Source organism: Ursus arctos, unplaced genomic scaffold (genome assembly GCF_023065955.2).
Source record: "Ursus arctos isolate Adak ecotype North America unplaced genomic scaffold, UrsArc2.0 scaffold_19, whole genome shotgun sequence".
Taxonomy (NCBI): domain Eukaryota; kingdom Metazoa; phylum Chordata; class Mammalia; order Carnivora; family Ursidae; genus Ursus; species Ursus arctos.
Window position 1 is genome coordinate 18151018 of NW_026622863.1, and position 1153433 is coordinate 19304450.

The 1153433-nt window shown below is 36.5% G+C and overlaps 2 long non-coding RNA genes across 2 annotated transcripts; both read right to left on the reverse strand.

The window, feature by feature from the left end:
• Positions 1–15836: 15836 nt before the first annotated feature.
• On the reverse strand, positions 15837–62816 carry LOC125283333 (uncharacterized). The gene is made up of 3 exons (XR_007191100.2): positions 62765–62816; positions 32686–32809; positions 15837–16880 (listed from the first exon to the last, which is right to left on the reverse strand). It is a non-coding gene; the product is annotated as an uncharacterized LOC125283333 (long non-coding RNA).
• Positions 62817–125448: 62632 nt separating this feature from the next.
• LOC130544154 (uncharacterized) lies at positions 125449–904033 on the reverse strand. The gene is made up of 8 exons (XR_008960180.1): positions 903986–904033; positions 897961–898022; positions 602969–603023; positions 587570–587657; positions 492757–492864; positions 400773–400849; positions 229480–229553; positions 125449–125523 (listed from the first exon to the last, which is right to left on the reverse strand). It is a non-coding gene; the product is annotated as an uncharacterized LOC130544154 (long non-coding RNA).
• Positions 904034–1153433: the final 249400 nt, after the last annotated feature.

The window sequence follows — 1153433 nt, forward strand, 5'->3', positions numbered from 1 at the left end:
GCTTCACTTATACTATAAATGATATGGAACAGTTTTGAAACATGGGATCATTTCAACCACACCAAAGTTGGCAAAGCTTTTTTAATTTCTTTCATGTTACAGATGAAATTGTGGACATAGATGATAAATAACTTACTGGAGACCAGTCAGGAAATAGGTGTAAAAGTGCAGGTTCCCAGCATCTTAGTGACTTAGTCGGCTTCCTTCAAGGAAGTCAAAGTTCTGCACTGTCTTGAAAATGTGATTCTCTTATACTGTCAAAGTTGTTAGTTATCAGAGATTTGGTTTTTTTTCCTTTATCACTGTATAAGACTTTTGCACCAGCCTCTTGTGCCTGGTCGTCTTTTTTCCAGGACTCTCGGCCTTTCTACTAGTCCTCTGAGAAGATCACAAGTGTTCATGAGGTCATACATTATGTCATCAGCATTCTTTTGTTCATGTGGGAGCTATCATTTTATTCATCCACATTCTTTGCCGTTAAAACTTTAGAAGATAGTTGTCGATGTGTGTAGAACACTTATGGAAATCAAGGCCAAAAATATGCATTTAGAATTGATCTCCGCATAACTGACAAGAACATATGCATCTTGGAGTCACATCAATTTCAACTTTCAACTACCGGTCCATAGCTGATTGTGAACACTTCACTGAGGATTTGATAAGATGAAAACAACGACAGGGAAATTCTACACAGAGGCATCAAAGTCCATTGCGATGATGAGGAGCAGGGAATCCATTCTTCCACGAGGGATGACTTCTTTAAAAATGAAATTAAAGATGCTACACATGTTTGCATTGTACATAAAATGTTTAAAAATGTAATTTATAGGATAGATGTGAAACCATTTACTGTAGCTGGTGTTCCTTGTTAGCATGCAACACAGCTTCGGAAGTACTTTTCAGAGAAATCTGTCTATAATGATGATACTCGTTAGGAATGCACCGGCATATTCAATATTAGATACGAAACAAGTGAAAAAAAGCAAAAACCAAAAACCTGGGAAGCTTCAATGTCCTTCTTGAACTGGTGTTTGATGATCCTACATTCTACTATTAGAAGGGGACAAATAGTGACTTCTTAGCTCTCCAGGATTATGAAGTTACAGTGCTCACTTTCGTTGCAAGAGATGATATCCAATGGAATGTTTACTTTCATTACAATGGATTATCTGCTCTAATCGTGAAAGAGGGCATTCAAAGGATCATCCTTTACAATATCAGAGGGCCTTGGAGTGGTAATCTATTTAGCCAACATGTCTGGATCTTGACCCTGTGGTCAATAGGGAAGTATTATGATGAAGAGATAAAGCCAAGAAAGATTAAATTCCTCTTCCTGGCATTAGTCATGTATCCTCCAATCACCTCGAAGCCATAGGACAGGGACACAGATGGGTGGGGACTTCAGAGATACAGAAGGACTTAAGGGTCAGGTTACTCAAAACACATTGTTGGCCTCAGGCCCAGAGTGCATAGTATAGATAAACACTTAAACATAAGAAATTCAGTACAGATTCTGTTGTTCTTGTTGTTGATTTTACCTTGCATCACTCATGGCTCATCCCATTTTTAGCAGCTTCTCCAGGCAAGGTTCATTGGAGAAATTTTCTTGCTTAATTTTATAACTAAGACTATGGCTACCATTTTAGAGATGAATAAGATGAGGCTTTGAGAGATCAAATAATTATTCCCAAATCAGCTCTTAAGTGATGGAGCCAAGAACCCAAATTTAATTTTTTCAAAGTCTGTATCTCTTACTCTATAGGACGCCCTGTTTCCTCCTTTTATAGATTCACAGAAATTTGCTCAAGTAGGACAAAGAGTTCCATGCACCCTTCCCTCAGCTTCCCCCACGGTAACATCTAATGTCACTTAGCAGTATCAAAGCCAGGAATTTGACATGGGTATGATATTGTTGGCCACACTACCGACATCATTCAGTCACTGTTATTTTTTTTATTAATTCATATCGACATAAATTCAAATAAACTATATTGCAGTATCAGGACTTTATATTAGGAACCAGCCTAGTAAAAGAAAATTATAGATCATTTACAGATGAAGTCCTGCTGTAAGCATACACCAAACACTGAAAATGCATTTTCATTATAAGTGCAATTTCAGAGCTTTAAGAAAAGCAGGTCTTAACAAGTTGTGACTACCTGACATTAAATAGAAATAGTCACATCACGGATCCAATTTTCTGTTAAGAGCAAGTGTTCAGTACATTCTTTAATATCAAGTGGTCAGTGCCAAGCTTGTTTTATCTCCAAGTTATAAAGTTCAGAAAGAAATATAAAAATCAATCAAAATGAAAATATAGTGAAATAGAAGATGTATAAAGAGATGTATGTTTTCTGAGTAGATTTGCTGAACCATACACAGCTGAATAGCAAACACTTTGGGGCTTTGTGCCCCATGGCAGAAGTCTGGGGATGGATTAAAGGGGAATAGAATTTCTACTTTTCCTATCTCTTTCAATACTCCGCCTAACAGGAATAACCAGTAAAATGTTTTCCCGGAATGGAAGAAGAGAGCTACTCAACTGATCTGGGGGTGAAAAAAAGTCTGTATATATACATTTTGTTATTTTCCAAAAATACCATTCAGACTAGAAGAGAAGAACAGGTGCACGTGCACTGTGTACTTGCAGTCCTGGTCAGTAGCTTCCACAGGACTTCTGTTCTTGACCGACAGGTCCCTATCAGTCAGTAGATCATGTTTTTTAGGAAACACTTTCAAAGAAATTGGCCCGTGATAATAGCACTCAGAGGAAAATAGGTGGTTTAAAAAGCCCTCCTTATCCATTGGGAATTTTGTGAAGGATTGAGTGGATGTATGAAGAAGGGAAGGTTCACTATATGTCATCAGTTAGGCTTAACAAGCTATTGGTTCTTTATCTTTTCAGGACAAAAAGTCAAGAGGAAATCATGGGGGGATTCTCTGTGGAAGCGTAATATTTCAGGCACCCGTTTTCAGTGTTCAGGGTTTTTGCCCATAGAACTCTTTTATGTTTCTGAAATCAATTTCTCTCTCTCTCTCTCTCTGCTGCCTTTGTTCTTTCCTTCCTTCCGCTCTCCGATTTTGTCATCCCCCCCAGAGCAAAAATTATTTTACTCATAGCCCTTAATATAAACACTCCATTGCTTTAACGTATTTGTCAGTTCCTCCTGGTTAGCAGGTAGTGACTGCAATGTATGTTCTCAGTACTGAGTATGGTCCTCGGCATACTTACGTTGTAGCAAAGCAACAAGCAAATCTAGAACAAACATAAAGCCAGGATCAGGAAACCCACACGTCTCTGACGTGTCCTGCTGGAATCTGGACTCCAGTGGGATTGGTTCTTCCCAGGAGGTTAGGATTGAGGAGAAGGGTTTGCTATTTGGGCTACAAGGGTCTTGTTTCAGGGCATTCACATCTCCATGATCAGTTTTTTTCTGTGACTTTGATTCCTGTGAATATCTTCATCACTTGGAATCTCAGAGCCCAGCCCTCTTTTCCCCCCCCTGTGGAAACATCCTACACATTTATCTGGGAACAGAGTGCAGTAATAATAGTGTCTTACAATAGGAAGACCATTGACCTGATGTCATGAGCCACGAGCTCTAGTCCCATTGGGTCATTTTATATTCTCTGTAAATTTGGTCAGTTTTCTTAGCTATAAAAATGTAATCAGTAGGAGTGCCTGGGGGTCTCAGTCGGTTGAGTGTCTGACTCCTGATTTAGGCACCAGTCCTGATCTCAGGATTGTGGGATCGAGCCCCGCTGTGGGCTCTGTGCTCAGCAGGGAGTCTGCTTCTCTCCCTCTCCCCCTACCCCTCCTTCCCCTCACACACTTTCTATCTCTAAAATAAATAAATCTTTTAAAAATGTATTAAAAATGACATACATACCATAGTATTATTGTAAAAATTAAATAGTGTGATGTATATTAACAGTTTAGCATAAAACCTGGTGCAATGCTGGACCTCTCCATATGTCACAAATTCTCTTTTTCTGTGATATTCTGTGATGACCTCCTCGGGACAATTTCACTTTGTTTGAAGCCCCTTTTCACCAAGTTCCCTTTTAGCAAAAAACAACAACAGCAACAAAAAACAACACCCCCCCAACCAAACCTCCCTATATTTCTGTAACATTTTGCATTTTAAGAATTTTAAATTGATATTTTTAAGTATAACAGTATATTTTAGATGTTGTAAAAAACACCTAACCAGGAGGAAATAATCTTCCGTGACAGTTTTTTAATTGGGATGCCTGCTTTGGGAGTCTCAGTCTGGTCTGTGGGATCTTTCTGACTCCATTGCATCGTACCTGGGAAACCACTGTCAGCTCCTGCTTCTTGGGAAACCATTAGAAACATTTAGGGAGCTTTAAAAATAGCCTAATTCCTAAGCCTCATCCTAGACCAATTAACTGAGAATCTGGGTATGGGCCACAGCAATGATAGTTTAAAAAAAAAAAAATCTCTTCAGTTGATTCTAATAGGGAGCCAGGGTAAAGAACCACTAATATAAATATATGTTTCTCAAAATGTACTATATTGGCAATATGAACTAGAATTGGGCTAACTATCCCAGTAACGACCTGGGGGAATTCATAAAGTATATTAATTCCTGGACACTAGCAAAACTCACTGAATCAGAATTTCTGAGAACAGGTGCTCAGGGGACAAATATTTTTTAATAAGCCTCTTCGTTGATGCCTATGTACCACGAAGTTTGGTAGTCAGTAACCTAAAGGTTCTGAAATTGCAACCTTACCAGGTTTCTGACTACTGATGTCTTAACACCTCTGATGGGCTGTTTCCATAGTGGAGAGCTCCCTTTTAATTCTGGAGTCTGTTCTGCCCTCTTCAGGGAAGATGTCAGAAGACAGTTTCTCAGGGCTGTTGGAAGTCCCTAACCAGCTCACTTCTGTTAGGAACTAACTTCCGTCATCTCCTTACTTTGGAGGTCTTGGGAGATTCTGCATATATCAGTCAAGTTCTCTGACACAGATACTTGTGACTTCATTTCTCCAGGAATCCATTTTCTTATCTGTAAGGTGTTAATCCTCTAAGACTTGCAGCGAGGGTGAAACCAAATAAATGTTGGAAGACACAGGCACAGAGAAAACCCTCAATAAATGTTAGTAATAGGCTTCTTTTATAATAACTGCAGTTGCTCTTTTATTCCTTTGCTAAAAAGCAACAATAAGATTCACCAAAAGAACAAGTACTGTGCTGTGACAAGAATTTAGTCATTTTACAAAATAGCTAATTCTTATGTATAAATATATGCATATTATATCACCATATGTTTGAAGATATATGCATTCGTAACTTTACGTACATATGACCATATGTAATTTATTCTTCAGTAGTTTTACACATATTTTTATCAAATACAAGAAGAGCAGAGTTACAAACATATGACATTAACTGGAAATCTCTCATCAATGAGATATTCGCAAAGCCCAGGTATTGAGATAGATTATCAAGCAGTTCTGGAGATATGCAATGGTGAATAAGATCATAAGTATAGGAAAGCTGGCTTAGACATGAATATCTGTGCTAGAATTCCTTCTTAATTGTGAGAACTTAGAAAATTTACCTAACATCTCTGGGGCTGTTTTCCACTTTCTACACAGAGGTAATGATTGATTTACCTAAACATGGTTTGTGGGACCTAAATGACATAATGTACATAAAGTACTTTGCTACATTTTATGGAAAACATCAGAGGTGCCAGGCACTCTGCTATTATTAGGAAAGCACTTTGCCAACTCTTGGGTATAGAAACAGTACCTAATAATACAGTGTTTGGGGCTGAATTGTATCCCCACAAAATTCATACTGAAGTCCTAACTTTGAGCACTTCGGAATGTGATTGTATTTGGAGATAGGGCCTCTAAAGAGATGATTACATTTTTATTTATTTATTTATTTATTTAAGATTTTTATTTATTCATTTGAGAGAGAGAGAGAGAGAGACAGGCAGCGAGAGAGGGAACACAAGCAGGGGGAATGGGAGAGGAAGAAGCAGGCTCCCAGCGGAGGAGCCTGATGTGGGGCTTAATCCCAGAATGCTGGGATCACGCCCTGAGCTGAAGGCAGATGCTTGATGACTGAGCCACCCAGGCCCCCCAAGAAATGATTACATTTTAAAAATGAGGCCCTTAGAGTGGATCTGAATCTAATATGACTGGTGTTCTTATTAGAAGAAGACATTTAGACCCAGAAAGAGATACCAGGAATGTGTGTAAGACAGAGGAAGGCCCTATGAAGACACAGGGAGAAGGCAGTCACCTGTAAGCTAAGGCGGGAGTCCTTAGAAGAAACCACATGTATAAACGCCTTGAACTTCCAGCTTCCAGAACTGTGGGCAAATACATTTCTGTTATTTAAGCAACCAATCTGGTATTTTGTTATGGCGGCCCTAGGAAACTAATACATAGAGTAACTAAATGAAAAGAATGAGTGATGGGGGATGGTTACAAGGAAGAAACACATTTATTCTTTTTTTTTCTTATCATAGTTCTTTTTTTAATAATAATTTTTTATTATGTTATGTTAGTCACCATATAGTATATCCTTAGTTTTTGATGTAGTGTTCCATGATTCATTATTTGCATATAACACCCAGTGCACCATGCAATATGTGCCCTCCTTAATACCCATCACCGGCCTATCCCAGTCCCCCACCCCCCTCCCCTCTGAAGCATAGTTCTTTCTATATAGTCTTTTGTCCCGTCACGCAATCATGTCCCGTCACGCATACTGAGTCAAGCAGATTCCACTATTTTCCCTCTCACTTTTTGGTATTAAAATAGCCTCATTCATAGATATGTAAATGGCCAAATCGGGAGAATACAAACACTCAATCTTTCAGCCATTGAAAATATGTTTGCTCTCCCTACCTAGCTCGGTCTCCATAACTATTTAAGCCAACTTTGTGTGGGTAGAATCAGAGATGATCTTCTACTTTTCCTTCTCGTCCTTCTTTCTGCCCCTGTCCTACTTACTTTACTTTTCTGGCTCCTGCAGGGTCACAGGGCAAAAAAGATGGATGGGGGGCAGAAACAGGCAGGGGGATGGCTTATAGTCCGTCGGTCAGAAGTACAGGTAACAACTTGTGGAACATGAGGCTTTCTCTCCTGTAAAATGGACACAATGGTACGTCCCAGGGAGGGTTATAAGGATCAAATGAGTTCAGGGATGAAAAAGGCACTCTGGCTACTGGTCTGCCCTTCTGCCAGACACTCTGAAATTTCAAAGCTTGAGGTAGATGAAAGGAGTCACATCAGAGGAGGCTGAGTGATGTCGCATTTCTGAGGGGTGCCTTGCTGGCCACCATGGGTGGCAAGATAACAGTGAGATGGCTGGAGTTCCTGATGTACATGTGAGGACATGAAGAGGTCAGTTAAAGAAGTGAACAGATATTCGGTGCTTGCTTTGTGCCAGATACCGTGTGAGTTGCTTGTCATGCTATAGCTAATTTAATTCTCAGAGCAACTCTAAAATGCAAACACTACAATGTTTTCTCTTTTGCAGAGGTGGCTACTGCGGATGAGAAAGTTGCCAAGAATTATATAGAAAATAAAACAGACAGTGGGTCTTAGATTGAGACCCTTATCAGCCTGAATTTAGATCTCATGCTCTTCTCTAGTTCAGAGAACTGAGGTGGGGGGGGGGGGTTCAGCATCAGGGTATGTGAAAAAGAATCAGAGGGAACCTGCAATCACTTAATTTTTCAGTGTATTTATTTAGCATATTTTAAAACAGTGTCAAACTTGCAGAATAAGTGGATGTACCCTTAGTGGATTTTTTCTGTTTCCTGAAACAGCATGTGAATAAGTTGCTGAGATGATGCCCCAACACCCTCACATACCTTCCTGTGTATTTCCTACAATAAATACATTCTTCTCTGTGACCACAGAACAATGGTGTACATCAGAAAATTAACAGCGATAAAGGAAATCACTGAATCTTTAGACGCCCTTCAAGTTCTGCTCATAGATTCAAAGGTACCCTATTATAACAAAGGGAAGCAGTCTAGAATTCAGTTCTTGTGTCTCTCTATTTTCCTTGAACCTAAAAGCATTCTTGTATCTTCCCTTGCCCTTTGATCGCCTTACTGCTTTTGAAGATTCCAAGTCAGCTACATTGGAGAGCGTTCCTCGATCTGAGCTTATACAATAATTTCTTATGATCCGATTCAGGCTGCGTATCTGTAGCAAGAACCCTACAAAATCGGTGCTGCCTTGTTCTCGTTGCATCTCTAAATCCTTGAGATGAAATGCTAAGAATTCCTTCAAAGTATGTACAACTGCGAATTTCCCCTGAATTCCCAGTACCTTCGGCAGTCTCTAGCACAGGATACATACTCAAAAAGTGTTGTTAATTAAGGGAAGGAAAAGATCAGAAGCAACACAGAGTTCTAGAAAATGATACTGAAGAAGCCTATAAAATATAGAAGATGAAAGCCCGGTTTCTGAAGCCAAACTCTTTGGGTGTAACTCCTACGTCTGTCACTTACTGAATGACCCTGGGGAAATTACTTCACTTCCTTTAGAATGGGAATATGGTAACTATCCTCATGGTGTTTCAGTGGGATCAAATTAGATGCTATGTGGCAGAGGCATGGAAGAGTATATGACACATTGTAAACATTAGATCAATTTTAAGGTTTTCTAGGATAAACAGAGAGAGGACTGCCTCTTCCTTACGGGGCTCATTTAGATCAACCTCACCAACTAATTTATTGAGCCCCGTCCTAACCGTGCAGTGGCAGAGTCCAATAGCCACCTGTAGGCTGTAGGTAAACTATATTTGCAGCAGGACAAGGGTAGAAATCACCCTGTTTGTCATGCTGCTATCACTACTGCCAATTACTTACTTAAAAATTATATTAAAAAGATATTTTCAAATAGAGTTATATTTTTCTGCTCACTTTATGGCTGTTTCCCAGATGCAGATTATGATGGCTATACCCCATAATAAAAATGTTAAAGAAAGGTTAGTGAGAAAGGGGGAGAAAAACCTAAAAAAGATTATAGGACAGTATATAATGAACAGAATACTAACAACATTTCTTTTCCTTCTTTCTTTTTTTTTTTTTTCAATTTCATTTACATTTGAAATCCAGAAACCCTAAGGTCTTTCATGAAATCACACTGTCTCTTCTCCTCCCTCCTTTCCATCTAAAAATAATCTCTTTCTTTTCTGGGGGTGGGGGAGGGGGGAGAGGAAGGAGAAGTGATTAGTTCCTACAAAGCAGAGTTACAAAGAAAATCCATCAGCTCGATGTTTTTCCACTAAAGAACAAGAAAGTAGGAAGAGAAATGTACCTTGATGTGTTGGCAGGGAGGAAAAGAACCAATTTGTGTTGGTTACCTGCTGTGTGTCTAGATTGATGCCAAGAGCGCATCAGAGAGCAGACTCAGAGCTTGAGAAGGCAACTTCCAATATTGGCTCCACCACTGATTCACACCGTGATTTTGAAAAAGCTACTCAATTTGTGTGTGCCTCAGTTTCCTCATCTGCAAAACAGGGTCAGTATCTATGTCATAAAGGTGTGATAGGCTTGCAAAACAATTACTCTGTCTGACTCATAACATGTGTTAAAAAAATTAAGTATTCTACAAAGAGGATGGTGGCTGAAAGTTTGGAATTAACATCTCAGACAAACAAACAAAACCGAATAAATCCTTATGCCCGGTCTCCAGATATTTCCACTTAATTATAATTACTTTCAAACCTCCCCAAGTGATTTAAGAATACAGCCATATTTGAGAAGCATTGCACTAAGCTTAGTTCTTAAAATTTAGTGCACAGCAGTATCACAAGGAGAGCTTATTAAAACAGATTTCCAGGCCTAGTTCCCCAGATTTCTGATTCTACGGGTCTTGACTGGAGCCTGAACACTTGGCTTGAATGAGTACACAGGTCATGCTGATGTTGTTGGTCTGGGAATGGCACTTTGAGACCACTGTTCTAGACTCTACTGCTTCTACTAGAATGAGCTTTCCCAGCAATGCTTCTTGGCCCACCATATAATTAAGTCCCAGGTATGACTGCTCCGATGGCTTCCAGATATGCCCAGGTGGACATCAAGCTGGTAATGACAAACGCAATTCTCACAATAGTGTCAACTGCCAAACTTCCCTTTCACTGTTCTCATCTAACCATCTGCCAAAACAATTGCTCTGCAGAAAGTATTCATTTAAGCAAATAAATTTGGGGCGAACTTATCTCCGAGCACTGGAAAACCATTTTATCTTTACGGATGATATGTCCTTGAGACATTGGTGGAGTCACATTATTCATAAGAAGGCTTATGGTTTGTATTATGGATAACACTCACAGGGGTCTGGCTAACAGTGCCCATCATGACACCAGGACATCCAGGGGAAAAAAAGTTTGGGCAGAGGACTTTCTTTCATAGGATGCATGCCAGAGGTGCCTGGGCGGCTCAGCTGGTTAAGTGTTTGCCCTCGGCTCAGGTCATGGTCCCAGGGTCCTGGGATGGAGCCCCATGTCAAGCTCTCTGCTTAGCGGCGAGCCTGCTTCTCCCTCTCCCTCTGCCTGCTGCTCCACCTGCTTGTGCTCTCTCTCTCTCTCTCTCTGTTAAATAAATAAATAAATAAATAAATAAATAAATAAATAATCTTTTTTAAAAATAGGAGGCTTACCCTCCTTGGAGGACTACAGTTTTACTACAGATAAGAAGTTTACCACTGCATGTGAGCTCTGGAACAAACAAGCAGGTCCATCATAAGGGGCTCCAGAAGCAGACAGGACTTTTGTGCTTGGTGGGAATGACTTAGAAATGGAGATCATTAAGCTATGCTGAGACATACATTTATCTTCCTAATTAAAAATTCAGAAATAACATCTTCAAGCTTTGGAAACGCCAATTGTGACTTTCTGCCATTGGTAGTGAATAACAAAATTTGTACGTGGATATTTTCCATGCTAAATTTAGGGAGGTGATATATACTTAGTAGTAAGTCCACATATCCCTGCACAACTAAGTTTAAATCTTATTACCACCTCTCTATAGGACCATAAAACCAAACATGTCATTACACCTTGCCAAACTCCTGTTTCTGCTCTGTAAAATGCTGTAATGACAATTAATAACTGGCCTGTTGTATGGATTCAGAGATATAACATAAAATAAGCACTTATCATGTACTGTCTTATATGAAGTATCTGCTACTATTTAGTAAGAATTTATTGTTATATGTTATAAACATACAAATATATGCAAGTACAGTTTTTCATATACAAATAAAGCATAGTACACACAGTATCTGTTAATACATTAACCTAATATGTAAGGGGGTGCATTTGTAATGGCATGATTTTGTCTCTAGTTATTGAGTTTTTAAGGAACAAAATAGCTTTCATCTTAAGTACAGGGGTGGGGAGTATCATGCCTTGATTTAGTCAATAAAAGTCACAAAGTGAGCAAGGCAGAGGAGAGTGGTACATAGATAGAGTTGTCAGAAACAGCTCCCATTCCAAGAGACTCATTTTTCTAATGTGATAATTGCTATTTATTTTATAGGCTTGCACATGACATATCACCACTAAAACTGCTTCTAATTCTGCTTTTATTATTAACCTCACTTTTCAATTCTTTATCGACCTTGGGCAAGACTATTTTCCTCTTCATAGCATCAATAGAAAAGCTAGTTCAAGTTTGCTTTAAAAGAAATTAATCTCAAAGCTATTCCCACATTTTAAAAGGACCTTGTATGAGAATGTTAATAGCTGCTATTAGGCTTGGAATCAGCCCTTCTCTAAGAGGGAAACGAAAGTGCAGGTTTAGTGTCATTCGATCAGAGAAACGAATAGGATGGCCATGAAATGCTGGGACAGAGCTGTCCGGTGTGTGACAAAGACCAGCCAGAACTGGCATGCCCACATCCTGGCACCTTCTAGCTGAGTGTCTCTGTATCTCAGTTTTTTTCATCTGCAAAATGCAAATATCTATATCTATCTATCTATCTATCTATCTATTGCTTTACATCAATTCCCTGTACCTATTTTCTGAAGCACACCCATGAAAGACAGGAAGGAAGGAAAGGAAAGGAAAGGAAAGGAAAGGAAGGGAAGGGAAGGGAAGGGAAGGGAAGGGAAGGGAAGGGAAGGGAAGGAAGAAGGAAGAGGGTGGGAAGAGACAGAGAGACAAAGAGAGAAGCATATGTAGCTTGACAAGGATGCCTATTGCGTAAAGACAGCAAACAGAATCTTTTAAATCAACACTTGGTAGCAATAGCCAGGGTTTGCTTTTGTTGATGTTGTTGTTGTTGTTTGTTTTCCCATCACTGCACCTATGACTTGTACTCAGAGTTTCATGTTTTGGGCTCCCTAGGAGGTATCCCTTCAAGTTTTCCCAGAGACAGGCATCAAACGGAGGAAAGCGGCCAGGGACTGAGTGCCCATGTTCCAAGTACGAAGTACAGGTGCATTCAACACAGTCACCTTGTGAGTCAGGCACCTTCACTCTTCAATTCCGCAGAGTGGAACCCAAGGTTAACGGGGCCAGTGCAAGGCACCCGGGGTGATGAGATGGGTGAAAAGGGAATCTACGATCGTAAACCTATCTGCCTTCAAAGTCTCTGGAGTGACTACCACGGGGTTCTGTGCAGCCTCTGCCAAGTCTGCAATATCAGAAGATGATTCAACAGACGGTGGCAAGAGGTCCTGCTCAGTATCTCATAACAACGTGTACCAGGCAAGATTTTAGAACTTGTTTAAAAATGTCTTATGAAAGAAGACGCTCCTCACCCTCATGAAGACTTCCTTCCAGATGGAACCACTTGCAGAAAGTTTACAGATCAAGTGACATTCTAGGCAATTAAGGCCTCAAAGAGCCTAGGAAGGATGCCTAAGTTTTCAAAAATAATTTCCACTGTGGCAGAAATGCAAATTGATTGAAGTTACAATGTCACTCAGGAAGTTTGCTAGTCTTTTTAAGAATGACACGAAGCAGTGACAGACAATTGACAGGGACAGTCACTTCAACGGAGGTTGACAGAAGGACTCGGAACACCTTAAGAAGAGGGAAAAAAATCCAGTGGGAGATATGCGTAATGAGGGATTGTTTCCTTCCCATTCTTTTTCTTTCTATATTTTTAGCTATACGTGTCAATATATCCCCTTCCCTAACTTTCAAAATACAAAAGCCCCCTATAAAACAGGGGCTTTATCTTTTAAGATCTCAGACAGCAATTACTACTTTGCATTTAAACAAAAACACCTTGACTGAATAAAACAGAGTTTATAAAATAGAACATATGGTGCCATCTGCAGAATAGTGCTGAGAATTTGGGGAAAATATGGAGGTGATTGTTTTTTGTTTTTTGTTTTTTGTTTTTTGTTTTTTGTTTTTTTTTTTTTTTGGTGCCTTAGAGCTTAGAGAATTTTCTTGAAAGCTCTCAAGTCGGAAAGTGTCTGACTGGTTTCTCGTCATAAAACTAAATGAGCATAGGTTAGCTACTATAAGACCTTAGATCTGGAAAGAAACCTTTGCTGGTAAATTTTACAAGCATGGAACCTGGAGCGCAGTTGGGCAAAAAGGTTTGCCATCTTCACTCAGCTAGTAAATGTCAGAACTTGGACAGTGAAACTCCAGTCCCTGTCTGTTCCGCTCTACATCACTGTCACTCATTAAAGGGAATATGCCTTCCAATAGAGATGCAAAGTCCCTCTGATCACTGTCTGAGCTATGTCATAGTACTAGATATAGTAATATGTAGATAGATGTACATATATATATATATATAGCTACATACATATAGTTTAAAGTACTATAACTATAGTAGTTATATAAATACTATAACTATAGTATTTTTCACTGTATATGATTCAATGGATTCTGTTTTGATACATGACACTCATTTCAATCTAGGAGAGCTGAAGTTTGCTGAGCACTAACCATGGGACAATTACTTTGCTGGATTTTAGGACACAGAGAATAAGTCAAACTCCTGACCTCACCAGAGTGCCTTTTCTCAACAATACACATGCTGGTCTTATAATTATGTCTTCTAAAACCTTCACTATTTCCTTCATTTAGCTTTAAAAATGTACTATAACCAAAATAAAATTTTTAAAAAATCCCAGCAGATGTGTGGCAAGAGGATTTCTGCTCTCTATATAATAGTTAGGTCAAGAGGTGTTCCAACAAGATAAACAGCGTCTTGTTCACCTCTACATCCAATAATCTTTTCTGAAGAGATGTTCCATGAACCATGAACTCATAGAACATGAAGGAGGTTCTATTTTCCTCCCTCCCTTATGAAGACCTGGCTGAGGAGTTGTGAGAATGAAATTGATTCCAGCTCACTTTAAAAGATATTTAAGACAGTATCTCTATTTGAACGTAAAATAAAACCAAAGTAACAAGTACATTTTCTAAATACAGGGTCTTATCCTCAATAGAGATCTTTAGTTGTGAGAGTACAGGGAAGGAAGGGAAGGCATAGGAAAGACTTTCATGTTTCTATACCTTGGACATGTCTTTCCCTGATTAGGAAGGAGCAAGAGGGGAGAGGGATTTTCGTGCCCATGGAAGGTTTTCTTTGTTTGGAGTCCTACACCATTCCCATTGATAGCATAATAAAGAAGACCTTGAGTCTTTAATAAAACCATAGAAGAAAAATCTTAGGCAAATATTATCTCAAATCTCTCTTTTTTAGCTCTATTTCCTCTTCCGCCTCACAACGTGATGAGGCAGAGGACTCGATACAGTGCACATGGGAGTCGGATGTCCTGCTTCTAATTCCACATTTCCTAGTTACCAGCTCTGAGACTCCCGGCAAGTAAGTGTTCTGGACGTCTTTCATTAGTTTACAAATAGTAGTACGGCTGCTTCTTAGAGTACTCATAGTTTTTTGAATAACAAATGAAGAATTATGTCAGAGAACAATACAAAATGTTTGAAATTCAGGCTAATTTTGAAAATCTAAGACAGGTTATTGCACATATACTTCACACTGCTGTAGCAGCTGAGAAAGGAATAATACAGTTGCCCATTTAAAATATCAATAAATTATAACTAGTCAAGAAATAAAATCATAGAGGTAACGTATTTTGCCAAAAAATCAGAAAGGAAGTTAAAAGCATAGTTTCCAGAGTTAGATTCCAGACCTATCATTTGCAAACCGTGTGACCTTGGACAGGTTACATATCAAATCTTAGGGTGGAGATATACATATAAATATAAAACAATATTTGAAATCTAAATAGTGTTCATACCTACATTGTATGACTATTTTGATTATTAATAAAAATACAAATCTTTTGAACACAATACTTGACACATAGCCGATGATCAATAAAGGTTATTATTGTTATTAATCTTTCCTCAAAACCCAATGTACAGCAATCAGTGATTTATTGGTGCTTATCCAATTTGCTATTGTATGGGGTATTATTGCATTTATTCCTCTCAACAGCTAACAGTGTCCTTAGCAAACAAGAGGATCTCAATAAGTATTTGTTTAATGATTAAACAATTTTCAACAGCACAAGTAATGTTTAACCTAGTTTTACTCTCACTAGTAAGTTTTCAGTTGTTTCCTTTACTATATTTATTTATTTATTTATTTTAAAGATTTTATTTATTTATTCGACAGAGATAGAGACAGCCAGCGAGAGAGGGAACACAAGCAGGGGGAGTGGGAGAGGAAGAAGCAGGCTCATAGTGGAAGAGCCTGATATGGGGCTCGATCCCATAACGCCAGGATCACGCCCTGAGCTGAAGGCAGACGCTTAACCGCTGTGCCACCCAGGCGCCCCAACCTTTTCTATATTTAGAATGCCAGCATATTGAGAGCATAACGCTAGTTGTGTGCCCAGGAGTAAATCATTTTCTCATCAACGTCCTCAATTTACTGAGGTAAATGAATGCAGTGGGTAAATATGTGATTTATTTGGGACATCTCTGCTGAAAAGTCAGTCACAAATCACCGGGCATACCTAAATGTTTGAATTTTGAACATTAAAACCTATTTGTGGAAACCGTTTTCTCTTAAGAACTTTTAAATATAATGTCATTTCCAAATACAATATGATTTCACTCATATATGGAATCTTTAAAAAAACAAAACAAATGAATAAACAAAAAGCAGAATCAGACCTATAAATATAGAGAACAAACTGACGGTTGCCAAAGGGAAGGGTGTGGGGGCTGGGCAAAACGGGTGAAGGGAATGGGAGATACAGACAACAAGTTATGGAGTGGAAAAGTTGCAGGAATGCAAGGCACAACACAGGGGATATAGTCAATGATATTACACTTGCATTGTACGGTCCCAGAGGGTGGCTACACTCCTGGTGAGCACAGCATAAGGTAGAGATGTTGAATCACTACATTGTACACCTGAAAATAATGTAACATTGTCTGTCAACTATACTCAAATAAAAAATCAAAAATAAAATACTTAACTTAGATGCACTTCATTGTTTCATTGTAAGTAAAAAAAAGTCAATTTTTACATATGATCAAATTTTAGTGAAATATCTTTTACCATATTAGGTAACATTACATTGACTTCACCTTTGTTAAATGCAGTAATGGCCTCCCAGTATTGTCCTGAAGAAACTAGCAATTGCACCATTTGTGGTGCAAAAGACAATTCTTGCTAGGCAATTCTGCTTCAGATTATTTTTACTTTAATTGGTATTACAATGTATTTCTTCAGGTATGTACTTCTTCAATGTCAGTGTATTTCATACACTTCCAACACCCTGCACTCCAAAACAGCCCAGTTAGTGTGACCAATTGGAACAGATTTCCTGGCACTCACCTAGTTTTAGACCTGAAGCTCTCACATCCGGAGAAACCTCTCAGCTCTGGGCACACTGGGATCGTCAGTAATCCTCACTGAAAATAAAGAATAGAAATGTACTTAGAAGTGATTCTCAACTGGGGCAGTTTTGCCTCTCCCAAACCCTTCACACCCAGTGGACACTTGATAATGTCTAGAGACATTTCTGGTTGCCACGACTTTTGGGGAGGGGGTTGCTCCTGGCATCTGTGAGCCAGAGCCAGAGATGCCACTAAACGTCCTCCAGTGCACGGTACAGGCATTCACAGCAAAGCATCGTCTGGTCTAAAACGTCAGTGTCACTTTTGAGAACGCTTGGCGTGAATCCTTAAAACGCTTTGATGCCCTAGAATGTTTGTGTTTCCTTGATCAAAGTTTATCTCCATCCAGTTTGTCTCTTTTAAACATTTCAGTTTCAAGTTGGGAGTACTTCCTTGGAAAGAAAAAAAAATCTTTTGCTTTTTGGCGTCACCACAAATAAAATCAGCCTTCATTGCCTTAGGAATGAAACATCGGGGGTTTTTTCGTTTTGTTTTGTTTTGCTTTGTTTTTACCCCAGCTTTGTTCCAGCATCCCCTTTAGCCCCATAAAATACTTTTAGGAAATTGATATTTTAAAGTCTTGCAGTCAGGCTAGCACTCCTTGTAAATCACCTCCCTTCATTCTGGTAAAGATGTCATGAGTACTCTCTCCCTTATTCCCAAACCTGGGCATTTCACCGTTCCTGGGATTTGTCATTCATTCAGAAGTTTACACCCCCACATTTGAAATTCATTGTTCTATATGCTTTCTGATTTCCCCTGCTCCTTTGGCTCTATATTTCCAGGCTGAGTGTTGTAGATATGGTGGTGCTCTGCCCAGATCCTTCTTCAGGATAGAAGCATCCATTCCCTATCTCCCAGCAGTACAGGCTGCCAACAGCTCACAGCTCTTTCTCACTGGGCATTGTCTCAACCACAGGTGATGCTTGGCTTGCTCGGAGGTGCAAGGACCCAGACACTGTGAATCAATGTGGGACAGTTCCAAAGGGCCAGTCCAGCTTCAGAGCCCCATGTGGGTTCTTTGGAGGTCTCTGTTGCTACTTAATTATCAGTCAGCTTCTCTCTCTGCTCACTTCTGCCTCCGTTCGCTTTCCTGCAGGTGTTCTCTCGAGCGTATTCCCCAGGAAACCTTCTGCATGCCGCTCTCCACCACAGAGTCTCTTTCCAAAGAACTGATTCTAAGTTGGCGTGGGGTGCAGCCCCAGATCCTCCCTTTTCTCAGGCCTGCTTGGCTGAATTCTAACTTTGCAGGTCTTGCCCCCTTGCCCCGTTGTCAAGACCATGTTCCAACTTGCATCTCCGCAGTACGTAGTCATGGTGAAAAGAGTAAGACAAACTGCCTGAAAGTCTTAAATAAAATTGGGTCTATCTTACTATGAAATCTACTAAATCACTGAACACCAAAAGTTTAGGATATCAGTCACATAGAACTGCGTTTGTATTCATCCAAAACAGCAACTCCAACAAAACCCAGAATGTAGTGTCACATCCATCTCTGTTAGCACGTCTGTCAAGCTAGATTGCCATGCGGTGCTCTTAAAGCTAGCAGGAAGCATCAGCAATACAAGAAAATGCTTAGTGCTATCCAGACGTGGCTCCTCTTGTATAATTAAATTCTATTTCTTTTACAAACGAACAATGAATAATATTCCAGTTGACAGAAGTCCTATGATATTAGCAGTGTGTTTTATTTACGATGACTTTAAACAAATGCATTTAATATTCTTGTAAGTGGTTAATCCTTAGCGTTATTACAGTGCCAGTGCCCCCTTCCCTGCCTCCATGTTTTCCCACTTTTTAAACCACTCATCCCAACACCTACCACCCTCTGTCATGAATCACAAGGCCCTTCCTGACTTTCAATCTCCTGACTCTTGGAGCACAAACCTGATTCCTGCCAGGCATATATGAATAGTTCTGTCCTCCCATCAATCATTTGAAACACTAGATGACTAGGCAGGAGAACTAAGTTCTTGCTTTTTTTCTTCTCTTATTTTAAGGTGTCAAAAGTGGAATTAATGGGCCAAAGAAAGGCGCTATTAAAAGAAAAAAGTAGACGTAGGAAATGAAGTTCACGATCCAGAGACCAGGAATTTATTCTCGGTGGACCTGGTAAAGGTATATTGCCTAAAAGGACCCAAATGCAGGTGAGAAAAGAGACTTCCGAAAACCAATACTAAGAAGTACACATGAATGTCACGTGCCCATTTCCCCTCTGGAAAAGTAGTTTTCCATGAGGGTCATAGCAGAGGGACCATATATCCCACTCCAAACAGAGCAGCTTGTACGTATATGATCTAATTCATTAAAGAACTCCTCCAAATGTGCTCTGAACGGGGTACTATGGTCCACGTTGAACCCTGTATTAAAATTATACCATTGGGATTTTAATGAAGGTGGTTCATTTTCATGGAGGTGACTGAATGCCAACACAGATAAGGGTCATGGAAAGGAAAAAAAAAAAAAGTAATTTCTGACCATTTTGGCCAGGCTGGAGCGGAGCAAGGGGAAAGCAAGGCCAGGGGCTTTTCTGAAGTTTCTGTAGGAAAGGCTAGGCAGGGCAGGGTAAACAGTTTAGGATTGGCTAGTTTGAATAATTCTGTGGGCTCTAGGGTACAGGGGCTATTCTTAGTAGTCTGGTACGTGGCCCTGGTGTGATTTAGGGCAGGGGAAATACTGGCTTGGTGTGTGAGAGTTAGATAAGAAGGTAGATGGGGCATGGCTTTGATTGGCCAGTCTGCACATCAAAGGTATGTTCCAGGCAAGCTGTGCACCTCTCCCAGCAATTAGCTAGCCGTGGGAATGGTAGTCTCTCCCCAGGTCTGTACGACCCAACGAGAGATGTCAAAACATCATAAGACATATAGAAAATTGAACAAAATATAATTAACAACCTTCCAAAGAACCATTTCTTTCCTGTGATTTTTAAGCACAGCACCTCCCTTGAAATATAACACTGGACAATAGAACACTGACTGTTCTCCTTGGTATTGAAAGGAACATCCTCTTTCTCTAACGGAATTTGGGAAGAAGGTGGCTCCTGGTTAAAAATATAAAGTTCCTCCAAGCCCTAGATTCAGAGCTTTAGCTGGCCCTCTTCTATCTATGGGAAAGAATGAAAAAGTACTGTGTGTTTCCATTTTATAGGTGTTTCTGATTCTCTGCAGAACAAGGTAAGCTTAATGTCTTTGTCTACATGTGAGTGTGTCTGTGTGTGATTCAACTACTCACTGGGAAGTGGGAGACCCAGGCTATTCACACCGATGGTGCAGTTTTCAAAGGAGAATGCGTTGCTAAAACCCAGAAAGAGGGGGTGCCTGGGTGGCTCGGTGGGTTGGGCATCTGCCTTCAGCTCGGGTCATGATCCCAGGTCCTGGGATCGAGTCCCATGTCGGACTCCTTGCTCAGCAGGGAGTCTGCTTCTCCCTCTCCCCTGCTCTTACTCTTTCTCACTATCTCTCTCTCTCAAATAAATGAATAAAATATTTTTAAAAATGAATAAAACCCAGAAAGAACTGTCCAGAAGAGGGATCCCTTTGAGTTTTTGGCTTTGTTTTGTTTTGTTTTGGGGACTCAATGAAACTCAGTATGGGGAGAAGCATGACTAGGAAGAAAGACACGGGGCAAGGACCAAATACTGAGGGTAATATGTAGAACTTCCTATGAAATCAGAGAACACAGGGATGTTGAAGACTTCACAATTACTTCATTCAACAAGTGTATATTCGGTTCCATAATACACTAGGAACTGATCCAGTTACTGGGGAATATAAAATGAGTGAGACCAAGACCCTGGTCTCTATTTCTTCATGTGTACATTGTGTTGGGGGAGATAGATATGTTCTGTATCTGTCCATACATTATGTATCATTGGTTTTATTTTAAACGTGCATTTATTTCATTCTAGTAATTTCTTGAACATATTTGGGTTTTTAGCTTGTTCGCTTGTTCTACAGATCATGTCGGCTGTGGGATGGATCACTGCCAGTAGGGATAAGGAGAAGTAGAAGACCAAGAGAAGTTCTATGACAGTAATCCACCTGAAAGATGATGGTGGCATGAATTAGGTTGTTGTGAGGAAGTGTGGTGAGCAGTGGGTATAGAGAGAATATCACTGGAAGTTGGAACTTGCAGGCTTTATGCTCTAAGGATTCACTGAATTTTAAAACACTAGGCAGGTCTTTGAAGAAAAAAGAAAAGATAGCAGTAAAGGGAAGTGTAGCTTTCGCTCACTCTCAATCCTCTGCTCTACTCTGGGCAGAAAATACAGGATTCTATCAATGTCACAGTTCTATTAATGCTGAAAAGTCCTGGCAGTGACATGCATCCCAGCTGATAGAGAGCCAGCATGATGCTGAAAAGCAACTGCAGAGTGGGTGAATCTGGGCGGTCTCAGGACGAACCCTCCTCTCCCCCAACAGACAGTAAAGTGAGGTGACTTTGGAAATGTGAATATGATAGGGAGACTGGCTTCCCAGACCAAACCTGTACAAATTACCCAGGAAAAGAAAGTAGACTCCAGTTCTCAGAAGGGGCTCAGACTCTGCCTGTTTACTTGCATTCTCCTGTGTCTTTGTACACTGTCTGATACACTGATGAGAATACTTTCGGCACCTTTTACAGGAGGCCAGGTGAAGTAAAGAGCTGTCCTATGATAGGAGAGCGTGTAGCAGAGCTCATTAAAACACAAACTTACTAACTCAGTTGCCCATTTCTTGAAAACTGAAGAGCGATACAGCAAGAAAGACCGAAGCACATCTTGGTACTTAGAGCGAAGATAACATTATAGTGAAAAACAGAGTTCCTGTCACAAGAATTAAGGGACATTTTCTCACAACTGGCTTTTTTCCCCACATAGCTTGATCTTCAACTCTGTATTATATGACAAGGTAACATTTTTATGAACAAGTTAAGTGTCTGTGATCAGCCTTTCTATGAAATTAGTTTTGTCCCAGATGCCTGTTATTCCAGTTGTTAAATTACTTCACGTCATGCTCCAAGGCTTATATAGGATACAACAATCAAACGGGAGCAACACTTTGCATAGCATTAAATGCCAAATATTCTCTGCCACTCCAGTAACTGAACGACAGCCAAAAAAAAAATATGTGTTTGCTAAGGTTCCTTGCTGTCCTGATTGCCAAGGGAGCCCAGCTTGGGAGATATTGGCTTGCCAAGTGTCAGAACTGTGTTAATATTGTTATTATTCTCTGTGAGTGAAGTATATAATGCCATCACCTCCAAAGGTATTATGGATAGTGAGGATTGCCATTACAATCTGTATAATTATTGCAGCACCAATAACTGAGTCCCCTTCATCAAATATTTATGTAACTATGCCAACTCTTTCAGCAATGCTGATTCTAAAGGTGTTTGGTGGACTGTTTCCTAGGATCTTTGCTATCCAGCTGAATATTTCATTCAAATGTGGGTTTCCTAGGCGCTCAAGAGTGAAGAGGGCACTCAGTAAGATTTTACTCACAGATCGATGAGAATAATCCAGAGGGTGTTCACCTGGATGAGAAAACCTCTTTGCTGCTTTCATCAGCTACTTTTTACTTTCTATAATCAGGTGGGAGAGCTCCTCCCCTGATCTGTATCCAGGTACATATCAGAATAAAAAGATATGACTTTCTAGTACAAGGAAAGGGAAAACATGCAAAAACACATGGTTGTATGGATAGGCCAGATGGAAATCTCTCTCTATGATAATACAGACATCACAGGAAAATACACTTGGAAACTTGGAACTCAATCTCTTTGCCAACTTGGACCTTGGAAATTGTACCTTGACTCGAGCTATGACGTCATAAATAGCTTCTTGGTCTATCCTAGATTTGTTGCTCTGGGGATTCTGGATAGATCAAAAAGGAAGGTAAAGCCTTGTCAGGAGAGTGTACATATGGGGTGAGAAGGAGTATGATGCCATGCGTGTTTGAGTGGGGGTATAACAGAAACGAGAGAAGAGGAATCAAACTAGGAAACAATTTCCAATTTCTGCAGGATCTGTAGAAGAACCATATTACCACCCTAAAGCATAAAGTGAGGGTCTGATGCAAATCTCTCTTTAGGAGAGTAATGCTTAAAGACCTACAAGTATTTACTTAAGAAAGGGCAATAGGGTTATGTGCATTCTTAGCGTTAAATTAAAACAGTGTCTGGTGTGGTATTAAAAAGCCCCCACCACAATTGTACCATTGAAGGCGATGGGCCATTAGCCTTCATTAGCAAATCGGGGCCTGGGCTCACCCTGTTTTCTGTCTGATTATAAAGACTGTGATACAGTCCATGCCACTTAATCTGGACCCAGGTAATAAGCACATCTTAATTAAGATGCCCCGCTGGGAACCAATTTAATGCAATATATATAATAGGATTTCAATTCTGCCTTAGCATCTTTGTGCTAGATAATAGGGGTGGCTGGAGAAGCTTTATGTCACTAATTTCACAAACTGAATACAATCTCAGTATCTCAGCATGAGTATTTTGAAAGCTCAGAGGAGAAAAAAATGAAATAACATCAACTATTTTAGAATAGTGTAAAGAGAACAGCTTTTAAACTCCTTTTCATCAGTGTCTCATTTTTAGAAGCTATGTTTAAATGCATTGATGATACCATCAATTGATTTCTTCTTTCTTTGTGTAGGGGCTTTGTAGGATGTTCAATACTTCTTGAATTAAAAATAAAAAAGTGTTTTCCCCCGAATTCCTTCTTTGATAATTTTAAGGAGAAATACGTTTTACCCTAGTGTCCTGCATTTGAAGAACAACAAAGTAGATGACGAAGAAGACTTTAATAACATTAGAGTACTGGGTATTTATTTTTAATGCTTTATGTTTTGATTTTTATGACAACCAAATTGTTCTGTTTGACCAAAACTCAGAAAACCATCTGCTTATCCATCCATCCATCCATCCATCCATCCATCCATCCATCTGTTCATCCATCTATTTATTCCATTTACCCACCCATTCATTTATCTCTTATCCACTAATTTGTTTATTTAATCATTCATTCCATAATCTTTATCGAGCATCTATGAAATCCTAACCCCTTTAATAAATGGTAGATATTAACGTGTGAATAAGTGAACATCTCAGGAGGCCGCCTCCTCTCGGCTGAGAGCACTGCAAGAGCAAACTAGACCACCAATAGCTACAGATGGGACGAAAATTAGGATGTAGGGTACGAGAGGAGTTGACACATGATCCAAGGTGTGGACTTGGATGACTAATTATAGTAAGTGCTGGGGACGTAGCTTGAATCACTAAGAAGAGACTAGAAAGTTATTGCAATTTAGAATTTTACATAAAAGCTTTCTGCAGCTCTCTACCCCCCAGGTCACTTTTAGTCCATGGTGATGTAATTTATTTTCCAAGGTATAGAATTTTATCTCTAAAATAAAATATTTCCAACATCCTAATTATCTATCTATCCACTTACCCACCTAACACTTTCTTCCACATCTTAAGTTTTCTGCCCTGCTTTTTGCTCTTACCCCATCAATCCCCCACTTATTTCCTAAGCATTTTATCACCTTATCTGTTTTTGGTGGGGAGGGGAGGGTGGAGAGTGACGACAGGGATCTTTTAGGTAACTCACTGAACTGTGATCCCCACAAGAGTGAAGGGCTGGTGTACAAACTGAGAAAGCTAACTCCCCAGGGGTTTACATACTGATGAGATTAAGGCATAAAAGATAGGGGCCTTGAATATGTAACCTCTGTTCATTTCATTTTGTTTGGCAGAGATTTCAAGGAAGCTCATAGCAGTGGACTGTAACAAATGGAAACCTTGATTTCAATTGCATCACATTCTTGGGACTCATGGTAGGCGAGTTAAATGGCTATGCTTAATTTAATTAACTATTTCACAATCAATTGCTTGAATCTTGCTGTCTAACAACACTTAACGGTGTATCTATCAACAGTTATATTTTTTATTTTTTAAAATTTTTTTTATTCATTTATTTTTAAATGTTTTATTTATTTATTTGACAGAGAGAGAGACAGGCAGTGAGAGAGGGAACATAAGCAGGGGGAGTGGGTGAGGAAGAAGCAGGCTCCCAGCAGAGGAGCCTGATGCGGGGCTGGATCCCAGAACACCGGGATCACACCCTGAGCCGAAGGCAGATGCTTAACGACTGAGCCACGCAGGCGCCCCAACAGTTACATTTTTTGAACAATTATATCTTTTAAAGAGAGCCACTGCATTTTGATTCCTTACCTCAAACTCTGAAATTCCATAGGTTTCCTTAGGCCAGTTAGCAAACAGCTATGTAATAAATAGAAATAACTTGTGTTCTTACTTTACTAATGCAAATTATATGTTATAAACCAACTGATTGATGAGAAGTGATATTTTTGCAAACAATTGTGGAAGAAAGGTATTAGTTTGCCAGAATAAAATTTCTTTCAAACTCATTTCTACTACCTTAGGGAGTTAAAAATACGACTAATAATCATACATATTTATATAATATTTAAAACCTTGGAAATCACTAAGTTCATACTTTATTTGTTCATCCCAATGATCCATCTCTGAGGGCCGGACTGTTACTTTCTATGCTTACATTAATAACTTTATACTCAGAAACGTTGGCATCAAGCGAATCACTGAAACAGTTCAAACATGAACACGAGACACTTTAAACGTGGGCTTCCCCCCTGCCCCGCCAGTTCGTGGACTTCAGGTGTCGCGAGTGTCAGAGAAAATCTTGTACATTTGGACATGCATTTGTGAAATTTTAACAAATGATACTTCAATCTCTTCATCTATAGACGTTCTCTAAAACCTGTCCAAATGACAGATAACAAAAACTAAGACGCAACCGTGTTAATATCCCTAAAGCACTTGTGAATATTCAGTATAGCATTTGGAGAGCTCTTCTGTATGTGATTACAGCCGTCCTGCAGAAGACCTGTTGTTAGAGTCGCCCCTAACTAACTAAGGGTTGGAGAGGTTAAGTGACTTGCCCAGGGTGATGGAGTCTCCGAGCTGGTGTCCAGCCCCGGTCAGGGAAACTCTAATGTACGTACGACTCTCGCTCTTGCTCCTGTCCACAAAGCCCTGGTTTTATTGCCTCATGGATGCCATCTCAGAATTCTAAATTTCACCCTAAATCTGAAAGTCATGTACCTTTGCCTCCTGACATTGGCTGGGAGATTGCTGTTCCATCACTCTCTGCATGGACACATGAAAGCCTGGTCTGGACACCTGAAATTCTCAGCAAACCTCGGTTCATGTTATACCCTTCACGCTTTAGTTTGTTGAACTCTTTCCAAGTTGTTCTTCTGTCTTTCTAAGTGGTTGCTAGTAGTGTGGGACACTGGCAACAGGAATAACAATAAGATACCTTTCTAATTAGCTCGAGGATTACATGGAATAATCGGAAGGAATGAGGAGTCTCTAGAAGCCTGTGGAACTTCTAGAAACTAAAAATCAATCACATTCTCTTTCTCTCCCTTAACCTCCCCAAATCTCTGATCTATCCTTCTTTCTGCTTTCTCTAATTCTGACTTCCAAAGGGGCTCTTTGCGTGATTTTCCTTCATCAGTTGACCACCATCATCAGAGTGATTCAGGAACAGTTTTCTTTTAAGTCAGATTAGTAACAGTGTATGCCTCTATATCTCGGTTCTCTACTCCACTGACCTATGTATCCATCCCTCCACCATGTCCATAGTCTTGACTAACGTCGCTGTATAATAATCCTTGAAATTGGGTAGACTGATTTCCTTGTACTGCATTCTTTTCAAAACTGCATTTGCTGTTATAGGTCCTGTGCCTTTATATATAAATTTTAGAATAATCTTGTGTATATCCATGAAAAAATTGCTGGAATTCTGACATGAATTGTGTTAACCCTATATATCCGTTTGGGGAGAATTGACATCTTCACTAAGTGTGTCTTCCAAATGATGAATACTCTATGTCCCTTATATCTTATTTTACATATTCTTTGATTTTTTTCGTTAACATTGTGTAGTTTTCAGCTCCCCAAAATGGTGAAATAAATTAATAGATGACCATGTTTCCCAAGGAGCAAACCTCACTTTGTCAGAAAAAGAAAATAATAAAAGGAATGTCTTACCTTAGCTCTGTCTATATTTTAGTCTTTAGTCCCATCAGCTCTGATCAAGGTAGATAGAGCTCAAAGAGGATCAGGCAGTCGTGAGGGCGTCTTACAATCGTTCCTACAGTACACGTTCTGTACTGCCGACCACTTCCAAGCAGAATGAGTGGGGTCAGCCCTCCACCTCCCCCCACAAGATTGTTTACGAGCTGTCTCAGTTCATTAAATTCCAATAAATTGGCAGGGGGAGGAGAAGAGCTAGATCCCCGAATCTCACATGTATTAATTTTTTTAGAATAGCAAGTGAGATCATTGTCTCTGATGATACTTTGTATGTTTTGGAGATCTTGGCTTTCTGTTCTGAAGATCACAGACTATGACATTTCTGTGGAGCCATAAAATTGTATAGATTTTCTAGGAACTTGTGCTCACTGAATCAATCTTGCCATTTCAAAATATTCTACAAAAGCAGCCTTAATAACCATTCTAAGTGAGAAAGAGGGAGCTATTCAGACCACGTATTAGTCGGCTTATCAGGGAAAGCAAGTTTATAGCAAGGCATAAACAATGGATAACGCAGCTGCTGACACACTCTTTCGGACCTCAAACAGCTAGATTATTCGCTTCGTTGTGTGTTACTCGTCAATGCTTGGTTAAACAGACCAAATAACTGCTCAAGTCTCCGGCCTTCTGGGGACAGTAGAATCCCTTCTGTTCTCCAGTGGCCATTGCTAACCATCTCTGATGAATGCCTATTTCCTCTCCCAAGTGTTTACTTGGTAACTAAAGTTCCATTCAAGTTCGTATACTGTCCTGTTGGGGGTGACTTGTGGGCTTGCTCAAGAGGCCCATTCCTGGGAGGAGGGAGTTGGAAACAATCAAGGGAACGTACTAATAGAATGAATACAGTTAACAGATGTACATCAGCACTGTTGACTCAAAATAAATGGACAGAGACCCTAAGCTCCCAGGTTGAGGAAAAGAGAAAAAACAGCTTTACCATGCACCAGAGACAAAGGCCAGGGCAGGAGGCTCCTTCCTGCAAGTCAAATGAAGATACACTGGACCCAATATATCTAATTAGCACCCTGTGTCCAATTCTTGGACGGAGCTTGCTTGGACATACGACCTGTCAGCGTGCTGATATGGAAAACTCCACAGAAAGTGCAGAATAATCTAAGATTTTGGTTTGGGGAGATTGAGATTCCTCAGTATGTTGGAGAGGTATGTTGGACAGACTTTACCACTTGCGGACATCGCTAGCAGAGAAACAAATACATTTTTAAAATTCCAATATTTGACTAAATAGAGGTAGATAATGTTACCACCACCTTAAAATTATATACTACTATACTGACCAATTCTTTTTTATTACAGATTAGAAAACTGATGGTCAAAGAATTGGGTGGTTTATTTAAAATCTATTAGTGTAGATTGTTCAAAACTGTGCCGGAGTTTTATTGATTTTCTTCCCAGTGCTTTTCCCTTTACACACATCATCTAAAAATTAAAAAGAAAATGTAAACAAAGAAACAACGAACTTTCAATTTGGAAAAAAATTACAATAGGGATTTTATGGACAATAATCTAAACATGTTCAATTGATGGTCTATTGAAAAATTTAATCTTTCAAAACTCAAAACACTGTAATTTTTTTATTACATTTCCCATTGTGTCTATGTTCAGTTGTCTCAAAATTGAACACAGAAAAAAGAATTCTCATTTTTGTGCCTCTTTTTTTTTAACTCCCCCTGTAACAATAAGATACTGATATTTTCATGATTTTTTAAAAAAATGGTTGGAATGGGCTATATCTTTTTTTTTTCTTTTTACAGGCAACTTGAGACTCAAAATTTCTTTATCACATCACTAGTTCAGGAAAAAGGCAAAATGAGACACCGTGATGGCTGAGCCAATCAGCAAAACGTTAGCCACAATTGACGGGTGGAGTGGAGGGAGGGGGAGAGAGTTTGAAGTTTGAAAGTAAGAGTCTATGGTTTTTATGAGGGATACTGTCCAAAGTCAGCTTGAATAAAGAGTGCCTTTTTTTTTTTTTTTTTGGTTTTATCTTGGAATCATTTCATATTGCTTTTTGATTCCAGGAGATACTAGAATATTCATGTATTGAAAAGTAATTCAAAGTTTCCACTAATAAGAAACTTACGGATCATACAGAATTGAATGAAAAGGAAGGGAAGACTATCCTGAGGGGCACAGAAATGTTTCTTGTCTGGCCCCAAACTATCTTTCTGTCTTCATCTTCTACACGCCACACTTCAGTTTTGACTATTTTTATAGGTATCCGCATTTCTTCTCAAATGGTGTTTTATCCAGTTGCTTGTAGATCCTTTCTTGAAATGTGTATCAGAACTTTCCTCTGCATCACTTTTTTTTTTAAAGATTTTATTTATTTATTTGACAGAGAGAGAGAGACAGCCAGCGAGAGAGGGAACACAAGCAGGGGGAGTGGGAGAGGAAGAAGCAGGCTCATAGCAGAGGAGCCTGATGTGGGGCTTGATCCCAGAATGCCAGGATCACGCCCTGAGCCGAAGGCAGACGCTTAACCGCTGTGCCACCCAGGCACCCCTCTGCATCACTTTCTTGATAATTTCCTTCATGATGAAATTGCTCCCTCTTAACTTCTAAAACTCTGCAATGCTTTTTGTATATTCTCTTTGTTCTAGAAAGCTTTCCTGACTGTACCTACTTCTTCTTTTGGAAAGTTTGTCATGAAAAGTTCTCATCTTTTCTCCTAACCTTCATTTTCTCTACATACAGAAGTATCATCTAATCTCTACTTTTTAATTTTTATAGATTTCACTTTCAAAATACTTGCCATTTGCATATTATATGTTGGCATTTGAACTCCCCTTCTTATGCCAGATTTTGGCTTTTGCTCATCAGCTGAGTAATTGACATTTCAGTGTCCAACACAGTATTTCTACCTGCTATCATCAGCCATATCAGCAGCATGCCAGTTTGTGCAACTACTCGAATATTATTGAATTTGCCTGATATGCAAAAACAGTGGACAACAGAAGAAAGTACCTATAGGAGTGATATGTGGAGACTTACTAAAGTGTAATGAAATTAAAACCAAGATGGAAAATATTAAAATGCCTAACAAAAACAATACATGCCCAGGGTTAGTTGGACATTCATTGAGTTTAAGCCAGTTATCAATGTTTGATTTTGAAACAAAAGAACAAAATTAAGGAAATTATAAGAAAAGCTAGTGTTATTAAAAATCGTATCTAAAATGAAAGGTAAAATCAGCGATATAATATCATGTTTTAGTTCTCGAAATAAAATTGCCACAATAATTTATAATTCTAATATTTACAATTTGCATTTTTTCAATTTGGGTTGCATTTTAATAAAAGCATGATTTATAAGATGGGCAACTTATTACATTACTTCGCAGGACTGATGGACATCATGGCAGCTCCTCCTTGTCAGGATTTTTTCTCCTTCTCCTCCTCCTCCTCTTCTTCTTCCTCCTCCTTTTCCCCCTTCCCTCCCTCTCCTCCTCCTCCTCCTTCTTCTCTCTCTCTTTCTCTCTCTCTTTGGTGAAAATTAAATCTCTGAGAATAAGGTATTTTCTTAATTATCACAGAAAGAAAACATAGTCAAATATGAATTAAAATTTAGGATCCAGGAGTTTTCTTATCATTTCCCCCTCTTTTTTTCTCTATTCTATCTTGTATGAATATAATTAATAATTGTATTGTTTTATATACATATATGTATATATATTTATATGTATATTTATATATAACCATATATAAAATGAACACCTTGGCATAAGATACCAACCAAAGAAATATTAGTCATGTATGAAAAATAGTTAAAAGACAATTAAATGATATATAGTCATCTCTGATTTTAAACACAGAGAATTTGCTTTCCCCATTTCGCAGTTATTTTCCTCATACTGAAAACTTTCCCTTCCTTTACCCCAAATATCTAAAATATCGTTAAATCAAACTCACAGAGTTCTGGTCTCTCTCCTTTCACTTTCCGGCTTACCATTTTATTATGTGGATTACTTGAGTAATGTATTTCTACATTCTTGCCCCCATGCATGCATCAATATCTGAATTCCATTAAATCAAAAAGATTAAGGTAGTTGATACATGATGAAAGTATCATTCTTCCTTAGACATGAGGGAGGGAGATATTTCAAATATTTGTAACTTATCTTTAAAACCCTTCCACAAATATTTGGGCTATGACTGAGCACCCATGAGAAAGGACAACACGAATAACTGCCTCGTTTTTCCAAGCAAGAGAAATGATCAATTTAGAATATATTAGTAAAATGATTTGGGACAATAAATGTTTGTCTTAAAGTCCTCATTGCATCTTGGACAATTCTCTCCAGCACCTAGAAGAAGTTGTGGTGGAACCGAAGGCAGAGGGTAAGAAACACAGTAATTTTTAAGCATCTCCCCAGAGAGAAGCAGATGAAAGCAGCGGTGTTTTATCTTCTCACAAGACTGAGTTGAATCCCAGCAAGATGTGGCATGTTTAACAGGTATTTAGTCTCCTTAAACATTATACCCTTCTTCTTTAACATGTGGATAAAATACCAATCTTGTACTGTGAGTTAGGAGAATAAAAGGTTTTAGAAGCACAGCACCCGGCATAGACTGGATTTTCAGTAACTCTTATCCTTTATCTGGATCTTTAATTCCCGATGAAGCTTGTGGTTTCTACTCTCAACATTTCTCAACAAAGTGTCTTTGGGTGAAAAAAAAAAACCCAATATATATTTTACATAGCTAATGTATCAACTAGTAATTATAGTACATGCCAGTGTGCAGACTGATGCATAATCCACTTCAGAAAATTTTTGTATACGAAGTTTTGGGTGGCAGGCAGAATACTGTCAAGGGAATGAAGATGAATGGGAGCCAGGAACAGAACTACAGTAGCTAACGGAGGACACTAGGAGTGGACGGGGAGTTTTCTCAACAAGGGAGATCATGTTGAGAAAGGAAGTCATTCATCAGTAAGGCCTAGGTGTGAAGAAAAGGTACAACTGTGCTTCTGGGGTATTAGTTGTTGCTGTTGTTTGTTTTGTTGTTTCCCCTGAGCATCTAATGTGGTAAACAAACTTACAGATGTCGGTATAGCTCCTCAACTTACTGAGTGGGAGACAGGGCTTAGGTAAAATCTGCCTTATCAGTTAGAGTTCAACAGTTTGGAGGGTTGCTAAGTTACTATGCTCTGGTGTTTATTACCATGTTTTTGGAAATAAAATGGATTGAAAGCTCTCATTTTTTATTCTGGTGAAGTAACCCTATAGTTTGCTATAACTAAGGTCAGACAGAAATGAAATGTCATCATTATTCTTCTTCCTGCCTTCCAACCCCCTGCATCAATAGTCAAGCTTCTCTCTCAACCAGCCACCAGAGTTAGAAACATGAAGTCTCATCAACCCTTGCTCCCCCTCACCGACCCACATCCAATCAGGCATTCCTTAATCTCGCCTGACCTTTCCATCCCAATGCCACTGCCTCAGTGTGTAAATTTCATCCTTGATGTTTTCAATGGTCTTTTTCTTGGGATGGCCATTTTCAGGTTCTGTCCCTCCAATACCTCCACCAGTGTGAAGAGCTATCTCTCTGAAACCGAAACCACCCCTGGAACTCTTTTGCTTGAGCCTCTAAGGCAATACGCAATGTAAAAGTCTTAGCTATGTCACGTGACTACCTTCCCAGAATCATATAAGGTCACTTACTCTTTTTGTAGCCTATTCCCAGCCATGAAGAATTGTCCGTCTATCTTCTTCCCTCCATGATTCCTCAGGCTTCTCCATCTGCGCACATGCTGTCTCCTCCACCTGGAATTTCCCATGTGTAAGTCTGTTTGGAAAATATATACATTTTTTAAGTGTATTTATTTATTTTTAGTAATCTCCACACCCAATGTGGGGCTTGAACTCATGACCCCAAGATCAAGAATTGCATGTTCTTCCTAATGAGCCAGCCAGGCAGCCCAACATACCCATTTTTTTTTAATGTTCGCTTGATATCTTACTTTTTTGTGAATCCTTGAATGTCCTCAGTTGCCACCACCACGAACAACCTCCCACCCTCACTAAATAAAGACAGAATCCCACCCTCCTTCAGGCCACACAGCATAGTGATGAGGTACCCTGACTCTGTACGCAGACAGGCTTGGTTCCTGATTGAGCAACCTCCTCTCCACGTTATTTCAGGCACACAAGTCAATCTCTCTAACCCCAGTTCACCCTCAGGAAAATAAGGATGATCAAAGTAAACCCGGCACATCATGCTGCTGTGAGCATCCAATGAGATTAATTCTGTAAATATTTAATTCAAGGTGTGGCACAGGTGATGTGCTTAGTAAATGATTGTTCTTTTTATTATGATTACCGAACAACATAGATTACTGCCATAAATGCTGATGAGCGCCATATAAGAATGACTTGTTTCCATGCTATTTCTTTCCATGAGACTTCAAGTTCCTCTAGGGAAGGAACCACACTTTCTTCATTTCTTTATTCCTGGACCCTGGCCTCAGCCCGGGTCTAGAATACAATGCTTTTTGAATGCATGAATAAATTTTTTTCTAAAATGAGACCTTTCTTTTTTCTTATGATAGTCTCATTTATTGACATTCACATCCCTTGTGAGAAGTATTTTAGGAAAACACAACTGTGCTGTACTTCAAAAAGACATTTCTTGGATGCCACATTTAAGTGAGAATACCTCAGGAAGCAGTTTCCACACAGCACGTTGTTAGATTAAACGGGGATGCCCTTGGATGGAAAGCCCAAGCAGAAGCCAGTTTATTGCCTGCTGATCTCTGTAAGGCATACTGTCCTAACCACTACCCACAGGTGTCTCCAAATACAATAAAACCCAATTACCTTGACAACATCTACTAGCAAAAGGAGAATGACTAGTAACTAACTTTTTTTTTTAATCAAATGGAAAAGACCCCTCGCTATCTAGAAGTGAATCAATGTTACCCAACAGGTTTTTAAAGGAAATAAAACTGAGATGAAGAGCACTAGATAACCTAATTCACACTAGAAATACTTCTTTGTTGTTTTCTTTATGGGAGTTAATAAAATTAAATTATTACACATAAGGGGGTGCCTAGGTGGCTCAGTAGGTTAAGCGTCTGACTCCTGATTTCAGCTCAGGTCATGATCTCAGGGATGTGAGATGGAGCCCACTATCGGGCTTCCCACTCAGCGGGAGTGTGCTTGAGATTCTCTCTCTCCCTCTCCTGCGACGCCTCTCCCCACTTACCCTCTCTATATCTCGTTCTCTCTCAAATTAATAAATAAATCTTTTAAAAAATTATTGCACATAAAAACCAAACAAATGCTCACACACTTTGACTCAGTAAGCTCAGCACTGAAATTATTAGTATAATCAAACAGATAAGGATGGTATTTATCTCACTGTTTTGGCAGGAATAGTAAATGAGAAGGTATGTTAATTTCATCTGAAAGCACCTACTGAACTATTTAGCACATGATGGGGTCTTTAGGGGTTTCCATGTTTTCTTTTGTCTTCCCTCACTAAGGGGAAACTTATTGTCACCCTGAGCACAGTTTATTGGCCATTTATAGATGCTCCAAAATTTCCCCCTGAATTGAAATGACCAAGTATATATATACACATATGAATGATATGAATATATATATGACTATATATGAAATGACCAAATATATATATAAAATTTGTATATAATAATATATATATTTTATAATTTATATATTTATATATTATATTTATATTACATATAATACATAACATATATAATGCATATTATAATATATATAAAACTGTCCCATAGTCCCCTCCCTCAAAGAACTTGCAGTCTTAGAAACAGCATGTTAACAAGGCATTATCTTATAGCAACAATTCGTTAGGCACACCCACACATATTTGTTGCATATATATTACTTATATATATAATTTATACATATTGTAACTAGTTATATGTATTTATGTTTTACATTACTTCCTTATATATACTATATCATTTATATATATTACTAATCCTATGCTACATGTATATATAGCACTCCTTATAGGTATATAATGTCTATGCATTGTTATACACACACACACACACACACACACACACACACTGGTAGTTAGGTCCAGTAAGAGAGTATATGTATCCTCCAAAGTTATAAAATGTTTCAATAGATCAAGTAACCCGTTTTTTGTTCTCTTTCAAGGTTCTGGTTTTAGGGTTTGGCATTGTAATTATTTTTTGAATGAAATTTTCCAGATTAAAAACTATCCCTGTTTAACAAGCAAAGTTTCAATCCAGTACACATTTCATTATCATTGTCAAACATCAAATTACATTAAATCCCAGCTAATCTTCCATGACCTTGCCTACCACATCGTTAGTGGTCACAAAGTACACCGATAGAGAAGATTCCCTTTAGAATATAGATAACACATATTAATAAATAGCAGGGGCAAGCCACCGCCTTTTCAGATTTGCCAACTAAAGGCTTACAGGTGAATGCGTTCTAACAAAAGCACGGGAGGTGAACCCCCGTAGTCCCAACTGCACATTTCCCAAGCAGAACTGTTTTACGACCTGTCTTATTATAGTCATTGGAACACTAATATTTAATGAGTAACCTGGCAGATGGACACGTGTCAATTAAAAAGTTTGGGAATGCTTTCAAATTCTTCAGTTTTTTTAAAGGGAAATTTCAGTAGGCACTAACTCATGGAGCTTTCTAATTTAATTTGCCAATGCCCCTATCAGGTAAGAACAATTATGACCATTTTACAGGCTAAGAAAATGAAAGCTCATAAATGACTGAACCAAAAATAACACTTCCTTTGTCTTAATTCCAAAACCTTTGTTTTAAATGGGGATAAGGGGACAGGAAACTCATATTTATTGAGCACTTATTATTTGGAAGATATCATAGTACTTTCCATATCTTTTTTTTAATGTGGGTCGGTATTATCATGCCCATTTTATAGCTGAAATCCCTGAGCGCTGAGATGAGGACTCTCTCAAAATTTGAACTCCCTTTTTTCAGTCTTTATGACTGATGTTAAATGTACCCAAACATCAGACTTTCTAATGATTAATCAGCAGTGATAGCAGCTATTATTTATGGAAATCTTATTATGTGTCAGCTCCTATGCAAAGCACTGCATATGTATTCTTTTATTTAACCCACAAAGAACCCAGTGAGGCAGAATGGTAGACAGACTCGAAGGATCCCTTCCTCTTTGCTCTAAAAAACACAGTCTTAGACACTAATCTTGCTACTGCTGCAGAGGGGCTTTGTAAATAGAATTAAGGTTACTAATTGGAGATGGAATTAAGGTCACTAGTCAGCTGACTTCAAAATAGATTATCCTGGATTATCTGGGTGGACCCAATGTAATCACCTAAATCCTTAAAAGCAGAAGAAGGCAGAAAAAATGAGACCGAGGGTAGATAAGAGAGATACAAGGAATGGAAAGGGATTGACCAGCTGTCACTGGCTTTGAAGATGAAGGAGGCCAGAAGGCCCCCTCGCTAACTTTTCTGAGGACATGTTATATAAATCGTGTGATTAAAAAAAAAATGTGTTAGCAGCTTCCAAATATAACAGTTCAAGGTCTTCCAATAGGAAAGTACTAAGTTACTATTACAGATTAAGAGCTTTTGCCACAACGACAATGTAAGATTCTATATCGAACAGTAACTCCCCATTTGAACACAGATATTTTGATGTAAGAACAATAAACAGGAAACTCTTACAGGGTCCTGTTTACTCCCTAAACCACAGACTCAAATAGTTAATATTTTCTTTCCTTCCTGCTAACAGTACTGTTAATAAAATTTTCTCCACAGGTTGGTAAACTCGGAGTTTCATTTTGAGAGATACAGAGGGAGAGATATTGGTGCAAATTAGAAATGGAATGAAACAGGATATTTATACTGGTTTTAAATATTTCAGCATTCCTCATGTGTCATTTTTAACCAACTGATGAAAGGTAGAGATGTCAGAATTTTTCATTTCACAAAACAGTGTGCGGTGTTTGCTATACTCGAAATGGTTTGTTGTCTAAATCCTAAATATTGTGCTTCATTCCATTTCCAATTTATGTCCATGTCTTCCCCATGGCATCTCATAAGGTACAAATCGATATGCGGTATTTTTTTTATTAAGAATAATTTCAGCGCTAACTAGGATGTGGCAAGGATTCACCATCTACTGAAAACATAATACAGTCTGTGTTTCCTGTATGTCAAACTGATGAATAAGACAATAAGACCTATTTGTAATTGTGGGCAAGAGATGACAGATAATAAATAAAAAGAGAAACATATTTGATCATTAAACAAACATTAATTCAAAAGGAAATTAAATGTTTGTTTTGGGAAAAAAGGGCTCAGATTCTCTTTATCATTTGCCAATGTCCCCTGATGCCATTTAACCTAATGGAACTACCAAAATAGCATATATATATATATATATATATATATATATATATATATATATATATGCAGTCTTTTTTATTTATTTTTATAATTTGCGTATTTAATATATTTTTATATATTATGTTTTTAAAAATAATTCTGGCTCATGCTATGATGCCAGCTATAAGTACACTTGTAGACTGAATCATTTATTGCCAGTTATTCATTTCCTTCCTACATAAGAATTATACATTTTCTCTCTGTTCACTTTTCAGAAACTTCCGGCAGAGAGGGATGAATTTACTTTACCATCCTATTGATAATAGATTGTCCATATGACGTGCTGTGGACGGTGGAATGTAGGAGGAAGTGATGTGCCTCTGGGGCATTGCTGGGCTCCCCTTTCAGCCCCAGAGTTTCCATGTACTCTGCTCAATCTTTCACCCTTTTGTTCATGTTAAGAGAAGTGCTCCCCTTCCGGCGTCCCTTAGCTTAAGTCCCAGAGTGAATACCTGGCTGAGGTTGAGACACACTGCCCAGTGAAGAGCCACGTGTGGCCAGCTCTGGAGCTTGAAGCCAAGCTACCCAGCCAGGCCCAGCCAGGACCAAAGCACCCACAGCCAACCTGAGGATGTGTCCGTGAGTCCAGCTGAGATCATCAGAGTTGATGCAGCCTAACCACGTCCACATGAAGTAATAGATGCTTGTGTATGCCACTGGGAACTTCCGGTTGCATACCAAGCAGCAGTGTTGCAGAGGTCACTAACAGATACCCATCCCGATTTCTATATTTGAATAAACTGTCTTTTAACTTGCAAAGTTGTACCTCAACGTCCCCTGCTTTGCGAGGCATTCCATCTCCATCTCAAGCACATTTTTCTCAGTTTGCTGTATGTCCACCATAATATCCATTACGTTTTCCTGAAACACCTTCTCTGTGAATTTGTCTCTCTCAGTAGATGATAAGTTACTGAAAGGCAAGGATTCTGTCTTATAAAATTGGGGGGTCACTACCTGTCAGAGCGCTTCCTGTGTAGCTGGTATTACATACACTTTTCTGAATGATGGAACGACTAGATAGATCAATATATTTTCTGTTATTTGATGTGATTTTTCCATCTGGGTATTCAATGTGCTATACACGGCTCTGGCAAGATTCCTCGTTAGAAGGAAGGTGAGACCATCTAACCTACTCAAAAATAGGTAGTAATGTCAGTTTCTCGTCATCAATGGAAGTGTGATTTAGAGTATCCTTTCAGTTAATTTCAGAAGAAATCTCTCTGTGCCCCGCTCCCAAACATAATGAAGTGAGCCGAAAAGCCTTCCCTCTTGATGACTTGCAATGTACTGGTATTTCAAAAAGTACATATTCAGACATTTCGGTGATACATTTTTAGCATATGAGTTTGAATCTCAGTGTAGGGTTGGAAAACTGATGACTGGGCTATTGTGTGTTATATAATATAAGGAATATAATGAAACCAACTAAAAGAGGTGTCATCTAAATTTTGACTAACAGAGTTGTAAAGGAAAACTAGTCGAGCTATGGCTTTCACTTAATGCAGCAGCTGACCAACAATTTCAGGCTGAATTTGAGCCAGGACACATCTGATTCAAAGTAGATCACAAAGGGTTGCAGGTACTATGTCAAATAGTTGATAGAACCTTTTGGAAAATAGGGGTGCCTGGGTGGCTCAGTTGGTTAAGCGTCTGCCTTCAGCTCAGGTCATGATTCCAGGGTCCTGGGATTGAGCCCCACATCAGGCTCCTTGCTCAGCAGGGAGCCTGCTTCTCCCTCTCCTCCCCATTCATTCTATGTCTGTATCTCTCAAATAAATAAATAAAATCTCGAAAGGAAGGAAGGAAGGAAGGAAGGAAGGAAGGAAGGAAGGAAGGAAGGAAGAAGGAAGGAAGAAAGGAAGGAAACCGTGGTACAAGAGCACTTCCAAAAATAAAATAAAACCTGTATCAGCATATTTAATGGGTCCATCACGTACCTGGAAAAAATGGCCAGTGATGACCAACTCTATGATACATACTAGTAAAAGTTATAGTCTATAAAAATTTTTAAATGATCCTTAGGACTTTTAGCAAAAGGGTACGATATCTCACATGGAAAAACAAGGATGAGACTGACTTTAGACTTATCCAAAATAATATACAAATAAAAAAGGGCAAAATGGAGAAGCATTTTCAATAAGTTGAAGGGTAAAAAGCATGAAACAAAACTTACTCTGTATTCCCTTTTCTTCAGTTATTACCAAGAAAGAATTAATATGACAGAATTGAGAGCAAGCCCATCAATCTTATCAATAAACCTGAATGACTTAACTCACTTAATTTTTTTTTAAAGATTTCACGTATTTATTTGACAGAGAGAGAGGTCACAAGTAGAGTGGCAGGCAGAGGGAGAGAGAGAAGCAGGCTCCCTGCTGAGCAGAGAGCCCGAGGTGGGCCTGTACCACAGTTTTAATACGAATTTTGCCCTATTACCTTAGCTTCCTTGGGTACTCCAATTATACAGATGTTATTTTTCTTTGATTTTCTTCAATTCAATCATTTTTTTCTTTTCTTCTTTTTTTTTTTTTAAAGATTTTATTTATTTATTTGACGGAGAGATAGACAGCCAGTGAGAGAGGGAACACGAGCAGGGGGAGTGGGAGAGGAAGAAGCAGGCTCCCAGCGGAGGAGCCCGATGTGGGGCTCAATCCCAGGGCTCTGGGATCACACCCTGAGCTGAAGGCAGACGCCCAACGACTGAGCCACTCAGGCGCCCCTCAATCATTTTTTTTCTCACACAATTTTACTTTTTTAATTCTTTCATTGCACTGATTTTCGCCTTTTTAATACTTTCATTCAAATATCTTTTTCCTTGAGTGCTTTGTAATTGGGTCATAATTTATAAGATGACTTTGTTGGTTTTTTTTTTTTCTATTTCTTTCCAAAGATCATTCATTCCTATTTCATTCTTCTCTTTTTTTTAAATCTATTTCTATTTGTACTTTTAAAATTTCTGATTCAGATTGTTTTTTCAAATTCCTAAATGCTTGTTTGAACATAATTAATTGAATTCTGAGTGTTGTGTGACATAGTTTATTATTTTTTTGAGATAAACACACACACACACACACACACACACACACACACACACACAGAGTAGATGAAGGTTGTTCATCCCCTTGCAATTGTATGGTCAGATCTGCCAGCGTGTACTGGGCTATAAGATTGCTAGTTCAAGAGTGCCCTCTTCTGTCAGAGTAGAAAAGTATGTTTTTTTCCTTTTATTTATTTATTTTTGAGAAAATAAGGGAGGGGTTGCATGATCTTTTACTTTATCTTGCAGAATCCTCAATCTTCTCCTCTTGCTTTTTCTTCCTTTCCCGTGTGCTTTTAAAGAATGTCCCTCTTTTTTTTTTTTTTTAAGATTTTATTTATTTATTTGACAGAGATAGAGACAGCCAGTGAGAGAGGGAACACAAGCAGGGGGAGTGGGAGAGGAAGAAGCAGGCTCATAGCAGAGGAGCCTGATGTGGGGCTCGATCCCATAACGCCAGGATCACGCCCTGAGCCGAAGGCAGACGCTTAACCGCTGTGCCACCCAGGCGCCCCTGAATGTCCCTCTTTTTGTTTTCACTCCCCACAGCCCCGCAATGCCCACACAAAGATTTTTAGCCTTTTTCCTGTTTTGATCTACCTGTATGCTCTAAGCTTTTTCTTTTTTCTTTCTTCTCTTTTTTCTTCTTTTGCTCTAAGCATTTTCCACAGAGGGTAGACTTTCTCTTTCTGCTGTGGTTTTAGAAAAACAAAAAGACCCAAACATAGCTCCTCTACTTTCTCTTCAATAGTTTTCTCCAAACTGTATTTGAATTTCCAAATTTTTGTGGGAGGATACACATAGAAAGTTGGCCAGAATTTGGTGTTTATTTTTCTAGCTAAAGGCAATTTAATTTTAGTTGTTCCCAATCTTCATGTGAAGCTAACAGCTTGAGTTTCTGTCATTTTATTTGTTCTTGTCCCTTATTGTTTATTTGTTGAAGAACATGGGGGGGGTATCAAATTCACATACCTGACATTGTCTTGACTACCCAAAATTATCTGCCTCATTTTTATTTTTATTATTTTTTAAAGATTTGTTTTTAGAGAGAGTGAGCAGGGGGAGGGGCAGAAAGAGAAGGAGAGAATCCTCAAGCAGATTCTGCACTGAGCGCATAGCCCAACACGGGGCTCAATTCCCAGACCCTGAGATCATGACCTGAGCCAGAATCAAGAGTTAGTCGTTTCACTGACTGAGCCATCAGGCGCCCTTGCCTAATTTTTAGTAGGCATTAGGCATTGTGAGTATCACGTTAGTGTCTGGATTCTGTTGCCCTATTTACAAATGCTGAATTTGGTTTTGTTTGGCAGTTAAGTTACTTGTGGGTCAGTTTGAGACTTGCCAGGCTTGCTTCTTTCTAAACTTTGTTAGTGTTGATCTCCTGCAGTTCTTGCTCTAGAGATAGGATTGCCCTAGTATTAAAGCATGAACCATCTACAACTATCAGATATTCTTGGTGTTCCATGAGCAATCTCCAATCTGACTGGTCAGAAATCAATATACTGCCAGACTTACATGAACTCTGCTAATTGTTTACCTAATAGCTTTTCTGGCAGTGTTCCTCTGGGTTCATGACATCATCCCCTACACATGTGGAATTCTGTATTCAATCACAGACCCATGGGACCTCTGGAAGATATCTGCAGCTCTTTGCTGCATGGTTACATACTATCCCGTACTCTGAATATAGCAGCTACCTTAGACTATGTCAACTCTGATATCTGCTTCCTAATCTCAAAAACACTCGTACTTCTGGGGTTCCTTCTGCCTGTTTTAGGTCTAGAGGTTTCTTCCAGACTAAAAACTGGGGCAACTGCTCATTTCCTTTCTCTCAGGTATCAACCGATGCTTCCTGGTCTACAATATCTGGCCGAACTGTTTTTGCTCACATTTCTGACACCAAAGATGTGGGCTGCTTTTTTTTCCTCCCACACCAACCAACTCTCCAACTCTCTGGATACCAACTAGATGTCATAGGATTCCGTTCGATTCTGACACTAATGGCTGGGAGTTCTCACAGTTCCCACAAGAACTCAGAAGTCAGTTGCAAATCCTAGGTTGCCATCTATACTTCTGACCAGCTAGCTGCCATCCCCTTCTCAAGTTTGTTAATTTCTTAAAGGTTCACAGAACTTCAGAAAGCATCTTATTTATAGGTTTATCATAAAGGATACACCTCAGGAATTGCCACATGGGAAAGACGCATAGGGCAAGGAATGGAGGAAGGTGCACAGAGCATCCATACTCTCTGTGGGCACACTGTCCTTCTGGAACTTCCATGTAGTTGGCAACCCATAAGCTCTCTGGACCCTGTCCTCTAGGGGCTTAAGGGGAGGTTTCATTAAGTGTGTATGATTGATTAAATCACTGGCCAGTGGTGATTAAATCATTGGCCATTGGTGATTGACTCAATCTCCAGTTCTTCCTCCCTCCTTCGAGGTGAGAGGGTAGGGCTGAAAGTTCCAACTCTCTAATCATGCCTTGGTCTTTCTGGCAACCAGACCCCAACCTGAAGCTACCTAGGGTCCTGTTAAGAGCAGCCTCATTAGAACAAAACATGTTCCTATCACTCTAAGGATTCCAAGTGTTCTTGGAGCTGTGTGCCAGGAACCAAGGGGCAAGACCAAAGACACATTTATTGTATGAGAAAAGTTGCTTTATATATTTTGTCTAATTTCCTAATTAGACAATTGAAGACCTGAATAAGTTTACTTATTTTTTACATTGAATTATTTACATTGAAGACCTGAATAAGTTACTATATTATAGAAGTGGAAAATTGGAGGGTTGTTAATTTTTAAAAGCCTTATAGGTGATACTAATGTGAAACTAGCTTTAAAACCCACCACTTTGGTTTCACAAGGAGTGATAAGATGAAAGAATATAATGATTATCTTGATAATTAAGGATGCTATAAATAGCTAATAGTCATTGAGTCTTTATTGTACTGTAACTGTTCAAAGCACTTTGAAATATGAACGAATCAATATTAGTCTTTCAGGTCCCCTTTAGTGAAACCCAATTCAATGTAGTTCAAGTAAAAGAGAAAGCTGGATAGTGTGTGGGGGAAGAATGTAAGGCTTCCTCAGGGACCAAGAGTAAGGAAAAATGGTGGATGCCCGGACACACATCTTCTCTCTTCTTTCTCCTCTCTCTCTCTCACCATTCCTCCCCTCTAATCTCTCTCTCTCTTTTTCCTCCTTCCCCGCCCCCTTCTTCCACTCCCTCTCTCTCTCTCTCTCACACACACACACATATACAGAGTATATCTGTTAACAACTCTTACTTGCAATCAAAACAACTCTTGAAACATCTCACTACATAGCGATGACATGTATTAACTAACATAGTAGGAAGTACAGTGGTAGAAAAGTCTCCAGAATGTTTGCTTCAAATATTCACCAATGTTACCAAGAATGTTAGGGTTGTTTTTTTTTCCCCCTCTGTCTGTTCTGACAACTTCAATGTTTGTTTCATATTCAATATAGTGTGTTAATAACTGCAGATGTTTTATGAAGTACATGGAAGTGCGACACACAGAGGATAAAAAACACTGTATCTTCCTAATGACGAAAAATTTCCCAGTATATTACTTTTTATAATTCTCTGGTCAGAATGGGATAGACCCACCTCAGAAGCAATTACTCACTTGAGTTGAGGGTGGGTAACCTTCCGGGTACTTTGTAGACCTCATAAGTCAAGGGGAATTCTCTAAGAAAAGTGCGGGTGTATGCTAGGAGCACTCAACACTTGCAGCAGGGGTAGGGTTCACTGTCAGAGAAGAGAAGGTTGAGTAGAACACCAGCAACATGCTACCTATTACAAACCGCCTTGCACAAATGATGTATTTGACGTTCAGTGTGTTTTCACCAATAACACAGGTAGTGGTTAAAGGAGGTCCCATTGGAGATCACAACTATCTGACTCCAAAGTTGAAGCTTTTAATCGATGTTCAATAAAATACCTTCAGGATAAAATCTTATGAACTTAAAATAGTATCAATGATAATTCACCTCAACACATTTCCCAGATGCCTTTAATTAGCAATGAGTTTTTGCATTCCTCTTCTAGTCATTTGTGCACAGGGGTGCCAAAAACCTGGGAAGGCATATCCTGTGCCTTCTCTCATATTTGAAAGCCCATTGGGTAACCTGAAGTCTGAGGGAGATCATTCTATCTCTCCAAGTGACAATGTGAGAAGAAAGGTATTCTCCTTGAAGTGCAGAGAGTTGGTTCTCTCCGTAGCTTAGAAGCAAGTAGAGGGGGCAGAATTAACTGACAGCAAAAGGGAAAGATCACATGTATCACAGCAATGAGAAATCTTTATGGCAAACTCCGCTCTCTACAGTTAGATTGCTTTTGATTTCGGCAAAAGTTTCTCCCTTAGGGGGAGAGGCAGAAGAGAAAGGGCAGGGAAACAAAGGGGTAGTTTCAATTTCTAGGTCTATGTAAAGAAGTGAACAACATATCTATCCAATATCTAATATGGACTTCTTTTCCTAGTAGCTGGAAATGTGTTTATTAAAGTATGCCTATGCAGCTGAGTAAGAGCATCCAAAAGACATGAGAAAGAGAACAGGAGAGGAAGCTGGCTCACTGAAAGCTTTGCAAGCCCTCACAGAGAGCAAGTTGCAATAGGAACCCATGCAGAACTGAAGGGAGATTCCCAAGCATTATCTGCAGAACTGCTTTCTCTAGTGGGTGCTGTACTGCATGACCCAGTTCCGCCAGTAAGTGCCAAGGCAAGCATTTCTCCAGCTGCTGAGAATCTGAGGGTGGACTGCTGATGGCTTCCAGACTCAGTCCCTCATCAAAATTAATCCTGACCATTCCCACGTGTCTGCTTCCTCTCTGGGAACAACTTGAAATCCAAAGAGTGATCTATGTAGGGGCATAGATACCCAGCCACCATGCCTCAATTTGAGACAACTCTTTTTAGGACCCGCTGAAGCCTCCTTTACCTTGATGATAAACTTGTTAAAGTCTATGGAAATTCCATGGACAGATGAGGCAAAGATTTCATGTACATCCTACCCCATGTGCACTGAAGTCCTTATCTTTTGATAATCTATGAAAGTATCTTTGCGTTACCTTTTCTCTGCTTCTGGTGATGAGTCTCCACATCCTATTCCACTATAAATCCCTCCTTACATACAGCTGACAGAGTAATCGTTCTGATTTGGAACTCTAATCCGATGACAGACTCCTACCTATGTGAGAATCTTGCTGCGGTTCTTCAGTTCTTCTCCTTTGTTCTCTAAGTTGTTTTTAGTGAGATCTTTCTAAAGTGGAATCATGATCATGTCCTTCTGCTGCTTAATACTGTGCAATAATTCCACTTGACCTTTCCTGGAGTGTCTAAACTCTGCCCTAGATGTTCGTTTAGGAAACGGTCTCTTAGCTCTGCAGCTCATGTGTTTCTGTTCCGAATGATACATAACGACCAAGTTACAGTGCTAGTGATAAAACTTGCCCTCTCTTGATCAGAGGCTTTCACACATTTTCTGTCTGTTAGAAAACCCTTTTCCTCTCCTCTGCCTGAAAATCTCCAATTTTACAGCTCTCCCCACTCTGCTTAGTTGTGTTTTCTACTGAGAAGCCTTACCTGGTGCCTAGGATCATCACGTTTTGGCTTAGATGTCCCTCCTTGTGTCCTCGCTGACCTGTACCTGTACCCTCATAGTTATGTATTCGTTCCTCCCACTTTCCGTATGCACCTTTTCTTGCTTCTGTACTGAAGGCAGAAAGGTCTGTTCACAATGAGAATCTGACCATACCACACTTATTGCTCCAATTCACACAACTGCATTAACAAAACAAAACAAAAAAACAGTAGCTGCCTCATTGATTTTAGAACAAAGATTGTCGTAGATTTTCACCCAAATAGACTCTGAGATGGAGGTTTGCATATAAGAAATTTATTGGGGAATATGCTTTGGATCAAAATCTATGGGTGAGTGAAAGAGGTAACCCTGAAGAGCAAGAAACACTGACCTATGCAAACAGTCACTACAATCCAAGGGTGTGACTGGAGATGGGGTAGGTAGGTGTTCAAAACTGTTCTATTTTGAGACATTTATATCTCCCTCTCGACCATTCACTATATGTGTCATATCTCAGGGATAGGTTATGTGTTTGTGTAAGACAGCTCTTGTCTTTTGAGGGAAATTCCTAGAGAATGATCCACCTGAGAGCCTTTAGCCACCAACAATTACAGCAGCTTCAAGAATGTGTGATTCAGGCCTGAAGGTGGGGATTGGAGAATGAGAGGATGGGGACACAGCTGGGTGGCACACCTTGCACCAGTAGATCTATTTTTGTCAGATGATGAGTTGTGCAAACAGCTCCTCCAGGATTCTTGTTTGTCCATCTTCCTAGGGAAATTTACAAGAGTGATGCTAGTGGATGCACTATTGCCCCCACTACAGTGGCTGATCTTGAGTCCACAACTGATACTCGCCATCTCCTTCCTTTACGACCCATTTCAGACTCCACTCAGCCTTGGCTAACACCTCTGCTTGTCTTGGGTAGCTTACCTAGTCAAGTGACCCAGACCGTCATCCTGAGGGGGTCTTACCTCCTACTCATCACACCCTGCTCAGGCTGCCGGTGCTTTGCTTGTCAATTTCCTTTGAAATTTGGGCAAGGGGTTACTGAGACATGTGATCATGGATCTCCTGGATGCCAAACATAGTTCTTTGCTACCTCATGGTATGAAAGCAGCCCTATCTTCTCCTGATAATCAGAGTCAAGCACCACAGCCAGGTCAGTAATTCCATTTTCTGATTGTTGATTTCTTGGCACACACACTTCTGAAGTAACCAGATGGTAGCTATAGCTGAAAGTTGAATGTGATTATGTCTGTGTCCTCTCGCAAATGATCCGAACTCCCAGACCTCTAGTCAGGAGATGTAGTACGGGAAGCACAAATCCCCCAGTGGATCACAGGGAGCGACAGGTGTGGCCACTCCTACTTTCAACCCATATTACGCAGGCACATATCTTCTGACTATCGGGTACACTGGAAAATACAATGGTCATTGATTTAGGGTGTTTACTGTGTCCTGATCAATGCTGTCCTATATACTCAGGGATCATCTCCAAGCTGTATTTCAGTAATTGTTCTCATTGATCTAACAGTCTGACTGTTTGTGTTGTGCATATGGAACAGGACCAGTGGATCCTAAGGTATTTGCCTACTGCCATAACTTTTGCTCTTAAATGGGCTCTTTGGTTGGATGCAATGTTATGCAAATTCCATGCTGATGGTTCAAACTCTCTGTAAGTTCTAGGCAATGGGGCTGGCTGAGGCTCTGCAGGTAGGAAAGGGGAGCCCATACCCAGAGTATCTGGCAACTTCAGGAAAGATGAACTGCTACCTCTTCCATGTTGAGAAGGATCTAATATAAACACTCGTGAGTAAGTGGCTGGTTGGTGTTCTGACTGATGAATGCCACACTAAGGGCTTAGTGCTGGTCTCAATTAACGGCAATATAGATATTTTGGGGTGATAGATCAGCTTTGGTGAGCGGGAGTCAATGAGCCCATATGATACTTCCATCTCTGCCACTGTATCTGTATTTATGAGACCATTATTCTACTACTGGGATAGTTTATGATAGAAACAGGCCAAGTTCACTGAATGAGTCACATTGTCTACTTTATTGTTTAGTACCCCTTCCATGGTTGTATCAGTTTCTAATTGCTACTGTAACAAATTGCCACAAACTTATTATCTTAAAATAACATAACTTTAGTACCTTACAGTTTTGGAAGTCAGAAGTCTGAAATGGGTATCATGAGGTTACAATCAAAGTGTCAACATGGTTTTCTCTGGAAGATTTTGGAGAAAATCTATGTTCTAGTCGTTTCTAGGAGATACCAGAATCTTTTGACTCAAGACCACCTGCCAACAATTACATTACTCCAATTACTTTATTCATTCAAGTCCTCTGATGGTGACTTCTCTGCCTTACTTATAAGGAGACTTGTGGTTACATTAGGTCAACCAGATAAACAAGGATAATCTCCCCTTCTCAAGATCCTTAACTTAACTGCATGTCCAAAGTCCCTCTTACCATATAAGGTAACATATTTATACATTCCAGGGATTAGGAGGCAGACATCTTGGAGGAGGAAGGAGCATTATTCTGCCTACAACAAAGGTGGATACATTCTATTGGGCACTAACATGTGACATAAAGATATTCTCATTTGTACTTTACATAAATCCATCTATACACCTATATCCTGGATCTCTCTTTGATTTTCCCATCATTTTCTCCCCAGGCCTCCAAACATTGAACTACATGAAGGCTAATCCATTGGGAGGGTGAATTTTGACTGCTCTTTCAATATGTCCATTGGTGTGTTAGTGAAGCACAAATGCGCGCGCGCACACACACACACACACACACACATCGAGCCAAGCCATCTGTGACTCAACCTTGATCAATGGGTGGTGTCAGATGGGAAGTAGGTGGGGATTCTTAAGGGTATACATATTTTCTTGTGAGGCAAGTCTTTTAAGTCATCTTTAAGTGAAGAGGTAGAAACACTATCCTTTAACAAGTAGTGGGTCACTTCTCTGGTTCTAGGAATTTCAGAAAGATCTGGGATTCAAGATTTTTTATAAAAATGACTCAGAAATTTACATTGCATGTCCTGGTTTTATTCCTTCCAATTAGGACCAGATAATGGTATAGCTAAAATGGAGAATTCAACCTCTTATGGGATTGAGATAGTCTTACAAATAAGCTCTGGCCCTGAACTTCAAAATTTTATGGCTGCCGTGGAGTTTCACTGGCTGTGAGATAATAGAAAAAATATCTATATACATCTATATATCTATATACATCTATATATCTATATCTAAATCTAAATCTATGTCATCTACAATCTTTGTCCCAGTTTCCTGGCACAGAGCTTTTAAAACCATTATAATTTCCTAAGTGATGAGAGCAATAGGAACATCTTTTGTTCTAATGAGGTGACTCTGGATGGGCTTCTGGATGACGCCTGTTTAGGGGATGGTCTCCAGAAAAGCCAAACCACAATTAGAAGCTTAGAATCTTCAGTCCCACTTCCCATTTTCTAGAGAAGGGAGAGGAGCTGGAAATGGACTTAATATTGATCACAACTAGGTGATGAATCCTCTATTAGATCACAATAGTATGGGATTTGGAGAGCTTCCATGTTGGTGAACCTATCCATGTGTAAAGAGGTGATATACCCCAACTCCATAGAGATAGAAACTCCTGTGCTCAGACCCCTCCCAGACCTCACCCTATGCATCTTTTCATTTGGTTGTTCATTAGTATCCTTTATCATATCCTCTAATAATAAACTGGCAGACATAAATAAGTCATTCTATGAGTTCTGTTCTAAGAAATAATTGAATCTAAGGGGGGAGATGATCATGGAAACCTCCCCTCTTGGTAGCCAAATCAGACAGAAATTGTGGGTAACTTGGGAACCTACTACTTGCTATTGAATCTGAAATGGGGAGGGCAGCCTTATAGGACTGAGCCCTTAATCTGTGGGATCTGATGGTATCTCCAGGTAGATATCCAGAATTGGGTTTAATTCCAGAATTGAGTTAAATTGTAGGTTACCGAGCTGGTGTTGCAGAGAATTGCTCGGTGTGGGGGTGGGTGGAGGAACCAACAACAACACACATGTGGTATAGAGTGTTGCAAGTGTGGTAGTAACATGAGAGTAAAGGAGAAACACAGGAAGGAAGACTGGGCTTCCCCCCCCCCCCATCCATTGGTTTTCACACTTAGCCTTTAATTGTTGATCACTCATCCTCAGGCTATTGTTATCTTATTCAATATATCGTTTTTTTCCCTAAAAACAGCCATACAGTCCTATAATCCTTATCTTCACTACTTTCCTGCAACTTTTTCAATTGTCTGGGTAATTGTTCTTGCTAGTACGTCCCATCTGCTGGTATCACATCTCATTCCATCACAGGTGAAGTTTGAACAATGACTCCTGACAGCTGGATGGTGAGTGGGTTCAAGCCATAAGGTATAAATACAATTGATTTATAGCACTCACTAGAAGGAGGTTTTAATCATCTTTGCACAAGTCTCTATTCTTTCTCTTCCCCTGCCACCTTGACTAGAGTCACAGATGGTGCAACCATAACACGGTATGCCACTGACATACATTTTACGTTGCTATGCAAATAAGATTTGGGGCTTATTAGGACCATAATACAGGCCATATAGTTTATTACAGGGAGTATCATAAAAAGGATAAAAGTTGGGGCGCCTGGGTGGCACAGCGGGTAAGCGCCTGCCTTCGGCTCAGGGCGTGATCCCGGCGTTCTGGGATCGAGCCCCACATCAGGCTCCTCCGCTATGAGCCTGCTTCTTCCTCTCCCACTCCCCCTGCTTGTGTTCCCTCTCTCGCTGGCTGTCTCTCTCTCTGTCGAATAAATAAATAAAATCTTTAAAAAAAAAAAAGGATAAAAGTTTACATGAACAAGGAGCATGGAGATGTGGAAAAGAACTGGAAAGTATTTTGATAAGACCAGTCTAGTTGGAAACAGTCTTTCTGAAATTGAGAGCAAGTGCTAATTAGCTAGAAACGAGTGATGAGTGATGTAAGAGGGAATTCTACAGAAAAAAAAAAAAAAGGACTGGTAAATAAAATCACTATCCAGATACAATAAAAATTGTATCTATCTATCTAATCTATCTGTCATCTATCATCTCTTGAATCCAGATATGATACTGTCCATGGTGCACCTGTCCTTAATCTGTGCTCACCATTTTGCTGTAGAATTCCTTGTTCCTGCTTCTAACAAGAGTTTTTAATGCGTTCCTGCAAAATTTCATGGCTGCAGAAGGTCAAATCCAACCCAAGAATGCAAGCGAGTCATGACTGTCAGGGCTTCAGGAGAATCGTCTTACATAAATCACTTCACAGTCATTCCTGTATGAGTAATACCTTTCCAAAACAAGAAATAAATGCAGTTTGTACCAGGGAGTGAAACTGAGTAGTAGCACAAGGATTACCCAACCCAGTTACCATTATTGATGTTGTAGAATTGAAGTCATCAAGCTATAGCTACATTTTTCAAGGACTTATAAAAACCTTTTAACTCCTGTCATGGTTCAAGTGGTTGGCAGGGCCTGAACTTGACTTTGAGCTTCAGATTTGGAAAACCAAGGAATTCAAAGTAAATCTCAGCCAGCATCCCTTAGCCTCCTGTGGCTTTCCCCTCAGACTATAAATGGATCCTGTTTTTGAAAGCAAGCCCAGATTTCCTTAAAACATGTTCCAGTCTCTTGAAATTCACCAAGAGTGTATTTCAAATGAGGGCTGTGCTTTTCTCTGCACCCTCTTTTTGGAGCATCCTCTTTGTAAGCATTCCAGTTCCCTTGTATGGTTCATGCCACTCTTGCTGAGTACATGTCATGCCCATCATTACACATTTCAACCAGACTCCCCAGATGAATTACAGTCTGACTTTCCATTGGCCATATGTCAAAAGCAAGCTATTCAGGGTCAGCTTCCTTGAAAAGATCTGCCAACTGGTCTACTGGCCTCCTTAACAGTAGTGGAATTACAGGAATCAAAAGAGAGGATGAAGGTCAGTATCATGGGCTCCATTTCCTTTCAGGGCACTGCTTTTCATATCTTTCAGGGAATCTTTCACACTTTCCATTCTAAATGGACACTAACTAGAGATAGATTTATAGCATTAATATACTAACCACTTTAGTCATTAGTTTCAAAGACGCAATCATTCAAACAATATATACATGCCAACTATTTTCTGTCGTTACGATGAGTTTCTTCGGTTTTATTGAAGTGAGATAATTACTTCCTTATACTGGACACCTACCTCTATGAATGCTACTAAAATCCGATTGCATCTGCATTTTTGAGCAAATACATCATATTCTTACCTCGTATGAGTGTGCATTCACCCAAAAATGCCCTTTAATATTTCATATGAATGGCTGTTCACCCACATCTGTCTCATCTCAATAGATGCATTTTTTCTTCCTGAATGTGAGTTTAGGACTATACATTCATCTGTGTTAAATTTAATCACTTCAGCCTGTCAAAATATGATTTTTGTCACTTGGTATATTAACTATCCATTCCAACATTGGTAATCAAAAAAAAAATCTGATCTGTGTTCTCAATCAAATCTTTCATCAAAATGTAGAATGGAAAGGATCTGAGAACAGAGTAATAGCTTATCACTGGAAATGAGCTTGGAAAGACATTCGTGCACTAATAAGCATCCTTTAGATATATGGCTTGGCTACACTTCTAATATTTTTAAAACTTACTTTGTGATGGGCTCTGTGACAGAATCTTATTTTACACTTCCTCACAATAATGCTATGGAAGAAGCATTGTTGCCCCCTTTCATACACAAGGAAATTGAGGATCAAAGAAAAAAGTTACTTTTAGCAAGATCACATAATCTAAAAAAAAAAAAAAAATAAGAATGCCTTTCTTTAAGATTTTCTCCTTCTTCTCCTTGCTCCTGACACTCCAGCCATATCTAATTGCTCATCGTCATGCTCTACTCCAGGATTTTCGATAACCATGCCTTGCACATACGGCTCCCGTTTTCTATAGTGCTTGGTCTTCTCCATGGTTTTTGCACGACAATCTCCTACTCTGCCTTTGACATGGAGTTCAAGTGTCTCTTCTCCATCCGAACAGTAGGAATAAAGTGTATTATTGTGAGGATTAAGAGATACAATGCATGGCATGCTGTGGCTGCAACTTCATTAACTAATACTTATTAGTACCACAACATTTTACTTAATCCTACAACATTATTTGAGGCAAATAGTGTTACCCATTTTATAGTTTTAAGAAAATGAATGGTTTAAGGCCACATGAAAAAAAGGAAGAGATACCAATGTCTCTTGACAAGGAGAGATAATATATTAAGAGCTATGACAGACCACTGAAGTAAAACCTAACACTTGGCTACGGATTACTAGACTCTGTGCCACTGGGCCCTGACTTCCTCCTTTCACTCATCTCAGGCCAGCCTTTCCCCTTGCTCACAACACAATAGCCACTGGCCTTCTTCTGGTTCCTTAAATAAGTTCAGCTTTTCCCATGTCAGGACTCCTGCCCTTTCTGCTTCCTCAGCTTGGTTGTTAGGACTCCTTCTTTTCACATGAGTCTACTCAATTACCAGCTTTCATGACCACTCAAATTAAATTATATCTTTAATTCCTAAATCATAATCTCATCACATCACTGTTTAATTTCCTTCCTAGTAACCACAAATATCTCCCTGATTTGTAGGAATGCATTTGATTGTCTCTTGCCTCTTCAAACATGGAAGCTTTATAAGGATAGGAGCCATGTCAACTTTATTGACTACCATGTCCCTAGGATGTACACAGTACCTAGTGGGTGTCTAATGCATTTTTGTTGAATGAACCAACAATAGAGTATTAAAGGTGCATGGGGGTGAGCACTGAAGTTTCACAGAGAGTAAAGGAAAGCCTTCTGGAGGACAGGGCATAATTTTTAAAAGTGAAAGTATGAAGTGGTTAATCTAAACCACAGGAGTGGGTAATGCACCAGAGGAGATTTCTAAACCGTTGGAGAGTTTGCCACCTTCCCCTCCACCCCCCACCCACAGCACGGAATGTGTGGCTATGCCTGGATACATTTTTGATTTGTGCAACTGGGGAGGAGTGCTACTGGCATCTAGTGGGTAGAGGCCAGGGATGCTGTTAAATATCCTATAATACACACAGACCCACAACAACACTACATACCTGCAGAAAAGAATGACTCGCCCCTAAGTGTCAATAGTGCTGAGGCTGAGGAACTTTTCTCAGCAACATCCTCCCTTCTCACTCTTCAATGTATACCTCTTCTCTGACTCCTGTCCCTTATTCTCCCATTCTCTCTGGTTTCCCTGGGTGGCTGCTTCCAATCCTGGAACACACTGAAGTCTTCCATGGAGTTTCTGAACTCCCAAAGCTTCCTCTCTTCCTGGAAGAAGCTGCAATCAAAGCTTAGCCTTTCTCTGGCCTGAGATCCTCTCGCTCAGAGCTGGAGAGAGCTGATGTCGCTCTCACATTATCAAGGAAAGAGGGCTACCCCAGTGACGCCCCACAGGTACTCACTGAAGAGTGTTAAAGAGCACTCAGAACCGCGATGTGGAGGTTCAAAAGTATACACTGAGAAATTACTTGGATTCTGCTGAAGCTGGTGCATGGCGTATACTTGGCTTTGTCTGTCTGCTCATGTCCTCCCTGGGGAGTTCAACAGCCCTGAAAAATTAGAATTGGCTCAATTCGACCAACTCAGCAGTGCGTGAGTACCAAGGGGCTTTTTTTCCCTTTTTATTTGACTTGCAGGAAACCGACTTCAATGAGATTTTATAGTCTCTTGAAGCCTGGGGACTCCCCCCCCCAACTTTTGTCTTATAAAACCCTGATAAAAGTATGAAACAAAAATTGATGAATTTCAACAAGTTTAAGTGTTTTCATTTACAGCAGCCTGTCAGGAGATGCTGGGCACATTTCATTTCTAATGATTTAATTCTAATTAGTATTTATAACTATAGCCTAATTTCAATAACACACTGTTAAATGAGTACAGAAATGTATTTATTGATTCACGCATAACAGCACAACATCATGCATTCAGATGTTGTTGAGATAGCTAGATAGATATGTACCCACACATTTTCTACATTTTTTCACATTCTTTGATTATGATTCTTCTTTTTTTAATGTTTCATACTGTGATAATGAGTCTTCTAAATTGCTATTTGTAATAAATTTAGGGTAAGATTATTCACTTTTCTTTGTATTTTTTTAGTTTATGCTCTGAGTGTGGGACCCTACAGAGAGCTACAAATTGAGAGAAACAAACATTTCAGAGAACACAGACCTCCAGAGCTTTAGAAAGAGCAAAGAATTGACAATTTGAAGGGCTTCAAGTATGCCAAGTGGCCATCATAACTCACTCCACATTTCAAAAAGGAAAAAACAAATCAAGATTTGAAGACTTTACAGAGCCTTTTGTTTGCTGAGAATGTTTTCATTTTGCGTTGGCTATAATTATTGTTAAGATTCATTGTAAGAGCAACTTACTTATCTCTCATTGAAATTTATAATTTATTATGAGAAAGACAATTTGAAGTCATCTCGGTTTTTCAATGAGGACTGGCAGAATTTTGTGAGATACCTAATATAAGGAGGCTTGAGGGTGGCAGAGCTAAGAACCCTTAATGTCCCGACACCTTTCCAAGGCATTTTGTTCTAACCCATTTGTATATGTCATATCGCATGGATAAGGAACAATTAGTAGTTCAAAAACAAAACTATGTCTTCATTCTTTGGGACAGTTTCTTTAGAGGGTGACTTGATACAGAATCTGGGGATGTCAAAATTGGAAGAATCTCAGAGATCACCTGCATATATCACTCAATTTCCTTAATCTGAAAATGATGTCTAGAATACAGAAGAACACTCAAATGCCACATGGATGCTCTTTTTCAAACTCAAATTACTTTAATAGTAGTGTGCCTTGTAAATTAGGGAAAATAAAGTTATTATGTACAGTGAGCAAAAATGAAAAATCTTTATGATGAACCACAATGGATTCTACTTATTCATGAATAAGGTATGGATCTTCTAATCCAAAGTTCCTTTTCCCTCAGTGCTTTCAATATAAAAGCATTTGTTCCATTTGTGGCTTATTTTTGTACTAGAATTTACCTACAGTGTTATTATTACAGGTTCAAAGTGTGGTGCTACTCTGTGAGATTTTACTTAATTCTATTTAAATAAACAAACAAGCAGTTTGACAGCTTTTAAAGAGACATCAATATGTCTTATAAGTATAGCTTAAATTACTTAGAGTTATAAGAAACACAGCACAAAAGGAAAATCAAAGATCTTTTATAATATCACTCTCCTGAATGTTGTACTTTGTCACCCCTCAATGCCTTTTAAAATGCATTTAGATTTTTAAAAATAAGCTGTTTAATGTAATTTCAAGCTATCTCATAACCAACCAATTTGCCAATTATGTGTTTTCTGATCTCTTACTTTTTATAACTCATGCTATTATCTGTACATTGTATTTTTTTTATAAAACACACAAATAATGGTAAGAATAGTACCATTCTTGAATCAAGCAACTGAACATGCTAATAATAGTAATAATAATGGAAAAAAGTTTCATAGGTTCAATGTATCAGAACAGAGATGGAGGTTATTAGTCATAACCTCCATAACCATTCATAAAGAAATGAATATTGCATAATAATGCATAATGTAGAGTCTTGGTGAATTTAAGTTTCTTAGTAGTGGTCAAGAATAAAATTTTTGTACATGAATTTCTTTTTTTTTTTTTTAAAGATTTTATTTATTTATTCGACAGAGACAGCCAGTGAGAGAGGGAACACAAGCAGGGGGAGTGGGAGAGGAAGAAGCAGGCTCATAGCAGAGGAGCCTGATGTGGGGCTCGATCCCATAACGCCAGGATCACACCCTGAGCCAAAGGCAGACGCTTAACCGCTGTGCCACCCAGGTGCCCCTGTACATGGATTTCTTAAAAGGGGTTTTAAAACAAGGATGATCTACCATCTATCTACCCGCCCTTTCTAGAAATGAAATTTCCCATAAAAAATATCAACTGGATATTCTCTTCCCTTAAATATTTAGCAACATGTATGTTAGACTGGAAAACTGAGTATCATTTGTAAGTGAGAGCCTTGGAAAGAAGAGAAAAGCACGATCGGTGGAGACTTAGTAACCTTCAGAGAAGAGTAAGCAATTGCTCAGGAAAAGGAAGACCACTCATAGCTTCTCCCCCCGCCCCAGCCAGCTTGGTGTAGTGTAAAGAGCATGGTTTTGGAATATGGCAGGACTGAGTATGTTAAATGACACTCCAATATTCTTCCTGTTCCGGGAACATGCCACACTTGTCCACCACTCAGGGTCTATGCCCTTGATAAATGCCTCTACTGGTATCTGGTATGTTCTTCCCTACAACCTTGGCAGTCTTGACTCCTTTGCAGATTTCTGCTTAAATAGTCCCTCTTCATGGACGTCTTATCAGATCAGCCTGTCTTAAGGAGGCTGCTCACATACTTTTAGTTTACCCTGTAAATTCCGATTGCCTCCATAACAAAATTGGAGAAATACTGGAAAATACTTAGGTTACAAGACACATAAGCTTTGAAAAAAATACATAAATTGCATCAGTAATTTCTCGGCGACATAAATGCATTAATGCTCCTTCCAGTCCTGCCTAACTTGCTTTCCTAAAGTAGCCTAAGTACTTAAATAATCTGCCTCATTATGTAAAACACCTGAAAATTCTTTTCATTTTGTTTGAAAAAAAAAAAAAAGAAGTTTAATACAACTAATAGGAAGTCATTTTATGCCGCACCTGAGCACTGACGGGGGATCTAACAGACTAACGGGCACCACATTCATCCACGAGATTACACGAGTAAAATGAAGTGGTGCGTTTGCTATTCATGCTCGAAATCTGTGCGTAAACAATTCGATGTAAGTGCAGGTGATTGATGAATAAAACATCACTGATCAAGCTGGCTGCAACTAAACTTTGGCTTAATCCTGCTGGTTTAATTTGGTTTGGTGGTTTTATCCCCCCCCTTCTTTTGATGTTGTTTTCACCCAAGGTGGATAAATATATATTATGCATGGGGGAGAAAAAGAGCAACATTAATTTAAATACCTGGAACAGGTGACAAGAGATGCTCAGCTGCTTTCAGATATGTTTTTGTTAAGGAGAAGCATAAAAATAACTTCCCATCCCCACCCCGGGGGCAAAAGTGTCATTGACTCTTTAAAACACAGGTTCATCTGAGACGTTTAAGTCAATAAATCAATGCATTTCCTTCTTACTCATTCTCATGATACCTAGAAAAATTACAGGTGAAGTATTTTTAAGTATATACAAGAGTTCACATAACATTCTTTTAGGGAAAATAATCTTGAATAATAATTTTGGTGCAGGAGAGACAAGTGTAAAGTTTTAATGTCAGATGACATTGAAAGGTGAACTATCAAGTTAGTCGTAAGACCCATGTTATCTGTCTGCCATAATAGAACCATTTTCTTTCCCCTTGCATGATTAATAATTTGTATCTAAATGTAACATGTCTCTTCCTTATGTTGATGTCCAGAGCTGGTTCCGTGGCACGGGGGCGGGGGGGGGAATGTAAACCAAAGCAAGAGAGTAAAAGAGGAAGGATCCTTCTCTGCTTCAAGTTCCTTTTGTGCATCATCACATTTAATTTAGTAATAACAAATACCAATGCCTTTCCCTCTCATTTTTGAATAAAAGTGCTTAAGTAATTTAAAATTGAAGGGGAAAAAAAAAACCCAAATAATATGCAGATGTCTCTCTTGCCTGTTCTACTGCTAGCCAAAGGAATACTGTGATTCCATAAATCCAGAACCCAGTAAAATAATCCAGAAATGCAAATGTAAGTTGATTTAATGGAACAGCAAATAAAATCAACATTATTCTTTCACTTAATATATCATAGCCCATGCCACATAGAAAAAACATGTATGGATTCAGAAATTTTAAAACCTATATAAAGAAATTCTTATAAGAGCTTAACTGTAGCCTAACTGCTTATTACATGTGAAACGTGATCTTTATCTGCTGTGCCGGGCCTCTAGAATTAGCAGCCATTACTTCTGTTCTTGACTGTACTTAAGTAGTACTTTTCCCCTAACTATTCACTCAGTTTTATGTCGTATTTTTTACTTAATCTTAAAAACATACCAATTTTTCTTTTTCTTAAAGTGTTGGATATTTTAACATTAAAATAGTGTTCAAATGGGAGTGAATACAGTGCAGAATATATTATAAAATTAAATGAATTTTAATAAGTGCACTTAATAGGATATCACAAAATTCTAAGAATTATGTTTCACAGGTTTGTAAAGACTTGGAAAAAAATGCATATATATAATACCATGCATATTACGGACCTCAATATAATAAAACAATATAATTATATGCACATATAAAATACATAGGTAATATATAATTACAGGTTAAGAGAGAAAGGGAAGGAGAGAGAAAGTAAGAGCGACCAACAGAGACAGTGACAGAGAGACAGAGAGAAAAGGAGATCGAAAGAAATCACCAAAAAAAAAAAATTGTGCTTGATATTTTGGAGCAATTATTACTTTAACAATAAAAGCCACTACAATTCAATTTTTGTAAATTTTAAATTTGCATATAATACGGACTAGATGTATTTTTAGGAGATAAAGTCAAAGCTGTTTTCATTATTCTGATGTTTTTCACAATGCTACTCCTAAGTCCCAGCTCAAATAGTGTTTATAATAATAAACTAATTAAAATATTTTCAGGAAAATTAATAATTTAATAGCCAACATAGATTTATTATTTAATATGCCAGACTTTGTGCTTTTACATATATTATTTCATTTAATTGCCACAACCCTGTGTGATAGATCCTATAATGATCCTCGTCTTGCAGATTTGACATCTAAAAACTGAAAGGCTAAGGAACTTTTACAAAGTCACACACCTTTTTAAGTCGCACCAGCCGTCAAACCAAGGCATCCGCATTCTAGAATCCATGCTTAAACACTCCTCAATATCGCCTTCCCAACACACTTGATTCTACAGCCCATTCCTTATTGATTGCAGGTTGTATGGAATAGTTTATTGAGTAATCTAAAGCGCTCTCATAGGGGTGTTTTGGGTTGAATTGTTTCTCCCCAAAAGATACATCATTAAAAATCCTAATCCCTGGGATTTTATTTGGAAATAGAGTTCTTGCTGTATGAATATGAAGGCATACCAGAGAGGGGGGACTCTAAATCCAGGGACTGCTTTCCTTGTAAGAAAAGAGACTCGAAGACACAGAAGAGATGAGGGGAGAAGGCCATATGATGACTGACTCAGAGATCTGAGTGTTGCAATTGCAAGTCACAGAATACCCAGGGTTGTGGGCAAACACCGGAAGCTAAAGCCTAAAGCCTTCAGAGGAGACATATCCTGATGACACCTTGCTTTTAGACTTCCAGCCTCCCGAACTGTGATAGAATCAATTTCTGTTGTTTTCAGCTACCCAACTTGTGGCAATTTGCTAGGACAGCTTGAGGAAACTAGAACGAGAGATTATTCATCTGGTAACAATACTGGACATGTATGTACATATTAGGAAGGGGAGTGGTGGCAAAAACTATGCCGAGCATTTTTTGGGGGGGATAGGGCTTCAAAAAGTATTTGGCAGGTTTGAGATTCTCATTTGACATGTGAGTTATAGGCAATAAACTGGTTGTGGTGCTTGAATGGCATGTCCCATCTCTCATTCAAAAAAATAAATATATTGCAATTTTTTTAAAAAAGTATCTTGGGTGATCCCATTAGACAGGGTATAGAGGTAAATGACCACAGACTAAGTTGACTGTAGTAGGGTCAACATTAGGCAAGAGAAAAATAAGAGATACCGGCGGAAGATTTTGACATTAAAAAAAAAAAAAAATAGACGGTCTGAGAAACCAGTACAGGGATTAGTGTTAGGGAAATCACTGAAAGATTTGGCAGTACCTCACGATTTGTCCAAAGAAGTTTTCTCTTAAAATGGAAATTAAGAAATACTGGAATGAGAAGGTGTATACCCTGTCACTGACCTTAAAAGAGATTTCAGAGTGCAGTCACAGATACGCAGTCCACTCTGAAACCCAAGCTACAGATAGAGAGAAAAGAAAATGGGTCTGTTTTGATAAGGAAGGGAAGGAGAGGCTGTGAAAGGAGTGATCTAAAATGTGGCTCTAACAGAAGCGAGGGAACATCTACATAGACGTATACGGACTCGTAATGTTATTCCTGGATGTTCTTGGTAGTGGATGGCAAATAGAGCGTCCACTTTATGGGAATGGATCCTGCAAAGTCTACTGACGGTGTCTGATATTTTGAGTAACCACAGCTTTTATCTGTATTTTATACCACGCTCTGCAACAAATCTAGAAGCATCTTGACTGATTTTTATGTTTTAAAATAGCACTGTATTAGCTTTCTATTGCCACTGTAGCAAAGTATTATAAACTTAATGGCTTAAAACAATGAAAATGTATGATCTTACAGTTTGGAAGGTCAGAAATTTGACATAGGTCTTGGTGGGTTAAAACCAAAGCGTCTGCAGGGCTGTATTCCTTTCTGGAGGCTCTTTTTTCTTTCTGTCTTTCCTTTCCTTTCCTTCCTTCCCTTCCTTTCTTCCTTTCTCAGATTTTTATTTATTTATTTGAGAGAGAAAGAGCATGAGCAGGGGGAGGGACAGAGGGAGAGGGATAAGCAGACTGCCTGCTGAGTGCCTGAGTGCCGGGCTGGACACAGGGCTGGATGGGCGGGGCGCGGGGGGGGGGGGGTGTGCTCAATCCCAGGACCCTGAGATCATGACCCAGGCAGAAGTCAGACACTTAACCAGCTGAGCCACCCAGGTGCCCCCTTTCTGGAGGTTCTAGGGGAGAATCTGTTTCTTTGCTTTTTAGCTTCTAGAGGCTTTCTGCATCCCCTTGTTGTCCTTCTTGAAAGCCTAAAAAGTTGAATCTTTATTCTTCTGTAGTCATATTCTCCTCTGACCAAAGCTGGGAAAGGTTTTCTGATTTCAAGGATTCACTGGATTACATTGTGCCCATTTGGATAATCCATAATAATCTTCCACTTCAAGGTACTTAACTTTAATCACATCTGTACAGTCCCTGATGCCACATAAGCTAGCATATGTAGAGGTTCTGGAGATTAGGTCATACGTATCTTTTGTGGGCCATTATTCTGCCTCCCACAGTTTCTGAAATAAGACTTAATGTTTTGCATTACCATTCATATTTTCACCTTTAAATATTCTCATTATCACAAAGATCAATAACATGGTTACTTATTCATTTATAATCTTAGTTCTTGTTTGGATTTTTCAGATATCATGGTCTGCTTATAAATTTCTTACCAGTAAGTGGCATATTCGACTGACTGAAGATAACTGAATACATTTGTTAATGCCTTTAATTTCGATGATGAACAAAACAGACTTACTTTATTCTGACTACTCTATCCCATTTATGGGCTACCCAACTACTTGGAATACGAAATCCAGGTAAAGGACTTTCTTGCCTCTATATAGGTGCCCATGAATTTTTCCCTATTTTCAAAGCCCCTCTTCTACTTCTCATGCCTCCATCTATTCTTTTACTTCTGAATAGACCTGTAACAAAGAAACTGAATTAGGAATTAAATATCTACTCACAGAGAGAAGTCCAGGCTGGATGGCTTCATTGGTGGGTTCTTCCGAACATCTGAAAAATAAATAATAATAGTCCTTCACTAAGTGTTTTAGGAAATAACATTTCCCTACTCACTCTGTGAGGCCAGTGTTACCCTGATATCAAATTCAGACAAAGCCGTCACAACTAAACTACAAACTGATATTTCTAATGACTCAGATGCAAAAAATCTTTATTAGATATGTACAAATAATAACAAGTGTTGGTAAGGATGTGGGAAAATAGGAATCTTCATGTGTGACTCTTGAGAATGTAAAATGGTGCAGACACTTTGAAAAAGAGTTTGGTACTTTCTTCATAAGCTAAACGTGATTTTACCATATGACTCAACAATTCCATGCTTAGGCTATAACCAAGAGGAAAAAAACTTAAGTCCACACAAAGACATGTATATAAGTATTCATAGTAGCATCATTCATAAGAGTCAAAAAATCGAAACCACCCAAATGTCCACCAGCTACAAGATAGACATAGTGTGGTATGGAATATGATTTGCTAAGACAAATGAATAAGCTACTAATACACTCTACGAATGGATGAATTTCAAAAATATGCTAACTAAAAAAGCCAGACAGTAAAGGAACACTCTACTATAGACCTCAGTTTATAAGAAATGTCCAGAAAGTCCATCAATGGTTATCTGAGGCTGGGAGAATGATTGGATATAGACTGTAAGGAGGCATGGAAAAGTTGTGGGATGATAGAAATATTTTAAAACCGGAGTGTTGTTAAGTTTGTACAGTTGTATAAATGTACTAAAATTCACCAAATTATAGAGGTCCAACAAAGTAATTTCATGGTACTTACATTATACCTCAGAAGAAAAGCTAGGAATATTCTTCCTCTAAATAAAAATGTCTTGTGCATGAAACACATTCACACAAATACATTTTCAGCATGCCTTTTGATGATAATTATGTGTTGGAACATTTTTTAAAAAACCAAATGGATCTTTTAAAAATAGAAGAATGGATACATGTTACCCATCTTTGTATCAGTTTATTTTTGTTTTTTTGTCTAATGTATTTCATGGTCATTCCAGCTTATTATTTCTTTGCCTACCTTCAGTGATGGGGATAGACATACAATCATGACTCACTTTAATAAAATGGTTTTAGTGGGAGAAGCAGGTGACAGTCAGCTTGTAACGGACATGTACACTCTCCGATCACAGCACCTCACACCCTTGCCTATTAGGAAGTGGTTCCACACTAATGTATCAGATTTGATGATTTGAAAAGACATGTCTCTCAGGTTGCCATTATGTATAAATCTCATATTTATAGGTGTAGTGGAAAAGCTATGGGTATTTTGACACAATAGGTCCAAATCTTGATGGCACCACAGTTATCTCCTGCATTTTGGTCAAGGTGTTTAACCTCCCTGAGATTCAGTTAATATGTTTGCCAGGGGAGATAATGCTAACTCCAAAGATGGTGGCAGAAGATCAAATAATTATGCTCAGTGCCTATTGTACAGTAGGAACTCAATATGCTGTTCTGTTTTATTTTCATTTTTTGGCACTTCCCTCTCTCTATAAATACAGTTATATATAGTTTTATATATATATATAAATATATATAGTTTTATATATGTAGTTCTATATATACACATAGTTACATAGTTATATATATGACTATATTTATATATAGTTATATATGGTTTCATATAGAGATATATGTACATAGTTATATATAAGTGTTTCATGGAATATGCTTCAAAAATACTGATCTAATAGCAAAAGGTATAGTTAATGCCATGCTTTCACTGAATGATCGTAATATGCTCTACTTACACAGATAAAATAAGAATTAAAAAGTACAATGAATTTATAAATATGCCATGATGAATTATTATCTATGTAAAATTATCAAGTTGTTTTTTTCTATACCCATGTTAACTGATATCACAAGTACGTGGCTAGTTTGTATATTCAGTAACCAGTCTTAGATGCAGATAACTCATTCTCTGGATGAATTGCCAAACAAAGCACCATACTCAGATCTATTGGATAAGAATTGAACACTTCTTGTCTGTGTACTGATTATTTCAGTCTCTGTGTCATTCTTTGTCCTACTTTATTTGGATATGTTAATACATTTGATATTATTATAATCAAATTGTGTTGACCTGAGAGTCACCACTCCCTTATAACACATCACAATATGGATTTACGTGACTTTGTTTAAATATATCATGTGCATATTTTATAGTTTCATTATTGGAGAACAACCTTATTACTACAATTATTATTATTCTTTTCACTTATAGTCTCCTGGTGGCTATTTCAATTAATCTATCAGTTCTGAGGTTTGCAAGGCTATTTATGATATGGGAAAAGTACACTTATAAGCTAAATACAAAAAAAAGCAGTTAAAAAATTATACATATAATCAAAGATTATTACAGAAATTGAATATGTAAATAATCAAGGGTGATATTTTAAAAATACATAAATGCTAATAGAGCTTATTTGTAGATTCATTAATTTATTTAGTTATTGTATTAGTCAACTTTGCTGGAATAATGGAGGTCTTTAAAAAATCCTAGTGATGTATAAAAACAAATATTTATTTCATACTCTTTTTTTTTTTTGGTATGAAATGGACTTGGGCCAAAGTAACAGTCCCTATCTTAGACATGCCATTATCACTGCAGAGGGATAAGGATGGAAGAGTTGGAATAAACACACAATGACTTTCAAGGTCCTGTTCACATTTCATTGGCCAAAACAAGTTCCGATGGGTGGGGCAACATTGCCTTCCTCAGGAGATATGAAAGGCTGTTGCAGGCAGACGGGATGAATAATGCTCTTATCAAAATCAGGCGCGAATAGTTAGAACAGGTGGAAGTGATACTGTAATCTACCTTACCTACTATTACTTTCATTATTTTTATTATATTTAGCAAATGTTTTTATCATTTTTACAATATGCTTGTCACTGTTCCAAGTTTCAAATATATTAGCTTAATTAGCCTTCGTAACAGTCCTATGAGATAGGCACTGTTATTATCCCTGGTTTCCAGTGAGGTTTAGTAAAGCTTCCCAAGGTTAATAAGTTTGCAAGTGACTGAGCTTCCACTCCAACCTAGGTATCCTGACTCCAAAGTCTACTTTGCTTTCCAGGTTTCGCCTACAGATAGCTACAGAGGCAGTGTGCATTAGAGCCGTAAAACAGGATTTCTTTTTTTCTTTTGTATAATTTTCTCTAGTTGCAGAATTCTTCATGTTTTTTAAAAATTTCTTTACTGTTCTAAAATAAATGACACAATAAAGACTGTAAGAACGTACAACCTGTTAAAATCTCTTATTTCTTATAAAATGCCTCACAAGGAAACATTTTTGGTCATTTGAGTCGAACTTCTGATTGCATTACACAGTCTCTCCTTCCCCCGATGACCTTGCAATTTACAAGGTGGCTATGTCTTTTCCTTTCTCGTGATAGAAGAAACAAAGCTCTGATTCTCACTGAACTGAAATGAATCATTTAACCTAACTACCTAACATCAAAACTGATTGATAATTATACTGTTACAGTCCCGATGCTTACAAAGGGTTAAGATGAATGCAGTAACTATGAACATGTCTCCTCTTTTTCAGATATGGTGCATGCCAACGTCCACAATGTGGGACTTCAGTGGTGTGTAACAGGTCACATTGTGTATTCTAATCCATACTATTCTTGTGGCTGTTATGGGAACAATTTGTTATTACATATATTTTTTTTCTAGTAATATTACCACTTCACTTTTATTGCCCTGATTTTAACTTTCTGGAGATGGAGTACTATGCAACCTAAAAGTCATTTCACTCAGTGATATGTTGGCTTTATTAACCGTGATAATTTCGTCAAGTATGGTTATTTACAAGCAGTGTCTTGGTCAAAGAAGAGTGATTGGATGCAAATACTTCCTATGAGAATATGCTAGTATTTCAGAGGCAAATTTGTGGTTGCCAGAGGGAAGGAGAAGGGGATGGGGGAAATGGGTGAATTCCTGTTATGAAATGAATAAGTCAGAGAATGAAAGGTACAGCACAGAGAACATAGTTAGTGATAGTGTCATAGTGTTTGTTGTATGGTGACAGATGGTAGCTACACTTGCGGTGCGCACAGCGTAACGTATAGATTTGTCGGATTACTGTGTTTGAGTAAGGGACAGGCAGGGCAAGGTAGGGAGAGATTGGTAAGGGACTACTGAACCAGGCTCATAGAAATCCCAGAGGCAGAAAATGTTACAGAGAAGGTAGTAGGCACAGAGAAGGGAAATGAAATCCACCTTGTTTGTCCTAAATATAGATAAGATATTTACATGATAGTTACAAATCCACCTTATTTGTCCTAAATATAGCTAAGATAGTTACATGATAGTTACAAATTCACCTTGTTTGTCCTAAACATAGCTAAGATAGTTACATGATAGTTACAAATCCACCTTGTTTGTCTTAAATGTTACAGGTGAGATATTTACCAAGTTCCCTGGTCAAGACAGACCATAAAATCCCTCAGTAGCAACCATTCAGGACCCCTCTTGCTCTAGAGAGCTTTCTTTTCTCTCTTTTCTGTTCTCACCTTCACTTAATAAACTTTCACTTCACTTCCCCCTTTCATGTCTGCAAGATTCATTCTTCCTCTCCGTGGGACAAGAACCCCGACCCCTGCAACATGCTGTCTAGCTGAAACTAATGTAACACTTTGTGTCAACTATACATCAATTAGAAGAAAGGAAAAAAAGGAAAACAGTATTTGCCCATCTCTGGGGACATCCTTCACCCAGTTTAATAATCCCTTTTGCGAAGGTAGATAATCATCACTACTCTGTATCTATTTCCTTATCTGTGAATAGAGATAAGCATATTTGCTATCCTCATGGATTTTTATAATAGTGGAATGTAACTGCAAGCATACTGTGAATAACTAAGCACAAGAAATTATTGCCATACTGATACTAACAACAAAATAGCAATTATTTTTATTCCATCGTATGATAAAAAAGAATAATTGAATCAATGCCCTAACATGGATACACACATCAACTGCATGCAACAGTCCTCTTAACACTCAGATACTCCTAAAAGTAAAATCCTTTGGTAACTGCTTTGTCCATAACGTTCTTAGAGAGACACTGTGATAGAAATAATTCCAAATTATACATGCTCATTTCAGTGGTTGACTTTGCACTCTAATCATATCGCCAATTTCAGGTTTACTTAGGACAATGAATTAAAATTCAACAGGATGGATAACTCAGTCATTGCTCACTCTACCAACCAATTTTCTCAGAATTTGATTATGCTTGAAATAAATGTATTGAAATAGTAGTCAAGAATCTGGTTGAGGCTGTGTATAAAAGACATTTATATTATAATGAAGGTTCATTTTCTTCTAGAGACCATAGCATACTAAAATGCTGGGTGGTATTAAAATATTGTTATTAACCACAACTCAGACTTGGATTCACTATTACATATGAACAATCAGAGGAGGGTTGGAGGACATATGTCAGTGCTGAGCTTAATGAGCACTGAGTAGGGTATTTGAGTTTGTCATGGGAACAACACTGGGGTGGGCAGACATTAATCTTTTCAAGTTATCAAACTATGGGTTCTCTTTTTTTCTTCATTTATAGCAACATCCTGGACAGCTTTAAAAAGCGCTTAGCAAATTGAAGTCTTTATGAACCATTCTTTTCCTTTTATGAACCAGAGAACCAGTAACAATTTTTAAAAGAGTATTTCTCTGATTTTATTCCTCAACCTTCTACCAGGTTTTTTCTTTCCAGTTTGAGAGTTTGATCAGGTAAAAATATCCTTGTTCCTTTTATAGAGTAAGAATATCTATTGATATTTAACTGAAGAGTGGATATAACTAATTATAACCTCCAATTATCAAGCCCCTAATATGTGTCAGGCACAGGACACAAGGTGCTCTGTAAATATTTTTTCATCCTTTTAAACATATTCTCTCAAAAAAAGCTTCATCGACTTTTATAAAATAAATTTAATGGTACTTACGTTAAAAGATTATTTGAATTTCCCAAGGTCACAGAGTCATTAGAAATGAAAGAATTAGGGTTGATCTCCCAAGCTTTTTCCATAACCTTACAACTTTCCCCTAAGAAAATGGGCAGTTTTTGCCATCCATACTTCATACTCATGTCTTCCTCCATTCAGTTTATCATGGGAATTGTATACATTTAAAAACCAACTTGACCAATGTATTTCCAACAAGCAGAGGATACTTTTTTTTTGAAGATTTATTTACCTATTGGAATTTAAATAAAAACTCGAAACTACAAGAAAAAATAATAAAGATTTATATATTTTGAGAGAGAGAGAGAAAGAGATAGAGTCTTAAGCAGACTCCAGCCTTACGCAGGGCTTGATCTCACAACTCTGAGATCATGTTCTGAGCGGAAACCAAGAGTTGGATACTTAACCAACTGTGCCACCTGGGCCCAGAGAATGTGTTTCTTTCTTTCTTTTTTTTTTTTTAATTTTTAATTATGTTATGTTAGTCACCATACAGTACATCCTTAGTTTTTGATGTAGTGTTCCATGATTCATTGCTTGCGTAGAACACCCAGTGCTCAATGCAATATGTGCCCTCCTTAATACCCATCACCAGTCTATCCCAATCCCCCACCCCCCTCCCCTCTGAAGCCCTCAGTTTGTTTCCCAGAGTCCATAGTCTCTTGTGGTTCATTCCCCCTTCTATTTACCCCTCCTTCATTCTTCCCTTCCTTCTCCTACTGATCTCCCTGAGAATGTGTTTCTTTTTAACCAAAAGTCACTGTAAATCACAGTGAATATCTTGAATGAAGGCTGTAGAGCAAATACTCATTGGAAATAAAAGGGAAAAGAACGATATATCTACAGCGTGTGGGTCTATATTTAGCAGTCTCTATTATGTATCATATTAGGTAAATAAAAACCATAGCTAGGCTCCTGAGGACCAGAGATAAGATAAATATGTGTATTAAAAGGAAAACATATTAAATACCAGAATGAGAATATTTTGAGCAGACAAAAGTGGATTGAAATGCCAAGATGATGATTATGACAGCAAAGTCAAGGCGCTAAGAGAACGCCTATAACCTGAAATAGTTTTACTGTAGTTGGGAGACCCTTCAGCTCTCTGCTGAACAAGGACACAATGGGAACCTGAAGCTGACTCAATTTTTGAGAATCAAAGAAGGTAAGTCATCTTCCTTAGAAGACAAAATAAATAACTCATCCTAAGGATCTGAAGATAAGAGATGACCTCGCAAAATCCAGTGAATTTGTATTCAGCCAAACTCCCTGGCTAGAGATTATAACAAGAACACACAATTCACGTAAGCATTCTTTGCATACTAGCACAAGGATTTAGAAGACTTCAGTCCAAATACAAGTAATTTTTACTGTTTTCATCAAACATCAACCGAGGGACTTGTTAACAAATCGAAGTTATCTAATGCAGATTTTAAAGGATGTACGGTCATTATACATCTACGCGAAATTGTAGACACTGGGAGCACAAGCCTCATTTTGAAGGGGGTGTCTACCATGCTTCCTGCTTGCTTTCAACTGGCTTTCACTTTTGTTCAAGAGTTCACAAACATATCATAGAAATCTTAGAATTAACGTGTGTTAACTAAATCGTGATACTATCTAATGCTGCTTCATATTCATTAGTGATTTCCTTTAAGTTTTGAGATAAAGCTCGGGAATCCCACCAGGCCCAAGGCCAAGACAGGATTTGGCCCTATTCTGGAGTTTCTAACTGCCCCAGCACATCCTCCTGTTTATTGCCAACCCCCTACAGCATTAGGCTGTCCTTCACCACTTTTTTAATAATCGATGCCTTCACTGTTTTTGTTGCTTTCCTTTTCTAGACTATCCATTTCCCCACATCGCCCCACAAACTACTAGTCATTCTTCAAGACACAGGTCAAATATGACCTTTTTTTTTGGTGACACTTTTCCTGACTTTTTGCACCTACCACACCTGAGTGTTGTCCTTCCCACCCTACGAAGACCTTGCGCATCTCTCCAGTGTGGTGGTGGTGACTGTTCTGTTCTTCTTTGCTTGCCTCCATCTCTCACTACATGGTGAGGTTATTGAAGGCACAGTCTGCATTTTATGAAGTATTAAGCTCCAGGCCCTTTGGAACACATCCTAATCGATGTATAGTGTTTGTTGGCTCACGCTCTGTCCAAATTCCATTATTCCATAAATGAAGAAATTAAGGCCTAAGAGGGTTAAAACACTTGCCCAGGGTTACACAGGTGGGTTATTACACCTAATAGCTGTTAAATAGAAAGTTCTAAAAGACAATACACAAAGTCTGTATTAAGATAAATTATTGGTACAGGTGTAAAACATGCAAGGAATTCGAAATTGCAGTGGCTTCTATGTGGAATAGAAACATAATCATCATTTGTAAAGCAAACAACAAAATCACTGGGAAGCAACCAGTTCTTTCTCATCCAAAACTGCCGTTAAGTATGAAAACAAACATAAAAACACCTGTTCTGTGGTCACTGCTTCTAGACTGCCTTCTTAACGTGAAATGCATTTTTTTCCCAATGAGCTCACTAGGAGATCACAAAACAAATTCAGTGTAAAACTGCTACAAAATATTCTACTTCATGGAAACACAAGGAAAGGCTCCGTTCTTTTTTACAGAATACAACCACTACCAAGAAATAAAATAAATTCAGTGAAATAAATCAGAGAAATAGGTTGGTTGGTGCTACAAAGCAGTATTTTCTTTATAACAAAGAAGATGAATGATTCCTCTGAGTTAATTCAGTCTTGTTCATCTTTAATTTTTATGATGTATATGCATGTTCTCAGAAACAGCGGATTTATCTCTGGTCCACAGGTTTCCTCCTTACAAGCCACTGAAAAAATTGGAAGGTCTGCTGAGCAGTTTAATTTTCAGGGCTAATGTCACTGAACTTTGGGGTAGGGCTCCTGGAAAGTACATAAGAGATGAGGAACCGAAATTAGGCTGACTCTTTCTCTCTCTAGAAAGAAACTTAAGGTTCTGTGGAAGGGAACACATCTCTCTTGGAGCAATAGGAAAACAATCTGCAGAAAACACAGACCAGATATTTCTGCAGTTGAAAGTTTTCTGCATAGCGTTGATTGAGAAATAGATTAATAAACTTGTAAACAGGAAGAGAGGGGCCCCTCAACTGTCCGTTTGGCCTGGGGGAAGCATCTCAGACACAGACCTGTCAATGCCCATGACACTGATTTCTCCAGACTGAAGGATCAAGCCCCAATCCATCCATATTTTATTTGCATCTGTACATAGAGTACTTTTGCTTTCCCAGTTTTCATTTGTAACGGTTGCCTTATTGCATCACCAAAATATTTGTATCAAGTGAATGTTATGACCACCCTTTGAAAAACAAACCAAAATAGGCTTAGAGAAGAGATGACGGGGCCAGAGAAATTTTCTTCTTTTCCATCTGATTTATACAGCATAATATGGACTTTGGAGAAAGAAAGACAAGGGCCCAACTCCAGGTTTAGCTGCTAGGTCATTGTGTGATCACAGGCAGGTAACTTCACTTCTCTGAGCCTCAGTTTATGCTCTGAGAAATGGAAACATCAATACAACCAAACTGTTATAAGGATCAAGGCAAATAAAATTTGAAAAAAAAATCTTAGTGTAGAATAGGTAAGACTCAATAAATTTAAATTCCTTTTCTACTCCAGCTTTCCACCAGGCAGAGATGTTTGTGTGTTATCTTCAAGGCACTGGAAGATATACTCACGAAGTTTGTAAAAACTTAAGAATTATTTACCAGGGAGACACTTTGAAATTTTAAACCCGGATTTCCCAGTGGCAAATAACTTTATGTTAAAATAATATTCAAAATAAATGTACTAGTACAGTTGCAATCTGTTTTCTCTGAAGAAAAAAAAAATTGTCAAATGTTAATAGTCAACATCTCCCCAAATGTTGGAACATCTACCAAGTATAGGCGTACCTGGCTTTCTCTGGTAGAATTAGAACTCAAAGGGGAATTTGCTTTGCAAATACTTGACAAAAAAAGTGCAGATATAAAATACAGTACGCATATCTTTATGGTGGCTAATTCAAAATGTCATAAAAGTAAATTTAAAGAAGCAGGTAAATGAATTCATTTGCAGCCCAAAGCCAACTTTCCATCTTGTTTTCCCTGGATACTTCTGTCTGAAAACCCTCTGAGATTTCCAGCAGCAGAAAGTCTATTAATTTTCCATGCACTTGTTGATGCAAAAGCTATCAGGATTATGGGTTGAATATTTCTAGTGTAGGGAAAGTAAGGGATGCAATTAATCTCTGTGAACTAAAATATACCTCTTTTCATTAATCTTTTATTGTAAATGAGCAAAGTAATTGAACCAGTACCACACTGTCAGAATGAATGCAATGCCGGTGGGATATGCTTGAGAGAGCACATACTGATTGAGTATTAAATATCTAACGGCAATAATTTATGGTTCATTACCTCTTTTGGAGTTTCTTAGTTGCATAGGGCTTGAATTCTAAGTAGTCAGACTTTCAGTAGAAAACGGCTTTCAAATGCTGAAGGCAGTGAGTGCACACGACGCACGATCTCCTTAATTTGGACTTTTTCCTACTTAGTTGGACCAAATTCTGAGAATATTTGCAAGCGGGGCTCATTGTTTTAAAGACAGAAAGTTGTCCTCGCCTCCTGCCCAAATGCCCTCTTGCGTGGCCCGCCATGGTGCATTCCTGAAAGTGTCAGGCGCCGCCGACACAGATTTGTGAAGAGGGATATAATAGAAGCCCAGATCCTGCACATTATGTAAATCCCCTTCCAGCTAGCTGGTGCTGGAGACACCTCAGCTTTGGGTTTCAACTGACACAAGCTTCCTTAATTGTATTCTGCCATCCCCCGTGGCACAATTTCACCGCCCATGGAAAGGGAGGCTTTTTTCCCCGCTGGTAACAAAATACGATCAACCTGAAGCAATGCTTACAGATATGTGCGTTTTGGATGTGAAGATTGGGTCGATTCGGACTTCATGCAGTTTGAAAACAAACACCGCTAAAGGAAAACAATATGAGCCCTCTATCTATGGCAGAGAGATCCTGTAGCTCTATGTTCAGTTGTTGGCTTTTAAACAAATTCTTTTATTCCAGTTTTACCTCAGTGTCCTATGGAGCAGTTAATGCTCTAGTTGGATTCCATTTTTCTTTTTCAGAGCACCAGTCTGTCTTTTTCGATTTATAGTATTTGCTCAATACACAGTGTTTCTTAAATGCAATTTCAAATAAAGAAGGTGGACTTTGGATACGATTTGGACGTAGGTATATAATTGTGTACGAAAATGTCTAACTTTTTATGGTACCCCTTTACCCTTTACTCATATCAAATAATGGCTTAAGAAGGGCTTTTGAAATAATTGTATGCCCTCTTTTCTCCTGAAACTTAAGTCTCTCTCTCTCTCCTGCTCCTGTTACAGTTTTTATTCAGAGAAGGTGTTATTTTTATTGAATTATTTAAAAAAGAACCCAGAAAACCCTATAACTGCTTTTTAAATAGTCTCATGCAGAGAACAAACGACAGAAAAGGAAAAAAAAAAAAACTGCAATAGTAGAAAAGATAAATCTCATAAATAATAATCAAAGGTCAAATCTAGCAAAGATCACGAAGCTTTGAAAAAAATAGTATCTTGGAAAATGTCGATGGATTCCAGATGATAACATTTCACCGGGTGATTAAATTGGGTGACTAATGCCCAAACTTCTTTACACAATGATAGGAAGAATTTGTTTTGTGAACCTATATGGTTTCACATTTTGACAAAGGAAAATTAAGTAAAGTTAATTATAGAAAATCAGTCATATTATTGGTGGTTAATGATCAGCAGCCTTGATCCCAACACACCAGACAGAGTTAAATTTATGTAGTTAAGCAATGCCTGCTATTTCAGGAAAGAAGTGATGCCAAAAAAACGATGGCTTCCACCACTGCATGTAAGAAAAGAGGAAAATGATAAAGTAAGTGACCTTAAGAGTGTAACGGGACCCATGGAACCAGAATGAGAAGAGAAAAGAAAAAAGGAAGATGACTGTATGCCCACCATACTTCCTCAAACCCAGTAAGATTGGTCCTGGTGTAAAAAGAAGCCAAAATGAAAAACAGTGAAGACCTGAAAGAAATAGGAAATGGTAAGTGATATCCTTTCAAGGGGTTAAATCGCAGGGCATTACACATTTAAGAAAGGAATACTGACAACTAATAAAAACATTTAGGCATTTACCAGGATGATATTTCTAGTAAGTGAAATGGTAGTAAGCAGCCTAATTATTGCACAAATGTGATTGTCTAGCCAGGAAGGCTTATTTAAAGAAAATGAACTGTAAAATACACAAAGATTCAGTATGTTGCTAGTGAAATAAATTATGGCATATTCATTTAATTTAAAAAAAAACCTATGCAGCTGTGAAAAAGAATGAGACATTTTTATATAGAAATACGGAAAAAAATATCTAAAGTATCCAATACTGTATAACAAAAGCAAAGTGCACAATAGCATCATAGTGTGCTGTTTCATGTGAAAAATTAAACTGTGTGTCTGTGTACATGCGTGAAACATGGTGGTAGGCAGCATAACCATCCCCAAAGTTGTCCGAACTCCAATCGTTCTTGAAACTGGTGTATATGTTCCTTTACAGAGTGAAAGAAACTTTCAGAGGGGATAAGATTAATGGCCTTGAGTTGGGGAGATTATTTTGGATTATCTAGATGTGCCCAATCAAGTCATATGAATCCTTAAAAGGAGGACCTTCCTTGGCTGTAGAACGAGAGAACTGGAAGTATGAGAAATACTCAACCCAGCATTGCTGCCTTTGAATGTAGATGGTCTCTAATAGCTTGAAAAGGCAATGAAATGGATGCCTCCCAGAGCCTTCAGAAAGGAACACAGCCCTGCAGACATCTTCATTTTAGCTTAGTGTGCCCCGTGTCAAACTTAGACCTAAGGAACTGTAAGATAATAAACAGATGTTGTTTTAACCTTGTTTTTATTTGTTACAGCAGCAATAGAAAATGAATAAACTGTATAAAAAATGTATGTATATGTTTGCTTTTATTTGCACAGACTACCTCTATAAATATACAAAATATATTGGGAACATTGCTTTCTATGGAGCAAGTATTGAGTGGCAGGAGACAGATATGGATAGGTGACTTTTACGGTATATCTCTTTGTACATTTCAGATTTTGAACCATCTAAATTTATCTATTCCCAAAATAAGTATACATAATTTAAAATAAATATAATAACATTGCCCTTCCTTCCTGTATTTTGAAGGGTATGGGCCATATTAAATTGGTGTGCAATGAGGCATCACATTCTTAAGTAAGTTAGAATTTTGAGAAGAAATATACTTGACTATTGGCTGATCAGAGGGTAATTTTGTTCAGATGTGGGTATGAACAAATGAAGGCTTACTTTGTTAATTTAATTTACATTTTCTTGTGACTCATTTCTTTTCCTAAACCAAATGCTAGGTGATTTTCTAATTACTTCAAGTTAATTTCAAGGTGAGTTAACTCATTAAAACCCATCCAATCATTCAACATGTATCAATGTCCATCAGGGGCAGGAATTGAAGATTCAGAGATGAATCTGACATAGCGTCTGACGTTAAGAAACCCAAGAGATATATCCCTAAGCAAATAATTACAGGAGGTATATTTATTCTATATGAGGAATGATAGGGGATTATAGAAGAGTAATGGAACACCATTTTGGGAGGAAACTTATGGTTTAGAATAATTCTGGCAGTAACTAAACCATATCCTTTATGGAAATTAGCAGAAAATAAACTAAGACTCTCCCTCAAGATTTTTTACAATCCTCTGTTAAAAAATGTTGTAATAAGTGTACAATTCTATAGATAGGGACCCCTAGACTAGGGAAGTACACACATGGCAATCCTGATTGTAGAAGCAGTAATACTTCCCTGTAGGATCCATCTGGATATCCAGCAGACCTCTCATCTCTCATTTTCAGAGTCTTTTTTTTTTAAGATTTTATTTATTTATTTGAGACAGAGAGAGAGAAGAGAAAGAGCAACAGAACATGAGCAGGGTGGAGGGGCAGAGGGAGAAGCAGTCTCCACACTGAGCAAGGAGCCCGACGTGGGACTTGATCCCAAACCCAGAGATCATGACCTGAGCTGAAGGCAGACTCTTAACTGACTGAGCCATCCATACACCCCTCAGAGTCTTCTTATGAACATCTTTTTTAAAGACAAAAGTACTAATAGATAAGTCAGGGTATTTCATTTTAAAAAATGTAAATTTTCTCTTCTTAAGGGGAATATTAAGTGATGCTATTCTACGAATATGATGACTCAGTGACCCAAACTGTGAGTGTGGTTCTGTATATATTTTTTTACAATCAATGCCTCCTATAATTGGAATATGTGCCAACCACCAATGGAAAAGAAAACTTTAGTCACATAAGATAGAATCTTATTGATGGCTAAAACTGAATTAACTATAAGAAATGGTCTCATTTCAACTGCTCCAACTGAAGGAGCATCAGTGTGAAAGTGGATTCAGATCTGGTTCCACCTGGGTATCAGGATGCAGGAAGGGCGAGAGACAATTCCCCAGGACAAGAGAGACTCACGCATACAGATTTGGCATTTAATATTGTGATTTTCAAATTGGAAATATGAGCTTTATTATTTTTTTTAATCTCTTTTTGGGTCCTGTTTTCTGAAGACGTGCAAATGTGTTTTCTATATTGCAAGTAAAGTCAGAGCTTATTTCCTCACTCTCCCCAATTTTTGGATATTTCAGGAAAGAGTGCATTTGGATCTGAATTATACAGGTAAGAATTAATTGGTCAGTCTTTCTCTCTCTCTCCCTTTTGTGTACAGCACTGGCCCCAAGGGACTGTAAATCCTTGTTTTCTGCGCTCCTTTTAGGTTACTGATAGCTCATGCATGTACGCATTAGGCAGGAAGATTTGTTTTCTAATTACAAATCTATATTATAAGTTCATCTTCTTTTTAGCTATTAGGATTTCCCTTCCTCAGACTTCATCAAACATTTATTTGTTAAGTCGACACTCTGAATAAATGATTAACCTATGTAAAAGTGTTACATAGACACTCTTTGGAAAAAAACACAAAAAAAGATTCATTGAATCTCTACTGTTTGCCAGGTGTAGCGTCGATTCTTAGATTGCAGGATGCTGACAGTCCTAAAAAGACACCAAATTGTGTCTGGCTTGAGATCAATTCCCTGCTCTCTGTAAGACTCCGTTTTCTCACTTTTAAAATGGGGGGGAAAGGACATGATTGACTTCCAGGTTTCTGAGAGCATGCATACCATTTTGTACACTTCCTAGTAAGAGGGAAATACATGATCAGTTATTAAATACTTTTTATCTACAATTGGGTTGTGGGACTGGGTATCAGGGAAGGATTACCTCTTTGTGTGCAAAATCAAGGGTCTGTGCCTCCTTTGATATCATTTCATCCTCAGACCATGGGAACCCAAATGGATATTGTGTCCCTTAATACATGTGAGGCTAAAATTTAAAATTCACCCATTTATTGTTTCAGTCAAAATGGCTAAAGAAGTGACTTTTGGATGATTTTGAAAGGTCACTGCACCATATCTCCCTGCCAGTACGTAACATGCGGAAATGTGCTTCTTATCCTATTTAACACAGAGTGACCTTGTCTATTGATTTAATGAGGAAATTATACATGCTGTACTTTCCTATTTAGCAAAGGTTTTTGTGCTGAAGGTATATCAAAGGAGCATAGTACCATGAGGAGTTGGGTGCAGCATAGCCATATGGCAGAGAAAAGCCACAGCAATAGAGCAGATGACCTGTGGTGTCTCAGACGAGGCATCTAGAAGGACACTCTGGGAAGTGGCAAAGGGGTTAGCCACCGGGCAGCAGACATGTGTCCAGTAAATGGTGGCCTTGATAACTCAAATCCATTTACGGTGCCTATTATTTGACACTCTGTTAAAAATCCAGGAAATGTGTTTTTACTGGGCTTCGATGAAAATGAGGGAAAGCTAAAAGAGTAACTATTAACGTAATTACAAAAAGACCTGTTTGATCCACACTTCATATGCCCATATGGCTGAGTGTTCAGTGGACTTTGTAGTTACCACTCTCCTAATAAGCCCTGTTAATTAGGTAATAGGAACATTCTCTCGTTGTGACAACAGAGTTTTCTAACTCACTCAAATTAAACCAACCTAATTTTGCGAAGCATTGAGATACCAGAGGGCCCCCAAGGTACACTCCGGTAAGCAGACAGAGGAATCAGTGCTTTGTGATCTGTCATCCACTTTTGGGGGCTGGGAAAACAGCTTCTGGGGAAGTCTTTTGGAAACCAAGAAACTGCTACTCATTGTCTTATTTCCTGTCCAAGAAAATTAGATAATAACATATTTCTATGCACATGTGGGAACATATATTTGCAGGTCTATATGCACGCTTAAGGATGCCAAAGGGGGCTCAGCCTCTAAACTCAATGCTTTCCTAAGTGTGTGTGCTGCAGGTTGGAGCGATACAATGATGGTATGCTACTCACCTTGCCTTCTTTTCTCTCCATCTCTGCTGAAGTCGGCATTTTTAAAAAGGCAGCATGTAAGCAGTGGAGGCGATTTTTAGAATTTCAGCTAATGGACACACTCGATTTATATATAGAAAATTAAGAGCTAGAGACAACCAGACTATATCAGGTCAAAAAGGGAGTTAGTGTCAGAAGCAGGAGCGAATCATGTTTCTCCCTCTGAAGAGGGAAATTTCTACTTAAAAAAATAACACCTTTATTAAGATAGAATTTACAAATGATAAAATTTACCCTTCTAAGGTGGACAATTCACTAATTTTAACTGTCCCTTCCTAGCCATAGCTCAAGCTATGACACCTGCTTATCAGCTCCTCTCTCATCCATGAGCTGTATTTAAAATCTGAGAATAAAAGCCTCCATCAGAAGACCTGATCATAATAAAAATTCTTTAAATAGGAGCTATCATTAGGTGCCAGTAACTACGTTCAGTTCCTGTTCCTGCACTCAACAAATACTTTTGAGCACCTGCCATGTGCGAGACACTATTTAGGCACTTGTTGTAAATCAGTAAACCAACCAAAAAAAAAAAAAAAAATATATATATCATGTTTTTATGAAGCTACAGTGCGCAAATGGATGTGAAAAGATGCACAATATGTCAATTACACATTTTAGACAATGCTAAGTGCTGCAGAAAAAATAGAAATCAGAACAGAGTAAAAGAAATGGATGTGTGGATATGTATGGATAGTAGTAAGGAGGGGAGATTGGAATTTTGAAAAGGAAAGTCAGTGTAGACCCCATTGAGGAGGTGACATTATACATTTAAATACAGAGACCAATCCTTTAAGACATGTATTTACATATGTATTATTAATCTCTTTTTAAAATAACTTCCGCTACAGTCTAGCACATACATCAAGTACACACAGCTCAATGAATTTTCCGGAAGTGACTATGCCTGCTAAAGTTCATATTTTTATATGACAACACTGATGAGAGAGAGTGAGTAATGAGCCTAAGACCATACTGGTCACAGGTGCCAGAGCCTAAATGGGGACTCATGTGACTCAGGCATCTTAACACTCCGCTAGTGCTCGTGTTTCTGCAAAGAAGAGGACCCAAGACCTAGACTCCAGACCTGGAACACTAGATTGGGGAGGGAAGTGGGTATAGTGTAGCTGCGCTGCTCACTGAATGGGGAAATTTTACTTTCCTACACAATAGAGGAAGGGAATTAAGAAGCGACTTGCTGGGGCATCTCTGTCTCTAGAAATAGAGAGAATGCTGCTATGTCTCAGAGTTACCACAGAGTGGCAGTGTCTTAGAGCTTAACTAAAGTTAGGAGTTACGTTCGAAAATCCCCAACTCAGCCCTCCTTTAGAACTTAATAGGTCTTTTTTTTTTTTCTCCACACACTATTTCACAGATCATAGGCTTTCACAGAGACAAACACAGTTGTATGAAATTTACTTTTGTATGGGAAATAATATAAACACAAAGTATAAAGACAATCTGTTGCATATATAATAGCTATCTCATTTATTATATGAAGTAAATTCTAAGAATTGCACAAGATTTGCAATTAAAGCAATACCATATGACAAATATTTACTAAACTTATTGTGATTATTTTATAACAAATACAAATACCGAATCATTATGTTGTACACTTGAAACTGATATAATGTTATGTCAATTATATTTTAATAAAAAAGAAAAAAAAAAGCTATACCGTGGACTTCTTTGTTTGTCTACTCTGGAATACCTGGTAGGATCAACACCTCGACTGGGAAAACGTGAAAGACCAGATTAAAGAAAGACTGTCTGAAGACATTGGGGACACCCACGATTTGAGAGGTGAAAATCTAAGAGAGAAGGGAGACTCACAGAGATAATAGTTGCGTTGTTGTCGTTCATTTGGTCGTAGGTTTCACCTGGAGACATGTCTTGTTCTTCAGCTGCACTGAGCAGCAGGGGCAGAAACCAGGCCAAGAATTGCTGACATATGCAGTGGAGCTTTCGGTTGATCCCAGTGTGCTGTGACAGTCACTGGAAGTTTTGTCAGTGAAGAGGGATCCAGATAAACGCACTGGGAGTGGGAACAACTCGGTGGTCAACGGACACGTTTTCTTTATAAGTTTGAATTACTGCTGTACGTCTGCTAAGTCCCTCATTAGACCGTATTAATTTTCCCCTTTACTACTTGCCAGAGAATAGTCAAGGATAATAAAATCCTTTGTAGAAAGATGACATTCAAATCCTGTACGACATTTTAAACACAATGTCTGCAATTCAATCAAAACTCACGAGGCTTAAGTAAACAAGACCATGATTTCACAACAGCAACAAGACGGATGGCTAGCTGACCCAGATAATGGACTTGTCACGTGAACTGTAACAGGGGATTAATTAACATATTAAAGACAAGGAAGAGATAAGATGGAGAATTTTACCAAAGTACTGGAGTCTTAAAAAAAACAAAGTCTCAGACTGAATTTCTATAACTGCACAAATAATTATTGGTATTAAGATCCACCACAACAAAATCAGTTACAGCATACTGGGTCCACGTGAAGAGAGGATGAATGAACCCAAAGAAAACTAGTACAATAGACATATACTAAAGCTCGCAGAGAGAGAGATCAACGGGGGAAAACTAAATACTCAGAAGTGTATAAGCTAGCTATGGCATTTGGTGAAAAGTTCTAATATATGTTATGTCATAGAAGGCCCAACTAGTGGGATAAAAAAAATTTAACAGGAGCTTTATTCAAACAAGTAAAGGTCATGCTATTTTCTAAAACTGATTAAAGACATCACTTTACAGATTCAAGAAACTCAGAGAAACCAAGCAGAATAAACAGGAGAAGAAACACTGCTCATCACACCACAGTCCTACTGCTGAGCACCAAAGACCGAGAGGAAATCTTAAAAGTCGTACAGGAAGGAGGACAAGAGAGATGTGTAGAGCAATAAAAAGATTGACATTTGACTTCTAAATAGAAAAAATGAAAGCCACCATTTAATGGGATGCCATATTTTAAGTGCTGAAGGAAAATGACCAGCAAACTAGAATTTTGTATACAGAGACGATGTCTTTCAGACGTAAAGGAAAACATTTTTTAAAACTCCCAAGCATATAAAAACATAGAATTTACTGCCAGAGAATTGAAAGAAATACTAATAGATATCCTTTGGTCAGAAGTGCGGACATAGGCCAATGCATGAAGAGTGGAGAGAGACAGAAAGAGTAGATATACAGTGAAATCTCCATGGCAATTGGCTTTAAAAATAATAAAAACAATAGAGTAATAGAGTTACTACTATTATAGTCAATAGTCATGGAGACCTCACTATATATTTTAATATGGACATAATCTGGATTCTAAGATTTCTATTTCTTAACTAAGACATGAAAAGAACTAACTAAAACACGAAGACTGGTAAACTACAAAATTTACATTAACAGCACCACCTTATAAAAAGATTTGACCAAGAAAGTAAAAAGACAACCCAAAGAGTGAGACAAAGCACAACACACACAAACACACACAGCACTTTTATTTTTCTTTTATCTCTAATAAAGAACTGCATTTCAATAAAACAAAATAGAAAATTCAATATAAAGCAAAACAAAACCACAAAAAATTTGGCAGATGACTTTCAGAGGCAAGTTCCCCAAAATAACAACCAATAACCACCAATATTGGGAAAAGGACCCCATATGAACATCAGCAATATAACCCATTGTCAACAAGAATGGCTAAAATAATAACATTAAAACTAGAAGACACCCAGCATTGGTGATGCGGTGAAAAAGCAGGACTCTCACATCACACACGAGGAATATGGATTGGTACACCTATTTTAGAAACCCTTTGATAATATCTACTGATGTTGAACACATACATCCTCTATGACCCAGGATTTCCATGCCTAGGAATATAGCTAACAGAAATGTGTGTATACGTGCACCGTGCACTAAAAATGTTATTACAAAACTTAGATAGCAATACCATTCATAATAGCCCTAACCTGAAAATGTCTAAAATGCCCAACAGCAATAGAATAGATATACAAATTATGGAATATTCACATGCTGGTACACTATACAAGAAGGATAATGAACAAAGTATGGCTTTCTGCAATAATCGGCACATATCTAATAAAAAAATTTGAAGAAAAGAAGCCAAAACCAAAAATAGGAAGTACTGTATTAGTCCATGGATATCAAGCCAAAATCGTTTATGGTATTAGTAGTTAGAAAGACAGTTCTGGTTAAAGAGAGGTGATGATGACCAGGGGTGGGAAGGAGAGATGTGAAGCATGGTAACGTTCTAATTTTTGTTCAGGGTGATATTTATACACATGTTTGCCCTTTATGAAACATTCCCAAGATAGACACTTAGGATTTTTGCACGTTTCTGTATTTATGCTTCACTTTAGTAACTGATTTATTTCTTAAATGATATTATAATCACAGTAGTATACCACCACGACTTTTTTTATTTATTGTTTTAACCAATTGTCAATATTGGCTACTGAAAAGTATATAAGCTTAGGCTTATAGTTTACTCTTTACGCAAAGCGGGCTCTGAAAGCAGGGTTTCTGCTGCTCCTCCAACTTTGGTCTCAGTTTCTATGAAATCAGAATACTAACCATTACTTCGTCATAGGGTAGTTTTGAACTCAATGAAACAATCTTTGCCAAGGACTTTGTTAAGTGTTAAGCACCACATAAACAACGGTGGTTATTAATTATGGAAAAGCACAGACTGTGGTCCCAGTTTTGCTAGTGTGTAAGTTGAATGACTTTCATCGAGTCATACTCTGAGCTCTTATGACTTCATTAATTCAACAGTAGTACTGATACATTCAGCTTACAGGGTTTCTGAGGATTAAACTTGATGCCATATAAGAAAATACTTTATAATATATAAAGCTCTACAAAAATGGAAAAATATTATATTGAAATAATATTTTAGTACAAGGATCAATAAAAATGTATGACAATTTAAAAAAAAGAACTAATGTGATTATCTGATATTTTGGTGAATGTTCAGTGTAACTGTCAATGTTTTCTGATGTTAAGGTCTTTGATATCCAACAGATAAAAAATGGGCATAAAATATGAGGGAAACATGCACAGCAATGGAAATTATAGAAAAGGCTGTATAATAACAGAAATGATCACTGTGGAATATCCGGACCGTGCAACTCATTACTTGTATTTTACAACCACTTTAAGTTGAAGATAATTAAATAAAAGAATAAGACAAATACATAAACACACACACACACACACACACACACACACACACACACACACACACACAAGCAGAGTTGTTACTTTCCATGATTTTCAATTGTCAGTAATGCTTCATTGGTCCTTACATTCCTCACTACAGCACAAGATGACACAATTGAGGGGAAATTGAGTTTTCTCCTGCTACATACAAAGCCAGAAGTTCTATGGACTCATTAATTTAAACTGATGGCTATTGGCAAGTGCTAATCTCCAGGGTAAATCCAATGATTGGCTTATGACATAAAACTTAAAATAGCTCAGTTGCTTCTGATTTTTTTCCCCTAAGAACTGCAGAAGTAGGGAGATCAGCGCACCTCCCCTATAAATTACCTCTTCCTACAAACACTACACATTACTTTTTAATTCAAAACCTAATGTTCCCTTCCGAAATGAGGTTCATTATAAACTCTAACCTGCAATTGAGAAATTGGATGACAGAGTGTGTATGCACACAGGATTCCCAAATATACACTTTATTTTCAATTGATATATATTTATTCAATGCAAAAAAATAATGAAATGCTACCATATGCAAGCCATGGTGAGTCAGGGATAACTAAGAAAGACAATCCCTGAAATGTTCTAAAAAGGAAGAAAACCATAAAGGCAATTAAGTAATAAAGCAGAGAGAAAACCATTTTCTCTTTCATATCCCCTACAGAAAAACTAATGTTAATGATAAAAAAAATCTCAGAATTTATCTATGTGTGTGTGTGTGTGTGTGTGTGTGTAAAACAGATGATTCTCATAAATGGGGTTAGTCTAATGTACTACTTCATACCTTATATATAATCTGCAATATAGATTGAATTTAAACTATCAGGGTGTAAGTATCTATAGCTTCTATTTTTATCTGCATAGCATTCCATTGGATTTATGTATAAACGTTCATTGAGTCCCCTACTAATGACCACATATATTTCCATAATATATACTGCAGTTTATTTGGCTGTTGTAATTCCTACAGTCATTTTAATGTCAGGTATAAAAATGAATGATAAATCAGTAGTGAAGATTAATGTGTTCCAATTTATAAGTTAGTAGACGTGGAGGAGGTATTTCTCTTCTTTGGGCTTCAGGTTTCTGATTTATTCAATGGGTATCTATGTTGAAAATAGAAGAAATGACTTAAGCACCGTCCTCTGGGAACAATCTATGAATCTAAGGGACAGGTTATTCTTTTAATAAAAATATGTTTCAAATTATTTATAATATTCGTTTATTTAATTGTGACCCATTTTTTACATAAGTTATTTGAAGATGTCTAGGGATATACACAATCAATTATACACTAACTTAAAAAGTCATAAATAGGGAATACAAATAATTAGAATGGATGCTAAAAGCCCCAAGAATATCAGATTTCAAGAATGTATGTCAGAATGTATTGCACTAAGATACAAATGTGACTTTTTATTTTTTGGAAGCAAGAACAATAAAGAAAACACAAGTAGCATAGAGTACTTTCAAAAAAATATAGTAGCTTAAGAAATTTCAAACCAGCAGAAGGAAAGCACAAATATTCACAGATACACACATATATAAACTACCAGATCTTAAAAAAAATGTCTAAATCACTAAAGGTTGAATTTGCTCTCCTTCCCAATCATTAATTCTAACTGAAGTGGTTTATTCATTTAACTATATACACCTCAGCTTCATTCATATTAAATCAGTCCATTAAAGAACAACTTGGAAATTACCCTCAATCGTGTGACTTCACAGAAGTGCTAGCTAACAAAATAATGACAATCACGATGCAATATAGAAATGTATTAAATCAACACATTATATACCTTATATAATGTTCCATGTCAAATATATTTCAATGAAAAGAATGAAAGAGAGAGAGAGAGTCTTGGACAGCTTACATGTAAATGGAAGGGTTTCTCAAAGTTGTGAGCACCCAGCCATGGATAAGTGAAGACTACAGGTGAGGCTTTAAAATTAAAGTGCATGAATGTCCTTTGATCATTACAGTTCTTAGAAATCTGTGAGATGACCATAATGACCTAGGACATTGTGCTGACTGCTCTGGATGGCTTGTGAGAGCATGTCATTTACCTGAGGAGTGGCTGCCTGAATGAGCCAAGCCAAGACATGCTGAAGTGAGCGTGCCACTTAGAAAAGGCGGCCATCTTTGGTGACAAAGGCTCTAGGGAAGTGGTTTCTCAAAGAGATCTGGTTGTCACCAAGGCTAGGAGGATGGTCAAAGTGGCAGCAGTTTTAGAAGGAACAACTGGGGAACTATGCAACTATTTTTAAAATTTGAATGTTGTTAAAGTTACCAAAAAGAGCAGTCTTATCCTAATACCAGGAGAGATGACTAGCCACATTAGTAAGCACTTGACACAAGAATTCACAAAAAGATCATGCTTGATCACAGTATCAGTAAAGATTAAAAAAAAAGTTATTTCTTTGACGGAATATCAACGTACAATTTCATTCCAGATGCAAGTTAGATAGTTGTTTATGGTTGCAGTTCAACCATCCACAGACAATATGAAGAAGATGATGATAATGACAGACACACACACACACACACACACACACACACACACACAGAAATAACAAGCCATGCTGGCTTTCCAAGATCCATGACATCTTTATTCTATAAGATTTCTATTCTGAGAACTAAGACTACTCTTCAGCATGTTCCAACAACATGTAAGTGAGACGAAATGACTAAAAACACATTAAATTTCTTTATTTCTTAAACATTCTAGATCACTAAGGTCTAAGATTTACTTCAATGTGAAAAGGAAAAGAAATGTTCAGCATAAAAATGAGTGTAGAGTTCCAGAAGTGAAAGAAAAATATCATCATTAAAAAAAAGGTCTTCAGGGAACAGAAATGTATTTCAGCCATGTCTGTTTTGTTTACTCCATAAAACATAAAGAAAACATGGTTTAAGTGAATTAAAAGATACTATACAGTAAGATAGTTTAGAGATAAAAAGAGCTGGATAAGAGGTATACAGATTAAAAAGACCTCAAGGAATTAAATATTATATTTTCTGTACATTAACATGTTTACAGGTATCACAAATTCTACAAATAATTGATTTTGGAATATGGAGAAATAGTTTGAGGAAATATCTCAGATACAGTGAAAATAATCAGAAACAAAAACAGAGGAAAGAGTTCTTAGTTTATATCACTTATTAATTGAATAAAATAAATTTACTTAAACTCTCTGATTGAACACATGGCAGCTTCACTTGTGTTGAGTATAACATAAGTCTAGAGAAGTGGAATCACTATGTTGCACACCTGAAACTAATGTAACATTGTGTGTTAATGATACTCAAATAAAAAAAATGAAAATAATTTATAAAAGAAAACCCTCACTGTTTGAAACGGTAGTTAGTGGCCAGTCGACGTTTACACAGAATATCATCCTTTGCTACAACAAACTCAAAGAGACAGACTGAAAGATCCCACAGGCAACACTACTGAAACGAGACTATTAAGTCTATCTCCCTTTCTTTTAAAGATTTATTTATTTATTGATAGAGAAAAAAAGAGTGTGCTCACGCCTGTGCCCACACACCCGTGGTGGGGAGGGGCACAAGGAGAGAATCCGAAGTAGATTCCCTACTGAGCATGGCGCCCCACTCAGACTAGATCTCACAATCCATGAGATCATCACCTGAGCCAAAACCAAGAGACGGTTTCCTAACCGACCGAGCCATCCAGGTGCTCTTAACTGTGTATCTCGTAAGGAAAATTGTCAATTTATAGAAGAAATTATCTGAAATCAACTATGTAGAAAATATTAGACATCAAAAAAAAAATCTTGGCTCAGACTTTCCATTTGCACTACTACATGTCACAATATAATGGAGTAACTATTTTGATTATTGTGGTGCAAAATTTATGGACCCCAAGTTTTGTTATAGCTAAATTTTCAATTCACATACAGTAGTGATACAAAGATATTTCTAAGCCCTTCAAAAACTCAGAAAACCTAATCAATACGTACTTTCCAGAAACAAAACAAAACAAACAAATGAAAAAATAATTGAAATATGTAATCCAGCTAACTGATGGATTAGTCTAATTCAAGACCCCCAAAATAGAGTAGGGACTTCTGTATGAATAAGTGACAATGCAGAATAAAGTAATAATGACTATTTAATTAAATCATTGAATATTTTGTTAAAAAGAAAGATAAAAATATGTTGTGAAAAATACATGGCTTTTAAATAATAATAATAATAATAATAATAATAATAATAATAGCCACCCATTTCTTATTTCTTTTTTTCCCTTTCTTTAATGTATGGTGACTAACATAACATAATAAAAAAATATTGTTATTAAAAATAAAAATAAAAATTATGAAGGAGAGAGGTGGGGGGAGAAGATGGTGTGTGGGACGTTTTTGTAGTTCATCCTTCCTGGGGCCGTATCTTAATTATATCAGTTTGAAACAGTAGCCTCTAAATACTATTTCAGGAAACTCAGCCTCTTTGAAATCAAGATGTTAATCTTGGTTCTAAAAGGTTGTGTATCTGGTTCTAGGTCCCTATCAGAGTATGTTTATAGCTAAAAGCAAAAAAGACATAAAGAGTTACTTTAAATCAATGGAAGATGTGAACTTAAGCCAAAGCTAGGACTTTTAAGTAATTCTGTCTAAAATATAGATCCTATCTCAGTTTTTTATGGGAGAAATCATACAGTTTTCTACTTTTGTGGTATAGTAATCTCCAATCTTCTGTTCATTAAGGAACATTTTCTAATAGAAAGAAAACATACACAACCTAAATTCCAACAGTAGGGTAATTATTTTTTATAGAATTTTGCTGTATGCATACAGCAATTATCTCTCCTGGAAATTGCCGTTGTGCCTGAACAATGGGTCTTGGCTCTCTCACATGATCAGAGTGTATGTTGGTGGGACAAGTGAGGAGATAAGGGGTGCAGTATAAAGAAATGGAAGAAACTGGGTTAAGCTCAACTGTGAAGGTGATCTCCATCGAAAACTTGGATTTTCCAAATAAAAAGAGAAGTAGGCATAAAATGAGAAGCACGGGAATGTATACTTACTTAAGGGCTTATGTTTGGAGAAATGAGAAACAAATTTATAAATGTAGATGGGGCTGGAGTTCGAAGGACTTTAGATAAAAACTACTGAATTTGGATTTTTATCAATTCTACGCCAATGTTCCCTAACAATATTTCCCTCCTCTACCCTGGAAACATACCTGCTGTATAATGTCCCATGTTTGACTCACACCTATGAACATGTAATGAGAGATTTTTAAAAATAAATATTATAATAGATGTGGTTATTCCCACGTCATTGTTTACTATCTGTGACTCCCCCACCCCCCACCCCTTTTCCTTTCCTGCTCATCTTGACCTGTTTGATGGCAATACTGTTGACAACAGCTGCTGTGGGGAATGTAAGACTTTTATAAAGCACCCCCTTCTTAAAAGACATCCTTTTCATTAAAACAAACAAACAAACAAACAAACAAAACTGACTCTATTTTTTAAATGAAATGAGTCAATGGGTGGCCAAAATGACCCTTTATGGCTTTTCAATTATTTGCTTTCTTACATTGAAAAATAGCAACACCCGAAAGTAAAGGTCATGATAGGGGTTTTTTGGCAAATGTAAAGGAGATCATTCCTCACGGTTTGCCTAGGATAGTTCTGATTTATGTCTATTTTCCTGCTATAATTAATGACAATGTCCCCTTTCCCTTATAATTTCTGGATTATAAATTATGTAGTCACCCTAACAAAACTATCTTACCGATATTTCAGGAATGTTTTGATGTAGACTCTAAAAATGTGGTGTAAAAAAACTACACATATGAATATTTAGATAACTATTAAAGCCCCAAATACAAGGATAAAATATATAAAGACATATATGGAAATCTCATTCAGAAGGAATTTTCAGTTAACAGTTATTTTCCTCATTCAACATTTATCTTTGGAACGATCGTTTTTCCTTTGAAATGATTATAAATAGCAATACTACTGTTGCTAATAAAACAACAGCAACATAAGCAGTAATAGCCAGTAGTAGCCTATAGCCCTATATCTAGAATTTCAACGGAAGGAACAAAACAGAGCAGCACACTATGAATTTTCTGAGGGAGGTGAATTACAGTGAGTATTTTTTAAAAGGAACAAGATAAAGGATGGGAAAAATGAGAGGAAAGAAGAGAGCCAGAAGAAAGTGAATGTACTGGGATACTTAGTAAAAACTTTAAATGTCTCAATACTGCACAATTCTCCTTGTACGAGGTATCTAGAGTTAAGTCAAAATCCAAGACATATAATAGAATTGTGGTTACCAAGTTCTGGAAGGAGATGGGGAGTTACCAAGTTCTGGAAGGAGATGGGTATAGAGTTTCAGTTTTGTGAGATGAAAATCACTGAAGATATGGTATAACAAGGTGCGTATAGTTAATACAGCTGACCTGTTAAGGTGGTAAATTTTTTGCTATGTGGTTTTTTTTAAATCACATTAGAAATGGAGAGAATAAATTCCTCACAGTCTTAGCACCTCAACAAATCACTGCTCCTTTTGCCCATTTAAAATTTTAGTCCTTTGCCCTATGCATAGAAAATAGATTGACATAGTTACAGTCACAGCCTACATTTACATCTGTGACTATTTTTTTTCATAACATTATATCTCCCACATTTTTACAGATCATTTTGCAATTTTCAACGACCATTTAATTGCACAGACTAAGTAAAATAAAGAATGTAAACATATCCTTAAAAATTTTTATATTTATTACAGGGTGGAATGCTATTTTGGATGTACTGGTTAAAAACACATATTATTAAATAAAAAACAAACTTTAAATGTCTCAAGTAGGAAAAGTATTGAATAAATTTATGCTAGTAAATCATTAAATCTTATGTATGAATAGTGAAAATTACTGAAAAAAAAGTAATAACACCTATCTTTGCTTACGCAAAGTTAATATGAAAAAATAAATGCCCATTTTCTATATGCTGACTTCTAAGGATTTTCAAGTTTTCTATAATGAACATTAGCTTCATCGTCAAAAATTCTAAATATTATTTGCAACGCAGGTATTTTTAATAATAAAACTCTATAAAGAAGTGACATTTTATTGTCCCAGATATTTATTGTAAACCAGCCTGCCATTTACAACTTAAATGTAGGGAAAATATTCCATCCTGTTGAGTTCAGTGTGACTGAGTTCAGCTGTGTGATATAAAATGCATTTTCTATTAGTTTGTGTGGCTATAAAGTCAATAAAAGGAACAGCGGTCTTCCCCATAGAATGCTCACCTACTGCAGTTTTCAGCTTATTATATAGCAAAGAGGAACAAAATACTCATAGTAACAATGTATTTTTAATAGGTTCTCAAGCTGTCCCTTTCACAAAGAGTTGTGGCTGAATACAGATGTGGCTGCTGTGAGGTTTTCTATCAGTGGACAGGTTGAACAAAAACCAGGTAGGGAGACATTTATCTAACACAAATGCGTGGGCTTCTCAGCCATAAAGCCTACTGATTCTGCCACTGGGTTACTACCTCTGTTTTCCCTGAATGCGGCTCAAATTTCACGGGCAAATGCTTTCTGGAAAGCAACGCAAAGATGATTAAACATAAGTGTTAGAAATAAAGGAGGATATGTAGGGGAATTGATTAATTCACAAAGAAACATTGCAGAGACAAATGATAAACATTGCCACAGACTCAGATGAGGTAAGTACTTGTGAATTTAAATGTAACATTTAAAATGTAAAGTTAAGTTTAAAAGGAGATATAATAACATACAATTACATTTGGAAAGCAGTTTTCCTCCTCCTAGTGGCTGCATGTAAGATTGAAATAGCTCCTTTATCTCACTCAAACCCTACAATCACAGAGCTTATTACGATATTTTCTTTGACTTGATGGTATAAAGTTCTTAAATTCAATTAAAGAATGGCCTTTAGGTAAAATAAAAGGTTGCCAACCAATGTAAATGTCTAAGGTCAGGGGTCAACTAACAAAATCAAAGGAGGAAGACTTAAAGTCAGCTGTTGGCAATTTCCACTTTCTGATTTCCCACTTCTGGTAAGTACAGGAAAAAAAATCTCTACTATAAGAAAACAACAGTTTTAGTGGGGTATTTAATGGTTATAAACTCTTTTCATATACGGGAGACAACAGAGAGTGGCGGGGATTACGGAAAATTACTCTTTCTATCTAAGGGCAGGTAGGGAGATAACTACCCAGCCCCAGTGGATTGTAGCTATGAACGGATGTGAGCGCGGTGTTGTTAGAGCCTTAGATAGTTCAAATATTGCTAATTCTTAAGCATAAGTCCATATTGAGAATAAGGAGCTTTTAAATTGAAATATAACATACAAATGGATTTTTACATTGCAAACAAAATATAGCATGGTGTATGGAACATCCATTGTATTATCTGATTGGCACCTAAATATAGAACTTAAATATGGATCTTCCAAAGGCAGGATATATTGTGGTTAAAAACAGTAACTCTGGAGCCCGAGTGCCTGTGATGGAATTTAAACTTTGCCAGGTACAAGTGGGTTGACCTTGGGGATTTTAACAGTAGTTAGTTCATAAAGTTATTGGGAGGATTAAATAAATTAACGTATGCAAAGCTCTTAAAAGATCACATAGGAAGCATTAGGGATTATTTAATTACTGATTAAGTAAAGAGGAATCTGCCAACTTTTTTTGCTCCTGAAGGGCAAGGAAAAGCATTATTCATTTCTTTAGCCCTAGATTCTGGTACAGCATAGGTAGGTGTTCATAAAGGTTTTGTTGATTGTGCAATTGTGAAAAAAAGCAGTAACATTGGAATTGAAAAGACCTGGGGTCAAACCATTGCTATGGTACTTAACAACTGTGTAACGTTGGATCGTTCTGAGAATTGGGAATACTGATACTTAATTTAATAGTGTAGTGATAAAGACTAGAGTTAAAATACGTGTGGTTGTCAGTAATCTATATGGCTTTTACACTCTGGTGTTACCCCTGTGATTATGTTACCTTACATGGCAAAGGGATTTTGCAAATGTAGTTAAGGTTACTAATGAGTTGTTCTTAAAACAGGAAGATTACTGGGGGGGTGGAGGGGAGGGTCTAATCTACTCACATGAGCTCTTTAAAAAGCAGACAGATTTGAGCCACGAGATGGATTTGACACCCTATTGCAGGTTTTGAAGGCAGCAAGATGAACAGGATCCTGCAGGAAAAAATTCAGGAGTCCTCCAGGAGCAGAGAAAAGCCTTCAACCATAAGCCAGTGTAAGAACATAGGGACCTCAAATCGACAGCCACATGGAAAGAACTGGGTTCGGCCAACAGCCTGGAAGAAACTGGAAGTGGAGACTTCCCTAGGGTTTGAGTCCAGCCTGTGAGAAACCTGAGCCGAGAACCCAGCCGAGTCTACCCAGACTTCTGACCTACAGAACTGTGGGCTGATATATGGGTGTTCTTTAAGCCACTAAGTTTATGGCAATTTTTTACACAGCAATAGAAACCTAATATAGCATGTAAATTGTGTGACACTAAGTAACTACATATTAAATGTTAGCTATTATTATAATTAAATATTTGTTCAGTGGATCAAGATTAAATTCTGGTGTTAAAATTCTTCCAACAGGCAAAATTACCCTAAAATAGTCTCATATTTCTTTCTTCCTCTTAACCTTCTGAAGGCTGAGATTAAAAATAGATACGTTACAGCAGCAAGAACATCAAGACAGGGGGAAGGATTAGGAGAATTCTGTAAACTATACCTAGGATTGAGTCCCTCAAGACACCCTATTCCTGGAGATTGTTAGTGGCAGAACTCGTCAGTACATTTTAGGGATTATTTTTCATTTATGTAGTCCTGAATTGATTTGGAGAATGTGTGATTTCAGAATTTTATGCTGCACTTCTCTTTTGAGAATGCCCATACTCTTTAAAATTGGGGGTGATCCATAGCAAACCTAATCAAAGCAAAAATTCTCAGATATCGTGTGTGGGTTCAAATACATTCTACCTTCTTTTGCCTAAAACATTAGTAGGTGCTCAGTAAACACTTATGAAAAGAACGTGACCTGTGGCTGATATTAGACATGATTTTAAGACCACCTAATTTAACGTCTCACAAAGAATCTCCTCAAAAATCTTGAATGAATGAATGAATGAATGCATGAATGAATAAGATGACATTTTTCCATTGCCTCTTAAAACCATGGTTCTCTCCCCTTCTTCCCCTACACTCCATTTTCCTCTCTCCTCTACTTTTAATTTTCCAATATAACTCCCAATATAGCTGAAAGCACTGCTTAGAATGGTTCCCTATGGTCATATTTTTGGAAGTGATCTCTCTGTTCTTTTTAAAATTTTCTTCTGTCTTTCCATGTTACAGGAAGTAGTTTAAACATTACTGGGCATCTTTACTGTCAACAAACTTACAGGAGTGTGATCCTTCAGCAGAAGGTGTGAATGACTGGTAAAAAACTACCCAAAGCTGTGTCTTTTTGCTAATTTTTGACGAAGTATTAATAATTTTGGTAAAATATGTCATTACAAGTACTAAAATATGCTTCAACTGAATACTGTTCAGAATCTTCAGAATCAGGGGAAATAATGATATAACCAAAAAACACATAAGGAGAGAGAACAGAGATTGCATGTGTACAACCAATGTGATATTATATGTCGAGCAATTACTCAAAAACAGATGTGTGTCCTTTTAGCACGCTGTTAATATTTTCGAACCAGAAGAACTAAAAAATTAGATCTTCGCTTCGAACAATTTGGAATCAAAACTATATTAAAAACAATGTTTTCATGTTAATACATATGGGAGGGACATCTAGGTGGCTGAGTCCATTAAGTGCCTGCTTTTGGCTCAGGTCATGATCCCAGGACCCGATCCCAGAGTCCTGGGATCAAGTCCCACATCAGGCTCCTTGCTCAGCAGAGGGCCTGCCGCTCCCCTGTTTGTGCTCGCTCTCTCTCTCTCTCTCTAACAAATAAATAAGTGATATCTTTTTAAAAAATGCATATGGGAGACAAGATTTAACCAAAAGTCGTGTTTGAAAGAATAAATGGAAATATATATTATTCTACACGTATACTATGTTTATGTGTGTGGGCATGTGGTGGTGGGGTTATGCAAGGGTGTTTGTCTTTATGTATGCATATGAAAGACTGAAGGAGAGAGGGTGTGTATTTGTGTGTGTGAATGTGCATGTGTGAAAGACAGGAGAGAGTGAGAAGGAAGGGGACCTTGAGACTGGGTATGTGTATCTTTTCTTTGGTCTTTGAGATAAGTTGGAGGAATAGTTATAAAATCCTGGTGTTCACACAATTGCTTTCACCTGTCTGTGTTGTCAATGCCGATGCTTTATATAACCAAATATAAAATTAAATAGGTATGTATACTAAGGTTTTCCAGAAAAAGCATAACCAATAGGGTATATATATGCGTATATTTCTCTCTCTCTCTCTTTATATATATATATATACACACACACACACATATACATATATGTATACATATTTATATATGTGTGTATATATTGAAACTATGTAAAACAATTATTTTTCTTTCCTCCTTCAGATATTTAACTTTATTGCTCCAGAGGACTTGTTAAAGCTTTTTTATGCTCATGACATAACAATTCCTTTTAGAGCTATTTTTTTGTTCTACTCAATGTTTCATACAAAAGAGGAAGAACTATAACGCAGACTGGCTACTGTTTTAAACTTAAATGATAACCTTTCTTAAATGAATGGCCTCCCTCCCTCATTCCACTTGGCCAGACCTGCCCTCCCCTCAATTAGCACTCATTCACACTCATTTTGAAGTCTCTCCAGCACCTAGTGTTTAATTGAATCATTCTACTTTTCAGTATGTTGATAGCCTTTGGATAGTGTTGAGAGCAATGTTTTGCCACACTGAGAACACTTTTGAATAACTTGGGGAGGTTAAAGGAAGCAATGCTTGAGTTCCACATCAGACTGAATATATTACAATCTCTCTGGGTGGGATTTGAGCATCAGTAACTTTTCAAATTGGTGGTTTAACATGAAGTCAAGTTTGAGAATCGCTGCTTTATAAACGGTTTATGATGTTTCCTTTGACAGTCCCAAGTAGGGGTACCTGGGTGTCTCAGATGGTTAAGCACCTGCCTTCGGCTCAGGTCATGATTTCCAGGTCCTGAGATGGAGCCCTGTGTCGGGCTCCCAGCTCAGTGGGGAGTCTGCTTCTCCCTCTCCCTCTCCCCCTGCTTGTGCTCTCTTCCTTTCTTGCTCTCTCAAATGAATAAATAAAGTCTTTTTAAAAAAAGTTCCAAGTAGTTGGGATGTACAACTTGTGTGGATATTTTGCTACTAGACAACACCTAAATGCTCTGAAAAAAACAAAATCAAAAACAAAAACAACAAAACACGAGGCAGTGAATTTGATTTTTATATCACAGAAAAATGCTCTGGAGATAGTTTCCAAAGATGAAACCAATAGGCTTTTTTAAATTATGAAAATCGTCAAACATACAGAAGTAAAGAATCACAAAAAAATACCCATAGCCCACCAAATAAATCAAAAGTTATAGTATTTTGTTATATGTGCTTTTCTTTATCTACCTACCTACCTACCTACCTACCTACCGATTTATCTACCTATCTACCCATCTACCTACTTACCTACCTACATAAATAGCTCTGTAGGTATCTAGGCTTTTGGATAACAGAATTATAACAGTAGAAAAGTGTGCAGTCTTATGTGTTCATTCTTTGAAGGAGGTAATATTCATTTGGGTGATTACTTTGTAATCTATCTATGTGTGTATATATATCTATTGTCACGTACATATGCTCATTTATCTATAGTTACATTTTCTTGGGTATTTCTCTACATAATAAAACCTGATATGCATGCTATATGTAATATGATACATGTGAAATAATTTATCAATAGAGTATCTATGGAAACATCATTTAGGGAGGTCTGAATCAAGGACTTCTGTTTATGGTATCAGCTTCCACTCTAACAAAAGCCAAATAAGATGGTATCATTTTGCAGATGAGAAACATGAGGGGACACCCAATTTATAGTCATATATTCCCCGCCTCTTGAACATCTACTGTCCCAGGGGCTCTCCAATGCTATTTTGTGTCAGCATCACTAGTAGAACGTGTTAATGCATAGATTGCTAGTACCCGCTCCCAGAATTTTCTGCATCAACAGGTCCCGGGTGGAACCTAAGACTTGGCATTTCTAGTGAGTTCCCAACAGATGCTGCTGCTGCTGCTGGGCCACACTTGGAGATTCATACCACTCGAATTCGAAGACTCAGCCTAGAATTATTTTCTCCCCCAAAGTCTTCTGTGACCCTCAATATCTCTGTACCTCTATTTTTTCCCCGTTTGATTTGCTTGAAATGCCCTTTGCACATTTCTGCATCACCTTTTAAGAAAGAGATAATTACAATTGTGATATTGTGATTTCTAATAAGAAACATATATTTGGTCTTTGCCCTCATTTCTGGCCCAGAGTTTCCAAAACCCTTAAAAATTTCCTAGGTGTAAAGAGTGATGAAGGATGTGTTTTGTTATGTTAATGAGGTGATTTTGGAAAGCTCCTAAGGATGGGGGCTGGTCACAAGTGGAGTCTACCATGTGATCAGAGGATTGGAAATTTCAGTCCCATCCCCCAACCTTTGGGGAGGAGAGAAGGGTTAAACATTGAGTTCGATCGTTAGTGGTCAGTGATTTAATCAATCATACCTTTATAATGAAGCTTCCATAAAAACTCAAAAGGACTGGGTTTGGAGAGCTTCCAAGTTGGTAAACATGTGGCTATTTGGGAGAATGGTATGAGAAGACCATTCTGGAGAAGATACGGAAGCTATGTGGCTCTTTGAAGCAGGGTATGGCCCCCCGCTCCCACACACGCCCATGCTTTGCCCTAGAAGACTCCTCCATCTGGCTGTTGCAGTTATATCTTCCTCTAATAAACCAGTAATTTAGTCAATAAAATGTTTCTCTGAGTCCTATGAGCCACACTAGCAAATTGGTCCAACCAAGGAGGGGTTTTTAGGAACCTCTGATTTATAGCCATTGATCAGAAGTACAGGTAACAACCTGAACTTTCAACTGGCATCCTGAGTTAGCGGGGGTTGTTGGAACTGCCAATTTGCAGCTGGTAGGTCAGAATCATAGGCTTACAAATGGCATCTGGAGTGGGGTGCAGGGCAGCCTTGTGGGACAGAGCCTTTAACTTGTGGGATCTGATGCTGTCTCCAGGTAGAGTGTAACAACTGGGGTAAATTCTCAGACACATTGCAGTAGTCTGGGAACTGCTTGGTGGTAGGTGGGGAAGCACCTGTCCACCCTCTGCCCCCTGCCACAACCCCGCACATTTGGAATTGGGTCCACAAACCCAAAAATAATAGTATAGTATAATGTTTCAGCTACAAACAACTCAATCCCTTTCCCAACACACACACATACACACGTTAGAAAATATGTCTCTAGCTCCTCCGGGAAAGGAGACATACCTGATTACCCTATATAACCAATATAACACTGTATAGTCCTATAATTGTCACCTATGAAGCATTCATTCAAAGCTTGTGCTTTAAATAAATAAATGACTTCCTTTCATTACCATATTTCATACACAGATGATTGCTATAATAAGGACATTAAAAACTATATCTGGTCAGTTTTTACCATGACTCAGCACATTCATTGGCCTGTAAAGAACATTCAGGGAATATTTTATGGTGGATAGACAAACAAAAGGCTATAAAGACTCATCTTCAAATGCTTCCTGTCCTTTCAAAAGATCTTTGAAGCAGGGTATGGTCCCCCGCTCCCCCACACGCCTCAGACACATATTCTCGGACAGTTGTGTGGGAGAAATAAAAATTACAAACTAGCTTAAAAGTAAAATAAAATATGTGGAAAACACCAACATGAAGCATGTTAGTGGTTGCTATCCCCTAAGAGACCATTCATATTAGAGATTCCAGAGTTCGCCTACTATTGGGGGCGTCCAGTATGAAAACCTCCGTAAAGTACAGATGATAACACCAGCAGCCTCAGGGGTTTGTGTAAGGGTTAAGAGATAACACACCCAAAGTACTTTGAGAACTCTCTGAGTTGTTGGATATGACACTGTAACACTCCATAAAGGATATAACATCTGTATGATACTTTAACAGGGGTCAGATTCTGTTGTAATATGGGACTCCCTCTTGAAAATGTCTGCCAAGTTCAAAAAGTAGAAACAATTGCCTCCTACATTCCCTTTATATTTTTCTTACTCCCCACTTAAATTTTGTGAACCAGTTGGTGTGGACAGATGGGCCCATTTATCATCCTTGCAAATCGACACCATTAAGCGTATAAGTGTTTCTTGGGTCTAGCGTGAGAGATGAGAGAATTGGGTTTGATATAGATATTTAAAAGACTGCTTATGGCAGTTTAAAATGGCTAGTATGGTCCAACATTTCCAAAACATAAAAGATTAAAAATGCAACCATCTGAGGACGTGGGGAAAAGGGAACCCTCATGCACTATTGGTGGGAATGTAAATTTGGTTAAGCCACTAGGAAAGCCATTATGGAAAGCAGTGTGGAGGTTCCTCAAAAAATTTAAAAGAACAGAAATACCATGCAACCCAGTAATTCCACTTACGGGTATGTACCCAACGAAAATGGAAACACTAATTTGAAAAGATACATGCATCCCTATGTGCATTGCGGCATTACTGACAATTGTCAAGATATGGAAGCAACCTTAATGTCGCCTGATAGATGACTGAATAAAGAAGATGTGGCCCATACACACTTAACCATAAAAAAGAACGAAATCTTACTTTTCGTACCACCACGGATGAACCCAGAGGGTCAGTCAGACGTAGTAAGTCAGTCAGACATAGAAAGACAAATACCATATCTAAAACAAAAACAAAACAAATTAAAAAAATGAACAAATCAAAAACAGAAACAGATTCATAAAGACAGAGGACAAACTGGTGGTTGCCAAAGGTGAGGTGGGTGGCCGGATGAGTGAAAAAGGTGAAGGCGATTAAGAGGGACAAACTGCCCAGCATAAAATAGTCACAAAGATAAAATGTACAGCATGGGGAATATAGTCAGTACTACTGTAATAACTTAGTGTGATGACAGATGGTGACTACACACATCACACTGAGAGTTTCATAATATATGTAATTGTCAAATCACTGTATTATACACCTGAAACTAATATAATATTGTCTGTCAACTACACTTCAATGACAAACAAAAAGATAAATTCTGGAAATGTACAGCATGGTGACTATCATTAACAATACTACATTGTATATGAAAGGTGCCAAGAGAGTAGATTTTAGGGGCACCTGGGTGGCTCAGTCATTAAGTGTCTGCCTTGGGCTCAGGGCGTGATCCTAGGGTCCTGGGCTTGAGCCCCACATCAGGCTCCTCGGCTGGGAGCCTGCTTCTTCCTCTCCCACTCCCCCTGCCTGTGTTCCCTCTCTCGCTGGCTGTCTCTCTCTCTGTCAAATAAATAAATAAAATCCTTAAAAAAAAAAAGTAGATTTTAAAAATTCTCACCACAAAGGGAAAAACAGTTTGTAAGTATGTGAAGCAAGGAGTGTTAATTAACTTTTTGTGGCAATCAAAGAGAGAGATGCAAGCATCTTTGTACCAATGAAGGGCAGATGAAACATGGAAAGAGAAAAATTGCAACATAGGAGTACCCACATCTTAATATCTCTTCCTCACGTCTGGGCACCATGCTATTATTTATTTTGGCTAATGTGCCATCCTTCTTTTTGATGGAAAAGCAAGAATAGATGAATAACTGAGATACATATAACTAGGTAACCTCCCTACCCTTCCTGCTAAATAGAAAAAATATATATACATCATAGTTACCAGTACTTAGTATTTTATCAGGTAACACACAAAAACTTGTTCTATGACTAAGAAAACATTGCTCTATCACTTCCAGGTGTGCTTCTATGACAAGCTTTGCAGACATGGAGTAAACATTATTGTTTTTACTCTATCTTCCCTTTAATTAAGCTTAATAACCTCAAGTCACTTTGCTTCTTGAAACCTCAATTTCCTTTATCTGCAAAATGAGGATTGGGATCTTGTCCTCCAAGAGTAATTTCAAGGATCAAAGCACTTTTGGTATCACATACATGATAGTAATATTCCAGACGTCAGAAATATTACAGTGTTGGGGCACCTGGGTGGTTAAGTATCTGCCTTCGGCTCAGGTCATGATTCCCAGGGTCCTTGGATTGGGCCATGCGTCAGGTTCCCTGGTTAGCGAGGAGTCAGCTTCTCTCTCTCCCTCTGCCCCTGCTCAAGTGCTCTCTCTCTTTCTCTCTCAAATAAATAAATAAAATCTTCAAAAAAAGATAACAGTGTAGAAGTGTACTATGTATTCTCAAATTTTCTTAAATTTGGATGGATCTGGGTGACCATATCCTGAATATTTGACACTAATACTGTGATTTTCTTGGAAAACACACACACACACACACACACACACACACACACACACACACACACACAGAGTTGTAGGGCTACCTGCTCCCATCCCAATCAAGTTAAAACTAAATTAATATGAGCCATGGTTATGATACATAGCATACTGCCCAGCCGTCATAAATAACATTTCAAAGTTAACTCCAAGGGTTAAGTAAGCAAGAGCCTGGGACCCTACATGTCAGAGTGCAAAGAAGGTCATATTCCGTTTCTTGAATGCCAGCTGACTGAAAGATCTTAGATAAGACTCAGAATTTCTCTGAACCAGAAGTTCCTGATTTAATCCATTAACCAAGGGCCATGCCAGTAACCATGACATATAAAAGGCAGAGATGTCATGTTTGAGAAAAATAAAGCTAGCTAAATTCTATCACCTGTTCTTTTCTTCTCCATTAACTCAATTTGGCGTATGCAGCCCCGTCAGCAACAGAATATTGCCAAGTGTACCTGCACGTGGCCTTGGGAATTTCTTCAGGGGATTTGCTTTCCAATTTCAGACCCTATGTTCTCTGATACTTCAGTGCATTGTTTCCAGCCATTTCGGCGATAGCTTCACGTGCACAAAGAACGAATGCTTCATGCAGAATCCCAGAACTCCATCCGAGCAGGGTGGGACTGCCAGCGCCCAAGCTAAATCATTTAGAAAGGATGATAATACATTCGGTTGCACATTCACTCTATTTTATAGGCCACTGTTCTCCCGAAGACTAAGAATACTGGTGATGGGAAATAATTCAGCATGAAAGACGTAGGTACAAATTCCAATCCTATCACTTACAGTGCAGACAATCCTCTCCATCTATTAAAGGGAAACATAATACCTCATAAGATCGTTTGAAAATTTAAATAAGATAAACACAAACACACACAGTTCCTTGTATAGGTAATAATAGCAATAATAGTTTACTTTATGAAATATTTCCATCTACTCTCATAGGATGTTACTGTGCACTGGCCACCTCAGAATATCATCTTTATTAGGGAGATTTTCAAATTCCCCTTTAATGCAAGTTAATGCAGTAGTTTCTAAGAAAAAAACTAACATTTTTGAGAATTGTGTATCAAATAAATGATCATATCACCTTATTTTTTATACCAACTTTGGTCTCTGAATCTTACTTATTTCCACTTTACAGATGAGGACACAAACATGAAGAAGGTACTTGAGATCGTAAGATAAGAAACAGTACTCGGATAACAAAAGCATCATCAGCAACAATAATAACAATCAAAAATAACAACAATGACGAACAATTGGTGTGCTTAGCCCCAGATCTCTTGCTGAAGTCTTTATGTGCATTGTCTGAGTGTGTGATTGTTTCCTTACAAGAACACAAATAACATTTAGAGCAGTGGTTTTCAACCCTGGTTGCATATTAGAATTACTATGGGAACAGTAAAAGAATATTGATACTCTGCACCTATCTCCAGAGATCATGATTTAATTGGTCTACAGTGGGGCCCAGATATTGGTATTCATTTTAAAGCTCCCCAGCTGATTCCAAATTTCAGCCGGCATAGAAAACTACCACCTCAGAGAGTTTAAGTAACCTGTTGAAAATTTTCCAAATGCACAGAACTGGAATCCTTCTCCATACTTGCCACTTATAAACTCTGCAATTCTAACTCCTTCTATGTTCCTCGCTGTGCCAGCTGCTGTCCCTTCTTTCTCAAGCACATATTGTCTTGGCGTTACTACAGACTTTGGCTTCACACTGAATTCTTTTAACACCTGTTTCCACTCTCTCCCCTCCCCATTGGGCACAGAGAGGAGGGAATAATTCTGAGTTTCAGCGGAGTTATTAGCACCTCCTTGTCAGACCATAGCTCGCACTTCCTTGCCTATAATATGTCTTTGCTCTTCAACTGCAGGGTGCTAGCCTAATACGGAAGCTGGCTGAGAAGAACCAAAGGACTGGCAAAACATAAGCATGGTGTTTATGACGAGAGCTATTATTAGGCTGACTACTTCTGGAACCTCTACACTTCCGAGCCCACGGTTTGGATAGGGCAGACTTACAACTGGAGATGTTCTGTCTAAAACAGGGCCAATGAGACCACCGACATCAGAACTACCTGAAGGTGAGAACTGCTGAAAATGTAAATTTCTAGGATGAACTCAAGTCTTTAAAATCAGAATCCTCAATGGAATCCTGTGTTAATACAATTTTGAGATAATTCTGGTAAATATAAAAATTTGATAAACTCTTCTATATATAGGGCCTGTGTCTAACCTACCATGACAAGTCAAAATTGTACGATGACATCTATCAGAGTTTCTCAACAGTGATACAATTGATATTTTGGACTGGACAGGTTTTTTTTTGCCCTGAGGGTGGATGGCTACTATGGGTGTACTGTAGGATAATTTGCAGTATCCCTGGCTTTTCCCTAGTCAGGACAATCAAAAACATCTCTGGACATTGCCAAATGTCCCCTGGAGGGGAAGGCCAAATTGCTCACCATTAAGAACCACTGGCATAGATAAAAAGAGGGGTCTATGGTGTCTCTAAACATTCAGATCAGTTTTATACCATAATGATTCTTCCACAAACCGATTTTACAGTCTCTTATTCATCCCACATACAGATTATTACTTTCATTGTTAATTATATTACACAGTGGACTGCATGCCCCCCATATGCCAGTAGGGTTACTAGGCAGTCCTATCAGTGATCTCATTTAACCCCCTCTGTTCTGCTGTGTTTCGCACAAGGGTCTACAGTGCAGGCTGTGGCCCCAGACTGCTTAGGTTCCAATCCTGTCTCTATCACTTTACAACTACATAATCTTGAGAATGTCACTAAACGTCAGTTTGGAACAACAGTGACAACAGAAAGGCAATAAGGTAAAAGATAACAAGGTAAATAAGGTAAAAAGAAGAATAGCAAAAAAGTAAAAAGGTAATAATACCAGCTACCTCACAAAGAGATGTGTCAATTGCATATAAGGTGTTTCTACTGGTGGCTAATATAGTAAATTAGCTAACACTTACTGAACTCCTACTATTCTATTAATCCCACTTTACAGATATAGAAACTGGAACATATGCATTGAGTAATTTGCTTCAAGTCACAGCCGTACGAAATCTCACAGCTTTGATTCAAATTAAGAATTGTCTAATTCAAGTGCCTTATCACTTTTCTCAACACAATACTGCCTAAATTGCTAGACAGCATGAGAATGTCCTTCTCAAGATGCTTTGTAAATTGTGTTCCTTTCAAATCTTTAATCACCTACCTTTTGCAATAATGTCTCTCTAGTCTGGTCAAGACTGATGTTGCTTGACTAGATATTTAAAACAACCCAGAAATACAATACTTAAGAAATTAACCAGTAAATACATTAAACTCGAATGGAACCTGCCATTTGTGGAATGAAATAAATTGATCCATTTGTGGCATCAAGGTACTATGGGAAATTCCTGGAAAAGTGCTGGCAAAATGGTTTCCAGTCTCGCCTTAGACATTAACTATCTTTGAGCCCCAGATATTTGCAGACAACCTGTTGAAGTTCTCTGTCTCTTGTGGTATGTTCTATCCCATGTTGTCTTGGTGACTCTTGACTCCTGAATGTATCCGTCGTATAGTGTGGGCTCAATAAATATCTTTAGAAAGAATAAATAAATGACTTGATTACAAACTCATGATATTTTCCACAACAGATCTTCAAAAGATGAGAGTAATTTTTTTTTCTCATCCCACCGTGTTCATGCTCAAATATTTTGGCATATAAAATAAGTCATTGATAAAAAGACCCTTTCAATATCTTTGAAATAGAGTATTCAGATTCTAGTTAGGAAAGGATTTTCTCTTTTTAAAACAGCAAATTTCAATGCACTTTATTTTTTGCAGGGTTCATCTGGGTTCACTGCAGAAGAGAAATAAAAGTACTTATTCCAGAAGATAAATAAATTTGGTGGCTTTAAGGTTTAGGATTTATTGTTTTACCTCCTGGGGAAATACAGCAAACAAGGATACACATTATTCTGTCTGAATAATTTGTTTGCTTGATGAAATCCCCAGTCAACAATTAATACTGCAGGTTCTTTGAGAGTTTAATGTATTTATAGATAAATTGTAAGTACTGAATTTCTAAGTGGTTTGAAATATCCAAGTAAGCAATGTGAGCCTGGAATAATCTGCATGTTCATTTACTAAACAATTTATGGTAGAAAACATTGTTACATTCTGATCCCATGTTTTTATTCTACTATTTAGATTTCTAAATTGCTGTTCAATATAATAAGAGAATTTTAAACTGTTAATGTCAGTAAGTCTCTAGAGAATTATAATAGTTATCAATTATGAGGGGGGAAATAATTTCCTGATTAACCTGCACTTGATGAAAAGGACCATTAACTTTTTTAGTGTTAACAGGACTCCCCATCACTATTACTTTAAGTGCCTGTGCATGCTTATTGATTAATGGACTAGAAGAAGAGATGGTGCAGACAGCAACCTGTATTCTTGGAGAAAAAAGCATTACAGCGTTAGAGTCATAATTGCTGTCTTAAAGAGAGTCTGATTTGGGGAACAGATGGGAATACTGGAATAGATTTGATTAATATTTTTAAATGTTAAAAAAGTTTTGATTGTAAAAAAAATAACAAATCCAAGGCATTAATTTATTCAATTCCCTGTTGAAAGCAAGTAGTACTCCAGATGCCCCTTAAAGTGGATTTATACACGGGAACAGGATACAGTGTTTTTATTAAGACATATTCTATCTGATGATATATAAAATATTCCCGTTTGGAAGTTGTAATACAAACAGAGGAACCTTCTAATAATAACTCATTTGTAATAATCCCTGATAAAGCAATGCAAATTTGACAGAAGGACTATATTAGTAGCAGAAGGAGCAGGGTTACGGAGACAAATCTTCCTAGTTTACTTGCTGGCTCTGCCATTTCCAAGTGGTGTGTCTTTTGGTGGAGTGTTTATTTATTTCTTCATTGCTCTTTAAATTTATATGCAGTTAAATTCACCCTTTTTGTGTTCAGATCTATAAGTTTTGACAAATGCCTAGTGTGGCTTCACCACCACCACAAGCCAATCAAGATATATGAAAGTTCCATCACCCAAAAATACTGTACTGCCTTCTTTGTAGTCAATGCCTCTCTCATACCCTGGCCATCAATGATCTGTTTTGCATCCATCTCTGTAGTTTTTCCTTTTCCAAAATGTCATTTTTTAAAAAGATTTATCCATCTACTTGAGAAAGAGAGAGAGCATACATGAGCAAGGGCAGGGAAGGGCAGAGGAGGAGAAACTCAAGAAGACTTGCCACTGAGCTTGGAGCCCGATGTGGGGCTGGATCGCAGGACCCCAAGATCATGACTGGAGCCGAAATCAAGAGTCTGACTCTTAACCAACTGAGCCACCCAGACACCTCTCAAAAACGTCATTTAAATTAAATCACATGTAGCCTTTTGAGTTTGGCTTCTTTTACTTAGGAAAAGGCATACCAAAGAAAAAAATGAAAACTCATATTCATACAAATACTCATGTATTTGAATTTTTATAGCAGTGTCATCCATAATTGCCAAAAAACTGGAAACAACCCAAATGTCAACTGGTGAATAGATAAGCCAACTCTAGTATATCTAATGGAAAAACACTCAGAGAATAATGTGGATTCATCTCATGCTTTGGCAAGCTTTTAATCTCTGTGATCCTCAGACTTCCCATCTGAGAAATGAAGATAATGCCAACATTGAAGGTTTATGAGAGAGCTGGAATATTTAATGTGAAATACCCTGTATTATAGTCAGCTCATGGAAGTTGCTCAAAACTTTGTTTGCACTATTATTATAATTTGTCTGTGGGGGGTGCTTTGATTGAGTATATTAGACATTAGTGGTGAAAAAAAAAAAGGAATACAACTCCATTCAGAGTCATCCCAGCAGTATAGTTGCCAGAATCCTGGTTATGGAAAGAAGGAATGGTATAAAACTTCAGGCTATGAATGCTATTCCCCTGGCTCACTCCCATGGAGGGGGACCATCTCCACTGCCTAAGAGTCTCCTCTTATGGCTGTAGTTGTCACACACCAAAACTCAGAAGTAATCATAATGACAAAACAACATCCAAACAATAATGGAAATTAGATGCCACACTCTTATATACCACTTACTCTGTGCTAAACACTACTTCTCAAAAAGAGGACTCCCATTCGAACATCCCCATATTTGGGTAGTTACTATCACCTCTGTTGCTCTTGTCGTTAATAGTTGTAGTAAGATTACATGCAAGGTACTGTGTTAAACCACTCAGCTGCATTATCACACTCAATATTTAACAACAGTCTAATTGGCAGATTATTAAGGATACTGAGAGTAGAGAGGCTGAACAATTAAAGGGACTGAATTTACAACCCAAACAACTGATATCAGAGCACAAGGTGTACATATACTTTCTCTGGAATTAAATGACTACATGTATTAAATACAAACATTTTTAGAACTTTCTCTTTTTTTATTTTAAAGATTTTATTTATTTATTTGACAGAGAGAGACAGCCAGCAAGAGAGGGAACACAAGCAGGGGGAGTGGGAGAGGAAGAAGCAGGCTCCTAGTGGAGGAGCCTGATGTGGGGCTCGATCCCAGAGCACCGGGATCACGCCCTGAGCCGAAGGCAGACGCTTAAGGACTGCGCCACCCAGGCGCCCGTTAGCACTTTCATATAAAGGGTTTTGGAAATTATTCAGGAAGAGTGTCCCATGTACACCACACTATTTTACCTTCTAACATCTATTTGCATCCCATCTTTAATTCAAACAGTCCTAGTTACATAGACACTAGAATTTTCATCTGTCAGAGCTAGATGAGAAGTTATCTGAGGGCACAGATTTCAATAATCTCGATCTTCCTCAAGAACATGGAATTGGGGGCGCCTGGGTGGCTCAGTCAGTTGAGAGTCTGACTCTTGATTTCACTTCAGGTCATGATCTCAGGGTCATGGGACAGAGCCCTGCAATGGGCTCCCTGATCAGTGCAGAGTCTGCCTGAGATTCTCTTCCTCTCCCTTTGCCCCTCCCCCTGCTCAGTCTTTCTCTCTCTAAAATAAATAAATACAATCTTTTTAAAAACCCATGTAATTGAATTAAGTAACTTTAGTCTGTCTCTTGATAAGATATAGTTTCAAATTGATTTGTCAAGATTATTTAATTTATGATTGCTGCTCCTATATAATGGTATTTGTCTTTAATTCTTAGCATATGAGTAGAAGTAAGTGAGAATTAGAAGGAATGCAAGGTACAATTTACTGTATATTTGCAATTTACTGGTTTAAATTTTACTCTGCAATGCTTTTACCCGCCTGCCGTGATATAGCCTTTCCTTGAACATGATGAAAGGTGACTTCCAACCAGCTGCCCCTCACTGCATGTTTTTAAGCACATTTTTTTCAAGTTCCATTGCAGGAAGACTCAAGTAGCTGATATTTACAGAGTTTTTGCCAGTCTGTAGAAACACAACCCAGCATGCAATTTTGTGGTTTACCTAGCAAGATGTATTCCCTCTGAGGCTTAGTCGCTGCCTACCAGCAAAGAATTAAGGTGCAAAGGAAATTTTGGAAAATAAGTAGTATATAATTTTAAAACCAAACAAGTGGAATTCAATAAGCAACCTTTTTCCAGTCTCATTTCTCTTGCTTAGCCATTCAATGCCTTCCATACATAGTCCGTTTTTGGGAGAACAGACAAATTCTTTATCCATACATAAAACCAAAGCAACATCAGCAAGATACTCAGTGGAGTGGGATGTAATGAGACTAAAATCTTTCTAAGAGCCTAGAACTATGAGCTTGGCCAAGCAGGAAATGAATTGTATGTTACTGAGAGGCAGTATGTTAGAAAAAGGCATTATATTCAAAGCAGGAAGGAAGAGTTGAAAAATATGTCATCTTTACACAACAAAAGTCAATTCTAAAGAAAGTAATTTACAGTATTTACGAAAAAGGAACATATGCTCACTCTGTGATATAGCAGTTCCAATCCTTGGTATACACCCTTTGGAAATGTGAACTATTTATTTAATAACATTTCCTAGAATGTTCATAACACCATTCCATAATAGCTAAAAGTTGGAAACCACCAAAATGTCCATCATCTGTATATTGAATAAATAAATTCATATTGATGCTTAATGGAATACAACAATCAGTAAGAACATTGTACAACTATACAATGATACGGGTGATTCTTGGAATTATAATGTTAAGTGAAAGGAGCCAGACACTGTATAATTCCAATTACATTAAGTACAAAAGCTGGTAGAACTCACTCAGGCTGGTAGTAGTCAGAAAAAACCTTATTGTGGGGATGGGGGAAAATGATGGAAGGGAGCACGAGGAAGTCTTTTGGAGGACTAGTAGTATCTTGTTCTTTGATCTGGGTGTTGGATACACAAGTGTGTTAAGTTTATGAAGATATATCCATCTTTAGATGTCTGACAGATACACTTGTCTATATAAATATTATACTTCAACATAACATCAAAGTATAGTCAAGTCTGATGGTATTGGTGAAGAAGAGAACATATCATATGCTATGTCATATCTCAATAGAAAAAAAACCCAGAATCTTGACCAACATAGGCATAGCAAGGACAGGAACTGGTCTGCTCTGGCCATATGGGTGTCTAGTTCTTGGGGCTCAAAGTAAATCTTTCCATTTAATTGCTTCATTTACAGTATCTCAGACTGCTATGGCAGCAGAATCATTCACAGGCAGTTCTGCTAAGTCAAAGCTGGAGTTCAAGCCCTGTTCAACAACTCTCTAGCTAACTGAACTTAGGTGAAATTTTGAATAATATTCAATGCTCACAGAAATAGTGTGATGCTGTTATGGCATCATGTATTTAAGTATGTGAAAATTAACCACTACTTGTAAAGTATCTGGTGAAAAGATAATAGTCCCTTCCTTTCTTCCTCATACATACACATAAATGGGAGAGAGAGAAAGAGGAAGACATATTAATATTCATGGTGATATATATAATTTAAAAAGATATATCAAGGCTTTCTACTGAAGTTAGGACTAGCTTGTTTCATTGTCCTTGAATTGAACAAAGCACAGGAGCTTTAGAAATATACTGAAACATTCATACAACATAAAACCAAGTGCAACACTCTAAGTTTACAGGCTAGGGTGTTCAGGTCATAGCAGGTATGGAAGGGAATGAGAACTCTACAACGATATGATGCAGACATCATTGCACAAGAGGCGTGAGTCTTATGAGAAGCTTTTGAGAGACTTTTGAAGGCTTCCTCAGAATACTATCTCAAAACTCATTCATTGCCATCAGGTAATGAATAGTAACTAATTAGGAGAGATAACATTCACCTGGTTTCAGGTTTAGAACGAGTAACGCACGTTAAGGAAGGATCATTCAGAATCCTTCACATCCTCTTGCAATGAAAACAAAATACACAGTAGCCAAGATATGGAGACAATCTAAGTGTCCATTCATGGATGAGTGGATAAAGAAGAGGTGGTATATTTAATAGAATGGAATAGTACTCAGCCATAAAGAAGAAAGATCTTGCCATTTGTGACAACATGGATGGACCCTGAGGGTATTATGCTAAATGAATTAAGTCAGATAGGGAAAGACAATCACATGCTTTCACTTATATGTGGAATCTAAAAAAGCACAGCAAAACCTGGACTCATAGAGAACCGCTTGGTGATTGCCAAAGGGAAGAGGGACTGGGGGTTGTGAAATGAGTGAGGGGGATTAAAGAAGTACAAACTTCCAGTTTTAAAACAAGTCTTGGAAATGCAATGCAAAGCAGGGGAAATATAGTCAATAACATTGCATTAACTTTGTAATGTGACTAGACTTATTGTGAGCATCCTGTAAAATATACAAATGTCAAATCACTATGTTGTACAACTGAAATTAACATTACCATATGTCAGTTATAAGTCAATAGAAACATAGTGTGTGTGTGTGTTTTAATTTACAAAGCTAACTTTAACTTATTTGCACACTGTGTGGTAAGTTCTATGAGGGCAAAACTCTTGTCTCTGTTGATCTTCTACAATTAGTATAGTGCCTGGCAGGGAAGAGGCTCTTAAATATTTACAAGTAAACAAAAACAAAGATGGCTTTATACATGAGTCAAATATTCTAAACAAAGCTTTAAAAGTATAAAATAACGTCAACTCTTTGTCATGTGCTTAACTACTAAGAAATGTTATTTATGCCTCCCTCTCCCTCTTCTCTGTAAGCCATACTTTTGGGAAACCACAAACCAATCTGTTATTTCATAAATGTACTTAATCCATATTGTGTTGATAGTAAGATAATATTTGATAACTAACCATTAATTACCCTAATGTATGTTTCATATGGAAATTAATTCATTTTCTTTTTTTTTTTTTTGATTGTTCATAGATTTTAAGGCATTCACTTATCACAGAATTGTTCCTACATTCTCTTTTTTCTGGTTAGAAGGGTGTGTGTGTGTGTGTGTGTGTGTGTGTTTGTCCCATGTCCCAAAGACATGTGTAAAGGAGTTAAATAGATTGCTTTCATTGAATCAATTAGTACCATATAATAAAGCTCAGCGCTTCTGAATATTTTACACATCCCATGTAAAAATTCATATATTAACCATGGGAAATAGACATTGTCATATGACAAACCAGCAGGCTGGTATGGAATGGCTCTACAGTCTTCACATAATATACTGCATTAATCCTGTCCTCCCCTGACATATTAAAATATCACTGCCCTTTTGACATTCACACATGATTCACAATCGTACCTCATAACACAGACTTATATTTGGAAGGTAGTTCTTCTTGGAGTAATTTATAGCACCTGGTGAATCAGTGTTACTGCTCTGATATAATTTTGAGAATAATCATGTTGCTAAATAAAGTTCTCTGATTTAGATTTTTTTTAAATGTCAGATAAACAAGGCAAAAGCAGTAACGGTCTAAAGCTGAAATAAGAGTATTGGTGTTTAGGGGCGCCTGGGTGGCACAGCGGTTAAGCGTCTGCCTTCGGCTCAGGGCGTGATCCCGGCATTATGGGATCGAGCCCCACATCAGGCTCTTCCGCTATGAGCCTGCTTCTTCCTCTCCCACTCCCCCTGCTTGTGTTCCCTCTCTCGCTGGCTGTCTCTATCTCTGTCGAATGAATAAATAAAATCTTTAAAAAAAAAAAAAAAAAAAAAGAGTATTGGTGTTTATCACTAAGTGCAGAGGTATCTTCTAGCTTAGTATATGGGAATAGAACATATGGAGCTTACTTTTTTAAGGATATATTTGCCCTATCATGAAGTTGAAGAAAATAATAAAATTGTAATTCCTGCAAGGAATATTCATTGGAGCACATTATTAGATATAATTAGATATAATAAATGTCCCCTTTCCTGGGTGATGTTATTGTAGGTGGAAACTTCTTTTAGAAATTTATACAGGATTATTCATAACCATGACCATAATCCCCTTAAATCTTTTTTTTTTAAGATATTATTTATTTATTTGACAGAGAGAGAGAGAGAGACAGCCAACGAGAGAGGGAATACAAGCAGGGGGAGTGGGAGAGGAAGAAGCAGAGTCCCAGTGGAAGAGCCTGACGTGGGCCTCCATCCCTGAACTCTAGGATCACGTCCTGAGCCGAAGGCAGACGCTTAATGACTGAGCCACCCAGGCGCCCCCCCCTCAATTTTTTAAAATAAATCTGTAATGCATTTTGTTTTTATGAGTTGATGACAAGCATTTTTTTCATTGGGGAACCATGGCTTCCTCATTCAATTTCCTCTAATTCCAGGGCTGGTTATCTGACTTCATTCAGGTCAATTTGGTTCCTCTTAGCACCTTTTAGGCAAGACTCTTTTTTACCAGCTACCCCTTAAAGTACTGTGTGATGCTAACATTGTCACTGCTTGTGATTCCTCCCGACACGAGGGGAGTGGGTTTGCAACTGAAGCACCACAGAGCAAAGGATATCAAGAAATGGGGAGACAAAGAACTGTGACCTTATTCATTGCTCCTAAACCACTTGTGTTTGAAGCACAGTCAAATCAAATTTCCCCTTGACTGTGAGCCATGAATTCCACTTTTACCCAAGCTCACTTGAGATGGCCAGCAGATTTTGTTGCAGGAGAGAGTAAAACAATACAGTGGGTGAATACGTGCTTCTCCGTTATTAAGGACTCGAAAAGCCTGAAAATGTTACATTTATGTCTATCTTCTAGTGTTTGACAAAACCCCTAGTATAAATGAGATGATTTATAAATGTTCTCTTAATTGACCTAAGTCATGAAATTGAGCTGGAGAAATAAATAACCCGTCACCCCCAAATCCTAGAGGATCTTCCCCACCACTTCTAAAGTATAATAATATCCCTTAACAAATAGCCACATCCCAGTGATAGAATTTATTACCAGAACAATTATTCCCAGACAGAGAAGAGGCAAAAGGGTAGCGTTCTCTTTTTAAATGCTTTGCTCAGATCCACTTTTTTCCCCTTCTTATTGGGCAAGAATAGTGGGTATGGGTTTCAATCTATACTCAATTTGTACCATAAATATGTCTGTTTGGCAGTGATAGTTGTGTCTTTTGGGGTCATTTGAAGAGCTAATGGTTCTTATACAGAACGTTTGGGAAATATCTCGAGTCTTTATTCCATACTAGCCACCACTGATATATGTTCATAATTGAAGAAAGTATATTTTCTGATGGTTGAAGTTCCTTCAGACTTTGCTAACTTAACTAATAGGAATCATACTGATTCTGTAACACCAATGACCTGAAATTCAGCCTCTCAAAATACACCAAAAGCCATTACTCTTTGAAATCTTCACCCCCCCAGAGGTGACAAATGAGAGAAGGTCATGAGTACTCTCAGTCTGCTGTATCCCAAACCACTATCCCTATTATGAAAGGAGAATGCCCAAAGAAGGAAAGAAAAGGAAAATAGAAACCAAGCATTAAACCTAATTCCAAATATATTAATAATCACATGCAAATGGTCCAACATTTCAATCGAAAGTCAGAGAATGACAAGTAGAGAGGGACACTGAATAAGAATAAGAGAGTCAATTCACCAAGAAGACAAACAAAAAAATGGAATAAAGCCTTGAACAGTCTTCGGCAATGACACATACAGATGGCAAATAAGCATATGAAAATATGTTCAATATCATTCTCCATTAAAGAAATACAAATGAAAAGCATGACAGGTACCACTACCTATCCATTAGGGTGGCTAGAAACAAGCAAACATACCAACAAAAAACTGCAAAGACCAAGTACTAGGAATTCTCATCTCTAGCTATCAGGAATGCAAAATAGAAATTCCAGTCTGGAAGATGATTAGCGGTTTTTTAGAAAGTTAAACATATCCTTACCATATGACCTAGCAATCTTTACCCTGGAATATTTAACTAGAGAAATGAACACAATGTTCATACAGAAACTTGTAAACCAATGCCTACTACAGCTCTATTCACAAGTGCCCCAATCTGGAAACAAGTCAAATGTTCTTCTACGGGGAAAGAGATAAACTGTGGTACATCCATAAAATGAAATACTGTTCAGCAATTAAATCGAACAAATGACTGAAACACATAAAAATCTGTATGAATCTCAAAGACACCACTGACAAGTGAAAAAAGCCAGTCACCAAAGATTCCACACTTCATGATTCCATCTAGGTGACATTCTTGAAAAGACAAACGGTAGCCACAGAGAACACGTCAGTGGTTGACAGGGGTTAGGAATAAGGGAAGGGTGTGACTATAAGGGGGTAGCATGAAGGAGATCTTTAGGGACAACCCTGTATCTGAATTTTGATGGTGGTTACATGAATCTATATATGCATTAAAATTCATACAGTTATATATCAAAAGAAAACATAGTTAAAAATTCTGTTTCATTAAAACACACACACAAACACACACACAATGTTGTGTCAATGTAGGTTCACTGATTGCAATCAAAGGTACCGATATAAGGCAGGATATTGCTATTTGGGTAGGTTATGTCTGTGTGGGGCCAGGGGTATATGGAAACTGTATTTCTGACTCAGTTTTGCTGTAAACCTAAAACCACTCTAAAAAAAAATAAAGTCCATTAAAAAAATGACCTATTTTACCTTACTCTGTGGCAGACACCAGCACAATTTCCTCAGAATAAAATCATATATGAGAAATAGTCCTGTTTGAAGGTTCCTTCAGCTTGAAGTCCTCAAACACAAATCCTGCTAGACAAGAAGACAAAGGACATAGCTGCCTTCATGGACTGGGAAAGTAAATAAAAACACATTTATCCTCAAAATATAGTTTATGCTCTCAATAAGTCATCCTACGTTCAAGGCATGGGAACCTCCCCTAGATAGTGAGACTCAGAGCTGTGTTCTACAGGAAGCCTGTACCACTCAATTTTTCCTGTACCTTAGTCATGACAGAAACCAAAGAGGAAGTGACATTACTTATTTCTTATCACTACCGCTATGGAGTCACCAAGCTCCAGAGCCCAGAATGTTCTTCTACTGGCTGTCAAAGTTTCCTTCTTTCTCTCAGATTCATTACTTGAAGTAATCCTGCACTAGCTCAGAATGGTAGAAAAAGAACCAGACTTGGAAAAACCTGCAACGCGTCAGGTAACACCTAGGGTATTTCAAAGGTATCTCTGATCTTTCAACCTGTCAAGGAGGTGCTTTGGTTGGAAACCAGCATGGAATGCAGGAATTTTTGCTGTTTGTGGACTCCTGCTTGGGGCGTAAGCAGATGTTTGGAGACAAGGCTTTATTAGGTAGTAAGCCTAAAATCTTACAGAGTTCTTATTTCTACTCTCTGCTGAGATTTTAGAGTAGATGGTACTGGTATACACAATGAAACACACACAAACTGAAAAGGTAACCAAAGTTACTTGCCATTTAGAAACATTTCAGTTCAGGTTCATTTCTTTGGTTGATAGCTTTTTCCATCACCATTATAATACAATTACTTCCCCAGTTGGAGGTTAACATCCCATTCACTAGTTAATTTTTTTAAGCCATAATCTGCATTTTGTCTGTCCATGCAATCTTGCCTATAGCTACCCTCTCGTTCATGAATTAATCCCATCCTCTCCCAATGAGCCAGAGAATCTTTGTTAATATTCTGTTCAACTGCAAGAATTTAATCAATGCTGTCTTTCTTTGCCAAAATACAGATACATCATCATATTTTCTCCTTTCTATGGTCACTCCTGGTATCACTGACCATCTGTGAAAAGTAGACCTGGTGAGTCTCAGCTATCTTTGTAAGCAAGGTCTGTTAATACTTTTAAAACAAAGATAGAATATTGGGGAAAATGTCAGTGTTAGTATTGGAGATTAAGCAACTGTGTCAACAGATATTACTAAAAAAATTTTTTTTAAACATCCATGGCCAAGACTAATCCCTCAGGTATGCTAAGAAAGTAGGACTATTCAACAATTTATTTTAAATGAATTTATTCCATATTTATTTTAAATTTTCCTCTTTTTTTCCTGCTAAGAATCCTTGATGAAAACTCTGCATTTTTGTTTCTGTTTTCCCCTTACTAACTGGTCTTCCAGGATCTAGCTTTACCTCCCTCTAATCCATTCTTCATATAAATATCAGACAGATTTTTTTTTTAAATTCTGTCTCATGCCATAAACTTTCCTTTAAAAATCTCTGCCATGATTCCCCTTCAGAATGAAACCAAGCTATTCAAAATTGGTTCTCCTTCCTATATTTCCAAGTCTCATTTTCCCCCTCCCCAACTAGCTGACATGTTCGCCCTCTAACAATTTTAAGTATTTTGCCAATCTGTCTGTGCTTTTTGTTTAAGTTTTATGCATTCACACACACACAATTTCCTCTGCTATGTCCTACCTAGAAATCTACATTGTACTCTCTCTGCTCAGCTCTGCCTTTTCTGCCTCTCCTGAAAGAGCTCAAAACACTTTTCTTTGTATTCTCTCAAAACCGGACTTTAAAAAGAGTTGCAATTTTACGCTCTTATTTTCCTGTTTGATATGATTACTGTCACAAATCACACCTGTACGTCATCATTCAGCAACACTTCAACATTTCTCCAACAAATAAAATTCAGGAAGGGGAAGGAGGTATGTCCATCATAGGATAACCATTTGTGCCAGAATTTGGCATACAGACTCTCTAAAGAGTGTTAGCAGCATGTGACGTGGTGAAGGAGATCGGAAGGGGGTCACAACCCAACCAAAGGATTTAGAGCCTCGAGACCAGCAGGTTCTAGGCTACATCCCTACTGTGGGCGACCACGGCAGAGTAGAGTAAAATGTGAACCTCAGTTTGAGTCAAAGTGAGAAGGCACCTTCCCACAGACACAGAGACTTGAGAAAGCTTCTTTGGCTGAGGGTAGAGATGGCTTCTCAAACAGTTTGACAGCCATGCAAGCAATAGAAAGGATCACAAATTATCCACTGAATTTGGCAGGGAAAGAAATGCCTATTTTAAGGCAATGATCCAGGTGGTAGGATCTTGGATGCCAGAATACTCATTAAACAGTCCTTTACATACTACAGGATATGAATTTTATTGTCGTTTGCCTCCTATCCCTTACTCCCTTTTTGGCCAGGAACTACTTCAACATAGATGCTAGGATTGAATGTATGAAGAAGATAGTTTCTGCAAATTAATAAGTATTAAATATATTTTATTTTTTATAACTGATTAGTTTTCTGAAGAATACAACCACTAGCCCTTGATTATGAATATTCTATAATGATCAGAATTTAGATTTCACCTTTCCAGTTTTCTGTCCATGTACATTTAGCAGTCCAATGGAAAAATACTCATACATAAGTGACAGAATTAGTTCAGACAGCTGACCCAAAGAAATAAGTATTGCTTCTGTTTCACTGCTAGATTGATACTAATGCAAAAACAAAAAGTAAAAACAAGAAACAGGAAAGCATTTTTATTGCAAATAGACAAGATTGCAAAAAAAGGTTCCTATTCTTGGGGCACCTGGGTGGCTCAATCAGTTGACCATCTTACTCTTGATTTCACCTCAGGTCATGATCTCTGGGTTATGAGATCGAGCCCCATGTCAGGCTCTGCACCCAGTGTGGAGCCTGCTTGATATTTTCTCTCTCCCTCTTCCTCTGTCCCATTCCCCTTAAAAAAAAAAAAAAAAAAAAAAAAAAAAAAGAAGATTCCTGTTTTGCTAGATCATTGTTTCTCAACTTCAGCAATACTGACATTTGGGGCAGGATCATTTTTTGTTGTGGGGGACTGTCCTATTCATTGTAGGATATTTAACAGCATCCCTGGCTACTACTCACAAGATGCCAATAGTATCCCCCAGTGTGACAGCCAAAAATCTCTCCAGAAATTGCCCGATGTCCCTGGTGGGGTAAAATTTCCCCCAGTTGATAACCACTATATCCAGTTTAAATTTTGTTTGAACAAAATGAAGTAAGGTCTATTTGGAAATGTTTTGCTCACAATTTTGTGGTTTTCAACTTTGAGAATTAGGTGATACTTAATTTTCATTCAGAAATAAATGAATCTCACTTACCAAATAAGAGTTTTCCTTCTGTGTGGAGGTCTTTTTTTTACTGCTTTCAAATATTTCAATGGCATAGGCATATTCTACTCTGATTCCCTGGATGAGACATCTGGGGCTTTCAGATGTCAAATAATTTGCCCAAGGCCATGGACTTTTAAGTGCAGATCTAGAATATTAATCCACGTTGCAGGGACTTCAAAGACCATGTTTTATACAGCTACACTATATCCCTTGGTTTACACAATCTATGTTTCATGAATGAATTTAAGCTAATTTTCTCACCAGTTTTCTTATATCTTCTCCTTAAGGAAGTTTCTTTTTGTCTAATAAAATACTGGGGCTTCCTGAGTTGGGGTTTAATTGGGGACTTCCTGCTCAGTGAAACTACGATTTGCATCATCATTTGTTTTTACGATCTACATACCTCTTTCTTCCCTTTTTCAAATATGGGCAAAGCATAGGACTGGAACACCTCCCCATTCTTTTAAGACAGACCAGGATTCATTGTTAAATGGTCATATTAAAAATGGTTACATTTATTGAGCACTATCTTATAAATATTCATTATAATAATTTCTACTACCTCACAAGCCCAGTACAATTCATATCCCCATTTTATGGCTGCATGATCTGGGATGCTGGGTTAAGTACAAGTCACGCAGCTCACATGGAGGAACCAGGATTCAAACAGAGACCTGTTTGATGGCAAAGCCCATATTTTTAAGTAGCTATACTAATTTTTATACTAAGGCAGTCCACAAAGATACAAAGACCCCTCAGAAATATCAAGTTCGTAATAGTTATGCAAACCTAAACTACCAGATGCAAATAAACAAACAAAGGCAATAACTTTATCTTTAAAAGGGGGTTACAAGAGATATGCCATTGTCATCTAAGTCTCTATTTTGTTCTAGTAGTTGATAATTCTTATTTATTTATGTCATAGGGTTCTTCGTTGAGTCAGAGCCCCACTAAGTATTCCTTGATGTGAACAAGTCTGATATATATTCCTACTGAGTATAAAAAATGAAAATAACTTAAAAAGGAAAGAAAGAGGCTCCACAGGATGGCCAACAAACACAGTTACAATTATGACCCCAAAGAGCATTAGTTCAAAGGAGAACTCCCGAGGAGAAGCTGAACAGAAGAGATTTGAATACATTTATTTTACTGTCAGCTGAGTAAGTATTGAGATAGTATATTTCTGGGGAATGGTAACACATTTAAAGTATATATAAAATTTAAAGAAAAAATTACTTATTTAAAACAAACATAGAGTAGTTAGAATAAATTCATTTTTAAAATATTATGGATTTACCTTCTAATTTATTCAACTGACGTGGTTGAGCACCTGCCATATGCCAGAATCAGTTCCACACCCCAGTAATTTAAAATAAGGCATAAGATAAGGAAGCAAAGGGTTAAATTGAATTCCACCCTTTCACTTGTATTTTTTCGTTCGAGTGGGATATGGCTATAACACATCTACAGTCTTAGGGTCATTTGAGGAATGAATTTGTCCCTTGATTTATGAGCGCAGATACTACTAATGACCTGTTGTAGTCATGATATCTTGGTCATACCAACACATAACATAAATGGAGCATTTTAGGAAAGCATTTGAACCAGCAATTTGGGAAGTAGGTGGCAGTTGGGAATGAAAAAGAATTAAGCCTTTGCACATAAAAGTGGAATTACTGACATATGAAAACAAAATAATTTCTTTCCACTTTAACAACCCTCCATGAGGGGAAAAATCACCATCGTTAACCCTCTCTCATTTGGTCAACATTTTCTATTATTTTATTTTTACTTTCACTGTAGATATGTCTGTGTGTGTGTGTGTGTGTGTGTGTGTATATGAAATATAATAATATACATATAAATAAAATCAGGAATTGTGTACTTGAAGAAATTCTAATAAAGATGAGTTTCAACTTCTCTCAAAAAGGTTTTTTGCATTCAATTCTGTTTTCACAGTTGAAAACATTTGCCAAGTTTGTGTCACAAATTAGACATCTGAGAAGCAAGCAGCAAGTTTGTTAATTATTGGGATTAATTTAATGAACTTATTCTCATTAGGCTTTATGAGCCATGCTGTACACAGTAACGTGTGCAGGTCCACAACCACGACACAGTGATGTCAGGAGGTAATTAAGGGCACAGATGAGAATTTTTGCAGGGGGAAAAAAAAGGGTGCAGCAAATGCTTTGTGTATAACTACGTTATTAGATGGAATTAAGGATTGCTAATTACAGAGAATTAAGTAGAGATCATTATAGTCGCAACAAATTAAGAGAGAAGTCAGTTTGGCTCCAAAAACAAATGTTGAATATACACATAAATCATAATGTTTCACAGCCGACGCTTCATCCTGGGTGTGATGAGCTATGTAATAGTGTTTTACTGCCACATGATCTGGAAGTAGGCACAGTTTGTCATCAGAAGGATTTTCAAAGTGTTGATCTTTTAGAAAAAGAATCTCACACTTCAAATGTCCTCATGATGGAAAACACATGAAACAGATGTTCTTTTTTTTTTAGTCTATTGGCACTTTGTTGTTGCGATTCCTGATAGAAAGAAAACTGAAGATTGACTATAAATAAAATGTAAAAATACATGTTTGAACATATATTCCATCTCACTGCCGCGTCTCCAAATACAGAAAGCTTTGGAGGGCCATAACGGGTCAGAGTTTGACAAGAAATCAAAAATAGAACCTAGTTAGAAACTCAAATATGGATTGATGATGCCCTAGGAAAAAAATCACTGTGTCAACCGTATGATCAGACTCAGGCCCATCTTGTAGGCACCATATCAGAGCTGGTTAAGTAAAACTTTTGTTTTTCATTCAGAATAATGAAGTAAAATGAGAGACTGGAAGACCATTTTTAAAAGGTAGAAGTGTCCTTAACATTGTCCTATGTATTAAATGCAGTTTATAAATTCAAACTGTGCACATATCATTTTCGTCCAACTCACATTTAAAAGTATATCTAAAAATATATAAATATTCTATAGTTGCCAAGTGAGATAACTGATATTCATGTGCTTTCAAACAATAATGCACGATACAAATCAATGCATCAGTGATGATAATGGTGATGCTGCCGTTGATAATATGATGAGGATGATGAGGATGATTTTCAATGAAACCTCAAAATGGACATGCATTAAAAAATGGGCCTTGCTTTTCCGCCCTCCCTGTCCTTGACGATGGCCACCTAATATTATTAATTTAATTTTGTTTCAGCATACTGGAAAGAAGAATCACCTATCCTTTTCAACTTTAGGATTACTTTTCTCTTTCCAATACTTCGATGAAAGGATTTGGCTTAATGCCAGAGCCGATTCTTACATTAGGAAATATGCCTCCGGGTGGTGAGAAGGGAAGCTATGTTTTTATTGCTTCGGGGATTCCAATATGGCCTGCAGAAGAAACGGTATGCATATGCACAAATCACGTTATACGGTGGCGTGTATCTTCCATGTGGTTCTACTTTACAATTTAAAATACATTTAAAAATTAAAAGCTTTAGGATTCTAATTAGATGCCTCCTGTCATGTATCTTTTCCTAGTTCCTACGGTTTTGCCAACTTGCCGGTGGGTGTGGTCTGTTATCTCCTGTGGATTCACATCTTTGTGCATGTGTGTATTTTCTTCTTATGTTCCCGTATCCTATGTTTGACTGGAAGTGATAATGCTCAAAAGTGACTTCTTAATTAAACTTAAAGATACTCATACCCCAAGGCCACAGAGATGTATCCAGCTAATAAATTAGATATAAATAAATAATAATAAAAAGCACAATATTTAAATATCAGGCTTGTGGATTTGATGTAAAATAGCTGCAGTGCACAGCTGAAAGCTTCAGTATTATTAAGGACATTTGATTACTGCTATTTTAAAGTGGAATTTCCAGACCCATGTGACTTCCATTTATGAAACCCTCTGCTCAAATACCTAGTTTATTCACAGGTGGAAGGATGAGAAGAAGACGAGAGTTCTTCAAGACATTCTTCAATATTGCAAATCTCTGGAACTGAATTCCAATCAACACAACTTTATTGCAAAGTGTTTATGAATGTTAAATGATTAATAGAATATCTTTGAAATTACAGGAGTTGAGTGAGTGATGGATAAAAAATTTGGAAACTATATACTAGGCCATTAGGTCATTGAAAGTGGGTACCCTAAATACTCATGGACATGATCAATGCAGTGGAAAGTATATCCCTTAAAAAATGAAACTAGACCTCTATGAAGCCTACTTCGGAACACTGAATTTTTTAAAAGTTTTATTTATTTAAATAATCTCTACACTGAACATAGGGCTTAAACTCACAACCCAAAGATCAAGAGTTGCATGCTCTTCCAACTGAGCCATCCAGGCACCCTATATGAAGTCTACTTTGGATAATGCTGATCTATTGATAGACAAGTACATAGGCAATGAAATTGTGACTACCAAAATAGATGTGTGCAAGCGTATATGGAACATAAGTGGAACAAAAGAGGATTGACATTTTCGTTGAGACTTAAGAACAGTTTCATAGAGCTGTCAGCTGAGATACATTTTGACTAGAGAGTAACACTTTTTTTTTTTTTTTTTTTTTGTAGAAAATAACAGTAATGTGGATTGGGCCATCCTGGAGGTAAGAGCGAACAGAAGACGAGATTCTGGAGTTAGACTGGTGTTGAGTATCAGCCACTACGGTTACCAGCTTTCCTACCTTGGGCAAGTTATTTAAATATTTAGTCCTACTTACCTTATTTATGAAGCAGATTATAAGAGAGTTGTAAAAATAACATGAGAAAATCCATATACAGTACTGATCCAGTGTCTGGCAGTTAAGAAATACTCAATGAAAATTTGCTATAGTAATGCTTTTTTCTCAAATATGGATTCTACAGTATACTTGATATTAATGGTATGTGATGTGTAAAAAACTATCTCATCAGTAGTGACAGATGAGTCTGGATATAGAGTGGACAGAGAAATGTTTTATATGAAATCTGCACATTTTCTTAAATGAACATAGGTTTTGTACACCTTCAAAGTGGAGAGTGAAGAACTAGAAGTAAAAGGGATCATCTAGGGTAACTTTGGGAGGGATGCTGGTACTCTTCATGAAGAAGGGAATATGGAAGATGAGGTTTATAAGGAGAACATAACGGTCTGTATTAGAAAATGTGTATTTTATCTAAATACAAATAATATATTTGATGTGTTAGTGGACATGTATTATTATTATTATTTTGCATTTAATCTTTCTTTCTTTAGTCACTGACCACCTATTTTGTGTCAGGGACCATAGTAGGCACTGAGGATGTGATAACTGCACAGATAAGCTTCCTGCCTTCTCTGATATGTGTGTGGAATGGGCAGCAGGCTGTGGGGGTGTACTTTACAGAATTAGTATGAGGATGAAATAATTTTTCGGAAAATCTAGGAAAGGAACAAAATGTGGAGACAAAATTACTGTTCTAACCCTTATCCACTTCGCCAGTTCTGCCTCTTCTGCCTTCAGTTGTGAGGAGTGAAGGAAAGGAAGTGCTCCGTTTGTGTCCCTTCCATCTCTCCTGGATAAGAAAATAAAAACCCTGCACACAACATATTTTCCACTTCAGCCCTAGTTAATCTTATGTTCAACGTAGGTTATTCATACTTAAAGTGAATAAATTGTACCTGTCAATTGGCATAACTTCAAACCTTCCGTTTTGGCTTAATCAGTCTGTGAAGATCCATGGTCACAGGTTGGGTGCCCTAGGAAGTTGACAGTGAGACACAAATTAGCGTGTGGGGGGTGTATTAGGGAGTATTCTTGGGATTCCTACCTGTGGAAAACAAGGGGATACAAAGAATTGGGCAGAGGAAAAAATATGTCTCTGAGGAAATCTCACTGAAGGCCTCAGCCAACATCCCAAAGACTTCTATAGCAGGACAGACTTTTTCCATGTGAGGGGATAGGAATTTTATATGTGTGTGTTACCTGGTCACTGAATCCAGGCTGTCTCATGATGAAGCATGACCTCAGGCAGGGAGGTAATCAAAATTAGAAACAGAGAAGTTTACCTAAAAGAATTCTGTGGTTTAGGGAAGGAAAGGGAAGTGCCACTTTTTCCCAAGATAAATCATATGCCTTATCACATTCAATATTTGGCAGGAATGTGAGGTGAGGGGTGCCTGAGTGGCTCGGTGGGTTAAGCATCTGACTCTTGATTTCGCTTCGGGTCATGATCTCAGGGTCCTGAGATCCAGCCCCATGTTCGGCTCTACACTCAGTGGAGAGTCTGTTTGAGATTCTCTCTCCTCTCCTTCTGCCCTTCCCCACCTTTCTCTCCCTCTAAAATAAATAAATAAATCTCTAAAAAAATATAAAAGAATGTGAGGTGGGCTTTACTATCCCTGTTATGTAGATGAGCAAGCAGGATAAATAACTTGGTAAAATTCATATAGCTAGCATTCTATTCCGGGACTTTCTTGTTTTCAGAAACATTAACATGCTCAAACTTACTCAAGGGGTGCTGGCATCCCAAATTAGAGTCTCTTCTCATCGACAAGGCGCCTGTGCATGTCCATGCAGACTGAGCTGCGTGATGCACACAGCCGAGGTCTGGAGGCCAGGGGCCCCACTCATCTTGAAACTGGCATCTTGTTGCAACTTGGGCCGTGCTGTTTTGGAAATAAGTGTATGGTTCTCTCTGCTGTTCTCTGCCATTATTACTGCTGTTACTACTCCTGCTGCTGCTCTGTCAGGGCTGCTGTCGTTGTTATTCTCTGTTTAGAATTTCCATAAATTCAGCATCTACGTGGACAATAATGTATGCTCTATTTCAACGTGACTTTTCACATGGAGGTTCTAGAGCTGTCAACTTCTTCTGTGGCTCTTAATTCAAATTTCTGAGAGAAAATCTGATCAGGCCAGTTTATCCTGGATCCCAATGTTTTATATCAGCCCCTCTGTGCCTCCCACGTCTTGTCACTGGCATTGTGAAGTTGCCCCCTGCTTGGGCCTGATTTTTTATTATATGTCCAACTAGCTGAGGCCTGGAGATGCAGGTTGTATGATATAGAAGGACATGTGGGTGGGCATTCACTAGAAATAGCTCCAGAGGTCTTTGCTAAGTAAGGATTCATACATACATATTAATGGCAATTAAAGTTTTTAAACTTATTTCTATTTTTATTTTTTTTTTAAGATTGTATTTATTTATTTGAGAGAGAATGAGGGAAAGAGAGCAGAAGCAAGGGTAAGGGGTAGAGAGAGAGGGAGAAACAGACTCCCCGATGAGCAGGGAGCCTGATCGGGGACTCAGTCCAGGACCTTGAGATCATGACCCTGAGCTAAAGGTAGATACTTAACTGACTGAGCCACCCAGGTGCCCTAAACTTAGTTCTAATGAAAATACATTTTGTTTTTCAGTTATTGATAAAAATAAGATATCAAGTTTTCTGTGCATTATGTTCAAAATGGCTAATATGAAAGTGTATATAAAATGGCTCATAGGGTTACTTGTGAAATTTCATACTGGTTATCCTTGTATGGATAAAGGCTGCTTATTTATTTTTTTTCATTTTGGGGGTATTTTTAAAAGGTTAAATGATTTTAATGATCAGGCAATTATAACTATGTTCGGGGTGGGGGCCAACAATTACATATGTTTTATATTATTACATATTATCATACCTATTTATTTATTATTACACATTATTTTAATATATTTTAACATAAAACATATATTACATATTATTTTATTATATTATTATTATTTTATTTATTATATTTATTACTATTTGTTATATTTTTAATATTTTTTTCAAAATGTTTTTTGTTTTTTATTTCTGACATTAGATATGAAACTCATAACAATGTTGAAATTTTAGTTTCATAGTATTATAATATATAACATATTAATATAATAATATATAATGATATATTATATATAATAAATATAAGTAAATAACATACATAATATCCAGCATTAAAAATGATTTGCTAATATAAATTAACCAAGCCATTACTTTTCAGCATTTATAGCATTTAATAAAAATGTATATATTTATTTGATACGACTAAACTGCTCTAAGTTTATATAGTAAGAACAATCCTCATCAAAAGTGAAACTCTCTAAAAAGATTTAGAGTTGCTTTGTTTAATCTTGGAAGGAAAAAAATACATTATTACATTGGTAAAGAACAGCTGAGGGCTCTCTGATTTTTCAGTGTTCAACACTACTGTGTATCATCCTTGACCTTCCTCCCAAAAAGTACAGATTCACCATTCTAGTCTCCCAGGAGAGGGCAAGATGAAGCCTACATGACTCTTATCACTATTGCTACCATTGTCCCAAAGTTACAGAATGTGCTTAATCATGGGACCTGAGAAATTCTATTCTGAAACACTGAATTCAATTCACATAATCTCTATAAAGTTGTATCAAATGTTTATATTCTTTACAGAATTTTCTACAGAAAATTCCTTTTTTGAAATTTATTTTTAGCAAATGTTAGAATTTATGACAATTTCTGGGAAAAACTCTGAAATAAAATCCTTATCACAATTGAGAGTTAATTTTGTTGGGTATGGAAATTCAGTTGGAAATATTTTTACACAGCTGTAGGGAGGCATGATTCCATTGCAGTCACCAAGTCTGCTACTAACTGAATCTCCAGTGCTTGCATATGACATAGTTCATTTTATGGAAAGTTCTCAGAACTAGTTACATTAATAGAGGTTTTTCCATTAATTTTCTACTCAGAGGTCCCTTTTACCTTGAAAGTCATGTTCTTTATAGTAAGTATTTTTATATTATTTCACCAATAATTTATTCCACTCTATTTTATTTGCTCTCTCTTGTGAGATTCTTGCTGGTTGAGAAATTTCAATGAATAAAAAATATAGCCAATCTATAAGTTACAACATTCTTTTTGTTCTACTTTCTGAAACAATGGTTCCCTTCCAATATCTTCCAATATTCTTACCATTTTGAGGATGTGAAGTGTAATTTTTGATTTCTTTAATTTCAATTTTTCTATTTTTTCCATGTAATTCTGTAAACCATTTCCTATTTTCTCTATATTTCCCTTTTTTGGTTTCTTGTTCCATTGTAGACTTTAATTTTAAGGGATTTTCTCAAATATCCAGTGATGATTTGTTATTTAGTTATCTTAAAAGTGACACACTGGAACGTTGATACAAAGAGGGCTTTCTGGCTGGCAGTCTTCATATCAGGGTATTTGAAGAGTACAAGTAGGTTTTTAAAAGCAGAAATTCTAACTCAGTTTCCAAGGTTATTTCTCTTATACTGGTTATTTGGCCAAAGACAAGAAATCTCCTATTAGTGAGCCTAGTAGGAGAAGAGTTTTGTAAATATCCTATATCATTAGGCAGACTTTTACCTAATTTCCCTATTTTTACCAGATCAATTTATTCCTATCCCTAGCCATGCTTTGTTGCCCAGGTATGCTTCAGGTCTTCTGCTGGGGTTGGGGAGAGGGTACTGCCGGGCTTCTGGGTAAGCATTTGGGACCCTGGAGATTTGCAAACTTCCCTCCTGTTTTACCCCCATCTTCCAGAGATAACGTGTGATTTTAATTGCAGAGACTTTCTAGGTTTGCTGTTGTTGTTGTTTGATGACTGCCTTGGCTTATTGTATTAGTTCAATTCTTCCAAGAATCAGACACCAAGATGGAATTAAACACGCAAAGGTTTTAGGGGAAAGACCTTTGTGAGACCAAATGGAGAGGGGGTTGGAAAGGCTTAGACAGACATCAGACCAAGTAGAATTCTGTCCCTGAGTAAAGAGGAAAGCTGGGGAAAGTTGGATGGAAGCATCCTAGATTGTTATGCATCCTAAAAAAAGGTTTGGCAAGGCATCACGGTATCCTTGAGCCAAAATGAACTGTCAGAGGAGTTCTGTTTTTCCCAAAAACGGACCTGCCATTTTTAAAATAAAAAAAAAATACTTTCATAAACTATATGCCCAATGGTCCCCTTAGTGGCATAGGAGAATTAACTCTTCTTTCTAATACCTAGTTCAAGACAAAGTCTTACTGATAAAGGCTGCAAACATTCTTAACTCCCGGCAGCTGTTAGCAAACAGACTATCAAGTGACTGCATTTCCACATTGCTGCTAAGGCAAGCTAGTTCCCCCACCCCCCCTTTTCTTTAGCATGGGCAGAAAAAAAAAAAAAATCAAACAATCTGTTAATGAGCATTTGGTGAAGTGTAATGAATACAGTCTAATTCACTAATTGAGGCTCATTCCACAACTCTCCACTAATAAGCATCTTAATGTGCTTAACTGCAAGTGTCCAAAATAGTTATTGAGATGTGTGGAAATTTCCCATTCTGTATGTGAAAATTTTGATAATGTTGCAGTTTGATTAATTGAGAGAAAATGTTTCACTAACAAAGAAGAAAATAGAAAAACAGGAATATCATACAATTACATCTTCTAAAATGAACTAAATGGCAAATAACATTATCCCAACAGATAAAGCATTATTTGAAATAACTTTTACTGCAATGGGACACTGATTTCAGTTTCTATGTGATGCCAAGTAAAACTGACATTGAGAAATTTCCTAATTAACTTGTTTAAGGAATATAACAAGTATATTAGGCAATATTTCATTAATTATAGGAGGCAAAAAAGAAAAATTCATTTCCTGGTTTCAACCAGATTTATTTTCTTCACTTCAAAAATTTACTTATTAAAGTTAAAATGAACTGGTATCATTCATTTTACCAAAAACCCTTTTCTGTCTCTGTATCTATTACTTTCCTTCCAAATCACCATCCTTCCTTCTTTGTAGGTTTCATTCCCATGAAAATAAGAATAATTTCTTGAAATGATGCCCCACCATCACTCCCTTGAAAGCCATATTTAGATCCTCCCAGGTTTGGCATTAAAAAGTAGTAATTGTGTGTGTGTGTGTGTGTGTGTGTGTGTGTGGTTCCAGAAAGAGTCCTAGGGTTAACTTTGATGATCTTTGTTTAGCCGTGATTGGGTGATTCCTTAACAAATCATTGTGACCAAGGGAATGTGATTCTTTGATTGTACTGATGTAAGTCACATGACCACCTCTCCAGCTGTGAGTAGATTCATCACTCAATTTACAAGACTGGGGCTGTGTAGCTCCCATAGGTGTGCATGGCTCCTGGACAAGCATAAATAAGGGGCATCAATTATAGTCAATGAACAGGAAATTTGAGGTTGCAACATTCCACTTAGACAAACTGCGCTTAGATAATCATCACATTATCCTTTCAAAACAAAGGTTAAATTTTGAGGAGGCTAAACTTTGAGTCATGTGGTATGACTAAAAAATATCTCTGGAGTAGTCAGAATTCCTTTCGTTCACCCAGCTATGCCAATTTGAAAAATTAAATGGATAGGTTCCCCTAGATTATGTGGTATAGCTTTTCTCAACCAAAAAGTGCAAGTAATATTTTCTTCTCAATCTACCTAGAAAATACATTGCAATGCTCTAAAGGGAAAAGTTTATATTAACGTAAATCACAAATGCGCATGCATGCACACACACTCTGATCCCGACTGAAAACTTATGTGCGATCTTTCAGCCCCAACCACAGGCAATTACAAAAGCTCTACTTATCAGTTCTCACAAGTGAAAGCTACCTTTCCCTCATCACACTTGGTGCGTATCCAGAGTTCAAGTCCCTAAGAGGAGTTGGAGTCGAGGACTCACCACTCCTTGGTCCGCCATGTTCTTAAGCATATTTGCATTGCTAACCCAGGTGGCTGCATTCCTTGTCTCTATCTGGGCCTTTGACCAAGGTCTTCTTCAGGTACCTCTGCTGATGCCTCCTTATCAGCAGAAATCTTGAAGACGCTTTCCTTCCACTTGAACTCCCTACTTTTCCCCTCCTAGCACTTCTTCCACTGCTCCCCAGCCCCTGAGTCCCTAACACTATTGAAGCCTTGCATCTGGGGCCGTCTCAGTAGTGAAACAACTTCCATGTGTGTGCTGATTCCTTTGATCTTCTATCTACAGGCCGTTCCACAGAAGGAAATGGGATAGGAGGGGACCCAGAGCTGTCTCCAGTTTAGTCTCTTGCCTATATTATTGCAATAAGTGATTAGAGAGTCTTGTTCTCTCTCTCTCTTTTTTGTTTTTTTGTTTTTTTTTGTTTTTTGATCAGCTATCTGATACCTGGCAGCTCAGATGAACTTCTCTGTCTCTCTCTCCTTCTCTGTGTCTCTCTCTCACATCTCACACACACACACACACACACACACACACACACACACACACACGCTATCTAGCTAGCTTGGATATTCATCATTTTAAAGAAAGAAGCCTCCATGGAATGTGTGTAAACATTCCATTACAGTATACAGATTTTTATGTGCTGATTCTCCTTAGTTTTCTGTAACTTTTCCAATGGAATTGAACTTGAGGAAATCCTAAAATCTTTGATTTGATGATAACAATTTCTTTTTTTTTTTTTTTAAGATTTTATTTATTTATCTGACAAAGAGAGAGAGACAGCCAGCGAGAGAGAGAACACAAGCAGGGGGAGTAGGAGAGGAAGAAGTTGGGAGTAGGATGTGGGGCTTGATCCCAGGACCCCGGGATCACACCCTGAGCCGAAGGCAGACGCCCAATGACTGAGCCACCCAGGTGCCCCAACCTTAATAATTTCTAATAGAATGTTGCACGTATAAGATGAAAGTAAGAGTTCTCGGGGCGCCTGGGTGGTGCAGTCATTAAGCGTCTGCCTTCAGCTCAGGGCGTGATCCCGGCGTTCTGGGATCGAGCCCCACATCAGGTTCCTCCTCTATGAGCCTGCTTCTTCTCCCACTCCCCCTGCTTGTGTTCCCTCTCTCGCTGGCTGTCTCTGTCAAATAAATAAATAAAATCTTAAAAAAAAAAAGTTCTGACTAAAGGCAAGTCTTAAGCTACCTGCATCCCACAATAGATTTGGAAGACATAGCCTCTATGAAACACGTGTAGTCAGTTTTAGGCAAAATCTCAAGCCTGACAAATGACAAGTTTGAAGATGAGACATAAACAAATCATGATGTCTTACGGGATTGCTGTAATTGAGGAGCAAACTTGCTTCTGATCTTCCTGGTCATCCTAGTGAAGCCGTAAATAAGACTGATTACATAGCCCGCCTTTTCCACACACAGAAAAGGTGCTCAAAGCTCAGGGAAAGCCTGGAAGTCCCCAGAACTTCCCTCTTAAATAAAGTTTTCATGTGTTGCCTTGTAAAGGGATGTAGCGGGATGATCCGCTTTTGAGGACGAGAAGAACTTTGACACCAAAACTGAAGAGTGACAAAAAGCAAGCCCTCAGTGCCAACTTAGAAAGGGCAAATGAAATAACTCTGAAAATGTTGTGAGTGCTTCAGTCCTTCAGCAATTCCCTGATTTGCAGGATTTTATCCCTTATTCTTCCCTCACAATAAGTTGTGCCTTCCTTAAGCAGAAAGGGCCACAGGCTCATCTGTGCAGCCACCAAGAGAGTGTGAGTCGAGGCGCTCTTCTCCTCTACAGCCAGAAAAATGGAAAGAAAAGTCTTAGAAATTTAATTATACAAGAGGAAAATAAATCATTTATCCTGACCTATAGTCAATCTGGCACATTCACACATATTCTACTGACTAGCCAAAGTAAGCAACTGACCCTGTGGGTGGGAAAATGTCTGAGGACCAGTTGGGTCATGCTGTGACTTTACTTTCCTTAGTTTTAATTTCCTCATTGTTGAAATCAAGACTGGAAAATAATGTTTCTATCAGCTGTAGCATTTGGTGTTACATTGGTAAGTGCTCCCTGCAGGTCTGGCCCTCGCCACAGGGATAGACCCTATAGATTTTCAGAGCCATCTTACTGCATTCCTGAGAGTGGGACACATGAAATAGACACAAATCCTGGAGGAGATAAGAGTAGCAACTACTGCTTATGGAACTCTCTCTATGGACTGGCACTGTGCTGTGTGCTTTCGTCACTTGTCCTATTTTTATTGCTATATAACAGACGAAGAAACTATGCTTCAAGTGGTTAATAAACCTACCTGAAGCCCTCAGGGGAAGAGAGATGTTTCAGTCCTACGTGCTGTGACTCCAGAGCCTGTATGCTAAACCAAACATTCTTCAACACTATGTAGTGGCTTTCAGAGTGTAGGTCCAGAAGCAGCAGCAGCAGCATTATCTGGGAATTTGTTAGAAATGCAAATTCTCAGGCCCGACTGCAGACCTGCTGAGTCTGTAATTCTAGCAATGTGATCCAAGAAGGCTCCAGATCATTCTGACGTACACTGAAGTCTGAGAACCCCTTTTCCTACAGCATTATTTCTTGGCTCTTGCCTGGGATGCCTTCACTTTAGCACTACATACTGAAGTTCTCAGGAGTCCAGGCACTGGACTATACATGGTCTCTAAAGAAAGCTTCTCTCCATCTCAGAGCCTGCTTGTGGCTCATCGGGAAAATCTCATTTTGTCAATAAAAAATAATGATCTCTAACTTATATAATGACTCCTATCAATCATGTTAACAACCTTAGCAAAAGGTTATCTTGGTAATTCATCTGTATCAGCTGCTTCTCACTGCGACCCAGACATTTAGAGATGCAGTTGCAAATGTGAGATTATAACAATTTGGAGGACAGTGATTACCCAGGGAACACAGCTGTCCTCCCAGCTGAGGAGGAGGAAGGAGGGTCAGTTCTTGCAGGATGTGGCCTAGAACATTTTGCAACAGAACGAAGATACCTGAAGTATCCTCCAGGACAATATACAATTTTAACATCTAAGAGTTGTAGAGTATGGGCTCCAGGCATTTCATTTATTCAACAGATAAGAATATACATATACACACATATATATAATCTTAAGTTCCATATATCTATATATCTATATATAGATATAGATATATTGATATATAATCTATAGATTATGTATCTATATATCTATGTATTATACTTAGGAATATATATATATATTCTTATAGGAATATATAGAGATTTATACATAGATATATATATATATATACCAAGGAACTTAAGCACCTTAAAGTGTGTGACTACACAAGTGTCAGTCTCTGGTAAGAGCACATCCTCAGATTGAGAGCAGAATGCCAGCTTCATAAGGCTGGCTTTCCAACATGTTGTGGTATGGCAGAAAGATGAGGGGCTATACCAGAATTCGAACTTGAAATTTTTAGTTAAGCTCATGTGATCAAGAGGGAATTACTAAATCTTTCACAACTGCTGTTTATTCATCTAGAAAGTTAGAGTTGTGATATCTACTTCACTGAGGTGCTGTGATTATGTAAAGCATTTGTAGAACATAGACGTCAAATTTGCTCTCATTTTCTTCTATAATTTCCTTTCCTGGCTACTAAGATGAGCTTAATACCTCTATAATTTGATCATTAGGATTTATAGCCTGAAATCAGAGTTAAACGTAAGACCCAGAGATTTCAAGTGTACATACTGTTCATGTTTTTCTCCTCTGCCAAATTTTTTAAATATAAAAAATGAAACATTCATATTGTAGTCTACTGTTAATATAGAAAAAAAAGGAAATTCTTTTTCTTTAAAAATCTATTTATTTATTTTAGAACGAGAGAGAGAGCACAGATGAACAGCGGAAGGGGCAGAGGGAGAGAGAAAGAATCCTAAAGCCGACTCCCCTCTGAGTTTGGAGCCCAAGGCTTGATCCCAGGACCCTGAGATCATGACCTGAGTTGAAATCAACAGCTGGCCTCTTAACCAACTGAGAACCCAGGCAGTCCCCCCAAAATAAATTTTTTACCACATACCCCAAATAAAATTGTCATGACTCAAAAGAGCTTCATAAATTAGCTTTGTATTGAGCTAGAACCCTGAAAAGTTGATGTTAAAATAACTTAAAGATAAAGTGTAGAGAAAATACTTCTCCAGTAATAGTTTGGTGAACATAAAGTTGGTGGGAGTAGAAATATGTAACCTGTGCTTAGTATCTCCTAACTCTGTTGTTTGGGTAGGGAGGGGTGTTATCTATTAATTAGAATCAATTCATATCAACAGTGATTAAGTGAATGCATGGGGCCAGGGAATATAGTCAGTGATTTGGTAAAATATAGAAATGAAAACCATCACCCTTCTTTTCTTGAGACTCAGAATCTAAAAGAACAGGTGGGGTTAGTCCACTAGGGGTAATTATTTGTTAAGTAATATTTTGTTATAATCTTGCTGGACAGAGGTTTATGCTATGTAGGCTAATTAGGAATGATGGTCTCCAAGATTTTCAAGTATGTAAATTACAACCCCTGGGAGACCATTTGAGAATCAGTAGTGGATAACTTATCTACCAGAGGCCTTCTCGAAGACTTTACATTGGCCTGGCCAACGTATAATAGTCTCATAACTAGAAAGGCTTAAGTTTTTCTCCCAGATCTCAGCTGAAACTTGTTTTTTTGTTTTTGTTTTTGTTTTTTTATTCTTGACATCTCTGAGCCAGTTTCATCATTTATAAAATGTAGGACCCAGGGGCTCCTGGGTGGTGCAGTCATTAAGCGTCTGCCTTCGGCTCAGGGCATGATCCTGGTGTTCTGGGATTGAGCCCCACATCAGGCTCCTCCGCGGGGAACCTGCTTCTTCCTCTCCCACTCCCCCTGCTTGTGTTCTCTCTCTCGCTAGCTGTCTGTCTCTGTCAAATAAATAAATAAAATCTTAAAAAAAAATGTAGAGCCCAAAATTTGGGCCAAAAATGTACATGATGATATCAAGTTTTCTCATTATTAATTATACAAATCACATGGTTAATATAGTGTCTGACAGGTATTTCCATTCAAAAATATGTATATATATTTTTTCTATCACAATTAAAGGTTATAATGTGTTGTGATGTTTGAAAAGTTTACAATTAGGGGTTTTAGTATGATGTTATACATTGCAAGCATGGAAATATTCTATTTCTCCCCAAAATTTTATTTAAGCATTTAATATTCATTGACAATCACTGCCTATAATAATTATTACTATGGTGATTGTAAATGGTGATTTTAAAAATTATATCATTTCTTACACAGTTATTGTTATTCTAATCCCTCAGAAAACTTTTCTCATTTTCACCTCCCCTTCCTCTCTTCCCTCCTTCCTTTTGTCTTTTTAAAAAATTATTAAAAAAAATTAATACAGGTCGAATCAGTGTGCCTGGTCCATTTCAGCTCCCTCACTGCCAAAAGTGGGGGCAGGGAGTGTTTCAATTTCTTTGCCTTCTTTTTGCCTGCGATAAACAAGATACAAAGGTTCGGCTGCATAAGCTTTAAACTTCACATTATCCTTATTTTTTCTTGATCTTGACAGATTTGGGATCATTTCACCTCGCTGTGAGCAGAAAGTTGCTGATTTCCTCAAGATTATGAGGCAGGAGAACATGTGGCCAGCAAGAAGCAAAGGGTTCAGAAATGAAGGAGACTTGATGTTTGTTTGCGGGCCATTAAACCCTCCCCTGAAGGAAACTGGGCATTTTTGACAAATAATTTTGAATATTGCTATGCATTATAATCTATTACCCGTTATTATTGTTGATGTCAAGATGTCCAAGGTTTGAACAGTAGTAGCCTCTCCAACCAATCTCTGGGTCCTCGTTTGTTCTATTTATTCTATGTCACTGGAAGTTCTCTATCTTCTACTTATGCTGAAGAGATGGGTGTTGTGTGGTTGTGTTTGTTTTTTCTGTCTTTTCCTTCCTGTTTTTTGGGGGAATATAAGTTTTGAAATTTCAAATTTATTTTATGGTCACCATTACCTCAGCTACTTGGAATTCCTTGGGTCTGATAGTTTTGCTAGATTCTCTCAGAGTTGATAATTGCAGATCAGTTTTCCCATGTACACAGTACACTTTTAAGTATACATATTCAGATCTGATTTCGCAGCCCCCAAATCTTCTTGGATTCTAGCTTTAAATATTGGTTCTCATCTACAGTTTTGTCTTTCTTCTTCACGGGTAGACCATCCTTAGCAATCTTTTCTCTCCATCGATGTCTAGTTGCTTTATGCTAATTTAATCTCTCTCATTCCTTTTTTGAAATTTTCAGTTGATTCTATCGGAAAATGGGCACGTTTGTGATTTTTCTTTACTTATAAATTTGTTTCTTATTTTTCCATTGTCTTTATATTTTTTCCTACATTTGGTTAATTTTCATTTTGCATTTTTCTCATTTTTGTCCATTTCTCTTTTGAGTCTATAAATCTGTGACTCAAGGTGGTTTTCTTTCTACTTTAAAGACATCCTGAAAAATATTTAGTTCGAGCTGAGATATTATGATATAGGTTACTTCTGCTTTGACGTGGAAAATTTTTAGGGAGACAGTTTTTCATCAACTGAAATATTTTTCTAGTGTTTTTCTCATATTAAATTTATACAATATATCTGATTAGACATCTTTCATTTATCTTAAATGTTTTGTATTATCCTGGACAAGTGGTAATAGGGATTTTATACTGACAGAGTGAAGAGTTTGGGTGACTTACTAGGTTTCTCAGGTTAAAAGTGCCTCTTTCTTTTAGCACAGTGAAGTACAGACCATTAAAAAATACTAGTTTTTGGAAGAGGGGTCAGTAGTTGTCCTGATTGTGGTTTCCTCTCTCTTTCTGCCTTTCCTTTCTCTCTCTCTCTTCACCATCAAGTCTGCAAATAAGCCTCCCACTTCCAAGCCCAATTCTTCCTGATACCATTTTTCTGTTCTCACACATTTTATAGTTACTTTCTTTCCACCTCACAAGATCAAGTATAAGGATCCGCTGATAAGATGTGTTCTTCTTATTTCCTTATTAGTGTGGAACTCTATTTTTCTTTCTTTCCTCTTAAGGTGGCTTGTATCTGTATTCTGTAGTGACGGACACTGGCTATCTTTTCCTATATTTAGTCTCTGTCTGACTGTTTTGGCGTGGGGTCTGGAGCTGAATTTGCTGATGTTTTACATGTTATTTCCTTACTTCTTATAACTTGAAGACTGTAGAATTCTCTGTAATGTGGTTATGTGGCAGGTATGGGTGATGAGTTATTTTCTCTTCCGGTTGACGGTATTTTTTTGGGAGGAAATATGAAGAGATTCTGATTGAAGAAGCCTCTGGTTTTTCTTAAGATTTTATATTTATTTGAGAGAGAGAGTGAGAGAGCACAAGCAGGGGGAGCAGCACAGGGAGAAGAAGAAGCAGGCTGCACGCTGAGCAGGGAGCCTGATGCAGGGCTCCATCCCAGGACTCTGGGATCATGACCTGAGCCAAAGACAGATGCTTAACCTACTGAGCCACCCAGATGCCCCTGAAGAAGCCTCTGTTATCGTACAGTTGCCAATAAGTCCTTTCTTGATTTTTACTACAGACAGCCTAGTGATGAACTAGAATAGGGAGGATGACAATAATTTTTTTGGTAAGCATAATGACAGAATAATATATGTGAATTTAGTAGTTAAGTCTACACCTGTGTCCAACAGACATAAACCCAATTCTATAATTATCAGATACCCTTTTCTTGAAATTCAGTACTAAATTATTAAGTATAAATATCTTGGAATAGTTATGGGAGAACAGCAATGGCTGACACTTTATTTAAATACCATTATGCATTATTCTTCTTCACAGATGGCTTTCTTTGACTTTTTTTAAACTTCTTTACTTCTACCCATTTGCTACTACATCCCAATACCAGTTTAAACCTCAGGAGAGTTCTAGTAAAGTCTCTCAAAGACAAATGGGTAACTCATTGGTACTCATTTACAGAGATATTTGCATGAAAGAGATGATACTGGAAATGCTAGGTTGCTCACTACATAGTCTGTAATTAATTAGGGATAGTCTAAAAAACACCCTTAAGTTGACGTATCTGTGAACTTCCTTTCTTCAAGTAATACCAGATGGAGTAATGCATCTATCCAAAGACTTAGTACCAAACCATTAGCTTCAGTGTTTTGTTCTGTTTTGCTTTTTGGCAAGCCACTTTCATCCCACTTTCTGAAATTGTGATTCATTCTCTCTGGCTTTGGAATGCCTTTCAGATTATATTCTGAGTACTGTCTTACTGGTTAAAACATTTGTCTCCTCACTCTAAATCATGACTTGGGTTTCCCTCTGGCTAACTTGTCTTTATCTTGGATAAATTCTATGTATGCTTAGATCTGGACTATACAACTATGTCACTGAGATGAACTGCCACTGAGATAAATCTGTTTTCTAGTGGAAACTAAAAAACAATTGACAGCTTCAAAATTCATTAAACATTTATTGAATACCTGACATGTAACAGACAATGCATTAGTGGTGAAGATATGATGGTAAACAAGAATGATATGATCTCTCCCTTCATAGGGATTTCAGTTTTAGAGGATGGAGAAGCAAGTCGAAGTTTTTTTTTTTTTTCTTTTTTTCTCCCAGTAAAATGAAGAATGCTATTAAACGGAAGTTCAGTATACCACCAGAAAACCTGTGTATATATAGTGACATTGGAGGGGATCTCTACCTAGTTAGAGAGAAAATACATAGAGACCAAGGGATGTGCTGAAGTTGTAAGTTTAAAGGATTGGGGCTTTTGTCAAGTTGTCTCAGCCACCTCCAACTAACTGAGCCCCACCCCCAGCTGAGGGTCCAAGCAATTGCAGAGCAGAGAAAAGCCATCTCTTCTGTGTACTACCCAAATTTCCAATCAAAACAGAATTACCAGCATAACAGAAGAGTTGTTGCTTTATGCACTGACTGTGAAGTACCCTGTAACACAGCAATAGCTAACCAGAACAAAATCTATTATCTGGGAGTGATGTGACACTACCATAAAAATTTAAAGCAGGTGGCACTGACTTTGAAATGGTGGATGGCGGCCAGAATTTTCTACAGAAGCCTGTTGAGGAGATCCCAAAGGACAAGGAAGGAAATGCTTTTGGAGACTGGAGGGGAAAAAGGAGACACTTACTACGTAGTGGCAGAATGTTTGGCAACACTGCTGCCTGAGGAAATGTGGAAGAAAGAAAGGGTGCCCAATGGACTCATGGATCTGGCTAGGAAATTTGTAGGCAAAACAGTAAAACATGGCAATTGGCTTCTTTAAGCTTACTACATTAAAATATGACAAGAGAAAAATGAACTAAAAAAGAAACTGTTGATTTTTTTTTAAAGGACAATTTAGAGGAACCATAAAGGAATAAGAACTTGTGCGATTCTAAAATAAAACTTCTTTTTCCCCCCAGCAAAAGATTCACAAAGGTTAAGAAGGTATAGTTGAGAGAGAGATTGTTCCAAGTGTCCCTTTGTATGTATTAGATATGGGAGTGAAGAAGTCAACTTGGATATTCCAAATGTGGCAAAAATAATAAAAAGAAGAACCAAGTAATCCAGGTAAGAGTCCGAACTGAGGGCCCAAACGTATGGAGTCAGTTAACCAAACAAAGCCATCTCTAGAAATTTGAGTCACCCCAGATGAGGACCCCACTCACTATGGAGTGCCGAGGAGACACTCCTCCTGGGGTCCTGAACCACAAAATCATGAGCACACTGCACACTCCAATGGTTGCTTTGTGCCACTAAATTTTGGGATGGTTTGAAATGCAGCAACAGATAGCAATACACTTTCATTAAATATCTCCTTGTAGGTATCTCTGTGTGATGGTTAATTTTATGTATCAACTTGTCTGGGCCAAGGGATGTCAGAGAATTGGGTTAAATATCATTTCTGCATGTGTCCGTGAGGGTGTTCCTGGGAGACATTAGCATTTGAATTAATGACTGAAGAAAGCAGATGTTCCTCGCCAATGTGGGTAGGCATCACTCCAGCTGTTGAGGACCTGAATACAGCAAAAAGGTAGAAGAAGATTGAATTTGTTCTCTGCCTGACGGTAGGAGCTAGAACTTCAATCTTCTTCTGCCTTAGGTGCTCCTGGTTCTCAAGCCTTCAGACCCTGACCAGAAAATATAACATTGGCTCTTTGGCACTCAGGCCTTCAAACTATGCCACAGGCTCTCTTGGGTCTCCACACTGCAGACAGCAGATGATGGAACATCTCAGCCTCTATACTCCATGAGCCAACATTAGAATAACTCTCTTCATATATTGTTCTCTTTCTCTGAGAACCCTAATTCACTTTATGAACCTAAAAATCTAGAAAAAGCATTATGCTGGAGATACAGATGTGGAATTCATCACCACAGAAATGATAACTGAAGCACCGGAGGATGCGATAACTCAGAGTGAGTGGAAGTGAGTAGAAATGATACTAGACATGATAATAAGGGACAGACAATTAAATCGTTACATACAAACATTTTACCTACTCTACTAGAAAGATTTACAGATGTTACAGCTGCAAGGAAGAGATGATTTCTTATCTTGTCTGGGCAGATCACAGATGACTGTAAAGAGAAATTATGCTTGAACATAGTTTGGAGGTTGAGTGAGAATTCACCAAATGAAATGGCAAAGAGTAATGAGGCAGCCTGCTCTGTATTCCTGTAGGAACAATGTAGAAAAGACAGTTGGCTCTGCAACAGAATTTGTGCTTCCCCTTTCAAAATCTGGAATTGTCACTGGGAGAAGGTTGCCCAGCAACAAACTATAGTTTCCAGACTCGTCTTGTGACTTCATTCTTACCAATGGAAAGTGAGCTTAAGTGATGTCTGTCACTTCTGGGCCAGAACTTTAAAAAGTGTTGGGTGGTTACTTTTTTTTTTTTTTTTTTTTGGTCTATTGTTTCTATCTTGGTTAGAAGAGAAATCTGAGAACCCAGTAAATGGAATCAGCCTGAGGCCTGAATTGCCATGTGGAGATACATTACCTGGTGACCAGGAACATCCTCATTTTACAGTTTCATGAATACAAATAAAATTCTATTTTGTTAAGCCACTGGAATTTTGTGACTTGTAACAGCACCTGACATCACCCTCTTCTGCAGCTGTACTAAACTATTTTAGGGTAGGGTATTAAGGAATGTGAACAAGAGGGCATGAGAGCTTGCAGGGATGAGACGTAGAGGGTCTTACATGTTCCTGATTGAATTTAACACATTTTCTTAAAGGCAAGTAATAGTAAACTGGCATGATCAAAATTCTCTTTTTGAGATGAAAGCACAGAACACCATTTGATCGTCTTTCATCCCAATTTACCTCCTCCATGAGCACAGGATATCACTATAATTGGAGTCTATTTGCCTGCAGTTGCAACCCACGTCTACGTCATTTTCATCTTCATCTGTTTTATTATTCTTTTGCAGAAAGTGCACATGCGAGGGAGAGTGAGAGAGACGTATCATTTTTAAAATGCAAGAAAACATACAATGAGCTTCTAATAACCCCTCCAGATCCACAGGCTTCTATGCTGCTGAAGTTGGATTCACTGAATGGTGAAATAATAGTACTTTTTCCCCCCACTGAACTTATTACTGTGTGTCTCACACTGTGAAGAAAAAGTAATGAGTGAAATGTAACCATTTGATATCTCTATTGTGCGTGTGTGTTGGTAAGTGTATAGGAGGAAGGGAAAAGACCTTCAAGTATCTGAGCTATAGTTTTTACAATAGGACACATTACATAACTATTTCTTGTTGAACTGTAATTATAACAGAGCCACCTTTATAAACACGAATACAGGGGAAACTAATTAGGCACAGACAATAAGCAAATATTATTCTCTTAATTAGATCTTCTTCTATTGGAAATCCTGCTTTGTTCCTGCTACTCCAGTGTGAATGACATTTGAATCATAACAGCGTCTCACAGAACGGTCTTTCAGGGATGAAAAAGACAGGCGCAATGTCACAGCCAATGAATGCCTTTTCAAATCTTTGCTAATCTGAAGTCAATGAAATGCAGTCCCCAAAACAGCTGCTTTTGCTGATTTGTATACCCGCATAATTAGAGCTGAAAGTGTTCAGTCTGCACATTTTTAGTATTCATATATTTTGATAGCTCTTTTGTCACATATTATTTTTACATAGCTGGTTACTACCTCAGAGCCAGGTTAGGATGAGGAACCTAGAGGGCAGAGGCAAATTGATGGCTTCTCAGTTCCGACCGCCCTCCATCCTTAAGTCAGTACACGCGTCTCTCATTCTCTCTCTTTCTCTCTCTCTCCCTCTCTTCCTGCTCCCGTTTCTCCCTCTCCCTTTCCTTCTGTCTCTTTCCTCTCTCTCTCTCACTCTCTCTCAACTGTTTCTGTTCAGTATATATATTTTAAAAGAAATGAGAGGAGAGAAAGATCTGCTGAGAAGGTTGTATTTTGTGTGAGATGCAGCGATGGGGAGGAAGACCAAGTCCAATCTTTGGGGAGATAATCCTTTATCAGACACCTTTCTCTAAGCTTTGAAAGAACTTCAGGGACCTATGCTCAGACAGTTGCAATAGATGTGAGGGCAACGGCCATGTCCCTCGCATCGTAAACACACATTTCATCGTGAGACCCGAAGGCAGAATTATGCTACCTATTCTGATTACCATTGGATCAAACAGGCATGTATTAACAAGCATCTGTGAGTAAAATTAAGATAAACAATCTTAAAACAAGATTTTGTTTTAAGATTGTTTATCTTAAAGGATAAGAAACAACGGCCATTTTTACCCGATACTCATGCATTGGAAACTAAATTTCATAGAAATTTACACTTACGCCTCAGATCTCAGCAAAAACATGGAAAAATGATTCCAAAATTCACAAAACAATTCCTACTTTTGTTTTGCCTTAGCAGTGTTTGATTTCACTCAATGAGTACATATCTAGCAAGCTTCAATGGTAGAAACTAAATACATCTGAGAGCGAGACACAAGCTAATAGACTCAATAAATACCAAAAAATATATTTTTAATTTTTACTTAAAAATTTTGAGATGCACAGTTACTATCTATAAAATTGTTACAATAAAATGCCAGGTAGCTGTACTGATGATAAATTACAATGTTTAAAATGTCAAGTGGATTTCTTGGCACAGAGTATGCATTAAATAAACAAGTTTTTATTTTAAAAAATTAGCCATCATTCTGGGGCCTATGATAGATATAAAATTAAGTAGGATATAGTAAATATGAACTGTTGAAATTTTTCATAATTTTGACCTAAAACTGTCAGGTTCATACAGTTTGACCTAAAATCTACCCTCCCAGAGCTGAATATCTAATGGAATTGAGAAGCGCATTCACAGGGAAATAAATTATTAATACCTAGCTAGTAAAACACTGTAATACAGTCATATGTACTATGGAAATATAGGGAGGGAATAGATGAAATCCATCTGGGATGAGGTTGGATTTGGGAAGTTTCATATAAAAGGACTTTCAATTTTGCAAAGAGTTTGTCAGCTGGAGAGAGAGAGAAAAGGAAAGAGAGAGGTAGTGAATCTTCAAGAAATGACAACTGAAATTCTTCCATCTGAGAATGTATTAAGCTACTTCTATGACCAGTAAAATATATTCTTCAAAAAGATGCAAATAATTTACATATTATATAGATGGATAAACTTTGAGCTTACTGTAGCCTAACAGCTGAATATTTGGTTAGGCTGCATACGTAAATAAAAAACGCTGGGTTCAAATACTAGCTCTGCCATATACTACCATATTGTATTTGAGCGTATACTTAGCCTATCTTCTATGTCTCCTAATCACTAAAGTGTAGATAATCTGGTATATCTTATGCAGTTTTTGTAAGAATTCAGTGTGTTACTATTTCAGAAATACTTAATTGAAAGCCTAAAATAGGCTCCATCAATAAATTGTAATTTCTCTCCGTCTCACAAAATTAATAGGTGGGAAGGCTGTTTCCCTTACAGATGGAGACACTCAATTTTACAGGAAATGTTCAACAAGTAATATTTGCTTTAGTGTGAAAATAACCCTTGCCATGTTTTCAGACTGCTGCAGTTTTCTTACGTGTGTGTGTGTGTGGTGTTTTTTCATATCTTTATGTGGTTTTAACCCCCGCCCCCAATCAGCATTTTCCTATAGCTGCCCCAATCATGGCCTTAAGAGCAAGAATTATTTTGGGTTCTTTATGAAATCTGTGATTAAGTAGCTTCATTATAACCATTCTCAGTATCTTCTTACCTTAATAAGTGTGTGTGTTTCTTTCTAATACTTAGAGAAAAAAAAAGAACAAAAACAAAAACCCAAAAAACCAACAAACAAAATCCCCCAAAGAAACAAACAAGCAAACAAAAAACCATCATCCAAAGGCACCTGAGTGGCTCAGCGGGTAAAGCATCCGACTTCCGCTTGGGTCACGATCTCCGGGTCCTAAGATCATGCTCAGCAGGGAAGCCTGTTTCTACCTCTCCCTCTGCCCCGCCCCCTGCTTGTGCTCTCTCTCTCTCTCTCTCTCACTCACTCTCTCTCAAATAAATAAATAAAATCTAAAAAACAAAAACAAAAACCTCATCATCCAGCCTCTTTAAACGTGTAAGGGGAGGGATGCCTGGGTGGCTCAATGGGTTGAGCACCTGCCTTCGGCTCAGGTCATGATCCCAAGTCCCGCATCACGCTCCTTGCTCCGCGGGGAGCCTGCTTCTCTCTCTGCCTGCTCTGCCTGCTGCTCCCCCTGATTGTGCTTTGTCTCTCTGACAAATAAATAAAATATTTTTTAAAAAATTTTAAAAAAATAAACATGTACAGGGAAATGATTTTCAAAAGGTTGAAGGTCAGGATGAGATGGGTTTGCGACCGCAGGCTGGTGGCAAGGTTCAGAGCAGATGTTATCAGAGGTTAGATCAAAGAACTTACATTGACTGAGTAACTCCTGTATGCCAGGACCTGGGGTTTACATTGTGTTTATTTCTCATTAGAAGTATACAAGGGTATTATTTATACCCCAGTTTAAGGGATAAGGAAAGTGAGGCTCAGGAATCAGGCTTTACTGATCACGGGCAGAAGTACAGAAGCGCAAGTCAGAGGCCACAGAGAGCGCGTCCCCTTTGCACCGGCGCTGCGACCCGTTTCCATACAGCCATTTCTGAAGCTCAGGAGCAATGCAGAAATCACAGTGGAGGAAACTGGGGTGTTTGGGAATATTTAAGCAACGCATACAGAACCTGTTGACTACTGGGGGAGGAACCTCATGCACATCTCATTCAAGAGGTTAGGGGACTCCTTCTATCTTCTAAACAAGCGGCAGTTGTGAAACGCAGCTATCCAAATCCTCAAAACACACCACCAATTTAAATGGTGATAGGCATGGGTTGCTTTTCTTTCAATGGTAAGTTTGCAAGCACTTAACAGAGGTTTTATTTGGAAGAAAAGACAAAAGACAAAAGCATTAGACAAATGCATTTCATATCACCAGAAGCATCAACAAAAGGTTTTTGCAGTATTTCAGGTCTATATGCTTGTGGGAGAAAGCATGGGAAGAGGAGCTGATGAGTCCTAAATATGCCCTGCGTACTACATGGGCTCTTTATATATGTACGACCTGTTCGATTTCCTCCATAGGTAAGTAAACAGTCTGAGATATTCACAGAAATGTTATAAGATGTAAGGTAATAAGAGAAGAATTAGGACTTCGGTCTGACTCCAAAACCCACGCACTTTATACTGCTCGAGGTTGTAGCAGACTTTTTTTTTTATATGTCATAAATAGTGTCTCCCTTCCTTCCTCCCTCCCTCCTTCCCTTCCTCCCAACCTACCTTCCTTTCTTCCTTCCACTTTCCTAAAACATATACGTACGTGGACAAACCTCAACTCCTTATTTCTTAGCACTCACAATCTTACTAGGAATGAGATATGTAAATACCATATTAAAATTGATGTAAAAACAGAATGGCACACAGGGGCAGGACTGATTCACGTGAAGGTTTTAGGTGATGTTTGAACAGGGTCTTGGAAGACAGTATGAATATTCCAAGTGACAAGGACATTCCAAACAGAGGGAACACCAGCGTGGTAAAGAAGAACACGGAGCCAAAACTGGCCTGGGAGACATAAGGTTGGGATATAAATGCTGCCTGTCTCCATTCTCAGCGGGTCTTCCCACTGCCTCCTGCTGCTCTCATCTATTTTCTTGCTTTGCAATCCCCTGCACTCCCAAACCTGCTATTACATCCCCATTCCCCCTCCTCCACCTCCTCACCTCATGTCCAAAACACATGGGTACGGAGATGAGCGAGGGAGCAAGCTGCAAATCAGTAGGGGGAGAGGTGTACTGCAGGAGCGGCAGAGAGGGCGAAGGGCACCGGAATGACATGACAGGGGGCCTGGAAACCCCATGACTGCTTTCCTCCACCTGAAAACCTTTCTTGCTGTTCCATGGCCAACATCACGTTTTGCCCAAATGATTTTGACTGATAGCATCCTCAGTGCTGATTCAAAGGAAATATATAAAGTCGTCAAGTTCCCTAAATGAGAGGGGAAAAAAAAATCACAGATTATTTACAAAGGAAAATGTTTGAAAAAAAGATGTTGAACAGTCATCCAATCAAGATCTTAATTCATAGGCTCTCCTTAAGCAATCACCACCAGGTGATGCTAATTAAGCAGGAGCCGTTCACAGATGTTACCCTACAAGAATGAGAAAAATAAAATGCAGCTTCAACATAGCTGCGTGGGTCTCACCTACATGTCCCCAAATATGCCACTTCTAACTACGCTTTATTTAGTGTCTGATGTGTTAGTTATGAAAACCATTGTGGTTATCTGGAAAATGCTTTTTCCTTCCTAAATATAAGTACCCAAAGAGTCATCCATCTATCCGTTATTTTGTACTTTTTAAAAAAGATTTTATTTATTTAATTGAGAGAGAGAGAAAGAGCACGAGCAGGGGGGAGAGGGTGAAGCTCCTCACTGAGCAGCGAGCCTGATGCAAGAACTGATCCCAGAACCCCGGGATCATGACCTGAGCCGAAGGCAGAGGCTTAACCAACTGAACCACCCAGGAGCCCCTCCATTATTTTGCACTTTTATGGGCCTTTATATTCATTTTCATGTAGTAACTATCAAATGAGCATCTACTGTGCACCAGACACTGTGCCTGGTGCGAGGGATATGGTAGCAGAATAAAAAGTCCCAGTTTGGCTTTTATGGGCTTACAGTCTTATTAGGAGAGAAAGTCATTAATAAAATGTTACATAAATAGGTGATTGCAGTTTTAATGCCCCCGATGGAGGAAATCTATAGGGTGGCATAAAAACATGTAAACACAGAAACCTGGTCTCTATTTCATAAGAGACTGCTTTGCTAAGGTAGGAAGAGCTGAGACTGGATCAACAGATAAAATAGAAAAAGGGTAGTCACATGAATTCCAGACCAAAGAAATATAAATTTGTGCAGCAATTAAAAAAAAAAAAACACTAAAATCCTGCAAGGTTTGTGTGTCTGGAACTCAGAGCAAACAGATCACATTGCTCAAGTGAGACTGGAGAGCAAAATTACCTTAAAAAGCCTGCTAAAGGAATTCTTTCCAAAAATCCAAAAAAAAAAAAGTATTTTAAAGCAAGAGTGCGTGATTTGATTCAGAGAAGGTTGCTAAGTGGACCAGAAGGGATCTGTCTTATATGATAAGAAATGAATCTAGACTGGGCTACTCGAAGACTACCAACATGTGAGGATTTAAACATTGGTAGATTTGGGGAATTTGCTCTACATAATGTTATTTTAAACTAATTATTTAAGGACATATTTCCATGTTTATCAGAGAAGGTGACAAGTGAAATTGTAGGCTGTAATACAGGTTGTTGTAATACTCAAGGGAGGTAAACTTACTAGAAAGAAGACAGTGGGGTTTTCTCTAGGAAAATCTATCTAGCACTCATAAGAAACATGAGTAGAAGAGAGTTGATGATTCTTACAACTTGTTCAGGAACTGGTTGAACTCCATCAGTGTTCTTCCCATGCCTTTCCTATTTCATGCATTCTTAGTTTATGTGGATACTATGTCCAGAAGTTAGCATGTAGTACGAAAACATCAGCAATATAGATGGCAGAATTGGCAACCATTTTCCTAAATGGGGGTGTCATAGGTTGCTCTCTATTTGAATCAATCAGTCACTTGTTCCCCTGAGGACCCCTCTCTGAAAGTTGTATGTAAAACTCCCATGATTCCCAATGTGTGGTGCCCGTCATGATTTACATGGAAGGGCTCTTCGGCTGAGAGATATAGTATTTAACTAATATTAAATCAAATAGTAAGTTATTCCCATTTTGATTATATTCTACTCCTTATGAAATAAGGAGAATATAAGGAGTAGAATATAAAGATCATGTCAATGAGGAAACATGTGTGTGTCACCTAGCATTTTCTGAACTACCTTTATACGAACTTCTATGTTGATAACAGGTGTCAAGTTGAGAGCATTCTCGTAGGCATCAACGTCCCATGAGAACATAATCACATTGTTTTCCTTTTACTGAATTAATGTTTATGGTGTCTTTCTATTTCTGGTGAAAAATACTGGATTTGCCTCTCTGGTAGTGACACAGATGTAAAGTAAAATACATTTAAAAAATCAAATATAGTAAATTAATTTTAATTTAAAACAAATGTATTAAATAGATTAGATAAATGATATATATATATATATATATGATCAGCAGATATGGTAAATATAATGAAGAGATAAAGAGGTGATAAAGATCAGAAAGATTTGTTTTAATAGGTAAAGAATATAACCTTTGGACTTTTTAACATGATGTCACGATTTCACTAAAAGTGTGTCCCAGGGCAAATTGCTTAACCTGAGTCTCAATTTCCAATTCTCTATTATGGGAATTATAGTGATTCTGACCTCATGAGTGTAATATGAGGGTTAAACAAGTCTAGCATATAATCAAAACCGAGTACAAGTCAATATAGTTGACAACAAAGACATAATGAAGTTATATAGAGAACATAGCCTATATGAAGAAAGATGAAAAACAGCAATGAATCCTTTGGCCTTAACTAAGGCACGTAATACAAAAGAGGAAAATATTTTTTTGGGGGAAAAAAAAAACAGAATCAGCACCAGATGCAACGCAATTAAACTGAACAGTCCCTAGTGCTTACAAGAAAATCCTCACTCACAATTACCCAAACAAATCTACTCACTTAGAAACCCAGAGGGCTTTAAACCAAAGCACATATCTCTTTAGGGTCTCTTAAACTATTTTTATTGCTTTCTAAATTTTATACACCCAGCAACACTAGTAATACACATCAGCAAGACTGCAACCAGAAGTTCAGATTGTTCCTACAATCTATCAACTCTTCCATTCAATTCAGTGGGCTTCGATGGTCACTGTATATGAACCATATACTGTATGAGATAGTGAAAGTAGAGCAAAGTGGACTGGCACAGTCCATGTCCTCACAGAGAGTTGGGTTTTCCAGCAGCATTTATTTGGTTAAATACTAAGAATTCTAAGATCAAGAAAATCCTACTTAATATTCAAGACCACTAATTCCTCCATTTGTTCAATGAGTGGATTAGTGAACAAATTATGGATTTAACAAACAGTAGGTGCACACAATGTGGCAGACAGATTGAGGGTCACTGGGATGAAATGATGAGAGAGCTGGAGTCTAGAAAGGGATCTGACAGGTTCTGAATTGCTAATACAATACCGTGGGAGCAAAGGAAAGAGAAGTACTCTCCATTTCACTTTCACTTTCAGATGGCCAATGCACGTACTGGCTTCCATCTCAGATGGAAAGTTCTTTTAGACAGGGTCTGAGGTAAGCCTTGGGCTTTCAGGGTTGAATAAGATACACAAATGATTGCCCTCCAAGACAGCCCTTATATTTGGGGTATGGATTTTACCCCCAAACTCCTATAATCATCTTTCTCTTTAAATTGTACGTGCAAACAAGTAAGGTGAATTAAGTCGAAGAAATATGGTGATCCATTTTCTCAGCAACAGGTGCTGAAAGTATGCAATAGATTCAGAAAAATTGTTTCCACTCTTTATTTGTTTCCCTCTCAAAACTGTGGAACCTCTCTCTCTTCTGAAATTGCAGACAGTTGACTTCAGGAAGTACGTCATGTGTAAACGGGCACTAAGTTCTTCTGGCTATTATTCTAGTCTCTAGAAATGAGGGTGAGATTCTGCACTGCTCAAGCTTTAGCTCTAGCTTTACATTCCGCACCAGTCATGATTCATGCCTTTTGCTACTGCTTTTGCTACTACTGTTCACATTTCTCCATTGTCAATGGTTGAAATCCCAGTCTCCTTCCGAGACTAATGTGGTCTATTCCTATGAATGTCGTTGACCACCTGGGAGATTCTTGTCTTTTTTTTTTTAATTTTATTTATTTATTTTAGAGAGAGAGAAGAGACAGAGTGTGTGTGGGAGCATGGGGAGGAGCAGAGGGAGAGGGACAAGCAGACTTCGTGCTGAGCACAGAACCCATTGCAGGGCTGAAACCTATGACCCTGAGATCATGACCAGAGCTGAAACCAAGAGTCAGATGCTCAACTGACTGAGCCACCCATGTGCCCCTGGAAGATTCTTTTCTTGATGAAGATGAAAAAACATATACTCTATCCCATTCAGGTTGTGCTTGGGATACTCTCCATTTTATATTTTTATTTCACTTTTGTCAAAATTAAAAAAATATATTTTAAATCGTTCCACTAAATGCTTGAAACTGCTTATAGCCCAAGCTCTTTAAGAATCCCGATGGCAGTGGTTCTGGAAAGGATTCCCTTCCCTCTCTCATTGATCCAAGAGGTTGCGCTGTGTAGGTCCTTCATTACTGGGCATTTTGTTTTGCTAGGAAAATCGGCAACTAATGCTAAATATGTAAACTTAGAAACTTGGACCCTCCCTACATTTGCAAACACTATTTTCTTATCTTTACCTGTAGTCACAGCAATTCCGTCTAGGGAATTTTAAATTAAGGAACTAAAAACCAACATGACACTCAGAAAGTCATTCTAAAATGAGCAATTTCAGTTACGTAAAGGTATGTGGGAGACATAGGGGAATATTAATTGTTTTCCTTTAAGAATTTGTGAGAGAAAAATTTGAATTTTCTATTAGACTTCCAAGTTCATTTCATAAAATATTTGCTTTACGAATGAGACATAAAAATAATCATCTCATCTTGGCCCATAGTAGAAGGGAATGCTAGTTACCATTATGCAAAACAGGTATCAGCCTTTATGTTCAGCTACGGATAGAGAAATGGCACTTTTAGGGCATTAAGACAAAGGGAAGGGTTTGAAAATAGGGTGGTTTTATGTATAATTTTGTACCTTGCATATGGTGGCAAGATGTTTTCTTCATTGCCAAATACCAGAGATATTTTACTTTCTATATATATTAATAGTCTTTCTAAAACTGGACTTCTTAACAAAAACTGATTTTCCATATATATTTTCACCATCTTTAGAATCAAATGGTCCAGGATAATTGATTCTAATTTGATAAATTCTTTAAATTTGTTCCCACTGTCTTTAAGTGGTAGTGAGTTTTCTTTTACGTGAAATCAGATGTTTTCCACCCAAAACATCTCTCCATCCTAGTGACATTCATTGGGTTGAGGTCTTAGTATATCTAGCTTGGATGCTTCTAATGACCGCCTAAATGTCTTCCTCCTTTCTTTCACTCAACCCTTCCTTGACAGCACCAAGGCTGCTTTTCTTTTCAAAGCTCAACTCTTCTTTTCCTATGTCCTATCTAGAAACTCCTCGATATGACCTTATTTCCTTTAGAAAACAGCCAGTCACCTTTCAGGTGCATTGCAAGCCCTCTTATAACCCAACATCATTTTACTTTTCTGCATTTATCGAATTTGAAAAGATTCTTAATATGTTTATCTCCTTCTTCCTCTCTGTGGGCTACTTTTGAAAGATAATTTCCAAGTGCATTATTTTATTATATTACTTAACATGAACACAAAAGGCTAAAGATTTATATTAGAGAGCTGACAATCTACAAACTTATACGAAATATCTTAATATAAATACTATAGTTATATAAAACCCTGAATATTTATAACATAGGTGTCTAATGACCAGTTTTAATCCATTTCAGATGCTCAAATGCAAAAAAAGAATAGAATTCAGAACTGTCAGAGAACAAGCAAAGGGATGCTACATTTTAGAACCGGACTGCATATCTTCCTGCAAATTTCTTTTCCAAACTTGCTTTTCCTCTCTGCCTAGATAGTCAAATAATTCCCTGTATTTATAGGATACTTGTAAAGCACTTAAAATGAAACAGTATGTAAATTCACACTAAATAATGCATAATGCTTACAGGAATCTGTTTCCCCACTTGCTACAGCCATCATCACATACAAGGAAAAGGAGAAGGACAACTTGAAGTAAAAAGCAGCTGCATGTTTTTTAAAAGCTAAGATTTAAAAAATGTGCATTTTTAATGTTGTAGACTTACATATAGCTAGAGGCTGTATTTATTTCATTTAACTCACTTAATTCATGTCTATATGGAGGGCAAGTTAAAGTTTTAGAAGAATAATCAATTTAACGGGCATTTGGTTAATTTGCTTTCCTCTGAAAATGTAGAGTGGAACACGACTTAACGAAATAAGTTGATCAGAACAAGTTCTCGAGATCCAATTTGATAAGGGCTTATGGATAGCTCTTTGGTGCCACTGAAATCTGACCTCTCACTTCTGGGTTGAGGCACTAGGAAGGAGACCTTTCAAAAAAGTTAGAGTGTCGTTGTTTATGGTTTGCTCACTCACTGGAGGAATATTTATGGAGTACCTCTCATGTTCCAGGTAGTGCACATGAAATTTGGGATTTACGATGAGTAGAACTGAACACATTCCTTGATCTCATCATGCTTATACTCCAGCGTAGGAAAGACATTTGGTTAAGTGTTCACACAGAGATGTATAAAAGAAACTAAGAGCAGTGCTATAAATGAGAGAAAGGCAGTTTTATAAGAATATATAACAGTTCCTTTTTGACACTAGCGGGTCAGGAAAGCATCTTCAAATATGTGACTTGGACTGACACCTGCAAAATGAGTAGGAGTTAACCTGAAGAGGGGAGATAGTTAGGATGGTATGGTACACTAAATAATGGCCCCCTATGTGGTCACACAGTAACTTCTGGAACCTGTAAATAAATGTTACCATAGTTGGCAAGGAAGACTTTGTCAATAGGATTAAGTTAAAGATCCTAAGATAGATTTTCCTGGATTGTCAGGAAATGGATGGGTCCATTGTAATCACAAGAGTTCTTCCAAGAGGAGGCAGGCGTGTTGGAGTCATAGTCAGAGGGCTGTGATGAGAGAAACAGAGGCACACAAAACCATGTGATGACTGATGGAAGCATAGGGATGACATGGCTAGCTCTGAGGAGGGAAGAGAGCCATCGGCCAAGGAATGCAGACAGCCTCTAAACGCTGGAAAAGAAAGGCAACAAGACTTTTCTCTAGGAACAACAGAAGAAATGCCTTCCCAATACCTTGATTCTTAGGACTTCTGACCTCCAGAATTATAAGAAAATACATTTCTGCTCTTTGAAGCCAATAGGTTTATGGTAATCTGTTACAGCAACAGTAAGAAGCTAATACAAACGAGCTCTAAAATGCAGAAAAATATTCACACAAAGGGACCTCTTTCTGATGAGACAGAACTTTATATATCTGAGGCACTGAAAGAGAGCTGCATTGCTGGAGCACAGATATCTAGGACAAAGGGGAAATAATGTTAGAACAGTACAAGATATTAGAAACCATCTATTTCAAAATCTCATTTAATGAATGAAAATATTATTTACTTAAGACCACTGAATCTATTAGTAATTCACCAAGATGCAAAAAAATCCAAATTTGGTCTGAGTGCAATGCATTTGTCAATTTAATCATTTACAGAATATTTGTGGACTGCTAGGATAGGGCATGGTGGTTGAGGAGATATGGAATGAGGAAGGAATCAAGCACAGGTGCTGACTCATTCCCTGTCTTTCCGATATCAGTGTACCTCTCTGTCATTGTCACTACACAGAATAAATACTGTCTCTCAGATGGCCCATATCTGGAACTTGCCAAAATGTCTTAAATTTGTTAGTGAAGCAGAAATTATGTTATCTGTTTTAGTTCAAACATGGCATGTGTATGTAAGGCTGTTGAGGGAATATAGGGAATAGGAACTTAGTATATATGTTATATATTGAGTATCTATCGGTCTATACAGGGTATGAGCTCTGGGAACCACAGTAGGAATATAATGTAATGACAAGTTCGAACAGGTATTATGTCATTTAATCCACACAACTTCTCTACAAAAGGAGGTATCTCAAAAAGTCTACATTTCTAGGGCATCATCTTAAATCCTCACTAGCTGTGCCTAGCTCTGTGATAGAAGCTCAGAGACTGGTTTTCTCGTACATTAAATAAGAATGTTAATAGTAACTTCCATAGTGGTGATAAGAATTAAGTTCATAGTTGCCAAATATATGTAATTTACTTAACAATTTTACAAAGAGTAGCATTCCACAATCACTTGTTGAATGAATAAAAGAATGAATGAATGGATGAGGTGTGTGTGTGTGTGTGTGTGTGTGTGTGTGTGTGTGTTGTGTGTGCGTGTGTGAAGTCTAGCAGATATAAGTGGGGATTTCTGTGGGTCTGCTGGAACATAGCAATTGTGAACTGGGAATCAACTGATGCACAAGGTAGTTGAAAGTCCTGGATTCCATGCCTGGTCCAACCACTATCTAGAGAACATTATGCTAACCTCTATGAACCTCAGTTCCTTCATCAGAGAAATGGAGCCATCAATCCATGCCCTGCCCCCAGCTGCATCATTTTAGGGATTAAGTTACATAGTTACAATTTTTCTAATTTCTGTTCTGATAAAATCACGAGAAAATAATGGGATTATTACAAAAATTATTAACATAAGTGTTATTATTCAAGAACCTTTTGTTTGACTGCATTGTTACTGCAAAGCTTTAGCATTCTAGTTCAGTTTAGATACTGTGCAATCTCTATTCATAAGCTATTACTAAGAGTCTGTGTCCACCATGAATAAGCCCATCCATAGGGAAGTAAAAATACATTTGTTTTCTCAGAAAAGCATGAACCACACACTTTGATACACCATTATTTTCAATTTCTATGCTGCCAGTCTCTTTCACTGGTATTTCTAAACACACCCAGAAAAATCATTTTAAGACCTTTAGGAATGACACAGAGTGGACACCCTCTAAGAAAAGACATCTCTTGCCTACAATTTCCCCTTTGTTGTCTGTTGGGAGCTTCAAGTGTTGACATCTGAGAGCTGAAACGTGCACTTAGGGAGGTTGTGACGATGTCTTTCAATCTTGCTCGTGAGACTCTACAGAGGCCAATGGCATAAACAGTGTCCAAATTGTATTTCATAGCAATCTATACTTTGTCAATTGCAAATAAGACACAGGAGGGAGAATCATAGCCCTTGAAGTAAAAAGATATCAGTTCGATTCTGGGTTCTAAAATTAATAGGTTTTAGACATGGGACAGATAAGTTCTCCTTACTGGGTATCAATGTCCTCATTTGTATAATGTAATACTGGGAATCTCCACAGAGATTACAATTTATAACCTACAGTTTATAACCATGACTCTGGTCCATTCCAGTAGAAGACACATTGATATACCAGTATAAATAAAAGACTAAACACTGTAGTCTGGTGGATTCCAGTCTCAATCCCAAATCTGCCACTTTTTAGTTGTGAAATTTAGTGTAAATTACCACATTTATTTGTAGATTAAAAATTTTAAATGCAAGTGGGGACAATTTACCTACATCATAAGGTTATTACAAAGATCAAATGAAAAACAATTTGTCAAATGAATATCACAGGAATCTGACAGAAAGGCAAACTAAGTTAACTTAATCCCTCCAGGAATAAATCCTTGGACAAGATGGATGATATGTAAGAAACAAGCAAAAATGAATGCATATCTGAGTTCAATCATAAAATAAATCTAAAGGAAGAAGTGAAGATGAAGTAACAGCATTAACCCCAGGAATTAGCCTTGTGGCTGTCCTCAGAGGTAGTGGGCTATTACAAGAAGGAAGGGGATGGGAGGAGAAGAAGGAAGAGAAGAGGAGAAGGAGGGGTTGGAGGAGGGAGAAAGGGAGGAGGGGAGAAGGGTGAGTGGGTGGAGTGTGACAAGGAAATGATGACAACATCTTGGGCCCGGAGGTTTGAAGAAATTGTAACTGTCTTTATATACAGTGTTGACATTTTTCGATTGCTTCCCTTAGTAAAAGGGAAAAATTCCATCTAACATACAGGAAGATGGCAAAGCAACTTGTCTGTTTCTACTTGGGCTTGAGGAAAACACATATACATGTATACACACACATACATCTACGTGCACACGCGTGCGCACACACACACTCCATACCCCTCACTTGAGAAATAGAGTGGGCTTATGCTTTAATGTACATTGCCCATATGGTCCAAGATGCAGGAGTTAAGAAATTAACATAAAACGTGGTCCTAGACTGGTGATAATTTTAGGTTGCCTGATAAAACAAATGTAAACCTCACTTAAAGTTCACTCTTATAAAGAAAGTTACGTTGTTCTCACAGAAGAAAGCCCTGTGTAGATGAGCACGCAATCTCTCATTACAAAACAGATGAGATAACCATCTGCCGTAAGTGAGTATAAACAGACATAACATATTGGAGGATTAGAATTTCAAGAATATCAGATAATAGAACTATTTCTAACAAAAAAGACTATAAAATAGTATGTTAAGCTTGTTTAACTTAAACTTTTAAAAGGAACAAAAATCATAAAAAAAATTAGCCTATGAAAAAAAGCAGAGGCAAATAAGTCACGGAAAAAAAATTGAATGCATAAACTGAGCCACAGAACAGATCCAGCAGAAGAGAAAAAGAATAGAATAGGGTATATATTTGAGTAAATTATACTCAATATAGCACCGTGAAATAAAGGGAAGGAAGATTAAAAATATTATTAAAAGACATGGAGGAGAGAATAAAAGGGCCCAAAATACATCTGAAACAGAGTTACAGAAGGGATGAATAGGGACGATGGCATAAAAAGTGTTATTCTAAGTGCAATGACTCTTAAATGTATGATTTTCCAGCACTAAATGAAATACATGAATCTTCATGTGTAGAAATACCACAGATCCTAACCAGAACTTTAAAAGAATATCACAAGGGGGGCACTTGGGTGGCTCAGTCAGTTAAAGGTCTACTTTCTGCTCAGGGCATGATCTTGGGGTCCTGGGATCGAGCCCTGCATCAGGCTCCCTGCTCGGAGGGGAATCTGCTTCTCCCTCTCCCTGCCGCTCCCCCTGCTTGTGCATTCTCTATCAAATAAATAAATAAAATCTTAAAAAGAAAAAGGATATCACAAGGTACATTATGGTCAAACTGCAAGATGTCAGAGACATGGGTAAACATATATACTTCCTCCCTGGTTGCTTTAAGATAACCTAAGAAAAATACAAGAAATTAGAAACAACACATCTTCTCAATGAGGAAACACTCATGGACTTTTATTTTCAAAGTGAAGGGCAAAACACACTTCTCACTTGGAATTCTGTAAACCAGGTAAACGCTTATACAGGAGTAAGGGTAAATGAAATGTTTCTAAGGCAATAAACAATAAGTTTAACATTCATATATCTCTGTTGAAAAATACACTGAAGGAATTACTTCAGGGAAATGGAAAGAAAACCTAGAAGAAAGAAATGGGATGGAGAAGCTATAAGATCTAAAAATAAATAAATAAATAAAGCAAAACATGACCATCAATTGTTGTGGTCAATAGTTACACGGACGTTTGTTATCGTATTTTTATTCCATATTTATTTTTAAAAATAAAGTATGAAGCATATAAGAATGTGAGTTTCCTTCTCATCTAGATATCTTCTCAGGTATTAACAATAAATTGTATTCTAAACATATTTCATTTGATAAAAATAAGAAATATATCCATACATTTTAGGTACCCTATGTCTATTTAGATGAAGCCATGTGGAGGTATGGGAAATTGGGTGTGCTCACTGATATGGACCAAAATACATGTTAGAAACCACAAGATAGGAAGAGATAGCAACATCATGAGTGAATAAGACTTCTCTAATTTGTATCTTCCTTCAATAATAATTTGATATCCATCCATGGAGAAAAGCGCCTTTGTGAAAACCTCATCATGATTATGGTCAGAGAGAGAGATCTTATGGAACTCAGGACTCCAGGGACAGCTGGAAAGAAAAGTGAGACTGTAAATGTGGATTTTTAGGAGTACCTACAGGGCCAGAAGAAAGTACATAGAGAAAAAGAATGCACACTAGACTATGAGTCTGGAGAACAAACATGGTGCCCTCTCTCTGCTGATAACTACTTTTAGGCAATCTCTTAGGTTACATATTTGGATGATACAGGAGAGAAAATAAAGCAAGTGCTGTATCATAACCCCATCAAGAGGTGAAACAGCCACTCATGTATAGTCCTTTACCCGCACCGGAGATGGCTGTTACAGACTCGAGTCAAAGTGCACGTGGATCACTTTGATACCCAAAAGTCACAGCCTTGGTATCCCACCAGTCTTTCAAGTTGTAGGCACAAAAGTCCAAGGTTTGCAAGCCAGTTCATAGCTCTCCCGTTACAGATGGTGTCCAGCGCATCAGGGGGGTTGCAATAACCAAGACAAGCACATGATTCCACATTTATCTTAACTTTGTAGATTACGGGGAAACAGTACTGTGGGAAGACAGACCCAAGGTCATTTTTCCATGTATACCTACATCAACTCGAATCTAATGTTGATCTTTTACTTTTAAAACTTGTATACACATCAGATGAAATAAGAGCAACCTGGGGCTCAGAAGAATATTGCCATAACCTCCAAGACCAGATCAGAAGACAGAGTATTACTGTGCTGCAACAGTTAGCAGGTATTTTTTTTTTCCGTTTGTTAGGGAGAACATAGATTTTTGTAGCAGAATTCTACCGTATTTTGGTTATGGTTTACAACATTTAATTATGAATATCTATTCATATGGGAAACTATTGCTCTTTCCATAATTCTGATACTGTAGCATGGTTTTAATAATTCTTGCCAATCTCTTTCTTATGTATTTCTAAGTTCCAAGGTCAAAAACTCTGCAAATTGCCTGCAATATGTAACAGGAATGGGTAAACATTACTGTATAATCAATCTTCATAAGGGCAGTAATTCATATATCTCATTCACAGCTCTCTTCCTAACATACAACTGAGTGCCAAGACCACTGTAGGTGTCCAATATTCATTAAATAAACAGCATACATATAGATGACTTTATGCTACTCAGAACAGAGTGGGGGCAAAAGATCAAATGAGATAATCCTAGTGAATACAGCTAGCCTAAGACCTGGGACACAGAATATATATTAGTTTCCTAGTGCTACCATTACAAAGAATCATAAGCTGGGGTGGCATAACACAACAGAAATGTCTTCTCTCATATTTCAGGAGGACAGAAGTCCAAAATCAAGGTGTTGGCAAGGTTGGTCCCTTCTTTGGGCTCAGAAGGAGATTCTGTCTATGCCTCTCTCCTAGCCTCCGATTGTTGCTGAAAATCCTCGAGATTCCTCGACCTACAGCTGCATAACCGCAGTCCCTGCCTCTACCACAACAAGGGTACCTGTCTGTGTGTTTTTTTCTCTTTCCTCATAAGGACACTTGTGAGATTGGATAAAGGCCCATCTTATACCAGTGTGACATCATCTTAACTAATTACATCTGCAACAACCCTATTTCCAAATAAGGTTTGGGGAAGAACGTGAATTTTGGGGGGATCTATTTAACCCAGTAGATGATCAACAATAATGAAGATAACTTCACTTACAAGCAAGTAAATGATGTTCATTAAAAGAAAACATGATTATGTATTGAAATTAGAGACACCACTGTTTACATGTAACTATAGAATAAGCGGGAATAACGAAATTCAGCGTGACTCTTCGGTCCTGCTGGGCCTATGTCCATGACCTCTGGCAGAGTTAAGTATTTTTATTTGCTTGGGATGTTTTAGAAATGGATGCAGACCCAGTGCTATCCACAGGCTTTCTTTTCTTTAAGAGACCAACTAAGATCATCTCTTTGATCAATCCTACTAGCTCTGATGTAGCCAAGTGCAAAGTTTGTCTTTCTGTCAAGGATGGGGAGAGGATGGGCAAAGAAGAACAGGTAATTATATGTACTTGTAAAGAGCAAGAGAGTTTATCCGCAATACTAAATGACAATTCTCTTATCTTAAAAGTTAAAGAAACCTAAGACTATCGGGGCACCTGGGTGGCTCAGTTGTTGGGCTTTGGCTCAAGGCGTGATCCCGGAGTCCTGGGATCGAGCCCCACATCAGACTCTTCCACTGGGAGCCTGCTTCTTCCTCTCCCACTCCCCCTGCTTGTGTTCCCTCTCTCGCTGGCTGTCTCTATCTCTGTCAAATAAATAAATAAAATCTTAAAAAAAAAAAAAGAAACCTAAGACTATCATTTTAGACTCACTCTTTCTCCTTCCCCAAACATCCGTCTCTAACTTTATTTTACCATTTATCATGGGGAATATTTCTCTAAATATCTCCACAGCCCACATCCCTCAATTCACTCAGATGTCTGTCCAAATATCACCTTATCAGGATGGACTCCCTTCTATACCATCATATGTTTACAGCAACTTCCCATTCATTATTTTTTTTATTCATTTTTGAAATCTGAAACATTTTGTGTGACTTATTTATATGTTATGTATTATTTATTCATTACTTGCAAGCCCCGCAAGAATGCAAATATCAAACATGCATACACATAAACGAATATTACATGCAAACAAATAGTAGGCATTTTATAGACCTTGCCTTGGGGATACACAAATGCATACACAGACTATGTTGCAGCAGGAATCATTTTCTAAATATTTCTACAATTTAAATATGGGTTTTATAGTTTGACTGCAAAATAAAAACAGTGAGACTTGTTTACACATTAATTTGGATATTATGGAATTTTAGAGTCATGACAGATATTGTTTCATTAAGCCAAAATAATTTCATAGGATACAGGCTTGGTTATGTATTTATTATGAACACATAATATTAATATGGGGGATTTTCTTGAAAAATTCATTTAATCTGTCTCATAGTAATTTTTTGCCATTGTTAATTAACCAATCATTCTGACTCAATTATTGGACAGAGCAAGGTAGAAATTCATACTTGGAACAAGCATAGGAAATCCAAAATATAAAATAGATTGGGCTGTGTAATAAGAGTTGCCTGCTGAATTATAAATGCTTAAATATATTTCTCTCTCCCTCTGAGACTGAAGTTTTAAGATAACTTAATACAGGTGTACAAGTTTAAAAAATAATTTCAGTCTCTCTCCATCTGTGATTACCTGCCAGGCACTTCAAAAGACAGTAGAAGCCTCAGCTAGTATCGAGAGCAAGTGGAGGCAGCTGGGTTGCAGTATTTGGAATAAATATCTGGGGAGGTGATATTGTGAGAATAATGAGGCCTGGCCCTGCATACTTAAGCATAAGAATATTAATGGCTGGGGATTTTCAAGGAAGGGAATGGCTGCCGTTAATAGCATCAAAGACATGAAGAAGGCATTTTCCTAGATCAGGGAGGAGCAAGATGGAGTGATTGGATGGATTCAAATGTATTCCTCTTTTCTTTCTTTTTTTTTTTAATTTTATTTATTTATTTGACAGAGATAGAGACAGCCAGCGAGAGAGGGAACACAAGCAGGGGGAGTGGGAGAGGAAGAAGCAGGCTCCTAGCGGAGGAGCCTGATGTGGGGCTCGATCCCATAACACCGGGACCACGCCCTGAGCCGAAGGCAGACGCTTAACCGCTGTGCCACCCAGGCGCCCCTATTCCTCTTTTTCTTGAACTGCCTTGTCTACCTCGTTCACTTGACCCTGGACATGTCACTGAACTGTACAGGTATGCAGAACACCAGCTATTTACCTTTTTGAGAGGCAGGTAAATTAAGTCTCAGTGTACAGTGAGGATTTATTTCAGTGTTTTTTAAAGATTAAAATATGTGTGTATACTTAAAAATATATGATATGATATATCATATCATATATATATATGAATTCAGACCAACACATACTTGAATACTAGCCTCACCAACTACCTCTGTCCTTGGCTCCTATTCTTAAACCTCTTTGAAGCTTACTTAATCTTCCCAACTACCCCATGGGGTTGGTACTGAGATTGTTCCTGTTTTCCAAATAAATAAATTAAGGCAATTGCATTTAGATTACCTAGCATGTGATTAAAAAAACAAAAACCACAAACGCTCATTGCACACATTATGGGACACTTATATATGTAATTAGGTAGAGGGGTTGCAAAGATTAATAAAATACAGTTTCTGTCCCAGAAAAGCTAACACTCTAGTGGGGAGAATAAGTATAAGCAGACAATTTGCTAGATGGCAACCGTCCCAAGAGTTGGGAACACAGAGTGATATCCTAACCAAGCCCGTGACCTAATCAAGGCTCCTTGGTGGAGGTGACATATCAGCTATACCTTGAAGAATGTATAGGATTTGGGCATATTGGGATGCAATCCTGGGCATTAACTTATTTCTGCAAGTCTCTGGTTAAAAAGAAGATCTAAATCTGAGGTTGGAGGGGAGAAGAAAGCATTAGGAGAAAAACCGTCATAAAATTGAACCAAGGGATGGCTTTTTATGTGATTAATACACGGGATGGTGCAAAATGCCAGAGAGAAGAGCTATAAGGCACCCTACACCCTTAACAAGAAGCCACAGGCAAGCTTTCTGTGCAAATCCTCTAATCCTATTGATCCTGCCTGAAAAGCTGTGAGGCCGGTCGGCAACGCAGAAGGGTGGCGATCAGCAGCAAGTGCACGCGGCAGGCACTGCACGCTTCGGGAAACTTAATCATATAACCTTCTTCATTACTCACGAAATCACTCGCTGTCAATACTCCAGCCATGGCCTCCCTGACTACTGCTGTTTAAGATCCTGTCAATCTTTTCCTGCAATTTTGCCAACCAAATTCACTCAGAGCTATTTACAGACGGTATTATCTCCGCTGATAACATTACCCCATTCCTACGGCACAGAAATAGGAAAATAAAACTCATTCCAGCCCTTTCGTTCTGGCATTCCCTTTGCAAAAGGCAAAGCACCCCCCGCCCCCCTCCCCAGGTGAATATGAGCAGGACTGGAAATGCAGTGCGGCACTGTTGTTAAAAGCCGGAAGAGTCAACTTTTATTCTTCCAAGGAAGATTTGAGCTTAACCATACAATGACATCATTACAGTCATGGCATTAACCAAGAGCCCTTATTGACTATCTCACGCTGCATCAGGACCTATGCATGCTTTCAAAGATGCTCATAACAATGCTGTGAAGTCATGATCGTCCCTCGTAAGCAGAGATGAAGGAAATATCCTCAGAGGAGTTCAAACACTTACCCAGGCAGATACTTCTAGTGACAGAGAAGCACGATACAAACCCAGGAGTTCCTGCTGCCATAGCTTTTATAATGTCCGCTTCTACGTGCAGTTTCCCCTCAGTTCTCTAGATGGTAATTTCCAACACGGACATAAAATTCCTACTTAGTTACTGACTTTCAGAACTAGATGTAAATTGACCTAATCAGGAGACGTCTCCTGAAATAGTGATGCATTGACTTTAGAGAATCCTTAGGAAATAAGAATGTTCTACCGTCATGCTCTAAGGATAGCTTGAGACTTGAAGTACCCACAGAATCTATTTTGCTCTTACGGAGGTAAACGGAATGATCACATTCACGCTAATTTCTATACCTCTATACCTTCTATATTCAGTTCCAGGTGCTGACTCTCTAGAGTGTCCTGTTTGATAGTTCTGTGCTAGTTAGCGTCTTTGGAAGGCCACTGAAGGATGGCAAGTTCCTAGAAGACTGTTTACTCAGTCCAGCACTCACTACTTTTATTCGAATCTCTTGGTTAATGACCTCAGATGCTCAAGGTAGAACCCTCACGAGGATATTCTCCCACGCTCACAATCATTCAGTTCCCATTTGACATCAATTCTACCTTCCCGACAACTCTTCACGTTCACATTCTCTCATCTCCACCATTCTAGAGGTTTAATTCATTCCCTCGGCCCTGCCAGCTTAGACTGTTGAAAGAGACATTAGGTCGGCTTATCAACTTCCATGCTTACCCTATCCCAATCTACCTCTGCCCTCTACCAAATGTAATTGTAAAATGCAAGTCTTGCATTCGTGCTATCTCGAGTAAAATGATTCAAAGTCTCCCCATCCTTAGGATCCCTTCCAAGCTCCTTAGCAAATCAGGGCAGTCATGATTGGCAGTCATCGCCTCTTCTGCAGCCTGCTCCTCTGTCCCTTCCAGACAGGCACTCACAACTGACACACTTGCAGTTCCTGGAAGGTAGAATAGTCTCCTTCCTATGTGTATGCCATTGAACACTGTGCTGCTTCAAGCCTGAAAAGACCTCTCTTTTGCCCAGTTTCTGGTGGAACTTTTTTTCACACCATATCAGGTCATGTCTTTTGTATGAGCCTTCCTCTCTTTCATAAGTAGGACAAGATTCTCCTTTCCTATGCCCTCAAAGAACCACTCATTCATTCAACCATTCATTCAATCAATGAGTATTTATAGGACACCCACTGTATACTAGTCACTGTCTTATATACAGGTGCATTAGTGGTCAATAGGATAGATCCCCTACTCAAATGGACAAAGAGATACATAAACATGATAGTTTTTATATCGAGTGTTTTGAAAACTATAAAACAAAGCAATAGGAAAAAATAATCAAAGAAGAGGCAAAGTTTGCTTTATACTGACTGAGTGGCCAGGAATCTTAAACTTTGAGGGGTAAGATTTTCAATGAGATCTACCTAGGAGAAAAGAGCCTGCCACATGAAGTAATGAGAAACAACGCTGCAGACAGAGGGCCAGCAAGTGCAAAAGCCCTGAGATCACAATAAATTTGACAAGGTAAAGGAACTGATAACAAGAAAGGCAGCATAGACTCCATCTATTGATACCCCACACATGTAAGAGTTTTAAAGTTACGTAGGAATTCATAAGCTCCACGTGGCTCTGTTCTTTTTAGAGCTTCAGATCCTCCGGAGCCAGTACACTGACTCCCTATGATTTATTAGGAACATAAAAATATTTGTTGGAAAAAAAATAGAATAAATCCTCCCTTCCATGGTATGAGCTCCTTGAAGTCGGAAACCCTATTTATATGTGCATCCTTGATAACTATAACCAAATTTGAAACAAAGAAGGTACCCAGTAAGTATTTTTAAAAAATGAATAGATGGATTAATTAATTAATTATTAATGAGACAGACATAAACATTAAACCTTATTGGTTGTGTTATAATTTATATGTCATTTATTTATGTATAACACATAATTATATAATTTTAACTATAAGCTTATCTCTAAAACATGTCCTATGTCCTTAAACTGGCTTCACATTATAATGGCAGGGAAATAAAGTGAGAAAGAGGCTAGGTGCTGTGCTCATTACCCTTTGTCCTCGCTCCACCTCATTGACCAAGGACATGATCTCCTTCTCTAGGGACTAGGTTTGTGATTATTTGCACTTCCAGGTGGCACTGTTGAGAGCTTTGGGGGTCTGTAATATTTACTGGTTAATAGCTAATCTCAAGTTTCTTTTGCTGTCACCAAGACAAATGGTACAGGCTGAGGACAAGATCAGGAATGAAGCAAATTTCAGCAGGGGGCAAAAAAAACAAAAACCAAAAAACCCTTGTGTTGTGTGGTCTTTACTAAATCCCCAGCTTTAGTGCTCAGATTTACTTTAGGAAACAAAAATGGAAATAGGAGTTTGATGTTCCTAATTCCAATGATATAATTGTTATACAAAAGGGAATTTGCATTTATAACCAATTAAAAATGGACAAAATTATGAATTTGAATCATCCATTTTTCTTCCCTCTCCCTTTCCTGTATGTGTTCTTAGCCATATATATATATATATATATATATATATATATATATATATATATATATGAGTGGATGGGAGTGGGGGAGGGGCAGAGAGAGAGGGAGAGAGAATCCCAAGTGGGCTTCACACCCAGTGCAGACCCCGACATGGGTCTCAACCTCACAACCCTGAGATCATGACCTGAGCCGAAATCCAAGAGTCAGACCTTAACCAACTGAGCCACCCAGGTGCCCCCATATATATCATTTAGTGATAGATAAAGATGAATACTTTTGAGAGATGTGAATTTTTACTCCCTTGCATTTACAGGTGGGAATAATGAAACCCAGAGAGAGGAACTGACATAACTAAGGTTACATAATGACTAGTTGGAATGATGGAATTTTTATTCTATTATGTTGCCTCTTATATTTTCAAAGGCATTGCCTGTGAAATAGGGATACTCACAGTTAGTCAAGACTTAACTATATTTAACATTTATTCTCCTGAACGGGAATCCAGAGGAATCCACAGAGCTTACCCTTTGTGAACTGGCAACTTAACTTTGTGCTGCTGAAGATTCTCCTATTCAGAAATCCTTCCACTTGGCCACTTATATGGTGACCAGCCTTATTCATAATGATTTCTAGGAACCTACTGATAGGACACTGTACTTTGGCAAGTTGGTATCAAATGAACCCTTCTGCTGATCGTGCTCTTCTAATCTAATTTTCCAGAGCCAATAACCAAAGATAGAGGCACACTCACATTATCCCTACCCTCATCCTAGAGCCCAAATGAGGGGCAATAATTCCCTCAAATGCTAAGGCAGAACTCCATTCCTGTGTAATTCTCTGGACCATCCTCTTCAGAGTTGAGGTCTGCTTTTGAACTCCAGACCTGATCATTTGCTAATGTTTCAAAGTTCTATCCATTTTTCAGGACATCCACCTGTAACTCTCTAATGCCACACATTTTCTGGAATGTCTACAAAGATGAAAAGGGACAGAGGAGATGATCGGGGAAAAAAAAATTGTGATTGGGCTTCCAGCTGGAATGTATTCAAGTCATTGGATAAGGCAATTTATTTGAAGACTAATGTGTGTATTTACAAAATTATATATCCACAGTTATAACTGGGGCTCTAAGCTCTTAGGCTCAAAAAAGCTAACTATCATGCTCGAGGTAAGACATCTTTTAATGTCAAAGTCACTGCATCATGGCACCTTTTTAAAGCATTATTAAATGTTTTTAGTGGCCTTTGGACTTTTGAAAGTAGCTGATAACAAATTAAAAAATAAAAAAAGAAGATAGACAAGAAAGGCCTTTTACTGTCCTTTATTTTCTAAATGCTTTGGCATCTTTGCAGCAGTTGACACTCAGTGTTGAGTAATAAGTTACAAGTTTGAGATACTTTGATAACATGATGCTATACTTTTTCAGTAAACATTTGCAACCATGTTCCTTTTTGATAATTTCCCATTCACTTTGTTGATTTTCATCTTAAAATCTTCCTTTGACTCTATTCAGGCTGCCCTGATGCATAACCTATGTTAATTTTCTTTATCATTCCTTGAATAAAAATGACTCTGTTTTACATAAAATTACAAAGAGTAAAATCATCTTTATGAAAAGGAAATGCTGAAACTGTTGAAAAGGTAAAGGCTTGACAGATAGTATAAGGTAGGAAATGTAAGAAATTGAAATGTGTGGTGGGATCCTACCATTCACTTCCTATGTGAATTTATTGAGCATTTACTATGTTCTGGGTCATAGGTGATAAAATTTAGATGTGGTTTAGACCTATCTCGTGCCCTCAAGGAGCTTGCCATATAGTAGGAGAATAATGAAAGCATGGAAGCTCAGTAAATATTATAAGTGACTTAATAAAAGCTTTTACTTTTGCTTACCATGTTGGCTTCCATTGCTATATTCTCTTTTGTCATCTACTTCACATTTTGTATGTCCGACTGGATTTCTTCCCATCACTTACTGTATGAACTACCCTCAAGCATCTGTCCCACTCCCCAAAAAGCTTTTTGTCCTTCGTCCCCAACTCTTCTAAGTGACCTCAGTCCTGACAGCTTTTGCTGAGCCAGTACCAAACTTTGGCAACCTCCCATTTTTGTAAGAGCTGGCCATGGACTGAGTTTCAGTTTTGGGACTTACTTCCTGAGGTTCTGGATACCCTGAGAAGTTCTGAGTTTAAGCCAAACAAAGAGACAAAAGGCGAACTAATTTAGTCATTTTCATTCAATTGTTATGACTATTTTGAGCCAGGATTCTATGTAGTTCTACTATAAATTGACCAAATTTGGTGGTAGGATTGAGGACAGAGTGGATGGAAAGGTGGCAGAGGGACAGATGGACACTTTCAGAATCCTGCAGGGATCTGCTGTTACCAGGTAAGACTTGGGGGGGGGGGGAGGAAATGGAGATATGCTGTCATAGTACTTGGGAGGAAACACTATGAGCAGGGGGAAAGCAGTAGCAAGCACATAAGTGTCCACTCAGTCATGGCTAATATCAGAGGTGAGGACAAGAATATCTGCTGGCTCAGCAGCTCTGTCTGCTATGCCTGTCTTCAGGAACACCTTCCAATGAGTAAATATATGCTTTAACATTCAGATAATCAATGACTTTGCTACTCACAGAAATGTAATCAAAAATATATTTAAACACGCTCCTATCCTAAAGAAAATTAGTGGTTTAAACCAACAGAAGCCATAACTGGATATGCACTTCAGGCAAGAGACTATTTTATTGACTTTTGCATTTTAAATACTCATCACAGTGATTGACACCAGAAAGATATTTGATACAAATCTCTCTCTCTCCCTCTCTCTCTCTCTCTCTCCATTCAGGGGGCAAACACACTTTGAAACCTAGAATGTGAGATCTGGCAGAGACGTTTAAGATAGCCAAGTACTAGAATATATGTATATTATATGTAGCTTTCCAAGATCCATAAAGTAAGAATGCTTGTCTAAAGAGCTGTGCCTTTTAAAGTACAACTGAGAGAGAAAGAGTGCAGTCTGTGATTCACAGTGTCAGCTATGGGTAAAAGAAGGGTAAGTAGTAGTATTAGTTTATGTGTTGGCTCTTCCTAATTCTTGCCTTACACCCATTGTGCAGATTTTAAGGTAAAATGATTATTTGTCTGAGTTCACGTCATCATTAAGAGCATCGATTAGAATCTAGGCTTTTTTGGCATTGTTTTATTCTTTCTCTTTCAAGTGAATGAATGAGGTCAGGAGAGAAATAAAATGGAGTAGAAAGGGGCACCTTGATGGCTCAGTCAAACATCCGACTCTTGGTATTGGCTCTTGCTCTCAGCTCAGGTCATGATCTCAGTGCCCTGAGACGGAGTCCGGCGTCAGGTTCAAGCTCAGCGCAGAGTATGCCTGAGATTCTTCCCCCTTCCTTCCCCGTCCCCACTCCTCCCCCACTTCATGGGCGCAGTCTCTCTAAAATAAATAACGAAATAATAGCTTTAAAAAAATGGAGATAGTAAATGCCTACTTAGCAGATCTATATTAACATTGGGCATAATGAAAGTAAAAAAAACCTGGTGCAAGGTTACAACTCAAAGGTCACTATTATCAGAAACAACAAAACTGTTGTTCTTTTTTTTTTTTTTAAGATTTTATTTATGTATTTGACAGAGACAGACAGCCAGCGAGAGAGAGAACACAAGCAGGGGGAGTGGGAGAGGAAGAAGCAGGCTTCCAGTAGAGGAGCCTGATGTGGGGCTAGATCCCAGAACGCCGGGATCACGCCCTGAGCCGAAGGCAGACGCTTAACGACTGTGCCACACAGGCACCCCCAAAACTGTTGTTCTAAGGGTTTTCTAAGTCAGAAAAACATTGTTGACATGAAATCAAGTGAGATGAACTGTACCATTTTTTTTTTCCAGGGCCACTGAACAAGAACGCCTATGTTTCCAGAGTGGAATCTTGGCTAAGATATGCTGGAAAAAGTGCCATCTGCTCTTCCATTGTCTGCATATAGAAAAAGGACTTTAGTTAAAACTCATGTGAAATGGAACAGCTGGGGAGGTGCGTTGCCACAGAACACGGCAAAACAGGGGAGCAAAAACACTGTGCTGCTCCTCTGAATTTTGCCCGAGGTGGCGTCTGAAACCTAAGTGACCAAGCCTGACTGCATAGAGTGTGGTCACAGCCAGACAACACGTGCGATTTGGAGAAATCTGTCACCTGCTCGGAATATTTCTTTTTCTTCTGGTTTCACTGAGCAGTATTCTAAGTATGCTTCTGAGCAAACCCACTGGAGCCTACTGCTAGGGGAAAAAAAGGAAGTCTAGTTGAACTAAGAACTAAACTGAGCATAAAGAAAGAAAATAAGTGCTTTGGTGCAGATGAAGCTAGGCCATGCATGGCAGCAAGACTCTGAGATATTGATGCCTGCACTGTGTCAAAAAAGGTGACTAAGAGTGTGGCCTTCCTCCTTGCGTGCTCCACTCTGATCGTCTGGAGGGCCCATTTTATCCGTAGGATAGCACACTTAACATTCTCAATCACGGTGATAAATTGACCCTCAGGAATTGCAAAAAAATCTATTATCAATAGATCAGTATATTTCTGACGCTATTGATGGCATAGGGTTAAAGCGTTTGCTTTGCTCAGGTGCGAAGTAGAAAAGGAAAGTACAAAATGCATTGCTAGGCTCTTCCTAAACTTATTTCCCTTTGGCATCAGAGAAAAAGCAATGCATATATTAAAAATTAGAAGGACTGTCTTTAATTAAAATATCTACGACCTAGGTCCACACACTCTTGATTTTCAAAGTTATTCAGATCTTCGTTTCAACCTAACTCTACTATATACTAGCTGCAGTAGAAGGCAGCAAGACACCTGAACTCACAAAGCTTCAGTTGCCTCATTTGTAAAATGAAGTCAACAGTATTTGTCGTGACTCATTCACAGGACTTTTGCAGAGGGATATGAGATAATGCATGAAAAAAATAATGTGTGAACCATAAAACCTGGTCTAAATGAAACAACTAAATAATTCTTTTCGGTTTGAGGCTTACAGTTTCAGTTCTGATGACCATCTACGTCTACACCTCTATCTACACGTAATGCACACCTAATTCATACCAGGCTCTATAACCTCTACACAAAAATACGTGCTTAATCCTCTAATAGTCACCTAAGGGAGATGTTCATTAAAACCAGGATGCTTACTTCAATTGTTTAATTTTTAAAAATTTTGAAAGAGATTTTATTCATTTATCTGGGGAGGGGGCCTGTGAGCAAGGGGAGGGGCAGAGGGAGAGAGAGACTCTTAAGGAGATTCCGTGCTGACGTGGAGCCTGACACTCAGTCTCACCACCCTGAGATCATGACCTAAGCCAAAATCAAGCACCCAAGGCTTAACTGATGGAGCCGTCCAGGTGCCACAGGATGCTTACTTTTAGTTATTTGCCCAAGGTTAATCTGGGATTTGAACCCCTATCTTCCAACACAAAGCTGTTTCTCTCTCTCTTTTTTTTTTCCTAAAGATTTATTTGCTTGAGAGAAAGAGAGAGCACACAAGTGGGGGGAAGGGAAGAGGGAAAGAATCTTCCAGCAGACTCCCTGCTGAGCATGAAGCCCCACCCAGGGCTCCATCCCACTACCCAGGAGATCATGACCTCAGCCAAAACCAAAAGCTGGGTGCTCAACCAACGGAGCCACCCAGGCACCCCTCCAGCCATACTGCTTCACAGGAATCCCGCTTATCGTTTATTTGTTGTGGTAACTGATACCAAAGACCGAGAGTTGCTTGGCCAGTGTCACAGGATTTATGCATTTATAACATTTCAATGTAAATTTTTATCCTAGGAGTCTTGTCAAAAACCTTTTTTACCCATCTGAGTAATACTGGGAGCCACGTCCTATTTCTAAAACAGAACTGCAAGATGAGTGTTCACTAAAGAGATAAAGATGTTTAGGAGTAATTTTCTTAGTTGTTATGCAGAATGTAGTGAACTCAACAGTGTGGTTTTTTTGTTTCTTTTCAGAGCCAGTGTTTACACACAAAAATCTTGGAATACTCTTGTTTTCATTTCATCTGTTGCAGCTTTTCTAGGAGCACCACTGCTTTCCAAAAACAAGTAAAATGCCTAAGATTGTATTAATTTGCATTACGTTACATAACCTGTTGATAGGCCAGATAGTTTTTGGTGACTAGGCAGTTGTTTTCATTTCACATCAGGAATTATGTTTCATCATAAGTATAATGGTCTACATATCAAATCTGGGTGATTTTCCAGGAATTGAATTTTAAGCCACCAAAGGGCCCCCAGTTTTGCCAGTAGGATAGATTTGCACCCACTCCCGCCTCAATCCTGGCCAACTCCCAATCCTGCATTCTGGGATGGAAGCCAGCCTGTTGCCAGGAGTAGAATATGTAATTCACTCCTAGCCAATCAGAGCACTGCAACCTCTCAACCAGAATGATCGTTGCAGATATGGGCATGTGACCCAAAGACAGCCAATGAAATTCACTAAAACCTTTTCCTTGCCTCTCATAGAAATGATTCTAGTATTTCTGCCAAAATTACCTGAAAGCACTTAGGCCAATACTATCTCTCTCCCTCCCTCCCCATTTATATTTATTTTAAATGTGTATGTATATATATATATATATATTTTTTTTTTTTTTTTTTGGACACACTAAGGAGAGCCAAGGGAGAGAAAGTTGGACCTGATAGCATTTTCCACAACATTTTGTCATGAAATTTTTTATATATACAGAAAAGATGGTGAATCATGGAACTTTACATCAAAAACTAGGGATGCACTGCATGGTGACTAACATAATAAAAAATATTATTAAAAAAAAGAAAAGATGGAGCTATTTATAATAATCACCCCACTTCCCACTACCTAGATTCTAAAGATCATGTTATCCCATAGTTGGTTTTCCATAAATGTATCTACTCATCACTCTCTCCACTCACCAATGTGTTTAAAATTGGGATGCATATCGAGAACTTTCATGTGAGTTAAGATGGCGGAGCAGTAGGAGACACCGTTTTCAGCCGGTCCTCCGAGTCGAGCTGGATAGGTACCAGACCAGCCTAAACAACCACGGAACCAGCCTGAGACGCAGGAAGACGCATCCGGATCTCTACAAATGAACATCTCCAGCGCTGAGTATTGAGGTACGAAGTGGGGAGCCATGAAACTGTGCACAGATATCGGAAGATAAACGGAAGGGGGAGGGAGCCGCCGCGTTCGGGCGCCGGGAAGCAGTAGCCACTTGCACGGGAGAGCGGGTGGGGCTCACGGACGGCACCCGCAAAACAGCAGACTGAGACCGTGAGCCGGGTGCGCGCGCCACCAGGCATCTCGCGGATCACCGGAATCCTGGTGCGCTCACTGGATCCAGACTGAGACCGGGAGATCCGGGAGCGTGCACGGGGCGGCTGGCGGCTGGCGGCATTAGAAACACAAAGGACAGAGACGCGCCGGCCCTGGAAGTGAGGGCTGGGACACAGGGTGTGGGGCGCACATCCCGGGACGCTGCAGGGTTGAGCAGCACCAACAGAAACAGAGTTAAAGTGGCCAGAACATTAGTAGAGAACGGGCCGCAATCCTTCTGTTCTGTGACAGAGGCTGAAATTTGGCCGCTGCTGCTCTGACTCTCAGAAGAGGCACAGCAAACCGCCAGGGAAAGCCGCCAGAGAACAAAAGCCTGGAAATACCGGCTCAGAGAGTGCCCATCCCCATCCCCCCTCGCAGGGAGCACCGAGACTCTACCCAAACAGGGTTGCCTGAGTATCGGCGGGGCAGGCCCCTCCCCCAGAACACAGAAGGCAGGCTGAAAAATCAAGAAGCCCACAACCCGGGCGCCTGGGTGGCGCAGTCATTGAGCGCCTGTCTTCGGCTTAGGGCGTGATCCCGGCGTTCCGGAAAGGAGTCCCTCATTGGGCTCCTCCGCTGGGAGCCTGCTTCTTCCTCTCCCACTCCCCGGCTTCTGTTCCCTCTCTCGCTGGTTGGCTGCCACATAAATAAATAAATAAAATCTTTAAAGAAGAAGCCCACATCCCTACGATCCCTATAAACCAAGGGGCACGGCCTGGGACCCAGTCAATAATTTGGGCTCTGGACAACCCCACAACCTCTCCTCATCAGAATGACAAGAAGGAGAAGCCCCCCCCAGCAAAGAAAAGACAGTGAGTCTGTGGCCTCTGCCACAGAAATAATGGATATGGATGTAACCAAATTATCAGAAATGGAATTCAGAGTAACAATGGTCAAAATGATGAGTAGAATTGAAAAAACTATTAACGAAAAGGTTACTGAGAATATAGAATCCCTAAGGACAGAAATGAGAGCGAATCTGACAGAAATTAAAAATTCTATGAGCCAAATGCAGGCAAAACTAGAGGCTCTGACGGCCAGGGTCGCAGAAGCAGAGGAACGAGTTAGTGAATTGGAGGATGGGTTAATAGAGGAAAAAATGAAAATAGAAGATGGTCTTAAAAAAATCCACGCCCATGAATGTAGGTTACGGGAGATTACTGACTCAATGAAACGATCCAATGTTAGAATCATCGGCATCCCCGAGGGGGTGGAGAAAAACAGAGGTCTAGAAGAGATATTTGAACAAATTGTAGCTGAAAACTTCCCTAATCTAGCAAGGGAAACAAAAATTCGTGTCCAAGAGGCAGAGAGGACCCCTCCCAAGCTCAACCACGACAAACCTACGCCACGTCAGGTCATAGTGCAATTCGCAAATATGAGATCCAAGGATACAGTATTGAAAGCGGCCAGGGCAAAGAAATTTCTGACGTACCAAGGCAAAAGCATCAGAATTACGTCAGACCTGTCTACACAGACCTGGAATGAGAGAAAGAGTTGGGGGAGCATATTTAAAGCTCTTTCAGAGAAAAACATGCAGCCAAGGATCCTTTATCCAGCAAGGCTGTCATTCAGAATTGATGGAGAAATAAAGACATTTCAGAATCGCCAGTCACTAACCAATTTTGTAACCACGAAACCAGCCCTACAGGAGATATTACGGGGGGTTCTATAAAAGTAAAAAGGCCCCAAGAGTGATACAGAACAGAAAGTCACAGCCAATACAAACAAAGACTTTACTGGCAACATGGCAACATTAAAATCATATCTCTCAGTAATCAGCCTTAATGTAAATGGTTTGAACCATCCCATAAACGCCACAGGGTTGCAGATTGGATAAAAAGAAATGACCCATCTATTTGCTGTCTACAAGAGACTCATTTCAAACCCAAAGATGCATTCAGACTGAGAGTAAGGGGATGGAGTACCATCTTTCACGCAAATGGACCTCAAAAGAAAGCTGGGGTAGCAATTCTCATATCAGATAAATTGGATTTTAAACTACAGACTATAGTTAGAGACGCAGAAGGGCACTATATTATTCTTAAGGGAAGTATTCAACAAGTGGATATGACAATTATAAATATATATGCCCCCAACAGGGAGCAGCAAGATACACAAGCCAACTCTTAACCAGAATAAAGAGACATATAAATAAAAATACATTAATAGTAGGGGACCTCAAAACTCCACTATCAGAAATAGACAGAACACCCTGGCAAAAACTAAGCAAAGAATCAAAGGCTTTGAATGCCATACTCGACAAGTTGGACCTCATAGATATATATAGAACACTACACCCCAGAACCAAAGAATACTCATTCTATTCTAATGCCCATGGAACATTCTCAAGAATAGACCATGTTCTGGGACACAAAACAGGTCTCAACCGATACCAAAAGATTGAAATGATCCCCTGCATATTCTCAGACCACAATGCTCTGAAGTTGGAACTCAACAACAAGGAAAAATTTGGAAGAAACTCAAACACTTGGAGACTAAGAACCATCCTGCTCAGGAATGACTCGATAAACCAGGAAATCAAAAATCAAATTAAACAATTTATGGAGACCAATGAGAATGAAAATACAACAGTCCAAAACCTATGGGATACTGCAAAGGCAGTCCTAAGGGGGAAATACATAGCCATCCAAGCCTCACTCAAAAGAATAGAAAAATCTAAAATGCAGTTTTTATATTCTCACCTCAAGAAGCTAGAACAACAACAGAGGGACAGGCCTAATCCACGCACGAGGAAGCAGTTGACCAAAATTAGAGCTGAAATCAATCAAGCAGAAACCAGAAGTACAGTAGAGCAGATCAACAGGACTAGAAGCTGGTTCTTGGAGAGAATCAATAAAATTGACAGACCACTGGCAAGACTTATCCAAAAGAAAAGAGAAAGGACCCAGATTATTAAAATTATGAATGAAAAAGGAGAGGTCACGACGAGCACCATTGAAATTGGAAGGATTATTAGAAATTTTTATCAACAGCTATATGCCAATAAACTAAGCAATCTGGAAGAGATGGAATCCTTCCTGGAAACCTATAAACTACCAAGATTGAAACCGGAAGAAATTGATTCCTTAAACAGGCCAATTAATTATGAAGAAATTGAGTCAGTGATAAACAACCTTCCAAATAACAAAACTCCAGGCCCGGACGGTTTTCCTGGGGAATTCTACCAAACATTCAAAGAAGAAATAATACCTATTCTCCTAAAGCTATTTCAAAAAATAGAAACAGAAGGAAAGCTACCAAACTCATTCTATGAGGCCAATATTACCTTGATCCCCAAACCAGGCAAAGACCCCCTCAAAAAGGAGAATTACAGACCGATTTCCCTAATGAATATGGACGCCAAAATCCTCAACAAGATACTTGCTAATAGAATCCAACAGTTCATTAAAAGGATTATCCACCACGATCAAGTGGGATTCATACCTGGGATGCAAGCGTGGTTCAATATTCGCAAATCAATCAGCGTGATACATCATATCAACAAGAAAAGACTCAGGAACCATATGATCCTCTCAATCGATGCCGAAAAAGCATTTGACAAAAGACAGCATCCTTTCCTGATTAAAACCCTTCAGAGTGTAGGAATAGAAGGTACATTTCTCAATCTCATAAAAGCCATCTATGAAAAGCCTACTGCAAATATTATTCTCAATGGGGAAAAGCTGGAAGCCTTTCCCTTAAGATCAGGAACTAGACAAGGATGCCCACTCTCGCCACTATTATTCAACATAGTACTAGAAGTCCTTGCAACAGCAATCAGACGACAAAAAGGGATCAAAGGTATTCAAATTGGCAAAGAAGAAGTCAAAATGTCTCTCTTTGCAGATGACATGATACTCTATATGGAAAACCCAAAAGAAGCCACTCCCAAACTATTAGAAGTTATAGAGCAATTCAGTAACGTGGCAGGATACAAAATCAATGCTCAGAAATCAGTTGCATTTCTATACACGAATAACGAGACCGAAGAAAGAGAAATTAGGGAATCCATCCCATTTACAATAGCACCAAAAACCATACGTTACCTTGGAATTAACTTAACCAGAGACGTAAAGGACCTATATTCTAGAAACTATAAATCACTCTTGAAAGACATTGAGGAAGACATAAAAAGATGGAAAGATATTCCATGCTCATGGATCGGAAGAATTAACATAGTTAAAATGTCCATGCTACCCAGAGCAATCTACACTTTCAATGCTATCCCGATCAAAATACCAAGGACATTTTTCAAAGAACTGGAACAAATAGTTCTTAAATTTGTATGGAAACAGAAAAGGCCCCGAATCTCCAAGGAACTGTTGAAAAGGAAAAACAAAGCTGGGGGCATCACAATGCCAGATTTCGAGCTGTACTACAAAGCTGTGATCACAAAGACAGCATGGTACTGGCACAAAAACAGACACATAGACCAATGGAACAGAATAGAGAGCCCAGAAATGGACCCTCGTCTCTTTGGGCAACTAATATTTGATAAAGCAGGAAAAAACATCCGGTGGGAAAAAGACAGTCTCTTCAATAAATGGTGCTGGGAAAATTGGACAGCTACATGCAAGAGAATGAAACTTGACCACTATCTCACACCATACACAAAAATAAACTCCAAATGGATGAAAGACCTCGATGTGAGACAGGAATCCATCAAAATTCTAGAGGAGACCATAGGCAACAACCTCTACGACATCGGCCAAAGCAACCTTTTTCATGACACATCCCCAAAGGCAAGAGAAACAAAAGATAAAATGAATTTATGGGACTTCATCAAGATTAAAAGTTTCTGCACATCCAAGGAAACAGTCAGAAAAACTAAGAGGCAGCCCACGGAATGGGAGAATATATTTGCAAATGACACTACAGATAAAGGACTGGTATCCAAGATCTACAAAGAACTTCTCAAACTCAATACACGAGAAACAAATAAACAAATCAAAAAATGGGCAGAAGATATGAACAGACACTTTTCCAATGAAGACATACAAATGGCTAACAGACACATGAAAAAATGTTCAAAATCATTAGCCATCAGGGAAATTCAAATCAAAACCACACTGAGATACCACCTTACGCCAGTTAGAATGGCAAAAATAGACAAGGCAAGAAACAACAATTGTTGGAGAGGATGTGGAGAAAGGGGATCCCTCCTACATTGTTGGTGGGAATGCAAGTTGGTACAGCCACTCTGGAAAACAGTGTGGAGGTCCCTTAAAAAGTTAAAAATTGAGCTACCCTATGATCCAGCCATTGCACTACTGGGTATTTACCCCAAAGATACAGACGTAGTGAAGAGAAGGGCCATATGCACCCCAATGTTCATAGCAGCAATGTCCACAATAGCTAAATCGTGGAAGGAGCCGAGATGCCCTTCAACAGATGACTGGATTAAGAAGTTGTGGTCCATATATACAATGGAATATTACTCAGCTATCAGAAAGAACGAGTTCTCAACATTTGCTACAACATGGTCGGCACTGGAGGAGATAATGCTAAGTGAAATAAGTCAAGCAGAGAAAGACAACTATCATATGATTTCTCTCATCTATGGAACATAAGAACTAGGATGATCGGTAGGGGAAGAAAGGGATAAAGAAAGGGGGGGTAATCAGAAGGGGGAATGAAACATGAGAGACTATGGACTATGAGAAACAAACTGAGGACTTCAGAGGGGAGGGAGGTGGGGGAATGGGATAGACCGGTGATGGGTAGTAAGGAGGGCACGTATTGCATGGTGCACTGGGTGTTATACACAACTAATGAATCATTGAGCCTTACATCGGAAACCGGGGATGTACTGTATGGTGACTAACATAATATAATAAAAAATCATTAAAAAAAAAAATTGGGATGCATATCAAGCTAAGTCACAAATACAACTTTGAAAAACCTCCCAGAGCCCTTCTTCTATCTATGATGGAAAGCAGAACTTCTGCTGGAATTTTGGTGACATTACTCAATAAAGCCCCCTTTTTCTTTAAGCCAGTTTGATGTAAATGGCACCATCATGAGTTTTTTTACACAATGAGTTTTTTTTTTTAATGGCATGGTGAGTCTTTAAATTGATAGCTGTACATAATTCTTTTTTATTTGATGGTTTTCTTCCTTTCCTCCCATGTCCCTAGAAAATGTGAATAATTAAAAATATCGATCAGAAATTGTCCCAACATTCCATGGTTCATTATAGCGCCTCTCCCAACACATTCCCATACACCACTCCTGGCATATACGCATTTGTTTTCAAAAACCTCTCCATTTGGTTAAATTTATTCTTATGAGCCAATACTTTGTCTTAACATAATAAGGAATATTTGCAATAAATACTTTTAGTGAGGTTACTGCAGAATATATTCCCAAATGAATAAAAGTATATTTTAGAATTGCAGCAGTTACCAGAGTCTGCTAATGAGGATGGAGTTTATACTGTAAAATTTTCAAAGCCTACAAATCATAATAGGATCATGAAAAGATTGTAAAAAATCAAATAGTAGCTTAAGTGACTTCTAACAATAAAATTACTGCCTGGGGATTCTCCCAGTATGAAACTTTGAAACCTTTTTGCTAAAATCCTGGCCATCGAGGTCCTATAAATACATTTTAATGTTTGAAGCCAATATTTTAATGTGTTGGATACTTCTATATTTCTTAATAAATATTTTATGCGCTATCACCACTGATGCTATTTAAGCATGTGATAAACCTGCATAATAATTAGTACAGCACTCTCAATGAAAAGAAGAAAGGTGTTGTGTTTTTTTTTTTTTAAACTATAAATGTTGCACTGGCTCTCAAAGTAGAATCAGCATAAATACATGGAATCTGCAATCACCTTCATTAGGGTTACTGAATATAAATGACTGGAAGTCAGAGGTCATTCATGCAATCTTTTCCCACTTATTTCTTTATCTCTACCTTAATTTTAGCAAATGAAAACTCAATGGGCCCTTTTATGTGCTAGTAATTTCATACATGAAAGTGACTGTCACTTGGGATTTTTTATGCATAAACTGCTTCTTTTTGTGCAGTATAAAGGATGCATTGTACTGAACTGATAGTAATAGTGCATTTTATTATGGTTATTATTTAATGATTATATCGGGCAGCATTCTAAGTATATGTTGTGTCTTATTATATTTAATTTTTTAAATTTATTTTATTGTGGTAAAAACACTTCACCTGAGATCTACTGTCTTAAAAAAATTTAAGTGTACAATACAGAATTATTGTCTATAGATACAACGTTGTATAATAGCTCTCTAGTGTTTATTCATCTCTCTCAATTGTAACTTTGATTGTTGATTAATAACTTCCCATTTACCCTTCCCTCTAGCTCCTGGCAACTGCTATTCCACTCTTCAAGTCTTTAAATTTGACTATTTTAGATACCTCATATTAAGTGGCATCATGCAATATGTGTCTTTTTGTAACTGGCTTCTTTTGCTTAGCATAATGTCTTCAAGGTTCATCCATGTTTTTGCATACTGCTGACTTTCTTTATGAAGGCTAGGAAGTACTCATTGTATTTACATACTACATTCTCTTTCTCTATTCATCTGTTGATAGACAGGTTCTTTCCATATTTTGGCCATTGTGAATAGTGCTGAAATGGACATGGGAGTGATAATATCTCCTTGAGATCCTGGTTTCAAATCTTTTGACTAAATACTCAGAAGTGTGACTGCTGGATCGTATAATAGTTCCATTTTTAATTTCTTGAGGAATCTCCATACTGTTTTCCATAGCAATTGCACCATTGCTTCTACACAGCAAAGGAAATAATCGACAGAGTGCAAAGGCAACCCATGGAATGGGAGAAAATATTTGCAAACCATATATCTCATAAGGGGTTAATATTCAAAGTACATAAGGAACTCCTACAACTCAATATCGAAAACAAACAAACAAAAACTGACCTGATGAAATGACCTGATTAAAAATGAGCTAAGGACTTTGGTAGCTATTTTTTCAAAGAAGACATACAAATGACCAACAAGTATAGGAACAAATGTTCATCACTAATCACCAGGGAAATGCAAATCAAACCACAATGAGATATCACCACACACCTTGAGGACGGCTGTGATCAAGGAATCAAAATACAAGTGTTGGTGAGGATATGGAGAAAGAGGAACTCTTGCATACTGCTGGCAGAAAGTATTATATTTAATACTTCACTACAATATTTTAAGGTAATTATAATGCCCCCATTTGAGAGATGAAAAAACAGAGATAGTTTAAATAACTTGTTCAAGATCACGCAGATAAAAATTGTGACCTATTTGAATCCAAAGACAATGATTTTTAGAACTAGATTGTTCAAGTTGGAAAACATGGGGACCATCAAGAAGGTATGTGCAAATACCTCAGACACCAAAGCCACTTGGTGTGAAAGATAATTTATTTGATGTTAAACTCTGTACAATGGTCACCTCAGTCTCCTGCAGGCACTGGCATGAGTGGCTGAGGCTTGTTATGATGTGGCATCTGCAAGATCCTAATAGTCAGTAATGTAAAACAAAAAAAAAATGATGCCCTGTGATAGAAGTGCAGACATATAAGGAACTGGAGATCCCTTTAAATATAGACGCAGACACTGATGAACTTACAAATGGAGTCTGAAAATATTTTAGAAAGAACTGATGTAAAGAGTAAAAATGGAAGGGCCTCTGTACATCATGAGTCCTCAATAAACTGGAAATACTAATTTTTTAAGTATTTTAATAATAGCAACCAACAACCAGGATTTTTAAAGTTTTTTCTCCTGAGAGGGATTTCAGATTAGAAAAACAAAAACAAAAACAAAAAAACCAAAAAAACTATTTCTGGGTCAATTAAAGCTGGCCAGTCTGTCTTTTGTTCTTTTGGGCCAGACATTTGACAGGCTGACATGATTACACTATGTCTTTTTCTCTACCTCTATAAGCTTATCTGCCAGATGCACCAACTTTGTGACCCTGAGCTATGGGCAGAGGACACAAATGAGTTGATGATGGAAGACACTGTCTGTTATGAAGTCAGGGTGTTCAATGAATGGACTTATCGGACAATTCTTTGGAAAACTCCATAGCAGACTTTAAAAACAGTAACAACATTAAAATATAAATACATCCCTGGACTCCGTACCCTTCATCCCTTATTGATTTATAGGTGATTTACTTCAGATGCATCAATCCTATAAAGCATGTTTTATGTCCTTTCTGTTGGTTTCTTTGTCTTAAATACACTCAGTCTTATAAACTAGTCTAACAGCTGCCTCTGTTACAGGAAGCCAGTGTGAGACAGAAGATAGTATACAGTTCCTTCAAAAGCAGTGCTGAGTAATTCCGTGGTTCCCCAAGACATTTATTAAGCACCAAGTATGTGCCAATAGTTGGCTAATCTCTGTAGATACAATGTAGAACCAAAAGAGACATTTGTTTCTTGCTGCCAAGAAATGTGTGGTCTAATGTATAAAAAGGTGATACATCGCTCCTTCTTTGGCCAAAGTCTCTAGATACAAAATGTTTTATTCAAGGGTAAGGGAAAGTGAGTCATAATCATCTAGAATGTTAAATCTGGAAGACAGTGACGTCCTGGGGTGGCAAACATCTATCAGACAAGATGCCGCTGCTCCACAGATGCCCGGGGCAGACATCACTAATTGAGCCCCGTAATTGTCTTTGCGGAATCTGCACGGGCGCCGACTCTGTCACAACATGGCTCTCTAGACAGGCGCCGTCAACTGCTAGAGAAGACGCACAGCATTCGTCTTTTTTTGCTACTCTTGATGTACTTCAGTTGATCCTATTTGCCTAGTGTTGAAACTGACATCCAGCAAGGTCAAATAAGCCTTTCTAGGCGACTCAGTTTGGCAGGCACAAAAGCTGGAACCTGGATCCAGAATTTCTCAACTTTCTTCTGTCCCATCTTTCACCCTCAGCTCACTGCCATGCAGAGCCACAAAAATGAAGCCTGTTCTGCAGAAAATATACGTTTTGGAAAAGGAGAGGGGGGCTTTGTAGTGATTATAGACTGCATGCCGAGTGTGGCTGAACAATCCTATTTCTTTTCTTTTTAAAATTCTGTTGCATCTAATTGCTTTCTGCCTGGTATTGCAAAAATAGAGGCCTTGCCTCCATGTCCAGAGTAGAATTCCTATGTCTGCTCATCATGCCAAGTCTCAGTATCACGATTAATCACATCAAATTTTCAAGCTTAGACTTTGATGTGACAGTTCAGCACAGTACAAGGATATGCATCTTGTCTGACACAGGATATTTCTGATGTCTGTCCAGAACTTTTCCCATTTTCAGTGGAGTCTCTCACTTCAATTTTATATTCTAAAATAAGTAAAATAAGTCCCATAGCACCCCTGTTGTTATACAGCTGAAGAAAATGAATATTTTGGGGGGCACCTGGGTGGCTCAGTTGGTTGAGTGTCTGACTCTTGATTGGGTTCCGCGCTCAGTAGGAAGTCTGCTTGAGATTCTATCTCTCTCTCTCCCTCTGCTCCTCCCTCTACTCACACACTTTCTCTCTCTCTTTAAAATAAATGAATGAATTTTTTAAAAAAAGAGTATTTTTATATGGTGGTTGTACTCTTCGAAAATTCTTTCAAAACACAGTCCCAAACTACTAAGAATGTCTTAGCAGCAGCAGTTAGGAGATTCCTGAGAGAGCTTTAATCGATAGCCACATTGCTACCTCCGGTCTTCATTTCTAGTGACATCAAATAATTAGTATTTACTCTTTAGTACTGGAGAGATCTCATAACCTCATAATCCAATTTCCCAACATTAATGCTTGGCGCATACTTTTATCTTTTTTAAACCTTATTTGAGTCTTTACTTTCACATCCATATAATGTGTATAAATGTAATAAGGCTACCAAAAGAATTAACAGACAAGAGATTAAACCTCAGATATGTCACATTCCAGTGTCTGGATTATACCATCTTCTTTTTTGTAACCAGAAAGAAGAAAGAGTATCTTATGTTTTTTCCTTCATTTAGGCAGGCATTAAATGGACATGTGCTAGGGGATCTGATGAGTCTTGAATTTGCTATTAGCCTAATAAATATTGTGCTCATTAGCTAAATAAGAGAGCCACAAAACAATATATAATGTGCCAGAGTCTGATTCAAAAGAGATCTTCCTCCATCACTATCACTGTCCAACATTCAATTTTTTTTTTTTTTTTAATGCTTTTCTTCTTGCCTTCCAGGGCAAACAGATTCTGGAGTAGCTCCTATGACCTCTGTCTCCTTGAATTTAAGGCTTGTGTAATCCCAATCCAAAGAATGTGGGCAGGGCCTGCCATTTGCTTCTAACAAATAAAATACAATGAAGGTAGGGATAGTACTTCTAGGGTAACACCCTGTAAGATTTCACCCATGTTGCTGACAGATTTTCTCCTATTGGCGTTGAGGAAGCAAGAAGCAGTGTTGGGAAGGTCCATGTAGCAAGGAATAAAGGCACATTCCCATCATCAACGGGACATGCAAGAAACGGAGACCGCCAATCCCACTATCCACAAGATCCTGAGCGCTAACAACCACATGAGCTTGGACATGGATACTCCTCCAGTTCAGCCTCAGATAAGACTGCAGCCGTAGCCCAAACTTTGATTGTATCCCTGTGAAATACTCAGTAGAGAACCCAGCTCAGCTGTATCTTGTCTCCTGGCCCATAAAAAAGTGTTTACTTTAAGCTAAGTTTGTAGTAAGAATGTGAGGCAGTAATAGATAGGTAATGAAGTTTCCAACCCTAATTCACTGATAGATGAGAAAAGCAATAAAGAAAGAAACACAGGCAATGGGAAATATAACTACAGTTTGGGGAATCTCAGGCAAACTTCCATAGGGATCAAAGGATTCTTTTCAGTATTAGTTAAAGAATTGCATATTTTTCAAGTGCCGTTTTGAGAATTACAAACAGTAAAACAAATAACTTGATTAACATGATCAAATTTGAATCTACAATGCTCAGTGTAATATTTGGGCCACTCTTGATCCCACCAGAAAATACCTGCCTCTTCATTTTGCCTGTAGGAAAGGTGGGGACTCTTTGAGGTTACACTCAGGCTCGTGCCTACATTCCAGGCACCATAATGTGCTCTGTCACACACTGGGGAATAATGAAAACCCCTCTGGGGTTTGCCATTCTTCAAGGTTAAAAAAAAAAAAAAGGAGAAAACAGAACATAGGATATCAAGTTAGATTCACTAGCTATGTGGCACTAAATCTATAATATCTACTTCTGAAACAATTCCAGCTTCCAGGAGACTGGGAGGGCATGAAAGCTAGTTGCAATGTGTGATCCTACATTGGGTCCTTTAGTCATGAAGAACATAGTGAGGTCACTGATGAAAATGGAATTATAGACAGTTTATATGGTGGACTGGATGGTATTAATTTGCTGACTTGCTGTTGTCAGCATAACTTGATGGTTATGCATCAGGGAATGTTTATGAGAGTTGGACATTGCAGTATGGAGGGTAGGAGACTTCTGCTTGTAATTAGGTTGTTCAAAAAAAAAAGTACTGTTCTGGCAATCATTCTACCAGTTTTAAGTTATGTCAAAAGGAAAAGGGTGTTCCTTGGACAGTGTTTATGCATCCTCTAGTTGAACTGGGTGTTTCTCATGTGCTAGGCAAACCACTACGCACTTTGCAAATGCTTACTAACTTAATCTCCACAATCACCTTATTAGACAGGTATTATTATTGCTATTTGTAAGATTTTAGTTATGAGAGAGAGACAGCATGAGCAGGGGGAGGGGCAAAAGGAGAGGGAGAAGCAGGATCCCTGCTGAGCAGGGAAACCGACAACATGGGGCTCCATCCCAGGACCCTGAGATCATGACCTGAGCCAAAGGCAGACGCTTAACTGGCTGAGCTACCCAGGTGCCCCTAGACAGGTATTATTACTAACCCTACATTATGTATGAGGGAACTGAGGCATAGAGAGGTGATGGGTATTGTCTATGGTCATCGTACTGGAAAGTGTCAGAAAGATAATGTCACCCAACCAACAGAATCCCAGGCCCAGGATTCTTAACCACAATGTTTCATCATAGACTGAAGAGAGATAACCAACCCTGTGAGTACAGTAATGTAGCCACAGCTTAAGTCCTTGAAGAGTTGACATTTATAAATTAATTACTTTTGTTCTGGTTGGCTAATGCTACCAGATACTTTCTTTGTGGTAGACACTGTTCTTGGTGGTAAATGAGATTCAATGTATATTTAAATAATGACATAATATAAATATATAAATAAAGGAAGAATATGCAGGAAATCATGAGAAAGTAGGAGTAAGAAGAGTGGACAGAAGTTATGCGTTGTGGTAATAAGATCACAAGACATATTCAAAGCAGTATAATAAACCTGGGCAGTCATTCATGCTTTGGGTTTTGGTATTCTTTGGTTCCTTGTCAAGCTCTACAGTTCACTACGCAGTCACTGAGTGGTTAGGTGAACTCTTCTACACCTATATTCTCACTGGGAAAATGGGTAATAATGCTAACTCATCCTATTTTGTAAAAAGATTAAGTATAAATTTACCAAGCATCGATACTGACACATAGTAGGAGCTCAGTAAATATTAATTTTGCTTGATTAACTTTCTTAAATTTTTGAAGAGAATAGTTCTTCCCTTGTAGGGAAAAAAAAAAGAAATGGAATCTCATGTGATTTTCAAAATTGGGAATTTGTTATTTCTATAAGGCATTTAATACCCTTCCCCATAGACTTCCCTTTCTGGGATATTCATCTGGGGTCTGGCATGGCACTGGTTAGAACCTTATTTGCAAAGGTCAAAGTGGATAAGAGAGGCACAGAATATGTGCAAGTGTGTTAGTGATAAGTTAAGGAGAATGTGATGACCAGTGTGCGCCGGAACACGAATGAGCCCCTTTGCCTGCCTCCCTTCCCAGTGTGAGTATCCATGCTCTGCCACAAGCATCTTTCTCTTTCACTGCTTGAATTAGAAAATGGTATTAAGCCATTTTGCAAATCTCAGCTAGCCCTTGAAAGGAGTAGTCCAAAAATTCCAAGCCATTTTTGTAGCTGGGTTTTAAAAGCCTAAGGCTTTTGGTTTATTATAATTTAAGAATAATGAATAGAGCCACCTTTTCTCTTTGGTTCCTTCCATCTATGTGTTTCAATGTCATTCCCAGCTCTGAGTATTTAACTCTAATTTCTCACTCAGTGACAAAACTCCAGATTTGTTGGAACAATTTTGGCATTCAAAATGGAATGGGCTCCCTATATTACTGTGAAGCAAGGTACCCAGAAGCCCCTATGAATTTCCTATTTCCATATGCACCAGATTTTCACATTCTGAAATGTTTCTTATGGGAACATGAGAAAACAGTTATAATTAAACTTAAGTAGAGAAACTATATTTAACATACTCTCTGGGATATATTCTGGAGAAGTGGCCTTGAAGGCAAATCCTGCATTAGCAGGCACCTGGGAGGCCCAGAGTTGGAGAAGTACATCTCCCATCCCCCATCAGCTTGATCTTGTATCTTATTAAGTAAAACAGAAAATGATTATTTGGGGCAAGGACAAAGAAATCAGGACCTTCAATTTTGCCCATGTCCACATTTGACTTTCAAGCAATGCATACATTTTCCCCACTGAGACAGAAGTAGATTTGCATTCATTTACAAAAATGCCATCTTCCTCAGGAATTAAAGCAAAGAATTTGCTAAAGAATCATCTGCTACTTGCTTTGTGGAAGAAGGTAAAATAGTCATCAGATTCTGAGAAAGAAAAGGCAAGATTTATCCATCTATCCATTGCCCACGTCCTCCACTCATTTTCTCTTAGATCTACACCTATTAGTTTCCTATTCTTACTGAAACAAATTGCCATAAAATTAGTAACACAAATTTATTATTTTATAGTTATGGAAGTCAAAAATCTAAAATGGGTCATATTTGGCTAAAATTGAACAGTTAACAGGGATGTGTTCCTTCTCATAGCCCTGGGGGAATATCCATCTTATTCCTTTTCTCCATCTTCAAAGTCAGAAGTATGGCATCTCCAAATCTATCTCTAATTCTGCCCTCATCTTCAGCCTCCCTCTTCCATTTATAAGGAACATTGTAATTATATTTGAACAATTTGAGCAATTTGAACAATTCAGGATCATCTGCCCAGTTCAAGGTAGCTGACCAGCACCCATAATTCCTTCTGCATCCTTAATTTTCCCATGCCATGTAACACAACATCTTCACAGCCTCTGGGGATTAGGACACATTATTCAGTCTAGCATACTCTTCAACCAAAGTTCCTGGATTTCAGTTTAATCATTTACAATGAGTGTAGCCAGGGGTGTGCCCAGCACTGTGTTAGAATGAAAGCATTATACAGGGGAAAAATGTGTTTCCCCTCAGTAATTTAAATGTAACTCACTGAATGTAATCTATTCTATCACACAGCTCCCATGTGAAATATGAGACTATGTGAGGTTGAATGTCACTGGAAACAGAGACTTGGGTTTTGCCTTATTTTCACTGAATGATGCCTGTGCACAAACAATTTATATTCCCCATCCAATTCACTCACTTATCTGAAAACAGAGTGAAACATGTTTTGATTGTAAAGATATTTCATGATCCATAATAAGTTTTGCTTTACCTAAGAATACTTCAAGGTGAGGAGGGAAAGTAACATTCAAATATGAAACTGTATTTTACCAGAAAATGACCTACCTGGCATATAGGGGGCCTGACTATAGGTGAGTGGTAGTTCTAAAATTTAGATAGGTTAACTCTTTAAGAGTACAGTGATCCCAAGACATGTTTTAGTCTCTAATGTATGGGTTATAACCTATGGGAAATAAACAAATTTGCCAAATATTTTACTTTGAGTAAGATTAAAAAAAAAATAACTACTGTATCAAATGTCATCATTAAAAGTATGACAATGAGAATCAACAATATAAAACAAAACAGAGAAATATAGATGAATGTCACAAACATAATGTTTAGTGAAGCCAGACAGAAACAATTATGTACGAAAAATAAGATTATATATTGCATAATTCTAGCTTTATAAAATATGATAGAAGTCAGGGCGGTGATAGCCTTTTTGAAGGGTTTAGAGGCTGGAAGCAAGTACAAGAAGGGGAAATTCTGAGGTGAAAGTAATGTTTGTTCTTTGATCTTAATACCCATCATTGAGTATGCTTAGTGGAAATGTATAGTATTATACATTGATAATATGTGGTTTCTGTATGTATACTATACTTTTATAAAATTTTTAAAAATAGGTTTATCCGAAAATGAGAAAAAAATATATTTACCATTATATAAGCCATAAATATTAAACATCACATATTTACCTTAGGACTCATAGTTACAGCAGGAATTTACCATTCAACGACACATCTCCAAATTATTTTTTAAAAATGCATCATGTAGCAACTTTAATGAATTTTAAAACATATACTGAAAAATATTTATAAATCTGAGAGGCTTGTGGGAAAACCCCCTATCAATATTTGTGAAAATAATAACCAATACCTTAAAGGACAGAATCGTGATCCTGTTCTTTGAATAAATGTTAATTTCATTTATTCTTTTTATGTCATTCCTTTTCTAAATTTCTCACTTAAGTTGATCTGGGATGTCTTAAAGCAAGTTAACTTTATTCTCTCGAAATCAATTTAATTTTCATAACAAGCACTGGTTGCTGAAAATGCTTGTCTATCTTAAGATACTCTGTACTACCCTGCTCTAAAGTGCGGAACAGGCCAATGTGACACACTGATTAGCTGCTCACAGTCCAGAGTATGACACAACCAGCGTATATTATCAGGGAAGATCAAAAAGACGTCCTTTTAAAACAACTGAAGTGCACGCGTGATGAGACAGACACTCCTGTAAATGATCTTCTACTCTGTCATAATGTAGCATAACATACATATTTCACCAGCGGCTTTTTACTTAAAATGATGCCTACTTTGTGGGTCAACCCAGACAAGTGATTTTTACAGGACCAATTTCAAGGAGGCAGGGATAGGCTTGTGTACACCTAGTCCTGTACGTGTAAGGAGATGAAAAAAGAACTATATGTGATCTGAGACTCAGAGAAGGTTAGTTCTGAGTCCTACACTTAGCTATAATGTGAGAAGGCTAGATGCCATGGTTGTGAGATTCACGCGCACACCTGCGCTTCACTGAAACCAAACCACTTCTTCCTGTAATAAAGATTATGGAAGCAAATAACATATTCTATACCGCCTATAGTTTTCGATCAAATATCTTCTGCAATCTGGACATTCTTTTTTTGTTGGATACTGCCTTTTCATCAATGAAGAGTGATAACAATCCAGCATATAGTAGATGCCTGAAATTACGTGTTAAAATAATTAATTACTGAACAACTGGGTCAAACCAAATTAAAAAGAACATACGTAAATTGGTTCGTTTATGCTTCCTATCATGGGAAAGACTGGGCTATAGGCAGCTGTCTCAGCATCTGTGCTTTTGTTCAATTACTTTAAACATTTTGAAAGTAAAGAAAACAAATCCCAGAAGGGTTCCACAGCCTCAAGTAATCATCAGGGAGATTGGTTTGATGGTCTGAACCATGCCTGGCCAGAAGTGGGTATCTAATATATCTATATCTATATAATATTCAGTTAACATAGATTGATATATCCTGGATCACAAAACCAGAGTTATTGTGGTTGTTAAGAAATGAAAGTGAGAATCCTACATACTTGCCAAATTGCAGTGCAGCCCAAAAGTCATAGCAGCCAGGGGAACACCCAGGGCCAGTTATGACCATTCTTTTTTTTGAAGCATCCATTTATCTCTATTTACAAAGCACTCGTTGTGATTCATCATGTTCAAAAAGTAGAGGTAACAAAAGGTTGAAGGTAACCAGAGCCCTCCTCCTTGGAACTCACTACACAGTATCCTCTGAAGACTATTTAGTATCGTATTCAATCAAAGACATCTCTACTGAGGACCTACTGTGAGTCAGACATTTTCATAGATATGGGTGGTTAAAAAGAAATATGTTATCATCCTTGTATTGGAAACATTTCCCTGTCCACTATCTGCCTGATAATCACATGGTGTAGACCACAAACTTCCATCAAACATTGCTGAGTGGCTCTATCTTTCCCAAAAAAATTCTCAATTTGGCCTTGAAAACCAGCCATAACTATTATCAGCTTACACTTGCCCTCTACCTTCTGGTGGTCTGGCAACATATTTAGCAAATGTAGCATAATCCAAAGACAATCTCAACTCTTTGGAAAACCTCCAGGGGCTTACCTGAAAGAATATTTTACTAAAATGGATAGTCCTTGGCAGGCATACGCTCTGATCACTCTAACATTTGCTTTTCTGTCTGGTCCTCAACTAAAAGAAAAGGAGGGAAGAGTCCTTAATATAAACTTGACACAGAGCAAGTTAGAGCAACTAGGCAGGTTAAAATTCCTATCCAAGTAGCCAACCAAAGCCAAGGGAGCCTAATACGTGGACATGAGTTTGTTCTAGACTTGGTATTAAGTATCAGAGGGCAGAAGAACATATTTGAGAAGAATTACATTAGCATGAAAGTTCAGCCAATCCCTACGAAAAAATTTTAAGCCCTCACTATTTTACCTAAATATATGCTTCCATGAAAAACAGGGGTGAGGGGCACCTGGGTGGTTCAGTCATTAAGCATCTGCCTTCGGCTCAGGGCATGATCCTGGCATTCTGGGATCAAGACCCACATCAGGCTCCTCTGCTGGGAGCCTGCTTCTTCCTCTCCTACTCTCCCTGCTTGTCTCTCTCTCACTGGCTGTCTCTCTCACTGGCTGTCTCTGTGTCAAATAAATAAATAAAAATCTTAAAAAAAAAAAAAAAGAAAAAAGAAAAACATGGGTGAGTTCAGTCAGTTCTGAGGATAGACCCGAATTACCAGTGAAGATACTTCTGACCTCAAGAAGATAATGCTTTTACAAATTCACATCTTAGGGACATCTGGGTGGCTGAGTCAGTAAAGTGTCTGCCTTTGGCTCAGGTCATGATCCCAGGGTCTTGGGATCGAGTCCTGCATCGGGCTCCCTGCTCAGAGGGGAGCCTGCTTCTCCCTCTGCCTGCTGCTCCCCCTGCTTGTGCTCTCTTTCTCTCTGGCAAATAAATAAAATCAAATTAATAAAAAAATTCGCATCTTAATTTTGAAAGAATGTCAGATGCCCGGTTCACATTTTCGAGTAGCAGCAAAGTGGCAGGCTTAGGCTTTGCAGCCAGGCATAAGTGGGTTTATGTCCTGCTGCCATTTCTGACTACGAGAATTTCAACAAGTCAGCTAAATTACTTCTAGGTTTCTTCATCTATAAATTTGCATTGAATTGAGAATTCTATGTATCTAATAAGACTGTTGTGATGCTTACGGAAAACAATACAATGTGTCATATATGTAAGACATTACAATGCAAGTTTATTCTTGTATAATTGTTATTATACGAATTGTATGTTTTAGGTTGGGAAGATTGTATGGAACTTAGAGTTATCATGCCATGAATATGAAAACTAGACATATCATCTACTAAGCTAGTATCTAAGTGTCAGGTTCCACATCTTTAAAACTAGGGAAAAAATGGGTCATATTTTCTGGGATATAAAGAATATACAATAAGACAGTACAAATTATTGAACACATTCTGGGCATTTGGAATGCCCAAACCATTTTACCTTCATTGTGCCTCAAAGATGTTTCTCTTCAATGTTTGCTTCTTAAAATTAAGCTCAGATTCAGCTATCTAAATTACAATATCTACAATTTTATTAACAATAAAATGATAATATTTGCTACGATACATACTAAGAGATACGATCTTGAAGAGATGTCTACTGAAGACCTGATCTAATGATTTGGTTTAATCAGTCCATAAGTATCAGAAAGAGCTACACCATAGCAAGTAACCACTGTTTAGTCACAAGGAGTTAGATCAAACAAATTCCATCCCAAAATAAAGATATAACAGTTTCCCAGAGGGAATGCATATTAATATATTAGCAGTTGTTCTTTTAAAGCCTTTATTCTATTCAGTCTTTTATAACCAGAAATATAATCCTAGGAAGATGGTGAGAGAATGCATACATAGTGTAATGTTGATTTTTCAGGACAAGAAGTTTTTTGGCATGATAAAGATAGCATAAAGTAGCAAAAGATCACAAGCTGTAGAATCATAATGACCTTGATTTAAACCAGATTGTACCACTTACCAATTATATGACTCTGGGTGATATTTTTAAATTTTGTTATCTTGTTTTTTCATTTGTAAATTTGGGGACATATGTCCCTAAATTTATAAATTGATCATCTTGTTTCTTGTTGATAAAACCCAGTACAAAGTGGGGACATAGTGTATCCTTGTGGTTCTGCCTGGCCACAGAATAGTAACTGTCATTTGCAAAGTTGGGTTTATAGACATTTTGAAGGAGTTAGAATGCTTTCTAGGTGCTGATTTTATCCCATGGCAATGTTGTCCCTTTGCAATTTGGCCTCTGACCAAAATCTAGCAAAATCATCTACTGCATTCCCTCCATATTTATGCTACATTATTATTTTTTTTTTTAGTCATAAAGAAGATATGATTGCATTCAGAAGTCTCTTCTGAAGGGTACACACAGCCATGCAGGTGCACACACTTACACACATACTGTCACCTATCTCCACCTGGAATGCATTCAGTCTCCTTGACCACCTGGTGATTTCTCTAACCCCATAATCCCTCCTTTATCAGGCATGCTACCTTCTCTTTCTGGGCCTTTGACCACCACGATACCACTGCCTCTCAGGGTCCACCCATCACAATGTGTCTTACCATCCTTCAACATTCCATGTAAACCTTTTTCCTTCAGGGAGGTCATTTTTTTGTTTTGTTTTGTTTTCTTTTAAAGCCTCCAGACTAGGTTAGATTCTTTTATGTTTATTTGTACAGCATGATGTCCTTCCTTACCCTTGGGGATATGTCATTATAAATAGTAAAAAGTAATACTTGCTGAATGCTTCCTATCTCCTAGGCATTGAACTTTCTGCTTTTTATGCATTATTTCACTTAATACTCATAATATTTCCAAGAGTTATTTTCCCAACCTGTTAAGTGACAATATCTATTATTTTCTGAGACCTTAAGAAAATAAATATTTCAGTTTCACACAATTAGTGAAATACTGAGCTGTTATGTGAAGCCAGGTAAAGTGACAACAGAGACTGTCAATTTAAGCTACTACTACAGCCCTACTTGACATTTTCTCTACAACCTCATGAGAGATGCATAGCCACACCCACCCAGCTAAACAGATCCCAGAGGATTCCAGAGTTTCAGAAATGAAATGAGATGATAAACGTTTATTGCTTTAAGCTTCTAAGTTTAGGGGTAATTTATACACAGTAATAGGTAGCTTATACACTTCTAAACCCCAATTTGGTACTCTTTTCCTATTTCATTTTTTTTAATTCCAGTATAGTTAACACAGAGTGTTATATTTCAGGTGTAAAATATAGTGATTCAACAGCTCCATATATGATTCAGTGTTCATCATGATAGGTGTACTCTTAACAAATTTCGGCTGTTGATCATATGCAAAAAAAAAAAATTCAGGGTGCCTGGGTGGCTCGGTTAAACATCTGCCCTCAGCTCAGGTCATGATCGTGGGATCAAGCCCCATACCAGGCTCCCTGCTCAGTGGGGAGTCTGCTTCTCCCTCTGCCCCACCCCTTGCTCATATTGTCTCTCTCTCTCAAATAAATAAAATCTTTTTAAAAAATCAACCTTATTTTTTTCTCCAATTTTCCTTTCTTATTGCTTTAATTCTACCCTTCCTTCTTTCTTTTCTTCCATGTAGGAAAAAAATGGTTCTCAACCTCTTCAAAATACCAGAACTTTCTGTTTGTTTTCTGAGACACGTGGGGTTTGAAAATAAGATGGCATCTTTAAATGCTGACCATAGGGAAAATACAATGGCCACACCCATGATGATGATTATTGACCAAAACAACAACAACAACAACAACAACAACAACAACAACACCCTGAGTAGGAACAAAAGATAAACTGCTTTCTTGAGTTTATATGATTTCCGGGGCAAGAATGAGTACACAGCGAGGGACAGATGCTGCTTTGTTCAGATCTAGAAAACTATAGGAAATTAGGCTATTAAAGGAGGCATCTATTGTATATAAATTTATAACTTCTACTTAAAAAAAAAGTCTTGGTGACATCACACGGTTTTCTGTTCATTCTATGCGTATAAGGTGTTACAGTGTACAAAGAAATCATGGGGGGAGCTACCTTTTTTTTTTTTTTAAGTTCATTTATGTACCATTTTGTGGTACATGAATAGATAGCAAAAATGTGCACTGACATGTATTCTCCTTTCTGTCTAACCTATACCATGTGATTTATTTTAAAAGGGAGAACAATAAGGTTAATGAGGAATAAACTCCTTAACTAAGATCACATATCTCATTTCCATATTAACAAACAGTGCCAAGATACATTCCATGATTTTCTTTTGTACCTTCACAAACACTGTCATCGTGAAAACCCAAACAGACCTTATGTCATAGCGCATTTGAGGTCAGGTCTTGTATAAGAGCTGAAGCTCCATTATGAGGCAAATCTGTGTTAAATCCTGCTGTGTGGCAGGGAGAAAGCTGTATTACCTCTCTGAGTCTCAATATTTCCCCAAGGATTGAAGAATGAACTACGATTTCATTTTTCGCTCTACAGTTATTGAAAAGACTAAGTGAGATAATGTCCTAGAAAGTGCTAAATACTGTATTTGGTAACTAGAAAGCAGAAAAGACGTTCACTTTCCATAGCTAAGAAATGCAGGGGCAATTATTTGATTTTGGAACTTTCACCAGGTTACTTTACTTATTCACTTTTCCATTCTCACAGACGCTTTATTACACCTGTCTCCCCTAATAGATGAACTCCTGGAGGGCATGTTTTGTTTGTTTGTTTGTTTGTTTAATCGTCTTTGGATCCAGAGCATCTTGTATGATACGTGCTGTCCAACTACAGTGATAAATGATCTGACAGATGTTTGGGAAGATTTCCATGAGCACTCAAAACAGAACCTAGTGATTGTAACTGGTGGCTTGGCTTGGACAGAGGAAAGGGAAGAATATCAGAGAAGCATTCCAAAGATAATGACATTTGAGCTGAGTCTAAAGTAGATAGGATTTGAGGTTCAGCTGTGAACTAGTGGCTTTTTCTCTCTTACTCAGCAGTATGTATTTCTTAGAAATTGACAACATGGCACACAGTGAAAGGGGCTAAAGGTTATCCTTTAGAATGTTCACTTTAAGTAAATTTATGTGCATGGCCAAAAATGAACTTACGTGAAGCAAAGCGCAACAGAGGAAGTAGTTCTAATTTATCTCATGTACCTAGAATATCATTAAATATAGATCTATTCATTAATCTCGTTGATATAATCAGAAGAGGCACGCAAACTGAACCATGCCGTGGCAAGAGTTCACCCTGAATGTTTCTTCACACTATTGTGAACCACCCAATTAAGTTGAAAACCAAAGAAAAGGTCTAATTACCAAACTACCTTTGTTCTGTAATTGGAAATATATATTGCTACGAGTGTTCAACACATGAAATTCGGTTATCATTTGAAAATCAAACTAGTAAGGTTAAAGTCATTAGCACTTATAAAAAATAAATTACTACCCAAAGTGCTGTACTATGTTAACATCAATTCCTGAATGTGAATATATCTGAAAGTCATTCTGGTGAACACAATCAGACTTGTACCTTCCCCATACATCTATTCCCTCCAAAACCCTTGACCAAGAGATATGTCTTGTGTGCATTTTCATAATAGCAATATTTAGTGTCAGGGAGATGAAGGTACTTGTTCAAGGCAACTGAGATTGGAATTTGAGATCAAATCCGCCTGATTTCTCCATACCGAAAGGTAATAGCTGCAGGGAGACATTCTTTTCTAGTCATACTCTTTTAATTTCCCCCTTGATTTCCACCCCCTTCTTCTAACTACTTCTGTGTCCTTATCATTAAGAGGAGGACAAAGAAAGGAGGAAAAAAACCTTAGAGCATAGGTGTTATGTCTCCCTCCTTACTCCATTGATGCTGATGAGACAGGACAAGCAATTACTCCAGAGGCCCTTAGATTGCATGAAACACAAAATCCTGGCTACCCCGCATGTCAATCAGCAGGATTAACCCTTGAGTGTCCATGCTGTATTTATGGTGACAGCCAAAAGTAAAAGAACTCTTCCCCATCAAAACCCTCACCATAAAAACAACAACAACAACAACAACAAAACTATTTTATTTAATGGATAAGGTCTTCAAAAGATAAAAGCATATGCCCAAGAAGATAACGAACAATTGGATGGTTAAAGAAATCAGTGAAAAAATAAGTCTGCAAACCTGTATAGACTATGATATCATTGGGATATATACAAAGAAGAAAACATGGAAGAGTATAGTTTTTCCAATTAATGTTACAAACATAACCCAAACAATTAATGTTTCTCCAAGCATTGTTCAAGGACATTCTATTTCAGTATCACTCAGAGTGCTCTGTAAAAAATACAGATTCCAGTCGTACCACAAAAATACCCTGCTTCAGAAGGTATGAAATATCTTTTGGGAATATTTATTTTTCAAGTACCTAGGATGATTATTAGCCACACAAAAGCATAAGAACCATCACAATGGACAGACAGTAATATTTGGAAGTCAAAATAGGAGCAAGGTCCTCTAGCAAAACAAGACTTTGTCATCCATTAATTAGGGCTAAACCTGAGCTGAGCGAATATATAATTCTAGGTTGGTTGACAGAATATATTCTCTTTTGAACATGCACATACATATCTGAAGCCAAGTTGGTGTTTGACCACGCCACAGGCCACAGCTGGGTGTCAGCTGTCTGAGTGATGCTCCAGGAAAACTCCACACAAACTATTTGACTAAACTTTATTAAAGTAGAGCTTAGTGCCCTCTCTATACACAAAGATGCAGAAGTGAGGTCATTCAAGCTTATGGCTAAATTCTAAAGGTCAAAAGCCACTTCCCTGTTTAAGTGAATGTAATTCTCTTCAGAAATCCTTCATCTTCTTTCACTCCACATCCTCATTTCCCTCAGCTATCAGCCTTCCCACTTAAGAATTTGGAAACAACAGCCCTGTGAGCATGTGCCAGCTGTAGTTTTTATCCCCCTCCTATGATTAATTTTGTTGTTGTTTTTTATGTTACTTGACACAAAAGTTCGGGTGTCTAGAATAGAGTATTTTCTTTTTAATGTGTAGGGAAGCAAGCAAACCCCAAGCTCTCTTTTGAGTCCTAGAAAAAGCACAGCCCAGAATAATACATTCATTGTTTTACAAAGGAAAAGTATTTGATGGTGTCTGAGGAATACAGAGAGCTGAAATGAAAATGAGCCTGCAAAGGAAGTGGAATGAAAAATAGGTTTGTTTGGTCACCCAGAAGCAAAACCTATCACACACATTCACACGAACACACCTAAAACCTAGCAGCCACTTCATACCGATTCCTGACACCAAAATGAAATAAAGATGGAACTTCAGGGGAATAAGACAAAGAGAAGGAGTGGAAATGAAGCTGCCAAGGAAAACAGAACTGATTTTGCAAAGGTCAGTGCAATATAGGATTAGTTTGGACTAAGCCCATACTCCAGTGTAATTTGCAATATATTTCAACACTTCAGAACAAGTATTTCTAGCTACTTTTAATACCAGCTCTGAGCCATGACTATCTACATAGACAGTGGGCATTAAAGTTCACAGGGCTTGATATTGCCTGTAAAAATGGAGCCCAGCAGAATTTGATTTTATTACCCTCCCCCTTTTATTAGGCCCATAGCCAATGACGATTAAAGAGTTGTGCCATATCTGTCAGCATGCATGGATGCATGGGGATTATTTGTAACAGAATTTAAGTCTAGGAGCCAAGTTCCTCAGCCATAAGTCTAGAATACTAATTCTTTCTTTTTCATCCCCTCTATCAGACCTATGGCACTCAGGGTATCATTGGAGGATCCAGGACAAAAATTCAGATTTTTAATCTAAAACAATATGGTTTATGAATGATTAAGGGGTCAATCCTACAGAGGCAGGGCCAGGGGAATGCTTGGACATTTTCTGTGTTATTGGCCCTTCAAATACAACTTATTCTCCCTAGAACTACTCCAGGTTCCCTTTGGAACAACCACAACCTTGAATCTAATCTTGGTGGGTGGAATTTTCAATGTCTTACTTCAAAATCTCTAGATGTCATGCTCCCCCTGAAACCACATATACGCATCAAAGGTGGAGTAGTCCACGCCCAGCACATTAGATGACATCTTTCAGGATTCTGAATCTTGAGCAAGTCATAGGGGAGTTGGAATTGGAAGTCCCTATTCATTTCATTGACCATACAAGCTTGGATCAGAATGCCTTCCTAACTAAACTTTGAACATGTTACTGCAGCCTGCATCCTGAAGTGACTTAATTACTAGCCCATTTTATTGGTCTGTTCCTTTAGCTTTGTTTTTCCTCTTCATCTATATCTCAGCTTGAAGCTGATAGTTGTCCCCCCCAGCATTATGGTTCTCATACTCACCCCTGTTCCTTTGTGGTATGCCACGACCTGTCCAAGACCACCGGTGAAACAGGCTTTGGAGGCATAGAAAGTCATTATTTTACTTAATACCTCATTCAGCCCATTCACTTCTCTTGCCATCAGTTCTGATTGTATTTTCTCTAGACATGTTAAGTATCTTCCCAACTCTGACCTCACTCACTGCTTCCACTGATTTGAGTCTGCTTCAGCTGGGATTCCATTTGGCAACAAGTTAGAAAACAAATCCCTACTCTAATGTCTTGAACAAGTAAGAGATTTATTTCCTGCATGGAACAATAAATCCTAGGTCAAAAATCTATAGATTATACGGTGATTCAGTGATGTCAACAAGACCTAGGTTATTTTGTTGTTTTTGACATCCTTACCATGTCTTTCCCCCTCAGTGCTTATTGGTTAACTAATATCACTCCAGGCATCCTGCTCATTTTAAAGATGGGCAGAAAGGGGAAAAGAATGGTTCCTACAATGCTACAATGGAGTGAGAAGGTGTTTTAGCCAGAGAATATCAATGTCTTGAAAAAAATAGAAGTTTAAGTGAATTAGAAGATGGTAACAGCGGGTGTATCCCCTACAGTTTGACTGGTAGTTCTAGCCCATCCCATTCTATTTATGCAGTGACAGTCCTAAGAAAACTTTTCTTGGCATAGCTGTGACACCCCAAAGTCTACCCCCACCAACACACAAACTTCCTTTCAGGACCTCTTCTGATTTTCATTCTTGCATTGACTACTCAATGGACACAAACATTAGGTCAGGAATTGCATTGATGAGAGAGACTGGATATATCGTCTTCAGCTGGTGCCACATACAGAATACTCAAATGACCTGCTAATATGTCTTCAGTGAGTTGGTGTCTTAGTCAACTCAGGCTGACATAGCAAAATATCATAAACTGGGTGCCTTGTAAACAACAGAAATTTATTTCTCACCATTCTGGAGGCTGGGAAGTCCAAGATCAAGGTGCCAGCAGATTCTGTGTCTGTTGAGGGTACACTTTTTGGTTCACAGGTGACCTTATTCTCCCCATGACCTCACATAACGGAAGGGGCAAGGGAGCTCTCTGGGCTCTCTTTTATGAAGACACTAATGCCATTTGTTAAGATTCTACCCTTATGACCTAATCACATCCCAAAGACCTCACCTCTAATTCCATCAAACTAGAGATCATGCTCCGACACATGAATTTTGAAGGGAAACAAATATTCAGTCTCCAGCAGTCAGTGACTATACAAGTGCCATGTCTTCTTTATGGCCCAGACAGCTTCCTACAGTGTTAATTTAAGTACATGGGCTCCCAGAGTTGACTAATGTGAGTTTAGATTCAAGGCAGACCCTAACTAAGTGAAGTTAGGTAAATTACTGGATCTCTTTGATGTGCCATTTCCATATCTGTAAAATGGGACAGTTTCTACCATCAAGGGCTGTTATGAGTTAGAAATCTACCATGACATGTGAAGTATCTAGCACAATGCTTAACACACTCCTTTTAGGAAAAAAGGGGACATCTCCCTCAGAAGTCATATAATGAGTCACATACACAAGAACTTTTATCGACTCAAGTCAATTTCATCTGGATACCTTCTACTAATGTACAAAGATTAAATTCTTCCATCATATTCCACAGAAAGCATTCCTTGGCTTCCCGTGGAGCCCTTTACAGTCTGCACTTAAAAATCACTCTTTGTGTTTCTGTCTCCAAAACAAGGCTTTGAGCCTTCTACAAGCCCATTATTTACCCAAAGCATTTAACATAATGTCTGCTACACCGTGGCTATTCCATGAATGTCTGTTTGACTGAACATAAATATCCTATTCACAAATATTCTACTACTAATAATACATCAAGCCTCAACTTCTTCATGTATAAACAAGTAAAAATAAAAAAGCCCCATATTATTGTTGTGAAGACTTAATTTTAAAAAATGCATGTAAAATTTGAAACATGATTTCTAGAACTCAATTGCTACATTTACTTAGCTTTAATTTTTAAGCCAAATCACTACATTTATTAAATTTATAAATGTACTCTAACCATTTATCCTAACTACTTAAATGTTAAAGCTTATCACTTATAAACTCACTGACCAATGTATATGTTTCTAAAATAGCATTAATGACATGGATACTTTTAAAGGTCTCAGTGAGCATTGCAAATACTTAAAATATACCTTCTACATAAGCCTGTAAACCTCTGTGCATCAAATGGCCCAGCCACAGTGAGGTCCATCCATTCCTTCAAAAGTTCACAAAGTCTAAAATCAATAAATACAGGAAGGTGAACTCTGTTAAATTCTAGGTCCATTTTAAGAAATTTAGAACATATGAACAAACCTGCAAGATATTTCAAATTACATCCTTGCTTCATGTCTCCATTAAACTTGAGTAAGAAGACAACTGGAACTTATTGCTTTCTCAGATCTCCTTCCAAGCACAAGTAATTAATTTAATTAAGTTTATTTACTCCATTCCTTTTATCTTTCAAACTTTTGGAAAATTTTATCTCTCTGGCTTGGGTAATTATAAAAATCATGTGATTTATTTAGGCAATTCTGCTTACTTTGCACCTTAAAATACTTATATTCTTTAACTCAGTAATTCCACGTCTAAGAGCTGATCCTAAGAAAAATATTAGAGATGTAGACAAAGTTTGTATTTAAAAGTGTTCTTTGTGACTACATCTTGGTTGTATCCATTTCCTCCATATAATGGTTCCATCTATTTCTTCAGAACATTAATCATTATATGGCAATTTAAATGTATTTGTAAGTATTATTTTAGTAATTTGGGAAGGCCTTTATGATATAGGAAAGGAAAAAAAGAGCAAGACATAAATCTTATGTAGTTTTAATTATACTGTATACACCACTATGAGTGTACAGGAAAGATACTAAAAGGATAGACATTGTAATATTAACTGTGATTATAATTTTTAATTGATATGATTATGGTTGATATTAATTTTCATGTACTTTTTTTGTATTTTCTAGCATGAGCTTATTTTTCATAAGAAAAATAAACATCTTAATGACACTGACTGGTTAAGCACCTAATGAACATATTGAAATAAATTTCCTTTTTTCTATGATGGCATTTTAGAGAGTGTAGAATATGAAAATTAGAGAAAATTCTCTATTATAGACAGATCAAAGTCCAAGTGGTGGAAGCTTAGACTCCCTCTAGATTGAACATGATTTGACTCTCATGATTATTCTTCCCAAACTAGATTTCCAAAAAGATCTGTTATCTCTTAGCCTTGCCATCATCAGGTAGAAAATAAATACTATCTTTGTCTTGGTTGTTTTTACCACATTAAAGATTGCTTACTAGAATGAATAGATTTTGCACTTTACAGTGCCAGAAATTGCTGTCTGTTTTTGGAAATCAATTGCTATTTTTATATCAATAGCAAAGCAGTGCCTCACCTGCAGAAATCTTTAATTGCTCTTGAGGTTTTTACAACTTTCCTCTAATACAAGGTTTGGATTTCATTTTCATGCTAGAGTTTTGTTGTGCGGTCTCGGGTGGCCTTTTGCCATAGCCATTACTTACCACTTTTACTCATCTCTCTATTTCTGATTTTATTCCTTCTGGACTTGATTTCTTGCTGCTCCTGACACCTGCTCCAGCCTGATAAACTGACAGCTTCGATTGTAAATCTTGCCCCGATGCTTTCCTTTCCCCGAGATGGAAAATAGCGTGTTCCAATGGGTTATAACACTTTAGCAAACATCAGGAATCCTGTCCTTTCCACTTTAGAACCCTACTGTTTAAAGACAGACACGCTATACCCTTTGTCTGGTAAACCTTGCCCCATACGACCCCCTCCCTCCTCTCAGCTGGCCACCTTTTGCCACTCCACCAAACAAGCTCAATTCAGGTGGCATCTCCCCGAGGCAGCTGCCTTGATTCACTCTCCCAGGAATATTCTCAGATCTGTGCGAAGACTAGCTTCTGTGATCCTCTAGCATTCTGGGTTCCTTTCCAACAGAGCACTGTGCCTATAATTACTTGTCATTATTTGTCTCCCAGTGTTTCTCACCATGAACAATTGTTTTCTCGTTTTCCCCATTACACAGAGCAAAGACTCAGTATTAACTGAGTAAATGGTCAACGCAAGAAATAAGCAGAATAGGCAAAGAACGAGGGAAACTGATCCCAGTGATTTTTCTCGTTTACTCTGAGAAAAAGTACAGGACTCAAATTTGATACAGCAAACTCTAATTCTGAATACTAAAACAGCAGCGATGCAAATGAAACTTCTAAAAGTGTGTCTGTGCGTGTGCAGAGCTCTGTATACTTCCTGTGCACAGCAACACCCTCGTTGGCAGGGGCACCTGCATTGGACTCTGACATTGCCCATGAATATTCTGATGATAAAATACGGCTTTTAGGAACCAGATGTCCTTAGCAGATTTTACTCAATTTAAGTTTTTGATGTAGTTCTCCTTTGAAAGTTTCAGTGCTGAATTATCATGGATATTTCTAGCCGGGGGTATTCGAGGTCTATAATTTATTTGGAGACGAAGGACACCATTTGGTATAGGGAGTAAATTCTTGATTCCATGCTTTATAAAACATTGTTTCCCATTTCTTTGTCTACCTCTTTTCCCCTCATGATCAAGACACATATACAAATGATTCTGTCAACGGTTTTTCCTCTTGCCGTAAAATTTTTTTCCCCTGAAAACTGACCAGGTTTTTCTTCAATAATGTACACGTGGCAGACCCAAATTTTAACATGTTTGCTACAATAAACAGCTCCAGGGTGTCTGTAACTTGGACTCTATTTCCTCGGTTGTACTATAGTAAAAATTTGCATTTGGTATACGCACCATTTAAAAGTAAATGTTTTCTTTTAATAATAAAATTAGCACAGGCTTATTAAATATAATTGGCAATACTGACAAAACTAAGTAAAACATATATACTCTTAGCCCTACCATATATATTAATTTATTATTAATACCTTAAGTTACTTATTTGGTTTGCTTGTTCTGGACGGGTTTATGTTTTTGAAGTCATGTTATACATAAAAATTTGAATTTATTTTACTTGATATTGCCATACTGTTTGGGTTCATATTCTAGCTTGGCTGCTTGGTACCTGCATGACCTTATTACATTTTTCTTAAGTTATATAACCCATGTCTGCCTCTACTTCCTCCTCTGTAACATAGGGATCATAATAATGGCTACCTCATAGATTTCTAAATAGCCCATGAGACAATACAAGTAAAACACTTAATGGACTTTTCTTAGTGAAACTCAGGACATTGATAATAATAATAAAACCAATTTGGACTATTTTAATACTCTTTGTGGGCCAGGCACTGCTCTAGTTACATTCTTCCTCCTTAGGAGATGTGAGATAGTAATATAATGTTATGGGAATCTTCCTGACTTCCAGGAAAGTAAAGTCTGGCTTTGGTATTGCTCCTTGGAGCTGTCTAACTCAGATGAATTCACTTCACTAATTTTGACATCATTTCCCAACTGCTTTTTAATAAGAGTGTAAAAAAGATGATTGTTAATGACCTTCCATCCTCTATGCCCAAACAAAGATGTCAATTCCTAATCATGAGAGTTACTGTAAATTACACCCCAAAGGGACAGAGAAAAGACAGAAAAGAGATAATGATGTTTCAGCGGGGTGTGAGTCAGTGCTGGCTTGAAAGAGGCATTGTGAAGAAACCCTTATTTAATGTCTCCTGCTCGGTCAGGGGCTTAACCTGAGATCATCACCCTGGCCTAACTCATCATTTAACATCAAATATTTGTTTTAAATGTTTGTTTACCTCCCCAAACTCTCCCACTTCAGAATGCTATGCTGTTGCCCTCTTTTTCAAAATTATAATAGCAACTATGTAGGCTTTATTAAAACCAGTCTGGTGCAATTCAGAAGATCCACTTCTGTAAAGGGAAGAAAAGGTATCGCGGTTAAACAATGGAAGACAGGAGTTAAATAAGTGAAAAAGCAAAGAGAAATTCTCAGAGTTAGAGAGTGAGGGGAAAGATGGAGCTACAAAACAGGCAGAAAAAGAGGCAGGTGCTTTAATGTATTTACATTTATGTTACCACAAAAGGGAAGGTGGCCAAGAACACAGAAGAAGGTACATCAAAACAGTACTTAGGTTTTAATATAGGTGGTAATGGAACTGCTCAAGCAACTCTCAGACACAGGGCATATAAGACCCCATTATGATGAGAAAAACAAACACAGAGGAAGTAAAGCTCATCCGAGCAGGGCCTGTGCATGCTGGCTTAGTGATTCTTAACAAATTTCACAAAGACCTTGGGAAGTGCTGCAGCTTCCAAGGGTTGAGTTCCTGAGAAAGATTATTTGCATTAAATATAAAAGGGTTTGCCTGAGCTTGTGGGCACTTGCAAGTTTTTTGCTTCTTTTGATAACTGTTGTCAAGTTATTTTTAAAAGTTCCAGGAAACTTCCATCTATTTGTTCTACTCACTGGCATCATGTCTGGCAGCAAACCCCATGTGACTGGGGAAAAGAGCACCTGTTAACATCTACACCCACGTAACTGACCCTCAAAGGGAAGCAATTTCATTTCCCACAATCTTAGGTTGTGCTTCTGGTCCTTACTATTGCTACCAAGATTAGCGTATGAGGTTGGGTCTACTTGTTAGTAGGATAACTAACACAGAAAATTAATTGGCTCGGTAACCATTCTCTCTTTTTTGTTTCTACTATAGTATTGAAATATATAAGACATACAGAAAGAGGAACAAATAAAAAGTGTACCACTCAAAATATTTTCACAAAATATATACCATCATGGAAACAGCTTGCTAGAACTGTGGAATTCCCCCATCTAAATGTCCATCCTCACAGTCACTAGCCTCCGAAAGGTAAGTAGTATCATAGATGGTCTGCTGCATGTTTTTTACTTAATGTAATATAAATGAAACTACCCAATGTGTGTGTGTGTGTGTGTGTGTATTACTTCACACTTAACAGTATAATTGTGAGAGTCACCCTTCTTGCCACATATGGTAAAGTTCATTTATTCTCATTAAATTACAGGAATACATCTTAATTGATTTATCTCTCCTACTGCTAATGAATAGGTTATTGGCAGTTTGGGAGTTTAATAAATCTTGCTTATTCAGCAGACCCTCCTTATCCACAGTTTTGCTTTTTGCAGTTTCAGTTATATACTCTGAAAGTACATGGTCCTCCTCCTGATGGATTGTCAGAAGGTCAATGCTAGTCTAACACTACGTCACAATGCCTACTCATGACCTTGCTTCAACTCATCACACAGGTGTTTTATCATCTCACACCATCACAAAAAGAAGGGTGACTTACAGTAAGGTATGTCGAGAGAGAACAGTCACATAACTTTTATTATAGTATATTGCTATAAGTGGTCCATTTTATTACCAGTTATTATTGTCAATCTCTACTGTGCCTATCTTATAAACTAAACTTTATCACAGATATGTATATATAGAAAAAATAGTATATGCAGGGTTTGGTACTATCTGTGGTTTCAGGCATCCCTTGGGGGTCCCGGACTGTATCCCCACAGATGAGGAGGGGAAAGAGTATATGTCCTCTACTTCTGTATAAAACTCTTACATATTCCTTTTAGGCATCAATTATATGGTTTAATGTTGGGAATATAGCTGGGAGTATAACTGCATGGCTATGGGGTCCACTTACATCCCACTGTATTAAAAACTACCAAACAGTTTTCCAATATGTGTATATCCATTCATACTCTGACTATCACCACATGGGTTTTTCAGTTGCTCTATGTTCTTGCCAACATTTGGTATTGTCCTCTTATTTATTTTTCATTTTTATCTATTGAAATGGTTAGAACTAAAGGAATTTCATTGAAATAACATAATGAAATTCATTATTTTTAGATGAAGGCATGATTATACACATAACATATTCCAAAGCACCCCCATCAAACTTACTAGAATGAATTTAACAAGATCGATTGATAAAATGTTAATGAATAACAAAGAATTGTATCACAACATAAAGAGTTGTAGAATCACTATGCTGTACAGCTGAAACTAACGTAACGTTGTGTGTCAACTATACTTCAGTTAAAAAAATACTGTAAAATACAATTTAAAAATAGAATTTACGATAACATTCAAAATATCAACTACTTCATAATATACCAAACAAAAGCAAGTAAGACTTCCATGTAGAAAGAAGCTATTATTGAGAAAAAAAATTTAACTAAATAAATGAGTGGATGGTGGTAATGATCGCACAACATAGTGGATGCATTTAATGTCACTAAACTGTATATTGAAAAATGGTTAAAATGGTAAATTTTATGTTATGTATATTATATCACAATTTAAAAAAATGAATAATATATCCTTCTTTGTGAGTCTCAGTCTCATAAAAGTCCAATACTCTCAACATTACAATTTCCATCAAATCTCAACCAAATCTAAAGAGTTTTTTTGATCAGTAATTCTACGATTATTCAGAAATGCAAAGGCCAAAAATTGAACAAACTTGGAGGACTAACAATACTGAATATTAAGAATGGTGTTTAAAGAATGGTGGCATTTACAGTATTCATGGTATTTTAATTAGGTCAATATTGTTTGGATACAAAGAGTGACAAGGAGATAAAGTCAGAGCCTGACATATGGACACTTGGTTACGACAAAGGTGATATGACAGAGCAGAATTTTCAATAAATGATGCTTAATCAATCAGATATCAATTTGGAAGACAAATTATTAACTATGAACTAGGGCTTACAACTTATGAAAACAATAATTCCAGGTAGATAATAGATCTAAACATTAAAACGAGAGCTTCTAAAAGCAAACACATGCACATACAAACTGCAGGTGGCAAAAGATTTCTTAAACAGCTCTTCATAAAGGAGAAGACTGAGAAGTTGTACTGCAATAAAATTAGAAATTTCTATTTATTTAAAATCCCCATTAAGATATTGGAAAGAGAAGCCACAAAGTGAGAAAAAAAATGTTTGTAACATATAAAAATATCAGTAGACTAATGCTCAGAATTTATAAATACCTTCTATAAATTGATAAATTGGATGGGCAATCCAAGTTAAGATGAGAAAAAAAAAATGGGAAAGAGCCTTCAATAGGCATGTAACAATGAAGGACAAACTCTTTTTTTTTTTTTTAAAGATTTTTATTTACTTATTTGACAGAGAGAGAGACATCCAGGGAGAGAGGGAACACAGGCAGGGGGAGGGGGAGAGGGAGAGGCTGGCTCCCAGCGGAGGAGCCTGATGTGGGGCTCGATCCCAGGACCCCAGGATCACGCCCTGAGCCCAAGACAGACACTTAATGACTGAGTCACCCAGGCACCCCTGAAGGACAAACTATTATGGATTTATACGATTTGATAACTTCAGTTGGTATTTCAATGGAAATAATATTCAGCTTCGTTGAATTTAATTATGGTTTAATGTGTGTATCAAATAAAAATAAATAAAATATTAAAAACAAAATGAAAATAATTTCAACTGCATTTCTTCTCTGAGGATTCCCTTATTTAGTAAGATATTGATTTTGTTGTGACAAGGACATAAACATTATAATTTTATTATTACTCTTCCAGAACAAAAATTATCTTTAATATTGAATAATTATAGCAAATTTATAATACCTTCAAAATAATGTCAGGTATATTTACTATTTTAGAATGAAAGTCCAAATATTTTAATTTCATCAATTAGATACTAAAGTGAAAATTATATTGGAATTAACTTAATTGAATTTCTAAGCGAAGCATGTGGTATCATTAATATAGGACCAGTATCATTTATTTAGTTATTTTCAAGTTCACTAATAGTTTTCTGCCAGAACAAATCTGTTGTTGACACCCTCTAACTAAATTTGATTCCCTTCTGTCATCGCCTTTTTCAACACTAGAATTTCAATTTGGTTCTTTTATTATAATTGTTGCTGTTGTTATTATTATTACTATTAATATCTCTTTATTGATATTCTCTATTTTTTGAGACTTAGTCATCATACATTTCTTTAATTCTTTGAACACAGTTTACTTTAACTATTTTCTGTGTATGAACTACACTTAGTTTCTCTTCATGCCTCAAATTTTTCTTAAAAATGAACATTTTGGATAATATATCCTAATAATTTTGAAAAGAGTTCCGATGCCCGTTGAGTTTATTTTGCTGGGTTTTTGTTTTCTTGTTGCTGTTATTATTAATTTTTATTATCTATTTACTTTTTAGTTACTTTCCTGGATGTCTGTGGATTCTGCATTCTCAGCATTATAAAGTCACTGAATTCATTTACCTTTTTTTTTAAGTTCCTGTTCATATTTTTTTTTGAATAAAGAATTATTTATTTATTTTAGAGACAGAGAAAGAGAGCACGGGCAGGAGGGGCAGAGGGAAGGGAGAGAGAATCTCAAGCAGACTCCAGGCTGAGCACAGACCCTGAGGTGGGGCTGCATCTCAGGATCCTGAGATCACCACCTGAGCTAAAACCAAGAGTCATGCTCAACCAACTACACTACCAGGGTACCCCTTCTGTTTGTATTTTTAAACCCAGCTTCCTAAAGGTTACCTGAGCCACCACAGCTTAGTGTTCAACCAATGATAAATAAGAATTTTTCTATAAATACTTTGAGCCAGTACGTCCCCTACCTTTCACCAAGGGGAGCTGTGTGTGAAGGGACGCCATCACACTTCAGGAAGTTTACAATTCAGCCCTAGCTTTTGCTTCCTGCTTGTGCTTTCGCTTCACCTCAAGGTCAACCAAAGGTGAACTACTAGGTCTTCTCTCTTCTTAGGTCTTTCTTGGGCATGTGAACAGTCCTGCGCATGGACACAGACTTCTAGATCCCCGGAAATATGTCCAAATTTTTCAAAGTCCCCTGTTGTCATCTAGTTTACCAGGTCTTCCCCTCTGATTTTTGACCAAGCTCTTACTGACTCCAATTGAAATCACAGCCTTAGGTAGCCACAATGTTAAAAACTGAGTCAATTTCTCATTTCTTGGCAACTCTCTGTAAATGGAGCTTTCCCAGAGAGCAGTAATACTCATCATAATATAAACTATATTCTGGAGATGGGGCTTTTTAACAGGGCTCCCAAAGAAGTCAGGCCCTCTATTGGCCTTGAGGCCACTGGCTTTTCATGACTACCACTCCATCAAGCCAGAGACCAAAGGGGTAGCATTAGTCCCAAGTCAAAACAGCACAGACCCTGCTGTTCTTATTGAGATCCAGTAGTTTTTCTTGAATAAATACAGTCAATGCCTTAGAACCATTTCCGGAGTTCTCAAAGGGTAGATTTTGATAGTTTTGCTAGCGTTTCATTGTTTCTTTGGGTAGCAGATTCATCAAGGTCCTAACTCCACCATTCTGGAAATCCTACCTGGTTAGTATCATTTAAACGTTTTCCAAAGTTCTCCAGTGGGGTCAGTTAGTGGAAACGTTCACAGTTACTGCTTCAGTGTTAAAGACAGACTTTTTCAGGACCCCTCACCTGCTTCCCAAATATAAGCTATATATGATGTGCTTTATAGGGAGGTGTTAATTATGTACACCCATTGCAAAATTTGAAATAGAAAATGAGCAAAACTGATTTAGAAAAACAATCATTTGATCTAAATAAAAAGTCATGATTCAGAGGACTATATAAACACACCTGTTGGTTTATGCACTAAATTGTTTGTTTTGTGCTCAAACTTTGAAAATAAGGGCTAGCCTTTAAAGTAGATGCTGAAGATTTTCAGTAGATTCTGATTTCCTAGTTTTCTTTTTTTTTTTTTTTTAAGATTTTATTTATTTATTTGACAGAGAGAGACAGCCAGCGAGAGAGGGAACACAAGCAGGGAGAGTGGGAGAGGAAGAAGCAGGCTCCTAGCAGAGGAGCCTGATGTGGAGCTCGATCCCAGAATACTGGGATCATGCCCTGAGCCGAAGGCAGACGCTTAACGACTGCGCCACCCAGGCGCCCCTTGATTTCCTGTTTTCATATAGTCAGTGACATGATCATAGTTTTCAATATCAAAAAGTAAATGTTGACAAACTTCTTGGGCATCTTAAATTTTCATCATCTCTCATGTGAAATGGCAATTCAGTAACTGATTTTTCACTAGAAAAATATCTTATTTCCTAGGTCATTAATTCCAAGACAGTTCACTTAAAAAATACTAAAAGTGTGATTCGTTATTAATATAAATATTTGTATGCGATTTTAAATTTCCAAAAGTGCTAATAATCAAGCACTTTGACCCCTCCCCACAGAAAGGAATTTCATATGATATGCAACAGATGATGTCACCAAATCACCACAGAAAGTATGCTCATAGTAATATATAAGCTTTATAACAATGGTATGTAGCCTTCATTTCTCAAACACATTTTACAGATGATGTTTTTGAAAGGAAGATGTTCATTTAAATTGCAACTGGAAAGGTACAGGTAAAGAAAAATGGATGGTCACTGGCTGATTTTCAATTTAACTACATTGAGAAAACTTTGTTTTCAAGACATGTATCTCATGTACTATTAAACAAGAACATGGCAGAAAATAGAAGTACAAAATATAGGTCTCCAAATTCATCCAAGGTTATTTTAATTCAATTAAAAACAACATTACCTCTTTAAAAAATCTGGGGCAAATGTTAAACCACATGAAGAAACTGGTGTAAACTAGGACTATTGTAGGAAAACCAAGAGTTATTCACTTTACACAGAAATATCTGAAAATGTGTCTAAACTCATTAGTCATCCACGACAAGCAAATTAAAAACAATTCTCTTTTGTAAAACGATATTCTGTCTGAACAGATTATTGTTTTTTCTTTTTTTAAAGATTTTATTTATCTATTCGACAGAGAGAGAGACAGCCAGTGAGAGAGGGAACACAAGCAGGGGGGGTGGGAGAGGAAGAAGCAGGCTCATAGCAGAGGAGCCTGATGCAGGGGGAGTGGGAGAGGAAGAAGCAGGCTCATAGCAGAGGAGCCTGATGCGGGGCTCGATCCCACAACACCGGGATCACGCCCTGAGCTGAAGGCAGACGCTTAACCGCTATACCACCCAGGCGCCCCAACAGATTATTGTTTTAACCACGGAGTGGACTCTGCTTCTGACCTTGCCCTACTACCATCTCAACAAGAGTGTGAATTTTTTTATACTCTATTCATTGTTTTATTCTTAAAGGATAGAACAGTGCCTGAACATAGCATGTACTCATATTTATGACATGATAGAGTAAATAAATGATTGCTAAGAAAGATAAATAAGTTAAGTTGGCAGAATTGTTCAAAATCTCCAAGTCCATTTATCCTTGTAAGTGAAACCCAATTCAAACATACTGGTTTCAGGTGACATCCTGAACTGTCAGTGGGACGGTACTGAGTTAACCACTAATGTATGATGTGTACCCAGCTGGACTATTTGGGACCCCTAGAAGACCTACTTTTCTTTTGCAATATCCAAATATAGTTGAGATTGACAATAATCTAATTTGGCTTCATGAATATTATATGGGCATTAAAAGTATATATATGCTGCTGCCAGAGAAATACATTGGTTCTAAACAAAACAAAACAAAACAAAAACAAAACACAAAGCGAGCAAGCTCAATTATGAACTCATGGAGAAAATTCTTTGACCTTGGATTGCCATGACCAAGCAAGATACCTGAGACAGAAAGACATTCAGTCATTATTGACAAGTAAATTATTTAATTCAATCTAACCACTTAGTATGGGAGCCTCAGCTCTCGTATTTCTGACACATAGTTTTTTTTCTCAATAACTATAATCAAAGAGGAGTTTGAAAACCAAGGCACAGAACTGCATCCACAAACCTGATAATGTCATATAGTTGGCGAATATGCAGTTAATTAAAATGACGTATATTAGTTAAATGTATCTTTCAGGCTAAGTTTACAAAGTTGATCCTTTTCACAAAAATCTGGGAAGTTTCTATTGAAATTGCTCAGTGAAGAAAAGAAAAAAATGTATCTGCCTTGGACTCATATTTCTGATATCCATAACAATCAACTTGGGTCTACGCTGTTGTTATTTGATTTTTAGTGGGTCAGAATTCTCTAATTATTGGCAGACATTCCTGTTCTGTTGGAATGAACAGAATTCCCAAGGTTGTTAGTGAAGTCATCTTGCAGGGATTGTATTTTAAATGCCTTACCTACACGGGTAACACGGGATGCGTCAATGATACACTGTGGGTGGCATTCTGTCTGTCATTGTGGAGAAGGGTAAGTGATTCTTCAAGTAACTGTCAGAGATACTACAGAGTATTTTGTTGTTGTTATTTTCAATTTTTCCATCACACACTGAAAATAAATTTTAAAAATTGAGACTTTGCTCATTTAAATGTATCTCAAATGATTACTTATCCCATAAGAACATAAAGATTATGTTAAAAAAGTTGGAAAAGACAAAAAACAAATTCAGAAAGTCATATGAATAATATAAGTACATCTGTGTTTTATCAATAAAACTTGATGAGGCAGAAATTATATTTTCTCCCAGAGGCACTGGAACTAGTGTACTCATAATGCTATGATTGTATTCCTGGTGTCATGAACGAGGTTAAAAACTGTATCTATGGCATTATTCCCAGCATCCAGAATACTAATGTACTAGCAGGGGGTTATCTTTTCTGGGCTGGAAGGATTGAATTTGGGAAAATGAGAAGAATGTGGGTGATTAATCTACTTCAGACACCTGAAAAATTTAAAAAAGGAAATACTACTGATGTAAGTAAACCTTTTCTTTTCTCTCAGAGAATTTTAGTCTGCTCTTTAAGATTGACCAGGCAGGCTCAATCTGATCTACAGACACACATCAATATATCTCACATTGGGGTTCAAGGGCAATCTACATAACAATGACTTGAAAAGCTAATTAAAATGCAGATTCCCTGGACACGCCCTTAAACGTAATGACTCATAATCTCTGGGAAATGGCCCACATAGTTGCAATTTTAACTAGCTTCCCTGGTGGTTTTGCTGTCCACTAAAATGAATATGGACCATGGTTCTCAAACTTTACCATGTTCCAGAACTACCCTCGGATTTGTTAAAACACAGATTGCTAAACCCACCCAGCTACTGATTTGTCATATATGAAGTGGAATGTGGGAAATGGCATGTCTAACAAATTCTTGGGTGGGACGAATGCTACTAACCAGAGAACAATGGTTTCAGAACCTCTGCTTCACAAGAATGCTTTTCAAACTTAAGCATATACAAGACTTTGCCTGGAGATTTTGTTAAAACAAAGATTCTAAAGTCCAACCTCCAGTAGGGGCTGGGGTGGGGCCTGATAACATATTTCTAACAAGTTCCTAGATAATGACTTCCGGTGCTCTGTTAAGAACTACAAATCTTCAACTCTATTAAGCTCTTGGACTATGGAATTAATCAATTACTTCCCCCCTGGTTTGTCTATCCATTTCCAGTTCACCAAATATAATGAAAAATGCTAAGAGGAAAAAAAATGTTTTCAATTCTATTCACAGCAGAGCGGTTATGAACACAGCTCGTTCTAAAGGATAGTTCTGGCTAGCTGGGTTAGCTATTTCAGCAGCTGACTCATCACACAACCTGAGACACTTAATCTCTTCTTATACAACTAGCATTCTTGTTCTGATTGTGTGTCCACTGGTTAGGACAGGAAAGAAAAGATACATCAAGAGCCCAACAGGTTAGTTGTTATCACAGATTTAGCTTTGTCTGGGAGACTGGCTGGTGGAGGCATGGTGTCAGTTAAAAATTTTTAAACAAAATAAAATGAAACAAAATATATCCAAATGATGACTGAGGCTAGCAAGAGAGATGTATCTGATTTTAAAAATTATAAAATTAAAAGTAGACACACTGAGCAATCTTTCATTTTGTTGAAAATGTTTTCTGTTGCATTTAAAACAAAAACAATCAATAATACATTAATAAAAATTTGTATATATTTTGAGGGGGGAAATTCACAAATTAGGTAGCTTACAAAACCAGTCAAGAAAAGATAATCTAATTTTTTTCCCAAATGCTTCAGGCTCAAAGATTTCTGGTCAATGATATAAAATGAAAAGCAAGTAATAGAGTATATGATGAATATATTGTTTCTGGAATTTCAGCAAATGAAAAAATGATGATAAGAAATAATAATGTTATTAAAAATGATATATTATCTATGTGGAAGTGTAATGTGAAAGCTGGCCTAAAAAATTTTTTTTAACATGCTTCAGATTGACCATGGGCCAAAATAATGTTTCACATCTTTAGTAATGCCACTTCTCAAAAGAGAAAGTGTTATTCTGATCACTAATAAATAATATTAGTTGTATCTTTTTTTTCTAGGAGTTTTCATCTTAAAGGGAATGTACTAACACCACCATACCCTCTCCACTCCCCAACAAACACACATACCCATGGCAAGCAGGAAAATGCAACTCTGGTTTTATAATGAACATCAATGGGGGAAATAGATAGATAGAAATATATTTATGCAAAGCAAAAGTGAATGAAACATATTTTATAACAGGTTAACCTGGTTTCAGTCATAAACAAACAGAAGACAGAAAATTATTTATGTGAGATACAATTCAAAATCTCATTTAACTGTCAGAACAATTTGCAAGAAATTCATTTTATAAATGAAAATACTGTAGGAGAGGGACAGTCTAATATTTGGTTCATCTGGAAGCTTATAGGAATTACACCTGGTTCTTTATGTATGTTATCTAATTTTGTCTTCAGAATGATAATCTATGAAATGGACTTCTGGGAAACTGAAGTCTATCTCACAATTTAGAAAAACACCTTCTTCAAGGTGTAGAATAAAGGAGTAGAATAAAGGAGTTAGCACCTGGAAAATGATTAGCACTGTGCTTGGCATATAAGATATACATATATATAAATATATATAGGAAAACAGACCCACACACATAAAATATATACGTGTGTATATATGGGGGTTCTCATATATATATATATATATATATAGTACATGTATATGTACATGTATCTGTACAAGGTATATATACGTACATATATGTATGGTATTATTTACTATATATAGCATAACAAATTTGAATTTCTGTTTTAATAAGAATAATTCAAGATAGAGGCTGGTGATGAAATAAATTGTAATTTATGGCTTTGGAATTGTATTACTGAAATGATACTGGTATGGACTTATGCCCTCTTTGAATAAAACGTTGCATGTATATCAGTAATGATCCTTTATCCATCTTTAAAGTAGTCTCAAAAGATACTTCTCAGGGCATCTGGGTGGCTCAAGTAAAGCAGCCGATTCTTGATTTCAGCTCAGGTCATGATCTCAGGGTCCTGGGATCAAGCCCCATGTCAGGCTCTGCACTCACCTGGGAGTCTGCTTGAGTATTCTCTCTCCCTCTGCCTGTCTCCCTGCTTATGCTGTTTCTCTCTCTCTCACTCTAAAATAAATCAATAAATCTTTAAAAGATACTTCCCTTGTCACAGAAGATATAAATTTGTATTTCTAAGATAAATGGAATAGGTCTAAAAATCTGCTTTGCAAACTTCTAGACCCACAATGGTGTGTTGACAAATATATCTACAGAGATATAAGGCATATATTATAACAAATATTACTGGTGGCATTGATCCCTTCCTTTAACGTAGAGATACTTAAAAGAAATACTAGAGTATTTCAATTTTATTGGCAATTTTGTATATTAAAATGAAATGGTGTTGGTGTTTAGGGAATGGTTATAACTGTGGAACCTCTTCCTGAAATGCATCATGAATCTTCCAAGGGTTGAATAATAAACCGAAAAAGAAAAAGCAGTTATGAAACCTGGTGATCAAAGATGTGTTTTCAAATGCCAATAGTCAGAGATAAAATTTTAGGAGATTATGATAACATTGATCAGTTGTTTTGAGATAATGTTCTCTTGCATCAATAGCAATAAAAGGTGAGTGAGGAATGATGAGATACTGCATGACAGGAGACTGTCCTGGGAAATATATAGACAAATCCATTTTTAATTTTGGAGATTCTGCAATCCATTTTCATTTCAGCTCATAATATGTTGATAGTGGGTTGCAGGAAAAATGCTATTAAGATTACTTGTTTATACAATTTTCTGCCATAAATGAATTGATCTTTCCACTTATTTGATTTGTGATGATGGCATTTGTCATGTTTCCTTAGGACTGCAATCCAAATTTTAAGAAACCTCTGGCATGACGAGTGACAGGAAAAATAATGAAAGCTTGTTTTCAGTGTACTTCTTGATGGATGCGATCATTATCTCTTTTATTTGCTTAGAGGTTTTATTTAGGCATTCTTTAAAGAAAAATAAAAACTAGGGAAAACTATTTTTAAACAACTGTAGTATTAAGTAGTCTCTATTGGGGTCAATATTGAGTAGTACCCCTACTTTACTTTTTCCCCAATACTAAAACTTCCAGAAGATACAATGTAGCTTATTCAAATCAAGAAGGAGCTTGCTTCATATTGAGGGATTAGAAAATCCAAATGGCGTAAAGTGTGGTGGAGTTCAGGAATGGATGGCGTGGGGATAAAGGAAAGAAAATACATCCAAATGCCTTTGGAAAATGTATAAGAAATACAAAGGAAAAATAAACTCTAATTCTGGCTATAGAATTGAAGCCTCAGAGGTTTGAGTGTGGAATGATCAGAGCGATACAAGCCTCTGTACCTTGACCAGGTGATTATTTTTGAAGGTAGAATACTCAGGTACAGTTTTTTTCTTTTCTTTTTCTAAGATTTTTTATCTTAGAAAGAGATTGAGAGGGAGAGTGTGAACGCCCGTGAGTGGGAGGAGGGGCAGAGGGAGTAAGAGAATCTCAAACAGATGCCCCACCGATCGCAGAGCCCAGTGCAGGGCGTGATCCCAGGACCTTGAGACCATGACCTGAGCTGAAATTAAAAGTCAAAGGCTGAACCTCCTGAGCCACCCAAGAACCCATGGAATACTCAGGTACAGTTTCAAACTGTGCCATCTCCTAGTTTTCTGACATTGGTTAAGTGATTTAATCTGTGTTTCAGATTAATAATCTCTAAAATGAGGGTCATAATCATCCTGAAATATATGTTTACTATGATAATGAGCAATGATGATGAGGAGACGGACATCAGAAGCCATTATGAATCTTTTTTCAGAAAGTAGAATGCACCACTAATAAGAAAGAGGAAATAATAATCAACTTACATCATCCTGCTAGGTCTGGTAGCATCTTCTGGCAAATACACTTTTAATTTTATTTTAATTTGATTTTATTTTACTTTATTTTAATCTTGGATATCTCTCTGGATCCCTCTCAGCCCCGTGAGTCCCTAGTGATCTTGCAGGTGACTACTACCTATTTCAGAAAGTGGTATGCTAGTGAACGCTGGACAACTGGGTGTTCCTTGGGGGAGTGGAAGAGGGACTTGCTTTATAACACTTGCCAATTTCTCTGGTATAAATACTCGCAACACGACCAATTGCAAGTTATCATTAGTTTAACAATCATTTCGTAAAATACTTAAAAATTTAAAAATCGTCTTTAATGAGCCAGTTGAACTGATACTACACATCATTACCAGGTCTCAAAATTGTTATCCTTGCAGGTCTTTTAGATTCCCTTTCAGAACCACCCTCGATTCCACAGGAGCATCTCTGTGATGTTTTTTTCCTGCAGACTCATCTTTGCTCCCTGATAAACGGATTTACTTCTCTTCATTAACTTTGTAATAATAGCATAAATAACAAATTGGATACCTTAAAAAATCATGAAACTAGAAGATTCATTAAGCTACCCACTTATTCCATTTTATTTACTACTCCCCCTTATGTGACGCTGGGGAAGCAAAACCAGACCAAGTCCTTGACTTCAATGAGCTTTTTTATTTTGTCAGAGAAAAAAACAAAACAAAACAAAACAAAACAAAACAAAACAAATAGAAAGTAGCCGAGAAGGGGCATCTGGCTGGCTCAGTCAGGTAAGCATCTGCCTTCTGCTCAGGTCATGATTTCAGGGTCTTGGGATCAAGTCCCATATTGGGCTCCCCACTCACTGGGGAGTCTGCTTCTCTCCCCCCCTGCCCCTCCACTTGGCTCCTGCTCTCTCTCTCTATCACTCTCTCTCAAATAAATAAATAAGATCTTAAAAAAAGTTGCAGAGGAAATGCAAAAGTTTAGATGGATATGTGTTCTGGAAGAGATTTATGTGGTCAAGTAAGTCAGCAAGATGAGAGATAGCTGCCGATGAAGTGAGACCTGGGGTGAGATCTGAAGAAGGCATAGGAAGGAATGGGGAGAAAGGAGAGGAGAGAGCATTTCAGGCACAGGGAATGCTGGAGGCAAACAGCAGAGGTATGTAAAGATCAGCCCGCAGGTGGCAAAGGCCATGGGATTTTAAACGGAGTGACACAGTATCACTAGGCAGAAAAACAAAAAAACAAACGAACAACTCCTACTCTAGGAAGCCTTTTGCATTAGCCACACTAAAGACTATAATGCAACAAGCCCATTTGAGTCACTGCTCAGCTGTAGAATTAGTGACAGAACCTGAACTAGATTTCATTTTCTTCTGCTTTTCATTTAGTATAATACAAAAAAAAAAAAAAAAAAAAACCCAACTCAACTCTAATACCACTAAAATATCAAATGTGAATCAACCCCCCTAGTATGAAACTTATTATTTGATAAAAGAAAATGGCAATAACATATTTTTCTATTAAAACTTCTAAATGCAAAGTACTTGAAAAAAAACAACAACAACAAACCTTGATGAAATATCTAAAGTTTTGTAACACATACCGATGTCATATGTGACGTGCTTACATTAGCCTTACAACTGGCTTCAGCTCTTCCAAGAAAGTAATAAAGGAAGGCATTCCTTCTATCTCTTCCTGATGGCAGTTAATTTATGTCATACTGTATTATTTATTAGCTAACGTAACGAAAATCTGTTTTACCCTCATAGAGATAATAGGATTAATTATTTAAATGGGAAGTGAAATCATACAACTAAATACAGAGCTATCCAAGGGAAGCCGGGCTTTCTCCAAATCCCTATTGCTGTTTCTTTCCGTTGTCAATCCCTACTCATACATACACCATCCATTTCCACAAACACATCCAGAGACACAAATATGCTTACGCACATAGTAAAAGAAACTTATGTTAATGGAGAGTTGGCAAGTGATCAGCATAGCTTTAAGCACTTGACAGGCAATATCATGTTTGTTCCTTACAAATCCCATAAGGAATACAGAATCATTAACTCTTTTATTAATGAAAGAAACCCCAGGATTAAAGAAAGCAAAAAGAAGCATGTGAGAAATTAGGAAGGTAGAAAAATCATGTTCCCAGTTATAAAGGGTCTGGAGTAAATTTTTTAAAAAGCTTTGAGTTAAAAAAATACCCAGAAAACAGTAATATACAACTGCACACATAGCTGAGTTTGTATACAGAATTAACATTACAGACAGATATTACTATTATTATTGTTATTATTATTATTATTTCACTCTTTTTCTAGATGAGCGAGATAATGAAGGAGTTTGGTCAAAAAATTACTTATTCAAATATTCAGGAAAAGATAAGGTTTTAGAATCAAGTTTGTAAACTGAAAATCAAGCACAAAATTGTAAACAGCACTGGTGGTAAATAGATCCTAGTTTGACAGGTCTCAGTAGATATCTTCTCCTAGGACATATTATAATCAAAAATTACATGCAGTTTCCTTTGCTTGGGTTTTCTTGTTTACATTAACTACTGGGACTCTTTAGAGCTTAAATACCATAAGGAGACCAGAGTCTTGCTGACTATTCTAACATAGTGTATGCACAGCAACTTTTTTAAGAAGCATAATAGTTTCAGCAAAGGTGCCTTGGGCATATTATGAAGATGCTATTAGAAGCATGCTGCTTTCATAGTTATTGATTCTCATATGTATCTGGTACGGGCTGAACATTCATACATATTTGTTTATTGGCATTATGCCATAAATATCTTTGAACGTACACAGAGCCGAACTCAGCCATGAAAAACAGAAGGTTAATTCCTCCAAAATGTAACCATAGCTGGATCTGTAGGAATGACTACAAGATAATGAAACTAATTGCTTAGCAAATATTTGGGAATGTGTCATTACCTTCAGTTAAAGCTCTGAAATTATCTAAATTTACTTCAATAAGGCTGTTGTGCAAAGTAATTTTTGACAATATTAAGAAATTATATCACACAATTACGATAAATAAGTTTATTCATGAATTCATTCAAAATCATTTATTTATTTTTCTTTGCATTGCCCTTGGAGGTGGTGGTAATCTCTCACCTGAAAAGATAGCTAGAATTAAGCATCTTTTGAAATCTAATATCATGTAAAGGACAGAAAGTACATCTGACATTAGACAAACCACTATGTCAAAACAAGGCATTGATAATAGTATGCAAGGGGGAAAAATGAAGAGCCAGATTTTAAAGTCCAATGTTGATTATAGAAGCAACACAGTGACAAAGAACACATGGCCAGCAGCGACCAGCAGTTGCTGGTATCCACAATGAGCAACAAGAAATACAAAACTTTTTTTTACTAGACAAAACTGGGCACACCATTCCCTCCAAGACTAATAATATCATTTTGGGAAAAGCAGCTACATTGGCCAACAAGACTGTCAATTCTGATATTGGAGAGCCAAAGGAAGATAATGAAATTAGAAATTCTCTTTTCTTAGAATCTAGCAGCTCTTAGATAATATGGATGTGCAATGTATAATGTTTTATAAATAAAGACAATAAGGCATATCTCTCATGCTTGCTGTCTAAGAATTATACTGACTGCTATCAAATATTTACTTCTCAGTAGTGAATTAGATTTTGGAAAACAATGAAAAATTATCATTACCATTATGAAGTTTAATTCATTGGGCATTCTGTTATTTTTTTATCATACATTACTTCTAGAAAATTAAATTTGTTTACATGGCTTATAAATTAGTTGTGATATTCAATGGCAACAGGAAAATGAATATTATTCGATATTAAAATAGAGGGTACCAGGCAAGACAGAGGGATGATGATGGTGGTGATGATGACGATGATGATGAAGGATAAGACGTTAAGTAGCTTCACTATGGTGAACAACAAAAAAGTATCCACTCAGGAATTATAAAACAGGATAAGCACAAGCATAAAGTTTCAAGTAATTTTCTAATAATTGAGGCATGATTAACTCATTCGGGCATAGAGAATTAGTATATAATTCAGAGAATGAATATGTGAGGACATCTTAAATATGAGTAAGATTTATCAACATAGAACATGAGGGAATAGGTATTCTTGGACTGTATGAAGAAATGGCCTGGTCAGATTTCCAGACATATGAGAATACGTGCTGTGATGATGGTGAAAAACATCATTAAATTAATGCATGATGTATCAATTTCTTTGTGGGAGAAATGGGGATATTTGTGCCAGAGCAGGACTGTGAATATCCTTTTTTCTTTGACTGAATAATAAACACCTATGCTGCAATGGGTGGTAATATGTCCTGATAAAACGATCTCTATTTTGAGACACACTCACTGACTGGCATGGCCAATGAGATAGAATAGGAAGTCAATATAGGACTTCCACAAACTCTTTTTAAAGGGAATTCATTTGGCAAGCTTCTTTTGTCCTTCCCTTTCCCTCCTTCTTCCCACCTTAAACATTAATTGGTGATTGGTGTCTCAGCAACCATATTTCATGATGACAACCAGGGTCACATCTTAGGGATAACAGTTTAAGACTGGTCCCAGTGACATTAAAGACCCACAACATCAGGTTTGGACGACCTACCTCTATGTTTTTAATTATGTGTGAGAAAAATAAATTCATGTCTTGTCTAACTCAATATTTTTAAAGTTTTAAGATACAAAAGTGATCTTAGAGATGTACAGTGGGGCTCAGAAATTATATGCATACAACGATAAGTTTAATTTCTGGTACATATTAGGCACTTACTGTTTGTAGCTATTATTACTAATGACAATAAAAACAGATGACTCCAAGTAACAATAAAAACAGTTGAATTCGGGACGATTCCACATTTTTGTGTATTCTCATGATCTGAGAAAGAAATTCCTCAAAAGGTATATCCAGGTCTATGATACACCGACAGTATCTTCAGAAAACTGGGGGGCTTCATTTAGATGCTTATGATCAGGTTTTGTTTTTTTTTTTTTTGGAGAAGCAGGAGTAGTTAACAGTCACAGCCATGCCCATGGCAACCTATGGGGGAACTTGCTTTAGAGTAATTCTAAAACTTTAATGTGTGGTAACCTTCAAAAGAACTTCACTTTGATATGTAAGCATTATTTAAGTATCATCCACTTTGAGATTTCCAGATATCTTTCTTGATATAGGACCAAAAAGCACAAAGTCTGTTGAATATGAAAGGACCTACGCACCTGCCCAAACCTCCCACATGTTCAAACTTGGTCCCACGGCCTGGGCCTGGGGCTTCATTTTGACCAATATGCTCATCTTGTGCTTAATTTCAGCTCGCTCTTTGTGTGTGTGTGTGTGTGTGTGTGTGTGTGTGTGTGTGTGTGTTTCCCCCCAAACTTTGCCAACTCAGAGTACCTGAGGTCTGTGCTTGCAACACAAAGGTTTTCCAAATGAATTGCTAAAATTATTAAAAATCTGTGTGAACATTTGTTGGGATTTGTTACAAGCTACCTATTCAAAGGGGAGACAAAGTGGAGCCCATATTGAGAGAAATGGAACAGATGGTTAAAAACAAGCAATCTGACATTCCTGGACAATTACAAGGTTTATGTGAATGAAAGAGAGGAGATTAGATATTTTTTCTCTCCCCGCAATGGAATATCATATCAGAGTTTTCAAATAACTTTTTCTGTCTATTAGCAAGTTTTATCCCAACATTACCATATAAAAAGGCAACCCAAAGGTCATTTTCAATTGTTATTTTTTAACAAATGAGAATACTGAGGCTCTAAGAAGTTAAATAACTTGTTTAAATTACTGTAGGTAGTGAGTGCTTTATTTTCTTCTCAGAATTTATTACTACCAAGGAATTAATTTGCAAATACATATTTATTTTTTAGTAAAATATAAGTACAATAAAGTCAGGTTTTTGCTGCTTGATTTACCTCCGTATCACCTGTGACTAATACAGCAATTGTCTCTTAGTGGGTTACAAAAATAAAACATATGTTGTGTGTACACATACAATGTCAGAAGAAAGAACACAATGCCATGACTCATGAGTTGTTCTTGTTATCGTGATGTTCTCATTGCAAGAATTAGAATACCTGAATCCTATCGTGAAATTCAGTTCTCTCATATAAAAAGGAAGACACACAACAAACAAGAGCCAAATGGGAATCAAAGTTTTATCCATAGATGTCGAAGTGGCTAATATTCTAATTCAGATCCTGATTAAAGAGGCTGAGGAGAAACTCTGATCAAAAACAAAGCCTAATTACAGCCTTTTTTTCTCCCCTCAGTCTACATAATTGAGAGCAATATGTTTGGCTGTAAATGCAGGAGAATAAGAACCAGGAGGACCAGAAGGAGGAAAGAGAGACTGACTTACCCCAACTATAAGCCTGAGCTCAAAAACACTCTCTCACTTGCACTATGGAAAAGAGAGTTTGGCCATTGTGCTCTGTTGGTCCAGGACCTAAAACAATTGTTTACCAAATGGATGAGAAAAACAGAAAGTGCATGAAATGATTAAGGAAGAGTCTGCTTTTCTTTCTTTCTTCCTTCCTTCCTTCTCTCTTCTTTCTTTCTTTCTTTCTTTCTTTCTTTCTTTCTTTCTTTCTTTCTTTCTCTCATTCCTTTTGAGACAATAATTCCACTCATTATTAACAGCAGCCAAATTCCAATATGTTCTGACCAGTCTCACCACCAATATATCTCTTAGAGGATAAGGACAGAAAGGGAAGTTCATAAAGGATTCCAATGGGCAAATCTATCTCGTGAGAAGGAAGGAATATTTTGGTCATCTCGTCCTACAGTCTTCCTTTACTAATGCTCAACCAAAGACTTACAGGTGAGCAATTTTCTCTGGTTTATTGTTCTAACATGGAGGAAGGATAGAAGTGGGGACTGATTCTCTGGAGGCCAAAATAAAAGATATCAGCACTTAAAATTTGCCTCAAACCATATTCTTCCAGGATGCCTGTATGCAACATTGTGTTTTGCTGTGCCACATACAAAGTTCACAGTGTCTCTCCCTTCTGGAAACGCAAAATCAAACAGTGGTAATGTAAAAAAAAAAAAAAAAAAAAAAAATTCACTGGCAATATAAGATGAAATTGTAGAACTGATCAAATAATTACACCCGTCATTCAATCTGAAAGGTTAGACATTCTGCATGCCCTTTTCTCCAATAAAAGTGATGTACACCCCGTGTATCTTGATAATTGCCTCTGGTCTTATGGAATGGAAAGACTTGTTAAGTGCTGGCAAGGACCTTGGAGGTTTTCATGAAAGGTATAGTTGATAAAGATTTACCAAGCACAGTTTTACCAAGCCATCATTTTTATATGTAAAAAAGATGAGGATAAGGAAGACAGAATGAATTATCCGTGGTCATACACCTCAGTTAATGGCAACGGTGATCTATAACATGGGTAAACTGAATCCTAGACTGTTAATTTTTTATGTCATATGTTCACACAATTAATCTACTTCCAATTCTACATTTTTGATGTATTGTGTTGCATCCCTGTGTGAGCACATACACACTTCTTACTTCCACAACTTTATCCAACTGAATAACGAAAAATATACACACTTAAAATGTAGTGAAAGTAACCAATAATTGTAATTTACTCTTGTAAGAATTGTGGCTGACGTCCCTCTGGGCTACACCTGGCCCAAGGTAGGATTCAAATATCTTTCAAAAATAGCAAGATAGTTATAATTCAAAAGTAACCTATGTTCCTGTTCATTGCTCCTGGTTTAAAAATGTCCCCTTTCTTTCTTTATTCTCTTTCAAGTGTTTTGTCATCTCAACACACTATCTTAAAATATAAAAAGCAAATAAAGCAGGAAAAAGAAGAAAAAAAAAGTATCTAGGTTTTTGTATTTCAGAGCCACAGTCCTCAGGAAAACTATGAACATCAGGGTGTAGAAAAAATGGAAGAAAAGAAATAAATGGACACAGAAAATGAGCAAGTCTCCCTCCCTACTCCCCACACCACCTCTTGCCATGATTGTGGAAAACAGTATTTTTTTCTGTGAAGGCAGGATGAAAAAACAGATCACAGCAGAGTCTTCAATAAGTCCTACATGGAGATGCAAAAAAAAAAAAAAAAAAAAAAAAAAGGCCTCTTTCTTGTTCCCAGAGCAAAGTCTTTAGATGATAGTAAGACATCAGAGAGGGAAAGCTTGGGTGGTCAGGGTAGGCAAATTGGAACAAAGTTACCCAGGTGGAAATGCTTGTGTCCCAGCAGGACACAGAATCAATATAGTATGCTAGTGCCTCCAAGTGGTAAATTTATGTAGTAAAGAAAGCATTCAAAACTGAAAGATGAGAATTAAAGATTCTTGCATATCTGAATATGGATCCATGTGCACAAATTGGAGAATAAGAATCACTTGCCTTCCTGCCCCTAAATTTAAGTTATGTCCAGCCCTATAGAAATGAAACTCAGACATCCAGCTTCCGGCCAAAAATTTAAAAATAAATAAATAAATAAATAAAACAGAAAGCTTCAAATAGACCAAGATTAAGTTTCTGCCACCAGAGTGTTGTAAAGACTTACAATGAAAATAATCTTGATTTCATTCATAAAGAAACACAAAGGAAAACATGAGTTTGTGAACTGGAGTGCATACCTGCCACAAAAGTAGAAATCTCCTCTCGAGATCCAACATTCTTCGACAAACTTTGTCATTTCTCTGGATGAATTCTGCAATAAAAAAGTTACAGTCAATCATCTACCTCAAAATATTTGCTGTATGCCCTAGAAGCAAATTGTTTTGCTATCGGACAGATGGGCACTGATGATGATGTTGGTCTGTGAACATATACATGCACATTATGTCTGGCCTGTTATACAAGAGTGTATAGAATTTGTAGTCTGATAATCCTGTAGAGAAAAAAGCACATGCCAGCAATTGTGTAATTCCCTTGCCCCTTCTCTGTTAAAGGTTCACATCAATGCTATTCCACCTTTTGATAAACTGCATGGACCTGCTTTTATTGAGCACATGAAGTCCTCTGCCCTTCTCAGGCTCCCACCTGACTCCACAAGGCTCACATCTGTCAACATTGCCTCTTCTTGAAGAGAATGACAGAAAAGAGAATTCTATGAATCAGAATATCCCCTGTATCAGTAAACAATATGTGGTCAGTCTTGTGTTGATCACAGAGGTTGACAGATATGAACTCCAAGTAGGAAATGCAGAGAAAGAAAGAAGGTAAGAAATCATCATCAGATTTCTTGGTAGAGTTAACATGTTGGAGATGCAAAATATGTGTTTTGACTCCCCTTCCTAAGCAATAATAACTTTCCATAATCTGAGGGATGCTCTGTATAATTCTTTCAAGGACTGTATCACATTTTGCAATTCCATTTGTATTTTTATGGCTTATTTTTTTTTAATGTCCGATCCACTAATTAAACAGCAAACTTACAAAAACAAAGACTACACCTATTTTCTCTTCCTTATGACCTCAGAAATTATGACAGTACATGACACATAGTAAATGCTAAATAAATAATTTTGAATGGAATTTTAAATTATTTGTTTTCTAAATTATAATTGCTTCATTGAATCAATCAGCCATTTGGAAAATGATTAAGAATCATGATATATGCTGGGTAGAGATGTATCCAGTATTGATAATATAAATAAATAAATAAATAAATAAATAAATAAATAAATAAATAAACAAACACACACACGAGATGGAATATAACATATATATGATGGAATATTACATATATATGATGGAATAGTATATATATATACACTAATACACACTAATAATACACAGACACACACACACGTGTATGTGTATATGATGGAATATTACTCAGCCACCAAAAAGAATGAAATCTTGCCATTTGCACTGACATGGATGGAGCTAGGGTATATTATGTGAAATAGGACAGTCAGAGAAAGACAAATACCATATGATTTCACTAATATGTGGAATTTAAGAAAAAAACATATGAATATAAGGGAAGGGAAAAAAAAGAGAGAGAGGCAAACCATAAGAGCCTCTTATCTACAGAGAAGAAAGTGAGGGTTGCTGGAGGGGTGGTAGGTAGGGATGGGCTAAATGGGTGATGGGTATTAAGGAGGGCACTGGGTTTATTTATAAGTGATGAATCACTAAATTCTACTCCTGAAACCAATATTACACTATATTTAACTAACTAGAAATTAAATAAAAACTTAAAAAAAAAAAGAAAACGTATTATGTTTTCGACTGCAGGAGGAATCCCAGAGAGGAGAGAGGCAGACAGAGGACTCCAAATTCAATGTGTAAATTCTGCCCAAATCTCCCTTTGTCTAGTGAACTACTTTCTGATAATTTGAAAAAGTCAAACAATTAAAATAATCTTAGATGTATGAAGAATGATGAAATTACCCCCGTAGAGTCCTCAAACACTAAAATATTTTAAGAAAATATTTTGAACAAACTCATGTCAACAAATTCGAAAATTTAGATAAAATGCACAAATTCTTTAGAAAATCAACATAAAAAATTGATGCAAGATAAAACAGAAAATCTGAATAGCCCTATGTATATTAAAGAAATTGAACTTCCTATTAAAAAAAAAGTTATCAAGAAAATGTGAGCCCCAGATGCTTTCATTGGTGAATTCCATCGAGCTTTCAAGGAAAAAATAACCCCAATCTTACACATAAACTTTCAGAAAATACAGAGAAGAAAATTCTGAATGAATTTGATGAAGCCAACATATCACTAATATCAAAAACTTGACAAAAACATTTTTATAAAAGCAAATTACAGATTAATGTTCCCCAAGCACAGATGTGCAAAGTCAGAATAGTATTTGGAAATCAATTAAAATAATTCACCATATTAAGAAAAGATAACCATAAGACCATGACAACAAGTGCAGAAAAAGTATTTGACATGTGTCAACACCCAACACCCACTGACAATACAAACTTTCAGAAAAGTAGGAAAAGGATGAACTTAGTCTTTTGGAAAAAGAGACTTGTACAAAAAACTGAGAGCTAACATCAGAGTTAATACGGAAAGCTTTCTAGTAATGCAGGAAACAAGGCAAAGAAGTCTACATGGATCTGTGTAATAGAATGTGAGTGTGTGTGTGTGTGTGTGTGTGTGTGTGTCCGTGCACACAATGTGTTTTCAACAAAGTTATCAGGGTAATTCATTAGAGAAAAAGTTTTTTCAGCAAACTCCAGATGGAAGGATTGGACATCCATATGGGCCAAAAAATAATAAATTTGGCCTTCACCTTGTACCATATGCACAAAATAACTAAAATTGATCACGGCCCTACATTTAAAAGTTAAACTTATAAATCTTCTAGAAGAAACCATTGAAGAAAATCTTGATGAATACAGAACAGGCATTGTTTTTTTTTTTGGTAGGGTACACTTTAAAACGTACAATTTGGAATTTATAAAAAAATCTTAAAATGTTACCTCTTCAACAGATACATATTTGTAGTACATTTCTAATAAAGGAGTCTTATTCAGAGTAAACCAAAAACCCAAATTTGGAAATGGGCAAATTTTTTAAATGGTTTAAAACCCAAACACGGCACCTTGGCAATTGAATACTTTAGGCTGAAGTAATTTGAGAAATAGCATGTGCAGGAAGAAATTTCTGACCTTCCTCTGAAGTAGGTCATGAAACCCTCTTGTGAGACATGCCCTCCCTATACCTGAAGAAAAGGAACATCCTTATGTCTAAGACACACAGAGCAATCTGAACAGGAGCTGCATTGTCCCCGGTTTACTACACTGAGATCATGTCCTTTTCACCCTACCACATTTTTCCATCACTCCCCTTTTATCAAGTTCAGCATTAGGGCACTTAGGATTCACCACTTCCTTTTTACCTTTCAAAGTCTCTTGTGTCATGCAAAACCAATATTAATTACATTTGCGTGCATTTCTTTATATCCTGTGTCATAGGGACCCAAGTGAAGAACTTAGAAGAGTAGAGGAAAAAGATAATTTCCTTACATACAGACACCTCACAAGTGAAGAAAAATGATTGAACCATAAGGGGGGAAAAATATGTTCAACATTATTAGGCATTGAGGAAATGAAACTAAAACCACAGTGGTACATCACTACATACCTGTGAGAAGGGCTAAAATGAACTGAGCTGATGGTACCAAGTACTAGCAACAACATTACAAGAAGGCTGCCTGTGTGTCTCAGTCCGTTAAGCATCTGCCTTCAGTTCAGGTCATGATCCCAGAGTCCTGGGATCAAGTCCTGCATCGGACTCCCTGCTCAGCGGGGAGTCTGCTCATCATCCCTGAGCCCCTTACCCTGCTCTTGTGCTCTCTCGTACTCCCTTTCTCTCTCTCTCCCAAATAAATAAATAAATTAAAAAAAAAAAAAAAGAATGCTGACAAGAGCTCACATACATGTCGGTAAAAGTATTAACTGGTAATACCACTTTTTAAAACTCTTTTGAAGTTTCTTTAAAAAGTTAAGCATGCAGTCATAATATGACCCATATTTAGCAAAGATAAATGAAGATGTATGTTCACACAAAGTCATGTACATGATGGCTGCAACAGCTTTATCTTTAATAACCAAAGCCCTAAGAGCTGCAAATGTCATTCTAGTTGACTGAGACAAACTTGTTGTCTGTACTCTCAAGGGGGAAAAAAAAAAGGAAACAAGGAAGGAAGGGGGAAGAAAGGAAGGACTAAAAACATGGGTGCATTTAAAAAACATGATGTGGGGTGAGAGAAGTGGTAGAAAAAAGAGGGCATGCTATAGGCAAATGTAAACTCATATGTAATGACTAAAGGTTCAAAGAGATGGACAGACTGCAAAGTGACACAAAGAAATTTTGGGGGGTGATGCAATTATTCTGTGCCATGATTGTGGTGGTGGTTCTGCCGGCTGACTGCATCTGCCCAAACTGACTGTTTGTACAATTTAAATAATTCAGTTAAATATATATTATATATACTCATAGTATATGTAAAACACTACAATAAAACTGATTAAAGAAAAAGCTCCCATGAGCAAACATGAGCTTTGGACATGAAACTTTTCCGAATGAATTAGTTTATTCTAATTTCCTCTCCAGCAAAGAAGTCCCACTTATAATACTCCAGGCTGAAAGATGGATATATAAAAAAAAAAATAAGTGATTACAATATGTAATAGGACTTTTAACACGTAAGATACAGACATAATACACATTTTCAAAATAAAAGAGAAGAAAGAGTGGGGAAGAGAATGAAGGGAAAAAGAGAACTAGGATGACAAATCCATTTAAATTCCAAATTTTGCCAGCCCTGTCTTCAAACTGCTTCCCCCTCTTCCAGCTATGTGATGTTGGGGTCTGGAGGCCTTGAGCTGCATTGAGTTGGGTTTCTGTCACAGTTAATCATCTGTAAGGAATCTTTTGTGTACATGCATGTATCAGTGTCCTGGAACTTCTTTTAAAATTTTAAAACTTCTGAACAAAACTTAGGTGATACGTTCAATAAGTGGTGCTCCCTCAGTTGGCTATCCATGTAAGAAAAATATACCCTGCCCTCGTCTCTTATACTCAAAAATCAATTATTGATGGATTGCAATTCTAAATATCAAAGACAAAACAGTAAAGCTTCTAGATACAAAGACAGTGAGTATCTTTATGAATTGAGGTACCTATATATACATATATATGTGTATATATTATATTCACCGTACATAGAAAATATTCCATAGTAACACCATTCATGTTAACGAAGAATGGAAAGCTTATGGGGTGTGCTAATGGCCTGATTCTTAGTCTGCATGCTGGTTACAAGGAAACGTCCAGTTCATGAAACTTAATCGAGGTGAATATTTGTGGTATATATACGTTTCCCCATATATAATATAGTTTAATAAAAACAAAATATCATAGTATCTGGCATAGATATAGTAAATAGCCAATGAATACTATGTGTCATTATTATTGTTTTTTTTTTTTCTATTTTAATGATTTTTTATTATATTATGTTAGTCACCATACAGTACATCCCCGGTTTCCGATGTAAAGCTCGATGATTCATTAGTTGTGTATAACACCCAGTGCACCATGCAATACGTGCCCTCCTTACTACCCATCACCGGTCTACCCCATTCCCCCACCCCCCTCCCCTCTGAAGTCCTCAGTTTGTTTCTCATAGTCCATAGTCTCTCATGTTTCATTCCCCCTTCTGATTACCCCCCCTTCCTTTATCCCTTTCTTCCCCTACTGATCATCCTAGTTCTTATGTTCCATAGATGAGAGAAATCATATGATAGTTGTCTTTCTCTGCTTGACTTATTTCACTTAGCATTATCTCCTCCAGTGCCGTCCATGTTGTAGCACATGTTGAGAACTCGTTCTTTCTGATAGCTGAGTAATATTCCATTGTATATATGGACCACAACTTCTTAATCCAGTCATCTGTTGAAGGGCATCTCGGTTCCTTCCACGATTTAGCTATTGTGGACATTGCTGCTATGAACATTGGGGTGCATATGGCCCTTCTCTTCACTACGTCTGTATCTTTGGGGTAAATACCCAGTGGTGCAGTGGCTGGATCATAGGGTAGCTCAATTTTTAACTTTTTAAGGGACCTCCACACTGTTTTCCAGAGTGGCTGTACCAACTTGCATTCCCACCAACAATGTAGGAGGAATCCCCTTTCTCCACATCCTCTCCAACAATTGTTGTTTCTTGCCTTGTCTATTTTTGCCATTCTAACTGTTTCCATGCAAATTTAAGGACTGTTTGTTCCAGTTCTTTGAAAAATGTCCTCGGTATTTTGATTGGGATAGCATTGAAAGTGTAGATTGCTCTGGGTAGCATGGACATTTTAACTATGTTAATTCTTCCGATCCATGAGCATGGAATATCTTTCCATCTTTTTATGTCTTCCTCAATGTCTTTCAAGAGTGATTTATAGTTTCTAGAATATAGGTCCTTTACATCTCTGGTTAAGTTAATTCCAAGGTAACGTATGGTTGTGGTGCTATTGTAAATGGGATGGATTCCCTAATTTCTCTTTCTTCGGTCTCGTTATTCGTGTATAGAAATGCAACTGATTTCTGAGCATTGATTTTGTATCCCGCCACGTTACTGAGTTGCTCTATAACCTCTAATAGTTTGGGAGTGGCTTCTTTTGGGTTTTCCATATAGAGTATCATGTCATCTGCAAAGAGAGACATTTTGACTTCTTCTTTGCCAATTTGAATATCTTTGATCCCTTTTTGTCGTCTGATTGCTGTTGCAAGGACTTCTAGTACTATGTTGAATAATAGTGGCGAGAGTGGGCATCCTTGTCGAGTTCCTGATCTTAAGGGAAAGGCTTCCAGCTTTTCCCCATTGAGAATAATATTTGCAGTAGGCTTTTCATAGATGGCTTTTATGAGATTGAGAAATGTACCTTCTATTCCGACACTCTGAAGGGTTTTAATCAGGAAAGGATGCTGTATTTTGTCAAATGCTTTTCCGGCATCGATTGAGAGGATCATATGGTTCCTGAGTCTTTTCTTGTTGATATGATGTATCACGCTGATTGATTTGCGAATATTGAACCACGCTTGCATCCCAGGTATGAATCCCACTTGATCGTGATGGATAATCCTTTTAATGTACTGTTGGATTCTATTAGCAAGTATCTTGTTGAGGATTTTGGCGTCCATATTCATTAGGGAAATTGGTCTGTAATTCTCCTTTTTGAGGGGGTCTTTGCCTGGTTTGGGGATCAAGGTAATATTGGCCTCATAGAATGAGTTTGGTAGCTTTCCTTCTGTTTCTATTTTTTGAAATAGCTTTAGGAGAATAGGTGTTATTTCTTCTTTGAATGTTTGGTAGAATTCCCCAGGAAAACCGTCCGGGCCTGGAGTTTTGTTATTTGGAAGGTTGTTTATCACTGACTCAATTTCTTCATAATTAATTGGCCTGTTTAAGGAATCAATTTCTTCCGGTTTCAATCTTGGTAGTTTATAGATTTCCAGGAAGGATTCCATCTCTTCCAGATTGCTTAGTTTATTGGCATATAGCTGTTGATAAAAATTTCTAATAATCCTTCCAATTTCAATGGTGTTCGTCGTGACCTCTCCTTTTTCATTCATAAATTTAATAATCTGGGTCCTTTCTCTTTTCTTTTGGATAAGTCTTGCCAGTGGTCTGTCAATTTTATTGATTCTCTCCAAGAACCAGCTTCTAGTCCTGTTGATCTGCTCTACTGTACTTCTGGTTTCTGCTTGATTGATTTCAGCTCTAATTTTGGTCAACTGCTTCCTCGTGCGTGGATTAGGCCTGTCCCTCTGTTGCTGTTCCAGCTTCTTGAGGTGAGAATATAAAAACTGCATTTTAGATTTTTCTATTCTTTTGAGTGAGGCTTGGATGGCTATGTATTTCCCCCTTAGGACTGCCTTTGCAGTATCCCATAGGTTTTGGACTGTTGTATTTTCATTCTCATTGGTCTCCATAAATTGTTTAATTTGATTTTTGATTTCCTGGTTTATCGAGTCATTCCTGAGCAGGATGGTTCTTAGTCTCCAAGTGTTTGAGTTTCTTCCAAATTTTTCCTTGTTGTTGAGTTCCAACTTCAGAGCATTGTGGTCTGAGAATATGCAGGGGATCATTTCAATCTTTTGGTATCGGTTGAGACCTGTTTTGTGTCCCAGAACATGGTCTATTCTTGAGAATGTTCCATGGGCATTAGAATAGAATGAGTATTCTCTGGTTCTGGGTGTAGTGTTCTATATATATCTATGAGGTCCAACTTGTCGAGTATGGCATTCAAAGCCTTTGATTCTTTGCTTAGTTTTTGCCAGGGTGTTCTGTCTATTTCTGAGAGTGGAGTGTTGAGGTCCCCTACTATTAATTATTTTTATTTATATGTCTGTTTATTCTGGTTAAGAGTTGGCTTGTGTATCTTGCTGCTCCCCTGTTGGGGGCATATATATTTATAATTGTCATATCCACTTGTTGAATACTTCCCTTAAGAATAATATAGTGCCCTTCTGCATCTCTAACTATAGTCTGTAGTTTAAAATCCAATTTATCTGATATGAGAATTGCTACCCCAGCTTTCTTTTGAGGTCCATTTGCGTGAAAGATGGTACTCCATCCCCTTACTCTCAGTCTGAATGCATCTTTGGGTTCGAAATGAGTCTCTTGTAGACAGCAAATGGATGGGTCATTTCTTTTTATCCAATCTGCAACCCTGTGGCGTTTATGGGATGGTTCAAACCATTTACATTAAGACTGATTACTGAGAGATATGATTTTAATAATGCCATGTTGCCAGTAAAGTCTTTGTTTGTATTGGCTGTGACTTTCTGTTCTGTATCACTCTTGGGGCCTTTTTACTTTTATAGAACCCCCCGTAATATCTCCTGTAGGGCTGGTTTCGTGGTTACAAAATTGGTTAGTGACTGGCGATTCTGAAATGTCTTTATTTCTCCATCAATTCTGAATGACAGCCTTGCTGGATAAAGGATCCTTGGCTGCATGTTTTTCTCTGAAAGAGCTTTAAATATGCTCCCCCAACCCTTTCTCTCATTCCAGGTCTGTGTAGACAGGTCTGACGTAATTCTGATGCCTTTGCCTTGGTACGTGAGAAATTTCTTTGCCCTGGCTGCTTTCAATACTGTATCCTTGCATCTAATATTTGCGAATTGCACTATGACCTGACGTGGCGTAGGTTTGTTGTGGTTGAGCTTGGGAGGGGTCCTCTCTGCCTCTTGGACACGAATGTTTGTTTCCCTCGCTAGATTAGGGAAGTTTTCAGCTACAATTTGTTCAAATATCTCTTCTAGACCTCTGTTTTTCTCCACCCCCTCGGGGATGCCGATGATTCTAACATTGGATCGTTTCATTGAGTCAGTAATCTCCCGTAACCTACATTCATGGGCGTGGATTTTTTTAAGACCATCTTCTATTTTCATTTTTTCCTCTATTAACCCATCCTCCAATTCACTAACCCGTTCCTCTGCTTCTGCGACCCTGGCCGTCAGAGCCTCTAGTTTTGCCTGCATTTGGCTCATAGAATTTTTAATTTCTGTCAGATTCGCTCTCATTTCTGTCCTTAGGGATTCTATATTCTCAGTAACCTTTTCGTTAATAGTTTTTTTCAATTCTACTCATCATTTTGACCATCGTTACTCTGAATTCCATTTCTGATAATTTGGTTACATCCATATCCATTATTTCTGTGGCAGAGGCCACAGACTCACTGTCTTTTCTTTGTTGGGGGGGGGCTTCTCCTTCTTGTCATTCTGATGAGGAGAGGTTGCGGGGTTTCCAGAGCCCAAATTATTGACTGGGTCCCAGGCCGTGCCCCTTGTTTTATAGGGATCTTAGGGATGTGGGCTTCTTCTTTAAAGATTTTATTTATTTATTTATGTGGCAGCCAACCAGCGAGAGAGGGAACAGAAGCAGGGGAGTGGGAGAGGAAGAAGCAGGCTCCCAGCGGAGGAGCCCGATGAGGGACTCCTTTCCGGAACGCCGGGATCACGCCTTAAGCCGAAGACAGGCGCTCAATGACGGCGCCACCCAGGCGCCCGGGTTGTGGGCTTCTTGATTTTTCAGTCTGCCTTCTGTGTTCTGGGGGAGGGGCCTGCCCCGCCGATACTCAGGCAACCCTGTTTGGGTAGAGTCTCCGTGTCCCCTGCGAGGGGGGATGGGGATGGGCACTCTCTGAGCCGGTATTTCCAGGCTTTTGTTCTCTGGCGGCCTATCCTGGCGGTCTGTTGTGCCTCTTCTGAGAGTCAGAGCAGCAGCGTCCGAATTTCAGCCTCTGTCACAGAACAGAGGGATTGCAGCCCGTTCTCTACTAATGTTCTGGCCACTTTAACTCTGTTTCTGTTGGTGCTGCTCAACCCTGCAGCGTCCAGGGATGTGCGCCCCACACCCGGCGTCCCAGCCCTCACTTCCAGGGCCGGCGCGTCTCTGTCCTTTGTGTTTCTAACGCCACCAGCCGCCCCGCGCCCGCTCCTGGATCTCCCGGTCTCAGTCTGGATCCAGTGAGCGCACCGGGATTCCGGTGATCCGCGAGATGCCTGGTGGCGCGCACACCCGGCTCACGGTCTCAGTCTGCTGTTTTGCGGGTGCCGTCCGCGAGCCCCGCCCGCTCCCCTGTGCAAGTGGCTGCCGCTTCCCGGCGCCCAAACGCGGCGGCTCCCTCCCCCTTCCGTTTATCTTCCGATATCTGTGCACAGTTTCATGGCTCCCCGCTTCGTACCTCAACACTCAGCGCTGGAGATGTTCATTTGTAGAGATCCAGATGCATCATCCTGCGTCTCAGGCTGGTTCCGTGATTGTTTAGGCTGGTCTGGTACCTATCCAGCTCGACTCAGAGGACCGGCTGAAAACGGTGTCTCCTACTCCTCCGCCATCTTAACTCCTTTTAAGCTTCCTGGGTTCAGTCCTGTGTCTGTCCGGAGAGCCTCAACACCAACCACATCAGGGTCTCAAGGCCATGTCCTCAGAGCAGCCTCTGGGCGTGAGGAAGGCGAGCGGAGCCCAGCCTCTGAACCCATTATTATTGTTGTTATTATAACTACCTATGTCTTCATTGGGACTGATGGTCTGAAAAATGTCTTGTGATCTCTACTGGAGCTACTTTATACTTTGTGTTTCCATAAGCACTTATTTTAACGATTTTATGTTTTAAAAAAATAAATATTTTAACCTTTCTCTCCTCTTCTTTACTGTAAGTTTCTTACAGCAGAGATTATGACTTCATCTTTTTTTTAAATTTCCTGCCACCCTACAACAATATTAGTGAAGGAAGATGGGTGCCTGCATTCACACACATACAAACACACACACAAACACGCCTGTAAAAAGAAACCCTCTCATTGTCTTGACTCCTGAATGAAGGTAGGGAATTTTACAAAGACACATGGTAAGAATGACCATCACTCTCTTCCGCAGTGCTTTGACATTTATGTGGCACTAATAGAATTGTAAAAAATAACACAACCATTATTAAATCATTATTGGCTTATTCATTTTATGCTCATCGGTTGAAATCTGCACCATGTTCATGTTCAGTGTTTGCTTAGAGACTTAGGTGCACAACATTTTATTCCCAGAAGTAAAATGGAAGCACCTAGAGAAGTTAGAATAATTATTGAATATTTTAAAAGTGCATGTGTGTAAGCACTAATGTTCCCCTGATTCTCTTATTACATGATTTAGCCTTGTTTCTTTTCTTTTTTAATTCCACATGAACTAAGGGGTATTTCTGTGCTAAAAGATAGAGCTTAGCATACATAGAGAATCCCAAACACTGCAAAAGGTATTTTTATCCTTATTTACTATTAATAGTAATGATAAAAATAACTACAATTTATTGATCACCAAACCTATAACCACTACTGTGGTAAAAGATTTAGATTAGAGCAAATTCTTATTCTGATGTATGTGTGTGTGTGTGTGTATTATTTCACATCTGTAGAAATATATATATATATATTATTTCTATATATATAGAAATATATATATTACTCTGATGTATGTGTGTGTATATATATACATTATTTCGCATCTGTAGAAATACAGATGTGGAAACTGATGTCTAGGGTAATATAAAACATACTCAAGGTCACATAGCAAATAAGTGGCAGAACTAAGATTTAAATGCAGGTTCTATGGACTTGTTCTGCATTTCAAAGCAAAGATTCTAATTCCAGAAAAACTTACAAATAATTTATTTTCTTCCTTTCTTCAGTTCTTCATACCCTGTCCCTCCTTCTCTCTTTCTCTCTCTTTCTTATCTCCCTTCCCCCTTTCTCCTCTATGACATTGTTCCATGCTGATGAGATCAAAGGAAGAGTTTATATTTAGATTTAATAAAAGCTCTGTAAGATAAACTGGGGTTTCTGTGGGCTGTCAGGAGGAAAGAGTCTAAGTTGGGGAAAAATGAAGAGCAGAGCACAGAGATGAACGTGCATGCAGGGCATATAGGAAGAGAGAACAATCCCATTTGGCCTGAGTATAAAATTGACGAGGGTTTGTGATAGGAGGTGGGGGCATTTTGAAACCATCCCATCACTAACTTTGGCCTGGAGCCTTGATGTGTACAAAGTTTTGGTTATACCCCTACTCCTGTTCCTCTTGGAAGTAAGAACAATGAAGGATAGTGGAGCGTTCATTTCATAATGACATCCTTGTGAGAAAAACGAACAATAAAATAGTTTGCCTTACAGTAGATTCAACATACTTCCCTCCAAGTTCAAACATCATGGACTTCACTCACCTGACACTTAAACTCAGGGCAGGGCTTTCCAGGAAGGTGGGTGTAAAGGAAAGTGAACAAGAAGTATACTGTAGCAGTGATGGAAATATGTTAAAAACAGTGAGGACAACTGTCACCAGCTACTGTGTATGTACAGAGTTTTTGTAGAATGGAAACAAAGACTCATGAAGATGTCTAGAAATCTTGCTGAGAGCTATGGGCATAAACCTTGGGTGCCTTTTTTAAGGAAAACAAAACAAACAAAACTACAATTAATATTGCCAATCTGTTCAATCAGTGGGACCTATGAAGTCCCATATTTGATTTCAAGTATGGATTTGTGAATAGCCTGAGTCATGTGGAATCTGAAATTTATCGGTTACATAAATACCTTTGCAAACTTTTAATTCCTTCTCCCATTTTCCTACCTTCCTTCCTTCCCCCCCCCTCTCTTTTTGCTTTTTAAGAATGCAATCTTGAAGGCGTCTCTAGAGATGATAGCGGAAAATGAGACGGTAAACAATTCAAGGGTAGATCCAAGCAATTCAGATTTAAAGTTTCAAAAATTCTGCTCCGTGTGTGTGTGTGTGTGCACTCACATGTGCATGTGTGCACCCTGGATAATCTACTGAAATTCAGCAGGTCTCAATTTCCGCTATTACTGTAAGTAGATGAATTCCTGCCTTCTGCCTGCCACTGTGCATTACCTCAATCCTCATAGAAATTATCTGAGATAGGGGCACCTGGGTGGCGCAGTCGTTAAAGCGTCTGCCTTCGGCTCAGGGCGTGATCCCGGCGTGCCGGGATCGAGTCCCGCATAGGGCTCCTCCGCTGTGGGCCTGCTTCTTCCTCTCCCACTCCCCCTGCTGTGTTCCCTCTCTCGCTGGCTGTCTCTCTGTCACTTAAATAAATAAAATCTTTAAAAAAAAAAAAAAAGAAATTATCTGAGATAAGTACCATTATTTCCCCCATGTTGCAGAAGAAGAAATTGAACTATATTGTGAGGTCATATTACCCCAAAGTGGTAAATTCAGGATGTTAAATAAGGTCACTGTCCTAAATTGCCTATTCCAAGCAGAAAGCCAGAAAAATGTAATGATGAAAGGAGTTGTCTTGGTATCATACAAACTTTGACATTACCAAGATTTTAGTTTACTAAGTCATTTTTTTTGCAATAAACCATGCTGGTTATTTCCCACCCATCAAATGATATATCTTAGGAAAATACTCTATGATTTGTCAGCCACCATGATAAATGGAAATATGAAATGTGGGTTGTCTTCCAAGTGCTTTAGTTTCCAAGAGCTGATCTAATTTAAGTAGTTGGAGAAAAAAATTAAACAAACACGATTTGGTGGACATCTCCTTATTTTGTTGCCCCTGCTCAGACACAGATGATGACTTTCCATTCAGCTAATTGTGCATTTGCAAAGCTGTCTTTGTAGTCGTGGTAGGCAGAAAGCTTTTCACTGTCAGAACAACGGTACTAGCTGTCTTCTTTGGTTATCAATGTTTTTAACACTAGCCATTTCAAAAGAAATCAGCACCAGTGGCTAGGAAAATGCCTGCTGGGAACCCAGTGGCAAAAAATCATCTCTCCTTAAATGAGAAAATATGTGCCAAATACACCACTTACAATAATGAATTAGAATGCCTTTGGCAAGTCTGGAAGTAAAGCAGCAGAGCAATATTTCTGATACTGAGTGCATACGCCTTCTTATTTTGAGTCAGGGGTATTAAATGTGAGCAAAGAAGATGATAATGAAAATTCATTGAGTACAAACATTGCATGAGATGGTAAAATGAGCTAAACTTTATTGATACCAGATCCAGCTTGTTTATATCTTTTCTAATGCCATTTTCATAACATCTCTATGCAAAAAGTGCCTATATCATATCCACTTTATAGAAAGGAGCACTAAAGTACATAGAGAATCATTAATTTCTCAAGATATACAGTAGCCTTTGGAAAAACACAAGAAATGAACTAGGTGGTCTTATACTGGAGCTTATGTGATTACATACTATACATCAATGTCTCTCTAGTAAGGGAAATCAGAGTCCTTCTTTCATTTAATATTCATAATAATCTTACGAACTATGTATGGTCAATATTACCTGTAAGGAAGCAACATTTCAGAGGGATTAGCTTTCCCAAGTGACAAAGCTAATAACGAATCAGAGAAAGATACTGACCCGGAAGGTAATTTTTTTTCCTCTAACACTGGTTATTCTGAATCACTTTTTTTGTGTTGTTGTTAGGAAATAATTATTCCTTTCTGAAATTCATGCTATGAAAACCTAATCCTAGTCATTCATGAAGGAGTGGTAAGCAAGATGTTTAGGCTAGTAAGAAGTTTAATTGTCACAGTTTCCAAATACCTTAACAATTTCAAAGCCTTCCCCAAAGAACTTTCTACTGTATTTGCATTCTCTTTCAAAGAAACCTCTCATGTGATTAGTGCTTTGTCCCCAGATGACAAGTTGCAAATGAGGCATTTTCCTTTAAAATGTTTTCAACTTGGGGAAATCATTTATCCAAGCAGGGGACTCTCCTCACTGACCCCAACACCTGGGAACCAGAAAACTTTGATCACCAAGCAATACTTCCTTGCATTTCAAAGAAATAGCACAAAGGAAATTAGCATTGCAAGGTTTGTACTTGCTGCAGAGAGAAAGAATATTATTCTAAAGCTTTAGTATCTAGCCAGAGTGAGTAATCACAGGTGCTTCAGTGCCTCTGGCATTTACATCCCCTGGACTTACATGCTGATAGTGAATTAAAAACTGTACCCCTGTTACTTATTGAATTTTAACCTTAATGAAAATGTTTGACAGTAAAGCAATGGGCATTGATGATGAAACTGAAGTATTCTTGCCACATGGCTAATTGAATATCACATTTGTAATTAATTTGTGACCTGCAGAACCCTTTCCATGGTGATAGTTGTAATTATGCATATCACCTCTAAACTCCAAGCAAAGAAATTTCACTTTCTAGAAGCTGAGCTTTGTATGCATACAAAAACAATAAGGTCAGTTTGTATTATAAGATTTAAGGGTTTTCTTTGCTTTTTGGAGCATTTATAATGCCAGTAGGTATCACTAAGTTGTTGCTGAAGTCTATCTGGAAACTAGCACTGGTGTAGCTCTTGATGTTGGGAATCTGAGCCAGAGAGACACCATTCCTGGCATAATGGATCTCTCATACAATTGGTTCCAGTATTTCTTCCTCTTGAAGAAATCTGATAAATTGATACTTGTATCAACCATTTTTACTCTAAACCTAAGCATAAGAGGTGATTCTTCCCCAAATCCACTTCCACAATAAGTTTGTATTACCTCTATTTACTGATAGAACCTTCTTATTAGAATAGTTTCTAATTACCTTTTCTCTGGCTGATTTCCAAATCAGTCCAATTTCTTAGAAAGAAACTTGGTCCAAATAACCTGGGGGACTTTCTAAGTTCAAAAATCACAGCTGCTTACCTGAATGTGTCATGTCTAAACTCTTGTCTCCAGGTGCTATGACAAGCATGGTAAATGTGGTGTGACATCTATAGACCAGTAAAGAAAACATTATTTGTGATACTTGTTGGAGATTCTAAGGAAGACTTTATTGAAGGAAGCCATTGCCATGGGTAGTGGTAGGGACCACTGTAATGGAGTCTTACAGTGGGGGGAGAGATTGGGCTCAACTCTGAATACAGCATGGGCAGGCGGGAATGTATAGCCCAGGAGCAAGACTGAGGGTCAACAGATGTAAAATTACTCAGAGAAAACCTCAGGGGGTAGGGAGGGATTCTTGCTACTCTAACCTAATAGGACTCTTACTGAAGGCAGGCTAGTGTGATCAGATATCACCTAATACAGTAGTTGAAAATCATTCCAGCTGAAAGCAGGGCTTTGATAAGAAAAATGGCCCAGAAATTTTTTTAAATAATCAAGGTATTTCCACTCATCAATGTACAGGCTTTCATTAAAAAAAAAAAAGTTTCTATCATGCAATGTCAAGCAGCCACTTAGATAGGTCTTTAATTTGAATTATTTATTTGTGTATCCTCCAAATTATTTAAAGTGATAGGTGAATACCACTGCTGTCTATTAGAAGGAGGAAAAGAGAATGAGAATATGAGAGAAGAAAAAAAGTAAGAAAAATAAAACTAAAGAAATATTTCTTAGAATTGAAAGGGAAATAGCTATTATTAAAATTGAAAAACTGATGTCTTTCTTAGAATATGAGACTCAATCTAGAAATGATGTCCAGAAGATGATAGAACCAGCACACAAAAACCAAGTGTAAGTACTGCACATTTCTCTGTGTGGGTAAATATACACTGTAAAATGTGAAACATGTACACAGTTGCTCCATTAAAGAGGGGCCAACCCCCCACAGCACCAAAACTCTTTGTAGAACCTATGGCTTTCCAAGAAACTTCACTATAAACAGCCTACAGTTGACCAGAAGCTTTATCAATAACATAAACGGTTAATTAATACAAACTTTGTAATATCTACTCTCACAATAACATAAGTTAGAGAAAAGAAAATGTTATTAAGAAAATCATAGGGGCGCCTGGGTGGCACAGCGGTTAAGCGTCTGCCTTCAGCTCAGGGCGTGATCCCGGTGTTATGGGATCGAGCCCCACATCAGGCTCCTCTGCTATGAGCCTGCTTCTTCCTCTCCTACTCTCCCTGCTTGTGTTCCCTCTCTCGCTGGCTGTCTCTATCTCTGTAGAATAAATAAATAAAATCTTAAAAAAAAAAGAAAGTCATAAAGAAGAGAAAATACATTTACAGTATCGAAAAAATCCGTGTATACATGGACCCACACAGTTCAATCCATGTTGGGTCAACTGCATAGAGCACACAGATACATACATATTGGGGCATCTATCTTGGATAATAGAGCTTTTCTGGGAGGTTTAATTTTCTTTTATCCTAATTTCACAAATAAGCATGCTGAAATTATAGACAAATAGACATGAACCGCAGTATGACTAATTTGACATTTTATAAACACACGCTGAGTGCAGAGAGCTAAAGCAAGGTCTACGTTTACTAGAAACAAAGAGGTTACAGAGCTGAAATCTATGCTTGAGTCAAAAATGTGTTCCTAAGTTCTCCCCTAGCAGTCACGCAAGTGTTAGCATCACATAAATGCTGACTGCATCTCCAAGTGCTGTCGATTTTACCTTAAAAATAGATTTGAATTCATTTACCACAGGGCACAGAGGAAAGAAGAATGAATCAGAAGGATCTCAAAGTGGAAATGCTTAGACCCAAGAGACAGAAGACATACAGGAGGTAAAATGTAATTTTGAGAGGGGGGGGAAATCATAAGATTGGAATTTTTGGTATAATTTTTCTGAAAATGCAATTTGTAACAAGTTATATTGTCTGTAAAAGAATCCCTACTGCACTTCTAATGTGCTTTTTTAGTATCTGAAACATAAAAGCACATCAGAATACATCATGTGCAAACCATGGCATTAAACAGATTAGAAAAACTAAATGTCATACAGTAACATGGTCGGTTCTTGTGTAGTTAATTTAGTAGAAAGGCAGAGAATCGCTGCAGGAAACACTTTCTCTAGTTATGCTCCCTGCAGCTAAAATACCTTGTATACCTTTTTTTGAAGGAACAATAACTTTGCTGAAGTGATAAATTTAAAGCTTATGCGGTTTTAGGATGGCACCTCAGCTAAATTATTCCTGAAGTGGGTTGTGTATTGAGAGACATAGACGCTAGAATGAACGAGCAAAGGTCCCCAGCTTCCTCTATCTCCCAGAGTGCTCTGGCCACCACACGCCCTTTGTTAGCCTCGCTGGGTATCATCTATTCCAATGAAATTAATACCTTGAATATAACTACTTTCTTGTCATTGACCTCCCACTCTGCTGAGTCTATCTCTTTAAGGTTCTTAGTTTTCACACAGCCTTATGGTTAATGCACCACAAAAAAGGGGCATTTTTCTACCTTCACTTAAAAAAAATAATACATTGAGACTTGACATTATCTGGCCACCAGGTCGGGAAAGTTAAATTGAGCATCAGGTATTCTCCAGTGGTCTTAAAGCCAAGTCCATCACTCCTGTTAATTAGAGCTTTTCACGTGGGTTCTGACTGAAATCACCTTGGTTGCTTTCTTTGGCTCTCACCTAATTCTAATTAATCCCCTTGGATCATTACCCCAGCACCAGCCTCCCATCGTCATCCCTACCTCATGATTCATCTCATTAGGAAAACTGATAAGTGGGCTACTAATATCTGCTAGGTAAGATGTACAATTGTAAGCTCACCACTAAGCAGTTTGCTAATGATAAAGGATGGCCTTCCTTATGGCAAGCATTACAGAGTATCATTGCCTAATGCCCTTTAACTTGGGTAATTAAGCACATCAACAGTAGCGATAATTTTTTCACAGTGGGGGTTAAGGAAAAACTGGAACGAAAAAATATACCTTGCCCTGACCAAGCTGACATCTCTATAAAGCTTAAGCAGACTTAATGAAAGTGCTTTACATATCAGTGACTAAGCAGTAAGTACTCTCCTAGCCTCCTGAATTTGGCATAAAATCCACTTATAGAAAATTTTAAACCTGAGCAATGATATGCAGGGGGAGAATAATGACCCCTTCCCAAACATGTTCACACCTCAGTCTCTGGAACATGTGACTATATTACCTTACATGACCAAAGAAACTGCAGATGTCATTAAGGTTTTGGACCTTGAGATCAGGAGATTATCTTGGAAGGTCTGGATAAGCCAAACCTAACTTTGAGAATCTTAAAGGTTGTGGTCAGGGGGAGACATGATATCAAAAGAACAGTCAGAGACATGCAAAGTTGCTGGTTTTGAAGATGGAGAGAAGGAGCCAAGAGACAAGAAATACACCAATCTCTAGAGGGTAGAAAAGGCAAGGAAACGGTTTATTTCCTAGAGGCTCCAGAAGGAAGGTAGCTGGGCTGACATCTTAATTTCAGCTTGGTGAGACCCCTGTTGGGTTTCTGGCGTACAGAGCTGTAAGATTAAAATTTTGTGCTGTCTTAAGTACTATATTTGTAATAATTTGTTACAGCAGCAATAGAAAACTAATGCAGATAGGAATTTAGGAGGAAATCTCCTTCTCAACAGTGTCTGTTGTGTAACAGAAGCCCAATAGTTATTTTTTAATCAGTAAATATTAACTGACACCCTACTAGGTGTCTGTGACTTCATGTAGCTACTATGATAAGAGCGTTGTTCATTGATGAGAAAATTGAAGTTCATTCAGGTAAATTACTAGTTTAGGTCACACGGCTATAAAATAAATTAAAAATTCAGATCACAGCTCATTTGACAGGATGAGGTCTATGGCTATAAAAATGTTCCTAATTTTTGTAATTGTCACTCAGCCTCCTAAACAGATCTTTGTAAAATTTTGGTTCTAGTTATACATCCTCCAAATTCTTACAAGTGACAGCTTAAGTTCTCCTCTGTCTTAGAAGTTACAAATAATATAAAAAAGATACTTGGAGTTCTTCGAAGGGTAAAGTAGATAAAACTAAGATGTTTGTTAAAATAATGAGAGCTCTCATCTACGTGACACTATTTGCCAGCCATGGCTCCAATGACTTTTCTTACTTTAACATACTTATTCTTCAAAATAACTGTAAAAGTGATGTGGGAAACAAAGGCAGAAGAAACATTATTTAATTTCCTTACTACCTACAGCCCACTGACAAGTCCTTGAAACAGGCAGAGTGACGTTCCTCTAGGGACTCACCTGCCTGGATATTAACACTTTGCTACGGGCAAAAAGCAATCCTACCCCCAACCTCCCCACCCCCACCCCGCCAAGGATCCTGTAAGTCTACTTTAACATATAAAAATTCCTTTAGAGATTTTCTTTATAAATCCCCAAGATACATGTTGGCAATCAGGCCCCAAGCATATGGCCCACTGATGTAATTTGAAGAGTCTCACGACTAAGGTTTTATTAGATAGTAATAAATGACCTTTTCCCAACAATAGCTATCCCCCTCAAGGTCCTGGAAACCTTGCTTCCAAATTCCTTAGAGACTTACACTATTCCTAATCCCTTCTCACCTTGAAAGCATATAATGGGCCACTCCTCATGACCGCAGTGCAGCTCTTGCTGCCAACAGGTCCTGTCCCTGTGCTTTCATAAAACCCCTTTTTGTACCAAAAATATCTCAAGAATTTTTTCTTGGCTGTTGGCTTTGAATCCTAATGTCTTTCCTACATCAGAAGGTACATGCATCTGGTTGCCTTTACTGTGGATAAACAGTGAGAAGTAATAATAATAATAATAATAATAATAATAATAATAATAAAAAAGATAAGTTGCCTGAGACCATGTTTGAGGAATGCCATGAGTGGGTTATAAACCCGTGAAACCCATGGCATCACTGGTCACATATCTCACTCCTTTAAACAGCCTTTACCACAAAGGGTTCTGACATATGTCCTCTTGCCAGGAACCTTAGCCTTCTTTGCAAAAGATTTCTGCCAATCTGTTGAAAACTGTGGATTGGCTTCCACAAGATATGCAGAAGCATATTGTGGACATGTAAATTTTTATGGAGTGTATTTTGGGAATCAAAGACATAAGATTAGGGAAACATACATGGCAAAAAATAAATTGAGGATCTTAGATGCAGGATCACAATCAAATTACTTTTATAGTTGAATTTTGATTTGATACAGAGAGACTGATGAACTATCCCATAGCCAATGAAATGTCTTCTTCCTTTTTCCTCTCATTCACTTCTTGACCTTTGCCACAAAGTCATACTAATGACTTTCCCCTCCATTTAAATTTCAAATAGTGAAAAGATTCTGTATATCTAAAAATGTTACTGGCAAAACAACAGCAAAAAGCTATAACATATACACTAATTTGAGATTTTTTTTTTTTTTTTAAGTTCAATTCAATAGCATATACTGGAACGGGCTGATTATGCTATTGTCATGTTAAGGAATTTTGAAACATTATGAGTTCCTGAGAACCAGTGATCCATCAGACAAGGTCTGCAGATGTTTGGATAGAATGAGATATTGTTACAAAGGCATAGGTTTAAGCAGCATTTGACCCACATTATGGTAATATATTTGAATATGAATGGCATTATGTAGTTGCTAGCAGGGGTCCTGCCATTCTTCCACATGTTTCATCCACCACCCACCTATAAAAAGCCTTCCTTCCTTTCTTCCATGAGTGGATGATCACTCTGTTTCCAGATGGATCCTAGGTTATGAAAAATGAAAATCCAGATTTGCATGGCAAGTGACTTCAAATATAACGTTGCACATGAAATGATGAATTTATCTGTCTCTTTCCCCACCTCATATCATTTTACTCACACAATAACATGGTATGTAAGTGCAACTCTTCCACTCTGATTTCTAATAATAGTTGATGAAAGAGAAACCCTAGTAGAGAGCACTACTCTTATGAAGGAAGATAGCATTTGTTCACAATGGTCATCTGCTTCTTTAGAATTGTGAAGCAGAGAAACAGTAATTGCCTATCTTTAATAAGGCATTGAAGAAAGAGAGAACCATAGACATATACTAGCAGAGAGAGGTGTTTATGAATCTATAACGAAAGAATACACGGGGTTTAGGAATGTAAAACAAATAATAGAATTCTAACATTCCTAAAGGAAGGTTGCTACTTATCACAATATGAACATACTGTGTTCACACTGAGTGCTCAGTCATTAGTATTTCTCAGTAGTCACTATGGGCCGAACGCTGGAGTGAAGTATAAAACACATTTTTTTGGTCAGCATCTGTATTATCGAAGAATCTGTATTATCACAAAGTCTAAATTACTGACAATGAACATTTCACTTGTTAATAAAATGAAGAAAAGAAATAGAATGTAACTCTTCATAGGCCATGATGGTAGAGACTACATTTATCCAAGAAACAGAGTATCACAAATCCACAATTCAAAAATTCAATCTTGGGAACAATTATATTATAAATTCCAAAACACAATGAAAAAGGTTAGGTGTATTATCTATAGGAGAGAAACTATGAGGAATTTCTGGAGGCTGTGGAGAACTCACCATTTCTCACTGCCCTGCTTTGTTTACTTATGAATAGGCATGCTTTATGCGTCCGTAAGGGAAATCTGCTTTTACTACATTCTCAGCATTTAGACAGAAAAAACTATACAGAAATAGATTTTTTTTCTCAGACAGGGAATTGACAGATATTCCTGAACTGGGCTTAAAATAGTTTTTTCTCCGAAAACCTGATAGGCAATAGCCATAGACATTTTCTGGAGTCAAGGCTGGAGGTGAAGGTGGGGTGGGCAACTCTCTGCAGGACTTTACTAATATATGCACAAGTGATAGAAAATTAATATTGACTGAAATGAGCAATGAGCAGTAGCTATTATGTTTAACCTAATGTGCAAAGTAAAAAGACATATACGTATATTCATCTTCTCTCAGGCAAAGATAAGAAAGAAGTTTGGACCAGTTTAATCCCCCTTTCTTCTTCTTTAACAAATTAACTCTTGCCAGTTTATTTTTTGTTTTGTTTTGTTACATGCTTTCCTCCCTTTAGAATGGTGTAATGAGTTTGGGGGAGATTCATGCTGAGCCTCTTGGTGGATGATGTACTTAGAAATCTGTTTATGGGACTGTCTGATAGGACCCTAGGGAGCTCTTGATGAAACACACAAGGAGGAAGTAAAAGCTTATCTCAGCTTATCCTGGGAGATTACAAGACATTCAGAAACACCAAATTTCTTCTGGCTCGAAGAAAACTGATCATCTTTGTGCAAATGAAGGATTCGATTTTATGTTGCATGTGCACGTACAGGAGAAGCATGGCAGCTGATGGTAAATACCTTATGGAGGGTAGGCTACGTTTATTTATTTATTTATTTATTTTTAATTTAAAAAAGAGTAAGTCTTGGAGGAAAAGAGCAGGCTTTCTTAAAAATATGAGAATAGTTGGTAAGATCTTTTCTGGCTGTTTAAATGCAGCTTCCCATTAAGTTTGGGACAAACCAAAAAGTAACGTTCAATAATGCTAATTAACATCATAAAAACATAAAGAGGTAGTGTAAATCTCGCTGGTAATGTTAAATATATGGTCATAGTCAGATTCTGCAATATGGTAAGAGTGGTGCATAATCACAACTGCAGTTCAAAAGTTAAAAAAAAAAAAAGGAAGTAAAAATAGCCACAACCACAACAATCTGTTATTAGTTACACAATATAAAAAACACATATAAATTACAACAGTAATAACCTAAAATACGAGGGGGGGGAGAAGTAAAAGTGTAAAGTTTACAAATTCTATAGAAGTTAAATTGTTATAAACTGTTATCCATTTAAAATAGGGTGTTATAAGTTTTATGTAAGCCTCATGGTAAGCACAAAGAGAAATACAGTAATTACACAAAAGAACACGATAAGGAAGTCAAAGCACACTGATACCAAAAGACATCAAAACACAAAAAAGACAGCAGGATAAGAAACAAGGAAAAACAGATCTTTAGAACAACCAGAAGAATAACAAAATTGCAATGGTAGCCTTTAATTATCAACAATTAGTTTAAATGTAAACAGATTAAATTATCCAATTAGAAAAAAAATAGGATGGCTGAATGGATTAGAAGAACACGATTCAACAATATGCTGCCTATAAGAGACTCACTTGAGCCTTCAAGACACACATAAACAGAGTAAATGTATGGAAAAAGACATTTCAAGCAAATGGTAACCAAAAAAACCCACAGCTGTAGCTATACTTACATCAAACAAAATAGACTTTATACTAAAATGTCGAAAAGAGCCAAAGAAGATCATTATGTAATGATTAACAAGTGAATACATCAAGAAGATGTAACAACTGTAAATATTTATGCACCCAACATGGGAACCTAAATATACGAAGCAGAAACTAACCGAGCTAAAAAGAGAAATAAACAGTCATAGAATAATGGTTGGGGACTTTAATACCCCACTCAACAATGCATAGATCATCTAGACAGAGAAGCAATAAAGAAACAGCAGATCTGAACAACACTATAGACCAAATGGACCTAACAGACATGCACAGAACATTCCATCCAATAACAGCAGAATACACATTCATTGCAAGTGCACATGGAACATTTTAGGCAGACGTATGTTAGGCTACAAAACAAGTCTTAGCAAACTCAAGAAGACTGAAATCATACCAAGTATCTTCCCTTACCATGGCTGCATGAAAGAAGTCAATAACAATAGGAAACCTGGAAAATTCACAAAAGAATGGAAATTAAACAGTACTCTCCTAAACCACCACTGGATCAAAGGAGAAATTAAAAAGTTTCTTGAGCCAAAGAAACCCCCACAAAACCCCACAATGTACCAGAATGTTATAGATTAAATCATGAGACCCACAAAAGATATGTTGAAGTCCTAATCCCCAATACCTCAGAATGCAAGCTTATTTGGAAATAGGGTCATAGCTGATTAGTTAAGATGAGGTCACACTGGAACAGGGTGGGATCTTCATACAATATGACCTGTGTCCTTATAAGATGATGGTGTAAAGACAGAGAATGAGAATGTCATGTCAAGGCAGATGTGAAGGCTGGACTCATACAGCTGCAAGGTAAAAAAGTTCCAAGGGTTGTTGGTGACAATAGAAGCTTGAGAGAAAGGTGTGGGGCAGAGTCTCTTCTAGAGCCTTGTCCTGAAAAGTGTGTCCCTGATGACAACTTGATTTTGACATTCTAGACTCCAGACATGTGATACAGTAAGTTTCTACTGTTTTAAGCCACCCAGTTCTTTGTACTTTGTTACAGTACCCCGAGGAAACTAGTGTACTCAAGAAGACAGCTGCTGGAATATATTCCCAGGCAAAAGCATCTTTAATCTCTCAATTTCATTTTATTATTCTTCATCCCATCCCTTTTATCATCTCAAAAATTCCTTTTTTGTTTTAGTATTTGTAACCCTCAGATATTAGCCAGTTACACACTTAAGATTTTTTATAGCATATTTAATTGCTGTGATATCTCATTATAAATCAATCTCTCAAGTCCTTAAAACGCTTCTAATGCCAATCATGCAATACTTTCCTATTGCAAGGAAGTAGTAATGAGTTGCCTGCAACAGAAAAATGTCACCAAGCTCCAGTCTCTGATATATTGAGACAGAGACGACTGCCTCTCTGCTATACATCATAAGGCACACCTAAAAAAGATACATGTCACATTTCTTTTTTTTCTTACTAGTTTGAGGTGTTAGACGTGTTCCTCACAGACTGTAATCCAGTTTATAGACAGTGTGAATTGTAATGTATTTAACTTTATGGGCACACAAGCTTTTTTTTCCTCAATAGTGTTGCACATTGATTTGTTATTTTTAATTCTCTGATGCTGTTTGAGAAAGCAGTGGAGGGTCTTCTGTTACAGTTCCCGAACAATCCTTCACTTGACTTTCTTTTGCTACCATTTGGTGTCACTTAAAAATTTCCATAAGATGATGGTTTATTGCTCATTCATGGGAAAAGTCAGATAGATTTACATTCTAGACTGATTTATCATGGACTTCAGACCAGCACTGCCTAAAGGGAGTTTTTCTTCCCTTCTGACAATGTGCCATGCCTACCAAATGATCTCTGAGAATAACTAGTCAGCACCAAATGATTCAAGGTCCAGGGACTGTGCTAGGGGCCAGCATCCTATATGAGGACAGACATGAACCTTCCTTGATAGAGTTGAGTTTCACTGTCAAATCAGGAAAAGAGACAAAAAAAATATGCAATAGTTTGCATGCAAAATTTTATGGCAGAGATATTTATAGAGAACACCCTAACCAAGTATTGCTTGGTCAAAAAAGATTTGTTTGAGTAAATGATATTTATGCTGAGCTTTCAAGTAAATAAGTATTAATCAGATAATATAATTCTCATAACTTATGTAATATATACTTACAATTTTTGAAAAAATACTTTTATTTTCAGATGAAAAAACAAAAAGATATTATATAAATTTTCCAAGCTAGTGTTAGAACTGGGGCTTCTAGGAGTCCTATAAATCCAAAGCCTGTGATCTTGACCGCTAGACAACACTCCTATGCTCCCTGCTACCTGCAAAGCCCTTTCTCCATTTTTTACTAAAGACTTTTCTCAGCCTATTTAGCAAAATGTTTCCTGATCATGAAGTCATCCAAATGAGATAATCTGATCCACCATCTGCAAAACTCCTAGCTGTTGTTCATAGTTTGTATCTCCTTTATTTTATGTGCATGTGTGTGTAATAAATTATTCTGAGTCCTCTTTCATTCTTCTAACTTTATCTGTCACATGTGTCTTCTACTCGGGAGAGGTAGTAGGGAGGGAAAGAGAAAGAGTGAGAGAGAGCAAGAACGGGGAGGAGGACAAGGAGGATGGAGAAGAGGGAAGGAGGGAGTGGATGAGAGAACGGTGGAGATGAGAAGAGGGAGGGAGGAAGGGTGGTCAACTTTACAAAAGATAGAAAACAATTTGTGCTTGTATCACCTAAAGTCCAAAGTGCCTCACATAGCAGAGTGAATATAGATGCTCTTCTGCACACTGCAGCTGACTTTCAAGTCACTTACAGATTAGCTGACCGCATACGCATACATTTATCTCTGGGTTCTCAATTCTGTTCCATTGGTTTTTATGCCTATTTTTATGTCATTACCTTATGTTTTGAATGCTATAACTTTGTAATATAGTTTAAAATCAGAAAATGCATAGCCTATACCTTTGTTCTTTTGAAAAATTTTAGCTATTCAGAACTATTTGTGGTTCCATACAAACGTTGTGATTTTTTTTTCTATTTCTGTGAAAATGCCATTTTTTTCTATTTCTGTGAAAATGCCATTGGTAGATATTGTACTGAATCTATATCTTTGAGTAGTATGGACCTTTAAGCTTTATCAATTCTTCTAATCTATTAATACAGAGTATCTTTCCATTTGTTTGTCTTCTTCAATTTATTTCCTCAAAGGTCTTATAGTTTTCAATGTAAAGATCTTCCATTTCCTTGGTTAACCTTATTTTCTAAGTATTTTATTCTTTTTTATGCTATTGTAAATGGAATTTTTTTTTTCAGATAGTTTGCTATTAGCATATAGAAATGCAACAGATTTTTGCATGTTGACTTTGTATCCTGCAACTTTACTGAATTTATTAGTTCTAAGTGTTTTTTGGTGGAGTCTTTAGGGTTTTCTACATATAAGATCATGTTATCTGCAAACAGAGACAATCTCACCTCTTCCTTTCAAATTTGGATGCTTTCTATTTCTTTTTCTTGACTAATTGCTCTGGCTAGGACTTCCAGTAGTATGTTGAATAGAATTAGCGAGAGCAGGCACTCTTGTCTTATTCTGGTCTTAGAAGAAATGCTTTCAAACTTCCACCATTAAATATGTTCATTATCTGTGGGTTTGTTATATATGGCCTTTATTAAGTTGTAATATGTTCCTTCTATGCCCAGTTTGTTGTCATGAAAGGTGTTGAATTTTGTCAAATTCTTTTTCAGCATCTTTTGAGAGGATCATGTGATCTTTATCCTGTTTGGGTCCACTGTTTCCTTATTGATCTCTCCAATGCTGAAGGGGGGGGGTACTGAAGTCCCCTACTATTATCATGTTGCTGATTTTTATCATTTCACTGCCTACAGAAGTTCAAAGTTTCTGCATGTGAATTTCTGCATGAAGCATTTTTCTCCTGCTACTTTCAACATTCTTTTGTCTCTGACTTAGCATTTTAATTATAAAGTGTCTCTGAATATTTTTCTTTGGGTTGATCTTGCTTGGAGTTCTTTGAGCTTCCTGTACCTGAATATCCACATCTCTTTTATAATTTGGGAAGTTTTTAGCTATTCTTTCATTAAATAAGTTTTCTGCCCCTTTCTCCTTCTTCTGGGATTCCTACAATGTTAATGTTAGTTCACTTGAAATTGCCCCATAACTCACATAGGCTTTCTTCACTCTTTTTCATAATTGTACATTTTTGTGCCTCTAATTGCTGATTTTGAATGACTTGTCTTTGAGTTCATTTAAAGGGTGGTACTGGAATAAGGGTCTACTTCAGTGTCTGTAGTTGGGCCCTCAGACAATGGGTCTATTACCAGATACATAGATGAATGCAGATTCTTCCAGGTATCTTGGACGCCTAATGTCAAGTCACTGGATGGGTCCGTGAGTGGGCAGCACTGGCCTTAAACCATCTCTGAGCAGGGCTGGAGGCAAGTCCCAGTGGTGTTTCAGGGGGTATAGATAAGATTCAGCTCCGCAGATCTGGTTCTGGAGGCATGGATGGGCATCCCTGACTGCAACTGGACGGGTAAAGGCAGTATAGAGGGCCATATGGATTTTCTGAGGTGCAGACAGAAGTAGCTCTCACTAGATCCTTAGACCTGTAAGACTAGCTGTGGACTGTGGCTAGGAGGGCCTGGAGGCAGCTCTAAGGCCCTTTAAGTATCTCTAGGGTCACAGACAAAGTATCTCTTACAATAAAATCCAACCTATATTATGTGCCTAGAAAGTGCTTATTACTGAAGACAAAATTTTTCTCTTTAGTTATAGTATAGCTTATTACTGAAGACAAAATTTTTCTCTTTAGTTATAGTAAGTTATAGTTTTTTTCTAGTGAAATATTGTGTAACCATTAAATCCTGATTACTTTTCGGCATTATTAATTTGAGTTACAAAGATATCGCCTTAAGAACGTCTCATTTCAAATACAGAGAGAAAGGAACCTGCTCAAAAAGCTAATACATACAGGTAAGAAGAGGAAAAACAACAACAACAACAACAAAACCCCAGAAGTCCAGGCACAGGAATAACAGGCTCTTTAAGAATGAAGTTTAAAAAAATAAAATAAAAACAATCTCTTCCATTCCAAAAACATAACACTTGCTAGAAGCATCACCTTACTCTTGAATCCTATGAAAAATGTGTATTTCCCATAGCAATCCCTGCAAGATATGTTGCCTATTGCACTTCAGAGATATAAAGAGATAAGTGGGTATGAGTTCTCTTACAACAAAGAGCAATTTATTTTTATGAAGATTTTTCCCATATGGAATACTAGGATTTGACATCTCTCAAGAGTATCTTCCCCAATTACCCTGACACCATGTGAAAGGAAACAGATGATTCCCTATGGTGCCTTGGCTAATACAAAGCTTTTCTTTTTTGATTTTCTAAAGTGCTTTTATTCTATTGTGTTATATGAAAATATTTAGCCAGAATAATCCTAGAACAAGGACATGTATGATCTGTTTTCTCCCATCTCTTGGGTATTTTGGGGGTGCCCTTGCTCCCTGCTCTGTGCTTGCTGTCCTCCATTCTAGGCCTAGAAGAATATTAAAGCTTAACCTTGTCATTCCATAGGTTTTTGGGCTGCTTTTTACTCTTTGTTTGGGCACATGGTCCCTTTATGTTTTCTATCACTAACCCCATTTGTTTCACTCATAGCATTACAGATATCTGTATTTGCTTTGTTTCCTTCAAAACTGCATCCTTCCATGAAGACAGGGGTGATATCTTACCTTTGTGCTATGATCTAGCACAGTACTGGACACATTCTAAGCATTTAATACCTATGTGTTGAGTAAATTATGATAATTCCTTAATTCATTTTTTATTGAATTCTCAAACCCATAGCTCTGTGACAGTTGAAAATAATTGTACAACTTTGACTGCCCCAAAACTTAAGTATGAATAGTATACTGCTTACCAGAAGCCTTACCAATAACATAAACAGTTGATCAATACCTGTATGTTATATACATATAACAATGATACATCATTGCTGTATTCTTACAGTACACCTAGAGAAGTGTTATGAAGATGATAAGGAAGAGAAATACATTTATAGTATTGTGCTGTATTTATATTTTAAAAAATCCATATAAGTGAAACTGTGTGATTCAAACACGTGTTGTTCAAGGTCAACTGCATTTTCTCTATAAGGTACATCTTAGTTTTCTTGCCCTTAGAACACTAAACAGTAATTCAGCACTATACTTGAGAACCATTTTAAACAGCAAAATCATCAACAAAAAGTAAATAAATGCAAAAAAAAAAATAAGGCATTAAACAGACCATAAAAAAGGACACTTGTTTGCAATATAAAAGCTGAAACAGGAAGGGAGAGCTTCTCCGTATTCAACCTCAGCTGGAAACATATGGTGTAAGACAACTCAATTTTTTTACTGCTTTGTGTATAACTGTGAATGACCATGAAAGTATGAGTCATGAGCAGGCAAACTTGCAAATACGGAATTTGCAGATAATGAGGAGAACTGTAGTTTGTCCGAGATTACACACTATTAAATAGTGCTATAGAAGGACTTGGTTCTGAGATTCAGTAGCCTGCAGTAAACAAGTTCAACATATATATTCAAATAAAACTGGCAAAAATCTAATCACCATGTTATTTTTTTCTCTCCTTGTAGATACTGTTGGTGCAGGTGTTTGTGTTCACATATTACATGTCAACAGTGGGATATGTGACCAATATTTTCTTTTTATTCCATCATCCAGAGATAAGTAATCAGAGAATTTCTTTCTAGTTTCTTCATAGGCATATTTTATTTACTTAATTTACATAGTTATATATTATATATTGGAATCCAATTTTGTATTTTACATGTAACATATGATCATTCAAGAAATTATTCAGAAATACGTGAAAGTCAAAATTGAGAAAAGACCACAATGTGTACCATTTGAACACTTTCTGTGGTATATACTGAAAGACTATGAGAAAATAGATGGTAGTATAAAACAGTGGTGTATATATATAATTACTGTTTGGGTACGTATGTATATACACGCATGCCTTAAAAATGATCATATCGTATGTATTGCTTCATTTTTTAAGATTTTGCTTCTGATGTGCCCTAAAATATCTTTCCATATCAAAATACATATCTTTACATTTCATTTTGACTTCTGATATTTTATTCCGTTGTATAAACACATTCAACTAATATTGCTCATTCCCTATTTTTGGACTTTCAATGTGTTTCCTGTTTTTTGTATTAGAATAAATATCTTTATTAATAAATTTTTGAATATTTATAGCTGCCTTTTCCTTCAGTGGATCTGCAGGGTCTAAACAATTATTTATAGTTGTTTTACAATTATGATGCATATTGCTTTATTATCCCATTTAAGCATTTTAACAAATTTCATGCTTATTATAGAAGTATGAAAATATGTATTTTCCAGAACATGAACCAGACATTATGGTGAGCTAAACTGGAGTATCATTTTAATTTTTGAATTTACCCAGTTACAAATGAAGCTGAACAACTGTTATTTGATATTTTATTATTTTGTGAAATGTCTGTTTGTGTCCTTTGACATGTGAAGCACTCATTTTATTTCTAATTTTCCAATTAGTTTTTTTGTTCTTCAATTGTTTTAAGTCTTTAGTTTTTTGGTTTTTGGTTTTTTTTAGGTATAATTTCTACAGTAAAATGCACTTTATTTATAAAGTTTTATGAACTTTGATAAACTCATACAGTTCTGTAAACTCTACCACAGTCAAGATATAGAACAGTCCCAATATTAAAAAAAAAAAAGGGGGGGGGGCGCCTGGGTGGCACAGCGGTTAAGCGTCTGCCTTCGGCTCAGGGCGTGATCCCGGGGTTATGGGATCGAGCCCCACATCAGGCTCCTCTGCTATAAGCCTGCTTCTTCCTCTCCCACTCCCCCTGCTCATGTTCCCTCTCTCGCTGGCTGTCTCTATCTCTGTCGAATAAATAAATAAAATCTTTAAAAAAAAAAAAAGGAAAAAACCAACAACAAACAGACCCTCATGCCCCTTTATGATCAATACTTCTTCCCATCTCTAACCCCTACAAACACAAATTTGTTTGCTTTCCATAGAGTTTCACCCTTATAAGAAGGTTATATAAATCGGGTCATACATTAGAGTCTGTCTTTAGAATCTACTTTCTTTCCCTTGACATAATTCATTTGAAACTCATCCATGCTCTTGTGTGCATCGGTAATTCTTTCTTTATCAATTGGCTGATTGATTTTTCAGTAGTATTCCACTGATTGATGTCCTATAGATTTTATTTTTATACTTTTACCAGTGACAGACAGTTGGGTTATTTCCAGTTTATGATAGTTATGAATAAAGCTCTAGAAATATTCCCATGCAGGTTTTTATGTGAACATACATTTTCATTTCACTTTGTTAAACAGTTAGGGGATGATAAGCGTATGTTTAACTGTGAAAGAAATTATTATTTTTTCTCCAAAGTGACTAAACAATTTTTAATTCCCATCAGCAGTGTAGGAGACTTCAAGTTGTTCAGTGTCCTCACCAACACTTGGTATTTTCAGATTTATTTTGCTGTAGTTGTTTAAGCCATTCTAAGAAGTTAGTAATACCTCATCACATTTTTAACTAACATTTCCCTAATGACTAATAAGTCTTAGACTATTTTCATATATTTATTGCTATTATTAATGGCACCATTTTTGTAATCTAAATTTCAAATGTTCATTGCAAATATGTAAAAATACGTTGATTTTTACATATTTCTCTTGTATCCTGCCACCTGATTAAATCTACTTAATAGTTCTAGTAGCTTTTCTATAGATTCCATTTGATTTTCTACATAGATGATTATTTCCTCTGTGAGTATAGATGGTTTGTTTTATTTATTCTTTTCACACTCAATGCCTTTTTTGCCCCTTGCATCATTGCACTGGCCAATATATCCTGTATTATGACGAAGGGTGAGGAGATCAGACATCCTTGCCTTGTTCCCAGTCTTCGAGAAAGAACATACAGTCTTTCATCATTAAATATGACATTAGCTGTGGATTTTTTTTGTAGGTGCTCTTTATCAGGTTGAGAGTGTTTCTTTTTATCACTACTTTACTCAGAGTTTAATTTTGTTTATCATGAATTGCTTTTGCCAAATTGTTTTTTCTTTAGGCTATTCACAGGTAAATTTTGACTGATTTTCAAATGTTAACCCAGGTATATTTTTATAACTATGGACACAATTTTTTATTGCCATGTGTGCTACCAATATAGCTCATTCAATAAAATTCAATGAGATTCAACTTTATTCAATTTGATCTGATTATCAGCAATGAAATTGAATCAGTAATCAAAAACCTCCCAAAAAACAAAAGTCCAGGAAAGACGGTTTCACAGGCAAATTCTACCAAAAATTAAAAGAAGAGTTAACACCTATTCTTCTTAAACTATTCCAGAAAGTAGAAGAAGAAGGAAAACTACCAAATTCATTCTACAAGACCAGTATCATCTTGATGCCAAAACCAGATAAAGACACCACACACACACACACACACACACACACACACACACACACACGGACTAGGCCAATATCGCTGATGAGTATAGATGCAAAAATCCTCAACAGAATACTAGTAAATACCAGTAAACTGAATCCAACAATGTCTTAAAAAAATCATACACCATGATCAAGCACGATTTATTCTCAGGATGCAAGAGTGATTCCATATTTGCCCAACAATTAACATGATATGTCATATCAATGAGAGAAAGGATAAAAACGATATGATCATTTCAATAGATGCAGAAAAGGCTTTTGACAAAATGCAACATCCATTCATGATAAAAACCCTCAGCAAAGTAGATCTAGAGGGAACATACCTCAACATAATAAAGGCCTTATATGAAAAACCCATAGCTAACATCATAGTCAATGGTGAAAAATTGAGAGCTTTTCTCCTAAGGTCTGTAACAAGGCAAGACCAGACACTGTCACCACTTTTATCCAACATAGTCCTAGAAGACCTAGCCACAACAATTAAAAGGCATGAAGGCATCCAAACTGGCAAGGAGTAAAACTCTCACTATTTGCAGATGACACCATATGTAGAAAACCCTAAAGACTCTACCAAAAAACTACTAGAACTGAAAATGAATACCGTAAAGTTGCAGGATACAAAATCAATGTGCAGAAATCTGTTACATTTCTATATGCCCATAATAAAAGTACAGAAAGAGAAATTAAGAAAACAATACCATTCACAAGTACACTAAAAATGGTAAGATACCTAGGAATAAATCTAACCAAATAGGTGAAACTCCTGTACTCTGAAACCTATAAAATACTGATGAAAGAAATTAAAGATAACACAAAGGAATGGAAAGACATTCCACGCTTATGGGTTGGAAGAACCAAGGTTAAAATGTCCATACTACCCAAAGCAATCTACAGATTGTTACCAAAATAATATCAAGCTATCTACGGATCCCTATCAAAATACCATAGCACTTTTTACATAACTAGAACAAATAATCCTAAAAGTTGTATGGAACCACAAAAGACCACAAATAGTTGAAGCAATTTTGAAAAAGAAAAGCAAAACTGAAGGTATCATAATTCTAGACTTTAAGTTATATTACAAAGTAGTAGTGATCAAAACAGTATGGTACTGGCATAAAACAGACACATAGATCAATGGAACAAAATAGAAAACCTAGAAATAATGGGTTTTATAACCCATGATTATATGGTCACTTGATCTTTGGCAAAGGAAGAATGAATATATAGTGGGAAAAAAGGCTTTTCAACAAATGGTATAGGGAAAACTGGACAACCACATGCAAAAGAATGAAAGTGGACCACTTTATTTCACTATACACAAAAATAAACTCAAAATGGATTAAAGACCTAAATGTGGGACCAGAAACCATAAAAATTCTTGAAGAGAGCACAGGCAGTAATTTCTCTGACATCCAGTGTAGCAACATTTTTCCAGAGATGTCTCTAGGGGCAAGAGAAATAAAAGCAAAAATAAACTATTGGGATTACACCAAAATGAAAAGCTTCTGTCCACCAAAGCAAACAAAGTTTTAGAAAACTAAAAGGCAACCTACTGAATGGGAGAAGATACTTGCAAATGACATATCTGGCAAAGGGTTAGTATCCAAAATATATAAAGAACTTGTACAACTCAACAACCCCCCCCCGATAATCCAATTAAAAGTGGGCAAAAGACAGGAACAGACATTTCACCAAAGAAGACATACAGATGGCCAATAGACACATGAAAAGACACTCATCATCAGAGAAATGCAAATCGAAAGTACCATGAGCTATCATCTCACATTTGTCAGAATGGCTTAATTCAATAATCCAAGAAACAAGTGTTGGCAAAGATATGGAGTAAAAGGAACCCTTTTGCAGTGCTGATGGGAATACAAACTGGTACAACTGGAAAACAGTATGGAGATTCCTCAAAAAGCTAAAACTGGTACAAACTGGTACAACTGGAAAACAGTATGGAGATTCCTCAAAAAGCTAAAACTGGTACAAACTGGTACAACTGGAAAACAGTATGGAGATTCCTCAAAAAGCTAAAAATAGAACTACCTTATGATTTAGTAATCACACCACCAGGTATTTACCCCCAAAATACAAAAACACTAATTCAGAAAGATCTATGCACCCCTTTGTTTATAGCAGCATTAATTACAATAGCCAAACAAGGAAAGCAACCCAAGTATCCACTGACAGATGAATGGATAAAGAAGATATGGTATATAAATTAAATGGAATCTTACCCAGCCGTAAAAAAGAATGTAATCTTCCCATCTGTAACAAAATAGATGGAGCTAGAGAGTATAATGCTAAGCTACCTAAGTCAATCAGAGAAAGACAAATACCATATGATCTCACTCATATGTAAAATTTAAGAAATGAAATAAATGAGCAAAGGAAAAAGAGAGAGAGACAAACCAGGAAACAGACTCTTAACTATACACAACAAAGCGATGGTTACCAGAGGGTAGGTGGGTAGGGGGATGGGTGAAATAAGTGAAGGAGATTATCTTCTGAAGATTTTATTTATTTATTTATTTGATAGAGAGCCAGAGAGCACAAGCAGGGGGAATGGCAGAGGGTGAAGGAGAAGCAGGCTCCCCACTGAGCAGAGAGCCCGATGTGGGGCTCAATCCCAGGACACTGGGATCATGACCAGAGCAGAAGGCAGATGCTTAACTGACTGAGCCACCCACGTACCCCAATAGGTGAAGGAGATTAAAGAGTACCCTTATCTCATATGATGAGCACTGAGTACTGTACAGAATTGCTGAATAACTATATTGTGCATCTGAAACTAATACAACACTGAGTGTTGACTATACTGTAATTAAAATAAAGAACTTAAAAGAGAAAAGGAATGAGGGGGAAAGAAGTTGTTGAGTAATACAGGAATTCCCAAATCTAAGAAACCCAGAATGGCATAAGAGAGACCTGAATTATCTCAAGGTTCATTTTAGGACCCGGTAGAAGTGGGGTAGGGGGAAGAATGCTGAATTAAAAGAAATATATATATTTACTCTTCATTCATTTTAGGCTCTTTATGTGATCATCATTTTTGGTATTATATACAAAACAAAGTATACATCTTTATGCACATGCTCCCCAAATACACGTGTTCTTTATAGATGAGATATATATGGGAATTGGTATCAATTAATTAAAATACATCAAATTTTTAAATGACTTTTTAAAACTATAACAGAGAAGCTATCCCAAAAAGTAATCTTAATTTACACTTGTACCATTAAAATTTAGGACTTTCTGTTCACTATCATGGAAAATAACAAATAGTTTAATAGGATGTAACATAATCTGGGTCAGGAAGCCCTAAAAATAGAGCATACATAATTTTTATCATTTTTTGTTGTTGTAAGTATAGTTTTCTTTAGCTTCTATTTTACGCTGAAAATCCAACTCACTCTTAACTATTAAATTTCATTTTTTTCCACATGAACTATTAGAGTAAGTTCTATGAACCACACCTCTCATTGTCTTTATAATATATTTATTTGCCTACTGCATTATTAAACTCTCTTCTTCAATAAATAGCTGTTATTTTAAAATAGAAAAGGAGAGATTCCAAATTTGTTACAAACATATACATATTTGTAAAAGGATGAGGAACACTTTTTTTTTTTTTTAAGATTTTATTTATTTATTTGACAGAGACGGCCAGAGAGAGAGGGAACACAAGCAGGGGGAGTGGGAGAGGAAGAAGCAGGCTCCCAGAGGAGGAGCCTGATGTGGGGCTCGATCCCAGAACGCTGGGATCATGCCCTGAGCCGAAGGCAGATGCTTAACGACTGTGCCACCCAGGCGCCCCGAGGAACACTTTTTCTTAAACTAACCTGTATATATATATATAATATATATATTTTATATATATATATTATATATATATTATATATATAATATATATACATAATTTATATACCATATATGTATATGTATTTATGTATCACATAGATAATAGTACATATTATATCACACATATATATGCAAGAGAATATTAGTTAACATAAGTTACACAGTAAGAATCAGAAATTTGTTCTTACATAGTTCAGGCTTGGGGAGGGAGGGGTAAAAATGCAGCTGTGAGGTGGCATCTCTAGTTATATCAGGGAGAAGCACAAAAAAAGCAAAGGTAAGGTAAGGGGGCATTCCCCAAAGCAGAAAAAGCAAGGCTGGAATCCTGGGAATAAATTCCCTTGGTGTCACTCCTCATCAGTCATATGTTTAAAATGAACTACAACACAATGAAATAGCTGTTTCTAGGAGGTGGGGGAGGGATCTTGCATTTAACGGGATAAACATCTCAATTTTAAAACGTGAACTCGGTGCTTCTCCTCCTAAGCCATCCTGCACTGACTTGTATCAGCGCCTATTTCTCTTCCACTAGATTGGAAAGCTTTTAAGGACAGTAAAGATCTTTAATTTTTTTTTAAAACTGTGTCTTTTTTGCTAAAGTTGACTTTTTCTGTTGACTTTTTCTATCTGATTGTTTCAGAGCACTTTTTCCTGATTTCACTATTCTCCAGTTTTCTTCCCACCCTAAGCCAAGAGATCTCCTTATTTATGCAACACACATCTATTGATCGCTTACTGTGTGCCAGGCAGTGGTTTAGGCACTGAGTTGACATTAAATATAGTTCACTAGATCATGCCCCAAAAACTTTCATTACTTGGCTTCTGCTGTATCACTGATGTAATGTTTGAAATATTAGCAGGAGAATCTCATCCTTACTTAGTGCTTTTCTGATGGGCAAGAATAAAGGTGCTTGGGGCGCCTGGGTGGCGCAGTCCTTAAGCATCTGTCTTCGGCTCAGGGTGTGATCCCAGCGTTCTGGGATCGAGCCCCACATCAGGCTCCTCCTCTGGGAGCCTGCTTCTTCCTCTCCCACTCCCTCTGCTTGTGCTCCCTCTCTCGCTGGCTGTCCCTCTCTGTCAAATAAATAAATAAATAAAATCTTAAAAAAAAAAAGAATAAAGGTGCTTTATCTATACTTAGCTGCTACTAAATTTTTAAATAAAATTTATTTAAATATATTTAGAAGAAATTTGATATCACTACCTGCTATGGGCTGAATTGCATCCACTCCCCAAATTTCATATGTTGAAATCCTAATGCCTAATACCTCAGAAGGTGATCCAATGTGATCATTAGGGTGGGTCCTCATTCAATGACTCTAGTCCTTACAAGAAAATAAAATCTAGACATAGACATAGATCGAGGAAAACAATGTGAAGACATAGGGAAAGATGGTTATCTCTAAGCTGAAGAGAAAGGCCTGGAACAGATCCTTCCCTGTGGCTGTCAGCAGTAACCCACCTGCTGATACCTTAATCCTGGACCTTGAGCTTCTGGAACTGCGAGAAAGTAAATTTCTGTTGTTTAAGCCACTGAGTCTGTGGTACTCTGTTACGGCAGCTCTAGAAATCAAATACACTACCATAATTGTGAAATCACTTCTGCTTGCAATGTAGAAAACAGTTATGAACAATAAATATAAATCCACTACAATTATAAATAGTACCTTGAAGGACTTAAAAAAAATTAGTCTTGCCTCTCAGACTTCTACAGTGCACACTGAGTAATAGGGTTTCAGAATATCATCTATGAAAATAAGTATTTAGACACAGTTAGAGACCTGCATTGAGGCCACAATGGCTTTTCTCAAGCAGCTGCTTCTTCCTTTGACATTGCATTCAATCAACTCAGTATATTTGGAACAGTATCAGGGTCTGCATTCACTGTATGAGGGAGTGAAATGCCAAGGCCTAGACAGCATTTATAACTGGCACAGTAAAAATGGGTACAACTCTCTCCAAGGACCTTTCCTACAGCCCCTAGGGCTGCTTGGCATCCAGAAAGCATTGAGCGGAAGCAGGTATGGAGTCCCTGCTCACGCCCCTCACTTGTGATTGCCTGCACCCTGGGCCCCTGCCTGGACACTCCCAAGTGAGATGTTGAGAAACTGGGCCCCTGGATCCAATTTGGGAAATTGGCTTGAGGCAATAACTATGGAAGAGAAAGAAGAGACAGGATGGTGAAAAACGATATGTAGAGAAACAAGGACAGCAGGTGGGAACACAGGAGGCATTGAGAGGAGAGAAAATGGAATAGCCAAAGGACAGAAGATGAATAGAAAAAGGCATCTTGAAAAATGGGATTTGAATGAGAACAGCCAGAGGGGGGAAAATAGGAACATTTTTCTCTACCTTTATTTTTTTTTTTCTCCCACAGCTTCTCTTTCATACACTGATCTTTCTTGTCCTCTGCACCTTTGAAACTCCACCGATACCCTTTCTCTCAACTTTTGCTAACCAGGCATGCCACGTTCTTACTCCTTTCTCTCCTCTGGTCCAGCCTTGCTCTTCACTCTGACGTTATAAAGAAAAAGAGGAGTGGATTCTAATGGCCCCATTCCAATGCCATGAGAAATAACTACCATTTATGATACTCTCAAATAGTATCTAAATATTTTTAAAGCACTGATTGCCTGAAGCCCATTTAGGATTTCCACAACTATGCAAAAATGTGCTTCATTTGGAATGAAGGTGAGTGAGGTTGGCTTCACTTCATAGAAGACTATATACAGTATCAGCAGCTTAATGCCTTCTGGTATTTGTTATAAAATGCCCTGCCTTCTAATACTCTCTGCACTACTTTTTGCTGTCATTTCCTTCCAATAATACTGAATTTTCATGAAATACGTTCCATCAAAGTACCGCAGTCCTGCCTGAAAAAAATTTCATCATTTTATGGGAAACACAATGAAAACTTTTTTGTTTGTTTTTTAATAAAACAAGACTTCCCAATATTGCCATCTTGAATGCAAGATGATATACCACTTCTTAAAATGAGCATGGTCCAGAGCCAGAGCAGGTATTAGAAATGTATTCTCAGTATGATTTAATTACCCAACATCTCCTCACTAAAGCATAGTAAGAAGTTATTTGCATGTAAATTCTCTTGACAGTGTATTATTCTTACTATAGAATTGTGCTTGAAGAAGGACACTTCCAATTACTTGCAGAAACATAAACAATAATATTTTAACAATGTATTTATTTAAGTGTTGGTCAGAGAAGTATTTCTACAATAACCATAGGAGACTTACTGTAGCCTGGCAAAGTGTTCGTAACCACACAGTGGCACATTTTAGAAGAGAACCTTGTTTGTTGTGGTTGTTGTTGTTCATTTCTTTCCTGAAAAAAATTGTTTTCACTCTCATATTTATAGTTACCGATTAATAAACCTCATCGCCGGGTCAGCCATTATGGCATGCGCACCCATCCTTTAATCTCCACAATGGGCCTGTTTGTATTGAACGCATAAGATACGCAGGGTAAGGCAGAGAGGTGAGGCAGCTGATACTAATGGTGGAAGAGAGCTGGGATTCAAACCATGTCTGCCAGCCCCAGTCCATGCTCTTTCGGAAACAGAAACACCTTTCTCCCTTTTTCTTGCTCTCTCCTTCTCTCCTTTCCCTTTTTAGCCACTTTTGTTGAGATAAAGATTACATAATGTAAAATTCACTATTTTAAAGTGTACAATCCAATGGTTTTTAACATATTCACTATATTGTGCAACTATTATCACTGATTTTAGAACATTTCCATCAGCCCAAAATGCAACTCCATACCTATTATCTGTCAGTCTCAATTCCCCTTCTCATCTCATCTACAACAACAAGAAATCTACTTCCTATACCTATGGATTTGCCTATTCTGAACACTTCATGCGCGGAATCATAAAATACGAGTTTGTTTCCTTTACTTAACATTTTCAAGGTTCACTCACGTTGTACATATAACATTGCTTCATTTCTTTTTATGGCTGAAAAATATTTCATAGTATGGATATATAACCTTTTGTTTATCCATTCATCAGTTGATGGATATCTGGGCTGTTTTCTCTAAGTCACTTATTTTTTTTTTTAAGATTTATTTTACTTGAGAGAGAGAGGGAGAGTAATCAAGGGGAGGGGCAGAGGGAGAAGGAGTCAAGCAGACTCCCCACTGAGTGCGGAGCCCCACGCAGGCAACCCAGGACCCTGAGATAATGACCTGAGCCGAAATCAATGGATACTCAACCTACTGAGCCACCCAGGTGCCCCCTTTCTAACCCACTTTTATTAACCTAATCATATCAGGGAGTTCCAAGAATACTGAAGGGTCTGAGATTATTACCTTACTTAACAGCTAACAAGTTAGCCTATCATAGATTTGGGGGCACTGGCAGAAAACATGGGACCCCTTGATCAGAGACATAGGAGTTTATTACTCATGGCACAGCAAGTGTCAAGTACTTGCCAACATCTGGTAACTACCAACAGATAATCTTTGATATTTTATCAGGTATTTACTTTGATAATTGGAATATGGTTTGGTCTGGAGAAAAACAGGCTTAAAAGATCCTACTGGTCCACCACAGGTCAGCCATTCACTGAGTTTTTACAATGCACGATTTAATTCCTATGACATATGCAATTATTTGTACTTTTCTGATCTTACAAATGAGGAAATTATAACTCTAAGAGTTTAGGTGACTTGTACTGAACTAGTACAGGATAGCATTGCTACTCAACATCAGGTCTAAGCTGATTCCAAATAATTCATCTTTCCACTAATATTCACAGTCATCCAAGGATGATTGTGGGTATGCTGAAACAGCATTATATGGAATCTAAAACAGACTCATTGAAGCAGAGAGTGGAATGGTGGTTAATATGCAAGAAGGTGGAGTAGAAGTCAGGAGAAGCTGGTAAAGGGTACAAAGTTTCAGTTATATTAGATAAGTAAGTTCTGGAGATCTAACATACAGCATGGTGAGGATTGTTCACAACACTGATCTTACACATCCCACCACAGAAAAGAAAAGAATAAAAGAAAGAAAGTGTTAATTATGTGAGGTAATGGATGTGTTAATTAGCTTGACTGTGGTGATCATTTCATCATACGTACCTTTACCAAACCATCAAGTTGTATATCTTAATATATCACATTTCTAAGTATCAATTGTACCTTAATAAAGCTGACAAAAGCAGTTATTGTTGTCCTAACAAAGCAGGTGGTTTCCTACAGAGAAATAAAAACAATGGTGTATCCCTAAAAGCATGGGGACTACTCAAAAAATGTGTCTTTAGTTCAAAGTATTACAAATATTCGGTATGGCAGATATAATGGGTGGCTTAAAGAATAATATTGAAAAGTCACTTATGACTGTGATGATCATATGAATAAATTCATGTGGCTTTCAAACTGTTTTTGTTAACAGTGAATGCTGTAAATAACATATTACACTGAACTTCACTAGAGAAAGCAGATAATGTGAACAGAACTACAGAGGTGGACCCAGATCCCAAATTACTGGGATTACCTCACACTGACTCCTGAAGCAGCTTCCAGGAATGCTACGTCTCCCACCAAAAACCCAAGAGTCTTTGTTACTGGTAAGGAAGCAGAGGCTCCGAGAGCTGAAGCAGCTTGCAAGTATGTTAGTGACAGGCAGACATTGCTCATCAATATTTCAATGCTAGTGCAGCAAAATGTAGAACTGAGGACACATCCAGGTGAATAGATTTAAATTAATTTCTACTTAAAGAATAAACCTGTCAAGAAGGAAAAAAAAAGTAATACCTACACATGCCTGTCTGTGTCTTTTTGAATTTATTCATTTGGGGCATTATTGGACATCTTCAGAGAACTATTTGATTTACCATTACCTATTTTTCAGAGAATATAGGAGATAGAGTAATTGTGTCTTTTGTAAGTGAGTGCATTTTGGAATGAAAAGGGTCCCTACTTTGTATCCCAAATGTGCTAAGCAATTTACGTAAGTTTCTGAGACCTACATCTCTATAAAGCAGAGATAATAATAGTACTTGGCTCCTTAAGTTACAGTAATTATACAATAATATAACCCACGGAATGCCTTTGTATGAGAATGTGAATCAGGAGACATGTGTTCTAACAATGCACTTGCCACTTACTAGCCATGCTACGTTGGACAGGTCATCAAACTTTTCCAGTCCCTCATCTGTAAACCCAGAAAAGATTCTAAGTCATTGTTTCCTCCAAGGCACAATCATCATATAAAATTCTGTGGCATTTCATGACCTTCTACCAGGTAAAAAATACCATCCATTCTATTTTTAAAGGTGTCCTTTGATCAGGAGCTTCAATGGAAAAATCTTTTGATCACTAGAAAGAAGTTCACAATTTATTGCAAATTCGAACAAAGATGAAGCCCCCTTCACTCTACAGAATATGAATTTTAAAATCATTCGTTCACATTTTATATTACTAACTGCATCAGTGTTTTCACTGTTTAGCGTATCAATAAGTATAGGACTCAATTCTGTATTTATAAAGATATACAATGCAAAATCTGAAAGAGACCTTTACTGACATTTTGTAGCCTCATTCCTTGATGGCAAAGATCAAGAATTTAATGAAGACAATGGGGAAATCTGAATAGAATATAAGCCCATTAGGACTGAACTCATTGAGTTTGGTGACCGGGACCATTTCTTCTGCAGAGTCCAGGGAAGGGAGTGAAAAAGAAAGTAGAGGGGGCCTAGTTAGGCTTTGTAGCTGATCACATCAGTCTTAATGTCAGGTTCTTCATGCAGAGCAACCGTATTTGTGGATACATAAAAGGCACCCTGCCAATATACAGGGCATAATACAATAAGCCAAATCCAGGAAGGTTCTATGTCACACACTAAAATCACAGAGGGATAATAGAAATAATGAGAACTGAATTAAGGATAATCTATCAGAACAAATATTATACTTGTCTTTTGCTCCGATCATTTATTTGTTACTGCACCCTGTCCTTTTCCTCTAACATTTTTTTTCTGTAAGATTTGCTCATAAATATCAGACCTCGAAAATCTTAAATGTTGACATCCTATACTCACTCTTATAAAAAAAAAAAATCCAAGCTTTAGCCTGTGGCTTCATATTTTACATTATGACCCTGAAAGTCTTCCACTAAAACACAATGAGAAAAGTGCAGAGACCTGAAAAGCCCTTTGAATATGCACCAGTATTACCAAGACCGAAAAGAATTCACCGCTGCCCCAGCGCCACCTCATGTTTCGAAGGATCACGTAGGACAATCCTATGTTGGAAAGTCAAACACTGCCAATGATCATCCTTAGTATATGTTGGCATTGTCTTTATCGAGTTCTTTTTTCCATCTATAAAAATATGTTCAATCTACCTCTGAGTATGTTGAAAGATTATAATCAGATAATACATTAAAAAATACTATGAAAAGGGCACTATGTGGATTTAAAAAATACCTTTGCCATAATGACTTTTTTTTTTAATTTCCTACCTTTAATACCTCTCCGTTAAAAAAAATTCATCTAGAGGTGATCACTTGGTGACCAATGATGAAACAGGCATTTCTGGAAACCCACACAGACACTTCCTTTTAGCTGGAATTACACTGTTATTTCTGCAGATGTGGCTGCCTGTTTTTACTATGCTGGACCCCAAAGAGCGGGCACTAGATTTTGTGTTTTCTCTCAGTTACCATTGTCATATCCTGGAATTCACGATTCAAGATTCCTTCACTTCCTTCAATTTCAAAGCTTCTACTTTCTATCTTGCCTTATCTTTAAAGTGTTCTGGGTTTTTTTTTTTTTTTTAATTTTAATATAGGAACAAACCCAAGGAGAGTGATCTATTTCATAAACATCAGAGGATGTCCATAAACACTGTCAGAGCTTTACTCCTTTACAGCTCACTGATTGCCTTACCAATGAATCTTATTTTTAAAAAAAATTCTTTAATTATAAAATAAATTATTCTCTTTGGCCTTCAGATATCTACAGATCCTATTTTGTAAAATTTGACTCTCTGGCATGACTACTCTTCCCCAATTACCTGTCCCTCTCAATTCTGATCTCTGTCCTGGTGAGCAGCTTGGCTATTCTCCTGGGAATTTCTCTCCTGCCAGCTCTGGAACATTTGGCTTAGAACATCCAAGAGTAGATTTCTTTGTTGGTAACTGGATTTGCTCCAAAGGAGACTTGACTGAAACTAAAATATATTCCTCCCATTCCACTTTGCTCTGCCACGCACAACTCATCAGGCTATAGGTATAGCAAGCCCATACATAAAATTGCTCTTCTCTCATGCAATAATTATCATCAGGCTCCAAACCTATACCTCCTTTTCTCCTTCATGGCCTTAATCATGCAATTAAAGGCAGAGGTTTGAAGTCACCCACAATAAGTGGCACACCTGGCTTGGATTTGGGTCAAATAATTTCAATTCCTGTGCCTTTGATTCTGAATAAAGAGAGGGATAATGTAACTGAATTAATACTAGATGTAAATATATGCAAATGCCTAGCACTGAGCAACATTCAATAAATGGTAACCTTCTCTTTTGTAAATTCAGATTTCTTACTCAATTCACATGTCAAGCACCTCTGATTTAGGACCAGGCTTTCAGGATTCCACTTGGCTGCAGAGTCAGAAAGGAGAGTATGGGAGGCCCATCTCTGTAGAGCAGTCCTTCCCAAACACTGCTTCATCTTAGAATCCATCTGAGAAGATTTTAAAACTTCTCAAGCCCAGGTTACAAGTACATCAAAGTCTGTGGGTAGGACACAAACACTAGCATTAAAGTCCCCTAGGTGACTCCACTCTGCAGCCAAGATTGAGAATCGCCATTCTAATCATAGCCAGAGAGAATACGAGGTCTAGCTAGAAGGAAGCTGAGAGTTCTCTCACTACTTTCTGAAAGACAGTGATACATTTTTATAGCAGGAGTTCTGCTCAGTGGAACAAGAAGCAAGGTCAGGCAGACAGCTGACCATCTGAGAGAAGGAAGAAACTGGAAGACTATCTGAGACAGAAGGTTGGTTAAGACAGGTTCAGAGTGCCTGAGTTAGACTCTTTGCTCAGCCATTTAATAACCAGGTACCTTTGGCCAAGTTATTTAGTGAGCATAGTAAGTTTCAGTCCCCCATTTTTAAAAGAGAGGATAAAAATAGCAATGAGGTCACAAGTGTGTTGTGAAGATTGAAAGAATATGTATTAGTTAACATGAGTCATATAGTAATTTCTGTGTGTATACATACAGTATGTATACTTTAAAGTGTGTAATTCCCATTATTCTTATCATTATCATTAAGAAAGTAGAGGAACAGTTTACCGCTTGGTCTCCTAATCTTGCTTCTGAGGTCCCATGAAAATGGAGTAAAGGTGTAAAGCAGCAATGTTTAAATAATGTTACGAAGCTTTCATTGACTTTGAATCCCAAGCTGGCATGTTGGGAAAAACCAAGTTGAAGTAATGATTCAGGACCAAAGGAGTGTGCTTTCCCAGAAGTATGGTATCCCAGGCCCATGCAACAATCAAATTTCTATCAAATGTTCTTCCTGGCACACCTCTTGAATCATCTCCTTTTAGTGACAGAAGGTGTTTCAATCAGATTAGATGGGCGATGTGGCTGCACATACACACCTGTCATCTCACTAGCTGTGCCACACTTCCGGGGCACACGAGCCTCCTTTTTCAGGGGCTCAGAGACAGTAAATGACATGGTCAAGGATGGACTCCAGTCACTGGCAGATAGAACATCTGAGCCCAGGAGGGAATGACCCAAAGTTGTCCTCTTCCCAATATAACACAAAGAACAGGGTCGGGAGAAAGGACAGTTGGGCTACAAAAATAGAAAGGAGGAGAGGGTTGGTGGTAACATCCTCCTCCCGGCAGCTTTATAGTTTTCTTATCATCTTCCTTGCACCGCGGTGCCCTCCTGCTCCCTTCCCCAGCTATCCCTCTGGTGGTGGCAGTGCCATTCAATCTCTCTGTCAATGTCTCTCTCTTTTCTATAAGAGAAAAAGATAAGCACATTTTCAAAAAGGAGCACAAAGGGAGCTTATATATGTTAGTTGAATAATTATTAGAACTCATAGGCTCTATTTAAAGATTTGGATAAGAGTCCTACACATGGGACTGAAGATAGAAAAGTGGTTTGAAACTCCGTCTCCTACACAGCCACTATTTGCATAACCACCAGGACACTGTGTCAGCCTTGGACGAATTAGATTTTTCACAGAGAAGGTTAAGACAAGAACAAGGGATTATGGTATATTCTAATGAAGCATTGGACCCAGTGCTTCTGCATCAATGTAGTTGAATAATTGCCTGCTTGTGGGGGTTTAGATGATTTGCCCAATTATATATGCTTTGGAAAAAAACTAGAGTGTATCGGTGGTGATTGCTATACAGCAATGAGTGAGAAATCGTTCATTAAAGCTGCACATTTTGATAGCTTCTGGCTCTCTGAAGTTTCTGATTTGAAGCTCTAATCACTCCTGCTTATTCTCGACCATGAGTAAATTATTTGAGAAGCTTCAGACATATTTTACTCATCATGAAAATGTACACTTTCTTCCCAAATAAAAGGAAAATAAGATATTACTTTCAAATGGTAAAATAAAAGGCTTTAAAATAAAACAACTTGTGCCTGAAACTAGTTCTGAGCTCCATCCATGCTAAATAGGGAGAACTTCACAACATGAAACAAAACAAAATGTATCAAATACTTGAGTTTGTATTAGGTTATGAATAATTAAAATATGGAGAGCATATATTTTCTACATTCAGGAATTCTGTTAATATTTTGGTGGTCTCATAAAAATAGAATCTGAACTGCCCAAGATTAGACAACATGGAGCAGTAACTTTTCTAGAAGTATAAGAGTGTGTGTGTGTGTGTGTGTGTGTGTGTGTGTGTGTGCATGTGTAGGATAACTCATCATCACCATTGATGATGATGATAACAACACAACATCACCATTGATAAGAATTATTAAAACAGCTTAGTGAACATCATCTAAGGATGTCAGGTGCTGGTGATGTAAGAATGAATAAGACACAGTGCATAACTCTGAAGCACTCACTGCCTGGTCCATTTGGGGATCCATTTCCAATTTTGTACTGCTGTGAAGATATGCCACAATATGATTCAGAAAGTTTTGGTTTAGAGCAAATATATGCATACATCATTACTCCTGGGTGGGACATGTGATATTTCTAATTATCTACACAAAACCAGTGTAGCCTTAGTTAAAAGACCTTCAAATAGTGAAAATTATAAAAATAATTTTACAAATAAAATTTCATTTAATCTTGAAAACATGTAAGGAATCAGATCAAGTATTTTGTTCTTGTTGTTCCCAATTTACATAATAGAAACTGGGGCCTAGAAAATGAAAGTGATTTACCCAAGGTCAAGATGAATTATGAGCAACATCTTGTTATCCAACTCTGTTCTAAAGTCTTAACCAGTATGTCATGTTATGTACCAAATACTCCTTGATGCTTCAACATTTCTGCTGAAGAGAAAGGATTAACATTTTCCTTCAAATGTTCATTCTTCTAGAAGCTAGTCATCATCTGTAGTAAGCAAAGTAGACATAACTCCCTCTCTTCTTGGGGTATGAGTGAACTGCTCTGATCATCTATAATATTATTGCGCTTGTTTCCTACAATAATGTTTCCTATAAAATATAAATGTGATCCTCACATGCCACATGTTTTGTGAGGCATCACATAACTATCCTTGGACTTGGATGCAGATGTCCTGGGTTATCATTCTGGGGTTACCACTTACTGTTTGGTTTAGGACCTAGTACTCTTCCTGTGAACATCGATATCCTTACAAATAACACGTAAACAATGCCACCTGTCCAGAACTATCTCACACTGCCACTGAGAGGATCTAGTGAATAGATTTCCTCAGAGCACCTTTTGACGAGTGATGCGTTACATCATTTGCTGTACATCCTTCCAATTCCTCCTACGTGGTTAGCTCTCTAATGAAGATAAGCTTTATTTTTTTGCCCTTCTTTTTTTCTTCTTCTTCTTCTTTCTTCCCCAACCTAATCTAGTGCAGGCCAATACAGAAATGCAGTAGGGCCTAATTGCATCTATCTCATGTTAAATTTTTTTTTAAGGACGTATATCAATATCTGAAGTGTTATGGGAATGATAATTTTGGTTCCACAGCCTCCAGATTGGTTATTTGGCCATTTAAATCTGCTAACCATGATGCATTATGCATCAGAATACCCTGGGACACTTTAGCATCTGCCATACGACAGAAAAATGAAGGAGGTACGGTAGAAAAGCACATCTACAGGAAAAAGTATGTTTTGAGAAAAGGTTTCTATATATTCATTTTTGTTAAGTTCATATACCTAGGTTATCCAAATATCATAGTTGAAATTTTTGCATTAATGAGTTTTATTGTTTTTCGTTTTCAAGAGAGGAAGGTATTTCGATATCTAACATCTCTAAAGTTTATGTGAAACTTAGTTATTAACCTAATGTGTCTCAAGGCCAAGGTTTGTAAATTATAGTGTTTTTTTTGCATTTGATATCTTAGCAGTTTTTATCAATTATATCATTAGTTACATTAGGCGCTTTGGAATTCCACTTATTAAGTATTTCAGTGATAAACTTCTTTCTAGGTTACACCTCGATCTGATTGAAGACCAACTGATCATGTAGAATAAAATTTTCTAGAAATGAAGGAGCCAAGATTTCCCACTGGGCTCAGTTTACAGCATTCTGCATAAATCTCCATTATCTGCCCGAATTACAGATCAGAAAAATATATTTGATTCTGCACAGCTCTCCTTATCAACCTATCTACTTACTTAGAGATAGACAAACACCCAGCTGATTTGCACCCCAGTTTCTTTCAGAACACACTTGAGAGAGTGAAACTATTCAATCCCCTGGGCTGGGCTAGGCTGGAACCCGTTGAAATAAGAAACATAAAAACATGATTGTAATTCGTACCCACAGCCTCCCTGACAGCACGGTGACTTTGTGCCCGCCGTCCAAATATTCAACTCTTTTTACACAATTTGCCTCCAAAGTGCAGTTTTACTTGTGAACCAGACCATCTTCTCCAAGCTGCAATTCGTCCCTGTTCCCATGCTGATAAGCCAGCATCAGAGTTCAGAACCCAAGGCGTTCTCAGGGCTCTATCATTTACAGCAGAACAACATATCAATCTGTAGACAAAAGCAGCCCAGGAGACAAGTGCTGACCATCAAGAGTGAGTATTTCTGCAGTAATAAGGCAGTTGACAAAGCTACCTTCCCAGCAGGGAAACTGGAGAAGCAGCTGCTAATTGCTCTGTTCTATAAGCATCCTTTCCTCCCTTAAAAAAAAAAAAAAACATGTTGACAGAACTTCCCACAGATGTGCATCCTAAGTCCCCTTGCAATAGGTTTTCCTTCCTGTCCCTCAGGAATTGTCCAGAGAATTTATTTCCAGTTGGAAAAAGCTCATTTTGAACTTCTCTCATTCCTGATGACAGTGGAAAGAATGTTTATATTTTGGTTTTAATTTTAAATAAATGGAGCTATATTTTAAGATAAAGGTTTTATCAAATTGCTCCTTTCCCTTTCTCCAGAGGATCTTATGTATAAAATTATATGGAGCTCATGCTGAGAAATAGCCAAACAATCTGGGGAGAAATAGCAACATGTTTCATTTTCTTCCACATTTGTTTAAAAAGAGACTCTGAGATCAATGAACGTTTTTCAATTATTGTCCTTCCAAAGCTTCTTCTCCTAATACTTCATAAAATGCTAACAGAAAAAAAACAAAAACAAAACAAAACAAAAAACCTGTCTCCTTACAGTTTCCCCAGAGGCCAGTCTTTTTAAAATATATTTTTTAACAGAATGTTTCATAACTATGAATAGGCCTCTTGAGAAAATAGTGAAAGGCATTGTCTCCACTTAACCAATATAAAGACTGAGTTCTCAGAAAAGAATCCCACTCAGATCTGATTTAACCATGACAACCATTTTCAGTACCTACAGAGTTCTATGTTCAGTGCTAGGTGCTGGGATAATGAGACAAATAAAGTATGTCCTTGCATTCAAGAACACGGAACACTCATGCAGCAGGACAGGCTGATGCATGCCTGACAAAAAGACCAGGATGGACAGATGTCATCAGCAATGTTCATCTACTGGTTCTTACTCATCAAACATCTAAGTCTATGGACAACTTACGTTTGAACATTAGCTAGGCAACTTACTCTTCCTTGGTCTTGGAAAGATCACCGAATCTCCTTGCACATTGGTGTTTCACTTTTTAAACAGAGATAATATTAGGAGCTATTTCATATAGTCTTTGTTAGAATTAAATGAGTTACCACTTGTTAAAAACTCAGAAGAGTGCTTCGTATATCGGAAGCATTCAGTGAGTGTCTTGTATCTGGTATATACAAATGCCAGTAGCAATTATGGATATATTTATAATAAACATAACCGAGCTAGTAATAATACCTAGATACCTAGATACAACTAATAGAAGTGACGCACAGATAAAGTTTTGGCAGTGCAGTGTTAAATTCTATGATCCACTACGGGGTCTAAATGGTAAACTGAGTACATACACAGATCTTCTGATCTACACACTTAACAATGATGAATGACATTTGAAACAAGGAGACAAAATGATATAACTACACTTAAATTCAAGTAAAGTATATTTTTGTATCAGGCACTTAATGAAAACAAATAAGAAAAAGAATAAAAACCAATTATCTTTCTGTTCCCTATGTCCATAACCATGCAGTACTGGATAGTTTAGGCCCTACAGGATGAAGGAAAAAGAAAGTTGCCCCATTTGGTTTAAGTCATGGTCTGATATAGGAATTTCCTGACTCCAGAGATAAGGCAAAAATAAAGGAACCATTATGTTCATTAAATTTATCAACACATCTTCAGTATCAGGAGCCATGGGAAAGTGCAAAATAAAGACTTGCAGGCATATACACAGGAAGTTTTCCTAACCACAGAAATTCTAAAAGGAGGAAAAACCGTGAAGGATATATTTCAACACAAATGGAAGTAAACTCAATTGGAAAGCATGAGAGAGCTGAAAATAGTGAGCAAAGAAATGTAACCAATTCTTAATTATAATAACTATATAATTGCTTATGATAGAAACAAACAAAAAAACCCACTCCCATGCCTTCAATGGAGAATTATATCAAACATTTGAGGAAGAAATGGTATCAAGCAATGAACCTTCTTCAGAATATAGAAGTAGGAAGAATTCCCAGGTCATTTTATGAAATCCACACTACACTCATAAAACCGGGATAAGTCCTTACAAAGAGAGTAAATTATAAACCAGTCTACCTCATGAGCATAGGTTCAAAATCCCTTTAAAAATGTAAAATGAGCCTGTCACTATATAAGAAGTTTATCTAGTGAGATTTGTTGCAGGTTAGTTTAATGTGAAAAAAAAAATCAACTGAGGTAATTCACAATGTTAATAGACTATATGGGAAAACCATATCATCTCAATATATGAAGAAAATACACTGGCAAAACTCAGTACCTTTCATTTTATAAACATATGATATAGTTCTATAGTTCTATATATAAATATTATAAATATAAAAATAGATAAAATGTATTAAATCTCTCAGCAAACTTGGGATGTAATGAAATTTCCATATGATCTATAAAGGGCATCAATAAAAAACATACCTATTATTGTAATCAACAGTGAAAACTTACATGTCTTATTAAAATTGAGAACATAGCAAGAATAGAACTCTCTCGAATTTTATTCATCACTATATTGGAGGAATTAGCCAAATCAACCAACAAGGCTAGAAATAAAAGGCATTTAGATCGGAAAAGAAGAGATAAAACTCTATTTGCAAGCAATATTATTTCTGTACACATTTATAAGGGTTCTACAAAAAATGTTACTAGAACAGATAATGATTTTTAATAAGGTCACAGGATAAAAGGTCAATATAAAAATAGTAAAGGCATTGTTTTTTATGAGCAGTAACAAATTGGTAATTAAAAATAACGTTAACAATGACAACAAAAATCAGAATAAGCAGTTGAGAATATATTCAACACAATAATTGCAAGACTTGTACACTGAAAATTGCAGACAGTGCTACAAACACTTGCAGCCAGACAGAATTTAGTTCTTGACTAGTACTGTCCAGAGATAGCCCTCATTTCCTTACCAGGTGGATGTTTCCATAGGACAACAGTTTCATGAGAATAAAGAAGAAAGAGCCAGAGAGAGATTGAGAGCAACACAAACTCAGAAGTGACATGCCACTACTTTTGTCATATTCTATTTGGTTGAAGGGAGGCACTGGGTCTAGCCCACACTCAAGAGAAAAGTCTATATGAGTGCATAGATATTATGAGATGGGAATCATTAAGGGTTGTTTTTGCAGCTGCCCTCCATAGCAGCCAAAAGACAAATATGACCATTTCAGTGCATGTGTTCAAAACTTCAAAATGCTATACTTACTTAGGATATACAAAGAACATTTTTCCAATCTGAAAATCTGAAGTAGAAGGAAACTTTTTTAAACCATTAAAGACATATATATCCATCTTCTGTTTAATGGGGAAACTTGAGAAGCGTTCTCAGCAAGTAAAAAAACACACCAAGTTAGGCTTCCATCATTATTTCTATTTCATATTTACCGAATATACTGGGCAATATTATAAGGTAAGTAAAATAAATCATAGCTATCTGAATTAGAAAGGAGATTAAAAACCCTTTCATTTTTTAGAATGTAAGATTGTTTACATATGTTCAGACATTTTGCTTTATACTAAAAATAAAACATGCATGAAAAATATTGTTGTGGACATTAGTATTAACAAATTAGAAAATACAAAAGGAAAAAAGAGAACTTATACTGCAACAACATATAAGAATATAAGTAAAGCTGTGAGGAGAAAGAAAAGATACTGAAGGAGTAAAAAAAAGGAAATGAGTCAGCATACCATGCCTAAGGAATGAGAAGATTCAGTTGTTAAGATAGTGATTCTTTCTCAATTATAAGTTCAATGTGATTTCAATCAAAATCACAGCTTAATGCACCTTAATGAGTATGCCATAAAATATAAATGGAAGAACAAATAATCATTTGGCAAGAAGACTTTTAAAAACGAACCATGTGAAATCACTTGTTCTACTAGATACTATGCCTAATTTAAAACTATAGTAATTAAGATAAATTAGTTCAGAAGGAAGGGAATAGAGGCCAAAAAATAGACTAAGGAAACTAAATACAAAAACCATAAACTAAAGCAAAAGACATTAAAAACTAGATTTAGGACATAAATAATACTATAAATAATTAAAATACAGACTTTAATATATAACATTGAAATAATTTATTTATTATTTATATGAAAAAATAAGGCTAATTCTTACCTCACACATAATTCTAGGGTTACTAAAGCTCTAATAACAAAAGTAAAATTTTAAAGGGCTAGAAAACTACCTGTAAAATAAAATTGTCTTAGTGTACATAATGGATTCTTAGACTAGATAGAAAAAAGCAAAAAGCATTACAAATTGAAGATTTTTATTATGTCAAAAATGAAATTTGTACAAAATAAAAGATGGGTAAAAGATAAGCACAGACTAGCATAACATACTTGTAACAAATGTAAATGAAAAACTATTTAACAATTAAATTGTATAAAAATCATAAAAAAATCCATATGGAACAATGAACATCCTTCTACAAAAATGGACAAAGATAATTCATAGAGGAGGCAACCTGAAAGGCTAATAGATAGAAAAAAGTAATTAGTCCTTCTTAATCAATTAAGTAGAAATGAAAACAAATATTAGTTACCATTCGTTATACACTTCTCTGTGTGGCCGGAAAAAATAAATTTTTAAAGATTTATTTATTTATTTTAGAGAGGTGGGGAGGGGCAGACGGAGAGGTGAGAATCCTCAAGCAGATTCCCCTCTGAATGGGTAACCTGACATGGGCTTGATCCCAGGACCCTGAGATCACACCTGAGCCAAAATCAAGAGTCAGACACTTAACCGACTGAGCCACCCAGGCACCCTAAAAATACTTTTTAAAAAGTGCGATGATATTAATGTGTCTGGGTATGTGAAGATATCCACTCTCACTGGGATGATCAATTATACATTTGCCTAGACCAGGCATGACATTGCCTGTGTTAAAACTGGGGAGGTTCCAGACAAATCAGAACTAGTGGGTCACTGTAGTGGGTTTTAAACTGGTATGACAACTTCAGAAGGCAATACTGAAATGCTTTATATTAGAATGCTAAGCACTGCAACATGGGAGAGGGAGGGAAGGAAAAAAGTAGGGAGGCAGGAAGGGAAGGTGTAAGAAAGGGGTATATTCAGCAAAAGGAGAAGGAACTTTGGCATGTGTATCAGAATCACCTATAGAGTACCTATAACAAAGAACACAGAGTCAGGCTTATTGAAGTAGATAGAACCTGGGCCTTCGTATTTTTTCCCAAATGATTCTGATACCCACTAAAGTATGAAAAGCACTGCATTAGAGGTATATGTATCAGCAAAGACAAATTTCCACACCTAATGTTGGGCAGGAGTAGCAAGATGCTGAGTGCCATATAAAGTATGATTAAATTTACTTACACTATTAAATCCTCCAACACAAGACTGTATTATGTTTAGGGATATATAAGTATGTATTAAATATTAAAATGTGCATGGGAATGATAAACATAAATTCACGTTTGTGATTACCTTGGTAGAGGGTAATAAAATCACAGAGTTTTTCCAAGGGGGCTTCAACTGTGTCTCAAATATCTTATTTTTTCTAAAACAATAAAACTGCAGTCAACACAGTGTAATGTTAAGATTCAGTGTAGTAAGAAACTGAACATTTGTATATTTGAAATATTTCACAAAATAATTTTAAGATATAAAACTATGTAGGTATTATGATCCCTATTTTGTGAAGGTATATTCAACAAAACAGAAGAAATGGCATAGGTATAGATTATCATTATCCACTGGTACATTTATATCTATTAAACACTAAAAAATCTCCGTGGGCTATGATAAGGCAGGGTGATATAATTATGTGTGACTCTTATTATCCTGTGTTTCATTTTTGTATTTTACCAGAAATGCCATTAACACAATAAGTTACTAGCATATGACTATAATTTGCAGGCACAGTTGTCAGCTTAGTTGGGTGACCATAAATGACTTCTTTACTACTTCCTGCTTTGTTACGTACAGTATGATGAATACAGATAATAGAGTGTACTAACAATTGTATTTATTCTTCAGAACTAAACTATTCTATCACTAAAAGACCGTAAGAATGCACACTATCTCCAAATATGAAGGATTATAGAAATTCTGACTTTTACTCATTTGCCTTTGATTCTTCTTCTTCTAACCTATGGGAATAGGAAAATTGAACTGTACACAATAACTTGCATCATTAGTGATACAGCATAGTGAGCATTGTTCAAGCAATGGGTTTCATCTGAAAGTAAATGAAACAAATAGAATATGTCCTAATACTACCACATCCATCCAGGCCATAGATAGTGAAGTTGCTTAACGAACGTCACCACTCACAGAAAAGATGACAGGAATGGTTGCAAATTAGGCTTTGCAGGGTCTGTTGGAATAATCTGGTTCGAGTGTGATGTGCACACCTTATAAACTCATAACAAAAACAAAAAGTCCTCATCAATTATTCAGAAAGGTCATTTTAGATGAGCTTTTGTAGGCTCATGCAAAAGATTGCTTTCTTTCAACTGTCAGTTTGATTTCAATTGAAGTTTCAATAATTTTCATGGTGCTGTATAATCTGTTGCAATTTATACTGCTTTTAAAAACAACTGTTGGTAAGCACAAGAATTATATCATGGGAACTCAATGGTAAAACTGGAAACATGTTAGAGTGTCAAAGAAACAGAGGAAGTCTATGATTGGTTGGGTTTGGCTCTGGGTTTGTTTGTTTTACAGAGGTCAAGATTTACTTATATGGGAATGATTCCACACTTCTCAACCAAGTTGAGTCCTGGACTTTTATGACAGGAAGACTACAACCTAGGGGTAACAATGCTAAACAATAAAGCACAGAACAAGATTAGAACTTTTAGAATTCACTAAGAAATTGGTTAAGACTGTTCTATGATCTTGGAAGAACTCCATGGGGAAAAAACCCCACAGAAATATATGTTTGAATATTTCTAAGATAATATCATCAACAAAACTTTTTATAAGCTTTCATTTAATCTCCAAATAAATAGAAAAAAAAGGCTACTCATTCTTATTAAATTCAAAACAACGCTATCTACAGTTTATGCTATTTTTCCAAAAACACTTCCTGGAAAAGTGGGGTTAATGATATGGGGGATAGAGTCTGAAGTTATATGGTTGGGTAGTGGTTGGTGGGTTATAAATAAGAAAAGAGCTGGAATTTTAAAGACCAGAGTGTCCTGGAAGCCACACATGGATTAAGAACAGTTGGGAAATAAAGGAAGGTGTCCTGGTTAATTTTTGCAAGCATCTTTACAGATATATCTATATCCACATACAGTTCAGTTCATAATTTGGGAAAATGTTTACTGAATCTCTTCTACATGCCTAATTATTCCAATGCACTTGATACTTCTAGTAACATAAAACACCTCAATGAGCTTATACTTGGAAACCTTGGAAGATTTCTTGCCCTCCCTTCTACTCTCCCATTGTTAATTTGGGAGGCAGACAATTTAGGATAATTTATTCATCAGAATGGTAAGAGAGGAAAAACTAGAGATTATTTATTTGTTTAATTAAAGAACTCATTCTTACATGAATGAGCTTCTTCTTTTTCTTTCAGTATTATATCTTTTAACTTAGAAAAATTCAACATCTAAATTAATACTTCTTTATCAATATAAGTTTTTCAAAAACTGTAAATTATGTGTTTTGAAATCTTTTGGCAAAAGTCTCAGAAGGAGTCATAAAAATCTCATGGTAGGGGTGCCTGGGTGGCTCAGTCGTTAAGCGTCTGCCTTCGGCTCACAGTGTGATCCCAGAGTCCTGGAATTGAGCCCCACATCGGGCTCCCTGCTCTGCTGGGAGCCTGCTTCTTCCTCTCTCACTCCCCCTGCTTGTGTTCCCTCTCTTGCTGGCTGTCTATCTCTCAAATAAAGAAAATCTTTAAAAAAACAAAAACAAAAACAAAAACCTCATGTAACTCTGGATTTGCTAAGAGTGTAAGGTCTGGAGTTACATTCAAACATTAGTTGGAAATCTTCCGAAAAGACACCAAAGAAGGAGCACTTACTCTCTGTCTTAACTGTGTTACCCAATAAACCTAAACGTGTGTGCCAAGAGTTGACACTGCTTGTCATTTTCCTAGATTCATCCGGAAAGAGGTATCAGTTGTTTCTACTCAACATTTTAGGCTGAATTGCTTTACCTTCTAATCAGTTTGATCACAGCTTCTTTTACTAGTGGTATTAGATTTATAGTCCTTTTCAAATGCACTTGTCATCTTTAAATGTTTTGAAGATCGGGGCTGAAGAAGCCTCTGAAACTAAATGGAGTTTTCACTGATGTTCAAACTATATCTAAGTTCACAGTTAACTCCTTGGAGAGATGAGCTGCCCTGACCGACTCTCAGAGTTAATCAATTAATCTATAAGGAGAATGAGAATACTGGTTCTCAATACTGGCTGTACATTACAATCACCTGGGAGCATTTAAACTATCGACATTGAATTCCATCACAGACCATTTAGATCGGGATGTTTGGGGGTGGATTCTATGCCTCAATGCATCCCCAGGGTTTCTAATATGCCATGTGTTCTGAGAACCATTGGTTAGAACAGTAGTTCCAAATATGTGTTCTACACAGCATCAATATCATCTTAGTTACTGATGGCAACCCAATATAGTAAATCAAAATGTGGCGGTCAGAAGTGATGTCACTAAGATGATACAATAGGAAGGACCAGACCCTGTGACCCCATGGAGACACCAAATTAAAAAGATGGACCTCTGTGAGAGCCCCAGAGAACAGTTAAGAAGTTGGACTACTCAAGGTCAGTGCAAAGCCAAGAATAACTACACTAAAGTGGGTAAAACAAATCACTGTATTTACTTGCCCCCTCCCCCCCAGCATTCATCATGGCATGATCACAAGAAAACTCCCAAGTCCTCGCTATTCCCTTAGAAGTGAAAGGGAAGAGTGGGATGTGCACAAAACATTTTGGCATTCTGAAGGACTTCCCAACGGTCTGGTTTCTGCCTCCCCTGATTTGGAGCACTAATGGAAACTGACACAGTGTGGATGCCTGGGGCTGCGGAAAACAAAAGTGAGCGCAGTGCATCACTGAAGCACTGGAAAGACTGCGTAACTACAGAAAGATACTGAGAGTAGTAAAAGATTATGAAATCCTGAAAAATAACTGGCATAACAGTTGGGCTTGGAAATTACACAAACAAGCTGAGGGAAGAGGTATCCCTAAAAAAGGTTTGAAAGGTCTCTAGACTCTCTAGATGGGCTGACTGGTGAAGGTCTTCCCTGATACAAAGCCAGTTAGTAAAGACTGGGGGATGTGGCTATCTTTCAACTACCCAAGTTTTGTTTTTCTTTTTCTTTTTCTTTTTCTTTTCTTTTCTTTTTTTTCTTTCTTTTCTTTTCTTTTCTTTTCTTTCTTTCTTTCTTTCTTTCTTTCTTTCTTTCTTTCTTTCTTTCTTCCTTTCTTTCTTTCTTTCTTTCTTTCTTCCCTTCTATTTATTTGAGAGAGAAAGAGAGAGAACGAGCCAGGGGAGGGGCAGAGAAGCAGGATCCCCATTGAGCAGGGAGCCTGACGTGGGACTCGATCCCAATGTCCTGAGCCGAAGGCAGATGCTTAACTCACTGAGCCACCCAGGTACCCTCAACTACCCAAGTTTCAATAAATGATAAGGCATATATAAAGAAAAATACACAGTTCAATAATAAAAAAAAAAATCTCCAGAAACTGACTCTAAAGATTCAGAGCTGTATGAACTCCTTAACAAAGAATTCAAAATTAATCTTAAAGGTGCTCAATGAACTAAAGGATAATACAGATCAATTAAAAAAAAAACTATGCATGAACAAAATTAGAATATCAATAAAAATACAGAAACTAAAAAAAAAACTTGGGGCTGAAGAATATAATAACTGAATAGAAAAATTCACTAGAAGAGTTCAAATCATACTTGGTCAAGCAGAAGAACTAATTCGGAAACTTGAAGAGAGGTCATTTGCAATTGAAGCAAAGGAGCAAAAAGAATTAGGAACACAGATAAGTGAGGAGAGCCAAAAGGGGGATAACAATAAGCATTAGAATAATAATATGTATTACAATAATAATATGCATTACAGAAGTCTTAGGAAGAAAGACCGAAAATTGCAGAGAGCCCATTTGAAAAAAAATAGTGGCCAAAAATGTCCTAAATTTGAGGAAGGATGTGGATATACAACTTTAAGAACCTCAATGAACTCCATCCAACTAGGAAAACCCCAATGAAGCTTACACGGGGATACATTATAACCCAATAGCCAAAAGTCAAAGAGAGAATCTTGAAAACAGCAGAAAAAAGTCATTCATCAAATGGAAGGAATTAAGAGGATAATATTACCCATGGGTTTCTTAGCAGAAATCTTGGAGGCTATAAGGGAGTGGGATGATATATTCAAAGGGCTAAAAAAATAAAAATAAAACCTTCCAACCAATAGAATATTGTATCTGACCAAGCTGTCTTTCAAAAATGAGGAAGAAATTATGACTTTCTCAGATAAACAGAAGCTAAGGGAGTTCATTACTAATAGAGCAGTGCTACAAGAAATGATAAAGGGAGTCCTTCAAGTTCAAACAAAAGCTTGCTAAACTGCAACACAAAACAAGAAAATAAAACGCTTTCTGGTAAAACAAAATATATAGACAAATATAAAACTCTGTAGTGTTGTAACTGTGATGCATAAATTGCTTTTCATTCTGGTAAAAATTTTTAAAAAGCATAAAAAATCTAGAAATCTATATAAATGAATATAAAATGTAAAAAAGATGTAATTTGTAACATCAATAACAAAGTGTAAAGAGTAAGTAAATGTAAAGGAGTAGAATATGACTGAAGTTATTAGTTTAAAATAAATTTTTTATAACTATTTTATATAATCCTCAGGCTAGCCACAAAGAAAATACCTTTAGAAGATAAACATACACACACAAGTAATAAGAAAGGACTCAAACCATGCAAGTACAAAGAAATTAAGAGAACACAAGGCAGGCAGCAAGAGAGGAAAAGAATAGCAAAACAGTTTAAGACATCCAGAAAAGAAAAAATGGCAATAAGTCCTTGCATATAAGTAATTACTTTAAGGTACATGCACTAAATTCCCCAATCAAAAGACAAAGATTGGCTGAATGCACAAATAAAAACTCTAACTATCCTGTATATAGGACTCGTTTTATGTATGCCTGTATGTATGCATGTACATACCAGACTTATTTTAGATCTAGTGATACATATAGGCTAAAAGTAAAAGAATGGAAAGAAGATTTAACCAAAAGTGAGCAGGGTGACCATATTTATATCAGACAAAGGACCTTAAGTCAAAAACTATTATAAAAGACAAAGAAGGAAATTATGTAACTAGGAAGGGGTCAACTCATTAAGAAGTTAATTATAAATGTATTTATAGCCCTAAAATCAGGGCTTGGAAACACATGAAGTATACACTGACATAACTGAAGGGAGAAATATAAGGAAACACCATAATAATTGGACACTTGAATATTCCACTTCCAGTAATTGGTAGAACCGCCAAGATAGAAGATCGATAAAAAACGGAAGACTTGAACAATACTACAGACCTATTGGACATAACAGACATATGCAGAACATTACACCCAACAACACAATACGTAATCTTGTCAAGTGCACATGGGAAATATGAGAACATTGAAAACATATCAGGCTTTTTTTTTTTTTTCCTGACCACAATGGAATGAAACAAGAAATCGATAGCAAAAGGAAAACTGGAAAGTTCACAAATTTGTGGAAATTGAACAACACACTCTTAAACAACCAATGGGTCAAAGAGGAAATCACAAGGGAAATTAGAAAATATATTGAGATGGATGAAAACAAAGAGAAAACATATACAAGATTATGGGATGTAGTGAAACTGTACTAAGATGTAAGGTTATGCTATTAAACATTTATATTAAAAAAAAAAGAAGGAAAGTCTTCAAACTGACAACCTAAACTTACATTGCAAGGAACCTGAGCAACAACAGCAACAAACTAAATCCAAAGTTAGCGAAGAAAAAAAAATAATAAAGATTAGAGCAGAAATAGAGAATAAAAAGAAACAGTAGAAAAAAAAATCAACCAAGAATTGGTTTCTTGAAAAGACCAACAAAATTGACAAACCCTTAGAGTAAGAAAAAAAAGGAGAAAACTCAACTAAAATCAGAAATAAAAGAGGAAGCATTACAACTGATGCCACAGAAATCAAAAGGATAACAAGAAATTTTAATAAATTGGATACTATGTAAAATGGATAAATTCCTAGGAAAATAAAATTTACCAAGACTGAATCATGAAGAACTTAAAAAAAAAAAAAATCTAAACAAATATATGACCTGTAAGGAGATTGAAACAGTAATCAAAAACCTTCTAGCAATAAAAAACAAAAACAAAACAAAACAAAAAACAGGACTGGGCTCCTGGGTGGCTCAGTTGGTTAAGTGTCTGCCTTTGGCTCAGGTCATCATCCTGTGGTCCTGTGATCAAGCCCAGTGTCTGGCTCCCTGCTGAGTAGGGAGTCTGCTTTTCCCTCTGTCCCTCCCCTCCAGCTCATGGGCATGTGCTCTCTCTCTCTCTCTCTCTCTCTCTCTCTCTCTCTCTCTCGCACATGGGCTTGTGCTCACACTCTCCTAACTACCTACCTACCTAACTTAACTAACTTTTCTTAAAAGAAAAAATCCAGGACCAACTGCCTTCACTGGATAATTCTAACACAAATTTAAAGAACACCATTCAACCTCAAATACTTCCAAAACCAGAAGGGAAGAGGGGTATTTCTAAACGTACTTTATCCAACCAGCATAGCCCTAACACCAAAGCCAGACAAAAGAAAACTAGGGACCAATATCCCTAGTGGGTATTGATGCAAAAATCTTCGACGAAACACTACCAAGACAACAACCAAGTTCAACAGCACATTAAAATAATCATACATCATGTCCAAGCGGGATTTATTCCTGGAAAGCAAGGATAACTCAACATACAAAAATAAATCAATGTAATATACCACATAAACTGAATAAAGAGAAAAACTACTTGATCGTCTCACTTGTTGGCAGAAAAAGCATCTGAAAACAATTCAACACCCTTTCATGAAAACAGAAACAAAAACACTCAACACACTTGCAATAAAAAGGAACAGTCACAACATAATAAAAGCCATGTATGAAAAGCCCATAGCTAATATCATACTCAAAAGAGAGACTTTTTACTCTAAGATCAAGAACAAGGCAAGGGTGCCCACTCTCATCATTTTTATGCAACATACTACTGGAAGTGCCAGCTAGAGCCATTAGGAAAATAAGAAAGGCTTCCAATTTGGAAAGGAAGAAGTAAAATCAATTCTGTTTACAATCAACATGGTCTTCTAGCTAAGAACCTGGTAGTTAGCCTCTGCAAATTACACTTTTAAAAACTTCCCAGAGTGGGGGTTGGTCAAGGTGGTGACATAGGAAGCTTCTGAACTTTCTTCCTTCCACAGACACTTTGAATGTAGAGCTAAACAGGGGGTAATTATCTCTGAAGGAAAGCCACAAACTAGCTGAGTGACTCCTGTACATGGGGCAAATGAGGAAATACCTATATTGGAACCGGTGGGAAAGACGGAAACACTACTATCAGATGCCTCACCTCCGCACAGCATCATACAATCAGGAGGGAACTCCCAATGCCAGCTGCTGTTTAAGGAGTGGAGAGGTTGGACCTTTTATCTAGTGCCCCAATTTAAGACTGCCAACCCAGGGATGGGACCCCAAAGCACCTAGCTGTGAAGACCAAGGATCCTTGCATTCGGGAGATCTGCAAGACCATAGCAAACAAAGGAGTAGTTGTTAACAGGCACTCGAGGACTCAGGGAGGCGATACCCCCACTCAGTCAGAAGAGCAGGAAAATTGTCCATCTTCTAGTTTCTCCCCAAAAACGTATCTATTACATACTTTAAAAGCTGTTGCCTGTGGGTAAGGTTTCTAATTGAGCATTTATCTAGGTGTTGGCTGGGATCCTCCCCAGAGTCTGAGAAAATGAGTAGACAATTCCCCCTCCCCCTCTCTATAGCCTGCTCCAAGTTACCAAAATCTCCCCAGAAGGAGCTTGTACACATGACTGCATCCCAGCTTTTGTGCAGCTGCCTGAGGGACAAATCCCCAGAATACCTGGTTCTGATAGCTATCAGGGCTTCCATTCACGAGTCCCACAGGCCTGTAGCATACAAAGAAACAGTTCTTAATCAGCTTTCCCCACAGGACTCAGCGTACAGGAAGCATGTAAACCACTTGTCTCCCAGTCTTTCCCTGAAAGAGGTCTATCTGCATACTTCTAAAACAGCTGCCCGAAGGTTAAGATTCTAATTTATCACAAATCTAGGGCCTAGCTCCTGTGCAGAAAAACTTCAACAGGAAGCTGGCAGACACCTGTCCAACTCTTTCTTTCCTGCTCCGAGTTGCCAGGGTCTCCCTGGAAGAAGGAGCTTACATTCACAAGTCCTCTAGGACTGGAGCAAACAAAGAAGCCGTTCCTAATGGGTGGGCAGAACACTCCCTCATGGCCAGACACCCAGGCCCAGCACAGCTAGGGCAGGCAAAAATGTCCATCTCCCATTTTCTACCTGGAAGAGACTTAACCACCTGCTTTCCCAGCCGCTACCTGAGGATCATTTCTACTCAGCCTGCATCTAGGGGCCGAATGCGATACTCCCCATTGGTACGCTGACAGGTCTTGGCACACCTGCAACTGCTGTGAGCCACAAAGAACAAAGAAGGTATCTTGAACAGTGACAAAGGTTTCAGAGACAAGCAGGAGTTCAGGCTGGGCTGATTGACAAGGCTCATCTCCCACAGGAGACCATTCTGTCAAGAATAGGAGAGGTGGTTGCTCTATCTAATGCAGAAAAACCAACACAGAGTCAAAAAAAAAAAAAAAAAATCCAGAGGAATATATTCCAAACAAAAGAACAAGATAAATGTCCAGAAACTGATCTTAATGAAACAGACAGAAGTGGTTAACCTGATAAAGAATTCAAAATAATGGTAATAAATACGGGTGTGATGGGAGAGCCACGAGCCAGGGGAAAGGTCACATGTTAACTGTCATGGTTAAATGTATGTGTCAACTTGTCCACGAGTGCCAAGATATTTGGCTAAATATTGGTTCAACAGCACTTCCAGGTGCATCTGCGAGGAGGCTTCTGGAAGCGATTAACATTGGACTAGGTAGAGTCAGTGAGGTAATATGTCCTCCCCAGTGCGGGTGAAGCTCATTCATTGAAACACTGAACAGAATGAAAAGCTGAGTAAAAAACAATTCTCTCTGTTTGAGTGTCTTTAAGCTGAGACATTAGTCTTCTCCTGCCTTTGGACTCAGATTTAAACTTAGACTTGCACTCAGGCTTAACCCAACACCATGGCCTCCACTAATTCTGAGGCCTTCATATCTAGATTGCAACTCTACCTTCAGTGCCCCTCAATTTCCATCTTGCTGACTGATTGTAGATCTTGGATTTCTCAACCCCCGTAATAAATGCATGAGCCAATTCCTTATAGTAAATATATTTATAAATTAAAAATTATATATACATACATGGTTTTTGTTCTTGTTTTCTATTTCTTTGGAGAATCCAGACTAAAAAAATAGGGGATTTTAGGGTGGATGTGGACCTGTATCTTATATAATATGGAAAATACGTATAGCATAACTACTCCTGGCCTCTTCTGCCTTTGGTGCTGGGACCTAGTCAGTTTTCTCTCATTACGGGAATCTGTTTTCTCACTAGTGTTATAAAATAAAATGAGTTTGAAGGTCTAAGGAAACACAGAAAAGCATCTCTGTCCACCACAGAGGAGAAGTGGTGACGATCATTCGAAAAATGAGGCTGGGGTAATGTATCAAACTTGTCATTTGGGAAAATTTGCCGACATGGTTCAAACCACGATGCATTTGCATGTGTGCAAATTACTCAGTTTAGATTACTCAGACATTTCTCTTCTTTCCTCTTGCCTCCTCTGACACGGACCTGAAAAATCTCTTTTTTACTTTCTAATTGATCATCTGCACTATATTTTCTGAAGACCCTCATGTCAACATTTAGGCAAGTGAAATGCCAGTGCCACTGCAAATGGGGAAATAAATGTGTAACTTGAACATTTTTATAATAATTACATTAGACGAAAACCGCATTCCAGGGAGTTTTTAATGGGTCTAATAGAGGCCCAGAGACTCAGGGGAGCAGAAGGCTATAGGCCAAAGAATTTCAACCACCCGAGAAGAAAACTAATGGCCCATTAAAGCACACCCTGGAGTGCTTTATCGCTGTCATTGGAATTAGAATATATATCTTTGTTTTAAAATAGAATGCTGCTTTGATGACATTTTAACATGTTGCCTGCCTTTTCTCCACTGACTATCAGTACCTTAAAAAGTCAAGCAGGAATTAAAATAAAACAGAAGCAAATTAAAACTTTGATTTTAAAGAGAAACTAGAGGCATTATGACAACTCAGTTATTTTATAGAGTTATGAAATTATGCTATAATATAATTATTTTCCAAAGGAATTGGGATAGAAAGTATTTGGATTGTGGATGTAAATAGGAAGTTAATGTGATCCTAAGAAGATGATGCCTGGAATAATTTTCCATTGATTGACTTTGGATTTTTAAATTACTATATATTCAAGTATCTCTGAATTCCTTTTCATTAGGAAGGTTTTAGCATTTAAATTGATGCATAAAACTTGTTGGTAACACAAGTGTGAAAATTGCAAAACTGGTAACATTTTTTTTTTTTTAAAGATTTTTATTTATTTATTTGACAGAGATAGAGACAGCCAGTGAGAGAGGGAACACAAGCAGGGGGAGTGGGAGAGGAAGAAGCAGGCTCATAGCAGAGGAGCCTGATGTGGGGCTCGATCCCAGAACTCCAGGATCACGCCCTGAGCCGAAGGCAGACGCTTTAACCGCTGTGCCACCCAGGCGCCCCAAAACTGGTAACATTTTTTAAAGGAGATTTTGTTTGGGTCCATGAGAAAGCAATCCTTGCCTTGAATGCATAACCTCTGAAAAACAGTGGTCTGTCCCTCTGTATTCCGTAACTGTAGGATCCCGCTAAGTCAAATGAGTTTCAGCAGTGCCCTTGCATATTAGTATGGACACATTTTTCATGAAAGCCTAACATAGGATCTCATCATCAACTCATATTTAATCAGTGTTGATAGAAGGGCCAGAAAGCCCAGAGGACCATGAAAATGACTCCTGAGAAAAATACTTTAAAAAAACAAGGCTTGGCAGGATATTGAGGCTTGATAATCTTGGATTGTGAGTTTATATGTCCTTATATGATTTTATATTTAACTATATAAAGAAAACATTGCATAATCGGTGGCCAGGTGGGTATATTATCTCAGAGGAATGTCTCAAAATGTAACAAAAAACAATAAATGTGACTAAGAATTAAATCCTTAATAATGTGGATATGAAATAGCCAATCTTATTAGAAAGATAATAGGCGAGGATTAAATGGGATTTGTATAGTCGGGATAATTCCCACATTCAAGTATCAGTGTGTTAATATTCACACCATCCACTGGTTCTTATTGCACAAGGTAGGTGTGTGTGTGTGTGTGTGTGTGTGTGTGTGTGCGCGCGCGTGCGCGTCTGTGTGTGTCTTTAAATCATCAAATTAAAAGATAAAATTTCTAGCTAATGGGAGGTCACTCTCACATCTGTGCACATAGACCCATGTTTGAATAACTGTCAAGATCTGCTTGCTTTAGTTCAAACATGTACGACCCTAAGAAAAGTGCCCCTATGAGCTATGTCAGATGACCAACTGTATTATCCAGATTATGTATGTATGCATGTATGTATGTATGTATGTATGTAGCATAGTCTTGATTAAATGCATTTTCTCTTTAGTATAATACTCCACAAGCAAAGAATAGCCCAGTCATAAACAAACACTCAGAAAAAGAAAGAAAGAAAAAAAAAAAAAAGAGAAAGATCACTCAGCTGCTTAGTGGAAACAGTTGAACATTTTTCTGCTGTACTCCTTCCAAAGCACCATGCCCTAAATCAGGTTGTGCTTTTACATACCTCCTGGAGTATTTTGCTGAAACAAATTCTTAATTTATTCATATATGGTCCTCCGGATGACAAAAGAATTTCAGTTTGTGCTATAAATCCCCGATACCGATGAGATAGCTTAGAAGACTATGGAAAGGTGAAATTGATAGAACAAAAAAATTGGGAAAAAAAATACTGCAACTATAGTTAATATAAAAACATCCAGTGATCGACAGCTTCAAGTAATCTTTCCTGATCTTTGAACGGCACCAAATACCACAGTTTTCCTTAGGCAAAGGTTGGTCCTCTTATAACACTTAGAAAATTGTATTTTTCAATTTATGTGTAATACATTTATTTAAATTATACATATAATGTGGTCCAATAGCTAAATAAAGATGAATGGGCACTGAAAAAGAGAATTTTAGAGAAGTAGTGCATAATAACATTTTCAATCTATATATTAATCACATTCAGATTTCCAATTAGACATTGCTAACTGTACTGGAAGCTAATTTTGCTAAAAAAAAAAAATGAATTTTACTTCACCTAAACTCAAGAGAAAAAACTGAGAAAAAAGACCCTTATATTCATTTTATTAGATGCCTGTAAGTCTGAATATTTTTTCTTTAACAATAATCTGAAGTTTATGCAAATAAATTACTGAGCAAAGTAGAATTTGGTAAGCTTGTAATACAGACATATTACTAAAATAAACATGGTTTATGTAGCTTTCAGTTGATAATTAATCTTTTAGTAGGTATAAATAATGGAATTTGTTTGGTGTAAAAGTGGTTACTAAACCCATTTCTTATTTCTATTTATTTCAAATGACTTACAAGAATGCAATTAATTGTGGGCTCTCAAATGCGGTTCCATATAATTGGTGATGTGACATTATTAACTGTCCTTAGGCACAGGAGAGATTGGTTGTTCTGTAATGTCAATTTCCCAAATTTTTAGAATGTAAACAGCATAATAAAATATTTTTGTTAATAAATTTTGATAATGCCCTTTTAATCTTCATGGTGGTGTCTGTGCAGAAAATACGCAACAAGATAACACCGGTGGTAGGAGGAAGCTATGAAAATTTATACCGATATTCCACAGTCCAGTTCCATGGTCATCAATGTAACAGGCAGGACTGGAAACAGGCCTAAGATCAGGTGCTCTTAGATACTTTGAAGAGTAATTTGGGACTGATGAATTGGGAACAGTATTGAATTTGGAAGCCAAGGACACCAATGCTATTTTAGGATCTATTAACCATGCACCACAAAATGCAAACTCTTCCTTCATGACACGGTAAGCTGGGCTCTCCTAGCACTATTTTCAGACTGCCCATCCTATAAGAAGTTGCCTTTAAATATCTCGATTTTTATACCTCCAGGAAATTGCCTTCAAATATGCCAAGTCTAGATCTCCAGAAAAGTGAAACCATAGCAACTTCTAAAAAAGCAGATACACAATTTGTCATATGCGACACCACAGATCTTTGAAATACATTTCTTTGTTTATGTATCCTATTTTCATGAGGTTGGTTATGTGTTCATGTTCCCTCTTTTCTAAATCCCTTTAATAAAGTGTAAAGGATAAGATCCCAGGATTGAGCTTGAATCTGAAATCTCCCTGTGCTCATTATGAGAACTGCATAGGTTATGAGCAAATTTTTTAACTTAGTCTTTCTCAGAATCTCCACCTGAGAACTGGGATCATAATAGTACAAACCCCACAGAGTTGTAATGAAAAATCAGTGAGTAACATATCTTGCACAGTTCTTGGCACTTAGTAGGTGCTCAAAAATTTTATTATTTCTTTAAGTTTTATTTGATGTAAGGACCATAGATCCTTGAAGAAATGACTGAGTCTAGGCCTAGAGCAGGAAATGTAAACATGAAGCGTCTGTGGTGCCAGAAAGTAAGAAAGTGCTCAAAAACAAAATTAAACAAAATAAAAAAACCACAATGAGGGGGGTTGTGTCAAAGGACACAAGATTCAAGTGAGGAACTCCCAGTGGGCAAAGCTGAAACCTTCTAAACAACAAAATAGATTATAATCCAAAGTAAAAAATAAATGCATGAGTCCATACTGAAATAAACAAATGATCGAATAAATAAATGGAAAAGAAGAAACAAATGTCCCTTTCAGAAAAATTGCAAATAATGCATGTAATTATTCTGCTCTTAAGGAGGCAGAGCATATCTCCCCAATCCTTAGGTGTAAGCTGCAGACAGGAACCTTCATCTAAAGAGTACAGTAAGGAAGGGGGCAAGAGAAAATGTGTTTTCAGTGGAGAAACCTGAGAAACTACCTCATCTGGGTGCTCAAGTTCAACATCGATAGCATCATCAAAAAGTCACATCAGTATCATGTATCATTGACATTACGTGATGGAAATATTAATTTATCTCTGTAGTCCTTCTCCCCCTAAAATACCATAACCCCAGTTTCATCATGAGAAAAAAAAAAATCAGACAAATCCCAGTAGAGGGACATTATATAAAACACTTGACCAGTACTCCCCAAAACTGTCAAGCTTATAAACAATTAAAGTTCGAGAAACTGTCACAACCAAGAGAAACCTAAGGACACATGTCAACTAAATGGAATATGGTATCCTGGATGGGATCCTGGAAGAGAAAAAAGATCTTGAGTAAAAATAAAGAAAATCGGAAAGTACGAATTTCAGCTAGTACTAATGTATCGATATTGGTTCATTAATTTTAACAAATATAAAACACATTAACACAAAATGTTAATAACAGGGAAAACGGTGTGAGGCCTACGGAACTCTTTATACTATCTTTGCAATTTTTACGTAAGCGTCAATGGTGCTAAAAATTAAATTTTGTTTAAAAAAGAGCCCACTGCCTAATACTAATTCAATCTCTGTGTCTCTATTCAGATATCTGATTGAAACATTCTGGGTCCGAGTGCAATCTGGTTTCGATCAAAGTCGTAGTTTTGTGGACACATACGCATGTGAGTCTTGATTTTGTGGGACCTGCAGGTCATGCCCTTTGAAGGATTTCCTTAGAAGAGTAGAATGAAAAGAATACAAATGTGATTTTGAGTATGTACATATAAGTTCAAATCTATTCTAGTGTCTTAGTAAGGCCCATACAAGTGAGTAGTCCTGAAGTTTCAGCTTCATTAGCACCATGGTAAATATACCTCTAAAGAAAACTGATCTAACAGGGATTTGCTCAAAAGCCTGAGAGTAAAAAGAGTATTATTATTATTGGAGAAAACAATTGTTTTCTACTTTTTGTTGGTCTCTCTCTCTTCACACATACATAAGGTTAGACATACATTAATTTTTTTTCCTTAAAAGTTAATGTAGACAAGGATTGACTGCCTACCTCCTGATACTTAGCAAATATTCCCTATCTTATCACCTAACTTGGCACAATGAGATTTCTTCTTAAATCCAGGAGACCATGGAATTCAAAGCCCAGTGGAGGGGTTAGCTTTTGATAAAACTTCTGATGGAGATCTTCCATTTAAAGAAACAGAAGGGGAAGCAATGAATGCAGGTACAGGGGAAGATTTCAGTTCCCACGGGATGTCAAAGAGGAGGAAATTTCTGTTGGTTTCTACTTTCTCAGTAGATTATGATTTAGGTCTTTAGCTGATGGTGAGAAAGACCTGACTGGTATAGGAGCTTTGAGGAGAGAGGAGCGGGTGTGAAGAAGGGATTGTGGAGAGGGAAGACAGAAAATAAGAATCTACAGTTGGATTGCCAAGCAATACTTAGTCACTTGGCATTTATGATCATAAATTTAAAGTCAGATTACTTAGCACAAGTTTGTGCTTTTTTGAAGCAGAGCTCATCTGCTTAGTGCAGTCACAGAGTTTATCCTGGACAGGGATATTTACCAGACAAACATAGTAGAGGGAGAGAGGAACAAAACGGTCATGAGTCTTCATGAAGGTGTGAATACAATGACAGGACTTACGGAGCTAGTTGCAATTCCAAAGCATACCATCTCTTCTATACTTAGAATCACACTTCCTTCTGCCTGAAATAATTATTTCTTTGGTAAAGTCATGATTGAAAACTCAGGTTAAATGTCATCTCTTTGCTTTCTTTTCTATATTCCCAAGGAGACTTGTGTTTCCTTCTATCACTCTATCATTATAATAATAATTCATTGTAATTATCACATATATATTTTAAGAATTACTTCATATTAGTTATAATTATATTAAAATGAAATATCTATTATCATTCACTGTGTGCATGACATCTTTATATATTTTTAACCTATTTATGCCCACCTTCTTTAAAATATAAAATCCATTTGCACAAATATTTTGTCTTGCTCACAAATATAGTGCTTGCCTCATACAGTAGTAGTCAGATTTCTTTAAATGTATTAATAAGTTTCATATATGAGAATGTGAATGAGTGTGTATGGTGTTTCTACATTATTTCTGAATTCCTGAGGGTTAGCACAGTATCTGTTACTTTATAGAGTTATAATAAATCCTTGCTCAAAAACAAAACAAATTTATGAATCAGGTACTATATATAAAGCTTGATACGGAAGATAAACATCTGTTTATTCAGCAAGCCTTTCCTATGTGTGTCTACAATGAATTTCTTTGCTAGTAGTAATCCATTCAATGTAATCATATAGGTTTGACTCTCTCGGTATAGTAGACTATGTAGCTTTTGAAAAAAGTATTATGGAATTCTTAATAATCATCTGTGCTCTCGATTATAATACTTTGGGATATTTAGAGGTTAAGCATGAATATCCACATATCAAATGTAGCATTTCTCTTTAGGAAGGGTCAATCCTGGTTTGCTAAAAACCCCTAGTGAGGGCAATTATTACATTTCCTTTATTTTGACAGTAAAAGTATTGGAACAGATACTCTTTTCAGGTTAATAGAAGTATAATACAAATTCCAGTTGTTGTCTTAGTAATTAACTTGATCATGTAGTCATGCCTTCAAGGCTGTGCTTAGAAGAAGAAGATAAGAATGGGAAAGAGAGATTGCAGAGAGATTAGCAATATTTACAAATTAAATCTCTACTTAATGACCAACTTTTATCATGTCTGGCAAGGCTGCATCAATAAAAGTTACTTCAGATTTGATATGTAATTTTTTACTTTTTTTTTTTTTTTTTGGAGGGGTGAGGGTAATAGAGAATTGTATCTCTCTGAGAATAACCTGCAGTGGGAATGATCTTCACATTACCTAGAACTGATCTCATAGATAATCGTCTTAATTATGCCAGAAAGTACATTTCTACTGTTGGCTAAAACCACCCTTGTAGACATGAAAGTGCCTTTATTGATAACCTCCAATATCGTAAGTATCTCACAGGCAGTGCAGAAAAACTTGAAAAGACTGATGAGAATTCTTGACAGTGAACATTTAATGGTGATGTGTGCTTAATAAGGAAGTAAGAACTCTCCTGCAAATTGGATTCTGGTATCTTCAATCAATCAGTGGAGACCACAACACTTGCATCTTGAGCTCCGAAATGGAACATATTCTCTATACTGATAGACATTATCAGTGGAGAGATAAATAATTGATGTGAAGATTCGGTGAAGCTGATAACTAAAGAGTTAAGATTCTCTTTTGTACAAAAATTTAAGGATTCATTTCCTATATTTTCAGACATACATATTTTATGAGTAATGCTATTATTTCCCCTCTTGTTTATTTCCTTTATATTTTCTATCCGTTTTTTCCTCTTCTCAATCTCTATTGTCAATAGGTCTGGGTTTGAACAGCTGCTCCATCAATTACCAAGTGTGTGACCTTGATTGAGTTATTTAATCTTCTTGAAACTTAGTTTCCTTTTTTTAATAGTGGAATTTTCAACTGATTTTGATAATGTATCAAAACCAACTAGTGCCTGAGACCTATTAGCTGCCCTTCTCATCTCTTCCATACCCTGACCACTCTTTTGTCCTTGCATGTTTATGCGACACAAGCATATGCATGTGTGTATGTATGTATTTTGGGGGGACATGTCTACACAGGGTAGCTTCTGTTTATTGAGAGCTAATGATATTTCAGGCATCCTGCTAATGTTTTCACATGGATGATCTTACAGTATTATGAGAAATAACTTTATGGCTGATCAGTTTTAGTTTCAGATACATGATAAAAGCTACTCAAGGTCAGGGATGGAGTCAGTCTCAGAGTTTTAACTGGGAGCTAGACTTGCCTGACCCCAGTACTTATGCTGTTAATTTCTACACTCAATCTACCTTCTACTTCCCATTACATTAGCTAGCCAAATTGAAAGCTTATAAACCAAAATTCAATTGAATGTTACACGTTTCATATAATTTATCTGGTTTTAGCCTAATAACTATAATATTTATCAGTTTTTAAAGATAAAGCAACCACAGATTAACAAAGTCATTACTTTTTCCAAGTTCAACAACTCACAAGGAGTTTTGGGCCAGATGCTGACTTCAGCAATGGGTACACAAGGGTGGAGAAAGTGTGGTCTTTTTCTTAATGGAAGAAATGGACACGTTTAACGACAAATATTGTGCGAATGGGTAATTTCATTGTGCATAGAATAATATTACTTTAGGTTTTAATTCTGCCTTCGTACAAGCTTTTAACCTCTTCTAAGCTTCACTTGGCATATGAGAAAAATAATGTGTACCTCATAGGGCCATCAGGAAATTAAGTGAGCTAACATATATGAAAACAGAAGCCATTATACAAACATAGTGGATAACTGAAACACAAGTACACATAAGCATTTGGTGGGAGCACAAAGATATTGCAGATTGACTTCCCTAGAGGCAGCCTACAAAATGGAGACAAGTACTTAGGATACTTACTAACAGGTGTTTCGAGGATTTACACCTATGGAGGGACAAGAGCAGAGGCAGGATGAGGCAGAAGTCACTGAGCTGCGATGCATCCCCAGTAGACCAAGCCCCTAAGATACCCTGGAGCTGCAGTGTTCTTTCAGAGTTGGGGGTAAGGGAACAGTTTTTACATCCCCATGTTGACCAGGCATTTGATGCAAGCTGCCTCTGAAATGAAGCATGAATTTGGACAAAGAAATTATTTAAACTAAGACAATCCCATAAGGAGTGCTGCAAGCTGACAGGCATTTTAACTTAGCACTCCTAGAAGATGGGAGAATAATTCTAAATTCCAGACTGGAGGTCTGGATTGTGCATCAGAGAAGGGAAGGTGTTTCAGTTCCCTGGTTAGGGGAGAGGTGTTAAAAAAGGCTGCACATAAGAGGGGATATGTGATTTTGGTCTTAGACTTGATAAACTCCGAAACTTCTGACACATGTGCACACAGAGTGAACCCCCTAAACAGTAGACGTTTTCTATGTTTGATCTCATACTGCTTAATATGAAAGAGAAAGCTGAGAGATGAATTGTTACATTCAAGTACTTTTTCTCTCTTGAAGAGGTAATTTCACCTGATAGGATGATAGCCTTTTATGATATATCTGTATTGTTTCTCTGACATCATTTACACTTTGCAAGAATGAAGTGTATTGTGAAGGAAGTCTCCATTAGCTCGTGGACATACCCAGAGGTCATTGATAAATACCAAATATAACCATTTTTAGAAAAGTTGGCACAACAGTCTATGTTTTTATTCAAGGGCAACGGCACAAATTTGCTCCTGTGTTGCCTTAACTACTTCTTGAGGTCTTATTTTTCTTCCAAACGACCCTGTAACAGACGATGTGAAAGTCCTGTCAACTTGTGGTTAGCAGAAGATAAGCTTCCAAAAGCACTTTCTAATGCATGTTCCCCTCACAAACTTATCTTTACAAACCGTTGGGCCGTATGAGCATTATGACCTCCTGCTTTATGTGAAATTCAATTCCAAAGAAGGCATCGATTCAACCTAACTTACCACTGCATTCTGTGCCAGTTTACAAATTTCTATTTTTCCCTGACCTGCCTATTTTCTAAGCACATAGGTGATAATGTGGAATTACTCTTTTACTTGAGGTTTGCCAACAGTCATTTCACCTAGTACTTAATGCCAAACAGAAACAGCTCCACTTCAGTAAAAACCCCACACTTAACTGCTGTTAGACCCTAATTGTTCTGGATGCGGAGGTATCTTGCTTGAGTCACCAGAAATGTTCAGTCACAAATGGAGACCTGGGACAAGGACCTCAGTAAGCAGAGAGGAAATACATTTAAGACATGCCATTTAGGAGAAGCCCAAAGAATTCAAGCTTTATTGAGCAGAAAGAGACCAATTTATATAAAGGTGAGTCTTATACAGTTGGAATAAATAATATCAACACAATTACATTTACAGATTACTATTCTGTGGTGCCCTCTATGCTGGGGGGAATTCTAAGCTTTCTCCAGTTTATCCCAAGCTTAGAAAAGACACACTATTCTAATACGACAAAAACCAGCTACTATGTTTGAGCGCTAGCATACAAAGCACACAGCACACAGACTGACATTTCAAATCCTATGCATTAGACAACGGAGAACTGAGAAAACGGAGAGACAGAGTACAGAGTCTTTTGGTAACTTTTCTAAAGCCCCCGGTTAGGGTGTCATGAGCTTTAAAGTCAAATACACATAAGGGTGGGTCTCAGCTCTACATTTTCTTTCTGTGCGTAGACTCTTTCTTTTCTTTTCTTTTCTTTTCTTTTCTTTTCTTTCTTTCTTTCTTTCTTTCTTTCTTTCTTTCTTTCTTTCTTTCTTTCTTTCTTTCTTTCTTTCTAAGATTTTATTTATTTATTTGACAGAGATAGAGAGAGCCAGTGAGAGAGGGAACACAAGCAGGGGGAGTGGGAGAGGAAGAAGCAGGCTCATAGCAGAGGAGCCTGATGTGGGGCTCGATCCCATAACGCTGGGATCACGCCCTGAGCCGAAGGCAGACGCTTAACCGCTGTGCCACCCAGGCGCCCCTAGACTGTTTCTTTTGACTAACCTGTTTCTAATTTGTGTTCTGATCACTTGCAGTGACATTTTTGGTCACTGTCTATGCCAAACACAGAAGCTATGCCTTCAATGCATTTTGAAGGCTCTACTGTGGCTGAGGCCCTTCAATGTTGTCACAACTGCTGATCCCTGGAGATGGGATCACTCACGCTGGTGTGTGAGTAAGACTGGCAGTATTTAATTCCCTGAAGAAGTCACTAGCTCTGCCCAACAGAGACCCCATTTGCTTTTGCTGCTCAGAGGTATTAAAAGTATGTTTTCTAATTGTATTTTTTTGCATTTGGATTTTGTCCTGTAAGAAACTAAATGAGGTCCCAAGAGAAGATAAGGACCCAAGGCATGATAGTATTTGTATGTAGTACTCCTCACCAAGACATCAACCTGGGACCAAGTTGGACATGAAAGATGGGGGGAGCTCAGACAAAGCAGGGCATTCTTCATTGGTCTTCTAAATACTATCTCTAACAGCCTACTCCAACAATCATTTCCACCTCAGATGAACCTCCTTAGGTTTTCAACAAAGTAGCCTGTACCAGTGCCAAGTATCAGGTGGATACACTCAATGACATGTAGCCAACCAGACTAGCTAAGGCCCTCTTATTTTTTACAAACAAGACGTCAACCAGGGCACAGCTAAAGGATCAGTAAACTTGTTGCTGAGGATCAAACACTATAAAAATTTATCAGTAGGTCTATGAAGTACTCAATGAAGTAGTTTAGCTATTCCTTACAGTCCCTGGGCTCCTCAGACCAACAATGTGTTTATGACTCAATTGTCAAATAATCTTTTTTTCTAACAGCACTCTTCCCTTCTTGACTAAAGAGAAAAATGGTTCTTCTAGGTTGTTGATCTTTTAAGTAATGCATTGTAGCATGTGTGTTGGGGGTGAGGGGTTGAAGAAAGAAACAGGAAAGGAAGGTGGTTTTTGACCCCCCCCAAAATAAATAAATGTGGACTTTGAAGTTATACAGACCCTAGTTCTCCTGTCAACTCGACAGAACAAAAATATTGACAGAGACAGAAGCCTAAAAATCAGAAGTCCTGTGTAGATATCTATCACCATCTTGCTCTATGATTTTGGGGAAATTCTATCCCTTTCCAAGCCCCATCTGTAATATTGAGATAATAATCACAACTAATTTATAGATCAGAGAGCTATTCTAAATAAATCAGCACCTAGCATTGAAACACTCAGTAAAGAGTTGCTATAAATACCTCCACTCTTTAAGACACAGCAGAGTGACCTTTTGCTGACTATTTGGCCTTGTCCCATAATATCTATGTGAAGCTCTTACTTAGGTAAAGCTGTATTGAATCAACCTTCAACATTATTATTATTCCCTTCTTATACAAAAACCAGGACTGGATTACCAAACCAATGAAATAAGCATGATTAAGACACCAGAAAAGCAGGTAAGGGACATATCCAGAAGGCTTACAGAACTCATTACATCATACCATCTTCCTGATTGTGATCATTACACCGCATGGCCCCATTACCTGGGAAGCAGAGGTCTCCCCAGAGAGAGTGTGAAACTCTATCCCAGGTTAGGAAAGAGACAGAATCAGATAAACATTTTGGGGCTTCTTCTTTCAAATTCTCTTGCATTTTTTTTTTTTTAAATTATAGGGATATCCTACCTCTGGGAAAATGACTAACCTTGGTGCAGTAGGGATGAGATAACTCGTCAATAGGGATTCTGCGTCCTACTTATAACCTGCAGGGGAAAAGGGCATAGAGAGAAAATTGTGTATGGGGAGCACAGATAAAACCATTATGCCTTGACTTCGAAAAATTAAAATACAATCATAGCTAATAGATAATTACAGCACCATTAAGGTAATGAGTTAATTACTATATTAATTGGCAGGTTAATGGAATTCCACTATGGATTTTTAAAGACAATTTAAATAATAGGGAAATAATAAATTAAGAATTTTCTCTAGATAATCTATCTTTACAAAAATACAGTGTTTCTGGGGCGCCTGGGTGGTTCAGTTGGTTAAGCATCTGCCTTCATCTAGGTCATGATGCCAGGGTCCTGGGATCAAGGTCAGGCTCCCTGCTCAGTGGGGAGCCTGCTTCTCCCTCTCCCCTGGCTTGTGCTCTCTCTCCTACTGTCTCTCTCTCTCACTCTCTCTTCCTCTCTCATAAATAAAAACTCTTTAAAAATTTTTCTTTTTAAAATACAATGTTTCCCCATGAATTCCTGATGGCATATTTATGCCTCTCGACCAATACACTGTAAACACTTAAATAAGAAAGCATAGAAGACACCAATGATTATAGAAACTTCAAAGGTGTAATTTGAAATATGATGTCAGGCTTGTTGTAACTAGATTTTTATTTATCAAAATAAATAAGTGATTTTGTCATATTTCTCTTATTTGGTATTCGTGGACTTTGCATTTCTTTTGAGGTTGAAGCACACTCAGTTTTGCATGGAACCAGGAATTCTAGTACCTGTTAGTGCTTGCTCTCTTTTTTGGGTGGTCTACCAGAGACTGTAACCTTGACTCAATCAATCCTGAGCTAACTCTGCGCTGGAAGTCTGCATGATTTAGTAGAAAGAGCATGGGCTTGGTAGTCTGAGAGCCTAAATTCCCATGTAGTCTCTGGCTGTTGCATTTTGGAAAAACCACTTAACCTTCTTAAGCTTGTCTCATTTATGAAAGTAGTATCTGCCAGCAGAGCCTTTACCATGGTTATGGCCATTTAAGTTCACAGATTCCCAAGAAAGAAAGGCTTGATTTGCTAAGAGACAGATAGATATTTTTTTTTCCTTTTTGACATTACCAAAAAAATGAATAGACATATCCAACCTTCATTTTAAAAAAAGACTGTCTGAATAAGAAAGCGTTAGTACTACAACACTCCATTATCCTCTGTAGTATAATAAAAATGTGTGTAGATCTAGATATGGATATAAAAACACGTCTGGTCTTTGTCCCCTTTGTTCCTGGCACAGAGCTTCAAAAACCTTTGGAATTTCCAGAGTGTGAGGAAGTCTTTGTTATGTAAATGAGGTAACTGGCCCAGAGATAGCATCAGGATGAGGGCTGGGTGACAGAAAAACCAATCAAGTGACTGGAGAGTTAGAGCTTTCATAATAAGGAATTGGAGACTGAGTTCAATCACGTGCCCAATGGTTCAATCAGTCATGTCTATGTAATGAAACCTTGGTAAAAACTCAAACAGTGAGGCTCAGAAAGCTTCTCGGTTGGTGACCATACTGATGCAGACGTGGGACAGTGGCCCACCCTAACTCCGCAAGGACAGAAAACCCTGCTCTCAGGACCCTTCCAGGCCTTGCACCGTGGGTTTCTTTCTCTGACTATTCCTTTGAATTCATTATAATAAAATGGCAATTGTAGGTACCATTGACCCTATAAAAACATGGGTTTGAACTGCATGGTCCACTTATACATCAACTTTTTTTTTCATAAATACAGTACAGTACTATAAATGTATATTCTCTTCCTTATGATTTTCTTAATAACATATTCTTTTCTCTAGCTTACTTTATTCTAAGAATACAATATATAATACATATAACAGAAAACACGTATTAATCGAGTGCTTAGGTTATTGGTGGGGCTTCAGGGCAACAGGCTATTTATTGACAGTTAAGTTTTTGTGGAATCAAAAGTTACATATAGGGGGCGCCTGAGTGGCACAGCGGTTAAGCGTCTGCCTTCGGCTCAGGGCATGATCCCGGGGTTATGGGATCGAGCCCCACATCAGGCTCCTCCGCTATGAGCCTGCTTCTTCCTCTCCCACTCCCCCTGCTTGTGTTCCCTCTCTCGCTGGCTGTCTCTCTCTCTGTCAAATAAATAAATAAAATCTTAAAAAAAAAAAGTTACATATAGATTTTTGACTGCACGGGCGGGGAGGGGGGGTCAGGGCCTCTAATTCCCCTGTTGTTCAAGGATCAGCTCAACACCAGTTAGTCCTGAGTTAGCTCTGAGATATTCTTATAAATTATCACACCAGGAGAAATGTTGCAGGAACCCCTGCACGCGTAAGCCAAGCTGGGCAAGAATGTCGGTTGTTTGCAGTCACTCAATACTTGAGGCTAGTCTGGGAAGCGGGGACAGTCTTGCACCATGGAGCCCCTAACCTATGGGCTCAGGGCTAACTATGGTGAGTGTCACAACTGAAGGCACCTAACTAGTGTCAGAGCACTGGTGACAGAACTCAGCATCCTATTGTCCTTCACAAAAGAGGGACAAAACAACAAAACAAAAAAACACCCCCCAATATAATGCAGATCTTGCATACCTCACCAAGTTCCAGTACCAATAAGCCAATTCAAAGAAATAGTTAACTATACCTCAATAAGAGGAAGAACAAACAATTTAAAAAACACTAATAATTACCTGCTAAAGAGATGCTGGATGTGTGCCTAGAACATTGACTTTATTTATTTATTTATTTTTAATGTTTTTTTTAATTATATTATGTTAGTCACCATACAGTACATCCCCGGTTTGCGATGTAAATAGAACATTAACTTTAGAGCCTCAATGACTCCTTATTCCTAAAGTTTGAAGTTTGGAACAGGCCCCTAAATTCGAATGAAGCCAACTTCATTGTGACCTGATACATGGAGAGTACAGACAGCAAGTACATGTTGCATATTAGATTCTTAACAAATGGTTCTTTCTTTCTTCCTCCCTTCCTGCCAATTGTAAAACCCAAATTTCTCTTGTCCTGATGTTTTCCAGAGTTTTCAGAATACTGTGCTTGATATTATCAGGTGACCAATTCACGTTCTCAGCATTGAGAGGCACCACACTATGCTGACATTCTAATCTAGTCTACGCCACTAAGAGTATTCCTCACATCTCTTCTTCAGAAAACTTCACCTTCAACACATGCTGAGCCATACAATCGCTGAGACACAGAACATTCCATCAGGTGACAAACAAGCTCACTAGAACTGGAAATCTTTATGATGACAAAAGAGTGCATTCATTCCTCAGAAGCTCATTAATTTCAAATGGGCACACCAAAGAAATGTAAGCCTTAGTGGAATATATGCAAAGGTTACATAACAAAGTCTTACTACACAGGAGTAAAACAGCTTTCTGAAAACTCACTGAATCCTATCCAAAGTGTTCAGAAGAATGTCTGCAAAGCAAACTCATTGTCACAAAGAAGACAGGAGTCTGTTGAGGTTTTATAGCAGGTTCTTGGAGCAGCTTCTCCAGAGGATTTAAACATAAATCCTAAAACAATTACTAAGTTGTACCTTTTTTTTTTTTTTTTTTGCTGTTGGTTTTGGTTTTGTCTGGAACTTTTTGTAATGATGTTCTTTAGCTCAGAACTCAATAATTATTTTTCATAATAATCATGCTAACTCAAAATTAAAGATAATTTGTTCTCAGTTTAGAGCATCTTAAATATTTTACTATCCTGTTGTAATCTGCTTTTTTCTTAAGATACCAGAGTTTTAGGGGTGCCTGGGTGCGCAGTCAGCTAAGCACCCAACTCTTGGTTTCAGCTCAGGCCCTGATCTCAGGGTCCTGAGATTGAGTTCCTTGCTCATTGCAGAGTCAGCTTAAATTTCTGTCTCACTCTGCCCTGCTTCTCCCTTTCACTTATTTGCTCCCTCTTTCTCTAAAATAAATAAATCTTAAAAAAAAAAGAGGGGCGCCTAGGGGGCTCAGTTGGTTAAGCATCTGCCTTCAGCTCAGGTCATGATCCCAGGGTGCTGGGATGGAGCTTGCAGCAGGCTCAGCTTCTCCCTCTCCCTCCACTCCTCCCCCATTTGTGCTCTCTCTCCCTCCCTCCCCCCCAAATAAATAAATAAAATCTTAAAAATAAGATACCACAGAGTTTTAGAAGTACTAATGGTTCTTGAACATATGCCTAGATGGGCGACTTTATTTTCCAGATTTACAAGGTAAAATTAGAGAGAAATAAGTGGTTATTCGAATATTCACCCCTATATGTGAAATGCCTTCAGGAAGACCGGGCAGAACACAATTTCGGGAGCAGATACCACGCAAGGACATAGAACAAAGGATGGTCTTTTATAGCCTGAAATTTTGTACATCATCCTTCCTGTAAAATAGCATCACTGCAAAATCAAATACACCTATTTACCTATCTTTTGTTTGCACCCAAGAGAGGCTGTCATTCGGTCTATGTAGAGAGCTTAACAGCAAGCAGGCGAAGGTCATTCTGAGCACAGAGGAGTCCAGTACATCCGATCACAAGCATTCACAGTCCCGAGAAGCCGGCAGGTATAGCGTGTTCTTCCCGTACCTGCGCCTAGACTGGGCATAACGGGGGTACCGACGTGACGTGCTGGTCGAGGTCGCTTTGTGTTTTATCCCTGCTGCCAGAGAGAATTCCTCTGCAGGCTTTTCTTCTATTTCCAACGTTTAGCAGAGGAGAAGAAAAAGTGAACGGTGTGGAGGTTACATGAGCAATGATTTCTATAAAGTTTGGAAGCTGTGAATTTTACATTCCTTTCGAGATCCCTGCCCCTCCACACGCCCTGGTACGGTTCTGAGCAATAGCACCAATTTCCTCAGAATTTAGGACACTCTGTGACTTCTCACACTGAATAAACTACTGAAAATGGGCACCAAGAGGTTTGACAATCTTTCTGGAAGTGAGACCCAGGGAAATAAATTGGAAGACAACCTTTCTTTAAACTACTCCGCAAGTGGCAGTCAGGCCTTTTTTCTCTCATTTTTGCAGCAGCTCCAAGAAACTTAAGAAAGAGAGGTGGCCCAGAGCACCCTCACTGCCACCAGCACTGGGAAAGAGACACCGAGATAATAGTTTCTGTCACAGAACAGAACATTCTGTGATGGCTTTTCTGCAGGAGCTACAACAGTGAGGCTAACACGCTCAGTGTGAGCTCCCGCTTGCCACCGCCACGGGGATGCAGAGAAGCTCATGAATACTCACGTTCCAGCAACGCTGCGGCTGCGGGCGCCGCAGGGAGGAGACACCGCGTGTGTCTTCGGGGGACCCATAGGTAAGAGCAGAACAGGAGAGAGGGCCTTGCTCCTGCTGGGCTGGTGAGTCCAGGTGACCCTCGCAGGCACGCAGGTTCTGCATCAATGAGAGCTAGTACATTCACCTGCTCCAGGCTTCTGTGGTGCTGTCGATCACGGATTTTTTTTTTTTTTAGTTGATTTGAATTTCTTCTGCCTGGCTGTATTGCATATTTGTTAACTGACTTAAAAACATTTTTCGAACACTGTAAGTCATTTCTAATTAATAACCTAAAAGTGAGAAAAAAACCCACTAATGACACAAGTCCTGAAGATTTACTTCTCTAGCCAGCTGGCCCACTCCCCACTCCACAACCAGACCTCTGACCTCTTGCCTTCACCTCTTCTGTCTGGCTTTTAATCTTCATCAGCTGTGAGAACTGACCCTGGACTTACCTCCCAGAAGGCAATGCTTCTGGCTATATCAGCGAATCAACACCCTGTAGGAATTTGTTGGAAATGGAAAGTTTATGGTCCCATCTCATCCCTGAGTCAGGAATTCAAGGGGGCAGGGCAGAGCAATCTGGCCTTTCACAAGCTCTCCGGGTGATACTGGTGAGAATCATTACAGTATACAGATTCTCCAGTATTGACCAGCCTTTCTTCCTGAATCCAATTATGTTACCACCCCAGTATAAGCCCTTCCTCATGGGGGCATTAGGACTGCAGAGAATGCGGGCAGATGCCGCTAAGTTGGGGCAGGTTCATATGATCAGAAGAATAAGCATACAGAGTAATCCCTAATTAGAAACTATACAAGTAGAAACTATGACAAGTAGAAATTAGAGCCCTGGTCCAAAACACTAATATTTACCTTAAGGGGTTATATAGCCCTAAGTTGGGGTTGGAAATATAAGGATGATAGGAAGGAAGGGGGAAAATAAAAGAAAGAAGGAAAAAAGGAAGAAAGGGAAGAAAGAGGGAAGAGGGAAGAGAAAGGAAGGGAGAACGGTACCTAAGTTCACTTTTCTACATTTCTCTTTTATATTTGTACCCAGAGCATGTCAGTCTAGTCAGAAGAATCCAAAACAGAATCCAAAAGGAATCATTGGTCTAAGAGACAAATGTGTTGATGGAGTTGGCAGAGGGAGACTAAGAGGGAAGAGACTAAGAAGGGCAGCCAGTGAGAAGGCGAGTGTAATTGGCGGGAAAGCTAGGAGTCCTGATGTTTCACCACCATCATAGCTCAGCTAGTGGCTGCATATGTCCTTGGATTAGTTGGCCTCAGTGTGGACACAGCATCGTCGAGTGGATGGCCTTGCTCCCCTCCCATGCGTAAGTTAGAGAGTCGGTAACCCAAAGAGACAACATAACAGATAGCGTTTACATTTCATATGGATCTTCTCTAATTAAGACAAAATAATTATACCATATCTCAAGCCCTTTCCATCTGCCATTATTGGTGTTACGAGAAAGAGAAAGCAGTAGGTGTTCTCTCCAGTGTTACCTCGGCAGCTCGTATTTTTGTAGAACTACTCCTGTGATAAAGTAAAAAGAAGGTGGACTTTGGGGTCCAGAGAGGAGTGATCAGAATGCAATTCTTCCCACAGAACTGCCCTGTGACACTGATGAACAAGTTCCTTTGCCCCCTTTTGCCGTAATTTATTCATCTGCAGAATGGGACAACTTCTGCTAAAAGTAAATGAGGAAAAGTGCATTCGGTTAGTGTGTGGCTGCCTAGAAACCTCCCAAGTGGGAGTAAACTTGAGGGTTTTGCTGCCTTCTGAAGCCTTTCTGGCTGGGAAACAGCATCCTAGCAGTGTCTCAGAGTGGACAGACTTTCTCACTTACAAGAACTCTCAGGTGAATATGTAGAACTGAATACTGATGGTTTTGCATATCCTGTGACATATAATTACCTAGATAACTCAATACCACTCCTGACTGGCGAGCTTAAGAAGCCAAATTATGATCAGAAAAGGGTTTGGTGGATAAGAAATTAGGGGCCGAGAAGGATGGGTTATGTGTTTCTATTCTCATGAGATCTGGCTAAGAAAACCCAGTTTAGCTGCTTCTGCATAGATATTGCCTTGAAATGGGGCTATTATGTTTGCCTCACATTGTCTAAGGCACTCTATTCCCAGAGTAGTCATTGAATGGGTACTGTCTACCTTGATATCCTTGACTCTTCTTTATTTGTTGTCCTTTTTCCTAAGCAATCCCCCACTGGTTGGCATTATTTAAAAGAGGACATTGTATCATATATTAATTTAAAAAGTGACATTTGAAATAAGGCAAACTTAGTCTCACATCCCGGCTTTGATAATTACAAGTGTGTAACTTTGGAAAAGTAACTTAACTCTTCATATCTGAGCATCTTACATGTAAAATATCTTTAACATCTGTGCCTACCTCCCAGCTTGTTTCTTTAAATATGTAAAATTGTGTTTGCCCTCTCTTATGGTACAATTATTATTCCCACTGTACAGATTTAGTAAATGCAGGTTTATAGAGGTTGTATGACTTAATATAGCAACAGTAGTAAGTGGATTATCCAAGATTCAAACACAAATGTGACTCCAACCTACTTGCTTAACCACTGCTCCACGGGGAAAGTTGACAGGCTACTATGTGAAACCTTCTTTTTTTTTTTTTTTTTTTTTTAAGATTTTATTTATTTATTCGACAGAGATAGAGACAGCCAGCGAGAGAGGGAACACAAGCAGGGGGAGTGGGAGAGGAAGAAGCAGGCTCATAGCGGAGGAGCCTGATGTGGGGCTTGATCCCAGAACGCCGGGATCATGCCCTGAGCCGAAGGCAGATGCTTAACCACTGTGCCACCCAGGCGCCCCTATGTGAAACCTTCTAAAGTAAAGAATGGGCTTGGTGGCATAAACTCTTCTGAAGTGAAGAAATCATTCTATTTCGCATCTTCCTCAGTGCTAAATACTCTTTCTTTCCTTTTGGATCCTTCTGTTTTCATGCTAATCTCCCTTACTTTTTCTACTTTTTTTTTTTTTTAAGATTTTATTTATTTATTGGACAGAGAGAGACACAGCGAGAGAGGGAACACCAGCAGGGGAAGTGGGAGAGGGAGAAGCAGGCTTCCCACTGAGCAGGGAGCCCAATGTGGGGCTCGATCCCAGGACCCTGGGATCATGACCTGATCCGAAGGCAGATGCTTAACGACTGAGCCATCCAGGCGTCCCTACTTTTTCTACTTTTGCTTAACTGACATTTGGCTACCATGATAAAGAAAAGCTCACACCTGTTTATAATGAGAGGAAGCATCTAGCTATGATGTCTGAGACACTCCATTGTAGTTTTGCATAGACTGCATTTTATATGGGTTAACACAGAAAAGAGCCTTAAGCCCCACAAAATCCTCCCCACTTGCCTCTCTGCCAAGCCCTTCCTGATCATCTCTGCTCCTTAACCCTGTAGTGTGTTAATTTGAGAAGCCCTGATGGTAGCCTGTGATAGATGTGTGTATGACATGTAGTAACCACCACAAACCTGTCTACACCATTGGGAGACGCATGAACCAATCAAACTGCCACCTTACCCATCTTGTCCTCCCTTCTCTCTAGCTATATGAATACTTTTTGCTTCTGTGCCTGGCTTGATTCCCTTTTTGCCTCAGTCTCCACTTGTGGAGACACCTCTTCAAACCAGTACCCTCTGCTGTGCAAGTACTAACTGTTTGCATCTTACATACCTTTGGAGCCTGCCATGTCATTAACCTAGACATCCAATAAGTTCCTGAGTGGTTTACCACCAAAGCTCTTCGTTCATGTAAAATACTGTTTAAATAGCAGCTTCCTATTCTTATACATAGTTCCCCTTTCAAAAGGCTTTGTAAGAACCCTAATCCTAAAATAAATTCAAGGGAATGGACAGCAGCTGAAAAATGATATAAAATTTAACACTTCTGTGACTTTCTCATCTCCCCCAACATCCTTCTTTTCCTCTTCTTTTCTATGTTTTTTTGAAGTCGCAAAACTCTTCCTTATTATCTAAGGTATACCATATTTCTTTATCAGTTTGGTCACCAATTATGCAATGGGACCAGAGGACACCAAGATTAAACTATTGCTAAGTTTAGTTACCATAGATGCTTTTCTTTACCATCTGGAGTCCAATTAGATAGAAGACATCAATTCTCCATGTATGATATCTTCTTATTAACATTCATCTCAGTTTTTTCAAAACTACTATTACTATTCAAAATAGTAGTTTTTCAAAACTACTATTATCCAAGCTCAGGGCTTTAATTCTTCACTTCTTTAATATGCCAGTAGCCTCCACTTTGTTTCAGTGCTACAAATGAACCTCTGACCTTCACCAGCACACATACAGAGAGAGTGCTAGAGGGAGGAAGACAGAGAGAAAGCATCCTAGATCATATGCATACCTTCCTTCTGTCCTTCTTTATAACCCCAAGTATTTACCATCAATTACAAAATGAATTTGAAATTCTCTTGTAACTTCAAGCTGACAATTCCAAACACTCTGTGCATCCAGTTTTATGTTTTTCTACTTTGAGATTTCCCACCCTTTCACTCTTTTCATTCTTAGGCTTTCTCGAACAAAGAACACACTTTCCTATTCCAAATTCATCTGCTAAAATCCCATCCTTTCTTTTTTTCCCAATTTTTAATTTTGAAAAATTCTAAACTTACATTCACATTGATAGAATGGTGCTAAGACTTTATTACATTGGCTTTAGGGCTCTCTGCTCTCACCCCTCCCTACGCACACATACACTCTCACACATCCACACGTGCGTGTACACCCAAGATCCACTTGATATTGAGTGATAGACATTTTGACACTTCACCCTTAAATAATTCAATATTTGTTTCATAAAAACAAGGGCATTATCTTATATTACCACAATAATATTATTACACCTGTCAATCTAGTTTTAATTTTAGTCACTACTATGTTAGATAGTTCTTGATAGCACTGAAAGCTCACTGTCTCATGCACCTTGCCACATATCTTGATGCTTTCCTCTTCATAATGTACCTTAGCCTCTGTACTTGGAAATGCAGGTGACAAAATACCCACAGTAAGCTACTCTCAACCAACAAAAGTCTCAAAGCAGTGGATAAATATCCCAGCCCTTTGTCTTCCAGATACATTTCTGGAGTGCATTCTACACAGCTCATCAGAGAATTCCTGGAGAAATAATTACCTGGATACATAGAATAAACAGCTACATTAAATCTATACCATTTATATGAGGACTCGATTTCCCTCTCTCACTATGTCCACTCCATTTCTCTTCCTGGGGTCATCTTTAAAATAAATTACCCACACACAAATTGTTATCTGAGGCTCTCATCTTGGGAGAATCAAAACTAAGCCTATACCAGACAAAATTAACATTGATTTAATATTATTACTTAATATCCAATTCATGTTCAAATTTCTTTAATTATCCAAAAATGTTTTTTTCCCCGATCCAGGATCCAATCAAGGATCACATATTCTGTTTATTTGTCTTTAAGTTAAATTACCCCACCCCCATCATTTTTTGTTTGTTTCTCTCACGGCATTGGCAGTTTTAAATATCTGGCATCGGTTTTCCTGTAGAATGTCTCACAAGCTGAATTTGCCTATTTTTTTCCCTCACGATAATTAAAGGTTAAACACTGTGTGTGGTATTATTGAATCATATCAGAAAAAAATCCTTCCAATTTTTGAAGACTAAGTTCTATCTTTGCATTGAAAACCAGTTTGTTTTGCTCATCCTATAAGAGGCCTACTCTGGATGAACTGTGAAATCCTAGAGCGTATCTTCTGTTTCACACAAAAGGCTTTGCATACATACTCCACCAAGACCATAAGGCCAGAAATTTGTGATTGTATCTTGGTCACCTCTGCAGTTTTTCAAGTGACTTTTGAAATGTTGATGGATTTCAACTGAGTAAATTAAAATATAAATAACCCCAATAAAAATTTTTGGATGTTATAATAACTCCTCTCCCAAGTATATTAATTAGCATGGTGATACTATTTTTCTCCTTCACTGAATAATCTATAAGAAAAAATAAACATGTTTCAACATAATTGAGGTCATCTAACCACAGGAAACTAAATAAAATGTTTATCCATACACACATGTATCCACATACATATATGCACATAAGTATATATTCATATCCACATTTCTATGAGTTTTTGATGCTTCTTGGAATGAGGTAGGTTTTTTTCAAATTATGAAATATGGTCTGCTGTTTCAGTAATTGAGTATTAAAATTTCTGACATTTTCATCTTTGGAAATACAGCCCATTCACAACCAGTCATTTGTTAAATTTGGAAACTATTCATTTTCTTGCTAAGTTTCTCCCCTTCAGGATGTATACAATGCAAGTTACTGCACCAGGGTTTTTTTTAAACACATCATATAGAGAAATGAACTTGAAATCCATGCAGTGCAGAAAATAAATTTACCCTCTACCCTAGTTTTTGCAATGACAGGGTATCTTATTGATCTCCCACTCTTTGCTCACCTGCAAGGCCATTATGTGCTAACCAAACATTACATGAATCGACAGTCTTTTTTTTCTTCTTTCTTTCCCACCTCCATCTACAATAGCACCACAAAACCTGCCACTCAAAATGTCTCTACAAGGGGTTATCTATTTCAAGTTGTAAAAGAGACTGTATTGGGGGGGAGGGGAGAAATTTCTCTTAAGAGAAGTATTACTTTCTATTATAATATCGCCCTGTCAGGCATTTTATCCTGTGGCTACTTGAGCTTTGACAGGAATATCATACTTCAATTCTCTTTAAAACCCTAATCACTCTAATCTTTCAAAGAATAATTTGGCTAAATAGGTTTTCATGTTGTTGTTAATCTCCACCATCAGCCATTTTGCTGCCACAGTTTTCAGTCCAGCCCAGCAGAACACCACACCTACCAGCCCTTCCAATTAGCCATAACCAATCTCTAAATTCTTTACCAGTTTTCAGTGTCCATCCTTAATTGTTTTAACCTGCTTCTGTCTCAGCTAGCTTTCATCTGATTTCTGGCTTTTCATGCCATTTACAGTATGAGCTCCTGTCTTTTTCATTTAATGTCTGCATCTTGTTCACCCATGTTCTCACTGTTGTTTCCTCACTGAAAACCCACGGATTTTGCTCTCCTCTCCTATTATCAGTATTGCTACACTAGGGATTCCATTGGCTCCATTAGTCTTTTGTTTGTTTGGTTTGGGTTTTGGTTTTGAAGCCTTGTTGCCACATCTGCAGAAGATGGAAGAAATTCAGAGATGTAATTTTTTTTTTCCCTAACCTGCTTTGGAATAGGTGAGAATCAGAAGTTATATCTGTATAATTATTTAGGAATATCCCTCTATAACATATATAGCATTCCTTCTACGTTTTTCTGCTATTGTGCAATATTCCCATAGATATAGAAATACCAATGCTTAGTTTTTCAAAAACGAATAATGCATTATTCTTCACTTGTTTTAGAAACAATCCTCTGTGGTATGTAAGCCTTGGACTTTCACCGTGATCTAGACTGATGAAAGAAAAAAAAAAGTTAAGCAATGGGGTCACAGTCACATGTCCAACAAGGGGCTGTGTGGAGCTTAGTGGTCAGGGCCTAGAGCCCACCACAAAGTCCTATTTCCAAGTCATACTAAGTCAAGGGAGATGTTGCAATTATGTTGTAATTCTGAGCATGAGTTGACTAGTTATGTCATATTTGGGTTCATCTTTTCTGGTTCCTAGAATCTGTGAATGTCAAAATGTACAATTAGTTATATGCCTATGCTAGCAATTTGAGAATGATTAAATTCGTTCTCAATGTTATACACTTTGGTATATAGCTATAATGTTGCTGAAAGAAAACCAAATGCTAATTGGAAAGCATTTGCATTCTCTTCAAGAAGGTTCACTTTTTTTAAAAAAGTAAATCACAATCTATTTGCAAATACCTTGAAAATTTTGCAAGTAAATCATGCGTTTACCAGGAAAATTTTGTAATCACATTCTAGAATCACAGCGTTAGGGAAATATTTATTATGTAATTACCCACATGTGCCTATGAATGACAGACATATAGGACATATTCTTTATAAGAAGCAATATCTTGCTTTGGTCATTTACACATTTGCTCATGCATTCCTTTACTCAAAGCGTATATTTATTAAGTGCTTACTTTGTACTAAGCTCTCATTTTTCTGAAAACTTTTGAAATTGGCATAGATTTTTGCATATAGTCTTGTCACTCAAGGATTTTTCTCCTTCATGTAGTCTTCCACATTTGAGAAGGAACTCTAAACTTTATTGTCATTGTCATTAAACTGAACAACTTACTTTGTCCCCTTGACCCTCGCCCATATAACGTAGCCACAGACAGGAAGCAGAAAGCTTGAAACTTAGAAAACTGAGAAATGGAAGCCGAAGAGATTTGACTTTTGTTTTATTCTAATCTATTGGGGAACTGTTAATATTTTCAGCTGTTACCTTGCTCTTTTTAAATCTCCAGAGATTTATCTACTGATCAGTATGCCTCTTAAGGGGGACAATAAGTTTTATTCTGCACTTGATAGTGACCGTGGGCAAGATGAAATGTTGCCAAAAGGAAAAAAACATAAAAGCAAAGCGATTGTGCTAGGCTGAAAAATGAGTCCTACGGAAGAATCCCATGCCTTAATCCTTTGAACCTGTGAATGCTACCCTTATAGGACAAAAGTAGGTCTTATTAGATGTGATTAAGTTAAGGAATTTGAGATGATACTATCCTGGATTAGCAGGGGGAGCTCTAACTGCAATCAGAGGTGTCCTTATAAGAATGGACAGAGAAACATTGAGTGTACACACAGAGGAAAAGGCTATGAGCAGACAGAGTAGAGAGAATTGAAAATGCTAATCTTGAATATTGGGATGATTCAACCCCAAGCCCAGGAATGTCCAACAGCCACCAAACCTGGCAGAGGGAAGGAAAGGATTGTCTCTGGAGCCTCCACTGGGAGTATGTCTCTGCCCACACCTTGGCTTTGGCCAGGTGATACAAGTTTCAGACTCCTGTCCTCCAGAACCATAAGAGAATAAATGTGTGTCGTTTTAAGCCACAAGTTTGTGGTAATTTGCTACAGCATCCTCAGGAAACTAATATAGTAATACAACCTAACCTAGGGTAGATAACTATTTTTTAATAAGAACACTGAACAAATATATTGAGTTCTCTGAGTTCATTGTGAGGCTTTGGTAGCTGACAAATACTCTGAACAGCATTTTCTTTAACCCTAAAATGGTGACAAAGTAGTACCTTTTCTCCCTTCCAACCATGTTGGAGTAACTGGATTTACCCTCCCACCTTAAAAGCTAGAAAACCCAAAAAATATATGTTTTGAAATATAATGAGTTAATGGAAAATTTTAAGAAATGGCAAGACCAAGAGAGCAGTATACAAGCATCACCAGACAGTTTGTTACTCACAGCTCCCAAGAAGAGGGGTCATGCTACAGGGTTTGGGGGGGGTGTGGGGAAATGGGGATGCACTAGGGTCAGTCAGGTGGCAGCCAGAGAGGAAGAGCTGTGGGCAGGAGCCTTCATGGTGGTTTCTTCAGAAAGAAGCAGGTGAAGTGGGGTAAGCAGGCTTAGAATTTGCAGATTTGGATTATTTTTGTGGGCTCTGTGGCCTAAGAGTTGTTCCTCATTGTCTGGTAAGTGGATCTGGGTAATTCAGACAGGTGGATACTGGCCCAGAAAGTAAGAGACAGTTGTAGAGTAAGAGAGAGTTGTAGGCAGTGGTTGGAATGCGACCTCAGCATTGGTTGGTTTCTATTTGAAAAATGAACCCCTGGGAGGAGGACTTCTCTCAGGACAGGCAGGAGGTAGCAAGGTAGGCAGGAGGTCAAGGCAAGGTGACCAACGTATACTATTAAGGCATATCCAATGTGTGCATGGAAGGCAGGTGTTAAAGCACCAAATTACCGAAGCTAGAAACATGGTTAATGAAATATATGAAACAAATATTTGTAGACATTGTATAACAGGGAGCACAAAAAATAACCCTTGGGAAGGGAAACAAAGAGGCAAGCCCTACAGCTGTCCCAGCTTACTGCTGGGGGAGAATTTATAGGCCAAAGCACAGGTATAGTGTAAACCTATACAAGGTCCAGAGGTTTCAGTGAGTTGAGGAGGCAGGAGTGAGTCCTGTGGCAAGGCAAAGCATGGAATAGGAAACCACTGGCCAGAATGAGCGTTCATAAAACTATGAGAAAGGAGGATTTGCCTGAGTACTAATCTTCACATGCTTGTGAGTTAACAGTGGAGTATGTGCTCTTGGGTTTTTATTCTGCATACCAAATGGTACAATATTCTCTAAAGGAAAACTGTGATAAATTAAAGAGGTATGATGTGAACTCTGAAGAAACAATTAAAAATAAAGCAAAATAGTTATAGCTAAAAAAGTCAATCGCAGAGACAAAATGGAATAAAAAATATTCTATTAATCCATAACAAGGAAGGAATATAGTCACCTGGATATTTCTTTCCTTCTTTTGGAAACAAAGAAGACAGGAGACACAAAGAAGAAGGAGGATACATGAAGAAGAGGGGGAACAAATAGAAAATCAACCAGGGAGCATATGAAACATAAGCGGCCACATGAAGAGAGAGATGATCAGATCTGATAAAGAAGCAAGACCAAATCCTATGATGTCTGCAAAAACACCTACTTTAAACTACTTTAAACACAAATCGGTTAAAATAAAAGGATGAACATCTGTAGCATATAAATACGAATAAAAGAGAAAGCTGGGATGTGTACATGAATAGATTTCAGAACAAGAAATATTATCAAAAATAAAGAATGGTATTTCACAATGATAAAATAGTTAATTCATCAAGAGAGCAGGACAAACCTAAATATCTATGCATCTAATAATAAAGCATCAAAGAACAGGAAGCAGAGCATGACAGAACTGAAAAGAGAGACGGACAAACCCACGACTTTAAGTGGAAATCTCAGTGCTCTTCTGGCAACAGTTGGTAAAAGAAATAAACAGAAAATCAGGAAGTATCTCAAAGACCTCATCAACTCCATCAGTCCAATTGACCTAACAGACATTTTTAAAACAGCACCTCAAAAAAGAAAAATATGCATCCGTTTCAATTGCACATAGAACATTCACCAAGATAGACCATATTTTGAACCCTAATACAAGACTATAAAAAAGAGAAGACACAAATTACCAGTATCAGGAATGAAAGCATAAACATGACCACAGATGCCACAGACATTCAAAGGCTAACAACACAGGAATATGCATAATGCATGCTATACATTCAATGATTCTGATGAAATGGAAAATTTCTTAAAAGACACAAACTATCAAACCTGACTCAAGAGGAAATAATCTAGGGACACCTGGGTGGCTCAGTCAGTTAAGGCGTCTGCCTTCAGCTCAGGTCATGATTCCAGGGTTCTGGGATTGAGCCCCATGTCAGGCTCCTTGCTCAATGGGGAGCCTGCTTCTCTCTCTCCCTCTGCCTGCCACTCCCCCTGCTTGCACTTGCACTCTCTCTCTCCGTCAAATAAATAAATACAATCTTAAAAAAGAAGAAGAAAAGAAGAGGAAGAAGAAGAAGAAGAAGAAGAAGAAGAAGAAGAAGAAGAAGAAGAAGAAATAATCAAAATAGCCCTGTATCTGTTAAATAAACTCAATCTCTACCCACAACTTTCCCAGAGATTAAAATTATGGCCCAGATGGCTCCATTGGCAAATTCTACTACATATGTAAGGAATAGTGGTACCAATTGTACACTAGTCTTCCAGAATATAGAAGATACATTGCTCAACCCTTTTATTACATCATCACTCTGATACCAAGATTAGGCAAAATAATTTCAAGAAAATTTGAGATCAATATCCCTTGTTAATACAAAAGAAAAAGTCTTTTTTTAATAAAGATTTTGTTTATTTAATTTTAGACCTTCTAATGGATATATATTACTGCCTCACTGTAATTTTTTTTTTTTTGGCATTCACACATGACTAATGATACTTTTCCATTTTTAATGGTTTTATTTGTCCTTTAATATATACTTTCATGAAATATTTTTTCAAATATTTTGCCCATTCTTTTAAAACTCAGATGTTAGGGGCATCTGTCAGGGTCCCAAAGAACCTGTATTTAGAATACATAAAAACTCTTACAACTCAATAACAACATAACATCTGATATTTATTTATTTATTTATTTATTTATTTATTTATTTATTTATTGACAGAAAGAGAGAGAGAGAGAGAAAGAGAGAGAGTGTGTGTGTGTGTGTGTGTGTGTGTGTGTGTTTGTGTGAGCCAGGGGGGAGGAGCAGAGGGAGAGGGAGAGAGAATCTATTTTTTTTTTTAGGATTTTATTTATTTATTTGACAGAGAGAAACACAGCCAGAGAGAGAGGGAGCACAAGCAGGGGGAATGGGAGAGGAAGAAGCAGGCTCCCAGTGGAGCAGGGAGCCGGATGAGGAGCTCGATCCCAGAACCCTGGGATCATGACCTGAGTCAAAGGCAGACACTTAACGACTGAGCCACCCAGGCATCCCAGGGAGAGAGAATCTTAAGCAGGCTCCATGCCCTGCACAGAGCCCAATGTGGGGCTCAATCTCAAGACCCTAGACCATGACCCTGAGATCATGACCTGAGCTGAAATCAAGAGTCTGATGCTTAACCGACTGAGCCACCCAGGTGCTCCCCCTGAGCAGGGAGCTCAAGGTGAGGCTGGATCCCAGGACCCCGGGATCAGGACCTGGGCCAAAGGCAGATGCTTAATTGACTGAGCCACCCAGGTACCCCAACTTTTTGTATTTTTTTAAAAAAATCTTTCTTTATGTAGCCTTACTGAATTCACTCATAATTTCTAGCACAAATTTTGGATTCCATAGCATTTTCCACATAAACATTTTCTACATAAAACATGCCATTTGTGAGCAAAGACAGCTTTTGTACTTGATTTCAAATATTTATGCTCTTTATTTCTTTTTCTTATGCTTGCTAGGGTGTTTAGCACAATGTTGAATGGAAGAGATAAAAAGAGGTACCCACTGTGTTTTTTGATTATAGGAGGAACAAATGAAGTCTTTTACCATTAAAATGATGTTAGTGGTTGAGTTTTCGTGTTTACCTTTAATCAAGTTGAAGAATTTTATCTTTTATTCTTTTGGTGAATTATGTCAGGGTGGTTTTTTTTTTTTTTTTTGCATTAATTGAGATAATCATATTTTTAGAGTGTGAATGCGGAGAATTACATTGATTTTGAATATTAATTTGTTCTTCTTAGGGTAAAATGACTTATTCATGATTTACCTTTTTTTGTATATTGCTGGATTTGGTTCGCTCATATTTTGTCAAAGCATTTTTCTCTGGGGAGCCTGGGTGGCACAGTTGGTTAAGCAACTGCCTTCAGGTCAGGTCAGGATCACAGGGTCCTGGGATTGAGCTCTGCCTCAGGCTTCCTGCTCAGTGGGGCATCTGCTTCTCTCTCTCCCTCTGCCCCTCCCCCCCCTACTTATGCTCCCTCTCTCTCTCTCAAATAAATAAATAAAATCTTTAAAAAAATACAAAGAAATATTGAATCTATTTTAATATTGTAACTAGTGAACAAATGGAAATTAAAATGAAAATAATTCCATTTACAGTCGCTTGAAAATGTATAATGTTAGGGAAAAATTTATCAAAAAATACAAGACTTGTACACCGAAAACTATAAAACATTCCTGAGAAACATGAAACTAGACCCAAATAAATCAGAAGATTCATGATCAGAAGTTTTAATAGTTGAAATGTCTATTTTCCTAAATTCAGCGATAGATTCAATTAAATCACAACCAAGATCCCAGCAAAAAATAAAATAAAATAAAATTATATAGGCATTAACAGGCTGATTCTAATATTTGTAGACTTTCACCCTCATTTATGACATAATATAAAGTTAAGGCTGTGTAGGCATCATGCTATTAGCATTAAAGTAGACATGTAGATGATGTCGCAATAGAATTAAAGAGACTCACATTTATAGGCTATTGATTTTCAACAAAGATACAAGGCAATTCAATGGGAAAGGATAATTCCAAAAGTAGTGTTGCATCATTTGGACATCAATATGCAAAAACATGAACCTCAACCCTTACCTCCTCCATGTGAAAATGACCTCAAGTTGGATCTTAACGTGATTGTTAGTGTCAAAACTACAGAACTTCAAAAAGAAAACATGGAAGAAACTTAAGTGATCTTGGGTCAGGGAAAACATTTTAAAATATGAAAATAAAGCATGAAGTATTAAAAAATGATATAGAGACTTTATCAAAATTTAAAAGTGTAGTTTTTCAAAAGACACTAAAAGAAAAATGAAAATTCAAACCATAAACAGGAAGAAAATAAGTGCAGGACATATATCTGATAAAGAACTTGTATTTAGGATACATAAAAACTCTTTAAACTCAGTGACAATATAACATCTGATATATGTATTTATTTATTGAGAGAGAGAGAGAAAGAGACAGAGAGAGAGTGTGTGTGCACACATGTGAGCCAGGGGGAAGGGGCAGAGGGAGAGGAAGAGAGAATCTTAAGCAGGCTCCACGCCCTGCACAGAGCCCAATGTGGGGCTCAATCTCAAGACCCTGAGATCATGACCCTGAGATGATGACCTGAGCCGAAGTCAAGAGTCTGATGCTTAACAAACTGAGACACCCAGGTGCCCCTACCATCTGAGTTTTAAAAGAACGGGCAAAAGATTTGAAAAAACATTTCATGAAAGTATATATTAAAGGGCAAATAAACCCATTAAAAATGGAAAAGTATCATTAGTCATGTGTGAAATGCCAAAAAAAAATACAGTGAGGCAGTATATATACCCATTAGAAGGTCTAAAATTAAAGAGTTACAATATCAAGTTTTGACAAGACCACAGAACAACTTAGCCTCTCAAACATCACTAGCAGAAATAAAAAACAATGCAGCAACTCTGGAATATGGTTTGTTTGTTCATTATAAAGTTAAAAACACTATCATATGACCCAGCAGTGCCATGCCTAGGTAGTTACTCAAAAGACATAAAAAACCTATGAATACTTGTATTCATAACAGCTTTCTTTATAATAGCTAAATCCTGGGTACCACTAAAATTTAATCAACTGGTGAATGGATAGAAACATAGTGGTATATCTATGTAAAAGAATATTGCTCAGCAACAGAACAAAGTAACTACTTAGATGTGCAACTACATGGATGAACCTCAAAGGTATTTATACTAAGTGGACGAAGCTAGACACAAATACTATATACTGCACGATTCCATTTATATGAAATACTAAAGAGAGTGAAACTATACTGATTAAAAGGAGATCACTCTTTGTCAGGGCCCAGGGGATTGGGGGGAAGGATGAGACATCTTGCATATGGGGTAGGATGAGACACTTGGGGGTGATGGAAATGATGTCTATATCATGGTTGCTGTGGTGGTTACACCATTGTCTACATTAGTCAAAACTCATCCAATCGTACACTTAAAACTGGTAAAAATACATACATACATATATAATTTATATTTACTATATAAACAATACATGCATATATATTTGTATTTCAACACAATAAAGCAAATTAGAACAAAATAATGTCTGCTCTAACTAACTCAATAAGATGTTTTGGGAGAAAAATGTATCACATATGTGAGATATAAAGTATCCTCATAACCTGGGCTTGCATCATTAGGCAAAGGCATTGCTGAGATCCAAAGAGCCTCCTTCCCTCATGCCTGTTGCAAAGCACTTTTCCCCTACTCACGTGGAAAGGAATATGATTCAGGTTAAGTGTTCTCCACTGTGCAAGATTATTTTTCAGGAGAAAGAAATCAATGTTCAATACAGGCAACAGAAATGCTTCAGACATATGTTGATTTGAGGTTACTTACCCAAATATTAATCTTCATTTTTATTAAAGGTTTGATGTGTGGCATCAGCATTGCCAATAAATGTAATGGATTAAATTATGTGAAAGAAATCACAAAATATTGATCATCATTCCAAGGCTGACTTGGAAATTACTTATATTGAGATCTAAAAGATTGTGCCAAAGTCACGGACTTTTTAGGGAGTTGCATGAGCATAGAGGAAATATTCCTATTAAATTTGCAAATAATTTACTGAGGGAATTAGAACACTGTAGTCAAAACTTGTATTTTGGGACACCTGGGTGGCTCAGTCGGTTAAGCGTCTGCCTTCTGCTCAGGCCATGACCCCAGAGTCCTGGGATTGAGCCCCATGTCAGGCTCCCTGCTCTGCAGAGAGCCTGCTTCTCCCTCTCCTCCCTGCTTGTGCTCTTTCTCACTGTCTCTGTCTGTCTCTCTCTCTCTCTCAAATAAATAAATGAAGTCTTAAAAAAAAAACAAAAAAACTTGTATTTTCAGTAGATTGAATAAGCTTTAACCAGGATTTTCCCCCCAATGTAAATAGAGCAAAACAAAATAAAATAAGATGCCATAAAATATATTAGGACTTTACTAAGAGAGAACCCTTTGAAACTTCAAGCATTTGTGTCTTATTCCAGATCCCTTACCTCCTGAATTAAATCTTATTAGAAATTCCAGAAGATAAGCCAATTAACTTCCTGGGGAGAGAGAATTAAAAAAAAAAAAAAAGGCAAAGAAATAAAACTTCTCATTTGTTATTGATGAATATAATCTACATTCTGGGCAGCCTCTCTGAACGAGCACCGGTTTATCAGAAGCAGTCCTAGGAGGGTATATTGGAAAATGATTTCTCCTCCTTTGTAGTTGTTTCAAAGGTGACTCCATCATCATTGTCTGAAAGACAGTTGCCCCTCAGTAACAAATGATTACAGCTAAATGAATCCCAGAGGTTGGCTGCTAATGTAAAACAAAGGGGTAAGAATGAGACCGGTGACTCAAGATCTATTTTTCATCACCGCATAATGTTTTGCTTCACTGATCTATCACGAAACAACAGCTGCTAGGCTGGAGGCAGAGTGCACCCCAGGAGTGACAAACACCTCTGTTAGTGCCTGGGAATCTGGGCTTGCCTCGGGCCCTTTGAGCAAAGTCACCGACTGAGGAAGGAGGACTAGTGGGTTCATGTTACCTTGAATCTTCTGCAAAAGGACTGACTGATGCCCCATACGTCAGTGTGACAGTCTGCAACAGACCCAAATCCTCCCGGATCTGCATTATTATCACAGACATAGCCTGTTTCTCTTGGAGGAGAGAGTCATTGGGAGGAGAGCATTTTCAAAAAGCATCCCCACTCTGTCCAAAACTGTGCTATTGAAGATTGCTTTTTTTCTGTAAGCCGTTCAGATTAAGGATCTCTTCGCCCCCTTTTCTCTCATGCTTTTACACCCTGCCCATTTCTCCTCTCTACCTCTCCCCTGATCCCACACTACCATCAAATACCTGCTTACAAAGTAGATTTTGTTTCATCTATAAGTTATCCTAATTAACAAGAATCTCTGTTTCCATCTCCAGATGTTGGAGAATGACCTTCGCATGCATTTTCTGTGTATAATTATTGCAAACAGCTAGAACGCTTTTTTTAAAAAGGTTTTTCAAAGCAAATTAATTAAGAATCATAGGAAAATGAGTACTTTTTTCCCCAAAGAGGCAGTGAAACAAAATTTTGTTGTTGAGGAAAAAAAAAAAAAGAGCAGAAAAGAAAACCTTGATTGCAGTGGGCATTATCATTATTTAAAATGAACATCCCTACCATAATTTTCAGTATTAATTATATTTTTGGATAGATTACTAATTTTAAGAAAAGAGCCACATATTATTTAATACTTTTTACCATGCTGTTTTAAAAATACTTTTAGTGAAGAGAAATGTTATCAGTTCAGATACAGAAAAAAAAAATAGTAGTTAAAAATAATTGAAAAATTAAAATTTAAGTGCCCAATACCTTCCTTTTTTAGGATGATATAATTATCTAGCATTGAATTTAACTGAGAGGGATTGCTAGGGCAGAGAAAATACTTCTTATCCCTGTCTTTTCTTCTTTCTCCTAACGTTGAAATCTATAATTTTTAAAGATTTATTTATTTATTTGAGAGAGAGAGAGAGGGAGAGAGAAAGAGCAGTGTGAAGAGAAGGGGGCGGGGGGGGGGAGGGAGAAGAAGACTCTGCTGAGCAAGAAGCCTGATGCAGGCCTCAATCCCAGGACCTGGAGATCATGACCTGAGCCGAAGGCAGACGCTTAACTGACTGAGCCACCCAGGCGCCCCAAAATCTATAATTTTTGCAATCTGATCAAGTTTAGAAATTTTATAACTAAACCACAGGTCCATCCACTTCCATAACAAATGTAATACTCTCATATTCTACAAAGCTCTCTTGTTAAATAAGCCTACCTGTTTTGCATGTTTAAAGCCATGTTCTATCCAACCATCCACCCACCCATCCATCCATCCATTCATCCATTCTTCCTTTGTTTAGACAACAAATAAGTCATAAATCACTTATGATATGCCAGAGACATTATCAGATACTAGAGATGCAAAGATAAGAAGTCAGTGTCCATTATTCAGGATTAGGTTTTAATGGAAGACAAACATGCAAATGTCAAAACCACAGCATATAACAAGTAATTGCTTAAAATAGACCTATTGCAAAATAGGAGCATGTAATCTTCTTGAAAATATTAAGTAGATCTAAAGTAGAAGTAGCATTTGAATAGCATTTTGAAGGGTAGGTAGGAATTTTCTACTTGGACAAGAAGGGAAAAATTATTTTAGGCAAAGAGAAGATTATTGGAAAGTGTAGAGGTAGGGAATAGATCTTCGTATGTTCAGTTACACAGAAATGTATTCGGCATGGCTGGATACAAATGTTTGAAATAAGATAGGGACGAAGGAGTAAGATCGGGGGAGAAACAGGATGAATAGCGAGCTAGAAGATCATGAAGGATCTTAAATACTATCTTTCACTTGGGAGCCACTGAAGAATATGGGGCAAAAAAGGAACATTGTCACTCTTCAAATATAGAAATCCTGCTATCAAAATATTTCTATGATAAACTTAAAAGAATCCTTGAAGAAGAAAAATGGGGTGTGGGTGTGTGCGTGTGCATACGCACATGTGTATAGATGACTATCTATCTGTTTAATCAGGAGTTATACTGATATTCATGTGGAATACATTATTTTTGTAGATGATTGTGATACTCTCTTCTTAGATGAGCAATAATGAAGAATAAATTGTCATGACTTGTTCATATGAATGAGACATTTTATTTTGATAAGTGAATTAGTCTCAAGTTCGCTAACCACATTTGGAAAAGTATTAAGAAAAAAATCAGCTTCTGTTGCCAACACTCACCTCTACTCCCCTATCTATTTTCAAGCTTTTGGACTCTTGGCTTTGTTTTAGAAACTTTCTGTCCTTCTGTCACTGCAACTCCCATTTCTTACTCTCCATCCTTCCAAAGTAGCATTTCCTAACCTTAAAAGAGGGGCATCTGAGTGATGCAGACATACGTAAAATGAATGGGTAAGTCTGAACAACAAAATTTCCTACAATTAGGCATACTTTGCATATAAAAGTGCTTTGTAGTCTACAAATGAATGAGATAATCCATGCAAAAACACCTAGCATGATGCTTTCTATAGTCTCCTGTAAATGAGTTAATGTATGTAAAAGCATCTTACACTTTTCTCAGGCAGATAGCACATGGTGATGGTGATTCACACCTCTGTGTCTAGGAGAGTTAAATGCCAGTGTGAGGACAAAGAATGAAAAGAAAGTTACCATATTGGAAAGTGTATCCCATCTGTTATTGCATATATATGTTCTGTTATGACTTTATTTTTCTTCATCTTGAATAGTAAGATTTTAAAAGGACCCAGTATTGGAAGTTGTGATCCAAGGAAAGGAAACAGGATGATATCAAGACTAGCTACAACATTTATTCTCATGCATATATCATATGCAAATTCTAAGGTGGTAACCTAGTAAAAGCAGCTATGCAACTGGCAGCTACGCCAGTTTCTGGATATAGCATCGAGCATGCGACACTACCGTGAGGTATCATCTGAACATGCCAACAAAAACTTTCAGGACATAGTCTTCGATTCCCCAGGAGTAGGACTCCAGGAATGGCTAGACAAGGAGTCTGATTCAATCTCCAATCTCCTCACTTCTGTGCACACCCACACATACTCACTCTCCCATCCTCCCCACCACACACACACACACACACACACACACACACATGCACTGTAGTCTTATTGGACTCATTATAATAAGAGCTACCAAAATCTCAGTTAGCAAAGTTACAGATAAGAGAACTTTGGTTTAGGGACTGGTTCCAGGGTCAAGAAACGGGACCGATTATAATAATATGGGAGACAGAGGAAGAGAGAAAAAAGGTGCTGTGACTTGGGGGTTAGAGAAACAAAAGAACCTACACCCAGGGCAATGGCTCCCTGTCCTGTCTATGAGTACATGGCTTAGTGACTTAGTTTCTAGCTCTTCTAGATGGTGAGGGAAAGACTACTGTTGAATATTCTATTCTGATCAGATTTGACACGAGAATTGGTTTTCATGCGTACATTGGTGAGATGGTATGTTCATTAGCACCTCTAATAATGAATCCATAGGATCTGTAAGGTAGGGAAACAAGATAAGGACTGAAATATTGCACCAGAAGAAACATACAGGCAATCTCAGGCACAATTAGTAGTTTTCTTTGGAATCACTCACTGAAATTCATATTGAGGGGTTGATTCCAACATTTTAAATGACTTAATCATCTACTTAAGTAAGGAAAACAACTCGGAAAATTTGATTGAACCAAGAATTGAATTGAATTAAATCAAAAAGGTAAAATCTGTGTTAGATGAAGTAAGCATCACAAAAGATACACGTTTTTAGTCATATATAATTTTTTTTAAATTTCACAAAATACTAGTTTTACAGGTCCTGTACTACCATTTCACGATGTGGACCTGTGGTGAGAATGCAAGACTGTAGTCCTAATGGAATTCATTTCTGGATTATGTTGAGTTAACTGATTTCTTTAGAGTGAATTTCTCACAGCAGCTAGTTAATTAATGAGTCTAAAGACACGGGTGTGAAGCAGTCGGCCTTACAGCCGTCCCTGTTTAATAGAAAATACATTTAGAATATTCAATGTGCTTGATTAGTCTCCCCAGTTAGAAAATCCTGTTTCAAACCCCATGTGGTGAGGTTTAAATAATTTTTTCCTGCCCTTGGGGGTTTGATATTCTTAATGACTAATTGTTTTCCAAAAAAGAAAAGAAAATGTAATGTTTTCCAGTAGGAAGTAGAGTTTAGGTGACAATTGCAAATCTAATTTAGAAACCTAAAGTAAAAATGATTTTTCTCTTAAATTCATTTGGATAGTAATGTGATGAGAGTTTACTATGTATAGAATGCTGCAGAAAACTGTAAAATATGCCTCCAGTGGTCTTTCCCCTCCAACATTCTGCATTTCCTTAGACAGATATGCCCAAGGAACATGCATTTATACACCTTGCAAAATAGTGTGAATCAACTCCATTTAATAGAGGTGCATTTTGGGGTAATGGTGGTAGATTAGATCCATGTTCGGAGGTGTCTTTGGAAAATGCAGTGGTCACAGGCCTTGATTCTTTGATGAGAGAAAAAAAATCATTAAAAAAGGTAAGCACCTCCCTATTCCATTCATGGACCCAGGATTCCACTTGAGGAAAAATAAGTCTATATAATTATTCCAAGATTAAGCCATAGCCTCTGGATTCTCAAAAGTAGGTGGGAAAGGGGGTAGAGCATCAAGGATGCTACATGTAGGAGGAATGGGGAGTACGCTGTAACACAGGTATCTCCTGAAACTGCTTCCATACTGGGCACAGTAGGAGTTTGGTCTATTGTGATACCCAAACCCTGTGACCTTGTTTTTATGAGTTGCTCCTTTAGCAAGATATATGAAGATGTTAAGAGTCTTGTCCCTACCTGTTTCTCTAGCTCAGACCCTGTAGAGTAAGACCCATCTGTAAAGGATAAGATCTAGGTAGATTTGTAAAGTTGCAACTCAAGAATGGTAAAAAAAAAAAAAGAGAGAGAGAGAGAGAGAGAGAGACATAAAGAACTAATTCCAGAAACTTTTAAGGTTAAGTCTGTGGGAATGAGTTCAAATTTAGATTCAGATTCAAAATAGCTGAGGATAGACCAGAATAAAGCAAGTTGAAACAAGAGGTGTTGTGTTAGATGTAATCAATATGATGTTGGGGAATAAACAGGAAAGTAATAATTGGAAGACAAACAGCTGTTCAAGGACCCCTCCCATCACACCAGGCCCTGCAACACAACGGCAAGGCTTATTTCAGAGCCAGAGATACTGATACGTAGCCTTTCCTGTCTGTGTTTTAATAGAAAAGGATGAACTGTGGGTGATAATAGGAACTTTGTTTTGGAGAAGTTGGAAAAGAAAGGTCTTTAATATGGGTGCCTTAAATATTAGAGAGTTATAAGAGCTTAAGCTTATATCACAAGAAAAAATAAAACGGAGACTAAAAATTAAGAGGTCCAAAGACATGATACTTACACTGTCCCAGGAATTTTATTAACTAATCTGTGAGCTATGTATATGATAGTCACTATGGTTTGTATAGAAACATGGAACCACTTGTGCTGTTTGTTTACATGACACAGACTAACTTGTGCCCCTCAATACAAAAGAGCCAAGAAAAACAGTAACCGAAAAAGTAAAAAGTAAAAATATTTTGCAAGAGTTAAGCTTCAATCTAATCAATCATTTAAATATCTTACCCTTTATTCCTTATCAACAACACAGCCTTGCAGAACATTAAAAAACTGAGTAGCAAAAATGTTATATGAAAAGAAATAAATAGTTCTTTTATTCACAAACACTATTTGGATAATTGTATGTATTGCAATGATTGCATGTACAAAATTCACTCCCACCAATAATAAGAATTGATGTCTCGCTGCTTAAATTCTAAATAATTATAGGTACCACAAACTTCACCTTGACCTATGACTTGAATGATTCCTGATAAAGACCAGACAAACAGTAGGTTGGATACCTATCTTATTCATGGGATAAAATGTTCCTGGTTGAAAGGAGTGTTTGCAAAATAAACTGTCCTCTGTCACCTTTCCTTCTTCTCTTCTGGGTAGTTTTATTTGTCTTGGTTTATTCATAATAATCCGGAAACCCCCTTCTGTCCTTTTCCCTCCAGACCCTGACTTGAACCCAAACATCTTTACTATGATCTCATATTATTGTTTAATTAAATAGCTAACAAAACTATCGCCTTTTTTTTGAACTGAAAAGAAGACTCCAAACCATTCTGCTGCTGAACATTTACACAAGAGAAGCAGCCCTGCTCAGATCGTCCATGGTTCTCCCGACTGATCAAGCACATATAGAGACGGAGGAGGAGAGGAATCTAGTATCACCATATTAAAGACAGTGAACCAGACTGTTTGCATACTCCTGAAACTCGGAGTCAGTGAGGTGACCTGGGTAGTCTTTCCTGCTCAGCCCCCCATGCCTTTCCTTTAACGCATGGGTTACCGCTGTTCTGAGTAGAACTTGCGTGAATCAATAAGGAGACAGAATTAAGGAAAGCTGAGTTACAAATCTTCAGAAACTCAGAGACAGACCATGTTAAGCAAGGCAGAGATCTACGATGTGAGGCTCCATTCCTGAGGCAAAATGAGTGATTTCAAGATTCCAGTTCACTGAGATTTGTAGGTATGCGGATAAAGAAATGTTTTGCTGTCACAATTCTGCTACTTAATGGGTAAAATCAGATAAGCAACACAATTTTTAAAACATTTCTTTGACAAATACGTTTTGTTTCATTTTTCTTTTCATTTTAAGACTTCCTTCAAATTACACTGACCCTTGGCATTCAACAACAGGCAGGAAATTATGACATTGTATCAGTTCATTTTCTCATGACTGTGAGTTTGGGTTGACCATACAAATACTCTAGGCCTCAGTTTCCCTGACAGAATCATGCTTCTGAAAAGCTGTCTGAAAAATCATTCAGGATTTAATGAGGATTAAAGAAGGCTTTATAAATAAAATACATTGTTTCTTTTACCTTACTTGCCTGTCTGAAAGAGTAACTGAATATACAAAATATAAAAACTTTTTTATAGGCCATTTCTACTTGAAACTCTCCAAGGTCACAGAAAGAAATATGACAGATTCTATTAATTCAATTTAGGAGATGGGGGAAATGAGGCATGGGAAAGTTTAGTTATCTGCTCTCATTTTTCTACTTTACATAGTTTTATAAGATGCAAATACCAAATAATGCACCTTGCAGTCAAGCACTTAAAAGATTACGCTCTGCAGAACCCCATTTTGAGGGGATATTAAAAGGGCCAAAATAAATTTGGAAGACTCTAGTTTAAATATAATTAAACTCTAATGTGGGGGGTCTTAAAAAAAAGATATGCTAGATTAAAATTTTATTTTTTTATTTTTTTAAATCTTTCTTAGCTAGAGGAGTTGTCAAGTATTCACAGATGGGCAAGGACAGAAAATAACCTTGAAAGAGACTTCCTGTTTTTGCAAACAATAGTTAATTGCTTTTCTTAGATATTTAAGTACAAGTTTAGTTGGCTTCATCCACCTAAGACAATGGTATCAAAAAAATTTTAGGTGATTAACAAAGAACAAAATAAAAGGATGAATCTCACGTTGCAGAACTTGGTCATCAGGGAGCAATAAACGGGTGTGAATGTGTGTGTATGGTGGTTGGGGGGGGCTTGGGGTCTGTTAAATAGTCAATTCTAGTATGAGGACTGAGGTGGTGCTCTCAGGGCTGGGTGGCACTTAAAAAAAAGTAGCTTTTATATGTGAACTCAAAGTGCTGAGGACAAAGAGCTATACTATTTAGAGTTTAGCCTTTTGTGCATGAAGCGCTTCTGTATGATGGTGACATTTTCCTTCAATTATCACTCAGGAGTCGTCACTAGCGCAGGGCAAAGAAGCTCTCAGCTTCCTTCGTCGCCTTCAGCCTGCCATTCCGGAGCTGCCTCATAGCTATGCTCAGATCCTCAGAGCTTGGCAGAGCATAACTTCCACGGGAGAGTGTAGCCCTCACCATCTGACTGAGCAGCCCCCTATGTTCTATCACAGACAATCAACTGACACTGGCTTTCTGACCCCCCTGGTCCCAGAGTGAGGGATTCAGCAGTCCTCAGTACGGATCCAACGCAACAAGCGTCCCCATAGCATAATTTCGAGGACAATGGATATAAAACCTGACCTACAGTCATTATGCTAAGGCAGCAAATATACCTTTAGAAACAGTGAGGGAGGGAACTGAAAGAGCTTAACTAGTTAGTTGACAAATTTTTGAACTTGAATGAAGAGAGCTACCAGCTTTTATAACAGTACCTACCAATGTCTAACCAACACTGAGGTTGCTGTGGGAGCCAGAGATTTACCCATTTTCTTCCTTTAAGCTCTACTTTCCGTGAACACTTCCTTCAGCATCCATGTTCCTACAATACTATACGGAGATTGAAACAAGCCAGTTGAATTCTTTTTTTTTTTTTTTAAAGATTTTATTTATTTATTTATTTGAGAGAGAGACAGCACAAGCAAGGGGAGCAAGAGAGGGAGAGGGAGAAGCAGGCTCGCAGGGAGCCTGCTGCAGGACTGGATCGCAGGACTCGATCCCAGCACGCCAGGATCATGACCTGAGCCAAAGGCAGATGCTTAACCAACTGAGCCACCCAGGTGCTCCAGGTGGAATTCTTTCTAAGCTCTCAAAAATCTTGGGCACATAATGAAGAATGGAATGAGGGAAGGAGTAATCTGCCATCACTATCATTCTGAGATTGATGGTAATACGCAATTTTACCCCAAAGTACAAACTAAACAAATGAACAAAGAAAACTCCAATTACGATTTATCTTTAATACAGAATATTTTCTCACAGCCTTAAAAATGCTAACATGCACTTTAACATGCATTGAAAACCCCCAAATAAACAGTTTTATATTTCCAAGTGTGTCATCATAGAGTCCTCTTTAAAAAAAAAAAAAACAAAACATCTCATGAGACACACTCCGGGAAGTGTTGAATTCATAATTCTTTGTGAGCTCTTGATAAGCAACTGGTGAAGTGCTTTTTACCCATGGCACCGTCTGTACCTCCGCCGTGGCTTAAATTCAAAGCCCGGCAATGAATGGCTTTCCCTTCAATATCGAACTACTCAGGTTCCTTTATCCTAACCTTTCTATTTAGAACTAGATATAAGTGTTTTCATTTGCTGAACAAATACCTTACCAGCTATCTCACTCAAAATAACTCATAAGAGAGTTGTTTTAATTGTTAACTTAGGAAACAGCTAATTGTTAAGACCATAAGCATGCATTTTAGGGAGCCATGTGAGTAAAACTTCTATGTCCCCTGTGCTATGTTTTATTGGTTGGAAACATGACTTTCTCCTTTCTTCCCCTAATATTGCTACTCTTTGTGTGGAATATTTTTACTAAATACTAATTACCTCATTGGTTTAGTTGCTTCTATTATTTCTGAATCCTTAAACAAATGTAATTAACCGTTGCAAACTTCTTCTAGACCTAATCTCTGACCCCTCCCATTTTACTTTTCTTTCTTCTAAGACATGTCTCCCACATATAGGTTTTTCTATCTCAGAAACCCCTTTTGCAATCGCCCCTATGTTCTTTAAAGTTACATGTATTCACATGAAGAGGTGGCATTTGAGGAAATAATTAAACAGATACCTCTTAATCAGACATTTTATCACTCACACTGGGAAGGACTCTAAATATGTTATATTTTAATCTTCACTATATTCCAAGCAGGCAAGTGTTATTATCACCTGGTTTAATGATGGAGAAAATGACCTACACAGAGATTATTTTCTTGCTGAAAGCCATGTGCCATATGGAGCGGATTCCTGAGATTAAACACAGGTCTAGAGATCTCCTTACACTTACTTTCCTTTAAAATCCCTTGCCTGCTTCAAACTCTCTGACTAATAAACTGTCTTACCCTGGTTCTTTTTCACTTTTATTGGATTTCTATATTTGGACTATCTTCATTCTGAACAAATGCTAATCAATCTTCCCTTTGGTCTAAGCCAGAAAATATAATGCAAAAAAAAAAAAAAAAAAAAGAAAGAAAGAAAGAAAGAAAAGAAAAAAAAAAAGAAAAAAGAATAAAAGAAAAAGAAAAAAGAAAAAAAAAGTAAATAGAATAAATCTAAGAAAGAATTAGAAACAAGATGAAGGGTATTTTGTGCCAGGACTTTGATAAATCATGAATTAACATTATTCCCTCAGGTTTTATTAAGGGAAGAGTCAAGAAATAACTATTGAAAAAAAAATGCTTCTCTCAATCTTGTAAGCACCATTTTACTGAAAAAGATTTACTTCTATTTTATTTTTTAAATTTATTTTGCCTTGTCTTGGGGTGGGGGTTCTTGAACAAATGACTTATTGAGGGAGTAATCTCAAGAGGAACCTAAGGGGGAAATTAAGGGAAACAGACATGGGCAGGGGGAAAAGAGGTGGGAGCACATGGAGTTTCAGCATAAGGTGAGCCTCAGCCTGGTCTCACAAGGGATTCTGGATTGTGAATTGTTCCACAAAATTCCTCCTAAGAGGCAGGGGCGCTGGGCTCTTATATATGATATCAGTGTGTTAACTTTTCATGAACTATTCCAGGAAGAAGTTAGCATAACACCTCCTGTGACTTTCTGGGCTACATGATACCTATCAGCCAAAGGAAATCTCTCAGACAAATGCAGGTATAAGAAGCTTTGGGATGGGGGCACCAGCTTGATAAAAGGGCTCCCAGTGGGATGTCAACACTAACGGCTGTCTGCCTTAAATAAGAGTATGTGAACAAAAAGTCTTAAGGGGTCAGAATGTGGAAATCTTGTTTGAAAATCTGGTCTTTTTGTATTGTTGTGTTGTATTTAAGAAGAAAATACAACAACAAGCACATTTTTCTCTTTGCTTTGACTGTCATAAATTTTGTGTTACTTTCTTAGCTGTAACCATCCTTAGAAAAAATTTCTGGTGTAACTATGGCCCTCAGTTTCCTTTCTTTTCAACTGTACACGTTTGCCTTTTTTCTCATTATTTCAAAGGCCTGACTTTACTGTTTTTTTTTTCCTTTTACATTGTGAATCACTTCAAATCCTTTCTTTAAATAGACTGAATGAATAATAAAAAAAATTAACAGTAAGGATATATGTTAATCCAGTGACACGACACAAATATGGATAAATGCAATACCTGTGCAACCGGAGTATTCATGAAATCACAACTACACTTTTCAACAGAAGACTCCACTAAAAGTGACAGTTATAAGACAAAATTTGCCATAGTGTTCATTTTGCATAAGAATACACATTTTAATTTCATCTTTAACATTTATTAAAGCAATAATAATTCTTTAAAATATTTTTCACACAATTATGGAAATATTATCAAGTTTGAACATATTCTGAAAACCTTTTAATTTAAGGAAAGCGCCCATTGGCCTTAGTGATGATTATTCTATCTAACCAGGCACTTAAAAATGACAGGGTCAAAGTCTTCGATTTGACATTTAAACCCTTTGATGCCCTAAAACAAATTATTCATTATTTTCAAATCCAAAATAAAATAGCAAGGTCAACAAAGAGCATCCCCACATCTACAACCTGAGCAAATCATTAAGCTTCTATAATTATCTTTGCCTTATCAAAAAGCACCCAACCTCCTACCCAGACCCACTGTGGTCATCTAGGTCATTACGTCCCATTGCCATTTCTCAGAAAAATAAATAATCAAGAACTGTTGTCCCATTTCCAGGTGGCAGGGGGCGGGGGGAGAAAGAAAATAGCAAATGGTCAAACATTATTAAGAAAAAGAATAGGGGTGAATGAACTCAGCAAAATTATGAAGTCAGTCCTTGATTGCGCTAACTTCCCTTCCTTCTTTCCCATGTTTGAAGTCAATAATCTGGAAAGAATCTGTGCTCTATTATTCACATGAGGTAGAGTTTCACGTGTATTGACTGTAGGATTCCAATGTGTTTGTGTATGGACAGCTTTTTAACCAATGTGCCTGTTGCATTGGTAACCCCAAGTATTTCAGCTCTCTGGAATCATCATTTGCTTTAATATTCAATTAAAGTGGCTCATAACTCCATGCTGTTGACTGTTGGAAGTCTATCTAGTAATCAAGATTTCTAAGGATCTCTCCATGTGGACAGTGTATTTTCAAAGTATCTGGTATTACCGAGAGCATTGGTTCGCCTCATGGTGGCTGCTATCCACTTTCTGCCCACCTCACAACACACACACACACACACGTGCACGCACACATGTGTGAACAAAAACAAACAAACAGAAAACATCATTCCTTATTTTCCAAGGCAGCATTAATACAAATTGTTGTAGGTAGAAAAATTTTACTAAAGGTTTGGTGTCATACTGAGATTAGAAGACAAAATAAAACCAGACCAAAACTTGACATTGGATATTACCTATGTATGGTGTCAACTCCTTCAGCCATTTCCACTCCCATAAATTCCTTCTTTATTATTAATATATTTTGATGAAATGTTAAAAAGAAGCATTTCCTAACGAATTACTACTACTACTACTACTCAACATTTTTGGTATAGTAGATATTGCTGAGTATCCTTAAGAACGGCCTTATTTAATATTCCCCCAAATACATGGGGAGTCAATATCATCATTTTTATGCTATGGATGAATAGTAAACTGAGGTTTATAGATGTTAATTAACTTCTCCAAGGTCAAGCCAGTAGTAAGTGATAGGAGCCATAATCTGAGCTAACTTTTCTCTGATGTGGATGTGCCCTTTAAAAAAAAAAAATGGGACCGTGGTATAGAGGATAGATAATGAGCACTTTACCGTTCGACAAATTTGTTGAAGCACAGAATAAATATAGGTGTTTAAAGAGTAATTCAGGTCAGCTTCTTCCACCCTTGGGAAGAAGCAGGGCAGGAACCTCAGTTTTGTTACAATCAGCAGAAAATGATGCCACTGATTTTAGCAGCAACAGCACCATATGCAGAAAATATTTTTGCCATAGAACCGTGGTTCTATCATTAGCTTTGTGATAACTACCTCCTGGTTCTAAGAGCAATGAAGACCTCTGAGGCAAACCTCATTGCTGGGAGATGGAGAAGACAGATCTCCTCTTTTGGCAAATATTATAACTTAATTTCATTTCTTTCTTTCTTATTTGAATCTGGTGACTAATACCAGGAAAACTAAGTTTACCTTAGAGTTGTAAATTGATTGCCACATCTGATTTACTGCAAACCTCTTTCTAACAAGGAAATTGATGAGACATGTGTTTGCCAATGTTTACCAACTGGTTGTAAAGGGGGAGATGGGCTCTGATCTGTATCATTCAGTAATTTCTGCAATGCAAATACTCCCAAGATGGCCCATCCCAAGCTACCCATACGAATCAATGAGAGCAGAGCTGTAAAGAAATGCACACAATCCACACAAAAGAGCCTATGAAAGTCTTCTCCAGAACACCACTGTAAGCCTGAGAAAGAATCGATGTTCAGGATCACATATTTATTAGTCTGGGATTAGAATGCAGGCAATCTGAATTCTAAACCAGAGCCCATTCCACACAGAAAAGGTTGCATTTTCAGTCTCACTTTTCAGTGCCCCATTAAAGAAAGTTTAAGTGTTGGCAAAGTGGGTACAACAGCAGAGTGGATAGGGTGGTTGTTATCTCAGAGCCCTCAAGAGTCAAACTGGCCTGAAGGCATGCTGGGGGATATGGGTGGCTCTTTATCTCACTCATTCTTCCATGTACCAGGTGATTTACTAGGTCAGAAAAACAAGTTGAGCTTTCCCTGATGGTAGAGGCCAACACCAAATCAATTCTTTCCAGAAGGGAAAGCCAAAATGCAATCTAGTAATAAGGCTGTGATCGGCAGTATTGTAAATAACAGCACAGTATTTGGAGTAGGTCAGAAGTGATCTCAGTTACTGGCGTCACTATCTACACTGTGTTATACTTTGAGAAGTTTAATCTCTCCAACCTATAAAGCTGTAAGATCATAATATCCACTCTATAGTGTCATTGAGATTTAATGTGATCATGTCTCTGAGCACATTGCCTGACATACTATAAATGCTCAATAAATGCAGAAACTATTATTACAGCTAAAAATCATGTTATTTTTAAGGTACAATTTGAAAAACAGTCCATTGGAACTCTTGAGAGGAGAGCCATGATACTTATATTAAAAGAATATTTATCTAGGAATAAAGTTAGCAGTCTGAATATTTGTTGGCCCTATAATATTTTGACTATAATTTTATATTTATATAAAAGTATATATATATACTTTTAAGAATATTTATATATATTAATAAATATATAAATATAAAATTTATATTTTATATTATATTCCTATAATATTCTTTCTGACTATAACTTTATACTTTTTTACTGGATCTGTTATACTTTATTCCAAAGTTTCTTTATTGTAGTTTCAGCCCAAGCTGACAATGACTTAGTTTTAATTTGGAAATTACAGTTTTCCTTGAAAGGTGAGTGATTCATTATGCAATACTTAGAACCAGGTAACCTTAGGGTAAAGTTTTTTAAACTACCATTTACTTTCTTAGAGCAGACTCATCATTATACCTAAATGAATTGCTTAATCTTTTTTGGTTTATTAAAATCACAATTAGACAAATTTTCAAGGTGTATTGTTTTTAACAAAGCCTTTATCCTCCTGTGCAAAACTCATGCATATTCAAAGGATTATGTTTCAGAAAGTGTCCCCGCTTAATACCAACTGATCTATTCCACCTATGCAACATCACAGAAGTCCAGAGTTTGTTGGGTTCATTAAAATTTTCATTTTTTCCTCTCCTTTACAGTGCACCAGATGGTAAATAAGAAAAAGAAAAAAACTGGTATGCACTAAAGTTTATATAGAAGGTCCACACTCTCGAATCTTTTATCTAACAATAACAGGCTGTTTGGAAGGTTGTCCTAATTACATTTCTTTATGTAAAAATGGCCAAGCATATTGGAGTTTAGTTAAGTGATTCTGATTTTATTATAAGCTCAATAGGAGAAGCACTCCAGGGTGGTTGGCTACACGGGTTGGTCTGTCTGCTTAATTGCCTTGATTGCAGTACATTTTCTAAAGTAACAACAGCCTAAGTAGTGCTGGTACTCTATTAGAAGATTTCAGCAAATGCCATGTCGTTTTCATGTTTATGTATTTGGGGACCAATTTTAAAGTAGTAATGACAGATATTCTGTGGGAAATATGCTAACTCTTGTTACAGCTTGGTCTGAGACCATGTGTGGAGGGGTTACAGGCATCGAATTTGAAGTTTGGCTCAGTCACTTATAAGCTGCACAAGTAACTAAAATTCTCTGATTCCTTCTATTCCTTCTTCTGGCAAATATGACCAAGTTGACTAATTTGCAAGTAAATTAGAATCCACTGAATACCAACGAACTAAGTACAAAAGGACAATTATAATTGGCAAGGCAACAGAACTCATTTATTCTGATATTATAGCATAATGAAATTGAGTTTTTAAAGGACGTGATTTCTAAACTGGCATGACTTTTCTGCCCCTTTGGCATTATTCACATATTTTTGTATCTTTCTTGTCTGGAGGCAACTGGACGGTAGTAACTGTCTTGTTTCTGTTAGTGCTCCTCCAGGTTGTGCAATAAATACTTAACGCCACAGTATAAGACAATTTGATGCCTTTCTAGTGGTATTGTTGATTCTAAAGTTTTTTCCACTTCTGATCCACATAAAGCCATGGTGAGTGAGAGAGTGAGTGAGCGTGCGTGCGTGTGCTTGTGTGTGTCTACTGGGTAGGGGCAAGGGAGAAAATGGAATATTTAAAGAAGTAACACCTTTCAATCCCTTGCTAACCTTGTTATAATGCTCATTCAATTGTTTTATTTCCACAATTACATAATTAGCACTTTTTCTGTATCTAGTATCCTTTTCCATCTGGCATTAAGTGTCAAGCCCTCGATAAGATAGAATAAATAATTAGTTAATATTTAAGTCGGAAATAGAAAGTAGAAAGAAAATGAGTAGAAATCATCTTGTTTTGCTTTCCTCAATTTACAGATATGGAAGCATGGTTCAAAAATATTAAGATACAACTAAAACCACAGAGCTGTTAATGGATGGCAAAAGCAATCAGCTCTAGGCGCAATTAACTCTAGAAGCAATCAGCTCTGCAAGTAAGTAATCAGCTCTAGAGGCAATCGGCTCTAGACGCAATCAGTTCTATAGGCCTTGCATCCTATTCCCTCCCTACAATATCATCATGGTTCTAGAAACACAGAATTTTTTTTTTTTTTTTTGGAATGCCTATTTCAAACAGCGCAATAAACAAACACAAAGCATTTGAGTACAGGCTGTGGATTATGGAATTTCATGATTTCCAAAAAAGATTCTTTAATTTAGACAGTTACCTATTAGACACCAGCTTCTGTTTGCTTATCTGCTTCTGAATTGATATGTAGGCAACAGTCCCCTCAGACACGAGAAGCAGTTGTAATTCTCAGCCAGGTCCTCCACCACTTACCCAGGCTGCAGGTGGTTAAGGTTCTCACCTGGAGTGTACGCAGGTGAACATCTGCCATGATATGTCAGAGCGGAGGGGGACACATCTCCCACTGTTCTCATTCCAACAAAATAGCGTGAGAAGCAGCAGCGTATTTTACACCTATAGGAGATGAATACTCGCAATCTTGAGCCACCAGAGTACTGCCTCTTTTTCTTTTTTTCTTTTTTCCCCCTTTTACGTGACTGAATTTTAAAATGTAGTTCATGTTTATTAGTGGGTTGGTGAAAATATCCTTCATATTAATCAAACAACATAATGTGCTTAAATGAAACTTTAATTCAGAGAAACCTACCTGGGTTTAATTCCTGACAGGTCGCATGCTGAGCAGGGAAACAAGCAGCTTGTTCAAACTCTCTCCCTGGTCATAAAAGAAAACTCAAGTTTCTACCTTTCTCAGAGAGTTTTTTTGTGTGTACCTGTTGAGATTTCCTTGCTCGTTCATTTGAACAATTATTCACTGGGTACATTTTGTCAGGGTAGTCACTGGGTCAGGAGCAGAGAGTGGTAAAAGTAATAACTAATACGTATGTAGCACTATAATTATAAAGACTTTTCTCTCCAAAAAGATAATATATTAAATTATAAATTAATATATAAAAAATTAGTTGGCCCTGGCCAAATCAAGAGTTTACAGGCATTTGGATATTTTCTTGCCAGATAAGCAAACGCCTTATAGTGTAACAAATACAATTAATACTCAAGATTAGGGCCCTAAAGCAATAGAATGTCTTGAAATGCTTTTTACACAAAAGGCAGTTTTAGTGCTGTTAACTCCTTCATTTCCCTTAACTGCTGTGTCTCAAGGGCTATCCAGGTCTGGAAATGACCGATGCTGTCAAAATTCTCACACTCATCTTACCCTTACTAGTCTCTCTGCTGCCCCCGGAATTTAGAACCTTTACTGTTGAAAAACTTTCCCAGCTGACCCCACTGGCTCAAGTCTCTGTTTCAGGACATACACTACGATGCCATCTGGTTATTCAGTAAAAAATGTTGACAGTGCTGCTCAAAAACCTTCTAAATATGTTGTCAAACAATTATAAAAGATTCAATAGCGTCACATTCAGGACCACCAGAATTTTCTCAGGTATACATGCCAGCACTTGTCTCTTCAAACCCTGTATTTCGGGCACACTCAAGAATTCATTTATTCGTTTATTCAATCATCTGTTAAATCAAAGTGATAATTAAACACCCATATGTTCCTAGTGTTGCCACCTAGTAGACCTGACATACTTTCTAACTTTGTTTCAGTTACAATATCTTTAGGATGAGAATTACAGTTACCAGCACATATCATGTGAGGATTAAGTAGGATCATGTACCAGAAGGGTAAGCAGAGCTCCTGGCACATAGAAACCACCCAATAATGCACAGTCCCTATTGCCTTTATTATTGTAATTGAGCATAACCTTATTATTTAACAAACAAGATGTGTTTAAATATGTTTATATTTCAGCACTTTGAAATTTGGCAATTTGTTTATTGCAGATAATTCTCCTAGAATTTTCAAATACATGGGATACAGTATTCACAAACATTTTGTTTACTGTTCAATAGCAGTAATTTTGGTTTTGTTGACTCTCATTTATGGTGTTCGTCTTAAGTCCTACAAGGTAGCATCTGGAGTGTAATAGTTGCTTCAGTGACAGATGGATACAGCTGAAAATCAGCTATAGAATTAGGAAAATGCAGAAAAAAAGAGAGACCAATGTTGGACCACGAATCAGAATTACAGAGTCAAATAGTCACTGAGAGAAGCAACAAGGTGTTGTCAGTTAAGAACCAAAAGGAATTGTTGGGAAAATGAGGGAGCAGAACGGCAGCCATTGTCTGGAGAAATCCCCAGGCTGAGGATTCCAGATGTTCCCCTGATGATATTTTGTCTAAACACATTGGATCCTTTGAGGTTCAAATCTTTTTCTCCTTAAGGTTGCTCAAATATAGGAAGGGTCCCCAAAATAAATGTATTTTATGTGCATAAGTATTCAGGAGAAAAGGAGAGAGGCGGGGAGGGAGAAAGATTGAAGTGACATAGAATTATGTGAGGAAGGTAAGTTGCAGGAGACATTTTCAGCCCCACTATTTAAGCCTCTCCCTTCCTTCCTTCTAGCTGTACCCCAAAACCATAAGACCAAGCAAAGAGCTTGTCAGTTCAATCACTCCTCTCCACGATGTCTCAGAATTCCTCAACAAGCCCACAGCCCCCTTCTCAAAGAAATTGACACATCTGAAACTTCTACAAAAAGTAAGTGACGATTAATGATGCATTGTAAACATCCTTCAGATGACGTGACTACCCCCTCGTATACAGCAGGCTGGACCTAAAGGCAGATGATTCTCAGTTGGTTAGCAGTCTCTGAGCTTTGCCCAATAAGTGATAAAATTGATGATAAGCTGATCCAATAATGTTCTCATTTCCAGCAAGTTTGAATAAACAACGTATAAAAAAAACAAGGAAGTCAATCAAGAGAATAAGGAGAATGACCCAGAGAGAGAAAGCAGTGAATAGAAGCCATGTGGTGATGAGATCTGAGGCAGCACAAGTCATTAGTGCATAGGAGCCATGGATGCCTGGAAAGGAGGGGATGGAGACCAGGAGAACAAAGAGAAATATGCAGTGGCAAGGATGCATAGACAGAGGCAACAGGGAGCTCTCTCATGAGGGCGGCAGAACGCTCCAGCACAGTTACCTGCACGGCAGCTGCTGTGAAGCCCATACAAATACTTCAGCTGCTGTGTATCTGGAACATAATCCCCATTATTAAAGTGCGTTCCACTTTTTAACAATTACTTTTATCTCATTTTTTTTCTTTTTCTCTACGTGCGACCTTTTTAAAAACATTTGTGTTTCTTCTCTTTCTTTTGTGGTAGACTAGATTACCCTTCTGCAAACTTGCAGCCCCCCTATGGGAAAAGTGTACTTGTCCAGCCCAGTGATGTTGGGATTGACCAGGTGAATTCTGCCAGCAAAATAAAGGTGGTGGTGATAGTGTGCTGGTTTCACATCTAGACATTAAGAGATATCCTGTGTTTCTGTTTGCACTGCTGGGACTGCTGACCCCTGTCACGAGAATAATGGGCCCCCAGGTAGCTGCTGCCTCTCGAGAGGAAGCCTCAGAATGGACAAGTGCAGCAGAATTGAACTGGACCTAGAACCTGAGTCAGAGCCTTGACTAGCCCACACACTAGAGTGAGCAATAAATGGTTATCATTGCATGCCACTGAGATGTTGTTATTGTTTGTTATGTAGCAAAAACTCACAATATAACTTACAATTTTAAAAAATCCTAAGTAACGCTTCTTTGGGGTTTCAACTAAAACATCCAAAATAGAAGAAAACATATTTTATGACCTCACATATACAAATAGCACACTGTATAGAAGGGGAAAACGTGGGGAACACATAATCAGCAAGTTTAGGTTTCTGGATTTTCTTTTGTTACTCTTCTCTCTGGATTAAATTCCTGTATTTGAAATACTTAGATGGTTTGTCTCTTTCTAACTGACCCTGACTGAACTGATATGTACTATTATTGTTCCCACATTATAGAAAAACAATTTGATAATTAACCAAATTAGGAAAAGGTTAGTTAGTAAGTGGGAAGACAGAAGCTGTCTATTATGCTTCTTTATTTGGAAAGGAGTAATTTTCAAAGATGTGGAATGCCTTCCTGATCTTTGGAAAAGAGTAACAAGTCAGAATACAGTTCTTCACCTCACCCTTAACCAACTTTTTTTTTTCTTTCTTTCCTTTCCTTTCCTTTTCTTTTTTTCTTTTCTTTTTGTTTCGTTTCTTTTCTTTCTTTTTTTTTTTTCTCTTCTCTTTTCGTCTTTTTATGATGTGTGAATACTGATATTTCTGTTAAGAAATGCCTTTTAAAAAAGCAATATTGGATATGCCGATGATCACTACAGCAGGTAATTAGCCTACCTCTGATTTTTCTGTATTTAGAGAAGAAAAAGAATAAATAAATTTCTCCTGCCAATGAGTGAAATGAGGTTTACCAGATCAGATTCTGGCCATTCTAACCACTGAGACATATGATCCAGAGACAGTTTATCCTTTGAGTTAGCTAAATACGTTTGGAGGTCTTGGAGGCAAAAATAGTTACAGATGAGGGTGATTCTCAGTCTTTATAAAACTAGTTTTAAAGTTAGTCAGCTTCTCTTTTGCATTTTAATAAGATACAAGCAGTTGCAAAGAAAGGCATCTTGGGCTCTGCTGCACTCTTTAGTTCCTGGCTGCAGGATTAGAAATGGCCCTTTTCTTGTGCTAGGTTTTTGGTGGGCAGAGCACCACCTAAAAAAACAAAGTTATTATTGCACATATGGGAAGATAGGCAAATGAATCACTGAAGTAGGAAGAAGTTGTTCATTTGAGACTTGTTATGTTCCTTTAATTTTTACGGATTTATTTATATGTCAACTAATATTACTAAAGGTTTGAATTACCACAGTTTTGCATTTATTCATCCAGTTACCTAGGGGAAATATTTTCCTTTTGTAAATATTTCTGGTAATCAGTACAATAGAGAGGGACACTCATTTTGCCTACATCTCACAGTTATGATCAAGTGGGATATCCCATAAGAAGAAGGATTTTGAAAAGTAAAGTGGCAGACAGATGTGAAAAAAATTTGATCTGGTTGTCTAATCTGTCAAAATGCCTATTAATTTTTAAAAAGATAGTTGTGTAATTTTTAACAGTTTTGATTGTAGTGCAGTGTAAAAACCAGGGATGATGAGACTTGTCCCATTGTTCAGTGTCTCCTAAAATAAATGTCCAATAGTGGGAATAAGGACAAAAACCATGACCATTATGGCTGTGACATAAGGTACTCCTCAGAGTTCTTTTAAAGCTGCTAGCAATGATAATTTAGCTTACTTTGATTACCCCTGTAGAGGGATGGATGGCTTTTACGTGACACTTTTAACATACTAAGTTAGCATGCAGGATTTTCTGAAATTCAAGTCCCTTAGGTTGATTTGACATATCCTTACTTATTTCTTACGGAAGGTCAAGTTCCCCTGGAGACAGACTATGACACGGAGATTAGTATGCAGGACATGTGACGCAGTGTTTTCTCACTTCCCCACAAATGTGGGGAGTAAAGTAACCAGGATTCAGGGCAGAACAAGAAGTTGGGTTGCAATGCCCACTCCGAAAATGCCTTAGTCTATATTGTAAAAAGCTGTGGGGCTCGGATGTTCCTGAAGAATTATCCTGGAATGGGGCAAAGGGAGCACAAGGGACTGAACGCATCCCTGTAAAATCCATATGTTGAAATCCTAATTCCCAATGTAATCAGATTAGGAGGTGGGGCCTGTGGGAGGTAATTAGGTCATAGGGTAAAGACTTCATGAATAAGACTAGTCTAGTGCCCTTATGCAAGAGACCCCGGAGAGCTCTCCAGCTCTCTTCCGGCCATGTGAGGACACAGCAAGAAGATGAGTTCTGTGAGCCAGGAAGCAGGCCCTTACCAGATGTCCAATCTCCCTACACCTTCATCTTGGACATCCGAGTCTCTAAAACTGTGAGAAATAATGTCTTTGTTCAAGCCATCCATTATGGTATTTTGTTATAGAGGCCTGAACTAAGACAGGGAGCAAAGATTTTACCTATTACATCCACCAGCCATTAGATACAGGATGACCCTGGGCCAAAGGTGTGACTTTGGGAAGATGCCATAAACTGGGATAAGTCATCTGGGAGCGATTTTTTAAAGAGACTTAGCTACAGGCAGTCAGTCAGCAACACTGCCATTGGCTGGTGGAATGAGAGCTTCAGGGATAAGGGAAAATTCTGACTATAAATTAGATCACCTGTTGTACTTCCAAAATATTTTCAGATTTGCAACCACAACCAGAAGATTTGTTCTCAAGTGTTCAAGTGGCACAGATAATGCTTTATCTTTAAGAGAAGGAGAGAAGGAGAAGAAGGAGGAGAGGAAGGAAATATGGGAGGAAGGAAGGAAGATAGGAAGGAAGGGATGAAAGGGGGAGGGGTGAAGGGGGAAGGAAGAAAGAAGCATCAATTTTTAATATTTGCCCGCTCGCCAACATCAGGGCTAGGAAACTGTTTACTTCTTAGAATGTCAAAGAATTTCAGTTAGTTAATTATGCTGCAGGTGGGCAGATGTATCTAGGAGCAGATATTTGCAGATGCAAATTGTGAATTTTGCATGTGTAAAGGTAAATAGCTAAAATGATTATTAAAGCACAGTGGAAAATAAATGATGTATAAAATGCAAATGTGCAGTGACAAACACATGAAGGCATTTTGCCTGTGAACTTTGACTTGCAGTAGTCGAACGTTTCTGTACTTCCTTCATTGCTCTGTTATTTGCCATAATGAGACAGAGTTTCAGAGTGCAGCCTCTATGCCCTGCAAATGACATTCACTTATCCAGGTCTCAAGGTTAACATTTTATAAATTACCACTTCAAAGCAGGAGTCACCATCTATATGCAACAGGACTAAGGTGAGTGTCATGTGATATCAACCCTACTATTTTCTTATTGTCCCATTTCAGATTTTATTAAACAAGTCTGATTTTCTTTGTAGTGTCAAGGGCTTTATTAAGGCAGAACCGTGAGTTCCCCATAAATAATGTTTCATTTTTTTCTTTTATCTGCTGAAGAATCTTCTTTGACTATCTAGAATACAATACATTAATCCTAAATGCAACTTCATTGCCTCTAAGACCCATACAAACTTGTCTCCCACTGTGTGTCAACCTTGCACACCAATTCTGTCAGTCACGTCCCCACACATTTCTGTACAAGAGATCCGCCTATTTCCACACCATTTTCCCCCACTCTCCTACTCCTGACCTTTAGTATCCTTGCCTTCTTCCCTGCAATCAATGCCCTTCATTTATTCAATCATTCATTCATCTACTCATTCATTAAAAGAAAGTTATCATGGCATGCGTACTTTCTCCCAGGCAATATGTTGGTTGTAGACTCCTATTAATGAATGAAATAGGACTCTCATTCTCAAGTTTAGGGGGAGGCAGAGCTCTACATCAATTAAGAAAACATTTAACCAGAGTTTCAGAGTTTGGGTAGGAGTGTGTCTAATGGATGACTAAGAGTGTGTAATCCAGTACAGAGAGGAACATGTATAAAGGCTTCATGACATTAAAAATATGACAATTTCAGGGAATTCAAAATGCTCACTGTGACTGCAGCCCAGAGTGCAAGGGAAGGTGAAGATGGGGATAAAGAGGGAGTCAGGCCCAGGTAGCAACATCTTTACTAAAGCAAACTCTTCATGCTCGAATCCCAATCTGAAAATACGGAATCGTCAGTTTATATTGCTACTTCATCCCTATGTTTTCTTGTAGCACCGATCACATAAACTATATATGAAGATATGATATTATGATTGAATTGTGTTTGTATTTAGTTTTGTTTGTGGATAGCTGTTTACAGTTATTTACAGTTGATACCAGACTAGCAGATTATAATAAATCAGAGTTTGGCCAAATCAAATTGAACTGAATCGGAGAAATGACCATCCAGTTTTGCAAAGAGAGGGAGGCATGACAATCCATTCCTTCATCTTGTTGATTGAAGGAAAATACCTCAATTCAGAAACCTCGAATACCTACTTAATCCACTAATTGAAAGGCTGGATTTGAACTTGGAATAGATACACAGAAGCAATCCCACAGGTTGACAGAGACTCAAGGCCGGCTTGCTGTGAGTGATTGATGTATGAGTGAACATCTGAGAGCGAAATTAGAGACTGTGGGCTCCAAAGGAAAAGCATCTATCAGCAGAAGCTCTTATGCATTTTAACATGCAATTCGGAATGACTCATTTCTTAGGCTTGATGCGGGAGGAGGCTGGGTCTCGTTCAGAGCACTAGGAACTGGAGCACCATACATGGCTCTTTGCGATTGGCCTTCTTGCTCAATGTGACGGGCACGATAAATGCCCTTCAAAACAGCCAATCTGTTATTCTACGTTGCCTTAAATTACATTCAAGCCCAGTTTTCTTCTGCCCTTCTGGCTGAAGGGCAAAACAGACAGAATGAAAGCTGTTGAGATACACAATTCTATGGATTCTTAAAACTGCCCACTTCCAGACCCAACACGCTGCTATTCTCAACATAAGGAAACTTGAACAGATTTTGCCATTGTACTAAAATATACCCTTCTTAAGGATGAAAATAATGCCTTATTTTTTTTTGTTGTTAAATCAAAATTTTCCCATGGCAAAAATTAAAAAAAAAAAAAAGGCAGTGCTTCTTACCCTCTGCATATTATCACAAAATAAATAGGAGGGAATTCAAAGATTTTCAGATCAGTAATTGGAAGGCATATATATATTATATATAAAACTATATAATATATAATAATATTATAATAAATAATAATATAATAAAATTATATATATAAACTATATATAATATATATATAATTTTTAAAGATTATTTATCTGGGAGAGAGAGAAAGAGAGAGAGAGAGGAGAGCAGGGAGGGGCAGAGGGAGAGAATCCTCAAGCAGACTCCCCACTGAGCGTAGAGACTGACGTGAGGCTCGATCCCACCACCCTTGAGATCATGACCTGAGCTGAAACCAAGAGTCAGACACTCAACTGACTGTGCCACCCAGGCGCCCCTGCGAGGTCTATATACTGATACTGAATTCACGACTCTGGTCTCAGGACAGAGTTAAAACACAGATAAGTAATCTCTAGATGGACCATTACTTTCAGAAAAGAAAATTAAAGTCCATAAAGTAAAATAATTTGCTGGAGTTAACATGACTCTACCTGTCATTACTGGAATTCCATGTGAGTTGTTTTTTTTTGTTTTTTTTTGTTTTTTTTTAAGATTCATTTATTTGTTTTAGAGAGACCAAGAGCAAGAGCAGGGGAAGGGAGAGAGAAAGGGAAAGAAGCAGACTCCCTGCTGAGTATGGAGACTGACAGGGGCTCAGTCTCACAATCCTGAGATCATGACCTGAACCAAAATCAAGTGTCCAGGACTTAACTGACTGAGCCTCCCAGGCGCCCCATGGAACTCTATGTTACTTTTGTGTTTTGATTCATGTATTTGAGTGCGTATGTATACATCTATGTCCACCACATAGAATTATGCTTTGTTTTATCAACTCATGCCAGTTTCTGAAAAAGCAGTCCCTTGAAACAATTTGATTTTCTTAAAAGCATGAAAACATTTTTACATAGAATGTCAGGTTTTATTGAAATAGGCAATAGCTTGGGGCGCCTGGGTGGCTCAGTCGTTAAGTGTCTGCCTGCGGCCCAGGGGGTGGTCCCAGGGTTCTGGGATCGAGCCCCGCATCGGGCTCCCTGCTCCGCTGGGAGCCTGCTTCTTCCTCTCTCACTCCCCCTGCTTGTGTTCCCTCTCTTGCTGGCTGTCTCTCTGTCTGTCAAATAAATAAATAAAATCTTAAAAAAAAAAAAATAGGCAATAGCTTGACCCCAAATTATGGAATCATTTACTATGCCAGTTGGCATGGGCTTTATAGGGATTATTTCAATCTTTGTTCCCAATAACTACATCAAGCAGGAAGTTAGTTTTAACCTCTTTTTCCCCCCCTTTCTGATAAGAAAACTGTCGTTTAGAGAGTTTAAATGATTTTTCTAAGGCTACCAGGCTGGTAAATGGCAAAGACATATTGAAACCTTACCCTATGTTCTCAACCACAGAACTCCCACATAGTAATCAATATGAGCAACAGAATGTGAAAGGTGCCTTAAGAGAGGAAACAATGGAGTTCTACGGAGTGCAGAATGGATCCACCTGACATTTAAGAGAGGCTTCCTTGAGGAGAGGATCCTAGGCAGTCAAGGGAAGGTATGTTATAAATGGGGGAGTAAGTTCCTCTGTGGGGTCTTTAAGGATCATTCCAAATTGGCCTTGGAAGTGATATTTGGAAAGGCTTATGAAATTAAAGAATTTATTATACTCACAAATCCTAGAAGAAGGAAAGGCCTGACACTCCACAGAGGGGGCTGTAATGTAGGAGCATCAAGGAAGCAGGATTAACCAAGCAAATGGGTAGCCCCAAGCAAGTGCCTTTATTGGGGATCAGGGTAGAATACACAAGTCCAAGGCATGGGGGAGGGGAGTTCATTGGTTTTTGAATGCCACTGAGCCATAGTCAAGGGAGGGCAAGAAGGGAACTTGTGGTAGGGGCCAGCCTTATCACACTGGTGCATCTAGGCAGCTGGGTATGATGATACTCACATCCTGTATGTGATGATATTGCATCAGGAAAATGTGAGGTTTTAAAAATCTATAATACAGAAGGATTCTTCCAGAAGAGAGGTTTGTGCAAAGATACAGAGATGCAGGAGAGAAGAATGAATTTTAGACATTGAAAAGCGTTCCTTATGGTAAGAGCACAGCTTTTGGTAACTCGAGGTAGTGCGACAGGAATTGAGATGAAAGGTAGGCAGAGGCCAAATGAGGAAGAACTAAGGGATTTCGATTTTCTTCCAGGCTATGAAGGTTATTGAATAGCTTTAAACAGGTGTGTTGCACCTGCCTGTGATTTGGGAAGATCATCCCAGCAGCACTGTGGAGGGCCGAATGGAGGGGTGAGGATGAACAAAGTCATTATAAATAATCACCACCCAGCAGGGCTTGTCAGCTCCACTTGCCTGGGGGGGTGGGGTGGGTACTGAATGGCTGAAGTCCAGGTCAGCTTTTGGTGGTCCCTGAGACACAGCGCATCCTGAAATCCTCATAGCTGTGGCAAATCACTTTGGCCAGATCTGTGGTGCCACAGTCCATTTATTTTCATTTTTACACATTCCCAGGAGACTGGCTTAACACTGGGGAAATCTGACTCAACACAAAATATTCTGTCAAATTTATTTTTCACTTGGGTTTACAAGAAATTGAGTTAGTAAGCAAGATGCCATGCATTGCAATTTGAATTTGAACAGAAAACAGATTTTTTTTTTTTTTGGTAAATGTTACTTATCCTTTGCAATGCATATATCAAATTTCAAATAACAAATAATATTTTGTTGCAGTTTCTCTCCTTGGCAATGTTGTGGTCTCTCTATTTTTCATCACTGTAATTAGTCTTTCATCTTAAACACAGTGATAATTCATTGCATGATATTCAGTCAGAAGTTTTGTTGTTGTTGATAAGTCGACACTTATCATAAGGAAAAAGGGGGAAAGTCTAATTTGCCAGAAGAGAACAGAATATAAAAATAACATTATCCATTCAGTTGGATTGAAATCTTGGCAGCTGCTCTTCAAAATGTTGCTGACATGGTTTATATTATATTAAAATTCAGGATTACTGCATTTTCATCAGTTTCTCTGTCTGCAGCTGGCATATCATGTTGTCAGCATCTTGGGATTTACAAGACTATGTACATTGTAAGAATGTTCCTTTAAATGGACATTTTCATAAGCATGTTTGCTAATTGATATGCTATGGTGTCTTAAAGTGTAAACACATGTTATGAAAGTCATACTGCTCTGAAGTGTAAGTGGAATACACAAGTTGGGTTTTCTTCCATTTTCATTAGGTTTTGCTCAAAAGCAAAAGAGTTCTGGGAGGATTTTTTAACATATCTTTTAATTTTTAAAGGCATTGGTTATTTCAAAGAGGCAAGTTGTTAAAAGATAAACTTGGAATGATGGATGCATCCAAAAATCTGAATTATTTTAAAATGGCTTTTCAGAATTTGTGATACTCCGAAAAAAAAATCCTACCAAATAAAACCTTTGCAATTTGCAATAGTGGAGTAATACGTGGTGTCATTTTAAGAGAATTATTAGTCTCGCATTAAATACATAAACTGCTACTAATAGCATAATAAATATAGTTTGGAGAACACTGAATTCTAATAGATTGTGTTTTTTTTCTGTGCATAATTCAGAGTTCTTTGGAAACTATAATCAATTCTAAGAACTCGACAACTTCAGAAGGCTTTCGATAATGTTAAAATATGTATGCTTACACGTGGATCCTGCAGATATTTATAAGCACTTATGTGGTTATGATGATAAAACTAAATTAACATATTCATATTGACTTTAGAGGATCCTTAAAAATTGGATTTGAGGCTAAATAAGGCTGAATGTCTTTGTAGATTGAAAATGCTTGAAGGAACTTTGATTGTACCTGAAGAGCACAGCAGATGAAATTTCAGATTGGAAAATAATAGTTTTGACTTTTCAGAATGTCCATTTAGAATGCACATGTGAAAGATCTAGAAACACTGGAGAAGTACATACAGTTTCCCGGGAAAGGACGTCTTGCATGGACAGAGCCAGAAAATGCAGAGCCAGGATTCTAGGAGGAGACTAAGTGATGCTGTACTCTGATGTCAAAACTGTCTACCTCTTATCTTAAAAAAACACACACACTCACACACACACACATTAATGGCACCTTTTTGCACAATTGCCTAAGGACATGATATTAAATGAGCCTCTTTATTTATTATTTAAACGAGCAACTGCCTAATCTCTCATTATGACTTCAGAAGGAACCCATTAGTATTTCTACCACTGGTGAGCAAAACGAGTGGGATGAACTGGAAAAGCCAGGTGCACATTTCCGATAGCTCAAAGTCCATTTTGCCATGAATACAAATGGCTTTGTGGAATCAAGATGTTGACTGAAACTTTGCTAAAGCTGAGATTTTTTTTTTACCTCCTTTCCGTGAAACTGCAGTAATTGCATTTCAATAGAACTGATATCATTAATTCATAATTATTACTTTCTTTAGTTGGAAAATACGAATGTGAAAGTTTTGGCCAAAGCGCAATCTCAGGAGGGAAATTAGAACTCTCAGTAATCAATAACGGTGGGGCAGTCTGAATCTCTCCTCGGTTTTCATTAGCTGGAAGGAGAGCACATTTAAAGAAATGCTAACAAATATCGATGTTTAAATTTGATTTATCAATGCTATTTAAATGTATATCTGCACTGTGCCGAGTTTATTTTTCTACATTAAAGATTATTCAGTGATATCTCCTAGGTTAAGACAACTTCTAAACAAGATAAAGCACCCTGTGAATTAATTTATTTCAGAGAAACAAGAAAACGTAATTTGTGTCTTCTTTTCATTAAATTATCCTTTAGTATATTGATTTAACAGGAACCAAAAACTTATTTAGCTAAGGAAACAAAAGACAGATACAGAACTCTGTCACTTTGGTATTCTTTTTCTACTGAGGAAAGAATGTAGGTGTTTATGAGCATGTGGGGGGGGGGGCACGTGCGTGTATGAGAGCATTCCTCTGCATGTTCAAGGCATTACAGGTGCTGTTTTTTAAGAGGAAAACACCGTTCAGTTCCCTTCAGAAACGGACAAAAGAAGCACAATCCGTTAATGCTGCTACACAGCTCTTTACATTTTGATGGGACTCCACATAAACAATAAAATTATTGTGATTAAGTCATCAACTCAAATAATACAGACTGTGTAACCATTTGCAAGTCAAAGGTGTACAGACACCCCAAGGCACCACCAGAGTAACAAATGAGAGCAATTTTTCCAAACCTTTAGATAAACGGTTGAGCACAATGTGAGAGAATTTAAACTGAGTCAAACTTAACATACATTGTAAGAAGAACGGTTTCTTTTGTGTGGCTATACATATGAAGACTTTCGTAATCTATTAGTTTTATCTGTACCAAAAAGATGTAAATTGCTATTTACCCAGGAAACGTTTAGTCTTGTGAACCTGAATAGGTGAACAATTATTAAATTTGGTCTCCTAAGAGTACTTAAATTCTGATAGCAGCACAGAGACTGAGCCTGTATAAGCTATCATTACATGTTGAAAAACTAACCTCTGTAATTAACTTGCAATATTATACATAGGGCTCCAGTTACAGTGAAATCCAATTTTCCATAGTATACACACCAGGCAGCTTTGCTGAATAGTAGATTTTCATGAGATTTATGACCTTTTCATAATTTATTCTTTAAGTTAGGAAAGTTTTGGTTAAAGTTCAAAGCGGTATCTTGAAGCATGAAAATAAAAACTATACCAAGCTTTTCTTGGTACATTTTAGAATGAATTCTGAAACCCAAAAAGGACTTCTCTAGTCTAAGAGCAACGCAAGGAAACCATCCTGGCTTTAACAGGGGAGAGCTCCATGGTTAACGAGAAGGAGGTGATCCATGCTGGTCCTGGGTTTCAAGACACGCATTTTTGACTTTGCCCCTCTCATTTGTTATCTGCCAGCTTTAGTTCATGGCATAATCTAGTCCAGCACATCTCAAACTTCAGTGTGCTTAGAAATCACTTGGGAATCTTGTCAAAATCCAGACTGTGGTTCACTAGGTCTGGTGTGAGACGCACAGTCTGAATTTCTAATAAACGATGCAGATGTTGCTTATTCCGGAACCACACTTTGAATAGCACGGGTCTCCCCTATACTGGAGACTGCTCATGTTTTTCCTCCGCATCCTTCAGATGAAGAAAATAAGGCTCAAAGATAGGAAATATATTCCCTTCGAGTAGTGATTCTTAACCAGTGCTGATTATTAGAATCACCCGAGGCATTGTTAAACCTTAAGCTACCTGGGCCCCACCCCAGACCAGCGGAATCAGAAACCCGGGGACATCAGTGCTTTTACAAGTCCTCCTATGCAGGGAGAGTTCAGAATCACTGCTAGGTCTGAAAGTCAATTAGCAGAAGGGCTGAGCCTTGCTGTAGGCTGGCTGACTGGCACACTAGCTGATTGATTCATTGATTGATTTCTGCTTACACCGAGCATACATTTCTTGAGCTGTGCCCCAGATGCTACTGAGTCCCTTTAGCACACACAGTCCTCTCACTATTTAGGTCCAGTAGTAAATGTTATCATCCAGAAAGGCCTTCCCTGGCCATGGTATCTGAAGGGCTCCTGTCTTATCTGGTCATCACATCCTCCTGCCTTTTTTTTTTCCCCCTTCAAATCTATTATCACTAATTGAAACTATGTTATTATACCTGTTTCTTTCCATTAAAATGCAACTGTCATGAAAGCAGAGACTTTGCTTATCCTGTTAACTTCCATATCCTGCCCTTAGTAAGCTCAGAGTAAACTAAATTTAAAGGGAAACGATACAATTTAGCGGCTGCAAGTATGAGCTTTGAATACAGGTAAACTGACTGAGTTTCCTTGAACATGTTACTGACATCCCATGAAGGCTTAATCTCCTCCCTGGTAAACAGAGAGTAGTATCTGCTTCATAGGATTTTTATACTATTAAATGGGATGATTCATGCCCAGTGCTTAACCCAGTGCCTGACATGCAGAAAACAATCCGTAAACAGCATGATTATAATATTATGTAATGACCAAAAAAAAAAAAAAAATTGCTGGGAGTTAGATATTATGATTCTCATTTAACGTGTGGGGAAATAGACACATTTGAAAGAGATCACAGGGTAATTTCTGGGAAGGCCGGACTAGAATCTAGATGTTCATATGTGCAAAGCTTTGTGTAAGACCCCTTCCCACTTGTTGTCAAATGAGACAACTAATTTTAACTCCTAATCCAGTGCTCTTTAGACTTCACCACGGTGCCACTCGATTGGTGGTATGAGAAGCAGCTCTTCTCCAGGGACACTAGTCAGTGAATTCATCAGCATATGTCCCATTCCAGGACTTACTGGTGAAGCCAAGGGTTTAATTCACCAGCAAAACTGTTGGCTGCAATGTATTCAGCTCCTGCCATGTATCAAGCACCCATTCATCGTCACGAAACCTCTCTGATATAAGTACAATCATTCCCAATTTATAGATGAAGGTCTTTGATGTCAGAGTAGGGAGGTAAATCAGCCAGCTTATTACAGCTTCCAAGACCAGGGGTAGAATTGGAACTCACATCTATGAGTAATAACAATAATTTATGGAATCAGGATGGAATGGTTACCCTTCATTGCTGGCAAATGGTCCCCGCTTTCTGAGACGGCAAACATACTGGAATGACTTATTTTTTCCTTTCTTTATTTTGAGGCCCTCCCACTTTCTATAAAGAAGCTTATCTCACAATGAAAAGCTTATAAAATGTAGTTGTTTCCTGAATAGAAAGCAAGAAAGGTCCAGGGGAGGAGCTGAGAATCATCTGTGTGTATATATCTGTGTGTATGTGTATGTGTGTATACATACACTGAGTTCACACTAATGTCAACCCCAGAAGACAGCTAATGAAGGAGACATCGTTCTTAGGCTTGGGAAACTCAGATTAAAGAGTGTGATTTACTTGAACTATGTCTGCTGTAAAGATGAAAAGATAGGTGCTGTAGCAGAGGGAGAAACAAAGTGAAGTGAGTACGTCCAGTGTCCTGAGGTCATGTGGGAAGGTCTGACAGAGGAAGTGACATTTTAGCTGCCTTTTAAATTTGGAGTAGGCAGAACTCATTTTCAGGGTATCTCTGTTAGAAAAAACAACATGTGCAAAATCATGGAATATGAAAGAGTCTGGCGTGTTTGGGGAATGGTAAGAAATAGTCTGTGGCTCGAGCAGAGGGTACGTGGGGGGCGTGCATAAAAATGAAAGAAAATTTAGAATTTTATCAATAGCATACTTTTTTAAGTTAAAAATAATTCCCACTGCAAACTTGTAAGTGAGAGGCTTTCTCCCCTTTCCTCCTGCCATTGAACAGCAGGAAGGCACCACACGAAATATGTTTTCAGTTCTGCATGCATAGGTTAACGGAACTCCAGTTTTGAGAGCTGCTAATATGGCAACATTTTATAATGTCTTAAAAGATTTTTTAAAATTTATTTTTCATATGTAAGGGATTGACATTTTCCCCTTTTCTTTGCTTTCTGCTTGCTACTCTGTAAGTATTTACCCGGCTCGCTTACAGGTTTGAAGAATCAGTTTACATATGTCCAAGGAAGAATACAAAGATTTGGTACGTTCCTGAAAGAGAACATAATAAAATCCCACCTTCGCCCAGAAGTCGAGAAAGTCTGCAGCTGGCAGAGGGCTGAGATTTCTAGTGTGCCAGAGGAGGCCACATCATTCTGTATTCCTGAACCAGGGTCTGCCCTTGACACATCCGACTCCTGAAATAAGCCTGATGTGTAATCGAATATGGTTGGGTTCTGCCATGAGTCCCACTGCTGTATTATAGGAATGAGGGGTTTCTGGGGTGAGCTACATCTTCTCTCCAACCTAAAATTATTTGCTTTGGTATCAGAAATATTAAGGTTTTAATCATGGCCTTACGATGTTTTTTACTGGGTGACTTCAACAAGCCTGGTTAACCACTCTGGACTGTGATTTCATTATCTACCCTAAATTAGGATATTATTACATTTCTTGCAAGATAGCTGATATAGATAGATAGATAGACGGATCAATCTAACTACCTATTGTCTAATATGCAGTACAAGTCAAAGAATAAGGTACACAATTAAAGGTAATTATAAGGAAAATATAGTGATGATAATGAGAGGGAGGGTAGAGGGAGGAAACGTAAAGATGGAAGAGATAGGAGATGGAAAAAAAAGATGAGTACTAATGTACTAGGAGATTAACTTATACTCTGATAAATTTGACTTCTGTCTTGGTTTCAGATTATTAATCGCCCCCAGGAGTCCTGTCCTGAAAACCAGAATATGGCATATTCCCCCTCCCATTTCTGCTGCCAACGATCTGATTTTCTTCTCAGAAGTCAGACCCCCATCCCTGGGCCCATAAATACTGGTTGGACAATATATCTCCTCTTCCCAAAGGCATCTGAAAGGCATAAATCACTTATCAAACCACTTTCTTATGTTAGGTATTATTTTAGGCCTATCACAGACATGAATCACCTAAATGTTACAACAAATTGGCAATCTACCCAACATATGAGCAAAACAAAGGGGATTCCTTCAATGTGCAAATCTATGATACCAGGGAAGTTACCACCCTTTCATCTTATTGACTCTTCCTTTTCCTTTCTGCACTTTTTTCTGGTACTGAATGTACATCTTTTAAAATAATTACATATACACATATATTCATACATGCACACACATATAGACATACATGCATATGAAAATGTGTAAATTCTTTGCTACACGTATTGCAAATATTTTTTGTCATTTCAAATGATAAATTTGAGATGGAAAGATATTAAGAAGCTTTCTAAAAATCACAGGGCTGACAATAAAGCGAAGTGACGAGTCTATGAAGAGGAGTTCAAGACAATGGACAGTGCACTGATACATAGTCCTGGACAGTGTGATCTTAAGGCACCCTATGCTGCCACAGAGCATTCTTCTAAACAGCACTGAGAAGGGGAGTCATCTCTAAATAAATAAATAAATAAATAAATAAATAAATAAATAAATGAAAGAGGTATTTTTCTAACAGATATGGACCTCAACACCACAAAACTTAAAACCGCCCACAATAGTTTCAGACACTGCCTCAGTTTATGACTGAAAATCAGTTTAACAGACTGATTTTTGTATGGGTGTATTCATTTTGGGAGTGGGCAACAAGGTGTCAATGTTGTGTGGGTGTATTCATTTTGGGAGTGGGCAACAAGGTGTCAATGACAACTTTACTCAAACACCAAAGTTCTGCTTTGAAGTTTTGTCTTGTATAATTGTGTTTTTAATTGTATTTATTTCACTCTTGGGCACTAGAGTAGTGCATTTTCATCTTGGAAATCTTAGAAAGCACATAATACATAACTATAAAAATACTTATAACATTGCCAGCCAGAATCATTCACTGTAAACCTTGTTTACATTTAGGATGTATTTTGTTTCTTTTCATTTTTAACAAACAAAATACAATTCATAAAGACAAGCTGCAATAAATGCAAAACCATAGAACTCCTGAGGGCTCCCTACACTTTCATGGCCGCAGCTAGTGGGGCAGGCATGGTGGGAGAACAGGGAATAGACCATCCAGTACAGCACACCATCCTGCCTAAACAGCTCAGTTTATTGTTCCCTGTCTGATCACTTCAACAGTTATGGAAATTTCTCTACCCCAAAGCTCCATTTCAGTATATCACATTATTGTTTGCCTGCTGAAGGAGTTGTCCTCTCCCAGCAATCTGAAACCATGATACACAGAGCTCAGATTGGTAGACCTATCTGGGGAGGTCCCCAAGTACCCTAACAGGAACGATGAGAATTATATCCCACCAAAATGGGGCAGCATTTAGAGATGACTAGCTTAGAAGCTGTTCGGCGACATAGTCCATCTATGGGCCAAGGGCCAAGGAAATAAGCCAAATGGATCTTAAGCCACATGAAATAGCTGCTCAGTATTGGAAAAATAAAATAAATAAAGCTGAATCTACTCAGCAAGGAACAGAGATGGCAAGATCATATCATTTTATTCCTTTCTGTATTGGTAACTGCAAGTTCTTAGAAACCGGAGATCCTTTTAACATTTTCTTGACAATGTGTCACAAATAGCCCTTCACAGATATACTTGTCCAGGCAGATTGGGTAGCTTTCACGGGTCCTACATAAGGCCCTGGGCCTCTTTTCAGGCAGTGCAGAAAAAGGAAACAGCCTTTGTTGCAAGAACAGCCTTCCGGTACTGTTCACACATTTAGTTCTAAACCACCATCCCTGTATGATTTCTTCCACCTCATCCTCTCCTGCTTCTCAGTAAATCCTGCCACTGGACTGAAAGGAAGATAATCACCCCACCTTCAACATGGTGTTTAGAATGTCTTTCTGCAAATATTGGATACCTCTTTATCCTAGGCTTTCCTGTTACGTCAGGTTTTCTCAGGTATACATACATATTACACACATACACATACACGCTACCCTATTCTCTTCAGTCTTGGGACCTCTGAAATCTCAACCATAGCACCATGGACAGCATCCTCACCCCCACCCACCGCCCCACCCCCAGTGACCACACAATTTCTGGCAATAATAACCAGAAATGAATATTCACGTAACAGAAACTTAAGAACATATATAGTAATGAATTACAGATACATTTGGCTGGAATACCAATCCTCCTTAAATTCTTAATAAGTTATATGTAGTAATAGCAAATCTATAAGAATAATTCACAAATGTGCCAACAGAGGGAAAAATAAAATCCTGTTAACTATTAGCAAGACCATTTGATTCATTCATACCTGATAGCTGGGCTGAGCTATATAACAGTCTCAAAGAGGGTATAAATAAAACAACTACCTTTCTGCATATTAGTCTTAATAAGGTATACACAGATACTTATGCTGAAAATCCCCACTTCTCACAATTCACAGAGTGTGATTATCACCCAAGAAGAAATCACATGAGAGGTAATTTTATCAGGATAGATACTAACTAAAATGAGAGGGAGACTCCCTATACCAAATTGGAACATCTACTAGCATTGCTTTTCTGAGAACTGAGGACCATTCACATTTTTCTTTCATAGAAGAAACAAATAAACTTTGAGATTCCTTTGGAGTTTATAGAGCAGTCAAGAAGCAGTGTGGGAAAGTTGTGTTAGGTTTGTTTGTTTTCAAGGGATGAAATTGAGGGTTTGTAGATGCTACTGAGAAAGTATATTCAAAGTGGGAAGTGTCAAAATGAGTAAAACTAAGAGGAAATCAAGATACAAAATATGAAAAAGAAAAGATGTTGCAAACAGGTCTGTGTATTTTCCTTATTTGTCCATAAGTAAGTCCCATAACATATAATAACATATTTAATCAGGATAAGTGTTCAAAGTAAAAAATGTTCCAAGCAGAAGGCTATAGATTACAATTTAAAGATTTTGATTTTTTCAGCTTTTTAAAAAGATTTATTTATTTTAGAGAGAGAGAGCTAGCGAGCATGTGTGAGCGGGGGAAGAGGCAAAGGGAAGTGAGAGAGACAGAGAATCCTCAAGCAGACTTTCCACTAGGCGTGGAGCCTGACCACACAGGGCTTGATCCAAGGACCCTGAGATCATGACCTGAGCAAAATCGAGAGTCAGATGCTTAATGGACTGATCCATCCAGGTGCCCTGATTTTTTTCAATTTCTAAATTGAGATGGGAATAAAAACTTTACTTAAACTTAAAATATGATTATCCAAAATGCAGGGTTCCGCCCTTTCTGGCTAATAGAAGTATTTAGAGATTACAAAGTAGGAAAGAACTTGAGGAATACCCTTCTTCAACAGAAGAATGTCTGAGTCTTTGATCATACATGGACAGATAATGGTGGTTGGGGGAGGTGAAAAAAGCACTCTCCTAGGAATGAAAAGATCTGGGTGCTCGGTTGGCTGCATAATGTTGGGTTTCAGTTACTTATCTGCAGATAAACACTGGACAATAAAAAGCTTTCTAACTGTATACAAGATTTTTGAAAATTCCTCTTACCTTTCCCTCTCTCCTGCTACTTTGTAACAAGAGATCTCTATTTTATTTTCATTGCAAGAAATCTCAAGAGCAAATGGAGAAGTGTCAGAGGAACTTAGACTTCACATGTTAATTACTTTGCGTCTTGTGTCTCCTCTGAACCTGAATCTCTGGCTTCTTCCTCACATGGAAAAATAGAGGGTCACTGGCAGTCTTCTGTCTCATGCTAGGTATGACCAGAGATTGTTCTCTCTACTATAGTCAACTTAGAGGGACGTTTAGAGGTGGACAGAACATGTCTTTACCTGCTACACTCCTCCCAAGGCAGCCAAGACTCAGGACCTCAGAAAAAAACTATCACACAAAGGCATAAAATTAATGTAGAAATGCAGTTAGTATAACAAATGCAGCACATTAGACCATAAGTACTAAATACTAGCTCTGACAAGGCATCAAAGAAATGGGCTTTAGCTCTTTCTGAGTGGATTTACTTTCTCTTGGGCCTCAGTGTCCCCAACTATAAAATTAGGGACTTGGATCGGATAATCTGTTAAAGTATCCCCACCTTTATATGCTCTATGAATCCCCGTATTGCTTTTGTTTTTCATTTTCACAGATTTGATGAGGTCTGATGTTTGACCATTCTATCCATTTGTTCCTTCAGTTCCAATAATCCACACTTTTCCATACCTCCTCTCCCTTACACCTATTCCAAGAAAGACTGAAGGCAAGAATTTTGTTAACTAACTAGGAGTTAATTCTTAAAGTAAGGGAAGTCTGTAGTCTATATAAAAAGGTGAAACCCTTAGTTTAACTATTCTAAAGGGGAAAATGTATTAAGAATAGTGCAATTCTATAAGGCAGATCAAGAAACCTGAGAATCTTCTAGAAGCATGTTTGATGACTCTGTTGAGGCATAAAGCTGAATATACTTTAATATATGACTAAAATTCCTTTATGAATATATTAAATAATTTTGTAATGAATGTTCAGTTTGTGCCAGCCAGTAGGTATATATGCATGTATAGTTTATCTATCTATCTAGGCATAGTAAGTAAAGACATAGGGCTTCAGTCAGAGAGTGTTATGCTGGATCTTAGGCCACTTCACTGGGCTGCAAAATGATAGGTAAAAACTGAATTTATCAGGGTCTTCTTATTAATCACTAGTTTTTCTTAGCTCACTGGACTTTATGCATCCTACTACCAGGCATGCTAGGCAAGGGGGAATAAAGCAATAAATAAAAGAAAAAGGGAGTAGGATAATCACAGAAGGCCTTCTTGAGGAGGAGGTATTAAATGACTTGAAGGATGAAGAGGGGACATGAAGAATGAGAGGAAAAGAGGCATGGGAAGTGTGTTGGAGTATGATGGGGTATGCATACGCACAAGATCACATATGCATGAATGAACATACAGTGTTGTGGGATGTAAGAGAAGAACATTGCAAGCAGAGGTGCAAAGTATTGAGTCAGGTAAGAAAATTCCAGAAAATGAAAGACCCAGACCAATAGTGAAGCCGTTCAGAAACATGAAATTAACCGAAGTGCTTCCAGTTAAGCTTCTCTCTTGTAACTAAATGGAATCCTGGCTATTAAGTAGAAAATTCTTGAGATGTATGTATAATATATGTAGCATTTTTATAGAACTAGATTTCAAAGTGAGGTACACATATCCTTGGGGGGGGGGTCCTAACATTACTACAAGGTATCTCTGAGTTGATACTTATATTCATAATCAAATTTAGACATCATTCTCTATTTTTACTGTCTTGATGGGACAAAAGCAATAGCGGGTAACACTGCCAGAACCTTAGCACAAACAAAGCCAATACTTTCTTTATTACCATTCATCTAGAGTTTAAAAAGTCAGTTTCATCTAAGAAAAACACTGGACATAGGTCTATTAAATATATTGTGTGATATATAAAGCACTTCTACTGCATCCTGAAGTATATGATTGCTCCAAAGTCAAATTCCTATGCAACTCTCTGTGAGCTGTGCAAGCAGTTTTTGTCATGCAACACTGTTTTCCCTTGAAAGAATGACTAACAAATTGCAAAGTTAGAAAGAACAATGTTTCCAAGACCACCCAGCTTTTGAGACAAGTTTGGAGTTCAGAGGTCCCCAAGACCACCCTTAGGTTCAATAATTTGCTAGATGAACTCAAAGAATTCACTGTCACACCCATCGTTACAGTTAAAGCTAACGGGTACAGATTAAAATCAGCCAAGAGAAGAGGCTTTATAGCAGGGTCCAGGAAAAATCCACACGCAAAGCTTCTCCCTGTGGAACTATGAGCAGCATTCCTTTCTGGCATCAGTTTGTGGCAATGTGAATGGAATATTTCTAACCAGGGAAACTCACCCTAGCCTGGGCATCCAGTTTTTATTGGGTCTTGGTCACACAAACTTGGTTGAATATTCAGATGGATAAACTCAATCTCCAGCGCTCTGAAGGTCAAGCTTATGTGGAATGTCTCAAATCCCCCTAAATCACACTGTTTGAGTAGTCCGAAGCCCCCACCTTAAATTACACTGCTATTATCTGGTAGGCTTCAAGGCCCAAAGGTAAACAAAGAGACTCATAGACATGACATTCGGAGGGCTTGGATATTACCTTCAAGAACCTGAGGATATAGGTCAAATGTCTTTCAGGGCAAGGCTAAAGTTTTTTTCTCACACATACATAAACTATGGTGATTCTGACTTGGGTATTTGACAGATCTTTTCCCAAAAATGAATAAAGCTCTCCTGTCACTTCAAGGAAAATAACTAATAGTATATGTTATCAAAGAAAAATACAAATTTCAAGCAAACGTTAGACTTGAAAATATGGACCTACTACCATGAGTTTGACAGTTTCCCAATATTTAGAGACTTTTCAGGAGGGATCAGTAATGATATTAACCAATGTTCATTGATATGATTTTCAGAATCTTACTTAAAACTAACATTTAGGAAACTAACACTTATCAAATTTTGGTATAGTATCAAAAAAGGAATATCCATAATTATCTGATAAGTCTATTAAAATACTCCTCTCTTTTTCAGTACATATCAGTGTGAGGTTTGTATCTCTTCATATAATTTAACCAAAATAATATGCTGTGCTTCACCAGATTGCATGCAAAAATAGAAATAAGAATTCAGCTCTATTCTTTTAATCCAGACACTAAAGAGATTTGTTAAAATGTGAAAGCAGGGGCGCCTGGGTATTTCAGTCCACTGAGTGACCTACTCTTGATTTCAGCTCAGGTCATGATCTCAGTCGTGAGATTGAGCCCTGTGTGACGCTCTGAGCTCAGTGGGAAGTCGACTTCATATTGTCTCTCTCCCTCTGCCCCTCTTCCCTGCTCTCACGTGCACTCTCTCTCTCTCTTGCAGTCTCTCAAATACATAAATAAATCTTCAAAAAGAAAACATAAAAGCATAATGCTCTTATTAGCAATTTTCTTGTTTTGTGAAATATTTACTCATAAATAGATGTTACTACATGACCAAAGAATTTAATTATTTTTAAATGAATTAATAAATATATTTTTAAATTTCTCAGTTTTAATTTCTTTTTTTCAGTTTTAGTTTCTAATATGATAAATACTAATGGATGAAACCCACATAAAAATGATTTATTTGCTTCAATAATTTTAAGGACACAGAGGTCCTGAGACCAATTATTTGAGAACAGCTACTTTTTCAGCAATATTTTTCAAACTGAGCCTCAAGATCCCTTAGTCACTATCATCCCACAGTGGGAAAACTACTGTTGGTCGGCCAAATCCGAACAACAGTCTGCTTTTTGTAAATAAAGTTTTATTGGAACACACACACATGCCCAATTATTCACATATTGTTTATGGCTGCTTCCATGCTAAAATGGCAGAGTTGAATAGTTACAGCGAAGTTGAGTAATTATGACAAAAATTGGTATGGCTTGCAAAACCTGTAATATTTACTCACTGGCCCTTTAGAGAACAACGTTTGCCAACTCTTGCTTCTGTGAGCCATGAAATTAATTTTGAGGGTTTGGACCAGCATTCTTACAAAATGGAGAAAATAATTAAAGAGAAAAGAGAAAAGAAACAAAACAAATAGAAGAGATAAGGTGGATATAACATAGTAACAACTATTGTTTTTAATAAAACATTTATTTCCAGTGTGTGTGTGTGTGTGTGTGTGTGTGTGTGTGTGTTAGGTTCAAATACAGAATATTTTCTTACTGTGGGTCATAGTCAAAAAATTGAAATCTGCTGATTTAATGTGCAAGCTAACTACAATTAGGATTCTCTGAGATGCATTGTTAACATTGTAAACTGTTTCAAGTTCTCGAAGGCAGTATATGGCATATAAATCCAAAATAGATAAATTGACACATTTATATCAGTCTTACTGAAGATATTCATAGATATTTATGGCAAAAACAACTTCAACAGTTTTTATAGAATGTAAATTTCCCCTAACTTTACAGATTTGGTTATGTTTCATAGCCTGTTATTTTAAGAACGCCACAGTTAATGTCATTTTCTCTGCACATGTCATTGCAGATATGAAGTTTGTTTCTTAACCTGAAATTGGTCTTTTTTTGTGATGTGTTATACTCTTATTGTTAATATGCAAATGACTTCAGAAAGTGAATACCTTTAAAAGTATTGATCAATGGTTAATAGACATACTTTATATGCACAGCCCATGAGTACATAGTATCACGAATTTTACAAACTGAACATAGTCATGTAACCAGCTAGACTGTGGATTTTTTACATTGCACATTGGAACACGTTAGAACTGAATTATTTATTGAGACTGTTCATTTATTGAGCATGTTGTTAGACATTTTGAGACATTAAAACATGAGCAGAACTCTTTCATCAAAGAGTTTACAATTAAGATGAAGACTCAGATATAAATAGTTAACATGTGCTTGCGTGCATGTGAATGTGTGTACATTGTACAGTGTAGGTTTGAAATCTCATGTCAAATAGAAAGAGAACATACTTTGGGTTCAGAGAGGTCTAGTCTGCAATTGCTACTTGAGTACATAATCCCTGTAAGACCTTCTACAGTATATAGCACAGAGTTGGTATACCTTATGCTATGGACTGAATGTGTCCTCCCAAAATTCCTATGTTGAAACCTAATCTCCATTGTGATTACATTAGGAGGTGGGACCTTCAGGAGATAATTGTCATGAGGACAGAGCTTCATGAATGGGATTCTAGTGCCCATATAAAGGAGACCTTAGAGAGCAACCCCGTCCCTTCTGTTATGTGAGGACACAGCAAGAAGACGGCCTTCTATGAATGAGGAGGTGGGCTCTTACCAGACACCATTTCTGCTAGTGCCCTGGTCTTGGACATCCCAGCCTCCAGAACTATAAGAAATAAATTTCTGTTGCTCAAAAGCCACCTCGTCTATGATCTTCTGTTAGAGCAGCCTGAATGAACTAAGACTTCCTGGAAGTGAAATAAAAACGTCCTCAAACTGAAGAACCTAGCAGCAGCATAACAACCCCAGGCTTCGTGGCTGTCTTGGCAGGGTCCCTGCCCTGGAGGAGGCACTTGTTGCAGAGATATGGACAGACCTAGTGACAACCTCAGCGAACACGTCTGATAAAAACATCGGGCAACAGGACTTCAGGGCCACAGTAGCAGCAGAACAAAGATAGAAGCACAAGCACTGGGTAGCATCTTTCCAAATTTCAAGGTGAATTTTGAGGAGAAGCATTTGGGAGTTGCAATTACTCAAGTTACTACAACTAATTTCTTCTTCCTCTCCTTTTCCCAGACTGCCAGGGTATGTTTTCCCAAACCATTTATGCGGCTACACATGGCAAATTTTATCTGCTATGGTTGCTAGCTCCTTCTCTACCACGTCCAGAATCAGGAATAAAGCAGCTTTCTTTGAATATGTGTCTGAAGAGAAAATGTTCAGTATTTTCAAAATCAAGAAGATCTATCCAGATTAAAATGGTTGTATCACATTATATTATGTCGTATTGAAATGCATTATATTTTTCAAGGTGGTATTTGGATCGTCAAATTGTTTTAAGTATTGAGTTAGTGCACTGCCGATAGAGTCGCAGTTAAATAGAAGTAAAAACTAACATATACATAATGCCAACATCTATCCCTCATCACTCCCTCACCAATGGTTGCCATCAATAATGGATCACAATACCCTTTCTCTCCAAGCCTAAAGAAACCTCCGAACACTCACGAATACATTGATACAGACCATTTCTACCAATAGAGGAGCGTTAGAACATAGGGGTTTTGTGTTTTCTGCACAACTTTATTATCTGTATAGATTCATGCAAGCTTAAATTTTATCTGTTTGTTTAAGTAGCTTCCATGCCCAGTGTGGAGACCATGCAGAGCTTGAACTCACGACCCTGAGATCAAGGTCAGATGCTCAATCAACTGAGCCACCCAGGTGCTCCAAGTTTAGCTTTTTAAAATACAGCTTTTACTGTATGATTCATGTATCACAAATGATTTCCTTTTTCAAAGTTCTATCATGGTTTCAGCTGTTACTGCAAATTTGACCACTTGTCCTGTAAACCTGGGCCAAATCCAAGGTCTTACACAAAATTCTACCATCATAATGGACATGCTCAATTACCTAATCACCCACCATTACTATCTTCTTTCTTGAAAAGAAAAAGCTCTTTAGTTCAAGGAAATGAAATTCTAAGCCCCACCAGAGAGGTTACCCGTTTCCTTCATAGATATGAGACAGGCTACAGGACACAGTCTTGGCCAATGAGATATAAAGAGAAGTCTGTGAGGGTTTCTGGAAAGCCATCTTCTTTCCTTAAAACACCCCCTCACTGTTTTTAGCTTAGAACATCAACTGTAACAGTCATATTGTGACTATGTGAAGCACAAACACAAGGGAAGTCCAAGAGAATCAGAATTGCCAGTGTGTATATCAATAAACCACTCAACTGCTGTCAGCCATCAGCTACCAACAGACTTCTTGTTAAATCACACACATAAGTCACTTTTTGTTTAAATCATTTTAAGGAAAACTTACTGTTGCCTTGAAATTCTCCTAATCGAATCATGGCTTGACCCTTGCTTGTTGCTATCAATTTCATTTCCAACTTATGCAATTACATAGTCAATTCCTTTATGGATAAGTAGAAAAAAGAAAGAAAAAGGAAAAGAATACCAGTGCTACTAGAGAGTTAAAAAAAAAAAAAAGTAGGTAGGACACGTGTGCAATTATTTTCCATGGGATCTTTAGAGTAATTCAGGAAGCTGCAGGTCTTTACCTTATGAGAGTTTTCACCACAGGAACATCATTTAAATTATCTGACCCTTGGTGTCTCTTCTGTAATGCAGGAATAAAAGTGACAACAATAACAAGGTGCCTGGGGTATGGCATAGGGTAACCCCCACTTTTCGAAAGTTTGAGTTATGCCTCTTCACTTTTAGAAAAGACCTACTTTTGCTAACCAGAAGAACTCCAAATGGGATTTTCACCCTTATGACAAACGGCAAAGGCAAAAATAGTGTTCAGCGTTGGTATCGCAGTGAGCTCTTAAGGAGGCATGCACACCCAGCATGCATGCCCAGCAGGGAGAGTGGCACCTCCCAGCTCCTTCCCCAGGAACTGCTCGGCATTTTACCATCTCAGGACCAAACTGCCATACCGTTGAACTGTGTCTGTGAGCATCTGCACTTTTACCTCAACTGATTTTGTGCATTCCTGAGAACGATGCATCCTAAGCTATCAGGAAAGACTAAGAGAGGTAATTTTGGGGGTCTAGGAATGCTAAAATAAAAATGTTCCATATAAATTAATGGTAATTGCTTCTTCCCTTTACACTATTTTAGCTTATGAAAGGTTTCACGGGAACACTCTACCTTTGGAAAGCAGGGAAAACTGCCCACATTAGATGCCCAGAAAGCACTGCTGGACACAACTCCATTGTCTGACACAGGACTCGGCACAGGTGTTTATGGAGTTGATTAAACTCAAGAGAACTCAAAATGCTGAAATGATAATAAATACACACAAATCTCCATACATCTTTCTGTGAAAATCTACTCCTTCTTTTTGCTTTTATATTTCAACTGGGGATTACTTCACATGCTGCAAAATGAATCTTTCACTCAAAGGAAAAATGGAAGGTGGTGATATGTTCATCAATTTGCTGGTTTGAGGGTTTGGGGTTTTTTGTTTGTTTTTGGTTCTGCATTAGCTACAGGGCATCGATATCACTTTTTTTCCTGGAGGGACAGATCTTACAAATCACTTCTCAGGTTTGAACAAATATAAGAGTGAACAATGCTGCTGGGAAGAATCCTGCCTCAAGGGACTACTTATTGTCAACTAGCTTTCGGAGTAGCTGAAATAACATTGTTTTGCTCAACTAATATCACCTTTAGCATCATGTTTTCGAAAGCATAAATGTAAACACAGTAGAGCAAGGATGCCATCTTCGTTTTTGCTTTCTTCCTTTTTTTCAATCTCACAAACTTCCCCACGCATGTGTGCCCACCTACTCTTCACTCAAGTCTGAAGCATTGGCCCATGTTTCTGAATCACTTCAAATTTTTTCTTCATCTCTCCTAATATAATTTTGTTCCACACAAAAAATAAAATAATGACAGAAAATAGTGTGTACATATAGATATATATGTATACATGTGTGCACATATGCATTATATGTGTATATATACATGTATCATATATGTATATGTGTGCATACGTGTGTGTGCAAGAATATGCACATTGATGTTATTTTACATCATTAGCACTAAAAGCACATCTAAATGAGGAAGGTGAGGATTGGACTTTTCATGTCAAGTAACAATTCTTTTCTGTTTGTTTTTGAGCATCTATAACTAGTCAGACAATAGCAGTACATGTGATATCTTATTTAATTCTCAGCAACACTTTGAAAGGAACATGTTTAACTTAATTTTACAAAAGAAAAAATGGTTGATAAAAGTTACTCCAAAAAATTGCAGAGGGGATAAATAGTATGTTTCAAATTTGAGTTCAGATCTGTCTGAATCAGTTACCTACATTTTTTTATCTTTATTACTATTTATTTGCTATTTAATTTATTCAGGTAGCATATTGTGTACCTGTTAAACAAACATATAAAAAGTTTTTACTTAGAACCCAAATTAACTCCAGTCACTCTTGACTTCGAAGCAGAGTGGTACAATTTATGTATAAAATGGTGCTACTAGGTTACTTTCCCTGCAGTGAATTAGAAGCGAATACAGAAAGTTAGAAGTCTTTTTTCTTTCCTGTTTGGCTAAGAGGTAACACCAAAAATAGATAACCATTGCTGAGTACATAGCTCCTTATTGGCCCTTTGAATTTACACAGGCAGGTACAATGATGAATCTAGAACTACGTTTGTTCATTTGTTTGTTTGTTTTAAGTAGGCTCCGTGCCCAGCATGGAGCCAACTCAGGGCTTGTACTCATGACCCTGAGATCTCAGCTAAGGTTAAGACTTGAACACTCAACCAACTGAGCCCCCCAGATGCCCACAGAATTAAGTTTCTTAGCAAAATGATGTAAAGGGAACCAACTATCCAGTAAACCCAGAAAAGAGTTATCTCAATCACTTTGAGCTGCCCCAACAAGATACAATAGACTGGGTGGTGTAAACAACAGGCATTTTTTTTTTGTTTTTTCCTCACAGTTCTGGAGGCTGACCGTTCAGGATCAGAGCAGCAGTATGGTCAGGTTTAGGTAAGAACTCTCTCCCTGGCTGTGGACAGCTGCTGTCTCTCTGTGTGGGGCTCTTCTTAGATGAGTGTGCATGAGGATGGAGCAGGGAGAGAACAAGTTCTCTGGTGTCTCTCCTTATAAGGGCACTAACCTCATCAAGAGGGCCCCACCCCCATGACTTCATCCAAACCAAATTACCTCACCAAAGCCCCATCTCCAAACACCATCACACTGAGGGTTAGGGCTTTAATGTACCCATTTGAGAGGGAGATAAAATTCAGTCCATAGCAAGATGGACCAAAGGGAAAAATACAGAGAAGCCACAGAATCATAGAGAAATGAGGGGGACAAACAAGATGGTGGGAACTAAAATCAATTTTTGTTTTTTTAAATGGGGGGGGGGGAATTAAGAAAATCCCCTTGGCTGAAATGGTCTACTAAAGGTTGGGATGCCTGATATTCAGCTTGAGGCCCTTTATAATGGGTATTATAATAATTCTCTTCTTTTGCCTCAAACTCTAAGATTGCTTTATCTGGTGATATCATGGAGAATATTCTAGGAAAAGGGATTACGTTGTTGGAAATGCCAAGCACAATAAGATCTAACTATGGCAACAACAAGGCAAGCTATATTACTAATTAGCAGAAGCAGGAGCTCAGGAATAAAGGGAGAGTTGAACCTGACCCCATTCCCCTTTTCCCTCAACCCTAAATCTCTGGAGAGTTGGTATGAGCAAACTGTAGTTTAAGCTGTGTGTTCCATAAAATTCATTTGACTTTCCAAAGGCAGGGGGCTTAACTTGACATTTGGGCTTAACAGGTATTTCTTGAACATCTACTATTTCCTAGCACAGTGGTAGTGGACTGACTGGGCAAATGTGAGGTCATTCCAAGGAGCTTTAATAACACAGAGTGATCTCAACTAAACAGAGAGATGCCATTTAACCTTCAGACTATTTCAGCAAAATACAGACAAAGGAGTTTATAATTGCATTATAGTGGGAGAATCAGTTTGCTAGCCCTGTCATAGCAAAGTACCACATTTGAGGGCTTAAACAACAGAATTGTATTGTCTTGGTTTTGGAGGCTAGAGATCCAAAATCAAGGTGTTATCAGGGTTGGTTCCTTCTGAGAGCTGGGAGGGAGGGATGTATTCCAGACCTCTCTGCTTGGCTTGTAGATGGCTTGTAGATGGTTTTACCCATCTTCCTTCTATGTGTGTCTGTCCTTGGGTCCAAAATTCCCCTTAATAAGGACACCAGCCATATCGTATTAGAGCCTCTCCTAATGATGTTATTTTAATTCGGTTATTTCTATAAAAACCTTACTTCCAAATAAGGTCACATTCTAAAGTACTTCTGGATGATAGGTCTCCAACATACCCATTTCAGTGAGACGTAATACTCATAGCAGGAGATAGTAAATACAACTTCAGAAAATCATCCTATATTAAGGCAGCTCCTTGGAAGGACCCCAAATTTACTCCATTGTGCAAGACAGCCCTTGAATGTAGGAAGTATAGAAAAAAAATGACAATGTAGCAATGTATTAATGGATGGTAGGAGTAATTTCTTTACTTTCCCCAAATTGCGAGGCAATCATTTTTCCTGAAATGTAACACAACCCAAGTATTGCATTGTATAACTGACTTCCAAAACTGTTTCAATAGCACTGGAATAATTTTACATTCTACCAAATGGGATACATTTGAAGAAACAACAGCCATCTGAAATTCAAATTATGGCTGGTTTATTGAAATATAAAGTCCTGTTATTTTATAATGATGCTCAGGATGTTGTAGCTTTCTAAATGAGGTTTCTGACTGTATTTTGGATTCCTAGAAATTTTCAGTTTTGCATTTATTTTTTTTAATCAAAGATCATATCATTTAATTTCTGAGGCTCTGCTCTTAAAGTTGAAAATTAAAATTTTATGTTTAAAAGTTTTACGACTATTGTAAAACTTTACACAACAGGGGATATGATAATACAGTAAAATTCCTTTTAAAGTATGCAGTAAGACTAAACTTCAATAATTTAGTGTCTTCAAAAATATACTTTTTATTTCTTCTTTTCTGCAAAGATGGTAGTAGCTCATTGTCTTGGATGCATAAGAGCACTCATATTTAAAATGCTGAAGTTAAAAATTTGCATTATAATGAAACTGGTAACTGTCCAATGTCTTATTCCAAACCACAAAGTTCAAGCATTCTATGGTCAGGGGCAAGAAGTCAAATTTTCTACCTAAGATAAAGAGTTGAAAAAAAACCATAAAATTTAAATGTCTTTTATTATAATTTTTTAAATAGGTCTATCTCCTATTTTCTTATTTCTACATTGTCTTCATCAATGTAAGTCTGTGACATAAATTTTAATACATGATTTATGGTTACAAATTCATTTTTTCATTCTCATTTATTATGGGGTGTCACATTTTATCACGCCTGCATTTAATCATCTCCTGTCTGCATATTAATGGTTACAAAAAAGATACCTGTGTAGACCCAAGAAGCCAGGAGCTTAGCTGTCTCAGAGTGTAACGGTTGAGTGCCTTGAAAAGTGGGGTTGGGGAAAAAAAAAAAAACAACTTTAGATGTCTTTGTACATGCATATGCATTATGGGATAACTCATGTAGTGAAAAAGAGGGTTTTCTACAGTGTAGAGTCAATTTGTGTAAATTGATTTTTCATAAGCCCCCATAATTTGTACATCCATAACTGTATTGAACATATAATAAGGCTTGTGTCAAAACCAGGCAAGATCATAAACAAGACATTGCTAAGTTTTAGTATCAAGCTTAGACCAATAGGAAATACACTAATGACCTCAGGTGCATTCATTCACACTGACACATCTTATGTATTATTGGCTAAAATACATAAATAAAAAGGCATGTTTTTAGGAATTTAGAGTTGATCTGAAGTTGACATGAGGTTCTGAGAGTTGAGTGGGAATGTGCAATTAAAGATGAGTAGGGAATCTGCTGCTCTTAAAATATGGGTGCTTGATGAAAAGCATGTGTTCAATAGATGTGCGATTAATGAAAATGTATTTTATTTTTACTTGTCAACAAATAGTACCTGGCAGTTACATCTGGCATGAAAGCAAATTGAGTTGCATTGCCATCCACAGGGATAGGTCAGTGAGATAGGTGTGGAGGAGGGACTGGGCTGAGTCCTACTGAAAAGCTATAAGAAAAGGAGAAACAAATCAGGGGCACAGCACTGGGTGCAAAGAACAAAACCAAACTGAGATCAGTGAAAAACCACACATGTATGGGAAGAAAGGGAATTATGGTAAACTTGGGAGGAGAGATAATTTGGGAAGTAAAGTACAGAGGGTTTACAGAATCAGAAAACAAAAACAAAAACAAAAACTAAGTCTGTGATCAGTGACAGAGTGTGTGCCGCTGACGATACAAACTGAGGTTAAATCTGCGGACTTCAACAACCCGTGAAGAATGAGGGAGTGTATTAATTAAGAGAGGAATTGCATGCATGATCAGTATTGCTGTAGCGAAACAGAAATGCAATGAATTGTCATCTTTGGACTCAAAGATGGCTATATGGGAAGACTGTCTAACTCACAAAGAAAATCAGAAGACAGAATTATGGAAGACATGTTATAGGGTTGAAATGTAAAGATAAGAGAGGGTGGTTTGTCATGAATATCTATGTTGCCATATTTAAGGATTGAGAATAAAGGCGCATTGACCCCTGTTTTCAAAATATATTATTGGCCTTGAGTAAACTGGACCCAACCTTCTGAAATCTTTGTTACCCTTTCTAATGTTACTCCAGTTTCTAAAGGAGAAAAACTTCCAAACAAAACCTTCACTCTTGAATAATAAGGTCCCTGTCCAGTCTTCTTTTGATTCTATATTTTCCTGTCCTTTTAGGCAAAACTTTAAGGTTAACGCATCAGAGGTAATAAAACAAGGCTTATGAAGCTGATAAAGCCACTCCACTTATAGGAATGTAGATTTCTGAGACAGAGGAAAGTCGTGCTTTCCCAAGAGATTCTTAATAAGTATTTCTGCCTTCTTCAGACATAATGAAGTTCACATTGAGTAATAAATCCTATGGATGTTAATAAAATCAAAAATAGCTTTGAAATGAAATAAACTGTACAATTAGAAATTTCAATAGCTGGGGAGCCTGGGTGTCTCATATGGTTAAGCATCTGCCTTTGGCTCAGGGCATGATTCCAGGGTCCTAGGATCAAGCCCTGCATTGGGATCCCTGCTCAACAGGGAGTCTGCTTCTCCCTCTCCCTCTGCCTCTGCCTCTGCCTCTGCTCCTGTGGTGTTTCTTGCTCTCTCTCTCTCTCAAATAAATAAGTAAAATCTTTTTTAGAAAAGAAATTTCAATAGGTATGTGGAGAAAAAGGAACCCTTGTGTTCTCTTTGTGGGAATGCAAAATTGCGTTCTCTTTGTGGGAATGCAAACCAGTCCAGTCACTGTGGAAAACAGCATGGAGGTTCCTCAAAAAATTAAAAACAGAATTAACATATGATCCAGTAATTCTATTTATCCAAAGAATACAAAAACACAAATTTGAAAAAATATATACACCCCTATGTTTATTGCAGTGTTTTTTTTTACAATAGCCAATTATGGAAGCAACCCAAGTGTCATCTGATAGATGAATGGGTAAAGAAGAGGTGAGATATATATATATATATATATATATATATATATATATATATATATATATATATATATATATATATATAATGGGATACTACTCATCCACAAAAAAAAAAAAAAGAATGAAATCTTGTCATTTGCAACATGATGAACCTAGAGAATATAATGCTAAGTGAAATAAGTCAGTCAGAGAAAGGCAAATACCATATGATGTCACTCATGTAGAATTTAAGAAACAAAACAAAGAAAAAAAAAGAGACAAACCAAAAAAACAGATTCTGAACTATAGAGAACAAACTGATAATTACTAGAGGGGTGAAATAGGTGAAGGACATTAAGACTACACTTATCTCAAAACATACAGTTTCATGAAATAAAAGCAGTGCACATCATGGTCCAATGAGCCAGAACGTGGTCAACATGGAAAGAGAGAAGTCTGGAAGATCACACTGGCATTTTATGTCTTGGGTAGTGAGTGGCATGAAACACTTCCAGGCACATTTCATTGACCAAATTTAGCAAAATGGTCTATATTAACTACAAAGGCAACTGGAAAAATGTTGTGCTCCAGGGGTGCCTGGGTGGCTCAGTCAGTTGAGTGTCTGACTCTGGATTTCGGCTCAGGTCATGATCTTAGGGTCCTGGGATTGAGCCCTGTGTGGGGCCCTACGCTCAGCTTGGTGTCTGCTTGAGATTCTCTCTCTCCCTTTGCCCCTCCCCCTGCTTGTTCTCTCTCTCTCTCTCTAAATAAGTAAATAAATAAAGATTTTAAAAAAATAGTGCTCCTGAGTGCAGTGGAAAAAATGTTACAGTGTTAGCAAAAATTGCATTTTTTTCATTATACTACCTGTGTCCACAAACATCTTCTCTTCCTTCTCCTCTCCCTGCCTACCCTTCGCTCCTCTTCCCCTCTCTGACTGTATTAATTCTCTAGATCAGCAACTAGCTGATCTTACCAATCTTGTATTTAAAAACAAAACAAAACAAAAATATATTAATGATAGACAAATTTCCTTCTCTAGCACCAGCAGCTCCTCTGAAATCCAAAAGGATATATCCAACTGTCTTTGAATATCTTCACTTAGCTGTTTCAGAGCCATTTTAAACTTAGTATGTTCAAACATGACCAATGACTGGCCCTGTCCCCAAACCTGGTCCTCTATTGTGTTTCAGGTCTGTCAGTGGCAACTCTCTTTGGCTTAGGCTTCATCTTAGAAAGTTCCGGGAAAATACTTCTCTCTCTCTCCATCCCAAGTTCCTTGTATTTTAACTTTGAGTTATGTCCTGAATCTGAGCCCTCCCCCATCACCTAGTCCACCACTATTATCTCTCACCTAGTGTAACGACCTCTTAACTGATTTTTTTTTCTCCAGATTTACCCTCTTGCTATTTATTTCCAACAAACTATCCAAAGTAATCTTATTTAACCTCAGTTTAGAATGTATTACTCCTTTAAAAAAGCTTTCTGATGTTTCCCCACATTGCACAGCCCACAGCCTTAATATGGCCTCTGGCCACACCTCCTAGCTCCTACCAGCCTCTTCAACCTCATCTTATACCATCTTCCCTGAGCTAATTCCATCCTGCCTGCTTGGTCAACCTGCTAGTTAGTCTTTCAAACATGTAAAGCTTGCTTCCACCTCAAGGACTTGATACTCACTTTCCTCTCTGCTTGGAGAGCACCTTTCCCAGTTATCGGCATGGCTCTCTCCAAGCCTTGAGGTCTTAGCTGAAATGTCATCCTATTAAAGATGGCTTCCCAAAAATCCTATATAAAATTACAGCCATCCACATATTTCCATTTTTTTTCTGCCTTACCCTGATTAAATCTTTTCCCTCACTCAATTTATCATCAAGGCATGTATTTATCACAATTTTCCAGAGCCCTATATAAAATTGTGACCTCTAACTTCCTTCTCCCCTATGCTGCTTAACTGTTTTTCTTTATAATGCTTATCATCAAATAACATATTATTTAATTGATTTTCTTGATATTAGTTTTCTACAGCTGCTGTAACAAATTACCACAGTCAGTGGCTTAAAATCACAAATTTATTATCTTGCAATTCTGTAGGTCAGAAATCTGACATGGGTTTCATGCTAAAATCAATGTGTTGGCAGGACTAGACTTATTTTCTGGAGTCTCAAGGGGAAAATCTGTTTCCTTACTCTTTCCAGCTTCTCAAGGCTGCCTGTGTTCCTTGGCTCATGGCTCCCTTCCATTTTCAAAGCCAGTAATGTCTGGTTGAGATGTTCACACATCATACAGTTCTGACTGGAAATTCTCCCTTCTTATTCCACATTTAAGGGCCCTTGTGATAATCCAGGATGGTCTCCCAGTCTTAGGGTCAGCTGATTGACAAACTTATTTCCATTCATAACCTTAATTCCCCTTTGCCATATAACAATATATTCACAGGTTCCAGGGTTGGAATGCTGGCATCACTGGGAAGATGGGGGCATTGTTCTGCTACCACACTTGCTTGTTTTCTCTTTCCCTGTTCCCAAAGATTCTCACTGTTGGGAGGACAGGGATTGTGTTCCCAACTACTCTTCTGCTCCTGGACTATTCTTGGTTTATGGGAGCAGCCCAATAAATATTTGTTGGTTAAATAAAATAGTGAATAATAGAAGCAAGACGTAGACTCTTTAAGATGTAAACTGCCTCTTGAATTCTCCTTGGCACGGGTCGCCTAAAGCCACGTGATCAAAGTGTGGCCTGTGGACAGGCAGCATTGGTTTCATCTCAAAAAGTGCTAGAAATGCAGAACATCGGGCCCACCCTCCAAACTGTTGAATCAGAATCAGTATTTTTTATCAGATCTTCTGGTAATACATATGCCATGCTTGAGAAAGGTGACCTAACAAACAAAAAAATAATCAGTTAATCAATTGACACATGTCTAGGAATTTAGAGGTCTTATTCTCCGTGCTTGGGATGCTGAATGACTGGACGGTCATCTCCACTGATCCAAGCACACACATATGCCTTATCTCCTTCTCCCCATGTACTCCATCCACTGATCTCTTGTAGTAAAATCCAAAACTTGGATTACTATTGCTGATAAGCCACATGCACAAAACTACAAAACAAAGGGACAAAAACACCTCACAGTCTCTACACATTTACCAGCACAAAGAAAAGTGACCAAACCAAAAAGGCACTCAGCACATAACAACTGCATGAATCATTCAAACTCCTTTCCTGAAGGGGGGTGAAAATTAAATACCATTTTCTTGAAGCCTTTTAACAACAACAAAAGCTGGCAGGAGACTTTTAAAATACTGCTGTGTTTCATCAAGTCTTTTTGACTACTACAGAGGATAAGGCTTACTTTTTTTATTATTGATTATTTCAGCTATGAGTATAAGTATATATTTTAAAAACACAAGAAGCAAAAGAAGAACAGGTAATTAGGCAATATAACAACAAAACAACTTTTGATTTTACTTGGCTCACAACGGGATTAAATACATTTTGTAAGAAAAAGTGATTACATTACTTTAAATGAATTGATCGTTGTGGCCTGAACTCTGTAGCCTTTGGCTTTCTCCTTAGTAAATGGAACAATGAGAGATTTCTCAAGACTCCTTTTGACAACTCAGTGCCTTGGCTTCAAGATCAATTTGTTCTCTCTCATAAGACTAAATCCATCTCTATTTTCAGAAAGGCATTTTCTTCTGAAAGAAGTAGTATTAAATGCTGTATCTTTGACCCAACTCCTAAATACTAAATTACTAAAATTCCTTTGAATGTAGGGAATTCTAGCGGAATGCCAGAAATCTTAATACACCACCCCCCAATACACATAAACACCAATTATAAGCGTATTCATTACAGCAGTTTAAAACACATTCCTTGGAGTGCCTGGGTGGTTCAGTCGATGAAGCATCCACCTTTGGCTCGAGTCATGACCCCAGGGTCCTGGGATCGAGCCCCCCATCGGCCTCCCTGCTCAGTGGGGAGTCTGCTTCTCCCTCTGCCTCTCCACCTGCTTGTGTTTTCTCTCTCTCTCAAATAAAATAAATAAAATATTTAAAAAAAAAAATAAAACACAGTCCTTTCTTGATTCTCACTTTTCTGCTAGAATCTATTCTAGTTGGAGCCGGCCAATCAGCTGAAGGTCAGCATATCTACACTGTTTGCCTGAGTCAGTCCCCCAGCTCAAGTTTGGCTGCATTTGGGCTTCTTCATCTCTGGGACTGTGTGCTACCTGGGGCATATGCTCTTCATGATAATGGCAGAGGCATAAGAAGACAAAAGATGGCAAAAGGCTATCTGACAATATCCAATGAGATTAACTTCCTAGTATGGGGAATACTTAGCCCCGAAACTTTTAGAAGGTTAATAGATCTGCTAATCGATGTGCTGGTACTAGCAGGTGTCATTCCACTTTGTTCATCCATAAACTGAGGATGATGGTACTGTCGCTGAAGGACTGTTGTGGGAATCACCTGTGGAAATGCCTTAAACCCGTATACCTCTCTATTACTTTAACAGTGCGACAATTTTGCATTGGACATAATAAATAGAAAACCTCAGTTTAATCTGTCTTGTTACGTCTCAGTTGCTACTTACAGCATGGTATACATGAAATAAAATCTTTGAAATCAAATAAACACTTTTTAGAATTCTACCTGCACCATCTACTACATGTGAGGTTATGGTCAATTACTAGCAATAAGCCTTGAAGAAACCTTCTTACAAAGCTGGCAAAATAATGCCTTTTTCACAATTATTTTAAATAGTAAAAGGAACAATATTTTATTTGTAAATCACTTAGTCCTGTATCTGGCACATTAAGACACATAAAAACTGGTAGCTCTCCTTACCCCCAATTTAAAAATGGAGGTAAAAATGATTAGTTTGTTACATGCATATTTTGTGGCAATCACTGGTCACCTGATCTCTGTATGTTAGTTGTAAACACCTTGAGTAAGCTTATGCTGTAATATTCATTTGCTAACAGACTAGCAAAATGCTGAAATTCAATAATGTTTGCAGTGTGTTTTCCCTTTCAGATGTGTATTGAAAGCCCAATGAAGTCTGTTTGAAGTCTGTCTGTCTTTCTAAACCTATTATATCATCAGGAATGACTGACAGTTTTTTGGGATTTGTTTGTTTTTGTTGTTGTTGTTTTATTTTTTTGAGGGAAAAAAAAACCTCATCTGGTGATTAAGGACAGATGCAAATCCATAAAATTTTTAAAAAATCTTAATTCCATTAGATGCAATATTGTGTCATGTAATGTTTCATCAGTGGCATTTTAACAGAGATTCATATTGAATTGCACTCTGGACAATCCAGAGATGTTGACGACCATATGCTAAATTCTGCAAAGCACAGTGAGAGGGGCTCATGTGTTTGTTAAGGATATGCCCGGCCATCAGCCACATACGTGTTGGATGGCTTCATAACACGCATGTTCTCAAGGGGGATTATATGTGAAAAATTATAGTCTGAATAAGGGCTCTGCATCCTCTTTTGCTCAAGTGGAAAGATTATAGTTTAAGAATAAGATACACAGCTTATACTTGAGCTATGTATAGTTTCTCCGGCATCTTTTTAGAAATCTTCAGAAAGTCTGTCAACTTTGTTTCTTTCACATTTTGTCCATTGTTGGTTTGCATGAAAGTATGATGAGAGGTAACTGGCCCTTTTTATGCAGAGATCGTCACCATCATCATCAATGTCAAGTCACGATTTACTTAATTTATGCCAGCTGGTCTGGTAACCATGCTACATGCATGACGGTATTTAGTCTTCACAGCTCCACTGTGTTCCTATCCTCGTTATACAGATCCAAAGGTTCCTGCTTAGAGAGATTAAGTAGCTTCCTTAAAGTCACATAGCTAATAGATGACAGAGACTGGCTTTTGATCCTGGCTCGATAGCACAGGTTTTTGTCTATATCCCATGTGAATAAGTGAATAGAATTCACATTTTGAGAAATGTTATGGATAATATGGTGAAAGTTGAGTAAGTCTATATCATAATTTTGTATCAGAATGATGAAACTTACAGAACTTCAAAAATAAAATTGTATTTGCCTTTTGTGTAAATCGAGGCCAAGACTTGAGTGTCAGCTTCATGGTCAAAAGACATCATGACAATCTTGGCTTTCTATTCCAACATCGCTATTGTAGTACTCTTGCCCTAAGAACCCAATATAATTTCCACAACTCCAGCCAGCAGATTCATACTAAACGTGTCAGGGTGAAGCAAAAGGCAAAGAAGGACACATCATTTTTCTTTATTTCTTCTTTCTTTCTTTCTTTCTTTCTTTCTTTCTTTCTTTCTTTCTTCTTTCCTTTTCTTTCTTTCTTTCTTTCTTTCTTTCTTTCTTTCTTTCTTTCCTTTTTTCTTCTGGGGGGGGGGAGAGTGTGAACTGGGTGAGGGCAGAGAGAAAGGGAGAAGGAGAGAACAGACTCCCCATTGAGCAGGAAGCCTGATGTATGGCTTGATCCCATGACCCTGAGTTATGACCTCAACCAATTGAGCCACCCAGGTGCCCCGACACATCATCTTTTCTAATATTCTTAATGGCTGTACCTCAGAAAACTTCCAGGGATGGGATGCCTATGTAAGCCCAGTTGGTTGAGTGTCTGACTCTTAGTTTCTGCTTGGGTTGTAATCTCAGGGTCATGAGATCAATCCCCAAGTCAGGCTCTATACTCACCATGGAGTCTGCTCGAGATTCTCTCCCTCTCCGTCTACCCTTCCTGCTCATCTCTCTCTCTCTCTCTCTCAAATAAATAAACAAATCTTAAAAAAAAAAAAAAAAACACAAAAAAAACACAACAACTTCCAGTGGTGTCTCTCTTGGGGACACATTTCCTCATCTAGCTTTAAGAAACATTAGGGAGTATGCCCTATTTTATGGGCAGCAGTGTTCCCAGTGGGGGAGGTATAATTCTACAACTAAAGATGAAAGGAAGAATTGATTTTGGAAACTGTCAGCAATAGATACCACAAAATCTAAACACTCCAAAAATAATTCAAGTTCTTCGTTTTATTTTTTATTTTATTTTATTTTTTTTAAAGATTTTATTTATTTATTTTGACAGAGAGAGACAGCCAGCGAGAGAGGGAACACAGCAGGGGGAGTGGGAGAGGAAGAAGCAGGCTTCCATCAGAGAAGCCTGATGTGGGGCTCAATCCCAGAACGCTGGGATCACTCCCTGAGCCGAAGGCAGACGCTTAACGACTGTGCCACCCAGGCGCCCCAAGTTCTTTGTTTTAAAAAATAATTTAGAAAATATTAACATCACCATATTAGGGATAATGTGGATGACCAGTTTATACACAAAAATATTTTCAAAAGATTTCAGGTCTCACAGTTGTATTCCCACTTACAAAACTGTCAGTAACAGCTTTTCCTCACTGGCTTCTTGAAGCTTGGCCACCATCATGAATGACACAGTAACTATCCCAACCAGGAAGTTCATGACCAACTCACTACTACAGCAGAAACAAACAGTCATTGATGTTCTTTACCCCAGAAAGGCAACAGTCCCTAAGCAGAAATTTGGGAAAAACTAGCAAAAAGGTATAAGACTGTACCAGATGTCATCTTTGTATTTGGATTCAGAACCCATTTTGGTGGTGGCAAGACAACTGTCTTTGGCATGATTATGATTCCTTGGATTATGCAAAGGAAAATGAACCCAAACAAAGACTTATAAGACATGGCCTGTATGAGAAGAAAAAGACTCAAGAAAACAGTGAAAGGAACGCAAGAACAGAATGAAGCAGTCAGGGGGACTGCAAAAGCCAATGTTGGTACTGGCAAAAGGTAAGCTGGAGATTGGACAACAGTAGTAAAGGTTCTGCAGTGACTTTATCTGTGGTGATTGTACAGATTTTTCATGAGGATTAATAAACTAAGAACTTTAAAAAAAAGTCACTCACAAATAGCACCATTTTAATTGCTGGGAAGTAATGAAAGAATTGTGGCAATTCTACTACATGAGTGATATACACATGCCAAAGGAAGGTCAAGTTATCTCATACCACATAATAGAACAACAGTTTTATACTAGTATGAAAAGAGAAAAATGATCACAGGTTTGATTCCCCAATTGTGCATGGCAGAAATGACATTTCACTTGTAAAAGAAACCGTGCCATGGCAATCACATGATAAGCAGGGACTTTATTTCAGCAAAACAATATCACCTATCAAGAAAAATCCATGCTTGTTTAATGTGATTTTTATTAATGTACATTTTTTTTGTATTTAATGATAAATGTGTAGATTTATAGTTGTTTATTAGCTATAAACCCATGGATTTTTCTAATTATGTTTATTGCATAAATAATCTTAGAGTAAAATTAATTTACATCAGCATGGGTTATTTTTTTTTTCCTTCCTTTTAAACAAGTTCATTTACACATTATTCAAATTTCTGAAACACAGACAAGTAAAAAGTGCTTGGTAAATGTAAATAATCACTTGAAGTGGTAAAGTCGAGTTTACTTCCCAGTCTCTTCAAAAACAGACTCATTCACTCCAAGCTATGCTGTGTGATTTCCAGCCTGAGATTAATCGACACTTTTCTCTCTAATTCCCTCTTCTCAGCATCCATCATTTCCTTCCGTGTCTCCTGTGTGCTTGTGTCATTGATCAGGAAAGGTTTAATACCAATATTCTTGACTGCTCACTTTGAACCCTTGTAAAATGCAGGGCCCGTGGAACCCACTTGGGCATTTCATAAAAGGGTGATTGATGGATGGACTGACTGCCCCCATGAACGAAAGCACTGAGCATGAGTGTAGATGTGGCTATGCACTAGACAGATCTTCCTCCAAGGGAAGGACTGAGTGGGACAAGGTATAAAAGTCAAACCATTTTAGTTTATGGGCAGGACAGCACTGGGTGGGCTGAGGATTTGCTGGGCTTGCTTTGCAATTCAATTTCTCCCTCTGCCCAATCCTGCTTGCTTTGCCTTCCTTTCACAAGTAATGATCTGTAGGAAACATCCTGTGCCCCAAAATGCATCTCATCATCTGCTTCTGGGGAGGCCAAGCTGTGATCTTGAGTAGCTACTGTGTTGCAGGTGCTAGGTTGCTTTTTTTTTTTTTTTCCCCTCCCACTCTGGTTTGTTTGCTCTGATTCTCTAGCAGTCTCTTACACTACAGAGTGTATTATATTCCCATTTTATATCTAGGGATAGTGAAAATCAGAGGATTTCCACTTACTTAATCAAAGTCACACAATTTCTAAGTTGTAAGGCCAGAATGAAGTCCAGACTTCAACTCCAGTAGCCTAGCCCTCATTATTTTTTTTTTTTAAGATTTTATTTATTTATTTGACAGAGATAGAAACAGCCAGCGAGAGAGGGAACACAGCAGGGGGAGTGGGAGAGGAAGAAGCAGGCTCATAGCAGAGGAGCCTGATGTGGGGCTCGATCCCATAACGCCAGGATCACGCCCTGAGCCGAAGGCAGATGCTTAACCGCTGTGCCACCCAGGCGCCCCTAATTATTTTATTCATTAAAAAAACCTCAAAGATGATTTAATGAGTGTTTAATTTATGCCAGACACTGTGCTAGCTCTTGAGTAGGTAAATAATGAGAGTGGAAATATGTGTTTCCCTTGCCACATCTATGAGACATTTAGTCTACTGGGGAAAACAGACATTTCCCAAATAACAAAATTTCAAGAAATTACAACTTGTATCTAAGAAGAGACATATATGGTCAGGATCATCTGTAAAAGGGAAATTATACAGGGCTTCTAATGAAAAAAAATAGCATTTCGTCCGATACCTCAAGGACTTATCTAGGCAAACAAGAAAGGAAAGAATATTTGAAACAAAAAATAGGATGCACAAAGGCCTTGTGACAGAAGGTAGCATGGTTAAAAATGAAAGAAAGAAAGAAAGAAAGAAAGAAAGAAAGAAAGAAAGAAAGAAAGAAAGAAAGAAAGAAAGGAAGAAAGAAAGAAAGAGAAAAAGAGAAAGAAAGAAAGAAAAAAGAAAAAAGAAAAAAAAAAAGGAGGATCTCTGGAACTGGAATCACAGAGAAGGGATAAAGTGGTCTGAAATGAGACCAGAGAGACATAGATGAAGGATAAGGAAGCTTAAGGTGGGGGTTTTATCTTTATTATATGAATAATGATAAGATATCCAATCATTTCAAACAGATTCACATTTTGAAGTCCTCACTTTTGTTCAGGACAAGGTAGAGCGACTAGAAAGGGTGGGGATAAATGTAAGAGGTAATCTAGGAAGTCCAAGCCAGAGATGTCAAGAGCTTAAGATGGAGAGAGCAGATGGAGTAGACAGCCAAAGGGGTCAACACCGAGGAACTGGGATATGTCACACCATATATGAAATGTGATATTTGAAACTTATCAATATGCCAGTAGATGATTTCAGTGACACTTTGAGCAGATCAAAAATTCCACTGCAGTAGATAAACAGCACTAGAAGGGAAAAGAAAGCTAAGCTAATAAAGCCTCATATTCACAGAACCTAAAGGACAGGAGACCGTGGATCAGACAAATTATCAGCCTTAGAGAGGCGGTGACACCCATAATTCTTCTTTAGTCCACAATAAAAATATGTTCCTATGTCCTCATAGCATGTGGATTTTTTAAAGTTTCCTTCTTTTTTCAGAATCAAGATTGTCTATTTTATCATGGATCTTCTTATATGTAAATATGAAGTCTGTTCTTGATACTCTTTTCCCCATCTTTGGCCACTAACTTAGGAGTAGACTGGCCCATTTTACTGCATAGGTAACTGGCTTGCTGTGAAATTAGCCCCCCCCCCCCAGATCAGTCCTTAATGGGATGAACAGCATGCTCGTAAAATCCCTCTATGGATATTAATAATGCTTGTTTCCTGTACATTACTTATGACTTTATCCATCAGGCTCATCAAAGTGCTTGCATTTTCAAGTATTTTAAAGATTGTTTGTTCTTATAAATTAGGTTTTATTTCATTAAGGCACATAACAAGCTAGCTAAAAGCCTTTCATTTTCAAAGCAGCACTCACCCTTAAACTAACATAAGGAGTGTTGAGAGCTACAAGATAGGGCTCAAAGAGATAAATCAACATTTCACCCAATAAATATGGCACTTTGCTCTCAAGAGGAGAACTTAGTCATTTTTCACTTCCTTTTTATCTGTTTCTGTTCTGGTCTTTCCTCCACACAGAGCCGGATTTATCTTTTCAAATCATTCTAATCATGGCAGGCTCATGCTTGAAATCCTAGAATGGTTGTCTACTTCCCACAGAATGGAGTAAACATTTTAGCTTGGCATATAAGACCTTTCGAAATCTGATTCCAAGCTATGTCTTCGGGGTCATCTTCTACCATAACCCCCACCCCCCAGCACACTATGCTCTCCTTCCAGAATTGCTTATGGGCTCCCCAGCAAAATAGGCTAACACATACCTCCTTGGTTTTGCATATGCTGTTCCTTCCATCTGGAATCCCCTCACTTTTATTCTCTGATGGAGAATACTTGCTCACAATTTAAGACCTGCTTTCAATGTCACTTTCCCCAAAGAGCATTTTTGAATACCCAAATAGTTACTTCTTTTCCTCCTATTTCAAAGGAGATTTGTAAATATTTCTATCCTCTCCATCATAATATTTTGTGATGGCTACTCACTTGGCTGTCTTCTGAAAGTGCTTTTTTGGTGGGTTATAGAATTTGAGGAAGATACAACAGATACCTATTAAGGTTCTACTTTTGTTGTTTGTTTGCTTGTTTTTAACGAGGATATAATAGAATCATGATGCAAGCCAAGCGGCAGCACAGAGCTTTGTTGATACACTGTCAATATGTTCAAATTGAACTCTGGATTATGATAGTGGGAGATAGAGAGGGCTTTGGGATTACGGCTTAGTGTCTCCCAAGTCACACGGTTATTATTTTTCTTTTTCTAAAAAAGACTTTATTTCTTTTTATTTGAGAATGAGTGAGAGAGAGAGAGAACACAAGCGGGGGGAGGGGCAGAGGGAGAAGCAGACTCCCTGCTGAACAGGGAGCCAGATGCAATGCGATGCGATGCAAAGTGGGGCTCCATCCCAAGACCCTGAGATCATGATCTGAGCCAAAGGCAGAGGCTTGACTGACTGAACCACCCAGGGGCCCCACACTGTTATTATTATTCTTAGTGGCAGACTGCTTTTCATAGGAAATCTTACCTAGGGACCTACTTTACATAACGGAGAAAATCAAAGCTTCCAATAAATGAAACAAGAGGCTCATATCTCTCAACTCTCTTGAATTCTCCCACCTCCCTCCTCCTGAATCCACACACAGAGCACCCCTTGGCTTCACTCTGACCTCAGAACAGAATTTGGAAATGTCCAGTGTGTTGGAAGAAGCATGGGTTTCAGAGTCAAAGAGATTAGGATTGCAGTCCTGCCACCATCACCCAAAACGTGCTTACTTTACATGAGTATCTTTTTCTCTCTAAAATCCAGTGTCTTCTTTAAAGAATGTGAATAGGGAGAATTGTTTGGTTTTTTGTTTTGTTTTTTGTTTTTTTGTTTTTTACAGAATTGTTATAAGTGAAATACCATAATAGTGAGAGCTGACATATATCGAGTGTTTACCATGTGTCAAGAACTGTTTAAAGTATTTTCCAGGTAATACCTACTTTAATCCTCACAAAAACTCTGTGAGGTAGGCACTTTATTATCTCTTGCTCCTTTTTTGTCTACAGTACCAGACCTTCCGGTCTTTGCCATTCTTTAGAGACTACCATAAGGTAACACACTTAGTGTTGGTAGAGTCAGGGTTCACCAGAGCAGTTCATCCCCTGATCCCTCACTGTTAGCCATGAGCTTCTATGCCCATACTGAGGGGCACATATACAAAGCCCAGCATCCAGGACATTCTCAGTAGGAGAAAATCCTCTCAACATTCATTTCATGCCAAATAAAATCTGGCAAATAGTAATAACTGTTATGTCATTATTATTGACTTAATATCAAACAGGCACATATTTAAATATTCTAGTTCAATGCTGTTTCAAAAAAACTATTCAAAGTGATGAGATTATATTGATGTTAAGATTGTGTTAACTATATTGAAGTCCTGCATTTTTATTCCCTTTATCCATCTTGAAAACAGTCAATTTTTTTTCCCCACAGAGGTAAGCTAAAGTCCAAAACCAAGAAATCCACAATGATACACTATATTATAAAATATAGTATTTGTCAATCCTCAATGTATTTAACCTCTCAATAGTCTCTGATAGAGGTACATATTAGTTTCTGCCTTTTGTATACTATATGTTTTTGGTTTTCCTGCTGGATCCCCAACTTCTCCATCCCTGGTTCCTTTCTAGGTCATCTCCTCACACGCATCATTTAAATGTTCACCTTTCGCGGTGTTCAATGTGACATCCCCCCCCCTTCAATTTTACTCTTTAAAACTCTTACTCATCAAATAGCATCCACATGCCCACTGATGATTGTAGACCAGATCTCTCCTCTGAAATCGAAACTCATACATAGATCAGAATTGACTAGCTCTCCCTTCAATATGGTGGACTGAACACATTGTACAAGGTGCATGTTGTCTAAAATAGTACCACTTTAATGTGCAGGGCTGGAGATACAAAGAAAGGTTTACGAGGACCATGAACATAGTGAACAACTCTACTTCAGTGGAAGCTGGAGAACCTGAATTGTCCTCTTCTCTCCTCTCCTCTCCTCTCCTCTCCTCTCCTCTCCTCTCCTCCCCTCCCCTCCCCTCTCCTCTCCTCCCCTCTCCTCTCCTCTTTCCTTTTCCCCTCCTGTCCTCCCCTTCTCTTCTTTAATTCTGATGACTCCACCCTCTCTTCTATCACTTCCATTCCTTCAGACAAGACAGAAATTAGTAATCTATAGACTACCTGCTATTTTTCTACACCTAATTCCTCTCCTTCTTGTTGAGGGTGAAGGTAGGCAACTACTCCTAAAACGACTTCTGCCATCTTAGAAATTCAGCATGGTCACCCATTCCTAACTCTTTTCTTGACTTATCATGCTTCACCCCATTCACTCCCAAGCTCACCCCAAGCTTCAGCCAGCTTAATTCATCCCTGTTGAAAGGTTATTTACTTCTAATCATGATGCAAGCTGAGTTACAAGAAAGCCTTTCGTTACAAGAAAGCCTTTCTTTTCCCATTTTTAATATTCATACATTCTAAGACAATTTTTTTTTATTTTAAGATTTATTTATTTATTTATTTATTTATTTATTTATTTTAGAGAGAGAGCTAGCACGAACGCAGGGGGAGGGGCAAAGGGAAAGGGAGAGAGAAACCCAGGCAGACACCTGCTGAGCGCAGTGTGATGCAGGCCTCTACCCCACGACTCCAAGATCACTACCTGAGCTGAAACCAAGAGTCTGATGCTCAACCAACTAAGCCACGCAGGTGCCCCTCCAAGACAATCTTAAAGGCATCTAGTTTTATGACCCTTCATGAACAAAACCTTTCTTGACATTTTTGTCCTTGCAGAGCAGTGAATCTTCACATTCCACTTCCTCCCATCACTCTACTCCAGAACGTATTCATTCCATTACTGAGGCTTCAAGCTGAGATCAGAACTGGATGTGATATTTGTTTTCATTTGTATAACCCAAACTAGATCATTCCACATAAAAACATCTTATAAGGAGCTCAGCACAATCCTGCTCTGAGTTCTTCCAGGGGAGATGGATTTCACCTGATAGCCCAGGCACATTCCTGTACCTAGGAGTTTGTGTCGCTCACTTGTGTCATCAGGAAGAGTACTTCCTTCACATTTGCCAAATCATAGGCTTGCTGGGCAATGCTTCAAAGCAGCTGATAGTTCCTTGCTGCCATTAGTATTAAGAATCGGGGTAAGTGGCACGGATAGGTATAGTTGGGAGAGAGACTTAGAAATCTATCACAAAATCTTTAGGGGTGAGTTGGAGGTGGGGGAAGCTCGTGTATGTGACAGTTTCAAATGCCAAGAAAACCAGCCGATGATCATCAGTAGAAGGAAAAGGAAATCACTAACTATGATTTGAATCATGTCTATTGTAGGTGTCCTTCTTACAAAAGGCATGCTCCTAAGCCAATTATATTCAAATGACTTCTTAATAATACCAGATGGATTTATAGTAATTTTTTTCAGCCCTTTGAAAGAACATAACCACATAAAAACACAATATGCTCCTTCCCATGAAGTTACATAGTGATTTTGGTATCATAGGTACCACTTAATGTTATACAGTTAATGAGAAAATTAAGCTCTGGCTGCAATGCCACATGTTCCTTTGTTCCTAATGAATACTGACATTAGCGCTCAATTAACAATGACACATATAATCATATGAGCCTTTGCTCTGATTCCAACCTAGGATGGCTGGACCATAAGGAGACCTCCCTGTGTGATCAGATCAAAGCTCCTATGCAGTGTGTCTTTTCAGAGCAGGGGAGAGACAAATTAATCATATCTATCTAATTTTAAGTAGCATGGTTGAAGAACCACTGGGGAAAAGTCATGGCAGGGGCATGGAGAAAGCCAGCCTCTAAACAGGTTCATGTCACAAAAGAGACAAAGTTTCATGCCCAGCAGTGTCTGTTTGCAGTTTTCTGCTTCATAATTTTTCTCACAGATATTTAAAATTAAATTAGCACTTTTCTTTTTTAATAAGAGATATAAAAAGCATTCTTTGGTCATGATGCATAGCACATTAGCTACAATTACATCAATATATCTTTCTCTGCCTCTTTATGCAGTTTTTGATTTTTTTTTCTTTCTAACCTCCTTTGGGGAGCTCTTAGGGAGCAGCTTTTGCTAATAATTAATAATGGGAGGATTCTCCTGAGGAAATCGTTTGGAATCGTTATGCTCTTCTAATAAATCGTCATTTTAGAATTCTAATCAGCAAAATTTGGATTCCAAATGTTTGGTAATTACAGTGGACCATTGCATCTGGATTGATTAAAATGTAAATGTAACGGATTCTGTCTGCAAAAGTCGATATAAAGCAATGCGTATACATTCATGTAGAACAGAATTCATGTGCTTGGGAACTTTAAGGAGAACTGATATTGACATAATAAAAGCATATCTTTCAATCTCTGCATAAATGGGCTTCTTACATTCAACTGCACTTTATTCTTTCATTAGTCTCTGCTGCAGCTACTTCAAACACCTAAACTCTCTCAACGACGTCACACAACCCATATTCAAATCACATCAATGTTATCTGCCTGAAATATTGCCACTGTCACCCAAGGATCTCTAACTATAGTACCAGCGCCTAGTAAAGGAACCCCCAGCAGCCCTACAGGAAAGATGGAAACAGAACAAACAGGACAACAACCAGCTATAAAAAAACCAGGATCGTTAATGAATAGTGTACCAAAATCAAGGACGGGATAGCGATCTGAAAATCCGTGTCTTGTTTTAGTTAAGAATAGCATCTTTTCCGGTCTGTTAATTGTTTGTAGATTCCCATATAATACAAACTGCAAACTTTAAAACTTTATTTCCAAACATCATTTCATAGAATCTGAACAGCAGATTACTTTAGAGCTAGCTCTCTTTGGGATGAGTAAACTCAGCCTGCAGTTTGTCAAATCTATTTGCATGTTAGCAACACCCAGGGGATTTATTGCGTTTGTTTATTTTGTTCGTTTTTATCAATACTCAAGCCCCACCCACAGCACTGGCATCTGTGCTCTAAAAACTCCACATATAAGGCTATTTTACAGATAGGTGGAGAGAACCACTTTTAAGGAAAGGGACTAACTCGATCTGTTTCCAGATGTACCTAAGTGGGTGTGAGGCTAGGCTGAAGCAGGATGAGCTCTTCACTTCTGAAACAAGGTAGGAAGGACAGTACTAAAATGAAATCCATTCATCCATCCATCCACCCATCCACCCATCCATCATTCACCCACCCATCCATCCACCCATGTATTTGTTCAGCAAAAAATAATCGGATACATACCATGTGCCCAGCACTGTTCCAGACAACATAGCAGTGATTCAAGTCAACAAGGTTCCTGTCTTCAGAGAGCTCGCCATCTGGTAGGAAAGACAGAAAGTAAACGAGTCAACAAACAAACCAAAGAATCAATAAGTCAAATCATCTTCAGAAAGTGGAAGGAAAGGAATACAACAGGGTCCATGAGCATGGAGAATATCTAGACTGAGGGATTGCTTTAGAGAAGGGAATCAAGGACGTATCTTAGCAGAGTGACTTTGGAGCTGCAACGTGAATCATGGGCAGGAGCCTATCAGGCAGAGGTCTGAGAGAAATCTTCCCGACTGGAGGCACAAGTAAACATACCTGAAATGAGATCTGGTTTGGCAGATTAGATGTGGGGGAGATGGGAGCAAGCAGAAGCCAGAGGCAATTTGAGATAGCCTTTTCAGTTACGGGGAAGTGTCTGAATTTTGGTCTAGTTTTTAATGAGAAATGGTTTGGGATCTGATTAAGTAGGGGAGGACATCATAACAACTTTGAACAGAGCTGAGAGAAAGGGACCGTAAGGGGTGGAGTCACACTTCCTTGTGACAACAAAGGCATGGTTGTAATCTTAAGAGTTTCTACCTGAGCTTCAGGGATTTGGTTTTGGCTGTTATTTTAGAACATAATCAGAAAATCATCTTTTTCTGCCCTATTCCCTCTAATTGTTCCTTGAGAGACAAAAGCATCTGAGGGAATCCCAAAACTTGCATTCCAAGTAATCAGTCCCTTTTCTGAGTTCTTAATATAACTGCTTCCAGCAAGAAAATAACTCTTCTGTCTCTACCCCACACACTTTGCAATATTTTCCTTCCATATTTTAAGAGGATCAAATTTAGATATTTTTCCATGCTGAAACAGTCAGAAATGGTGAGGGAGATGAAGAATGAAAGAAAAGCGGTTATCTCAGGGGAGAATAAGGTGAACAGCAATGTAGGTGCCCTCACTGTGTTTCCCCTGCTGTGGTAGGTGCTTTACATTAGGGACCCATTTAACACTCAGCCTGGAGAGGTACATTTTTCTATCTTTATTTTACAGATTCGGCAGCTACTAAGAGTGGATGCAGCATGTGTGCCCAGAATTCAGATTCTTTTTATTCCAAAATCAATGCTACTAATCAGTTTACCACACTTCACCTGCCACTTGTTTCTTTTGCCAGTTTGATGACGTGAAAGTGCTTCTGGGAGAGAGCAGACTGACAAGTCCACCTTGTAGACTTTTAGTTCTCTCCTCTCCCAGGACACAGGGATCACCTTAGTCCACAGAATCATGGAGCAACTGTGCTATATCTAAAAGGGATAGTGGGACCTGCCACCTTCAGAACCAAGGAAACTGAGTCACACACACACAACTTGCTAAAGGCAGAATCAAATCTAGGAATCAAATCTCCTCACTCTTAATCTAGTGCTCTTTTTTAACAAACTAGGCTATCTTTGGCTCTCCTGGAGATGATATATGCTTCAGCTCTGACATATGCCAACCCAAGGATTGTCAGGACCATGATGGAGACCTTGAGATTGCTTTCCTAATTCCGCAGTAGAGTCACTAACACTCACACCATCCACCAACCTTTAATGTGCTGAGATTAGGATTCTCAATACTCTGCAATGAGGACCTGAGCTATTCCAGGGCTCCAGAATATTTCATGTTCAACCAGATAGTCTGGGGAGCTAGGATATCTAGTGCATCTTCAATCCATAACACTTACACCAGTCTTTTTCAGAGTTATGCTTTCTTCATACTATTTTCCTTGCCTGAAATGCCCTTCTCACTTCTTTTTGAGAGACGACTGCAAAGCAAGCCTGTTGCACAGGCGTCTGTCATTACTTGATGTCCCATTTTGCAAAGCCTTAGACAAAGGCAATTGGTAACTGCTATAATATGGTCCATCTCACTCTGCTTGCGTGTCATTCATTCAGTTATCAAATCATCTGTTTACGGCCTTTTTATGTCAAGCACATGGTTAGGAATTCGAAATACTAAGGGATATTAAGATATAATCCTTGCCCTCAGGGGCCAAAATCCAGTGGAAAGATTAATCAATTAATAGATAATTACAAAGAATGTGAAAATACTGTGGAAATCTCTAAGGACACGTTTGCAGTTAGTTGAAGCCTATAAATATTTAAATCTGTATACCGTGTTGAAGCAATTTATATTGAATTTCTCTTCTGGGTTGTGATGATGTCGTTGTATGTGACACTACTTTATATATCACTTATTTTTGGCAACCTATCTAATAACAATTTGCGATGTATTGCTTAAGCATTATTACTTAACATGTCATATTTTTATGCCTCATGTCCTCAGTGAATCTTTGAGGAGAGGTATTATGTCGTGTGTGTGTGTGTGTGTGTACATATCCTCTAACAGCAGTGTCTAAAATAAATACAGTTGTGTCAATATTTTTTATGTTTTTATTTGAAAGTACACCACCTACTGTATCACACGGTATATAAAACTGCATATTTAGTAAACTTTAGCAATGTTTTAACAACAATCTGTACCACTTAGAGTTTACAAATTTGATTCCCAACCTGCAATAACTTCAATCGGGCTGGTATTAATAGCTACGGACCTTATTTTCTCTCTTTGAAAAGTATATCTACAGTACATGATAAATCCATTAGTTAAACTGCATTATCTTAGGATCCTATCTCTATTATATCTCAAAACCAGTATGGCTTAAAATGTAATCTCCAACCCCCTGCCAAAAATGTCAATCACAATTTAGCAACCGAACTACAATCTGAATATGGGGATACATGATTACTTTGTTGGGAAAAGTCTTGCATGCAAAAGAAATATTGTAAGAGGAAAAAAATGTGCCTTATTTTTGCTTATTTTTAAAAACTTTAAAGCATTTGACAGCAAATCTTCCTCTTTCCTTTGCCAAGCTCTTCCATTTTTGTTTTATTTGCCATCCTTGTATAACATGAATGTTTGAAGTAATTGCTCACATGTGTTTGCCAGGATAGCCCTCCATAATTGCTTTAGTAAAAACAGCCTATGGTTAAGGCCCTCTGTTGTCCCACCTTTGTCCCCTCAACCATGAATTCCATCTCCTCCCTCTGTATGGTGAAGGGTCTTTGTGGAACTATCAAAGAGCACCAGAGATCTATTGAAAATTCAACCTTCCACAGTTAAGAGTGACTCTAGACATATATTATATGTCTATACAGGTCTATACAGGTCTATACACTACCGGTGACTGGTAGTGACATCATTCAGTGGTGCTAATATGGAGGACATGCAAGATAGCAAGGATCATGCAAGATATATGATCATATATTCTCTTGCCAAGAAAAGGGGGGGCATTCCAAAAGAATTACAATAGACAGGTACTCTGTGCCTAGATGCATCCCCGTTATATAGACTATGTCTCTTGGTAGATTAATGTGATGTTTTGAGCCTTCTTTGCAACACTCAACATGTTGTTTGTCTACAGAATCCCCGTGGAATATGTCTTCACTTCTCCCACTATACACATAAACACACGTGCACACATTCACTTCAGCCTCATCTATGTTCTCAATTATTATTTTATTGATGATAGATCTACATGAGCTCACTCAACAATGCAGACTGAAGGAGGGGGCAGAGCAAAAACAAGAACTCTGCACTTACCTGAAGGTGATGTACCTGGCAGATTAATCTTAGGAAAAGAGCAAATTTTTCACTGACTTTTACAAAGTTACTCAGGTAATGGACCTAGGTAACTTATCCAGCCACTACCAAAAATGGCCCTTTCTTGCACTGTGCCCTCTACATACATTGCACACCTTATTGTACAGAGATCTGTGTTTTTATGTTGCTCTATCTGCCTAAGAAGCCTTTTCTCTTTCTCCTTTTGATTAATCCCTTTTCTTCCATTAGATATCAGCTTAGATATTGCCTCTACTGAATCATTCCCTGTAACCTCTCTAGGTGTTAGCTATTTCTCCTCTGAGGACCCAGAGCCTTGAATGCTTACTCTATGGTAGTCCTTACCAACTAAACATAATTGCCTTTCAGACTGTAAGCTTTCTGAGATAAGAACTATGAATTATTCACTTCATAATCTCTAGTACTGAATTCTATTGCCCAATTTTAGATGTTGAAGGATCACACACACGCACAAAAAAAATCCAAAATCAAGATATATGATTTATCTAAACAGCTATGGATGCAACAAAATTTATCAGTTGCTAATAAAAAACACATCCAGGATTTTACTTATGAGCTACTTAGTCCTCTTCCAGAAGTATATAAAAAGATTTCTTGATTTTCAATTAGTATGACATTAGAAGAATGGAAAAAGATATCAAAAACAGAAACATTGGGCTTAAGTGCAAGACAAGCCATGTGGCAAAAACAAATCCAAATTAAATAAATAAATAAGTAAAAAAGATTCTCTGCTTAAAAAGAGAGAGGGAGAGAGAGAGAGAGAGAGAGAGAGAAGAAAGGAATCTCAGGAAAACTCAATATGTCCAGCTCTTTATTTGGAGTTTAAATAGTGGAGGGAAAAATTGACCATCACGCCTCAGTATTCTCAGGTTTTGAACCTACTACAGAATAACATGTAATTAATTGTCATAATTATGACTGAAGTACTTTAAAATACCTTCATTAATAGTTTTTATCTTTCATTCAATGTCAGCAAAATTCCAAGAAAATGGGCATTTCTACTCTATACACTTTGAAGAGTAAATTGACCGAGATAAGTGATTTGCCCAAGGCCACTAAACTAGTCTTTCTTCTGCGCTTGTAAAATATAAGAAAACACGGAATCTTGATACATATTTCAGATATATTTTTCACCAGAAATAGCAAAGTATATTATTTAATGCTAACAAACAAATTAAGAATTATGTGCAACAAATAGTCACCTTGAAAAGCAATTCATTAATGTATATTCTTATAAAATACATCATAAAAGAGGTACATACTTCGTTTAATATCACGTCAATGACATTACCTGTTTAATTATGTTAAAATTCTCGAATGGTGAAGGAAAAGGTACTGGACTTTGGTGCACTCTTATTTAGACTCTGCCTCTAACTGTAGGAGGCATTGGGTAAGTGTTCACTTGCTCTGACTCATGATCTCCATCTTCAATGTGATCACCTCCTGAAAATGCCAGGAGAGTGCTGGACATAGTATTGACTTGATGGATGCACCCTATCACAGCTTCTTGTGATTAAAATGAGGAGATGAAACTAGATCATCCCTCAAAGCTCAAGATTCAAAATGGGAAGAGCCATGTTATGTCTAATTAATCACACTTGTGCGGACAAATCTCTATTCTAGCTCATGGCCACAAACCAACAGAAAAGTTGCTCACTTAAGAGAAATATTCTGAAAGTTAGTTGCAATATTCTGTGTAATATTACTTGGAGCTTAAAATACAACTTTTCATTGAAATGTCACAAAAGGGTTAAAGATGAAGTGGTATAAAACAATATTTCCAACTATTTCAACTTCATTTTTGGCACTGCCTTCTGAACCTTGCACATTTTATTTCTTTCCTATATTGAGTGACTTTTCAAGTGTTCCTGCTGTGAGCCAGTAGAATTACTAAGAGGTTTCTGATTTCATAGCTATTTTTTATTATATTTGGAAGCTGGTCTTAAGTAGAGCTAAAACTCCAGGGCCACTATTTTAGAGTAGTAAAGATTGACATCTAAATTATGATCTAAGGAAAGTACAAGGCCATAGCTTTCATTGAATGTAGAACGAAGTAAAAAATGGATTTGTCTCTGAAAATGTTGGCTATTTGACGTCTTTGAGAAATTTTCAAGCATATTAAATTCCAAATCTCAGCAATGAAATTGTAATAGACATTTGGCTTATGTCTATTACTCTTAGTTAATTCCCAGTTAAAGTTCCTTAAATCTAGCTTTAAATGTCTCTCTGTTATCCTGGGGAAAATATGCTGGCATATGATTTAAGAGTCTAAAGTCGACATTATAAGGATTAGCAATGGTCAATGGTAAGACATAACGCAAAAACAATTTATTGCAAAAAAAAGAGAGAGAGAGAGAGATTGAAGGCATCTGGCATTCTTTGATTCAATCCCAGATTTCATACACAGAACCAGGAATTTTATATTCTACTCAAACCTAAGTAAAATAGTGTGAATTAAATGTTCCATTTCCCATGTGAGTGAAGCTAAAGGAAATTAGGATACATGCCTAAGGTCATTTGAGTAGAAAGCAGCATTCTCTGTACCTAGAATGAGTTTCTTCCAATTCTTTCTCCTTATGGCTTCTTTTTATTTATCCTTCGTAATGGAATTTAAATAGTACTTCTTAGCATAGCCATCCATAACCACCACCATTCAGTATGACACGGATGTCCAACCTCTACATTTCCAAAATACCTTGCATGTTCATCTTAGAATTTATAAAACATAATAATAATAACAACAACAGCAACGACAACAGTTTCTTAATTTCTTATTTTAACCCACTAGACACTAACTCCATTGAAGGCAGGAAAATGTCTTATTATATATGACAAACCCAATACCTACCTTAAAAGAATGATAAATATTAAGCATTTAGGGAATAATTATTGCATAAAGTGGCATAGCTAGAAATCAGACATAGGTCCTGTAACTTTTAAGGCCTTGCATTTCAGGCAGCAAGGCAAAAATGATAATCTGGGCAATTACTCCAAAAAACACAAGAAATAAACTCACGATGAATTGGACATCATCACAGCGGGGTGGGATTGGCTGGAGTTAAAATTCTATGCTGTTATGTCACCAACCAGTTCTTCACACTAAGGCAATACCCATATTTAGTCTAAAAGACAAAGATAGAAAATTATTTTTCTTTTTTCTTTTTTAAAGATTTTATTTATTTATCTATTTGACAGAGAGAGAGACAGCCAGCGAGAGAGGGAACACAAGCAGGGGGAGTGGGGGAGGAAGAAGCAGGCTCCCAGTGGAGGAGCCTGATGTGGGGCTCGATCCCAGAACGCCGGGACCACGCCCTGAGCCAAAGGCGGACGCTTAATGACTGAGCCACCCAGGTGCCCCAGAAAATTATTTTTCTTAAAACCCTAGATATCACACCAGTTTCACTGAACACTGTAGGGCAGGGAAGAAGAGAGAAACTGACTCCCAGCTGACTGAAACTGGGCTGAGAAAGTGAAAAAGTAAGAAACTAAATACCTTCCCACCATCGTGACCCAAAGTAGTTCTTTTAAATATCACTTTCAACTTGATTCTTATTTTTGGAAGACAGGCAGTGTTAGAATGTTTCTTTTAACTCTACACATATCAAAACTAAATCAAAACACATGATATAAGCACAGTAGTACCCCGCACTGTACTCTGGTTATTTTCATATAATTTGCTGCTGTTATTAATAACACCATTGAAGAGGGGGGAATAGTGTCACAGAATCCCAATGATACAGCATCAAAGTGTAAAGACAAATGCAATTTCAGAGTATTCCAGAGTGTATAAGAATTAGGTAATGAATAAAGTTGTACTGCCTAGAGTTTGCTGTGGTTAGTTGGTGGCTATAGGTATCTGAGAAGGCTGGTAGGACAGTAGATAGATGTATATATGGCATAGGAAAATCTAGCAAAGATTTCAATCCATAGCTGCTGATTTCAAGCCGAGTGTTCTTTCACATTGCCGTCCTGAGTTCTTGAAGTTATGATGTCACACTCTTTTACTTGTGTGGGTGTGCATGAAGCTTTTGGATATTGGGACGGAAGAGAGAATGGCTAATTACTACCCTGGGCATAAATTCCACCCATCAAATAGTATTTACCCTATCAAGATGTATGGAAACTCACCAGGCTCAACATACTCACACACAACTAACATGGAATAAAGCTGAGACGGGAAACCAAGTCACCAATCTCCATGTGATACCAGTACCAATGTTGGTACTTCAACACGATTGTCTTGTGCAATGACAAGATTCTGAGGGACACAGAATTGTCTCGATTAATGTGGCATACTACTGCAATCACCAACACAGCATGAACATACTGAACTGTGGCACAAATAGCTATTGTTGAAGATGGTGGTGGTGGTGGCTATGCTGTTGCCAGGTTTAAATTAGTCTGTTTAGAAAGTCTAATGTCTTCGAGTCTGGTCCTATTTTGGTAGCAGTAAGAAAAAAAAATGGCTGCAAGTTTCTGTATTTCTTAATTTTCTATTGAAATAGGGCTGGAGAAATAATGTCCTGCTTTTCCCCAACTCAGGTGTGATGGGACACACATACACACATACAAACACACACACGCACACACATATCCCTCGCCATTCGTGAACAGGGTTATTTTTTGTGGTTATTCTTTTGTTAGGTTCAATCTTAAGCCAATGATAATACTTTCCAGGTGTTTTTGCCTAATATTAGATGTTGGGACAAATAACTGAAATTGTGCCCCATTAAGGAAGTATAGATTACATAATGCTTCATAGTTCCTGGTAATGTTAATTTATTACTAATTTTAGAGATATCTTTCACTTCTGTTAGCCATCACAATAGCCTAGCATTACCATTTATCCTTGCCTGGAATTTTCTAGGTTTTTATCTTTATCCCTGATAATTATTAATGCTCATCAGTACTTTTCACTCTCAAAAGTGTCATGGTTTTGTCATCTTAAATCCTAAATATTCTTTACTGTAACTATTGTTAAGTATACCATTATATTGTTACTGTGCTATTTAATATACTTAAAAGTATAATCTTTGTTAAGTAAACCCAATATTAACCCAGATTAGAGATGAGACATAATGCAGAGATAAGAGTGGTTTCAGAGGCAAATAAAGGTATTCTTTTCTAATTATTTATCTGATGTATGAAAGACAAAATATCCATCAGGTTATTTGTAAATTTTCATTCTTCATAATCAGCCCTGTTAGTAGTATCTATGTTTCTATTATCTCAATTGTAATATATATTCTCAGACATTATTATCCTAATGTATAATAGAGATTATAGCTCTATCTTCTAAGCCTGGCAATGTGGCTTGTTATGCATGCAGAAATATTTGGAATGTGAAATTAAACAAAAGAAGCATGCAGATATCAAATGACTACATGTAAAAATGTCTTTGGCACTTTGTTTGCAATTAAAATAATTCTAAATATACCTAGCACACTTTTGCATCCAATTTAAAAAAAAAAAAGGAAAAGAAATGTAATTGGTAGAATTCTATTGCCTATGATTAGGTATTCATTTAGTTTTTTACCCCCTGAGAGTCTACAATTACAAATAGTTTCTATATATGGTCACAGTTCATAAAACATACTCTTTAACATATTAGACCTTTGGCAAACAGTTAAAAAATAACTGATGCATTTTTGTCTTCTGTTTTGTTTGTTTTTAAACTATTTCTCTCTAAAAAGATTGATCCAACCATACATAGACTTTTTTGTGGTCGGTATGGAACTTCCATTTAACCAAGAGTTAATCTCTTTGTGTTGATTAAAACATCCTTTTATTCTTGAAACTTCAGCAAAATGAACTGAAAGCTGAGATGGGCTTATAAACTGTAAAATCTCTGGCACAATCTATCAGTTAAACAGTTTATTATTTTATAATGAAAAGACACTATCACTAATAGGTCAAACATGCTCTCATTCTCATGTTATTTTCTCATTTTTTTGTGAGGGTAAATACAGTGTTGTTATCTTTGGACAGGATGACAGCTCCAGGCAGGAGATACAACCCCAGGGACTAGCACTTTAAAAAGCTAAGAGGAAAAAACGCAGGAGGAAATCAGACAAGGCAAGACTGAAAACAAAAGCTGCATTTCACAATCAAAAGTTGGACAAGGAGCCCCTGCTAATCTCAAGCCGACTCCAGAGGCTGTACTTTTAATAGCAAAAATAAAGGAAATAGAGACAAACGGCAGAACCCCCTTTAGTGGGACTTGAGGGTAAATATTCAACATAGGATGATCCCCAGGATATTTCTTTCTGGAACAGATTATGTATGGGAGAGGCATGGAGCGTTCTGACACTCTGAGTATAAGAAACTGCTTTCTTTTACTTTCATTAAGGGAAAGTGTGTTTATAAAGAAAAGGCAGTAGCGTGTCTTCCATTCCTCTGTCAATAAACGAGTATTTCTGAGCATCTATGAAATGGTAAACACAGGAGGAAGACACAGTGAAGCAGAGACAGAAAGTCATGTTCTAATTCCAGTTGCAAGGACAGATCATTTGGGGATCAACAAAGTATTCATGTGCACGCGATATTAATATGGGACAATGAACTCTTTAAAGCATATATATGGTCATAAGGGCGTCCCTGTTATCCTTGTGCCTAACACAAGCTTGACAGTAGTCACAAGTCTTTCTTGAACTAAATCATTCAAAGATATGCGAATGAAAAACCTGGAGTGTTCTAGGAGTATTTAGAGCGGGTGCAACGACGTTATCAAAGATTGTGACTCTTACCTTCATCTTAAAGAAGTAAACATTAACTAAATGGGAGGCACGTGGGTGGCACAGTGCGTTAAGTGGCAGACTTTTGGTTTCAGCTCAGGTTGTGATCTCAGGGTCAAGAGATAGGGCCCCATGTGGGGCTCTGCGCTCAGCTCAGAGTCTGCTTAGGATTCTCTCTCTCTCTTGCTCTCTGCCCCTCCCCCTCAAATAAATAAATAAATAAATAAATATTTAAACAAAAAGAAGTAAACGTTAACTAAATGTAGAAGGAGAGGTAATCTGGTTCCAACAGAGACAAAGCAACATGTACAGTTATGTGAAACTTATTCTATGTCTAAGTGTGTATGAAACAGAACCAGAGGAAAATAATAAATGGGGGGGGGATGACTCTGGTGGTGGTAGTGATGATGATGATGATATTAAAAAAAAATTCTCAACACTGAAAATTCCTATTGGCATCAATGATTGAGTTAAACTGTTTGTGAAGTTACCAACTGTTCATTAGTCTTCATAAAAATCCAATAAAGGAAATGTAATTCCCAGGACAAATTGTCAGTATTTCTAAAAGCCTAGAGGAGAACCTCAATATAGTTACCTGGGTTAAATAAAATAGCATCTTTCAAGTTTGGGGGAAGAAATTAAATCAATGCAATATGGAAATGCTGGTTATCTATCTCATGGCAATTACATGTTCTGAATGATATATGTACCTGTGTTTGAAAAAATAAGAATGGAGAAAAATAGACATTGATTTAAAATATGGTTCCTTTGCTAGACAAAAATAGAACATGAGTTTAAAAATAGGTAATAAAAAGGGTCTTTACTGGCGAAACATTTACAAAATATAAATTCTTTATAAAGCTTTATTTTATAAAATCCCAAAACTTTAAATGACTAAAGAGGCCTCCTAGGTAAAGTTGATTCTAGACTCTAAGTTTTTAGCATCCAAGTCTTCTATCTGCTAAATTGTACCTCTAGCATATATGGTCTTTTTTCTCCAAGTTCTTAAATTAATTGCTTATGTGCAAGTCATTGTTTATGAGCTAGTCAGAGAAGTTAATTAATTTTTAGTTAATATCTGAAACAACGAGGCCTTCTCCATTTGTGCTATCTTTTCTTACAAATTAGCGAAGTAACTGAGAGCGCCTGACAAATATTCAATATCTTGACTTCGAAATCCAGCTCCCCCTTCTACTCCCCTCCCTTGTGAAATATTGATTGCTCTTTACTGCAGCCTAGATCTTACTGTGGTGGAAGATTTACCCTGCAACCCTAGTACCTTTGACTCCCTGCTTCTCAGGAATGCAATGCTAACTAAAGTGACTTGCATTTGGTGTTAATTAATAATATTTAATATTTGGAAGATTTTAGAGAAAAATTGAGCCAATGTACAAAGACTGTACAGTAAAATTGAGCAGATAGTACACAGAGTACTGTATGATAAACTTCCATACAATTTACCCCATTACAAACCTCTTACATTACTGTGGTGCATTTGTTAAAACCGATGAGCTGGTATCAACATATTATTATTAACTACAGTGTTTAGTTTACATAAGGGCTCATTCTTCGTTTTGTGCATTCTATCAGATCTATCTATCTAACCATCTACCTAGCTATTTAAATATATAATGATATGTATCCATCCATATGGGATTCCTCATCCCCTAAAAATCCCCTGTGCTCCACATGTTTATCCCCCATTTCCACCAAACCCCAGAAACCAATGATATTTTTTACTGTCTACGGTTTTACCTTTTCCAAGATGTCATATGGTCAGAATCATATATTATATGGTGTGTTTAGACTAGTTTATTTTTTATTTATCAATATTTACTTAGTTTCCTTCATGTCATCATGGTTTGAGAGCTCATTTCTATTACTGAATAATATTCCATTGTCTGAATGCACCACAGCACGTTCATCGGTTCACCTATTTAAGAATATCTTGACTACTCCCAGTTTGGGGTAATTATGAATAAAGAAGCTATAAATATATGTGTACAGGCTTTGTGTGGACAGAAGTTTTCAATTCATTTCGGTAAATACAAAGAAGCATGGTCCTCTATTTGCTTTTGGTTGTATTTGGTCTTTTTTTTGTTTGATCTTAAGATGTGAGCCAGACTATTAATTTGGAAGTCTTCCTCTCTTTAATGTATGAATTTAATACTATAAATCCCCCTCTCTACAGTGCGTTAGCTGTGTCCCTACATTTTAATATGTTGTATTTCCATATTTATTTAGCCCAATTTTTAAAATTTACTTGTATGTATTTTTATTTCCTTTAATCCACTAGTTTAGAAGTTTGTTATTTAGTTTCCAAACATTTGGATATTTTCTTGTTATCTTTATATTATTGACTCCTAGTCTGATTCCATTGTAAGTCAATATTCTCTGTAGGATTTCTGTTCTTTTCAAATTTGTGATTTATTTTATGGCTTGATATGTATTCTCTGGGAACTTGAAAAGAATGTGCATTTTGCTGTTATTGGGTGGTGTGTTTTATAAACTCAATCAGATCCTCTTAGTTGATGATATTGATTTGTTTTACAACTTTGTTACTTTTCTGTCTAGTTGTTTTATTAATTGCTGAGTTAGGGCTACTGAAATCTCAAGCTATAATTCTGGATTTGCCTATTTTTTCTTTCAGACCAACCAGTCTTTCCTTCACCTATTTTGCTGCTCTGTTGTTTGGTGCATACAAATTTAGAATTGTTATGTCTTCTTGGTAGAGTGACCCCTTGTGATTACATGATGTCACTGTCTGCCTTGGTAATTATCTTTGTTTTGAAGTCCACTTTATCAGATATTTATATACCCACTCTGGTTTCCACTGGATTAATGTTTGCATGATAGATCTCCATCATTTTACTTTTGGATGCCTAATATATGACATATGAAGTGAGTTTCTTGTACACAGCAGAGAGTTAGGTCTTGTATTTTCACCCACTGTGCCAGTCTTTGTCTTTTAACTGTATTTAGACCATTTTCATTTAAACTAATTATTGATAATCAGGGCTTAAGTCTGCCATTTTATTTTTGGATTCTATTGGTTCTGGGTGTTTGTTTGTTTGTTTGTTTCCTGTATTCTTCTTCCCGTTTTCTTCTGGGTTATTTGGACAATTTTTAGAAATCTATTTTGATTTCTCTATAGTGTTTATGAGTTTCTCTCTTAGGATAGCCTTTTAAGTGGTTGCTGAAGGTATTACATTATACACACACATTTAATCTGTCTATTGGTGTCATAATTTTATCAATTTGAGTGGAGTGTAGAAACCTTACCTTCCTTTATGTCTCTTTATCCTCCTTGTTTGTAATTTTCCTAAATATAACTTCATACACATTTAGAACTACGCAAGAGTGTGCTATAAATTTTACTTCAATTGCCAAAAATAATCTAGAAAAGTCAAGATGGGAAGAAGTATCTCTCATATTTATGGATATTTTTGCTTATTTAGTTCGTTCTTCCTTATTGAGATTCTGATGTTTCTTCTTTATTCTCCTATTTAGAGAATCTCATCCATTTTTTTAGTGTCTATCTGCTAGTGGCAAACGCTCTTAGTTTTCCTACAGCTGTTAATGTCTCAACTAACCCTTAATTCCTGGAGGACACTTTGGCTGGACATAGGCTTCCAGGCTGGTAGTTCTAAAAATGTTGTGCCTCTTTCTTCTGACCTCCATTTTTTTCGATGAAAAACCCTCCATCATGTGAACTGTTTTCCCACCCATAGGTACAGTGTCATGTGTTTCTTGTTGCCTTCTTTTTTATTATTCATAAGTTTGACTGTGGTGGTGGGTTTTTTTTTTTTTTTTTTAAGATTTGACATAGAGAGACAGCCAGCAAGAGAGGGAACACAAGCAGGGGGAGTGGGAGAGGAAGAAGCAGGCTCCTAGCCGAGGAGCCTGATGTGGGGCTCCATCCCAGAACGCTGGGATCACGCCCTGAGCATAAGGCAGACGCTTAACGACTGCGCCACCCAGGCTCCCCAACTGCGGTGTTTCTTATACTACGTAGTATCTGCTCGCCCACTTGATTCTTTAAGCTTATGTCTTTTGCCAAATTTGGAAAGTTTCAGACACTATTTCTTTGAGTACTTTTTCAACTCCATCCTCTTTATCCTCTCCTACTGTGACTTGAATGACAGGAATGTTAGATTTTTTTACTATAATCTCACAAGTCACTGATGATGTCCTATTCTTTTTTTAAAATATATGTTTTTGGTTTTGTTTCTTTAATCTACAGCCTTCCTGCTGTTTATTTTGGGTAATTTCTATTTTTTATCTTCATTCAGTGATTATTTCCTCTTTCCGCTCCCCTCAGCTTCTGAACCCATCCTCAGAGTTTTCTTTTACTTTGTTCTGTTTTGATGATTGCACTTGTTTTAAGTTTTCCATTTGGTTTTACTTTATATCTTCTGTTCCTTTGCTGAAACTTTCTACATTTTTAAAATTTATTTTCATCTTTTTTCATTTCTTTGAATTCCTTACCACTGCCCAGCAAGGTCAAAAGTCCTGATTCCTTACTTGGCCATTTCTGACACCACTTTCGTGGGTGAAAAGATAGAAGCACTTCATCACGTCCTGGAGAGAATGGAAATTTAGTTCTCTACTTGTTTTTTTCTGGAGTGGATGGAGATTAGGGCTACAGATTTTTCTGTGCTGTTTGGTTAGAGCAGAGCAGTTGTTTTCTAAAAGTTTTCTTCCTTTCCAGGCTCTGCCCCTTCTGTTCCTTTGTCTAGAGTGAACAGGATTTTCATTTGTTTGTTGGTTTGTGTTTCTTTTTGTCATTTGTATATTTTAGATGACTGGCCTCTTCAGCTCCATAGCTTGGAAGCATAAAGCAAATTGAAAGTGGAATTCATCACCATGGATGAATTAATCACCAGGGAATCCATCACCATGTCATTGCTTGGGTCCTGAGGTCCCTCACTGGTCTGCCTTCTTCTCTCCACCTTTCAGTGTGTTATTCTGTTTGTTTTATATATAATGTCCAGAGTATTTAATTGCATTTATTTGGAAAAATAGGGAAAATATGTCTACCTCATCTTCCAGGAAGCGTAACTACTCTATCCAAGTCATTGTTTTTGTATGAAAACTCTAACTTCAACAGACGTATGTTTTGACTTGTTAGTATCATTTCTTCATTCTCTTTGGCCTCAATCTTTTACTTGATTAGGCCTTTGATTGAGTAAAAAGACATCACCTGAATTGTGCTAAACCAGCAGCTCTGATGGAATAAGGATTAACTTTTTTTCTCCTATAATCCTCTGAAATTAGAAGAAAGTAGGCTTTTGATAAATTATATCACAAATTTGTTCCTTAGTCTGGAATATGAGCAAAGCAAGCTGTGCATTTAAGGAGACATTGTTTAATTCCAGAGTGAGCTGAACCTATATAGTGATAAAGGTATGATGCATTAATCAATCTCTTAAGGAACTTAATGGATATGGCTCATATCTGATAAGCCCTGTAATCTATAAAACTGACTGTGCCACCTCCCTCCTCCCCAAGCACACACATGAAACTTGGATTTGAATTTACTGGAAATTGTATTTGGAATATGGATTTCTAGAGTCAAGTGGAAGAAAATTAGTTATAATAAGCATAGTTGAAATATAGTTCAAAGATGGATGGTGATCTGTCCAAGAACTTTGGCTTCTGGTTTGTTTTATTTTATTTGTAGTATTTATTAAGAAAAGAAAATATATGTATTGGTAAAAATGATGACAATTTCAAAGTTTTGTGATACCATGTTGTAAACTATTTTACACACACACACACACACACACACACACACACACACATCTTACATCTTACATCTTGCTGGCAAAGAACATCAAATCTTAATAGGAATCTCCCCTCAGAATAAACCTTTGGTTCAGAGGATTTCTACAAGGTGAAATGGGCTATATACATTTATATATTTGTTAAAATGCACAATTAGTCACTTGTTCTTCTGTGAAATAACTACTTCAGAAATAATTTGTTAAGTTTGATTTGATTTGATTTGATTGATACCCCTGTAGATCTTTTTGATATTCTTGTTTAAGCTAAAATTAATATGAAGAATATAGGCCCATCTTACCAAGTCATACTTTAAAATTTGTCACTGGATATTGCATTTATTTTTAGTTGCATCCAGAGACCACTTCATATGTTTTAAACCTTCTTCCATTCCCCACTTTGCCTTTCAAATTATCAGAAATAATTTAACAGCAGATCCCACGTACTTTATTCCACCATTGAAGACTCTGAGCACTAATAGCTTGTGAATGACAAATGTGCAACACATAACCCAGGTTTCTGTGAGGGAAAGTTTAAAATCCATCACTTTCTAATGTCTCTGTGTTGACAGAAATTCTCTAACAGAAAGTGAAAAAAGAAGTGTCAGCTATAACATTATACTCAACGGGCAGTCATGTCAACAATGGGGGTTAAGTGTCTCTGTGGTATCCTTTATAGATATTTTGCTTTGTTTAAGACAATATTTGCCACACAATAGGTAACTGAAGAAATAGTGAATCGATACAGATTTGAAGTTTAAAAAAAAATGATAGTTGTGTTATGAACAGAGGCAAAAGAACCGATGTTTGCGGAATACTTACTATAAACCAAGCACAGAAACTGCCACTACACAGAACATATTCCCTTTTATCATCCTTGGCCTTAGCCCTAGAATGTAGTCTTTTATGCCCTTCTCACAGATAAGAAAACTAAGACTCAGAGAAATTAGTTAATTTTCCATATATATCTATCTTAATTATGTTTATTAATATATATATACTTTATTTACATATACCTCTTAAATCCCCAAGTGATACTTCTTTATGACACATGAAGCAACACAAAGCTGCATTAAAAAAAAAAAAAAAAGAAAAAGTAAAGCACCTCCTTGAGAGTTACTGCTACACAAGCATATTTGGGAAGTAATATCATGAACAAAATTGTAGAAAAAAATTTAAATAATGAATTCAGAGCTCTAATGTTGGCATATTCTTTTTTTCAGTAGAAAGAATCAGATCTGAGACTTAGTGGGTAAAATTGTAGCAGGAAGGAATATAGGAAGACACTAAACTACATAAAACAGCATGAATAGGAGCCTGAAAATAAAAATAACACAAACTAACATTTATTGGATACTTACATGTTTATCTCCCTTAGTAGTCACAACACATACAGACAGAAGCGGTCCTCTACATTTTATGAATGAAACAAGGATATTTGACAACACTGAACAGCAACAAAGTGTTGGATCTAGGGTTTTGACACAACACTGGATAGTCCTGCCGGACACGTTTCCCCTTCACCAAGGGTTCCGTATGGTGATTATAAGAACCTTAATGGCAACAGACATCAGTATCAAATTATGTTCTTGACTGCATTCTAATGGGATTAGATTCCATTCTCCAGGTAGTAAGATGTTTTTCATGGTAGTTGAAAATGGTAGTCAAAGATAAATCTGGTGACCATATGAAGACTAGATTTTAGCAGCTAGTTCCTACACCCAAAAATTGAAGGTAGGAGACTACTGAAGTAATTCAGATGTCTGGAAAAAAGAATCTGCCCTAAAGTGGGATTAGTGGTCAAGAAAAAGAAAAATGACTATGCAGAGTGCTTTGTGAGTAAATGGACTGGGTACAATACAGTTACCAAAAGACCAGGAAAAACTGTGTTTTCACCTTTCATGACCTACGATGTTTTTCCAAAGAATTAACAAATTAAATAAGGAAGCTAACCTTTCAAATGTGGTAGAAAATGTGGCAAAGGCTTTCAGACACACAAAGCTGATGGATGTATTCACATAAATGTAGTTTGGATATATTTGGTAATTATTTCAAATTATATGAAAGGGTTATAATATTAACATGATGGAATGCTTCATAAAGTTCATGAAGTCTGATATTTTATTAAGCACAGCGCACTAAAATTCCAAATAAATATATAGTAGTTATTAGGGTTAGTAATAAAATCTGATTATTTTTATAATATATGTTGATTTCAGCAGTATCGATTTTGTCTTATTTGTATTAGGTTCTTGAAGCTGTGCATTACTTGCACTGGTTACTGTTCAAATTGACATATTTATACCCTTTCTTGTAGTTATGTAATTGGCTTTATTTTTATTATACCATTATTGTTGTGAACTTTTTCTTGACTACTGGCTTTATCATGTATTATCCACGAAGGGGCCTCCAATTAGTTCTTCCAAACTAGATGGAAGGGGAACAGCCAAAAACATATATATATTTATTATTTCCCATGTAGATTCTTGTATTTTCCATCATCAGGTCCAGAGTCAACTGACATCAGCTGGGTGCCTACTCTGTGTTTTTGTAACAGGGGCATACTCAGATGGAAAAAGGCCTTTCAAAATCAATATTTTTGAAGGAGCTTCTAAAATTTGCCCACTAACAAGAACCTTGAAATCAACAGTTTTTGAGGGAACAATTGTGGGGATAGTCAACCCAGGTCAGAGTTATGAGCCAATGAAAGATAAGTTGAGAGCAACTGCATTGTGAGCTCCCTTTCTCTCTATTTTTGACACTCAACATTATAATTCTTTGCCAGCTACCAAATATTACTGCATGTTTCTAAAATGAACTTATAATTTCCTCCACAGAATTGATGAATGTTGTCAGTCACGCTTGCTTAAAAGAAGAAAATGTCCGTGTGCTTAATACGTGTTATTTCCTTCTTGTAATATGTAGTTCTTTCTGATCTTCTTTAATCTCTTTGATTCTCTTTTGTCTTTCATTTGTGTGTGCCTGTGTGTGTGCGCACACGCATGTGTGGTGTGTGTGTGCTCATACTGTCATCACTTATGGAAATGTCATGGCCTGCTCATTTTTAAATTTTTAATTATTTTTATTTTTTTTTAAATTTTATTTATTTATTTGATACAGAGAGAGAGACAGCGAGAGAGAGAACACAAGCAGGGGGAGTGGGAGAGGAAGAAGTAGGCTCCCAGCGGAGCAGAGAGCCTGATGCGGGGCTCGATCCCGGCACCTTGGGATCAGGCCCTGAGCCAAAGGCAGACGCTTAACTGAGCCACCCAGGTGCCCCGCATTTTTAAATTTTTAAATGCATCTTAAAAATAACTGGCATATACAAATATTGAAACATTGTGTTGTACTGTGCATTACGTACCAATTATATCACAATCGAAAAGCAAAGAAGAAAGAAAGAAAGAAAAAAAATAAAGGAAATTAATATAGGCTGATGGCCACAACTCCAAATTGTAAAGGCAAAACAAACCAACAAAGCATCAAACAAAAAAAAAAAAACAAAAAAAAAAAAAAAAAAAAAATCCAAAACCCAAACAAAACAAAACAAAAAAAACCTTTATTAATAAAATTACCAAGGATGTTTTTCTCTTCCTAAATACTTCAAAAATCCATGGAATCCCTCTTCCATAACATGCCAAATATAATCCCTCTCCCCACACAAGATTTGGAAAATCTTGAGAGTCTTAAAGCACATATTTTTTATTTGTGATCTGAGTGGTCTTCATCTTCCTCTTTGGTCTAGATGGGAGGAGCACACATGAACGTAGGCTTTATAAGGCTTTCGTCTTGGTAACGGCAAGTGATGAGAGGGGTTGGATCAGTACCAACTTCAAAATTAAAATGGAGAACAGTTTCACAAGAGAACATCCTGAGACACACTTAGTAACAATGCAGGAGGAACTAAGCATTTATGTACTTTGTAACATGTCACATTTCAGATTTTATAATGAACTTTCCCAAGTGTGTTTTTGTCATCCTTGTTTTCCCACTATCATAAAGACGGGAGGAAAGAGCAGTAAAATAACACACAGGTTTTCCTTTGGGGCCAGCAAGAAAGAAGAGACCAGTCAGACCAAGTCCAATGCACAGCCTCATGGGATAAGGAGGCTGGGGCAAAAAAAAAAAAAAAAAAAAAAAGGAAAGGAAAGAAAATTTGAAATGATGGTAGGTGGAATCAGTGTGCTGAGGGAATGGGGGGGGAAGGTGATTCTGGGTTGTAGGAAGAAAAGGAGAGCAGAGACTGTTGAGCTGAGCCATGAAAGCCAGACGGGCTACTCCCTGACCAGAGTGCTTACTTGTATTTCTGTTGCCCAAGGTTAACTTCCTTTTTAACTGACAGGGGAAACACACTCCTTGTTTAACAGTAACACGAGTCACTTACTCTTACAGTTTAACACGAGGAGGTTTCACTTACTCCCTCACTATCACAGCTCAAAGCTTCAGTGTTCCAGCAGGATAATTCACCCGGGTTTGACCGACCACGCCCTACATTTGAGGACACTGAGGCTCACCAAAGTTCCTGAGAACCCAAGTTCACTTATGTGGAAACTGTAAATGCAGATTTAAAATCAAGTTTTCCTCACTCCAAACCCCTTTTCTGTTCTACACACAATGAATCAAAAAAAAAAAAAAAAAAAAAGATAATGATTTGAGTTTCACTTAAGCCTTAACCTCTGAAAGGTGTTTCTTTTCTCTTATTTCCTGTGCCCCATCTGATTCCTTCCTCTGGGTGTTGCCTTTAGTTCTGGGCCAGGGCCATCGACTCTGGACTGCAACACAAATGACTTTTTTGGGAAATACACTAAATGGCTGCTTCTCTTCTGCCATTTATTAAGCACTTAAAATAGAACAACAATTGTGCCAAACTTTCAACATGTATTATTTCATATATTCTTTTCAACCAAATTCTGGTGTAGGGATTTCCCCACTTCTACAGAAGAAGAAATAAATGAGGTTAAAAGGTTGGGAAAAGTCACAAAGCAAGTAAGTGGTGAAGCGTGTATTCCAATCCATGTCTATGTGACTTAAATTCTATGCTCTTGCGGCTCAAAGTTTATACTCTTACTCTGTTTTTGTTTATCTCTCAAACAAAGTCATGGTGAAGAAACCTGTTGTAGACAATGTCACAGATTCTTAAATCTACAGGCCTATCCACAAATCTTCATACTTTTCTGAACTACACTTTTATGGCACTGATAATTTTAATTAACTGTCCGTTTAAGCATTTGCTTATATATTTTTAAATTTGCTTCTCACGAGACTATACGTTTCAGGATGACAAGGACCTCAATCACCATGTTTATGTTTGCATCCCAGTACCCAGGACCTATTTATCAGTGACTGATAGTTTATTTTAATACACATGGTTTAAGAGAAGCAATGCATATATGAAAAAAATGCTAAAATATTCAAGGAGTTTTGTTCGTTTGTTTGTTTTTGGTATTATTGATAACATTGCTCCATTTAGGAGCGATCTATTTTTCATACACTTCGCCTGACTTTTTCCAGACCTTCTTCTATACTTCTCCATTTGTCTTTGAATGCTGGGAGGCTGGCCTGTTAGATTATATTGACGAGATATTCTTGCCCCTGGCTTCCTGTGAGATTTGGTCAATGGAAGCCCCTAATAGGTGATGTGAAAGTGATGAGGAGATAGGTCAGAGTATTTATTTCCCCTTTTTGCCCCAGGAGTCCATGTATTCCAATATGAAAGACCACTGCTCCTGTCAAAAGCCTCCCTCCCTCACAGAGTTACAATAACCAAACTGTTACAAAACCAACTGTATCAGTGTCCTAGGGCTGCCCTAACAAAATACCATCATTTAGGAGATAGGTCAGAGTATTTATTTCCCCTTTTTGCCCCAGGAGTCCATGTATTCCAATATGAAAGACCACTGCTCCTGTCAAAAGCCTCCCTCCCTCACAGAGTTACAATAACCAAACTGTATCAGTGTCCTAGGGCTGCCCTAACAAAATACCATCATTTAGGCCCCTTAAAACAGAAATGTATGGTCTCACGGTTCTGGAGCCTAGAAATGTGGAATCAAGATGCAGCAGGGCCATGCTACCTCTGAAACCTGCAGGAAAGAATCCCTCTTGCCTCTACCAGCTTCTAGTAGCCCAATGTTATTCCTCGTCTTATAGATACACTGCTCTTATCACTGAACTTGGCTTGTAGATGCACCACACCAAACTCTGCCTCCATTACCACATGGTGTTCTCCCTCTGTTTCTGCTCCCTGTGTCTCTCTGCCTTCGTACGGCCATCTCGTTATAAGGACCTTGGTCACATTGGATTAGGAGCACCCTACTCCAGTATGACCTCATCTTAACTAGTTACATCTGCAATGACCTTATTTCCAAATAAGGTCACATTCTGACATAATGATTAGGACTCCAGCATATGTATTTTTGGAGGGATGCAATTCAATGCATAACTCAACTCTTCCCTTGCTCCTTTATGCCTAGAAATACTAAGAAACACCTCCTGTTGCTTGCCCACATTGTTTTCACCATCTTACTGGCTTCCATTAACTCTGTCTATGCCTCTGTGTATATTTCTTTTATTCAACTGTCTTCGTTCTCTCTCTCTCTCTTTTTTTAAAGATTTTATTTATTTATTTATTTTAGAGAGAGAGAGAGAGAACATTTCAGCACGGGGATTGGCAGAGGGGGAGGGGGAGGGAGAGAGACTCTTGAGCCGACTTTGCCCTGACTGGGGATCCCACTGTGGGGCTTGAGCTCAGGACCCAGAAATCATGACCTGAGCTGAAACTAAGAGTTGGAGGCTTAATCTACTGAGCCACCCAGGCTCCCCTTGGTTATTTCTCTTGAGTGTGCTTTCTGTTTCCTGTAAGAACTCTTGTCAGATAAACTCCCATCCCTATTTCCCCAAAACTCAGTGTAGTATTTATTAAATTTGGCCGGAATTGGATGTGTCCAAGTTCTGGAGGTTTGAAAAGATTATTTTTTTATAATAAAAATAAAAAGCTTTAAAAAAGGGTATAAGCTAAGAGCTAATTAAAGGTTTAAAGGCATCATCAATATCAAACAGCAAGCCAGAGCTCTTGGATTTCACCTTAAGGGGAAAAAAAAGAAAGTACATATTTGTCTGATATCTGGTGACATCATCAAAACTAGTTGTAGAAAACTGGGGTTTTTTTTTATCTTTTTCTGAGAAATTCAATGTGTCCTTTAGACATCGGCTGTAACAGAAACTGACAGGAACTGGTAGAGAGGGTAAAGTAAAAATTGCAAAGCCATTTGTAAATTATAAATAAAATATAACACCATATATTGAATTGTCACTCTGAATCCATTGCTAGGTGGTGATAAGGAGATCCCTACCTGCTTTAAAGTATAATATGACCACCATTCACCAAAAGTCACGTTGAGTTGCTTCAGAAAGTGGTTACTGTGATGGACGTGCTAACACAAATCCACGTTTGCATCCTTTCCTTAGCACATTTCACATAATCTTTCTTCCCTTGTCTTCATGGTATAGAAACACCACTTTAAACATTTAAGAAATGAATGTCAAGTATCTCTTCCAAGTGATGAATGTTACCCATTTGGGTATGATATCTCCGTTAGAACAAAGCAATTTAGAATTGTGATGATTTTAGATACCCCAAAAGTGTACACACATTTTTGCATATGTGCGTGCATATGTGTCTGTGTATATGCCTGTGATTTGATACAGATTTCTCAGTAGTCCCTCATGTAGAAATCTTCTGGTCTAAGTGATAAAATATTGAAGTCTATTTGAGAGTAACCTTGAGAATTTGTGGCATTTCTTATGCATAAGCCAAATTAGGTCATTATTCCAGCTTGAGGGTCTGCAAATTTTCATTTTACTTTAATGCATTTCTTAGAATAAATAATGTGAATGTATTCTGACTGAAAGTAATTTCTATCAAAAATATCAGAATAACAACATTAGCAAATGAAATAGTCTGTTTATTCATAGAATTTGAAGTTACATATTTGCCTGTTCTTTCATAGGTATGCATCGATAAAAATAAATTCTGTGGGATTTCAGTGTTCACTTTGATCGTTAAAGCATAAAAAAAATGTTGTAAAATGGCAGAAAGAAAAAGCCATCGGAATTTATAGAGACCTGGGTTCTAGTACTGCTTCTGCCTCAAATTTTAAGATTCTCTCTGAGAATATCCATTTATTTTTCTCATATATGGAATATGAGCATTCCTCTAAAATATATCTTGCTTCTTTCCAGTTCTGTCAATGTGTGACTTTATGATATATAGAACTCTAGGGAAAATTTAACATGTTATATGTCATAGATTATTATTCATATAATAGTAATCTCTTGAAACCTGAATATCCAGAGATGGCAAATATATTTTCCAAAATGTATTAGCCTCCTGGAGTGGCTATACATATGGTCAACACAAATAAAATCCCGGTTCATGTTATTCTTAATGGTCTCTGCAATTTCAAAGTCCTTCTAACTTGTTATAGTTTATTTTAAAGAAACTGTGACAGATATCTAATATTAGAAGCATTTGAAAAATTTTCTTTGGTAGACAGCTTCTAAAATGGCTCCCAGTTATTCCTACCTTCTGGTATTCATGTTCTTATGTAAGCTTTTCCTTTTGTATATAGGCAAAATCTAGTGGCTTGCTTTTAACAAACAGAATATATCAAAAGTGATAGGCTGTCACTTCCAAAATTAAGTTATAAAAGATTTTGTCTTCCATCTGGTTCACCCACTCTGTCTTGCTAGCTCTGATGTAGCGTGCTGTTCTATTGTGAGCTGCTCTATGGAGAGGCCCATGTAACAAAGTAATATCCAACCAATAGCCTCTAAACATCAACCCCCTCAGTCTAACAGCCCCTGAATCCTTCCAATAACCATGTCAACAATCATGGAAGCAGATCCTTTCCCAGCTGAACATTGAGATGACTTCATCTCCATCCACACTGTGAGTGCAACCTGTGAGAACCTTAAATCAGTGGACCTGCCTATGTCCAACTATGCTATAGTTTGGAACTCCGAACTGCAGAAATTGAGAAAATAAATAAATATTGTTGTTTAAGTCACTAAGTTTTAGGATAATTTGTTACATGGCCATAGATAATTAATATGTTTTCTCTTCAGTATGAAGAGTAACTTAGGGTGGGGCTAAGAGCCCGCTTTTGGTGGGGAACAGAGGAGGAGTAGAATAGACCTAAGGAATTGCAAGTAGGATAGGTAGGTTCTTATCCTCCTGGGAAGCTTGGATCCCTGACTGGAAAACAAAACAAAACAAAACAAAAGAAACAAACAAAAACAATCTCACAAGCCCTGAAATCAGGACACAAATAAGTGAATAAGTGTTACATGGGTCCCTACCTCTTTGTCAAAAGTCATCTTGTTTCACACAGCGAAGGAAACCATCAACAAAATGAAAAGATAATGAAAAGACAATCTACTGAATGGGAGATAATACTTGCATAGGATATATCTTTTAAGAGGCTAACATCCAAAATATATAAAAAAGTTATACAACTCAACACCAAAACAACAAATAATCCAATTAAAAATGGGCAGAGGATCTGAATAGGCATTTTTCCAAATAAGATATACAGATGGACAAGAGACAAAAGATGCCACTTCACTAATCATCAGAGAAATGCAAATGAAAACCACAATAAAATATCACCTCATACCAGTCAGAATGGCTAGTATAAAAAGGACACGAAATCCCAAGTGTTGGTTAGGATGTGGAGAAAAGGGATCCCTTGTGCACCCCTGGTAAGAATCTAAACTGGTGTAGCCACTACAGAAAAAAGTATGGAGTTTCCTCAAAAAATTAAATATAGAAATACCATATGACCCAATAATTCCACCTCTGGGTATTTACTGAAGAATTCAAAAACACTTATATGAAAAAATATACGTACCCCTATGTTCATTGTAGCATTATTTACAATAGCCAAGAAATGGAAGCAAACTAAGTGTCCATCAGTAGATGAATAAAGAAGATGTGATATGACGTACCCCCCGCACAAATACACTATGGAATATTACCTATTAAAAAATGAAATCTTGCTATTTGCAACAACACAGACAGGCCTAGAGGGTATTACACTAAGTGAAATAAGTCGGACAGAAAAAGACAAATACCGTAAGGTTTCCCTTGTATGTGGAATCTAAAAAACAAAACAAACAAATGGACAAACAAAACAGAAATATAAATACAGCAGAAGAAACTGTGGTTGCTAGAGGAGATGGGGTAGGAAAATGGGCAAAAATGGGTGAAGGGGTGTAAGAGGTACAAACTTCCAGTTATAAAATAAATAAGTCACAGGGATGAAAAATACAGCATAGGGATATAGTCAATAGTATTGCAACAATTTTCTATGTATTTAGGTGACAGATGGTAACTATGCTTATCATGGTGAGCATTGTATAGTGTATATAATTGTCAAATCACTATGCTATACATGTGAAACTAATATAATATTTATGTCAACTATATTTCGATTAAAAAAAAAGTGAGGGTGTGCCTGGCTGGCTCAGTTGGAAGAGCATGAGACTCTTCATCTTGAGGTTGTGAGTTTGAACTCCACATTGGGTTAAGGAGTACTTAAATATAAATAAACAAACAAACAACCTTAAAGAAAAAGTCATCTTGTGTCACATAGAAGTTTTGTATTCTGTGTATTCATTAGAGTCTAGCCATGGTTATCTTCTTCCTGTTACTTAAACAGTTCATGGCTTTCCTTGCACAGAGTCTTTGTGGTTGATGTTTCTTTTGCCTAGAATGGCCCTTCAACTCCACTTCACATTTCTTTCTCCCTATTTGTGAGATTAGGTATCATCTACTAAGAGTACCCTTCCAAAGTAGTTTTTTTCTACATCCATGCTCTTTCTTTTTCTTTTGTAGATTACTTACAATTTACAATTAGTTATTCATTGTTTGTATCTTTTCTACCCACTGGGATATAAACTCCAAAGAATAGGGGCTGTGTCCTTATTCACTCTTTATTTCCCAGAACCTTAGCAGAATTTCTGGAATAAGCATGGGAAGCAATACTTACTTGTATGGGAGGAACTGGAAAAGGGGAAGAGAAGAGAAAGTCAGTTAGCATAGGTATGGGACCAATTTCAAGATCCATATGAGTACCAGAAGCATTTAGGCCAAAATATTACAGTATGGGAGACATTTTTCTTTCCATGTATCTTAGAAGTCATAATCCTTTAATAATGCACGGAGTCACATTTGAAAATATATTTTTGTTTATGCTTGATTTTGCTTATGTTTGTGATTTTTTATGAGAGTATTAGAATTAAAAAAAAAGTATTAGAATTAGAAAGTCCTAACACTGGTGTTGAGAAAAAAGTGGATAATTATAGTTGAATGAAAGAATGAATGAGTGGCAATATGATTCATCATCAAACACACTACTGGTTTTAGACTTGCCCATTCTTCTATAATACTCACTTAGCAAAGTACAACCTCAGTGGGTAACTTCTTAATAAAATGAGAAGACAGATGTGTTAATAATGTGAGATGCTCCTAAATCTAAAATACTTCATTTTATTCAGTTTCCATTTTATTATTTTAGTCAATTTTATACATTGTTTCCATTTTATTATTTTAGTCAATTTTATACATTGGAAATTATACCACATTGTTATTTCAGGACTATGGTCACCTGAAATTATCTGTCAGGGAGTTTACTGGGAGAAAAAGAGTGGCAGATTGTAAAAATACCCCAGTTTTTCAGTGTTTCCTATATGCAGTCATTTTATCACTTTGCAGCCCTGTCTGGCTCTGGGTTTGGCCATGTGATATGCTTTGGCCAATGAGATGCTAATAGATGTGACATACCAAAGGCTCGAAATGGCCCTACCTTAGCTCTTGCTCTTATTTTGAGGACATGGCCACCACCTTAAGAAGAACATATCAAAGACTGACCTGCTGGTCTGGGAAAGAAAATGCAGACACGTGAAGCATAGCAATCAGCCAGTCCGCAGATGCATGCGCAGCTTAACAGATGTGCAGAAATTCAAGTGAGACTAGGAAAGGTTGGGTGCCCTGTGGCTGTTTCAGCTGAACTCCAAGATTCATGAGGGAAAAAAAGGTGCATGCCACTGAATATTTAGAGAGGCTTGTTACACAGCAATTTCTGATTGATATAACAGGAAACATGTATTGAAAAGAAGGATAATATACTGTGTTTTGTAATGCATTACAAAATCATCATGTGAGGCTGTCAGCTTCTGACACTACAAATATTCTGTTAAGATCATAATTTTTATTTTTGATACTTTATTATTTGGAAACAGATTAAAGACAACCTCCCTGTCCTATATTTTCAAAAGTACCTATATTTGAAAATCAGTTAGGAACAAGTAATACTTTCAATCCTTAAGTGATATAAGACGCTAGGGGAGTCCTAAAGCAGAATGTTTAAAATAAAAAGAAATAAAAGAAATAAATAAAAATTATAATTTGGGAAGATATTGAGTTTTGGACTTTAGAACTCATATATGAATAATTTGCTTTATTAATCTGTATGTGTGCTATTTTTTTTATTTTATCTTGTAAATATTTGTGGAAGATTACAAGGCATGAGAAAAAAAAAGAACATATGTGCTAGTGTTCCCATGTTTGACATATTTGGCATTTCTATGAGACAGCAGAGATCAGCTCAGATAATTTATTTATTTGTGTCTATATTTATCTACACCATTGTGCTGTAAATTCATTTAGGGCAAGAACTATGGCCCTTTATTTTATTATTTCCCCCTCAAAATAGTGTCTGGTTAATACCAGGGCCCAATTACTGCTTGGCAAACTGAACTAAATTAAATTTAAATTAAAATCTACTGAAGCAGACAGCTGTATGTAGAAGTGCACAAAATCATGAGCTACGAGTTTGATAGTTACGGTACAAGAAGAACCTCTCTTCTCAGAATGTGGGCATTTTCTGTCACGTCCCCTCAGAGAACTTGAACAAACAGGGAAAAATAAGCATTTCACTATCTGAGAACAACACTTTGTTGAAGATAACTTAATTAAAAACATTCTATACTAAAACCTATGTTGATATTTTATGAAAGAGACAGGCATCAAATTATCACAGTTTTAAGATAAAACTCGAGAATTAAAAAAAAAAAAACATAGCAAATAAGCATGGAGGAATTCTTTAACTTGCTTCTACCATGCATACTATTTCCATGGAAGAGTCTGGGGCATTCTAGTATACTGTGATCATTAGGTAGGTCAAAACTTTGTCTCATCTTTCAAAACGAAATGAAACAAAACAAAACAAAAAACGAAACAAAACTAACTTCATCTCATCTTGCTCTAAAGTTCATTTCAGTGCCAGGCACATTTATAGGAACTAAAGGTTTGTTAGCTGGATACATGGGTGGATGGATGGATGGATGGATGGATGGATGGATGAATCGACCAGTATCAGTTGATGGAGGTAAAGATGAGAATGCCTTCAATTTTAATATCATATATCACACATATAAAATAATTAAACTGTGTATTAGAGAAACTAGCTTCTCTAAGACACAGAGTCACTAAATCTTTTGAAGTCTCACATCTATTTCTCATTGTAATTTTGAATGCCTATTATTTTTAATTCCTAATTGCTTTACCAATAGGTACTTATTTTTCACTATTTTTTTCCTTTTTTTTCAGCTTTATGGAGATACAATTAACAAATAAAATTTTAACATATTTAAAGTGTATAATGTGATGATTTGGACTATTTTCTTTATATTTATAATAAAACTCCATTGTGTTTCCATGGACCAGGCACTATTTCTAGGCATCGCGTATATAGGAAGACAGCAGTGAGCATAATCGTCCCACTGGAAGTTACAAACAAGTAATGAGACGTGAGACAGGGGAGTACTGAGTGCTGCATCACTTCTGCTTTTTCAGACAATGTGTCTTAGGAATCTAGCTATTTTTAAACTGAAATTTGAAGAATTAGGAATTGAATCAAACAAGCAAAGCATGGAATTAAGAGGGTTCCAGACTGAAGAACAACATCTGCTAAGAGACCGCCTTTAAGAGAAACTTGCATAGAAAAAGTACACAATTCTTTAGATATCTTTAGATAGAGGGATGGATGGCATCATGAGAAATGAACACTTACTCCTCGTGAGGCACAGTGACAAGCATTTTCTATGAAATTTCTCATTTGATTAATTCAGCTAGCCAGTGAAAAATGCGGTTATCCTTCCCTGTTTTTAAATGGAAAGAGGTTAAGTCTTGGATGAGCTAGCTTGACCAAGTCTAAGTTACAAAATTTGAATTCAAGTTATCAGATTCAAAGACTGCTTTCAAAAAACACTTTGCAAGATAATGATACTTTGCCAAGTGGTTAAAAAAATAAGAGCTTGTTTGATTCTAGACACTTTATTGGACAGTTAAAATTCACATCAATGATAGCAGATAAATACAAAAATAATGATTTAAAAAAAGCTTAACAGGGATAAGCAACTTCTTCAAGTTTATAAACTACTTGAGTGTTGAATTTTGAACCTGTGTATCTAACTTCAAAGTTAATGTTATTAACCACTGAATTTTAGAGAAACATTTGGATTACACCAAACGTGGAATTAATGGTAAGAGACTCTGTAGCTTTATTGTCCTCAATCTATAGAAGAGATATCAGTGACTGTATATGTTTGGTTTTGGTAACATCTGACAACAAAATAATATCTTCTCTTTATAATTCATAAGGTCATTGTGATTAATAATACTGATCTCATTATACATAAAGTCTAAATCTTAATGTGATACACAGAACTCTTCACAGTTTTCCCTCCAGTTATCATTTTAGCATCATTACCCAACAACCTGCCCCTTGAACCCCAGACTTTCATCACATAGAACTTCTCAAATCAAACTCTTTTTTCCTATGCAGTCCTCTATGAACTTGCAGAAAGTAGCCAACTTAACTAGGATTTCAAATCACCTACTAATATTATAACTTGCTACTTTGCCAGTTGATTTGATTAGTGCCAAGCTCTGAAACTATAGGATACAAAGTATTAATAAATGCTAGTTATGTGCCAGGTTCATTTTAGGCATTTGCATACATGCCTGCTCATTCAATTTTTATAACTCTAAGAAATATATTATTTTCCCTACTATAAAGATAAAAAAGTTGATGTTTCCAGAGGTAAGGGCTTTCCCCATGGTTAAAAACAAAGTAGTAAGAGTCAAATCATGAATTGAACTTAGGTCAGTTGGATTCCAAAGTCCATTTACATTCTATTTAGCCAGATTGTCTTGGTTATTTTTAAAGCAAAGTAAATTTTCAGAACTAGTTTTAAATTAATTTGAAACTTATCTTAAAGCTTGCATACACTCACGATTGCCAAAGCATTTCCATCTTTATGTAAAAAAAGATGTAATAATGCATATAAATGATTTTGCACTCAATAGAACTAGTTCCTCTCTGATTTTTTTCTCTAGCATCTGTGATATGGTTGGTGATGGATGTTTGGAAGGTCAGATGACAGATGGGGGCCAACATGTCTAGTTTCAGACTAAGAATTTAAAATTGGAGATTAAAATCAAGTGTCTCCAAAGGAGGAATTGGAAATCTTAGAGTCTGGGTGATGCTCTGATTCTCATCAAGATTCAATTAAAAAAAAAAAAGTCTTTCCATTTTAATTTGCACCTTTTTGGGATAGAAATACCACTGCACCATTCATCTAAATGAAGAGTGGAAGATGCGATGAGTTCTTGGCCATCAGTGTGGCCTCCAAGAGCCATCTGTTCTCAGAACCAGTGAGCAAGTAAGGATTTATGAGCTATTCCTAACAAACTCCATGTGTGCGGCAGGGAAGGGCAAATCCAGCTGCTTTTTAGTTTCATCAAACATCTTGATCTGTTCTTCAAACATTGCAAGTTTTATGAAACCCCAAATACAGTTTGTCAAACACTTTTCTTATCTAATTAGGAAAACGATTTGAATGTTAAGAGAAATTGCAAAAGATGATTCTGATCCATTCATATTTACATGAAGGCACCAATGCTGTACATCTTATCAATACCCCAGATTCCCAGGGTCTGCCCAAACAAACAAGAATATGCACAAATTCTCACACGCTATCACAAACATGCAAATATATCTTTCTTCTTAATCTGTCCGAAGTTAAACAGAGGCTTGAACTTTGGGAAAGTATGTTTTGTTCCCTTTAATAAATACATTCACTTCAAAACTACTGAATGAATACCACCATGATTGCTAATAATTATCCTTAATATGTATTCAGAATTTTTTAAGCTCTTTAAGTGCTTTCTCACATATTATTGCTGTGTGTAATAGAACCAAATGATGGAATTGAAAGCCATCTAGAGATCATAGAGTCCAATCATTTCATTTAAAAAAAAATCAACTCTAATAAGGTATAATTTACATATAATAAAATGCATCCAATATAAGTATAGTAAGAGTGCTATGAGTTTTGATAAAAGTATACACTGTGTAACTATTGAAATCATGCTATAGGACATTACCATCACTACATCAATGTCCCTTGTGCCCCTTCCACATCAAATACCACCCATTTCTGGCCCAAGCAAACACTGATTTTTTTTCTTTTTACTTTAAATTAGAATGGTCTTTTCTAAAGTTTCATATAAATGGTAACTTGCACTACCTTTTCTATTGTAGTTGACATATTTTAGCATAATATTTTTTGAGATTCATTCATGTTCTTCAGCCTATTAAAAGCTCTTTAGCTTTGGGGCACCTGGCTGGTTCACTCAGTAAAGCATATGACTCTTGATCGAGGGGTTGTGAGTTCGAGTTCCACTTGGGTATAGAGATTACTTAAAAGTAAAGTCTTTTAAAAATGGCTCATTAGCTTTTTATTGTTGAGTAGCATTCCACTATTTGGCTATTTCATGGTTTATTCATTTACCTGTTCACAGCCTTCTGTGTTTCAGTTTTGTCTGTTTATTTGTTTGGTTCCTCCAGTTTTGGGCTATTGTGAATAAAGTTGTTATGAACATTTCTATACATGTCTTCATGTGGACATACGACTTTGTTTCTCTTGCAACTACCTCAGTGTAAAAGGACACACACACTCGTGTTATCCAAAGTTCTCAATTCAGTAAGAATCTACACCCACCATCCTCACCAGGAGATCTAAAATATTAGGGAGCATGTTTCCACTGCCTGTAGCTTTGAATAAGCCATTCTAAGTTCATGGGTGTAGTCCTCTCCGCTGTTAAGGCTTGTCTGAATCTTTCTAAGGGGACAGGCACTGCACAAAGAGTATGCTCTTTAATGGGGAACAAAACAGACATAGTCACTGCAGAACTAAATTAAAAATTAAGCAATATGTGTACATGTGTTCACATGTACATATACATATAATTTCAAAATGTGATGGATAATTGAATAATTCATACAGAATTCTATAAAGCTATTTTTTTCTGGATGATTGGAAAAGAACTCTATGGAGTGGTGAAAATTAATCTGAAGGTTAAAGAATGAGAAAGCCAGCAATGTGAACAGTTGCCCTAAGAGTATCCAAAAGAAAGACTAGCATGCATAAAAGTCCTGAAAGAGTGAGGCTGGAGTACAGTACTTGAAGGGGGGAGTGGATTGAGTTGAGCCTGAAAGTCAGGGAAAGGTTTCATATTTTTAACTACTTAATAAAAAATATATAGATATATATCAATCTCTATATATTCTATCTAGAGAACTTTATACATAATAAAAATACGTAAATCTCAAGTGTAAAGTTAGATATAACTTTTGGTAGATGTATACCCATGTAATTAAACCCCAAATTAGGATGTATAGATATAAAACATTTCTATCATCCAAGAATATTCCTTTATATCCATTTCTTTTCAATTGACACTCATACCCCTCCTGACACTCTTCTGGTTCCTATGGATGTAAATTAGCCTAGATTAACTTTGTCTGTTGTTAAAATACACAGGAATCATACTATATGCATGCATTTGTGTCTAGCTTCTTCTGCTCAAGGTGATGTTTCCAGATTTATCAATGTGTTGCGTTTAGCTTTATTGTTAAAAAATAGTCCTTTAAATAAAAAATATCACAACTTTTAAAAAGTTCATTAACCTATTGATGAGAATTTGGGGTTGTTCTAATTTTGAGCTAAGGTTTTTATGAACATTCATGTATAAGTGTTTTGGACAAATGTGTTCAATTCTTGGATTCAGAATGCTAGGCTGTAGTGTAAGAGTATGTTTAACTTCATAAGAAATTGCCAAACAGTTTTCTAAGTCATAGTGCTACTTTATATTCCCAGCAGAAATTCATGAGTCTCTACTGTTGATAAAATGGCCAACATTTGACATTGTTTTTTATTTTTCCAATTTCTCTCCAGTTTTGACTTTTTGGCCATAAATCTTTTCTTTTTAAAATTTATTTAGTTGTTGTTTTTAGTGTTTTGCTGTAGGGATTACCCAATGTACTCCCCTAAGTTATCACAGTATAATGTGAGTTAAACTATATTATTTCATGTATGAAGAAACTTATGATGGTATTCTTACATTTACCATCTCCTTTATGCTAGTATTATTCATATATATATATTTTATATATGTATTATAAACTCCAAAATACATTGCACTTATTTTTGCATCAACCAAGTAATTTTCCTTAAAGTAAAACAAGAAAAGGAAAAGACATAATCTTTTATATTTATCCACATATTTTAAATGTCCACTCTTCCTCATTTTTTCCTGGGGAAATTGAGTTTATGCCTGGTATCAGTTCCCTTTCAAGCGTTTGTTGTTGCAAAGGTCTATGAATGGCCCTTTCCCCCTGAATTTATTCCATTAAGAGTTCTTTGAATCCACTCTTCTTAGATAGCTTTGTAAAAAGTCTGATTGTTCATTTATCTATTTTTTCCCCTTGATGAGATCAAGAGAGCAATGGTCTTTTGTGACTTTCCACTAACTAACTGAAAAGCTAACTCTCTCCAAGGGGGAAACCTCTCAAGATCTCACATGCATTTGAGTTAAGCAAACTATGACATTAGTGTGGGAAGAAAACATTTGATACAAGCAAGTTTTCAAAACAGAACCAACAGTTTTTGTTAATGATTTGGAAAGAGGTATAAATAAGAAATAATAATAATAATAATAATAATAATAATAAACAACTAAATAGGAGGGTAATATACATAGTTTTAAGAATGCTGTGAGACATGACAATAATTGTTTTCCTATGTGAAAGCATTGAGCATGGTGTCTTACACCTGAAAGGCCCTTTTGGAATGTGAGTTAAATCTGAATTGGCCTTAAATAGTTGACTTTAGAGTAGACTCTACTTATATAGCCTAGTTATGTAAAATATATTGAAATAAGCTATTGTCAAGTAACTAAAATAAAAGGTGCAGGCTGCTAAACTTTCAGGTGGACGAAATGATAAAGTATATTTAGTTTATTATCAAATTTAATTGGGGTAATTGTAATCTGTTCTAAATTTTGAAAGGCGTAAGGATTTGAGAAAGGTGACGACATAGGCCATCTTAGGGCCAGACTCGATTTATTTAAAAGATAAGAAGCCAACTGAATTCTAAACTATGTGTCACAAAAGATACGTAGAAAATTAGTTAGCCATAGCACTTAAAATATATTTGACATAATATGTATTCACCGGATAAATTTTCATAATTGTGCTTACCCTGTACATGAGTATATGTGTGTGCACATTTACACATTCACACAGAGACACATATACACACACACAGCCACACATACACTCCTCTTCTTTTAATATTCCTTCTAAGTGCTTGCATAGAAAAGGTGATAAATGCAATAAATGAGAATCATGGGGCCAAAAGAAAACAACCCATTGCTTTTAGAGAAAGATAAACTGGAAAGATTTCTGTTGGATATTATAAGAATGGTCAGGACACAAAAGAGGAATAATCATACCCTGTATCCATTATCATGCAAGATTCTATTTTCTGGGGTATATCCGGGAATTTTTTTTTTTTTTTTTTAACTTTCATGACATTAGAGAATGGTGTGTTCGTACTCCCAGGATCCCTTCCATGTGATACCCACCTCTCCCAAATTCCATGTCATCTCTTTGGAGTTGCCATTGCCCCACCACAGTGTTATGCATATAACTTAAGTATGGTCAAAATTTTTGCCTGACACTTGACATAAGTACATGGAATCACTTCCTTCCTATGGTATCAACAGAGTCTGAGGAGGGAACACAGACTTCTACTTCTACTTGGCATGCACCTTCTTCCCATGCCATAGTGGCATCAGACAAAACCAGCTAGAATATAAGGTTTAAATGAGATTCGGATTAAGATAATTTAATAGCCCAGAAGTGAGTGTTTCAATAGAAAATCATTCATTATTCCAAGAACCAAAAAAGTCTCAATTTAAATGAAATAGATAATCTCTAGAGGTCAACACCAATGAGAACAGAATATTAAGACTATCTAACAATAGAAGTACTTCAATAAGCAATTATACCACTTGAAAAAAATTGAAAAAAAATACATCTCATCAGAGAAATAGAGTATCTCAGGAAATCAAACAAACAAACAACCCCCCCCCCAAAAAACCACAAAGTATATAGACGAATTCAATGGAAATTCTATAACTGAAAAAAAACAACAACAAAAGAATTTAAAAACACAATGAATAAGGTCAACAGCAGAATTAAGGGGGCAGAGGAAAGATTTAGGTGAATTGGAAGACAGAAAAACTAACCTGAAAGAACAAAGAGAAATCAGATTAAAAAGAAAGGAAAAAAGAGCAGAGACTTAGGGCCCGCTAACAGTACAGGAGATCTGACATTCACATTATCAGAGCTCCAAAAAAAAAAAGAAGAAATAGGATGAAGCTAAAAAAAATACTCAGAGAAATAATGTCTGAAAACTTCTGAAATTTTCTGATGGACATAAACCTATAGATTCAAGAAACTGAACAAACCCCAAGCTGAATGCACTTCAAAAACTCCACACCAAGAATACCATAATCAATTTTTTTAAAACTAAAGGCAAAGAAAAAACATGAAAGCAGAAAATTTGTTAGGGGGAACAATATGAATGACAACAGATTTATCATCAGAAACAACGGAGGCCAGAAGAAAGTAGCACAACATTTTTTTGATGCTGAAAGAAAAGAACTGTTAACCCAGAATTCTATTATGCAGCAAAATTATTCTTTTCTTGAGTTTTCTACATTACGTCTGATGATTGAAATAAGAGTTTACTACTGTCTGATGTAATTTGAAATGTATGTAAAAATATTCAAGATAATTATGTTACAAACCCTGGAGAATTAAGAAATGTAAACAAGGTAAGCTTTATGCATGTTATTTGAAGCAGTAAAATGACTCCAGTAGCCTTGAGATTATATATACATATAATTATGCATATATAATGTATATTATATATACATATAATTATGCATATATAATGTATATTATATATACATATAATTATGCATATATATGCACATAAACATATATATGTGTGTAAATGCATGTGTACATATAAATATATATATATGTATATATATACACACACACACAGAAAACCTCACTAACCACTAAAAGGCTATATATAAACACTATAGAAAAATAAAAACACATTTAAAAAAATGTTTTAGTGATCTATGGAAAGGCAGGAAAAAAGGAAAAAAAGAGAAATAAAAATCCAAGAGAACAAACAGAAACCAAAAAAGAAGCTTACTTAAGCCTACGATATCAATATTTAAATTAAATGTAAATGGTCTAAATATGCCAGGAAAAGATTTCTGGCTTCCAGTGAAAGTAAAATTGGCACAGCAAACCATTGGAGAGGAACAGTAAAGAAATATTTATACTGTTTTCCTTTATTCTATCTTCTCATTGATTAGTGAGCATGTGGCTTTGTGTGGTGAAGATATGAGCTTATGTGCCCTTCCCAATAATTGCAGAATTCACCAAAAGGATTATAGTACTGCATCCACAACACCAAGTATTGTCCAAAATTATACATTTTCAAGACTACGCATTATGACAGTATAGAAACAGAATGTAAACCTAGGACAACTGAACCCTTCTTTATCTTTCCACATAGTCTGCCGTAAGGAGTTTATTATTTAGTCAGAAAGAATGTTAAAGGACAGATATATATTCATGACACTAGCTGAAAATGATAAGGAAGACTTTATGCAAGGGGCACATGGCAATAGGTGTAGGGACCATTGCAATGGGTCTTGAGGAGAGAGAAATGAAATTAGATGCAACTGTGAATGCAGCATGGCAAGCGGGAATTTATAGGGAAAAAACAGGCTGGGAGTCAGTGGATGGAAGATTATTAAGAAGATACGTTTAGGGTGAGAGAGGATTCTGGCTAAACTTACATAACAGGATTCTTGCTGAAGACAGGCCAGGGTGATCAGACATCACCTGGAGGGTGGTGGAGATTAAGGAATGTGATCAGATACTAAAGGTGATCAGATATCAAAGTGCATGGGGGGCGGTTTAGATTAAACTGACTTTGTTGGATTTGTCTAAAATTGAACAATGCAGGAACACACACAAAGTTACAAAGTCAGGCATAATGGAAAAAGAGTTCAGGGATGCCTGAGTTGAGTTTGGTCAATGAGAAAATCTTTGTCAGAAGGAATATGTAAAAAGAATTCAGGGAGATAGAAAACTACAGGTCACGAGATAACTAGAGAAATAGTTAAACCATGCATAGGGAATTAGAGAAGCAGAATAGAGATGATACTGTCTCTGCCAGAGAATATAAAGGGGGAGTTTTACTTGATTTTAGTTTTGACAAATTTAGGTATGATCCATGCAACAATGAAGAGGAGCAAGGGTGTGGCCTGTACAAAGCCTCAGATATATAAATAATATATAAAAATCCTCAATGACACTAATTTAATTAGCTTGATATTTTAAGAACACTGGATACATACTGACACACAGGCTAATACATCTTTTTTAATATGGAAAGAAAAAAATCTTTAGTAGCTACAAATTCTAATGTAAATGGAAATTGAATACTAACTTCAAATTTGACTTTATTCAATGTCAATACATCTTAATTTACATCTTCAAAAGTAACTTTTCTTTTAAGTGTATGATTCGAAGTTGATAGTTTTACATGTATCTTTTCCTAATATTTTATAAATTTATTTCTGAAAAGTTGAATTATTTTATTTTCATATTATAATTTAAAGGAGAATGTAGTCCCCTAGTTCCTCGCAATTCAGGTACGGTTTGTGGATCAGCACCATCGACCTCACGTGGGTACTTGCTAGGAATGCAGTAACTCGGGTCCTACCTCAGGCTTGATAAATCAGAATCTGTTTTAACAAGATTCTCATATAATCCCATGCACATTAAAATTTGAGAAACACTCTTCTAGTTGATTAAAATAGAAAATCAGTTCACTCAGCTCAGAGTTTTTGCTACTTTATCTATGACATCATGAATCTGACACTTCTCTCAGAATAGCAATTCAGAAATTAATGCCTAAATGTTTGCAGGTTAAGAGAACTCACTCTCGGTACTCATCACGATTGAGAATAAATTTTGTTTTTATTAAACTAGTACTTAAATTCAGGTTTTCAGGTGAAGGTGTTTGAAGTCCCATCATTTTCTCATTTAATGAAAATGAATACTTGGTGTATATTTCTAAATCTATATTTTGTCATATCTTTTCTTCATTAATTACTTTTTTTTTCCCTATGTGGCTAAATTTTACTCCTGTTTTATATTCTGATTTGAATCTAGTTTCTATTATCTCATAAGCAAAGACAGATATACACGCCTGGGATTAAACCTACTGAAGAGACCATAATTTCATCAAAATGAATGAACCTACTGATTTTTGTCTATAAATACATAAATTTATGAAAAATGAGAATTCCCCTTTGTTTCAAAGCAAATTGCCAGCAGGAATTTCTGTTATTTCCTTGGGTGTTAACAGAATGCTTCTGTAATTTATGTGAAAATGAACTTTACCTTAATACATGTTTTCCTCAGTGCCTTTTGGTAGATTCCTGGCTATTTGACCTCACTTTTAACAAAATGCAAGACTATTTGTTGGTCCCATGGAGCACCTTCCTTCTGGCCTTCCTTTTTCCAGAAAGTCTCCATTCTTCCTGAGAGGACCCCAGCTGTAGCTTTGATTGAGGCATTCATTCTACAGCTGGGGCAAGCTTTCTCTGAAATGCAGCTGGAATAGGCATTTCAAAGGCCCACATTGTTATACAAATGTCTCTATTCTTCCTGTTAGAGGCAGAAACCCAGTCAAGTGCCCAGGCACAGAGGCTGTCAGAATGGAAGAGAAATTAATTTCTCAGGACTATCATCATTTTTCAGTCCATCTTTCATCTAGAAAAATTCAGTAAAAACACATAGAACAACCTAATCATTGGATGTTATGGCAAAATTGTCAAACTGAAGGCATTATTCACTTGTCTTTGACTTACACCAGGATTAGACTAAAAGATATATAAGAAATTGCCTTGGGGAGATGGCGATAAACAAGATAGAAGGAGCTGCAAGTGCATCACTGGTTTGCCCGGTAAACTGTGACTGTTTAGAGAATGAAAACTTCAGGTTATCACAACCTGTTCTCTTCAAGCATTAAAATCGTATAACTACCTTTGCACGCAAATTTTATGTTCACCAAGCAATTTTGATAATTTTGCTTTATTTTTTTTGCTTTTTTTCCTGAGGTGAGACTTACATGATTGGCAAATATGCCACATATGAAGAGTACGGTATGCTTCATTATCAGGGACAGAATGGGTACTCAATAACTGTTCCTCGAATAAAAATTGAATGGATACCTTTGCATTTTGGTTTGTACAGGTCACTCTCTAGTGACTTTCGTTGGAGTTAAATGACCTCCTCAGATCCAGTCAACTCTAGAGCCAGAAGACTGGATTTCTAACTACAAGATTAAAGGCCACTCATTTGACCGCCAAAGTAAGGTCATCTAATACGGACTCTTGGTCTAAATCCATATTAAAATAATATAAAATAATCTACAAAAGTCAGATTTCACACTAAGTCTAGTATATTATAAATTACATCTTCCTTAGCCAAGAGGATTTGAATAAATTGAGCGTACTTGAATTATGTTTCACTGTTATAGAAACCAAATTATTATCAATTGCTATCCTCGAATGCCACTGACCAGTATATTTATCACTTCTATATGCAAGACATATCTTGTCTTATCTGTCATAATTTAAGTTAGCTTAGAAGATTTTTCTGTCTTATCTCCCTCATCAGCACAGCACTGACAGGACTTTATTGCTTCTCAAATCACAGTTCTAAACTTCTGATAGCATTATATTTTGCTTACTGATTGTTCCCATGGTGACTTTCTGAATAAAAGAATAATGTCCTTGATCAGAGGACCCTGGTTTTCATTTTAGGAGGTTAGGTTAATGGTGTTGTCCACTACATTTGAAGCCATTTCATTTTAGAGACACAGCTTGACTTTCAGCCACAAAACTTGAAAAGACTTTTTTTTTTTTTTTGGTTATATTTGCTCATTTCTATCTGAATACTATGTCTGTTTCTTTCCTATTTAAGGAACATGACATCATACTTTTTGAATAGTTGCACAGTTGTCTCTTTTTCTAGTCCGACCTGCTTTATTGTGGGTCCAAATAGGGCCAAGAGCAGATTTTAATTTTCCTGTGTCATCCAAAAAAGCAGTAAGATCCCGGGGAGACAGTTGGGGCTGGGAGTGAGGAAGTCTTTAAAAATCCCAGGATTGAAAAAAAAGGCGGGGGGGGGGGCACCTGGGTGGCTCAGTCGGTTAAGCGGCTGCCTTCTGCTCAGGTCATGATCACGGGGTCCTGGGATCAAGGCCCGCATCAGGCTCCCTGCTTAGCAGGAAGTCTGCTTCTCCCCCTCTGTCTCTCTCTCCCCCTGTGTGCTCTCTCTCTTTTTCTGAAATAAATAAATAAATAAATAAATAAATAAATAAATCTTTAACAACAACAACAACAAAATTCCAGGATTGGTGGGGACATAGATGTCATCTGCTCCAACAACTCATGATGTGGACACTGTTCTTACCATCACGTCCATCAATAAGTCATGTACATTTTTGATTTTTAAAGATTATGTTAAAGAGTTTTTCAAACTATAAAACAAGTTGGAAGAAATAAAAAAGAAAAGAAAGAAAGGAGAGAAAGGAGAGAGGAGGAAAGAGTGAGGAGAAAGGAAAAGTGAGAGAGAGAGAGAAAGAAAGAAAGAAAGAAAGAAAGAAAGAAAGAAAGAAAGAAAGAAAGAAAGAAAGAAAGAAAGAAGAAAGAAAGAAAGAAGAAAGAAAGAAAGAAAGGAAATAACTTCTGTGTCTCCTTTCTTCCCAAGAGAACTGTGACAACATTTTTTTTTATCTTTCTAAGTATTCAAGGTTGGATTTCTGTTGTCCTTCCAAAGCTGGGAATTATTGCCTTCAAAGAAAAAGATGAGTAAGAAAACAAAAAGATGAGAGATCCTACTTACGATTGAATAGATAAAAGAGAGTGGCTGACAGCAAGAGGAAATTTAGTGTTGTTTTTAATTTTTTTTTTTTTTTAGTAGACTGTATTTTTCAAAGCAGTTTTAGGTTTACAGCAAATTGAGCTGTACAGGGATTTCTATATACCAGCTGCCCCCACATGCACACAGATTCCCCTGATATCAACATCCCTCAGCAGAATTATATATTTGTTATAATTGATGAACCTATATCAACAGGTTATTATCCATCCAAAGTCCCTAGTTTACATCAGGATTCAGTCTTCATGATGTATATTCTATGGGTTTGGACATATATGACATGACATATATGATATGACATATATGATATGACATGTGTCTACCATTATAGTATTTAGATTATTTTCATTGCCCTGAAAATGTTCTGTGTACTCCACTTATTCATCCTTCCATTTCCCTTCCCCCTAAACCCTGGCAACCACTGATCTTTTTCCTGTCTCCATAGTTTTGCCTTTTCCAGAATGTGATGTAGTTGGAATCATACAATATGTAGACTTTCCAGATTGGCTTCTTTCACTTAGCAATATGCATTTAAGTTTCTTCCATGTCTTTTCATGACTTGATAGCTCATTTCTTTTTAGCACTGAATAGTAGTCCATTGCCTGGATGTAACATATTTTATTTATCCATTCACCTACTAAAGGACATCTTGGCTGCTTCCAAGTTTTGGTTATTATGAATAAAGCTACTACAAGCATCTGTGTGCATGTATTTGTATGCATATAAGTTTGCAACTTCTTTAGGTAAATACCAGCATGGTTGCTGGATAATAGAGTAAGAATACGCTTAGTTTTGTAAGAAACTGCCAAACTGTATTCTAAAGTGGCTGTACCATTTTGCATTCCCACCAGCAATGAATGTGAATTCTTATTGCTATACATATTCATCAGTATTTGGTGTTCTGGAATTTGGCCATTCTAATCCATGGGTAGTGGTATCCCATTGTTGCTTTATTTTATTATTTTTTTAAAGATTTCATTTATTTATTTGACGCAGAGAGAGAGCCTGTGAGCACAAGCAGGGGGAGCGGCAGACAGAGGGAGAGGGAGAAGCAGGCTTCCCACTGAGCAGGGCGCCTAATGTGGGATTGATCCCAGGACCCTTAACCTTGACCGACTGAGCCACCCATGTGCCCTATCCCATTGTTGTTTTAATTTGCATTTCCCTGATGACATATGTGGAATATCTTTTCAAATGTTTATTTGCCATCTGTATATCTTGTTTGGTGAGGTGTTTGTTAAAGTCTTTGGCCCAATTTCTGGTGTAAGAGAAAAAAAAAATTCATGTTTCTCCTTTACTCCCACTCTATCATACTTCTGACATAAGATGTGTGGATTTTTGCTTATACCGACAGATTCTGTGATAGCGGTGAGTGCACTTCAATTCAATTCAATTTGATCTGACAGTAATTGGAGTTAACACAGACCCTGCAGGCTAAGGGTTCAGTCCCACAAGACTGCTCCCCACGTTAGACATCAGCCACAAGTAGTGGATCCCCAGGTTAGCTACAACCTTCTGTCCAACTTGGCTACAAATTAGAGGTTCCTACAACCTCTAGTTAGAGGTTCCCTCTTCTTATGTTTGATAATTGGCTAGAATAACTCACAGAACTCAGGAAAACAGTTTACTTACTATATATGAGCTTATTACAAAAAGAGCAGGTAGATGAAAGTGATGCATGAGGCAAACTATGTGGGAACAAGAGTAGAGCTTCCACGTCCTCTCCATGTGTCCCACCTTCCCAGCACTCCAAGTGCTCACCAACCTGGAAATGATCCAAATCCCTTAGTTCAGAAATTTTTATGAGGGTTTCATCATGCAGACATGGTCAATTATTAACTCAATCTCCACCTTCTCTTCTTTCTCTAGAAAATGAGGGGTGTAGCTAAAAGCTCAAGCTTCTAATCATTAGTTGGTCTTTCTGATAAATAGCCCCTATCCTGAATGAAGCTATCTAAAAGGCCACCTGGAGAGTCAAGAGTTGCCTCATTAGAACCAAAGATGCTCCTATTGCTCAGGAAACTCCAAGGAACTTAACAGCTCTGTGTGGGGGCTCAGTTGGTTAAGTGTCTACCTTTGGCTTGGGTCATGATCTCAGGGTCCTAGGATCGTGTCCCGCATTGGGCTCCTTGCTCAGTGGGGAGTTTGCTTCTCCCTTTCCCTCTGCCTCTCTGCCCTGCTTGTGCTCTCTCTCTCTCTCTTACTCTATCTCAAATAATAAAATCTTAAAAGAGAGAGAGAGAGAGAGAGAGCTTTGTGTCAGAAGCTAGAGTCAAAGTTCAAATATTAGAACAAAAGATACTCTTAGCATCTTTATTGTTTAGGAAATTACAAATGTTTTACAAACTCTGACTAGGAACCTGGGACTAAGACCAAACTATATATTTCTTATTATATCACAATATCATAGTCAAGTGTTCCTTCCCTTTACCTGTTGAGTTTTAAGGTTCTTTGTATATTTTGGATAACAGTCCTAGCTCAGATATATCTTTCACAAATATTTTCTCCTACTTTGAGTCTTTTTTTTTTTCATTCCCAGCCAGTATCTTTTGTAGAATAGAAATGTTTAATTTTAATGAAGTCCAGCTTATTAATTCTTTCTTTCATGTATCACATCTTGGTCTTACATCTAAAATATCATTGTTTGTGACCCATTTGAGCTAATTTTATAAAGAGTGTACTCTCTCTCTATATATATACACACACACACACGCACACGCACATGAAGAAATATACACATGCATACATGTGACTCTATTTGAGAGCACAAAAAGGCTGATCCATCAAATGGACACCCATGCACACATCTTCAAGCTGAGAATTGCTAATAACATTAAAGTCCACCATTGGGAATGGCAGGAGGGCTTGCCAGCTTTATAAATCAACCACTGATGGACAAAGGCTCAACTTTCTTCAACTAAGCATATTTGCTCTTTCAGTTGAACTTAATCCATTAATAATAACAACAACAGCAATGACATTAATATGAATTTACTAGATGGTAAACACCATTCTAAAACATTTTGTATGTAGTACCTCATTTCATTTTATAACACCAATATGAAATAGTAAGGAATGAAAATGTAGGGTTATAGGTGTTCAGTAGCTTTCTTAAGGTCTCTGAGCTAGTAAACAGGAATTTAGGATTACAAATGAAAGAACATCTGAATTCCAAATGCCATAACTAAAAACTGCTCTTGGACTTCTCCGCTACTTCTACTCTGGTGGGCATCTCTCCTGAAGCACAGAACAAATAGTTCAGGGCATCCAGCAGTCATTGCTATCCCCATATTGGTATCTGCTTCTTGCCAAAATGTACCAAAAACAACTCTTAATGAAAATGTTATATGGATTCTCTATTGTTTCACTTAAATACACAAAGTACTTCATAATATTTTAGGTAATAATGACTCCCACATGCAATGGGACTTTCTCATTAATTTTAATATTGAGTGAACTGTAAGAATACTATACAGTAACTCATCTCATCTCAGCAGCATCACTTCAAAGAAAAATTATATTGTCATGGTTTATACTACTAAGAACTATTTACATTCATTCCATCTTCCTGAATACCTCTAAATCCTATTTCTACCCAATCCTCTGATCTTTTCTTCTTTGAGATATGTTATTTTAGATAAAGCATGAATATCTTTAAAATTGTAACTGTATGAATTGTGTAGATATTTAAATGTCATAACTCACTGGAAAGCAGAGTTTGATGAGAAGATGAGGGATTCCAGGTCCTTGAAACTTAGCCATGCCATCAAAAATAAAAGAAGGCTGGCGCAATTATACGGATATTGCCTTGTGTCATAGAAATATTACGAGAATAATACACAGAATATAGGCTTTGCCAATAATTAAGGAGTTATCTTGTTCTGGGCTTCACTCATCCCATCTGTAAAATAAGTATCTTTGATTATATCAGTAGTTCTATAACCTGTCAGGGCATCAGAATCACCAGAGAGACTTGTTAAAAATAGTCTCCTGGTCCCACTTTCCAGCACAGCTGAGATAATGATGTGTCTTAGGATATGTATGTGTGTATGAATGTAGATAGGTAAGGAGGTAGGTAAGTATTCATTTATATTACAGCTTCTCCAAGTGAGCCTAATATAGCTCATCTTTCAGAATAGATTAAATCCGATATTCCTCCCAGTTTTCAGATTATTTTACCCATCAAAAGCATTGTCATTCTACGAATTTGAAAGTGTTTTATAGCAGTATTAAATTAATTAACAAGGAGGCCATTAGTGGTGATTCTAATACCTTAGTAACCTACATAAGCAATCAAAAACCTAAACCTGTAAATGCCTCAAGGTTAAGAAATCAAAACCTCAGGGCCACCAATAATAGCCAACTAGGTTTTTCCAAATATGGCAAGTGCTTAAGCTCTAGCCAATCAAATTATTCCCTTGCTTTGCTTCTATCTTTTCTCTATAAATGACTGTCCTCCAGCTGCTGTTGGTGGAGCGCTCCTAACTACTTTTGATTTGGTGCTCCCCAGGTCAAACTGATTTTGCTCAGATAAACTCAAAATTTTTACTATGAGTCAGTTCATCTTCGAACAATGGTAAGGAGATGATTTCGGGACTCGGTTACGTGTACTATAGTAATAATCTTATAGTCAACAAGAGGAAGAAATATGATCTGACAAGGAACAAGAGGTTATGCCTATCCTAGTGGTATGTAGTACCGGATCCTCATTACCTTTTCTGTCTTGCAGGTATGATTCTTTTTCTAGACCAGAAAATTAATGCTTCATCTCTCAAATTCAAGTTTCTTCCTAAGGTAGCCTTCCCAAGGAATGCATTTTGAGTAAAAGAACCCCTTTGCCATGTAAAAGAACCTGTCTGGGAGAATTCCGAGGAAGTAGAAGAGCAGCCCACCACACAGGGAGTAGTCCCAGCCCTACTGCAATTCACACTGACTATTGATGCCCTGTTGAGTCTCCATTTGGTCAAGTACCTAAGGAAATCACTGATTCTGCTCTTCTTGCTGAACTGACAGAAGGCAGAGTTTGAATAGTCAACATGACTTAATTGTTGGCTTTATTGACTTTCTCATTTTAATCTGTATGAGAAGTCACTACAGTAAGATGATGCACAAGAGCAGACGGGATCCTTTAGGTCTCTTATTTCACAATATTTATTTAGCATCTATTATTTGCCACTTTACTAGACAATGGGAGTAAAGCAATAAGGAGGAAAATTAAATTTCTTATCTGCTAGGACCTTATACTATGGTGGTAAATAATCATGGTAATAATATTATCATAATAACCATAGATGCGATTTATTGTGGACCAGAAAGTATGTTGAATACTTTAGCTCCCTATAACCTCATAACATCCTGGAGTAGGTATGATTTTTATCTTGATTTTGCAATGTGGATCTTGAGAAAAAGAGTCACTTAGTCAAGTATGAAAACAAATGAAAAAGTCTTCATCACTCTCCAGGTTGTGGCCTCAAACGAGTTACTTAATTTCTCTGAATATGACCTCTGAATATCAGATTCTTAATTTGAAAATAGGATTAAAAACATCTACCTAGTAGTGAAGTTGTGAGAATTAAATAAGAAAAAAAGAAAAAGAAAGAGAAAGAAAGAAAAGAGAAAAGAAAAGAAAAAAGAAAAAGTTCCTTGCTCAAAATCGGGCCAGCAATTCATCAATGCCTGTTCTTTTTATGAACGTCACTCACAACCTATTTTTCCCTTTCTCTGTAAAACAGGCAAAAGGTAAATTACTGAAACACATAGTCATCATAGCATCTGAAATAGGGAATTCAATCGGGCAGATGGTAGGGCTTACACATCTTTTTTAAGTTTTCCTTCATGTAGGAGACTCACTAGGTAAGGGAATTAGGTTTTCCTTATGTCAATATAGTGAACCAGAGAACCTGGGCACAGATAAAAAGAAGTAGAAGCCACATGTGCCTACAGAGTTCAGGAGAAAGGTGCTACAAATCTGTGTCCCCTGAGAAGCCAAGCTTATGTCAGGAGGCTGTTTCTAAAAAGTCAACTGAATCCAAACACACTAAGGGCACAAAGCAAGGATTCTGTTTCATACTGATTTCTAGAATTGTTTCCACAGGAAGATATTATGAGTACCATCTTGAAAGATTAAGAACTTTTAATTTCTCAATGGTGAGCTCAATGGTGAGTTCCTTAGGGGTGGTATCTAGAAATAGCATCTCTGCAAGGAGAAAAAGTGATAGAGTTCCTGTGGGATCTTTCATTTAACTCTGCTTTTTTTGTCCTTAATCTACAGAAGTACTTTTCAAATGTAGATGTGAAGATGGGTCTCCAATTTAAGTGGATACAAGGATAATTTTTATGAACAATCTGTTCTTGGGGCTTAGTTTGATAGTTCTCATTCATAATCTCAAAATTTCTTTCTTTTTTCTTTTGTTACTTTGTTCTTTTTTTTTTTTTTTTTTTTTAAGGAAGCTCTGCCAGATAATGCCCTTATGGTCAGAGACTTTTTTGAAAAACACAGCACTAAAAACTAGGAAAAAGTGCACTACTAATTATTCATTCATTAAATAGGGTTAAGAGTGCATTTGAAATGTAATCTTGATCCCCAGGGTACCCCTAAAGTCTGTACCACTCACCTGCAATTTAGTGTGCATCAAGGAATCCTGTAGTGAGTTTAGAAGAAGTGAAAGAAAGTTTGCATTTAGGACTCAAGGCAAGAAACTTGAGAAAGGAAGATAAGGCTAGGGGCTGTGGTGTTCAGCGGGGGTGAGTTAATTAGCATTTATTTAGTTCTAAGCACTTTACGATTTTTTTCTCATTTAATTCTCACAATAAAGCAAAGAGATAAGCATCATTAGCATCCATTTTACATTAAGCAAACTGAACCTTAAAGAGGGTAAGGAACTTGTTCCAAGTGACCCAGCTGGTAACCATATAGCATGCTAAGATTCAAAACTTTCTTTCTTTCTTTCTTTCTTCTTTCTTTCTTTCTTTCTTTCTTTCTTTCTTTCTTTCTTTCTTTCCCATTGAAAACATAGCAAAAGTACAATTTTGCATACAGGGTTAGCAGTGTTTATATATTCTCCAGCCTTGGCTTACAACATTGTACCTCAAACTCTTCAAATATTAATTCACTTAGAAAGCCAGGCATAGTGTCTTTTACTCGCTAGGCAATCAATAACCATGAGTTATAGCAATGTTTCTGAATGTAGTCGAATAGAATGCTACTTCATCATTCATCCTTTACCTTGGAGAGATCCAGTGTTTCTGTTTTAATGGTTTATATGCCTGAGGGCAAAAGAGTTAAACTAGGCACAGTGCAGGAAGAGGGAGGGAAACTGGAAGTGAGCAATGCTGAGATCTTAGAAGGGAGGGGAAATTAGGAAATTCTAGCCTAATATCATCTAAACCTGGACACACAGTAGGATCATTTAAAGTCAAATTCTAAATTATCCTATTGGCTATTTCATTGAAATGAGCAGATATCAGCTGGACAGGATTTGTGAGGAAGTTTATTATGTATTCTAGTATTATGTACTAAGGCAGGAACAAAGCAAAAGAGGAGAAAGTAAGTAAAATACTCGAGTTCACAGAAAGCAAAATGCACTTGCACATATATTTTCAAATACAAGGTGCTTCTTCAATCTTAGCATTAGCTTGTGCTATCATGGATTAAATGATGGTATTTGATAATGCTTTTCATTCTTAATCTTTTCTCTTCCTTCCTGTCTGCCTGTCTGTTTTTCTTCCTTCCTCCCTCTTCCTTTCTTTTTTCCTTCTTTCCTTTATTAAAATCCCATGTCAGTGTCCTTTTTATTTATTTTTTAAAATTCTCTATTTGTCCAAAAAAATATGAAAGTTTTTGGAAGTAATGCCAGACCTGTTGATTTAGTTGAATAACCTATCCAACCAATCTTGATGACCAAATGCATGTATGAATTTATGCATGTCAGTTAACTACTCAGAATCAAAGGCATACATTACTCTCATCAGTAAAAACTATATTCTTATGAGAGACTGGAGCTTCAAATACACCACTTTTTTTTAAAAGATATGCTGTCAGTTTAGACATTTTCAGGGGCAAAAAGAAAGAATGATGTCAAAGGTACATACTGATTTTAAAACAAATAGTAATTGTAGAGACATTAAAGTCTTCAGAGTTTTAGATTTAAGAAAACGTTAAAATCAAACCCACAGAGTGGGTTATTTTTCATCATATTTCTTTTTAGTTTCTTTGTTTGTTTTTTGTTTATTGGTTTTTTTTTTAACAAACACTATTACTAATTGAATATTTAGTGCTAGGTATGTGCTAAGAACACTGAAGAGTTGTGACATTTAACTCTTACAAAAAATATAAAGTATCAATAATATTGGGGTAACCAGGTGGGTCAGTTGGTTAAATGTCTGCCTTTGGCTCAGGTCATGATCTCGGGGTCCTAGGACTGAGCCCTGTTGGGCTCCTCACTCAACAGGAGTCTGCTTCTCTCTCTCCATCTATCCCTCCCCCATCTCATGCTCTCTCTCTCTCACATAACTAAATAAAATCTTTTTAAAAAGTATCAATAATATTACACCAAGTTCTATAAAGTGGCAGATCCATTTAGTGGTAGATTTATAGCAAAATGTGATGGATTTCAAGATTCATGATCTTTGCAATTATGCTATAAAAATTCAACAAACATCCTGACTGCTGAATAGCTAGGATCTCTCTCAGGGCTTTAGAAGGGCCCATGCAAGTAAAGGACCATGATGCACAATTTCACAGTAAAATCTTTTTGTCTCTAAAATGACTCATGGAGGGACTCATGTATATTAGTTCTAACCCTTGATTGGGACTGAACTCTACGCTCCAACTTAAGAGACACATTCAGTTCTATAGGGGAGGTTAAAAGACTGCTGCTGTTGACTGCAGTGTCACCAATAGCTGCCATACAGTTGGGGTAGTCAGGGTAGAGTATCACTTATAATGCAAAAGGCAGCAAATACAATCAGAGGCAGACCAGATCTCACCAGCTTGCTCTGTGTGACATGAGAACATGTGGAGGAATGAAGTGTTCATAATTATGAATAGCGGCTATATTACCATAACTACATTATTCATGGCTTCACATGGAAATGCTGTCTTGAAATTCCATGCCACTGATTTTATTTTTCATTTTTAACAGTGATAATTTATCTTTCTCATTGTTTAACCACTCAACAAAGCTTCAAAATATCGGGGTGGGGGGTGGTTCTTCTTTTTAAATTTCTAAATAGGGCACATTGGTTTGGTCATAAACAACAGGTATAATGAAAAAAGCCTTTGGAGAGAGGATCTAGGCAGAGTGGGAGGGACTGTCAAGCAATTAACATCTCCAGTCCACTGAGAAGTGAGGAAATGGGTTGCTGATTGCTGTTCTCAAGTGCTCTCTCACCCCCTGGGTGCCAGGGCAAGAATCGGTCAGCAGAAATTCTGTCTGTCAACAAGATTTTACCTCATTGCCTGGATTGTAATTTCAACTTCTTTCCTTTAAAATAACTTAGGAAAAGTAGTCCTCTCAAAGGCCTTGCTTTATCTGTTTTATTTTGTTTTGTTTTTTGTTTTGACAAGAACCCCCCCCCCCACACACACACTCACCACTTAATTAAACAAAACGAAAGAAGAAAGGATAAGAAAAAAGGAAGAAAAGCAAAAAGGGAAAGAATATGTCCCTCCTTTCCTGGGGTTCAATCTGTAGCTAACAAGTTACAAGCATTATTTCCTTTAATTCTAAACACAGTGACGGCAACATAGGAGGTAGGCATCATTACGCCCATAAAAATAAAATGGAGTATCCACAGAGTCTGTAGTGTTACCCAAGAAGGGCAGATAATGAATGAATGAATGAGAAAGAAAGAAAAAGAAGGAAAAAAAGATAGATGGGCAGAAGGGAGGAAAGAAGGAAAGGATAAGAAAAGGAAAGGAAAGGAAAGGAAAGGAAAGGAAAGAGAAAGGGAAAGAGAAAGAAAGAAAGGGAAAGAGAAAGAGAAAGAGAGAAAGAAAGAGAAAGACAGAGACAGAGGGATGGAGGGAGGGAGAGAAAGAAAAGTTTGGACAGCTATTATTCAATCCCAGGATAGAAAGACAGGAGCTCTTTACTTCAGGCTTTTTCTTCACAACACCTTATGAGAAGTCAAGTGTTTTATTAATAAATTCCTGGGTAGAATTGGGTCTAACCTTTACTAACTACGCAACAAGTAGTTACTTTATCTGTGTAAATCTCATCTACAATACGGAGAGACATAAACTAACATCAACCTTGTAGGAGTGCTGATTGGACTAAATAAGATGATGCCAGTAAAATATTTCCTACAGGGACCAGCACAGGGGAAATGCTCAATAAGTCATTATTTACGATCATGAAGATGATGAAAGATATTATTTATAGCTATGTATAGCTAGATAGTGTTAAATGATATACTGGGGCATATTAAAATTTTTAAGAGTTTATTTGAGCAAATATTGATTTGACTCAGGAAGAGCTAAATCAAAAGTGGCCTAACCAGCTCCACTGGTAGGAGCTAAGCGTAAGGCTTTATAGAGCAGACTGGAAGCAAAGCAAGAGAATTTATCTGACTGGGTATAGCTTAAAGGGTTCCCTTATATGGGAATGCCTAGTTGACTCTCTGTGCCTGGTTGTTCTTAAGGTTTGATTTCTTAACCTTGAAGCATTGGCATGCATTGATTCTGACCCAATTTTTGGTTTGCTTACATAGGCTGCCAAGGTATTAGAGCGATCTCAGTCTAAAGCCCTTTTTCTTTAATTACTTTAGATTGACAGATACATGTACATGCAGATAATAGATCTACAGACACACACACACACACACACACACATTTGGTTTTACCCTTGAAATGTTTGCTAATTCTCTTCCTGTGTTGGTGTTAAACACACCAGTAGTTAGAACCAGAGACTTGATGACTGACTGATAGATAGATGATAGACAGATAGATAGATAGATAAAGATAGATATATAGACACACAAGACTACATTATTATTAGCCGTGGTACATACTACTCATAATATATATAACTTATCTCAGTTTTTGATATTGGCAACCATTCATCATCTTTGTGTAGATTTGTTATTGTATAAGGGATTCAACCCCTCTTACGACCAAAAATGATGCTTAGCCTAGAGAAGAGAAACTTTGGAAAGATACAGTATTGCATAGGTAATTTTATATAATCTTGGGATGATGACCAAGCAGAATCTAGACCACTCATAAACCACAAAATAATAGTCCCCATTGACTAAGGCATCTGGAACAATTTCCACTAAGGTAATAATACTGTCTTGCATATTAGAATACCTTGGCATCTATAAATAGGTCATATTTCTTAAAACTTAGTGATTTCCATCTCAACATTGGGCAAAGTTATCAGTATCATAAAATTAGGGTTTTTACAAATCCCAAGCTTACAAAGAAATTTCTTACCATCCATATAATTATTTTATTAAAAGGATAAAAATGTTTTTTCTTATATATAATGTTAGAGGTTGCCTTTTCTAATTAAAAAAAATGAGAAGTATAAACCCTATAGAAAAAAAGAAAATAAAGATACGGAAATAATAATAATAATAGTTATTACTATTTTTTAAAATTATTAAATATTTATTAATATTATTATTCCAAAATTTTATCCAGAGATAACTGTAGTTAATTAGTTTCCTTTCAGATATTTCCCATGCAAATAAATAAATATACAGATAAAAAGAAATTTAAACTTGTTCTACAAGAGATAAAAAGATAGATTTATTGACGCTATTTCTCTGACCTTTCAATAAAAGAGATCACCAGCCCTTCTTTGAAGACTTAGGCTTAGAAATTCACCCCAGAGCCTATCTTGAGGGTCCTACTTACTTATGCATATTTATGCCAGGCAGACCTCTGCCTTAGAAAAAATGTCTAAAGGAAACCTTTGTTTGGCTTATCAAGGCCCAGCCTCCTGCTTTGTGGCTCATTGAAATCTGAGAAGAAAGAACAATTTGCATAAGAATTGCAGAGGTTTTATTTTGTTTCTTAGAGAGGTGGACAGCAAGTCTCCACCCCTCTCCCAGGTAAGGAAATAGATCAAGGAGGGCAAATTTAACCCCAAACAAGGCCCAGGGGTAGGTTAAGGCCAAAAAGCTCCTGAAAAGTTCACCATGAGTTGTAGAGAATGAGGCTGGCTTCATGGGCAGGTGACTGTACAGTCATTCAAGGGCCCCTCCCATAAGGGACTCACATGTTGTCTTCTTGAAATTCTTAATGATTTCCAAACAAGTGGCTCTGCCTTTTTATTTTACAGTGAGGCTTGCAAATGTTGGGGGCAAATGGCAAGCTGTCCCAAGATGGGGTACTTTGGCATGAAGATTGTTTTGAGTTAAAAAGCAATCAAAACTCAGCCGATTCAGGAAAAGTTTCTTACCTTCCCCAGGAAAGCCTAAAAGAATTCAGACAGATGACCTGCACCAGGAAGGGAATGATCACCATAGATAACTACATTGTGATATGAACTTGGAGGTATGGTGGACAGGGAGGAACCTAGCAAGGCCTGTTTGATCAACGTCCTCTCTTTGTCACATTGTTTCTGAGCGGCCCAAACATTTACTCTTTTTCATTTTCCCTGAAGATTGTATTCTTTCCCTTTGAAGACCCAGCCCCCATGACTCCTCCTTACTTCAGAACGCCACACAGACTTCGTTTTGCCTGTCTTTGCAATTTTCACATCTCTGTGAATTCCCCATACACATGCTATTAAATCTGATTTTTCTCCTGTTAATCTGTCCTATGACAATTTGATTCTTAGTTCAGCTAGAAGGACCTTGGGGACAGGATAGTCTTGCTCTCCTGGTAGAGAAAGATGGGACCAGGGTATTGGAGTCAGCCACGAAATATATAAAGGGACTGTATTATTCTGAGTCTATGAGTAGGATACGGGGCAAAGTATTCTTTCTGCTAACAACTAGCTCCCTCAGAGGCGGCTGTGTGTGTGTATATAATGAAAGGATTGGTTTCTAGCAGAAGTAATGCTTAATATATAAAAGACGTACTTACAAAGAGCTGCCACCTTGTCTGAGAGTAACACACAGAGTTACTGAAAAGCTAAGGTGGCAGAAGAGGCTATGTTTTTGCCCTGGAACCTGGGACACTTGGCCCACTTACTCTACAATAGATTATAGTAGATAGATCATGTTACTTTCCAGACTCTTTCCTTTGCTTTTATTATGGATTTCTACACATAAAGCTGCTCTTAGGTCTCACACCCATCTCTCCTTTACTGGACTTCTGTAAAGCCTCAAAACTTAAAATCTATTATAGCCATAACCATGTGGCCTTGGGCTCCATGGAAATATAGAAATAAAGGAAAAAGAGAGAGAAACAATCTGACTCTTGAGAATATATTCTATCATTCAGGATACTTACATCCATAGCCTGCACTACTCTGATAAGTATGAGCAAGAATGGATTCCTCCCCTCCTCACAGACAAAAGCAACTATGTAGGAATTCTTGTGAAATCACAAGAACGGTTTGGAGACATAAGTAGAGTTATATTGGATTTCAATTATAATTACGAGATGGATCCTGAGCTTGGCACTCTGGGTGAGCTGAGAACACATAATTTATACCCCACACTTTGCAAACATTAATGAAGGAATCTCTGACACAGAAATATAATCTATGTTAATAATAGTAATATTATAATATTCACACAGTTCTATAACCTGGTTAAAAGTAACTTAAGAATATATTTTGATTTTTTTCCATATTACTATAGACCTAAAACATATTTTTTAAATAGCTACATAATTTTCTGTGCCATGGTGGTGCCATGATTGTTACAATTGTTTTCTCTCTTGACTGTGCACCTAGTGTCTATTTTTCTCTATTCAGTCAACAAACACTTATTGAGAACAAAACTCTGACACACTGAGAATAAGAAAATGGAGAAAGGAAACTGCCTTTCTGACTACAGGGGCAATGGTAAGTAGAAAACAGAACCACACCACCATAAAACACCTACGTGGGGTTTTTGTTTTGGAGGCACTTAAAATAATAATAAAATACACTCTGACTGGGTCAACAAAATTTAAAATGCTTAAGGGCATAACAACAGTATATTTTAATGTCAACAGCTTTTCCCTAAATAAATATGTTTTTAGTAACTGAGCTTTAATGAAATAGGTATTAACAAGTTTTTGCTACTGCTCTAGACATTTAGGTTGCTTCATATTTTTCCCTCTTGTAAATTAACTCTGACTCAGTAAGTAAGTAAGAGGGTATATGATAAGGCTCACTTTATTCCCATCTTTCTAGCAACCAGGACAAAGAAAGAAACAGTTTTATACCAGTCTTATTTATTGGAGAAGAAAAAAAAAAAAAGGAAAAAGTGACAAATTCATTAAGAATGAGTCATTTTCCCCAAACTCAAATATTTAAAGAAACTATGTGTATAAAGTAGTCTGGCAAAGAAGAGGAAAGTACCATAGAAAGGTGATCTCTTTGAAAGAATTTCATTAGTTTTGCTGAAGACATCAAGGAGATTTAAGTGCCTAATTTTTTTTTCTATTCTTGTCCAGATCATAGTGTTGGAAGGGCCATAAAAACTGGACCAATAATCCTCTTTAAAAGCAAGTTCTCAATAATCTTACAGTTCTTGAATGCAGCTACATATCTGGTACTACAGAACTCTTTACAGATGAGCTTAGAGTTATGCTTATAAAAAGCAGAAAATAACAAATGTGTGATAATAGCTTTGGAATAAGTCTTGACTAGAACATTGGATTTGAGTCCTTAGTCAACAACCTCATAAACATAGAGTCTGTGAGTCATACTCCTTGTGTTTGCACATGGTAACAATAGCAGGGCAGGCACTGAGCCCACATAAATTGAATGAACTGGTAAAAAAACAAATAGGGATTTTCTCTCCTTTGCTGTAATAACATTGTTTTTGAAGACACAATACAGTTGGTATTTGTTGCATACAAAAGTTTTCTGAAACTATTTTTACCACAGGGGAAAAACAAGTTGTTTATGGAGTAGGAAAATTAAGGAGACATCTTCGAATTATAAAATCCACTTGGCTAGTTAGGGTTTTGGTTGGAAATAGTTGATTCTGCTTAACTTGAGAGGAAACGAAATTTAAGAGGTGGATACAAGATAGATCACATAATCTAGAAGGCCAGAGATTAAGGCTTCGGAAATGTGCAGAATGCCAAAGAGGGCTTGATAATCGGGTAACAGCCAGAATCGTGTTTTTAGGAGTAGACTAGTTGCTATTACCTCCCGGGCCAGCATACTATTATTGACCCTGATGCCACTGAAAAGTGAGGCTCTTTTTACCTCTTCCAGAATGATTTATGAACAATCCCCTGCTTCTTTATATCTCCCCCTTCAGATTTGAAATCTGTTATTGTGTTTCCTTGGTTTTATTTTCAGTTCTGTGGTTTGTGTAATGTCCTTACAATAAATTCCTTTCCTACTTAACATTAAACAAAATTGGCTTCTGTTTTTATTTATCCGCAATCAAGCCACCCAAACCGACATACCCCATCTCTCTCACTTACTGTTTAAAACCAAAGTGTCTCTGAAAATGGCTTAACCGTATCTTTTCCATGAAACCCCTTCTCTTTCAGATACAATTAATCAAGATCTCACGTTTGTTTGCTTTATGTCTTATTCAGATCTCTGGCACAATAACTTTAATACCTCTCTGCATTCCATTCATTTACATACATATTCCTTCTCTGCGTTCTTTGAGGGTAGAAACACATCCCGACCTATTTTTGTATCCTTCACACCTAGTGTAGGGTTTGGTGAATTGGAAGTCAGTAAGTGCTTGCTGAACCATTGCAAGGCTGGGAACGTCTATGCCACTGGTGTCCAGTGTGGTGCTTGGCACTAAGCCCTGTCCATGACTGACTCCTGAATTTAAAGGGAGAAAGCTCTGCTTAGCAAAGTTGATAGTCATCCTCACCTTTCTGCATGGGACATGTATTGCTGTTTGCAAAGCATTCCTCTATCTAGCTGGCTCTGATATGTGTTTGTTTCTCTATCATATCTTCATAAATTCATGTATTTCCTGAAGACAGAGAATACATCTTGAGCCATGGCTCCACCCTGAAATGCGTTAACATACCCTGTGGCATCGCTAGAAATGTTAATCGACTCTAATTTGATAAACTGTCAGAATTCGAACATCATGTATATTCTATCTTAGGGAATTAAACATATACTACAGAAAAAATTAAAACCTCTCCATTGTGATACCATAGCTCCTGCTTTGTACTGTAAATGGAAGAGTTGGCAATTACAAGGCGTCACATTGTTGCTGGGCCTTTTTTTTTTTTTTTTTTTCCACTGATGCAAATGTCTTATCACCATTGAGATGCTTAAAAGTACTTCTAAAATGTGCATCTGCAAGAAAACACCACACTAAGAGAAGAAAAAAGAGGAAAAGAAACCATAGATTTTTACAAATATGTTCAACATAATTTTAACAAGACATTTAAAGTAATTGAGTTGTGAAGTTTTGTTATTTTTTCTTATCAAGCCCGCCTTCCAGAAAATAAAGTTACCAATTAAAAAAAAACCACTTATGATAATATGGAGATATTATAACTTATGTTTTCACATATCCTAAGAAAGTTTCAACAAAGGAAAGCTGAAAAGAAATCATTTTCACAGAAATAATTTTCAGAAATTGCTTTAGTCTCACATTGTTAAACACATACAGAGAAGAATGAACACATATAATACATTCAGACCTCAAAGGTGGATACTTATGTTTCACATACAGGCAGTTCATTTAGAATTGATCCAAAATCATTGAATATACATCATATTTGATGTTTCAATTGTTCCCTTAAAATAAAAATTGGAAAATATAATAATTCTCTGACTTAACTTCACCCCTGCTATTACTGGGTGACATTTCAAATTATTTATTTGTCATTCTTTTCCTTGGCTTTTGTAGCACAAATAGATTGAGCAAAGTAAAGAGAATACATTTTAAATCTTAGGTATTCCCTTTGAGAGGATTTTCATAATATTTGTCATTGCACTTTAATTTGTAGTAATAGCAGTTATGAATAAAACATTTGCAAAAATGCGCAGGACATATATTTTCAATTCTGACTCCCCCCCCCCCCCGCCATTCCCCTTATCTCCTCCCAATACAGTCATTTTCCAGGTTGTCAAAAGACAGATGGTCTCCAGGGCTAGTTTGTCATAAAAGGTAAGATCAAACCAATAGGAAAAAAAAAGAAAAAGAAAAAAAAGAAAAAAATTACAGCGAGCTTGTACACTGAGCCAGGCAGTGCAAGAGTCACTGGCAGTTTCTCCAAAGTAATCTGACAGACTTCATTCATCTCCTTGTTGAGCTAGTCATCGTATCACATGTCATGACTCCCTACCACGCTCCCACCATCTTCCCGCCTTGCTCTTACCTCTGCCCTGGGTGCTGCCTGCTGAGGGCACCACTGAGGCCAGAGACTATCCAGAGAATTTCCAAAATGAATTTGACTTTTAGGAGCTTCTAAAAAGGAATGCATCTCTGCTCATCTCTCTGCCAAAGAGCTGTCACTCTCCTGAAAAGTTAAATTTGTCACAAGGAAAGAAAATTTCACCATAGCCTGTTTAAATAAGTTAGGGAGTAGAATCTTCTCCCCAATGCTTTTTCCACAGCACGCAAATGTATCAATCATTTTATTCTCTGAAATAACAATTTATTATCCATGCAGGAGGCCTTAGATTCAATCTGCACAGTGTTCTGAGTGTCGCATCAGATACTAAGACCTGCCATCAGTCTTTATCAGGGTAATCACTCTGTTCTTGTCATCAGTTTTTAATAATAAAACTATTTATTACCTCAATAATTATTTATGACAAGAAGTCTGCCATTGGCATCATGAATAAATATTGATAAATTGCTTGGTTAATAAATGGGTACTGTTTAAGTGTCTTAGAGAATGCGAAAATGAGAGTAGTGTTATTATAAAGAGTTATTGTGAAAAAATTGTGAAATGTTTATCTCCTATTGAAAAGATTATATTTGCCCAACAGGAATCCCATGAAAAGAAAGTGAGAAATCTAATTTGTAAAAGGACAAAGATTCAGCATGAAAGACTGAAGAACCGATTGATATTAAACCATAAAAAAACCCCATAATTTTCAGGCATCTTGTCTAGATGCCAAATTAAATGAAATGAATTGGAGTCAGTTTGAGGCATTGTTAATATATTATATTATATATACATATATATGTATATATACACACACCTACACACATACATATAAACATACATACACATACATACATTTAAAATGGGAATCAGAGATTTAGAAACTATGTTAAAACATTTTTTTTTTTTAGCTGTGATCAGCTCCCAAGAGACACAGATTTTTTTTTTTTTAATGCCTTTTATGACAGGCTGGAAACACGAATTTGAAATGGGAGTCTGAAATAGCATTAAATCTCATCCTCTGATGAGCTGCTGGGAACACATGGATGTAATCTTTACTTACAGAGTCTTTCCCTTGGGCCAATTTTCTGGAAATCACAAAGGACTCAAAGCATGACTAACAGTTACCTGGTCAGTGATGCTGGATAATAAGATATTCAACTTGAAAGTTAGAGTGGCACTGAACTCACTTCCACAAGAGGGCTGGTACGGACCTCTCAGCCATCTTGACTTCATGGCCTCGCGGATGCAAAACCAAAATAGAAGCCAGGGGAGTCAGGAGCAGTTAGGAGATACTCCATTTTTGCAAAATGCAAGTAAACCTGGAGCCCACTAGGGGAACCTACTGAACAGAAATTCCAAATTCCATCCAAGCCATGTCCAAATTAGACTGCTGGAGTTGAAGGAAAACAGGAGTGGCACTCCATGAATGCAAGCAGATCTTAGGGGCAGTTGTCCCCAAAGCAAACTCAGAAAAAAAGATTTGAATGCAAATAGTGGATTTGAGAGGTGATCCTAGGAAGGACCACAACAAAAACGGGGAAATGAGCCTAGGGTCATTAAAGATCTTTTATTGAGCTCGTACTGCTCTGGGGAATTGTGATTCACTCCCACTGGATACCTCTAGGGGGCAGTCTAGGACATCAATCACAGCACATCTAACTGAAAGGTAAGGAAGCTAGGCTGTTTATACTTCAAATCCGAACCACACGCGCCAAGGAAATGCGTGCAGTGTATCAACATCTTCTTTTACAACGGGGCAAATGGAAATGACAAAATTGGATTTTTCCAAGAATTCAGTGGGATCAAGAAACAGGACCATGCAAATGCTGGGGGGATGGGGTAGTGAAGAAAACATTGAAGAGAAGTGTCATGGACTGGGCTTTCTCTTGAGTGCACTGGAAGGAGATGGAGTAGTTCAAGTACACAAAGACTTTGTTAAATATATGTATGGAGAATGCTGTGGAAGAGCAGCAAATGCAAAACTGACTATCAGCAGGCAATGCACAAGTGGTTAAGTACTCAGGCCAAGGCGTCAACCTGTCTGGTTTTGAATCCCAGCTCCAAGATTGACTTTCTGTAACCCTGGGGAAGTTGTCACTTCTTATATAGATTATGGAGAGAATGAAATGAAGTAAATCATAGAAAATGATAAGCACAGTACCTGGTCCTGAGTAGATACTCAGTAATGTTAGCAATTATTAGTGTTATTATTATTAAGCATGCCCTGGCAAATCCAAATACAGACAAGAGACAGATACAACTTATTAGGAACAACTGATTGAGCTCTGAGGTCTTCTGGACATCCACTGGCACACTGCATGGTTTGCATAAATAATCTGCAGGAGACAACCAACCAACGTATTCAGCAGACCCCTGATGGTATTTGGGACAGACAGAATGAGGGAAGTTTTCCAGAAGCCAGAATGATTGACTTAATAACCAGAGGAATTAAATGGATTATTTAAAGTTGGATTGATTCAAAACTGTAGATGAAGAAAGGGATTCATCATAGTTTTATTTGTAATTACTCCAACTTCACCTGTTTTTTAATTATCTCCCATGCACTAGGTATTATATAAGGCACTGGGAATACAGCAGGACACTCCACTCTCAAAAAACTTACATTCTAGTGGTTCAAAACAAACAGTGAACCAGTGATTATAGAAATGAAAAAAAAAAAAAAGACAAAGCACTAAGAGGCATAGAACAAAGATATTCAATCAAACCTAGGGAAATAGTCAGGCATCTTAATTAGTTCTTCCCGTTTGTTCAGCACCTAATGTGTGCCAGACACTATGCTAGGCAATGGAACACACTCATGGGGAAAGTGATTAAATTTCAGCTGTAGTAAATGATACTATTAAAAGATCAGTCTAGAGAAAGATTAGAAAAAACAGCATCATTGCAGAACTCTTGATGGAGCTGGGTGGTAAAGGGGCAAGGGAACTTTCCAGGCACAAGCAGGGAGAAAAATGGTTCAAGCAGACAGAAGAGTGTGTGCAAACACCTTGCAGCAAAAGGAAGCAAAGGAGGCCCTAAATCCTCAAAGATGTAGCTGGAACATGGCAAGCAAGACAGGAGTATGACATGAAGAAGGCTGGCAGAAAACCCTCAGACCACAAGGGCTGTGAAGGCCAGGTTCAACATGTGGTTCTATCCTGAGAACAATGAGAGATGCTTGGGGGTTCTGAGGCCCAGTGGGCATGACGGGAATCTAGTTTTGGAAACCCATCCCGGTGGTTGCAGTTCAGAGTCCACTTTGGCCAGGGCAGAGGAGAAGACCCATCATTAGCTGTGGCAGTCATCTACGTGAAGGTTGATAGAAGTGACGTTAGGCTGGAAAGAAGAGTGGGGAAGCCGGCTAAAGAGCAGTGAACTGCGTAGCCTAGACAGAAGTAACCAAGCTAAGCAGGAGACTGTGATCATTTTGAGAAATGCAAAGAGATTCCATTATTGCTGGGGAACTAAACCAGAGGAGAGATAATGTTGTGGATGATGAAGCCTCAACCAGATTCTAGAGGACCTCATGAAAAGATTGTAAGGACATATTCTTTATTCTAAGCCCTATTTTAAGATAGATTTTTTTTTTAAAAAAAGATTTATTTATTTATTTTAGAGAGAGAGAGTGAGAGTGTGGGGCAGGGGGTGGGGAGAGTGGGAGGAGCAGAAGAAGGAGAGAGAGAATCTCAAGCAGACTCCCTACTGAGCATGGAGCCTGACCTGGGGCTCAAACTCATGACCCCAAGATCAGGACCTGGGCAGAAACTAAGAGTCAGAGGCTTAACTAACTGAGCCACCCAGGTATCCCTTTAAGAAAGATTTTTGAACAATCACTGGGTAAAGGAACAAACAAAAACCAACAACTAATTCCACGGGCAGATAAGATTACCGCTCAATGGAAAACCATCTTAGTCATTTTCATGTGTCAAAAGTCCCCTAGAAAACACCATCAGCCAACAGGAGTATTCAACAATCCATCTGATATTGTAGTGCCTGACACATAGCGAGTTCCACTGAGAAAATATTTGGTAGGTTTGTACTGACTGACGCAGATCTGAGGACGACCAAATTGGCCCTGCCAACTCCTTATGGTTAGTGGATTCACCCATCTTGAGATTCAGGCCACAGCTAGGTGATCGATTACAGCCCATCAAGTGTGATGGTAAGGGTGGTGCTTCGTTCTATTACAGTTGGGGCTGCCATTTTGAGTAAGAACTTTTAATTACACAGATTACACAATTAGACAATTACAATCATCTACGTGTAGAGAAATCATAGTATACTACATTGTCTTGTAAACAGTTCCCCTGTTTCTCTGTGTTTGTGTGGTTAGTTGGTTGTTTCTTTTTAATAAGGACTTCCTGCTTCTCTGTCCCAATCATCCTTAAGATTTTGATTTTAGAGATGTGGGAATGGCTTCACTATCTGCATTTAAACAAACTCCCCAGATAACTGGGACACCCATATAGGTTTGTCAGCCTCACACACTATACATTCAGCATTTAATCAAATTGAAACAACATGAAGAAGGGCAACTTAGCAGTTTGTTCATTCAACCAGCATGTATTAAGCATCTGCTCTCTTGCTATCTGTAGCTATGATAGTGGGTGAGATGAACCAGAAATAATTTGTATATGAAAAAGAAAAGAAAACTGAATGCAGAACCCAGAGGAAGATATGCCTTTTGAGAGTGGACAAAGGGAGAGATGGAGGAGGGAAAGTCAGAGAGATGGGAGGGAAACCAGGCAAGAGTGAATATGTCAAATACTTCATAATAATTACGGTGCTTTAATAATTCTTCATTTCTTCTTTTATCACTATTCAGCCAAAATGTTCATAATCATTGTGAGATGGGACCTAATTTACATATTCTGTCAATTATCTGTATTTATGGATAACCACTTGGAGGTTTTCCCCCATTACCCCGAATAATTGAGAATTGGCTATAGAAGCAGTTTCCCTTCCCTGCTGAATAAATGTGCTGTATTTATATTATCCATTACCAGGTGGCAGACGTAATGCTCAGTGATGTGTGTTACTTATCTGAAACTTGAAACTCCTTTCAAGGTTCAAGCTCAGCAGTTAATAGAAGATAATCTGTATGGAGCATAAATTTCAAGGAGATGTCTACAATATATCTTTTGTGAGCCTCCCATTTGCCAAGATACCTCTTGCTGGAGTTGACTTCATTAGTAGTAACCATTTGCACTAGGAAGCCTGTGACAATGATAAAGCTTTTACATTATATGAATTATATTGGACATATTCTATTTTTTCACATTCATTTGTTTACTAACAGACCTTAAGATAGAAAGCTTTCAAATCATCTGGCAAAATATAATTAAGAATCACTCAGACATGTAATTTAATCAGGAGAATAGGAAATACATAAAGGTTATAAATGACTTCACAAATGACTTTAGAATTCTTATTCATACTAATTCTTTTATGATGCAGATTAGGGAAGTGAGTTAGATGGATTTTAAATGTTTGGTTTTCATAGTATTTTAATTAATTAAAATAAAATCCATGTGGTTAACCTAAGTATACAAAGAAAAAATTATAATTTAATCTCTTTAATGTCCAAGCTTTTAAATTGTGTCTTAGTATTTTGAACATAAGGAGTTTTCACACCCAGATGATAATAACATTAGTGGATATGGAATGTCATTTGTGGGACTATGTTTTAATATTGTCTCTACTCCCCCAGATCTCATTTTGAACGATTCTTTTGTTATGTAGATTTTTAGATTATAGACATTCTTGTTTATTTCTATGTCATCCTTTCAAAGCATATGAAACCACAGATCATTTTATATTAATTCTAATTCTACTTTTCAGAGAAAGGAAAACTATATTCCTGTTACCTTCTTTCTACGATAGAAAATTGCTCTTCAGATCCAATTCTTCTTTGTTAAATCAATCAAATTTGATCATTGAAGCAGAAAAAAAATAGACATAAGTTCAAATTTGTATCGGAAACATTATCTTGTTCTAATTTTAAATATATGATCAGAGGAGGAACAATATCTTGAGAAATCAAACCTCAAGTCATGGGCTGTGAGTATGGTTGTGATGGGGAAACATTCAGCAAACATTTCAAAATCCATCAGCTCACACTCAGTCAAACATATCCGTACCATCTGTCTACATGGTTTATGGATGCAATCCAAAATGACAAAAGGAATCGTCTAGACACCACGATGCTCAATATGACCCACATTTTTGGTTGGAGACATTCTGCAATGATTCTGTCATAATTCACTGCAGCTTAGTGGAGGTTTGGGCCCCTTTCATGACATACTTCTCTTTCCTTGTTCTATTGTTGCTGAAGTATTTGTCTCTCTCTATCTACTAGGTAGATGGTGGCTTAATGGAAAGAGCATTTTCTTTGGAGGCAAACAGGCTTAAGTTTGATTCCAGGTTTTACCACCTACCAGTCATAAGATACTGGTCATTTCTGTCATTTTTTTTTTTAACTTTACTGAGCCATTGTTAATCATTGGTAAAATGTAGGAAACAGATGAAAGATAGAAGTTAGTGGTTAAAAGACTTTGGTGATAGAGGTTAGGATTTGTACTCCATTGTTAAAAAATCTTCAATCTGACATTTAAAGGCAGTGTGACTTTTGATGAATTTCTGAAACCCTCTCTGGCTTGTTGCCCATGTGTAAAATGGAATTATGATAAAATATATCTCCTTCAGCTATGATGAGAATTCAGTAATTAATGCATACAACATGCCTAAAAATGTGTCTAGAATATTGGAGATTAGCAAATGTTTAAAAAATGTGAAGATTTTAGTGAGATAGTAATGCCTCATTAAGTGCCTGGCTGATAGAAGTTCATTAATTTTCATCCCCTGACAATACCAGATTTGTCATTCTCAATTTTGTCAACATAGATATTAGAAAGATACTTTTTGAGAAGCTCTGCATAATAAATACAGAAATAAATAAATAAACCTAAAGATTAAAAAAAGAAAAAAGAAAAACAACAACTTTAAAGTTAGGATATCACCTAACCTGAAAAATTATTAAGAAACTACCTAATGACACCTGAAACTGATATTACACTGTATGTTATGTAAATGGAATTTAAATAAAAAATTGGAAGAAAAAAAGAGAACTACCTCATATATTCTGTTGATCTATTTATCTCTGCTTCTTAATAATGTTCCCTTGCTTAAATTGATGAGTTTCAGACCAGATCTACTGAATATAAGATCTATATTATCTCTAGGTTCATTTCACTTTTTATGCATGATATGTAGGTAAATGCAATATATTGTGACTACAAACAGCAAACTCAATTATCTGGTTAATAACATACAGTCTAAATAAACAACATCAAAGCATCAAGCAAAACAGGAGACACAAAGCCCATGTACTTTATTCTAAAGCAAAGTACTAGGATCACTCTCATGAACAGTTTAAAGCCTACTGACTTAATATTAACTGATACCAAATGCTGTTCATTTTGCAAAGATTATGCATTTTTTAAAGTAAAACTGAATTGTGTTAGAAGAAATAGCTAGCATATTGAGGTTTCCCATTAAACCTCCACATATGTTGGCTTATATTTAGAAAATTACAATAATTCCAAATCATTTAGGATCATTTATGATATTATAATAATTCCAAATATATGTTTTTAGGAGATAATGAAAGCTTGTAATAATTTTCAATTTTAATGCATAGTATATAGGTTTGATAACTAAGGTACAAACTCCAGCAATTTATAAAATTGTGTCATACACTGAATAACAATCTTTTGAAATTTCTGAAAATGATGAAAGAAAAGACATTTTTTTTTCCTGAAAGGTGGAATAACGGTCTCTTAAAGATGTTCATGTCCTAACCCTGCAACACGTGACTATGCCACTTTGTATGGCAAAAGAAAATTGAGGTTGCTGATGGAATTAAGGTTGCTAACCAGCTGACTTTAAGAGAGGGACATTATCCTGGAATATCTGGGTAGGCTCAGTCAAATCATATAAACTCTTTAAAAAGGAAAAGGGAGTTAGAAGATTGAATCGGAAAGATGTGACTTGAGAAAGGCCCAACCTACTGTATACACTATCACTAGCTTTGAAGATAAAGGAAGAGGTCTACTCGTCAAGAAATGTTGGCAGCCTCTAGAAGCAGGGAACAGCCCTTAATTTACAGCCAGCAAGAAAGGAGATCTCAGCCCTACAAGCAAAAGGATCTGAACTGTGCTAACCTGAATGAGCAGAAAACAGACTCTCATGTAGTTTCCTGGAAAGAATGTAGCCAGCCCGCTGATAACACTGGTTTTAGTCCCATGAGACCCGTAACAGACTCCTGACCTACAGAAACATAAGATTACATATTTGTGTTATTTAAGCCACCACATTTGTGGTAAAAGAAAATGGAGACAGTATTTAAACCAGAGATTTATAAGACTATATCATTCTTTGTGTACAAATCTCACGAAATTTCTAAAAATGAGGCAAAAGAAGACTCTTTACTTCTTTTTTCTTTTATATGTAAAAAGAGTACCTTTTGCTTCAAAGGGCTTCAAATTTATCTGTTTATTTAGTAAATGTTTGCTCACTATCTGTGAGGTTAAAAGACCTCAGTGGTGTTTAAACAATACTAGCAATTGGAATACAGAGTTTGACAATAGATCTGTGATCACCCAACACCTCCAATCAAAGTAGGTGTACTAATTCCTACCAGGGAAGTAATAGCAAGGAAGAGGAAAGGACCTTTCTGTTTTGGATTGTCAGGAAGTCCTTAATTAATCAGGTGGCTTTTGGAGGATATTGGAGAATTACTAGGGTTTTATTTATGTAGAGTTAAGATAAACAGGTTGTTCAAAGGAGTAAGAATAAATGCACTATGACATTAACCTGGGAATATACAGACCTATTTCAATCTGATTGAGCTATACCCATGTCTAAATTACATGTTCAACGTCAATGGAAGATTTGTGCTTGAATAGCACTACTGAGGGGACACTCAATGCCATAAAAAGCAACTGATTCTTTGTCCAACAGTTCATATAACCATTAATGTCTTCCTTAGTATTAACTGAAATATGCCCTCCTCTAAATTCTAGCCACTGGCTTTGATCTGACTAACTAGAGCATCTGAATATATCTATTAAACAGCTTTCACAAAATTGTCCCTCGGATCTTTGAAAATATTTCTCAGTTTCTTTTTGTGTCTCTTTTCTCAAACTAAGTGACCCTAATTCCATCTGTCAACATTCAACATAACAACGATGGGTGCACTTCGGTTATTCTTCCCCGAATATTCTCCAGTTTAGAACATTCCCTCTTATTATTGTATAATCAAATTATTTTGGAAAACATTAAGAAAATAATTTTCATTCCTCTGGTGTGTATATGGGCATTTCCACGAAGTGAAATGTAGAGACCTTGATAACCCACAGATCAACATGAAATCCAGTAATTTCAGCTTCAGCGTTCCTTAGCTCTGATAGCCTGGTCCTCTTGGATATCTACTGATACACTAGAACCATCTTCCCCCAATAATTGAACTTAATTTCCTCTAAACACAATAATGTTGCTTTTAAAAAACCACTGTACACTAGTAAGAGAACACTATATACACCAAAATATTCCTAAGGTAAATTAGAGACATATGTGTCTTCCTAAGAGGCAACTAAGTCAGTAAAAAAAGCATGGGTTTACCTTGTGTTCTTCCCCACTGCTGGAACATGTGCAGCCTTGGTTAAAAGTCTTAATTACTCTGAGTCTAAAATCTCTCATCTATATATAGCTGTATAGAATTGATTCACTGGAGTTGTGGTATAAAGTACATGAAACAACCTATTCAAATTGCCTAGCAAGAGAGCCTGGTGCACAAAAAATTCTCAATACAGGGAATTCTCTTTATTCTTAAGCAGAATACATTAAAGATCATTTTCTTTTACTTGACCAAACAAGATCATATATATATATATATATATATATATATATAATAGATATGCTAAATATATATATTCCGGAGGGTTTTGTGTTTTTTTTTTAAGAATTTTTTTTTTTTAAGATTCTATTTATTTATTTAACAGAGAGACAGCCAGCGAGAGAAGGAACACAAGCTGGGGGAGAAGGAGAGGAAGAAGCAGGCTCCCAGCGGAGGAGCCCGATGTGGGGCTCGATCCCAGGACTCTGGGATCACGCCCTGAGCTGAAGGCAGACGCTTAATGACTGAGCCACCCAGGCACCCCTATTCTGGAGGTTTTGATATATATAAACAATATAATACATATATATTCTGCTTATATATTCAAGATTTGGGATAAATGGAGACTGTGGCTGTTGGATCATTTATTTATTTTTTGCTCCTCTCTTCTCAACAGAATACCTCTAAAATGCTATCAGAAAAAGTTTCTACTCAACATTCTGTCTCATTTCTCAGTTGTTAGTATAAGGAAACGGCTCTACCATGGTACGCTGGTGACCTTGAACATATCCTCTGAGGCCATACAGACGAAGGCTTGAACCACAACTAATACAAGTTTTAGAAGAACATTTTGTGATTCTTCGAGAACACTTAGAGCATGGAGGTCCGGGAGAAGCTTCTTTGAGGCCATCACCCATTTGCCTCCATATCTCCACTGTAAGGCTTGCATAAGAGTTTCTCATTGCCTCCTGGGCACTGGCAAGATATGGGGCATTCTATAGTGCCCCTATTCATAATAGTCTGTACAATATAAAACTTTTTAGATGCAGACTAGTATTAGCTTCTCAAGGACTTGGTGTCCAATAGATTGTGTTGCAGTCACACAGTCCCTTTTGCTTTGATATTCCTTTTGCTATGTGGCATAGGGACCATGGAAAACTGGCACATTTGCTTTTTTCTCCTTCCACTGTTTATACAAATAATCATACACCTATGAGTGGCTCATTGTAACTTTTCTGGTCAAGTTAGTCAGCATTTGGCCTTATCTTGTCTTGTGTGTCCTTGACAGTTTGCAGGCAGAAGGCTAAAAATTGAAAATGTAAAAAATGGCCCTCTTGCCCCACAGAGTCTTTAGTCATTGCTGTCTAGAGTTAATTAAGGGATTTAATTGTTTAATATAAAAATTTCCTTTAAAAAATCTCCTTTAGAAGAATGTAATTTTGAAAAGAGGCACAACTACTACTGGAACAGAAGAGTAATTTTTATTCTGTGTTAAGATAAACAAAAAGTTACTTATTAGTCTTTCACTGCATGCATTTTCCCCCAACTATTAATTGAGTGAATCTCACTTTTATAAAACCCTTCATTTCCCTTCCTTAATTTTTTGGGATTCTGTTGGGTGGGGAAACCAAATAAACAAGATTGGTAAGTTTTAAAGGTTAGATAACGTCATATCAGAATATTATGTCAAGGAGGAACGATATGAATTATGGCTTCTGTAGTTAGACATAAGATTATGAAGAGAGTTAGGGACTCTTCCATGACTGTAGGTTGTAGGTTGTTCAAACTGCATTTGAACTACCCTGAGTTCAAACTGTACTTCTGCTCAGAGCTGAGTTATGATCTTGTCCAAGCTATGTAACCTCTCAGCAACTGTCCTCCTATCTATTAAGTGAGACTATGTTATTTCTGTTTCAGGAAGCTGTTATAAGAATTAAATTAGAAACATTTCAAAAAAGTGATTTGCAGAATAATGGTAGATCTTATAAATTCAATAAATACTAATCATAATGATAATAATTATTAAAGCATTCGCTCATCTAAAAAACCATTGCTTAATTACAGGCTTTGTTCGAGGCATGGGAAATGTAAAGACTTGAAACTCAGTTTCTAGAGAGATAGACAGGTATGTAAGCAAAGTTGACATTTCTTCTTAGCATCTATCTTTTTCTCCATGCATTTTGGACTCAGCTTTCTCTGCTTTGCTAAGTTACCAATCTCCCATATAATTTCCATTTTCCCAAAAGGTGTCATCTCCCGTTTGTTGTTTTTTCTTCTCCAATTGTTTGTCTTTTTGGGTTCATATCTATTTCAGGGATGAGAATGTCAATATAAATGTGGTATTCAATTGACTATGTTTAAGTGCAAGGCTAATAAATACTATTAAAGAAATCTCAAATGTGTCATTGGAAATATAGAGAAAGGAATAATAATCTCTGCCTGGTTGAGTCTGGGAATATTTTAGTAAATCAGAAACATTTGTGTTGAGTCTTGAAGGGTGAACTGGGGTTAGCTTGACTGAAATAAGGTGAGAAACAATGTAATTGCATAATTATTTGGGGAATGAGGCTTCAGTGAGACAAGTGCTACCTGTATGGAGTGTGCATGGGAAGTTCTAGAGGATCTCAAGAATTGAGACTACTCTTTATACCCATGGAAATCAGAAGACTTGGGGTGCTACAGACAGATTTACATTTTAAAATAACAATTCTTAAAAAGTTTGAAGAAGAAATTAATGAGAGAGAAAATGCAGGTGCAGAGAATGGGTAAGAGGCTGTTGAAAGAGACCAGACCAGGAATGAAGAGGGCTTGAGTACAATAGTCTGATTAGCATCACAAATTTGATTTTTGGTGAACTCATTTTGTAATTTTAGGAGTCTTTCAGAGTAATGTATTTCTCTGTTAGACTTAATTCATTTCTCTTGGTTTTTCATCCCTTCTTCTTCTAACACTCCCATCCTCAAGTCATCTCCTCTATAAATCCTTGCCAAGGGTATAAGAGGGCACTGGTGCCAATTTATCTTGGCCCCGTGATCACCATGTTATTTCATAGTGTTAAACAAATTTTCAGCTCTTACTACCATAAGCATGAGGTGATATGCACAAATCTTACAGATTTGCTTTTTCCTCTATTCCCCTCAAAACACTTGTCTCTAAAACTGGCACTGCATTGCTGATGCAGTCAGTGAAACCTCATCCCTGTCCAGAATTCCAGATGGTGCACACAGCTTTTTATCTCCTCTTGGAAAATGGTATATTCGGGGCAAGTTTATACCTACATTAAATTTCACTGGCAAATTATTTGACACTCAAATAACTGATTAAATTAATTGAGCTTTTAATCTACATTGTTTTATGCAAAACAGTCTATTTAATCTCTTTTCAAATCTGGATGTTTAAAATTAAAGCATTTTTGCTTTTCCTCATAAAAACCATTAATTTCTCAAACATAACTAATTAGCCAACAAGGTATCATAAGAGATGAATGCCGGTTTTATGAAAGTTTACATTCTTGTAGGTTGAAATTACTTTGACATTTATTATTCCCAATAAACCACATACTTTGGATCTTAGGCCAATAGTGTAATGTTTATGGTATATACATATTGTTAAGATTTCATGAAATACTACGGGGCTTACCCATGGTACATATTTATAAACCAAAACTCAATCATATTTGAATTCATATGCACTCAAAAGAAAAGGGATTAAATTCATTTCTAGAACTCTCGAGGTAGATCTATGTTCCCTGAACAATTAAAAAAAAAAAACTTAACAATTCACAATGGGTGATTTAGACATCTGGTAAACCTCATCCCAGATTTTTTGAAAAAAAAAAAAAAAATTCTTCCCAACAGCTGTGATACTTTGCTCTAATTATGTCAAAGCAATACAGAAATAATAGATGAAAATAAAAGCCTCCCAGGAATTGAGGTCAGAAGGGAAAACATTTTAAGGTGTTTGGGATTTTTTTTTTTTTAATTAAAAGTATTTGATTGCTTCGCAACAGTTGTTCTCCTGGTAGGCAGCCTTTGCTAAGAGGATATCTTCCTGGAAAGACGGTTTTTTGAAGTCATGCTCCAAGGAAAACAAATCACAGCTGTGCATAAACCTGAGATTTCCCTTACCTATCAAATACTAATTTTTTAATTGCACATGCTAGAGAGAAGAGGGTCAAAGTAGGATTTAAAAATGAAAAGTGTTGCGTGGTCAGATCTCTCAGTTCACAGAAGAAGAGCTAAAACATAATGTGACTTTCATAAATTGAGATATATATTAGTAATGAAGCTGGGAAACTGGAAATCTTCATTGACTACTTAAAAGTTTGAGTAGTTTGTGTCTGAGTCATGGACCACTGGGGAATATGAGGAAGCATTAATTAACTGGCTTTAGGGAAATTGTTATTGCTTCAGTGTTTTAAGTAATGGGCTGAATTTAGCTTTGGTTGAGGAGAGGTTACGTATTGGCATTCTATCATGTAAGTTCAGGCCAGGTAGTCAGGCCTGTGATCCAATCATTTTGGGGTTAACACACATTAGGTCCTTTATAATTACACCACTAAATTAGATGTTTCTGTGTTTGTGTTTCTTGTTACTGTCAATGCCATGGTTTCAGATATGAAATGTTGTGTGGCCTCATCATGTGATGACCTCCTTAGTAGTTGTTTTTGACCTCCTTATTTTTTAATCATTTTAAATGATATTTGCTAAGAGGGATGTATTTATTTTATTCATAAATTACCTTTTTTATATACTTAAATAATAGATTGTTTCTGTTCTGCATCTTTAACCAGATTTATAACTTTGGTAATGTAAATGCTTGCAAAAATACAACTTTATTCCCTAAGATATAAACATTATTTTGTTTTATGAATAGCTTTATTATAGAAATTCCCTAAAATGAATGTGTAGTGAAACTGATGCTCTGTAAATATAAACTTAAGTACCCTTTCCTGGCAAGTTAATGCAAACGAATTGAAGTAACATGAAAAATTACACGGCTTATATTACAAAGATTAATGTCAGTGATGACAATTTATATATGTAATATGTAAGGTATTAATAAAAACTAAGTAGTTCTTTTGTTTGTTTGTTTAAGGGAATGCTACCTTTTGTGACCTAGAGAGATTTAATTTCCTCTAGTGATCGAGTAGCTGTCATCTGCTACACTTTAAGCAGCAGGGTCCTTATTGGTCTGTGGGCTTTATTGGAATGGCATTGAAAAATGCTGAATTGCACAGGTCCAATTGTAAACAGAATTCATCTGACAGAAATTCTACAACCCTAGGATTTTGTCAGGGTTGGAAGGGACCACAAACAAATCCAGGCAGGATTATGCCTAAGTGTTTGCCCCACATATGATCTTCTCCACCTATTAATAGATATCACCATAAAGAAACAAAGGACAGTATGTGACCAAATAAGTTCGGGATAGTTAAACACAGTTAAATCTGTTTTTGTACCGTGCAGATTTGAGTACATAGTATTTAGTGATGTGTACGTTTACCTCTTTCTCTCTCTTCCGTCTTCCACCTATTTTTACTTTTTATGAAACATTTTGTGGGACCAGTGTTTACTGGCAGGCACCTAGGTAAAGGCTGATTTTATCTAACCCACTTTACAGATGATAAAGCTACATGCGTACTAAAGGATGCATTTGTGGGAGGACTGGAAACATCAGGTGTGTAGAAAGAACTTCTGTTCTTATGAAGAGCGTAAGACTTGAAAGAGGAAGATCATACCGTAAGGATTTAGCCAACCCAAGGTCTTGGGGGTTGTGGTGGAGGACAAACCAAGAGCATGCCCTGTTGATCACTAATACAAATACCAAATTCAGGAGAGTTAGATAAGAAACAAGATTGATTTGGCAGAGCCAAGAGCTTGAAGCTATAGTGAGACACAGAAAGGGGAAAGGATACTGACCATGACCCAAATTTAAGGAGAGGGGAGAATGCAATGATCTCAAACTGCTTATACAGGAATAATGAGAACAATTCAAAATTTAATATAGAAACTCTCTTTTCAGGTTCTGTTTACTCTAAAAAAATAGCTTTTCCTACTTCACTCTCAGGCAGACAGTTCTTGAGTCAGAGAGAGGTACTAAGAATTTCAGGAGAGGCCCCAGGCTGCTTGGAAAGAAAAGGGCTTCAGTTTTAGACAAAGGCTGTATCTCAATATAAGGCCCTTTCTGGGAGTGGAACAGGGACTGTCCATGCTCTGACAGGAAGGACCTTCCTTTCTAGTTTCTACCAATGATATCATGCTGGTCATTTTACATTTTCTTTTTTTTCCTTCTTTTTTTCTCCTTTTTTTTCCTTTTCTCTTTTTTCTCTTCTCTCCCTTCATTTCCTCCTTCCTTCCTGCCCACCTTTCTTTGAGATAGATATTGAAATCACTACCTTATCCTCCCATGCATGTATGCAATTTGTTTTTCCACTTGTTTTATGTTTGTTTGCTTGTACTGTGCTTATCAGCATAGGGACTAATTCTTCAGGAGTAATTCTAAATTTTCATGGAAATGTGTCCAAATGCTTGCAGCAGCAAAAGAGAAAGTCCAAACGATTGCAAATTTGGAAAGCTTCCTAAATTTTGCTTAGGAAACTCTGGAAGTCGGATAGACTTTCCAGATGTAAGTGAATTTATCACATTCTCACAGCCAAGTGCACTTGTGATGTGTGTTATTCTATATTTTGTTTTCAACACTCTGGCCAAATACAACAGTAAAACAATACAAACCAAATAAATAACATTAAACAGCCTTCCAGGGCCTTTCTTTCATCAACTGGGAAAGTTGGAAACAATATTATATCTTCCTCCTTCTTCTTAACCTTTTTATAAAATCTCATTCTTTCTAATACACATATTGTTTTTACTCTCAGTAGGCTTGAGTATATCATGTAGCAAGTCTGGAGAAACAAGCCTACTTAAGTCATCATTCTAAAAGGGCTTGCTGTTATCCATCCCTTCTCATTTTGGGTATTTGGTTCTGTGGTCAGCAAGTCATTGCCACACATTAAAAAAAAAAAAAAACTATTCTATTAATTCATTTAGTCAACAGTAGATTATTAAGCAACTTCATGTGCTTGGTGTCATTCCCATTCTCATGGGGAGTGTTTTCAAGAGCAGAGGAGACAACAGGCAAAGAGAGAAATAAATAATTTCACATGTTGATGAGTATTGTGAGGATAATAAAAAAGAGAGGTGCAGGTCCACAAAGGATGATCAGGATGTGGTAGAGGTGGCAAGAGTGCCTTAGTTTGGGTGGCTAAAGAAATGCCTTGTTAAGAGGTTGAGTGTCACCAAAAGGCAGAAGGATGTAACCATAGACACTCCAGGCAGAGAAAACACCAGTGCAAAAGCTCTAAGGAAGGCATCAAAGTCCTGTGTTGGAAAAAGGAAGTCATATAAGCATGAGCCAAACCATACAGGCAATGGTGAGCTATTTTAAGCAGCTGATCTAATCCTATGTGTAGCAGAAATCCCTCGGAGGGGTTTAGGAAGTTGAGGGACATAATATCATTTATGTTTTCAAAAGACTTTATTCAGTTTTCAATATACATCTCATAATTTCTGGAAACATATTTAAATCTGGAATCCATGAGGAAAATATAAATGATTACTTAAGAATGAAAAAAATGCATATTACAGAGGAAAACTATACATATGGGTTAGTCCTTTGTGGAGGAGACATATACAAGGATACATATTTAACAATTTTTGAATCTAATATGCACAAATTATGCACATTTTACTATCACTGAAATCCAAATGTATTAAAATTGATAGAATGTCAAAGTTAAATTTGTAGCATATTCTTCTTTCTTAGAGGTAAGTAAAAAAATGCCATTGCTTTTACAATAGATATTAACCTTACAGCTTGGGGGAACAAGTCTGTATACTAATATTTATTGAGTATTTAATTTATCATTCTAAACACTACTCAAAGTGCTTTATATGCATTAATTTTGGGGCCATCAATTCTTTTGGGGGGAATATTCCTTTGTATGTTTCAGGTAGTGCTGTTCTATCATTCACTCTTTGTTCTGAAATGATCAAGTCCTAGGGCCCTGGACTTTTAGTGTTAAAACTGAACAACCACAGAAAACTAGGAAGACTGGTCATTCCATCCATTCTCATCTGCCATATTTGTTCCTGAGATGTGCAAACAATCCAAATTGAGTCCCATCAAAAAATATTTTTGAAATGATATATATCAACAAGGTCACTATATGTTTAGAGTACTTGATCACTATCATTGCAGATCCCAAGTTAAGACCCTGCTTAGAAAAGAAACGAGAAGAAAAGATAGTAGTTTGATAGAAAGCATCCAGATGATACCATGTGAGTTTCTGCATGAAGGTAGACCTGTAGCCATTTTTTATGTTTGGCTCATTAGACAAAAACTTTCTTCTCTGATTTGGGCTTTTGTGCCTCCTGATCATAATTACACCCACACATATATTATTTTGTCTAATAAGCTTATTTCCTCTTTCTAATTCATGAAAATTAATGGAGAAAAAGCTGAGTGGGAAGATTCTCATAAGAATACATCAATGTGGAGGGAGAGAAAAAAAAAATGTGACATACAGGAAGCACAGATATGTATATAGCTTTAAAAATTTTCAAAGAGATCCTGTTTTAACGATTACAAAGTTGACAATGATTTCAATGTAGCATTTAAAGTTTTTGTTTGTTTTGCCTGTCCTTTCCTTATTTCAATATAATGAAAAACTAAGCTGAGAGCTTTATCTTTGAAGAAAAAGCTTTTAGGAAAAAAACAGTATTATGTATGAGAATTGTGGAAGTTAATGCTTTGAACATTATTTTTTTTTTTACCACTTCTTAAAATGACATAAAAGAAGCAACAAAAGGGATAGGCTGATATTTTCATCTGTGTCCCTAGTTAAAAATGTAGGAAACATCAGGTACTTATCAATAATTTCAAAAGGCAGAATGAGTAGCATGAGGATCAAGAACCTATCAGTGTCAAAGGAAGACTGGGTAGGCTGAACCCCATAAGTGTGGGGGAGATGTCAGGGAAAGAAGGCATCATTCCATAGTCAAATATCAGACCCCTTGTGGAAAGTAAAGTGTGGTCAATGTCCAGAGACCCAGAGTTAAGGAAGAAAACTATAGGAGATAAACAAATGGATGTGAGTCCAGGTTCAGATTTCTTTAGTTTTACCTAATGTCTCTTCTCTGTTCCAGGATCCCACCAGAGTACCCATTTTGTCATTATGTCTCTTTCGGCTCTTCTTGGTGTGACAATTCCTCAGACTTGCTTTCTTTTTGATGATCTTGACCGTTTTTGAGAAGTATTGCAGGTATTTTGTAGACTGTCCCTCCACTGGGATTTGTCTGATATTTGTTCTATGATTAGATTGGGGGTCTGTGTTTTTGGTGGGAAAACTATAGAGGTGAAGTGCCATTTTCATCAGACCATATAAAGCATATATTCTATCAATGTACCTTAGCACTGTTGGTGTGAATCTTGATCAAAGAATCTTTGACAAACTTCTCCAGTGTAAAGTTACTCTTTTTTCCCCTTTCTACACTATGCTCTTTGAAGAAAATTACCGTGTGCAGCCCACACTTAAAGATTGGGGAGTTATGTTCCATCTCATTGAAAGTGGAGTGTCTTTGTAAGTTACTTAAATCCTTCTGCATGAGATGTTTGTCTATCTTTACCAATTTATTCACTCAAGCATTTATTTATATCCGTATGGACTCATGGATATTTATTTTATACTTTGGTTAATAGCCCCAAATTACTTTATAATGTTGCTCAAATTCTTTTAGCTTTGACCATGAGGAGCCCTTTCAGTAGGTTCCTACATCCTTCTGGAATATCTCCACGATTGTGATAGATGATAGATGATAGATAGATAGATAGATAGATAGATAGATAGATAGATAGATTTTTTAAGTACTTCTTATTTCTGGAACTAGAAGATGCTCTAGGCTCAACTTAGAGATTTCCCATTCCAGCCCTAGAGGCAGGTATTTCTCCAAGGAGCTATGGACCTCCTCTTAAGAGTTTTTCCCATTGTCAGGTATTTTTTCAAGAATGCCCTGAATCTTTTCAGAGGCGCAGCTCGGTCATATGACTGTTGGATTGGACACAACAAATTTAGAGATAAAACGGGGAAGAGCATTTTGATGGAGTTTTTCTAGTTTGCATTAATTCATATTACAATAAAATTAGAGCCTTAGAGTAAACCCTTGTGCTTCACAGAAGTTACCTCGGTAAATCATATAACCCTAAAGGAATCTCAATGTGACTGATGCTAACAGAACCTAAAATGTGTTTTTTTCTTCTTGATTTTTTTAAACAGTTGTGTATATGAGCATGGTAAATCTATACTCACTACCAGAACTTGTCTTAAGCAGATCAATTTATTATACACTATGCAGGTTAATAAAGATTTTTTTCATATATATAAAAAATATCTAGAACCTACCTCCACAAAAGTACTGAATAGAGTACTTCAAAATTATTTGTGAAATAGTACATGAAGCCCCACTCTGTACCAAACAATGAGTTAGAAACTAGATGTTCAGCAATGATGACAGATACATGAGCCAGCATTTTTTTTTGCCAAAAGAACACAATGCAAATCTTTTGGGAATTAATATAGAGAAGGCCTAACCCAATCTAGGGAGGTGGATCTCTTTTATTTCCAACCTGGGGGAGGAAAAAGCCTCAGCAGTACTCCTTTTAGGTTAGAAGGTAGTGTTCAGCTTTCAAACTTCTCATTCAAATGCCAGCCCATTAGCCAATCACTCTTATCTTGATCCCCCACCCAAGTCAAAGTATTGTGTCTGAACCTATTGTCTAGCAATAACTCCACTGTTTTTCATGGAAAATTTGAGGTTTTTGTCTTTCTTTTCTTTTTTATTTATTTATTTGACAGAGATAGAGACAGCCAGCGAGAGAGGGAACACAAGCAGCAGGAATGGGAGAGGAAGAAGCAGGCTCATAGTGGAGGAGCCTGATGTGGGGCTCGATCCCATAACACCAGGATCACGCCCAGAGCCCAGGATCACGTCCTGAGCCGAAGGCAGACGCTTAACGACTGGCCACCCAGGTGCCCCTGTCTTTCTTTTAAGAGCAGGAATCAAGTCTTCCCACATGCATTTACCCCACTCAGCTTAAAGCCATGCATTACAAATAGCAGGTTTTGACAAACATTTGTTGAATGCATGGATAAATAAGGTTAGGCATTGTTGAACTGTCTGTTTGGGAGGATATGCTTTTAAATTCTAAGGATCAGAGAAGTAGTTCTAATCAGAACTACAAACGATTGTTTAAAAAAGTTTAATTAAATCGTTTATAGTTGACAACAGAGTCCTGAAGAGAATAAATGACTGGACCAAGGTCAAACGGCTAATATATTTGTTGCGCAGGGGACTAAATCCAGCTCTTGCTTCTCAGTGTTTGGAGGTCCTACTGTATTACAGTTGACCCTTGAACAACACAGGTTCAAACTGCACAGGCCCACTTACACACAGATTTTCTACAGTATAGTACAATAAATTTTCTCTTTCTTATGATTTTCGTTAACAACATTTTTCTCTAGCATACTTTATCGTAAGAATACAGCATAGAATATGTGTTAACAGCCAAAATATGTGTTAATTGACTGTCATTGTAAGACTTCCATCCAGTCAACAGGTTGCTATTTGTAGTTAATTTTTGGAAGACATAAGTTATACACAAATTTTCCACTCTACAGGGTTTCGTGACCCCAGCCCCTGCACTGTTCATGGGAACTATAGATGGTCACATACTGCAGAAGACCTATGTACTCATTTTCTGATCCAATGTATAGTTCTGATATGTAGCTTCCACATAATAAGAGTTATTCTCAAAATCATTTCCAAGGGTTTGTAAAAGTCATGCAAAACAATAATTGAAGTGGAGAATGGACACACAGATTTATGTTTCTGAAAGAAATCTCAACTTTTTTTTTTTTTAAAGGGATGCTGCATGCCTTTGACTGTATACCTCACCCATTTCAGAAGGTTGCTCCTAGCGTTAAGTGGCAACTATGGGGGAGGCTAGAAGCATTGTTACAATTATAATATTTACAACTGTCCTCTGCTGATTCCTAAATATGGGCTGTAGATCAGCCCAGCAAAATTTTCAACATTAAGCATTCAAGGACAGCAGGAAGCCCTCACTCATTGTTGGAAAGATCATTTATCACTCAATTGTAATAGCTTTTAGTTCTTAGTATGGTAGACAGGACAATGAATTTGCTATGGAATCAAAAAGAAGTAAGTTTGAAAATTCCCACTGTTGCTAACTATGTAAACTTGGAAAAGTTACTTCTTAAGCCTTTATTACTTTATATGCAAAATGGGGTAATAATGCTATGTCACTGGTTTCCTGCAAATGCATTGTTGTATTTTTTCTATCATCCTTATACAATTTCTAAACCTCTCTCAAATTTTATATTGTTTATTTTCCACATATTTTTCATTATTGACACTTTTGTTTTCCCTCTAGTGGATTATAGTTCTGTATGTATAAGCTTATGTAATCTTCCTCCATTATCTAATACACAATTTCTCAACCTTAATACTCTTGATATGTGGGGGCGGGATAATTCTTCATTGCCCTGTGAAGGTCTGTCCTGTGCACTGGGGGTTCTGTCATTAGCAGCATTCCTGGACTCTCATGTAGAAGCTAGTAGCAGCCCCCCTTACTCTTCCAGTTGAATAACTAAAAAATGTTTCCAAACTTTGCAGAATGATCCCTGGGCAGGGCAGGGGGGCAAACTGTTCCCAGTAGAGAACAGGGATCTAGTACAGGGCAGCTCCTAATGTAAAGCACACCAGCTCTATGCCGAGAAGCTCCTTTTGGATGTCCTCCAAGAACCTCACCTAGTGCTGTTCAAACTGGATGCAGCATCTTTCTTTTTCTCTAAACTGTTCCTATCCCTTCATGTCTGATTCCTACTAGAGCCACTGTTGTCCGTGGATCAGTCTAGACAGAAATATGAGATATAGCTTTGGCTATATTTTCTCTACTTTCATTTTGTTTATGTATACTAAAAAAACAAAACAAACAAACAGACAAAAAACCCCAAAACACAAAAAGCAAAAAACTGTCTCAAATCAATCCCCTCTTTTCTGCCCCTGTTCCTTCCTTTTTAAATAAATGTTTAAGGATGAAGATTACATTTAATGTATATTACATTTAGTTTACCCATTGAATAAGCACTATTATGACTTAAGTCATGAGAAACCTAGGAACCAAGAATATTTCCAAAGACAGTACATAAGTAAACCATTGTATAAATAAATTACAAGAATTTAAAAAAAAAATAAGATTTCCTCTCCTCATCTTCTCTGTCATCTCTCTGCCACCAGAATTCAATACCATGTCTCATCATAGTGAGATGCACTAATATCACTTTAAGATACTTCAAAATAGTATGTTTGGTAAAGACACATGGGTCAGCTATGTTAGTCTTACAACAGGAAGATTTAGGCCCTTCAGTGATTTGACAAAGTTGGTGGCATTTGTTCAGAATGAGGTCAAAATTGAGAGAGATCAGTCAATATGCTTTAATATGATACAATGCATTAACATAGGTGATTTCTGCATCTGCATGTGTGTGTGCATGCATGTTTAGAAAGGGGGGAGGGGGGCACCAATCATTAGTTAAACAATAGTGTCACATCCTCATAATTTTTCCCACATAAAAAGCCTCTTTTTCTTTTTTTGAACTCAGTCACTGTTTATTTTTTTTAATTGAAATAAAACTAAAATAACTGCCCTTTGGAAATTAAAAATTAAAGCTCATCACAGATGGTGGGTGTCTCCTCTTATCCAGTCATCTGGCTGAGTTTGAACAAATCCCTATTTAATTCCTTTCTTCTGGAAAATTTCTAATCAAAACTTGAAAATCAGCTCCATCAAATATCAAGCACTGCGCCCCCCCCACTTCGAAGGGTATCAAAAGATGAAGGTAGAGTAATTCACGACCTTGAAATGTGAGCAAAACATCATTCAGTCACCACTGTAGAGAACAGAACCTTCACTTCCATAGAACAGGTGGCAGAGCAATTACAGATGTGCAGCTGTTTTATGCCATCAAATTCTCCATGGAGAAGCCGGAGGTGATTGTTATGTAAAAAATGTGTTTTATCTCCATAGAATATATTTAATAAAACTGTGAGGTATGTAAATTTGCCAGCCAGAGGTAGAAGCGTTTTGAAATTTGACTATAGTTTTGTTTATATTAAGAAATTACACTTATTAGTGTAAATCATCTAAATCATAAATTAGCATAATAGAAACATCTCTATAATAAAAAGCTGCCATTCTATTACCACATAGCTTTATTTCTATGAGACTTTATTAGCAATGAATATCAAGCAGGCCAGGAGATGTAATATATTGCCTAATGTGGTATTGTGGAATAGAAAACATACTCCATGAATATGTAAACTCTATTTCCATACATAAAAACATAGCTCTATAAATATATGTCCAGCAACACCAACATGGTGGTCATTATATTATTTTCTTAGCATACTTCATACTGCACATACCTGTAATTATAATATATTCAAAATAAATCTTGGCTATTCAGGAAATGAAACAATAAATGAAGACATGTACACTAGGAGCCTACCATCGAGATTGGATTATGAAAGCCATTTATGGAAAGGGGTGGGCAAGAAAAATGGGAAAAGGGAAAAACAAACAAACAAACAAACAAGAGAGGCTGAAGGAAGGATAGAAAAAGAACTAAAGAAAGGAAGGAAAACATGTGATTGTTTATCTCCTTGAAGTCTTAATATCACCCTTGAGGTTGTCACAGTATTGCCATTGCAGAGAGAAGGAACAAGGGCCCAGACGACTGGGTTTGAGTTTGAATGTAGTCCTGATTATGAGCTCCACTGTTCATGTCTCACACTAGGCTTTCTTGGAGAAACAATGGGAGACGGTAGGGAAACTGGATCAACAGGCTTGTAGGTCAATGTTTCGGCTTCTTCCAGAGGTTTCCTGCTTCCAGTTTTCTATATGAGAATTCTGCATACTTTTGTGTTTGCAAAGATGCTTGGACCCCCCTGCACTAATCTATCCACACCTCTTATTCTCCATAAGTTCGTAGTCCCATCAGGATGGCAAAACCAAGCCACACAGAACACGAAGAACTGCAATATATGTTTCATTAAGGATGAAATGGGATCCAGTGTAGCTCAAAGATATCGGTAAGGAGGCTTGCCGAGGGAAGGCTGAAGGATGTGAGATGACCCAGGACCCAAAAATGTGGGTTAGAGACAGAGGAGGAGAGGAGAGCTTTCTGATTCCAAGAACCCAATTTTCTCACCAAATACCACTTTCTCTAGGTTTCACTAGGCAACAGTTTAGGAAACAGTCTTCAGTTTGATAGAGACCATATAAGTAGAGATAGGGAGTATTTGTTTATAAAGAATACTGTAGACTAATAGTTTTTGTACCCTTAAATTCACATTTGAAAACCTAATCCGCAAGAGATGGGGCCTTTGGGAGGTGATTAGGTCATGAGGGTGAAGCCCACATGAATGGAATCAGTGCTCTCACAAAAGAGGTCCCAGAGAGATCACTCCCACCATGTGAGGACACAGAGAGAAGATGCCAATCCATGAACCAGGAAGCATTTTCCCACCAGACACAGAATCTGCCAGTACCTTGATCTTGGACGACCAACCTTCAGAAGTGTGAGAAATAAATTTCTGTTGTTTATAAGCCACCCTGTCTATGGTATTTTGTTACAGCAGCCTGAATGGATGACAGATTATAGGAGTGCTAGAAAGTAATAAATGACAACATAATCTATGTATGGATCGATATTTGGAAAAGACCATTCAGAGCCATTCACTATTAATAAATGAGGAAAGGGCTTACTACCTTACAAGTAAGCCACTCTGAATAGTTCTGAGATGACTATATTAATGCAATTTAATAAGTACTTTATGTTATAAAAGGCTTCTTTATATGAAACCAAAATCAACTGAAGGCCACTAATCTACATGGAGGGTGTATAAATGATTGGATGCCACTTATTTGCTCCAACCCGAATCTCCAAATTTTCCAATCCCCTGGAATGATGATGTTCTTTCTGCTTCCATTCCCCCCCACACCATGTGGTCATACATTTCCGTTGGTGGAATGTAGGGATCAATAGTAAGACACTAGGATTAAATTGTCTGGATACATATCTCAGCTTCAGCAATAATCCTGTGACTTTGGGTACTTGTTCAATTGTGGGTGCCTCTATTCCTCCTATAACCACAGGTGTCTCAGCAGGTGGTGGCCAGGAGTGAGTGAGATGGTGCAGGAAAGTATTTATGCAAGTAACGCAAATATGTGTTGAATGTTAGTTGTTGTTTCTGTTAAAACTGGCACAAGAACTGTCATATTATGCAGGATTTAAAACTTAGTTCTTGTTTTCTCTTATGCCATTGACTTCTTACAAAGCCTATCAACATAATGTTTTCCTCCCCTTCTATTTTCTGAAGACAAAAAGGGATAAAGAAGGGGCTAATTTCTCTGAAAATAAAATCAAGCAGCTTTCCCTGCATTGAATGGAAAAGTGCCTTTTCAGTCTAATCACTTTGCACTGCTTAATGCAGGAAATTAGAGAGCTGATGGCATGCTACGAGCTTCCATATTCTCTCTCACTGCACATAAAGCTGTGTCTCCACTATCAATCAGGTAATCTTAGGTCAGCTGTATTCAGAGTTCAGCAAGATGCAAAAAGTAACTCTCTGTGTGCCAACTCTGTCAGAATTTTCCTAAAAGTAAGTTAGCAGAAATACTCATGTAGCATTACTTCTGTTTCCTGGGGTCATACATGGCCTCCGGTTTTATTATGCCTCTTTGTAACTCCAATTGTCAAAGATTAATTACACCTGCCTGGTGGAAAAGGCAGGGTAGTGATGTGATTAAGAGATGGGTACTGGGACTGCATTGCAAGATACACATTTTGCCTACTCCCTTCACTAATGGGTGACCTGAGCAATATTATATAATCCTAAGACCCGTCTGGGAATTTTAATAGAATGTACTTCAAGGGATGTTGAAAAGATTAAGATAACACAAAAAATGTTTAGTAACATATCTGACACACATAGAAACACACACTCATACACACATAATTCATTTAGTAAATGTTGGTTATTGTTATTATGGCTGTATTCTCAGCACTGTGAAGGGGGCAGAGAGCCTACCTTCCAAGAAGACATAAAGATCTATACCAAATCTCAGTAGGATGGTTGATGTGCATATGATCTGCTAAGAATACAGATGACTAAGGGAAGAACATACATCTACAGAAAATAATGTGACCATGAAACCATAAAAAGTATAGGAAGGAGAGAGAAATATGTTAAATACTAGACAGAGCACAACACAGCGTCAAGATTCAATGGGTCAGAATTGCAACACAAATCTTCTGAAAGCTAGCTTTGTGATTGCAAAATGGCATAGGTGAGTCTTACTTAGCTTGTATTTTGCTAATCTTGAGCTCCAAATACATACATTCTATTTAGATTAGAAGCTCAACTCAGGAGGTCAAGGGCTCTTCCTTCCCTCCCTCCCTCTTTCTCTCAGTCCCTCTTTCCTCTCTTTCTTTTCTTTAACTTTTGCTCTTGCTCGCATGTGTGTTTTGCTAACTTGTGTGCACTGTAATGCAAGTGGAAATGTGCCTGCATTTAAAAGCTTAACAGCTGTGGCATTTGGACTTCTCCTATGGAGGGGGTGACACTCCTCATTTCCCAGGGCAATGTGAAGCTGCGTCACACATCTCAGGGGAAAGCAACATTCCCAAGTGTGGCCAGAAACAGGAACAACAGACCTTCCCGAGAGACAAAGTGCTTTTAGAACTGTTGCTCCAAGGAGGAGGCCGCCCTCTCCCTGACTGGATGAGTGTGTTATGCCATTTGATCCAATTATGACAAAAACAGCAATTTAATTCATATTCAGTTAGCCATTAGATTCAATAACAGTGATGGCACTGAATTTGAAGCGTGACTGGCACTGACAGTACCTGAAAGGAAGCACTGTAGACATTACTGCAGGGAGACTCCCTCAACAGCTGCTGAGTTGTACTGTAAATGTCTCTTTCCTCAAGGGAGGGCCTCCTGTCTGACGGTTTTACAATGCTTCTATGTTCAGGGGACAAACACTGGATCTCCTTGGAAAATAGCAATAGAGACAACTGCGATTCCCGGGCAGTGGTAGAAAATGTATAGAAGCTTATAATTTCATATTAAATTTGAAAGTGAAAGGCTCACTCTCTCTTTGAAATGCATTACTTCGGGGGGAATGCTACCAAGTAAACAGTAAATATCATTTTTCTATAAGTAGACAGGATCCTAACACTTGCTTTAAATACAAGCTTCCGTGCTGTCTTTGGGACAACCAAAGTCAGGTCATGTATCTTTCATCTTTAAGCAGCATTTTCTCTGATTTGTACTTTATTCATTTTTACCAGCTTGAAGTTACTTTATTATACTTTTTAATAACCCCTCCTGATACTTAATAAGAAGCACTACTGGTTTACAGAAACAAACTCATTTATCTTCCAGTGATCTCCTCACAGTTGAGACCTGCTAAAAGACTCCGAGCCTGTGGCCCTCTGTCCCAGGAGCACATATTTGTAGGACTGCTAAATGTTATGGTGATTTAGATAGACCACCACCTGATAAGGTGAGCTACTGTACATGTTAAGCAGAACTATCGTAGGTAAGGACTCCGAGTGACAATGGGAAATAGAACTATATGCTACAGAAAAAGAAAAAAAAAAAAAAAAAAAGGATGGTGCAAACAAAACTCATTCCAAAATGCAACATTCTCTCAATTGTCATTCTTTCGTTGATGGCTTTGTAAGCACACTTTTGGTGAGGTCTGAGCAGGCCAAAAACTAAGATCGTTTCTCTTCTCCACATACTCAGCACTTGAACTTCTTCAACAGGAGTACTTTCTTGATAAGAGGGTTTGTATTGGGTGCGCCCAACCCCTGGCCATAGTACTCTGGAGTGTATTGGCTGAGTATGTTATTCTAATTGATCCGATTATGACAAAAATAGTCATGCAATTCATATTCAGCTAACCATTAGCTTACAATCCTTAGGTCTTACAATTTGGAATTAAGAAACAGAACTTTGAGCTAGTCTTCTCTGGCTATAAATGTAAAATATAAGCTTAAGGTAAGTATTGTCATGCTCTTAAAATATCAAAAACCTTGTTTATTTATAAAATGGATCTTCAGTGTATGGTCTTAAGAGCTGTACAAGGGGCTTTGTCTTTCTGAAATGTTCTATGAAACATCATCGTAGATCTTTCTGAGGTCTTAACCATGAGTCTTACATGTTTCCATCCTGGAACTGATCTTGGTCCAGAAGACCTTACTTAATTTGAGAACCCACTGCTATCTGAAGACTGTTCTGGGCACTTTATAAATCCTTCAAATTATAGTTGAGAAATAGTTTGTCCCTAGTCCGTATCTGTCTCATCTTATTTTATTACAGAAGAAGGCAGATGGCACCTTCTAGATTCCATCTGGAAATATCCATCACTATCCCATCAAGTTAATTAAGTACATTTCATAATTTCCACATTACTCAAGGTGACAATTTTTAAACTAAATTGTCTACACTTTTATAAAGTATCTCCTTTCCTATAGCTTTTCATAACATTGTCCTCCCAGTTTTGAAGTTTTGACCAACCAAGGACTTTCCAGTTTTCCTTCTCAGTTTCCTCAAGGTTTTGCCTCCTTCTGGGTTGGTCCCAAAATAAATGCCACATGTTTTAGGCTTTTATTATGTATAGTGTAGTATGGTGTGCTATAGTATAGTACTATATACAACAGGCAATATTTTATAGGACTTTCCTTCCAAGTTCAAAATGTATATTTGCTTGCTCTTGCTTCTTAACAATATACCTCAGTACTTAGTGATAGAAAACAATGACTTTACTATAATCAGGGATTCTGTGGGTCAAGAATTTCAGCACAATGTGGCTTATTTCTGCTTCATGATGTCTGGACCCTCAGCTGGTAAGACTTGATATTTGTGGTGTCTTGATTCATATGTTTGGTAAGACTTGATATTTGCGGTGTCTTGATTCACATGTTTGGCTCTTGACTGGGATCTCAGCTGAGATTTAACCCAGATCACCTACGAATGGATTCTGTGTATGTCATGGAGATGTCAGGAAAGCTAAACTTCTTAGCTGCCTCTAAAAGACAGTGTTCTAGAAGCTCCAGTGACTTTTATAACCCAAGTGCTGAAGTTACATAGTGTCATTTCCACCATACTTTGTGGCCAAAGCAGACACCAGCTCAATTGGATTAAAGGGAAAATGATATATACCCCATCTTTCAGTGGGAAGAGTGTCAGGCTAACACTGTAGGAGAGTGTGTGGAACAGAAAATTTCACTGCATCCATCTTTGGAGAATACATTTAACATTGGCTAGCATGATGTAATATTTGAATGGTAGCATTCTTGTACTAAACAAAGTAGATAATCTATTATCAAAGAATATATGTTTTCCCCAGTATTATATATATGTTTTAATTTTGAATGAAAAAAATGATATACCTTCTAAGCATTACTCTTTGTATGAATTATCATCCATGTTTCACCACTGATTTAGACTGACTTTCTCAGTTTATATATAAGTAAGGTAAGCTGCAGAGAAGAAGAGACTTGACCGTGGTCACATAGTACATATTATGTAGCACGAAGATTAAAATCCACATTTTAACTCTGTTCAATGGTCCTTCAATTAAGCTAAATAGCCTCTCGTCTGAACTACTTATTAGAATATTTTCATGGTAAGAAGTATTTTCCAATCACTTTATAAATGACTCAATTCCAAAGTAATTTCATATGAATAACCAAAACAGGACTATAACAACTAAAAAATAGAGTAATTTCACTTGAATGAACAACTTGTTAAGTCAATCCTCTTTTCAAAGAAAATCGTGGCTTTGGTTTAATAGTGATTTGGATACATGTTGATTGATTCTCAGGGCAGTAAGGCATCAGAAATTTCCATTTCAGGAAGGCGAAGCAGAGTTAAAAAATTAAATTGCCATTAAGATATTCAGACATCAAGAAAAACTTTAGCTAATGGAGAATCTCTTCTCAGATATTTACTATAGAAAAAAGGTCATATGTCAAGATGCCATTTAGTCTTTCTCAATCTTTTAAAACCTCAATACAGAAAAAGCTACCCATTGGCTATCAATTCCTGTGATTAGAGAACCAAGTGAATGGGCCCAAAGTTAATGAAGAAGGAAAAGACTGAGAGGATAAGATCATTTCTATCATGCTAAATTGCTTTTCTCACCCTTGACCTTTAAACATTAGCCAGACATCTCATAATGCATGGGCTTTTGATTAAAAGACTTGGGTATAAGGAAAATTACTTAAGATAAAATACATATAAATGGTATATGAACAAACCTCCTAAAAATCTATTCTCTCAAAAAATATTTATCAACACTCTATGATGTCAACTCTTACTTACAACAAAGACGCAATTTGAAACTTTAATGAATTATCTCTTGGTTCTGGAAGTTAACCAGAGATAACCGATATTCAAAGAAACACACACACAATCACACACAATTTTTCTTTTTCTTCCTGAAGTGATTACAGAAACTGATATCAAAAAGAACTGGAAATTAATAAAACTCTTTTGTGTCAACCATTTATTACTTCTATCTATTTACATATAGATTGATCTACCCATTTATCTTCATGTGTACTTATGCATAAAAATTAAATGTGAAAATATTCTCCAACACAGTCATCCTTCTTTTGGGAACTTAATATATAAGGAAAAAGCTCAAGAGGAAGAAAAAAATATAAGGTGACTATTTTTAGTATAATGTATGTGTAAAAAAACTAAATGAAAATGATAAGGTGCTAGTTAATGAGTTTTGAAACATAACCACAGAATAAAACTGAAAAGCAGTAGGCAAGATTGAAAAAGTCTGATTTGTGTACGATGGTTGGGGTTGAGGACATTTTTAAATTCTATTTTCTTTCAATGTTATTATAAAGTTAAAACTAAATCTTGAGAAATTCAGAGACATTTGCAGCAAAGAATGTTACTCACTCTTTGGGAGAACTGCTAGAAACCGGTTCTGTCTCTGCAGGTCCAGTGAAGATCAGATTGTGACAATAGATGTGCTGCAGCCATTTGGCCATCCTGAGTGAAGTCCACCTGTATGAGGAAAATGACACGATGGAGGGATGAGTATGGGGATGAGAGGAAACTAGCGTTTTTTGTTTTTGTTTTTATGCCACTTTATCAAAATAATAGTGAAGAATGGCAAACATCTTTTTGTGGATTATTCAGGAGAATTTTAGTTTATTTTTAAATTTTTTACTTAGTTTATTTTTTAGGCAGAGGTTTTGACACCACTCCATGTTCCATGAATAGAAACAAATTTGCACCATCAAAATAGAATAAACAGGTATCTGCCCACCTTCCCCCAACCAGCTCTGGACACTTCTATGACAATAGTAATCAGTTTAAGGATAAGTGAGGTTAACAAATTAGTCCAATGAGAAATGAGAAATGTTTCCTGGAAGATGCTTGACTTCTGGTGTGGTCTCAAGCATTGCTTATGAAGTTGACTGAGATGCCAACTGCCAAGTAACCATCAGCCAATAGGTGAGCCCTGGTTTCCTCCAGTTGGGTCACATCAATTTTCTTGGGCCTTTTCCATACTTTTCTTTTCCCTCCTGCACTACTTCAAATGCATGTGATTTTTCACTCTTTATAATAAAGAGTGTGATTCTACTCTCTTTTGGATTGACTTTGATATTTTGTCTCCTGCCGCCTCTTTCCAATTTGTCTCAGATGTAATGCTCTGAAGTGATTCTGAAACTCGGCTACATTTTGCATTTTTCCAGAGGTAATTAAATTCTGTTTATTTAATTAACAAGCTGTTGCTTGTTGCATTTTTGATTTCATTGGTTGGGTTGTGGACTGAGCATAGGGGTGTTTCAAGCACTCTAAGTGCTTGAAGGTAGCACTACTACCCTACTGGAACCTGCTTCAGTGTTCTACAGATAGCGTTCCCTTCTCCAGTTGGGGAATCCTCCACGATGTGGGAGATTCAGACTGCAGATATGTCAAAGGACTTGACATGGATTTAATGTTGTCCTAATGCTTCTATGGAAACCATGACTGGCATGCATACTACTAGCAGTATTCAAGACAGTTTTGCATACACAAGTAGGCAAATACATAAATGTACAAATACATACATAAAAATATAAATAATTTTAGTACTCACACACTTACTTTAAGATATTTATTAAAGTATTCACAAATGATTCCAAACTTGTGATTTCACTCCATCATAAAGGAGCAAGTTAACTTTCTTATTCTAAATTTCCAGTCCTTGTGATTGACAATACTACCCACCAGATGTTCAAGCCTGAAAAATGGGTGAGATCTACATGGCTTCTTTCACCATCTCTCACAAAGTCAACTGAGTGTTCCTGTTGATTCTAACTCCTTAGTTACTTTATAATATGTATCCTATATTTATTTATTTACTTATTTATTTTATTTTATTTTTTTTATTCCCACTTCAAGGCTTTTATTCTCATTCTACCTATAGCTAAAATAGCATCTATATTATCTTCCTATCTCTGATACATAGATCTTAAATCCTCTCTCACAGCCTGCAAATATTATTTTTCCACCACAAAATAATAGTGATAATAAATCATATTCCCCTCCTGTTTAAAAAGCTTCGTTTCTTCCCCATAAAATTTCAATAAAAATTCAAACCTTTTCTTAAATTCATATACAAGAATTTTAGAAGCTTTCTTAAAACTTTAGCTTCATTGCCTGATACTCTCCCATGCAAACTCTTGCCTCTAGACATACTACCAAGCAACAGTGCCCTTTGTGAAGATGACTTTTTAAAGTGAATTTTTCTTCTTGGGTCTTTACCAAACTAAATGTAGAAAAGTGGCAGCTTTGGTGTTTATGAAGAATTAAAAAAGTCACTCTCTCTCAGGAAAGGTGATAACAGCAGAGGGTCTCTGGGTTGGATTTGAAGCTGACTGATGTCAGGGAAGGGAAGTGCTCCTTCCTTGGGCCTTTGACAGGCATGGCAACTTTTAGCATTGCATGTTCAGAGCCAGATGCTGCCTTCATCTGTTTGACAGAGGCAGAGAGAGACTGTGGAAGGGCTGCCAAGTTTTTAACAGAGGGGCTTTCAGATCCAGAGCAGGGACCCTCAAGGACTAGTGGGCCTAGTCCGCCAACTTCATGCCCAAGGACTTGGCAGGCAGTGAGCTGTCCTCATTAAAATCCAGTTTGGATCATGGCACTTTTTCATGCCCACCCAGCTGGTAGCCAAAAATAAATAAACAAACAGAAAACAACAATAACAACAAAAAACCAACCCGAAACAAAAGAGGTAACAGGAGATAACACACATCTCCAACACACATACACACACACACACACACACACACACACACACACACTGCAAACCAAAATGTAAACTGGAAATGGGCAAAATAATAATCTCATTTTTAATAGCTATCGGTGAAATACTATCCAGGTAGCTCTATGCCTCCAGATCCTTCCTTTAGTCATCTTCTGGTTTCTTTCTTTCTGTCTTAATTATTTCCCACTTTTAATATCCCCCCACTGCCTTTAATTAAACATTCTGTAGTTGCAGCCTGTTTGCCAGGCAGGTTCCCTTTCACTTTCAAAGCCCAGCTCAATCCTTGTGTCCAGGCAGTCAAGGTTATCAGAAAAGTTTGTCAGATCCTGGCTTCCTCAGGAGTTTCTCTCATCCTTGCTCTGTGATTTCTGTGATGAGTCAATATGAGCTCAGCCCAAAGGAGAGGCTCTGTTTTCCAAGATTAGAGAGGCTGAGGCCGTGCACACATTTTCTCCCTTGTCACTTCCTCTCCTCATTCCCTACTAATTGAAATGTACTTTCATCACATTTTGATTTCACAAAATCTATTTAATCTTCTATTCAGTCTTCTGTGGTCTTTGTACTCTTGGAGGAAATATCTGCAATGAGCTCGGAGATGCCGGGTGAGCTGCTGAGGCCTTTGGGAAAGTGAGAGTTATTTTTATTATTGGCACAATGCTATTTTGCTACCTGTTTACACTCATTATAATACCACAATCACAAAGCCATTGCTAAGGTCATGAAAGGTGTTCCATTATGAAAACTACATTTTTAGGTTTTATGTTCTTCATCAAGTAAAATCTTCTAAGGCTAAATTCTAATGGGGATTGTCTTGTGATGAACCTATCTTTCTTCAGGGGAGTTGAGGAATAATATCTTTAGGGAAAATGTTGATTGTCAAATGAGGAAAAGAAAATGTCTTGCAGTTTTTTGTAGGAAACTTTTATTCATTTATTCATTCAAAGTATATTTGTTAAGCATTCCAGTGGCAGGCACAGTAATGGGCATTAAAATTAGAGAATATGAAACCATTCCTCCTTTCAGTATGTTCACAGGAAATTGAGAAACAGATATGTAGACACATAGTCACAAATGGGTGAGATAGGTACTGAAATAGATGCAAGTAGATGGAGACAGCAGAATACTGGCAGGTGAGAAAGGTCATCAATGAACCAGAAATCTGGGGAGTTTATCTGGATGATAAAAAGTAGATGGGAACTAAGGGAAGTGAAGAAATCATAGTCTCAAATATTTACCAGAGAAATTTGGTGTAGAATGAGTTGTGTGAAAGAACTCTGACCCTACAACTAAGAGATTGTGAAGTAGGAGGTGTTAAAGACAATAGGTCCAAAATGGAGTCACTTGTGTTCAGTCCCATGCCACCAAATTGAGACTTAACTTAATTACAGTGTTGGTTCTTTCAGAAATAGCATCTTAAGCCAGTCAATCAGGAATTATCTGATAAGTATTAGTTTTGTAATCTGCCTGATAAACCCTTGTCATCTCTTATGAGGAAGGTACCCCAGTAATAATAAAATTTGCTCTTTTGCCTAGTACAACATCCTTGTTTATACTCCCTCTGCCTATAAAATCTCTTGCCTTATATAGCTCTTTGAAGCTCCTTTTTATTTGCTAGGTTAGATGTTGCCTAACTCATGAATCAGTGAATAAAGCCAATAAGATATTTGAGATATACTCAGTTAATTTTTTGTTGTTGTTGTTCTTTAAGAGAGGTAATGGAACATCCCCTGAATTATTAAAAAGGGGCGACTCAGACACCTACCACTGCATTTTCTTATGACTTATGCGGTGAGTATGGGCCCCGGGACGAAAAGGGCAGGACAGTATCCCAGAGAAATAATGATTCCAAGGCATGTTGAATCTTTTCACAACGAAGAAAAAACCACTGGAAGATCACTTTCCACAGTACCTCTACAATCACAAGACAGACACCACTTATTACAGCACAGTAAATACCCTAAAAAAGGGTATTTTCAGTAAATATCTTTGAAAAAAACAGAGGGATAAGAGAAGGCATACCAGAAATATCTATAAAAATTAACTATGATAAACAATATTGCTGTCAGACACACAAAAAGAATGTAAAAGGCATTAAGTGGGAAGGCATAGAATATTTTTAATTGATAAAAATTCAATACACAAAGAAGATATAATATCATTGACTTCATTTAAATTTAATGGGTTCAACACATCAGAAATAATCTTTTAAATTTATATTTCTTCTTAACATACCTCTCTAAAAATTCAATAGTTCAGATAGAACAATAATTGAATAAGAAAATAAGATGTGGAACACTCAAATAACTCAACAAGATTTACTAATATCTATGTACATATGTGATATTCATATTTATATTTATGCATATAAATACATTTGAACCATATGTAATCAGGTAGCATTTGTTCCCTAACCATATATATATATATACACACATATATATATACATATATATATATATGCAATATTTTCAAATACACATGAAACATTACCTGAAAAAAATGGATCATGTGGATTCCATTAACAAGAAATAAATTCCAAAAAGCAGGGAAACACAACAAAAGAGTATGTTATGTAAGCACGGAAGAGCGACAGCTATAACCACTAAGGATCAGAGAGGGCAACATGGAAAGGTGGTTTTGGAAGATGAAGGACAATGACAAGTGGACCACAGGGGAAGGAATGTCTTAGAGAAGGTTGTCTTATTCAGGAATTTTTCAGCTTCAAGCAACTCAAACTCATTCAAACAAGCTACAGAAAAAAGTGACAGTTTTTTCCCAAGGAGAGAGGGATAATTCTATGTAGTTATGGTTGGTACACAAAGACAGGTTTCCTATAGTCAGGAGCAGGAACTGAATCAAGGACTAAGACCATCCCTGTCTTTGTCTTTTTCCCTTTTCCCCATCTTTCACCTTATGGTATCTCACATTTTCTGATCCTTATCTGTTTTATTGGTTTCCCTTCCCTGATTATTTTCCCTTGCTTCTCTTTGCAGAGAAATATACCATAAGTCTTAGAGATTCTCTCAAGACAAATACATAACAGGGAAAAAGAAATTTCTGAATATCAATTCTAAATTTTTGAAAATCAGCTATGCTTAATTTGGGTCAGTTGAAGAGACTATGGGGGCTCAGAGAGGGAAACAAGGCCCCTACCTATTTAGCAGATGCCCTGAGGATAAATTCTTTGAGGAGATGGGGGGAGGGTAACAGTAAATGTGATTTGAATATGGAGTAGAAACAAAATCATTAAAGACCTTGGTTTTAGCCACCCTCCCCCCACCTTGGGTAAAAGAATACTTGAAAGATTCCAAAGCAGAGATATGGCATTCCTAGGAGCTTAGAAAATGGAAGAGAGAAGCTAAGAACTGAGAAATACAGAGCATGTAAAACACTAGGGATGGAAAGAAAGAGTCATACTCAAAGAATATTTTTCAATCTTTCAGGCTCCCTTGGGGCTAATGACTAGGACCCATTTGGCCTGAGTTATCTAACAGTAGCATGATGACCTGGCTCATTCAGGTCTTAAACACCTACAACATGAAAAGTAAAATACTGATAGTGAACCTTTTAATCTAAAAATTTAGATATAAACAATGTGAGTTATTAGGCTGATTATTTGAATAACTGGAATGAGTATTCACATTCCTGGTTATTAACATTGGTTATTCCTCCTTGAATTTGAACTGGCTTATTTCCTTGTCAAATAAACATAATGGGAAAGTATGTTTCATAACACACTGAAACAATAAAAATTAGCTCCTAAGAAGCTACATTTACCCTTATTACACTTCCATGCAGCTTTACATATTTTTTTCTAAGTCACAAGTTCACAGTGTTTTCCAACACAATGGCCTTTCTTTCTTTATCCAAGGCAACTCTTCTTAACTCCAAAATTATAAATGTTAAGACCCCAGACATACTGATAAACATCCAGTATCCAATAGCAAGCCCCTTTGAAATACCTTTGTGGTACATATGATCATAGGCATGTAAGTTACTGTATCCCCAAGAAGTTCACTCCATCTGAGAAGTTCTGACTCAGAACAGTTTTCTTTCTACTGGACCAAAATCAGTATTCTTGCAAAATGCTGGAAAATTATTTTTCTTGAATAATATAAAATAATCAAATATTAAAATTTTATCTGTCTAATGAAAATGATAGGTTTTTAAATTATACTAGTTGAGTCTACTTTTCATGGACTCCATCCTCTATCTCATTATCTATTCTACTACTGCTTACACATCCCCAGTGACTTCAATGATCCTACTGAACTTTTTTTCCAAATGTCTCAGGATGCTAATTCTTCTGTTACGGACATATTGTGATATTTCAGTATTCCCTTTAAGGTACGATGCTCTGAACCCAATAAAATTGCAACTGCTCATTTAAGTTTGATTCCAGGATTTGATGAAAGCTTGTTCTTTATAGTCCAAAAAACTTTCTAGTTCTGAGATTCTGTGATTCCATGACAAGACCAATAGTGTCACTCTAGTGGCCCTTGACATGGCTTCATTTTCAACATGGAACAAACTCATTACTCCATGATATGTAAACATAACACCATGTCAGGAAACATCAGCTGTTGCTTTTCCACAGATACGGGTAACAGCTGTTTGTCTGACAATGTAGAAGACTGTCTGCCCTGTGTGGCTCTGGAGTCCTGAAGCAGCTTTCTGTCTCGAGCATAAAGATGACTCTTTACCCTTTGGAGATTCAGATGACAAAATTTCATAAGGTAGAAATGGTCAGCCTGCAGAATGATGATAATTTTGGAACATTGTATTTCCTTTCCCTAGCCTGGTAGGTGGAAACCACCTGGCTATTTGCTTCTCTGTGCTATTGTTAAGGATTGTTCCCTGAGTTAGCTTCAGAGGAGTTTTATCTGGTCAATTATTTTTATTTCCTTTTTAAATCTCAGGCATAAATGTTTCTTATTGTGTTATGTCTGTGCAATGCTGGTGATTCATCTACCAAGATATTAACGCATGACATTGTGATGTTCTCTGATAATCCTGTGGATAAGGTTAGATAAACATTGGTGAGATTCTTAATCCTTTGCATGATGTGATAGTTAATTTTATGTGACAACTGGACTAGATGAAGAGGTGTCCAGATATCTTGTTAAACATTATTTCTGTTATGTATCCGTGTTCCTGGATGAGATTAGCATCTGAGCTAGAAAGCTGAGTAAAGTGGACTGCCCTCCCTAACATTGGCTTCCAATCCACTGAACTAGAACACAACATGGAAGCAGGGAAAATACACATTCTCTCTACTTTGCTGTTGATCTGGGGCACCCATCTCCTGTCCCTGCTACTCTTGCTTCTCAGGCCTTCAGATTCAGACTGGAATCTACACCAGCAGCTCCTGGTTCTCAAGCCTTCCAACCATACCACCAGCTTTTCTGGGTCTTGAGATTACAGATGGCAGATTGTGGGACTTTTTGGCTTCTCTAGTCATGCCTTAAAATAGCTCTCATACTCTCTATCTTGAGTGCATTTTGTTTGTTTGTTTGTCCTAGAGAACCCTGACTAATACAGATTGCTGCTATAAAAAGAATGCTAGTTAATCGGTCTGTATATATTGTAGGGAGATTGTCCTGCAAAGTTCTGTACTTAGAGAGTGAAATAAAGAACTGTTGTTATTTATAGAGAAGGCAAAACTTGGGTCAACTGTCTAGTTGTTGCACTACACAGAGACACCAACATCAACTCATTAGAACAAAAGAAGTAGGAGTGAACACCTATGAAAATCAATTTTAATAAGAAAAACTCTTATTTGTAAGGTTTTCTCCTTTATTTTCCTTTTCCCATTTCCTATCTTTCCTTCATACAGCATCATTTCCAGTAAAAGCATGCATGTGGTTATTTTGTTTCTGTGTCTTTTCTTCACTCATTCCTACAACCTAAAATATCCTTCCCATATTGTCAAATAAATGAAGTGAACTCACCTTTTAGAACTCTGTGCAATGTATGTATAAATCTGTGTGTATACACACACACGCACACACAGACACACACATGCAGTGTAGTGCAGATAGAGTGGGCAAGAGACATCTGAGATCTCTTTTGTATCAAAGTATTCCTAACTTCCTCAGGGTATATTATATGAAGTGTGTGAAAGAAAGAGTAAGCAGAATGTCTCCTTGATGCTCTACTTGGACAACTAGATAGATGGTGGTAGATAGGTGGTGAGGGTGCAAATCAAATTAAGTTTGAGATACATGTAGGACTGTTCCAGGGCAGACATAAAGTAAGAACCCTAGATAAACACATATGAAAATCATAGAGATGTCTGGACGGAATTTGTAAATCTGGAAGTAATTAGTGTTAATGATAGTGTTTGAATCCTTGGGAATTAATGAAATTATTGAGAATGGACAAAGTGTAGTCTGAAAAGGTGACTAAAACTAAGTCCTGGGGAAACACAACATACAGTTTTGAAACAGAGTACAGCCAGCAAAGGAAACGAAAAAGAAAAAAGTCAAGGAGTTAACAAGTGAATGAGTAGAGAAGGGAGTTCTAAAAGTCAAGATAGAAGACTGTTTCAAGAAGAAAGTTATGGTTTACTCTTTTGAAAGATAATCAACAATCCAGTGTGATGAGGACAGGGAGAGCCCCTTCTTTGTCAGTAAGGAAGAGTTAAGTGACCTCAGTGAACGAATATGGCTGAAGTAGATCTGAATGGTTTGAAGACTGAGTAACAAGGATGGAAGCAAATGGAGAGAGCATGTGTACACAAGTACTTTTGAGAAGACTGAATATATCAGACAGCAGAGGGCACTCACAAAATAAATGACATCTAAGCTTAAACTTCTGGATTGTATTTAGACAGTGAACATATAATGGGCAATCTAAACAGAGAAAACAGAGTAAGGGAGCAGCAAGTGAGAAGGGTCTTTGGAAAAATTCAGATTTTGGTCATTGAATCATAGACCAGAGAGAAGACCTGTGGTGAGTAGTGAGTGGAGACAGGACAGAGAAGACTATGAGTACATATTTGGCAATGCTAGAGGAAGCATAAATATATCTATCAGCAAGCAGCTTAACAGATTAGATGGGGCTGTGGCCTTTTGCCTTGAAAAGCACATCTATCTTTTAAAAATTCTATGTTGAGTGTTTTGTGGGTTTCTGTTCCAGTGAATCTGTTCCTCTCCTTTTTCTTATTATATCCTCTAGGTTTCCTGTAGAACTGATCTGAATAAAATTCCGCCGAAGGAACAGATTGCAAAAGCCACCTTTAGCAGCTTCAAACTTTTCAAGACTTGCAAAATTTTCATTTTCTGGTGACCAGCCAGAAAGCATTTTATGTCTTAATCTTGAAGAGCAACAACAAATTTCCACTTACCTAAGAAGAGGAACTTTGTTCCTTAGGGCGGATATTCAAGCCAACATTGAGGGGAGCCCGGTATCCCAGCAGAAAAGAACTCCTTGCCAATCCCGAGTGTCTTTGCCAGAACAGTACTATGCCATTGTGATAGGGACCATGGAAATAAGAAAGTGATGCTTTGCAATCCCCTAAACTCCAGAAATAAGCTACCTATTACATAAGTTACAGCAGAGATTAAGAAAATTGTAGTAAACTTTATCAAAGTTCCTAGGTAGTGATGCAGTCAAGAGTTAATAAATGCATAGACTTGAGCTTTTGGTATGGCTAAATTTAATTATATGGTACATGCAAGCATTCAATTTTATGAAGGTGAAAATAGGATACCTTGCAATAAAATGAACATTGGCATCAAAGTGTTCAAATCTGCAGATTTAATGTGCTTCAAAATAGCTTCATTTTATCACCATTCAACTGCAAAAAAAATCAAACTCATCTAGGAATTAATATCTAGTACAGAAAATGACAACATGAAGCTTTCTTTTCTATTTCAGAATGCATGGCAAATAAATGGATGTAAGAATGATCATATGAAATTTATTTGATGACAGTTAACAGCCTCTCCCCAAGTGGTCTTTAAAATAAACACACACACACACACACACACACACACACACACAGATATCATTTAAGATATCTCTAGATTGAGAGAAAAGAGGTGCTAAATTACAACAGAAGCAACTCATTGGGGCACCTGGGTCTGCCTTTGGCTCAGGGTGTGATCCTGGCGTTCTGCTATCGAGCCCCACATCAGGCCCCTCTGCTAGGAGCCTGCTTCCTCCTCTCCCACTCCCCCTGCTTGTGTTCGCTGGCTGTCTCTCTCTGGCAAATAAATAAATAAAATCTTAAGAAAAAAAAAAAAAGAAGCAACTCACTTTCCAGCCCTTTGACCTTCTTCCTCCCACTCCCCTCATCATCTAAACTGCTACTTAGTGTGTGAAGTTCTAATTCTACCATACGCTCAAATGCATAGCACATGATCTTTGAAAGTGGTGAAGAATCAGTCTATACATGAGCCAAAATAATATGTGATAACAAGCAAATATTATTTAAGACAGAATATCCAAATGGCACACCAGGTTGAATAAGAGATAATTTAATGATAGGCAGTTGGACGTGGCTAGGCAGGGCTCAGCGAAGAATCTGTGATTATCCAGTTCCTTCAATAGATGCAGACAACCAAATCAAAGTTTCAGGCCAAATAAAATTTATTTTGAAGCCTTACTGCTTCACTGAAATTAACAGGATTAACCAGATAATTGGCAAAACTTTGTTTCTGTTTCTGTGATGTGAAATGGTTTCAGGTGACACTGCTTTCCCAGGTGTATATTAGACACAGCTGGGATACCATCTGTGGTCCTCATTGCCTTGTTATTTGGGTTACAGAATCGGAATCTATTTTGGTTTTCTTTTCTAAGGAAGTATATGGCATCATTTTAAAGATCATATTTGCATCAAACTGTTCTGGGTTTCATCACTTGAGACTGGACAAGATTCTTAACCCCTGTGGTCTTAGTTTCCTCATCTATAAAATGGAAGAAAATAATCATGCCAAGCTAATAGGGTTGTGGGGATAATTAAATGTGTTGTCACATGAAAATCACCTAGTATAATCTTTTGCATGCAGTCAACATCCGGTATATTATTGTTAATACATCTGTGAAATCTAAGAACTCTCACACAGGTTGCTGAGTTCCCCATTAGATGATGATCCTAGAGCATTTAAACCACCAACTAGTGGATGATAGGAATCTAGCTAATTTGGGAAAGCAAGTCAATACTTTTTAAATGAAATTAAAAAATTTATTGATATCATGTAAATTGGACTATTTAGTGTTTAACTATTTTTTTTTACTAAAAAAGACATGTCAAGTTAGCACTTTAGAGAAAAATAAACTAATTCCATACTTCAGACTCAGTTTTAACAGACAGATACATATATAAGCTTCATGTATTATGAACATTTTCTCATCTCTACATATCCCTCTATAATGAATGTTTAATTTTTAATGGTTACCAGAAAAAAATGGAGGAGTTTTGAATGGAAACAAATGTAAAACCCTACACTGAAAAACAAAAAAGAAAAAAAAAAGAAGTTATTAACTTTCTAGCGTTTATTACCGGACTAAAAAGTCAAAGAAAACCTTCTAATAAAGCTTAGTCAGGGCCTCTGTATGAGTATCTTTTGTGCCTTTGGGTTTATTCCTGCATTAGGTGTTTAACAGAGAGATGTAAGTCACTCTAAAGTTGACTCGAGAATCAGACCCATTCTTTCAATTTGTTTATGAGTCATTCAGGACCCTGAAACAGAATTATTAGTGACTTCAATTAATGCTAAAACTTGATTTTTACTTATAAGTCTTATCAGCCTTCCCCTCAATGTAATGTTTACTTTTGACCGCTAAAGGTGAAAACATTTCATGATTTTCTGATTTCCTGAAGGGGTTGGAACTCAGATAGGGACCATCTGAGTAAACTATCTCTGGAGAAATTATTTATTTTCTTGCTACCAGCATTTTCAGAATTTGCTTTTGCCATCCTTCTCTGACTTTGCCTTAAAATTAATTTGTTGTTTTCTTTTTTCTCGTTAACTGTTTTTGTTTTTTTTTTTTTCCTGATGGATCCAGATAAGACCTGTGGCTTAGAAACCAAACTGGTTTCCTTTGAGGAGGAATCAAATTCATTAGTTTTTCACAATTAAGAAAATATGAATATATAATATCTGCACTGTAAACTTATGATCTAAACATAGCTAAACGTATATTTGGAATGAATCTGGGAAGCAAACAGGGAAATGCCAAAAGAAAATCCTAACCAAGACTTTTTTCTATACTGAAGGTTAATTAATGCACATTTGGCTAATATCTCACCTCAACTGCTATGGTATATCAGTATTTTGAAGAATATATATATATATATATATATATATATTCAATTTATTTATTTATTTATTTATTTATTTATTTATTTATTTATTTATTTATTTTAGAGAGCAGGGGGAGGGGAAGATGGGGGAGGGAGAAAAATTTCAAGCAGACTCCCTTGCTGAGCGTGGAGCCAGCCAGACATGGGGATGGATCTCAGGACCCTCAGATCACGACCTAAACAGTAACCAGGAGTTCGAAGCTTAACTGACTGAGTCACCCAGGCACCCCTAAAGAATATTTTAAAGATATTCAGGAAACAAGATTTTTTGCTTTAGAATCACTCTTCACATTTTGCATACAAAACTTGAAAAGTTCTTTAAAAACATAAAGAATATAAACCATTTAGACTTTAAAATTTGCACTTAATTAGAGAAATAGAAATCTGAAATTCTAATTCTTCCTGATTTGTAATAACGCTGATAATCAAATTCCAAATCCGATGGTCAATTGACAACGAAAGCTATAGAATAATAGATGATCTGAATTAATGTCATCCAGAGACAAAACAGTTTTTGATATATTTCACAAAATGAAAAATTAAGAGTATTGAAGGAATCTTTTAGGGAGATAGTTGAGTATGTCGTACATCATGAAGAACTGTCTCTGGCATTTGCAGATTAGAAATTTGAGGCTCAGAGAAGTCCAGTGACTTGCTAAATGTCATTCTAGTTTTTAAACTATAGCTGGGTTTCACTTCTATTTTCCTTAACCCCATGTCTCAGGTATTTTAATTTGTCTCCGCCCTGTCACGATACTGCTATTTACTGATTTCTAGTATTTAAATGAAAGACAACTTCTGTATGGATCTGGGGAGGGGAAGTAAGGAGTGCTACCATTGGAGATAACATTTCAGTAGGGTAGGGCAGTCTTGCCATTGTCCCAGCTCAACTTGTCTCATGTGGTCCTTCCTTGGACAAATGAGCTCTTCTGTTCCACCCACCTCCACCATCACATTCAGGTTACTATGTGGTTGTTGTGGGACATGGCTAGTTGCCTGGGTGAAGGTATGGTGCTTGCAGTTCAAGAGGTGGGAGAGGAGGAAACACATATGAGTTAATATTTTCAAGGATAACAGTATGGATAAGCAGTACCACATGCTGGCACATATAGGAAAAAAAGAAACTCTTGGACACTCTAGGAGTATACATCATACAATCACTTTAGAAAAGCACTTGACAATATCTACCAAAGTTGAATGACACTAACCTGTGTGACTCTCAATTGTACCAGGAGCTGTAAAGCCAAAAGAAATGACAGCAAGAGGCAAACACTAGAATGTTCACAAGATGACTAGTAAGAGCCCCCAAATAATAGCTACTCACATACCATTCAGAAGTAGAATAGTTTGTGAAATATTCACATACTGGAATTCTACATATATATTAAAAAAATCCTTGATATACAATGTAGGTGAGTTTCAGAGACAATGTTGAGCAACACCGACCGGACAGAAGAGTGTACCTCGAGGCTTGTTTTATGTGAAGCTCCAACATGAACATTAATCTACGCTATTAGGTGACAGTATGGTGATTACCCTTGAGGATATGGGGTATGGGGTGGGTAATAAGCAGAAGAGGCTAGAAAGGACTTTCTGAATGCAGGTAATAGTCTTTTTTTTTTTTTTTTTTTTTTAGTTTGAGGTGCTGAATAAAAGGTGTATTTACTTTGTGAAAATTCACTGAGCTAATTAAATTATGATTTGTGTACTTTTCTGTATGCCAATAAAATTTGTAAAAATAAAAACAGCTCCCCCTAATTCAGGTAAAATGAGGTCTAATTTTTATTATTATAGAGAAATGTTCGTTTATTTTTTAAACTTTTTTCCCCTCTTTTTTTCCCTCTCCCATTTTTGTATTTCATGCTCTAGATTTAAAGCTGCAATCCATTCCTCTCAGCTGATTTCTGATTAGATACATTTTCCTCTGGCATTCAGGTTTCTTTTGTAGCTCTGTCTGCCCCACACATCCCTCTCCTAACAGGTCTCTGGCCCTCTGGGCAGGCAGCCTATTCCTGCATTTTCCCACCCACTGCCAATCAGTGCCCTGTCAATTCTCCTGCCTCCCATTGTCATAGCAGAGCGAAGCTTTCAGGGACCGCCATGTTGGCAGCCTTCAATGCTTCTCCCTGGGGTTTTGCAATCTCATTCCTGTGATGGCCCCAGGGCCTGCCAGGCCTGGGTCATTTCCAGCGCCTCTCCTGTGAGAGGTTCCCTCCCTCAGCATTGTCCAGCTGGGTTTGTATTATTATGATTATGGGTAATGGGCTTTCCATCCTTCAGCTGTCAAAAGCTCTCCCCACACTTTAGTCCCACAGTCTTTTAATTTTCACTTTGTAACTGAAAGCAAAACAAAACAAACAAGAGGTTTATAATCACCTCAATTTAACATTCGGAGTGACAAAAAAAAAAAGAAAGAAAAGGAAAAAGAAAAATTGGCAGTATCTGAGGGCTTTTGAAAGCCTCAGCTGCCTGTTGGCTTCCCCTGTTTTGTTCTATTTTCCTCTTTATCCCCTTCCCCAGACTGCCCTCCACCTTCCCCCCTTCCTGGAGCCTGAGAACTGTCCACGTGGTGATAGTTTTCAATACCACTCACCCGAAACATTTAACCATGGGTTTTAACCTCTGGTTTCTAGCAGCTTGGTGCACCATTAAATCAGTAGTCTTGTCGCAGCACCAAAAAAGGAGTTGGAGAGCTATTAAATTCAAATAATTGTTTTGAAAATTGTGATTGTATGCTGTACCCACTACTGCAGTCATAGTTAAGAGAGCATTAACCTGTTTTTCCTCCACAACCAAGTGTTTGGCAGAACTTTGTAACTTGGCATATTGCATTACCCAGGCCCAGTACCAGATAAGAGCTTCGTGTAAGAGAAGTTATAAAATATTCCTTACACTTTAATATAATCAGGAAAACACACACTCAAATGTATAAGGAAATGGGAGCTCTAAAACTGGAGTTAAGTGTTTATTTTGCCTTCAAGTAAATATTTGAGACTCCTTTTAAAGGAAAATGCCTTGGCCAATGCCCAGAATTTTAGGTAAGCACAATTTAAAAAATTACATAGTAATGACTATGATAGGCAGCCTCCAAGATGACTTTCAACAACCTCCACTTCTTGGAATTCACAACCCTCGTGCAATACCCTCTACTGGAGTGTGAATCATGCTCAATGAAGGCTCCTAATCAACAGAATACAATAAAAATGATGGCATGACATGTCCAAGATCAAGTTACAGGGAGACTGCAGCTTTTATCTTGGATACCCTCTCTTGCAGTCTTGTGTGTTTGCTCTGAAGGAAGCCAGCTGCCATGTTGTAAACTGCCCTATGGAGATAGCCACAGGACAAGGAACGGAGGGTGGTCCCAGGGATAACAGCTAGCAGGAACTGAGTCCCACTGCAACGGCCTTCAAGGAAGTGAATCCTGCCAATGAGAGAGTGCATGAGCTTGGAAGTGGCTCTACTGTAACAGAGGGTAGAGATTGCCGCCTTCTAAGATACTTGGGAGCCAGAGAGCTCAGCTAACCCACAGCCAGATTCCTGGTCCACAGAAGCTGTGAGGTCATATGTGTTAATTATTTTAAGCCACTATTTCTTAAGATAATTCTTCATTAGTCAATATAGTCACTGCAATAGGAATATTGTTACAGTTACAGAAATTGTTATAATTGTAACAGTAAAATTGTTACCATGCTTTGCATAGCAGTTTATAGCTTCACGTTTTTAATGTATACTACATCATTACATAATTTCATCTCCAAAATAAACATATAGGATAAATAGCTCATATTGCTTTTAATTTTTTAGGATACAAAAACCGAGACTTGGAAATATTAAGCAGGTTGCCACTGCTCACCCAGCTTGTAAGTGGTAAAGCGGGTGTCAGAACCTTAACTGATACCTCCGAACCTGTGTTCTTCCCAAAGGAGAGTACTTTGCAAACTGTAGAATTTATTATAAATGAAAGTAGAAAATGCCAAAAATTACAGACATTATAAATTCTACCAACAGAGTTTGATGTTTAGAATGCAATGCTCTGAAACCTTTGATAATGCAAATTTCTCAGAGAAATGCATTACTTTTAATTCCATCAATTCCTGGCATCTCAGTATTAAAGAAAGAGTTCATTCGAAGGGGAAATAGGCAGATAAAGAATAACAGAAGTAATATTTTATGAAATAAGGATGAAGGGGAAGTAAAGATTCAAAAGTTTTAGAAGCCCATGCCATATCTCACCTACTAGTTAAAGGCAAGTAACATTTTCAAACATTTTATGGTTATGGATCTTTTTAAATTATGCCATAAATATTCAGAAATGCCAATATGAATTAATAAATAACTAAGATTTACACCCATAAGAGAAATTTGGGTATTGTGCTTTCTACATAGTACTGGAAACACACACACACACACACACACACACACACACACACACACACATTCATACAGACCTAGGACTGTAAATATATATTTTTTAAATATTGAAACTGAACTTGAAATGCTTATTGCAGAAGGTTGTATATTTGTAATGGACCATAGGAATGTGTTATATTATTTTGTTTTATACAAAGTGGCTCATGTTGGTCAAAATAATACATTACGTGTAGATCTAATAATCACCATGGCAACCAAAATATGTCTCAATGTATTATTTTAATAACATTTAATATTTATAATCCATAGAGGGTTGATAGCTTGAATCTCTGTCTTTCATTAACTTTTAGACTAATTTAAGAAGGGATATTCTTTCTTTAGAGATGGAGACTGGGACCTGTATGAAACTTCTATTTCTGCTCTAACAAATTACCACAAACTTAGTGGCTTAAAACAACATCAACTGTTGAAGTCTGAAATGGGTTAGCAGGACGATGCTCTTTCTAGAAGCTCTGGTGATGAATCTGCCTCCTTGACTTTTCCACCTTCGAGAGGCCGCAGGTTCTCCTTGGCTCCCACTTTGTTTCTGCATCTCAAAGCCAGCAGGGTAGCTTTAAATCTCTCTACCTTTGCCATCTCTGCTTTCATGAGCACATCTCATATTATGACTTTGGCCCACACCCCTCCTTATAAGGTCCCTTGTGATTACATTATGTCCTCCAAATAATCCAGGATTACCTTCCTATCTCAAGATCCTTAATTTAATGATATCTGTAAAGTGCCTTTTGCCATACAACGTAACATATACACAAGTTCCAGGGATTAGGGCATGAACATCTTTGGGGACCACTGTTCAGTCTACTACAGGACCTATTTTTGGTTGATGAGAAAACTAAGAGAAAGAGGTCCAAGAGGAAGCCTTCTAATGTGAGAACCCACGGGAGATTATTTGGCTTAGAAAGAAAACTGAGAGATAACATGTTGTCTGACCCCCCCTCACTGTAATGGCAGGGGATTTATTGATGCAGGAGTCTAAACATGCCTGAACGACTCAGTCATACATCCAGTGTAACATCCTTACACACTCAATGCCTTATACTGTCATCCTCTATTCAAAGAAAGTAATAAAATGAGCATCAAGTCATATTTCTGTCATCTACAGCCTATCCAGCACTATCCAGGCACTCAGCACCAGAAGATGGGAATATTTTCTGCTAGAGGCATTTGATTGCACTGATAGTTATCAAAAACCTTTGCTACCTTTGTTTTTCTTGATTTGATATGATGTGGCCTATTTGACTTTAAACAACAGCTTGAAATAGAAAAGAACGGTAAGAAGATACAGTTGATTTATGCTGTATATAGAAGACAGAGTAGGAAGGACTCAAAGATTAATCTATCTACTTCTCTCTTTTCAGTTGAGAAACTGAATTCCCTGATGGGGAAAAAACAAAAAACAAAAACAAAACCTCACTACCGGTAGAAAAACCAAACTTACAACCCCATATTTCTGACTCATATTTGTTCTCCTTTATGACTTTTGGTAGAAATAACTCATGGTAAAAATAACAACAAAAGCTTCCTAGTAAGCCCCATTTTTTTTCCTCACAGAAATAATGATCCAAAAGATTAAGAGATTACCTAAAGAATTCAGAATTTTCTGATAATCTGTTCTATTAAAAGTGATAGCAAGCATTTCAAAAAAGGAGACACATATAAAGAAATTTTTTAAAAATAAAGAGCTAAGGCTTCCCCTGCATGATCTCATTATTATCAATAAAAATTTATCACCTGCCAACAGTGATATGGTATTAAAGAGTCAAATAAAAGTGACTCAGAAAACTATTGTTACTCTCATTTTGATGTTTTATGGTTAATTAGAGAAAGTCAGAAAATCTAAGAGAGTTCCAAGCTCTGTCATTTACCTACGTGTTACCTTTAGCAAGTTAATTAATATCTTGAAGTTTCATTTTTTCATCAATGCTGAAATTTAGAATTTCACCAGGAAAGGCAGGTAACTCAATCAGATTAGTATCTTAGAGTGCTTTGGGCCAGGGCTCATGCTGTTTAAAAACAACAATATGAAAAGTATCCAATCTACTTTATTTCAAATTTAAATAAAAGAATAATGTTAGTTTGATTATAGAATATTCTCAAAGACTATAAAAAGAATCAGTCTCTCATATTTGAAATTAATGAATTTTACAGTTATTTAAGCAAAAGTCTGTTGAATTCCAATGATGTGACTAACCCCCCTGACAAATGCCAGGGGGGCTACGAAGAATAGTATGTGGGCCTGTCCTCAAAGAATAATACCTGAATATGCACCAAATATTCTCAGAAAATGTAAAAGGTATTTAAGAGAAAACCAGTGGTGCACCACTGGGGTGGCTCACTGATTAAGTGTCTAACTCGGTTTCAGCTCAGGTCATGATTTGAGGGTCCTGGGATGGAGCGTTGTGTCAGGCTCCCCACTCAGAGGGGAGTCTGCTTGAGGATTCTCTCCCTCTTCCTCTGCCCCTCCCCCCTCTAAAATAAATAAATATTTTTTTTTAAATAAAGAGAGAAAACCAGGAATTTTAGATTCAGTTATTCCTTAATGCAGTAGCATTGGCCTTCTTATGGTTTTTTTTTAAATATAATTTTTATTTAAATTCAATTAGCCAAGGTGTAGTACATCATTCGTTTTTGATATAATTTTCAATGATTCATTAGTTGAGTGTAACACCCAGTGCTCATCATATCATGTGCCCTCTTCAATGCCCATCCCCCAGTTACCCCATCCCCCCACCCACCTCCCTTTCCACAACAGAGCTACCCTGCCCTTCAGCAATTGCACTACTGGGTATTTACCCCAAAGATACAGATGTAGTGAAAAGAAGGGGCACAGGCACCCCAGTGTTCATAGCAGCAATGTCCATAATGGCCAACTGTGGAAGGAGCTGAGATGTCCTTCAATGGATGAATGGATAGAGAAGATGTGGTTCACATATACAATGGAATATTACTCAGCCATCTGAAAGGATGAATATCTACCATTTACATCAACATGGATGGAACTGGAGGGTATTATTGCTAAGTGAAATAAGTCAAACAGAGAAACACAATTATAAGGCTTCACTCATACGTGGAACATAAGGAGTAGTGCAGATGACAATAGGGGAAAGGAGAGAAAATCTGACTCTTACAGTTTTTCTGGATGCCATACTCTTTCCCCTAAACCATTTCTTTGGCCATTTACTATTAAATAGAAGCCATTTTTAACTCAACCTAAATATCAGCTTCTATCTCACTTAGTATTTATCATAGTTTATTTATTTGCAGCACTTATTATAGGCCAATTTCATAATTACTCTACACATTTTAATTCATTTATCATTCGTTAATATATCTTTTAATTTGTTTCTGTTTGCTACTTTTCCCCCAATACGGGAACCAGTAAAAAATAGAGAAACCATAACTTCATTGAGTGAACTAAAACCTAAGGGAGTTTTCAAATTCTCTATGGAAACAAAAATGTTACATGTTAAATTGTCTAATCTTTTTCAGTGAAGTCTGTGAGGCTAGTACCCATACACTTTGTACAATATTACTTCTTCAGCAGCTAGCATGGTATCGGCTATGTATCTAGCAGTTAAGTATCTATTTCTTAAATGAATAATGATGTGAATGGTTTTTAAAAATTTACTTAAAGTCATGAAGATCAGAGGCATGGAATTATATTTTATTAAAAAAATTACATATATTGCTTATGATATATTGATTTTTCCTTTTAAATTGTTTGATGATAATATTCATGAAACAAGTTTCCCAGGGCAGTCTTCATCAGTGACTGGTCAACTTGGTAATATGAAAAAGTGACCCCCCTTGCCAGTTCTTGGAACAGTTTTGAAGGAGCGTGACAATTTCAGACTTTATCATAAAGATATTTGAGGCTTCTTTTGTATCTGAATTATAGCATATCTTCTCCCTCTGGTCAATTCTACTTACCTTCCTTCCATTTTACATGTGTAAGACTCTCAGGTTCCTTAGTAAATCTCTGGCACACTAATCTCCATAACAGAGTTTGCTTTTTGGAGAACTCAACCTTTTTTTTTTTTTTTTTTTTTTTTTTTTTGGTGCCAGGAATAGTCTGAGAAAGGAGATTCTAGGATCATATTTTGGCTGGAAAACTTGCCACCCAACTGGCAATAAGGGACCCATCACCCATGATAGGTGGAGCACAGAGTGCTGCTGGCAATTTCCAAAACTTTCACCAGTAATGAATGGCTTAAGCAAATGTATTAGCTGCTTCCATGTATCAAGTAGGTAAAAACTAGGAACTCTAAGAACAGTAGAATTGGGTAATCATTGCTAATCTTGATTGCTTTAGAAAAAGACCACACACATGGGCGATTGATTAATCAATGATTAGAACCTAAGTGCTATTTACTGTGAGGAAAGATTAGTAGTCTGTAGTTAGAATTTACATGAATATGAATAATGTCTAGAAGGTCAAGGACAAGAAAACTTGGTGTAGAGAAATGTAAAAAACAAAAGAGTAGGAAGAAAAGGTGTAGACACAAAGTGTGAAGATCTTCAAATCACATTTTAATATCAACTAAAGAGCACCTACCACTGAAAAGGCACAAAACAATTAGGAAGAATCTTTTTATATTTTTAAGTATGTATTTGCACTGGCTGCCAGTAGGGCTGCTGCCATCACCACTCTCTCATAGAGTATGTAATCCACCAATATGGAATCCCACTTGACAACACTTCAAGGGACCCACTTTATAGCAAAAGTGCTATAGAAATGGGCCCTTGGCTATGGGTTCCACAGATCATATTATATACCCCACTGCCCAGAAGCTGCCAGACAGAGTGGTGGAATAGCTGTTTCAAGGCGCTAGCCTGAGGATAATACCTTGAGAAAACGGAGAGCCATTTCCATCCAGTATGTGCTGTGCACTTGAAAGTAAAGGTCCAGAAACCAGTACAGTTCCAGTTCCACTCAATGGAAAACAAAACAAAATAAACAAACAAAAAACACACCAAGATTCCTGATTTATTCTTACATCCTTGCAACTTTGGGCTCAGAATTTAAAGAACCTGATTTCCAAAGGGAGAATGCTTCCACTACAGGACACTGGCGTCCTACTGAAATCCACTACAACTTGCACTTTGGTACCTTAGATTTCATGAAAAGTGACCACATTCAATAAACAGAACAATCATCTTGGCAGGGGTAATTAGTCTTACTCATCAGCAGGAGGCAAGGCTGCTGTTCTCAGGGCAATTGTGAAAATGGGGGCAGATGAATGAATTTGGCACATACCCTGATTCACTCAGGTACCTTTTTGGACTCCTTTGTCTATTTTTTTTTTTTTTAATTTCATTCATTTATTTGACAGAGAGAGAGACAGCCAGCGAGAGAGGGAACACAAGCAGGGGGAGTGGGAGAGGAAGAAGCAGGTTCCCAGCGGAGCAGGGAGCCCGATGCAAGGCCTGATCCCAGGACCCTGGGATCACAACCTGAGCCGAAGGCAGATGCTTAACAACTGCGCCACCCAGGCGCTCCCTTTGTCCACCTTCTATAGTAATTATATAAGCTCGAAAACCCCTGCCTAAGAAGGGTATGGTGAACATGAACTCAGAGCTCCCAGAGATAGAGAACTGGCCATGCTACCAGGTAAGCCAGCTAAAGCAGTGAAGGCACTAGCTGAGGGCAGGAGGAATCTAGGATGTGAAGACAAAGGCAAAGAATATCAGTCAGTTGGGGTGCCTGGGTAGCGCAGTCGTTAAAAGCGTCTGCCTTCGGCTCAGGGCGTGATCCTGGCGTTCCGGGATCGAGTCCCACATCAGGCTCCTCCGCTGTGAGCCTGCTTCTTCCTCTCCCACTCCCTCTGCTGTGTTCCCTCTCTCGCTGGCTGTCTCTCTGTCACATAAATAAATAAAAAAAAAAAATCTTTAAAAAAAAAAAAAAAAAAAAAAGAATACCAGTCAGTTTGACACCAGCTCTCGAGGAGGGGCTATAATTCATCCCACTAACCCTCCTATTGTTTTTCCTAAGAACACCAGAGTACTTGCTTCTAAAACTTTATACAAAAAAATAAAAATAATTAATAGATCAAGTCAGGTTAAAGGGTAGACTACACTGTACACTGGGATATGCTACCAGTTCCTCTTTTAGGAATGAAAGAGATTGGGAATGCTGCTGTTAGGCCCTCTGCTCTCATCCTTTTTTGAGGTTCACTTTCGCTGAAGGATACACTTCCATTCCAGGGCATTCCTTAACTAAGGATTAATCTCATCACATTATTCAACTTGTGACAATTCATTCTAGCTTCAGAGCTCTTCCTGGGATTGTTTAAGGCCTTTGTTAAGACTGTATTAGTCTAACATCTCTCTCTGCCCAATCTTGCTTTCTTCTTTTCCTTTGCACAGGGAATCACCCCAAAGTGCGCTGCCCTATCAACATCCAGCAAGCTAATCTCTACTTCAGATTCTGCTTCCTAGGGAACTCAATCTGCAGCAACCCCTCTCCATCACACAAAGCCACCACCCCCACCATCGGCCATGTTCTTAATGACTCAGTGTCTTTGATCTCTATCAACTTTAAATTTGAATGTCTGTATCTTCTCTTTTTGCAAATGCTCCTACTCTGCTGATTGCATTAGTTATGACAGAAGCTGTATGGCTCACAAGCCAAAAATATCTACAATCTGGTCCTTTACAAGGAAAATTGTTCAATCCCTGATTTAGATGATCCCTTCCCATGGTTTACCAATACTTCCACAGATTGAAGGTTTCAGTTTAACCTTATTTTTTTTTTGTTTTATTTTGTTCTACTATGAATTTTTATGTTTCTGATTCTGTATTCAAATTAAAATAATACATCATAAACTTCCCTTTTTCCAAGTCCATACCACTGAAATTACTTCTGTTATTAATTGTGTTTTTGCATAATAATATTGATTTAACATAAACTTTTAAGAAACAAAGAAAAAAAAATCCTGTCTGTCTGTCTCATTCCTCTACCAGGTCAAATGTACTAACAGAGAGACACATGGGCAAGAAAAATAATACAATAACCAGTGTGATTACTTCTGAGACCTATTAGCACAAACCTTCAGAAGCCTGACTTTCTGTTTGCTAAACTGTTTTAGACAAGATAATTACATTAAAGTGCTTGGTATTTCCAAGTTATTGCATAATGTCATGCGTTTTAGATGATTTAGTCTGGTTGTGCTCCTGATAGCAGAATCAATGAAAATGTGCTGAAATTAAAGGAAAAATTTTCAAAGAAGTATGTGGGAGGTCTGGGCGGAACTTCCTTTTGTTCTGGATTGTGGGAAGATTTTGCTATATATTAACGAAAGAAAGCAGCACGGACAAAGTTTTTCTGTTGTTCTCCTAGTTATAAGAGTCAGATGATTACATAGAGCACTTTTAAAAAGTGGAATTCATTATAATTAAAAGAAATATTTGTGGTAAAGAACTGAAACAAGAAATGGAAACTAAGGAACTAAGGAAACTGTTCTTTTTTACTACATCTTGCTCTGCCACCTGCTTTCTTTCCTCACTACTAGCTGATATTTTCTTTATACTTTGGTATCTTTTTACCACTCCATGATATCTACTCAGTCACGGTTTCTGCTTCTCCATGACTGTGGCTTGCAGACTCATACAAATCTGCTTAATGGCTTTTCTCTATCTACCCCTTCCATGGATCTGTTCAGGCTTCTAATGACTTTTCTTATTCATGTAAGACCACAGTGAGAAACTGGCATAGCTAGTTTTGGCATGCTAGAACACATCTTAGGATGTTGATAAGCTTATTAAGTGGCAGTTCTCATCTGCCCTATGAAACATCAAATCATAAATCTGTTGAATCTACAGACGGATAGCCATAAGATGCTGCAGAGTTTTCCCTGAATTAGGGATATAAACAAGAAACCTATACACACATGGTATGTTTCCTCAGATATTCCTTATCAACCACTACCTTGTCCTTGTTTACTCTCAGAGGAGAACCTGAGACAAAGGCGTGCATGCAGACTGCTTATTTGGGAAATAACATACAGAAAGGGGGAGTGCAGGACAAGGCAAGTGACACAGAGAAGAAAGAAAAGCCAATGTAAAAATGTGTTGGTCGCTGCTATGGGTGAGTGGCTGCTCCATCATCAGGGATCTTCCGAGTTGCTTTATGGAATGCATCTCAGAACTAATAGGGATGAAGGGAAGAAGCATTTATCCATTACTGTCTCCTGGTTATGATGGCTTTGAGGTCATTAACTTTCCACACTTTGGAGTTGCACATACATTTATATAGAACACATTTTGCAGGTATCCCTTGATACAGGGTCAGAAGAACTTCAGATCAGGAAAGGAGAGGTTTACAGCATAGGCCAAGATGAGGCATTGTTTGATTTCTTCTGTGCCAAAACGATTTTTAAATGGTGCACAGGGAGTGTCTAAATCACTTGGTTAATGTGTTCTATTCATATGCCAACCCTTGAATAGTTATTGTATCCCGTCTATTACTGTTTCTACTTTAATTGGCTCATATTTCTTTTTGTCTAGAATGTTTTAATGTTCCTTCTGATTTACCCAATTCCCATCTATTCACCATATCATTTCCAGAACAGTTAAAACTTGATGATGACATTAATTACTATTATTATTAGTATTATTGACATTTTGCTTAAAATTCTTTAAAAATATCCTTATTCTCTCTAGAAAACAAATCTTACCTCTTTTCAGGGCTCACAACAAACTTATGTTGCCTTTTTTTTTTTTTTTTTTTAATTAGAGAGAGAGCACAAGCGGGGTAAGGGGCAGAGGCAGAAGCAGGCTCCCTGCTGAGCAGAGAGCCCAATGTGGGGCTCGATCCCAGGACATTGTGATTATGACCTGAGCCAAAGGCAGACATTTAGCTGACTGAACCACCCTGGAGCCCCAAACTTAGTTGTCTTTGCCTGCCTCTAGTTCAGTGCCTACGTCTCTTCTGAGTATTGCCTAATCTCAATTCAAAGCAGAGTACAAATGTCACTTCCTGTGCAAAAACAAACCCAGCTTGTTTTGATATCCTCTTTCCCTACCAGGACATGCTACATTATAGCAAAGCCATCTCTTTTTCCATGAGACCACAAACTCTAAGATCTAAATATTATTTCCATGTGCACCTGAATGTCCTGGCACTAAATGTGTCATAAAAGTATGTGTCAATAATATATACTGAATAAATATATTAAAAGAAATGAAATAGAATAACTGTCCTTTATCCCAGGCATTTTTGATATATCTCCTAATTTTTCATGCCTTAATAATTTTCTGTACAACTGACCTTTGTGAGCTCAGAGGATGAGACTACTTTTCCTTTCACTTTAGAAGTTACCAAAAGCAGGGGTGCCTGGATGGCTCAGTTGGTTAAGTGTCTGACTCTTGATTTTGGCTCAGGTCATGATATCAGGGTTGTGAGATAGAGCCCTGTGTTGGGCTCCATGATCAGCGCACAGTCTGTTTGAGATTCTCTCCTTCTCCCTCTGCCCCTTCCTGCTCTCTCTTTCTCAAATAAATAAATAAATAATCTTAAAGGAGGGGGGAAAAAAAGAAAAGTTACCAAAAGCTTTCCAGCAGTAAATGTACTAATCCATGTCTTAACAGCTACGGAATAAAAACTCAAAACCACTTTGGTTGTTGGGTCATAGTATCCAGCTGAGTTTATTGGGTTACATTTTATACACTAAATTAAAAAAAAAAAAAAGATGGTGGGGCAAGTTGCTCATATTTATGTGAATTGAAATCCCTACAAGCTAAATAAATAAATGAGAAATACTTTTATGTATCATAATGTACTCAGCTAACAACTAACTTGATGATACCATTCTATGTATGTATGGAAAGATTCTTAGGAATACCACTATGCTAATGAATAATCTATTATATATGTGTATGAAGACTAAAAATATGAAAATAAGTCTAATAGATTATGATCACTCTTAGTAATCAATCACTCTTGGCAGAAGACCGTTTGAATTCACCTTCATATACAGAAGAGCTTTCTAAATGAAAAAAAAAATGGTTTCAACATTTGGTGAGCCTGACATCACTGGAGCTGTTCAAGGAATGTGCTTTTGTGGATGCAGGCAGACCTCACATATCTACTCTGGAACTAACCTGTATGGTTTTGGGCGACTCAGTTTCCTTCTTTAAATCTAGGTTATTTATCTGAAAAATAGCAACAACATCTTTGAATGATACACATAAGTGTATTTATCAGAAGTTACATATAAATGCATGCCTAGAACATCGTAGCACTCAATAATATAAATAACAACATTCTTTTAATCAGTTATAATTATTTTTATTCCTAGTAATTTTTTGCTATTAGTAATGTACAGTAAACAACAGAGGTTGGGATTTGTTAGAAATATTTACAAAAGAATTAAAGTATTAAGTGCTTGATAGCAGATTAGTGTCCCTAGTCCCATTTATGCTGGCAGTATAAACCACCTAGATTCCCCTGTGCAGAGGTGTAAGTCACTGAGAGAATGTAAGGAAAGTAAGAGAATATAAAATAAAGATATAAGCGAAGATGTAAAGAGTTGAAAGAACAGATAAGAAGTATATCAGTGTTCATAAAACCGTTAGGTGAGCTTTTGTTCTATTTTCAAAGTTCCATGAGTTTTTGATGCTAAGTTTTTGAGAAAATTCCAAGGAATATCTTTCTACTCTAACTTTCTACCTTAAAGGTTGTTATTTGTTTTCACTTGGGTCATGTCTAGAATTATCCCAAATCATGGGATTTATCGAACCAATCAGATGGAAACCTTCAGATTTCAGATAGACAGATGGCTTAGAATACAACTGTATCTAAAGGATTATTTATGTTAATTTATGCATTAGTCTTTTCCAAGGGTATACTCAAAATATCAGAGTATTACACAGGCTAAAATTAGATTTAGGAAAGTAAAGGCAGGGGCAGATAAACTAAAAGAAAGGAAACTCATGAATATGCATGTTTGAAATGAATACATCTTAAGCCTCAAAACCTGGGTCTGAGAGGAAGCATCACTTTTTTATTTCTGTAAGAGCTGAGCAGATAAAATGTGACTATACTGCCTAACAAGGAGGTTGATATCTTGGTCACTTTACAGAATTGATTGGATTGTCACATAACTGATCAGCTGAATTATATCCACACAGAAAAAGCATAGATGGCCACAGTCAAGTTTAGACAATTAACAACATGCAGTTCCATATCTTATTTTTGGTATGCCTACAACAGATTTCAAGATGAATCCTTGGAAATAATCACTTACATCTGAGATGTTACAGAATGGCAGCTCTACTCAAAACTTCCTTCAGACTCACAGTCATGTGAAGGGTGCCTCCCAGAGTAATTTTATAAATACTCTGGCCATCAGGTGTTACACAATGCTTAAAATCCATTTCAAGAATTTTCTCAGAACACTGACTCCAGTTAATTTTCTTTCCCAAGAAAAGTACATGCAAATGGCTTGTTTTCTTTGAAAATCGAGCTTGAGGCAGAGTGAGATAAACTAATAAGCACCCAAATCTCTTATTTTATTGATCCATTTTTTTCAATAATTACATCTTATCTTCAAAGGTACAAAAGACAACATACGGAGTGTTCAAAATCGATAACACTAAGGATATGAAAGCAAACAGTTTGAGCTGACTTTTGTATTTTTATTAGAGGAAAAGAAATGTATTAAAGGGTAGCATTGATGGGAAGGTGATATTAACAACATCACATCTTAGCGAAGTATCTCAGTATTTCATATAAGAAAGATCACATCTTATTTATGAGTTAATAATACACATGTGTATGCACATACACACATATATATGCATTCACAAACACACACGTGTGTGTATAAAAAAACCTTATTTTTCTTCCCAAATAAATTATGTAGATTTCTTATTATGCAGAATTAATAGACCACGATACTTAGTGTCTCATCCTTGGACTTTTCTAACCTTTCTCACACTTCACTATTCTAAAAATAAGGGATTCACATTATCCTGCATTTAGCTTCCAAAACTAGTAATTAAGAATTAATCACAAACAGGATAAAAGTTCTCTTGAATGTGTTTCTAAAGATAAGTAGACACACTGGACCTACTGAAATCGAATACAATACTAACAAGAGATAAAAGGAATCAGACACATCTGTTGGAGAGCCAAGGGTTAAGACACATCTTTTAGTTTGGGGTTAGACAATATCATGATCAGAAGTGGTTCGACTTTTTCAGGAAAAAAACGCAGATAGGACTACAACCAAATTTGTCTTTTAGGAGGCTGAAAAGTGAGAGAAAAGAAACAACAACAGCAACAACAAAAGAATGGCCGAGGAGTTAAGGGTATGAGATGCTCCTGGTGGAGGGGATGGAAGGTGTTACAATGGGCACATGTTGTACTGGGAAAGGTAAAGTGGGTAAATAAATATGAAGTGACCCTTGGGTCACTATATAATACAGAGATATTTATAGAGTCTACAAAAGGTGAATGTAGTAGCCCATTAGGGTCTTTATACATAACTGATGATTTCAAATAGGCACACATCAAATATTTTTGTTCACATCTACTTTGTTTCTCTTTTTTAGTCTCTGTCCTTGGAGATAACGATGCAGGGGTGAACAAAATGAATTTACTTTTACTCTCATTAAGCATATATTTTAATAGTAAAGATAGAAGAAAACCCAAAGTTGTCAAACAAAGCAAGCTATTAGAAATCTAGCTAAGTACTGGAAAGAGGAAAATGCAGGCCCGATATGGAAAGTAAGGACAATGACATCTAGGTGGCAATGTGGGCAATGGCATCTCAGAAAAAGAAGCATGTACAGTTTTCAATGAATAAGAGCTGGACATTTGAACAGTAGGACAAATGTCCCAAGTAAAAGGATCAGAAGTACACAGGTTCAGAGGCAGCAAAGAGTTTAGTGTGTATCTTCTAAGTGCCTTGCCCAGATCTCCTTCACACGCCCTTGTACTCGCTCCCTAGCTTTTGTGATACTTGCTAACAATTCACAGCTTTCCCCTTCTTTAGATAATTGCCCTTGGCCAAAGAAGAGACCCAGCGGGCACTTAAATGACTCCACTAGAGCATCACTGGGTATTCTCATGCCCAGGAGACCACATCTTGCTACCTCTTGGGAAGGGTAGACTGCTCGAAATTTATAATGGTATTTACCAAGTCTTCTCCTATAAAATGTCAGAGAATACTTCAGGATGACGTAGAGTGATTTTAATAACAAAATGATACAGTTTCCACCAACATTAAATGTGTCTAAGTAGCACCATTTCCACCCCTCCTTTTCCATGTAAGAGCCAAACCTACATCAAGCCTTTCTGAAGCCCATGCTGAGATTGTGCAGCAAACTGAGTTACTCCCCCTACATACTTCCACAGCTTTTGTTGATTAATCTATTAACTTACGAACTCTTGAGCCAAATATTTTTGAGCACCTATAATATGCCAAGCATCTGTTCAAAGTACTGAGACACATCACAGAAAGCAACAACAAAAGGTATATGCTCATGGACTTTATAGTCTAGTATGCATCCTTCTATTACAGCATAGGCTTACAGGATTTAGTAATCATGTATTTGTGTTGTAGTGTTAAGTGTTTGTTTCTTCCACAGTAGCCTGTGTGCTCAACAAAGGTTAAGGTTTTGCCTGCATCAGACAATGATCAGAGAAATATAGACCCACCACAAATATGTATTAATAATAGTGGTTCAGGGGCTCCTGGGTGGCACAGCGGTTAACTGTCTGCCTTCGGCTCAGGGCGTGATCCCGGCATTATGGGATCAAGCCCCACATCAGGCTCCTCCGCTATGAGCCTGCTTCTTCCTCTCCCACTCCCCCTGCTTGTGTTCTCTCTCTCGCTGGCTGTCTCTCTGTCACATAAATAAATAAAATCTTTCAAAAAAAAATAATAGTGGTTCAGGTTTACCACCAAAGGTCAATAACATGTTGTAACCTGGCTCATTTGTGATTATAACAGGCTGCTCTTTCTTTTGCTGAAAAATGATTTAGTCTTATAGAACTTTCATATAACAAACTTCTGAAAAGTCATAAACCATAGGGGAAGAAGTAGACACAAAAAAGGACAGATTTTTCTGGAGCAGATTTATTAGTGTATTAAATATTAAAGGGGTAATCTCTATTGCTTTGTAGTTTAAGCAGCAATAAATGGGAGTTAGGATTGATTAAATGCTTGCACTTTGCTTCAATGTTTAATTTGTTTTGAACTGTTTATGGAAAGAATATGTAAAAACAATAGAAATGCTATTATCAAGGAGAATTTCTTCTACTAGATTCACTTGGAGGTGATATATTCATATCCACAGATATTTTTGAATTAGGTGAGTCTGGTTATCAAATCAAAATCAGGACGTAGATTGCAATCATAGAAAGCACATGCTTTAGAGTTAAATTGCCTGGTTTTAATTTTGGTCTGATCATCTTCTGAACATATGGCTTTATATAATTTACTTAAATCCTCAGATCCTCTACTTTATCATCTGTAAAATTATTGCAAAAATCAAAGTTGTATGTGTATTTATATACAAAACATTGCAAATATATACATATATATAAGCGAAGCGCTTACATATATATATATATATATATATATATATATATATATATGTTAATGAGTTAAGTCATGCAAACTTTTTAACATAGAGTTTCATATGTAGTAAGTGCTCAATGGATATTTGTCCTTATAATTATTCTTAAACATTGGATTAACTCAGTGCTTACTCTGTAACATGTTTTGCCCTTAGTCCTTTAATGGATTAAGATATTATATCCTCCAGGGGCGCCTGGGTGGCACAGTGGTTAAGCGTCTGCCTTCGGCTTGGGGCGTGATCCCGGTGTTATGGGATCGAGCCCCACATCAGGCTCTTCCGCTATGAGCCTGCTTCTTCTTCTCCCACTCCCCCTGCTTGTGTTCCCTCTCTCACTGGCTGTCTCTATCTCTGTCGAATAAATAAATAAAATCTTAAAAAAAAAAAAAGATATTCTATCCTCCAAAATTCCATGCAGGTATTGCCTTCATTCCTCCATCTAATATGAGTTTTAGAGAACATAAGTTACTTGCCCAGAGATAAATCATATGGAAGAATAAACCTGATCCCAGATAATTTGTATCCAAAGTCCATAAACATGACTACTGTGGAAGCAGCAGCATCAGAATAATTATGGCAATATTGAGCTAAGTGGATGAATGCATGCATGAATGAATGAATGCAAGAATGAATGCATGATAGTTGGATTTACAAGATAGCAAATATTTGGATCATTTTCTTGGTGACAAAAAAGGAAGCCAAAGTATGGAATAAAATGAACAGTCTCATATACATGATAAATGACATTTGAAATCTAAAAGGCTGTTGCAACCTTTAATAAATAAAAAAAAAACCACTAAAATAATTCCACTACTAGAAAATTTTCAGAGAAGATAATATGTGTAAATAGATTCAGAATCATCAAAAATTTCCCAAAAAGAAAAATAATTAAATACATCTTTTCCCCCCCTATTTTGTATGATTGAATTTAATTATCAAGTTACTTGAACATGTATTTGGTATAGTGGTATGAAATAAACATGAAACAAATTATTTTTAACAAGTAGCTAATTATCCTATAATGTATAGAATTTTTTTCCTGTCCTTTGTTTTGTTTTCTATATCATGCCCAATTTTGACTATCAATTTATTTAAAAATCAATTGCCAGGGCGTTCTGTAATGATCCGTGTATTTGTATATGCTTGCATCATTACCAATTTAGTTACTGTCCCTTTATAATATATTTTAGTGCATTAGAGAAATAAAATGAGAGTATAATCATTTAGTAACTAAACTTGCAGCAGTACAGAGTGATCAGTAGAGCTTAATGACAACAAACAGAATAGCGAAGATTTCCAGAAAATGAATCTTCAAATCATTTTTTGAGGGCCTCTTTTATTATTCTTATTTTAAAAAATTCTAAACTAACGTGTTAGGGACAATCTGGGTTAAACAAAATTATAGAGGTACTTTATTTTAGAACTTCTAGAACTTGTACTATGCCATCAGGTCTTCCTATTAACAGGCAATAGATTATGCCACATTTGATCACAAAGTTATTGATGTTTTCCCCTAGTGTATCTCTAGAGATTAGGTTTCTGTAGAAAAACATTGGAAACCACATCTATTACACTAAATAACCATTATCTTCTCATGCACAGATTAACAATGGACCATTATTATCCATTCCTGAAGTGTTAGGATTATGCAAATAGTAGCCAGGTTTTCATTCTAAAATATCTACAGGAGACTTCAGAACTCAGATTAACACTCCTTTGAAATACAGAAATGATATATTTAAATAGGTCATCTGATTTTTTTAACCTTTTTTGAATATCATAATTATGGGATATGGTGAATGTTATCAGGTATTTTGTCCTCTATGATTGCGCATGGGTAAGGAGAATCCCCTTCTTGCACAAGCACTCAAGTGCACAGGGTGGATGGGTGGCTCAGCTGGTTAGGTTAAGCGTCTGCCTTCAGCTCAGGTCATGATCCCAGGGTGCTGGGATGGAGTCTGCATCTCTCTCTGCCCCTCTCCCTACTCATGCTCTCTCCTGTGTGTGCGCACGCGCTCTCTCTCTCACAAAAATAAATAAATAATCTTAAAAAAAAAAAAAACAAGCACACATATGCAGAGAAAATACTTTTTACTGACCATCTTATCTGGTTTAATAGAAAAATTATTAAAAAAATATGGACCTCTGTTTTGTGAATCATATTGTACCTTACACTACAATAGTATTGCATTTTAGTCTCAAAGTAGGGCAGGAATGATTGTACCATTCTGTGTGTGGAGAAACTGAGATTATATGGTACAAGTAGGTACCACTTCACAATCTCCTTGTTATGATTTCTACTGTGCTCAGTTTCTGGTTACATCAATTCATTTTGGAATGCCTGTGTAGACTGAGCTATGCAGCTTTAGTGGTGGGAAGAAAGAGCTTGGGTTCTTTTATATTCCCCTCAGTTTATTGTAAAGTTATTTTCACCAGAAAAGCATGTGAGAAGTGTATGGGGGATTTGAGGGAATCGGATCCTCCGTTGTTCCATAACTACTCTCAGAATCTTCCTTACAAGTCCTTGTTTAACTGGGAAACAAATCATAGGCCACCTCTTAATGGCTGGAAGTTAAACTTGAAGGCCTTCATTTCTCCATGAATATGGAAAGGATTTGCTATTTGTACCCTGACTTTCTCATCTGTGGTTATGCCAACCCAATGCTATTTAAGATGGACTGCGATTATGCTTTTTAGTCACTGGTCTAGACCAGACTTGATCCACTTTCCATGCTCTGGATCATGGAGGAATGCAGCCCAGAGCAAACAGTTTTTCTTAGTGTTCATTGGGCATTTCAGTTACTCTTCCATTTTATAGCCAAGGGCTTCTAAACGTTAATACTACCCCCCTTCCCCTCTTTTTGTCTTTTGTAAGCTTCTTCACTTACAACTTACTTGCTCCTATTTTAAGAGATGCTTCCTTTAAATCCTAGCTGATAATTGGAGGAAATCAGCAAATTAAAAGAAAAAAATAGACTTAATATAGTTTCTTTGAAAGCGTCAAAGAGAGAAACAAAGCTGGATACCTGAAAAAACTGTAAGATGGAGTATATTCAGACCAATGCAGTAAGGGAGAGAGACTTCAGTATAGAACTCAGCTCTACTCCATCAAAACTTTTTTAAATGCTGGGGTGTGTTAATGGAAAAGTGGTGAGTGGGGGTAAGGGTGGTCAGTCAATGTGACTGGGCCACCTAAGTTTTTTAATTGCCCTTATATGGAGGAGAAACAAACTTTTCATATCTTCAGGACAGGAGGTGGTTTTCCAAATTGAAGCAAGGCATACATCATAAGTAAGCTCTTACCTCCCCACAGGAACTGGGAGAGAAAAGAGCTATAGCCCTGCTTGTCTACATTTCTAAGAGATAGTTCCCAGGTCCTTGTGGAGACATTCCAGGGTGGTAGGAGATTTATATCTTTAATGTGCAGAGAAAGGATTTATAATTGTAAGCTTTCTAAAGTAAATGACCTCAGAAAAGAGAGGTCAGGATCCTATAGTCATGTTTTGGCTGGAATAAACAGCAAATTCTTTCAGCAGCATTGAGCTTTCTCAGGCATTTTAAGAAGGCGTGGGATCATCCTAGGGACATGGTGTTGGTCTGATAGAAGACATGCTAGAGCTTGGTCAAATCTTTTAGTGCAGGAAGTTGGATGGAGTCATCTGTGCTGAGAGTTTTCTCAGAAGCCAACCACATTTTAACTCTATTGTTCAAATAGAGCCCATCCTCAGGCTTTATAATCATGGAAAATATATGTTTATTACATAGATTTTTTTAAAAAAGATTTTCATCTCTTAATAGCAATCTCTACTCTACCCTATAGAAGTTGTTGATTTGCTGAGTCATGCGCCAAACAATAGAGAAATCTTCTGAGCTGAAGAAGATCCTACGCTGGTTGCTAAAGAAGTCATTGAATATCAGAGAAAAAAAATGAGTCAAACCTTTGGATACACTGCACCTTTCAAGTGACAGATCACAGATGTTTAGGGCAGCCTTTCAATTTACACGAACCAGAAATTACAGCATTTTTGGCACCAAGTGCATATTGTGCATACTTTATTGACTACAAGGACCATCTGCTTGGTATCACTGATTGACTATTCCCTGACTAATCATGGTTGATGAAGGGAGAATGTACTGCCTGTGTCTCTCTGTACTCTGTGATTTCCTCCCTTTTCTGTGTTTCAAAGTAATTCTGAGTTATGTTGTCCAAACTAAACATATATTGCTGCCCATATACATGGAAGACTGTCAAGATTTGCAGGCACCTTAGGAATTGGTCCTCACTTTTCAAATTCATACTGAACTATCTGTGGTTCTTTAAATATGCCATTCTTGCCAATGTCCTTTCTTGAAAAAGCCCATGGTCCTGCCAGGAATATCTTCCTCTTTTTGTCCATCTGAAAATTTTAACATTATTTCTCCAACATATGTCTCAAAGATCATGTTTCTAAAGCTTCCCAACCACAAAGCCCAAGTCCCACAGTTGGATCAAGGGCTCATCAACATCATTCTTCTGTTTATGTTCTATGATAATTGCTGATACCTGCTTCTTCCCACTATATAAGTGAATTCCATGAGGTTAGGAATCAATACATATCACATCATTATACACAATGGGAGCTGTTACTACCCCAAAATGGATTCAGAAATTCAAATTCTAAGAAAAGAAAAGGGCATAATAACCACACCTAATGTAACTTCATTGGATTTGCATTTCTCCTGCCTTAAATGGTACCTAGAATGGTCAAGGATTGGCATATTTTCTTAGAATGAACTGTGGATGGGTAAGGAGGCATCAGGATATGAGTTAGATTTCTTGATCTTGGAAACCACAACTCAAACTACTGTGACAATTTACCTGTCAAACAGTTTTGAGGATCACAGAGATAACTTTGGGTTGAAGAGAAAGTAAATTTTCACATCCAAATACTTCAAATCATCCAGAGAAAATATGAAGAGTGGTTATTTAGAGTATAATGTATAATTAACAAGAAAATGAATCAATGATTTCTAGGAAACATTAACTCAACCAAGAACAAATTATGGCAGACCAGCTTCATTTCCTTTGGAATGGGGAATGGCAAATGGGACTTATGTTTAATGTCACTTATATACCAGGCAAAGTACCATACTCATTCATATTGTCTCATTCAATTCTTGAACTTAATCACTGCATAAATTATTACCCCAAAATCAAATATGAGGAAGGTGAGTGTAGACAGTTTCAATGATTATCCTTTTATGATACAATTCAGCTCCTAAGTAGCATAGCAGGAACTCAAGGAGAGATCTGAAATGAATATGAATGGCTTTTTATAAAGAGTCAGCCATTTTCTCTAACTTTCCCACATAAAATGCATTACAGAGCTGTCTCGTTCTTTCCTACCTAAAAGATCAAGATGATTCAGATTTTGTAATGAACAGCAAAACAACGCCATGACAACACTGGTTCCATGATATTTTAGAGGTCTGTGAATTCTTGATTGACTCATGGTTAGCTAAATAATATTTACTTACCCACACATACTCATCCACCCACCCATACACACACACACACACACCATACATACATACATAGACACATCAATTTTTAAAGGTTGTTTCAATTAAATAATAGGTATGTTTTAAAGAATAAACAAGATTAATCAAAATGCTCCTCCTAATGAACTGGATCAAAACATTTTAAAAAGTCTATGAAATTTGTCTACACTTCAAATAGTATGTATCAAAAGAATAATAGCTATTATTATTAACACTATTAAATGCTTCATATGCATTATCTCATTTAATGACATAGTATCCCACTGAGGTAGGTTATTTTCCCCATTATTTTCCATTATACAAGTAAGGAGTTAAGACAAGTTAAGAGTCAGGCATTGAGTGAGGACTCAAATCTCAGTGTCATTATTCATTAATCCATGCTCTTATCTTCTATATTCCTTTAAAAAAGGTTTTTAAAAGTTTATTTAAATTCAATTAATTAACATATAGTGTATTATTAGTTTCAGAGGTAGAGTTCAGTGATTCATCAATTGCATATAACACCCAGTGCTCATTACATCACATGCCCTCCTTAATGCCCATCACCCAGTTACCCCATCCCCAGCCCACCTCCCCTCCAGCAACCCTCAGTTTGCTTCCTGTAGTTAAAGAGTCTCTTATGGTTTGTTTCCCTCTCTGATTTCTTTATTTTATTTTTCCTTCCCTTCCCCTTTGATCCTCTGTTTTGTTTAAATTCCACCTCCCCTCCAGCAACCCTCAGTTTGCTTCCTGTAGTTAAAGAGTCTCTTATGGTTTGTCTCCCTCTCTGATTTCCTTATTTTATTTTTCCTTCCCTTCCCCTATGATCCTCTGTTTTGTTTAAATTCCACATATGAGTGAAATCATATGATAATTGTCTTTCTCTGATTGACTTATTTCACTTAGCGTAATACCCTCTAGTTTCATCCACGTCATTACAAATGGTAAGATTTCATTTTTTTGATGGCAGAATAATATTCCATTGTATGTATATACCGCATTTTCTTTATCCATTCATTTGTCAATGGACATCTGGGCTCTTTCCATTGTTTGGCTATTGTGGATAATGCTTCTATAAACACTGGGGTGAAGGTGCCCCTTCCGATCACGTTTGTATCCTTTGGGTAAGCATCAAGTAATGCAATTGCTGGGTCATAGGGTAGCTTTATTTTTACTTTTTGAGGAAACTCCATACTGTTTTCCACATTGGCTGTACCAGTTAGTATTTCCACCAGCAGTGTAAGAGGTTTCCCCTTTCTCCACATCCTCACCAACACTTGTTTCCTGACTTGTTAACTTTAGCCATTCTGACTGGCGTCAGGTGGCATCTCATTCTGGTGTTAATTTGTATTGCCCTGAATAGGTATTAGTTCTTCTTTAAATGTTTGGTAGAATTCCCCTGAGAAGCCTGGACTCTTGTTTGTTGGAAGACTTTTTTATTTTTTTAAAGATTTTTATTTATTCATTTGACAGAGAGACAGCCAGCGAGAGAGGGAACACAAGCAGGGGAGTGGGAGGGGAAAAAACAGGCTCCCAGCAGAGCAGGGAACCCGATGTGGGCTTGATCCCAGGACCCTGGGATCACCCTGAGCCGAAGGCAGACACTTAACGACTGAGCCACCCAGGCGCCCCTGGAAGATTTTTGATTACTGCTTCAATTTCTTTGCTGGTTATGGGTCTGTTCAAGTTTTCTATTTCTTCCTGGCTCAGTTTTGGTAGTTCATATGTTTCTAGGAATGCATCCATTTCTTCCAGATTGCCTAATCTGTTGTCATATGGCTGCTCATAATATGGTCCTATAATTGTTTGTATTTCTTCAGTGTTGGTTGTTATCTCTCCTTTTTCATTTATGATTTTATTTATTTGGGTCCTTTCTCTTTTCTTTATGATATTTCTGCCTAGGGGGTTACCAATCTTATTAATTCTTTCAAAGAACCAGCTCTTAGTTTTGTTGATCTGTTTTACTGTTCTTTTGGTTTCTACTTCATCGATTTTTGCTCTAATCAGGCAAACCTCTGATTTTGCGCTCTGCTGCTTGTAACACTGGCCGGTACCCGGCTTACAGAGGCTCCATCCTCCTGCAGTTTATCTTCCCATATATCACCTTGGATTCATATCTCCATACCTACCTTGCAAAAAGTGGTCGCTTTTCTATTTATAGAATTGTAGAAATTCTTTACTCAGATATCCAGCTGATTTTGCAGGTTTTCAGAATGATTTCATAACTAGCTGATTTCCAGTGACCAGATGAGACTAAGTTTCCTACTCCTCCACCGTCTTATCTCTCCCCTCCTTTAAATATGTTTAATCATTCACAAAACTTGTCAGAAATTTTTGTAATTACTTTCAGATGTGTTTTACATTGCATCAACTACACATTTTGTCCCTAAAAATTATATATAAATATCAAGGTCATGTAAAGATTTTTAAACTCCTTAAAGACCATTCAAGGACCTAGTCCTTTTATCTAGTCTATCTAGTTTCCTATACCATATGTTGTCATTTGTCTTTTCAGTATTTGTTATTGTTGTAAGAGTATTTTTTCTTCAGTTTGCACAGTATCACTTATAAAAATGATGTAAACATTGTTTTTCCTAAAAAAAATACCACTTAAAAAATCAAATAACTTGTCAAAAGAAAGAAACATTGGAGGACTTCAAGTTTCCTTGAAGCCTTCAAAACTTTCTAAAAACACATTGAATCCATTTTTTTTTGTTTGCTTGTTTGTTCTAGAATCCTTTCCCAGTGTTATGTAGCTTTTTATTTTTATTTTTTAAATGTCAACAGGGAATTAACATTTACTGTCTTGCAGCAATCCTTTCTTCAGGTAGCTCTTTAATAGTTAATTATCTGAGTCTTTCAGTGTCTTATACCAGGAATAAGTACATGTCAGAACAAATCACTTTTATAAAATAATCAACTTTTACATTAAAACATGTACTTATATATTTAAAACTTATTTTAAATATATTTTTTAAATTTTATTAAGATACAATTTATATAATGTACAATTCATCCATTTAATATGTACAGTAGTATATTCACAGGGCTTGCATCTGTCACCACAATCAGATTTTATATTTTAATTACCCTAAAAAGAAACCTGGACCATTTAGTAGTTATTTCCCAAGCCCCCTTCTGCCACCCTTCTCAGCTCACAGCAACCATTAATCTAATTTCTGTCTCTACATAATTGCTGAGTCTGAACATTTCATATAATGGAATCATACAATATGTGGTCCTTTGTTACTGACATCTTGCACTTAGCATAATGTTTTCAAGTTTCACCCATGCTGTAACACATATCACTACTTCATCTTCTTATTGCAGAATGATATTACATGGTATGGATATATCAAACTTTATTATTTGTCCTTCCATCAGTTGATGGATATTTGACTTATTTCCAGTTTTGGCTATTATGAATAATGCTGCTCTGAATATCCATAAACAAATTTTTGTGTGGATATATATATATTTTTTCATGTCTCTTGTATTTGCAGGTGTGAAATTGCTAAATCATATAGTAACTATGTTTAACCATCTAACAAACTGCTAAACAGTTTTTCAGTTTCCAAAGTGGGCACATCATTTTTTGTCCCACCACATTTTTTTTTTTTTTTTATAGTCGACCACCTTTGGCTTGATTTCTAATCCATTCATATTTAATTTGTATTGGTTTAGTTGAATTTACTTTTGCCATCTAATTTTTGTTTCTTATATGTCTAATGCTCTTTTTGTTCCTAATTTTCCCTTTAATTCTTTCCTTTGCATTAAGTAATTTTTTTTCTAGTTCATCATTTAAATTCCTTTAACTACTTTTTTCACTATTTTTTGGTTATTTTCTTAGTTGTTGCTTGGGAGCTTACTATATATATCTAACTTACCAGAAAATGCTTCAAATTTATGACAAATTAATTCCAGGGAGAGATACAAATATTACTTCTGTGGAAGTCTATTTCTCCTCTCTTTTTAATGCTATAATTGTTTTACATATTACATCTATATATGTTACAAACCAAATAGCACTGTTATAAGTAGTGTTTATACATTTTATGCCTATTAAACAAGCTAAGAAAAGACAGTAGAGCCAAAATATATTTATAGAGTTAGTTTTATTTATATTCTTACTTACTATTTCTGATTCTCTTTATTTGTTCTTTGCATTCAGGTTATTCTCAGGAGTCTTTTTTTTTTTTTTAAAGATTTTATTTATTTATTTGGCAGAGACAGCCAGCGAGAGCGGGAACACAAGCAGGGGGAGTGGGAGAGGAAGAAGCAGGTTCCTAGTGGAGGAGCCTGATGTGGGGCTTGATCCCAGAATGCTGGGATCATGCCCTGAGCCGAAGGCAGACACTTAATGACTGCGCCACCCAGGCGCCCTTCAGGAGTCATTTCTTTACCCCAATACAACTCTGTTCTCCCTCCCCTCCTTTGTGTCATGACAGTCAAATACATTATATTTCTATATGTTATAAGACCAACAATACAATTATATACTTATTATTTTATACAATTCCATTTTAAACCAGTTAAGAGAAGAAAAATATACAGTTATACTGTCTTTTATAAATATAAAATTACCTTATCATTGTTGTTGTTTTTCATATGGATTTATATTTATTTCTGGGTTTATTTGATTTAAATATGAAGAATTTCCTTTAGCACTTCTTGTAAGGTGAGATAGCTTGCAATAAATTCTTTTAGTTGTTTGTTTGAATCTGAGAATGTATTTAATTCACCTCCATTTCTGAAAGATAACTTTGCTGGACACAGGATGCTTGGCTGACAGTCTCCCCACCCCACTTCAGCCCTTTGAATATTCTATCTTACTACCTCTAGACTCCATTATTTCTAAAGAGAAGTCAACTGTTGATTTTATTAGAGGGTCCTTTATACATGATTAGTCTTTTTTCTCTTGATGCTTTCGAGATTTTCTTTTTTGTCTTTCAGCGTTTTTACTATGATGTGTCTCATGAAGGATCACTTTGCATTTAAATTAGAGTTAGTTGAACTTGGATGTGTAGATTCATCCTTTTAGCAATTTGGGGAAGTTTTCAGTCATTATTTCATGAAATACTTTTTTTCTGTAATTTTTTTCTCTTCTTCCAATACTGCCATTATGCATATGTTAGTGTGCTTAAAAGTGTACTGTATTGCTCAGGCTCTGATGACTTTTCTTTATTCTAAAATCTCTGTTTTTCAGATTATATAATGTTATTGACCTACCTTCTAGTTTGCTGATTTTTTTCTGTCCACTCTTCAAGATTTACAGAAATCCCCTTTATTCTGGATACTGCTCATTCATTCCCAGAATTTCCAAATTTCTTTTGTATAATTTCTCTTTGTTATTCTCTATTTGATTTCATTGTTTTCATGCTTTCTTTACATCTTTAACCCTGAATTCCTTTAGTTCTTTTAACATATTTATAATGTTTATGTTGGACTTACTATCTACTAAATTTAACATCTGGTTTCTCTCATTGAGGGTTTCTCTTGCCTGATTTTATCCTGTTCATTGTTCACATGTTCAATTTTCTTACATATTCCGTCATTTTTGTTGCCGTTGTTGAAAGGTGGATATTTTAAGTATTATATTTTAGCAACTCTAGATACTGACACCTTCATTGTCGTCTCCCCCACTTCCCAGAGTTTCTTATTATTTTTGCTTAGTGGTTTTTGTATGTGTGTGTGACTTATGTAGACTGTTTTAGTGATGTGTATTTCCTCTGTAGCCTGTAGCCTAAAGCCTGTGGTGTCATTTTTCAAAGTTGCTATGCTAGATATATGCACAGTAATGCTGGGATGGTAGTCTTTGTTTTGCTCTCTTACCCTGATTTCTCTGTTAAGCTCTTTACTTCGTTTGATAGTACACTCAGCCTGTTTGGCTGTCCACTAATTATGGACAGACTTGGGACATAAATTGTGGAGCTGTCTGATCCAACTAAATTCAGGCAGGGATAAATTTTGGGGTCAGTCTTTGAGCTTAGTCCTGACCTCAGTAGTGTTCTTCCTGGTTCTCTATTTCCCTTGTTCTCTCTGGTGAATCAATTGGTCTATGATTTAACTTGCTGTCCTTAAGAGCACTCTTAGGCTTGAAATTCACTCCACTTTGCTTCAAACATTGTTAAGATCTTGGGGGAGAGCCCAGAGCTTCCTTTTCTTATGGACTACCTCTAACCATGGACAAACTCCCTAAGCCACTACTCTAGACACTGGATGAGATGGTAGCATCTATATTTTTTTAGCTTGGTACTGCCATTTTAGAACTTTTGTCATAATAGTAACATGGGGAAAGGATGATTGGGGCACCAGTCTGCTGCACTTATAGGTAAGGACTAGGTAGAGAAAGGGAGTTCCTGACATCTTGGCAGCACCTATCAGGAACTTATCCACTTGAACTTAAAGGTGCGTGTGTGGGGGAGGGGGATAAGAAGTGCTGTGGCCTGCTCCTCCAGGTAAGAGATGACTTGATTAAGGGCTGAGGAAAGAGGGAGCCCTGTCTTCTCGGCTGTTTCCACCCAGAGTGGAGCTACAGTCAAGCTAAGCTGCGGAGTAACAGAGTACTACAGATTCTCACTACTCTTACCAGATAAATGAGATGGTAATTGACTTCCTTGAATAAAAGTTTCTTCATTTACTGGATGCTCTTAAAACAATTCCCAGGTTCTTTCTTTCTTTTTAAAAATATTTTTCACTAGTTATGGTTGCTTCATTGGCAGCACATCTGTGGAGTTCTTCATGTTTCAATGTCTCAGAGGTCAGCTTTTCAATACTGAGCATTTAATGATATGCAAATTATCAAATACATACTGTGGACAATTTATTGACAAATGTCAATTTTCTCAGTGTATTCAGGCCCATTTTACAAATAAGAAAATTTGAGCTCAGAAGAAAAAAAAAAGATAATATGTGCAAGAACAGTGAGTTAGAAGGAGCCATATTTGAACTTTGATGTACCTGTTTCCAAACTGTATTCTCGCCATTGTTCACAACACTGTGCAAGCTGGAGCATTTTGTAGTGCAAGATTTCAAATAAGTGCAAAAAAGAAAAAATGGAGTAGGCATGACAAGTCTAAAGAGCACAGAAGCCTATCTGAAAGTGTTCCCAATGGCCAAGTTGGGATTAAAAGAATGGCCAAGGAAATAAGTGATACTAGGATTGCATTATTAGCCAGGTAATAAAGTACGTATCCATGAGTCCATACTATATAACAAACTAAACAATTAAATAACTAAATAAAAGGAAGAGAAGAAAAATAACCCTTCTCACTGAGAAATTACAACTGATAATTTTTTTAAAAAGAAAATAAAAAATCATAGTAATATAATGTAATAAAATTTGATGATTTTATTTAAAAAGTAATTTCATAAAACTATACCACTGTAATAACTTTTACAGGTGAGATCTAGTGATGAATCCTAAAATGACTGGGCAGGGTTATAAGGAAAATTAGTGTATCTTCATAGTCTCAAAGTTTCTCCCAGAGTATTTAGTAATTAGAAAGGGAGAAAATAATTTTACATCAGGTTTCCTGGCAGATACCACCTTAATCAAATAATCAAGTTTAACATCATCAGTAATCTATATAAATATCAAATGCTCCCATATCATGATACATCATTGTCTTTTTGGTGCTTTTGAGACAAATGCATAAACTCAATCTAATCATAAGAAAACATCAGACAAACTCAATTTGAGAGACATGTATAAGGTAACTGACCAGTATTCTTCACAAGTGTCAAGATCATAGGAGACAAGGAAGAGTGAGAAAGTATCACAGAATGGAGAACACAAAAGAGACATGATGATCAAATGCAACATGGGTCCCTAAATCAGACACTAGAACAGAAAAAAGAATATTAGTTAAAAAAAAAAATGGTGAAATCCAAACAAATTATTTCCATTAATACTATCATGCCAAGGTTACTTTTTTAATTTTGACAATTGTTCTGTGGTTATCTAAAGTGTTAACATTAGAGGAAGCCTAGGTGAAGGTTATATAGGATTTTTCTGTACTATTTTTGCAACTCTTTCCTAAGTCTAAGTCTTTCTCAATTTTTACATTTTTTTTCTTTTTTTCACGTAATAGCTTAGGCTTGTGTAATATTTCAGTGCAGCCCCATCTTCAGGAAATTATTTTATCAAGTGGATCTGAGAATAATGCACACACTTCATCATTAGGGATGGATATCAAATGCTGCAGAAGCACAGAGGGAAGAAGGAAGTTAATTTGGATTACAACGAGTATATGAGAATGGAATTAAGGAAGACCCTATGCAGGAGGTGACTTTGAGAAGGACTGGAAAGCAGTTAGGTTTTCACTGGTTAGAGAAAAAGGGCAGTTAAAAATAGCAATGGCATATACATCAAGCTTTGAAGATACTTGACTTAATGAGAAGTTGGGTATTTCTGTGAAATGAAGTATATGAAGGAATCACACATGAAATAAAGTCAGAGAGAGAGGCTGATTGAGATCAAATCATGAACAATGTCAAAAACCTAGGCTACAGGCTGGGACTTGAGTATAGTAAAGGTAGTCATCTGAGATTATTTAGGTAGTAGAAAACATTATGCAATTAGAGTAATTAGTACAGATCCATGAATGCGGGTTTATTTGCTGAAAAGTTGCAGATACTCTCTATGCTTTTAAAATATGTCAGTCAAAATGCAATTATTCTCAGTAGTTTTTTTTTTTTTTTGAGACAATTGTGTGTATCAATTGATTTTATATTCACGCTGCAAAGTTTATAAATGAGTGGGCATTTTTTTCACCAGTTCCTTTCAATCCCACTTCGAAAAAGATCACTGAGGCCAAATCTGAAAGGGGCTTACAATTTTGATGTTCTTTTGGGGGATTATATTGTGTGTGATAGTGTGTGGCTTTTAAAAAATGCACCTTTACTCACTTTTTCTAAGGTGTTTTTCCCCTACCTTCTATTTCTCTTGTTGAACGTATGATCATCTTAAGCATCATCCATAAGAAAGCATTATTTTTGGTTTATCAGGATTAATCAACCTTTTGCAAACACAGCTGTATTTCCTGTTCTATGAACTGAATAGGAGTAGATGGAAAATAGCTTTTGAAAAGTACTGCCCTCAAGGCTTTTTCCATTAATTTTCTTATTTTTCCTTTAATTTATTTCAGTTTTGTGGCGATGATGATGATGATGATGGTGGTGGTAGTGTTTCGTGCTTTATTTACTCACCAGCTATTTATAGAAGACCTAAAGCATTTCAGGCCCTCTACTGTTGGCTGTGAAACAAGCTGAGTGAATTATTCAGCTGTCATATTCAAGGTCCTTAGAGTTCAATATGCACATATAGAAGAAAGTATATACAATCAGTTGATTCTTAAGAAAACACGCATATTAATCTATTCTTTCAATGGGATTTTCTTACTTTGAATCCCCTTATCCTTCAATTTTATTTTCAGTGCCTCTCACTGAGGGAGAGCTATCAGACAGTTTCCTGATTCCTACAAAAGACCATTTCTACAAAGCCTTCTTAGAACTAATCCATTACATGCTAACTTGTACCAGTTACATATTCTTTTGCACTTACATTTTATTCTCTCCTGTTTTCATTGTTCTTTGGATTAGCCATCTCAAGCAGACAATGAGTTCCTAGAAAATGGAGATGTATCTTTCTTTCCCCCCTCTTCACCCCATGTCCCGAGTTCCTAATACATTGCTGGGTACTTGATTGGAAGCAGAAAATGCTGATTGATTAGCTATCTTACAGTAACCACATACTTGATTTTCTCGATAAGCAGTTATTTCGGTTGTTGGTTTTTGTAGCTTCCAAAATACAGAAGATATTAATCTGAATTTCAACTAGAGAGCAATGAGATAATATTCTTATTTATGTACAATGGAGACAAATTCCATTCCCGGGATATTGAATCAATAAGTCATCAAGTGGTCGTTTGGGCAAAACCTGTCTCCTTCCAAAGTATTATTGGTAGCTTACAATAATGAACATATAATTCATAAATAAGGAGAATACATAAATTGAAGCATATTCATACAATACAATGTGATACAGCAATGAAGATGCATGAATTAGCTCCAAGTATGCATAAACATTGTTGGGTCTTTAAAATACAACATTGAGTGAAACACAAAAAGTACTAATAAGATAAACTCTATAAGATAGCATTTATAGAAAATGTAAAAACAGACACTGAAATATATAATGTTTATGGAAATGCATAGTAAATATCATGAATAGGTATGAAAAGCATTAATATATGAATGGAAGTATACATAGCAATTTCTTGGAATTAATTACATTTAGGGAGAAGGGAAAATGAGATGTACATGGAGGGGTGTTAAATTCTATGTGTTGCCTGTAATTAATTTTTTTTTAAAATGGAAAATACATGAAATGTGATTGTTCAATCATTTGTGCAATGGGCATATATTATATTATTATTTGTATTCCTGGATGTTTAAAATAGCCTACTTAAAAAAGGATGTGTATCCATGCATATATATTAATATAATTATATATATGCATGTCTGTATACATAAGTGTATTAATACAATTAAACATGCATATACATGTAAAATACAAGTATTTTAAGCTGAAGTAAAAGCATCAATAATACACAAAATTCTTATAACATGAAAGTACAAAGCAAAGTGTTCTGCTGGCATAGTTCACTTTAAACGAGCAATGTCAAAAAGTTACAAACGCTTCAAATAGGGCCTTAGTAAAGTACAGTTGGTAGAATTCACAAAAACTGTCTCCTACAGCAAATGGAGGGATTAGAGATACTTTGCTCCTACAGTATTACAAGTACTGTGGCAAACGCTGTTCCTCAAATGAGCAGTGAATATTTGGGATGCACGATTGGGAAATTAACAATACTAGTATGTACCCTCAACTGACTGGTGCATTTAACTGTATCAGGTTTGATTCTACTTGGGTGAGCCCAAAAGTGCCCACAAGAAACTACTTTATGATAGCTCTATGGTCTCTTCCTGTTACAGATTATGTGAGAATCAGAAAACTTTACATATAAAAGAAGTGTAGTCCTAGAAATCAAGTATTAGTGTGGCCTACTTAAGTAACAAAGGCAATAAAAATGATGCTTCTTATACTTCGTTCATGTTTTGGGTGATGAATAGGAAAGTAAAGAGGGCAACAGGGCATTAGAAACCCAGCTTATCCTGTACATGGAAGTGTTAAGTGATTGTGAATCTTTCATAAACTGTTGTAGCCAGAAAATAAACAAAAAAAAGCATTCTCATTAATCGACATTTTTTCAATCATAGCTATCATTTTTGTTTTGATTAACATTTCCCTAATGACAAATCATATTGAAGATATTTCATGTGTTTGCTAGCCATTTGTCTATCTCCGTCAGATAAGCGTCTCTTCAAGTTCTTTGTGTTTTAACTGACATGTTTATCCTTTTGTTGTTGAGCTATTCTTTAAAAATTCTGTACAGTAGAGACTTATTAGATACAGAATTTGTAAATATGTTCTCCTATTTTGTAAACTGTACTTTCACTTTCTTGATAATGTGTTTTGATGCTCAGAAGGTTTTTTTTTTTTTTTTTTAGCAATCATTTTTTCTAATATGATTTCTTCTCCCTTTTCTCTCTCTACATGGATGATGGTATCTCATCATCTCATCATCCATGTAGAGATGCTCTACGGTGTCCCACGTTGCCCACGAACTCTGTTCATTTTTCTTCATTCTTTCAAATTTCTGACTCTAAGAATGAACAATTTAAACTGGCCCATCCTGAAGTTCACTGATCTTTTCTTCTGCCTGTTCTAACCTACTGTGGAAACCTTTAGTAAATTTTCATTCTATCCATTGTCCTTTTCAGCTCTGAATTTCCATTTGGTTCCTTTTTATGATTTTGTTCTCTTTGATACTCTCATTTTATTCACACATAGTTGTTCTTGTTTCATTTATATCTTTGTCTATGGTTTTGGCTCTTTCAATGTATTTAAGACAGTTGATTCAGCTTTGTCTATTAAATCCAATGTCTCGACTTTCTCAGGGATGTTGTCCATCAATTCATTCTTTCCTCTAAAAAGGGGACTTACTTTCTTGTTTCATTGTATACTTTGCAGGTTTTGGTTGAAAACAGGATATTCAAATATTAGAATGCAGTTACTCTGGAAATCAGATTCTCTCCCCTTTCTAGGTTCTGCTATTTTTGATTGCTGAAGGCTATAGATGTATACGTGTTTAATGATTTTCTAATACTTTTGCAAGAGCTGTATTTTGTCATGGGTGGTTGCTGAAATCTCTTTTCCTTTAGCTTGTGTTCAAAAAATATTTTCATATAGGCCTTCTGGAATGTTAGGGATATAAAAATGAAATCAAACAACAACGACAAAAACCACTCTTCCACGGTATACAGAGGGGCATTATGCTGGGACACTCCTTTAACACTCAGCCAGGCTACTGACAAATCTGTGTCAACCCTCACTTCCTGCTTTCAGGGAACCTACAAATCAGCCAGAAGTGAAAACTTTGTATCTTCTCAGATCCTTCCTGAGCATGTATCCTATCCTGGGTATGTCTGTGGCTTTCGAAATTCCTCATTATATACAGACACTTTCAAGTACCCTAAAACCTAAAAAAACCTTCTCCCCAACTTTTCCTCCGTGCTTTAGGAGGTCTACCCTATGCCTCAACCATCATCTTTTGCCCCAGGAAATTGTGGGTTTTTTGTGTGCTTTACGATGTTTTTTGAGCAATGCCTGCTGTTTTTTTTCACTCTGAGTTCTGAGTAAGGCAAACAGAGACCAGCACTTTACATTACTTTCAGGTAAACCCCAGATAGATTATAATAGACACAGACAATAATTTGCATGTAAGTCTGCTCTGTTTTCTCTGGAAATGTGGACCACAGTCCCATACTGGGGACATAGGCTATAGTCTTTAAGACTGATGCTGAGATGAGGAGGGGATGGGGCAAGGGCAAGTAAAAATGCCTCAAAGTTCTTCTACCATTTTTAATTTGCGTTTTTTTCTATTCAGAATTCTCTTGGTTGTTGTAAACATCTGACTGCTTTTCAGAATTCAGACAAATTTGGTTCTAACAGCTTGTTTTTCAGTATTTCTGTGGAGTGATGTGTGCTTGAAGCTATATACTCTGGTCATTAAGTTATTTATACATTTTTGATTAATGATAGTTAACAAATAAAATAGAGGTCACTTGCCTTATCTCTTGACACACATGTTAAATAAGGGTTCCATACAGAATCCAGGTCTATCTGACTTTAAAGTAATGTATTTTTGTCCATGCCATACACAACCCTCATATCATTTTGCATACAATTTTTTTTCACTCAACATAAATTCATTGATTAAATGTTAACTGCATGTCAGACAGTCTAACAGTGTTGATAATAAAAGGATGGACAAGTCTGGTCTTTATTCTCAAGAAATATATAATCTTTCTTGGGGTGCTGTCCCAACCCTTGTAAGGTAAGTAGGGAATTTTACTACAGCTCAGGTACAATAAAGTAAGGACCAGATACTATTTTAGAAAGGCTTTTCTTAGCTTTTTTTTTTTCTTTTTTAACCACAAGAACAGCAGTCACATGAAATAGCAAACTACAAGAAAGAAAAAAATGTGTGTGTGTGTGTGTGTACATACATCGGCCTGTGAATATAAATACTGTGAGTAAAGACTAATATGTCATTTTTAGTTTTTGTTCTCTGCTTCACACTTAATTTCAAACTCACCACAAATTTTAGTACTCAGAAATAATGTTTCTCATGATTAAAATATTAAAAGAATTAAGGAAGCACTGATCATCAAAAACTGTAATTAATAAACTGCCTTCTTTTATAAAATGTCCGTAAAGTAGTGAATAAGTTTATCATGCTTACAAAACACTAGTGATTTTTGGCCTCTAGCTCTGAGAATAAGTTCCATAAAAAGGAAATGAAAAATTCTTCAAGTACCAAAAATAAAAATGTATACACTTATTACAATTTGGTTTACACATTGACATGTATCTGTATAATTCACCCTTATTTTTATTTATAAATCACTGATACATGGTATAACCAGACACATGATAAAAAAATATTCAGTAAAATCATATGCTGGCTGTGCCTTTTAAAAATGAATTTGGGCCCTAAATTAACTTTTGACTGATAGTTATGTGCAGGGAAATGCTTCTGTAAAAACAAAGACTAGAGTAGTCTATAATTTAAATTGGCATATTGATGAGCTCTGTAGATGGATTTGTTACATAGTGAGCAAGAATAAAATTATGTATGCAAATATAACATTGCAGGTGTTGCATTTCCTGATGAAAATATATTATAGGAATACAAGTTCGGCTATAGAGTATAGGGTACACCTGTTATGCACCAAGATTTTATATTTCCTTCCATGAAATTACTCATGTAGAATGAGTATGTGTATGTATGTGTGTTGGACTAATTTTAAGAGTACCTTAGAGAGAAGGAGAAGTTTATGTCACAAGATGCTCCCAGTTGCAAAGCACTATATTTGAAACAATGGAGCTCTGCTTTTGCCACCAAGATGCTCAGCTCTGGGTCATACTTCTGCTATGATCAAGCCATATGACTTTGCAAGTGACCTAATCCTCTGATCTGCATTTACAAAGGGGGAAATCTAATAACCACTTCTTCAGATTGTAACAAATATGAAATCAATGACAAAGTGTTTCCTTTAGAGTAAATCATACAAATATGAAAGAATTATAAGAAGTAAGTTTTTAGTTTAACCTTAAATACACATTTTAATTCCACATTTAGAAAAGCATTTTAATTCTGCCTTTTACACGGAATATTTCTAGCATGGAAAAGCTCCTTTCTCTCAGCTTCATCCTTTCCAATCATTTCCATGATTCAAGGCCCAGTGTACATTTATAATACTCTAGAAATCCTTTTTCAGTTATTGTTAGTAGACACTGACCTTGGAAATACAGATACATATATGATATATCGCATATATATCATATATAATCCTAAAGCCTCAAGTTACATGGAAATGTATCTAAGTTCAACCTACACATTTTGCCAATAAAGACTCTGAATTCCAAAGCAGATGAGTGTTTTATCATATTTGTCATATGTTACCAAATGTTTACCATAGCCATAGATACATTTGTACCTGTTGTTGGCTTTGCCAGGTGACCAGGCTATATAACACGAGACATAAAAGAGATAAAACATATCTGCCCGTTGTCACATACAGAGCAAATGATATCAATAATAATCCCTGGCATAGAATGAGAAGAATAAATGAAAGCAGTCAGAGAGACATTTAGAAATAAGGATTCAGTTCCAGAGTAAATTTAGCAGTCGCAAAATCACTGAAGTTGTTGTTGGCCAACCTAGAATCCAATCTATGTCTCCCGCTTGCTAACTACGAAGACTTAGATGAGTCTGGCCACCATCGAACTTGTAAATCAGATATACTGATAATATACCATCCTCGATGAGTTTTGATTTTATCAGTAAGTGAACTTGGTTTGGCGGTGGTTTGCATAGTAAGGGACTTAATAAATGTTAGTCAGAAATGCTTGAGAGCCTCAATTACCTGCTTTTGAACAAATAAATTCTTCCTGGCAAGACTCCATTTATATCCACGACTAACCTAATCACAAGTCCATCCATTTTCATCTCCATAATGTATCTCAAATGCACCCATTCCCTTCTCCATCCATTAATCCTGCCCTCATCCAACCCAGCATCATAACTTATATGGAGGTCTTCAATATATTCTGTCTGTGCCCTGATTCTATGCTAACACTGTTCAAACTATTTCCCACAAAATAGTTGGGAGTGATTTCTTCCTTCCTGCTTTCATCCCTCTCTCCCTCTTTCCTTTCATCCTTACCCCTTTCCCTTCCTTTATTCCTAAAACATCTATTTAACCATGCTACTCCCTTCTCTACTTCTCATTGCATTTACAGTGCAAAATAGAGACTGTCTATGAGGGTCTCTCATGTCCGGCAAGATCTGGACCCTGATGTCAATTTCCACTTCATGTCATTCTTCCCTATGTGGGTTTTCTTTTACTTCTTTCATAGGCTGGGCACCTACTGACCCCTCAGTCACTCCCCAACATACCTTCAGTCTAAAGGACAGCACTTCGGGAAATCATTCTCTGTCACTGTAACCATATTCTCCTTTTGTCACTCACCATTTTTCTCCTTCACTGAATCCTATGCATTTCCTTTTTAGCATGTAACCTAAATTGTAATTCTATGTGTATTTAGGGGGCCACTTTTTCATTGTTTTCTTCTTTCATTAGATTGACAGCTTTGAGAGGCAGGGACATTGCTTCATTCATTAAGGTATACTCAGTATCTGGGATAATGCCTACAAAACTCATGAAGGATGCTCTCTAATGCTGAATCTTACTACTGGGTTTGGATTCAACAAAAACAGAGTTATGAAGGGGCTGCACAACTTGAATTCTCCAAGTTTGTATACATAGCTTCAGGTTAAAATTTGAGTGTGACTTTTGATTTTTAAGAAGTATTGCATGAAGAGATACTAAAAGTTAAAAAAAAAATAAAAGTCTTCATCGCATATAAACACATAAAGAATGAGTATTTATTTGGCTGGTATGCACAAATTATTGCCTTGATTTTTCTATTTTGTGGTATGACTGCAGGTATGGCTACCTAATATGATGGTAAGAAAGGCCTCTGGAGTGGACCAGCACTATGCCACCAGTGATGTCCCACGTTTCCCACCAAAGGTTCTTGCCTTCATAGAATCACAAAAATTCAAGGAGGTTATTTCCTTCAAAGAACTTAGTCAATGATTCTCCTACAGTCAGATCACATACGAGACAATTCCTAGAGAAAGGGCTCCATACTAGCTTTGATAGATGATTTACTTCAAGCTTCTCTCATCCATTGTCTTTGCCTTCTAGTCGCTGGTCCCTATTTTATCCTACAAATTTCAACCTATAGCTCCACAGACAATTAGCAACACTAAACCACTCTTCTTTCTTTTCCTCCTCCTACCAAGTAAATTTTAATGTAAAATGGCATGCTTTCTTTTATATCATCTCCATGCAGAGTTTAGCTATAGCAGGAACATATGGAATTTGGGTCCTCAGAGAATCAGGGTTTTTTTTATTATTTCAGAATATTTGGAAACAGACAGAAAAATAAACACAGCTTTGGTGAAGCAGTCACCACAGAAACAATTGCTGCTCTCATTTATCTATTTTTATAGGGTATATTTTAGTTATAGTCAAAGATACATATATTTATTGTGGGACCTGGGTTTGCATTTATTTTCACAGATGGCATAGGAAATTTTTCCATTACATCCTGGTGCTAGTCACTGGATGACTAAAATGTGACCATATTTAATGATTTAAATGAAAAACAATGAAAATGGAGTTCTCAGTATTCCTTCAAAAATTAATAAATCTCTTTGCACATAACAGATCGTCTCCTTCTGGGAAATATGTTTGGTTTCGTGAAGGGTTAAAGCTATAAAGAAGTTCACACCAAGACAAAATAACTTTTAATAAGAAATAGCTCCTGACATGGGGGGATGGAGGAATCATTTCATTTAGAATTAGTTCTTTGGGCTCCTTTTGTGCAGCAAAATAAGTTTGGGGATGCTAGTCAACAGAATTCACTTTTTAAAGGAATCTCTTAACTTAGTCTTAGCCCAGCCATCCTCCTCATGACATACGGGGGAAGAGACACAGAAGGAAAATAGCAAATCAACACCCTGTATTATTAATTGGGCTTCTTCCTTATGCCCTCATGCAGAGCTCTGGTAAACTGTGCTGGAGAATGTGGCTTGTTAGTTAAGTCTCAGCCCTAAAGAACACCTAGTCTCCCTGAGCTCCATTTAAAAACCTTGGATGTTAGCAGCTTCTGGTTTGTACCAGGTACAGAAGACCAAATAGGTAAGAAAGCCAAGAAATGGGTACAGAGGACCCTGACCCAAATAAGGCAGCCTCTGGTTTTTAGTTAATCTCCAACCTTACTGATGGGAGAACAAGACCCAGTAATAAATGTGCCCCAACCAGGATTCTAGAAAGGGTGTCAGTTTCCTTTGGACAAATCTAGGAATAAATGGGGAGGAAATGGACTCTAATGCCACATTTCTCACTAAGCCCCCTTCTTTGAATCCCCTAAATATAAAAGACACAGAAGATTCAAGCACAATTTTGTGTTTTTGTTTTTGTTTCCGTTTTTTGTTTGGTTTTATTTTAGGCAGAGAAACAGGGTATTATTTCTTTTAAAGATTTATTTATTTATTTGAGAGAGAGAGCGGGAGAGTGCACATGGGTGGGGGAGGGGCAGAGGGAGAGAGAGAAAGATGGGAAGCACACTTTCCACTGAATGAGGAACCTAACCCAGGGGTCCATCTCAGGACCCTGAGGTCATGACCTGAGCTGAAACCAAGAGTTGGCTGCTTAACTGACCTTGCCACCCCGGCGCCTGAGAAACAGGGTATTATTAAACACCGTATGTTCACTAGATTCAAATAATTACTCTCTGGTTCATTATAGAGCAGAATTGATGCTACAAAGTACTTTTCCTGCAAATAGAAGCACAATGAATTACTCTGAAAAGCTAGTTTGGGAACAAACCATAACCTGTTCATTGGTCAGCACAACCAAACTTCCATCTCAACACCACAGCAAGACTTCTACAGATATATTCTTGCCACATAACTAAGGTGCCTGGATGAGTGCTGGGAGAACATTCCTGCTGGCCTGAATGCCTTCAGCTAGAAAATGAATGCTGACAGTAGTTATTCTGGGAAGTGATTAATTAAATCTCTTTCCTGGCAGTTCCATTAATATCAACACAACATGGCAGAAATATTGACATAGTGAGAAAACATTGCTCTCAACAATAGGGCTTTGTTGACAAAACAGTGAAATGTCTAGACCATTAACAACAATTCAAGAATCCATCTTCTCCATCAATCTCATTTAGCTTACACATAACACACACATACACACACAAGCACACACACATTCTTTTAAAATGTGTAGCAGTTACACAGAGAAATGAAGTAGAATTATCATTAAATATGAATGCAGTTTGCAACACACTAGACCAACTCATTCTCATTCTTTCTCTCTCTCTCCACATACACACATACATAACTGGGAAGGGGGAACCATGTGAGGTTGACTGATAATATTATTTAATGTATCATCGAACAGAGAATGACATCATTTACTAACGGTCTACTTTGTGTCCGACACTTCACAAATATTATCTCAAGTCCTCACAAAAGTTTATTGAATTGTTTTATTGCCCTTAATTTTCAGCAGAACAAACTGTAGTTAAAAGAAGTTAGGGAACTTTCTAGAAGTTACACGGCTTATAAAGCAGAGTTGAGATTTAACTTTACTTTGCTCTTATTCCAAAGTCTTTACCCTTTCCATACTGGCATCCTCCCTTACTTCTTGCCCCCAGAGAACACTGCAATCTTCCCTTTCAGTTCCCTTCCATGCCTGAGCATCTGTGATCTGCTAAACAGGATTACATAATTAATGCAATGTTGCCATTAATTCCATCAGAGGTCCTGCTTAGTTACTTATGTGACTGTTCTACAAAGATCAATAGCTTCTGAGGGAAACTTGATTGACTTATATACATTCACACCTTACTCTAAGTGTCTAGTACTTTGTCACAAGTATGTGGAATGAGTGGACATAAATGTTTCCAAGGAATCACATCAAAATAAAATTAGAGAGATCCAAAACGTCCATCATTGCCTAATTTTATGTTAATTTATTATATACTCCATCTTCTAACCTCTGATCTCCAAAGTTGCCTAGAAATCACCATCCTTATGACTTACAGATCTTTCTTTCAAATAGTGTGTTTCCCACATACTCATGCTTCTATTCCCTCCCCCCTTTCTCTCTCCCTTCTTTCCCTCTTACCTACCTTCCTTCCAAAAACTTCTATGTGCAAGTATCTAGCAGTCAACTATTCAAAATTCTCATGAGAAATAGCCAATTATGTGACAGTGTGATCAGTACAAAGTCAGAGGAGTGTGTAGGATACACTGAGAACACAGGAGACTTCTGCTGTTTGGGGGCTCAAGAAAGACTACTTGGAGGAGGTAATTAGTGGACTAGATTTTGAAATATAGGAAATAATAAGGCAGGAGCTAATAGAATGTTAAGTGTTTTTTGTTTTGAGAAAAGAGAGACTAACATATTTAAAAGCTTTTTTTTAAAGATTTATTTGAGACAGAGAGAGTGGGGAAGGGGCAGAGGGAGAGGATCTCAAGCAGACTCCCCACTGAGCTCGAAGCCCCACACAGGGCTCAATCTCAGGACCCATGAGATCACAACCTGAGCCAAAACTAAGAATTGGAAGTCTGACTGAGCCACTCAGGCACCCCTGTTTAAAAGCTTTGGGTACGTGCACCCCAATGTTTATAGCAGCAATGTCCACAATAGCCAAACAATGGAAAGAGCCCAGATGTCCATCGACAGATGAATGGATAAGGAAGATGTGGTATAGATATACAATGGAATGTTACGCAACCATCAAAAAATGAAATCTTGTCACTGCAATGTCCTGGATGGAATTAGAGGGTATTACGCTAAGTGAAATAAGTCAATCAGGGAAAGACAACTACCAAATGGTCTCACTGATATGTGCAATTTAAGAAACTAAACAGACGATTATAGGGGAAGGGAGGGAAAAATAAAACAAGACAAAACCACAGAGGGAGACAAACCATAAAGACACTCTTAATCATAGGAAACAAACTGAGGGTTGCTGGAGGGGAGAAGAGTGGGGGGATGGGGTAACTGGGTGATGGACATTAAGGAGGGCATGTGATGCAATCCGCACTGGGTATTATATAAGACTGATAAATCACAGACCTGTGCCTCTGAAAACAAAAATATATTGTATGTTAATTAATTGAATTTAAATAAAAACTGTTTCAAATAAAATAAAATAAAAGTTAAAAAAAAGTTATTTAAAAATAAGTTTCACTCAGGAGCTTCAGATTAAAGGACTAAGGAGACACAACAGACAGGATTTTCTGCAGACCTGTTCCATTATTTATTTTTTTCCCTAGGCCACACACTTGAATAAGGGTGCATATTCAATGTGAAAAGGTGTATTTGGCCTGCCAAAGTTCAAGCACAAGATTATAGTGTTAATTCCCACTACTCAAGGCTGGGAAGCTTGAAAACAAACTATCATCAGGGAAAATCCCAGCATGGAACAAAGGGCATGATGTGTTCACTGGAAATGGGGAATGGCCACGATCTATGGACTTGGCTGACTTGGCAGACTTGGGTTGGGATACCATCTGTGTCATTCACTGGTTGTGAGGCCTTGAGCAAGTTATTTTCCTTCTGAGCTTCAGGTTCCCTACTTATAAAGTGATGATTATAAGCTACCGCAACATTTAAAGTTTCGATGGGAAAACATATGTAAAATACCTTGTGTAAGTTCTAGCACACTACGTTCAACAAATAATATATATTACTACACTATTAATTATTATTATTGACTCTATTTGCTGTTCTCCACCCTGGGTACACGTCAAAACTTCTTTAGTGCTTTTGTACAAATTCGGATGTCTTTTCCTAGAATCTGCTTGATCACAGTATCTGTAGAATAAATTTGGACATCAATGATTTAAAAAAAGTGCTCTAGACAGTTTCTATGTATAACTAGAATAGTGCTGGAATGTAAAATTGACCTCTTAAAAATCCATCACACAGTAGCTCTGAAAGAGTCTGTGGCCCGCAGTGGACATATTTTCTGCAGTTGCTAGAGATAATAAAAAAAGAGGGTTCAGTCAGTGTTTTTCAAATTCTTTCCCAAATTATTTGTTCCCTACCATAAACCTTACTGAAAAAATAATAGGTAACAGTTATAGATTTATAGCTATTATTTTTAAGAACTACCTATGTGCTTATATCATTCTATTTACACAGCAAGTCTAAATACATTATTCTTCATGGCCTCTGTGTTATAGTTGAGGAAAATAATCAGAGACATCAACATACTTTTCTAAATCCCACAGCTATTGAGTATAAAGTGTAGGGTAGAGGTGGGTACAGGCTTTCCCTACCATGCCATGCTGCCTTTGGGTGTTATAAATGGATATGATTATATCCAAATCTAAAGACATTTTATATTATACTTTGTCTGTGGGACTGTATTGGGTACACATTTACAGTTGGGAAATATCAGGTGAAAAATCTAAGTAGCATCCACCGGAATGGCATCTGAAGTCCAGTCCAACTGGACTATTATTTGGGAACTCAAGAGCCGCAGTCAGTTTAAACACCTGTACCCAGCGTGGAGCCATCCGTTTCTGAAACATCCTGTACTTTCTCACTCACTTCTCTATTAAATCCATTATTTAAGCATTCTTGCTTTTCGGCGTGTGCCGTTCTACTCCACTGAGCTGCTTCTGTGTGGATTACAGGCACAGCATCGTGGTGACTCAAACCTAATTGACTTCCATGGTAAATATTAAAGGAAGGTGGCAAATGTGACTAGTTGTCCATTCAATATGACATGAGGTGGCTAATGTGTGTGTGTAATGAGGGGAAACTCTTCTGAGCTTCAAGTCTTGCTTTATGGAGAAAAGGAGGTGAATCCTCAAGTGACTGTTGACAAGTCTATGGCAAATGTGTGCACCAAGTGAGAAGTTGAAATAAAAAGCGCTGTACGAAGTCGTTAAACATCAAGCCTGATGAATTATTCATTTAATGGCTTCAAAGTTGGACTTGGAAAAATGTAAATAAAACACACCGAAAACTTTCTCTTTTCTGGAAACGATTTTATAGTCATGAACTAAATGCGAGGAGCACTTAAAGTGTCGAACTGCATTGTATATTTTATGTAAATTAAGAATATTAAACAAATTCCCCATTTGGTACAAAAGAGAGAAAGAAAATAGACCTCTCCTGATGATCAATGCCTGTGAGAAAATGAATTATCTTTATTTTCTCCATTATCTTTTATTGTCATTTTATATACTCTATAAAATATCGACCTGCAAGGTATTCAAATGAAATGTGATGTAATTTTTCTGATTCACAAGTCTTTTTTATACCCTTCAGGCATGACTGCGACCTTCTCTACATCCCTGAATATGCCTCATAGCTAGACTCTGCCTTAGTAATAGAAAGTACTCTAGTAATAGAGTGTATTATATTAAGGGAAATGTAGTCCTTGGAGTCCAAAGGGATGGGTTCAAATCCCAATTCTGCAATTGAATGTGTAGCTTTGGAAATGTTAATTGTAATGACTAACTCAAAGTATTGCGAAGCTGAAGACAGAATGCACATTCATGAAACACATGGTAGGATCATAACAAGAATTAGTAAATGAAACGGATTCTGGAGAAATTCTTTAAGTGATTGTGGCCACAGGATCCCTCTTGAATCCACAATAACAGCTTTTTACCGAAGCTTAATATTCATTAGCCACATACTTTTATGCACCTATGCACCATGTAGGGTAAAACAGAGAAAGTTATCATTCAGAAAATGACGTGATTGACCTATAAGAAGGCAGCATTCCAAGACCTTACTGAAAGCCAACACATACCCAGAAACCATATCAAATGCCAAGTCTTCAGTGGAAATACCCTGATATAGCCTAGGACTGCAACAGAATGGAGTATGTGGTCAAGTTTCCAATGATAGCAGGAAAATGAAAATAATACACACATATATGTGTCTATTTTTTATAAAAGAAACACTTAAATTGAATTTTTTTTAAAAGATTTTGTTTATTTATTTAACAGAGAGAGACAGCCAGCGAGAGAAGGAACACAGAAGGGAGAGTGGGAGAGGAAGAAGCAGGCTCCCAGCGGAGGAGCCCGATGTGGGACTCGATCCCGGAACGCCGGGATCACGCCCTGAGCCGAAGGCAGATGCTTAATGACTGTGCTACCCAAGCACCCTAAATTGAATTGTTTTAACCTAAGTTCCCTGAAACCATAGCCTGATACAAAAACCTTGCACACTGGTAGTTTATTTAGGAATTTATTCCAGAGTACAGGAGTGAGTAACCTAAGAATACAATTAAGAAAGAAGAAAAACCAGTGAAATGCCTTTCTGGTTGTTGCTCTGTGCTCCAACTGCTTGGTCTTGCCTTCTGAGGACCCTGGTGCAATGGCTCACAAAAACGATGGTATGGCACCAAAAGGAAAGGCATTTATCCATGAGTGTCCATATTGTGCCACTCAAGGGAGCCCCAAGGTTTTACCTCCTATACACTTCTTGCTTGCACCTGCATGAATGTCACTAGAGTTCCCTTGGGCATGTCATGTGCTCCAAAGAAATCCTTGGACAGGAAGAAAGAATTTCTTGGTCTAAAACAAAGTGGTACCTGGGTAAAGCTCATGGAGCTAGCAGGGAATTATTTGCCTCAACAGGGGCCAGAGTAAGAAGTGTCCAGTACAGCTCTTTTCAACACTCAGATTGCCTTACATCATTTAAGTTCAGCCTCTCAGAAAGTACCTTTCAGAGCTGGCAGTCTCTGCAAATGTGGATTATAGAAGTTTAGAGGACACCTTACAAACCCCACTGCTATGGGCAGTACAGAAACACTAACTGAAATCCATCATTTGTATACATTAGTCACTCCTTATCTGTGGTTTTGCTTTCCACGGTTTTAGTACCCACAGCCAACTGGAGTTTGGATGCAAATGACCTTCTAACTGGATCATCAGAAGGTCAGTAGTAGCCTAATGCTATGTCACAGCACCTCCGTCATTCACCTCACTTTATCTCATCACACAAGGATCTTATCATCTCACATTATCACAAGAAGGATACATCTGGTACAATAAGACATTCTGATAGAGAAACCACATTCATATAAGTTTGATTATAATATATTGCTATAATCATTCTATTTTATCATCAGTTATTGTTAATCTCTTACTGCACTTACTCTCTAAATTAAACTTTATCATAGGTACATATGCATAGGATAAAACAGTATATATAGGATTTGGTACTATCTGTGGTTTCAGGTATCCACTGGGGGTCTGGAAATATATCACCTATGGATAAGGAGGGACTACTACCTTCCAACACTCATTTTATATTTCCCTTACCTTTGGCCAGCACTTTTGCTGCTCTAGGATGCTTGTCTAGGGCTGGGTGATTTAGACTCTTTATCTCCAAAGAGGATCTGAGCCCTTGATTATCTTGCCCTTATGAGCTGTGGTTTCTACAATTTCCTTTTCATCGGTATTACCAGATATGGAAGTGTAAAAAGACAACCCAATAACAGGACTGTGATTCAACCTAACCAGGGGCAATTACTTCTGCCAGGATAGCAACTCTTGCTTGTCTACTGGGCCAGTGTCAGGATTCCAAGGTGGGAGCATTAGCTTGGGTGGAAGTGATTCACTCTGGTGGAAATGAACCCTCCCCCCAGCCCAAATGAGTAGAGTAGCCATTAAAATAGGCTTGTCTATGATCATAGGAATGAAAAACATAATTTTATATATTCCCTAATTAGGTAAAATTAGTAAAATTATGTCAAATTAGATCAAATAGAATGATGAAAAGAGTTGTTCCTGATTCCACAATCTGGTTCCTGAACTTATGTATTATAGCTGCTGTAGACATAGCACCATAAAAGAGTGGTCAATTCAGCAAATATCTCACATATGAGTGGACAGCACCTAAATCCTGCAGGGACTCATCTCTGAATTGATGCTTTGGATGAACCTTTAGTGGACTACTCCATTGTTCTTTGAGTTGTCTATTTTTACATCCTGAAGGGTATGGTAGGAACAATGGGTCATAGTCACAGGTCTACTGTTGTGCATTTGCTGCCAAAAAATCAGTCCCTTGGTCTGAGGAATTATTGTGCAGAATATCATGGAAACGGCTAAAGAATTCTGCAAGTATTTGGATGGTGATACTTCCATAGGCACTGCAAGCAGAAAAGGCAAACTTTTATGTGAAAAATCACTGCATCTTCAGTATAGATTTCCAGTGAAGCTAATCTGCCATCAAGTGACTGCTGATTCATTTAAGAGAGGGGTCCTTTTTGAGGATGCAGTCTTGGGGTCTGCTGCTTGTGGGTTATGTAGGCATTGAGTGTTCACAGTGGCTAGGTCATAAATTTTGAAGAGAAGGCCATGATGTCTGGCACATTGTTCATCTTCATCCTTGCCACAATGGCCATTCCATTCATGGGCCATTGCACTAACACTGGTTTGACTGAAGGAAAATGCTAGCTGATATCCACAGGATCAGACATCCATTTGTTAGCTGACTGCCTCTTCTGAATCTAGTCAGGTGCCTCTTTCCCAGATTTCCTTGTTCTAATCTTTCAGTCTTGCTCCTTCTGAGTCTTCTAGTAACAGGCCAAGCATACTCTTCGGGGGGGTCCTTATATGTTCACACATGAGACTCCTTACTCCTTCCCACAAAGTTGATGACCAGGCATACCACAGAAAGCTCTACTCACTGGGAGTATTTCCACCATTCATCTTTGGGAACACCCTGGGTGGTTCTTGGTAAGGCAAGAGTCCATTTGGGGCTTATACCAACTTATCACACTTGTGAACAAGGCCCAAGTGTTTTCTCCCCATTAGCGGTCATCAAAACAGACAAAGATGTGTTTGTGAAGGGAGTATTTGGGTTGAGGGACTGGCAATAATGAGACACCGATAGGTGATGTGGGAGACTGAGCTACATGTACATGTGACTTATATATGCTCCCTGAACCAGCCTGGCCTCATGCAGGACATATTTCCATTGCCTGCCCTGGAGGATTGCTGCTGCACCATTGTGACCTCATAACAAGTCTTGAAGGGCAGCTCTGGACATATGGATACTTGCTGTCCTCCACTTACAGGCTCTCAGTCTCTACAAGGGCCCAGTAGCATATTAAGGGCTTCTTTTTAGATTCCAAGGAGTTTTCTGCCATAGAAGGCATGGCTTTCTCTAGGCTCTAGGAATCTCAACTAAGATTCCCCTCTTGCAGTTTTCTGCACACCATTCTAATCCAGCCTAGATAACTGTGTATTATTGAATGTGCTGGGTCATGTGGCAGCACAGGTGGCACCACCACCTAGACCTCCTAGAAAGCTTCCTTGCTCTAGGCCTTGCTCAAAATCAGCAAGACTCAGGGTTGTGCAGCCCTGAGCACTGAGTGAGTCTGTACTTGCTCCCTGTGCCTTCGTGTCAGAGAAGCCTTGAGGCAGGACACAAGAGATCATGGCAAAGACCCCAGGGAGGTGCTGCTGCACAGTGGTTGCCAAGGTGGTGGCTGGAGGGAGAGGTGGGACCATGGAAATATGAATTGGTATGCAATGGATGTCTACTATAATGTGATAATGAAGACATATCATTATTCAACTTAAGTAACTACTTTCATTTTAAAATTAATGTCTTTCCATCTTTTTGATAGTCACCTGGCTTTTCACTTGTTTCTTGAAAAGAGTGAAATGCAAAAACATTGCCAACCATATATCATTTTTTTTCTCATTTCATACACACACATATATGCACATGTGCATGCACAAACACACCACACAAACATACACACATCTACAAAAATAAAATATATATATATATGAAGGGGCATGCAGTCACCTCAGACAATTAATTTATTAATTAATTACAGTAGGCTCCATGCCCAGTGTGGAGCCCAACATGAAGCTTGAACTCACAAACCTGAGATCAGACCTGAGCTGAGATCGTCGGACACTTAACCAACTCAGCCACACAGGAGCCCTGACAATCTGAAATTTAAATCTTCAATTCTGTTGATTAGAAATATTTCTGACCTTTATTTTCTTTATATGTAAAACAATAGATAAAACTTATATTTTACTGCAAAAAGTAGCTTGGAGCACACAGAGGCATACATACACTTCAGAAAGGACATAGGAATGCTTTGGAAATCTGTCAGTCTGCTGCAATGGAATGTAAAATCTGGATGTATACCAGTGTACAAGTACATATATGAAATTTTCCCTAGGCCTCAGTTTTCCTGAGACTAACAGAGAACACTCAGTTTATTTTAGTACCCTCCCTCCTCTTTTTATTTTTTCTTCCTTCACTAATTCACCCATCTTCTACAACTTTCTTACTAAAAACGTTTCTGCTAGAATGCAACGACTTTAAATCACTCTCTGGTTTTTACCTTACCACAGAATTTCCTGCATATTGTCTTGCTTCCTATCCTTTTTAATGTTTTTTGTTTACTTTATTCTATTTATTTAATTATTATTTTTGCCTTCACTCACAATTCTTGCCAATAGAAAGGTTGGAGTTTCAAGAGAAAATGATAAATTTTCAGTGGACAAAAAAAATCTTAACTCTGCTTTATTTTTATGAGATGAAGGCAGTAGTGGGGTCTGAGTGAAGGATAAATGTTTAGGAAATATCACTTCCTTGCCTTTTGGTGTGAAATATCTTGGGAAGGCAAAGTTGATTCAAAACTTTTAAAATTCCACAGTAGTTACAGTTTGCAAAATTATCTTTCAGCCTTTTCATCTGAAACAATAATCAGACTTCCAAGAATAGGTTTCATAGGTTGGTCTTCATTGCAACATAGTATATTTCAGATGAAAATTGTATTTTGCAGCACAATCAAAATGATAATTTTTTTTCCAATATGCCTTTTGAAGCAGCCTTTGCCACAGAAGACAACAGCATATACAAACGGTATTGCGCAAACCGCTGTTAGTCAAGATTCTATGGAGAAACAGAATTCATTCTCCTGGGTATTTTACAATATTTGTTCTCCTTGTATTCCTATATCCATGCCCTTGGTGGATTTCAATGGGCATCTAAATCTATAATCCAATGGAATCGTAGTGTAGTAATTTAATTTATTTTTCATACAGTGTTTGACTTTACTTACATCGCTTTTAAAAAGTAGAACAAACAGAGTAAGGAAGGTCTAGATTTTCTGTGAAAACAACGCAATGTTTAGAGTTATTAATATCAGGATGTAACAGCCTTGGGCAAGATATTTCAATATTACGCTCAGTTTTCTCACTTCTTAAATTAGGGTAATCATATCTCCTTCAGATTGTTTTTTGTTTTTTTTGTTTTTAAAGTTTGAATGAGACAATATATGTGAAGTGATGAGCACAGTCCCTGGCTTATGGGGGGAAAAATCAACAACTGGCCATTATTATTTAATGATATTGTTGTTACCACCGAAAATTATAATAATACTTTCATATCTCTCTTTCTTAGAACCAAATACTTCCAGGACTTATCATTCCAGTTAAAACTGATCACTCAAGACCCTGTCGAGGGTACTGCTTAAAGGTGATGCAGTCACGATGGTGAAGGAACTAGGTATTGTGCCCAATGATAAAAAGCTGATGAGACAGAGTGTGTAGTCTAGACACTAGATATAATAAATATAAACAGGCACTTAACAGTACTCATGTGGAAAATACTGGAAATTTAAACTCTACCAAATGGCAGAATTTGGACCTACAATTCTGAAGAGTGATCTCAGTTCTGGGTTTGAAAAGGGATTTACCAATGCAGTTTTCTAGTAATGCAAATTATACAAGGAACAGTCAGTCATTCCTTTGTGTGCTTCATTCAGGTCTAGAGTAACTTGGACCTTGGGAGAATGGATCTATTACAAACAAGCAGTTGATAGCGAGAGAGATGAAGCAATATTTATTTTTCCCCATCAGCATACTCTCTTAAGGTCTATAGCAAAGGAGAGAATAAAAGAATTTTTGTTTGTCTTTATGTATAATTCCTGCTTGGTAGGTGTCGAAAACAATCATTCCATACCCAGTAGATTTGGCTCTTCATTCAGTCACTCACTGTCTTTTGTTCCATGTCCCATCCTTGTCCCTGGATACATAAAGGTGAATCAGACATGGGACTTCTTCCTGAACACAGGCAGAGTTGTAAACCCATAATTGCAACATGGTGAAAACTTAAGAGAGATGTGTAAATGTGTAAACGTGATCTGCAAAACAGAAACAGCTACCCATGCTGGCACTTGGGATTAATTCAGGAGAGATTCCAAAGGGACGGTGTATTCTGGATAGTGTGCTAAATTAGGCATAGTTTTTCTAGCAAGGCAAAAGTGGCATGCATCAAACAATGGCTTGATTAAGCAAAACTACAGAAACATGGAAAAGAATTGGAATGCTCATGGGTCAGCGCGTAATCTGGAAGATGTGGAGCCGGAGGCTATGTGGAATTACTATGGGAGATCATCCTACAGAGTGAGGCTGGGTCCACCCCCAGGAAAGACCTTCAATACCGAAACAAGCCGCTTAGAATATGTCACATGCTTTAAGAACATGGCATTTTACTCTGGAAGTATGAAGATAGGACTAGGAGGTCAAGAAAGAAGGCTGGGTAAAGAATTCAGCACATACTGGAATATTAGAGGTAACAGGTGATGAGGTGGTGGCCATGGCAGCGGGACAAGGAGCAGACAGAGAATGAGACCACTGATCATCAAGCCCTCTTTGCTAAAAGGTACCATTCCAACACTCATGGGGGAAATGATAGACCTGGAGTGAGAAGGAAGAGCATAAGCGAGGGCTTTGTCTCTGACTCACTGTGTTAATTGGGACTAGATGACTCTCTGTGATCATTTTTGGTCCCATATTCTCTGTTTTTCTGACACAGAATGCTATTATTTACTAAATATTTACTGTATTTCTTCTTTGCTCCGTGAATTTAAAAGATCAATGCAAAAGCCTTGACTGTATGACTTTTGAGTGCATGACTTAAAATTCTATGTCATTTTGATCTTTTTACCATGCCTAATTTAACTCCTCCTATTAAATTCATTAAACAGTTGCTGTCTTTAAAGGATACATTTTTCTTCTCTCTCTGACCCTTCTTAAATGACTGTTAAAAAAATGTCTTACTTGACTCTAATTAATAAGCTACAACTATTCAATTAACAAAATATATTTAAAAACAAAAAACTTGGACCATTTTCAAAGCAAAAGTCTGCTGCACACAATTTCAGACCTCCACCAGGAATTAGCAACTGATGTGCTGACATAGTACATGCATATTTACTTTTGTTATCCCCCAAAATGCACTGTTGCCATGGTAACCAATGTAGTGCCGCTGCTACCAAGAGACAGAAGTTCTTGGTGGCTATAAAGGAAAAAAAAAAAAAGAGGAAGAAACAAAGAAAAAAATAATCAATGAAAATTAAATGCAAAGCCATTTTTATGAACCACCATGTAAAAGGCTGCAAATTATCTTGGGAAAATCTAGGGAAGGGGGACCACCATCAAGGAAATGCTTCATTTCAGCACACTGGTCCTAAGTGTCCCTTTATCAGGGTAGAAATATTGCAAAGAACCCTATTGGCTATCTGTCAAATTGTTTGAGTAGCTTCATTAATGTTCACTTTACTTTATGCACCATAAGGGAAGAGACCTTGAATGTTCTGCTTAACATTATAGGGCCAGCAGCTGGTATAATATCCTATACACAAAAAGCACTTGAAAAATTGTGAAATAAATGAGTAAATGTATAACAGCCAGCTTACGGCAATGCCTACAAAACAGAATTAGAGAAGATCCTGTGGAGTAAAAAGAGCAACTTCCTAATTTTTAATGTACATTAAAAATAACATAGGCAGTTAATAAAATGCAAAATCCTGGGTCCTACTCCAGATGATTTTGATTCCGTAAATCTAAGATGTGCCTCAGGATCCTTTAGCATCTGTTTATCATGTGTTATAGGTAAGTATGATGGATTTGCTGTAGGAACTTCCCTTTGAACACATTTGGGGACGTTATTAAACTCTAAGTTAAAGGCTCTAAATTTGCTCTACTGCTGAACAACTCTATAGAATCGTATAGAATTTCCTGGTTAGGATTCTCTACTCAGAAAGAAACAAGTTGCATTTCAATCATTTTCAAAATAGATGCAATCTAAGGTCCCCACTAAATTTTATTTAAAGTAGCTCTGACTGAAATAGGGTCTTTTTTTTTTTTTTTTCTTTTTTAACCTTTGGGTCTTACATAAGGTTTCCTCCCACCCCCCCAAATTTTCCTGCTATTGAACATAATGACATATTGACATAATGACAATAATGACCTGAAATGCAAAAACAAAACAACTTTGACAATTTTAGGAATATGTAAGTTTAAAAAAAAAATCTAAGTTTTAGAAATTACACAATTGATTTGATTAAGGCAGGCGCCCTAGACCAAAATAAGATCTGCTGATGGACTATCAATCAACTTTCTTTACAAATTCTATTTACCAAATAACTGCCAAATCAACATTGTTAGCTTATTACACATAGAAATACAGAATAAGAGATTTTATTTTCAAACAGATTTCCTTTGTTTTTCCCAGGAAGAGCACCTCTTCCTTCATTCTGTTACCAAAACTGCAAAAGCAAGATGTTATTTTTGGCCTATTGAAATATTCTAGGTAGTAAGTCAAAAGATGGAAAGAAAGCTTGATTTCTGATGTTCTAACTCACTAGAATCCAAATAAAGTATAAATTAAGTTTTAAAAAAGGAAGCTAAAAAAAGGGGAAAAAAGGAAGAAAAAAAGAAAAGAAAGTTGAAACTTCAATCATTGTGTGTTGCATTAATTAAAATGGCTAGGAAATACCAACAAAAAAACTGTCATCAGCTATCGCTTTTGCTTGCAAAATAATTTGTCATTTTGCATCAAACTCTGCCCTGAATGTGCTCAGAGTTAAAGGTTTTGCAACTTGATCAGCTTCCAGACAAATTGGCCCAATCTCTTCTTTGTGGTCTTGGCTGAGGGCCTGTTTCCTGTAACTCTTGTTTTTCTCTCCTCCTGTCTCCTCTCTGTTTCCTCTTCCCACCATCAGGGTCCTGAAGATTCTGAATCACTATTTCCTGGTTTGGCTTACCTCTTTCATGAGCACTTCCCACTGGTCAGACACATTGCTAATGCAGCCAGTGACCTCATAAACTGAACAAATCCAGAGATAAAAATGGATGTGCCAATTTAAAAGAGGTCAAGCAGCAAGTGGGAATCAAGTGTGAACAGCAAGCAGATGGTGATTGCATTTCAAAGAGACTAGTACTTCCAAAATATAGGCCTGCCAACACAATTACTATATTGTTGTATTTAAAGAAAATACATTTATAAAGAATTATGAATGTAAATCTCATTTAAAATGTAAAGCACTTTAAAAAATAAAAATGTAAAGCACTTTAAGAAACTTTTATTTAAGAAGACTTTATTTATTTATTTACTTACTCATTTAGAGAGCAGGGGAGGGGCACAGAGAAAGGGGGGGGGGAAGAATCCCAAGCAGGCTCCTCACTGAGCACGGAGCCCCCACGTGGGCCTCAATCTCACGACCCTGAGATCATAACCTTAGCCAAAATCAAGAGTCAGACACTCAACTGCCTGAGCCACCTAGGTGCCCCAGTAGCTCTTTTAAATAAAAAGTAGATATTTATGAAAATTTAAATCATGATGGATTGACAAATGAATTTCCAAAAATCATTTGATTCCAAGGTGTACATGTGTAATAAATACCCCACAACATGCCAAGGTTGTACCAGTGCCTTCACACACCAAGTTGCTTGTAGTTTTAATAATCAAGAGGCAAAATAAGTAGATTGAAACCAACTGCATTTCAGATAAAGATACAAAGGTTCAGAGAGGATAAACTACTTTCCAAGGCTAAAGTTACAGAGTTGGTTGAGGCATCACTCAAATCTAGTTATCCTTAGGTTTTTTTATATTCCCTCTCTCAAATAATAACTACGTATGATAGGATAAGAAAGTTGAGAGTGACCAGAGAATAGGGTAAAAGCTTATGATCAATTGATTTGACCCTGACTTTGAAAGATGCAGTTCAATGTTAAGGAAGTTCAAGTTAAAGAAGATCATGAACAAAAATACAAAAATGAGGGCTTTCAGTGACTGCTGGTTGAACCCTGAGGACTCTGGCCAGGAAGTAAAATGTTAGTCAAAAGATCTGAGTTGGGCTGGGAAACTTAGTAGGCTGAGACAAAGGCTTTCAGAAAAATGTTATTCATGAACAGCTTCAGAAAAATCCAAATTTAATAATAATTGTCATAACAATAATATAAAGAGCCAATGTGGATTTGTATTTCTTGGCTCACAAGTATATCCATCCATGTATTTGTTCATTAATCTGCTGAGGCTTTATCCAGTGCTTGTTCTATGCAAAAACAACTGTGACACTGAGGGATGAATGGACACAGTGCAAGATCAGCTAAGGGCACCACTGTAATGGCAGGGGTAGCGATAGAGGTCTTCGTAGAAAGCTACAGTCACACACACACACACACACACACACACACACACACACACACACACACGAAGAGGTATCTACTTAGATTTGGGCGACAGATGAGACCACTTTCTCACTGAGCTGGAACTTGAAAGAACAGCAGAAGCTGGCTAGATGAACAAGGGATGGATGCAGACACAAGGGAGAAGCAAATATAAAAAACATCCCACAAAGTGGGAATATAAAGCATATCCAGATGCCCAGGGAACTCCAAGGGTTTGGGATGAATGGAACATAAGGCTAGAAATGTATTTGGAGGTCATGCTGAGGAACTTCTATTTTATTCTATGAACGATGGAGACCAATCAACGTATGTTAAGCTGGGGTTGAAACCTGATCATGTATTTGTTTTAGGAAGATGGCTTCGGCTCCCTATGGAAAATAGCTATTAGAGCCTAGGAAGGTAGGTGGAAAACTGGTGGTGTTTATGATGGGATCAGGGATGAATAAGAAGTATAAAAGGATGTTCCTCCTACAGATACTTTAAAAATGTTTACTTTTTTATTGTCACATTTAAGTGCAAAAAAATCTGGGGGGTAATTAAAATATGATTTCATCATCTTCCCCAAAATGCTGCAACCCAATTTGTTTGTTAAACAAAATGGATGGGATCATTGTATACCACCTCCCCTCCCATCCCATTTAAATGAGATTTCTTTCCTTGCTTCTGTTCTGGAAAGATGTTTCTTTTCCATATGACCTGGAGGGAAATGGCCCTTGTTGAACAGGTGAAGTGACCCTGGCCTCTGGAGAGGCAGGGTCTTTGACCCTGAGGCTGCTGCAGACTTTGGATCACTGTCAAGGTGCAGCCAGAGTCCCCTAGAGAGAGACTCAGCAGAACCGTGGAAAGATGAAGAAGGATTTTTAATATGTTCAGAAGTATTTATCAGTGCAGAAACTGACTGTTTAGAAGCCACTGCAATGAAGATTAAACTAGAGCAATCAGGTTAATGATGGCTAACATTTTCCTGAAGACTTAAATACAGGGCAGGCATCATTTTCAGCACTTTACTAAGACTTTATTTTATTCTGATAGTTCTATCAGTCAGGGTCCAGGGAGAAGACACTCAAGACGCTTTCATTACAGTAATTTGAGGAGAGATAAATCAGGCACTATTTTCAAATATGTGCTTAACAAACAGGGAAGCCAAAAGATGTAGTGCTATATCCCTCGAGTAGAAAAAAGGGGGCTCTGTTACCACCAGTAGCACTGAAAGGGCAAAGAGAGGAAATAATAAGTATAACAGCACATACAGAGGGAAGGGTGCAGCAGGCCATGTAATGGGAGCTGAGACCACAGTGGAGCCATGCCAATGCCTTGACCTTGCAGGAGAACCAGGGACAGAGGGAAAAATACTGTATCAGCCAGAGTTCTCTAGAAAAAAAGAATCAGTAAGATTGATCGATCTATCGATCTATAGGTCGATCTATTATGTATCTATCTAGATTTATTATTTTTTGAATTGGTTCATGTGATTATGAGATCTGGAAAGTCTAAAATGGGTAGGGCAAGCTGGCAGGCAGGAATCTCAGGCACAATTCTACATTAGTCCTGAGGCATAATTCTTTCTTCTCTAAAAAGCCTCAGTTTTTGCTCTAAAGGTCTTGAAGGGATTGGACGAGGCCTACCGACAATGTGGAGGTTAATCTCCTTTTCTGAAGTCAAGTGATGTACATGTAAATCATATCTACAAAATACCTCTACAGCAATACTTAGAGTAATGTTAGACCAAACAGCTGAGCAGCATGGCCCAGCCATACTGACATAGAGATTTAACCAACAGAACTACATAAACCTCTTTCTTATTAATGGGTTTATCTGAGAGGCAAATGTGAAATCGTAGACAATCCATTATGTGTCTCTATATTAAGTGGGATACATGTGTGTCCAGTGATAACAAATAGAGATTTTTTTTTGAAGTGATTTTTTAAAAAAGATTTTATTTATTTATTTGAGAGAAGAGAGCACAAGTGGGGGCGCTGGGGGGACGGGCAGAGGGAGAGGGAGAAGCAGACTCCCAGCTGAGCAGGGACCTGGGATTATGACCTGATCTGAAGGTAGACTGTAGACGCTTAACTGACTGGACCACCCAGGAGCTCCACAAATAAAGATTTTTTAAAAAGAATGTTGTTTTCTTTATTGGTATGACAGATTATAGGTGATACCTCAGCTACCTCATATTCTAGTTAGTTTTCTGTCTACTGACAAACACCAGTAAGTTTCCTAGCAGAAACTCTTACCACCCAAACTCTGCGGCTTGTTATCTGAATAGGGATGTTAATTGCTCAGAGGTTTTAAAATTCCTTTGCTTGCTTTGTTTTGTTTCATTTTCAAAGTCAAGTTACACTTTTTTTCTCTTTGAAATGTCCTTATTACCTCATCTACTTTATTTTGCACAAATTGAGAGTGTCATTTGCCGCTCTGCTCTCTAATTGCTTGATTTCTTCTTGGTACAGGGAGGGCAGGATGGGCTAAATGTTTTACATACTGACTTCCAGGGTATAAACCTGTTATTTCCCAACTGCTTTTAGATCAGGGGTTGCCCCAGTTATCTTGTAAAAGACCACGTCATAAATATTTCAGGCTCTGAGGGACATATGGTCTTGTCACACGGCCGTGCTTGACACTGTCACTATAGTACTTAAGGAGCCATGGACAATACGGTAATAAGGGGGAATGATTTTGTTTCAGTAAAATTTATTTATGAACACTGGAATTTACATTTCATATAATTAACCCTCTTTTCTTCACAAAAAATTGAAAAAAAAATAAAAACATTCTTAGCTCACAGGCTATCCTAAAACAAGCAGTGTGTCGGATTTGGCCCTTGGGCCTTAGTTTGCTGATCCCGGCTTTAGGGAAATCCTTTCATGAGACCCAAAAGACACTCCTTCGAGGAGATGCACTGCATATGCTTTCTAATTTTTTAAACAGCTTTACTGAGGTATAATTGATTTGTGTGTGTGTGTGTGTGTGTGTGTGTGTGTGTGTGTATATATATATATATATACAATCCACATACTTAATGTATACAATTTGAAAAATTCACTACTTGAGAAAGTAAAGATTAGATAGGAACTGACATTTGCTGCGCGTTTATTCTGTAGGGTGTTTTATGTGGGTTTCCTCACGTAGTCCTCTCAGATGCCTGAGGACACCAAAGTGTCTCCCTTCCCTTTATGTAATCTCTGTTAGTTTCACTGCAAAACTGAGCATGCCATTAAGTAAACAGACTGTGGAGAGAGCCTGTGGGTAGTACCTTCATCTGCTTTATGCAATCCACCAGAGTTGACTTTGGGATCTAGAGGCATCTTGGTCATGACTTTTACTCTTAATGAATAATGAATAAGGAAGCTCAGGCCAATGCAAATAGCTACAGGAAAGTTATATACTTTATTTTCAAGTATTTCAAAAAGCAAATCCCTAAAATAGTGATTCTCAAACTTAGCTAAACAACAATATCACCTGAAAAGTCTCTAAATTCCTAGCATCAAAGCCATAACTCAAAGCAATTAAAAGAAACTCTTTGAAGGTGAGATCCAGGTATCAGTTTTAAAAAACTCTCTAGAACACTCAAATGCATGGGCAAGGCTGAGAACTGCTGTTCTAAAACAAGGGTGCCACATTCGAAAGTACAGAATTGTAGCTGTAAAATACATATGGATTGTGGGAAGTACAAGCAGGTTGTCTGTGTATATGTGTATACACATGCATACACACAAACACACACACGTATATACAAGACTGCTGAACATTCAATATAGCCTGTGTTTTCCAGGGCAAAAGAAATTCATCTAATATTCTAATCCTTTATTTAAAAAAAATATCGTAGCAAATTGTCCCTCTAGCTACCGCACATCTCCCCTGGTAATTCTTGCCCAAACTATAGTTCTGCAGCTAGAAACTTCAGGGAAGAGAAAAGGGGTTTTCAATTCAAAAGCGTACATTTATATCATATATGCCTATATGCCTATCTACCTACCTACCTAACAAGAGAGAAGGCAAGTAGGGCCTGACTCTTGATTTGTGCATATCCCCATACTATCTGATTTTTGAATTGGAAATTGTGTCGTAGCAAAATCAGTCTATAGGTGGACACTGCACTTTTATCTAAGGCTACTGTGTCTGGTCCGAAACTGGCTAACAGTGTATTCAGATCCGTGCTTGAGAAGGAACATTACTGACTTGTGAGCAGGATGGATTCCTCACTTCTGAGGAGGTGATGAGGTTGAAGGCAAAGCAGCCGTTAGGAGGTAATTATAACTGTGCACATAGGAGGAGGTGAGGAATAAATTGGGAAGCTCTAGTAGAAATGGAATATATGCAGTGAGATTTTATAACTGACTGAATGTGAAAGACGGACTACAAATTTCTAGGCTACTTGAAATGTTGAGGCATATGATTTAATTCTGTGATGTATGTCACAATGGCCTTTCCAGGCTGTGGTTTTGTTGACAACAATTAAATATCTAAACACTGGCAGACAGGCCAAGGAAATGTTTAATAGTTCAGTGATCAAATTAAATGACCTGGTCCTAAATAAAGCAGAGTTAGGGCTCAAATTTACTTCGGAAAATGTTTAGACCCTCCAATTTATTTCAGGAGATTTTTGTTTAAGATGAGTCTTTCAGGGGGCACCTGGGTGGCTCTGTTGGCTGAGGGTCTGACTCTTGGTTTAGGCTCAGGTCATGATCTTAGGGTCCTGGGGTTGAGTCCCACATTGGGCTCCTGGCTCATCAGGGCGGGGTGGGATCTGCTTAGGATTCTTTCTCTCCCTCTCATGCCGCCCCTCCTCCTGGCTGTGCGCACTCTCTAAAAATAGGTAATTTTTTTTTAAAAGATGATTCATTTAATTTGCTGCTGGTTATAAGGAAATTCACATGAATTTCAAGAGTCAGTCTGGAAGGCAGCAAACAATTCATTGTACCCTGAAAAAGATATTTTGAGTATAAAATACCTTAATATTTAACTATAAAATACCCGTAATATATGGTGACGGGCATCCATCAATTAATCTTTTTATTATTATTTTATTTTGGTAAGCAATTTTGAAATTGTTTTAATGGTTTTAAATTTCTAAATTGTTGCTCTTAACATTTTTTTAATTAAGTCTATTTTCATCTTTTTTTTTTTTTCTTTTTTTTAAGTAGTCTCCATGCCCAGTGTGGAGCCCAACATGGGGTTTAAACTCATGACCCTGAGATCAAGACCTGAGCTGAGATCAAGAATCAGACACTTAACTGACTGAGCCACCCGGGCAACCCTTTAGTCCCTACTTTTAAGATTTTTTTTTTTTAATTGGGCCATAATCTATATACAATAAAATGTACAGATTCTAAGTATAATTTGATGATTGTTGGCAAATGAATACTTCCATATAACCACCACTCAAACTAAAATTTAGAATATTTCTAACAACATCATGCCCCATTACAGTCAACCTCACCCTCTCCCACCCTTCTGCTATTTGATAACAACAAGCAGTTCATGATAAAAAATATATATATATTTAAACTTCATACGTCAAATAGTGTAACAGCTCCATATAAATCAAAACTTGTTAAAGCTTTAGAAAAAATTACTAAAAACTCAAATATGAAAAACCTTTTTTATCTAGGACAATGGAAGCATCAATTGCTCTGGTAATATACTGATTTAATATAAATGTGTGGAGGACGATATATCCTTATATTTTAGCCCATCTCGGAGGAAGAGGTATATTGAAGCCCAATATTTACTAACAGCAACAACAACAACAAAAACAACCAGGTATTCTCTTTGGGTTGTCTATATGTTTGAGTTCTGCTAATACCTGACTTATTTTAAGGTGGTCAGTTCACCTTCTCTGACTCTAGTTAAAGAGTTTAATTGCAGTCTCCTGTTATGGAGAATTATATTGTTCCTATCGCCTATGGCAAGTTTACTATAAAGAAAAACATTGGGGGCCCCTGGGTGGCTCAGTCCTTAAGCATCTGCCTTCTGCTCAGGGCCTGATCCCAGGGTCCTGGGATCTAGGCCCACATTGGGCTCCTCTGCTGGGCGCCTGCTTCTTCCTCTCCCACTTCCCCTGCTTGTGTTCCCTCTCTCGCTGGCTGTCTCTCTGTCAAATAATAAATAAATAAAATCTTAAAAAAAAAAAAAAAAAGAAAAGAAAAGAAAAGAAAAGAAAAACATTGATTCCTAAATAATTTGAAGTGATCTGCACGTTTCATTTAGCCAGAAGCACTGAACAATAAAATATAAAACCCAAAAGGTAATACTTATGGCATGATCTATCCTCATTCTGACATGCCCCTGTTTGCTGACTGCTCCCCATGTTAGGGCTGCATTATAGATAACTCTAGTCTTCAATAACTTAGAGAAAGAGATGGTAATTGAATATGTGAGAAACATGAATAGCCCTGCATAATCTGGAAGCAGAATTCTTGCAAGTGGAGATGCAAGATTTCTGATAGGCAAAAGTCTGCTTTTGATTAAAAATGGGTACTCAGTAACAATATATGATGATCTCCTTTCTTCCTGCCTGGACCCATTATTTTTCCTCTAGTCCTCCCCGTGTTCTAAAAAGTAGAAAGTCTTGCTATGGAAATTTTCTGTTTTGCTTTCTGTCTCGTCCTGGTTTTATAGGCTTTTCAAGGCAAAGGCCATGATTTATTCATAGTTTTCCACCTGATATAGGATTGAGTGCTCGGTACATTGGAGGCAGACCATAAACGTGTATTGTGCCATATGCCAGTCCTTCCTTTGTCTTTCCCAACAGTAACCAAAGCAAGAAAAACAGAGCTCTGTATCATAATGTAATAGCAAGGGGTAGTTTGAAAAGAAATTTACTAAAAGCCAGATATGAAAGTCATTTCCAAGTGAAAGGTGTTGAGTAACCAAAAGTAGAAAAAGGGTCAAAGGCTTAGAGAGTTACAGTGGTTGGTTTGAAAATAAAAGAATCTTTAGCCAAAAAAGACCCTACAGATGGAAAGCTGTGAACATGAATATAATGTGTAGGAAGAGAACAATGTTCAGGGCATGTGACTTGGATAGCCACATGGTGCTCCATGCTTGACTTAAAGTTCTTAAAGTGTCACTACCTTGAAATTCTTAATACATTTTGAACAAGAAACTCCACATTTTCATTTTTTGTTGGACTTTATAAATTTTTTAACCGGTCCAAGAAGAAAGGTTTTGTAGGATATTGAAGAACTGATTCCATTTTCCTTTATCAATTCTTCAATAGTACAGCTACCCTTTCTGATTTTAAAATATCATATATATGTGTGTGTGTGTGTGTGTGTGTGTATGTGTATACCTTCAAAGTAATATATACTCCTTCTATAAAATTAAGACTTGAGGAATGTATAAAAAGCCCCCAAATTCTCAGAACTTCACCACTTATGAGCTGATATTAACATTTTTAATATACTCATCATGTTCATTTTCTATGTACTTTTCTCCAAAAAGTTAAAATAATTCTCAAACACCCCCCCCACTTTTCTTTTTTCTTTAGTCTTTTATCATAATTAATACTTTCATAACATTATACTTATATGGCTAAATGACAATCCAGCCATATGGATACAATATTATTTGACTTTCTCATTCACCATGTTTCAATATTCTTTTGATTTTACTGTTATTTTTCTACCTCAGTTGTTAGGCTTGCCTTTGGAGGTGTCTGAAACTTAGAAAAACAAGGAAGAATACTGAAAATTGGATTTCCCAAAGAATTAAGGCACGTTTTTCCCTACCTGTAGAATGTAATAATCATGAAGTAGCACATAACCTATTTTTCACTAGATATTTGTAACATTATTTGATTGTTTTTAAAAGGATATTGATATCTGTGCTTCTCTAAGTGGCATTCTTAAGCCGGGTCTCCATAGTTTCATGTAAGTCTCAAAACCACTATCAACAGAATCATTTAGGAAATTGCTTTAGCAACTATTTTGTCATGTTTTTTGGAGACCTGAATTTGTTTTCCTTCAAGGCTGTCAGGAGACAGGCGCAAGATTATAAATAAAACTAGTATGATAACTGCCTATTCACTGTGAAATGTATTGAGTGTACTGCAGCTTTATCATACAGCCTTTGTAACATTTCACATGCTGGCCACCACCAAATGAAGTCACCTTTTGTTTTAAGGAATAGAATGCCAATCAAAGTCTAAGAAGTTTTTTGAGAAGTTGATCACTTTGATTTAGAGTTTGGCCCCAAAACCGCACGCATCATTCTCAGGAGATCAGATAAAAATTATCTTTTTTAAAAATTTAAATTCAATTAGCCAACATATAGTACATCACTAGTTTCAGATGTAGTGTTCAAAAATTTATCAGTTGTGTATAACACCCAGTGCTCATCACACCACATGCCCTATGTAATGCCCATCACCCAGTTACCCCATCCCCTTACCTACCTCCCCTCCAGCAACCCTCAGTTTGTTTCCTATAGTTAAGAGTCTCTCATGGTTTGTCTTCCTCTTTAATAACTTGCCCTTCAGTTTTCCCTCCCTTCCCCTATGATCCTCTGCACCGTTTCTTATATTCCACATATAAGTGAAACCATATGATAGTTGTCTTTCTCTGGTTGACTTATTTTGCTCAGCATAATACCCTCCAGTTCTAACCACGTCGATGTAAATGGTAAGTATTCATCCTTTCTGATGGCTGAGTAATATCCCATGTATATATGCACCACATCTTCTTTATCCATCCACCGATGAACATCTCAGCTCTTTCCACAGTTTGGCTATTGTGGACACTGCTGCTATGAACATTGGGGCACAGGTGCCCCTTCGGATCACTACCTCTGTATATTTTGGGGTAAATACCTGGTAGTGCAATTGCTGGGTAGTAGGGTAGCTCTACAGGTTAAAATTATCTTTGGGTGCTAGTATGAAATTAAGGCTCAAATGTACAATAAAAAAATGGGAATAGGCCACAAAGAACAATTTAGAGTCACTGAAACACTAACCACTTTTCTCTGCAAATCAGGCAGATGGCTTTCTGCCATAATTGTAACTATGTTCTCACTACTGCATCATTAACACCAAACACCCATAAGTTATTTCAAAGAGCACAGAGTCTATGTTGTGTTTTCTATTAAATAATCTATAGATTCAATTGACATGGTGTGTATTGGCTGGATTTTGCGAAGACATATTCTGCAGGGAGTATGTTAGTTGACTCTTATTTCCAACATCATCATTATACTAAACAATCTGAATGAAGATTAGTTGGGCTCTTGCTATGTGCAAAGGGCTACTCTATACTCTTTGCATTCAGTGTTTCATTCAATTCTCACACATTTCCTGAGAGATAGGCATTATTTTTACTTCAGTTTTAGAAGTGAGGACCTCAGATTTAGAAACATGTAAGAGCTTGTTAAAGTTTATACCCGTATTAAATTGTGGAGTTGGGTTTGAATAATGTTGGTAATCTGAAATCATAGTCTCTTTTTATTAATAATTATGCTGAGGTTTTCTTAAATTTTCCAAATTCCCCCAAGGCAAATGTCTTACATAACTATAATATGTTATCAAAACCAGGAGATTAACACTGGTATGATAACTAGACTATCAATTTATTTAGATATCAGCCATTTTTACACGTATTCTTGGGTGTATGTGTGTATGACATTTTATCACATTAAGATGTGTGTAAACAACACTGAAATCTGCTTAACATTTCACTTCTGGGGGAGTAACAACTTGTACCTAGGAACTAATTCAGTCATGTGAAACCTAGCCATGGAAATAAATCAGGATAGGGCTTGTAAGTCTGGAGTTTGCTTGAAAAGCCTGAACAGGCTTTAATCTTAGGCATCCACAGAGAAGAGAATCTATAAAGATGAGTCAAACAAAGTCCTTTGAAAGAGATGAGGAGTCAAGGAAATTACAACAGGTGACAAGTATAAGGAGACAGAAGTGGGATTCAAAACAGGGCACAAATCCAAGGGCAGGAATTCGCAGAATATGGTTGGTGGTAGTGCAAGAGTCTTAAGCTATTGTTAAAATGGAGGTGATTCTTTTTAGTGGTTTTTCTTTCTAGTTACTGTGCATAATTAAGGTAAGTGGATAGGATGAGCCCTAAGGAGTAGGGTTGTGATGGCAGTCCTTACTTCAAATAAACTATAAAGTTGATAGAAAATGTGTTGCAAAACCTGGCACAAGAAAAATAGCATCATTCCTACACTACAGAGTTCATTCTCCTATATATTGACATTGAGTTACTTGATGATGGCGCTGGTACCTTTTCTTCCAAGGTGTGACTGAGCCTTGGTTCTATCTGTTACTGAAGGTCAGGGAGAGTTAGCTGGAGAACAGTGGATTGGCAATGGCCAAACTCTCTCAGCAATGAAAGCAGTGAGTCTGCATGCACTGCATGGATAAACATTCGTCATGATTATCCAGCCACTTTAGATGAAAAAACAAACAAACAAACAAAAAAAAACAATACTCCCCACAATGTGTCAAAAATTATTTTTGTGTCATCTGCAAATGGAATGCTTTCCCTTCACCCTCACACTTTTAATACCTGACCTTATTCACTCAAATAAAAAGACATTAATTTAATATCCAATTCCCACCCATAATTTATGATCTTAAAATGGAACTTTCTCTAGGACATGAATGTTTAGTTATTTTATCCATCTTGAGTTATTTGGGGCATGCTGAACTGACACAAAGTTGATGTTCAATAAATATAGGTAAAACTGAACAAAACTGGCATTTACTGAACGCTCAGTAAGGGTCAGACTATGCTAAATACTTCAGGTATTTACTTTTATCTACAGTGATTAAGAAGACATTTTACTAAGAAGCTAAGACCCTTGACACTAGATCAACCTGATAAGACCACACTGCTGGTTAGTTAGAGAACCAGGATTTTCTGAAGTTTCCATCACTTTCAGTTTTTCCCAGTCACTGAAAAAGCCATTTTGTGATCTAATTGAATTGGTTGTTTTTATATAATGAAACCTGAAACATGAAGGAGGAGGGGATTATCTTTTTAAAATAAAATGAAGTATAAGCAAGAGGTTATTTGAATCAAAAATTAGAGAGTATATAAACATAGAAAATAATTTGGAATTCAGAAACAATCAAGGATAATCGCTCAAGACCCATTTTAAGGAAGCATAGCAAATATGTGATTTTGTGCAAGGAGGACAATAGAACAAAGCTGCTGTTTGTCAAAAGATGCCCAGAACTACTTGGGAAGAAAGAAGCTCTTTTCTTTCCTTTTCTTTTCTTTTCTTTTTTAAAGATTTTATTTATTTATTTGACAGAAAGAGAGACAGCCAGCAAGAGAGGGAACACAAACAGGGGTAGTGGGAGAGGAAGAAGCAGGCTCCCAGCAGAGGAGCCTGATGTGGGGCTCGATCCCAGGACTCTGGGATCATGCCCTGAGCCAAGGGCAGATGCTTAACGACTGAGCGACCCAGGCACCCCAAAAGAAGCTCTTTCTGACACAGTGAAGAGGTATAGGCAGGGCACCACTGCAAAGATATCCTTTTACCTCTACAGACTGCTTTGGCTGATGTGTATTCCTCATTCCTCTCTTCCCCACTTCCCTGAAAAAATGTTCCTGTAGTATCGTTAACTGCAGTTTGTTTTATGGTCTCAACTTGGAAAATTGACTGAGAGAAAAAAAAAATGGATCAAGTGACAAAAGTAGAATTTCAAGATAAAAAAATTAAAACTGCAAATTAGTGTGAGGGAGGAGGGGAATAAAATTTGAAATCACATAATGGGTTGTGATAACCATTTCTAATACTTGACCTAGAAGCCTAGATAGAGTTTATCTCTAGGTCTTCAGACTTGCTTTGCTGTCAATGCATTTCAAAGAAAGTATACAAAATTTCAGCTATTAAAATTAGAATTTCAAAGGCTAAGTCATAACTGAAAACTGTGTCTTTTGTCACGCTAAGTTAAATAAAAAGTCAGAATACCAGAATGTACAATCGCATCATGTGTATGTACTAATAGGTTCTGGTAGGAGACACGTAAATGTAGAATTTCAACGTTTGTTAAAGTGATGGGATTATTATTGGAATATATGTTTCCATCCTTATTATTTTCATCAATGTCATAATTGTGGTTGTGCCATAAATATGATGGAAAGTGGGTGTTGCAACCCTATGTTCTCCCAGTAAGATAATGTGACAAACTTTCTTGGATTTGAAGTACATACTTCGTGAATAACCACGCATTTTCCTTTCTTCCAAATGGTTCAGAGTTCCTTTAATGTATAGTACAAAATAAAGCAAACATTGGAGAATTTGCAGGATCTGGTAGACATAGTTGATTAGTTGGATCCACAGTTCCATGTCAATTACTGCAATTTTCCTCATACACTTAAAGTGTTCCTACTGTGATGGTTTTCCAATTGTGCTGATTGGAGTTTTATGATAAAACCAGAAATCACATTTTAAATGCTCTAATTTGGGGCACTTAGGTGGCTCAGTTGGTTAAGCATCTGCCTTTGGCTCACAATCCCAGGGTCCTAGGAACAAACCCCACACTGGGCTCCCTGCTCAGTGGGGAGTCTGCATCTCCCTCTCCCTCTGCCTCTTCCCCCAGCTTGTATTCTCTCTTAAATAAATAAATAAATAAATAAATAAATAGATAGATAGATAGATAAATAAATAAATAAATAAAATCTTTTTTAAAATGCTCTAATTTGCCACAGCTTTTAAGAAAAAGCCAGCTATTGTGGAATTTAATTGTGAAATATTTCCAATACATTTCACTGCTAAAATCAAGGATGCCATGATTCTATTGGGCTATTCCACCAACTGGAGCTTAGTACAGAGTAAGTCACAAAGAAGTGAGGGAAGACATCATATTGGTTCTTCCTCTAAATGAAGCTATTGAACAAGTAAGCATTCAATATCCACTGTGAGCAATTTAAAAATCAGTAGAATATATCTGCCCTCCAAACAATTCTGGATAGTGGTAAGGACCAAATAAAACAGGATGAGAAACAGATTTGCAATTTTCAAAAGTTGATAAAGAAATTATCATTCCTACAATAGTCAGCCTATTCAGTAACTGAATAATGCAAGTATGAAGTCCTCTGGACTTTTTCATTCTCTGAACAAATTCTGTCACCAGAAAATGAGTCCATTTCCACATGGTTCGTGTATGGCCCCTTTCCTGCACACCTTATAAAACAGCGTCCTTCTTTATTGGTTAATTAATGCTTAAAAAGTATTCCAGAATGCTTAGAAGAAACATCAGTTGTACTTAATTTATAATTAAGGTACTTAATATAAAATATTATGAATACTGTGTAACTATATATTTGCAATTTATTTCAAAGTTGGTAAATCAATAACACGAAACAGTGATTTAGAATCTCAGAGCAGAGGTGTTTGAAGTGAACTTTAGTACTACCAAGAATTGCTTTGCCACATTTTTTATCACTTAAAATATGTCAGTATGTGTGTTAAGTGCATTTGATACAATAATGAACAAGATAGGACTTCTGACTTCTAGGGACTTATATTTTAATGAAAAGCCAAATGGAAGTTTAGAAAAGAAGTGAAGTCGAATTTTGACCTAATGATGATCATATTTCAAAACTTTCAATTAATGTAGAGACAATAAATATCTCAGATGTTCATCTACTTTTGCTGTTTGATGCAAAAACATTCTATAAAAATTGGTTCCATTAGGACAATTTCAACTATGTAAGAAAAAAAATGCAGTCTTCATGGGAATTATTAATAAAATATACAGACTTTTTTTTAAGTTATGGATTCAGTCTTTGTTATCTTTTGTTCTTTCAACTCTGAGTGTCTCATTAATAATATTGATTTTGCCAACTTGTGCTTTACTGATACCATTTTGTTACTTGCATGCAGAAGACTGTGGCATTGTTATACATTTACACTTGAAAGGTGATATTTATCCATTATTTAATAGCTATCTGCAGTATCTTTCTCCTCCAAAGTATGCAAAAAATAGGCCATAGAATGTTTTATTATGATCAATGCTAATGTTATAAAGTAGAGGAAAAATAAAGCAATAGACTGGAAGTAGAACAAGTAAGCCAGAATTCCGGATGGAGACACATTAAAGCGAAACTCAGTTAATGTTCATAAAACACGCCTGCCAGGCACTGTTGTTTACTTCATCTGCTAGAAGCTGTATACAATTTTTTGAGATTAATATTTCTATTCTCTTAGAATATGGAGCCTGAGGATGAAAAATTTTAAGAATTTTGTCCCTAGAATGGAAATAAAACCATGGTTCAGGTTTTCTAAGGCAAATATTCTATATGACACGTTTTGATCTATTATAAAGGGAGTAGGGCATTAATAAAATTATCTGGAAAATTCTAATAGAGCCTTTCTAATTAAAACATTTAAGATGCTTTTTTAAATAATGAAATTATCTCATTTTGATAATGATTGAGCATATCTTTTTTATATTTGACTACAAGAAACTCATCTTTTTTTTTTTTTTTTTTTAAGATTTATTTATTTGAAACAGAGAGAACACAAGCAGGGAGAAGGGTCAGAGGGAGAGGGAGAAGCAGACTCTCCATTGAGCAGGGAGCCCAATGCAGGGCTTGATCCAGGACCCTGAGATCATGACCTGAGCCAAAGGCAGTGGATTAACTGACTGAGCCACCCAGGTGCCCCTAACCTCATCTTCTTTTAAAGTTTTTATTGAAATTTCAGTTAACATTAATATTAATTTCAGGTGTACAATACAGTGATTCAACACTTTCATACCACACCCAGTGCGGCTCATCACAAGTACACTCCTTTATCCCCATCACCTATTTCACCCATGCCCCCACCTCCGTCCCCCTGGAAACCATCAGCTTATTCTCTATAGTTAAGAGTGTTTCTTGGTTTGCCTTTCTTTCTTTTTTCCCCTTTGCTCCTTTGTTTTGTGTATTAAATGTCACATATGAGTGAAATCGTATGGTATTTGTGTTTTTCTGACTGACTTGTTTTGCTTAGCCTAATATTCTAGCTCCATCCATGTCACTGCAAATGGCAAGGATTTCATTCCTTTTTATGGCTGAGTAATATTCCATTAACTATACACCGCTTCTTTATCCATTCATCAGACTTGGCTGTTCCTATAATTTGGCTATTGTAGGTAATGCTGCTATAAACATCAGGGTGCATGTATCCCTTTGAATTCGTATTTTTGTTATTCTTTGGATAAATATCTAGTAATGCAATTGCTGGATCCCGTGGGATAGCTCCATTTTTAACTTTCTGAGTAACCTCCATACTTTTTTCAAGTGGCTGTACCAGTTTGCGTGCCCACAAACAATGCAAGAGGATTCACCTTTCACCACACCCTTGCCAACACTTATTGTTTCTCGTGTTGTTGATTTTAGCCATTTTGACAGGTGTGAGGTGATAGCTCACTGTAATTTGATTTGTCTTTCCCTGATGATGAGTGATGCTGAGCATCTTTTCATGTGTCTATGAGCCATTTGGATATCTTCTTTGGAAAAATGTCTGTTCATGTCTTCTGCCCATTTTTAATTGGATTATCTGTTTTTTCAGTGTTGAGTTTTATAAGTTCTTTATAGATTTTGGATACTAACCCTTCATCAGATATATCATTTGCAAATATCTTCTCCCATTCCCTAGGTTGCCTTTTAATGTTATTATTTCCTTTGATGTGCAGAGGCTTTTTATTTTGATGAAATCCCAATAGTTTATTTTTGTTTCCCTTGTCTCAGGAAATCTATCTAGAAAGAAGTTGTTACAGCTGAAGTCAAACTGGTTACTGCCCATGTTCTCCTCTATGATTTTTGTGGCTTCAGGTCTCAAATTTAGGTCTTTAAACCATTTTAAGTTTACTTTTATGTATGGTGTAAGAAAATGGTCCAGTTTTCCCTACACCATTTGTTGAGGAGACTATCTTTCTCCCATTGGCTATTCTCTCCTGCTTTTTTTTTTTTTTAATATTAATTGCCTATATAGTGTGGGTTCATTTCTGGGTTTTTTATTCTGTTTCATTGACCTACATATCTTTTTAGTGTGTGTCAGTGCCATACTGTTTTGATCACTACAGCTTTGTAACATAACTTGAAGTCCAGAATTATGATGCTTCCAGCTTTGCTTTTCTTTTTTGAAGTTGCTTTGTCTATTTTTTGTGGTTCCATACAAATTTTAGAATTGTTTGTACTAGTTCTGTGAAAAATGCTACTGGTATTTTGATAGGGATTGCATTAAATGTCTAGATTCCTTTGGGTAGTATATATGTTAACAATTATTTGTTCTTCCAATCTATGCCCATAGGATGTCTCTCCTTTTTTTTTTTTTGGGTCATTTTTGATTTCTTTCATAACTGTTTTAAAGTTTTCAGAGTACAGGTCTTTTACCCCTCCTTGTTTAGGTCTATTCCTAGATATCTTACTGTTTTTGGTCCAACTGCATTTTTTTTCTTTTTACAATTTCTTCAGATAATTTATTAGGCTATTTTTGAAAGCCCTTTGACATAAAATATAAAATGTCCAGATATATATTATTTTTGCTCCATGATTTTTTTTAAAGTGAATAGGAGTATTTGATTTGTAACAGGTGACACAATGCTAAGACCTGGTTATATGTTATAATGAATAAAATAATTTTAGTTTCTGTATTCATAAAACTTACTGTCTGTTGGAAGAAGACATCAGAAAACAAATGTATAATTAAAAAGTCCACAAAGGAAATGAACAGGTGCAATAATAAAGATAGCTTACTCAGATGTGTAAAATAACAGATTTTTTTCAATGTCTACCATTGACCCTTAGACAACATCGGTTTGATATGCTCAGGTCCACTTATATGCAATTGTAAATGAGACAGATTCCTTAATTTCTCTTTCTACTGCTTCGTTATTGGTGTATAGTAAGGCAACGGATTCCTGTACATTGGTTTGTATCCTACAACCTTACTAAATTCGTGTTTCAGTTCTAGGAGGTTTTTGGTGGAGTTTTTTGGGTTTTCTATATAGAGTATCATGTCATCTGCAAATAGTGAAAATTTTACTTTTTCCTTCCCAATTTGGATGTCTTTTATTTCTTTTTGTTGTCTGATTGCTGAAGCTAGGACTTCCCATACAATGTTAAATACTGGCAGTTAGAGTGGACATCCCTGTCTTGCTCTGGACAAAAAGCTCTCGGTTATTCCCACTGAGGATGATGTTAGCTATGGGCTTTTCTTATATGGCCTTTATTATGTTGAGATGTGTTCCCTCCAAACCTACTTTGTTGAGGGTTTTTATCAAGAATGGATGTTGTACTTTTCAAATGCTTTTTCTGCATCTATGGAAAGGATCATATAGTTCTTATTCTTTCTTTTATTAATGTGGCATATCATATTGATTAAATTGCAAATATTGAACCACCCTTACAGCCCAGGAATAAATCCCACTTGATTGTGGTGAATGCTTTTTTCATATATTGTTGGATTTGTTTTGCTGGTATATTATTATTTTTATATCCATGTTCATCAAAGATATTGGCCTGTAGTTTTCTTTTTTAGTGAAGTCTTTATCTGGTTTTGGTATCAGGGTAGTTTTGGTCTCATAGAACAAATTTGGAAGTTTCCTTTCCTCTTCTATTTTTTTTAAAGATTTCATTTATTTATTCCTGAGAGGCAGTGGGAGAAGCAGGTTCCCCGTGGAACAGGGAGTCTGATGTAGGACTTGATTCCAGGACCCTGGAATCATGACCTGAGTTGAAGGCAGATGTTTAACAGACTGAGACACGCAGGCGCCCCTGCTCTTGTGTTTTTTGAAATAGATTGAGAAGTATTAACTCTTCTTTAAAGGTTTGGTAGAATTCACCTGTGAAGCCATCTGGTTCTGGACTTTTGTTTGTTGGAAGTCTTTTCATAACTGATTCAAATTTTTATTTTATTTTCATTTGTTTTCATGTACTTTTTTATTTCTTCTTTGATTTCCTGGTTGACCTAGTCATTGTTTGGTAACATGTTGTTTAACCTTCACGTACCTGTGGTGTTTCCCAATGTTTTCTTGTGTTTGACTTCTAGTTTCATAGTTCTGTGAACAAAGAAGATGCATGGTGTGACTTCAATATTCTGCCCCCCCCTCACTCTTCTTCTTCTGGCACTCTTATAATACAAATATTATTATGTTTGAGAGAGCAACTGAGTTCCCTAAGTCTATTCTCAAGTTGCATAATTCTTCTTTTTTCTGTCTTTTTTTGTTTTCTTCGTTCAGCTTCATTATTTTCCATTATTTTATCTTCCAGGTCACTAATTCTTTCCTCTGCTCCTTCCAGTCTACTGTTCATTGCATGAAGCCTGTTTTCAATCTCTTTTATTACATTCTTCATCTCTGATTGATTCTTTTTTAACTCTTTTACCTCTATGTTAAGGGTTTCACTGATGTGTTCTATTCTTTTCTCAGGTCAGTGAGTATCCTTATGATTGTTGCTTTAAATTCTCTACCAGGCTTGTTACTTATAATTATTTTGCTTACATCTCTGTCAATGGCCTTATTTTGCTCTTTCATTTGGGATAATTTTCTCTCTTGGCATTTTTGTCTACATCTGCCTTCTTCTCTGTGGTAGAAAAGCCTGTTATGTCTCCTGCCCCTGAATGTAAGGGCCTTATGAAGTAGAAGTCATGTAGTGCCCAGGGCCTACACTTCAGGGAGTGTTTCCGGTGTGTTCTGCATGTGCTCTGCTGTTGTGTTTTGATTGCTCTATTCTTGAGCCCAGTCATCTGCAGAGACTCTCCTTTCCTATGATGAGCAAGGAAGGGCCATGGTCTGAATATGGCAAGTTTTAACTAGATGTGCTCTGGTTTGCTTATGAAATAAGACCTAACACCACTTCCACCAAAACTGAGGCCTTGCAGAACTCTCTGATTGGGAGATATGTTGTGGGCAGGGGTTTCTGCTGGTTTTCTGGGGAAGAGGCCTGCCCTGCTGGAACAGAGGCAAGCGTGATTGAGAGGGTAGTCAGAGCATAGGGGAGTAGGGCTTGGCATAAGCAAGTTATGCAGCCAGTGTCAGCTCTGCACTGCTTCTGGCAGTTGGCTATGTGTTCATGTCGAGGGGTAGGGGAGAGAAGTAGCAATAGCCACCTCATTTGTTCTTAGAGAGACATCTCCATGAACGTTGCCTCTCAGGGACAAGCTCTGACAACAGTGAATAAACCCCGTGGTTTTTTGCCTGCATTCTTTTCAGAAGCAGTGCAGTACTCTCCAGTCTCTATCCCAGCCAAGCCTGCTAACCTGTAAAACTCAAGGCTTTAAGCTCCACTGGTTTTAGGAACTCACGAAATTCAGCCCCTTTTGTTTTCCAAGCCAATGCCTTTGGGGAAATATTCTCCTTGTGCATTCCCCTGTGTGTTCCTCTTTCTCTCTTCCTCCCTTTCTCTCTCCCACCCTCTCTCTCTCTCTTCTCCATGACCACAGCTACCTTCTCTTCACAGCAGTGACAATCTGTTTCTTTACTAAATCATGTTTCCACATTCTCTACCTTCTTTAATGTGGCCTCTTTAATGTGGTCACAGTGGTGCATCTTGATCAGCTAACAATCCCAATAAATTAGATCAGCCACTTTCTAGTTCTGTTAAGTTTAGAAAACACTTAACCAGTCTAGGCCTTGCTCTGTAATTCTGAAATGTTGGTGTTAATACCTACCTCTCTGCATTGTCTATTTATTTACTTACTCACTTACTCATTTAGTATTTAGCCAGTACCTATTATATGCCAGGCACTGTGGATACAGTGATTATATATACATATACATATGCCTACTATTCTAGTGAGGGAGAAAGACTTATGGATATATACAAAAATATTATTTAGTAAGGGTATTATGAAACAAAAAAGAAAGAAAGGAAATCAGAAGTGATGGTTCATACAATTTATAGAGAATTGTTGCAGAGTTCACTGAGCAGGTAACACTGAGAATCAAGTAGCGGTGTGCATGGTGTAATCAAAGGGCAGTGGAAAATCCAGTACAGCTGAATCAAAATGAACAATGAGAAATTATAGAAAAAATATTTTCTAATGGTACCAAGTGGTTAGATCATGCAAAAGTCATGATAAAGAGGCACTAAAGGTTGAGAAGAGCCTAGGATATATTAATCAAATACACGTCCTTATTTCTGTGACTCTATATTAAAGAGTCAGAATTAATTTATCTTGCATTTATTTTTTTTAATTATTTTTATTTTGTTATATTAGTCACCATAGAGTACATCCCCAGTTTTTGATGCAATGTTCCATGATTCATTATTGGCGTGTAAGACCCAGTGCACCATGCAATATGTGCCCTCCTTAATACCCATCACTGGCCTATCCCAATTCCCCATCCTCCCCCCCTCTGAAGCCCTCAGTTTGTTTCCCAGAGTCCACCGTCTATCATGGTTCATTCCCTCTTCTGTTTACCACCCCCCCTTCATTCTTCCCTTCCTTCTCCTACCGATCTTCCTATTTATCTTGCATTTAATCAATGCTTTTTGGGTGTACACATTTCCCTTGCACTTGGGTACAGGGTTAGAAAAAGTTCTGAAATCATAAGAGAGCAGTGCTCCTAATAGATATGAATGTTAAACACTAAAATAAACAAAAACACAAACCCTTTAGTCCATAAACCTTACCTTCTAGAGATGTAAAAATGAAAATGAACATTACATAAAAGCAAATAATTAAAGATTCACCAGGGTCATTTTGAGATATCACTAAATGTATTCCATTATTTCTTTTAATTATCAATCAGTGTGTGTCTTAATATGTTCTGGGAAACATACTGTCTACACCAACCAGGGTCCAAGAGAAGTTTTCCTACCTGTATCCATTTTTCTTTACCTTATCTTGTGTCTTGAAAGCTTCAAGTATTAGGAAGAAATACAAATGGAGTTGGATGTGAACATTCACATGATGAAAATAGCTGAGCTAGAATGTGTTTCTTCTTGCCAACACTGGATAGGTAACCATGTCTGCACTTCACTACCAGAGTTCTGAGTTTAATGCTTCTAACAAATTGTATAATACACACTGGCAACCTGAAGTGTAAGTAAGTGCAACTATCAAGATATGTAATAGATATGAAATCCATGCTGAGTGAGGGATTTTGCAAAGAATGGAGGACATTTGGTCTAGATTAGAGAAGCCTAGAGAATAAAAGATCTACAAATAGCTTCCATGAAAGAGAAAACCCAGAATGGGATGGGTTTTCTATGAGCAATGAGTTCAATGTCACCGGAAATATTAATGAAATAAGTGATTGTTATATGAAGGGAGCCTACCTAGGGCCATGGCTCAAAGATGGGCTGATGGATTACTAAATTCTTAACCTTCAGTGTGTTTCTCTTATTCTGTGAAAACTCGATGTCATATATATAGGAAAGAATCTCAAGATAATTTTATCCCCATTTTCCCTATGGCATTTCTTCAAGCAGAAAGAAATTCATGTGATATAAATATAGGCTTGTGCTGCTTCCAAGAAAGAAAAGGAAGAAAAATAAGAAAAGGGAATAAGGAAGGAAAAAATGAGAGAGACAGAGATAGAGACAAAGAGAGAGAAAGAAACAAACAAACATAGATAGTATGGGTATCTATATACAGACTTATTTTCCCTGACCTTTGCTTCTTGATCTATTTAGTACCTACTATTAGTTTTAGTAGCAGGATTTTATTAGCACACAATAAACATAATTTCTCATTTCATGCTGCAAGATACATTTATCACCATCATTTCAAAAAGCAATTTCTTTAAGCATTTAAAAGTCATATTTCCCACAGTTGTAGTCATGATATATATAATTTTTCTCCTTCTTTGTATTATTAATTGCATTTTCTATATCAATACCATGCTTAATAAACATTATTCAAAGTACTGCAGAACATTCTGAGTATTTCCTACTGATCCATAATTTACTTACCCAATCTCTTACTTTGTGATTTTTCACCATTATAGACAGTATGGTAAATATATTTGGGCATAAAATGTTTTCTTCCATGTTTTGGATGGTCCCTTATGATACTTATCAGAAATTGAGCTATTGGCTTCAGTAACATAAATATTTTAAAAGATTTTTAATCTATTAAAATTAACTTTCAAATGACTAATAACCTTTTTAGACTATTTTAAACACATTTTTAATGAATTGTAATGCAAACTTTTTGAAGACTGTAATTAGTATCTCTGTCAGTCTATGCATGATACATTTAGCTGAGTTTTAATATTAAAACACTGAGCAAATTTCCTTGGGATGTTACGTGGTGTTAATTCTCATCATCACTCACACTTAGGGCTTATTCTGTGTCTGTCTCTTTATCTAGTTTATCTTGCTCAATTTTCAGACAAATCCTAAGAGAGGTCTTACTATTTTCTCTATTTTGCCGATGAGGATACTTCGTTTAGAGAGATTATACTCCTTGTCACACAGATAAGAAATGGTAGAGAATGGAATCAATGCTGCCAGACTGCAGAGCTGATCATTTTTGAAAATGAACTATGCTGTTTATTTATGCCTTTCAATGAGTTTTTAAAATTGAATTCTGTCTTTTATAGAATGTTTGTTCTCTGTAAAGTGGCTGTGTCCAGTAGTATACTGATAAACTGGCTCTTCAATAAGAATGAACGACAACAAGCACTGAATTGAAATGTTTGCTGATTTTTGTTTTGTAGATACTTTCACTGTGGCCAATTTCAAGTTATCTAAATGAAGTCACAGAATGTGGAGAGATGCAGACAATCAGCTGTCATAAGCTGGTATAGCCAGATGCGGTACCTCACAGGCTGTCACTGTCTTTCAGCTCCCTCTTAATGAGGCTGAACTGCATCCTATATTTCCCCTTACCAGTTGGCTCCATAAGGTTTTCTGCAAGGAGGACATGGGAGAGATGTTTCAAGACCAGAGCAGGAGGATCAGGTTTCCTTCAGTGGTCCCGCCATGCTCTCTTTCAGCAAAAGAGCCAATAGATTATTAAGAAAAAGATACGCAGCCATGATAGAAAGTTTCTCAGCCATTTGCTGAGTGGTTCCTATAAACTAGTTCTGGCCCATCCGCTTTGGGGCATTTCATCCTTACTGACAGTCTGTGTTTCTGTGGTGGCCACATTCTCTTCAGCCGGAATTGTATCTCAGCCTTAGTTTTTCCCATGTTCACTTTTCTTCAGCCTACATATATTTGCTGCTTTCTGCATTTGTAATTTCTGGACAACTTCAGCTCCTTAACTTCGATAGTAAATCACCTGCTAAGTTCATCATACCTTCATACCACTTGAATTACGGGTGTGGTTTTATCTCCTTTTTGGACTCTGATTGATCCATGAAATTCATACAATAAACAACAACAACAACAAATGAAAAATAGGTTGTGAATCTCTTACCTTTGACCAAAATTTCTGGGCAGCATATCCAAGGTCTAAATGAAGCAAGGTACTCTGTATCATGTGGCAAGAGATGAATGAGTTTAACCTGAAATTAAAATAAATAACAATAATTATATTAATAATGGTAATAACCTGCAGTGAGTGTTTATTACATGTGAAGAATATGCCAAGATCCATTATGGAATAAATCATCTTTAAATTTCTCCTTTGAAGTGGGTAGTCATTTCATAGATAAAGAAGCTAAGACCAAGGGACATGCAGAGCCAAAACTCTAGGCCAGCAGCTTTAAAACTTCTTCTCTTCAGAACTTATTCTAGTGTTAAAAAAAAAAAAAAAAAAAAAAAAGTTGTCATGCACTATAATTATTAAGATACTAATTTTGAGGAAATGTCTGCTTAGAAAAAGAAGATACTTGAATGATGAATTTTATTCCATTCTGATGTGTTCCAAATTTATTTTATTCTCTTATTTTAGAAGTTAAAGAACCTTCTGGAATTTAAAAAAATGCAGATAATTTCCCTTGTTTCACTTGAAGAAATGGCTTGGAAACTAGAAAACTTGCTTCATTTGTTGAATACTTGGAATTTTTCCCAACTAATGCTGTGAATAAAAGAGCTGCCAAATTCATTAATTACCCTTAATATTCAATTCTCAAGTATAATGAATTCCATTTTCACACATATCTGAGAAAATTACATTGGAAAGTTAATATATTGCTTTTTGCTGGGTTTCAGTGAATACCTCAACACGAAAGCAGATTTCACCCCAAACTTGGTGGCAGACTCACATTTATCCTTCCTCCCACACCCAGATCGGATGCCTGCCATCCTCATCCCTATCACCCAATGTTCTACAGCTTAGACGTGACTCCAGTGGCTCAAGATATTTACAGCATGATCCTGCTTTCAACCATGGCAGTTATAGCAGTGCTTATGAAATTTGTCATCTACTTCACCACATTTCCCAACCTCCCTGCACTTAATCAGGGGCATGAGACATACTTATATCGTTCTATGAACAAAAGGAATGTGTACTATTTTCAGGATGAAGCACCGAAGAGCAGTGTCTTTTTCCTACTGTGAGATCCAAGGATGTGCTGATGGTGCAGCTTCGGGGAGGTGTCGGGGGGGAGGGGGGGTGTCTCTCAGCCTTAATACTATAGACATTTTGAACCAGGTAATTCTGAGTGTGGGGGACAGATGTCTATCCTGTACATTGTGGGATGTTTAGCAGTATCCTTAGCCTATAATCGTTAGCTTCTAGTATAATTCTCTCCAGTTATGACAATAAAATTTACAGTTTGACAACTATTCTCTAGTGGGGAAATTGCCCTTGAGCTACAAAATGGTAGAGCTTTCTTTAGCCTAGCTCTCTGGGAAGCTAAATGGAGCTGAGCACCTCACTCATCTACACTGCATAACATACGTGAAAAAAAACACATACACACAAATTTTAAAAACAAAGAAAAACCCAAAACAATAAAATTATTAAACCAATGAGATGCAGCAGTTGGTGGCTATTGTTGCAGAGATTATCCTGATTAATATGTGTTTTACATGTGCTTTCCCCTGAGATCTAAGCCCTTCTTCGGGAAGGTCTTCTCTGAAATACTGAACCCATCAGACTATGCCATGACTTCTCTCAATTCTGGATCACTTTCTATTTATTTATTTATTTTTTAATAATCACTCCAGTGAGATAATGTATTCACACTTGTTTTACTGTTAGTCTATAAACTCTTCTGAGGGTACAAATCCATCTCATTAGACATTTATTTGACTTTCCAATACATGGTGCAGTGCTTAGATTATAACAGATTCCAATTAAGTATTTTTTGAAGGAACATGGAAGAAGGAAGGAAGGAAGCAAGGAAGGGAGGAAGGAAGTTAGTTAAGAGAGCAAGCAACATCTAAATTTCTGTAAGATAAAGAAAAACGGATTTCAACCCATGTTTTCTTCCTCTTTCATCTGTAGTAAAGAGAAAAGTTTTTGTCAGTAAAGGAATATTGGTTAAAAAAAAATATATATATATATATATATATATATTATGTTTAGCTGATATTTGCTACCAAGGTAAATATTACAGAATTATTGAAAAAATATAGAAAATATTGAAGACTATTATACTAACAGATAATAAAATGTAATTACGAGTTAATAGTTTATATAATTCAAAATACTTCCAATTTTATCCACCCACATTTATCTTGGGTTTTCAGTTTTATTTCTGGGTTTGTTTATGTGTGTGTGTATGCCTGTGCATGTGTGTGTGTGTGTATTAAACTGTGTTATAGTATCATTGGTACAAGCAATATGTCCATGCTGAGTAACTATGCATATCTAACACTAGCAGGATACTTAACACCAAATTAATTCCCTGTCAAAGCCACTGCATCTGTGTTTCAATTACTAAAATTCTAAATTTAGTGGAAAATATAAGTATGCTTTCTTATTATCACAGCATTAGTATTTCTAGGGCAAACAAGGATAACAACTAAAGTGGTTATTAGGGAAATGGTATTTCAGTGTGAATTTATGCTTACCAAATATAAGTGTCTTATTCAGATGCCATTTATGTGATTGGCTCTATTTTGGAGACAAGCATTTCAAGATATGAATCTTCCCTTCAAACACAAATATACAGCAATAGCTTGCACTTAGAATCATTTCTTTTGTCTTCACCTAGACTACGTATTTCTTAAGATTAATATTCAGGCATCATAAGAAATATGTTCCCTTCATAAGGATGTTTATCTTAAATATGCATGAATGAATATGTTTTTGGTTATACCTGTTGGTCTCACCGAGCTTTCTTAGATCCTTTGGACCCATCCTTCTACATACTAAAGATGTGCCCTTCACCTAACTATCCAGCCTGATGAGCTAAAGTCTTAAACGCTCCCTTTTGAACAATGATTGCTGTTTTCCACCCAGTAAGTAATTTATGTATTGATATCAAGAAAGACATGCACCAGACTGTTTGCAAGGCTCTGTATATTTTTCTCCGAACTGTGCAACTGATAGTTTTGATCTTTTTATTAAGGGTTAAGAGATTTCCAAATGATTTGCAAAAGTGAGGCTATTCATATATGTAAATACAGACATTTGGGACACTCACATTGTTCAGAAGTTGCTTTTTATTAAGGAGTATATTGACTTCTGACTGTCTATTATCATTGCAGAAGTCAGAATGATATCTTGGGAGGTAATATACATCTCACTCTGTTTCTATCTTGCATTTAAAACATTGCTTTCCTTTTGCTTCTGCGGATTTAGCTACTACTGTATCTTGTTGGAGTAGACAGCAGCCTTCAGTGTCTCTTGCTAAACACATATATGTGGAGTTGAAAGAGTATTGATCTCAGAGCAATTCCATTAAATCCGTATGCAAGTTAATCATGAACTTGGATGCCTCCTGGTAAACAGGTACTATTCTTTCTTATTAAAAAAGAAAATCACTCTTAGCCTGAATACAAAACAACAACAAAAAATCATACATTCTATACGTTATTTGAAACTAAACACACAGGCACCAGACACATACAATTTTTCACTTGATTAGTTGCTACTCATAATTTAGGTTTCAGCTCCAGTATCACTTTTCTACCAAAAAAAATTCTACCAAAATTTCACCAAAATTCAAGAGTAAGGTGTTTTGTTTTTCCTTTGTGTATTTATAGAGCCACTATCCTAGTACTTACATCAGTTTGTCTTTATACCTTTATTAATGTGCTTATTTCATTAATATTTCTCTCCCTCTTGAGGCTCTCCCATGTAAGAAGGTATTATATATAGTTTTTGTCCCCATTATATTCCTTGAGCCAAAAAGAGGTTTAGGCAGGTAGTAAAATTTGAAAGGCCTTAATAGGGGGAGGGATAAAGGAAGCATAGCATGTGGTTTTTAGCAGAAGATAATCTGTCTTCTCTGTACTCCTATAATTGGCACAAGTTGGTGCCAGTTCAAGTTATGTTGAAATTTCCTATTTAATAAGAACCATATAGATGACCTTTGCCTTCTAGCCATTGCTAATGTTTAAATACTATTATTGCAAAAGGCTGCCAGCGTTCCCCTTAGCATCTAGATTTGTCCCAAGATACAAAAATGAAAATTTGTTGTAATAGAAACATTTTAAAAGGGGTTGCTGCCTTTAGACAGGATAGACAGAAGTATGGAAGTATAGAAGGGAAAAATAGAGTGTGTGAAAAGTGAGTACAATCCATGCTGGTTCACCCAGGAGACTGGTGATCACCAGAGGAACGAAGAAGCTTTTCCTTGTGTTTGGGAGCAAGAGGATTTGTCCCTTTGGTAACACAGTGGCAGAGGGCAGCAGAGAGATGGTGGCTTCCATGACTCATGTAGGTGAAAACTGGCAAGCCTTGGGACTGTGGACAACATACGAGGAGGCAAATTCTGTGGGCTGAGAGAAAGACCCTAAAATTATTTAAGAACAGGCTGCCTACCCCAAAAGGCAGTATTGAGAATATCCATGTGGGAGAATTCTGTTATAAGGGGAGTGCAGGGATTAATGGAGGGTATTGTCCTTGAAGTTATTTATATTTGCAGGGAAATCTAAAAATCAAAGTCACTGAATTAATTTTTTTCTGCATTCCACCAAATATTTCTACAGATAATATTTACAGGTCACACATAATTTTCAACACAAACACTAATGGAAACCAATATCCACATAGTCATTATCTTTAATTCTGTCAAGTGTATGTGGGTCTAATTTTCCTTAAATTGTCTTTATTTAAGTCAATCCTGAACCCTCACCCCAGAAGAGAAAAGAGCACAACATCACTTTGAGGCCATATGGCATATAATTCTGTAGTATATCTTTCAAGATCCCAGGTTCATTATTTTCTTGGGGAAATTGGACTTTCTGTCAGTAAAGTGTTCCCCATTCTGAACTCACAGAAATAAAACATATGTCTCCTTGAACTTAAATATCTGACCCTAGGAATTTGGCCAGGTACTACCTATCAGGTATTTATTCATTTATTTATGTATTCATTCAACCATATGTTAGGCATATAGAAGAAAAAAGAAGGAATAAACCAAAAGTTGACTGGGATTTTAAAATCCTTCTTACCATCTTCGTATGATGACTTTTCTTTCCCTAACAAAATCCTTCTTTATGAAGTAAGTTAATTAGCTTACTAACCTCTACTTTGAAAGTAAAATTATCTAATTACGCCAGCAATCAACGCCCAAATAAATTTGCCAGTGAACAGAGGTTAGAAAATGACACTCTTGGTGTTTTCTGTGTATAATCGGGGCGGTTATTGACCTTTCCAACTGACCATTTTTAAAAATTATTACTCTGGCTAATTTCTTCATATAAAATAGAATTATCTGCCTACATACTATCATTTCTTATTTTATAAATGGATTTTGTATCAGTTCATTAACTATCTTCAATGTAAATCATGTTAGCATTCTTCAATAATATGTATTTAATTTTTTAAGACATATATGTATAATATATGTGTATTATACACATGTTTTGGGATATTTTAACAGAGGGTTTTTTTGTTTGTTTAGCACAGAAACATTTAAAGGAAATTTATTTGTTCTTTGGAAGATAAGTAATTACAAGTTTTTGGAAAATTATAGAAAGACGGTTCTTTATGAGCATGCAAGGGGTTAATTTCCCATGAATATACTATTAATCAAAATAATGGAGGGTACATGAATGCATCAGTAATATAATTTGACTCAATCTTTCTTCAAGTGTAAGACTCCATTTTGTGTATTCCAATTATAATAAAAGCATTAAAGCTGGCAAACAGAAAACCTATTAGATTCTCTAACTTGCTCTTTGAACAACGGGGAATGATTTCTGTTCCCCTCCCTTGCTCTCAGCCCTAAGGGTTTTCTCAAGTAAACTCTTTTATTTAAAACTTACAAATACTGGGAAAAGTGCCCTTGGGAAAAGATTCTGAAACTTAAAGAATCCTTCAGGCATTTTTTTTTCCTTTCATTCTTGAAACCCAGTCTGTTTTATATTTTCGCCCTCCACCTTTATCTCCTGCCACCCATTCTGCAACACCCTATGCCTGAAAGGGATCAGTGTTCTAAAGAGAGGCTCCATCAAAATCATAACTACCTATCAGTGACTGCTTCCCAGGGACTATGTGATTTGCACAGAACAATCTATCCCTCAGACCAACGCTTACATCTATTTGTGGACACATGAAGAAACTGGGGTTCTGTGACCTCAAAGAAAACAAAACTAAGGTCGAAGAAATGGCACAGCCAAAATTCTAACCAAAATTACTGAACTTTCAAAGCCCTTTGGAATTCAATCATGGTGTGTCTCCTGGAAGCTAAAAATGAAGTTTTCATGCAGAGGTATCTGAGTATATGAACAAAAAAATCTAAACACCCAGAATCACAGTTTCATTCTAGAAGCTCTAAACAGTAATTCACTCTGCTTTCTCTTTTGCACCTGTTAATTCAACCATGAGGGCCCTGTCTTTGTGATTACAGTTCTCAGTTGAGTTCACACTCTCAAAACTACAGATGTATCTAGAAAGAAGTTTCCAAATACCTAGGCTTGCATTTTTTTTTTTTTTTAAGTAGGCTCAACACCTAGTGTGGATCCCAAAGTGGAGCCCAAACCCATGATCCTGAGGTTAAGACCTGAGCTGAGATCAGGAGTCGGATGCTTAACCAATTGAGACACCCAGGGGTCCCTCTAGGCTTGCATTTACATTGAAAGACTACCCTCTAAAAAATGAATTGTCCTTTTGAAGAATATAATTTCAATAGGAATAATGCGCACAAACAGACCCTTTCTTAAATATTCTACACAATGTGTTCACAGCTTATGTGATAATTCAATGTAATAATGAATTTCTCCTCTTACCTTTTCTTCCAAGTTCCCTCACGTTGTTTACCTTCCTACCTCTTTAGCTTCAGCTACTCACACACTTGTTCTTACTCAGATTGCTCCAGCCACGCTGGTTTTCTATTTTCCTGAGTATGGGATATCTTCAGCCATTAGCACTGGCTGTTTTCTTCGCTTAGAAAATACTTCTGCCAGCTCTGTGACTGGCTGACTTCTTCTCTGCATAAACACCATCTTTTCAGAGAGGCATTCCCTGATGTCCTAGGTCAGGTCTCTCAGAAGCCAACCTGTAGGTTAACCAACCATCTTGGTTTGCCCATGACTATCTCAATGTTTGTACTTAAGAGTTCTACCTGCTGATATATATTCCAGTCCCAGGTAATCCCACAGCACTAGACAAAGTGAGACAGTAACTTAATATAGATTTATAAGGGCAATGCTCCCCAGGAGTTTCTGGGAAGGGTGCAAGAGAAACAGAGAGGAAAGGAGATGTCATGCAACGTCCAGCGGAGGTAGCTAAAAACCGATCCCACAAGGGAACACGTTAATGTTAAATTAGGTTCTGAGTTTTTCCCAATGGAAGCAAGGGATTTGAGCTTTCATAATCTCCTACCTGTCCATGAATGGCTAACAGGTCTTCTGGGGCTGGCAGTGGGGGAAACATATTTTCAGACAGGTCCTCCTTTCTTAGAATGCAGGCAAAGCAGTTCCCATTAGCTCCAAATCGGGTGTCTGATGAGTGTCATAGGTGTGATTCATTAGAAACACAAGCGCACCAATGCTGGGGAGGAGCACGTAGAACCTTTTCTCCATTAGAAAACACCCTCCCTCTTAAGCCCCACTCTATCATTGTTGTACTTTCTTCAAGGCACTTATCAATATGAGGCATTATCCCATGTGTGTTTAGCTATCTATATTTAAATCTAAATCTGTATCTTTATCCATATTCATATCTATGTATGCCAACGTCTCTGTGTATATATTTTAATTACTTTTCTTTTTCTACTCGTGTTTAACTCCAAGAGGGCAGTTATTTACCATCTCTAATGCAACAGTTGCTAAATAAATATTGGAGAAATCCATAAATTAATTCACATGCTAAACAATACTATTCCATCAGAACGAAAGAGCCGTTGCCTCCCTTCTCAGCTGCTACATCTCATAATCCTAATAGCCCTGCTTATTTCTCTGTGTTTCCTCTTTCCTAAGGTTTTGTTACAAAACTACAGTTCCTGCTCTGCTATTCTTTAAAACCCTCTCTGGTCTTGTCAGTCCCTATTGTTTTTTTCCCCCTGAAAACATTCTTACTAACTCGGGTAGTAGAGTTTAGTTCTTAAGAACGTAAGCTCTGGAGCATCCTGGAGTGTGTGATTTTGGAGCTCAGAACTGCCACTTACTATGTCTATGACTGTGGTTTTTACTCAACCATAAAATGGGGGGATATTGCCTTTCTTATTAGGTGATGGTGAGCATTAATATATGTATAAGCAGTGAGATAGTGCCTAGTACATAGAAAACACGTAAGAACTATTAGCAATCAGTGGCCTGGGGGCTCAGTCAGACTCTGACTCCTGATTTCCACTCATGGTCTTAGGATCCTGGGATCTAGACCCAGGTCAGGCTCCACACTCAGCGGGGAGTCTACTTAAGGATTCTTTCCCCCTCCTCCCGCCCTCCCCTCAGCTCTCTCTCTCTCTGGAATAAATAAATCTTAAAAAAAAATATTAGCAATTACAAATACCCAATAAAATATTACTAATTTTACACATGGACTTTGTACCATTTTGGATGAGTTATGATTTATTTTTCAACCACTTCAAAAAAGGATGCAAGGTAGTTTGACTGTAGTCTTTTATTTGGAGATTTTATTTTCAGTCATCTCACTAGAATTTGTATTTATTAAATTATTTACATCTTGCTAGAAATTGTATTAATTTCTCACTAGGAACAGGAATTTTTTTTTTCACTCTAAAAGGCTTTAGAGTGAATGTCTCATGCAACACACATGCACACACTAACTCTTACACTCACTCATACTCAAGACACACACTATGAAAAGCAATTTCTTCAGCTGACCAACTTCTTGGGGAATACTGGCCAGAATTCATTGAAATACCTCTATGGTTTAAAATGCAAAGGTGAACAGAGTAACGCAGCATCGTTTTCTCATTATTGAAGAGGTTTTCGCAGCCATTTAGAATTCCCTTGATGGTTCACTACATTTAAGATGGTTTTATTTGTGCTCTAAAAAATGCACTACTGTGATCATTTATAAATATAATTGTTTAGCAAGTTCAAAAAGTTGGTAGACATTTCTGACCACCCCACCCATAATATGATCTAAACATTAAAACATTATTGTTGTTTTTACTACATGTAATATATATATATATAATGCTTTAACACATGAATAACACTTTATTATTTCTACATGTTTGCATTTGAATATTAAATGAGCAGACTTCTTAGCATAGGAACACAACCATTACTTATGAAAAAATATTTCCATGGCTATAATCTGATACCAGATCCTTTTAAGTGCATTTTTACTTATATATGCAGATGATGAATATTTGAGAAGCAGTGTGTGTAGTAGTTAAGGATCCAGAACCTAGATACAGAATGCCTAATCTACCTTTAACTATCTGTGCACGAGCTTAACAAATTGTGTCACCTGTCCATGCCTCAATTTCCCCATCTGTAAAGCAGATAATGATAACACTCACTTTTAGGGTTGTTATTAATTTTAATGTATGAGTTCATGGCAGCCACCAAAGTGGCTTGGCACAGTGCTTGGCAAATAAAAATATAATTTAAGATTTAAATATAATTGTTACTATTAATATACCATAATCCTCTGGAATTCATTGTATTCATTAATAAGGGAAAAACGGACTGAGAGCGCATATATATATATATATATATATACACACACACACACACACGTGTATATATATATAATTCTTATAAAAGTAAACTTGTCAATTTAATGGTGTATTTATGTCATCATGGCTGTTTAGTCTTAGATTTGAGCGTGTAAATAAAGAGTATTACAAAATCATAGGATGTAGGGGTCTAATCTTGACTTTACATTATCAGCTATGTGCTCTCAAGAAATACAGCTCCTCTGTGGTTCATTTTTTCAATCTGCAAATGAAATAGTAACCATATCTTCATAAAAGAGTGGCTATGAGGTTTAAATGAGATGACATCATAGCAGTGGAAATTCTTGGTAAACTCATCAAAAAAGTTATACCATAATTACTGTCTTCATTGCAAATATATTTTAATTTTTTAAGTTGATTTTATTTTTCTATTATGCTGTTATTTTCCTGCAAGTATATCTCTTTTGGTTAGTCTTGATAAAATGTTTAAATGCTTTGCATTTAATGATCTCACCTCTAGAGTTATTTTCCTAGCTGAATGCTCTACAGTCAGGATTAACAGATAAAATTCATTCCTCATGGCAAAACCAATCTACTGGTAGTACCTCCCTGGAAATCCTATGATTCTAAGGATTCTGAGGTCATACGTGAATAAACTGTTGTGAGTCACTCTACCTTACATGGCTGTGGGAGGAGCCTATATTTGTTGCTCTTAGCTTAAAAAATATGGCAGGGCTGTCAGGAGGAATGAAGGGCATTTATGCCTGGTAGGATTTGTGTCCAAAGTCTTAGAGCAAGAAGAACTTATATTCAATGCATTGTTTTTTGTCTATAGCTCTCCAGAAGATTCTAAAGGTTAAGAGTAAGTCTGAAGCATCCACGAAGCAAAGTCCCAACCCACTGCCAAGTTTCAATCTCTGCCCAACTTGCAATGGGGAGTTATAACTTTTATCTGGAACCATTAACATAAACAGATAACTTAATACTTAAAAAACAAAAAGAATCCTATCTGATGATTTCTGTAGGAGAGGCCTCTGGGCTTTTCCATAAAGACATTTTACTGCCAAATTACATTTTAATTAATTCCTTCTTGGCATTCCTTAAAACGAATTCTTTAGAATGGGGTGGTGGGAACTTTTAATGTCAGTATACAAATAAATTAATTAATATCTCAGATAAACTCTCTTTTTTTATGCTGAAATTCATTTCCTGATGATTTAGGCTCAAAATATAAATGTGATATTTAACAGCCTGGTAAATAAATTCCAACAAATGTGTCTATAAACCAAATTATATCTTTATGCCTCATTGATCAGCATGTGCAGAGCTGGGTAGAAAGAATGTCTGCTGCTAATCTGGATGTTGTAACTTTAAATCCTTCTCTAAAAAGCCTTGTATAAACAGAAATGGCACCTTTTCAGAAATATTTCAGTTTCATTTCTGAGGTAATTTTAAATACGTTCATATCCCTCACATACTCGGCCACTTCTCCATACTTCTGCTCCTCTACTCCCACCCAGTTTTCACTATTGTTTGACTCCTGATTACTCTCTTACTCTCAAAGATCTGATAATCTTTTTGTTCAAAATCAAACTAGAAAACCCAGGGAAAACTCCATGCAGTTGAAACAGTGACTCATAATGGGATGAAACTATCAGGGCAACATGGAGATAATGCTGGAGCTCCGAACAATGTTTAGACTATAGGTGTTTAAATAGGATACTCTTTAGTAAAAAACCCAGTTACAACTGAAAGGGGTATAAGTGGTTTTTGTTAGATTTGCAGTGGGGGGTGGGGTAGGGATTCTAGTAATACGTCAGTTATTATTACATGCCAGACATTGTGCACAGCATTTTATTTGTATTATTTAAATTAATTCTTAAAACAACTACTGGAGGTTTTTATTAAGTTATTATTACTAACTGGTTGACAAGAGAGCTTAGATTCATAAAGAATATGAACTACTCTGACTCAAAGGGAAAAAAGTGGTTGCAGGAAGGCTGAGAACCAGGGAGACTTACAGGCATCTCATGCTGGCAATTAATGCACACGTCCTTGCAGGACCACAGGCAATATAATTAACTCCCTTCCCTCTTGATTTGAGTCTTTGGGTCACACTCGTGAAGTGTGAATTCTTAAGATTACTTGATGACTAACGGGAGTCACCTACCACCATTGGGGAGGTTAGGTTAGACTGCCTTAATTGACAGCTCTAGGTGTTGAACAAACGAGGGAAAAGAAAAGCACAAAAAAGAAATAGACGCTGGGCAAGTAAAAATGAGAGTCCAAATGAGGTACCCTCTGGACAGCTATTAATTTAACTAAGATGAAACTCAGTACAATTTTTGGATGGAGTGGATAAACTCTCAGAGTGTTGCCTACTTTATGTGATCAAAACTACTCTTTTCTCCAACCACAGAACAGTTTTAACAGTTCTCTCACTTTGTTATTGTAAGACGAACATAACCTGTGGAGCTACAAGGGATCTCTGTTGAGGCTACTGCTCTCCACTGTATTATGGGCTAACTCTGTGCCTTTGAGCAGATCATTTAACCACCTCCAAGCCCCCCTTCCCTCATTATTATTGACTGAAGTCAATAAAAGCCCGTTTTGCTCAATCACAGTGATGGCGGGCGGAGGAGACAACGTAGGTAAAGCACTTGGCACTGTGCCCAGTACATAATGTCCCACTGGTATTTGTAAAACTCTTTGGATTGTATGAAAGAAAGCAAGGCATTCATTCTTGGGGAAACCCTGGATCAATAAATTGAGCCAAATTAAGCAATGATTTGGTCAGAGAATCAATATTTTAAGGAAAAACTCAGATTATTTAATTTCTTTTGGCTCCTATCAAATAAAACTCTTTTAAAAAAATTTGGATAAAACTATCAGCATTTCCAGATACCATTTTAGTGAAGGCACAGTCAAAACGTCAGTCTGTCTTTAATTGTACATGGCTTGTTAAACTAAAGTAGTGCCAAATATCATTAATAGCCATCAAGGAAGAAAAAGGTTGTTGCAAACTAACATCCCCTGGAAACATGCTGTAAAACAGAGTATCAAGCAGCCCTATAAATAATTGGTTAGCTACATCTTCACCTAAATCAGAGACAAGCCTAATCTTATTGTAAATTACATCAAAAAAGCCCTTCCCCAAAATGAGGTTACAGTAAAGCTATAAAGTCTTCCCATGTACTAATATATTTTTAGATATTAATTTGTCAAGTGTGGGGTGAAGTAATAATTTAAATATGAGTAAAACAGTCACCTCGTCTAATTAAAATGGAGAAGAAATATTCTTTAAGAAACAGTCTTAGCCCTCCTTCTTTGTTCCCTGCTTTCAATCCAAAATCCATCAGAAATTTGCATTGTGGTAGTCAGAAATGGTGATCTTGGTAACATTATACAAATTCTCCTGCAAGGAATGGGCTTATCCTCAGGAATATCACAGATCAGTGTTTGGGGAACTTTGAATTGCATTATCAAAGACATATCTAAATACATTTGACACCAAAATTTGCACCTTTTTTGAAAGGTTTCTTGTTGTTCTATCTGGGCTGAAAAATCCATTTTCATGTTGAATAATAATGTGGAAAAGAGCAAACTCTGTTAAAAAGGAACCTCGAAGTACACTGTTAAACTGCTTCCAATAATGAGAGAAATAAAGAAGCATTTTGGGACTTTTAAGTCTTTCCCCTCTCCTCCACCATTAAATCTCCAAAGTACCTAAAATTGTTAGATCTCTTGAACATTGTGTGTGTGAATGGTGGCTGAGGATTGGAGAGGGAGAAACTCCTTTTTTCTCTGTGAAGTCATTATGCCAGTGGGGAAGTTTAGAAATGCAAATAAGCCTCTCACAGTCTTCTGTGTGGCTGTTTCTCCACACAATGTTTTTACTCACAAACCTGGCAACAAGTTCTCACATTCCCCAAAACAAGAATGTTACTCTCGATCTGTTTCAGGTGCGGTGAAATATTCTTGTTTTAAAAAACTACCTCTTCGGCTGCAGTTTCTTGGTAATATCAACTATATGTGGAAATGTCCCATCAGTGAACACTATTCATTGTCATCTTTGCTTAATAATGACAACAAAAGGCAAAGGACCCAGGTCCACTTATCAAAGAAACTCCTGATTGAACAAAGTCCTTAAATACATTTGATAAAGAAAATACACTTGCTTATTTAAAAAAAATTAGAAGAATTCAGACTTTTTTTGAGTACGCTAGGAAACAGTTCTATTTTCCACATATGTGTGTAAGTATATGAGTTATCACAAGTGGTTTAGAAACAAAATCACTACACTCAATCTGAAAATCCAGCATAAAATACTATTTCTTCACATTAAATTACTTTAACTTGATATAGTAAAAATTTGTCCAAAGTGTTTATTGATGTATGTTAAGCCAGTTTAATTCAATACTATTTATGTAAATTTTTTGGTGAAACACTTCCTCTCTAAAATGTCCATGTTACATGTTTATTTTTTGTCCTGAATGTACCTGATATGATGCCTCTTAAAAATAATTGTAATATCTTTCCAGAATCCCTGACAATAAAGTAAAAAATAACATTATGGCACCATCTAGTGACCTAATATTTCTCTTTTTCTTCTTTTGTTATTCAGCTTAAAAGTGCCTATTTCTACTGATTATATAAACCCTTCTGTACTTTTAGCACATGTGCAGCTAGAAATAGTTTCTTTACACTAGTACCCATGGATAAAGCAAACTGGTCTTGACAAACTGAAATTTCAGAGATCATTTTCCACTTTGTAGAGTAGAAAGAGTTTTATGAGCAGTTCAATAATTTTGGACACAGCCTAGTTCTGCAAATGAGTAATGATATGACCATACACTCCTATTTGGAAATGAAGAAGAAAAGTCCATCTCTAGAAAATGTTTTCATCAACAAATGAAACTTTTTTTTATAACAAAACTGACAAAGTTGGTTTTATTTTTCCTGTGTAAGAAACAATGACTATGTATGTGACAATGGCATAAATCCAAAAATACAGGTAAAGGAAAAGAAATACCTCTCAACCCACCAGAGATAATTATTTTTTTTAAAAGATTTTATTTACTTATGTGACAGAGAGGCAGCCAGCGGAGAGGGAACACAAGCAGCGGGAGTGGGAGAGGAAGAAGCAGGCTCCCAGCGGAGGAGCCCAATGTGGGACTCAATCCCGGAACGCCAGGATCACGCCCTGAGCCGAAGGCAGACGCTTAACGACTGCGCTACCCAGGAGCCCCCCACCAGAGATAATTATTGAACACATAGCCATGTATGTTCATTGCGAATAGATATGTATTGTTTCACATTATGATATAACCAAATTGATTTATAGCTTATTTCTTGAGTTCATAAATGTTTTACTTTTTAACAAAACTTATCATTTTAAAGTTAGACTGAATATTGAACAGAGATGTACTGAGTTCTTGTGTGTTTGTGAAAATGGAATTATCAAACCATTAACCTATCTTCCTCTTTAAAATGTGTTGCTTTAGATTTGTAGTGGGAATTCACAAAATGGAACTTGCAAAAAGCATACTTAAAACTAGAGCCTGTAGACTATGAAAGTTAAGTATATTATACTGTAAGTAAACTGATGGGGCAGTGCCTGCCTCCGTAACATGAAATCTATTTAATAAAAGAATTACCTTCACTGAAGTTACTGCATTATGCATTTCCACCGTCCTTGAAGTCAGAATTTGACTGTAATAGAGAAGAAGTATCTATCAGGAACATTTAATTTATTTAAAATAAAACAATGCAGCATAAAGCCAAAATTATGGTTTGTTTTTTGATTCAAAATCTTAGAGAAATATTTTTTTTTAAAGTTTGAATGATTAGTCCATATTTTGCAAAAAGAAACCTGTATACTTGACTCTACTGTTGATTGACAGGTAGGAGTATAAAGGCTCATCAGTGGTTTCTGATACTCGCTTCCAGTTCCTTTTCCTCCTGGAACTGGCAATATCCTTGCAGGGATAGGGTGAGGTTCTAAGTGATGAAGGAATGGATTCATATTGTTAGCTGCCTACTGTGCTTCTCACTATGTGCAATGGCCTTGCTACAAGATCTTTATTCTGAATCGTAGAAAGTGCTTACTCGAATATAATCTTTAAGTAACTAATCTTCGTCATTTGGTTTCCATGGGAGAGCTGCCATATCTTCGATACTCGCTTTAAATCCCTGGTTGTTGAGTGTAATTGTGAGTTCTGGGAGTGCCTTGGTGACTCTCTTTCTCTAAAGTATATGATGCACTCCTGAGGGTACTCAAAGATGAGTTTCTCTTCTACAAGCACAATGATATCGATGGTGAAGAGGCCTGCTTCAAAGCTTGTATTAGTCCCAGGGCAAATTCCAATACATTTTAAGGCTTGAGAATAATCCTCTTTGGCTTGATGCTGTGTTTTGGGTTCACCAGGGTAGTCGCCATGCCTTCCAATTCCACCGTGTTAGCATCGCCCTACTTGGCCCTGGGCAGCAGCCCCATTCCTGCAGCTCTGGGTCGCACCCCTGCCTCTGAGCCTCTGGGAAGCATCAGGCTGGCTTGCAGAAACTAAAGATGTGGCCCTGCTCTCTGAAACTGAGGAGAAAACAGACCTAGGCCTGAGTAAAGGGAGTGGTAGTCCTGATTTCTAAATCATCTTTGGGAACATTTTCCTTTTCTCGGAAGTTAATGAATGTTTGCAGCTCTATTGTTCTGCCTCGTAGAATCCCAGAAGCCGGTCAGCTTTGCTTCATTTTATCCTGTCTCCAACCGCTTGAGTCCAAGCTGGTAGTGTTTCTGCTGGTATAAACCCCTCTCTATTCCTGGTTTCTACTGAGATGGCTGATTTGATTCAGGAGAGTGGATGAGAATAGGACAGTTGTTATATCAGATGGTGAACAATACTAAAGTTTAGTCACTTAGGACTTCTTAAGCTTATACATACAGTACACCATTTATTAAAACCTAATTCAATCACTCATGTCACAAATCCATTTTGCTAGGTAAGCAGAGGTATGTCATCTAATTAGGAATAATAAGATATTTTGTACTAAGGATCTGTAAATTATTTGAGTTCTGTGTTGTGGTACAATTTGTGGCTTTGATGGATGAAATCCTAGATGTGTCGAAGGGACATACTATAGATTATATGATAACATACATGATATAGTAGATCCGAACTTTTTAAAAAAAGGAACCATTCACACTTTTACATATGAATGTGTTCTCTCATGAATGTGTTCTCTCTACCACTGCTCCCAACAGATCAGGCACCAAATGTCTTTTTTGAAGCAGCATGCTATTTAAAGTGACAACTTTCTTTCTGATTCACAAATGTATCCTCCGTTGGATTTTTCAAATTTTCAGGGTCCACTTCTCATTACTATGTATAAGTGGGTTCCATTTTCCTTTCTCCTTTTTCTGCCCTTCTTAGACTCCTGACTTAACATGTGTTGTTTCCTTTTTGAATATATTCCTGTTGTATTCCCATTCTCCTTAATATGTCTATAACCCTTTAGCAAATATCTACTTTAAAGCATATATCAAATTTTAATGAAAAGGTTTTGGATATAATGAATTAGTAAAGATTTTTTTTATTTGTTTGTCTGTTTTGTTTTGTTTTTAATTGCAATTGATCTGACTCTGGTAGATACTGATCACAGGTGCTAACTGACTGTACTCCTCTTCCTCTTTACTGACAGGACCCAGATTTTGTGCACAGTGTCAACTTGATGAGTGTGAACCTATCTTTTGCCTTGTCTTTCCCTGATTCTTCTTGCCTGGAATACGTTAAAGGTACTTTGGAGGGTTGGAAGATAAGTATGCACAGAAGCTATCTTGTGACCATGAGGTTGAGAGGTCATGCTAGGAATGATGCATCAGAAAGACAACAGTCCCTATAGCACCACTCCTGAGCTATCTGTCCCCACACTTCTTGTTGCATGAGAAAACAGAATCTTCTCCTTCCTGTTACTTGTAGTCAAGCATGATCTTGATTAATAAGCTAACTCAAAATGATAAAAAAGGTAAAACATGAATTAATTATCCAAAATGATATAAATGTTCTATAGTCAACTAATTTTAATTATGTCTAATTCTGATGATCAAACTATACAAAAAATATACATATATACACTGATATATATTTCTCTCTATATACCATCTCTGATTTCTGCTATGTTATATTTATTCACAGACAGGACATTCACCTTGGGTTTGGCAAAATGGCTTATGGAAGTTGTAGGTTTATATCTTACCAAGTAAAAAACTCTGCAGAAATTGAACTCCTATATCTTGATCATTTTAGTACAAATCTTTGGACTGACCAGATTCATGTGTCCATTACCTCAAATAAGCACTTTAAAAAAAAAGATTTTATTTATTTATTTTAGAGAGAGAGAGAGAGAGAGTGCATGAGCAGGGTCAGGGGGCAGGGTAGGTAGAGAGAGGGTAAAGGGAGAGAATCACAAGCAGACTCCCAGCTGAGCATGGAACCCGATGTGGGACTCTATCTCACAGCCCTGAGAACATGACCTGAGCTGAAATCAAGAGTTGGAAGCTTAACCGACTAAGCCACCCAAGCACCCTGTAAACAAGCACGCTTATTAAGGAATGGACTATATGGATTGTTATAGATACAAATTTTTTTTTCTCAAAACAAAATCAGGCTATGATTACTATAAGAATGGGTGTTAGAAGGCAAATCAACTGGTATGCTTTAGCCATATTTATCTGAATTTCTGGAGAACATATATTATTTCTTATTCCTCGGTGAATCATGCACCTACACCAGCTGGTTATCAAAGGATATTAGTCTTGCCATATCAGTGTATATTTGTAGCAGAGAAAGAGAGAGAGAGAGAAAAAGAGAGAGAACAGGTAAAAAAGAGTTCCATGATACCTCTGTTTCAGTCATTTATCCATATTCTTCTACCCCATATCCTATCTGCTACAACCTTCGAGATAAATCTAACTAATTATTTTCTTATTTACATTTCACTTTGTTTCTCATTATTATATTTTCTTGTGTTAGACAACAAGATTGAAGGGTGGAGAATTTCTGCTCAGTTACTCACACAAAGAGTCTGGATAATGCAATTAAGATAACATAAGAATGGATTTGAGAGTTTACTGACACATTGAATTTGATTATCTCTCTTATTCACTTGATTCACCTGTTTTATTTTCTTTTCTCATAACAGAACCAGGAAAATGCAGTCATCTCTAGAGAGTGGTTATTACATTGTTGCCTAATATTTTTAGGTTCAAGTAATTCACAATTCTGATAAGGTTGGGGGCTTTTGAGACGTTGAAATGATTGCTAGAAATGAACTCATTTAAGGAGTCCCTATCCTCATGTCACAAGCCATTAGTTCAATAAACTAATGTCAGATCTGGAATATTTACCTAACCATCTAGAGCCCATTATTATAATCACACCTAGCCATGTGGCCTTAAGTGTTTATGGACAGAATATTTTGCATGACCTTGTTTCCACACAGCATGCAGCAGCTCCCTGCTTGCTACTAAATGGATAATTTTAATGGTTTTATCTGGGTTGAGGTGGGAGTAAATCCAAATTATATGTCTTTCAATATTTACCCAAAAATCCAGAGAGAAAAATGAATGTGAGTTCATATTTACATTTATGTAATGATAGATAAATCCAAGCTGTTCAACAGCCTCAAACCCATGCCCGATACCACAATGCAGACAAATGAAATATTTACCATTAGACTAAAAATATACTATTCATGCATATTGACATCCTAAGATTTCAGATTTGAATATAAGTAATACTTAGTAGATTTTGTTTTTAATAAAAATGGATTTATCATATATTTAAATAGGAGACTTGTGGCTGACAATAACAAAACACTGCTTCTACTTTAAAAGAGGTCGTTTCCTGAGAAGGTTATATAAATATTGAGTGCAAAATATTAGGAGCAACAAAAACATTAAGTCAGAGATGGGGATATGATTTTTTTAATTTTATATTTTACAGTATAAAAATCCTTAGTAAAATCCATAAAAGTTAGAAATAATAATACAAAATAATAAAACTAATGTTTATGCAGTGCAACCTCTGTGACAGGCATCACTCTAATGATTTACATGTAATAACCCACTAAATTCAATCATTACATTGGTTCTTTTATCTTCTCATTTTAGAGATAAGGGAAATCATCCAGAAATCTAAAAGAATCAAACAATAGCAGGCAAAAAGATAAGCACCTATTCTGAGGAAGGCACTACCAGCCCCAGGTGTTATTTTTTTTATTCAATAACCCATAACTTTTGAGCTCCTAGCATAGGTCAGACATGTGCTGAGCAATGGAATAAGGCATGAGTCCTATCTTTAAACAGTTCAGTCTAATAAGAAATAGCTCCACGTGTAAACAATTTCAGTACACCACCATATGTGTGATACAGAAAACAAAAACCATTTTTGAAGCACGTATATGAGATCAATTAAATTGAGGGAGACTTCTTGAAGGGCATAGCATTAGAGCTGATTTGGGACGGGTGAAGAGAACTTCAACAGGAATCGAAGAATGTATTCATTCCACATCAGTGTTTCTGAATCTCAGTACTATTGATATTTTGGATGAATAAGTGTTGGTAAGGGGAGCCTCTTCTCTCCATTGTGGTATATTTAGTAGCATCTCTGGCTTCGCCCACAAGATGCCAAAAGCAGCCACCTAGTCGTGACAATAAAAAATGTCTCTAGACATTGCAAAGCGTCTCTTGGGTAGGGGGCCACAATTGTTCCCAGTTGAGAACCACGGTTTTCCAAAGAAACAACATACTTAAAATCAAAGAGCTCAAGAAACGGGTTCAGCATGATCATAAGTTCTAATGGCGATGGGGAGGAAGGATGCCAAGGAGGGACCTGTGGAAGCAAGTTAGGTCACACTGAGAAAAGCCAGATGGCTACTCATAGAATGTTAGACTTAATCTCACAGACAGCTGGGAGCCAAAGAGAGTAACGTAATCACATTTGGTCATGTTAGGAGCTAACTTAGGCAGCTCTGTGAAGGAGAGCCTGAGGTGGAAAAATGATACTCATCCCTTGCCTTCAACATACAATATTGGGGATATCACTTGGAATTGGGAACTTTCTTCTTATTTCACCTCATTGTTACTCCCATAGGGCAAAAGAAACAATGTATTCTTATCAGTTCAGCCTAGATTGGTCTTTTTATAAAAAAGTATACCCAAAGCATCATCTAATCCTTCATTCTCTTGAATATGTGAAATTTTCATGTCTCTCTGTCAACATAAAGTACCATCTAAAACAAATAAACATTGCTGTATAAAATAAAATTATAGTTAAAAGTAAATACATGCATCTGCTAGTGTTGCTTCTGAACTGCATTTTCCAAATTGTCTTCAAAATTCTCCAAAAGTCTTATAGTCCCCTAAGTATTACTCTCAATGCCACCTTTCTCTGACAATTTTCCAAACGTGAGATTTCTTTTTTCTTGCCTCTTTTGAAGATTACAAATGCCGTGACCCTCAATGATCCCACACAGAGTATTTCTGGTGTATATCATGACAACTGTAACAATGCAGTCTGTCAAACTCATTCCAGTCAGAAAGCCACAAGAGAGGATCCCAGGAATTTTGATATATGCTGCATACCTATGGCATACAACTTTATGACTGCATTCTGTGTGGTTGAAATTTTGGAGGAAGTAAGAATATAACTAAAATTCTCTACCCAAAAAATCCCTCTTTTAATATGAAAGAGAAGTGGAACATGTGTGTGTGCAGGCATGCATGTATATGCACATGTGTGTGTTACTATTTGGGAAATTGTATAAAGGTGTCTAGGGAATTCTTACATACATGTATACTTAGATATTTCACCTGTTTCTTATCTATTTCACATTGTTGATTTTCTCCCATAAATAAAATAAATTCATGCCAACTTTTTTTTCTCAATATACTGAAGTCATTTAAGTGTTCAGTGGGCTAGCCCATTCATTTTTTAGACTCTAGCAGTTTTTATTAAATTTAGGAATAACCCTAGAACCAGATCATTCTGTCTCAGAATTCTATACAAAAACTGAGCTTTTGGATCCAGTAACATTTTAATATATGTTTGGATGATCAATTTTAATGCATAATAGTAAGTCAAAAATACTTATCAAATCTTACCTTGTGATTTTGACATTGCACTCTAGACCCAAATTCATGAAAAGTCTGATCATCTTTCTTAATTTTAGCTTCTTATTTGAGGCATATAATACTAGCATTTTGAAATCTGGTTGTGTTAGCTACTGTATTCTCTATTCAAGCCTCTTGCTATCTGTCAATTTGAAAATTTTGAAACAAATCAGAGAAAAGAAAACACCTCCCCTCCCCAATATTTTATATCTAAGTAAGATCGGGGCTAAATAATAAGCTTACTACTAAGCTTCTCATAGAAGTAGTCAGACTTGGAAAAAAAAAAGTTTTAACTATTACCATTCTCAGCATTTAGCACCAAAAATGCATCAAAAAATTGCATACTTAAATCGAAGAAATGACAGTTGTATTCATAAAAAAATAGGCAAAATTTAAATGAAATAGGCAGTTAGCTAGACTATGATAAAAAAAGAAACCTAAAGTAAGTAAAATCAGAAATGAAAGAGGAAAAATTACAACTGATATTACAGAAATAGAGAAGAGGATCATAAGAGACTACTAAGAACAATTATATGCTTACAAATTTGGTAATTAGAAGAAATGGACAAACTCCTATAACATACAATCTACCAAGACTTAATTATGAAGAAATAAAAAATCTTAACAGACCAATAACAAAGAAGGAAATTTAATCAATAATCAAAAATTTCCCAAAAAAGAAAAGACCAGGGCAAGAATGCTTCACTGATGAATTCTACCAAACATTTAGAGAAGAATACCAATGATTCTCAAAGTTTTCCAAAACTGAAGAGGAGAAAACACCCCAAAATCATTTCATAAGATCACCATTACCCTGGTAACAAAGGCAAATAAGGACATTATAGTCAAAGCCAACTATGGACGGATATCCCTGATGAACATAGATGCAAATATCCTCAAAATATTGGCAACAGAATTCAATAACACAGTAAAAGGATTATATACCATGATTGAGTGGGATTTATTCCTGGGATGCAAGAACAGTTCAAATTATGCAAATTAATCTTTGTGATACACCACATTAACAAAATGAAGAATAAAAATCATATTATCATTCTGATATTTGAAGAAAGAACATTTGACAAACTTCAACATCCTTTCATGATTAAAAACTCTCAATAAATTTGGTAGAGAAGGAACTTAACAAAACAACATAATAAAGAAGATATATGGCATCATTTTCAATAGTAAAAACCTACAGCTTTTCTTTTAAGATCAGGAAAAAAAAAGCAAACACAAGAATGCCTACTCTTGCCACTTTTGTTCACCATAGAACTGAAATTCCTTGCCAGATAAATTAGGCAAGAAAAAGAAATAAAAAGCTTCCAAATTGGACAAGAAGTAAAATTGTCTCCATTAGCAGACAACAGGATCTTATATATAGAAAACCCTACAGATTCCACCAAAAACCTGTTAGAATTGATAACTGAATCAAATAAAGTTGCAGTATACAAAATCAATATTCAACAATCTGTTGTGTCTCTACACAAGAAAAATGAACAATCCAAAACCAGAAATTAAGAAAACAATTCCATTCATAATAGCATCAAAAAGAATAAAATACCTAGGGATAAATTTAATTAAAGAGGTGAAATATCTGTATAATGAAAGCTATAAAACATTGATGAAACAAATTGAAGACAAATGAATGAAAAGATATTCCATGTTCATGGATTGGAGGAATTACTATTCAGGTGTCTATACTACCCAAAGCAATGCACAGATTCAATGCAACCACTATCCAAGTTCCAATACCATTTTTCACAGAAATAGATTAAAAAAAAAAAATCCTAAAGTTCATGGAACCACAAAAATCCCACATAGCCACAGCAATCTTGAGAAAGAGGGAAAAAAAGCTAAGGCATTACTTCCTTATTTCAAGCCACATCACAAAGCTATAAAAATCAAAGTTCTATGTTACTGACATAAAAACAGACAAACCAATGGAACAGAATAGGGAGCTCAGATATAAATCCACACGTATATGGCTAAAAAATTACGAAAGAGGTGCCAAGAATACACAAAGGGGAAAGGACAGTCTCTTAAAAAAATGATGACACGAAACCTGGGCAGCCAAATGCAAAAGAATGAAACTGGACCACTTTCTTACCATACACACAAAAAAATTCAAAATGAATTAAAAACCCAAATGTGAGACAGAAAACCATTAAAATCTTAGAGGCTTTCTTAGATCATATTAAACTCAAAATTACATTTAACTAAAAAAGGATAGAAGATTTGAATGTAAGATCTGAAACCATGTAATACCTAGAAGAAAATATAGGCGGTAAACTATTTGACATTTGTCTTGGTGGTGATTTTTTGTATTTGACACCAAAAATAAAAGCCATTGAACCAAAAATTTTAATAGCGGGATTACATTAAGCTAAAAACATTCTGCACAGCAAAGGAAACCATCAACAAAGTGGAAAGAAAAGCTACTGAATGGGAGAAAGTATTTGCAAATCATATATCTGATAAGGGGTTAATATTGAAAATAAATAAAAAACTCCTACAACTCTATGGCAAAACCAAAACAAAAAATAAATAAGCATGCAATCCCATTAAAAAATGGGCAGAGGATCTGAATAAACATTTTTTCCAAAAAAGACATGGCCAACAGGTACATGAAAAGGTTCTAAACATCACTAATCATCAGGAACATGCAATCAAAGCCATACTGAGATAACTCACACCCGTTAGAATGTCTGTTATCAAAGGATAAGAAATAGCAAGTGTTGGAGAGGATGTGGACCAAAAAATGAACCCTTGTGTGGTGTTGGTGGGGTTATAAATGGGAAAACATGACTATGGAAAACAGTATGAAAATTTCCCAACAATTAAAAAAATAGAACTACCATATGATCCAGCAATTCCATTTCTGGGTATTTATCTAAAGAAAATGAAAATACAATGCAAAACAGTATCTGCATCACCATGTTGACTGAAGCATTATTTGCAATAGCCTAGATACGGAGGCAAACTCTTTGTGTTCAACAAGTGGATAAACGGGTAAAGAGAATGTGGTATCTATGTATATATGAAATATTATCCAACCATAACAAAGAAGACTTGCTGTTTTGACAACTTGGAGAAAACTTGAGGACAGTATGCTAAGTGAAATAAGTAAGACAGAAAAAGATAAACACTGTATGATCTCATTTATATATGGAATCTGAAAAGAATAAAAGACTGAACTCGTAGATACAGAGAACAGATTGGAAGTTGCCAGAGTTGGTAGTGGGGGGATTGGTGAAGGGAGGTTAAAAAGTAAGATCTTCCAGCTATAAAATAAGTCATGGGGATGTAATATAGAGCATGGTGAATATCGTTAATAATACTCTCTTGTGTAATTTAAATTTCCTAGGACAGCAAATCTTAAAAGTTCTCATCACACACACACAAATGTAACTATGTATGGTGATGAATGTTAGCTAGACTTATTGTGCTAATCACTTCACAATATATACAAAATATTGAATCGTTATGTTGTACAATTCTGAAACTAACATGTTTTATGTTAAATATATCTGAATTAAAAAAAAAAAAAAACCTTAGGTAAAACAACAACAACGACAAAGATGTTTGCTCCAAATCACATGAATAATAAAAAAGTCAGAATGTTAAGCCAATTCTGACTGTAGTGTTGGAGACCTTAATTCTTATGCTTTTATTCTTCTCTCTCAGGCTGTACTCAATACACAGATGGTTCAAGCTTACAATTCTTTCATCCCTTTAACTTGTATATCCTTTATGGTGAGTGATATCACCATAGATTTCCAGTATACCTAACAAATCTTTTATTTAAAAAAATGTTTAGATATCTTTCTTAGACCTACTTCAGTATATGTGTCATATTGCAATGTATATCTCAAATGTATGTTTCATAGCGACATATTTATATATATGTATATATACTTTGTAAATATTTTTAACATAAAGAATTTGAAGTTAGGGAAACTTATGAAAATATTACAAAGTTCCCACATACTCTTCACTAAGTTTCTTCCAATGTTATTATGTAACATAATTATATAACTACAGCATAGTATCAAAACTACAGAATTAATGCTGGCATAATATATGTTGGAAGTCATTAAGAAACTGTCTTCAGAAATTTCTTACGGTCAGTAACAATCATATAACTTCAAATTTCACCTAAAATTTTGGTTATTAAAAATTTTATCTAGTTTCCTTTACTTTTTTCTTAGTTTCCTTCTAATATGTCAAAGTTCCTAATAAAGAAACCAGTCACTTAGGATGCTCTCTATGCTACTAGAATCTTTGCTGATGTAATGTGTGTGGATCTATGACTGCCAAATATCACTAAGTATTAGATAGAACCTGCTGAGGAGAGAAGAAAATAATAATATACCAATTTCTACTCCCAGATGTCTGAGAGGGACTTTGAGAAAATATATTTTAATAAGTTGCTTGTATTCTGATAAAAGCAGTTTATACATTCATTTAGGGAAACTACTGTACAAATGCTTATACTTCAGTTACACAAATTTAATATCACTAGTGATATGAGAAAGTTTCCATGCAAGCAGATATTCTTTTAAAGGAAGTCTAACAAAATAAATAAATAAATAAATAAATAAATAAATAATAAAAATAAAGGAAATCTAACTAAACTTGTAGACATACGGTGCTTCATGTTTTCTAATTCTACTCTCCAGATACTGACTAGATAAAAGAAAATGAGATAGATATTATCTACACTAATATTCATCTTCAATGTAAACACAAATAGTAAGAAAGGGAGAAGAGAGAAAGAAAAGATGAGGGAGTAACCAAGGAGGAGATGAAGAGGGAAAATGGTAGATAGAGATGACAGAATGAAGAGAGGATAGATAAACACGGCTGGGAGGAAAGAATTAAGGGTATGGAAAAAAGAGGGGGAGAAAGAAGGGAAGAAAATAATAGCTAAAAGTATAAATACAAATTATCTATGAGGTATTATATATCACATCCCATGCCATGCAATTTACTTATACAATTTTATTTAATCCTTTCAACTCAAGAAAGTCACCTGTCTCTGGTAGTCATGACTCCTGACCACTTCTCTTCAAAGATGAATTCCAGAAACTATATTTAGATTTGAAATGATTTTTGACACTGATCTCAGCTATGTTTCATTATTTCTAAATGTACCTATTGCATTTATAGTATTATGGCTACACCTGATTTTTTTTAAACTGAAAATATCTTATTTCACTTCGACATTTAGAAGATATTTTTTTGGGTATAAAATTCTCAGTTGAAATTCTTTCTTTTCCCCACCATCTGTTTTCTATGTTTGGAGGCTGAAATGAGAAGGAGAATATCCACATATCTCCAAGTGTTCAGTTGTACAGTTTTAGTAAGATTGAGCTAGTCTCTAATAAGCCCAACTCCCGAAGGCCAGCACTGTTGCTCCCAGGACTATTCCCTTTTATTTTATCAGTGTTTGAGCTTTGAGCTAGGAAGATTTTAGACCTGGGTTTCATCTTTCCAGTTAGTCTTAGCAGAAACTCTGATGCAAACCACTCTGAAAACGGACATGAATGTATAAATTGTTTCTTCTTTTCAATTCAAGCTTTCAGTATCCAATAATGTTGGGAGAGGGGCTTAAAAGAGAATGACTATGTTGAGAAAATTATTGTTTGATTGTATATGTAGAATCTTTCAGTCTCCAATACATTCTGCCAGCCCCATCAGCAATAATTCTTCTCTGTCTTCTTGTTATCCAGTAAAGTATCTGGTTGGACAGACCTCCTTCATCTGTTAACAAGCAGACAGACCATCTCAGCTCTCTGGAAATCAGTTTATCAGTTTTCTTTGTCCATTAAATATGTTTGATATTGATATTTTCTGGACTTTTTTTTTTTTTCCATTATGTGGGACTAATGGTCTTACAGTCCCAAGCAGTATTCTAGCTTCTAGGCTTTTTGAAGAAAGAACATAACTAGAGTGGGACTGTGGCCCAGGAACTGGACTAGCCAACTCATGGTGAATTTTCACAGATACAAATCTCTGAAGTCTGAATGGAATATATGTTTAACTTAAGAGTATGGAAGATGAGAAAGATATTTACTTCTAACTATTCTGGTGAAGCCTAGACTTTCAGGAATAGTCTTCTGCCATTGTTGGTAGATAGGTTTAAGTTGTCAGTGCTCTGTGTCTTATAATTATATAATCTTATTACACATTTACAAACAGTCTGACATTTCTTAATGACAGATTATCTAATAAACAGAAGCTACTGGTGTTATAAGAAATAAATTTTCAGAAAGTAACAGGAATCATGATGTTTCCAAGGGAACCTAAATGACTGGGAAGATATTCTATGAAGTACAGCTGACCCTTGAACAACACAGGTTTTAACTGTACACGTCCACTTATATGTGAATTTTTTTCAATAAATACAGTACAGTACCTTAAATGTATTTTCCCTATGATTTTCTTAACCTTTTCTTTTCTCTAGTATTTTATTGTAAGAATACAGTATATAATACATATAACAGAAAATATATGTTGACTGTTTATCGGTAAGGCTTCCAGTAACAGTTGGCAATTAGTAGTTAAGTTTTTGGAAAGTCAAAAGTTATGCATGGATTTTTTACTGTGCACAGGGTCAGTGCCCCTGCCCCTGATATTGTTCAAGGGTCAACTGTAACACACTTCATTTTGCTAAGAATTTTTTTTTAAATAAGAAAAGGAAAAAAAGAAAAAAAAACCCTTTGTTTTAAATTTTAATAAAGAGATTTTTGAGTGTCTTTTGGTTCCATAAAATATAAATCTAACAAATGATTCCATTCATTTGCATGATGAATGACTATTCACATTTATTTCTTTTATTACTCTTAGCAAGGCAGAAAATAGCTCTTTTGCATGCTTCTGCAGAAATTAATTGTTTTTCCTTTTTCTATGGTTGTTTAGGGTTTGTATTCTCAGTATGAAAAGATGACAGCTATTGTAAGTTTCTTAAGTGATAATTAGTCCTCTATGACAGTTTATTATGTTGCCACAGCTTATTAAAACTCTTCATTTTCATACAATTATCAAATTCACCATTGGAAGGCTACTTTCAAAATGGAAATTTGCATGCAATTGCTAATTCCTTCAAAAAGAACACAGGAAAAATTTTAGTAGGTTGGGTCAAATGTCAGAACTAAAAGGACACAGGAACACATACACATATTATTTTATTTCTTTTTGTTTCTTTTTGTTAAAATTAATTTCCCCTTCACTTCAAACTTTCTAGAAAATAAAATGAAAAGTTTCATCTTCTGAATATGAAAGAGTTGTGAAAACTATTTTCTGCTTTTGGCTTCTTCAGTGAGTGTGTGTGTGTGTGTGTGTGTGTGTGTGTGTGTACCCAGCTTTATGACATGCTAGGAACTTGAAACGTCACTTCAAAATTCACAGAAGAATGACATAAAAACTTCCTATACTAGAAAATTGAGAATTTTTAAAACCATTTTCTGTTCTGCACTAGAACAATTATAGTAATTTTCAAAACAGAAATAGTTAATTTTTCAAAAAAGAAATTTCCTTCTTTAATAGAAGATTTAATTACTAAAGAATTAAGAGGAGAACCAGTGGGCTGCGTATCAGGAAACATGAAATAGTTTTGGACTCTTATTCTTCATAATGATGATTCATTTGCATACTAGATTTCCTACTTATTTATCAGGCTTATATAATGTACTTCTTTTTGTCAAATACTGTTATAAATTTTAACCAATACAGGTTCATGTAATCCTCATGACAACTGCACACAATGTGAATAATACTCTAACTTCACACATGAATAGCTAAAGCAAAGAGAGGTTATTTACTTTGTCACACAGCTCACAAATGACAGAGAAAGGATATGAACCCAGGAAATTAAAATTTGAATATTCACTATAATTAGTAATATTGGGGCATTCCACTAAAACTCTATTGAAGCTTGACTTATCTAAACCTCTGTAGTATAATTCTGAGTTCTTGACACTTTTATTTAAAACAATAAAACATGAGCATTACACTTCATACTTTGAAATTTTCAATGGGATCAATTGTCAACAATTTTGCTTATTGTTCTTACACTTTCTTGATTTGGCACTTGCCACACTCTTCTGTTTAACTGTTGGAACCTCTTCTGCCCTATGAAGAGCTCCATACTTAAGCAATACTGAACCACATCTAATTACCAGAACATGACATTCTTACAATTGTACTTAGTTTCCTCTATCAGGAGCAGCTGATCTCTATTTATAATCCTAGGGTGATTCTTTAAGACTCAGCTTGAATGCTGCTTATATGTGAGAACTTCATTGAATTTTTTCAGAGTTCAGTGCCTCATTCCTGTATACTGCTACTGTGCCTTTCAGATACTACTAATAGAGAAATCATCACACTTTACTATTTCCACATAGGCATTTTTTTTTAAGATTTTATTTATTTATTTGACAGAGAGAGAGACAGCCAGCGAGAGAGGGAACACAAGCAGGGGGAGTGGGAGAGGAAGAAGCAGGCTCCCAGTGGAGCAGGGAGCCTGATGCGGGGCTCGATCCCAGCACCCTGTGATCAGGCCCTGAGCCGAAGGCAGACGGTTAATGACTGAGCCACCCAGGCATCCCTCCACATAAGCATGTTTTTACCTCACCTTAACTATGAGATCCTTGAGGTTGGAAGCAAGCTGTTGCTATTTACATATACTTTGAACGGACTCTTAGTAAATGATGGACACTCCCTCAGGTTCCTTCCTCCTACGACATATCAGTTGAGGATGCATTCACAGGAAATAATAGTGAAACTGATACAGGTGTTGAATATTCCAGGTGCCTGAGGTCGATGGTACACCAGTTCATGATGTCATATTATGCTGAAATATTTTTGTATTTCATATTCTGTCTGTGCTTGCCTCATGTTTTCAACTTATTATTTACAAGATGGCTACACAATCCCAGAAATCACATTCAGATTTGGAACAGAAAGCAGGGAAAGGAAGAAGCAATGGCAGTGCAGGAAACTGATATCCGTATTCACAGAGTCATAGACAGGGACAGAGTGAATATTTAGCTTTTCTGCCTCCTATAGTGAATGCAGGCAAGGGAAAGAATGATTGGAAATGGGATTTGTGAGCCAGACCTCAGCAGAAAAATCATAATTTTACTTGGATCTTCAAGATCCATGTCTAGTGTCTCAAAATTTTCAAGAGGTATCTTTTTTAGTATAAACAGAATGCAATTCCATTGGGAAGTTATTTCATATCTATGAGTTCTACCATGGGGACACCTCCTGTCTTCTTTCCAAGGTGCACTTTTATCTGTCTTAATTGGTCCAGTGTCAAGGCCTAGGAGAGGAAGGAGGAGGGCGGGGTGTGTGTGTGTGTGTGTGTGTGTGTGTGTGTCAGAATTAGATGCATAGAGGCATAGATGAGAGGTTTGTTGGAGTTCTTTAATACACTTAGCATAGTATCTTCCACAATGATAATTATAGTATTTTCAATAGTTTGAGGGGATGCAGCATGAAATATGTCACGTAATATTTTTCCTTGGAATGAGCTCTCCTCCTAAAGTTAGAGATCTTAAAAGAAAAGTCTCCTTTATGTCACTGGAAGAGTAATCTTTCAGGCCTTGTCTTTCTTCAGCTTAGGAGACCTTTTGAGAGAAATATCAACACAGACATTTCTGTCAACTGACATGAAAACACCGCGTAGAGCAAATTACCTCACATAGTGGCTAGTTTAAACAGCTAAATAAAGGTCTGTAAAGGATTATGTTTGAGTCAGTGTTTTATTCTGCTAGAGCACTGTTAGAGAAAAAATTATAAGGGGCTTTCATTATTATTGTTTAAGTTCCATAATAAAAATAACAATAGCTAATATTTAGTGATCCTTATTTTATTGCTAGTCACTATGCTTATCATCTTTAAAGCGGTACTTTGTTTTTTGAAATCTTCCCAACTACTTTATGAGATGGGAACTATTTTACTCTGATTTTGTGGCTGTAGAAACTAAGCCAATAAGAAATACTTAAAGTTACATGCTGTTGAGGAGTATAGCTAAAGTTCATACTTTATCACATTGTATTAATTTCTTGTGGCTGCCTCCATCCCCAAAATACCACATATTCAGTGGTTTAGAAAAAAAAAAAAAATTATTACCTCACTGTTACAAAGGAAAGGAGTCTGAAATCAGAGTGTTGGCAGGACAGTGTTCCCTCCAGAATTTCAAGAGTCTTTTCCTCGCATTTTTTACCTTCTGGGGGCTGCAGGCGTTCCCTAGCTTGTGGCCTTGTCATTCCGATCTCTACCTTTGTCTTCACATCAACTATGTGTAACTGAGTGAAAACTCCCTTTCTCTCTCTCTTATAATCATATGTGTGATTGCACAGAGCTACCACCCTGATAATCCAGGGTAAGTGTTGCCTCTCAAGATTCTTAATCACATTTTTTCGACATAGGGTAATATTCACTCTTTTGCCATATCCAGTAATATTCACATTTTCCATGCATTAGAAAGAAATACATCGTTGGGAGGCCAGTTTTTAGTCTACTACACAGGTAGTGAAGAGTCCCCAAAACCTGCTTGGAAAGCTCAGAATTACCGTGGAATTTAGTCCATATGCATTTACATAGAAAGTATATTCCTTCGAGGGAAAAATAATGATGGGAATCTAACTTACATAAATAGAACTAAAGAAGCACTACAAGAAATTATTAGAAAAATGATGTCATTTCATTAGGAACATTTATTTAAAAATGACAAGGAATGAGTGGTGTTACTCCAAAACCCTTAAGACAAAATGTGGCTTAGGGTGGGGCTTGGGTGCTCGGTGATACAGCATACATGCCTGTGGACCCATTAGAAAACAGGAGAATGAAGACTCCGGGTGTATGCAGTCAGGAGGTGGGATGTGTGGAGTGTACCTCCACAAATTGGCCAAAGACTGACACTGGAGGCAAACACAATGCCTCAGTCAAGTTGATATGGATCCTTCCCACTCTCTTCTGGAATACTCGGGTCTGATACTGGCATTCCAAAGATAACAATGAAATGCTGGCGAGTTCTTATGTATTTTCATCATGATCGAAAAACGCTTAATCTATGTTTTTGCCAAGTTCCTTAATTATAAGGTGCTGTCTTCCATTTAAAGATCTGTTTCTCCTATGGTATATAGCCATAGTCTAAGAAAGCTATATACTGAGATTGCAACATTTATTTTCCCAAGTTCGTTCATTAGGGAGGCAATAAGATGTCTGTTGTCCATTCCTTTTATTTAATGGTCCTTTTGAATCTAGGTGGATACTTATACTTGGTGTCTAATGTAGACATAATGTGGACACATACTTTTAATCAAAATGCATTCAGTTTGAGGCCACTTTGTACTGTGGATAGACACATTCTTGGAAAGGTAGTCACTCTGCAGCCAAAGGGCATTTGCACAAACACTGGGATATCCAGGTGATCCACTGATCGAACATGTGTTGCAATCTTTTAAATTAAAACTAACACTGTATTTCTTTTCATAACTAATTATTCTTCATTATCACTGCTTACAGCTAGATTTATATCTTTACTTTGTCAATCTCTTAATCTTTTTACCAACATTTTACTATCTATCCGTCATCTCTCCTTTCTGCTACCATATCTGGTAAAGCTAGACTTTTATGAAAAATTCTCTAATCAGTCAAATATTTCACTTGCATAATTTTGGTGAAGGATTCAGAAGTAGTGATTAAAATAAATAAATGTTCTGAATATTCTATGAATTTTAAAAAGTTGGGTTAATCATAGAACTTTTTAATATACAATGATAATTTACTCATAGAAATCAAGTTTTTGGAACTATGTTTCTTATGTGATCCATTGGCTATATTGAATAGAAGGTATCTATATCTATTTATATCTGTATCTCTCTCTCTCTAGACATATATAGATGTACATATGTCCATATCTTATGTTATTTCCCTTTAAAAATTGTTAATGAATGAGGTATTTTTCTGCATCATAGTCAGGTTGAAATCACTATTTAAATTAATTATGACAGCCATATCAATTAGACATAAGAGATTTCTAAAGCCAATTAGAGTCTGAGAGTTTTTAATTTGACGTCTGTCTCTGTGTAATATGTGCTTTATGCATTAAATTAATGAAATTAAGCCTGCATCATTATAAATTTCCACTTTCATAGTTCCATAAGTTTCACAATTACATGCCATATTTGAATGATAATTGAATGAAACTAAGTAATTATGCTCACATCAGCATTGCTAAGGTATAAGCATATATCCTTTACTTTTTACTCTGTCCTTCCAAACAGGACCTAACGAAATGCAATTTGTTCCCAACAAAACCTTATTCTCATTTCCAAAATAAGAACAATAAATAGGAACTGCAAGGGAGGTAAGGTATATCAGAAACATACTAATGTATTTAAAACAGGGCAATAACACCAGACCAAAATAATTACGAAATCTGATTAATATATGGTGTATGATTTTTACATACTTTTCAGTTACAAAAAAAGTTTATCTGAGATGATTATCTGCTGTTAAACTCAATACATATATGAAAGAAATCTTATTTTTTAAAATAAAAAGTTGACACTTGGTCTTTGCTGCATAGACACCCACACATACACACAAGGTTGTATCACTGTATAATGTTGTGAAATAAATCTTTAACATATTCTGTGAAAATACATATTTAAAATGAAGAAAAGAATTAATTTGCATGCAAATGGGACTAAAACGTGATATACGAGGGGACTGCAACCCTGCCTTTAAGATTTGCTTTTGACATTTGTGTTTTAACAGGCAATTAAAATTTAATTTGTCCTATGATGAAAAGCAAATCCTTTTATCCTATTTCAGCAGTCTGAAAAGGTACAGACTCTATTACAAAAGGAGACTGTGGCTGAAGGTTTCTTGTGCCCTCATGACACCGTGGTGTGAAACTGATGATGATCCAGTCAGAGGATTGACATAAAAATAAGTCTGCACATAAATGATTATGAGAGGAAAGACAATGTCCAAGAGAAAAGGATGATTGGTCATGCTCTACAGGAAGCATTTCAGATGAAAGCTACATTTGTCTTGTTTGCAATAGTTAGAGCGTAATGATAACATACCATCGGTTTGTTGCGATACCTACCTAGAGATTCTGCTAGAATACGCTTTATGCAAAAAACCAGGTGGGATGTTTCTAGGCTTCCACTCCTGAGGAGAACAATGAAGTAAGAGGAAGTGAAGAAGAAGTGAAAGATGGAGGTGGGGGGGTGATGAGATGTTGCCAAAAGCTGAGTTGATGGAAGTGTGTGTAAATAACATTTGGCTAGCTGGAGAACTATAAGGTCCATACAACTCTGTGTTGGTTTCCTTTAGAGACTTTATAATTTTGTTTTATTTTAAAGTGATACAAATAATCAAACAAGAATAAGTCATCTGTCTATCTAGATATGTATCCCACTTTGTCAGCCACATGTTTTCTCAAAGGAGATTGGGGGTTTGACTCAAGCTTTTGAAACTAAGGCTAAATACAATCCAGGTTAATAATTCTGAACAGGACAAGGATCATATTCCAAAATGGTTGTTTAGAAATACTTGAAGACATTTTTCATCACATGGTTGTGACTCTCCACTCTCATTTAAATGGTGGGACAGCTCTCTCCCCAAAAAATAATTTTTCCAAGTTCAAAACACCTTGTGAATATCCCCCAATCATTCATATTATATATCTACATATCATATATATCTATGTACTTTATAATCATTTGGATCTAGAACACAACTCTGTTTTATATATATATATAATATTTTTACATGAGTTTAATATGCATGAAATTTCGGAGGAAGACTACTATATATATCAAGGGAATGTTTACTTTTTTGGTTTTGAAGTTCAGTAAGAGTTATTCACTATTTCAGAAAATCAACTATTTTTTATAGCAGTGCTGCTTGTCATATTACAGTCACCAAAGTAACACAACTGTATCAGTCTGGTTTTGTACCTGAAGCATTAATAATATTTCTGTGTTTAGAAGTAAGCATTCAGCTACTTTATTCTGTTTTAGTATAGTCATGCTCAGTAATTTCTATATTAAAATATTATAAAATATTATCTCCTTTCTATTACATTTAAGGCATTCCATTTCTTTCTTGGTTAACTAGTGTGGTAGGATATATTATATGTAAATATTATTTCAGGAAAAGCAGAGCAGAGGGCATTAGATAGCTAAAAAAAAAAAAAAACCTAAGGTAATGGGTCAGAAAAGGTTGGGAATCTGCACATCAGGTGTGTTAGATCTGAGTGTGAGTATCCTAAAATATAATGACTCAGAGACATCTCAAAATTGGATCCTGGCCACTTTCATGAAATAATAGTTTCAAACATCCAATGCACTGGGGCACATGAAAAATAAGGATTCCACAGAAGAGTTTGAAAAAAAAAAAAAGTAGAGAATAGGGTCACCTGAATTGAAGATGAGATTTTAACATATCCCTTAAGAAAACATTTCCCTCCAAGAAAATGGAGCCTGCTAGGTAGAACTTATTCTTGCCTATGAGCTGTTGAGAATCACAATATGCAAATATGTATGCAAGAAAACCCTTTTTATTCAATACTATATGAGGTAAGTGTTTTCAAATTTTAATAAAAATGTCCATTCTTCTAAATATCAATATCACTCAATTTATGGAGTAACCGAGTTTTAATAATATTGGGTACATAGGAGAAATATGTAAAATATGCTTTTTGATTGGCACATGGATATAACTTTGATATGATGAAGAAAGTCAAATATTTGCTCCTAAACTGAGTTGACAATTTATTAAGAATTGGTTTTTGGCTAGTCCCATGTTATGCTGAGCAATATGGTGTGAAGCATTTTAACAGTTGCCAGTAAGCTCGAATTGTAACTTGCCTGGTTTTACTTACCTACCTACTTACTTACTTATTTACTTGTTTGTTTGTTTATTTATTTATTTATTTATTTATTTATGAATGAGAGAGCATGAGTGGGAGGGCCAGAGGGAGAGAGAATCTCAAGCAGACTCTGTGCTGAGTGGGGAGCCTGACGTGGGGCTGGATTTCAGGATGGTGAGATCATGACCTGAGCCGAAGCTAAGAGTTGGATGCTTAACCAACTATGCCACCCAGGCGCTCCTGGTCATATTTTCTTTTAAACCACTAAGTATATTTTGAGAAACGTTTGCCTTCTTTTCCACCATATTTCCACTCATTCCAGAGTTACTTACTCTGCAAACAGACATTATTTTACTCATTTATCAGAACTTAAGATGTTTTCTGTGTCCTGTTTACTAATGACTATGTGGATGAGCTTGGGTCCCCTGAGAAACAGTTACCAAGGTGAGAATACATATGTTGGAAAAAGCAGAAGAAGACTTAAAAATGGGATGAAGTTTCAACCTCTGTGAAAGAGAAGGGAGAGGAAGGAGGATAATGCAGAAAAAGTACTGAACTGCAGTACCCTCAAAAGTTCCATCAAGGGGTGCCTGGGTGGTTCAGTCAGTTCAGCCACTGACTCCTGGTTTCAGCTCAGGTCATGATCTGGGTGTCCTGGGATTGAGCCCTGCAATGGGTTGTGCACTTGGTGAGAATCTGCTTGAGATTCTTTCTCCCTCTCTCGGACCCTCACCCAACTTGTGTGCACATGTGCACATGCTCTCTCCTTCTCAAATAAATAAATTAAAAAAAAATTCCATCAAAGTTTCCACTGAAACCCTGTGGAGTGTTCATGTAGCAGTTGCCCTGTGCGGGAGTCCCACATTTCATTGGCGTGATCTTGCCCTCAGCCATTAGCTGGGTTTGGGAGCTAATGTAGTGGCAGATCCAGTGAGATGGTAGCTGGGGAGTCAGTCAGTTATGTTCCCTGCCGTGAGCATTCTGAACAGCATATTTTCTTTTTCTTTTCTTTTTTTTCTTTAAGATTTTATCTATTTATTTGACAGAGAGAGACAAAGCGCACGCACAAGCTGGGGGAGCAGCTGGCAGAGGCAGAGGGAGATGCAGACTCCCCACTGAGCAGGGAGCCCGACATGGGGCTGGATCCCAGGTCCCTGGGATCATGGCCTGAGCTGAATGCAGATGCTTAACTGACTGAGCCACCCAGTAGCCCCTGAGAAGCATATTTTCAAGGTTAGGAAAAGGTGCTTCCACAATCAGGAAGTGTTTGTGATTGCCTTCTTTCACTTTTTGCTACACGCTGGAATTGGGTGACACTGCCCCAGGAGCCCAATCTGTAACAGTTATGCACATCAGGCCAGTTCTGCTCTGTGTTCCTGGCTTCTTTCAGGTCACAGAGGAGACTATAAACAGAGTCTAAGTGTAAGGCTTATATTGTAGTTTAGCAACATTCGTCAGAGAAAACTTTGCTACTAGGAGTGGGAAAGTGGTAAGAAACAGGTTTTAATTTGATTATAGGGAATAAAATAAACCTTCTCCATATGCCTGTCCATGATACTCAAGGTGAATTCAATTTGTAGAAGGCTTTTTTCTGACTTTTGTTTTGAGCAATAATTTTGTTGCTCAAAATCTTCAGACTATTTTTGATATTTTCATTTTCTGATCCTTTGCATACACAATGAGCACAAATATGTTCTGAGCCATTCTTTCTTAAACTCGTAATGGCTGTGTGCTGTCCCGGGTTTGTTTTCAGTAGGAGCTGCAGGCTGCATATACACTTGCCTTGTGTGCAGTTAACATCCAGGGGCACTCAAGGTTAATTAGAAATGGTAATAAGTTTAATCATGATGAACTCATTTGGTGCTGAAACGGATGTCACCTGTAATTCCATAAAAATTCCATTGTAATTTAGCATTAATTAATGTCCACTTATCAACGAGTGTTACAGCAAATTAGTACAGAAGTGACAAGTTATGTGCTTAAGAAATGCTTAACGGGGGAAAAACAGCATTTACTAGGTCATCTTAAAATATAACAGATTGAGACATCTTTATTATTTAAAATATGAGATTAAAATCAGGTAAAGTGGTAATAATTAGGCAAGACTTTTGATAAGAATTTGTCTGAGAACTAATGGGGTTACAGCAAACATTAGGAATATAGATTTGCTTGGATTACCATTTTTTAACATAAATGACAGAGAAGAGATGGAGCCGTTCTTATCATTAGCCTATAATAAGAGAAGCTGCTGAATTTTCAATAATCATCATCATGAAGCAATGGTCTTATTCATGTAAAATAAAAGTATTTTTCTCCATATGTAAAATTGCTATTAGCCATATTTGAAGGCATTATACTCAGATATCATTTTTCCATTTCTGTAAATGACAACCATTAAATGCAATCGTAGCTACATGACAAGACTATTTTTATTACATCAAAAGGAAGAAAGGGATTAAAATGAATTTATTCAAAGGTGTGATTTGTCATTTTTTCCCCCTTATCAAGGCACATACAGGACAGCTTTAAATCTAAACACTGAGATCTGACCTCATATTTGAATAAGTTAATGTGATCTGGTGTTCTCTGGGAAGTACTGAAACCTTTCTTTTGTATCCAGAAATCCCAGGAGAAATTTTGGCTTTTAGGCGGTCAGCGCCAACATTCCATTCCTTTTCATCATTTTCCCTTTTATCATTAGGCAAGTCTTGACAGCTTAGAGGGTATTCTAGGTGTCCGTGGCTGGCAGTACCATATGGAAAGAAACATAAAGAGTTTCTTTCCTATTACCTAGATCTTTTAAAGTCATGTTTAAACTATTTGGAAAGATTTCTTCTCAAAGAGAGAGACTAATAATCACTATAAATGCAAAATTGAAATTCATACTTTAGACAAAAATGTAAAGCTATCAAATTTTTACTGAAGTACTTCTTGGATTTCAATTATGAATTTGGTTCCATTAATTTATATATATGTTCTTAGGCAGTGTAAATGATTTTTTAACTCAGAACAAAGACATACTTTTTAAAGATTCAGTATTATTCTTCTGGATTTGTTCATCAAGCCATTTTGAGTTCTATGGATTTATCTTTGGCTTTGAAGATGTATTTTTCCCCCCTCAACATTCAGTACTGATGGCATATGTGCTCAGGGAAAAGAAAAGAGATATTGATACCATAATAAAATTGACAGTAAATATTGAGTTGGGAATATATCTTTGTTTCTACAGCTACTTAAACATGGCAGATAAGACCAGCACCATCATACTTCAATCAGTGGGGATACAAAGTGGAGGTTCTGACAGGAGCATCAGGTGTAAGTGAACTGGGGATTGCCTAAAGTAAGAGAAAACGTCATTCTTGTCCACTTCTGACCTCTAAGTTCCAAATATGGTGCCTGGCACTGATGATGTACTCTGTAAATGTGTGCTTGTATTTTAAATGGAAAGTGGAAGTGAGTTCAGCATCCCATGTAGAAATACAGCATTTCAACATTGAATTGTCCTTAACTGTAACATTTTCCAAACTCCATAAATTTCTCCATGAAAACCACAGTTATCTCTTTTGCACATATGTCTAGTGATTAGCATTGTTTTCAGTATTTTTGAATGCTTAGATGAATATATTAATCAATCTCTCTAACAACATGGTGGACTATTTTTTAATTAGGTATTATTTATGGTAAATCGCATGAACCTTAAGTGTACAGCTTCATAAATATTTACATATGTTTGTACTCATGTAACCACCACCCAGAACAAGATTTAAAATATCTCCATCATTCTTATCTCCACTCAGTCAACCAGCCCCTAAAATGTTATCACTGTCACCAGAGAATCATTTTAGATATAGAAGTTTGAGTCCATACAAATGAAACAAATGTCTAGCTTCTTGCTTCAATATCATGTCTGAGAGAGTCATCTCTGATGTCATATGTAATAGGAGTCCATCCTTTTTCATAACTGTCTGGATTCTATTTTATAAATATACTACAACATTTATTTATCTATTCTGTTGTTTTTCCAAATTTTTGGTTATTATGTATAACATTCTTAAAATTGTATCATAAAAGTACACAATGTGATCATAAGTGTTAATTTCTGATAGGTGTAGACCTAAGTGTGACATTACTGGTCAGATTTTATATATAAATATATAAGTATGATTACTTATCAATTTCTACCTCCAAAACTAATGCATGAGAATACTAGGTTTTCCACATACTCACTAACACTCAATATGAATAGTCTTTTCAATTTTATCCATTGTAGAGGGTGAGTGACATCTCATTGTAGATTTTATTTGCATGTATGCATACATGCATGCATGCATGAGTCAGTCAAATACAACTGCCAAAGAAGTGGGGTTCTTCGCTACTTTTAAATACTCCCAATGATTAGAATCTAAATCATCACTAAACAGTTTTACTTAAGAAAAACCCCGAAACCAAAAAACTACTTCACATTGTAGTAAAATCTTCAAAATATGCTTCACCCAATACCACCAGTATATTTCTTTTTGGAGTGTTACTAGATTTCTCCTAATTGAAACTATGCCTAATCGTTTGTCAAATAAAATTTCAGATCCCCTATCTCCTTCTGTTTGTTTTGGATCCTCCTTCTTTCTGTTCTTTGTCATTTTGTACTTATATTTATTGAGTGGCATAGCATTCTGTATTGTAGTTAATTCTCTATTTATCTGGCTGCTCCCCCAAATTGTGAGTATCACACAGGAAAAGATCATCTGTTATACTATGTTGCATATTCTGTGTCTTACAAAATATTTGGCATGATAAAAGCTTCAAAAGTTTCTGTGCAATGAATTACTATCATGTCCATGACTCTCTACCTTGAAAAGCTCTCTGCCTATATCTAAAGAAGATGAAAGAGAGGGAGATAGATGATGGGGGGATAGTCAGATAGACAGATAATGAAAGAGAGACTACAACCTTAATGTCTCATAGTCTTATTAAATTACCCCCATATCACTATACTAAATCTTCCAACCCACTGTGATTGACAGGATGACCTATAATTTATCAGTCAAATCAGCATACTAGTGAGAGTGAAAAAGTATTTAAAAGTATTTAAAATGGGACGCTGGAACAAGACTTATAATGTAGTTCATAAAATTTATCAGTCAAATCAGCATACTAGTGAGAGTGAAAAAGTATTTAAAAGTATTTAAAATGGGACGCTGGAACAAGACTTATAATGTAGTTCATAAAATAAAGGGTACAAATCTTAAGTTAGTTGTGTTTAAGCTAATATGAGTATCTATTCATTGTATCTCAAAAACTTTGATAAACCATAATATATGATACTTTAGATTCTTAGAACCATAATATCTCAGAACTGGAAAGACTTTCAAAAGCAGTGTTGTGTGATTCACAAGAGGACACTGAGATGAAAATCACATAATTCTAGATCCTGTCGAATATAAATTATTAAGGATTAGATGAATATCCCCATTCTGAGGATTCCACTAGATTCAACTGCATATGCCACCTGACATTTTATGACATTCAAATGCACAGGTGTTCCTACCTGAAGATGTCTGCTAAGAACATACAGTGGAGTAATCTTGTAAGACCTAGAAAATATTGAAAAGAAATGGGATGCATTTTATGAGTTTTCTCTTAGACCTAATATATGATAAGTAGGAATATGCCAGGCTCCAAAGGGGGAACAATCTAAGAAAGTGAATGTTTATATAAAGCCTATGTTTACATAGTTTGTATATTCTAAAAACAAACAAACCGAAAAACAAACGTCCCCCCCAAAACAAAAATAGTCTTTACACAGAGGTGTGAGGACTTCCTTTGAAGAAGAAGAAAAGAAAGTTGTTATGCAAATCATAGAGTGGTAGATGTGGAGGGCAGCTCTAGAGAGGACAGGTAAGAGCTGGAATCTTGGAAGCCTTTAGCATGGAAAAAAGCTCCAACAGTCTGGGCTAGGAAAGAAATATCCCTGAAACGAAACATTGGAGCCTTTAAGTTTCATTTCCCCAGCTGTCGTGCCCCACGGTGAGTATTAAGGAACCTCATTGTTACCATGAGATCACTAGGTACCCAGATAATTTACAGTTTCATCCAGGAGTTGTCCGTATTTGTTGTTCCTTCCTTATGACTGCTCAGACACCCATATCTTTCTATAACTCTTCAAAAGCCTTATAATACATTAGTTTTCTGTGTGTGTTTCCTCTCTAGGCTGAACTCTCAAAGTGGAACTGTTTGGTAATCTTCTTTCTGTGCACATAACACTGTGCGTAAAACATTATAAGGGCTGAATAAATCTTTGCTGAATAAGTGGAAAAATAAATGAATGAATTTTCCCACTCTGAGTATTTGTTTCTGTTTATCATCAAAAATTTAAAGAAAAGATCAGATAATTTCTAAATATACCACCAACTTTAACGTTTGGTGTGCCAACATTCTCTAAATAATTTTTAAAATATACTTTCAAAGGCTAAAATTATTTGCTTTGATAAAAAAAATGACATTGAAAGCCCTCTGTTTCCATTTTACATTTACTGTATTAACATTTAAAACCCTGGTAGTTATACATGAGCATTAGAGAGCCTATTTTTAAGAAAGTATTTATGATTGAATGGGAAATGCTAGGAGGCAGAAATTCCAAATAACTCTATGGTGTTACTGAACTTAAAAAAATTGCCATTAATTTTGAACAATGGGTTGTTTTATGTTCATGACACCCTATCCTCAAATGCCGAGAATTATAAATAGCATTCCTATAATAATACAGAGATTATAGAGCAGTTTTCTTATGCACTATTTCTTTGATTTTCAAATAATTTTTAGGAGAAAGAAATGTTCCCTCATAAAATTGCATTGTTGTTCTTGAGTCTATTCTGTGATTCCAACAATAAAACAGAGTCAAAATGGTGTTACTATGGATAGAAAAGGCGGGGGATCCTGAAGTTCCAATCACTTGACCTTGCTCCTATCCGCCTTCAATGAATTCTAAAATGCTTCAAGTAAACCCTAGGGCTCTGTGGAACCTAGTTTGAGTGACATTAACTATGTAACAAGACTTTAAAGATGTGCTTATTGAAAATCACACTGAGAGAGATTAAATAAACTGCTCAAGATCATGGGACCTATATATGGTAGACATAGGATAAATTCACATATTCAGACACTAACTTTTATATCATTCCTAGTTCACCAAAATTAGATATGGAGACCCTTAAAGACAATCTACTCAACCATCCACTAGAGAGTCAATCATCTCCACAGTAAATCTGTAAAATCATTCTTTGCCCCTCTTTCTATATTTACTACTCTAGAGAGCTGTGCACTCTCATTGAGCAAATCTTTTCCTCCTTCATTTCTATAGAAGTTATTTTGGCAAGGAAGCATTTGCCTATTTCTCCTTCCTATCATGTCTCTCTCTAAGGCAAAAGACATGGATAGAAGGTGACAACAGAACGTTCATTAGTCATATTTTCTTTGTCAGTTTAGGAACTGGTTAAAAATCTCTACTCAGATGAAGCTCCCCTAACGGATTCTTTGGGGCCATTTGCACACAGATGCCATGACTTCTTAGGCTTTCAGTTTCCATGCTGCACACAGGCAAGTGAGGTCCTGTATTTTCTGTTCTCTCTCTTGAATAATTTTCCTACCTATAATTAACTATAAAGTAAGATTGACTTATCAGGGGAAGCTGGTTTTCCTCAGTTGGAGAGAGGATTGAGTGGAGGAAGAGGAAAGAAGACAGAGTAAAGAGTACCATTTTTGCTTCATACTCAATTAATACCCTTCATTACAGATTTTCCACTAATAACTGATACTTATACATTGATACTTAAAGATCTTTGTTACTTATAAATCTCCACATGGCATTTGCCATCTGTCCTTCATTTGTTAGAATTTGAATGAGAAGGGGTAAATAATTGCAATTCCTATTCAATATCGCATTCCTATGATGCCTTCACAAATAAAATCAAATAATTATTGAAATATGTGTAGAAGTACCCCACCATATGAGTATTCCTCAAGGAATTAATTTGCATTTTTGTTCACTGTTTTTAGCAAGAGAGATTGCCAGCAGTATCAAGTCAAAGGCCGGGCTAGAATATGACCTTTAAAAGAGACCTTTTTTGTTCTTTCAAGAACTATGTAAATGGTCTTTTACTGTAGTTGTGTATCTACTAAGTTAGTAGACTTGATGGTCTCAGAATTTAAGTAAAGTTGGTTGAAGGAAGCATCTCTCTTTCTGCAAAGAATAAACTGAATATTAGCTTTTTTTATGTCAAAAAGAGAAAACAAACCTAGGCATTAGAATTATTTGATGGCTATAGCAGTCAGTTTGTGTGTCCAAATACCCACGATCACACTCTCTTTTTATGTCATGCTACCAACTTATAACTACCAACACCTGCAATTTCTTTCCCGAGTAGCTATGGGAGCCTACCATATGCATGACAGAATGAATCACTACCCAGAAATAGCCTTGACCAGTGCCTGACCAGAGTTGGTATATGCAATAGTTCTTTTGCTTCTTAAATTAGTAAACTCTGATGCAAGGAATCTGTACTCTTTACCAGAGTTCTGTAATAGAACTAAGCTTTAGTTATTTAGGGTGGTAACTTGCTTGATAACATGCCAGGTTTTAGTTTCCTCCATTTTCTCTCTCATTTTCCTAAACTTCTCATTCTTGGAGTCATTTATGAATATGCTGATTATATACAGGTCCTTTTCCACGGGTTTCTGTCTGAGGCAATCTAAGCTAAAACAGGTTAAAATGCTTCATAGTCATTTTTTTAAAGCTTGTCAGTTCTTAATCACCAGGAAAAAACAGGGGGCACTGGTAATTCTAGGATGTTTGAAGGAGGAGCCCTTGTTACCTGGGTACAGAACGTACCCTCAGAAATGGGTCTGTATTTATATCTTGATAGTGCATAGCTAGCTAGTAATGATGGCTCTCTCTCTCTCTCTCTCTCTATATATATATATCCCAGAGCAGGAGGCTCAACTCACTGCTATGAACTGGAACTCAACCTTTTTTAAAACACTGTTAGTCTAATGAGACAACCTAGACTGAATAGGCATATGCCTGCTTTTAATAAGGCAAACAGCGAGGGGGTAGGAAGTCCACCTCATGGAGAGGTTTCTACCTGGGAAGACACTAATCTAGAATTTGTAGATGCCATGGAATTGAAAGATTTCAGGCTTTCGCTTTTAAACCTGGACTTGCCAAAGACAGTATATAAGCTCATATTCCTCACACCAAGAGGACATGGTACCTTGATCTATCCAAAGACCCTTGAAGGGAGCTCATGTATGTCTCTGTATGCATGATAAAAATAAGAAAGGGTAATGGAAATTAGGACCTTCTCACTATTATCAGCACTCTGTGTATTGGGCCTGGACAATTCTGGGTATGTACATAGGACATGATCTGGCTGTCATCAAAGTACTTCCATGCACCCTTCTGGCCTCAAATTCTAGTAGAACTCAACCAGTTATTGCTAATAAACTTCTCCTTTCTTTGATAATTCCTCTGTTAATAACTTATTTTATTTACATCAAAATTGTGTAGAGAGGTGTATCTATCATCTATCTAAAAATTGCCAACCTATATTTTTAAAAATTTCTCATTTTGTTGTTAACCCCTATCTCAAGTAATTGTCAACTACTTATATCAAATATTTATTGAGAATTTACTATGTGTCAGTCACTGATTTGCGTTTGAGAGGTACAGCAATGAAAGTGGACAAGGCCCCTCAGTTTATAGAACTTACATTCCAGTGGTATAAACCTTAACAAATACTTACTATTAAAGCTAGTTTAGACAAAAAAATTAAAAATAAATTAAAAAATCAAAAAAACAAAAAACAACACCAAATGACTAGTATTAAAGAGAGAGAAAATGCTCTATAGGTCTTATTATTGTCAATCATTTTGATAAATAAGATGCATACAGGGGCGCCTGGGTGGCACAGCGGTTAAGCGTCTGCCTTCGGCTCAGGGCGTGATCCCGGCGTTATGGGATCGAGCCCCACGTCAGGCTCCTCCGCTATGAGCCTGCTTCTTCCTCTCCCACTCCCCCTGCTTGTGTTCCCTCTCTCGCTGGCTGTCTCTGTCTCTGTCAAATAAATAAATAAAATCTTAAAAAAAAAAAAATAAGATGCATACAAATTATTTGGTGTAAATTAATATAATTTTAAGCTTAACTAAATACCAAATACCTCATTGGATATGCATATATGACTTAGGTCCTGTCATAAAACACAATCCCCTTAAGCTCTATACTTTAGCTTATATGAACCAGTTTCAGTTCCTAGAACAATTTCTCTTTTATGCCTCTCTACCTTGCAATTCCTATTCCTTCTGTTTAAATTCATTGATTTTCCTTCAAATATTGTCTTCCTGGAAAACTATAATTCACTCTTTAAGACCTCAAACAAACATTACTAATTCAATTATGTATCAGTTATTGCCCAGGCATAGAGTTCCCTTCTCTCTGCCCTCTGAGCACTTTCACATCCCTAATTCTGATCAGACTACTCACAGCATATCTGAGCACAGTATGTGCAATACTCACTTGAAGTTATGTGTAAGTTTTTGTTCATTATTGGACTATGAATTCTTTAGACCAGGACTTCTCAAACTTTAACGTGCACTTAGAATTACAAAGGAAACTTGATACAACATGGATTCTACTTCAATGGGTCTAAGGTAGTGTCTGTGACCCTAAATTTCTAACAAGGTCCCAGGTGATGTCATGTCTGATACTACTGGACCACGCTTTGAGTAGGGAGGCTTTAAATGTTACTTGCTCCTGTTTGGATCGTACCTGTCTGGCATGGAATTTGGCACTTTATAGGTACATCAGTGATTATGTATAAATGGTTTGATCCACAGGTGGTTATTTTTTCATATAACTCCAATACCAAATTCCAAAAGTCCTTGGATGTCTTTATTTTCTCTGCAAGACTTCCTTGAATATTGTATATAATGGAGTTATCTATAATTAGAGATATATATATATATATATAATATAGTGGTGAAATTATAGCTCAGCTTTGTAAGGTGACTGGTCAGTGTTGTAAATTAAAAGGTAAAATGTTTCTGACATATTTAACTTTTGAAGCACAGTAATATATTAAAGAAACACACTTATATATCCAATGCCATAATTAAATTTCAACTCATAAAAATAATCAACTCCCTACAGGAACAGAGCATTTTCAGTTAAAAAGCTACTTATCATTTCCATAGCCATACAATGTTGAATGTGCTGTTTGATCTTTTAACAATTTCATTTTAAAATATTCACAAAAGAGTGGTAATTAAATTACATGGTGCCATGGTAACCACTGCATTAAATATGCTTAGACTCTGTGCTCTAGCATTTTTGGTAGGGAAAAGGGTATTCTTATTCTGTGACAATTACAAACTATGGGTGTTTAGGTCAATCTCCACCAGCCTTCCAAAAGAGGGTAGGTGCATCTGACTAAAGTTCAATCAGGGATAGTGAGCACTGCTCAGGCATAAAGGCATCGTATAGCCAAGAAGAAAGTGTGATAGCCTGAGAATCAAGTCTTATTTCTAGTCCCGAATCCGCTATTGACTGTGTTCCTTGGCAAATGGCTTACTTTGAGCTGCAAGCTCCTCAGGCGCAAAATGAGAAGGCTGAACATGGAGCCAGATGTTCTGAAATTCAACCTAGTCCTTTCCAGTGCTATGGGATTTTCATGATTTAATAAGCACTATGTATATTGACACACTTTATAACATGTAATTTCTGCATTAGTTTCCCAGGGCTGCATTACGAAGTACTACAGACTGGGTGGCTTAAAACAACAGAAATTTATTCTCTCACAGTTGTGGAGATGAGAAATCCAAAACTAAGACGGGGGCAGAGCTGTGATCCTTTTGAAGTCTCTAGGAGATGATGCATCTTTGCCTCTTCTAGCTCCCGGTAGTGCAACACATTCCTTGGCTTGTGGTAATATAGTTTCAGTCTCTATTTGTTTTAACATGGTCATCTTTCTTCTGTGTCTCTGTCTGCCCCGCTTCTTATAAGGACACCAATCATAATGGCCCACACTATCCCAACTAATTGTATCTACACTGACTTTATTCCAAATAAGGCCATTTTGAGGTACTGGAGTTAAGACTTCAACAAATTTTCAGGAACACACAATTCAACTCATAACAATTTCCTTGTGTGAATTCCAAACTATACTGTGTTTCTTTGTTTTATGTTATAATCTGATTATAAACTGCAAAATAAAATCACGTAATTCTTTGCATCCTGTCTTAGTCTCTAATCCCTTGTATTGGGGAAAGGGGATATATTCAGTGATTATACTGCAATATTATGACTTTTTTTTTAAAGGTTTTATTTGTTTATTCGACAGAGATAGAGACAGCCAACGAGAGAGGGAACACAAGCAGGGGGAGTGGGAGAGGAAGAAGCAGGCTCATAGCAGAAGAGCCTGATGTGGGGCTCGATCCCAGATCACCGGAATCACGCCCTGAGCCAAAGGCAGACACTTAACCGCTGTGCCACCCAGGCGCCCCTGCAATATTATGACTTCAGTGCTATATTTTTAAGCAAGGGTACTTACTGAGGGAACAGGATTAAAGAATGCTTCAGTGTTTTGGGAGGATACCACAGATCTTTGTGATCCACTTCACAGTACTATTTTGGGCCACCTGGTCTCAACACAGCTGAGGTGTATAGTCCATGCACTGTTGGCCATTCTCCACACAATGCAGCTGCTATACAGTCTCAACTCTCTGCTTAACTTTCTCAAAATTGTGCAAGGCTATTCAGCCATGCCTAGGAGCAAGCCAAAAGTAAAGAAGTTAATATTTTCCAACAATGGGAATTGTGAGTCAATGGATAAATGTAAATGTCGATTTTCTGATAAGACAAGCAGAACTAACCACCCCATAGATACACCATTTGTTGTTTCTGTTTTCCTCATTTCTTTTTCCTTCCCCATTTCCCATTGCCAGCTCCTTTACATCATTTACTGGGATTACTTCCAAAATCAACTACCTGCATCTAAAGGTCCATTGGCATATTTCACAGTCTGCTTTAGAGTAATCCAAGTAAAGCAGAGGTGTAAGTTGACAAAAAGAGTAGCATGTGCAAAGACCCTCCGTTGTGAAAGAGAGAGATGTTGAGTGACCTAAGAGGTCAGATGTGGCTACAGGAGAGGCAACAGAAAGAGGGTATTGAGAGGCAGGATTATGAAGGTTCCTATCTACTGCATTAGGAAGCTTTTAATCTGTCTTCATTTAATAAAGAATCATATGTTTCTATGCAGATGGGAACATGATGTAATCTGTGCTTGATAAGAATCACTCTAAGCAGACATAGGAGGCAGGGAGACCAGTTGAGACACTTTTGCAAGAGTTCAGTAATGAGACAATGAGGGTCCAAATGAAAATAATGATAGTAAAACCAGGACTGGGAATATAGAAAAAGGTCATACAAAGCTGGTTCAGATTATATCAAATTTATTGACTGCACAGTAGTAAAAGGTGAGGAGAAAGGACTGGGAGGGATTCCTAGGTTTTGCTTCAATAACTAGGTTGTGAATAAGTGAGGAAGGACATGTTCGATGGAGATACACAGTTGCCCAATTTAATAGGGAACACTTTAGCTCACTGTTTTTTAAAATTTAATGTGTATATGAACCACCTGAGGATCTTATTAAAATATGGATCCTGATTCAGCAGTTGTGGAGGAGGGCCTGCACTTCTAACAAACCCTGAAAGGCAAGGTACTTGGCACACTGGGTAGAACGGGTACGAGCTAAAGATGCTGCCTGTAAGATTCTAGCTTGAGCGTTTGCCTCAAACCTCCATGCCTCATAATTTCGTTTCCTTCCAGCAATGACCTGACAGGTTTACTCTCCCATAAAACAGCACCCAATTACTTTGCTAGCCCTTCTTTACTCACACGTTTTCAGTGGCACATCTCTTAATTGTGCTGCCAATATTCCAATCACCTTTATTTTGGGAACCTTGTCCTAACCCTACCAACCTCTTATGATTCAGTTACATCAAGTACTGCTCTCCCTTTTTTATTTATGACAGTTGGGTGCTTTAAATCCCTTTCCCAGTTTGGTGGACTTGCCACTACTTAAGGACTTTCGCTTAATTTTTTCATGCTTTCACACTCTTTCTATATTATTGCATTAGTATAAACTATGTTCTGTAGACTTTCCCACTATTTTACACATTGGTTTTTACTTCAACTTCCCCTGCCTCTCCTTGTTCGTAGAGGAAATGTGTAATGTATACAATTTCTCCCATTTAAGAGTAATTAAAATATATCTGCCTAATTTGCTAGAAAAGTTGGATAAAAATCCTATGCTCATAATGCTTTCAAGAATTGGCACCAAACATGGGAAGCTTACAGTATGAAACAATTAATAAAAGGGAGCAAACTGCCACATCTCTCCCTTCTCTCTTTTGTTATATTCGTTAAACAGGGACACATACAATGAGCTTTTCCCAGTATCATGTTAATATAATCCCCATCTTTGGATTCCTTTCTTCTGTATCCAAGGATGCCATGTTGTCTTCCTCAAAATTTGGTACAGTGGTTCTCAAATGAGAATAGTATCTCTTACCCAAGGAATTTTTAAAATGTGTGTGAGAAGGGTTTAGTTGCCACAATGACTGCAATGGGGCATGCCACTGACATCTGGAGGGGAAATTCAGGGCTGCGTGTAGTGGTCTCATCCATCATACCATTTATTCCCTATCAAGAAATATAGCTAGAAAATGATTGCATTATATGTAAATTTCTAGTATGTGACTTTGAAGGGGAGAAAGTGCTTTATCAATAAATCATTTACTTAGGGAAATAATATAAAATAATGAAAGCAAAACAAATGAAAAAAAAAAAAATCCAAGCAAGGAGACATAGGACTTGCATATCATGTTACTACAATTGCTACCAGGCAGTGCCATATTAGTTGGAAAAAGAAAATGTCAGGCCTAATTTTTTAGGACACTTCTTGAATTATGTGAACTATGGATTGTGGGAATTGTAAGATCATATCTCTTTACCTCTTCTGTTTACTTTTTTAATAGTTTGTACTAATAAGAATGATATCTTCCCTATCTGATCCATGACGTCCGTTTTACTTTAGACATTTGATACACAATGTTATATACTACAGAGAGGAGGCAGAGAATTAAAACGAGTTCCTTGAAGACTAAAATGGCTAGAGCTGTCTGATATTTGGATAACTTAATCGGTGATGTTGTAAATCTTTAGATGCCAAGAATCCCTGAGAAAGTACACTTTTTTTTTTTTTTTAAAGATTTTATTCATTTATTTGACAGAGACAGACAGCGAAAGAGGGAAAACAAGCAAGGGGAGTGTGAGAGGGAGAAGCAGGCTTCCCGCGGAACAGGGAGCCCAATGCGGGGTTCGATCCCAGGACCCTGGGATCATGACCTGAGCCGAAGGCAGACGATTAACGGCTGAGCCACCCAGGTGCCCCCCTGAGAAAGTGCATTCTTAAATAGTAATTCCCAAGAAACAGACATCAAAAACCTTCCTCTCTGGCTCCACTGCTTAAAGCTCTCATGGTTTAATGATTTGAATGATTATGGTCTATCAGGGTGGACTGAATTAGGAGAAGATTAAAGATAGTGTATACATATTTTGTTCTGAAATTTAAGTAGCAGATATACTTTAAGTATCAGAATGTCAATTTTAAAAATCTATGATTCTGCAAATCAAACAGGTTCTTTCTTCTCTATATTGACCTAAGGGGTCATAGTTTTAATAAGGACAGTTGTAGCAAAAGCAGTCAAGTTCATTACATCTTCTCCAGAATCTTTATATAACTTACTGCAGAATATATATGGGGGTGGCGGCATGAGAGGAAAGTTGCAAAAGGTGGGATTATTAATTAGAAGAGAAAAAAACTGGATGTATAGTAAGGCAGACTTAAATTGAAAATCTACCTCTGCTTCTTTTAAGCTATATGATTATGCAATTTAATATTTCTCAACATATGTTTCCTTAGTGCCAACATGGAGAGAATAATTCTTTATCCGATCAATCATATGGCTTGTTAAGGATATTTAAATCAGGCAAGCTGGGTGAAAGCAGCTGAAAGTTCACCTTCTGCATAGTAGGCACTCATCATTGTTGCTTCTAAATGACATGCTGCATTTTAAAAGTGTTTAGAAAGACTGAGTTCTATCTTGAATTGAATGTTGCAGCACACTGAGGTTTTCTGTCTGATTTCTGCTAAATTTAGAAGTGGTTAATTATAGTAAGAAAGCTAAAGGTCTTAGGGACATAAAACATTGTCTTTCTGTGGTCTACAAACAACTTTACGTTGGTGTCCAAATGTATTTCTTATCATAAAATGAAGTCTATCGTGCTAAATGGATTTCAGTGAAATATGGTTCTCGAGCAGAAGTCTCAGCAATATCTGATTGTGTTGCATCAAACATAAAAGTCACAAGACTAGTTGCAAATACAGAAGCTAGGTGTTTGATCTGGATGTAGGGTTTAGAGATATATTCGCTGGGCCTTCCCTCCGCTCCTCTTCTACTTTCACTAACAATTACAAATAAATAAATAATCCGGATTATTTAAAGTTTAGGGACTGGTTCCTCTCAGATGACACCCAATAATGGGGCATCCATGTATATTTCTAGGATTGGTAGTTCCTCCCAATCCTAAACATTTATTTTTTCCTTCCTATTAAAGCCAAAGAAATTAGACCATTCAGCATAGTCAAAGTAAACTACTAACTATAAAGCAGAGGGGTTGAAAACCACATAGTAGGCATGAAACACCTACTTTATCATTTATAATAGATAAACAGAATCAGTTCTTTTGTAGGATTTCACTGTTTACAGATAATCTTATATTTTATTCTCTATGAAGAAATTTGAACTCATCATTATTGCTATTTTATAAACTAGGACACTAGGGCTCTCAACAGTTAAGTGAACATGTCAATACCCTTAAATGCTCCTATGATCTTTCTCATTTCAAGGTCTTAACACAGTATTTCCTCTACCTGGAATTTGCCTTTTCTCTGATCACTTACAAGTGTTTCTCTTTGCATAGTTACTGCCTTCTTAGCCTTCAGATTTATATTTAAACATCACAGCTTCAGAAAGCCATAATTTCCTACATACCCCTACAATTTCCCATCTTCCATTTTTATACATTCAGATAATACATCTCCTTCAATGTGTAATTATGCCATATTTCATCATTATTTGAATATGTATTCTCCCTTCAATTATAAGCTCTATGAGTGAAAATTCCATGTCTTATTATCTCCTGTAACCCGGGGCCCAAATTAGTGTCCAGAACATAATAAATGCTCAGAAAGTATTTGCTGCATAAACAAGGGGAACTTAAATTCATATGTACTAATCTTCTTGATCTATATGTGAATTAATAGAACTTTGATTGCTTTTCTCATTCATATTCTAAGAGAATCATAATGCTGGAGTACACTAGGGTCAATTCTTTACCTGGCCATCATTTTAAAAAGATAATTAATACACCCTACAATTTAGAAAACACTTTCTCATATATTACCTCATTTTAAAACTGTCTAAAACATGAAGAAGGACACAGAAAAGTAGCTATTTCTAATTTTTTTTAATGAGGAAACTGAACTTTTGAACTTCAGAATAGTTGTGTGTGTGTGAGAGAGAGAGAGAGAGAGAGGGAGGGAGACAGATAGACATACACACACACACACACGAACACACAAACGGATAATAGTTCTTAAAATCAGAACAAGGTCACATATCTGACAAATAAAAACCTCATATCCTTCATATATAGTTCAAACTTCTCTTTTTATGAGTAATTAAAATTTAATGAACATTAATGGTTATCATGGTAAAATAATGTTTTAACAAATTTCTATTTTAACATGGCTAGGAGATTAATCCGCTTTGCTCCAGGGGCCAGGAATAGCTGGGAAAGTTCACCCACCAGTTGAGGCAGATATTCTAGTTGTTCCTCAGGTCCCATTCTCTGCCACTTTCTCAAAATATAACCACCATGTTAGCTGGTCACATGAAAACCCAAAATGAAGATTATATTTTTGTTACAGCTTATATGTGGCAATATAAGTAAGTTATGACAAATGGAATCTAAGTAGAATATGTAAGTTCTAGAAAGTGTCCTCAAAAGTAGTGTCCATTCCTCTCTTCTTTCCAATACTGGTGGTTGGAGCTTGAATGACTGTACTGAGCCAGAGGGTAGGAATACACACAGGGAAGATGGCATGAGCACAGATAAGGAGAAATCTAGGTGTTCGATATTAACAAATGCATCTTACCAGTCCTGACTCTTTACCCTCCTCCCTGCATTTTAAACCAATTTTTCTGAAGTAAGTTAAGAAACTTTAATTTCTTAGATTTTTAAAACTTACAGCTGAATTGAAATCTAATAAAATAGTTAAATGTGAAATACAGACCAGAGCATCTCCCAAAAAAAAAGTGTAAGGAAAGACTTATGGGTGGGAATTAAGTAGTCATATCAGAAAACAATTCATTCTTCTACAAAAATTGCATCGTGGAGCCTAGCTGGAGATGAGGTTACAAAAGTATCCTCAGGTCAGGAAGTTTCTTTCAAGCCATGCTAAGGAGTTTAGACCTTAAAGAGAACTCTCTGTCATAAACAGATTCTAACCGGCAATTAGAATTAGAGTTCTGTCTGGTATAATGGTGGAGGATTTCAGTGAGGTTGTAGAAATCTTCTTCTGATCCTGACATATGGCTCTCTTACATCATTCAGCCCAAAGGAGGATGTCTTTATTCTTTTTTGAAGTGCAGGCATCCTGCAATTGTGATTGCCTGCTAGAAGCTGACATGAAAGTTAATTGTTATTTATATTTTATAGCAGTCCAAAAATCAATCTGATCCCACTGCATCTGCTCTTGAGTGGTTACAGAGAATGTGGCACACAGGAAAAGTCTAATTTAAGAAAGGCACCTGTCAGAATATCGAGCACCTTGCCCTAAGGATATCATCAACCCTAGAGATTTAGTCTCCTGATGTAATATGTCTAACTTGTCTCATTCACTGACTATGTTGACATGTAATGCATGGCAGAAGAATAGAAAGGGAAGGAAGTTGCAGAAATTTTTATGACTTATTGACAGTATATTCAGTGCTGTACAAAACCAGGAAGAAAGGTCTTTTCAACCGGGACCGGGAGCCGTGAACAATCATGAAAAGAAAGAATATGTTTGCACCACTGTGCTCTTCTTGAAACTGATTATCCAAAGATGTACATAAGATTTCCTTACTGGGAAAAGAAATACTCTCTAGGGAACATCACATATAAGGAGAATGGCCCTTCATATGACAGGAACATGCCATACTGCTTCATTGTCATGATAAAACATCTTTCTTATCTTCATTGTCCATGTATCTGAGAGAAAAACATATGTAGCAAGTGGCTGGAGTTGGTTCTAAGATGCTAGGTGGTGATCTACTAAAATAGGGAATACCAAGGTAAAAAAAAAAAAAAAAGCAGAAGAAATATTCCTGGCGAAGAGAATGCTCCTCTAACTATATTTGCAGTTCCCACTGACTAAATTTTTGTTGCAGTTCTGGTTAGCATACTGGGATTTCTGTTTCCTCATCTGCTTATCCCCCTGATTAAGAATTCCCTTTTAGTGCTTGGCAGTAACTTACAGGTGCCTATGAAAGGCAATAGAAAGTAAAGTAAATTATCTTTCAACTTCTTTCTGCGTCCCAGAATCTCTGACTCTTTCATACTAAGTTAACTCAAGGAATTCTTAATGACTATTACCTATGACCTTGCATTTGGCCCTGTTTTAAAGTATGCCTCTTGAATATAAGCCCGATTTTCTTTTAAACTGGTTTATGATCTTGAGCTTTTGCAACCTCCATAGTAAACTTTCAATTCAGTGATTCCAGTTTCACTTGTCCTATTTTCAATTCAGTAGCGTTGCCTCACATATCCCATGTCCAAGCATTATTCTACACATTCCTACTATGGGCAACTTCTAGAATTTCTGGCTGTTGTTAACTTTTAAAACCTCACTGGATACTCCCAAAATAGGAATCAGCCATTATTGCTACATCACAGTGCTAGAGGACAAGTGTGTGGTCTGTTCACATGTCATGGAGTATTATATAAAAATCTAGACAGCATCACTGAAGAGCAGGTAATAATAGGGTTATTATAGCAACTGAGGTTTGAGAGAATCTAAGTACAGCTAGAGACGTAGACTTCCCACAGAAATAACAGAAGAATCAGAAAACAGGAACTCTAGAAATAACTGAAGACAAGCTGAGAAAAAAGCACAGTAAATAGTAGAAGCTGTTAGACTAGAAAGCAATGTAGTTTGTCAAAAGCCAAGTGAACTACAAAAAAAGGATAAACAGAAAAGCACTGATGACAGTATGACCTTAAAAACAGTCAAGTTCTCCCTTTACCAAAACACTGTTATATAGATTCTACTTGACTGAAGCCAATGGCAGAATTTCTAGGAGGGCATAGTTAAACTGCTTAGGGAGGTGGTAAGTTCATTAATAAGATTGGATAGGGCAATATGGCCCTAAAGCTAAAGTCAAGTTCTCATAAGGCTTTCAGATTTCCCTATGATTAGATTCTTTATTCACCGGTGAGTACTTTATTCACAGCTACTGAGTACTATTTAGCAATATTCTCGACATAGAAGAATCAAAGTTGGATAAGAAACAGACCCTAAAATATAGGAGTTAATAGTCTCATGGGGGAGAATCCATGAAGCAACTTATTAGCAAGAAATCTTTGTGACTTAGGAATTTTTGACTTAGGAATACTCGAAAGTAATGAATCATTGAACACTAATCCAAAACTAATGATGTACTATATGTTGGCTAACTGAACATTTAAAAAAAAATCAAATGTGAACCCCAAGCTCCATGCGGTCATGGAACCCCTTGATTTGGGACCAAGTGTATAGAGATGTTCAATTATTAAATAATTATCTTGGGGGAAAAAAAGGAATACTCAGAAGTTATAGGGGAATGTATGTGTAATACATCTGAATGAAGAAGGCAGAATTAAGGCATGCCAGGTGTGTGTGTGTGTGTGTGTGTGTGTGTGTGTGAGAGAGAGAGAGAGAGAGAGAGAGAGACAGAGAGAGAGAGAGAGAGAGAGGTTGATTTGAAGACCATTATGTGCTTAAATTGATGAGAGAGGAACAAAGAATTATATCATGTTTTTAATATCTTAAAATGGCCAAGAATATTACTAGAAGTAAGTGTTGAAAGAAGAGGGGGACTTTCTTTTACGTTTATATTGTATGGATGGAGGTTTCTGTGATTTGTCCTACATAACCAACTACCCAGACCTGCACATATACAGGCAGGTTAAGGAATATTGTTTGTGAGACCTGTGCTTACATAAGTGACCTCAGGAGCCTAGTTAGTTGACATTAGCTGACCTCCAGGTCAGAACTGGCCCTTCTGGCCTGGATTCCAAGAGCTATATGATTTGTCTTGCATCCCCTCTGGCTCCAGGCTGGGCAGGCCCCCCGAAATGGAATCTGGGAGGGGAGGCAAGTACATATGGCCCAGGCTCCTTGAAGATGGAAAGACATGATAACATATGAAACACAGCTCACTCCAAACCGCACATAGGCAAATAGTTAACTTCAGAGTCCGTCATTTGCCCTATAAACATGACTCTTATAGGGATGATCATTTAGAAGTCTCACCTGAGGGGAGGACACTCTACCCAACTCTCTCAATCGGGACTCCAGCCTGGCTGTCTCCATGAAGCTTCCCCAGCTAATGAGGATGGATGTTGTAAGTACCCAATTTGATGTAACTTTGTCTTTACTGTTTACTATTGCCCTCATTTGTGCACAGATTTCCCTTTTCTTCTTTCTGTTTCTATTAGATTTTTATAATATCAATAAAATGTTTTTCTGCTTTGAAACCAAAATATGGCTATTGTGAATCTTTTCTTTAGAACAGTGTCAGAGGTGAAAGGGAAGCAGTTCTGAGAAGCTGAAGTCTATGAAGACTAAGTTACCTGTTGCCTCCATGTAATTATCAGAAAGATGGAAATGTCAATCATGTTTGGTCCATATGAATAGTAGAACAACTCAACCTGAAAAACATTTCTCCACTGCCTTTAGTTAAGATAAGAAAATTAATTCATCTATGAATTTTCCTTTGTTGGCCTTACAAAGAAGGAGCTCAAAAAATTACCAACCAAGGAAAAAATATAGTAAGTTACTCTTCTGTAAGATTTGCAAAGCGAGGTTAGTTATTTCTCCCATAATCACAAGAATAGCTTGTAATCACATCTATATAAATTAAATAAAATAAAGAAATACCACAATCACACAGATAAATGCAATCAAAAAGAATATTTCAGCAAGACGGTGAAATAGGAGGTCTAACATTCACATCTCTCCACAGAAACAGAAATTTGGCAGCCATCCATGGACAAAAGTGTATTTGTGGAAAAAATTTTTTTTTTCAAAGTACTGGAGAAAAAATGAAAACATCTGCCAAACAAGAATACTATACCCACCAAAGCTGCTCTTTAGAAATGAAGGAGCGGTAAAGCCATCCCTAGACACAAGCTGAGGGAGTTTATTACCAGTAGACCTGACCTATAAGAAATACTAAAGAAATTCCTCAGGTTGAAATGAAAGGACATCAAATAACAACGAAAACATATAAAAGTATAAAACTCACAGGTAAAGATAAATATGTAGTCAAATTCAGAATATTGTATATTGAATGGTGTTGTGTAAATAACTTTTAACTCTTGTATAAAAGTTAAAGAGCATTAAAAATAACTACAGCTGGGGCACCTGGGTGGCTCCATTGGATAAGCATCCAACTCTTGATTTTGGCTCATGTCATGGTATCAGGGTTGTGGGATTGAGCCCTGCTTTGGGTTCCATGCTCAGTGCAGAGTGTGCTTGTCCCTCTCCCTCTGCTCCTCCCCTGCTCTCTCTCTAATAATAAATAAATAGAATCTTTAAAAATAAAAAAATAAATAAAAATAACTACAGTTATAATAGTTTACAGTTATAATAATTTGTTAATAATGCACAATATTAAAATGTGACATAAATAGCATAATAGGAGGAGAAAAGGGTAGTTTTTGTATGGAATTGAAGTTAAACTGTTATCAGCTTAAAACAGTATTTTATAACTATTGATATTTTAGTAAGCATCATGATAGTCACAACAAATACTCTTGAACCAAGAATGAAGAGAAAGGAATCAGAGCATAACACAACAACAACAAAACAGCAAATCAAAAGGAAGACAGCAAGACAGGAAGAAAAAAACTATAAAACAATGAGAAAACAATGAACAAAATGACAACAGTAAATCCTTACCTACTAATAATGAAATTAAATATAAATAGGTTAAATTACTCCATTAAAAGACACAGAGTGGCCAAATGGGTAAAAACCAGGATATAACACTATGCTGCTTACAAGAGTCTCACTTTAGCTTCAAGGATATCCATAGGCTAAAGGTGAAGAGATAGAAAAAGATAGTTTATGCAAATGGTAGCCAAAGGAGAGCAGGGGTGGCTATACTTAGAAAAAACAAATTTTCAGTCAAAATCTGCCACAAGAAACAAACAAGATCACTACATAATGAAAAAGTCATTCCATCAGAGTATATAGAAATTGTAATACCATGTGTACCCAGTATTGGGGCACATTTATATATAAATCAGATATTAACATAACAGAAGAAACTGATAGATAGGAATACAATAATAGTGGAGGACCTCAATACCCCACTTTCAAAAACAAATAGATAAGTCAAAAAGAACATCAATATGAAAACTGTGAACTTGAAAAACACTATAACCAATTATGGACCTAGCAGACATTTATAGAACATTCCATCCAACAATAACAGAATACACATTCTTCTCAAATGCACATGGAACATTCTCCAGGAAAGATCACATGTTAAGCCACAGAAAAGTCTTAACAAATTTAGGAAGACTGAAATTATACCAAGTATCTTTTCTGACCATGGTGGCATGTAACTAGGAATCAGTAACAGCAGGGACATTGGAAAATCCACAAACGCATGGAAAGTAATCAATACACTCTTGAAAAACCAATGAGTCAAAGAAGAAATCATAAAGTATCTTGAGACAAATGAAAATGGAGTCATAATATACCAAAATATATGGGATCTGGCAAAAGCAGTTCTAAGAGAGAAGTTTGTTGTAGTAAATGCTTACATTAAAAACAAAAAACAAACAAACAAACAAAAAAAACCAAAAAACCTCAAGTAACTAACTTCATACCTCAAGGCACTAGAAAAAGAACAAACTATGCCCAAAGTTAACAGAAGGAAGGAAATAATAAAGAATAGAGCAAAGTAAAAGAAATAGAGAATAAAAAGACAGTAAGACCAATGAAAAATAAGAATTGGCTTTTTGAAAAGATAAACAAAATAGACAAATCTTTAGCTACACAAAACAAAGATAAGAGAGAGGGCTCAAATAACAAAATTATAAATAGAATGGAGATATATAACTGGTACCACAGAAATACGAAGAAACATGAGAAACTACTGTAAACAATGATATGCCAATAAAGTGGATAATACAGAAAAAAAATGGATATATTCCTAGAAATCTACTGACCATGAAGAAATAGAATAACAAAACCAACTAATTACTAGTAAGGAGATTGAAGCAGTAATCAAAAACTATCCCCTCCCCCAAAAAGCCCAAACTAAATGGCTCCATGGATGAATTCTGCCAAACATTTAAAGAATTAACTCCAATCCTTCTCAAATTCCTTCAAAAAATGGAAAAGAAGGGACACTTGCAAATTGATTTTACAAAGCCAGCATTACCTTCACTCCAAAGTCAGCTAAGGACACTAAAAGAATGAAAATTACAGGCCAATACAGATGCAAAAACTGAACAGATTCTTGGAAATCTAATTTAATAGCACATTAAAAGGATCGTACACCATTTTCAACTAGCATTGATTCTTGGGATGCAAGGATGGTTCAACATACAGAAATCAAATAATGGGATACACCACATTAACAGAATAAAGGACAAAATCATGTGACTATCTCAATAGATACAGAAAAAAACATAAGCGTCAACACCATTTCAAGATATAACTCTCAGCAAATTAGGTATAGAAGGACTATACCTCAACATAATTAAGGCCATAAAAAGAAGCCCTCAGATGACATCAGTGGTGAAAAATGGAAAGCTTTTCCTAATATTAGAAACAACTAATGGTACTCTCACTCACGACATCTATTCAATTTAATACAGGAAGTTTTAGCCAGAGAAATTAGGAACAAAAATGAATAAAATTTAAAAAAATAATAAAATAAAATGCATATAAATAGGAAGGGGAGAAGTAAAATTGTCTCAGTTTGCACAAAACATGATCTTACATTTAGAAAACCCTAAAGATACAACCAAAAAACTGTTAGAACTAATAAATAAAGTAAAACTGCAGGATACATAATCAACTAACAGAAATCATTTGCATTTCTATGCACTAACAGCAAACTATTCAGAAATAAAATTAAGAATATAATTCCATTTACAACAGCATTTCTTATGCTATTGTATGTGTAATGGTAAATAATTTCATTATGATAGCAACAAAAAACCCAGGAATAAATTTAACTAAAAGAGGTGAAAAATCTATATGCTGAAAATTAAAAGACATGGATGAAGGAAAGTGAAGAAGACACAAATAAATAGAAAGATATCCTATTCATGTGTAGGAAGAATTAGTACTGCTAAAATATCTATACTACCCAAAGTGACCTACAGATTCAATATAATCTCTGTCAAATTTGCAATATTATCTTGCACAGAAACAGAAAAAAAAAATCCTAAATTTTGTATCGAGCCACAAAAGACCCCAAATAGCCAAAGCAATCTCAGAAGGAAGAATAAAGCTAGAAGCATCACACTTACTATTTTTAAACTACATTAAAAACTATAGTAATCAAAATAGTATAGCTTTGTCATAAAAACAGTATTTTGTCCAATGGAACAGAATAGTGAGCCCAGAAGTAAACCCACAGACATATATATGGGCAACTAATCTTTGAAAAGGGCACAAAGAATAAACAATTAGAAAAGGACAATCTCGGGGCGCCTGGGTGGCACAGCGGTTAAGCGTCTGCCTTCGGCTCAGGGCGTGATCCCGGCGATCCGGGATCGAGCCCCACATCAGGCTCTTCCGCTATGAGCCTGCTTCTTCCTCTCCCACTCCCCCTGCTTGTGTTCCCTCTCTCGCTGGCTGTCTCTATCTCTGTTGAATAAATAAATAAAATCTTTAAAAAAAAAAAAAAAAAGAAAAAGAAAAGGACAATCTCTTCAATAAATGGTGTTGGAAAACTGGACATCCATAGGCAAAAGTATGAAAATGTATCCTGGAATTACTTAAATGTAAGACCTGAAATTATAAAACTCCTAGAAGAAAATGTAGGAAAACACTCCTTGACATTGTTTTTTTGCAGTGAATTTTTAGATATAGCACCAAAAACACGGACAGCAAAAGAAAAAAAAAAGAAAAAGAAAATATTCCAAATTAAAAACCTTCTGTACATCAAAGAAAACAACAAAATGAAAAATCAACCCACAAAATGACAGAAAACATTTTCAAGGAGTATCTGACGTATCTGATAAGGAGTAATATCCAAAATACATGAGGAATTTGTTCAACTTAATAGCAAATCAACAAATCAATAAACCAATTGTAAAAGGGCAAAAGATACTATGAAGATCAATTCCTTAAAGTTACAAGCTGCCAAAACTCCCACAAGAATAAATAATTATGTAATAGGCCTATATTTATTAAATAAATCAAATCGATCATTAATAACCTTCCCAAAAAGAAGGACGAGACCCAGATGGGTTCACTGGTGAATTCTACAAAACATTTAAGAAATTATAGCAATTCTCTACAATCTCTTTAAGAATAGAAACAAAGGGAATGCTGCTGATGCTGCTTCTTTTTAAGATTTATTTATTTATTTGAAAGAGAGAGAGCACATGAGTACAAGTGGGGGAGAGGAAGAGGGGGAGAAAGAATTTCCAGTGGACTCTCTGATGAGTACAGAGCCTAATGCCGGGATTGATGCAGGGCTTGATGTGGGGCTCCATCCCACCACCAATGAAATCATGACCTGAGGGGAAACCAAGAATAGAACATTTAACTGACTGAACCACCCAGGTGCCCCCAGAGGGAATGCTTCTTAATTCATTCTACGAGGCCAGCATTACTCTATCACCAAAACCAGACAAAGACTTCACAAGAAAATTACAGACCAATATCTCTCCTGAATACAGATGCAAGAATCCTCAACAATATATTAACAACTAAATCCAACAACATATGAAAAAGACTATAAACTATAGCCAAGTGGGCTTTATCTGATGTATGCAAAGCTGGTTCCACATTCCAAAATCAATTCATGTAATCTGTCTCACCAATAGGCTAAAACAGAAAAATCACATGATCATATCAATAGATAGAGAGAAAAAAAAAAAAAAACACTTAACAAAATCCAACACCCATTTATGATAAAATTCTGAGTAAACTAGGGATAGGGAAATTTCTCACTGTGATAAAGAATATCTACAAAAAACTTATAGTTAGCACCACACTTAATGGTGAGAAACCTAAAGCTTTATCAGTAAGATCACATTCAGATGTCCCCACTTACCATTCCTTTTCAAGGTGACTCTGGAAGTTATAGTTAATGCAAGACCACACACAAAAAATTAATAATTAAAACAAAGAAAGAAAGGAAAAAAGAAAATAAAAGGTATGCAAATTGGAAAGGAAGATAAATAAAAGCTCTTTGTTTGCAGATAATACTATCTGATCATATGTGTAGAAAATCCCAAGAATTGACCAAAAAAAAAAAAAAACCCTATCGTAATTAATAAGCAATTATAGCAAGTTGTGAGATACAAGGTTAATATACAGTAGTTAACTGTTTTCCTGTAATGATTAAGTGGAATTTCAAATTGAAAACACAATCCACTTGTATTAGCATCAAAAACAAAATGAAATGCTTAGGTATAAACCTAAGAAAATAGGCAAAAGATCCATATGAAGATAACTATGAAACTCTGATCAATGAAATTATAGAAGAACTAAATAAATGAAGAGATATTTCATGTTCACAGATAAGAAGACTCAATACTGTCTGGATCTCTGATCATTCCACCTCGATCTATAGATTAAATGTCATCCAAATCAAAATCCGAGCAAGTAATTTTGTGGATATCAACAAACTGTTTCTAAGGTTTATATGGAGAGGCAAAGACTCAGAATAGCTAACATAATATTGAAGTAGAAGAACAAAGTAGGAAGACTGACAATATCTGACTTGAAGACTTACTATAAAGCCATAGTACTCAAAACAGTGTTTTATTGGTGAAAGAAAAGACAAATAGATTAGAGAGAGCTCAGAAGTAGACCCACGTAAATATAATAAACTGATCCTTGACAGGGAAGCAAAGCCAATAAAATGTAAGAGTCTTTTCAATAAATATTACTGGAACAACTGGACATTCACAAGCAAAAAAAGCAAATCTAGACACAAACCTTATACCTGTCACAAAAATTAATTCAAAATGGATCACAAAAGGGACACCTGGGTGGCTCAGTCAGGTAAGCATTTGCCTTCGGCTCAGGTCATGATCCCGGGATCCTGGGATCGAGCCCCACGTCAGGCTCCCTCCTTGGTGGGGAGCTTGTTTCTCCCTCTGCCTGCTGTTCCTCCTGCTTGTGCTCTCTCTCTCCTTCTCCCTCTATCTCTCTCTGACAAATAAATAAATGAAATTTAAAAAAAAAATGGATCACAGACCTAAATGTAAAACATAAATCTATAAAATTCCTAGAAGACAACATAAGGAAAGACCAGATAACCCTGAGGATGATAATGACTTTTTAGATACAATGGCAAAGGTACAAAGCATGAAGGAAATAATTGATAAGCTATACTTCGCTAAAATTAAAAACATCTGCCCTGCAAAAGATAATGTCAAGAGAATTAGAAGACAAGCCACAAACTGGGAGAAAATATTTGTAAAATACGTATCTGATAAAAAAAACTGTTATTCAAAATAAAGAACTCTTAAATTGAAACAATAAAAATAAACATGATTAAAAAATGGGCCAAAGACCTGAACAAAGACCTTACCAAAGAAGATATACAGATGACATTAAGCATATGAAAAGATAGTCCACACCGTATGTCATTAGGGAAAAACAAGTTAAAACAACAAGTTGCTATTGCACAGCTGTTAAAATGGCTAAAAGCCAGAACAATGAGAATGTCAAATGCTGTTGAGGATGTTGACAACAGGAACAGAATTCTCATTTATTGTTGGCAGGAATGCAAAATGGTACAGCCACTCTGGAAGACAGTTCAGTGATTTCTTACAAAACTAAACAGATTCTTATGACCCAGAAAACATGCTCCTTTCTATTTACCCATAGGAGGTGAAAACTAGGTCCTTAAAAAAACCTGCACATATATGTTTATAGCTGCTTTATTTGTAATTTCCAAAACTTAGAAGAAACCAGAATGTCTTTAGTAGGCAGATGGATAAATAAATTGTGGTACTTCCACATAATGGAACATTATTCAGTGCTAAAAAGAATTCAGTAATGTGGCAGGATACAAAATCAGTGCACAGAAATCAGTTGCTTTTCTATACACTAACAATGTAACTGCAGAAAGAAAAATTAGAGAACTGATTCCATTTATATCAGCACCAAAAACCGTAAGATACGTTGGAATAAACCTAACCAAAGAGGTAAAGGGTCTATACTCTAGAAACTATAGAACACTTATGAAAGAAATTGAAGAAGCCACAAAAAGATGGAAAAACATTCCATGCTCATGGATTAGAAGAATAAATACTGTTAAAATATCTATGCTGCCCAGAGCAATCCATACTTTCTCAACGCCATCCCAATCAAAATACCAATGGCATTTTTCAAAGAGCTGGAACAAACAATCCTAAAATTTGTATGGAACAGAGAAGGCCCCAAATCTCCAAGGAAATGTTGAAAAAGAAAAACAAAGCTGGGGCATCATGTTGGCTGATTTCAAGCTGTATTACAAAGCTGTGATCACCAAGACAGCATGGTACTGGCACAAAAACAAACACATAGATCAATGGAACAGAATAGAGAGCCCAGATATGGACCCTCAACTCGATGGTTTGACAAAGCAGGAAAAAATATCCAATAGAAAATTTGACAGTCTCTTCAATAAATGGTGCTGGGAAAATTGGACAGCTATATAGAGAAGAATGAAACTCAACCGTTCTCTTACACCATACACAAAGATAAACTCTAAATGGATGAAAGACCTCAATGTGAGACAAGAATCCATCAAAATCCTAGAGGAGAACATAGACAGTAACCTCTTCGACATGGGCCACAGCAACATCTTTCAAGACACATCTCCAAAGGCAAGGGAAACAAAAGCAAAAATGAACTTTTGGGACTTCATCAAGATTAAAAGCTTCTGCACAGCAAAGGAAACAGTCAACAAAACAAAGAGATAACCCACAGAAGGAAGAAGATATTTGCAAATGACACTACAGATAAAGGGTATCCAAGATCTAGAAAGAACTTCTCAAACTCAACACCCAAAAAACAAATAATCCAGTCAAAAAATGGGAAGAAGACAGGAACAGGCACTTACCCAAAGAAGACATACGAATGGCTAACAGACACATGAGAAAACGTTCAATATCATTAGCCATCAGGGAAATTCAAATCAAAACCACATTGAGATACCACCTTGTACCAGTTAGAATGGTAAAAATTAACAAGGTAAGAAACAACACATATTGGAGAGGATGTGGAGAAAGAGGAACCTCTTACACTGTTCAGGGAGAATGCAAGTTGGTACAGCCATTTTGCAAAACAGTATGGAGGTTCCTCAAAAAGGTAAAAACAGAGCTACCCTATGACCCAGCAATCGCACTACTGGGTAATTACCCCAAAGATACAGATGTAGTGAAAAGAAGGGGCACATGCACCCCAGTGTTCATAGCAGCAATTTCCACAATAGCCAAACTGTTGAAGGAGCTGAGATGCCTTCAAAAGATGAATGGATAAAGAAGATGTGGTCCATGTATACAATGGAATATTACTCAGCCATCAGAAAGGATGGCTATCCACCATTTGCTCAAAATGGATGGAACTGGAGGGGGATTATGCTAAGTGAAATAAGTCAAGCGGAGAAAGACAATTATCTTATGGTTTCATTTACATGTGGAACATAAGGAACAGCATGGAGGACATTAGGAGAAGGAACAGAAAAATGAAGGGGGGAAATCAGAAGGGGAGATGAACCATGAGAGACTATGGACTCTGGGAAACAAATGGAGGGTTTCAGAGGGGAGGGGGTGGGGGGTGGGTTAGCCTGGTGATGGGTATTAAGGAGGGCACGTATTGCAATGAGCACTGGCTGTTATATGCAAACAGTGAATCATGGAACACTACATCAAAAACTAGTAAAGTATTGTATGGTGACTAACATAAGAAAAAAAAAATATATATATAAGACAAATGGGCTATCAAGCCATGAAAAGAAATGGAGGAAACTTAAATGCATATTACTAAGTGATAGAAGCCAATCTGAAAAACCTACATACTGTATGATTCCAACCATATGATGTTCTATGAAAGGTAAAACTATGGAGCCAGTAAAAAAGATAGTGTTTGCCAGCGTTTGGAAGTGGCGGGGGTGAGGAATAGGCAGAATAGTGAAGATGGTGTGTATGATATCATTATGATTTATACACAAGGCAAAGAATGAACCATTATGTAAACTATTCCTTGGGCGATTATGATGTGTCAATGTGGGTTCATCAATTGCAACAATGTATCAGTCTGCTGGAGGGTGTTGAGGAAGGGTATATGTATAGGGGACAGACAGTATATGGGAAATATCTGTACCTTTGCTTCATATTTGTTGTGAACATAAAATTGCTCTAAAAAATTACCTAAATTTTAAAAATGGACAAAAGACCTTCATAGATATTTCTTCTAAAGAAGATATGCAAAAGGCAAATAGATATATGAAAAGATATCACTAATCATGAGAAAAATATCAATAGTAAAATGAGATATCACTTCACGTCTGTTAGAAAGGCTGTTATCAAAACGAGTATTGGCAAGGGTATAGAGAAAAGGGAATCTTTGTACATTGTTGGTAGGTAGGTAAATTTGTACAGCTATTATGGAAGGCAATATGAAGTTTCCTCAAGAAATTGAGAATAGAATTACCATGTGATCCAGGAATCCCACTTATGAGTGTATATCCAAAGGAATTGAATTCAGGATTTCAGTTACAAGATGAATAAATTCCGAGGATCTAATATTGAGTATGGTGATTGTATTTCATAATACTGTTCAGTACACCTGAAATTTGCTAAAAGAATAGATCTTAAGTGTCCTCACACATACGTAAATGCTCTGTGAAGTAATGAATTTGCTAATACAGTTGATTGTGGTAATCTCACAATGTGTATATATACATTTAAATCATCACGTTGTACAACTTAATATATACACAATTTTGTTTATCAAGTATACTTCAATAAAGCTGGAGATAAAATAACGGAAAGAAAGAATACAGATAATGAATTTGTCCCTGAGAACTGAATAGATGTAGTGAGAGTTTGTAGGTCAGGACTAGAGCAATGAAGATGATCTGGAACCATCCAAAAAGAGTTCAGACTGAGACCAAAGTCCAAGAGATCAGGTGATTTCGTAAAGATCAGGTTGATTATCAAAGTCTCCACAGAACTAGAAGTGCACTGACATGAAAAATGCCTTTCTACTTACACATGGAAGGTGACTTCCGTCAGGATACGTTTCATTTTATTTTATAACAAAGTAATACATAAAGCGAAAACCTTAACCATGAAAAAAATAATAGAGGCCCATTAAGGACTACAAAAATAATAAAAGCAATCCAATTTAAAGTTAAAAAAAAGAATGATGATCCCTATTTAGTCACATTAATAAAAGCTTTTCAAAAAGAAAAACTCTCAAATTTCAGTAGCTTAACAAAACGTAAGATGATTTCTCATCCACATGAAGTCAAAATGGGTGTTAATGAACAGTGAGTGTTCTCTTACAGGACAGAATTCGTGATTCATGATGACCTAGTACCTAGTAGTTCAGCTGTCTCCCAGGGCTATGATTCAGTGATAGGTCCTCTGCAAGTGGAAAGAGAATTGAAAAGACATATCTCCCTCCATTGGTGATAATCAGTCTCATGTCCCTGCCCACACACAGGATGGGGGAGCAGCACAGGTTTTTACTGGGCATCTACATAGATTTTTAAGACTGAGATCATACTGCAAATTGTATTATCATGGTGTCATAAAAAGTACTTACTCTTCCGAAGATGTGCTAAAATGAACCATAGCACTCATGTCTTTTCCAGAATAGAGCAGCAAAATTTTTAAAGTACCTACTAAGTACCCTATACCATAGTCAACATTATGAGGAATACCAAACATACAGGATTGGACACTTAATTAATAATGTTGCATTATCATCAATAAATGAAATAGTAATAGTTAGACCAAGATACAATTAATGCAAATTAATCAAATGCAATTATTTCCAAATTCTGGGATCAGGGCAAAAACTCACTAAATAAGTTACTAGGGAAGGCACCTTGTAGAACTTTATCATAAACAAAGTGTAGATAGGCACAGAAAAAGGAGAAAGAAATTTCAACATGGGAGACAGACAAAAACCATGAATCATAGTTCAGTGCTTCAAAAAAAATCACCATTGTTAATCATAATTCAAATCTTTTATGAGGTTTTTATATATGACATTCTTTATAAATGACAGAAGGCTTTTAACCAATTGGTGATAAAACTGAATTAATTAAAATTTATACTATCTCACAGAGTATTACAAACACTGTATTTTACTCATCTATTTTGAAAAAAAAATTGGTATAATTGGTGCAATTTTATCATTTTATCCCATGAGGATAAAGAATGTTTTACTATGGCACAGTATTTATTTCAACTACTTTTCACTTTTTGTATCCATTTGGTTTAACATTTAGAAAGAACTTGATGATATCAAAGAAAACCATAGCACAAATCACAACTGTCAACTCATAGTTTTAGGCTTTAACTGACTAAGACGAATTACTTCATCATTGAATAAATCATTACTAATCATAATTTGTGTATGTTCTTGGACTGTGCAATTGAGACTGGCGGTACTACAGCCTGCCCAGAACTAATTGCTATAAATGTGCCAGATGTTGTAAAAATCTGGACACATTTGTGATAAAGCCGAATGGTGCAAATTTGGTATGAAGCTAGAAGTGCATGATTTAAGGGTGTAATCTATATTTCTGACATTATAGGTCAAAGAAATATAGTAAGTATAGAGAGCCTTTATTAATATTGTAAAAGGTTATTTCCCTCTGCACTAAAGACCATTTTTTTTTTCTTTTATGTCTTGATCCTAATAGATCTGAGCCTGACTATAAATTTCTACGCTCCCACAAAGGGCATCGGTCTGTAGAAAAATAAGAAACCAAGGTTTAAATTAGAACACTGTTCTTTTTATTTCAGGTATTAACAGAGACCTCTTCCTTGTTATACACAAAAATGCATAATAAAATAGAATATTTCTACTCTTTAAGAGTGCTAAGACCATTAGGACAGACATAATATGTTAGGAGGAGAAAACAAAACAAAACAAAACTCCTTGGCACTTTCTGATTCATTTAGAATTAAGCTGCATATCCGTACATTAAATAATAAGCAAACATTACTTAGGGGTTATGGGTATCAATATTTCCATTTTCTGTGCATTGTTATGGTAATAAAGCCTTTTAGTCAAGGAAAATATGAAGCCATAAAACTTAATGCTCTATTTGAGGAGCAATTACAGCAAATTATAAGCAACTGGGTTGTACAAAACTGCCATGAATAAAATTTTAAAGTATAATAATACACTGTAAGCATTTATATAGCTGATACTATACATTCATTTTAAGTGTTAGTCTTTCTAAAGATAATTATCAAAAAAAAAAAAAAAAAAAGCTGGATTCCTGAAAGAATTACCATGTTGATTACTTAGAAGGATAGGCTTCAAATAAATTTCAGATTAAAGAATTTTTAATAGAGTTCTGGTATTAAATATCACATTTGCTATTCCATTTCATTTAATGCAATAGAGAATTTGTGGCACATTTCATAGTAATATGGTATGTTTGGGTGTGTATGTGTACATATCTGTTTGTACATGTATGTGTGCAATTTAGTTATCTGGACAATCGTGTATTTACTGTTATTTGTGACTAAATGTTGAAGACATTTTGTAGAACTTTACAAATTTTACTCATGGTATTTTCCAAATAATATGCTTTGAAACATACCAAATGACTAGATTTTAGAATTTCTATCAAATAAAGTTTAATATATAAAGTACACCTCAATGGGTGTTTTCCTATGAACACTTTCACCAAACCATAAAATACTGAAAGCAGTAAGTCACCAAGCATATATCTGTACTGTACATAAATTAGTTATACACCATAAATAATTATTAATGCCAACTTTTTATTAAAACCATTTCCTAAATCTGTGTAATACCAGTTTGGTAATTTGAGTAGCATTTATGTTTCATTATCATTTAATTATTTTCTTGCTATTTTTAATAAGCATAACAATATTAATACACCAATTCACTTGAATATCACTGCAAAAATTTAATTTTACATTATGTATTTAGAATCTGCTTGATGTATAATATGTTCGCTTCCCCATTTGTCTTTTTTTAAGATATTTTCCTCTTTTCATCTATTCTTACGGAGTATTTAGGACGATTTGCAGTTAATAATGAGATATTTTGGCTAGTTATTGGTTTATTTAATAATCTTTCACTGCACAGGTGATGAGGTTGTGGAATATGGGTGAGGTTCAGTGGGGTGGAATCCGGAGCCGACGACCAAGAAAGAATTCTTGATATGTCTTTGGTGCAAAATGGTGGTTTATTAAAGCACAGGGACAGGACCCGTGGGTAGAAAAAGCTGCAATGCAGTTGTGAGGGGTGGCTGATTATATATGGGATTGGGGATTGGGGGAGGTAAGGAAAAAGGGAGGTTGAGAAAGCACTTTCATAAGTCAAAGAAGACTCGCAGGATACTGGAGCCCTTGCTATTGTCAAGTTAAGGTTGTTTACGGTACTTTCCTCCTATCACGTGTCCTTATCAATGGGCTGCAGGTTTGAAAGAAATTGTTTTATTTACATTTCCTTCTGCCTCAGCTTCCCTCAATTTTATGGAGGGGATGGTAACGTTAGGGTTTCAGGAAACTGAATTATGGGTCTCTGGAAGTTAGGCTATTGATAAGAAAGCTTCTTCCTTGTAAATCACTAGGACATGTGTAAACTGAGGGAGACTCATGTCTTGCAGGATTGTAATCTCTGTTAGTTACCTATTTGCTTTTCCTTTCCTTAGCTTTAGAGCAGCCAGGAGTGCCTGAGGAATGTTGCATACATGGGGGGGGGGGGGGTTGTAGGGTGTCAGCTTCTGCTTTGTCCTCAGCTTGCCTTCTGTTCCCTCATCACAGGTATAAGAAACTCTTCACAATAGCGAAATTTAAAAAATGTATTTAAATAAATGTACAATGAATCATTCTAGACATCTAGACACTTCTATAGAGTTTTTGATATTCAGAATATATCTTTGTTGATCACATGCATGTATGAATGCAATTTAAAAATATACCATAGATATATAACTCAATGCCTGCTCTACCCATTTGTTACTAGCTTCTCTGAGATACACCATGCCCATTGCAATGGCTAAAAGGGTAGGCCTAAGTTATGATATTTTTATAACTTGACCCACTGGCAAACACTGATTGGCTCAAAGATGGGCACCAGTCCACCTAACTGGCTAGTGAGTCAGTGGATTTCACTTAATAATGAAAATAAGAGAAATAGGGTTTGCATTTAGGCAGTATTATTTCTGAGGCGAATTATCTACTGGAGTGGGGTAAGACTCAGGGCCACAGTAACCCAAAGACACATGCTAGCTAACATGGTGTTGCAGGAGAAACTACTTGTAAGCGTATTAAACTTTCTGTTCCGGGAGAAGACATGAACACACAGGAAAGGAGCTCATGCACCCCTGCGCACACATGAAGAAAAATTGAACCATGAAATCATTTTAAGAGAGAACCAGGAAGGCACTTCAGCTGTTGTATTTTATATTCAAGTTTCAGCCTCCAGGAGGTATGCTTTCCTTTCCTTTTGTTTCTTTGCTAATGAATATCTAGGGAATTGAATTTTGTGTTTTCAATTACTACCCTTTTACTGTATGCTACTTTTAATAATTTTAAGTTGCAATCATAAGCCCTGACATGGGGGGGAATAAGGATGATAGATAGATAGATAGATAGATAGATAGATAGATAGATAGATAACAAAACGATGTAATTCTAAGATTGCTTTCTATTGAGTTGGGATTTTAAATAAGTTTCAAAGAACAACCAGCCAAAAGCCCCTGACTGGAAAGTACAGATAATGGCTCCCCTGTGATGGAGTTTTGGAATATAGGTGAGGTTTGGTGGGGTGAGGTCTGGAGCCAATGACCAAGAAAGAATTTTTGAGATGTCTTTGGTGCAAAATGGTGGTTTATTAAAGCACAGCGACCAGATCTGCGGGCAGAAAGAGCTGCTGCCCTGGGGCCTTGAGGAGTGGCTGATTATATACTTGAGGGTTGGGGGAAGTAAGGAAGAGGAAGTTTCCAAAGAACTTTCATATGCTAAAGGAGACCTACAAGATGCGGCCTTGCCATCGTCAAGTCAAGGTTGTTTACCCCTCTAGCAAGGATTTAACATTAAGATGGTTGGGAGATTCCTGAAAGAATGCCATACAAATCCCACCCAGGAGTTTGAGGGGGGCAGTTTGCAGGGTGTCAATTTATGCTTTTGTCTTCTGCTCCCTCAATACCTGGAAAATGCTCCATGTCCCACAAGCCCATGGTCCTGTTCCCTGAAATCTATCGCGAATTCTTCACAAACGGATTCACTACTGGGCATCCTCCTTTAGCATATCCGATGAGATGTGTGTTAGACCTTTAGACAACTAATTCTTTCTTCATCAATTTTCTGGACTAAGTTTCCTGTTCAGAACTCACAAGTTCATCTAAGATATATGGCAAATTTCATATGGTAATAATTAAAGAGAGTAAGAAAAGAAAATTAGCAGGACACAAAAAGAGAGTAATCCCTGGGAGAGAAGGGAGAGGGATCAAGAGTGGTCAAGACCTGAGAAAAGGAGTAGGGGAGAGTATCAGAATATAACAGGAGAGCGGCAGCAAAGTTGTCCCCATCCATTTCTTTTACAACCTGAAGAGTATTTGCCATATTTTAGAATCAATCTCCATAGCAATTGGGCCGTTATTCAACAAGTACCTTTTTCTAAAAGGTTCTGTGCCCAGTCCCACTGCATGAACATTACTTAGAAAAAGCAGCCCTTTAGATCTGGCCCCCCATCCTTAACTGGAGGCTTCATTCTGTTACTGAAGATTTTATCATTTTATCTTTTTAACCAGCCCAGATTCCTTAGATATTTTTTCTCACTTCTTTAGGAAAACAGTAGAGTTTAGTTATTGAGAAATAATGTAGACAATGATTCTATTTTAACTATGAAATGATTATAGTTTATTTTCCATTAAGACTTTCAAACGTATTTCTTATATTGCTGTGTAAAGTATGTGGGATTGCATTTTATGGAAATACACTGTAAGATTGACTATTAATAAAAGCTTCTTACATTGAACTTGCCCATACTCATCCATACTATTCTCTTTATGTAGAGCATATGGCCAAAAATCCACAAATTAAATAAACATAAACTGAAACCTAAACAAAACTAACTTCTGAAGGCCTACTCTATCTATAAAAAAGAGAATCTCTCAGGTTCCCATTTCTTATATTGTCTCCTGAATTCTCGCTGTATACATGTCTTTATTTATTCCCTAAGGCAACTGTGTACATTTTATTGGGCAGAGACCAGTACATTTATTGTCCATGTTTCCTAGTGTACCAGGTCATACATTACTAGTTCGTAGGGCTAAAAGATTTCATACATGAGTATAACATTACAATCTCATTCTCTCTCTCTCTCTTTTTTTTTTTTTCGCCCCAGGCAGTCAGAGTGATACAGATGGCCAGTGTGTTTCCTTACTTGAGGACACCAAACCATATTGAGTACTTCAGTCCCAATATTTCCCATAAAATGGGGACAATTACTTGGACAATGAATTACTAAGTAGGGTACTATGAAAAAGAGGAATAAAAACGTAAATTAAGTACTTATGAAGTATAGGTAAATCTTCATTCAATGCTTACTTATATGGTAAGTATTCAATTAATGATAGATATTGCCAATTTTAGATTTCATTATTTTGCTTTGCTACATAATATCTAGGTCAGTAAAATGCAACAAAGAGAGGAATTCAGGAATACATTTAGTTAGCAATATCTGAGTCAAGCTATGACTAAATCATACTCAAATTCTTTTAGGTGACTTTAATATGTGGTTAATCACTCGCATTCTTAAATTATCTTTAAGCCCCTATAGTTCAGATTTTCAGCTTCTGTTAGAACAATGAATGACCCATTGCTCACATTTGATGCTATTTCCTTGATAGCTAGAATCTTAGATTCCTCCTTGCTCTAGCCCTATGAACACAGGGGCCACTAGAAGTTTGCACATATTCTCCATTATCTACCTCAAGGATCTAGTGAACATTGAAAGGACTTGTTTCTTCCATTTCAAGTAATTATTTAATTTCTGTTGTCTAGAGATAAAAATGACAAAGAGAAGTAAAGATAGTAAATCTGAAATATGCTAAGATATCCTAAGATGCCACTAACACAGCATGGCAAGTTTTCTATCAATCTATCATCGTGACATTACAGCATTTAGTAGTTATTAGCCCAAGGATACAAGCATTTAAATCTGAAATATTATAATGGAGGAATATACACTATTTTGATGTCATTATTTATATTTCATCCCTAGCCCTCCCCCCCTTTTTTTTTGATTCTCATTTATAATGGGACTAGATTATAATGGCTAAGGTTAATGAGACAATTAACTTTATACATGATACCAATCACAAAGATTGTTTTATTGTAATTAACCATGGTGACTTCTAGCAGAGTCCTTTGTACTCATAAATATATTTTTCAGGAGTTCTCAAAGCTTAAGGGAATTATTTCAAAAGTTTCAAAAGCATATCAAGAAGCCAGATGTAGAAATATTTAATTAAGTTTTGCTATGGGAGATGAAATGAGCATGAATCATGTGGAATGAAAGTTTGTGGTAGTCAGCAGTATATTAGTTTCCAAATAGATAGATACAGGCATTCACGTGAGAGCTTTTAGTAGGTTTCTGGAACTTCCCGTTTGACCTTTTCTTAAGTCTGTTTTTCAAATGTGCTTGTTTTCTGACTGATGTATTCAAAATGCTCTTTTTCTGCTGACAGTGCCCAATTTTGTTGTTTTATGGGATGCAGCTTGAGAAATTTGCAAAGACATGACCAGCAGCTCATGTACAAAAATGGATTTCAGAAATTGAAGAGCTGTAATGTTTCTTGTGTTTTCTCCCCTCACAGTGAAGCTTGTCAGCACCTCATGCAAATGCATCTCATAATTTTACAGACTCAGACCTTTAAAGGTATACCCACTGTCAGGATTTCACTTGCTTGGTGAGGCTTCCCCCTCTTACATATTCCTGAGACTTTAAGTGATTTCCTTCAGGTGCTCAGAGAGAATGAGGAGTCACTTTGACAAAGTGATAGGACATCAGGATGAGACAAACAGCTGCTAGCTAAAAAACAAGTTTTTAGCTTTAAACACATCTCTAGAGGTTCCTATTTCTATTATGCTCTCTGTCAGTGTTGAATGAAGCAGTAATTAATTTGCCTTCCCGCTATTGTATGGAATTCTCTATTTCATTTAACTTTTTTTTTTTTTTTTTGGGAGAATTTCAAGTTTTCTTCTTTCTTTTTTTCTAGAATGACACAATGACATATCTCTGTACACTGGTGTCCTAATTAGTTTATCTTCTGACATAATTTTAATTAGCTTTATGATATGTCTCGCTGGCTTTTCCTCACTGACAATTGTTACTGTGATTCAAAAAAAAAATGGTGATATTTATGTTACAACCTCATTTACTTTTGAAATCCCCAATTTTTAGCACAAAAAAAGATAATGTTTTCCTTTTCACTAACGGGAGGCAGAAGTTGCTGTAAAACAAACAATGAATTTCTCCCCTGATCAGCCCCTTTTTTTGACATCTGGACCCTGGATAGCAGTCTAAAAGTGTCTGTGTGCAGAGGCAATCACTCAGCAAAGCTGCCTCACTGCATCCTCCATCAGAGCTGGGAATTCCCAGCAAAGTCTGCTGACTGAAGTGGTATTTGGTCTAAAGGGAGCTGAGTTTGTTTTTTGTTTGTTTGTTTTGGTTGGTTTTGATTCTGGTATATACCTCTTGCAAATTCTCCTACAGAATTATATTACTTCTCTACCTTCATTTTCCTGCTCTTGTAAATTGGAAACATACTTCTCTTTCTATCCAGCAATTCTTGAGTTTCCCTTGTGGTTTAGCATATACTTATAAGATGGCGAGCATTTGGTTGGTTTTGATTCTGGTATATACCTCTTGCAAATTCTCCTACAGAATTATATTACTTCTCTACCTTCATTTTCCTGTTCTTGTAAATTGGAAACATACTTCTCTTTCTATCCAGCAATTCTTGAGTTTCCCTTGTGGTTTAGCATATACTTATAAGATGGCGAGCATTTGGTTGGTTTTGATTCTGGTATATACCTCTTGCAAATTCTCCTACAGAATTATATTACTTCTCTACCTTCATTTTCCTGTTCTTGTAAATTGGAAACATACTTCTCTTTCTATCCAGCAATTCTTGAGTTTCCCTTGTGGTTTAGCATATACTTATAAGATGGCGAGCATTTGGTTGGTTTTGATTCTGGTATATACCTCTTGCAAATTCTCCTACAGAATTATATTACTTCTCTACCTTCATTTTCCTGTTCTTGTAAATTGGAAACATACTTCTCTTTCTATCCAGCAATTCTTGAGTTTCCCTTGTGGTTTAGCATATACTTATAAGATGGCGAGCATTTGGTTGGTTTTGATTCTGGTATATACCTCTTGCAAATTCTCCTACAGAATTATATTACTTCTCTACCTTCATTTTCCTGTTCTTGTAAATTGGAAACATACTTCTCTTTCTATCCAGCAATTCTTGAGTTTCCCTTGTGGTTTAGCATATACTTATAAGATGGCGAGCATTTGGTTGGTTTTGATTCTGGTATATACCTCTTGCAAATTCTCCTACAGAATTATATTACTTCTCTACCTTCATTTTCCTGTTCTTGTAAATTGGAAACATACTTCTCTTTCTATCCAGCAATTCTTGAGTTTCCCTTGTGGTTTAGCATATACTTATAAGATGGCGAGCATTTGGTTGGTTTTGATTCTGGTATATACCTCTTGCAAATTCTCCTACAGAATTATATTACTTCTCTACCTTCATTTTCCTGTTCTTGTAAATTGGAAACATACTTCTCTTTCTATCCAGCAATTCTTGAGTTTCCCTTGTGGTTTAGCATATACTTATAAGATGGCGAGCATTTGGTTGGTTTTGATTCTGGTATATACCTCTTGCAAATTCTCCTACAGAATTATATTACTTCTCTACCTTCATTTTTCTGTTCTTGTAAATTGGAAACATACTTCTCTTTCTATCCAGCAATTCTTGAGTTTCCCTTGTGGTTTAGCATATACTTATAAGATGGCGAGCATTTGGTTGGTTTTGATTCTGGTATATACCTCTTGCAAATTCTCCTACAGAATTATATTACTTCTCTACCTTCATTTTCCTGTTCTTGTAAATTGGAAACATACTTCTCTTTCTATCCAGCAATTCTTGAGTTTCCCTTGTGGTTTAGCATATACTTATAAGATGGCGAGCATTTATTTCCAGCCTCATTCCCAAATTACCTGAAAGATGTAGTGTAGTAGTTTAGGATTTAAAACCTATTATAGAAGACCCTTCCCTTCCTTTTTCCAGCTACTAAATTACAGTTATTGAAAACCAACACATAATCTCTAGCTCCAACCCTTGCTTCTTAGGTACAGATGGTTATGGGGGAAATACTGGGATCAGAAATATCAGGTCTGTTTCATCTGTAACTGAGATAAGTATACTCACATTGAAAAATGTAGCTAGTATATTTACAAAACATATTTTGATACAGTTTCTATCTGTTCCTTCAATTTCTGAATTTGAATTCCAAAACCTCACTATGAGCCAGATGAAGGTACTGCTTATGTGCACCACAGGAATTCTCAAACTCCAGTTATTCAAAATAAAACCCGTAGGGGCACTTGGCTGGCTCAGTGTGTTAAGCGTCCACTCTTGATTTCAGCTCAGTTCATGATCTCAAGGTCTTGGGATTCAGCCCTGCCTTGGGCTCCATGCCAGCACAGAACCACCTGCTCCCGCTGCTCCTCCCCCTCCTCTGCTTGTTTATAATCTCTCTCTCTCTCTCTCCCCTTTTATTTTCAAAATTTATTTATTTGAGAGAAAGGGAAAGAGAGCGTCTGTGTGCATGCACACACACGGGGGAGGGGCAGAGGGAGAGAGAAAATCTCAAGCAGACTCCCCACTGAGCACCGAGCTCTATCTCAGGACCCTGAGATTATGACCTAGTCCAAATTAAGAGTCGGAGGCTTAACTGACTGAGCTACCCAGGTGCCCTTCTCTCTCTCTTTTTCTCTAAAACAAAATAAAATAACATAAAACTCTGCAGGTGTTATAAGGAAAGAATACCACAGTGAAAAGCAATGGTGGTATTCCAGATGACCAAAGACACTAGAGATAACAGATTTAACATTGTGTTTTAGCAAAATAGGTTTATTTCCTCACAAAAAGTTATTAAATAATAAATAATAGATAGCTAATGCTTAGGAAAAAACAGGGTCTGTAGTCTGCCAAGTGAAGCTTGGTTCTATTCTTAGACTTGCCTTTTATTAACTATGGGATCATAGGAAAACTACTTAGTCTCCTAAGCCCCAAAGGCATCATTTAAGTGATAGGTATGGTTATAACCTCTACTTGAAGATGGCTGTAAAGATTAAGTAAGCTAGAGCATGCAAAGAACTTAACATAATGTCTTAACAAAATGATCCCTTATAAATACTATTAGCGTCATCATTGCTGTTGTAGTTAAGGCATACATATTTAAGTAAAGTTGTCTACGGATGGGATTTTATCAACCCGATTGTGTTTCTTTTGATAGAATTATACTTTTTTGTCCATGGCATTACTGAGGGTTACGTCTTGACTTTTACTAAGTGGGAACTTTTTACAAATGTCTTGATTACTTTGATTGATTCAAGACCATGACACATAGAAGAGTTCCTATAATTGATACAGTCATGGAACAATGCCAGTCAGCCATCCTTTTCAGATCATCTTAAATCTTCAAAGAAAAAAATGTGAACTTTTCTTTCAGGGTTCTGTGAAACTTAGTTGACATCTCAAAAGCTAAGAAAATGCGCATTTATTTATTTATTTTGCTATTTCAAACATAAAATTAATTACTTTGCAGTTGAACTGGGAAGAGCAGTGTCACTTAATGTCTCACATGAAATGAGAGGGGGCAGGAATAGTTGTGGATTCTCAGCTGCTATGAGGCTCCTAAGTGGCAAAGCTCTTAACACACTGCTTTACCTCGTCAAGAATTTTAATACCTCCAACTGGAATGCTGATATACCTCAAGGTAGATCTCACTTGTTCTCCCATAATCAAAAGCACTTGGTGCCACAATGTGTGAGTGAGAAACAGACACCCAGGAGCTGCCCCCTGTGAAAATGTCCTCCAAAGTCTGATTATTCCAACAGGCTAGTGCTCCCAGTCCTTTATAATGATGTGACTGTCCCCAGCCTGGTGCTTAAGGCAGCCCTCTCCAGGGTCACTCAGCAGTGCATCTTGTTTCTCATACGTTTACTGTTTTTAGTTGCTTTTAAATACAGACCAATTATAGTTACGTGGAATGCCAGTGTCTTTCGAGTTTACCTAAGAGAGATATTTGCTAAATATCATTTGTAAATCCAAGGGAGGGTGGGTGAATCTTACTGTAAGTTTTCTTAAGTAAGGCATCTATTTGAAATAAAATTTTGCATTCTTTGTTTTTCTGCCTCAAGGTATTATAAGAAAACTCATATACTGTCTTGCTTCTCTCTATCCTTCTTTCTCCCCTTCCCTTACTTTCCCTCCTTTCTCCTTTGTTGAAATTATTAATGAGATTAAATGAGATTCTATAGTGGTAATATTTGACATGCAAAATACAGTGAACAAATGAATGGTGAATAAAATGTCATAAAAAAGCTCAAAACAAATACATAGCTAACTGCTCTGATCAATTAGTTCCCATTATAAAGACTATCCTTAGTTTTACACATACATGTAGTACCTTCCCCCCCTTTTTTATTTTCCTTCTTTTTCTTTTTGACAACTGTTTTTCCATATACAAAATAGCACATGCTATAGCAGGATGCCTAGAAAATCCCATCACTTCCCTGAAGACATCAGCATAAACAAAGTGGGCTGGGATACCAGTGTTGGTAAAAATTGAGGGCTCACACAATTGCAAAATCACCTTATCCTAAAGGATTCCTGTGCCTTTTTTCAAGCTCTCTTCTACTTTAAATATATCTTCTTCAGTTTTGCATCATGTATAGTGAGAAAGCCATATATTTTGGGTATGAAAAACTTCAGCTTGAATTCCAATCCTATCTAGCACTTAGATATGTAACTTTGAACATATTACTTAATCTGGCATTTTTTGGTCATTTAGACCATGTAGATAATATATTCACCCCACAGAATTATTGTGATACATTTGAGTGTGTATATGTACATATTTAGGATGATTTCCACAAAGACAAACACTAGAGTTAGGACTCTATTTGAAATAAGATATCCACCTGTCTAAAATATTTACGTCCCACATGGCATCGTCCTGCTTTACAAAGGTACAGATTGAGCTGGGAGGACAATTACTGTTACTGTTTTGTTTTGTTTGTTTAGGTATGTGTTTATATGTCCACGTGTTTGTGGTTGCATGTGTGCGTATATCCCTCTATATCAATGTCACACAGATACATTCACCTCTGGATTCTTAGTAAAAGTACAAAAGATCATGCTGAAGTTGGTTCAGTTATAGAAACTATTATGAAGGAAAGAATATTTGAAGGAATATTGCAATTGTATGATTATAGGAAAAAAAGAAAATATCTAGAATAACTTCCACACTTAACAGAAGTTATAAGAGTGTTTTCTGCTTGACTTGTTTGTACAGGAAAGGAAGATCAAAACTACAAATTTCTAGTGGAAGTATGTAACTTACGAGTCTGATTTTCTTTAAAATGCCAGGTGTAGATACAGAGTAAACTGATACTCAGTTGATCTATAAAAACACTATAAAAGGAAACCAGCCTGAGATAAATACACATTTGGTGGAGAAGTGCCTTGAAGGAGTAGACTATGATAAGATACAGAAGAAAGCAGAAATTAGAAGACGCTGATCAACTGGAAGAAACTGGGAGGATGAATGTGCATGTTGTACACACTAAGCATGTAAGCCATGATGCAATGCTTCCACCTGCATGTACACAAAACATCACACCCTATCTCAGCCCAAATGCAGCTTTGCAACTATTATGAACATAGCCTCCCAGGGTGTACCACCAAGCAACAATAACCACGCCCCTAGGTAAACCTTGCCCAGCATCATGATTCTACATCAGGTGGCCTTTCTTTAAGTCATTGCCCTGGCAAAAGAATGAAGAGTATTGAGCCTGTGGGAAGGTGATTTGAAGGTTTAGTCCCATATGATTTCCCTTGCAAAATTCACCCGAGCTTTCTAAAACTTGGATATGCTCCTTCCGACAAAGAAAAGATCACGTAAGGTGATGCAAGTGAACGTGCTAACTTCTAAATGCCCCAGATTTTTTGGTAAGTATTAAGATATATATACCAGGCTCTTATTTTTAGAGATTCTGGTTCATTATGCCTGAGGTAGGGCCATAGAATCTGCATTTTAGGAGACTGCTAGATGATTCCAATGAGCAACTTGAGAATGTACTACCTCAACGTTCTACATGCAGGTATGGAGATAAACCACGATATAATAACATCAGGATGATCGAACGGTGATGATGATGATGCCCAGAAGTGGAAGCTATGTGAATTTGGACTAAATGTCCTCTAGAAAAATGTACATTTGTATTCAAATGAACTTTTTTAAAAAACCTTACCTGGATGAAAATAATAGTCCTTCTTTGAACTCCTTACACTCCCTTGCATAATTCAAATTCCTTTAGTGCTTGAGGGAAAGTGCTTGGGCATTCAGAGAGGAAAGACAGAATTTCACAGGTAAAATTACTCCAACAGAAAGAAGCTACATCAATGGCCGTGAAACAGCTGTGCTAGATGCCTGCCCCAGCATCCTTGCCACACCTCCTTTTCAGTTAGCTGTAAATCAGGTCATAAAGTTAAAACATCTGCACAGAGATCTTGACTCAGATTCAGGATTTCTGTTTGTACATTTGCTTGATATAGTGAAAGACAATATAGGAAAAAAATATCAGTTCTGGTCTCATAGCCTTATTCTCATTCCCATTCCATCACTCCCAGTTTGTTATTACTGTGCAAAATGCTTCATCTTTAAAGTCTGAATTTATTCTACTATAAAAGGAAGGCTGTATTTCTTATCTAGCAAGGTTGTTGAGAGAATTAGTGATGAAAATATTTGTGTGTATCAATATAATGCCTTACCCTGTCCCTAGCATGAGAGGTTACTGGATTTTCCTTTCTGCCTATTAATTACATAGGAGCAAGACAAAGAAAGCATCTGTAATTATTGCAAGGTGATGCTATTGAGTATGGTAACAGGAGAATGATTTTGGAGTTGATGGATCTATTGGACATTGGCAGGGATGACAGCCACATTTGGGTCCCACATTGGGTGGGGTAGCATTTCTTCCAAAGCATGTCCTCTTGGATATGCAGAAGCCATGAAAATGTTCAGGCTGTTTTACTCATAAGAAGTCAATGCACGGGAGAAGTTGTTCAGAAGCCACATTGTTTTATTTTTAAGAACTGTGAGTAAAGAGAAGTGCTTAGAAGTAAGGAATAAATAAAAAAGCTTTTGGGAAGTCTCTTGCCTTTTCTGGCCATTTGTACAAATATTTCTTTACTGGTGGGTAAGGTCTCAGATTCCAAATTTAACAGTTTCTTAGCACTATGATTCACTTTTAGAAACTATCCTTGTCAATGACATCAGCCTTCACTTTTCAAGAAAATTATCTACTTTTCTTTCTCTTTCAGATTCCACCCAGGACTCTGCAAGGGCTACTGTCTGACTTACATTATGATTTCAATAACTAGGAGCTTTCCTTAACTGCTTGGATCTGTTCTCTGCGGGCCCATACTCATATTCCTTCCTATTCGTTCTCATAATTATCCTACTCTGGCCACCTCTGGCTTGAAGCAACTCTAGCCTGAAAATAAACTGGAGATGCCACATGAATGATCGCTACTCTGAAAATATTTTGTAGGTTGGGTTGGTCTTAAGCCTGACATAGCCATTGAAAACCCTTTATTTCTAAATACAAGGTTTTCTCTTCTAAGATTTAGAATGAGTAAGATGAGGGAAATGATAAGAATCCAGAAAAGGAAAGGGCATGAAAGGTCAAATTTCTTTTATTTTTACAAGATTTTACTCATTAACTTGAGAGAGAGTGAGAGAGCACAAGCAGGGGGAGCAGCAGAGGGAGAGGGAGAGGTGGCTCTCTGCTGAGTAGGGAGCCTGATGCAGGGCTTGATTCCAGGACCCTGAGATCATGACCTGAGCTGAAGGCAGACGCTTAACCCACTGGGCCACCCAGGCACCCGTGAAGGTCTAGTTTCTTAAGAAAGGCTTATTTTGAATCTCAATTGGGACATTCAAATATGTATTTTAAAATATATATTAAAGAAAATATTAAATATATTAATATATAAATGTAGCCTATAAGATTTTATATATTAAAATATATAATATTATATATATATATTTTTTTTCCTCGTGAAAAAATATATATATTTCTTCTATATTCCTAGTGAGGGTAGCTTCAGGGCAAAATGATGTATCCAAGGACTGTTGAGGACAAGTGATTTTCCTTCTATGGACTAAATCAGCAAAGCCTAAGAATGGATAATCATATTGGGGCTGGAGAAACTTTATTACATGCAGTCTAGTTCTTTCCATACCCTGTCCACAAAATCTGAACCCTAATCTCTGTATCCTAAACCAATTTTTCAGTTTTGCTCCAAATTTGACACCACCATGCCTGCATTTTTTGAGACATAATGGAAACCAGTGCCATTTCAATTCCATTTAATACAATCCTTCAGAAAGTTGTCTTGGCAGCCCTGCCCACACGTCCCCTTTCATCTCAATTTTCTTATTAGCTAATGGTGCAAACTTTCAGCATCTGTAAGACTAGCCATTCTAAATCCCAGGGCATTGATTATAGATTTATGTTTCTGCTTCAAAGAGGAAATGAAGACATTACACTCAATAAGGGAATGAGGTGATAGTTTGCTGAAGTTTTCATTTCCAATAAACAAGGTGGACATTCTTCAACAATAATTTGTCTGCTTCTTTGTCCAGAACCTTGCCCTTCATCAGGTCCTTACCCTTCTTACAAAGTATTTAGGCATTTCACATCACCTGTACCCGAGTTTGCTCTTCAATATGGCACTCACAGTATTCATACTCTTGCCCAATCTACTAAGTATGCCTCTATAACCCTCTCTGGCTATAACTCATACTTCAGCTATTAAATAACTTCTCAGAAACTAAATAATTTACCAAGGACTTAACACAGTACACACTCTCACATCTTTACAGTTATGTTTCATCTATCCTGAATGCCATTCTAATTATTTTCTATCCTACAAATGTCTATTTAGTGGTATCATATGTTCTGTCATTATCCCTGCTTTGAAGCGTTTCAGTCCCATTCAGATCCCATTGGTCATTAGTTTTTTGTGTGTCCCCTTGCCCCCACAGTTAAGGCAGCATTCCACAACATTTAATTACCTCTAAACACATCTGTCCTTTCCACCATACTTTAAGCACATGAGGTTCTGGAGAGTTTTTACACCTTTCTGTATCCCTTCCGTCTATGCAGCTAAGGTGGGCTGGATGAATGCATAGGTGGCTGAGGACACGATAAAGACAATCTGAATCACAATGGGGCTTGAGGAAATCTCTGTAACCCAGAGTACAAATGGGTCTTTGAGCCAGGACCTGAAAGAGCATTTGTTTCCATTTGTTTTTTACAGGGAGCCCCTGCATTGCGTTCAAGGCCTATTGGCTGCACAGCAGTTTGCACATCATTCTCTAGATGCTTGGACCTTCTAAATCCAAAGCCAGCACCCTGGCTGAAGGAAACTGCACAACCTTCTGTCAAGGCAAAGAGAAGTTACCTCTCTCTGCAGCATTCTCAGTGAGGTTTTGATTGTTACTGAAAAAGCAGTCTGCACATGCGAATCAAAAATGATAGTGAAATAATGTGACAACACACAGTAAAAACCCGGAAGTTCATGTGGAGGGCTGCATTGCACCATATGGCTTTCAGCTCTGTACCTAGACCCAATAGGGTGCATTAAGAAAGCAATTTAGGCAATGTCCTGTTGTGCCCGGTTATAGAAGGGCATATGGTATATTATCCCACATCGGAGCAATTATGAATTTCCTTGTGTCGATCTTTGCCTCTCTCAAAGTTTTGTTTTTTGGCACAAAGGAGGCTTCAGCAGGGATTTCTTGTTAGACTTCTGTTGTTTTGCTTCTTTCTTTATTATTCACATAGAAGAACCAAGCTATTCACAGGAAGAACTAAAGTTGAAGTACTTGACTCAATTATTTCTTAAAACTCTATACCTTTTAAAAAGAACCAAAAAAAGTGGTTCTTGAGGGGCAGCAACTTGGCAGTTGTGAGAGCTAAGTGTTTCTGTCATGTATTTACCTCATATTTTGCCATCAGGGAAAGAGTTTGGTAAGTGGAAAGAGACCCAGGGTGCACTGAGTAGGACAAAAATTATCTAACCACACATGAGTGCATAATCCCTGGGTGCTTAACCCTATTCTAGGTATGTTGCATAAGTAACCTAGTTCCACTATCATGATATGTTGAATTGGCGTGACATTTTCCCACATCACTTACCACCTTCCAGCAGAGTAAATTATTTTTTTACTCATTGGACTTGTTATTTATTGCCTGTTTCTTTTACTCATATGTAAACTCCACAAGGGAAGGTATTTTTCTGGGTTTTAACCAACAAATCATCCCATGCACCTAGCACGCTGTCATATAACACAATAAATGTTCAATAAAAGTTTGTTGCATGAATCAATTGTATCTACTTTGCAAGATAAAGAAGAAGCTGAGGATCATAAAGTTTGGCTAATTGCATCCATGTTACAAAGCAAGGTAGCAAATGAAATTGGGATTTAAAGCTTTAAGTGTGATTGCCAAGAACTTCTCTTTATTCTAGAATGCTATAGTGTGTGTCCCAAAGGGAAAATATCTGTATTTGCTCCCAGTAGAACATTCACCAGATTTTTAATCTAAAGGAATTACTCATTCTTTGTGAATCTGCAAAATGGAGAAACACAAATAAAGATAGTTGCACAGATACGGATTAGATATAGATACGGACAGAACTGCACATACACACTAATATATATTGTTTCCCTTAGTATTTATAATACCTCTAAAATGTAGATAGGTTAAGTATCATGCCCAATTACATGTACATCTATATACCTAGTTATAACAATAAACATTACAAAAAAGCAAATTAAAGGATGTAAAAATCAATGAACTGGATTACCATACGGTTATGGAATCCAAATAGTTTATTGATTATGACACTGACTTTTGATGTCAGTCTGTCGAATCCCTGGCTCTGATACATATTAAATGTGTGGCCTTGAACTTACTGTGTAATATCTCTGAGCCTCAGTTCATCTTATATTAAATAGGGATAATGGATTCTTCTTTATAGGTTAATCAAATGAGGACATACAGGTAAATTTCTCAGCACAGTACCTGAAACACAGTGACTCCTCAATGGCATTCATTCCTTTTCATTCTTACTGTGTTTCATCAGTTTTTTTTTTTTTTTTTGACATCATTTTCAAAATCCATATAGCTAAATAAATCCATATGGATTTTGGTCTAATTTTACCTCTAGCTTTCCATTAATTCATAGTTATGCTGCCGGTGGGAAAATGTCTTCTGATATCCTGATTTTTACCATTGTTAGCTAATTTTTATATTTTTCCATCTGATTAGAATTCCAGGAAGAAAAGACATGCTTGGTAAATTTTCAGTTACCTGAGTAAAATCCATTCATTTCCACTGAAGCAATACTCAGAAAATAATGACAAATTATGAGAACAAGAGTTAATTTTCAAATCTCAAGTGTTTGGCCACAAACTGGATTAAAAACTTCAGAGATTGTGGCTTATGGACATTTTTTAAGGTATTCTATTTTTAAAATTTTAAATGAAAATGTATATGATTTAGCATGTGTGCATGTATGTGTACATACTTTTAAATATTTATATAAACTTTTCATTTTTTTTCTTCCGTCTGAGGGAAAAAATGGTCAGCTTCAAGAAAAAATTACCAGTAAAGGAAAGCAAAAATGCTGAGCATGCTGAAATGTAGACAATGTTCTGTTAAATGCACTTTTCTTTCTCTTTTTTAACCTGAAAAAAGTAATTTATAATAAAAGCTGTATAAACCTAAATATGTCCCCAAAATTAAGTTCTTGGTAGGTCTTAAATGTTCTAAAAATGGCCTCTATGTGACATTTTTGCCCCACTTGTCAATTTCTTCTTTATATGGTTTCAGCGGTTTGAGAGTTGGGATACTGCTGCTAGGCACTTTTCAGCAAGTTTGAAGATTTAAACTTCTCTGCCCTGCTGTTTTATTTTATCTTCACGATTTCTAAAAGCACTTTGACCACTGGAACCTAGCAACACACTGAAGAGACTCGTACTCAGGATGAGTATTGTGTATTAATATAAAAATACGATGTTCACAAAACTACTACAATGCATTAATACTTCTCAAGTGATTAGATAGAAATTTGAATAAGAGGAAGGGTACTATCCTACAAATGGAAGCTTAGTTTCTATGGCTGTGTGACCCATTAGCCACTAGAACCCTTTCTCAGTGGAAGCAGAGAACCAAATGTTGGCTTCTCTATGGGTGACATTTTGGCAATTAGTTATATCTGCAAATGAGTAGTTGCAGGTGCAACCCAGCTGGTTAGTCAACAATTTGTTAATGTTGATGCATAGCACACTAAGTATTTTAGCAATTAGAGACCCGATACAACAATTAATTAAGGTCCCAAATCAAGTCAGGCAAGTAATGCCATTACATTCAAAGAGTAAATTCAAAGAGATTTCAAAAAGTAAATGTTGCTAAAGAAAATTTAAAGGATATCTCAAGAGAAATCATGCCTAAATTAATATGTGGAGAACTCTGTAAACAGATGACCTATTTCACAAATTTTACTAATTGGGCAATATATATATATATATATATATATATATATATATATATATATATATATATATATATGTATATTATATAATATATATGTTGTGCATGTAATAAAAAACATTTTCTGATTTAGCATCAATAGGAAACCTCGAAATAAATAGATGATTCTCAATCACCTAGAGGAATATCATACTCTAACCCTACAATCTTTTGTCAAATATAAATTAAGGAGTTCTTCAGCTCCTCATGCTTATTCAACAATCCTAAACTTAATGCTCTTTGGATAGGAATAACAACATTGTTTTCTGCATTTCTAAAGAGGAGTGGTTATGAATACACTTTGAGTCTAGAAAAAAAGATTACTTCTTTTCAGGCTGCCTTCCAGACCACGCCAACTTCGCCTTGTAAGACTGCCAAACAATATCCCTTCATTGGGCTTCCTAATCCCTTAGATTTGTGTCCACTTTCACACAGGATCTCTGCTTTCTCCTTCTACCATCCTGTGAGAGATGTGTTTAGTTGTATTTGAATGTGTTGCCTCCCATATTCTACATAATATAGCACAAGAACAACGTATCTCCCTTTACACACACCGATTGCCTCCCATAGCATGACTTTGTTGCATTATTGGGCTAAAACACATCTTTACTAGCAGGAGTAAGGTTAGAGTGAGACAAAAGTAAAAGAGAGCAGGACTCTATAAAATATGCCTGTAGAGCCATGGCACATTTTTAGAAATATCCTCTATAATTAAACCAAAAAAAAAAAATGGCATAGTTGGTAATATATTCCAGTCCATATGTTGAGCTATTAATAAGGAGGAGAATACTAAGATCATAAGGGCTGTTAGCAGGGATCTCTTTTGAACTATGAAAATTCAGCAAAGATCTAAAATGAAACTGGCTGAAGAAGTGGCAGTGGGCACAATCAAGAAATCACAGTGTAGCAGACTGCTTCGGTCCCCTCCCCTTCAATCTATTGTGAAGAGAGATATCTCCACCCTAGAGTTACGGGGTTGGCTGGTGATATGGCACCTGACGCTGGGCAGATGAAATCAACAGCAGTTTATAAGTCACATACACTCACAGCCCAGAGGTAGAGGATGATGCTTTACCATGCAGGGCCACACTGAGGCTGCGTTTAGGAACAAAATTAACAGCCTTTAAGAGGCAGGCTTGTAGTTACAAGGGGGTGAGGCGAATCCTGGTTCTTGAGAGGGATATAGTTGGCTTGTTTGAATGATTCTGCAGGCTGGAAGGGAACTAAAGCCCACTACTCAGGGGTAAGCAGCACTGTGTCTGGTCCCCATGATAAGGAGGGTTGTTTGGCTATGTGACCTTATTCGCAAGAGCAGAGTGGGTAGGGGAGCTCGCAGTTCAGCTATTTGAGGCTGTCCTATTTTACTACATATCAAAGCAGCACATTATATTGGATCTTAATTTCAAGCCTTACACTACACAGATTAGCAGTGTGTCAGTCTGAAAGAACAATTGTAAAGTTTCTTCATGGCAGGGGCTGTGACAATAGCAGATGTGTTAGTTGGTCCAAGCGGGACTTATTTAATACCTAGGACTGCTTCTTATGCCTTGCAATTGTTTTAAAGTAGTTGCATTTGGGACTTTCTGACTGGAAACTGCTGTGTTTACCACATTCTGAGAGAACTCAGTGAAAAATAGCAAATCACAAACTGTGAGTCACTGGTGAGCCTTGCTCAGCCTTGGAGGGTTTAATTTAGATTCCTTATCAGATAACAACCTGCTTTTGTGTGTGTGTTTTATTTCCTTTATTTTTATGATGGCAATAGAACGTGTGTGGGGCATTCCACTGACATTAAAATAGCATTTTCCATTGACACCATAATAGTCGAAGCACCTGTACTGACATGGTAATGACTTCTGTGGGGCTGTTCCTGTGTCTGTGGAAGTATATGAGCCACTTCACTGATGTCGTAACACCTTTAGTACTTGCAAAGAGGTGGTAACAGCTTCTCAGGGCTGTTGCTATGGCAGTGCAAGTGCATGTGGTACCTATGTGGACCTCGCAGCAGAACTTGCACTAATACTTTAAGTCAACCCATGTGAAATGCATGCTTACATACAAACATACATAAAGAGTTTCACACAAATGACCTGTGGCTTTGACCACATTTCTAATTAATACTGATTAAATGCGGACTTTATCTAGTTATATTTAAATTATAATTGAACAATTTAGATTCTTTCTCTATAGCTGCATCTGTACATCTATATATCTATTTGTATTTCTATCTATATTTATATATATGTAAAGATATAGATCTATGTCACCAAAGGTTTCATGTTTGTAAACAGACTGCTAAAAATTAAATTTTAATTTTTTAAATTTTATAGAGTTAATGGTAGAAATGTAGGAATACCAGAAGTTACTGGGGTTGTCAGAATTCTAAGATAGCCTCAAGATTCACACAGCGTGTATAATTCCTACCCCTTAAATGCGGTCAGGATCTATACATATGATGGGGTTTCGATCCTATGATTAGTTGAACGCCTATCCCAAGGTGAAGGGATTTCACAGATACAATTAAGATCCCAAATCAGTTGACTTGACTTCATGGAAAGGCAGATTATCCTGTGTGAACCTGACTTAATTAGGTGAAAGCCCATAACAGCAGGACTGGATCTTTCCTGCAGAGCTTCCTGATTGACTGAGACTATTGTGAGGTGCCTGGAAGAAAGTCATATGGCAAGGAACCTGGGGAGGCTCCTTGGAGCTGAGAGTGGTCCTGGACCACAGCCAGCAAGCAAATAAGGACCTATGATCTACAGCAGAACTGAATTCTGCCCATCACCCATGAGCTTGGGCAAGGACCCCAAACTCCAGAAATAAACATGTCCAGCCAGTCAAGCCCAGTTTGATTGCAGCCTTGTGAGACCCTGAACCAGAGGACCAAGGTAAATAGGACTCCAGACATATAGAAACGGAGATAATTAACGAGTATTGTTTTACGTTGACGGATTGGTGGCAACTCCTTATGCATCAGTAGAAACTAATATAGTTAAAAAAGATCATTACCTATAAATTATTAATATCATTAATTAGCATTTGGGACATTTCCTCTCAGTTCATTCACTTTGGGACTTCTTTTATAAATGACTGAGGTCACCAAATATACAATTATACATTCTTTAAAATTAACCAAATTGTCTCTGAAAAGTACTTCAAAATCTTCTGAATTATGACTTTAAAGGCTTATTTTCCTTAACAAAGTAATATCCAATCATTCTGGAAGACAGAGAAAATAGTAAGATGGACAGAACCATTCATGGCCTAAGATAACTAGTAAATTATTTATTTTTTAATTATAAAGTCATATATGTTAATTATAGAGAATTTAGGATGTAAAGAAAGAAGTTAATCAAAATAAAGTTACCTGCTGTCCTATCTATCAGCTCAGCTTTGTTAATAGGTAAATATTAAATAGGGACAAAGGCTAATTGGATTGATACAAAATTAGGTTCGTTAGATAGATAGAATTTGATTGTACAATCAAAAAAGAAGAGAAGGTGAATTTTGGATCTCAACTGTGTAAATATATTAAAATCATCTGATCAGATTTTTTTTTTTTTTTTTTAATGCTGGTACCTGAGTTCTACCTCCAGTTATTTTGATTTACTTGGCCTAGGGTTGAGTGAAGCTTGTTGTTGTTGTTTTGTTTGTTCATTTAAAAAATAAAAAATGGATCCTACCCTTCAAGCATGGATGAGAAAGAGCCAGGCAAGTAAGCAGAATGGTATTGGAATGGGAGGAAATAGATTGAATCATTCACTAAGTGACAGTCTCATGAAGGTCTCAACGAGGTGAAAGCTGGTCACATAGAAACACTACATAGTGCTTCTCAAATGCAGTCTGCACACAAATTACCTGAGGATTTTGTTAAAATGCAGATTCTGGGTGGGATCTCATACTCTGTAACACTGAAGAGCAAGGCAGAAAAAAACATAAACTTGAAAGAAGGAAGTTATGACTAGAAAACACAGGGTTTGAATTAGAAGTTTTGAAGGTAAAGTAGTTTCATGTAATGACAATTTTCGAAGGTGAACTTAGGTGAGATAAATGAGCAGGACTTAATCACAATATGGTTTGGAGACACTTGTTTCACTTTCTAAAATCCTAAGTGAGCAGGTCTCCATACCATGAAATGGAAGCATTTCCTCCCATTTGGTATTTGCTTCTAATGTCATGGGTCACTGAGTAATATAATGTGTTTAAAAAAGCACTAGCCCAAGGGGCATCTGACTCTCAGTTTTGGCTCAGGTCATGATCTCAGGGTCATGATTGTGAGATCAAGCCCAGGTGGGGCTCCACACTGAATGTGGAGCCTGCTTAAGATTCTATCTCTTCCTCTCCTTCCAGTCCTTTCCCCCTCCAAAAAAAAAAAAAAAAAAAGTTATAGCCCAAAAGTCTGGTGTTGGAGCTCAGACTGTGGTTTGCATATACATTTGTTCATTCTTTTTTTTTTAAATATTTTATTTATTTATTTTGACAGAGAGAGACACAGCCAGCGAGAGAGGGAACACAAGCAGGGGGAGTGGGAGAAGAAGAAACAGGCTCCCAGCAGAGCAGGGAGCCCAATGCCAGGCTCGATCCCAGGACCCTGGGATTACACCCTGGGCCGAAGGCAGATGCTTAACCACTGAGCCACCCAGGCATCCCACATTTGTTCATTCTTGCATTTCAACATGGATGATACAAGGTCTTGCCTCATAATGTTCACTTTAAGAATAAAATATTATGGAAAGTGACTATATATTACTTGGCAAAAAAGAGGTGCTCAATAAACTTCTCTTCTGCACACTTCCTTCCTCCATTAATCATATATATATATATATATATATATATATATATATATATATATATATGAAGCAGAGGTTGCCCAGACCTCCTGAATCTTCATTTAGAATGGTGACTGTATATAAATGAATCTAATGTTCCAGATGTTGATATAAATTAGTATCTATGGTTGCAGAACAACATATACTTACCATCTAAATTATAACAACAATTACAGCCTCTGACAGGCAGTTTGGTGAAATCATCATGTAATAATTTCCATTATTTACAGTTGAATGGTTGTTAGAAAAAGATAAAGAGAATAGCTGATGTTTGTTAAACAAAGCAGGGCTTATTTCATTTTCCATGTATAACAGCAAGCTAAAATAAAATACCCTGCAAGATTTAGGTTTTAAATAAATCCTGATTGCAATACATATTAAATTCTCTCAATATATTTCCCAGTAATATATAACTGATATATGTGTTTAAAATTTTAAAGGTCCCTATAAACTGACTTATCCTCTTCAAGAATTTTCTATCAAAGTCCAGCATGTTTTTCCATGTGAAAATTTGCAAAAGTTTCATTTATTGATTAGACATACTTCAGGGTTGTTGAAGTCTAGATACCAGGCATATTGTGGTCAACTCCACATGAGTTTTCTCCAGATAACACAGCCATATAAATTCAAAGACTTAAGAAGAGCTCTTTGGGAGTCCAATATGGGGCTTTCATTAAGGATAAATGGAATGTAGACAAAGGGCTCTGTCTAAACCATTTTATTCTAATAATTTTGAAGCTACTTAGTGGGACCTGCAGGAGCTAAGATTTTTTTTTTTTAATCTTTAAATATGTGCTGTGCTTCCCTCAGTGAAAATCTATTTCAAAGTTACTGTGGAATAGTGGGAATTCAGGCAGATTTGAATCTGAATAGTTGCTACGCTGCTTATTAACTGTTTGGCCTTGGGAAATAAACTTTCTAAGCCTCAGTTTCTTCATTAGTAAGATGGAAGTTACAAATCAAAGATTTGTTGTGATAATGTTATTAGATACTGTGTTTAAATTACCAAGCATAGTAGGTGCTTCAGTTTGTTTTAAATTTCCCCATTCCCCAGACCCTCCCTAAGACCCATGATCATTTTTTTTCTTGAATCTGAATGTCCCAGAGGGATATGGAGAGCCACAGATCGTAAGAAAAGAGGACTATGGTTCTGCCATCTGTGCTGATAGAATCACAAAGACAAGGGGGTCTTCCTTCACACTGACATCAATGAAAACAGATATTTGTAACAAACTGAAAGGAAATGCCCATAGGATATAAAAATGTTTGTAAAAATAAGACAAAACAAAGAGAATCCCAAAGTTGCCAATAGGAAACAAAAACTGGGGTGGGCAAAAAACACAAGAGAATGTATAAATGTGAAATAAGCATGGCTAAATCACAGTTGGAAAAAAAATCAACTTTACTCATTTACTCAAAAATAGTGGGGGAGTGCCTACTATGTGTCATATACCATTAGAGGGAACTAGCATCCAGTGAAGAAATAAATATGCGTGATTATTGTCATCAAAGATGATGACCTATTGCAAAGTATACACACACAAATAATAGCAAATACAAAGATTTTATGCAAAGGATACATTCATGAAGTTGTAAATATAATTCAAATCTTGCCTGGCTGAAGAAGTAATTTTGCAATAACTGTGACCTATTTTGTGTTAATAATCTTTTTTAAAAAATGTTTTTGCATTATGTTAAATGATTTCCAATGTGGATTCTCCTCAATTAACAGTGGGATGCATTATATATCATTTGTTTGGTATTTCACAGTATCATATCTAACTCCCTTTCTTAACTTATTGCTATTTTCAGCCCAATTTTCAACAATTATAATGGCTCCTCTATTTGGTGAAAACATTAAGGAGAATAAAATGTTATGGAGAATAAAATTAAGAGTTGAAGAAGCACCAAAATCACTGTGAGAAGTCTGGATACATGTACTGAGCAAAATTCAAATGATACTAAATAAGTATGGTAAGTTTATCAAGTTAGCACCTTAAGAAGTGCCACAGTGTAGGGAATAGCACAGTTTACTATCATTTAGTTGGCTTGTAATTATAGCCTGAGATTCTTCATCAGTTATACATAAAACAATCTACTTTGTATTATTTCAAATGTTCCTTAGTAGAGTGTATCTCTGTTATGATGTTACATTGTTCTATTTCAACCGTGCATGTTTCCAACTTGAATAAAATGACTCCACTTTGTACTATAAACCAAAATATACACTACAGTATAACTCAAAAAGAAACTACAATAATGGAGAAGGTTTAGGAGGCTGGAAGAACACAGAACTAATTGCCTGACACAGGACAAAGGTGTCTGAAAAGACTTACTGAAGGAAGCGATGTTTAGAGTGCCATCTCAGAGTTAAAGATGTTGTTCAAGGTGATAGAAAACGAAAGTGAGACACTATTTGCTACTGTGGAGAAGGAAAAATATCTTTTCCTCTTCCCTTATCACCCCTCTACCAGGATCTCTCTAACAAAAGACAGATTCACTAAAGAAAAGCATATAAATTTATTTTATGTAAGTGGTCCATAATGTGGGAGTTTTTATAAGGAAATGAAGACCCGAAGAAATGGTTAAACTTCAGTGTTTTTATGCTAGATTTGATGAAGAGTAGAAAGTCATAGAACAATATGGTACAGCCAAGTGTCTAATGTAAGCGGAATAAATAAAGTAGGGGGAACTTAGTAAGGTCTGCTCATTCAGATTCCTCTCTGTGTCCCTTTGTCTTCAAGATAAGAATGCTTCTTTCCCAAGGAGGGTATGTATTGCATGGTTCATTGGGTGTTATACACAACTAATGAATCATGGAACATTCCATCAAAAACTAGGGATGTACTGTATGGTGACTAACATAACATAATAAAAATTATTATTAAAAAAAAAAAAGAATGCTCCTTTCCTCTGGGTATAAAAAGGGTACATCTTCCATGAAAGTTTTGCAACCCGTTTCAAGTTTCAGTAGGCATCAGCCTACCCTTTTCATAGCCCTCTTGGGCTTCCAATTGAGTGGCTATCTCCTCAGCTCTTAAGAGAAGCCAAAGATCCAGCTCTGCCCTTCAAAGGTTCCCAGCTGGCTTTCTGGGCTCTTGTTCATTCAGCTGCAGTTTCCAGCCACTGTCTTGAGGGGAAGACTAGCAGTGTGCTGGAGGGAAGGTCTTCTTCCAGGGTGGGTCTTTATTTCTGAAGCATTAAAAGAATGTTCATGGTTTCACTCTACCCTTAAGGTGCATTCAGGTTACCTTACTCCCAAGCTTCCTGTGCTTTCCCAGAACCTAGTAAATATGCTGTGGGGAGGGCTGACCATATGCTTCAACCCCTGAATTTCCAGATGTGTGTTCTAGTCTACACAACTGGTAGAACTGCTGGCTTCTCTTCTTCCAGCAGGCTGGGCCTGGGAAAAGGAGGGTGTAGGTACATACCCTCAGAGTCAGGAGGGGAATAGATGATAACCTTGGACTTACAGCATTTCTTGCCTTACTGGAGTTTTTGTTTATGAAAGCCTATAGCTTCCAGTTTTTGGATGCCTTAAAAGTATGATTTTTTTTTTGTAATATACCCAGTATTTTCTAGCTGTGCAAAGGCAGTGCTGCTCTGCCACAAACAAATACATCCTACCTAGAAATAGAAGTCCTCATCCACTTTTAAAGATAGAGATATTCAGGGTGAGAAAGAACAGCATAGATTTAGATAAAAGGTTGGAGAGAATATCCTAAGTAAGGATACAGAGTTGTAGTATTCTTTGCTCAAATAGGAATATTGAAAATACTATGATTTTTCTTTCTATGACAAGCTATCACGTTGGAATTCTTGGGGTGAAGGCAAATGGACACAGAATAACAACTACCCTTGTGACTCAAAGAGACGCCAACATCTTTCCTGAGAGTCAAATTTCTCATTGTGAAACAGGATAAATAATATTCATATTTTGCTCTTACAGAGACTACAGATCAAGTCATGACAACAAGGATCTGAAAGCAAATTAGATCGTCTCTCTTAAGACATTATGTCGTAATAAGCAGTTACATCCTATGGGACCATATTTTAAGTTAATCTGGGATTTGCATAGACACAGTAAGCTACATTAGATGAATCTGCTCTTGGCACATCCAGTAGATAATGACTGATTTGGTGAAATTCAAATCATTCCATTTTGAGAGTATCATTCTGTGAGTCTTCATACTACTTTGAGGGCTTCACTGTATCAAAACTGGCAAATTTCTGCTGGAGAAAATTTATACTGTAAGGGTATCCCAGCGCTCTTCCAGATATTCAGAAGGCAAAGAACCTAAAATATTGCGGAGTGCTAGTCTATTACAGGCATGATGGACTTTTATTGCCAATCTTACAAAATAAAAATCTACAATCATCTATAAATAATAAAAGTATGAAGAATTCAGTGTTGTAAATATTATAATTTATTTTTTTTCAATATTGCTTTATGTCTTTTACTTTGTATAAACCTATGATGGTTGGGTTGTTGTTCAGCAAATATTCACTCCCTTTCTTCAACTATAGTGGACAGAGTTTACTACCCTGGCCCATTAATTTCACATACAGGAAAGCAACTTGCTTGGACTGTGAACATGCCTCCAGTACAGGCTATAAATGTGTTTATACTGTTTGACGTGGCATTGGCCCAGTGATACATCATAAGAGGAGAATGTATTGGAAACTACTGCCCCTTCAACCTGGCACAAGAATGAATACACATGGAATAGACCTGAACCCGTCTTGTAGTCTAAAGTAAGTCCACTAAGTCCATCCTAGCAAACCGAACGCATCATTGACCTGCCGCTTCACAAGTATAATTCAAATGCGTGTTTTTAGGGGCCACTGAGTTGGGGTTGATTGATTATGCAGCCCTATTATTTCAATAGCCATTTGATATAATAACTAAACCTGTATATCATTTTTGTTATTGTCCACAGATGCCATTTCTCCCTATTAACACAACTGACTTGGTTGATTAATTAAATAAGCCCTGGAGATATACAACGCAGGCTTGCATGTAGAGAAAACAAGGCAACATGGATTCTGTTGCAGTTTTTGTGACCACTCTTTGTATTTACCAAATTAGGGATGAAGATATGCAATCTTCCCATTAAAAAGCTATGTCAGCATGCCAGCTGGCTCAGGGCCATGATTTAAGGGAACAGTAATGAATGAGGCAGAAGTAAATGGCCACCATCTGGGTAAAGCTCAAGTGAGCTTGTTTGGACAAGGCTCCAGGGTCAAGTAAATGAAACGGACTTTAATTTCAAGATGCAGCTGTGAGTGAATAATTCCCCACTCCTGCAAGCCATTGCAGGTGTGGGAAGCCGGCAATATGTTTTCAAATGGGGTGGGATGCACTTGTGTCTTGAAGGCACTGGCAGTTGTCATGTCTGAAGAACCATGTGAAGTGGCCCTTCAGCAAGCATCAAGAGATGGGAAGGTGTTATTAGAGCTCGCTTAAGCCGAAAGACACAGCATGGGGGGTTACACTAGAAGAAGTATGTTTCTATAGGGCTTATTATAACATGCTGATTCCTTTTTCCTCTGCAACCTGAATCACTAATAATACTACTTTACTGAAATCCCTGGACTGCTAGAATTTTGTTGCTAAAGTGTTTAAATTGGTGGGGAAAACATAGCTAAGCATATGGATCCTGGTGATTAATGTTTCCCTCTTGGGCAACTGGGCTCCATGCATTCCGAAACAACTTGGGTTGCTAGAATGCATTGAATAATTTTAAAAGGGAGGCAGGCATTGAATTAAACTTAAAAAAAATGAGTGCAACATTGGGTCCAGAATCACCTTGTGCTAGGTAGCTCATATATGGAACATTTGACTTTGGGATTTCTAATTTCGTCCTATTAAGTGGTCCACCCAGCCTGCTGATCTGCTCAGAAAACAGTTAATGGCCTAAAAGAAAACATCCATGTCCCCTAAAAAGCTGTGCGTGTACACTATAGTGGCTAACTAGACAGCATACACTGGAATGGATAATATAATAAATGGTTAATAAATGGCAGATAATAATACTGTGATTTACCACCACCACCCCTCAATTTCAGGAAATGATTTCTAAAATTTGACTACATATACACACACCAGTGAAGAATAATTCATTTCTTTTGTCTAAGGCATGAGATGGCTTCTGGGGAGGGTAGGTGGGTTGGAGCTGTTAGAAAAGGTAGCCACTTAGAAATGCTTGAGTGGGAAGGTTAGGGAGCTGACAGATGAGTTACTACATTTAGTGGAAGTGAGGGCCTAACAGCATGCTTTGCCTAAAACGTGTGCACAGAAGTAGATGAGACAAAGGAGGAAGGGCAAGGGAGGTGCTGTGTCCTAAAATATAAATATTTGATACAGGAATCCATAAAAGACCTGAACAGACCATTTAAATAAAGATTACATTCAGTAATCAACTTTTCCAATAGCTCCAGGCATGTCTGTGCAACCTGTCGTCACCGTCCTCCTGTTATTGCCTGCTTCTCTCAGACCATCTTTGTATTGGAACAGAATTTTACTTGGAGCTCTATCTGGATCACTGGAATTAGAGTTCCTACAGAGCAAAAGTAATGTTAGATTCTTCTCTGCCTTCTCAATGCCAACCCCAGTGCTTTACAATGTAATATACTGTGGGTACTCAGTGCATGTTTGTGGATTTGAAGGGAATGAAACATATTAGTACTTAGTAAAATCAAACAGGATTTATATAGCTATCATATTAGGGAAAGAAAAACAGTCATGGCATCCAATGTAAGCATGAATGGGGAGAAAGAAGTCCATGTTTTTTAGCAGTATCTGTGTAAACCAGTTTAATTTCTTTAGGAAAAACTGGCAATGTATATTATGACATGTAACAATATACAGATCTATTAGACTAGTAATATTGCTTCTTTGACTTCTTATGACTTCCTTAGGATAATTATCCAAAAAAGAAACTAAATTTGTGCGAAGAAGTATCTGCTGAATATATTTCAAAATAAGAAAAGTATGGGGAAGCCTGGGTGGCTCAGTCATTAAGCGTCTGCCTTTGGCTCAGGTCATGATCCCAGGGTCCTGGGATCGAGCCCCACATTGGGCTCCCTGCTCAGCAGGAAGCCCGCTTCTCCCTCTCCCTCTCCCCTGCTTGTGTTCCCTCTCCCGCTGCCTCTCTCTCTGTCAAATAAATAAATGAAATCTTAAAAAAAAAAAAAGAAAAGTATGAATTAAATTATATTCATTTTATCATGTAGGATAAGAAGCACTGAAAACAAATTGTGAAGAATGTACAAACATGAGAAATCTTTGATTTATAATAGTAAATAAAAAATAATATGCATGCAAAATTTCTAATTATGCAAAATTGTGAAACAAATATATAATGACTGAGGGTAATATATTACAGGTAAAATAACTGTGAGATGAAGCATTTTACTGGTGAAATTTTTAGTATGATTCCCAAATTTTATGTAGCTTACAGTTTTACTATGATAAAAGTAATTGAATACAAATTAATTTTTAAAATATTCAATATTTTCCATGTAGCACAAATAACTATGCTAACATTGGTATTTCTGCCCTGGAGAAGCTTAGTGTATAATAAAGGATTTAGATATATCAAAATTGTAATAAATTAATTACTATGGTCTAGAATTCTGCACAGGTGCAGCTTGGGAAGGATATGAATTCTCCACGTAGGTGGGGAGGTGTCAGTGAAACAGATGAGAGACCCAAAGGGATGGAAGATGAACTGATTCTAAAAAAGACTGAATAGTTTCTTTTTTTTTTTTCTTTTTAAAAATTTTTAAAATTTGACAGTTTTTTTTCCCCCAGGCAGACAGAAGCGCCTTCTTGTATCCAAAGCAGAGGGACTAAAGTTTTGGGGGCAGAAATATAATAACGAATTCAAGTAGGGTAGAAGATGCTATGACAAAGGTGAGTAAGTATAAGTCCTGGGTTAAGAAGTTAATCTTAGAGTTGATGAGAAGTCAGCAGAGTGCTTTCAGAGGAGAATGTTCTATATTCTTTTACAGGATGATCATTCAGGTAGAGCCAGAGAGGAGACACAGAAGAGGCTTAGGAAAAAATAAAGTTTCTTATATTCACAGGTCCTAGAGACAGGAGGCACACCATACCATGGAGGGCCAGATGGGAAAGGCATCTGGGTGATTAGGAGGCAGAGAACAGAAGCAAGAGGAAAAGCTTTAGACCAGGGCCTTTACTGGGGTTTCTTTAGGGAAGGCAAAGGCAGGCAGAGTGAACAGTTTAAGGACTGGATGGTTTGAATAATTTTGGAGCATTTTGGGCTATAGAGATGGTCCCTTGTTGCCTGGTACCTGATTTGGGGATGATTAAGGCAGAGGGTATGGCCTCCTGGAACACATGCACCAGATAGAGGAGGTAGGGCTTTGCAGTGGTTAGTTTGCCCATCAAATACATGTTCCTGGCCGAGTCCTTTACTACCTCTAAGAATGGCAAGCCCTAGGAGAAAGGTAGTCTCTCCTCAGTCAGATGGGTTTTTTAAGATGTCAAACATCCTAATATACAGAAAATCCAATATTATTTACAATACAGGGAATAAACAAAACTGATTTAAATACTAAAGAAAAAAAGAGAAGAAGACATATTCTTCTAATTTATCAATGAACAAATCAATCTGAGTTTCTAGGTAGAATCATTTAATCTTGTTCTCAGAATTCTTTGTATGCCTTCATCATTTATTTTACACCTAAGACTCATATGACATTGGCACTCATTTCACTTTACCAAAATGAGTAATCTCCACCATTTCTTTTAAAATAAGATCTATATTTTTCATGTTTTAAGCCTAATCTAGGATGTAAAGGCAAATTGTTCTTTTTAACAGCAAGTAAAGGGAGCAACACATATCTCCACTAAACTTTATTTTGTGTTTGATATCTGTCTTTCTGTTGCAAATAACATGAGCCAACCATTTAACAATCCAGTAATGATTATCATTTTCTTATCAATAGATAGGTGATGGAATATCATGAACCCAATGAGAAGTGGTCTGCGCTTTGCCACATTGAGTCAAAGGGCTAAAATAACATTAAATACCAAAGATAAATTGAGGATTTATCCTTAGAAAATTAAACCAACATTACTGTGCACTAACTACATTGTTCCCTATCATCTTCAAACAACATCCAGAGAGAATGTTTTTAATTCTCATTTTCTGTTAAAGAAAACAATTTCAGAGGGGTTAATTAGCTTAACCAAGGTTGCATATATGTATGTATAGGTTTTGCCTCAAATTCAGCTCCTCCCAAACACAAAATCCAATTCATTGCTTGTGATTTACTTTCTGAATTGTACTGTAACCTCTTTAAACTACAGAAAATACTCTAGTGCACCTGTGCCTTGACTATCAAATGTATTAACGGTACTGTCACAGGAAATGCATACACAACTCACTTCATTAAATTAAAAAAAAAAAATTAAGGGGTATGTGACATGCTCCAGAATCTGGTGAAAGGAGATGAATCAGACCCTGTGTTTGTAGACTTCTTGGTCTAGTGGAATGACTGATACATAAATAAATGGTTGAAAATCTTGAGGAGTGTAAGTGAAGTAATGTCAGTCATACGAGATATGATGTGATTATTTATGATGGGCAGATGTCCAGATGAGAGAGTCATGGTTTCCACTTGAAGGATAGAGAAAGAGATAAGAGCACATTTTAAAGAGGGAGTGATGCCCTACTAGATTCATCCATAGTCCGCAATACAATTAACTGCTGCTGGTATATGGCCTTAACGAGGGCCATGCACTTAGCCTCTCTCCCTTTGTCAACATCACTCCATTGAAAAGAAACAACATCTCATTCTATGCTGAAAATGTGGTCCCTTTACTGAGTGAGATTAGTTCATATGAGCTGACAATCTGTCACTCTGCATCCATTTTAGGAATGACTAGAAATTATTCTGTTGGGAGAAGCTTGGATGAAGGATTGGTTTGGGGATGCTGGCTCCTGCCCCTCACAACCAGGCATCCCTTTTCAAATCCTGGTTGCCATAACAACCAGATAGCACTTTTGGTCCCAAACACAACAGAGTCCTTTATGGTGATGATTATTATTAGTCAGTTTGCACTCCAGGCAGAAATCTGATTTACTTTCCCTGAGGAAACTTACCATATGACATGCAAACTGTCAGAGAGAGAATAATACAAACTGGAAATATGGAAGTGCTACAAAATAAAACATGTGTGGGAAAATACACCTTGTGAGCCCTTTATTATTTTTAAATGAAAAGTTGTCAGATTATACAGCCCAGAGTGTGAGTTAACTGTGTCATGCCTGTGAGCTATATAATAGTGATTGTGAAGGCCGTGCTCATAGATGATCTATTAGGGGGTGTTTGATAAAATATGACACCTGAAAACTTTGAAGGTGCATGGGTTTTTGACATTATTCTGTAGACCTGTTGATTGAAACTGAAAATACATAAGAAAACGAGGTGTTTTTCCCTAGTGCACCAGTCAGAATGAAACATATGCCTGGCTTCCTTTGCAACAATTTAGGAATGGGAGAAAAAATTTCACTCTCAAAATGCAAGTGCTCAATGATTATGAATAAGGTATCCTGCTTCAAATATGCTGCTTCTGAAAAGTAGAAGTTAGGTAGTCTTCTTCCCAGTCAAATGTAGCCAAACCGTTATTTTAACCTTTAATGAGGTTTGACCTTCAGGCCAACCTAGAAGAAGAAAACTTTTTGGAATCTCTTGTGTGGAAAAAAAAAATGCATCTTCTATACAAGCCAAGTATTTCTTTGTGGCATGTTTATCAGTAATGTGCCCCTGCCCAGCAAAATTGTGTCCTTGAACCAGGGATATAAAATGATACTATTAAGGGAGCCAAGCCAAGTCTGGTCAAAGAAAGCCATTTATTTTCACTGACCCAGCTGGTCAAGTGAATTTAGGTTCAGCAGCTTGGCTCACTTGAGAATCAAGCACTGCCATCATGCCTGTAATTACAGCTTGAAAGTGATTTCCAGGAAGGAACATCGAAAAGGAAACAGACTTTCCCTGGCAATATTATACTTCAGTACAAGACAGTTGGCAAGGTGAATAGGAAGCATATATTTTTCATGTGATTCATACAATAAAAACACATTCTATATGTATCAGTCAGCTTTTTTTACACAGCAAACCACCCCTAACTTAACGGATTAACACAATAAACATTCACTATTTGTTCAAAATTCTGTGAATTGATGAGACAGTTTTTCTAGCCTAGGCTAGCTGCTTCTGGGGCTGAATGGTCTAGGATGGCTGCGCTTAAACATCGGGGCTTCAGCTGGGATGTTTGGGGTGGCTAAGATGGATGGGGCCTTTCTCTGTGGTTTCTCATCCTACAGAAAGCTAACTGGAGCTTCTTCATATGGTTCCCGCCATCAAGAGTGGGTGATCTCAGTGTGAAGCAATTTCCAACTTCTCCCTAATTCGTGTTTACTAATGTCACATTGGCAAATGCAAGTCATATCACTAAGCTGAAATTCAAAAAAATGGAGAAATAGAAAACATCTTGATGAAAGTTTCAACGAAGAATTTGTGGATTTTTGTTTTCAATGTACTTCAGCATTCTTACTGTACTTGAGGATTACAAAATCACTGATGTGTTTTAACGCTAAATATTTTAGTGTAGTTTTCCATGATTTCTCTTTCTTAGAAAAAATGTGAATGTTTCTAAAAGCATTTAAAGGTGGAAACAGTTACAGTAAGTTTACCAAGGTTAAATACATAATTACAGCTGCCTCTAAAAGAATCTCAATTCCATGATTTAAAAACTGAGCAGCTGAGTAAGTAGGATTAGTAGGTTTATCTTCATTTTATTTTGTTTTATTGTTGTATGTGACATAAAATAATTCTATGGTCTGATCTATTTTCACCACAATGACTGTTTGGGCAGGATATGACAATATTTAGGAGAGACAGAATCGAACATTCTCTTGCCCTGATTTGAGATTATCGACAAATATACACTATTATTCTCATCAATTTACTGTATTCCTGAGAGATGTAAGACCATTTATTAGGAGGTTGTAGAACAACAACCAAGTTCCCTAGCATTCAAGTCATCCATTCTGTATTTAGAAATCACCCCAAACTTAGGGGATTAACACACAAGCATTCATTCTCTTTTGCTGTTTCTGTGACTCAGTCTTTAGAAATGACTCAACTGCAAGGTTACAGCTCAGAGTCTTTGATGAGTTTATGTTTAGAATGTTGCTGAGGCTAAAGCCGTTTCCAAAGCTTCTAACCTTGCACGAGGGGAGCCTGCACTAGAAGACTACAGTAGCTGGGAGCTGGAACAACTGGGGCTCCTTCAGCATCTCTCTTAGTTTCTTTGGAGAATCAGTTCAGCACGACAGCCTTGGAGTGGCTAGATTTCTTATATGGACACTTATATGGACAAAGTCTCCAATAGAGAGACAGATAGAAAGTGCATAACCTCCTCCAATATAACCTCAGCATTGTCCCAGCATGGCTTCCTGTATATTCTGTTAATCAAGGTAGTCACAAAGGTGACTTTTGACAGAGGAGTGACAAGATTTGGAAGGGCATGCAGGGCTGGAAATAATTTTTGGTCAATTTTGGAGAAATACAATCTACCATGTCTAGGGAAACTTTAAATTTTCTGACATGGATCTTTAATATTTCCCTCTTAATTTTCTTGGACAGAGTTCTGGTAATATTATTACATAGATTTCACTTTTCCTCAAGCATTTCAAGGTTACCATTTATATTTGTTTTGTGGACTCTGGTGTATTTTGGGTTCGATTGTAGAAAAGCCTGAGAAAGTACTTGAGTACAGATACCTTATTTGGGAAATAATCCTCGAAAACAGAAGGGAGGGACTGAAATGAAACAGGGAAAGAGGAAAAACCAACGCAAAGAAATATGGCCACTGTGGTGCTTTCAACCTTGCCAGAACATTCTGAGAAGACTTATGAATTCCCTCTCAGAGCTATGCATTTAGCTAAAGAACGGAACATGTGTCCATTGGAATTGATTAAATTTGGTCTCAGTGTTATTAACTCACCCTTTCCAGCTTGCTCATGTGTAAGTGTCTCATGCAGTCCACAAGTATCCTGCAAATGGCATTCAGAGCAGCACCAGAATGGGAAGGAGGAGGCATGTGAAGTCAGTTCATGGTGAAGTGTTTTAGGCTGCACGCAAACCAAGCTGGTTGAAGACTATTCAGAACTAGTCACTGAGGAAAGAAGGAAGGCTAAGATCACTTGTAGTGGTGCATGAGAAATACAAGATGCCTATTTATTCAAGGGAAAGAGAATCCAATACTGCATGCTAACTGTGCACTGGCTATTGTCATCAGCACTAGGATGCAGGTGTAAAAAAAAGGTACAAAAGTAGACCCAGTGTACGGTCTAGAGTGATAAAGCTCCAAGCAAATAGATGATCACAACAAAATTAGTGCTATGATAATAAAACAATGTGCTATCGAAGCATAAAATAGGTGTATCAAGGAAGAGAATGTATGACTAGAAAAGCCTTTATGGAGGATTGGTGACTGATTAAAACTTCAACAACAAAAACTGTTTTTCTGGATGGGAAATGGGAATAAGAGGAAGTAGGCATTTCAAATAGACAACAAAATAGGGGGTAAAAGTTATGAAGATGATGTAAGTAAAAGCAAATTTCTAAAGCCTTGATAAACCTCAGGACACAAATTTTATATATAATTAAATGAAGACTCATTGAAATTTGTCATTTGGACAGGGTCATACCACTTCTCAGTTGACTGTTCAGACAAAACCCCAGAAATCTTGTGCTCTTTCTGTTTTCTTTTCTATTTTATTAGGCTGAACAAATACTCGTTTTCAATAATTTGTTAAAAAATATATATCATAGCCCATGCCACTATTTTTTTTCCTTTCTATTAGTGCTTATGTTCATTAACAAGTTGAATCAATCTTGCTTGGTTTTGGTTTTCTTCTTATGAAGGGATTATAAAATGTAATCAAGAATTTGCAGTGAATGTGTTTTCCAGTGATCACTTACTAGAAAATAATTTCCCCCTTGGTAGAGGCATGGGCCACAGTTCAGTTTTTAATTCAGGCAGTTAAGTTCATGTAAACCATGTTTTAAAAACCCTGGATATAATAGTAACTCTAGACAACTCAGAATCGATACCTCTGACACAGGAGTTGGGAGTGTTCCAAGAAGACAGAAGCAAGACAGACTTGGTAGAGGCACAGAGGTGGGGAATAGCAACAGGCACGTCAAGACAGAGGGTGTGAACAGGGAGAAATTGGCTTTTGACTCCTCCAGCAGTCAACACTTTAGGAAACCACTGAGTATAGTTTTCACAAGATTGCTCAAGTGTCTTAAGCAAATATGTCAGAGAAAGGACATGTTAAGGTTTTAGGACTGGATTCCTAATTCCCATATTATCTGATACTGCTCAGCAATTTTCCAGAGAGACCGCTACTGCTGGGTCAAATATGTGATTTCTTTAACCATCCTGTCATTCTCCTTTTTTGGGGTTAATGGATACTTCACCTTTATAAGGAGCTCTGGAATGGACTAGGGGCAGATTTTCTTTTTTTCTTTTTTTTAAGCTAAAAGGCTAAAGAAGCACTTCAAATCACTGGAGTCACTGCAGCCACAGTGAAGGCCCAGATAAATTCACCACTTTTCTGGGAGTAAGGCATAACTGGGGAGTCTTTCAGAAATTTTAATTTTGTCTTTTAAATATTTATGGATCTCTGGAAAAGGTATAGCTGTGCCAAGAAGGGAAGGGCCATTATTCAGGTACTGGAGAAGTAAAGAGTAGGACATTGGTGATTATGGACTCCGTAAAACAAAAGAGAAGAAAAAGGAAGCAAACAGATAAATTAGTAAGTTTCAAAGCGCATTCAATTAGGCTTGAAGGTACTTGAATGTACCTGGGTAATTATTGCTCTTTGGGAGTCCCAGTGGAAAGACGCTGTCCAATGCAGCAGAACAGGAACAAAGAAGGATGAATAAGCATGTGCTTGTCTATTTTGGTTTTCCTTGGCAAAGTTTGTTTTCTGTTACAATGAAGAAATGGAGTCAATGTAGTATCATGTCAGCTGTCTCAGTCCACAAAGCCACAAACTAATATCAAAGTAGAGAATCAAAGCATGCTCAATTCTGACTAGTTCAAAACATCTGTTTTGAGCATCTACGATGTCAACAGAAATAAGTATTGTGTCACTATTATACGCCTTTCAGGCATTTTACTTCAGACTGAAATTAAAAGAGAAAATGGCATAGTCCCTATACTTGTATAACTGACCATCTATTACATGAGGCCTGAATTTTGATTCAAAATAATATCATGATACAGTTACTCTAACTATTCCAGAGGAATTTCAAGAAAGGAGGATCATATTACTTCCTACTGAAGATGAGTTATAGGTTGAATCTTAAACTGTGTGCTTAGTTTATCCAGGTAAATAAAGTGAGGAAGGACATCCCAGGCAGGGGAAAGAACATGAGATGATGCATGGAGCTAGGAAACAGACTGGTATACATGGGGTCTGTAAGTGATCCAACATAGTGGGACTTTAAAATAGAAGGTAGAGCCAATGGAGGGGCCAACGAGTTTAAAAACTTGCTGGCTGAGCCAAAAATGCTTAGATTTTAGGATCAAATTCCACAAATGTTATATATCTAAGTTTTGCCTTTTGGATATGTGGATTCAAGATCTTCATGTCTAGAGGCAGAAGAATTGATTAGGAATCTATTATAATGATCCAGACAAATAATTAGGATCTGAAATAAGGTAGTAAAAGTAAATGGATTTCAGGGGCACCTGGGTGTCTCAGTCAGTTAAGCATCTGCCTTCTGATCAGGTCATGATCTTGGGGTCCTGGTATTGAGCCCCAAATCAGGCTCCCTGCTCAGGAGATTCTGCTTCTCCCTCTTCCTCTTTCCCTCCCCCCCGCCTTGTCTTTTCTTTCTCTCTCTCAAATAAATAAATAAAATCTTTAAAAAAAAAAGTAAATGAATTTCAGAAGTATGTAGGAGGAAAACTTGTCAAGATGTACTGGCTGATGTAATCTGAGGGATGAAGGAGAGCTGAATGCACAGAAGAGCTCCTATGAGTAGGATATTAAGAGAACAATAAAATCTGAAGGGTTGGCAAAGCATTATAGCCAGACCAGAGAATCCAACAAAATTTGGCAGCTTGATGATGTAGCAACAGCTACTAAACCGATTTGATGATTTCCATGAGTGCCTGCATGGAGAGAAGTAAACTATGAGCTAGACAGCTTGCCCTAGTCCCTCCAGGTCATTTGCAACACCACCTTCTATCCCAAACCAACAATACCTATCCAGCTAGTCTTAGCTAATTCAAGGAGATAAAACAACATGCACTAAGAAAATCCCAAACTGACATTCTTTTCCTGCAGACTTTAAGTGTCTGCTTCCTGACAGAAAAGGAGTGAGATTGTTTCCAATTAACCTAAAATTATAAAACAAATTTTTATACACCTGAGCATCTTCTGCAATGTCCATGAAAGGAGGTTCAGATTATTAAAGTTCGAAAACCAAACAGTGAATCACCTATATTTCAGAACACTAAGATAGACATGACCAGCAGAAAGAAGGGACATCAAGATGTATACTCTGCATGTTTCAGGTTTGACCATCTTTAGCATTTGACTTATTCTGACCCTCAGAATTAGAATCGATAATGAAAATGTGCTAAAACGCAGTTTTCCAGGCCCCATCCCAGAGCTAATAAATGAGAATTTCTGGTATTGGGTCAGAATTTCCTGCTTTTAAACTAGCTTCACTGTGAGTCTTAAACTCACCTAAAATTAGAATTACTGAAGCTGCTCTTAACACACCCAGACCAATAACCTGCAGGCATCGCTTAAAACTCACAGGGCACTTGAACTTGAATCAAAGAATTGCTATAGGCTGTCCTTTTTTCATCCACACAAAGGTCCTCATGAATCATCTCTCCTACCTACTTGGACATTTCTCCTCATCCTTTCTGTCCTCATCTAACTCAGTTTTAATCTGGTAACTATACTTTCTTCCTCTACCTTCATTCTCACCTAGAAACCCCTGTCCTTAGTCCTGGGACAGTTCCATGAGCAAAAAGTAATCCAAGCTTGTATCATGGCAGAACACAGCTTCCTCACAGCTCCTGGGTATATTCTCCTTGCCTTTCCAAGTCAAAAAAGAAATTTTCCTTTAATATGAAATTTTTATAACATGACCCAGTGCTCAAGCACACATTTAAAACTGGACTATCACTATGCAAGTAACATATGAATAGGTGGAAATATTGGACTTCTGGTTTTAAGACTGAAAAAAACACAATGACCAGCTGTGTGACTTTAGGCAATTAACTCAGGTTCTCTTGTGTTTGGTTTAGTTATCTTCAAAGATGGATTAAAGCAGGATTTCTCAACTTTGATAAATCTTTATAATGGGGGTGGGGCATAGTGTCCTCTTTATTATGAGATTTTGTGACAACCAAAAATATCCATGCATTGCCAAATGTCTCCTAGGGAGGGAGATGGGGTGAGCAAAACTGTCCCTACTAGAGAGTCACATATCCATGAGATTCTTGACATACTGAAGAAAATAATGTACATGCAATTGCTAATAAATTCTAACAGATTTTACAAACTAAGGAATTGTTTTTATGAAGTACAAGAATTTGATCATGTTTAAAACTAGCTGCTATTGTGGTTTAAGCTATTTAACCATTGTAAGACATTGGTAATAATGATATGATACTTTCAGGGAGCAGATCAAAGAGTTACACAGACATGAACTTAAGCACATTGTGACCTTGCTCAACTTTTTATGGGCAGGGAGGGCAAAACAAGAATTACACTCCCTGGAGAGGGACCCTCAGCATGCATCTCAGCAGACAGGATACATCTGATTAAATACTTTATGCTTTTATAAATGCACACCCTTCTGAATCAGTCACTAGTCAGCTTTGTTTAAACAACAGGAAGAGTATTTTAAATGAGCAGTCCTATAAAACTACTCAATAAAACAAGTGCTGGAAGTTGGTATTTTTTAAATTTTTTTTTATTTTAAAAATTAATTAATTAATTAATTAAGAGCATGAATGGGAGGAGGGGCAGAGGGAGAGGAAAAAGCAGACTCTCCACAGAGCCTGACTCAGGGCTTGATCCCAGGACCCTGAGATCATGACCTAAGGTGAAGATGCTTAACCAACTGAGCCATTCAGGCACCTCTGGAAGTTCGTACTTTTAAACTTGTCATCACGATTTAAAAATATTGCAGCTGAAAATAGCTACATAACCAGAACCAAACTAAAACTCTGTAAAGTCTTCTTCTTCAAGAGAAAATTATATTTTAGCTTCCTTCCATTTATTTTTATAAATTACTACTCCTTTCTAAAAGTATTTTAAAGATCCCCCCTCCTTCTTTTCCTCCCCCCCTCCCTCTCCTCTCCCCCCTACCCTACCTGTCTCCCCCCACCCCCCCAGCCCCACCAAGACACATTCTTTTTAATCAGCTCCCAGCTAATAACCATGTAAAGGAAAATACTTTGTTTCTAATTCTGGTGACAATGTGGTACATGTGTTCATATTGCTCCTCTGCCTTTTTGCAGCTTTGTCTGTGGAGAAGTCACCATTTGAAATCTATAACGTGTAGATTTTAGTGTCTTATTCGAAATATAGCTACGAGTGCTGAATGAAAACAAAACAACATTTATACAGCAAAACCACCAGATAGATAGGCAGATCGATAGATAGATAGATAAATGATAGATAGAAGATAGATAGTAGATAGATAGATAGATAGATAGATAGATAGATAGATAGATAGATAGATTTAATTTATGAGAGGGAGAGAGGTGGGGGGAGGTGAGGAACAGAGGAAGAGACAGAGAATCCTAAGCAGGCTTCATGCCCAGCACAGAGCTGATGCAGGGCTCCATCTCACATCCTTGAGATCTTGACCTGAGCTGATATCAAGAGTCAGACACTTAACCGACTGAGCCACACAGGTGCCCCAACACTAGATAGTTTTAAAAGGTTAATATCTTTCCTCTTCTCATTCCTTTTTTTCCTCAATCCCTAAACTTGTAGGAGAGTGAATAGCTTGCCTATTATTTCTTCAGGTAAGTGAGTATATGCCTTTCCATAACTTAGCTATGGCTTTCTTTCTTAGACTCACATAAGAGTTATGCTACTCTAATGGTAGGGGAAATTACCATTACAAAGGAGATCTATAACAATATAGATTGGAATTTCCACTGGGACAAATGATTTCAATTCATACTTAGGTCAGCAATGCCTTACATTTCTAGCCAGGCTTCCCTGTCAACAGAACCTGAGACAAAGGCTTCTATAAGAGTACTTTGCTGGTGAGTGTGGTCCCACAGACCGTAAGTGAAGGGTAGCTGTAAGGAGGGGCAGACAATCCAATGAGCTTCCTGGGGAATATATGACATTCTTTTCAGAACCATCCTTTTTTTGGTGGGTGCAGTGTAGGAGCTCCTTTTCCACATTGGTGGATGTTTTACTCCATGCTGCCTTAACTTCTCCACACTTTGATATGTTAGCACATATGTGAGTTCTAAGCAAGTTCCTTTGGCATTCCACACTGCAAGGATAACAGAGACAGTTTACGACATCTGCTTAAACCTGACCAAAGACCATAGCACTGCTCATTGCAATAGCAACTAGCGTAAGAGTGAGGTGAGGCCAAAAGGATCTTAAGCTGGGCGTAAGTGGGTTCATCATGGTGGAGATTTCAAGATTTATTCGTTAATATATTGGTACAATCTGTAGATGCTTACTAAGGTTCTAACATAGGCAAGTGCTGTGGTGTGCTCTGGGATAGACGTGCTAACCGGGGGAGAGAGAGAGAGAGAGAGGGAGAGAGAGAGGGAGCTTTTGCTCTTACAACCTAGGAAAAGGCAAACAGCTAATGTTCGGTGCTAATGGGGTAAAAATTGGCAGGAAGTCAATGACCTTCTTTCCGCTGCAAAGTGCTATGCAAACAGATCATAAATACCAAAATATCATTATCATGTACAATTAATGTTTCTTAGGGCATCACTTGGGGAAAGAAATAGTAGATACACAATTGGATAAAAAAAGAAACCTAATAAGCAATCACTGGGAGAAAAATATAGTCTTAATCAAGCACTGATTCTGGGGCTTGACTCCAGGTGATGGCTGAACCTTCAGACAGGCTCTTCTACATATAAGTTTTTTCCTCTGCAAGCAGATCAAACACCCCCCCCCCCCAAGATGGCCTCTTGTCCCGTCCTTGATTCAGAATTCTGTATGGTTTACTACTGCAAACATCACTTTTTGCACGGGCCTGGAGATTGCTGTCCACAAGTGGGACTTCCTCCCTGGTGGTCATTTATAGTACTTTCTCCACATGTGTAAATGCACCAGCTGTTTATTACTTGGCCAACCTGCTGCACCTCTAGGGTGTTAGGAACCTAGCCTTTTTTAGTCTACCATGTGGCTTGAGAAATACCTTCCTTGATTCTGTACTGGTGACTAGACTGAAACTCTGAAACTGTTCAATAGCCTCGCCTCTCCTTCTGTGATCTCAACTGCTTTTTAGAATAATGACAGTGATGTAAGCCAAAACTGATATTGAATTTATTTTGAATTGGGCCTTTTACATGCCTTGTCTCATTCACTCCTCCCAAATAATCTGCGAGGCCATGTGCTACCATTTCAGCCAGTCTCCTGAGGAGTAAACTGACATAGATAAAATGTATAGGCAGTATGCAAACAACTGGCAACACATGGGGCCAGAATTTGACATTTGTTCTATTTACTGAAGGGCCATATTGCCACTTTCATGGCTTTTTAGTCCTTGAGTTTCTGATGCGATTATGTCTTAATATAGGGCTGGGAACATTTTCCTAGATTATTGATCCGTATTCTCTCTCTCTTTCTCCTTCTGTGGAGTTGGAACAACCCCATGGAGATTACAATGATATTCTACCCTTCCCCTACAAGTCTATCTCCTCATTCCCTGCCACCCCACCCCCAAATTTTTATTTTTCTCCATAAGTTTGATAAGTATCCCTCTTTGGGGATTTTACTTCATAATAATTCATTTCTTCCCATATATAACTTATAGGCTATTTATCTGTAATGCTTCTTTGCATATATTCTAGTGTCATGTTGGGAAAAATTATTGAAAACTTGGAAATAAAATAAAAGTTGGACCACATGTTCTTTCAGTCATGGTGGGTATTGTTAACAGGCCCATCCAGAGATTGTTTGATTCCCTAGGAAAATGTAACTTTATTTGACTTTGCTGTTTGTTATTTGATTAGAGCTCAGATACTATAAAGTTACATGTTAACTTATAGATTTCTGTCCAGTGGGAAAGACAACCCAAATATTATAATGTTTTGCCCTGAAGGAAAAAAGGCAGCTCTGTATCTAACTTAGCAAATTCATTCTAACATATTTTTATTTTTCTTAAATGTTCTGCTGGAGGCTGAGATAAGCTCTTTTTCCTTAAATCTATGAGAACTATTTTTTAATTCACTGGCCCCTTTATTAATGAATGAGTTGAATAAAATATTTGAAATTTGCCCTTCCATATTTCCATAATAATTGTGTTTTTAAACTTTGGATAATTCTATTTTAATAATGGTTACCTCAACATGCTTCAATTTCTTGTTCATTCGTTTAGGCATACAATCATTCATTTTTACAATTATTTCTCATATGCCTGGTGCTGAGTCTCGTAGTAACCTGACTTAGTGCCTAGAAATAAGTGAACAAAACAGAGTGAGTCCCAGCTTTCATGGAGCCCAAGAGGGAAGAATATGACCTGGATGGAGGACAATATATGAAAGTGGGAACATTAATTTGGAGCTACGGATATCAATGTTACATAATATCACCTTGGAATCTTAATAGGCTGAATAATCATGTAATTTCCAGGGTGTCACCCACAGATATTTTAACTCTGTAAGTCTTTTGTGACAGCTAGTCCTCTTCATTTTAACCTGCTCCTTAGGGAATTCTGATGCACTTGGTCTTAGGAACATATTTTATGAAAAGAAAAAAATCTGAGATTTTTATATATTTTGAATGAACAAATGGATGAATGAATAAATGGAAACTAAATTTTTTTTTTGTTTTTTTTTTTTTCCTCCAAATATTCAGAATGTAACCTTGGACAAGTTACATTCCATCTCATCTCTAGGCTTCAGCTATGTCATCTTTAAATAAGCAGATCAGACAAGATGACCGTTTATGTTTATTCCCACTCTAAATTCTAGGGACAAGGCAAAAAAGTTAAACATCATTTCGTGATCCAATATTTGTTATGCATAAGTTAATTTATTACTATTAGAGTTCATTAGTGAATACCGGAATTAATTAATGCAACAGAGATTATGAACTTGTACCAAATTTTGTTTGGTTTTTCTTTTATAAGATATGCAATAAATCAGATCTTGCACAAGTTAACATTTTGTTGCTGATCTTTCTTGAAATACTGCCTAATGAAAAACAGCTAATTAATATGCTTCTAATAATTTACTGAACCATATTCCTGGCACTTAAAATCAGCATTCACAAATAGCTGGAACCATGATGCATGGGCATGCCTGTGACTTCCAATCTTCAGGGAAGATTGTGAATTACATATAGTGTCAAATGAATTATTTATAACAGTAAGAAATGAGCTGAAACATGCATACCAGCCATGGGGAAGAGTGAACTGTGATAGCACTTGGAGCAATGGGCAAAATCTGGCTGCTAGGCCTACATTTTACTTTGAAGTTCTTTGTAAGCAATTTGGGGCTTATTCATGCTTCAATTAAAAAAAAAATAAGATAGACCTTCTCAATTAATTTCCTCTGAGTCTGTGATAATCAGTATTTTGTGAAAAGAATGCCATCTTCCCCAATGTTCTCCACTTATTCTGTCCATCACATTTTTTTCTCAATATATTTGACATGATTTGTTGCTGAAGTTGACAGATGGGAAGCTAAAACCTGTTATGTGTTGGAGTTCTAAATGGATTTTTTAAAATATTTCTTTTGTGCTCTATAAAATAATATACAAAACAAATCTAAAATAAAAATATTATCCATATTGTAAATTCTCCCATTAGGCCAAAAGCTCATTGAGGACAGAAACTAAAATTCATCTCTGTATTCTCCCAAAATACCTTGCACCTGCTTTGTGCACCGCGCACACTTATTACTCAGCAAATGTATTGAATGCAATGAAAAAACTGCCTGGTGCAAGGAAGATGCAGCAGCACATAAGGTAGAAAAGGTCATTCCTTTGATGCAGTTAATATTCTAGTGGCACAAAATAAATGTTTGCTGGATAACATGAGCGATTCTAACAGTAAATCTTATTTATACCTTAGGAACTAAAGGAAACTCCAAATGCCCTATTCTGCTCTTCCTCAGTTCTTTCCCAGTGTCTTCCTTAGGAGGTGATGATTCCCTTTTTTGCTCTTAAGGAGTTTTTCTTCATAAGTGCATTTACCTGTTCTCATACCCATTTAAAAAAGAAGTCTAGGGGCAACTAGTTGGCTCAACTGGTTGGGCAACCGAATCTTGATTTCGGCTCAGGTCATGATCTCATGGTCCTGGGATCGAGCCCTGCATCAGGCTCCAAGCTCAGCAGGGAGTTTGCCTTAAGATTCTCTACCCCTCCCCCAAATTAAGTGCATAAACTTTCCCTCTCTCTCAAATACATAAATAAATCTTTTTTAAAAAGTCTAAAATAATCCTCAAATATGTATGTATGTACATATGTATGCATCTATCTATCTATGTATCTATTTATATGTATCTATTTTTTTCTTATACCCTACTGTCATGGACCAGCTCACTATGCCATGGGATAAGGATATAATCGAAAATAGATCAGATATAAAATTCATCCACAAAATACAGAGATACATTTAGAAGAATTGATCCCAGAAGAGAAAATAGTGTTATAACAGCCTCGAGGCAAAAATTATAATAAATAAATAAAATAAATAATAAAATAAATTTCCAGGAAATTAGATTTCATTTTGGAAAGATTTCAATGTATCACATTTTGAGGGTTGGGGGGAATCCCAAAGGTCCTTGTGAATCGTAAGAGAACCATGTTAATTTTACCCAAGGGTCCTGAAGAATTTGTATTAGGGAATGACAAAAATCATATTTACATTTTTGAAGAATTACTTGTCGCCGATATTTGACGGTGGGTGAGAACAGGCAAAACTGGAGATGCAGTGTCAAGGAAGGAACCCATGGTAGTAGTACTGGTGAGAGATAATGGTGATCTAGAACAATTTCTCATCTTCCCAAACCAAAGTCTATACCCATTAAATAATAATTCCCCATTTCTACCTTCCCCCCAGCCTCTGGCAACCACCATTCTATTTTCTGTCACTAAGACTACTCTGGAAACTTCACACAAGAATCACATAGGATTTGTCCTTTTGTGTCTGGTCTATTTCATTTAGACGTCTTCGAGGATCATACATATTATAGCATGTGTCAGAATTTAATGAGCCAGAGAATATTTCTAAGTTAGAATCAATAGGAATTGACTATTGATCCAATATGGAAGCTGAGAGGAAAAAAAACTGAAGAATGAAATGCCCAGTAGTACGGTTTCAGAGACTAGGCCATCAACAGAGTCATTCAAAGAGCTAAGGAAGAAGGGAGACAGAAAAGGCTTGTTTCAGAGCACAAAGAGCGTAATTCAAACATAATATATTTATAGATTGATGATTTATCTATTTAGTATCCTCACAGCCTTATGTTACAGACATACCAATACTGTGATGCTTCCCAGAATCTGATGGGATAAAAATATTTCCTACAGTAATAAAGTACTTATTATATTCACCTCTTTGGTGAATCATATCTTTGTTTGCCTAGAATTATACGTTATACATTTTTAGTAAATGACACTGTTTCCTAATACAACCTGGAATGGGCCAGTCACTGCATTTCATATCTCAGCCCACGAGGTTTAGGTGAAGACAAACATGTGACCAGCACAGAACAGTAAGATTTTTCTTTGAAATTTTTCTGCTATTGCTCAGTGAGAGAAGCTCCCTTGACACTTGAATTCTAGACCTTGTAGTGTTCAGTCATCATGCTATATGTTTTATGAAGGACTGACTACAAAACAACAAAATGAAGCCTCACAGTGCCAAGCACAAAAGAAAAGTGGGGAATAAAGAGGGAAGAATAGAGACAACTAACATAGCATGACTTGTGACTCCCTAAGTTCAGGCTGCTCTGGGTTAACTACTTCCTAGCACTTACTGTGATTTGTTATTATTACTGTTATTAGTGTCAAGTCAATAACTTTATTTTATTTAATTTATTTTTTCATTTTATTTATTTCATATTATTTTTTCACATTAATTATTTGAAGATGAGCTACTGTAGCTTTCATCCAAGTGTTCAAATCAATGTGGCCTTACACTCTTTGTGGTTTGTGTTAGGTCTCTGGCAACCCAATCAGTTGAATTGCTCCTATCTTCTCCTACACTCGTTCACCCTGAATCTTCTTCATTAACAACTTGAAATTATCTAAAAACCTAATACCCTATTGTGCCTCTGAGGTCTGGCTTTTTGCATTTTCTCTCTAGAAGGTACTTTATTTTTGAGCTAAACACCTACCTTTTTAAAAATTAAAATCATAATTCAAATATCACCTTCTCTATGAATTCCCCCTTTGCCTTCCTTTCTTTTTCAAGATGTTTTAAGTACTACCACTTTGATTTCCCATAGACCCCCCTGAACTCGGCTTGCTATACACTAACATAGACTAATTTTGTTTTTAGCTCTATTCTTAATTTGACTCTCTTAGAGCTTTCATTCATCCTCGAAGAGCCACTTACTAAAGATCACCTCTGGGAAATATTCTTTGGTTGACTTTTAGGGACGTAGATCTCACTCAACCTCACATAGACGTAGGCTGGATTACTGATCACATCTTGCTCTATTACTTATTTAAAACCCCATTTTATTTGGTTCTGTAGCCCCAGAACCTAGCATAGGATGTGGTAAATGATAGATATTCAATGAATGCTGTCTAGTATGAATTACAGGGTCAACATGCCATATGTCAGTGATCAGTTAGGTGTATTTTTTCCCAACAAATTTTTGAAATCTGCTTTTACTCATCAATTCACTTGGAAGAATATTTCCTTCAACGCTGAATATAATCTCTGAAGCTTTCCTTCCAGGGTTTGTTTGCTTGTGACAGCTGCAAAACTCAAATTCTCCATGACAACCCTGCATGGTTAAGATTCCACCTGGGACTTCCTCCTTCCTAAGAATGTAAACCAGTTGGCCTAGCTTCTCCATGGCCCCATGAGTGGTAGAAGCAATCAGCATCTGGCAATGTCTTGTGTCTATGAGGGAAAGCGTTCTTTTTTTTTTTTTTTTTTTTTAAAGAATTTATTTATTTATTTAACAGAGACAGACAGGCAGCAGGAAAGAACACAAGCAGGAGGAGTGGGAGAGGAAGAAGCAGGCTTCCAGCGGAGGAGCCTGATTTGGGGCTCGATCCCCGGAACGCCGGGATCACCCATGAGCCTAAGGCAGACGCTTAACGACTGCGCCACCCAGGCGCCCCGAGGGAAAGTTTTCTTAGTCCCCATTGACTCAATGGCTAAACAGAGAACTTTAATCACAGAAGTCCTTCTACAAATATGCAATCACATTTTATCAGGGATTTTTTTTTTTTTTTTTCAGAAAAATTGGAGAGTTTACATATAGAAGTGTTCTTGGTACCTGCCACCTCTCCCCCGGCCAGCTCCAAAAAAAAAAAAAAAAAAAGTGTAAGAGGGTACTTTGCACTCAAACTGATATTCCTAAGATGGCTTCTAGCACCCCCACCCTTTACTTAGTTTTTTGTTTTTTTTTGTTTTTTTTTTTTTTAGATTTTATTTAATCATTTCTTTAAAGGCACAAGTGGGGGGAGGGGCAAAGGGAGAAGGAGAAAGAGAAACTGAAGCAGACTCTGTGCTGGGTGCAGAGCCCAACATGGAACTTGATCTCATGACCCTGAGATCATGACCTGAGCCAAAACCAAGAGTCAGACTCTCAACCCACTGAGTCACCCAAGTGCCCCAGTTTTTATTTTTTAAGTTCTCCCCAGGGTAGATTAAACCAATGGATAAATAATCTAAAGAATAAATGTATATCCACGGCAGCGTGTCGGTAAACTCTGTAAGGACTCAGTTATGTCATACTACTGAAATAGAGAGCAAGAGGTATTCATGTGGTGTCACAGTTTCTAGGGTCTGCATCCTTCCTCAGTAACGTATCTGAGGGCAATTGACCCCCAAGTTTTATTCTTCTTCTTTTTTTAATAGAAAAAGTGTTTATTATTTTAATACAAAAATTTCGGTTTTTTTGACATAATGTTCCATGATTCATTGTTTCATATAACACCCAGTGCTCCATACAATATGTGCCCTCCTTAATACCCATCACCAAGCTAACCCATCCCCACACCCCATCCCCTCTAAAACTCTGTTTGTTTCCCGGAGTCCATAGTCAAAATGGTTCGCCTTCCCCTCTGATTTACCCCTCCTTCACTCTTCCCTTCCTTCTCCTAATGTCCTCTAAGCTATTCCTTATGTTCCACAAATAAGTGAAACCATATGATAATTGTCTTTTTCTGCTTGACTTATTTCACTTAGCATAATCTCCTCCAGTTCCATCCATGCTGATACAAATGTTAGGTAATCATCCTTTCTGATGGCTGAGTAATACTCCATGGTATATATGGACCACATCTCCAAGTTGTATTTTTCAATTAAAAATTCAATATTTTTGAATTTTGGTATGCCTAGCATACCACCATATGTTTGTTTGTTTGTTTGTTTTTTTAAAGAAGTATGTTTTCTTGTGGGTGTTTAATTTTCTCTGAAGGGTACTCAAGAAATTGGTAACAATGGTAGTCTTCCAGGCAGGAAAAGTGTTTATCTGGAATAGAGAGATGGGAGGCAAACTTTTTCCTATATAACATTTTATGTTTTTTGAATTTTGATCCATGACAATATCTTTGTTACCCATTCAAAAATAAAATAAAAATACATGGGACTAAAAGACTGATGCCTGAGGAGGAGGAGTTAAGATGACAAAGGAATAGGGGGACCCTAAGTTTGTCTCATCACTCAAATACAACTAGTTATCAAGTCATTCTGTACATCTGAGAAATCAATGAGAGGTCTGAGAAAACAAATGCTGAGAAAACAAATGCTGAGAAAACAGTGATATAGCAGATGATAGGATGGCAGGGAGGGACCATGCCTAAGGAGGCTACTGCAAAATAACATAAGCAGCAGAGTGAAAAATCAGAACTTTTAGAGGTCTGCTACAGTGGGGGACATGCCTGGATTAAAGGTCCTCAGGTGGCAAAGTGGGGCAGATTCTCAGGTGTGACAGCATGACCCAAGGATCCCCAGGGTCTCAAGAAGACAGGTGGCACCTAAGTGGCAGAGTTCACAGGCAGAGGAGCATAGAAGCCCGCTGAGAACAGTGAGTCTAGATGCTGGCTTTCTGCTCTATGTTGCCATAAACTTCAAGCCACTGCATGGTTGAGTGATCATTTTCCTGGCACGGGTCCAACAAAAAGCAGAAGTGAGGCTAGATCCCCATGGCCCAGGAACAGCCTAACTTTGGAGCAGCCAAATATATAAATCAATTAATAACAAAATTAAAGAAACACACTGGTAATAAATAATAGTAGGGGACTTTAACACCCCACTCACAGCAATGGATATCTAAGCCAAATATCAACAAGGAAACAAGGGCTTTGAATGACACACTGGACCAGATGGACTTAACAGATATATTCAGAGCATTTCATCCTAAAACAACAGAATACACATTCCTTTTGAGTGCACATGAAACATTCTTCAGAATAGATCACATACTGGGTCACAAAACAGTAACTGGCACAACAAGACTGAGATCATACCATGCATATTTTCAGACCACAATGCTATGAAACTTGAAGTCAACCAGAAGAAAAAAACCGAAAGGACCACAAATACATGGAGGTTAAAGAACATCCTACTAAAGAATGAATGGGTCAACAAGAAATTTAAAGAAGAATTTAACAAATGCATGGAAGCAAATGAAAATGAAAACATGGCAATTCAAAACCTTTGGGATGCAGTAAAGGTGGTTCTAAGAGGGAAGTTTATAGCAATACAGGCATACCTCAAGAAACAAGAAAAGTCTCAAATACACAACCTAATCTTACACCTAAGGGAGATAGAAAAAGAACAGCAAATAAACCCTAAATCTAGCAGGAGAAGAGAAAGTAAATAAAGATTAGAGCAGAAATCAATGATATAGAAACAACAACAACAACAGAACAGATCAGCGAAACTAGGAGCTGGTTCTTTGAAATAATTAACAAGACTGATAAACCCCTAGACAGACTTATCAAAAAGAAAAAGAGAAAGGACCCAAATAAATCATGAATGAAAGAGGAGAGGTCACAACTAACACCAAAGAAATACAAACAATCATAAGAGAATATTATAAGCAATTATACGGCAACAAATTAGGCAACCTGCAAATGGATAAATTCCTAGAAACATATAACTAGCAAAACTGAAACAGGAAGAAATAGAAAACATCAATAGACCCATAACCAGCAAAGAAATTGAACTGGTAATCGAATATCTCCCAACACACAAGAGTCCAGGACCAGGTGGCTTCCCATGCGAATTCTGCCAAATATTTAAAGAAGAATTAATACCTAGTCTTCTGAGCTTTTTCAAAAATTAGAAACAGAAGGAAAACTTCCAAACTCTCTCTATGAGGCCAACATTACCTTGATCCCAAAACCCGACAAAGACCCCACTAAAAAGAATTACAGACCAATATCCCTGATAAACATGGATGCCAAAATTCTCACCAAGATAGTAGCTAAGAGGAACCAACAGTACATTAAAAGGATTATTCACCATGACCAAGTGGGATTTATTCCAGCACTGCAGGGGTTGTCAACATCCACAAATCAAACAACGTGATACACCACATTAATAAAAGAATGGATTAGAACCATACATTCCTCTCGATAGATGCAGAAAAAGCATTTGACAAAATACAGCATCCTTTCTTGATAAAAACTTTCCACAATGTAGGGATAGAGGGAACATACCTCAATATCATAAAAACCATATATTAAGGACCCACAATGAATATAATTCTCAATGCGGGATGATAAAAACTGAGAGCTTTCCTCCTAAGGTCAGGAACATGACAAGGATGTCCACTCTTATCACTGTTGTTCAACATAGTGTTGGAAGTCTAAGCCTCAGCAATTGGCAAAGAATAAGCCAAACTTTCACTGTTCGCAGACAACATGATACTCTATGTAGAAAACCCAAAAGACCCCACTAAAAAGTTTCTAGAACTGATACAGGAATTTGGCAAAGTCCCAGGACATAAAATCAATGCACAGAAGTCTGTTGCATTTCCATACACTAGCAATGAAGCAGCAGAAAGAGAAATCAAGGAATTGATTCTGTTTACAATTGCACCAAAAACCATAAGAAACCTAGGAATAAATCTAACCAAAGAGGTAAAATATCTGTCCTCTGAAAACTACAGAACACTTATGAAAGAAATTGAGGGAGACACAATGAAATGGAAAAACATCCCATGCTCATGGATAGGAAGAACAAGTATTATTAAAATGTGTATGCTATCCAAAGCAATCTACACATTCAATGCAACCCTTACCAAAATTCCACCAGCATGTTTCACAGGGCTGTAATAAGCTTTAAAATTTGTATGGAACAAAAAAGACCCCAAAGAGAGAAAGGAATGTTGAAAAAGAGAACCAAAGCTGGAGACATCACAATTCCAGACTTCAAGCTATATTACAATGCTGTAATCATGGTACTGACACAAAAACAGACACATAGATCAATGGAACAGAATAAAGAACCCAGAAATGGGCCCTCAACTCTACGGTTAAGTAACGTTTGATAAAGCAGGAAAGAATATCCAGTGGAAAAAAGGACAGTCTCTTCAACAAATGGTGTTGGGAAAACTGGACAGCCACGTGCAGAAGAATGAAACTGGACCACTTTCTTACACCATACACAAAAATAAACTCAAAATGGATGAAAGACACCAAAATCCTAGAAGATAATACAGGCAGCAACCTCTTTGACATCGGCCACAGCAATTTCTTGCTAGACACATTTCCAGAGGCAAGGGAAACAAAAGCAAAAATGAAGTATTGGGACTTCATGAGGATAAAAAGCTTTTTCATGGTAAAGGAAACAGCCAACCAAACTAAAAGGCAACCTACAGAATGGGAGAAGATATTTGTAAATGACATATTACATAAAGGGCTAGTATCCACAATCTATAAAGAACTTATCAATAACTCAACACCCAAAAATAAAAAAAATGGGCAGAAGACATGATCAGATACTTCTCCAAAGAAGACATACAAATACCAACAGACACATGAGAAAATGCTCAACATCACCAGCCATCAGGGAAAATGCAAATCAAAACCACAATGAGAAATCACCTCACACCAGTCAGAATGGTTAAAATGAACAATTCAGGAAACAACAGATGTTGGCAAGGATGTGGAGAAAGGGGAATTCTCTAACACTGTTGGTAGGAATGCAAATTGGTGAAACCACTCTGGAAAACAGTATGGAGGTTCCTCAAAAAGTGAAAAATGGAACTGCCCCATGAGCCAGGAATTACACTACTAGTTATCCGTAGGATACAAAAATAGTGAATTGAAGGGGCACCTGCACCCCTATGTTTTTAGCACTAATGTCCAAAAGAGCCAAACTATGGAAAGAGCCCAAATGTCCATCAACAGATGAATGAATTAAAAAAAAATGTAGTATATATGTATACAATGGAATATTACTCAGCCATCAAAGAGAACAAAATCTTGCCATTTGCAATGATGTGGATGGAACTAGAGGGTATTGTGTTCAATGAAATAAGTCAAAGAAAGACAAATACCATATGTTTTCTCTCATCTGTGGTATTTAAGAAACAAAACAGATGAACATAGGGGAAGAAAAGGAAAAATAAAATAAGAAAGAAACAGAGAGGGAGGCAAACCAAAAGAGACTCTTAACTATAGGAAGCAAACTGAGGGTTGCTGGAGGGGAGAGGGTGGGGCATGGGGTAACTGGGTGATCAGCATTAAAGGAGGGCACTTGATGTAATGAGCACTGGGTGTTATACACAACTGATGAATTATTAAACTCTACCCTTGAAACTAATAATACACTATATGTTAACTAAATTGAATTCAAATAAAAAATTTAAAAAAATAGTGATGTTTGAGTCAAATTATTTGGGACTGTGCTAATTTTCAAAGGAGCCATCGCATTTACATCTCCCCTAGGGACTTTTATACCTCCTTTTTCTCCCTATCGGATGTCACCAGTGAATACTTCTGTTCTACTGATTGTCCTAGATGGACTCGTATGATTCTTGTGGTATTTGGGGTTTGTTTTCATCATAAATCTTCCCCCATACTAATATGGGCATAATCAAAACATCAGCACCTCCTCACTTCTTATCCAGAACTTTCCAGAGGCCAATTAGGCAAGGATTTCCTTCCAAAAATTTAAGCCCTCTTGATAAAAGAAAAAGGAAAAACAAAACAAAACAGCACACAATTGATTTCAAGAGGCATCAAATATATATTAATGCCTACTGGGTATGGCTGAGTAATTTACATTTATGGTGGGAGTTATGTTTAACTTACCTTGAAAACAGATCAATAATAGATAGGAGGAAGAAAACGAGCATTTGTGAAACCACCACTATATGTTAAACTTTGAGATAGATGTTTTCATATACTAATTCATTTAATTTCCTCAAAAGAGAGGTATTTTCATTATTTTTATTTTATAATTGAGAGAACAGACAGGAAATATTAAATAACTGATTCATGTACTGAATCCCTCTGACTCCAAGGCTCTTTTTACCAAACACCTGTAGAACTATAAAAAAATGATGTAAAAATAGTAAAAATTGAAAAGCTCATTTCTTTGTTTCTGCCTTGTTAGATTAATCCTATGCAGCAAAATGTCACCACCAAATGCAAGATGTATTTTATAAAATGCCTTAATCTGTTTATTCATCACTTAAGGGTACATTAGAGAGACTGGGAACCTGATCTTTATTTTCCTACTAACAGATGTTGTTACTCAGAAACATGTAATTGAGCACTTCGGGGCAATTATTTTAAAATATACTGCTCACCTTTCCAATAACTTTCCATGTGGTTCCCTGAAATTAAGACACATTTCATGTTGAGTCATCAAAGGGCCCCAAGCCCCCTCCTTGGAGACAATTCTACTTCAAAAAGTATAGTTTTAAATTGCCAACCTAGTACAAAGAGGAAGAATGTCAGACCTCCTACATATTCAGAACCGTCTGTCACCAGAGAGGGAGCAGCTTTTTGAGGCTTTTTAAACCTCTCTCCAATGTTACATCTCCTTACATTCAGGTGATTATTGCATTCATAAAGCATTTTTCTCCTTTTCAGAAATTCCAGAATCCTAAAGTACATCTGCATCAGGTGAGATTTTAAAAGACAATTTAAGTAGTCATTGCAATTACTTGATTTCTCCAAATGTGCTATGCTCTAACACACCTTTTTGCCTTTCTATCTGCTCTCTCCTCTACCTAGCTTGCTGCTGCATTGCCCACCCACCCCGTCACCTCTTGACAATCTTTGTTTGTTCATCAAGACCCATTTCATCATGAGCTTTTCTCCAAAACATGTCCTGACTCCACCTAACCCCACAGGCAGCGTTACGTACCTCCCCATTGTGGCCACGTTAAGCATCATGAAAAACTCTCATAACAGCCATTTCCTACAGTTGTTTACCATCTCTCCTCCTCTAAACTAATGCTATTCACAAATTGCTATACATATTCACAGAGGCAAAAGCAATGATATTAAAAAATAATAATAATCCACACCTAGCCCAGTGCCTCATTCAGTGTTTGAGTACATTTTTGGTAAATAAATTAAAATATAATTATTTGCTTTTTATTAGAGCAACAGAGATTTACTGAGCCACTATTATGTATAGATCACTATATGAAGTACAGTGGGGGCCCAGACACACAGTTTTTGTTTCAGAGGTGAAGAGCATGAGCTATAAACCATATAGAACTTTCCTTGCCACTTACACATTCTAAGATGTGTGGTCAATTAACAAACCCCATTATACCCCGTTATACAATAGTTCTTCATTAGGAAAGTAAAGAAGAGTATTCTAACTCCATATGGTCAACCTGTGTACTTAATGACATACATGTTTATTAGATATTTACTAATAGACCTAGAACACAAGTATTAAGGACCTTGCTGCCCATTTGGGAACACACGACGAGAATAAAGACTTCAGAACACACTTATTTTCCTTTGGATCATCTACATTTCCCAAGACACAGACCAAAATTCTCCTTGTGGTGGTGGTGGTGGGAAGGAAGCTAAAGGGCATGGGGGGCGGGGAAAATAAAGAGGGGAACCCGTCCTAACTCAATAAATCCTTTCTGCTATCACAACCCACTCTCCTGATACTAACAACTCCTCCTCATACTCTTTAGATGGATGTTCATGTCGTCTCTCTCCTCTGGCAGGATCCGAGGTCTCTACGTAAAAGTTGCTATTTTTGATTGTTCATATAGGTCCTCAGGGTAGCTCAGAAAGACAATTTAGGAAACTATTCCCAAGAACCTAGCTGGACATCATCTCTTATTTTATTTTTTCTATTCCTTTGGGAAAGGAACAGCATGAAGATAATTGCAGCCCAAATCCATCTTGACTGGAGGCCTCAAGAGATTAACTGGATATTCAGGGATTCCATCCTAATCTTTTCCTATACACAAAATCCATGATTACCTTGTTTCTTTAAAAAAGAGTTTTAGAAACAGCCAGGGTTTTCTCTGTACTTATTTGCCCTAAATCAGTGACACTTCCACATATCTCCACTGCAAATATCTCCATCTTTTTAAATGGCACTTTATATGCATCTTGCAAGCCATGCACTGTAATCAATATTCCTTACTGTGAAAATGTGCTTTAAACATAATATGATGTTTACCCTATACTGAATCTCTTTTGCCTCATATTGTCGCATTCAAAAGCAGATCAGCTCAGTGGTAATTGAAGGCTTACAAGTTCTATGTTCTTAAGGCAAAGAAACTGAATAGTGAAACACAAAACACACATAAACATAAAGTAAAATGTGACTTTAACTTCTTCAATAAACTAAAATGTTCTACTATATCTACAGGGTGTTTGTTGATTTTTATCATTTATTGTTATTATTTTTAGCAAATCTCACTTTAGGTGTGGGATCTTACAGAGAATGAATTTATAGACAATGTCACAATCAGAAAGTATAAATGCAAAACTAAGTTCTTGTTTTTTTAAATTTAATATGCCATGTTCTTAAATTGGTTCCACGGCCTAAAATAGTCTATTATCACAAGAATATGCCTCATCTGGTAAAAAAGATTCAGTATGGCCTAATTCATGCTAGTATCCTTTTCCACCTGGAGACCCATTTCAGTTATACATGCTATGGTAAGTTTAATCACCAAGAAAAAAAAAAAAGTGTGGTAAGTGTTTAGAAGAATAGCAACTCTTACAAACTGTGTAACCTAAACTTTCTAGAAGCACAAAACAAATTGTCAGCTCAGTTAGGTAGTGTATGAGGATTAAATTTTTGATCCCCTTTGCACATATATTTTGAGCTTTATAATGTACTGGTAATCAATGGAATGAAAACGGCAGAAAAGTTTCTAAGCTATTTAGACTCAGAGATTGTAGTCTGCATTTCATAATCATTATAACTTCTTTTACTTCACAGGACAGTCTATTATGCTTCAAGTACTCAGAAAATTAGTCAATACTTTTATCATCGTGGGCTTCAATCTCCTTCTAAACTAAATGTGCGGCTTCTAAAATGATCTCCAAAAGTAAAGATATTATATGAATTTAGTGTGAGGAAGTCCAAAGGACCTGGATGTTCTTAATTAATTAACTGATTATCTTAATGTAAGATTTTTCAGAAGCTTGTTCAAACACTATTATTCATATTGATTTTGACTTAGCTTGGCCAGGAAAGATGAATATTAGATAACATTTGCAAGTTAAGTTTTTTATGTCATGGCTGATCATTTACAAATTTACTTCTGAAGCTGTATCTATGAGATGAATCTTTTAATAAAAGGCAATTGTAAGAATATAAGCAAAATATCTATCAAAATTACAGCGAAGGAGCCACGTATTTTGGATCATACCTGCCATTTAATGGCATGTTGTCAAAATAAAAAATATAAAAGCTGCAACACTGTATCTTTTGTCATGTACTTGGAAAAATGCATTAGGTACTCCAAAAATACTTACTGAACTCTGACATAGTAAATATACTTTTGGGAATCTACTTTAGGAAATAAATATTAAAAACATTATTTTAAGTAATAAAATCTCTGTAAAAACAAGTGAGACATGATAAATATCCAAATACACATGCATGCTTAAGGAAACCATTATCTATCAGTTCAAAATTCTATGTAGCTATTGACAATAGCACTGGTATAATAATCTAATTTTTTTAAAGCTGGTATTAGATTAACCATGTATCTTGATTTGCTCAGAGCAGTCCCAGCATAGCATTTTTTTTTTGTAGACAAGTTAATATTTTTTTCATTCTTCCTTTCATTTTTAAAGATCAATTATATGTTCATTGTAATTGCTATATAATTTAAAGGTGAAAAAGGTCAAGGGACAAAATAATATGCATGGCATACTATAAAGGCACAAATACATAACAAAAAAATAAGAGTTTAAGTTTAGGGTCAGAAGGAAGAAATCAGAATAATGTTTTCTTGGGGAGGGCAGGAGCGACAGGCAATTCTTCCTATTTTACATTAGACTATGGGTCAAATATTTTCCACAGTGAGCATGAATTACAATGGGAGTGGCATAAAATAATTCCTTTATGGTATGTCGGTGACTTTTGCCAAAATAATTCTAAAATATGCAAGGCTAAATTCTACTTTCCATTGAAACCTTTTGTACACTGGATCTGTCTCTCTTCATAAGGCCCTTTTTACATCATTTTTCTGCTCCCTGCATGGTTCCTTCCTTCCTTCCTTCCTTCCTTCCTTCCTTCCTTCCTTCCTTCCTTCCTTCCTTCCTTCCTTCCTTCCTTCTCCCACATATGATGTGTTTTTATCAGTGAGAGAAGCTGGTAGTTTAGTGGTCTCTTAGCAGGTTGAGAAGTTTGGTAAGGAACATGATATATGATTTATCTTTATCATAATTAGCCTACCTAGATCCAAGTAACATAACCATAAGGGCTTCTCCTTTTCCAAAAAGCTCTATGATTGAGGCAGAATAAGGTTCTTCATTCCCCTCAATTTTTGGGAAAATGAGAGAACAAAGAACAATGCAGAGTATATGGACTCTACTTAAGCCTCCTGTCAATAAACTCCAGTGGGGATGACACCATACAAAATCTTTTTTTTTTTTTTTTAAGATTTATTTATTTATTGTGAGAGAGAGAGAGCACACATGCATGCATACACAAGTTGGGGGAGGGACAGAGGGAGAGAATCTTCAAGCACACTCCTGGCCGAGCATGGAGCCCAACATGGGGCTCTATCTCAACGACCCATGAGATCATGACCTGAGCTGAAATTAAGAGGCAGATACTTAACCGACTGAGCCACCCAGGTGCCCCTATAAAACTTCTTTGACGTTTGGATCACTCCTACAGTCTAGAGAGTTGGAAGGTGTCAGTTTCAAAAATTGGTCCAGTGGGTGGGAGATTGGTTAGGAGGGATGGTAGTCATGCCTCACTTCACATGATTTGGCTGAGGTAGATCCTCTACTGCCATAGGTTCTATGCAATCTGGGAGGGGTTTCAAAATTTGATTATTTCCCTTTTGGAGTATGGGAATCAGCTTAGAGAGAAGAGACAGGAAATCAAGGTAAAGAAAGGTAAATTGTGGACGACTCTTTTGGGGATAATAGTGAAAATGATGGTTTTGCAGAGTGGTCACAATAGTAGAAGTTGAAAAGGAAGTTTGGACAAGAGACGATATTGTCTAGGTCTGTCTAAGTAATCTCTACATGTTGTTTGGACTAGAAGGGAATACCAGACAAGGCTAATAAGAATGAATTGGTGCAAACTTAAGACAAACCCTGATCAAGAATGGATAGTAGTGAGGAGAGGGAAGATTTTGAGTGGGTTTTTAACTTTAATGTGACTTAACTGTAGATCAGAATTGACTAATAAGTCATTGAAACGGATAGAGGAAAAACAATCCAAAGTTTATCTTAGGTAGATTAGATAAATTTCTCTCTTATTTGGTAAATTTTAACTCAGGCCCAGGAATCCAATTGAGTTAGAGAAAGAAACAATGACAACTGTGATTATGCACATGGAAGTTTGTGGCTGTGGTTATAAATATTCACAGGTTTGGTCCATCCTTTGAATGTAACATAGTTATGGTGGTCAATAATTAACAGTGAATTCTCTTGTTAAAACCTGAACCTCTGAGCTTTTCTATTAGAGAATGTAATTACAAGACCATACACACTGTACCCAGGAGTGGAATCTGTTTTCAGCTCATGTCTCAGAACGTCACTACTCTTGCCAAAGTTAGAAGATCAAAATTAACTCCCAATGGTGGCAGAATACAAAAGACTAAAATAGCTCATATTTGCATCACATAGACATCGGGATTATGTACAGAGAAAAAGTAGCAGTGCCCTCACAAACAGACAGAAAAGCTATTTCTTAGTCAAAAAGTGATTAGAAATAGAGATTTCTTCCCTCTTGAAAGGAATCAAAGTTTCCTGCAACTGATAAGACACACACAACAGAAAAGAATACTAAAGTAAATTATGAATTTTGAGACAATTTATAAGACCAAACTAAGAATAAGGATTATGAGTTGAGGAAAGTATCTCAGATGTACCAGTGAGGAACTGAAAGAAACTACAGGACATGCAACTGAGAAACAACTGAGAAGCACGACTTCACTGGTGAGTCAAAACAAAACTAAACAAAACAAAAGGAATAAAGAACAGACTAGAATGGAGGCAGTTTATTGAACTGTATCTTACAAAATATTTACCCAGATACTTGAAGTGGAAACCAATCTTTTTTTTGTGTGTGTAATTAGATTACATTAACTGCATGTTATATCTCATTCAGTAGTGAGCATGCAGTCATTTTACATTGTTTTCATAATGTCTGAGTTAAGAAATTGATTGCATCTATCAATACTTTGTTCTGAAGAAGAATCCATAAAATTGTGTTACCCTTTCCACAAATAATTTCTAGAGAAACTGACTCTGAAGACTCTCTATGGAGTCTTTGTTGTTTTTATTTCTGACACGTCTATCCATTTCTAATCACTCCTTATTTCCTAGACATCTTTAATTGGATTAGGGAAACTATGATACCTCTAAGGTATCTTGCCTTGAAATGGCCCAACAGTCATCTCCACATCAGATGTTGAGAAATCAGCCAAGTACAGTTCTCTCTCTTGAAAAAAAATGTATATCAAATACAGTCATAGAAGATGGTTTGCCTGACTCAAGTGTTGAAAATGATACTGAGCTATTGAAATGTCTATCTATGAGGTCTGCTGGTCACCTTTGTCTAGCTATTGAAATGTCTATCTATGAGGTCTGCTGGTCACCTTCGTCTAAGTAGTGTTCCCAGAGTAATTGAATGATTGCAAAAATGACATCACACACAGCCCCACATTATTTTAAGCACCAATACAACTTATCTTCACCACCGAATATAGTCTAAGCAAGTGTTTTCCTTGCTCTGCTGAAGAGACATACTGGTGCATTTCCGGAATGCACAGATCCCCATGTAACCCTATCCCAACTCCCACACAAACCTTCACACTATTAGTTTTCTACCCCAAAGTGGTATCTTTGTTACAATCCATGAACCTGTATTAACACACCATTATCACTTGAAGTCCAGAGTTCACATTGGAGTATACTCTTGATGTATATTCTATGGGTTTTAGTCAATGTATAATGTCATGTATTTACCATTACTGTATTATATACAGTAGTCACACTGCCCTAAAATATCCCCTGTGTTCTGCATTCATTCCTGGTTACCTCTAACCCCTGACAATCACTGATTTTTTTTTTAAGGTTTATTTATTTATTTAAGAGAGAGGGAGAGGGAGAGAGCATGAGCAGAGGGAGCAGCAGGCAAAGAGAGAGGGAGAAGCAGTCTCTGCAGAGCAGGGAGCCTGCCAGGGGGTCCATCCCAGGACCCTGGGATCATGACATGAGCCAAAGGCAGATACTTAACAAACTGAGCCATCCAGGCACCCCTACAACCACTGATTTTTATTGTCTCCACAGTTTAGCTTTTTCCAGAATGTCATATAGTTGGAATCATACTGTATGTAATGTTTTCAGATTGGCTTCTTTCACTTGGTCATATGCATATCAGGCTTCTCCATATCCTTTCATGCCCTGATAGCTCATTTCTTTTTAGTGCTAGATAATATTCCATTGTCTGCATGTACCACAGTATTTTTATTCATTAATGTACTGAGGGGCATTAACCTACTCAGGGGCATGTTGGTTGCCTACAAGTTTTAGCAGTTATGAATAAAGCTGCTATAAATATCCATGTGCAGGATTTTTGTGGACATAAATTTTCAACTCATTTGGGTAAATGCCAAGGAACGCAATTGCTGAATATCATGCTAAATCTCAAGAAGCTGCCAAACACTCTTCCAAAATGGCTCTACTATTTTATAACCCCACGCATAATGAATGATAACTCCTGTTGCTCCATTCCTCACTAGCATTTGGTATTGTCAGTGTTCTAGATATCGGCCATTCTAATAGGTGTGTAGTAGTATCTCAGTGTTGTTTTTATTATTATTTCCAAAATTACATATGACATGGAGCATCTCTTCATAGGGCTATGTGCCATCTGCATCTCTTCTTTGGTGAGACGTCTGTTCAGGTCTTCTGTCTATTTTTAAATAGAGTTGTTTGTTTTCTTATATTTGGCTTTTAAGATTTTTAAAAAAATATTTCAGATTAACAGTATTTTGTTAATATTTTCTCACAATTTGTGGCTTATCTTTCCAATCTCTTGACAGTGACTTTCACAGAAATTTTTAATATTAATGAAATATGTAGAACATTTTCATGGGTGGCAGGAAAAAATATGGGAGGTCAGTTTTTAGTTGCTCAGAGCTATCTATGATGCTCCATGCAAATTTAGAAAAAGGGTAGAGAAAGAGTCAATAAGAAATAACTTATATTTGCCTTTTTCTTTTTTTCTACTGGGTCATCTGCTTCCATCTCTTCTGACATATTTTGTAAAGTGCTGGAAATTCACCCATATTGCAGCTTTAAAAATAAGTCTAACATTCTATTTCTTTGGTTTTATCTTAATTCAGACATACATTTACTCAAAATAGTCCCTAAATGAAATTTATCAATGAACAAGGCATCAAATATAATGAAATTTATTCCCCTATGTTTTAGGTATTTTCCTCAAGTTGAGCCTGTGTTATTGTGTTAAGAAATATAGTAGAAATATGAAACTGTGCTTAGACTGTATTTGGTTTCTACTTGTATTATAACTCTCCATATGGACCCAAATTAAATGTGTTTTTGTCAGCTTTCACCATATGAAACGGTCTCTTCAGTTAATTTTTAATATTAAGAATACTTTCCAAGAAGTTTAATCAGCAAACAGACTATGCCTGGAAGATTAAATAACTTATTTTTTTAAATGAATAAATCAGAAACATAATAATTGACATTGTTCTATTTAAATACATGACATTCTACTATTTTATATCTTATATGCTATCAAGGCACAATGTATTATGGTGCTTTGAATTTATAGATTTCAGACCTTATATCTGAAATACTACTTAAATACTATTTAATCTTTAAGTATTTCAAACTTCTAATTCTTTTGTTTTAAAAAATATATTTGTACGACTTGTCAACAATCTTTGACTTCAGAAACCTTGCAAAGTGAACAGTTTCCACATTTTCATGTTATATTATTTAAGTACTTAATTAAGAAGAGTCAAGGAAAATAAAGCAAATATATATAAATATATATTTATATATATAAAGCAAATATATATAAAGCATATATATATATATATATATATATATAAAGCATATATATATATATATATATATATATATATATATATATATATATATATATGAGAGAGGGTGTAAAATGTTCTATATTCAAATTAAATCCTAGTACATTGTTTAGAGTGTTTTTTTTATTTATGTAGAATATAATATTGGTTTATCAAATTCTGTTTGCAGAGATAAAGCTATCTTTATTAAATATCAAAGTATTAAAAATGGCTGATTGCTTTCTGGGCAATTGCATTATTTTCCCTGGGATTTCAAAAATTGTCTTGAGATTAGATCGTGTCTCTGTTAAACAACAACTACAGATAGTAATGCTTTCATTTATTTTTGAAATAGGACTTTCTTATATTTCATTGTTTGGTTATTACATGAGATAAAACAGCTTTTCTTCTGAACTGCAGCTTTCATGTTTAAATAATAAACTTTATTTAGATTTAAACCTATAAACCTTTACTGTGGGGATATGATGATGCTGAATATAAACTATTTGCGGCAGCTGGGTAAATATTTTTATTCTTGCAGGTTTAAAAAAATGTGTTAACTGACCAAAATGTTATAGGGTAAAAATTAATAAAATATAACATTACCCTAAATGAGAACACTATAGCCAAGAAGATAGAAAATCATAACAAGATGAAATAAGTGCTATGATATGGGTATACAAACCTAATATGGGACCATTTGGAAGGTTTATTTAGGTCTGTGTTTTAGTAAGAGCCGTAAATATTGGCACTTTGGCCTTACAAAGAGAAGCAGAAGTGCCTGCCAGTGCTTCTCATGCACAAGGCCAAGAAGCCACATAGCCAGGAAGCCTGGATGATGTGCTCCATAGAGTTCACCATCTGGGCATGAAAAGATGGAAAAGATAGGAGCATCAATCTGGAGAGGTAAATAGGGATTATCTAACACCATAAATCCCTCCAAAATACTCTTTTTTAAAATTTGCCTTACCCATTTATGAATGATTTTCTTCTATGTAAAATTCAGAATCAATATATACAAGTTTTCTCAAAATGTGTGCTAGTATTTTTTATTGGATTACATTTAATTTACACTTTAGAGTAATTAAAATCGTATATTAAATTGAACCATCCATGAACATAGTATAACTTTCCATATATTCGATTCTTCTTTTATGTCATTTCATTGATTTTTATAACTGTGTTCATATACATCCTATGTGTTCATTGTGCAATAAATCTTTATTTAATATTTTGTATGGTCATCATATAACTCTCTATTTCCCCCAGTCACTTATGTTTCCTTAGAGCTATTCTCAATCTTGCTACAATGTATATAAGCCTCTCCTTTTGAATTTGATGCAGAAGCTGAGCCCAAAGAAGGTCAACCAATTCACATTTTAACTCTCAGTTAATTTTCTACATATTCTGAGATCTGAAGGTTCAATAGGTGAAATGTTTGCCTTCACATATGGTTAACAATTCTTTCCCAGCTGGATTCTATGCTGCCGTGGTACTAATACCCAGTATCCTAATATAATATCTGGAGCTCCTGTTTTCTTGCTCAGTCATGTTGGAACACATCTTGCATTCTTGTCTTCTAGGCAACTATTTACCACACACACACTGATACACTGTTCTTTATATCCTTACCTTATCTCTGAACTTTTGCAGAAAATTATGGAATATATAAACTTCTCGTTTCAGAATAATATCTAGTGTGGCGTTGTCATGGAAAGTGAGAAAGGAGAGACAGTAATCCATACCAGTCTGTCATCTAGTGAATATTTCTGTATTTACTGAGGAGGCTGTGTTCTAGGAAGAAGTAAAAACATTGTGCTTTGCATGCTATTCTTTGAGCAAAATATCAAAGTAGGCTTAGTTTCCCTGAATGCTCAAATGAAAAAATACAAAATACAGAAGCAGAGACGGAAAAAAAAAGCTCATCAAGGAGGGCGTCCCTAAAAGAGTGATTTTGGTATTCTGAGCCTAATTATGCACCACCTCTTCCAGATCTGCCTCTAGGCTCCCCACTAGTAAACATATACATATGCCAAAGTACTAATGAAAGAGTGAGCTTGCCTCTCAGGAGAGTACTTCAAGTTTAACCCACTTGACATGGTAATGGGATCAAACATTCTTAACAGAATGTACCTTCACTTTGCACTAATTAGCCCTTCACATATTCCAGTAAAATTTAAAAGCTTCAGTAAAGATATCTCAAATATTCATATAAATAGTGTGTTCTTTTAATTTGATTTAAAGACTCTTGTGTTTATAGATGTTGGCAAGGCATATATTTTGTTCTTGGACCTGTGTTCCAGTTCTCCTAATACTCAGTGTGTGACCTTGGGTAAAGTATCATTGTTCTAACTGCAAAATGTTGATAATTTTCTCCATGATGAGTTTCTGTATATAAGACTCAGTGACATAGAGTTTACATCAATACGTCATTGCTGGTCCTCCTCCTCCTCCTCCTTCCTTCCTTCTATAGTCTTCTAAGTTTTTACTGAAGGCATGCCACTGAGTTTTAACATATATGCATAGCTAGTAGAAAGGAAGTTCTCAGGTATAGTTGTTGGGTTAATACATATCATTTCCACATGTACAAGAAAAGTCACCCACTAATCAGGCCACAGCAAAGTGCATGTGGCTGTTTCTTTTGAGTAGCAGCTTTTTTTTTTTTTTTTTAATTGGAATACTATTTTTAGGGCATGTCTAGCAGTAATTGCTCTAGCCCACCTACATAATCTGCTTGGCTGCTGCTTGGCTCGGACAAACAAAATCTTTCTTGTCTTTCCTTATCATGAATATTGCAAAAAATCTATATTCTATATTTTTATTTTACTATCATGATTCAGAAACTGCTATTTAAGACCTCATTGGAAAAAGCTCTGTGTATTTCAATACATATCAGACTCATAAATATGTCAGTTACATTTAGCCTGGCAATTCCATGATGAATTCTACACCCAGTTTTGTTCATGGATGACAGAAACAAAAGACAACTTAAATGTCCAACATTAGGCAAATGATTGAAAAAGTATATAACCAGAAATCAATATAATGGTTTGATAGCAAGGAAGGGAAAGAAGTTAAGTTTTACAATGTTACATAAAAAAATTCTAAATCAAAAAGTTTAAATTGTAAGAACACTATTATTGAAATTAGACAAAAGTTTAAAAGGTATATGCAGAAATAAGTCATCCCCTTTCATCAGATTTGGGGTTATATAAGTTGGTATTTGGTGTATGTATTTTCTTTTGCTTCTCAAAATGTCTATATGTAATAAAATGTAATCAGCATGTCTCTAGCCTATTCAATGAACTAGCATTACTCAAATTTTTTCCAACCTATGTCCAAGATTTTTCAAACACGGTATCTATTTCTGATATGTTAATCTTAATCGAAAACAGCTATGGGCTTAAATAATTTTAACCATAACTAATTTAAATCACTTTTGTGTATTTGTGTGTTATGATGGAGAATGCAGGTTTTATATGATTGATTTTATTTACTTTCCCAGACTCTTTCAAACATTCATTCACTCTCCTCTGCTGTTAGAGATATTTTGATAAACACGCTTTTGAGAATTTTTACCCCCTACTTTATGAAGTTTGAGGTCCAACCTACTGGATAGTTTGAGGGTTGATCATTTGTATTAGAACAAACTGTACATTAACACAGAGCCCTAAATCAAACATGAACACACAGCATACATAGGATTATACATAGTCTAATAATTCTCAAGCCCATTTTATTCTAGCTCTGATCTTTTTCCTTACATCTAGATACACTGAAATAATGACTCTTTAGTGCTCAACCAGGATAAATCATATGAACTTTCATAACCTCATCAAAGATTAATTGTAATCTTCCCCCAAATTTATGACCCCTTCTGGACTCCCTGTCTTGTGTAGAATCACTGTTTACCCAGTCACCCACACCATAAACTTCACCTTGCTCCAATGAAATAAAGACAGATAGATGGATAGATAGACAGATGAACAAAATATTTCAAGTTTACCTCATTAGCCTTTGCAAACCTGCCTTCAACTTTTCATCGCTATGGCTATCAGTAAGTATCATGGACTTCTCCACCTATAGGTAAGGGATCTCCAAAATAGTATTCTAACTCATCTCTCTGCTTCTTCTGTGCTCAGATTTAACTCTTTGCTTGCACTGCCATCCAGAGTATATGCCACCTTAAACTGTGTTACTTGTGACAGAACCAGACAGAAATAAGCTACATCACAACATAATTATTTGATTGTCTGCAGAAAAATTCTTGTCAGTGTTAATACATGACAAAGTGATTTCTTTTTTTTTTTTAAGATTTTATTTATTTATTCAACAGAGATAGAGACAGCCAGCGAGAGAGGGAACACAAGCAGGGGGAGTGGGAGAGGAAGAAGCAGGCTCCCAGCGGAGGAGCCTGATGTGGGGCTCGATCCCAGAACGCCGGGATCACGCCCTGAGCCGAAGGCAGACGCTTAACCGCTGTGCCACCCAGGCGCCCCAAAGTGATTTCTTTTTTAAGGAAGTCTGAGTTTACAGTTAACCATAAGAATACCAAATAGCAATATGCATATTTATGTGAAATAGAAAGGTTCTATTTTGTTAAAAATACCTGATAGCACATAGTCCTTCTAAAAGCTAATAGGTGAAATATTTAAAACACTCTGCCTAAGGGAGCAGTGCCCATTCTGGCTGGAACATCTTTTACATATTCCATCTTACTTTTGAATTGGGAGAGCTTGTCTGGGCTTGAATGTTTACTACTTTATTATTATTTTTAAAGGTATGATGATTGCTAGCATTTGTATGACTATTACTACTGAGTTGTACTAAAGACTGTATAAGCATTCTCTGATTTAATTTTCACATTAATGCATGATCATTACAATGATCATGACTTCATTTAATAGAGAGCAAAGATGAAGCTTAGATAGGTTATGCAACTCACTCAAAGTTTTGGAACTATAAAGTAGAAAAATGGGGAATCAAAGAGATATCTGACTAAAGTATAATTTATTAGGAGCTACACAACTCTACTAGTACTTTTTCATATTCCTTATTACTAGTTTATTTTACAGTCCTAAATTAATAGGTTTCCTCCCAAAATTTCATTTTAAACGTGAAAAAATGGATTAGAAATTTCTGTCTTTAATTTTGCACATTAAAAGAATTATTCTGAAGATTCTTACGTGTTTCAACTGAAATATAATGATAAAAATGAAACAAAATGACAATATAACAGCAAAAATTCCTTGGTAACATTATGTTCTGAACTTAAAAAGATAAAAGAACAATGCTTATTAATTTTTAATCGACCTAGCATCTTAAATTATATATTACATATTTTAAAATAAGTGTTGACATCAGGGTTTACTACAAAGATTTTTTATCTGTAGCTTTCTAAAGGTAAGAACTGGTCAGCTGTATCAAATGCAAAAGAAAGATCAATTACAATGAGATAAACCATAGTCTTCTGACTATTAAGACATGAAACAATTTCAGTAAGTCATGAGGGCAGATTCCAGACTGATGAGTGACTAGAACTGGGAAAGTAGTAACAGTTAGTATAGACTACCATATTACCCTGAAGGTCGAAGGAAGGTGATTTGTAGTGGCTATGGTCACAGGCAAGTGATTGAAGTAACAGGGAAGGCTTGACTGTACTTATAAGCATAGGGGACCTTTTTATGAAGAAAAGGAATCAAAATCCAAATATATGCCAAAAAAAAAAAAAAAAAAAAAAAAAAAAAAAAGGAGCAAGAAGCACCTAGAAGCGTATCCTAAAGAGGGAATGGAGAATAGCTTAGAAGCATAATGAAAGAAACGTTAAAAGACATCCCTAATCTTTGCATTGAGAACAGCAGAAAAATCAGATTGTAAGTACTGGAAAAACTCCAAAGTGAGAACCCATAAATGAAGCTCACACATGCATAAACTTACATGTAATTAACAGCAATCACTTCACATGTGAATGTTGTCTCATAAATTTCACTTGATCCTTACAATATCCTTTTGAAGTGAGGAGGGCAGAGATAACTAGTGTTCATATAACTGTTGCAGGACCAAGTTTCAGAGGTGTTAACCACTAAAGGACATAGAGGCAGAAGTAGAATAAAATATCCAGTTTGGGGGAAACACCTGGCCCAGTGTCTATTTCACTACAATATACCTCCAACCTGCATGCCCTATTAGTGACATACTGACACCAGAGAAAGTCACAGCTAGACTTATGTCCTGCTCAGGCAAAGTAGTTATGTTCTCTGCACAGTTTACGAAAGTCACTTCCATAATAAACGGTATTTCAGTTTTCTCTCTGGCCACATAAATGAATAGGGGGTGATAATAACATTCTCATTATTTTAGGAACATATTTGCATTTGTAATGATACAGCTCCTACCAGGCACCAAAACCATAGAGACAACTGTCTGAATTAATTATATTTGTTTGGCTGATTAGATAAAAAATGCAAACATAAACCTCACATCAAACTACTTTAAGATTATTTAATCCTTCTCTTGAAAGGGAAATGGGTCTCTGAAGTTGTTCTTCTTTTAAGCTTAAAAAATAGATCATTAGATCAAGCAGCTGAAACAGTTCTTTAAAAATTACCCACCCCACCCCACCCCAAATTCTTGCATTTTCTCAAGTGTCTGAAATAAGCATATCAATCTACATAATATCAGGATTTATTTAATAATTTGCAGTGATTTCCTAGATTAGCCCGTGCAATTTTCATGAGTGAAGCCCCACGCCTCTATGGGAAGTGATCGCTAAGCAGTGTCCATTTAGCAGACAGCAACTTTGAAGTGGAGATAAGTGCAGATAAAATCATCCCCCTGAAGTTCTCAAAGTGTGCAATTAGCTCTGCAGATGTGCTCTGTCCACACCTACCCTTTAATGATCACTAAGTCCTTGTTAAATGAAGCAGTACCACTGCTTTCCTCCCTGTACACACCAGCTGCCAGCCTACCTTTGGTTTCTAAAGTCTATAACGGAGTCCAAATGTGGCTGATACCCTTTAAATGCTTTGAATCATTTTTAAAGTCATGCCTCACTTATCAATGAAGAATAATTCCCAGAGTGGGAGCAGTGGTCCAAAGCCTTATCATCTCTCATTTACAATGCTTTCCACTCCTTCACCCCCTCCTACTTTATTCTAAACTACAAATCAAATTTAACTCCTTCCTGCTTAAAACCTTCAATGGCTCCTGTCACTTATAAGACAAAAATCCAGATTTCTCAGTATGGCTCTAATCCAACTACTTACTTTATCTGCTATTTTCCCCTCATACCTAGCATTACAAAAATATCTACGTCATCTATCTCTCCACCCACCCATCCATCAAGTATTATATCGCACTTCTATACAGCTTCCAATTTCCAGATATCCATGACTGTATTAACATAAACATATATTTCAATGCCAGTTCTTAAAATGCACAATGGTCACTTTCTACTGGGTTTAAAATAGTTAATCTTTCAAGACTGCAATGGACAAGGGAGAAGGCGTGATGTGTATGTATATATGGATGCGTATGTATATATGAGAATGCATATGTATATTTATGTGTGCGTGCATGTGTGCATATGTTCTGGAGATATATCTGAATACTAATTACCAAGAATTAAATTTTGAGTAACTCCTTTTTGAGTAAAAAGGTAAGGCTCTAACTGGGTCTTGAAGGAGATACCATTTAACAAAGCAAAAGACTCACCAGCATCACTAAGAACTTCCCATCTATAGGCTAAGACAGATTGTAAGATACTGTATTATAGAACTGGCTCAGCAATAACAAGGGAGACCATAGGGTAGGAAACCAAAAAAGGCCAGACTCAATTATCATAATGAGTAGCAAGGTTGATATGGCACCCAGAAAAGTTACCTGACTCAGAGAGTCACAGACCTGGTTAATATGACATGGTGTCCTTAGAGGCAACATCAATGGCACCCACCATGGCTGTAAAATCAAATGAAATCTTTATATATATTTAAAAAAAAAAAGTCAAGGAATGGAGGATCAAAAGGAGGAGGTCAATTATTCCAATAAAAAGTCATGATTCTTGGGCCAGTTTCTATTATACAGGGAACTCAGAGAAAAAAAAAAAAGCCAAGTATATGAAAAAAGGATCCTGCAATAAGAGTACATGGTAATAATTCCAGCATTCCTCCACCAAAAGGATCTGCTGCCATTCTGCTGGGTAATTATATACCATGGAAAGGGGAATACCAAAACATTTTGGGGACTGTTGAACACAGGGTCTAAAATAGCATTGATACTTGGATATATGAAGCAGCATCATGTCTCCCCAGTTTGATCTGGGCATACAAGGACCAGGAAACAAATGGAGTTCTGACTAAGATCTGATTATGGGGCGTCTTGTGTTCTAGTGAGTCCATGCATCCACTCAATGGGCATTTCTCTGGCTCCTGAGGTTATAATTAGAATAGATACAGTTTGTTATTAATACAGCCACCACAGTGTTTTTCTTGGAGTGTGTGATGAGAGATACTATAGTAGGGAAGGCCCAGTAGAAGGTTCTAAAACTGCCCCCCCATAGTCAGGAATAAAGATCTAAAACTATCATATTCTGGGGGCAGGGGGTAGGGGGAAGAAATTAGAGCCACCCTTAAAAAGCCTAACTGATGTAAAAGACATGGTTTCTATCATAGTCTCGTTTAAATCACCAGCCTAGACTCTTCAATTCATTAGGAGATGACAGTAGACTAATATGAACTCCACAGAGTAGTAGCCAAAAGTGCAACTGTTATACCAGATGTGGTGTTTTTGCTAGAATAGATTAACATGATTTCAGGTACATGGTATGTAGCCACTGACCTGAAAAATGTGTTCTTTTCTATCTTTATTAAAAAAAAAAAAACAATCAGGCACATTTCATATTTACTTAGGACGAATAGTACACTTTTGCATTACATTTAGTCATGTACTAACTTTCCCAACCTTTGTTATAATGAAATCCAAAGGCACCAGGTTTAGCTAAACATCCTATAAAACAACACATTGAACCGATATATTGATCATGTCATGCTAATCAGCAGAGAGCAAAATGGCTAGCATATTGGAGGCTTTAGTAAGACATGTACTGATTAGTGGAAAAGATATAAACCCTATGAAGATTCAGGGTCCTACCAAATTATTAAGAATGAAGCCCAATGTTTAAAAGCCTCTTGAAGTTATAAAAGTAGCTTATTTCATACCTGGGAAAACTACTTCAAACCATATACTGGCTGAGAGGAAAGGTTAATAGATTTGAGCTGGATATAGGGCAGGAAAAAGCTCTTAAGCAGGTCAAGGGTGTGGCCTGTCTCTATTATTAGAGATACCAGTAGTGGCAGAAGATGCTAAAAACAAAACAAAAACAAAACACTTATGGATAAACTCATTGGGGGAATCACAACAATGAACGCTAGGATTTTGGAAAAAATCCATGCCATCTGTAATGCAAAAGTACACATGATTTGAAAATCAGCTCTGTTTCAAAGAGCCCAGCTATGGGCTTTACTGGCTCAGGTAGGAACAGAACACCTGACTATAGGACATCAAGTTACCGTACTACTAGAAGTGTCCATCACTACCTGGGCATTGTCAGACCCACCAAGTAATAGAGTACAGCTGGTGCTGTAGTAAGTCATCATAATATGGAAGCAATACTTCTGAGAGAAAGCCCACACAGGACAAGAAAGACAAGTTATCTATGCAAAGAGGTGGCCTAGACTCCCTCATCTGTGACAAATCCTCCACTGGTTCAACAGTTCCCTAATTCATCCCTATTGCCATGTGGGATATGCCTTATGAAAAATTAATGGATGTCAGGGCACCTGGGGGCTCAGTAGTTATCTGCTTTCAGCTCTGGTCATCATCTCAGGGTCCTGGGATCAAGCCCCACATCAGGCTCCCTGCTCAGTGAGGAGCCTGCTTCTCACTATCCCTCTGCCTGCCACTCCCCCTGCTTGTGTTCTCTTTCCCTCTCTCAAATAAATAAACTAATTAATTAATTAATTAATGGGTGTCAACTCAGTATGTGGTACAAAGCAAAAATTGATGACTGCTGCCATTATTATCCTAGCGCAAACTAGAATGAAAGTAGTGAGGGAAAATCTTCACAAGAGATAGAAATCTGTGTGCGGCACATGGTTACTCACTTTGCATGAATTGAGAAGTGGCCTGGGATTAGAATACACATAGACTCATGGACAGTAGAGAATGACCTTGCAGACTGGCCAGAGGCCTGGAAGAAAAACTGGAAGGGAAGGAATGATGACTGGTACAGAGGGATGGGGATCGACATTATAAAGGAAGTGAGAAATTGTTATATTACATACTATTATCCACCAGAAAGCATCCACTGTAGAAAAGGCCACAGTTCACATTGTGGTTTGTTGTCAGTATTCTGTATTCTATGGGTTTTGGACAAATATATAATAACATGTATCCATCATTATGCTATTATACAAGTATTTTCACTGCCCTAAAAATCCTCTGTGCTCCACCTATTCATCCCTCCACTACCCACTCAACCCTTGGCAATCTTTTTAATGTCTCTATAGATTTGCCTTTTAGAGAATGTCAGATTGCTGGAATTATACAGTCTGTAGACTTTTCATATTGGCTTCTTTCAGTTAGTAATATGTATTTAAGTAATGTGCATACCCTCCTTGTCTTTTCATGGCTTGATAGCTCATTTCTTTTTTTTTTAGTGCTTAATAATATTTCATTGTCTGGATGTACCACAATTTTAAAATACCAGTGTGATAATTCTAACATCCCTGTCATGTCTGGTTCTGATGCTTGCCCAATTGCTTTACACTGCGTTTTTGCCTTTTGGTATGCTTCATAGTTTTTTTCTTGAAAGCAGGTAAAAGAAACTGCTGCAAATATGCCTTTAGCAATATATGGTGAGGTGTGGGGGAGGAAAGCATTGTATATTCTATGATTTTGAGTCTCAGTTGTTTAGTGAACCTCTGGATTATGAACTTCACACATGTTTTCTCAGGGTTTTTTCAGCCCCCTTTGGTGGGACAGGATGGCTAGAATGGGCAGGAGTTGGGTATTTCCCTTCTCCTAGGTCAGTTAGGTTCTGATAATACCCCTGCAGGTCAGGTGCTGGTTAACTAGTTTCCCCTCAGGACAAGCCCTGTTAAGAACACACAGAGTACAATGGCATATTTCAAACTGTTCTTTTCCCCTCTTTTTCTGTCAGAAGTCTGAGGGGATTTTTCTCTATTTACTTGGGGAAATCTGGTGGAGCTCCTGGAGGTAAATCTCACAATAACATGGGGACTCCCTTATACCTGGGTGGCCCTGGAGGTTTTCTCTCTCAGACTTGTCTGTACAGACCCTCAGGCACTTCATCAATTACTGCTCAGGTCTCAGAGCCCAGTCTCCAGTTCCCACAGGGGCTTCTGTAAGCTGTGACTCCCTGCAGTTTGCCCCGTGTCTTCTCCTTCAGGGATCCTACAAAAGTCTTGATTTTTCCATCTATTCAGCTTTTTACTTGTTGGGGCAGAGTGGTGACTTCTGAAATTTTTACAAGCAGACCTCCAGTCTCCCTTACATCTTCCTGGGGGCAACAATTCATTTTGGCACATATTTTGGACATGGTTTTACATTTCCTGCACTAAGGGCCTCAACTAACACCACTATCTGATGACTGTATAAACTATCTCACTCACTGACACAGACTTACATGTATCACCATGTCAGACCAAGGGATCACCTTTAGAGGGAAGGAGGTGAGAGTGGCATGTGATCATGAGATCCATTGGTCAGCTCTCACACCACACAGGCCAAAGTTGCCGGGCTGACAGCATGATGAGAGGTCTATGAGAGGCTGACCTGAAGGTCCAGCTCAGTGGTGACCCTTCTGAAGGATTTTCCAAATTTCAGAATACACTTCTAACCAATGACCAAACCAGTAAGTTGTTGTGTATGTCTCCTCCCTGAATGGTAAGAATGTACAAGTTTGGGAAACTGAGTAAAGGCAGCAGTGCCCCAATTACCATCACTTCCAGCAACCTTGGGGAATTTGTGCCTCTCATCTCCACAACCCTGGGCTCAGTAGTTTTAGATGTTCTTGTTCCCAAAATGAGAATGCTTCTGCCAGGAGACACAGGAAGAGTCCTGATGGACTCTAAGCTCTTTGGTCACTTTAGAATCCTGTCAAGGAGCCAGCAGGAATAATTGACCTTGAGCCTCAGGAGGAAGTAGGCCTGCTGTTACAGAGTGGGAACAGAAAGTAGTAGCTTTACACCCAGGTTGACCCACCTCAGTGTGTCTGAGCCCTCTTTTGACAAATAATGTTTGTGAGTGGACAAGTGAAGCAACACTAGTCTGAGAAGGTTTGAGACATTTCAAAAATGAGAATCTTGGCCATAACAGTAGGTAAGCTACCAGGACTTCCAGAGGTAATAACTGAGGGTGTCGGATGTATGATATAGATAATAGATTATGGAGGAATAAGCCAAGTATCAGTTGTGGTCTTCACTTTTTTTTTTTTTTTTTAGAGAGGGAAGGGGGAGGGACAGAGGGAGAGGGAGAGAGAAAATTCCAAGCAGACTCCTGCCCAGCATGGAGCCTGACATGGGGCTTGATCCCACAACCTTGAATTCATGACCTGAGCCAAAATTAAGAGTCGGACGCTTAACCGACTAAGCCACGCAGACGCCCCAACAGTTGTGGTCTTAAGATGAGCTACAGCAGATCAGCTGTTCACCTAGTAACCCTCCTTTCCTAAACATCCCCAGCAAAAGAGGTCCATCCCAGAAATAATGAATGAGTTCCTCCCAGAACTTGATTCTCTCAGAAGTGGATCCAGGTAGCACAAGGGTAGAACCCCTTAATTTTCCCTTCAGGATGGAAGGAATCATGATCCCAGTTTCAGAGAGGGCTGTTGGCAGATAGTCCTTAGGTCCTTTTATTAATTACCTCCATTGAAAGTAGTTGCCTCTCCCAACTTAACACCCATTCCTGCAGCAGCTCACATCCAATGACAAATGCAAAGTGGGTAGAAATACCCATCTCCCTTTCCCCAAGTTAGGACTGCACTGAATAGTCTTCTGAACTTTACTGTTCCACAGGGATTGTCTGAAATTTCCACTGACACTGTATCACAACATAAATTCTACTTTTACACAGTCCTACATCTTTTTCTTCCCCTCCATAGATTTTGATCCTAAGAGCACTCCCTCATTAACTTCCTGCATGGTAGTCTGTTTCAGGATCTGCTTAATGGAAAACCCAAACTGCAACCAGTCTCCTAATTATTTTTCTTGCCACCTTGCCCCTTCCTTGGCTCTAATCCATGCTATACACTGTGGCAATAGCACATTATTATTTACAGTAAGGTAGGTTATGTCTACTAAACACTTAAAGATTATTAAAAACTTTCCGATCTGTTTTAAATGCATCTCAACTCCTAACAAAGCTTTTAGAAGGAATGGTCTCCTTTAGGCACTCTGACCTTGTATCATGTCCATCCACTGATTGTCATTAAAAACATATACGCTGGCCTCCTTCCAAGGACAGGCCACACCCCCCTTTCACCATATTCTCACCCTATTCTTTGCTTGGAGTGATATTATATCTTGTCCAGCTCGCTCTAACCATTCATATGTTAGTTTAAACATCCTTGACTTAGTGAAACCATCATAGATTACCCAATCTAAAGTAGGTCTCCTGGAAATTCTAGCCCCTTATTTCTTCCATTCACAGAAATTTCTTCTTGACTAAACAACCATAAGAGTGTGGCCCATATTAGGATGTGACTTAATCCCTTGGCATAACCATGTGGGTGGACAGCTTGTACAGCTTCACAATTGCCAATGCCACACCATGCATGCTTCCCACACAAACGATGAGAGAGACCTGAAGATGCCGATCTCTGTTGTGACAAAACCATCAGGACTCAAGCATTACCTGTGTGTTGATTATCTGATTGTTCCAGATCTAGAAGCCTGTCACTCGTATGGATACTACCTACTCTTGCTTTGTAGTTGCTTTGCTCGTGCAGATGGTGGTAATAAAATTCCAGATTGACTGTGGGCCATTAAGACATTCTTTGACATTCAAATATATAAGGCATAAAGAGGTGAGCTAATACTGTCAAGGAACATAGTACTAAAGAAGAAAATACCTATCTGTTCTGTTTCTGTGTTTCTAAAATATCTCTCCAACATGTCCCTCAGCTGAAAATCCAAGTTATGATCTGATAACAACAACAAAAAAATTTTTTTTTCTAGGACAAGGAGCGGTTCAATGAATCTTCTTAGGTTTAAAAAGCCAAAACTGATTGTGTGTCTGTGTGTATGTGCTGTGCACACATTGAGTACTCAAAATAAACCTCACAGCCTGCTCCAGTCTACCACTGTGGAGCACAGAAAAGGATCAAGAAATGGTGCAGAACCCTGTTTTTAACATGAGATGGGAAGATCAAGTGGAACAAGTAGAACAGGTGCTCCTATTGAGGCATAACTAATGGAAGAGACAGAAGAGAAAATCGACAAAAAAATGTCATAAGAATTTATGTGCAATTAGAGCATACAGAAGTTTCTGGAATTAAAAAAAAAACTGGGGGGAATTTAAGCTCTTCCATAAGATTATAAATGTCCTAAGGGACAAAGGGCATGTTACCGCATTATGTTTGTAAATCTACTTCTCAACAGAGGATCCAACACACGGAAAATGCTTAATAAATGAACTTAAAGGAAATGATTTCTTCAGTAGAACCAGCAAGTAAGCAGCCCCCAACCCACAAGGCGCCTGAATAGGGCCTGTTCCTGTTTTACCTGAAAAGAATCGGGCATATGGCTTTGAACAGCTTACTTTACAATGACTTCTTCTTTTATAAGATACTTGGCCTTTTGTGAGTGGTGCTACAGCTGTCTCTGAAAATGGCAACATCTGATCCTAGGACCTAGAATATAAAGCACTTGAAAATGTCATTCACTTAAGGTTACCCTCTAATGCTAAGAACTTAGGAAAGAAAAAAAAAAAAAAAGGCAGACCTGGTGAAGGAAAAGAATCTCCAAACAACTATTTTTATGATTATGAAGAATCAGAATGTATGCTTTATGCCTAAGACCTTTTATTCTTGGAAAAATCTGAAGTAGGTTTATCATTTTGAAAAGTACACTGCTAGCTGAAGAACAATAAAGAACAATGGCACTATTTATCTCTTTCTAAAATACGTGTAACCAGGGGATTTCATGACAGATGACTGTGGTATAACTCTAATAAATGGTAGGACCAGGACAATTGAAGGCTGTGATAGAAGTGATTTCATAGATGGAAATATGATTAGGGTGACATTCCCTTATCGGACAATCTAGGTTCAAATCCCCACAGTGCTCCTTTTTAATTATGTGATCTCATCTGTAAAATAGAGATTACAGTGGCACCTACCTCACTGAGTCACTGATGAATTAATACTCATATATAGCCTAGATATATAATAAGTATTAAATATCCCTCTTAAGTTCAAACTTCATTTTACTGATTGGTACCTGAAGCCCATTCATTACATTTGTTTAGCATGCCTTATACTTGAGGAATTGTGTGTCTGAGGGAGGGGGAAAAAAAAAAAGACCAGAGGATGATCTCTGCTTTGGTGACAGTCACATAGTTTTGGGGTCAAGCATGATTACAAAGACTAACGTCAGAGATATTTGCTCTTAATGAGAAAAAGGGTAAATTGTGAGGTAGATCCACTAGTAAATGCTTAATTCTGCCTTCAATGTTCAGAACTTTCTGGGGGAGGAGGACTATGATCTGTAGCCTGATAAATGAGTAGACGTTTACTCCATTATAACGATGGGGAGGAAATTCTGGCCAGAAAGAAAAGCACAGCATCAAGGATGTACGGCATATTATGGCAACTGCAAGTAATCGCATGGGGATGGATAGTGGAATGTGTGTGAGGATGGGTCAGAAAGTTCTGCAGAGCTTTCAAGATTGGGCTTTCTGTGCCAGGCTGGAGCCCATGTACTTTGTTCTATGGGGAAACCACAGAGAGGCATCAGTTTTTGGAGGGGGGAGAGGTATATTTTATTTTATTTTTATTTTTTAACTTTTCATATTGAAATTACCTCAGATTTCCAAAAACACTGCAGAACTAGTACAAAGATCTTCTATATACTCTCCACCCATTTTCCCCAAGTGTTAACATCTTGTATGCGCACAGACAAATACAAAAAAAAAAAAAAAATATCAATCATTGAGCAAGATTTTGAGAGTCTTCTTGGCTTTAGCCATATTTTAGCCACATGACTCAACTAACATATTTGAGTCTCAGTGTTTTTATAGCTTAGGAATAATGACTGCTTGGATACCTAGTATTGAACTTAAAATATACATTGTCTGGATAACAAATACTTTTTCTAAAATACAAAAAAAATTTACAAGGGATTTTAAATAAGTGTTATGCTTTAAAGAAATGACTATACCCATGATGAATTAATCATGATGAATATATTTCCTTAATACTTCAATAGTAAATATGTGAATAACAAACATGTCCAATTCATACAAAGATAGACACAATTTATTCAATGTCGACATGAAAGTACACAGAACTTTTTGAAACATCTGGATTTCAAACCAGCTTGCTAGGAATATTAGATTTAGGCTCCACAGGCATATTGCCTTCTCTAGGAATTGTTGGCCTTCCTATTTAGCTAATATTTTATGAAAACAAATTCTGATTTGTGACTTTTTTTGCATTAAGGGCACAACAGACACTTTCTGGCATGGTTCTCCATAATGCCCACTCCCTGGCATTCACTCTGTATAATCCCTTTTTACCCTCCAAGTATTTGCTGGACCTAGTAAATGGCCTCAATCAAATAAAATATAACAAAAGTGATGAGCCATCTCTTCTGTGATTAGGTTAAAAAGACAGAGTTCTGTTTTGCTAGAATTCTCTATTTGGTTTATCTTCATTGCTTGTTCTGAATAAATAAGCTGCCATATTTTGAGCTTATTTACCCAGGGGGCCCCACAGCTCACAGCAAGGAACTGAAAGAAACCTCTGATCAACAGTTTGTGAGAAACTGAGACCCTCAAACCAACAATGTACAGCTAATCCCACTAGCAGCCATTTGGATAAATTTGTAACATCCTTCCCCAGTTGAGACTTCAGATGAAACATTTGATTACATCATTGTGAAAGACTGAAGCAAAGGACCCAGCTAAATTGTGCCTGGATTTATGGCCCACAGAAGGTCTGATAAAATAAATGGTGTTTTAGACCACTGAATTTTGAGGTAATTTGTTAAACAGCAGTAGATATGTAATGCAAGTGGTAAAACAATTATATAAATTTCCTGTTATTGTGCCGCTGCTATCTTAATGGGGTAAATTGTGTAAGTATCTATGACAGCTTTCCAGGCACAGTCTAGGGCAGATATTTCTGACTACATGTAAGGAAACTGAATCTCAGGAAGAAAAAGTAATTTGGACCAGATAACAGAGCACAGTGTGGGGGAAAAAATGGCATTTATATGCAGATTTAATAACTTTATCCTTGTTTTTGTCTAATAGTTTCATAAAAAATACATTAATAATAGTAAACTCATATACAGATAGTCCCAAAGCTTATAAAGAATTCTTTAACAGATTCAGTTTGATATGTGTCTGGAAAGAAAAAGTAAAGGGAAACTCAAGGCAAAACATGATGGAGAGTAGAAAAGAAGAAAAGAAAGAAAAGGAAAAAACAAAAACAGAAAGAAAGAAGGGAATGAAGACCTCCATTTTTGGGTGAAATCAAAAGCAGAGATGGACTCTCTCAATACTGAGAGATTCTAGTACATTTTTATCCCTGTACAGAAAAGATCGATGATGTGTGTGTGTGTGTGTGTGTGTGTGTGTGTGTGTGTGGAGAGAAAGAGAAAGAGATAGCAAGATTCTCCTTTTCCTTCACTCCTCCCTTTTCTTTTTTTATAAAGGATTGTGATAGTTAATTTTATGTGTCAACTTATTGACTGGACTAAGTGACACCCAGAGATAGCTGGTGAAACATTATTTCTAGGTGTGTCTGTGAGGGTATTTCTGGAAGAGATTAACATTTGATTCAGTAGACTGAGTAAAGATATCTGTCTTCACTAATGTGGATGGGCATCATCCAATCCTTTGGGGCCCTAATACAACGAAAAGGCAAAAGGAGGGTAAATTATTTCTCTCTTCTTGAACTGAGATGCCCATTTTCTCCTGTCCTTAAACTTCAGGGCTCTGGGTTTTCAAGCATGCTTTCCAGGTCTTTGGACAGACAGAATTATACCTTCTTCAGCTGGCAGATGGTAGACTGTGGGGATTCTTGGTCCCCAAAACTGAGAAAGGCAATTCCTATTTCATCTAATCTAATCTAATCTAATCTAATCTAATCTAAATATCTCGTATTGGTTCTGTTTCTCTGGAGAACTCTAATACGGTTATTATTTACATAACACTCAAGCTGCTTGGAGCCTCACAATACCTGCAACCCAGGATAGGAGACCAAGTGATACAACTTGGAATCAGTTAATTTGGTGAATTTGAAATGTTTTTTGTTGGTTTGCTTGTTTGCTTGTTTGTTTGTTTCTAGCCCCCAAATCTCAATCTATTTGGCAACTTGTATGTATGACTAGTCATTAAAGCCAAAAATTGTGGAACTGTGAAAGGTGACACCAAGGAGAAGTAAGCAGACACAAAATCCTTCCCAGTCTTTTCTGCCTTCAAAGGGGCTCCCAACAGCAGTGACTGATATGCTTCAGTACCAAATTCTTTGGTGCTTTCTCAAAACCAAGAAGAAATCTGATTTCATCTGTTTGTGCAATGAAATACTCTCCCAGATGTCCTGACCTCTTTGGAAAAAAATGCAGAGATTCTGACATTTTGAAGATTAGCTTTATTTTCCACTTGGCACAATATGATTTAGAAAGTAGTTATTCAGTATCCAAGCTGTCTACAATCTCAAAGGTCATGTAGGACCACATGTTCCCTCCCCAGCCTGTGTTCTTGCTAACACATACCCTTCTCTATTCCACATGCATAGCAGGAACTACCCCCTCCATGAAAAATGGGAACATAGCATACTTCTATCAGTCTTGGACCATGTCACACTATTTCTGGGAGAGAGGATTCTTAAGGTACTTTCTGTCTGAGCATGGCTTATGTTTCCCATTTGAGCCTTATGTTTAGAAGATGGGCGACTGCACTATGGGAGGGAGAGTACATTTCCCTTTTCAAATCAATGTTTGTAATGCTTGCCTTATAGTCTTTATGAAGAAATATTTTTTCCTTCCATCTGCTCTATCAACCGATCATCAACAGCATTGGGGATGAGTTGCTTGCTCTAAAACAAAAGCTATTAGCATATACAATTAGCCCACTTGCTAATAGGAGTGTCCATAGTAGGGGCCTTATTATTTTATTTATTTATTTATTTATTTATTTATTTATTTATTTATTTATTTATTATTATTATTTTTTTGAGATACATGGGACTCTAAACTTCCAGGTCTCCCTTTCCAATCTGAAGTTGCAACATAATAGGCTTGAATTTATAACAAATACCTTTCCTTAAGATTACAGTGGTCTTTTTACCAGGAAATTATTTTCACTAGCTTTTGTTAGCTCAGAAAGGGTCCATATTTCCAAAGTCTCCCAAAGACAGTGATAGTAGAAATTCTGTATTTCAAAATTCATTTTAAAAAATTACCAGTGGATCTAAAGAACCAGATACTGTAATATGGATTTAATTTATTTGATAGCTGCTCCTAGGATATGAATATTATTTTCAAAACACTTTCAGAACTAGTAAATTAGCACATTAGGTGAGCTGATTCCTTTCAGCAACTTTTAAATAAGAATAAAAAGCATTTCAATATCTTATGGTCTATGGCTTTGAAAAACGCTTACATTTCATTATTGTACTATTAGCTCTCCTTTGCATTTATGAATATTCCAGGAGAAACAGGGCAGAAGTTGGACATTAAAAAAGTTGATCTCTATTTACATTCAATTTGAATAAGCTTCCATTTAAACAGAGAAAGTAGGTTTCCAATTTTAAAACACTAATGAATAAGAAAAATGAAGATAATGCTATGTTTATTCTATTTGGTGCTAATGTGGAATGCTATGGGAGGTGTTTCTTTGTCATTTTAATCCCAGGAGCCTTTTTTAAACAATCTCTGCCACCTGTATTCTGTTTGAGATATAATCATTCAATGTCTACAAACAAGTGATAACATTATTATGCATTTCTGTCCCTTTCATTCTTTACAAGAGTTACAAATATCGCTTTTCTTAGATCCAATAACTCAGACTGGGCACCAGTGGACTCATTACCATTCTATTAATAAGCAGAGGCCTCCTGAGAGTATAGCTTTTTCAAGCTTTTACTTTTTCCACTGGGTTTTCCCAACAAAAGCCTCGCTGGTTGGTATCTCTTTCATTTTACTATTCCCTTTGAAAAAAGAAACAATGGAAACAAAGTCCTGAGATTAGACTGGTTATACCGAAATGATTCTGAGAGCCAGCAACAATGCTGCCAACCTGAAACAGGGTGCTTACATTATTTATGAACATCAAATGTCACCAATTTCCCCTTCATCAGATAATTTCAGGAGACAGAACCATTTCTGTTGGGGGAGAGGGGTTATTTCTAAATGTGCAGCCCCTTCCTTCTCTCCCCACACCAGCCCTTCCATAGATCACTCTGGCTCCATGTCAACTTTTCCTCCCTAGGAAGAAAACAGTTTCAAGTTTCACTACAAGTCTCAGATCAGGTCTCTTGATAGGTATAAGTTTGTTCTAAGCCAAAGGCAACCCTCTGCAATGTGAAACCATTAGAAAGTCAACTGATTTTTTTCTTTTTAAAATTCTGTTTCCTATGCTCCCTTTAGAAGTCAATTATCAGAGGGAAATTAGCAGGAGTTGAAAGGAAAAGACAATATCCCTCTGGCTCCCTCATCTATTTATTGCTTTGGTGGCTGGGAAGGAAGGACTCCAATAATGTGAGGAACAAACACAACCCATGTCACTGGAATTATCAATGTGAGAATATGAGAATATGAGAGCCAGCTATTCAGGAATATTTAACTAACATTTACCAGGGAGTCTGAGTCTTTTCAAAACTCTAGTTGCTAAGTAGTGATGTATACATAAATTTCATATCACACTTGCTGTTATATGCTCATCCATCAAAACGGAGCAATGAGGCATGTTTAAAAACCAGCTATCCTACAACAGGGATCTTTGGGGGGGGGGAGTTTTTGCTGTCTTTTCTATCAAACAGCCCACTCTTAGTTATGTCTTTGACATGTGAAAGGAATCTTAGATTTCTTAGAGTTTGACCTTCTGCTTACAGATCAGGTATCTGGGAACCAAAAAGGTTTTCCTAGGGTTAATGTTTCACACTTTGGGAGAGTAGAAGCAAGGCTATCAACTAAGCTTATTTCTGGCATTGCACCCTTCAAATTTAACTAGAACTTAAAACAACAACAGTCATTCCTTCTCTTACCACACAGGAAGGAAACCATGTTTCTACTGTCTGAGAACCACATAGAAGTTCCAAAGATATTCATCCAATACTAGATGTTACAATAGGTGATAATGTGTAAAAATGAACAGGTCATCTAAAAGCTGACTTCAACTGGAAACGAATTAAGGTAGTGACAGAAGTAGAATTAGATTTGATATGGATGGTACAAACATTTACTTATTATACCTGTATCCCTGTTACACTGTCCATTGGTTCACAAAGTGTTCGTTTCATTTCAGATTGCCTTCTGGGCACTAGTTTCATTTTTTCAATGTTATTTCTTTCTTTTTTAAGAGAGAGAGAGAGAGAGAGCATGCATGTGTGTAAGTGGGGGGAGGGGAGGGGCAGAGGGAGAGAGAGTCTTAAGCAGATTCCCTGCCGAGTGTGGAGCCCAAAACAGGGCTTGATCTCATGACCGTGAAACCAAGAGTCAGGCACTTAACCAACTGAGCTACTCAGGTGCCCCTAGTTTTAATTTTTTAATCTCACTTTTTGGATTGTTTGCTTGGTTTGGTTTGTCTTGTATTAATCAGGATTCTCCAATGGAAGAATATATATCTACATATAAAATAAGAAATGGGCTCACATCATTGTGGAAGATGGCAGGTCCCACGATCTGCCACCTGCATGTTGTAGATCCAGGAAAGCCAGTGGAGGAATCACTTTGAAGTCTGACTTGGAAGGCCTGAGAAACCAGGGGAGCCAAAGGATAAATCCTAGTTCAAGAGCAGGAGAAAACCCATATGTCAAAACCAGAAAGCAGCCAGGAAGGGGACAAATCCTCCTTTTCACTGCTTTTTGTTCTATTCAAACCCTGAATGGATTGGAAGATGCCCACCCACATGGAGGAGGGCAATCTACTTTACTAAGTCCATCAGCTGAAATGCTAATCTTATCTAGAAACATTCCCCCAGACATATTCAGAAATAGTAATTAATTTGGGCACCCTGTGGCTCAGTCAAATTGACAATTAAAATTAATCATCACAACATTTCACCCTAGTCTTAAAACCTCTGCTCGGTCTCCATCCCAGGCAGGCAGCCCCAGATCCTTCAGCCTATATGACTAGAGAAATCCTTCAGGGCCTTCAAGTTATTCTGAGTGAGATATATACAAGTACAACCATCAACCCTACATCATATAGGAGTTGTGACAACAATATTGTTATCATCATTATCATTAGTATAGCTACTGTTTACTAAGGAAAACCATCAAATCACTTCAGAAAAATTATCTCATCTCTAACAAAAGGAAATTGTGAAAACTCACAAATACATGGAAATTAAACACCACAGTCTTGAACAACTCTTGGGTCAAAGGAGAAACCAAATGAGAAATTCGAAAATATCTTGAGATGAATGTAAACAGAAACACAATATACCAGAACTTATGGGACACAGCAAAAGTAGTACTAGTGAAGTTTATAGTGATAAGTGCTTACTTTAAAAAAGAAGAACAATTTCAAGTAAACAATGTAACTTTACACTTCAAGAAACTAGGAAAATATACTAAGTCCAAAGTTAGTAGAGGGAAGGAAATAATAAAGACTAGAACAGAAATAAATGAAATAGGGAATAAGAAAACAATAGGAAAAAAAAAAAGCAAAACTAAGAGTTGGTTGTTTGAAAAGATAAACGAAATCTACAAACCCTTAACAAGGCTACCTAAGGAAAAAAGACAGAAGACTCAAAAATAAAATCAGAAATTAAAGAGAAGGCATTACAACCAATACTAAGAAAATAAAAGGGATCATAAAGACAATTATGAACAATTATATGCAAACAAATTGGACAATTTAGAAGAAATGGATCAATTTTCAGAAACACACAAGCTATCATGACTGAATTAAGAGGAAATAGAAAATCTGAAGATCAATAATAAGTAAGGAGACTGAATTAGTAATCAAAACTTCCCAACAGAAAAGGCCCAGGACCAGACTGTTTCAAAAAACATTCAAAGAATTAACATCTACTCTTCTTAAACTCTTCAAAAAAACATAATAAAAGAGAACCCTTCCAAAGTCATTTTATGAGAGCAGCCTTACTTGGATGCCAAGATACCTAACACAAGACAAAGACACTACAAGAAAAGAAGACTACAAAACAATGTCCCTGATAAACATGGATGCAAAAATTCCTAACAAAATATTAGCAAAAAAATTCAGCAGAACCCTGAAAGGATCACACTGCACGATCAAGTGGAATTTATCCTTGGCATGCAAGGATGGTTCAAGATACATAAATTAATCCATGTAATATACCATATTAACAGAATGAAGGATAAAAATCACATGATCATCTCAATAGATGCAGCAAAAGTCCTTGAGGTAGGTAACATTATTATATTTTTACAAATAAGTGAAGGAAACATAGATAAATAAAGTGCACCTTTTTATTTAATACATACATCAGGTAGATGTTAGAGCTAAGATTCAGTATCAGGCAATTCTAACTCTAGCACATACAACTTATCTTCCTAGCAAATGAGATAAAACTTTTCCAAAAGGTCATGATGTTAGAAACAGAGTATTTGGTAATTATCAACGATTAAGAAATCACTATGTCTGAGACCTTCTGCAATTCTTTTTCCTGTGAAGAAACATTCCAATGAGGGGACATTTTATCTATGAAAAAGCATGACTCTTTCTCTCTCTCTCTCTCTCTCTTTTTCATACAGCAAAATGTGTAAGCACTGATCAATATGTCCTCATTTCCTGTTGTAACCCATCTCTACAGCTGACCAGAAAGTGAAAGTGATCTCACTTGGGGATTACAGGTGACACAGCACTAAGCCTTAGGACTACGTTGATGGTCAGTACCTCATGGGCCATGCAATGCTGAGGTTTCATTGTGAGCTTTGAGGAATTGGAAGACAGATAGCTGATTCATCTAATTTCTACTCATTAATGATAGAGATTAATGCCTAATGCTTTCCCTAGTGCCATTTGTATTTAGAAATTAATAGATCATCCACTTAAAATATTATTAATATTACTTTTTTTAATACATTTTGAATGTCTCCTACATCTCAGACTTGCTGCATGTGTCTTCTAGGTATAGGATAAGAGATCTAATTCAGGCCTGGCCAATCCACATACTTTGTTTATGGATGCACAGATGCCCTAAATTGTCAATGAGATAAATATCTGGAACCATTTTTAAAGTTGGGGAGAAATAAAATTTCTTTTTCAGTGGACCTGATGGTGTGAAAAGGGTGACACTGGTGACCACTTTGTCATTCCATTTGAAAGCCTGACTAGGAGGAAAGTTAAAACAGTAGAAGATATGCCCAAAAGATGGGTTTCAAGTGGTTCATTCTTTAAATTTCTTTTTTAGAAGCATGAATTCAGGTTTTCTGTTAGTTTCAATTAGAAAAATACTGAGCCATACAATTGCTATTTTCATACTGTATTTAAGAAAATTGAGGACCACAGATTCTGAGGAATATTTTACTTCATGTATCAACTATCCTTCTTAGAAATTAAGTCATAATTGGGAGCAAACTATGATTTTTAACCCATCTTCTTCCTGCTAATACTTGCCTGTCATTATTTGGACTTCATAAATAATTTTTTGAGAGCTTTAAACAAGAGAGAATAAAATATATTCTTTTTTTCCCAAAATAAGGTAAATGTCCATTAAAAATAAAACAAACAAAACAAAAACAACAACAAATCTACTACATTGTTTAACTACTTTCTCCTACCTGACACTCATTCAAATAAAAAGAAGAGCCAAGCAGAAATAACTGGTTTAATGATTTGAATGGCACTAATCTCTTACATATCATTATTTCTACTACTTATAGTTGCCATATTTTAAGCACTTGCTATATTACTGGTACCTCACATATTTTCTCAATGAATCTTCAAAATAATGGATGTGGCAGATTCTATTAATATCCATTAGCATTCTATTTTAAATTAGTAAGATAAATCTCAGAAAATCTGATTTCTCCAAAAATCACAAGCTAGTATGTAGTAAGTTGTGAATTTAATACAGCTCTGACTTTATAATATAGAGTGCATGCATCTAGCCATCCTTATAGGGAGTACACAGAACTTTATATCTTCCATTCACTCATTTAAATTACATAAAATACCCTTAACTTACAAAGGAAAAAGTTATTCCTAGTATATTTTCACACAGAATTATTTTCCCTAATTCTGTGGGCATGTTTTTTCTTTTGCCAATTCATTGCCCTCTTCCTATTCCCTTTAAGGTCTAGAGGAAAAGAGGGATTTCCCAGTGACATAGATAATTTTCCTCAGGATACCCAATTCATACTTTATTTGTATTATCTGCATGAGGAGAAAATTGCTTTCCCTCCTCAAATTATTAAATAATTTACTTATAGCCCAATGCAAACTGTAATGGAATGCATGAAGTGTATAACCCATATTCTAAGTTCTATTGACATATACATATGAGAAACAAAACAAAACAAAACAAAACAAAAATGAAGATACGTAAACAAGGCCTATCACCCCCATTTGTATTGGAACAAAGGTGGTAAAATGATGATCCTGAAGATGATAACAATAATAAAAATATCTATGTCTATTAGAACTCATGCAAAAAGCAGCTAGATGAAACAGGATTTTAATCTACCCCAGTTGTATTACCGCTTGTATCCCTTTTTCTTTGTACAATGACAATTATCTTTGATTACCTCTACTGATATGCTTCTTTCCAATCTCTTACTTTCCTTCAGTATTTAAAAGAGCACTGAAATCCATAGCTAAGGTGTTCATCAACACTCATGTCTAGCACTTTCATCGGTTATGGAAAGTCGTTATGAATTAGAACCAAATAGATTTGGGTTTTGCCTCTAAGACAATCAATTATTCATTTTATCCCAACCAGGAATGATCACTTTCTAAAATCAGAATACCCATTGTACCCTTTATGTAAAAGCTACTATTATCTAAATTTTATAACGGATAGAATAAAAAAAAGAGGGAAATGAGAGAGAGAGAGAAAGAGAAGGTTAATTTCATTATTTGTAACAAAACCTCTGCCTTCTCTACTACAATCCTGTTTTTAGATACTTAGTGTGATATATTAGGTACAAATTGGTTTGATTTCTTATTAAAATTGAACACATCTTGAGTGCCTAATAAGTGTGAGTAGAGGACTTATGTAGTGGAAACTCAGGAAATGATTACTCAAAGAATAAAGAATTCACACTTGTATACAAATTTTACAAGATTATATATAATAAGTTTAACAGAATGAAATTTATTCATATGGTTTGGAGAACTTTGTACTGTATTAACAAACGACAGAGAGAAGTGATTTACTTAAGCCTTTTGTAAATTACTTAACCATTCATTTATTTCCATTTATTTTGTTAAAGAAGCAGGGCAAAATTGGAGGCAGAAAAAATCTTCAAGTCTCCAGTCATTAATTTTATTTTAAAAATTATAATAATAACTAAATATGCATATTAGTAGTAATTTAAAGTGTTCTCCATATGTGATTTCTCTTGTTCCATTTTCATGCTCAATCTCTCAGATAAGTACGATGGATGAGGTGTTAGCAAGAGATTTGGTGATTTATACATAATCTTGTGAAAACTGTAGACATTAGCTTTAGACCAAATCTGATTTCACAGTCTATTATTTGTTTTATATAACTCTTGAATTCTACTTATCTACTGACATGATGAAGGAAATGCTGTTAATAGTCAAGCGAATAAGAAATTTTATACAATGGAATACTATGCAAAAGTGAGAATAAATGAACCCCTCAAATACATCATAAGGATGACTCTGTCAAATAAAGTATGAGTAAAAGAAAGGGAACACAAAGAACATGTGAGATTTCCTCTCATTGATAAAATGTTTAACAGTAATCTGTGGTATTAGGAGTCAGGTTACCTTTGAGTCTGAGAGATAGCAGGGATACCTCCTGACTGAAGAAGGTACGAAATGGGGCTTGTAGGATGTTGGAAATGGTTGTGTGATTGGGGTGCTGGTTATGTAAATGTCTGGCTGTTTTATCTGGCTGTTTACTTGAAATGTGCAGATATTTTTGTATGTTGGCCATAATTTAATAAAACTTTATTAAAAAAAGAAATACTAAAGAAATCAAGATTGTTAATAGGCAAATAATTTCCCATTTTCAAATTATGAAAGAAGTAAAAAACATACACACACCTACACACACAAAAAAAGAAATTCCTGTGCAAAACTTGGTTTTGAGTCCTTAAAGAAATATAAAATACTTTCTTGGAAAAAACTTTTTTTCCCCAACGAATGTGACATTTAGTTGAAGAAGAGAAATACGTTATTCTTTTTTTAAAATGTTTATAATAATTTTTATTATGTTATGTTAGTCACCATACAGTATATCCTTAGTTTTTGATGTAATGTTCCATGATTCATTATTTGCATATAATACCCAGTGCACCATGCAATACATGCCCTCCTTAATACCCCTCACTGGCCTATCCCAATCCCCCACGCCCCTCACCTCTGAAGCCCTCAGTTTGTTTCCCAGAGTCCACAATCTCTCATGGTTCATTCCCCCTTCTGTTTACCCTGCCTTCATTCTTCCCTTCCTTCTCCTACCAATCTTCCTATTTCTTATGTTCCATAAATGAGTGAAACCATATGATAATTGTCTTTTTCTGCCTGACTTATTTCACTAAGCATAATCTCCTCCAGTCCTGTCCATGTTGCTGCAAATGTTGTGAAATCATCCTTTCTGATGGTTGAGTAATAGTCCACTGTATATATGGACCACATCTTCTTAATCCAGTCATCTGTTGAAGGTCATCTCGGCTCCTTCCACCATTTAGCTATTGTGGACAATGCTGCTATGAACATTGGGGTGCATATGGCTCTTCTCTTCACTACGTCTCTATCTTTGGGGTAAATACCCAGCAGTGCAATTGCTGGATCATAGGGTAGCTCAATTTTTCACTTTTTAAGGGACCTCCACACTGTTTTCCAGAGTGGCTGTACCAACTTGCATTCCCACCAACAGTGTAAGAGGGATCCCCTTTCTCCACATCCTCTCCAACATTTGTTGTTTTCTGCCTAGTCAATTTTTGCCATTCTAACTGGCATAAGGTGGTATCTCAATGTAGTTTTGATTTGAATTTCCCTGATGGCTAATGATGTTGAACATTTTTTCATGTGTCTGTTAGCCATTGGTATGTCTTCATTGGAAAAGTGTCTGTTCATATCTTCTGCCCATTTTTTGCTTTGATTATTTGATTCCTGTGTATTGAGTTTGAGAAGTTCTTTGTAGATCTTGGATACTAGTCTTTTATCTGTAGTGTCATTTACAAATATCTTCTCCCATTCTGTGGGCTGCCACTTAGTTTTTTTGACTGTTTCCTTGGCTGTGCGGAAGCTTTTTATCTTGATAAAGTCCCACAAGTTCATTTTTTCTTTTGTTTCTCTTGCCTTTGGAGATGTGTCATGAAAAAAGTTGCTGTGGCTGACGTCAAAGAGTTTGCTGCCTATGTTCTCCTCTAGGATTTTGATGGATTCCTGTCTCACATTGAGGTCTTTCAACCATTTGGAGTTTATCTTTGTGCATGGTGTGAGAGAACGGTCAAGTTTCATTCTTTTGCATGTAGCTGTCCAATTTTCTGAGCACCAGTTATTGAAGAGACTGTCTTTTTTCCACTGGATGTTTTTTCCTGCTTTGTCAAAGATTAGTTGCCCAAAGAGCTGAGGGTCCATTTCTGGGTTTTCTATTCTGTTCCATTGGTCTATGTGTCTGTTTTTGTGCCAGTACCATGCTGTCTATGTGATCACAGCTTTGTAGTACAGCTTGAAATCCGGCAACGTAATGCCCCCAGCTTTGTTTTCCTTTTCAACAATTCCTGGGCGATTTGGGGCCTTTTCTGGTTCCACACAAATTTAAGGGCTGTTTGTTCCAGTTCTTTGAAAAATGTCATTGGTATTTTGATCGCGATGGCACTGAAATAGTAGATTGCTCTGGGTAGCATAGACATTTTAACCATGTTAATTCTTCCGATCCATGAGCATGGACTATTTTTCCATCTTTTTGTGTCTTCTTCAATGTCTTTCAAGAGTGATTTGTAGTTTCTAGAATATAGATCCTTTATGTCTCTGGTTATGATAACGTATGATTTTTGGTGCTATTGTAAATGGAATGGATTCCCTAATTTCTCTTTCTTCAGTTTCATTGTTCATGTATAGAAATGCAACTGATTTCTGAGCATTGATTTTGTATCCCGCCACAGTACTGAATTGCTCTATAAGTTCTAGTAGTTTGGGGGTGGAGTCTTTCGGGTTTTCCATATCGAGTATCATGTCATCTGAGAAGAGAGATAGTTTGACTTCTTCTTTACTGATTTGAATACATTTTTTCCCTTTTTGTTGTCTGATTGCTGTTGCAAGGACTTCTAGTAGTACGTTGAATAATAATGGCGAGAGTGGGCATCCTTGTCGTGTTCCTGATCTTAAGGGAAAGGCTTTCAGCTTTTCCCCATTGAGAATGATATTCCCTGTAGGCTTTTTATCAATGGTTTTTATGAAATTTAGGAATGTACCCTCTATCCCTACACTCTGAAGGGTTTTAATCAGGAAAGGATGCTGTATTTTGTCAAATGCTTTTTCTGCATCAATTGAGAGGATCATATGGTTCTTGACACTTTTCTTGTTGATATAATCTATCACACTGATCAATTTGCGAATGTTGAACCACCCCTGCATCCCAGGGATGAATTCCACTTGGTCTTGATGGATAATCCTTTTAATGTACTGTTGAATCCTATTAGCTAGGATCTTGTTGAGAATTTTGGCATCCATATTTATCAGGGATATCGGTCTGTAATTCTTTTTAATGGGGTCTTTGCCTGGTTTGGGGATCAAGGTAATACTGGCCTCGTAGAATGAGTTTGGTAGTTTTCCTTCTGTTTCTACTTTTTGAAACAGCTTCAGGAGAATAGGTATTATTTCTTCTTCGAATGTTTGGTAGAATTCCCTGGGGAATCTGTCAGGCCCTGGACTCTTGTTTTTGGGGAGGTTTTTGATCACTGCTTCAATCTCTTCATAATTAATCAGTCTGTTTAAAAAAATCAATTTCTTTCTGTTTCAGTCTTGGTCGATTATAGGTTTCCTGGAAGGCATCCATTTCTTCCAGGTTGTGTAATTTATTGGCATAAAGCTGTTGATAAGTTTCTAATGATCCTTCCTATTTCATTGGTGTTGGTCGTGATCTCTCCCCTTTCATTCATAATTTTATTAATTTGGGTCCTTTCTCTATTCTTTTGAATAAGTCTGGCCAGTGGCTTATTTATCTTACTTATTCTTTCAAAGAACCAGCTTCTAGTTCTGTTGATCTGCTCTACTGTGCTCCTGGTTTCTAATTCATTGATCTCTGCTCTAATCTTGATCACCTGCCTTCTCGTGCGTGGGTTAGGCCTGTTCTTCTGTTCCAGCTCCAGCTTCTTGAGGTGAGAATATAAAAACTGCATTTTAGATTTTTCTATTCTTTTGAGTGAGGCTTGGATGTCTATGTATTTTCCCCTTAGGACCGCCTTTGCAGTGTCCCACAGGTTTTGGACTGATGTATCTTCATTCTCATTGTTCTCCATAAATTGTTTAAATTGATTTTTGATTTCCTGGTTTACCCAATCATTCTTGAGCAGGATGGTTCTTAGTTTCCAAGTGTTTGAGTTTCTTCCAAATTTTTCCTTGTGATTGAGTTTCATTTTCAAAGCATTGTGGTCTGAGAATATGCAGGGAATAATCTCAGTCTTTTGATATCAGTTGAGACCTGTTTTGTGACCCAGTATATGGTCTATTCTGGAGAAAGTTCCATGTGTGTTTGAAAAGAATGAGTATTTTGTTGTTCTACCGCCCCATCCTCCAATTCACTAATTTATTCTTCTGCCTCATTTATCCTGGCCGTCAGAGCGTATAGTTTAGACTGCAATTGATTCATAGCATTTTTAATTTCTGCCAGATTTGCTCTCATTTCTGCCCTTAGAGATTCTATATTCTTAATATTTTTGTTAATATTTTTTTCAAGCCTACACATCATCTTGACCATTGTTACTCTGAACTCCATTTCTGACAATTTGGTTATATCCATATCCATCATTTCTGTGGCAAAGGCCACAGTCTCTGTCTCCTTTCTTTGCTGGGGGAAGATTTCTCCTTCTTGTCATTCTGATGAGAGAGGTTGCAGGGATGTACAGAGCCCAAATTATTGACCAGGACCCAGGCAGTGCGCCCTTGTTTTATAGGGACCTTAGGGATGTGGGCTTCTTGATTTTTCAGCCTGCCTTCTGGGGTAGGGTCCTGACACACTGATACTCTGGCAACCCTGTTTGCGTAGTGTCACCCTGTCCCCTGCGAGGGGGGATGGGGATAGGCACAATGTGAACCGGTATTTCCGGGCTTTTGTTCTCTGGCAGCTTTCCCTGGAGGTTTTCTGTGACTCTTCTGAGAGTCAGAGCAGCAGTGGCCATATCCTAGCCTCTGTCTCAGAACAGGGAGATCACATTCCGCTCTCCACTGAGCTCTCTTGGCCACTTTTACTCTGTTTCTGTCATTGCTGCTAAAAACCCTGCAATGTCCCGGGTTGTGTGCCCCACAGCCCCTCTCCCAGCCCTCACTTCCAGGGCCAGCACGTCTCTGTCTCTTGTGCTTCTAACACCACCAGCTGCCCCCAGTTCCCGTGCGCGCTTCCGAGCTCCCTGTTTCAGTGTGGTTCGCACGCACTCCAGAATGCCGGTTTTCAGTCAGGTTGCGCACGTGCTCCTGAGCTCCCAGTATCAGTCCAGTTCCAGTGAGTGCTCCGGAGCTCCTGTTTTCAGTCAGGTCTCGTACGTGCTCCCAAGCTCTTGGTTTCAGTCTAGTTGGAGTGTGCGCTCCGGAGTTCTGGTTTTCAGTTTGGTCACACGCGCGTTCCCTGGCTCAAGGTCTCAGTCTGCTTTCTCGCGGGTGCCGGTCCGGTAGTCCGGCTGGCTCCCCAGTGCAGGTGCCTACTGCTTCCTGGTGCCCAAGCGCGGCGGCTCCCTCCCCCTTCCATTTATCTTCCAATATCTGTGTGCAGATTCACGGCTCCCCACTTCATACCTCAATACTCAGTGCTGGAGATGTTCATTTGTAGAGATCCAGATGTATCTTCCTGAGTCTCAGGCTGATTTCGTGGGTGTTCAGGATGGTCTGGTAGATATCCAGCTCAACTCAGGGGACCCAAAAAGGGGTCTCCTACTCCTCCACCATCTTTTTTTTTTCTCCAAGAAATACTTTATTCTAATGAAGTTTATTTTTAGACATTTAATGCTATCAAACATTTGACACCAATAGAAAACATATTTAATATAATAAATATTATTTTCATCTGTATTACTAACTAAACAAACAAAAGCAGAAAAGAATGGCGATACCTGGGTCACAATTAGTATATTTTAATTTTTAGAATTCTCTAGAGTCTCTAGGTGTTCTGCTTCTATCTTACCATTGGAGGGAGCCCCCAAAGTTGAACAATCAAGTGACTAGGATGAGAGTTACAGAAAAAGGAGGATTTCTCTTTCCTTGCTAGGACAGTGCTTCCCAAAAGGAGTCCTGGGAAACATTCATACTGTGAGAAGTTCATTGGAGATATAGGAGAAAAAAAATGATTTCATACTAAAAATAAATTTAAGAGGTATTGATGTAAAGCATTCATCTGTTCTTTGTCTAAGTAATTGATATGTATGGAAAACTACATTCAACAACTGTGGAATACAGTGAATTGTGAGATGAAATATTTACCATAGTGAGTCAGGCCATAAAGGACTGTCAATACATTCCAGGTGTTCTTTTTCTGACAAAAATTGAATCACATTAGAAATAAAAATATATCTATATCTATATCTATAAATACTTCCATTTATTTCAACATTAAGCAACACATTTCCAAATAATCCAAAGATGAAACAAGAAATTTCTGTGAAATCAGAAAATAATATTTTCAACGAAGACATTAATTTCCATATTTGTGTGATGCAACTGAAGCAGAATTTATAGGGATATTTAAGCTCTGAATTAAATTAATAAATAGGAGAACACAAGTAAATGTAACAGAAGCAAAAATAGAAAAATTCAGCAATCCATGTGCTGGTTCTTTAAAAAGATTAATAAAATGAATTTACCCCTGTCAGTACTGATTAAGAATGGAGGAAAAGAGGAAAAAAAAAATAGAGAACAGATTACTGATAACAGGTTTTAAAGACTTGATATCACAATAATCCTGCAAAGAGTATAAAGATAAGAAAATATTATAAATATTTTATACAATAATTGAACAGCTTGCATAAAATGAACAAATTCCTTAAAAAGCAAAATTTATCAAAAGTGACTCAAAAAGAAAGAGAGTATGTGAATAGCTCTCTATACCATTAAAATACTGAATTAATTATTAAAAGCATGGACACTGGGGTGCGTGGGTGGCTCAGTCATTAACTGTCTGCCTTCAGCCTAGGTTATTATTCCAGGGTCCTGGGACTGAGGCCTGCATCGGGCTCCCTGTGCAACGGGAAGCCTGCTTCTCCCTCTCCCACTTCCCCTGCTTTTATTCCCTCTCTCGCTGTCTCTCTCTCTCTCTGTCAAATTAATAAATAAAATCTTGAAAAAAAAAGAAAAAAACATGCACACTCACAAAAATCCAGTCTGGAACCATTTTACTGGCAAATTATATCAAATATTTAAGGAAGAAACAATGCCAAATTTACACAAAATAGTAAAACACACACACACACACACACACACACACACACACACACACACACACACACGAGGTAGAATGCCACCGAACATTTTATATAGTAGGCATAACCTTAAAATCAAAACCTAACCAAGATATTGTAAGAAAATAAAATTATAGGAAAAGATCTCTATAATTATAGAAACCCATATCCTAAAAATATTGGCAATTCATATAAAATACAGTAAGTTATCACTGTGGGATGCTGAATAATGGCTTCCCAAAGATGTCCACTACTAATTCCTAGAAACTGCAGTTAGGTTACATGACAGAGGGACTTTAGGGTAGGAGATGGAAGTAAGTTTGCTAATCATTTCATCTTAAAGTAGAGACATTATATTGGATTATCTACATGAGCTCAAAGTAATTCTACAGATCCTTATAAGTAGAACGGAGAAGCAGAAGAGGGAAAAGAAAGATGGCACCATGAAAAGGATGTGGGCCAATGTTGATGGCCTAACAAAGAGTCTACATCATGGAAAAAAATTGGAGGAAGGAAGGAAGGAAGGATTAACTTATGAATGTTTTAAAATCTGTGATTTGCATAATTTGAGTCAATTTCAGTTTATGGTGACATTGGCCCTTTTTTAAGCTTAAAATTTTTGTTTACTGTAAAGATTAACAAATCTACACTATCCAGTTTTTTTCTATGCTATCCAGTTTTAAATAAATGTGAGATGACACCAATTTTAAAAATCTGACCCCTTGCCTGAACTGAAATACTAAGGCAGTTATTTATATATGCATACAGTACATTAAGTTAAGGGAATTTATGTGAAAATCTAATCCCTGTTAACTCCATATAATATCATTGAAAGTGATGGTTTAAAAAATTAGTGATAGATTTTAAGAACACTGATAGGGTGACAAAGATTACTAAAAGCTTGATCAAGTAAAGGATATTGACACATTCCCTATTTTCAAACTTCTGGCAGAATCATATCGGAAGCTATGGGAGCAAGTGTTTTATTTCACTCCTATTCCAGAAGCTTGTTGGTAATGCAGGTTTTCAGGCCCTACCCTGAACCTGTTAAACCAGCATCTGAATTTTCACAAGACTAGAAATTTCTATATGTATTACATTTGGAGAAAATGCAATGTAGAGAATGAGTATGGTATGAGTGAAATTAGTCAAAGATAAAGGGTTAGAATGTGTATATATAGATTTTTTTAACTCTCTCAATTTGCCACAATATATGCATTCGATTATGCCATATATTAACAGCCTAGAACAATTCCTAAACTCTGATGTATCGATTTTCTTTTCTTGGAAGCTTATTTTAGTGAATTAGCAGAAACTTGGTGAAGGTAAAAAACAGAAATAACATATCACTGAAATATATAAAGCCTAAAACAAAAGCAAATAAATGCCTAACACAGAGAACAACAATTAGGTAAACATGGGGCCTCCCTATAATAGATCAGAATTTATCTGATACATACTATCATGAAGATTATCATAATTACGAATATTTTTGTGATATAAAAATAAATGATAAAAAGCAAACCTATGGATGTGTTATCACCACAAATCAAATGGACATAAAAAGTAACCATATCACAAAGGAACATTTCATGAGTTTATTAAAGGCAGAGTTTATTCCTCTTCCAGTAGGGACACTGAGCCATTTTAAAATTTTGTTCTAGTTTGTATAATTTCCTGTTTTCTCTAACCAGATATATTAATTCTTAAATGAAAAATAAAGTTAATTTGAGGAAATGCTTTTTGGAAATGAAGAAACAAAAGGTTAAATTTGGGATTCCTTTTGCTGAATATGAATAAACATAGATGCAATAAAATAGGGCAGAAGAGAGAATTCTGAGTTGTCCTAAATTTCATCTCTTACTGAAAATAGAACAATGAAACAAGAATTCTGACTTGCCCTGAATTTCATCTCTTTCTGCTAAGTCAGCTTTAATAAAACAGAAGGTGACATTTTTTGACATATATTTCTGATTGGCCCTCATAACAGAGTTACTGCCCACCAACATGTAATTGAAATTAGCTCTTAGAGAGTCATTTCCCCCTCTCAGACTATAAATATGTAGAGGGTTATCTGTGAGTGTAGCAGGGAAAAGTGGGTGGAGGGGAAGGGATACACAAACCAGTCCAAAATGTCCACAGATATTTGTGACACAGCTTTATCTTGAGTAACAGAATGAAACAAAGAAGTAATTCTATGTCCTACTTTTTTTTTTTTTTTAAGAAAAGGACTTGCTTTATAAACTTCTTTGAACAAAATCAATCTAGGCCCTCCATTTTTATTTTACTAATGAACCAAATTTTAAGTTAAATAAAGTAGAAATGTGTGTGCCTATTTTCAACAAATTTTGCCATGCAGCGGTCATTGATTAAAATAACTGATAGCAAATAAGACCAACTTATAGAAGCATGACAAGCTCTTTTCAACATTTTTTAGTCTAAATGATATCTTAATTCTGCATAATTTGAAATGGGTATTCACATAAGATCCCTTTAGCTTGATCAAGGTTGATGTGGATAGCTGAGGAACACCAAATCAGAGGAAATTTACTAAACACACACTGAGAGGTTCGTTACCGCAAAGACATGTAATACTACTCTGGCCACTCCCTGTAGGCTAAAATCTTACTTTCTTAAGAGAAAGAATGACAAGAATAACGCAAAATCTACATTATCAATATTTTTGCCATGTGTCTCCCACTGCGCAAACAAGAATACTGCGTGTGTAATCCCATGCAGACCTTAAATCATATCAGATAAAAGATCTTCAATAAATTCCTTCAATTGGTCACCAGGCAAATCTAACATTAATATGGTCCTAAAACCTACTTTGACATACAGAATAACGTAATGTAACATAAAGAAACCATGTATTTTCCCCATAATTGGTATACATTGCTTTCTAGAATTAGAAGCATTCTTATAAGGTATATCACCAGTGATATTTATTTACTACATTAAGAAAGAACACGCTAAACCTTCCATCCTAAGGTAAAATATACTTTATTATCTGCAACATTCCGAGAATTTCATTAATAGGTATGCGCACTAAATCTGCAGTAGGTGACTAATGTCAGCTTCCTGTAACCATCCCAGGTGACTTCATGGAGAAATTAAAAACAAGAAGAACCAGTAAACCAGTTAAGTAGCACGTGAGCAATATTTTTGAACAATCAGTTATGATAGAAATATATTAAGATGGCCTAAGGGTCTTTCACATGTCTATGTGGAAATCTGTAGGCTTTAATTTTTATACCTAAACATATTATACCTTGTGCCATGCAATCGTACCTTGGAGAAGGTCTTGGGAGTACTTATACCCCACCCCCTTTTTGCATAGGATCTCCCATAAACTGACAAGGTTCAAAGCAATTCTTTCAGAGGGAACCGAAATGCTGTCTCCTGGCTATAGTCCTTATTCAGACAATGAATAAAGCATTTACTATCCTATTTTGAGGTTTGCTTTTTTTTTTTTTTTTTTTTTTGCCAACAGATGTCTTCCTTACTGAGGGATGGCTTACCATTCCCTGTCATATTTTCATATAAAACAGTGCTTGAACATTATTAGGCCCTTAACTTAATAAACTTGAATGACTGAACAGGTTGGTGTTCACGTGGAAGTTACTCCTTGCAGAGTGGATTATGGAGTAATACGTGCTGATGATCAAAAAGTTTCTCCTTACAGGAAAATGTCTCCTTGTGCTGTCAAATCTTTGGGTTTATTTCTGAACACTGAAGCCCAACCATTAGTTTACATCAAGCAGGTTCAGACAGCAAAAGACCAGACAGTTACATCAATTAGTATCAGAAACGAGTCATCATAAACAACAGAATTAACAGAGGTGGTATCAGAGGCTGATTACTTTTACACGAAGAGCAAGGGAAGTTACTTCAAAAAATAACTTTTATTGCTTTAGAACCAAGTTTAAATCTATAAATTCCACAAGTACACAACACTTTCCCAAATGTCTTTTTAGCCTAAGTTATAGAGAAGTGGTGGGTAAGGGTTTCAAATGAGGTTATTATCTTGTATTTCCAATATGTGCAAACTTTGGTCCAAGATGAAGATATTTCAATGTAAAATTACCTAGATTTTTTTTCTTTAATTATCTTTTTCATAATCTGTCTTCTCCTAAAGGAGGTAATAACGGAGAAGTGTTTGGATCATTTTCTACCCATTAAAAGTTTATTATAAATGAAAAACAAGAGTCTTCACCCCTCAAGACTCCATTTGATTTGATTTAATTTGATTTGATTTGAAGGGTTCCCTCTTCCACAGGCCTACCCAGACTTCTGCATCACAGAGTTGTGCAGTGGGGGCTCTGTCCTGCTCGACATAGTTACTTGCCTGTCTTCACTTAATGACTCTCATAAAAATCTCTGAATCAGAGCAAATGGTCGATGTTCCTCCACTGCCCTGGGTCCTTCGAGCACTTGTGAGGGGCTCATTGATTACTGTGGGAACATTTGCTAAAGGTCTGTGGCTTGGGTTCTGAGCAAAAACTTCTCCAAGGAGTTTTGTTTCTCTTTTGTTTTCACATTTAAAATGGCATTAAAAATGCTTCAGATATGATCTTGCTTTGAAATAGAATTCTCTCAAGTTGTGTTTAATATTTCACTACGTGGCTTTCAGAAGTTTCAGACCCTGTGTCTTTAAACATCTTTTGTTCATCTTTGCAGGTACTGGTCTTGTAATATTGAAAGGAAGGTAGGTCTGCTATTTTTGTAATGGAAATATACACCCAGGCTTATTCATTAAGGACAATAGATTAAGCACACACAGGACATAAGTGAGTCTGACTGAGTTCCTGCTCAGATGCCAGCTAGGAATCTGGTCCTCATTTATGTTGTGATTCATTGGCCATAGGGGTCTGTCACACACAGAGGTGACAGAATATGAGAGCTAGGGGGAACTGCAGAAGGGTAGAAATTTGCACATTATTACTTAGATGAGCAAAGTAAATGCATCTTCTTCACCCTTTGTAACTAGCCTCTTTTCCTTTTTTGTGCCTCCATCCTGCTGTGCTGTTGGGTGTAGAAAAGGATGAAAGTTTAACTTGCTAATTGAAAGTACTCTAGTTACTTGTGATTTTTAAATGTGTTTTTCAAGTAACTCACTTTCTTACAGGTAAATGCTACAATCTTCAGTTTTCTTCTCCCTTCTCATGTTCTTTCTGAAGATAATGTCTGGATATGTAAATGCTGGAGAGTTTCAGTGATGTTTAAAAGGGCATTTGGAGGCGATGTAGAGATTAACCTGGAGCACAAATAGAAATAAACTAGCTCTGTGGCTGAGCTTGGCTGGGACAGTCCCTGTTAATGACTGTGGTACTGGTGTCATTAATAACAATGACCAGAGCCACTTATAGAGACTACAGCCTATGGCAGAGCAGTTGTTTTGTGTTAGGACTTGCATTCTGAAATCTAGTATACTTATTATTTCATTTAGTTTATTCCTTCATTCAGCCAGTATCTGAGCACTTTGCACAAGCTAGTCACTATTCTAGGCTCTAGGAGATTTAGCACTGAACAAAATAGACCAATTTCTATTGTTACGAAATCTACATATCAGAGTTACTAGTTCAAGATCCATGTTTTAGGAATATTAAATGATTTAATTTATTTTCTAGGTGGTGAAACAAGTCCTCTGAAAAAAGTGACTTACCCGAAGTCAAAGAAAAAGTTAGTGAAAAATCCATAATCAGAATCCCCGTTGACTAACAAACACCTTAAGTATCTATAACAGGGGTTAGCAAACTATAGTCTGTGAACCAAATCTGTCCACTGCCTGTTTTTGTAAGTAAAATTTTGTTGGAATATGGCGTTTGCCCTACAATAAGAATTGAGTAGTTGTGGGAGAGGCCATATGGTTCACAAAGCCTAAAATATTTACCATCCATCCCTTTACAGAAAATACTTGCCAACTTCTATTTTGTAATACAGGTAGCTCTACTCATGACAATCTTTTAAGAAGGTGTAGTCATAGCCATTTACCACCTGTGTCACCTTGAACAAGTCAATTAACCTCTCTGAGATTCAATTCCCTTATCCATAAATGGGAGATAATAATTAGTGCATTGTTAGTAGTGAAAATTTAATTTGCTAATGTATGTAAAACACAGAGTTGATAAAAGCAGAGAAGGTGGTTATTAACATTTGTAGCTGAATAGCTTCTCTGAGCTTCCATCTGTGGAAGTGAAGATATGATATAGGGTGAGATTTTGTTTCTTCTGTTTCTGTGCCTTAACAACCAATGGCTTCCTGGGAGTTTTGGCACGTGATTTTCTAATGTGAAGGTTACATACAGCACTCAGGAGTAAGCACAATGAGTCTGGGCTTTAGAGGCGTCTCAGCTCAGCAAGAGACATCTTTTCTTATAAATTTGTGAATCACTGCTAAGAGACTTCCAAGTTTTGGGATTGACTTAATGAGAAAAGAGGAATGAGGAGCAATTACATTTACATTAAGTGGACAACATTACCCTTGATAAGACTACTGGAACTGAAACACCCACTTCTCCCTCAGGTATAGTCTTAGAAGCACAGAACTGATTGATTCATTAAATATGTGTTTGTTTCGCCTCTGAAATCAGCTGTTTCCTGAGATTATTCCATGGTCACCGAGGACTAAATTCCAATTTATAGTGGAATTGTTAAACTGGCACAGAGACTATGAGAAGTTTCAAGAGAGGCTGGCATTTAACATCCATGAAATATGCAAATTCCAAAAAGTATTTGGAAATTCTCAGTGGGACCCATAGGCCATTTATAATTCTATAATTGAAAGAAGCAAGTCCACATATTGCAACAATGTGCTGCAATTCCATCTTCAGTATCATAACAATCAAATTAGCAAATACTTATGCAATGCTTTCTATGTACCATTGTCTATGCTAAGGATTTTATTAACTTTATCCTGTTTAATACTCTTAGCCATCTTAAGATATAGGCATTACATTTCTATAACAGATTACAAAATTGAATCATCAGAGGTTAACCAGATTGTAGCAGACTGCAGAGCTCTGAGTTACACACGTGGAATGGAGATGCACACCCACCAGGTCTTCCTGCTTAGACAATCATCTTTGTGAATACTTCTATGCCATTTCCAGATTCTATATATGCTTGTCTAGGGTGCCTCTGTGAAGACTTCTCTGACAATACTAAGATTTTACTTCACTACTATTTTTATCCAAAATATCTGACATTATGCCTAATAATTATCTCACCCACTTGAAGTAAGGGGACACAGAGTTAGCCAGGACTGCAATAACAAACAAACAAACAAAAAACAAAAGCAGAAGCAAAACAAAAAACTTTCTCTTGAGATCACCTTTGGCTTACTGGTGTCCTTCTTTTCATTAGTCAACTTCTGTGCTAATAAAATATTTACCAAAGCAGTTATTTGCATAAAATTCCCAGCGTTTGCTCAGGCTGTTATTGGGATTTGAATGACAGCCAATAGTTATTGTACATTATTCATATTATAGGCACATGGCAAAAAAGTTTAATATGCAACATCTCATTTAACCTTCAAAATAATCCTGTGAGTTAGATATTATCATTTCTAATTTTCATACAAAGAAACAGATTCAGAGAGATTAAGTAATCTGACCAAATTCATAGCACCTCTAAAAGTGGAGTTAGTATTCATACGAAAATCCACATAATTTTGAAGTCTGTCTTCTTTTAAATACTTCTCCACAGTTCACTATAAGAGCCTAGTTTCTCATTAGCTGTTTTAGGATACTCCATCTTACTCTAATATGCTCTGAAAGATGCTGCTTATCACTTATTTTTAAGGGAATGTCTTGTTTCTATCTGTGTGCCCTTCCAGTTTTCTGTCTGCCTTCATTATGAGCCTACTGTCACCTTTAGTTAGCCCCCTTCATCTCTATCTCTTTGGATCATTCTGTCCAGATCCAGTAAACTGTAACCTTTTCATTTACTGCCCTTTGTAGGTGGAAATACTAACCTCCACAATTAATCTACACTTAAAAATTCTCCTCTACCAGACTCAAATAAACACTTCCTGTCAAACACCATTTACTGTCCATCATAGCTGTTTTTATGCAAGTTTTATTTTTAACTTTTCCTATGCTGAGTGTTTCCTTAAGCAAATTCTCCCCAGAGTAAAGAAGCACTGAAAGACACTCAAACTTAGTTGCCCACTAATATATGCAAAGGACTGTTTTAAAGTGAACAAGAATAAAGAATAAAAGGAGTTCAGGATGGCAGAGTTGTTAAAGCATCCTCATCACAGACATAGAGATAGGAATCAAAAGGATCTGGATTTGGACCCCAACTATCTTAATTAGGAACCATATGGTCTTGGAGAATTATTCAGTATTACTGAGTCCTAATTTTACTATCTGAGAATAAATCATCTGCACACTTCACCGAGTTGTTTAACTGGTCTGTACTTGTTGAATGCCAACTGTGCCACACTCCTTACGAAGGCTGATTGGAACAAATGGTACAAGGCAAGGCTTGTGGTTGGGGTTTAACACAGGAATCACCTAAGCCAGAACACTGGGCTAAATGCCATTGACCAATCTTATGGGGGTCTGGAGGGTTCCATCCAACCCTTTATATTAGTATATTTATTTTAAAGGAAACATTGAGTTTAAGAACTCTCATGTATTCTTTTAGAGCCAAGGCAGGTTAGGGAGCTAAGGAGAAGATTTTTTGAGAATAGAAATATAATAACTGGTCTGACAAAACCTTATTGTATGAATTGATATAAAAGTTAAATGCCAAAAGTCATAATATATTCATCATAGCTGGTTAAACATATAAGAAATTACTTTAATGATAGATTAGAATGCAAACAATTAGAAACTGCTAGAAAAATATGAAGTGTATGGTCACAAAATGAAGAGGCTAATCAACTGGGAATGTGTAAAATGTTCCATGAGAGGAACAAGCTGCTAACAAAGATGTGGAAATTATATTTTAAACACTCATTGTGATCTTCACACAAAATGATGCCATGATACCGACATCGCCTTAGGGAGAACTCATGTTCGCTCACATATCCCTCTAAGGCAATCTTTGGGGAGGCTGATTTCCCAGCCTTAACACCTGGCTACTGTGTTCAATGCATTTTCAGACAAGTTGCTTTCAGAGCAGCACAGAAAACACATGTTTTGAAAGGTCTTGATTTCAACGATTTCTTGACTTCCTCTGTACTTACTGCAGGTAATTCTAAAAATCAGAACAAGAAGGGCTTTTAGATACCTTTGGGTCTCAAGCTTTTATCTGACAATTGAAAACAAAAACAAAAACAAAAACAAAACAAACAAAACCCAGATCTCCAGTATGTTAAGTGACACACAGCTTGTCCAGAAGGAGAGTCTAGAAAAGCTGTGAATATGTAATGGACAACTGTAGCTACTATTTCTTGAATACCTATTATATTGCAAGGCTAGGTGTTATGAACACATTGCCCTGTTTGGTCAACACAATGAACCTATGAGTATGATATTGCTAACTTTATTTAAAAGAGGAGGGAATTAAAGCTTGGGGAATTGAAATGACTTTCCCTAATAACAAGTAATTTATCTGTAGTCCAAACATAGATGTTTGACCTCCACATTCATTTTTTTTTTTCAATTTTACAAGTTGCCTCCATATTCAGATTTATTTTGTTAAAAACAAAACAAAACAACAAAGTCCATGCCATGAGTACAACAGTCTTTAAGAAGTTATGTATTCAAAACTACCAGAAATAAATATACTGGTGCTTATTTTTCTCCTTAATCACTAATTCTTTTGATATAGACATGCAGTCTAAGATAATAACAACTTTATAACTCACAAGAAGGAAAACACCCTTTAGACACACATATATTTTTTTTTTCATTAAGAAGAAACAACTTGTATGTATTAAGAAAATTTAACCCTCACTTCAGCAACCTGATTGATGATGTCTGGAAATATAGTTTACTATGACTTAGCAAGTTACTGGAAGCTTTCCTCTATTACCCAGGATGCTAGAAAAAAAGCGGAAAAAAAAAAAAGTTGTGCTGTTCCATATTTATTCTGTCATGATTAATATAGAGTTGAATAATAATTTTTAATTTCCATTTCTTGAATATATTTATTAATTTACCTCCTGCCAATGCATGGCTCTGGTTGCCGCTCTTTAGAATTTATTCCTGTTCTTTCTAAGTATCATTTGCATAATGGAATGATGAGGTCCATTCACTAGCAGTTGGTTGTGGGGTGTTGGACAGAGCGGCTGGGTGGTAATTAGTGGCATCTGGCCTCTGGTTTCATTAGCATGCAAATGGAACTATTAGAGGCCATGACAGCCTGGTGGTTTCACAACACTCACTATAATGCATATCTGCTTTTATAAGTATATCAGTAGGATTGCTTTTTATAAAAGAATAAAATATGTATGTGTGAATGAATTTGACTATCTTTGCATTCTGTAATCCTAAGGAATTTTTTTCATAAAAAAGAAAAAAAAAGGACTATAATACGTAGTCTCAACCTTTCCTTTCCATTTATAGGCTGTTACAATTGTAATCCAAGCTCTTGTTTCTGCCTGGCCTGCCCCAGTGAAATTCTCTCTCATCTCCTTGTCTTTTTTATTTTCCCTAAACTACCCAGGTTCATCTTTGTAAAATGTGGCACTTTTTTTTCCCTCATTCAAAGACCTTACTCAAGAAATAACAAGGTTCTCTATTCCCTATTGCACTGTGTCTAGACTCCTTCCCATGGAAGAATCTTCATGATTCTAATATTTCTTGGGACCACTGATGATGATGGATGGATTATAATTGGAGCTAAATCTTGTTGGAGATGTACTGTGCACAAAGGATTGTAATATCAACATTTCATCTTCTCAGCAATTCAACAAATTAGAACTACTAAAATCTTTATTTTCAGACTAAACCGAAAACAGAAACAGGAGAAAGAAGAAAAGAAAAAAAAAAAAAAAGGCTCAGAAAGGTCCTGTAACTTTCCTAGAGCTATTCAGTATGTGTGATAGGATTTGAATTCAAGCCTCTCCGACAGTGGAATACCATCTTCTTAGGCACTTGTTTCTACCACTTTCCACAAAACATGGAAATTTGGTCTGGAAGGCAATTCTGAGCTCTGAGGATTTCCCCAAACAATAAAATTTTATCATTATAAAAACATGTGAAGGCTCACGATTTACAAAATTTGTCATAGTAACAATACTGGATGTTGTACTTATTTGTAAGTAGATATGTATTTGATTTTTGCATGTCAAAGTGATTTTACTCCTTGTCATCTCATGGACTGAGATGACTATTTTCTGAAGAGCAAAGTGTAGAATCTCTGTTTCATGGATTATTTATGGATGTTATGTGACAATGGTGTTTTTTGGTCTATTGAGTTTGGGAAAACTTGGGTTAAACTACATTAGCAAGTTTTCCCTAGAGCAGAATTTCTAAAAACCTTTTAATATGTTAATGTAAATACACCTAACTTCAAGGGAGGCTGAGAATGTACCTTTTATTTTTTACCTAGACTGTGTGAAGTTCTATTTGCCAGCAAGGACAAAAATGCAGGGGTTGTGGGTTAAGGACTGTTGGATGAGCAATATCCTGTTTCTGGTATACCTATATGACCCTGGACAATAAATTAAAATTTAGTTCTATATTTCTCAAAGGCCTTTGGGATCACTTCTTGAATCATACATATTACTTACACCTTGATTCATGGAAGTTACTGAAATGCAGGAGAGTGAAACATATTTCAAATTGTCACTGTAAAATTTAAGGAAGATAACACATGCAAAGTATGTAGGCTCATACCTTACAAAAAGAAAATACTCAAGAAAGGCTTGGTTAATTTAAATATGAATCAATTTCTATAACTTTATCATGTGTTCTGTGCCTTATCTAATATAACTAATTTTTGAGATGCTATAGTTTGGTTGACAAGGAGAACAAAAAACACTACCATCATCCTTAATAATCATCAGTAAGCAGCAGTGAATTAATAACAGTGGTCTCTATCTGTTGCTATCAATTACACACATTATTAATGGATTGACAAAAATCTGCCAAGGCGTAGATTGTTAACTGGAATTGACACCTCAGTTATTACTGGTGTCAGACATTAATTTTGGAGAGCATAACCATGCCACATTAAAATGCATGCTATGATGGTTTATGGTGTGGGATAGAAGACCCTTTCTGGAAAGTGGTTTGGGATATAGGTTCAGGGAAACATAAGCGCATGTCTGAGAGAGGAGGTGGAAAGGAGCCTGTGCCCATAAAATGATTACTGACACATGCCAATATATGTCCTATAAAGCAAAGAGTTGGAGTCATTAATCTGAACCTTCCTATTTGTCAAATAAAATTTAGAACAATCTGAGTATTGTAGCTATTATTAAATCTTAGAAAAAAATAATTATTTCTTCATTTAATTCTCAGAATAAACTTATGGGGAAACTGAAAATGAGTAAATTGAGACAGGTAATTTAAATTACTCAAGTTAAGTTACATTTGGTTGGTAAAAGAGCTAAGAGTTGAACACAACTTTTAGAAGTGCAGATATATTTCACTACCCACATTATCTCCCTAGAACTCTTGAGGTTTGGGAGGAATGGTTGGTGATAAGGGGTAACAGAAGGGATGATAATAGAAACTCTGAAATGTTGCAAAGGAAATGGCTTAACCTAGCCTTCCTAGCGGCCCCTGAGTGCTTAGTACAAGGCTGACTTCACTATATGTATTAGGAGGCCAACTCCATTTCCCTTCCCAGGGTGATCAATGATACTGGCTCCATAGTCACATTAAAATTTTAATCTGCAGTTCTGGCCTGCTAAATGTGTTGTGATTACAACCAGCATTGATGAAGAGTTGGCCTGTGGTGACTCCACTCTTACCAGCTGTGGCTGGATTCTTGCTCTGTTCTCAAATTCTACCACTATCAGGATCCACTTGGAGCTGGATGTTGCCCTGAGTTTCATACTGGGTTGAATTCATAGATGCAACAAGGTGAGAACATATCTCTCTCTTATGAAGATTTGGGAATACCTCCAAAATCATAAATACTCCTTCATAAATATCTCAAAAGAAATAATTTTTCATCCCCAGCGAGTAAGAAAATAACATAAAGCAGCAGTGGTTGTGAAATATTTATTTTACACTGAAAAGATGAAAAGGCATCCCAAATACTTATTCTATATATAACCAGGCAAGGTTGTGAGTACACAAGATTCCTGAGCTTCTCAGATATCCTAGATTCTCATCTCTGACCTATTTAAACTAACTCCTTGACTATAATTCTTGGATCTTTGCATCCTTTTGTCACAATCTGTCTGCTTTTTCTACAAAATCTCTATATGGAACATTAGTTTCTGGTTGTAATGAGTATAAAATTCCTATGCATGTCACTGATACATTGTATTGTTTTAGACATGGTGCTATGTATGCATTGCCCCTTTGATTTTACTGATCTGTATTAGTCTGCCAGGACTGCCATGATAAACACCAGAGACTGGGTTGCTTAAGCTGCAGGAATTTACTGTCTCATAGTTCTGGAAGCTGGAAGCCCAAGACTAAAATGTTGGCAGGTTTGGTTTCTTCGGAGGATTCTCTTCTTGACTCAGACGGCTATCTTTTTGCTGTGTCTTTGAATGGTCTTCTTTCTATGCACGTATATCCCTGGTGTCCCTGTCTCTTGTGACAAGAACATCAGTCACATTGGATTAGTATCTCACCCTTATGCCTTCATTTAATCTTAATTACCTCTTTAAAGACCCAATTTTCCAAATTGTTACAATGGAGGTTAAAACTTCAACACATCAAATCTAATGTGCAGTGCATATAATTCGTCCAAAACATCATCCAAAAAGAGGGATAGAGTTTATCATAGTTTATCCCCATCTTAAAGATGAGGAAACTGAAGTTTGGACAGACTTTCTAGCCAAATTAGAAGCCAGACCCTTAGCTGTCCTATGTTGAGCTGGAAAACCAAGCACAAAGGCTATGTGAGGGTCTGTACAGCAGGATCAGCTACAGGGATATAACACCTTCGATCATCAGAACAAGGGGTTAAGGGCTAAGTTGAATTTTCAGAGGCCAGTGATAGAGCTAAAATAGTTTGGAGTAAGGGTTTTGAACAACTGCAAGGGCTAAAATTCCACCTATCGAACTATAGTCATGATTTTTTTTATGATAGACACCTACTAAGCACATGTGGCATGTCACGCAATGAGTTAAGTACATGTGTATGTTTGCAAGTATATATGTGAGCGCACGCGCACACATCCACGCACACACACAGAGAAAGTGACAGGAAAGTCCTGTTATTATTCTCATTTCCCTGATGAGGTTCAGAGACGTTTAGCAACTTGCCAAAGAGCATAGCTGGAGAAGCAGTATTGTCCCACTATTTATCTTTTAGTTCCCAAACCTCGACACACTAAACAAAGCTACATCTTGAGCTTGCAGCCTCCACATACCATACCCCATTTTCTCACTTTTCAGGAACCTAGCCAGGTAAGGAAAACTGTCATGGGACCCTCTTTGAGACTGAGATGAGATCCTTCAAATGAAGAGGATAAAAGAGCAAACATAAGTTTACTCTGTAACATATCTCTCTTTGCATGCACAGATTTATAAGATAAGGTTATCCACTCATCATAAATCCAAACAATTTGTATGCTCATGGCATTTGGAGCCTTTTCTACCAAATAATATTTCATCATCCCATTAGGGACATAACATTGACCATCTCATATATACCTTAATATTCTAAAGCCTTTTTTTAAAAATTGAAATTCAATTAGCCAACATATAGTACATCATTAGTTTTAAATGTAGCGTTTAGGGGCGCCTGGGTGGCTCAGTCGTTGAGCGTCTGCCTTTGGCTCAGGGCGTGATCGCGGCGTTCTGGGATCGAGCCCCACATCAGGCTCCTCCACTGGGAGCCTGCTTCTTCCTATCCCACTCCCCCTGCTTGTGTTCCCTCTCTCACTGGCTGTCTCTGTCAAATAAATAAATAAAATCTTTAAATAAATAAATAAATAAATGTAGTGTTCAATAATTCATCAGTTGCATATGACACCAAGTGCTCATCACATCACACGCCCTTCTTAATGCCCATCACCCAATCATCCCATTCCCCATCCACCTCCCCTCCAGCAACTCTCAGGTTGTTCCCTATAATTAAGACCCTCTCAGGGTTTTTCTCCCTCTCTGATGACTTCGCATTCAGTTTTCCCTCTCTTCCTATGATCCTCTGAGCTGTTTCTTATATTCCACATAAGACTGAGACCATATAATTGTCCTCCTCTGATTATTTCACTCAGTTCCATCCACATTGATGTAAACAGTAAGCAATCATCATTTCTGATGGCTGAGTAATATTCCATTGTGTGTGTGTGTGTGTGTGTGTGTGTGTGTGTGTGTATCTCACATCTTCTTTATCCATTCCTCTGTCAATGAACAGCTCAGCTCTTTCCACAGTTTGGCTATTGTGGACATTGCTGCAATGAACATTGGGGTGCAGGTGCCCCTTAGGATCACTACATTTGTATCTTTGGGATAAATACCTAGTAGTGCAATTGCTGAGTCATAAGGTAGCTCTATTTTTAATTTCTTGAGGAACCTCTATAATGTTTTCTAGAGTGACTGTACCAGATTGCATTCCCACCAACAGTGTAGGAGGGTTCTCCTTTCTCTGCATCCTCGAGAACATTTGTCATTTCCTGTCTTGTTAATTTTAGTCATTCTGACTGGTGTAAGGTGGTATCTCATTGTGGTTTTGATTTGTATTTCTCTGATGCCAAGTGATGTGGAGCATGTTTTCATGTGTCTATTGGCTGTTTGTATGTCTTTTTTAGAGAAATGTCTGTTCCTGTCTCCCGCCCATTTCTTGACTGGATTATTTGGTTTTTGGGTGTTGAGTTTGATATGTTCTTTATAGATCTTGGATACTAGCTCTTTATCTGATAAGACATTTGCAAATATCTTTTCCCATTCTGTAGACTTTTAGTTTTGTTGACTATTTCCTTTGCTGTGCAAAAGCTTTTTATCTTGATGAAGTCCCAGTACTTCATTTTTGCTTGTTTCCCTTGCTGATGGAGACATGTCTAGCAAGAAGTTGCTGCAGCAAAGGTCAAAGAGGTTGTTGCCTGTGTTCTCCTCTAGGATTTTGATGGTTTCCTGTCTCACATTTAGGTCTTTTATCCATTTTGAGTTTATCTTTGTGTATGTTGTAAGAGAATGGTCCAGTTTCATTCTTCTACATGTGGCTGTCCAATTTTCCCAGCACCATTTATTGAAGAGACTGTCTTTTATCCATTGGATAGTCTTTCCTGCTTTGTTGAAGATTAGTTTATCACAGAGTTGAGGATCCATTTCTGGGTTCTCTATTCTGTTCCATTGATCTATGTGTCTATTTTTTTGCCAGTACCAGGATGTCTTGATGCTTTCAGCTTTGTAATATAGCTTGATGTCCTGCATTGTGATGCCACTAGATTTTTTTTTTTTAATTATCAACATTACTCTTGCTATTTGGGGTCTTTTCTTGTCCCATTCAAATTTTAGGATTATTTGTTCTAGCTTTGTGAAAAATGTTGATGGTATGTTGATGGTATTTTGATAGGGATTACATTGAATATCTAGATTGCTCTGGGTAGCACAGACATTTAACAATATTTATTCTTCCAATTCATGAACATGGAATGTTTTCCCATGTCTTTGTGTCTCCTTAATTTCTCTCATAAGTGTTCTGTAGTTTTTAGAGTACAGATCCCTTACCTCTTTGGTTAGGTTTATTCCAAGGAATCTTACAGTTTTTGGTGTTATTGTGCATGGAATTAATTCCTTAATTTCTCTTTCTTCAGTTACATTGTTAGTGTATAGAAATGCAACTGATTTCTGTGCATTGATTTTATATCCTGCCACGTTGCTGAATTCCTGTATGAGTTCTACCAGTTTTGGGGTGGTGTCTGTTTGGCTTTCCACATAAAGTATCATGTCAACTGTAAAGAGGGAGAGTTTGATTTCTCCTTTGCCAATTTTAATGCCTGTTATTTCTTTTTGTCTGATTGCTGAGGCTAGGACTTCCAACACAATGTTGAACAATAGTGGTGAGAGTGGGCATCCCTGTTGTGTTCCTGACCCTAGGGAAAAAGATTTCAGTTTTTTCCCATTGAGCATGATATTCACTGTGGGCTTTTCATAGATGGCTTTAATGATATTGAGATATGTTCCCTCTATTCCTACACTGTGGAGAGTTTTAATCAAGAAAGGATGATGTATTTTGTCAAATGCTTTTTCTGCATCAATTGAGAGGATCATATGGTTTTTGTCCTTTCTTTTATTAATATGATGTATCACGTTGATTGATTTGCAAATGTTGAACCACCCTTGCAGCTCAGGAATAAATCCCACTTGGTTGTGGTGAATAATACTTTTAATATACTGCTGGATCCTATTGGCTAGTACCTTGGTGAGAATTTTGGCATCCATGTTCATCAGGGATATTGGTCTGTAATTCACCTTTTTTGGGTGTCTTTTTCTAGTTTTGGGATCAAGGTAATGCTGGCCTCATAGAACGAGTTTGGAAGTTTTCCTTCCATTTCTATTTTTGAAATAGCTTCTGAAGAATGGGTATTAATTCTTCTTTACATGTTTGGTAGAATTCCCTGGGAATCCCCCTGGCTGTGGACTTTTATTTGTTGAGAGATTTTTGATAACTGCTTCGATTTCCTTGGTGGTTGTGTTCAGGTTTTCTATGTTTTCCTATTTCAGTTTTGGTAGTTTGTAAATTCCAGGAACGCATCCCTTTCGTCCAGATTGTCTAATTCATTAGTATTGTTGCTTATAATATATTCTTAAAATTGCTTGTAATTCTGTGGTTTTGGTCCTGATCTCTCCTCTTTCATACATGATTTTATTAATTTGGGTCCTTTTTCTTTTCATTTTGATAAGACCAGCTAGAGCTTTATCAATCTTAATTCTTCAGAGAACCAGCTTCTAGTTTCATCAAGCTGTTCCACTGTTCTTTTGATTTCTATTTTATTGATTTCTGCTCAAATCTTCATTATTTCTCTTCTGCTGGATTTAGGTTTTATTTGATGTTCTTTCTTCAGCTCTTTTAGGTTAAAGTTAGCTCGTGTATTTGAGACTTTCCTAATTTTCTGAGAAAGGTTTGTATTGCTATGTAATTCCCTCTTAGGACTACCTTTGCTGCATCCCAGAGGTTTTGAACAGTTGTGTTTCCATTTTCATTTGTTTCCATGAATTTTTAAAACTCTTCTTTAATTTGCTGGTTGACCCATTCATTCTTTTGTAGGACGTTCTTTAACCTCCAAGTGTTTGAGTTCCTTCCAAATTTCCTCTTGTGATTGAGTTCAAGTTTCAAAGCATGGTGGTCTGAAAACATGCAGGGAATAATCCCAAACTTTTGGTACTGGTTGAGACCTGATTTGTGACACAGAATGTGATCTATTCTGGAGAATGTTCCATGTGAACTCGAGAAGAATGTGTACTTTGTTGTTTTAGGGTGGAATGCTCTGTATAGATCAGTGAAGTCCATCTTGTCCAGTGTGTCATTCAAAGCCCTTGCTTCCTTGTTGATCTTCTGCTTAGATAATCTGTACATTGCAGTGAGGGGGATGTTGAAGTCTCCTACTATTATTGTATTATCACTGTATTTCTTTGTTATTAATTGGTTTATATAATTGGTTGCTCCCAACTTAGAAGCATAAATACTCATAATTGTTAGATCTTCTTGTTGGATAGACTATTTAAGTATGATACGGTGTCTCTCTTCATCCCTTATTACACTCTTTGGTTTAAAAATCTAATTTGTCTGATATAAGGATTGCTACCCCAGCTTTCTTTTTATGTCCATTAGCATGATAAATGGTTCTCCACTCCCTCACTTTCAATCTGGAAGTATGTCTAGATCTAAAATGAAACTCTTGTAGACAGCATATGGATGGGTCTTGCTTTTTTATCCAATCTGATACCCTATGTCTTTTCATTGAGCATTTTGTCCATTTACATTCAGAGTAACTATTGAAAGATATGAATTTCATGTCATTGAATTACCTGTAAAGTCCCTGTTTCTGTAGATTGTTTCTGTTTCTTTCTGGTCTATGTTACTTTTGGGGTCTCTATTCGCTTATAGGATCCCCTTTAATATTTCTTGCAGGGCTGATTAAGTGATCACAAATTCTTTTTGTTTCTGTTTGTCCTGGAAGCTCTTTACCTCTCTGTTCTGAAGTGTTTTACCAGTCCAATGCTATCAACCTATCCCATTTACATAATCTACAACTTATAAGACCAAGTTCATTTGATTTCATCTGTCCCACTGGATAAAAAAGGATACACTAAGATGGAAATTATGATAACCAAAAAAAACCATGTATTTATTAAATGCTGGAAAATGAGGTAACCATTGTAATTGTGTGTGTGTGATTACAGTTAACCCTGAAAATTCTATGAATAGATAAGAATATTACTCTTATTTTACAAAAGAAACTGTGCTTTACAATGATTAATCACTCATGTTTTCCATAAGCAAGTGGTATAACAGTATTACGATTATAGTTCTATGATTGATAGATAGATAGATAGATGATAGATAGATAGATAGATAGATAGATAGATAGAATTCTGCATATATTATTTCCTCCTGGGAAATGTCTGTATGGAAATGAAGTATATCTCAATGATTTCCTGAAAACATAGCATCTTCTTATGTGCTTAAATAAATTTCTATCATTCTGAAAATTTTACTTTTTACTATGATAAAGGTAGAGGAAATATTTCTAACTATTTCACAAGAGTGTAAACTCTCAACTCTCTGGTTTTTATAATCTAACTCAAGAAGTCAGTTTTATCATTTTGCCTTCAATTTAGAAGGTATTCAATGCTACCAAATATCAGTAAAAATCAGTAAAAAATCAGTAAACACTGACAATGTAAGCATCTATAATATAAAACTAATAATTACAAAATATATTTAATAAGTGTAATGTTCATATAGTGGCTTACTATATATTAACCGTAGTGCTAAACACTTTCTATGACTTAAGTCACTTATTTTTTACACTAATTCAATATATAGAAATAATAAGCATTCTCATTTTATAGCTGAGGAAATTATAGAACAGAGAAATTAAAGAATTTATCCCAGCGGCCTGGTTGGAGGTTAGAATTGACTCCAGATCCAAACATCAGCATTCATGTTGTTAAGCACTGAACTATACTAACCCTCAGCGGTGGGGGTATTGGAGTTAGAAGATAATGATCAGAATATCTTTTTTATTTATTTATTTTTAACTCTTATGAAAGATTATTTTCAATGATGGTCCTGATGAATGGTATCCCTGTTTACTTGTGATTTTGCTGCTCTTACCACTATGGACGGTCTTTGATCATCAACTCAATCCGGGCCAGTGGAAGCAATAGGATGCTTGAGGACTTGATTACTCTTCCTTTTCTTGAAAGGTTGCTAGTGCTGTGATAATGACCCAAGGCTATTCTAATGGATGGTAAGAGATGATGTAGAGAAGATCCCAAGTGTAAAGCTAAAGCTATCTTAGATCAGACCTTATCTTAAACAGGTAAGACAATGCAGATCATATTAGCATCCCAAGGCTGACCATAAACAGAGGAGTATGCCCTGCTGGGAAAAGAAGAACCATTCTGCTGACTTTTAGCTTGGGAGCAATAAATGTGGAATGTTTCAAAACCTTTTTAGTGATTGTGGCTTAGCAAATTGGGTTGAGTAAGATTAGTAGATGGCTCACAAAATTTTAAGAGAGTTACCCTGGAAAGAGAAGAATCTAGATGGATGAAAAGATGTTGGATGATTGCAACATTTGGAAGTCCTCTGGGATTCCAAATCTGTATGAGGGAGAAAGGAAGTTGTTCAACTGTCACTATAGATTATTTCTTCAGCAGGTTCCAAAGAGAGTGATGAAAAAGGAAGGGTTATCTCAGAGGGCAGAGCCAAGGACTGAAAGAGTGGGTCTAAGAGTTATGGTGGACAATTTACAAGAGATCTATTCCTATGAGATGAGCCTAGGGAAAATGCTCCACTCTTAGTTGGAGGTGGGGGCTGATGGGCAATATATGACCAGTGTGTTTTCAGAATTGGTATGGATCAGTGATGCTATGTGTCTCCCATTCCTCCCTCTCATTTGTAGAAGGACACTATGCACTGTGGTTATCCTGTTCCTGTGTTACTAGTATACACTGGGTTTGTATGAGGCAGATAAGATGCCTTTTTAATTCATACGTCTCTGGATCAGAAGAACTCACCTCCAAGGAACTGCATCCAGACCTGACGTATATCATAAGGTTTAGTACATGCACCCTGTTATTGGAATTAATGAGACGTCTGGGGATCTGTGGAAGGTGAATGCATTTTACATGTCAAAGAGATATGAATAATTTGGGCCAAAGATCAGATCATAGTGAACTGACTGCACTGATGGGCCAAAAAACAATTTTCCTATTTCAACATCCTTTTGGCTAAAAGATTTTGGTTTTCACTCACTCTGACTCTTGGCTGGTCTTGTGCTATCACTTTTGAGCCTAAGCCTGGAGAGATCTGAATACTCTGCTTGCTCTCATTTAGGATTGAGCTGACTTGCTTTTGGCATATTGCCTCCACAATAAAAATAAAGCCAAGTCAGTCTACAGAAGGCTGAAGGACCTCATGAAGGAGAGCTGAGGGACTCCAGTGACCAGAGGGTCAACCATTAGGCTGACTTGCCTAATCAACCCAGTACTGACCACCAATATATGAGGTAACTTCACCAAGACTTGAAGACCACATAGCTGAACACATCCTAAAGTGCTGATGCACAGAATTTTATGCTTAACAAATTGTTATTTTTTTCATACTCCATATTTTGGGGTGGTTTATTCCACAGCAATAATAACTGATTCAACTCTGTGGCTTCTTATCATATAGCTTCAGTTTTCTCATCTGTAATTTGTGGATAAAATCAAATTTAGGTTGTAATCATATTAAAAAAATTAACATTTAACACATACAGAACCCAGTAGGATCCCAATAAATATGTTTTTCCCCAACAAATATTTTAAGTGAATTTACAAACATTTAGTATTCAATATACTTTTTTCCAAAATTGCATTGTAAATGTTATGTAGGGAGGGTAATTGTGAAGTTTTTCTCCACTCCCCTACACTGGAGAATAAGAAAATGCCTTTGGGTTCTTTCAAAACAGATTATTCTGCCTCTGTAATGGGTACCTGTGGGATTGATTGAAGAACAATGCCATATTAGGAGTCATAGTGGTTTGAGGAAAGACGGGAAACATTTTCTATTGAGATAAAGATAAAAGAGTCTTTTCTTAGAGAAAGGTAGTAGCTAAGTGCTTTGTAAAAATAACAAAGCAGAATCATTAGTCTACAGAAAAAATAGCACTGCCAGAAATTATATATTATACCTTTTAAAGGAAAGTAAGAAGTCAAAGTCATTGTACCAACCTCATGATGCACTTTTTTTTTCTAGATAGGTTTACACTAATAATGCTGTAATTTGTGCCAGCTTACTGTTTTTTTAGAGAATCTCATTCTTTCCTTTATATTCAGGTATTGTAATATGTCAAGGACTAGAGACTAAGCTTTAACTTTGGTCTTATTTTGGACTAAAGGCATTAATCCTACACCAGGTACAGGTGGTATGAGATATAATATGAGAAAAAAAAAAGCTTACATTTTTACACGCTCAAAAATAAATTGGAGTACAGAGAAACCAGGAGCTATTGAGAGTCCTACACAATTCTGTGTTGTTGCTGAATAATATAAAGGAGGGCTGGAATGGTAGAGCTTTGGCAGAGATTCAGGATGAGGAATTAAGACAATTGTAGTAATGAATTGGGATGTAAGTCTCAGATATTACTCCTATTATTAAAGTAATTTAACTACATTATTCTCGGTTTTCTCATTTGTACCATGGTGAGAGGCAAAGTAAATGATTTCTAAAGTTACTAAAATTAAAAATCTTAAATGTAACTCCCCTTCTATACAAACCCTCTCCTGCAAGGGACTGTTTAGCCTTGGATGAGGGCTTATCCAACTTCCCTAATGTTGAAATAGGAAAGTCAAGGTCAAGCATACAGTGACGGATTCCATGCAAAATAGTTTTTACAGGTTCAAGAAAGTCTGGAGACTCATAGTAACACTCACTTCTAACCTTGCTTATATGTTTTGAACCTAATAATTGTTTTTCTTTTTTTTTCCTCCAACCTTCGGCCAAGCACAGATTATAACCATAGCAGTAAGTTTACAAGCATTACTTAAGTGTATATTAAAGAAACTCAATATCTTTTGAAAGATACATAAGCAATTAACTCCTGGAGTGTGAGACTTGGATGTGGGAGAATGCAATACAATGATATGGGTACACAGAGAAGAACCTGAAGGACCTGCTATGAGGTTTTAAGAAATGTTTACAGAAAGAGGCCATATGAGGAGGGTATTAAGAGATAAATAAAAGTGTGAAGTGCAGAGGACAGAAAGAAGAACTTCGAAAGAAAGAGAACCCTGGTAGTTGATGCACAATATGGGGCTCTCATTGTTTGAGATGTCCAGGCTTGTGACTAACCCAGAGATGTCAATAAAATATTTGTTAAACTCAACGGAATCGTAAGACCTCCCTCTCACTCCCTGAATTTGAAGAAGACCCAGATTATCAGAAAAGTTGCAGCCTCTATTTTGACAGTGTTCTACAAACTGACTGCAGTGTTTTGCCTCACCTTTATTTCTCTTCAGGTTGAGATACTAATGGTGTAACCAAAATGCTATAAAGGATATTTCAGGAATATTGTGTATAGTAGTTTGTTTGGAGAAATGTCTGCATGTTTTACAGTATATGTATGTATGTATATTTATGGATGCATGTTTGAATATTGTGAAGCCAATTTCTGAATTTTTTGCTGATTTAATGGCCATATCTCCAAGATTCCTGTGTCCAAACCAAGCAGACATTATAGTTCTTTATAGCACGGAGACCCTGATGGCACGACACCAGTCTTTGGAATATTACAAATGGGAGTTCAAATCCCCCCGGAGTGTAAGTGACTCTCAGCAGAATAAATAACAGTAGCTGCAGATTACATATGCAAATTGAATTTTAAAACCAACTGACTATTAATTGAGAACGGTTCTCTGGCTCAGTAGGTAAGCTTGGCATGATCAGTTAGCAAGGCCCTATCATAAACCAATAGATACCATGTATCTTTTTTCTTTTCTCTTTTTTTTTCCTAATTGACACTTCATCCCATTCTACCTGACAATCCCTGTCAGCACTGAAGAAAAATAGATATAAAGAAGTCCATGTCAATGGAATGGCATGCCCCTCACAGTGTTTAAATATATAGGACTCCTAAATTTCAGATTTATCAAGAATGTCTTGGGAGACTTTAATACAATCCCCTTAGATGTTTGCTCAAAGAACAGAAACAGTACATTAGGGCTGCTCCAACTATTACAGAATCAGGAGTTTCCTAAAACCCATAGTTCTTCCCCTTTCCTCTGCCCTGACAAAACTAAAAATTACCACTCTTGTTGCTGTTCTGGTCCCTAAGGCAAATGTAATATCCTTCTGTCCTGCCCACCCTTTTTCCTATAAAAGCTAACAAACGATATGGAATTTTAGTGCTACTGTCTCATAGAAAGTTTAATGAAAGTGATTACATTAACTTGGAATCTTATTTAGAACTAGCTATATGGCCCTGGCCATTGGAAACCATAATAATATTTGTTTCATCTATTCCACTGGGCTGTCATAAGGTTTATGGAGATAATGGATATAAAATTGTTTGGTATAATGCAATTTAGATACAAGGAGTTGTTATGCATATATGTATTAATTTTGTATTTATACCTCCTTTCCAAAAATGATTTTATGTAGCTAATGCATATTCAGTGAAAAAAAAAAAAGCATTCTATTTAAATCAAAACATAAAAGGGTAAACTTTAAAAATATTTTATTTTGCTTTCTAACTTTCTCGTCCTCTATGTGTTCTGTAACTAGCCATATGAAGACTTGACTTAACCTCTAAGAATTTTGTGTACATTTAGAGCTATTTTTTTAAAGAATTGAGGCAACTCAACTTAGAATGTCCAGGAACTGGTACATATTGTCATTTAATAAATATGTTTTCCTCACTAATTATTTAGTTTAGCATATGTTCCCTATGAATCTAGATAGGAAGATACATGAGAATTATTCCCCAACAATAAAATGTAATTAAAGGGTAATTAACAGCTTTCAGGAAAAATTTCATGCTTTTGATAGAATGATCCAAGGGTCTCCCACCAATTCTACTTCTCTGTACAACTCTCAGTGTTATCAGACCAAATCAAACAATTTTCCATGATTCCAAAGTCCCTACTAAAATTCCAAGTCTATTGCAAGACATGTTAAATTTCTTCTGCCCTAAATGTCTTTTCTGATTCTCTAAAAAAGGAATATTCTAGGAATCAGCCTCACAACCTCCTCCTCCTTTGAAAGTCCTCATCACTTTAGAATGATTTGTTAGGGAAACAGAGAAAAGAACAGATACTAAGCTAACTAAGGGCAAAAACTGTATAGATATATGCCTTTACCTCCATTTCTTGGCACATAATTGGGATGAAAGGTCATTCAATCTATGATTAGGGAATGCCTGCATGGATGGGGAGAATTTGCTCCCATTCCTTTGAGGTGATGCTAATGCCAATGGCTTTGTTAGGGAGAAATTCCCTACCAATTTAAGAACCTGACAGAATCCTGCAGCATCTACTAGCATCCTAGTTCAGAAAATGTTCCAGCATGAACCTAACAGCACTCCATCATTTGAAACCAATGATTTAATAATCAGGAGTGATTGTTGTGGCTTCATTAAACACAGTCAATGAAATCTTGAATGCATCTTTTGAATTTAGGACTTTCTCCCAGCCAGCCACTCTAATCACAGAACTGGTCATTTGTACTTGAGTGCCAGCAACTCTACATTGTTGGAGTGGTGCATTTAATTCAGTGTTGCAGTGTTGAGGGGAATGAGCAGGGCTCATGTTTTGTCACACTGTTGCCCTCAAAAGATATCTTTCCTGAAAAGACTAGAGTGAAAAGAGTGGCGGATTTGTGAAACTATTGATCCTTAAATCTAACACCCCTGTTCCTCTTTCCCATTCTCCTATCCTCATGAATTTTCAAAGATCCTCTGGGTCTTTTTCATGGGAAGATACTGGAACAAAGGCAGGCCTGTCATGATTAGATTATCTCTACTTGTAATAACCAAAAGGTCATTCAGTCTTTTATCTCTGAAATAACTAACCTTCTTTGGAAATAAATGAAATATGTCCCTTTGCTACTGATTTGTTTCAAAAATAGGAAAAGGTGGAACAATAGGTACATTATGCAGTGTGTTTCTGAAACAGAACTTTTATAAATTGGTAATTTAGAAAATCGGTGGGTTGCAGACAAGACACAGCATCTTCCGCTGAGCTGACAGCAACAACAGAAGTGTCATTTGAGTATACTCTTTAATCAAACTTTCAACAATCTATACTAGGTCTATGCAGAACTGAGTACTCGTGCACTGAGTAATATATTCCAATGTCTACTACTTCCATAAGATATAAGATGCTACCTTATCATGCTTATTTTTCACAGGCAGAGTTCAAGCAGAGAGAGGTTAAGCTGTACATCCAAGGTCACACTGGAAGTGAGTAGTAGAAATATATGTTCTCATCCCTTCCTTTGGACTCGGTACTCCTGTTGCTTACAAAGAATGATGTGACTATTACCATTTTTCACCAAGCTACCCCCACACCCTTACCTGGTAACAACCACGTTGTTTTTGGCCCATCAGGGAAGTACCCTTACCTTCTGGAAAGGCAAAACTCGTTCCTAGCACTAGGAAATAAATCCTAATCAATCTGAATGAAATAATTTCAGTCCCTAATCATTTAAGGTTAATCTAGGGGTAAGCATATAATGAGAATTAAATGTAAATCAGTTGGAGGACTTCCTTCCCTGAAGTAAACTATAGAGTTCTTAAATCAACCATGTATGGGGGTATGATGGTGCTTAAATCTGTAATAACTATCTGTGTCTATGAGGCAACAAACAGAGACATGAAAATGGCCTGGGGTCCTTAGATACATTTATGAGCTAACATAACAAACCTGGAACCACCTCCCTACAGACTTCTTGTTAAGTAAGTTAATTGAAAGTCTTTAAAGCTAAAGCCACTACGTTCCCTTTTGCACAGTTGAAAGCACTACTAACAGATAGATGAGGTCAGAGTATATATCACAAGTAGAGTAGCTTGCATGCTCACATAGAAAAGGGGGTAATTAAGACTTGAGTAAAAAGAGAGGGTCACTTAAGTCTATATAGTGAAGGGTAAATAGAGTAGAGTTGATGTCCTTCTGAGTCACAATTAAGGAGAAGGTTGAACAGAAACAATAGATTCAGTACTGGTTCAGGCTAGTTGCAGGTCCAGGAGATGATCAGACTGAGGAAGCAGTCATATGTAACACAAACCATGATGATATTAGAAAGAACTGAACTTGTCCCCAAAAGTTGGTGTGACTCAAACTAGTGTAAACAATACCAAATTCTAGATATGGGGTAGAATTGGCAAACTAGTCCATTGTATAAATTTGGCCTGCTGCTTATTGTTGTTGTTTAAATAAAGTTTTATTAAAACACAGGCCCACTTGTTTATGTATAACATATTTCAATGGCAGAACCGAGCAGTTGAGATACAGTCCTATGACCCACAAAAACCAAAGTGTGTGCTTCTGGATCTTTATAGAAAAATGTTCCCCATTCCTGGTGTCAAGTATCCTACGAGGATTTCAAAGTTTGGAGACACAGAGAGCTCTTACATATACAAAATATATGGGGAGTTGGGAAAAAAGGACCAAGGAATATGGGCATCCCCTTGCAGGCATCTGAATGGGGGAAAATAAATAGCTGCTACCCCACAACATCACAAAGATGCTTTGTATCTATGCCAGTGACTAACACACCAGTAAATGCTGTGTTTGCATAACTAAATAAAAGAATAGACAACTTCATAGCTCTCCTAGTATATTTTACAGAGGGAACTTTTGATATGCTTAGCATATGACTACTCACTGGCCCTTGTATTTGGGCAGGTAGCCTAAATAAACTAATGCACATGCAGAATAGCTCAAAATGAAAATGTGCGGTAGATAGGAAGGTATAGGCTTTGGGTGTGGAGGTGGAGGAAAGGGAGAGAGTGCTGACATACAAAGCTTTAGCTTTCTATTTTATCTCATAGATTGCTTTCGGCCCACAGCCTGACTGATGCCTTACCATTAACCACCACTATGATTACACATACTTTGGATCTAAAATTGCATTTCCAAAACTAAGCATCATCAAAAATTCAACAAAGGAAGAGATGGCTCATGACAATCCAAGTGCCTCTACACAGACAGAAAAATAAACATTTCATTTTTATAAAACTTGCTTTGAAAGCTGAAATTCACATAATGAATTCATAAAGAGACTTTGCTATGATAGGAATAATTTGGCCCTAAAATATGAGCTGCTTTTATTCAGGTAATAATTGCCTCACAGTATTGAAGTATATGTCCCCCTTGTTTCTGCCAATGTTTATAATGTTGCCAAGAAGTAGACAGCCTAAAACAGGATGCCTCATGGCTGAAATTCCACCCTAAGATGTTTGAGCCAGGAGACAACATCATGGCCAATGTCAGAACAGTGTCTCTTCATGAATAACTGCAGGCATGAGAATTTACACCTGTACTTACTTGTTCCATCATTTAAACCCAATAATTGAAACAATGACTTAAAAAAAAAAAAAGGCAGAATCCCAATAAGAGCTTTATTTTTAGGGCAAAACTTTCCAAATACAGGACAATCTTTATAAAAAAGTTCTTGTGTATCCCTTCTGTTTGGACTTCCTGATTCTTGCTTCTATTGTGGCCTGGATTATGCTACCCTTTGAAATGTTATCTCCTTAAGTGAGTCTGTCTTCACTGACCCCTCCTAGTCCCAATGATCTGCACACTCTTGTACTCAGTGCCCTCTACCTGGTCCACATAAATATTTATACTATTAGTTAATGTTTTTTCCTCTCTCAGAAGAGGGGGCAATTCCTTTTCATCTATCTCCAGTGTCCACTGCAATGCCTGGAATTATCTGTTGAAGAACAAATTAATAAAGAACATCAAAGGATATTAGGCTATTTTCCTCATTTCAAGACCAATCTATCTCTGAGATGAATGTTTATTCCTTCAACCTTCAAAGCAAAGTGATAATAAGTATAGTTATGTGGCCTTTTGGAGCGTGATGACCTGGACTCTGGGGTCTAGTTTCAGAACTCTCATTAACTAGCCATGTGATTTTGTACAAAAACATATAACCTGTTTCTTTATCATTCACAGTTTTAAAAAAAGAGAAAAAAATATTGGCTGAAACTGGATAATGTCTATGATGCATTCTTACATTTAATCTTCTATACAACTATAAATGTTTATTTGTGACAAAGGTAAATTTTCTTCTCCTTCCTCTAGAAACCACTTTTTTTTTTTCTTCAAATAGGCTGCCATATTTATTCTGCACTTTATGCAGACCTATCACCTGAACGGTTACATTATCCAGGTTATTCTAAAAGAGGAAGGTTGGGGGCGCCTGGGTGGCATAGCGGTTAAGCGTCTGCCTTTGGCTCAGGGCGTGATCCTGGTGTTATGGGATCGAGCCCCACATTGAGCCCCACATTGAGCCCCACATCGAGCTCCTCTGCTATGAGCCTGCTTCTTCCTCTCCCACTCCCCCTGCTTGTGTTCCCTCTCTCGCTGGCTGTCTCTATCTCTGTCAAATAAATAAATAAAATCTTTAAAAAAAAAAAAAGAGGAAGGTTGAATAGAATGTTGTTATCATTGTAAACTTATGTCTGTAAGTTGAAAGTGTCGTGTCCAAAGATATGACATTTTAAAATATGTATGTGTGTGTGTGTGTGTGTGTGTGTGTGTGAAAATACAGGCATAAATATATACACATGTAATATATATACACACACTATATATGGTACTTTATAAAAATCTGCATGCTAATTACTATGCAAAATAGGTGTTATTTGAATTGTGTTTTATTAAATATGTAAATTAGTGGTAGATTTTCATTTTCTTTTTAGAGGAACAGATGAAAAACATAGATCTGATACTCTACCACCATTAACACAATTGAATGGCCTTAATTCCTCAATAGGATCATTCAATATTCATTTTTTAATTTCTGCATTTACACATAATATCTCTCTGGAGGCCTCTAACAGATTCTACTGCTGCAGTTTTAATGAGAACTATCAAAGGTTACTATGAGATGATGATCTATACTTAATTCATAGATTTCCCCAGACATTTGTGCAACTCAGTGCTGTTTAGATTCTTTTTTAGTTTTATTGTCTTGAAACATTTATCCCAAGTTTAACTGCATCTTTAATCATTATTAGCATAATCCTTTCATTCTTAAAGTTAGTATTTTGAGAATTAATATGGAAAAATTATGGCTTCTTTAGGGAATATAATAACTTTGCTTGTGAAAAAACACTGAAAAAATGATCTATGCTCATGTGATGTTTTGAAATGTGTTCTTATCAAATATTTTAATCTAATCAAGGAAAATTATTTCTATAAAATTCTATAAATTCTGATTATTTTTACATAAATGCATTGATCAGAATAAAACATATCAAGGGCTCAGTTAGAGATAACTGATACACACTGATTGTGCAGTGTGTGGGGGTCAAAAAAAATAATATTAGAGGTAAAATCAGAATTAAAACCTGAATTAAAATCTGAATTATAATTTTTCAGATGAGTTTTGTGATCATGATGAAGTGCTTTTGCCTATTTGAAAAGAAAAATTTTCTCGTCTATAATAATATTATAAACTCATATTCAAGGAAAATGAAATCAAATAGTGGTAACAGACTCAAGGAATTTTTATTACTGCTGCTACTTTTATTATAGTAGGCATTTAAATGAACCATACCACATATGTTCAAATGAAATAAAGTTTAGATTAATTTACTGCTATTGTAATCTTATTTAGTATAAGATTTTAAATTTAGTGAAACTGTAGACTTTGGGTATTACTGGCCTGCCTGAGAAGAAACTTCTTAGACCAAATCCTAGCATTATTAAATGTCCCCTTATTCATCAGTTCATCAGTCCTTCTCTGAGCTTCAGAATAAACCTTGAAATGGAAGAAAGGCCATGTACAATTATTGTCCCTTGGATAGATATGGAAACTGAGGCTCAAACAGATTTAGAAAAGCATCACTAGCCGTTCTCCTTATAAGTGGTAGGATAGTTTTAGAATGAGCTTGAAGGTTTAATTTACGTGGAGAGGAATGGAGAAAATAAAGTGAAGGTGTGTGGGAAGAGAAGAAAAGGATCTTTCTGTCTCCCAAGATCAAGAATTCCAGCTTACATTTTATTCACCTGTACATTTTGTGTACCTCATCTTTAGTATTATTTACTTTTCACAATTCATTTCTACCCAAATTCTTCAGTCTTCTACTCAATACTGACTTCTCATGACAAGTTGGGGTCTGTGCTGAGTGTGGAGCCTGCTTAAGATTCTCTCTCCTTCTCCCTCTGCCCCTCCCGACTCACGCTCTTTCTCCCTCTCTAAATTAAAAAAAAAAAAAAAAATCACTTCTTCTTTATCAGTGTTCTTAAAAAAAAAGTGAAAAAATATTTCTCTAGTTATCTTATTTATCTTAGCTAGCTTATTTAGCTAGCTTGCCTTAGAAAAGTCATTTTCCTTTCATCATCCAAAAATGAAAGGCTTCCAAAAGATGATCTCCAGATTATCATTTGACTCAGATAATCTGAAATTTTAATAAATCCCAAGTATACAACTCTTAAAATTTACAAAGCCATTTTGATGTTCCAAGTACATAAAAAAGTAAATTTGATCTTTAAGTTGGTCTCATCAGCTCTACCTTGTTTAAAATAACTCCCTTCCAGGAAGCTTCCTAGCAACATCTTTGTACTTAATACCTAGGTGACTTTGAACATTCTAATTGCACTTTTAATTGCTGAACTGACTTGGAAGATGAATCCATGAAACAGTGAAAGGATATTTAAAGCAGGACTATCAACCACTTGTCTCTTAAATTTCATATGCTTTTATCAAGATGTCTTCACCTCTGGCCTGTACATAGTCAACAGCACAATTTAAGGGAGAAAGTAAAACTTTCATTCATACCTCTTACAATGAAGCTATATTCCACCAGAACCATGATACTGACAACCTAAATCTCCTATCAATAAAGAGGCTATAGAACTGCCCCGTCTTCAAGTCTCCCTACATATTCTCTGCAATCAATCCTGTATTGTTCTACATCTCTGTTGGCTCAGTCACCACTAGCTTCTCAGACTCTTTCCACATCTGTACATCTCCTATCTTCTTTTACTCTATCCTGCTTTTCTATACCCAAAATCTCTGCCTGGTACTCTGAATGTCACAGCATATTATCAGCAAAGTCCCCTATGTTTGCAACATTATCTATGAAAGTTTTCTCTGTGTCCTTGCTTTAATTGAAATTTGGGTATCTCTGCTCACTTATAATTTCTCAAATGGAATCTATTTGTATCCTGTACCACAAGGTTTGCAGGTATGGCGTCTATGCTTCTGTTTCCTCATGGAAATTTCCAGAACTTTTCTCTTCCTGCCTACATAAACAAACAAAATTCAGTTTCTTTAAATCACAAGCTATTTTACATATGATTTTTTATTGCTGCCTTCTGATCATTCTCCAGTTACTCCTCTTATTCATTGAAAATATGAACAACAGGGTCACTGTTTTTCCACTGTAGTGAAAAGAATGAATAGAACATAACAGGTAATGCATTTCAGGCAGATGGTGAAATGAAATCAAAGGTATTGTGGAGGACAGGATAGGACAAGCCAGACAAACTGTTAGCAAATTAGTATGACTGAAGTTCATGTGGGTACTTAAAAGTGAGTGATGAGAGACAGGTCTGAAGGCACAGACAAAAGACCACGCAATGCAAGTTTTCTATTCCCAGTTAAAGATTTTGACTTCAGTGCCTAGGCATAGAGCAAACTATGAAAGATATGAAGCATCACAAGAATTCTTATACTTCTACCTCACTGTTTTCAGATCAGTTACAATTTCCATTTTCTCCTAAATAGACAAATTTGTTTGAAATGACACAAAAAGTCTGATGCTGTATCATTCTAACTCCACCTACCTTGCAGACTTCAAGTTTCCACTATGATTTAGGAGTAGGGTCTTAGCAGAATTCTACAATAAAAACAAAACAAAACAAAACAAAAAAACCCAGTAAACTTATATTTACTTTAAGCTTTGAAATCCTGAAATATCAATGGATACTGTGCTGAGGAATAACATATTTTGATGACAGTGGCTCCTAGAACATAGATGACTGGAACATTGCGGGTAAGCATTTAGTTTGGGACCACGATAATTTAGACTGAAGCCTAAGATATTTTTTTATCTTTTTGACTTATTCCATTAATAAAATCACTCGTGCCTGATTCATTGTTTTTATTATAATTGAAATACTTGATTCCCTTTGTTACAATTTCAGGTTATACTTTATAATTTCTCATGTTAGATGTCTGATTAGTAGTTACTATGGCATAACCAAGCACCAAACTACTCAGAGGCTTACTACAAAAACTCTTTATTAGCTTACATTCTGGAGGTCAACTAGCCAGTTCTTTGGCCTGAGGCAGTATAAATTACTACCAGTAGGACTCGATGCACCACACATATGAATGGTTATCTTGGGATAAGTCTAACTGGCTTTTCTGATATTGGCTAAACACTTTCCATCCAAAAGTGAAAACTGGACTCTGACTTAGTCTCTCATCCTCCAGAAAGTCTGGTCAAGGGCTTGTTCTCATGGCATAGTGGGGGTTAAAGAGAGCCAGGACAAGTTTTCAAGGTCTCATGAGGTCAATTAGCATGATGTCACATCTGCCACACTATTTTGAACAAATCAAGACATAAATATGCCAGATTCAAATGGTGGAATAATAGACAATCATTCTTGATGGCAGAAACAGCAAGCCCACATTGTAAAGGGGCTTGACTATAGAAAGTAAAGTAAGTGTGGCTATTTTTACAAACAATCTATTACATAGGTTACTTTTTTAAGGAAACAAATATATGGCTTTACATCTATTATAGGTATCTAGTATAACAATTGGATTTATAGTCTTCTTTAATATATCACTTTTTTTCAACGGATGACAATAGCAATAATGTTTTGCAGACTCTGAGCACCTCATAAAGAATAAAGTTATACTGACTCTTTATTTCTTGCTCCCTGCAGGCAATGAGATAGACCCTGTTTTCTTCTCATAATTATAATGCAATTTACTGAGATTGTTTTCCATCCCAAACCTTCCCACTCTTTAAACATGGTCAGATGCCAATTAATTATCTTAATCTTCTCCTTCCCTTTACATCAAACTGAGTTCTAAATTGACATCCTTTCTAGCTGGCTGGTTGGAGCTATTCCCTCAGAAAATAAGGCTCGGGTTAATCTAAGTCACTTGAATGCTCTTTTCTCCAATAATCCAGATGGCTTTATTCTGTATTCCTTTGGTAAAATGGAGATTTCTTACTGGCTATGGAGGGACAGCGATATTAAGATCAACTCATTCTGAGTTTTATAGGTTTTATGTGATAATTATGCTTCTATCTATTAGTGTTCCTAGCCAACCAGATCTGTCTCCCTGAAGTTATAAAGTCAGTTAAACAAAGAACCATGGTCTACCATATTCATCTAGAGAACCTATTCTTTTAGACATTATTTGTTCAAGTGAAGTTTAAAAGAGAGGTTTAATTAATGACATAACGTAATTTATCTATATTGAGACCTGTCTAATAGATGCACCGGAGAGCCATGACATTTTATTTTAAGAACCAAAAGGAAACTTAGGTTTACATACACAGCTTTAATCTAGGGAGAATTATTTAAAACTAAAAATAATGTTGTTGTTGTTTTCCCCTAAGATCTGGTAAAATTAGAAGAATTAGTGATTTAAGGATTAAACACGAGGTTCTTTAATTGGCAGTCACAAAAGAACTAAACTCCAAATTAATATGTAAAATATTTAGCAAATATAAAATAAAGAGAATCAGAAAGTTTGCTAGGACAATTTCTTCCTGTTGGACCTTGATGGATCTCCTGGATATATGGGAGACTTTAGGGGATTTGGTTGAGAATACTGATTTGCTGGGGTAGCTTTTCTGATGTCAGCAGGGCTCTCTAGGTCAGCTGTGGGTCAATTGAGTGGTCTTATTATCATGACTGGACTCTCAGATCCATGGAACTGCAGCAAGGAGAACTGAACTCCCATTGTCTAGTAGTTGACCCAGACTTATTTAAATGGCAGAAGTAAGGATAAGAGAGAGGGAGAGAGAATATGAATGAATGAATGAATGAATGAACAAACAGAAGCAGGCAAGGACACTAGAGACTCAAAATTTTCCACAGTGTCACTTCCACTGATTCTACTGACAAATCATAAGGCCAGATTTCAAAGGTAGAAAAATGGGTGCTCCTTTTGATGCGAAAAGCTGTCAAGTCAGATAGCAAAAGTAAGTGGATTCAGTCATTTTTTTGATGATTTGCAGCCATGTCTTTCTTTTTTTTTTTTTAAGTATTTTAATTCCAGTTAGTTAACATAAAGCCATTTTTCTCTTTTTTTTAAGTCTTTAATTCCAGTTAGTTAACATAAAGCCATTTTTCCCCAAATAAGTTACCACAACATTGCTCTGTTTGTTTGTTTGCTCAAATAGGGACAACAATATCTGCCTCTTGGAGTTCTGACTTAAATTATGTGACTTATTAGTTCATAATTTTTTCAAAGCAAAACAAAATTAAACAGAGTATATTTGTTTACTTTCAGTTATTGTTTTAGAAGATCATTTTGGTATAGGTACAGAATTCCCTTAAGTGAGAACTAGTTATGCAATTACTGCCATAATTAAAAGCTCACTGGATTAAGGAAGTAGTGGCATATTTACAAAAGCTTTTTCATATTTGTTTATTTAAAACAGAAATAGGAGGTTAATACTAAGAGAGCTTATCATGTACAAACAAATAATCAGCAGACCTCTCATATGAGGTTCTCAACACCTTAGAAATAATTACTAATATTTATTAATTTTAACATATTTCAACAGTATTTATTTAATGCCTCTAAAGTTCTAGGCACCGTGAATGAACCAGCCATAAAGTTCTGAGCAAACAGACTTAGCCGAGTGATCACAGAGTTTATAGCTTGGTCCTTTATGTAACTCCTAATGTTTATTAAGCTTTTTCATGAAAATCATCTTACTGGATCTTTATAGTAACCATGTGATATATCATCATTAATATTCCCATTAAAGGAAACTATAGTTCTGAGAGACCTAACACACTTCATCTTTTGTTATATTCCCTTACTTTGCCTCTTGAAAACTGGCAAATCATTTGAATTTGTATATATTTTATATGTTATATATTATATATAAATTATATATTATATTTAAATTTATTGAATGCATACTGATATTCATGAAACATACACATATCACTTTTGTTGAAAGGGCTATCATGTACAGATCCTGGGCTCAGCCATAAAAGAAACAATTGGCAGGATTTGTGTGAAAGAGAGTCAACAACTCTTAAATTTCTACGTTCCTAGAGTGGAACCCGAACTTCAGGCCTCACCTCCCTTACAGAAAGACTAGTTTATTTTCACTCATAGGAGTTCTGTGATAAGTCCTGGGAAGAGTCTAGGGTCTTTGTTTTCTTTTTTCTTTTTTTAGCTATCATGAAAAGGGAGGGGGGGGTGTGAATTTTGAGTCCTTTTGTAATCTTAGATGTTTTGAGACCTTGAGTGAATTACTCAGAAATCCTGCTTCCTACCTGAAAACCCAGGAAACTAATTCACATTGAAAATGGTTATTTCATTAGATTCTGTCAGTGATCACCCAAAGCTCTCCCATCAGCAGGATTTCTTCTCATCATTGTCTTTCAGAACCCACCCTCATTCACAGTGGGGCCAGAGTGCAGTATCAGCCAACTTTCTGATCACACTAACATAACCTGCAAAGCTGCTTATCAATTAAAGTCATAATTTTCTTACCCCTTCAGCTGACACCAGGCAATACCATATGACACCACAAGTGTGAACTTAGATAAAAGTGTCAGTATAACCCTCATGGGTGACATGAAAGTCTAGGCTACCAATTTTTATAGTTCACTTATGCCCTCTGAAGCTATTCAAGCCCAAATGCAAATTTATCACTTTCATCTAATGATGGATTTCTGCTGGGCCTACTGTTATGATTTGATGGTAAAAACTGCACCTCAGCCATCCTAGGAAGGGACTCTAGCTGCACGGTCTCTAGATGTCCCCAGTAAAACTCTTGCTCTCTACCTGGAGGTGCTTTTGAATAGTATATATTTATCTGCTACAAATGGCATGAACTTTATACTAGGTGCTGTAATAGAATGAACTGTTTCCCCCAAAATTTGTGTGTTCAAGCCCAAAGCCCCATTTTGACTATATTTATAGATAATGCCTTTAAGGGAGATAATTAAGTTTAAATGAGGTCATAAGGAGAGGGCCCTAATCTAGTAAGACTGCCATTCTTATAAAAAGAGTAGAAAACATCAGAGATCTCTCTTTTCCTGTTTACAGAAAAAAGGCTATGTGAGGATACATCAAAAGGAGATCATGTACAAGCCAGGAAGAGAGGCTTCACCAGAAACCAGCCCTGCTGGCACCTTGATCTTGGACTTCTAGCCTTCAGACTGTGAGAAAATAAATTTCTGTTGCTTAAGCTACCCAGTCAATGGTATTTTATTATGGCAGCTAGACCAGACTAATACCCGTTCATTTCATGTAACTTACCTATTAAAGCTTTTCAAGAACTACTCACAGTGTGCTTTCCTACAGTATACACAATCCAGAAGTTCAGGCTTAATAGTGTGGTGAAATGACCTTGAGACAATGCAGCTGAGGCACCATAATGAAGAGGACACCCTGTGATAATAGGGTGCTATCCTTCACAGTGCAATGCACACTTTACACCAATGGCCATTACATGGTACTGACTGCCCAATAGTTATGAGACCAAGAACTAAGAGGTGGAAGTAGAAAAGATGCTACGTATTACCACTTCTAGTAACCCAGTTTAGTAATCTGTTCTTTTTGTCCTGACAATGTTAGTTTCTGTGGGTCTAGAAGTCCTGGTTCCCAGAAGAAGATACAGAATTTCATCAAATTTAAAACTGTGATAGCTATCTGGTCACTTCCGAGTCCTCAAGCCAGTGAACCCAAAGGCAAGGGAAGTAGTTACCAAGTTGGTGGGGGTGGAGGTTCTTGATTATTGCAAGAAGGTAGAACTGTGGCTACTTTATTGCGGGTACAACTGTAACAACAGAAACTACAAGCTTACTCAGAAATTATAATTATTCACAATCCTAGAGAAACTGTGATTGAATGGGGCAATTGAATCTGATAAGCAAGTGAATCTGAGATATACAAGGGATGAACTATAGCAGATGCTGTGGGATTCCTGCCTAGATCTCCTTTACTGGCCCAGTGTGCATTCATCCCATTTATGTGCATGATGGCTGCTATTGGCTCACGAATGTGCTCTTCTCTGGAGAACTGACTCAAATGACCAAAGCTTTCTATCTCAGGAGGGTATGCCCCATGCTCAGTAGTAGGCTGTATCCAATTACTAACTGATACAGGGTACACATGATGAAACAACTTTGTAGTACCATGCATGCTCCAGAGTTCCCCATGACACCACTGGCTTCTTCTGAGAGGCAAGACTTCAACTAAACCCACATCTCTGTTCAGCTTCTCCCCTGTCTATTCTGCTTCCTTCACCTCCTTAGAGTTTCTCCTGAGAGAATTCCCTAAAAAAACCAAATAACTTATACAAGAATCTCTATCTCAGGTTCTGCCTCTAATGAACTTGATCTAAGATAGGTTATTGGGAGCATAAAATGATGTGTGTGGAAGTATCTCTCACCAAGTAGAACTTTTATGCAAATTTACCTAAGGGACCTTTTTACACTACACCTATGATTGCATTTTGTGAGTTTTACGAACATAACAAAAGCAGTACTACTCTACCCATAGTGAGAATGTAAGGCAATATATGACTAAAAATAATACAAGCTTGGGTTAAAAGGCTCCCCTCTGAATCAGTTTAAAAATTATCATAGAATTATCCTTCTTTAGCGGGTTCAAGATAGAAGTGACTTTGCAAATTCTTCTACTTTTGCATGTAAGTTTGTGGATTGGGCAGAACACTTTACGGAGGAGGCAGTAAATACACTCAGATTTAGACATATAGTTAATCAAATTCAGCTGAACTGCAATTTAGCTGAATATACTGCTATGCCCAGTCCTCATGGCATTGGGTGTGCCCTGCAATGACTCAAACCAAATTCCATTCCTTTATGTCATTTAGTAGACTGTGAAAGTACACGTCAAAAATAGCAGTGGTTGAAACTGCACCTGTGTGCAAGATTCCCTCTATTGTTTTACACTGATTTCTGACAAAACCCCTGAATTTTCATGAGGAAATGAAGGTACCTGTCTTGATCCCAAGGCAGGTTCTAAGCCAGACCTATGTTTGTTCCATTGCACCATTATATCTTAAAAAGATCAGGCAGACTACAACCGTTCTTAGAATTTGCAGCTGGTTAGACGGGTTTTTCTCTGATGTCTACAATTGGCAGAAGGGGTGGGATTGTGAATAGTATCTATCTTTCCTGCTTTGAATCTCTTACTTTGGAAAACTTTTCTTTTCCCCATGAGTTGTTCCTTTTGAATAATAATATCCATAACAAAATAATAACAGCATCCCCTATGTAACCACTTTTCTATTCCAGACCTGAACAAAGTATGTTGTACTCATACTCTTACGCAATCCTCACAACAGTACTTTAAGCTACTTGTTATAATTACTTATGGATGAGGAAACCGCATCTTGGAGTGGTTAGGCTAATTGCTGCAGTTACGGAGTTAGCATATAAATGTGTTAGTGAGATTTGATCCTATACAATTTGACATCAGAGTCTTCCTTTAAACTATTCACTAGCTTGACTCCTTGATTATTCCTAAAGTAGCTTAAAGTAACTCCTGAGTTATAGTCCTTACAAATCCCAGAACCTGTAAAGTTTCCCTTTGGGATCTCTCTTTATTCATTTTAGTGATATTCACTATTTGATGGATCTCTTTTCCCTTTCTTACCCACTTTTCTAAGTATTCTTACTCTGTAACATTTTTTTTTTTTTTTTTAGCATCTAAGATGTGTCATGCACTGTGCTTGATCCTGAACATATGATCACGAATAAGATATTTCTCTTGCCCTCAAGGAGTGCAAACATGGGTTTCACTGTTCATTTATATTAGGGGTCTTGCTTTGATTTTGTCATCTGACAGACTACAATAGGCTTAACTGGCAAAGATTTCCATGCCATATGAGGTCATAAGAATCCTTCTGAAGCTGTTTTGCTTGTATTAAAGGTAATTAGCATTTTTAATAGGCCAACCACCTCAAAATTGTCAATGCTGAAGAGAACAAACCTAGCTTAAAATCAAGGTTCCTCTCCTAATGCTTCTTGCAGAAACTATGGTTACAGTGTGTGATATCATTTGCCATCACCCATGGATGCTATTGTTTTTTATCAATCTGAGCTTTTACTCATCATATTATCTATACTTAGAAAAACTCAATCACACAACTACCTAAATGTACAATGTCCACTTATGTGTTCCAATAGCATGCCCTCTCTCTCTCTACCTACCTACCTACCTATTTATCTTTTAGGACTTACCTTGGGGGGTTATCCTTGCTTATTTATACAATTCATTTATTCATTCATCATGCCATTAATTTATTATTAAATATTTGTCTGGATTCTAATAGAAGCCAGACATTTTGATAGGCACTGGGTTTGGTGCCATCATTAGAATGAGATAAAAGTTTATGTTTGTTTGTTTGTTTTGTTTATTCATCCTTTGGGCGTTTACCTTCTAATTAGGAAGACATAAGAAAATATCATATATATGTATGCATATAACAAAAGTGTGTGTGTGTATGTGTGTGTGTGCACACACATGCAGATGTGTGGAACAACAGAAAGAAAGAACTGAACTAGAGAATGACACGGGTATAAGTTGAGGACATTTTCAATAAGGTAATCAGGGATGGCACTATGAACATACTAAACAGATACTTAAAGGAATTTACAGTAGCTGGGTAAACTCACGCCCTCCCCAAGAAACAGCCAAGCATCACCCTTCTGACACCTCCCTGACAAGGACTGTTAGAGCAGAGTCTATGGCACCCCTTTGCTATCTCTGTCATTCCTTGTCTTACCCTGTTGAGTGCCTGCCAGGAACACAAAACCACCCAATTCCATTGTTTTGATGGGGATCCATATATCGAGAAAAGTCGAAACTAAAATTGCCTTTACTGTTTGTGCTCTACTGACAAGCCATGGTGTTCTGAGTTTGCAGCTGTCAAAAGACAAGTTTGGATATTCTGCCCTGTCTGCTACTCTTTAAATGATACAATAATGGGCCACATTGCAAGTCTCAGCAGTGTTCTTCTTCATTTTCATATTTTGGCCGAACTTTGCCTTATTTTCTTTCTTTCTATATTATGAAAAGACAAATTCAGTTCTTTTCCTCCAGTATACTATGTTTTCAATTCACACGGAAATTTCTCCTTCTTTGCCTAAGTCTCAATTCCCATAAGTCAGGGAGGAGAGTAGGAGAGGAATCAGATTCTGTGTCTCAGTGTGGTCTGCTTTCTATTAGTGCCATCTCACCAGGTCTGTGAAAAGAAGACTCCAGGTCCACTGTCTCACTAGGCAAGGAAACCTGACAGCAGTTTCTTATACCCCCAATTATTTCTGTAAAGTTCTAAGCGCCTGGTTTTGCTTTTTTTCCCTGTGAGCATTTAATTCTTCCTCAAATGGCAAAGCCTTCAGTGCACTGAGAGGGTCTGTGACTTGGTCCTCACCAAGCACCACATGCTCCAATAGTTCTCCCATCGAAAGGCTGAACGATTCATTATCAGGTTGGCCTCTGGAAGCCTGCCCTCTCCCTGGCTCCCCACAGATCTCGTTCTAACCCACTGGACAAAATTGCTTCAAGCTGACTCTCTCAGGAGGAGAGAGCTTTTCTTTATAAATGTACTGTGTTTTGTTTGTTTGTTTTTGTTTTTTCTAAACCAATAGGCTGGAGGTGTTTAAGAACATAGGGACAGACCTTACTTGCCAGCGATTTTTTGCAGTTGCTAGCAATTCTTTTATGGACAGGTGGGGCTTCACACAATTAAAATAAGTGCTGATCTTTTGATAAGGACACTTTTCCAGAAAATTAGAGCAATAAGAGCCCAATTTTATTAACCTAACTCTGCTTATCGTTCCACACTCTTCAGTGTGCCAGTCACTGTGCTAAGTATCTAGATGTTTTATCTAACTTGTAAGGATGTTCGAAGTTAGGAGCTGCTACAATTCATATTTTACAGATGTAACTCAAACAGGTTAAATGATTTTCCAAGGTTGCAAAGCTAACACAGAGCAGAACAAGTGCTCTTTAGCATAAGTGAATTAATTTACGGGTGTGGTTTTTTGGTTCACGCATGGTTATCAATCCAATACCAGCTTTTATGTACAATGTGTTGTCTTGGCATCTCTATCTTGGTGTGGATGAGTAGAAGGGAAAACTTATACCTTTCATGACCACTGCACACCTGTATACTTTTTACGTTCTATGCACTCAGCTTCAAGGTTGTGATTTTATTAAGTATCCTTTTCGATATTCTCACTGTTGTGATAAGTGCGGTCTATATGAAAGTGTATGGGAAATAGCTAAATTAAAAAAAAAAAAAAAAAAAGATGTCCTGTCAAGAAGGATCATTAACAGCGTTGTGCAGAAAGTATCCATGATTTCAAGGTAATGCATAATGAGGGATCCCTCTGCCACTAAAATCATAGGTAGCTAATCCTCATGTAAGAGAGCAATAGAAGTCTTCCCTCAGCCCAAGTGGGAGAATGATGATGTTGCAGATCAGAGATGGCTCTGATTAGAGCAAGGCATGGCACCCAAAACCTAAAAAAAGAACTGTTCTAGAAAGTAGGAAACTGAACAGTATTTGAAAGAAGGCAAGCCTCTTCAGTATAAAACTGACATTTCTAAAATTTATCATACAATGGTTGCATTTGAGGTGGTTCTTGAGCAGATTCACCAACCAATGTGAAATTTTTCCTACACATAATTAGAATAACCTTGAAACAAAAAGAAGGCATCCCAGCTCAAAAAGTGTTCTGTATTATTAATTTATGATGAAGAATAAAATAGTAGAGTGAATGATTAATATAATTTTTACAATACAGGAAAAAAGTGTTTTACTTAGTCATCCATTATTAATTAATTTTCACCATTTTGTATGAAGACATTATGTTTATATCAGAACCACAAGGAATATTATTTCTATTTATTTCTAAACAGTTGTTAAAGTTTATTGTAGAATAAAATATTTATTATATTTTTTATCTTATAGCATAGGATTGTCTATTTCAGCCAAGTTTCACCCTTACAAGATTTTATCCAGGAATTGTAATAAATTGATAACTGACAGGGTAGGGTTATCCTTTCTAAGTAATGTAATCAAGATTCTAATACCCAGATTGGGCAAAACTAGAAACGCATTTGCAATATCATTCATATTTAGTAATCTATATTTTTATATCTATTATTCTTACTTGGTTATAATATGCATTATGAAAACCCACGTTGCCTTATTTCCATTTATCAGCATACAATAATGTTTTCTTGAAATATCAAGATGCTTCATTTTATAATCATTCCTGTATTAGAAACTCTTCATTATGATTTTTGGCATTATAAATAAACCTTCCAGAAGCCAAGGCATAGACAATGGTTATCACTAGTGTGTGAGAATTGAAAACTATGAATTACTCATTTTGAATCCAGAATTAATCTATTTAAAGCTTTTGTCACAACCCATTCTATTCCTGTTTTTGAAAATGCTCAGATTGGGGTGCTTGGGTGGCTCAGTTGGTTAAGCATCTACTTTAGCTCCAGTCATGATCTCAGGGCCCTGGGATCAAGCCCTGTGCTGGGCTCCTTGCTCAGCAGGGAGTCTGCTTCTCCCTTTCCCTCTGCCCTTCCCACCCCCTTGTGATCCCTGTCTCTCAAATAAATAAATAGTAAAAAAAAAAAAAAAAAAAAAAGAAAGAAAGAAAGAAAGAAAGAAAGAAAGAAAGAAAGAAAATGCTCAGACGTTGAGATTCTTTTCCTATATATTCTTCATACTCACCACCAAGTGGTGCCTTCAAAATTCTGAATCTTCATTAATATTTGTCTTTATATTCTACTCTGCATAAATACATTTCCTAAATACTGCTGGAACAACCAGCAAAAGCATTAAAAATGCCGTAGTCAGTTTTAGTCAGTGTCATTTTTAAATAACGGACATTATTTCTTGATTTTTAATCACTTTTCTACTGTCCTCTGCTTATTAGGAAGTTTCCAGGGTAACTGGTTTGACATGATTGTTATAATTTTCTTTATCAGTCATTGTTATTATTGTATGTTATTCAAATAGAAGAGTTTTCCCCCTCTTTATCTTTTAAATAGATATATATCACAATCCAATGATAGGGTCATGCGAACCTCTGAGTTGCCATCATTTTTCCTGAAAGCTACTGCCTAACTCAACATTTCATAGCACCTCCTTTATTAACTACTGAGAAAATACGTTATTGCTACTTTTTCTCTTACACTATAGGCAGCACCACCTACTTAATCATAAAACCTCTTCTTAACCTTTATTTTTTTGCTTAGAATGATTATAAGATGGAGTTTGTTAAGTGATAAGATTCTTTGAATAAGAAGAAACTATTCTGGAATTGTTAAATGGGTAGGTAAGCCTTTTATGACAATATTCCCCACATGAAGAGTCTGGCGCTAGTTATTTCTGAAATTTAGAAAGTTAGTTAGTAGAAAACTACGGTTTTGCTCTAATTAAACAAATGACACCTTAATACACAAACAAGTGTCTGTGTTATTCTCTATTCTCTCATACCATTTTCCCGATTTTTTTTTTAAACAAACCTGTTGTCAGGTTTAAATTAGCTTTCTTGGTTGAAATCAGCAGTCTTAATTTGCAATTGAAATCCATCCAATTAAACAATAGATTGCCTGGAATTAATGATAATTGAACAACCTAAATTAAATGAGAGAGACTGTGGACAAGTGAAGGGGAAAATAAACGTGGCACAATTTAAGCTTGTAAAGTCACATATATTAACGGGACCATGGAACCATGTTTCTTGGGATGCCATTCGCCTTCATAAACATCTATAAAAGCCTTTGTGGAACCCTGCACTGACCTAAAAAATGAGTACCTTGGCAGACATTGAAGCAACTAGAATTGAAGTAGCAGTAAGTCCCTATCTTTGCAATGGATTTACTTTCTCTTGGTTAATAGGACATGGCAAAATATCCCTATGTTACCATTAACCACATAAATGTGACAAGAAAGGGATTTTCTACTGCATGTAATGTAATATAGCTCTATCAAAAGGTCTAAGTCTCCTTGCTCAGTCATGATACAATAGCTAAGACTCTGGAAATAAGTGCTGTGGTGAAGTTTATATTGATTTGTTGCCCGAGAGAGAGAACTGTAATCTAGTTCTTGCATAGACATCGCTAGGTCTTTGGAGAGCTAACTCAAAAAACTTGGCTTTTCAAAAAGGCATCTCTGACTGGCTAGTTAAGGTTGTTTCAAGCAAAACAAGGCATTCTGTACTAAAGAAACTGCTATGGATCACTTACAGAGGCAGATGAATCCCTTACTCAAAACTTGGTTCAGAGATACTGATGATGCCACAGACACACCAAAAGAGGGTATGAGCTTATTACTTATACAATTGAGGTCCCTGGGAGGAGTAGGCAGGCCTGTCTCTCCAACAGGTAAAAAAAAAAAAAAAAAAAAAAAATGGGACTGGCATGAGTTTTTACTGTAGTTAGATGATGGGGCTGGGCTGAGGGCTCTTTGGTGTAAGCTGGGACTTGCATGGTTTGATTCTCCTGTTTTTGCCAAAGGAGCACCCAGGATTTCTAATTAGCCTATCCAGATATAGGACATGGGGTAAAAAGGCTTAAAAGTTGCCAGCAGTCTAACACCCAACTTATAAGAAAAGACAAATGGAGACAGACTCTTCATTACAAAGACTGTTGAGAGTGAACGACGTCAAAATGGTTATTCCTCTGCTTGTGATTGTTCAATCTGAGCTGTCCTACTAACACATTTGACTCTAGCTGGCGTATAACTGCAATATATCAAATTGCAGTGAATAGAGCTCTAAGTAAAAGTTCAGATGTCCCCAACAACTTTGTTCCTCCTCATTCTGACATATCTGTCTCATTTGCTTCTTATTCACTTATTTTCTCTGAATCCAGACTCTTGGCACAGTATCCACACTTGAAACATATTATGGCAAATGAAGCCTGGCGAGATCCTGGAATCAGTGTCTGCTGCTTAGACCTCTCTGTTTTTTCAGAACCATCATGTGCACATATCCATTCAGCTTTAGTATCCCTACTCTCACCCCCATAACCTTTGTCTTTGGTAAAGCTTTCCTATTCCATCCAAATGAAAAGGGGAACTTCTTGACTAGGGCATCTCTGTCCTTAATTGCAAGTGGAGGATTTGAATATTGAAGTTCCTTATGTTTTGATGTTCCACCATCTCAATATTCTACCCATGATTATATTTTCCTTTCCCTTACTTCAGTTGCCTTCTCTATGATGAATATCTCCCAAATAAATGCACCACTTCCACATTCCCTGCAAATACAGAATACCTAATTTGTCTATGTAGCCATCGCACAAATGGGGGTCACAAAAACTAAGTTCAAAGCAGAACTCACTCATCATCTACTCCAAAACTGCTGTTTCTCCTCAAATCCACCTTAGTAAATACAGCCAACATCCTCATAATTCCCCAAGCCAAAGACTTAGCTGGCTTGCCCTTATCTTCATCCTATATTAAAGGAATTCCAATTATGTGGAGTTGAGCTTCCAAATATTTTTGAATCTATCTAGTTATCTCAAAATTCATGGCCATTTCAGTTGGTTACACCTCCAATACTCCTTTCCAGAATTATCTCAAAAGCCACAAATGGATACCCCTGTCTCAAATATTCTTTGGTCTAAGCCATTTGGGCCCTAAATCCAATGACAGGTATTTTTATAAAGAAAGGGAGGTTTAGAGACACAGAAACAGAGACACACAGAGGGAATATAGTCATGTGTGGACAGATAAAGAAACTTGTATGATACACCTACAAACCAGGGACACCAATGATTGTTGATAAGCATCTGAAACTATGAAAAGGCAACAAAGGATTCTTTCCTCCACCTTTCCAAGTGAGCATGACCCTCCTTACACCTTTATTTCATGCTTCTAGCCTCCAGTACTGATAGAAGAAATTTGTTATTTTAAGGCACCCGGTTTGTATCAATTTGCTATGGCATCCATAGAAAGAAATCTGTTTAGTTGGCATTATCTGGTTTTTGCTTACTCCCATAGCTAAAACTATCATCATTCCTTTACACACATTCTCCTGGTCTGCCATGTATACACACACACACACACGCACACACACATTTTATTACACATATTTAATAACCTCTATTATGATATATTTTTCTCATTTTATATCTTATTTTATCTGCCTATATTGTCTGTATTTGTCATGTGTGGTTGCTGGAGCAAATTACCACACACTTATTGACTGAAACAATAGAAATTTACTCTACTCTAGTTCTACAGACCAGAATTTTATCAGTTCCACTGGGCTGTAGTCAAGGTGTCAACAGGCTACACTGGGAGAATTTACATAGGGGAGAATTTCTTCTTTGTCTCTTGTACCTTTTGGTGACCGCTGGTGTTACTTTGCTTGTGGCTGCATTGCACCAATCTCTGCCTCCACCTTCACATGGCCTTTTCCTCTTCTGTTTATGTGTTACCTCCCCCTGCCTCTCTCTTATAAGGACACAGTATTTAAGACCCACCCAAATAATCTAGGGTAATTTCATCTCAATATCTTTGATTTAATCCCATCTTGCAAGCTTTACCAAATAAGGTAACATTCACACAGGCTCCAGGGATCGGAACGTGGTATCTTTAGTGGACATTGTTCAGACTACGTTCTCTAGCATTTTTTTTTTTTTAAGATTTTATTTATTTATTTGTCAGAGACAGAGAGAGAGCACAAGCAGGGGGAGGGAGAGGCAGACAGGAGAAACAGGCTCTCTGTTGAGCAGGGAGCCCAATGCGGGCTTGATCCCAGGACCCAGGGATCACGACCTGAGCCAAAGGCAGATACTTAACCAACTGAGCCACCCAGACACCCCTCACTAGCATTCTTGATCCTTATGTCTTTTCGTCTCTCAACCGCAGGCATTTTGCCCTCCCCAGAACATTGGACAATGTCTGGAGAAATTTTTGATTCTTATACCCAGCAATACTACTGGCATCTGGTATGAAGAAGTCAGGGATTCTGTTAAACACACTACAATACATAGGATAGACCCCTATCCCACCCCCAAACAATATGGTCCAGATGGCAATAGTGCTAAAGCTGAGAAACCCTACAGCTAATTCAAATTGCATTTCATACTGTTTACTCAGAATATCCTCCAGAGATTCTTTTTTGCCCACCAAAATTGGGTTAGATGTCCATGATAAATATTTCTATAGCATCCTGTGATTCCTTTTTTATAGCATTTACAAAATTATACTGTGATTGCCTTTTTAAATGTCCATTTCCCCAACTAGGCTATTACCTCCGCAGGCCATGTAAGTACATATCTTTTCACCCTTGTATTAACTTCCCCTACCAGGACCCCCACATAGAATAGATGATCAATCAATATTTAAGTGGATGAATGAGAATTAATTAGGTTGATTTCTCCATATTGGTCTATGGATTCAATGCAATCACAATCAAAATGTACTCAGGCAATTTTTTTTTTTTTTGGTAAAATGTAATGAGTTGATCTAATATTCAAATGTAAATGTGAACAGTAGAATATGGAAACAAACTTAAAAGAGCAAAGTTGAGTAACTCTAATTGATTTCAAGGTACGCTATAAAGCAATAGTAATTAAGACATCACGGTATTGGTATTAAAAGATAGACAAAGGGATTAATGCAAAAACAGAATCCAGAAATAGATCAATGGTTATACGGTCAGCTGACTTCTGACAACAGTATGAATATATTTCACTCAAGTCACATCATATATAAAAATTCAAAATGGATCACTGGGACATACAGGCAAAACCTAAAATTATAAAAACAATAAAAGAAAATACTGGAACAAATATTGTGGAACTTGTGTAATATAAGATTTCTTAGATGTAACAAGAAAAGTACCATACATAAAGCAGCAATTTGATAAATTGGAATTTAACAAAAATTAAAAACTTCATCTCTGTTTCAAAATACTTAAGGACTGTTCAAAGCACTGTGAGAAGAATTAAAAGATAAGCCACAAAATGTGAGAAATAATTTATATATATAACATTTATACAATACAGGAGTTCTGTCCAAAATACATAAGTAACTTCCAAAACTCAGTAATTAAAAAAAAAAAAAACCACAGTATCCAATTAGAAATTGATAAGCTATTTAAACAGAATCTTTAGCAAAGTTTTAAGCTTTTAGGATTTTTTTTTTTTTTTTTTAAATCACTGTGCAGGAGATTGCCTGAGAGTTCTTATTTGCTTCCCTGTTCCCATTTCAGAACTCAGGGAATTGGGAGGGCCAGGGGCTGCATCAGAACGCTGAGTCTAAATGCCAGAGATGGTTCCAACTCGGAGGTATTTGGAGCAATGGGTGTTTCCGGGCCGCCATTTGTATAGTAAGCATGTGTGTTGAGTTTTTTAATTTTAATTTTGTACGTAACAAAGCCAAGGTCCACTCCCCATGCCCTCTGTCTCTGGCTCTAAGGAAACTCCTACAGACAGTGAACGCCCTACTTTCTTCTCAAGGCTCAGGAAAGTCTAGCCTCTCCTGCCCCTAACCAGCAGTCCCAACACCAGGCAGAAAAGGGAAGGACTAGGCAGGGAGGGGGTTTACTTGTGCTTTGTTTCAAACAAACAAACAAAAAAACCCCACAATCTTATTTTCTTTACTAAAGCAAAAAAGGAAATCAAAAAAGATACCAAGATACTACTAAATCTGTTTTATCTTTCACATTAAATCTGTTATATTACTCACCATCAATCTGTTATATTACTCAAGAGTTAAAATAAGATCAAAGGAAAGGCTGATAGCAAAGACAACCAACAGAATACAGACACTTAAATATCATACTGAGTTACCATAAAGAATGAGATGGTAAAACATCCAGATAGCACATTTATTTCACATGCAAAGTTTGACGTAGCATCATTGAATACAGATAAAATCTGAAAAGTCCAAAGCAAAATGAATTGATTTCTTGTGCTCTAACATTAAAAACCAATTGCCAAAGGGTTTACCCTAGAAAAGAGCTTATTTATGGGGAGACACTACATTGGGAAGGTAAGTGTAAGAAGTAAAAGGAGGAAATTAAAGAAAAATATCACTACATTAACTACAGAAACATACTGAAAGGCAAACATGGTCCAAAGAAAAAACTGTACTGAGGAAAGGTGAAAATTGAAAGTGGAATGTAGAAACCAGTGCCTGCTCTAAGGTCACCAACTTGAACAAGAAGAAAGAAAGAAAGAAAGAAAGAAAGAAAGAAAGAAAGAAAGAAAGAAAGAAAGAAAGAAAGAAAGAAAGAAAGAAAGAAAGGAAGGAAGGGAGAAAGAGTAAAAGATATTGCCAAGTCCTGGGGTCTAGGACTCATATATGATAGATAGCTACCAGCAAATATACTATAGACAGGAAAGTGTACTTGGAAAGTACACTGAAATTATGAAAAATAATTTCAGCTATTACCTCCCTCCTAAGCTCTACTTTCCTCATTTGCAAGATAAAGCACTCTACAGGACAATATACTTGAAAAATCTTAAGAAACCATAATAGTCACATAGACAAGTGACTTGCTCAGGTTTATAGAACTACTTAGATGTGAATTAAGGGTTTTGGAGTCATCTAACTATTACGTCCAAGCTATTTCTACTATTCCTGTTATTTCACTTGATTTTATCTTTGTATTTTAACAGATGATTATTTTAACAACTTTATTGAAATATAAATGATATACATTAAAAAGTACAAATTTCAAGGTACAATTTGAACACTTTAACACATGTATACACCTATGAAATCATCACAATCAAGATAACAAACTTATCTATAACTCCCAAAAGTTTCTGCATGTCCATTGGTAGTCACTTTTTTTTTTTTTTAGTCACTATAGGTTATATTCCATGGATTTTTACCTACTTAGCATCATATAGAATGCATGTCTATTTTTTTTTCCTATATTTCAGCTGGCATAATAATTTTGAGATTAATTCACATTGTTGAGTGTATCTACCATCCAATCATGGAGTCTATCCACAGCCAAGGCAGTTCCATGCATACATTATTAATTTATATCTGTAGGGTATTCCTCACTGATACACCCAAGCCACTCTTTTGCATGTCTATCTTTTCTCAGGGTGTGTGTGTGTGTGTGTGTGTGTGATGCAGCTCTGACCTAAAGAGGGACTTAATGAAATATATGGGGAATGAAATTTTTATGAAAAGTAATTCATTTGTGGTAATGAAAGGATGCCTTTCTTACAGCTTATGGCAAAACACTCTGAGATATTAAGTACATTGTGAGAAGGCACATAAACAAAATTAAAACACAGTCATAAAACGGATTACAACAGTGGGCTAAATGGAATGAGAATAGAAAAAAAAAAGTATCTTAAAAGTTGAAATGTGCTGGGCTGTATATATCACATGATTCTAAGATAATTAGAATTGCATATTACACTGGAGGTATCTGTTTTCTATAAAACTGTCTGCAATAGATCATTCTGAAACATTATGAAGCATATATTCCCTTTCCAAACCTGCCTATATATTAAGCCCACAAGTAATGAAATTGAGAATCTACATGAGGAAACCTTTTAATTATACAGAGTAATACAAACACTAAACCAGAGAATGGATTTAAAAAAATCCATTTAGAAATAATGTGTGCTACCTTTTTGTCGTGAACTCTGAGGCTATGCATTTTCCTGGTAGAGTTCCACTCTCAATGGTTTGGTTGGTGTTAATAGAGTTTTACTTTTTCTGTCTTAAGCCTGATGTTCTTTTGAAGAAAATAATTCTCATAAACTTTCCAAGTACACTTTCCTGTCTATAGTATATTTGCTGGTAGCTATCTATCATATATGAGGCAGACACTTCAGAACAGAAATAATATATCAGTTTCCAATTTTTCAGCTGATACCTATTCTCTTTGAAAGAAGGTTGGTGGCTTTGTATTGCAAATTTGCTCTAGTAAATAGAAAATACAAAAAAAAGTATTTTGAGAAATTAAACAGGGCCCCCAACAACTTGAGAAAAACATATACAGTAAGAAATCTATAAACAGGAGAATATCTGTGAATATACACTAATAATGTAACATACACATACTCATTAAAAACAGTGCGGACATTTAGAAATGGATATATTTATCCAAAAAACATTTCCTTTATAGACAAAATTCTATGTACTTGTTCCACTGCATTTAAAATACGCTGACATTTTCCTCTTCTTCTTTGAAGTTAAGTTAGAAAATATGTATAAGTAAATCTACCACCTGAGAAACAGATAAACGGCTACAATTGTAAAACAACAATAAAAATTATTTTAACAAATTCTCCTAAATGTACAGCTTATAACAAAAAAAGTATGAAGATTGAAGTGATGGTGGGACTAAAGACAAATGAAAAGCAGAGATCCCAAGACCTTGCTTAGACATGTATTTCCCAAAAAGCATCTTGAAATATCCATTTAACAATATTTCAATTAAATATATGAGAACTAGAGATGTGAGTGGGCCGTAAAACAAGAACACATATGTAATATTACTCTTAATCCTCTCTTCATAAGAGGTCTGCTTATATTAAGATAAGGGAAGAATGATAAACTTCAACATAAATCTATGAACTACATGGAACAAAATTATTCAGATATTGGTCAATAGGCAGCCCATGTTATGATCACTAGGAGCAGTGATGAAAAGAAAAGTGAGAACTATAATAGCCTCAGTTCATGGACTAAAATGAGTTTCTAGGCTTCAGCACAAGGAAGAGAACCCAATCATCCCAGTAGCCTTGCTGAGTAGAAGAGACAGAGTGTAGAATTTAGAGAGCAAGATAGCTCCAAGTTGAGTAGAAAGTGCTACAGAGGAACTTCCCAGATTGTTCCAGAGATGTGCGCACTGGCCCCTTGAATTCTAAACTGGGAATTTTTCTGCACATGCATTTGAGGTACTCAAGACTCAAGAAGGAAACACCACAAATGAATAAACAGATTCACATGGCTTATACACGGCCAACAGTTCATGTTTCAACTAGCCAGAGTAGAAAGACATCTGATTGCAGGGAGTGATGTGCATAGTCCTCAGAAGGGTATTATTCTAGTGGTGAAGTTATAGCCGCTTTGGGCTATCCTAACTACATTAAAAGGTCAGATTTAAAAGGATTACAGTGAATCCAAATAATATTAAGCAAATTCATAAACAAATAACAGCAATATTTAAAGATATACAACAAAATCCAGAAGACAACTCTAAGAAGCAAGAAAATATAACTCATAACTGGGAGAAATGACAGTCAATAGAAACAGATCCAAAATGACAAAGACAAAGAAAGCTGCAGACTAGCATATTAAATACTTATGATAAATATTTCCCATATGTGAAAATAGATAAAGAAAAGCATGACAACAATCTAAATGGAACTTCTAGAAATGGAAAGTACATGATCTGAAATTAAAAATACACTGTATGAGATTAATAGCAGATTAGATAATGCAGAACAAAAGTTAATAGATTTAATAGACATAATAAAGGAAACTATCCAAAGGAAACAGTGAGAGGGAAAAAAAAATGAACAAGGTCTCAGTAAGGAGATGAAAATTTAAATATATCATAGTTAACCAAGTAACCATGGATAAAAGTAAATGGACTCAAGAGAGGTTCTCCTCAAGAGAGGAACTGGGGTGGATGTAGTGAGGTGTTTGTGTACCAGCTAATGTCCCAATGACATGAACTGTGAACAACTTAAACATGGAGCCCTGGAATCAATTAACTTTTGAGCAAGATGCATAGCTTTTTTTTTTTTTTTTCCTCCCACAGAAATATTGCAACTCACATATAAATCAAGTGTTTCCATGTCCATCTTGTCTTACTGATAGTTAATATCAGATTTGATGCAGCTAGAAACTCTGTATTTACAGATAGATGGGCATGCTCATCCACCTGAAAGTATTCTTCTATGTTCTTTCTGCTAATTATGTCATGAAAAATGTTCTATTCTACTCAGCTTCTCTAGGAGAGGGGATCAAGAGAACTACAGAACAAAGTATAAGGGATGTAAACATTGGCAAACTAATAATCAAGAGATGGAGAAGAAGGCTGGTAAGAGGAGTTATAGCATAAGCTAAATTTCTTACTTTTAATAGCTGAGACTCAAAATAATAAATTATAACTGTATTAACTTACTTCTGTAATATTTTTGCTTGTGTTATTTTTGGTTTTATTTTAGAAACCTATTTTACAGGATGATTACCTGATATGATGAAAATATGCTTCCCAGTACATCAATAGTTCTTTGTATCCTTTTTTTTTTTTGTCTCATTTTACTAAAATCAAATACAATTACTTTAGATGACATGGTGTACCTAACAAAATCATTTTAAACACATATGCATATATGAATCTGTATAAAAACTATCAATCCATCCTTCTATCCATTCTCCCATTTTTACATCCACACAGAAAAATATTTGGTTAGGTCTTTTCAATACTGTGTTATTTCTAGACGGTGAAAGTTGTAGAAATTGTCTTTACATTCCTTTTACGATCTCACTTTATTGTTTAATTTTTTAAGATAATTTTTTAAAGAAATTATTTCTACTTGGCAACAGTTTATGGCCTAAAATATCATCTAAGATTTATCCAAATTCTCTGGGAATAAATTGGGAGTTTATAAATTTTCTGTCAATAAAATAAATTTAGAAAGATTTTATATGTTTATAATAAAAATAGTACAAATCAGAATATGTCTAAAAAAAGAATACATCTAAAGAACATTTTTTACCTCTTGGTTTAATTTCTTTGACTTATCTAAAGGAAATGTATTAGAAAAAGTAAACACCTCAATGCTTAAACATGTTCATTTTTAAAAGTAAAAGGTTTGAAAACAATAAATTATTTGACAATAAGTTAATGGTTGAACAAATGATGCACCATTAACTGAATGGAATATAATCTAATCATATTATATATGAATTATATGAAGAAACATGAAAATACTTGATAGAATTTTAGAGAGAAATCAGGAAATAAAATTTTATACACCAAATGTTCACAACTATATAAACATGCCTGAATTACTAGATGAGAACAAATGATTTGGTTGTTTATTTCTACTTTTATCTCTTTTTTGTATTTTAAAAATTTGTTCTCATAGTCATTATTTTTTTTGCCATAAAAGTGAATATAAAATATTTTAGAAGCAAGTATGCATATATAAAAATGAGGAGTGAATAATACATTTCTTCAGCAAATACCTACTGATCATTTTACAAGTTAGTTATCTCTTTTGAAAGGCAGATAAGAAGAGACCAAGAGCCTATGGGGAATGAGGCAAGTCAATTTCAATAAAAGAGAGGGAGAAGAAACATTTACATTAAGCCCTTTTACCCCTTCAAGAGCTTTAGCTCTTCTCCCACTTGTGAACTTATTTAGCAGGGTTTTAAGTAGATCTAGCCCAATCCTTAGAAACTTAGCATGAAATTCTCCTGTGTCACTGGTGTCTTTGGCATGGCATGCCTCTTAGTATCTGGACTATAGACTTATTATGAGTTCCTTTCAGAACTAAGTCCCATCCGATCTTTTAACTTCCTCATTTTTTTTTTTTTTCCCTTAAGATCTCAGTAACTTCATCAGATTGGATCCTCCTTGTTGACAAAACAATCCTGGGCTTTCTACACTTATGAGAATACCTCTGCAATACCCCGTTTTCCATTTTGTTCATTTCCATCAGTACCTGGTCCTACCTTAGTGACACTAGTTCTGACCATTGTTGGACTATATCCTGCTGTTCTCTTGCGTAACCTACTCCATCCAGATGTTCAAAATTTACATCTAACAGGGATGAATGAACTAACCACAAAATGGTCATTCAGACTCTAGGTAGCTTACAAGTTCTTAGAAATGATTAAAGAGAAACTGTAGCAACTAATGGTGTTTAAACTAACGTGAAAGTCAGGGTGTGTGTGTGTGTGTGTGAGAGAGAGAGAGAGAGAGAGAGAGAGACAGAGACAGAGACAGAGACGGGAGAATTTTTAACATCATTACAACTACCTGGGAGATTAACCAGCTCTAATTCTCAACAGTGTCGTCATGACAAATTAGTTGCTTATAATCAGCTGACGAAGTGTTGTGTGTAACATGATTTTGCATGATATAGTTTTGCATTAATTAAAGTAGATAATTAAAGTGCACTGTTGTCATTTTCATTTCCTTGAATTCCACTATGGTACCTTATTTGATAGAGAAGCAGGAAAGCTTTCAGCACCAGAATTTCAGCATTCAAGTATAAATATGTTGTGATGAGCATGTGAAAGGCTTTGATTAGGAAGGTTGCTGATAAATTAACACTGAAAATGAGATATATTCAAGGTTTCTTTTTCTACTGAGGATAAAACTGTCTGAAAGGAAAAGTGACATTGCCAAGGTCACATAGCAAGTTGACTTCTGATTTTTTTCTCTCCCAGATCTTTGAATGCTCTCTACTCCACCTTCATGGAACATTACTGATATCCAACGCAGAACATTTGGTCTAGTGATGGGAAACTCAAACCTATGGCAATCCCCTATGTCTGGGTCATGGATCTCTGTTTCTGTACAATTATTAACGGGCTATACCTAAATTGCTTTCAAAGAGGAAAACCACTGCACTCCTCTAGTGGCTTTCATTTATTCTTGCCTTGTCATTTTCAGTTCCCATTAACTTTTCCAGATGCTGCAAAAATGAAAAAAAAATGTGCAAAATGGCTCAAATTAATGATCTGCCATATGCACTTTTCAACTATTTTTAATAACATCCTTTGGAAACACAGACTTCATCTTCAGACAGTGAACAATACGACGTTGTGAAATCCCTAAGTTAATGTTGTAATATATTTTTCACATATCACATCAAAAAATTCTCAACATCTGATTAGCTTAAATATTTAATTAGTTATGAAAATGTGACAGAGAAAAATAGTTAACACTTGGAATTTTCTGACAGATAATCTATTATCTACAGAAATTTTTACTTATGTCCCTGAAGCTACTGGCATGATGAACTATTTCATTTCCCAAATCTAAAGTCTACATGGCTTCTCAGGAGCAGATGGCAAGAGAGTGCCTCAGTTGAGACAATTTCTGGTAATCCAGTGACATTTATTTTTAAAATAGTCATTGTTTATGGGGTTGCTGCAGCATTTTTAGATTTTAAACAAGATTAAGAAATATGCTAATTTCAGTAGATTGTTAATGTGGCTTGCTATTTCAGGCACACTGTCTATGTTTTCTTTTAATTACTTAATACCAGATATAAAGTAATACATTTTAGAGAAGAAAGTTGTTTTCTGTAAATTAGCATCTTGTGTGTTAGTAGCTGTTAAGCAAGTTTACCTGTTTGAGCTTCTATTTACTCATACATGGATAGGATTTAAAGGAAATTTGGAGAAACTTTCCAATAAAAAAAAATGTGTATAAGTGAGAAGAGGGCTATATATATTCTCTCTTTTGTGGACAGAAAAGAGCACAATTTTCTATACAAATAAAAGAAAAGACAGGAAATATAAATTTCCACGAATGTGTTTATGAAATATATTTAACTGTGTTAGGTAAGATGAGTCCATACTTGAGATCAATGGCTTAATGTGACACAGTGTGTCAATAGGTTTCTTCTAGGAATAGTCCCCCCATGGAAACTGAGTTTTTATCTCCACTCTATAGGGCTAGAATAGTCAGATTAATTAAGGGGTAAGGAAGTTCATTCTTGGCACTTAGAGAAAGGTAGTTATGACTGTTGGTAGAAAGATTTCCTAGGTGTAGTGTGACTATTGAGAAGAGTAATAGGCAGAAAATGAGATTTCCTGCTGGAAATGACACATTGAAGAGTCTACCTTGACATTTCTTAGTGGGAAAACAGGAGCGAGATGAAATACCATTGTTGCATTTTTACTATGTCCTACACACTATGCTTGACACGTTACAACGAATTTAAAGATGAGGAAGAGTCGTCGAGTATAAAAGTTTTACCAAGCATATAGACCCTTTGTAAATGATAAAACCAGAATTTTACTTCTGAGTATGCTTTTAACCCCAAGCTGTAATGTCTCTTCGGTGAGCAATATTATCTCTATTCTATATTAGTGGTACTGAAGTTCATAAAGTTAAGTAATGCATCTCACATCACACAACTCAGATGTAGAAGAGATGGAATTTGAACTCAAAATTATCAGCTATCAGTCCTACTCCTGTTCCCTTGTGAACTCTGAATGAGAGTCTCTACAACAAGCTTCATAAGGATATTCTGAAGGAGAAAGCCATTCCACAGATGTTTACAGGTTTTGACGCACTTTTCTAAACTTATGACCTCATTGCTACCTCAAATATCATACCCTGACCACTGACTTACCATTCATATTCCAAGAAACTAGATCTCATCCACGACAATTCCTCCCTAGAAGATCTTCCTGGCTTTTATCCAACTTCTTTGTCTGTCTTTTCTAACTACCTCAGTATTATCTTATCTTCCTCTCTTTAACAATTGCTACTTACATAAGACCATTATTTAGGAGGCTAATTAACCATTTATTATGGAGTCTTCTACCTTACCATTTATTATGCAATCTTCTATCTTACTGCCCCATGCTTATGCCTACCCTTCTAATTTAATTTAACTATGAATAAAATCCAGATACACTTTATCTACATTAAGATAGAAAATATTCAAAGTATTCTAGCTGGCAGAGTCAGAGGGGTCATTTAGTCTCTTTTGGAGTTCTTTTTTAGCATGGTCATGGTGCTTGGGAGGCCAATATTCTTTCTTAGGGATCATAAATGTTGCTGATACTCAAAGACAGTCTTCTTACTTTCAGGAATCAGCATCCTTGGACTAGGCCATATGAAGTCACCTTCAGAAAGAGCCTTCTTAGCCTCTTAGATGGCTTAGGTAATATGCAATCAAGCAAGAATCAGATCTGACTTAGACATACATATACACACAATACACACGGGCCCAAAATAATTTGTTTAAAATGTAGAAAACACATACTGCTCATCATTGTTTTTCATTTAATAATACATAAAACACTTATATTTCTCATCATGGTTCTAAACAGCTAAAATTCTAATTGTTTCAAAAAGAAAAAATCATTATAAATATTGAGGCATCAGGACTAGTTTAGACATCAGAAGCACGAACATTATATGTGCTTTAACTTTTCTTTTACAGTAAGGCATTTATGTGAATGTTTTGTCAGTGATCTAAATTCAACATGTTCACACATACATGTTTCACATATTTATCAGTTGAGGTTACCAGTGACAAAAGCAGATTGCTTCTCTACCCAAGATACCCATTTTGACCATTGGTTTCCCCAAGACTACTCTTCGGGATTGAGAATATAAATCCTCATACCCAGCACTGTTAATTGGGTTTTCTTTGGTTCACATCAGTCCTTTTGACATTTTCAATGGGACAGCATTAATGGACTTCTATATAGTTGGAACTGATCAACACTTTTGTATAGAGACAAGGTAGTGCTCTATGGATTACTCTAGTTGTGCTAAGTAGTCTTCTAGAGGACAATGCCACTTTTTCCATTTAGATAGAGTTGGCATAGGTCAGGAAGCATTGATCAACTTCCATATAAATGATCCAAGAAAAGCAATATTGATATGATAAATGAAACACTTTATATATACATAGAAGCATACAGATTATAGAAATTGTTGCTTTCACAAGATCTGGACATAATATTATTTATGAGTACAGTGTGTGTGTGTGTGTGTGTGTGTGTGTGTGTGTGTGAAGATAGAAGGGACTAGAACGCTAGTCAAGTAATCCTTTTTTTCATGTGAACACCTGTAAGGAAACAATACAATTATGTGTTTCCTTGAACCATTCTATTTTTGGTTTCCCAGAGATAAAGCAAATTAGGGAAATAGAGGCAGTTTAAGAAATATGCTTTTGCCAGGTTTTGCAGAAGAATTTAACAAAGAAAATATCTGGAGGAAAAGACCAAAGCATGTAATTTCTGTAACCACAGGGGATCTTTTCATTAGCTTCCTCTTTGGTTCTTAATAGTTTTTCAGATGCATCTGGGGACTGGTATGATGATTATCTCTGTACAATTGCTCTGTCTCTTTAATGATACACAGAACTTCAAACTGACAGAGGGAAGAGAAAAATTCTATCTAATCTGCTTTATGTTATGATAAAGCCATCTCTGAGATAATGTTACGTTAAAATAAAATTAGATTCCAGGTACCTTTTAAGTATTTGAGACATTTCAAACACCACTGAAACCCTAATAATTAGCTCCAAGCAACTCTTGTTTACCTGAAAGGATCAGTAAATGCTCAAGAAGACCCAGCAACTCCTTCTCCTGTTGGTGTTAATGAAGTATGAAATAGACTAATTTTATCTTGTCAGTTTTTTTTTTTCGCCATAGAGTATCAGATGTACAGAAGTTGTGCCTCCCCCCACCCCCCAAAAATTAGACAATCCTCTCCTTACCATTTTTCCTTCTCTCCAAATCTGTCACAAGGAAACACAACCACAGGCAGCAGCACCACCACCACCATCATCATTTTATCTACATCAACGTCATCATTTGACACTGAGACTTAGTTCATCCAATTTTGTCTCTCTCCAATATCCTCTCCGCACTGAAGTCTGTTTGAGCTTTTTACCTAAAACTCATAAAGAGCTGTTTTGTTTTGCTGGGCTTTTTTTCATTTAAAAATGATAACCAAACGATTTCGTGGCATGCAAGGCCTGCGTATAGCCTGACTCCTGCCTATTGTCAGTACCATGTGCAACATGATGATCTTTATACTCTAACCACAGTGGTTTTCTTCCATTTCCTCTCCTGCTCTGGGCCATTTCACATGCTGTTTCCTCTTTCTGAAGCAATCTTACCTACATGGCTCACCTTAGCAACGTCTCCTATTTTTATTTAGATCTCATTTCACTTCTCATTTTTGCAGAAATACCACTGTTCTTATTAACATTAACATGAGCTGGAGGTCTGCCAGTTGCACACTCTTGAATTATTATAGGCAAAATAGGATCAATTTTATATTTTTATATATTATTCTCACCACTCGGTCAAGTCATCTTATACAATCCTACATCATCATAAAGAACTATCAATTATTTCATTATAATTTTTATATATTTATTTGATATCTGATCAATGTGCATGTACATGATTAGAGTGAGAAATAGAGGGATAATTCTGCACACAACATGCAGTAGTTGGCATGTAATACACACATAGCAAATTACTAAAGGCTGTAGAGCATTATTATATCGGGTAATGTCTAACATATTGCATACATTATTTTATTTAATGCTGACCAAAAACTAGTGTCCTTATGTATCATTATCTCATTCTACAGTTCATTGATAAAATAGCATACCCAAAGTGATACAGCAAACGATAGAATTTTTACCCATATCCACCACTCTAAGATATATCCAAGTCACTACCATCCCCTAATTTCTGTAACTGACCTTCTCTAACTAATCTTATAATTAACAAAACCCACACATTAACACACAGATTGCAGTTCATAAATGTTAATTTCAATAACATCATATTCCTCCTTAAAATCCTCCAAAGATTTCCTATCTTCCTTGCATTACAATCCAAAATCCTTGAAATCCTGCTTCAAGAAATGTCAGAATAGCTTGTAGGAAATTAATAATCTTTCAGATAATATTTACAAACTCTGCACCAAATCTGAATTACATACCCACCCACACGTACATAGAAAAGAATTATTTGAAGGTACAGGAGAATGAAAAAAAAAAAAAAAAAAAGAAGGAAAAGATAGAAAGTTTGTCAAACCTAGAAAAAAAGGATATATACTGGCTGATAATTTGATTATCTGCTTTTTACCTAAGGGAAGTCCACATTGTTATGAATGTGTAGAACTCAAACAGAGAAATCACATTACTGGATCGAGGACTAAGAGTAAAGTTTGGAGCTGCCAGACCAACTGGAAAGTTAGGGGAATATCCTGGAAAGTAATATTCCACAGATGTAGAAGTACAAAATCCAAGTATAAATATTTCTCAAATTTTTGCATAACACCTGAATTGTGCTTGCACTGGGGAAATGCCAAAGAACCAATAAAAACAACAGCTAAAAAATGAAAGCGGTGAAGAGAGATTTCAGCTGCTACTCACAGCAGGAAAAGACAGATATTGGAGTTTTGAGTACAGCCAAATTAACTGACTAATTAGAACAAAAATCAACAGTATCTGACAGAAGGTGAGAGAATCCAAATTCTCTAAAACATTCTATCTATAATGTTCACTGTATAATTCAAGTTACTATGCACCTGAAGAAGTAGGAAAATTTTCTCCTTAATGAAGAGAATAAAACAGTCAATAAAAATGACACCAAGATGATCTAGATGTCGGAATTTGCAGAAAAAAATCCTTAAAAGAGTTAACATAAATAGATTCCAATACATAAAGAAAAGCAGAGTGGCAGTGAAATAAGTGGGAGATAAATATCAGCAAGAAAAAAATAAGCCAAAAGAAGAATAACATAGAGTTTATTGTACTGAAACCTACAATATTGTACAGAAAACTAAAAAATAAATAAAAAATTTAAAAAAATACTGCATGTTCTCCAAGGCAGCAGAATAGATAAAACACAAGCAAGTATAAGTTCAATTGGAGATATACAATGGAAATTATTCAAATACAAAAGAAAAAAAATAGACAAGTAAATGAAGAAAAATTAATAAAGCCTCCTATATTGGTAGGGCAATATCAAATAATTTATAATATTTGTAACTGAATTCACAGGAGAGAGAAGAAATAATGAGGCAAAGATATTAAAAGAAATAGAGATCCTAAATTTCTAAAACTTGATGAAAAAATATACATAAAAAAATAAAGTCAGGAAACACTAAATAGGATCAATACAAGAAAAACAAAATTTAGCCACATCATCATCAAAATGATGAAAACCAAGATAAAGATACTAAAATTTTAGGAGACAATCTTTTCAATAAATAGTGGAGGAAAAAATAAACATCAATACCCCAAAATAAAATTCAATCTAAATCTTATATCTTATACACACTTTTATTAAAAATAGATCTCAATGTAAAAGTAAAATCTATAGAATTTTTAGAAGAAATTGTAAAAGAAAATATTAATGACCTTGGCCTATGCTAAGACTTAGACCTAACACTAAAAGCATGCCCCATAAAAAATTTGAGAAGTTGAACTTCATAATAATTAAGAATCTTCACCATCTGAAAGGCTTTAGATGTAGAATCAAGCTGCTGACCATGAAACAACTATTTTTAAATCAAGTTACCAACAAAAGACTTATTTTCAGACTACATAAAAAACTCTTTACAGTCAACAGTGAGAAAGCAAACAAAATACCAAAGAAAATAATTTAGAAATGGGCTAATGACTTGTTAGGTATCTCACCACAGAACTATGAAAATGGCAAATAGATACTTGAAAAATATGCTTAATATTTTTAGCCATTAGGCAAATTCACATTAAAGCCATAATGAGGGGTGCCTGGGTGGCTCAGTCAGTTAAGCATCCAACTCTTGATTTCAGCTCAGGTCATGATCTCAGGGTTAGATCAGGCTCCACGCTGCTAAGATTGGAGCCTGCTTAAGATTCTCTCTCTACCTCTCTTTCTGCTCCCCCCCCCCCGGCCCCACTGCTAAACACACACACACACACACACACACACACACACACACACACACACAATGAGATATCACTATAGATCTATTCAAATATAAGAATAAAAATACAACTACTAATACTAAATGGTAGCGAGAATGCATTGCTGGGGTGATTGTAAAATGGAATAACCACTCTGGAAGTCTGGCTTATAATTTCTTTAATAGGTACCTTTAATAGGTACATGTTTAAACAAGCTCTTGTGTATCCATATAGTGAAGTATTAGTTAGCAATAAAAAAGATCAAACTTTTAATATGCAGCAAATTGGATGGATCTTAAGGACCCTGTGTGGACTAGAAAAAGCCAACTTCAAAAAGTTGCATACTACGTATTTTCTCTTATACACTTTTACTATGACAAAATATAGAAATGGGAAGTTATATACAGAAAGACAGAGAAATATGGACAAAAAGAAGGATGGAGGGAACTTGAAAGTTAATCTAGAATTCTGAACGTCAGACGTCAGAAGTACATTACCCTGAAAAGTGTCAGATCTAGAATCGCTTACAAAGATGAAATCTAGTGGTATCTAGACACCATGGTAAGAAATAGATCAATAACACAGAATGGCATGGAGGTAGCCCCTGAGGTTGAGGTAAGATGCTGAAGATCAGCCACCAGGATTTTCTGTGACCTAGTCACCAATGAAATGAGAAAGCAAACTGTGAATTAAAATGAGAAAAGGAGAGAGCAGAGAGCACTGGATCATTTCACCCCTTTAGGCCAGTGCTTCAGAATTCACTGACCTGAAGACCCAAAACAGAGAACACATGTTCTTTTGAGGCAGAAGGCATAACAAAATAACTGACAAGTTTTTGATCAAATAAATGATAGCCTCTTTCTCTTTATTTAACATATAACTAGCAACTGGCTTCCTCCCTTCAAAATGGAACTACATAGGACCTTTGGAGATACCATTTTTTCTCTCAGTTGTTGCCTCTTTGTGTGTGTGTGTGTGTGTGTGCGTGTGCGTGTGTGTGTGTTTGCGTGTGTGTGTGTGTGTATGCGTGTGTGTATGTATTTGTGCACTTCATGCTTTGTATTCTCAATATATGAATGATGAAAGTGACTGTTTGCTAGTATAGGATAACTACTGAAAACATGGATCAGGGGATTGAAACCAAATCTCAGGTCACAAGAATGCATACGAGTGATGAATACCAGAATCTTTCAGAAAAGTTGTACAAGATAAAGTTTTATCACTTAATAGTACATGATAATTAAAGAGCATCTTTGCACATATAAGATTTTATAGGAAATGAAAAGTTGCCTGAAATGTAAAGAAAATTATTACATTCTTTCAAGTCTGCTGTGTCTGAAATTAATATAGCTAACTCTGGCTTTCTTTTGATTACTGTTAGCATGGTAGATTTTTCTTTGGGCAGTTACTTCTAATCTATATATCACTTAATATTTAAAGTCAGTTTCATGGCAATATATACTAGGATTGTGTTTTGTTAATATACTCTGACAACTTCTGTCTTTTAATTGGTGCATATAGACCACTGACATTCAAAGTGATTATTGATATAGTTGGATTAATATCTATCATATTCATCACCATTCTCTGTTTACTGCCCTTGTTCCGATTTTTGTCTTCCACTTGTTTCTGCCTTTTTAAAATTTTAATTGAGTGTTTTATATGATTACATTTTCTCTCTTTTGTTAGCATATTAGTTATGGTCTTACCTCTTCTTTGTTTTAACTTTTTTTTTTTTTATTATTGATGGCCTTAGAGTTTGCAATATACATTCACAGCTAATGACAACTAACCCAAGTCCACTTGCAAATAACATGGTATCACTTCAAGGAGAGTGTGAATACCTTATTAAGAACAAAACAATCCTACTTCCTTCCTCCTTTCTCCCTTCATCCTGGCATTCCTTTCACTTACACATAAGCATATGTATAGGATATATACAAGCAAGCAAACATAACTGAATACACTCTTGCTATTATTTTCTGCTATTATTATTTTTGAACAAACTGTTACTTGTTAGATTAATAAGAAAAAGTTTTTACTTTGCCCTCACTTATTCCTTCTTTGAAGCTTTTTTTTTTATATGTAGTTATGAGCTTCTGACATATATTATTTTTCTTCTCTCTAAAGAAATTTTAACATTTCTGTCAAGGCAGGTTTACTGGCAACAAATTCCCTTAATTTTCATTTGCCTGAGGACGTCTTCACGTTTCCTCGACTTTTGGAAGATAATTTGCCAGGACAAAGAATTCTAGTGTGGTGTTTTGTCTGTTTGTTTGTTTGTTCTCTTTCAACACTTTTAATATTTCTACTCTCTCTTTCCTTTAATGGTTTCTGAGGAGAAATCAGAGGTAATTCTTATTTTTCTTTTTCTCTATAAAAATGTTGTTTCACCTTCCCCTGCCTTCTTCAAGACATTTTCTTTATGTTTGATTTTCTGAAGTTTGGATATGGCATACCTACATGTAGTTTTATGGGCATTATCTGGATCTTTGGTTTGGTGTCTGATATTAATTGTGGGGAATTCTCTTCATTATGGTTTGAAATATTGCTTCTACTCCTTTCTCTCTTCTTCTGTTATTCCCATTACACGTTACATGTTTTGCAGTAGTCCCGCAGTCCTTGTATATCTTGTGATTATCTTCATGTCTCTGTGCTTTTTCAGTTTTAGGAATTTCTACTGCCGTGTATATCGTCAAGCTCAGAGATCTTTTCCTCTGCCATGTCTAAACTACAAATAAGCCCAACAAAGGCATTCTTCGTTTCTGCTACACTGTTTTTTTTTTTTTTCTGGTATTTTATTCTGATTCTGTTTATAATTTCCATCTCTCTGCTTACATTACCCATCTATTCTTGCTGTAGTCTGCTTTTTCCATTGGAGTTGTTAGCATATCAATATAGTTAAAAAAAATCTTGGTTTAATAATCCCAACATAATTGACATATCTGACTCTGGTTTTGATGCTTGTTAATGCTTCATGCTGCAAGATGTGTTTTGTTCCTTTGTTTTTTAAAATGCCTTATAAGTTTCTTGTGTTTTTTGTTTTTGTTTTTGTGGAAATCCAGGTACGACAGACCTAGTACTGATTCCTGTGGAAGTTTCTACTCTGGTAAATCGTGATTCTCTGCATCCTCCTGCCCATCTTTCCAATTTCGGGTACAGCAGTGTGCTCTATGACCTTACCTCTCTGACAGATCTAAAAAGAGTTTTTTATTTCTTTTCAGTTAATTCAACTTTTTACTTGTTAGGATGGAGTGACAACATCCAAGTTCCTTACATTTTGGCTTTATTGTTTTTATTTTTACTTTATTATCACTATTCCTACTGGTTTAATCAATTTTACCATTTCATCATCCAACTTTTAGCTTTGTTAATTTTCCCTATCATTTGTTGTCTATTAATTTCAGTTCTTGTCATTAATTTTCTTCCTTCTACTTACTTTAGATTTAATTTGCTCATTTTTATAGCTTCATAAAGTAGAAACTTAGATCATTGATTTTAAACATTTCTTCTTTTCTACTGTGAGCACTTAAAGCTCTAAATTTCTCTCTAAGCACTCACTATTTAACTTCATTCCACAAGTTGTAAATACATTCTAATTTCATCATTATCGTCCTCAAAATAGTTCCTAACTGGTCATATTATTTCTTCTTTGTACCATAATTTATTGAGTAGGATGTTTTTCACTTTCCAAATGTTTTGGGCTTTTCTGTTTATTTCATTATTATAGATTTATACTTTATTTCAATTTTTGTCAGAGAGCATACTCTGTAAGCTTACAATATCTTGAAATTTACTGAGACATCAATATGGCCTGCCATCAAAACTATATGATTATCATTCCACCCCATTTAAAAAGAATGTACATTCTGCATTACATGGGTCAAATGTCAGTTAGGTAAACATGGCTGATATTGTTCATTTTTACTGATTGGGGGGTAGTTGTCCAATCAATTACTGAGAAAGGGATGTTAACATCACCACATCTGATTATGAATTTATCTACTGAACCATTTAGTTCTGCCAGCTTTTCTTCATGTATTGATAAGCTCTCTGAGCCTTCTGGATCTTTGGTTTGGCACCTGATGTTAATGTGGGGAAATGCTCTGTGTCTATTGCTTGACACATTTCAGAGAAACTACACCTTGCTTCTGAGCCAAGGAATTCTAGATCAACTCTCAAGCTCCCTTCATCCTTCCTGAGATCCAAATTTCTGTTTTTCAAAAACCATTTTTATTTATAGCTGGTAGCTATGCATTCCTCCTTCCCTAATTTCACTGATTATAGAGCATTATTTTTATTCTCTTTTGCTATGTTTTCTGCATATTCTGAGGATAAGGCTATTATTGTTCTTGGTTGGGGTGCATTATAAAGGAGAGAGAATTAAAAATACCTTCACGCTGTCATGTTTACCTGAGTAATCAGTGCTAAGTATTTTATAAAATGCACTACTGCAATCCATCCTCGAAGCAACGTTAAGCAAGAGGTATAGTTAATCTCATTTTGCCCATGAAAAAGCTGAAACATGCCAAAGGGATATCACTAGGAAATGATGGAGATAGTGCTTGGTACTAGAAGATGTCTGACTACAAACCATTAAAGCATATTATGCTAAATAATAACTAGAAAGGATAAATAGAATCATACTATACAAAGGTTTTGTGGGTTTTTATATAATAATATAATTGTCCTGATGGTATGGTTGTTTGTAGTTAGGAAATGGAAATAATTGTTCACTCACAAGGTGCAACATTGATGTAAGAACTTTTCTCATTGCAACATAACTATGAAATAACCATGATTTTCAGGAAGCTTACAGATTTGGGATATGTTCTAATTATTGTGAATACTGAGGTAGCATGTGTGCTTTAAATTCTTTTGATAGTGCTTAGACATTCTTTAATGACACCAAATCTATCTTTTAACAAGGATTTTTTTTTTTTCATAATGAATCTCATTTGTCAGTGGTTTAATTTTGCCTCCTGATAAATAAGAAACAATATGCCATTATTTAGTCATTAAATTATTCATTGTGAGTTTAAGAAAATATAACTTTAAAGAGATTTGTTTCCTATTTAAATTTGTAGATATTTTAATATTAGGGGAGTTAATTCAGATCATATGTTAAACTGTTCACATTTGAAATCTGAGCCTTGCATAAAATTAATCCTAATGGTATATTTGGAGATCACAGTGACTCAAATATGACTGACATATTCTTAACACTGTACTTGGCTATGTTTATGCTTATGGTGTTTGCAGAGGATGTGAAGATTAGCAGTTATAATTTTTTAATTTATCTTTTTTCTAGTTCCAAAGGAATTCTATGAGGGAAACTCATTAATAGCTGATTATGATATAGAAGCAAGTACTTAGCTTTAGAACATAAGCTATAAATTAAAAAATTGCCCAAAGGGTTTAATTATATAAATATGATGTTTATATTTTGCATCACTCCCATTTAATGTCTTGTTGGAGTGAGTGGAACAAACATCTCCTTTTCATAATCAAAAACCAACAATTCTCCTAACATCACAAAATCAATTTCTCTGATTTCCACTGATTTTGGCATTTAGATTATCAAAGATTTCCTTGTGCAACACTTAAGATAGCTGAAAACACCTCTTCTCATGGTTCTACTCTGATGTCTTTCCAACCAGTAACATAGATGTAATTAGAACAGTAACATTTGGAGCATTAATGTTAGAACTAGGTATTTATTTTTCATCTTCTTTGGAAAATACTCTGGGGATCAGTGCCCTTTTAGTACCTTTTAAGTTTTTCTCCACCCGTTATTAGGATGTTGTATAATGTCAAATTTGTCAAAAGGAAATAATCTTGAGAATACTGATACCTTCAATAGCATAAGCTACTAGAATCACTTATCATTTTAATAACTGGTTATCAACTCAGCTATGTTAGGTTTAGAGGTAGGGCCCCAGATTGAGCTCCCAGAAGGTTAAAGATGAAACTGATAGGAAATGTACCCCATTAACTTATTTTGGTTCAACCTGTTAAACATTCCACATGAATTATAACATATAATTTCATTTCAACCACACAGGCAATTTGAGGACTGCTCACAGAGCTGATATTCCCAAATAAGGTTTGTCTGAAAGATCAGGGACAGTAGTATGGTGGACCCAAGGCGATGGCATAGACTAGGTGCTTAGAGTGGTAGTGAGATCCTGCTGTGATGTTACTGGTTCATCATAGTCTGTGATAACAAAGGATATTTGAAAAGACTGAAAACAAACCTGAAAGACCTGAAGCCTCAAAGGCACAGAATTAGATGTAGGCACAACTGGAGAATAAGGGATAATGGACCATGGGAAGGCCAATAGGGAGAGCTAATTCAAATTACAAGATGGAACTTCTAAAGAGGTAGTGTCAAAAATATTGAACACTTTTCTAGGCTTGCCTACAGGAATCCTTAAGGGGCAGGGTTGGCCACATTATAAAGGAAAATCCTCAGGTAATTTTACATCCTATATAGCTCATCCAGTACTACTTACTACTAATAAAAGCATAATGAGTTATTGGTGAATGCTCAAGTTCAAGTCATAGAATTAGTAAAGAATAATAGTTTATTCTCAGTACAGCCTAAATGTTTTCTTTAAATTTTATTGGTAAAATACATCATGCATGATGGGGTTTTAGAAAGCACTATATCATTTAGATTCTGCTTTTAAACAGTGTATACTTTGATGTATCATAGAATCTAATAAAAATGCTAAACCAGGCCGTTAAATATTTATGTGCTGTTTGTATATTGTGTTGGGAAGGGACTTTAATTAGTTTTCTGCACAAGAGAGAATCTGCATTTCCATAAGGGGAAGAAATGTTAAGATGGATGTTCTAGCAATAACTTCTTACATAGAATGGTTTCAGGTCTAATCTGGAAAGTATTCAAACAGCATTATAGAAATAAGAATAAGATGGAGTAAGGGCAAAAAGTATATAACATGAAAATTAATCAATGATAACACGTTACATTGTAATTGAAGCTTATGTGATGAAATTTAAGTAGTGGAGAACGTGGAGGAAATTCTGTTCTCTTACAAAGTAAACTTTCTGTTTAGCCGAGGGTATATCAAAAAAACCATTTTGTTTCCTTAGTCATGACAGTTTGTGCATATTCCTTAGATTTTACTTATCCAATATTTTGCATTTCCTCAGGAGGAATTCCTGGGGAAATGGAAAGAACTTTTGAGGAAGAGAGAATTAAGCTCAGTGAAACCCAACTCTCCCACACCTGAGCTGTGCAAACTTATGCAAGTTATTCTCTGAGCCATATTATTTTGATGTATTGATTGGCAATACTAATAGTTTTCATGGAGCCTCTTCATGAGAAGGGTAAACTACGGAAGTTATGATTTAATTAATAATTACAATTCTTGGCTCACTATAGATGCTCGGCCAATGTTCCTAACCCCATTCTTGTCTGGAAGTCATTATCCTGCATATATTTTTTATTCTTCTATTTGCATTTTCACTTAGTACATTTCTTGTAAGTTGCTTTCCTGTCAAGACTGTGCTTTCCTCTCAGTCCTCAATGTCACAATTTAAAAGTAGATACTTAACAGAATCCACTTTCTAAAGGAAACTCAAACTCTTGCAACTCATGTGGCTGTAATAATTATTCTAAATTATTAATTCCAAATTAAATCTTAATTCCTGTCTCTTTCAAGGTCTTCATCTCTGCATCTCTACCTTGGGTTCCATTATTCTCAACATATTCTAGATGGTGGAAAGTAACCATGCAAACAAGACACACACTAATAACATCCCCTACACACTACTTTCTTCATTGTTTATGCCCCAAGGAAAATAATTCTTATCTCATTCTTTGTGAGCCAGGTACTTTACTTTTCTATGTCTCAATGTCCTCATCTATAAAATGGGCATAATAAATCATGTCTAGCACATAAAGCAATGCACATTAAATATCTGTGTTCATTGTTAGAGTTGTTAATAAATTCTTCACATCCTTAGAGCACCAATTCCCCTGGAGATTTCTCTATGAACATGTCATTTCACAATAGTCTTGCTACTTTGAACTCCATGACATTTGATGGTGATCATATTATCTTGTAGATCTTTAATTCACTTAGCTTTTGTTTAAGCTTTGACTTCCAAGTAAAAAATACTTATTTGAGGGCTTGACCTAGGAGTTACAATTATTTTGGATCTCTAGTAGAATAGTGGGGTCAGTGAAACTGCGAATAAAAACTAGCTATTATAGGGACCTCTCAATAAATATATGCATGTAACAGCCTTAGGTCTTTATTTTTGTTGTTGTTGTAATTAATTTTACATTACTTTGTTTCTGATTTTTTTCTACGTTAAAATAATGTAATTTCTTAGTTCAGATTCTTGACTCTTTCCCAGGGAATTCTTCTATTTTCCATCCCTTTCCCAAAACATAAGTGGTTATAGAAAAGGAACCATTGATTGGAAAAGTCATTAATTCACTCACTTAGAATTTGAATTAAATTCTAATGATTTGATCAAGTTTTACAGTATCTGTACAATAACTCACAAATGGCAGTTGTGCAATAAGTGCTTCTTGAATGTCTTCTTTCTTGCTTTGGTTTCTTTCCAGTAACATTTCTCTACAAAGCTTTCTATGATTTTGTTAAGCCATACTTCCACCTATATTATACTGTACAACTGAGCTCTGAAATAACTCATCACTCTTAACAGAACTTTGATTAATGGCAATGGTAATGAAATCACCAAGTTAAGGTGATAAATATCCTATATGGAAGTTAATATTAAAAAACGAGGTGGGAATAGTTACCAACATTGTAGAGTTATTCAGTCTTTTTATTACCATCATTGGTGGGTAAATTCAGAAGCACAGAGCTCAAATCCAATAAGGAATAAAGATCCCATTTAATGAAATATCAAACCAAAGAAAAAAGCCAATCAGTGAAAGTGCTGGGATTGAGATCAAAATGGTAATATTTCTAAAAACTATCAGTAATATTTGGTGAAGGAACCTCACACAGAATATCTAGTATAGAAAAGAATGCAATCAGAATCCTATGGCCTTGTGGAAGTATCAAATATATAAATAACAGCAAAGCTATGAGATATGATAAATTCTACGCTAAAAGGAGATGCATATTCCAAGAAAAGAAACTTTATAGTCTCTTTAAAATCAACTATATCTTTCTAAGGGCTTATGTATCTGGCATGGTGAAAAGGAAACTGGGATTAATTATTTAGGAAATGCAGAAGAAAACAACAAACAGTAAGGGCATTTCTTTAATCTGAATCATTTCTAATTTATGCTGCTATGACTGTACTGTCTGGTACATAGTAGGTCCTGAATAAAATTTTATTTATTTTTTTGTACAATGTAAATATTAACCATTTGATATGTAAATATTAAATACACACTACTGAACAATCAATGGGCCAAATAAGAAATCAAATGGCAAATCAAAACACATCTCAGAACAGAAGAAAAAGAGAACATAATATTCCAAAATCTATGGATGCAGTAAAAGCAGATGTCAGAGTGAAATTTGTATTATAAATGCTTGTATTAAGGAAAAGAAGTTCAAATAAACAACTTAACATTACACAGCAAGGAGCCAGAAAAAGAAGAAACTTAGCTGAAATTTAGTAGAGGAAGGAAATAAAGAAAAATCAGAAATAAAATAGAGACCAGAAACAATAATATAACATAGAAAGTGATCACCATTTTTTTAAATAAATAAATAAACAACATTGGCAAGGCTTTAACTACATTAACTAAGAAAAAGAAGACTGAAGACTCCAAAACCAAAATGAGAATGGAAGAGAAAACAATATAGTAGATAATCACACAAATACATAGTATAATAAAAGAGTACTATAAACAATTATATACTGACAAATCAGATAAATTAGAAAACAAACAGATATTCCTAAAATTGCTCAAGTTACCAAGACTGAATCATGAATCTTGAATTGAAGAAATAGGAAATCTTCTTAGACCAATAACAAGAACAAAAGTTGTATTAGGAATCAAAAATCTCCCGGCACAGAAAAGCCTAAGACTGCATGGTTTCATTGGTGAATTCTAACAAACAATTAAAAAAAATTGACAATATTTATCAAAATCTTACAAATAACAATATAGAGGGAACACAACCAAAATCATTTTAGCAGGCCAGTACTACCCTGCTACCAAAGCAGGATAAAAACAATACAAGAACAGAAAAGTCTACTTTGTCTGATACAGCTACTGCTACTCTGGCTTTCTTTTGACATCAATTTGCTTGATAATGTTTCTCCAATTCCTCACTTTCAATCTGTATGTGTTTTTAGGTCTAAAATGAGTGTCTTGTAGGCACCATAGGGATGGGTTTTTTTTGTTTGTTTGTTTGTTTTATCCATTCTGGCACCCTGTGATTTTTTATTAGAGTGTTTAGTCCATTTACACTCAGAATAATTATTGTAGGTATATATTTATTCCCATTTTATTACTTCTTTTGTTATTGTTTCTGGAGATTTTCTCTGATCCTTTCTAGTCTTTGTAATTTTTGGTCTCTCCTTTGCACTCAGAGTCCTCTTCAGTATTTCTTGCAGGGCTGATGTAGTTTTTGTTTGTCTGGGAAACTCTTTATCTCTCCTATTCTGAATAATAGCCTTGCTGGGTAGAGGATCCTTGGCTGCAGATTTTTCGCATTCAGCATTTTGAACATATCATGCCACTTTCTTCTGGCTTGCCAAGTTTCTGTTGATCAATCTCCAGCTGGAATTAGGGATTTTCCTTTGCAAATTAAGGACTTCTTTAGTCTTGTTGCTTTTAAGATTTTTTTTGTTATAAGTATATTTTGCAAATTTAATTATAACAAGTCTTGGTGTTGGCCTGCTTTTGTTGACTTTGATGGGGGGGGGTGTCTCTGTGCCTCTTGGATGTAGATGTCTGTTTTCTTCCTCAGATTAGGGAAGTTTTCTCCTATTATATCTTGAAATAAATTTTCTGCCCATCTTTCTCTCTCTTCTTTTTCTGGGACTCCTATAATATGAATGTTATTACCTTTGATAGAGACATTGAGTTTCCCTAAGTCTATTCTTGTATTGCATAATTCTTCTTTCTTTCTTTCTTTTGTTCAGCTTAATTTTTTCCATTATTTTATCTTCTAGATCACTAATTCATTCCTCTATTTCTTCCAGCCTGTTGTTCATTGCATCAAACCTGTTTCCAATCTCATTTATTGCATTCTTTATCTCTGAATGATTTTTTTAAAACTCTTTTATCTCTGTGGCAAAGGTCTCCCGGATATATTCTATTCTTTTCTCAAGCCCAGTGAGTATCCTTATGGTTGTTGCTCTAAATTCTAAATCAGGCATATTACTTATACATGTTTCACCTAGATCTCTGCCTGTGACCTTATTTTGTTCTTTCATTTGGAATAAAGTCCTGCATCTTGGAATTTTGTATAAGTCTCTGCCTTCTTCTCTGTGTTAGAAAAGCTAGTTATGTCCACAGCTCCTGCGAGTAATGGCCTTATGCAGAAGAAGTCATGTAGTGCCCATGGCCTGGCATTTCAGGGAGTGTCTCCAGTGTGTGCTACATATTCTCTGCTGCTGTGTTTTGGCTGCTCTATCCTTCAGGCCTGTTGCCTGCAGAGGCTCTCCTTACCTGCTGTGGGTAGTTGAATGTGGCAAGTTTTAATGGAGTGTGTTCCAGCCTGTTTGTGAAATGAGACCTGAGACTCACTCCACCAGAACTGCAAAACTCTCTGATCAGGAGATGTGGTATGGGCAGGGGCTAGTGCTGGTCTTCTGGGAGAGGGGACCACTGCACTGGGACTGAGGCAACCTTGACTGAGAGGTCAGTTCCTCCAGAGGACAGGGGCTGGGGCATGGTGTAAGCAGGCTAGGCAGCCAGTGTCCATCCTGAGATGCTTCCCCCAGGTAGCTCTGTGTTTATGCCAAGGGATGAAGGTGGGGGGAAATGGTGCCAGTCATCTCCTTTGTTCCCTCAGGAAAGCCACTCTGAGAAGAGTGAATAATCTCCCCACTGTGTGTCCCAGGTGTTCTTCAGGTCACTGTTTCCATGCTGCCTGCTCCCAAGTTACTTGCCTGCCTTCTCTCCAGGAGTAGGGCAGTGACCTCTGAGCTCTATCCCAGCCAAGCCCACTGTCCTTTAAAATTCCGGTCTTTAAAGCCAGCTGGTTGCAAAAACTCATGAAATTCAGTCCCTTTCCTTTTGCAAACCAATGTCTTCGGAGAAATGTTCTCCTTGTGCATTCGCTTGTGTACTCCTCTCTCTGTCTCTCTCCCTCTCTCCCTTCTCTGCCACCATGGCTTCTTTCTCTCCATAGCATCCATGATCTTTTTCTTCCCCAAACCACATCTCCACACTTCCTACCTTCTTCATTGTGGCCTCTTCTCTCCTCTTAGTTGTGAAGTTTGTTCTGTCAGTCTTCAGGTTGATTTCTGGCATTTAGGATGACCTGATAGTTACCTACTTGTGTATATGGGATGAAATGAGTCTAGGGTCATCCTACACAGCCACCATTTTCCTCTCTTCAGTCTACTTTATTTCTTCAATTCTTCCAAAGTCTAAAATTTTTCTACTGCAGTTACTTATACTTTTTAAAGATTAAAACGGAAGTCAAGTAGCATTAAAACAAATGTATCCTATCAGAGTCTTTCTTAATCACATGATAGCAGCTTCCTATTGTTATATTTTTAAATGTTTCAAAGACTAAATGACATGAGTATGATCTCATGATGAAGTGAAGAGACACACCAAGGACTGACAAATTTTCAAGCACTATTTATTCTATTTCATAATGTGGGCTTAATATTTCCCATAACACTAGCTGTGGAATACTTACTCATATGTCATGGTGGAAAATTATCCTTAAGAAGAACTACATTTACTACTCTATTTTGTTTAATAGAAGAGAAGGATAGTGGATGAAAGATCAAAGTTTACAGAGCCAAGAGGGGAGGATTATTCACATTTATATGGTCATAGTTTATAATATATGATGTGTCAGGAACATAAATAACTCCTAATATGAGGACTGAGTGTAGCAGAAAGGCAGTGGGCTATGAAACTATATGAGCAGAATGGAGCATTTGCACATATATCTTTAGTAAAACCTGAACTGACTGAATATCATACTTTTTTTTTCTTCATTTTCAGAAAATGTCAGTAAGTGACCACAGGATTAGAACATAGTCAACTACATCATGAGGAAAAGATTATGTTTAAAAATCATGATGTTGTCTCTATCCAAAACTATAGTTTATCTTAGCTTTCTGAGTATTAAGAGATTATCTGCCTTTGTTGCCTAACAGAAAGGAAGATATTTTTATAACAGAAAATTGAACATAGATTCAGATAAGATTGGGACACTTACTTGTTGTCAGAATTTGGGTAAGTTACATAACTTCTCTATGTTTCATTTAACTCATTTGTCAGTGTCAATAAAAATAGCACTTTCTCAGCACAGTCATGAGGATTAAATAGAATAATATTTATAAAATATTAAGTCCTTATCTTCTTCCTATAGATTCTCATACTTTTAAAACACATTTTTTGTATGTATTATAATCATTGATTTACTTGTCCTTTACATCTGAACTCAGAGCTCTTTGAAGCAACAAACTGTCTTTTGTTTGTTAGTGCCTAGAACAATGCCAGACACCCAATGAATACTCAATATGTCAATAAATAAGTGAAAGTGGTGTGCTTATCAGACAAAAATGCCCCAATCTTCCCCTGAATCAAATTTCTGTACTCACATTTCATCATATTTGTTCGATATAACATTCACATACCTTACTTTGGAAAAAAAAATTGCTAAGATATAAGATGAATAGAAAGGTGCTAGAAAGGAGTGTGAAAGTGTGATGGAAGACAGAGTTCTGTATCAGACCCATCTCTGCAGTTTAGCTGCACCCTCAGTCAGACCAAATACCTCACCTTCCTCTGAATGTGTGCTCTTCTCCACCTTGCCTCACATTCACTCCCAACCAGCTTCTACCCTTCTTATGACTACATACTTATCCTTTGACCTCTGGCTTCCTGTGGTTTTAGACAGTGGAGGCACCAACATCCGTTAGACAAAGGAAAAGAGATGTTGGGATATTTATGCCCCTGGCTTCTTTCCTGCTGTCTTTTATGGTTCAGCAGTGATCCTTTAACTAAAAGCCAGAGCTCCTAGCAGGTACTTCTCTCTATCCAGCTACCTGAACAGGTTAGTTTAACTAATTCCTTCCATTCCCCTTTATACAAGTGGTAAAAATTCCCTATCCCCTACTCTAGGTAACTCAGTAGTACAGCAATATCCTTTGATGTTTTTCTAAATTTATACATAGCTCCTTTATTAAAGTCCCTTCAAATTAGCCAGTTTCACTGCACACATACTCTTTGAACTCAGACAACAAAATCCCATCTACTTCTTGTTGCCTTCATATGTAAAAAGTGGTTAATTATTATACAGTGTAGTAAATAATTGAGGATTAAAATAATTACTATGTAAAGTGCCCAACACAGGAATTTAATTGGGAATAAGTGAATTAAGACATGTAAAGGATTTAAAACACCCACATATAGTATAAGTTCAATAAATGTTACAATATATTGTATTGCTATGACCATTCTATTACAAATATTATGTCCTCCTCTGATATTATATAGTTTTTACTTATCTCTTACTTCAATGTGTCATAAATCAGATCTTCAGAGTGTGCCTAATCTCAATAACTGGCAACTTCTCTAACGGAAGGATCTATGCTTCATTCACCCTTTCATCAGTATTACTTATCATAGGGTAGGGCATACACCACACTCATGAAACTTGTAAAAAGCCTGAATAAATTCATCATCTCCAATTCATTTATCAAGAAAGATCAATATGTACAGTTATTATACTCAATAGAGCATGAAAGATTAGTCCCTTCAATTTATTGTCTGTATTTTTACAGAAATAAAATGCATTTGGGGGTGCCTGGGTGGTTCAGTTGGTTAAGGATCTGCCTTCAGTTCAGGTCATGATCCTGGGGTCCTGGGCTTGAGCCCCACATCAGGCTCCCTGCTCAGCAGGGTCTGCTTCTCCCTCTCCCTGTGTGCCTCTGCCCACTCAGGGTATCTCTCTCTCTCTCTCTCAAATAAATAATTAAATCTTAAAAAAAAAAAAAAAAAAAGAAAGAAAGAAAGAAGATACATTTTTTGAGAACATGACTATAGTTACACACAAGCATTTGCCCCCTTACTAAGAAATGAAATGATTAGGGTGATTATTCCCTAAGAGGCTTTATAAGACATCTGCCAACATAAACTTGAACTATAGAGTAGGTAAAACCTCACATAACGTTCTGTTATCAGGAAAAAGACATCTTTCGAGTTTAAATATTTATAGTTTTTTTTTTTCTTAGTTAAATTTGTTGTTTGTGCAACTGTATTTGGAACTGGTTATTTTAATATTTATAGCCTGTCACAATTTAGCAATATAAGAAATCTTCAGGGGCGCCTGGGTGGCACAGCGGTTAAGCGTCTGCCTTCAGCTCAGGGCGTGGTCCCGGTGTTCTGGAATCGAGCCCCACATCGGGCTCCTCTGCTATGAGCCTGCTTCTTCCTCTCCCACTCCCCCTGCTTGTGTTCCCTCTCTCGCTGGCTGTCTCTATCTCTGTCGAATAAATAAATAAAATTAAAAAAAAAAAAAAAGAAATCTTCAAAACTTATTCTGAAGTTTAAATAGATTCAAACCATAGAATCACAAATGGATTTATCAAAGTGTCTACAGGATAAATACATAAAGGAAGATTTCCCAAATTCTTCAAAGTGTAGGTAAAGATTCTTGATTTTTTCCCAAATCACTTTTCAACCATCAGACTATGTATTCTTTTGGAATTACAACTTCTCTGGAGTTGGCCTATATAGGTCATAGCTTCAACAGCTGTTCTTGGGGTGCCTACATGGTACCACCAGTTAGGCATCTGACTCTTGGTTTCAAGCTTGAGTCATGATCTCAGGGTTGTGGAATCAAGCCCTGCATGGGGCTCCATGCTCAGCCCAGAGTCTGCTTGGGACTCTCTCTCCTTCTCCATCTGCCCCTCCCCCTATGTGCTCTCTTTATCTCTCTCAAATAAATAAACAAATCTTGAAAAAAATAGTTGTTCTTAATCAGGACTAATGCAACTAAATTCAGTGTTTCTATGAGGAATCAATGGAAACAACAGACGAAAATACCCAGTATAATTCCTATCATATGGAAGGTACTCAATAAGTATTAATTTACTAACCTTATCCCTTTCTTTTGTTTTATAGGATAATAAAAATTTTAAATAAGCATAAGCTAAGCTAATGGCAAAAATAAAAAAAAAAAAGTAAAAAACCAACCAAACAAACAAACACAAACAAAACAGAGACCAGTTTCCAGAGCAGCAGGGATTTTGTGGATTAAAACTGATTCATTTATATCCATAATATCTTTTGCTTTTGTTCATAAAAGGGAGGTCATCCAGTTTCTTATGAGAGGTAACAGGTCAAAAGCTGAATAACTTGTTTCTATCTCTAGATGAGTCATTAGAGTCATTATCTTCCTACAGTGACCATGGCTGAATGCTTCTATAGACTTCAGCTTCCTCATTTACATAACATAGACTTGGAATGTATAATCTCATAATATAATACAAATCTATTCAATTTGAGGGGCTGCCTTGACCTAACAAGTTGTTTTTGTCCCATTAAATGAACTTCCTATTTTTATTTGTTTATTTATTTATTTTTTGGAAATGTAACCAAATATATCTATGGCCATGTTGGATAAGAAACTGACTAGAGTGCAGAAACCTTGGTTTTTGGTAATTATCCTGTTATCAACTTCATTTATGGTCTTAAGACTTTTGTTTGTTTTCTGTAAATTTACACTTTCTCATTTGTATAACACAGAAGTGCGTGAAAACTAAGACTTTTGATCCTTATCAACTACTCATTTTTCTTTCCCCTAAAACAAATGATACTATTTTATAATGTAGGATTTCCTCAGTTCAAAGTACATTATTTCTGGTATTAAAAAATCAAACATTTTCCCAAATTTGCCTCAATGATTTGCACTGTTAATAATACGTATTTTAAAATTCATAGATGTTGTCAATAATGCCAATGATATACAGTCTGTGGGTCATGACACTTAGCGAACTCAACTCTTTGTTTCCAAAATGCATTTCAGGTTTGACTCAGACATATGGCAAGAGGAAACCTGATTATCTAGAAAAATTTCTAACAGATTCAGTAACTCACAGAAGCCATTTCTGAGTAAATAGGGTATTTCTTCTCTTCCATCCTCCTGCCACATACTGACCCAAATAATAATGAACATCAACAATGACAATGTGAAGGGATTTGAAATATATTCATAGATTCAATTTTGAGCATTTACTGAAAAGTGATAAATGGAGTTTGAGGTAAATTATTTTTACTTCTCAGATGATGAAAGTAAACTGAGATATCATTTGTTACATAGTAGAGAAGATTAAGGACATTTCCCTCCTAGTAACTGAAACTTAACAGATAAAATGCCCATTAAAATTTCTATGGAGTTATAAAAATGAAATATATTTGCTCTATTTAAGCAATAATAGAGCTACTGAACTAATGTATTCTTAATTATCTAGAAAGAGAATTTTCTATTATTTCTGAATAACCTTCATTTTTAATTTCCTTTTTATAATTCTAAATGTATGCAATTGTCTTCTTTATAAGACCTATGCAACACTTGGCCGATCAATAAAAAAGTATGATGTGTGGGAGGGCTAATTGGAGAGTTATAGGTGCTAGTGGAAAGTGGACAAGACTTTAGTCAATGACATGGTCAAAAGTTGAAAGATAAATAAATGCTATTGATCTCTAAATCACAGAGAATTGCACAGAATCTAAAGTGTTAAGCAAATCAAGAAGTCGGGGGCTGGAAATAGACAAGGGGAGGCTGGGAAATGTGACAGAAAGGGGAGCTTTACTTTGTCCATAAACTGAAATTAATTTATTGGATCTCCCTCTTATTACCAATTTCTAATACCTGTTTGGTTTTATGTATATAGCAAGTGGTTTAGGCCTTCCAGCTTTTGGGAAAAACAAATCTAAATGTTTCATGATTAATGATATTTGTAAAGGAAAGAAACAATGAAGATATTAATAGGCTCTGGGTTGAGTCAGCAATTCCAAACACTTCTATATTAAACGTGGAAGTCAGCCAGAACAGAGCTTTAAATATCTTTTTCAAAAAGAATGACATAGAATAAAAATAATGAATTAAAATTGGCTCTTTCCTAGCATGACTGTTTATGATGTTTGTAAAAGAAATTTATGAGACAGACTCTCTTCCCAGTAAAATTTACTGATTTACTGATTGGTTTATTCTTTGACAAAAGATGTGAACAGAACAATTTTGCAATTGCTTGAAAATAATGCTGGATTTATGGCCTGGTCAGAATATAAGAAAAATTTAATCATCCAGAACAGATGGAAGTGATGTAGTCAGCAAAACTTCCTGCGTATAAATAGACCAGCAAAAGCTAACTCAATACAGAGATATCATGGTAGGAGACAGCAGAGACTTGGAGGCAAGCAAGGAGAGATAAAACAATATAGATGGAAGAAGGGGGATGGACAGAGAAGCGAAGGGCTATAGATGGTGATCTATCCTCTTCATAGTCTCTGTAAGCCCACACAACAACTTCAAATATGAAGTAAGTTGCAAGTAAAGAGTTGGGGTTAGACAAAATCACCCTATTACAGATTGAATGTGTCTCAGCCCAGACACCTAACTCCCAGTACCTCAGACTGTGACTTTATTTGGAAATAGGGTTATTGCAGATGTAACTAGTTACACTAAGATGAGGTCATTGGAACGGACTATAATTTAAAAAAAAATGCCTATTGTCCTTATAAAACGTGTAAAGATGTACACAGAGACAAACACAGAGGGAAAAAGGTCATCTCAAGAACAAGGCAGAGAAAGAATCACGTGATGCTGCTAGGCCAAAGATACCAGCAAATCACCAGAAGTTAGGCAAAAGCCCTCAGAAAGGAGGAGCCCTGACAACACTTGGATCTTGCCTAGCCTCCAGAATTGCGAGAAAATAATTTTTTGTTTTTCTTTGCTAAAGAAGTCCTAGCAAATTAATACCTTCCCAGAACCTCCCCTCCTGAATAACTGCAAAAGAAAGCTACCAATAAAAATCCCTAAAATATCCAAATCTTCCACTCCATTTTACGGTCAACAAGAAAAGTAAACTCTATACCTCCTGATTTTAAATATTATAATTGTACTGTAGTTGGTTCCCTAGTATCTAGTCTCCTATATGTTAAGCTTCTTAAAAATAGGTTTTCTCCTTCTAGTAACCAGGGAAGAGTCAAATATGCAAACGTGCTTAGTTTTTAAAACTCGAAGTAACCTAATGTGGTAGACTTCAGAGCCACTTTGGAATCTAAAACCTGGGTATCACATTCAACACATACCTCCTTGGACTTAGGATGATTACAAAGATTAGATATATACAAAGTATTTGCTACATATGGAAGACACTCAATAAACAGCAGCTAGTAAATGGCAAAGTAGCAGCTAGTAAATGGTGTAGGGAAGAGGTTATATATGGAATATGTAGTCACAGAGGAATATCAAATCATGAATATTCTGACCATGAAAAGATGATTCACTATCTTGAGCCTTGATTTCATATGGATAAATAGGATGATAATAAATAATATCATTATTAAATGAATGAGATCTTTGGTAATTTATAGGAACTCAACAAACTATACATAAATTCATCACGTGTTAGTTATCTCTAACTTGATATAGGGAGTGATTCAAAAAATTACAGATATGTATACAAACTGCATACTATTCTTTTTAATAGATGGTTTTATAAGCATCCCTCATTGCTTTGTTGAAACGTGCCCTTACAAGGAGTCTTGGTTTCTTGGTTCTGAAGATAGAAAAATCCTTAGATACTCGTTTGTTGTTTTTTTTTTTTTTTAATTAAGTCCCTGATCCAGAATTAGGTGGTCCATGAACACATATGTCTTGAGACAGTATTTTTTATCAGCAATTAAAATGTAGATCTTAGATACACCCTGTTATCTTCTTGGTTATATTGCAAGCCAAACTTTAACTCCAACTGACAAAACCGATGAATCAAGATGGATCTAGTCTTTTAGTATCTCTCTCTCTCTCTCTCTCTCTCTCTTTCTCTTAACACATAAGACTCATTTTCTGCAACCAACAGATTTTTCTTAGTTAACATATTATACCCCAGGATATTCCATGGGAATCCAGACTTCTGTGTCAAAAAGTAAGCCAGAATCAAGGATCCCAATGTCATAAAAAACCCCTGTCTACTATAACTCCTTCCTTCCTGCATGACTGTTTTTGTCTTTCCTGTTCAGTTTTGTCTTTCCTGTTATTTGCTTCATTTTATAGTGCAGAATTTATGGCCACACACAGTCCCCTAGCTTCGATATTAAATATCCAGCCACTTGAAGAGAGAGACAAAAAATCTCACCGAGTTCCAAATGCCAAATAACTGATGAAAGAATTGTGACTGTGCCAGCTTGGATAATATTCCTAATTCTAGTCCAATTCACTGAGGATGCAGAATTGGAATTCTGGAAGTCTGTGTCCCAGTGACTGAGCTATATGAATGGAAGGTGGCAGAGGTAAAGACTTAGTAAAATAAGGTCTGGGAAGGCAATCAAAAAAATTATCAGGTATTGTGAATCCTTTCTATGTTAGGTATCTTGCCCTTAATCATTTAAAATATAATGGAAAAACAGTTCTTATGGCAACTCCTCCTCATCATGAGTTTAATGACTGATTTGTCTTACCTTCTGGTCATTCTGTAACTTTCTTATTTGTGCAAATCTCTGAGAGCTATGACCAGTGCCTACCTTGGGTTCTGGGTGTCCAAAAGTGGGCGTCCACCTGATTTGACTGTTGGTATTCATTTTCCTCCAAAAATCAATTCTGAGTTCTGATGCTTGCAAGCTCATACTTATGGCTTTGGTTTATCAAGATATACTGTGGACCACCATGATCAACTTGTATCATATTCATTTTCCTTTCAGTATTATCTTTCTCTAATGTCTGCTATCTCATGTTTATGTTCCAAACCACAGCATGTCTCATACTACAGTCTGACCTTAAGATAGTAGAGAATCTTTCACATTTTGACATCACTCTCCTCCAGGTGACCTTTAGAAACATTTTTGTCTTCCTTGACATAATCTGTTGACACGCAAGAAGAAACATGATTCTCGTCTCTCCTAGAACACCAGTATGCTGGAACGGACTTCGTGCTTGACGAATCTTATGCAAACCACATGCTGACTAGCCAGCATGGCTACTACCCTGCCTGCTCAGCCCCCATGCCAGAAGAAAAAAACAAACAGAGCTTTACTGGGGCAGTAAATACGCCATATAGCCTTGGAGTAAAAGTAGTTACATCTGTGAAAGATTTACAATTATAGTCAACATAAATTAACTGTCCAAAGAAAATGAAAAATATAGATGTCCATGTAATTTATTAGCAGAGCACTTTGCATAGTTTTAAAGTACATTGAAGTGATTACCAGGAGAGCCCTAGTGATGACAAGAGCTTTAGATTCACAGTGAGGATTATTGCTTTCTACATAAATGAGTGAAAGCATAAATAATGTAACCTTAGGAGGAAATTCTTCCTTTTTTGGTATCAAATATTTGGCTATCATAAGACATGGTAGCAGAAGGTTTGGGAGGATATTAGTCTGTCATACTGAATCAACTTGAAATTATGGAGGGAAGATACATGTGCTCTGATTTCTTGTGAAAAACATACATTGTGTGACTTAAATGAATGTATGCTTCTGAAAGGATAATGACCTCTAGGAAACACTAAGTGAAATTTGCATAATTTAGTAAGAAATGAACAAATTAAAGTATTGGCCCAAGAAATACATGGTCATTTAATTATATAATAAAATGTTACTCTAATAATAGAATTTTAGCATTGAAATGAACCTAATTATGTCCTCCTGGATGCCCTTCTACTACAGTAGCAGGGAAGATAAACAGGGAAGTGAAGCCTGTATTCTGAAATCACAGAGTTAAGACATGACCTAGTCAAAACTAAAACCTAGGTGTTATCATTCTTACGAGAATACTCATGATTTCTCACCATTCTTTTTAAGAAAAATAATTTAAAATGCCTAGCACACCTCTTAACACATACTGGTACTCAATAAATATTTGTAGAATGGATTTACAAATAACTGAATATTTATTATCTTCAATTGAAAAGTCAAAGTTTAAAGAGGTGAAGAAAGAGTCCTGTTGCCTAATCAGTTTATAATTCAGTAGCTAAAGAGAAACCAATATATTTAAAGTTCTTACTTTAATCCAATTATACCAGGCACAATGTCATTTTTGACACAAAGTTTTCCCTGGAAAGTATTTATTACTGCCATGTGAATTGGGAATTTGGGAATATGTAGCTATGAATAGCTGGGTCTTTCTCAGTCTAAATAGTGATTCTGACACATGACCATTCTTGGGAATCTGATCTTTTCAGTCTTCTTAGTTGAGTTGCCTCACTGATTTTGCATGTTTTCATCTTCTGAGCAAGTTAGGTTGAAAATAAAAGATTTTCCTCTTGACAAATATATAAAGTGAAGAAGAATATTTCTAAGCTTTCCTAAAATGTAAAATTCCTTTTTCTTGGAACTAGCAAAGATACCATTATGATTCCAACACCTTTGCATCTGTAAGAAAATTTTATTATTATATATTATTGGCATAAATTTCCATTAAAAAGGTTCATGATTCATGTGTATGTGTGTTTGTGTTTGTATGAATAAAAGAGAAAATAAAAGCACATGATTAAATATTTCCATACTCCATTTTTAGGAAATCCCCTTTTCCCCACAAAACAATTGGTGGTTATTGAATACCATCAATTTCAAACAATTATAACTAAAATATCAAAATATATAATGATTATCCAGATAGTTAACCAAGAAGAGTAATCCTACTACCTCTAAAATAAATGACTGATTTTGAAAGAGAAACCATGGGCAACAAAAAGTATATGACAAGTATGGCAGAGAATCTCAATTCATCTCAACATTTTGTCTCCCCTTTCCATTGTAATATAACCTGTTTTTACAAGAAGTAGAGCTGCCCAAAATGGACGTGACTTTTCTCTGACTCATTTTCAGCTAGATGTTACTACATAAGTAACTTCCAATGAGGGAGATTCAAGCAAAAATGTTCAGTCTCAGATTTTTGTAACTTCGGCTTAAAATACAGTTACTCCTCACCATGGCCCCTTACTGTTTTCTTCTTTCTTCCGGGTTGGACTGTGAACATGATGTCTAGATTTAGATCAGCCATCTTAAACTACAAGTTCATATTGGAAATAGAATCCAGATATGGTAGAAAAATCCTGGTTCCATGAAGAAACTCATGGAGCAGTTTCCCCCTTCTGCCAAAGGACTATCTTCTCTGTACTCTAACTTGAGAATAGCATAAATTATTTATTAAATTTATGATATTTTTTATGTCCTCACCCTCTTACTAATAAATAAATTAAATCCTTAATTATAAGGGCAATTTGTATCCCAGAATATTTTGTGTCTGGATCTACATTCAATATTGGGAAAATATAAATATTCATAAATAGGAAGAAAATGTGCTTAAATGGTATTCATTCAGAAGACCTAAGAATTTTTCATCTTTCTTAGACATCTCAATTATTCCACCTTGCCACCTTGAAGAATACTCTAGGATAATATGTGTATAGGGAATAATAGCAGAGTATTCCTTATTCATTTTAAATGCCACTAGCTACAGAATCTACTGCCGCAGTCCAGTAAACAAATTTAGAAAAAAGGGTCTCTCCCACCTCCAAATGAAATCTTAGTATCTTACCATACTGATTTTAGAAATGAGTGATACAAATCAGAAGAAAATATTTTTAAAAGACAATGAAAAAATAATATTTGTTTCAAGTGCTGGTGGTTATAATGCCTGTGTACAGCTCTTCTCAAAGTCAAGAAGCATTTGGACCTGACCAGTAAGGGTGGGAGGAGTGAAGAGGCGGGAGAGACAGCAACAGAGAGACAGGGGCAGAGATAGAGAGAGAGAATGAGAAATGAAATAACCAAATGTCCCTCTGCTTTTTCTCCTTTAACTCATTAGTAGAAAATAGTATACTTAAATTTAAGGAAAACTTCTCATTACTTACGGGTAGAATTTGTTTCAATCCTCACTCATCCTTAAGGAAGTGAAAGGAGGAGGGAGAAAATAGAAGGTTTAAAGTAATTCTATCTGTGACAAAGTTTGGAAACATCTTTTGAATGGGGGCATGAATTAATAAGTGAATCATTGGGAAAATTTTGTCGAGTTACACTACAGATGTTTAAAACTGTATGCTCATTTACATATAGTCTTTCTTGAAAAGTGATATAATACATATTTAAATTTACATATGGTAAGAATCAACTTCTTAATACAATTTTATGGATTTGAACATATGTATAAATTTGTTTAAGCATCACTGCAAACAGGATACAGAATAATTCCATACTTCTAGAATTTCTCTTGTGCTACTCAATGGTAGACAAACATGCCCACAACTCCTAAACCAAACCAATCAGGTATCTATTCTCCATTCTTGTAATTTTGTCTTTTCCAGAATGTAATATATTTAGTAGAATCAAATGTCCTGTAAGATTTTGAACTGGTAACTTTCATTTAGCATAACGCATCTGAGATTCAGTGATGCTGTTTATCAATAGTTTGTTCCTTCTTTTTTTTTTCTTTTTTTTGCTGTGGAATCACATTTCATATCACAATTTGTTTATTTATTCAAATGCTGAAAAACATTTAGGTCATTTCCAGATTTGGGTGACTATAGATAGCGCTGCTGAGACTATTCATGTACAGATTTTTGTCCAAATATAAAGTCATTTCTAGAGGGTAAATACCTAGAAGTGGGGTTGCAGGTTGCTATGGGTCAGTAGAAGCTTATTTAATTAGAAAATGCCATCCTGTCTTCCAAGTGCCTGCAACATTTTGCATTCCTACCATCAACAGATGAGAATTCCAGTGGTTCCATATCCTTGGCAGCACTTAGTACTATCACTGTTCTATTTTTAAATTTCATTTTAGGGGCACCTGGGTCGTTCAGTCAGTTAAGCTTCTGACTCTTGGTTTCGGCTCAGGTCATTATCTGAGGGTCATGAAGTCCAGTCCAGCCTTGGGCTTTGTGCTCACTGTGAGTCTGCTTCTCTTCCTTTCCCTCTGCCCCTACTCTGCTCTCCCGCACATGCACACTCTCCCTATAAAATAAATCTTTAAAAAATAAGCTATTTTAACTATTCTAATAGGTGTGCCTAATGACTAATTGATATTGAGCATCTTCTCATGTGTACAGTTATTATTAATACATCTTCTTCAGTGAAGTACCTGTTCACAGATATTGCCCATTTATTTGGTTTGTTGTCTCAATGTTGAGACTGGAATGTTCTTTTTGCAACACAATTTTTTGTTGTTGTTGGTATAATATTTAAAACACTTTTTGAAGTCTCCGGCTTACCTTTTCATACTTGTAACTGTCTTATACAGAGCAAAAGCTTTTAATTTTGATGAAGTTCAATTTATCATTTTTTATTAAGCATCATTTTATTGTCATAAATAAGAACACTTTGCCTAACTCAAGGTCACCAAGATTTTCTGGGTTCTTTTCAAAGGTTCTTTTAATAGATTTATGTTTCACATTTAAGCTTGTCTATGTTTAATTAATTTTTATATACAGTGTAAAGTTTAAATCAAAGTTCTTTTTTTTTTTTTTTTTTTTTGCATATGGATGTTCAATTACACCACCTATATCTGTTGAAAAGACTATGCTTTCTCTATTGGATTGCATTTGCAACTTTTTAAAAAAGTAGTTGACCATACTTGTTTCTATTTCTGCACTATTTGTCCCAATGTTCTATGTGTTTTTCTTTTCACCAATACCACACACACATGATTAGGGAAGCTTTTTTTAAAATCTTAAAATCAAGAAATGTGAGTCTTTTAACTTTGTTCTTATTTCTCAGTATTGTTTTGGCTCTTCTAATTCACTTCTTATTCCAAATAAATTTTAGAATCAGGTTGTTTATATTTACAAAATACCTTCTGAGTTTTGACTGAAAGTCCATTAAATCTAAAGATCAATTTGGGAAGAATTGGCATCTTCCCAACTATATTCAGTCTTCACGTCCAAGAATAATTTTTGAACTAGGCAATGAAATTAAAAGCTGGTTCCTTGAAAGTCACTCTAAGTAAAATGTAGAAACTTTACAACCATAGGGATCCCTACATTGTTAATAGTTGTATGTATTACATCTACATACTTTGAAAAAAAAAACTAGACAATGTAATAATTTTGTTTTCCATAGCCATACACATTTTTTAAATTGTGAGAGGCAAATGTAGTCCATTTACCCAGATACTTGCCATTTTTGTTGCTATTAATTCATCCCTAAGGTTCCAGATTTCCCTCTTTTATAACATTTCTTCCACCTGAATAAGCTCCTTTTGTCTACTTTTAAAACATGACTATGGATGACAAATTGTCTTAATTTTCTTTCATCTGAGAATATATTTCACTTTCATTCCTGAAAGAAGTTTTGCTGAATAGAGAATTCTAGGTTGACATTTGTGTTTCCTCTCAGTACCTTGAGAAATGCAGTTCTACTCTCTTGTGGCTTCCATAGATTCTGATTATAAATCTGGAGCTATATGAGTCATTTTATTCTATGTTGAATGTGATGTTTTTCTCTGTCTGCTTTTTTAAGATTTTACTTATTTATTTGAGAGAGAGAGAGAGAGAGAGAGAGAGCACGAGCGCATGAGCACGAGTGGGTGAGAGGGGCAGAGGGAGAGGGAGAAGCAGACTCCCCACCGACCTCATGACCTGAGCTGAAGGCAGATGCTTAACTGACTGAGCCACCCAGGTGCCCCTCTCTGCCTGCTTTTAATAGTTTTTCTTTATCTTTGGTTTTCAGGAGTTCTATGATAATGTCTTTGGTCATAGTATACTTTAAGTTCATCCTGACTGGAGTTTGCTGACTTTACAATGTCTATAAATTTATTGGCTTCACCAAATCTGGGAAGTTTTTGGCCACTCTTAATTCATATCTACCTCTTTCTTCTTCCTACTGAGTCTGCAATGACACAAATGCAAAACCTTGTGATACTGTTATACAGGTCTGTGAAGTTCCGTTTATTTTGTTTAATTTTTTTCCCCTCTGCTGTTTAGCTATGATTTATACTGATTTATATTTAATTCTACTGGCCCTTTCTAGGCCATCTCTACTTTATATCTGCATCCTTTTGATGGTGTTTTAAACTTTATATTATTGTGTTTTTCACTTCTAAAATTTTAAAAATTCTATTTCATTGACAAATCTACATTTCAATTCAAGGACTGTGTTTACTTTATGGTGCATGATTATGATAGATGCTGTTGTAGGACTTTGTGTCCTATAAAAATCTCTTAGGAAACTTTTAAAAACCAATCAATCAAATTGATTTGATTCAAACCACAAATCCTGACTCACTTTTTTTGAACTGTGGCTTCAATGACAGTTGAATTTACAATGACTGTTTAGTTTTCAAAGGCCCTGCTATGGAATTCTGGTATGCCTGGCAGTGATCCACACATTTACTGAGTCTTCAAAATTTTTGTGTTGCTCATTCTGATCAATTGCATATATGGATAGTTCAGAAAAGAGCCCCAAATCTCATATATACATTCTTTTGCCCCCTTCTCTGTAATTGTTTCTGTACTCTTGATTTTGAGTGGCCCCTTTCCTACTGCTCTGGTAAAAATCATGAGGATTTAGTAACCCCATTTTATTCCACATAGCCCGTGACTGGGTCAAAGTTGTTGTAACACAGCAAGAGAAAAGAAGGTGGAGCTGTCTCTGTTGCCACCACCATCTCCCACCTTTGCTGCCTTTTTAGCCACCACCATAAGGATTCAAATTTTTACTGGGGTTTCCCTAGCATCATGATAAAAGAGTCAGAAGAGTACCATCCAGACAGGACCATCTCATTCTCCTGTCAACAGAAAGTGTTTTTTCTTAGAACATTTTTGTCTATGTACACTTGCAATTCTTGGAGCTACAGGAGTCTAAGGAGATACAGGAGAAAAGAAAGAAAAGAAAAGAAAAGGGAAAGGAAGAGAGAGAGAGAGAGAGAGAGAGAGAGAAAGAAAGAAAGAAAGGAAGGAAGGAAGGAAGGAAGGAAGGAAGGAAGGAAAGAAAGAAAGAAAGAAAGAAAGAAAGAAAGAAAGAAAGAAAGAAAGAAAGAAAGAAAGAAAGAAAGAAAAAGAGAGGAAGGAAGGAAGGAAGGAAGGAAGGAAGGAAGAAAACTGATCAAAAAACACCTAACAAAAATAGAGAGCAAAACAACAACAACAAAGAATAAAAGCACAAAGAGAATTTATCACCATATGGAATTTTTTTGAGTTCTGATTTCCCTACTCTACCTACTTGCTCTTCTTACTGCTCAGAGTTCTCTGGTGGCTGCTCTATTTTTTCCATGAGTTTAATAATAATCGGTCAGCAAGATGAGCTGGGCATGCATACTCCATCTTAACTGAAACTGAAAACTCCTTGCATCAACAATGCATATGAACCTCAGAGTACAATGGACCATTATGAACGACATGAGAGACACATTTAAGAGAGCTGAGAGAAGAAAATATTATTTTCAGCATTCTGGGAAATGATATTCTATGTTCCTGATTAGAATTCTAGAGTTTGATCGCTAGAACAAAGATGCAAAGTCATTTCCTTAGAGATGACATTTGAAACTTGCTTGACAGTTAAGGTTATGGAATACACTAAATGGAGAGAGGGAAGGAGGGAACAGAGGGAAGGAGAGAGGGAAGGAGGAAGGGAGGGAGGAAAGATATTTAAAGAAAGAGAAAATTGTTATTTTTAGAGGTATGAGGAGTTAGAATTATTCTACATGAAGTCCAAGGAGGTAGTCAAAGGTATTTCTGACATCATTTTTTTTTCTTGTAGATATTATTTTCCTTGCTATCATATCAAAGCAAAAATTTAAAAAAATTGGTTTAGATCAGTCACCAGGCAAGACCAGGAAGAGAACACTATAAAAACTAAATAGCTGGTGGAAAAATTTTTGAGCATATGGCTACATTTAAAATCATAATTAACAGCTCCTGAGGCTTGTTCAAGAAAATGTTGACTCAGAAGATGGTGGGTAATATGAGATGAAGGTTAGAAAGTAATTCCATAGATAAATCAAGAGAAAGCAATTTTGGTGCCAGTCTTGTCAGAGAGAAAGTCACTGTCATGTTCACTAAACATGCATGCCTCTAAGAGTCAAAATGTCCAGGATCCTGTACTCAGGACTGTTAAAGAGCAGCTGACCAGTGATAAATGTTATCTGAATTCTAAATGAAAAGAGCTGAGTCCAAGGAAGGAGGGGCCATTCAACTGATTAAAGCAGGAGAATTTTTTTATTTCCATTGCAGGTTGACCATTTTGACAAGAATATGAAGATGATTTCAATTGAAAGTGTCAATACTAAAAGGAGCATAGGCAGCTTGGATGCAGGGTAAACACTTATACAGATGTGCAAGAACTATTATCTGATGCAGTTTGTGTCATTATGAAAGTTGGACAATGTTTTGTCCATCCTAAGGAGAGGACATTGTTCTTTATTGTACACACGTCACTGGTGTGGTTATGGACAGGGAGAGGTTAATGGTGAATTTCACATTTCCAGTTTGTAAAACTAGCAGATGTTGAAAGACATAAGAAAGAGTCAACATCTTTCCAAAAGAAAGAGTAAGCAATGAGAAAGCCCAAAGGGTAGGAAAAAGAGAACTGTGGGATCAAAGAAGGGGAAGATTATGATTTTATTTATGGATATTTCAAGATATTTGTGTGCCATAAAATTGGTGATGTCCAGTAGGCAGTTGGAATTCTAGGATGAGGTCTCTGAACATGGAATCTGGCTGTCAGCTCTAGAATAAGGAGTTTATAATTATAGAAAGTCCCATTCTAGAAAGATGAATTATAACAACAGCTGTGAGGGTAGGCAACTGTTAACCCAAAGTAAGGGTGGCCACACAACCCCTCGCTAACCTGGCTTCTTGAAAGTTCCAGGGTTGGATGGTACTTGGGATGCTTTATTTGAAGGTGCTAGGGACAGGCAGAGAAAATTGGAAACTGAGGCTTACTGCAGTGCTACTGATTATAACTTCTTTAATTTTGTTTATACTGCATAGAACATATCTCTCTCCCCAAAAGAAGAAGCATTCTAAATCATTTGAATTATTTCTGGTGAACTACTGCCAATTTAGTTTTTAGTCAATTCAGTCAATTCAGTTGCTCTTACAACTAAGGGAGCAAATAGAATGATTTTGAGAATTTCTTCCTCTTGAAAAAAAAATTGTTCAAAAAACTCAAGGACTTTTACGAAAGAAAAATGAGAAAAATAACACTTGTCTTTAACTTTTATCTGACTTTTCTACTTTCAACACCTTTAATAACAGTTTCTATCATTTCTGCACAAAATCCTTATCTTGATCTCTTATCTGGGAAAATCAGATATATCATTAAAATTTGAGCTGTGAAAGCACACTGATTATTTAACCTTAAAGAATAATGCAGCTGCTCAAATATTTATTTTTGAATTCAATGTTACAAGTAAACTAAGTCATAGTCAAATCTAATATAGATTTTAAGGAAAGTGAGTTTTTACCACTGAATCAGGATTCTGCTTCTCCATTTTCAAAATGAAGGCTGGATGGAGAACAGAAAATTATGTATGAATAAGCCTATTCTTGACAAACATCTAATAAAAGGATGTACAAGAAATCTTTCTTTAATACTTGAACTAAATCTCATGTATGAATTTCAAGTCAATTATTGGTACTGGAAGATTTTGTCAACAAAATAGTTTAGAAAGAAGCAATATGAAATTTTCACTATATGCTGGGGGAATGAGGAGTAATTCAAGGCACAAAATTGTTTTATTATCTCAGAATCCCCATGACTTTGGACTCCTTGGATGAAGCACTGAAAGGGACTATAGAAATGATTACTACCATCAGCTAGAGCTATAGGAGCCTGATGATAAAAACCATTTTTGCAAGAATAAACATGCAAGTCATTCTATTAATCAGAGAAAAGAAACTGATTATGGTATTTCATATGTTTGATTTTTTCTCTTTAGAGAAAATGCAAAGTTGCTATACATTTATGTTTATCAATAACATGTAGATATATTTAATATTGGTATTATGTCTACCTACATGTGGTGCATATGAAGAAATCAGCAGGATGTCACAGAATTGTGAAGACACACACACACACACACACACACACACACACACAAACACCCTCACTCTCTCCTATGTATAGGGGGAATATAGGAGCAAATCATACTTTAGAATTCCAAAGACTTGGATTTGAATGACAAATCTGCTGCTGAGTTTGGACAATACATTGCTGTTCTAGGCTTAGTTTCCTCATTTGAAAAAAAGAGTAAGACAGTCCCCATCATAAGGTATTAGTGTGGAGATGATATAAAATGATATTTAAAGTATTCACTAGAATGCCTGACACAGTCTTCATCATTAAGTACTGATAGTTTTTGTTGCCATTACTCTGTTGTCTGTATTGTTATCTAAATCAAATTTGTATACATGTTGGTACTCTGTTGTGTAATGCATATGACAACTTAAAAGGTGTGAAGGATGAATCCCAATTGATTTAATCCAATGAAAAGCATGTGTGTGATATCCAAGTTGGTGTAGCAACATATCATAGATTTACACTGTAACCAGGTCATGATAGGAGTCGTGATCGGTGGGATGGTTAAGAAGGTTATTGAATGTTTTCATCTGGTACAGGACTAAATGTATGGAACAAGTATCCAAGACACTGTGTCTCCCCTTTGCCCCTTCTGTCCTTCCCTCCCACCAAAATGAATAGTATGGGTTAGAAATGAGTAGCCTCATGGATGGCTGTGCCAATGAGTGACATGTTAAAAATGTCATTCTATATGTTACCTTGATAGAGATTTATAAGGTGAGTTGGGGAGAAGAAATGGGTCTGCAGAAGCATGACACTCACTTCTGTATTACTCAGGGCATAAGAATCTGCTGACATGTACCCAAGAGGAATACTGGTTTATAATGTATCTGTTCCTTGAAAATCTCAGGATGAATTCCCACTAACTCAACTGTGAAAGAGATCAGAGCTAGAAAATTTCATTATGCAGAAAAAAGGAAAATAATTAAAATCTATGGGACTTTGGAGGATATATATATATCCCTGTCATCATGCCTGACACTTTCTCAATTATGGACTATTTTTGACTAGGTACAAGGTGGGGAATAAAAATGGAGGTATCCTATCACTGCTTTGAGCTAGCTGATTTCTGAAGATGCCTGAAGCATTTCATGACCCCCGGCCAGTGCCACACCTCCACCTCCACTTCTCATCCATCTTAGTATAACCAATTAGAGGTGAAAATTTAGTACAATACAATGACAAGGAAGGGAACGAAAGTGGACAGATTGCTACACATTGCATTTCATCATGTCAAAATGCCTATAGGAAGAACAGAGAAAGACAAGGTCAGAGAAGGAGAAGACACCACAAATTCTATAATCATCTCATGACTATATTTCACTCTATTCTATTTTGCAGTACTTCTATCGAGGGACAAATTTTAGAGTACTTCCAAATTATCCAGCAATATATTTGCTTCCACCTCCTCAGAAAATCATTCCACAATCATGACTGTGAGACATCTGAAATATACTATACTATAAGAAAAGGTCCTATTAGCCTAATGCTTGAGATTAGTAGGCTATATTCTAATAGCATCTTTACAAATAGTAATGGGGATGTAGAGGGGGAATCTAAGCCATATCTATTGGCAGTATGTTTTGGATCAACTTTTCCTAGTCCAAATGTTTCAAGAGAGAAAGTACACTGAAGAGGTGTTTCTGAGACTTAAAATATGGGAACCATTACATTAAGAAAGAGAGAGAGAAAAAATAATAATTTTAATTAAACTATATTATTTATATATTACATATACTTGAATATAGTATATATTATAAAAAAGCAAAGGATGTTGGAATTTGTGTTCTAAATGTCTATATATACTATAAAAATTATTTTATGAACATTTTATAAAAAATGTGTTTACTCAGTGCATAAAATATAGTATAAGTTAAAGAAATATGTAAATATGGAGTTAAATAAACTGTGGCTCAGGATATGGTCAAATAGTAACCAGTAACATTCTGCTATTAACATGTTTAATATCATAGGAAAAAACATAAAAATATGAGAACACATACTTATATGTAAATAGAACCCTAATATGGTAGTATATTAACTCATGCTTATGCAAACACACATTCATCATATATGTACATGCACAGACAGTCAAATGGCAGTATGGAATTTTCGCAATTCAACAGCTCATTTTTTTCTGAATAGTGGGATCATGAGTATTATTGTTTGTTTTTCATGCAATTGTGCATGTGTTTAATTTCAGCAGGTGCTACTTCTCTACTTTTTTTTTTCAATACACAAATTTAAATATTACAGGTAGCATCATGAGAAATTACAGCCACAAGAAACCTTTAAAATATGTGAAACACTTTGTAGTAAAGCCTAATGCTCAGAAAATAAAGTGTCTAATTATAGAATTACATTCCCACAGTGAGCTTCTTAAAGTAAGGATGTTCTCATTTACCTTTTATGGTCCTTCAAACAAAACTGACAAGTGTGTGATGGTCAAACAAATATTTATCAATTTTTAAGAAAAAAGCATATTTCAATATTCTTTGTTTAAAGGGACAGATTTATAATGCATTTTAACAAACTTTTAATTAAAATACTTTCTTTTATGGAAAAGAAAACTGAAATCTAGGCAGATTGGAGACTCATTCACTTTTGTAGAAACACAGTTTGGAAAAGATGGAGTAGATTGTTCCACATTCAAATCCAATGTTCTACCTGTTTCCCTGAAACAATTAAGCATTTTCTGAGACTCTGCTATGTGCAAAGTCCTATATATGACAGTATATACAGGCAAGATAGTGCTCCAGACTTCAAGATTTCCCATTACAGGTATTCTCATTTTGGGGGGTACCAGAGAATCAGTGCTTTCAGAAAGGATAAAGAAAGGGAAGTGGGAAGAATCCTGGGAAAAGAGTCAACCTGCACATTTCCCAAGTCTTTTCAGGTCCTCCTATAGTAGAAATTGTCATAGTTTCTATAATAGCATCAATGTTATCCCTCTTCCTCTCTTTTTTTTAGTCCCATTTTTTTTTTTTTTTTTTTTTTATAACTCAGCTGTTGCATTTTGAGAAAAGGATTTGTTCTACCTGGTTTCCAAACTGAATGTAAGTCATTCTTGAGGACTCTAAGGTAAACTATGCACTTTCATTCTATAGCTCCAGTGATGAAACTCAGAGATAATACAATGAAATTCCCAATTGAAGAGGCACTCAGTATGAGGACAATGCAAAAGGCTAAGTGCATCTGAGTTTATCTGAACTCAAACTTCACGGAGGCAGATGCTAATTCCTCTTTGCCAAAGACAAACCAACGAAAACACAAACTATGTCAAAAGCAAAGTGCTTTTCTCAAAGGTTGTGTAAAAACTAGAGGGCTCTCAAAAATGTTTTGAAGTATTCTTTGCTGGAGAGAGTTGATTTAATTACCTGTAACCTGTCCTCTGGGGACAATTAAAATTTGACAGCACTCTGCAAAGACACATTTGCAGGAAAGAAAATGCTAAAGATATTTTCTGTAAAAATCCTAACACAACACAAACTTTTATAGTCCCTGGATTTATTTTCGCTTAGTATGAACAGAACTAGATTTATTACTTTGTTCTTGTTTGTTTGTTTAATAAATATCCTTTTTTTTCCCCCAGCAATGCTACCAGGAATCCAAATGATTCAACAGCAAGAAATATTTCAAAGCTAAGAATAAGAAGCCATAAAGAATTGTGCTTAATTGTCTTCACAAATCTAATCTGACTGTTCTCATAATGCTTTCTTCCCTGGGTGCCTCTGCTTCAGACCTTTTGTGTCAAGCAAGGAACAATTAACACAGACTTAAGAGTGCAGGTTACATTTTAGAAATGAGACTTACACATTCTTGCAGGAGTTTAGAAAAAAAACAAAACTATATATCTGTTGAGATTTCAACAATAACCAGGTATCATCACATGTGATGAGCTCATTTGAAGGCTGATGTTTTTCTCTTGGGGTTTTATCACTAGAAACTGGTGCCAAGATCATGACACTGGAAAGAAAAAAGGAAGTGATCTCTTTACTGTTTGACTTTCAGAAATGGCTCAAATGACTGTTTTAATTTGTTTTTAAGAAAAGGACTGAGAGTAGCTGGGAAAAGTGAAGTAGGCAGATTTTTCTCCACGGACTTAGAAACTAGCATTTGCCAAAGTGTATTCCTCAGAAAACTAAGCCTCTGAAGTGCTGTTAATTTGAAAATAAAAAGATTCTATAATCAACCATATTTGGGAAAATGTGCACTTAAATGAAATTAAAATCTTATCTAATTTATATTTCTCAAAACCTTTTTTTCTAGCTAAGTAGGCACTATCAGTTTCCAAGAAAGGGATAAAATGGGCAATTCTCCAAAATTGAGTTGCTTCTACGACCCTGATATAGTTAAACATTTTGCGGAGAAGTGCTCTTCAATGTCAACTCTGGGTAAGGATGTCATTCTAGTCCCAAGATCTCCCACACTTTGTGATTGACTCCTGATTGACACACAATATGTTCTTTTGGGGGATAGGAGGTGTGAGCCAAGTTATTTAGAATGCAGGTTTCTCAGGATTTTGGCAGCCTAGTATTAAAGCATCCATCTGATAGAATAAACTACTTTTTGTGTATCTCCATGGTATCAGATATTGTGGTAAGTACTCTAAAATGTGAGAGGAGTTCAATAGTTAAAATGAGTACCAGAGTTAAAGTAATTTGTGTGGCGATTTGTGACAAATCCAGACATTAAAACTAATTTTGATGTGCCCACCCTTCCCACCACCAAGCCTTGAAGATGAATCCTCTTGGTGCATGTTTGCATGGTATTTGGACTCTGTCTCAGACCAGAAGCCTACATGGATTCCAACAGAGCAAACCAAGTCAACCAGGCCACCATCACTTTGTTATAAATAGTAAAGACTCATCTATGAACTTCAGGACAGTTAAAAACCCAATTTCCAATCCATTGCTTACCTAACATTACCTATGATTTTATAGGATAGATCTAAATGTTAAAATAGGTTTCTCATGCTTGTATATGAGATTCAGACACTGCCTCCCCAAGATTATTATTCAGAGTCCAGTAATCTATATATTTAATTAAGTACTCAGGTAATGCTCTTTCAAGTGATCTTTGGACCAAGTTTTGAGAAGCTCTGATATGGAGAATATGAAGGCGCCAGTTATAACCAACCTAGAAACAAATTGTCTTTGTAAGACAATCATTGTGTAGCATAAAGTCTTTGTTGGAACTCAAAAAAGAGACAAAGTCAGAATTTACTAGATTTTAACTGCTTTCGAAACACTCTATATCAGATTCCTTTGTTTCTAAAGCTAGCTCCAATTAAAGAAGAGATATCTGCTATCTATTGTTGCCAATTTAATAATTCATTCTTTAAAGACTTTGCCTGTGCTTATTGTTTTTTAAGATTTTATTTATTTGAGAGCGTGAGACAGCGCACAGAGTAGGGGAGAAGAAGCTTACTCCCAGCTGAGCAGGGAGCCCAATGCGGGACTTGATCCCAGGACCCTGAGAACATAACCTGAGTGGAAGGCAGACACCCAACTGACTGAGCCACCCATGTGTCGCTCTTGTGCTTATTATTTTTAAATCCATGTTCAATTCAGACTTACAAATATTTAGGGTATAATAAGAAATGGTCCGATGAGGAATACAAAAGAAGATCAGACACTCGTCCTGCATTCCAACATCTCAGGTTGTTATTAGAAGTAGGACAGTAAATCACCTAAGAACATAAAGTATGCTATTTTATTTCTAGAATAACAGTTGCATTTGTCTGATTAAGGGTTGTATCATATCAAGTAGAACTTAAATAAATGAGATTTTAAAATAAATAAATAAAACCAGTTTCTGAATCCCAAAGGCCCAGGTTGAAGTACAAGTACTGAGACTTAACAAATGTAGGCATTCCAATTTTAAGAACATCAGTCTGTTATTTATCCAGCGAACTTATACCTGGGTTTTAACTGTCTTTTTCTCCTACTGCTCCCCCCTTTCCCATCCCTTTTCTATTTATCTGAACAAACAAAAGAAATAGTAACTGAAAGTCGCTGGGGGAAAGTAAAATATTTTTGAATAGACCAAGGAGGAGCCCTGGTTTAGGGATAAACTAGTCCTTTTCAGCACATGTCATACTGACAGCTCTCTTACTTGGTATCTTGCAGCGAGACAGATAATATCACAGCATGCCATGGAGACAAAGAATTGAAGGGCCAAAACAGAGCCCTCAGAAAGGAGTTGAGTTATTGATTTTTTCTTCTTAAATCACATTTCTCTGAAAATGGAGAAGCTGAGCTTCTAAGAGGAAAGGTGTTTTCGACTTTATATCTCCTTGATTCCTAACTACTAAGAAAGAACTAAGGAATGTGATAAGTGTTCTAAAGAAAATCTATGCAGACATGCAACACAGTGGTAGCAATGGGACTAGAGCCCACTTTTTTTGTCTTTACAGGGTTTTTTTTGTTTGTTTCTTTATGCTTTTGTTTCTTTCTTTTTTTTTTTTTTGGTTTCTGTCTTTATGTTTTTGCTTATTTTTAAGAACACATTAAATGAGATTCCAATAAACTGGATAAAATAATTTTCATGGGTAGAATAATTATTTTTCTCTTGTCACATTTTCCTTTGCAGTAATCTCTAAGACATGCTATGAAACATAGTACTTGACAAGACATTATAAGAGGAAGTAGGAAGCAGAAATGGAAGACTGCCAAACTAGGGTATTCTCCTTCCCTCCCACCAGAATGGAAGCAACTACATCTGCTTCAATAGAAAGTGCCCTAGATAATCAGACTGGGTTGGGCTGGGAACTTTTTTACCCTAAGATGTTCTTCCTGTCTCCACAGTGATCTCAGAGTGAACAACCTTTACAATAACAGAATAATCCCACTATCCGATCAATTCCCAAAGAGAAGCTAAATAACACTGCATTTTTGCTTTTATTAATTTACGATGACCAGTTTCCACCAGTATGGAATGGAAGACAGGAAAAAAAAAAAAATATATATATATATATATATTTTTTTTTTTTTTTTAAGTTCTTTATCTATAGATAATCATGACTGGGAATCTTCCTTCTGTTTCCTACAGGATTTATGACTAATTTGTGAAATAGGTATTATTATCTATCATATATATATATGTATCCACACATGCATGCATACACACACACACACACACACACAGCCAGAATTCCAACCCAAGTTTCTCCATCTTCAAACCTATTTTCTCTTATCTGTGCCATGATGTCTTTTCTTCAGAAAGTATTTTGTACTTTCGAAATGGTGATGCTCCTAATATGTGTTATATGACATTCTAACATTCTGTAATAGTTACCCATATATTTTGTTCATTGTTTATTGTCTGACTCATGTCTTAGGACTCAGTTTTTACCTGAGTGTTTAGAGTGAAAAAATTATGATGGAATGGAACAAAAAAAAAAAAATTATGGTGATTTAAATATGGACTTGAACCCTGGCAATGCCAGGAAGTAATGATATAAACATGGATTAATTAACCAATCTCCTGGGGTCTCAGTTCTCTTGTCTTGAAAATGAGAACACAATTGCTCTCTTATGCAGTTCTGATGATTAATATTAATGAGAACTGAAATCACCATGTGTGGATCAGGAATTTGAATTCATGCTATTACATTGCTTTATCCTTCAATCTGTTTTTTTCTTCTGTACCTTCTACTTACATTCCCCCAGACTTACAACATCCTGTTAGCTTTCTATTGGTCTGGATAATGTACAATTTCTCATACGCAGAAAGGGAAATAAACAGATAAATCAATCCTGGTTTTACCACACAAGCCCTCTCCTGCGACCTCCTTTTATTATGTTTGATTGGATGGAGCTGATTATATTTTATTTGTAGTTCTATTGCAATTTGAGTCTTGTTTCGGGGTAAGCATGCTTAATTTGTTAAAACAAATGTACAAAATACTGGGTCCAGTTACTCATCATCATCACCATCATCACAAATATATGAATGACAGATCTTAGAGTACACTCCAGAATCAATAATTTCCTGTTCTAGGTCATTTTCCTTCTCATATATCCCTCAGTGGGGAACAGAGGCCTTACAATAACTATTAAAACAAATCCTTTCACATAGGACAGAACAGGAAAAGGAACTTTGGAACCAGATACAGAGAAAAAGAGAAATCTTCCCATAGTAGCGTACATACACTTGGATTGAAAGTTAGGAAAGGAACTTGCAACTTAATGAAAAGATGGGTGTTGTTCCAGAAAAGTGTGATTTTTAAGTATCGTGGAGTCATAGGAGAAGATGGTGTGTTTGAGGAATATTTTTCAATGGCACTGGAATATTTGTTGAAAGGTGAGGTGTGGAGTTTGTGGCAGCATTTTGGGTAGAAATGACACAGTAAGAAGCTCAGAGAATCTGGAAACCATAGCTCACCAATGTTGGCTGATCATCAGACTTGCCTAGTACATTTTGAAAAATACAGGTTTGTAGATTTCAGTCTGAGAATTTATGATGCTGCAGATTCAGGGTGAGGCCAAATTCACTCATACACACACACACACATACACTCAGCTAGATCGCCAATTTAAAAATTATTAATTATTTAATTAATATAATTACATTGTAGATAATATATAATATATAATTATAATACATTTAATATAATTAAATATAAATTTAATTAAATATATTCATATTTATACATATACATGATATACACACATACATATACATTTACATATACAAGTCCCATAAACATAATATACTGTGATATACTATAATATAACATGCACACTATACTATAAGTATATCACATACACACACTTTTTTTTCAAATACCCAGGTTTCTGCACTGCTGATATCCATGCTAGAGAATCTCAAAGATTCTCTATGTGTGACGGGAGAACTGGTGATCTAGCAGTTCTGGGCCTGACAGAACCACATTTCAGGGATGTCAATCAGTTCAAAATAGAGAATGTAAGGGAACAGTGATTTTAAAAAGCAAGGTCTAGGACACCTCAGTGGCTCAGTCAGTTAAGCCGTCTGCTCAAGTCATGATCCCTGGGTCCTGGGATCGAGTCCCACATGGGATTCCCTGATCAGCGGGGAGTCTGTTTCTCCCTCTCCCTCTGCCCTTCCACCCTGCTCACACTCTCTCTCTCTCTCAAATAAATAAAATCTTTTTTTTTTAAGATTTTATTTATTTAGTTGACAGAGATAGAGACAGCCAGCGAGAGAGGGAACACAAGCAGGGGGAGTGGGAGAGAAAGAAGCAGGCTCCCAGCAGAGGAGTCTGATGTGGGGCTTGATCCCATAACGCCGGGATCACGCCCTGAGCCGAAGGCAGACGCTTAATGACTGCGCCACCCAGGTGCCCCAATAAAATCTTTAAAAAAAAATAAATAAATAAAAAGCAAGCTCTAGAGTCCAAAGGCCAAAGATTTAACAGTAACTATCTTGGGATAAAGATTATTTATGTATAACTTGTAAAGCATATGGCATAAAACCTGATATTCACCAAGTATCCCAAAGTAAATGAATCACTGGGGTATCCACAGAGGGACTGGAGAAAGGGAATCTGCCTAAGAGATATTTTGGTAGTAAATCAGTAGGAGTAAGCCATAAAAGTTGGAAAATGGTTAAACTTAGAAAATGTAAGCATTAAAAACTGGATTTGATTGTATACATGATGCATTTAAAGTTTCTGTAGTATATCCAGATGGAGACGTATAGTAGGCAGAAATATATACTGGAGAAGTGTGAAGAGGGTACACTGCTGGGAGACATGCAGCATTAAAAGATTTGTGGGTAATCTACAGAAGACTGTTCCCTTAAGACACTAGCTCCATCCTTCAGCCCAGATACATCCCTTTGTATTTCCCTGGTAATTCTTGAGGTTTACATGGCTGTCAATTTTGTATTTTTATTTATATGTTATTTGTTTACTGACTATCTTCCCAAGGAGAGGGCAAGTTCTGTAAGGGATGATACTGTGTCTAGCTTGTTTGCTATTACATATCCAGATCCTCAACGTTGCTTAATGCTTATTATTTTTGGATAAGTAAATAAATGGTTAATTTGAATACTATTTTATTTATTTATTTATTTATTTATTTTAAATTATTTTATTTTTTAAAAGACTTTATTTGAGAGAGAGAGAGAGAGAGCTAGAAAGCACACAGAGCGGGGGAAGGGATAGAGGGAAAGGGAAAAGCAGACTCCCCAGTGAGCAGGGAGCCTGACGCAGGGCTTGATCCTAGGACCATGAAATCAGGATCTGAGCCAAAGGCAGACGCTTAACCGACTGAGCCACCCAGGCTTCATTAAAGATTTTATTTTTAAGCAATCTCTACACTCAACGTGCGGATCAAACCCACTACCCCAAGATCAAGAGTCCCAAGCTCCACCAACTGAGCCAGCCAGGCACCCCTGTTTGAATAATTTTTAAGCAAAACTGCTATGTTTTAACTAAATCTTCTCCTTTTTTGCAAACACAATGCTAAGAAAGATACCTCAGCACATTCTTTCACCAGCAATAACCCAATAGTATTAGAAATGATAATACTTTTATTCTATAGTTGTGAAACCCAAATATCTAGAATTATAGTTCCATCATAATTTTATCTTATCTTACAATAAAATGTAATATACAAATTACCAGAGTGTTAATTAAAAAATAAATAGGGGCACCTGGGTGGCTCAGTCATTAAGCGTCTGCTTTCAGCTCAGGGTGTGATCCCGGCATTCTGGGATCGAGCCCCACATCAGGCTCCTCAGCTGGGCGCCTGCTTTTTACTCTCCCACTCCCCCAGCTTGTCTCTCTCTCACTGGCTGTCTCTGTGTCAAATAAATAAATAAATAAATAAAAATAAATAAATAAATTATATGAATATGGCATATCTCATTGCTATTATATACCACAAACCTACTTACGGTGCTACTATAAATTAACTCTTCTCAAAATAAAAAGATAACCCCAGAAACAATTTAAGGGATAAACTTTAAAAGTAACATATTAAATGAGACAAACAGAAGGTTAAATGTAATTTTCATATCCTTAATTATACAAGTTATAGAAACAAATGTAAAATTTGTATTGAGTAATATATATTAGTAAATTTACATTCAGTTCTCTCAAATCAAATGATACAGCCCACTTTTATAGCTCTAGAAGTATTTTATTCTACGGAACACTGAACTAATGACCAGATAAAGAATTTTCTGCTAGCTTTAACTTAGCTCTGAAAAGTCATAGCAAATGCAATAAAATTATATTGCATCTTATATTATTGATATTTGTGTTATTTCCTCTCTTTGAGTCATTTCTTATTTTATATTCTCACTAAGATGGGATATGAAAAAAACAGTATCAGGCAACCCTCTCTGTCAAGTGTATTTAATGAGAATGAGTGAATGGATGAATGAGAAAGGAAACATGGTCTTACATACTTTTGACAAATACTTTTGACCAGAGTGAGCAGGTACTTTAGTTAGTCCAACTACATCATTTTATATGGATGTAAACCTAGACCCAAGTAGCTGGAGTGCCTTCTCCAAAATCGTATGTTTAGTTAGTTAAGGATGATACTAAGATTATAATTCAAGTCATCAGATAAACTTCCCACTATAACCAAGACACTAGTGCCTAGGAAATGGTCAAGCTAGGAGAATTTGTGGTCTAATACTTTCCCTGTGCTTAATGGGTATTTCCTCTATTAAAATATGTATATATATATATATATATATATATATATATATATATATACACACACACACACACACACATATATAATCTCTACATGTATATATATATGTATGTGTATATATATATGTATATATATATGTGTATATATATACATATATAATCTCTACATGTATATATATGTGTATGTATATACATATATATATGTATATATATACATATATAATCTCTACATGTATATATATATGTATGTATATATATATGTATATATATATGTGTATGTATATACATATATAATCTCTACATGTATATATATGTGTATGTATATACATATATATGTATATATATACATATATAATCTCTACATGTACATATATATGTATGTATATATATATATGTGTGTGTGTATATATATATATATATATATATATATATATATATATACACATACATATATAATCTCTACACACAACATGGGGCTGGAACTCACAAACCCAAGATCAAGAGTTACATGACTCTTCTGACTGAGCCAGCCAGGTGTCACTTAAGGGGCATTTATTTAAGGGAGGGAAGCACAGGGGAAAGAAGATCTCACTTTTGAAACAAGCAGCACCCGAAGCACCCTCCCCAAGCCAAAGCCTGACAGGCTGCTGTACATGTGCTGTCCTTTCTTGCAGTTTATTCCGGGCCTGTGTGGAATAGAAAGACAATTCTTTATTTGACTGGTAGGAAAGAAAAGAGAAGACTCCTCAGGGTTTCCAAGGAGGACTGGAGCGGCTGCTTTAGTGAAGAAAGGGAGAATCAAAGAAGTAAAGGACCTGTCTCAAAGTCACACTACTAGGTTGGAGTTAAGATGGCGGAGGAGTAGGGGACCCCTTTTTCAGCCGGTCCCCTGAGTCGAGCTGGATAGGAACCAGACCAGCCTAAACAACCACGGAATCAGCCTGAGACACAGGAAGATACATCCGGATCTCTACAAATGAATATCTCCAGTGCTGAGTATTGAGGTATGAAGCGGAGAGCCGTGAAACCGCGCACAGATATCGGAAGATAAACGGAAGGGGGAGGGAGCCGCCACGTTCGGGCGCCGGGAAGTGGTAGCCACCTGCACGGGGGAGCGGGTGGGCTCCCGGACAGGCACACGCAAAACAGCAGACTGAGACTGTGAGCCAGGAGCCCGAGACACCAGGCATCTCGCGGAACTCCGGAATCCTGGTGCGCTCACTGGATCCAGACTGAGACCTGGAGCTTCCAGAGTGCGCGGGGGCGGCTGGTGGCTGGCAGCGTTAGAAACACAAAGGACAGAGACGCGCTGGTCCTGGGAGTGAGGGCTGGGACGCTGGGTGTGGGGAGCACATCCCGGGACGCTGCACGGTTGAGCAGCACCAACAGTAACAGAGTTAAAGTGGCCAGAACATCAGAGGAGAACAAGCCGCAATCCCTCTGTTCTGTGACAGAGGCTGAAATTCGGCCGCTGCTGCTCTGACTCTCAGAAGAGGCACAGCAGACCGCCAGGGAAAGCCGCCAGAGAACAAAAGCCTGGAAATACCGGCTCAGAGAGTGCCCATCCCCATCTCCCCTCGCAGGGGACACGGAGACTCTACAAACAGGGTTGAGTGAGTATCGGCGCGGCAGGCCCCTCCCCCAGAACACAGAAGGCAGGCTGAAAAATCAAGAAGCCCACAACCCGGGGCGCCTGGGTGGCACAGTCATTGAGCGCCTGTCTCCGGCTTAGGGCGTGATCCCGGCGTTCCGGAAAGGAGTCCCTCATCGGGCTCCTCTGCTGGGAGCCTGCTTCTTCCTCTCTCACTCCCCTGCTTGTGTTCCCTCTCTCGCTGGTTGGCTCTCTGCCACATAAATAAATAAATAAAATCTTTAAAGAAGAAGCCCACATCCCTAAGATCCCTATAAAACAAGGGGCACGGCCTGGGACCCAGTCAATAATTTGGGCTCTGGACAACCCTGCAACCTCTCCTCATCAGAATGACAAGAAGGAGAAGCACCCCCCCCCCCCAGCAAAGAAAAGACAGTGAGTCTGTGGCTTCTGCCACAGAAATAATGGATATGGATGTAACCAAATTATCAGAAATGGAATTCAGAGTAACAATGGTCAAAATGATGAGTAGAATTGAAAAAAGTATTAACGAAAAGGTCACTGAGAATATAGAATCCCTAAGGACAGAAATGAGAGCGAATCTGACAGAAATTAAAAATTCTATGAGCCAAATGCAGGCAAAACTAGAGGCTCTGACGGCCAGGGTCACCAAAGGAGAGGAACGTATTAGTGAAGTGGAGGATAGGTTAATAGAGGAAAAAACGAAAATAGAAGCTGGTCTTAAAAAAATCCACGCCCACGAATGTAGGTTACAGGAGATTACTGACTCAATGAAACAATCCAATGTCAGAATCACCGGCATCCCTGAGGGGGTGGAGAAAAACAGAGGTCTAGAAGAGATATTTGAACAAATTGTAGCTGAAAACTTCCCTAATCTAGCGAGGGAAACAAACATTCATGTCCAAGAAGCAGAGAGGACCCCTCCCAAGCTCAACCACGAAAACATACGCCACGTCACGTCATAGTGCATTTCGCAAATATTAGATCCAAGGATACAGTATTGAAAGCGGGCAGGGCAAAGAAATTTCTCATGTACCAAGGCAAAGGCATCAGAATTACGTCAGACCTGTCTACACAGACCTGGAATGAGAGAAAGGGTTGGGGGGGGGGCATTTTTAAAGCTCTTTCAGAGAAAAACATGCAGCCAAGGATCCTTTATCCAGCAAGGCTGTCATTCAGAGTTGATGGAGAAATAAAGACCTTCCAGAATCGCCAGTCATTAACCAATTTCATAACCACGAAACCAGCCCTGCAGGAGATATTAAGGGGGGTTCTATAAAGGTAAAAAGGCCCCAAGAGTGATACAGAACAGAAAGTCACAACCGATACAAACAAAGACTTTACTGGCAACATGGCATCATTAAAATTCTATCTCTCAGTTCTTAGTGTCAGTGTAAATGGTTTAAATGCTCCCATAAACGCCACAGGGTTGCAGATTGGATAAAAAGAAATGACCCATCCATTTGCTGTCTACAAGAGACTCATTTCGAACTCAAAGATGCATTCAGACTGAGAGTAAGGGGATGGAGTACCATCTTTCATGCAAATGGACCTCAAAAGAAAGCTGGGGTAGCAATTCTCATATCAGATAGATTGGATTTTAAACTAGAGACTATAGTTAGAGACGCAGAAGGGCACTATATTATTCTTAAAGGAAGTATTCAACAAGTGGATATGACAACTATAAACATATATGCCTCCAACAGGGGAGCAGCAAGATACACAAGCCAACTCTTAACCAGAATAAAGAGACATATAGATAAAAATACATTAATAGTAGGGGACCTCAACACTCCACTACCAGAAATAGAACACCCTGGCAAAAACTAAGCAAAGAGTCAAAGGCATTGAATGCCATACTCGATGAGTTGGACCTCATAGATATATATAGAACACTACACCCCAGAACCAAAGAATACTCATTCTATTCTAATGCCCATGGAACATTCTCAAGAATAGACCATGTTCTGGGACACAAAACAGGTCTCAACTGATACCAAAAGACTGAAATTATCCCCTGCATATTCTCAGACCACAACGCTCTGAAATTGGAACTCAACCACAAGGAAAAATTTGGAAGAAACTCAAACACTTGGAGACTAAGAACCATCCTGCTCAGGAATGACTCGATAAACCAGGAAATCAAAAATCAATTTAAACAATTTACAGAGACTAACGAGAATGAAAACACAACGGTCCAAAACTTATGGGATACCGCAAAGGCAGTCCTAAGGGGGAAATACATAGCCATCCAAGCCTCACTCAAAAGAATAGAAAAATCTAAAATGCAGTTCTTATATTCTCACCTCAAGAAACTGGAACAGCAACAGAGGGACAGGCCTAATCCACTCACGAGGAAGCAGTTGACAAAGATGAGAGCAGAAATCAATGAATTAGAAACCAGAAGTACAGTAGAGCAGATCAACAGGACTAGAAGCTGGTTCTTTGAGAGAATCAATAAAATTGATAGACCACTGGCAAGATTTATCCAAGAGAAAAGAGAAAGGACCCAAATTATTAAAATTATGAATGAAAAAGGAGAGGTCACAGCCAACACCAACGAAATTGGAAGGATTATTAGAAACTATTATCAATAGCTATATGCCAAAAAACTAAGCAATCTGGAAGAGATGGAGGCCTTCCTGGAAACCTAGAAAATACCAAGACTGAAACAGGAAGAAATTGATTTCTTAAGCAGGCCAATTAATTATGAAGAGATTGAGTCAGTGATAAACAACCTTCCAAATAACAAAACTCCAGGCCCAGATGGTTTTCCTAGGGAATTCTACCAAACATTCAAAGAAGAAATAATACCTATTCTCCTAAAGCTATTTCAAAAAATAGAAACAGAAGGAAAGCTATCAAACTCATTCTATGAGGCCAATATTACCTTGATCCCCAAACCAGGCAAAGACCCCATCAAAAAGGAGAATTACAGACCGATTTCCCTAATGAATATGGACGCCAAAATCCTCAACAAGATCCTTGCTAATAGAATCCAACAGTACATTAAAAGGATTATCCATCATGACCAAGTGGGATTCATACCTGGGATGCAAGCGTGGTTCAACATTCGCAAATCGATCAGCGTGATACATCATATCAACAAGAAAAGACTCAGGAACCATATGATCCTCTCAATTGATGCCGAAAAAGCATTTGACAAAATACAGCATCCTTTCCTGATTAAAACCCTTCAGAGTGTAGGAATAGAGGGTACATTTCTCAATCTCATAAAAGCCATCTATGAAAAGCCTACAGCAAATATTATTCTCAATGGGGAAAAGCTGGAAGCCTTTCCCTTAAGATCAGGAACACGGCAAGGATGCCCACTCTCGCCACTATTATTCAACATAGTACTAGAAGTCCTTGCAACAGCAATCAGACAACAAAAAGGGATCAAAGGTATCCAAATCGGCAGAGAAGAAGTCAAAATGTCTCTCTTCGCAGATGACATGATACTCTATATGGAAAACCCAAAAGAATCCACTCCCAAACGATTAGAAGTTATAGAGCAATTCAGTAATGTGACGCGATACAAAATCAATGCTCAGAAATCAGTTGCATTTCTATACACGAATAACAAGACTGAAGAAAGAGAAATTAGGGAATCCATCCCATTTACAATAGCACCAAAAACCATACGTTACCTTGCAATTAACTTAACCAGAGACATAAAGGACCTATATTCTAGAAACTATAAATCACTCTTGAAAGACATTGAGGAAGACATAAAAAGATGGAAAGATATTCCATGCTCATGGATCGGAAGAATTAACATAGTTAAAATGTCCATGCTACCCAGAGCAATCTACACTTTCAATGCTATCCCGATCAAAATACCGAGGACATTTTTCAAAGAACTGGAACAAATAGTCCTTAAATTTGTATGGAAACAGAAAAGGCCCCGAATCTCCAAGGAACTGTTGAAAAGGAAAAACAAAGCTGGGGGCATCACAATGCCGGATTTCGAGCTGTACTACAAAGCTGTGATCACAAAGACAGCATGGTACTGGCACAAAAACAGACACATAGACCAATGGAACAGAATAGAGAGCCCAGAAATGGACCCTCGGCTCTTTGGGCAACTAATATTTGATAAAGCAGGAAAAAAACATCTGGTGGGGAAAAGACAGTCTCTTCAATAAATGGTGCTGGGAAAATTGGACAGCTACATGCAAAAGAATGAAACTTGACCACTCTCTCACACCATACACAAAAATAAACTCCAAATGGATGAAAGACCTTGAGGTGAGACAGGAATCCATCAAAATTCTAGAGGAGAACATAGGCAGCAACCTCTACGACATCGGCCAAAGCAACCTTTTTCATGATACATCCCCAAAGGCAAGAGAAACAAAAGATAAAATGAATTTATGGGACTTCATCAAGATTAAAAGTTTCTGCACATCCAAGGAAACAGTCAGAAAAACTAAGAGGCAGCCCACGGAAAGGGAGAATATATTTGCAAATGACACTACAGATAAAGGACTTGTATCCAAGATCTACAAAGAACTTCTCAAACTCAATACACGAGAAACAAATAAACAAATCAAAAAATGGGCAGAAGATATGAACAGACACTTTTCCAATGAAGACATACAAATGGCTAACAGACACATGAAAAAATGTTCAACATCATTAGCCATCAGGGAAATTCAAATCAAAACCACACTGAGATACCACCTTACGCCAGTTAGAATGGCAAAAATAGACAAGGCAAGAAACAACAATTGTTGGAGAGGATGTGGAGAAAGGGGATCCCTCCTACATTGTTGGTGGGAATGCAAGTTGGTACAGCCACTCTGGAAAACAGTGTGGAGGTCCCTTAAAAAGTTAAAAATTGAGCTACCCTATGATCCAGCCATTGCACTACTGGGTATTTACCCCAAAGATACAGACGTAGTGAAGAGAAGGGCCATATGCACCCCAATGTTCATAGCAGCAATGTCCACAATAGCTAAATCGTGGAAGGAATCGAGATGCCCTTCAACAGATGACTGGATTAAGAAGTTGTGGTCCATATATACAAAGGAATATTACTCAGCTATCAGAAAGAACGAACTCTCAACATTTGCTGCAACATGGACAGCACTGGAGGAGATAATGCTAAGTGAAATAAGTCAAGCAGAGAAAGACAACTATCATATGATTTCTCTCATCTATGGAACATAAGAACTAGGATGATCGGTAGGGGAAGAAAGGGATAAAGAAAGGGGGGGTAATCAGGAGGGGGAATGAAACATGAGAGACTATGGACTATGAGAAACAAACTGAGGGCCTCAGAGGGGAGGGGCGTGGGGGAATGGGATAGACCAGTGATGGGTAGTAAGGAGAGCACGTATTACATGGTGCACTGGGTGTTATACACAACTAATGAATCATCGAGCTTTACATTGGAAACCGGGATGTACTGTATGGTGACTAACATAATATAATAAAAAATCATTAAAAAAAAAAAAAGGGAGGGAAGCACACTAAGCAGGAGTCTTACTTGTTCACAACTTAGCACTCATCTCCATCTCAAGAAGCTAGTAAATTTTAGATTTCAGGGAAATTAAAAAAAACACCTCTTCATCAGGAGAGTGTTCTGATACTTCTATTATCAAAAGCAATATATACAACTGATTTCCCCATTCTCTAGGAAAGATGGTATAATCATTATTTAGTTTTCACTCACTAAATGTTTATTGAGAATATACTGCAAAGCACTTGTTAAGGCTTACACAGATGAAAATTTAAATAAAGGACAAACAGTTTTTGGCAAAAGAGAATGCAAACTGAACTCAAAGAAATTAAGTAAGTGGCTACACTGTATAATTTTTACTTACAGATATATAATTTTCAAGTATGAAAATTTTCTTTACTAATGTAGATTTAGACAGGAAAGACATATCTGCTTATATCCAAGAAAAATTTTGCTATAGGTTTGCTTCCTGCCATGAGTAACTAGATAACTCAACAAAATATATTGAAGGCAAATATTTAGACACTGGACAAAGGTCACAGAAATACTGCAAGCCTAAAAAAAGGAATAAAACTTAGGTAAGCCTTATGTTTGCCTCAGTTAATGGCCTGGAAGAAATTTTCAGGCCACAGAGAAAGGGAGGGTGCAAACAGAGTCTGATGAGCTTAATGAGTAGAAAATGCAGAGATTAGAATTTGGGGAGGGATACTGATCAATGAAAACACTCGTTCATAATTAAACTTCTCTGCAAACTAGAAACTACAGCAGTTCTTCTTCATCCTACCAAAATACATCAATGAGAAACCAACATCATTGATCAATATTGAATGAAATCCCAATCAGAATCCCAGAAACTTGTTTTATGGGTATTGACAAACTAATTATAAAGTTTATATGTAGAGACAAAAGACCCACAGTAGTCAACACAATATTGAATGTGAAGAACAAAGTTGGAGGTCTGATGTTATCTGACTTCAAAACTCATTATAAAGCTACAGTAACTAAGGCTGTTCAGTACTGGCCAAAGAATAGACAGATCAATGGAACATAATAAAGAGCCCACAAATAGACCTTCATAAATACAGTCAACTGATTTTTGATAGAGGAGCAAAGACACTAGAATGGAACAAAGGTCATCTCTTCAACAGATGGTGGTGGAACAAATGATATCCACAAGCAAAAAACAAAATAAAACAAAGCTTGAGGAAAAGACCTTAGTCCCTTATCAAAACATAGCTCAAAATGAATCACAGACCTAACAAAATGTAAAGCTTTAGAACTCCTAGAAGACAAAAGGGGAAAACCTACCTGACCTTGCATATGGCAATGCCTTTTGGGATAAAATGTCAAAGACATGATGCATAAAATAATAGTTAAGGTAGACTTCATTAAAAGTAAAAAATTCCGTTCTGCAAAAAAACAATGTCAAGAGAGTTAGAGGGGCACTTAGGTGGCTCAGTGGGTTAAAATGCTGCCTTCAGCTCAGGTCATGATCCCAGGGTCCTGGGATTGAGGCCTGCATCAGACGCCCTGCTCAGCAGAGAGTCTGCTTCTCCCTCAGCCCCTGCTCCAGCTTCTGCTCTCTCTCTCACTTATCCTCTCTCAAATAAATAAAATATTTTTAAAAAAAGGGAGAGAGAATTAGAATACATGCCATAAACTGGGGAAAAAATATCTGCAAAGACACCTGTGATAAAGAACTGTTATGTAAAAAATGCAAATAACTCTTAAAACAACAAGACAACAAAAAATCCAATTAAAAAATGGTCTAAAGACTTTGACACCTTATCAGAGGAGATACACAGATGACAAATAAGCTTACGGGAAGAGCTTCACATCATATGTCAGTGGGGAAATACAAATAAACAAACAAACAAATAAATAAAAACAAGGAAATACCTCCACATACCTACTAGAATGACCTAAATCCAGAACAATGATAACACTACGTACTGGACACAGTGGGAAACAGCAGAAACTCTCATACATTGCTAGTGGGAATGTAAAATGGTACAGACAGTTTCCAAGACAGTTTGGTGATTTCTTACAAAAGTAAATGTACCCATACTATATGATCTAGAAATCATGCTCCTTAGTATTTATTTGTATTGAAAACAGCCCCACCCCCCCAAAACTAAACAAAACAAAACAAAACAAAAACCCTGCTCACTGATGTTATAGTAGCTTTACTCATAATTGCCTAACCTTGGAGACAACCAAATTGTCCTTCAGTAGGTGAAAGAATAAATAAAAGGTGGTACATCCGGAAAATGGAATAGTCTTCAGTACTAAAAAGTAATGAGCAGTAATTAGTGGGGTCTGCCAGGAAGTTGGATCAGGAAAACAGTGAAAAAGAGGCTTGCTGAAACCACTATCATCCCAGCAATTATGCATATACCCAAAGAAGCACCATCAGAGGAGCAACATCAGAAGTTTCTCATCGCAAGGGAAATATAAAATGGTCTAGCTACTCACTAAATAAAACAAAAAGCAAAAGCAACAACAAGGCTTAGAGGAGGAGGGATTCAAATCATCCAGATTTGCTGGACAAATTACCTAAAATGTTTAGTTTTCAACATGAAAAATGTTACAACATGCAAAACAACAGGAAAACGTGACCTATAAACACAAGGAAAAACTATCCTGTGGGAGAATGCAGCTGTTGAATTTAATGAAAACATCAAAGCAGCCATTATAAATATGTTCAAATTACTTAAGGAAACCGTTACTTAAGCTTAAAGAACTAAAGAAACACAAAATAACAATATTTCTTTGAGAATAACAGAACGTTTTTTTTTAAGATTTCTATAAATGGAAATTATGGAGTTGAAAAGTAGAATAACTGAAAAGAAAAATACACTAGAAGAGCTCAAGATTAGTTTTTAACTGGTTAAGAATAGGAAAACTTAGATTGATGTAGTTTATGGAACCTGAAAAATAGAGGGAAATGAATGACAAAAAATTAAAGAGCTAAAGAGAAATGTGAGATACAATTAAGAATACCAACATACACATAATGGGAGTACAAGAAGGAGAGAAGAGAAAGAAGTAGAGGAAATATTTGAAGAAATAATAGCTAAAAGTTTTTAAATTGATGAAAAACATTAATCTACACACCTCAGAAATTCAGAAAGCTCTGAAGTAGATAAATGCAAAGAGCTTCACACACAAAAGGATCATGGTAAAACTGCTGAAATACAAAGACAATGAGAAAAATTTGAAAGGAGAAAGAGAAAAATGTTTCGCTAATATAAAGGGATGCCAATAAACTTAACAGCTGACATCTCAATAAAAAGAATGGAGGCCAGAAGACAGTAGGTTGATATATTCAAAACATTGAAAGGTTAAAAGCTGTCAACCAAAATTTTATATCCAGCAAAACTATCTTTCAAAGCTGAAGGCAAAACAAAAACTTTCCCAAATAAACATGAAAAGTGATTTCTTTTCTAACAAATCTGCGTTAAAAATATTTTTCAGGCTGGAAAGTGTCACCAAACTATAATACAAATACTCTCTCTCTTTCTCCCTCTCTCTCTCTCTCACACACACACACACACACACACACACACACAGAAACAAGGAACATCGGTAAAGGTAACTCAAAAATTATGCCCAACAATACAAATGTATATTTCACCCCTTTTCTTAATTGCTTAAAAAGCCATGATAAATAAATATGCATATAATTATATCACTGGGACTACACCATTTATAAATGTAATGTATTTGAAAATAACACCATGAGAGAAGTAGAAGAGGCAAAGGGTATGAGGATTAAAAAAAATACATCAGATATAAATCAATTCCACAAGAATAAAGGAAGAGAATGCTAAATGGTAAACAAGAAGGTTAATATTAAAAACACTATAAATATATATTTGCTCTATGTTCTTCTAGCTTCTTTTAAAGACATAAAATCATAGGAGCTAATATTCTAACTGCATAATTCTGTTTTTGACATACATGTGTAATCTGTACAAAAACAAGAGAACAAAAGGAGAAATAAGGGCTATAGCTCTATAGGAATAATATTTCTATAACTCACTGGAATTCAGGATGTATGTGCTCATAAATTAGCATGTATATGATCAAGATTAACTCCTACAGCAGCTAGAAGAAAATAATAAAGACAGTGAAAACATCATTCAAGAATTAAAAAAAATACACTAGAAAATATTCATTTAATACCAAAAAATGCAGTAAAAGAGCAAAGGGTGATCAACCAATATATGAAACATGTAGAAAACAAGAATAAAATAGCAGACACAAATCTAACTATATCAATATTAGCATTTAATGAAACAGATAAAGCAACCTCAATCAAAAGTCAGAGATTGTCAGACTGGATAAAAAACTTAATCCAATTGTATGATGTCTACAGAAGATCAACTTTAAATTCAAAGTTATAAATATTGAAATAAAAGGGTGGAAAAAGATACATATGCAAACAACAATGACAAGAAAGCTGGAGTGGATGAACTAATTTTTGATAGTGGAGATTTGAAAGTGGACTTCATTGACTTCCATTTGACCCCATCTTTCTAATTGATAGAGTTCTTCTTCCCAGCTCACCCCTCAACTCAGGCAAAAGAGTTAAGCATCCCCTGATGGGAACTGAAACGACTCCCTCAACCAGTAAAGACTGCCCTGAACCAACAAGACCCTAAGAAAATGATCGAACTGACCTTCACTGCCCACTTGCACATACTCACTGACCCATGTCCCACATTTTCCATATATATATAATATATAATATAAAAATATAAAATATAATAAAATACATATATTATATATATGGAATATATATAATACATATATATATATAATACATATATATATATATATATATATATATACATATATATATAATTTCCTTATATGAAAAGGGAAATAGTTTCAGCACTTTGAAGACAGTCTTTGAGATGTCAGTCTGCTGTCTTTCTGGTGCTGGCCTCACTGAAATAAATTCCTTACTTGTTTGACCACCAAAAACAAAGAGACTTTATTTTTTTATAATTAATAGAGATGAAGGGCACATTTTTAAATGTGCTATCACATTTTATAGTGATAAATGAATCAATTCATCAGTAATGTTAAGAATTATAAATAAATATGCACCCAATAAAAGTGCACCATAATACATGAGGCAAAACTGACAGAAATAAAAGGATAAAGAGGCAATTCAACAATAATAGCTGAAGTCTTCAGTACCACATTTTCAATAATGGATATAACTACTAGACAGAAGATCAACAAGTTATCAAAAGATTTGAATATAATATAAACCCATATATAAGTTGGAATATAACGGACCTAACATCTGTAGAATACTCCACACAACAACAGATTATACCTTTTCTCAAGGACAGACTATATGAAAAACCGAAAAAACAACTTCAATACATTCAAATATTACAGAGTATGTTTCCAGGCCAGGATAGAATGAAATTAGAAGTCAGTACGAGGAAAAAATTTGGAGAAACTCAAAATATGTGGTATTAATTACCACATATTTTGTATATTTCTTTAACAGAAATATTCCAAATTAACCAATGGGTGAAAAAATAATAATTTTAAAAAGAAATCAGAAAAACACTTTAAACTAAATAAAAATAAAGAAACAACATGGGATGTAACTAAAGCAGTGTTTAGAGTGAAACTCACAGCTAAAGTGTCTATGCTAAGAAAGATATCAGTCATCTAAAGTTCCAACTTAAGAAATGGATAAAAAGTAAAAACTAGGGGTTCCTGGGTGGCTCAGTCGGTTAACTGTCTGCCTTCGGCTCAGGTCATGATTCCAGGGTCCTGGGATTGAGTCCCGCATGGGGCTCCTTGCTCAGCGAGGAGGCTGCTTCTCCCTCTCCTTCTGCCCCTCTCCCAGGTCATGCTTGTTCGCTCTCTTTCTCTCCCTCTCAAATCAGTACATAAAATTTTTAAAAATGTAAAAACTAAACCTAAGTGAGCAGAAGAAAGGAAATAATAAAGAGATAATAGAAAATTAATAAAGAAAATCAAGACAACCAGCTTTCTCAGGAAAATGGTTGAATGACAAGTGAGCAATAAGATGTTGAACATCACTGTCATCAGGCAACTGTACCTTGAAGCTACAAGATATATAAAAGGTAAAATAAAAATGATTATATAGTTGCTAAAATTTGTGAAAAGAACAAATGTTGCCAAGGATGGGGAACAACTAAAACACTCACACATTCCTAGTACGAAGACTAAATAATGCAGCCACGTCCAGGAAAAAAAATTTTTTGGCATTTTCTGATAAAATTCAAATATACCTTCCACATGACTCAGCATTCCCACATCCTAGTTTACCCAAGAAATATAAATATATGTCACACAAAGACTTTGTGTGATGTATGTAAATAATTGTTCATAGAAGCTTTATTTATAATAGCACTAAATTGCATAAAACTCACCTGCCCATCAATAGGTGGATACATAAAAGATTTACAGTATACATCCTTATAGTAGAACATCGCTCAGTAATGAAATAAAGAATGAACTACTAATGCATGCAAAAAATTGAATGGATTGTAAATGTGTTATGCTAAATGAAATCAGTCAGGTACAAAAGACTACATACTACATGCACCCATTTATATGAAATTCTAGAAATGACAGAGAGCAATTTAGTGTTTTCCAAGGGCAGAATGCTGGGGTATGAGAATGAATGCAAATTGTAAGAGGAATTTTTGGGGTGCTGGAAATGTTTAATATCACAACTGTGACTACATTGGTTAATCTGTTAAAACTCATTCAAATCTACATTTATACTTGGTGAATTTTATTTTATGTCAATTACATCTGCATGAAGCTAATGAAATAGACAAGAGATGCATATCTTAACATAGCTATACTATGAGTCTTCTTTCTTTTCTGAAATACACAGAAAAGTAAGTCTTCCTCTTTCCTAATTAATGCCTAGTCTCTATGGAATAGAATATTTGCAAAATTTCAGAGCAAGCTTCTGTATTTCATATTCTAGAACAGTCTAATGCCTGGGATATTTCTTACAACTGCTTTCTAAAACAAGCTAAGCTTTATCTCTCAAAGCATGTAAAGAATCACGTCATTTTAAAACATGATTATGCAATGGTTTATGCACGAGTAGGAATATAACACCATGGTGTACTGACATAATTTGATGTGCAATTGCCCATCATTTTGGTCAGAAGAAAGCAGTGTGAAGAGGTTTTGCTAATATACTACTGCCAACCAGATATTCAGTTTTTATCAAGAGCAAGTCATTATGGAAGAACAAATATTGTTAAAATGTCTATAAACCCAAAGCAATCTACACATTCAATGCAATCCCTATCAAAATACCATCAGCATTTTTCACAGAACTGAAACAAACAATTCTAAAATTTTTATGGAATCAGAAAAGACCCCAAATAGCCAAAGGGATATTGAAAAAGAAAACCAAAGCTGGTAGCATAAGATTGCCAGATTTCAAGGCTGTATTTCAATGCTATAATCATCAAGATGGTATGGTACTGGCACAAAAACAGACACATGGATCAATGGAACAGAATAGAAAACGCAGAAACTGACTCTCAACTCTATGGTCAACTAATCTTCGATGAAACAGGAAAGAATATCCAATGGAAAAAAGAATCCCTTCAGCAAATGGTGCTGGGAAAACTGGACGGCCACGTGCAGAAGGATGAAAACTGGACCACTTTCTTTCACCATACACAAAAATAAATTCAAAATGGATGAAAGACCTAAATGTGAGACACAAATCCATCAAAATCCTAGAGAACAGAGGCAGCAAACTCTTTGACCTCGGCCACAGCAACTTCTTGCTAGACATGTCTCCAGAGGTGAGGGAACAAAAATAAAAATGAACTGTTGGAACTTCATCAGGATAGAAAGCTTTCACAGCAAAGGAAACAGTCAACAAAACTAAAAGGCAACCAACAGAATGGGAGAAGATATTCGCAAAAGACATATCAGATAAAGGGCTGCTATCCAAAAATCTATAAAGAACTTACCAAACTCAACATCCAAAAAAAAAACCCAAAAATCCAGTCAAGAAATGGGCAGAAGACATGAACAGACATTTCTCCAAAGAAGACATACAAATGGCTAACAGACACATGAAAAAATACTCAACATCACTCAGCATCAGGGAAATACAAATCAAAACTACAATGAGATACCATCTCAGGCTGATTAGAATGGCTAAAATGAAAAACTCAGGAAAAAAGATGTTGGTGAGGATACGGAGAAGGGGGGACCCTCTTACACTGTTGGTGGGAATGCAAACTGGTGCAGTCACTGTGGAAAACAGTATGGAGGTTCCTCGAAAAGTTAGAAATAGAGCTACCCTATGACCCAGCAATTTCACTTGTAAGCATTTATGCAAAGGACACAAAAACAGTGATTCAAAGGGGCACATGCACCCCAATGTGATGTCTACAATAGCCAAAATATGGAGAGAGCCCAGATGTCCTTCAACAGATGAATGGATAAAGAAGACGTGATACACACACACACACACACACACACACACACACACACACACTGGAATATTAGTCAGCCAAGGAAAAGAATATTAGCCATTTGCAATGACATGGATGAAACTAGAGGGTATTACGCTAAGCAAAATAAGTCAGAAAAAGACAAATACTATATGATTTCACTCATATGTGGAATTTAAGAAACAAAACAAATGAACATAGTAGGGAAAGGGAAAGGAGAAGTAAAATAAGGTGAAAACAGAGAGGGAGTCAAACCATAAGAGAATCTAAACTAAAGGGAACAATCTGAGGGTTGCTGGAGGAGAGGTGGGTTGGGGGATGGGGTAATTGGGTGATGGGCATTAGGCGGGCACTTGATGTTATTCAGCACTGGGTGTTATATGCGACCGAAGAATCACTGAATCCAATCCCTGAAACTAATAATAAACTCTATGTTAACTAAATTGTATTTTAAAAAACCTGCAAAAAAGAGCAAGTCAGGGGCACCTGGGTGGCTCAGTTGTTAAGCATCTGCCTTCGGCTCAGGGCATGATCCCAGGGTCCTGGGATCGAGCCCCACATCGGGCTCGCTGCTCCACTAGGAGCCTGCTTCTTCCTCTCCCACTCCCCCTGCTTGTGTTCCCTCTCTCGCTGGCTGTCTCTCTGTCAAATAAATAAATAAAATCTTAAAAAAAAAATAACAGCAAGTCATTAATTTATTCCATTTATAGCATCCCAAATGAGCAGAACATACCCCTACTGACTTTCTTTTTTTTAAAAGAAGAGTGTAAGATTGAACATCCCAAAAAAAGGAGATCATATTTTAAATGGTAACTAAAAAAGAGTCGGAGTTGTTATATGCACAAATTTGTGAAGATCACTCAAGTAAAATTTAGTAGAGTATATAAATTATTTTATGAGGAAACATCAAAATCCAAATATGAATTATAACTTATCCTAGTTTCTGGCCAGAAATATCCATTACTGAAAATCAAATATACTCTGTTGCTAACAAAAAAAAAAAAAAAACCAAAACAAAACAAAAATTAAGGGATACCTTGGTGGCTCAGTCAGTTGAACATCCAGGTTTCGGCTCAGGTCATGATCTCATGAGTCATGGGATTGGGATCAAGCCCTATGTCAGGCTCCATGCTCAGATTCTCTCTGTCTGCCCCTCCCCCATTCACTCTCTCTCCCTCTTTGTGTCTCTCTAAAGTAGTAAGTCTTTAAAAAAAGTTTAAAAGATTTTTTATTGTCAAATGAGAAAGTTTGTAGGATCGTTTGACAATACTGAAGATGTCCAAACAAATCTTAATCTGTTACACTTCTATAAACACAGTATTAAAAATTGCAGTGGGAAACCTTGGACACAAATTGTTTATCCATGCATCTGGATGGCACAGTCGGTTAAGCATCTGACTCTTGATTTCAGCTCAGGTCTTGATCTCAGAGTCCTGAGATCAAGCTCCTCGTCAGGCTCTGTGATCAACGTGGAGTCTATTGAGATTGTCTCTCCCTCTCCCTCCGCTTCTCCCACTTGTGCTATCTCTCTCTTTCTCTCTCTCTCTCCCACCATGGTTTGCTCTGCTGTTCTCTCCGTTTCAGAAATGCATCATAGCATGAGTGATTTTTATGTTCAGATACGCTTACAGGATTTCCCACTGTGCAGTTCTTAGCTCTGCACCCCACACTGAAACCCAGTCTGTGTGAAGCTGAGGTATTATTTCTTCCCTATTATGCATAAGAATTACAATTTGTTTGTCAATGATTAATTACTGCTCTTCCCAAGAGACAAAATGCTGAGTGTTTTCATATGCTAATATATGCCAAGCTGCCAGTACTAACTCAGTTCTTTAATCCTAAAACTCACCTTAAGTGAAAGAATATCACTGTTTATTGCCAAAGTTGTCACTTGCCTGGAAATGAAATAAATATCTAAGAAGCATTTCAATGATAGACCTGCTTTTCAGCTGACAGATCACTCCTCGTTATCAAAAGGCAAATATATGTCAATGTGTGCATTGCTTAAGACTCATGAGATAATTGCTTCAATTTGCCTGACAATCTGATAATGTCATTTGCACAATTGTGAATGGTGTCAACACTGAATGAATGTTCTTGAACGACATTAAAGGTGTGAAGCACAGTTGGGGAAAAAAAAAAGACTCTTCTTGAAGTGTCTTCTGCCAGATGAAATCCTAGATAGTAAACTTGCCTTTTCAAAAGTCTGTTTCTTTGACTTAAATTTGATACTGGATTTATCACCAAATGAGAGATGAGATCCAAGATGCTAGGTCTCAGACAATATTAGGATTTCAATCACTGCTTTAAATTCAAAATTATATTAACTCACATTTTTAATAATGTCCATATAGTGAATAGGAATCTACAGATAAGAAGCTATATGATGGTTGGGGAAGAAGCTTATGTTCTAGAATTAGACTTGTCTCATCTTGAACCCCACTTCTACCACTAAGTTTCATGAGGTTGGCTGTTTTCTTTTGCTTTTTAAAACTTTTCTAATTATAGTTTTCTCATTTGCTTAAATGGGTATAATACTATCTATTACTATGGAATTTTATGGAGATTAAATGTGCTAATAAATGAAAAGCAATTATTACTATGACTGGCTCAGGTTAAACATTTAGAATATTTTAACTGTTATTATTAACGTTATTCATGTATATTCAATCAAGTTATTAAATTTTCTAAGCCTCAATTACTTTATCTATCAAATGGTTCCCATAATAAATTAGATGTAATGCTGATTTCCTTGAAGTGTTGTGATAGTCACATTAGAAACATATAAATATCTTAGCATATTATATAGTACAAAATGATCGTGGGAAAAATGTTTATTTTCTGTAATCAACAATTAAAATACAAAAAAATTATATATTTTTCATGTGAAAGCATTGGCAGGCTTCAAAATTAAATGCAATATATTTCTATTTTATTATTCACCTGAGTTGGAGCTAGCAACAGATTCTGCCTGGAGTAATTGTTCAGATCAGTGGTCTATGGCCAAGGACAGAAGAAATGAGACTTTTAATTAATACAGAGTGGAAACCAGAGAGATATAATAGTTGGGGCATTGCTAAACTATAAATCTCTGAATAGAAATGACCCTTTGACTACAATTCAATATTTGAAAATTATGGATGCAACATGAAGTTTATCTCAAATAAAACATTCTTATTTAACTTAGAATGTAAGCCTACCATGCATTAATGCATGTACAATTGAATTTTATCATCAGAGAATTTAAGAAAATGAGGCTTAACAGATTTTATTCAATTTATGCATCCATCTCCTAAACATTACTAAAAGAATAGTAGAGAACTCTTTTTTTTTTTTTTTTTAATTAAAGCGCTTGACTACTAAGAGAATGAGAATGAAGATATTTACACATGAGAACAGTCAATACATATTTGGAAGATCTTTAGCAGCTATGTCAGTGTTAATTTTCTTAATAGAAAATCAGAAATTAAAAAAATGTAGTGTTTTAAGAAAAAAATGTGGATTAACCCAGAATTAGCCCATGGAGTCTCAGGAATTAGAGGCAGTGATATGTGATGGTTGAAGGATAAATGAGCAACAGTTAGTCTTCTGACTGTACTATTCTTCCCAATGTTGGTCTTGATGCAGAGATACTAGCCACAGAGAAAGACTGGGAGAGGCTTAATCATAAAGAGAAGTGCTTAAGTGCATTTCTACCTGCTGAAATGTGAGATTCATCTTACCCAGAATCTCCCTCTGCTATTTAGCTCTCGCGTTTCTGGCAGCCAGATTTATTGAGCCCAAGTTGGAGATCTGGAGTTTTGTTTGTTTGTTTTTGCAAAATGGAATACTTCCAAGGAAAAAGATTTTAATTCTCTCCCTTCATCCTCTAATGAGTTGCACTGGTTGACAAATACCAACCACCACTGAACCACAGCTAACTAGAAAGCATTCACTGATTTCTCAATATGAAAAATAATCCAAATATCAGCAGATACTTAGAGGAGGGTACCTTCTATAAGCTGGAGCTCAAAACAAAGAAGACAAAGGAAAGAAGAGGAAATAAACACAGGTTTGAGAAGAAAATCATAACCTCACATCACTAGCAACACATAACATTTTCAGAAGAAGTCAAAATACATATTTCAACTAAGAAATATGAACAAGATGCTATATACAAGAAACAAAATAAGAGTTCTGGGAAATTAAAAAATAACTATACATGTCTGGGGTGATAATGTCAAGGAACTCACTCAGAAAGTGGCACAAAGATAAACAGGGAAAGACATTAAGAATCATACACAAAGATGTTCATTGCAGTGCCTTTTTCAATAGAAGATATTAGAAACAACGCAAATGATTAAATATAATGTAGAGTCACACATACATGCATGTACACACACATACACACACGCAACATATGGATAAAAACATACTTTCTAATGGCATATGACAACCCCCGCACAGAGGAACTGAAAAACCCATGAAACACGTGTAACTGTTAACAACGGTGTCTGATATGTGTTTAGGATATAAGGTAACAAATGGTTTTATTTTTTTTACTTATCTTCATTTTATAAATTGGAGATAATTAATGTACACTGTGCTTACCTAAACAATCTTATATATAAAATAACAATAGAAATATTTTTGTCAATTCTAGACTCCGTATGCCCTTTACTAATTCTGCTAATCTCTCCTTTGTCTACAAAGGCAGTGTAAGTTTATTGAGCACTTAATATATGCAAGATGTGCTAAGCACTGAGAGGAACAGTGTTCACCCAATATGCCAGCTTTTGCTCACATTTTAGAAGAGAAGGCAGCTAAGAAAGATAAAACATAAACCTAAAAAGAACATCATCTTATCAAAGGTGCTTAGATGGAAGACATAGGTTTATAATAGATAATATTGGGGCACCTGGGTGGCACGGTGGTTAAGCGTCTGCCTTCGGCTCAGGGCGTGATCCCAGCATTCTGGGATCGAGCCCCACATCAGGCTCCTCTGCTATGAGCCTGCTTCTTCCTCTCCCACTCCCCCTGCTTGTGTTCCCTCTCTTGCTGGCTGTCTCTATCTCTGTTGAATAAATAAAAATAAAAAAAAAAATCTAAAAAAAAAAAGTTATAATAGATAATATCAACTGGATGGTCAAAAAAGTCTTCTCAAGAAAAACTGAGAAATTAGATTATGGAATCACACTAAGAAGTGCTGAAGAAGGAAAAGGGACTGCAGACATTAACCCCCAAAGTCAGGAAAGTCTCAAAATAATCCAGAATCAAAGTAAAGGAAGAAACATAATTAGCAAAGAGAAGATAAGCAGGTGTTAAAAGAAAAGAATGAATGAATGAATGAACAAACGAACGAACCGAGAGAAACTACAGAAAATTCTTAATTGTCCACCTCTGCTCAATTTAACCCAAGATTGATATGATACATTTTACATATTTTGAAGATCATTCTGGTTCTCTGGTGGTACCTGAACGAGAAGATGAGAGAGCAAAACCAGGAAACGTTGAGAGATCACTGCATTACCCACATAAACAGGATGGCAGGCTCACTCCAGCTACCCCTCACAGATTAATGGTTTCTATTCCTGGGAGACCTGGTTCATCATAAGGAGTCAGAATGAAATGCTGCAACAAAGATCTCCTGTTCCAGGTTCTGTTTTAGAAGCAGAGAACACAGACTGCTTTGAAGGAGACTGCAGGTAACAGGGACACACATGGGAAACTGCTACCCGGAAACACAGGGCTTCTTGATCACTAAGTGTATACCAAATTTTGGTAATGATGTTAAGCAGCACAGCTCCAGGAGCTGAGAGGAAACACTGTAAACACAGGACTCTGTTTTCTCTTCCTAATATAAGCCTATCTTTTCATTACATTCTTATTCTTATTCTTATTCCTATAAGATCAATGCTACCTATGCAACAGAATCATTTAAGATGTTTTAACACAGATTTGAAGGACCCATGCTCAGACCTATTGAATCTGATTTGCTAGTGCTAAACCCCTGGATGCTGGATTCCAGCACACTCACCACATGTACTTCCCAGGTGGTTTGCTAAACTGGCAGATATGGGAACTGTTCTTCCAGGCCGCATGGCAGCAAGCTGCCTTGACACAAATTACTCATGGGCCTTCAATTTTTTTTTTTTTTTTTTTTGAAGTTTCAACAGACAGAGTTACGGCAAACCAATGCCACGTTAAAAAGTAAAACAGCATTTTAGGGCAATGAAACTACTGTTCTTTCCCTACGATTTTGAATTCCATTTTATTCAGAATTAATTTAGATAATGACCTATGGTATAAAATAGGTAAGAGTCTCCTCATCCAAATGGTAATTCAAAACCCTTAAGAACAAATGTAGTTTCTTTTGAAATTTGCCTATCTGATCCTTAAGGAAATTCAGAAACTTACTTCAGGTAAATGTTTTATTAAAAAGGACACTTTGTAAAGAGGAACAAATGTAGCACTCTTGAAGTCAACATAATCTAGGTCATAACATCCTAGAAATCAAATTATTTATTTTGTGTTTGATATACTGTGCCTTTTTTCTTTTCCTCTAAGTAGTAAGGATTCGAATAGATATTCAGCTGTTCAAGTAGATAAACCATTACTTTAATGCAGGCATTACAGATTACAAAGAGATTGATAATTCCTGGTCCTAGCTATCAAGGGGAAGACAGTAGAGCATAATCAAAAGACAGTTCCTACCTTACTGTTCTCTGATTCTAAAATTCTAATATTGTTCCATGTCCTGGGAAAATCACATGCTCTCTTTCAGTCATTTCAATATATAAAATGAAAGTGGAAGAGAACAAATGTCCATTTAGTCATTCTATATACAAACACTGTGCTTGGAGCTTTATGTGTGCTATATCATTTAACCTCTGCAAAAAGGCAATATGGTAGTATTATTCTAACAATCTTTCATATGAGGAAATTGAGTCTTAGTGTAGTTAAATTATTTGGTGAAGGTCATGAAGAACATATAAAAAAAATCCACTTTGGTCTAATTGCATGGCTTATGCTTTTCTGCGCTATGTCAAATTATCTTCCAAAATGAGTTCTTTTTTAATTTTCTTTTCTGTAGAATTAACTAAAGGCCTTCATATTAAATTCTAATGCTCCATAGGGCACAGAAAGGACAAAGTCTCATGTGTTGTTTATGATTTCTGCTTTAGTGCAGACCTACAAATAGAGCCACACACCGGCCAGAGGAAAGATAGGGTGACAACTTCTGCAAAGGAAATCCTAATTCACTGTACATTATGAGGAATCATGGAGTGCTGAATATTAGGGTTAATCTATTCATGGGATGGTAAATAAGTTTTATCCCTGCGGCAACTCTAATCCATAAATAGAGATTTCCAGGAAAGATGTGTGAGAAAGGATCTAAAATTGTTGATGAGATTTAGCAGAAAAGGTTACCAGGATCAATTTGCAAATTCTAACATGGAAGCAGTAGGTGGGAGGGATGACGTTTATTCTAGTCATTTCCAGCTCTTTATTGTATTGGTGTTAAAAACAACACAACAGGTTATGGAGCTGCTTATACTAAGCCCCAGTTCACCTAACCAAGACTTAATTACAGTGTCAGCTCTCCCAAAAATGGAATCCTAAACCCGACAATCAGGAATCAACTGATCATCAGTAGTTAAGTAAACTGCCTGATAGAACCCTGCCATCCTTTAAAGGAAATTTACATTGCAATAAGTAACTGGCTTTTTTGCAGCATGACTTCCTTGTTCCCACTCCCTTCTGCCTATAAAAGTCTTTCATTTTGTACAGCTCCTTGGAGCTCCTTTCTATCTGCTAGATTAGATGCTGCTCAAAACATGACTCATTGCATAAAGCCAATGAGATCTTTAAAACTTACTCAACTGAACTTTTATTCTTTTTTTTCCTTCTTTTTTTTTAAAATATCAACAATATAACATTTTTCTTCTTCCAAAAATCCAAATATTTTAAGTTTCACGTGTCTCAGTTTCACAGCTGCCCTCCCTCCCTGGGCCATTCCATTAAACTCTATCTCATCTCATAGGTTTTGTTTCATGAATCAATCATTGCTCAACATAATATTACATATTTATTTGTTTTCTCATTTACTGTTTAACTCTGCTAGAAAGTAAGCTCCTTAAGGACAAGGACAAGGAATCCATCTAGTTTAGTCTACCGCTTGAATCTCCAGCAATTACAATAGTACCTAACTCATATATTTAACTTTGTATTTTAAAATAATTATAGACTCAAAAGAAGTTGAGAAGAGCACTACAAAGCCATTCTGTGTACCTGTAACTCCGCTTTCCCTAATGCTAATATCTTACATAACAATAGTACTTTATCATAACAGAAAATTGACAATGTGGACATTAAACAATTAACTAGACTACTGATCTTACAGAGATTTCACCAGTTAAGAAATTAACGAATTTCCGCATGCATTTCTGTAGAGCTCTATGATATTTAATCACATTTACAGATTTTAATAACTACCAAAATCAAGATACAGAATTATTCTTTCATCTTGAAGTACCCTCCTGCTACTTTAAAATTATACCCTCTCTTCCCTGACAACTTCTGATCTGCTGCCATTTGCATTAAGGTTCTCCAAGGAAACAGAACCAACAAAATATACATATATATGTAAACATGTTATATAATTATATGTAATAATAGAAGATAAATGTATTATAGGATATATGTATTATAACCAATAAGATATATATGTATACATAAATATGGATCATATGTGTATATATACACATGTATATATATACATGTATATATATAAATAATATTATGAGGAACTGGCTCACCTGATCATAAAGACTAAGATCCATGATATGCCATTTGCAAGTCGGAGACCCAGAAAAGCTGGTGATATAATTCCAGGCTAACAAAAGGGTAGCTGATGGTGTAAATGCCAGTCCAAGGCCACAAGCTCGATGCCTCAGCTCAAACGTACAGGAAGGAAGCAAAAGGGGTATATATCCCTCCTTCACCTTCTGTTCTTTTCAGGCCCTCAAAGATTGGATGATGCCCACTCATATTAGGGAGGGCATTCTACTTTACTGAGTCCATTGATTCAAATGTTAATTTCATCTGGAAACATGACACCCAGAAGTCATGTTTAATCTCAGCCCCACCCCCCCTTGTCAAGTTGACACACAAAATTAACCATCACACCATCTCTGTAATGTCATTTTGAGGGTGTTATATAAGTTTAATCATATTCATTTAACCATATTAATTAATTTTGAGACTGGTTGTTTTCACATAGCATAATATCCTGGAATCCATCCAAGTTATTATGTGTACCAATAGTCTATTTCTATTAATTGCTGAGTATTTTCCATATTTGCATGAATCGTGTCATTAAATAAATCCCACTTTCTATGATCTATGCTGCATCTTTTAAAAACATGTAAAAAATATTTGCAATGTTACCACTTGGTATTAACACATTAACCTGCCACCACTCTTGACAAGGACACTGTCTATCCTTTAGCAAGTGGTAGAAATTCCTAAAAGGAAACTTTGATTGACTTTGCTATCAGCTGCCAACTAAAGGAAGTTTCTTCATCTTAATGCTTCAATGTGTATGGTTTTTCAATTCTTCCCAGAGTTGACATACATCAGTGTCAAACACATTGGAACACATTTTCTATTTATATCCTCCTGCTTTCTCTTCCCTTCCTGTTTCCTGATTAGGCTACTTTTTAAGTGGATTGAAAGGGAAAGAAAATGCTCACTAAACTGGTAATGCACTTTTATTTTCTCTGTTTAAAACACACCTCAAATTTTTTTCTTGTTACAAATACATAGTAAGAGGGACAATCTCTGGAAGTTAAGATTCAGTAGATAAGAAGAGAGACTCTGGGATGTAAATTTTAATGTGCTCTTCCAGACCCATATTCTGAGAAATACTGGAATTACTCAAGAAAGCAAGCAAAAACAGTAACAAAACAAAAACAAATTGACAAAACACTTAGCACTGGATGATAAAGACAAAACTGTACAGGTTAAATACTTTTAAGCTAATGATTTTCAAACTTCAATTAGTGAGTTATTTTGGAGGGGTATCAAATAATTTTTCCAAGTTTCTTCCTCCCCCAACCCTCCCAGTATTAGGAACATCACTCATGACATTTTAGCCTGCTGGTACATCAGTAAGAAGAAAAATTGCAACCATTTGCCAAAAAATAAAGAGATAAAGCCATCCTAAAAATGAAGAAAGATATTTGAAATGATAGTTATTAAATAACTAGTGTTTCCTGTCTTACCATACACTTGTCACCTTAAATACTGCTCACAAGAGCTCTTTGGGGTTCACATTATTTTCCCTACCATAAACCAGTAAAATGAGGTTTAAAGATATTATATAATTTGCCTAAGAGCCCCAAGCTAGGTGGAAGCAATGCTGGGATTGCAACATGAACTATCTGGCCACAAGCCTTGTATTCCTTCTTCTTTACCAAAGATACTTATGCAAAGGCCTGCTCTCTAGAGAAGAAGACTTAAATTTTTCTGGGTAAAATTCTGTAAAATTTCTGTGTAAAATTCCAGAATTAAAAAAAAAAAAAAAAGACAGAAAGAAAATGAAAACAACATCTGATCACTTAAAAAAAGCCAATAAAATAATAAAAAGTTATTGTCAAAAGAATTTTTTAAAAGGCCTAAATGGAACATAGGAGATTTGACTTCATGCCTTCTATGAGAAGTTATTTGTGACATTTGTTAAAGACAGTAAGGAAGTGTTTAATGAAGAGGGAGCTGGTATAATGTGGTTAGGTGTAGGGAAGACAGATGAGTTCAGTTCTGGATATAATAAGGAAAAATGGGCAATTACAGCCAAGCGGGGGAGAAGGGCAGGAAGATGGAAAATTACTAAGAGATAGGGTAATTCTTGGTGAAACTGCTCTAACAGAGTTTTTGCAGAGAGCAGGTCACACAAAGGGTGGGGAATTTTTGTACAACTGGAGTAACTGGGCCAAGGACAGGATCTAAGGTTGGGGTCTAGTAAGAAAGAGGGCTCTGTTTCGTCATCTGAATAATAAGGCACTCGGCCTAGCTAATTGCTAAGCTTTTCTAGATGGTGCTCATTTCTTTTGGTATTGGAAATGCACTCAATCAAGATGTATTTAATGTTAAATTAATCCCCTTACAGAAACAGAATGGTAGAGAATTCAGCATGACCTTTATTTTCCAGGAAGAGGTATGTAGAGAAGTTGAGGAACTTGGCTAAGATTCAGAATTGGAAAAGGATTCAATATTATGGGACCATGGGGAAATATAATATATAAGTATGTGTGTGTGTGTGTCTGTGCGTATATGTATGTATGTATATATTTATATATAGACACACACAGATACATATATGCACACATACACACACACACACACACACACACACACACACACACACATATAGCCTCTTATTTCTACCACCCAAGTTCCTAGAACATTGCATGCCTTATTTATCAGTTCAGAGGTCAGAGATCGACTTCTTTATCTCTGTCCCACTTAAACATAGTCTGGCTTACCATCTCACAAGATACTGAAAAGAACTGGTGAAGAACTTCTCTTCAGAGATTCACTTTTCCTATTTATACAATTATTCACCTATTTTCCAAATATGCTTGAGAAACAAGAGAAGGTAAAAATACAAGAAAATTTAAACACACCCAAAGTAGAAAGAATGTATAATGCATAACCACAGAAAGAGAAAGACACTGAAAATATAACAAATTGAAAGCACTGTATATCAATTAAACATCAATAATAAATATATATAAATAAATAAAAGAAACAAAAGCAGTTTGGATTGAAAATATAGCATTATTGAGTATGATTGTTTTCCACTTGAAAATAAATGTGTTATTTGTCTTACCAAAAAATATTTCTTGCTTCCCATTAATTTCAGTATGCAAACTTAATTGTATGGCATTCTAGATTTTATAATCAGGCCCTATCTTTTGAGAATAAAGTCTCCAAATAAAATACAATGAGAAACAAAGTAGCAAAATGGCATAGCATAATGTGTATAATCCTGAAATAGTCAGTATCCAAATATACCCCCAAAAATTGTGAGATCTTGGACATGTTATGTAACTCTATCTCAATCTGCATCAATGTACAGATTCCTCATCTGTAAAAATGGGAAAATTAAGAAAATTTTAATTGTGTGAAAGGGCAGCAGAGAGTCAGACCGAATGATCTCATTGTGGGTTGTTACCTTTGTGTGTGTGTGTGTGCGCGCACGCGTGTGTGCTAATCTAATGACTGCTGGAATTATAAACACCTTTCTCTTGCTTTTCTGCAGTGTAAGACAGATTTCTTGGGACACTGATTTGCTTGATAATCACCAAATTTCTCTCCAGTGGGCTGTCTCAAAGTATACAGTTGAGAGGGGGGCGAGTTTTATATATAGTTAATAAAAACTTCTGCACATTCTGCAATTAACTTATGATTTGCTAAAGTGATATTTTTATATCCATCTCCAGTTCTCCTGTGTCTTATTCCAATACTACCTCTAAATATAAGATAGAAAGAAGAGAGTTTCGTGCAACCCACAGCAAGCACTACCATCTTCATCTAAATATTTCTATGAAGATTAACTGTATGAGAATATAAAAATGCACTCAAAACAGAACTGGTTCATGCTAGGACTGCAAAGATGGTTATGACTTAATAAACACTTAGCAATATCAAATTCTGTCCATTTTCCCAAGATATCACACTCTTATGCACCTATGCATATTCATACATATGATTTTTCTCACCATTTTAAAATTCAGTATTTAAATTCTCCTTCTTCATCTCATAACATTTTATAATTAAGTCTATTTGTAAGGAAAAAATACATATGAGTTTGTACAAATAGGGAATGTTTGATTAAAGGGTCAAAAATACAAAATCACATACTGTGTCATCCTTCTCTCCCACTCTCTTTCACACACACACACACACACACACACACACACACACACACAGACGCACGCACGCACGCACACACACAGAGAATTCTCTTTTTATTGGCTGGGTGCCTGCTCAATTCTCCTTTCTAGAGGTGATAGTTCTTGCTTATTTTAGTTTGGTTATCTCTTATAACTTACCTTGAATGTGGGTATGGATTCCCCTGATGTATACAAATCCATAATCTACCAGTTGTATCAGCCTAGCTTCTCACAGCTACCTGTGTCTGTAAGCATGTGTGTACGTGTATCTGTGTGTATGTGTGTGTGCATGCACTATGTACTTGATGGATTCTTTGGAAAAGAAAATACATTTTTCAATAAAAATTCTATAGTAAGATTGAGGACATTATGAGCCATACACATTTTTAAACATCTTTCTCTAATTATAAATTCCATACAACAAAATTCCCTAATTTACATATACAATTTAAATGTACAGTTGGATGGATTTTGACAAATGAGTGTAGTCCTGAAATAAGCTATCATAATCAAGACTTAGAACATTTTCATTATTGAAAAAGTTCCTGCTGTTTCTTTGTACCCAAGTCTCACCACTGACTCTTCACCACTTCACACAGCAACTACTGCTTTGTAATAATAATGCCCAGTACCTCTGGTCTTTGGGTTTAGCTATAGTAGTAGATATAGAGTGGTAGCTCACTATGGTTTTAATTTGCAATTTCCTAACACTATTAATTTTGACCGTATTTTCATGTTCATATTTGCTTTCGCATACATTCTCTGGCTATGTATGCATTTGAATCTTTACCCATTATTAATAGATGGTCTTTCTTCTAGGAATCAAAAATTTAAATCATACCTTTTTCACTGTAGTAATGGAATAAAATAGCTAAACAAAGTCAGAAAGAGATAAGGGCAATATCACCTTCCTTGACTTTCAAAGACGTGACTTCAAATATTTAATTGAACTTTCTGTTAGGGTTTAAGTTTCACATTTCAGGTTTCACTGAACACTGTTCTACAAGTTCACAGGTGTGTGTTGGTATGGAGGGTGGAAGCAGCAGGTAATGCATTTTTGTTGTTTTAAGCTGATAATGTTATAGTAGTTAGTTATGCCACAATAAAAAACAAATTCCGGCAAGACAGAATTCTTATTTGTTTGGATTTTGCAGGTCATAAAGTCCTGTTGCAAGTATTCAACTTTGTCATCATAGCGCCATATCAACCATAGACAATATATAAATGAGTATTTATGGCTATATTCCAATAAAATTTTATTTATAAATAACATTGTAAATATAGGTAGCTCATGGGCCATAGTTCTCAGACTCCTAATCTAGGAAATCTATAGGTCGATATATATTGTTGAGGAATTTTTTCATTAACCCAATGAAAATGGGAAACAATTGGATGGTTTTAGCCATTTTACATTTTAAAGATCAATTCTGCCTAAGATTTTGATAATGGACAACAGAATGGAATAAACCAAAGTGAAAACTGTAGAATAATTTGTTGATTATTGCAGTTGGTAGCTTCTGCTAGGAGGATGATGGTTACAAGGACGACAGAGAAGGGAATAAGTCAATCTGTTTGTGTGTGTGTGTGTGTGTGTGTGTGTGTGTGTGTGTGTTTCCATGCACATGCATAAACCTTCCTTTAGAAATTGTATATTTTTGACGTTTTTGTTCTGTGCAAATAAACAGATTCTGAAATATTTGTAATATAACTGTAAAGAAAGCAGCTGAGCTTTATCTATGAGAATGACATCAGAGTGATTAAACGATTATTTCCTGTACATAGTGGATTTACATGAGTTATAGGGAAGATAATAGCTCTACTGATAGAGTGATTTAATGTCCTCTTCCTAACAACTTGCAAAACATTATGAGATAGTGAGAATGATATCACCAGAGGCATTTTGAAACTGTCTGAAATTGATCACTGCTAGACAATAGCTTCCTTTTTGCCTTGCTCTTCTCAGACAGTGCCGTTTGAAATACTATTTTTGAAAGCCTTTTTATTGGAATGCTTTCTTAGGAACTGAAAGGTCTCTTATATAACAAAGCATCCAACCCCTTGACAGACACATAGTAGGCATTAAGTAAAAGTTAGTGGACTCAATCTAATTTAGCTGAAATGAAGTCATTTTTATATTAGGTCTATGTTTAAAATACTAAAGCAAAGTCCAGAATTCTGGTAAAGGCCATATTATTTAGAACCCAATATTACTTTTCTTAACAAGAAAATATAAAAGGATATGAAAAAAACTGTTGGGAGACATTTCTCCATGTGTTTCTAATACTCCTACATGTGCTTCTGAGTACCACAACTCACCCTGGTCACTCATTACCCAGGCCATTTCTCAGGGTTGTGCTTCTAACAAGTAACTGAGGGGCAACATCTCCCTGAAGAAAGAAGGTTTACATATTTCCTGCTTGCTATAAAATGGTAGGTTTCTTAAGCTCACTCTCCTCTATTAGAATACAGCCCTTGTTGTATGGGGGCATCTGTCAAGGCTTTCTACATGGGATTGGGGGGCAAGAGGAAATGATACAAACATGATGAGAATCATCTTACTTACTGTGCCATGAATGACAGAATCCTTTGTCTCTGACCAAGGAGTTTCATGTCTTCTGCCAACATCTATGAAAAAGTATCAGGCTTAATTTATTAGATTGTAAGCAGGAAATAATCAAATTCCAGTCCTGAGAAAAATGCTTTAAGCTTCATATTTTGCATAAATATTCCAGACTTACTACTTCTAATTATACATTCTCACACATGCACATATACACACATAAATACGTAAGTCAGCTTTATTATTCATTTCTTATTAAATTTCATCATTGTGAAATTTTAAAATTTTATGCTAATGACATTTTCCCACATACTTATGAAATAGCATCAATGTTAATGATGTAAATGATTACAGTTTTGTCATTTACAAAGTACTTTTTAAATGCTTTTGATCATCAAACTATAAGGCACATATAGAGTATATTATTATTACAATATAAATTAAAAGTTATTATTCTGAAGGTTTCTACAATTTTCTCAAATCAGTGTACTGTTTAAAACCTAGGTCCAATACTTATGATTTGGAATTGTTCGTTCTAATGTACAAAATATCTTTAAAAAATAAAGGATACTAAAAACTACGTTATTCCAAGGTGACTTCATTCATCTACATTTCTCCAAACTCACTGTATGATAAGCATATACCTTTAAACAGTATATATTCTGTGTGTGTCTGTGTACGTAAGTTTGTGTATGAAAGAGAAAGAGAGAGACTAAGCAAGTGCACACATGCATAGTACATATTAGGTATGATGAGGATAAATGGTTAGAATACCTGAATTTATTTTATAGTGTTACCATGTTAATTTTTTCTTGGTTGTTAGACTCAAACATGTTTATTGAAATAATTTTGAGAATCTTAATTATGTTTTCAGTGCTTGAGTTGAGGATAGAAAGGAGAACAGGGTAGGATCAGGAATGAAATTGCCTGAGAATCATGAGCTCATATAGATATCTCAGTATCAATTTTAGACTAAACCAACCTCAAATTCTTCTGTTTCCTTGTGAGAAAAAAAAATCATAAAACTTATTTAAAGTGCCTGTGCAGGGGTGCCTGCATGGCTCAGTCAATTAAGATGCTGCCTTCAGCTCCGGTCATGATGGATCGAGCCCCACGTCAGGCTCCTTGCTTGGCTGGGAGCTTTATTCTCTCTCTGCCTTCCGCTCTCCCTGCTCGTCCCCCCCCTCTCTCTCTCTCTCTCTGATAAATAAATAAAATCTTAAAAAAAAAATAAAGTGCCTATGCATATGTTTGTACATAGCCTGTAGAGCCCTGAATACCTTGTTTCTGGTTTATTAATAAACTCTGTATGGTCTTTATAGTGATAGCCTTGGATTCCTTCTTGACACAGTGATTGGAATTGTCAGTTGTCAAGGCTAAGAGACAATTGAAGGAATAAGTTGGTGAACTACTCTAGGCCAGAGAGAAATGTTTACTCATCTTTCAGTTCTTGGTGCCTAGATAGCACCGTGCCTTGACAAGAAGAAGACAAACACAAACACACAAACACACACACACACACACACACACACACACACACACACACTCATAATGTACATAAAAAGAGAAAGGAGAGAGTAGAGAAGAGTAAAAGAAGAGGTCAGGGAAACTCTTCAAGATAATTGATGAAGCAAGCATGAGTCTTAAACAACCTTTGGATGGATTCCTCTAACAATGAAAACACACCATGATCAGAAAATAATAACTACAGAAGAATTATACAACTCCATAATTACAAGGAGGAAGGGAGCAGTAGAAAGCGGTTAAGTAGGTTAGGGTAGGGAGGGCAAGTTACATAAAAAATAAGAGAGGGGCTAAAAAAGAATTAAGTAATTAGGTAAGAAAAATTACCTAATTAGAACTAGGTAAAAAAAATGGAAAAGAAAATAAGAAGAAGGGTGGAGAGGGAGAAGAAGAAAGGTGGAGAGAGAAGCTGGGAAGAAGGGAAGGAAGGAAGGAAGGAAGGAAGGAAGGAAGGAAGGAAGGAGAAAAGGGAGGGAGGAGAGAAGGAAGGAAGGAAGGAGGAAGGAAGGAAGGAAGGAAGGAAGGAAGGAAGGAAGGAAGGAGAAAAGGGAGGGAGGAGAAAAGGGAGGGAGGAGAGAAGGAAGGAAGGAAGGAAGGAAGGAAGGAAGGAAGGAAGGAAAAGAAAATTCAAACTTACTTATGCCAGCCTCACTTTCTTTCTATATGATTAGTAAATCAACTAGAGATTCCGCGTGAAACTTACAACAGGAGAGGAGAAAATGGCTGTTTTTTATATACTTGACTTAAATATGCCTGCCCTTTAACTGGCAGCCACCGCATATTCCCCTGACAGCACCTGGAGAGGGTGCCTGTAGAACACCAAAAGGGTGGTGGGAAAATATGGCATGTGACACGAGGGCAAGATCTGATCCTCAACAAATGAAATCTGTCAGCCATCTCCTCAAAGGCTGCCACCTTTCATATCCCTGCTTGGCTGAGCTAGCTTTATACAGAGACTTATTGTATTATTCAGCTGGTTTGATTTTCCTTTTTTATGACAACCCTCCCCTAGAGACCATCCATCTCTTTACAATCTTGGAGAATGACTCTAACTGAATGATATTTCAATGTAATTTATAACTCTGTACTGTAAACACAAATAGGGGTTGTTTCTTAGCACTGGAAAGAATGCTAATGGCTAGTCCTGGGCCGCTATTACTTTGTATGAAATTAGTACCAGGACAATTAATGAATTTAGATAGGCAAATTGAATGGGAATGGAAGGTAAAAGAAAAATTAAAACAAAGCAAAATAAAACAAAACAAACAAAAAAGCAAACAAACATAAACATCCAGAATGAAAAAATGGAAAGACTAAGCTTTAGTTTTCTAAGGTCATTAGTTAATTTTGTATCCATAAACTTCACAGGCAGCTGGGAAGAATGCATAAATAATCTATGAGGCAGGGTTCTTAACAAAGTTGTAATAAACAGATTCCAGAACTGTATCATTTTAAAAACACAAGAAACCTTAAAATGGACCTATTCCATTGGAAGCCCCAAGCGGCTAAGATTTCAATTCTCACCAAATTTATCTGCAGATTCAAGACAGATCCAATTAAAAGAAGAGTAGGCTTTTGTTGGTTTGTTTGTAGAAGCTGAAAAGATTATTCTCAACTTTATATGGAAACGCAAACACTCTGAAAATAGCCAGGACAGTCTTGAAGAGGAAATGATTCAAGGGCTTACAGTACCTGATTTTCAGATCTCTTGTAGAGGTACAGTAATCAAGAAAGTATGGGTGGCCTTAGTGACACCAAGGATGCCCGCCAGCCTGCTTTTCCCTCCACGGTTGCTTTTGGCTCCCAGGAGTAATTTAGTGCAGGAATGCCTCTCTCCCAAAACCGCCCCTGCTGCCCACCTGCCTGGAGGCTACCCCTTCCCAAGGCACACCTGTGCTGGCCCCCCTCTGACGCCCTCCCCCACCGCACCCCCTCAAAATCAGTATCGCTTTGGCTTAGGAACGTGTACAGTCACTTGATTGACATCAAAATCATCAAAGTAATCCAAAGTGCAAAGGAAAATATTTCAAATAAATGATACTGTAATATGATTGAGTATATAACTAAGTGTGGAATTTCTGGGTCATCAGATATGCTTAGCTTTGTAAGTAACTGCCAAAGAGCTGTACAAAGTGACTGTATCAGAATTGTTAATGCCCCTCCTTATTACCAATATTTAGTACTGTCTGCCTAGTTCACCACACAGCCTTTCTGGTAGGTGGAAGGTGCTATCACATTGTGGTTTTGATATGCATTTCCCTGATGACTGATGAGGTTCATAACCTTTCCTAGACTCCTTAGCCCTTTGAATCTCCATGTGTATGAAATGCCTGCCTAGATGTTATTCCTACTTTATAATTGGATCATCTGTTTTTTTCCTGATTCATTAGTAAGTGTTCTTTTATATATTCTGAATATAAGATTCATAATGTGAATATCTTCTGTCGTTCTGTTGGGTTGTTTTGTCATTCTCTTAATGGATCCTTTGGATAACTGAAGTTCTGAATTTTAATATAATCTACAACACAGATTTTTACTTCTTTAATGTTTGGCACTTTTATAGTCCTGTTTTTTTTTTAATTGCCTGCTTCAAACAAATCATGATATTCTCTTATGTTTTCTCTAAAAGATTCACTGTCATCCCTTTCATATTTCATTCTACACTATATATGGAATTGTTATTTGTTTATAATGTGTGGCTGATGGTTCTTAAACTGCTCAACCATTCTCACATAGAGGGCAAGGAAAGACTGGAAAAAAATGCAGACCTCCCCAACTGGCAGGTGGGTGTAATAAGCAAAGGAACTTACATAGGAGCCTTGTTTTGAGTGGCAACAACACAAGTAGATCTCACCTTCTGCTGGCTGGAATCTTAAGGGTTTGTACAGAGGCCCTAACAAGGTTTGGGTTACATATTCAGTCCAGATGACCTCATGGCTATGTCCTTGAACCAGCTCTTGCTATGAAAACGGTTGGTGGAATATATAATCCAAGGACAGGGTAGAGGGCAAAGGGCCTACTATTGCCCAAGTCCTGCATTCACGTCAAGTAGTGGTTATGTCCCCTCAATGACATTCTCCAACAGAAAAGATTTTTTCTTGCTCATATAATTTTCCATTGACCCAGCACCATTTATTGAAAAGGCCTTCCTAATTGAACTTTAGAGTTATTTTTAGAGAAGGATATAAGAGGTCAGAAGTGAAGGGTACTGACTTTATCTAGATAGTACATCAACATATGACTTTATCTAAATAATTTAAAACTTCATTAAGCCATGAAATAAATGTTAGTGTACTTCAAGGCATGTACGTTATGCTTCTGTACAAAAGTAATGGTAAATGTGTATTGATATTCATGCAATATTGGCAAAGATGCTTTAAGTTAATGGTACATGTCTTTCAATTCTCTCGGGTTATATTAGGATAAACAAGGTGCCTCTAAGTTGATGAAAAACAGAGTTAATAACTTGATAAGGCTTAGTAAAGCTTTTTTGATGTAATTCCCAGAAATTAAGGAAAATAATGACTCCACTGACTAGGAAATAAATTCGTTTGCAAGGCAGATGGTTTTCAGTACTTTTCTTTGACAAAATTATAGGTGCCATAATGGAGGTGTCTACTGACAGATCACTGAAAACATTTTGGTGATGGAGAATTATGAATTTTTTTGAACTGCAGTTTGGAAGGAGTTTATAGCACTGAGTGGTTTTTACCTGGCAAAACTCTTTTTATTCCCTTCTACTTATCTGTGTACATGGAGTACGCAGAAGTTATCTTTGTTTAAAAAAAAAAAAAAGATTAACTGGTGTTGGTCTCTTTCTCATTCTACCAATAAGAAATATTCTGTGAATAAATGCTCTAATTGATAAAAAGCCCCTTCCGCGTTATTAAGAATCCAATTTAGCAAATATATATATATGATTAAGTTGATTGTAAATTATACTAATATTAATTGTAATATAATACTAATCCAATTAATTTTAAATACTTAGAGACTATCAGTTACCAGATGCTATAATATAAAATGTATTTTAATGCATAATTTATAAATATTTTGCAGATACATTTTATTATAAAGTTGTGTGATATGGTAAAAAAAACGAACACTTTCAGGGATAAACTTTTGGAAGATAGTGAAATAAGAGTTCAAGCAGAAAGAAAGGGCTTAAAATCTGTTACAGAAGAAATATCTTGCAAGTTTATAAAATGATAATGGTATGATATTGTGATTTATAATAAGAAATACAGTAGTCCCCCCTTATCGAAGGGGTGTATGTTCCAAGACCCCCAGTGAAAGCATGGACAGTACTGGATTTACAGTATCCTGTATGTACTGTCTTTTCCTATACATCCATTCCTACGATAAAGTTTAATTTATAAATTAGGAATGGTAAAAATATTAACAGTAACTAATAATAATATACACTTTTAACACTATACCATATTAAAGTTTATGTGAATGTGGTCTCACGCTCTCTAAAAATATCTTACTACACTGTACTCACCCTCTCTTTCCCGAGCGGCAAGATGATAAGCCGTCTGCCTGACGAAATGAAGCGCGGTAAACGACGCGGCTTTGTGACGTAGGCTTCCTGACGTAGATTTAGGTTGCTATTGACCTTCTGATGATTCGTCAGGAGACTCTTAGCTTCCAGATAGCGGTTGACCTCGGGAACTGAAACTGCGAAAGCGAAACCACAGATAAGAGGGACAACTGTATATATCTGTTCTTTGTCCCCATTTCTGGCATAGAGTTCCTCAGGTACTTGGAATTTCTTTAGTGTGGAGAGTAATAAAGCCTCTTGTTATGTTAATGAAATAACTTTTACACCGCCCTTAAGGATGAGTGCTGGTGTGCACAGGAAAGAATCCTATGATTAGAGGTTCGGAAAATCTGGTCCCATCCTCCATCTTCATGGTCAATGATTTTATCAACCATGCCTATGTAAAGAAGCCTTCATAAAATTCCAAAAAGACAGACAGGAAAGTTCCAGGTTGGTGAACACCTGGATATGGGAAGAGGGGTAGCCCTGGAGAGGGCATGAAAGCGTCACACACCGTCTCATACCTCGTCTTGTGCATTTCTTCCATCTGGCATTCCTGAGTTATATCCTTTTATAATAAACCAGTAACCTAGTAGGAAAAATATTTCTCTGAGTTCTGTGAGCCACTGTAGCAAATTAATGGAAACTGAGGAGAGGGGTAGTGGGAACCTCTGATCTATAGCCAGTAGGTCAGAAGCACCGGTGACACCAGGGTTTGCGACTGTCGTCTAAAGTGGGGTGGGAGGTTGTGTTAGCCTGAGCCATTTACTTATGGGATCTGATGCTAGGTCCAGGTAGATACTATAAAAACTGAGTTGAATTTTAGGATACCCAGCTGATATCTGAGAATTGCTTGCTGGGGGTCTGGGAAACCCCCCTCCACACACTGAAATTGGGTTCATGACTCCAAAAGAGTAGTTATCAACTTGCTATATGACTTCCATTTCTTTGGAATATATTTATAAATGACCTACGTGTCTTATTTTAAAATTTTCACTATTTAATATATGCCAGGAATTAAAACATTTACAACTATCTCACTTAAAGTTAAATGTTATATGCCTATTTAAATTTTTGAGAGAATTGAGGTTTTCAGAATCCTTTTGGAAATTCATGAACAAAAAAAGTTTGAAGAGTGCTGTCCAAGAATGTTAGACCAGTCATGCAGACTGTCAGTGCTTGATGGGCACAGAATGCCTGCTCGCAGGCACAGTCCTTTCAGGGTTCCTTTGCAACTTTCAGGATGAAGTTCATCCAAGAACAAGATATGCATGATAGGACCTAACTTGCTTCTGCAGCCTCATTTCCTCAATGTTATTTTCCACATTCATGTAGATTCATCCCTGAAAACAGAATGTTTGGCACTTTTCTAAAAGGACCCTACATATTTCTCAGAAGGCTTTTTATTTCTGCCTCCACTTTAAAGGGACAGGCAGAAACTCTTTCTCCTCAAAACTCACCTCAGCATCATCCCATTCTCTGGAAACCCCCCTGGGTGATCACATGAAACATTGTACTTTTGTTAGGATTAGACCCTTACTGAGTTAAGTGTTTGTTTTCACTGATACCAAAGCCTATGGATTCCTTCAATGCAGGGTTGTTGTGTTTTGTTTTCTTTTCTTTTCTTTTTATCTTTAAACTTTGAACTTTGGAACACCATCTGTTATATAGTATACAACTGAATTTGTAGAATGAATAAATTTAAGAATAAACATTGAATCTACTTTTCTTTTTCAATAGAGGGAAACAGACTCATTTGAAATAACTGAAGAAGATATATCTGGATTACCTGAAATCCTTAACTTTATAATACCTGAAAGGTAAATCTGTTTTATTTTTAAAATATTAAAGTTATTTACAAAATACTACATAAATGGAACACCTGAGAGACATGTTAATTACAGAATTAAAAACATGACAATTCTATAACTATTACTCCTTTATTTTCTCAGTAATACATCTTCCTAAAGTGTGAATATTCTTCTAAATATGTTGGCATGGCTTCTGCAAACCTGCTGATTGTTGACATTTTGCAGTACAGTGTCTCTTCTGATTATCAGAAGTTGCAACATTGGGCAGTCTTAAATATCCTGTCTAGTTGGAAAATCTATAATGGAATAATTCAGTTTGCTCATGATGATTAAAATTATTGAGGGCATAAGCAGTAAACTAGAGCAATCCTAAAATCCACACGAAGCTAAAAAAACGGGACAACACCTCTCTATAGCTAGATTTGAGGACTGACTGGCTGATAGATTGGCAAAAGGTTTGGACGTCTAGCTGCCAAGCTGAAAGGAGAGTCTTATTGACTTGCTCAATCATTCCTTGGCATAGAGATTCAGTGGCTGGTTGACTAGCTGCCTGGCAGACTGACTAGTTAACTTGCAAGCTGACTGGTTGACTATCTGCATGAAGTCCAGCTGACTAGCCAAGCGTCTGATTAAAGAGATGACCAGTTGCTTGGGTGCCTGATGTACGGGCTCAGAGCCTGGTTGGCTGATGGTCTGTGTGGCCGACAGCGTGCCTGACTAAATTAATAAATGGTGCACAAGAATGCACTTATTCTGGAGGCGTTTTCAGCTGCATACCAACACTCTCTCAGACTGCAAGATTATGCAAAAATCCTGACTATATTCGTGTTGTCTAGGACTGCACAGAATTCACTGTTCCACTTCAGAAGATATATTGTGCCTGATATATTAAAAGTTCTGATATTCAACATCGAGAGACCATTAGGGAAAAATTAGGGGCTCTGTCTGTGGATAATTTTATGTGATAGAGCAAAAATAAAAATAATCCCTAGGGTGTTTGCTGGAGGTGCAGATGATCATGAGTTAGCTGTTTCCTCAGAATCAGTAGTGTGGGTTTTTTTGTTTTGTTTTGTTTTTTCTGGTCCCATGTTAGTGGGCTGGGTAATTAATTTCCTGTGATGACACAGATTTATATAATCAGACCTCACTACATCTCTCAGGTAGAGAACCTTGTAAAAAAATAATAATAAATAAGTGATTAAATACAATCCAACTATCATTCATCTTTCCATTAGGGAACTGCTTCTCGCTATCCCATGTCTGATAAGACTATATACTATTCTGCCTTGCCCACTTACCACCTGATGACTCTTGTCCAGACTCTTTCCAAACAGTTAGAAGATGGATTTAACAAGATACACACTATACTATGTTGTTACTGAGGAATTCCTCAGCTCTAAAGACTAGTTTGACATCAAGTTTCAGAGACCCTCTTTTTTGCTCTAGGGGCCTGCCCAACAGAAAATAAAGACAATAAAAACAGAGAAGAGCTGAGACAGAAAGAGAGGAAAGAGAAAAGGACTAGATAGGAGAGGAGAGAAGGAAAGAAGGAATTCCCAATGGTTCAACTACAAATCTATTAGGACAGTATCAAGTCTATCATTGGACTTCCATTAATGTGATTCAATTTGCAATAAATAGCTTCTTATCTTGAGCTTGCTTTTTTTTTTTTAGTTTTGTCACTTGTAATCAAAAGAGTTCTGACTAATATAGAAATTCAGTTTCATTTAATTAATGTTGAAACATTGATTCATTGTTTTAATAAATATTAAACAGCTATAGGGTACAGATAATACAGTGGTATATACATTGTATTAATGGAAGGCTATATAAGGAAAAGATAAATATTACTATCATGAACTAAAATATATAAATTCATAACAATTTATAAAAAAAATAAATATCATTATCACAAAAATAAATATCACTTAATAGACCCTATCAAAAACAGAAGTGATATACTCAAGGGCCTTGACAATTTTGCATAATAAATGAAAAAGTTTGTGATGAAAATATTTTCAATAAGACCATTTCTCTTTACTTTTGGACTATGCCAATGAAACCATTGTCTTTATTTCTTCTTGGAATAAATTAAATATATAAAGATTAATCAACATAAAAAAATCATTGATTTTACATGGATACTTCTACTCTCTGCTATTTTCTCTCAGGATATCTTTCCCCACATGTAACTCAGGTTATTGTGTGTTCCTTTATCAGTGTTTATGAATCCTTTAGTTATCTCTTTCAAAAATTATAATTTGCCATAATAACTATTGCATATATGTTTCTGTGTGTCTCACTATTAGATCATCTTGGACAAAAGGGATTTATTTTACATCTTGTATTTCTCACATATTTGTCCAATATTCAATTTATATTTCATGGTCTTTAACTGCTAATGATATCTTAATTAAATAAAATATATTAGCTCAAATGTGAGACATGAGCCCCACTCCTTTAGTAACCTGTTTCTTTCATGATTATGGACAAAAAGTTAGCTAACGGTAAATACCTATCTAATTCATAATGGACATAGTCCTTTTGCTTTATTTATCTCTTATTTTCCTTGAGATTGTTAATAATTTAAAAACTCTCTAAGAATCAACTTTAAAAACTTTTATCTCCCTATCTGTGTGGACAATTAATATTCCATAAATATTTAATTAAGTATCAAATGATCTTCTACAGTCCTTATATTATTCAAACTCATGGAAGATGTAGAAAATCATATAGACTCATATTTTGTGATGAATCCAAAAGAAATCATCAGCATTAAAGGTAACAAATGTATAACTAAGTCATCGCTTATAAGATGAAGAGTGAACTGGCCAAATTTTTCGCTATCTATATTTCAGTTTTCCAGCACATTAAATGAGGATGGACTAAATCCAATTTTAGGTCCTCATGTCTATGACCTTAATGATGCCTAAAACTACCATTGCACATACATCCTGCCTACCATGCCAAGACACTTCCTTCATGTTAAATATTAGTTTGCAAATAATTTCTAGAATCTAATACACAAAGAATTTCTAGACTGCCCAACCACCCAAAACAGCAGTAAACCTTGTTCTTCCTTTTGGTTTCCTTTGTTTTGTCTCTCTTGTCATTCTTTAATAGAGTTAAATAGTTCTCCTAGCCTAAGCCATCATAATGTAGCATTTGAGAGCATGGATTCTGGCCTTGATGCCTAGATTTGAATTTTAGACCTATCAGTTGTGAGATATATGGGCTCAAACATATTATATAGCCTCCCCGAGACTCAGGTTTCTAACTTATAAAATTGGCATAATACCCAGAAATCCATAGGTTTACAGTGGGGGAAATAAAATAGGTGTACATATGTAAATACGTATAAAGCACTTAAAACAATTCCTAGTACCTCGTAACCATTGTATAATTGTTTGCTGTAGAATCACAATTATAGTTACTTCTATTTTAGCTTTAGTGACTAGAAACTAGAACTGGAAGAAAGGTACTACAGTTCAGAGAGAGAGAAATAAAGGAAAATAACAAAGCACAGAAATAATAAATAAATAACCATAAATAAAAGGTGGGAGAAATAATAAATAAATAAATAAATAAATAAATAAATAAATAAATAAAAGGTGGGAGAGCGAAGATAATCAAGGAAAGGCCCTTTGAGATGGTGCATTTAAACACTATATTTTAGAACAGTTGCTTCAAATTAAGGAAAGGAAATATTTGAGCTGGTTTCATCTCTCATTACTCAACAGTTAAATCCATGTGGCACTAACTCCCTTGTACTTCTGAGTTTTATGTGTTTGAACAGCAAAGTAGTCCCATACTTAGTATCAGTAATGCAGTCCTGAGACAAGAAGAAAGTGGTCTGTTACCCACACAAAAAAGTAAAAGAGTATGTTACTTGTATAAAAAAAGTAATGAATACATAATTAGAATATTCAAAGAACAAAGAGAGAAAAGACCAAATAAGTATATGATGTCATAATGACTGAGAGTTTTCCCCAAATTAATCACAGTCGCCAAACTACAGCTCCAGGATAAATACCGAACAAATAAACAATCAAAACCTATCATAGAGTATATCATATTGAAAATGCAGAAAACAAAGACAATTAGAAAATCTTGAATGCAGCTAGAACAGGAGTGGGAAGACCTCCTACCTCTAAAGAAGCAAGAAAAATAATTATATAGACTTCTCATTAAAAAGCGTGTAAGCAAGAAGAGAGTTGAGGGAAATATTAGAAGTATTAACAGGAAAAAAAAAAAAACAATAACCTAGAATTTTATATCCAGTGAAATTGTCCTTCAAATGTTACAGAGAAATAAACACTATTTCAGATCAAGCAGACAGAAAATCAACAAGGATAGAGTTGACCTGAACATTACTACCAATCAACTTTATCTAATTGACATTTATAGAAGAATCCACCAAACAATAGCAGAACTAGATTTTTTTCTCAAGTGTACATGGAACATTCAGCCAAGATAGTACATATTCTGGGCCATAAAATTAATTTATCAAATTTAAAATAATAGAAATCATACAATTTATCTTCTTAGACTGCAGCTGAATTAAACCATAAATCAATAACAGAAAACTAAGTGGAAACCCCCAAAATATCTGTAGGCTAAAAGCACACCTATAACAATACATAATGCATAATAATGTTTATAAATAATACATAGGTCAAAGAAGGAGTCTCATAAGAAATGTAAAACTACTTTGAATTAGATGTTAATAAAGTCATCAAATTTTGTGGGATACAGAGAAAGTGATGCTAGGGGAAATTAATATGCAAAGATTTATCAAAAATACATATGTTTTGATATATAAAACTGATATATAAAAACATGCATCAGAAGATTTTAAAAATACAAAAGCCAATAATCTATGTGTCCACCCTATGAAACTAAAGAAGAAATATTCTTCTGAAAGAAATAAAAAATAATATGAATTTGAATAAAATCAATTAAATTTTTAAAAAGCAATTACATTTTAAAAAAGCAATTACATTTTAAAAATGCAGAGAAAAATCAACAAAACTCTAGGTTAGTTATTTGAAAATGCTTTTGAAATTCATAAACCTCTCTTCAGGCTACGCAAGAAAAAAGAGAGGAGACACAAATGATCAATATCAGAATTTAAAGAGATACCATTATTACTGATCCTATGGAAATTAAAAAGTTAATAACGAGCTCCTTGTCTAGAAATTTGGCAATTAAAAAGAAATAGACCAAATTCTTGAGAGATACAAATTATTAAAACCCACATAAACAGAAATAATTTTTAAACCTCTATTGATGAAAATTCTTTAATAACTAGTAAACAACTACTTCTCCTCCTCCTCCTCCTTCAACTTCTTCTTCTTCTTCTTCTTCTTCTTCTTCTTCTTCGAGAGAGAGAGAGAGAGAGAGAGAGACCACATGAAATAGGGGGGAGAGGCAAAGGGAGAGGGAGAGAGGGAATCTTAAGCAGTCTCCGTGCCCAGCATGGAGCCCAGATGTCATGACCCTGAGATCATGACCTGAGCTGAAATCAAGAATCAGATGCTTACCAACTGAGCCACCCAGCTGCCTCCAAAACTAGTAACTTTTTCAAAGGAACGTTACACCCAGATTGTTTCATGAGTGAATTCTTCCATACTTTCAAATAAGATGGTACCAATTCTTTACAATCTCTTTCATAAACAAAGCAAAACCAAACTTCCCAACTCATGCAGTGGTTTGGCTACTATAACTTAAGTAGATACTGTGTTCATAAAAGATAGGATATAATTCCCCATTCCTCAAGTGTGGCTATGTATACTGGCTTTTTCCCCAAAGAAAATAATACAGAAAGGGAGAACAATAACTTTATAGTGAAATGACTTGATAAATACTTCAAGTCAGGTGACCAAGATTAACATGAACAATGATAAGTCATATTGATAGTATGTACCCTTTCCACGTGATAATGTAAATTACACTTTCTCCCCACTGTGGCCTTCTCCCATAAATATGTGCCCCCTACAAAACTTGTATCCCAGTCTAATCATGAGAAAATCACCAGACGAAAGAACCAATTGAAAGAGATTCTACAAATACCTACACAATAATCTTCAAAAATGCCATGGTCTCCAAAAACAAGAAAAACATGAGAAACTATCAAAACCAAGAGGAACATAAAGAGATATGACTACTAAATGTCATGTAGGACCCTGGAAGAGATTTTGAAAAATAGAACGAACATCAGGGATGACTGCAGAAATGTAAATAAAATATAGACTTAAAGCTAACAACAATATCAATATCACCTTAACTATGATAAATATACCATAATGAAGTATGGTTTAAAAAAATAGAAGAAAAAGAGAAAAAAGGGAAAAAAAAACAGAAGAAACTGGGTATGGTTTATAGAGGAATCCTCAGTACTATCATCCCCATAGCTCTGTAAATCCTAAACTGTTGTGATTATTTCATTCTCTATCTACCTGTCCACCTACCTACCTACCTATCTACCTGATTGCCTAGAGGGAGACAGTCACTAAGGTGAATGTGTGAGGTGAGATATAGGGGAATTGGAATGGACATTGCAAGAATCATGTTTAGAAGCATTTTGAAGCAAATGTTTTAAGAACTGGGTGGCGGGGGTGGGGGGGATGGTAAGCCTAGCGAGGGGAACCAGAGAACAAAGTATGTGGCAAATGATGAGCCTGGTGATGTAGGCAAAATCACTTAGTTAAGAGTCTTAGAAGCTATTTAAGGGGCTTAGACTTTAAACTTAGAGTAATGGAAAATCTTTGATAAGTTGAAGAAGATAAGCAACCCGATCAGATTTTTATGCTGGAAGGATAATGTTGGCTATCAAACTTGAAGCAGGGAAGACCAGGGTGTAATATAGTTCAAGCTAATCATGATGGGGTTCAAGATATGTCTAATGGCAGTGGGGATCCAAAAGAATGGGTATAGAAGGAAAAGTATATGTGATATTGATGAAATATTGAAAATGAAAAATGAGAGAATTGAAAAATCAAGAATGATGTCCTCCTCTCCTAACCGAGATTCAAACCAAGCTTTTAAATTACAAAATCACTGTTCTGTTGGTCCTCCTGCTATCACCTACGATGAATATATTTAATCCATGTTGCATGTTATAACCATTGCAGGATAAGGTTTACATGTATGCTGGAGTAGGTGATGGGGAGAAATAGGCTATGTTTATTTCTAGATTTCCACAACACACCCTTTCTCTGTTCCATAGTGCCAGCAAGATTTGAGGGCTATCTGACTCATACACAAAATTTTCCAAAAGGAACTCAACCACCATTTGTCGAATATGTTCCAAGAGCCAAGCAAAACATTTTAAAAACATGCTCCCATTTAATATTCCCAGTAAGCTCATTATATGTGTATATATACATACACACATGGCGTATGTACATATATATGGGAATTTGTTGTGTGTATACACACACACACACACATCCCCATTTTTAGACAAAGAAAACAAGTGTATGATAGGATAAATAAATGTGTAAGGAACTGCAGTGTTCATTGTGATAGGAGTTTTAAGATTATTTTGCCTAACTTTGAATCCTGTTCTTTTTCAAAATATCACGTTGCCTCCCAGTAATCAAAGCACTTGATGTTAAGAACAGTAAATTCAAGGGAAAAGAGTTGACCCATATTAAAAAAAAAATCCTTTGAAATTTTCAATTATATATATTTACGAGGAGGCTTGAATAAGGACTAGTGAATAAAGTGTTTTTTCCTTGTCTTAAATGATAGTTTCCTAAGTCTTGTCCCTTCAAATGGCTTGAGTCATTTCTGTTTGAATGGTTCTTGGCGGAAGGAATGAAAGAGCTTCACGATGACACAGTTCAGGAGTCACTGCATAAATCAGGCAGCATGAATGATCCCATTATCTGGTCATGGATCCCTGGCTGCAAGGAGCTTTTGCTAAAGGTAAATCCACAAATGCATCAACATTGGGAGGACCTTCTAAAAGTCAAGGCCTGATTCTAATATAAGATGATGGGATGTGTGCGGTGACACAGGACAGATTGGAGTCCTCTGTGGTAGTAATTTATCACTTCAGATATGGTTTCTCTGCTCTTATATAAAGGCGACAGAAGAATGCCATAAAGCAGATAGGAGTGAGATGTCCAAGTAATATTAGGCAGAATATGGAGCTATTCAAGGGGCAAGAAACATCTCAGGTCAGGTCTCTGGGCCAATGAAGTAAAGCAGAACATTACATGGTTAACTTAAGCATTGGGGTTCACTGTCCATTCTCCAAAATTTCCCGTGCCAATAGATTTAATAATTTTCCTAAAGCAAATGTATTTGTATTTTGGTAATTTATTTTTTTTCATCACTAAAATGTGGTTTATAAAACTTGACATATCTCATATTTTTTGGATGAATTCAGTTAGGTCTGGCCTGAGAAAAATTGACCACAAGATAAAATAATAAAATAAATAATAATGCTAATAAAAAGATTAGCTAAATTTTGATCAGGAAACATGATGATCCAGGTCTTATGTTAAATATTTCATGTGAGTTATCTTTTTTTTTTAAAGATTTTATTTATTTATTTATTTGACAGAGATAGAGACAGCCAGCGAGAGAGGGAACACAAGCAGGGGGAGTGGGAGAGGAAGAAGCAGGCTCCTAGCGGAGGAGCCCGATGTGGGGCTCGATCCCACAATGCCGGGATCACGCCCTGAGCCGAAGGCAGGTGCTTAACCGCTGCGCCACCCAGGCGCCCCATCATGTGAGTTATATTAATCAAAAATTTTAAGTTCCTGGGGAGCCGGGGTGGCTCAGTTGGTTAAGCTCAATCAGACTCATTCCAGAGTTAGTAATTAAAAAAAAAAAAAAAAATCCATTGATAGTCTTCTATATGCCAGAAGCTCTGTGTTATATCTTCTACTTAGGTCATCTGTAATACTCTACTAGTTCTTATGCATTTGGATCATTATCCTCTGTTTACAGAATAGCAAAAAAAATATGCTTTTGAGGAATAATTTTTAAAAATTATATCACATAAGCAGTAAGTGGGGAAAAAAAAACTTTCTACAAAATTATTTCAAAGTCTATGCCCTTTTCAATATGTCACAATAAGTAAGAAAGTGATTGGTCCTGCTTGATACTTGATAAAACATGTTTATGATATTTTTTCTGTCACATTTATTTATATTTTCAAGTGGAAAAAACTGTTCTTTTATCTCATATTTGTATTTGTATGGATATACACAATGTTTTGCATACTGTAGACACTCAAGATTAATTAAATGAGTGAATGAGCATGTAACAGAGACGGACATAAGTCAGTGATTCAGAAGTTTTAATGTACTATGCAGTGTCATTGTCTTGTTTCATGATAACTGAGTAGTGAGGGTCAGATCAATTTTTGCCCCTCCTGCTGCTTCTGTATTGCCAAGTTTCAGAAGGTGAAAGTTCTAGAATCTGTGGCAAACATCTGTGAGAGCTCATATCAGTTGTTCAAATAAGAACTCTATTTTATTTATGGCATTTGTGGTTCTTTTTTTTATTTTTATTTTTTTTAAATATTTTATTTATTCATTTGACAGAGATAGAGACAGCCAGCGAGAGAGGGAACACAAGCAGGGGGAGTGGGAGAGGAAGAAGCAGGCTCCCAGCGGAGGAGCCTGACGTGGGGCTCAATCCCAGAACGCTGGGATCACGCCCTGAGCTGAAGGCAGACGCTTAACGACTGAGCCACACAGGCGCCCCTGTGGTTCTTTATTATATCTATTTGTCACAATAAAAAATGCTTCTGAATTTTTATGAAATGTTCTAGGAGTTTTAAAGTCATGAAGATACACCTGAGTTCAGTTTGTGATTTAGTTTGCTGGTAGTCTCTGATTCTCTTGAGAACCTGCTGTTTGGAAGACATGGGTTTGTTCTTTGCTATTAGAGTATTTTGATTTTAAAATTGTGTTCTTTTCCAATGTCCTTAAATTGGTATTTTAATATAAATATGGATATACAAGACTTTTTTAAAAGAAAACTTAATATCTGGGCACACAGTTTGATTTTCTTCCTTAAGAAGTATTATTAGAACTAGCAGGGGCTCAGACAACACTAGCGAGCTGGATAGCTAAGAGGATGTGTTTTGAAATTGCTTTGCTTGGGTTCAAATTTGCCGTTGTCTATTGTAACCTTGGGCAATTTATTTATACCCTTTGTATCTCAGTTTCCTTCTCTGTAAGATGGATTTGATTGCAACATGTAACCCAAAGATTACATTTGCTACTACATGTAAAGTACTTTAAAGAGCATCTTGTTCATAGTAAGTGCTTAGCAAATCTCAGTTGTTTTGTTACCCTGTTAGAAATACCCAACACTCAAGTTTTGTTTCTTTAGGTGTTTCTTTGCCACAATAATTCATCATATATGTACTCCACACTTGTTTAGATCTCACAGGCATTTGAATATTTAAATCTTGTACTAGGTTGGTTATTTTGTTTTAGTTCATTTTATTGGATTTGAGTTGCACAAGGTTGGATTAATCATATTCTCAGTCTATATTAAACTATTATCATCACACCATTATTAAGGCACATCCTTTTATTTATTTTCCCCTTCAAATCTAATCACCTTTCCCTTACATACCTCTAATAGAAAAGGACTTCTGTAATTTATAACATTCTATTTTGGAATATCTTAAAATTTACAAAAACGTTACAAAAGTACTACAGATTTCCTATATACCCTTCATCCAGTTTCTCCTATTATGAAAAATCTTAAATAATCATATGACAACTATTAAAGCTAAATAAATAACACTGGGCAATACTGTTAAAGTAACTACAGACTTTGAGATTTTACAGTTTTTCCATTAATATCCCTTCTTTGTGTTCTAAAATCCAATCCAGGAGCCTTGGTTCCTCTTATTAGAGAATGGTATTTAGAAACTTGGTGCGCTATCACTACTGGGGTATCATGGATTCTAGACCTTCTTAGCCAAATGAGATGGGTCATGTATGCATGTGCAACAACATGCATTTATGTTCTCTGTAATCTATTTAGATACGTATGAACCTTGCAAAAGTGTTTTTTTTATATACATATACACACGTATTTCTTCTATAAATTATATATTTCTCATAGTTATTTTTCACTTAAAACTGGATTGTCAATCAATAACTGTGGCTGTGTTCAAGTAAAATGGATCAGTTGTGTATTCAAATGCAATATATGTAAATATAATAGAAAGCTTCAAAATACTGCTGGTTAGTATTTAATGAAATGCACGTGCTACAGTTTATTTATGAATTCTACTAAGGATCAAACTCTTGTTTGCTTCCAACTCCTATCAAAAACATGCCTAAGTGAGAAAGTGGTTTATAAAAGAGAAGGCATCACAAATATATCTGTTTTTATACATAGTATGAGAGAACTATCTCATTGTATAGAGAAATATCTAAGTTGAAATCCCACCTCATGCCATTTATAGAAACAACTCTCTTGGAATATCCTCATATATGAATCCCTTAGTATCATTCATGTTAATGTCTTGTAGGGATAATACATCCAGGCTTGTGATTTGTTAATCTAGGGAATATACATAATAGTGCCCATTGCTCTTTGAAATGGCTACATGGGTTTACAATCCAAACAGCATCCAGAGACTTTTTATTCCCTCACTTTCTCAAGCATTATTCAGCTTTTTATTCTACCAAAATGATAATGCAATATGATCTCCCTTTGTACTGTAAATTTTTATTTTCTGGATTGCACTTTTTGTCATATATCTGGCATGCATTTGTACTCCCTATGTAACTTTGCTATTCATATAATGTACCTATTTTTTTTTATTTCCCATAACTTTCTTGTTTTGCAGCAAAACCTTATAAAATTCAAGTCACTATTCACTTTCAGTTTTAAATCTTGCAAGTAACTTGTCCCAACTTGACATATGTCTGTTACATTTACCTATGTTTTCATGTTTTGAAAATAAATTTTTTAAATCTGATGGAGTTTAAACTGACAATTTTTCCTTATATAGTTTATATGTTCTAGGGACTGATATTACAAATCCTCTTTATCCCAGTGAAAAATAGTATTCTATCATTTCCTCTATTATCTTTATATTTATAAATTTCATATTTAAATATGTAAGCCCTTTAAGGTTTATTTTTGCATTTTGTGAAGTATTTACATTCTTATTTTCCATATAAAAATAGCTCTTTCAATGTATCCATAAACTAATCAGTTCTTTCCTAGGTGAGTTTTGATGTCCTATATCCATTATAAAGTAAGTTCTCAAACATAGAAAGTTCTGGGTTCCGGGTTCCATTTCATTTTTTGTCTATTTCAATAAATCTACCTTTAGATAATATTTTAAATCAATGCAAACCAATGTCATTCAAAATTTTTATGATTGTCTTTTAACTCTTATGAGTCTTTTTTGCCTGCATAAATTTTCTAAAATGTACAATTGCAGTTTCATTAGACTTCCTTATATTTATAAATGTATTGGAGAGAATTGGCAACTTTATGATATATTCAGTAATCCTCTTTATCAACATGTTATAACTCTTTTTTCATTAAGATAGTTTTTTTGCTTTTGCCTGTCTTGTTATTAAATCTTTCCAGTTATCTCAATCTCATAAGCTTCTTAACAATACTGACCACAACCTTTCCTCATTGTATTCCCTAAATAGTACATATCATAATCCTAAATTCATGAATGATATAATAAAATCATAATCAGTTCAAAGAATAATATATTCATTCAGAGGACTAGAGTTCAAGGTATAATTCTTTCAACTAACTGTGACTTAAGAAAAGGCATTGTACATATTTATATCTCAATTTTCTTTATATGATAAATTGAGACATTTGATGTTTTACTATAATATTCTGATTAAAATATCTATATATCTAGCATATAGTAGAGTCTCACCAATGCTTGGTAATAAACAATCACATTAGTAAAATGTAACATTATTAGTGTTCTTACTATCCTACCACTTACCACCAGGCTAAATTCTTCACCTACATGAACACTGACATGGATGATATCAGACATAATCCAATCATTTTATATTTATTGTGATATCAGTGTTATTTTTGATTGTTTTAAATGGGTACCTACTAGTTCTAGAAGATGAGATCTTTATAACTGTGTTTTTAGGGAGTTTTTATATGCCTGCTCTATAGTGTACATTCCCTGAAAAAATGACAATCAAAATGAACACCCCGTATTAAATGAAAATATGACTACTATATTATAGATGATTAAACTTTGCAACAGCAATTTTCATTAAAGTGCCCAACGTCACATAGCTTGATCTGAGATTTAAACTCAGGCCTCCCTAAATCCAGAGCTTCTGTGCTTTAAATACTAGGCAGAACTACTAAGCAAGAGCATTTTCCTTCTGCTATAATTACTGTGGAACGAAAGGACATTTACACAAAGTTTTTAACAATTAGTGGGAAAAAAGGGACAGGCAGCAGAACATTATAAAGAAAAATTTCTTCCTGTCTGAGGGTTCCATTTAATTGAAGATTTTTCTTCTTCTTTGTTCTAAGACTCTTAGCTTGCCATTACAATTCTCTCCAGAAACTAAGGGAAAACAGGCTCTAGAGTGGAATTTGTTTACGAAAAGGCATTCTATAGTGCTGTCAACTCAGCCGCATGAATTGAAGAACTTACTGTGTGAGTGGGAATTTAATGCTAACACCTTGGGACCCATTGCCCAACCATGGGTTTTGTCAGGCAAACATATGCAGCCGCTGGGAAAAAGCATGTACTTTAGCAAGAACTTTTTAGAGTCATAGTTTGAAACTTTCATGGGTCTAAAAGTGTCTTATTGCCCTCTCCTATATTACATGGACAGCAGTCATAATTCATTCACACTTGCTGCAGAACTCATTCATGATTTGTGTTACATTTGGTCATAAACTTTCTGACATGCTTTTTATTAGATCTAATATAAATTACTCACTGAAGATTACACTTGGGTTGCAAAATGGTAAGCATATTTTGGTCAAGATACCCATTCATTTATCTTCTTTGTTTTCGGTTCCAGTATTTACTATATGATTTTCTCCTACCTGCTCAGAATACGTTGCCAATGAATTTATATCATGTCACATGACCACATGTACCTTGAAAACAGAGACCAGATCAGGTTATATATGCAGAATGACCAGGGAGAGTTCAATGAAAGCTCAGTGGAGAAATGGAAAGCAAATGGATGCAGGTGACCTAAGTTTTAGTTTTGGCTTTGCAGTTATTAAATGTGTTATGACACAGAAGTCACATTTTTCTCTGTACCTTAGTCATTTTCCCCAGTGGGTAGAGACACTAAGTGAGGCCACACTTCTCTAAAAAATGTCAACAAAAATGCTTCCAGACCCTAACCCAGTAACTCTATACTTTCACCAAGATGTGTGCTCCCGGCAGTGTTGTGTTCTCCTAGTTAGGAAGGTCTCTTTTTTCCTAACTCAACTGACTTGTTGGCTTTGTGTCTTGAGGCTCTCTTTTATCCCCATCTTACTATTGCTATAAAGGTAGAACTCAGTCCCTTTCCATGATTTCCACAATAAGACAAAAAGATAAATACTAACAACAGAGAAAACGTCAGCAACAAAAACAAATATAACTTTTGCACTGCTCGAGTGTTTATAAAGCTTTTTTAGAGAAGATATCAAAATCATATCCTCAAAACCCAGTAACACCCAATTAAAACTAGAATAAAATATTTTCCTAATATTTTAGTATTAGCATACTAAATCATATTTCCGTTTTTAGAAATCTGTAGGAAATGTATAGCACCAATTATCAAGTAATTTGTCTACTCAATTTCTGTTTCTCCTCTAATCTCTCTACCCACTTCAATCATTTCCCTGCTTTTCCTTGTCCATCCCTCACCTGTATATCTTTCCTATGTTGCTCTGTTTCTCTCCCCCAACGTTCCCTAGTGTGAACAACATCTAAGCAAGCACACACTTTATTCACTTATTTATTATCTGTATTGTTTTTCTGTCTATACCCACCTTCCTAGTACAATATAAGTCAAAAGAGGAATTTGATTTCTGTCTTTATTTTTCACTCATGGATCCAAATACTTGCAATAGTTCCTTACTCAAAATAATCACTCAGTAAACATTTGTTCAGTGAATGAAGAAATCATTCACTGTTGGGAAACTATAAATTCTTTTATGCCAAGCAACTCAGGACACATCACCACACTCCACTAAAATTGAAAAAACTCCTTTTCTATTTCCTTTATTTTTTATTTTTATTTTTATTTTATTTTTATTTTCTTTTTCCTTAAACAAAAGTCACCATTCTTGAAATGTAGTTTGGTCTTGGATAATTTTATTAATCCGACATCTTTCTTTTTTTTTATTTTTGGTTATTACATATGTAGTGTCTACCTTGGTCTGTGGTTTTCAGATGGCCGACACTAATCTTATGTGTGAATGTTTTTTATTTACACATGAGCACAGTTTCTGCCAAATTCCTTAGAGGAAGAGTCAACTCCTAATCAACATACTAGTTGAGTTGGTTTTGCAAGTCTTGCCTTGATTTGTTTCTTCAGTCTACACGAGGTGACGAAACTCTTAAAAGGTAACAGTAGATGTTTCTGAGTCACAATATGAAGTAAAATTCACATTTATTTATCCCCTGTGCTGGAAAATTGACTTTAGTAAAAAGTCCTACCCTGCACACCAGATGTCCATCATACTTCTATTACACACTGGCATGTTTTCAAGAATCATTCTCTCCCATCTTCATACATCTGTGAATTATTTCTTTAAATATAATATGTCCATACATCTGTGGACATTAATAGAATTTTTGTCTTGCATTTTCATATTATTTAGTTCCAAAGATTCTGCAGTATAGTGCTTAAGAACATGAGTTTTAAAATTAAAGAGAACTATGTTCAAATTATGTTTCTGAAAACGTATTTTCAATTCTGTGTCAAAACCAGTGTGAACTGGGGATATAACCTGTTTCCAGGTCCCTTGCACATAACGTAGGGTGAATGATGTTACTTATATCATGGGAGATTTTTGAGAAGTTTGGATGAAATGACACACATAGAGTTCTTAGCAAGTCACCTAACAGCTAAATCTCATTAAGTAGAAGCTATTATTTTTATAAATGTGAAGTACACCTTTGCATACTCATTTGCATATCAAAGAAGTATAAATTTCCATTGAATTTTATCAGTCATTTCAAATAGGGAGTTTACGTCTCTGCATACATATGTGTGCATGGATATATATACATGACATAAATAGCATCAAATAACCTAATGACCTATTCTTAAATCCCAATATGCAGAAACCAGAAAATTAAATTAAAATTAAATTATAATCCTACACATAAACTTTTGATATAAAAAGCATGAAAATGATTTTGCCAGTTTTTATGATATAATCAGTGACTGTGGTAAAGCACTAAAAATGAAGGACAGGATGGAGTGGATTAGGATGACTGTTCCTAGTTCTTGGCAATGTAGAGATCTGAAGTTTCACTGTAGTGACGTCACTCCCTGATGGATATGTGATTCTTAATGTAGTCTCTTTTCTGATTTAACTCCTATCCTTTTGTCCTCTTCTTTGTTCATGTGCCTACCTCACTATTTCCATCTGTTTCAAGCTCTCAATCCACCATAGTGGTTAGTGGCACAAATTCTGATGTCAGATGATCTAGGTTCTAATCCTTGGTCAGCCACCTACTTATTGTGTATACTGGGGTCCATTACTTATTTCTCTCTTCACCCTAGTTTCTTTATTTATAAACTGAATAGACCTTTTAGGATATGTACTAAAGAAAAAAATCAGTGACCATACATAGACCTCTTAGAAGAGGACCAGCTGTGCACCGAATGATGAATAATATAAACTATCATATATTTTAATATCTGGCAAGGGAAGCTTGACTTCACCAAGATCATGCTATTTAAAAAAAAAAAAATGAGTATTCTATTTTGTTTTTTACTGCACATAAAATGTAGACTATTTATTAAAGTGCTTCTAAATCTCATTACCACATTGTGCTTTTAATTGGAATTATATTAAATCTATATATCAATTTGTGAAGAATCAAATTTGTATTGGTATTAATTACCCCTGAATCTAGCAAGGAATATAGTATATATCTCAATTTATTAAAATATTTTAATGTCCCCAAACACATTTTATATGTACTTTACATATCCTCTGCATAATTCTTGTTATTTTTAATCTACATTTTACTTTTTCAGATGAAGTCCTTGTTATGATTTCTTATCTTTTTAAAAGATTTATTTATTTATTTGAGAGAGAGAGCATGGTGGGGGTGGGGGGAAGGGACAGAGGGAGATGGGGAGAGAATCCCAAGGAGACTCTGTGCTGAGCCAGAGGCAGGGCTTGATTCCATGACCCAGAGACTATGACTGGAGCTGAAACTCAGAGTCTGACACTCAACCCACTGTGCCACACAGGTGCCCCTTTGTCATAATTTCTAACTGGTTCTTATACATGTATAGGAAACAGGCTTTATCCACATGCATGTTTTTTCCCAAAACCTCTCTGAACTTCATTTTTAAATATAACTGGTTTCCAGTTGCATCTTCTAAGACTATAATACCAACCACAAATACTGATATTTGTTCTCTCCTTCTTTGTACTTCACATATTTTTCTTTTCTTATAGTAATGTGCAGTGTAAGAATAATGTAAGTTGAAGTACATATTTACCATCATTCATTTTGTCCTGATTCTAATATGATTACCCTACCTTCCCCCCCTCCCCAGATGAAATATAGAATTGAATCATTCAATGTGGCTTAGAAATAACTTATTCCTAATTCTTATTTTATAGGGGAGAAATTGAAAGGTCAGAAGGTATACAAATAGTCCAAGGCAACACGACAAGCTGGAGATACTAGTTTACTTATAACACAGTTTTTCTTAGTTGAGGCAGTCCTATTTTTGGTATCTTATTCTGAGTCTGCTTTATTTATTGTTTTAGTAAACCACTGTATTTCTATTTACTCTTGCAGACACAGTAGTAGGAGAGTTTGTTCCCCTTTGTGTTCTGAAAGGAGATATTTTTGGGCTTTCCCAATTTGTAAACAACATGAATTTTACACATTTATCATCACAAAACATCTAATAAGTAGTGAAATCTTAAAAATTCTCAGAGTCTCAGTTGGCAAATTACCAGAATTCAGAATCTAAGCATCTGAAATTCTCTTTCTCCCTGACATATGGAACAAGTTAACATGTGATGTGGATGGGACTTGAAAAGGTTTTACTCCAAGGATATTTTTGTTCAAGAAATCAAAACGTGGCCTTAAGATAAAGTAAATTGGATTAGAGATGTGTAGAGCAAATTGGGCCCACTCAGTGCAATGTGTCTCTAGGGTGAAGAGAGTCAGCTGAGATTTCTTCAGGAAATCATATATAAAGTAAAAGAGTTAAAAGTTATATTTTTATTCCACTCAAATTCAAATTATTGAGTTGGCATGGGAATCAATTTTTTTTTTTAGTTGAGAGCCTACTCTGTGACGAGCTATTTTTTTTTCTTACATAGTATAACTGACTCTTTTTCATGAACAGTTACATGAGTTTTAACACATGTATAGGTTTATGTAATCTTCACCACAATCAAGATACAGAACAGGTTCATTGCCTCCTGAATCCACGCCCCTACCAGCTCTGTCCCCTGGGAATTATTAATCTGTTTTCTGTCCTATCTGCTGCAAACTCTTCCAGGATGCCTAGGTGCTGTATTAAACATTAGGATTACAGAAAGTATTAAAAACTATTGGATTATAAACAATGATTTTCAAAGTATGGTCCCAGAACCATCAGTAACAGCATCACCTAGAAACTTGTTAGAAATGTACCCTTTTGGGTCCCACCCCAGAACTATTCCATTAGAAACTGAGGTTGGAGACTAGCAATCTGTGTTTTAATAATCTTTCCAAATAATTATGATGTACCCTCAAATTTGAAAACATCTAGGCTAAAAGGTTATCAGCCTGCTCCAATGTCTTAGGAGTTAATAATAACTTTCTATGAGGAACACTAGACAACCATGTGCTCTGCTCATTCCTATGAGAAAACTTGTGCTCATGTCAGGTGTTCTCACCCTGGTTGCCATATTAGAATTACTTGATATTAAAAAATACCAGTGCCCTATTAAATTGAAAGTCATCGAGGAGGGGACTAGTATTCCAAGATATATATTTTTAGAGGTTATTTCATTATGCCACCAGGGTTGATAAACATTCTGATATGTTACAGGACCATGCATTGCTGATTCTCATGGATACCTCAGAGTAGTAAAATAAAGCTCAGTTTGTGAACTTTTTCACTTATTTATTCTTTCTTTTCTTCATTCATCCATTCATTCAGTCAGTCAATAGTCTCTTAGTACCTGCTATGTGCTAGGCACTCTAGTTAAAATATCAGCAATGCAGTGGAATGCAAGACAGACACAGACTTTTTTTTTTTTAGCAGGAATGTATATTATGAACATGGGGCCATCTCTTCAGGCTGGCTCCACTATTTTCTCTGTCATCATTCTAGTTAGATGGCTTGTGTCTGATTCTGGATGCAGAATCTGGAGGATCCATGCCGAGATTTCACTCCGAGGTGCTTGGTCCTCCTAAAGCTCCTCCTAAAGGCCCTGGGAATATGCCAGCCTTTGATTCAAGAGCCCCAGTGAATGAACAGAAAGAGGCTTTGGAGGTGGTTATTATCAGTATGAAAATGGGTAGGACTAATGGCCAACAACTTAATGTTATGGAGCATTATGATTATAGGGGTATCTACATAGTTAATGGCTTATTTTTAAGTGAAGAGTGGAGTTACTACCTTTAAATACCTACTTTAAATACCTTCAAATACCTTCGCTGTTCTCTGTGAACCAGAAATTCAATGAGCCAATGGAGGGCAAAGAACTAATAATTTCATCATGTCTAGTTGAAGACAGATTCACAAACAAAGGAAGTGACCTGAAATGTATACTTCCTGTTTGAAAAGGAAAAATTCCAAGTTTGTAGATCATCTGTTCCCAGGCGTTTACTTTGGGAATTCTTGGGTCTTTTCTCCAGTGGAAGGACTTTGACCACCGCAGACTCTACTTAGAAGGTGTGTATGTGCAGAAAGCATGACCATTCTTGAGATAGGATGGTATGTGGGGGATGCCTCTTGCAAAATAAAATGTACCTTGTCAAAGCAAGTGAGCTGTGGGCAAGCTAGGGTGACATACTTCAACAACTTGTATAACTACTGCTGCAGGAATTACAGGAATTACAGGAATTTTAAACTCGAGTTTTAACTTTTGAAGATAAATTAGAAAAATTCAGATAGTTTATGTTAATGTACATATCCTATAAATGAATGCTCTTATAACAAGGTCCTTGTGTTCTGGCTAAATACAGAATGTATTAGTAGAAACCAAAATTGTGGACGAGACATCAGGAGGTAAGGTAATAGTTGACATGTCATCAATCAGGCCTGTGGGGCTCTAGACGTTCATGAATACAGAGGTATTTCGTGAATGTGAATATCCCCTGCATGAGGCAATATATCTCATTAGATGTATCCAACTATCCCTATTCTATGATACCAACTATTATAATTAACTAGGGGATAAAACAGGGTTAATTAATTTGCGCAATCCTTCTCTTGTTTTTCTTTATCTAAGAACATCTCTGGCTAAATAAAAACATTCTATCCCTCCACTTACTAATTTTTCACATGATTTTCACCTTTGTGATGTGTATACACATCCCTGAACTCTGCTAAAGGTGCTTGTGAGATTTATAAACTCACTCCAGCAATGAACTTGAAAGTATTCCAAGTGTCTGGTACGATAGAAGGGATCCAGACAAATGATGTTCAAGTCTTTTTGGTGCATGTGCTTTCTGTCTTTATCTATTTAAAAATGCTTGCACTTAACAGTCATTTGCATATTATATAGACATTTCCCCTGATATTTTTAATCTTTGACACCTCGTATCATTATTAAACCAATCACTGTAACACCTACTTCAAAAAATGATACATTATATCCCTTGAGTTTATCAATCATAGAACAATCTCAGTCCATCATCACATGAATTATTACAACACTGTTTGATATGTGTACCAAAAAGGGAAAAGTAGTCTCTTGTCTTTGAACTTTTTAAGACAATCGCGTTAGGGCTGAACTGTACAGCACTCTCATGTCAATTATAAAGACATTATTCAATGGCTCTACTCAATCCATTTGACTTACAGTTAACCCCACAACTTCACTATTAACTTTACTTTCTACTTCTTTTAATATCTGACACTTACACATCCTAAAAGATTGGTAGGATCTTTGAAATAGAATGAGAAATCAACTAGCACAGGGTTTGCCAGAGTGGGGGATGTGAAACTGGGGTGTAAATCAAAATGATTTTTAGTGGAACACAAGATGGTTTCAGATGACATGCTGGCAAGGCAATAATTAACCTTGAATCTTGTAGTGAGAAAGTTATTCTCATCTCAACTTTCTTTCATTCCCTCTGGACACATCAAGAAGAACGAATCAGCGTGTTGCTAATGTGTCTTTAACACTTAACATGTCTTCAACACTTGCTATTACAACCAAGATCCAGTGCTCCTCAGGCTCAGCACCTTATGCTGGGGTAAGATGAAGGTATATATTCTGTCATTTTTGAAGTTTAAGTAATCTTATATATAACGTAAGTAAATATGACTGTTGTCCATTATGGTAATAATAAAAATTCCTTTTAAATATATTTGTAATTTAAACAATGATTTAAAAATATCAACAAGTAATAATTAAGGTAATATATAGAAATAGTCAAACTCATGGCAATATGTCAATGACAAATATTTGGAAAAAGCTGACCTAGTATGACATACTCATTTTACATTTGAAAGACTGAATTCTTGAGCAAACAAAGCTGTCAGGGACTGAATTGTGTCCCTCCAAATTCATATGTGGAAGCCCTGACCACAAATTCCTATGACTATGACTATATTTGGAGACAGGATCTTTAAAAGAGGTAATTAAGGTTTTAAATAAGGTGGTATGGGTGGGTCTTAATCCGATGTGACTGGAGTTCTTTCAAGAAGTGGAAATTTGTACACACAGAGAGACATCAGGGATATGAGCACACAGAGGCCATGTGAGGACACAGCCAGAAGGCAGCCATTTGCAAGCCAAGGAGGGAGGCCTTAGGAGAAACCAAATCTTCCAACACCACAATCATGGATTTTCAGTATCCATAACATGATAAAATAAGTATCTGTTGCTTAAGCCACCTAGTCTATGGTATTTTGTTATAGCAGCCTGAGCTGACTAATACAATGGTCAAAAATTTAGTCAGAAGTTGCAATTTGAACTTATGTTTCCTGATTCTTTTTTAGCCCCACATTGAGAGATACTTGTGTGTTCTTCATTTATAGAATGTAGATTGTCTGGGGCACTCCAGAAACAGATGAAAATAAGACAGTCTTTGTCTTGATCATATTTGAAATATACTAATAATAATTAATAAGTATGCACAGAGAAAGATATTCTTTAAATACTTTAATACTTAGTTACACTCCTTGGGACCTACCATTGAATAAGGCCACTGAGTAACTTCCACATATTGTTAATACTAACACAAACAAGGAATAAGTGTACCTAAAATAATTTCAAGTCTATAATGTAAACTCACCCTGGAAGCAAACAGACAACTATTTCTTTTTCTAATTCTTAATGCATAATTTAAATGTACTCAAGAGCAATATGGAATTATTTCTCTACATATACCTGTGTGTATTTGTGAATATATGTAGCTACTGCTTTGGAAAATTCTAGCTAATTTTATTGTGCCTGATGTTGCTGAGTGTTACATTTCACTTCATTTTCACAGCTCTCTATGAAATTGAATGATTACTATTCCCATTTTTAAAAATGAGAAAACTAAGATCAGAGTTAAATATTATGCACATAGTTATACAGATGTAAGGTAATAAAACTTAGATTCAAATTCAGAAAAAAAAAAGACTTTCCTTCAACACAGGGGGGACAAAACAAGATATATTAACACTCCTTTAGTGTCATTTGGACAGTAAAAACATAACAAAAGGAAATTCTAAAGTAGATAAGCACTGATGTTAAGCCATTTTGTCAGAACGCTAAAATGATACCACATTCTGAGATGTCAGACCTATATTTTCAGAGATAATCTATTTCCTCAACCTGTATGTTGTTCTTGTGTTCTTTTCTACTGTCCATATGACAATTCTTAAAAAAAAATAAGCAGATAAATGGATGCATCAGTCTCCAATTAGAAGTTTAATAAAGGGCGATCAATAGATAATGGAGTGTGCCCTATGGAATTACTGAAACCTGAGTTCAAATCCTGAAAACATCATTTATTATCTTTGTGTCTTTGGAAAGTGACCTGTTTTCTCAGAGTGATAACTAGAAGTAATTGCTAATAAAATATTTGTGTGAGGAATTAATTAACTGCTTAAAACAAAAACAGAATAAAACAAAACATGGTGTCTGAAATGCACATATATAGCAAGTGCTCCCTGAAAATGGCCGGACTTTCATGTCCCATACATCTAATTCAGGTACTTCCCAATCACCTCATTTAAATCCTGCATATATTCTTGGTGAGATTAATTATCTCTTAATGCAGAAACACTGCCAATATGGAGGTAACAAATCTAAAGACATAATAAACCTTAAACTAAAAATCACCTCTGCTCTAACAGGAGTTATTTAGCTGCTACTTTTGTATGGATTTTGGAAAGATTTCTGTTGTCCTGAGGGAGACATAGAGCATTTAAAACCTTCAACAACATTTGCTGGCTATATGTCTCTCCTCTATCTCTCTCTCTTTCTCCCTCTCCCTCTCCCTTTCTCCCTCTCCCTCTCCATATATATATTTATATTTTGAATCCACCATAACAAACATCAGTTACCTTGTGATATCAATGAATTAAGAGATGGATTTAAATAAATTAGCCGTTGCTGCCAGAGGTGTTAGAATTTATTTTTTGACTTGAAGAAGTGAGAAGTTCATTGGCATAAAATGTGACAATAACTTTGATGGCGTTGCACTTGAGAAAACATAATAGACCAGAAAGAAATAGTCCTGGGAGTGAAGAGCCAAGAGCCCTGGGTTCTTATTCTAATATAACTCACTGAGTGATGAGGACAGAAGAAAAGGCAAATTGTGAATATTGGTTAAGAGCATAGGCTCTGAAATTGGACTATTTGGGTAATATGCTATTTCACTCTTATTATTTCTGTGACCTTGAATAAATTCCTTAATATGTCTGAGCTCAGTTTCCCCATCTACAAAATGAAGACTGATAATATCCTCCTTATTGGTTTTTTGTAAAGGTAGAAGTCAATAATGGATATAAAAACCTTAGGACAGTACATGGAACATGAGATCATTTCATAATAGTGTTGTTATTATTATTATTATTATTATTTTCCAAATCTACTTGCTTTATCTGAAATATGAGAAAACTAGGTTGACAAACTCTAATGGAATTTTCACCTGTTACATACAATGGTTCCTTCCTTCCTCCCTCCCTCCCTTCCTCCCTTTCTTCCTTCGTCTCCCCCCCACCCCACCCACCTCTCTCTCTCTCTCTCTCACTCTTCCTCTTTCGCTTACGTTTTCTTAAAAATCCACTTTTAGTTAGCAGAGCCAGTGAGGATGGATAAGGATTTGTCCTGTTTCCTGCTGATTTTTACCACTGAAAAGAGCATCTGGTGATATGTTGGATGAGTACAAATTCATGGGCACCCAGTAGATCTAATCAAATCAACATCTCTGAGACTGGTACTTAGGAATGCACTTTTTAAACAACTTCCTTAATTTCTGTTGTGTTTAATCTGTGGTCTACACTTCGAAAAGCATAGTTTTAGTGGATCTAATATGCGGAGGTGATGAGAGTGACCATAAAATGGATTGTCAAAATGGGGACAATTTTAAGTGTAAACTGAGATCTTAATGATAATTATGACAACAAAGGAGACATAAATCTAGACTTTATTGATCATGGGGAAATGCAGACACCCTAAAAGTGATAATGTTGCAAGAGGATGAATGATACACAGCTGTTGACTAATCCTAAGGAAATCTTTGTATATGCAAGATCTCTGTAAGTTTACTCTCCTGAGCTGAGGTATTTGGAAGCCACTGGAGCTTGGCAAAGTTATAAGACCCTGATTTGACCCAGGGGTGGGGACTCATGTAACTATTACATTCTTAGTCAGGAAAGAACTTGAATAATAAGTAACAAGTGAGGCAAGGGAATTCAGTCAATGTTGCGAATGTAACACAAAGGAGGTTTTTTTCAAGGTATGTTTAAAGATAAAAGATTTACAAAAATCAAGTATTCATATAGATCAGTACTCCCAAAATCCTGCTTAGTTTTTCTGTAAATTCAGTGTCCTCATTGGCACTTGGAATGAGAAAGTAAAGGCTCTCTTCCCTTCAAAGCCCATGCTGCCTTTGGCAACTATTTTTTTCTGCTGTGCACTCTTTCCAACTCAAATACCAACAGTCTAGTTACGTTCTATCATCATTCACGTTTTAGTCTCAGTCAAAAGGGGGATATGTGATATTGACATCTGGTCTAGTATTGTATGAGTTATCTATACTGATGAGAAGAAGATACAGTTGAGGCTAACACAAAACTTTATGAAAAACACAAGGAATGAAGTCAATACTGGTATCGGGTTCTAAGTCAGGTATTCTTTATTTGGAACACCAAAATAAAAGCAAAGAAAGCAGGCAAATGCAAGCAGAACAGTGCAAAGTCAACTCAGCATTCAGGGGACACTCCAGAATGTTTAAGATGTACACAATGAGTTGGCCAGATTTTCATCCTATTGGATATTGTTTACATCATATGTAGATGTGTGTGTGTGTATAATTGCTTTGGTTTCCTACAATCATTTTAATATGTGTGTGTTCCTCTTTTTCTGCTCCCAAGACTATATTTCACAATGAGTCAAATGAGCATGTAGAAAATGTTTTCTTATGGTCATGAGTCTGAAAAGAAAAAGAAAAAAAAAAAAAGGTGAAAAGAAAAGTGAAGCCCACTGAGAAAGGCAAGGCACTGGATGACACCCAGACCAGACAGGGGTGATCACTGGCCACTTCAGGCATCTAGATGTTTGGTGTTTTCAAATAGAAACATCATTCCTCAGCAGAGGGTGTCTCTGTGTCTAGCAGCTACAAATAGATCCAAGACTTGCCAGAGTTTCTGTCTTCTGATCTCATTATACAAACCACTAAAATGAGCAAAGGAATAACTCCCAAAAGCTTTCATGTAGTTAATGGCAGCAGGGGAAAGTCTGCCTTTGATATTCACCTGTTCGCATACCTAACTCACTTTGTGCCTTTCTTTCAAAAGCAATTTAAGGGGTGGGGGTGGGGGGTGTCTTTCGTTCAAAGGCAATATCATAGGGATGTTATTGGCCAGTTTCTGTGTGTGCGTCTGTGTGTGTGTGCGTCTGTGTGTGTGTGTGAAAGAAAACAAGGGAGAGAGAACTGAAAACAACTTCAATTTTTAGGACAAATGCTATTGTGTCTGCAAAATCAAGCTTGTAATTAAACCATAATAATATTGTCCAAGCACATAGAGATGCATCAGTATGTTTTCCGGAGGAGTTGGAATATACAATCAAGCTTTACTATTATGTCCTACCCACACATTCATTTAACAAATGTTTCTTGATATTTAAATCTTATAACGCCTTGCCAAAGAGTGGGGTGACAGTTAATCAAGAAGTACCGAGAAGTATGAAACAAGAGGTAGTTTCTACTCCTAAAGAATTTATACAGAATAGGGAACCCCAACCTGCCTGCAGCTATGATAAGAATTAGGATGAATAACTGTTAAGTCCAACTAGTCACCAAGGACTGTGAAATAATTCTGACTGTGCGTGGAGCCTAAAAAGAAGGATGCCAGAGGAAGTTTCACAGGAAAACTGTCCATATCACCAGGCAAAATGAATCAAGTTTGATAAGAAAGTGATGCAGGAGAGAGCCTTATAGGAAGGGAGATAGAGGCATTTGCATGGGGCTGAAATACTGAGCTAAATATACAATAAAAAGGGAAAAATTATAACCATATTGGTGTGTTCTAAGCCTTGTGAAGGAATTCACTAGAGAAGATGATACTAGAACTATTTATAACTAAGATTGGAAAGATCTACATTAGAAAATATGGTGAAATTTCATTATTTTTCTGTGTTCAAAGTGATATGATTAAATTATTTTGCAAACGGGTGAGCTGTGTTGGTGTTGTTTATTCTTTTTCAGGTTCAGAACAGTGTGCCTTTGGAATTTTTTTTTTTGTTGTTGTTGTTAATGTTATTGTGTTTCCACTTATGGGTTACTTGGTTAAACTTTCATGGCAGTAGGATTTTTGTGCTGTGATATTATGATGGGTAGTACTGGAATCATTATGTGGGGCTTTGATTAATGAACTGAAAACTGAAAGAGAAAAAAACAGATAACTTCTGATTCTCTCAGTACTTCTGAGCATTTGCTGGAAGTCAAATACCATTAACAAATCGAGTGGGTGCTTCTTGATACTTTATTATTCAACAGTAATCTTAATTGTTAATAATTCCTAAGAGCACTGGAGTATAATATGAAAGGGTAGATATTTTAAAAAGCAAGTTTTTACAAGGCAGCCAAGTCCTAGAAATATTTAGCAAAGGCCCCGTGTAATGAAAGGCAAAATTACAATTTAAAAGTGCGATAAAACTCGTTGGGTATCCATACCAAGGAGGAAAGTTGCCCCCCCCCCCAAAAAAAATCATTGCCATTGCCTGATACAAATATGTACGCTCCCTAGAGCCAGAGACCTTTTAATGACCTCAAGGATTAGTGTACAATAGGCCTAAAAAGAAAGATGATGGTGATGATGATGATGAGGAGGAGGAGGAGGAGGAGGAGGAGGACAGTGCTGGTGATGATGCTGATAGCACTTCTCACCATTCCATATATTCTCTCTATAACATTCAATACTATCCATAACCCTATGAGGTAGACCCTATTATTATTATCTCCATTTGACTTAAGAAGAAATCGAGAAACAAAGAGATTTAGTAATTTGCCCAAGGTTTCATAGTCTTTAAATGCAGCCCTGGCAGAACTAGATTTCAAAGTTACACAGTCTGGTTCCAGATCATGCCTTTAAATCATGCCCTGCTGCTCTCAGTGAATCTGAGTGTAGGACAAATAGCTAATGATATTATAATAATAGCTAACAGACATCTAGATGGTGCATGATGAGGGGATGGAAGGCAAGCTGAAGACAAAGCAGAAGCTGACACCCTGCAAACCGCCCCCCCCCCCCCCCCCCCCCCCCCGCGCGCCATGGAATGGATGTGGCATTCCTCAGGCACTCCTGGCTGCCCTAAAGGACAAAGAAGCAGTCCTTAATACGTACAGCCCATTGACAAGTCCTTGAAACAGGCATGGTGACATTCCTCTAGGAACTCAGCTGCCTTGATGTTAATACTTTGCTAAGAGCAAAAGGCAGTCCTAGCCTGACCCCCTCCCCTCCACCAAGATCCTGTGAGTCTACTTTAACGTATAAAAATTCCTTTGGAAACTTCCTTTATCTCTAACCCCCCAAGATACGTATTGGCAATCATCCCCCAAGCATATGGCCCACCAATGTACATCTGAAGGGTCTCATGACTCAGGTTTTATTAGACGGTAATGAATGAACTTTTCCCAACAACAGCTAGCTCCTTCAAGGTCCTGGAAACCTTGCTTCCAAAATTCCTTAGAGACTTAATGCTATCCCTAACCCCCTCCCCACTTGAGGGTATAAAATAGGCCATTCCTCACAACCTGGGGCAGCAGCTCTTTCTGCCCACGGGTCCTGTCCCCGTGCTTTAATAAACCACCATTTTGCACCAAAGACGCCTCAAGAATTCTTTCTTGGTCATCAGCTCCAGACTCCACCCCACTGAACCTCACCTGTACCTCATCAGTGCATATGCCAGGGACTGTACTAAAGATTTTACGAACACTAACATATTCAAGCCTCAAAACACACCTGTGAGGTAAATACCGACCCACCTTACCCCAATCCATTACACATATGGATGATGCTCAGATGTTTGATAATTTGTCCACAACCAATAAATACAACAGACAGTTTTCAATCCCACAACTACTGCCCTTGGAGCCAACGTTTGTAATGCTATACTTCCATAAATGAATCCTGGCCATGTGTCTCAGAGACCACGCATTACATCATACACTAAAAGTCACTTATTTTCTAAGCTGGTTCCCTTTTGAGAGTGAAAGGAGGGGGTTGCCACAATTATTTCAGGATAATACCCCATAACTGGATCTTTCCTACATAAAGCTTCTAGAATGTACAGACTTTCTTCATATAGACTAGTGACAGAGAACTGGACCCTAGATCTAAAAATCTGTGTTAATAACTCACAGTTAAAATCTACAAGAGGCCATTCAATCCTGGATGAATTAATTCTTCTGTTTGGACTTTCCTGTCCTCACCAAACAAGGGGAGGGGTGGTGTCTTAGTTTGGGCTACCATAACAAAATACAATAGATAAGATGGCTTAGAAACAACAGAAAAGTACTCGTCACAGATCTGGAGGCTGAAGTCCAAGTTCAGGGTGTCAGCACAATTTGGTTCTGGTGAGACCTTTTTTTTGTCTTATGGACTGCTGACTTCTTATTCTATCCTCACTCCAAAAAGAAGACAAGAGAGTTTTCCGCAGTTTCTTTTATGAGGACACTAATCCCATTCATGAGAGCCCCCCACTCAGAACCTAATTATCTCCCAAAGGCCCTACCTCCTAATCCTATCACATGGGAAACAGGATTTCAACATTTGAATTGTGCGTGAACACAGACATTCAGTCCTTTGTAGTTGGCATGATTACTTCTACTTGTTGTTTTTTGTTGCTGTTGTTGTTTGTTTTCAGATCCACAAATTCTTCTCTAGGAAGCCTTCCCTAACCTCTCCTTTCTCTTCCCTCTCTCTTTTCAATCTTATGCATCCTCTGCCTCCATCTTTTAGCTCCAATCAGACAGTACTGAATGTTATGTGTGTACTTGTTTGTCTTTTGGGTTAGACCATAAGGTTTGGGAGACCATGAAATGTCTATCTTAGTATTTTATCTGCCTAGTATAATGCGCGGTACATAGTAGGAATGCAATGCATTTTTAAATGAGGGAGGGGAAGAATAAGGTTTCTTGGTGTCTAAAGTATTTTCATATATAAGCCAATTCTTTCTTCAGTACTACATCAAAATTTGGGGTGAGCTTTGGCAAGGAGAGACTTTCTGATTAAGGAGTGAAATTACCATGTATTAATTTATTCATATGTTCATTCACTCAGTCTCTCATAGTAACTGCTTGCAGTCTTTCAGGCAATAAATGATAGAATTGGTGACTGAACCCACATTTGATTAAAAACTTAGTCCAATTTCACAATGTGGTAGTGAATCCATTCCAAACTACCTCTGATTGGGAAAAAGGTTCCAATCTCTTGAGTGAAAATGTAATGATTTGATTGGTTGAGCCACCAAAATGACATTAAGTGGGGAGCTCCAGAGTTTTGAGATCAGGTAACTATATGGGAATGAGTCTGCAGCCTCCCTTGGTACCTGTTTCAAAAAGTCAGCATTCATTTCGCTGTGTAAGTTCTGGTCTATTTGTTAAACAATTAGTGACATTATGTCTCCCCATATTCTGTATTAGACCCCATTCAAGCATTTAATCAACATGTGCTTAAAGAAGAGCTCTAGGAGATTGTATACTGTCCCATTGCTGCTTTGGGGAATGGGAGTGGGACACGAGTATTTAGTATTCAGTATACTCCTAAGTATTCAGTATTCTGGGGGTCTTTCCTGATAAATAACTTGTCCTGTTAAGGTTTTTGTTTATTTGTTGTTGTTGTTGTTTTTTGTATGAATTAAAAAGAAACCATTTGTATCTGGTTAGATAAAATCTCTTAAAAAGTTGTCTTTCCTGGGGGATGTGGGTCCCAGGAGACTATAAAGTAGTAATTTCACTTGAATTATTCACAGATACTAAGTAACATTTAAGCAAATTAGGCTATTACCTCCACTTCCAAATGAGACAAACATTCTTTTCAAGTCAATAGAAAGTTCTATTTGTTTGAGATAATATGATTAACTCAATACGTATCATCAGTTATTTCTTTTGGTTGTGTTCTATAGCTGAACCTAATAATCCCAACCCTCATGTTTTATGGCTGATGTCCACTGCATAAACAATCTGTTTGGGCATCCACATTAATTTTCTATCCTATTTATTTTTGTCTGTTTGTTTTTATTTTTATTTTGTTTAAAAGTGCATTCTTCTAGAGAGCTTTCCTGCTCCCTCCCACCAAATCCGCTATATGCTTAAAAATTCTAGCAAATTAAATTTGTGCTAGCAAGTAGACAAAACAAATAAATGGCTTAAAAACATCACAATCAAGTATGATAACAGCAAAGTGTTATACTTTTAATAAATGATTAGGAATGGTTGTAATGCAAAGATTTATTTCACAGAACAAAAGCACTTAAGCAGGAGTTTATATTGGTGCTACGCTTCAGTGATAATAACATTGGGACTTCAACCTGCATAGCTACAATGATTAATTAACGGCCTTGTTCGGGATGAGTGAGCACCATTATTGTTCTTAAATAGGAAAAGGCAGATAACCATTACTGATTATTCCTCAATTCCCAGTCTTACTTGTTAAAGACTAAAGGATGCTAAAGTAGGTTGTGCGATTTCAAAGCTGCTATGAGAAGCAGAAAATAATAGAATTTCTATACCATGTATATAGGTGTAAGCTGGATTAGTTAAAAGATTCAAGTTAGCAGAATTATCCTGAAAGGTCTGAATACAAAATTTATTCCTATGAATAAGATTTTAACAACTTCAAGAAGAGGTAATTTAGATCTCCAATATATGATCAAGCTGTATTTCTCTGTCCAGTGCAACTACCTCTCATCAAAATAAAAATAATAAGAAAAATAAATAACTTACTGATCAAAAACCATAAACTGAAAGTGATTTCCATAAGCATGGACTTTGTTTACCTATTATTTTTATTTTGTTGTTTTCTGGGGTATAAATGGATGACATCAGGTCTTTTGTTCTTTTTAAAAAATCATATCACTGCATTTATGTTTCTGATGCAAATTTATTGGAGCAAGTGCAACAAAGTTTAGAGACAGTTTCTTACTGCATCTTGGAAATACTTCTACCAAATCTCCTCTGGAAATTCTACCAATTTGAAAAGGGAGAAGTAAACACTTTTTACAATATTTCTGAAGGAATACCCTCTGGGATTCTGTGGCTGGCAGAGCATACCAGTCATATCAATTCAATGTTGTTGATGGCTACTGGAACTCTTGTGAACTGAGATGGCCTAACTCTAGAGCAATATAGGGACGTGCCTTTTGCTTTGCCCACCAGACAGGAGGAAGAGCATTATGATATTTGTGAATCTCTGAATTCCAACAAGAGTGCTGCCCTGGTAGTTGCCACAATCATCACTGAAAAGACTCCAGTGAGCAGAATTTGACTGTTTTTACTTAAAAAAAAAAAAAAAACAAAAAAAAAAAAACTATATCTATCTTTATGTATGTATGTATATGTATATATATGTATATATATGCATATATATGATTTTTTCAGTATTTAAAATATTCCATTATACTTCTGTTATTTTTAAAGATTTTATTTATTTATCTGTTTATTTATTTATTTTAGAGAGAGAGTGTGCACGCATTTGTGGGGGGGGTACAGAGGGAGAGGGAGAGAATCTCAAGGAGGCTCCTCGCTGAGTGCAGAGCTCAATATAGGGCTCAATCCCAAGACCCCGAGATCATGACATGAGGTGAAATCAAGAGCGGACATTTAACTGACTGAGTCACCCAGGTGCCCCAATACACTTTCACTATTTTTGAAGAGTAGATTCACGTATTTTTTTCCAGGATCACAAAACTCATCAAACCATTTTACAGAGGAGAGACTGGACCCTGAGAAGAATTAATTTTCCCTAGCATAGCCAGTAATGAAAAGACAAGACTCGGGCTTAGGTCACCTTCTTAAAGTCTAAGGTTAAGGATGTGCTTTTCTTCTATAATGTGTAATATGACCAGAGAGGGGATGCTTTATTTTTCAAAAGTCACACACTATCTAGTTCTAAAGAGTATAAGAAACTATTTATAAACTAAGACTATTAATAGGAATGTGGGTTATAAAAATAGCAAAGACTTCAAACTATTTAAGTAAAGAAATTTTTAGAGAAACAGTTAATTTGAGTGCGTTCAGGCAGTGGAGTTTTATGTACGCCTTGGAAGTGAAGAGGTAGGTCTGCATATACCACAGTATAAACGTTTTTATACCAGGGCGAAGGCAGGTCTCAAAGATGTATTAACTAAGAAAAGCAAATCACCTGATGAGATTGAGGGTATGATCTTGTGTCTGTACCACACTCTGTGTGTATGTTGACGTTTCTATGCCTGTTCATGAACAGAAGTATTTTATGTTTGACACTAAACTAGAGTTACCTATGGCACAGTCAGTCATATAGGTTAGGGCTATAGCATCCAAAAGGTTAAGGGTGGTTCATATTCTGTATTCATCTTCAAAAACAGGTACTTGTTCTTTTCTTGAAATTAAAGACAAACAAAAAACCCAGTAGCCACCTCTATAAGAACCATTCATCATACAGAATACATTGACAAAGAAGGTTACTTACTAATTCATAACAGTCCATGCAATTTCCCCCTCCCATTGCCCCTCCTTGCACCCCTACATTCCCCTGATTAAATAATTTTTAGCAATTTTTCACATCTTCAAAGTTAAAACTTTCTCTCAACCCAGAACCCTGCAGTTGGAGTGTTCTGGCTAGCACAGTGAACTAGCTGAAGAAATTTTTGAGAGTTTGACCTTTTTCTGCCTGTTCTGACTCCTAGTCAATGTTTTCTTAATGATATTTTGGGTATTACCAATAATTTCCAAATCTGGCTATACTTCAGAATCATCTGTATTGGCTTCTGAGAGCCACCGATAGCTCTCAGTACTTTAATTTTCTGGCTGGAAGGACATTTTGAACTGAAGTTGCTTTCTCTCTCTCTCTTTTTTTAACATCTTAAAAATCATTGACTTTCAGTTGTCTGAGGGACTTCAGATTACCCCTTCAATCACTTAATTTGACAAATAGTAAAACTGAGGTTCAGAGCAGTTAAGTGAATTTTCCAAGGTCACAGAGCAAGTTATTGGAAATCATTGTTACATATATCAGGACATTCTCCTGCCTTGTTAGCTACAATCTAATGAGTACAATTTAATCTTTCTGTGATCCTTAGGGCTTTTGTTAGTCCTAGAATCATTATGAACGTCAGTGATTAGCATATAGGAAAGTGAGCTGAAAGATGGGTTAGTGTTTGGAATTTTTTTCTCAGTGTTTTAAGAGGAGGATTAGTTTCCCCACAACTACTCTTCTTGCCAGTTTACCTTTTCTCCTAAATATAAATTTTAAAAATAGAGGTTTTTTTTTTTTTTTTTTTTTTTTTTTTTCTATACCAAAGAAAGTTCAGAACAGGGCATGTTATGGAAATTTGAACTTCTGATGCTTTTTAATTCAACTTCATTGAATTTATAGTTACCATTTGTAACACTAACCTACAGGAATCTGTTCAGTTCCTTTAGCTCTTTGTTCCTTCAGATACATTTTACAATCTTTTCCCAAATAATTAGTTTTTTTTTTTCTTTTCCAAGACTATCCCTGCCTCAGGCAGTAGTTGTGGTCAGGCTTCTAAAATAATTCACTGGGCCTGAAATCTAACATTTTACTCTAACTTGGGGTCTCTGCTAGTCAGAGAACACTCGTGATGATAAAGAATGAGGAACTATGGGAAGGCATGTACTTAATTCTCCAATGTAATTTTTCTAGAAAATATGGAAGAAGGAAGGGCAAAGCCTATTTATATAAAATATTTTTCAAAATAAGTTGACATTTTCAGCTACACACAGAAGTAAATATATAGTTGTATTCACATATTTATCTTCCTAGATACCTGCTAATTACAAAAGAAATGGTCCAAGTTTTAGTTTTAAAAAGACAGAAAAATAATTTTAATGAATGTTGTAAAATAGACTTATGAAAAATAATGGTTTCTGTGCCTGAACTTTTAAATTATTTAAAAATAAGTAAACAGGGGCGCCTGGGTGGCACAGCGGTTAAGCGTCTGCCTTCGGCTCAGGGCGTGATCCCGGCGTTATGGGATCGAGCCCCACATCAGGCTCCTCTGCTATGAGCCTGCTTCTTCCTCTCCCACTCCCCCTGCTTGTGTTCCCTCTCTCGCTGGCTGTCTCTATCTCTGTCAAATAAATAAATAAAATCTTTAAAAAAAAATAAAAAAAATAAAAATAAGTAAACAAAAATAGATTATCTTTTCCATCACTGAAAAGAAAAAAAAAAAGATACATTTGTCCCCATATGCCAGAGATTTCATCTGCTAAATCTTAGGTGGGTTTGTCAGATGTTGGGCTGATAGGCTCACACCAACTCAAGTAAGTAGGCATTACAAACCTATACCCATTAACTCAACTTTTGCTCTCTCAGATTGCCACTTCTTCTTAGATTTTAATTAATCCCCACCTCCCTAATCCTTCAGGGTTATATGAGTGTCATAATTGTTGTAATTATTATGTATAAGCACCTGCTTGGTGCAGGGGCCTGTGTTCTGTGCTACATGAGACACAAGTGGCCCATGAAAAGGTTCCCACCCCTAAGAGCATGTGAGAATTATTTGGGTCAACCTCAGGATGGAAATTAAGAAAGCACACTTCTTCCTCTCTCACGGTATGCAACTTCTCATTTCTTGCTTTCTTTGCCTGTCAAGAGGAAGTGCTTCTATAAGCAGTGTTTAGAGACAGTTTTAATTCTGATAACTAGTCCTGAGGTATTCAATAGAATTTAACAGCATTTTCATTTTTGCTTATTGACAACTAATGGATATTATTAGCCAGCTTGAGTATTTTAGTGGTGGCAAACTTGATATATTAATATCCACACTTTCTACTTAGCCCTTTTAGTCTGTCAATTAAGAGTCTTTGAATCAAATATTACAGTGTTCATATAAAGGACAGTTTAGAGTAAATTAGATCCTGACGCTGTCATGAAAACTGTTGTATTTCATCTTCCTTTTAGAATTGTACATACATGAAACATGGGACAGTTATCAGTGTAGAAAGAAACTTTAAAAATCCCAACCATTAAGTGGACAGGAGATATTCCACAGAAGATTGATTACCCAGGAGTCAAGACTAGAAAAATCCACCTGCAAGTAATGGCCTTGGTCTATTTTTCTTTTACATCATCCACTTATAAATCACAGCATTCTAATCAGAGGAGAACAATGAGCAATTGTGCCCAGTGTATAGTGGCGAGGGGATGAGCAGGTCTGTGAATGAATAATCAGTGATGTGACCGAAACCCACAGGGCATGACACAGACAGAGAGGCTAGAGCTCAGAGGACTGATTGCAGTGGTGTTCCTGTGGTCTGAGAATGCTAACGCTGGGCTGTTTCTTGACCATTTAGATGCTTTAGTATGAAAAGGCGCTTAAAGTGTTAACTACTATATAAATACACTATCTTATTCTTTAATCCAGAGAAGGGAAAGGGGAAGGAAGAAACAAGACAACTCATACATAAAATTTGGATCAGAACACTTGATTATGATGCTCTTTGGAGTGAAGAACTCTGGGGATAGTATTGCTCAGGAAAAGGACTGCTCTGAGTGACCCCAGGTAAACCACCTGAGTCTGAGAAAACAATACATCTTCCCACGATCCACTATGAATGAGTCCTCCTCTGAACCTACTCTTTCACCTGCCTTGACTGGTATGTGCTGTCTTCTCCAAAAGACTTTAGTCTTAGTCTACTGCTGAATTTTAGAATCTTTCTAGATTCAGGAAATCAAGTCTTCTGCTTCCCCTATGCCCAAGACCATTCTTTGTTGTTGCTTCACATTTATTGGCTTAACTTTTTCTTTCTATGAAAAGATCCATGTATATTGAACCTCATGAGCAATACTCTTTAAGACCCAGTGACTACAATAGTATGTTTTCCCTATTGTAGATGCTCACTATATATTTATTGAATGGATGAATGAACGCAAATTTACTATGTCATACATTCAACAGTTACCAGGTGAGTATTCTCTTGTTGCAGGGACAGTTCTAAGTGCTACAGACATGGGAGCGGATGAGAAACTTAAAGTGTGTTTATAGAGACATTAGCCTGGCTTCAGTATACCAGAAGGGTAATCCACATTGCTTGTGCATATAATCCTTAAGTGGATCACATCTTTTTCCTTTTTAATTTCCACCTTCCTCTTTGACATGGTGCTGAAATGGCTTTTGAATATAGAAACACAGAACGAGCTAAAATGAAGACTGTGATCTGATATTCTGTCTATTGATGCTTGCAGATTGAAGCAAATGTGCCTCTAAAAGGTAAAGGAAGTTTCACAGAATTACACAGCCATTTTTTGGTGATCATTGTAGAATCTTCAACCTTTCGAATTCAGGTCCTGAAACACTGAAGCTCCTGCCCTTCTCATTGGTTTTTTTTCTGGAACCTGAATTCTAATTTCTAATTGAATAGGTTTGCATCAGCAGCCAGGTATCGCCTGACTTTCTTTATCCACCAAACTTAACAGAAGCTGTGCATATGGTTAGCCTTGCTACGCCAAAACCCTCAATGTTCCTCTGGGCTCTGTGGCTTTTTTTCCCTCCTTGAAGCAAAAGTGTTGCCTGTCCTCTGATTCAGGGACACATCTCAAACCCTATTTATGAAACTGAAACACAAAATTAATTTTGGACTGGTGTAGGCATTGTTACCTTCCTCTTTGGTTCTAATTAAAGGCAATCAGAAAGACTATAATGTGAAGGCTGAAGGCATGAGCCTTGGAACTACCTCTGCAATTGGTTGTGTAGACCTTGAGTAAACCTATTTTTATCTTTGAGTCTCGAAGTTGAGATCTGCAAAATGGGAAGTGTATTTGTTTTGGAATCAAATGAGATATACGTATCAAATGGGAACACCAAATGCACATGTGCTGCTATCATTATTGTTTTCATATATATAGATAGATGTATATATAATATATTTAGAGAGAGAAAGAGAGAGCATGTGTGAGCACAAGCTGTGGGGGAAAGGGCAGAGGGAGAGAGAATCGTAAGCAGACTCTGTGCTGAACATGAAGCCAGACATGGGGCTCGTGTCGGACCAAAACCAAGAGTTGGACACTTAACTGAATGAGCCACTGAAGTGTTCCTCATATTTTTAAAACCTAAATACATAGACTCATCTGCCTCTGGTGCTTCTGGTAATGTCCTACTCATTCTTGGGAAACAAAAATGATCTATACCATGTCTGTCAGTTTCATTGAACTGATTCTAAGCCTTGCCTTTGTCCCCCACCAAGGCAGCACTGTTTATTCCTATCATACCACATGTCCCCCCACTGTACCTGGTAACGCATTTCTTTCACGTCACACATTGCACATAAAAATGTGAGACTCGACTACTGCACATAGCAATACTTTGTATGGTCATTCTCTTTTGTCATAATGATAGCTTCTGGCAGCAGAAGTCATTTATCTGTTCAGCACAGTTTATTTAGCATAGTTTTTATCACAGTAACTGCCAAATAAATCCTTATTGATTAATGCATAAATTGCTCCTGTTTGCCAGGCCATGCTCTAACAGTTTGGGACGCTGGCTTGGAATTTAGAGATAGAACATAATCAGCATGGTGTATATAAACACTTAACCTACAGTCGGTCTACCTGATTCTACTTTTAGTTCTGCTACTTATTTCGTGGAAATATGAGGAGGACACCTAGCTTCTGGATGTCCCAAATAACTACCACAAAATAATAGATCAAGGTTAATCATTTACAGTATATGCAGACACTTATCCATCTTCTCTCTGTGATGGGGATGGATTCTGGTCCCAGATTTAGCCAATTAAGGAAAAGTGCCATGAAAAAACACTGGTGTCTGTCCTGGGAATAAGAGGGCAGAGCAGCCATGCATATGCCACATATTTTTCAATCCTGAGTGTTTCTATTTCACTAATGCTGTATTTCAAGTGTTAAGCTGTTTCTTTTAAATAATGATTACAGTTGGACTCCGAGAGATCATACATTTGGACGAGGCTGTGTAGGGAGTATGTAAATAAGCAGTTTCATATGTATGGAGTTCAACATGGAATACTGCAAGGTAGACATAGTTTTTTTTTTTTTTTTCTTAACATAGATTAGTTATCTCTACTCTTCCATTCTACATACCACAAATAAAAAGAGCATAAACAGAAATTCTATTAAGAATATTCCTTATTTTAAAAACAAAGATAATGAGGGGAGAGTAGGAAGAAAAGGTGACCAGATTGGCCGAGTGGAAGCATTTTAAAATACAGCTTCCTGCAAATTGGCAAAACGCAGAGACACAAATGTAGAGATGGTTCCTCAGAGGTCGGAATGCTTCACTGGGCCTTAGATTTGGATTTTGCGGCTGCTTAGTTATGAACCAGCAGCACCATCTAGAGGCACAGAGCAATCCTGCACACGAAAGAAACAGAATGGAGCCCGTCTATTTAATTTGAGCAATGGCAAAACCATTGCTTCATTTTTCAATATATATATATATAGCCCCTTCCACAAGGCCTGCAAAGGAATTGCTTCCCATTCCCATCAAAAGATGACTGCAGAGTTCATTACTGGGAACATTCAAGGCTTCACTTCAGAAGCTAAAACTTACCTCCACAACTTCCCTACTGAGAGGAAAGTCTCTGACTTTCAAATTAGTTAATTCATTCCATATATTTTACTGGATACCTGCCATGCCTCAGGCTTTGTGCTAGGCACTAGGGGACACAGACAAAGATACATTACTGACTGGCCGTCTATACCCCTAGCCTGCATATCTACACCTAACCACAAGGATAAATCTTCTTCTGCCTTATCCTTTTAAACGGTTTCTGGGAAGCGAGAGTAGGAATATTTTAAAGCAATTGTTATATTTCAAAAATACTTGTTCTGTGTAAAAGCGTCAGAATGTTTTATGTGAAATCATAGATTCAAGTAAATTTAGAATGACAGGGGGTCCTACAGTCTTAGAGTAGTCATTATCAAACTTTGGTGTCCACGAGGATTAACTGGCAGACTTTTTATTATAATACAGAATCCTAAGCTCCAAGCCCCAGACATTCTAATAATACAAACATGTGGTATGGCCCAGGATGATGCATCATTGCATTTATATATGTTTATCTGGTTTTCATGATGAAAGGGAGAAACGAACCAGGCTTTCAAAGGAGAATGCTCTAATTTTTTACTTGCAGGGAAGCAAATGCCAGCACCATGAACCAGAGGTATCTTTCCTTATCTTTTCCTCATTTCTTTAACTGCCTCTCTCTATTGTTTACACTAGAGACTACCTAAGAACCACACCCATACTGTAGTCCAGTAGTGAGTGCCAAGGTTTTACTCAATGATCCCTTCTCTTTACATTATAGCTCTAATTGTCACAACTGGGTCATGGCTACATACTTAATTAGAATGATTTTAACAATCATTCTGTTAAAATAGAGACCCTTAAGTTTATGAGAATCCACATTTTGATCTAGGTTTTATTTACATAAAAACATATTCTATAAGAAAATTTGCATAGTAAGCCCCTTGTTGGATTAAATTGGGAACCCATTATATTAGCAAACTCACAGCAGTGAGACTGTGTGGGTGCAGGGGAGCTGAAAATTAGAAACTTGAGTGGATTTCAATACCTAATTCCACACCAAACATAGGCAAATTAGAGCTGGAGGGGGAAAAAAAAAAAAACTTCTAAGTTGAAGGCAATTTAGCTTTCACTCTTTTTCATTTCAGCAGCCCCTGTTTTGAAAGATGTCCAACTGTAAATCTTTGGGATTTAAAGAACTGAGCTTTTCAAAAGAAACTTGTAAGAAATCTGTGGTAATAAATACCTTTCATGTATCTCCTCTTCACTGTTCCTTCTTGCATTGTCATGGAAAATGTCCCCATTATATCCCAGTGGAACAATAAACTAGCCTAGTTATGATGACATTCTCAATCCTCCAAATCCCCACATTTAACTACCATATCTCCATCAGGGCAATCTTTCTACACTGTAGATACGATTGTGTCACTTGTGTAAAATCTTTCAAGGTGCTGCACTGATCTAAGAAACAGACTTCAAAATGGCAGCAGCATTCATTTGTGATTTGGCTTCACACCTAGTTCATGGATCTTATCTCCAACGCAAATGCCAGTCAGTCATGCTTAAGACCCCAATTCTTTCTTTTTCTCTCTCTTTTTTTTAAAGATTTTATTTGTTTATGAGAGAGAGAGAGAATGGGAGCGGGGGAGAGGGGAGGAGCAGAGGAAGAGGGACAAGCAGACTCCACATTGAGCACAGAGCCTAACATGGGGCTCCATCTCACCACCCTGAGATAAGGACCTGAGCTGAAATCAAGAGTTGGCTGTTTAACCAACTGAGCCACCCTGGCGCCCCCGAAATCCCCAATTCTAACAACTCCTTGACATTTCTGTGGTTTTACACCACACATTTTATCCTACTAAACTGTGATTTGTGGTAATCACCAGAATAATTTAGTTCAGCCATCATCTGCCCTATGGAACAGTGTTCTCAACCCTTCATGCTGTGTTAGATGGCCTTTCTTTCAGATTTTTCAGAAACCTATACATTCTAACATCCCAGCAGAATAGCATACATGAAGAAATGAGATGTGGGGCTTAACCCCAAAAGTTTTAAGAACCACAGGATTTGATTCTTACCTGCAACTATCTTTAGAATTCACCATAGTTCATTCATTGAGTTCATCAAAGGCAGAGAATACAATTAACCTTATATTCCCTAATTTTAATCTCAGTAGTTACTTGTTGAATGTATTCTTGAATGCTCCTATTTAACTCTCTTTACCTAAACACTTAAATAATCCTGAAACAATTTGGATGATTTTCTATAGGGTCAAACTTATGAATCAAATAATTTTATCTGTGATTATCGTACATAGTTATTCTTTAAAAATAAAGTTCTAGAGATACAAATTTAAAGGGGAAAATATAACTCAGGGAAATATTGAAATCACAATAGATGGAAGATACTTTAGTTCCAAAGAAATATTATTTAAAAATTGTAGAATTAGTAATGTGTTGCTTAATTACCTTTTATTTTGAAAACTAAAATATAATTTTAATTTTTATTGGCATAATTTGGACTACAAAATATATCTTTCTTCTTGCATCCAGATTCACTTGTTAGAATGTCTGATTGCCCTGGTTAGCCAAAACCAGTCAGAATATTGCTATTGTCATTTCAAAACATATTGTGAGAGACACAGCCTCATTTCATCTGTTAAAACAGTCCTGTTTCAAGTGCATCTCAGTAAAACACACAGTCAGCCTTTGTACTGAAGGACAGGAAACCCTGTCACTGGACAGCAATATGAGCACGTGATGAAAAACTGGGGCCTCTAAGTATCTCCTCTCTGTTGGATTTGAAAAGAATGTAATGATGCATGTTCTTAGAAGGAAAGATGACTTCAATTTGACCACTTGGTATATTTTATATTCTTTAGGCTCTGGATGGCTGTGAATCTGAAACTTAACGCTAATTGACATTTTCTGATCTTTCTCCCATCTTCCCTTACCTCAGCCCTAAACTCGCTGTCAAATTTCTCAGTCTTTATCCTCTTTTCCTGGCCTTTCCCAGGCTATCCTTCTCTTTGAAGTACCTTTCTCTCTGAGCTTCCTAACCAAGAAAAACAATTTGGCAATATGTATTAAGATGTTAAAGATGTTCATATGTACCTTCGCATATTCATTCTACTTTAATAATATGGATACAAAAAAATCTACGTGTAAGAGAGATGTTTAGGGTAGAGTTATAACACATTTTAATTTATAAATTGAAAAGAGCAAAAAGGTAATGGTAAATTAAAAACTCAGCAATCCTCAGGATAGAAAACTATAAAGTTATTAGAATATTGTCTATGAAAAGTTTATTATAAAATAGCCAAATGCTAAATTGGCAAAAAGAAGACAAGAGATGTGGCAGTATATTAATTTAAAAAATAATAGAATACATAAATACACAAATAAAAAAAGAAAAAAATTAAAAATTCATAAGAAAATTTAAAAATTCATAAGAAAATGTTGAGAATTGTCAACATTTACCTATGTTACCTATGGTTACCTATGGATCTTTTGACAATGAGTCATTTTACTTTCCTTCTAGAATTTTCCCCAAATTTTCTATATTGAACACTTGTTATCCTTATAATGACAAAAAACAAAACAAAACAAAGAAAATGCTATAATGAAACTAAGATACAAAGCAATAGGGCTTTAGCAATTGTGTAGGGTAAGAACATCAAGTTAACATCACACTTGGATTTTGTGACTTAGGCCTGGAAGGATTTTAAGTTGCTATTTACATATCTGTGCAACATATTTGTATCTATCTCCACCCATCCTCCCTATACCTGCCTTTCTGGACCTTCATTAGCTACTGACCAGGCCACTACTTAAAGCATTATTTTCTTTTTTCTTTGACGGATGAATGAATGTGCTTGTTAATTGTTCTTTGGGCACATGTAGGATATGCCATATCCTATTGGAAAGTGTCTGAACTCTTGGAATCGGGTACCAGAATTACATTATCTTTGACATTTATTAAGGTGTCTGGACACAACTTGTTTCATCTCACTGAGCTGGAAGTTTGTCAAGTAAATATGGGGGTGATGTATCACACCTCCTAGTGTTATAAAGAACACAGGTTAAAATTTTTTTTAAAAAAAATTGGAGGCGCCTGGGTAGCTTAGCTCCTTAAGTGGCCAACTCTTGATTTTGGCTCAGGTCATGATCTCAGGGTCCTCAGTTGGAGCCCTGCAGAGGGCTCTGTTGTTCAGCAGGAGTCTGCTCAGGATTCTCTCTCTCCTCTCCCTTTGCCCCTGCCCCCCTCTCTCTAAAATAAATAATCATTTTTTTAAATTAAAATTTTAAAAAGTGAAGGCAAGTAAAAGTTTCTAGCATAAAGCAGATCTTTCATTAATCAATGAAAGTTATATCCCCTTGCTCATTGGGCCCAGTGTATATTTAGGGTCCTGTGTATGTTTTCCGTTAGCAGGTAGAGAACAGGTGTGAAAAAGGAGCAGCTCCACCATATTGCAGACTCTGATTCTTGAGGGACTTTTGACATCATTCTCGTTCCTTTATTTATTGTATGCACCCAGAATCTCACAAACTAAGAAAAGAGTTGCACATCAATAAAAGCTGAAAATGGAGTGATACTGTTACAAGTACTTTATCAGCATAGATTCAGAGAACTTGAAATAATATTATATTAATCTTTTATTTTGATCCCCATAGAAATCTTATAAGGAAAGCGAAGAGGACTTAAATTCCCACTTTATCAAGGGAACACTGTCTCTATCTGCTGTACCATGGGCTCACAAACCAGCCAAGGTGATGATAACGCTCTATCCGTAGTAGTAATAATTACAGTAGTAACAGTGATAGCAATAGGAGTGATGATAGCCAGAGAGAAGCGTTTACTATTTGTTCATCTCTGCTCCAGGTGTTTAATATGTATTGACTCACTTAAAACAACAACTAGGTTACGTACTAGTATTATTCCCATCGTGCCAATGGCTCGCCTCAAGCTCAGACAGCGTGAGTGAAGTTCTCCAGGCTGCCTAGCTAATCAGTAATGGCGCCAGATTCAAACCAGGGGTTTTGATCCTAAAACTTCTGCTGTGGTACCTCTCCAGACACGACAGCGTTAGAATAAACTTCAATCTAAGACACAACGGAACATCAAGATGAAATAAAACTGCAAGGAAAATAGCTTAATGGATATGAAGGGAGCCAGACTACACAGGTTTGAAATCAGGGTTACTTACTGTGTGACCGTGAACAAGTGGAACGATTTGCTGGAACTCCAGTCTCTTCCTTGGTGACATGGAGACGATAGTAGCACCTATGGTATAAGGATGGTATGAAGATGAGGTGATATAATTCACATGAAGAGCAGGCAGGCATTAAAATGATCAATGTATTTCATCAAATGTAATCATGCTGAGTTTAATGCATATAGTTAACTGGAGGCTAAGAGTAATGTGGTTATTGTTTTGTATTGTTTTCCACTCTTCTCACAGCATACAGACAGTAAGTGTGAAGTAAGTGGCTGTTACACTTTTTTTAGTTGGAGAAGAGACTACTCTAGAAAATGGTAGCAGATTTTATTGTTATTGCCAAAGAATGCTCAGGTAAGTTTGTAAGTAGAAGCATGAAGAAAAACAATCAAGTGATGGCCTCTGGAGAAGAGAAGTGGGTAAGTCCTTCCTGTGTAGAACAGAAGTTCAGTAAGTTTGGGAATGCTCCTACGGCATTCCTGCATAGTGATTGTTACACTTTATTGTGATTGTTCATTTGTCATCTTCCTCACTAGACACTGCACATAGTTAGCCAATTGCCTGGAAGCAAGCACACCCTTCACAGGAATTTACCAAATAGATAAAAGAAATGCATGTCAGTGGATTAGTACAAGCTAGAATGGTGATACTGAGACCTTACATCGACTATATTGCAACAGGAGCTACAGAAGCTCATGGAAAGGCGGCCCAACACAGCACCTGGTATACTCATCAGACTCATCAGAGACTTTCCAGAGAGAGTGACTAAGTTGAATTTTGAAAGAAAGAGAAGAGAGGTGTGGACGATATTGCAGGCAGAGAAGAAAAATATAACTTTGTGGAGGATGGAAGATTGAGAGTTCTGGTGTCTGCCTGCATGTCTCTGCAGCGTGAGTGTGGAGTCCACAACAGGAAATCCCCCAGAGGCAGGGTACGCGGCTGAGGGGCACTGCAGGCACCAGCCAGACCAGGAAGAGGCAGAAATTGTGCACTAAACTAAAAAGGCGTACTTCCCACTGTGGAAAGCTCCTTTAAAAAAGCTCACCTCTGAGCCCTACCTTCACAAGAGAAATAGCCAGGGAAGTTGCCTTTTTGTTGTTGTTGTTACAAATCGACCAGGTTTTTCTGATTCATGGATCGTGTTTGGAAGGTACTGACTGATGAGATTTGTTTTAAACGCAATTCCTAATATTAGCTTGTTATACACCCTTTGGATATTTTGAAAATATGTCCCTCTCTGCACATACCCACAATTAATCCTTTTGTCAACCTAATAAAATTAGATGCATTTAAAAAATATTTTCTAAACACTGTACACTAGACTCCTTTTACAATTTTCTATTTATAGAATTCCTCCAATACAGATGATTCTTTTTCTTACCAAGTTTCCCATAAGGAAAAGCTTGACTCTTTTTTTTCCCCTCTTTCTCAGCCCTTTGACTTATCTAAGCTTTTAAGTTTCAATCGAACTGGGCTCAAATGCTATCTCTGCAAATAGCCTGACCTTGCCAATCACTCTTCCTCCTTTTGGATAACACGTGGCACCTTCTCACACCTCCTCACCCTCTGCCTTTGACAATCTCACCAGGGGTTTCCCTTGGACTTTGTTCCTCAACCCAGAAAGTTCCCCATTCTGTGCTTCTTGCATTTCCCAGGGTGAAAAGCACTCTATGCTACCTGACTATATTAAGAATGAAATGATCTCTACTTGAAGAGACACATCAATGGCATGACATTAAAATGAATACAGATGGTGGAGGTGAGACTTCAAAGATACAGTCCAATTGGCATACCTACTTGACAATGTAGGGTACTGAATCAAAACAAGGTTAAAAACCCACATTTCTATTCTGGGAGCCGGAACTGCTCTTTACAGTCATGTTAATGTATGCCCCGCATTTAAACAATCAGATTTTCATTTGGTGGCACATATGGAGGTTTGTACATTTATACTTCATTCTAAGGGAAATTATATTTGTGTAGACCTCAGGATAGGGAAGAAGTTGGAAGAAGAATGGAGTTAATATTTACTGATATCTATCTCTATAAAATGTAATATTATGATGCGCTGGAATATAAGGCCCCTGAAACAGAGTTATTACCTGTTTTGTTCACTGTGTTATCTCAACTTCTTGGATCAATGCCTGAGAGTGGCCTTTAATAAGCATATGTTGCATAAAGAAATGAAAAAAAATAAAAATCAGATATTTAAATCACCTATTAAAAGGCTTGGTTTATATAAGATCTTCAAATGGCAGCCATTGCTTTTACTGTAACTAAAACTACTTTAATACCAAAATACTACTGTAATGATCACTAGTTCTACTTGAACGACTTCTACTTACAGCTATTACTTTTTTTTATTTGAAAGATAAATGAAAAGTAGTCCATGGTAGCTTAACTGCATTGTAATAATAAGATAAAAAAGAGATGTATGTGAGAATGATCGGGTATATCAGATCAAAATTATAAATGGCAATTTGTATCAAGATAAAACTACATGGACTTTATATTGTAAGCACTGAATATTTTCTGTGTGTGTCTTACAGATAGGGAGGACACACAGACACATGCACAAGAAAGATGGCCCTTCCAGCAATATGAAGTCCAATGGAAGGAAGGAAGGAAGGAAGGAAGGAAGGAAGGAAGGAAGGAAGGAAGAGGGCAAGAACGAAATAGGATAAGGGAGAGATGATAAGAACAAAAGTGGAGGGAGAAAATTTTTACCTTGGATTTATATTTCTAATGTTTTTTAAAGTTAAAAAACAGATTATTAATTATACTATTTGTGTCATCACCGGTATAACATAAGCAGAAAGAGAGTAAGATATTAATCTTAAATGGAAGCTCTATCTTCCCAGTTTATTCTAAATTCTGGTTCTAGAAGGTCATGCTTGAGTCAGGGTGGCCATGATTTTTGTGTTAAAAAATCCATCACAGTTTCCTAAGGCAAAATAGCCTTCACTCTAAACATAAGACTTAACAATCCCATCGCCATGACGCACATGAAGAAACAGCAACAGGTTCTGTTTGACATTCAGATTTATAAGGCAAATTGAGAATCTTAACACCTGAAACAATTTTGGAGGAGGTCAGCTTTCCAAAATTCTGCTCTAGTTACGGAGCCAGTTCCACAGTATCCTGAGAAGTAGAACCGTGGAATGTCTCCTTGAATATCTTCAGGGCCAGAAAACTGACAATGTCATAGAGCTGCCAATTTTCCATTGACTATCTTTGAGTAGACCAATGACTCTGTTGGGCTGAAACATGCCTCCTCTAGAAATTCATCTATTTCTTCTCTCCTATAAAAGCCCACTCTCCTTATTCTCTTCTTCAAAGTAAACATGCCCAGTTCTTTCTACAATATTTAAATGGCAGTGATTTCTGGAGTCTTGCCAAACATTACTTTTGCCCTCCTGTATTTGTATTCCAGGTTGCCAATATGCTAGTAAGTAAATGTAATGTCAGCACTTAGAAAGTTCCATTCTTGCTCCTCTGTAATTCCTTTGGCCCACAGAAACTGAGTTGTTCTTCTTAAAAGACAAATCTTGTCATAATACCCTCCTACTAAAACTCCAAATAGCCACATAACACATTTTAGCAAATGGACCAAAATCTCTCACCAGCCTGAAAGGACCTTCATGCTCTTGACCCACCTGTACCTTTCTCTTAAACCCCATCTTGCAGGACTGGTCCCATTGTTATATTATAATTTCAATGGTCATGTCTGTGCCTCACGAGCTTCAAGCTCTTTTCCAACCCAGCACATTTTCACCCACTGTTCCTTCTAGCTCCTTATTTCTTTTCTGTTTGCATGTTGTAAATTCTCTTTAAAAAAAAAAAAAAAATAGAGGCAGAGAGAGCACAAGCAGGGGGAGGGGCAGATGTAGAGGGAGAGAGAGAATCCACAAGCAGACTCCCCCACCTCCCCCCCACACTGAGCATGGAGTCTGATGTAGAGCTCCAGCTCAGGACTCTGAGATCGACCTCAGCCGAAATCAAGAGTTGGCTGCTTAACTGACTGACCATTCAGGTGCCCCTCTCTCTTCTTTTAAGCCTTGTCTTGACAACAATTTCTCTGACACTACTGAATAGGCTGTTGTTACATTGTTCTACAGTGCCTCCTGTTAATTCTTAGTATCTAATAGTGCTTAAAGTACTATTAAAAGTACTCTTAGGACTCAAATAAATTTGTGTCATTCTTCACTTAATATCCCTTTCACCTACCGGAGAGTTAGCTCTATAATGTAAGACATAAATGTATTGTGTTCCCCAGAGTATCATAGGAAGAAACACAATTCCAGACACATAGTAGAAATTCTTACATATTTACTGAATTGAATATATCAAAGTTAATATTTTCCTCATAAAACCATATGCAGATCATTACAGATGAGGCAGAATAGCATGATGTGTAAGACTTCAGGTTGGGGGTGAAATGCTATTAACCACCTAACAGCTGTGTGCTTGTGGGAGAAGTTATTTAAACTTTAAATTTTCTGTCTTCTCTTATGTAGAATGGAGTTAATAATCATGACTTCCTCCTAGCCATAGCATGGCAATTAAAAGAATAACCTGTAAATCTTTATGCACAGTCCATAGCACACAGTAGCTGTAGTTAGCTATCATTATCTGCCTGGCACGAGTCCCACATGGACTGATAAATACTGAGTGCTTGCTAAATGGTTGTTGGGATCCCAATCACAATGTATGGATGCCCAGGGGAAAGTCTGAACTGAAAGTCCAAATACATGCATTTTACTTTCTTTTCCACCAAGAAGTGTCTCTGTGGCACTGTGCAGTAGCACAAATGAGTATCTTTGAGCCTCAGTTTCCTTAAATACAACAGAAATAAGTTAGAGCAGAATCTCTCAACCATCTCTTTCAGCACTGCAATGCTATGGCTCAAATACGCTTTGTAGACAAGACCTTAAAATCTGTAATATTATTTGAGGCACGTTTGGATATCTACTAGTCTCACAGTTGCCCTAAGGCTCTGTTTATGCAAGCAAATTGAAGAGGAGACAGGAGGTTATTATAGACAGAATCTGGGAAAAGGGGACTCATTTGACCTGAACTGTCTCCATCAATACCCCTCCCGTGGTGATGGCTCAACTCCTCATTTGACAGTGTAGACAGAGCCTGAGGAAGGTTTGAGGGCAAATACAGATTGAGATAGTCAAACTTGCAAAATACATGCTCACTGCAAACTGTTTGATGATAGGGGATTGCATGCTGGCTGAGAACATCATGTTTTGATGTAATGTGGTTTAATTTGCTTAACTCTACTTAGCTGGCTGTATCTGCCAATGGTTTTGATTACACAATCAAAATGGAAGTTTTCACGAAGAACATCAAATTTGTGTGTGGGGTGCATGGCAATGTGAAGTGTCTCTGAGTTCCAATTTTTTTTCTACGTCATGATGCATCTAAATAGGAAATGATTTTATGAATTAGCAAAACAGAGCTATGGGATCAAACTTCGAGGACCACTTTCTGAAGTAAGGTCTTACATAGAGCGGTTTTACAATAGTTCTCAAATATATTCTAATACAATTCCCTTTTCTCAAAACTCTCAAGCTGTCTTGGCATCCTTAAAATTCTTCAGTTACGCTATCCTCCTAACCAATGTCTTTTACACTGGTTCCTCTCTCTCTGCTTAGACCACTCTATCACCTCCATTTTTTTTTTAATACCTGGTCAATTTTTATTTAACTTTTAGGTTTTAATTAAATTGTAATTCCTCAAAATGGAATTTCTTTTTCCATTTTTTGGGGGTTTGCTCCAGCAACTCCCTTCATATTCCATTTCAACTTGTAATCATTTCCCTCCAAAATACCACAAATATAATTTGTAACTAGATATTTACTCATAAACATATCTTTAGTTTCTCTCTCCTCCCATTAGACTAAAGATCCTGCAAACACAGAATTATTTCTGCTTTGTTTAGAGTTGGGTTCCCAGCAAAGCACAGAACAGTACTTGGAGGTCTGTGATTCCCGAAGTACTGGGTGGTTATGTTATATGCAAGGCCCAAGCAAGTTAATCAACAACAACATTCTCTGAAAGCATGACCTGAGAAGTCACTCCCCTGAACCTGTTTTATTGTTGTTTTCCTAACTGAAGACAATGTTGAACGGAGTAAGTCTGCATGTCTATCACTCAGAGGCTGAAGAAGTATTATTTTCTGATTTCTGAAGAACTATTTTGTTCTGAAATGGATCACTTTCCTTCATTATTGCCCATTTACACTCTGTTTCTGTCTCTAACTCACTAACATTAATCGAATCTGTTCATTTTCTTCTAAATTTCAAAATATAGTAATAGTAATTAGAACACAACCTAAATTGAAAATTCAGAAATATGTTTCCTAAGTTTGATTCTATCCCCAAAGGATAATTGATATCAGGTCAATCACTAGACATCTTCAGTGCTTATGTAAAATGTACTCTAGTCATATGTAAAATGAGGAGAAGGGATAACAGACACTGGTCTTTTGTTTTGTTTTAAATTCCCCAAGTTTTAGGGGCCCCTGGGTGGTGCAGTCGTTAAGCGTCTGCCTTCGGCTCAGGGCGTGATCCTGGCGTTCTGGGATCCAGTCCCACATCGGGCTCCTCGGGTGGGAGCCTGCTTCTTCCTCTCCCTCTCCCCTGCTGTGTTCCCTCTCTCGCTGGCTGTCTCTCTGTCACAAAAATAAATAAAATCTTAAAATAAATAAATAAATAAATAAATAAATAAATAAATAAATAAATAAATTCCCCAAGTTTCAAATTGTTTTTTAACTAGAGCAATCACGCAAGAGGGAAAAGGAACACAAGCAGTGAATTCTTGCTGATGGTGACAGGGCCTTGGGAAGTGTCAGAGGTAAAGGACCTATTGCTAGTGAGAGGTTGCTCCTGGCACTGTCAGGACTCCGGGGGGGGGGGGGCTGAGGTTGAATCTGATCATGGGCAATATTTGAATCTGGTACATCCCAGGGCAAGTGGGAGTGGGGGTGCTTTTTCACTTCTGCACACCTGCTTGCTGTCTCTCTGAGATTCAAATATTTGATTGGTTGGTCTGTCAGTTTGATGTTTATTTAATCAGGTGTACTTAGGTATCTTAGAAAAGGCAGGTAAATCATATCCTAAACTAATATGACAGCAAAGACAAATTATATGTCCCTGAATATTCAAAGCTTTTTTTTTTCTGCTGAGGCAAGTTATATGAGAAAATGTAAATTTGTTTATTCTTTAAAGATATCAAAATGGCAGTTTATGCAAATTAAGTGAATGAGATTCCCAAATGTAAAACTACGGGATTTTATGATTCTAACTACATTTTAATCAAGAGAAGAGATCCTTCAAACAAAAACCCTTTAGTTAATTTAAGTGTGATAAGAAACACAAAAATATGCCAATGTTCACTGTAAATTCCACCCTGATATTTACATCAGAGAATAATTTGTTGCTATAACAAATAAAGAAACAGAGGGAGTTAGTATTAATACCACTTCTTTCACTGTTGCTTTTCCTGGAATTCAAGAAACAAATAGAGGAGAAAGACATGCCCCAGAAGGCATCCAGAATTTGCATTCATTTATAGAAGCATTCGTTTAATAAATAAGAAAATCCTTATCTCACCTCACAGAGTTGTCTTAAAGCTCTCTTGATGGAAGCAAAAAAAAAAAAAAAAAAAGAGTTGAGACGTTTCCTTATATAGAAAATACAGGTTTGAAAAAGGCTCATGCCTGTTACTCCATTTCAGTGTCCAACAAGTTCAACTGGGACTTAAATTCAAGTCTTGGTGAGTAAATTAGAACAACAGTACACCAACAAGAACTGAGAGAGATGGTCGTTGCACATGGACCTGAGAGGTGCAAAAAAACATGATGGCGATTGTTGTGCTAATGTTTGCTGGAGGTGCCCTACAAGCCTGAGCAAAGTGAATTTCATCTCTTGAAGTCTGTTCTTTAATTGACACAAAATGCAAGTCCCTGGAATGAGACTTGGCTGCTACCTTAAGGGCCGTGGGTGCTTCATCTTAATGTTTTATTGATGGAATTCTGCCGTGCCCATCACTGAGACAGCATCAGGAGACTCATTAGTGAAACTTGCTCTCAGTTCCAAAGATCCTTTACCGATCCTCTTTGCTGGTTTAAAAAGCAGTAAAGAGAGAGAAAATGGTTTGAGCAGTGGCTAAAGGGTTGTTTTCTGCAGGAAGTCATGAACTGCTTTTGGCATTCCCTTTTTGTAACTAGTATTTTATTTCATTTTCTACTTTTACCTGTGGTTCCTCAGGAAGGAACTCTTCTACAAATTGAATCTCTCTGCCTTGAAAGTTGTTTTTTTTTTTTTTCTCTTAAGCCATGGCCAATAATGCACACAGACTCAAATACACTGAAGACATAACTTTCTGAATAATCTATTTTGTCATATTAGATAAGGCAATATTCGAATACATAAAAATTAGGGTTTTTCTAATAGCATGTATGTTCAGTAGGTGTGTGTCCCTAATTTTCATAGGCAATCTTTACCCCATAAACAGGTAATTTTTGAAAAGGATAAGTCATTGCTTAACTAAATTTTCTTTGATCATTTTTATAGAACTCTTCCTATACAGTCCAAACTTGGAAAATAAAAATCCTTTCATCAAGTGATTTCTAGAATTTTACTTCTTTAAAAAAAAATTATTTATTTATTTGAGAGAGAGAGAGAGAGAAAGAGATAGCAAGAAAGAGCATGAGCAGGGAGGTGGCAGGGAGAGGGAGAAGCATGCTCCCTGCTGAGCAGGGAGCCCAATGTGGGGCTCGATCCCAGGACCCCAGGATCATGACCTGAGCGGAAGGCAGACACTTAACCGACTACGTCACTCAAGCGTCCCTCTAGAATTTTACTTCTGAAAATATCATGTGATAACATTATACTTAAGCACAATGCAATTTTTTTATGAAACTATTGTTAGAAGATAACATGTACAACATGCAAAAGATATTGAGACCTATACAATTATACAAATCTGTGGATTGAAATTCAAGAATTATTTACCAATATATCATCTCTATGCACGCTATGTCAGCTTTACAGAGTGGTACTTTCTCAAAAAATATGAACTGATGTATACTCATTCATTATTCAAGCATTTATAAGCAAAAGGAGGGGGGAAACATAAATGGATAATTTATTTAAAGTACGTAAGCCCTATTGGACCACTCTGAATGTGAACCTAGTGAGTGTGGCTGTATTCCCCAAATTCAGTCTCTTGTGACTGCATAATGTGGATAAACATTGCACATACTCACTATATGGTTTTGTTCTGTTTATATTCCATAAAAGATAGTGATTAAGGGTGAGAATTCTGACCATTCTGATTCTTTATTTCAAAACCTGTGAAGCCTTTGGACAATGTACTTATTACTCTGTCTTTCATTATCTTTGTCTATATCTAGAAAACAGAAATTATAGCATTGTCTATTTCATAGTATAGTGGTAAGAACTGATAGAAAAATCATAGTTTTATCTCTGTGATTGACATGTAGTATTAATATATTATTGGTGGTTATGATGGTTATTATTAATGTAGATACTACTTATTATCAATGCTCACACATCCTCTCCTAACACATTGACTATGCTTATTCTATATTTCATGATCCATCAAAATTGGTTAGATTTTTCTGGTTGTTATGTATCTGATTTATCTGAAATCTATTATTTCAATTATGGTACATAATTCATATGTTTACTAAACTCCCTTTCCTTATGAATCCTGATTTTAGGTAGAAAAACTCTGATAGTTTGTCCCAGGACTAGAGGATTATAACAGCTTCAAATGCTTATGGTGGGTGAGAATTCAGATGAAATAGCTAACTTTTTTATTATAAAATTATTTAAAACACAAAAGATCTTTCACAATATTTTATTCAATTAAGTTATTCTTGTTTTTCTTTTGTATCTTCAAAATAGTCTGATTTAAAAAAAAAAGTGTGTCTAAAATACATGAAGACAAATGAAAATGAAAACACACTGGTCCAAAGTCACAACCCTAAGATCGTGACCTGAGCCAAAAATCAAGAGTCAAATGCTTAACTGACTGAGCCACCAGGCACCCCTCTAAAGGGAAGTTTATAGAAATATAGACCTACACCAAGAAGGAAGAAAAATCCCAAATAAACAGCCTAACCTTACATCTAAAGGAGCTAGAAAGAGAAGGACCAAGCCCAAAGCCAGTAGATGAAAAGAAATAATAAAAGAGCAGAAATAAACGGAATAGATACTAAAAAAGGAACGTAATAGAACAATTAAACCAGGAGCTTTAGCCAGACTCATCAAGAAGAAAGAGAGAAGACTCTAAAATCTGAAATGAAGGAAGAGAAACAATTAACCCCACAGAAATATAAAAGATTTATAAGGGACTATTATGCCAACAAATTTAACAACTTGAAAGAAATGGATAAATTCCTAGAAACCTATAACCTTCCAAAACTGAATTAGAAAAAAAACAGAAAATTTGAAAAGACCAATAACTAGCAATGAAATTGAATCACTAATAAAAATAACTGTCAACAAACAGAAGTCCAGGACCAGATGCTCCACAGGTGAATTCTACGAAGCATTTAAGAAAGAGTTAAAACGTACACTTCTCAAACTATTACAAAAATCAGGAAAAGGAAGGGAAACTTCCAAATTCATTCTATGAGACTAGCATTATCCTGATACCAAAACCAGATTAAGATACTGCAATAAAAGAGAAATAAAGGACAATACCCCTGATGAACACAGATGTAAAAATCCTCCACAAGATATTAGTAAACTGAATCCAAAATACATGAAAAAAAATCATTCACCATGAGCAAATGGGACTTATTTCAGGGATGGTTTAATATTTGCAAATCAATCATGATACATCCATTAGCAAGAGTAAGAATAAAAGCCATATGATCATCTCCAGCGATACAGAAAAAGCATATTTGACAAAGTAAAATATCCATTCATGATATAAATTCTCAACAAAGTAGGTTTAGAGGGAACATATCTCAACATAATAAAGGCCATATATGAAAACCCACAGCAAACATCATACTCAATGATGAAAAACTAAGAACTTTTCCTCTAAGGTCAGAAGTAAGACAACAGTGTCCACTCTCACCCCTTCTGTTCAAATAGTACTGGAGTCCTATCCACAGGAATCAGACAAGAAAAGAAAGCAATCCACACTGCCAAGGAAGCAGTAAAACTTTCATTATTTACAGATGACATGATACTATAAATAGAAAACCCTAAAGAATCCGTCAAAAATTACTGATAAATTCAGTAAAGTCACAGGATACAAAATTAGCATACAAACTTCTGTTGCATTTCTTTACAGTAATAATGAAGAGCAGAGAGAGAATTTAAAAGAAAATCTCATTTACAATTGCACCAAAAATAATAAAATACCTAGGAATAAACTTAACCAAAAAGTGCAACATCTATGTCTCTGAATATAAAACATCAATGAAAGAAACTAAAGATGACACAAAGGGAAAGATATTCCTGATCATAGATTGGAAAAACAAATATAGTGTCCTTCTTATCTGCCCAGCCTGGCTGAAGAAAGTATCATACCTCACCCCTCAAGAGAAACGCTGCCTCCCTGAGCTCAGAGCTTCCTCTGGAAGCTCCACAAGCCCTCAGCAGTTCTCCTAAGGCAACAGCATAAGACCCATCTAAATGCCCTCCTCATCATAGGCGGGAAGGCAACAGAAGTCCTTACACCTCCAAACCAGATCCTCTCTCCAGCTTTATTCCCAACACCTCGTGGTGCAAATAAATAATAAACTTTTCATCACCCTCAAAAAAAAAATATCTATCTATCTATCTATCTATCTATCTATCTATCTATCCATCTATACACAAACACACATAGTAGAAAATGGGGAGATGTCAAAGGGTACAAACTTCTAGTTAAAAAGTAAATAAGTAATAAGTAATAAGTTCTGGGTATCGAATGTAGAGCATGGTGATTATAGCTAATAAGACTGTATTATATACTTGAAAATTTCTAAAAGAATAGACTTTAAATGTTCTCACCACAAAAATGAAATGGTTATTATGAGACATGATGGAGGTATTAGCCCATGCTATGGTGGTAATCATTTTGCTGTATATAAGTATAGAAAATTAACACAATTTATACCTTAAACTTAACAGTATTATGTGCCAATTATGTATCCACAAGGTGGATAAGAAAGGACTTAGTAAAGTTACTCTCTGTAATTTGTGAGTAGAACTAGTCCAATGAAAGGCATAAATCATGGAATATTGCATTTTGGAGTTTACAAAATGGGAGTATCAACTGTAGGTCAGCAATGACATCTGCCTCATAATTTAAATGTGTTTTCAAATATATTCTCCAATTGCCAAACCCTACAAATATATATTATCCCCAAGTTAATGAATTACATATAATCTGTAATTGGTAAAGTTTTATGCACAAGTATTCTGATTCTATAGAAACACTTAAAAATAAAATTCACTGCAATCTTATAAGTGAATGAGTGAATAGAAATAAGTGGTATGAAAAGTCCCAGTACTACGCCAAGAACAAAGGAAAACAGAAACCAACAACAACATAAGGCCTATTTTTTTCAAGTAAAATATTTCTAATATAGATATGTAAGTCAATCTGTGACTCAGTAATTCATCATAGAAAAAATAATCCTATCTATTTGATGTACTTTCTCTTGACCTTCCTACCCAGAGAGTTAACTCTCAATTAAAAAAAAAAAAAAAAGTGCGGGGTGCTGGCAGCCTAAGCAACTCTACTAAGTAAAGCAAATATTCCAAATTCTTAGATTTTTGGGAAAAATAACTAGCATTGCATTACAGTATTAACAATGCCAGACATGAAGAATACAGAATGTTTTAACAGAACTTAAGAGGGTTTAAAAGAAGCATACTAGCAAAGATTTTCATCCTCACTCCTTTAACAAGAATATGTCAGAACTGACTATATCTACATATATTACATTAATAATAAAATTAATGTTCATTGGTTTGCATATGATTCAGACACACTCACTTAATAATCATGAGGTATTAATGAACTTCAAAGATAAAGAGTGTCTTTAGTCATTGTGAGATATTTCTAGGTACCTGGACTTTTGCATCCTGACTATTGTGTTCTTATAAGCTTATTATCAGATGCATAAGGCACAGTAAGCTGATTTGAGATAGGCTATTCCTGTCAGAGGATATATTATAGATAGAATGATGGTCTCCCAAGGATGGGCACATCCTAATCCCCAGTATATAACTATGGTTTACTTGCCTTATATGGCAGAAGAGACTTTTCAGATGAGATTAAGGTTATAGATCTTGAGATGGGGAGCTTTATCCTAATTGTATGAGTCCTTAAAATTGAAAAATTATATAAGAGAGATATGAGAAAGACTAGACTCACTGTAGGTGGCTTTGAAGATGGAGGAAGGGGTCATCAGGCAAGGAAAGTGATAACAGCCTTTCTTTTATAAACAGCAAGAAAAGCAGGGATCTGGTTCCTACTACCCCAAGGAGCTGAATTATGCCAACGACTCAATGTTCAGGAAAGAGATTCTCCCCTAGAGTCTTCAGAATAGACCATAGATTGCTAATGCCTTGATTTTAGCTTGGTGACATTTGTATCAGACTTCAGATTTACAGAACTGTATGTAACATATTAAGTCTGTGTTGTCTTAAGCCAGTAAATTTGGGTTAATTTTTTATGCAGCAATCGAAAACTAATATGTTATGTATTTCATTTGTCTTTTGCAGAGTGGACCTTACAGTGTTTTCTGAATATCCTATGATAAAGAATTTTAATAAAGTTCTACAGTAAAAGTGTAGTCATGAAATATTGTCTCTTTCTATATGCATTAATCAAACTGATAGGGTTGAAGTGGAGTGTCGAGGATTGGGCTGGGGTTTCCTTTCCTTTCCCTTTCCTTCCTTCCTTCTTTCCCCTCCTCCCTCTTTCCCTCCCTATTTTCCTCCCTTCCTTCATTCTTTTCTCCCTTTCTCCTTTCCTTTCTCCTTTTCTTCCTTTCTTCTTTTGGTGTTCTATGCAGCTGATGGATCATTAAAATAATGCTTTTAAACAAAGAAACACAGGGCATGTAGGTGGCTTAGTCGGTTGGACGTCTACCTTCTGCTCAAGTCATGATCTCAAGGTCCTGGGATTGAGCCCTGCTTGGAGTTTCCTGCTCAGTGTGGAGTCTGCCTCTCCCTCTCACCCTCTTTCTCTCTTGCTCTCTCTCAAATAAATAAATGGGTCTTAAAAAAAAATAAAGAAACAGGATTACAAGGAAAGCTAATTATATTGAAATAAAATTATCAGTGTTTTAATCATGACACAAATGTAAGTGCTTCCTCATTAACACATTAAATACCATCTCTTAGTGTCATTTTTAAGTAGCATTTATTAGTAATATTTCAAGATATTTGAAGCACTATAAAAAATATTTGTGATAGCCACAAATGACAAAGTGTATTAATGACTCTGTAGTTTGTTTCTTACATTAAACATAAAATCCTAAATTAGGTGTTTTGTTTTCCTTTATGAATGCACAGGGCCCCTGAATTCTACTATAAACACATAGATAAAAATTCCTTCTCTCGGTCAACGGACTTTAGGTCAACTAGTAAAGAGTGACCTGTTAGAAGTGAGCCGAAGGTGTGTATGTTTTAAAGACTATGAGCAATTTATCTCTGGGTAACATGAACCAGTCACATTCCTATGAGCAGTTAGAATATCCTTTTTCCTGAGCTCTTGTAAGAACACTAGAGTCTTCTGTCATATTGGTAGGCTAAACAAAATGGAATCTTCTTGTTCTACCTTTTATTTACGCTTGCTAAATTGAATTTTAAAAATGTTAAATATCTCATTTTCTTTCAACATCTTTTATTAATCACATAGAAAAGTGCTCTAAATTAGTAACAACAAAATAGATGCTGTGTACTGCGACACAGATACAATTGCACTCAAGATGTTCACAAATTAAAGGGAAATTAAGCACACAAAGAAATAATTGATAACACAGCAGATACACGAGAGGTATAGTCAGTTTGGTGGGTGAGGAAGTCAGGGTTGAGGTTGGATGAGTGGAACAGGCCAGAAATAATCAGGGCTGTTTGGGTGAGATTAAGAACCTGTTTAGAGAAGAGAGGATGGCAGAGGTGGTTCCTGAAGCCTAGATGGCCTCAAGATCAAGGTTTTTAAGTTTTTGTTCTTTTTTTTTTTTTCCACTTTACACTATTGATATTTTGGCCTGAATAAGCCTCTTCCATGGCAGGCTGTCCTGGGCATTAGAGAATGTTTAAAAACACCCTTGGCCTATAACTGCTAGATTCCAGTAGTGCCCCCGAACCATGACAAATTAAATGCCTCCAGATATTTCAAAAATGGCCCTGGGGAGCACCATCACCCCCTGATTGAGAACCAGTGCTCTGAGACAACACTATTCAAGGCACACTACCCGTAGCAACAGCATGAGCGTCACCTGGAAACTTGTCACAAATGGACAGCCTCAGTCCCCACCTCAGAATTATTGAATCCAAACCTTCATTTTAATAAGATTCCTCGCTAATGTGAATGCCCATTGATTTTGAGAAGCATTTGTTTGGGCACTTGAGGCATCCCAGAAATAGGAATAAAATGGACATTGGCAAGAAGGCATGCCGGAGAGAGCCTGAAGTCATCAGAGGGTAAACCAAGAAGAGGAGACAAGACTGGAGAATCAGGCAGGAGACAGAAAACAACTCACCTGGACGAGCTCAGAAAATCATCATCTCTGGGGAAAGAAAATCAGTGAACAGTTCTAATCAGAGAATCTGATCAAATTTGCCTCAAAAAAAATTGTTACGTTTGTGCAACCCTGTGGTCACTTGAATTGAATGATTAGAATAACGAGTGATTTGTGAGTTTATTTCATATCACACTTCAAATTAACAATTATTAGCTTTCTGCTTGATCTGAAAATCTGACCGCTCCCTCAAATCAAAGAGGGACAATACTATAGAAGCAATTGTCAGGGAAAAATGCAGCATAGCATTCAATATTTCTGTAAAAAGGAAGTCATGTATAATGGCTGGAAAGACATCAGGTTAAGATTAAATCTTTACATCATATTTAGATGGGTTTCCTGCTGTTCTGGAAATTAATTTGAGTTAATCATGATCTCTCCACCCTTTGTCATCCTTTTTTCCATAACTGAATTAGTCCATAGCACAGCAGCCTTACAAACTGGGAGGCCTGATTTTCGAGTTTGGCCTGGGGATAGGAAGTCAAAAGCTGGCAGAAGACGGATGCTTTGCAGAAGTGACAAATTTAGTTTCCTGGAGAAAGTTGCTGACTGCAATGTTCCAATTGGAGCGGCTTATCTGCCCCTCCAGATGTTGAAATAATGACAGATGCTTAGAGAAAGCTTGACAAGAGGAAGAAAAGAACCTGAAGAGCCCAGCCTGTTTGTACGCAGGAAAATAAAAGTAACACTTACTCACATCTGTATTCTGATGAGGTGTGTATGTACATCTTTACAGCCAAAACATGGTATCACTGCAGGCAAATCCATGTAGAAAATTAGAGGATTTTGTGTTCTTGGAGATACAGACAGCACAGAATTAGGATTCTTTTCTTCACAGGATTAAGAAATCATTAGATCACTTTATTAAGTATGAAATGGCCTCTGGGTGTCTGTGTTGAATGACAGAACACCAGTTTATAATGACTGGATGTGTAGGACTCTATTTTCTACAGCTGTGGCAAATGGGTGAGTTTCTTAATGTCTGCAAAATTTCTGGCATTTAATATTGAAAATATGTTTTAAAACCATTAACTTAATACTCGATAATCTAAATGAGATATTTAACTTAATACTTAGTAAATAAGTACAAAGCAAATCTGTTTAGCAAGTTGAAATTTCATCCAGTTGCACAGAAACTTGTAAGATATTGATCATGATGATAAAGAAGAACAGGTGATAGGTTAAAGCGTAAGTAAAAAGGAGAGATTAAGTTTGGTTGGACTTAAAATGCGTGTAATTATATAGTGGTTGAAATGTCAATTATAACTTTTGGTGTGCGCATATGTGTAGGAAAAAAAACACCACAATTGTGGTCCTTTGTGTGCGTACCCTTTCCTGTATTGTTATATCTGTTTTCTGTGATTTTCTTTAAAAGAGGTCACCAACCTCCTGTGAGAAACTTGTTCTAACCAGAGGAAAACTACCCAGTTGTGAAATATGGTTTGCAAGATGAGAGAAACATTTCTCCAAACATTTCACCATTCCTAAGAGATTTCTTTGCATCTCACTTGGACTGCTGAAAGAACATTTTTTACAGTATCCTCTGCAGTAACTTTCATTCATGGCTGAAAAGCACTTGTTATTATGAAGTTCTTTCTGCACAGAGTTGAAATCTAACTCTCGACTCCACTTTGAGCCACGCTCCTCAAGCCAATCACTGTATGCTCCAGTCATTTTGAAAGTTGTACTCCAGCTAGATGAATGGGCATATCAAACAGGGGGCATGGGGATTTCAGAAAGAGTGAATCATGACAGGGTGGTAAAGGCTTAGGTTTTATATCCAGACTTGGATTCAAACCCAAAATTCTGTAGCTTCCCAATGGTGTTTTGGAATGTGACACTTCTCAGCTTGCTCTAAGTACATCTAAATAAGCTACAGACGAGAGAGCATGTTCACATTACATATACTTACACACATCTCTGGTTTGAATGATTTTTCTAAGCAAGCTAGAATCCCGGAGCTTTCATGAGGATGTAGCAAGAGTTCTTCGGCCACAGATAATATTCTTCATCAACACTTAATTTGCCATTTAGGAAAAATACAATCATTTGAATCTTCTGAAGATCCACAATGAAGCAAATAACATAGATGGAAAAAAAAATTCAGATTTTTAAATTTCCTGGTGAGTACACCAGAAAATATGCTTATGTATTCTCTTTGGTACCCACTATCTACATCATTGTTCAGGAAATAAGATATGGGTTATACAAACTGATGCAATTAAAAAATATGGTTCCTTTAGGAATATTTCTGTTGTAGGATCTGTATTCCATAATAACTTAGTCAGTTAATAAATCACATTTCCAATCTTTGGTACATATAACAACATTCTTGTTTTAGTATGGTTGCATAGTCCTTGGCCAAAATGCAGGTTTCCTTTTTTTAATAGTAAAAAGTACATAATATAAAATTTATCACCTTAGCCATGTTTAAATGTACGATATTGTTAACTATAACACATTGTTATACAATAGGTCTCCTAGAATTTTCTCATCTTGCAAAACTGAAACTCATACCCATTGAACAGTGACTATCCATTTCTCCCTTTCCCAGCCCATAGAAACCACCATTCTACTTTTTCTTTGAGAGAGTTTGACTATTTTAGGTATCTTATATAAGTGGGATCATGCAGTATTTATCTTTTTGTGGTTGCCTTCTTTCACTTAACAAAATAAAGTTTCATCAGTGCTGTAGTATATGCCAAGATTTTCTTCCTTCTTCAGGCTGAAAAATATCTATATCTATATATCTATCTATATACATATATATATATATATATATATATATATATATATATATATATACACACACACACACACACACACACACACACACACACACACCACATTTATTTACCTGTTCTTCTGTGATGGGTAACTTGCTTCTCCTGCTTGGCTACTATGAATAATGGCAATGATAAAGGGTGTGCATATATCCCTTTGAGATCATGATTTCGATTCTTTTGGATATATATCCAGAAGTGGGATTGCTAGATCATATGGTAAATCTATTTCTAATTTTTCTGAGGAAGCTCATACTGTTTTCCATAGAGCTGCGCCAGTTCATATTCTCATGGATGGTACATAAGGGTTTCATATGCTTACTGGCCATTTGTATAACTTTTTTGGAGAAAGTTCTATTAAAGTTTTTTGTCCATTTTTTAATCAGGTTATTTTTGTTGTTGATATATTCTGGATATTAACCCTTTATCAGATACATGGTTTGCAAATATTTTTCCCATCCATGGGTTGCCTTAGATTTTTATAGTATTCTGTATTTTATAAATTATCCTTTAATCTTGAGCTTTTATATGTTGTAAAAAGTAATCAAAATCTAGTATCAATGTATTTTAATGGTTTAACCATAGATTGAATATGAATATTCCCTATAACACTTCTACCTTTAACCACAGATATATCAATCCTCTCTCTCTCTCTGCCTCTCAGGCTCTTCTTCCCAGTGTTTCCTAACTGTGTTGAATTCTCTATCAATTTTCCACTTATTCATGAAGTTAAACTTTATAGAAAGACATTTGATGATGTGAATGAAAATATTTCACAATTGTATCTAGGAAATAGTATAACACTATTGAAATTTTATTTGCAACAATTGGAAACAAGCTAGGATACAATGCAGGAGTTTTAAGGCTCACACTGCATTGTAAGATTAGATAATCTTACTTATACACCACATTCTCTGATCTGAAAGTGTGGTCATCTAGATGTATTTGTGTTTCTTTAGAAAGCAATAGTAGTCTGGGATCAAAATTTTTGAACATTTTATATTGATAGACCTAGGATAAAATATTTGGGACACTATCGTTCATGGAAATTCCAGGCTCTATAAAAATATATGAGAATTGAAAATAAAATCCAAAGAATTATCTGAACTCATTAATAGTTATAATGATTAAAAATTTACTGTTCCAATAACTATTATACATGCTTTCCTTGCATTTTATTGTTTAATTTGCACCAGAACCCAATACAATTGACAGTACTATTCTCATTTTATAAATGAGAATATAAATGTTAATGGAACATGTCCAGGGTTACAAATACAGTAAAAGAAAGTGGGCAGATTTGAACCCAGGGAGTTTGACAGATTCCGTGTGCTTTACTACCCCTCAATCTTATTTCCTCTTCTGCTTATATGTTTTAATGGATTGAATATGTTATTTATTGTATCAATCTATATAAATAAACAAATTTTGATTGTAAAAATATGAAATTAAAAGTATTTAATCTGTCCTTGGAAATTGATGGCTTATGTCTATTTCACAAATATTTAATATCTAGGAGTAGATAATGCCTTTTGACTGGAAAAAAAGGTTTTATTTTCTTTAGAACCCTAGTTTGGGATAATCTGTCTCTTTTTATAATGAGGTGAATGGCCAGATTCACCAAATTGTGTTTCATGAGACCTAATTAAAATCAGGTGAGAGTGCAAGCATGAGTCACCACGTTTTTTTTAATAAAATGGAAATTAAATGGGACTAATTAGAGAGAGTGATAGCCTTCATTAGATTCCTTGGAGACTGCAAAATACTACGGTTAACTTTCCTGGATATCCAAGAAAAGATAAAATTCAGAGTTCATCTTTAGTCACTAAAATGTTCTAAATGTAGTAAACAAACTCCAAATTCTTTACATATCTCTGTTACTCACTACCTGTGGGACCTCAGAAGAGTTACATTAGGCAATTTTCTCTGTTTTCAAAGCACAGCATTTGGATGAAAATATTTTGTAGCCAAAGAGTTCTGTGTCAGTCATGGTCCTCATCCTGCGAAAGCTCCCTGACTTCAAAGAGCTCATAGGCTAGTTGGGGAAGAGAGATAGTTAAGTAATTCTGAAATAGTCACCACAATAAATGTCCACAATTTCCAAAAGAAACTGATGTTGGTGAATGCGGCTGTAGGTTAATGAAAATTTACCATAAAGGCTGGGAAATAGTAAGGATCAAGGTTGTTTTCTGGTATAGCTAAGTGACAACCTCTCTGAATGTAACGTGGGAAGTCCCCCTCCCCCCCCCGCAAAATCAACCACACTTTGCACGTTGTTATCTCTACATCCAGTTAGCAGAACCAGTTAGGATGAGGTCAGGACATTTATCATCCACTGTTAGAGTCCCATTTCATACCCAGAAAGGACAAATTCAAACACCACAGACGTGCTATAGGAATTTTACATAGTTATGCTGCCTTACTTGATCTCTGTTTCCTCAGATTTAAATTTAAAGTGTTGATATAATTGAATATTTAGCAGTGACAAGGAAACCTGTTATTTACATATGGTACAATGTGGATGAACCTCAAAGGTACTTATGTCGAGTAACAGAAAAGTGACATAAAAGACAGCATGTTATATGATTTTACTTATATCAAGTGTCCAGAATAGGGAAATCTATAGAGACAGAAAGTAGAATAGTTATGTAGGCTGAAAATGGGAACAAAGACTTCCTGCAGGGGCACCTGGGTGGCACAGCGGTTAGGCGCCTGCCTTCGGCTCAGGGCGTGATCCCGGCGTTGTGGGATCGAGCCCCACATCAGGCTCGTCCACTATGAGCCTGCTTCTTCCTCTCCCACTCCCCCTGCTGTGTTCCCTCTCTCGCTGGCTGTCTCTACCTCTGTCGAATAAATAAATAAAATCTTTCAAAAAAAAAAAATGACTTCCTGCAAACATGAGGAGCTTCCAGGACAACTGAAAGGTTCTAAAACTGAATTATGATGATGACTGTATAACTCTTTAGATTTACCGAAATTTATTGAATTAGACAATTAAAATGGATGGATTTTATAATATGCAAGTTGAAACCCAATAAAGCTGTTATCAAAAAAAAAAAAAAAAAAAAAAGACCAAATTGGATAAATTCTCAAAAGCCTTTCCCAGGTCTCAAAATCCTCTGATTCTATAATTCCAAGTATCATTTTCTTGAAATTTTTTCTATTTAATTTTTTGTTTAAATTTTACATTAAGTGGAGATATCCTTTTTATAATGATCTGGCTCCCAAAGAGATGTTTATTTCACTGTTCTGAACAATGTGTCAACCTTTTGCATGGCACTTTTCATTCTATTTAGTTCCGAAAAGGCTCACTCTTGCCATCTCCCTATGTACCACATAGTTTACTCTGGTCAAATAAACTTCTTTGGAATGAAAGAACTAGAGATACAAATATTGACGCCACTCAGTCTTCCCAGATCCTCTAAGTTGATCAAATTCTTAAGATTTTGTCAGATTTATCCTTTCTGAAATTATCTGGGGGGGGGGTCTACACCTTTTAAGAAAACTGGTAATTGAAGTATAATTACTTAGGTCTTCTGAAGGAAAGGAGTCCTGTTTCACAATAATCCGTTTCTTCTAAGGGACAGTGTGCAACATGAATGTGGGTGCTAAGTAGAAGTTACTTTGCCTGTTTGAAAAGAACATACGCATCATCGTCATCATCTTCTTACGATATTAGTACTTCTGTTCAATCAGACTTAAAGGGAAAAAAGATGGAGAATAGGGATGGTGTAGGATTTTGCTTTCCATTCCTGGCAGTTCTCAGAGAGCCTTGCTCAGTAGTAGATAGATATTGGCAAGTTAGAAAGTCAACAGCTTACATGACTATGCAGAGTGTGACTTCTGAGAAATGAAGCTGAATGAAGAATATCTAGCCCCTGTTATCACACACTACAATGAGGGAGACAAATACTCCACATTTATGCAGGTGAAGGTCACAAAAGAGAAAGAACAAAAAATGTACCCACTCTCCTCAGTTATCATTTATAGCAGCAATCCTCATCCCTACCGCATGTTAGAATCTGTGGGGGAACTTATAAGAAAAATACCAAAGTTAGAATCACTGGAAATGCATCCAGGCCATTGCTATTCTTTCTAAACTTCCAGGTAATTCCAATTTATAGCTAGTGTTGAGATTTGACCTACAAACTCATGATAATCCAGCCTGAATGTGGGCACAGACATCTCGGCAGTCCTACAAGCTCTGGTAGCCTCTTACCTGCTGGCTTTCTCTACTCAGGTGGGTTTCTGACCTTTTGCACTCAAATTTCACCCCACGTTCTACAAACCTTTCACAAAGTCCTTAGTGTAAAGTTTTCATAAATGATCATTCAATGTAGCACATAACGCTATCTTTCTAGTCTTTAAAGATAGAAAGAAATATCTCAGACTTTTCCCTGTTAACACTGAATTGCTCCACAAGTCTGTCAGTTCCATTGTCTATACAGTTGATCTTTGAACAATGTGGGTGTTAGAGGCACTGACCCCCCCACCTCTCAGTTGAAAATTCCCATATAACTTCAACTCCCCCAAAACTGATAGCCTATAGGTGACCAGAAGGTTAACAGTTGGTTAACACATATTTTGCATGTTATATGTATTATATACTGAATTCTTATGATAAAATAAGATAAAGAAAATGCCATTAAGAAAATTATAAAATAAACTTACAGTACAATGCTGTATCTTTTTATAAAACTTTGTGAATTTGTGTATAAGTAGACCCACAGAGTTTAAACCTGTGTTGTCCAAGGGTCAACTGTATTTTTAAAGTCATTTTTTCCCATCTCAGGTGCTATGGTGAGACTTCATAATCTATGATTTGGCAACTGATTGGCATCCTAAATATTCTACTTTAGGTATTGGTATCTTAAATATTCTACTTCTCCCCTCTCCAATTTATTCTACTTGGTGCTTCCAGAGCAAAGTTATCTTCCTTTAACACACCTCATGTCATCCTCTGCTTTCCAAAACTAGTGAGGACAGAAAAAACAAAACAAACTTCCTCCAGAATAGCCTATTGTAAACATTTTAGACTCCTTCATGTTGGAAACACAATTTCTAACATAATTTGACTCTAGCACCTGTTTCCAGTGTCCTCTTTCTTTAGCCCATTTTGCGCTGCTCAGCTTACCCCACAGGTCATTTGTTTTAATCATTCTGATTTTTAGACCGCCCATGATCTCTATATGGCATGCTTCTGAACTTAACTGCCTTCTTGCCTGCATCCCTAAAACTCCCTGCCACCTACTTATTCAGGAGCAGGCGTTTTTTTCCCCATCAAAATGCAAATTCGGTTGTGAACCCTTACCCATACTCTGCTTCACAGATTTGAAGCATGCTGCTGGTTTCAGGAGAGGAATTAGAAGTTAATCCAGCCCTTCCAATCCTGATTATGTGATCCAAAATTAAGTCTGCATTATGCAATGGATTTCATTTAAAACTTACCACTGTACCCATTCCTCTAAAACCATTAGGAGTCTGTTTGAATCATTGATTAATTACAAATGAATACTGGAAAAAATGAGGATACAGAGAATGGTTACTTTTTAAACACAAAAATTCCAGAAATCAGGTTGGAACTGGGATGTCAGAACTGATCAGTATAAGTCCATCTTTGTATTTTTTAGCATCATAAATATAGCTTACAAATAGTTTACTATGCCATAATATGTAAGAAATTCTTTAAATGAATATTCAGTATGATTTGTGGAAAGACAGCTCAGAGGTGTGTATCTTGCAGTAGAACCATTCTTATGAAATATTACCGTTCCTCAAATACATATACCATTCTGTCTTTTTAACATACTTCTCTTCAACACTTTTCCAATAATTGTGACTGGAGAATATACACTAGGTAATTGCTATAGACGATTTAATACTGTAGCTAGAACTGGAACTTTTTTGGCACCTGATTTATAACTTAAGGAGCCACTAAAACTTTTAACAACCAGGAAGCCCACACATTATGAGCAACAGTATCTATGGGAAGTCTCGAGGATACATGGTAGGATGTTGTATCCTCACATAATAAAGCAGGTTATTAGAGTTCCTAAAATAAGTATTCCCAAAAGAAAGGCCACGTATTGCTAACTTCATGAATCACCCTGAAGAACCACTTCTATTTAGAGAGTGAATCTCTTGGATTAGAAGATTTGCATTTAAATGGTCTATTGCCCCCTTGCAGCTACAGGTTTCTGTATAGGATAATACTACTCTTTCTTCCTGCAGCATAGACAGAAAAGGTCCTAATAAATCCCACAATAGTGGTCATGGGATGATCCATGAGTTTATCAAAGGGCTTTTAAGCTATTTTAACAGACCTTTTGAAGTAGGTTTCCCTCTATCTTCTTTTGGGAGTTTCAAAATATATTTAGGATAATTAGCTATTTCCCTGCAGGCTACCTTTATGAATTTGAGAAAAAGGCCATCCATTTTTCTTAGTAAATTAAAGAAAAACATATTTGAAAGCTAAACACTAATGTCACTAGAAAAAATAGGCAATAGTTTAACATTTATAAAAGTCTCTTCCTAATACTGTGTGCCTCTTAGTCCAGAGTCTTTGAGAAATTAAGCAAAAGAAGACCTAAAGGAAATATAATTTACAATCTTGGTGTTGAAAGTTCACATTTAGAACCTTAAAACTAGCCACTCTTTCAGATCATGTGGTGTAACATCCTAATTTTAGAATTGCTTGTCCAATTTGCAAAAAGGGGGAATCATAACTAGGGTAATTCAAAGGATGTGGCAAAGTTTGTAGCATGTTGTAGATATTTTATCTGTATCAAATGCTTTCAAGGCCCTTCTAAGACTTAGTCTGATGTGCTATTCATTACAACAAAAGGCACATGTAATGAAATGTCTGTATGATGTGGATGAGAGAGAGGAGGAAGAGCTTTGTTCACATATCCCATCTCCATGGGGTATGTGTGCTTGCCACATAAACCACTCCCAAAGACACAAAAGTAAGCGTGAGCAAATGGAATTGAAATTGTGATGTGTTGAGACATAGTAAGAGCAGTTAGGATGTCTCCACACATCACGATTTTAGTTTTTAGTTCTCATTAATTTAACCTATTAATTTATTTTGATTCCAATACAAATATGAACAAGATTTATATCCTTAGAACTATGCAAGATGATACTAAACACAATTTAGAAAAAATGTAAAAATTTCTAAGAAAACGCTGTGTAGAAATAATGAGTGCAAAGGGCGGGGGCATATCCTATCACATAGTAATAGCTTCTTCATAGCTTCTTCCTCAAAGAAAGAATAACCCAAGAAAACAATGTAGTAGGACTACATAAGTAAACAAAACATTGAAATTAGAATAGAGTCCATAAGAATCCATAACTACATATGAAATCAAGTATAAGTTAAATATTTCAAAACACTGATACAAAGTTAGCCTTTTTAAAATAGCTGGACAATGCGGTGCCTGGGTGGCTCAGCCGGTTAAGTGTCTGCCTTCAGCTCAGGTGATGATCCCAGGGTCCTGGGAGCGAGCCCCACATCAGGTTCTCTGCTCAGCAGGGAGTCTGTTTATCCCTCTGCCTGCTACTCCCCCTGCTCATGCACTCTCTCTCTCTCTCAAATAAATAAAATCTTAAAAATAAATAAAATAAAACAGATGGACAAACTGTATGAAACTAGGAATGTGATTATATTTCATCTATCACACACAAGAATGAATTCTAGATAAAATGGGGGGGGGGAGCAAGAATAAAGAACTTCTTTAAGCATAGAAAAATTATGATTCCTTATTAGCCCGGGAAAAAATAAAGATTAACACTAATGTATTTGAATACTAAAGAGCCAACAGCCCACGAACCATACAGAAAAATGACACAAATATCAAAGAAAAATATTAAAATGGGCATTAAGTATATAAACAGGTAAGACTGAGAAATAGAAATAAAAACAACATTCATATATTACATCTCACCCATCAAATTGGCCAAAGTCCAAAAATTTCATAAAGCACTATCTTGACTAGGCTTTGAAGAAACCTACACTGCCCTGTAATGTGGCTTGCATGCGAAAATGTAACAACAACAACAACAACAACAACTTATGGACAGAGTTTGCCAACATCTAGCAAAACTCTGTGTGCATTTATTGTTTGACCAAATAAGCTAACTTCTAGGAATTTATCCTGATGATGCATCCCCAGTAATATAAGATACAATTATACAAAGTTATTCCCTTGTATTATATGAAAATTGCATTATATGAAAATGCATTATTTTGAAAAGGACCTAAATGCCCAAACATTAGAGATTTTGTTGAATAAACTATTTTGCATATATACCATGAGTGCAAAGTTGCTTTGAAAATACTGACATCCATGAATGTGAAGAGAGTTCCCAAGTATGTTACTAAATCAAGAAAGTAGGGGCGCCTGGGTGGCGCAGTCGTTGGGTGTCTGCCTTCGGCTCAGGGCGTGATCCCCGTGTTCCGGGATCGAGTCCCACATAGGGCTCCTCCGCTATGAGCCTGCTTCTTCCTCTCCCACTCCCCCTGCTGTGTTCCCTCTCTCACTGACTGTCTCTCTGTTAAATAAATAAATAAAATCTTTAAAAAAAAAAAAAAAAAAAAAAAAAAAAAAGAAAGGAGAGGTGCCTAGGTGGCTCAGTCGGTTGAGCATCTGCCTTTGGCTCAGATCATGATCCCAGGGTCCTGGAATCGAACCCCATGTCAGGCTCCCTGCTCAGTGGAGAATGTGCCTCTCCCTCTGCCTCTGTCGCTCCCCTGCTCCTGTTCTCTCTCTCTCTCAAATAAATAAAATTAAAAAAAAGAAAGCAAATTACACACATAAATATTGCATGCTGCCTTTTGTTTATGAAAGAATGGAAGAAAAAGGACTCAAAAAAAGATGAAGGAAAACAACTCAGTCTATAGGAAAGAAAAAATTGAAAATGAGACTTTTTCAGTGTGCCACATTTTTACAGTGCTATGGACATAGAAACTCTGAAACTCCTTCACGTGTAGTGTACAATTTAGCAAACAGTTATGTGTTACTGTTGTTGGAAGCTGGGGCTCTTATTGAGGAAGGAAGAGTAGACACAAACATACGAAATTGTGATTATGTGTATGTGCAGATTTGTATGTGTTTGTATTATGCATGCATGTGTGCATGTATTTATTTCTTCTAGTTCTATTTACTTACTGAATCCATCTAGAAGAAACAATTCTAGAAGTAATAAGAATGTCTGGTATACAGATCTTGACTTTACAATAACACTCACTCCCAAAAAGAATCAATTCTGGAGAAATCACTGCCAAATCTGGACAATTTCATCATCTCAATGGATAAAGACAGTGATGGATTCTAGCCCTAGATGTAAAATGAGAATGTGTGATTTCACTTTGACAATAAATCGATAGAAAATAAATAAGTATGCACATGAAAAAAGCTGGGGGAGAGACCACATCCCTATAATGCCATATTTCCTAAAGGTGAAGTGATTGGTGGGGTTGGGACACCACCAGTTTGCAATTCTGTTAAATTGTTCCTGGCAAACACCATGGGGAGTGAGGGTTAATAGCAGTACTGTATCATCTCAACAAGTCTCCACACTGATTGCGTATTGTGTGAAAGGGGAAATATAGTAGTGTGCAGTGGAGAAACTGGACAATACCCAGACCAGAAGATAATAATAAACATTACCCAGAGGGACAATCAGGTCCATGTACCTCCTGGCATATGGGATACATGAAAAATGTTTCTGTCTTATCTGTGCCGTAATCTAGCCATGGATACACAACTTGCCTCTAATTCCTAGCATCACTAAACAACTCAAAAACAAGAAACAAGCTATGTGATAACAGGTCTATTTTTTTTTTAATGTTCATTACATGAAAGATGAAGTAATGCTGAGAGACAATTCCAAATTAAATAAAGGCCAAAGACACAAGACAACTGTACGCAAAGCATAGCCCTCAATTAGATCTTATATTGAAGAGGAAACTGCTATATTAAAGTAATATTGGAACAATGATTATCTAACTAACAAGTAGAAAGTATGGAATTATTGCACCAAGATTGAGAATGAACTATTAAGTCTTTTACATCATCTGAACCTAATGCACTATGTATAGTTGACCTAATAGACAATACTCACACTATGTCCAAAAAATGAGAACGTGACTCCTGTTAATTAAATGCTTGCTGGGAACCATGCTAGACGCTTTACCCCTATTATTGCACATAATCTTTATGAATTAAGAAAGAGATATTAAGGGGGAATTGATGCTGAGAAAAGACAAATAACTTTTCTAGGTAGCCAAGATTCTTTTAAAAATAAGTTTTAGCTATTTAAAAGAATTTTTGGTTTCTACATTTAAACTGACGATTACTTTTCTGCAATTAATAAAATCTTAAAACCCAAGTTTTCAAGTGGTACAGATCTCTTTTAGTAAACTGGCCAACCGCTTTGTATTTGGTTCATTTGTAACTCTCTTTTTATGTGGTTTTTGTTTGCTTTTTGTTTTTGCTGAAATGTTACTATACAGAGAAAATATTTGTTTCATATAAATGTATACTTACCCATCAGGATCCTCTTGGACTTTTTTTTTTTTAAGATTTTATTTATTTATGTGACAGAGAGACAGCCAGCGAGAGAGGGGACATAGCAGGGGAGAGGGAGAGGAAGAAGCAAGCTCCCAGCAGAGGAGCCCGATGTGGGACTCGATCCTGAAACGCCAGGATCACGCCCTGAGCCGAAGGCAGACGCTTAACGACTGCGCTACCCAGGCGCCCCTCCTCTTGGACTTTTAATGAAAAACACATAAATAAGAAAATCAAGACATGAACAATTACATAGAACAAAGATTTTTTTTTTAAAAAGGACAAGTTCTTAGTAGTTTATAGTTCTAATGGAGAAAAACTATACAATTCATGTTATAAATATGAATAAGTTACACATCTTTCTTTCTTTTAAAATCACATTTCAGTGGAAAAGTCAGTCTTCTACAATATTTAGAAAACTGAAAACATAGGCTTAATTCCTAACAGAATATCTGATTTGAAAAAATATTCCAGTTTATGCGATTTAACTCATTTTTTTTTTAAGTTAAGAACTCACTTCGTTTGACTTTGCTGTCAACCTCTAGGTGAAATGTTTCAAAAGTTTGCATAGTGATTTTTCCCATTAAAATGCAAATCAGTTTCCTTAGTGACAAATATTAAATTAAAACCCTAATATAAAGTGGAGACATGCCTTAATGGCTGCAAATTTAAATCCAATCCTATGTTAAGATCTGAGTTATGGAGTTCTATCAAAAGTAAAGTTTGAAGAAGTGGTTTCTCCCACTATTTCATGCCTGAAAATGTGATGTTAACTGTCCAAAGAAGTATTTCTAGCAAGGAACAGGTTTTAATTATTTACACTAACAGATCGTTAGCAAATAAACAGATTTGAAATAATGGCTTGGTTTTATTTTGAAATTTAACATATCTGCTTACAACTTTGATAAACAGCATCAAAGAATTTGTCACTAAAAGCTCATATTGCTGTGATTAAAAGGAACCCAAGATCTTGAAGAAAAGCGGGATTAAGAATAATTTCACTATGATATCTTGCCCCCGAAAGATTTTGACATAGTTTATAGTGTTCTTTAAAAGTTCAATAAATGCAATATGGTGTTCTGGATTGGATCCTGGGATGGAAAACGACACTACTGGAAAACTAGAGAAATTCAAATAAAGTCTATGCTTTAATGATAAATAACAATGTTCTATTAGCTAGAACTCTTGTGATTAAAGGTCTATAGGCTCAGCTCAGCTTACCAGGAAAATAGAGCCATTATGAGTTTGTATCAAATCAGATTTGGTATGGGAGAAACTTCTTCCTCCCCAGCTGCCTCTTTCTGCCTCTATGTCCTTTACATACTTCTATGGAGCTCTAATTTTCACACCCTAAAACAAAAATCCTTATGTATTTCACTAAGATGGCCACTGTCAGCTACAATTTCAATACCTCTCTACTTAACATTCCAAGGCAGGAAAAACTTATCTCCTTCCTCTAACATTTATGCATTAAAAATGCTAAAGTAATAAAATCTATTTTGGTTTTTTACTCATTCTTGAAGTGATTACTAGGGCTGTTCATTTTGGCCAACCAAACTCATGTGATCAAAAGAGAACCAAGTGTAATACAGGAAACAAACACACTAACACCATTGTTTTGGAAAAAAAATCTATGCAACCAAGTCACTGATACTTAAGATCTCAAACAGGAAAGGCTATCTATGCTCCATGATCCCAACTATCCCATATATTCATCAAATCACTCTAAATCATTGCAAGTCTACCTTCCTCCTAAGATCATTGGTTACTTGAATTACAAAATAATGCCTCACTCATCTTTCTATCTCCATGGTTATTTGATATTAGTAAACAAAAAATATTTGATGTAGGCATAAAAGAAAATAAATCAAACAATACAAAAAATAGATTTGTATGCAATATCCTGATGTTCATTTTCTTCAGCATTTAAGCAAAATTAATATTCTTTAATAGAGGTATTAGATTTTAGCCTATTCTTTGTTTTTTATTTACTTGAGGTATAATTGACATGTAACATGTTAGTTTCAGGTGTACAATATAATGACTCAACCTTGTATATACTGCAAAACCCAATCATCACAACAAGTGTAGTTACTATCCACCACTATACATAGTTACAATTTTTTTTTCTTGTCATGAAAACTTTTTAAGGTCTACTCTTATTAACTTTCAAATATACAACACAGTATTAACTATAGTCACCATGCTCCACATTACATTCCCATGGCTTATTTATTTCATAAAGATGGTCATTTTTAGCTTAACCCCTAGATGCTAGCTTTTCCCTCCTTTTAAAAATGATTTCACAGATACCAAAAGAATATAGGACTGTAACAATTGAGCTCTTTGGTAGTTTCCTCAGGATAGCACCAGAGGCAAAATGTCCCTTTTACTCCTGTCTTTTTTAAAGATACATGTTAGAAGGTGGAGGAGGCTCACTAAAGTACCCTCCACACTGAGAAGTCACTTTGAGACAGACATGATACAAGGCAGTCCACACCATTTACACAGAGTCTTACTCAGGATCACTTACCGGCGGGGAAATCAAGCGAACTGATGACAGGGGCTTCGCACAACGATTCCAGGGCCGCATCCTCTGACAAGCCCAAACCGCCATCCCCCACTTTTATAGAACGAGGCGCATGGCGATGAGGTCACTGAGTAGTTCTCTAAAGGGGCACCACCTGTGAACCAGAGGCTCTCTACTAGTTATTTAAGGTGGGACCTTCTGTGTGCTGGCCATCTCTACTAGTTACCTTAAGTGGAGACCTCAGGGAAGATCAGAACAAGCCCTCCTGCATTCCCATCAGGGCACACATTAACCTCCACGGGGCCTGAAGTATGGAGCAAAGGGAGGTCGTTGCAGATGCATGAACACGATGGAGAGTCAAAGATAGAGTTAGTGTTGTCAGCACTCCTGCAACACGCATACATAAAAACACCAACACATAGTCTCTGTCTCTCACAAATAAGTATTTTTCTTGGTACTGATCGACTCTGCTATTTAAATAAAGGCCAGCTGGGTCTGTGCTCTAGTCCTATCTGAAAACAGATAGGTTTGTTTTTATTTTTAAAGAGTAACTAACTTTCATCTTTGTCACCATTTCCTCCTCCTAAACCATCAATGTCCTCCATGGTTCCTTTTTCAGAGCACATCAAGGCTCTACGCTAGAGTTCTTGTTTCTTAACACAGATTTCTGTAAGTTAGGCCTGACAAAAAAATACTGGGAAAAGACTGTAACTTCAGTGTGTTGAAAATCAGCCATCGTTCTGTTTATCACAAACAAGACTGATGATTTCATTAGAGTGGTATCTGTGATGTTCTAACTTCTGGTTCCATCTCCTAAGAGAAATCATAAGGCAATACCTTGTATGTAGGACACAGTATTATTTTGGTATGTGGCTCTACCATCATGGATTTAATTCAGTGGGTCATGTTTTATAATATAACTAAGGCAGTGATTTATAGGTTGGGCATATAGTTTGATAGCCTATGGGGTAACCTGTATACAAAATCTGCCTAATAGGAATACTCAAGATGGAACATGGTAAACTTAACAAAAAGGATTTTTCCCTAAACAATTCTGTAGTTGGACTCAGAGAATTGAAGGAAATTAGAGCAAGAGAAAAGGAGACCAAAAATACAGAGAAAATTGGATATAAATATAAACTGATTCACAAAAAACAATAATAATAAAAGATAACATTTATTGAATGGAAAGTATGTTGCATTCAATAGACTAATGATTTTAACTGTAGCATCTCATTTAATACTCAAGATAACCCTATGGGATTATTATGATTATTATAATAATCCCTATGGGATTATTATCATCATTATACAGATGAGGAAACTGAGGATCAGAAATAAGTAACTTGCTCCATTTTATAGATCTAAACAATTGTAAAAGCTGGGCTCAAGTCTGGTGTTGCAGTCTAGAACTCATATCTTAATGTTGCTGTTGTGGGAGCAATATACACTTGCTCCTGAGGTCACTGGAAGCTTTACAGAGTCTCCGGAATAGCAGCACAATGATAAACGTCTTAGGTCTCCAGGAGCCCACTCTGTGCTTTCATATCCTCATTCTTTTATGACTTAGGCTGCTGTAAAAAATAGCAAAAACTGGGTGGCTTAAATAACAAAAATTTCTTTCTCTCAGTTCTGAAGCCTACAAGACTGAAGTCAGTATGATGGAATCTGATGACAGACCTTGCCCTGGTTGACAGACAGTTGTCTTCTCACTGGGTCCTAACATGGCAGAGAGAGAGAGATCTGGTCTCTTCCTCTTAAAAGGACACTAACCCCATCATGAGGGCCCTGGCTCCAAATACCACTACATGGAGGGTTAGCGTTTCAACATATGGATTTCAGGGGAACATACACATTAAGTCCATGATACCTTACTTCTCTAATAGTCTGAAAACCAGGTTGATATTTCTGAGTAAATCTATGTTTGAAAGAGCCCAACACAAGTAGTGTTAATTTCAATAACATCACTTTCCTTGTAAATTCTTTAGGTCATTTTTGTCAATGAAATTTTGCAAGGTAGAGATGGGAAAGGTAGGTTGTTGTTTCATTTTGAATTTACAGTCTTTTTTTTTTTCCTCTTAGGCAGTTGTGCTATAAAAATATTTCATCTTCCTGCTGGTTAGGCCCTGCACAATGTCTGCCTTTGCTTGAGGGACAGAATGAGTGAATGAAAGGAACAATAGCAGACATCATAATAATTATGAATCATGCATGTATATAGAGTTGCTATTTCATGCTTATGATAGCTTCTGATAGCTACTAAACAGCAATGCACTAATCATGGAATAAATTAATCTATTTTGTCTTAATATCATCATATCCAGAATCCAAAAATGAAACAAGATTCATAGTTAGGAAAAAAAAATAATACGAGAGAGGAATCGTGTTAGAGAGCTTACACCTGTTATTGAGGGTGGTCAATGGGATGTACCTGCTGGCTAAAAAGAATGTGTATCAGTTTATTGAATGCTATCCACAAAAATTCCATTTCTACTAAGTTCGACAACCAAAAGAGGGTGAACTATAAACACTGTGTTAATGATTTTGGTGATAGGGTCCACAATAGATCCATATGCAAAATTCTGAGAATCCAATTGATGCTTGTAATGAGAACTTTTATTGTCATTTGGGTGATCAAAATGTTTCATTTAAACACTCGTGAAAGCTGAAATGTGAAGAGCAAAATACCAGTGGTTGTTAGCAGTAATGATTTTTAAATCAGGATCATTAACCAAACTGATTTCTGAAAGAATTGGGGATAAATGCGGTTGCAATAGCACATCAGTTTAAAAGGGTCTTTAGAATGAAGAAGAAAAAAAGAGAGAGAGGGAGATGTTGACGGGCGATTGAAGAGTTCAGGCTTAAAAATATTGACTTCAAACTTTTAAGTAGATGCACCATTGACTGGGATCCAAATTCTCAGTGCATTCCTTCTCCTGGAGAAGCTGAACTCAACTTAGCTCATATTGAATTCGCAGGAGCGTCAGGGGAGTTCAGATTAGCACAACAGGGGGCAAAGCAAGATCAGATTGTGGCCTTTTAATGCTCTCTGTGTTCAGTGCCTCAGAAGTCAGTGGGAATGCTCAGTGTGGAGAAGCTCAATAGGAGTAATGAATAAGGAGAGTGCATCTGTATCTTTTTTTTTTTTTTGCCTTGCATGGCAGACTGAACTCCCATATAATGAATGAGCTCATTCATCATTTGGAGTTCATTATTAGAACGCATTGTATAAGCAGATTATTAACAATTTAAAGTTTGTAACTTTTCAACTCCAAAAAGTGCTCATTTTATCACCTTGTCTAGAAAGAGGTAAACCAGGGTATAAAACCAGATTTCTCATTTTCTAGTTTTAAAGCAGTGGTGCAATTTACCAGCTCTGACTTCAATACCTACTTCATAAAATAGTTTCGAGTATTAATGTATTAGCATACTTATCGTGCCTCGCTTTGTAACCAATGTGAAAATAAAGCTCAAAAAATGCTGTTTTTCCCAACTATTACTTTATTTATAGTACTGTGCTTAACAGCTGCTATATTCTTTCCTTTTGGATTCAAACTTCATTAATATTGGCAAAATTAAATGTAATGATTCCTTTAAAATCAGAAGGATAAAGTAACTTGAAATGTGAACCACTGATTATTTTTTGAATGCACTAACTTTAAGACAACTAGCCATATAGTGACTGTATTGTAAAGATTTTCAAAAAAACTAAAATGGAGAGCTCTTAGGATGTATTCAGTTTGAGGGGCGCCTGGGTGGCACAGCGGTTAAGCGTCTGCCTTCGGCTCAGGGCGTGATCCCAGTGTTATGGGATTGAGCCCCACATCAGGCTCCTCCGCTCTGAGCCTGCTTCTTCCTCTCCCACTCCCCCTGCTTGTGTTCCCTCTCTCGCTGGCTGTCTCTATCTCTGTCGAATAAATAAATAAAATCTTAAAAAAAAAAAAAAGAATGTATTCAGTTTGATGTCACTGAAATTTGTCAATGAGTCTGTGAGAGAGTGGGTATTTTAGGAAAGATTCCAAAGACTAATAAAAGATCACATTTGGTAATCTTTTCTCAAAGAAATGTTGGGGAAACATTCAAACTCTTTTTCTGACCCTAATGTTTTGAGAACCTATAATCTAAAGACTGTTAGTTAATTCACATGAAAATTGGTCCGTTCGTCAGCTGAGGGGGCAATGACGCTATCTTAGTGTTGGTTGTCTAGCAAGTAAGACTGGAGAAAATATAACAGTAGTGATGATGAGAAAGGAAATTTAGTCAAAGAATGATATAAAGTTCCATAGTGCCATGCCTTATATTCTGACCACTTCCTCACAGACAGCTTCTGGGAGACTCAGCAGTTCACTTAGTAGGTGTGTTCATGTGGCTTGTGCAGGTTGGGAAGAGCAAGAAAAACTGCCCCTCAAAGGGGTCTGTGAAAGAGAGAAAGGAACAGGAATTTACTTGTATGCCCCTATCCCTTCTCCCACTAAAACCAGGCAAGGTGTATGCAACAGGAAATGCACTCCACTGCACTTATGAATTGTTTCAGGTGCCCTTTGATGGCCACTCATGAAGACCTGTAGATTTATAGTTAAGCCCAAAAGTAACAAAGGGTATTCTGCATGAATAGAACTTGACAGATGAGGCCCAGAGTTTCAATGTATGCTTATGTACCTCAGGAAACTCAGGAAAGCAATCATTTACAAGCAGACACACTTTCTCAGTTTCAGCACCCTTGTCTCAGAAATCTTTGCATGGTGCCCCATGCAAAAAGAAATAGCTAGTAATGCACATTATTGCATAGTTAGAGCCGAAAAGTATAATTAAGTATTTACATCCTAAGAACTTAGTGATCATTTTTAAAAATGCATACAAATTAAAGGAAAATATAACATGATAATTTCATCCTTAATGAACCACAATTTATTACTAATAGGAGGTGTGCTGAACAATTTTTCAAGCCTTGGAATTACACTGTATACCACCATTCTTACTACCTATTCCACATTGAGTTTGATGGTATTTTTGCAAAGATATGATGTCATCTATCTATCTATCTATCTATCTATCTATCTATCAATCATCTATCTATCTATCAATCATCTATCTATCTATCATCTATCTATCTCATCAATATATATGTCATATATCTATATCTATCTATATTTATATCTATCTATATCTATATCTATATCTCCCCCATATCATCTCCTTCACTGGGAAACATTCCCACCCACTCCTCCAGGACCCATTTTCCTGACTCTCCCCCTGGGTATTTCCCTGATCCTGCACGGCGGTATACATTTTTAAAAAAGGAAGATAAAATAATCTAGAGTTTAAATTGTGAACGACCCCAGATTTATAGATTAGAGGATATCTAACAAATGTCAAGTACTGCTTAAGGGTGTAAATATCCTGCAGAACCTCTGTGCAGTTCTGTAGTGTTCCAGGGTACCTTTGGCACATGGTGCCAGCAAAGGCAAAGAACACAGGTAGCACGTTATGAAATCAGGAGATAGATAATGGAATGTGAGGCAGCTCAACAAGCCTATGTCCTATCAGAATTATTTCTACTTTTTATGATCAAAACCCTTAGAATTATCAAGTAAACAAACAGCCAACTCTATAGCATTGTAGAATATAGACTCCTTGTAGAATATAGGTCTAGATTCTGACTCTTCCAATGAAATCCTACTTGTTTAACTACGGAAAGATGTTTCAAAGCCTGAGTTTGCTCATATATAAAGTGAGATTAGTAGGAGACTCTCCTTCATGAATTTTCTGCGAGTATTAAATGAGCTATTTCTTTAAAGCACTTTGCCCAGGACCTGGCTCAATAGTAACTGTCTAGTGACTCTTGTGCAGCTGCTCGTGGTATCCTGATGATCCAAGAAGGTTATTTCTCCCCCCACCACTAATACCACCACTTGTTAGACTCTCTCCTTTGAATCTGTGATACCCTCACCTTCACTCTGTTTCTGAGAACAGAGTCAGAAATATTCTGTGTAAGAGGATAAGAACAAATTCTAGGAAATTTAGAGAGGTTGATCACCACATGTGGAGCAACCTGGACACAGTGTTGTTGAAAGCCATGTACGGTTGCTTGAGAACCCATGCAGTTTCAATTATGGTTCACCAGTTACTCAGAGCAAAGTACAACTCCAAACACACACGGTCCAGTTAACCTTAAACTGCAGTTGAAAGTTACAGATAATTCAGCATCTTCATGATAGTTGTGTATTAAGTTTGTTCCAACTGTTTACCTCAGTATTTATACATGTGTTTCAGCAACTGGTTGTGTTCTTGATCCCATGTGTTATTAGATTATCATTCACCCTTGGATTTTGTATGTTGTTCCTTCTCTTTGTGCATGGGGTGTCTTATGTCAGTGTTAGATCTTAGATTATAGATGAGGGAACCATTTTTTTGTCTAGTACTTCAGTCAAAGACCATCCCTAGTCCCCGTCAGGACTGTTTATTGAAGGATATGCCAACATGCCATGATGTCATTAAATGCACCATGATGAGCTAAAGATAATGGATAAAGTCATATAATCTCATTTGGAAGCAATCACGTGGGTCAACCGTCCAAAGTTTAATTCACTCAATAAAGCCTGCAAGTGCACCCACATATGCCCAGTAAAGGGAAAAAGGGAATGGATGTTAACAAATTAAAATGAATCCCTTGCAAGTATTGATTAGTTGAAAGATGTGACACTCAGAACATGTTACATTGAGAAGTTGCTTTAAAGTCACCAATAAGTCGATAATTATCTCATCTCACTCTTCTAGAGAATCTGGACCTTAAAAATTATTGGTGTATGTACGTGTGATGCAAGAGAGAAGTAGAGAAAGAAACAGACAAGGTTAGAGGTGGGGGAGAAACACACACACAGACATACAAAGAGAGACAGAGAGCGAGATTGAGAGTCTAAGAATATCCCTCTTTCTTAGGTCATTGAAAATATTTACAATTGACTATTCACAGCAATTCAAAAAGGAGTTGACACAAACCAGAAGCAGCCATGTAGAAACTTGCTGTTAATGTAGTCAGATAATACAGATACAGATTTACTTTTCTGGAAATATTAAAACCTCATTGTTCCTTTAATCTTGGATTCAAGTGAAAATTTCCTGATTTCTGCTTTGGGAATGAAATTTTACTTCCTGTAGTACTAATCTGTCTCCAGTAGTCTTATTCCAAGGAGGTCCATTCACAAAAGCAAAATGAATTGTAAGCTGGTTTGCCGTATTTATGCACTTGTTTTATTTCTCTAATATATTACACATTCCATTCTACTTGAATTATGGTGGCTTATATATTTGTCTTTCCCACTAGACTTGTAAGTCTCTTTTGGCCAGAAGTCATTAATTTATTTTGTCTTCTTGATTTAAGGAGATTATAACCTCAAAAAATATTATATTTGTTTGATGTGTAACAGTTTACGAAGTGCTTACATGTACATTAAGTGGTTGACATTCTCCATTTAATACATAAAGTCAATGGAATATGTGCCATTATTTCCATTTTATTGATGACATAACCAAGACTTATGGAAAGCTCTCATAAATATAATGGAAAGACTGTGAATTCAACTCAAGTTTCCAGAACCAAGTCCAGTGTACATTTTTTATACCATGTTTATCTCAACATACATTGTCCCAGAACCATCACATAATATACATCCTTAAATATATTTAAATGTATATGATAGAAATTTAAAGGCATCCTTATGGTATTTTTCAGAGAAAAAAAGTAAATATAACATTTTTGAAGAAGAGGCCATATCTTCAGACACGAATCCCTCAAAATGACAAAGAAGATACTGGTAGAGTGTGAAACTGCCCTAGCTTTTCTAGGGCCTAATTATACGTGAAATATGCAAATCACAACTTTCTGAATGTACACAGATTTCACAGACAAACACAAGTGCATTTTCAAGAGCGACTTTAATTTTCCTTCTTTTCATCCTAATTGACAACATTCATAGAAGGAACACAGTTTGAGCAGTAAAAAAGTCAGGAAAATTAAATACAGAAACAGTCTGAACTGTATAATATGTCTCCTCTTTCATTAAAAGAATGAAATATTGTCAGTGCCCTTTATAGTTTTAATTAAGTATGTCAGTATAATACTTAATTGAGAGAAATATGCAAATGATTGTTGCTTTATAAGGCCAAAGCTAAATAAACATAGCACACTGCAAGCACCCATCTCATTATATGTCTATGCAGAAGTCTTATGCAGATTAAGTTATTATAGGTGGTTCTTTTTACCTCAAAAGTTATTCTCAACCTTTTCATGCTTAGGGATCTGAATGAGAAATGCTAGCTATTATGCAATTACTTTTCAGTATTATCACATAGTACTCTTATGGGTGAATTAATATGACTGATTCCAGTGGCCCCATATCCCATCTTTGTGAACTGGCTTCTATGGAAGGTGACTATGAGGTATAGATTAGTCTGCTTTACCATTTCTCCCTGAGTACCAATCTAAACATGATTGATTTAAATTTGAAAAGTGAATGTATCATGTCTTGCTAGACACTAAGAACAAGAAGACACATGAGATACTGAAAGACTGAGGACTAGGACGAAACTTGTTAAATTACTTCTAAGGATTACTGTGTCTAGACCATCACAGTCAGATGCATGTTGCAAACACAAGTACCTTTCTTCTACTGCTCCCTCTCCAATTTTCTGTAGTTCACCCAAGCCAGACTACTAACTCTTCTTCAATATTCCTCTGCGTTTACCCTGAGTGTGTGCAGTAGTCTTTAATTGAGAATGTCCTGTCCCTTCTCTGCCTCTTGACATTTTACTCATCTTTTCCATCTAGTTTAAATACCTTGACTTCTACAGTCTTCTCTGTTTCCTTCAGAGATAATTTGTGCCTCCTTCTTTATGACTTCTTTAGCCCTACCACTTACGGGTGGTACACCAGTTATTATAATACTTTGCCATTAATTTGCTTTGTAATGCTATCCTCAACCCCTCCACATCCACTGCAAAATTGTGCTCTTTTTTTTTAACCACTCTGAACCTATTGTTATTCATCTTTTTATGGTCCAATCCCCCCGTCCCATGGAAATTTAATAGGCATTTAATAAATGTTGGCAATTTAAAGTTCCTTTGTGTGACACCTTTATTGCTAAGTGTCTGAGACATATTATTGATAAAGATTGTAGTAGGTATTGTTTTGGGGAAATATTCAAATATTCATTGGGTAATATATTCAACAGAATTAAAGTGATTTTCTATGCATGCAAAAGGCTAAAGAAATATGTTTTGACCTTGAATTTTTTAAATCATTGATGACAATTTAAAACATTCCCAGCCATTCTACCCATATTTACCCAACCTTTTCCTCATCATAGAAGAACATCCTGAAATGCTGTGTCCTATGTGAATCTGATGAAGAGGTTCTGTTTATAGCCTCTTAAAAAGATTAACCCCTCTGTTAGTAGTTAATGCAAGTAATTATTTTTTAATTATTTAAAAAATATTTTTTCATGCTTTTATATAATAGGAATACCTATTCCATTATTTTCAGGCTGAGAAGGAAGTACTGATTTCTGGAATGGAACCAATTTCTTGAACCTAGAAGGAGCTCTCTCATCAGTGTGTCTTGGCATATGCATTCCCTCAGTGTCACTTGCTTTTCCCCTACTTCTTCACCTGTGTAACTCCATCTTGTCTATCAAGACATGGTAGCCATCACTCTTCTTTTACAAGTGTTCTTGGACTGCCCCCAAATACTTTAAAAAATGTCCCTAATCTATACCCCAATAATATGCTCTCCTTTCCTTGTTTTCATTCATTTATTAATCTTTCCATTCAACAAATATTTACTGAGAACTGCCTTTATATTTGGAACTGATGGCAAAATGGTGGGCAATAGAACCCATGATGTCTTTCCTGCTGGAGTTGAGTCTGGTCTAGGAATTCCTCTCACATAAGACATTTCAGACAGTATTAATTGTGTTTGTCTTCTCTGTGAGGCTCCGAAACCTACTCTGGAACAGAAGCTTCATCTTTTATTGCATCCTGAGCACCTAGGGCTTCGGAAAGGGAGTGTTTAGTAAATCTTTGACTGGATGGACACCCATTCAGTGTTTATTTAATCTCATTTTCACTCCATCAACCAGGAAATATTTGGTAAATGCAATTCTCAGAGGTCCGGGAAAAGTTAGAAATGCATTTCATATTTTCCTGCAAAGCAATATTCTGCATAAAACCAGAGCTTACTAAATGTTCTTTATTTAGTTGAAGGCTACTAAGAATTTGTCTCTTTACTGCAATACAAATGAATGAGTGTAATAACTGGAGAGGCTGTTCTGTGTCACTGTTCATGAGTTCTGGGTCTCTCCCATTGAGTATATAATCACAACTCAACCCCTATGATTCAGCTCCAGGGAAGTAAGGCCTTCTGTTCAATGTTGGGGCATAGACATTAAGATGAGCAATATAGATCAGTGAGCGTGTATTTAAGTGCAGCTGTCAATAACTTGGTTTATGCTATTAATGCATAATTTCTCTCTTGCCCCAACAATTGATAATAAAGATTGAGAACCATTCAATCAGTATATGAAACATATTGAAGATGCCTCCCAATAAGTCTTTAATGAGTAAGGGTGACACTATGCTCGCTTTGGGAGTGAGCGGGATGCCCATTCTTATGGTGAATGAGAACTCAGCAAGCAAGTGGTTGCACTCCAGCTGGCATGTGCAATGAAAGCCTTCTATAGGGAGATCAGGCTTTGTTGTTCACTAGTCTAGTCACTACTTCCAAGTGGACACCAAACGCTTGACACCAGAGATAAAAGGCGATACAGAGAGAAATACTGGACACCCAAAAAACAATTCTTATAGAACCTAAAATGCCAAAGCTGATGTATTTTAATTTGCTGAGAAATGCAGGAATTGTAATCATCTCTTGCTTACCACCTATACTCTATCTTCTTTTCAGAATAGCACCTTGGAATAATTTATATCTAATATTAACAAAAAGATTTTGCAGCTCTTAGTTGTCCTAAAAATAATTAATGTTGTATGACCTAAAATAAGTAAAGGATACATTTGCCACCATTTTGTCCTTGAAGAAATCTAACCTTAAACAGTCTTAGTAGACTCATGACTGGAAGCAGATGATACAGATGTGGGCACCTAACTCCCATTCCCTAATCCTATTATTACTTGATACCTCCACTTAAAAGTCTGGAAAAGCTTAATATGCATGGCCCCACCTCTCTGCAGCAAGAAAGTGGTGACACTTTTTTCCAGTATTATGATTAACAGTGTGTATTCTGAAAGCAAATTCTTCAGTTTAAGTCCTATCTCTCCCACTCACTAGCTCTACAACTTTGGGCAAGGAACGACCTCAGTTCCTTTTTCTTTCTGTTGAACGGAGAATCAGATTGTCGACCTCATGTAGTCATCGCAAGTAGATGTTTAAATGAATTATTATATAAAGCATGTTTAGCATCGTGCCTAGCATATAGTAAGTGCTATATGTGTGTAAGCTATCCTTATTACTTTCATTGCTGTTAATCTTGGCAAAGGAGGTAGAATTGGAAATCTGCTGTGATGTTAAGAAAGTTTTTTTACTTTCCTAATAAAATCAAAAGTTGTAGCTGGTATTACACTACTACATGTGAATCTAACACCAGCAGGGAATCTGGAAATTATATTTGCAGCTGGAATAGATGGGAGAGACAATATGAAGGTATAAGCATTCGGGAAAATTTCAAGAGATTTGGAGAGAAGCCAAATTTGAACCCAAACCAACAGCCACCTACCTCCCACTAGATGTTTAAACCACTGTAATCAAGTTTTACGTTAGCTGAAATCTAAAGCATTCTTCACTGATACACTGGTGGAAGGGTTCTGATAGCTAAGTCTTATTACCGCCAATATTACATAAAATGTTCTCTGCTTATCAAAGTGATCAAAGAGATGGACCAGATTTTATGAAGTGTTTCAAACATAGCCTCTGGAAAACTTAGATCTTTCTGGGTCAGAAGAATCTGTCCCATAGTTAACATTATGTATTACTGCCCATTTTGCTTATGACATTATGTTAATTGCCCAGATCGTGCATGTTGAGAGAGCAGCTTTATTTCTAAACCACTGAAGACCTTGGCAGCTTTAGAGACAGACCTTCTTCCTATGGACTATTTTACGTTAGCTATGGCATTTAAATTTCTCTGTGGATATGTATATGCTTAGTCCTTGTGCTAGCCAGCCTTCAGGATGGCCCCACTCAAGTCTGTCTGCCAGAGTTCACATCTTCGTACAGCTTCCTCCCATGTGGTACCAGAATTGGACTGTGTGACCAATAGCATGTGTATATAATGTGTGCGGCTAGATTATAAATGACTGCAGTCTCTGTCTTGGACTTTGCCTTGCTAGCCAGCTCTCTTAGACCCCTCACTGTGGGCAAACCAAGTTGCCATGTCATGAGAACTCTTAGGTTTCCTCAGGAGAGGCCCATATGGCACGGAAGAGAGGTCTCTGGCCAAAAGCCAGCAAAAAACTGAGACTTGACAACAGCCACATCAATGAGCTTAGCAGTTAATTGTTCAGCTACTGTTAAGCCCTGAAATGACTGCCTTCCAGCCAAGAGCTTACCTGAAACCTGACAGACTCTAGACCCAAACCAGTCAGCTAAACCATTCCTACATTCTGTCCCTCGTAAGCCCCATGTGAGATAATAGATGTTGGTTGTTTTAAGCAACTTTTTAGGGTTTTATATTAGTTTTGTTTGTTTGTTTTAGCAATACATGGCTAGTGTTTGCTAGAATAAAAGTTTAAGGCACCAATCTTAAATAATATGTCACAAGAATGTATTCAAGGCCTGTAATACCCCAGGTCTGTTGTGAGAGATCTAAGTAATACTCTGCTCTGAAAAAGAGACATGGATGTGTACATAAATATACACTCATACATCTATACAAGTGTGTGTATTCATAAATATGCATGTATATGCAGAACAGGAGTCCATGGAACTTAAACAACAAATACTTCAGCATATTATATGAGAATAGACAGGCCATGTAACTGGAGTCAGATAGAGAGCATGACTCTGTGACTCTCCAACTATATTACAAAGAGATGTTAAGAATTTTTCTTTTCCTAACTTTAATTCCAGAGGAGACCCAATAAATCCTACCTCATAGAGATATTAGAAAAGAAAATAACGTGATAAATGTAAAATACCCAGGGTATAAGTTGGTGCATTTTAGCACCTTGTATAAGTGTGTGTCTCCTTCTTTAAAAAACCAAAAACCCAAAACAAATAAATCTGAATTATAATTTACTAAGAGTAAAAAATACTTTGCTCATATTCTAAAACTATGCATACAATTGTTTAACCATTGAAAAAATTATTTATTCTATTAAAAAGTTACCTTAACAATCATGTATTATATATACTATATAGCCATACTATAAAGGCAATTTACTTTCATTCATATATATTGAATGCTAGGGACCCACTCAAGTAAAACATAGTTGTAGTTTAATCTAACAGTGATGAATTACTGGAGTGAATTCATGCAAACAGGGAAATTGAAATTAAATTCATCACACCAAGGAAAACACTTCCTACCCATGTAAATTAGCAGCTTTTCCGCTAAAATCAATTTGTTTTGGTAAATTATGCAAAAATCCTCAAAGGGCTTAGGTAAGTAATTTATTATACTCTTGGCTGTTTCATAATGTTAGGAAATAAAATGTATTCACACAATATTAGATGGCATAAGCTGAGAGCTTTAGTGACAATTTTTGTTTATTACAATTAATCTAACTTGACTGCACTGTCAGAACACCCACATTATATGGGATATATAATTTTTGTGCTGGTGCTTAGAAGATGTTGCATTAAAAAAATACTCTCTTTTTAGAGTACTGATTATTTCCTGAAACATTTTATGGCAAAGGTCAGTAACTTCAATGAAAAATGCCTTGAATTCTGTACATTTTGTAGCTCTGAGAGAGAAAAATCTCCTTCTTAATCCAGCACAAGATTACAGTTTTGTACAGTGCTGTTGCAGAATTTTTAGTGTAATGTAAAGAGAATGTGTTTGTTTAGCAGAAGATTTTATGTTGGAGTATCACCGTATCTAATGTGCACCTGTAGTCATATGCAACATTCAAGAATTCTCTTTTAGCAGAGAGGTAGAAGTGTTTGCCATCTTTAATACTCTATCCTTCATCTTTTATCCAATTATTCAGGTTACTTGGATCATTCTAATTTACATATATTTACTACCCTCTGTCCTACTATATATGAGACCAGTTTTAGAAACATAATTTCTTATCTAAACTACTGAAACAGTCAACCTAATGGTCTCATCTCTCTCATTTTATTCTCCCAAATCCCTTTCCAACAGGGTATGCTAAGGGAAATACGTCAAAGAAGGGCAAATGCCATATGATTTCACTTATATGTGGAATGTTAAAAAACAAAACAGACAAAACAGAAACAGACTCATAAATACAGAGAACAGATTGGTGGTTGCCAGAGGAGAGGGGAATGGGAAGATAGGCAAAATAGGTGAAGGAAATTAAGAGGTACAAACTTCCAGTTATAAAATTAATAAGTCATGAGGATGAAAAGTACAACTTAGGGAATATAGTCAATAATATTGTGATAATTTTGTGTGGTAATGGATGATGACTATATTTATCATGGTGAGCATTTCATAATGTATATAATACTCAATGTGTTACGTTGTACACCTGAAACTAATATAACACTGTATGACAATTATACTTCAATTAAAATTTTTTAAATGAGAAGAAAAATTTAAAGTGATAGCTGGAAGTGGTATAGCATGCCACTGCATGAAGTCATTTAGTGGTTTACTGTGACCACAGTATGAATACTCTCCTTGTAGAGTATCCCATTAGACCTATTACATGGCTACATTAAGCTACTTGCCAAGTCGTAATCCTTCCTTTAGATTCCTGTCACAACAAATATCTTGCACATTCTGAATAAAACATATCATTATTTTTTTTCAAAATACATCATTAGTACAACACCATCCACTGAAATATGCTCTTCTGTTCGCATGGTACCTCTCTTTTTAGATCAAAAAACTTTAGAAAATTTTACCCTTTTTGTCTCAATATTGTTAAAGCACCTAAAATTATAACCAGTTGTTTGTTTTTTTCTTCTCTCTCCCTAGTATGTAGTTCTCTCCCTGAAGCTCAGCATCATACATATTTGGCTCGCCAGTAATTCTGTGTGTGCTTATGTGTGTATGTACACACATGCATTTCAAATAATATAAACTCTTTTACACTAGCTGCTTATTTCCTCATATGGGCTGCTGATGTGCTTTGCCTTTTGACCACAAACATTGGAACCTCCACAAACTTTGTGGAAACCTCAAAGGTTTCCACGCTTTATCACATCTGATTATCTGCTCTCTTGCTCACATAATTTAAGAACTGAAAATCTACTTATTAGTGTATTTATCTTTCAAAGAGATTATATAGCATATAATCATGATTATATAATGAAGAAGTGATGAACATCTTGAAAGTTACCATTGGAACTATGTTAGCTTATAGACAGATTAGGATCATTAACTCATGTTATCTTGAGCCTTTTTTTTTTAAGATTTTATTTATTTGACACAGAGAGAGGCAGCGAGAGAGGAAACATGAGCAGGAAGAGTGGGAGAGGGAGAAGCAGGCTTCCTGCTGAGCAGGGATCCCAACGCCGGGCTTGATCCCAGAACTCTGGGATCATGACCTGAGCCCAAGGCAGACACTTAATGGCTGAGCCACCCAGGTGCCCCTATCTTGTGCTTTTGATAATAAATAAGGTGTAGTATTTTTCTGTGTACATTTGAGGAATTAAGTGGCTTTAAAAACAAATGACTACTTTAAATGACCCAATGGTTTCAAATTACCTTGGAATCCATTCTCCATATGATCCTTATAAAGATATAGAGACTGAAGTAGGCCAAGAGTCCTCTACCTCTGCCCGACTCAACATCAGGGATCTGAGCCTAAGTAATAGGTTCAACCCATGGCTCCAAACATCAGATCCTTGTTCTTCAAACTGCATGAGGAAACCACAGTTTATATGTGAATGTGACTTTATTCCATATATATGCTATTTTAAAAGACAGTGAAATTTTCGCAAGTAAAACTAAATCATGCTACAATAAGGGATTTTTTTTTTTAAAGATTTTATTTATTTATGTGACAGAGAGACAGCCAGCGAGAGAGGGGACACAGCAGGGGAGTGGGAGAGGAAGAAGCAGGCTCCCAGCAGAGGAGCCTGATGTGGGACTCGATCCTGGAACGCCGGGATCACGCCCTGAGCCGAAGGCAGACGCTTAACGACTGCGCCACCCAGGCGCCCATACAATAAGGGATTATTTTATTTCAAGGAATGTGTTGGTATATTGTCATGTAATACAAATATCTGTTTCTTCATAATTAGAATAACTGAAACTACATCTAATTGTTTTTATATATTATATGATATTATGTATAACATATATAATATTATATATATATACACACCATATTTATTATATATAAGTAAGCCATATGTTTAACAAGATTGAAATGTTGAAATGACAATGCTTCACATTCAAGGAACCTGGATTCGAAGTCAAGTACTCAGTGATTTTATTGTTGACTTTAGTGGGGTTTTTGTTGTTGTTGATTTGTTTGTATGTGTTTTCTGGTTGAATTTACTAGGAAGTTAATAATTTTCTTCTTTGCCATGCATTTGCTGCTATGGTTATTTTAATAATGTTTAGGACCTAAACATTATTTCTTTCAGAATCAGTACTTCAGACATATTAACTATAATAACTAATATATTCAGCAATGGAATTGATTTCCAAAAAAGGTTTTGAAATTGATTATTCCATATAAAATTTTGTTTTAAACATTTAAAGAAACATTAGTTTCAATTTTGAAGTGTCTTTTCAAACAATACAGGCTTCACATTCTGTAAAGTTTATTGAGAATAAGCAATGTGTCTAAAGTGTGTAATGAAAAAATAAAAGCCTTGGTATTATCCAAAAGACTATGATATTAAGAGTTAAGTAGTCGTTAAGTGGCATGGGAAGTTTTCTAAAACCCAAACCTATGGTTTCATTCTCCACTTCTGGCTTTCTCAGCTTCTCTCATTAATCTTGCAGTAAATGATGCTAATATAGGAGTTGCAGGGTGCATCAGAGTCTGCTTATTCTCTGTTTGTGGTCCCCAGTGGGTGTGAGGTTGTAGCAATTAAGGCGGTGTGTATGCTGTTTTGAGGCACCACAAAGATAGATTAATTAGGTTGCAAATGGTCCCAATGACATTGCCAACAGAGCCTTTGATGGGCTTGGTCCAAGGTGATTGAGTCTGAGGATATTGATGGATAGAGGATCTCAAAAGAAGGGAATTGCCTATGGGAAGTAAACGGGAAGCATCTGGTGTGTGTTCCAATGAACAAGCCATGTCTATCACTGCCAGAGAGTACAAATGAATACATTCTTTGAAAACACTATTTACCGAAATTAATTTAAGATCAAAGGGATAATAGTAGTACTAAAGAATTTGAATTTCTACTTACAATCTTCACAAAGAAAACTCCAGTCCCAGATTAGATTTATATGCTATCCATGTCAAATATTTATGGAACCAATAGTACTATTCTTACCCAAACATTTTTCTAATATAGAGAAAGAGGGTAATTTTTTTTTGCTCATATTTTGATAACTTGCTGCTGAATTTTACGAAACATTTTAGGGTGAAAGAGAATGAAGGACTTTCCAGTCAACAGGTGTAGAAAAACATTTGAAAAAATTCGACAATCGTGGCAAAACTTTCCTCATTCGAGAAATAGAATGTAATGGACTAGAATAGAGAGAGACTTCATTTAAATGTAGGGAACTAATTTGTTTTAATGTATTTTAATTAATTTGCTTACACGTAGGGAATTTAAAAAAGGGAAACTGTGAGTGTGGCCAACATCATAGTTAACAGTGACTTCTTATCACTTTTTTACTAGCAGAAGAAAGTGCCATCCAGTAGGACAATCAATAACCACATGTAGCTACGGAGTATTTAAAATGTGGCCAGCTCAGAATGCCTGGGTGACTCAGTTGGTTAAGCGTCCAACTCTTGATTTCGTCTCAGGTCATGATCTCAGGGTTGTGAGATCGAGCCCCGTGTCAGGCTCCACACTGGGCATGGAGCCTGCTTAAGATTCTCTCTCTCGCCGTCTGCCCCTCTGACCCCCCCACTAGTTGATCATGCTCTCTAAAATAAACAAAAGAAAAATGAAAAGAAATGTGGCCAGCTCAAACTGAGATGTGCTATTAGTGTAAAATACAAAGTAGATCTCAATAACTTACTTTGAAAAAGGAATGTAAAAATATTTTATTAATGATCTTATCTTTAGGGTAGAAAAATCATATTTTGATGTATTTTATTGATGAAGTTTGTTGTTAAATTTCATCTTTTTTTACTTGTTTAATGAGGCCACTATAGTAATTGAAATTACATATATGATCCACATTATTGTCTCACATATTTTTATTGGACAGCACTGTTCTAAGTTTTACTTGTCCATCTAATTTAATGACGCTCTGAAATGAGATGTGAACCAAAGTGATTCTCAATATGAAACTTAAAAATATAATCTTATGTGATTTCCCCTTTTTCTTATATTGTAACTGGCTCAGGTTGGAACCTACATTTATAATCAGTTACACAAGTCAGTAGACCACCCTTTAACTAAAGTGTACAATTTTCTTTAAAATTATTTAAAGGCCAAAACTTTCTCTCTAGCAGTACCTTTTATGTAATAACCTTTAGCATTTTGTGGCCTCACAGAAGGGTTTCTTTTTTCCTCAAACTTCTTTTCTACCTGCCTGCTTTTGTTCCAACTATTTGGCTTATCTGAAATATCTTTTCCCATTTTATTTATTTATTTTAGTACTACTTCAAATACCAGCTTGACCCATCTTTGAGAACTGAACACTCACACTTCTGATCCTACCTGTCCTATCCCCAAGTTTGAGCCTGTCTTTCTAAAACAGGGCTCATTTTCTCTTTATTTCAATATTACAGTGGGGTGTCCTATATCTGACCCTGTGCTATGAACTCTGTGATTACTGGGACCATGAGATTTCCTGCTTGCCTCATCCTTAGAACCTAACCTGGTTTGCACATGGTAGTTGTTCAGTGCTTGTTTGCAAAATTCATTTTCATTTTTGTGGGCATGTGTATGTATTTATTAATTTATAAGAGCAATTTGTGAAGATGTGATGTATTCGTGGGTTTATTTAGAATGCCTCTTTGGAGCTGGAGTTGCCTCATTAGCAATTCACCAGGGTACTAATTGCATGTGACACCATAGATGTATTGTGTCCTATTTTCTAAATCCCTGGATGGAAATAGAGACAAGGGTTGCATCTAAAACAAACACAGAATATATAGACATTTCCTTCCTGTGCTATAACTATTAGTCTGAGCAGATAGAAAATTTTCTTCATACTTCAAAAAGTATGTTTCCCATTTCCTTTGAGAATCCACCAGATGTGATCTTTTTTCCTCTGCAGCTTAAAACTTTTAGTCTTAATCTGACTTAAGACGTGCTCCTGACTTCTCCTTTAATGTTATTAGCTAAACACCCCTTTTGCAGAACAAATTTGGGTAAGAAATAAAGGTTGTACAACCGAATGGAGAGAGAGAATCACAGAAGACAAAAGCAGCTGCTTCCCAAGTTTGCCTGGTATCCTCTGTCTGGTTCTTAATTACCCAGCACCTGCAAGTACCACATCCTTGATGATTCCCTCCATCCACAGCCCCTCTCAAATATCTTCCCATGATAGACCTTATTTATTTTAAATAGTTAGCCTCTGCATGTGCAATATATACTCATGCAGTGTTTCATGAAGACTGAAAACCCAATTGAGATAAAGTACAAAATCACTTGGGCAAACTATACTCCCATCTCAACCATCCCAGTGTTAACTTTACTGTCAAACAATTAAAAAAAAAACAATTTAAGAGTTAAATCACTCCAGTATCTTCATGTCACAAATGGTGTAACTCTCTTATAAAAGTAGTGTTTTTGTAATATTAACCCATATTTAGCCAGAATTTTAATTACAAACAAGTTATCTAGACACCCACCCCAGTCCTTTTTCCACCATACTAGGACCTAGAAATTTCTTCGTTTTCACATTGTGAACAAAGTTCTTTAGTCATTTCATATCCTCGCTCTTCTCTTTCCCATTTCATCTCTGACTTCATAATCCTCTCTTCTTCCTGCAACCACAGTTCAAAACTAGTCTTACAGTATAAGTGACCAGTATCAGTGGAACTGCCTCTTTGTTTAGTGACACATTGCTCTGTCACCCAACATAAATTAATATGAGCCCAAATGAAAAATCACTGGTGACTTTTCAGAGGCAAAGAGGAGCAAGATTGAACTGAAATGCTCTTTGACAAGACAAAGCCCTCTAATCAATTTATTTTTTCATGGACATATCAAATATATTTGAGGGAGAAAACACTGTATAGAAGAGTTATATTAATTAAAAGATTTCTACAGCCCTTAGTATGTTAATGCAAATTGTGAATCCCTGTTAAGGATATGGTTTACCACTTTCCCATCTTTGAGTATAAAAATTGTTATATACACATGAGGGCAAGCATGTAACATGTACATACAACAAATTTGTGAATATCAAATGGCTAGTGCCAGTGCTCCATGGAACACAGTTTGGGAAATGCTATTTTAGAGAAAAGAAAGAAAAAGCCCCCTTTAACTCGTAAGAAAGCTATCATTTAATGAGAGAGATGAAAAATATTCTAAGAATATATCATCAAAGATTAAGTCTTATAAAAAGAACTATGGACATTAATGGATCTACAAGAATTTGAAGTGTTTCTACATTGAAGGTGAGAGAAAAGATGGAAGCATAAAGGCATGGAGAGGTTGGAAAAATAAAGGGAGATTGCAGGATATAGTAAGAAAATAGACAGAAGTTCGGTTCTCAGAAGGAGTTCTAAACTGTGGATGGCTGAGCTCTCCTCTCCCCCAAGGCATATGGCAGAACCCAATGACACATTTTGGTTGTCATGCTGGAGATGAGAATGGACATATTATTGGCATCCAGTGGGAAGAACATTGGGAAGCTGCCAAACATACCACAGAGCACAGGACAGCCTGCTATTACTGCCACTACCACCACCGTTACAAAAACCACCTCACCCAAAATGTCACCTTGCCCTAGAGGATAATGTGTGTGACGGGTATGCCAGCCGCAACAATGTGGTCAAGGTTATATGAAATATTTAAAATTCTGAAACAAAACATGTCTTTCAGTTGGCAAAGGGAACCAGAAAATTTTTTCTGTAGGCAAGATATTGACAGTTAAGTCTAAACTCCCGAATTTATACATAGGTTGAAGCAGGGGTAGAATGGAGAGACAAAATAAAATAGTGGGGATACAGCTAAGGTGAGAGGTGGTGAGGCAGTTGTAAGTATGAAAAATAGCAGTCATCAACAATCTTATTACCCTTATCAAACCATAAGCAATATCTGGGTGTTTAGCTTCCCAGAATTGTAAAAATAACATATGATACTATGTCACTTCGTATTTTCATATTATAGCGTTTATGATGAATTTAATATGCAAGGGACTGTGCTATGTGTGCTATTTTTTAAAACTATGATGAATACTTGTATATTTAATTAAAAAGAAACATATATAAGAGCATATATATAAATACACTATATAGTATATGTATGTATATGAGCATATATATATGTAAATATATATATATACACATATATACACTCAGAATGCTCACTCTATAAGTATATATATCTGATTTCACTCAGTAGGTTAGCATATGGGGCCTCCATAATCCCTTTTGACTGTCTGTTGCCTTGCAGTTTCTCTCATTCCTGGGAAGATACTTTGTGTCCTCGATTTGGTCACAAGAGGAACTGCATGATATCATCCTGCCCACAAGATGGCAGTGGCCAGACAGTGTTTTGATGATAGAGGTTATTGGTGCCTAGGTTTAAAAAAAAAACAAACACACACACACACACACACACACACACACACTTGTTTGGTAATTCAATTTGTGTCTGTCTATCAGAAGAGGATAAGGGGATTTCAGAGGCAGACGGCAAGGGGAAAGAGCATTAGTGGTACAATTTCTTGATATGAAACAAAAAAGAGCTGTTTCTCTGTATGCCACAAACCTGCTCATCCTTTTCTCAAAGTGAAAATATTTTCACATGATTGCAGCACTATATTTAATAGCTGTGCATCTCTTAGCAAAGCCTTGTCCTTACAGGGCATTCCCCATCACTCTCTCTTCCCATGTGTAAATATTTGAAAGTGGTATTTTTATTTGTGCTTTGTTTTCCACTTCACTGGCAAAATGTTACAATTTTATTTTAAAATTATATACGCAATAGGTATTACTTTACTGCAAATCAATAAATATTTTTTATTCATCTGTAGTAACAGGTAAGTGGTGATGACTATCTGGCCAACATATGGATAATTATTGATGTCAAAATGATTTTCTTTTATTTGACCCATATGATAGATCACATTTTCAATAAATATCTTGGTGTGTGTCAGCCATCCATAGTACCATCCTCATTTAGCCTGAAAGGAATCCAAACTGGTCTCTGTCCTTATTCTCCCTAAATTTGCTAACAGCTTGTTTTGTTATTAGCTAAAGTTATCAAAATAGCTGTTAAACATGACTAGCACATGATAAAGTGTAATTTTTTTATAGAATAGATAAATGAATGAAAAGAGAAAGCATCATTATGGTGAAATGATCACCATAAATAAAGGATCATATCAATATAAAAAATTCAGAACTATTTTAAGTTCGTAATGGATATAAATAAAACTGTCTGTGTTATTGAAATGTCTGAAACTGTGGAGATTTATATAGTTACACTATTGACTCCCCAAAATAAAGCATTATTTTGTTGCTTTTGTGTTTTATAAAGATATTTTGGATTTCCTGTTTTGAGGTAGGGAAATTTATTCCATTACTATGCTTGCCTTCTTCCTCCCTTCCTCCCTCCCTCCTTCTCTTTCTTTTCTTTCTTTCTTTCTTTCTTTCTTTCTTTCTTTCTTTCTTTCTTTCTTTCTTTCTTTCTTTCTTTTTTTCTTCTTTCTTACTTTCTTTCCTTCTTTCTCGTTTTCTCTCCCTGCTTCCTCCCTTCTCTGTGTATGTATTTGGAGAAGATAAAATCCTATAGTGGCTCAAGCCTCTGAGACAGCATGACCAAAGTCTTTAAAATTATATGGACTCCCCCCCCCCCCAAAATGAAATAATACCAAGTGTTTGGAGCCTAAGAAGACAGGAAGAAATAATATAAATTGAGATTGGAGGAGCAGATCACATAAGGTCATTGGGTTTTGAAAACAAGAGAGGACACTATTGGATCTTTATATATACATATTACATAATTTCTGGAGCCCTTCCTTGGGAATCCAGAAGAACACTAAAATATAGTTTCATACATTGTCCTCAAGTGACAACATGGAAAATGTAAGAAACCAAGTAAGTAAATAAGTAGACCCATAATAAATAATAATGGAGACACACAAATCCAAAAGCAGAGTAGGTATAAAACCTGTCATGCCAAGGCAAGAAACAACAATTGTTGGAGAGGATGTGGAGAAAGGGGATCCCTCCTACATTGTTGGTGGGAATGCAAGTTGGTACAGCCACTCTGGAAAACAGTGTGGAGGTCCCTTAAAGAGTTAAAAATTGAGCTACCCTATGATCCAGCCATTGCACTACTGGGTATTTACCCCAAAGATACAGACGTAGTGAAGAGAAGGGCCATATGCACCCCAATGTTCATAGCAGCAATGTCCACAATAGCTAAATCGTGGAAGGAGCCGAGATGCCCTTCAACAGATAACTGGATTAAGAAGTTGTGGTCCATATATACAATGGAATATTACTCAGCTATCAGAAAGAACGAGTTCTCAACATTTGCTACAACATGGACAGCACTGGAGGAGATAATGCTAAGTGAAATAAGTCAAGCAGAGAAAGACAACTATCATATGATTTCTCTCATCTATGGAACATAAGAACTAGGATGATCGGTAGGGGAAGAAAGGGATAAAGAAAGGGGGGGTAATCAGAAGGGGGAATGAAACATGAGAGACTATGGACTATGAGAAACAAACTGAGGACTTCAGAGGGGAGGGCGGTGGGGGAATGGGATAGACCGGTGATGGGTAGTAAGGAGGGCACGTATTGCATGGTGCACTGGGTGTTATACACAACTAATGAATCATCGAGCCTTACATCGGAAACCGGGGATGTACTGTATGGTGACTAACATAATATAATAAAAAATCATTAAAAAAAAAAAAATAAAACCTGTCATGCATTTAAATGCATACCAAAATGCAAGTAGGGTCAAGCATCTCTCCTCCAAAGGAGAGGCAACTACCTTGCTAAATGTGAGATTGTCCCCTTCCTTAAAATGAGCTCAGCCTGTATGTCCTTATGAGGAATGGTTACTTGAATAAATTCAATAATTAGGGAACTGGCAAGCCTACAATTCAATTTGTTGGGAAGTTTGAAAAGGAAATAGAGATATGAGCTGACACATCTACCATTGTAAGAGGGATGAGGCCCCCACTGCCCTTGTCCACCTTGCTTCCTGCAATCTGAGACATCATCAGTCCTGCACCTCCAGCCAAAGCCTGCCAGCTATCTGAGCACCACTCACAGTGCAGACTGGATCTCAGAGGAGTAAAGAGGGAAGGATTTAGGGAGTCTGATCTTTTCTTGGGGAGTGGTTGGGGGGAAAGTGAAGATGTACACATGTCTTTTCAAAATTAACAACAGATATTTCGATTGTTAATTGCTTATTTATATATGAGGGAGATAGCCTTGGAGTCTGGACAACTTGCAAAGGCAAAAACAGAGAAGAGAAAGGGGAGAAGGGAGCAGGGAGACAAAATCAACACAAAGAAAAGTAAAGAGTCCCCACAAATAGTGTGGAAGTGGTCAATAACTGTAAACTGGCTGGAGCCAGAAGCACCCTTGAGAAAGCTGGCTTGGGCTCTCCAAGTAGAAAACTATCATTATTTATGCATTCTCCAAAAAGCTTTAAGCATATAAGTGTGATGTGTATTTATGTGACGGTTGCCTCTCTGTGTAGTGTCTTGACACTGCCCTTCCCTTAAGACCTTCACGTGACTTGTCACCATTTTCTTTCAGGATTTGGTAACTGATTTACTGGAGTCCCTTTTCTTATAAGGACATCTGCCTGAGACCCTCCTTCTCACAGGGGGCCTATTTCATTAAATGCCTTCAGTTAACCTTGAAGAAAGTAGCCAAGTTAGCTAGAAACGTGACTTCTCATTTCCTGTGTTCAAATATTCCCTGGAATTTCTCAAATGCAACTGTAAGGCAATTTGCATATACCTGACTCATCTAGGGACTACTTTTGGGAACTCTGGAAGCATAAGGAAGTCAGTGGAGTAGATATGCCATATCTCATTTTGTTACAGGTTCCTCATGAAAGATGCATCCACTCACCCGGGGAGTTAAATGTAAAGTACAAGTCACTAACCTTAAATAGTGCAGTATGGTTCATAGCCCAACTGAAAGCAGCAGAAAGACCAAGACACAAGCTGAGGCCCTGGTATGTTTGCAGATGTAAGAAAGGAACACCAAATCCTGGGCTTCTTCCTGCACGCAAATTCACAGATTCTTGAAGTGTGGGACATTTACCCCTGGTATTAAGAGAGATGATTTTATATTTTAAGAGGCCAGGCATTTTTTTTTTTTTTTTTTGTAAGTGTACCCTTTATACTTCTCTGTCAGTCCATCCACGTACAACAGAAAAGAGGTCTTGGTGGTAACATGACGGTCTTAAACACCTCCCTTATATGTGCTATCTAGAGGTTTAGTAAAGAAATAACAAGCTGTAGGCTCAAAATCTCAGGCAAGCAATGGCATCTACCTAATATTTAATAATATTGGTTACATCATGTTTATTTCATTTTTATTTTATTTTATATTTATTTATATGTTTTTAGAGGTGGTGGAAGGGCAGAGGGAGCGGGAGAGAAAGAATCTTAAGCAGGCTCCACACCTAGCACGTGAGCCCCACGGGGCTCAATCTCACAACCCTGAGATCATGACCTGAGCCGAAATCAAGTCAGACACTCAACTGACTAAGCCACCCAGGTGCCCCATATTTTATTTTTAAATAGGGGTTAATTTTATATCATTTGTCATAGCACTGTAAAATGTATTTTAAAAATATTTAAGTTAAATATCAGTCAATGTGAGGAAAATATTAAATAATTGACAGTACAGATAGCACATGAATCTGGGAAGGTTTATGAACAACTGAATATTGATTTTGATGCTGGGTCAGGGAAGCTGCTCTCTGTACTGACTTTGTATTAGAATCCCATAGGGAACTTTAAATATATAGTTGTTAGGATACCATCCCAGACTATTTAAATTAGAATCTCCAGGGAGTGGAGCCTGGACATTGATTTTTTTTTTTTTTAAAGCCCTTCAAGTGTTTTTAATGTGCAGACAGTGTTGAGAGCCACTGGTGGAAGGTGTACTAGAATTATTCTAAGGAATGAAGAGTATACGCTCCCCACCCCAACACAGACACAGATAGCCAGAAATAGACACCATGCCGTTATTTAAATAAAAAGCTTTCTTTTTAAAGGGATAGCAAAATGTAATTTGAAATAAACTATTCTCCCTCACACTGCAGATTCAAATGCCTGGGCTTCTTTACACATTCTACTGGGACCAAAGTCAGGTTCAGCCATTAGCTCAATTTGTCACCTTGGGCAAGCCACCTGACTTCTCTGTGCACAATTTCCATTTCCATAAAATAAAGGGAAAAATGGTGTTTGACATGGATGATCCCTAAAGACGCTTCCAGCTTGAAATCTTTATGGTTCTTTATTTTAAATGGAAATGACCAGACAATTAGTGTTTCCTCCTTCGTTCTGCATTAATGATGTTAATGAAAGATAGAACCATAAAGTGGTATATGAGGTTTTACTCTACTTTTTTATGTAGATAGATTTTGAAAACTATTTTTTTCTCTCCCTGAGCTGACAGTTCAGCCAGCAAGCAACTTTTTAAAAGCCTTACTCAGAGCAAGGAAACCAGCCTGAGTATGCACGGAGAAGACATGTTTGACCTAGTAATGAGGACTGTGTAAAATCACATTGATTTTCTTTTTTGACCTCCCATTACATTTAACCATTTGTCAATACTGGAGAAAGAAAGCTGTAGCATGTAATTTTTCAGCAACTGGAGAAAAGACGACTTTTCTAGGAGAAGGAAGTTGGAAAACAATTTTGACATGGGCTCAGAGCTTTAAGTAGAGCGACTTTTTCCAAGTTTTATGCTGAATCTCTGGCATCAGACAAGTGTTCCCCATTCAGGTCTTTCTGAACATTTTACTGGTCCTACTCCTCTTCTGCCTCCAAGACCAGCCTAAACTCTTTTTCTTTTTTCCTCTTACCTAACCCCCAAATGTCTTTTAAAACAGTTTAGGGTTTACTTCTGTAAAGTCTGCCATAATGGTTCCAAAAAATCTTCACCCCTTGACAGGATTAAGTGCCTTATCGTCAGTGCTTACCAACACATACCTACCAATATCCTAGTACCTACATCACTGTCTCATGATTTTTGGGTTTATTTGCCTCACTTGTGAAATTGCAAGGTCTTCAAGGTCATGGGCATGTTGTTATCTACTTCCTCTCTTCAGGGCCTGACACAGAGTACAGGTTTGGGAAATGGCAAAGAACACTTAGTGCTTACAAACCATAATACTCCAAGATGAAAATGTCCTCAAACATAAAATATTTTATTTTTATTTATAGAATTGAAAGACTATGCCTACATGATAATTCAATTATAATTTCTTCTCAACTCCATACTCAGTTCCTGAAGGTGAGATTTGCTTTCCCTAAACCCAGAATTGGAAGCAATGGCCAAAAGGAGGCATATTATGGGCCAACCCAGATCAATTGGTTGTGCCTGGCTAGAGTATTGAATTGAAGGGGATTTTGAAAGTATATTAATAATAACCAAGAGTTTCTCGATCATTAGCAATATTCACCAGGGCACTGCTAAAAAAGCTCACCAATAAACAAGCTTTGTGTTTGCAAGAGTTGACTGAATTAATGAAATATAAAAAGGATTTAGATAGCTGAGATGTATGAAGAATAGCTTGGGCAAGCATTTTAGACATAGGGCAGCTACATATAAAACATTCCAATAGTCTGAGTTACCATTTGGGCCAACTGTGATTTATGTACAGCAGTGTTGTGCTATTTGAACCAACTTTTCCCAAATCTATTTTGCCATTATGTGATTTGTGTGTGTGTGTGTGTGTGTGTGTGTGTGTGTGTGTGTTCATTCTAGCTAAGAGGGTTACAAGACAAGGCAAAGTATGCCCTTAGAGAGATGATATGCGAGTAGTATGGCATGACCTCTTAGAAAGTTAATATAATATTTTGATATAAACACAGATGTCAGCTATAGTCTCCTTTTCTGCTTAAGGGTCAGTAAACTTCAGATCAAGATTCTCAGTGATATGATAATTATCTCTTTACCTATCTGTCTCTTCTTTGGAGTAAGAGCTGTTCAAGAGCAGAAACTATAAACCAAATTCATCTTTGTTTATTGTATATACATACTATATAATATATGTGTGTTTGTAGGTGTGTATTATGTGTGTGTAAAGTTAGGCATGTATATTATGATTTTCTGAATCCATGTTAGTGAAAATGGACTATTACTTATATTCCTCTAACATAAAATGTCTCTCTATTACATATTTACCCCCAGATGAAACTTTAGTGTTGAATGTACTTCAGAGTTTTAGAGATGATCTTTTCAATTTGAACTGCGACTTCTTTAAATCCTCCATAATTTTTCTCAGTTATGATATTACCCTACTTTAGGCTAAAACAGTGTGCAGGACAGAAAAGCCTGGTTTGGCTGCATCTAGGGATGAAAAATGCATTGCAAACAGTGGTTTTTAAAAACATATCAATAAAGAGTAGAAATGAAAGAAATATTATACTCCCCCAATACATGTATGTACACATTTTAGATATATGATAGATCAATAAATAGATTTTTTTTTAGAGACAGACTCTCCTCCCCCTCCCTTGCCTTCCTATAGAAAGTATCCACAATATCATCTTGTTAGATATATATGGAAAGATTCACTAATCCTAAATATACAGCTCAAATGATGCTTAGATACTGACTGGATACACCCAGCTACCTAGCACCCAGACCAAGAAAGGGAACATAAAAAATCCTTTCTGTTCATTAAACTTCAGCATTAATTACCACCCTCAGTTCTAACAGTATACAATTTACCTATTTATGTATTTCATATAAATGGAGTTGTATGGTATTACTCATTTGAACCCAAGGTCTTTCATTTACAATTCTGTTTCTGAGATTCATTCATGTTGTTGCAGGAGTAGAGTGGATACTGTGATACCACCCACATCCAGAAACCCCTCTTAGAGTATAGGACTTACTATCCCAGCTGCTGGGAATAATGCCAGCAGACAACCCTTAGCTGTCAGCTTCCTTTTAAAATTGATTTAACTGTGGGGTGCCTGGGTGGCTCAGTCAGTTGAGTGTCTGACCTCAGCTTGGGTCATGATCCCAGGGTCGTGGGATTGAGCCCCACATTGTCAGGCTCCCTGATCAGCGAGGAGTCTGCTTCTCTCTCTCCTTTGCCCCCTCTCCAGCTCATGCTCTCTCTCTCAAAGAAAAAAAATTTTAATTGGGGTGCCTGGATGGCTCATTCGGTTAAGCGTCCGACGCTTGATTCCAGCTCAGGTCCTGGTCTCAGGGTGGTGAGATCACCCCTGTCGGGCTCCCATTCAGAAGGGAGTCTGCTCTCTCCCTCTTCTTCTCCCTCTGTCCTCCCCCTGCTCATGCTCTCTCTCTCTCTTTAAAATAAATAAATAAATTTTAAAAAAATATAATAAATTTGATTTAACTGAAGAAAGGAATCTCACCTAAGGACTTGGCCAATCTCCAGAGTGACCAATATCCAACAACTGATCCATTTACATAAGGTCAGCCCTCTTATTCTAATTCCAGAAATCTCTGATGAACCATTCCTTCTTTAAAACTCTTTGCAGTATTAGTCAAACAATTTTGGGGGGACTGGCTCCAAGCTTGACTTCTCCTTCTGTCCAATCCTGCTTCCTCCTTTTACTTTCCTCCAGTGCTGATCCAAGCGAAACCTCTAATATCAATCTGTAAATATGGAATTGTCTTTTGTTCATTCTCATTGCTTTAGAGTATTCACTGTGTGCATAAAACGTGTTGGTGGGTATATGAATAGTTTCCAAATTTGATAACTATAAATAGTGCTACTCTGACTATTCGAGTATATATGTTTAGGTAAACATATTCATGAATTTTTTAGAAGTGGGATCACTGGGTTTTTGACTGTATTTTTTCAGTTCTTTAATACATCTATGTTAAATACTGGTATTATACTTTTAAATGACAAGCCTTTCTCTACCCTCAAGAATGAGGAAGACAACTTTTAAATCAGATATGAGTTGTATCATGTTGAAATATATATGCATATATTTTTATACATATATATACTTTAGATATATATATTTTATAATTTATATTATCTCTTTACCTATCTGTCTCTTCTTTGGAGTAAGAACTGTTCAGTACTTTATATTTATATGTAATATATAAATATGTATTATATTATTGATATATAATTTATATACATATATTTATTTATTTATTTCTATATTTTAAAAAAGGCTTTCCCCATGTAACTCAGAGAATATTTGTCCAGGCTGTAGGGTGGGAAAGAAGGAATGTCTTTTAATTTGGAGATAAAAATGAATACCAGCTAGGGGAAAATGGGGTTAAAAAGACACACAGAGATGTGTAGAGCTAAATTTTAGAGTATATCTAAAATATGACCTATGTCTTGAAAACTGTGAGGAAAAGGGACTGAAAGAAGTAATATATAAAAGAAGATGTTGAATACATAGGAACTTCTGTGACTTCAGGATATCTTAAGCCATGGTGACATACACAACACTTGGCAAAGCAATAGGAGGAACATCTTTGCATTATATTTAATTCATAATGAGCATCTTGAAGTAGAAGAGTAGTGAAAACATTTCCCTGTTATACACACCATGAAAGGAGCACAGCATATTTACTAGTGTGGTTAAACAAACAAAGAACTAAATCCTGCAAAAATTCTGCTGGGTCATGGTCAATGCTATGTTGTTGATTTTTTTGTTTTGTTTTGTTTTAAGATTTTATTTATTTATTTATTTATTTATTTGAGCAAGGGGAGGGTATGGGGGGAGAGGGAGAGAATCTCAGGCAGACTTCCTGCTGAGTCCAGAGATGCACAGACTGAGGCTCAACCCCAGGACCCCGAGATCACAACCTGACCAAAGATCAAGAGTTGGACACTTAACGGACTGAGCCACCCAGACACCCCTATATTGCTGATTTTTTAAAAATATGTTTCTAGAGTTGAAATATCCATTTTGTATTGTGACTTATATTGCATTATACTTCTGTTTTACTATAGACGTCCTTCATAATAGCAGAAAAAAATTAACGTTGTTTCTATCAATAAAATACGAACTATCTGGTGCATTTTTCTAATAATTAATTAATAAAGATTAGTCTATACAATTACTTTTTTAAAAAAAATCCCACCTAGATTAACTCGTTCTCCCAAAAATATGACTTGTATCTTCTATAGAGAGTTTAAGTTACCTAATAGTAACTTAATTGTCAGAGTCCACTTGGCTACATTCTTCTGTAATTATCTTTGTGCTCTCCTGGAGATCCTTGTTTATTTGTTTGATTTTAATGCTTAAAGAAAAGAGAATAGGCATTTTATCCTTTTACAATAAGAATAGAACCCTAAAGGAAAACTAATCATTAAAAAAACACTGGCAATTCTGGTGTTTCAAGTAAAATTGTGCATGTATTTTTGAGGTAAAAGGGTTCTAGATTCTTTCTACTTTGATTTTTCATAGTAAATGATACAGGAATCAACCATACCCATAAGTATGATCTAGACAACCAGTGCCTGGAGGATTTGACTAGATATGCTAGCAAACAGAACAGATTTCCCTTATCTAGACCTTAAAAAGAACCTCTGGATGTATTTTAATGATGGAAAATAATATAATATTAAATGTTCAACCTCTTCTTTCTGTCCATATACAGTATAACTCTTTTGAACACAGTCCATGATGGATAACATTTCAGTATTTATGAAGATATATTTTGGATATCTCAATAGAGTATAAGTTCTTAATTCTGTCAAGGGTGAATTATGCCCTCCAAAAGGTATTATTTGACATCCTAACTCCCAGGAACTCATACTGTGACCTTATATACAGATAGAGTCTTTATAGAGGTAATTAACTTAAAATGAGACCATTAGGATGGGCCCCAATCTGATATGACTGGCTTCCTTATAAAATGGGGGTAATTTTAGACAGATAGATAGACAAGAACAATGTCATATGACCATAAAGATAAGCCAAAAGAGAGGCCTGGATTAGAATCTTTCCTCACAGGCCTCAAAAGGAATCCACTCTGCCTACACTTGGATCTCAAACTTCTACCTTCGAACTGTGAGACAAATGTCTATTGTACCCAATGTGTGGTACTTTGTCATGATAGCTAGAGTGAACTAATCACTATCTTATTCAAAATTTTTGTCCCTTGGTCACAGATAGTAGTACACAGTTTAGATGTGTTTATTAAGTGAATAGATGAATATAAGTGAACACACAAATGAATGAACTAATTGTTAAAAACATGTATCATAAAGTTGACATGTGAGGGGAACTAGCAAACTTGAAATATTAGGAACACTTTCTTAAAAAATTAACATTTGGTCATTTCCTGAGATTAATGCATTTTATAAAAGAGGAGGGGAGATAATGTTTGTTGAATTTGGAATATGTTCCATGTAATATTCTCAGCTCTACAGATATATTTTTCAATTAATTTGAATGTCAACTATTCACAGAAGGTATTATTTTTTCCCCTTTTACAGAAGATACAGCAGAAATTATAGGTAATTTAAAATGTCACCAAGATCAAGTATATTAAAGAGTCTGCATTGAATGAATAAGAGAAAATAAATGAGAGTCTGGTCCAGCACCAAATCTATTTTTTTCTATCTTACCAACTTTTTTGGAGTACAGAAGATGGTTAACTATAAGAACAGTAAAAGAGATAACCGCAATTTTAAAATGACAACAACTATGAAGCTCTCATAGAAAGACTCCAACAGACAGAAAGAAAACAGGGGTTGATGATGAACATGCCATATTCTGTTGACCACATTTGGCCATTTTATCAAGAATTAATTCTAGCTGCTCTTGAAAGTTCAACAGAACACAAAAATGTCCTTCTCATTTATTCATGATGCCTACAATAAGCTATTCAATTTTTTAAGTATTTTCAAGGAAAAGCTTACATCTTAAGTAAAAGAGCATTCTGGTTCTAAATTAATACCATTATGACTTTGAGAATTTGCTTGACCGTTTCTTCCTTTAATAAAATATAAATGGAAGAGGCTTACTTGCCTAAAAATATCCATGATTCCATTTGAAAACATTGGAAAATACAATTGACTTTTAAAACACCCTATGTAAAAGAGGAATTTAGCTTTTTGGTGACAGTGGATACCAAGACGTTCCAGATGCATACCATGTAAAGGAAACATTGTTGGTTTGCTAAAGATCCCTTGAAAAGTTTTGGCTATTCAGCTATGTGATCAGGAAAATAGATAAGAGATAGATGCATTTTTAGAGACTTGAAAATCTAATTTAGACCTTGGATATAATGAAAGTAGGATGACAGTCCTAGATATTGAGGCAAACTGGAAAGAAAAGAATGTGTAGATAACAATATTATCCACTCTTAAAAACCTCATAGACAAAGGCGTCCTTGCATCTAGGAGGGGAAAACTTGGAGATCATAAATCTTCATGTGTTAGGGGGAGAATAAATGAAAAAATGATATTGTATAAATAAACTCATTTTCTCCTGTAATAAGCTAATTTGATAATACTGATGAAAATTGAAACACTAATGAACTGAGTTTTGAAAGTTTTGAATCTTTTAACATGTTGGAAGAACCACATTCTAAAGGATTCAAAATGGACACAATAGTCCACTTATATGAGGTTATAAAGACATCTCAAAACTATCAAATAAAACTCTGTGAGAATCATCTTCTGTCACACTGAGGGGGGGGGAAGGTGAACATTAATTTGTTCTTTTTTGCTCTAATCTCATTTAAGTTATTTAGCAGTTTAGAATTACCAGAAAGAAAATGAACCATTATCTACTCCCATTGTCTTATTTTCTGTGCGGTATTCCCAATAAAACGTCTAGGTGGGAATGCAAGTTGGTACAGCCACTTTGGAAAACAGTGTGGAAGTTCCTCAAAAAGTTAAAAATAGAGCTACCCTATGATCCAGCAATTGCACTACTGGGTATTTACCCCAAAGATACAGATGTAGTGAAAAGAAGGGCCACATGTACCCCAATGTTCATAGCAGCAATGTCCACACTACCCAAACTGTGGAAGGAGTCGAGATGCCCTTCAACAGACAAATGGATAAAGAAGATGTAGTGCATTTATACAATGGACTACTACTCAGCCATCAGAAAGGATGATTACCCACCATTTACCTCAACATGGATGGAACTGGAGGAGATTATGCTAAGTGAAATAAGTCAAGCAGAGGAAGACAATTATCTTATGGTTTCACTCACATGTGGAATATAAGGAATAGCATGGAGGACATTAGGAGAAGGAAGGGAAGAGTGAAGGGGAAGAATCAGAGGGGGAGACGAACCATGAGAGACTATGGACTCTGGGAAACAAATGGAGGGTTTCAGAGGGGAGGGGGGTGGGGGGATGGGTTAGCCCAGTGATAGGTATTAAGAAGGGCACGTATTGCATAGAGCACTGGGTGTTATATGAAACAATGAATCATGGTACACTGCATCAAAACTAATAATATACGGTATGGTGACTAACATAACATAATAAAAATAAACAAATTAAATTTAAAAAAAAACACTCAAAAACAAACAAAATAAACCCTCTAGCCCTGAGCATCCAGTCATTTTATTTGTCCTTTTGTGCTTGTTTCCTCCAGACTATTTTGCCTAAGCATTACTTTGTTTTTTGATTTACAGACAAGCATTCATTTAATGATTTGAAAATCAAAAGGAAGAGTGTTCATTGAATGAAAAAACACATCAGAGCACCATTTTAATGGAAACAAATAAATGAGCCTGCACAGATCATGGGTGTGAGGTTAGTGTGACCCTTTTCTGAATAAAATTAGTAGAATGTGAAACTTTGGAGCTCTCAGTTTGGTTTATTTGTTTTAAAATTCTATTTCCTTATCATTATTTAATTATTAATTTGGTGGCAGTGGTGGTAGTGGTGGTGGTAGTGGGAGTGGTGTTGATGCTTTCTTGAGCTCTTATAAAACATGTAGGAAAGAACAGCCCAACTATCGATATTGTTTGGTGTTTGAAGAACCTGCAGCCCAGGACAGAAGGGACTATAAACAATCCTCTTAGGTAACAATAGAGCTATGTAGAATTCTGTGCTCTTCCTCTTCGGCAGAGACAGTATGTAGGTCCATACAGTTGCCAGTGGTGATTGATTAGTAGTGGCTGAATGACGTGCTATTCCAGGGAAGATTCTGTTATTATCTAGGCAAAGCAGGGAAATGCCATGACATATTAGTAATGTCTCCCATTTGTGCAGGAGAGGAGTAAGAGACGTATGTACTATATTTTCATTCCAAATGCCACGATTTTGTATCTCTTTCTTGGGAAAACACATTTACCCAAAGATTTTTAACTCTTTGGCTAAATTATTCTCTATTAAATTTTACATTTTCTCTTTCTGATGTGTACAGGCTGAAAAAGCATCAGTTAAATCAGCTAATTATATTAAGGTAAGATAAAATTTATAGAATTTTGCTCTAAGCTACAACTCAGTATTAAGGTTTATTTGGTATTTGCTATCTGGATTACAAATGCAGTAAAAGAAAGAACTTCCAAACTTTGAGAGTTTGGATTTTAGTTATTTGGACTTAGAATTAAAAATTATATCTGTCCAACAATAGATCTTAGTAAAGTAATGGGTATCCCATCCCTTCTAATGGGCTGTTCCATTCAGAAGGGTTAAGGCAGGTATATTTTTGTTTACAACAGACATAGTAGAGAAATATCAGACTTCTGCTGGGGAACTGGACTCAATATTTGTAATGTCCCTTTCAACTGTGAGGTTCTGTGAGGTAAGCACATCTATCTGGGTGAAGAGACACTATTTGTATGCTACTGGATTCCTAGATAATGCTTTCTATCTAGATCAGTAATCTTCACGTGCTAAGGATTCATTAAATTTAATATTTTATTTCCTATAATTCCATATATGTTGTAGGCTTCCCATATCAAAGCAACAACTATCCTTTCCTTCTTTAAATAACTAATTATTAAGTGCCTATTATTGTGGTATGTGCCCACTGGCATGCAATGGCAAATAAAAGCAGACATCATCTTTGCTTTCACAGAGCCTACAGTCTGCAGATTTAGAAAGGCAATCATGACCAAAAGGAATAGAAGGAAGGGCTAGATATACACGTAATGAAGGTTGTTGGTGCCCTGAATAGATCACTTTTACCAACTGGTGTAATCATCCCTCCTCCCTCTCTGCACTTTGTTTGTTGGTAACGACCTATAGCTGTCCTGATCTCAGAGCATTGCTATTGGCCATCCTGGAGCCAATCTGCTGAAGATTCCAGCATAATACCTCCCTGGTATACCTTGGTTAACAACTAAGGCTGATTGAAGGGGTGTTACAAAAAGGCTACCCCTCACTACAGGTAGGATTAACGCTGTGGTAGAATTTGTACTCCAGCCTTTAGAAGAAATTGATGCTTGTCTGTAGTTGGGTCTACATTTTGTTCTTTCTTTCTTTTCTCCCTTTCTTTCTTTCTTTCTTTCTTTCTTTCTTTCTTTCTTCTTTCTTCTTTCTTTCCTTTTCTTCTTCTTTTTTTCTTCTTCCTTTTATATCCTGCCACCCTTACTCCCATTGTCTCCCAAAAAACTAAGCAAAAGTCCATACTGGCTTCAGACTTCACTTCTAAGGTATGAAAGCTATGATAATACCTAATTGCAATTTTGATAATTTATGAAGTATATGTGGTATTCCTTTTAGAACACATTAGAGGTGGAGTTTGACTTGTGAAGTGCAATGAAGGCTCTCTTTAGGAATTGAAAATGTAACTGAAATGTAAAGGATGCTTAGGAACTATGCAGATAATGGGGTGGGAAGAGTTTCCCAGAGAGAAATGTGTGTCACAGAACACAGGAAAGAAGCATTATGGAACATTTGAGGGAGAGACAGGGTTGGTGAGGTTGAATTACAAGAGGATGATAAAAGGTGAGGTGAAGGTAAGAGAAGATGGAAGAGCAGGTAAGGGCTGGACTCTTTAGGCTACAGTAAAGAGTGTGGATTTTAATTTAAGTGTAATGAGAAGGCACTGAGATTTTAAAGTAGGATAACAGGATCAGATGAAATTAAAAGTACATTTAACAGCCTTAGCAACATTTTTGTAGATATGTTTCCTCAATACCAAAAAAGAAAATCAAATTTAATTAAAATTAAATTTTAAAAAATGAGCAGAGGATCTAAACAGGTATTTCTCCAAAGAAGATATACAGATGGCCAATAGACACATGGAAAAATGGTCAACATCACTCATCATCAGGGAAATGTAAATCACAACCTCCACAACATATAACCTTATACCTGTCAGAATGATCAGAATAAAAAAGACAAGAAATGGAAAGTGTTGGCGAGGATATGGAGAAAAGGGAACTGTCGTGAACTGTTAGAATATAAATCGGTACAGTCACTGTGGGAAATAGTATCAAGGTTCCTCAAAAAATTAAAAATAGAATTACCATATGATCCTGTAATTCCATTACTGGGTATTTACCCAAAGAAAATGAAAACACTAATTTGAAAATATATATGCACCCCTATGTTTATAGTCAGCATTATTTACAATAGCCAAGATATGAAAGCAACTTAAGTGGCCATCAATTGTAATGAATAAAGAAGATGTGGAATATATATACAATTGAATATTACCAGGTGTAAACAAGAATGAGATCTTGCTATTTGTGACAACATGGATGGACCTAGAGGGTATTATGCTAAGTGAAATAAATCATACAGAGAAAGACAAATACCATATGATTTTATTTACATGTAAAACCTAAACAAAAAAACCCAAACAAACAAAAATGAACAAACAAACAAAGCAGAAACAGACCCATAAATAAAGAGAACAAACTGTTAGGTGCCAAAGGGGAGAAGGGTTGGGAGGTGGGCAGAAAGGGGTAAAGGGGACTATGAGGTACAGGCTTCTAGTTATGGAATTAATAAGTCACGAGAATGAAAGGTACAACATGGGGAATATAGTCAATGATATTGTAATAGCGTTCATTGGTGATGGAGGGTAACTGTGCTTATGGTAAGCACAGCATAACATATAGTCTTGTCACTATGCTGTGCACATGAAACTGTAACATTGTGTGTTAACTGTACTTCAATTTTTTTTAAAAAAAAGTACATCTATTGAGGTGCCTGAGTGGTTCAGTTGGTTAGCCTTCCAACTCTTGATTTTGGCTCAGGTCATGATCTCAGGGTCATGAGATTGAGCCCCAAGTCAGGCTCTGTGCTCAGCGGGAAGTTGGCTTGTCCCTCTCCCTCTGCCCCCCACCCCTTGCTCGTGCTTTCTTTCCTTAAATAAATAAATAAATAAATAAATAAATAAATAAATAAAATCTTTAAAAAATGGTACATTTATCAATGTGGGCTGAAATGTACAACACATATGTATCTCTCCTTGGTTATTCTTTGATATAACTTATCCATCAGACATTCAACAGACCTAACATTCAATCTAGTATAACCATCTGTTCTTTAGGCCTACTTATGCACAAGAGTGATATTTCTTTCTATGCTTATTCTATTTTAGAGCTGTGCTATGCTTCCTTTCTCCCAGCAAACCCACACATATTGCCTAATATCTCCCTTCTATATTTATTCTCCAGAATAAAAATGAAACATTCTTCAAAACACTTGTTTTTGGTTCAGAATATTCTTGGTTCCAGGAAGTGGATAACAATTCAAAGAAGTGAAACTTGCTCTTGAGCAAATAACTGAAGAAAACCAATGGGAGGATAAAAGTTTCATCAAGATATAGGTCATTTCACCAAGACAAAAATGGAATCTGGAAATTATCATAGGTTACCTTAGTCATTGTTAGATAAATTGATGACTTATGGAGAGGACACTGTATTTTTTTTTCATCATTTTCTTATTAACTACACATCTGTAAATGAAGATCTATAGAAATGAAAAGTCAGGGAGCACATGGATGGTCAGTTGGAAAAGCATTCAGCTTTTGATTTTAGCCCCACAACCCTGTGGGGTCAAGCCCTGTATCAGGCTCCATGATCAGTGGGGAGTCTGCTTGAGATTCTCTCCCTCTCCCTCTACCCCTCCACATACCCCAGCCTCTAAAATAAATAAATAAATATTTTTTAAAAAAAGAAAAGTCAAGAAGTCAATCACTGAATATTTAAAATGACTAATGCTGTTAGTGGAACTAATATTCTAGTATTGAATAGAAGCTTAAAGCAAAAACAGTTTTATAATATAGTTGCTTTCGTAATTAAATGGCCTACCAGACTAGTTTATGATGGTGTGCACCCCAAGAGCAGATCCGAAATGACCTATAGACTTTGTCCATTGGCCAGAGTTGTGCAATAGATCATAACATTGATTATTTATTGAACTTTGATTAAGGCCTATTCTTTTAATGAGGGCACTTGTTGTGATGAGCACTGGGTATCTTACATAAGTGATGAGTCACTAAATTCTACACTTGAAACTAATATTACACTATACATTACCTAATGGAAATTTAAATAAAACCTTGAAACATAGAAGAAGAAGAAAAAAGGCCTATTCTAGGGATGTTTTTTCTTTTGTTTTGTTTTGTTTTCCTAGGTCCTAGGGATATAAATATGAATTACTTGCTCCAGTAACTCAGTCTAATGTAACTTGTCTGTACAAAATCTGCTGAATATATCAGAGGATATTTATTGCTAAAAGTAAGACGCTCTTACTTCTAAAATATAATGAACTTAAAGATTTATTGTTTTTAAAATACTTAGGTTTTTAAAATACTTATTGTTTTTAAAATACATCCAGAATTATTACCATGGATGTAATGTCATCTTAGTGACTGGCACACAAACTGGGGTTTACAGAGATTAAAAACAAATAAACCAACACTTAGATATATTCGACTTCAACTCCCCATAGGAACACAGTGTGTCTCAACTTCTCTGGAGGTGGCATATAGTTACTGTTAAATTGTTCTTATCAATAGTAACCACCAGAATTATATGCCACAAATACATATAACTAAAACTCTGTCTATCTATCATCTATCTATCATCTATCTATCTATCTATCTATCTATCTATCTATCTATCTATCATTTCTCTCTCTCTGCATTTCTCTAGCTAAATAGTGTGTGATACAGAGACACAAGCATATGTATTTGTATCTTTTTCATCTAATTAACATTATGGAAATCTGCCATGCAATTAAAAAAATTCATAATTGTCATATTTAATTGACTATGTTATTTACTACTAACCACTATTATTTATTTAACCATTTTTCTGATTCTGAAATGTCTGTTATTTTTTAATAGAAATAATATACCAAAAATGTTTTTTATGTACTTAAAATAATTTCTATATTAAAAATTATAACACTGGCATTATTGAGTCAAAATGTAGGGCTGTTTTTAAGATGCTTGTTATCCTGGAAACTCTCTTTATAAAGGAGGAACACTAATGAGCATTTGCACCATCAGTTAATGTGAATGGCCATACTTGAACGTATTAAGTATTACTATCTTGAAATAATTTAATAAATATGGTATTTAACTTTTCTATTACAGTGTTTTTTAAAGTTGTTGCAACCCCTTATACCAATAAGTAACCATATTTTAACTCTCTGGTATTTATTCTCCTGAAAATTTTCATTATAATCATAAGTGATTTTATTTTGTATTGCTGGTATTAGAATGTCTAAAGAAGTAGAATGTCAAATTTCTTCATTTGCAAATGAGATGTATGAGTCTGTGAAGGTTTCAAAAATCCTAAATAAATCCTTTAACATTCTTCAATTGAGGGATGCAGTGTATGTCCCATTTCCTTGAAAGTGTGTGGGCCTATCACCACCTCAGCCCATACATACATCTAGATAAATTCCAAACCTAGCTCATAACAAGTCATACAGGTTTTACCTTGTTTACTGTAACACTTACTCTTGGAAATTTAACAAGCTGACAAGTAGACGTCCAACTACTCTGACACTGCCATGCCAGAGGCAACATACAGGTGATTTGTTTAAGAGTACCACCTGAGTCCATCCTTCAGCCATCACAACTCAGGCACCAGGTACATGAGTGAAGAAGCTACCATGGAAAGGAATCCACAGTCCCTGCTGTTCCGACACCCTCAGGATAAAGTCACCCCTAGTCATTTGAGGATAATTTGAAGCAGAGAAAAGTTGACCTCACTACATCCTTGCCAAATTTCTCACAGGATCGGTGAGTATAATCAAATTATTTCTGGGGTCGTTTGTTTGTGGAACAATGTCTTACTTCCATTTTTACACTGGAAATTTCAAACGATTTCCAAGTCAATGCAATTGTAGACATCTTCCTTGGAAGAATTATTTCTATTAAGATATGTAATTAACAAATCCTTGACCCAACCCCTAAACTATAAAACCAGCACCAATGTTCCTCTAATAATATCCAAATATAAAAAATGAATCCAGGAACATTCCATTGCCAGAAGAGGCCCTTGTAAGGAGACAGTATCTATGTATTTGATCCATTAGCAAATATGTTCTAATAAGTAATGTGCAATCTAATTAGATGCTTTTCCTTTTGTAATCCTCTTCCTCAGGGAGGAGCTAATAGGGAGTGAAGATTTGAAGAGAATTTAGTTACAACAGACAGAAATGAAAAGTCAACAACAATGCAAAATATGCATAGGGGAGCTGACAAGGAAGTCCTGCCAACTACTTAAAACACAGTGAATTTAGGATTGAGTTCCTGGAACTGCCATGCACTCCCATAACTTCAGGATCTTTAAAGAATGTGGCTGCAGAAAAGATCGTTCATCATGACAAAATTGAAGGAGAATATATTTAAATTTCATTCTAATTCCATATATACATGAATTCAGTTTTGTGTCCTGAAGTTCATAGGGCAAGATATATTCAAGATATTGGTTCCAACAAGCATGTGGAGTGCCATGTTTTAGATAAAAATGGAAACACAGGTGATAATATTTTATCAAGAGGTCTTCCAGTTCAGTTCCCTCAGACACGTACAGACATTTTGAGCATTAGCGCTATTTCTTACTTTCCCTTGATGTGTGTCATTCTCTGTATTCACACTCTGAGAAGCCAGAGTGACAGTGATACATCTCATCCTTGGAGGTAATTGCATATCTCATCCCAGCCAGTCTAATATGAGACTTCTGAATCATTTTTTTCCTGGTGGTCTATTATAATGATATCAGTAACTGCCGATAATCCATTAGCATATGAGCACTTGAGGTAAAGCAATAATTACCTGTCATTCTCACATCAACATTGTATGTGGTTAGTGTCGTTATCTGGTGACGTTTCCATCTGGTAAAAGTAGAGAGAAAATAAACTGGAGTCAGATAATAAACTGAAATCCATTTCTTATTTGGGATCCAGATACATCCAAGAGATCAAATGTGAAGGGAACACTTTTTAAATTTAAAATTCACTTTTTTTTTAAAGAATGAGTTTAGTTTAAAAATGTATTATAGATTAATCTTATAACACAGGTGAGTTGCAGAACTCTCCTGAATCTGAACGTGACTTCCTACATGAGTCGTGTGATAAAGAATCTGTATTTTTTTGAACCAAAGATAAAGCTCACACCATAAAGTCTAAATAAATACTTCCATATATGTAATATATATTCCAGCAATTGCATTGTTTTATTATCAACTTTTAATTAACAATAAAGTCTGAAAGACATATTTGGGGGAAAATTGAATGTGCAACTAATAGAGGTAGGGCAGATTTCAGGTCCCACCACCCGTGGGTCTCAGAAAAGTCACTTAATCCTTTTGAACTGAGTCTTCCATACAATGAAGAAACTGGTATGTATCAATTTCACAATTATAAATTTCAAATAAAAACAGTTGTAAAAGCTTCTCCCACATAATCTGCAATAAAACTGTTAAGTCTGGAAACCACAATGAAACAGAGGGGATCAGAGCTTTATCCTCTACTCTGAGAAATGTTTGAAAATGAATAGAGCTAGAGCCGTTTATTAGCAACAGGGCAATTTTCGTAGGTAGAACTCAATGCAGACATTTTGCATTTTTCCATCTAATCTTGAGGGAATATATTAATCCAGTGTCTGCATTACTACAAAAAGAAAAAAATATGTTGAAACTGCATCAGAATAAGATGACTTCAGATAATAGTAAGTTTGTGAAATCACACATTTAGAAGATGTACTTTCAGTTATTAAAAAAAAAAGTGCTGAGGTAAAAGATGAACCTAAGTATATTTTTAAACGAGCTACTAAGACTCTTACAAGTGAGATCAGCTGGATAGTTGTAGACAACTGGGGAACCGAGCCAGTCGGTGAAATTGCCGAAAAGGAAGCAGACCTCCCCAGGTTAAACGTTCATGGCAGGGGACAGAAATAGGAAATAGGAAAGAGCAGGAGCTTTGGAATCAGCTTTGGAATTGAGTCTAGCTCTGTAATTTAATACATGAGTGAAGTGGGACAATTTACTGATCACTCTGAAATGGTTTCTTCATCAATAAATTGAGTGTCTCGTTTTTAGCAAACGTAACAGTTCCTATAGATCTCATCATTACCCTCTGTCCTAACAGTTACTGAAAGATTCACCCAACAGAAACTCACATTTTAGGGAAACTTAATGCTGACAAAAAATTTTGATGGTAAGAAATGCAAATTCTCTTTACTGCTCATTATATATGCAGCGGTTTATCCTTTTATTTATGTTTTTAATATGTTAAAAAGCAATATTAATTTATGAATACAGTTTGAAAAATCCAAAGAGTGTAAAAAATAAACAGAATAGAAGAGAAATGCTCCCTCTCACCAAAAACAAACATTAAACAGTTTCATGGGAAATTTTTCTAGGAGAAAAAGTGAGTCATAGTCCAGTGTGTACACATATATTTTTATTTATGTTACTAATATTATATAATGTACATTATTCTGCATCTTGATTTTTGATATAAAATACCTAGGAAAATAAATTTCTTCATCATGACAAACTATATACATATATTCTCTTCATCTATCTTTATTAAAAGGCCTTCTGGATAAGGGAATGCTATGAGGTGGAAAGAAACAATGAACTGAATTCAAACCACATCTCAGACACTAGTTTTTCAGGTGCACTAAAAAGACATCTTACTCCCCAAATCTCAGTTTTCTCATATTTAAAAAAATGGTAGGGGACAAAACTTACTTGCTTTTCTTTTCGATGGAAGCTACAGAGTTGGAGAATATATTTGCAAATCACATACACAAAGGACTAATAAATAGGATATATAAGACTTGTCCAAACTGAACAGTAATTTAAATAAATAGTCCAATTAGAAAATGAGCAAAATATATAAAAATATATTGTCAATAATCAAATGAAATGATCGTGAGCACCGTTCTCTTTTAGGGAAATGCAACTCAAAACCACATTGAATTATCAATCTAACCTATCAGAATGTCTTTAAAAAAATTGACAACCCAGAATGCTGGTAAAGGTGCAGAAAAGTTAAATCATTCATATGTGCTGGTAGAAAGTGAAATGGCATTCCCATTCTGGTAACTGTCTGTAGGTTTCTTTTGAAAAGTAGATATGCAACTATCATATGACCCAACATTTGCACTAATGGGCATTTATCCCGGAGAAAAGAAAACTATGGTCACACAAAAACCTATATATGGATGTTTATAGCAGCTTTATTCATAATATCCCCAAATTGGAAACAATTTTATGTCTTTCAATCGTTAATGATTAAATAAAGTCTGGTACATCCATACTACAAACCACTAGTCAGCAAAAAGGAACATACTCTTAATATACACAGCAATCTAGATTATCTGACAGAATTAACCTGAGTGGGAAAAAAATATCAAAAGTAATCTACTCTACGATTCCATATATATGGCGTTCTTTAAATGACAAAATGATGAAAATAAAGAACAATGGTTGTCAGAGTTTAATGGAGGGATGAAGGTTGGAGGAAAATGGGTGTGGCAGGAAAAGGACAGCATGAACAATCCTCGGGGTGATGAAACATTCTGCATCTTGACTGTATCCGTGTCAATGTGCTGGTGATGATATTGTGCTTTACTTCTGCAATATGTCACCATTGAGGAAAACGGGGTAAAGGCCACATGGGATCCTGTGTATTTTATTTTGCAGCTGCAGGTGATAAAATTATCTCAAAATAAAAAGTTCAATAAAAAAAATTCTATTCCACTGTCATTTGCTCTTCTGACATGCATGGTATAATGAGAAGTGTGTAATATTCAAATAATTGTTCTCTTATATATCATGTGTTGGTTTTCTCTAGGTGATTTCAAGATTTTTTCTCTTTATCTTTGGTTTTCAGTAGGTTTTTTTTTTTTTTTGTTTTTTGTTTTTTTTTTTTATGGTGTGTCTAAGCATGGTTTGCTTGGAATTTATTACCTACATGCTAGTCACCCTTCCAGTGCTCCTCACTGGAACATACACACACACACCCTGCATACAGCACACAATTTGCCTGCTTGTGTGTTTTCCTCAGAATCTTCAGGTATTTATTATATATTTTGTCTAGTGTTTCTGGTAGCATCCGAATTGTTTTAATGATGAGTTGCATAGAATTTCTGAACTATAAATTCTGAAGTTAAAATTTTAATTTTTTATACCTATATCATGTCATTAGACTACGCTAATTAATCTATATAAATTATAAATCTGCTTAATATGCAACTAATATGTATAATTAAGTATGTTGCTTTATATGCCAATATGTTAATATATTTATATAAATATATATAAAACTATGTATATAACTACCTAACTAATCCATCACTCCTCTTTCTGTACCTATAAGGTACAAATAAGAGCCTGTCAAAAGACTATGTGGAACTGAATTGAATTAGAAACTCTTATAGTAATCTCTTTGAGTCAATTATGGCACAGTAATCGAAAAGTATTTCAGATCCATTTGCCCTGGAAAATCTTATTTATTATACCCTACTTTTTGAGACCTTCGCAAAACTAAAGATTCTAATAATCTTTCAAAGTCCTTATTAAAATTGCAGAGGAAAACTCTCTTTGTTGCTTTTTGTCTCTGAGGTTTCACAGATTTTTTAAATTCCCTTGCTGGAAATAAGTAGCATTATCAGATAGCATTTAGGTGATCCCAAGCACCCAGAGAGCAGTAACATTATGGCTCTACTCAAGGTCCTTGAAAGCACTGCTTCCTATCATTTGCAACCTGGTATTCCCTAGGTGCTCTCTGCAGCTCTGCTCCACAGAGTGAGCATATCCATGTAGGCTGGAGTCCATGCACAGGGTGCAGAGGCTGATTTTGCTTATCAGAGAGGAAGAGCACAGATCACAGACAGCTAACTCTCAGCTCAAAGCATAAACGAATCCCCCTAATTTACTGATCAAAATCTGCTATGGCTCCATGTTTTTTTGCAGCCTGAAGTGCAGACTTGTTAACATGGCACAGAAGCCATTTCACAGTCTCACGGCCTCTGCATTCCCTGCTGGTTTCTAGTAACTGTATCTTCATCTTGCTTCATTTGCGATAGGTTGCCAGTCATGCTGGGTACTCTTCTTTGCCTATGCCTTTACAGCAGGTTATTCTTTCTATATGAACTTTCTTTATCATCTTCACCATTTATTTTTTAAATCAATTAATTAACATATAGTGTATTATAGTTTCAGAAGTAGAGTTTAGTGATTCATCAGTTGCTTGTAACACCCCGTGCTCATTACAACACATACCCTTCTCAATGCCCATCACCCAATTACCCCATTCTCCCAGCCCCCTCCCCTCCAGCAACCCTGTTTGTCCTAGAGTTAAGAGTCTCTTATGGTTTGTCTGCCTCTCTGATTTCATTTTATTTTATTTTTCCTTTACTTCCCCTATGTTCATCTGCTTTGTTTCTTAAATTCCATATATAAGTGACATCATATGATATTTCTCTTTCTCTGACTTATTCCACTTAGCATAATTCCCTGAATTTCTATCCACATCATTGCAAAGGCAAGGTTTCATTCTTTGTGATGGCCAAGTAATATTCCATTATATCCATATATTCCATATTCCATATATATCACATCTTCCTTTTCTAAGTGATGCCTCTGTATGATCCCTCTGATTGATAACCAATATCACATATCAGTGCAAACTGTATGGCCCTAAATGATGCCTAATATTATCGCATCACTGTTTATTCTGATAGTTAAATCCAACCCAACTTTTATGTGTAGCTAACACAACCAGGCACTATACTAATTTCTGTAAATATGATCCTTTCATTCATTTATTCCACATATATGTATTGAGTCCTTATTATGTGCTGACAAATCTCTACATTCTGAGGATTTGGTAGAGAAAACAAAGACCCTATCATCATGAAGCAAACCTTCTCATGAGGACAATTAATAGCATATAAGCAAATATAAAGTGTAATAGTAGATAGTAATGCATGCAACAGAGAAATAAAACGCTAAGTAGGGAGATAGTTTTTATTTCTCCCTGAAAATCTCACAGTTTTATGGGGAAAATAGGTTTATAAAAATTAAACTAGGGGCACCTGGGTGGCTCAGTGAGTTAAGCACCTGATTTAGTTTCAGGTCAGGTCATGATCTCAGGTTCTTGGGATCAAGCCCTGTGTGGGGCTCTGCACTCAGCAGTGAGTCTGCTTCTCTCCTTCTCTCTCCCTCTTCCTCTCCCCCCAACACTTGCACTCTCTGTCTCTCTCTCTCAAATATAAATAAACACATCTTTAAAAAATACCTAAATCAAATATAGTAAGTGCTATTAGAAAGCAACTATGAGATGATACAGAAAAGCAGATTATAAGAACGCAGATTAGTTATTAGGTGACAGGAATACGAGTGAGATCCCTGCAGAAGCTGACTCGCTGTAAATGATAGAGGATGGCGCTCCAGGTTGGAGGACCAGCATTAAGTAAGGGCATAGCACCTGCACAGCAAAGGAAGCAATCAACAAAATAAAAGACAACGTACTTAATGGGAGGAGATATTTGCAAATGATATATTCAATAAAGGTTAATATCCAAAATATATAAAGGGCTTATACAACTCAACACCAAAAAACCCACAAATAATGCAATTAAAAATGGGCCGAGGACATCAACAGATATTTCTCCAAAGAAGATGTACACATGGGCAACAGACACATGAAAAGATTCTTAATATCATTTATCATCAGGGAAATGTAAGTCAAAGCCACAATGAGCTATCACCTCACCTGTCAGAATGGCAAAAAAACAAGAAACAAGTGGTGGTGAGGGCATAGATAAAAGAGGAAGCTTCATGCACTGTTGGTGGGAATGCAAACTGGTGCAGCCACAGTGGAAGACAGTATGGAGTTGCTCAAAAAATAAAAGATAGAATTACTGTGATCCAGTAATTCCAGTATTGGTTATTTACCCAAATAATATAAAAACACTAATTGGAAAAGATAGATGCACCCCTATGTTTATTGCAGAATTATTTACTCTAGACAAAATATGAAAGCAACCCAAGTGTTCATCAATAGGCAAATGAGTAAATATGTGCCATATATATATATATATATATATATATATATATATATATATATATTAGAATATTACTCAGCCACAGAAAAGAATGAAATCTTGCTATTTGTAACAACATGAATGGATATAGAGAGTATAATGCTAAGTGAAATAAGTCAGTCAGAGAAAGACAAATACCATATGATTTCACTCATATGTGGAATTTAAGAAACAAAACAAACAAATTAAAAAATAGACACAAAAAACAGACTCTTAATTATAGAGAACAAACTGATGGTTACCAGAGGGCAGGGGAGTAGGAGAACGGCTGAAATAGGTGAAGGGAATTAAGAGTACGCTTATCATGATGGGCACTGAGTAATGTAAAGAATTGTTGAATCAGTATATTGTAACCAAAACTAATATAACACTGCATGTTAATTATACTGGAATTTTAAAAGTAAATAAACAAATAAAATGGGGGCAAAAGGTATAGCACTATAGCACCAGTTTGAAATGTGGGACCCTATGCACAACTGTATTAAGAGAACATCATTCATGAGATGAATATAGCACCTTTGCAGATGTACAATGTGAACATTTTGTGAGGGTATGGCTTAATTTTCATGATAGTTTTTGTAACCAGCCCTAAAATGAACATCTCAGTTATTGGATATCTAAAGTTATATTTGAAAAATTGCCACTATTTTTTTCTCTCTACAAAGCCTCACTTCAACCTGAAGGATATTGATCCTATTTCATTTTTACATGCCAGAATCTAGTTCAGGAACTTCACATGGGACTTTCTTTCACCATGAGAATTTAACTGAATGTCCATTGCTCTTTGACTATATACTACTTTATAAACATATCTAGTAAGAAATGCATCTCCATCTTTATTTCTCTGAAGCTAGATCGAATGCTGTTATCATTTAGAATGCATAAAATGCACACTGTTTATTGTTCATTCCAACCTTATGTATTATTATTCAAATTGAACTAAGGAGGAAACAGGCTTAGAGAAAAGAATAACAGTCATAATTATAGGAATAATAGCTACTGTTTATTGAATAATTAGTATGTATTACCCACTCTTCCAAATACTTCATATGTACTATCTCATTAAATGCTTACCACAATCATATTAACCCAAAACATTATTATATCGATTTTATAGATAAAGGTGCTGAACATGTAACTTGTCCAGGGACACAAAGCTAGCAAACAGTGATGTGCAGAGTCAACCCCAGCCTGTTTTGCTCCAAGGTCTGTTCTTCTTTCAATATAACATGGTACCTTCCTGATGCTGGGGAGAAGAAAAAAATGAGGAACAGGACTGCAACTGTGTTTCCTACATAAAGGGCAGGAAAATGTCTGCCACTTTAATAAACAGCATTAAAGATTCAAAGTCATCGGTAAAAAGTGTGGAGAGCTAACTGGCCCACACAGTCATGCCCCAATTTCATGGATTTATCATTTTCTTGTAATCTTGTTCTGAGTTTTGTTGTCATGACCTATTGTCAAGGAGAATCTGTTCTCTGAAATTCTCTCTCCTACTTTCTTTCTCATTTTTTCTTATCTCTGACCTAAATCTTTTGATTCAGAGAGCATACATACGAGATTAAAGGATAAAATTAAAAATTTTTCTAGGGGCGCCTGGGTGGCACAGTGGTTAAAGCGTCTGCCTTCAGCTCAGGGCGTGATCCCGGCGTTACGGGATCCAGCCCCACGTCAGGCTCCTCCACTATGAGCCTGCTTCTTCCTCTCCCACTCCCCCTGCTTGTGTTCCCTCTCTCGCTGGCTGTCTCTATCTCTGTCAAATAAATAAATAAAATCTTTAAAAAAAAAATTTTCTAGAATAGAGGATAACAAGAGACCAGTAGTTACACAGAGAGCTTTATCCCGTTTGTATAGTATGCTAACCCATGAACAACTTTTAACCTAGTTTCCATTTGTCCTTCTCATGGTATATAATCACTTTACCTGAGAAAAAAAGACTAAGTGGTCCTCTCTTACATGAATTACAGAAGGAAAAAAAAAAAAAAAGAGGGAAAGTGAATAATCTATGTATCCAAACTCAAAACCAAATTATAGCCAGTGGATAGCTTGTATCCAATGTAATTTTAACCAAAGATGACTTTATCCTTTGATTATTTTCTTTTCTCCTTCAATCCATTTTGTTATATTCATCTATATATTATCATATTTAAATTCAATGTTAACCTACCATTTATTCTTCTTTCACTTTATACTTCATAAGAAAACCACCCTAGATTATAACTGCAATATTCATTAAAGCAGACAGTATTTAAAAAAAAAAAAGTCTTCTTAGGAGTATATAATAAATATTTGGATAAGGGAAACAATGAATGGATGAAGGAAGGAAAGACTGCATTAATAGTTGAATGCATTGATAACAGCTTGGCAGTCTGAAGTGGTGAGGAAACCATCGTTACTGAATTGAAACTCATTCCTGACACGTATGCACCCCATCCAACCACCTGGGTCACTGCTCTGTGCCAGGAGCCAGCCACAGGTGGTGCAGGCTTTCTGTGTAATCTTTCTAAATGCTTCCTCATCTGCCATCGCCTGAGCTTGCTCCTGGTGTGAGCAGCCTCACCCTCTGACCATGATCATTTGCTTTCAGACATGCTGTTTTCCTACTTGTCAAGGAGACCAACATTACTACACTAGCATAAAATGAATAATCAGCACTTTGAGGAGCCATTTTTTGCTCCTAAAATGAGTTTATTACAGGTTTATTTTTCATTGCCTATCCAACAGATGTTGCCCGCTCTCGGAGGAATTTTCTGCGCTTCCCAGTCACTCTTGCTGGGTGGATTGCCAGATGCTCCAGCACTCTGCAGAGCTGCTCATGAATGCCGGGGAGGTGAGTGGATCTGCCTCAGCAACAGGAAGGGAAATCAAAGTGATGCTGAGCATGGTGGGACAGGGGGTGGCTGTTACTTCAAACTGGAAAAATGCAAACAAGTATAGAACAGATGCAGACAAGTTCCAACTGCTGTGGAAGCAGCTTGGGGCAGTAGAAAGAGCATCAGATTTGGAACCAGACCGACCTGGGTTGAAATCCCAAATGTGCCACTTTCAGTCTCTGTGAGTTGAACTCTGCTTCTTCTTTATAGATTTTAACACCCAAATCAGGGACTAAGAATGTATGGGCTAAGAATGTCCCTGGTATATAATAGATTATGATTAAGTATTAGCTAATCTTCTATTTTCTTATCCAATGTTAATCTGAATGATTAGACCAAGCCCTTTTTATCACCCTGTTTGTTAATAATATATTCCAGACATATCTATTCTCTCTATATATATCCATCTACTCTATCTTCCTATCAATCTATCCATCCATCGATCTATCCATCCATCTATCCAAAATTGCCTTATTATTTTAGTGACTATAATTTATGAATCACCAAAACGAATACTAATTAATGAACATATAAGTTCCTTCAATTTTATTTGTGTAAACATTGTCACAGTAAACATTTTCACACACACACACACACACACACTCACTCATCTTGGTGCACTGGTCTGATAATTACTTAAGAAGAAATGTCTACAACAGGGTTTGCTGAGTCCAGAGTTTACACATTTATACTCTATTTCAAATTACTGGATTTTTTTTTTTCTAAAAGAGGTATCAGTTTGAATTTCCACCAATTCTGAGAACTATTTTCCCACAACCTAATAAACATAGGGACATAATGAAATTTTTTACGTGTTTCCCTTTGTGTTATTTTGTTAGGTGCAAGAATGAATACCTTCCATATATTTATTTGTTGGTAATTTTTCTTCTCTCCTTTGTAAACAGGGTTGTGAGCACGGCATCTTTTTCTGTTTTGTTTTGTTTGATGAGGGGTGAGGTAGTTCCAAAACCAGCTTGGAAAGACAACCTTACCACTATGGCAGAGAAAGTTAGTATTCACCAAAAATCCTTGTGAACCGACATTTCTTCACTTCCCTTGCAACGGCATAGACTTAAAAAATTTGTTTTGTTTTTATTATGAAAACAAGCACACAAACAAGAGTAGAGAAAATATATTGGTGTAATTTAAAGATTAATTTAAAAAATACCCTCATATAAAACATTCAGATTAAGATGATTTTGCTGAAATAATGGCAAGAAAAATTATGTAAAATATGTAATTGATGCATTTTCAGCCTCAGTGAGGTATACCTGACAAGTAAAATTGTACATATTAAGCATATACAATGTGATGATTTGACTTCTAGTGAGAAATAAACACATTGTATTCAGCCACTGAGATATGTGACAGCTAGAATTAATCAACTTTATTAAAAACAGTGTCAATGTGAAGGTGCTGAAATAATGACTCAGTGTTGATAATGAGAGATAATTTTGGCTTAACCGAAGGCAGAATGATGGTGTGTATATATATATATATATATATATATATATATATATATATATATATATATATATATGATTATGTGTCACAGTGTCACAGTGCCACAGTGAACCCAGATTTATAACATCTTATTTATAGATATTTCCATGACATTACATAATCTTTTATCTCCCCTTGGATTTCCTACTCACTAAATTATTTATAAACTCTAGAACCTTCCCTAGATGCTTGCCTTAAAAGTTGAGCTATTTAAAAAATACTTTATAGACAAAATCAAGCCAACAAAGCAAATAAATAAACAGAACAGGACTTTGGAATCACAAAGGACCAGCTTCGAATCCCAAAGCTGTCCTTACCTCTGATGAGCTATTCAACTTTCTCTAGGTCCCTTCTGGCTTATCTGTACATGGGGAACAGGGATTGCTCTGTAAGGTCTTTCTAGAGTTAATGGAGCTAGTGGATATAAAGCCTAAGACCATGTCCAGTATCATGGTTAGTGCTCAGCATGAGAAGGGCCCTTCCTTCTGCCTACCTTATTTTACTATGATGCCTGTTTCAGCGCTATGTGATTTGGGCAATTTTGATAGAAAAATAAAGGCATATATCTTGTTATAAAAGTCAAAACGTTGTATAGTGATTTCTCCATCTTTTTTAGGGATCTATGTTCAGAACACAGATACAGAGTCCCCAAATGTGATTTTTTTTTTAAGGTTGCTTGGCATGTAGTCTAAGAAACCTGAGTTTCAGCTCTAGTTCACATTTACCAGCTGAATGACTTTGTAAAGGTTGCTTAAATCTGCAAAATGGAACAATAATAACTAATAATAACCTTGTTGAGAACATCACATGACAGCATGCATGGTGATTCTTCTGGCACACTCAAAATGCCACCTACACAAATGTTTTCCTTTCACAGCATAGTTTATCTTACTATCATTTTCTATGTTAAACTTTGTAGAGAAACATAAAGGCCTCATGGTGTTTTTTTCCCCTTATAATTCTTCTTTCTTTTTAATTTATTTTGAATAGTGTATTTCTCCAGAGCAGATCATTAGCTTTCACTGGTTTGCAAATACCAAACTATCCTCCAAACAGAATTAATGTTTAATTTTAGATATTTACTATTAACTTTGAAGGTTTTATTGTACATAATGCTTTTGTTCATACTGTTTTTGATTATAAATACAATTCATGTTCACTGGAGAATGAAAGGGATTATGCATTATAAAGGAGAAAAAAATAAAGCCCATAATCTAGTGTCATTGTTATGTTTTTGCTTCCAATATTTATTAGATATAGAAATACACACACATACACACTCATGTGTGTCATACATTCTGAAATACTATCAATATTGTTCTGCCTTTTGTATTGTATTATTATAAATACTGCAATTTGTATGCCTATCTTTCTCAAGTTTAGCAGCTGTCAGAGTAATGGCCAGAGTTTCCTCACTAACAGCCAGGAGCACAGTGGAAGCTAGGTTCCTTGGAAACTCGGAGAAATTAAGAGTATACAGTGAAGAGGTCTGAGACTAATATATCATTTTCTCCTCCTACACGTATTCTGTTGGAAGTCAGTTCTTCAGAATGCTTATGCCACCTAGAGACAATCTCCCTCCAACTCCTAAGTCACTGGGCCTCCCTGCAGTAGATCCCAAGGTGGTGACTTGACTGTCACTCTGACATCAATTCACTCTTAGAACAAGGAAAAACCACCTAGAGTGCCATCATTAGTCTACAGGAAAAAAGAAGCTTCTCCATGAACAAAGGTTAGAAAATCCTCGACAAGAGAGATTAAGCCATTGTACTCAAGAAAATGATTAGTGTCTTCATTTTTCTTGACGTTCATCTAATTTAATGTGGACACTGAATTTTTGTAAAATATGGAATATATAAAAAAAAGCAGAGGAATGGTAACATGTACAATTGTTCAAGTTTCAGTTTACTCTGGGATTTGAGATGAAAAGTAAAAGAAATCCTCATCCTGTACAGTTCACAGCATCCTTCAGCTTATCAGTTTTTGAAAATAAAGAAGAATCTTGGCTACAATCACTATTTATGATATTAATAATAATAATAATAATAATAATAATAATAATAATAATAATAATAAATTCCCTTAACGCTTACTATTCACCTAACCACACTATCAGCACTTTACACGTGTTTGTTACTTGATTCTTCTAGGTACTCTGTGAGGTAAGGACTGTTATAAACAATTTTATTTAAAAAATACGGTGAGAGGTAACATTTTGGAATCAGAATTTGAACGCAGGTAATCTGGTTTCAGAATCTGAATCAGTTTTCCTAGACAACTTCTGTGTCATTTTTCTATTAAATGCTATATAGTATTTTTCTAGGTATATGACTGATTAACCTAATTGCTTTTTTCCTTAATTTCCTCATCCTTTAATACTACAGCAGTTAGCCTTAAAGCCAACAACATAGGTAAAACACTCAGCACATTTCCCTGAACGAAGGAAATATTTGATAAATGATAATTTTGATTGTGTTATTTTTATTGTTGTTATTGTGATAACATAGTTTGAAAAAGATATGACCAATGAGTAACCAGTCTGACTTCATTAGAAGGATGTTGGAACTGATAAGTAGTCTTCACAATTATAAAAGTGGGAAGTAATGAGTTTAAAGAATTCCTCTTTCATTCTAGATAAAGTTGCCAGAAGTTGCAGAATGTATACATAGAGAGGTCATATACTATTGGGACAGATTTTTATGTGCGTTGGCTTTGGATGGAGTAACCTCTACAAAAGGAGGTCACGTCTCAGTCTGAGAAATCCTTGTGGTGTAGAGATCCAGCTGGTGTTTTGAAGGGGGTCAACATTTTGCTGGCATTCCTATATTGATGAAAATGAATACCCAGAGTACAGTAAATGTGATGTAGCATGTGGATATAGCAAAGAAAGAAAGAATGAATAAATGATCTTGCCTCCTCCAGGTATACACAGATTTGAAAAGTTACTAAGCAGTAAAAATCACAACATTAGAGATAACACAGAATTTCTATCCTCACCAACTTCCTGCTACCACATTAAGTAAAAGCGATAACATCTGTTTTCCATGCAGGTAGCTAGCACTTCCCATGTAGGGCAATTGGATCCCCACCAGGTGAACATTTCAGCTGACTGGTATCTCTTTTTAAGTGCATCTTTATTCAAATCTTGGTGATATGTAGAAATAAATTTGCTTACTTTCCATCCCCTACAATTAAGATTTATTTTTTCTCTCTCTTTTTTTTTTCTTTTTTTCTGGGATTTACTATGAATTAACAAGTATATAGTATTTTTCCCAAATGACTTCTTCATTGATTTTTTTTCCCTCATACATAGGGAAAAAATATCTTACTGAAAATTTTCTGGTGAAGAGAAATTCATAAAATATCTTTAATATAATTATAGATTACATGTTACGTCACAAATGTGTAATCTTATTGAGAATATACTAGGGGCCCTGGGTGGCTCAGTCAGTTAAGCGTCTGACTCTTGATTTCGGCTCAGGTCATGATTTCAGGGTCATGAAATCTAGCCCCCACACTGGGCTCCGTCTGGGCATTGAATCTGCTTAGAATTCTCTCTCTCCCTCTACCCCTGCCCTTCCCCACCCCTGGTGTGTTCTCTCTCTCTCAGAAAAAAAAAAAAAAAGTACTATATGCCTCGTGTTATGCTCAAAGCTTCGTATATATAATGACAAATAGTATTCATAGGTTAATATTATCCCTCATAGAAATAAGGTATGAAGTAGCTTGCTCAGTGTAACACTGATGATTTCTCACTGTGTTCTTTTATTTCAGCTTGTATCCTGTTCAACATATTTACCAGTAGCTTCACAAGTGTTCCTCAGTGTTATCCATTCCTTTGGAAGGTAGTTTACCACATGTTTGTTTTAAAGAATTTAGTTAAACAATTTTAATTTGCACACAGGGCTCTGAGAGCTTGTCACCCCATAGGAGAGGGAGTTTTCCATGTGTTTTCTTAATTCCGTTTTCACTGCCCTTATTTGGATCATCATTATCACTAGCCTGAAGTCCTTGTGGCAGGACAGAGATGTTCTAATTTTAACATCTGATGCAATCGGACGGCTCATTACAGGAGGTTTGAAATTTTCTTCTAAAGGAGAGAAATGTTCTTTTGGGGAGTTTGTGTTTTAGAGAGTGAATCCAGACAGTTGGAGGACTTGGCATCATCTAAGAACTTACAATTATATAGTATTCCAATTGGGTTTCTCATCTCCTTCTCAATTGCTCTCCCACAAGGTATACAATGGCTAAATTAAACTCCATGAAGCATGAGTCTTGGCTGTCAATGGAATAATTTGGCTGTAGGATAAATTTTAGCCACCTAAGGCTCATTGTAAAGCTATTCATTATGTAAATGTCTTCTAATCCTAGTTCCCTTCTCTTGTTCCTGAATACAATATATATTTAGAAAACCTGACTATGCCCACATCCAAAATTACCTTTCACTCACATAGATTAGTTTTTTGTGACACTAATCAGTTTATATTTATTATTATTATTATTATTATTATTATTATTATTATTTAGCTTATCCTCCATACTTGAATGAAAACCTGTGACTATGGGCTATATTTTTCATCTGTATGATCACCATAACTAAGTGAGATGGGGAGGCTGAGTAGCCAACTAATATTGGGTACAACTCACATATGAGTTAGGTGCTATGCTTATATCCATTTTAAGCCTCAAAAACACTTATGAAATAGATATCATCTCCATTTTTTTAGGAAGAGCATGGAGGCTCTGAGTCTTTAGTGCAACTTAGGAACTGATCACAGTTTGTTTGAACTCATGTTCATAACATGGTCACAGTGCCAGTGACAGAGGCATGGATATAGCAAGTGTTCAACCAAGAATTCTTGAATTAAAGAATGAGATTATTATATCAGTACATTGTTTATTTTCATCTAACAATGGCATCATGAAATAAGTTTCAAGTATAAAATTTGCCCCATATATGCCAAATTGGAAAGTGGGGAAAGAGATTATCTCCAGCATTTCAACATTGCTTATATTAATATAACTTTCTCCACCACCAGGAAAACTTAGTTTTATAAGGCAAAGGCAAGTAATAAAATCAGACTTCTGCTAGAGTGAGGCTGCTTCCCTAATTGCAAATGTAAACGTTGCCAGGTGTTCAGCTCCCTTGTTCTAATAAATAAATAATTATGAAAACATGATTAATATGAAGCCTCACTGCCTAGCTGTGCAGAGTGTTCTTGGAGAGCAATGTGGGGAATTGATTTGGAGGGCAGAATGTGTGCTTAACAGTATGCTTCCAAGGGATCCTGGAAGAACAGCATCACATGCCTGTGCAGAGTATGAGTGCCCAGTTGGGTCCAGAATAGAATTATGGACTTGGGTGAGGCAAACAAAGACCCCCTTTTCTGCTAGAGGTAGGGGTTGGAAGAAGCATCACCTGAAATCAGTATGGTTTGGTACAGTTAGGCTGTGTCCTGAGTCAAATCAGATATGGTAACCAAATCTGTCACTTCTGAGATATGTGTAATTTGGCACCTTAGCTAGCTTGTTTTACCTTCTAGCTCATCAGTTTTCTAATGACTAAAATAACACCTGTCTCAATTGTAAATATTGAACAAGATTCTGAATGTGCAAATGCCTAGGTCAGAAGAAGTCCTTCCTAAGTGGTAGTCATTAGCCCTTGCTTTCTTTATCTGCATAATGGAAATCAAATGAAGAATATATATATATATATTCCTTTCAAAATCCCGGCAATATTGAAGCTTACATAACTTTAACCCAGTAATCCACAAACCTATTTGACAAGACCTTTCATAATTATTTTTCCAAATGTATTTTCAGAATAAATAAATGCATCAAATTGACTTACCAACACGTTTTACATTAGCCTTGTTTTAAATTTTGCCTCTTCAGATTAAAAAACAAGATAACAAAGCAGACTAATATTATTGTTTATCTATTGGTCTTTTTTTCTTAGAGCATTTCTAAAGTATAGCAATAAATACTTTCATCATTACTATCATCATCATCATAAACTACCTGTCTCTAGTATATCCAGTGGATTAATGGCTGTATCTGTTGTTGATAATATTTATATCCCCAGGGACAGTGCAAAATATGTGCACAGAGTATTTATTGAATGAATGAAGCATGATTATTATCATATCACTACCTTATTGCTGGCAGTTGAATTTTTATTGATTTTATAGTGTTTTAGTGATTAACCCCACATAAAGCAATTAGATATTAAATGTAAGCCCTAGGGAGTTCTTTAATTTAAGCAATAATAAAATAAATTTAGCAGTTGAAATAAATCAGACCCAGATAAATGAACCAATTTGCCCAAAATTATCTGCTTTATAATAGCAGAGGGATAATGTGGATGCAGATTTTCTGATTTATAGCCACAGATACACAGAAACAGTAGATCTGTGTTTGCTAAGCCAAATGCTGCAATTTTATTGGGTAGATTATTGAAACCAAACCAACAGAAGATAGTTGACAAGGAAGAAATTCATAGAACTGGAAATAGAGCTTATCCATGAAAACAGGAAAGGTGGTTTTCCCGGTAGAGAGAATGAGTTGTGAGAGAAATTGACACTAAGGAGTAACCCAGTTTATATCTGCAAACACCTAGGTATGAGTAAAGATACAAAATACTGATTTTTTGTTGTTTAAAAAAAATGAAGATGAAATTAACATAAAATAAAACGAACCATTTTAAAGTGTACAATCCACTGGTATTTAATATATTCACAATATTATGCAACATGCCATTACTTAAGTAAATGTTTCAAAAATATTTTCATCACCTTGAAAGGAAACCTCATACCTATTAAACAGTCACTACTCATTCTCCCTATGCCCCTACAAATAACAATCTCTAGTTTGCTTTCTGCCTCTATCTGGATTTACCTATTCTGGATATTTCAAGTGAATAGAATCATACTCCAGTACCTACAACCTTTTGTGCCCGGCTCCTTTCACTTAGCATCATGTTTTGACATTCAGTCAAGTTGTAGCATGTATCAGTAATTCTTTCCTTCTCTGGCTGAATATTATTCCATTCTATGTATACACTAAGGATGGCAAACCTAATATTTTGTGACTGCAACTTTGTCTCCTACTTAGGTAGCTTTCGGACTTGTCATATTCATGTCAAGTGATTAATCTGTGATGCTCCTTAATTTTGCTTGGGTTGCTTCTGTTACCATCCATCTTTTTCAGCCATAAGTTCGTACTATTGGGAGAGAAGAGAAAATCTCTACTGTTACAAGAGCCTTTGTGAAAGCAATCTAATCTTTCATCTCCTCCTGGAGTCTCCTATATTTGCATAATTGTTTTGACTCTACAGTCTCTATTGAATCTCTCTCTCTCTCTTCCTAAAGTTCAAGAACAGGGGCACATGCCCATGTGCACACTCTATTCAGGAGTGGCCCTTGGCCACATCATTTCTCAGTGGCTTTTGTTGTTCTCATCTGTTCAGGAAACCTGGTTTTACAAGTGCTCATTTGCTGGTTAATTGCATTCTCAGATCCTCGAAGAAGGCTGGCGCACCTGCTCTCCACTTCACTGTCTCTTTTGATCTCTCTAGAAATATCCAACTTTGATTATGTGAAAATCTTCTGTAACTGTAATACGTGCCTAGAAAGCAACTGAAACCCTCTGTTGTGGCCATGCTGACCTGAAAGAGGCTATTTTAGGAGTTACGTGCATTGACAACAAGGAAAAAAAAGACTTTCTTATCTCTGTGTGTAATCTAGTTCAGGAGATGGAGGTTCACTTGATATTTAGCAGATGTTAAACAGATGTGAATTCCACAGTTATCACACTTTTAACACAATTTTTAAAACACTGGTCTCTTATTAAATTTCTATTTTCTAAGTAATCATGTACTATTGCTGGGAAATTTAAGGAGAAAACAGGAATATGACCTCATTTCTATATAAACACTACAGGAGAAAAACAAAACAAATGAAATGAAAATAGAAAAAAAAATCTTTATCATCATAAACTAATTAACATTGTCCTCAGAGTATTCACCATACATAGCAAAATTTATTTCAAACACAGAATTATCATCTATTTCTTGACTTCTCACAACCCTTACAAAAACTTCTTCAGTGGCACTCACTATTGCCACTTTTGTGGACTAACCATTCATGTCCGTGTTCTGCCACCATTCACTCCCCTCCACATGCTCGCTAGACAAGTATTCCTCTTACAACGAATCTTGTATCTTCCTTTATTATATTAAAAAAAAGTTATCCCATGGCCCCCACCCCAACATCACAGGGCTTGGAACAAAGTATAATCTCAGGGCACTTACCAAAGATTACATATACAGTTATTCATTCATGTATTAATCCGTCAAGACATCTTGGATATACATGATGCAGGAGCACTATACTAGATCTTAAAAATGGAGGTTTACAGCAATTCAATAAAAAGTTCCAAGACTTGTCCAAGCCTTTATATTTCCATCACTTAAATTCCTTATTGTTTATTCTTACCCAGTTATAGAAACAGAGTTTTCACATATAAATGTATAATGCCTTCCAATTAACCTGTGGGTGGTTAACAAGTAGGTCAGGTAGGATGATATTTCTGTGAGGACTATCATACCACCTGGCAAGTATGCCATGAAAAGTATCTTTTTTTTTTTTTCCTCAAGAGGTGAATCATAGATGTGTTAACTTAGGAAAAGTAAATGTTTTATGTGTACCATCTGGGACATACTTACAAAATGATATACTTGTATATCTTTTGTGTTTTCCCCTTCCTTTAGAAAAGAGAGTTCAATACACTTAAAAATCATAATATCCATGCATTAGAAGGGAAGTTGGAAGTCAAGGACTCTAATTCCTCTGTGATATATGAATCTTTCCCATACATATATTTGAATACTCAATAGTTAAGCCACTGATCTGTGATTCAGGCAGTTTGTATCAGCTTCTTTGAGAAACTTTGGTTTCTTCGTTGCCAGTCCTAACTCTTACAAAGTCTGAAGACAGCATATATATTTTGTAAGACTTTGGGTCATTGTTCCAAGGTTATACTTCTACCCCAACTCACTCTGCTAAATTATTTTCAAGTTTTGTTTTGTTTTTGTTTTAAGAGATAATACTTTTTGGCTGGCCACAAGACTTTTCTTGCTGGAAAAAGAGACCTTATTTTATTCAAGCTCTTGTATACTTTACTGAAATGATTCAACTTTCAATGGGAACTTTCATTTCCAATTTCCGATTAACCTGATTTTTTATGTGGTGACTACCCAAAGCCATACTATGACTCCAAGTTAGAGTCATAGTTGTTATTTCTATAACATTAAATCTTATATTCAGCCCAGAGCTATAATCATCTTATTTCTCTTTTGGAACATGGGTCTCTCTCGTTCTTTCAGAGTCTTTAATTAGGCCATCTGTTTCAAAATTAGTCAACCATTGGGAAAGGATCTAGTTTTGTTTGTGTTTACTCGTCTGTTTGCTTTATTTTTACCATTTACATTTTTAACATGGCTTCTTGCTTCTGGTAACCAGAGATCATTTCTCTCTCTTAGAAGTCGAGAGAAAGGTTTTATGCAATTACCATTCTTCTCTACAGCCATCAAGTGAAAATACAAGTTTTCCATTTTTCATTCAAAGCAAAACTCTTTGTAAGAGTGTCAAATATGTCATATGGGGAAATCAAAGAAGATTAGAGGCCTGACAGACACTATCATGAGGGTATATAGGGCAAAGCACAGTAAATCTTAGTCATTTTTAGTGGAGTAATTCTCTGACTTGTTTGCAAGTAAGCTGACTCCTCCCCCTATTTAAACACTATATAATGGAAGTTTAAAATTTATTTAATATGACTATGTAGTTATATGTACCCCATATGTTACCAAGGGAGTTTGAGACTGGGATTCATGAGGCCTGAGTGTTATAACTACTCCATAGAAACTGCCTAAACTTGGTCAAGTCAGTTTTCAATTTCTTTACAAAGAAAGGTAATGTGCACATGAATTTTCTTTGAGCTCTTCTGTTTAACTTTGTATACCTTTATGATTTCTCAGGGGTGTTTTAAGACTTATGAGAGATTAAGTTAAATACAAAACAACTTTGCAAAAATGGAATTTTATCAGTTAAAACTAGGAATTTCTTTCAGACATAGCAATTCAAACATTTTCAGATTTCCTTTTATTGTGTGCAAGAGACAGTATCCTATTGTCATCCAAGGGATGACATTAGGATAAAAATTAATCAAAAGTTCTTGTGAAAGTGGCTAGTAGATTTATTTTTGGAACGTTATAAACTGCAAGGCCTGTAGGCTATTACCATTCACCTTTTCTATCTTCATCTCTTCCTTTTTTCCTCGAACAATGAACATCCCCAAATCTGGCTGTTGGAAGAACTATGTGTATTTATTGTGATACCTGGACTGTGAATTGCCCTAAAGCCTGGATTGGTCTGAATAAATGGGTTTAACTTTGTAGATGGTATAATGTCAAAATTTGAAAAGCATTTTCAGGTATAAACTCTTTGTAGAAATACAATAAGAATATAATTGTATCCTGGTTGCATTTTGGCTACTATTGTCAGTGATTTTTCCCTCACATTCTCTCATATTATAGGATTTTCTATAATCATAGGCTATATATATGTGTATGTGTGCACATGTGTGCATGCATGTGTGTATATACATAATTACTATTAATGATATATAATATAATGTAATTAATATAATATAAATAGATAATTATATAATCATTATATATTGTATATTATATATGATACATATCATTAATATATATAATCATAAAAAAGTTAGAAGAGCTCAGAGTAAACCCATGTGATACGTATCCTGATTCAGTAGTTAATAATATTTTGCCAATCCAATATGTATTTCGCTTCCTATTTCCAGAAAGAATATGTTTCTCTATTCCCTGACCCTTTGAGGCCATTATGTTATAATCAAAGAAAAGACATAAAATGGCAGGGAATTTATTCTTGATGTCCTCAGGCTGATCTAACAATAAAGCATTTCACTGAGTTGTGATGAATAACAAACACACTATGTATGGTTGTCAAAATACTGAAAAGAGTGAATTTACTATATGTAAATTATACCTCAATAATCTATTATTAAATAAAATATTTAAAAGGAAGGAAAAGAGCCAGAGGGTGAGGGGCATCATGTGTCTATATGTGAGAACATGGTCTAGCTAATATTGTTTGTTTGTGTTGGTGCCCATTCATGTTCCTGCTTGACATCCTCTTGGACCACAGATTATTTTTGGAATTGGTAAGGCAAACAGCTTTGCTCACACGTAACCTGACTACTGTAGCTACAACCAGGGCATTCTTCTCCAGAGCTGCTTTGGTACTGAAGTTTTGAACACTTGCAAGCTTTCAGACAGCACCTGGGAAATCTCACTAACTTGAAAACACAGGACATTTAACAACGTATGACAACCCTGGACTAAAAAAAGATAACAGTTTCTGTTTTGTTTTTGCAATTTTATTTTTAAGTAATTTCTACACCCAATGTGGGGCTGGAACTCACAACGCTGAGATCAAGAGTCCCGCACTCTACCAAATGAGCCAGCCAGATGCTCTAATAACAATATTTGAATAAACATGTATAAATTCTATTATCAGGAGGAGAGTATTGAAGCTCATACTACTCCTTCTCATTGTTCCACCAAAAATTCCAAAGGAAAGTGGCCCCCAACTGCCAACAGCGTTATCCACCTCCATCATGGCATTTCATATTGGTTCTTCTCTCCCCTCTACCTCTAACTTTCCAGTCTCCCACTCCTACTCTGGTACAGTTTTCCCAAATCAACTATCATTATGCAAGCCTTGACTCAGGTTCTTTCTAAGTGGTAACCCAGTCTGTGGCAGAGAGGAAGTAATATTAACATGCAGTGAGAACTAATCATGTCCTCATATTCTTTTTGAAATGTATATACATTATTAAATCAATTCCCACATTATTATGAACTAAGATTATTATTCCTACTTATCTTAGCAGTTGAAAGTTAAGGACAGTAATATTTCTCAAAGACCATGATTATTAAGTGACCGAACCGATCCTTCTGACTTTAAACTCAGTATTTTCCTGCAAAACCAAATTGCTTTGGATGAAAGTAGATCTTCTTATCCTGTAGATTATTTTTAATCTAGCAATTATAACTTTTTCTTAAAAAAATGTATTTATTGTAGCCATCAATTTCAAAGAGTAGATTAAATTGTCTCACAAGCCCCCCCCCCATCCCCCAAATGCAAGCATGCACAATTGTTCCATGATTTCTCATATTGTTGGGAATAGTTCATATGTTTTTGCTCCCAACAGCTCCTGGAGAAAACTTGTCTTAATACATAATAGGGTATCTTTTGTTAGATTCCTACTTTAAACTTAGCACTGAGCAAGATTACTAATATATATTAGCATACAGGCTGTCATATATTAAAAATATTAAAGATCTAAATTAATACATAAGAAACTCCAAACCTGAGAGAAGTTAAATGATTTAATAAGTTGAGAGTGAGGAAGCAATGCCAAATCTAACTGGACCAAATCCTGTGTTATTTCCAAGCTTTAAAAATTTATCTAATTTGAATGAACCTTGACAATATTTGAAGCCAACTATTGAGAAGCTACCCCCAATGCTAATTTTATCATGTTTAGAAGATGAAAATTCTGTAATATTACAAAAGTTAAGAACTTACAGTAACAAGTTAATGTTCCCAATTGTTGGTATCTAAAATAAATTTAGCTCACTATATTTATTTCAAAATTACCCTATTTCTTGTTTTCTCATTAACATTCCAAAATGAAGCTAATTGTGCTGCAAATAAAAATCTTACTTTAGCCAAAAATATCCCCTCTTAAGTCCCATAAACAGAATAATGAGAGCTGGGATTTCTCTTTTCTTCCTCAATAAGTGGGTCACTTAACAATCTCTTCAATCTTCTACAATATTTTAGGGATTTCAAATAACTTTTTATAATAATTTGAATTTCATAACCATCCTATGTTGTAAGCAATGCAAGGATTATCATTCCCATTTTACAGATGAATAGATACTCATATAAGCTAGGGGATTTATCAAATAATATAAATGCATTCAGACCTTGATATTTTATTCAGTTTATTCCAAATCACAGTGGCATAAATTACCTCCATATATTGACAATGAGGGAGTTGGTCACATAGGATAATACCAGATATTGGCATAGCTGTGGTGGCTTTTAATATCTATGACCATGGTTTCATCTCCAAGGCAAGTGCACTGGGAAACATTGATGAGTACTTAGCAGTACAGTTCAATGGTTAAGAGAAAGATGTCAGAATTGTGGATGATGGTGAGAATTAAAAAAATGCAGATACATGGGATCTTAAAGGAAATGGCTAATGTTTGGAATTCACAAATGTCTAATAAAATAGGTTGAACATAGAATCTATGACATTCAAAATCAGAAAGGCAAGAGTACCACTGGCTCTATGAAGATAAATTCTCATATTGAAGAAAATAGAACTGATTCCAACTTTCCATTAAAAGAAAATAAAGAGATATGCACCCCTATGTTTATTGCAGCATATTTACAATAATCAAGATATGGAAGCAGCCCAAGTGTCCATCCATAGGTGAATGGATAGAGAAGATGTGGTGTATATGTACAAAGAAATATTAATTGGCACTTAAAAAAGAATAAAATCTTGCTATTTGCAATGATATGAATGGATCTAGAAAGTATAATGCTAAGTGAAATAGGTCAGCAAGAAAGAAATATACCATATGATTTCACCCATATATGAAATTTAAGAAACAAAGCAAATGCACAAAGAAAAAATGAGAAAAACAAAGAAAGCTGACTCCTATAGAAAACAAACTTGGCAGTTGCCAAACTGGGTGGTTGGGTGGGTGAAATAGGTGGGGGGTCTAAGGGTATATATCTCATGATAAGCACTGAGAGATGTATAGAATTGCTGAATCACTAGTTGAATACCTGAAACAAATATAACACTGTATTAATTGTACTTGGTTAAGAAGAAGGAAAGAAGGAAAGAAGGAAAGAAAGAGAAAGAAAGAAAGAAAGAAAGAAAGAAAGAAAGAAAGAAGAAAGAAAGAACAAGGGATGGAGGGAGGGAAAGGGATGGGAGGGGAGGGGAGAAAAAGGAGGGGGGGGAGGAGAAGGGAGGGGAGAGGAAGGGAGGGGTGGGGAGGAGAGGAAGAAAAAGAAAGGAAAGAGAATATCAGGATCCTAGCCAGGTAGAGTGATTTCAATTCCAATAACATCCTAATCTTGACCATCATCATCATCAATAATCAAATATTTATTTGGAAGTAGGCAAATAAATAAACATATCATGTATATCAGAACCTTTAAATGCCTACAGCCACCCACACGTTAGCTTTTAACATCTCTCAACATTTTCCATAACATAGACTCTTTGAGGTCCAAAATAACTATGTGTTACATCATCATGTAACATTCAAGGTAACAGAAGTTAGTAATGATTATGGAATATTTTTGAGTTTATTCAGTTCCTAAGAGACAAACCAGGTCTAAAGGTTGTCTTCTGAACTAATGTACCATGCTACCTCTCCATACAGAGAACTAAAGAACACAGCTATAAACACACCTAGGCTTGCAAAGTAGGGCTATGCAACATGAGTAAATAATGAGTTATGTCACTAATTATGCAGGTATAGTGCCCTGTCTTACATGGGAACATCAGATACTGCACCTAAGGCACTGATTTCAAAGCCAGACTCACTTAACCCACTTTCACCTGTACCCACCATGCAAAATATAAAAAAAATAAAATAAAATAAATAAACTATCTCTGTACTTGTCAAGATTTTCTTAGAATGTAAGTATGGCTGAAATTGTGGAGTAGGGAATAATATCTACAGTCTAGTAAACATGGGTAAGCAATTGCTGGTTTTCTAAATATGACATGCTTTTAAGTAGTAAAGTAAAACAATCCCTTTGGTTATCCACAAAACTTCAACTGAATAGGCAACATGAGAAATTAGAGCCTGGGCTAGTTAGCCTCCTTTATACAATATTCATTAAGATTTTAAGTGCCCATGATAGATTTTTTTGTTAGCATTTTTCATTATCCTTTCTTTATGGTCATTCTTCATTCAATTTTCAATCTGTGTGACAGTACTTGCAACTAAGGTAATTTGAATTAAATTTTCAAGCAAGATCTTTTTGTATGTGTGTTTGTGAACTGCCATCAACTTGTTTTATTATAATCAAGATATTTTCCATCCACTCTATTCCTTTATCCACAAATTTACTGAGTTTATCAAAAAAAGCAATCAAGTTTGTCTGGCAAAACGTGTTCTTTATAAATTTAGCATAGCCCCAGAGAATGTAATCTGCTATTTATTAACAAAGCAAGCAACAGAAGCACAAGCTTTATTTTACTTACTTATTTATTTATTTATTTATTTATTTATTTATTTATTTATTTATTTTGGAAACTACACTCCTCCAGGGGACTGTTACAGAAACTGATTCCTGGTTTGAAAGAAGAATTCATGGTCTGTTCTTTATAAAGTGGTAGGGCCCCTGAGGCAAGGGCTGAGTTTCTTGAAACTCATATAGAAGTCTCAATTTTTGAAATTGGATGGATTTACAAGGGAATATACCCCTGATGTGAAGTCAAGGACCTTGACGTGTCACGGACATGGCATCTGAAATTCTGTAAGATGGTCAGAGCTGAGGCTCACAGTCTGAGCCACAGCTCCCAGTTGGTTTTACTGGAACTCGAGAGCCCAGAAAGGGCCTGCCATCTGTCACACATTTTGAGTATAAATATTTTAATTGGCTTCATCATATATTTTTTTCCTACTTAGCTAATTACATCTTTTAAAAAACCTCATTTTGTTAAGTAAATTTTGAAACACCCCTTGGTTTGTATCAGAATAAGGAAGGACTTAATTACATAAATGCAAGTAAATAAAACATTTTGAAAACCCCTGATAAACCAAGTAGGTTTATATGTAGATTAAATGAAATCATATGAAAAAGCCCATAAAATTTAAGTGTTCTTTCTCTAAATTTATCCAGTAGACAGATTATTTGTTTCAAATGCAGAATTTAGAGTGCCACTTGCATAAATTCTGATTTAGCAAGTTAACAAATGGTAATCTTTCTTTTATAAAGACATCACTTGAGGTGAATTCCATAAAGATGATCTTAAAGATACACTTTTAGGGAAAACAATAAACTTGTTTAAAGTACTATTAAATTGAAAGGAAATGTTAATATTGATCATTTAATTTTAATTTTAGTATGACCAATTCTAAATACCATTTATTGTGTTGACTCAATGCATATATATATATATATATATATATATATATATATATATATATATATATATATATATCCTGGTATATATCTACACACACACACACACACACACACGCATACATGTATATATCCTGGTATCTCTCTCTCTCTCTCTCACACACACACACACACACACACACACACACACACACTGACCATATCTTCCTTTCTGTTGTGGTAATGTAATTGCCAACATTTATAAAGAGTCCAGGGCACCATGCCCGACAGTGATGCACAACATTTCCACTATCATTTCTTTTTTTGCTCAGAACCCAGTCATATGACCCCAACCTAATTTCAATGAAGAATGGGATACATAATCTTCCTATGAGCCTGGGAAAAAGATTGGTGAATAATTCTTCCCATTGTTCAGCAATGTCCTGAAGTAAAGCAGATCTATGTCTCTGTGAAAGTAAGATATAACTCCTACTCTGAGTATGAAGGGAAACAGAAGAGCTACATAGAATACTATCTTTGCAACAACCTCTAGAGATAATTTAGTCTAATGTCAACATTTTAAGAATGAGTATAGAAAAATATTGAAATTTAGGAATTTGACTTTTTCAAGATGTCTACTTTGAATGACTATATAATTATGTGTTTTTAGTCAAAGGACTTAGATACATGCATTCTTGTTCTTGTTTGTTCATTTCTTTTTTAACTCTGCTATATGAATTGATTATTTTTCCATACATGGACTCCACTATGCTAACAGTGGTTCACAGATGAAAGAGCTACAAGACACGAATCATCACTAAAAAGGAGTACATAAAGAATTTCAAAGGCAAGAGAGGAGGTCCAAACAAATAAAGAACAGTACAGGAATCTGAAAACTCCAGCACTTATACTGACATCAAACATTAAATACAGTGCAAACCTTGCTGAATGGCAAAAACAAAAGCAAACAAAGAAAAACAATGTGTGAAAAAATAAAGCTATCATCAGAACCAGATCCAGATAGGACACATGTTGTTACAAGGGGCAAAGGGGAAGAACAGAGGATACTGTTATAAGGCTCCTACACTAAATGTGAAATGGTAGTCATATTTAAAGGTGGGCTTAGATTAGTAAAAACTATATATTGTAAACTCTAACACTATCTGTTAAAGAGACTCTCTTTTTCCCATTAGATATTCTTTCCTGCTTTGCCAAAGGTTAATTGACCATATAGTTGTTGGTTCACTTCTGCGTTTTCTATTCTGTTCTATTGATCTGTTTTTGTGCCAGTACCATACTGTTTTGATCACTACATCTTTGTAATATAACTTAAAGCCTGAAATTCAACTGATGAATGGATAAAGAAGATATTATATATACATATATATATATATATATATATATATATATATATATATATATATTTATCCAGCAAGGTTGTCATTGAGGATAGAAGGAGAGATAAGTGATTCCCAGACAAACCAAAACTAAAGGAGTTCATGCCCACTAAAATATATATATACATGCATATATCTATATATACATTCACAATGGAATATTGCTCAAATATAAAAAAAGAATGAAATCCTGCCATTTGCCGCGATGTGGTTGGAACTAGAGAGTATTATGCTAAACAAAGTAAGTCAGTCAGAGAAAGACAAATATCATGTGATTTCACACATATGTGGAATTTAAGAAACAAAACAAATGATCATAAGGAATAAAAAGTGAAAGAGAGACAAACCCAGAAACAGATACTTACTTCCCTTCTGCTGGCTTTAAGCTTTATTTGCTGTTCATTTTCTAGCTCCTTTAGGTGTAAGGTTAGGTTGTGTATTTGAGACCTTTCTTGCTTCTTGGGGAAGGCCTGTATTGCGATATACTTCCCTCTTAGGACTGCCTTTGCTGGGTCCCGAAGCTTTTGGACTGCTGTGTTTTCATTTTCATTTGCTTCTGTGTTTTTTTTTTTTTTTAATTTCTTCTTTAATTTCCTGGTTAACCCAGTTATTAAGCTATTCTGTAGACATTAACAAATTGATTCTAATTTTTGTTTTAAAACAAAATTATAAGACAGAGCATGAAAGACCAGATTAGAAAAACAAAACAAGATTCAAGTAAAAACCCATTTTGAATGTAAAGACTCAGATAAGGGAAAAATAAAGGTATGCAGAAAGATACATCAGGTGTGCCTTAATCAAACAGTAGCTGGGGTAGCTATAGTAATTAGAAAATAAGCAGACTTCAGAACAAAGAAGATCACTAAAGATAAAAAAAGGGCTTTGCATGATAATAAAGGGGTCAAATCTCTAAGAAGACATAATGAGTCTAAGTGTGTAAGCACAACAGCAGGATACATATTCTTCTCAATCTTACATGGAATACTCACCAAGATAAAGCACATTCTACGGCACAAAACACATCTGAACAAATTCAAAATAACAGAAGTCATACAACGTATGTTCTCAGAACACAACGGAATTAAACAAGGAATCGATAAAAGAAAGATAGATGAAAAATCCCTCAAATACTTGGAAATTTAACACACTTCTAAGTAACCTGTGAGTCAAAGAAAAAGCCCCAAGAGAAATTGAAAACTATTTGAACGAAATAAAAATGAAAATACAGCTTCAGCTTTTCAAAATCTGTAAGATACAGTAAAACTGAAGTTTAGAGGGAAATTTACAACATTAGACTACCTTATTAGAAAAAATAAAGATCTCAAATAAATAATCTAACTGTAACCTTCTGAATCTAGAGAAAGAAGAGCTAATAAAGCCTAAGGCAAGTAGAAGAAAAGAAACCCAAATAAGAGCAGAAATCTATGAAATTGAAAATAAGAAAACTGTAGAGAAAAATCAGTGAAACCAAGAGCTGATCGATCTTAGAAAAGTTCTCTAAAATTGATAAATCTTTACCCAAGCTGTCAATAAAAAAAGACAAAAGACACAAATTACTCATTAAAATGAAAGATGGGTCATAACTACTCATACCTTAGACATGAATATAATAATAATAAAAAAAGAATACTATGAGCAACTCTGTGTTTACAAAGTTTATAGTTTAGATTAAATGGAACCATTCCCTGACCCAATCTACCAAAACTCACATGTTGGAGAAATACATAAATAATGGAGAGATATTCCATGTTCATGCATTGGGAAACTCAGTACTGTTAAGATGTCAGTTCTTCCCTAGTTCACGTATAGATTCAATAAATTCTCAGTTAAAATGGCAGCAAGCCATTTTGTAGACATTAACAAACTGATTCTAAAATTTATACAGAAAGGCAAAATCCTACAACAGATAAAAAATACTGAAAAAGAAAACCTAAGTTGGGGGCTCATATATATGAGACAAGACTTGTTATAAAGTAATTAAGGCAATATGGTATTGGTGAAAGAAAAAAACATATTACCAGAACAGAATAAGAAGCCCATAAATACACCAACACAAATATAATCAACTGATTTTTTTCATCAACTGATTTTTGACAAAAGCACATTCTATCTGTCCTTCCCTCATTTCCTTCCTTCTTTCTTTTTCTGTCTCTTTGAAATTTTCATTCTATATAAAGTATTATTTAATTATTCCTACTATTATTCCTACTTCTGTTGCTAGTACTAGTAGTAGTAGTACTACTACTGCTATTATTACTTTTAAATAAATTATATGTAAGGAAATCTAAATTGGATACAATTATGATTTTTGAAAAAAAATTCACAAAGGAAATGCATATTTTATAAATTTAAAATTCTTTAAGTATCTATGAATTTTCATCATGGAGAGACCATGAGAAAATTAAAAGTATTATTTTGAATATTTGAATTCAAAACAATCAGTTACAGATAGAAGAAAACTGGTTAAAATTCTCAACCTGTTAAACTGTTTTTGAAGACAGAAGATTATTGTATTTATGCTTAACTACTAAGAGATTATCACAGGACCTAGTGAATAGTTTGAATAAATGTTAAATAAAAAAGTGACAACAGTTAAATAACTAAAAATTTTTATAATTAATTTAGCTTTTCAATTATGAGTAATTATTTACCCTTGTTATCTATTTTGGAAATTTACAGTATTCAGCCTCACGTTAGATTTGTATCCTTTTATAAGATTTGGTTTAAGATGGCATCCTTTTATAATGATATTTGTGTTTTATTAAGTGCTTTCTCATTGTATATTTCCTCCAAGTATTATTTTAATATATAGTGACATTGTTCCCCTCTCCATTTTATAGATGATGAATTAGAAGCTGAGAGGACTTAAGTGTCTTCAAATTCAAATAGCTACTGTCTTTGTCCAACGAGGCTCCTGCGATAACAGAATACCATAGATTGTGTGACTTAAATAACAAAACTTTATTCCCTCGGTTCTAGAGTCTGCAGAGCCCGAGATCAAACTGCAGATCGGTGTCTAGCAAAGGCTTACTGACTGGTTCATAGAGGGCTGTTTCTAACTGTGTTCTCTCTGTGGTGGAAGGGGTGAGGGAGTTCTCTGAGATGTCTTTTATAGGGACACTAATTCCATTCATGAGAACTCCACCCTCATGACCTAATCACTTCCCAAAGTCACCAGCTTCTAATATCATCTCACTGGGGATTAAGTTTCAACATATTAAATTGTAAGGGATCACAAAATTCAGTCTATAGCAGGTACATTGCATCAGGATTAGATTTATGTTTTCTGACCTTACTAAGATTCTTTAGGCTAAGCCAAACTATATTCCAACTAAGCTTGAAGATATTTCTTTGGTTAGAATGATAAACATCTGTAGAAAGAAAACCAAGCAAGTCATCAATCTTTCAAATGACAAGCCAGGTATATATACTGATTTCTGGTTTACACCAAATTCATCATGAGAAGATAGTTCGTCCTTTTATCTAAATTCTGAGTTTTTCCATCACCTTCTATTTTGCATTGATGAATGATTTCCAAGAATACACTGTATTTATCATAGATACCACTTTTTATAGGCTGCCTGAGGTATTCAGCACTGTCACGACTTTATACCAAATAAAAAAACACATGTAATAACATTAGAAACAGATGTTTTCCTATATGATCATTTGATTAAATCAGAGTGATATTATCATGCTTTCTTTAAAAAATTAAGTCGACTTATTTTTTTTTAAAGAAATCCCACTCTAATACCAAATCTTTTGTGTCATTTCCAAGAAACTCGTTGGTACCAGTTGCATCACCATAACTGCATTATGTTTTGTTTTTATTATGTTATACAAATGATTTAAAACCAATTATTTTATGCTAGTCTAATTATTAAAACCAGGTAGGCATCATATAACATTATAATGCATTTTATGTCTGTCAGTAGAAAAGAATACTATAAAATAGTAACTTAAAAACTATTTTTTTAACATAATGTTTTTCAACACCACCAAATGCTGTATTCTCAAAGGCAGCTGTGCAGATTTTCAAACAAATCAAACAAATACAATATAAAATTTCAGTACTCTTCATGAAATTTCAAGGACCATAGTGACATAAATCATGTGGCACATTTCAAATCAACTTGAGGATATGGCCAGACGGAACTTTGGGGAAATAAAAACCACAAAGTGACTGATTTTTAGCCATTTTCTCACTTTCCAGGATTTACTCAAGTCCCAGAGAACACACACAATAAGTACTATCATTTTTCGTTTGTTTTTGTTTTCGTTTTTTTACTCAAAATATCCCCTACATAATCTTATGAACTAGTAGACTTCCTAAGAAATATCAAAGGCTCTGTTATCTTGCTGAGTTTAAGAGCTGTCAATAAAATTATTTCTACTTAAACACACAGAAAAGAGAAAAGACAAAGGAAGGAAGGAAGGAAGGAAGGAAGGAAGGAAGGAAGGAAGGAAGGAAGGAAAGTTGTGCTCTTCCCAAGGCAAACTTAGCGTCAAGTATCTTTGGAATATCCTTTGTGTTAGAGCTGCAACCATCCCCCTGTGCCTATTTAGAGCTCCAGTTACTCCAAGATTATATAGTGAAATTTTACACATCCAACTAAAATGTGGGAAAAAATAGGTTATTGCTCTCATCTTGTTCTACATCCCCAGTCTTTCTTCTGGTCATAGATGATAAGGAAAGTTTACACTTTCCATGGTTTTTCTATACTTAAAATTGTAGATAATTGTGTCTTACAATTTATTTTGCTTCTTATTCCTTCTTAATCTATTTATTTATTTACTGAATCATTTAATCAATTATTTATTTATATCACTATTGATATATCATAGGTAATTATTTATTCTCTGTTCATAATCTAATACCATCACTATTTATGTTATTGCTTACTTTTTTCTCCAGCTCTGCTTATTAGGAACTCTTTCAGGCTGGCACTTGTGTCTTCATTGTATGTAATGGCAATACAAGAATATGCAGGCATATACTTACTTTATATTTCCCTTGTCCCAAGTCTAAAAATCAACATTTAAAAAAAAAGGGTCTTTATTTCTTTTATTAGAAAATGGTGTTTAGAAGCCATAATCTAGACACAAGATGTGCTCATTGCTTCTGGGGTGTCACTGATTCTAGGCCCTCCAAGAGAATGGAGTTAGGAAAAATCTGTACCTACACATGTACAATAAACACATATATTGATTTTTGTTTTCTTATCTGTGTATTTATCTATTAAATAAATACAATTTCATACCAATATATATATAACTCTAATTCATAAGCACAGAGTTCATTCTAACATTTTCCTTGCTTATTTGTAATGTCCTTCCTCAACATTGAGAAATCTAGCACTCAATAGTGACACTATATATATATATATATATATATATATATATATTCCAGCTCCATGCCCAAAGTGGGGTCTGAACTTGTGACCCTAAGATCAAGAATCTTGTGCTCTAATGACTGAGCCAGTCAGGTGCCCTCAAACAGATTTTTTTTTTTTTTTTTTTTTTGGTTTAAAGTATTCTTCATTGCCTTAAATATATCATCTATGTGTAGTATAATTAGACACATTTTTCACAATCTGCATTATATCCTGGGCACTTCCCCCTGCCCCACAATAAACCTGGCCAATTTTTTTTCAGCTCTAGGCGCATTTTATGTAGATTTAGCAGGGTAGATTTTCCATAGTTCAACATGATATCTGCAGATAAAGACAGTTTGCATTCTTCTTTTCTAATCTGTCTGTTTTCCCTTTTTCTTGCCTTACTGCACTGCTAGGATTTCCAGTTTGGTGCTGAGTAGGAGAAGTGAGAAAATTTCCTTGCCTTTTTACCAAACTTAGAAGAAAAACATCTAGTTTCTCATTACTTAATATGATGCTAGTTTGAGGTGTGCTTTGTTCGATTTTTCATATTTTTGTATGCCTACAATCATCTTCCTCTTCCTTCTCCTTCTGCACCTCCTCCTCTTCTTTTTTTAAAATTGGACATATGCATAGGAAAGTAGATAGTATTTATTTAATCTCTGTATATAAGCACAAATTCCCTTCTGCTTGGCTTTTGTGCATGTATTTGAGTGTTAATCTACTCAGGGATTAGACTAGGTTTGATGTTTTTATTGCCATTGAGAGCAGGGAGGAGCCTCTGTGCTGACTGTTTTCTACTGAGGTCTTGCTAACTCCACCAGAATTGCCTTTTAAAAGGAAATATCAAAAGGCAATAAAAAAATATGAGCATAATACTTTCAGGATTTTTCCATTAAGAGGTGGAGTCTGTTTTCCTTTAATTTGAATCGGGGCTAGACTTTCTACTTGCCTTGGCCAATAGAAAGACAAAATGATGGTCTCAGGTCTCTTGAGACCTTGAAATTTCTACTCTTTATGCTCACAGAAACTCTGCATCCACCACTATGTACATGAATTCAGGCTGGTTTACTATAAGACATGAGACATATGACCCAGTCCCCCTGTCCCCTGGCCAACAGTCAGTCCCTTACCAGCCAACTGTCAGATATACGAATGAGACTTTTGACCACTGGCTGAAGACAAATGCATGAGTAAATTCAGCCAAAACCAGCAGAAAAAAGCTTTCCAACTATGCACAGCCAAATTACCAATCCATAGAATTGACCACAGGGATGGATGGTAGATGCAAAAAAAATCCTTCCATCTCCTCCCCTTTCTTCTATTTTCAACATCCAGAAGTAGAAGGACTTTATGACTGCCATTAGATTATAAATCTGTTGTATCTTCTTCTTCCCTAGTGTGTGGCTCTTTTATCTTGATTAGTAAGAGAAAATTTTGTAATATTAAAAACTCTTATTTATCCACAGTCTGCTTTCAAGACAACTGATTCACTGTAGACAAATCTGTCTATAAAATTTAAAATTCAGACATTAGCAATGGACCATTTATTTGAGCTTGATGCCCCAAAGCAGTAAAAATATCGATTTCAATGGGTAGAGAAATCTGGAAATATATGGACTAATGATCCAAGAAGCATTGATTCAATATCACATAAGTATTATGTATTTTATCATTTACTAACCACAGTGATTCCTTTCAATCTTTTCCAGTTATACCCATCACTAATTCATGACTTGCCATTCTACTTTCTTCTAACTTGATCTTAACTTAGCCTGTGGCAGATATTTCTTCCTATAAAGTCTTGGTTTTACAATATCTGAAATGATTTATAGTTACCACAGTATTTATTGCCTATTATATTTTCTTCATTTATAATCAACACTTCTTTACACCAAATACTTGAAATCTTTTATTATTGCTTTTGTTCTACTTGCTAGAAACTCCTAGAGTAGAATATATTTTGTGTTACTTAAAAAGGTAAGTAAAAAGAGAAGAGGGAGTTAGCTTTCTAGTACTTTATCAAGGGAGCATACTTTCCAAATATCTACTCAGTTTCTGCAATGAAAAACAAATGTTTCCTTTAAAAGTCCCACATTAACTTTAGGGTAGTGTCACATTACTTATTTTGTGGACCCTATAGTATTGGGCTGCTGACAGACTAATATAAATAAATCACATCTCATTCCACTAAGCCCTCAAATTTACTTTCACTCCTCGACACATACAGAGAAGGGCATGTATGTATCCACTATACTATAGTGCTATTACCTGCCTTGTCTTATTTGACAAAGTCAACATATATTTTCAAGATATATTGGTTACTCTTCTCTTTGACCTCCTCAGGTGCCCTATAAACTAATTCTTTCTGTGATATAAGAATATTTGCACATAGCTCTATAAGCTGATAGTGTGTGGCATGGTGATTGTCCATTCCCATGTTAGACCTATTCAAAGACAGAGGCCTTGTCATATTGTTCTTAATTTAGGTAGTAACTGGAACACTGTAGTTATATTATTTATGAAGTTACAAGAACCAAGATGTCTTGACTATCTTGTTTTTGGCCCTCTTTCCTTCATCTAACATAGATCTTGACACCTCATAAGAAATCAGTGAATACATGATGCGTGAGTTAGCCTATGCATTCTGCATATAAATAATGAACAAAACATAGCAAATACAGTTCTTCATTCATGGAGCTGATGGATCATTGATGAAGAACAGATATCTAAAAAGAACATGCCTATACAATATAAAAACAGAATTTTAATTAGAAAGCTATAGAGAAAAATGTATTGAGTTCCATTTTCAAAAGAGAGCTATCCAAATACAGCATATGAAAGCTCAGTAATATTTGGGCAATATCAAACACAGTATTGTAGTGAAGTATAAACAAAATAAAAATACAAACACTCATCACTTTAGATAGAACTATATATAATAGGGCTAAGACATATTATCTTTAAAAAAGTTCTCCCAAATTTTAATACGTGGAAATGAAATATTGAGATCATAGCACATTAATTTCGTAGTTCTTCTTATCATGGAGTGGATTTTGGCACCATCTTCTCTCTTTACATGCATGTATGCTTATGGCTAAAGACTGATCAGAGTATGCTGTCCTTGGCAGTAGAGAATTATTATTAATTTCATGGATTAGAGTCGTTATGTTTAGTTCTTATAATTATTTGTTAAAGTGAATTCTTTAGACAATTACTGAACATTTGCTATGCAGAATGCACTGGTGTAAGTACTAGATATTTAGTTTGATTTAAGGAGTGAAGTAATAGTGTCTAGATTTTATGTCCATCTCAGGTATGGCAGACATGAAAAATTCTAAACATGAGGCTAAAAACTTTGGTATATTGCACAATCATATAGCTTCCATCCCTTTCAATATCATCATAAGAAAAGAATAAATACCTATGAACTAAGTTTAGGTGATGGTGAGGGTAAGATGTCTACCAAATCCAGTATGGATCAGCAAAGACCTAGAGCCAAATATGGATGATACAGAGGTACAATATAACCAAATGGAATTTAAAAATCAGAGACCACGTGAGATGTGCAGTTATCACGGGTTGGCAAGAAGGCCAGACAAAGGAAAAGATAAAACATGTATTGAGTTTCAGGCAGGAAACATGGCTCTTTATGAAGAATTAGAACCTTATCCCTGCAAATGTGTTCCCACTTGTTATTAAATGATTAAGACTCAAAGAAGTGTCATTTATGAAGTTAAAGCAAAGAGAACATTATAGGTCAAACAGAAATATGATTAACATTAGCAAAATGACAACACAGAATCTTAGAACAAATATGTTAATTGCAGGTATTAGATTCTGGTGGATGCTTCTGTTCTTACCAACTGAATATAGAAATAGAAATGTCCTGGCCCATAAATACAGTATATTAAAAATTACCCCACTAGATCACTTAGTGCATATGTTCCATTTGCGTGATTTCCATGCTACTATATTTGGAAAGAACCTATGGTTTTTACCACGGGTCTAAAAAACGACCTAACAACTCACCTACTCTCCATCCAAGGAGTCTGGGATAGGCTTTCTCCCAAACTCATACCCCACCCCCATATAAGAGAAACACATTACCCAGAATCGAGGAATCAAAATCTGATACAGACATAGAGAGAAGTGCCGAAATAATCCAGGGCTATGGACTAAATGTTTTTTCCCCTGCCCCGGTATTCATACATTGAAATTCTGATCCTCAATATCATAGTATTTGGAGGTGGGGCCTTTGACAAGTAATTAGGTTAAGAGGGCACTACTCTTACAAAACCAGAGAGCTTGCTCTCTCTCTCTCTCCCCCTGCCATGTGAAGACACAGCAAGAAGACATCCATCTGCAGACCAGGAAGAGAACTCTTACCAGAACCTGATCATGCTGGCATCCTGATCTCAGACTTCCCAGTATCCAGGACAGTGAGAAATAAATTTCTGTTTAAGGAACACAATCTATGCTATTTGTTATGGCAGTCTAAGCAGACTAAGACATTCAGCAAAATAAAACAAAAATATACTCTGTTCAGTGTTGAAAAGATTTACAGCTAGAACTTCAACATCCACTTTACCATTTCAGACAATGTCACAGAAAGTGCTAGGAGCATCATTTAGAGACAGAAACTGACTGTGATGTTTTTGTTTGCATAAATGACCAAAAATATTGCCCTTCCCTATATCTATTCCTCCCTACAATGTTACTTTACAACACCTATAATTAATACAATTCAATTTCCCCACCCCCTTCAAGTAGACTTGTGACTTTCTTTAACTAATAGAATATGGCATGAATAACACTGGCCCAGTACCAAGTCTATTCCTAGATCTCAAAATGCCTTGTCATCTGTTCTTGCTCTTGGAACGTTGCTTGGGTTCATGTGATCGGAAACCAGGATTAGCTTCCTGGATGTTGGACTTGTGATTCAGTCATTCCTGTAGCTTCAGCTGAGAGCCAACAAACTTCAAGATGCAAAGAAACTTGGATGATTCAGAACGGAACTGTGCCCAAAAGGCAAGGTCAGCTAAGATGAAAACTGCCCAGTTAGCCAGGCTAAATTACTTATCTGCATAATCATAAACTATGTAAATGTTTATTCTTTTAGCCATTAAATTTTTGGGTTAGTTTGTTATGCAATAAAAGCTGATATCTTAACTAATATAATGGGAGAGAAATTAAATCTTGACATTATTGCTTAATTACTGAATCCACTTGCTCTTTGATTTTTTACTTTTATTAAGGAATAAACTCTTTCTTTCTTTAATCTAGTATTGATTGGATTTTTTCTGGCAATTGCAATAGATGAAGGATCCTTGTTGATTCACCTACTAACCAATGTGTATGGTCCTGTATCCCTTTGATCTATTCTACCCACTGCAAATATAAGCATATTACTCTACTGAATAAAATGCCTATGGGATACCTTATCACTTTTTCAAATATATTTTAAAGTCTCTGCAGGGTATTTCTCAATTTATGCTTTGTATAGGTCTTGACATTAATTTTATAAATCTTAATTAATTGTCAACACTAAGCTTCTCACACACACACCTCCACCCTAGGCATGCCAACTTAATGATTGCAACTAAACACACAAAAAACTCTACCATACCATCATACATTTGTACATGATTCTCTTTGCCAGAAATGTCCTTTACCATTTGTCTTCTTTTCTAACTCCTTATTTTTCAAGAATCATCTCCTTTAACAATCATTTAATAAAGATCATAGAATTTATGGGAGACCATTCTCTGTGCTCTGATTTGACAGCAAGATTTGATGGTGCTATAATCATAAGATACTGTGCTTCATGGATTTCATTCTCTCCAGGATTTGGACTAGAGCTCACTATATACTAGGTGTTCAGTGTGCTTGGATAAACAGACATACTCATATGACCTAATAACTTTGTTCAGTGCATTTAGAATGCATTCTTTATGAGATTAAAAGATTTTAAGGTTCAACTTTCATTAATGATTTGGTCATTCTCTTTTCCTTTCCATTTAAAATGGATAAGCAACTGTTAATAAAATTACCTAACAATTAAACTCCAAAATTATATTAAATCTTTAATCCAAATGAAAAGATATTTGGAGGATAGTCAAGGAAGCATATCTATGAAATAGAAATTTCCACCAGGCACAAGTATTAATTGCAGGCATTTAAATATAAGATCCAAGATGATCTCAAATGAAATCCAAGGGTTAATTTTTCTCTGCCTGTGATTCTTTGAACTGTTCTCTGTATAATTGTGCTAGATGTTTCTTATTTTGCATTCTTATTTTCATATAAATCAACATCTGTCCTTTGTTAATTAGGATACCCTACATTCTTCACACTTGTGGTTTTTAATAATTTTACCCAATGCTCTATGTTGATTGCATTTCTTTTCAGCTTTACAAAATTAGACTTTTCCAAAGCCTAATATCCTTACTATCCTTACAGTGTTATGCCCTTGAAAACATTTCCTTTGATATGAAACTTGAGAAGCCTTTGAGATGATTAGAGTAGTGTTAAGTAGAGGTAGCACGCATCCAAAAGCCAGTGAGAGAAATGTCCTATACGGAATGTTGGCATAAAAATGACAAAAGTCTAAGAAAATTGGTTCTTTTAACTGATCTAATAAAGTTGACAACCGATGATATTTTCAGAATTTAGGGTATACATTAAACTGCATTTTATACTATCTGAATGTTCAGCATATTTTCTAAAATGGGGCTATATTTATAAGAAACAATTCAAGTAATTTCTTAAATTCTGCTATAAAAACAATATAAAATATATATTTTTGCCCATATAATAGAGCTTCAAATTGTTTGACTTTGTCTCTTCAGAGTTTTGTTACTGTTTTTCAAATTTCCTTGGATGTGAGTAGACCCAAACTTTTGGGAGAACACTGTCCAAAAACAGCAAACAAAGTCTTTAATTAAAAACAAAACATATCAGTGTGGTTAACTTTTAGTTGCTGATGACTCATTGAAAGAATTAATCTTATTTTTTTCTTCCATGATTTGAATCACCAAAAGAGCTCTTATCTGTATTAAACTGTGAGAGCTATTTCATATTAAATTGCAAGTTTGCAGATATTGGTTTTATTTTTTGTTGATGCTATGTCCTCAACGTGCCTTCCACAGCAGAGGTATCTGAAAATGCAAGTTGGATAACGCTCCATCTCTTACTTCCTCCAAATGTGAAACTATTCAACAATAGCTGGGTGGCACACTGGAGTCTGAACCAAGTAACTCTGACGCTGTTTCCAGCAACCTAGGGAATGTTTGTGATAACTCTGAGTCCGCTTTCTCAACTGTGAGGGAAGCACAGCAGCAAGAGTGTTGCCCATAGTATAAGGCAGACATAGTATAGTTTAAAGAGAAACAGATATAGCAGAGATGTCAATGATTTGAAAAATACAATGCTTTACCACATGAAAAGGGATATCAAAATTTAAGTAGTAGATGGCATTTTTGTCTCTCCAACATCTATGAGTCATGCAGTATCTTTCACTAAATTGGTAAATACAAAGGATGTGAATGTTAATGCTGAGCTGACAAGGCAGATTGTGACTTTGTTCATAAGACGTATCACTAATTTCTGTGTTTGTTTATATATGTGTGTCTATGTGTGTATATCAACAATCAAGGATGTCGTTTCTTATTTAAGAGGACTCCTGTAAGAATCAAACTATACAATACAGTCACATTCACATAGAAATTAGCACCCCAACAAGTGCTGAATACACAGTTATCATTGATACATTGTTTCTATTTGTTACAATGGTTGGTACTCAGTGATGAAGTGAAACAAGAGATCTCAAACAATCAAGTATAGGAGAAATAAGGATGAAGCTTCTGCCCCAAGAAGTAAACTGAAAGATAAAAGAAAAAAAATAAGTCTAGTAAGTAAAGACAAAAATGAAAACAAAAATGAGTGTAGAATCATTATGTAAAGTATGTAGCATGGAGTATGATGATGAAAACGGCAGAATCGGATAACACTGAAGGAAAATAGGAGACAGTAGGCTTCTGGTTCAGCAATGCATTTGATTAAGCACCTATAATGTGGTGTCCCCCAAAATCTCACAAAATAAAAAGCATAAATATTACTAAAAATAAGGCATGTAAATTTGAAAAAACAGACATGAATGTCACAGGAAAAGTGCTAATAGTCTAATGTCAGAAAGTATAAAAGAAACTACACAAGATGCATATTATTATTGAAAATGACTCAGATATTATCAGATGAAGTCAAAGTCTGTTCAAAATATGAAGGTAAAATAGTTTATACTTCCACTATCACCAGTCCCTGTCAATAACTCATAGAAGAGTGGATAGTTACCTCTCCTACGAAGGCATTGTTGTGTAGATTGCTTGAATCCTGCTATGTCCTCCCAATCTGGTCCAGGCTGGCATGTTTAGAGACAAGTTAATTGAGAGAGGAGAGACCTACCAGATTTACAAAACTGTTTTTTGGAAAAGCTGAATCTGGACTCTATATATATTTTTGTCCCTTGGATACTGAATACTACAGAATAAGACCCCCATCTGTAACTGTTTTTAAGAAATAATAATAATAACAACAATGTAAATGCAAATTTTATCCAAAACTATTCGGTAACATAGTAGGCATGGACCATTCGCTATCCTGATCTTATTATGTCTCATACTAGAATGACCTCCATAATCTTTCAGGGGAGGAGAAAGAAATACAACAGTTTAACCCTATAGGAAATGATCAGAAGAACCCATAAGCACCACATTATTTTTAACAGAAATGCCAATTTCCAACTCATTAATTCCATACTCTATGCTTGTCCAAATTTCCAACACAGAATCTCTGGCCCAACTGCAAACAGCATGGAAAAGTTTTAAGGCTAATTCAGAGATCATAAAACAGATGACATTTAGCAACATAGTCCAAAGTAAATATTTCATTTGAAAAGAGAAACCGAAAGGAGGTATAGACACAGGTGAATGAAAATGTACTAGAAGTAACATGCTGATTTATCTCTCTCTCTTCCACGCACTGCAAGCTCTCACAAGTACACAGTGAGTGCTCTCGATTCCTGTTAAGTGTAGAGTAGTTAAGCATGCAGTCTCTGCAGTCAATCTATGAAGGTGCAAATCCCGGGGCCTGTATTTTATACCTGTGAAACCTCGGTAATATTACTTAACCTCCCTGTGTCTTGCCTTTTCTCATCTGGGCAATGATGATTAGAATAAGTCTCACATCATAGAACTTTTTGGAGAACTCAAGGATTTCATAAATAAAAGCCACTTATAATCATGCTTGAGGGTCCATAGTAAAGTCTGTATAAAACACAACTATTCTTTTATATTCCCAGAACTGTATCTATCCATTTTTTTTCTCTATATACTATAGAAAAAGTGTATACTCTATACACTTTCCTTAACTAAATTTTGGGTTTTCTTTTCAGATTACCTGTCTCATCTGGCATTTCCCTCATGATTATTATGAAAAACAGGAGAGCCTACGGCACTGGAAAACAGGTATTTTGTGTAAATTATGCAGACTATCCCCTTTGTTTAGTCCAGGAAGCAATTGTTATGCAGACTAACCCCCTCTTTCATGCTTGAGTCCAGGAGGCAACCAAAGAAAGAATATTGTAAGGGGAAGCAAAATCACTAAACCAGATCAACTTGACTGACTCTTCAATCTGAATGTGCTCTGCAAAAGAGAGAGAACTTGGTGAAAGAAATGAACATAGAACTCTTTTGTTGTATAGGTCCAGCCAAGGAGAGGTGAGAGGTGAGGGTGGGCTCTGAATGCTTACCCATTCATCCCCTGAGCAGACATGTCTCTTCAGTGCCAGCTACTCAAAACATGCTGAGTATGGGATGGGGGAGTTTGTCTGGCATGAACAGTGAGCCTTTCTCATATCCATGCACCTGCTCAGTACTTGCTATAGAGCCCAACACATGTTAGGAACTCTGTGAAGTTCTGCACAATGAATAGTGTGTATTATTGGGAATACGCTCCTAAATAAAATTGATCTATCTGCACCTTGGTACAAGCCTTTTATACTTAGTACCAGATTTAGCTGCTTGTGGTATCAAAAGTACCTGCCCGATACCCAACCTCACTTCCTACTGTATCTGCTTTTCATAAATCACATATTTTACTTCTCTCTCAGTGGATTTATCCTTGCCCTAGGTCCTCAAAAATCAAGGTTTTAGGTAGAAAGGAGCAAACAGCCTTAGCAAGAATTCTCTTTCTCCAATTCTAGCTTCATGTAATCCATTGAAGCTTAGAATTTAAATATCCTTATTCTTTTTTCCCATATATATTATTTATTGCTGCACAGCAAATTACCTCAAAACTTAGTGGCCTAAAACAAATATAAACATTTATCATATCATATATCATACCACGCATATTCTGTACATCAGAAACTGAGGTACAGCTTGGCTGAGCTAAACCAGTTCCTGTCTCTCATCTTGAATTGCAGATGAGATGTCACTTGAAGCAGCAATTATCTGAAGGCTTGTCTGGGAATAAAGGCTCTACCTCCAAGATGGTTCACCCACACGGTGGTCAGGTTGGTGTTGGCTGTTGGTAGGAGGCCTCCAAGCATTGCCATATAGACTTCTTACTCCGAAGTATACCTGGAACTTATAGTTAGTGCTTAACTCTCTACTCACACCAGTGCCCCTTCTGGTAATCAGAGATTATATACCCATGATCTTCTCCATTCCTCTAAGGAAGTCTTATATATGAAGCAAATGCATTTAATGCAAAAAAGACTACAAGAGATTAATTTAGAACAAACACATCAAACCTTGTAGACACTTAGTACATGCAAATCATGTACTAATCCACTGGGGAAAAAGTGGCTCGTTTACTGTACTGAAGGAGATCATATCCTGGTTGTGGAATGGAGTTTGCAAACACCCTACACTCTATCTCTTTGTTGGTGGAGTTCTCAGTTTCCTTCATTACATTTAAAGCTTAAGATATTCATCTGCATTTTTAATAAACAGCAATGGTCCTGAAAAATTGTGGGGTTTGTAATGTAATCATTAAATATTTGTAGAGCAACTACAACAGATGTGTTTTGGACAGAGATACACGTAAACAAAAACAAAACCAACCAAACAAAACGAACATACCTTGGTAGAACCTACCTCCTGGCAAGACCAGGGTCATGAGAGTGAAGATAAGAAATGACTAAATAATTAGCCTCTTAAATTAGTGTGTTACAATATGATAAGTGGTATGGAAATAAATTCAATGTAGAACATGGTAATGTGAATCAGAAAAGCAGTAGGGAAGGAACATGTAATTTTAAATAAGATAATGTCAAAGTGGACCTCATAGAGAAGTGACACAGGAGAAAATCTTTGATGCAGATGTAGTAGTCAAGGAGGTGAGGAAGAGGAAGGAGATAACATCTCCACATGGAGATGTTATTGCAAGGACACTAAAAATAGAGAGTGGCACAAGAAAGGCCAATGTGGCTGGAGCAAAGCTAGCAATAAGAAGAAACAACACCACACACGTAAAGATGGGGAAGACTATACCAGCTTGCTAGGTCATTATCACAAACTTGACTTTGTCTCTTAGGGAAGTGAGAGTTATTGCTGAATTTTGAATAAAAAGATGCAAGACAGGGGCACCTGAGTGGCACAGCAGTTAAGCGTCTGCCTTCGGCTCAGGGCGTGATCCCGGCGTTATGGGATCGAGCCCCACATCAGGCTCCTCCGTTATGAGCCTGCTTCTTCCTCTCCCACTCCCCTTGCTTGTGTTCCCTCTCTCGCTGGCTGTCTCTATCTCTGTGGAATAAATAAATAAAATCTTTAAAAAAAATTAAAAAAAAAAAAGGTGCATGACAGCCCACCTTATTTAAGGATGCTATTAGCACTTTGGACAAAGATGGTGGAAAAGAGACCTTCACCTTCCCAAAAAATAAGTAATAATAATAATAATCACAATAATTACTATATATTTTATATATAAATATATATATATAACTTATGAAATATATATAATTATAACTATATATGTAACTATACATAATATATAATATATGTAACATATAATATATATATAAAAAAAAAAAACCTCTGTGACACTGGACACCAGGCAAAAACAATTAGTGATCACTGAAAGATAGAAAACAAAAGAGATAAGCCCTGCTATTACCCCAGCGTACTGCATCAAGAGACTTTCCATGGACAGAGAATCAGTGATCTGTGGCAAAAATTCAAGAGACCTAATATACATGTAATAAGACCTCCCAAAATGGAGGACAATGTAGAAAGAAAGAAGAAAAAAGACAAACTCCAAACTTCCAAATTTGATAAAAGATATAAGCCCATGGATTTAAGAAGCACAGTAAAAACCCAAGACATACCAAGACACAGAGTTATCAAGTTTCTTGATAAAGTTTCTTTAATATAAATATTAAAAATCTTAAAAGCACCCAGAGATAACTATAGACAGAGGGACAAAGATTAAAATATCAGCTGATTAGCCAATTTCTCATCAGAAACAATGTGAATGAAAAGAAAGTGGGTCTTCTTTTAAAATACTGAAAGAAAATAAACAAGAAGCTATCAACCTACCATTCCATACTCAGTTAAAATATCCTTCCAAAAAAACCTTTCTTAGATAACCATAAACTTAAAGTATTAATCATTGGCAAACCTGAATCACAAGAATTGTTAAAGGAAATCACTCATAATGAAGGAAAGTGTTATCAGATGAAGACGTAGATCGACAAACAGAAACAAGAACCATTAAAATGGTAACTACATGTGTAAACACTTAAGGAAGAACTGTTATAACTACACATAGTCTTTTAGATATCTAAATAGAGTGATTCTTTTCCAGCTCATTCTATGATTACAATGATACTAAAGGCAAACAAAATTCATTACAAGAAAATTGAATCCAATAATGTATAAAACACTAATGCACGATGACAAAGTGGAGTTTAATATAGAAATGCGATGTTGAATTGTGATCTGAAAATTAATATAATTCATCATTTTAATTCACTAATAATTTTAAAAAGATTTATAACATATGAATATCTTAATAGATACAGAAGGAAAATTTGATAAAAATCAACATTCATTTCTGGGGGGAAAAAAATAACTCTTGGCAAACTAGGAACAGAAATGAAATTCTTCAAACCTGACAGAGGCAATCTATAGGTAACATCGTACTTCACATTTTAGTTTCAGAATAATTTAATTATTAAATTATGACTACTGTTAAATTATTAATTAAATTATTGTTTATTTAATTATTAGTGTTTAATTATTAATTAAATTATTTAGTTTGGGAAAAAAGTTAAGTTAATTTTTCTTGAAATCTGGAGCAAGATAAGGATGCTACTCTTTCTATTCAGTGTTGCTCTGGAGTTTCTACTCAATGCAATAACACAAGAAAAAGAAATGAAACAGATTGAGATTGGAAAGCAACAATTAAAACTTTTCTGTGTTCATCAACAACATGAGTGTCTACGTAGAATAACTAATGGAATCTATAAAATCTGAGTAGAAAAAAGTGAATTTAGGAAGGTTATTGGATATAAGTAATATTGAAATCTATAAAATATAAGTGAGTGAATTAAAGAAAACTAATTGAAAGATATATCATAATTTTAGGAAAAAAATAAGAAAATATCTATATGACTTTGATCTTGCATGTGATGCCAAGGGCACAATTCTTAAAATAACAAATTGATAAACTGGGCACTTGCTCTTCAAAGGCAATATTAGAAGAACAAGAAGACAAACCACAGACTGGGAAAATACCTATGGAAAGTCCATATCTGATAAAGGTCTTGAACCCAAATATGTAAGAACTCTCAAAAATCAACAAGAAGAAAACAACCTAAAAAAAAAGGCAAATATTTGAAAAGACACTTCTCCAAGGTAGATATATAGATGCCAAATAAGCACATGAAAACGTCCTCAATTCATAAGTCGGTCTGGAAATGCAAATTTAAACCACAATGAAATACATACCCAGAATAGAACAACTAAAATCAAAGACTGACCATAGCAAGTGTTGTCTAGGATATTGAGCAAATAGAGCTCTCAAATGCTGTTAGTGTCACGGAAAATGATACAATCACTTTTGGAAAAAGGTTTAGCAGTTTTTAAGGTTATGAATAAACTACCACATGATAAAGCCTTTCCAAGTACTCTGTTATTTACCCAATGGAATAACAGCATGTTTTCATACAAAGACTTGGATACAAAGATCATGCACTGTATGATTCAACTTGCTTAAAATACTACAAAATGCAAACTAATTTCTGGGGACAGAAATCAATTCAGTACTAGGCTGGGGAGGGAGGAAGAGATGGAGGAAAAAGTCACAAAATGGGAAAAGGAAACTTCTGAGGGTGATGTGTAGGTTTATTACTGTGATTTTTGTGGTTATATGTTAATATAAAATGGTTATTATCTTGATTTTGTATCTACATCAGATGGCTTCACAAACGTCTATTTGTTTTAAGACAGTTATGCACTTTAAATATGTGCAGCTTATTGTACGTCAATGACAAGTCAATAAAGTTTGTTGGAAACAAAATAAAACAAAGTAAAATATATTTGGCAAGAATGCTAAGGGACACAAGGGCAAAGCAAGGATTCCAGCCAGAAAAACAAATTCAGTAGCTCAAGTAAGGAATTATAGTGGCTCAGATTAATATGGAAACACTGGGGGCAGAGCACAATGTAAGATTTTTAGATACATTAGTTAGAAAAGCCAGTATGATGTTCTGATAGATTGAATTTGGAGTGTAAAAGAAATAAAGGAGTCCAAAATTACTCTAAAACGTTTGCAAGATCACTTAAAAAAAAAGTAGTAGATACAAATGTAGATAGGGCAGACTGAATGAAAGCAGGTCTTATTTTGGGGATTCAGCGAGAGTTCAACTTTCGAGAAGCTAATTTTACATGCCAATTAAACATTGAAATCAGGATACTTCAAAGGCATTTGGATATGAGTCTGAAGTTCAAGAGAGGTCTGGATGACATATATAAAATTGGCAGTCAGAATAGAAAGATATAATGGTAAAAATAATAGTCATAATAACTACTAGCATAAATTGAGTGTTTACAGGGCACCAGGATAAGGATAAATGTTTTAGGCCCATTTCAATCAATCTTCTCTGAAGGTTTGCAAAGTCAGTACATTGACTGTGGCCCATATCTTCAGATTAGTAAACTGAGCTTTAAAGCAGTTAAATTGTCCAGATTGGTAAGTGGGGAAGAAAGAACCCATGACACATGTCTCTGAATCCAAAGACTGAATCTTTAACCCTTAGACTGTTCTGATACCTACCGCAAAACAAATACCTTTGTCAGCACCGAATGGGAATAAGTGGATAGATGTATGGAATGAATGGAAGAAGTAATTTCTGTAAATCTAAACAAAACAGCTGTTAACAAACTGCACCAACTGCTCCAAGAAGGCAAGGGAAAGAATAATCAATTCTGACTTAGGAGATCTGGGAAGTCAACATTAAAAAGAGTGCTACATATAACGGGATGTTGCTACGTATAAAAACAAGGACATGGCAGGATAGATGGAAACATAGTGGAGCAATGACTTAGACATTAAATGGCCTGTCAAGAACAGACAGAGATAAAGAGTACGACTGGGCTGGGTGGTAGGGGCACAGAGAAAAGTGGTGGGAGATGAATTTAAAGAGATCCAAGGGAAGCCAGTTCCGCAGAGCTTAGAGTGACACATTAACATGCTTCACTGAGACCTGCTGTAGTCCACTGCTGGAGGCTGGAAGGGAAGACTGTATATTCGTGACGCATTGTCATATGTAGAGAATATGATTAAATAAAATCTATGACCAAATGACTCTTTAAAACCCAGGGAAGTTCCTTGCAACTGTCATTCACTGACTGTTTATTGATAAAATTAGGAGAATCTGTCACATATAACATACACCTTTTGAGATTTCTGATTGTACCTTACTATAATTACTATCTTCGTTGAAGGTAAATATGAGATTTCAAGAACTTAAATCTGTGTATTTATCATAATACTTTACTTTTTGAGCTAATTTTTTCTTTGCAATATGAAGGATTTCTGCTATATTATAATATTAATATATATTAAAATACTTTATTGTGTAGTAAACATACCAGCATATTGAATATTTTGGTAACTGAAATGAACTCAGGAGTTTCCTAAAGCTCTTTTTTCCTATTGTTCCCATTTTTAAGATGAATGCACTGAGACTCGAGTAACCAATGGAGTCATTAATAAATTGTGGAAATCTGGGGTGCCTGGGTGGCTCAGTTGTTAAGCATCTGCCTTCAGCTCAGGGCGTGATCCCCGCATTGGGCTCCCTGCTCTGCTGGGAAGCCTGCTTCTTCCTCTCCCACTCCCCCTGCTTGTGTTCCCTCTCTCACTGACTCTCTCTCTGTACAATAAATAAATAAAATCTTTAAAACAAACAAACAAACAAACAAACAAATAAATAAATAAATAAATAAATAAATTGTGGAAATAAAAAAAATAGTAATTTTCCCACTATTCAATTTTTTTTCAGAAAATTTTTTTTCTCTGACTTGGATGTAAGCAAAGTGAACCTCAGTCTGTTCTCATGATTGAAGTATCATGGAAACTATTTAACGAGGCCTACAATATATATATGCATTGCTAAGTCATTTCCTTTGCTTAAAATGGTCTATAAATAATGAAAATAAAATAAAATTTAAATTAAAAAATTAAAATTAAGCTGGTTGGCTAGTTACTAATGGTGGGCACTGTGCCCTAGATATACAAGTTTTTGTTTTTCTTTTTAATGTTTATACAATTACAGATATTGTGTCCTTGAATTCTTGCCTTGACCTTATGTATTCTTACTTATGCGTTATGTGGGACTCTTAAGTATTCTTATTTATGTGATATGTAGGAAGACTCTCAGAGAGATTAAAAAACAACATTCATGATAGCAGGGCAGGATCTCATGGACAGTGTGTCTCAGAGCCCGAATTCTGCACCAGTTTTGTCCAACGGCTAAAGCTTTGGCTCTGAGCTACTGCCTATCATGGTAGTCTTCATGGCCCAGCTCCAAAGGTAAACTTGTTGGATAGTTATAACTTCTTCTATATTTTGTGAATAAAAATAATCCCTTATTTTGTTGGAAAAATAGCCAACAAAATAAAGGCTAAGAGTAATATTTAAATTTTTGTATACTATGTATTTTTATTCCCATTATAATTCTCAAAAGCTAAACAATTCATGACTCAGAGTATGGGGATACTGAAAGCACCCTTTATCTCGTCTCCACCTGGACCCTCTCTTCTCTTTGGTCAAGCTCAGTTTTCATGAACTTAACTTTTGTGGTCACTACAATGTAAATATTCTGCAGTTTTATTATTTTTTTTTGTTTTTCTTTTGTTTCACAAAAGGGGTTACATGAATACATTACATCATAGTATATTATATTATATATAAAATTTACATATATTATATATAGCCACAAAATTTACTAACCTAACTTTACCTTATTTCACAGTTATTTACCATTTAACAGTGACATCATGATTGTTCCCTTTGATAATAATTCCCTTGATAAATGATTGTTCCACACATAACTGAAATTGCACAATGGTTTAAAATTCAAATAAAGAGAAATGTACACACATAACTCTTACTTCTCAGTAAGTGCCAAGCATGAAACAGCGCCCACATTACTCATAATGAAATCCGTGAGGCCTGATTTTTGAGGAAAAAAGTACATCAAATATGATGAAATAAAAATTTTTAATTGATTAATGCATTTGCTAGATTAATCAAAAAAAATTAATGACTTAAAGGTATTTGTATTTTTCTCCACACAGTCCAAAGTAAAGCTCAGAACTGATATGAATATTCCTGGATTGGAATTGAGAAATCTTGAATTTACTTACACGCAAAGTGTAAATTTACCAGAGATCAAGTTAAAGATATCTATTATCTTCACATTTGGTTTTATATATCTCAGGCGTCGGCACATTGTTCTTCTTGCCTTCTCTGATATAATTTTCTCCACTGGTAGAAATAGAAAAAGTAGTGTCCCTGACTCATCAGACTGTTACACTGACAACACAGATCTTGGGTGGAAGGCTGGTCGGTCACCTCTGCAAGGAGAGTTTAAAGGGACGCAGAACTAGTAGAGAGAGAAGGGGGATGGGGAGAACAGTGAGATGAGACAATGCAGAAAGGAAACCAATAAAAAAAAATGAGAAGAGGTAGATGGAGAAAGATTTCTTGTTGTTGTCATTGCCTATGGTGTACAAATCTTTTACTTTCTCTTAAAAAATAAAAACATCTATGGTTTTCAAAGCAAGAATCCTGCCACTCAAGAAATAACTATTCTAAATATATGAGACCACTTGAGGGCACTGTGGCATTGCATTTTGGTCAAGTGACCTTTGAAAACGCAACTCAGGGAGAATAATCTAGTTTTTCAAAACCCAGGATGAGCACACACAGGTACTCTAGGGTAATGTCTGTACATGAGGATGGGCATAGCTGTGTAGACATATAAATCAGTGAGTGCCCCACTGAGGCAGCTCCAGGACCAGAGATTGCTTTCCACATCCAGCCTTCACTATATGCTTCAGAGATTTCCTTTACTGGTTGCTCAGGCTGAACTATGTATGATATTATGATTTTCCAATTGCAGTGATAATGGATCATTTTTGGCATTTCCTACTCATTAGAATCTGTGCCAGTGTGATGGATTAATTTAGGGGCATTTTCTGTCCTTTGTATAATCATTGGGAAGGTAATGAAGATGGCTGCTACAACATTACAGCACAGGGTGCAGGACTTAGATGTGAAAAAGGAGAGAGAGAGAGAGAGGCTTGGACAGAGTGTGTTCCTGAGGCTTAGCGGAGCAAAGGTAAAAGTCTCAGCTTACTGGATGGGATCGGAATCAGCGGGCAGGTCACAATGGAATGCAGTGCTAATATTGCAAAACGTTTAAACGTATGCTAATAGAGCTGGATCCTCTCATGCAGTAATTTTCCTTTTTATTAAAAATCAACTGACTGCAATAAAAATCATGAAGCCTTTTTATTTGCCATTTGCATTTTTTAGCATTTATAATTCTTGTAGTAAAAGAAATATCAGACTTGAGTTTTAGTCCTGGTCCTACAATATCTTGTATGAGTAAATGTCTTTGATAAACATATATTGAACATTTACACTGTGATCAGCATATTTATAAGGATGGGAAACAGAGGAAGTCTTAAGAGTTCCTCCTGCCCTTACTCAGGACACTCTTTGAGTACCTTGAAATACTTTGTAAGCAAATGAAATATGAACTGGCATCCTGTGGTCTCAATTTCTCCATCTTCTAAATTTATTTAAAAGCTATTTTTATTCTACATTTTATTTTTTTAAGTGAAGGAAGTTTGGGATTCAAAAGCAACCTTCAACCTCACCCATCTGAGTAATTAAAATTGTCAGCAGCCTTGGGAAAGTCTTCAATAGCACAGATAAAACAGTGAGCATACCCTCAGTTTTGGACACATGTATGTTGAAAAATCAGAAGTAATCCTGTTATCAGAGAAAAAGGAAAGACATAGTGGAGAATGTGACGGACTTAAAAATAATAAAGAATGTAGGAAAGTGGCTTACTAAAATATTAACAAATGACAATGAACTTATAATACAGAGTCACATAAATGTGGAATAATGGAAGATTTGATGGGTCTATATCATGGCTCTATATATCATAAAACATGGAAGATGAAACATATAAAGATTATAAGATGGTCTCAGAATGCCATTAATGAACGTTGATAAAGAAAACACAAAGGAGGAAAGTGGACACATGAACTTATATGGAGACTTTTGATAAGAGGTGCTTTCTGCTTCAAATAAGAGGTTTCTATGAAGTGTAAAGAATAAGAAACAACAAATCTGTGATTGTTAAGAAGTTATAGGAAATGTCAGATAAAAGGAAAACTGAGCTAGTTAAAAGAAAATCTAAAAGGGATTACTTGAAATTTTATTAAAAAAGCCAGATTTAATGGTTAATTTCAGAACAAAGTAAGAAAGTAATTTCTTGAACATTTTTTTCTTTAGAACACTCCTCAGCAGGTAGTAAGCATACTGTCATTGATGGTGTCAAGTAGAGACAAGAAAACCATTTGATGGGATGTTGCAAAGAGAATTTTTAAATCAGCTAATGGTTTAACATTTCTTCCTTAAAGTAATATCAGTCCTGAGTTTCAATTAATATTTTCAAACTACACATTTGAAAATATTTATATGCAAATATCATGCGCCAGTCATAGTAGTAGGCATTGTTGATACCAGGATAAAGAAAAACAGCATGTATTATAAATAAAGAGATACACAGATTCCTGAACTAATGATTTAGTATCATACCAATGAAAAGTGTCACCAAATTGATCCATAGTTTTAATGTAATTAAATCTAAAACCTAGGGGATTTTTAAGGAGTTGGAGAAGGTGATAGGCAATTTTATATAAAAAGGATTAAGCATATAAGTGAAATAAGTCAATCAGAGAAAGACAATTATCATATGATCTCCCTCATATGTGGAATTTAAGAAACAAACAGAGGATCATAGGTGAAGGGAGGGAAAAATAAAACAAGATAAAATCAGAGAGGGAGACAAACCATAGGAAACTCTTAATCATAGGAAATAAACTGAGGATTGCTGGAGGGTGGGGGGATGGGGGGATGGGGTAACTGGGTGAAGGACATTAAGGAGGGCATGTGATGTACAGAGCACTGGGTATTATATAATTCTGATGAATTATTGAATTCTACCTCCGAACCTAATAATACACTATATGTTATTTAATTCAATTTAAATTTTTAAAAATGGAAGAAAAAATTAAAAATTAATAAGTAAAATAAAAAGTGAGCATTAAAAAAAAAAAAAGCTTAAGCAGAGAAGAAGTACAGGTTAGTGTATGGTATTGACATAGGGGTAGATAAAGTAACCAATGCAAGATAATAGATGTTACAGAAACTGACTCAAGGGATATGCAAACTTAATGAGTCTATCCATGTAGCATACAAATCATTGCATAAAGGGGGTATCATTCAATAAACAGTGTTAGGAATACATATTTTAAAATTAAAATAGATCTTTATGTCATAAAAAACACACACACACAGTATATACTCCAAATGGAATAAGAACTTAAGTGTGAAACCCAAATCCCTACAACTTTTAGAAGAAAATATAGGAGAATACCTATTTTGCCTCTAGGAAAAGAGAAGGTTATCTAAGTAGTGTGAAACATTAACATAGGGGCGCCTGCGTGGCTCAGTCGTTAAGTGTCTGCCTTTGGGTCAGGGATCCCAGGGTCCTGGGATCGAGTCCCTCATCAGCCCCTGGGAGCCTGCTTCTTCCTCTCCCACTCCCCCTGCTTGCGTTCCCTCTCTTGCTGGCTGTGTCTCTCTCTGTCAAATAAATAAATAAAATCTTAAAAAAAAAGAAAAAGAAAAAGAAACATTAACATAGAACAGATGTTTCAAACATCTGATAATATTCAAATTAAGAAATTATGTTCATCAAAAGATACCACAAAGTGAAAAAGGAAACCAATAAATGAGAGAAATAATTGTAGCATATGTAATCAATAAACAATGTCTAGGATATATAAAGAGCAACCATAAATCGATAAGATAAATAGCCTTTTTTATTTAAAAAAAATGACAAAAATCATGAATAGGCATCTCTTTCACAAAGAAAGAGAATCCTTTTCAAATAAGGATAGATGCTCAACCTTCTGAGATATCATGAAACTACAAGTCACAATCACTTTCACCTTAGTAGACCAGTAAAAACTGGAAATTTGATAAAAACAGTGCTAAAAAAGGTACAAAAAGGCACAAAAAATAGCAGAACTGTAAAAAACAATATGGACAAAATTTAGTTTTGTGATAGTCAACAAAAAAGTCACAAGAGGTAACAGTGCATCATAGCATATTAATAAAGCAAACTAAAATGTGAGAAAAAGGACATTAGGAAATGTCTTGAAGGAAGAAATTCTCCATTTTAATATTTTTACATCAAGCTCACAAATAGCAATTATTCCAGTGCCTCTGTACTGGACTTGCTATAGGTATTATTTAACCAAACTCACATGTCCTTTTAAGAAGAGAGACTATATGAACAAATGGTTCTGAAAAAGACCAAGGACCCAGAAAATTGCTCATAATGTCCATATGCTTAGACATATATGATTTATAAACATATAAGTCACATATGTTTAAGCCATTGGCTTTGAACTTGTAGCCTAGCCATTGGCTAGGAGTTGTGCAGATGGAGTCTTTGCATATAAAATTGTATTGCAGTTCTCCAGAGAAACAAAACCAACAGGATGTATCTATATAGAGACAGGTTTATTATAGGGAATTGGTTCACTATTGGAACATTGGAAGCTGAGAAGTCTCAAACTCTGCAACGAGCAAGCTGGAAATAGTGTAGTTCTAATCCAAGGCCAAAGACCTGACATACATGCTCCTAAAGGAGTCTTACTAGCCTTGAAGTTCTTTGAACTACCCTGAGCTGGTTTCCAGAATCCCTATCCACATCTCTTCAAATAGTCCACTTATTAAAATCTGCTATGATTACCATGTATTTCCTATACACACTAGATGGATGCAGCACTCATCTGACATTACTGAGGTGATTTCAACTTGCTCTTCAGAAAAGTTACTCTACTCACGTATCAAAACTACGGTTGCCACCAACCTCAATACCAGAGGTGACAATGTGACAAAGTTCAAGCTTATAAGGGTATTCCAATAATTTAATCACTATATTTACTTCAAGAAGTAAATTTGACAAAAGTCAGGTGAATATATCTAATTATCAAGATTTAATTTTTTTATTCTTATTTTTTAATAGCCAAGAAGAAGACCCTCTCTTTCCACTAATATTGTCTAGTTGGTAGGTTGCAAGCCTGGACCTCGTGGTGGCTGTCTTGCAAGAGTGAAGGTAGAGCTTGCCTGAGAATAAAACTAAAACAGAAAATCAGAACCAAAAGATAAAGGAAGACATAGTTTTACTCAGTGTTAAACAGTTGGCATGCCTTTGAACTTTGAGTTTTTTCCTCCTTGGTCAATCTGAACTGGGTATATGCCAAATGTTGTATGACAAATACTTCTCTTACACGTTTTTCATGAAAGGCATGGTGACAGGGTGTTTCACCTCTGGTTTCTTGTTCTCTGGCCATGGTGGTTTCTTTGGTACCTTGCCATGGTTCTTTTTCCTAGAATGGTCACAGCTCTCCAACCACTTTAGATTGTGGGACTCCCCTGACCTACCATCCTGCTGACTCTAATTCTTCCTCATCAATGCTCTCTTATTTATCCCCTAAGGTCCCACAAAAAATTCCTGGAAATATAATCACTGAGCACTCACTATGTATGACTTGTCATAACTTTAGAGCTACTTATCAAATAGGAGATCACACTTTCTTCAAAAGCTCTACACCTCTGAGATACTCTTGACCATACAACTGGACACCAGCTGACTAGTTCTTGCCAATCCTTAATCTACTCACTGACAACCCAGGCAATCTCCAGAATTAATAGTAATCTTTCTATAATGACTGGAATATATTCCAGCATTTATATATACACACACACACACACACACACACACACACATATATATATAATTTATTAAATAATTTTCTCATTATGTAATATATTAAATTATTTTCATTGTTTTCTTCTTTTATATTATTCATAATACTACAATAAGCACTTCATTAAGTAGTTTCTACTTTTGTTGAATTATATATTTAGATAAACTAGTAGAATAAGCTGGTTGATGATTAAAAATATTATAGCTCTTGCTATAAACTACAATATTGCTTTACAAAAGAGTATAATAGTTTAAGTGATGAATGAGTATATTAGTCTATAACAACACCAGTATTCGGTGACATTTTGAAATTTCTACACTCTTAGGTGTAAGACAATATGACTGTAATTTTTTTATTACCTCTTTAGATGCATATTTGGCTATCATAGTTCCTTTTACAGAATAAGTTCAATTTATGCATTACATAGAAAAGAAAGAGAAATCATTAAAAAATAAATAACAACATAAAGAAAACCATGGTTATAAGAACAAACAAGATAGATACAATAAAGAGTAAAGCAGAATAATAACAAATTAGCATATAATTTGTCATAGATTGAAAAACTTTCCTTGATACAGTATTTTAGCATAAAGTAGACCAAAATAGTTTCCATAACTTTGTTCTATAATTTTTTATATTATTATCAACTTCAAATTTTCACACAATAATTCAAATCCTGATATAGGCTTTATAATTTATGTATTAATTTCATTTTTAGCACAATCTATCACATTAATGAACACTGAGGATCAAGAAATCGTAATTGAGCAGTGCTAGGGTCAGTGAGACATTAGAATGCATTCAGATGTGTTGTGACTTGGAATATTCTTCTTGCCCCACCACATTACTTAGGCCTTGAGCATGTGATTTGAAGCAAAGTTGAAAGTTGACATAAGGTATAACGAAGTTAGCTATGCCAGGTTTTGGTGGTCACTTATTACATAAGAGAATGGAAGCTATTTTCCCCTTAATCAGTATATTTGAGGAATACACATTTGAGAAGTTTGGTGCTGTGCAATTCTGGAGAAAAAACAACATAATAAGCTATGTAGTCAGTTAAATAGAAGAGGAGAACACTGTCCCCCACATGGAGCCAGAGCAGTGAATAGAGCTCTAGACTGGGAGTCAGATAGTAGGTTCTAACCCTGGCTATCCAGATTACTCTCTACTAGTCTTCAGTAAAATGCTTAACTATTTGAAGTGATGTAAGTGATTCCTTACATGCTGAATGCAGATGAGGAGTCCTTCCCTAATGACTTGGTGAGAGTCAGCTGTGGTGCCTGTTTAAAACTAATGCACTACACGAACATAAATTTTTCTTCCTATTTGCATCTCACCGGTGATCTTCTACATTGGGGGATAATTTTGTTCATTTGTGTTGCACAGAGAAATACAAACTGAATTAATTAATTCAGAGTGAAGTTATCTTTATATGTCCTCCCAAAAAACACACCCTTTATGCTGTCTGATTCTAAGAAAGCATTTCTCCATAAATAATTGTTGTTGAAACAAATGGCCTTCCAACTCCTGGAATTGCAATCACACCAGACAAGCATGCCCTCCAAAATGCTGTCATTGTTAATCAGACCTCAGAAATCGACATTGAATAATGGAATTTTGAAATGGAAGAAAAAATATGTCTCTATATTTTGGCAGGCTTGTGCTTATATATGAATGTGAACAGACATTTGCAGACAATATTATCAAAAGTTCATGAGCAATAATTGTAGTCTTCACTTGATTCCCCATTTTGCCAGTTTCTCTCAAGATTAAATGTGAAAAAGTGCATCTGAAATATATTTAATGGGCTATCCAGAAAGCACTGTGGAAGATAGATTCTTTAAAACTGTTTTTAGACTCAGTTGAAGATTTACTACATGAAGAGGTTGAGATGATTGCAAGTGATTGTAAAATCTGTCATGAGAAATTGATTATTGAGCTTCTATATATCTAACTGCTAATTAGCTGGCAGGTGCTATATATACACAAGTTTTCTCATACATATTCTACACACACAGACACACACGCATCAGTAAGGTCACAATCTGAGGCCTTAATATGTCTTAAAAGTGTGTGTATTTTTTTTAATTGAATTCCTACTTACCTCTCCAACCGTATGTCTCAGAGCTTCCTGTGTCTTACCCTCCCCTCCTTTTAGTTTTCTGAAATTCCTTGTGTTCTTTCTGTTTCTAGTCTTCATCCCATGCTAATCATTCTGCCTGGGATACCCTTTACATTACTCATTCTTACTCCAAGTGTGAGCTTTAATGCATTTTCTTTGAGAAGCCTTCCACAGTCTTCTGAATCCAGCTTAGAGATCTTTTATACGTGCTCTCAAAGTACACTGTGACGGTGTTCATTAATCAGCAGTGACGAGATGCTCGTCTACATTGCCCATTAGATTGCAAACTCCATGAGGCCTGGCATGAAACTTTATTAACTGTTGCATCCCTAGTGCCTCAAATACAGAGAAAGCATTTAATGAGAATTTGTGAAATAAGTATATGAAAGAATGAATGAATCGAGCCAATTGGGGCAGCTAAATTTGGGCCTAACAGGTTCCTCTTAATAAGGATTGGAGATCAGAAGGAAGAGGGAGATAGGATGGGGTGTTTCTTTTCTACTGGTACCATCAAAAATATTTCTCAATTTTTTTTGGCCAATGTCTATTTATAAGAACATAAGCCCAACCATTAAGGCAATTACAACGGACAACTTAGTTCCAATAATCATAAAATTGTTGATTCAAAGAAATCAGCTAAAAACAATACATTGCAAAATCGTCATCAGTAGTTATCCTAGCAGATGCTCATGGGCTCCCTCAGAGGAAAGAGGCAGATTTGCTTGGGAGACAGACAGTGTTAGCATGAGGGTGAAACTGATTATTTTCCTATATTTTGTTCACTTTTTTCTCAACAGGTAATATTTCATAAATAGTACTATTGTTACTTTTAAAACAAACTTTACAAATTTGGACAGATACATATTAATCTTTCTTTCCACAAGTCTTACACATTTAGAGGATTTTATATGGATTCCTATAAGATGTCTATATATAATATATACATACATATAGTATTTATATTATATATACACTATTTATAGTATAATATATATAGTGTTTATATTATGACCTACTTCTATGATTGTGAGAGAAATACATTATATATCCTGGTATGCATGTGGATATTTGGACTGTCACATAATTAAATCCAAAGGAGCTTGATTCTCCCACAAGCTATGTGACTTTTGACAGAATTTTAGGTCTCTCTTGGACTCAGTATTTTTCTCCATACATGAGGAATTGAACCAGGTGATCATCTAAGTTCCTTTAGGTAATATGATCCAAATCCTTCGAAATGAGAATTTATATAACATTTTTGCTTCTCCATTATCATATATATTATTCCTTTCTGAAAAGGAGTCAAATCCTAATCTACTTATTGATTCATATATTCATTTGTTCAGCACTCATTATGTTGCCGGCACAGAGTATTACAGTATTAGTGGCACTGATAGTAGCAGTACTACTAGGACTACTTCTGCTGATACAGTGGCTGGTAGTGCCAATAATACCAACAATTACTGAGTAGGCACCAAGTGTTAAGTACTGAACTGAAAGGATTTACACAGATCAGCACATTTAGTCACAGTGGTATTTCTCAGTCAACAAACATCCAGTATTCCCATGAGGGCGGGAATTTAAATTTCCTAAAATAAATATTCCTCATCTCTGCTATTATCATTTTTCTTTGGATATAATGAAATAGAAATTTATATAACTTCCAAGTTGTAGTTTTATTTACTGCTATTAAGTGAATGAACCAAGATTTAAACAAAGCCCTCATTCTTAACCAATCTGACACTACTATTATGGTATTTTCAGTATCTGCTTTAATGTTCCTAGATAAATGTTTTATTTCAGAATAAGCTTAGATTCACAACATCTGCTTTTTAGTATTGTGTATTTTAAGAATTCTATCTTTGAGATGCTAAGCTAGGATTTCTTTGAGAATAGGAAGTGTATCCCCAGAGCAAAATTTCCAAAACACAAAATAAAAGTGGATGCTCATTGTGTTTCTTAAATCTAATGAACAATAAACAAAAAGAAAACAACCACAAAAATAAAATAAAACAAAAAATCTCAAGTACGCATTTAGAGAAAAGTCTTCTGAGGCAGAAGGTAGACGTGGTCACTGATACACATCGGGGCTTCACAGGGAAGAGTCCCTAAGTGAAAAGCAGGTTGCAGTCTTGGTTGAGCATGGAATAAATTTATGGGAAAGGCCTGCATTCCCAATATAAGAGAAAGCATTTAGGAAGGAATATATAAGCCATCTTTGATAAGAACAATTTATTTATAATTTTATAGTTTAAAAAATAGTGTATTGTTTAGTTTTATTATGAAGTATGGGTTAGCATTATTTAACAAAAAGAGGTTTTAATTGACGAGGCCCTTGGTTTAGAGCGCTTGTATGTGACTGTTACATGCTATTTGCCATTTGTCTTCCTTACTACTCGCGTTAGTGGTTCTATTAGCCACATCAAGAGTATTCTCATAATTTGTCTGCATTTCCTTTTAATATATGCCATTGTTCCAAGAAGGAAACCCAATGCAAGAGAAACATGGCACACATTTTTTAATCAATGAATCTTGTATAATGCCTTTAAAGCATTTCATTTACAAAATCAGCTTTTATTAAGATGTCAATAGTTCTATGTTTGATGTAAAAAGCAAAATTGGGTCTATCAAATATGAGGATTTCAAGTATAATCCATAATTTTAAGTGTCTTCTTTTTTCCCCAGATTTATTCTTAAAGTTAAGCAGTTTTTAATGTCACTTAAAAAATGACTTGATTCTTTGAGAAATCTGACTGAAACATGCTTGGAATATTATAATATACTGGCAGCATAAGAAATATACGAATTCGGGTAATAGAAAGTAAAATATAAACGTGGAGAAGTTAACTTCTTTTTTTAACCTAGCAGCAAGTGAATATCACCAGAAATTTGGATTAGAAGTAACTAGGAAAACCATACCAAACAAACAAAACAACAACAAATAAACCCTCTATTCTCAATTCTACCTCTTCCTAGGTGGGAGAACTTGGGCATATGTTACCTCTTTGGGCTTCAGGGATTTTTTTTAAAAAACAAGGGTTGTCCTTTCTTATGTGTATACTATTTCATGTTGTTTCTTGGTTGTGACATTCTAACTTTTTTTTTTTAAGCCGGACTTTTTAAGCTTTTAAGATTGAACACTGATATAAATTGAAGGATGGTAAACATCAAGATTTGTGATGATTACACGACAAAGTAATATCTAGCATGTTTAAAATAAAGTATTATGTGTGAAAACATAGAAGAGTGAAAGGAAGTATATTATTGGGTCGAAGTCATAAGGCTTATGTCTTGAGTTTAATTTTAGCATCAAAAAATATACATGAAATAGAATTTTAGGGTGCATAATAAACTTTGTAATTATACAATATTTTAATTTTCCCTTATACCCACCATAAAGAAAAGAAATACATATATTGCATTTTTGAAATGGAAAAAGCATAATACCTATAGGTATGAACACTGATAGTTTCTTGTAATCTGATTTAATACAAGCCCCTCTTTCAGTGAGCTGAATTCTTTCATTTTTTTGCAAGCTGAAGTCTTAATAGCATGTTTTTTTGAGCAATGAAACGAGAGCCAATAGATTTTTATATAAAAACAAACATGTCATTAAGATAAATACATGGAAAAAAAAAGACATGAGAACAACAATCTAGAATTAGAATGAGAACACAAGCCTTCATTTTGTATAAAACTGTATTATGAATATTTTTTAAATAACTCATACATTGCACCATCACTGATTATTTTATTTCTTATATTACACAAAATGAATGTGTTGTATTTTCATTCTCTTTTTTTTTAAGACTTTTTTTATTTATTTGACAGAGAGAGAGCACAAGCAAGGGGAGCGTCAGGAAGAGGGAGAAGGAGAAGCGGCCTCCGTCCATGCTGAGCAAGACGCCCTACGTAGGGTCTGATCCTAGGACCTTGAGATCACGACCTGAGCCAAAGGCAGACGCTAACTGACTGAGCCACCCAGGCACTCCTATATTTTCATTCTTTCTCTTTCTTTTTCTTTTTTTGACTGGTATTGTAAAAAGTTATGATTATATATACAATACATTTGAAAGTATAATAATGCATGACATTTAGGCTTGAATATAAAATCTCTCATTCATTTTCTCCACTGTCTGAGTAACACCAGGAATGCATGTGGGAGGAAAAGTGGCCAAAAGAAAAAAACAAAAACAAAAACAAAACTTCAGAGTTCAATGTGTGTGTGTGGGGGGGGGGTGGCTTTTGATAAAAAAGAGTAAAATCGTCTTCAGTGCAAAAATTTTTAATGCTTTTCTTTGAAAAACTAAGAGATGTACCCCTCAATCTTAAAAACAGGTCTGTAACATTAAATTTTAAATTAATAGTGGTCTCTGTTCTTTGTGTCACCAGAGTGTTGAGGGGTGGGGTATAACTCTTAGAGATTAAAATGTAAGAATATTATTCAGCCATAAAAAGAGGGAAATCCTGCCATTTGTTACAGCATGGATGGACCTTGAGGGCATATGCTAAGTGAAATAAGTCAGAAAGAGAAAGACCAGCACTGTCTGATTTAACTTATATGTGAAATCTGTAAGAGCCAAATTCATAGAAACAGAGAATAGAATGGTTGTGACAAAGGGCTGGCAGGTGGGAGAAAAGAGGAGATGTTGATCAAAGGGTACAAATTTTCCAGCTAAAATTTGAAGAAGTTGAGGCACCTGGGTGGCACAGTCAGTTAAGCAGCTGACTCTCGGTTTCAGCTCAGGTTGTGATTTCACCACGGTGAGATCAAACCCTGCACTGGGCTTCATGCTCAGTGTGGAGTCTGCTTGAGTCTCCCTTTCTCCCTCTGCCCCTCACCTCAGAGCTCTCTCTCTCTCTCTCTCTAAAATAAATAAACATATCTTTAAATAGAATAAAATAAAATAAAAGGTGAAGAAGTTCTCAAGATCTAATGTACCACATGGTAATAATAGTTAACAAAGCTGTTACGTACTTGAAGTTTGCTGAAGCAGAGCTTAAATGCTCTCAACACACACACACATACACAGATAATTATATGAGGTGATGGATATATTAACTAACCTTATTGTGGTAATCATTTCACAACGTATACATGTATCAAATCATCACTTTGTACACCTTAAATTAACACAATGTTATATGTCAATTATGTATTAATAAAGCTGGGGGGTGTAGAAATCAATAGATCCAATGCAATACTATGTGGAAATGCTAGAGTGGAAAAGTCTTTTAAACCAGTGGCCTGAAGAATGTTTTCTGTGTTAGATTTGTTTTAGTCTTCACTGCTTTCAAGGAGCTTACTGTTTTTTTAAGGGGGATTAAGAGGAATATATTATCACATATTTTCAAAATCTCAGTTCTGCAATGATATGCAAGCCCTTGGACACATTAACATTTCTGAACTTTAGATTGCTTCTCTGTAAAATGCTAGAATAACATTTACTTACCTAACAGAGCTGCTACGACCAGCAAAACAAATTGACCAGGTCTGGGGTCAACTATGTACAAATCATTATTTTCCTTGAATCTCTTCTTTAGTTTGGCTGACAAGAAGAGGGGAGGCTTTTGACCCACATATTATCATCAGAAATTCATTGTGAGCAGATTTTAATCAGACTAATTTACAAATAGAGGAGCTAGTGTTTAGATCCATTACTGATTATGAAAATTTAGCTCTGGAGCATTGTAGGGGTACTCTTTTTTCTTATCTTACCTCTATGTTTTGTTTCTGTTTCTTATTATTACTCAAATACAAAACCCAAGCAAATTTCAATGTGAACCACCTCTTTCTGAGTTCCCTGGGGAAAAAAAAAGTCATGAATCCTGTCCATGAACTAATGATAAACTCTAGGTTATAAGGTTCAGTGGTGATTTTATAAATATACACAGGCACATGATATTATATTTATATCAGATTATTTTACCATTTTACATCAAACCTTCTCAATCAGAGCTAAATTGCCATTTCAGCCAAACATTTTATTACTGGTCCACAATAAGAAAAATGTAAGTATTTAGCCCATTTGGGGTGCCTGGGTGGCTTAGTTGGTTAAGCCTCTGCCTTTGGCTTATTAGGTCATGATCCCATGGTCCTAGGATTGAGGCCCCTGTCTCACGTCAGGCTCCCTGCTCAGCGGGGAATCTGCTTCTCCCAGTCTCTCTCTACCCCTCCCCCCCACTTGTGCTCTCTCCCACTCTCTCTCAAATAAATACAATCTTTTTAAAAGAGTATTTAGTGCATTTTATAATATTTTCCATCAGTACAGTAGTCTCATTTAAATTTTTATCGATTGTATAAGATTATCAGCCAACTTGAGTTGGAAATTACAAAATAAAACAGAAAAACAACCTATCCTTTTTCCACAGATGGTTGGGAGGCACTACTTTGACTGCACCCAAAGCTTTTACCATTAAAGGCTCATCCTATCTCTAGCTCTCACTGACTTCTCCCTCTACCCTCCTCTGCCACCTTTGCCAGGATGTAGTCACACCAACTTTTTTTCTTTCTGTGCCTTTTACATCCTAAAGGTATTTTTGCCACTGGAGTCCTCTGTGCAGTTCATATTATGTGGGCATTTGTGCATTTGTGTTCAAGTGTGTGCATCTGTGTGTTTCTGTATGTAATGCTCTTCCCAGCGACTACCCCATGATTGCCTGTCATTTGATCATTGGTGACCATTCAATCTAAAGACACCAGGCTTGTCCCTGCAGTTTACTTTTATTACATCACCAAAATTTAATTTGTTTTTAGCATTCATCAGGCTCAATCAACTATCTCACTTATTTATGTTTATTGTCTGATTTTCTAATTGAGAGTTGGAGCTCCATGACAGGAAGTATTTAATATAGTCTGTTTCTCTAACCTTCAAGCTTGGAATAGTATCTGGGAGATAATAGGTACACAAAAATACTGGATATGTGTTAAATAGAGAATAATTATGTTGCATTTTATCAGTTTGAAAGTAATTGCATATACATTATCTAATCTAATTTCATTGACCATAGGAAAGCTATTACAACCTGAAATAATAACTTGAGTATATTAATATCTCCCCATAAATGTTCTCTAAAACATTTAGCTTTAACTTAATTAAAACAGAGTTGATCAAGTAGAAGGTAAAGCATAAATCATGATTACATGGGGAGAGATGCTGGGGTAGAAAACCTGGACAGGAAACCAATCCAGGACAGCTTGGATCCCCATTTATTACTTGAGTTTAGACAAATCCCTGGTTCCCTGTGAATCTCAGATCTTTCATCTATAATAATGAATGTTAAATCTACATTTCTAGGTTTTCAAAAGGATTCAAGGAGATCACACTTCTAAAATCACCGAACTCTTGGCATTAAATATGCTTTCTCAATTATTCCCTTAATCAGAGAGAATAAAGGTTGTCATTACTAATAAATTAATACCATATTTAATGACACATTTAAATTACATACCTGTTATTTGCTATTTGTTTACAAAGGAAAGCCTGTTTCCCTTTCAGCAATTTTATATATCTATGTACACTTTTTATACTTTTATACTATGTACATTATATATATATATATATATATATATATATATATATATATATATATATATATATATATCAGACTGTATTTTTATCACCAAACTCTAATTTTACCTGCTGAGAAAGCATTTCTCAACCTCAAGCAATTTTTACTTAACTTTGAAAAATATTGTTCACTGTTGGGGCCATAACTGTAAATCTAATTTTCCATCTAGCATTCTTAGGGATTTACTGACTGCTTAATTTGATGGTTTGGGACCTATTCATAATTATAATAAAAAATACATGTTAGAACACATTTCTGAATGACACAGTTATTTAATGACTGCCATTTCCACTGGCCAGAAACAGCATTATTGTCAGTGTTTAGAGTGATTTATGGACTTGCTGAATATGATACAAAGGAGAGAATGTAATTTGTAAGGAATTTCGGCACACCTACCCTGTTTCCTATTTCACATCCCAAACTTTATGCATTTTCTCTGATTCACGTCTTTATATATTTAATTCATACTCTAGCTTAAAACTAATATCATAGCTCTATTATCAAAATCTACTTGGTTTGAGTTAAAATCAGGAAATTAGAAACAAACTGTTCTGTAGTAAAAATATTTATGCATTAGTTAGATTTCAAAAATATTTCCCTAGTGGGCATTTTAACATTATTGGGTTAAATAAAAGTCTGCAGAATTGCTTTTCTAACTCTATTTATAACAGAAAATGTTCCTTATGAAAAAAAAAAACAGATATTCTAATATTCTCAGGAAAATAATATATTTATATACATGGGAAAATAGAAAATATTTTGGATGCTTCATAGGGACACTGGTTGGCCAAATCTCTCCACCATGTAAACAGATAATGATTAATTAGTTTCATAAATATTTCCTAAGTTCCATATTTCTGGAATGCAAGAGATTCTAAAACAAGTAAGTCTCTTCTCTAAATGTTCTCACAACATATCCCTGCTTACAAATAAAAGTCAATTACATTACAGGGGAGTAAATCATGGAAGGACACCTGACGCAGTCGCAGAAATTATTTCCACCCTGGGATGCTCCTGGCATATGAATAGGAGTTTGCCAAGCAAGAGTAACCAGAGGGTATTGCGTAGGGCGCAATTCTAAATCATTTGGGCTGACCAGAAAATATAGACAAATAAGACTAGTCAGATTGAGTAGGAAATAGATGAAAGTACAGTGAAAATTAGCGCTAAACCCACCCAGGGCATCAGTTCGGAATGGCAAGAGGAGACTGTCCAAATGCATATAGGAAAGATCAGGAAAGGTTTCATGGACTGTGAGTAGGAGTTTGGAATTTTATCCTGAATAATTGAAAGTGGAAACTATTTCAGTAGGTATGGTTCCATTAGCATTCTTGAGCACTCAATCTAGCAGGTTTGTAATCTATATGTGACATGCTTACTCTCATGAAACTGAGCCTTGGGAGTTCCTTTCTCTCTCTTATCCTTTCATGCTTGCTCTTTTTGTTGAAAGCACATATGGAATTACATGAACAGATATTTTCTCCCCTCATCATCTTCCCTACACCTATTCTCAGATTCATCGTGACTTTTTAAGAACAGAAAAGACATTAAATTTTGAGAAACAAAGAAACTTTGGCCCCTCCCCCTTTGTCTGGTCAAAAAAGTCCACTAGCGCAAAAAGGAATGGGGAAAGGGTTTCCAAAGATGGATCCTTGTGACATTTGCCCTTGCTATATAGCAGAACGTGTCTGCTTGACATGATGTGTGTTAAGTGGAAGGATAGTGTCTCTCTTGTACTGTGATGTCTCCCTTGAAATTTTCCCTACTGGAGAGTACATTTGCTTATACACTCCCAGGAGCAGCAGAAGCAGTGTGTGTTTTGTGTATATGAGCAAGTAACTCGGAGAGTCCTCGATGATATATACATAGATATCTATATATATCTGTATCTATATCTATCTATCTATCATCTATCTATCTATCTATCTATCTATCTATCTATCTATCTATCTATCTATGGAGAGTCCTGGAGATAGATATATAGATATATATTTACAACAATTAATAATTAAAGAATAACTTAAAAAGAAAAATAACTAATCAAGAATTAGAAGATTTCTAAAGACCTTAATGAAGGTATTCTCTCTGTTTCAATCTCTCTCTCTCTCCCTTGCATACACACACACACACACAGTAGCAAAAACAGCCATTGTCTGATCAATCTTTTCAATATTTGAAGTCAATAATCATCTTTTTTTTTCAGTGAATAAGCAAGAAATACTTGTCTTGGAATAGCCAGTTTGCACACAAATACTGTGACAAGATCCTCAAAGCAGATCCCAAGCCCTTGCAGAGTCAGAACACTGATGCTTTCACATATGTTACCTCTAGTTTTAACTCATGTGTTTAAGTTTGTTATGGGTCTAACACGAATTTCTGCTACAATCAGATAACAAGCAAATAGTGACTGTAGAAAGGTGGCTTACATCATCTTCCATTTCTGTCCACTACATGCACGCTAATAGATGTAAACATTTCATTGATTGCTATAATCATTCCCTGTTCACCAGAGTACAATTCCTCAAATATTCTTTGCAATACTAGCACCTCCACCAATTATGTCCCTGGATCCAATATATTTTGGTACACCTCCTGCAACAAATTCACAATTTGTTAGAAATTCACAATTCAGGGTAATATGTTAAATTGTCAATAATGACACTGCTTTTGTTTTATACAAAATTTTATACTGAGTCTGCTTTTGTTTTATACAAAATTTTCCAAACTTAATTAACAACAAAATCTTCCTTCCCTTACTATATTTATACATACACATACACGGACACACACACACCAAGTGACAGCACAGGAATTCATTTTTAGAAACAATGACCTAGGAAATACAATACTTGACAAATCTATACACAAGCATTTGAAAAGTCTATTCTAATCTTTCTTTCATAACCCTCACTTCCCCTGAGATTTTAAAATCTGAGAGAGTCGATTTCCCTGTTATAACTTTGCAAGTGTATTATTTATACCGCAGATCATCCTTCAACCTTTGCCACACCCTCAGCATCTCAGTACTACAGTGCTTGGCATTTTCTAGAAGCTCATTGTTCTGTCCCTCATTTGATGCTTCATAAAGATACTGCTGATTCTTTGCTAAGTGCTCAAGAAAAAAAAAGACTAAGTAGAACAGGTGATAGTGTAGGAAGGCCACACAAGGCTTTTGCAGGACAACTATGGACAAAATTATAATTTTGATGATAAAAAAATGTAAGTGGTAGAGAAGCATATGCTCCCAATTATGATATAAATATGACATGATATGTAATAGAAAAGAAGTCTTTGACCTGAGGTGCAGTGCTTATCTTGCCCTTTCCTACATTAGTGATCATGATGAAAAAAAAAATGATTGTGATGGTCTTTATTTTTTGTAGATTCATCATGTTTACACCGGCATAACAGTCTCCCTCAGAGAACCATTTTAAAAATCAAATAAAATTGGAACATCTGGGTGGCTCAGTTAGTTAATTGTTTGACTCTTGATTTCAGTTCAGGTCATGATCTCAGGGTCCTAGGATTGAGCCTTGTGTTGGGTTCTGTGCTCAGCATGGAGTCTGCTTGTCTCTCTCCCTCTGCTCCTCCCCTCCACTCTCTCTCTCTTTTTACCCCTAAAATAAATAATAAAAAACTAAAATCTTTTAAAAATCAAATAAAATAAATGGTGTGAGTGAGAAATCCCAATTTCTAAACAAATATACAATTTCAAGCCAGAAAATTACTACTAATCATGGTCATAACTAGCATGCATTATGATTGATCATGTGTGATTCAATCTGCTATACTAAAAGAACACGCAATACAATATTTCATTAGACTCTCCTAACATCCTTTCCTATTTCACAGGATTTAAATACCTCGTTCAAGGTCATGGAACAAGTAAGAGATGAAGCTGAGATTCAGAGAAAATATTCTTAACCAGAAAGCTTTATTGAATGCTCCTAGAGGTATCCAACCTATTGTATAAATCTGTTTATCCTCACCAAGCCCAGCACATTATTGAGCATGTCCTAGTTAGCAAGAAACTAACAGATTTATTTATTCACAGAGATGTAATGTCTTAGTGGAAATTCTAGCCAATGGAAGATACAACAATTGATACCTATTTAGTCAGCTGTTAGTTCTAATTAGCCAGAATTCAATACTGAATCCACTGTTGTACATCACAGTCTATTAGTTCTCAGAGTAGAAAAATCTGCTCTCATTTGAATTGGAGTTCACAATATATTTATTATCAAACACATTTATTAAGATTTCTAAGGTGCCAAAATTCCTATAGCTGAGTTTTCCTTAATGTGGAAATTGGGGCTATTAAAACAGTTACTATTTTGAAACTTGGCATAATCCTCAAAATTGCTTGGTTCTAGTCCAACATAGATGTGGAGACCAGGGAAGAAATGCGTAAGGTGAACCTTAACAACATGTTAGTGCCAGGCCTGTGACATTCGTTCCTGTATCTCATAAATATTTATGGGTATAAGTTGTGGCTTCCGGTCTCTGGCATGACATACTTTTTGAGGAGCTAGAAGTTTGAAGACATTACTGGGCACTCTATGATGGATAGAATTCTAGGACAGACAGAACCATAAACATGAACCAGAGGGCAACTGAGACTGAATAGTCTAACATCTTATACCTTGAACATATTCTGTACAAGTGTTTTCTTAATGAGAGAGTTTATGTTATTGTTCTATTGCTGCTGTTACTGTTTCATTGAGCAATTAAGATGATGCTGAGATTTTTCAAGGCAAAAAATCTCTCTGTCCTATCCTTTCTTTAAATAACATAGATATCAGGCCTTCAGAGACAATTTACAGGAGTCAATGTTAAAGGAAATTGGGATATACCAAGGAGGGAAACAAATGGTCAAAGGGCACATAGAATGAAAGACATAAGCTATACTCAGATCTTACAATGAGCATTCTCATCTGTATGTGTTTCTTTTTACAATATTAAAGTATAAGTAATAGTGGCTCCTCTTCATCTTCGTTGGCATTATATTATTTTTATTAAAACTATAAATACATTTCATGACTTTTTAAAAAGATTTATTTATTTTTGAGAGACAGAGAAGGGGAGAAGGTAGGGAGGGGAGCAGAGAGAGAGGGAGAGGAGGAGAATCTCAAGCAGACTCCCTGCTGAGCACAGAGCCCAACACAGGGCTCAAAACAAGGCTTGATCTCAGGATTGTGAGGTCATGACCTGAGCAGAAAACCAAGAGTTGGTTGCTCAACTGACTGAGCCACCCAGGCACCACTATATTTAATGACTTTTAACTGTATAACAGTTCTATGTCATTTACTATTATTTAATATTTACCTCTACTCTAGGAGGAAAAAACATATTATAACCATTTTATAGATGATTAAGCTGAAGTTCAGAGAAGTTAAGTATACAAAGTCTGCAGGATCCCTGGATTCTCCTTTGGTGTGGATGTTGCATTTGGATGCAGCAAAGCCCAGACAGAGGAGGGCTCCTGGAACTATTGTAACAGAGAGCAAAGGTGATAGGGATTTAAAAAAATTCCATAGCTTAACAGGAGACAATGGAGGGTGATTCAGCTAGGGATAACCATATCAAGAGTCAAAGAATTAATTAAATCAGCCACCACTAAAAATTAGGGGCCCCTAAGAAGAGGAAAGAGAAAGTATGCAAGAGATATTACCCTTCAGATTAGATGGAATCCAGAGCATACCACTTTAATCTATGGATGTTTTCACCATGTTGCCAAGAGGTCATGTGATTTTACCCTTATCCAAAAATCTTGGAAGAAGTAAGGCTATGCTGCAGAAATCATAGAGCCTGAACAGTAATCCCCAAAACACAAACTATTACTTTTCTAGGCTGTTTATTTCAATCTTCTCTCTTGCTCTATTACCTGACATTTGGAGGGAAGTTGGTGGGGCTGTGAACAATAGGAAGTCCAGATTCCTAATAGACCAGTTAAATTGTACATGTTATACTTTCTTTTCCCATCAAAGTTAAACTGTTAAGTTGCATATTACTTCTTGTTCAATAGCCAATGGCATTAACCATTATATTGTAACAGTGCACAACTTTCCAAAATAAATCAGTCTATGGATACTTTTTACATTTAATTGTCATAATTTCAGGTCCTCTAAGTATATATAATTTAGTACTCAAAACAACATTATTATATTCTGTTCCTATGTACCAACAATGATGAAGATGATAATATTATTAAGAACATAAAGATGAAATAATAGAATATGCTTAATTTATCAAGATGCCGACTATTTTTAAAGAATAATTAATTTATTCATTAAATAAATACTGAACTAAGTTTTTGAGTATTTTGACAGTAAAGGACCAATTATTTACCCATAACATCTTAGATACTTATCACATCTATGCATATGCTATATTCAGTTTCAGAAAGTACGCAGAAAATTCCCCTATTTCTATGGCAGTAACCATTTGTAATATATAAATGTATCAAATCAACATGTTATATGCTTTAAACTTATGTTATATGTCAGTTATATCTCAATAAAGCTGGGGGACAAAAAATTTCCCCTAATGCCATTTTCTATTTCCCAAATAACAGAATATTTCTATGAGTTTTTGAAATAGGCCTGATTGGTCAGTACTTACCCGTGAACACTCACATGGATAAGCAATGGTGTTTTCTGGATGGTAAAAACTGTATGTTCAAGGCTGGTTGTCCCTATATGCATGTCACACATCTTTGATCTAGCCACACATCAAATTAAATGTCTCGCCTTAATTATTTGGAAAACATTTTGTTTCTCATGTCTATAAAATTAGTATCCATCCAATACGGCACAAATGAGGGAAATGGATAGAACCCAAGGAAGTCCCACAAAAATTACATGTACTTAGTAAAAAATTAGAAACCCCAGCAATCAGAACAAGAAAAAAAAAGTTTTTGCTTTATATATAATTCATATTTTATATATATATATATATATATATATATATATATATATATATATATACACAGGGAGAGAGAGAGAGAGAGAGATGCAGATACAACAGTGAAATATGTAGAGAGGCTCAGAAGCAGTTTTTGTTTTGTTTCATTTTAAGTAGGCTCCATGACCAGCCTGGAGCCCAACATGGGGCTGGCTTAAACTCAAGGCCTGAGCTGAGACCAAGAGTCAGATTCTCAACCAAGTGAGCCTTCCCGGTATCTCTAAGGCAGACTTAAATGGGATCTCATCTCACTTTGACTGAGGTTCATTGGGTCTGCCAGAGGGCCAGGATTCAATCTGAGTTTGTCTTGTTCATAACACAGACGGCTTACTGCATTTCTTACTGCCCTGAACATTGTGCAGTGTTTCTCCTGAATGGTAATGAGACCATTGCCTGTTATTACATCTACAAATGTCATCTCCCTACTGAAAGAACTTTTGAGACAATTTTGAAGAACCTAACAGGAGAACATACATAAAGTTGTAAGTTGATTTAAAATCAACCAAAAAGCTATAAGTTAAAGGTATTCCTTATCAATGAAAAAAAGAGGTTTCTGATGAATAACACCCTCTCCAACCCTGCCATTTATTTTCATATTCAATAAGAGCAAAATTAATGGTGACCAGATCATCTGAATGACAGCTGAGGTGATCATAAAAATGTAAAGCTTCATCAAGTGGCCTCTTCAGCTATTCACCAAATAATATAAATTAATAAATTTTTAGCTAACATTTCTTGAGTAACTTCTGTGTTCTAGGCACTATTTTAGGCACTTGAGGTGTAGTAATTCATATAGTTTTCTTAATATTTCCAAGAGGTATGTACTAATATAATCCTATTTTATAGAAAATAAAAATAAGGCACAAAAGAATTCCACTGGGGGCTACTCACTTTAGCTACTTGGATGGCCTTTCAGAAATGCCCTAAGTTGTAGAGGAAAATCGGTCCTGATATACTTGCAACTAATAAAAGTGAAAGTGAACTGCCCCAGGGAAGGGGGTGAACCTTAGGTGAGGCACTTCCTTCTATTGAGGACAATTTCAGAGGAAGTACTCAACTGTTAGCACTAGGCAGTCAAGAATTCTAGCTTCTAGAATTGGTGCCTCAGTCCTAAAGGTGGATCTCAGCAATGCACTATAGCACCTTCTATATTGCCTAATAGAGAATCCCTAGATGTGTGATATAGACTTGGATAAACTAATGAATGAGGGCATGATTATAAATATTTGTTTGATTTATCATCTGAACAAGGACACCTCCGTTCTCCTAGGGTAGTATCATAATCACCATGTTCAGATTTTTAATTTTCATTTGAAAAAAGAAGCACATCTGAATTTTCATCAAGGAATATTCATAGATTCCAAATGAGGAATATGGGACATGAAAGCCATCCAGTGGAATAGGAAGTACTAGGCTTTTAGTAAAGATGACTCTGGCCACTCAAGACAAATTGAAGGAAATGGACTGTCTCAAAATATCACCACAAAGAATAATAACTCTAGAGACAACAATGAAATTAGTTTTTAATAAACTAGAACAATGGAGGAGGAAGGGAATTACCATATAGTGAGGTTTGTGGTGAGGGTTTTAATTTTATAATCAAACTTAGAATTTAAAACTCTCTGAATATTAGGATAGGACAACCAGATGAGGAAATAAAGGTTCAGAAAGGTAAAGTAAGTTGTCAAAGGTGACACAGCTAAAAAGCCATGCACTTCATATTTAAACACAAATGTGTCTGGATCAAAATTCAGGGATCTTGTCTAAAGAGGCTGTAAGTACTGTCTCTAAATTTTATGTTTATTATTACGTACTCATACTTGACATTAAAACCCACTTTATAGTTCACTCTAGAAATATTGTTTTTGAAATTTATTTTGTATTTTTTCTTTATAACTTGCTCAAGAAGTAAAGCAAAAACAATGACAGTCCTTTTGTTTATATATGAGAAAGTTTAAACTTAGATGAGGGCTCCTTTTGTCTTTTCCATTCTCTGGGCTGCTGGAATGATGGCATTTCCACCCTCATTTGTCACCAGAATTGATGATATTCTTGTTTGAATTTTAAAGGACTGAACTGAGCAGCCTACACAGAAAGCACAGAGTCCTGTGGCTTATTTCTTTGGTGATGCCTTCCTTCCAAAATTACACATGGAAAGGTTTCGAGGCAGCTAAGCGGCTTGTCCAAAGTGACTCAGCTTGGACATGGCTGAGTCAAACCACAAAAACCGGCTGCCTGTTTCAAAATCATTTTGACATATTTTTGACACAACAGCTGTAACTCTTGATGTGATGGTAACATGATTCTTTCTTAGCCCCCCCCCCCCCCCCGAGTTTCTGCTTCTTCTAAAATGCTTAAGTTCTGGCTCTCCAAATTGATGGCAAAGAGAAGCCAAAGTCAGATGAGACCTAGGACAACCTCCTGGCCGGGATAATGTTTCCTCTGTCTACGCCTGGAAGCTCACTGAACAATACCTGACAGTATCTTTTCTGTTCTACAGGAATGTAGAAGATCTTTCTTCCTGCCACAGGAGGAAAAAAAAGAAAAAAAAAAGGCTATTGTTTGTTGTTCTTGTTATTTTCTCTCTTTCTTGCATCTTTCAACTTACATAAAATTCTTTTGAAGTCAGATGACCTTTGCTTCAATCACTTTCAATTTCATTGCAGCCAACAATTTCTGTATTACCCATTTTTCATTTTTTTGTGTGTCAAAGGATTTGTTTAATCTCAACTTCTCTCCATTTAGATAATTACTTCAGAGAAACTTTAACTTTTTACCAGCCAAGTAATTTGCACATTCTTTGGAATACATTTGTACTCCAGAAGAGAGACAGAAAGAGAGGGAGACAGAGAGAGGAAACAACTCTACATATAAAGGAAATATTTAGATAATGACAGAGAAATGTGAGAATCTAAGAATCAGGTGTGTGCACTAGTAGCATATGATGAAATCAGCTTTAAGTTTTTCTTTAGCCTGGAGTATATCCTTAAATAGCGTAAGAAAATGTAGTTCCCCTTACAAGCCGCTACCACTCTAAGGCATGCATTAAAATTCTAAAAGTGGGATTTGGGGCCAAATCTGTCATTCATTCATCTGTCAATTGATCCATCCACTTACTCATTTTTTCCTCTCAATATTCATGAATACCTAATAGATTTCAACTACTAGTATATCATTCCATTGCCTTCATTTGGTTCCTATATGCATTTCTCCCTCAGAAGGTATTACCAGGTCTTTAAACTGTGATCTGACCATCTATTCTAGCATGATGACAAAAAAGCTAAAGGAAACATTGATCAAATCTGTTAATTTGCTTATTGTTGGGGCATTGTTTTTTATTGCTTATTGTTGGGGCATTGTTTTTTATTGCTTATTGTTGGGGCATTGTTTTTTAATTAATTTCTTATATATTTCCCCATTAACTTTCTCTTTGGACACTTCCTATATTTCCTAAAATTCTAGAAATGATCCATTCAAGTGAGCTGCCAGAGTGATTTTCATTCTGAATAATCTTAGCTTTGTCATATACCTGTCCAGAGATAAGCTGCACATTTTTCTCTTACTAAATGTATCAGCTGAAGTTTTCTTTACTGAGATCAGGTTATTCTCAATCATTCAAAACAGGGATAAAAGGAAGAGAAACACATTTAAATTTACCTTAACTTTCATTGACATTAATCCTCAGAAAACATTTCAGGCAGAAGAATCAATAAACTATTTTCACTGAAGGGTAAACTGAGGCTTCAAGAGTCAACCTATACCTATGGGCAGGAAGTTCATTTAGGATTGAGCTGAGATTTACCTCAGACATGTCCTAATCTAATGCCTTGACTACTTCTACCAGAATAAAGCAAGAGAAAGCTATTCACAACTGAAGAAGTCATTGGGTATTAGCGTAAGATCTGCTACCTAGCTGGTTTCTACTTCACACATTTGATATTTGTTATGGTTATGTTGTCACAGTGGCTTCCTAGTGATTTTCTATATCTCATTCCACTGGGACATTTTGTCTGTGAATGATCTCTTCTATTAAAGCAGTTGGTACCTCCAAGTTTAAGTGCATCCACGTATAATTTTAATATGCAGGGCCAGTTCCTCTCTGCCACTAACCCCTTCTCCTCTCGAATTATGCAGGTGGCTGACACCTACCACTGCAGCAGTTAGTTGTATTAAATTGAGAAATAGTCACAGGTCATAAACCACCCAAATAAATTGTGCTCAAATAAGATGTGCACAGAAATTCAAGTTCTAGATCACATTTATTTCCAAGTTGCACCGTGTTCACAACATTTCCTCTTGTTCCTGCAATGAATCCTTATTTGTTTAATGATAGTGATTAGATGCCTTAAATTACCAGAAATAAAATCCATTTCCCTCAGCACTGGGCATATATATGAGAATCATCAGTTGTGTATTCTCCAGGCTCTTTTTATAATGGTACTAAATACATATAAACAAGCATCTGTTGCAGTAATTTAAATGTTTTATCCTTATGTACTGCGTGTATATTAAAAACAGAATGTGTTATTTAAAATATTAGTTATGTTCATGGATTAGAATCTTTATCTGTGAATAGCTAGCACATAAAGATCACCAAGTGAATACTGCAGAATACACTCTCTGATTCAAATAGGCATATCTTCTGTTTGACTCTGTGTGTTTTACATCTATTATTCAGGATCCTGTTACAAATATTTAGAATCTACATCTGCAAGAGGTCACACCTCTTCTTGCCTTAGGTAATTTTAAAGAAAATAACTACTTTTTCTTAAGCTATCCAGAAACTCAAATACAATTTTGACATTTGCTGCCTTGAAATAATGGTGCTGATTATAATTAAAATTAGAATAGAAATTGAAAATTAAAATGACAAAAAAGAAGGCCCTGGAGTTCAGAAAAATGTATATAAAATAGGGCCATAAAAGGAGAAAAGAGTTGGAACACAGTACGCTGACAATTATTTTAGAAATAAAATGTTAATATGTGTAATAGAGGCTTATATATTCTATGTAGGATGAGGTGACTCTTACCCTGCTATTTTGGGTGCAGTGACATTTGACGTGTAAGATATTAGAAGGTACATGATTAAACTCTTCAAAATAAGAAAGGTCAGTATATAGACATTATCTGAGATTTCTTTCATTAATTTTACTGCTTACAAATTCAAGTGGGATTGCAGAATAAAGCCAATTTTAGAGACATGCCATTTGACCCAAGCCCCTCAAAAATGATAATATTTAACCTCTATCTCCAATCTATATTAAAGTACTTTGCCCTTGAATTAGCCAGTAAATGGTTTTCACTCTCTTCTCGATTTTGTGCATTTTTGTAGGCATATACTAACTGCCTATGGAAAAGAATACATTGAAGACTAGCCGTTGGACGATAATTTAGTGAATGATAAGCTGACTTATAAATTAATATTTACTTTCAAATAAAATATGTAATTTTATCCATAATGATAGGTATTCTGTAATTCATTTATTCAGTTCTTTTAAAGATCATGTTGGCTCTCAGAAACAAAAAAAAATCAAGTTGGCTCTCTTCTACTGTGTAACAAATTACTATAAACTATAAGCATCTTAAAACACCATAAATTTATTACTTCATAGTTTCCATAGGTCAGAAGTCCAGGCATGGTATACCTGGATTCTCTGCTCATGGTTTCAAAAGATCATAATCAAAGTTATGCTACAACACAGCTCATATGAGACTCAGTGTCCTACTTCAAGCTCATTTGTTGGCAGAATTAAGTTTCTCCTGGTTATAATACTGAGGTACCATTATCTTGTTAGTTTTTAAACAGGGACAAATCAAGACTTTTTGGTTAGGAAAAGGCCTAAACTGATAACTCATTTCTTTGGAGCTGAGATTAACAAATAAATCATGGGATTATTTTTCTGTCAGGTTAGAGAATTTTAATTCCTTAGAGAGAGAAATAATTAGAAACATATAGCTTCTCAGGTGAAACAGGTGATGGACATTAAGGAATGCACGTGTGATGAGCCCTGGGTGATGTATGGAATTGTTGAATTACTATATTGTACACCTGAAACTAATATAACACTGTATGTTAAGTATATTGGGAATTTTAAAAAGGCACATTAAAAAAAAGGGGGGGGGGCAAATCTCAATTTCTAAGGCTGCCCACAGCTCCTTACCAAAAAGCCTCTACAGGCAGTTCACAGCAACACAGCTTTCTTCCAAGCCAGAGTAATTATCTACCTGTAAGGTCTTCAACTAGGACTAGCTGGAGGAAACTTGTGCTTTCAAAGGGCTCACCTGTTAGGTCAGCCTCACCCAACATAATCTTTTTACTTTAAGGTCACAAAAGCCCTGCCCAGCAGTACCTAGATCAGAATTTGATTGAATAGCCGAGATAACATACATATACCCTTGGGGCCTGGGTCTTGGGAGATAGTTTAGAATTTACATAACTCAAAAAATACAAATGAAGGCTTTTTATATAGCAAAGAAGCATGGTATCTTGAATAATCAAAAACTATGTGTGGGCCTAGGCTCAGACCACCTTAGGTTAACATTCGGGCTCTTGGGGAAAACTCTTTACCTCTCTAAAAGTAAAATTTCATATCCTTTATAGGTAGGATGCCTATACATGTTGGTTTACCCAGGAAAGTTCTACCTTACTTCTGTTTTTCTGGAGATATTAACAGTCTTCCCTTTTATTCTAAAATGCGGCCATGTTTGGATAATAAACCATGTGGTATACTTATATGGTTATTGAGAGGACATAATATGAAAATATGTGTAAAATCCTTAGAATTTTGCCTAATAGAAGGCACTCAAGAACTATTAATATAGATGCTCTTTTTCATCAGTCTGGACTTGTGTAAATGCCATTGTACAAAGGATTTATGTGTATAAATGCTATGACATGTTCAATGATAAATGCAAAAAGAAAAATATAAAGTAAGAACCTAAGACTTAGGTTCATGAGTTGTTATACTTAAGAATTTCAGAAAATTAGGAAACCAAAATCAAAAGCCAAAGTTATAAGTAAATTTGTGTTGGAAATACAAAATTGATGTGATCAAATTTTGGGGGTGGTGGTGGAGGAAGAAGCTATGTATGAGTTCTTAGAAGAAAGAATTGAAATGATTTTAAAGAGATAAATATAATTCTCATCAGTGAAAAAGAAAAGGGAGGACAGGCTAGTTCTAAAACAAACAAACAAACAAACAAATAAATGCCAGAGAATGGATTAGAAATTCTATGTGGTTAGAACACAGAAAGATGTTAGGGTCCTGTGACAGACGGAGCCAACAAAGTGAAGTTCATTCCAAATAGTAAAGGATTTTGACAGCTGGTCACGGAGTTTATATGTTTTTAATAGGTAATTGACACAATGATAGTGTGTCAAATGATTGTAAAGGGCAAGGATTGAGAGAGGGAACAGGGTCAGGATAAAACTCCAACAAGCTGAACAAAAATAATGGAATCTTGAGTTAAAGATAGTTGTGGCTTAAAGAAGGAGGAAAGCACATAAATGCGAGAAATGGAAGAAAGCACACACACACACACACACACACACACACACACACACACATCAAAGCAGTATATGATGAGTGGAAATATCAATCACTTATAGGATGCATGAAGGGATATATTAAAAAAAAGTAGAGAAAGGTGTCAAAGTTAGGTAGTACAAATATCAAGATTTTAGTCATCAAATTTACAAAAATAATTTCTCACTTAAGGATACTATAGCCAGGTATGTAAATTATTACTGGAGTAAAGGGGCCAAAAAAGGTGGAAGAAAGCTGAGTATGTTTTGCACTTGATTAAACCAAAGAGTTAGTGCAACTAAAAGCATAGCAAAAATCTGACCAGGTAGAGATAAAGGTGGCCTTTGAAATGAGCATATTTCTTATATCTGATTGTTGTGTTTATGTCAACAGAGCTCCTGTTTTATGGCATAAGTACTATAATTATAAAAATTAAAGCAAATATGTAATATACTAATTAGAGATATGACCACATCTTGTCTAGTTAGTTCCTTCTTGGGAAAAGTTTTGCGGAGAAGTTTGGAAAAAAAAAAAAAAAAAAGCATGGCACATGGAGCCTTGAAAGAAAGACTATGACCCAGAAACCTCGAAGTTAATATACATATATATGTGAGTGTGTGTGTACATATATATGTACTGTTTAAATATATCTGTGTGTTTATGTATATATGGTTTATATATATATATATATATATATATATATATATATATATATACACACACACACATACACATGCATATACATACATATAATGTATGTGTGTGTGTGTATTTTTCCTAGTGTCCCATCAGTTCAACTAACTAATAATCAAGACGATGGAGGAGCTAGATGACAGGGAAAAGCCCAAGACAATATCTGTGTGGATGTTAACCTCTACTTGCTACAACCTAGAAGTCTGTCACTTGGATTACTTTTTTCTTACTTTAGCCCTAGATGTTTGGGCCCACTGAACAGTTGAACAGAGTCATCACTCTGTATATTTTCAATTGTGTTAAGTATTCTCTCTGTTTAGCTTACTATTTTTCACCCCATTACTTCCAGTGATCTAGAGAGAGTATAGGTTTCAGCAACATCCTTGACTGCTTTTTTTATACTCCTAGGAAGTGTAATGGTCTCCCTCTGCATCTGGTAACTGATACCATTAATTAGACCTGACAAATTAATGATAGGCTATATTAACCACATTTGTCTAAGCATTACACAGATATCTCCTGCTTCCAGTGGGAATCATTTAGACTAAAGGAAAATATTTAAAATCCTGGATTCACCAGTAAAGTCAGGTTTCCTAATCACAGAAGTATCTCAAATAGTTTTTAACAAAGAGATAGGCTAAAATTCATTGCATGCATTTTATAACCAAAAGCAGCAGACCAGCTGGTTTGAAATCTCATCCTAATGGTTAAAAACCATCAATAGTTCCCCACTATTTCTTAGCCAGAGAAGGCACTGCACATTCTGCCTTTCCTAACCTATATCTATTTGCTTTTACACAAATATTCCAGTCTAGTTGAATTATTTGCTTATCCATGTCTTGAAGGGTAATATCCATTTGAAATTGATTTTACCCAGACAAGTTAGGTTTGGCTGTACCTGGTTTTTTCATCCTTACTTTGTAACATGAGAATGGGCAAAGCAAGGAATATACAACTCCAGTCTTATATTGTTCCAATGTCAAGAAATAGGCAGTTATCTGGGTAGAAAAGCTCCAAAGCACTGATCCTTCATTCAAACTACCTCTTAGGAACTATGCCAAAGCCTGGGTATCTAGGTCACAGAGCAAGGGATAATCCCAGCATGCAGAGACCCCCAATTCTCTTTTCAGACATTAGGTCATTTAGGGAGTGGAGATGGAAAAACTAGGGGGGGGAAGCACAGCCTCAGGCTCTGGAGAATTTTGCCTCAAGAAGAGAGAAGTCAACGTAGAACTAGATTATATAGAAAGCATAGTTACTTAGCTAAAACCACATCAGAATCTGTTATTTTCCAATTTGCCCTAGGTCAGAGCTAGAGCAACATGTCTTATAATCTAGTACTAAGTACCTTACGTGACTTCATGGCTAAGCCGTGGCGGACTCATGCATCAGTGAATGATCATATTAGTTTATTTCTATAGGTAGCCTGTATACAGAACTCCCTAAGAACAACAGAGCTGAGTCTAGCGATGGTCCCAAGCATTTAACCATAGCATTCAAAATACCCCTCTAAATTCATCAGTTGCATTGGAGGGAGGCAGGAGGAACAAAAACAAGTTATATCAAACAATACAAGTTGAGTGATTAAAGGGAGTTCTTTTCAGTGGTGCTCATGGACCACTGGTAAAATTCTAAAAGAAGTTGCAATTCAAAATTTTCAGTATCTCAATCTAATTTAAGTCATGATCCAGAAAGTATGAGTAGGTTTATGTGTATTCACTAAAAGGAAACACACAAAATACCTTTTCTCTTCTGTAAAATGGGGACATTAATACTGATATAATGGAATTAAGATGATTATTAACTAGGAGGTAGGGAAGGGGCAGTGGATAATGATATTGATGCTGTATCTCAGCTCCCAGCCCATGCTGCATTCACTTGTAACTGTGGTAGTGTGTTTTCCATGTGCTGGCAGCTTCCTAACTGAAGTGCCTGCATCCTTCTACTTCTCTGCCCAAGAATTTTCCCCAACACCCCTGGGCTATGCTAAACTAAAGCAGTTCTCTATTTTGAAATGTGTGAAATTAACACCCAGGGGGCAATCCTCTGCCATTAGAAAATAGGAGTTGGTATATATATATATATATATATATATATAGCCCAGTCTCCAGTCCTCTGAGTCTATAGTTCTGAGCATGCTCCACACCATTTCTCAACACGTCCTCAATGTCTTTGAGCTTCAGTACCCCCAGCAGTAACTAACATACCTTGTATTACTTTTCTTTTGTCTTTTCTTTCTTTCTTTTTCTCTTTCTTTCTTTTTCTTTCTTTCTTTCTTTCTTTCTTTCTTTCTTTCTTTCTTTCTTTCTTTCTTTCTTTCTTTTTCTTTCTTTCTTTCCTTCCTTCCTTCCTTCCTTCCTTCCTTCCTTCCTTCCTTCCTTCCTTCCTTCCCTCTCTCCTTCCTTCCTTCTCTCCTTCCTTCCTTCTCTCCTTCCTTCTTCTCTCCTTCCTTCCTTCCTTCCTTCCTTCCTTCCTTCCTTCCTTCCTTCCTTCCTTCCTTCCTCATTTTCTTCACTCCCTTGCTTGTAATTCCTGATTGCTCCCAACTGAAGTACCTGCACTCAAGGCCTTACTGCAGTGTCTCCTTTTAGGAAAACGCTAACTAAAATGGGACATTCCCCCACCCCCAGTTTTATTCCTTTACTTCATAATAGTGTTGTACCTATTCAAAGATTTAATTTATACTTTATCATTGATTCACTTGTTTATATCCCCTGTAAAAAATGGAATCCCTTTAAATACAAGAAGAATTTATTTGCCCTTCTAATATCATTGCAACCAGTAAAAGATTGTCGAATGAATAAAAAATGTGGAGATGGAAACACATGGATTGCTCTATGCCTTAGTGAGTATTTCTGTGACAATGTAGCAATAATTCAGCTGACAATAGCAGATGGTAATTTCCTTATCTTCTGAGGACATAAACCCTGACTCACGATAGGCCTGATTTCAAGGAGCTGAGCTGTCCTCTCTACTAAAAAGTAAGCTAAAGTAGACAATACTAGATCATTACAATAGTACAAACATTTGGCAATCGCAGATAGGTTCAAGCAAGTATATTTAGAAGAGAGCAGCTTAGAGTAAGAATCTCAGGGGCATTTGGGAAAGTTTAGGGAAATGACATAAGGTGACTTTGAGTGCCAATTTTTCTACTCTAGGAACTAACCCTCTATTTGGAGGCACTTCCTTCCAACTGAAATAGTTGTTCAACAAGTTGGAACTGACAATAGACAAAATGTTTTACTGCCATGTGTCAGGCAGCTTGATGCATTTCATGTCTGAATAAATCCAAAATGAAATTTTAGCTCAAGGAGATGGTATAGCAAGTGGTTCTTCACAGAGCAAGGAGTAAGGAATATGTCTCCCATGGAGAAACTCATGGTGACAATGTGTCTGATTTATATTTTAACTGCCAGAATAAAATCAAATATCCCTAAATTCAGGCATGCTAATGAACTAGAAGCAGAATTAGCTTTTTCTCTGCCTATTGAATCGTCTAATGTTAGCTGAGAGAAGCAAACAGAGCATCGAAGATCCAAACATTACCCCAAGGTGTTATAAGCACTATAACTTGCAGATTAATATTGAATTGCCTTTTAAAAGGACCTTCTGAAATGATACTGAATCTTCAGCAACATGGTTTCCTCACAAAGACATGTTACAAAGATTTGTTAAAATCTTCTACTGAATTTCATTAAATTGGGTCATACTATAAAGTAAATCTGACTTTTAAGCCATGTTTTTAAAATTGGCTTGGACAAACATTAATTTCTTATTTACCATAGAATTCATTTATTTATTTATTTTTTAACTCCCTTCCCCTTTAAAAAAAAGATGTTTACTATATTTTATTAAAGGAAGTTATTTTTACTTTTATTGTCAATATAAATATTATTGCTAGCTAATGCTTTTATTTCGCAAAACAAGTTTGCTTTACTAAAACGAGTCATACGATTTCATCTTAAAAAACAAACACAATACATTAGTACATTTATGTGGTCTAGTTGTGGGGAAAATACACACTCTTGAAATTGTTACAACAGCTCATATGTTCTCTTTGCAAAAATTCTATTTACCTGAGAATTTTGATGTTATTGTTCTAGTAGATTTGTTGTTGAGAAAGGGAAAGGTATGTTTTGAATATATCATTCACTTATTCCATAATGTTAACTCTATAAGTATTGAATGTATGTTTACTCAGGAGGTTCCCCAAAATCAGATTATTGGTATTTTTCTCCAAAAAGACTTGCCTGAATTATGAAGGTTTATGGAAGTGACAGAGGAAGATGAAAGAGCAGGTGTCTTTCCACTGACATACCCACATGTAAGCTGGGTCCTGGGGAGTATTAAGCAACGGGAGTGTCCTTGGATATCCAACTGTGATAGAGCTGAGGGTGTGATAGAGGAGAGAAACAAAGGTAATGCATATTTTAATAATACAATTATGTTTTTTTAACTCAGATCATAAAGTTTTACTTTGAAATTCATGTATAGCTACTTAAGAATTCCCTAGTGACTCAAAAGAAGAATGGTAGTCTAGAATTATTATGTATGAGTGTGTGCACATGTGTACTATGTCAAGCACTATACTAGACATTAGGGTACAAGAGTGATATATGTTCCTTGACCTCTTGGTGTTTATATCATAATGCCCATATAATAATAAGTGAGGTGTGATGTGACAAAAACAGAAAAATATATAAATATGCATAAAAATTCAGATAATGCTAAGCACTATAATGAAAATCTAGCACTGTAAGTTTTAGAAAGACTGGAATTTGGGAGGCTGGCAAGTGGGGCAAGAATGTATCTGTAGGCTATCCAGATATACAAGTAGTCTTTTATTTATATATATACTAAATAAACATTATATATATTTAAAATGTACAACATGATGATTTGATATACTGATTGAAATGATTACTGAAATCAAATTAATTAGCATATCATTTCACACAGTTTTGTTTTGTTTTTTGTTTTTTTTTTTTTTTTTTGTGGTGAGGGCAAATGAAATCTACTCCATTATTTCCATTATTCAATGCAGTATTATCCATTTCCATTCTTCAATACAGTATTATCAACTATATTCATCATGACTGTACGTTAGATCTCTAGACATTCATACCATGTAAGTGCCCCTTTGTACCCTTGACCAGTCCCACCACATCCACCCCAAACCTCCTGGTAAGCATTGTTCCACTCTGCTTTTTTGAGTTCAACCTTTTTTTTTAATTCCACATAAAAGGGAGATCATACAGTATTTGTCTTTCTGTGTCTGCCTTATGTTGCTTAGCAAAATGTCCACCAGATGCACCCATGTTGTTAAAAATGGCAAGATTTCCTTCTTTCTCATGGCTGAACAATATTCCATTCTCTGTTGATGGATGCTTGATTCATTCCATATTTTGGCTGTTGTAAATAATGTTGCAATAAACATGGAAATGCATATATTTCTCTGAGATACTGCTATTAATCTACTTTTCATATATAACCAGAAGTGGGTTTGCTGGATCATATGGTAGCTCTATTTTCAATTTCTTGAGAAACCTCCATACCTCCATGTTGTCCATAATGGTTGTACCAATTTACATTATCACCAATGGCATATAAAGGTTCCCTTTTTTCCACATCCTCACCAACCCTTTTTAATTTTGTCTTTTTGATAATAGCCATTATAACAGCTGTGAGGTGATATCACATTGTGGTTTTGATTTGCATTTCCCTGACAATTAGTGAAGTATTCCTTATCAGATATATGGTTTACAAATCATTTCTCCCATTTCTTAGGCTCCCTCTTCACTCTATTGAGTCTCCTTTGCTGTGCATAAGTTTTTTAGTTTGCTGCAATCCCATTTTTTCTATGTTTACTTTTGTTGTCTATACTTTTAGCTCATATCCAAGAAATCATTGCCCCTACGAATGTCAAGGTTTCCTATGTTTTTCTTCTAATAGCTTTATGGTCTTACATTTTTTACAGTCTTAGATATAGATCTAATATATTTTGAGTTTACTTTTGTAGATCAAGTAAGATAATGGGCCTAATTTCATCATTTTGCATGTAGAAAATAGTTTTGCAATCAAACCAGTTGTCCCATTGTAGATTATATATACATAATACCTACATCTATCTATCTATCATCTATCTATCTATCTATCTATCTATCTATCCATCATCTATCTAGTTAGTTGCAGATATGCACATAATTGTACATGATTGTTATGTAATACTGATGTTATATAATACTGATTCATTGAAACTTTTAAAATTAGAAAAGCACTTCTGATTCTCTAGTAACATTTTTGTCTTATTCATTTTGTCTTATATTAGAATAGGCACTCATAATTTCTTACTGTTGCCAACAGCATGATATGAATTTTTCTTTCATTTTACTTTCTACTTGTGTCTTTGAATCAAATGGATGTTTCCAGTAGACAGCATGTAGTGGAATCTGGTTTACTTGTTTTAATCAAGTTGAGGAACACTTTGATGGATACTTTATTCCATTAATATTTGAGGTAATTATTGATATAGTTTTTTATAGAGCTTTTAAATTACTTTTTTTATTTATATTTCTGTTTCTCCTCAACTGTTGTTCCTTGTTGTAGCTGACATTTGGTGTCATGTTCTTACACTGATATTTCTTTTATCCCATCCATCAATTTAGTGTGATTATTGAGAAATATATTATAATTGTATGTGTGATATAGACCCCAGAATATTGTTTTATAAATATTATTTTATATAATTGATGTTTACATCAGTTAAGAGAAAAAGGAGAAAAAATATTCATAGAAATGCTCTTTTACAATTACATAATCTTCTTTACCAGTGCATGGTTTTGTTTTGTTTCTTTTCTCCTGTGGATTTAAATTACCATCTGGGTACATTTGTCTTCATCTGATAGAACTTTCTTTGATAATCTTGTAAACTGAGTCTGATAGCAATGCCTTCTCTCAGTTTTTCTTTACTATGAACTGTGTTTTCATTTGCATTCCAAAGGATAGTTTTGCTGGGTATAAGAGTCTTAGTTGTGGTTTTTTTCTCATTCCTTATACTATTTTGAATATGTCATATCACTGCTTCCTGGTCTCTCTTTTGTTTGCTGGAAAGCAACCTCTTAATTTTATCAGACTCCTATTGCACGCAATGAATTGATATTATCTTGCTGATTTTAAGGTTTTCTCTTTGTCTTACTGTTGTTTGGAAAGCATAATTTCTATCAATTTATATTTAAGTTTGCAAATCAATTCTTCTGTCAGTTAATATCCATTTTTGAAACTTCTTTACGGAATGTCCATTGCAGGTGATGTAAATGTACATTTTATTACAGAAATCTCTGCCTGCCATTTCTTGAATAGAACCTTATCATATGAATAAAGGTTAGGTGAAGAAGGAGCCCCTGACATCTTGGCTGCACTTATCTGAAATTTAGCCTTTAAAATATAAAGCCGGGAGGGATAAGACATTCTGGTGGACTCTTCTTTCCAGGAGCTGGGTGAGGAAAGCTCACCTTTTAGAAACATCACCTGCAGATGAGCTTCTAAAATCTTGAGTTGGGAAGAAGGTGAGTAAGGCAGTGGGTCATGGCTCAACTTTCACCAAGTCATACTATTCTCATTTAGATTTAGCAGATTTTCCTAAATAAAGGTTTCTTCATTTGCTATAATGCTAGCTCAAAGTTTATATATTTTATATGTTTATTTTTAATAATTTTCACTAGTTTCAGTTGATTCCCAGACGGTCAGATTCATGGAGTTTCTTACATAGACATCCTAGAAGTCGTCTCAAAATAGTTATCTTTCCTTATTCATATTTGATGTCTGCTTATGTTTAATTTTTTATTTTTTAAATTTTTAAAAAAAAATTTTATGTATTTACTTGACAGAGAAAGAGAGATCGAAACTGGGGGAGTGTCAGAGGGAAAGGGAGAAGCAGTCTACTTGCTGAGCAGGGAGCCAGACATGGGGCTTGATCCCAGGACCCTACAATCATGACCTGAGCCAAAGGCAGACACCTAACCAACTAAGCCATCCAGGCACCCTTCTGCTTATGTTTCTATAGCCCAGTACTCATTAGATTTTTAAGAAATTCATTTGTAAATAAATAAATAAACAAACAAATAAAATTTTAAGTGAATAAGGCTGAAGGATTCCAATATGTTGGCAAAAATTAAATATTTTTGAAGTTGACTGGCCTCACAGACAAGATTATAGATATACTGTATTTATATAAATATAGATACATAAATTATAGATGTGTAGACTATAGATACATAAATGCCAAGTTGCTTTCTATTTCTTTTGAAAATGAATAAAGGATATGTTAAGTTTCAGTTGTAAACACTCCCTATAACTCAGAATCCAACTGTATCAAGAGAGTAGATTTGATTGCCATGGAAACAAAATATCTCTCCCCTTTACATTTTGCTCAACCAATAAGAATCTTTCAATATAGATTACTCTGTACCTTCTAGAGAACTCTGGGTCATTATCAATGCCAAATGGAAAAGCACAAAGTAGAATGAACAACCCTCTTCTCAAATATCATGTTAAACAAAATTTTGTAAAGAATCATTAAACAGTATTTCAAGAAAAAAAATTATCTGTGTTTTCTCAATGGAGAGTCTATCTACTTGTTAGGTGTCTGATTTTATATTAGTCTAATACTCACAAAGCCTGATAATGGAGGTCCACAAATAATAAACAATACAGCTAATAAATTAGGAAGTCTGAGTTCTAAGTAAGGGATCTCTGTAGTTAAAATATATTACTTTTTCCAGAATAACTGCATATCCCTTCAATGGTAGCAATTACATGAACCCATAGTATCTTAAAAAATATATGTTAGTCCTTATATTCTGCTTCTGTTACCAAAACATAAAAACAGGCTTTTTCAACCATGAGACTAAAACATCCTGAGGCTCAGTAAACAGTATTTAGTAAAACCCTTAGCTTTCTGCATTAGTTTTTTTTTTTTTTTGTTATGTATTTTTCATTTTCATTTTTTCTGAAATCTGGCATTTTGGATGGCCAAAAAGGATAATTCTGTTTCTTTAGACATTTAAAAACAAAACAACTCAAATGCATTTTTATTATTGGTCCTGCTATTGTAATGAAATAAATATGTTTAAAAATAATACAGAGTAGCTGAAAATTGGCTTGGTACCAGATGTGCCTTACAAATCTTAGATCTCCTTCTCTTAAGGCAAAGACTTCAGATAATTACATTTTTGCAACACCATAAAAAATGCCTTTATTATATTTTGCATTAATTTAGTCTTGGCTTGTTTGTCTTTTCTCATACCTGCAGAGGAAAACTTACCTATGAACTACGTTGGTGGGGATGAAATGGGTCAATAAAAATGTGAGATGTCTTCTTGTATTATAATTATTTCGTAGTTACTACTACAGGATTCATTTAAGCCAGTCAGTTTCTCAGGGTTTGTGAAATCCTAAGATGTGGCAACAATGTTTATCAAATGATCATTTCTAAAATAATGATTAACTGTCAGTAAGCAATTGGGTTTCCTACTTGCTTTTAATGCAAAATAATCACATGCCTTTTGAGGAAAGCACAAACAAAACAATATCCCAGATATATGCAGATATATGTTTTTCTCCCCCATTAGTCTCCATTAGTAAAAGAGGGAGAGTTCTGTTTTTGAAGACATATTAGCATGAAAAATTCTCCCAACTTTTCCATAGTCCACTGAAATTCATTTCTAAATTCATAATAATGGTCAGTTAATAGAGTTTTATTGTGAAATTGTGAAATGTGAGATTAAGTCACAAAAACAGTACATAATTTGTAGTTTTGAAGTCACAAAATCTGAGCTACGTAAACTTTGTAAGTAGCAAATACAATCTGTACTGAATACATTTTGTACATCACAGTTATAATTCCTATTGTTAATACTTCATAAATCCCACATACTTTTCATGTTACCCAATTAGCTTGATGCAAACATCATGTCCAAAGAAAGATTTTTATGATGTGAGATTTCCAAGCAACTCCTACAAGCAATTGAAAGAGTCTTTTTCCTTTTGTTTTCCTGAAAAAAGAAGACTGGATAGTAATGGTAACTCACCTAGAACATCACAAAGAATTTATTTTTTTTAAGGTTTTGTTTTTGTTTTTGTTTTTGTTTTTGTTTTGTCAGAGGGCGAGTGAGCACAAGCATGGGGAGTGGCACGTAGAGGGAGAAACGGTCTACTCGCTGAGCAGGGAGCCTGACTCAGGATTTGATCCCAGTACCCTGGGATCATGACCTGAGCAGAAGACAGATGCTTAAGCAACTGAGCCACCCGGGCATCCCAGAACATCACAAAGAATTTGATGAAAGAATGACATATTTCATGTGTGCGTGCCTCCCAAAAAAGGGGCATATACTCTGTGTGTACAGAAGAAGAAGGTAATCTGACAGATAGTAAGCCATTATAACAGACAGAATGGAAAAGTTATCTAAGTGGTTGAGGATGCTGTTTAAATACGTTGGATGATAGGGTTTGAACACTGAGAACTAATTGGCTAATCCATCCTTTGCCACTGTGCCCCGCAATTTTTAAAGTGCATTTTTCAATGCATTTTTCTCCAACCACTAATCCTGGGGCAGAAGTCACACATCCTGCAAATACAGACTTAAACGAATTTATTCTAACTTTGTGTCCTCTTCTCTCCTTTCCTTAAGAATTTAATTTTTTTTCTCCTACCTCTTTCCTGATTTTCTGCAAAATTTCCATTCAGGGCTTCTCTTTCTTACTTTATTTTCTCTGTTAGAAACATTAAAATTTGTTAAAGAGCACTGTTTCCCTCTATAAAGCCTGGATCCAAAGATTCTTTACATAAACTAATTATGTATTTCCAGTGAAGTTCACATTTTCTATCATCAGGAATTATAAATAATTTCAAACGTCATAGTTACGTTTAAGTAAACAGAAAAGAAAGAATATCAGTGTTATTTAGTGTCTCTAACAAGCATTTTAAACTAATCAAATTATTTCATTTGTGTAACAACTGTGAAAAATAGATATTACACTTATTTTAGGAGAAGGTAATGCCAAGGCTCAGCAAGAATAAATAATTTGGCCTAATTTGCAAGTCTGCTTTGACTTCCAATAACACTCGCTGAAGCTTACCACATGACACCAACTCTGGTGGCTAGCAAGCTGGAGGTTGAAATCATCTGTAATCTCGCTCAGTTGTATGACTGGTTGTTTATTCTGTCTATCCCTTATGTCTCCTTAGAATTTAACTGGGTCTTTCAATGACAATACTAACATAATTTCTGATATGGCCTAGGATTCCTTACAACAGCTTGAGTACAAGGTCAGAGCAAGTGGAAAGAGAAAGAGATAAGAAAAGGGAGAGAACCACGAGAAAGATATTGTACCTTGTATGACCTAGCCATGAATACAGTACAATGTCACTTCTGCTAGTGTTTATTAAGGTCATAACAGAAGAGAAGAAATTATTTTTTTTAAAGATTTTATTTATTTATTTGACAGAGATAGAGACAGCCAGCGAGAGAGGGAACACAAGCAGGGGGAGTGGGAGAGGAAGAAGCAGGCTCATAGCGGAGGAGCCTGATGTGGGGCTCGATCCCAAAACGCCGGGATCACGCCCTGAGCCGAAGGCAGACGCTTAACCGCTGTGCCACCCAGGTGCCCCAGAAGAGAAGAAATTAATCCTCCATTTGGCCAGATACTGGAAGACCATGTGGTACTGAAACATAGCTGTGGCATTTTAGCGAACAATATTCTACTACAAGTTTATCCATGGTCCAAAGACTATCTCCAAGTATTCCGGATCATTTATTTCTTTTTTCCTTTCAACCTGTTGATATAAATCTTAGAGACTAAATAGAGTCTAAAAGCCTTCTGGAAGTAAATCAGGTTTCATTAAGTACAATGATTAGGTCTTTGGGAGTTGCCTTAACAATTCTCACTGACCTTGAAATTAACCAGGACAGTACCAACCACATTGAGTTTCCAACTCAACCTTTTAAGATAACTGGATTTGCACCAAATACGCGAGGTGGGGTTAAGGAAAAAAAAAAAACAAAAAAAAAAAAAACAAAAAAAAAAACAGGATATTTCCTCCCCTACAATATGTTATGATTGCAGTGTAGTAAATAAAATACTTGATGTATTAAAATACTTGATGTTTAACCACAACTACAGTTAAATTTCTGTAATTGCGCATTGCAGAACATCCATAGAAAGTGTTCATTTGGGGTGCCTGGGCGGCTCAGCTCATTACGTGTCTGCCTTTGGTCAGGTCATGATCCTGGGGTCCTAGGATCAAGCCCCACATCAGGCTCTCTGCTCAGCAGGGAGTCTGTTTCTCCCCCCCACCGCCCCACCCCCTCCCCTTGCTCATGCTCTTTCTTTCTCAAAATAAGTAAATAAAATCTTTAAAAAAAAAGAAAGTATTCATTTAGCATATAAACAAAACATTTCTCTCTAAAGGGATGATACATATATTCATATTATATGTATAGTTTTATTATTACTAAAATATATATCTATATATATAGATATATATTTTATATATATCTATATATAATTTTATTATTGACTATGTTCTTTCTCATTTTCTCTAAGACGGACTCTGAAAAGACTATGGTCATATAATCCCTTTTGTTTTAACTATAGGTGTTTCCCAAAATAATCGGCATGCATTAATTAGAAAAAATATGTAGTACTAGGGCTGAAATAATTAAGAATGAAATGAGAAAAAAAAAAAAGCCAACAAAACCAACGCTCACATTATGAAGCTTATGAAGCTATGGTAAGCCTTACTGAAGATATCTATTCATCTCTTGCAATTAATATAACACATTTATAAACTTCTAATATTTGATCCTCAGAATGTTTGTGGTGCTTGCAATTCCTTTGAATGTCCTCTTTTTCTTCACTTTCTCGTACTCTAATACTGACCATCCTTCTTGATTCACCTCAAAGAGCTCCCTTAAGAGTTTCTATCTCATGGAAATGTATATACTTGAGACATCCGCTCCTTGAAGATGAAATACATATACTTTCCTCCTGCTAAACTAAACCCTAGAATATTATATATGATCACAAACATGCAGACATCCCAAAAGTTGGAGAGAAAAAAGGCTAACTAGGGAACTGAGGGCCCTGGGAGTGTCACACGGGTGAGTTCCTCGGGCTTCCTTTTTGCCATATGTAATCCCAGGCTTAGAGCTGAAAAGTCAGCATCCCAGAAACGCTGAGGAACAGAGCTAAAAATCACCAATAAACATCTGCACTATCAAGTCAAAATACCAGAAAAGGGGCAGCCTATCAAGAAAGAAAACTTTTGCCAATAATCAGTGTACTACAGCCAAGCACCAAGCCAAAACCGTGGCCCCACTGTTATCCACACCAGGAAAAACTGAGTTATAAGTCTAGACTTCCATTCTCACCAGGCTGTAATGAAATGTTCTAACACTCAAGCAAGGATGGTATCAGAGAAGGTCAAGTAGGAAGCCACGACTTTCATCCCTGACAGGTGGTAACTTTAACTCCACTCCTCATCATGGTTTTAGAGGAGATGATGTGAGCATCCTAGACTTTCAGTCCCCAGCCACCCAGCAGTAACAAGGCACTCCTCTACAGAATACTCTCTGAAGAGGATGGAAAGATGAACTACAGACTGGGAGAAAATATTTACAAACCATATAACTACCAAGGACTACTCTCTAAAACATATAAAGAACTTTCAAAACTCAATATTAAAAAAATCCAAATAGAAAATGTCCAGGGACGCCTGGGTGGTGCAGTCAGTTAAGTGTCTGACTCTCGGTTTCAGCTCAGGTCATGATCTTGGGGTTGTGGGATCAAACTCTGCATTGGGCTCCATGCTCAACACATGTCTGCTGGTCCGTCTCCCTCTGCTCCTCCTTCTGCTCGCACTCGTGCTCACATTCTCTCTCTCTCTCTCAAATAAGTAAATAAATAAAATCTTAAAGAAAAAAAAAAGAAAAGAAAAGAAAAGAAAGAAAATGCTCAAAAGGCATAAAGGACATTTCACCAAAAGAGGAAAATCCCATGAAGAAAATTCAATGCATTAGCCATTAGGGAAATACAGATTTAAACCACATGAATTATCACTAAACATCTATTAAAAAGGCATGTAATGTGTATGAGTGTGTACACACACACACACACACACACTGATGACAGCAAGTCTTGGTGAGGGTGCAGAGAAATTAATTCATTCATATTTTATGAGAATTGAAAAAGGCACAACCACTCTAGAAAACAGTTTCTTAAGTAATGAAAAATACAACTACTATATGACCCAAGAGCTGTACTATTAGGCACATATTCCAAAAACTTATGTTCACACCAAAATGTGAATATGGATATTTTTAGCAGCCTTATTTGTAAGAGCTCTAAGTTGCAAACAACCTAGATATCCTTCAATGGTTGAACAGTGAAATGAACTGTTATACACCCATTCTGTAGAATACCAGTCAACAGTTAAATGGGTATCAGACTATTGATAATTTCAACAATTCAGATGACTCTCCAGAGAATTATGCTCAGTGAGAAAAATTGATTCTAAAAGGCTACATACCATATTATTTCATTTATATAACATTCTTGAAATTTTTATATTATAGAGATGGAGAAGAATAGATGTCAGGGCTTCAAGAAAGGACAGGGGTTGGGGGAAAATGAGTGGAACTTTAAAAGGGCAATATGAGAGATTCTTGTGGCAATGGAAATGCTCAGAATCTTATATGTACAAATATGTATGTATACATATGATATATCATTTGTGATATTGTATTAGGGTTTTGTAAGAGATCTCATATGGGAAAACTGTGTAAAGAATATATGCGGTATTTCTGTATTACTTCTTATAACTGCATGCCAATCTACAACTATGTCAAAATGAAATATTTAATTAAAATTGTATTCTCTAATATTTTATCTACTCAGTCATATATTAACTCTAAGTTATCAAGCTGAAAGTGTCTTGAAGACAGGAAACATTATTGAGAGCCCTCACCATTTTTTTTTTTCTTTCCTCTTCCTTTGAAAATAACCAAAAGTCTGAAAAGTGGAAAGACCAAAGAGTCTTGAAAACAAAAACAAAAACAGAAACAAAACACCCAGCCTTGGTTTTATGCTGTGTTTTTTAACTAAAGATTAGCATAGACCTTTTGGACCAGTATGAATTATCCTCTGTTTACTTCTTCAGTAACATCTCACTTCTCATTGTCATTCTTTTGGTACTTCAGGCAAATCGACAGTTCTTGATCATGTCAATGTCCTTCCCAAAGTAGGTTTCTTTGGCTTACATTCCATGAATACTGGTCTCTTTCCTAGAATGATCTTTAAGAGATTATATTCAGTGGGATAAATTTAGGTGCATTCTATTTAAGGATATAAATAGTGGGCAATAGAAACATAGACAAGATTGAAAAATAAGTCTTACTAGGGAGACAGGAAAGGTGGGAAGACAAACTTATCAGGAGTGCATTTGAATCAAACCTTAAGGGGCCTGCCACAGTAGGGATCATGATATAATAATTCTTCAACAGATGAGTGTGAGCGATACAAGTTTCTCCTTTTAGATGAGTGGGGAGAGGGGCTGCATTTTAGAAATTTTGTTCATGATTTTCTGAAATTAGAAATATATGAAAGTCTATCAGCTTTAGAAGTCCCCCAAAGAGATTAAAGTGCCAGGGATATAGTAGCTTAAATTGGTACATTTTTTTTAACACAAATATATTTAAAAGTGTCTTTTTTTTTAATGAACTATAATTTCAAAAATGAAGGTCTTCAAGCTTTATAAGACCTTAGCACTTCCTCCATCATCCCCTTCCCGAATTACTATAACATGTGGTTCATGAAAAAGTTTCCCTTCATTGTAGCGTTTATTTCCACATATTTTCTTACTTTAATTACGTTAGGAAAACCCCATGATTAACTTCAGCTTTGCGTCTGCCAGCTTTCCCCAGAACAGGTCTAGGTGGTCTTAGAATTAAGGAGAAGCACTAGGGGGAGCTCTGACAGCATCAGTTCCAGGGGCGTAAATTTTCCTTCATTGAGCAGGCAATCTCACAGGCTCAATGAGGATCTCACAATAACACCTTATGATTTGTGAGAACATTTGAGATAATCTGTTTAAGACCAAAAACAAAAAAACAAAAAACCTGGAAATAGTTGTAATATCCATGTAGTGTCCTGTCTTTATGAGGGTCTTTGAAATCACTGTTGATAAAAGATCTTACCATATACCTGCCTTAGATTCTCCGTCCGAATACCCATATATCTTTTTTGCCATTTTAAATGTGTAGCATAGAATTAAAAATAAATATCTAAAAATATTTGGTGCAACACTGTAAAATTTAATTTGTTTCTCTGATGGAAAAGGGGAACAATATAATGCTCCCTCTTCTCTACTCATTTGTCCTTCTGCTCAATAGTGTTTTTGATTTCGGGTGTTGAAGCCTAATTCTAATTTAACTCTCCTGTGTTGCCCAAAATCTTTAGATTACAATTCCATTGACTTCCCACCTGCCTTTTCTAATCATTGCCAGTAGTTTGATGACAGAAAGAGCCAGTGACCTTCCCTGGAAGAGGTCCCTTGGAAACTTCTCTCCTGAGGTTAGGGGGAGTGACAGGAAAAAGAAATTCACAGCCATATCTACTAATGGCATTTAGCAGCACCATTAAAAAAGGAAACCCCTTGGCACAGCCAACAAAGGTCATCCAGAAAGTACGAGTGCCAGCTTGCAGCAAATACCAGAAGTGCTTCCCATCATAAACCCTATTACTCATTCCTCCTGTGTCTCAGGGGGTCTGTAACTATTCACCAGCAGCCATTCTTGGATCGTGGCCACTAATAGTGCCATTGTTCTAAAGTCAGGAGAGTGACTTCTTTCAGGTACTTAGACCTAAAATGTAAAATAAAATGTACTGACCCTCACTCTGCAAGGAAACAAAACCATTTTCATAACTCTCTCACTTTTGTCACCCAAACTTAGGACATCACTTTAGCTGACTCCAAATTTCAACTTCTTTGTTTGTAGAAGAAGGATAATAATGCCCATATTGCAAGGCCGATGTTGAAAGAATCAGAGATTATTTATGTGATTTTTTTGACACAATTAAGGGATTTTATGAAGATACTAAGATTGTATTTTCTATGATTTCTCATGTCCTCATTGTACTAAACATTTTGGGAAAGTCTTAAGGCATTTATTTGTTATTACTATTAAAGAAGGGTTCTTCTTTTTTTCCTAACATGTGACTATTCTGGGAGGTACAGAGTGCCCGTGAAATGAGGTCATTAAAAAATATCCCCACTTGGAAACCTTCCATTTACAGTAAGTGGTCACAAATTACATTCAGCCCCACATCAAGCTCCCTGTTCAGTGGGGAATCTGGTTGTCCCTCTACCCCTCCCCACACTCATGCGTGTTTTCTCTCCTTCAAATAAATAAAAAGACGTTTTATTAAAACTCTTTAAAATAAACTTTGTTAGATTACAAAACCATTAACTCATATATAATCACTATATTTCTTTAAATTCATTTCTTTGAGGTTATAAGCATTAACTATCTACGTAAAAGCATGAATAATGTGGATTTTCCATTAAGTGGATATTAATTAGTGGGAAAATTTTGGTGGTTGCTTTGAAATCCTCAACAAATATATATTTAGCATCTACTTTTTGCATTATGCGTAGTTATGGGGTTATGAAAGTAAATAAGTCATGCCCTCAGTTTTCAAGATGTTCATAGTTCAAAAGGAAGGGAGGCAAATTGTTTAATAACACAATTACTACAGTGATGTGAAATCAGTATGGTTAAGAATGATCATGGAAGTGTTTGCAGGCAGTTAATATTTCAGAAAAGGGTTAAATGATGGGTGTGATTTGGCCAGATATCCAATTTGTGTGAGGGATTGAGATGGTTTAGATGTGCTATTTGAGCAAAAAATTTATAAAAATTACATAAAATCTCAGTTCCTATTCTTTTCCATTGAGAAATAACAGAGACTTCACATCCAGGGTGGTAATTAAGAAGGCACAAAAGACTAGAATTGGAGGAGGCAGCTATCAGGACAGTCTGAGATCAGGACGCCAGGTGAAAAGAAATATAGGAGAGTCAAGTTACTGACCAGGCTTTGAGAAATCACCCACAGTGGAAAGTACAAAGGTCGATGGTTTTTGTCACTCCCCCCCCCCAAAATCATAATTTTCTTGGTTACCTCAGATCCATAAATGGTCCGTGGCTTGTGGGAAAGTTTATTTTAATGGCTTTTAAATAATATTGTATGGTGAGAACACAGGATAATGTCAACATTGCCTTGATCAAGCTGGCAATACTGAGCAACCTTCTAAATAACTGAAAGGAAGGAACTTCTACCCCATGCCTTAGACCATGTCTATGCACTGACTACGCTGGGAATTATATGTTATTCTCCCCTATTTGTCTAGGATCTCCAAAGGTTAGGATTTTATTTTACTTACTTTGAATTTGGGGACAATTTTGGGTTATAACTAAAATTTTCAGTATCAACACACAAATAGAGTGAAGAGTTCTGAGGCAGGGTGTTCATTCTACAAAGGTAGGGAATATTTTAGCCAAGGCTGATGCAGACACAAAATGTAGACTGTTACTATCAGGAGCAGTGGAAAGAATGATCAGGTAAAATTCGGAATGTCTGACAATGGAAGTACCAGACATGTTCTCAAGGAGCACTGCATTTCAGTAGTGCTCAAGGATCTCAACTAGGGTGTCAGCAAGTACCAGAGGATACACAGTTATCAGAAGGATGGATGCATCAATCTCAGATTGGGAGCAATTATTATGGTTTCTGCTATCACTAACAGCAAAGAAAAAGACCTGGGTTTAGGTATTGTAGGATGTGATTCAAATAGTGGCTTTTCCATATTACGGCTTTTTAGCTGTAAAAGGTTGTTTAATATAACTGAGCCTTAGTTTCCTCAACTGAAAAAAAGAGAGATGTATATTTATTCTTCAAAATAATTAAAACAATTTGTTGGGATTTTGTCTTATATAATGTATGGACCCTTCACATACTCTACTCATTCTTTGAAGCTGAGATGGAGGACTACTAGAAAAATAACCAACATGCAATCCCACCTGTGGCACTTGGACAGGTCTACAGTATAGTTGGATTGAGCTTTAAAATAGTGTTTGGGGTGTGTTAGGCAATCAGTAAGTATTTCATAAAACAAATGAACTGATATAATCACTTTTTAATATTAGAAGGACATGGATGATTCAGATTTGATAGAACACCATTAAAGATAGTGCTATAGAAATGGTTTATCCCATTTCTCCTTTTTTATAGAAAGGAAGTTGGAAAAAAAAAGAAATTAAGCATCTACTCAGGATAGTCAGTTAGAGGCAAGGTTAATAACTAAACCATCATGTTAGTTTTTATTTATTCTCTTCATATAATTTTGTTTTTATTAATTAGGTTAAACTGAATAGACAATCCAAGACATCCTTGGGGCAATATTTATTCTTTATTTGGTTCGAGAGAGTTCAATGACTGTTCTTTCGGACCAATGGTTCTTAAAACGTAATACGCAACACACACACACACACAGAACACACCTCAGAGATGTTTCATTTGTGTGTGTTGTGTTCATGCACACAAGAGTTCTTTTTCCTGGGTTTACTCCCCATGGACGTTGATTTATTTTATTTGAAGTAGAACCAACAGCACTTGTATATGGAACAATGTAATTCATATGCAAATTTTTTGTTTTCTGTAGAAAAATTCTACAGGCATTCTACAGGCATTCCTTCCTTTGTTTTATTTTCCAACCATTTGTCCACTAAACAATTATTTTAAAATAATAATATAATAAACATCTAAGTGCTACAACCTAACTGAATAAAACCGTATGGTTTTACCATTGGTTCCACGGTTATTCAAATAGAATTGAGAATTCTATTGTAGATTTTCCCTGATTCCACTCCCATCTCCCTACTCAAAAATAATCAATCTTCTGATATTTTTTTTCTTTTCAATTCCAACAAATGTTTATTATATTACTATTTATTTATGGAGCTATAATCTGTGTTTGCAACTATCTGTCATGTACTTAAACTTTATATAATCTTAAACACAATGAATCATTCAGATTCTTGCTTTTTTGGTAAATACTATTATTTTGGAATATTGGTGCATATAATTTCATTCCATTCATTTTAATTTCAGCACATGATTCTAGTCCATGAATATTTCATACTTTTTAAATATATATCCTACATATGTGTATTTTATGTTATTTCCAATTTTTGTTATAAAAAAAAAACAATGCTAGAATTCAAACCCCTGGTACATGTTTTTCTAAGTATATGCCTAGAAGTAATATCTTTACTGGATACTAATACATGCATAATATCTTTAAAAGTACTTAGGATAATAGTGAGAATTTTGGGCAATTTAGTTAATCTAACCCAGCTCAATTTCCTTGCCTAAAAATGAGGGTAGTAATTCCTACAGGATTTCATAAAGATTAAATGGGTCATCTTTTGTGAAAGTCATAGGAAATTGAGACAACAAATCGTCTCCAATTTTTTTTCTTTCTCATTCTAAATTGTGTCTATGGACAGAGAATTGAAGACACAAAACTGTCATTGAGACCGTCAGCATTTCATAAGTTTATCTAAGTCAGGGAACTCACCCATATAAATGAGAAACATCTGCATTCTGCCTGAGTTTGTCTGGGTAACTTTTACTTTGATATTCAGAATCATCATCTTTGAATTTCTGAGTTTGTGACCTGCACAGGTGGGTGGTGTGTCTGTTTCTCTGATTTAAAGAAAGAAAAAAAAAAAAATAGTGCCACTGAATCTTATTTCTTATTCTGTCCCTTTTCTCCTCCTCTATTTTATATTCATTTGCTTGTCCTTATTGAGTCTTCTCAGGCTTTTCAACCAAATGCAAACATTAAATGAAGGCTTTCCTGCAATTTCAAAGCAAAGCAAAGCAATTCCCCTAAAGGGAGAGAAGGCAGTTGTTGATTGTTCACAGACACAGTGAGGCTCAGCATGCACCTTTGGAAGGAGAAAGGGAGGTCCAAGCTAAGAATAGAAGGCCAGGAAAATATTGTGCCTGATACAAGATGTTGGGACCGGGAGGGAGGAAATCAAAGCATATAGATTTTACTTTTAGCATGTACCAGGCTCTGTCCTGGGCAGTTTCATCACTTTCACAAGACAGGGCAGATGACTGCCTATGTTTATGTATTTCAAGGTTATGGAGAAGGTCAATGTCACTCCTACAATACCCTCACCTGAAAGAGTCTCATTTTCTCTGGGATTGTTAATTTTTGATCCTCCCCATCCCCCAACATGTCAAAGGCTACTTCTTAGTTACCAAACTAAAAATTATATGGATTATTTTATAGAATGTACAATTTCCCTGAAAAAATATAATATGAACATGTTTCCCTTTGGCCCAGAAATTCTATACTAAAAACAGCATATAATAATACTATGAAATCAGGAGAAATATTTATATGGAAAAATATTTATTTCATCATTCTTTAGACTCACAAAAAATGGAAACCATTAAATGCATGATAACTGAGGACTAAGTAACTGAAGTATCATATATTCATGTTAGAAAATATTATGTAGCCATTAAATTGAGGTGTTTAAAGAATTTGCAAACATACAAAAAATTATCACATCAAGTTAAGGAACCAAAATAAGGATAAAATGCAATTGGATTTCAAGTGTATAAATGTACATACTTTACGTAAAGAAACTACATAAAATGAATAAAAAATGCAAATAAAAGTAAAAATTGTTTATATGTCTCTGTCCTGACAATTGTACTATGTGTTTTTTTCACATTTTTTATGTATTTTCATAATTTCTTCAATAAGTATGTATTGTTTTTATAATCAGAAAAACAACAAATTTATGGCAAAAATAAAATACTGCCATTATTTACAGGTAGTTTTTTGGTAAGATTACAGAACTTGGAGGGTAAAAAGAAGGTGTTTTGTTAGTCAAGCACTGGCTACAGAACCAGTCAAATTATTCAAATTCTAGGGCTTCATTCATAAGATGAGATTCTATAACCAGACTACTCACAATCTAGTGTTGTTCTGAGGGTTAAATAAGCAAATGAGAATGAAGGTGTTTTACAAACAGATCATTAAACATAACACACCACATTTTGGCAAAGCAGTCCTTTTTTTTTTTTTTTTTTTCCGTATGAGATAAGAAGTCATGTCTTATTTCCCCTAAAATTCCTCCCTGGCCTGAAGGAGTTGAATAGATGAGAGGCAGATATAGTCTCCCATGAATGGACTTCTGTTAGCAAGTGGCTGTGAAAAGTGTGTATGCTTTCAGGTGTACCAGATCTGGCAATTTGGGGGCTTTCCTCACATGGAAGATAAAATTAACATCACGCCTTTCATAGCGTTGCTCTGAAGATCAATTTTGATGACAACCAGTGGCAAGCTTTCTAAATTTTCTATTTGCACTGGTGGAAGTTATTAAGAAATACACAATCTTATAACACAATAGACTTGAAATAATAAACAAAGAATCAAGACATGAAGTGCTCAATCATAACAGCAAAACAATTTTTTAAAGAAATTGTACAATAAAGACTCATTTCCTGTGTCAACTACTTAACACACTACCATTACTGGAGATAATTTCTAGCTGGCAACCATAACTTGTCACAACTACCTGTCAAAAGACAAGAACAACCAAATCAAAATAATATGGTTCCTTTCTTATTATAAACCCAATGGGGATAAAAGACATGTGGACAATGTGGAAGAGGCATGAGATTTGTTTGGGGCCTGTTTTATAAGGATATTAATCAAATGGAAGGACCTAACCACTTCCCAAAGGGCCCACATCCTAATACTATCATATTGGGAATTAAAATTTCAACATATGGTTTTTGAATGGATAAAAAACATTCAGCCTAGAACATAGGTATATAACCAAAGAATTGAAAGCAGGATCTTAAAGATATATTTGTACATACATGTTGCATACCACCAGTATTCACAATAGCTAAAATGTGGAAGTAACTCAGGACTATCAATGGATGAATGGATAATCAAAATGTGACACACACACACACACAATGTAACATTATCAACCTTAAAAAGAAGGCCTATTCTGACATATACTATAAAATGGATGTTTGAGGACTATGTTCAGTTAGTAAGCTAGACACAAAAAGGTAAATACTGTAGATTCCACTTATTTGACATACTTAGAGGGGTCAAAATCATTGATAGAAAGTAGAATGGTGGTTGCCAGGGCCTGGAGGGAGGAGGAGGGGAGTTCTTATTTAATGAGTATGAATTTCAATTTTACTAGATGAAAAGAGTTATGGATGACAGTGATAGTAGTATAACATTATAAATGTATTTTAAACCACTGAACTATGTACTTAAAAAATGGTTAAGATGGTAAATTTTATGTATATTATGTTTATTTTACCACAATACAAAAAAAAAAAAAAAACGGAAATAAAGAATTGCTAACTAATAATCTGGGGGAGGGAGATCAAATAAAATAAAATAATAGCTGAATCCAAAGGAAGACAAAAAAGAAAAAAAATGAAAAAAAATAAGTGGGATAAGTGAACAAATATTAATGAATTAGATTGAACCCAAATCTCATTCATTACATTAAATACATGTAGATTAAGTTTTCCATGAAAAGATAATGGCTGCTAGGCTGGATATATAAACAACACGCTGCAAGGATATGCTATTTACATGAGACAGAATTTAAATAGAAGACCACAGAGTTTGAAAGTAATTGAAAAAAGATATGCAATGCAGACACTAACTAAAGCCTATATAGGGGCGCCTGGTTGGCTCAGCTGTTAACCATCTGCCTTCGGCTCAGGGTCCTGGGATCAAGCTCCACATCAGGCTCCCTGCTCAGCAGGAAGCCTGCTTCTCCCTCTCCCACTCCCCCTACTTATGTTCCCTTTCTCACTGTGTCTCTCTGTGTCAAATAAATAAATAAAATCTTTAAAAAAGAAGCCTATATAGCCATACGAGGATTGGGCAGATTAGCCTTTAAGATAAGAAGTATTACAGGATGTATAAAAGAGCATTTCATAATATTAAATTGATCAATCTATTAGGCAAGTATATTAATCTTAAATTGTGTTTGTCTAAGACTATAACTTAAAATATATGAAACAAAAGCCTGTTGAACTAAAAGGAGATGTGAGGAAGAGTTAAAATGGTGAAGTAGTGGGGGAACTCTGGGCTTGTCTCATCCCTCAAACACAGCTAGATCAACATGAAATCATTTTGAACAACTAGGAAATCAATCTGAGGATTAAGAAAACAATCTGCACAATTGGAGGGAGAGAACATGGCAGCTGTAAGATTCAGACACATAAATTGGGGGAGAGAAAAGCCTCGGTGATGCAGAGGGGAGGGAGCCTTTTCCACAGAGAGAAGTCAGAGAGAGAGGGAGAGAATGGTAGAGAGAGCAGTGTGTGGTGTTTGAGCAAGATGCTATGCTGTGGGGATCCCCTGGGTCACACTGGGCCCTTCTTGGAGCACATTTGGAAGAGAGTATATTGCCTCACCAAGGACAAAAGGTCCACTAAGTGCCACTGAGTGGCCATTCAACAGCGGGGGACAGAGGTGTGGGCAGAGGGCAGATAACCTCATCACAGCTTTTCACTGTGCTTCATCATAGGCTCTGGGCACACATGCAAGAGTGCAACTACTTTTCTGGGACAGAACAGTGCTGGGCACAGCACTGGGAGGCTCTCCTTTGGGGGAGGGGAGTGGGTCCATGCTTTAGGTTCTTTAAGATTTGGAATTTTGAATCCTGGCCACCAGCCAGAGATAGAACACAGGAGAACTGTGGTGCCTGGAGTGCCAATGGCCAGCGTACAGACAGATAGAGAGTAGGGATCTGATGAAAGCATGGGACATAGGAGGGGAGATTGTTTGCTTTTCTGTGAGGGCCTCCTGAACAGCAGTGGCAAGGAATTCCCCTCCACAGGGGCTGAAAGGGCAGGGTGATGCCATCTTCTACCTCTCTCCCCATCACCAGCCCACTACAACTGTCAGACTTTAGAGAGAAATAAAGCACCTCCAGTGGAGGCTGGAGTTCTTTACACCAACCCCTGCCCTGCTGTGCCCAGTAAGTGATCTTTACTGGGGTAGGTCCGACTGTGAGCCATCATAGGAGGCCTTTCCCTCAGAAAGCCAACATGGGCGCCCTACATGTGCCAAGTCTGCTGATCACACAGTGCTACAAAGTGTCAGCTTCAGTTCTGGTGGAAATAGGACCAGGCATTACTTTATTTATTTATTTTTAAGTATATATTTTTTATTTTTTATTTTATTTGTTTATTTTTTTTATTTGTTCATCTATTTATTTATTTATCTTTGGAATCAGGCTTATTTATTCTATTGGGATCAGTTTTTTGGTTGTTTGTTTGCTTTTTTGTTCCTTTCCTTTTCTCTTTTCTTGGATCGGGTGTGTTGTTTTTATTTTTGTTTTTGTTTTGTTTTATTTATAGGCTTATCTTAACAAACAAATGAAAGCATACCTAGTCAAAGGTCCAAACACTCCCTACAGCAAGCAACTCTGCAGAACTCTGGGGGAAAAAAACAATGAAAACACAATAGCAGAATGCCCACAACATACACCAGAAACACTTCCTGAAGTACCAGGGCCTGTACACTCTATAACCCTTTCTTAATATTGTATTACTGTCAGGAACAGGAAACATAAGAAGCTTTCATAACACAAAAAAGTCAGCAACCTAGATATGCTTACAAAATGGTAGAATTCTCCCTAAAAGAAAGATCAAGAAAAAAATCACAGCCTGGAATTAAGATGGCGGAGAAGTAGGGGACCCCTTTTTCAGCCAGTCCCCTGAGTGGAGGTGGATAGGTACCAGACCATCCTGAACATCCATGGAATCAGCCTGAGACGCAGGAAGATACATCTGGATCTCTACAAATGAACATCTCCAGCGCTGAGTATTGAGGTACGAAGCAGGGAGCCATGAAACCGTGCACAATATCAGAAGATAAACGGAAGGGGGAGGGAGCTGCCGTGTTTGGGCACTGGGAAGTGGTAGCCACCTGTGCGAGGGAGTGGGAAGACTTGAGGACTGGCACCTGTGAGAGAGCAGACTGAGACCTTGAGCCTGGGAACGCGCCACCAGACTGAAACGGAGCTCCAGTGTGCTCACTGGAAACAGACTGAGACCGGGAGCTCTGGAGTGCGCTGCGGAGGCTGGCAGTGTTAGAAACACAAAGGACAGAGATGCACCAGCCCAGGAAGTGAGGGCTGGGATGCAGGGTGTGGGGCGCTTATCCCGGGACACTGCAGGGTTGAGTAGCACCAACATAAACAGAGTTAAAGTGGCCAGAACATCAGTGGAGAACGGTCTGCGATCCCTCTGTTCTGAGACAGAGGCTGAGATTCGGCTACTGCTGCTCTCTCAGAAAAGGCACAGCAAACCGCCAGGGAAAGCCGCCAGAAAACAAAAGCCTGGAAACACCGGCTCACAGTGTGCCCATCCCCAACCCCCCTCGCAGGGGACACGGAGACTCTACCCAAACAGGGTTGCCTAAATATCGGTGTGGCAGGCCCCTCCCCCAGAAGGCAGGCTGAAAAATCAAGAAGCCCACGTCCCTAAGATCCCTATAAAACAAGGGCTCACTGCCTGGGTCCCGGTCAATAATTTGGGCTCTGGACAACCCCGCAACCTCTCCTCATCAGAATGATGAGAAGGAGAAATCCCCCCCAGCAAAGAAAAGACAATGAGTCTGTGGCCTCTGCCACAGAACTAATGGATATGGATATAACCAAATTATCAGAAATGGAATTCAGAGTAACAATGGTCAAGATGATGTGTAGACTTGAAAAAAGTATTAACAAAAATGTTAATGAGAATATAGAATCTCTAAGGGTGGAAATGAGAGTGAATCTGGCAGAAATTAAAAATTCTATGAGCCAAATGCAGTCAAAACCAGAGGCTCTGACGGCCAGGGTGATTGAGGCAGAAGAACGTATCAGCAAATTGGAGGATGGGTTAGTAGAAGAGAAAGCTAAAATAGAATCTGGGCTCAAAAAAATCCATTCTCAAGAATGTAGGTTATGGGAGATTACTGACTCAATGAAACGTTCCAATGTCAGAATCATCGGCATCCCCGAGGGAGTGGGGAAAAACAGAGGTCTAGAAGAGATATGTGAACAAATTGTAGCTGAAAACTTCCCTAATCTAGCAAAGGAAACAAGCATTCATGTCCAAGAGGCAGAGAGGAACCCTCCCAAGCTCAACCACGAGAAACCTACGCCACATCACGTCATAGTGCAATTCACAAATATTAGATCCAAGGATACAGTATTGAAAGTGGCCAGGGCAAAGAAATTTCTCATGTACCAAGGCAAAGGTATCAGAATTACGTCAGACCTGGGGCGCCTGGGTGGTGCAGTCTTTAAGCGTCTGCCTTCAGCTCAGGGCATGATTCCAGCATTCTGGGATCGAGCCCCACATCAGGCTTCTTCACTAGGAGCCTGCTTCTTCCTCTCCCACTCCCTCTGCTTGTGTCCCTCTCTCGCTGGCTGTCTCTGTCTGTCATGAATAAATAAATAATATCTTAAAAAAAAAATTAAGTCAGACCTGTCTACACAGACCTGGAATGAGAGAAAGGGTGGGGGGGAGCATTTTTAAAGCTCTTTCATAGAAAAATGTGCAGCCAAGGATCCTTTATCCAGCAAGGCTGTCATTCAGAATTGATGGAGAAATAAAGACCTTCCACAAACGCCAGTCATTGACCAATTTCGTAACCATGAAACCAGCCCTACAGGAGATATTAAGGGGGGTTCTATAAAAGTAAAAAGGCCCCAAGAGTGATACAGAACAGAAAGTCACAATCTATAGAAACAAAGACTTTACTGGCAACATGGCATCATTAAAATCATCTCTCTCAATAATCAGTCTCAATGTAAATGGCCTAAATGCTCCCATAAAACGCCACATGGTTGCAGATTGGATAAAAAGAAATGACCCATCCATTTGCTGTCTACAAGAGACTCATTTTGAACCTAAAGATACATTCAGACTGAGAGTAAAGGGATGGAATACCACATTTCACGCCAATGGACCTCAAAAGAAAGCTGGGTAGCAATTCTCATATCTGACAGATTGGATTTTAAACTAAAGACTATAGTTAGAGACACATAAGGACACTATACTATTCTTAAAGGATGTATCCAACAAGTGGATATGACAATTATAAATATATATGCCCCCAACAGAGGAGCAGCAAGATACACAAGCCAACTCTTACCCACAATAAAGAGACACATAGATAAAAATACGTTAATAGTAGGGGACCTCAACACTCCACTATCAGAAATAGACAGAGCACCCATGCAGAAAATCGACAAAGAAACAAGGGCTTTGAATGCCATACTCGAGGAGTTGGACCTCATAGATATATATAGAACACTACACCTCAGAACCAAAGAATACTCATTCTATTCTAATGCCCATGGAACATTCTCAAGAATAGACCATGTTCTGGGTCACAAAACAGGTCTCAACCGATACCAAAGACTGAAAATTATTCCCTGTGTATTCTCAGAGCACAACGCTTTGAAACTGGAACTCAACCACAAGGAAAAATTTGGAAGAAACTCAAACACTTGGAGACTAAGAACCATCCTACTTAGGAATGATTCGATAAACCAGGAAATCAAAAATCAATTTAAACAATTTATGGAGACCAATGAGAATGAAAACACAATGGTCCAAAACCTATGAGATACTGCAAAGGCAGTCCTAAGGGGAAAATACATAGCCATCCAAGCCTCACTCAAAATAATAGAAAAATCTAAAATGCAGTTTTTATATTCTCACCTCAAGAAGCTGGAACAGCAACACAGGGACAGGCCTAATCCATGCACGAGGAAGCAGCTGACCAAGATTAGAGCAGAAATCAATGAATTAGAAACCAGGAGTACAGTAGAGCAGATCAACAGAACTAGAAGCTGGTTCTTTGAAAGAATTAAAAAAATTGACAGACCACTGACAAGACTTATCCAAAAGAACAGAGAAAGGACCCAAATTAATAAAATTATGAATGAAAAAGGAGAGGTCACAACCAACACCAATGAAATTGGAAGGATTATTAGAAACTCTTTTCAACAGCTTTATGCCAATAAATTAAGCAATCTGGAAGAGATGGAGGACTTCCTGGAAACCTATAAACTAACAAGACTGAAACAGGAAGAAATTGATTTTTTAAACAGGCCAATTAATTATGAAGAGATTGAAACAGTGATAAACAACCTTCCAAAAAACAAAACTCCAGGCCTGGATGGTTTTCCTGGGGAATTCTACCAAAGATTCAAAGAAGAAATAATACCTATTCTCCTAAAGCTATTTCAAAAAACAGGAACAGAAGGAAAGCTACCAAACTCATTCTATGAGGCCAATATTACCTTGATCCCCAAACCAGGCAAAGACCCCATCAAAAAGGAGAATTACAGACTAATTTCCCTAATGAATATGGACGCCAAAATTCTCAACAAGATCCTGGCTAATAGAATCCAACAGTACATTAAAAGGATTATCCTTGGGATTCATCCCTGGGATGCAAGGATGGTTCAACATTCACAAATTGATTGGTGTCTTAGATTTTATTCAGAAGGAAAAAGCCAAAAATCATATGATTCTCTCAATAAATGCAGAAAAAGCATTTGACAAAATACAGCATCCCTTTCTGATTAAAACCTTTCAGAGTGTAGGGATAGAGGGTACATTCCTCAATCTCATAAAAGCCATCTATGAAAAGCCTACAGCAAATATCATTCTCAATGGGGAAAAGCTGGAAGCCTTTCCCTTAAGACCAGGAACACGATAAGGATGCCCACTCTCACCACTATTATTCAACATAGTACTAGAAGTCCTTGCAACAGCACACAGACAACAAAAAGGGATAAAAGGTATCCAAATCGGCAAAGAAGAAGTCAAACTGTCTCCCTTCGCAGATGACATGATACTCTATATGGAAAACCCAAAAGAATCCACGCCCAAACTATTAGAAGTTATAGAGCAATTCAGTAATGTGGCGGGATACAAAATCAATGCTCAGAAATCAGTTGCATTTCTACACACGAATAATGAGACTGAAGAAAGAGAAATTAGGGAATCCATCCCACTTACAATAGCACCAAAAACCATACGTTACCTTGGAATTAACTTAACCAGAGATGTAAAGGACCTATATTCTAGAAACTATAAATCACTCTTGAAAGACATTGAAGAAGACACAAAAAGATGGAAAAATATTCCATGCTCATGGATCGGAAGAATTAACATAGTTAAAATGTCCATGCTACCCAGAGCAATCTATACTTTCAATGCTATCCTGATCAAAATACCAATGACAGTTTTCAAAGAACTGGAACAAATAGTCCTTAAATTTGTATGGAACCAGAAAAGGCCCTGAATCGCCAAGGAACTGTTGAAAAGGAAAAACAAAACTGGGGGCATCACAATGCTGGATTTCAAGCTGTACTACAAAGCTGTGATCACAAAGACAGCGTGGTACTGGCACAAAAACAGACACATAGACCAATGGAACAGAATAGAGAACCCAGAAATGGACCTTAGGCTCTTTGGGCAACTAATATTTGACAAAGCAGGAAAAAACATCCAGTGGAAAAAAGACAGTCTTTTCAATAAATGATGCTGGGAAAATTGGACAGCTACATGCAAAAGAATGAAACTTGACCACTCTCTCACACCATACACAAAGATAAACTCCAAATGGATGAAAGACCTCGATGTGAGACAGGAATCCATCAAAATCCTAGAGGAGAACATAGGCAGCAACCTCTACGATATCGGCCAAAGCAACCTTTTTTATGACACATCTCCAAAGGCAAGAGAACAAAAGATAAAATGAACTTGTGGGACTTCATCAAGATAAAAAGCTTCTGCACAGCCAAGGAAACAGTCAAAAAAAACTAAGAGGCAGCCCACAGAATGGGAGAAGATATTTGCAAATAACACTACAGATAAAAGACTGGTATCCAAGATCTACAAAGAACTTCTCAAACTCAATATGCGAGAAACAAATAAACAAATCATAAAATGGGCAGAAGATATGAACAGACACTTTTCCAATGATGATATACAAATGGTTAACAGACACATGAAAAAATGTTCAAAATCATTAGCCATCAGGGAAATTCAAATCAAAACCACACTAAGATACCACCTTATGCCTGTTAGAATGGCAAAAATTGACAAGGCAAGAAACAACAATTGCTGGAGAGGATGTGGAGAAAGGGGATCGCTCCTGCATTGTTGGTGGGAATGCAAGTTGGTACAGCCACTCTGGAAAACAGTATGGAGGTCCCTTAAAAAGTTAAAAATTGAGCTACCCTATGACCCAGCCATTGCACTACTGGGTATTTATCCCAAAGATAGAGACGTAGTGAAGAGAAGAGCCATATGAACCCCAATGTTCATAGCAGCATTGTCCACAATAGCTAAATCATGGAAGGAACCGATATGCCCTTCAACAGATGACTGGATTAAGAAGTTATGGTCCATATATACAATGGAATATTACTCAGCTATCAGAAAGAACGAGTTCTCAACATTTGCTGCAACATGGACGGCACTGGAGGAGATAATGCTAAGTGAAATAAGTCAAGCAGAGAAAGACAATTATCATATGATTTCTCTCATCTATGGAACATAAGAACTAGGAAGATCAGTAGGGGAAGAAAGGGATAAAGAAAGGGGTGGTAATCAGAAGGGGGAATGAAGCATGAGAGACTATGGACTCTGAGAAACAAACTGAGGGCTTCAGAGGGGAGGGGGGTGGAGGAATGGGATCGGCTGGTGATGACTACTAATGACAACTAATGAATCATCGAACTTTACATAAAAAACCAGGGATGTACTGTATGGTGACTAACATAATATAATAAAAAAAACATTAAAAAAATCACAGCCAGGGATGTGATCAAAACAGATTTAAACAATATATCTGAACAAGAATTTAGAATAACAGTCATAAGAATACTAGGTGGGCTTGAAAGAAGCACGGGAAACAGCAGAGAAATCCTGGCTGCAGAGATAAAAGACCTAAAAACTAGTTAGGCTAAAATAAAAAATGTTATAACTGAGATGTAAAACCAAGTGGATGTAATCACAATGAGGATGGAAGAAGCAGAGGAAGGAATAGGTGATACAGAAGATAAAATTATGAAAGTAGTGAAGCTGAAAAGAAGAAGGAAAGCCAACTATTAGATCACAAAGATAGACTTAGGGAACTCAGCAATTCCACAAAGCAGTTCCAGAAGAAGAGTGAGAAAAAAAGGAGCAGAAGGTTTATTTGAACAAATTATAGCTGAGAACTTCCCTAATCTGGAGAAGGAAACAGACATTCAAGTCCAAGAGGCACAGGGAACTCCCCTCAAAATCAACAAAAGATCTTTAACCTTCAAGGTTAGACACAGAAACTTGGCAGGCCAGAAGAGAGTGACAGGATACATTCAACATGCTAAATGGGAAAAATATGCAACCAAGAAGACTATATCCATGAAGGCTGTCATTCAGAATAGAAGGAAAGGTAGAGTTTCCAAGAGAAGCAAAAACTAAGTGAGTTCATGAACACTAACCCAACTCGGTAAGAAATATTAAAGGATACCCTTTGAGCAGGAAAGAGAGGCCAAAAGCAACAAAGACTAGAAAGGAACAGAGACACCTTATAGGAAAAGTGACTTTACAGGTAATACAATGGTACTAAATTCTTATCTATTAATAATTACTCTGAATGTAAATGGACTAAATCCTGCAATCAAGTGACATAAGGTATCAGAATGGAAAACAAAACAAAACAAAAAACAAACGAAACAACAACAACAAAAAACAAGACCCAACAATATGCTGCTTATAAGAGACTAATTTTAGACCCAAAGGCACCTCCAGATTGAAAGTGAGGGGGTGGAGAACCATCTATCATGCTAATGGACATTAAAAGAAACTCAGAGTAACCATACTTAAAACAATACAACTAGATTGTTAAAACAAAGACTGTAATAAGAGTTGAAGAAGGGCACTATATCATAATAAAGGGAGTCTATCCAATAAGAATATCTAACAATTGTAAATATTTATGCCTCCAACTTGGGAGAAGTCAAATATATAAATCAATTAATAACAAACTTAAAGAAACTCATTGATGATAATACAATAATAGTAGGAGAATTTAATACCCATTCACAGCAATGGACAGGTCATCTAAGCAGAAAATCAACAAGGAAGCAATGGCTTTGAATGACACACTGGACTGGATGGACTTAACAGGCATATTAAAAGCATTGCATCCTGGAGCAGCAAAATACACATCCTTTTCGAGTGCACATGGAACATTCTCCAGAACAGATCACATACTGGGTCACAAATCAGGCCCTGACCAGTACAAAAAGATTGAGATCATAGTATGCATATTTTCAGACTACAACGTTATGAAACTTGAAGTCAACCACAAGAAAAAAATTGGAAAGAATACAAGTACATGGAGGTTAAAGAACATCCTACAATAGAATGAATGGGCTAATCAAGAAATTAAAGAAGAAATTGAAAAAAAATACATGGAAGCAAATGAAAATGAAAATGTGGCAGTCTAAAACGTTTGGGGTGCAGCAAAGGCAGTCCTAAGGAAGTAAATAGTAATACAGGCCTTCCTCAAGAAGTAAGAAAAGCCTCAAATACACTACCTAACCTTACATCTAAAGGATCTGGAAAAGGAATAGCAAATAAAGCCTAAAACCAGCACAAGAAGGGAAATAATTAAGATCAGAGCAGAAATTAATGATATAGAAATTTAAAAAAAGCAACAACAGCAGAACAGATCAATGAAACTAGTGGCTAGTTCTTTGAAAGGATTAACACAATTGAAAAACCCATAGCTAGATTTATAAAAAAGAAAAGAGAAAGGACCTCAATAAATAAAATAACAAATGAAAGAGGAGAGATCACAACCAGCACCACAGAAATACAAACAATTATAAGAGAATATTATGAGCAATTATATGCAAACAAATTGGGCAATCTGGAAGAACTGGATAAATTCCTAGAAACATAAACTACCAAAACTGAAAGAGTAATAAGTAGAAAATTTGAACAGATCCATAATCAGCAAAGAAATTGAATCAGTAATCAAAAATCTCCCAGAAAAACAAGAGTCCAGAGCTGGATGGCTACCCAGGGGAATTACACCAAACATTTAAAGAAGAATTAATACCTATCTTCTGAAGCTATTCCAAAAAATTGAATTTGAAGGAAAACTTCCAAACTCATTCTACAATGCCAGCATTACCTTGATTCCAAAACCAGACAAAGACCCCATTGAAAAGGAGAAATTATAGGTCAATTTCCCTGATGAACATGGATGCAAAATTCTCAAGAAGACACTAGCTAATCAAATCCAACAATACATTAAAAGGATTATTTGCCATAATCAACTGGGGTTTATTCCTGGGCTGCATGGTGGTTCAATATCTTCAAATCAATCAACATAATACACCACATTAATAAAAGAAAGGATAAGAACCATATGATCCTCTCAATAGAGCAGAAAAAGCAATTGAAAAAAAATACTACATTTTTCTTGATAAAAACCCTCAGAAAAGTAGAGATAGAAGGAACATACCTTAACATCAAAAAGGTCATATATGAAAAACCCACAAATAATATCATCCTCAATGGAGAAAATCTGAGAGCTTTTTGCCTAAGGTCAAGGAAAATGATAGGGATGTCCACTCTCACCACTATTGTTCAAAATCGTACTGGAAGTCCTAGGCTTAGCAATTAGACAACAAAAGGAAATAAAAGGCATGCAAATCAACAAGGACAAAGTCAAACTTTCACTTTTTACAGACAACATGATACTCCATGTAGAAAACCCAGGACTCCACCAAAAAATTGCTAGAACTGACACATGAATTTAACAAAGTTGCAGGATATAAAAGCAACATACCAAAATCTCTTGCACTTCTATACACCAATAATGAAGCAGAAGAAAGAGAAATCAAGGAATTGATCCCATTTACAATTGCACCAAAACCCATAGGATAGCTAAGTATAAACCTAACCAAAAAGGTAAAATGTCTACAAGCTGAAAACTAGAGAAGAGTTAGGAAATAAATTGACAAAGACACAAAGAAATGGAAAAACTTTCCATGCTCATGGGTTGAAGAACACATTTTTTTTCAAAAGATTTATTTATTTTATTTTAGAGAGAGAGAGAGCACAAGTGGGAGGGGAAGAGGAAAAGGGAGAGAGAATCTCCAGCAGACTCTGTGCTGAGCATAGCGCCCAACATGGGGCTTGATATCATGACCCTGTGATCACCTCCTGAGGTGAAACCAAGAGTCAGCCACACAACTGAACAGAGCTGCACAGACGCCCCTGAAGAATAAATATTTTTAAAATATCTGTACTCCCCAAAGCAATCTACACATTCAATGCAATCCCTATCAAAATACCACCAGCATTTTTCACAGAACTGGAACAAACAATCCTAAAATTTGTTTGAAACCTCAAAAGACCCTAAGTAGCCAAAGGAATGTCAAAAAAGAAAAGCAAAGTGGGAGGCATCACAATTCCAGACTTGAAGCTGTATTACAAAGCTGTAATTATCAAGACAGTATGGTACTGGCACAAAAATAGACATAGATCAATGCAACAGAATCAAGAAACCAGAAATGGAGCCACAACTCTATGGTCAACTAATCTTTGAGAAAGCAGGAAAGACTATCCCATGAAAAAAGACAAATACTTCAACAAATACTTTTGGGAAAACTGGACATCAATATGCAGAAGAATGAAACTGGACCCCTTTCTTACACTATACACAAAAACAAATTCAAATGGATGAAAGACCTAAAGTAAGACAGGAAACCATCAAAATCCTAGAGGAGAACACAGGCAGCAAACTCTTTGACCTTTTCCACAGCAGCTTCTTACTAGACATGTCTCTGGAGGCAAGGAAAACAAAAGCAAAAATGAAATACAGAACTTCAACAAGATAAAAAAAAAAACTTCAGCACACTGAAAGAAACAATCAACAAAACTAAAAGGCAACTGACAGAATGGGAGAAGATATTTTCAAATGACATATCAGATAAAGGGCTAGTATCCAGAATCTATAAAGAACTCATCAAAATCAACATCCAAAAAATGAATAATCCAGTTAAGAAATGGGCAGAGACATGAACAGACATTTCTCCAAAGAAGACACACAAATGGCCAACAGACACATGAAAAAATGTTCAACATCACTAAGCATCAGGGAAATACAAATCAAAACCACTATGAGATCCCACCTCACACTTGTCGGAATGCCTAAAATTAACAACTCAAGAAACAACAGATGTTAGTGAAGGCGCAGAGAAAGGCGAACACTTTTGAACTGTTGGTGGGAATGCAAACTGGGCCACCTTGGAAAATATTACAGAGGTTACTCAAAAGGTTAGAAATACAACTACCCTATGAACCCCATCAATTGTACTACTAGGAATTTACCCAAAGGATACAAAAATGCTGATTTGAAGGGGCACATGCACCCCAATGTTTATAGCAACACTATCAACAAAAGCAAATTATGGAAGAGCCCAAAATGCCTATCAACTGATGATTGGATAAAAAAAAAATGTGATCTATCTATCTATCTATCTATCTATCTATCAGCTTTCAAAAGAATGAAATCTTGCCACTTGCAACAATGTGGATGGAACTAGAGTGTATTGTGCTAAGTGAAATAAGTCAGAGAGAGACAAATATGTGATTTCACTTATATGTGGAATTTAAGAAACAAAACAGATGAACATAGGGGAAGGAAAGAAAAAAAATAATAATAAGATAAAAACAAAGAGGGTGGTAAGCCATAACAGAACAAGCTGAAGGTTGCCGGAGGGGAGATGGGTGAGGGGATGGGCTAAATGGGTGATGGGCATTAAGGAAGGCACTTGTTAGGATGAGCACAGAGTGTTATATGTAAGTGATGAATCACTAAAATCTACTCCTGAAACCAATATTACACTATATGTTAACGAATTTGAATTTAAATAAATAATAATAATATAAAGATAAATATAAAGATAAATGAAAAAATCCACACTCTTAAAAAATATATTAACATATCCCTAGTAAATCTGATAAAATAATCAGGCAAAAATCTTAAGACATAAAATAGTTCAGCAAAATAATTGACAAAATTAGCCTGAAATACACACACACACACACACACACACACACACACACACACTACATGGCAAAGAATAAATGCAAATGCATATATTTTCAAGTGTATATAGAAAAACTATAAAAATTGACCATATGCTAGACCTTAAACTGAGTACAAACAAATTTTAAAGAATTAAAATTATGCGTAGTTAGGGGCACCTGTGTGGTTCAGTCGGTTAAACATCCAACTCCTCATTTTGTCTCAGGTCATGATCTCGGGTCATGAGATAGAGCCCTGTGATGGTCTCCACACCCAGCTCCATTCCCTGCTTGGGAATCTCTCTCCCTCTGCCCTTCCCTGCTTGCACACTCTCTCTTTCTCTAAAAAAAATAAATAAAAATTAAAAAAAAATCATGAATAGTTTAATATCCTTACACAATGGAATAAATTTAAGTATCAATAAAAATGCGCCCAGGAAATCTCCAAAGAGTTGAAAATAAAGCAACATAATTCTAAAGAAACCATGGAACACACAAGAAATCAAAATGGAAATTGGAATGGTTACTAAACATATTAGATGGAAAGAAATGATGAAAATAAGAGCAATAAACAATGAAGTGGGAACCACCTGCATCCAAAAGAAGAAATCTACAAAGGCAAAAGTTGGGTCAAAATTGTGGAAGAAAGAGAAAACACAAATTTCCAGTATCAGGAATGGGAACATCACTAAGATACTATCAACATTTAAAAAATAAGTTTTATGAAAAATATTTTGAAAATTCATTTGAAAATATAGATAAAATGGATATATTCTTTGAAAAATATAAATACTAAATGGATACAAGAAGTAGAAAATCTAAGTCTACATCTATTAGAGTGATAAAATATTTAAGTAGCACTTTTCCTACAAATTAATTTCTAAGCCCAAGTGGCATTACTTTTAAATTATCCCCAAATTTAAAGAATAAATAGCACCAGCCTTACACAAAATTGTATGTAGAATATAATATGAAGGAATACTTCCTAACTCTTTCTATGAGTTTTTTATATATAGCCTTGCTTCAAGACCAAAGACATTTCAAGAATGAAAGTTCACAAGGCAATCTCTTGCATGCACACAAATGAAAATACCTTAATAAAATATTTAAAAATGAACACTACATTATTTAAACGAGATGATACACCACATCCAAGTGGAAATTGTTCCTGAATGTTAGGTTGGTTTAACATTTGAAGTTCTATCAATGCAATTCTCTGTACTAAGGAATAAAGGAGGTATGATTATTTCAATACATGAAAAAAACATTTTATAAAATTCACCACCCATTTATGAAATAAACTCTCTAGAACTAGGAATAAGTGGGCACTTAATCTGATAAAGAGATTCTGTAAATACAGATAAAATTGTATTTTATGGTAAATTATTAAAAACTCCTTCCAGAGATCAGGAATCAAAAAACATTTTCACTGATACTATGTCCATTTAACAAAAAGTATATTAGAAAGTTGCTATGGTTTAAATATTTGTGTTTCCCCAAAATTCATGTTGAATTTCTAACACTTAAATGTGGTATTACCAGTAGATGGGGCCTTTGGGAGTTTATTAGGTCATAAGGAGGAAGTCCTTAGGCATGGGATTAATGTCCTTTTAAAAAGATATTCCACAGAACTTCCTAGTTCTTTCCCCAATGGGAAGTTACAACAAAGAGTGTGCAACTGGAAGAAGGCCCTCAGCTGACCAAGTCAGCCACCTGATTTCAGACTTTCACCCTCCATAAGTGTGAGAAATACATCTGTATTGTTTATAAGTCACCCCGTCTGTGGTATTTTGTGATAGCAGCCTGAAAGGACTAAGACAAGGATCGAACCAATATAATACCATATTCTTACATATATATATGAGAAAAAGAGATACAAAAATTTGTTTACATGAAAACATTTTTTAGAAATCATAGAACATGTGTTAATATTTATATGCAGATTTAGGAATAGCAATATATATGCAATTATATATTGCATTTCCATACACTAGAAAAAAAAACTATTAGAAAATGCTAAAATTAAAGATAACATTCTTAATAGTATCAAAATAACAACAAATGCAAAGGGAAAATGTAATATGACTTATGCAAGACCTTTACATAGCAAATGAGAAGAGGGAGAGAGAAAGAGAGGGAGAGAGATGTAAATAAATACATTGATATATAATAAAATTAAATCTATTATTAAAAATATTTTTTCAAAGAGGAGGCTGCTTGATCTTTTTTGTTTTGTTTTGTTTTTTTCTGGGTTTTTGTTTGTTTGTTTGTTCTTTTACATTTTATATGTGAATGAAATGGAAAATGACAATCAAGATCCTCTGAAGAAGTAACACAACTGGGTAATGCAAACTAGTGAATATCAAGGTTGTATAAGGCTGTACTAATTAAGACAGCGGTATAACATTGGTCCAAAGTTAGGCAAATAAAAAAAAAGAACAAAAAGTAAATCTAAAACTGTTCTTATTAAAAAAAAAAAAAAAAAAAAAAAGGAAAGTCTTTTTAAAAACAATGGAAACAGCATAGGGAGGTTAGAAGCTGACCAACACATACATGCAAAGAAGCATGATTTATGATGAATGTACCACTTAGGGCACTGGAAAAATGCATGTTTTTTCAATAAATAGTAAACATGCACTTGTATATCCATAGTGGAAAAGTGAATTTATACTCCTACCACACACCATAAACAAAATCAATCCCAGATGGTTTATAAATCTAAATGTGAAAGTTGGAACAACACATATCCTAGAATGCAACATACAGTATAATTCATTTACCACTTGGGACAGGAAAAAAGTACTAACACAAGTAGTGCCAACCATAAAAGAAAATTTGATAAAATGAGCTACATTAAAAATAAAAATTTCAATTTGTATCAAAGATATCTTTAAAGAATAAAAATGGAAGCTACCAAGAAAGAAAAAACATTCGCAAAACACATATTTGACAAAGGACTCATACCTAGAATATATATAGTACTCTAACAAATGAATAATAAATAGATACAAGCCAACTGAAAAAAGACAAAGAGAAAAGGAGGAAGAGAGGAAGGAAGTAAATGAGGGAGGAAGGGGATTCTCAAATCTTTGAATAACCATTTTATAAAAATTGTATTTCCAAATGTTCAATAAATATGTGGAAAAAATTGCTTAATACCATTGATCAACAGAGAAATTTAAATAAAAACCACAATTAATTGCACTAGGTCATTTGCATGACTAAATTTAGTGTATATATATATATTTTATTTATTTATTTATTTATTTATTTATTTATTTATTTATTTATTTTTTGAGGCAGGGGCAGAGGGGCGGGAGAGAGAGAATCTCAAGCAGACTCATCGCTGAGCATAGCGCCTGACTTAGGGCTCAATCTCACCACCCTGAGATCATAATCTGAGCCAAAATCAAGAGCCGGACACTTGACTGACTGAGCCACTCAGGAGCCCCAAACTTAATATAATTCTAAGTATACAAAGAGAGGTAGCAGATCAGAACTCTGATACTGGAACAACCTCTTCACAAATATGTTTTAGATTATCTGTTAAAAGCAAGCATTTCATGAGATCTAGCAACCTCACTCCTACATAGATAAGAGAAATGCCTACATATGTACCACAAAGATATATATAAGAATATTTATAGCAACAGTACTCATAGCAGCCCAAATTGGAAACAACATAAATGTCTATGAAGAATATATAATAGACAAATAAATGGTGATAAATTCATAAAATTAATACATATCTATAGGTTTTAACAGTTCTCTGTATATTCTGTATAATAGTCCTCTATCACAAACATCTTTTACAAATATTTTATCCCAGTCGGTGGTATATCTTCTAATTTTGACAATGTCTTTTTTGTAACATTTTAAAAATTTTAATGAAGCCCAACTTATCAAGTATTTATTTCGTGCCTTTGGTGTTATATCTAAAAACTCATTGCCAAAGCCAATGTCATCTGGATTTTCTCCTATATTATCTTCTAGGAGTTTGATAATTTGTATTTCTATTTTATTCTATGATACATTTTGAGAATTTTATTTATTTTTGGTCTGGATTTTCCAAAGGAAGGAACTAAACTCGAAAACCCCAAACGGTCTGCAGAGATAGTAGGGATAAAGGAGGAAATAATTTCTTTCATTTACTGAAGATCCAAATAGAGTCTGGTAACATACTGAATCATGTAGGACATAGAGTATCTCAGAATATATCATCTGGAAAGAGGCCTGGCAAATTGGTCTTCTTTGACGGTAATGCATTTGATGGATCATTAACAGGTATTATAGAAGGTAGATAAAAATGGATCTCTTTATCAAATAAGTTTTGAGGAATTTTACTTAACATGCAACATATATCTTTAGGGCCTTTAATGTATTAGTGATTTCTGTGATTTCTGTGATTCTCCAAATGGGCAATACATTAACAAGAGTTTCTCCGGCTCATTTTACTGAATATACAACATTTTTCTTGGAAAACTGGAGTTTTGAGTGAAAAAACATATTTTATAGATAAAAAATAAGCTTATTACATGAAGTACAGCATTATGACAAAGGTCATTCAGTTCGTTATTGGAAAATTTAGGATTGGCATAAGTTGTCACAAGCCTGTATAGATATCATTTCCATCTACTTCTCCTTGAAGGAAGCAAAAATTCATTCATTAAATAACTATTTTCAGAGCACCTATTGTGGTATTTTGGACATGGGGAATGTCACTACAAGGTCCATGCCTTAAAACTGAACTCTAGTGTCCTAATTAAAAAAAAATTGTTATCATGCTATAAGGGAACTTGTTATGATTAACTGAGTGACTATTCCAAAGTTTTAGGAGTTTATGTCTCAATGTGTTTATTGTCAGCTCTATTCAGTCCTTTATCATTACTGTGGCACCAAGATTAACTGAGTGCTGCGTATGTCATTTGGGGGCATTCATGACTTGCCCTAGTGACCTCATTTATGGGAACTATATTTAGGCTTCTCTGTTTGTGCAGTGACTTTGTGAAGATGCTATTTTTGTGACTTGTGATTATGCAGTCAGAAAAATGTGTGCATTGACTGTGAGTTTACATTCCCCCATAAAAACACCATTAGTTAAATTCTTCTGCAATCCACTTCAGTCTTTGCAGAGTCAGATAAATGCAAAGTTTGGGCACGTGTATTCTACAGAGCATCAAAAAAAGACTTGAGGTGACAGCCCTCAGTGAGAATTCCGAGCAAAGATTAGCATTATGAAAGAGCTTGTCCATCTGTTAAAGAAAAGCTAAATCCAAGTCAGCTTAAGCACAACACATGTATTTCCAGAGCAAAGCTCTCATCCAATGAATCTAACAATTCAGGTAATACAGTGTTTATTACTAGTGTCACACTATGAACAGAAACCTAACCTTAATTTTTTAAAATTCTTACAGATTTACAATTCATCTTTAGTAATGTGTCTGTGCCTAATAATGTATTTAGGCCAATCAAGAGTAACAGTGGATATATTTGCAGAGTTCATTTGTACAATACCTATCAACCAGGGTTTCCCAGACCTATTACAAAACAAAACAAATTTCAAAATACATAGAAACTTCTCTTAACAAGATCTTATATTCAATAATTAATTTTGAAAAGTTTACAAAAATTTTTGTATAAACAAGTTTTGATCAATATTAGAATAAAACAAATAAAAACTTCTGAATACCCCACTGGGCATGTTCCCACGAGGAAAAACAGTATCATTAAAAATTATGATCTCATCCTGATTATAATGTGAAGAAAAAAACCAAAAGTTCACAGAAGCATGCAGGTAAGTGGTATGAATCTTATCTCTTTCACCTACTAGTCATGTGACCATGGGCGAGATAAGCAACTTACCTGATCTCAGCTTCCTCACCTAGGAAACAGATGCAGTGAAAATAACTGTAGCGTGTGTATTAAAAAGTGAATAACATAACATAATTAGTATGTTACTTAGTATTAAATAGATATACAGGAAATAGTTGCATCTTTTCCTTTCTCATAGAAAAAGTTTTCATTTACAGAATGCATAACACTTCCTAGAGAGTCTAGTGGTAGAGAAAGGAAGAAAGACCATTTGCTCTTGTCTCACTAATTTACTGAAACAAGACTATATAGTGTAATAAAAGAAGAAACTGTGAATCATTCAAATAAAGAAGACTGAAAAAGATCCAATTTATATTACATAGTCCAATAGTTACAACACTCGGGTTTCCTTAAGTATGTCTCCTAAATGGCAGCTGGGTGATATGTAGAATACTTGGCTTTAAAATACACTTTAAATTCTATTTGGCAGTTTATAATACTATTAAGGCCCTTTTCTTTCGGAAAGGATGTAGTAATGAAAATCCCACTTACCTTCTCCATGTGTTTGATAGGATTGCCATCACAAAATACCATAGACGGGGTGGCTTAAACAATAGAACTTTATTTTCTCACAGTTTTGGGGACTAGAAATCCAGTAATCAAAGTGTCAGCAGGTTTGATTCCTCCGGAGGGCCCTCTCCTTGACTTGGAGATGGTCCCTGTCTTACTGTATCCTCACACAGCTGTTCCTGGGGCTGTGTGCCTCTGTGTCCTATTCTCCTCTTCTTATAAGAATACCAGTAATATCGAATTAGGGCACACCCTTATGACCTCATTTTACCTTAACTGTCTTGTTAAGATCCTATCTCCAAATGCAGTCACATTCTAAGGTACTGGGGTTTATAACATTAACACATGGTTTTTTTTGGGGGGGGGGCAGGGACATAATTCAGCCCATTACACTTTCCTATCATTACAAGTACAAGACAGGACAAAAATCTATGGAATAATTATTCTCAGACATTGGATTCAGGCAACACGAATATTATCTCAGAGAGAAAGGAAACAAATGTGATGAACAGTACTATTGTCCCAGTGTTTTGCCTAGAGGCCCATGCCAGTCTCCAAAACAAGATGAAAATTCTCAAAGCACAGCATAGTGGTCTCAGTGAGTCTAGGAGATAAAGATCAGAGTTGAGGGAGTCTAAAGAACGTTACAAGGCAGAATTTTGGAGGAGATGTATCTACACAGAGAAAGAGCACCACAAACTTGAAGATGAATCAATTTCTCTGTTTGCTAAACTAAATTATGTATGCATGGAGTAAAATTCTAGAATGCCTCGCAAAAGCATAGTATGCTGTAAACAATAATTCTCAGAAATCACACTTGGTAGGCAGACCTTCTAGTTCTGTCAATTCAGTGTGGATTAAAAAAAAAAAAAGATTTATTTATTTTAGAGAGACAAAGGGAGAGAGTGCAAGGGGGAAACGCAGGAGAGGGAAAGAGGCAGAATCCCCGCTGAGCACAGGGCCCATGCAGGCTTGATCTCAGGAACCTGAGCAAAAATCAGGAGTGAGACATTTAGCTCAGCCTGCCCCAATTCAATGTAGATTTTTCATTTATCATGTGGGCATTCAGTACAAACCCTAAAAGGCCCACACCTTAACAGTAAGGCTAAACAATTCCTAGAGTAATAGGTACTCTTAAAACATGCTTAAAACAAGACTCAACAGGGGTGACTGGTGGGCTCAGTCAGTTAAGTGTCTGCCTTTGGCTCAGGTCAGGATCCCAGGGTCCTGGGACGGAAGCGTTGAGCAGGGAATCTGCTTCTGATCCTTTCTTCCTCTCCTTTCTCCCCCTCTGCCCCTCCCAGATCACTTGCTCTCTCTCTTTCTCTCAAATAAATAAATAAAATCTTAAAAATAAGTAAAAAATTTTAAAAAAATAAAAAGAACAGCTTTAATAATCCACATAACAAGACTTAGAAATCAAGAATTAGTGGATAAAATTTACTAAATATGATGAGAGCTATATATCCAGAAATTCAGTAAGCTAAACAAAATTCAAGCAAAATAAACACAATAAACCACATAAAGGTATGTTCTAATAAGACTGCCAAAAAGCAGTAATAAAAAAAAAAATAGAGAATAAAAGGCTTATCAGAGACAAAGAGAAAAGATGAGAATGACCAGTTTCCTTTTGTGAAATTATACAAACAAGAGAATAATTGATACCATTTTTTTAAGTTCTGAGAGAGAAAAAAAGGAACTAAAGTTACCACAGAGAAAATACCTACCAAAAATGAAGCTGAAATAAAATTTATTAAGAAAAAAATTTAGAAATTTTTGTCCAACAGATTTCCACTAGAAGCAATAGTGATTTTTCAGGCAAAATTAATAAGTAAAGATATTCTTCAGGCATAAGTAAAAAAATAATTCAAGATCAAGATTTGAATCGCTACAAAGTAATGATGAGGGAACAGAAAGAAAGCTGAGGACAAAGCAGAAACTGACACCCTGCAAACCCCCCTCCCCGCCCCATGGGATGTACGTGACATTCCTCAGGCACCCCTGGCAGCCTAGGATGCGATGGGGTAGGGGAGGGACGCAGGCATCCCTCCTAGGGGCCATTTACGGCAGGAATGCCT